This window comes from Camponotus floridanus, unplaced genomic scaffold, assembly GCF_003227725.1.
Source record: "Camponotus floridanus strain SB8 unplaced genomic scaffold, Cflo_v7.5 scaffold4, whole genome shotgun sequence".
Classification (NCBI taxonomy): Eukaryota; Metazoa; Arthropoda; class Insecta; order Hymenoptera; family Formicidae; genus Camponotus; species Camponotus floridanus.
Genome location: NW_020229547.1, coordinates 3,831,970 through 4,899,150, shown reverse-complemented (window position 1 = coordinate 4,899,150; position 1,067,181 = coordinate 3,831,970). Strand labels below are relative to the sequence as shown.

General features: G+C 34.6%; 22 protein-coding genes and 8 long non-coding RNA genes across 56 annotated transcripts; 18 read left to right on the top strand and 12 right to left on the bottom strand.

Moving 5' to 3' along the window:
* Positions 1 to 110,433: 110,433 nt before the first annotated feature.
* LOC112638924 lies at positions 110,434 to 111,542 on the top strand. The gene is made up of 3 exons (XR_003123221.1): positions 110,434 to 110,631; positions 110,741 to 110,794; positions 111,225 to 111,542. It is a non-coding gene; the product is annotated as an uncharacterized LOC112638924 (long non-coding RNA).
* Positions 111,543 to 112,637: 1,095 nt separating this feature from the next.
* LOC112638910 lies at positions 112,638 to 117,565 on the top strand. The gene is made up of 5 exons (XM_025411495.1): positions 112,638 to 113,013; positions 113,246 to 113,572; positions 117,094 to 117,170; positions 117,291 to 117,306; positions 117,477 to 117,565. The coding sequence occupies exons 1-5, from the start codon at positions 112,986 to 112,988 to the stop codon at positions 117,563 to 117,565; spliced, it is 537 nt and encodes a 178-aa protein (XP_025267280.1). The 5' UTR covers positions 112,638 to 112,985.
* Positions 117,566 to 138,064: 20,499 nt separating this feature from the next.
* Positions 138,065 to 138,478, top strand: LOC105254433. Its single transcript, XR_889445.2, has 2 exons — positions 138,065 to 138,270; positions 138,341 to 138,478. It is a non-coding gene; the product is annotated as an uncharacterized LOC105254433 (long non-coding RNA).
* Positions 138,479 to 141,689: 3,211 nt separating this feature from the next.
* Positions 141,690 to 144,392, top strand: LOC109610242. Its single transcript, XR_002192696.1, has 2 exons — positions 141,690 to 141,877; positions 142,627 to 144,392. It is a non-coding gene; the product is annotated as an uncharacterized LOC109610242 (long non-coding RNA).
* A 74,728-nt stretch (positions 144,393 to 219,120) lies between these two features.
* Positions 219,121 to 927,203, top strand: LOC105259560 (teneurin-m). Of its 10 annotated transcripts, XM_025411471.1 has the most exons (19): positions 219,121 to 220,179; positions 439,890 to 439,971; positions 613,542 to 613,865; positions 900,367 to 900,549; positions 905,927 to 906,011; positions 908,329 to 908,492; positions 908,801 to 908,971; positions 911,078 to 911,398; positions 912,231 to 912,520; positions 912,676 to 912,922; positions 913,708 to 914,082; positions 914,733 to 915,068; positions 915,364 to 915,571; positions 917,178 to 917,204; positions 919,429 to 919,645; positions 920,192 to 921,027; positions 921,136 to 923,444; positions 923,591 to 924,344; positions 924,581 to 927,203. In XM_025411471.1, exons 2-19 carry the CDS (start codon positions 439,956 to 439,958, stop codon positions 926,067 to 926,069), a joined length of 8,352 nt encoding a protein of 2,783 aa, XP_025267256.1. In that variant the 5' UTR covers positions 219,121 to 220,179; positions 439,890 to 439,955; the 3' UTR covers positions 926,070 to 927,203. The 10 variants fall into 10 exon arrangements, with proteins under 10 accessions (XP_025267256.1, XP_025267249.1, XP_025267257.1 ...); XM_025411464.1 differs by having other exon boundaries at positions 908,813 to 911,398; XM_025411472.1 differs by lacking the exon at positions 911,078 to 911,398.
* LOC105254434 lies at positions 245,780 to 261,436 on the bottom strand. Its single transcript, XM_020028500.2, has 3 exons — positions 261,327 to 261,436; positions 258,422 to 258,560; positions 245,780 to 246,944 (listed from the first exon to the last, which is right to left on the bottom strand). The coding sequence occupies exons 1-3, from the start codon at positions 261,364 to 261,366 to the stop codon at positions 246,377 to 246,379; spliced, it is 747 nt and encodes a 248-aa protein (XP_019884059.2). The 5' UTR covers positions 261,367 to 261,436; the 3' UTR covers positions 245,780 to 246,376.
* LOC105250567 (sialin) lies at positions 388,356 to 395,052 on the bottom strand. 5 transcript variants are annotated; one of them, XM_011256729.3, is made up of 7 exons: positions 394,609 to 395,052; positions 392,651 to 393,349; positions 391,496 to 391,781; positions 390,737 to 391,322; positions 390,349 to 390,481; positions 389,446 to 389,687; positions 388,356 to 388,899 (listed from the first exon to the last, which is right to left on the bottom strand). In XM_011256729.3, the coding sequence occupies exons 2-7, from the start codon at positions 392,652 to 392,654 to the stop codon at positions 388,711 to 388,713; spliced, it is 1,440 nt and encodes a 479-aa protein (XP_011255031.1). In that variant the 5' UTR covers positions 392,655 to 393,349; positions 394,609 to 395,052; the 3' UTR covers positions 388,356 to 388,710. The 5 variants fall into 5 exon arrangements, with proteins under 5 accessions (XP_011255031.1, XP_011255032.1, XP_019882890.1 ...); XM_011256730.3 differs by having other exon boundaries at positions 392,651 to 392,980; XM_020027331.2 differs by having other exon boundaries at positions 392,651 to 392,977.
* Positions 468,935 to 470,341, top strand: LOC112638901. The gene is made up of 3 exons (XR_003123205.1): positions 468,935 to 469,089; positions 469,447 to 469,780; positions 469,995 to 470,341. It is a non-coding gene; the product is annotated as an uncharacterized LOC112638901 (long non-coding RNA).
* Positions 472,451 to 473,847, top strand: LOC112638900. The gene is made up of 3 exons (XR_003123204.1): positions 472,451 to 472,592; positions 472,950 to 473,283; positions 473,500 to 473,847. It is a non-coding gene; the product is annotated as an uncharacterized LOC112638900 (long non-coding RNA).
* LOC112638898 lies at positions 475,815 to 477,083 on the top strand. Its single transcript, XR_003123202.1, has 3 exons — positions 475,815 to 475,976; positions 476,333 to 476,666; positions 476,872 to 477,083. It is a non-coding gene; the product is annotated as an uncharacterized LOC112638898 (long non-coding RNA).
* On the top strand, positions 479,294 to 480,617 carry LOC105247838. Its single transcript, XR_888925.2, has 3 exons — positions 479,294 to 479,461; positions 479,826 to 480,138; positions 480,337 to 480,617. It is a non-coding gene; the product is annotated as an uncharacterized LOC105247838 (long non-coding RNA).
* LOC112638899 lies at positions 482,632 to 483,973 on the top strand. The gene is made up of 3 exons (XR_003123203.1): positions 482,632 to 482,814; positions 483,288 to 483,522; positions 483,734 to 483,973. It is a non-coding gene; the product is annotated as an uncharacterized LOC112638899 (long non-coding RNA).
* Positions 534,895 to 536,581, bottom strand: LOC105254286. Its single transcript, XM_025411476.1, has 3 exons — positions 535,959 to 536,581; positions 535,331 to 535,522; positions 534,895 to 535,145 (listed from the first exon to the last, which is right to left on the bottom strand). The coding sequence occupies exons 1-3, from the start codon at positions 536,564 to 536,566 to the stop codon at positions 535,070 to 535,072; spliced, it is 876 nt and encodes a 291-aa protein (XP_025267261.1). The 5' UTR covers positions 536,567 to 536,581; the 3' UTR covers positions 534,895 to 535,069.
* Positions 572,737 to 574,225, bottom strand: LOC105248341. Its single transcript, XM_011253091.2, has 3 exons — positions 573,873 to 574,225; positions 573,167 to 573,361; positions 572,737 to 572,982 (listed from the first exon to the last, which is right to left on the bottom strand). The coding sequence occupies exons 1-3, from the start codon at positions 574,208 to 574,210 to the stop codon at positions 572,907 to 572,909; spliced, it is 609 nt and encodes a 202-aa protein (XP_011251393.2). The 5' UTR covers positions 574,211 to 574,225; the 3' UTR covers positions 572,737 to 572,906.
* Positions 732,415 to 733,924, bottom strand: LOC112638895. The gene is made up of 2 exons (XM_025411475.1): positions 733,305 to 733,924; positions 732,415 to 732,781 (listed from the first exon to the last, which is right to left on the bottom strand). The coding sequence occupies exons 1-2, from the start codon at positions 733,904 to 733,906 to the stop codon at positions 732,448 to 732,450; spliced, it is 936 nt and encodes a 311-aa protein (XP_025267260.1). The 5' UTR covers positions 733,907 to 733,924; the 3' UTR covers positions 732,415 to 732,447.
* On the bottom strand, positions 737,741 to 739,365 carry LOC105248342. Its single transcript, XM_011253092.2, has 2 exons — positions 738,745 to 739,365; positions 737,741 to 738,191 (listed from the first exon to the last, which is right to left on the bottom strand). The coding sequence occupies exons 1-2, from the start codon at positions 739,347 to 739,349 to the stop codon at positions 737,891 to 737,893; spliced, it is 906 nt and encodes a 301-aa protein (XP_011251394.2). The 5' UTR covers positions 739,350 to 739,365; the 3' UTR covers positions 737,741 to 737,890.
* On the bottom strand, positions 743,306 to 744,575 carry LOC112638897. The gene is made up of 2 exons (XM_025411477.1): positions 744,376 to 744,575; positions 743,306 to 743,784 (listed from the first exon to the last, which is right to left on the bottom strand). The coding sequence occupies exons 1-2, from the start codon at positions 744,447 to 744,449 to the stop codon at positions 743,451 to 743,453; spliced, it is 408 nt and encodes a 135-aa protein (XP_025267262.1). The 5' UTR covers positions 744,450 to 744,575; the 3' UTR covers positions 743,306 to 743,450.
* On the bottom strand, positions 755,348 to 756,570 carry LOC105259558. Its single transcript, XM_011271551.3, has 2 exons — positions 756,432 to 756,570; positions 755,348 to 755,826 (listed from the first exon to the last, which is right to left on the bottom strand). Exons 1-2 carry the CDS (start codon positions 756,503 to 756,505, stop codon positions 755,493 to 755,495), a joined length of 408 nt encoding a protein of 135 aa, XP_011269853.3. The 5' UTR covers positions 756,506 to 756,570; the 3' UTR covers positions 755,348 to 755,492.
* Positions 927,204 to 932,733: 5,530 nt separating the features above from the next.
* LOC105259559 (RING finger protein 121) lies at positions 932,734 to 937,354 on the bottom strand. Of its 3 annotated transcripts, XR_889815.3 has the most exons (9): positions 936,953 to 937,353; positions 936,668 to 936,702; positions 936,110 to 936,251; positions 935,859 to 936,013; positions 935,552 to 935,780; positions 935,243 to 935,478; positions 935,026 to 935,142; positions 933,179 to 933,301; positions 932,734 to 932,971 (listed from the first exon to the last, which is right to left on the bottom strand). XR_889815.3 is itself a non-coding variant. In XM_025411474.1 (8 exons), exons 1-8 carry the CDS (start codon positions 936,989 to 936,991, stop codon positions 933,256 to 933,258), a joined length of 999 nt encoding a protein of 332 aa, XP_025267259.1. In that variant the 5' UTR covers positions 936,992 to 937,353; the 3' UTR covers positions 932,734 to 933,255. The 3 variants fall into 3 exon arrangements, 2 of the variants coding, with proteins under 2 accessions (XP_025267259.1, XP_011269857.1); XM_025411474.1 differs by having other exon boundaries at positions 932,734 to 933,301; XM_011271555.3 differs by lacking the exons at positions 932,734 to 932,971; positions 933,179 to 933,301 and having other exon boundaries at positions 934,923 to 935,142; positions 936,953 to 937,354.
* Positions 937,355 to 946,814: 9,460 nt separating this feature from the next.
* On the top strand, positions 946,815 to 1,011,080 carry LOC105259562 (protein kinase C and casein kinase substrate in neurons protein 1). Of its 5 annotated transcripts, XM_025411385.1 has the most exons (11): positions 979,237 to 979,483; positions 989,176 to 989,360; positions 1,000,276 to 1,000,667; positions 1,001,086 to 1,001,274; positions 1,002,541 to 1,002,561; positions 1,005,461 to 1,005,687; positions 1,006,031 to 1,006,151; positions 1,007,365 to 1,007,475; positions 1,009,514 to 1,009,677; positions 1,009,764 to 1,009,924; positions 1,010,251 to 1,011,080. In XM_025411385.1, the coding sequence occupies exons 3-11, from the start codon at positions 1,000,305 to 1,000,307 to the stop codon at positions 1,010,361 to 1,010,363; spliced, it is 1,470 nt and encodes a 489-aa protein (XP_025267170.1). In that variant the 5' UTR covers positions 979,237 to 979,483; positions 989,176 to 989,360; positions 1,000,276 to 1,000,304; the 3' UTR covers positions 1,010,364 to 1,011,080. The 5 variants fall into 5 exon arrangements, with proteins under 5 accessions (XP_011269866.1, XP_025267170.1, XP_025267169.1 ...); XM_011271564.3 differs by lacking the exons at positions 979,237 to 979,483; positions 989,176 to 989,360 and adding an exon at positions 946,815 to 947,163; XM_025411384.1 differs by lacking the exon at positions 989,176 to 989,360.
* Positions 1,011,081 to 1,015,133: 4,053 nt separating this feature from the next.
* On the bottom strand, positions 1,015,134 to 1,019,504 carry LOC105259563. Of its 2 annotated transcripts, XM_011271570.3 has the most exons (5): positions 1,018,870 to 1,019,504; positions 1,018,611 to 1,018,763; positions 1,018,441 to 1,018,533; positions 1,016,959 to 1,018,263; positions 1,015,135 to 1,016,883 (listed from the first exon to the last, which is right to left on the bottom strand). In XM_011271570.3, the coding sequence occupies exons 1-5, from the start codon at positions 1,018,996 to 1,018,998 to the stop codon at positions 1,015,405 to 1,015,407; spliced, it is 3,159 nt and encodes a 1,052-aa protein (XP_011269872.1). In that variant the 5' UTR covers positions 1,018,999 to 1,019,504; the 3' UTR covers positions 1,015,135 to 1,015,404. The 2 variants fall into 2 exon arrangements, with proteins under 2 accessions (XP_011269870.1, XP_011269872.1); XM_011271568.3 differs by having other exon boundaries at positions 1,015,134 to 1,018,263.
* A 527-nt stretch (positions 1,019,505 to 1,020,031) lies between these two features.
* On the top strand, positions 1,020,032 to 1,023,059 carry LOC105259564 (FK506-binding protein 59). 2 transcript variants are annotated; one of them, XM_011271571.3, is made up of 6 exons: positions 1,020,032 to 1,020,156; positions 1,020,394 to 1,020,730; positions 1,020,936 to 1,021,056; positions 1,021,205 to 1,021,452; positions 1,021,535 to 1,022,044; positions 1,022,390 to 1,023,059. In XM_011271571.3, exons 2-6 carry the CDS (start codon positions 1,020,395 to 1,020,397, stop codon positions 1,022,555 to 1,022,557), a joined length of 1,383 nt encoding a protein of 460 aa, XP_011269873.1. In that variant the 5' UTR covers positions 1,020,032 to 1,020,156; position 1,020,394; the 3' UTR covers positions 1,022,558 to 1,023,059. The 2 variants fall into 2 exon arrangements, with proteins under 2 accessions (XP_011269873.1, XP_019885661.1); XM_020030102.2 differs by having other exon boundaries at positions 1,022,379 to 1,022,560.
* Positions 1,023,060 to 1,024,999: 1,940 nt separating this feature from the next.
* Positions 1,025,000 to 1,027,848, top strand: LOC105259593 (GMP reductase 1). The gene is made up of 6 exons (XM_025411514.1): positions 1,025,000 to 1,025,272; positions 1,025,787 to 1,025,906; positions 1,026,397 to 1,026,654; positions 1,026,779 to 1,026,967; positions 1,027,075 to 1,027,277; positions 1,027,365 to 1,027,848. The coding sequence occupies exons 1-6, from the start codon at positions 1,025,186 to 1,025,188 to the stop codon at positions 1,027,558 to 1,027,560; spliced, it is 1,053 nt and encodes a 350-aa protein (XP_025267299.1). The 5' UTR covers positions 1,025,000 to 1,025,185; the 3' UTR covers positions 1,027,561 to 1,027,848.
* A 159-nt stretch (positions 1,027,849 to 1,028,007) lies between these two features.
* On the bottom strand, positions 1,028,008 to 1,037,082 carry LOC105259565 (far upstream element-binding protein 3). 4 transcript variants are annotated; one of them, XM_011271575.3, is made up of 14 exons: positions 1,036,636 to 1,037,082; positions 1,036,262 to 1,036,337; positions 1,035,944 to 1,036,120; positions 1,035,450 to 1,035,579; positions 1,034,004 to 1,034,270; positions 1,033,723 to 1,033,894; positions 1,033,407 to 1,033,613; positions 1,033,061 to 1,033,244; positions 1,032,720 to 1,032,877; positions 1,032,422 to 1,032,530; positions 1,032,183 to 1,032,344; positions 1,031,829 to 1,032,049; positions 1,031,469 to 1,031,755; positions 1,028,008 to 1,028,189 (listed from the first exon to the last, which is right to left on the bottom strand). In XM_011271575.3, exons 1-13 carry the CDS (start codon positions 1,036,717 to 1,036,719, stop codon positions 1,031,495 to 1,031,497), a joined length of 2,208 nt encoding a protein of 735 aa, XP_011269877.1. In that variant the 5' UTR covers positions 1,036,720 to 1,037,082; the 3' UTR covers positions 1,028,008 to 1,028,189; positions 1,031,469 to 1,031,494. The 4 variants fall into 4 exon arrangements, with proteins under 4 accessions (XP_011269877.1, XP_011269875.1, XP_011269876.1 ...); XM_011271573.3 differs by lacking the exon at positions 1,028,008 to 1,028,189 and adding an exon at positions 1,029,423 to 1,029,876; XM_011271574.3 differs by lacking the exon at positions 1,028,008 to 1,028,189 and adding an exon at positions 1,030,295 to 1,030,681.
* Positions 1,037,083 to 1,038,283: 1,201 nt separating this feature from the next.
* LOC105259567 (origin recognition complex subunit 1) lies at positions 1,038,284 to 1,042,165 on the top strand. The gene is made up of 6 exons (XM_025411552.1): positions 1,038,284 to 1,038,460; positions 1,039,026 to 1,039,237; positions 1,039,325 to 1,039,601; positions 1,039,814 to 1,040,079; positions 1,041,634 to 1,041,917; positions 1,041,987 to 1,042,165. The coding sequence occupies exons 1-6, from the start codon at positions 1,038,455 to 1,038,457 to the stop codon at positions 1,042,151 to 1,042,153; spliced, it is 1,212 nt and encodes a 403-aa protein (XP_025267337.1). The 5' UTR covers positions 1,038,284 to 1,038,454; the 3' UTR covers positions 1,042,154 to 1,042,165.
* A 206-nt stretch (positions 1,042,166 to 1,042,371) lies between these two features.
* On the top strand, positions 1,042,372 to 1,043,333 carry LOC105259594. Its single transcript, XM_011271626.3, has 3 exons — positions 1,042,372 to 1,042,553; positions 1,042,660 to 1,042,899; positions 1,042,975 to 1,043,333. Exons 1-3 carry the CDS (start codon positions 1,042,547 to 1,042,549, stop codon positions 1,043,316 to 1,043,318), a joined length of 591 nt encoding a protein of 196 aa, XP_011269928.1. The 5' UTR covers positions 1,042,372 to 1,042,546; the 3' UTR covers positions 1,043,319 to 1,043,333.
* Positions 1,043,334 to 1,044,443: 1,110 nt separating this feature from the next.
* On the top strand, positions 1,044,444 to 1,045,824 carry LOC105259568 (12 kDa FK506-binding protein). The gene is made up of 4 exons (XM_011271579.3): positions 1,044,444 to 1,044,656; positions 1,045,059 to 1,045,106; positions 1,045,386 to 1,045,572; positions 1,045,687 to 1,045,824. The coding sequence occupies exons 1-4, from the start codon at positions 1,044,620 to 1,044,622 to the stop codon at positions 1,045,742 to 1,045,744; spliced, it is 330 nt and encodes a 109-aa protein (XP_011269881.1). The 5' UTR covers positions 1,044,444 to 1,044,619; the 3' UTR covers positions 1,045,745 to 1,045,824.
* A 1,649-nt stretch (positions 1,045,825 to 1,047,473) lies between these two features.
* LOC105259569 (protein EFR3 homolog cmp44E) lies at positions 1,047,474 to 1,053,269 on the bottom strand. Its single transcript, XM_011271581.3, has 16 exons — positions 1,053,164 to 1,053,269; positions 1,052,971 to 1,053,047; positions 1,052,527 to 1,052,642; positions 1,051,857 to 1,052,019; positions 1,051,623 to 1,051,775; positions 1,051,410 to 1,051,516; positions 1,051,161 to 1,051,304; positions 1,050,751 to 1,050,829; positions 1,050,518 to 1,050,653; positions 1,049,962 to 1,050,233; positions 1,049,219 to 1,049,391; positions 1,048,719 to 1,049,079; positions 1,048,408 to 1,048,607; positions 1,048,191 to 1,048,290; positions 1,047,877 to 1,048,032; positions 1,047,474 to 1,047,773 (listed from the first exon to the last, which is right to left on the bottom strand). The coding sequence occupies exons 1-16, from the start codon at positions 1,053,168 to 1,053,170 to the stop codon at positions 1,047,621 to 1,047,623; spliced, it is 2,397 nt and encodes a 798-aa protein (XP_011269883.1). The 5' UTR covers positions 1,053,171 to 1,053,269; the 3' UTR covers positions 1,047,474 to 1,047,620.
* Positions 1,053,270 to 1,054,212: 943 nt separating this feature from the next.
* On the top strand, positions 1,054,213 to 1,057,743 carry LOC105259570 (ribosomal RNA processing protein 1 homolog). Of its 3 annotated transcripts, none has more exons than XM_025411512.1 (8): positions 1,054,213 to 1,054,483; positions 1,054,612 to 1,054,835; positions 1,054,924 to 1,055,094; positions 1,055,184 to 1,055,366; positions 1,055,822 to 1,056,090; positions 1,056,198 to 1,056,567; positions 1,056,886 to 1,057,305; positions 1,057,410 to 1,057,743. In XM_025411512.1, exons 1-8 carry the CDS (start codon positions 1,054,303 to 1,054,305, stop codon positions 1,057,635 to 1,057,637), a joined length of 2,046 nt encoding a protein of 681 aa, XP_025267297.1. In that variant the 5' UTR covers positions 1,054,213 to 1,054,302; the 3' UTR covers positions 1,057,638 to 1,057,743. The 3 variants fall into 3 exon arrangements, with proteins under 3 accessions (XP_025267297.1, XP_011269885.2, XP_011269884.2); XM_011271583.3 differs by having other exon boundaries at positions 1,054,214 to 1,054,483; positions 1,056,198 to 1,056,756; XM_011271582.3 differs by having other exon boundaries at positions 1,054,214 to 1,054,483; positions 1,056,198 to 1,057,305.
* Positions 1,057,744 to 1,058,051: 308 nt separating this feature from the next.
* LOC105259571 lies at positions 1,058,052 to 1,064,120 on the top strand. Its single transcript, XM_025411494.1, has 5 exons — positions 1,058,052 to 1,058,066; positions 1,058,298 to 1,058,422; positions 1,058,675 to 1,058,748; positions 1,061,363 to 1,061,452; positions 1,063,121 to 1,064,120. Exons 1-5 carry the CDS (start codon positions 1,058,052 to 1,058,054, stop codon positions 1,064,002 to 1,064,004), a joined length of 1,188 nt encoding a protein of 395 aa, XP_025267279.1. The 3' UTR covers positions 1,064,005 to 1,064,120.
* Positions 1,064,121 to 1,067,181: the final 3,061 nt, after the last annotated feature.

The window sequence follows — 1,067,181 nt, the reverse complement described above, 5'->3', positions numbered from 1 at the left end:
TTTTTAAATACAGAGATACATATATAATAAGAATATTTTTAAATACAATGTTTAATGCGAGATGAGTTTTTCCTCAGATAAAATGAAGATAGTTCATGTTGCCATATCAAGATAACTTGTTTATGAGATTCTCTAATATGTTTCTCTAGTGTATTTAAAGAAGAATAAACTGCATGCACTCAAAGATAAATTTTTACAATAAATGCATTCAAATTCCGTTTCTATTTATTTGAGAATAAATTTAAATTTGTTAAATATTGTATTATCTGCTTTTTAAAATGCATGAATATTTTAAAAATAAAAAATATTAGATTCTTTTTTTACGAATAATTAGAGATTATCAGTTCAGATAATTTAACGTTCTCGACTAGAGATCTGAGATCATGACTATTTATCGAAGCAAGTATTTTCTTGCAATTCATTTAAAGTAACAATCAAAACGACAAAAGATAAGAATTATAAATACTTTTTTTATATACAACGTTTCGTCTCGAAAAAATTTATCATCTCGTATTGTTCAAACTTATCATCGATTCAAATATAATTTGTTGATCATCTTAGAGAGTGTGCAATATAATACAAATCGCAGGATCAAATGATTAAAGTACATAATAGTATGGCATGCCATAGCATTCATTAATAATTAATTTGAAATTCAAGGAATAATATTTTGCATGCATTTATTTCGCAATATATTAAATATTGTATAATGGTAATAAAAAAATTATTACATTGCATAGGATATAGCACGTTGTTGTTTATACATATATCGTGATCGTGATTCGTGCGGCAGAGGTGTATGACCTTTCGAGATGCGATCGCGAGAGTTATGAAAAATAATTATCTGCTACGATTAATACAAAGTAATTAATAATTATCAGCTCGCGCGATTAACTGATTCTCGCGATAAACAACACGTAATCATATATCAGCATGACGGATATTTATCTTTCGTATATAGTATATCTCGCACAACATATTAAATATATTAAATATGTGCGCGAAATATATATTGAAAGGTTAATAACCGATACACTGTTACGCGTTGCTTATCGCGGGAATTAGTTAATCGTGAGCGTGCTGATAATTGTTAATTACTTTATAGTAATCATAGCGGATAATCATATTTGATAACGCTCGGTATTTTTCGCAAAGGCATCTCAAAAGGTCATTTACCTCTGATGTTCATTCGAAACAGAAATCATGTAGCAATAGAAAGGAGAAATTTTTAAATTTTTGTTTTATTGCGATATTATGGACAATAATATCGCAATAAAACAAAATATAACATTACATCTATGAATATATAATTTGAAGTTGGATATATTCTGCATTTCGGCTTTTGAATTTTTCGTCTATTTAAGTAATATAATATATGAATTGATATAGAATAATACATGAATCGATGACTAATTCAAATAATAAAAAAGCATGACATATCGTTTAAAGTGATAATATTCATAAAATTTTATGTATTGTGCGATTTGATCAAAATCAATATATCATATTTCCGAATTATATTATATTCTGTGGGGATTCTTTAATTTTATATAGCCATATTTTTTATGAGTCATTAAAGTTAAATGTGTAAATTAATAATTTTTACTTCATTAGACAATTTTGACATTCGATAATATTTGTTTCATTTTTTTCATAATATTAGGATCATATTTCGAGAGATAATGTGATCTGTAGATTTATTCATTTCATATTTATTCTAGAGAGATTTTATTTTAAATTTACTTTAAATACATTTTAAATAAAAATTAAAAAATATTTATATAAAAATACTAATTATTATAAATATTGCATTCTATCTGCATAAAAATCTTTATTATTATGGATATATTTTATTCTAAATTACTTAAAAATATGTTCAGATAAATTTAAAATAAAATCTGGGATAAATATGATATGAATAAATCTACAGACGTCATCAGATTATCTTTCGAAATATGATCGCAACGAATATTACGAAATGTCGACATTCTCTAATTAAGTAGAAATTATCAGCTTGTATATTTAATTTAATTTTCGACTTTAATCACTCATAGAAAAAATACGACTAAAATTAAAGAATAATATATATATGTATATATAAAATTCTTATTTTTTTATCATTATTTATATGTGAAAGTTAATGTTAGATTACATAAATATCCTGCAAAAAAATATTGCCAAGTAATATGATTTAAAAAACAAATAAAATATTTAATAGCACGTAATAATCATTTTTTGATATATTCATTATTTAAAATGTTACTTTATAATCTGAATATTCTTATATTTTACAGGTCAATCTATGTATTACAATTAAACTTATTTTTTCTCAATATAAAACTATTTTAAGGAATGCAATCATTTCTTCGTGGAAAAACGCGTTCTTTTAGAACGTAACGTTTCGCGTGGGATGCGACTGCGCTCGCAATTGTCTCTCTCGACATCTCATTGCCGTACGCATACAAGTTGCATCGAGAGACGGGGGGAGGAAAACCGGGGACGAAGGGGGTCGATGCGAAAGAGAGGAAGCGAGCGTTACTATTATCATAGGTGGCACGAGGAGCGTCATTGGCCTAATTGGCGTCGGTCGGCCGAACGTTTTGCATTCGGTGTAGCCGCGCAGTTGTGCGCAGCCACGCGTGATTTCCCTGTGCACGACCATCTGCACGCATCACAAACCCCGAAAGGGTGCTCTTTCACTGGAGTTGCCGCCGCCGCCACCGCCAGTCGAAGGGGGTTGAGTTCGCATATCGGATGGACGATGGGTGGCGGTGGGAGATAGCGGCTGCGATGCCACCACGAGCAGAAGACCGACCCGTACAATGGAGAGAGATCGAGAGAAAAAGAGGGAGGAGGAGGAGGCACATTGCGGCTGTTCCAAAACAAACATACGACTTGGACAGGTCGAATCGTTTCCTGGTTGGAAGCTCGCCTGGAAATCGGCTACGCGGCTCGTACCCGAAAAGCGCGAGTTATTGTCGGCGTTTTGGCCGACTGGCCGATCAACCGGTAACCTCGTGCTATTTCGTTGCAAAGTTATTATGATTGCAGATTACTCGCCGCGGAATATTCGTAGATTTTTGGATTTTGCACCTTCGAGTATTGTTAATCTATCTATGGGTATCTCAATTATCGAAGCTTATATTAACTAAATTATGCGAGCAAGATTAAAAATAAAAGAAAGATTGATTGAAAAAAATCACTGATTTAATAAACCACAAAATGTTAATGTTAAAGTTGATCAAGTTAATTTGCCTATATTAGAATGGTACAGTCAAAAAATTACCATGATTTGAAAATTAAATAAAAATATGACGTATATTTTCTAGTTATTTAGGAAAACGTTTTTTTTATCGACACTTTTATTGTCTAAGAAATAATCCAAAAAAATTAAATAAAGAAATATGACTTAAAGAATAATTTTTTTTATAAAATATTATTTTTTAAAACGATTTTAATAAGATAATAAAATCCTTTTTATGTAAAAAAGAATAATAATAATTGTATAAAAACCTGATGACTGTAAGATGGTTCTAAAAAGATTGCAGGAATGCGAGCTGCTTATGACAATGTTGTCGAAATCATTTTTAATACTGCCGATTTTATGGATTGTGCAGCCTGCACAATCCATAAAATCGGCAGTATTAAAAATGATTTCGACAACATTGTCATAAGTTGACTATTATGTCCGCACTATTGAACTTCTCTAAACTTACTGCCAACTTCTGAATGCCCCTCATTTTTAAAGCCTCGAATTTTAAAGATAAGATATACTGAATAAAAGATAGTGATATGATATCACTAACATTAGTGAATAGTAATAAGTTTCAAGTATTTTTTGCAATCAAAGATAAATAGTTTATTTTTATTATTCGAGTTATAATCACTATTAGATGTACGAAAATTAAAAATAAGATATTTTGCGCATAAGAATATGTCGATTTGATTAATTAAGAAATTATAAAACTAGAATTAAATTACGTAAAAAAATTATGCAAACAAATTTTTGAAAAATGTTTGAAAAAAAAATTTAAGATTTTTAATAAATCTGTATGTAAATTTTATTATCATTGTCAATATTTCTGTCGATATTTCACTGCTCAAAATATTTCACACGGATTCTGCGTCCGATATTTTTCTGTTTATTAAACTTCTGTTGCATGCAAAAATATTGAGAAAATATTCTAACTTAATATCTAAATTGAAGAGTCGTAAAAACGTGATGAGAAATATACACAGAATTGTATTCTCCGTTACTTTAAAAAATAACTTCGACTTATCGTTCGTTTCATCTTATCGCTCGTTTTTCGAAATGCTTTCAAAAATTTCTTTGACACGCGTATCGTTAAAGTGGAATTTTATCGGATGATTGACATTTATGAAAGAATATTTAAATATCCATATCACAATCTATACTTATACATAAGTGAGTACGTTTGCGATGACGATCACTAAGAAATGAAATCGGTGTCGACGAGTCAATCGGTGGACCGTCACCGTGGGATACTGGGTGAACCAATCGAGCCGGACGGGTCGGTATCTTGAAACTCTCCGGCTTCGGGAAGGGTTTCTCGCCTCGCGCTCTGCGGAGGAGAGATAGCGGGCATTATCGGCGAACTAATTAAACTGGAGTATAAGAAATAAAACGAAGAGGGAGGCGCGCGAGGAGGAATTCCCGCCCTCTTCTTGCGAATAGACGAGCCGGGCCAGGTGCTCGACCCGGATACATCGCGCCTATCTACTTACCTTACCTATCTTACGCCGTGTTAGGTCGAAGGTCGGTTTGGTGGGAAGGGGAGGGAAGGGAGGACGGGGAAGAAGGAAGGAGTAGGTCGATGAAGATGGCCTTACCCAAGTTACCCTTGCTCTCCGATGCTGACGCCGCCGCCGGAGGCCGGAAAGTAATTAGGCCGGAAGCGAGAGATGTGGCGGATACTGTAGCTGTTTCCCTTCTTGCATGCCGGCCATAGACAGTCATTGTTATCTAACTTAAATGAACCGCGTAATAATATCGTTAGAGGCGTTTCGGTATCGCCGGCGTCCGCCTGAGCGTCTTCGTGGCCTTCAGCGATCGGGCACCCTGAGTGACGTTCCCCTTTATAATTGCCTGCACGATTAGGGTAACGATATTCAAACTAGAGTAAAGTTGTTGTCGCCGGTGTTGTGTAACGTCCAGGCAGTCTTGTATATGTATAAAATAGTGGAAAAACAATTTTTTTTAACATTACATGTAACAAGAATCCTCGATTTTGCAATAATCTCATTTTTTGATAGAGCGAACTTTCATGTCCGACTGTATTCCTCCATAATAATGGGAACGCCGTGGCTAACGAATGATAAATGCGAGTGTAAAATACATAATATGAGAAGGAGGGGGAGAGCATAAAGAGAATGAATATAAAGAGAGCTCGCGATAAAGGAGTGCAAAGAGAGATAGATTCTCGGTGAGAAGACGTTCACGACGTTATCAGGAATGGTCCGGGAGAGTGGAAATTAAACGGGACTCGGCAGGAGCAGATGAAACAATTTTTCGACGAGAAGCAAGATAGAGAGAGAGAGAGAGAAAAAGAGACGTGAAAGAAGAGAGAAAGAAGGCCGACAGACTAGGAGCAGCGGGAAAGCGAGTGGGTGGGATTTCAGGGGGTGCCGCTATCTCGACTTATTTTCACGGATCGGATTTCTTCAGGGGAAGGAGCGGGAGGGCGGGGGGGCAACGGTATCAGCGGTTTTCACGTCCCGCGGCAATTACATTAAAAGTTTCTGTAAGGGGTGCGAGAGAATTGAGTGGAGGAAGACGAGGGCAAAGAGAGAAAATGGGCAGAGGACGAGAGAAGAGAGAAATATTCGACGAGAAGCGAAGGAGTCCATTCCGCGTAAAGGGCGGCAAGGAGGGGGAAAGAGAAAGAGAGAGAGAGAGAAAGAGGACGAGGGGGATAGAGAGAGAATAAGAAATAGTCGGGACGCTTGCTAACGATCCAAGAAGGTTTTTATCTCGTCATTCCTTAACGGTCGCTGTTATTTAGTGCCTCGTCATTATAACCCCCGCCACCTCCTTGCGTTTTCGCCACCCCAGCCAGCATCGAGCCGCCCTCCCGCTATTAATTGTTCATTCACCCTCATCGAAGTTAGCGCGTCTTTTTTATTTTCTTTAATTCTGTCATCACGTCCGGGGGTAAATTCGATATCAGAAGACATTGCGAGATGAAAATCTTAAATCGCCCCAATGTTCGACGAATCGTCAGTGCTCGTCGCTAATTATTATTCAGCGGCAACAACGGATTTTCAATTGTCGTAGAAGAGGAGTGTCCTTAATCGTCATGGATATTCAAATTGCCTGTGGATAAAAAGTACAAACAATAGCAGTTATTGATAATTATGTCAAAGATTTTGAGGGAAATAATGAATTAGTAATGATTGTCAACTTTTATGAAATTAAAATCAGAATCTCGATATAATTAAATAATATATATGTATATTATTTATGATCTTTTAATCTTAAAGTTCAAATGTAAAAGTTTCAAAAGAAAGTTCACGATTAGGAAAAAACCTGAAGAAATCTGATGCCAACATTTTTAAATGAAAATTGGCGCACGGATGATTCGATTAAAAAAGGTTTTTCCAAGTAGATAGAGAAGAGGGATAGAAAAGATGTCTGGCTGGGACAGTTTCGACGAGGGAGGACAGGTTCCGAGAGATCATCCGAGCATCCGAGATATTTTAATCAGGCCGATATCGCGAGACAAGAAGACTCCACCTTGTATTTACATATCAAAATTATTGGAGGAATTATACGGTCGGTGGGCTGTCGTTTCCCGATCGTCTGTGATTCTCTTAATGTTCGATACGACGTGTTTCCGGAGATATCCCGTTGGCTAATAAGAACGAGCGAGTAAAAGAAGTAAAAAGAAAACGATGTCTCGTTCTTCGATCGACTTTAATTACTTTCGATCGCGATTTTTATTCGACAGATCTCCCTTTTTCTCATCAGGCGCGGCACGACTAATAACAAATTGATATTGATGAACAACTAATTAGATTCCGATTGTAGCTTCGAATTTTGCACGGATACTTGTCGAAGGGACGCGAGAAAAGTAGTAAATAACACGCGCGAGAATCGCGAACGAGACCCGGAACAGATCTCATTCGTCTGATCTCAATGTTCTTCCTCTACTTATCTCGCGATTCTCGGCGAATTTATGTTGCCTCTTTTCCCCCCCATTTCTTCTCTCCAGACCGATTAATACGACGGAAAGCGGTAATATCGTGAGGATATGAAAAATGCATTCCTTGCGGTATAGTCGATGGCGGCATCGTTGGGAAGGGGCCAAACTTTCGAGACTTCGGTTTCAGAGAGCGAGCGCCGCTCCCGCGAAGCGAGACGGGAAAGGGGTGGCCCCCTCCCCTTCGCCCACCGACCAGGGGGATGAACGGAGACTGTACCGCGCGGCATGACACGTCTCGTTCTTCCTCATAATAATATTTAATCCGATCCATTGCACGGTACAGCAGTTCGCTCTTACCCCAACCTCCGAAATCCTTCAGGGTTTTCCATCCGATGAAGAGGTCCGCCGATTCGTCCCTCCCGCTAATACTCTCTCCCTGGCGTCTCCCTTTGCGTTCTGCCGCGTCTTATAATTTTTTTTCCTCGATACTTAATAATTCAAATTGGCAAGCGCGCTCAAGTAGTTCTCATTGCTTATTCCTCAAACACAAGGCTTAACATTAATCAGATCTTGTAATTACTTTCAGAAAAAAATTGATCCGATTGAAAAATTATTCTTCTCCTCTTTTCTAAAAATATAATATTATATTTTCTAGAAAATTGCTTCATAAATACATCATGTCAATTGTTTTATAGATACTTAAAAATCCAACATTTGATTAATAGAAATATTAATACACATATATTAAATAATAAGATGTGCACGTGTGATATGGATCTCATTCTAAAAGTCTTTTTGCTTTCGATAAAAATTTAGTAGTGGAAAATGCAACTCTTTTTTCTCGTGATATCTCTGTCTAGATGTCTTTTGAAAATATTTCGAGACGGGTTGTCTCTCTCGTGAAGCCGAGATATGTATACATTTCAGGCTTCAGAGTCGAATACGCGAACCGGAAGCGCGGTGTCGCTTCACGGGCCGGCGATTTCCCTTTGCCTGCTGCCTGTTGAATTCTCTGCCAATTATGCGGTGTTTGTGATACGCGTTTGGGTCGCGTCTTTGCCTCTGAGAGACGGCGTACAGTCTTTCGCAAAGTTGCGGTCTCGACCAAAGTCGACAGACACACGTGTCAAACACACTCGTTTTAATTGCAATTGCCATCGCGTGGGAAGACACGCAGCTACGCGTATCTGATGAATAAAGTCTTTTAATATCGAATATGTTATTTGCGAAAAATCGATGAAAGATCCATACACGAGAACTGACGATTACAAAGGGACGTTATATACCGGGAGTCACTTCTCGTTCGATCTCGATCCAATTTGCTTTGCGGATGCTCCATCTCCCCCCTCCCCCCCCGCGGAGACTTACAAGTAATAAATAACGATTTCAAACGTCAACCAAGAATTCGCCGCGGCCAAATTGATACCATAGATCAAGCTATGGAAAAATGGCTCCGGCGTACCGGGCTGACTTTTTCCGTTCAATAAGGGACTTTCTCGGACGGGGAAGCCCGCTTCCTGAAATTGATACTGTCTTCTAAATTTTCAGATGACAGAGTTTCTTTTCGCTTTTTGCGATCGCGCAGGAAAATTCGCTACCGGCGTTACAGATACAATCTCTCTTTACGTTTGTAAGCTCGCTAACAGATCTTACGGATAAACTGAAGCAGATGCGTTTATTTTTTATTTATTGAAACTAATATATGTCGAAGAGCATGAATAAAGATATTAAAATCTCGAAAGTGATGACGTTCGCAAGCAAATACTTCAAAATACAAAGCGAATACGCGAATAATAAAAGGAGTTATGTATACATGTAAGAAATATATAGGATATATATGTGCTGTTTCATGCTTGTACTTTAAAGGAAACGCTTTTCCTTCCATCTTTCGCTAAAAGTATTTGCTTTACCTTTATGGAAAGCGACGCAATATACTGACCTATAAAATTAGAAGTTTAAATTCGCAGAATAAGTTTGTTATACGCTTACGAGTATCATGCGCATATTCCAAGGGTATACGGGGTGTTTCTAAATATGTGCGAAAAAATTCGGGAGATGATTCTTTAGGTAATTCCTTGAAGAAAAGTTTATATGATCCAATGTCCTAAACGGCACAATTTTCGAGATACAATTTAAAGTTTTAAAAAATCTTAAAGAACCTCAAGCTCCCTCGGTCCCTAGAATTGAATTCCTTGGATTTTTTCTTCGGTGTCATCTTAAATCTTTAGTTTCTCATCCCGATTGGGAATATTGAAGAATTTAAGAAAGAAGGCATAATTATATCATGTGAAATTATAATCATAATACACTTGGTATATTTAAATATATTCGTCAATAAATGAGAATGAGAAATTCATATATTATGACATGAATGGTCATTTCCAACGATTCCTATAATTTTGTTTTTGTTAAAACATATTTTTTAATATCATTTTTTTAAATTTTGAACATTACTCGAAAGTTATATTATATTTAATATATCGGTATATTCGAATTCTCTAGTTAATGGATTCATAAACATTATCAGTGATATGGAGCGTACACCATGTCAACTCAAAAGGCTGAGCATGGAAATATATATACAAAAATAATAATAATAATAAACTTCTTAAAAAAAGAGCAGAAAATGGTTGAAAGAATATTTTAATTCTGAAGAACGTATGTGTACTATAAACAATGTATTGGTATGTTTGGCCATTTCCTGTATGAAATGGAGGCGTGTCTCGGAAAAGCGATAAAGTAGTATTCACAAGAATCAAATAAAGCTACGTCAGGGACAGCTATCGAGATAAAGAGCGCTCTACTTTGATTTTCTCCCTTGATTTTCATCTTAGTTTTCAGAATGCGAAGGATCGGCTGATATGGAATATCTAGTGTTCAAACTTGGACTTGGTATAGCAGATGCCAATCTGATATCTTTTTTACATGGCTAATATATTCGATTCAACCGTATTCAAATGAACAGATGACTCATATAAGGTTCGATTTGTCGCCACGTTAGTAGACGCTCGGTTATGCTAAACAGCGATTTGGTTTGATGACAGGCATCTCCACCACGGGTCGCAACAACGATTAAACAACCGGCCATTTAAATATGGCCATTTAAAAGACTTGAGAAGAATTAAAAGAGCGCCTAAAGATACGCTTCTGATCTTGCGCGGCTGTTCGCCAGACGGCAATTTTCGGGCGATTCGTTGGCTAATCACGAAGAAATGATTGTTACAAATATGTACAATTTTAATAATAAGTAGCACTTTAATATAAATATATAGATATATCTAAATTATAAGCCGCGGAAGAGTTAAAATAATTGATGAATTATAATAATTGATATATTTATTATTCTTTTTTGTATTATTACTCTTAGAAAAAATTTTTATGCTAATCTTTATAACATTTTTAATATTGTAATATATAAAAAAATACTATATAAAAATTTAATGCAAAAGTTTCTAATATGTAACAATACACTAAATTTAATGAACATAATATATATAGTATTAATAAAAAATATGCATTCTATCTTTCTAACATATTCTTAACAAAATTGTGTTAATTTTGAATATGTTGCATGCCTTAGAATGCGAAAACCAACAAGCGTGTAAAATGCATGTAAATTATTAAAATTCAAATTAAAAGAAATGCATTTAAAATAAATGAATGCATACAAAGAAAGGATACAGTAAAATATATAATGCAATAGTAAATACACATCATGCAAAATTTGATTTCTTATTAATATCATTATAAAAAAGTATAATAATAAAAATATGATACAAAATATGATATGAAATATAATGATATAAATATGATATAAAAATGATAAAAATTTGATATAAAAAGTTATACATAATGCAAATAAATATATAAGTGATTGTCGGTATTATGTAAAATAAAAAGAAAGAGTAAACGATAATGCACATATTTTTAGTTAAATTCAGAATTGTGATCAGAATTATCGATAATCGATTGGAGACTAAATAGATCTTAATTTTATTGATATTTACACTAGCAGAAATCAAATGGATACATCATTCGGTGACCTTTTCCTGTTACCAGTTCTTAAACATCGCTGAAATCAATTCTTCTTTACGTTTAGTAGAGATAATCTGTGATGTGTAATCGGTACTGATACGATGGAATCCATGAGAAAAAACTGGATGTGGCATTATACTACATTAATACAAAACGACTTAATAGAATGTGATATTTGTCATACAATTTATCAAATTGAAATAACAAGAGATCTTTTAGACGCTCATGTATTGGAGCAACATACAAATATTAATTATTGGGTGTATTATCTGATGGGACAACCTATAAATTTGGATCAATATTATATAATGCTATACGGTCAGGCGATATGTCGTTTTTGTAATATAAGTTTTCTTCATTACAAAATAAATAGGAATCTAGATTTAAAAATGCATTTATACTACATACATGAAACGTGTTGGAGTAAAACATATTCTCTTTATAACTGGTTGTGCTTATATTTTGATAACATATATTTTGATGAAAGATGTATGTATTATATTCAGGCGCGCTGCAAATTGTGTAATATCACAGGTGTAATTGTTAATTCTTTTGCTTTAATGAAACATTTGTGTGATATGCATCAGATATTCGTGCCTTCATATGTTAAACCACAACAGAATAGGTAAATTTTGCAAATATATAATTTACTCTTTTGTAAATTTAAAATCAAGCTAATATAACTAATATTATATTCAGATACGACAATTTAAATTTATCATCTATTTGTAATTCAAATATAATCAGCAACTTGTGAAAATGGAAATATAAAAATTAACATTCAAATAAATAATTCAATATTTCGGATTCTGTTAATATTGAAAAAATAGCTTTCAAATTATAATATTTTAATAGTAACACATTAAATCTATCAACGAAATAATGTGCGTTGACGATAAAATTTATTGTTGCATTAGAAATTAAATACTAAATAAATTAATATATATAACTTCTAAATAATTTAATATTGTAATATTTTAATATTTTTTCTATTTTAATAATTTCGTTTTATTTAAATTGTAGGATACCAATATATTTGTGAATTTATAATAATAAGAAATTCAAATTTACACGCAATAACAGAGGGATAAATCACAAAATAAAGGCATTATTACATCAAGCAACTAATATCAGCGGTATCAACAACATTGATTCCAAAGGTTTGAATTATCTCAAACAAATAAAGAAATTAACGTTTTTAACAAGTATTTATTCGCCGATTATAAAATAATATTGTTATAAGCATAATAAAAACATAATAATATCTATAGTGTTAGAAATTTGAGATTAATAAATATTTCAGCTTTATTTAACTAATTACATTTCGATAAAACAATTTAACTATTCATCATTTATTTATAATTCAAATAAAATTACTTGTTTGTGATAATACATACATGTAGAGATAATCAGACAAAAATCATTGGAGTTGAAATGTATTTGTACTAGTATATTGAAGTTTTCGAATATTTAAATTATGAGTTTTAATAACAGTTTTGATCTATAATAATTAATTAATTAATGAGAATAATCATATATAAATGAAAGACATTTATAATATTCCACATCTTTATTATTTTTTATTGCATGTATTATGAAATATAAAAATGTGAGTTATTGAATATTTCAGAATAAAATTGAATAATATCGAAGAAAAATATCAAAATAAATATTGAAGACAATGTAATATTAAGCATTATTAATAAAATGTAAGAATAGTTTTTATTCTAATAGTTTAAATCTCTCCAAATAAAATAGCAAACTAATGCATTTGACGAGTTAGTTACTTTATCTTCTTAATATAATGTAAATGCCGATTTAATAAATTTAATAACTTACTTTCTCGTAAATTTGTAAATTAATATGCCTAATAATTAATTGCTCTTTTAAATGTACGCATAAGATATATATTAGATATATATAAGATAATATATATTTTTTATATTTTAACATTACAGCAATTACATATTAATAATACAACAATTTTTAATTAATTAAAATTATCGATTTTAATTAGTTAGATTTATCATTAATAATATTTTGATTTACATATTTTGATTATTACATATTTTTATTTATTAAAATTTATTACATATTTTTATTTATTAAAATTATAAGATTTATATTAATTTCATTACATATTATCGTTATAATGTAATCATATATATTATTCTACAATATTATATCATTTTACATCAATATTATAATACATGTATATATTATAGGCATATATATATATATATATATATATATATATATATATATATATATATAAGAGAGAAATAGATGGAGAAATAGATTAATAGATAATTAATATTAATCTATTAATATTAAATATTAATAGATAATTTCTCATAATTTGAGAGAATAAAATCATCTAAATCTACATATATGTGGATTTAGATGATTTTATTCTCTCAAACGTATTATTATATTAATACATTAATTGTAAATAGTATGAATATAATATTAATACATTAATTGAAAATAATATGAAATCAATATTTTATTAGTGTAATATAAATTTAATTAATTAAAGTCGAATTTCAATTAATTAAAAATTTCTCCTTAAATACATTGGATATGTAAGATGTACAATATATATTTTATGTACAATTATACAGTTATGTTAAAAAAAATGTAAAGTAACTTTCAATTAATTTATCCCGCAACTGTCAACAATTTACTATAACAGTCAAAAGTGTAAACTATTTTTGTATTATTATTTATATCATTATATCAATCTATCATTATATAATATGTAACGTGAATATATCATATGTTCTATAAAAATAATGTATATAATCTATTAATAAAGATATATAAAATTATTGTATATATTAAATTCTAAAACTCTCTCCTTCTCTCTCTCTCTCTCTCTCTCTCTCTCTCTCTCTCTTTTTCTCTCTTGTGATAGTACAGCGATATAAACATAAAAAATTTCGAACAAAAAATCTTTTATTTGATTTCAAATTTAACGTACATATGTGTGTGTGTGTGTGTGTATGAGTGTGTGTATGAGTGTGTTTATAATCGAATTGCTATGTATGTTATTTACAGAGTTAATATGTGGTTTGATTTGATGGCGAGCATCTCCGCCAGGGCTGTACAACGATCATATAATGATTATACGGCTGTTAAAAGTTCTTATTTAAAAAATTTCAAAAGGTGTTCTAGACGCGAGATGCTATTGTAAATTTTCACAACCAGCATCAGTCAACATATGAAAATCCGCTGTTAATCAATATCGACAGTTTCATGCAACATGTGAGCTAGGATTATTGGAGACTTTTTCATTGACTCAGTTGTTCTTTCGTTACACTCAACAGTAGAAATTACACATAATCTTTGGAAACTGAACTTTCTACATTATTACAAAATGTATTATTAACAATACGCACTTAAATGTGATTTGTGTGATACTCTGATTCATTTTAATTGAACTGCTCGGAATATTTTAATAATAATTAATCGGAGAATTGGCAGAAGAAGACCGATTAGGATTTAACTTTTGTAAATTTTTATTGGTACATCTTAAAAGTTTAGTTTATAATAATAATACTATTGAGATAGTCTGGAAATATTCAAAAACTAAATTATTACCACATGTGACAAAACTTAGAATACCAGGAATTTTAAACGTTTTCGACGTCGACGTAAAGATGAAAATTATTTTCAACAAGTTCTTCAAGCTTTGAACATTCCTAAAATACTTCATCATAAACAAAAATTATATTTATATCTTGAAAAGGAAGAATTTTCAGATGTATATTTTATATAAACTTTTTTTTTCACCCTTGATTGGAAAGAGTAGAATACTAAAGTTCGATTATCTATTTCATGTCACCCAGTATATTATACGCGCATTACGGAAATTTCTTTAATTCTTTTAAATAAAAAATATTAGGAAAAATACATCGATTTTGTTCCATCGTCAGTCGAGGGTGAACAATTAAAACGTCCCGCGATAGTGATTATATCGCGTCACGAGGTCGACGTTATCGCAGCGAACAAAACGCCGAATATCGTGCGAAATGGCACCTCTGGCGCCGGTGTCGTGGCAAAAGCGAATTTGGGAACTCGTCCAAATGTTAGCTCATCGGTTAAATCCATGCAACGAGGACGAGGCGGGGTGTTTGATATTGTGGCACGTCGGAGGAGAGCAAAAGGGGAGTGAGGGTGAGAGAGAGTGAGAGAGAGAAAGGGCGATCGCGTTATAAGCCGTGAGCTACCGGCACAGCCAGCGCGAGAGAGTCCCTCTGTTTACCATATAGATGACTCGTTAGCGAATGTTAAATCACTGTATTTGCCTAGTTGAGATTTATCATTCATACTGCGGGTCAATCTACCCGCGCTCCTCGCGATAATAAGTCAGCACCCCCGCCCGAATTTTCCTCCCTGTTTACTGTTCTCTCGTCGCTCAAGATTCATCGCAGTTTCATAGCATCAGTGATCAACGGTGACTCTTTCACGGCTACGATAGTAATATTTAATAATCTTGATCTAGCGATCTGATAGTCAAAATGAAAAAAAATTCAGGGAGAAAGTAGAAAAGATCGCTTTAAATATAAATATGAAGTATATCATGCTTTCTTTTTTATTCATAAAAATATTATAAATATACAATGGGAGCTGCAACGCGTGTAATGGGGATGCATCGAATGAGTACCAACTTGAGTAACGCGCAATATCGTTACATCTCATTGTACTTCGCGATTGTACAGACGCCGCGCCGTCTCTCTTGATTATCTTAGCTATAGCGCCGTCTTTATCTCGATTATAAATGACTTGTTTTGTGTTTTCGCGACGCGGAGAATAAAAGCATGACGAGAGATAGTGCGAAGCGTGGAATAAAAAAAAGGAAGAAATCACTATGATGAACGCAGGATGCAATTAGTACGAAGCAAAAGCGAGAGTATTTTTTTCCTTCCCTCTGTGTAATCCTTCCCATATAAAAATGGAACGAGCTTCCGCCTGAAATTGAAATGTCGGCGTGAGTGAGCACTTATGGTTGTTTCGAGCGCCAACGTCGACGGATGGAAATGCACAAATGCACGTATTTGCACTGTCAGCCATATCTTCTTGGGAGGCGGAAGAATATCGGATACGAGAGTAATATTTAAAAATTTATTTAAAGTTGTGACGGGAAGAAATTTTCGATAAAAACATCATAGGGGATTTTAATTTATGCATATCGATCTAAGACACATATGTAAGTGTAATGATTTCTCAAGGACTCGTATGACACTTTAGCGTTTTATCGACATGCTTCCCAGTTGTATATCCAACACTCGAAGTGATCCTGGGCTCTTCGACAGGACACGAACAGCATCTTCGCGGAGTGGCTCGAGTTTGTCTGCATCTCGTTCCGTTTCTCGCCCGTTCTCGCCCATAGACGCAGTAAACAAAGCTCTAATGAAACTTCTAACGAGTCAAATCTTATTATCATTCAGAATGGAGTGAACGGGCGGAAGTGGAGATGTGCCGAGAGGCGGAGGAGAGCCCGTTGCTGAAGAAGGTTTGTTCGTTTGTGCAGTAGCTAAGTTTAGTTACTTCGCGTGCATAAACACACCCCATTACTTGAAATAACAGCAGCGCCAGTGGGTTTGGTTCAAGAATCTTAAACCGGAATCTTCTAGAGACATACTTCGACGCGTCATCTTCGTTGTTTTTTATCACCCGTAATATCCAGGAAGGAGAGAGAAAAATTGTCTCAGTCGTTTCAATTGTACTTAATTTTAATTAATCTTGATCGATAAATTTTCAATTTATCTCTCGACCTTATCTTCCGTATACCGTCTCGGCTATTGTTCTACTTGGACCTTTAAGAAACGTAAAAAGTTCAAAGTACATCATAAATACTTGAGATTTTGTCTCGAGAGAAATAGTCCATTCTATGCATAATTATAAGAATGAGAAATAAGAATAAATCTTAATAATATTAATAATATAATTTAAATATGTATATATTTATATTATGAATTTTTTTACAGATATTAGTAAAGAGATTTAATTTCTAATTATCGATTAAAAAGCGCAAGATTAGAAATAATTGGCAGAAAGATGATCCTCGATAAATATAGAACTAATTAATATTAATTTACATTAATTTAAATTAATACTTACAATTAATTTTTATCATATATTTTTTAGTGATAATATTAAGAATATTAGGAATACTTGATCGCGATTAAAAAATCCCTTCTTTCTTATTTGATATTCTTATAATTATACATAGAATGGACTATTTCTTGGAATAAAATATCGAGTATTTATGACATATTCATAACTCTTTAGGTTCTAAGGATTCAAGGAGCAATAATCGAGATGGTACATGAAGTTGAGACTGAGAGATGAATTGGAAAAGATTATAGCATGAAAAGCTGCTCCAGAGACAGAGACAGCATGGATCTGGCTGGAGTAAATTCGAATTATTCTCAATTAATTTAATATCAACGGCAGCCACTCCCATAGCTATTCTCAATTTTGTAGAAAGATTTCTGTTCAAAGGTAAATTAATTAAATCCAACGATATGATGCACAGTTGCGTAATATCTCGCTGGACTATTATTTTTTACGTCATTTAATCGAAATTTTATATTATTTAGTTTACCTTTTTTACGCTTTCGTTGATTATAATTTATGTTAATATTAATTCTCACAATTATAACTATATAATAATTTGCATTCGTGAACAATCCTTTATCTACGTTTGACGGAATACGGATAAATAAAATACACGCATACTTGCTCGAATGGACAATTCGAATGCAAAAGTTACAATGAATCAAAATAGCGGGAGCCAATAGGACAGCGAAATTACCCAAGTTTGTCGATACACCCTTGCCAATTCCACCCATATTCCCGTTGCCGTGACTGCAAGAGAGAATCACTATTGGAAAGTTACCTTACAAATTAGAGTAAATGAAATTAAAAGAAGTTTCCTGCCTGCAGTCTGAATTTTCAAGCAAGTTTGCCGTTGGAAGCAAGCTCCTGCATTCGTCCGAGTTCTACGTATAATGAGAGAAGAGCGACAATCGTGTCGTTCTCCCCCTCCATCGTTTCCTCTCTTACAAACCTGAGTATTCTTTTCCCCTCTATTTCTTTTCATCTTACTCTTCTACCCATTGATAAGGCAACTTGCCTTATCAATATAGAAATATATGATGAATTGATCAAAAAACCTAGCAAAGTTTTGCAAAAGCTTGGCTTATTAATGATTGATAAAATTAAATATATATATATATATATATATATCTATTTTTATAATATAAAATCTATTTTTTATGTAACATTAAATAATTTATATGTTATATACTCTTGTAAAATATATAAAAGTTTATCAAATAAGAATTAATAATAGGAAAAGATTATATGTGATAATGAAAGTAGCACACGTTGCATCACCAACTCGTCAGTTCGAGATTTATTATCTTTAATGTTATCGAAGGTAAAAAGAAATATCAAAGAACTTTATTATTGAGAGAATTTTATCATTTTACTTTATCATAATGTATTGGTGATAAATTGTTATCATATCTAGGGATATCTTGACGGCTGCCACCAAATTGAAAACATTGAAATCTAAGCGAGAACTGCAAGATGGTTATTTGATGTAATATCTTCATCATTTTACTAGAAATTTAAGATTTGGAAGATTTGCTTGGAAGATCTAGTACGAATCTGCACAAAATGAAAAATAAAAATTGTTGGATTAATCAATATTATAAAATCTAAACAATATTATAAAATCTACTACAATTATATGCACAATATATATTATCAAGCCTTCAAACTATTATTTTTTAATACTTTTATCAAAATATCATCGAAAACTTGAATATTCGTTTTACCAAAAATTCTATATCCAAACACAAAAATTCTTACTCGTTTATTTAAAAAATTGTCATACTTGATATTCATGATTTATACAATGTGTCATAAATTATCTATTACAAAGGTAAAAAGTATGAAATTAATAAATATTAAATTTGTATTATGCTATTTTGATGTAATAACCTAACAATAAGTTTTAAATTGAATATACATAATAGTTGTAGTAAACAAATGCTATAAATATCTGAATTTTATAATTTTATTTATGACATATAATACACGTTCTTATTAAGTATTCAAAAGTATACATAAACGAGTGTATTTAATTAAAAAAAATAAATTAATAATATATAATTTCTCTTACCCTTTTGGTATAAGGCGCGAAGGTATAGTAACTTCATTGGAATGATTCTTGATGAAATACCTTAATATGGTCATCGGTTTATCCTTTATGGGAAGGTTAGGTTAGGTTGGGTAAGGAAGGTGACAATACTTGCATATCCTCATATCTAAATCATCGTCAAATTTACTGCATAGTCAGATTTGAAGCTTTTCAGTTCATCTTTAACTTTATGTACATGTTTTAAAAGTGTCGTATATCTCAAAGAATTCATAAGAAGAATCGTTTAATTCTCAATTTAACAATAAATCTTTAACTATATTTCTTTATTATTAATAAATAAAAATTGATATTTCATTAGAATTTTTAATTAAAAGATTCATAAGAATTCAATTATTTAATTTTTATTATTATTCAGATTTAAAATTTTTGCTTAATATATATAATACATTTCAATATTATATTACATTTCAATATTTTTCCGATTTTAGAAATTATTGATTATATACGAATTGTAAATAAAGACAAATTTTTGAATTGTTGTATCTGGATATAACATTAGCTAAATGAGTTTATTTCAATATTTATTATACTTGCCAAACACAAATGCGATATGTCTTTCAAACAATATTTGTGAATTTATAAAATAATAAAATAAATAAAATAATTAATAAAAAATAAAATAATTAAAATGATTTATAAAATCATTATTTATTATTTTATATATTATTGTTAGCTTATATCTTAATAAAAAAACCGTTCTCATTTCATGCAATTTTGTTTTTGTTTATAACTTTAAAACAATCGACTTTAGAACATATGTATATTAAAACTTTTTGATTTAGAATGACACCAAGAACACAGTTTCATGTACATCACGTTGCGGGACCCTGTATATATTTTTTCTATATATTGATATTTAAATGTATGTGTTAGGGAGTTAATTCTTGTGAATTCCGTAAATTAATAGAATGAACTAAAGTCTTAAACTAAGCTCTTCATGGGATATGATGATATATATTATATAACTTTTTGTCTAGTTGAAAATATATATAGAAGTTTCTAAAATTATTTTAACAAGGTAAAAATTAAATTGAGATTGTATTAATGTAAAAATATTTTTTCTACATACTTGGAACTTATATATATCCTACATTTTAATATATCCTACAAAAATTAATTATATCAAAAAATTGCGCCAACTGAAAATAAAATCTTACATATTATTTTATTACAAAAATAATATCAAAAAATTGCGTCAACTAAAAATAAAAATCTACAAAAATATTTTAACCAGAAAAAGTTATATATAATAATTGTTTTAATTTTTTGTAAGAATATAATATAATAATAATATTAAAAAGTTGTACTAACTGAATAAAAATTTATACTGTAAAATTTCTTTTTTTGTTTGCAATATTAAAAGAAAAAATATATCTAATAAGTAGTAATATAATATTTATTATAATTGACATTACAATTGACGCAAAATTTTACTCAGAAAAGTTTTTATCGTTTCTTAATGTTTTAAAAAGATTGAGATAACAATGTATACACATTTCTTTTTCTTTCTCTAATATCTAACAATTTCGATAATTATAAAACTGAAGAAGATGAAATGCATGAGTCTCGGTAATAAAAAATAAGGAATTAGTTATGAAAGACTATAAAAATATAGCAATATATGCGTTCAATGTATGCGCTCTCTTTGAAAAAATAATAGTGCGCGAACGTAACGCGAATAAAATGTAATTGAGGCTGAAGATATTAATTTACATGAAATTTAATTGAATCTCGATTAATTTAAATGCTCTCGTGTGTCGAGATCATGCGCGATTTTCGCAATACAGTATTTAAGATATTTAATGTTGACGTCACGAGTTAATTGATATTATTTACAAATATAATTACGATTAAGCGAGGGGAAGGAGGATAGGACAATGTGGGAGGGGGAGAAAGGTGACACTGATAAGTCGTTCGAAAAATATATATCGAGATTCGCAGACGTGATAATAGTTTTAAAAGATAAGGATCGATTTTCCGATGAGCAAATGTTACGGTTTCGAATTGTCTGTTAACCGAATGTGTGCCAATTATTTTACCGAACATGCGCCCATGATGATTTTATACAACGTGTAATTAAATCTTTTTTAATAGAGAAGTTAAATCTCTTCTTCGTTTCAAATTAAATTTATTATATATACTAAGGTACACATGGAGAGATTAAAATTGGATTACAAATTTAGGGAGTATTTTTCACGAATCCTTATTCTCGTTAAAAAATCGTCTCGATCGTTGCGTTGCAGGTAAGCCTTTTAACGAGTGGATTGGAATTCTCCATGTAATTGTCGTCGCTAAATTCGTGCCTAATTTCCGATTGAGGAAATGTGCGCCTTTAAACGATGACTTTGTCGCTACAGACTTTTTAATTACGTGTCATAAATTGGCCGACACGCTCGGCCTGCTTCAGGACACTCCATTTTCTGGATGGTCGCAAGTTCGATCCACCATTTCTCCGTGCTTTGAGATGAGCTCCACGGCAATTCGCCTTCGTAAATTGTCTCGCTTGATAAATCGATCGGGCTAACGGGGCATCCCGTACGTGTACGTAATACCAGCGGCGCTCTATCGTCGAAATCTCGAGGGTGAACTAAGGGCCCGACGTAAAAGACGTCACGCGCACACAGTTTAAATTGGTTGAACGAATCCCCTTTTACAAATAATTTGCCTCGATTTTCATAAATATAACGATCTTTTATTAATTTATTTATATTAATATTAATTTATTTCTTTTATTAATTCTTTTATTAATTCATCAAATTAAAGCATCTTCTTTTCTCTCTCTCTCTCTCTCTCTCTCTCTCTCTTCATCAGAATATTTTATTTAGAAATTATTATTATTTAAAAATTGTTATTGCTTTCTTTCAGACATATTTTTTTTCGTTTGAAAAGGAAAATAATAACCCTCATGGAAAAGAAAATTTTCCCAGAAAATATGTATTAAGAAAATATTAAAACTTATTTCCTTGCCATATTATCATCTAATAGGAAGTGGAAATATTTATAGTCGTCGCAATTTCCGATATTCACGGAAAGATTCATGGAGTTTTGTTCCTTGAAATAAGTGTTCGCATCCGGGCGAGAAAGCGGTTAGAGGTCGGTATACGCGATTGACAAATCCGAGAACTCATATGCAATAAATCGCAGCCGCGAGCGGCTGACTGCACGGGTTTTTTGTATTTATGGCCGTTGCCGTGAGTTGCAATAGGCGGTAGTGGGAGGGTGGTCGCGACGGCAAGAAGGTTGCCAACTTTTCCTATGCATCGATATGAATATAAATAACCGGGACTCTCTCGGCCACGTGGGGACAGGCCTGCCGCACTCAATCTGCTTGGCAGTCCTCTTTGCCACCCTTATATACGAGTTATATCCGCCATGTTCAGCTCTTCGCGGCTCCCATAAGATGATTACAGTATGCAGTGAGAATAAATATAAGCCCCTATTTAAGTTCTTATGTAATATCTATCGAGACAGGCGAGAGAGAATCGCACTTTGAAACTTTTTTATATATATAAGACCCGGCGAATTACTTTTAAAACTCGTATATTGGAACTAAAGGCTTTCCTCTGCGTTTATCTTCACGATGATAGACGCTCTTTGACAATTCTACCTCTTCGTATAATAGACCTAGACGTTTTAAATCCCCCCCGACTGTTACATACCTGGTGTAATTGTCATTCGTATCTCATTGCAAACAGCCGAGAATCGGAGAGAAGGAGGAGGAAGGGGGTTGGTAGAATGAGTAAGGGAGCCGCCGTAGGTATCGTACCTTGGGAGCAAACACCGTCTCGCTACAATGAAACGCAATTTCCTGCTGTTGGTGCCGGGACTGAGTCGGTCGTCTCATTCGTCTTGGCTAAAAGCTTCACTCCTCACGCTTGCTGCGTTAAACAATCGTACCTGCGTAGCATTCGTTAACGAAAAGCCGTGGTAGAAAGGGATCTCCCTCTCTCTCTCTTTCTCTTTCTCTCTTTCCTGCCCGATGTCGAAGATTCAGTCGAGCTTTCGCCGAGGCTTCCATCGACGTCGCTTCTTCAACGTCGTGTTTGTAGAAGCAAAAAAAGTCATTGTTTCCGAAAGAATGAAAGAGAAATCGTTCCAGGATGAAAAAACGACTTTGGATAAAAATAGAAAAGATCTTCACGAAACGGTGGAATTTTTTGAATGGAGAGCGATCTTTTCTTTTCGCTAAGACAGCGGGTACGGAAGTGAGCTGGGGAGAGGAAGGAAGGAAGGAAGGAAGGATGGATGGATATGGGAGGGGGGGGGGGATTGCGGTGAGAGAGATAAGGGATGAAGGCGAGAACCGCACGAGTGGCAGAAAGACAGGCAGTATTATTGCTTTAATCGATCAGCCCGATAATTCTATTAGCATTTGCGTTATTCAAATGGTATTTAATTTTCCGCAACGTTACCTTCATTTCTCGATTTACATTTCATTCGCTCGGAATTGTCTGGCTCTCCCACCCTCTTACCCCTTTCCTCTATCCTGGCCTTTGGCTTTTTCCCATTTTTTTCCCTTTTTAAATCATTTAAAAACCGTGGCCTTTCGTATTTTGCATGTCGTTAACCTCTCCCCTAAACTGTTTCCGGTCTTGGCCGACCGAAATCGTGAAATGCGTCGATATTAAATATGTAACCGGATTATTCGACGTTAAGCGTACGCCTTCCGTTGGAACGTTTAACATTCTAATAACCGTCCCTCCGCGCGAGATTTATGCAAATCGCATAAATCGTTCAGCATTACAGTAGACGTAATATAATTCTGATTGATCTTGCTTCTTCGATATAGTAAACGGGAGTATTAATTATTAAAGACAAAAGAGATTATCTTATTCATGTAGAATTCTACATATTATTAATATAATCTTTGAAGAATTATAAATCATATATGATTATTATATATAAATTTGTAAAAATAATTTATTACATATGTATTGTTACATATTCATTTATTACATATGTAGAAACATCTTACAAATAAATAAAATAGATATGCAAACTTTGCGATACAAGAAAAATAGTGCACTTTGGAATTCTTCTTTAGTTTAACGCAGAAAATGTAGCAAAGGTAATTCAAAGATATATCTAGGCTGTATATTAATATCTTTAAACCGCGTCTGTAATGAAGGAAAAACAATCTTAGACTTCCGGTTCGCTTAGAAAAACTTTCGAGATTGGGATGAAGAGGGACGGGGAAGAGCGGCCAGAGCAAAGGTAGCAAGCCGAAGCTGTGATAAGTGGGGGGAAAAGGCAGGGAAGAACGTGAAAATTTCTGGTACCTTACCTTATCCAATCACCACAGCCAGGATGTCGGTTTTCTCGCGGAGTAGCTATCGGAAACTTTCTTTAATCAAGTGTTTGATCAGCGCCGTCCCTTCCTCGCTTTCTTTGCTCTCATTGTCTTCGTTCGTTTAGCAACCTGGCCACAGCGGAGCCGTTTCTTCTTGACTTGCATGGATGCATATTAATATTATGTGGATATTTAAAGGCTGTCATGTTTGTGTCCATTGGAAATATCAATGGCATTTATTAAACTTATTAAACTTTTATTAAACTCTTGCTGATGATGAAAATTGATTTAATTATGGCAGTATATAATTTTGCAATTATGTATATTATATAAGAGTGCACTAGAGATATTATCTATCTTCTTCTTCAGCAAAAAATAGTTTCTCACAAAAAATAAATAGAAAATAAAAATTAAATTTTTTAAAAATTTTTAATGTAATTTTTATATAAGATTTTTAGAATAGATATTTTTTTTATATAGATTTTGCGAAAAAAGTAATTATGAGAAAATTGAGATATTAATATATCGTATTGATATTAAAACTTTTCTATTTTTAACATTATATGAATAAAAAAATTAATATTCATATTAAATTGATTTTTTAAAATTTATTTTTTATCTCGATTTCAAACTCACTCCGTAAATTTAAAATATTATACAAAAAAGCATATAAAAAATTTTTATATATTTTCCAGATCAATTTAAGTTACGATTGCTTAATCATATTTAACCGTATTTGAAAATTTATAAAATCTAAAGAGAGAATATTATTTATATTTGTCACTCGAAGCATTCGTTCTTAAGAAAGCAACGGACCGTCACGTCACATGTTTGCGTGTGACGGCGAGAAAAGAGGGTGAATAGCGCGAAACGTTGGCGAGACTCACGGACCACGTAACGGCGTATTAAGGGTGGGCACTAAAAATGACGATATAATTACATGAGGTTGCGCCTGAGCCATGATTTAAAGCGGTATAATGTATAATTCCTAGCTCAGGGCTGCGCATCCCTTCCTCCCTCATCCTCCCTCTCTCACCCCTTGCCCTCTTGCGGCTCTCACGACAGCGCGGTGCCGTTAGTGTAAAGTGCAGGTGCTTTCGCTAAAGTATCGCGCCTATAAAATGAAATTAAACTTCCAGCGAATTTATCGGCCACCGCGGCGGCATCGCGGATATCTTTCCTCCCTCCCATCTTCCCTTTCCTTACATTCTCCGGCCGATTAATTCGTCTCGTCGTTTCCGGGAATCAAATCTCTCCTATCTACCTTCGCGAAGTCTGACGGTTATTCGCCGGTTATCTCTCTCTCTTCGACCTCAGCTGTTCAAATAATCTTACGAAATAATCTACGAACAGACTTCGCGGCTCGGTCAGAGTTTAATTGAACTGACAGAGATGCATTCTTCCCTTTATTTATTTCTCTTTATTATCATCCGAATCGTTTGTCGTCGATTTGACAATTTAATTGCGTAGGACATGCGGAAATTCTGCGAGCAACAGAAAGCGTACTGATTTCTCATTTGCATTCATCTAGATAATTTCTGATTTTCATGACTGGATTTTTTATCTCCTAATAAATCACTTATCTTTCAAATCTTACAATCGAATATCAAGTATTTCGAATGCTGCGAAGCTGATCACGAAGCTTGATTTAATCATATTCGTCGTAATATCCCTTGACATCCAGCTGGCACGGGTCTGATCAATAAGGGATATTTCTACTGAAGCTAGAGGCAGGGAGTTACGACTGGATGACACAGGGAGGAAAAGAAATGAAAGAATAGAGCAGTATAGTCTGCGGAATTATACGCACGTTCTTTTCGAGGGCCTTAAGCTGGTTCCTCGCCTTATCGATAATGCGTCTCTGGAAACGGGGCTTCATAATAAATCGAGCTCGAGGACGCAGTTAGGGGGATCAAACCGACGTTCCGGGATACTCGGGGTCCCTGTCTATCGCACGGCATCGCCGACATAAGTCGATATAAATTTTCGAGGATCGTAACCGGGGCAATTCACGGGATACACACATCTCTCGGTCCTCGACCGGGGCATACATTTATACGCGCTTCACGATGAGACATATGTTTTTTATAGACGTTTATTTGAACGATCAATCCTATAAAGTGAATATTTCGGAGGGTCTTCACACGTTTATGAAATGCGCAAGTTTGGAAGTATTTACGATATGTTTTTGACATCTGTCTCGTTCATGAAACACAAAAGAAAGCTCTAGCGCGATCAAGAGTAACGAAATGCAACGAGATAATAAAATTCAATAGAAGCACGTCATAAGTGAAATATGTTATTGTAAGAACTCTTTGTTGTACATATGTATCACAATAGAGGATATTCAGTCGAATATATATGCGATTTCACGGATGTCTGAACATCGTAAGACATCATTAGGATATATCGGTGTTTAAGTTTTGTTTGTCTTACAACGAGACAAGAACCGTGTCTCTCGCAGGCAGGAAGCCATACGACGGATGAACTTCCGGAACATTACATTTCATAGCCGTGAATAATCAAGGCTTTGCTTTGGCACATTTAACCTTAGAATCTGTTTTAGACGAAAATACAACTTGCTCACGCATTGTTTCTATCTTAGTTGAGGCAAAACATTTGGATTAATGTAATTAACGTAATGTATAGAGAAACAACTTTTAAATTCTAGTTCTAAATTTTACTTTATGTTGCATAAAAAAGTCTATTGTTTATCTAATTTTACTGTAAAATGGATTTTCCGAACACAAAATGCTAAGTTAAAACGGATATCAAAACAATCATAAATTAAAAGAAAATAGCATAAAAAATACAATAAAACATAACATACATTTTTAAAATGAGATAATGTAATTTAAAAAATATGTATATATTTATTTTAAATAAGTATACATATTTTTTAAATTACATTATTTTATTTTAAGAAAGTGTGTATTATTTTTTATTATATTTATTATGCTATTTTCTTTTAATTTATGATCGTTTTGATATCCGTCAACTTATAGCAACTTATTAGCATTTTATGTTCTACATGTATACAGAGTGTCAGGGCAATCTCTTTCCAAAAAAAGCTCTTGTAGCTTACTCTCTTAATTTTACATAAACCATAAAATATCTAGTAAATTATTGATTTTTCGATTATTTTATCTTAATACTTTTATGTACAAAATAATGAGATGAATCAATTAATGTAAAGAAAACACATAATTGTTTCGAAGAAAAAATATGTAATTTGCAATTAACAGTTATATTTTTTCTTCGAAATAATTATGTGTTTTCTTTACATCAATTGATTTTTTTCATCTATATTTTGTATAAAAGTATCAAGGTAAGATAATCGAAAAATGAATATTTTACTAGATATTTTATGGTTTATGTAAAAATTAAGAGATTATTTCAAACCTCATAACTCGAAAAGTACTCGAGGAAAAAAATAATTTATTATAGTGTTTTGAAAAACTACCCCTTTTGAAAAAGTACCCGATGAAAAAAATAATTTATTATAGTGTTTTGAAAAACTCTTGAAATAAGCTACAAGAGCTTTTTTTGGGAAGAGATTGTTCTGACTATATATTGAAAATTTATATAAAATATATACATGTTAGTGTGTATCAAATTAATGATTTTTATTGCTAAAAATAGAGATCAAAGCCTCGGGCGCGAGCTAGTTACATTTCAATACGTGCTCCTTTTGCTTGTATCGTATATGTGCGGCACGGAGCGGGGATCCTCGCGCACGTGCAGCACGTAATAATTAAATTTTGAAAACGCGCTGCGCAGCGCACCGCCGCCGTGTTACCGTCCACCGCGGCTAACTTGGGCGCTTTTCACGCCGGACCGGCTTCGTAATTCGATTTCGTCGAATTATCACTCATTCCGCAAAAAGGATAAATGGGTACGTGAGCCGAATTCAGCGTTAGCCCCTCCCTCCCCTCTTTTTCTCTTTCTCTATTATTCGTAAAAAGCAACGTACATCGCAAAAATATTGGATCCGCGCGCTATGACATTACAATAAACGTGCTTTCGTTCTGTCAAAAATTTTTCAAGAATAAAAAGCAATATTGTTATTAATTACGAGCAATTAATTCTACGCGCATAAATACATGCTCGCTTAAATATTATAGGAAATTACGTGCAATTTTGATTTCGAATTATTTTTTTTTTTTGACACTTGTGACTCACTTTATTTTATAAGGAAATCATAGCGCGCAATCAATCTTGGTACAACCGTTGTTCTTGACGTCTCGTATCTCATAGAAACAAAACAGACGGGACGATTCATATTAAACGATATAAAGAAATAGCGAAGTGATTTATGCGTTCAAATTGTGCTGTCACTACTTTGCAAATTCCCTTCTGTTCAGGATGTTCCGTTGTTCCTTTTTTCGGCGACATCTTATTGAATGTACTCTTCCGTCTTTTTTCTCTCCCTTTATTCAGTGCATTAAATCGCGTTTTCTCGAAATGTGCAAATATGCACAAGATATGTCTGTGTAACAAAATTTGCGAGCGAAAAGGATTGCATCGCAATAAATTTTTACTTCGTGAATCAACGGATCTGATTTTGCGACCAGTAGAATGCAGATGGTAGTCATGAATCGTTAATGGCGTCTACCCGAATCTCTTTCTTTTCTTTTGACAAGTTTCTTGTCGGCTCTGTGGTCGCTAAGAACGCCGTTATTCGGTTTTCTCCAGAAGCATCTGCTTTTGATTCATTCAAAGACTTTGTCTCAAGTGAGTTAAACTTTTACAAAGGACGGTAGAGTTCCTCCTTGAAAACCTCTTGTTCCCTTGTTCTTCGAATTCCTATCGTGCTGAAAAGAAGGACGATAAATCCTTATTACTCAAAGAAAACATGTTATTTTCGAATGTTTCTGTACAGCAAAGCTCGTGGAGTCGCACAAGAAACAAATAGATAATTTTTTATTTCTCGTCGGGTATAAATTATCAAATTTAAAAATAATAATAATAATAAATAAATTTTTATTAAAGAAACAATTTATTATTCATGGCAATATATATTATTGTGATGTATCAATAACTTAAAAATGCTACTTTACAATAATACTATTACAATAATTCTTCATATATTTTCTTTAATTTTATATAAAATTATCTCTCTTTCTCTCTCTCTCTTTTTAGATTGAATATTCTTTTATTGACATTTTTTGTTTTTTTTTAAAATATTTTTTATATAAAAAGTAATTAGAATAATCTATATCTATTTGAATATAACTTTAAAAAACTTGATTATCAGAAATTGATTAATGTAACCTTATAAAAATTGATTTAATTCTTTTTTAGATGAATTATTGTACAACTTTTTATTAAAAAATATATCTTTAATAAACTCGATTTATTAATATTCTAAATTTTTAAATTTTTAAAAAGTAAATTACGAATTTTTAAATACTGTTTCAGCTATTTTCTTCACTATTAAAAATCTTGGTACTTTATCTAAAATTAACATCGCAATTATAGGCTCAATATTAAAGTCATTGGCTAATGTAATCGACCGTAATTAAAACATTAACTATATGAATAATGTCCTCTGTCTCATATTTTATAACTCGTGCTCTCGACGATTCATCTCTCTCGAAATTATTCTAGGTATGCTATTTTCATAACATAATAACAGTAAAATTTAATGAAAAATTTTATTTTACGATTCTATTTTCATTTCTTTTCCTCCCTTTTCACAATTTTCTACTTTTTCATTTTGATCTTTTTTAGATTCATGGATCGAAATATTATTCCCCGACTATTAGTTTTTGCGCGGCAATTTTTTAAGACCATCATTTTTAGGGTTGACGCCGAAATATAGTGCCAAGTGCAGGGGATGCGCGACGCGAAATATCGAATATAGGAAGCAATCCTCGGCAACATCTGTGGAAACACAGGGACTGACAGGCCTCCGCCATTTAAAATGAAATTTAATACCCACTACTCTCTACGTTCTCCTTATTTCGCGTTTCCTTTATATCACACATCGCTCAACAAAGCGTACTTGCTAAATGTTTTATGCAGCTTTATATGTGTGACGACTTATATATATTTATCGATGCGAAATCAGTCGTTGCACTTTAGCCCGCTTTAAAACCGATAAATTCCCTCGATTTCTTACAAGCCTTTCTACTTAGGGGAAATTCAAGTAATATTCACGATACTTATAATTTAAGCGATACTCGTGAGCTTCTATTCGGAATTTTATAATATATTTTGCAATTTATTCATTTAAAAACAATTGATATGATCCTGTGTACACGTTCTACAGAGAATGGGAAATAATTATTTGTTAAGGGTGGTCTAGAGAGAAATGTATAAGGAGTCTGAAACTTTATTTAACACGAGCTTAGTGGATATATCTTTTCCTAGTCTTTATGAGCTTTTGAAATAGAATTTGAACAAATTCTGAAATAAAGTGTCGAATTTCATATCATTTAATACTTCTTGGAGCTGTGCAAATAAAATTGCTCACTATTGCTATCTTTTTCTAGAAGCATGGAAACTTTAGAATCGACCCAAATTGTTCTGTTCCATTCAAGAAGTTAAGAAGTTAAATGATATGAAATTCGATCCTACAATTTGAGTTTTAGAATTTGTTGAGATTCTACTCCAAAAAATTAAGGATTGCGAGAGAGTATTGACTACGACACATAAGCTAATGTTAAGTAAAATTTCGGACTTTTTACACGTGTTGGATTTTCTTCTGAAACTCTAACAAATTATTTTATTAGAGTTATCCTAATGAATTATTTTATTAGGGTTTTCCTTTAGGGCACCCTCTATGCAGGGTGTTCTGTAAGCGCAATCTCATCTCAAAAAGAAAGCTCTTGTAGCTCTTGTAACCTCGAGAGCTTTTCAAAACACTACAATAAAGTATTTTTTTATCGAGTAATTTTCGAGTTATGAGGCTCGAAATAATTTCTTAAGTTTTACATAAACCATAAAATATCTAGTAAAATATTCATTTTTCGATTATCCTACCTTAATACTTTTATGTATAAAATAATGAGAGGAATCAATTAAAGAAAACACATAATTGTTTAAAAAAAAAACAATATGTAATTGTTAATTGCAAATTACATATTTTTTTCTTCGTACTCAATGAAAAAATACTTTATAATAGTGTTTTGAAAAGCTCTTGAGCTTAAATATAAGAGCTTTTTTTGGGAAGAGATTACCCTGACACCCTGTATGAGAGCACGGATGTACGCGACTGGTCGGGGAAAAAATAACTCGTCGGTAGATTCGGCAAAGTATTTCGAAATTGCCGTCGATCTAGTATTTTCCTCTCTCTCTCTTCGCGTTTAGAATGGAAGTAATTGCCGGATTTCGGCGAAGTCTATGAAGCGTGGAACATTTAGAGCTGTTATAGTTCCGACGACTCGACAGTGCGAACGGCTGGGTCCGTTGGTCCGTCAAAATGAAACGTCGACCGAGAAGGGATGAGGGATGAAACGGGACAGGACGGGATGGGGGGGGGGAGGTGGAAGAGAGTGCGGAGGGTTGTCGTGAAGGGGAATACGAACAACGACGAACGAATGGCGTTATAACAAGGGCTAGTTAGCGGCGGCGCCGTATTACCCCCTCGTGTAGTTCTGCCGTTGCACACAATGGCGACAAATTTCACGCGCTATATCATCCGGTTCGCCGCAGGAAAGACGGCCGACAAAGTGCGGAGGAGGGCGATGTTGACGGTAACTATTCTCCGGCTCCTCCGTAAATTGCTAATTCACGAGATGACGTTTGTCTTGGATCGTTTCGATCATTTCGGATCATCGATCGTCCGATATAACATACTTTCGGCTTCTAAATGTTCGCAAATTCCATCGAACTTTGAGATTTACATCCGCGAATTAGATTTTAATATTCTCCGGCTAATATTCTTCTGGGATTTTTCCTCTTTTCTCCGCGGAAAGAGAAAGTTCATACATATAAATCACTGGATTTCCATCGGAAACTCTCGCGAACGAGATAAATGTGCGATTTTAATCGCCTCAAGAAGGTATTATGTTCGCAAAATTATGCGGCCGACGTTTACAATACACGCGTCGGATGTAATTTTTACGTAGGCTTGCCAACACTGGCGTCGTTGACGGTCCTTTCTCCACTTCGCACTCCCGCATTGAACAAAAAGCACTCGGGCTAGACGTAAGAAATCAAGGAAACGTGCGCTCACTCTCGCAGAAATACATTCACCGATCCTTCAGGGTCCTTCTGATCGACAGGTTTGATTTCCGCGAAGGTGAGCGTTAACATTCGTGCCACGCAGAAATGACTTCGTCTCGAGCAACGTCTTTCCGCAACGATTTAGAATGTCTGGCGGGGGTGGCACGTGGCCGGCGGGAATTCGAGACTCCTCGAGTAATGTATTTTATATTCAATGAGAAAGAGAGAAGGAGGAAAAGAAGAGAGAGGCAAACGACGAGAGAACCCAATGGCATCGGTACACCTCTGTTGAGCGAGAAAGAGAAAGGGAAGCGAGAGAGGGAGCAGACGGAGAAACGCGCACCTAAATCCGCGTCAATGTCGCATAATATTATATATCCGCGTTCTCTCTCCTTATGTATAAAACGGATGTATATCAGGCTTACACACGACCGGATTCGTCGTGCCGCGGCGCGACGTCTAGTAATAACGTTTATTGAAGTGTAAATACGCCTCTCGGAATTTCCGATGCAGAGTTTCCGTCGACGTCGCGACGCGTGAACGCCCACGCATATCGCGTGGAGGGACACGCGGGACAAGCAACAGGCCGACGTTCGATCAGTCGACGCGAAGAGAGAAAGAGAGAGATTTCTTTTCCTGCTTATTTCTTCTGCCTTTTTTTATCGACGAAAAAAAGATTCAGCATCTCTCATTTCCGGCACGACCGGGGGGGGGGGGGGAGAGCCGATCCGAACGCGAGATATTATTGGGCCTGGAGTGTTTCAGGCGTTACTCGAGAAAGCTCTCGACCAGGACTGGAAACATCTCGCGAGGAGATCGTAGAAAAGTTTTTTATTCGCACGAGATATCTCGCCCCGCGCGTTGCGCAAAGCGAAGAAAGAATTGAAATGATCAGAGGTAAGCAAGTAAAGAAAGCGTAATTTCTGCAGAGTGCTTTGCTCGGCTGCTGAGAAATAAATCGAATTGAAAACGCGCGCATATGAGAGGTATAAAAGCAAAACTTTCTCCCTTTCGGGACATTGCATTCTCCATTTCCATTTCGTTGGAGAACGCGAGAACGGCTTTTGTACCTTCTGTACGTTCTATTTGAATTATTATGCGAGTGATATTATTATCTATGTGTCGCAGGCCCTTTGTAAATTCTTCATCTTTTTACAAAAAAAATTTAGACTTCTTATAAAACATCGGCCTAAGTTTTTTGTGTGTGAAAAAAGTAATTGCAAAAGGAATCTATCACATTTATATCTATTATGTAAAAGATACAATTACATGTTAATTGCATAAGATTTAATGTAATTTAATCTACGAATCTTTTTTATCCTGTTTGTCCAAAAATTATATTACTCGTATTTAATTAATTATATCAAATAATTTACATTTATGATATACTTGTGATTTGCAGCTTTATTTAAAATATTTATATGTATGCGTTTGAATATTATCCTATATAAATAAAATATAAATCAAGAATTTATCATTAAATTTTGTTATATTAATAATTCTCTAAATTTTGTTATATTAATAATTCTCTTTTATCATCTCTTTTGATTTTCGTATAGCAGAATGTTTTAATAACGACTCTCTTCCTTTCTCTCCCCCGATTTCTAAAGAGAGTGCAAAATGTGACAAAAGTTATTTTTCAAGAAAGGGCAATGGTTATTTTCAACTCTTTCTTGAAATATAGATGTATTATGGTCGCTCGCATGAATCATGCATTAATTATTCTCAGCTCACTTTCCGACTCTTGAAGAGCTGATAGTTAATATTCGAGACGACACGAGCAGTGTTAATGTCTTATCTAGCCACAGGGTTAAATAATGTCGTGATAAATCAAGCGGGAAGGCAGAAAGGGTTGAAGAAGGGAGAGTCGGTAACGTTCGCGTAAACGCGCACTTTAGATGCGTTACCTTTCAACAAGGGCGGAAGAAGGTTCCGCGGGAAGACGAAGGGACGGAAGAGAGCAGAGTTTGTAATCTACAGCCTTGTGGGGCCAGGGGCAAATCCGGGGTATCCTGACAATTATCACCCCTCGACCTTTCTTCGTTACTTATGTTGGCCCTTAGGCCCCGAGCAGCCTTTCAGAAATCTTTGCGATGCCATCTTCGTGACACATTGTCTTAAATTAACAATACTGATGCTTGGCAATGATAGGCATTATATGCATTCGAGTATTTTAATTATAAAAATAAAAGAGAAGGAGAGAGAGAGAGAGAGAGAGAGAGAATTTATAAAATTATTGAATGGATTATAGATATAATATGTATGAAAATGAATTAATATTTAATTGAAATAAATTGAAAATGAAGAATTACATGTTTTATATGAGGTTTTGTTTTTGAGAAAGCTAATTTAGACATTTAAAAAATTAATTTTCAATTTTCAAATTTATAAATTTTTAAATAAAAAAGACAACAACTAGTAACAAATTTTATTCTATATTTCAAAATAACTTAACATGTATTTTTTTATTATATTACGATTTTCAATAATATTATTTTATTATTTTATTATTATTCAAAATATTTTTTAATATTATTTTATTATTTTTTAATATATATTGTATTATAATAATTAATTATTGCATATAATGTTTTGCTATATAATAGTATTATGTTGTAAAATATTTGTATATAGGTACTATTATTTTCTTTTGTTTTTGTATCATAATTTTATCGTTTTTTTACGCGATACATTGTTTTTGCAAAATATTATATTCTATAAAATTCTTTCTGCATAAAATAAAAAAAAATATAGTAAAAATCCTTATTCAAGCGCACATATTACATGATTTAAAACAAAAATGCCCTCATCCTCCCCGGATTGGATAATTTATTTATGAGTTATTCCATTTTGATTATTTCTGTTCTTTTTTTTTTTAAATGTCTGCTCGTTTCTACCCGATATTATCTGTTTGTACTAAGGGAATGTCAGGTGCGCTTAACTACCAACCACTAAAGGGGTTGGCATAGTGGCGCGTGAAACAGCGTGGAGAAGGTCGAAACTTACCTCCCGGAGAACACCGAGAGGATATCTCGTAGGTCCCACTAGTGCATTTAGAATAACTTACGGCATCATGAGATTACAGGACTGCAGCATAAACTCTCCTTTACTCCCCCGCGTTGGAAGGTCCTGCGTCGGCGTGCTGGTGCCATTAATTAAGAGCTTCTAAGGACTGGAAAGGGTGCAATCTTCCGTACGAAGACGCCGCGACACGTTTAAGTACTGTCGGTGGAAAAATTTAATCCGGTATCGACGTATGAAAATGCATTTTTTAATACAAGTATTTTTTGATATCGATAATCGCATGTATGATAAAAAAATTATACTTTCATCTCGCATAAGATTATTAGATTTATTAATTTTAATATGGGATTAAAAAATAAATATAAAAATGTACACACATACATACATAAAAATATTAATCTATAAATATAAGTATAAAGATATTGATTTAAAGAGCTTTTTTTTTTAAACCGACGTAGATGTCTCGAAATTTTCATAAATGTTTAATTATTTATTTTACGTTTTTAATTGTTTTTGAGGTAAAAGAAAAAAGTACGTACGTCTTGCGACACAGTCTGGACTAAAATTTTTTCCGCGACGAGACATCAGACGGCGAAATATTCGCCGCTGGGCTGTGGACCCTTCAGTATTCAGTACACTCGATCACACAACAGTTATCAAAGGAACTCATTTGAGCGGCTGAATGGATAGAAAGGAAGTCAATCTCGGTGCGCGGAGATAAGGCAGCAGCCAGTTTCCATCCACCTCCCATCCCCCGCCTCCACGTCACCTACCCTCGGCACGTAACGCCGCTCTCTCACGGACGATTCTCGTCTTGCCCTCTTCCTATAGTGAGTCTGACGTTGCGAACGGCGACCTCACCGCGTCTTATGGCAACCCCTTTTCCTCCTCTTCGCCGCATAGTCAACCCGGGAAGATCTCTCATACAAACGCGTGTCAATACGTCTCGCTTTGACGTATGCAGCCCGCGTGGAAATCCGACGAGTTGCGAGTATTTTCTCATTCCTTTTTCCGGATTATTTCCCCCTGTATTCTGTCCACCAGCCTTAAACCTCGATCGATCCACACGCGCGCATCTGGTTTCTGATTCCACTTAAGCCGTGTGCAGACTTGAGTAACAGGTGCATTTTGAATTAGGCGAGAGCACTTTATAATCCCTCATCATATGCGTACAGTTACTTGCGAGTGATTACAGATGTATTGTTAGAGCCGTACGAAAATATTTGCGCTTGGAAAACGGCTTTATCATATTCTTATTTTTGTAATGAAAAGAGTTCTAAATTCGAAGAAATAAAAAAAGAAACTATTGAAACTCTCAAATAGATTTAATCAAAAGTTGTAATTATTTTGATGAGATAAATCTGTTAAAAAAAATTATACAAAATAGAAATATATATTGTAAATAGAATTATATGTATAAAAATATAAAAAAAACAAAGTATTCAATTTTAATTGGTTCATGAACGAAATAAATAGATTTATAGAAAAGAAAAAGTATGTGCGTTTTGAAGGATAAATTTCAAATAATTTTCGGAGAGAAAGAAGGTGATTAAAATTAAAAAAAAAATTATAAATAATTGTGTTTGAACATGTAAATAACAAATTTGAAAAAAGTGTCGAGAAATTATTATTACCTGTATTACTTAATTAATAAAAAAAATTTGCATTCTTGTTTAAATCCTTCTAGATTCTCACTTTCACTTAGATACTTTTTATGTCAACACAAAAAATCAGTATGCGTTTCATCATAATATGCTATTATTATAATACTTATTGTAAATGGAAAAAGTTGGCACAAGTTTAATATTATATCTCATTAAACTGTTGATTACTCACATATAAAAATTTGTTGTTAATAAATTGTCTCCCTCCCTCTCATCCCTCTCTCTCTCTCTCTCTCTCTCTCTTTCTCTTTCTTTTCCTACAATGTCTTCGAATGGGTTTCTGACAACGTTGCATCTCTCCTCGCAACGGTATAATTCTTACGAATACGTCTCAAAGTTTTTCTTTAATATATTCTTACATGCGCCTGCAGATTAAATTAAAGCGACAAATGCATAAACCCCCGCATGCCCTGCTGTCTCGCGCCCCCTTGCCGCTTGTTGGTCGCGCAGAAAATGGGGAACGCGCGGTCGTATTTATATGATTTATTTAAGTAGCGTAAGAGATACTGGGGAGAGAGTCGACGAAAATGGAACAGAAAAGAGCGATGCGGAAGTGGAATTGAGTTGGAGGGCGAGTGGTCTCTTAAACAGAGAAAGAAGATGGCGAAGATTCTCTTTCTCTTTCTCCCTCTCTATCTTTCTCTCTAAGAAACAAATAAAAGATTATTTCGCTGGTCGGTTATGATAATGTTGGCGCAAGAAAGAGGCGCGAAAAGAATTAAGACACGACTCTTATTGGTCCGGGAACATCGCGGCATTACTCGAGGGAGACTTTCGTCTCGGTTTTCATCCTTAGCTGTTCTCCTCGTCTTCACCGTCTTGTGTTCTTGCGACTATCATTTTAATTCGCGGATGATACTCTTGTAATTGTAAGTGTTTCTCTCAACATAGAACGATAAAACTGATCGTGCGGATCGCAGATGTTTGCCGTGGTATAATCTGTAAACTAAACTGTACAATGGAAGAAACAAGTTTACTATGTAATATCTTTTATATACGGTTGTGATTTTTTTGGTGCGAAGATGAGGATTTTCTTGCAGAAGAAAATTAATTTTGACATTTAAAAAATTGATTAAAAATATCTACACGATTTTGTGTTATTGATCTATTATATATCTCGACAGTATATTATTTATATCTTGACAGTATCTTAAAATATATATAAAAAAAAAAAGATAAAATATTCTCTTTAAAATTCATTAAATATTCTCAATAAAATTTATTTTTACATATTAAAAAAATATTAAAAAAATAACATTTATTTTTACATATAACTTTTATACAATATAACATAAATTATTTTAAATTGTATTTTTTTTGTTTGCTAAATAAAATGTTATAATCTGTGTAAATTATATTTGTACAAAAAAATAATTTCTTCTTCAATTTTATTCTATTGTAGATTTTTTTGCAAATTCAACTTCTTTAAACAAATCTAGACTTATTTAAAAAATCTATACTTTCCAAATAAAATACTGGCTTCTGTAAAAATTCATGTTTTACAAGGTGTCATTTACAAGGTGTTTCACAATAAGATTATAAATCTCTTTATAAGAAAATTAATTTTATAAAAAGAATCCGCAACATATATAATAAATAAAATTATATTAAAAAATATTTTCTTAAATAAATACATATGTATTGAAAAATGGAAAATAAAATTTGATTATCTGAAATATCGGAGAGTTTAGATATTATTATTTTGTAATTTAGATATAAAGTATGCACGCAACGTTTATGTATTTATATTGATATACAAATGTTTCTGCTTTTTATTTTTCTGCAGTTGCCTAGTGAAGGATTAAGTCGCGGAAGGAGAGGCGAGCTTCAAATCTTCGGGAAGAGACGTGCAAAAAGCACATGGTGATGATCGCGATTATGCGCGCTGTCACCTCTAGCACATAGCTAAAATATACTCTTTAGCGTCTCCCGAGCCCTGCGGATGTGTTCGCGGCTAAAATTATGCGCTCGTTTACTTCGCACCCTGGGTATCATGCAAGCAGTTAGGATGCCGCGAGCCACGGCCGGATGGTAAAATTACATTTCCAATTCATGAAATGTCAGTTACATAGGGATGGGAAGGTGACGTCACGCCGGTCTCTCGTCTGAAAAGAGCACTCGAGCTCGAATGCGCTCTTTTCCTATTCGCATACATGTGCTTAATACATGCGTGCATTTTATACTAAGAAAAATCCAATCAAATGACGAGATCGAAAAATTGCGAGCGATCCTTTATTCTGTGGCGATAAAATAAATGATTAATGTTAATAAGACAAACAACACTGCGCGATTTGTTTTTTATAAACAAAAATAACAATATATCTATAACAAAAATTTGAAGATAATGAAAATGTCTTTATCTTTTTGAAAGTTATTTATTATTATTATTATTTATTTATTATTATTATTTATCTTTCGATTTGTAAATCAAAAAATAACAACTTTGTGTATGTAATATAATCAAATCTTTTATTAAAAGGAAAAGTTGATTCAAAGTATCGATAAAGTGTAACGGATTTTCTTGCATTTTATCTTTTGTACATGAATACAGTTAGTAGTCTTTAAGTATATCCATGGGAAGAGGCTTTTTATCTACATAACTACTTCAAGTAATATCGATATCTTTCGTTTGAAAACAAATTATTGCTTCGTATTTTGCGTAACTAAACGCCCTCACCTCGATCGGATATTATTCCGCGTAGAAAAAAATAGGAGAGCTGACCCTCTGTTTTATAATTTTTATTGTTATTGATATGAACTCGATTCGCGTAATCAACATCTAGATTTAAAGCAGGATAAGATTATTGAACGTAAAGATGGGATTATAAAGGAAAAATCGCCGTCTATAAAAACTCGTAGATGGAGATAACGTTGAACGACCTCTCTTTTTCTCGTAAAAAATCTCTTTAATAAGAAATATACGAGTGTTTTTTGTGACTTTAAGATTGAAGATCTGATTGTATATCTTAGTGCATATCTTTTACACAAGCCGTGTATTTTACGTATCGAATATGCGTTATATTGGAGTAACAATTCATGCATTTCTAAAGGGGGCATGAAAAATACGAAGAGAAGTACGATTTATAAAACGAATAGGACAAATGTATGTTCGATTGTCATTTGACTATCTTCCCGGCGAAATTTCATCTGAGTAAGGAGACGGTAATCATGGGATCATCCAAGCCAATCAGCGCCAATTTGTCAGCGCGCTACGAGATTAAGTCCCCCGTAAGAGGACGTAGTGTCAACCGTCAGTTTACTGAGAAACGTCGGGGAAGCTTGCGAACCCGTTGTAATCCGTAATACAAACAAATCCTCCGCGATGTCCAACGAACGTCCGGTAAACACCGAGGGTATACGCGACGGCGACGTGATTCCTATCTACCTACCTACGTCTGACCGATTCCTCGCTTCCCACACGCTTTTATATGCATGTGGTAGGTGTCCGCGTATGCCATAATCACTGCTGCCCAGGTTAATTATAACTCCGTGTAATTGCCTGCGAGGAAAATCCTCCGCAAACACATGCGTTTGCCGTTTCCAACCGCATCGGGAAGCCGCGTCGGCGCGAATCACCGTCTGATTAGGACTTGAGGACTATATCGAGAAGCCGCGCGAGAATTGTTCGACCTAGGGATTATGGAACGTCTCTCCTGCGATTATCTCGCGATTAAATGCTACGATAAATTATATGGAAATTGTCTCTTTCCTGTCTTTCCTTCTTTTTACTATGTCAAACTCGCGTGAAATTTTCCATATATATAATATATTATTAATTAATATATGTTATTATTATTTTATTATAATTTTATTATAATAAAATAATAATAACATATAATAATATATTAATTAATAATGTTATATTTTATTATAATATTATAATTATATATTATCATTAAATATATTTTACGTATATTATACAGAGGAATCTATTGAATAAAAATATATAAATTGAGATATGTCTCTTCTTTTAAATTTATTATTATATGTTATTATGTATTAATTTTAATGAAAGTAAAAAAAGTCGATACATTCTCGATTAATGAAATAGTTCTTTCAAGTAAAGATATAAAATGTATAATATATATTTCTTTTATACAGAATTATAACTATTCTATAAAGGAATTATTTAATATAATATTCAATTAATTTACTTCACAATTGTTGATTACTATAATCAAGCATTTATTTATTTACAATAAATTATTTATTACAATTAATTTTCAAAAATTCAATAAATTATATTTATATTATTATTTATATCTATCTGTTTATTTTATGTGAATTTATCTCTATATAATTCTATAGAAATAATGCATCAAAAATATATATTCTTTTAATAAAGATGTACACAACATAAAATTAAATATTAAAATTTATCTATGATTTATCTTCATATATGTGTGTGCATATATATATATATATATTTCTTCAAATTTAGTTTAATATTTGTATATATTTCTTCAAATTTATATATATAGTCGCGTTATATATGTGTGTACACGCGCACGTGGAATGACGCGGCGTAATTGAATTTTTCAAAAAAGTGAAACGCATTTAGGAAAAGTCGATTACATGCTACGCGCTGCCTGGTGATGTTATCGTAAGAGTAGTTTTGACGGCGAAAAGTGAGGAATAAACGGTGTGGCGGAAATTTGCGAATATGTATATCGAATTTTCGTGCGATGGGTTTTTAGGATATATATCTCGATAAAACGTTTTTCATCATGAGAGAGCACGACGAGTTTCGGTATATTTCGCTTGTCAGTATGTTCCGAGAAATTTTAAGGATATTTATATTCTTTCACGAGATGTATGTATGTAGGATAGATCGGGAAGTATAACATAATCGAAAAAAGATGATTTGTGGCACAAAAATAAATAAAAAATTATGTCTTTTTTTGTACAAGACTTCGTTTTCGAAAAAATTAATCATATATTTGAAATTTTTTAAATTTGATACACACACTCTCTTCAAATGGAATTAGTGTATTGTCATTAATTGTATATTTTTAATTATAAGTATAGCATTAAAAATAAATATGTTAAAGCACGATTATAATTAATTGAGAGAGACTGATTTTATTCTGATATTTAATACAAGTTTAATATATTATTAATAACATATTAAACTTGTATTAAATGAATAAAATATAATATTATTAATAATATAGTTTAATGTTATTAATAATATAGTATTAATATATTATTTTTGTAAAATAATGTATTAATAATAAAATAAATGTATTAATAATAAAATAAAACATTGAGTTTAAACAACAATCGTTTGTTGCAGGAATTACATATTTTGACAAATAGAAGGGAATTACCAAAGAGTAATTCTATGTGACATTTTCCATTTTGTGATTATTCTATATAATTTTTTAATATGATTTATTCAGTATAAATTTTAAATCAAATTTGTCTTCAAAATATGAAAAAGATCAGAGTATATCAATTTTGAATGCTTATTTTAAACTATGTGTCTGTAAATCTATAAATATTAAAGGACATTTTGCTTACATCGATATATCAATTTTATAAATTGTCAAACATAATTCTTTTAAAATTTATTAAATGATATAAAGTGTAAAGAAAATGAATGAAGCACATATAATGCGCCTGCTGTAATATTGCAATGACATAAAATATAGGAAATACTGTCGCGGAAGCAATGACGAATCATACGAATTGTAAATAAAAGTCCTGACAATTGTAACGAAAAATACACGAGTTTTGAATCCGTCTTCGTCGCGCACTGTTATCCTCGATTCTTCGCAGAATTATTGACGCTCGTAAAAATTACGGCCATAACCGCGTTCGATTTATGAATGGTCATTCGCGCGCGAAGGTGGGGGAAAGTGGGGTAGGTCGCGGTTACTACGCGCGTATACACAGCTGATTCGCTCAGTCGTATAAGTCTCTCAATCGCGTCATGTGATTCACTCACCTGTCTACGAAAAGCGGTCGTGTGCTTCCGTCCGTAGATCGCCGATAGTTCCAATCGGAAGAGTCGCAACAAGTGAAGACAATCGCATGTGAAATTGCTGAGTGATGGTAACTCGTTTTACAATATCGTATAATATCATTGCATCTATAATATTTTAAATTTTATTTCGCTTAGATTCGGAAAGTATCGAGATTATAACTATTTATCCAAACAAATATTTTGCGCAGTTTATTCTTTCAAAATCCAAGTAATAGAAAATGAAATTGATAAATTACTGTTCCTCATTATAACATATTTACAGACGATTAATTATTTCGTATATTATTTCTTTTGATCTTTTGTTGTAAGATGTTAAAAGATTTATTGCGTGAAAGGCAAGCTAAATATTGTATTGTTATGAATCGGTATCTATAGTAACTAATTAAATGATTCATTTAATTCGCATTTAATATGTTGAATAGATTCAGTTTAAGAGAGTACATTAATTATTTCTTATTTCGATAGAAGCTGTATATGTATATGCGACACAACAATTTTTCGAAATTAATTTGAAATAGAATATTCGATATGAATTTATATCATAAAGCGTCTCAAATATTTCAGGAACAAGTTAACACTGTGTCTATCACACTGTGTTTGACCTCGTTATTGTCAATGTATGTGTATGTATGACCGTCTTGTTTTCATTTGTGCGGTGAGACTTGAGTGGGAAGCCGCTCTGCGTGTCAGCAGGTTATCCTCTGAAATTTCAATTATATTTTATAATTATTACAATTTAGATGGCGAACGTGTTCATATACACACATATATATATATATATATATATATATATATATATATACATACATAATGATTAATATGGTTTTACATTTATACTCAAGATTTGGTTAATTAAGAGCATATTCTTTTTTAAACGGTTCAATCCGAATCGGTTAGAATTCGAGCAATTATTATTTGAGGATTATTATTTGAGTCTCTTTTCTTGTCTGGTTTATTAGCTACATGGTATTACAGCATATATGTGTTATATTATGTTCATGAATTGATTAGGACATTGATTAAGCTGATTGTGAGATTAGTTTAAAAAATTAAGCCAGCTTCTATCGAAATAACAAATAATTAATGTATTCTTTTAAACTGAATCTATTCAACGGATTGAATGCGGATTGAATGCAATGAATTAAATGAATCATTTAATTAGTTACTATACCGATTCATAACAATACAATATTTGGCTTTCCTTCACGCGATAAATCTTTTAACATCTTACAACAAATAAGATTAACCTCCATTTCGTAGATTTTTTATGATTATTATAATAGAATTGAAAATGAATATTTTTTTTATCATCTTCTTGTTCATCTGATTTATCGTTTATGATATAGCATCTTGTTGTCTTATATGAAATCGCGTGTCTGAATGATTTCAAATTGCTCTGAGATGCGAATGCAGAGACAAAAGTCGAGCAACCAAATCGATTCCATTGATCGATTCCATTTTCTTTCGTTTGGAGCTTAACTCTTGCTTGAAGTTATCGTTGTTATTCCAATTCATTGGTTCGAAATGCATTCATTGCACAAAAGAGGTATACCAGCTCGTTTATTCATCGAGTTTCGAAACTCGGGAGTGCCGTGCAAAGTGTCGCGCGTTCATTTTTATCGTTCCGTGTAATTAAATGTGTGAATTGTATAAAGTTTTTGAGTGCAATATCTGCGAGTCACTGGACACCGACATCTGAAGGAAACTTAAGAGGCGAGCATTCTTGAGGTGAATAGTTTATTATATTTGCATATTAATTGTGTATGCGGTATGTTTATTTAAATGATTTAGACAAGAGGGAAATTTTTTTATATAACATTTATAATTTTAAATTTTTATACTTAAAAAAAATAATCTTCTCAAAATTTATAAAATTATTTCATTAAATAATTAATGTATTAATGTATGCATTGAATTTTATATTCATTGTGTACAATAATAATTTTTTGAAATATTAATTAATTATCTTGTTGTAATTTTATATTTGTTACAGATCAACGTAGCTACAGTGCTGTCAACTCTGCTGTCGTATCGATCGGTGAGTGATAAACTTTTATTATGTGTTAAATTAACGGATCAAGATTTTATCTCAGATTCTGGATGTTTCTGCATATTGCAATGTTATACATATTATATTATAAATATGTAACATTTCATTGATCCGTTGCCTTAACTCGCAGACAGCGAATGGTGTAACAACTAAATTGTGGACTTCGAATCAATTTGAATTCGTAAAATTTTTTGTACGTATCTCAAAATAAAATTTTAGATTTTACAAATATATATATATATATATATATATTTTTAAATATTACTAGTGTAAATGATGATTAAAAAAAATAAAAATTTTTTTAAGAGATACAAATAAATAATATTTATTTAAATTTGTATGAAATATTTAGATTATTACGTGAGCTTTATAAAACAGTTTTAAAATATGAATCACGAATGATTCGACGTCCGCCCTGTTGAATGTTTGCGAAGGATTAAAATAAATGAATAAAATATTACAGTCCAAATAAATATAATTTTTCTTTCGCGATTTTAATGACGTGCGATCACGAAATTTTTTATACTTTGTCTGATGATAAGTAATCAGTCGACAATAGAAGGAAATTTTTTTCTCAGTTTTTGATTCGGAAAAATCGAGCCGGAATGATTGCCATTAAGAGCAGCAAAAATAGATATTAATTAGAAGAATGAACACAATGAATGAAGTTATGTGCAGTAACATAGATAATAGCGTAGACAATACTGACCACAATTCGTAGAAGGATTCTCTCTCTCTCTCTCTCTCTCTCTCTCTCTCTCTTCGCGAGCGGAGAGAATTAGATTTACAATTAACAGGATTTTGCGAAACATGAAAAAAGTGCTCTATTTGTCCAGTAAATTTAGTGTCGCGCTGGGACCTGCGTATGTACGTAACCACACGCGTTCGATAAAAGTGTAGCGAGGGCTGCTCGTTTCACCTGCACGTCGAGAAAACGCATTGCATCCGCGTGTAACGCGTCCGGTCTGATTTATCACGGGTCGAGTCGTCCCGGGGCCCATCGAAACCGATGAACCCCTCCGACGTCAGGACGTCGCGCGTCCGAAATCGTCCCGGTTCCCGGCAGAGTGCCTTCCCTAATTTATGGGCTCGAAAGAAGGAAAGGACGAAGGAAGGGACGTAGTCGATCAATTGTAAAAACAATGCGGTCTGAGCGGCTTTCGATGTTTCACGCGTGACAGGTGAAATATTCAACTTGCTCGATAAATAATTATCAGTTAAATCGATAATATTACATCGAGTGCATAAGTTATTGTTCTAGGGAGACATTCGCAAGGATGTCGCGCCGCTACGTCGACTAAATGTTGAAGATATAGATGTACCGAGAGAGAGAGAGAAAGAGAGAGAAAAGGGGAGGGCGAGAAGGACAATGAACTGCCACTTTAATGCAGAATCGACGCAATATTTTTCAATAAGGAACCCCAAAAACGCATTAACGGCATTCCCCGTATATATATCATAGCGGTAATGACGCGTTCCACGCCACCCCAAATGTCTGTTGGGCGAGTTCGACGGTGGAAGTCTAACTTGCCAAGTCGAGCAAGCCTTATAAATGCCATCGCGGAACCATAAACCTATGATGCACGAGCGCCACCGACCACCATGGGGTCGAATTCTGCCGACTTTCAAAGTCTGCTCCTCGCTTTTCTCTCTCTTGTATCTCATGAACGTTAACGATCGAAACAAGAAAGATTCAGAATTTAATCTATCTTTTACCGACGCAAAAAGGAGAATCTCATTTATCAAAAAGAGTAATTTACATCCAGTTTATTCAGAATTTATACGGTAAATAAATTAATCGCGCTGAAACTTTGCACCTTTGCTGTTGATTCTTGATTTTCCGCAGTTTATCTAATAATAAGTCTTTCGATTAATACACAGAGAAAAATATCATTCTACTGCCAAGAAAAGTAATTACTCAGCTCATTTTTCTTTTTTTAAGTAATAATTTTCTTCAACAAAGAATATATTCTTGATAATAATCTTAAAATATACTCATTACAAGTGTTAGAAAATCTCATTATCATATACTCAAAAGAAGAATTTATTTTCTCTTCAAGAATATTGTAAAGTTGTATCAAAGAAAAATCAAACTTACTTTACGTCAACTCTTGTAATAAGCAAACCAAATTTTTGTTTTAATTTAATATTCTCGACTAAAATACTGCACTTGCTAAAATTCAGAATATATTCAATTAAATTTAATGCTTGTGGTAAACTTATGATATATTTGCGGATATACAAACTTATGATATCCTTAAAATAAATAATATTTACTTGAATACGGTATACATTTTTCTCTGTGTAGAATGTTACAAGAGGCGGAAGAAATTACGAATAAAAGATTCTCTTGCAAAAATTACACGTCGGGCGAAATAATCCTAAATTAGCACAGTTTCATCAATCAAATCTTTTCGAAAACTGCGAAATGAATGATCGCGATTGAAAGATTTTACGAGGAGGATAAAGCGACAAAGCTGTCTGCGCTCTCGGTAAAAGCGTAAAAACCGACTGCAGGGACGGTATTCGAAAAGCCATCGGTTATTTCCACGGTATTTCGAAGGCACGGCCAAAGTTGTGCAGACGATTATCCGAGTTGGTGTAAAAATATCGATTCGGCGGCGAAGCAATCGTTTATTCGGTTAAAGTGTGCACGCGCACACGCAATGCAATGGCGTTGCGTTGCGTTGCGTTTGCTCCCCCGCAGTTCCGGAGAACCCCGGTATTCTCGCCATGACTCGGAGCCAGCCGGCTAGCGCGGTTACCGCTTTGACAGTTCGCACAGTTCGAAATCCAATAAAAAGCTAATTGAATCTGTGACGCCACCTGACTTCACTAATGAAATTTCAAAGTACCAATTTCACGTTACACTGTGCTGGCCTACCGAGCGTGCTGCGCCGGCCTGTTCAAGTACTCGATCGTCTCGCGGAAAATCCTAAATTGGAACAAAATGAGCTGCCGAAGCTAGAACGGTTTAATTATAATTCGAGGCTAATTTCCGGTTTATCGGACCGGTTTAGCGTATCTCAACCCGGTATATGACGAGAAGAAGGGACGATCAATTCAATTTATGAAAATGAAGACATTCTTCGTGGAAAATAGAACGTATAAATAAAATTGAAATAATGGAAGACAAAAATATCCGTGTCAAAGAAAAACTCAATAATCCATATTTTGTGTAAATAATTGTTTAATTTTTTTCTAAATATTTGATAAGAAAAAATACATAAATAGAGGTGCTAAACTTGTGTTAAAAATATAAAAAGCAAAGGCATATCCTCCATATTTTATATAATAAATATTATCAATATATAATATATCTCTGATTGAAATAAATATTTTTTTTATTTATCATCTCTCATTGAAATAAATATTTCTTTTATTTATCGATACGTTCTTTGTAAGTAATAATTAATTGCAATCGCGTTTTATATGCAAAACTGCTCTTAATGAAACGCTTAAACTTTGCTCGTCGTATTTAGAGCATTTGCGAGAAAAGAAAAAGAAGAAAACGCATCACGTAGGACGACTTTAGAAGACGGAAGCCTTCTGACTAATGTTGCATAAAGCCAGTTGCTCGAAGATGTATCTCCGCCAACGCGACATAATTTTTCGAAACTTTGGCGAATCTCTCGCGTTCGCGTCGTTACGTGTTTCCGCCGACTTCTCGCCCACCCTGTATCTCATTCTCCGCGCGTCGCATTCGTTCGTTGCCTTCGCGGGATAAGGGGGTGAGAGACAAAGGGAGGAACAGGAAAAACTACGGGAGCATTTCGTATCGCGGGCACGTGCGGGCCGAGGTTAATTTCGAGAGACGAATGTCACTTCTTAAACTCTCTCTCCATCCAAAAAAAGAAAGAAAGAAAGGAGGAAAAAAAGTTGTTCGAGCATAATTGCGCCCGCATCTCGCGCCGCCGCCGCCGCATAATTTCGGTCCATCCTGAAAATATCGCGACTACATGGTGTTTTCCGGAGAGTCCTGGGCAAAGTGGCGCGCAATCTCCCAGCTTTATGTAAGATCGTAAGATTTTTTTCAAGAAAAATTCCCGTCGTCGGGGTATCTCGAGGGAGCAGACGGATTTTTTTTTCTACGCACCGCGTGGCGAGAGACACGTTTGTATATATGTTGTAAAGGAAAATACGCGACGTGTATTGTTATAATAATGATTGTTATATCGCTCACCCTTTTTAAATCGACTGAAATTACTTTCGGTTGATTGAGTTTCACGGGATTATGAATCGGAATGCAATTTTCGGTCTCGCGTATTGATGCGATCAAATAATATTGAATAATAAAACCTTTGCAATGTATTATTTATTAAAAATAAGACACGAGAAATATAATGTTTTAATACATTTTCGAAAAATGAAAAATTTAAATTAATAATACTATGATTATGTCTAATCATTAGAATGAGAGCAAAGATTGAAGCGAAATGATTGAGTACGAAATGTTACTTATGGATATCGGACACCGTCATCAATTACTGAGGATTCGTTGATATAAAATCGCACATTATTACAGTTACGTGTAATTTAAACGGTAATTTATTCTCCACCTTTGTTCTTCAACCATCCATTGTGCAACATTTGCCGCTTACTATTCCTAACGCGTGAATCCTCGTTTCTCTTACGACGAAGCTCTCGCGTCCTTTGTATTAAACGCCGTGTTCTCTCGCGGGATATTAGATTCTGCTGTAATTGTATTAAAACCAGAACAGAGGAGCTAGAGGAAAGTTGCGGGATGCCGCTGGCCAAAACATTTCCGCCGCCACGATCGGATGATGAATGTAAATGTTCGACCGTGCGTGCCACTTATGCTCAAGATCGTTGCTCCGAAAGTTTTATTTTCGTTAAAATTTATTTCATTATTCATAAACGATTGTTCACATTTATATAAAGTTCAGCTATAATCGAGGAATAATGTTACATTTCTGAACTGAATCCTTGACTTGTGTGTGTGAATTTATACATAATATAAAAAAAAATCAAATTTATCCATTAAATCACACACATCAAATTTTTTAAATAATATAATTAATAATAATAATTGCAAATATATCGACAATCATACATATGTAAAAGTAATAACAATTTAATTGTGATTATGTTCAATTGTGATGATTATATTTACATTTATCGTCAAACGTTAATGTTTTTTTTCATTGAAATTTCTTCATATCAGCAATATTTTCAATTAAAACATATTAGAAACTAATATTATATAATTATTGAAATCTAAAATATGGCAGTTTATCTATTAGTTTTATTATAAAATATTCGTGTAAATTTTAATTATGATTAAAATTGATAGGTTAGCTTCAGAGATTTATAAATCTTTTATATTAAGATGAGAAGAAGGATATTTCTGAAAAAAAGCAATAAGGAAAATTCTCTCTTAATCGTGATGTACGTCTGTTTTAAAACGATATTCTTATAATAAATAATATTTTTATAATAAATAAACAGTATTAAAATTTAGCGAAAACTTAATTAACACTAAAGAAACGACACGTATTTTTAATTTAATACTTTTATAGTAACAATATTGATGCGTATTATTTATTCTTAACATTTCGGGATTAATGTCGTTGAGGGCTTGCGGTTGCATCAAACGTTCGCCTAACTTACTGCGTAACGATGCCCGAGACATGCTAAGGGATCCATTTGTAGCGAGTCTCGGCGCGACGTTGCGAGCGTGGAGGATGTCAAATGGCGCCCCTTCAACATCGCGGATCGTCTAAATCACCGGTAAATGAAATTAATTTATCCCGGGCCAATCTGTCGCGTCGGCGTTACGCTCGTCGGCCCCAGGGCCGTATATGCGCGTACGCGATGCGTGCGACAGATAATATATTTGGCGCCCCTCGCCCGCACCGAGGGATCTGCGGACCGCGTGACACCATAATCTGCCAGCATTCATGGGGGGGAGTTCATCCAGCGAGACCCTTGGATAAAGGGGCGCCGTCGTTTTCCGCGACTCGGGGATTCGATCACGCGGCCCGCCAAATCGACGTTAAATTCGAAAAAAAAAAACGACCGACCTTTCGAGTTTTCTCTCATCTAATTTGCTTATCGGTTGGATGAAAAATGACGGAAGGAAAGAAAAAGTCACAATCGTTCGAGTAGAGGCGATTCCAGAATCCTTGCAATTTTCTGGGTGAAATTAAAACGCGACGTTAAAAATCACTTGCAGTTTTTTCCGAAAATTGCGGGGGTTGGGGGAGGATTAGGAGGGCACGAGAAAACGAGAATTTGATAGCGAATGCGACTCGATGCGAGGGAGTCCCATACACACGATCTGGAATGGAAAGGAAAACGGATGAACGGCGATAACCATCGATGAATTTAGCGCGCGAGGGACAAAAACTGGCGACGAGCCGCGAAGCGGAACCGAGAGGACGCGGTTGCGAGAGGGACGCGTAATGAAAATTTCGCTCTGCCGCCCACGATTTGCATGTTTATAAGCAAACGGCGAGCCATTTTTTTTTCGCCGCGTATTTTTTGCAAAATACGCTCCCTCCCGCGCTCGCGTCTCGCGAATAACCAATTTTGCACGCCGGAATATCCCGCAACGCTTTAATCAATCGGAATAGGCACTCGGACAGAGTCGTTTGTTTTTTATATTTCTCGGATTGAACTTTCAAACACTTTCTGCTCTCTTGCAAAGTCCACAGTTCTTGCACGTCGACCAAATAAAACGATGCGTACGCAAACGAGTTCCTATATTATTCCAAAGATTTTTTCTAAAATTCGCCGAATATGTTCCTTATAAAGTTATTTGTTGCTAAAGATTTTAATAAATTACAAATTATTATATTACGTTCTAATAATTTTTTTTAAATGTGTTATTTTTCTTATCAATTAAAATATTCGATTATTTTAATATATCTCATCGTCTTATATTATTTCAATTATTATCAATTTCTATTAATCATCAAAATTGTATAACGCGATTGATTTTGTCTACATACTAAATGTACTTAAATGTACTTAATGTATCTTTTTTTGTAACTAAGAACGATATTTTGAAATTTAATAATAAATTAACAGGTGAGATAAATTTTATTTCAATGAGAAATAATTTTAGCATTATTTATGAATATTATTAGATATTATTCTATTATTAGATTTATACAATTAAATGACATCAAGAATTTATTTGACAAACTATTTGTTAAAAGATACATCGATTTCCATTGTGCATGTTGCGTGAGGCGAAGAATAGTCGATCCAAGTGACGCGATCGTCGATGAAATCGATAAAAAAAACGCTCGTTCCAACGTGCAGCCGCGATCGTTTCTACGGCGTATCGGCCGCATTTTAGCGGTTCCGAGGTAAACATCGAGCTAAGCGATTTAATGGCCGTCATTTACATCGTCGGTCGAGAGCTGAGTAATTAAAGCCATCCAAATCCGTTTTATGCCGGCGGTTCTATTGAATGACCCGCAGTGGGGTTTGAGGCAAAGAGTGTTTGAGTTTATAGGCGGGGATCGTGAAGGGATTAGTAAACCGAATCCTTTTAAGGATCTTCACCATTATCTGCGGAGGGTATCGCCTGTCTCTTCTGACCGATCGCTTACGAGTACGTTAAAGTGTCGACTCTTTTCACCGCAAATACGAGAATATTTACGTATATCTGGCTTACAGAATGATTATGGATGAAGCGCCTTAATGTCTGAAAGGAATTACACCTTTTAGAATATCCTTTTTCTTATGCAATCAGTTTGGGGTAAAATAAAAATTTTTTAAAAATTTATTTCTCATATCTATTTGTTTGTGAAATGTATTAGATACATTCAAAAGGTAAAATAAGATTCCATAAATGTTTTAGACACTATATTTCATTTGAACGTATCTAATATATCCTTTTCTAAGAATTTTAAAGTTTAATGATTAATTAACAATAAATGAAATAAAATTTATTTCAATTCAAGATACGTTTTTATTTTGAATACTAAATTTTTTCATATCATTTTCAATTTTTTCAATCATATTATTTGATATTAAATCGTGTGTCATAAATTATTTTCTGACACTAATTATTTTCTAATTATTTCCTGATTAGATGATATCAAGGATTTGTTTAGCAAACTTTTATTTTTCATCATTACTTGGTATCTCATATTTTCCTAATGTATCAATAAGTCTTTCCAATCACCATGGACCTTGAAGAAGATCTTGCATTTTTCTTGATTAAGAGGATATCCGGCTTCTAGTCGGAGGGTCTAAGGATGTTAATGAACAAATACATAATATCTCTTTCTCGGAATTCTTCGATACAAGGGAGAGGCAGCGGGAAAAAGTTTTCTGCTCTTCCCGTGCCCAGGGGGCTTCTGGGGTTAACGCAAAGTGGAAGCGGCTCGAGTACGGTTTAGGAAGAGAAGATAGGACTGTGTTGCCTATCTCGTGGGTCATGAATAAAAACACAATGGATTCGCCGCTCGGGCAAGTGTTTCCGAATGGAACTGCGCAAGTAATTAAAAGTTCACACCATTACCGCGTGGCTAATGATGCCAAGATTGTATTATTAAGCCGGTTCTCCCCGCACAAGCTCTCGCGACCCACCCGGCATAATCCTCACCCCCGTTTGATTCGAGATCTCGTTGCTCCCGCGCAAGTTGAAAATTCATTCGGTACTTTTTTACAGCGGTAGTAACTCAGTAGATACGCGAGATCAGATACGGATAAGCTTTTCAATTAGCGAGTTCCGTCACTTTGTGCTGGATGTAAAACCAAGTGTTATGTAAAATCAAGTGCTCGTGATAAAACGCGAATTGTACCCTTTATCGATCGAATATAAATCAAATAAATATAAATCAAATAAAAATTTCAGATTAACGATCCCTTATTTCAAGCCACTTTTGTCCACGCAATTAATAAAGAAAGTATGCGTAATCGATGCAGGTAGAGTTATATCTCTGTTTTTATCACTCAAATTATTTAATAAGTGTATCGAAGATGAAATATATTAACACGTCGATGTAAATGGTAGAAAGAGAACCTCATTAGTATTAAGAATAAACTCGTCATTCTCGTCGGAGGCTGCGTGGACGGATATTGATAAATTAAAATTTAATTAAACTTTAAGAACTCGGATAAAAAGACGAGCCATCCATCGCGCAAGTCTCTCTCTCTCTCTCTTTCTCTCTCTTTTCGAGCGACTTTCTCGCACGGCCGAAGATTATGAAAATTAGTTATCCGACGAGACGAGCGACGAAAATGACGCCTTACGTTAAAAGCGAGAACGACCGACATTGACGACGAAAAACGAGGCGAATGTCCGGTATCCGTGAGGCTGCTGTACTTAAAAAGGGGAGGATTCACGATTTAGCCGCGGGCGGGGGCGGAGGAGTTCCCTCGTCGCTTCTTAAAACAGCAAATTATTTTCCCAATTTACGAGAACGCTCACGCGCGAAAAGGCGCGGACGGGGGAAAGTTACCAAGGAAGAAAGGACGACGGAAGAATGCGCTGAAGGATAACGAAAGAAGGCGCGCTTTTCTCGCTAGGCATTTCGCGGTAAGAGGGCCGATTATAACGAGTGCATTAAAACTCGCAAGTCCGGATCCATCGTCGTCGTCGGTCCCCGTCATCAACTTTTAATAGAATCTTTCTCCCGCCTCTCGCGGACAATTGAACTGCAATGGCGGCCCGGGGGATGGAGGACGAGGGATGGGAGAAGAGACAAGAGGAGGATGGAAGAAAAGGGACGGATCGCGAGCGGGAAATATATATCTTATGTATATTATATATAATTTGAGACATACGTTAACTCGCGCGCTTTTTTTCTACGTGAAAACGAGAGACAGAGGCTGAAGAGTATCATTATGCGCAAAAATGGCCATTGTTTGCCGGGAGAATAGGCCTCGGACAGAGTCGTTCGTTTTTTATATTTCTCGAATTGAACTTTCGAACACTTTCTGCTCTCTCGCAGAGTCCACACAACAGTGTTGCACGTCGACCAAATAAAACGATGCGTACGCAAACGAGTTTTCATATTATTCCAAAGATTTTTTTCTAAAATTTGCCGAATATATTCCTCATAAAGTTATTCGTTGCTAAAGATTTCAATAAATTGCAAATTATTACATTGTAATGATTTTTTTTTAAATGTGTCATTTTTCTTGCCAATTAAAATATTTCATTATTTTAATATATTTCATCGTCTTATATTTGTTTCAATTATCAATTATTATCAATTTCTATTAATCATCAAATTTTACAACGCGATCGAGCCTGATTTTGTCTACATACTATTTAAATGTACTTAATGTATCCTTTTCTGTAATTAAGAACGATATTTTGAAGTTTAATAGCAATTGGGAAATATATATCTTATGTATATTATATGTAGTTGGGACATATGTTAACTCGCGCATTTTTTTTTCTACGCGAGAACGAGAGACAGAGGCTGGAGAGGAATATTATTATGCGCAAAAATGGCTATTGTTTGCCGAGAGAGAAGGCGTTTAGAAAGGATTTGCCATAATGGGGATCCGTCGACGAAAGATGCGGTTCCGTGTGCCTCTCGAGTCATGTAATTGAATGGATTGTGGACAAGCCTCGCATTGTGGAGCGGCGACGCCATTGTTCGCGACGGAGAAGTCGAAGCGAAATCGAATAACGATGTCGGGGCATCGTGATTTTTCGGTAACAGTCTTTTTAACGTAATTGTCCGATTTCGACGAGGAAAGGCCGATATAACCTTTCGTTAGCTCCCTTCGCAAATAAGTTTTCTCATTGAATGCGTCGATCTCCCCGCTCAACTTTCGCAAACGCTCGATCGACGCTCGAGAATAAAAGTTTCCATTCCGAAGTTAAAGCTACTTCGGCAATGTAACTTGTACAATGGCCCAAGTTTATTTTGGTAATTATAATTAAACATTCATTCAGCTTATTTAATTCCTTCCCTACGAGTTATCTCGATAATACTGCGATTGCAAACGCGACTGTACTTTTGTATTGATTTTGCGATCGCAGAGATATCAACACTTTTCTTCCCCGATCGAAAGAACGACAATGTTAATGTTACAGCGTACGGTCACGAAAATTCTTCTAGCCCCGTGGAAAATCGATTCCAATCATTATCGAGAGAACGAAAAGGTTGATGACAGGTAATTCAATCGATGGTAATATACAATCGTAGAGTCACGGACAAACTTCGCGATTTGTAATTTGCAAGGATAATTAGGTCTTTCCGACTGTGTTTGTTACAGTATAACCGGAAAGTCATCGTAAGGCTTTCTTTCGAAAGATACTTATTAATGGAAATAGATCGTCTTTCAGAACCGACTGGCGTTTGTTGCGTTGAAAAGAAGCCGATCGCGACGACGAAGGGAAACGATATCGGGCCGTAATCAATGCGAAGTCTTACTATCGGAGATCCATTCTAATTTTAACGAGACACTCTCGGCCTTTCGTCGGACGATCTCATCCGACGAATTACGGAAGTAAGCGTCTCGAAGAAACCAATAACTTGTGCGATGGCGAACGACTGCGAAAGACGATAGCATTCTCCGGCCTAGACCTCTCTTCCTCTTCCTTCTTTCTATCTCACCTACTTGTATTCACTTCTTCCGCCCTCTTTCACTCGCTCTCTCTCTCTCTCTCTCTCTCTCTCTCTCTCTTTTCACTGTTACGCGAAGAATCGAACTGCCTCATTACGTTAATTTCCCCGGAGATGCCTGCATTTTTCTGATTCCTTTCGTTTCTCTCATCGCGCGCTGCTGCTCTACTTTTTCCCGATGCGCCGACGAGAATCCGAGGGAGAGATTTTTATATCGGGATGTAGAGAATCGAGAATGAAACCATTTATGGCGGTTCGAAGACCCGTAGGAGGCAAGGGTCGCGGCTGTCTTTACCCGAGGGAACGTTAGGACGAGGAACCGCCGGCAGGGGTTTCGAGAGCGGAGATGTGCTCCGGAAGAAATCGAGAAAGAGTCAGAGGAAACGACGGCCGGATAGTGAAAATGAGAGACACGAGAACCCCTTAAAACGTCGTAACAACGTGCTATCGCTACGACCGACGTAGACGAGGATTAAAGTTGCGAATCCAATCGATTTTCAAGTTTTTCTTCACATACGAACGAAATAAACGCGTATAAAGAGAGTTTAAAAAAGAATATAGAAAATTTTAACAAATTAATAATTAGATAATGCTAAATGTGTAATATGATTATAGTATATTAATTCTCTTCTCTCTCTCTCTATCTCTCTCTCTATCTTTCTCCCTTTTTCTTTCTGGCTAACATTAATATTTATCATAAATATTTATTTTATATTTTATATAATTATATGTTTGAAAATTTACAATATAATAATAATAATAATGGATATAATTATAAAAATAAAATATTTATTTGTATACGCACGCTGTTAATCTTGAATATGTTGCATAGGTTAAAAAAAATGCAAAAAATAGAAAACAAGCAATGCATGTAAATGATTGAAAATAAAATAAAAAGAACGATCTAAAATAACTACATATGATATAAATAATATAACATAAATTAAATTAAATAATTATATTAAATATATATATTTAATAATACATACATAATAAATGTAGGAAATATAAAATATTATTTCTCATTAATATTATGAAAAATATAATATAAATATATTATTTATAGAGTGAATATATATCTCAATATGCGTGTATATGTATGTATATATATATATTTGTGATCCTTTTTGGAGATTATTTCTTTAAAAAAAAATATTTATGCTCTTTTCAATCTTTTTAAAATTATAATATGTAAAATGATTTAGCTGTATAAAAATTTCTAATATGTATCAATATACATAATGTAATAAAAACATAATGAAAAGTGTTATTATAGGTTACTTTAATATTATAAAAAAATTTAGCAATTTTATTAAATTTTATTTTCATTATTTAATATAGTTTAATAAAGAGAAAGAGAGAGAGAGAGAGAGAGAGAGAAAGAAAGAGAGAAAGAAATAATATATGTGCGAATTCTACGAGCGGAGATACAAATTCTTTTTAAGAGATGCAGGAAAATCGCTACTAAATATCCCAGAATCGCCGAGGGTTCTCTATTTTCGAGTCTGAGTGGTGGAGAAATATTCTGGGCTATCTTACTTCGACGGTTAATTAATGCAGCTACATTAAGAAGGAAAGAGAGGTGGCGCGCCTCGAAGAGAGAACTCGCCTCCGTCCTCCGCCCTCCCGTTTCGAACTTGCTCTCGGTAAGTCTCCCGTATGCCGGTGCAAGGAACCCTCGGGCTATGTTATTGTGCTCAAACTGTCTAAATGCGGGGGTTAATTGGAAGCTCCTGCGTATAGTTACCCGGCAACCCTTGCGATCCGTTCGGACCACTGCGCGCCGAAGCAGCCCGTTGCTTGCCGTTGCTGTCGCTGCTTCACCGGATCGCGTTGCGACTTCGTTTTCTTGCCTCGTTGCTCGGGCGTGCAATAGCGTGTACACTAGCGAGCCAACTACGTACATAGTACCTTAATACCGGCATATTCGAATATCTGCGCACCCGTAATGCAAGGGAATACGAGGTTTCCGCGCGGGGATGGAAAGAAGGGGTGGCAAAGAGAAACAAGGAGAAACATCGTAGAAGAGGCAAGTAGGCGGAAGGCAAGTCGCCTTAGCTGGGTAAACTAACTGCAACGAAGCGTCGTTTAATAGTTGCAGAAAGAGAGAAGGGTGAAGAGGACATTGCGAGAAATATTTGTTCGCTAAATAAATGTTCATCGTGAAAAAAGGACATGACGTCGATTGCCATCATTCCATACTTATACACTCGCCAATTTTGCTACTTTTTTTTATATATATTAATGATGCGTGAAACGTGTGCGAAGGGTCAAGCCTTTTATAGACGAAAGGTATAAGAAATTTATAAAAAAACATTTCTATAAGATTTAATTATAAAATATAATCCCGATCGATATCTTTTCAGTTTCTCTTTCCTTTAACATCCGCTCTAATCCTTCTGTTTCCCTTTGTTTCGATTTTATCTCGCCTTACTTTTTCTTCCGTCTTTGTCTTCCTCAGATCGTAAATCGGATGTAGACGCGATACGCGCATGCTCGGCAGGATGAAGCGGTATCTACGCATTGCGGTTGTAATAGCGCAAGACGACAATTTTGTTGGTGCGAGGACATTATATCCTAAACCTCCTGGTTCTTCTGATCCCTCCGTTTTGTTCTCTTCTCTCTCTCTCTCTCTCTCTCTCTCTCTCTGTTTTAGTTGTGCTTCTTGTACAGGAAACAAGTCTCGCGTGGGTTCACCACTTTGTGCGTGGAGAACGACGTGGTTCCTGGTGTAGAGGAGCACTTCCCGGACGGTACACGTTATCTCGTGACGCGTGTATCGCGTGTTTGTCGCGCCCTCATCGTCTACATTGAGGGCCCCGGGCCCTTGTAAATTCATGCACACGTGCACGCCGTCGCCTCGTATTTTCGCCCTCGAGTACACGCACACGTGTGCTCAAGTATATAACTATGTGAATTCCGGGCGAGAGAGAGAAAGAGAGGGGAGAGGGAGGGAGAGAGAGGGGGGGGAGAGAACGGGGCGACGAGCCTCGTAATTTATGAGGGAGACAATTGGTCCGCCGCCCGGGGGATGGTTAAAGCACCAGTAGGACACCGTCGGGGTTGTATGTATATCAGAGAATGTAAGGATAACGGCGAATACGCCGTTGTATTGTCGCAACTAGAAGCTTCGCTTCTCTCTTCTGTCGTCCATTGACGCAATGTAAAACTTAACATTTTCCGTCATTTTGCGAATTAAAAATCGTAGAAACGCGACATACATACGAAAGTATACAGGGTGTTTCATAAGTGGTGGGCAAAATTTCAGGAATGGATTCCTCATGCTTAGAGAAGAAAAAAAAGTTAATCAATATAGGTTCGGAAATGATTAGTTTATGAGCTATTAAGATTTTTGTAATATAAAATTTTTGTCTTATTTCTTGTCTTAGAAGTCCTTTTACAGGTATCAATGTTTTTCAAGTTCGGCGGCTTGAAAAACATTGTTGATGCCTGTATACTTGAATTAAAACTGTTGGCAAATAAATTATCACAATTAATTAAACTTGCTCATAAATTTGCTAATCAATATTTATTCTTGTGAATTAAATTATATGTATTATATAATGTGTAAAATGCGTAAACATATTTTATTATACATTTTGTATGTTTATTTTTTAAATGTTGAAAAAATTAAAAAAGCGCGATACCTTTGAAGAATTTTATCCGTTTTATCGATCGTTTTATTTAAAGTACGAATGATAATTATAAAAGTTGGTAAAAATATTTAAGATTCTACCAATGTTCTCATTATAATTGTCGTAATTTGCAGATATCATGGTGATTATAATTGTGAAGAACCCGAGAAGTGTATATTCAGCATACAATTCTGAGATTTTCCCTTTCCTTCTCTCTCCCTTTTTCTCTCTCTCTCTCTCTCTCTATCAGAAATGTCCTGGTAGTTGAAGTTGAAATAAATTCCAAGTCCGCGCACCTGGTAGCTTGCAAATTTATGGTAATGCCGGATCACGAATCTCCCAAATGAATTTTATTTAAAGTTTCCGACCATTCGCGCGTGCGCGTGCTGTGTGGTTTTCCAGAAAAACTTTAGAATTCATAAATACAATTTGAATGATTCCCGCTACCCGGTCCGACATTTCTGTCGCGGACGGGTAGACGAGTATAATGATGGTCGGACAGTAAGTAATGCGATGGAAATTTAATAAAAAAGTTCCGACCGCGGCGATTTTCGCATTACTCGCTAAAAGTATGTTGACGAATAACGGGATGGCTGACCGGCGTTCGATATAGCACGTTAAAACTATACACGCATGTATGTACGCTCGCGGGGCAAAATGGAACTCCTAAAGTCGAGTGTAATCAAAGTTTCACTTTAATCATCGGGTGAAATTATGTATTATGCTATCGACGTGCAATATAAATCGTATAACTATGTTATACGAGAGTGCCTCGCGATAGCGCTCGTCTCGTCTTGTAACTTCCTCGGTTAGTATTCAAAACTATGATCTCGCGAGAGTAGATAATATCGATCGACTCCTCGAGTTGAATGATCGAATTTAATTTTGGCATCGAAATTACGTTGGAAAGTAATTACGATTCACGCGAAATCATAACTTGTCGACATCGCGGACACTTGAAGTTTATATCTCCGCGTGTCGGAGAAGAAATTGGGGGATTCGAAGGAAATTTGGTCCGGTTTTGTAGCGAGAGAAAAACATACACGATATTTCCATCATATTTGCGTATTGGACATTATTCCGTCGATGATCCACTCGAATGCTTTTTGGGTCGAGTGGATTTCTTCTCTCTAGCTGTTTTCAGCCGGGTTTTTTCTTACTCCCCGGAGTCTCTGACTACGAGATAGACGTAATCGTTGGAGGATCCTTTTCATGTTCCTCTTCGTGTAGCGCAGCATTCAAAAGGAGAAGAGATTTGCCCTGCATAAGTTTCCTAACGATTCGACTCACTGCCTCATTTCGTTTCTGGCGAGAAATCTCCGCTATCAAGTGATTTTGCAATTCTCGAGAGGAGGAGGAGGAGGAGAGAGGGAGAGTGAAAATAGAGAAAGAAAATCATGCCGGGTATTTTTACATTAATCAACTAAAAGTTTATAAAACATATAAAAAATAATATATATTATTATATATATTATATAATATATTATATAACATATTTATTTATTTTTAATTCAATAATTTTATCATTCAAACAAAATTACTAATATACATATATATGTATATAAGTTAATGATGAGAATTTGCAGTAATATTTTCGTTCAAAATTAAGATTAATTATGAAAATTATTCGTTCATTTATAAAATATTTTTCAGATATTTTTCAAGATATAATATTAAAATTTGAGAATATTTAATATTTCTTAAAAATATATATTATTGTTATATGCTAAATTTTATTATTTTACATATATTTTTAAAAAATATTTTCTTACATATTTATTTATTTTTACAGATTAATACAATTTTATGAGTTTCTCTCTCTCTCTCATCTCTAGAGTCGATTTTATTGATATTATTGAGGTCAACGAATGATATTAGCGTCGAACAGGAATCTCATACGTTCTGGCACGAAGTTCTTGAGAGTGTCCTCAAGTGAAAATAGAAGGATAAAGGAAAAGAGGAGGGATAACTGTAGATCTCTTATGGGGTTGAGAAATATATGAGCGGAAATAAGCTTCCAGTATATCGTCAAGATGAAAGGACGATAGAGGCAGACGATCGAGTGACCGAAGGCATGCAAATTGATAGTAATAGCTAGTCTCCTCTGTCTCAGCCCCGACAGTCCGCCATCCGCTCCCCTACGTTCCTTGGAGGATTCATCACCCTCGATCTTGCTTCCCTCGGAATCCTCGCATGCACCGCGTGACATTGATCATCTTGATTTACTACCGTTTGCGTTATTATCCATTGGAATCAAAAGCAGGCGGAAATATTCCCTTAATCCGAATTATGGGACTTATTTGTATTCACGTGGCGTCAAGATAAAAGGCCGAACAATGATAAAAAGTTGTTCTATAAATAGCACACACATCAATGTATCTTTTCTTTCTTTCTGTATATTTATACATAGAAATAATTCGTGATAAGATTGAAAATTAGAAAATACTTATAATATGAATATAAATACTTTACACGTGCGATAAAAAAATATAATATAAAATAAAAAGTTAAATACTGAATATTAAACAAAATAAAAAAATTATATAAAACAAATAAAGATATAAAAAGAAAAATTAATTAAAATATTAATTGTTACGTTCAAAAACTAATGTAAGATTAATTAATCGAATGCAATTAGTCGAGTAAATATATTAATGTAAAATTAATATGCAATTAGTTGAGTAAATAATAACTACTTTTCTTAATCATTTATAGAAATAAACGTGTTTTAGATCATAGAGTGCATTATGTTAAAAACATCAGTGTAATATTAATCGAGTAAATACAATAATATTTGAGTTTTGCTCTGATGTTGTAAAAGACGGTCTAAAACATGCTTATTTCTATGAATGATTAAGAAAAATAGTTTATTTTCCGAAAAAATAGTTTAAAATTTTAAGAAAAAGAATTACTCGATTTTAAATTTATATACTATAAATGGAAATTCATACTACGTATAATTATGTATAATACGTACATATATCTTTCAATTGAAAAAACTTTATTCTGCTAACTTAATCATTAAAGATAAAGTAAATAGGGAAGAGAAATAAATTAATTAAATATGTGCGGAATAAATTTATTGAATATTATGTTAAATTTTACCCTTTGTATAATTGTGATTTTACATAAGAAAATTATATACATGCACAGAATGTATTACTATGTTTATTTAAAAGAGATGTTTTATTAAAAATATATCGGGTGACATTATATTATTTTCATTAAAGTCAATACGTCACATAATAATACATTTCAAAAAATAAAAAATTTACATGCATTTTTATTAATACATTCCTCTTTGTGTTAAATATATATTGTATATATATATATATATATATATATATATATATATTGTATGTATATATATATATATATATATAATATTATATTATATAATAATGTGTATAATTATATTATATTATATTATATACAATTATAAATTATAAAAGACTACTATTATAAATTATAAATTATAAAAAATATACATTACATAAGTATATATTATATATACATTACGTAAGTATATATAATATATACATTACATAAGTATATACAGAGAAAAATGAGTCCAGGTACAATAAGTTATAAATATTTTATTGTACGCAAAAAGTTGAAAACAAATTATAAATTTGCAAGAGAGTTGAATCTGTTAAACTCTTTATATTATATTATAAAGAAAATAAAATAATCAACTACTCATCAAAATTGTCAATTTTCCTACTTGTTTAGGACAATTTAAATCATTAGAATCAAAATCTGCCTATGAATTTATAAATCTAGAATCAAAGCTTATTAAGTTATTGTTGATAATACTATCTAATGTAGTATTGTCTTCAATATTTATTTTGAAATTTGAGTCAATATTATTAAATTACAATCAGAAATGTTTGATAATCTGCATTTACATACAAAATAATTAAAATAACTGAAAGTAATAAAAATTTGAAGGAAAAAGAGGAAAAGAAAAAAATATATGTATGTAAAAATATGTATGTTATATATATAATATTAATATAAATTATACATATTTTTTGTTTTTTAATTTATATATACGCATATATTTTAATTTTTATAATATATGTATATATTTATTTTTTTAATTTTTTATTTTATATATTTATTACACATATATTTCTTAATTTTCGATATAATATATATATATATATATATATATATATATATATATATATATATATTACAGTACTGAGAAATTTTATATATGTATAATCTCTCAATACTATATAGTTTTTCTTCAATCTTTCTTATATCATTATTTGCTTAATAAATCAAAACTGTTATTAAAATCGTTATGATCCTGATATTTGAGAACTCCAATATAATATTTTACATATTTTTAATAGGCGAATAAATGTTTATTAGAAAGAGAGAGAGAGACGTCAATTTCTTCAGTGCAGAATAATTCAAGATGTTCTTATTAAATTAAAGACAAAACGGTCTGCTTTACTGCTGATGTAAGTTTGATATAGTAGTCCTTCAATATGTTTTGAAATCTATATCACTATTATTGAATTTGAATGTTCAATTAAATTTCTTGATAACCTGTAATTTAAGTAAAATGAAATGATTAAAATGGTAGGAATTAATTAAATTCTTTATTCAAGATCTAATTTTTAATCCAATAATAAATTTGTTCAAGAACTTTATTTTATTAATATAAAAATGATTATTATCAATCTTTTTGAATTCGAATATTCGAGTATTTATTTTTAAATATTATCCGAATTAAAAACTATTTGCTCGATTTAAATGTTTATTTTCACATCTCTAATTTTGACAAATGATTATATTCAGATTCAATTATATATGGTATATAATAAAATTCATTCATAAGACTTCTGAATTTTATGATTTTTTTATACGTATATGAAAGTAAATAAAGAAAAGCTAATTTCTCAAGTAAAAAAATTAGCAATATTTACAAAAACTCACTGATTTTTCTGTTATTTGGTCTAATTTTTTTAAGATAAGTCTATCTGATGAATACTGTGCATATGTTCCATTAAATTAAGAGAATTACTTTCTTGAAATATATTATGACAAATTTGGCATCGTATCTCACCAAAATGCACAGATTGTACAGGATCAAGATTTATGCTCACATATGAACGCAACCGTTGACGAAGATTTTTTGCTATATGTTGATTAACATTATGTTTAAACTTTAAATGCGTTTTTATATCTGGACTCATTATTGTTTTATAATGGTCATACATTTTTTTACACAAATTACATTTCGCATTATCGTTTTGTATTGTATAGAAATATCGTTTCCACTTGAAATTTGTCCCATATATTGCACGAGCATATTGATAAAATTCCTCATGTTTATGTAATATGTGATTTTTTAAATGATTTGTGCATCTATAAATTGGATAAAATGATTCACACAATCGACATTTTATATAATTATTGCCTCTTAATGTAATATAATCACATAGCCAGCTGCCACTTATTTGTTGCGTTGACATGATGTCTCTCTCTCCGCTTCAAATCACAAATTATCTATTAGTAAATATAAAAGAAGAATTATTTTATCAGAACGTTCGTACAGAAACTGGAAACAGGAAAAGGTCGCAGAATGATATATCGTTTTCTACTGAAATATAAATATTGGTAGTTTAGAAATTTCCATCTATTTCTTTTTCGATCGCTGTTTGTTAATTCTTATTTGATAATCGTAATTTTGATGCTAAAAATATGTGCATTATCAGTATCATTCTCTTTTTCTTTCTCTTTGAATATAATAATAAGCAATTACACATTCGTATCTGTATTATATATGATATTTATATTATTATCATTATTAAATATAATATTTTTATATTGAATTAGTACGAAATAATATTTTATATGTCATACATTTATTATTTTCTATTATTTATACATTATTGCACGATTAAATTTTTTTATGTATTATAATTTTAGAGTATTTATAAAAAGTGGAATAACATTTTTTTCTAAAAAGATAATTCAAAAATATATAATAAAAATATCTATTATTTTAAATTCCTTCGCATGTTGATTATAAATTAAATATGTACATTTCATGTTTAAATGAAAATGCTATTTTATTTACAAAATTATTTATTAATAAATAAGATTCAATTTTTGATTATATTATTTTTAATATAACCAAATGTTTATAAATTTGAACAAATATTTGAAAATGTTGAAACAATTTAAATTTATATTTATCATATCATATTTCATATTACAAATATCATATTACAAAGTTAATTAAAATTGAACTAAGTTAGAATTGAAAAAATTGCTTTAAAAAACTAGAATGCTAAAATTGAAAAAATGTCATAAAAATCAATTTTGATTAATAGAATATAAATAATAGAAATAAATAATAGAAATATATAATATAAAAGGTTCTAATAGGGAAAAGGAAAAAGTCGAGATAGTTATATTAGTATTATATTCATAATTTATGAATTTTAAAGTATGGTTCTTTTACAAAAACAACATCATGCAATCAATTATTGATTGTACTCTATCATTTTTCCGATTCATTTGGAATCCTATTTTGTTTTCTATAGTTCTTGGACTTACACTTTGTTTTCTTATACTTCTTCAAACTGGATCTCATTGACCGTCCAATAGTAAGAAGCAGACATGAGGAAGGACGGCTGTTGACTTCTCAGTAGACGAGAAAAAGGGGTTGGCAAAGGGCCATAGGCCCTCTGATTTACACCCGTAGCAGACTTCTTCTGAATATTTAACGTGACGAGACTTGAACATCGTCGACTCCTTGCGCGGCTGATCCCGATTAAGGGAAAGTGATAAGTTACTCCGAGTTTCGCACGCGACTTTTATTCCGCCGGTTGTTTATATCCTCACTTTTTTCCCACGCGCCCAAGTCGACTCTCCCGCCGACAACCACCCTCGACTTTGTCGAAATCTGGGACCTTCCATGTGTCACAGCTTGTGTTCCATAATATACTCCATACATTACATTCTTGATATTTTAAATATTGATCAGCTGAAAACCTATTGAAAAAATTTAGAAAATAATTTTTTAAATGTTTAAAGTTTTCCGAATATTCGATCTTAATTAACGCGACGTTTTTGAGGAATCTAATTACGAATAATTTTATAAATAATATCTTTTGAAAAATTGCACGTGTCATTTGGATTTTAATGAATTCAATCGCATAAAATATTTATTATAAAATTTATTATAAAATTTATTATAAAATTTATTATAAAGTGTGCTTTAAAATTGTATACTAAAATATATAATATTTGTGTTAATATTACTATATTTCTTATACAAATGTTAGATTTAAATACATGCAATGTCTCGATGTTTAAATAATGATAAAATTGTTACGAGAGACAACGTTATAGAACCGCACTTTTGAAGATTAAAAAGGACTAACGATATATCGAAATTTCCAAGACGATGAACTTGTGAGACACATCCTTTGTCATGCTCATCCATGCCGATTTACGAAAATGTACTAGCGCCAGCACGGTTGTTGATCCATGAAACTCTACGGGACGCTGATATATCGCGTTACATTGTACCCCTTGGATCGGAGCGAAGATCGTTAATCAGAGCGCCATAATACAATCAGATTACTAGCGTGTGTAATTTCGTTAGCGTGGTGCCTTATTCAAATAAATTAAATAATGCACTTGGGATGCGCGAGGTATAATATGAAAAAAATTTATATAATTGGTTATAATATCAAAGAAATAAAATATTCTGGAAAATCAAACGTAGAGTGTTTTATCGACAAGAAGTAAACTTTTTTATTTTTGTATTTATTTCATTATTCGATCGCGAAAGAAAAAAATCGATTCGAGACCAAATGAAGTAAAGTTCCAGAGACTCTATGCATCGTTGGAAGAGAAGCTTAAAAAGGTGAAGCTCGTAAAAGCGATAATAAAAATAGGTAGCGAAGTTATAAATTTGTAGAGTTTCAGCAATTATCCCATCATTCGATAATGTTTCGCGCAAATAGAGTATGTGGTGCAATGCGCATAAGTCGCTCGTTAAACGCACGAGTATAACGGCGTTCATTTTACCAGAATCACAGCGAATATCAATAATTAAACGTTCCGCCGCGCCGCGCCGATGGAAACAAAGCATAACGAACCAAGTTGTTTGTGAACGTTAATATTGTGCGCATATTATTTACTCATTAGCGTCATTCAACGGTACGTTACATACATTCGACATTATCGCGATTTACATGCAGCTTGTACATTTCTCTCCCTCTCTCTCTCTCTCTCTCTCTCTCTCTCTCTCTTTCTTCATATATATATATATATATATATATATATATATATATATATATCTGTGTGTGTATATGTTGACATTAACGAGGGTTGCATCATCTTGGCCAAATGGAATCGTTTCCGCATTTGCCCTAATCAACGCAATGGCGACACCAAGAAATAAAAATGTAGAGAAATCACTAAAGTTTAAGGATGTTTTGTATGTACAATCCCAGCAAAAAATAGTTGAAAATTAATATTGACGAATATCCACTTTTGATGTATTTTGAATATGAGAAATTGTGTGGAATTATGCGTTTTTACTGAAATATTCCGAATTTTGTTACTTAATCGAAATGATTAATTTTTGGCAGAGAATTTTGCCTTGTGACAGATACATGGCTAACTTCATTAAATTATATTTAATATCTTTTTAACCAGTTAGTACTTGTATAATATTATTTGACCAAATATTTCCTTTGTATCTAAACTTTTGTAAATTTTAAACAGATTCTGAATATTATTTTTATATGTTTTTGTCATTTAAATCGACGTGGTTATACGTTTCCCATAAGAACACATGTTAATTCGGTGCAAATTAAAATCCTTATAACTTGTGAACGCTTTAGTGAATCGATTTAAAAATTATACTGAAGATTCTAAACATATGTAAGGACATTCTGTACAATTTTCATTAAATTCTCAATATTTTGAAAATAGGTACAAAACATCCTTAAAATAAGGCGCGAAAATTATCACATTAATTTCTTTTTTTGCAGATTTTTATGCATTTTTTTAAAAACTGCGCATATACCGCCGTTAATTTGCATAAACTCGTTGATAAAGATAACGATCATTATCCAGACTAATCGATCGCCTCCAGTTTTCTCCGCGCTCGAGTCCGCGATGGGACATCGAAGGGGTGAAGGGAGGCGGTGGGACAGAGAGAGAGTCGGGGATAATACAAAATGCACGGCCGCACTCGGACATAAATATTACAACGCGTGTGTATCGGTGCAGAAAATTACGGCACTCTCCGACGGTGCGAAAATATTCGGGACTGTTTCCGCAGCCGAGTCGGTGATTAATAAATCAAACCGTCGCGCGCACGTCAAACAGGCATGATTGTAATTTGCTGGGATTTCACTTGCGCGCGTGTGTATAAGAGATCGGGCACGGGAGGGAGGAAACCGATGGTATAAACGCCCGCTTGCGAATTAAAATGCGCATAATTACGTGGCAATTATGACGCGTTTGCCTTTCGTTACGAGATTTCCGACTGCGCGTTTGTCCGACTGATAAAATTTGTCAAATTTGTCAATTAACTTTTCTCGCCGGTAATTGAGTGGGGGCGAAAAAGGGAAAAATGTGCCATGTATATAGATAAAATATTAAAAATATACATATATGTGCGGACTATTTTGCGACAGTCCTCCATCTCTCTTTTTCGCAATACATTATAAATGTGTTTACACATTTCTTAAATTACTCGCTACATACATTTAAATATTTTTACACGTTTGCACATTCATTTTTACCATTTTGTAAGAATTTAATTTTTCTTTTCAAGTACATATCTAAAAATATGGAAAAAAAATTAAAAAAAAATATTTACGTTTTAATGAACCTATATTAATATTTCGTCTCGAGAGAAATTCAGTTGTATTATTATTACGCGATTAATGGTATTCATCGAGATTGTCATATTTGAGATTCGCCTTAGATGATCGCAAGTAGTTTTTCTAGGAGAGACTAGATTCTCTCCCGCTTCGCGTTATATGACACAATTGCTACCGCGCGATCGCGGATATTGTCGCATTGCTCGGTCACCGTGATTGGAATTTAAATTTTATTCATAGGCTCGTTTATATCCGGCCAGTTATGTATTCAAATCGGACAGTCCGCATCCTGCGTGTCCGTACGTACTATAACCCGTCTGCCATGCTGCTGATAATTCCGACGATTTCCATCGCAATCATCCGACCGAACTGAATTCGGGAGGTGCAAACTTCGTCAATTTCATCAAGGGATGTGCGCTTCTCGCCGAAAAGTAACGCGCTCGAACTCGAGCTCCAGTTGAAGTTTCCGACTCGATCAATTTTCTCCGACAACCGCGTGAACGATGTTGAACAATAATGAACGGTTCTGAATAAAATCGTTACATCGAGGATTTTACATCGTTGACTGATTCTTCGATTGTCACCACAATGGACATTACGTGTGCAATATCCGTCTTCGATTTTAGACTCGGCGAGGAATCAGCGAAATGCTCGCACGACTTACGTTCGACTTTGAATTCAATTCGTAAGCGGAATTATGGTTATTACGTCGGATGTTTAATGACGACCATTTCTCGTTCTGGTAGAACGGTTCGCGCACAGAAAAATACAATACGTCGTCAGAGAGATTCTGGACGTCCGTTTTCCTTCCTTTCCAATCGTCCGTTTGCTAACCCCGTCGCCTATTGCGTCGCCAGTTGCCTTATTCCAGACGAGTAAGGATAAGTATTTGGCATGACGTCAAACGTGGATATTAGGATTCTTGGGAGTGGCCGGCTGGAGAGAGAGGCCAAAACAGAAGAAACGAAAGGGGCGAAGGAGGAAGGAAGAGAGAAACGGTACCTGTTCGTGCGTCAAATTCGTGACCAGCCTACGGCCAATCTGATGCTTGCTCCATCGTCAGCCTCCTTTTCTTCTTGAGGGAATCCTTATTTTTGGCACATGTTACGAGTCCTTTGTTCTATTTCCACCGTCTACTCCAGACACACAAACGTTTCGTTCTCGATATTCCTACCCTTTGATCGATCGATTTAAACTAATTTATGTAAATGTCTTTTATAGATTTGGATAAGAAATATTATTGGAAGACGGAGTCGCAAATATAAGAATTATAAAAGAAGTATAAAATTTCGATTGATTGCATAATGCATGGAATAACTATAAACATATCACTCATCTAGAATTATTTCAATTTAATATTCCTTCTAGAAATACTCGTGTAGCGATAAATTTAACCCAATCTTCGAATGTTCATTTCTGTATCCTGAGAACACACATCTGAAATCGCAAAAAAAATTGGATCACGAACAAAAAGACTCGAGAGAACTTTTCTCTCTCTCTCTAAAAATACCTTCGTAATATCTAACGAACGCTCACTCGGTTTTAAAGGTTCGATGTTGAAACGAAGTCGTTATTTCGACGTCTCGGTTGCCTCGCCATCCACGACCGAGCGGCAAGTAAGGGTCCGTTACCCCGTGCTCTTTACGAATTGCAAATTTTCGGCAAGTTTTCGTTAGGGAAATTCAGCCGGTAGTGTTCGCTGTATACAAAGTGGCACTAGAGGATAGAGTGAATACCTAAGAGAAAGAGAGAGAGAGAGAAACAGAGAGAAGGGGGAGGGAGGGAGAGGGAGAGAGAGAGAGAAGAGGGGTTTCGGGGATACGGCGCTCCACGGTAAAAGCACAAATATTTGACGGGTAAATAGAGTGATACTTGATGCGGCGCGCTGGTTGGTGCTGCTATCAGGACCGCTGCGCTATCCGTTATCGCTGCCATTGCTGCTATTGCTGGAGCAGCGGCGGCGACGGCTGGAGAGAGCGCTCATCGTGCTTCCTGGGGATGCTTTAGGAACCCTTCTGCGTCGGCCACCTAGTTTGCTCGCCGGCGAGATCCACCACACGCCTGGGTAAATTGCAAACATTAGCTTGCAACTTGTAACTCTTAAGCGCGTCGCGATGTGGTGCGTCTCCGCGATCGACGGACGCGGAACGTTGCAGTGTTTGATGTCAACGGACGTACGTGATCCGCACTGTGAGCAATCGATCGATTGATGGACCGGCTATACGAGAATGAGAGAAATTAAATTTCATCTTACTGCTCGAATATCGGCGGGTTATAACCCTTTAACGCACATATGTCGGAAAGTTTTTAAAAATGTCACAATTTTTAGAAAAATTAATGTATGTGATTTGATGGCTCGAACTAAAGCTTAAAATTACAGGTAGAAAAAAATGTTAGATTTAAAAATTATTGAATCTTTGATAAATTATTAAGATAAAGGAAACTTACTTGTATTATCAAATTTATGTATAATTTATTTTTTTTTGTATAATAATTTTATCTAATTCTTTTATGCCACAGTGTGTAGAAATATATAGTTTAATATAATTAATATTTTATTTTGAAAAGATATTTTAATTTTTCTCCAATATATCAAGTAGTTTTTATATATTTATCTCAATAATAAGTTAAATTTTTTAATTTGTTGACCTACTGTCTTGAATTTTAAAAATTTAACTTTATATTTAAATTCGACAACTTAAAAAAAATCAATACATAAAAATTTATTAAAATTAAAAGAAATAAATAAATTTCTTTAATTTATTATAATTAAATTAAAGAAATTTTTTGTTCATATTCTATATTAAATACATTTTAAATTGTGATTTTGACTTGAATTTTTGATCCATTTTTGAATCTTGAAAATTTAATATTTTTAAAAATATTTAAAATGCATGAATTGCTTCTAAAAAGTATTTGTAAAAAGATTATTAAGTACATACTTAATATTTTAATTAATTTATTCTGATTAATTTAGTAACAATTATCAAGCATTTCAAGTATAAATTTGAATATAATATATGATGATTTTTTATCTAATTTTCGCATATCATTCAAATCATAAAAAAAAACATTTTAACACAGTGAAAATGATTATTTCTTTTGAAAAGAATAATTTATTATTTTAATCTTTTTTTATATCAATAATATAATATAATTGTGTTTTATATTCTATTGGCACACTGTTATAAAGATTACAAAGCATGTCGAGTGTAATAATAATGTATTATGTATTTGCAAGGACTGCTCTTACAGCGTTTTCGTATACAGTCATTAATCCACGACGATAAGAAAGACCCTCTCTTGAGTGATTATCCGCCATAAATACGTTCGCAGATCTGTCGTGAAGGAACTCAACTCCCGTTTGTCGGGGCTCGAACTCGTCCAGGGGACGTAAGTTCGAAAAGAAATCCTCTTTGAAAGGATGAGAACGCGAATCTTGCGTGACTCCTTTTTCGCATGGGGAGGGTGCCGATGCTTTAGGGTTAGGGTATAAAAAGGGCCATCACTAGGGAGCATAATGCGTTTATAATAAATCGCGGGTACGCTCTCTTATGGAAATCCATTGGAATTATTCGAGCCGAGAATTCGGGATGATGTGCAAGTCGAAGAAACGTATACCAATGAACGCCCTCGCGAAAGAGAGGCAGCGGGGATATTTGTTTTGAAATGCCGAAGCATTAAAAGCACCGAGTCACACCCCTTAGATACGCTTGTCACCATCCCTTCGTTCTTGATTTCTTCTGCCTTTTTTACATTCGAACACGCTATAATGGTACTTGCACGCATTCCCTGTACCTGTTAATTTTTTTACAACATCGTCTTTATTGCTCTCTTTCTTTTTGCGTATTAGATAAAAAAATTGTCAGAAACGAATGTTTTAATATAATGTCGAAAATTATAACAATGTGTGTTGTGAAAAAAAGATAAGGAAAATAATTTAAAAATTCATAAAATATATGCATTTTATTATTAAATAGGATAAAAATATAAAAACTTTATGCAAAACATAATGTTAAATGTCGTATAAGCTTTGTATTTACATAATATATAATTCAGAATTGGAATTTTATAAAATAATTACGTTGAGAATAAATATTATTCTCAAGATTGCGAATCACATTCTCAATGTTTATTCTTATAAAAATCCATAGACGCAAGAGAGTATCTTCCCTGCTATTAATTTGACTCATTATATCTCATTCTCGAGACTTCACGAAGCGGAAGAGAAACCTGTAGGGCCAACTCGACATGACTATCCGTCACGTGGAACCCTAACGCCTATCCTGACTACGATAAACCGTAGCTTCGATTCCCTCCGTGGAATACCCTAGCCATTAAGCACAATGCCGCTGCTATTACTCTTCGCGATGTTATTGAGCGATCCCCATTATCATCGTATAATATCGCGATATCTTTTCGCCCCGACGCGACGCGAAACGGAGGAACTGCCAAATCGCAGCGGCATTCGCGCTCGAAACTTCAGTCTGGAATACAGCCTGAAATACTTTTGGCAGTCGATAGATCCGAGAAATAATAGTCTTTAAAGCCATTCTTGCTTTAAAGTCCCTTTGGTTCTGCTCAATATCGCACGTTCCATTTTTGAGAGATTTTTAATTCGAATCTTGCAAAAATTATGGTCATTAAAATGACATTCAATTTTCGCATTAAAAAAAATTACTTCACCTTTTCTCGTAATATTGAGAAATATTGAAATAGTATAATTTACACATAACTAACAAAATTGATGAAATCTCTTTTTCTTTTTTTTTTTTGAGATTGATTTTAAAAAACTTATCTCTCGGATGTGGAAATAATCAGGATGCTACGCAATTTATTCCGCACGGTATAATAATACAAGAAACTGCAGCTTATGAATTTCTTTCATTTGTGGAAAAGTCGCTGCTTCCTTTGCGTACCGATTTAACTGGCAGACTAACGAGCCGACGTTGGGTTGAGGCCACCTTCTCCGCCAGTTCGCCGTAGTTATAGCGCGGCAATGCGCGCGGCGGTGTAGCTCCACCGGTATAAGATAAACATTGCCCAATTATAAATTCCTCGCATGCAAATGCCGAGCCCGCCAGCTGCGAAGCGCCTACCGAGCCAGAGTTTCTTGCTTCCTTCCATACGAGCGCTCAAGAAGCGGAAAGACCATGGTACCGTGGTGAGGAACGTCGAAGCGCACCGGGCGCAATAAGGGAACGGTGGAAAAAGAGAGAGGAGGAGGAAGAGGGGGTGAGAGAAGAACGATGAGTTGAAAATGGAGAAGGATAACGGACATAGAGATGAATGATAGAGGTAAAGGGAAGAGAAATATATAGAGAGAGAGAGGGAGAGAAAGAGAACAGAGATACCGCGCGAGTTAGGGTTGCAGGACGAAAGGATGAAAAGGGAGGAGATTGGGGGGGCGGGTCTGATTGGCGGCGGCGTTAACTGGGAAAGCTAAGCCCGGAGTCAGCTCGGCTCGGCTGCGCTGCGTCGTCATCCGTGTGACAACTTATAATTTGATAGAAACCCGTTTCGTACCCGTGTCTGTACACCGGTTCTGGCGCCCGCGTCTCCGCTTCACTTTCCGCTTTCAGCCCCCCTTTTCCGCGCCCCCCCCCCGGCCCGTCCGGTCTCGTTGCTCTCCGCGTCTCGTCGACTCCTCTTACGGTTCTGTATAAAGCGTCTACACGTAGATAGCTACCCACATCTAACACACATTCACTCTGTATCCCGTGGCGCGAATCAGTCGGCTGCTTTACCGATCCAAGGTGTCTACCGAAGGGCTCTTGGAGGAGAGGCGGCGGGACTTTTCAGGCGGAACCGTCGCCGGGAACCGGCGGATTTGCCTAGCGGGGGATAGTTTAATTCTGTTGATTATATCGCGATGTTTCCGTCCCTCGTCCCCGATGCTAGAGTCAACCCCCGCATAGTAGCTGCGGTCGACTAACTCCACGACATTCACGCAATTTAATCATTCACTATCGGCTCTGTATACCTCTGCGAGGGAAATTATTACACGCGTAACTTTCGTGAGAAATTATTCGCGATCTCGCGCCTTAGGATTGCGCGCAGTCACGTGGAAGACGGAAATTGTTCTGCTACTTTGATCAAAATTTGTGCTCCCACGATCAACTCTTGCCACGTATATATTATATAACGCTACAAAATAGTAATTTATTTCTCTCAAAGAATCAAGTGCATTTTCCAAATTACAATCATATTACATAATACAATTAATTGATACACATAATTGTGAAAAGTCGCTGATAAAGCAGTAGACGTGTTTAAAGGTGCGATCGAGTAAAAGGGTTAATTTATGCGCTTGATATGAATACTTTCTGCATTATGTGAAGGCACGGTTCTCGACATCCATGCATTTTTGTTAGCATATTCTTTTGTTGTATTAACCGATAAAGGGAAAATGGGAGGAAAGGAGAGAGAGAGTGAGAGGCAGAAAGCGTGAGAGGGAGGGAGGGAAGAGGTACACAGAGTGGCCGAGCTTGCTCAGCAGATTGGTATCAATGGAGACAAATTGAGTTGGCCGGTGATCGATGAAGCTCACCGACCGTGACGCGAAGTTACGGCAGCGTGCACAATGTTTTCCCTTCGCTCCTCGCCTACCGTCGTGTTTCCACCTCGATACGTCGCTTCTCTTTCCACATAGACATCCGTCCGGGATCGTATCTTCTGTAACGTTGCAACGCGTTGCAATCGTAACTATTCCTCGTCCGGCGCATTTACACGCTCCTTTGTGAATGCGACAGGCCGTAACTGTCCACCGGAAGTCGATTATCCCTTAATGTTCGTTCAACGATTTTTTTACCCGATTTTTTTCCCGCCAATTCCGAGCGATCAAATTAATAATGCACGTTACACGTGCTCGCCGATATAGATCGTAACTTTTACCTTGTACATTTTTTTCGAAAATTTTGTACGAAAGTTAAATATTATTCTAAAGTGATATATAATAAGAATTCTTTTAGTTATTAATTTTTTATTACTTGCACACTGTTGTGTAAATATAAAATTATGTTTGCGGAAGACTTTCTAGGATTTGAATTTTTTTAATGAGACAATTTTTGTGTACATTTCATGTTTTATATGTTGGTCAATATACATAAGTACAAAATATATTATATTAATACGTTTTTAAAGTAAATATTGAATCAGTTTCCAACTCTCAAATTATTCGTTTCTATTTTTTGTGATATTCAAAAAAAGTCTTTTAAAAATAATATAATCTTGATGAACAAACAGCTATTTAAGTATTCTATAAATGTTAAAATAAGCACGAAAATAAAACTAGTGATTTACATATGATACTTTCAAATTAGAAAAAATTTAGATTTTTATTAAATTAATTAACAATAAACAATCAGATCAACGAAAGCATAATTGATTATAAATTTAATAAATATACTTTTTGTTTAAAAAAATTTTTTATTAATTAATAAGAATACATCTACACAAATCTATCAATTTTCTATTACTTTTATTAAGATTTTTATGTTTTTTATTTATTGATAAATACATAAAAATTGAAATAGTTTGTAGTTTTAAACATGCTTATTTTTATTTTTCATGATTTAAAAAAAAAAAATTATTCAGTCAAGAAAATTATTTATCTTTTCTGTGAAAATAGCTTTGATGGAAAGAGTCAAATGTTACAATAGACGAAAATATTAGAAATAGCTAATTTACAGATTTATTTTTGGATTAAAAAAACCTTGCATTTAAAATTTTGTTTTATTAATAAAAATGCATTAGTTATATACAATCAAGATATCATCATAAATTCAAAGAAATAAAAATATATCTAAACTTACAAATTCTTATTAGCATTATACATTTTATAAAGATTATTGGAAAGATTATAATCTTTTTGCATTTCCAATTTATACTTTGTACACATACTTTCTCTTTAGACTCATTCTTTTTTTAAATTAATTATTTTTAAGAAACTTGACTGCAAAATCAATCATAAAATTCAATACACTTTCGAGAAAAGAGGCGAGTAAAACGTTTTCCCAGCACATATGCTAAAATTCAAGATATTGCATGAAATTTGAATAAACTAGCTGTTGCGCGAATCGCTATAAGAATTGTGAGGTACATGATTGTATAAGCAAGTGAGGTGAGAACGATGTATAGTTACTTTATTCGTTGCAAGAAGAACGACTTTTATAAAATATTGCCTGGAAAAAATGCCAGTTTCTTCACTCGCCACATAAAATTATCAAGACCACTGACATTTATGTCGGTTGCATTTCAAATGTATGCACATCGGCATTAAATCGTATATGAATTATTATATTTAATTATTATTATATTCAATTATTGTATTTAATTATTATATTTAATTTTTATATGTAATTTTTATATTTTAATTATTAATTATTTATTTAATTATTAATTATTGCATTTAATTTTTCGCAGGACTCCCTTGTGTTATCATAAGAGACGCTACGTCAAGTTATAATTACAACTGTCAAATCCTGCCGTCCTTCCGTAAGGATATAACTTTGAATCTCGCCGCGACACGCAACCGCCCTATCGTCTGGAATCTTGAATGATCGATGGCACGCAATAAGTAAATATGGGCTATCACTCAACGGACGCGGGGGCTGATTACAGAATGTGGCCTGCACGCGCGCTTATGTATGCATCTCGTCGTCTCTCCAGGCGGAGTTATCGGTATGCGAGGTAGACGATAGTGGCTATTGAGACGCGGTGTGTAAACCCAGACTATCGGCTTTTAGTTGATTAACGCACCGCATTTCCTCCCCTCTCTCCCCTCCTCCACGCCCCCCTCCTCACCCCCTTCTCCCTCCGTGTCCTCTAACCGTGACTCGCGCCACGAATCTGCGGAGTACAATGAAAATAGCTTTCGCCGGAAAGACGGATTACTTGAAGATTATTGACTTTCGACCCCCGCCCGCCCCCGCCGCATCCCGCATCTCGCGAGACAAGCCGGATGAGAAGAGGGAGAATTTCAGATTCCTCGTTTGGACCCCGGAGTGGGTCTGTGCACGGGCGTCTTATGCTATTCCCATCCCCGAGCGACGTTGGGGAAGCGGTTCTTTGTCTGTCGAGCAAATGGCATGTCGTTTCTTCGACGCGAGCCACGACGCTTCGCGTCTTCCAATCTCTTTTTGTTTCATTAGAGACACCTTTTCGTTTATTAAAAAAAAAAAACTTTACCACGTAAGAGTTGATTTCCGTTGGAAGATCGTCGTCGGGTCAGGGCGCAGAGCCGGCTAAAAACATGGAGAACATGTCGCTTATCACGAGGAGGACGTATTAGATTGTTACGTCTTGCAAATAATATCGATCGCTCTTATTTGCACGAGAGTCGCACGCTTCCAGAAAATATTATATATACACGTTGTAAAATCAATCTCCCTTTGCTTGCCGTAGGCTCGATTAGTTGTATTTAAAGCGCTACGTATAGGCTGTCCGGCTATGCGAAGACAAACAGCCATGTACGTGTTGGTTTAATTATGGCTCGGTGCATCCCCTCGGCTCCGATACTTCCTGTGTGTGCATACGGCGAGGAGCATCCTTTGTATGCGTACACAGGGCGTCAATCAACATTAACCAGATCGTACAAACGTGGTATTGGCGATTACTATATGTTGTCATCGATGTCATAATGACAAGACACGCGTGACGAGCACGGCAAATCTTGAATTATAGTCATCGGAGACGAATTAAATCGCGAGCGTGCAATCATCGCGGATAATCTTGCTAATGACAGTTCGCAAAGTAGCAGAAGGGATAACGGCAATCCGGGGGCATTTAAAACGACGAATTCTCGACGAGAAATCGACGTGCTTGCGCAAATAACAAGCTTCTTTCTCCTTTATGAATTAAAAAAAAATTCGATTTCTCCTTTCTTTTTTTCTCTTTTGCCGTCAAATACGATCAGAGGGTCCAAAGCGCGAATGTATCATTTTCAAAAACTCGCGCAACGCCGGTTGAGAGAGGGAAAAAAAGCCGAGAGCCGGGCTATCGGGATCGGGGCCGTTTCTCCATTGTCAATGGAAATTTCGTATTTACGAGGCATGAATTTTACAACTCGTTCGCTGTAACATGATTATCCGAATTCCGGGGCCTCGGCCGAGCCACCCGGGCGCATTTGCAGATCGACTATACGTCGCGTGTATATCTGCCCGTGTCTGCGTGTGTAGGTCGCGTTTCCCCACTCGTTCTATTTCCTGGCATGCATAATGCACGTAGAGGCGAGTTTACATTGCCAATGGCGAATCGGAAAAGTTCCGCCAATATCAGACAGGAGACATTTTTCAGGCCGGGACGTTTGTCGCCGTTTTCTCGAAAAATGTGTTGACGAGAGCCATTGTACCGATGAGGAAGGGGGAGGAGGGGGGGGGGGCGGGGGGCGGGAGGACTCTCGGAAAATTTCGCGAAAATTCTTTACGCAATCGATGCACAGCCATTTATACATCTCGGGGAAAATATTTGCGGATAATACCCGTTGGATTGCTCGTTGCATGTAAAATATGAATCGATCGCGGGGTTGCGGGGTTGCAAGTTGCTCCACCGGACTGATTTGTGCGCCGTCGAGAAAATATCCGCTAACCGTTCTCTATTCACGCGCGCCCGGATCTTCTCGCTTGTTTTAATTTCACCGTAAAGAACCAGCGGCACACGCGGTGGTTAAACGATGTACGCCAACACCTGCGTATACCTGCTGCCTCTCCTCTCTCCCCTCCCCCCTCCCTACCGACATTTTTCGTCCCCTTTCCACCCTTCGAGTTACTCTAATGCTCGCAAATACGAGAACTTCCATACCAGGATTATTGTATTCGAGCGTGCAAAGGCGGGAAACGCGCGAGCAGAAAGAAGCAAAAACGAGCGACGGAAGAGGAGGAGGAGGGGGAGGGGGAGGAGAATGCGGGAGCAAGGGAACGAATAGAAACGTATTGCTGGCAGGAAATGAATTTTTACGATATTTACTTTAAAAGTTTTTTCCACCGCGGGGTCGTTATCCACTTCCGCGCCGCCAGGCAACGGAACCAAGATCTCTCCTCCGTTCTTCGCGAACACCCGGATGTTGGCACGGTCCCCGCGACAAATTGCTCGCGATCGATTGTGCGGATCTGCTCTGTCTAGACAAAATAATTTACATTCAGTGTGTCGAATCCACTTTACGCAATTCCGAATGCTGAACAATTCTAAATAGAAATTTCTAATCTTCTCTTTTTTTTCTTCTAAATAGAAATTTCTATCTCTTCCCCTTTCTTTCTCTTATATATTGTGTATCCTGAAATGCATTTTTCATTCATTTTACTTCCTTTCTTTTATTTGTATTTTATACGTTATCTGTATTTTATACATTTAAAATTATAAATAGATTTTTGTTTTGAATTATATACAGGGTGTCAGGGCAATCTCTTTCCAAAGAAAGCTCTTGTAGTTTATCTCGAGAGCTTTTCAAAACACTATAATACAGTATCTTTTTATTGAGTATCTTATGAGGCTTGAAATAATCTCTTAATTTTACATAGATCAAAATATCTAGTAAAACATTCATTTTTCGATTATCTTAGCTTAATACTTTTATGTATCAAATAATGAGAGGAATCAATTGTAAAAAAAACACATAATTGTTTTGAAAAAAAATGTAATTGTTAATTGCAAATTACATATTTTTTCTTCGAATAGAAAAATGAATAATGAGATAATAGAAAAATGCATATTTTACTAGATATTTTATATTTATGTAAAAATTAAGAAATTATTTCGAGCCTCATAATTCGAAAAAAATACTTTATTAATTTGAAAAACTCTCGAGGTAAGCTACAAGAGCTTTTTTGGGGAAGAGATTGCCCTGATACCCTGTAGATCATCCAAAATAAAAAGAATTTTAAATTTAAAATTAAAATTTCCAAGATTATTGTACATGATTTTACTCGCCATTCATTCGGTAAAAATAAAATCATCCAAATACTTTTTACAGAAAATTTTGCTGTATCTAAATCTTATAAAAGTAGTCTTTATTAGATACATTCCTCTTTAAATGTATACACATTATGTATTTAATATATTTCTTATTTAATTTTAAAATTCTATCAAGCTCAAATTGCCTCATATAATGGTACTAAATGCATAATTTCTTCTTCCAATAAAAAATTAGATAAAAATTAAATTTTTGGTAGAAGAGAATGTATCGAAATATTAACGCGAGCGTTTATATAATTTATCGATGGCAAATAACGTGGACAATATTAGGTCGCGTTGCGAGGCAGCTTCTCCATTTATGCAGGTAATGATCGATTAAATATCTTGACCGACACTGCAGCGCAAGGGTAACTATTGACCATACGAATTATCCTGCACAGTGCATATGGTCTCTGCGATGGAATGGCGGTAGTTCGCCGTCTAATTATCGTACGTGCCTAATTTCAAGGCACCGCGTTGAAATGTACTAACCGTAACTAATGCGGATCGGTAAACGCTATTAATCCGCAGCTTGACTTCTGCTAATCAGCGGCGAGCCGCGCCTCTCGTTGCGAGAGAACCGCTGTTTCATACGTTCTGTTCTACGATATGGAACGGCTGGAAATTCTAATAAGCGTATCGATCGCCGCGAATTGTCAAAATAACAATCTCGCTCGAAATAATCAGGAAATAATATAAGAGGCTTTGCGTTTTATATCTTTTATCGAAAATTCCTTGTTAAAGGAAAGATTTCTCGGTTTACTTGAATGGCATAAAATAATTTAAAATTGAGAAAGATGACTAATAACTGGGCGATTAACGATTTCACGCATATGTGAAATATGACGTGTAGACACGTGAACGCATTTCTCAAGCTCTGGATATGAATAGTTGATAAATGAATAACGTTATGGAACGTTAATACCCTCCTACCGTAGGGCTGTATGTGACGCTGACGTGATTTTCGTTCAATCGAGCTGTCGTCGAAGATTTATCAATAGCGCGCGCCCAGCCTTATGGCAATGACATTGCATTCCCTCCCTCTATTGATACTGTTCCGTGAGTGATCGTAGATTAGCGATAATCGATTAGTAATTATCGAAAGATTATTATTGGTCGTGTCTACGCGTTATTAGTCTTGTCTCACATGTAAACATTAATTGTGAGCGTCTGAGGTATATTAAATAGACATTTTGAATCGCATTTTAATAGATATTTTTTTTTTAAATTGTATATTTTTTTAAAAAATGATATAAAACATTATCTCAGATGGAATAAGTGACACAAGAAGCGTGCAAATTTTGAAAAGTGATTTATTAATTTTTTTATTTAGAGTCTCAGCCTTAAATCTCCAAGTCTGACATCTTGCGAATCCAGTTTCCTCGGGAGGTGCGTTTTAGGGTTTTCCGGCCCCGAAATTCGCCGGCTTCCGTCTTATCACACGTAATTATGTGCGAGCGCTCAAAGCACTGTCATCACTTGGCTTCTATACGATCTTAGGATTACGACAGGCTGAATGCGAATTTCGGGTAGGAATGCAGCCGAGGCTGCGCGAGACGGGATCGATCGGTCCCTCGACATACCGATAATCACCCGTGCAAGTAATGTCAATCTACACGGATCCGCGTGGAGGTTTCCGCTTATAAACAATATCCGTTAATTTTCGCTGAATTCAATCTCGGGCTCATCCGCGCGCGCGATCCAACAGCTTACCTCGTGCTAGGCTAGGGAAGGTGCCTCGTAACGAGAAACTTCGTAACGAGGCCGGCTGCAGGTTCCCGGTATATTCGACCTTCGAGAATTGAAGGAGATACGATCGCCTCTAACGCGAGTTTTAGGGGTGCGCGGAGTTTCGGGCGAAAATTTTCTGCGTTACTATAGTGATCCGATGGGAGAAAAGAAAACGTTCCTTACAAACTGAGCGTGAAAGGGATGAAATTGAATTAAGATTGAGACACACCTCACTATCACGATAGATCGTTCACGTTATTTTATTCGATCAAAAATCCGCGTAATAAGTATCGATTTTTCTCTCGCGTCAAAGAGAATTATTAAAAGTCGAATAAAATAATAATATTATAATTAAATTAGGATAAAATTATTCAACGCGAAACGAATATTCACAATAATGGCGATATAAATCAATCCATTTTATTACGTTAATATTCGATTCCGGTCGCGAGTGAAATTAATGGCGAATTATAATCGTGAATATATCGTGTGATCGAAATATAAAGGATCATATATCGCTCACGAATCACTTGACGCGAAATCAGTACGCATCGCGCGAATACTCGTTCGCAAATTTTCGTCGTATCTATGATGGGGTCGCGAAAGAGTTTCCGATGACATATTACCATGATAAAACACGTGGCACTTAACGCTCGGCTTCTGGGGTGGTTTGCTCGCTTCGTCACGGAAGCGCGGATAACGGGACGACGGAGAGAAAGAGACGGAAAGAGGGGGACAGGGGGTGACTCGTGTCAATTCACTATCCCGTTATAGAGCGGCATTACCAACTGGCCGAGTCTGATTCTCCCGGTGCATCGTCAGCGATGCATCGCCGGCTGGAAACCTCCCTAACGAACCGCATTTACATCTGAAAGGTGCGCCAATTACCCCCTCGTACTGCGTTTTACTTCATCGACATTGTACGAGTCGAGAGTCGGACCTTACTACTCTTTCGACATCTATCCCGCCCCCCTTTTTCGATATTTGACTATTTTCGACTGATCGCGCTTGCTTCTCGATTTCACCAGTTTTTTTTTTCGCTTCAATCTCTTTTCGTCGCTTCTATTTCGATATCGCAAAGTATTCGCGATTCATCAACGCTTTTGGATGATTAAACAATAGTGAGCAATCGATATTTCCACCAAGATGAATAGATATTTTAAGCAAACTGATGTAAAAAGATGTGTGTAAATAGATTAAATATTTTAATTATTAAATAATCGAACACTAAGTTTAGTCGATAATATATTATAACACTCAAGCAGTTTTTAATTGAAAAAAAATATTTTTGAAAAACACATTTAATTGATTAGTGATATTTATTAATTATAAATAACGAAATTTTATTTTAAATATTCGCATTAATACACACATATAACGTGCATTTTTCAATGCTGCTTCTGCAGCTCTTTTTTGATTCGTTTCCTTTATCAGGCAACCAACTTTTTCTGATGAAACGCAGTATCGCATTCTGGTTGGATAGTCTCGCGTTCGAGACTATTAATTCTAGTACTTCGTTCAAGAGGGAGATCGTTCTCTCATTTTCAATCTCCTTTCCAGTTGCAGGTCGACGCGTGGACGCGGTATTCGCGGCTTTTTGCTTCGCGGCCCTTTTCAGGCCGGCGGTAATTAAATTCTTTCGCGTCGCCAGGTCGTTTGACCGTTTGCTTAAACGTCGTAATTAAGGCCGCGTTCAACGATCGTGGTAACAGCTTTGGTGTTGATGCCTCTCGAGGTCGAGCACGGCATCAATGCGGTGCGAAATGGTCGGGTGCATCTAGTTGAACAAATTCAACATCCGTGCTGTGTATGAGACACGATAGTTTGTAATAATTTATTTCCCTTTGACGCGGCTTCCGTCGAGAAATTTTTCGTCTTGAAAAATATTCAAATCTGTGTACGCGGTAAAAATTTATAGAAAAAAATTGCTCAACAGAAAGTATCATAATATTCGCTGTTCAAACATGAAGAATAAGATCAGAGTAATTAATCAATTGTATTCTTAATTATGTGTTATTAATAATTGAAAGATTTATGCCTCTCATAATTTGTAAAGTATATTTTACATGAATTTAAATTCATTTTGTACATCAGTAGATTGATCTTATTTTTAATATTTTAAAATATTTTATCTATTTTTCCGGGTTTTACGTAAAAAATACGATTTGTAACTTTAGGAAATTTTTGTTACATAAATAAAAAGATTATAACTTGGTCTCTTCATACGTGATTAAAATTATTCAATTATTATTTGAAATTTACTATTATATAAATTTATGATTAATTTAATATACAATTTAAATTGTTTTAATTTACTATCATTTAATTTGAATATGTTTGTACATTTTCTATCACATGAGCATGACCAAGAATTTATACATTACATGTTCTTGTTCAGCAAAAAAAAAAACGCAATGCAGCTCTTATCAATCACTCAAAAAAATGATCTTGCAACTATAGCAAAAATTTTCTAGGTGCGAAAAATTAACTGAGGCAGATAAACGATTAGCAAATGTTGTAATATCGTATATATGTTGCACGTAATCAATCTAAATGACAGAGACAGAATTTATATTTGAACTGTTTGTGAAATTTAGAAAGAAAGTTTTTCTGTGGCGTCTATCCATGTTATGATCAATCATACTTGATATAAATTTTGGCTGTGGTATACAGAAAATACTAGCAACAAGAGACAAATTAATATATAATCCTGATACTTAATATAGTTTGTATAACGCACCTAATCTGTCTATCTCTTTTTGACAATTGCGCAACATTATCGCCGCTAGGTGGCGAAAGGTAAAAAGCCTAACCCGAAAGTAGAATCCATCTAAGACATCATATAAAGCCGCGGCACAGGTCTCGCGAGTCACGGCTTATCGATCAAAGAGCGCATTAGCTCGAAGACTGTTATAGGCGCATCTCTTCCATTTTTTACGAGAGGAGCCCTAGAGCTCCAAAAATTAACTGCAGACGGTTAATTTTTTTATAGTGAATTCTCATATATGTATCGTAGAAGACAGAATAAATATCCATGCAGAAATGAATATCAAATGCGGGCAATGGAATAAAAATAAGTTAGCTATGATATCTAAAGTACATTGACATATTATATCGCTGCTGCAGTTATAATGAGCAGCTATATTTTTTACAAAAATTATTCTTGCTGCAGTATTGAAACTCATATTTATCCAATGCAATGATTAATATCTAACAATAGCATTTAAATTTTCTAGCAGATATTGCTAGAATGTTACTGCTATAAATTCTAGCTGTGACAAACGATATTCTATCAGATACAAAAAATAGCGATAAATTTTGGTTGCGACATCTAGAAATCTATCTACATTAGCCAAACATTTTTTTGAGTGATCTTTAATTATCGATTAGAAACGATAATTTTTCGAGAAAAATGAAATAGAAATATATCTTGAGGATTTTAAAAGCCGGCAAACATCCCTGAAAATTTCGTCGTAATTAATGGCAGGTACAACTATAAGATTTGGCGAAACTTAAAAATGAGAATTTGGATTCCATTGTTTAATTCGCCTCTTTCTTTCTGGCGCGAAAATTGAAAACACATACGAAGGGCGGACGAAACTTTCGCGACGAACGGCAGCGTTTGCACTTTTGACGCGCGTTACACGCGCGCTTGCACGAGGGCCCCTGGCGTATAACAGGAGGGTCGAAGGCAGGCAGAAGGGTGATATTAATTTTCGCCACCGCGTCTCTCGTTCTCTTTGCGCCTGCCGCTGCGCCCTTTGTCGTTCGCCGCTCGTTAACCGCGTCGGAGCATTTTTAATTTACGTTTGTGCGTCGCCAGAGAATGCAATCGGCAAGAGTCGCGCTTCCGCAAGGCGCGGATACGCCGCGGAACGATTCGAGCGTTACCTCGAAGTGAGAGGAAGCGAACTCTTCCCGCGACGGGAGAAATTGCTTTTCAGCTTCCGCCGCGTAATCATCGTACTCTATCGTTTATACGGAGCTGCGCGGAAATCGGACAGCTTGAAATTGCCTGAAAGAGATGTTTGACAATACGAAGCTGTGCGAATTTTTCTCGCGTAAGTTCTCAACGTAAGTCTCCTTCAAATGATATTATTTTAATTCTTTTAACAGTTAAAGACGGAATAATATTAAAAGAAACGGAGTTTAATATTATTATTATACTTGAAAAATTTCAAAAATTTTAATTCAATAGTGAAATAGAAGAAATATATCTCGTCTCATGATTAAATTTGATTACATTAACTAGATTGATGAGCTAAATGATTGGTGTTATCAACGTGAAAATTCCCGACCGATCCCTTCTTCGTCTTCTCGCTTTTGTTCTCGACGACGAGCTGCTTCGTTAACCCGTCGCCAAGCCTGAAAATAATTTCAGCAGAGAATTTCATCAGAGACGAAGGGTAAAGTAGCCCTTGTAACGTCTGGCAAGCGGCTTAACACTCGTTTAGGCGCGCATATATATACGTACGGATGGGCAGTTTAGTAGTTGTCGTTGACGAAATATATTACTTTCGTTATTGTCTGACTCGGAGCAATACCAACAACGGATATAAGGGTTCTACTCCCCTGCGAACTGTTTTAATTAATCCACAACAAATTAACGGTTAAAACAGCATAGCCGCAGACCTACCGCATATATTATCTCATCTCACCTAATCTTCTTATCTTATACCATCGTTATCTCGCGTGTTTTCACAACACTATGTCCTATAAGAGAAGGAAGAGAGAGCTCATCTGTTTATAGATGATATAGTAATCGTATAAAATTTTTCTCCCAAGCAAAAATTTGTAATTTAAAATAAATACTAATGTAATATTTATAATTAATTTATTATTATTTATAATTTTTATTTATTTAAAATAAATATTTGTTATTTTATTTCACAAAATATAATTTTCAATTATAAATTAAAAAATATACAAATAAAAATTATACGAAAATTTATCTAAGTTTTTATTAAAATTAAACTTAAAGTTTTCTTGCCTATATTTTTGCATCTTTAAAGCTTAGAGGAAAAGGTGAATTGAACATTATATTTTTAAAATTATTGCATCAATCTATCGATAATTATAATAATTATAATAATTCCAATTTTTAGGCAATTTTATGTTTCATGTTGCCAAGATATTCTGCTTTCCAAGATCCACATTTTGCAATGCGATAACAAAAACATTTTATTATAGTATTCTTTCGAGTTTCATTTTTCTTTAATTATTACTAATATATGATGAGAGATATATTTGCCTATTGACTATTATTAATGTAACAATTACATGTTAAATTAAGTATTTTATTTAACAATAGGATAAAAAAGTAGTCTATATTATTTTTCCCGTATTAATTTACCAAAACTCTTTATATTTTTTCTACTCGTTTTTAATTGGAAATTAGGTCGAATCGTTGGCAACGAAGGAGACTAATCGGTACAAGATTAAAACGGGAAAGAGCGCGTTTGTCTCCCGCCTGAAAAGCGAGCGGTATCGTATTCTGGCTAATAACATGACTCCGGAATAGGCTGAAAGCGCGTAACCGCTTTCCTGAAATTAGCTACCCTTAAATTCTCCGCGTGCCAAGGCGCTTACTTCTACCTTTTTGTAGACCAAGGTTCAGCGGAAATGCGCGCAGATAACTTTTATACGTTACTCTTATAAATCGTTAACGATGTTGCATCCCCGTGCTCGCTAATCCCGCGACGTAAACCGGAGCTTTCGGAATTTTCCCCCTTATGTCCCTATTTATAAAATTATGATTCGGTTCCCCTTATAACTAGCGTTTTACGTTATATCTTTTTTGTTGTTGTATTTCGAAATATTCTGCATAACTGGATTCATTTTTACACAACACTGGAAAGGCAAAAAGCGAGGAAACTGGTGCACTTATTATATAATTTATTATAATGAAAAAAAATAAATATAATAAATTTGTGCAGTCATGTTCCTTGCGTAGTTACGTTTAAAATGTACCGCCAATTATTTGTAATTGCATTCAACTCGCGATTAATGATGGCAACGATGATACGGCGTGTTTTAGAAAATAAGACGGTATCGGTAATATCATTATCGAGAAGGGTTATTGGATGGAATATGCCTTTTCTGCAGATTGTACGACAACAGCGGATAGGTGCGATGCATTCTTGATTTTATGGCTCTCTGTAACCTGCAGCTTATACATGCTGCCATTATCGAAAAGCCTCGATCGTTTTATCCTCTGTTAAAGTCGATGCGATACCTTAATATCGGCACAATGGAATTGCTCCATCTGACTATCTTATCTCGGCTAAAGACATCGCGTTTTTATAATAGAACAATGTAGTATATTGTAGTTATATTCAAACAAAAATTGTCTTATTAATTATTTTTTTATATTTTTTAAACATATTAATATATGTTTATTATGCCGAATTTATTACATATTTGTGCTTAAAAATATTATTTACTAATAGAATATTGTATTAAGTTACATTTTATATATATATATATATATATATATATATTTTATTAATATATTAATTACATATTATTTATTAATATTATATTAATATTATATTATTTATTTATATTAATTATATATTATTTATTAATATTTTTTATTTAGTATAAGTTAAGAAAATATTAATTCAAAAATTTGATCACATAATTATAGAACATAATTGTTCGGGTCTCGATTTTTCGTATGAAGAGTTTCCTTGAAAATTTTCAGTTCTATGTACAATTTGCAGGAGCGGCACGTACATCCTTAAGTACGACGGAGTTGGAAGATTACCCTCCGTTAGGGTAGACCAAGGGCCGAGCGAATTAGGTATCCGCCCGTCGTTTCACTCGAAAGACCTGTCGTTACCTCCCCCCCTGCCCCCGTCGTCCTTTTAGATCTTTAAGAGCCGAGACTGTTAATCCTCCGCAGCACTTTGCCCTACGGATTGATGCCCTTTAATTTATCCTTCGCTTAAATTAAAATCGACTTAGTCTTTTCTCTGTCCGCCCCCGCTGCTCTTCCTCATCCCCTCCCTCCCCTCCTCTCAATTCCATCGTCAAGTTGCGCCGCGCTTCGAGACTCGCAATTCGCTAACGTTCTCCATCAACTTCGACGTATACCACCAGCCCCGTCCTCTTTGATCTGTTCTGATTCTGATTTCCCTGTCACGTGACGCCGGCGCCGAGCAAAACCGAGCCGAGCCGAACCGAGACGTGTTCCCTTCCATTCATGTGATGAGCTCTCATCTCGCTTTATCACCCTCCATCCACCTCGAGTAACAACCTCGCGGCATTCTCGGTGTATTATCAACGTACGCTTTTACGTAGGCTGTTCAGCTTGTTTGATGTGACTTTGCGGCGAAACACATCAACTATCAGTAAAGTTGTTAGTCCAGAAAGAATGGGCTTCTTGGTGAGGAACGCATTAGCACAAATGGAGTTCTCGTTTTCTCTCGTTTGTTTAAAACACGGAGAGTTTCCAAATTATTGCTGCTTCGAAATAGAAATACTAAAGAAAAACTTTAAGAAAGGAGAGAGAGAGTTTTTCGAGTTATTAGAACGATGGAAAATTGAGAAATAGCGAAAAAGTTTCGAAAGTGGGTAATTAGATAATAAACCTCATTTTGATCAGAGATATCAAAAAATTTTATTACTAAATTTAGACACTATGTAATACATACATTCGCTTAAATCAATATAAAATGTATTTATTGAACAGATTTTATTAGTAGTTACAATTTTTTTCCTTTTACTTTTTTAAAGATTTACACTAATATTACAATTAATACCAAAAACCTGCACCATTTTTTGATTAATTTAAGTATTTTGATTATATGAAATTAACTTTTTTAAAAAATACTGTAAAAGACATTCTCCTCCCAATTTCGATAAAAACTTCAGATAATTAAAATCAATAATTAAAATCATTACATAAGTATTGTTTTTTAATTATAAAATTCGACGAGACATAAAAATTCATATTTTAACTCAATAAAAATATTGATTGCGAAAAATATTAATTTACAAGAATTGCATTTTTCTCTATTTTTTAAAAAAACATTGCAATTTATTTATGGTGTCTCGACTTTTCCCATTGCTTCCAGCAATATCCATTTGGCATATTAATATTTTTTTCAATGTAAAATCGTATTTAGAGGAGTTCTATGCGGCTTGATGGCATACTGCCATGTATCAATTCTCGTTTTAATAACACTTATTGATAAGCTCATTATGTCCGAACAATGAGGAGCACTTTCTCTGCTGAAGCGTATGGCATCATTTTACTATATACATTATACAAATATTATATTTATATATATTTGTATATATATATATATATATATATATATATATATATATACAAATATATATATATAAAATAGTGCAATTTGCTAAATACATGTATAGCGATTATCACGAAAACCTAAGAGTGCATTCGCTGACATCCGTATGAATGCGTTTGTCTGACGATCCGAAAGCACGGCAGTTCTGGCCGGTTGGCAGCAACAATAGCATGCATTAACCTTTGTGCAGTTGTAACTGCAGTTGCGAGATAGTGACTCACTCTTTGACGACGGCGGGGGTGGCGCGGGGGTTTTACTCTCTGGACTGACCGGCAGGTACTCTCTCCAGGCATTTACAACCATTTCGCGTAATCTCAACGAATACAGCCATCGGTCGCTCCACAGCGAGAGATGCTGAGTGGTGGACGAGCCAATTATTGTCTCGGGGTCTTCGCGCGCGACTCGCATGAACGACGTATCGATCATCTCCGCAATAAATCGATGCTGTTGAAACATTGCTAGATTTTCTCGCTGGGAATTATACTAATTACGCGATTATGAAATTGATTGTTTATTTTTGGGATTTTTTATTTTGGATAAATGTGAGACAACTGAAAGATAATTTTTGAATGTTTAATTAAAATACGACTTTGCAAGACTACAATAAAATTGTATCACTTTGCAAGCACGCTTTTTATTTCGAATTAATTCAATATGATTTTGTTTTTATTTTATTTTTTTTTTTTTTTTTTTTTAATAATTTTGTTTTTTTTTTTTTTTTTTTTTTTTTTTTTTTTTTTTTTTTTTTTTTTTTTTTTTTTTTTTTTTTTTTTTTTTTTTTTTTTTTTTTTTTTTTTTTTTTTTTTTTTTTTTTTTTTTTATAATTTATTGTTTTTATTTTGGGATTTTTTATTTTTGGAATGTTTAATTAAAATACGACTTTGCAAGACTACAATAAAATTGTATCACTTTGCAAGCACGCTTTTTATTTCGAATTAATTCAATATGATTTTGTTTTATTTGTAATATTTTTTATATTTATTTTTTCTATTTAATAATTTTGTTTTTAATAATTTAATTTTGTTTTATTTTTGATATTTTTTATGTTTAATTTTTTATATTTATTTTATATTTATTTTTTCTATTTAATAATTTTGTTTTTATTTTTAGTATTTTCAATATTTTTTAAGCTAAATATCTTTTAAAGATTTCAAATGTTTTGCTTTTTATAAATTTATGACTGCAAATTCAGCCAAATAATATCACAAGTAATTACAATGCTTTGCTTTCTGAGTGTATAATATAAAATGCATGTGTGTGTGTATATCCTAAAAAGGATCAATAATATTCTATAATCCTCTACGGGTGCATTTAAGACGAACGGCGTTTAACTTATTGGGTTAGCCTTGAGACCAATGAACCAGAAAATCGCGAAGATGGTAAATAAGGGTCTTACTTTGACGTCGTCCCATTAGCACCGGATAAAAATGGGAATCACAGATCTGTCGGAGCCCGCGTATAGTACATGAAGGGTGTACGATTCTGCTGGTAATTGCGTTTCGTCCCGCGATGACGTCGGCAATTTTCAACATTGACGTCCAAACGTTTTGCGCTCGCTTTCGCCTTTGATGCACGAGTAACGGAAATCATGACGTAATGCGGGAATATAAATCTATTGAAGAATTTTTCGCAAAAATATGTAAAGCTAATAATATGATTATAACGACATTACTCTCTCTCCCCCTAAAAACGTGAATCAATCGCGAGGACTGGTAACAAATTAACTTGTTGCGGAAACGAGGGCCCGAGATCGTGTATTTTGTCAAAACGGAAGCATAGGCGGCTGTGATGCATCGTCGTAAAGGAAGATGCAACACACGAAGTAGGAGACTCTTGAATCAGACCGTCAAGCTGAGTTTAGGGACGAGTTTTAGGTCCAACGACAACGATGTAGTGCCTTCCGCTTCAAAGGGTCCTTCGTAAATAACCACCCTTGCACGCGACCTTCAAAGCGCTCTCGCCGATGCACCCTTACGTTCGAGAAATTTATCGTTTTCTAGTTGAACGAGAAATATTCCAGCCACCCCTCGTGCGAGCACGGGGTGATTCGCGTAACATACCGCGCGTAGACGCCGAATTTGTAATGAGAGCGTCGCGTCTAGAATGAATATATTTCCCAGGGAGTTGGGGAAGAATATCGTAATCTTCCCCGCCGCATAAATCCGAACGGCGACTTATCATCGTTCGCGCGTTATAAATTGATTTGCATATTCTATCTCTTAGCGGAAAATTTTCATCTCGCAACATTTTCTCCGTCCTAATTTCAAAGATGTGTATATCAAAATATTTGTTCGTATGAAGGAATTGTACATCTGACACGCGATAAGAACTGAGAATTGAGTTTTAATTCGGAAACATTTCCGGTACCAATCCATAATATTTTAAATTCGTTTAATATTAATATTAAGATTAATAATTTAATATTAATTTAATATTAATAATTTAATAGAATATATTTCTTTAAAGAAATATCTGAGTTTGACCTTGTTTATTTTTAGTTGATTCATCATATTTTAAGAACATGTACATAATTTTGAAATATATTAGTTATATATGTTTTATTTCAAATATATAATTTTCTTCCAAAAATTAGAATTTCAAATAAACGGAATAAACTTCAAAAGCTGTAATCTTGCAAATATAATATATATCATTATTATTGATTTTTTAGTGAAATCTTACTGTCGTAATGCTTTAATCAGTGACATTCTGATTCAGTTCAAAAGGATATATTTCTAAGAATATACGTTCAATGAGTCACATACGAGCGTGTTAAATTCTACGGTAACGCACTTGCGAAATTTATCGTCCTCCGTCGCAGAATCTGACGCAGATCGTTACTCCGTTCTCCAGGAGCTCCGACAATCGCGAACGCGGCCTCAACTTTCCAGCAAGTGGTACTCGATAATTCATGGTAAGGAGGCTTAAGTCGCGCATCCACGCGAGACTACCGGGGACGAAGGGGGCGAGGGAACGAGGGGAAAGAACGGCATCGTGGCACGCTCAGACGCTGTCGTCTAACAGGTGCCGATGGATATATCATCGGAACGCTGCGGCAGGGTAGTTTGCATGAAGACCCTCTCGGTCGACCCCGTCTTCTATGCGAGGGTGACGTCACTCGCGGTGATAGATCGCCTGAATTATAGGCATCGCTAGTCTTGCGCGATGCCTTCACAATGCGCTCCGTGATGCGGAAACAGTTTTCGCCGGGGTTCCCACTTGCCTGGATGCGAGGTATAATGCTTACCTAACTTTCTAAAAATGCGTTTAACAGTTAACATTGATTTACATTCATAGTCTGAATTAATTCGACTCGGCGAAATGTAATAAGTTTGTACTAATAAATTTGTCGTTGAGATCCAAGCGATCTTTGAACAATGATGTGTTTCGATTTTGACATTGCTACGTAATTATAATAAGAAGTTCTCAAAATGATTATTCTACAGAATATGAGAAAACGCAGCAACCGAAAAAAAATATATAAAAAAGTGAATTTTTTTATTTAATAAAACAATTTCACATAATTTAAGTTACTAAGAGAGAAGGAGAAAAATTTTATATTAAAAAGATTATATTCTAATTTTTAATTAAATATATTTATATATTATTATTTTAATAGTAATGGGATGAAAACAATGCAGGAGATCAAAATCATAAAATCATATTTAAAAAAGACGTGAATGTATTGTTAAATTTCTAATCTTCAAATTCAATTTTCAAGCTAAATTTCTTCTTTTTCTCTCTCTCGTATAAAAAAAATTATTCTTCATTTTTAATCTACTATTTTGGAGGAATCGTCACTTATATATTTTTAGAAAATCTAATTGCACGCTTCTCTTGTTGAAATTAAATAAGACGTTTCAAGCTCATGGGCCACGAATCGAGATGTCGACAGTATCCGCAGATATATGCCGATAAAACCGAGATATAAGCATGACAAAGGCAAGAGGATCCGACGTGAAGATTCTAAACGAAGATGCGTACGGGATCGTATGAATTTCCAGCTGGTGCCTTTTCAATAATCTATGCACACGTGCGCTGAGAGAGAAGGGGGGAAGGGGAAGGCGGAATCTCACCGCACGGAGGAAGCGGGAGAAAGTGGCAGGGTGCAAACGTGGGGTGAGTTTTCGTACGGCGTATGTGAGGACTGGCTGGGATAGGAATCGCTCACCGGGATTCTCAGACAGACCGAATCAATGCAAACAACTGGATATTGCCGGCAATATCAGTTTCCTTAGAGCAGTGCGCCGCTCAACTGCGAAACGCGCCGAGACGACGACGACGACGATGACGGGCTACGGCATCGAAGGCAGCTCGGGATGCTGCGCGGAGCTTCCGTAGGAAGGAGGAGAATGGAATGGGTGGAAAGGGGAGGAGGTAAAGGAGAAGCGGAAGCGCATATACCCGTCGTAGGCGAAAGTTTGTCTTGCCTTCGCGCACCTTTCTCTCCTTTTCCCTCCTTCTCCCTCCTTCTCTCCTTCTCTCTTTTTCCCTCTCATTCGTTCGCATCCACGAACTTGCCGACTACGTGATTTATTCAGCCTATTTTATGCGAGAACCCACCATATGAGATTTCCACGGACACCTTATTTCCTATCCCGGGCTAGCGTAAGCGCGCAAGTTCTTGGGAGATCGAAGTAGTCCCGAAGAACGGAAAAATTTCTTTTCGGTGCGCGACTTTCTAGTAAGTAGTTTAAAAAAAGGAAAGGTCTCCCGCTCGATATGTTCCACGTTCAATAATATTTTAGATTGACTTTAGGATTGATGATCAACTAGTTCATCAACTTTGGCGAAATTACGAGTTGTCGAGATTAAAATTTTTGGAGCACTAAAGACACGAGGATACGACTTTACATGCGCGAGGTGAAATAAGATGTGTTTAAAAAGCAGAAAATACTGCGGAAAAATGAAGACTAAGAAAGAGATTTTATGGCTACGCGATGTCTCTGTTAAAAGATAGACATAATAAGTCTCAATCTTGACAAATAGTCTTGCATCACGCGCTTTGGACGTTAACATATCTGTCGCGTCACCAGGTTAGCATAATGCACCTAACAACCCCCTTGCGCACTTTGATTAAGCTTCGAAGTTTTATATCAAGAGTCAAATACTTAATCGTACACTTAATCTTTTTAAGGAATACAGCTCTATCCGCAATCAATCGTGTCTTCTGGAAACAACAATTTTTCACTAAGATTTGTAAATTAATCATTCAAACATATTTATTAAAAAATAACATATTTAATGAAAGAAATGAGAATTATTTTAAATATTTTAATCTTTATTATTAGTATTATCAATATTTCTAGTCATGTAAGAAAATGTTAATATATTTAGTTTCTAATATTTTATGATAAAATTTATAAACAATTACAAAGATACTTTTACAGAAAATAATTTTACTCAATATTTAGCATATTACAGAACTCAATATCTAGCACGATAAAAAGAAATCTTAAATTTTTAAAAAAATTTTACTACATTTCTTTAAGGTAATAATCACGAGCGAAAATTTAATCGATTCAAAATATAGATATACGCAGAAGGTTTTTGAACATTCTCTATCACAAGCGCATAATTCGCAATTAACTTACGCAGAGCCTGTCCAACGTTAATTAATGAATACGTCAGAAACTTCGGATAACGTACTTCGATTAGTCCAGCAAAGAGTTTTATAGTTGCTATGCTAAGCGCCATAAAATTTAATTTCCGATACATCATCGGAATTAGCAATTAATTAAGAAATCTCGTAGCTGGCAATTTACAGTCTGTATTATATAATGCAAGGAATTATCTATACTTCACTAATTGTGTGTCTCTCATGCTGACGCTTCAATTTTATTATCTTTTCTGAATAATTATCAGTTATCGCAGTTCTAATATAATTTATTTAATGCAATTACATAACAAAGATCATTAAATTATATATATATATTATGTATTATGTAATAGAAGGAGAGAGATATTAAGTTTTATTTTTATTACTTATTTTTTATAGACTCGTTATATCCATTTCACATATTGATTCGCGTCTTTTACAGATATATTGTTATTAATCAGAAAGGAAAAATGAATAACGAGATGTTTATTTTTATATTTATACATATATGTATATGTACATGTATATATTCATATGTATTAACATATACAAAGTTACGATAGACATTTTAGTTGGCGTGAATGATTGAGTGCATAGCCTTGCTATACAGCCACTTGTACATTATTAGATACGATGCTAGGCGGACAGAAGAAATTTGATCGATTACGACGTGGAAACGAGTATGAGTTCAGATGTCATTTTCGAGGATAGTCACAGATCATTAACCACCCTCTTAGTGGATTTCTTGAGAGAGAAGTCGGTGATTCACAAACTTTACTGCAGACGACGTCATACTAATATAGCCATGAAATCTAGTTTATCTCCGCAATCTCTTTTATCTCTTTCTTGTATAAAAAATGATTTCATAACGTCGTAAGATTGCTATAAACATTGACAAGTTTACTATTTCTTCTTTATCTCATAATGATTAAGCAATTATTAAACGGTAATAATTTAATGAAAAAAATGAGAATTATTTTAAATATTTTAATCTTTATTACCAGTATTTATTATTTATTATCAATATTTCAGTTATTTTTAGTGACAGATAAATTGTAGGCGATTCTTACAATTTGATAATAAGTGAGGCTATTGATTTTGATTTTTTAGGAGAGACTCGAGCTCTTTTATTTCAGACAAGCAGAATGTTCTAACCGCAGAACCTACATTGAATTTTAGCCTGCGGGAGTGTACAGCCGATACCACACAAGCATCGGGACTCGGTTAACGCGAGAGATTGTTCCTGAATAATTAACGATCGCGTCCGCGCGGATAAAAGTATTCCATTATGCGACTTGTCCGCCATTCCACGATGCCGCATCTCTTCGATGGCAGTTAGAGTAATGGCAGTTTCTCGTTACCGGTTATTTTTCATGCTTGAATTCAACGATGTGTCGGCAATCTCTGTATGGTCTAGACTTGTGGACTAAGTTTAAATTAATATTCACAATCAGTTTATTCATAATTAATGATTGCCATCTATATGCACATCTTTATTTTTATCTTTATTCTGGCTTCTTAGATATTTTAAATAAAATCGAATAAAAAAGGGGATTATATAATTATAGTTTTCATATAGTATATTGTTTAAACAGAAAGAATAATATAAATAATATTCTTAATTTTAATTTTAATTTTAGTATTAATTTTAATTTTAATTTTTTATTCACAGTATTAAAAAGAAATATTTTATTAAACATGTTACAACAAACGCGAATATTAAAAATTGTCATTTTTTATTTAAAAAAAAATCAGATTTATGAAGTTATTTAGCATAAATAAATAACTAAAGAGCATATTTAGCATAAATAAATAACTAAAGAGCAAAAAAAGGAAAAGGCCAAAAAAAAACAAAAGAAATTGGATAATACTATTTAAAATACTTTTATTTGTATTTTTAATGATTCTCTAATCTTTTAAAAGAATTTAGATTTCTCGGTAAAATAAATTAGCGAAAAGACCTACCTCAAATGTTATTTCTATTTCATCGTTATTTGTGATATTCGATGATTCATAAGCTTCTTTATGAATAGGAATCTTTCGTACATTTTGGAAGCGTATTTGTAAATGCGAATACGATCGATAACGCCGAAAGTTTCTGTAAACGTGGAAAATGGTCGGGCCAGTCAATCCCACCCTCACCCTCCACCCCCACCGGAGGGATTTCATTTAAATGCAGATGAGCCTGCGTAAGTGATGCCGCGTCACTCGACTTTAATATCGATGGATATCATTAGTTCGCCGTCTTCCCTTTTTTCCTTCCTTCCTTCCTGCAATGGATCTGCGTTATCTCGCTCCTCGAGTTGACTTTATATGCGATGATATTGCGGATACGTCTATGGGTTGTTACGGCTACTGCTACGAGAATCTACGTCGTTTTCGAGAAAAAGGAGTTACTTTCAATTCGCGAGCAACACGGTTAGCGCCCAGTAGCGAGGATTTATAGCAACCAACAAATTATTTTTATAATAACAGCATCAACATTATATTTTTTTATTTGACTCTCAAATCGGAGCTTCAGAAAAAATTCAGCATTGTTTACTCAAGAGGATAAATTTGATTATATATAAAGAGAGTTATGATTAAATTGCAATGAAAATTTACCGCGTTTTCTTTTTATTTGTTTACGAGCTCGAGAGATTTCGCGTCGAATTTTCTTAAACGCGCTAAATCGCGGACAGCAATGTCAGGGCTACAATGACGAAACGTAAACGCATCTTTTAGTGTCTCTCGACAAGACACAATTGCAACTGCTACGAGAATCTACGTTGCTTTCGGGGAAAAGGAGTTACTTTCAATTCGCGAGCAACACGGTTAGCGCCTTGCGAGGATTTATAGCGACCAACAAATTATTTTTATAATAACAGCATCAACATTATATTTTTTTATTTGACTCTCAAATCGGAGCTTCAGAAAAAATTCAGCATTGTTTACTCAAGAGGATACATTTGATTATATTAAAGGAGAGTTATGATTAAATTGCAATGAAAATTTACCGCGTTTTCTTTTTATTTGTTTACGAGCTCGAGAGATTTCGCGTCGCATTTCCTTAAACGCGCTAAATCGCGGACGGCAATGTCAGGGCCACAATGACGAAACGTAAACGCGTCTTTTAACGCCTTTCGACGAGACACAATGGTCGTCGTTGCCGGTCGATTGACCGCACTTAGCGAAGACCGGAACGTTTTACCGACTGTTGCCATCGACGACGACGACGGCGTCGTCAACGGACGAGCGGAGGTAGGGGCGACAGGACGGGGGTTATGTGCCGTTAAGGGGACGTTTTCGAATCCTCCGCCTCAGCCGTGGAAAGACACAATAGTTTTAGCTTCGACAATCGGTTGATTGGGAAGAATTACCAGACGATTGTTCGGCGCGATGTGCCTTCGTTGAGTAAAGTGGATGTGCCTGAAAGCGGAAGAGAGCGCAAACCGAGCGTAGGAGGGTGCTAACGAGAACCAGGGACAGGTCCTGTTCCTATCCGGCCAGCTCAGCGTTATTTGCCAGACTTAACGTCACTTGACGCGACAAGCTCTTCTGTAAATCTAACTCTCACTTTTTTCAGGTATTGAACGCGTATGATATATACCAGCAATGCATCATGGTGTGCGAGGGTGTTCCAATAAAAGTAAGATGCAAGGATATTTTTATCCATAAGAATATTATTATATTTTATTCGTAATATATTGAAAAAATATCTGAACTTTTTCTGTTTAAATATATATTAATTAACTGCTCTTGTACCAAGTATAAACTATTTTTCTAGGATAGAGCCGCGAGCATATTTTGATATAACATATTTGATAGCTACGACCGGGGAGAAGTCAATTTCCGGCACGTTGAGCATCACCGGCAAAGTTTTCTCTTTCGTCCTCGCTGGAAACACATGTCCGTTTTCTACTTTTATTACGTGACGCGCCTCACGATTTCGCCGTTTGTCGTTGGGCGAGATGTATCGCCGGGAGGCGATGGATTTCGTGTTCCTAAGACTAAGGACAGCCCGGTTAGCATTACGGATCTCCATAACTTAGCACGGCTGGACAATACGGACAATCAGGCTCCTTTACGCTACGTTGGTCGCCGGGTCCTGGACTGGTTGGTTTCGTGATCCGATTCGACGGGATGAGGTGCGGTCAAGACGTGATCCGCACCTCAAAGAGGCTGCGACAGTCCCTAGCAGTCTTTTGCCGAGCGTTACGGAAACCTAGATTAGTCACGATAGGGGAGAGGGAAAAAGGGATGGAGGGGGTGGGATATGTGGCGGGATTCGAGCTAAATCACGAGATCGAATCGTTCGACTTGGCGGGTGGACATTGACCCGAGAGGTCAAAAATCTCGGAGTTTAGCAAACTGGATTGGAGTTGGCCCGTCGAGTGTGTGGTCGGATTCTAAGCACGCTCCGTCACCTGAAGTGAATTGCACTTACTTGCTGCTTCGTTACGAATCCTCGCTGTTCTCGGCGATCCGAATGAACTGCTGCCCGGGCTCAAACATACGCGTTAAACGAAATCGATTTCAATTTTAAGTAAGAACAATCTATAAGGCAGTTTTTTGCATTAAAGAAGGATTGTGGAATAATGCTTTACTTGTTGTCATGTTACAGTTATTTTTTTCGATAACGACGTTATAATTTTATCTATAATAGAAGAAAAAATAACTTTGATATATTTTTTCGATAACAAATCCAATATTTATTTTCATCGTTACTTTTACGCAGCATTTCTATGGAAATAAACACATATAAAGAGCATGAAATTCTTTGAAAAATTAATCGACAATTTAAAAAAATTTAATTTTAAATCAAATTGTAAAATTTTTATAAACTTTTATATGTTAAAAGAATAAATTTGATTCGTAGATTAATGTTAAAATTACATAAAATTACGATTTTAATCATTTATGAAAATTTACGATAGAAATCTTCTTCTATTTATACTTTTAAATCTTAGAAAAAAATTTTTCTTTGCAATATTTTTTCTGATTAAGATATTAATATTTAAATTATTATCAAAATTATTATGTTTGTTAAATTTTAATATAACAAAATGTTTAAAAAAATGTTTAACAAAATGTTTAAAAACTTCAAGTTTTATTTATATGGGTTTTGTATAACTTGTAACAATTAAGAAAACAAAGAAGTTGTTACTTGTTGAGTAATGATTATTTTTACTTTCATATAATTGCCCAATCCTTCTTTAAAGATATTACAAAATATAAGACTTTCACATGCACGTCTTTAAAATTTATATAATAAATATATAATAAATAAAACCAATTTATATAAATATTAAGTAAATAGTTATTTGTAAGCAAATTTTGCAACAATATAGATTATATTTCATCAAAATCAGAGGTAACTGAATAGCAGCGTAGCCTCGTTCGTTAACTCTCCCGGAAGCAACGCGCCTTGAACGCTTAAAAGAGCGATGCGACGTGTAAACGTTAATTATTGCGCCGTATACGTGAGGCGAGGGACGAGCAATAATTATTTTCGCAGAGCGCCGCGATTAATTCAGGCGGTTGCGGCGGAGATAGGACGGGGAAGGGGTTGGTCGTGGACAAGCTCAGCAGGCTGTACATCCCCCTTGTACATAAAAGCGAAACGCGGCCTGGAGCACTCAGCTTAAATATTACGTAGCACCTACCTCGCGGTATGTACCTCACTTATGCTACCTAAATTAATATCTCCTCGCGTCGTCAGATGACTTCGTCGACTTCTTGAATATGCTTTTAACACGCTCGGTATTAAATCATCTCGCACGTTGAGTCGACGATCGTGGCGTAAAATAATGATTCGAAGAGAGAGATATCGATTGCAACGAAAGACGACGATGATAAAAAACAAGAGAGCAAATTTTGCTGTAAAATTATCGATGTATCTGCATATTGCGGGTGGACATTGCAGCGGCAGATTTATCGGCATAAATGATTACTCCGCTCTTATCTATGTAAATAAAAGTAGGTTTTCAGTGCACGCTTATCTACAAATGTACGATTACTCATTCAATATTATCTAACGTTATCTACTTTATTCGCGGGAATAATTATGTTAAGTGCTTAACGAACGCTTTGTAGATTCAGACGGCACATGATGGTAGCCCAGGTTTTTTTCCGCATTTCCTAGTTTACTTGTAATCGAGGACACGCTAATTTTATCGTGCCTAGTTCCGCGTCGACCCGACACCTTGCATACAAAGAGCCCCGGTAGCACGAGTCGAGGGCGGCCGCATAATTTTATTTATCGCGACTGAATATTCATACGGGTGGATAGGATTTTTCCTTCGCATCTGCGCGACGAGAAGGACTTTGTGGCGTGCGACAATGTTCGCTTGATATGTACGTATTACACGTACATGTGTATATGCAATATTGCGCGACCGCGTTCGCTAATCGTAGAAACCCCAGCTCCGCCGCTGAATTAAATCGTCTAGCTTCATTCGTGACGAATTCCCGATGCCGGATAAACCTCTGGAAAAATGCTATCCCATTTCCACCATGAGCCCGTCGCGATTATATCCTCGCGACAGTAATTAATGGGCCGTCTCGTGTGTCGTGATTCGATAAACGCGGAAGAAAGATCATTTTCGTGCGCCCTTAATTTGCGAACGCAATGAGAATCTACATTTTACTTATTAATATTTATTTATTTACTTATTAATATAATTATATAAATATAAATTATATTTAATATTAAATAATAAGTTATATTACATATAAATGTAATTATATATTATAAAAATTATTCATATAAATAAATATATTATAAAAATATATTATAAAAATTATTCATATAAATAAAATATATGAATAATAAATTATTCATATAAATAATAAGTTATATATACATATAAATGTAATTTATATATTATAAAAATTATTTATATAAATAAATCTAATTTATATAATTATTGAATCACACATATATCACATATAAATTTATTTCTGAATTTTGCGGAATACGCGCAATAATTTAGTGATACAGTACCTGTAAAAAATTTTGAAATACTTGAAATACTTTCCTCTCTCTTTTTTTTTCATTTTAAGGAAAATTAAAGTTTGAATAAAATTAAATTTCAATTTTATTTCAACTGTATATTTTCACTTCACGTTCTAAGATAATCGATTCGGAAACTTAATTGTTGAAGTATTTTGTCAGCTTGCGAAAAACGAGGAAAATTTCTCTCACGCTCGTTGGAAACTTTGCGTACGAAAGTTTCTGGTGGGAATAGTTGCGATCACGTTTGGAATTTACCGAGTTTCATTTCACTGAGAAACAATGAATGCGCGCGCACGGATAATCGTTTCGATAATTAGATCAATCAATCTCAGGTGTTTTTCGAAGATGCTATTAAATATCGTCATTTCTTATTTTTATCACCCTCCTCTTTCATTATTAAAATAAATTTTATTAATGCTGTCATTATTACTCGATTATAAGAAAGACAATGTAATCTTCTTCCGACTATTACATTATTTCATACATAAATAATATTTAATTGTGTTGTGTTTAATCTTTTATAAAATATACTCGTGGGAAAAGATGCGACGGAAAATCTGACGCCAATTTTCTATCGAAAGATTAAACTCGTTTCGCGTCAAGAGCCACCAGTCGCTCACCAGACTGAGCCTATTTCATGGATCGTTTGTCCGTCTCATTTATTATTCCACCAGATCGAATTATCTATGAGACGCAGAAAGCGTCACGTGGATCGTCGTGCATCAGCTGGCGTATTAATACGTTCGCTCTATCGCGTGTTGGACGATTGACTCTTAATCCCCGCGGATTGGACATATTGCATCTTCATACCTTCTAGCGCTCATTCCGTGCGATTAAACACAGTCTCCGGAGAGTTTAAAGTTTTCGGGAGGAAGAAGGGGTGAACTCCAGCGCTCTTGATCGGGGTCACCGGATGCCGTTCAAATTGACAGGGTTGAAATGAACAATGGTCCAAGACTCACGCTTCGACGAGCACTAATATAAATGCAAATCGACTGTTACGCACTTGTGAATGTCTCGTAAAACAAACCTAGCGCACAGGTCAGTGCATGCCGAACGTGAAACGATCGCGAAGTCATCGGAAAGCTTCGTGGCAATCTAACGTGAGAGCTGCAAAGCAAAGCGTAGCTCTAAGCGTCTCCCTCGCAGTGTCCTCAATCGCGAATGTAGACTTTTTTGTATGCAACTCGCAAATACAGAGTGGATCGAATGGTCATACATCCAAAATTGCTTGATAGTTTTTTCTATTAGAAAAAAATATATATAAATATAGTTAAAAATTGATAATAAAACATAGTTATTTTATTTTTATACGAAATTGTTATATAAAATATATTAGAAGTTGGAATAAATACGACGGAGAGAGTTATTTTCGCCAAATTTTTATGATTTATGAAGGGCGATTTTAAGAAAAGCGAGAGTGAGATGCCAAAGTCGTCTAGGCCGGCTCCGCTCGTAGATCACACACGAAAAAAGTGTGAAAAAGGAAACTAAGAAGCCGGGACGAAAGCTGGATAAAGTGCAAGCTACGGGGAAAAGGAAAGAAAGGAAAAAAACCAAGTGGAGGCGAGCATGCAGGTTGGGAAAGAACGTCAGTTGTTGGAATTGTCTCTCACAATAAGAAGCTTGTCGGTCTAAAAAGAAAAGTTTGTCGGTTAGGGATGAAATTGTATGGAGCAGGCGTCTATAGAAAAATTTTTCCCTAGCGTTTGTCTTCTCCTACGTTTCCTCCTTGTCGCTATTTCCATTTCTCTCGCCGTCGGTGCACCTTAGTTTGTATAAACAAGCGGATTTCGAGCTTAAACGAGATACGTCAAACGGAGAAGGGTTTCTATCTCGAAGGGTCCAACAGAAAGGTAACGGTACAAATAGACGCACCCTTGTAAGGAGTAACGGAGGAATGGAAAAAAACATGAGGATCTCATGATGGTATTTTTGTGCGCAAGATTCGGCAAACAATGGCCGCTCAAACTTTATTTCCGCAAATTGATTGTCGTTCGGGAATTTACGTCAAATTGCGGCTGAGATAAGCGTTTACCTATTTTCCTTTCATGATTGAAAATTGAAAATATCTCATGGAATCTTTCACCTGTTTTTATTTTGTATATACATTATTATTAATTAAGTAAATAAATAAGTAAATTAATTAATAAAATTGTTAAAAAAAACATTATGAAATGCCTAAATAATTTACCAAAAAATTTCATTTAATAAAAAAGATACATAATTCTTTAAAAAATTATTTTTATTAATTATAATTATTTTATAATTCTTTTAAAAATTCTTTAAAAAATTTGTTTGTTTCAGGAGGAAATAATAATTGTGCGATTTTACTAATGTAAACTTCACTGACGTCAAGATGGTTGTCCTGATGAGTCGAGTTACAAGAAGCACCTTCCTATTAATGAAGGCACGCGGCTGAAGTCCATGTACCTTCATTACAAGCGTTTCCGGATGCTCACATTATCCTAAGCAGGGCGTCGTTAACCTTCTCAGAAGGTGTACTCGGTATACTCATTGTTCAAGGGACGGAGGATGATGCGACCAGAGAATGCGACCGCGGACCGACGATATAAGCAAACGTATGCTCCGGGGGTGGTCTTCTCGCGGCGGGATGTAGCATAAACAGTAAACGTCTTCTCAGTTTCCACTTGGCAACGCCCTCGATTTGCGCGAGCTGTAGCCCCTCCAAGGATGCAATGCCCGTTGCCTTTTGCGGTGGACCAGATCCCGTAAACCCTATAAATAATGGTTTCGCCCTCACGTGCCAGCTGCGGGCGTTAGGCTTTGCTTTCGCTCTTCCACCTTCGTTTTTGGCACGTTGTTTTGTCACTCGATCTCGCTGCCACTGTGAATTATGAGCGTAATACGCGATATATGTGCTGTTATACCGGGAGATTTCAACACCAGGCTAAATACAATATCGTTGAAACTTTAATATTAAGCTAAAAAGTTCGCGTTTGAAATTATAAAGTCATCGTGGCGACTTCATATCCTGATGTCACGCGCTATTAACGCTGAACGATCGCTCGAGGAATTTTAAAAACGACCGTACGACCGCGTACATTTTTCGCCGCACATGGCGACGCGGTTTAGCGTTAACGCGACATCTGCACCGGCGATACGTTAATGTGTCAAATTGATGGACCTTTTCGTAATTAATAGGTGCGGCCCGTACGCGAGACGTGGGAGGACGAGAGAGAAGAAGGGGAAGAGAAGGCGAGAGAAACAGAGAAATTTGCAGCGCCGCGTGAACCGATTTAAAACTGACGACCGGCGGGGGACGTAGGCACCCGCTAATTGATACGAGTCCATTAATTATTACGTCATTTCCGGCGAGCCGTGTTGCGGCGCGCGCACGTGCTCGTGACAAGAGTTCACGTTTGGTTCCCACGCAAAGGGGGTTGTAACCGAGAATGAAAAAGAGAGAGAGAGAGAGCGCCAAAAGGAGACCGAGGATTCACTCCATTTTAGAGGAAAGTGAAGGATAAGCGGGCGAAAAAGACGGAATCGAAGAGGGATGAAGGTTGACTGAAACCGAGAACGTGAGATGTCGAGGAAAACCAGCAGAAAGAGAGAGACAATGAAATACACATGTTAATTGGGTGATAAGATCTATTTTTAATTAAATCTTTTTGTTTCCTCTACTTATCTTTTCTTTTTTAGAATACTTTGCGCTCTTGCATTGTTTCCAAAAACAAAAGTTACATATACAGGATAATCTTCTTAAATCGAGCATCTTAAATACCTTATTTGTGTTTGATGACACGAAAAAATATCTAGAAAAAACTTGCACTATTCATTAGGATAATTATATTTAAACTTTTTTGTCGAAAAATATATAAATAAATGTTTGACTTTTCTGTTTTCTTTAGACGCTATATATAATTTTCCATATTCAAAATCATTTAAAAATTATGTTATCATTGAATTCCTCGATGTTGATTATTGTATAAATAAAATTATTTATTTGTATTAAAATCGTGCAAATAAAAATATGTAGTTTCATTTAAAAGAAGTCTTGATCTTCAAATCTTTAAAAATATGATCCTGAAAAAACTTTTCTATTATCATAATTGTTCGAACAGTGCAACTTTTTTTTTTTAGATATTTTTTTGTATTACGAAAAACAAGTGAGATATTTAAGATAAATTTTTAAATAGATTTGCAAACACATCTATTATTGGTTGATTTATTTATTTTACTATAAATTATATACATTTTTTGAATTGAATTAACATATAAAATATAAGAAAATACACAAATAAGATACATTAAAAAAAAGAACATATATAATCACGTGCAAATTACACGTTGATAAAATATTGATTGGTAACTGAGGTTCGTTGCTTTTGTGTTAGAAGACTTCCGAGAACCTTCATTTAATTCTCCGCATATATCATCGTAGGATCTTCGAGGATATTCGTGCACCTCTTTGCGTATTTCTCTGCTCGAAGAGTAGATCAAATCAGTGACTTGTCTGACGCAGCGACAAGGACTATTCGAAATTAATTTTTTCCTTACTCTCGCTCAGTCCTTCGTCGCGAGAAGCATTTTCTCATTCTCCCTTTTTTCTCAGGTGCTTTGTTTATCGCGTCTCTTTTCCGCGAGAATCTTTTTTCCTGGTATCTGTCGAGGCACAAACGAGCGTTAAACGCGCCATTCCGATTGTAAATTTCCTTAAAAAACCAATCTCCTTCGTACTTAATGTTTCTCGGAGAATTGTAATTTGCGCGTTGACACATATTCTGGAGAAAAATCAATATATACATCTTCTGAAATTTAATTAGAATATGCCTTGTTTTTGATACAGCAATATTGCTTTCTCGATTAAGATGAAAAGAAACACGCGTGATTTTTAAGCAAAAGAACAATGTTACTGCATAGAATGTAATTAGAGAAAGAATTATTTTCAGAATTTTCAGAATAATTAACAGTAATAGAAGTCGAAAAATAGTAAAATATTAAAAAAATGATATTTCAATTAATATATATAGCTATTGTTTTGGAAATGCAAGAATGCAAAGTACATGTAATTAACAAGATTTAAGTTAATGATGCAATTACATGCACGCAAATACAATTTATCTTTTTATTTCGATTTAGGTAGCACGCATGGGATCTCATAATGCATTTTCCAGCATGCATTCAACCGCATCGTGTAAGCGTTATTATTGTTGGCGGTTTATCATTGGTCTCCGGAGCTTACAAGTCGTGGCTTAAAACTGCATTATACGGTACTTCGCGGTGGTCGTAAAGCGGTCTCTCGTCTCATGAAAGCATAGAATATTAAGCGAGAAGTAAATACGCGATGCGGTTATATAGATGCAGGTAATAAAGTGATGATGCTATGAAAGTAAGCAGAAAATTTATTAACATTACTCTCGTTTCTCAAGCAAAATTTGACAAGTTCAGCAAGCCGATTTTTTTTTATTTTCAGCTTTTATATTGCAATATACACTTGTGTATGTGTTGTACGCGCACGTATGTATGCGTACGTATATATTACTTAATTTTCCTTATCAGCTATATTATAAGAATTGGAAAAAATGTTACAAATTATTGGCTACTAAATATTCTGATGAAATTAATATTAAATAATTAATAAATATTTCAATTTATTTTTTTAATTCTTAAAAGATATTTCTTTACACGCATATACATATATTATCATAAAAGGATATTTGGAGAAATTAAAAAAATTAAAATTTAAAAAAATTGAAAAATTATGCAAAGATTATACACACAATTTATATATATATATTTTTTTATTTTAATATTAACTTTTGTATCATTTTTTAATTTGTAACTCATAAATTTCGTCAACAGAATATTTATTAACTAATAGTTTGTAATATATTTTCAAATGTCAGAATAACACATCGACACTTATTGCAGCATTTAATTGAAACGTTTTTTTCTAGCTAGATACACATGTATATATACATTCCTCCAGTCGATTTTTCGGAACTGTCTCTGATCATGCAGAGCAACATCTCGAATCGAATGCAATCACAGCGTGATAGCTGTACCAACGCTATTATTGCCGCAGAATATGATAAGCATGGTAGCTATCGGTTTGTGGGTAATGGTAATTACGCAGAGAGCCCTAAGGCAACGAGGGAGATGGCAACAATACTCCGCGCTTGGGGTGATGCAGAGCTATTAGCTTCGAATCTGATAGCCATAATTATGCTCACGTCTCAGATCTCGTTATGTCTCGACTTGACAATTGTAATTGTTCCCAACATAGTTAATGAATTGTAGTGTAGATAACATGTTTTATTTATATATTTAAACATATAAAATAAAATAACAAATTGCCAAAATGTTTATTAAAACTTCCGTAATAATAGACTTTATCAATGTTTATCTTGTATTAAAATTTAAGTCAAAATTTAATTATTATTGTGACACATAAAAGAAATATATATATCTGTGTGTGTAAGTAAATTTAAAGATATTTAATGATATTTCATTAGAAATTTGACATATATTAATTTCAAAAAAATGTATATTATAAGCAAACGATCTATATAATTCGCAACAAAATAATGCAATTATATTCAACTAATTGTATACAAAAAAAATTTTAGTATATGTAATATTAGCGAATCTGAATATTTTAATATTTAAATAACGTGCAATTATAACTAATAACAAATTTATAAGTTAATCGAATAACACTTCTCTAGTAAAATTTTATAATATTAAAATTATTCAATTAATTCTTAATTTCTTTAATTATTTGTGTACAGATGACGAATCAAGCGAAACTCAAAGTTTAGGTGACGATATTGACTTCAAAATACGATGTTTAAGATGCTATATTAAGTAACCATTATCGATAATAGAGTTATATTTAACACAGCTTTAAGAAAAAAAAATGATACATTTGATGTGTAATAACTTGCTTTGCGACATAATATAGAGCGATTAAAAATTAAATAAATTTAAGCAATTTTAAAAGAAAATAATATTGATTTTCCTGCATTAATATAATTTATAAAATATTTTCTAATCGAGCATCGCAAATCATGAAATCTTTTTTTAAATGAAAAGTTCATCAAATTTCACATATAAAACCAACTTAAATGAAAAAAGAATTCAACTAGATTTTAAGTCAAAGTAGAAAATAAAATTTTAATATTAGGTTATTTTAATATTAGGTAATTTTCATCTGATTTTTTTCTTTTTATTTTGTGATGATGTTTGACATTTCAGATATGCCTATCGAATAATAAGATACAATACTAGTCAGATTTAAACTATATCAATATTTACATTCATGCAGAGAATCACATTTCTTTTCATGACCCTTATTGTCGAGAAAAATTTCCACGAGCGCACCTCGGTGAACTAGTTATTTCCTTACATATAATACAATAAGTTCTATAACATACAGTGTAAATATAACATTAACGCGCAAACATGGAAAAATATTGGATATTTAAAGAAAATGTGGCCAAATGCATACATTGTAAACAAAAGTATACAAAATACATAAACACAAGGACTTATAAAGTACATATGGAAACGCAGCATAATGAACATACTTTCAAAGATAATTGGTTATTTCAATATTTCGAACTCCAAAACAATATGATGAAGTGCAAGCGTTGTCTTAAGAATATAAGATTCAAATATATCCTAAACTTAGAAATCACTCAAAACAACATGAATCTATGATCGACACAGGTAGAGATAAACAAAGTAATTTTATTTTATAAACATTTAAAATATTTTTAATTGTTCCTAATATTTAATTGATATAATATTCTAATTGTTGCATATATTGTTAAAATATATTAATTATGATTTCTAAAATCATGCATTTAAATAATTGCATAGCAGAAAATTTTTTGATTTGTGTGACATTCAGAAATATGAATACATTTACGTTATTTAAAGATTGAATAATAATTGTATGAATATAATGTTAAAGGGAAACGACATAAGAGAAGAGTGTTGTGGTGGATAAAATACTGCACATTAGAAAATGATAAAGCACAATGCAGATTTTGCGATTTATTTTATTACATTACCATTTACAAGAATCATTATGAAAATCACGTAGCAATGGATCATAATAAAATTTATGATGAAATTGATAAAAAAAAGAATTGGATATGGCAATATTTCTCATTTGAAAACAATAATGCATTGTGCGCTCTTTGTGCGCACAAGAACTATTTTCCTGTAAATTTAGAGGTTTCTAGTATTCGAAAACATTTAAATGCAAAGCATAAAGATGAAATGAAAGAAACACATGGTAAGAAAAATAAATTTATGTACGTTTCTTCTTTTTTAATATATACTTTGTGTGTGTGTATGCACAATAATTATTTACAAAATCAGATGTCCAACTTCTATATACATTATGAAGATTTGAGTCAATTTCAATAAAGCTGATTATTATATGCAAATATAATAATTAATTTTATTATACTTATTTACTATTTAATTATAATTGAGAAATTGTAAAATTACAAGTTCAATAATCGCAAATAAGAAAAAAATTTTGTTTAAATAATATTCAAAGATATATTATGATATTCGGATAATAAGTGATTTAATTGTACAATTGCATGAATTAATTAGATAATGCGATTAATTACAAACCAAGATTTGAGACTAAAATATTTTAACATTCATTTTTTTAATTACTTTGTATGCTAGATGATGAATCAGATCAATGTATGTATGGTCTTCTGTTAAGATTGAGACACGACCTTATCCAAATACATAACAAAAATAAGAAAAATGAATAACAAGGTAAATTTTAGTTAAACACATTTAAATACGCTTTAGTTATACTGAATTGTAACCGGATATAATAAATCAGTTTTTAACTTTTATATAAGTATAATTGATAATTTATAAAATTGTACATGTAAATAATCGTCCAAAATTTTTCGGTTTATATAAGATTTGAATATCTGATATCTTTTTCGGATATTTTTAATAACAGATGATTTAATAGTAATTATAAGATATAATCGAACAGTGTGACAATGCTGAGATTACTTCAACAATTTTTACTTTTTTAATTATTTTGCATGCAGATGCTGAACCAATTCAAAATCAAGAAATTGTCGATGGTGCGGATTCCGAAACAGATGTTGAAGAAAATGCTACATCAAGTAGTTACTAATAATATAATTGTTTTGTCTAGAATTTATATAATCTTCACATTAAATAAAAGAATTGATATTTTTGATAGGTTTTTGCTTTGCGTTTGCAACATAATACAGTAGTAATTTTATCAGTTAAATAAATTTGAAGAAATTAAATAAAAAATATTATAAAATGATACGAGAAAATTAAAAAAAAATAATATGTTGACTTTTCTATTATTGAAATATTTATATGTGATTATTGTATTATTGAAATATTCATATACTGTAGTAGTAATAATTAATTATTTCAGTTTATCAAGTTATTATTTATTCAATTGTATTAAAAACGCTTATATAATAAAAGTAGCATAAAATTGGTCTGTATTAATAAATATCATATTAATTTATAATTAATTTAACGTGGCTTGCAATAAAGGCTATACTATAAAAACTTAATATTTTTAATTGATATTCAGTTTTATTAAATTAGTCATGCATATTTTTTTCTTTATTCAAAAAGTCTAGTCAAAAAAAGCTATATTGTATGATCAATATTAAAAAAATAACGACATATTTAAAAATTATTTTTCTGTATTCACGTTTGATTAGTTAGAAAATATATTTTAACACTCATAAGATATTGAACTTGGAAAAATCTGATTGTATTTCATCTTAGTCTGTAATAAATTATATGAATCATGCAATACATATTGGAAACAAACTAAAAAATGAAGTCATCTTGTCATTATAGATTCTATAACAATAATTCTTTACGTTCTATATTAATAAGAAAAGATATCAATTAAATATTTATTAATTTAATTTAGATACGAATTTTTAAAGATGATGATACGGGAACAAAAATATTTTATAAAATTATATAATATAAGATAGAAATAATATAAAAGATATAAATATGAAGGATATAAATGTTTCTATTAATAAATGCCATCTTCAAATATAAAGAGTTGTAGTATAATATATTTATTTAATACGTGTGTCTGTGTGGGTAATATAAATTGAAGCTATTAGCTTCGAATCTGATAGTCATTATGCTCATGTTACAGTTCTCGTTATGTCTCGATTTAACAATTGTAATTATTCCCGACATAGTTAATGAATTGCCATGTGTATAACATCGTCTTATTTTTTATACATTTAAAGAAAAGTAATATAAAATAAGAGAAATTGTCAAAATGTTTAAAACTCCAATGTTTGATCTTATTTTTGTTTATCTTGTATTAAAATTTAAGTCAAAATTTAAATATTATTGTGACACACAAAATAAATATATATGTGTGTGTGCGTGTGTGTAAATAACTTTAAAGATATTTAATGATATTGCATTAGACTTATATTAATTTGAAGTAAATGTATATTATGAGCAAACGATCTATATAATTTGCAATAGAATAATGCAATTATAACCAAGTAATTGTATACAAAAAAAATTCTAGTTTATGTAATATTCGCAAATCTGAATATTTTGATATTTGAATAACGTGCAATTACAACAATTACAACAATAACAAATTTATAAGTTAATCGTATAATACTTCTCTAGTAAAATTTTATAATATTAAAATTATTCAATCAATTCTTAATTCTTTAATTATTTGTGTACAAATGATGAATCAAGTGAAACTCAAAGCTTAGGTGACGGTGTTGACTTCAAAACACGATGTTTAAGATGCTACATTAAGCAATCATTATCGATAATAGAGTTATTTTTAACACAGCTTTAAGAAAAAAAATGATACTTTTGATGTGTAATAACTTGCTTTGCGACATAATATAGAGCGATTAAAAATTAAATAAATTTAAGCAATTTTAAAAGAAAATAATATTGATTTTCCTGCATTAATATAATTTATAAAATATTTTCTAATCGAGCATCGCAAATCATGAAATCTTTTTTTAAATGAAAAGTTCATCAAATTTCACATATAAAACCAACTTAAATGAAAAAAGAATTCAACTAGATTTTAAGTCAAAGTAAAAAATAAAATTTTAATATTAGGTTATTTTAATATTAGGTAATTTTCATCTGATTTTTTTCTTTTTATTTTGTGATGATGTTTGACATTTCAGATATGCCTATCGAATAATAAGATACAATACTAGACGGTTTAGTCAGATTTAAATTATATCAATATTTATATCCGTGTAGAGAAACATATTTCTTTTCATGAGGTTTCTGGTATTCGAAAACATTTAAATGCAAAGCATAAAGATAAATTGAAAGAAACACATGGTAAGAAAAATAAATTTATGTACGTTTCTTCTTTTTTAATATATACTTTGTGTGTGTGTATGCACAATAATTATTTACAAAATCAAATGTCTAACTTCTATATGCATTATGAAGATTTGAGTCAATTTCAATTAAAGCTGATTATTATATGCAAATATAATAATTAATTGTATTATACTAAATTTCTATTTAATTATAATTGATTGTTTGTAAAATCACAAATTCAATAATCGAAAATAAGAAAAAAATTGTGTAATAAATAATATTCAAAGATCTAAATACATTATGATATTCGGATAATAAGAGATATAATTGTGCCATTTCATGAATTATTTAGATAATGCGATTGATTATAAACCAAAATTAGATGATACTAAAAATATTTTAATAATTCATTTTTGTAATTACTTTGTATGCTAGATGATGAATCAGGTCAAGGTATTCACGATAATGCAGAAACAATTATAAAAAGTAGTCTGGCAAGTTTGATAAACGACGTAATCCAAATACATAAAATTAAAAGATTTTTGGAAGATGATAAAAAATAAGGTAAATTTATGTTATAAATATTTAAATAAGTCTTAGTTGTAAACTTATAACTGGATATAATAAATCAGTTTTTAACTTTTATAAGTATGATTGGCAATTTACAAAATTGTACATGTAAATATTTGCGCAAAAAATTTTTTATATAATATTTGAAAATCTGATTATAAGATGTAATTGAACAGTGATTGTGATAAAGCTTTATAATGCTGACACTATTTCAACAATTTTTATTTTTTTAATCATTTTGCATGCAGATGCTGAACCAATTCAAAATCACGAAATTGTCGATGGCGCGGATTCCGAAACAGATGTTGAAGCTAATGCTACATCAGATAATTACTAATAATATAATCGTTTTGTCTAGAATTTATATAATTATTTATTTATTTATATTATTATTATTTATATTATTATTTATATAATTCTTTACATTAAATGAAAGAATTGATATTTTTGATAAGGTTTTGCTTTACGTTTGCAACATAATACAGTAGCAATTTTATGAAATAAATAAGTTTGAGAAAATTAAATAAAAAATAATATAAATAAGTGTGAGAAAATAAAAAAAAAATATAATCTTTAATCTTAATATCTTATAATAATAATAATCTTTCTATTATTAAAATATTTATATGTGATTATTATATTATTGAAATATTCATATATGCTGTAGTAGTAATATTTAATTAATTTGGTTTGTCAAGTTTCTATTTATTTAATTGTAAAAAACGTTCGTATAAAAGTAGCATAAAATTGTTATCTGTATTAATAAATATCATATTAATTTATAATTAGTTTAACGTGCAATAGAGACTATACTATCAAAGCTTAATATTTTAAATTTAAATTCTGTTTTCATTAAGTAAACATGCATTTTTTTTGTCAAGAAAAGTTATATTATATCAGTATCAAAAGCACAACGATATATTTAAAAATTATTTTTCTGTATTTACGTCTGATTAGTTAGAAAATATATTTTTACATAAGATATTAAACTTGAAAAAATCTGATTAGAAATTGTATGTTCATCTAGATCTGTAATAAATTTTATGAATCATGGAATACTTATTGGCAACAAATAAGATCTAAAAAATAAGGTCATTTTGTCATTATAGATTCTATAACAATAATTCTTTACATATTATATCAATAAGAAAAGATGTGAATTAAGTTTTTATTAATTTAATTTAGAAACAAATGATAAATATACATGAACAATGTATATTTATCATTTGTAAAATTATGCAATATAATATAAACTTAATATAAAGGATAAATATTTGTTTTCATAAAGTTCATGTTATGTAATTCATGTTTTTAATTCCTGTAATTATGTTTTTATGTTAGTTTCTGATATAGAGTTGATATAATTTTTTTATATAATTTAATTTTGTATATGTTATAAGATAAGATTTAATATACTATGCATTTTAATCTCGGTCAATTACTCAGTGTTTTTGGATATTTTTATTAAAAGCAATATGTCTTATAATATACATCGAGTTTGCATAGAATCAACTTGACATAAGTTTCGAGATAGGCGATTAGATGGAAAGGCAAGTTTTCCATATCGGTCCAATTACCGGCGAAATTACAGTCGAGGCCGAATCTGCCAACTAAGAACACTTCCACACGCAACACACCGACTCTCATATATCTAATCTAGATTATTAATTAAATCTGGCGTATAAAGCTGTTTCAGCTGGCAAACTCCGAAATATATTACCCCGAATCGCTAAATTAATGTAGCTGCAAGTCAATTGCGTGGTGGGGAGAGTGATGTTTTCGCGCGTCGGGAAATAAAATAAAATATGAGTTTCTAAAGGAAAAAAAATCTAATCATTTTGTTACATTAAATTTCTTACATTACATTACATTTTGCTGCAAGTCATGTGTAATAAATGCGATGAATTTATCGCACCTGTATATAATAACATGCACTTAAGATAAAACTTTTATAATTCTCAAAATATATTTCTCAAAATATATTTATTAGAAATTTGTTATTACAATTATGTAATGTAAGTAGATTTATGCGTTTTCTGTGCGTGCGTTGTGACTTTTATTAATTAAAAAGATAATAATTTTCATAGCAAAAATATGAACGATATATATTAATAAAATATATATCGTTCATATTTTTCCTATGAAAATTTATAGATATCGGTTTATTGTCGCATGAACATAATTGGATCTTTAATCAAATCTGTTGCAAATCTGCGTAGATTTTGCATCGATTTTGAAAAGAACAAGACGAGAAGCTTTGTATGGCGGATGTTACTGCTATAGGATTCTCCCTTTTTCTCTCGTTCCCAGCACTTCAAATCCATGGTATTCGAGAAAAGATAAACATACGTACAGTTCCGTGCTAGCTTTTTTATGAAGATGCGATCAATGATCAAATTCATCGTATGATCAACTTGCTACCATCACTCCAAATTAGAATATTTATTCACAAGTTGTGAATACGTTTGCATGTATAAAAGTATAGAAATTGCACTTAATATAAAAAAACAAGAGAAAGAAAGAGAGGGATTTTTTTCGTATATATTTTGAATTTTTCGTAGGAGGTTTGATAAATTTAAATATACATATATATCAATGAACATTTGAATCTAGCTATTTATTTTCGCTTCGAATCGACGTAAAAATTGAGCAGTCCGGCAAAAAGGTTTCTTTGCTGGACGAAACTAGTCAGTCTGATAACACGATACTGTATGCGTGGCATAAAAGAGTTCAACGGGCAAAAAGTCGTACAGCTGATCAAGAAGAGGATATCTAGTTTCTTGAATAAAGAGAGAATCCCGATGGAATGAGAGCAATGGCTCACCTGTAATCTAAATGGACTCCGAAAGGGAATGTACTAACTTTATATTTCGTCGATAGAAAAATCCTCGTACATCGACCAAAAGTTTCCCAGGATCGATCGTACAATCGATCCAATTTCTTCCCCCGTCTTTCCTTGTCATTTAACGTTTCCTTCGTTCGAGATATGCCCGTGCGTTTCGCAAACCTATGCGTCTCGTCTCGTTCGTCCGATAGAGTCCGGTAGACAGGGTGGCTATTACAATTAGTGGACATTATGACAGGATGGCTGGTGTGTGCAGCGCGTTGCAGCAACGTCGATGGAGCTAACGGTCTATCATTGCAGACCGACTTTAGCGAACCGTTGTACTCTCATCCTCCCTCGTCCCGACTGGCGGTCCTGCTAACCACCCACCCATCGTCCACCCTGGTCCTCCTTCTCTCTCGCTCTCCCACCCCCTCTTGCGATCCCTTCGTAATTACAAGCATTCATTTCACACTAAAAGCAGCCAGTGTTGGCGTAGCCTGACCGTTCGAAACGAGCCCCGCGCGAATAGCATTTTCGCTATAGATTGCCACCCATTCGCCTTCGCTTCTTCCTCCCCCCTCGTCCACTGTTCGTTTCACACAATGGTCCGCTGCAGCCCTTTTTCCAAATTTTCGCGATTACAGGCTACCGCGCTTGATCGCAGCGCGGATATGTCGGCGCGAGTATTCGAAGCCAAAGGCAAAGTTTTATAGAGTGGAAGAAATAAAACGCGGTATATCGAACTGTAAAAATTGTCGATTGATTAGCAACTTTGTTGAATAATAATTTAGAACTTTTGAAATATATACTAAAATAAATTTGTATATACGCAAAATTATCATCAAAACTGTTTGACATGTTGTTAGTGTTAATCGCCATGGAGCTTTTAACGCTGCTTTTATTACATGGCAGCAGTGCTTAAAGTGCCACTGGAACCCACGTAATTATATTGCCGCAGATTATGCGGCTATGAGCTGTAAAACGGTTATCGTGGTCATTACTTAGATCTCATGATTGAGGCGTATTTTATGATATGAACCTTCTCGTGTAATGATCCAATGCTTAGTGGAATGCAAAAGCCATAGATACGGCCACATGATACATTTTAAAGTATCTGTTAAATTATAACGATTAAAATATACCCGCCTATAACTTTTCTGTTTCTTGCACGTATTCTGTGCTTCTTATATTATTTTTAATATTCTTATTTCTTATATTATTTTACATTCTGTGCGTGATAACAAATCTCATTAAAATAAATTTATTATAATTTCTTATAATTTTATAATCTCTAATATAATAATATTTATAAAAATGTTAAAACTGTTAATTGCCTATTTTATAGAAAATAAAATTGACAGGAAGTGACAGTTATTAATTATTTTTGTATCTAATATTTTTCATACTTTTTATTCCTGTTCAATGATGACTAAGATTATCTGTTTGGAAACTTTGCGAATTGACTTTCGCAAGATTACACCCGATTCATTTCGTCCATCTTTTTTCTGACACGATCAAGGTATCCCTCGCACATATCCGTTCTAGGATCTCGTCGGCCCTACGAAAATGGGATGCCGCAAGAAGATAAAGAATGAGCCAATCTCGCGTATGATCGAACATTTCGATTCGACGAACGGAGGCATTACGTCTATACATTCCTGATCCCAGTAGCTATCTATACGCTTTTGCGTGGCCGGGGAAGGGGGAGGAGAGAGGACGAAGAAGACAGGAAACGCGGAACGGGGACAAACAGCTGATCGGAACGGAAACGACGAGGAGAGAGATACGGCGAATGAGTGCGAACGACACGAATCGCTCCGAACTTTTTTATTCCCTGAATATCGGACCCAATCAGACACCCTCGGCGTTCCCGCGCGCGCGAATATAAATGTTCCCCATCTCGCCTATATAATCATGGGAGTGTGAAATTAACCAGCCAATCCTGCAACCAGCCGCAAAACCTCGCAGCTACGCGGACCCCGCGACCCCGAGCCCGGTTACCAACCCCGTACATCGAGGCGTTCCGGAATTTTCGCGGTGCCTGAATTTAAATCCGTATCGCGGCGCTCACGGTCGACGAAACTTTCAAGCGACGCCGAAAATTCCGACCGACGTCCCGCAAAAGCTAACGGGCTAACAAGATTCCCTCCCGCCTCTCTTTGTCTTCGAATCAGCGCGATCTCCTGCTCTGGCCGTCTACTGCTGATTTTACTGACACGTAACTTTCGTAAAATACGATCCTCGTTTCGTCGTGTCTTCAAAAAAATTTGCCCCGTTTCAAAATACATCTTGTAACTTCCATATATAATTTAATTAATTTTCCAATAATATTTTTATATCAACATGTGATAATAAATATATTTTTTCATTTCGTTCCTTTTACAGGAAAAACAAGTTTAAGTAATAAAATTATCCTGTTATAATTTCCATCATGAGCTGGAACTTTCGCATCGCGAGCGTTACATTCAATATCCTTAACAGCAATAATTACTTCCGATCTTGTCGACGACAAGTGTGCGTGTAATCTTTTTAAAATGACTGGAGAGTGCGAGTGACAGTCGGCCTTTTCTCGATGTCGCTCGTCCCCTTTAAACGAATAAACGGCAACTGGAATCAGCCAGCGTCAGGGTCGGAGGGTGGAATGGAGCGTGCGACGGAACAGGCCGCGCGAAAATCGGGTTTGTCCGTCGCGGCGGTGCTGTATAACACAATGGCGTGGATTAAACGAAACTACCGCGCAGGGAGCAGTTTCTGTTTATCGCGTCATATAAATATGGAATTAATTAAAACTGCGAGGTTAATTGAATTTTTATAACCTTTTGTAGGGATGTTACCGCGCCTCTTGTTGTCCACTGTCTTCGCGTTCGCTGCCATCTGCTTGCGTTAAATGGGTAGTTTCTGGTTACCTCGCGACGCGCTTTTCTCCATTCCCGATAAGTGTAATAGCTGCGCAGAAATAATATTTCTCTGGAAGGAAAAGAAAAATAAAGGAGGGAAGGGGGAGGAATTGTGTACGCTCGCTTCTGATAAAATCGTTCTAGATCTAGATATTTATAGAACGATGCAATCTGAACGTGAAAATAAATGGCTATGTATTTTTAACGAGATAATCGCCAACTGATTAGATCTTCAGCAGATCTCTTCTTTCGAGTTTAAAATCGCATTATCGTTATTATTGACAGGCAATCATTGATTGACCTCCGATCGCAGTAAGAATATATTTAGTCTTTGAAAACAGCAAGCGTTTTGAAGTTTCTTTTCGAAAGACGGCAAATATGTGTATAAATTTTCAATTTTAATTGATAGACGTCGCATTTTTCTGTGTTTTTTATTAATTTCCTTGTTGAAATTTGAAGATTTCTAAAAATGGAATTGCATCAAGAAATATCATACTTTGATTTTTAATCAAAATGTTCTCTTATTAAATAAATATTTCTTATGAATCTTATAAAAATTTGAATTTTTTTCTAAAAAATAATCGTCGAAATATATGCTTACTGGATCCAATAAGCATATATTTTGATCGCAGTAAGAATATATTTATCTTTTGAAAACGGCAAATATTTTGAAGTTTCTTTTCGAAAAACGGTAAATATATGTATAAATTTTCAATTTTAATTGATAGACGTCGCATTTTTCTATGTTTTTATTAATTTCCTTGTTAAAATTTGAAGATTTTAATACACTTTGACTCATTTTTAATCAAAATGTTCTCTTATTAAATAAATAAATTCCTTATGAATTTTATATAAATTTGAATTTTTTCCAAAACATAGCCGTCCTACAAAAAAGGATAAATTAATGCATATATATTATGTTTACAACACTATGCTTTTATACAAATACTGTATTTCTATCACAAGCGCGAAGATTCATATTTCGTCGACAAACTATCCCCGTGCGCGTATTTTTTCATCCCTTCGTTCTCATCTCAACTCGTTCGCTCGCGGCAGATTCTTGATTTCGGCAGGATGTCTCTCCCTCAGAGGATACGCGCGGGAAGGAGGGCGGGAAGCGGAAGAGGGTGCCGTGGAGCGGCGTTTTTCCGCGGCGCCTCATAAGTAAACCTCATAAGTAATCTCGCCGGCGGCGCGTCTTCGCGATTTGAATTACCCTTCTGTTATTTCTTGCCCGTCGCCGGGCGTTATCAGAAATCCGCTCGCTCGTCGGATTAGCATGTCTGAGGTAGCGACCATCAATTTCAATATCCACTCGATAAATATTCCTTTGGATCCGGACTTCTTTCCTCTACTTACCGATCACCCCCTCCCACCCAATGTCCCTCTACCATCCGATCGACCTCACCCCGTCCCTTACGTCTTCCCCTTCCTTCTTTCCTCCCTTTTTGCCTCCTCCTCCTGCTCTGTCTGGAGATCCGTGAGATTCGATGGAACACCGAACGAGAGAACGTACGGCTCGATAGACGGTTGCAGACTGGCTTTAGATAATATCCTTCTTTGGAGCCTCGCTGGAGACACAAGACTGCAACGATATTTCGCTCTACGAAAGTTCTTGAATATATTTATATAGAGACTCCCTCCGTCTCTCTTTTCTCTCTCGGTAGCGACAGAGATAGAACTGCTTGTTGGTATAATGCAGTGTATGTTCAAAGCGACTCGTGTTGTTTGCTTACGCCCTTGTTGAAGTGAACGAGCGCGAGAGACTCGCGGGATTCATTGGTGAAGCTGTTAATCAAGTCGGAAGTCAATTACGCTTTTGCGTTGTGACGTTCTTCTTTCTATATATTTCCTTTCGTATTTATTTGTCAAGAAAGTCGCTCAACAAAGCGAATAAATAATTGCAAAGATATGAAAAGCCATCCGTTCATTTTTCATACTAAATTGCAGAAATAATATTTCTACTTTTAATGCCGTTTCATTCCAAATTTTTTTTTCCTTGCACGACGTAGACTTTATAATTTTACGCGCTAATCGAACGTATAAAATTACGAGTGAGACGAAATGAAAAGTTTGTAACATTATTTGTTTTTCTATAAATTGCATCTCGTTAAATCCAAAGGTATAAAAATTTAACATTACTTATATTATATAATAATATTAAAATATTATATAATAATATTATATAATATTTTAATATTAAATAAAATATTATATAATAATAAATAAAATTAATATTAAAATTTAATATTATATTATAATATTAATATAATAATATTAATATTAATATGTATATTATAATATTATATAATAATATTAATATTAAAATTTAATATTAAATAAAATATTATATAATAATATTATATAATATTCGCGTTAGTCGGAAAATTCGCAGATTCGAGTTGCAGTGCAATATACGAAAGTAACTAACGCGGTAAGTATGATTAATGCGAATGCAACATATGAAGTAGCAGGAATAACGAGGATGCGATAGTACGTATTCAATGTAAGTAATATGGTAAATAAATATGTGTCGGTTCCTTAGAACTCTAACCACGGTAACGTTCGCTTCGATGCACGTTCGTTTAATGTCGCAACATTCTCGCAGACAGTTTCCAAATGATATGCCATGATCATTGTCAAAGATTTCACTTATGCGATAGATGTGCTGCGTTATATTTAAGTCTCACGAAATTTAGAAATCGATTTTTGTTAGCAAAAATTCGAAGAATCCGTCATCTCCTATTCAAAATATATATCGTCAACTGTCACAATTGAATATTTGACGAGGAGGAAAATTTGTACTAAATAAAATAAAATGTTTTATATCAATTATACCGAACATTAAATTTTGATTTTAGCGAGATTGAACGTCCGCTGTATCTTTCTCCTTCGGTTTTTTTTTTGGATAAAAGTCCTTTGCTCTCCCTCGGTGGAGAGCAACTTCGCGGCCGGGCCATAAGTAATGAAGAAATGTTGAAGATTTTTACTCGGGGAATTGCGCGGCGGTACTGAAGAGAGAACATAAAAAGAATCGAAGAAGAGAAATAAAGATGGAGAGAAAGGAAGAGAAAGAGAGATTTGGTGAGAGCCTCGCAGAGCGAAGCGAATGAAGGAAAGATACGAGACTGTGAGTCGGGTAATATTAATAAGTAGTAGGAAAAAGTTGGTTTGATCGACCGCGACCTAAAGTCCGCGAGTCCGGCACTAGACCACATCACAGGTTGTTTGAACACCGTGGCTATTAGCATAATTACAATACTTACGTTTTAGTCGGTTCAACTTTCTGCTTATTTTAAGCCGCCGTCATAATATCGCTTAGAATAGCACCGCCGAGTCCATTACCTTGATGTAACCGAAAATCCGAATCACATTGGTATGTTGGCTAACGCTGAGATCTCATCGATCGAATTGAAGTCGAACAGCCGACATGCTTGCGTGAATTGAATTAAAAGAAACGTAATTTAGCTAAACGCGATTTTTACCTCAGATAATATCAAGTTTAGCAATTAATGCAGATTGTAAACGTAACTGTATAATATAAATTGGTTGGGAAAGAAGATCCTTTTGAAAGAAAAAATTACATCAAAAATTACATTTAAACTTTAATTTAATTTTTCGACAGAAAGATGAAAAAGGATTTAGATAATTTTTTCTCCATCATTTTTTTTCATGCATTGATAGCAATTTTTATACCGACATAATATTAAAATGTCTTATGCGATATGTGAAATTCTATTTTTCATAATATTATATATATAATAATGTAATATATTATAATGAAATATCCACATTTTGCATTAATTTCTTTCCTGAAGGCTTGACTTTTTTATTTCTTCACGCTTATTAATCAATGCTGATAAAAGTGGAGCAGGTATAATTTCGTACTTTTTTCAGATTATCATAACTGAGGCTTTGCAGTTGTGTCGTAGTGCTCCATGTGAAATTGCGATACCGAAAAAATTGTTCCTGAACAAAGCAACGCATAATTACTCTTTAGTGATAAACGATCATATCAGGTATTATTATCAAGTTCAATTTTTATTATCAAGTTCAATTTAATACTTACGGATTCCTGGATCATGAGGCAGAACAAGATTGCCACGATTAGATATATTAATGTTAGATTCATGTTGTAAACTTGCAGATTCAATACTGGTAACGTAGATGCAATATATGCGGTATTTATACTGTCAATATCTATTTCATAATAAATAATTGCACACGCCTTACTGCCGCTTAATATGAGTAATTAATGATTTCACAAGATGCCAAAATCATAATTTTTCTTGCATACTTTTTGTATCGGTACAGTAGTTGTTAAAATGACTCACGATGCGAAGTTATTTTTATTTTCCATGACTTTTTAAAAGAATTTATTTTTCAAATTCTTGGAAGTTATATATTATTGAATATTTGCAATGTTAGCTCAATATTTGTGCATAAATAATATTGATGTAATCGTTACGTTCGCAAAATAATACTGAGAGTTAAATAAGCAGATTGTATGACGGATATGTGAAATTCAACGTCAAGATTTCGAATCATGACGATATATTTCGCTCTCTCTCAGTAGGCACAAATAAAGTTTCGTTTTTCCATTTTCGCGACGGGAACCGAATCGACTGTGCACTGTGGAAATTCGAGGCGGTAGCGCGCAGGCGGTGCTAGATTCGTTCCTTCCGGCGAAAAATCGTCTCTGGTTGAGATACTATTCGCGGTAAAGAGAAGAACTCTGAGTCGGAGACGCGGATAAAAGTAGACGAGGGTGAAAGGGCAAGGAGATGGAACCGATATCTGCTGCGGTTCGGAAAGATCCATCGTTTTACCGCGACAGAGATTGTTCTGTGATCTCGAAAAAAGGATACGGTTGAAATGGATTAAACGAGGATAACGTAGCAGCGGGATTTCAACATAGAGAATGCACTGCGGTACCAGTGACAGAGTTACGTTGTCGCGTGTAACGAAGTAGATTACTCTGGGTAACAAAGGATCGTAATTCCCTAAGCAAATAGCATCGATCGTATAATGAATCTAATGTCTGGATATAATATATTGAGTTTGCTAAACTGTTAATATTGCAAATATTTTTAATAATTTATATAAAAGTTAATATTGCAAATATTTTTAATCTTTTATATCATTTCCAAGAATTTCACAAGAAATAAGTTTTTTTTAAATCATGAAACAATTTCGCATCGTAATTTATTTTAATAACTATCATATCGATATTTAAATTGTTATCGGCGTAAGAAATAATGAAGAAGAAACCATATAAATTTATTTATTTTGATAGTTTGTGAAATCATTAATTGCTCTCATTAGCGATATGTTACACAAGCGGTATATTAAATGGCGAAATAGGCTTGTGTAATTATTTATTATAAATAGATAAATATAAATAGATTATTATAAATATAAATGTTATTATAAATAGATATTGCGTCATTCGACAATGTGGTACGAATGTTACATTACTATACTATAATATAAGCATTGCAAATTTATAACATGAGGTTAATAATAATGTGTCTAATTGTGACATATTTTATCTATGTCATGATCTATAAATTTGTAAGTGTTAATTTGAACTTGATAATTATTTGATAGAGAATAAAATATTTTATTTTGTATAGAAATAACAATTAATGTTTTGGTCCTACCATCGTCAACCATCTAATAAAAGAACTGAAGAACCTCTAATACCACATATACTAAAATCGTCATAAAAAATAGAAAACTAGTCATGGAAAATAGAAAACTTATATCGTAAACTATTTTAATAATTGTGTATGTTATATAAAAATATAAAAAAAATGTTTAACGATGCAAGAAGTAATAGATAAGAAATTATATAAGTCCATTTTGCTATTAACTGTTATAATTTATAATTCTGCTATATATACATATATTATTTATGATAATTCTATGGAAAAAAGACAAATCATATTTAGAAAAAGACAGAATTGTATTTGAAAAACATTTAGTTAAGAATAAACTAAGAAAATTGTTGATTATTGTTTTTAGACGTGCAAATAACTTTTCATGAAAAAGATAATTTTTATTAAAAAAACAAATTCTTGTTAGTTATTATTAAAGAGTTTAATTATCACAATTATTTGAAAATCTGCACTTTATATTTATACCTAATTCATTGTTATCATGAAAAGTGAAATTTTTCTGTATGGAGTATAAATTTTACCATATTTCGATTCTTTCGAAGCCTATAGGGTTGATGGCTTAAAAACGATCACCTATAATTTAAGGAGTTTTTGCCCTCACATTGCTCGATCTACCTATTTTACTCGCAATCTATTTTATCTACGAGGAACAGTAGCCGAGAATGCGCTTAAGGTACCATTTGTTTAGTCGGCTTTTCCTTTTTTTCTTTACATATTTCGATATATAATATTCTGACGTAAAAAAAATATATATATGTTACAAGGTTATATAATAATTATACTGTAATTATACTAATTATGAAGAACACGTACGCTTCGGATGTTCGCTGTAAAACCTGCTTGGCAAGCAATTTCGCATGATGTTAATGCCGACGCAATTCGAATAATCGCCCATTTGTTTCGTTCTGATAAGATTGATGACCTTCCAGAACTCTTTTTCTTCCCATAACTTTACGGGTCTTTCAACAAATTATACACTACTTTCCGGTTTCTATTGACAATTTTCGCAATCTGAGAAACATTCAGATTCTGATTCTTTAGTTCAATTATTTTTTTAATCTCACTTTCATTCAATTTATTTCCGCGATCCATATTAATAATTAATCGCGTATGATGCGATGCTTGTTATTAACGAGCTTGACGAACCACAAACTACTGAATAATGTCAACATAAAATTTAAGTATGCTATCATTTCACCTTCTGTATTTACGTGTTTCTCCTGCGAACTGCGAATTTTAGTAAAAACGTTCTTGTTTAATAATAACATTCCTTCTTCTTGCATCGTAATTATGTACTATTTCTTACATTAGGAAATTTCTATGTAGTTTCGGAGCAATGAAAGATAGCACACGTGTGCTATCATTTTGTCCGACTATAAACTATAATTATACTTACAATTACATAATCTATGATAGCAATTAAAATTGGCAGTAAATATAATTTCTAAATTTGTGTCGCTATGAAAAGAGTCTATAAATATAGATGTATTTAATAAGTACGTATATAGCCCAGAAAATTTCAATTATATTTTTATATGAAAATTATATATTCTTAATGTGTATATATATTCTCATTGTTCAAGAGTAACACATAATATGCTATTCTCTTCCATTATCGTTATCCTCTTCATTGCTTGTCCCATTAGCAAAAGCAAGTTATAGTGCAATAACGCGATAGAGAGAAAGATAGCAACGCAATAGGGATCTTTATCGAGGATTACACTATCTAATTATACCGTTAAAGACAATTGTTATTTTTAAACATAATTTCATGTAAATTACAAAAAGGACTATCTATTATCTGGCCGCTTGGTGCCGCATTTGACCTGATTAACTGGGTCCGAAAAATTTTTGAACGCGACGTAATTCATGAAATATTATCAACCTGTTATCGTAGCTCGAGGTCAGATAATTGATGCGATCGAATACTCGAAGCCGAAACCATGTCATTCATCCGGGCGAGGCTGGAGCAGGTAGCAGGGTGCCTCTCGAGACAAGTGGCACCATCGACATGGTAACGGCCTGGTAACTGCCTCGTAAGCCGCCTAACGGAGCACCAACGGCGAATCTAACGGCCGATCCTGGCCGTTCTGGTCAGACTTAGCGCAATGGCCACTTCATCAAGCATCACACGCCTAAATCCTTGGATCCTCGAGTGTGACTGTCGGTCTCCCCTACCCTCTCTCCTCTGATCGATTATGGAGCTTCACGTGGAAATTCACGATCGTTACAGTTTCGCCTCTCCCGCAAGCTTAACATCTCGATCGACAACTACGACGGACGATTTGCGAGGCGATAATTGATCTTTCGTATGGTATTTCCATAGGTGATCGCGGGATAATGCGATAGAGACCAATTATCGGCCGAAATAGCGCCGCTTGCGTAGGCCAATGTTCGTTCGGATCGCCTCGTTAATCGATGATAATGGCACCGTGCGTGCAGGTGCGTACTCCAATGGATGGTGTAATTTACTCTATTGTGTAATAAACGCGATGCGCTATGTTTTACGATCGTAATTTTAATTACAACATAGCGATTATACATAATATTACGAGATGTCGAAGGAAAATTTTGGTAATTATTTACTTATACGGACCACCTCCCGATTTCAATAATTCTCACATATGTTATCAAAATCATCACTCTGAGTAATGTTATGAAGGTTTAGTCGGCGATCATTGTTTATTAAAAAGATATAAACAAAAGAAGTTTCATAAGTCATTAATACATTTATCGAAAGAAAAGTTTGTCAATTGTTGCATAATTTTACATAGATTTGTAACTTTCTATGCAAAGTGAAATGTATCCCGCATCACAAACACGGTTTGGATTAGGTTATATCTTCTGAAAGTGGAGCTCCCGCAGGGACATGCTGTATCTACACATGTACTTCCTAAGATGAAGCAAAATTTACTCTTAATGAAGGTCAAGATTAAGCGAATTTAATCTTGATTAAAATAACCTAACCAGTGTTTATGCGGGATACACTTCACTTTACATAAAAAGTTACAAATGTAATTTTTCGTGCACAAATAGTTTAATAACTCATCATATTTTGTTATTAAAGCGAGAAACTCGTAGAACTTCAACTTTTTTGTTAACTGTACAACAATTTATCTTGTTAACTCACTTAAAATATTTTCAAAGTCATAAGAAATATCAAAAATGTAGAAGGCTATCATTATTCTACCTGATTTCAATATAAGAAAAGTAAACAATGTCAAACGACAACATAGTCTATGTACGATGTCATAAAATTACATATTATTCATTAGACATTTTTATTTATAACTAATAAATAATTACCGCCGACTAAAAACCTTTACAACATTACTCAGAGTGATGATCTTGATAACATATGTGAGAATTATTGAAATCGGGAGGTGATCCGTACAAATAAATAATTTCCAAAATTTTAATCGTAATCGAGAAGTTTAGATATAAATTTTCACAATTTAATGATTATTTGCGCTTTCATGTTGGTTTTTTATTACTCTTCAAATATCTATACAGTTGCTCTCACAAAGTGATAGCGGGAGCCGACTTCGATAGCGACAATGACGCTGATACATCCATCGATACTGATGGTTCTTGGATCGGTCGGGATTACCGGCGCGTTTCCCGGGTAATGCTGTTTCCTTGTTTCTCTTCCGCCTGGCTGAAGGGCGTATTGTGGTTGGGGCTATCCCATTACGAGGCCACTGTTTGATACTGGCGGGAGAAGGATGGACATAGGTGAATGGATCACTCGCGATTCCCGCGTCGATTAATTTGCAGTTCTATCTCAAGTGTTTATCACGCGCTTCTAACGGTCGTCATTACGTTAGAGATGTTTGCCAAGATTTAATGTCTACTAAACAGCAGTCATTCTTGCAGTCACGCGGATATTGAACGATCGATCAGAACACTTGCATTATAATATATAGACACTAGCATATTAACATATACATATTAATTTTATTATATGAAGATAATTCAGTTTTCCGAAATGTGATGTGAAATTACTTTTTAATACATATTAAACTATAATACGTTTTTTAATATATATTTTTCAATACATATTAAACTGTAATACGTTCATTATTATTTATATTTTTAATATAAAGTATTGATATAATGATTATAACATAAGATTATAACACAATTTAAAATACCTAATTCCTCAAAATATTTATAGGTCCGCGAAATAAAATTATGTAAATAAGGGAAAAGAATATCAGGACTAAAAAAACGTAATAGTAATTAAAACGCAAATAATGAAGATGTAATTATTAGTAAAGTAATGAAATATATTACAATATCATGATTGAAAGAGACAAACATTTTGGTTTAATTCAGATCCTCTTCAATGTAATGGACATAATAACATAGAAAAAATGTAAATAAAAAAAGAAAAGTAAACTTAGTTCATTGTACATGTCAGAAGATAGAAATATAAATAGATTTAGCAGGTGACATGATAAAAACGAGTTTTAAATACAATAATAGCGCACATATCACGTAATGAGAGATCCTGTTTTAATGAAACACAATGCAAAAAATTAGTAAAAGCATTTTCACGAATCTACTTGATCATCTTCAAGTAATCAGTGATACAAAAGCGTGGTAGTATGTTTTGTTTTCAAAAAGATGAGAAATCCGCGAAAAACCGCCTATATTTCCCTATCTGAATTTCCACAAGCTGCCATGTCAATGATCGTATGCAGGAAAAAATAATGATTGTATATTATTTATTTATTTTATATTTAAATGTATGTATTTACTGTCAAGTCCTTCCCTCTTCTCTTTCAATTAGAAGTTAATTAAAAATAATTGTATATTATATACTTGCTCTAAAAATGCAGATAATAGATACAATTTTCAAATTAAGATGTGAAACTATAAAGTCAATTCAGGCACCAGAAATAGATATTAACGTAATGACACGTGACTTATTTTCGGATCGTCGGAGTTTCCTCTACGGGGGAAATTCTAGCCCGGATAATCGCGTGAAATCTCGATCATTAAATTGATATTCCATGAATCGGTGTCAGGAGCACTCGATACCCCACCTGAATAGGCTTGTTTCGCGTTGAATCGCGAAGGGCTCGTATTCTCGCCATGAGCGGAGGGTCGCGTTTCTCTATCGGAATACGAGCCCTTCGCGATTCAACGCGAGCAAACTGGCCGCCCTTTCGACAGTAGGACAATAGAGCTTACGTTCATTCAATATTTTTCCATCAACAGGCTGCACGCGCTCATCTCGTTATAAAGTCTGTTTGATCGGCAAACATCGCGGGTTCGTGTCCTTGATAGTCGCGCGTGCAATCGGTGCGACACGCACACACACAATTACCCCTTTTATGTGAGAGATATTCGTCTCTTAAAAATGTGTTTACAATATTCACAATTAAATAAATCCTTCATTAATCCAATTAAAAACTTCTTATTCCGCGCTAATAATTCTTTGATTACGTTTATGTGTTTGCTTTGAATCTGTTTCGAAGTTTATTACCAAGCGTGCTTATCATCTTTTGCAAACATTCGTTATATTCCTCATTAATTAATTGCCCTCATTAATTAATTACGTATATAAAGTGTAGACGTTTTTAACAAAAAAAATTATGTGTACAAAATTACGTGAAAAAATATTTATAAAAGACATTTTCTTTTCAAAGGATATAATTTTAGTAAACAACTCGTTCGTGCGTTGATTTAAATTGCATGAGAAAAATACGAGTTATCGTTAAAAAAAATAAGAACACATCATCAAAGTCTGTTATTGGGGCATCGCTGCTCGGATTTAAGCACCTTGTGGATATTATCAAGATCGTAAATAATCTTGACGGTCTGCGTGCATCTGCGCCCAATATTCCGGCGGTTGTCTTGGAGTCACCCTCTCACGCCACTCTTGTATTCTGTCTATCTCGTACGACGACAATTCAACTCAACGCGGAGAGAACCGATGACAAACCTTGCCATCTAAACAAAGGGCCTCATGCCGCAAATGCGCACCAGACACGCAATTTCCGTGCGACATGTAAATCGCACGAAATGAATTTCTGCCAATCACGCACGTGCGCCAGCCGCGCACGATCACGAAAATCGTGTGGTCCAGTGTGTGTATGTGTATGTGTGTGCATGTATGTACGCATGTGAAGAGTATTTTCAAAAAAATTGCCATATAACAAAGCCTATAAAAAAAGAGAATACAGTACATGTAATATAGAGAAGGAACGCGCTACGTTGTTGAAACAAAATTGCATTTATCGATAGTGGCACCGCTTTTTTATTTTTCGCCGCGTTTGTTTTGTGTGAAACCACTAATATATCGAATTGTATATCATTCATATCAATTATTAATACGTTATTCTTGTTGCTAAAAATGCAATAACAGTTCATATAATTAAACGCGAATTTTCAGCGTACAGCTTTTAACAGAGTTTTAGTAGTCAATAATATATGCATCGTTTATCGCATCATATTTTCAATAAAAAAAAACAGAAATATTCACTTTTAATTAAAAAGTCGATCGGTTATGTGGAGCTTTAAATAAAGAGCGGAGATTTTAATATTAACTTGTGATCCGTATGAAAATTAAATTTATTCGAGAAATCGAATAAATGAGATACGTTAATGCTCGCTGTAATATTTCCTTTCCAATTATATTTCCTTTCCAGTAATATTTATACTGTATAGAGCAATCGAATCAACAAAATAAAAAAATACAAAATAACAGTTCAACATAAGCATGAAAACGTTGTTAAGAGATAAACATTTTTTAAAGAACAGATAATTTGTAAAAATATTTATATTTATGACAAGGTTGTCTCAAGTGATAGAAGAGATAAAAAATAGAAATTGTACTTCGAAATGTTCACTTAATTCAACTAATATAAAATGCAAGCAGTGTGATAGCTATGAAAATAAATGTATTCATATATAAGTTACGAATACTATGGATAAATATTTACAAAATCTCATTGTAATATATATGAATAAGTTTATTTTCATACTTATCACAATGTTTGCATTTCGTATTAGTTACGAATATTATGGATAAACCTTTAAAATGCTCATAATTATAGAAAAATGGTATAATATAAATAGTAAAGTATAGAATATAAATAATTTTTATAGAATTTTTCTTGGTTAAACCAAGTAAATATTAAATCTCAATTCAAGATTTTTAATATTCCTCTTATCCTCCTGAGAAGATGTAAGCGAGAAAAATCGGGCCGAAGTTGCTGAATCTGGAATCGAGTCTTTTGCTTGTCGGGCCACTGAGTTATTCAGATCCTTTCTCATTTGCTTACATATAAATCTATTATAAATAATAATAATGCTTTTTATGTTGGTGTATAAGTTAAAAAGATAGTAAGTAAGACTTTTAATATGAAGCACAAGATTTTAAATATCGCAGGCTATAAAATATTTCAACATTATTAGCAATTCTTTTAATTTAATAAAACATTTATTCGGTTTTATCGCATCAATATCGCCAATATTCTCGACGATCAAATCTAAATAAAATCAAATAATATCAAATTTACAAAATAAAAGAAATGATTATAAATTTATGAAATTACTTACTAATTTATAAGTATTACTTACTTATTAAATGGTTATAAATTTATGATTTATATATATATATATATATATATATATATATATATATCATTCTTACATAAATTTTATATAACTACTTATCTTTTAAAGTAGAATATTACTACTTTATCTTTTTTGAATTATACCTAAATATACATACGAATATCGATAATCGCATACAATTTAAAAGTTTGACGTTCTCTCAAATGTTATAAATATTCTAATTAGATATGTAACCTATTTAACAGTTGATAAAGTTATAAATATTTAAGTCAGTCTCATTCAACAAGTAACATATATTCAGATTTTAATAATTCAAATTTGTCATTATAATTTATAATTATATTATTCGAATATAATTAGTAATTCCTGAAAATACATAAATTTAAATAATCGGGCAACAATGTTCTTTCTTGGAAAAAATCAATCTTTATATTATTAATATATGTATGTTTTCTAATTCTCAAATATTTAACAATATGAGATTTAATGATAACAATAATAATAATAATAATAATAATAATAATAATAATAATAATAATAATAATAATAGTAATTTAACAATAATAATGATAGTTTTAATTTGTAGAAATTTAAATATTACACATTAATGAAAGATTTTGTAATCCTGGTTATTACAAATTGTCCATAGTTAAATTTAATTTTATGTACGCAGTTTATTAAGCAATTAAAATTCAGAATTCAAATTTTTTTTAATAACAAAAAATAAAAGAGAAATATTGAAATAAATTAAAAGTACATTATTACTTCACAGACAGTATTACTTCACAAGTATTTTTTTATATAAAAATAACAATTTAATTCTGATTTAAATAATTTTGTTTAGTGGAAAAATTCTAACATTTTGATATATCATCATATATGTGTTTTTAATGTAACATAAAATAATTTTATAAAACAAGAATTAAAGCTCTTTTTATGCAAATATACAATTGTTCAATTTTGAACTAGATACTGCACATTAAATTTTTATATGTGTATATATGTGTGTCACATTTATTGCTATTTATATATATATCTGAAAAGGCTGCGTAATATAGGTTTGTAACGTGATATTTATAATAGAATTTATATATTTAGGCGGATGGAGAAATATTATTTTAGATCACATAAACACTTAAAAAATCAATAGAGAGGCAGAGAGAGGGGAGAAGGAGGGGGAAGAGAGGAGAGAGAGAGAGAGAGAGAGAATTGTATATTATCATATAACTTGGAAGCATGTAGGGCTCGGATTTGCCTTGTACTCCCTTCCATAATATGTCCCGTGATAGTCATTGTCGACGTATTATCCGATTACAGGCGGGAAAAAAGCGCGATACTTCGTTAATATTCTAATCTAATATAATAACGGCGAAAATAATTCGTTTTCTTACAGTTACGTTACAATAGAGGAAGCACTTTAATTTCTAATCGAATGGCATTAAATTAAATCAATTTTATCATACGAATACTGCAAATACGCACGTATACATATTACACGTGTAACACAATCTCTTTTTAGAATATTATATAATTATATTTTTTTTATTCTTATTATTAAAAAAATTAATTTATTGTGCGACCAATTTTTGCAACTGTGCTACAATACGCTATTTAGCTCTTGGCTATTATTCATTTATTCTAGAAAGAACCGCAATTCTAAAATATGACAAATGACGTCGTTGTTCTTTTTAAATGCAATGTATGCTGCTTTTTTTCTTGTAAAGTCGCAATTTATTCAAATACATTGTCAGACCGCTCTTCCGCATGTTGCAAATTTTATACATATGTCAGGAAAAATGCGAAACAATTTGACATCTCGTGAAATCATTAATTAGTCTCATTACACGACATGCTACGCAAGTGGCAAAACAGACGCGTGTAATTATTCATTGTCAATGCTTAACAAATAAAGATCATCATTCGATGCGATATAAATGCCGCGCACCTGCATTACGGCGCATCATTCTATACGCAAAATTTCAACATGAAGTTGACAGTGGTGTTTCTAATCATGGCGATCCTGGTCTGTGCCATGTTCCAGGAATCCGTAAGTGTTAATTTATAAGTTTTGATAGTTTCTTGTGCCGGAGAATAACGAGATGTTGTTCTGTCTGAAGGAACAATTTTGGTGGGGGCATAGGAATTATCGTAGGGGAGGATGTCGCCGTAGAACCACGACTACAACTACAACAACAACTACAACTACAACTCCAGCAACTACTACTACGCCGAGAAATAATACTGGATAGAAAAAGCGCAAGATTTAAAAAGCGTTCTGCCTTTATCTGCATTAACCTGATAAGCGTGAGAAAATTGGAAACTCAAGTCTACTTAGAGAAAAATAATACTAACATGCAAAATCTTTGTTATACTATATGAATATATACATATAGTACTGTAGAATTAACAAGGTAAACTAACATATTCTAGAAATATAGCATGTGAAATAATCGCTATAATAAAAATATACTAGATATACTAAAATAACTTCTCAAGTTTTTTGAATGAAATTCTAGTCTAGTGAAATTATCATGTTAGAAATGTGCGTTCAAACGATTTTTTTTGCAGATAAGCCTTATCATTTTTCGTCATATCTCGGAAACGCCGCAAATCCAGCATACTCGAAGAATGAATATTTACATATAATATTCAGTAAACAAACAAATTCGGGAAGTTTTCTAAAAAATTTATAATAATTCTTTATCGTCGAGTAATATTATTTAAGTATATTTGTGATGTAAAATATATTTTTTAGTTCATATTGAGATTCGTATCTTTTATATCAAGAAGAACCGTGAAAATCGAAAATTTCTACGCGATTACTCTTGACGTATTGCTGGCTAAAAAAAATCCACGTCGTTGCGATTGATACAACGTGTGTGCCGAAGGTACGCGAGTGTGAATAGAGAGCTTCATCGCTTCTCTTTATCGTGCCTGCGGGCCCCCTCGTCGAACATGCTGGATTTGCGATGATGATGTCTTCGAGATGTGACGAAAAGCGGTAAGATATGTCGCTGAAGAAAAAAGTCGCTCGGGCGCACATTTCTATCCTGGCGGCTTCGCTAGGCTAGAATTTATTTTCCTATGAGATGTGCGGGTGTACGTATGTGTGCGTGTATATATATGCATATATGCGTGTCGTTGCAGACGCCAGCAGCTGCCGGGTACGATATTCTACATGCGTTATTCACATATTTCCATACATAAATTTCATAGAGGTGAAAGTAGATGCCTGTTTGGTTGCGTGTCGCCGACGATCGTATGACGACGCGTTTTTCAGGGAAGACTTTACTTCTATTACTCTATTTACATATATGAAATAATTTCAGGTGAAAAATAGAAATGTCAGGTAAAAAAATACCTACTTTTATCGTTTTATTTTCGAAACAGAAGCACATCGCGCAATTAAAAAAAAACACAGCATCGCATACACAAACAATCGCTCCTTTTAAACTAAAAACACTTTATATCGCATTTTAATCATCGATTATATTTTCTTTCGTAAAAAATGCGGCGCGGTGTAAAAGCGTAAAAAAAAAGATTTTAATATGGCAAAAGCCAGCAGCAGAGCGTGGTCACGTCAGCTCGGTGGTGTAACCTAATTTTCAGCGATTAAATGCAACGAGCGCGATAATGCTTGTAAATTGAGCGAATTATGCCACCGGTGCTGGCACCCGACGTAGCCTCGTCTGATTAACATGCACGTTACGCCGGATAATGCCGTTCGACCTGACATTTGCATTGGTACGCGTCGAACGGCCTGAGATTTTAACACGTGGGCCTTGAACGGATAATCATGTAAAGCTCGTAAACTGTTCGCAATAATTGCATTCACCTCTAATGTAAATACGATCCCTTCTTCGTTTCCCGTGAAATTTATTCCTCGTACTTTTGCAGAGAAATACAAGACATTATTTAAACAAATCATATTACACTTTACATAATAAAATAAAATTTATTTATTGCGAATGTTTGACGATTTTTGTGGTCTCTTTATCCGTTCGACGTGTTTCGTGCAGAATCTTTTGAAAAAGTGATGGAAATGGCGACGGAAACATTCTTCGACGTCGACAGATTGTTAGTTCACGTGTTCAAGCAGTCGTCCTGTTACCAATTTCCTGAGCGTTTTTCCTCCGGCTATAGAGATCCCGGCCAGGTGAAATCATGGCTACCTTTACGAGAAAAGAAACCGACCCCCACGGTAAGCAACTTCTGCTCGCGACAGCTACAGCTTTTCCTTCTTCCGTCTCATTCAGACCGTATTCCCGAGTCTCCCCCTCCATCATCTCTCTCTCTCTCTCTCTCTCTCTCTCTCTTGCTCATCCCCCTTCTATCTTTCTCTCTTTCTCGTCGACTAGTACCGTAGTCGGGATTTCCCATTCGTGTGCGACGTTTTCACTGTTGCGTATCGAATGCAGAGAGCCGGCAGCCAACCCCTTCGTTTTGGTCCACGAGTGCGAATCCTCGAAATGCGTGGGATGGAAAGCATAGGGATAGGGGGAAGCACCGATTCGACAAGGGGGGTAGACGAGGGAAGGATCGCAGAGAGGTCGGACACCACGTAAATTGCATACCCGATTGCGGTCTACTGAAGAGTGGTGTCCTCCACCGTGCCGTTCCCCCTGCCCCCGCTCGGGTGCCGCGACCCCAAACTAGATCTAACAAGCCGGCGACCACAGGCCAGGTTCGGCTCGCAACAGGATCGCCACCTCTGGGGACCGCCGGCGGCTACACGCCAGTGAACTGTTCCCCTGTATGCATGTGTGTCCCTGCACTACCCCTACGATGAGAATCTTTGTGTCCACCCGCTCGCTCGTCCTAACAAGCCCTCTTATGTCTATTTGTAAACCTCGGTGCGCAAGAAACGTCGCGTTTTCCTCCATTTGATAAAAGATATAATTTGATTTCGGATGTGAAAATCTTCTTGGGAATGAAGAAGCCTAACATCAGATTTTAATTACGAACACTCTTTATAGACACTCTCTCTTAATAGACTGAGCGTTACAATTGTTGTCGCGCCAACGATTGTCACGTCGGGATGAGATCACGACGACTTTTCGTCGCGACAAAGTAATGAGCCACATACTGTAATGACGTTGTCATAGCGTTGTCGCTGCATTAGACAGAAAACGATACCACCCGCTGATCCCGAAGAATACCACCCGTGCTCTAAGACTTCTCAGATAGGGAATAAAAGGGAACTTGCATCGTGCATAATAGACACCGACCACGGATGACATTGTCAGATAGAGAAGCTAAATAAACTCGAGCAATTATTTCGCGAAACGCTTAATTGCCACGAGCACAAACCTTGGGAAGTCTCTTATTCTCATTCATCACTGTCACAACCAATATCATGAATTTCTGCGTCTCGATTTTTGCCTCAGTGCTTGCGCTGGTAAATATGCTTAATTATAAAAACATGGTCTAGAGAAATACATATTTTTTTTAAACGTATATATTTATGCAAAATATTTTTTCCTATAGAATTATTTATTTATAGACTCGGAAGTGTTTTCCAGGTGGACTTTCTAACTTTGCAAGGCGCGTGAAGTTTTTCTCGTTTCGTTAAAATGTATTCTATCGCGACGTATCAGGAGAGAGAATGGCCAAGCGGGATCGCAAACTTTAAACGGCACCATTAATGCAAAACGGTAGGCTTCCTCCAATGATTTTTTGAATAGTTCTTGGCACGTTAGAACGATTGTCGTAGCCGCGTCTTTGGCGCGCAATAGGAAAGGAAGTGAGAGCTTGAATAAAGCATAGCACCATTTCGTGAAAACCCTTACTGCAAACTTTTCTCGGCGACCACATTAGAAAACTTTTTACGATTGTACGATCCGACTATCCAAACTCGGGGATATTTCATTGTGTAGGTCAATTGTATAGAGTGTTCCAAAGTCGCCGGATAACCTTTGAATGACAAATCTTTTAAAAGCTATTTGGAATCGATTTTTTTTCTTAGCAAAAATATTATTAGATTTTATTGAAATTAAAAAATTAATCAATTTTTTGCATCATGTGTCTTTGTAGTCAAATATAAAATGAGATTTTTCTATTTTAAAATCTTTTTTTTAATAGTTTAGAACTCGAAAATTATTCACTTCTTTGAAAAAGAATAGCTTTTTATTTATAAAAAGGGATTAATTTACTACACAGCACACGCACTGCTTTATTTTAGCATTTTAGCATGTGTATTAAAGAGAGAGAGAGAGAGAGAGAGAGAGAGAGAGAGATTATTTGAATTAAAAAAATTTTATTAAATACAATATAAGTAAAATGTCAAATGAAATAAATAATAAAACTCTAGATTTACTTGTGAAAACACAAACATTGGCATTCATGGGATGAATTAATCCTAAGATGTAACGAATAAACTTCAATCGGTACTCTCTTCCCCCAGATAAATCCGATTCGTCTTAAGCCCAATCGCGTGGCAATCGCAGACATCTATCCAGATGAAACACTGGCGGCAACCGACGCGGGATAGTCATCCACGGCGGCTGTGAGTTTCGGATATCGAAGAAGGAGATGCTGAAGATGGGAACCGCCGAAGAGGAGAAGGAGGAAGAGGAGAAGATGGAAGTGGAGGTGAGAGTTTGTGCTTGGAGGTAAGAGGCTGAAGAGCCCATCTGGCTTCCAATCAGAGCGTTGCCACCAGCACATGTGTTCACGGCACGTTGGAGGTGGCGGCTCAATCAACGAGGGTGCATCCCTCTCCGACCTCCTTCGTCACCCCTCACTCTGGCAACTTTATATCACATAATCGAGCCTTGAAGCCGCCGTTCCGTACCTCGTTTACCCCCTTCCTCTTCCCCTTCCCGTCATCCTATCGCCAACTCTCTCTCTGCTCGTCTCCCCATCCCTCTCTCTTTCTTTCTTCGTTTCTTTCGGGGCCATGTCTTTTCGTCCTTCAGATACCAGCAGCTTCCGACATCCTACAGCTCTCTCTTCCACCGCTCTCGCATCGCGCTTCCGCATTTACGAGCTACCATCCTTCTTCTTTCCGTCGATCCTTTGCCCCTCTCTCTTTCTCTCTCTCTCTCTCTCTCTCTTTCATCTTCGAGTGACTCTAACGCGCATCAACGACAGTATCCAACGGCGCCAACGGCAGGATAAGTAATTGCGGGGGGAGGAAAATGCATCGCTCGTTGTGAGAGAAACGGCGCGATGTAACTGTGAAAAGTAATCACCTGCCGAGGTTGGATACGGCTACCTGCATCGTTGGGAAACACGACGGGGAATCGGAGGAAACTACTATCGACCGGAAAGATCCGGCCGGCGATTAGCTTCTCGAGGAGCCACGACGAGAACTATAAATTGTAATAGAGAAAGAGGGTCTTACGTAATTATTGCGCCCGTGGCGTTTACATCCTCTCATCCTCTTTCGTTTCTTTCGCGCGCCCGTTTCCGTTTGTTCCGACCCGAAGAAACTTGCGGACTCTTATTAGCGAAACAAAGTAATGATCCGGCGCGAGGTGTATTTCTTTTCCGTTTAATGATCCTAGATCGTAAAAAATCTTACGCGTACGTCGGAATTTCGTATTTACCGTAGAAATAACTCTAACGATATTAAAGAAAAGCTTCATTGCATGTATTTAAACATGCGCGGGTAGACACAAAGTAGCCGGCTGATTTCGAAAGTGTTGCAGAGATTTTAATCTAAAAATTATATTGTCCATAATGGATCTAAAGCGCTGAAGTATCTTCGTTTAAAGTGGTCTATTTGTAATTTGCGCTGAAGTATCTTCGTTTAAAGTGGTCTATTTGTAATTTGCGCAGCGGAATATCGTATAAAACATTTCGCAAAGCCGTAACATGCGCGACGCATAACACATCTGCGCCACGCTACTCAATGGCACGGAAGAGACGAATTCATGCGTAATATTTCCAGGACGATTTGGCTTGGACGTCCTTTTTGAAGCACCGTTTAAGTAAATTGGGTCCTCTTTTCTCATGCAGATACGGTATCCCCTTGGCCGAATTGAATTTAAACGGGTCCACTCGTGCCATGCTAATTTGCTCGTGCCGCCTATGCTAACGTGCCTTTGACGCTCTTATTTAGAGTACAGTGCATAAATTGTTTTGTTGTTAATACATACAAATTATTTTTTCCATACTTTTATAAACTCCCTCTGTTACGTAACGCAATAAAAAATTGTCTTGTCATTTTAATTTAATATTTCATAACCTGTTGCGACTTCAACAAAACTTTATTTTTATTTATCACAAATCTGGATAAAACTCAATTTCTAATGAGATTTTATTCAAGTTTAATTTTATATGCTAAAATATATTTTCCAGTCAGATGTAGAAAAATAATTTTTAAATAAATTTTTTTGATGGCAAAAACAGAAAAAAGAAAAAATGATTAATGGATGATTAATTTAACATAAATGGAATATGGATCAATAATATTAAGTTCTATAGTTGTTAGTCTCTATTGTATAATATATTAAACTAATTATAAATTAATATGATATTTATTAATGCATACAAATAATTCTTATTTTATTCTTGTTATACAATCGTCAATACATTTAAATAAATAAAAACTTGATGTCTACATTAATTAATTTTTACAACTATAACAACTATAAAAACTATAAATATTATATATACATGAATAATATATTATATAAATTTCATATTAATATATAAATATATATGAATATTATTATTACTATAACATATATGAATATTTCAATATTATAATAGAAAACTCAATATTATTTTTTATTTAATTTTCTTAAATTTATTGTATTTATAAAATTATTTTGTATTACGTAACAAACCAAACAAAAAACTAATTCTCAAAAATATTATTAAAATATTAATATTATTTCTTTCATTTAAGAATAAGAATAAGAAGATTATATAAATTGTAATCAAAATTATTGATTATTGCATGACGTAGCATTATCTTCTCTTCATATCCTTTCAGCATTCGCGCCATCGACAGTTTCTTGATCTTAAATCGGTTCAGCATCTGCATGCAAAATGATTAAAAAAATAAAAATTGTTTTAAGAGTCTCAGCATTATAAAGCTGTGTCATAATCACTGTTCGATTATATTTTATAATTGTTATTAAATCGTTTGTTATGAATCGAACAATTTTTTGCGCGATTATTTACATGTACAATTTTATAAATTGTCAATCATACTTACATAGAAGTTAAAAATTTTTTCATTATATCCAGTTATAAGTTTAGTATAACTAAAGTTTATTTAAATATTTATAACATAAATTTACCTTGTTATTAATTTCCCTGTTATTCATTATCTTCCAAATATTTTTTAATTTTATGTATTTGGATTATGTCGTTTATCAAGTTTGCCAAAAGACTATTCATATTTGTTTTCGCATTAACTTGACCTGATTTATCATCTAGCATACAAAGTAATTAAAAAAATAAATGTTAAAATATTTTTAGTATCATGGAATCTTGGTTTATAATCAATCGCATTATCTAATTAATTCTTGAAATTGTTACAATTTAAATCATTTATTATCAGAATATTATAATATATTTAGGTCTTTGAAAATTATTTAAACACAAGTTTTTTCTTATTTGTGATTATTGAGCTGTATAATTTTACAAACTATCAATTATAATTAAATAGAAAATAGGCATAAAATTAATTATTATATTTGCATATAATAATCAGCTTTAATTGAAATTGAGTCAAACCTTTATAATGTATATAGAAGTCGATGGATATCTGATTTTATAAATTATTATCGTGCATACACACACACACCACACAAAACACACACACACACATACGCACACGCACGCACGCACGCATACACACACACACACACTTGCACGCACAGAAAGCATATATTAAAAAAGGAGAATAGTACATGCAGACGTACAAGCACGCATACAAAGTATATATTAAAAAAAGAGAAACGTAACGAACATGAATTTATTTTTTTTACCTTGTTCCTCCTTCATTTTATCTTTATGGTTTGTATTTAAATGTTTTCGAATACCATTACAATCTAAATTTACAGGAAAATAGTGTTTACAAAGATTGCACATTGCTGTATTGTTTTCGAATGCGAAATACTGCCATATCCAATTCTCTTTTTTATCAATTTCATCATAAATTTTATTATGATCCATTGCTACGTGATTTTCATAATGATGCTTGTAAATGGTAATATAATAAAATAAATCGCAAAATCTGCATTGTGCTTTACCATTTTCTAATGTGCAGTATTTTATCCACCAACAGTCTTTTCTCTTATGTCGTTTCCCTTTAACATTATATTCATACAATTATTATTCAATCTTTAAATAACGTACACATAAATATATTCCATATTTCTGAATGTCACGTAAATGAAAACATTTTCTTCTATGCACTTATTAAATGCATGATTTTAGAAATCATAATTAATATATTTTAACAATATATGCAACAATTAGAATATTATATCAATTAAATATTAGGAACAATTAAAAGTAATTTAAATGTTTATAAAATAAAATTATTTTGATTATCTCTACCTGTGTCGATCATAGATTTATATTGTTTTGAGTGATTTTTAAGTTTAGGATATGTTTGAATCTTAAATTTCTTAAGACAAAGCTTGCACTTCATCATATTGTTTTGGAGTTTGAAATATTGAAATAACCAATTATCTTTGAAAGTATGTTCATTATGCTGTGTTTCCATATGTATTTTAGGATTACGTGTGTCTACGTATTCTGTATACTCTTGTTTACAATGTCTGCAATGTCCACATTTTTTTTAAATATCCAATATTTTTCCATGTTTGCGCGTTAATGTTATATTTACATTGTATGTTATACAACTTATTGTATTATATATAAGGAAATAACTAGTTCACCGAGGTGCGCTCGTGGAAATTTTTCTCAACAATAAGGGTCATGAAAAGAAATGTGATTCTCTGCACGAATGTAAATATTGATATAATTTAAATCTGACTAAACCGTCTAGTATTGTATCTTATTATTTGATAGGAATATCTGAAATGTCAAACATCAACACAAAATAAAGAGAAAAAAAATTCAGCTAAAAATTAGAAGCTAATATTAATTTTGCTTTTTACTTTGACTTAAAATCTAATTGAATTCTTCTTAAACTTCAATTGTTTTAATATTTTAATAATCTACACATGTAAAAGAATATCTTTTTTTTTATGGTAAATCCAAAAAATTAATTCTTCCGTATAAAAAATATTCCCATTGACCTTTTTATTAATTCAATTAACATAGTTTCCTCGATGTATAATAGAAAACTTTTTTGTATATGTATTAAATTAATTGTGAATACATAAATATATTACATTATTTTTTAATGATATTAAAATTAATAAAATTAGGTTTTATAAATTATATATTCATTCTAGTATATAGAATTAATTATGTATCACATATGAATAAATTTAAAGAAATAAATACTTAATATTTAATCTATTTAATTTATTTAATTTGTTTAATCTATTTTTACTAAAATATGACATATACAATTTGACAAATTATTTTTATATAAAATCTATGACAATTTTATACATTAAATAAAATACATATGAAATTCAATGAATTTTTTTCATTTATAAACAATATTTAACGATTTGAGATAGGTGATTAGAAAATATTATATATATATATATATATATATATATATATATATATATCAACTATCTCAAATCGTTAAATATTGTTTATAAATGAAAAAGATTCGTTGAATTTCATATATATTTTATTTAATATATAAAATTGCCATAGATTTTATATATAATATACAAAAAAACCAATGCTATTTTCTTTTAATCTTGTTTAAATTTATTTAATTTCGTAATTGTTCTACATCATGTCGCAAATATAATACAAAATTACTACACATTGAAAGCATCATCTTTTTATTTTTTTGAGATTACTTAAATCGCTATATTAGAAATAGCTGTATTATTGTAATGACTTGATGTAGCATTTTATCTTCAACGTTATGTTTGGAAAACGCCATTGCCGAAATAACTTGAGCTTCAGTTGATTAGTCATCTAAACACAAATAATTAAAGAATGAAGAATTTGATTGAATAAATTTAATATTATAAAATTTTCTTTCTAGGATTATTATTCGATTATCTTGTAAACCCATAGTTACTTTTTAATTAGATATAATTCAAATATCCAAAATATTCCTGCCGTGACATATTCGGATTCGCGAATATTACTTATTGTTGGACTAAAAGACTCTCTTTGTTATATTAAAAGGCTTTTTTTCTAAGTAATTGTTTAAATGTAATAAAAATTGCATTATTTTGTTGCGAATTAATAATCGTTTGGATTCAATATATATCTTCTTGAGATTAAGACAAATTTCTAACAAAATGTTATTACAATTTTAAATTTAATTACGCAAATATTTTTCCTGCATCATTTTTTGTCACTAATAGCATTTAAATTTTGACTCTTAATGCAAAATAAACAAAAATAAATTCTCCGTTTTTAACACAAGAAAAAGTCCAACGTTTTGAGAGATTTGACATTTTAATAGTTTCTTATTTTATATTTTTAATTGTACAAATAAAACATGATAATCATACGTGATACCTATAATGTTATTCATACGGCAATTCATTAATATATGTTGGGAACAATTACAATTAACAAGTTAAAACGTAATGAGATCTGAAATATGAGTATAATGGCTATCAGATTCAAAACTAATATCTTTAATTTATATTATTGTACATTCACAGACACACATATTAATAAATTAAATAAATGTATTAAACCACAACTCTTTATATTCGAAGATAGCATTTATTAATGTAACATTTATATCTTTCATATTTATATCTTTTATATTATGTTTATATTATATTGTATAATTTTATAAAATTGTTCCTGTATTTATCAAGCATTTTTAAAAATTCGTTTTTAAAAATTAAATTAATAATTATTTGATTGATTTCTTGATATTTTCTTATTAATATAGTATATAAAGAATTATTGTAATAGAATCTATGAAAAATTCTTACAATTAGATAATATATAAATTACTATTTTTAAAATATTTAAATTATAATATTTATAATATTAAATAATAATATTTATTTTATATTAATTATTAATATAGATAATGAAGATTTTAGTAGTTTGAAAATATTATATATACAAATAACTTTTGTACAAAAATAAATGAAAAAATGCAAAGACGTTAATATATTGTCATTTAGTATATATTGTCAGTTCGCTAATTGAGTGACGCGCAAGAAACTCTTAGAACGACATCAATGACTTAATATTCATCTAATTCACACGCTCCTATTTTGGATGCTATTATCTTTGTTATTATGACATTCCATAAAAATGCATATAGAAAGAGAATCGCGTGTATCCTTGTAATATTTTATCACATCATCATGTTCTGTCGATTTTGCATTAAATATAAATCAAAAGAAAAAAATTAATGAAAACTTGGTTGATATATCAACCAAGGTTTTATTAATTTCTTCCTTTTCTTTTATACGATAAGAAGATAAGAATGAAAAGAAAGCGATACACATATCAGTTTCTTGTTTTATTGTCTACAAAAGAAGAAAGAAAATAATCCGCGATTCAAGAGCAACAGCTTTCACTATGCATAAAACAGGACATTTTGTTTGATCGATAACAATCTTGAACGTGGCATCATTATTCGCTGCTTTGTATGTTTCATGACAGAAGAAACGCTTGAATGCTAATCTCTGTAACGTATTTAAATTCTCGTTTTATTTCTCTCTCCATATATAAATGACCAATTTTGTTATCATAAAGATTTTGTGACTTTTTCAAACATTAGTAATCAAAAAAATGTTTGTTTGCTAATTTTATTCTATAAATATTCTATAATTAGCTTTTATGAAAGACAACATAAAAATATATTATTTTTTTGTTACACTAATTAAATTATTAATTTGAGAATTATATATGAGAAAAAGGGGATTACGCAGGTTGAAGAAAAAATCCAGTTTAAAAAATATGAGACAAATATATGGCAAACGCTATGTTAATAATGTTTTAATTACATTCTAAATCAATTCTCTCTCTAATAATATAATAATAAATAAATTATTCAATGTTGTATACAGTATATAATTGTGATTGATATTTAAGTAAAATATTGAAATTTTTTATAGTGACGAAAAAAAAGAATACAAAAGAGTATTATTATTTTAATGTATAATGTATTATTATTTTAACGTAATATCATTTCACTAAACTGATTGTGAGTTTATTAAATTCTTCTAATTACAGGCAATCTGATTAACTGCATTTGGTAAAAGATTTTCCGAATATTTATTTGTACTGAAAATGGGAAAATTAAATTAATTTTAAATAAATAGATAAACTAATTTTTTAAAAAAAGGAGAAGGAAGATATTCCTTCATCTTCTTAAGATATTTTCGCAGAATACTGATACATTCATATATAAATACGCAGAATTTATTACATACTGCCGCCATTGGTTACGCGTTATATCGAAATGTAAGAAATTCTCTTCATACTCTCTTTAGCTATAAATCTCGCCACTTGTCACAAAAATCGCTTTATCTTCCTCGGCGCGGACTCTCGCGTCGAATTAAGTGAATGCAGTTTGTTTGCTCGTGTCGTCGGTATTTCAGGGGGTAAGCGGCGGGCGGGGGGGGGGGAGAATGGAGGTCGGGGGGAAAGGCCAGCCGATGGCGCCGGGTGGTGAACCCCGGTCTGCGGGGGTTGCACTGTGCATGGGCTCGCGAGATACGAGAAATAATGGTAGCACGTATACGCACGCCGGCCGCTTGTACACACAAGGCCACATTCGCCGAGGGAAACTGACCGCCGAACAGTTCCAATGGGGCCTGGTCACCACTCCGGCGGTAATAGTCCCGACAATAATCATTTATTGTTCCTCAATGGCGCCGACGCGGTCTCGCTCTAAATGGGAAGGCATGAAAAGTTCGACAATTTTATTTCGGCAAGTAATTATTACTCTTATTTCTATTCGCTGGTAAACATAATTTCTTTTAATCTTGCAACTTTTTTAATTTTTTTTCAATGTCATTTATGTAGTAAATATTTCTGAATACAGCTTCATTACACGTATATATTTTCAACAAGTGCGTCTTCATGTATTAATTTATAAATTCTCAAATTTAATCCTTACATTTTATTGATATCTCAAATGTGTTTTTCTTTTTTCGATTTTGATAAATTTAATATCGCTTGGATTTCAATAATAAGTAAACTTTCTGAAAAATATTATTTTTAATTACATATTTCTTGATCATAATTTAATTATATTTTTTTATTATATCTGATTTTTTTGTTAGAATAAAATATTTGCTTAAAAAGTTATAGAACCATAGTTAATTGTATAATTTAATTTACAATATAATCCTTATCTAAATAAGATGCAAGGCGCAAGAAAGAATCAAAGGAATTTATTTATGATCATTGTGCATTGCAGATCGAATTCAACGCTCATGGAATCAATTCGAAAGATAATTTTAATCTCTTTGCTTAATATATTCTTTTCATCTAGAAAGCGATTCTTTATATCGAGATAGTATCTTACGATCTCAACCTGTGTCTTTTTTCATAAATTTTCTTAATAAATCATTTCATTGACCGTCTCAAATACAAAGACTATAAAGAACTATTAAGACTTGATATTTTATATTAATATCGTATAGATAATATAGTATCGTATTGTTATAAAAAGATATATTAATTCGGGATATCTTCCTTTGTGAATCAATACATGGCATATTATAATACAATTAATATTATTACAAATTATTTTATTAGTAATTATTAGTAATTATTATTAATAATTATATGTAATAATTAATATAGTACCATTAGATTATTGGCTTTTTTTCCTGCGGTCTCTGTTTTATACGCGACGAGGAACGCACTTTCCACACGCCTTAAGTAATGCTAATTCGTGTTTCTAGTCTAGACGGAGTGACGGATTATTAGTGCAACCAAGCAGTGTGTACGCGCGTTCCCGTAGAAGCAAATCTACGTGTGCGTATATACATAGGACATGTGGGCAATAAACACTCGATGAGCAAACGGTGTGCGCTCGACATTTGATTGGGCGAGCCGTGCGTAATGACGGGGTACTGTCATGCAAATCTTGTCAGCGTCGCTTATGACTGTGGGCCTATTACATCCGTAGACATTCGCTCATCATCTTGTTTGGCAACTGTAAATCGGTGATTTGTAAATTCTAGAAACTTGGCGTATGGTCTTCGAACAGGTGCTTTATTGACGTCGCGTGTTATTGATGCCTCTTTGCGTATCATATAATGCAATTGTTATCACTATGCAATTGTTATATGCTTCTGCTTGTATTGTTATATGCTTTCTGTAACAGACACGTTTCGAGATCAATTCGATGCGAAAAAAAGAACGCGATCTTTTATCTCATAATAAATGTTTGTCTGCTAATTTTATTCTATAAGTAATTTTGTGAAAAACAAATTAAAAAATTTATTAATCTTTTATTGTATTAAATAATTAACTAATTTAAATTATTAACTTGAAATGTTTAAGTTATTTGCGAGAGAAAAGGAATTATTTTTTTGAGTTGATTGAAATGAAAAGAGTCGAATTTTAAAAATATGAGACAAATGACAACATTCTTATCGTATTTTGATTACGTTCTATTAAATCAGCTGATCAGCGTTCTATTAAATCTTCCGGTATTGTGCTACATAATTGACATTTAGAGAGGCCCTAAATTATCCCAGTCCTAAATTAATTCGAATTTTTCGCGTTGCAAACAAGATGCAACGTTATTATTACTATCGCCAGCGTAATCGCATGAGGGCGAAGATGAAACGAATGACTACGATCGAATGAATAACAATGGCTATTTCGAGTCACGGTCGAGCGGGTCGTCAACGATTTCGACGCTTTTGTACCGCTCGCATCGATTCGCCCTTTTTCATCTATTTCCCCGCGCGCGCAAAACTCCACCGCGCCAGCCACCTAAAATGCAGGTACCATGTGGTGACCATGGCCGATGTCCAAAGTAGAGGATGGCATTTATAATTTTTTTTTCGCCCCTAACCCACGCACGCACATGAACGGATACACGCGCGATGCCATCGCGGTCGGATAGAATTTATATTTCGCTCGGCGTGTTATCGTTGATTTATCGCAAGACCCAGTTTTCCACATTTCTCCGCGCCTCGCGTAATCATTTTTTTTCATCCGCGCTTGTTTCGAAAAGGAGAAAAAAATAACGACGAGTTATCGTCAGATAAAAGCGCATTGCACGCGAATGATCGGTAGTTTTCGATACATTTTATGAACAATAATTGGGAATAAAATATCGATTGCGAATAAAAGTTGTGACAGAAATAACAACGTTACGTGATATTCTAAAAGCCTAACGAAAGCGTTTGCGTGTATGTACATGGGTTTTCATATATAAATGCACGGACGAATTTTGGAAGCGCCATTATTCGATCAGTCGTATAGAAAAAATTGTACAATTAAAATCGATAAATATGTCTTTGTTATACCTCTGTTACATTGAAGAAATATTAATATATTGCAACAATCATATATCGGAGTCCAGTTAAAAAAAAACAAGTATAATCGAAATTTATATAATACTCTCCTTTCCTAATTTATGCTCTTTTTTATGACATTGGTCACATATTTCAATATTTGTCATTAAAAAAAGATTTATGTAATTGACAGTTCAAATATTGAAAGAATTAATGACATACGAATAATTTGATTTCATGTAAATTTAATATCATTACTTTCGAAGAACAAAGAAGGTTGAAATACACTCTTCTTAAGTTTGTAATAACATTTTGAAAAGTTTTCATTGCATAGAAGTATGCAGAGATTGTGTTTTTTAACAGTTTTTTTTTAAATCTCGAACGCGTGACGAAGATCGCTCGCGATGTGCTTTCGCCATCAATGAAGTGTAAACGTAAAGATTATTTAAACAGAAATATTAGAAGAATAGCGTTCATAAAGTAATTAAAATATATATATGCCATTTAAAAGTAAAATAATTAAAAAAAATAAAATTTACTAGAAATGCTTTTTCGTAAAAAGATTTAAAATTTTGTAAAGGTTTAAAGGTAAGAAAAATATCTTAAAGTAAGAAAGGCTCTTAAAAAATTTTTTATTCCATTATTTAAATAAAAATTATTTAAAAAGATTTTTTATTTATAAGAAAAATATAAAAATATATAAATATTTTAACGTTTATACAATATATATGTAAATAAATAATGTAATAAAATAATATATATTATAAATAATATTGCAATAAAATAATATAAAACATTGTATATAAATAATGTAATAAAATAATATATACACATATATTATTATATAATATTATATAAAAATTATTATTATATAAAAATAATAAGAAATTAACTAAAGTTCTGCTATTGTATTAAAACATGAATGATATGTTGTGGAATATTTTTATATTTATTCCACACGCGCCCAATAAAACTGTTGTTTTCCCTATTTTTTCTTCTTCAGAGGGCTCAACGCGAATCTTAATTAGAATATACGTATTTCGGGGAATGTAGATGAGTTTATTGGTAACAGCGCCCATGCGTATCTGCAATAACAGGATCATGAGCTTATAGCTGGAGCTTAAGGGGTTCGATCAATTATTGTTCGCCTCCTATCTACATCACGCTGGGCTAGAGCATCGGCGGATCTACAACAGCCGCATTCTAAACTGCATTTACGCGCGTACTTTTCACTGTTATCAGCAAACAAGTCATCTTCAAAGGATAAAGATATTACGGTATTTATTGACCAAAATCTGATCAAATTCTTGAATGTTTCAAAAAATTAAACATATTTCAAAAACACAATCTGTTTCTACATTTCTTTAAAGAATTATTCACAATAAAATTATGCAGCATAATTTTTTTTCATGATTAGAATAAAAGTGAAATAATGAAATATGGAAAAAATGAAAAATGAAATATTAATTTATTAATTTGAAATAATTATCGATATAATAAATAAATAATTAATTTTTATGTACTATATTATTTGTCGAAAATGAGTGCTTTTCGCGTAAATCGAAAGGAATTGATAGGCACAAGATTTATAAGAATCTTTCTATTCTAAGTGATGCATATTGTTACGTTAATAAAGTTTTTGTTCGTTAATTTTAATAAGTTTCTTGCAAATCATAAATATTATTTTACTGTTTTCGACTGTGGTGTCCTTCGACACTGAGAAGATATAACGCAAGAATCTTTCTATTTGTTTAAATATAATTACATATTTCTCAAGTAATGCATATTGTTACGTTAATAATTTTTTATTCATTAATTTAAATAAGTTTTTTGCGGATCGCGTAAATATTATTTTGCTATTTTCGACCGTGTCCTTTGACACTGAAAATACATAGCACAAGATTTATAAAAATCTTCCTATTTTTTAAAATATAATTACATACTTCCAAGTGATGCATATTGTTACGTTAATAAATTTTTATTCATTAATTTAAATAAGTCAATAAATTTTTATTCCTTAATTTAAACAAGTTTCTTGCGGATCACATAAATATTATTTTGCTATTTTCGACCATGTCCTTTGACAGCGAGAATATATAGCGCTATGTCAAGCGCATATTATGCAATATCGCGGATTATCACGTGTGAAACGTTCTATAGGAGAATCCAGGATCGGTTAGTTGACTATACCGTCGCGGCTAGGCCGCTTATCTCGCTGCTCTGGCATGCTAATCAACGAGCTATATTACGCCTACGCTTGTATATAGGACAAGCGCGTTCCGGCAGTTATCTCGATTTGTCCAAATAATCCCGGAACAAATCGTTGCGGGCGGCGATTAACTTCCGCCTCGTTTCTACTTCATGTAGTGTACGTCTGTCGGCGGCGCCCATTTGTTTCCGCTTCCTCCAGTTGGCGCTAAAGCGCCATCGATAGAGGGAGAAAGAGAGAGACCGACGTATAAATTCACTCTCTCAAATGAATCATCGGGAATACTTTATCGTTCCAGCGAGAAATAATTTCATCCAGCGATTAATGCATTCGCGCTGCAACTCATCTCGAGCCGCAAAAATCAATCCCCCTACACGTTCGATCGCATCGTAACTTTCTACCTCTTGTAACTTGCCGTTTTTGCCTCGATGGATTCGCACACAGCGAAATCCGCCACGCTATTATTCTCGTCGGCGCTTCGCAATCTCGTTTCGCAATTTATCTTCTCGCAGTTATCTTCTCGCGTTGATTACGCGTCAATCATTTAAGAGCGGCAGGAAAAGAAATAAAGTCGCGAGCCTTAAAGACGATGTCGCGCGAAGGTCCTCGACAAAGAGTTCACCCTCCGCGAGGGTGAGGGGCAGAGGACGACGCGGAATAATATCGTCCCACGACGAGATCCTTCCGGTAAACTCCCCGGTGGCGCACCACCCGCCGCTCTTCTCGAAACGAAGAGAAAATTGGAAGAGACTGGAGGCGGCGGCCTCTTTCGAGGCGGTTCTCCAACCGGCGCGACGGGGAAGCCAGAAGAGGCGCCGTGCGGGAAGAGATCCGCTCGCGTTCGTCCTGAAACGCGCTCCTTGGGGACTCGCGAATGAAATTTCATTTCGGGAGCGCCGTAATCCCGGAATTGTTACTTGACTTCGTTCGCGGAACGAGAGCATGAAAGGGATCCCGTAGATTCGCCCTGTAATCGGTGAAATGTACCTCCATTTTCCGCCCACTCTCTCTCTCTCTCTCTCTCGCTCTCGCTCGCTCTCACGCTCGTCGCCCCCGCGCGCTACTTACTTTTCTTCTTTAACCGACACGAGGATCCTCATTGTTTCGTACACCTGTGCTTGCAATTGGCTCGTCTCGAATTCCAAAGGGATCAGCCGTAGGGCTTGATAAGACCTTGAAGTCGTTGTTGAACGAACAGAAGCGAATCGATGTAATTTGCATGGATATTCACGACCGGGCGCGCCCGATATCGCGATTTCACGAAGGAGCCGTAAACTATGAGAGATTATTCCGCGTATCTTAGAACGGTAATTCATCCGGAGTACTTCGAATGATGTAAATTTGAAATTAGAGAGCAATAAATATATTATTCATGTACTTAGCAGTTTACGAAACTTTATAAAGCCAACCGGATTGATGGCTGACTGACTTGATGGCGTCTATTGATTATGAGATCAATGGAGAAATATATAGCAATGTGACTATTAATTAGAGGAAAATTATGGTCTCGGAATAGTCAGGAACTTGGACTCTCCAATCTCCAATTCGCTCGCGTTAAACTGCACTTCCTCTCCTCTTTGCACTGATGGAACTATCCGAGCATCCGCCGTGATCTCACTTCGCTAACCTAATTTTCGGTAAGAGATTAATCGTATAATTCAACGTCGAGTGACGTGCAGACGCCGTCGATAGGGCGAATGCGGGCCAAAATGGTATTACAGCCGAATCCGAGGGAATCGATTCCCATCGATATGATCGTCTCGAAGCCTTCGAAAGGAACGGATAGAGTAAGGAACGTGGAATTTAGATCGCGAATACCTCAAGGAACATCAATTAATCATTCGTATCGCAATATGTGAAATCGATTCGGATTATCGCGCGTAGACGACTTGATCCATTTATACAGATTACATGTTAACTAAACTGTCGTAAGATGTATGTAGAGATGCTGCAATGCGTTGCATGTATTAATCTTTTTGCTATAGAATAATTCTCTAGATAATTTGTATATTAAATGGTTGATTTTTCTCTTCTTCTATTTTTTTTCTCTAATTCTCGGAAATCGATCTATTTCTTACTATATTTATGATTTTCATTGAGCTAATCATATTTCTTGCCATAAGAAACGAAAGAAATTTCTTTAGTAGACTATAATGAAGGTGACAAAGAGAGTTATTTCTCTCGATTCAAGTTGAATCGTTAGAATTTCAGTGTGTATGTATCTAAAGAATTCAATTATGATAATTTACAGCAAGATCTGTGTCAACATGATTCGCTTGTGTTTCACAATTCGTAATAAAAAAAAATAAATTTGTATTCTCGTGAGAGAAACGCGAAGAAATTGCGCTAGTTCTCTCAGATACAAGCACGATTACCATTTTGATATTTTCTCAGAGCTTGAAACTTTTTATCGTGCATGTTGCGAGTATTTTGACTAAGTTAGAATTTTCAATGTTGATAGAGATCGTAATAATTTCAAATTCATAAGCGAGTAAAATTAACCATTCGATTAATTTAAAATTATACATTAAATTAAAACTTCCTAACGAAGCCCAATATTTATTTCTAATTTTTCATATTGTCATAATCCGTAACAACAACTTTTGTATAAATGTAATAAAAAAAAGGGAAAAAAAGGAAAGAAAAAAAATTATTATATAAAAGAAAAAAAATACGAGCTTCGGGAAAGAAAGCGATGAAGACAACGATTGTGGACAGAATAACGGAGAGAAAAGTAGAGGATAAGAGAAAGAGTATTTCATATATATATATAGTACTCCAACTCGCGATTAGATGACTTGTCAACCTACGAGAAAATTGCGTTTTACAAACTTGTTTCGAGAAAAGAATTGGAGGGAATTGCGGACGAGGGCAGCCCCCGTCGTAGACAGGTAAAAGAAGCTGCGAAGGAGGGAAAGAAAGGATGAGTCGGCCACGTGTTAGGAGAGAGGACCAAGATGAGGACGACGAGGAGTAAAAAGGAAGATGCCCCTCTCCTTGCGTTAGGGCAAAGCAGTTTGAGCTGAGCTTCGAGCAATGCAAAGTCGCTACTTCTGTTGTAGCTGTCCCGTCTTTCTCCACCTCCCCCCGCCTTCCGCCGCCCTTTCCTCGATTTTCCCTCATCGTCTTCACCTATTCCTTACAAAGAGAGACACAAATTGCCTCAGAACTTAGTTTCGTCGGATATAAAGGACTTTCCGATTACGTTACCCGTATTCCGTGATTGATCCGAGATGACGATTGCGAGGGCAACTCGACGTGACCTCCTTCGCACGCTTCCTCGTGCCGTCTCGTCTAAGGAATTACAAAAAAGCGTTACTTGCAGCTCTCAGATACGTTTCTTCCAACATTCTTACCGTGTCATTGTCCTATAACTGGCTCTCCTGCGAACGGAAAATTTGCTTGTATCTCGATTATATTATATTACACTCTGCTTGACAAAACTTGCTTGAATAAGGTGAAAAAATATTGGACGCGTCCATAGCGCAGGATTGATAATGCCAGCTTGTTTCCTAGACAATTTCGAGGAACAAGATTACGTCGCGTATTTATTGTCGCCAAATGCGAGAAGCCAACTGGACGAGTCATATGTCCGTCGCAGGAAAGGAACACATATGTCGGACGAGCGTTATTCAAATAAACAATACAAACATCAATCGTAATCGTTGAGGCGAAAGTGATATTTGCAGATCGGACATGGCAGGTATTCGAATTACGAGGTCCAACGATCGGAGAAGGTCCAGCGCCAAACGACCATACGATGGCGATTGGCCAGTCTTTCAGGACACCCCCTCGAGCGCAGTTTACGTAGTTTACATATGCGGGATGAAGCGGAGCTTTGCGAACGGCAGAGATAAGCCGCGTCCGAACCGACCGACCTTATCCCTCTTTTTTCGCCTAATATGGCGATAAAATAAGGAAAGAGTCCCCACGGAGAGAAAAAAATGGATTTCATCCCCGTGCTGTGATTCTTTCGGATTTTACGCTTCAGGTGGAACTTTGGCGTCGCCCGCGACAGAGTTTCCACCCCGACTGGTTTCCACTCTGCTCGCGCAGTAATAAATACGCCGGATCGGCCTGTTCCAGCCACGTGAATATAAAGGAATAAGGGAGACATACATATATTTGTGTGGCGATTGTTATTTGACAAATAATCTTAGCTTCACACACATACACACACGAATATGCGAATAAATTTACTATCAACTTACTAGTCTAATTATTAAATTCTGACATGTATATAATATAATATTCTATATATAATACATAAGAAATCATATTTTATTTATGAAAAAAAATTATCAAAGTATTAAGTTTATTTCTTACAAAAAGAAATCATTGTGCAAATAATTTCTATCTAAAAAAATATTTTATAAATTTATTTTATAAATTTACGCGATTTTATAGATTAAACAATTATATAAGAGAAAAATTCAACATTTGATTAAGTAGTAGACACAGAAATTAATTATGCGCTATAATAATTAAAATAATAATTAAAATAATAATTAAAATAATAATTAAAAATAAAGTAGCAAAGAACTCTAATAATTATCGATCACGGTTTTCTAAAATTAATTCGGCTAACTTTTCCCTTGTTCTCGTGTCGAGCGAAGGAAATTTGAGTAAAATCGACGGAACCGTTTGATTTTCGTGTTTATCGGTGCAAAATGTACATACGGAAACAGTTACATAGACATGCGATAACGAGTGCGAGGGCAAAGGACTGGTCGTACGTGTTTTCGAATTTTCCGGGCGAGCGCGTTGATCCAAAGGGTGGGTTAATGATTCTCTCTTGGTCCTTCCCCCTCTGATCCCTTCTTATTTATGGCATGCATTTGCCTATCTCTTTCTCTCTTTCTCTTTTTTTCTCTCTCCATTTCCCATCCTTATCATTACTATATCAACTATTAAGTATGGAAGTTGGTTTTGATTGGACTTAGAACGAGGAGAGGAAGAGGAGAGGCAGAAAGTAGTGAGAGAAAAATATGAGAGAAAAATTTTTACTATGAATGAAACATTTCATGGAGCCGATTGTGAGTTTGAACGTTTTCTAGCTGATCGGACGATGCACTGTGGGCACCGATGCGGAAACCTTCATTCTCTTTTCGCGTTGCGACCGGTCACCTCGTAATCCAACGCTTCCTTCTATTTTATAAGAGGAAACAGAAAATTAGTTGATATAAAAAATTCGTCGTTATCATATTCGAAGCTTTCAATTTTAATTTATAATGTATATATTATAATAACATTATAAAATCTCAAAACTCTTTATAACGTATTTAAAAGTCAAATATCTGATTTTGTAAATGATGTACATATATAAAAGAAAAACCTATAGAAATTTATTTTCCTTATACCTTGTTTCTTTATAAATACTTCTTCATATTTTTTATTTAAATGCTTTATCATATTTTCACTATATAAACTCATACAAAAAAGGCGATTACAAATTTTGTACCTTATTGTACCTTATTATACTATTTTCAGTGTGAAACATTGTCATATCCAATTAATTTTTCCATGATTTTTATTGCAAATTTTCATATGGCAATTTATTATATAAATTTTATAATGTTCTATTGAAATTCTATTATCTTAAACCACAAAATTTGCACTGTACTGTATTGTTTTCTAATATGCAATATTTTATTCATCTATACTTTTCTTTTTTACATTTTTGCATCTTAATATTATATAATATTCATATAATTATTATTCAATCTTTCAATAATCTGTATATATATATATATATATATATATATATATGTAAATGTATTCAGATCCCTGAATCACATAAATCAAAAAATTGTCATGTAAGCAATGTATTACTTAAATATATATGATTTTAGAAATTATATTAATATATTTTAAGAATATATATATATATATATATATATATATATATATATATATATGCAACAATCAGATTATTATATTAATTTAGTATTAGTTATTGAATTGAAAACAAATTAAAAATTTATATAACAAAATTATTTTGTTTATCTTTACCTGTTCCGATCTTATTTCTTTGATTGCGTTCTAAAATGTAAGTGAATCTTATATTTGCGATCACAAAGCTTGCACTTTATTATATTGTTTCTGAATCCGAAATACTGATTGAATCAATTACATCCGCGATTGTCTTTGAAAATTTTGTTATGTTGAATTACCATGTGTTTGTTAGAATCACTATAATTATTAATATTATCAATGATAATTTGATATTGAATAAGATATATGCGAAACTAAACAAATTTGTTTCATTTATAAAAAAACCGATTTGCGATAGTCGATTAGAAAATATTTTCCAAATGGTACATATACAGGAAAATCAATGTTATTTTCTTTTAAAACTTGCTTAAATTTATTTAATTTGTAATTGCTTTCTATATTGCAAGTACAAACGAATTATTATATATCAAAGTATAATTTTTTATTTATTTGAGATTATTTAAAGCGTTATGTTAAAAATAGCTTACTTTGATCATTAATAATGGCTGCTTGATATAGCATTTTGTCTTTAACATCATCTTTTGAAATCAGCCTATTGCCTAAATATCTTGATTTTCAATTGATTCGTTACACAAACAATTAAAGAATTAAGAATTGATTGAATATAATTTTAATATTAGAAAATTTTATTCTAGGTCTATTATTCGATTAACTAATAAACTTGTTATTATTTAATTGCATATTATTTCAATATCCAAAATATTTGGATTCGCAAATATACTTAGATTGCTTTTTTTATATGCAATTACTTGGATATATTAAAAATTGCATTATTTTATTGTATAATATAGATCTAAAATGGGCTTGCAGAATCTTAATATAAATCAAATTTTAACATTGATAACTTTAAATTTAATTACATAGCATAACATTTTTTATTCATAATATGGTTTGACGGGAGTCATTTATTTGCTCATTAATAATACTTAAATTTTGACTTTTAATGCAAGATAAACAAAAATTAATTCTCTGTTTTTAATAAGAAAAAATCTATCATTATCGGAGATTTGATAAACATTTGACAGCTTCTTATTTTATTCTATATCTCTAAATATATATAAATAAAACAATGTTATTGACAATTAACTACGTGGAGAACAATTACAATTATCAAGTCGAAATATAACGAGATCTGAGACGTGAGTATAATTATGAATATATAATACATTATTATACTCATCAGCTATTGAATAATGAATAACAAGGGGCATTTATTTTCGATATCTTGCATCGAATTATATTAAACTTATTAAAACAATTGCAATTTAATATATGAAATAATTACACGGAATTTTAAACAATTCAATATTTTTACATAGATAAATTTTAATCAAAAATTGAAAAATTAAATCTTACTCTTATTTATTATGATTATTGTAGTCTCAAAAGAAGCAAAATTTTAACATTCTTTAAACTTAAACCATAATTTATATGGTTTAATAAGTGGTAAATTAGTCTAAAGATTATGACGTATACATTATTACAGTCAATAGATTGTACGAGGAAGAAACTTCCTCTTTGTTTGATAAAGGACTTATCACAATGAGGCCAGAAGGATTTCGAGTTGTCTAAGCAATCAGTCGCCCGCATGTTTGGATTGCTAACCCTCTACTTTATTCCTTTCCCTCTTCTTATTTCTACAGCTTCTCTCTTTTCTCGTTTGAAAGACTTGTCTTCATTGATCTCTCAAGGTAAAGAATTTTACGTAATTAAGAAGATTAAATTATATCACAAACAATTATACTAATTTATCATTAATTGCATGCTCTAAGAATACACATAAACGTTTTAAATATCTAACATCTTGTTGATGCATTAATTCTATTTTTGGCAGGCAGACAAATTTTATGTATGTTTTGAAGATACATAAGATTTATAAAATAAATCCATATATAAATATATAAAGAGAGAGAGAGAGAACGAACACATCACGAGATAGAGGAGGCTTGAAAAGGCCGGTTGAAGGGGATGGAATCGGGAGGAAGCAACAATGCGCGGCGTCTCTTCGCGGCCAAACGTTCGGAATAACGCGAAAATGTTCGTGATAACTGCTACTCCCCGACATGGTAGAACTCGCTCGTCCGAACAAAAGTCTAATTCGCGCGGCGACGACGACGGCATTAGCGAGGCGTGGGAGGCGGGCATCGTTATATAGCTTCTCGTGCGAACTGGTCCCGGCGAAATTTACCGTGTGTCGAAGGCAGGAAGTTTCCTCGGTCCTCTCACACGCGCGATGACAAAGGACAACGGCCGGGCGATGCGCATTCGTACGGATTCTACGGGCAAAGTTTGCCGAGTCGCTCGTTCACGTGCACGTGCGCATCCAGGTCCACGTCCGTGCGTTTGGACTCGCGCGCATGAAACCGCCTCCGCTTGAGAATACGCGAATATTCTATTAGGGACTTAGGTACGCCGAGAGATAGATGGATATATAGATAGATAGATAGAGAGAGAGAGAGAAACGTAAGTGCGTCGACTGTGCAGGACGAGAAAGGGATTAGTCGAACTATTCGCACGGAATTGTGGCTCGAGAGCGCGCATGCTGCTGTCCTATTGGACCCCTTCAACGTTGCCTTCCTTCAGGAAACATCGTCGCGCTTTGCAGGATTCCCTATCTATCTCTCTTTCTCTCTCCGTTACCTCTAATTCCTGATAGCGAGACTCGTGACGAGAGAGGAGAGACGCAAAGTCAGCGTGCTGCGTTTGATTACGCTTCCCGATCCGATTGTCGACGAGTACGGGTACTTTGTACCGAGTTTTCGTCTGACGAACTCTCCCCCGATGAGAGAAAGAGAGAAGGAGAGAGTGAGTCATCGGGATTGCGCCGTGTCCGCTTTGGGATACGTCGCGTTTGAAAACTGCGCCAAATAAGCACCTTCTCGTTTGCACGTCTGAAAGTTCGAAAATATTCAACACTCGTTGTTACCTCGAGACACATGTATAAATATCTCGCTCAACATTCGCGCGTTCTTGGTAATAATTTTTTTTTTTCATTTATGTCTATTTTTTTTGCGAATCTTCGCAACCCCTGATGCCCCATAATTTACTTTGCACGCGTTGAAAATTTCTGAAACCTGGGTACGTACGGTAAATTTGTAAAGATTAATCGGGAGAGCGCGCTGTAAATGCGCTTTAAGCCGGGTTGGGAAGTAAACGTAATATTAGTTGTTGCTAATCTGATTATTAGCATACTGTCAGATCATAGTGTTTATCGGCTCTTACCAATGTATAAGCTTACGTGCACGAATAACTCGTGAATATACGAGTGTCCTAAAGGTGTATCGCCCATTGGCGAGTGTCTTTCTTGTTGCGATATATATGTCGATGATATAATCGGATTCTGCCAATAGCAGCCGCGGCAATTGCGCAGATAGCCACGGATGCTATTAGAATAATCTGGACGCAACCCAGAAGCTGATCCTGCGGCAAATAGATTTTCATTGAAAGGCATCGCGGATCCGAAGCCGGGAAATTGCCGATATTTTAAGAACATTTTCATAACTTTTGCCAATTTCCGGTTTAGAAGTCAACGATATCAAGCCGATTCAATTAACTGTCGAGCTTCCAGAAAATGCAAAGATGGTCAAAATATCTCGATGGTGATCATCTAATCGATGATTAAATAATCCTTTCAAAAGAGATAGTACAGGGAGTCCACTCTCTCAAATCTTGTAAAAAAATTCTGTAAAATTTTCTTGATTATCAAAGTATTTTTATTCGAAATTTTACATAAAAGGAATATTAAAAGAAATTTTCAACTTTCTAAAATAAATTTTTTTATTGTATGCATTTTCTAATATTTTTCACCCATGCAAAGGAAAAATATAGAACCTTTTAAGTACTAGATGTACCTCTCAAGTACTAGATTTATAAATGTACTGAATAAAACTTTCATAAAATAAATATGTTTTACTTACATAATATTTTCATTTTTTTATCAATAAAAATTACAATAAAAAATATATATTGCATATTCAGTAGTTTGTTAAGTTGAATAAATATTGTATAAATAGAGAGATCGATATATATTTATAATCTATTTTAAATATATAATTCATATGATATTATATATATATATATATATATATATATATATATATATATATATATAATTCATATGACTTGTCAATTTTTTATATATGAAAGAAAAATTACAAAAGAAAAAACTTTTTAAAAAAGTTTCCTGGGTTTCAACAAAATTCTAAGAAAATTCCCCAAGATTTTTCCAGATACAAAACACCTCTTTCAAGTTTTCCATCTTCTTCCAGAAGGTAGACACTCTGTAATATTATAAGATTGTTCATACATTGACGTATTGACATTTATATCTTGACATTTTATCTCGTAACACATCCCATTAATCGTTATAATAGCTTCATGCGATTTCATTTAGTTCGCTTCATGGCAAATCGAAAGAAATATCCATGTCTGCTAAAACTTCGCTGAAATCGCGCGATTTTCTTTCACATCGAGTAAATTGGCCGCGCGCGAACGCGCACGTAATTTCTCGGGATTTTGCAGAAATTCGCAGAAATTTCGCGAGAGAAATCGGGACCACTTCTCGATGGAGTAATCACGAACCGATTTTAATAATAACCGTTCGTTAACGCTTGACGCGTCGATTGGCGGGTTCAATTAAAATCCGGTGGGTCTTTCGAATCGACACGCTGGTATATCGTAGCCGTTCGCCGATATATCGTAAAACATATCACTTCATGGACGCCAGATGAGCCAGAATAACGCGCGTCAGTTCGACGATAATTTATGTTATCGCGAAGCACCCCCGAATTCTGATTCTGGCGCAAGAGTTATAGACTAATTAAATCGGTGACGGAGCGTGTTAGTGCTTTCACCGAATGCACGCGGCTAATTACCAGTTTACGACGAACCAATGGTACGGTACAGGCGATTTGTCGCGGGCTCCCTTCTAATTGCACGCATCAACGTTCGTTGTCAGCTTGTAATCCCGCAGGCGTAACTGCGATTGATTAAGGGTGCTAACGCTTGGAAAACAACTTCTTGGTGCGGTGGATGCTCTGTAAATCTCGCGATTGAATCGCGGAAATTATTCGCGGCTTAAATATTCTCTACACGAGCGCCCAATTAAATATTAAATATTTGCAGCCGAGGAGATTCTCTTTTTTTTCGTTAGAAACAAGAGCTCCAATCGGACGCCATCGCATTTTTTCTCCCTTTATTCTCCGGATCGGACCTCGCGTGGTCGATCCACGGTGACAAACTTGCGCGAAGACGCGGCGGAAATAAAGTGTCGATTTTTCCAAAGGACAGAATTAGGAGGCACTTGGCTGGCGATGGGCCAGGCAACCAAGTTTCCGATATGCAATTCCGCTTTATTTCCGGATCGTTTGGCGCGCCCGCGCACTCGTGCGAGGGCTAATGTAATGGAAATGCTGTAAGCCCTCTATGTTCCTATGCATATTATTGTGCCACTTCCACGCCGCGTCGCAACGCTAATAATTGTTATGGCTCGATAGAGTCCAATTCTAACGGCGTGAGGGATGGGGGGAGAGGAGATGCGAGGGGTAGGAGAGAGGGAGGGGAGAGGGGGGACGGTGGGATCGGATCGGACTCGGCCTCGGACGCGATTCTGGCATTGAATAAATTGCAACTGTTTTTCCGCGTCCGTGACTCTTTTCAACCAACCGATCCGGCAATACTCGACGGGATCTGGCCGCGCAATATCGATTCGGATTCGTTCGGATGGGACCGGCGGCTAAACTGATTCGACTTTGAAGCCCACGTTTACGCATCGATTCGCGCTCGGTTGCCGCACTCTGCGATAGCTCTGGATATCGCCGAAAGAGACCGATTACAATTGATTTTTTTTAGCTTATCTCTAAACCGAAAACGCTTTGATTTGCGTCGAATCAATTTGAGCTACACATGCATATAAATATGAAAAAATATTTATAATCTTTTCTTTTTATTTTATTCCCAACGTTGAAAAGTTGATTTGTAGCATAACAATTAGAGTAGCATGTAAATTATTGTCAAATCATGGTATCAACAATTATTAACAAATGAAAAATTATAAGTATGTTATTGCACATACATAGTATAGATATATACATAAGATAGATAATATTTCACGTAATGCGTCATTAACAGAATTGCAACCTCAATCCTTGCTCGAAAATTGTCTTTAAAAAAAAAGAAATAAAGAAAAAAGTATATTTATTACATTCTATTATTTTTTAAAATTACACAAATATTTTTGTGATAGGAAATATTGTATTAAGGATCAAGTATTACAAAATAAAAAGTATAGCTAGCTAAAATTATAATATAATAACAATATAAAGATTACTATTAAAATTATATTTTTTCCTATGTTTTTATCTTTTTTATTCCTACTTATTCTAATTCTTTATTGTATTATTTTTTAAGGAAATAAGAAAAAATAATTTATACCAAATACTCAAAGATTCTTTCTGAATGATTCTTCTCTCTTGTATAAATCCAAAGACTCCGGGCTAAAACCGAGGTAGTGGCAATTTTAGTCGCAAAATTTGAATCTGTATTCAAAAAGATTTGAATTTACAGATTCAAATTTTTTCGATAAAAGACACATGACATAAAGGAGATGAAACTTTGATTATTTCTTCCTTGATTATTCCTTGATATTTTAAGTGCATCAAATGCTAATTATGTCGCAGGAGCTAATAACAAACTCTGCGCAAGGAGATTTTTCGTAAAATCGCGGTACAAAATGGAAAGCCTCTCTTTATTAATCCTACCGGAAAGGGAGAAGAATGGGGGTGAGAGGGAGTAACGATAACGTTCTGTGCGAAGTGTTCTCAAGTTAGGTCGATAGCATCATTAGAATTTGAAACGCAAATGAGAGGCTCTCTCTTTCTCTCTCGCTTCCCTCGTCTCCATACCATCTCGAAATCCCGGCAAAAATCACTTGGCGCGCTGGTACTTTCGGTGTGCAAAGGCTACGATTTTATTTCCTCGTGCCAGCTTGCGCTGCAAGCTCGTAGACGCCTCTTGTAAGACCGGGGCCATTTTGCGTCTTTCGCAACACCATGCCATGTAAACGAGGATACTTCTCGTCGTAACAAGCGGTAACTAAACGCGTAAAGCGAGAGCGTAAGATACAATACATCCTAGAATAATGCTGTCGGCCTGGTTTGAGTTCGGCCATTGGTTTAATGAGTGCGTAAAAGTTAAAACAGTAAAAGTGCGCGTCTTAAAAGCGCCTTTTTTTCACTGTAATTTCGAATGGGACACACATCATATTTTATATCCTTATTATCATTCTCTCGCTTTCGCCTCTTTTATGATTAAATTTATAGAATTTATGCGCGGTAATTTTACACAGAATTACGTTCTTAATGCTAGTTTTAATTTTTGTTCCTTGCCGTGGAAATTAAGAAACAAATGGTAGAAAATTTAATTTGCACAATTGTAAAAATAAATATTAATGTAAGTTTTGTGTTAAGAGAATCTTTTATGCCAGGAACAGCATTCGTTTATCATCGAAAATATATTATTATTATTATTTGTTTATTTATAAATTTGAAAATCCTATGTGTGCGAATAAAATAATTCTTTCTTTTTTATGCCATAAAATTTATTGCTCGATGAGAACGATATTAGTTCAGTAGAGTCGTTGCGTCTGAAAGGGAAAACGAAAGTTACCGAACGTCATCCTTGGCCTTTCGTCGGTAAATTGTAGTTGGAACAGGGGCGAAGGCGGAAAGAAAAATGCTAGGAAAGGCAGGAAATAAGATCTGGCGATGCGCCATAGCGATTTATTTATTTTTCTCCGTGCAAACTTTTAGTCGAGAAAGCTGTGGAAAGCGCTTGGACAAACAAAGGGAACAAAAACATTTTATTATGCGATTAAACTCGATGATGACAATATTTTAAGGGGTGATAAAGACTTTGCCAAATGCAGTGTCCCCCGTTGGCGCGTTAATCGATTAGTGGATTGTCGTTGACAAGTAGATTTTAATAAAAAGAAGATATCTAGATTAAAACGTGTCAATGATTATTACACGTTCTCGCGCAAAAATATTTATTGCATTGGATGGATTTTACTTTCTTCAATTTTATCTTCAATTTTATTTATTTTTATTTTTTTACAGTTTTCATTTTAGAAAATATAATTATTGATCAGTTTTGTGTCATAAATGTTTCTTAATCTTGAGCAATTTTCAAAGCCGCAGAAAATCGGCGACGAGTCAGACACGAAACGAGCAGACCGTAAAGACTCCGAAAGGTGTTCATGAAACCTTTATGCGATCATAAAGACAGTTCATAAAGTTTATACGCGCGGATGTGTAGTCGCTAAACTATCGCACGTAGACCTTTCGCGATATCGTACGACCAAGAATGTCCACAAGGAAACCGCATCGACGCTTTTTACAACTGGAAAAACTATTATTCTGTCGCGTTTTACCGCCGATGAGGATCGTGCAAGGTTTGACATTTTATATGTTTTATATATATTATACGTCGCATATATTATTTCTACTCACGAAAGAAACGATACCAGCTGGCATCTCGTATTTTTTTACGATAATTATTAATGCGAGTAATTTTTTGACATGACATTTCCTTTGAAGGTATTTATGATTAAGATATTTATTTATATTCTTTTATTTTATTATTATTTATTATTATTAATTAATTATTATTATTTATTTATTATTATTATTTTATTATTTATATTTTAAATGATTTTTGGAATTATATTTTACACCTTAACTATCTAATATTGACACACATTTTTTACTAAAAAGAGTCCAGGTAAGAACGAAACATTTATTACTTTTTATTAAGAATTTTTCTGTTATTTTTTAAATTAATTTTAAAAACTTTCGTAATTTGTACTGTTTATAAAATATATACACGTACATCTGTTTGCTTTTTAAATCTTTCTTGTATTATTCATTGTTTAGTTTATTATTTGGAAGTTTATTTGGAAGTTTATTATTTGGAAGTTTGCTTTTTAAATCTTTCTTGTATTATTATTTTAGTTTTTTATTTTTCCATCGTCTTTTTTCATTTTTTGACTTATTTCAAACAAGTTTTCTAGCACGTCCACTTTCGTATTCAGTTCACGACATAATCAGATATTGTTAAACGATTTTGATTTCTTGTGAAATAATGGAAGATTGAGAAGCACACGGGGAGAAAAGGAAATTCGCGATGTTATCGCGCTTTTTAGCTCAATCTCAGTCAAAGCGGAACAAATTGGCTTCGTAGAGCTCGTCTCGTAAACGGGCATTTATAGAGAATTAGCGGTACTCCAATAATATAAATCCTCTTCATTATCAGGGCAAATTTATTGGAGGATATTATCGAATTATCACGATAACATCGTGACGGTATCTGTCGGGTTTCGAGTACGGATTGTGTTCATTTGGGGCAAAAGGTCCCGCGTGGCCGCATAATACGTATTTATTACAAAAACGTTATTTATTGGCCGACGATTCTTTGAGCAAATGATTTGTTACTGGCGTGTCGATCGATTTTAATGGCACGTTTATAAAATTGACATTTCGTCTGATTGGATAGTTGAATGAATTCAAAATCAATTTTTTTCAAATTTTGTGAGGCTGGCAATTTAAACTACTTTTTACGATTACTAAAAGAATGTGCTCGTGTGCTTTGGAATATTACGTGATTTTAATATAATTTTATATATTTAACTTTAATTTAATTTAAAATATTGTATGCTTTTGTCTTGAATTTTAATGTAAATTTTAAATGTCAATATTAATAATAAAATCGGATAATAAAATGCATATACATTTAGTTGCAAAATCATCATCGACTAAGAGGAACATAAAGAAGAAAATTTACTTGAAGAAAAGCAAAGTGGAAAAAATACAATGTAAAAGTATACTTAATGGAAAGGCTTTCGCGAGGTGGATCATCAGAGGAACTCATTTATTGGCGCGCTAACAACTCGGAGAATCGAGAAAGAAGAGGAGGAGGGTGGGAATAATGTGCAGAAGTACGTGTAAACCGCGCGGAAGTAAAGCCAAGGCGAACGAATTCAGTCATTTTCTCTTGTCCCGCGACGTAATTGGAAACAGACTTGGGGATCGTCCTATGTATCAACACAGACCGCCAGGATAACCGGGCGTTCCCTTTCGCTTATCGGATAATTACGGGGTTGGGTTCTTCTGCCGTGCGGATTGGAATGAAAGCTGCCGGGTTACCGTCGAAACGGACTTCGGACGGAGGATGAAGACGCACGGGGGTGGATGGAAGAGGGAGAGTCTTGGTTATAGGAGGTGGAAGAAGAAGTCGTTACAAAAAGTTAAGTCGGATCAGGCTGAGGGTTGCACGAGCAGGGGATGAAGGCGTTAGATTAGCGTGATCTCCAGTGATAACGTTCCGCCACTTCCTCTTTTCCTCCACCCCGTCACCATCCATCCGTTAACTTACTGCCACCCTTCGCGTGCTCCTCTCTCTGCTACCCTTCCCTCCCTCCCTTCCTCCGATATCATCTCGTCCGGTCGGATTCTAGCGGACAGCATCTTAGCACGTTGTTACCGTGCAATTACCGACTCCCCCTAACGAGGAGGGGTCGCGGGGATGCAACTTTTGAAAATCTCCTATTAGAAATAACGGCCCCTCAGCGAGCGTACGTGTTCCGAACATTAAGGGTAAATTGGGATCTGCGAAGAGAAATGAATCCGCGAGTCTTGTCGAGAGAACGAGACGCGCTGTTTCAACGCGTACGTAGAAATAACGACCGGCCTGCGACTATTGTAATGCATTGCGATTTCTTTTGATTTCGGAATTCTTATATCAATCGTGGGAAAGCTAGTATTTTTAATAATATTTAAAAGCTTTTTAATTTTTATTCATTGTACGCGAGATAATTTATTAGAATATTATTTATTTATGTATTTAACGTAATTTTTGTTTTCTGTTTTGAGAAGTTTTTTAGAAGATTATACTACCCTTTAGATTCTTTGAAATTGTAATACGTAAAAAAGTAATTGTATGTAGAAAACAGAAATTGTATGCAATAAAAAATGTGTGTTACTTCTTAATATTTATTTTTTAATATGAGATTTGTGTATCTTAAGTATAATTATCGTCAAAGTGCAAAAAAAAAGATAGATATCAATTACAAAAATTGTTAAAAGTCAATGTATATAAGATAATGCATATAAAAGTTGCAAAAATCAAATAAGGGATTTTGACAGATTTAGATTATTAATAATTTTTTAAAATTTTGACAGAATAGAAACATTTTTGAATTAATACATAAAAAAAGAATATAAATAATCTTATAATCTTATAATCCATTTTCTTAGATATTTTCTCTTTGTGTCAAATTTTATTAATTATGATCGAATCTGTACGAATTTGTTGATTCTTTTACTTTTCACATTTCTAAAAAAATGTACATAAATATAAATATTTTAACAAGTCAGATATATGTATATATTTGCGCATGTGTGCACATGTAATTGGTATATGCCATATATCTTCTTAATTGCCTCATGATGAAATTCTTCTATCGCGATTGCGTTTTCTACAACAAGGTACAAAGTAGTGGCGAAAATAGCGGTTATAACATCATTGTAAAGCGTTCATTATGGTGGGTTAATGCAACTCGCGTAATTACTTTGGAATTGTTGTCCCTCTACTATTGAAGATCAGCAATAAAGCTCGTTTGTATTTCTCTAATTAACCGCAGCCGTATTGTCGATTGCCATTTTGGGTGCAATTACGGCGTTGCGACTTTATAACCGGTCTAAACTTTGTACCATACGATCATGTATGTCGTATCAAAGACATACGATAATTGATTTTTGATACGACTAAAACAATTGGAATTAACCAAATTTTACTGAAAAAGAGAAGATTTAATCTTTATATAGAATAAAAAAGATGTTTGTTATTTTGAAATACATACAATTAAATACAACAACATTTGTATTTTAATGTTAACAGAGAAATATCTTTTCAGTTCTAATATTTTACATATGCATTAAAAAAATATCTGTAATAAATTTCATGATAATTAAAACATCAATTTTGAAAAACATTTTTCGCACTACTCATTCCTACATAAACTATAAAGCATCGTGTATATCGTATCAAAGATATACGATAATTGATTTTTGATACGACTAAAACAAATGGAATTAACCAAATTTTACTAAAAAAGAGAAGATTTAATCTTTACATAGAATAAAAAAAATGTTTGTTATTTTGAAATACATACAATTATATCATTCTACAACAACATTTGTATTTTAATGTTAACAGAGAAATATCTTTTCAGTTCTAATATTTTACATATGCATTAAAAAAATATCTGTAATAAATTTCATGATAATTAAAACATCAATTTTGAGAAACATTTTCCGCACAACTCATTGCTACATAAACTATAAAGCAGCATCGACAATTTTTCACAACGATCCTTTGACAGTTGTTAACAGGAACGAGACCAAGTTTTAGAGACGCAAGGGACGCCCGGAAGACAGGAGGAAGTTCCGGCAAGAAGAAAAATAAAAGGGCAGGAGAAAAGATCTCGGTAATGGTAGCCGACCGAGGAACGGTCAATTTAGACTTCAAAGGGTTGTCCGGTATAAAGGATATATAAAAGGAGAGGTATGGTCTTTCTTACATCCCGAAGCAAATTCCGTCTCAGAGAGAGAAAGATAAAGAGAGAAGGAGATAGAGGGAGAGAAAATAAGCGATGCCTGCGACCTACGGAGAGAGCAAACGCGCTCCATTATTTCCCAATAAATTTCCAACGCTGAAAGAGAACGGTCTCTTGCTTTCGCCTTTCCGGCGTGCAAGCGTCCACCCCCGGTTCCCTCCGTTTCACGTGCACGTGCGAATCCGGTCTCCAAGTTTTAAAGTGGTTTTAAAGTGTCATCGCGCACTCTCTCGAGAGTGGACGATGCCAGTCCACTCGACTCATTTCATCCGTTGTATCGGTAAACTATAACGAGACAAATGGATGTAGGAACGAAGCACGCCCTCACATCCGCCCCAACTAGACGTCTTTCTTCCCTTCGTCTGTTTCTTCCTTTTTTTTCTCCTTTTTTTCCCCTTCGCTCCCTCTTTCTCTAACGCGATCACCTTAGGTCTCTCCTCCGCAACGGGAGAGAACGGGGAGAGAATCAAAGTTGTGGACGTGGTCCACACACATCCGCGACCATTCTCTCCATCCCTTAAATCCCCTCCCCCTCCCCCTCCCTCTCCACGTACTCTCCTCTGAACACGTACTTTAGCCAAAGTTGCCCCGTCTAGTCGCGATAGATATAAATGAACTTGGTACTTTCAATCGTTTCCAGTTCTTTTCCCGAGTCTGCTACAGACTACGGCGCGTAAAGCCGCTTAGTTCATCCCCCGATACGTTTGCAATACCCGATACTTTACTCGAATAAATAAGTAAACGCCCCGCCATACGTTACAATGTAAGGTATTTCGAGGTCTTTCGTATTCGAGTGTACATAATATATAAACAACATAACATATAAACAACATGATAATTAAGAAACAAGCAATAATATATAAATATCCCAACAATCGTAAATCAATTTTCAAGAATTCAAGTCTTTTCTTGTTCATTTTTTTTCCACTGCTTGCTTTTGAAATAATGAAATATTTAATAAAGTTCTTTAAAAAATTACATTTTACGCATATTTTACATTCGTGTCTGATTTTATTTATTTATTTCCACATATCAACTTTTTGTTGTCTTCGCACGCAAAAATAATCTTTATTATATCATACATTTTCGATTTCGCGAAAACGACGTAGTAACGTATCAATATAACGTACATAAATATGCTCTATCTGATTTTCCCGATAATGCACTAATGTACATCATAGTTACATCTGCATTCCCGGCTCCGTTGCCGAAATCTATAGATTACACATGTTTCATTGCTTTGAATCGCATTGAATGATCAAAGTAATTAGCGAAACTCTGATTGAACATTCGCATCAATCAAATCACCAAACAAATAACGATTTCCCTTTCTGATTTCTATTCTTTGCGCCCCCAAATGAATCAACGCGATAGATCAATGTCGAAGACAATGAGATTTTTAGCTGCTGCTGTAATGAACAAACATGTATTTTGAGTAATAATATAATAATATTAATAACAATAATAATAGTAATAATAATAATAATAATAACAATAACAATAATAATAACAAAAAAGCCAAACAAATAATAACGAAAACGAAATGTATCAGAGATAAAACAACTCCGATAAAATGGTGCTGATGTATTCTAAGAGATGGCGTCACGAGTATTGCACGAGAAGAAATACCGCGGTCTATATAATAGAAAAAAAAAAGGATATAAAAAAGAAGAAACGCTGCGGCATCTCGTCTCAGAGATATAAAACGTCCCTATCACGTAACGTTACGAGAACTCATCGATAAGTTGGAATAATGCAAATTGTAAACAAAATATTCTCGAGGAAGTCTCGGTGTTTTACGAGCGTGTTTCGAAGCGAGACACCATTCCCGCATTTCGTCTTCGGCTACAAAATGCGAAAGACCCAATGCGAAAACTTTCAATTGTAACGACAATGCGCGCCGATTTACACCGTCGCGAACGGCTTTGCATTTCTCCCGCAATCGTAACGTCCCACGCCTCCGTTATCCCCTTTTTCGTACGGAACAAGATCGCGTCCGAAGTCAAATTCTATCCCGTTACGAGAGATTCCCGCGGGAACCGCGCGGAACTGTATCTTCGTCTTCGTACATTCATACAGACACACGGAATTCTGCCGGCCACGACACGAGGTCGTTTCGGAATTTCTCGAACGCTGTGTTTTCTCATCGTACGGCACTCGAAAAAATGTTTCGCTGATGCAGATAAATTTCCGTCACAACGAAAATGTATCGCTACTTTTTGCATCTGCATTGTTTGTAACATGTAAAATTTATAGCAGCAAATTAGTAACATTTTTTGACAAATTTAGATTTCATTTATCAAATATTAATTACTGCGTTGGATAAATATAAATTTCGATACCACTAGATCTTCGAAATTTTAATGAATAGAAAGATTTCATTAATAATTCAGATATAAATTTTATCTCTGCCATTTAGATCAAGTGTGATATCAAAGTATTTGCTAATCATTTATTTACCTCAGTTAATTTTTGTCACCTAGAAAATTATTGTTATTACAAGACTATTTTTTTAATAGGAAACATATGTAAAGACTCTTTTCGTATCGATTTTACTCTTCTCAAATCAGAAAGTTATTTACAAATTTGTTTACTTTTCTATAAATAAGAACTTTTATATTTCTCGTCTCTTTCATAAAAATAATGTTCTCGTACAGATATTAGACTAGATTTTTTTCAGAGTTATTGCATTAATGCTACTTTTTCTAAAGCACTTCTTGAATAACGTCCACCAACGTCCTATATCACATTAATGTAAAAGGAAGTGCGTATGTGCGCAAAATATTTCGCGATTTCACGAATACGTGTCACGCGATTTTACGGAGTTTATTTTATGAGGAATTGGGTGATATTCGCCCTGTTGTAACAACGTTGCGTTTCCACGCAATCTTTTTTAATAGCAAAGCGCACACAGGTTGCGGCGGTCCCGGCGTATTGTTGCCGATAGGTGTATGTATCCTGTAACAGGTAACGTGGACAAGCAGTGTAAATTCTCTCACGCTTCATCATCGCGGTGTATCGCCCATATGCTACGATACCCGGAAAAAAATGAATACATATTTGGCAATTTCCAGCTTGCAGTATGCAGCCGAAAATAGCGGTGGGATGGAGAGCAAATATTTTGCTTGTAGGGCGTGAATTTCGTTTTTATAGAACTCGCGGCGAGGAACGCGCTCCGGAGTTTTTCGCAGTCATATACGGGGGAGGCTCGTCACGGGTATGCACATATGCACCTACGAGTTTGCTTTTATTAAAAACTGAAGTCGGGGGACGTGCGCCGCATCTCTATCATTCAAATAGACTTTAACGAATAGTCCCGCCGTGGGAAGGTTATTTTTTTTTTTAATCCAACTAAAGCTCGACTAAAAGGGAGAGAGCGAAAGGGATTCGGACATCGATGGCACGTAAAACGCGAACGAGAAAACAAAAATCGCTGCGGCTTATCGGGAAACACGCTCGCACGGGATTGTCGCTAAGTTTTTGCGCTCGCGACGAAATAAAAGTGTAACTGGGTCTCTTAAATAATCGAATTAATTAAGGAGAATGTATAATTATCGAAAACTACGAAACAGAGGGGAAAGATGATACGTTTCGGGGTGTTTTACAAGATCTCGAGAACGAGAAGGAGAGAGCAGCGACAGATGCGATGTTGCTGCAGACACCCTCGCGAATCCAAATGAACTTGGGGGGGTCGCTCATGTCTCTCGCGTGCGTTTCCATCCTCCTCGATCCTTTCTGATCGCTCTATTTCTGTCTCCTTTATCCCGCTGGTCTCTTTTATCTCCTCTCCCTTCCCTCTCTTTCTCCCTCTTCTCTCCCAATTCGCGACTCTGCCAGACCCGTGGGTTCGTATTCCGACTGTTTAATATATGGCTCCTTGTAATTGCCTCGCGATAAATTAATACGATTTCGCACGCATGTGCCGCACGATATATAGGCCCATTGTTTCGGGTGGCGGCGAGTGCCCCCGAGGAGAACGAGAAACGGTACGGACACTTACATATCCCGGGATAGTTACCCGGAGTCCCGGGGACGATGCTTTCTCCCTTTTTCTTTCTTCCCTTTCTTTTTTTTACCCCGTGCGTCGATCTTGAGGAAGAGGAACACCTGCTCTCAGCGCGCCGGCCGCGATCCGGCGCGCTGAGAGATGCGGTTTACGAGAACAATGAGGTTCACCGTAATTTATCGTCCGTTATATAGACGTCCGCCCAGCCGGTCAGCCGAAATCCTCGCGGTACGTAGAATATATTTTATAAAGAGCCTCGAGATCTCGCTCTTTTCCACCAACGCACAGTCTGACGGCTCGTTATAAATAATACCATCAATTACCGCGTTACCATTGGCTTAAAAAGTCTTGGTGAGTGTTTCTTAGCGGGTGTACGTCTCGGAAAGAGAAACGCCGAATATTCGTGAATAACGCAAGATCGGCGACGCAGCAAAAATACGTTAAACGTTTAATAACTGCAAACGAAATAATTATGTAATGACGGTACGAGAGAATTTATCTATATCGATATAGGGGAAAATTAGTAGTAGTGCAGGGTAATAGACAAGATGTGTGAAAACGGGCATCATTACGTGCGATAGAGGGGTGGAAAATGAGAGGGCGCACGTGCGTGAGCAACGGCGATTATACTAACGTATACGCATAGTTTAATGGTGGGTTTTAACAAAAATTATCGGGTAGATAATTTCATGGAACCGACATACCGGGTTAACATTAATTATTCCAGCGTCCGTGCCGAGCTTCGTTGAACTAGTAAATTGAGGGCATAAATTAAAAAATAACAGTTTAGTTGCGTATCCACCTACCATATGTGACGTGCGTGTACGTAACGTATGGTCGTCGGCTCTATTATCACAATTATACGTGCGGATTTAAACTCCGCGAAGGCATTAATAGCGTAAATTCTCGCAACGAGCGGCAAATCATCCTATAAAAAAAACATCGATGACTCTTGTAATTATAACGTGTATGGCCATCGATCCCTTATCGAGAAATAATCAGAGATAAATTACGGTAATTCTTATAAGGCACATGACATTTCTCTACAAATTATTCCCTACAAGCACATGACATTCCTCTACAAATTATTCTCTACAAATTATTATTATTATTCAAATTATTATTATTAATCATTGTCAAAATATTTATTACGTCCTGAGTAAAATTGATTTTTATTTGAGGCTCTTAACGAGCCTCCTTTACTTTTCTTCCAATAATCATATTTAAATGCAAAATATGTAGGCGACATTATAAAAAAATATTCCTTTTTTTACTGGAACACGAAATTGTGCTCGAGATTAATATGTAAAATAATATCACAAGATATTCCAAAGTATCCTCATTTGGAGAAGTCACATTCGTGCTTGCTATTCCCCGACATTCCGCTCGGTCCACGGAGGTATACATTTCCAAATTCTGTTTGTCACCGTTAGTCGCAGAAACTGTGTACGGAGCCAAATATCGCCAGAAACGATTTCGCGTGGGTTGGAGGGTTATATTATACGTCCGCAGTGGCACGATAAAAGTAACGGATACGGTAATTCACTTCGTTAATGAACTTCCAGTTGGCAAGCCCCCGGCTCTTGTCCGTGAGAGGCCCGAGCCAACTGGGGAGATACATTATCCCTGGAAATTAGAATACCGCGAACTCTCCAGGAGCATCGCGCTGATTCTAATATTGCGGGAGGGATAAAGAGATAAAACAGCGCGCCAAGGAGATGAGATTGTCGCGTGATACGGTAACGGCACAGAAAGATAAGCAACAGAGATGCGAATGGGAGTAAGAATTTTATAAGATGTAATTAAAAACTTCTCTGCCCCTGCCGTGTCTCGTAAGAGAACTTGTTTCTTCGATGACGTCTATAACATCTATTTAACTTGACATTAAAATCCCCCTCGTCTAATCTAACATTATTGGACTGAAATAAATTCAAGATTAAAATTCTTTTAGAATTTCGATAAAACCGCGCACATATCTAAAATATATAAAATATCTGCCAAGAGATCACGTTTATCGCACACACGCATGAATTTTTATAATTTCTGGAAATTAAATCTCGTAGCGAGTAAAAATTTTTCATGAGACAAGCGTAAAAATTAATTGTAAATCCAAGTTGGTTTTAGAATTTTATTTTGAAAACGTCAACTTTTCGATATCGGTTAAAGAATCCATTTATCTTTAAAATATTTCCCGTCACATTACGTTCCGATATTTTGCTACACCGCGAAAAGAGTGCTTTTATAAACATTTTATCAGCTATCGGATAGACGCGCGCTCAGCACGCGCACTCTCCGGGAAATTATTGATATCCTCGCGTGAATATTGTAAGCACGTGTGTTCGACCCGCGCGACCAATAAATATCGATAATACCGCGGCATTATAGCAATAAACGCAAAATATAAATAGAAATTTAGCGACATGTGCGTTCGGGCGATTCTCGTGGAGTAAGAGGGCACTGTAAAACCGGCTTATTATAAATTGATCTAATCTATATGCATTAAAAGCCTGTCCCGATACGCGTACACGTCCGCGCGACCGATATCGCGTTTTGATAATGCGGCCGGATATTCAAATTAGGCGAGTTTATCAGATTTACCGAAGTGTCGCCGCGGGATCGCACCGAAAATATGAATCCTGAATCCCTCGCGCGGTCATATCTTGTATATATTTTTTCTATTCCGGTGGGCATGATATTCGCCCTGACTTTGACCGTGTTACGTGTGACTTTTTTCTATTTATTTCCTGTGTCGTGCATCTCGAGCTAAAGTTATCTGCTTTTATATATTTATTCATACTTTTTTATTTTTTAGGGGATAAATTATCGCGCATATATGACACGAATACGTTAAGAGTTGAATAATTAATTTAATGAACTTAAGGATGTTTTGAACCTATTTTCAAAATATTGAGAATTTAATGAAAATTGTACAGAATGTCCTTACATATGTTTAGAATTTTTAGTACAATTTTTAAATCGATTCACTAAAGCGTTGACAAGTTATAAGGATTTTAATTTGCACCGAATTAACATGTGTTCTTATGGGAAACGTATAACCACGTCGATTCAAATGACAAAAACACATGGAAATAATATTCAAAATTTGTTTAAAACTAGCAAAAGTTTAGATACAGAGGAAATATTTGGTCAAATAATATTATACAAGTACTAACTGGTTAAAAAGATATTAAATATAATTTAATGAAGTTAGTCATGTATCTGTCACAAGGCGAAATTCTCTGCCAAAAGTTAATCATTAACAAAATTCGGAATATTTCAGTAAAAACGCAATAAATATTAAAAAATACATCTCTGCACCGTAGCTAAGATCAAATTGTAATATTTCACACAATTTCTTATACTCAAGATACACCAAAAGTGGATATTTGTCAGTATTGATTTTCAACTATAGTACTTTTTGCTGGGATTGTACATACAAAACATCCTTAAGTGAAATTTATTCATGACACAGTCATTTATTTAAACGATTTATTAATTCATATGATTATAATTCAGACTATTACAGTCTGGAATGAGAGCACATCTAAAAGAAGATCGGGTCGTATAAAAAAACAACAACTAAATTATATCTAAAAGAAGATATCTCCCAATCGACGTCACTCTGAAATGACAGATCTTATTAAATTATAATAAAAGCGTCATAGCTATATATGCACATATTCGTGCGGAACGGAATTGGGCTCGATTCAAATCTATCTCTGGCCGGGGCAAGTCAAACATCAACAGGCAGCGGAGCATAGAGGGGAAAAACGGAAAGCGGCGAAACGTGTATAATATCCAACAGAGGCGGCCGATATTCGCGTAAATGATTCACCGGCCGCTATCGTTCGCGCGAATAAATTCATTCGCTTCGAAGCTCGGCAAGGGTGAAAGGGGTGGAATCAGGTAACCACGGAGGCGGAAGAGGCCGCGAGAGAGGGATGAAAGGGAGCAAAAATGTGTGGGTGTGTATGTGTGAGAGATAGAGAGAGAGAGAGAGAGAGAGGAAGAGAGAGAAATTGCTGGGAAGCTCATTCCATTCTGAAGGCAAAAGCTAACGCGAGTTACGGCGAAAAGTTCGGCGCCGAGGCTGCGGCTAAAGCGATTCGTGCGACGTACCATCAAGGAATTCGCGATTTCTCGCCCCGGAGGCGTCACAAGGGAGGAAGGTTCAGAGCCAGGCCGGGATATCGCATTAAGATAAATACGTAAGCACGCGGCCGACGTTGTGTGAAAAGTGTAATCGTCAAAAGAAAGGTATGCGCCCAGGCTCTCTCCTGCGAATATTTCATCAGGACTTGGGTGGCTCTCTCTTGCACCTCGAGCAGTTCTCAAAGCTCTCTAACGAATTTCACCGGATCGTTCTCTCTTTACCGTCTTAGCGAATTTTGAATCTTCCCTTCCATATCCGTCTCGATCTGGCGTATACATCATGTACTCGCCGCGAATGTTTTTAGACTCAAAATATGTGAATACATTTCGCGCACACTCGGCTCGTGTAGCTTCGCATAATAGCATAATTTGCCCCAGGCATTTCGGTTATAATGGCCTAAAAATTTCCCGTGAAAAACCTGCGTACGAAAGAGATGTAGAAATTTTAAATATTTATTAAAAATTCAAGCATCTATTTTTTCCATCGTCAAAATATGCGGACAATTACAATAATATACAATTTAATATAATTTAATGATACGTATGATATAGAGAACGAGCTCTCTCTCTAAAAAAAAGCTTTTACCTCCATGATTAAATCAATACAGAGAAAACGGACAGAGAGGAAAGTCCGAAACGCTCGCGTTCAACGAGAGAGAAATTGAAGTAGACATTCTGGAAAATTAATATGAAATAATCTTCATAAACGCGCGTGAGAATGGAATTTTTTTTCAGCAACTTTTTTTTACTGTATGTATCTATGAGTTGCGCGAGTTGCATGGTTCTCGGCGATGGACGCATGCTCAGCTCGCGTATAAGCTTTTAGAAGGGGGATCGAGGGGTTATGCTGACAAGCGACCGGCACGGTGGATTATCCGCCGAACCGTAGCCGGATAGGATCATAAATTATGATGGGGAATTTGTTCGTTTTCGCTCTATAATTCCCGGTAGCAAAGTGCATAGGAAAAAAGAGAGAAAAAGAATCATCGCGCGTGAAAATTGCGCTTTTGTCTAGTATCGCGTTGTCGAGTAGATGGCCTTTAAACTTGTTTGCTCGCGGAAACCAAGATACAAAACTTCGCCTCTGTGAATAAATCGAACATTGCCATTTTAATCACATTGTGTCTTAATTTATTATCAGTGCTCGTTTTGAAAGGAAGATTTCTTATTTTAAGAAATTTTATTAATGTTACCTTATTCGATCGGATTTCACGATAAATGTTCCCGCTTTTAAAAATATACATTTCAAGAGATCGTGAATAGAGAGCGACAGAATTTTATTCTGAGAACACGCGGATGTCAAAGAGATTCATTAAATTAAAAATAAAAGAATGGAATTAAATCAATGATGTCGCACTGCATTTTTCAGCCGATAAATGTATATAGTAAATTGTTTATAATATATTTGGGATTTAAAACGAACATTCCTGGTACTCTTATCCGAGATATTTCATTATGACATTGATGAATTCGGTTTTATCGTATGATAATGTAAGCCACACGAATGTAAGCCGTGATATATCGTAAATATTGTTCGGGAATGAATCACGTGGGATTATCGCCTTGGAAATTCGTTTACAAAGTCTCCTCTCGGCTGCGGAACGCCGCGTAGGTAATTTTACAGAGATTGAATTGGCTTTATACCCCGAGACTGAAATATGAGTCTGCGCTGTGTGAAATAAGAGCCGATTAGATTGAAAGAGTATCTCTTTTGATATCTTCTTATACGCGGTGGCGTCAGAATTCTCTTGCTAAACTCTTCCTTTCGCACTTTTCTGCGACGAAATGACTCATGCGATAGCCAAGAGGACATTTAATAAATGCTTTCGATTTTCTTACGTCTCACTGTGCGATATTTTAGAAATATCTTAATTATAAAAATGGAAGTGTCCACAGAACCAAAATATTTCCTCTGCGCATTAAATTAAAAGTTATTTGCGTAAATATTTATTAGAGATTATATGCATGATGTGACAAGATTTTTAATAAGCGTAAAAAATTCGATTTATTAGTATCGCGATTTAGCTTTAATAGATCTAGCTTCAATGCATGCAGCCCGAGCGATAGTTACATGTACGCCAAATTGAAAATACGTGCGTCATGCGAGTCTCATTGGAAATCGGAGTCACAATTGACGCTTTGCTCCAGATACTCCCTCGGTATCAGTCCTTGATGATTCAGCTTGGTAATAAATTGTTAATTAACGATTCCATCAGCGGTGACTGAAGAGCGTACGTGAGGGGAAGAAAATAGCGGAAATCCCACGACAAGGATTAATAAAAATAAAACAAGCGCGGCGAGCTGGCACCGCCATTGCTTTACGCAGTGCCATTTGCGTTCGACATGTTAATTACCAGCACGGCCTCATTAATCCTTCCACGACCAACGTTTTGTCTCCCTCAACTTGTTTTACCGAACTTTACACAATAGCCACCTCTCCGCGTAAATAAATGGAATGAGATAAAAAAAGAATTGCTAGCATTAAAAAAAGTTTATAGTGATCGCTTATAATAAATAAATTTGCGAAGAATTAATCAAGATGGCTGTAAAAAAATTATGCCCGCACTTGAGTTTTATATAGAGCGATTCACGCAATTAAATCGTAGGGTCTATTAGATAGTCTAGACAGTCCGTTGTAGTCTAATTTAGAAGATAGAAACCTAAACCTCTAAATGAAACATTTCAAGAAAATGTTGGAATGTTTTATTATAACAAACATTTTGTGATTAGTTTTTTATGTATACACAGTAAAAAATAAAATGTTAATTTTAACATTTTTCACATGTCCCAGAAAGTCCACTCTAAATTTTAAGTTAAAATAACTCGACATTCGTCGTATGTTACTGACAAACTAAAAATGTTAAATAATTGACACAATACTTTACATTTATTTTTGTTATTGACTTTAATTGTAATGTAAAAATAACATAAATTAATTAAAAATTACACGAGAAAATAGTTATAATAACTTGTAAAAATTGTTATAGGATATTAACATATAATAATTATTATTTTGACTTAAATTATTTGTAATAGAAACATTTGATTTTAGTAAATTTGATTATTTTATATGTCAAAGTTCAAGATTATTTAAAGATTTGCTTTAACTTTTCTTAGAATGTTAAATTGACTTTGAGACACATTGATTATTTAAAATAATTATGTTAAAAATACTCAAAATAATATTCCATTTCTAAGAGACATATACAAATTATTAAGTTCTGAAGTTGACAAAAATGTAACACATGAAAACGTTATAAAAATAATAACATATAAATTATATGTTAATTTTACATTAAAATATTAATCAAAATGTAACACAAGAAAATTTTAACATTTTAACATTTATTTTAATAATATTTATTTATTTTATAATATTTTAATTTTAACATATGGATGCATAATTTTTTACTATGTACTAACTGCAAAATATGCACGTAACATACTATTACATAATTACTATTATATAATTAAATAAATAAATAAACTGTAGTCAAAATAAATAGATTAATATAAATGGATTGAGTGAAAGAGAGACAGAGAGAGAGCGAAAAAGAAGAAGGGAGGAAGGGAAAAAGGGAGAGAGAGAGTTTAAATTTAATATCTCCGAAAAACGAAATTTAAATAAAAGTATAAATGATATATCGTTTTTCAAAATGAGCGCGAGTGTTAAAAACGTGATATTAAAATAATAAATAACATCTGCAAATAATATCATAGTGTAGTATAAAAATTAAAGGATTACGAATATATCTGACAATGCATTCAAGTATACAAAATTGTGAATTTATGTGCATTCATGTCCATTCATATTCATTCTTCCGAACAATATTACATATATCTTTTGTTTTTCCTGGCAACATTTATTCTGACTACATTTTTTTGAGCTAGAACTCGAGAAAGGAGAGAAACTTCTTTTATTATCGACTGATTATCATCGTTGGCAGAACAAATATTTTATGCTCCTTTATGATCGCAAATTAAATATGCACATCATTCAAATCGCGTGAAAGAAAGATGATTATATATCTAGGTTATAATATTCCATTTATAGTCCATTTATTTTAACTCTCCACTAGCGGAGTCAAGTCACTCATGATTCATATTCTAAAACTATTTTATAAAACTCATAATTGAGATAAATATTCCACATTAGTATGCATAGAGATACAATAAATATATATTATCCACTTGTATTCCACTTGTATTTAAAAATATCTTTTTCTTTAATTATTACATATAAGTTGCATTTTTTAAAGAAAAAAATTAAAAATATAATACATTTAAAATCTAACATCTAAAATTTTATTTTAGAATAATAATATAAAAAGAAAGTTTGCTATAGCTCAATGTTGGACCAGAATTTTTTATATATCTGAATTTTTTATGTATCTATTATGTTAACTTAGATTGTCACGTTGTCGGAATGTTAAACTAACGAATCTATGATATGTCATATTTGTCTGGAATATTTTTGTTATGTATATCTTTATGTATTATTAGCGCAATACATTCCGGACACATAATTATTACAGATTCGTTCACCTTAAAATAAAATAAAAATTTTTGTCACTCACCGGTCGATCCGCAACAGTGGAGTTGACTGCATTGAAGTTACGTTGTTCTCTATAACATACAAATATAAGATCCCAATTATAGCAGTGATCAAAATAATTAATATTTATAATTATTATTGCACGTACCGGATACAAAATTTTTGATATGTACAATAATAAGCAGAAGGATATTTAATAAAATAATTACATATATTTTTCAAGAAGATAATTCTTCTCAAAATACAAACTTTTATAAGATTCTTTTATTCAATTCTTTCTTCAGTCATTTAAATAAACGAATCGAATCAACAGATGTGTACGTGATTAATAAAAAATAATTGTATAAATTAATCATTTCAAGAGGTTGGTCTACCTTCATCTTACGATGCCTCCCCTAGACATCTCTTCCTCTTCTCAGATTGTGAGGACTCTTTATACTTGCGAAAATGATTTGTATATATTATAGTTCATTACTATTTATTATGTAATATGATAGGAAGGAACACTTTATTTGGCACTCTCAAAGTTAGACGCGCAATACTTTGCATGGCATTTCCAAACTAATTAAGACGAATTACACTGAAAATGGCATATTGAAAACAAGCATATTGTTTGACGTATTAAATGGGCTCTCTAGCCACATATATGTAAATTCATTTAACTAATTAACTATCATCTATCAACTATCATCTATCTATCATAATTAACTATCATTTAACTAATTAATGATATCGACTTATGACAATGCAGCGTGTTTCGGATACTTAATTTTGCCTTCAATGTAAATCTTTTATCTTTGCCCTTTTATTATTGTTAAAATATACTCAATAAAAGGGTTATATTACATAATTTTATAATATAATATAATATAATTTTTAATTTATTTTTTATAATTAAGAGATTATTGTACGTGCATTATTTATGGATTTGATATATTATTATAATATTTCTCCCCCACCCCTCTTCTTTCTCTCTCTTTTAAATATAGAAATTCATTAATATAAGGAAGTATTAATGTATGTCACAGACAGCGCGTAATATGTATTATTGGTATTATTTCAACGATATATGCAGACCATTGAAATGCGTAGAGTTTAGCATGAGAAACGGCAAACGAAGGGAAAATCGCGCGAGCGTCGGCTTCCTCTCGTATCCATAGAAGAAAACGAGGTAGTATTGGGATAATCTCGATGCGCTCTCTCGTTCTCATACATATTTATCCGCGACGTGTGTACACGGTGAATGCACCGGCGATCCATATGCATGGTGCAACGACGATGGAATCGCGCATTCGAGGTGCGGTCCCTCTCGCAAAAGGGTGGAAGGAGGGGGGGGGAGGGCGAGAGGCAGCCTCGGGAGCGCTCGAAAGGTCGGCGAAGTGTGTGGGTGGCCTCTTTTTTTCTCCGTCGGCCAATTTCACGGTTGAAATGTAAGGAAACTGCGAGAGAAAAGGGGGCGGGAATCAACTGCGATATTAATGAACGTTTTAAAAGCTTATCAACGACGAAATTACGAGAGAGAAAGAGAGAGAGAGAGAACACTTAATAAATTTTTATATGTGAGTAATCAGCTATTTGATGAAATACAATATTAAACTTGCGCCGACATTTCTAATTTAACTAATTAATATGAGCATGATTGAAGTATAATAATAAAATTGTACGTGGATAAATACAGATACAATATATACAGAGACACGATGTAAAACTTACGGTAACATTTTTTGAAGAAATAACTATTTCAACATAATAAATATTTGATCGATTCTCATTAAATCGATAAAATCTAAAATCAAAACGGCGGTAAATTACAAGAAAATAGGAAAAACAGTAGCAAATTTTATAAAAACATTACTAATTTATTTTTTTAAATCACTCTTTGATATGTACTTTATATTTAGATATATAAAAATGCGGCACGTACATAGAACATATAAATAATTGGACAAAAATTTTATAATCCAAAAAATAATTAAATTAAAATACTTGAGTTCTTTTAAATATTTTAACTCAAAATTCTAATAAAATAACAATTTTTATATCCATTAATAATAAAGATTAATAATAAGGAATTAAGGATTATTAATAAAGATTAATAATAAAGAATTAATATATTGGGAATTTATTATTTAATGATTTTAATTACCCGTATAAATAAAAATTGATGTCTTACAAGAATTTCTTCACCTATTATAAAATAATATTTGATCAGCGAGCGACCTTTTCAAGGATCCTCCATAGCAATCGGCATTGCATCCATCGAGCAAGATACCAACATTGCTCAGTATATCACTGTGTTAAAAAGCAGCATTAAGAGTGAGATCTGGGTAGCTCAGTGGTCTAGAGCAATTGCCCGGAAAGCGAAAGACTCGGGTTCGATTCCCGATCCAGCCACTTGTACCTCACATATTTTTCTAGTCCACGAATATTGTTTTCTAACAATTATTCGTTGGGCTGGAGAGTGTGTGAATGCTCTCTCCAAAGAATATGCGTCGATGCCGTTGTTACGGATCTGTCGCTCATTAATCAAATGGGTATAGACACGTCTGATCTCCTCTCATATACATCCTTATCTTTTCTGAAGGTTTGCCACCGTCCTATTTAGAGTTCATCTGCCATTGCTATTATGAAATAATATTATTAAACGAACACAAGTTAGGCATACTTGAGACTTAGATAGTGTATTAATATTTGTATTTATACCATTATACGTATAATATTTATATTATATACTATCATACGTTTATTTCCTGTTCCTTTTCTTTCTTCTATACACCAATCTCTATTTCTTGAAGTAATTCTTATTTCGTATTTAGTAGTGCACGAACTGTGATACATGGCGTGTCAGGGCAGAAAATAAGTGGTGATGGAGTTATTTTACAACAGAAGGTGTAAAACAACGTGCAATACAAAGCCTAGGTCAAAAACAGTAGAAATTATGAGACATCATCTAACGGATGATAAACATATAGAAATTTATGGCAATGTTTTTTTTATGGAGATACGGATTGGAATTTATACTATGATTCTATTATAATAAAAAAATGCATGACTCATCTTGAACATTTAAAGTGCAAATATTGTAGGTATATATTTGCTATTATTGAAATTACTGCTACGACTAAAATGATAACACATTTAGAAAATAACCATAAAATTAACGAAAATAAATGGATAGAACTTAATAGATAGTATCTTAAACTGAAGGTTGTAATTATTCGTATGCTAAACCAGGAGATGTAATCGAAACAAGAAAGTGTAGGAAATGTGACTTTTTTTATCATTTCTTTCATCATTCGCGACTTAATAATGCTATCATCTATGTAAAGCGTTTGTTCCACCAGCTCTAAAATTACAGAGTTTTCTTCGGATATCATACCAGAAGAGTAAGTTAAATATTATTAATTTACTTCTTTTGATTCATTTATATTTTTTGCATACACAATAATAAGAATGTATATACATATATCATAGATAAAATTACAATATTTAAATATTCATAACACTGCGTTTACTACAAATATTTTATAGAATATATTCGAGTCAATTTAATTTATTGTTAGGTTATTATATTAAAATATCATAATACAAATTTATAATTTATTAATTTAATATTTTTATAATTGAGAAAGAAAGAGAGAGAGAGAGAGAGAGAATTTGACACATAAACATAAATTGTGAATAAATATGAAAATTTTTTGTAAAAATTATAAATAATTTTTTAAATGGACAAATATATTTAAACTGATATTAGATTTTTAGATTCATTTATTGACATAAAATATTTACAATAACAATATTGTATTTCAATATTGTATGTAAGAGAGAGAAGAGGAGAGATGGCGAGGAAGAAGGGGAAGAAAGAGAGAATTATATTTTGCATCGTAATTAGATAGAAATTACCATGATGTATCCCCTCCCTTCTCGAGCCCCCATCTTCCTTTCGAGTCTCCCCTCGGGGATATCGAGGAAACCTGACAATCAAGAGAGATGCGCTCGGTCCCCACTTCTGTCCCCACGTCTCAATTTGTTCGGCAAGTGACACACGCGTTTTAGTTTGTGTACATCTTTATGGCGAATACACGCGCGATTTCCGGAGAGGGAAAGCTGCAATCTCGGGTATTGGGAGACTGGTTACGCACAGTGATTTTCCTACCCCTAATGACTTTTGTTTAATTCACCCTACACGTCGTATCTCGATGCCCGAGCTCGATGTCGCTTCGTCTTTGTCCGGGGTTTGAATAAATCGCTCGTCTAACACACGTCCCTCCCTCCTCGTTATTATAAAATTGCAATAGTCATCAAGATGCGAGATGGCAGTACCCCGGGTACGATAATTCGCGCTCCATATTTCCGTTTATTCGAAATTGATGAGTCATGTAAGCTCGATGATACATTTATACGCTTACATTCGATATCTCTGATTATCGTGAAATTTATCGTGCAAAAAAAAGTAATTCGTAAATTAGCAACTGCTACTCAGAAACTATGTGGATTAAATGATGAAGACATTCATCCTCAATCTCTGAAATAATTCTCACGCTTATTTATCGCTGCCGAAGTCCCTGATTTTACAATCGCGACCGCGACGTGAATCTAATATCTCTCGCAGAAATATATCACCGTCGGATTAACAATGTAAAAATGCAAATAAATTTCGTGGCGGGCACACACGACCCCCGGGTTGAACGGCACTAAAATCGATCCGGGGAGATGGTTACTGCACATGGCTTTCGGGCCATTTACCAATTACCGACGATTAGCCGCATAATATCTTCGCTAATAAAATTCTTAATTACAAATTGTGGATATGGGATATCGGCTTTTCTCGGTTCGCGATACTGATTATCGCTCTAATAATTCGTTGTACCAACTGCAATCTACCAATATCGTTACTGCGTATGTATATCATTAGCTTCACATAATTACCTATAGCGCCAAAAATGTAAAAGAGAGGGGGGGAGGGGAGGAGAAATTGCGTCGCAATTTTCGATACTGCATTGCGTCACGGCACATTTCGCAGTTTTCCGTACACATACTCCCTCGATGTATCTCACATAGCGTTTATTTACATTCTTTTTTGCTTGATAATGGTATTTGATGTATAATTTACCTGCTTTACATTCACACTTTTCATACATTATGAGCGCTAATCTATCGTAATTTGTAATAAAATATATTTTATAACCTTTGATCGACCTATATTTTATGATCCGCCATTTCGCATGCTGATGCTTGAAAAGGAATTTATAAAACATTTAGGAATATAATATCTCTTTCTGTATTTAACTTCTGTGTATTTTAGTTTTGCGTGCTGACTTTCTAGTATTTAGCGTGCTACTTTGAATAATAAATATAAGTGGATATATTGAAACAGAGAAAGAGACAGAGACAGAGAGAGAGAGAGAGAGAGAGAGAGAGAGAGAGAGAGAAATGTATGTACATATCTGTAATATAAGATCGAAATTTGATCGAAAGATTAATGTTTGTTGAAATTATTTATATATTCCCATGCATATAAATTCAAAGAAATGTGTTGTCATGTCTTAATAGCAATTTGAGAGCGATACATTCCCAATCTAGAACAAATGGTCGAATTTGTGGGGTCGGTAACAATAAGCCAGTTGGTTCACATGACATCGGGAAGAACTGCAAATCTGTTGCCGCATAAATATCGAAATCAAAGGCGGTCACGCACGTGTAGTAACATCTGGTGTCTCGGACCATTTGCCGATTAGCGACGATCGGTTGCATAATATCTTCGTTAACGCTTTCGCTCGCGTTCCAACTCAATTATTGCCACTCGACATAACATGTCGAGAACGTACGATTGCATTACGCACGAAGTCTGCATTTCGAAGAGCAAAATACGTGAATTGTCGTGGCTGTAAAATATTTGATCGGTAATTTTTCATAAACAATCATACTTCTCTTATTTTAGCAATAATAAAATAATAATTATCTTAATAATTGTAAAAAAGATTGGTAATTAAAATAATACCGATAATATGTTATTAATAATATGTTAGCGAGATGTATGATTTCCAAGAGTGCTTTTTAATTAATCCCTTAATTAATCTCTTAAGCAATCCGATCAAAATCCTTTAAATCAATTATAATTTTAATTTATTAATTTTATCATCTTTTCCTTTTAATATATATTTCGACATTTAAATTAATGCCAGTATTGCAATTTCGTCTTTATACCGAGTTTTCGATCGATCCTCCTCGAAAGCTGATATTTGCCGTACGTTCATTAGTCGCGTGATTATTTAAAAAATTTTGTTTCGTTTCATTCATTATATGTAGGAACAAAAACGATATTTGTGTACTTCGTGAAGCGAATTCGAAGAGAATAGAACGAATCTTGACTTTAAGAATGCTTTTGGATCGACGATTAATAATGGCTGTCGCGTGTCTTCGTTCTTCGAGCGATTTTCTCTCGAGTTTGTTGACCGATTCGGAGAGGAAATATGACGGCACACAAGAGAATTGGACCGACCGACCGACCGATTTCTTTGACAGAGGCGAATATAATTGTGCGCTTTGAGGCGCGTCCCATATGTCGCTCCTGCGGACAAAGTGTAAAATTCAGAATGCCAATTTGTTGTTTCTTTTTCTTCATTCCATCGACCAGATCCAGTGCATTGTGCATATCGTTGCTGAGCCGAGCGTGATTGACCGGCAATTTCATAACGAGTGGTCCGGAACATACGTAAGTCTGCAACCGGTTCGTTGGACAGCCTTATGTGCACAATTAAGTCCTTTTAATAACTAACAATTTTGTTAATGTAGATTTTATTTATTTATGTATGTTTTATGTATTATTTTTTTCAGAAAGATAAATATTGAAATAATCCTTGATTTACGCAATAAGCTTGTTATCAATTTTAATTCTTTTCTTAAAAAGAAATCGCGTTTGTGTGATATTTCCCGGAATATAAGCAAATAACAAAAAGTTTTTTAATTGTTACAATAAATTAAAAATTAAAAAAATAATTAGAAAAGTAATTTAAAAAATTGCAACTTTATAGAATAACTTTAAATTAGAAATAATATTGATTCTGCCAAGTTGATTAGTATAAATCAAATCGATAGAGAAGAAAGAAAATACAAGAAATAAATAAACATTATAATGAAATTTTGTGGGTTGTAAACTGAACACTATTAAAAAAAATCTATTGAAAATCGTCATTTTATTTTAATGCATATCAATACCATATTATTTTTATTACTGTCAATGCATCACATGTTTATAAACTTAAGTAAATAAAAGCTTAATATTTAAATTTACATATATATTTGTACTAATGTATATGCAATCAAAAAATTATTCGTATTACTTCTATATGATGATAAATTTATTATTTTATGTATTATATACGATTAATTATATATAAAATTATATATAATAATTACATATATTTACATATAATATATTATAATTATAGATAATTATTATATATCTTATATATATATATATACATATATATTATTATATATGTTATCTATATATAATAATTATATATAAGATTATACATTTAATTATATATAATAATTGTATATAATTATTATATACGAATATTATATAAGAATATTATATACAAAGGGATATTGTATATAAATTATTATACATAACAGAGAAAACATATAAAAATTTTTAATATTTAGCGACGCTATAATATAAAGTTTCACAAATTATATGTTTACAAGAAAGTCGATATTTAATACATAAAATCTACTTATATTACATAAAAACGCAAAATAAATTGCTCGTCAAAGATATTAAATCTTATTTATGATTATTTATATCAAAATAATCGTTAGAGTTCGAAATTTTGTTATTGTTGATGGTAACGACCTGATGTAGCATTGTCCTCGATATCTCTCTTGAAATTCATGTCAGTGCCGTCAAATTTTAAAATCAAAATACTGATTAACCTGTAATTATATATAAATATATATATATATATATAGAATAACATGAGAGTAGAATAAACGGGAGAAAGAATAATTGAAGTAATCAATTTTATAAAATTTTAAAGTAATCATACGCACACGTTATTTCATTGTCAGTTAGAAATTATTAGAATCTTATTATTTGAGATATTAAAATATGTGTATACAAATATTATATAGATTCGAAAAGATTCTCTAATTGTATGAATTCTCAAAAATTAATGATTTAAATTATAAATTCACACATGATAAATATTTAAAAATTATTGTATCTGTATATTATGACAACTAAACTCATGTTTATCAAATGTTTATAAAACTAGAGTATGCTATGTATTTGTTTCAAATATTTGATATTTATTATAAAGAAATGTTAAATTTTGTATGTTTATTGTACATAGAAATGCAAACGATTCAAAAATAAATAAATAAATAAATAATAATATAAATAATATAAAGATAAGATAATAATGAAATTTACCAAGGTTTTTCTTATTGCGTTGGCATCATTTCCAAAGATATATTAATATTAACGTTGCTATGATCATCGAACAAATGTTTCATTAATATAAAAAAATTACTTTCTTTATAAATTAATTTACACTTTTTGCATTGTTTTTTCATGCTTCCTTCATGGAGTTGTTTAAAATAAACATGAAAATTATCCTTTATCCAAATGTAGAGATAGTCTGCTTTACTATCGTTAATTTGATGTTTCTTGATTAAATGTAATAATTTGTTGCGTTCTTTATCTAATGATTCATAATATTCACAAAACTTGCATGTTATACGATCACTTATAATCTCAAAATCGTAAAACTTCCCTAGCCAGTCACCTTTTTTGATTGTTTTTTTATAATATTTTTTATGTTTCTTGATTACGTGAAAGTGTGCAGATTTCGAAAATGTCAGTGGAAAACTTTCATCACAAATACTGCATATTATTTTATTATTTTTAGGGAGAAAATATAACCATGTATACTTTTGCGTAGACATGATATCCGCTTTATATCAAAGATCGTATGTTACTAAATGTAAGAGAAGAATTATATTTCATATCAATGTGTCATTGTCACGGAAATAAACACTGGCAAGAAAGAGGAGAAGGTTGCTACAGCATATATGATTCCCTATTGGTATGAAAATCTTGAAACACAATCTAAACGTCTGTCTAACATCTCGTTCGATCTTATTCAATTATTACAATTTTGAATTTACACTAGAAATATATGCGCAGTATCTATATATCTAAAACACAAATTGATAAATAATTATATATTTATCTACTTTATGAAATATATTTTATGATATGGTTTTATTATTTTTTGTATAATATACATATATTATATTAAAATATTTATCTACCGAATTATTATTTTATATTATTTATATTAGATGTAAATTCCTTTTCTTTATAATACATTTCAATTTTTTCAATTGACATTTATTGTTTCTTTTTTTTATATCTTGACGCTTGAAATATGTGATATTCTCTTATTCTCTTATTCAATTTCTTAAGAGATAATGTGCATTCTATATTAAAAGCACACATATGCTTTTGCTATATTTAATGTAATTTTTTTAAATATAACTTTAAAGAATCTATGCAAAATAATGAAATAATTGTAAAAAAATTTTCTTAAAAAGAGAATAAGAATATGTTAAATACATAACAAAATATTTAATCTTGCATACAAAATAAAAGTCTGAAAAATAAAAAATTCTTAAATATTGTTAAAATATTAACTGTTCCAATGGATGTAAGATTAATGAAACTAGCCAGGTACGTATATATCATTACACATACGTATTATATTAAAGTCATTGACAATATTCAATATATGTTTATTTTTTTTCTATAATTTATATAATTTATTTTCTATAATTTATATAAGAGAACATGTTTATATTATCTGTAAAAATTATTTTGTAATGTTAACAAAAAGAGTTAAAGAGATTTAATTTTAATAAAATAAATTTTATTATTAAAAATTGATAAAATATCGATAAAATACTTTTGGATTGGAAAAGATTTTTGTTAAAGTAATTAATAGATAGATAATCAGATCAATAACGAAAAAGAGAGATGGGAAATAAATATTATTATATTTTCCTTTTTCTTAGAATAACCTATCTTACATAAATTAAACAAATATATTATCACTCATCATTTATTTAAGAATATCATTTTATTAATGAGAGTATATTGAAACTTTATTTTATTACACAGTAAATGTATACACAGTATATAGATGCATATTTATTCCTCGTTCACCATGTATTTAGAATGATTAAAAATGAATCACTCGGTAAAAATTTGCCATCCGGCTAATTTTAAGGGATCATTTTTGTAAAACAGAATTAGAGAAGAATGAAGGCCTATGCAGATAATGTCATGACATGAGAGACAACAGAGCGAGCGAATATTTTCCGCTGCTGTAGGAAAGGAGGTATTTGTGAACGTATATGTGTGCGTGCATATGTATGTGTAGTATGAAAATAACATCATAGCGCGCGCGCAAACGTCATCTGCTGGAGCACTTGCACGCACGACAACCACATATCTGGCAATGAAAAAAATACGCGTCCTATTTATGAAAAAAAAAATATCATAAATTCACTCTTTCTCTCTGCAGTTAAACAATATCGTGTTAAATCGCAATTTTATTTTGAGCCCATGCCATAACGTGGCGTTTGTGCGTTTTGCTGAACTTCATCACCTAAATAGAGTGTCATATCGAATTTAACACTTGTAATTGATTATAATGTTAATCATGTTGCAAGTGGCGTTCGATTAAGCGCGATTGAGATATCAACAAGATTAACGGTAATCCTGTGAAATTAAAAATAAATTATAAAGAGATAATCTATTTATAATAAATTATGCATTACATGTGCGAACAAAGAGATAATTGTGTCAAAGATCAAAATGATTAGCCATTTTAAATACACTTATATATTAATTATACACTTTCGTGCATTTCTCAGAACACATTTCTCCAAATTATTTCAGAGGGAAACGGACTTCGCTTGCGAAATCACGCGCCACATTTTACGTACCTTCAATCATGATTAAATCCTTCAGACATATAATTAGGCGAAATTACGCGAGTAGCGAAAATCTGGATCTTACATCAACGGTGGGAGAATCCCTGTTGATTCTCGCGAGCCCTCGTCCAGCTTGAGGTGAAATTTACGCCTTTCGAATTTCGTTTTTTTTTTTCGCGTACGCGATGTACAAGAGAAGAGGGTGGAGGAGGATCGGAGGAGAGGTGCAGTGATTTCTCAAGTGCGCGCACCTGCTCCGTGTTTCTTCAGATAGGGTCCCGAGAGATTCGATCGCCAAGGGGCACGCTACCTGTATTTCGTATCTGTACCCGAAAGGTCCTCCTCGAGAAGCACCTGAATCGGCCGTCGCGATATTCATCGTCCGGCGAGCAGTGTGGCCCGCGAAGGTCCTCTCCCTCCCTCTTCCTTCGCGCGCGAGGCTATCGATGACCAGGTGGTTCGCAGGTGTCGGCGATCTCGACAGAAGGAGCCTACCTTCAGCGACGATTACGAGAGTGGTGGGTTAAGACGGGACCGTCGCGCTCGCCAGGCATATGTTGCACGAACCCCCCATGGAAAAAGGTGTTTATCACGCCCTATGGGAAAAAGTGACGCTCGACATTTTTTACATTTTTAACGTACGAGTTATTTATGAATGCATAAAACAATAGTTATAAAAATATATTAAAACTTATTAAAACATTTATGCGAGGACGAGTAACAATATTATATGTGTATTTATGTTTTTAATATTTTCTTGTGGAAGAGAATTTATTAAATTGTTGCATGAAATTATTTCTAAGAGGATTTCTGTCTTCTTTTTCCTTGTTTTACTTAGTCTCTTTAGAATTTTTATTTTTTATCTGTTATTCTTTATCTCTCCTTATTATTTTTTTTATTGTTGCTCGTTCTCAAAATCTCTTGCAAAATTAATTAACATTCGCAGTTCTTTTTTGCGGCTATTTTCAAATGGCTTGTGAAATAGTTCAATATGCTTTTATTGTACTTGTTAATTTTACATTGGCAAGAATCTGCTGGTCAAATTAAAAACTTTTGTCGAGCGCACCGTACACTTGTGCGCCCGACAAAAGGAGCTCATTAGCCATAGAATTATGAAAAGCGCGCCGAGTTGTTGGCGGTAGTTATTCAAATTCCTCCACGCGCTCTCGCGCGTAACAGCGTAATGATAATACTGCTCGCTGGAGGAAAGAAAAAAGAAATACGAGGAATACGCGTCTCCCGATGTAACAAACAGGTCGATGTCGTTAACAAAATGTCTTTCAAGCCCGTCGAATGTAATTGCACAGCTAAGGCGAAAAGTATTTCCTTTTCTTTCAAAACTGCAAGGGAATTTTTGAGAGAAATCAGCGCGAAATGGATCAACGTTTCGCGTTCTTTTGAGGCTTTGAGCGAACCGAGGGCTTTCGTTTCAGCTTGATGGTGCATAGAAATCCGGTTACTCGTCGATGTGTGCAATTGAGGTATCCATGATGACCCTGTTGGCGCAAGTTCCGCTTCCGATATCGCAGTGATGAAACGGAGTCATCTCCTGCCTTTGTAATCGAATACCATCTTTTCACCGCATTTAATTTCAAATTTAATGATGTCGCGAGCGATATACATATTGCGTTATCATGGTATCAATTTTGTATGGAAATTCTTCACAGATATAATTCTCTGCGAAAGCAAAATGCAATGAAAGGCAAGTAAAATGCAATGAACATTATCGTAAAAATCGGAGATTGACAGTAAATCATCTTTTCTTTTTTTTTTTTTTTAAATAATAATATCGTGGAAGTTTTTTGTCAAATTTGACATTAATTATATTTTATCATTATATTAAAAATAAATAACATTTCGTGCAAAGATATTTTCTCTAATCTCGCGTGACATATAATAGTTATATACCGTCGTGTAATAATGGCAAGCTGAAGTAAATTAATTATAAACCTTCCTATCCATCACCACATCCCGTGTCTTTTCTGAAATGGACGTGACTGGATGATATCGACCGATTACATCTTCGATCTTGCATGACAACGTGGCCGTATTACGTGAAATCACGTAACAGCCATCGAGAATGTCTCGAGAGAGATTTTCGCGTGTCAATCAGACTCCTCTGGTTTCGCGTCACGCGAGTAATTACGATGTTCCGTTAAACATCAGAAATTCCGATGGGTTTCCGTTTTGTTAGAATTAATGTCAAAAGTTGCGCGAATCGACTCTTTCGGTTGCGTTAACGCATGCTTATTCGCGATTGCCAATTATTCCCGTTAATTACGTGTCCAATTTTACGTTGTGCGGCTTCAGCAAGAATAAACGCATGATAAACGTTTCGCGTTTAGAAACGTGTTTGAAACATTTTGTATTGTACAAAGTCAGCACGCGAATTACGAGTGTTGGTGAGAAAGTAAAAAACAGATGCAGCTTATTTAACAAATTATATATATAAATATAAATAAAGATATATAGAAATAGAAAGTCAGTTCACACAAAATTATCGATCTTCCTGCAATTAAATTATTTCTGAATATATTTTCAATATATAACATAAATATAGTATTTGTGAATTATATACCATATAATTCACTTACAATTTTGTAAAATTCCAAGCCGCTTTTGTTTCTCGTGACTTTGAGATAATGCATGCAAGCTATCAGGCAAATTCATGCAAAAAATTCGCTGCACGAATCCAACGTTATAATACGTAGAATTGTTCCTAGAGGCGCGAATCGTAATTCTCTTTTCGCCGTTACGTGTGTTAGATAGCGAAGTCGATCTTTCTATCAAACCGTGAGAGAGAAGCGATTCCCTTTCGAAAATATGTCCGCTCGCGCGGGGAGTCTCGATGCAAAGCGGAGATTTGAGCGCGACCCCAAGTTCTCGGGGTTCGATGGATCGCGAACTGCTATTGCAGGTTACACCTGTAAATCTGGTCCCCGAGGCGATTGCCACCCACGGGATTCGTGGGTCTGGAACACGCGCGGTCAGATCCGCAGATTATACGGGGTACCTTGTTCCTCTTGTCCCCCTTTTCCCCCTGATTTGTGTGCCCCTCCTACGTCGCATTCCCTCTTCCCCTTCGTTTATCTGTCGGGCATGCACGCTGCATTTACGTAGACCTCGTGGCCAAAGGAAGGGGAGAGGGAGAATAATCGACTATCCCCGACAATTTAGCACAATCCTTGCACATCCTCTGCGTCGACTATGTTTATCGATAATGTGGAGTTCGATAGAGCAAATGTATCTATTTCCAAAGATCCGTTTCGACTCGTCGATCGACACACTTATCGCATAACGGAGGGCAATAAAATCCCACGATGCGTTTCTGCTATCTCTAAATTGTTTCCGTTACTTCTCTGATTTGTTCCTTTTATTTTCTTCCTTTCTCTGCAATTTTAATAATTGTAATTTAATAATTTAAATAATATATTTATTTATATAAAAGAAAGTTTTATTTTTTATTTTGTTTTATATATAAATTTTCGCGCTTCTCTCTGGAATCTAGAATAACGCTCCAATAATCGCTCTTCTGACAGCTAACCGCGAAGTAAATAGAGTCTCATATTTTTATCTCAAAGATATGGAAGTTTGAAAAAAAAAAACAGAATGTGTTAACGTTATAATTTTGCATCGCATATTAAATGCAAAACATTTCTGTGAGTCGTAAAAGCCGAATTCGGACTGAAAATAAAGCCCGTGCTCGCGATATAAAGTGCGCCAGTTTTAATGGCGCGCGCGTTGTTATTGGTCCATATTCGCGAAGTAATTACCCGAATCTCTATACTTTCTTTTCTACTTTCGTCTTTCTCTCTCTGCCACATGGGAATACGGCGTATAAAATTGTAGATTACGCGATGGCCCGCGGCACCATCGCTTACCGTCGCAACGTGGCTTAATCCGGTGACGTTGGTTGCCCGCGATAAAGCCAAGTTTCTCAGGTCGCGCTAAAAACACGGAGAATACCCTCAGGAATTCGTCGTCGGATTCCTTTCGCGCAGGATACCTGACAAAGAAGTACCGGACATTCGACCGTGGAATCGTGTAAATGCATGAAACACTACGCATTGCTTTGTGAAGCAAAAACAGTTTTTATCACGTTCCGAAATTATTTCGTCTCATAAGGATTCGATATATTATTTAAAAATAACTTTAATCAGTCTAAGAAGTAAAATTACTTGCCAATTTGTGTTCTATTAAATTTGCGATTCAATATTCTCAATTTAATAATTAATTAGCAATATTTTGAATTTAATTCAATTTCAAATAAACTTTTTTAATCATTTCTTTATTATTAATAAATAAAAATGATTAATTATTAGTTATATAATTATTTGTTAGTTATTAGAATTTTAATTAAAATATTTATAAGAATTCAAATATTTAATTATCATTAGGATTGAAAAATTTTCAATTACTTATATGTTTATTTCTATAATTCTTCATTTTAAAAATTATTGATTGTATACGAATTATGAATAAATGACAAATTTTGGAATTGTTATTCTATTGTATCTAGATATAATATTAGCTAAACTAGTTTAGTTTCAATATCTATAACATTTATTAGGCATAAGTGCGATGCCTGTTTTTCAAATAATATTTGTAAATGAAATGTTAAACATCTTATATACTTGTTTATGTATAAATGAAGATGAAAAGGCCTGAATTTATGCACATATTGTAATATATATGTTTTTCGTATATTGATATTTCCTATATTGATATTTAAATTTATATGTTAGGAGGTTTCTGTCTGATGCATTTTGATATATGTACGTAAAGTACATATCGAATAGCGAATTAAAGAAATCAATTATAATATTTTTATAAAATTTACTACTATTTTTCCTATTTTTTTGTAATTTATCGAGAATGTGCATCAATCTGATTAATTAAATACTTCATTAAGTAGAAAGAGTTATTTATTTGGAAAATATTATCGTAAATTTTACATTGTACCTCTTTATAATATTAATTTACTCATATGCAAAAGTTTGTTATAATATTTTCATGTTCATATTTATTAAATGTTGATGCAAGTTTAATATATTCGTATCATTAAAAACATATTGGTTACTCATATAAAATTTTTTGTTAAGTGTTCTTTCTCTCTCTCTCTCTCTCTCTCTCTCTCTCTGTGCGTGTGCGTGTGCGTGTGCGTGTGCGTGTGCTTGTGCGGGTGCGCGCGTGTGTGTGTGTGTGTGTATCAGTAGGATTCTTCATCGAAATATCTCTGCGCATTTGAACTATTACCTTTCATTCCACTTCATTCTCTTCCATCTCGCTTTGTTTCTATGCACAGCCATTTCTTTTTATCCTTATTTTTCTCTCTCCTCAATCTTTCTCCGCGGGTCTCATACTCGTATATGAACTACTTTATAATTTAACTCCGCTCGCGCTATTAATCATTTTAATTAATTCCCGCGATGCTGTAAAAGGAATCGATCTGGCATACATATTCCCTATTCAATTTTCATCTTTTACATTGAGCAACACGACTATAACACACGTATCTATATTAACGAGCTGGTAATAGCTTTCATTACGATGTTACCAAAGCAAGGTAAACAATTATTGTTTTTGACTGTGTGTGCACAGCAAATTATGCATGATGAAAAATCGTGGCATCGAATCGGGAGTGTATCTTTAAGCATATATAAAAAAAGAAGGCAATCCAATCGAAAAACTTATGTTTGGCAGCTGATCTTTCCAATAAATATGTACAATATTTTTTGTAAAATTTTATATTTTTAGATAACATTTAATTTATCTTTTACACACGTATAAATTATTTTTCTAAAAAAGTATTATTTGTTTTATATCAATTAACATTTATGCATACATTTTAATAACATAATTTCTCAGTTGTTCTCTAAAAGAATATAAAAATAAAGTGTCATTCTGTTAAAATTTGTTAATATTTTTAATAAGTTAATATTTTTAATAAGTCATAGACAAACACACATTACATAAACGTAATCATATATAATTTGTTTTATAATATGTTATCTGTATTATAATATAAAATCTGAACACATAAATTGAAAGAAGAGATTTATTTGATTTACATCTACATATTTCTATTAAAATTTGTTCAAATTTTTCATTTTTAAGATATAAATGAGTTTTTATAAAGTCGTTTCAAAGTAATTTTACCAAATACAGTTAATTTATTATTCGGATCTTTATATACTCGAGAATATTTCAATAATGAGAGAGAGAATCTTAATTCACTGAAATATACTTTAAATTACTGAGTTATGGATTATAGCACATAGTTTGAACAATAAATATTCACAAACTTAACTTTATTATTATACTTATATAAAATTATAAACAATTAGAACTACAGCATTATCATAACTTACTTCGTAAGTTTAAATTCGTAATTAAATATGTATGCATCAAACTTCCTTTTATTTATTTTGACTTTAATTTAAAATTAAAAAATAAATTACAAAATTTTTTTAAAGTCATATTTTTATTTATGATTCCATTATATTCTACATAAAGACAAAATCAGTTTTAAATTAATATTAATTTTTACAGCATTTGTTAAGCAGATGTTACAAATATTGAATCAAGCTTAATTAATTATATTATATTTAGATACAGTAATTCATATTTATTATTTACAATTTGAAATCATGTTTTAAATATATGTCATTAATATATTAATACTAAACATATTAATAAGAACATATTAATAAAAGAATTTGAAGCTCTCTATTATTATTAAGTTTTTATTTGAAGTTATATGTATTATTTGAAGTAAACATACAATGCATTACAATTTTAATGAAAATAATGTAACATCAACACATTTTTATTAATAAAATTATAATCTTAAATAAAAACAAAAATAATAATTAAATAAAAACAAAAATAAAAATAATAATTATATAATTTATAATAAACGATCAAATCTCATTATAATGAATACCCAACTAATTTATTTTATGCATTCCTTTTCTTTTCTATCAATTTGATTATTTACATTAATCAATTTTCGGCATAAAAGCATTTCTTAATCTGTCTAAAGATATTCTAAAGTAACAGTTTCTTTAATATTCGTATTTATTATAATATATGTAATTGAATAATTTTTTTAATTAAAGCTATTTCTTCCTTTCTCCCCACTTTAATTATCTTTACGTTGTTTTTTATAATTTCAGAAAGATTGTCAATTACGTCGTCGGAGATTATTGATTACATTAAAATGATTTCTTCAAAAATATAACCGACATAAAAATTTTTAGCGTTCGACTACCAATGTACAATAATAACTCAATTGAACGCAATTTATATTATTTATATATTTGTATATTTGTATATTTGTTATCACATTTTTTTATCATGTTTCTTGATTTAAACCATTTTCGATTTTTTTTCGAACTATATAAATACGACTGAACGTATAATTGATTTACCGTTTCATCGCTGCAACGTATGTGTGTGTGTGAAGCTGACGTATTTTGTCAAAATTCATAAATAATTAAGTTTCCACGAAATGATACGCCAGCTTCACACACGCACACACCGCTGTTCATACACACATACCGCTGTTCGGCATTATACTTTTAAGCGAACGTAAGCTCCTCGGGGACGCAAAATCGTTTATCTCGACAGAGCGGCTCACAGATTGAATGATGAATTACTCTCGTATGTCGTAGTAGATCGCGCCGTGTAAGCGTATGTTCAAGCTGCATCAACGAAATCTCGATTCGAGAGGGAAAGGGAGGAGGGATGTGTGTCGATGTAGGGGAGAAAAGGTGAACGTCGAAGAAGGAAGCACACACGCATACAGAGATGAGGTGGCCGAAACAGCGATGAGAGAAATCGGACAATAATGATGCGTTTCATTGAGTCCATTGTGTTTCGGGATCCAAGTTCACAGACACAATCGGCGTGTATCCATTGCTGCGCGGGGGCGGCGCTATTCAATCGACTTTCAATTTCTGGATGGTGTTGCGTTCGTGTACGAGAGTTGTCTGGTAGAGAGGTCTGGTTAGTAGCTGCGCCCCGCTGTGTTTCCAGAGATATATTAGACGTATTGTATCTGTCGGCCCGGATTCTTCGCGGCGGCAATTTTTGTCCTATATCTTCTTTGTCGGCATCCTTTTTTTATATGCTTCAGCGTTCGTTGTTCAAATCAGCTGAAACAGTATTATAGATTTCTATAATAGATTATTCATAGAATAATATTGGAAATAAATGGTCATAAAATTGGCTTGATCGTATGATTGCAGATTATTATATAGAAGATTAGCATTCTAATGGCTCCGTTATTTGAATACGAAAATATGAGACAGTAATCTTTGCTAATAAGCGTAATTTATTAAGCTATTCTTTTTGAAATATATAATTACCTTTCAAAATCTTCGTAGATTATTACGAATACAGTTGATCGTTAATATAACTTTGATATGTACTTTATCATATATATTTAATACACTTTTTGCATTTCTCCAATTCAATTAAATTTCAAAAAGTAAAAAAAAAGATAAGAAAACATAACCAAACTTGCAATATCTAAAATTACATACGCAACAAGAGTGGAAATTAAAGTGTTAAAAGTTACGAAATTGTTGATCATTACTAAAAAATTAATTGTTAAAATATACAATATCAATCAAATATTTTGTTAAATATATCAATTTATAATGAATATTAAACTGTTTAATATTTCTTTAATTTGCAAAGTATGCTTTATACAATTTATACCCTATATGTGGTTTATTTAAAACTAATATAAAGTTTAAAAACTAAACATTTTCGAATTTAATTATTTTTCCTATATTTATTTAATTTTTGATTATAATGTATAAAGTCATCAATAAAAGTTATTATGTTACTTTTATTTTATTATTTATTTATTATATACACTTTTATTTTATTATATTATTTTATTATAACAATAAATGTGTAACTATGACGATATCAGCTTTTATTTATTCTTGCATATAATATTTAGTTATATTTTTAAAAAGAGAGAGAGAGAGAGAAATGTCATTCGGTAACATCCGATCATGTCGCAACTAAAGATCGTCTGCTTTTGCAGCTTTGAACCTTTCATTCGCGTATCTCTCGTAACCCAGACATCTCGTTCGGATAGATTAAATCTCAAAAAAAAAAAGAAAAAGAAAAAATCCGCGATGCGCGCATTACATCGTCAAAGCGCCTCACGAGATCCGACTCGTCATCAGACATCAGAAGTTGCGAGAGTTCAGCGCTTTTTGATCTGAAAAAAGCTGGGGTCGGGAACGCGCGCTTGGAAATTCCGTGGTATCCCATTGCCGCCATTGTCACGAGGAGATCACGCGTGTGCGATGCGTGAGGGTAGAATGTAGCCTCCGGCCCCGGGATACCGAATAATAGATATTAACACAAAAGCGGTGTGTGCCGTCGCGTTGAAAATTGATTGGACATGTACATGCGTCGGTTGATAAGGTAGCCTCTCTCTCGTTATACCGGGGGTGCGATAAATACACTTAGTCCGCATGCAAACGGCGCGAATACGCAGAATAGATTGCAAGTAATTACTTCGCATTTCCTCTGTCCTATTCGTTTTCACTGAGACGACGTGCATATGCAATTGTGTTACCGAAAACTAAGCGCGGCTCTACGGAATATCCATTTATACATTATAGCGTGCTCTACGAATTTTATTGCAGTTGCATTTATAGAGATATTTCAAGCTTAATATCTCGGAAAAGGAAGTGAAATTCTTCACAGATTCAATAAAATTTAAAGATGTAATTTTTTCTTCTTTTAAAATTTAATTTGATTATTTGAAATTGTGCAAAATATTAAAAGACTTTAATTAAATTCTCATTTACACGTTAAATGTGCTTTAAAATATAATTTTATTATAATTAATATCGTTGCATTTATAAAGTCATCTCAAGTGTATTATTTCGATAAAAATAAAATCTCTCTTTTATGTATTTATAAAAGTCTACAGAAAAGGCCTAATTTTTTTGTCAATATTTAGTATAATTTTTAAAGTCTTACGCTTATCTTTAAAGTCTTACGCTCTACTTTTTAACTGCAATATATCTGTTTTACTGCCTTCTGTGTTCTTGATTCTACAGCCTTAATTGATTAACTAAGGATCTCATGAACCTCTCATTACAAGATTTATTATAGTTTAATATAATTTTTTCTTTAATCTTTTCGATATTTAACTTCTTGTTTAAAAAAATACAAATTATTTAATATTACAAATTAAAACAAGAATTTTACTTTCTCTGGCTAAATTTAATCTAATCCATTTGAATCTTACTCTTTCTCATTCGAGTTTAAAATGCCGCTTCCGAACTCATGAGGGCCACGATCGTCTCCCGTAAACGACAGTAAAAAGCGCGATGCGACATCGCAGCGGAAGCATTTCCTCTCCCCTATCTATGTTCTTTTTCTCAAAAATTAGCAAACAGACGTTGCTAACCTGGACGATGTTGTCGCCTCTACTCCAGGTGGACGGGGCGCGCGCGTTTCACCCTCTCGTCCCATACTGACGCCGACTACGCCGTCGGGCCGTCCGGAGTGCGGATAATCTAATTATCTTGGACGACAAATCTCGTTACCCGTGTCGCGGCTGCTGTTGCCGACGACACAGCACGACGACGCGGGGGGACAATGTCGTGACGACCTAAAACGCAAAGGCGTAACGCAGCGACTCGGCTCGCTGCAGCCGGAATGAAATGGGAGGACGCGAGGACCGGAGTACGAGGGTGAGAAAACGGGGGGGTGGATATAGAGCGAGGAGAGAGAAAGAGAAAGGGAGACAGATATCGTTAACGTAATCACGAATTTCTCTACGAGAATTATTCGTCCGCCTCTCTGCATGCCAGGTCGCCGGCGACGACGGCGGAAGGTAAGCGAGGCCGGAGGCTCGGGCCAGGGAAGAAAAGAAAAACGTTTACGGGGGCTTATGTAAATGCGGGTAATTAATTTCGCGAATCCTATTAGCTCCCGTGCAACGAGGGAAGCGGGGGCGGCGAAGGGAAGGGAGGGGAAGGAGTAGGTGCGCGGGAAGAGATGGGAATTAACGGGGGAGGCAACCTCGCGCGCGTGGTACCGGGATTTTTTTCGAGAGTCTCGACTTCGGAACGCACAACCGGATGTTAATTTCGACCGGAATGAAGGAGGGGAGAGGGACAAGAGGCAGGACGGCTCGCATACATATATATATATATATATATATATATATATATATATATATATATATATATGCATACGCCTTCGAGAGTTAATTGGATCGCTCGGCGAAAGAATCGCGCGTCCAACTGTTGTGTATGCCGTCGAATAATCGAAGAACGAAACTTTACGGCGCGGAATTCGTAATTATCACCGCAATGCGATGCATATCGCATGCCGCAAATTCGCGCTTGGAAACAGTGGTATAAATTGTCGAGGGGTTTAATCAAAGAAACCGAGCCCTGCTGCAGAAATGGGTAAAGGAAAATCGCGCGAACTGTTGAACTTTTCATACTCCGTACCTCGTATCTTGTAATGCAAAAATGATGGGCCAACAATATTTTTTATAAGATAATGACGTGGAAATCAATAACGCGAAATTATTTTTTTTTCTCTTCGATTTTGATAATAATTCTAAATATAATCAATAATAATATAATTAATAAAATAATTAATAATATAATTAATAAATATAATTAATAATAATCGTCTTAGATATTCTAGATATCTAAAACGATTTTTCTACGCTATCCGGTAATAATAAGATCCAGAAAAATTAGAAAAATTTGGATTCTCATGGAAAGAGCCTTCCACTTGTATTCGCCATAAATTCGTCCCCGTGATAATAAATCCAGTTTATCGTTGTGCTCGTCCTTTCGCCGAGCATCGCTCGCATTGTTGTCATAAAGCATCGGGGGCACTTTTGCTGACCCGGTCGGGTTAATGTGTCCATCGTGAAAAATTCGTTAATTTCACAGTGACTGCCTTCGCGCCCGCGCGATCGCCTCTCACGTGCACGTCGATCGGACTCTTTTGTCCACGAATGCATGAACCGGGATACATTCTCTCCACCATTCGTGTACGTGTATATGTGCGCGTTTGGGGTAAGTCTCTCCCTCCAGCGCGCCGCGCGTATTATTGACGGTTCAAATTCATTAGATTCTCCAGCGACGCCACCGAGGGATTGCGATTCCGCGAGGGTGACGGCGATAGAGCGAGAAACCCGGAACTCGCCCCGAATTGACACGGAAAAAGTTGGATCCCGCAAACGCATATCGGATTATTTCCGCTAGACTTGATTTCGTTAATATCGTGATATATCGATTTTCTCTTGTCGCGCATAATTTAAAGAAAAAGTTTGAAGCATAAAAAAAAATGTCACAATTGTAAGACGGAAATGTAATATTTCAATCTTTTTCAAACAAATATGACAGTTTTAAATATATAAGATGTATAATTTATAATAATAATGATTTAAATAATAATCACAAAAATATTTAATTTTAAAATTAATAATACGATTGTGTATTTGATGTAGTTAGCGATATCAAAGATAGCCTTTACAGTTACAGTACTTAAGCAACGCAATTATCTAAAATTTTGAGGCTTTCTGGATAATTGGATGGAGTAGTCGCTTCCTTCGCGAGGCAAATGAAATTTTACGATGTTTTTAGGCAGCCGCGTAAGTTTCCGCGGGAAACGCGACACCTCGTACAATTCACCATAAGAATCGTGATTTAAGAATCCGTCGGCAACCCTAGAATTGTATCTCCATCATCCATTTTGTTCCCTCCGATCGCTGGCTTGGCAACGCATTTTTCTTTCGACACCGCGGAGAGACGGAGGCATAAGTTATTCCTTTGGTTCAACGTTACGAAGGTCCTCGAGGGACGCTACAGCTGGCGATACTTCCTTCCTCTCTCGCGATCTGTCCTAACGTTTGCGACGAATTATATGGGGAGGAAGGAAAAAAAAATATTTCTCCCATTCTCTTTCTTTTTTCTCCCGTTTCTTTTCTCTCTTACTCTCCACGCGCTTGACGCATAGCCGCGTTTAATACCATTATGTGCTCTCTACATTTCCAATGACAAATCATTCCGCCTCCTATAATACCTAGTCTAGTCTGTAAATATTCTTAAACGTGTGAAATATAACGCGCGGGCTTCACGAAAAGTATACGAGCGGGGTTATTATTTGCCGAAAAGTAACGGAGCGAAGATGAAAACAGTGGAGAATATATTCTCCGATAAAGCAACCCGAAGATACGTTGCATTTTTACAGTCGGAGACATTCCTCGCGCGGGCGCGCGAATTTCGGGAGAGTGCATTTGCACGGGCAGCTGCGAATAGTTCATGTCCCTAAATACAAAGTCCCCTACCCCGAGCGCGGCACATTGTCACCAGTACTGTCTGCTTGGAGTGATTAACTCCTTTCATTATCGCCGCTTCCGTGACCTTCGTCGCAGTCTCGACGTAGCTTCCTCCTTTACGTCCTTGCGCGCATTCCTCGCGCATTTTAAAGCGACCCCCGCCGACGTTGTCGTGTTGTCTCCCCCATCCTCTCCCCGACGACCTGTCGAGGCGCGAATTAATAATGTCGTCACAATTAATAATCGCGAAATTAATACCGAGACGTGAGAATAAAGATGACTGGGGAAGTACGGACGCGGAATTTTGGAATTTCCTTCTTCGTTTCTAATTATGTTTCTTTTTTTTTTACAACCGTTTTTAACTTTGTTCCGCATTATTTCTTTATATTGCATCGCATAATCTTGCATTATTTTATCGCGTATTTTATCGCGAGTTTCGTAATTTAAACATGATAATCGTATATATTATATAAAACCATACATTTGAAACATTAGCTTTTTAATAACTCTTTTTGTAGAAAGATATTTTGCATTAAATTTTGTACACCTCTGGAACAAAAATATTCACGGAATTGTGAATATTTTTCTCAGCCATGTATTTTTAGAAATATTTTGCAATGTAAAAATCTCATAAATAGCAATTGATTCAATATTGTAAATTACACGCCAATTCTCGACATTATTATTTCATTGATGCATATACATTATTGCGTGCCGTAAATTATTTTGCTTTTTCTTTTTCGGACATTATCGATTATATTTTAAGGTCTCTGGTGTATTCACGTTGAAGTTGCTACTTTTGATTCTTTCAGTAATGAACTGCTCTATAGAATGTCCATTTCCGAAAAATCTGCTTCGAGATATTAGTTTCGTTCGTCACCAATGTAACTGCGTATGTAACATCTGTATGTAACTCCCCGGCAATTCATCGCGATTACAATCGACCGCTGATCGTTGCGCGTTTCGATTCGGAAGCCGCGACGAATTGACCTACCCTATTTTTGAATCAATTGATCGCTATGTGGGAATGTAGATTTCATGAAAAGCCATTCGCGGTGTAGGTCATTCGATGAAATCAAATGTCGAGCTCACCAGATTCGTTTTACCCCGAATATATTCGTGCCGTGTACACAGGGAGAGAGAGAGAGAGAGAGAGAGAGAGAGAGAGAGAGAGAGAGAGAGAGAGAGAGAGAGAGAGAGAAAGAGAGACAGACAGATAGACAGACAGACTGACTGATAGACAGATAGAGAGAGAAAAAGAGAGGCCCGAGAATGTAAAAAACTGCAATCCGAGAAGATTGAATGATCGCGCCGGAATAGATTAATTCCCCTCGGGGGTCGATTTTGCGGAACTGAGGCATTTTATTACAACTCAGTTCTTGATCTGAGAGAGAGAGAGAGAGAGAAGGAAGGAGAAAGAAAGAAAGAAAGAAGGAGAGATAATGAGTTGACCTAATAACCCGGAAAACCGCAAGCGAGATTATTTCTGTGTTCAATGACTGAGCTATTAATCCCCGCCTCTTCCAGTTTTAATCAATTTTTACCGCGTAACAACGCCGATTAAAAGAAACCTAATTGAAAGCAACGGTCGGAACTTAATAATCATTCAAAATGGCCTCACATATACTGCAGTTTCGTTTTCAAATAAACTTAACGACTCGTTGGTCGTGAAAGGAACTAAAATTTATTTTCATGATATTTGACTCATAAACTGACAATGAGTTACAAAATTGATTTTGAGTTAATTAAGTTATAATGCTGAATTTCTTTTTGTAACTAAGATAAGTCGAATTTTGAGGATTTTTTAAATTAAAAAATAATTTACTAATACGATACGCAAAGTTGTAGCACACATACTGTTTATAAAATATAAATATATTCAATCATCATACATATACAAAGTAATATATATTGAAATTTTATAACATTAAATTAACATAATTATAAAAGTTATATAATTCTAAATATTTTATACAAAAATTTTATTTTTAAGAAGAAGTATTTATATATAAAGATATTAACATTTGTGTGTGTTTTTTACAAATATTTATGTGTAAAGTATTTATAGAGAAAGTATTTATAAATGTAAAAATATGAATATTTGTATGTTTGTTTTATAAATTTACATTATAACTTCTATTTTATTCTATTTTATTATACTATATACGGGAAAAGTGAGCGCCAAAACATCATAAAATTTATTCATGTTGTTTCATCACGAAATATATTTAACGTAGTATAAACTAATGTAATATATTTCTATATTACTTCTCTAATATATTTTATTTGTAATATATTTCTTAAAAATTTTAAATTATATAAATAATATTAATTAATTATATATTAAATATATAAATAATATGATTTATATATAAATAATTATAAATAATGTGATTTAATACATATAAAATATCTTTGAAAAATTTCAAATTAAGTATTAAAAACGTATCACTTTTTTTTATTATTTTAAAACGAATGACAATCGAGTAGGAATCGATAATAATTTTTAATATATTATATAAAATATTATATAATATTTATTATATATATATATATAATTAATATAATAAATATATATATATAATTAATATAATAAATATTATAATAATTATATATTAAATAAAATAATATATAGTAATAATACTGTAATATAATTATATAATAATTATACATTATAAATAAAATAATACAAAGTATAAAATATAACGATCTACATTATGGAGAATAAAATGTAAAAATAAGACTACCATACACACACACACACACCACACATAAACACTACGTCACATAATTCGGCAATATAGTGTTTATATACAAAGGTCTTGTTACGAGAGCATTCATGCGGCGAAACTTGAATGAACAGTTGTAGTCGTCGCGCGCTCCGTGCGTATTGTTATTTCTAAAATTACGATCGCGATGAGATACGAAACGTCATTACTTACAATTAATACTTCTCATTTAATCATTAATTAACATCATATTGTACAATAAGTGCCAATAATGCCTTAACATATGAAATTGGTCACATTCGAGACTAATAATAACTTAATAATATCTAGTTATTAATCGCGAATGTGACCAATTTCACATGTTAAGGCATTATTGGCGCCTACTGTACAATATTAATATAAAATTGCTGTGCAATTGTCGTTTTTTTGTTATTATTTTTTATCGATATATTTATCAACTGTCATAAGTTTGTTTCTGGTAAAATAAAGTGCGCAATTAATGTTGAAAGTATTAAAGTACAATGTGATATTCTATTCCAATTAGTGCGCGTGAGAGTGTAATCAACAGAGTGTTTTCGCGAATGTTATGTGAATGCCATGAAAAAATAAAAGCTAAACAAGAGAAGAGGAATAGGTTCGGAAAGAATGGAGAAACTACGTATATGGGGTAATTTTATTAACTTATAATTTGCTGCTTGAAAAATGAAAATTTGTATCTAGTATTCTCATAACAGTTACATAGAGAAAAAAAGGTTATTAACTTGACTAAACCCCGTTTAACTAAATTATTATTTTCTTAATTGAAGTATTTAAATATTTAAATCATTAGACAATTAAATAAGGACTTGAAAGAAGGTTGAAACATCTGTTGACAGATTTTCAATTAGGTAATTTTGCGTTTATATTATATGTAAAAATCTTATGATCTTTATATAAGTTTTTTCTGTAATATATTTTACTTGTAAGACTATCACTCACTATTTTCTGCGTCTATGATTCTTAGTCTTATTTAATTGTCTAATGATTTATATCTTATGAATCTCTATTTACACAAATCTTTATATTTTAAATATTTAAGTTAAATAGATGGTAGATATTAAATTTAATGCGTATTATTATTTAATTATATATTATATATTATTTAATTTAAATACGTAAATATATTTCAATTAAGAAAATAATAATTTAATTGAATGATTCAATCAAGTTAACAACACTTTTTTTCTTAGTGTATACATCATAATATAGTAAATTTTATATTAATAAATTTTTAATAAATTTTATATAATAAATCTATAAAAAATAAAATATTCTAAATTTTATTTTAAAATACTTAAAATATTTAATACAATATCTGTAATTAATCATTTAAATTGAAATTAAGCTAGAATTGGATCTTTTAAATATGACATTGTAAAATTCTTTATATCTTTGAAATTCATAATTTTTTAGATTATTTTTACATATATATGTAATTTCTCTTATATACAAGTTTACGTAAAACTATTTTTTCGAAAATTCTGCATATTTTTTCTAGTAAATATTTCTTTAAAGAAACAAATATAAATTGAAATTTGTATGCAATAATTATTTTTTTAAACTACATATTTCATATAATTTGAATATTTTTGTATTTTACAGATTAAAATTTACAACTACAATTCCGTCACTTCGCATCAAACTGGTAAGTGTTAAATCGTTTTTTTATTTTAATCTTTCGATAAAATATTGCAAACTTGATATAATATTGCATCACAGACAATAGTGAATTAGAGTTTTCATTTCAATCAGTAGCCTTTTCAGGATGCTAATTTATTTCGCACCAGGAAAATATATTAAAACAATCAGTTATCTTGTTGATTTTGAAACATTTCTCGAATTTTTTAATTATTTTCAAAACACGTATTATTCTCGAATTTATTGCGTGCGAAAATAAATGTGAAAAATAATCGAAATCGAAAATTGATTTCGCGAGCGCAATTAAATGCAGTGTCGGCATTAAGAGCGGAACATTCTGTTACTCGTAAGATATTTCGCGGGGGTTGGACGAAACTTGGTAAAGTTTAGCGCGCGTGACACCTGCCGCCGCGTAATCAACCTGCCGAGTTAACTAGGTTTCTCGTTCTCTCGGCCGTGGCGCGAACCTGCATATCCTTCCGCAACGACGACCGCAACGCGACACGGTTCTGCCGCGTATTGTCTCAATCTACGGGATTATTCGGGGCACCGTCTAAATTCATGCTCGATCGACCAATGAAAACGTCGACATGTGCCTTCACGTACGGAGCGTAAGTGAGGACCGCGCGAATACCGTTGTTGGAAGCTGACGTTACTTTACGAATTACGTTTAGCAATCGAGATTTCACTAAGAGATGTTAGAAAGTTATAAGCCAGCTGAGACCCCGCATTGTTTGTCGTAAGGTTGTTACGGAAATTTGACGTTCGTTAGTTATGCGACATTAAAATTCACGTGTGTTTACAAGAGATATTGAATTTTATAAAGTAATCAACGTTCTTTCATGATCTAAATTTGGATAATATAAACGTAATAAACGTAATATGAACGTAATAAACGTAATAAAATAGTGGAATCATCTGTTAAAAACGGGCTTGAAGAAACATAACCATGACGTATTTTAATGTCAGCATAATCACATCATATATTTTAAAAAATAAAACACAGGAATAAAGAAATATACGCACATGTGTTTGTTAGAAAAAATGGTAATAGTCTATTCAGTTACATATCATAAAGAAAAAAGATATTATTTATTTCTTGTGTAGAAATAATTAAGCGAAAACATCGATTGCGTAGAAATAATTAAACGAAAACATCAATCTTACTAATACAATTATAATTCTTTGAAAATAATTATTTATTATTATTTTTAAGAAAATTTTCTATTTGACGTGAGAAAAAATCGCTTTTCATTCTCGACTTTAGATGCATTTCAATCTTCGATTTGTTTGAAATAGCTGTCGATAAGAGTTTTATTTTACTTGTGGGGTACTTTGATTTTGATTAGGCAACTCTCATTGATTGCGGAATAAAAGCGTATAAATAAGAACGAAAAAAGACATAGGGGGTTGAGACGGTAAACGGAATCGAAAAGAGCTCGATGCGCGAATAAAAGGTATAAGGAGAATTTGCGGACGCGACTTTTCTCGCACAGACTATCAATTATGCGTGCCGCTTTACTCTTTGAATCCCATTCTATCGCGCATACGACTATCACGTGTCGTGAATAATATCTACATTTAAGCTTACTAATTATGGCACAGCGATACAACGCCCGCATAATGAAACATGCATTACAGTATGTGTAACGTTAATTACGCGGGGCGAACAAGCGCAGGAATACAATGCAATTCTGTGCTCTACACGTGTTGTATATTCTACTCTCGAGACGATATATTTAGATATAAACACAATATGTAAATAAATAACACGCTACATTTCTGTCGGACACACATCAGGAATGTACGGTTTACCAGCATTACAATAATGCGGTTATCGAGAAATTTATAGAAAATTTAATTATTGGAAACTTCGTCTCTCAAATAAGACAAGAATTTTATTCCTGTCGAATTTCAGACAGAGATTAGCTATTTTTAAAAAATACAATTAATAGACATTATTTCTATATATATTTCTCCCTCTCTCTCTTGCATATTAATTAAATACATTAAACATACATAAATAGAGAAGTACAAATAAAGTTATGGAATATCTTCTCAAGATGATGAAGGCGTATGATACTCAAATGTACGGTATGTTCAGCAATAGCAGCAGGAAGGCAACAACAGCAAGAGCAACAAGTGCGCCTGTCGTAATTACCTTCCATTTCGCTTCACGAACTGTTACCTCGCAACAAATAGACATTTCATGAAAACGACCGAATAGATTGTCAAATTTATAATAACATAACGTCAAAAAGAGACATATTGCATGAAATCTTAAATTGTTTACCTTATTATTAATGATGCGTGTAATATTAACGTTAAACGCGTATCTTGGCTGTCATAAACATATCAAAACATACATAATATTTATCTTATCAAAATTTTGAATTGATAAATTAATAAAAACAAGACCGTGTGCATTTCGTATGGAACTATATCGACGCAATAAATAATTAATTACAAATATAGAGATTTACATGCTATTGCGAAAGAGCGGAATAACATGACAATTTGACAAACAATCGATTTATCACTCTGACGCTCCGATTGATAAAATCTCAAATGATTAAATTGAATGGCGTTTAAAATATAATTATCGCGACACATCGTGCAGTTCTCTGAAAAGATGGTTTTTAATTGCAATTCGATTCAGCGCGTATTCATACATAAATATTTAATACGATGATGGTTGAATCGACGAAGACGTCGATGAAAAGCAAAGTTCAACACGGCGAGGAGGAGAGGCAAAGAACGAGAAGGAAAGTGGTCCTCAGCAACCCCACCGGTGGCAATCACCTCTCTCGGTGGTGGATGCACCTTCGCGAGCAGTAGCAGCAGCAGCAGCAGCAGCAGCGGCGGCGGTGGCGACGGCAACCTCCCTCCGAAAGCGCAGAACGTGGCGCATGCCCATCCGGGAATCGAACCCGCGGAGGCACAACGTCACCGGCGAACCGTCTGCCGGGTTCCTCAGTACGTTTGGCGAACAGTTCGCGAACGGACGTATATTCCTCTTCCTCGTGGGCTCTGGAGAACGCACACGTCCTGAGCATAAACACGAGCGATAGCAAAGAGAAAGGGAGAGAAGGAGAAAAGGAAGGGCAAACGCGGGGGTGGTCTAGGTGGCCCCGACGCGAATGCGAGGGTCCCACGATTCGCACGCGAACCGAACCACCTGTTCTCGTTAGGCCGTTCTTCTCTTTCGCGTCGATCCTGCGGCGCGAATGCCACGGTGACGCGGGGAGAATCTCCTCGAGATTGACGCGCGACCTGAGTGCATGTATTGACCTCGTCGTCGACAGCTCGCACGTCGCCGACTCGCCATCAAGGTCGGTCCGCGATCAATGAGCGTGGCGTTCGCCGCCACGTGACTGGACGAGACAGCGAGGACACACGCATTCGTTGTGGAATGCTCGTAGAATCCCGTTTCAGGACGCTCGCCAGGACACGCCGTGAATCGTTTCCGTGAAAATTCTCAACTGTCGTGGCCGATAACGGTCCCCGACGTCGTTTTCGAGATCTCGCTTGAGATTCCGCTCAATCTCGCTCGACGTTCCTGAGATTTTTTCCACGTTTCGCGCTTTGAAATCGAAAGCCTCTCATGACAGACAATTTCCTCCTCTTAACACGTGACAGCGACGTGTTCGGTTATCAGATTAGAACGAGGAAACCATAGTCGTTCCGAGGCTTATCCAGAGAGATTCTCCAGCCGATTCTGCCCCTCGATCTCTGATTAACGGACACTGATTGTGCGACGCGGAAAGAGAGGCGTTAATGTCAGATCGACGTCGCTGCGGACCCTTCGATAGATTTTCCGATTGTTAAAGAGTTCGTACGCGAAAAGAGGGAATGACGGTAGGGGAAGGACGACTGTGACGTGCAGTGCAATCTGTGTAAAGTAGACTCCGGGGACAGTGGGAAGGCAGTTGGAACGTGACGTGACGAGAGAGTTATAGAGGCCGAAAGAGCACGGACGCGAAAAAACGCTGGGAGACAGACCCTGTTAAGCCTCCGAAGTGGGAATTGTCGCGTCAGACACGTGAGACTGGTGAGTCTTTAGTTTCAACATTACTATGTTACATCATAAGAAACGCTTTACGTTGTAATGCAAATTTAATCGGGGAGGCGAAAGATGTCTCTGATAAAATAGTAATGGCCGCGTTTATTGTTTATGATCATCTCCAAATGAGCAACAAGTGTTGCTGGCATTGTGTCAGACAATCTATTCTTGATATCGGACTATAAATATCTCCTCGCTTGTTCGCGTCCTTTTTTATAAAAAAAAAAGAGAGGAAATTTTCAACGCTTATAATTCATGTACCTGTCATGTACTGCACAATAGTCTTCCAGAATGATTCTTATCAGAATTTTTTTTTACAGTTTAGTTTTTATATAATCTTTACAACATGTATCTTTCATTTCTTTCATATATCCATAGGATAATGCGAATAATCATTTTACATACACACATGTATATAAAAATATAGCAAATTGTAATAAAATTGTAATATTTCGCAAAAATGATAGCGTGATTTATCTCATCTAATTTATACTTCCTCTTAACACACTTAAGACTGGAATGATAATTAGGATTAAATATGCAGCAAACGTTTAGCGAATATCCGGCTCTCGTGGATACCGTTAGTTTGAAGTCCGCATTTTAAAATAGTACACGCGGAGTAGGATGGAGAATAGTAGTGAGAAAAATGAGGAGAGACGGAGAGGAGAAGCGGAAAGAGTAAAGCGCGACAAAAAGGACCTGCCATATGAACATGAGTGACGTTAAGCTGACGTGAGTGGAAGGGCCGGCCGAAGTCGTGGGTGGGCCGAAAGAAAGCGGGAAAAGGATAGAGGAGACGTTTGACAAAGCAGAAGTATGGCAGACGGAAGGACGTAACAAAGTGTGGCGAGACACCGAATAGAAAAAAAGAAGTAGTAGAGATCGTTGCGGTCTCTCCGGAGCGGACGTCGCTTTCGATTAATATGCACGACGATATAATTCGATGGTTACAAATTCATACTGCGCGTTTGCGCGAATATGCGTTAACTTCGCCAAATCATGAATTCAGATGTTGACTATTCAACCGCGAACTCGGTTGATTTATGTGTACGCGTCGATCAATCGCCAAAGTTTGCATTTCCCTCGCAATTTTCGCTTACGAGAAATGTAGCGAAACATGTGCGTATATTTTCAGTATCTGGAAAAAAGACTTAATTAAATTTGATATTTATAACTATTTGTTTTGAATAAACTTCAAACGATTAACTCTTATTTTGATCGATTAATTTAATAAAATAAAAATCTAGTAGCCGTTATTTATTAGGCGAGATTTTATGTTGTCAATGGAATTTATATATTTTTTTGAAGGATTTTGTTTTCTAGATTTACATAATTACCCTACTTTGATATGGGTGAGAAGAAGCAAAAATGTAATTTCAAATAAAATTAATTACATCTTATTTCCCGCGCAAATCTCGCTTACAAAAAATGTACATGTATTTTCAGCATTTAAAAAAAATTTAGTCTAATATTTACGCCTGTTTATCTTACATAAATTTTAAATTGAATAATTTGATAAAATTTACACACAGGAATCTAGTAGTCGTTATTTCGAGAATTTATGTCGCTAATGGAATTTATATATTTTGTAAAATTTCGTTTTTTAGATTAACGTAGTTAATCGCATTACCGTACTTTGACATGAGTGAGAAGAAGCAAAAATATAATTTGCAGGAAAATTAATTAGATCTTTTGCGGCGCAGACAATTAATTTACTTGCGGCGTACAAACTTTTTCCCGCGTCACGTAGAGACAGAAAATTCGCCGCAGTCGCACGCGACGTTAGTTTTTTGGGCAAACTTAGTTAACTAAGTAGCCAGAGAGAAAAAGAGAGAGAGAAAGAGATAGGGAGAAGAAGATAGAGACGCGCATAAATAAAACGCGGGAATAAAAACTCGGCTCCGGTCCTCCGATTGAGGCCTATAAAAGCTATGCGTCACGCGACGGCTTGTTAGGCAAACATCACGCAAATAAATTTCGACGGAATCAAAAAAAGGGTTCGATCGTCACGATGATTACGCGTCAGACGCGGGTGTAACCCGGTGGCGGGAGAGGCGAAGGGGGAGGTCGCGCTTAATTCAACGCGTCGAAAGTTAGTCGTCATTAATTCTCTCGTTTCGCTTAATTAATGCCGAGCTGTAGCGCTTTCGTTGAAAATTCGATATACGAGATTATTTCATTCAGTTTTACAGTGTATAAACTTATACGATTTCATCGACGGGATATCGGAAATGTTTATTGACTCGGTTACGCTGTCCGATTAATTGCTAGCTTACTGAAAAATAAATAAAAAAATAAGATACATAGAAGAGTTCCGCGTTACGTTAAAGTATAAGGGGAGCTCTCGGATAAAAGCTACTGTACGCGTGTCACGCGACTAGCTTTTTTCTTGCGCGGTTGCTTATCGCACGTTGGAATGAAGTTGGAAAGAGTCTACTTTCTCTTTTTCTGAAGAGAGTTTCGCTCTAACTTTTTGAATTGCTTGGCTGGAAATGGCAGCAATATCATCTTTGCAACCCCGTTGTCAACCCGCATCCCTTTTTGTAGCGCAACGTCTATTGAAATTGTGCCGCCTGTGACATCCGTTTCTTCGTGGAGAGAATCGCGGACTGATTGTCGGAATTAATTAATTGGGTCTACAGAGCGCACATTTATATGTCGCGCAAAAATGCAATTTAAATGGAAATTTCGTGACCCCGATTGAATTTTCAATATAACGTAACATTTGTTATCGAAACTATATGTGCCTCGCACTGGCACGTAGCTGTTTCTGATAACATTTCCATTCGGCGCAATCTGCAAATATGTATATAAGTTCGTATATATTCTGAGAAATGCGATTTTAATCATTTTCCTTGAAACTTTTTGACAAGTACACGTCTGTACGCACCGTAAATGAGAGGAATACAGGGAAGAGAGAAACGGATAATACAGTCCGAAACATTGAATGGCAGCCGGTAAACCCCATCGAGTAGGAAAGGGCTTATTCTCGATTGGACAAATTGCCGCCAATCATAAATAATTGACAGACAATCGCAAGGGATTTAGATTTGCCGGCTCGGCACGTATCTATGCGCGTGTGTGCGTCTATGCGTGTACGCCCATAACTTCGATACTGATTTGTACCAACTCTAAACCTTAATTTAGAGTGCGTTGGTCCACATTTATATAACCGCACGCGAGCAATACACGGGGGAGACCAATGCGCCGTTACGTTCCATATATTCCATGCACGTTACATTCTCATCAGAAATACGTTTAGTTGTAAAACGGTTCGCGCGCACACAAGCACGGGCATTAATATATTTTGTAATATTATTAATGCGCTCATTTCCAGTGGATTTGTGTAAAGTGCCTCATTGTGCATTGGGCATTGTATCAAATATTATATAGCTTGATAAAATACGTGATACAGATTACAAGTAATCTGCTCAGGATTGACCCCAGATGCTAGTCATGTGACTTTTTTACTTTTCAAGTTGCCCAATAAACCTACAAGTTTACTTAGAATATTATTTATATATATGACGCTCTCTTACAATACTGATTAATTAATCGGTTAAATATATATAAATGTAAAAAAATAATTAAAATAAAGAAAGACAAGATAAATCTTTAAGAGAAATTAATTAATAATTGAGATGGCACAGAATCAAATATGACACTTAATATTTATCAATATTGCTGAGCTTGTATATTATATGTATATTAGTATTATATTTGCATATGTATATATTATATTATATAATATAGTTAAAATTTTCAAACGAAATATTAAAAATATAATAGCAAGGAAAAAGCTAAAAGATATTTATAAGTATTATGTATTTTATGTTTTAATCTCGGAAATAAATTTAATAAATATTCTTTACTTCAAATAATCCGATTAATTATATTTGATAAAAAATTGTAAAATTTTAAAAAGTCATTTTTTGCCTTAGAAATAAAAGAATTACAGAAATTTTAATCGAGACAGAGATAGAGTGACAAACTATAACAACATATTTTGTTTTATGCAGATATTATGGAGTGATTTACTATTCGAGAAAATACAATTTGTGTATAACTTTTATGATTTTTTCTAACAAGGGGAGGTCGCAGTTGATTCTTCACCGATTTTGATCTCCTTTGATGTGGATCTACATCGAAAAAAAATTGATCCGTGTTCGAGCTTTTTTAAAGTATCGTTACAGAAAACGTTACGCGGGGGGGAGGGGGGAATTATCTGCGAGAGAAGATGTTATAAAAATCCATTCTCTCATTCACCATCAACTTTCCGCTGCTGCATTTTTAAATATGATACAATATGCATGGTATGCGTCAAAATTAATATCAGAAAGAACATTTTTTTCAAATGATATTAACATTTGAAATTGAATTGCTTTCCTAAAGATATAAAATTCGTTCGTTAAAATGTAATTGTACAATTACCTGTCTTGAACCTGGAATCGCGGGATTACTATTCTTGCGCTCTGTCGCTGGACTAGCAGCACCGATCGAAAGTGTGTCTTTCTTTAGGCCTGATAACGAACCTGGCAATTTCTCTAAACTAATAATTTCTCTAAACTCTAACTTCGGGAAAAAAAAATTTTTTTTACAAGGCGCATTGGACGAAAAGCTCGAACACGGATCAACTTTTTTTCGATGTAGATTCACCACACCAAAGGAGATCAAAATTGGTGAAGAGTCAATCGCTACCTCCCCTTGTAAGATAAATGTAATCGCTCCTTTTTCCAGAATTATTCTATTATTAATAAAACATTGGATAACATACAATCGATGAGACCTTGCAAAGATAAATTGACATTTATTCCGAGAGAAAAAATCTAAATTATTTATACGGATTTCTTTGCGGAAGCCACTGACGTGCAGGTTGCGTGCACCTTGGGAATTTGTACGGATCGCGCGTAATTCGAGGAACAGACGTCACTGCGCCGTATATCGAGATGGCGAATACCAAGGGGTAGATGTACCGGATTGCAGGGGTAGAGCATGTCTTCCGCGCGATCAGATACCGAAGATTACAAACGAAATACCACCGAGCTATTTTTATTTTAGGAATTCCATCGTAAAAACGCCGTCCGCAAGTAGACTCGAATTGGTCGTGTGCATGCGTATCTTACGTAACTCCTCGGATAACAAACAGATTGCCATCTGCGTAATGTGTGTGTATAGTTTAAAGTTCACGTAAATCTTTCCCTCCCTTTTTGCGAAGAGTGAAAACTAATTTCGAATATAGAGAATATAAAGAGAAAGATGTATACATTTCTACAAAACCGGAAAGCTTGAAAAAGATAAGACTACGCGCTCGAAAGGAGGGAGGGGTAGACACGAAGGGCGTACAAGGGCCCATTTGGTTGGAGAAAGAGGAGGAGGATATAGACGTACGGAGTACAATGAAGAGAAGATAAGTAAAGCTGCTCCGAAATGAGGTCGACATAATTGCACCCTCTCCCCCTTCCCTTCCTCTCGATCCGTACTAGAAGCGGGCGGTCGCAACTATGGGCGAGAGAGAGCTATGTCGCGACGGGGGTTGAGAAGGACAAGCCTCGTAAAGGGAGTTGGCCGCCGTCCATTGTCTCATACGGAGACTCGACCCGGCGCTGATTAAATACTTGACACATCCCCGCGGCCGCTCCGATCCGGCATAACTTTGTTCGGATTGTAATTACGGGCCGGATCGGTCTTCGTTCGCGAAACGAGGGGGAGGGGGGAAGGGGTGGGTTTTCCGAGCCATTCCCGCCGACAAACTTGAGTTCGTTCCTTTCAGATCGCTCCACCAACCCCCCCGGCTGGTTCTGACTTTCTATGCGCGAGCTCGTCTCGATTCCCAACTTTTTGAAACGTTTCCGGGGATTGTGCGCACATGATCTGTTGAATAACCATCCCTCTGTCCGTCCCCCCGTTCTCGGCTTACCCGCGCGAGGGGTTAAATTATTGATTCGTATTTCGCGGTACATTTCTTGAGGTAATGATCAAGAGGGGAAACACATTTCGTTCGAAACTTGTGGTTAAATATTGACACCAATAGCTACAATATCAAGAAAGTTGTCGAGAGATTCGTTCTGTAAAGTTCCATCTGAGAAGCACGAGTTGTCGCGCTTCAAGACATTAATCGCTGCAAGTCTTACGGCTGTTTTTACCAGCCAATTAACGATAATTGGGCCAGCTTGAAATTTAATTAACGTTTATAAAACCGGCATCATAATGTTATTTATCGTTCATCAAATTACAAGTATGCTTCCTACATTTTACGTACACGTCATCACGTTCACGCGTTCACGGATCTCACCATCTTCGGTTTACAGGGTTTACAGAAGCGAGCGAGCGCGCCGCGCGGTTTATCGCGGGTACCAACCTCTCCGCGGATTATGCAATTTAAAATGAGTTAATTGAAGTGCAATAAGTCGTTAAAACTCTCGAGCAAATTAATTAATATGAAAGCCGGTTAGAATGGGGCAGCGCGCGCGAAGAGCGGCCGCCCTGGCCCGATCCTTCGCGTCGCCCACCCCCAACCCCTTCCCTTCTCTTCCCACCCTCGGGTCTCATTCTTGCGATGCTATTACCACACCGACGCGACGTCGGCCATGTCCCTGGCACCGTTCACTCCGTGCCGGGAACAAGGCGTTCTGCGAAGGTGGTGGTAACGATGAGGTCGACGGCATAGGGGTCGATGAGGAAAGCACGGTTAATGAAATAATGTACGCTCGAGGTGGCCCTCGAGCACGCGGCGCGGATTTAACTTTTGCGCGAAAATGCTCGCGCGTTGGGAAAGAGGAAGAAAAAGAGAGAGAGAGAGGGAGAGAGACGGGTTGCCCGCGTGTTCTCTCAACTTGGAGCTAAGTCGCGGCTTTATTGCCGAGGGTGGGCCGATCGTTGAAATCAAAGGCCCTCGCAAATCGTAGCGTGCTTAATTAAGAATTCTGCGTGCTGGGGGGGAACGCAATATCGTCGACTTGGATAGGGGGAGTGAGAAGGAAGGCACGTCGTTTCCGCGTGGAATTTTTCGTGTTTCGACGGTTCCACGAATTACGCGTTACGTGCTTTTATCAGCGTCGGGTTTAATTGCACGTCTACCTGCGTCTGCATTTGCTAATTGCAAACGCTAAATCTGCGTGAGTCGCATAAAAATGTTAGCCTCGTCTCGATTTAACGCATTAAATCAAATGTCCCAAAATTGTCGTATTTCCCTTTCCCCAAAATTTTCACCCTCTCTCGTCAATATTCTGTTATATTAAAACTTCTTAGTAAGTTTTGTTTCAAAGTCACACGTAAATAATACATTGCTTCCTTCCTTGAAGAAATTCTTATTGAAATATTTTAATAAATTTTGTTTCAAAGTCGCACATAAATTCACAATGTTTGTAATTTTCTACAATTAAGAACAAATACATATATCTTGGAAAATATATATAAAATGTTTTAATTTTGATTTAAAGGAAAATGTAATGGAAATGCTGATGGAAATATAAAGGCTTCAGAAAAAAAATATTTAGAAATATTTATTAAATAATTTCTATCCAACAATATGATAATATAATTAATATATCATACAAGACAAAAGGATCTATATCAAATAACTATTATTTGCCTTTATAAAGTGCACTTGTGGTATCTTGATGAAAAACGATAAACTTTTCTGTACTCAAGCATTTCCACACATACGTACGATCTACAAATCACTTACCTATAAAATGCAGTCCGCTCGCACATACTCGAGCTTTCATCATGTGTAAGCAATCTCTTTTAAAAATAAATATATTTCAGTTCGAAAAAAGGGAGCGAAACGTGTGCGGAAAAGCGTGACTATCGTTTGGATAAGTCTCAATATCTGGACGAGGGGCGGCGAGAGATCCCCGGGGAAATAAGCGGGAAAAATAAATTATATCGATACGATCCGCGCGCACGATTCGCGCTATCTGTGTTTATGAAATAGTTTATGAAGTTTTATTGCCCGCGGCAAGAGAGAGACGCCGTTCGTTAATGCTGACGTTGGCGAACGTCCATTTGACACGTTTTCAGTTTAATTACTTCGACCGCCGCTAACGGACGAACTTTCTGCAGACGTTATTTCCACCTCGTTTAATGGGTCATTTTGCGTGTCAATTCTCCGATTCTCCTCCCCCGCCCTCTCTCTCTCTCTCTCTCCCTCTCTCTCTCCTTCTCTCTTCTTTTTCGTAGCGAAATTTGCCATTATTTACGCCGGTACAATAGCGCGGCCATTAGTCACCGCTTTTCATAAAAGCACATATTTTTTTATTTATTTTTTTTTAAGTTATATAATGCATATCATGAAATTAATGGTCATACAAAAATTTATACAGCAAAGGGGCCATTTCTATTTCTAATATATGATATTCCACGCAAACGCATAGCAAGGAGAAATTTTCTTCCATGCTTTAGAGTCGCTTTTTATTTTTTACGAGTGTGTGTGTTCGAATATAATTAATTGAGACAAAATAAACGTCACGTATGTGATGGGATTAATCGAGCAATGTCGTCATTGAATGCATAAATATCGTCATAAATATCGTATCCGTTGTGCATCTCGTTGCCGCTCTGTCGGAGGTCGTGGAGAGTACGATCTTAATTATAACGGCTAAGAGAATATAAGTTTTCACGCCGCCGGGATAAACCGTACTAAATTTCACAGGTTAAACTAGTTACCGCTCCTCGATGTCTCGCGTTACGCAATTTCGTTCACTTGGAAACGACCTTGGTTCACTTCCTTCATTCCGCTCGCTTTTCATCCTTCCTACGTGCGTGCGTCTTCCGGAGACGTGTGTGCGCTCCCGTCACTGAAAACATTTAACGCTGCAAACCGGTTTTAAAGGGTCTAACGAACTGCGAAGCCGGGCTAATTGAGACCGTTGCAAACGCGCCTGTATCTCCGTCGGAACCAGTTTACTGCACGACGACAGGTGTAACATGAGGATGTTTCGTCGCTTTACGAGCGCTAATTCCTTTAAGCCGGAGGTTGAGGAAATGTTATGAGAGAGAAAGCCCAGAGGAGAAAGAGAGAGAGAAAAACAATTCGCGAATCTATCGATGTGTTTCTAGAGTCATCTCTCTCTCTCTCTCTCTCTCTCTTGATATAATGTCAAGTTGATAACTTAATTAAATATTGGCACAGTTACACGATTTCTTTTTGTCTTTCAAATATTTAAACTGGCATCATGTAATTAAAATTGTGCGCTTAATATATAATACATTCCAGATTGAAAAAAAGATGTATGTATTTTTTAAAAACTGTCTCTATTAAACCGCTATTTTCCTCGATTTAAAAATCGAACGCGGAATGTTGGGCAAGTTAAAAGCGGGAATTTGGCGGAGTAATAATCTAAAAGCACTCTGTATCGTTTTATAAATATGGACAATGAGAATTTGTGAAACGTCTCTCGCGGTTTCGAAACGTAGCGTAATATTATTTTCTAGAAGAGTTCCCTCGATACGAGACGATACGAGGCGAACATTGGAACAACGAAATTGGATAACGTCCACGTTCTCGTGCGCACACACCAAAATCGGCAAAATTGTATTCCGGACTTTGTTACGTGCGAGCACCTTCAATTAGGAGTTCAAAGCGAACGAAACGACAGGTTTTCGGATGCGGTGTAATGGCGCAGTTTCAGCGCAACTGCGCGACGATAATTCATCCGCCGATGCAAAATTATTGTATCATTTATTTATAATTAGTTATTTGTAATTTATTTATAATTTATTTATAATTTAGTAATTTTATGTATTAAAATTATTTATAATTTGAATTAAAAAATGACTTGTGTAAATATTTTTCTATCAAAAATGAGACAAATGTAAATGTCAGCATTTGAAAGAATATTTATATGTATGACATATATGCAGAAAATATTTATTTTAAATTATGATGTGAAAATGATGTAAAAATTATGATGTAAAAATTAACTGAAAGTTAACTTAATACGGAGAGCATTTTTTTGAAACCGCGTGAAATATTATAGAAAAATTGCAAAGTTTTAGAGAAATAGCTATGAAATTTGATTATTTGTTATATATACAGTAAAAAATTGCGCGTCTATATGTTAAAATTTTCTTGTATTACCACGTTTTAATTAGTACTTTAATGTAAAATTAACATACAACTTATATATTATTATTTTTATAACGTTTTCATGTGTTACATTTATGTCAAATTCATAATTTAACACTTTGTATATGTCTCTTAGAAATGAAATATTATCTTGAGTATTTTTAATCATTTTAAGCAATCAACGTGTCAAAATCAGTTTAACATTCTAAGAAAAGTTAAATCTTCAAATAATCTTGAACTTTGACATACAAAATAATCAAATTTACTAAAATCAAATGTTTCTAGTACAAATAATTTAAATTAAAATAATTACTATTATATGTTAATGTCCTACAACAATTCTTACGAGTTATTATAACCATCTTCTCGTGTAATTTTTAATTAATTTGTATGTTACTTTTACATTACACTTAAAGTCACAATAACAAAAATAAATATAAAGTATTGTGTCAATTATTTAATATTTTCAGTGTGTCAATAAGTAACATACGACGACTGAGTTATTTTAACTTAAAATTAGTTATTTTAACTTAAAATTTAGAGTGGACTTTCTGGGACATGTGAAAAATGTAAAAATTAGCATTTTATTTTTTACCGTATATATTCCCGTCGTTGTCTTTTTGCCGTGTTTTTGACTGCGCATTAAGCGTCTAATAATCGCGTATGCTTGCTCCGGTCGCGAAATCGGCTTATCGTTATCGGCGCGCTGCATTCCCCGATATTGGAGCAAGGATATCGCGCTATTGATAATCGTTCAAGAATATAAACCTATTAATGGACCATTCTAGAACGTGCGCGAGGATCTTCGTTCCAGTCAAACGCGATGCGATGCGATGCGACGCGACGCGACGCGACGCGATGCGACGTAATCTTCTCCTGTCTCGCGTCCGATCGTATAATACCGTGTAACGAGGATGCAATGCATCCCCCCTGAAATCCCTGCCATGCAGGACGACTATGCCGAGAGACCCCGTTGGATCCGCCGGGATGACGAAACGTATCTATGCGTCCGCGTGTGCGTGAGAACAACGACACGCGTAGCAGCAACAACCGTGTGACAACACGAAGGCCGCTCGGTCAGGCGCAAACCGGCGGGGACTATAGCTGAATTAGCATGGCTATCTGGATAATATATTGGACTGTATCGTTGGACACGACCAGCCAGAGCCACGTGATATACTGACACCCTCCCCCTTTTCCCTCTTCGCCCTTCCCTGCTTTTATTGGCAGGACGCACCCTTTCCCCTTTGCGCTGCTGGTACCCAGCCCTTGACGCCCGGTTTATCCACTTTCGTTGTTAATCCGCATCGGTAGTAGCGTAGAAACGGTAAAAATGTATTCCCTCCTCGTTACCCCTTTGTCGCATTCTTTCCTGCTCCTCTCTCGCTTCTCGTTTCTCCCGGCTCTCATTGAATATATAGTCGTGGTCGATTAACTCCTCTTCCACGCTCGAAACTTAATCAATTTTCCTTGCGTGTCAATTTTTCTTCATCCCTAGAATTGTACAGGATGTCTCGAAACAGTGGAGGTGCAATCAAGAAATAAGTAAATAATAATAATAAATAATAGTATAATGTAATAAATAATAATATGTAGAATGTAAAATTTACAGTTTTTTATATAAACCTTTGTTATTATTATCAAAGGAGTAATTTAAAAAATAATAATATTAAAACAAACATTTTTTTAACTTGGATCGTCTCTCTAACAAATTTGCGTCATATGTATAAAATTTACCTCGACAAATGCCATCAAAATACGTATAAAAGGACCGTAAAATTTTATTAAAAAAAGTATTATAAATTAAAACTAAAAATATTAAAGTAATAATTACCAAGTGATAAAAATGGCAAATAAGAGACGATGAGCAGTTTATTAGAGAGCAAAAAACATTCTTTTAATTAAAACATTCTTTATATTAAAATATTAAATTTCGTTTGCCAAAAATGTACATTAAATACGAATTTTACGAACTATTTTTGATCCATCTTTAGCATAACAATATTAATGTCAAAAGAATACCAGAAAATAACGAAAATGATTACTAATTTTATTTTTGTGCTACTTTCTGACATTATTTTGACATTAATATTATTATGTTATATATTGTAATATAAAAAATTTTTTCCTTGCTCTTTAATTATCGCATTTTGGCTCTTATTTGCCATTTTATCATTTAGTTATTAAAATATTATATTGAAATATTTTTTTATATATTAAATATAATTCTTTTCCAATTAAAATTATTTTATATCGTTTTATTCGAAAGAGTATTGAATTTTCTATTATTAATATTTAATGTTGAGGTGCACTTGACGATATGTGATTATCATTAAATACTCAAATTTTAAGGTTTCAAATTAATTATTAATTTTTTAATTGTCAATATTAATTCTCTAGAAAATCAGAATTGTTAATATTAAATATCTAAAAAATCAGAATATGATATGAAAAAATTTATTTTACGTTTCAATCATTAATTTTTATGAAGAATTATATCCTTTTTTAGTGTCCTAATGATTTAAATCTTGTATATAAAATTTGAGACGGACATATTAATTACAGATATATACATATTGGCTGTTTCTTTTTTTCTTAAAGGATTGTACCTTTGATAATTATTGATTTCGAGATATGAGTTCACGAATAAGAACAACTTGCCAATAAGATTGAATAATAGGATCATCATGTGGGCTGAAGAAGCGAGACAGGTGATTATTAATCGTGCATCAAGCGCAGTTGGTAATCCATATATCGAGCACACGCGGGGGTCCATGACTTGCCCGCGTCTTCGACAGCGAAACTCTCGTCCGAGAATCTCGTGCGTGGATGGTAGTTTATGGACGACCGGCATCAAGCCGGTGAAAGACGCGTATTGTGGCTAATCGTATTCTGCCTCGTAACCACCCATAATGGATTTCGGAGCCGTCCCGGTTAAATTAATAAATACTCCCGATCTTGCGCACGTCAGAGCGTGATTTATGACGTTTTATCGAAGCGAGAAATCGTAGAGTCCCGTGGGATAGCTCGTGGCCAAGATATTTGATTGGCTTGTTTGAACAAGACGTCGTGCTCCATCGCGGCCGAACTGGCAGATTAATAATACGATAGATGAACATTTAATTGAATGACGATCCTCGTTCGCTTTTCGTACAATGATGCATTGAAAACTACTTAGTATTCATCGTTCATTAAAATCTCATGTGTTTCATGATAGTAAAAGTGACGTAAAGAAAAGGGGAGAAAACGTTAGTGACTTTAGTAAACCCATTTAATCGACTTTCGCCGGATAAAGAATTACAAATACATCATCCGTTCAATTTATTAATTTATGAAGACAATATAAAGAAAATATTTTACATAAAAAATATTTCTCTTTAATAAATAATACAATCTTTGTGGAAAGGCGCAAGATATCTGTCTTTCGTTAAATCAATGTTTCCATTTTCGATGTATTAAAACAGGGTTAAGATGGGAAGAATGATTTAATTGAATGATGAGCTATTTTAAGCCGCGGCGCGATATGAAATGCAATAATTAAATATATTTTTAATTAAATATATTAAATATATTTTTAATCTTTAATTAGCAAACTGTCAAACTTGAAATATATTCAATTTTCAATTTATTGATATAGATAATTTTTGCAAGAATGAATACAATTTCTCATGAAAAATCACGAAATATATACATGTATATTGCCGCGTGCATTTGTAACTACCCGCGAAAATTTCGATAGAAGGAGAGGTTTCGCGGATTCGCGTATCTGCGTATATGGAAAATATTGGTGGTAAACTATTTCAACGAGCGATCTGCACCGTTTTCACTACCTAAAGTTCATACGCCAGCGTGAAATTGACGCCGTGAAACTTTATCGGCGTTTCCCAATCGCCCATATTCTCGCGACTGAGCGAAGCCCAATTTGCGATGAAAATGTATGTATAGCAACGACGGTTGAATGAGACTGAAGGATGGATCAGATTAAGATTAAAAGCGCGTACGGTAATTGAACATAAGAGCAACTATTTCTCCTCTAGCGATCAAGTGAATTAACGGAGCAAGTTGAAGCTGTATTATAAAAGGGTTTTTAAATGAGATTTTAATTTCAAATCCAATGTGAATATGTGATTTGCAATCATTACGATAATTTACAAGTGCTTTTTTTTATAAAATTATATCATTTTGAGAAAATTAACATAAGCCCACGTTCGAGAGAAGTAAAGCAAAAAAAATCATTTCAAGAAAAATAAAGCGTTACCTAAGATATAAATTAAAGCTTGATAATATTTAATATAGAAAGAATGATATTATTCATTCGATAATTCGAGCATTTTGATTAAATTGACATTGTCAGTTAAATAAATTAATAAAATTTAGACACAAACGAATGAAATTGCAATTATTAATTAGATAAAAGAGATAAAAGAGAAAAAGTGAGATTTCTAATTTTGACTTTATTTTTTCTCCAAAAATTATTTTAATTCTATATTTTAAGTCACAATCGTTCCTCTTTTATAAATCTATTCTACATCACATCTATACTAAAAAAGTTACATCAGCAAGTAGAAAATAGATTAACATTTTAAGTATATATTAAAATATTCAACGCATCTATTTTTATAATTTCCTTTCGAAATGGCTTACCTTTTTCCCGGAATATTTTTATTATAATATAATATTACTATGTAAAATAATAAAAGAACATGAAAATCGTGTAGATTAGCTCTGCGATGCAGTTTCGCGGCGCGGTTATCCGCGAAATTCATAAACGTAATCGCGACAAGGGCGATTCGCACGTTTCGCGTTCAAGACCCGAGGCCTTTGAGGCTGGAGAGAGAAACGCGATTTTTGAAATTTATCACACGCAGCCCTTTATATTACAGAACCATGGAAAATAAGTCGCGCGTGCGCAAGTGATATGCAGCGACGAAATTAGTCGTATCACATTCCCGTGATCTCGCCGCGCGTTCGCGGTGGCGGTATCGATCGTGGTTAGTAATTAACGAGCGGCGCGCGCGAGAAAAATCGAAAGCGATCAAGCCTCACTGCGCGTTGCTAACTAATTACCCGCCGTGGATCGTGATTGCGTCGCTTTGTCAATCTCCTAGCGAGCTGCACCCGTTCACCCGCTCGATTTGCATTCCGACATTCGTTCTACGAAAGCCGCGGTGTCTATTTTTAACTCGTGTACCGACTGAATCGTGCTGGCCGTTTTATCGCACAACCGCACTTTCCATCAAGATATCCAGTTACAGGTAGTATTTATAATGTAAATTCCTCCACGACACTTTGTTGTAGATATTTATATCCATACGATTATTTATTTTATTTTATTTTATTTTATTTAAATGAGAAAAGATCTCTTTAGCACAAACAATTATGATAACAAATTATTATGTCAGTAAAGGCTCAGAAAAAATTAATAAAAACAATGAGATGATAAACGTTTGAATGAGTTAAAAAATACATGAAAGAAATCCATGTGATCAGAAAATTTGTTTGTCATTTATTAAACATATATCCCTTAATTTATTATAAAAAATACGATAAAAAATTAAACTGTTTTTAAGAGGCTTGGCTGGAATATGCAGTTCTATACGAATCAATAAAAAAATTAGGGCAAGTAATGCGCCCACTAATTAATTTAAAGAGAAATAATAAATAAAAAAAATTCTCCTACTTTCCAATGCTAGCTTAAGCTTATTTAACATGAAATTATATGTCATCAAAGTAAAATAATACGTTGAGTTCTCTATAAAAAGATTAACTCTATAGAAAAAGCAATATTAAAGCTGTTCAATTATTGCACAATATTTAGAAAAAAATGAAACAAAACAATTCTATAAGAAAAAAAATATTTTGAACACTTAAAGATAAAGATGTTACTATAACGATGACACTCTTTTCAAATAGAGATTCATGATTCTTCGTTAAAATCGGATAAATTTGCTGATGAAGCCATTGAAGATAGAAAAGCCACTTTTGAGAAACGCAGTCATATTATTTCACTCGTGAACTTGCATGACTCAAGAGTGTTAAAACTTTACGAGCCATTTGATAGGGAAATTGCATCCTTCCGAGATTTCCTTTCATTTCGTCGATTGACTACCTAAAAATTTTCATACTCGCGAGAAGGATATTATCTTCCAATTTTGCTTCCGGTCTTATCGCATCCGGTATTGCTCTACAACTTTTCACAATTTAGATCGAATCGACAGCGAGAGAAAAATCATATTATATTTATAAATGTATTATGCCATATCTATTTCGCACATAAAAAATAAAAAAGATTAAGTGATTTTCTTTGGTATAAAAAATACGTTTGTTTTTAATTTCGCTAAACAGCAAGGCTGCGTACATCATTCAGGATAATAATTTAGAATTTTATTGCTCATATCGCGTTGTAATAATAACAAAATTATTGCAAGATTGGAAGCCATTGGATTTTTTCCACGAAAAGTCATGACATGCTTTTAGTCACATTCCTGTATTTTACACGTATTAATTAATTAATAAATATTTAATAATTTATATTACTTCATTTTCCTTTTATTATTATTCTTGTTAACATATTCAATACTTTGCTTTACAAATGCCTTTAGTACTTGCGTGCGCTAAAACGTATAGATTTATTAAACTTGATTATAAATAAATGTAAAATATTTGATAGCTGATAGTTGATTATTTTCACCTATTTATTTATTTATGAATAGAAGATTATAATGATAAGACAAAATCAATAATATTGTAAAAATATTGATAACATAAGATTATATTTTAAATCATGATTAATCAGACAAGATTAGTCAGTTGAAGTTAACATAGAGGATTTCAAAGAAAATAATTTCTAATTATGATAAAAGAATAATGTAAAAATATTATCGAGAGATTTAATGCTCACATATTGAATTTAATTTTTTCATGAACGACAGATTAGTTAATTTAACAAAGTTTAACAAAATTTGAGACGTTAAAAAGAAAAGAGCAATAATTATATATTTGCCTGCGCATTTCAATGACATGAAACTTAAAATAGCCGCAAAAATTTCTCAAGAAAAGAAATATATATAATTATAATCTAATATATATCATTATTTCCCGCGAGAAATAAAATCTAAGATAGTAAAGACATGTATGAAAAGATTTACTCAGTTGAATTCTTGTCTGAGCATAAATATAATATATTTAATTTGATCTCAACAAGCGTAACTTTTGCAATTTCCTCCGAGCTTGTATCTTTACGTTCGCGTTCTCCACCGTTAGAGTGTTTAGGTTTTAGCCGCGCTTTGACGTCGCGATGGCGGTAAAGGCCACCAACAAGATACCAAGTTCAAGTGCTCGCATGCCGGTGGATCCGCGTGTATGCATCTTGAGGATACATCCGGGAAGAGAGAGAAATACAGAGAGAAAGAGAGAGAGAGAGAAGGGTGCGCGATCAATCTCGTCGATAGAGGAAACTCGAGAGAAACTCATTGAGAAGCACTCCGCCGGTGTGCTGACGAAGAACAAGCGCCCGTTCTTCCATTTATCGGCCGCGTACGCCAAGTTAAAGTTCGAAGCCTTGAAGAGCGGCAAGGAACGAGAGCGCGGGCGACACGGCGCAAGAAAACGTTGACAACGAAAGCCAATATGGTGGGTAATGAGAGGGTCGCGTCAACTTTCAACGTTCCGCAACGACCGCGAGAGGAAAAGAGAGAGAGAAAGAGAGGAAGAGAAGGGGAGAGAGAGAGAGAGAGAAAGTGACGGCGGGGGTGGAAAAAGGGACTGGAGTGTGCTGTGGGGGTGAGATTGTAAAGAGTGTTTACTTAACCCCTGTCCTGCGCCTCGAGGTGAGTGCAGCTGTCTATAAAGACCGCGGATCTCTGTATAACGGAGAAGAAGAAAGGGCTGAGCGAACGATAGACGAAAAGGCAAAAAGGGAGAAGAAGGAGAGGGAAATATGCTGGGTCTGTTCAACGAATACAAGCGGTTTTTACGCGCGGTCTGTTTATACGACAATACCTTTCAGCGCACTCGACTTGACGTCGCGCGAATCCGGGCAACGTTTTTTATCAGCCTTTCTTCGCGTTATACATCCGCTGTAAATCGTGTGTACTTTGTACACCGAAAATGCGCTCTCTTATAAAGCTCCGGACAATTCTGACGCACACAATCGCGAGCCCGACCCGATTGAATCGTTAATGCCTCGCTTGTGCGAAATCAGTTTCTTCGCGGGAGCTCGCGATATTGAAAGCTGGCAAATATTTTTAATCGAGCCAGTGTTTTTTTTTCCCTCGAATAATAATCAAAGCTGTTTGTCGAACGCATAATGTGTCATAATATACCATGCAAAAACTACCCCTATAGATTTATCCGTGCTTTTTTTTCTTTTCCTTCCGTTGGTACCTGACAAGGATATATGTTCAAACACTTTAGATTCCTCGGTAAACAAGACAACCAGAAGTTGCTTGCGTCTGACGATGTCGCGTTGTGTATTTTTTACGTCACATCTTATTGCATTCTATGCCGGTGCATTTTCTCAGAAATGCATTCCGTTAAAATATAAAAGCTATTATGTTTTCTAAAAATTGAATGAAAAGAATAGACGTCATGAATTATAATCAAATTCCTAATTTTTAATTACGATGTTTTAATTTTTTTAATTACTAATTTTTTTCGATAATTAATAAGGATATATAAATAAACAGCGAGCATCAGACATTCATTCATTTAGGTATAATGTAACGCGCGTGTGTAACTTCTGCGAATAACAGTTTCTTTATTAGAATATGTACGTTTAAAAGCATTGAAATGATTATCCACCGTCCTCTTTCAAGTATATTCTGAAGGCAATAAAAGCCTTCCGCATCCTGTCTCTTTGCAAAATTCTGCCAACGTAATGGAGTGTCCTCTCAGTTATACTGTTTGAGATGAGCCGTGGTCTGAACGTGACATTTGCATTTGTACAAGCAAAAGCGGGCAGCAACAGTTTGCAATGGGAACAAACATATATTTTTCCCAAGGGTGGCTTGTTACGCGCGACTTTTCATTTATTTTTCCCAACGTCCGAATCTCCACATTTATGCCACAAAGTGCGGTATAAATACTTGTATGTGCGCGCGCTTAGTATATTATAATATTCCCCGAAGCCAGAATCAATTATCGGTGTTACCATTCGAAAGCTTCACTCGGCGAAGCTCATTTAATGCGCAATAATACTAAACGGCATAATAGCGAAAATAAAATGTCAAGCACGAGGACGTGCAACAGGAAAAAATTTCGTCAAAGGAAAAAAGAATTATTTTTCACATCGTCAACGCTATCGCTATGCAATTTGCAATTTCAATTAATGCAGTTTTATAACTTCGACGCGCGCTATTATCTAAACGAGTTAATCGCTAACGAGCGAGGGGGAGGGAAAAACTGCACAATATCGAAATAATGAATTGTCAAGCGACAATCATCCCGATGCATTTGGCGGACAAAGGCTCGTTACACAATGTCAGGCGTCGACAAAATCGAAGCGCACCGCTCGACTCGTCGCGCGTGTGTTAGCAAAACGTTAAATGCTGGACAAACATAATTTGTCCCCGCCACTCGCAGGCATTTATTTGCCGACGTCCTCCCCCGACTGATTTTCGAAAGTGTGAAAGGCCGGACTCTCCGCTAAAGTGTTCGTCCTCGTGTTTTTGCTCCGCAGCAAAGCCATAAGGCGAGCTTTTCCGGGGGTGACCGCGTGTAACGCGAAAGAGAACTAAATAGCACGCGGAAAGACTAATGAGGAGTAATGAAACGCGACCAAAACCGAAAAGAGCCGGCTCGACGGACGCGATAAACGTCACATGTGCGAAGAAAATTATTGCTTTTATACTGTAGCGAATTTTCATCGACATAATTGACGATAATTGACCAAGTATGATTTATAGTCACGTCATTAGTATTTAAATAGCCAGGAAAAATATTACGATAAAAATTACAATTTTTATAATCGTATCGACGTATTATAATAATATATAAGAGAAAAAAATCGCGATATTTTTATTCAATAATATTATATATTTTATAAGGTATTGTAATTATTCAAATATTTTAATGCAGAAATAAATAATTTACAATCTTTATAAATATTCTGATATCGTTATATTTCAGCTTCGCAATAAATATTGTAAAAGAGAATGTATTTTTCACTGTAAAATTTTCTTCGTATACAAATAATGAAATCCAGCGACAAAAAAAAAACCACTTCAATATAAATATAAGAATAACTCTCACATGACAATTAATTTATTGTCATGTGAGAGCGATTCTTATATTTTATGCGATTCGCACGCGCGATGAAGAATATAGAGTATGTTCTTAAATTTGCGATAAATATTTCAATGACAAATTCTTTGTAACATTTTAAGACGAAAATTCTAATACGAAAATGTCGAGGCTATAATAGTTTCCAAATGGGAAAAAATTCAAGATCACGATTTTTAATGAAATTCTTGAATATTTTCACAATATCAATTTTACCAATATCAAAAGCATTCGATTCAAGGAAGCATCTTTACTATTAGCCATTTTGCCACCCTTGAGCGCTCGAAACTTTAGCCCTGTCATTCGTGATCTTTAAACTTTTCCCATTTGAAAACTATTATAGCCTCGACATTTTCGTATGAAAATTTTCGTTTTAAAATGTTACAAAGAATTTGTCATTAAAATATTTATCGCAAATTTAGGAACACCCTATATATGTATAGATAAATAAATGAACAAAAATATAATATAAAATAAAAAAATAAAAAAATTCAATTCTCTAGTCTAAAATCGTCGCAACAGTTTAATCTTTTTTCGCGCCCTCGACACTTTCCTTTTTCCGCGGACGAGATTTACATCAATATTTCGCTCCCTGAGAAAAGCGCGAGGGACATGTGCATTTTTGCGTGAAAATCGCGCTTGTAAACGCACGTTACCGAGTATCGAATATTTCAACTCGGAAAACGCGCGATACACAAGCCCTCATGGAAGGACACGGGGGCGGTGTATACGGAAGGGCGGTCTGTGACATCGAAGCCGGCATGTCGGGTTTGGCACGATGTTTGCCGAATACAGTCAAAGTGCATGTGAATTACCGCATTAACCTGGACTCGGTGGATCTCGATATGTATGCGTGCGTGCGTGCGTGTGTATGTGTGTGTATGTGTGTGTGTGAGTGTGTGTGTGTGCGCGTGAATATGCGCTGCCGTTGATTGGCGCAACGCGAGCCGCGTAATTAAAACATTCTTGTCACCGGACGGATCGTCAGCACAAACAGGAGTGCCCATCATTTCGATTTGAATTCATTTGGCGGTTGAATTAATTAGCGTCGCCGGTTTTCGTTTCACCGACGTGTCGGATGTGAGGATCCTGAAAGCGAGCACAACGGACGCCTCTGTCTGAAATATTGATGCATGCATGATATACTTGCCGAAAAAACACCCACAAAAATTTCGAAACGAGACTTTTATCCCATGAGCCATAGCAGTCATGGCTAAAATAGCGTCTTTTCGCAACATATCGAAAACGATCTTGCATTCTGTAAGCTTGCGAAGTGCTCGTAATGAGTTTAAAATACTATGATTTAATCATTATCCTCCCAATCTCGCTCCATCACTTGAATCTTCTTAATAAAAGTATAGATAATTTGACAAAATCAATTTTCATGTACTATCTTCTTTTTTTTTCAAACTCTACGATTAAATAAGAGTCTTTAATTACGACTTTTGTGTATTGTAAATTTTAATAAGCGTAAATTTTTAGCGAGCATTCACATTTCTAGAGGAGAAGAAACATACGTGTAACCCGCAGATTGTTATTTATTGTTACATAATTTTCTTTGCTAGCTACTCGCTCAACTTAACGTCGTGTTAAGAAGCTATTCGACGCAGTCGAGACCGATTCTGAGCTTAGTCTGCCAACATTCTCGCATTTGGAGAGCTAATAAATAGTAGGAAAACGACCATCGGCGAAGAGAGGCTTCGCATAAATAATCCGGTGACTCTGACAGTAGAGTCACTGGATTCTATGCAGTGTCCCGGCTGCATAGAAATTTTAGAGCGTGCTCTAACCATGACGAGTGCCATGTTTTATGGAATGTTCAACCGCATTTAAAGCCCGACGCGACAAGTCCCGGTACAAGGGTACTTAAAATTCGGCGAGTATCTCGACCACAGATCTCTCGTATATTTGTCCGGTGTACTATTTTTTTTTTTCAAGCTCATATTTACCACTTACACCTGACGTTTCTTTCACTACCATTGATAATCTATTTTTAAATGCGTGTTATATTAATAATTTTTTTAAAAACTTTTGCTATATCAAAATATATCTCTTCGAAATTTCTATTTATTCTTATATTAATTTTTTTGCTATCGATCCACTTGCTTCTTTAATTAATTCTTTAATTAATTGTATAATGTGTGCCTGTATATATTTCCGTACATGTATTTTCTTTCCAAGTTATTCTCAAGTTTGAAGGAAATAAAGAATATCGATTTATTTGACTTTTTTACTCGCTATAAAGCCGACCGGCTTTGTATTTGTAATGTAATTAGAAGCGTGGTAGAATCGGCGTGCTCAATGAAAAGCGGATTGAGAGAGAACTGTTTCTTCTGACTTTTGCTGCTTACCGTTTCCCTTTCACATTCCGGTCGTCCCTCCCCTATCGCTTTTTCTCATCTACCATTGAATCATGGTTCTTATCTTTGAGAAGTACGAAAAGCCTCGGCACTTCCCTGATTCGTGAGAAACAAAGACCAGTAGATTGAAATTCGTTTATTGCAGCCCAGCTGCTTCTATCGCGCGAGAGTTCGACGTTATTCTTTCTATTACAACGATAAGACTGGCGAGGTTCATTCACGACTCCTGCCCGCCGTTTCTTTCATTCGAGTTTCCTTTCTCCGAATTTCTTTTCTCTTTTTTTTCTCTACAAATGTAGCTAATTGGAATTGATGCTGTTAAATTATATCGCTGCTTATTAAAAATGAATTCGCTGTTCAATCCTATTTTATTACAAATATTAAGTTTAATTTGTTTTTTCTTCCTCGTAGAATGTTAGATTAATATACTTTATATATTCTTAACAAACTAAGTTCGAAATGGGAAAGTAAGTTTCATGAGAGACACAATATTATTATTACGACGAATAGAAAGAAACTGACCTCTTTTAGCTTTGCAGAATTGTTGGAAACAGGTGATGTAACAACTTTCTTTCACTGTCGAAATGTCCTTCGCTCGAGGAAAGATGAACGATCAAGCGAATTCTTCCGAGTATATTCGCGCAGAAAGGAAGGAAATGTACATGAAGAAACGGAGGAAACGAGGATGTGTGTGTCAGCTAAGCGACACTGACGTCTCTCTTGGCTGGTTGAAATTTTCGGTTACTGCGCTTAAAGAAGGTTTGAGGAGGAGAAAGAGAGATGATAAATAAGGTCAATTCTGTCCTTTCTTTTTCTCCTTCTCTCTCTGTTTCTCTTTCCAGTCGCAAAGATTCGAAAGGCGGTGGACGATGACGTTTGTCTATGCAAATTCCTGTCAGGCCGCACGATCCTGTTGAGTTTCGCGTTCTTCCATCTTTCATTTTTCCATCTATCTCCGCCATTTTTCCGACCGACATTACGCACGGGACATTAATGGAACATAGTTGACAATTTTTATCTCTCCTCTTATTGGAATATTTTATATTTGACGAAGAAAGAATTCTAGTTTCAATATACTTATGTCTTTAATATTGGACAACGATGTCGCAGATTTGATGATCAAGGAAACCGATAAATTATAAAAGAATTAAAAATAAAATGGCATAAAAGCCAACGCTCGATAGAAGTTGGAGCGCAGAGAAGCAACACTTCTTTCTTGTTTCAATATTAGTTTATTACGAAACCCATATTATAATAATAAAAAGAGAAGAGAATGTTTCGGATCATCTTTTAATCTTTCTTTAGCGCGGTGTTAACAATATGACACTAGACTCATATTGCCATTTATACCAATTTATATATTTAATTTTATATTCATGAGTCTGACATTTTTAACAATATGTATTACATTATTAAAAATGTCAGACTCACGAATATAAAATTAAATATATAAATTGGCACAAATGGCAATATGAGTCTAGTGTCGATATTATTACACTATTATATAAAATTATTATACAAAAAACAATAATAACATATAAAAACATTCATTTAATATACCATTCATACCATTTCATTAATATATCATGCATATATATCATTTAATAAGTATACATGTGACATGTTAATAAGTATACATGAATTGCGAACATTTCGACCTTATTTTTGGGTCATCTTCAGCGCGAATGTAAACGGATAAAAATAAAGAATAAAATATAGATGAGACAAAATAAAGAAAAAAATATAAATAAGACTAAATAAAAAATAAAATATATATTACAAATAGTTACTTTAAACGTAGTTACTTTACTTTAATAGGTACTTTAAATTTTTTCTGGACGCTAAATTAAATAACGCTAAATTACATCCCGCAGAGGTCCAGTAAGCGATAAATTATAACATCTAGTCTCGTCTTTTCGATTACAAAAGTCGTAAAATAATGCGCACAAATTTCTGCCTCAATCGACAGACTAGACGACAGCAAATCGCATTATCTGCGCGTAATTAGTGTCATACATAAATGAGTGAACGAATATGTTACAAAGGCGATCGAGCGAGATTATGTATGCTTTTAATAATCGAGCGGAGATGATTAATTATTATCGCACTCACTACTTCAACATTTATCTATATGCTTCCATTCTTTACTTTCACGAAATACTCTAGAAAGTTGAATATTTAATCGTTCATCGCGAATCACGATCAACGATTATTATCGACAATAATGATTAGCCTCCGTTGTCTCGCGAAATTTTACAATTTCCTCTTTTACATCTTTCATATTCGTCGATTGTCATTTATGAATGACAAATTAATACAACAAAAATTGATATACAGAGTGTTTCTTAATACGAAACATTTTAGGAGATGATTCTTTGTCGAAAATGAAAATTTTTCATATAAACTAAATGAATATATACTAAATGAAATTAGATGGATATTTTCTACTAATAAAAAGGTTATTTATTAATATATTTTTAGTCTCCCGTATTGTTATAAAGAGATAAAACTAGCAACCCCTATTCAATTTTTTATTAGAACTTTTTAATGGGCCGGAATATGATCATCTAAAGATGTGCATTAAAAATTTTGATTTATTTAGAAACTTTTTTGTTTTATTTTTTTCATAAAATCAGTAGTTTTCAAGAAAAAAAATAAAAATATGTTATCGATGCTAAATAGCATAGGTTTCGAATTACGAGAAGTTAAATTTTAAAATAAAAATAAAATTAGAGAGTATGTTGGAAAACTTCGAACAGAAACAAAATTATAATAGAAACCTAAAAAATAAATAACTTTTACTCCCATTTTTGGAGAAGTGTAACTCCACAGGAAGGAATGTAGGAGTATATATTTATATGAAAAACCCTCCTTAATTTTCGACAAAGAATCATCTCCTAAAATTTTTCGCACTTATTAAGAATCACTTTGTATATTTGTCTCATCATCAAAAAGTTTCAAAAAGATTTAAACGGATCTCCGTGTCAGATCGAATAAAGCTTATTAATTCATTCGCGCAATGTATCGGAAAAAGAGAATGCGAAGACGTATATTGTTACTCAGCTTTATGGCTTGAGAACAAGTGAAAGTGACATTCTCGCGATATCCGCGTTCTCGCTCTCGTATTTCTTCGTCCTCGGTGAGAAAGGATCTTCCCGACCGGAAGACATGAAATATTTGCCGAAGATGGTGGACACGGCCAATCTGCGCGGACAGCCACCATAAAGAAGAATGTCATCGCGAATCCAGAAATGTTGGTTGTTTCCCGTGACCACGTATACACACATACACACATATACGGTCATAGAAAAAGCATGTAGCAGCAGGGATAACGCATTGCTGTAAACTTTGCACAGGAACGGCTTTGTTTCGAACCATTTCGTAGCGCAAAAGCGTATCCGGATATATTCGATGGTGCGTTTTAACGTTGAATCGGATTGGAGGTATCATCGTGAGATTACTTATTGCCTTTGTTTTATATACTTCTTCGGATTTGGGAAGGGCCATCAGATTTAGCCACAATATTATCAATATGCCTGGATATATCCGACAATTCGCATGGACCATCATATTCACCGATGTTTTCAAAATCCGATGACGGGTTTACATCAAATCTTCTCTCTCTGAGATACAGTAACATATAGTTATGCGCACTATCAAATTTTTTAAAATTATTTATTAGTTGGAGGTGGCTCCTTCTGAGAATATCTCTATCACTTGGCCTAGAGTGTAAAGAACTGCTTGCGTTGTAGGCTAAACTATATGTTGGCTGTCTTGAAGGGCCTGGTTGATGAGGATAGCTGGTTGATGGAGCAACATATGTATATTCAGCATTTCTACCAGGATGTAAAAAATTGCTTGCATTATGACCCATATTGTAGGTTGGTGGCTGTTGATTTCTGCTCGATGTAGTAACTTCGGGATTTCTGCTCGATGTAGCAACATTGGGATTTCTGCTCGATGTAGCAACATTGAGATTTCTGCTCGATGTAGCAACTTCGGGATTTCTATCAATATTTGGAAGACTGCATGAACTATACGATCTGCAAAATGAGAAATAAAAACTTGATCATTAATCAATATTTTAAAGTCTTGTTTGAATGTTCACAATATATAATTATTAAGTCTAAGCTATTATTGTTAATAAAACACTTTAATATAAATATCGATACACAATCTAAATTTGTATAACAAATTTTATGACTAGTTGCTTATTTATTGCTGATAATCTCATTGTTTGTAGAAAAATTACAGAAAGAATTAAATAATCGCAAATATTATAATGTGAATATTAACAACTATCAATGTACATTTGTACAAGATTTTTCAATTACCAAAGATTATTTCTGTTAAAGGATTTACGTAAACTATCACGTTAATAAGAAAACAAGTTGTGGAATATTATTATTAATCAAAGATTACAATAATTAATTTTTGTGTGTGCGCGTGTGTGTGTATGTTGGAATAATTATAAATTAAAATTATATTATGTTGCATATTTAAAAAGTCATTTTATTTAGGGAGATGAATCAATTTTATATTACTTTTATTATATATCTATACAATTAATGTATCATAATACATATTAACAAATTGAAGCTGCGTAAAAATACGTGAAAATCTAATATTTGTTTAAAAGATTTTTCTTGCAGAATCTATGATAGATTCATGTCATATGATATAAAGAATAATAAATATAAATATAATATAAAAATATAAAAAAAATTTTATCTCTTATATCTTTGTTGATGCTTGATAAATATAATTATATATAAAACAAGATGTTTATTTGCAAAAATATGTAATTATATTGTAATTATATTGTAAGATTGCTAAATGTAATTATATTGTAAGATTGCTAAACGTTACATCAAAAAGATAAAAATAATTAATTATTTATCTGAGGTCAAATTAAGTTTCTTTTATTTATTTGAGATTATTTAGATCATTAACATCAAAATTTATTTTGTATAAAACACAATGGGAAGCTGATATCTATTTGACATCGCAAATTACAGTATTTTTTTTAGAATTATTAAATTAACTGTTTGAACACTACTCGATCTGCAAGAAGAAAGAGTAATAATTGTTGGATTAATGAATGTTATAAAGAATGAAACTATATGGACGGTACAGTTGCAGTTTGCGCGGAAAGTGTCGACTTTTATGAAATACGGCCTGGCAAAAGTTTGCCATGTAGGACCACTGAACCGCTGACACCTGCAATCTGCATTTTCGGTTGCATTCGAGATGCATATGCTGGTATATCCGTATTTTACGATTATTCACGTGCCATTGTCTGTATGACGAAAAATGTTGCAATGCGCATGATGCTTTTTTCGACATCCATGCTATTGTCTTACAAGGGAAGGATCAGAGCTGTCCCTCTCCAATTTGAATATGTTATAATCTAAATGAAAATAAGATATATATATTTTTTTTATTTATGGTCATTAATAAATAATTTACATATTGTAACTTTTTTATTATATTATATATAATTTATATTACAGCAATATAAAAATTTGTTATATAAATTTATATTGCTTTTGTATCTCCTCTGAGATAAATTTAAACTTAATGGGCAAGAAAGGGGGATTACGATTATCAATTATCATCAATTATCGAGAATTGATTGTGAAATGCCATTTTGGAAACTCCAACAGTAGGCGAGGATTAATTTAAATTTGATATCTGATAAAGATTCATGTTTTATTGTGCATAATTAATGGCACATGCAATGCTTCAGATTTAATTATCTCCAACTTTTCTTTTCCCAGCATCATTCCATGTTTCCCGAGACAAATATCAACCACCGCAGCTTCCTTTGCAGCAATCCCGCCGATATCCAAGTTGGGAATGTCGATAAATCAGGTTGGTGTTAGCGGAAAGAGCATTATTTACGTTCGATCCGGCGGCGAGTTTAGAAGTTTTAATAGCTCAATGACATTTGTTTCCGGATTGGGGCGAACGCGCTTGTATAACGCATATTGGAGAAATCTCTACTTTCTCTCTCTCTCTCTTTTTCTCTTCTTCTCTTTCTTTCTGTCATCTTACTATCTTATCCAGAGAAAAGTTTCACAATCGAAGTTATCTGAGTTGTTTATGACGTCAGTAGCTCGCTGCAATAGTCCATCTTTCAAGCGCGAGTGTTATGACATACTTTTATATTATCACCACTTTAGTCATCTATCCGCTTACAACATATGCGTCACTTTTCTAGCGAGTAAAGTTGCGATATAAAATCGAATATGCCAGCTGGTCGATTACTTTTACGAAGTACGAAGTACACGAAAAGCGCCGCATTTTTCCGTAACTTCTTTGACGCTCTGCGAACTGATTTTTCCATTAATGAAGGCATTTAAATGTCGGAAATGTGTGACAGGATTTTAAATAGCTGATTAAATATAATTTTTCGGTAAATCGCGATTGCGTGGCGCATACTTCATTTTGAGATTTAATTTGTGACCAATTGTCAGAACGTATAATGTCGCAAATTAGACAATCGCGACAAATAATGGCTCGTTATCACTTTTTTGCATTTGTAAAAAAAATGGTAATTTTTCACAGACATCAATTCTCGACCTGTCCACTCGCAGAAAATATTCAAGTATGCATATGACTTAATATAAGTCCGCTTATCGATTCTTATCAGACGCGTCATGCTACCTGGCTGACTTGCACAAGACTATTTTGTAATATAAAAGCGCGTTTCTCTCGCATGCCCTTCGCGTTATTAATTATTCATCTCGTGCCATGAGGGACGGCGACGTAATGAGCGTCTATGCCCCCTCATCTCTCTCTCTCTCTTTCGCGCTCTTTCTCTTTCTCCTTCTCTTGCTCTCCTTCGATCTTCTCATTCACATGACGCTTCTTCATCCATTCTTGCCTCGCGCGCGCTCTCCTGCTCGAGAAAGTCAAGAAAGATTATTAATAGCCCGCTCTCGCGTGAATTATCGTGCGCTCTACGAGATATCGTCGCGAGCACGTGCGATATTCAGCGACTTGACTTCGCGTAGCTTGCAGCATTAGCGCCTGGCGCAGCAACGAGAAAATATCTGACCCAGTAGAAATTGGGTTGCACCTCGAGATGCTCCGTTGCATTAATATGAGATCAGATGCCTCGCATCGGTGGCCCATCTTCCGCGTTATATCCCACGAGTTCATCGATCCGTCGCTCCACTCGAAAATTTAAATTGTATCTTTTATTTTTCCGGGAGGTGGGAAAAAGAAAAATTGAGAGAAGAAATCGGTAATTGCAAAAATCCCTCATAGCTGTAATTATATTTCTAATTAATACATACACGCGCACATACGTAGGTATACATATATATAAATATACTTATACAGAGGTCTCATATGCAAAAGTCAAACTATTAAATGTACAATGCAAATTGGCATCGTTTTCGTAATTGAGAAAGTCGTTCAACTTCACGTGACATACTTGCATAATTTTAATCAGCGACCTATTTCCGTACAGATATTATCCAACAAATAAATATGTATACAATAATGTATATTCTCAACATATTTAACTAACTCTCGTCTATGCGACCGCGTTACATTTAAATATCCTTTACGAGGGCTTCGAAGGTTTTAATGGCATGGTGCTCGAAAAAGCGGAAGTATGTCGGCACATCGGAAGTAAAAAGGGGAGAAAAATAGAGGAAGAAAATTTTCTCCCTCTTGCTATCTCTTTCTCTCTCTCTCTTCGTGAGATGCGCAGGAATATATTCCCGTCCCATTCGCCAATAAAGGCGATACAAACGAGCTCATTATGCGGAAAAGGGGCGACGGTTTTAGTGAGGAGCGCCGGTGGTGCAGCCACCGCGAAAACCAACTCTCTTCTCAGAGTCTCCCAGAGTTCTCGACAATCTGGCTCCTCGGCCGTTCCCGCGGCGATAAAGATAAAGGAACGACGAACCGACCAGGCTGACGTAAACGCGGCACCATAACGCTCTCCTATCGCGCGCATAACGTTCGAACATTAATTTGCATTCGCTTCCTGGCCGCGGCTCCTCATACGAGACAACGGAGGCGCCCCAGATGGGCATGCAATAACCAATCGAAGAGAATGTTCCTCATATCTCTATTTTATCATTTTTAATAATTTTTAGTAACTAACATAAATAAGAAGAAACTTTTTTTAAAAAAGAACCAAAGAAAGTATTTTATTCAATTTTCTCAAAATTGTAATGTTGTAGAATATTTCTTGGACTAAAATTATAAGCTATGTGTTTTACATCTTATTAATAAAAATACTTAATTAGATTTTTGTAATTGTTAACATGCGTTGACTGTAATAAAAGCAATATAAAATAGCTATCTGATAGATAAAATGATATTATTAAATAAATAATATACTTTTTAATATTTAATTATTTCAATATATAGTTATTATTATAATCTTGAATTAATATATTCTTCACTTTTCCTCTTTCTTGTCAACTTGAGGATTTACGCTAATTATTTTGACAGAAGTAATAGTTGCTACTTTACAGATATAGATTCATAGACAAATTTATCTTGTAGAGTTTTTATTTACAGTTTTTAATCTCATATTCATCGTAATATTTATGATTTAACTTTTTCTGTAATGTTTTAAATTGATGAGATTATCAGCAGTGAAAAACTAAATAAAATTTCTTAGATAGATTGTATATCAACAATATTTATATTTATACAAACTTATATAAAAACTTTTTCCGCGACCTTTCCTTGTTTCTTTAATAACGTCTATATTTTTCGTTAAAATTATTCTTCGTTTGAATTTAATCATATACAATCTATGATATAAAGTGGACATCATGACTAAAGAATTCTTTCTATGTACAAGGAGAACGTATTTCACAAAAGAATTTAACGTTGCAAAGTGCAATATATGTGATAAAAATTAAAATCTTAATATGTCCAATAAAAATGTAAAAGAACGTAAAAATTGAACATAGAAATGGTAGTATTGTTACTTCAACAGTTTCAAGAAAAAATAGAAAATAGCCCTATTCCATTTCTATACAAAACAGCGCAAGAACATCGCAAGAACATCGAAACTGGATATGTTGTAATCATGTTATACTAAATTCAGTTAATAATACAATGACGTGCAAATATTGCAACCAAGTTTTTCAAAACAATAATTATTTTAATATAATGAAACATTTGACTGACACTCATCAAATCGATGTACCTTTTGAATCAGATCAGATCAGAATGAGATAAGAAACGATACAATTGTATTAAATTGTATTAAATTCTATATAAATTTAAATTTAATTGTATTAAATTCTATATAAATTTAAATTGTATTAAATGTATTTAAAATTATTATTTTTTTATATAACAGCTAAAATAGTATGTTTATGAAAAAAATGCATATAACCTTTTTTGTAGGGGTTTTCAGGGTTTTGTAGGGTTTTTCTTTATTTTTTGCTTAAAATTTTTTTTCTCAAATCAATATTTTCGAAGATAAAAGCATTAAAATTGTAAGACTTCAATTTGTTGTACCTTCTAAACTAATGTTATTCTCTAAACTAATGTTATTCTCTTATTTCTTGCGTAAAATTACTCAAAAAAAGTTCCTCTACAACATATTTAAGTGGCGATAAAATCAACGAGGTCTAATCTTTTATGCACATTTATCTTATTGTGTATAATCGAACATATGTTTCACAGCGTGCCTTTACATTTTGGCTCTTATTTGATTTTTATGTACGTTATATTTGATGCCTATAAAACTATGTATGATGATTAGATATTTTAGCTCTTAAGAATATGCTTACTTCCTCAAAATCTTGTAATACTATCTTGATAATAGAAAGAAAATATAAATATTATAATTTATTGATATTTTTTTTATAAAATTTATGAACTTTTGTATTTTAATATTCGATTCTATTATTAATTGCATACAAAATATGATCTTATATTAAATTAGATTTCTCGTTTTATCAGCAGAGAGTAAAAATATGCAGAGAGTGACAACATCTCCTTTTCATGTCTATTAAAGTAGGTCTTCTACAGATTCTTCAAGTCACGAGTTTCTGTCGTAGTTCCGCGATTGGCCAGTCTTTGAAGAACCACGCGACAAGAGAGTAGCCTCGCTCAAAAGACTAATTAACCTCACGGGGTCGTTAGCATATTCGTCCGTTGAACCGATCTTGATGAAGAGAAACCACTCGAATCTTTATGCGCGCACATGCCTCTTTCTCTCTCGTTTTCTCTCTGCTCAACGGCTTGACGAAGAATAGCAATTGTTGGACTTAAGAAAAAACGTGCAAGTAAAGCTATATCAGTCTTTTGGAGGTATTTTTATCAATCTAGGGAAAAATACAAATAATTTCAAGGATCGCTGAATTTTTTACTACTGGAATTAAGTTTGATTTTCTTTCGATATTGTGATGTATATTATTTCGTAAGGTACTTTTCATGAATAGTAAAAATTACTTGTTTGCTTTCGAGATTTGTGTGTGTGAGAGTTAAAGAGAAATATTATATATATCCATAATATTTCTCATGTAAAATATTACATGAAGAGCTATATTATATAAGTTATATAAATAGCATTGTTACAATTTTCATATGTTAAACGCTTCAATAGTTGCAATTGTAAATACAAGATATACATTGTTAATGACGTCAAACAAAATCAATAATTATGAATCTGTGCAGATATAACTCTGCTACAAGTATGCGCGTGTATGTATTATTTTTAATTATAGTAGATTATGCGTCATGTATTATTTTTAATTATAGTAGATTTCTTAGCAAATAGGATTAATTCACAAATCATATAATTACTCTTTTTATGTAATTAATAAAAAAAATAAAGAAAGGTATAGGATAAGAACATATATGAGCAGTATGAAAAGAATTAATAGAAATAAATAAATAAATATATATATATATATATATATATATATATATAATTATTATTAAAAATTGAAAGATGATAATTTATTTCACTAGAAGTTTTATATAAAAAATAATACACACACATATTATATAAATATAAATTCAAAAACAATAAATTAAACATAACAAAATTAAATTATATTCCATGTAAAGAAATATAAAAAATGATGATCTCGAAGTTTGAAATATGTCATGAATTTTCATTTTATTAACAACTTGTTGTAATTTTCTAATAGCGAATAGCGATTTCTTTCAAAATGAGTACATTAAAAATTATCGTATTACAATCTAACTTTTAACAGTGGAAAAATTCAAAAATAATCTATTTTTATCATAACACAAAGTTTTTCAATTGAAAAGTAGAATTAAATTGACATAGTTTTTAGATTAGTAGATAATCAACAAGTTAAAAGAAACTTTTAGAATTGTACTCGGCAGAGTATATATCTTAATGCTAACTGTGTAAACGAATTTTACAATCACGATCATTAGTGGAATCGACTTTCGGGATTCGATGTCGAATACCATGTGAATAATTATTCGAAAACGATTTGCGGAATCTCATTAAAAGCCATTTGCATTAAATGTCAATTAACTCATGTTACGCGTTAGAATACACTTTGTGCTGGATCAGCCTTTAATTAGTGATAGAAGTTGAGTTATTCAAATTACAATAAACAGTAAAGATTTACATATACCTATTTTATTTTTATATTGAAAATAATATAAGAAATAAAAACACAAAAATGATAATCGTGAAAATAATCTTAAATTATATCGTTTAATTTTTTTTTTCAATTTGTTTTTATTTTTCTCATATTCCTAACATCAATTCATTATCTTCGGCATGTGTATTTAAAATAAGATTTAATCAGAGGTATTTAGCTTGATAGTTTCTATTTCCGGAACATTATCAATGCGCTCGCACTAAAAACGTATACGTGTTGATTTTATAATAACTTTATTGACAATCCGAGCACGTCGCACCACTGTCGATCTGCACCAAAATTTCAATTGAATTCGATTTTTTTTCGTTCTTTCACGATCCCTCCCGCAAAGCGACCGTTACCGTCGATAATTCGTCGATATTCCTACACACACAATAGAATATTCCCCGTAGAATAATTGACTTTATTGGATTACCCGAACTGCATTCTCTGATACACGCGATGAGCAAAATAAATGCTTGCACAACCTGTATAAATTATTCCATCAGGAAACCATCATCGAAACTCGAAATTACACACGTAACTTTACAACAAGGATGATGAAGTTGTACGAAATTCAGAAATATCGTTCAATTTTGATGTATCAATTTTTACGCAGTATGGATTACTTTTGAATAACTCGTGGAATTTTCATATTTTGATATAAAAAAATAATCTTTAAAATAATTTTATTTTTAAGTAATTTTATTTTTGCTTATATTGCATACATATCGAGATGCATATCACATATGTATGCAATATAAACAATTATTTAAAGGTAAAATTATTTTGAAGATTACTTTTTTATATCAAAATATGAAAATTCTACTACGAGAAAAAATTACAAATGGAGATAATAGACTAATTATATCCAAAACATTTTTCGTATGTTTAAGTTCATCAATTTTTTGTTACAAAAATATATATAATTTCTCTCTCTCTCTCTCTTAGCATACTGAGATTTGATAAATATTTATATTGCTGGGATAAGTTAATTGGATACTTATTGCCATTGTGGGATATCCAAGGCGCGTACGCGAAAAGAGGAAAAAACACAGACACGCGGGGTCATTTCTACGCACGTGTACGTACACACGTGCGAATACATGCACTTTAATCGAGATAAATCTCGATATTTATAGCCGACAATCGTGCGGGGCCGGATATGTCGGCCATTGTACTTCTGTAAATGCGCCAACGCATCTGCAGCTGCACACCCAAGTTCGGATATAACGTCTGAGCTTATTATATGCGATCGTAGTACAGCGCACGTCGGCATTTATGTTTTGCGTTTACGTGTCGGGAGTAAATGCCGCGTAAAAACATACAGTATAGCAAATGGCACGGTGTGCCACAATACGCGAAAGCGATAAGTTTACGAATAAATTAAACCGAGATATCTGAAAGAATGATATCGCAGGTTTGCATGTGTTAATTAAATATTTAGCGATTTAGTGATGCAGATTATATATATCATATATTTATTGGCGATGGGAAAAATGCATTAATGTGTGCATGACTATCTTGTCTCCGTTTTAAATAGTAACATTTTTTCTTTACTTTTAATTAAAAATTCTCTCTGATATGTCCAATTAAAACTATAAAATTATCAAATACATACAGTAGCGTGCAAAAATCTTTGGTCAAACTTAATATCTCCAATTTATATGCATAATGTATTTAAATATTGATTTTAATTATTCCTCGAAGTCAATTTATATTTACCAACAAATTTTCAAGGCTATAATTTTAACTTAATACATCTTAAGTTTTATATTATTTGGAAACACATTCAGACCTCTTAATGAACGTTATCTATGGAATGTTATTTATGTACTGAGTCATGCAGTTCTTGTTTCTTTATATTAAATTTTGATATGTTATGGATAAATTTGATTCACAATATTATCTTCTTTAAATAATTTAATTATTTAATATTGATATACGTTTTATAAATCTAATATTTAAATTTCTGTGTCTCTTGTTGCAATGTTATTACAAATAATTGAAAAATAAAAAATGTGAATATTCAGTTAAATTTTATGATAAAATTCTTTTTGAAAAAGATTATATTTATGCGAAAATTGCGAAAGATTGAAAATTTCAAAGCTAACATACATATTAGCTCGACTTCAAGAAACAGGAATATACATGTGACAAGAAAACGTTGTGGGTGACCAAAAAATGTACATAAAAAATGAAAGACAAATGGTCATAAACAAGCGAAAGAGAAAACTTTCAGCAACTGTAGAAAGAAAACTTAAATAAAAATAGAAAAATTCCGATGTCAGTTGATAATACAAGAAATGGGTTTAAAGGGAAAATGTTTATTATGGGTCTAAGGGGAAAATCTTTACTTATATTGTGTGAATGAAACAAATCGTTTTCAATGGGCTAGAGAACATCAACCTTGGGCATTGAAAGAATGGGAGAAAGTTTTTTTGTATGTCCAAGTTTGAATGATTTGGAACTAAAAGACGTCAATATGTTTGAAAAACAGTCGGAGAATATGTATTTGATGTATATTCGAATACATATGAAGTTATACGTATAATCTTATCATAATCTTGTTTATCTTTTCAGTTATCGCGCTGCGTAAACGAAAAGATTGATAAAAAATATTCGGAGCTTAATATAAAGTTAACTAAAAGTGATAAAAAAATGTATCATAGTATCTTATTGTTAGTGCAAAATACAATGCTATCTAGAACTCGGAATATTGACAAAGGATTTATCTTTCAGTTAAGATAACAATCCTATATATTCAAATTATGTATGAATTGTTTGAAAACAAAAGTTTTCACAATCATGACCATCGCGATCACATCTCAAGCCTATTAAGAAAATTTGTAAGATAAATTGAATAGAAAGGCTCGTATGATGGCCTTAATAAATCTTCAAAACTTCTGAGAATGTTTAAATAAAGCTTGAAGAAACATAAGCGAAATAATAGAAAAATTAATGTCTTGAACGCCAAAATTATACAAAATAATACACTAAACGAGACTACATCGATGAAAGCAAAATTTGAATTAAATCGAACTATTTGCGTTAAGTAAATAAAAAGTTCTTGTTTATATTTTTAAAATATCATGTAAAACAATGTTTTATATAAAATTTAGCATTGTTTCATTATATTTTGTCTTTTATTAACAATTATTACCAAAGACTTTTGCACGTTAGTAAATGTACACTTTTTTTAAAGATTGTTAATTAATTATGTTTGAATTATCTATATATTATAAATATAGATGATAAATTTAAATTGTTATGTCTAAATATAGAATTAGCTAAACGAGAAGCTGATTTATATATTTCATATATTTATAATATACATATATATTTCTTTCCGTTATTAGTACCGTTTCTTTTTCCCGTTATTTTCTTTTCCATCAGAATGGAATTTTACTGTGAGACACAGGTAGAAGATACATTAACATAAAAATAGATGTTTGTCCCTAATAAATACATATATAAATCATTTCTCTATCCTTTCAGTCAAAATTCTAAGAAATTTTTTTTTGAAGTTTCGACCAGCTTTGTGGAATTTAGCGGCACTATTGTAAAAAAAATTTAATATCCAAATACAAAAATTCTTACTCCATTATTAAATAAATTTTCATACTTGTTTACAATTTATATTTATACAATATGTCACAATAATCGATTATAAATGTACTAAATTAATAAATTTGTGTTATGGTATTTTATTTAATATAATAACCTAACATTAAATTTTAAATTGAATATTTACAATTTGTAGTAAACTCATGAGCCATAAATATTTAAAATTTGTAATTTTATTCATGATACACATTCTTATTATATATGCGAAAGTATATATAAATGAATATATATATAATTCAAAAGGTAAACATGTAATTTAACGTAATTTCTCTTACCTTTGTGGTATGAGGAATGATTGTGAAGCTGCAGCATTTTGTGGGTGTTGATGTAAATGCTTCATCATATGCTGAAATAACGTCTTCGATTCATTCTTTACAACAGCGTTACATTTCTTGCATGTTAGTTTGCTCATCCCTAAATCAAAATAATTATTAGTGTTAGTGAATAGTTATATTTGAAGTTTTTTGCTGTATTTATTAATTTTATATGTCAGTTCTAAGCGAGATATCATAAATCTCATAGAATTCATAAGAGGAATCGTTTAATAATTATAATATTTGCATTTATATTAGTTATGCATTGCGTTGTATTTTGTTGCAGTTCCCACTTTTTTTCAGTCTTTTAAATGTCGGGACATGTTCATAAACAGATTAAACTTTAATGATTTTCCATAATAATTATAAATTCCTAATTTAACTCTTCAGTTTAAATTCTATTATTACAAATATTACATATTACTGTATACATATATATCTTTTAATTAAATAAAAATAATTAAGTAAAATAATTAAATTTAATAATTAGAGACTTGACTCAAATAATCAAAAAATTAAAAAGAAAATGGCATAAGAGCCAATGCGTGCCAATAAAATAATTAAATAATTCCATTTTTATTTTTTTTACTTTCCACAGTAACATAATATCCGCTATGTACGTCACAGATATAAAATTTACAATACAAAACCTATATTAAAAGATATTAAGATACTATCAAAATCTATGCTATCGCAATGTCGTAAATATTATGTATATATTTATTAAAATAATAATGTATATGAAAATAATTATGATTTTTTCATCATGATACGGTTATGATTCATCATGATGCATCACGATTTATTGTCATTAATTAATTATTTTGGTCTATTGTCTATTTCAAACGATGCGATAAATAAAGCGATACGATACGAGTATCATCGTAACTTTATCGCTGACTGTAACTATTAAATACAAAATAAGAATTATTTCATGAAAAAATACAAAAAATATAGAAAGTAGTGTGGAAGAATATATGAAAATAGGAAACACGTATATGCGAAGACGTCGAACAAGTTGAAACATATATGATTGTTTATACACATGGAAATACTAATACACTGTCTAACACATGCCTATATGTATAAATTTAACAATATTGTTGTATAATAAGTGAAGTTTTTGCCAAAAAAGATAACAATATTTTTATTTGTATATTTTTATTTGTATAGGTAGTCGTCAAAAATTAAAATTGCAATAAATGCTCTTACAACTAATAATATAACAATATTAAAATTTTTTTATCCTTAAAATTTATCATTAGGTTTCTATAACTGTTAATGAATTTAAACCTATTATTAAACTTTCAAATTTTTCAATAACCTGCATTCAAATATGTGATTAAAACAATAAAAATATAATAAAATATAAAACCAAAAGAATCAATATTAAATTTACAATTTAATATTCTCAATTTAATAATAAATATTTCTTTAATCATTTCTTTATTATTAGTAAATAAAAATTGTTATTTTATTAGAATTTTTAATTAAAATATTCATAAAAACTTAAGTAACTTAAGTATTTTATTTTAATTATTATTCAGATTAAAAAATTTATAACTGATTATAGTATATAGATTTATTTTAATATTTTTAATTTTAGAAATTATTATTATATACGAATTATAAATAAATGAAATTTTTTTAAATTATTTTTATATATAATATTACTATTTAGATTCAATTTGATTCAATTTGATTTCAATATTTATAATACTTGAAAAAATGTAATATGTCTATCTTTCAAAAATATTTGTACAGCAAATGTTGAATTTTATGTACGTGTTTATATACACGCGAGCACAGAAAGATCTGAACACATATATTTATACATATATATATCGCAACACATCTTAACACATATATATATATCGCAACTTTTTTATATCTTTTTTTTATATACAGAATGTCTTATATAAATTGTCCCATCGAAAATATGTAGATCTCGTTAAACTGAATTGAAAAATCCTGTACTATTTTGCAAACAACATGAAAAATTTCTATTTCTAGATATTATTTTTTTTTCAAACAACATGCAAAAATTTCGAGATATTAATTAAAGAAAGTCAGCGCGCGATCCATCATATAATTGTATCATAAGCTGTACGCTCTAGACGTGCCAATGGCAAGTAATGCATAGCAACAAAAAGATAAAAACCGCAGTAAGAATAGCTCAATTAAGAACAGCTTTTCATATAATAAAAGATAAATATTCCGACTCTTGGTTTTTCAACACTGTACAACAGTCCCCGCTAGCATGCCTGAAACGTGCATGTTATCTAGCCATACGGAGAGATTACGTTCGATCTTCTTTAATTAATATTTCGAAATTTTACGTGATTAGAAAATGATATAGAATTTTTCAGTTCAGTTAACTCTATTTGTATATTTGGGGACGCCTTGTATATTGATATCTAAATTTATTATTTTCCGTTAGGATATTTACGCCTACATGATGCATTGTTATATATATATATATATATATATATATATATATATATATCAGAAATATATTAATAATTAAAAGGTAATTCAATTCAAATTAATAATCAAAATATCAAAAGGTAATTCAAAGAAATGAATTAGTAATATTTTTGAGATTTAACTCCATTGTGTGGCACGTGGTAGGCATCTATCAGCAACTGATTCTTGTGACTTTCGTATAATAATAGAAGAAACTAAAGCGCTAAACTCAGATCTTCGTGGGATATAATATATGTAACTTTTCATTTAATTAAAAAAAAATATATAGAAATTTCTAAAATTATATCATTTTCATAAAGTCACACTGAATCATGCTTTATATCAACAAGATAAAAAGTTTAGCTTAGGCTATATCAATTTAAAAATATTTTATACATACTTTTTGGATTTATGTAGTAATTTTCCATTATTCGTTCCATAACAATTGAATTAAGATCACTTTACTTGATATTTAATAAATATTTAATAAAAGTATATTTCTTGGTTATTGCATTCACTTCGAAAGTTAACTTCGGACTGAACATTAGAAGTAAGGATAAACACTTATCCCTTTGTCCTTAGAAGCACCAATCGTTTCTCTAGCCTCCCCACCAGTCCCAAAATTCCCAAAATCAAGTTTTAACATAGTAATTTTAGTTTTTCGAAATTTAACTCACTGTAAGACGCAAGTATAAGGATAATATAATACTTGTCTCTTTGTCTCTATTTAGATACATCAATCATTTTTCTATTCTTGCAATAAAAATTCCTAAAATCAAATTTTTATTTAGTCAGCTTTTAGTTAGCTTTTCGAGATTTAGTCTTGAAGCGTATCTCGATAAAAAAGGATAGCAAAACCGGAAGAGACGGAAGAAACGGAAAGGAATCTAGGTAGAAGGTTAATCAATCAGAATGATTTCGTCCTGTTCTTCCAGAATCGAGTTTCCTATAGCAAACATTTTACTGAACAAAACTAAACTATAGTTATATTTATTGGATATAGTAACCGATAAAATATAATAAAATCTAGTTATAGTAACGGATATAGTAACGGATATAATAATTACATAATCTGTGTAACTCTAAAATTTATTATATCAGACTTAATAATTTTATATTTATCTGTAATATTATTTTTGTTTGTTTTACTATAAATAAATACATTCCAGCAAACACCAAGTAAGTTATATTGTTGAATAAGAAATTATTACTAACAATTATATAACTATTACTTGATGTTTAGAGTTATTTATTTAATAGAGTTTTTATTTAAAAATATTAAAAGTATTTAGAAGTTTATAAAAGTTAAAAATATTCAAAAGAAGTTACTTAAAATGTTTAAGTTTGTAAAAAATTTATCTAAGAAGGAATTTCCTTAGAGAAAAATATGTGCTAAAACGGACAGAGTCATTCTGATTAATTTTTCAGTTAGATTTTTTTTCGCTTTCTCCTTTTTCACCAGATGTTTTCACAGTGTGAAAACTAACAACTGAAAACTGAAAGACGCAAGTATAAAGATAGTGTGTCCAATTGTATTCCATTGTGTTTCGGTCCCTTTATATTTAGCTGCATTCTTCTATCCAGTAGAAATTCCTAGAATAAAATTTTTATTTTTTATTTTATTTTATTTTTGAAGGTTTAAAGCTTTTCGGAATTTAACCCTATGCGATGCCATCTTGATGATTATAAAGGCAATAAAGAAAAAATTAGCTAGCGACCGTGGCTGTCATTTGTTCAGAGGCATAAAGGTCGCAGCACACACTTTTGCATAAACGCATAACCATAAGCATAAGAAAATTGATTGGTTCATTTTCTTATGCATATACTTGGGGACCAATCAATTTCCTTATGCTTATGGTTATGCGCTTATGCAAAAGTGTGTGCTGCGGCCTTAAAGGTTGTAGCACACACTTTCCATAAGACATAACAGTAAGGTTTCGACCAATCGCGTTGCTCAATTTGGCCGTCCTTAACGAAATTGAGCAACGTGATTAGTCGAAACCTTACTGTTATGTCTTATGGAAAGTGTGTGCTATAGCCTTAATTATGTTTCGCTAATGATCGTACAAGCAGACGTAAAATCCGCGTCTGTCATCATTTTCTATATCGATATCTTTTCCAGCTATGTATGCAATATGATGTCCAAGATGATGTACTCTTTATTGCCTATATATTTTGTCCTTCACACATAACACGCAAAACTGACTTTGAGACATGTTGATTGTTTTAAATGATTAAAAATCAAAATGATTAAAATAATATTCCATTTCTAAAAGACATATACAAAGTGTTAAGTTATGAAATTGACATAAATGTAACATATGAAAACGTTATAGAAATAATAACATATAAGTTGTATGTTAATTTCACATTAAAGTGCTAATCAAAACGTAGTAATACAAGAAAATTTTAACATATGGACGTACAATTTTTTACTGTGTATTTTCGAGTATTCATGACCCAGCACGTTTGGACATGAAAAAAGTAAGATTTTCTTGATGTATAGAAGAAATTATGTTATGAATAATTTTTATCAAAGGTTAGGCTATTATCAAGCAACAAACAGAGGTAAATTTGAATACTTACTCCACTAAACTACATACTCACATATCTATACACATTCACACACAAAAAAGAGTAAATCTGATCTCTACGATCTGATCTCAGATAATATCAATATTTAAATGTTGTCAACCGAAAGAACAGAATTCAGCTCTATTAAAAATTTAAAAACTCATTTTAAAAATGTCTTGACGGGTCAGCTGCAATAATATGTAGTCAAAAGTATAAATTTCAATTCAAAGAAATTAGTCTTGACTTAAACAAGGTCAGAAAGACTTTCAAAAGATCATAGCGAGATTTAGAGGTGGAAACGAAGAACTCCGAATAAATTTCGACATGAACAGGAAAAGAAACTGTGTAGAATGTGTCAGAAGGAAATAGAAACATTAGCAATAAATTGTACAAAAGATACGAGGAATAATAAAAGAATGAGTTAAATTTTAGAAGAAAAGGGAGAATTAATTGAATAAAGATAATTCTAAGGTTAAGAAAAGAGAATAAAAGAAATTATTAAAGAAATCAAAGAAATTATTAAAGACAATCTAGAAGTAATTGAGATTATTTAGGATAAGAAACAACATTGTATAAGTTAAGCCTATTATAAAGTCTGCAATGTACATTTTAAACCTCTTTCAATGCCGAAATGCAAGAAATAAATAAATCTATCTATCTATGAAAGTAGATATAAATAATTTAAAAGAAATGTAATAATAATTTATTTTATCGCCATTTCTTTTTTATTCCATTAGTTTTATTTTCAAAAATTTATCGACTTAATGAGCATTGATTAAATATTTCATTAAATTTAAAAAATTGTTTTTTCGAGAAATATTATCTCATGATTATTGCGCCATCTTAACAAGATATTCACACATCCATCTGAAATTTTATTGCTATATTTTTCGTTAATATATATCTATACTTCTTATAAAAATGCAAAAATGTAATAAATATAATTTGTAATATAATTTAATATATAATTAAATGTACATAGTATATATAATTTAATGTACATAGTATATTTTTTTCACATTTGTAAAAAGACATAACTGTATAGTGTATTGTATGGCGTTCTTCGTGCTTTTATTTGTGCTTTGTTTCTTTCGTAAAATTTTTCCATTAAATATGTTATTGTATCAACTGAAACAACTGTGATTTTGCGTAGCTAATTATATCATTAATTCGCGCACATATACGATAACAACAATCGTAAATCACGACTATAAATTGCGTCATGTATTATAAAACTTACTTGACACGTTGTCCGAAAAAATTCAATGTGTTAATAATATTCCGTTTGATCAAAAATAAATATATTATTTTTAATCATATTTATTCTTTTTATGACATAATTTCAATGTGTGGATTTTTCGCATTGAACTACAGTTATTCATTTACTTACTCATCCATTTTTTCGTTTGCCGATACCAAATTTTTTATCACTTTTAATTTAGTGCCCGCATGACACATGCAGATAGACGAATCCGAAAATTAATTTCACTGGAGCGATTTTAACATTTGCACGTTTAACAAATTTTGTTGTCTCCTCAATAAATTGATTTTAGCAGTTAACAGTGATCCATTTAAAGCTGTGTAAATGAAAGAAATATAAATTTTGTATTATATTGTACGAGTTAACGATATTTAATATATTTTGAAATATACATACATATATCTATTTATACATTATCTATTTTTTTTATACATTATCTATTTTTTATTTTCGAATTTCTTTTTATTTTTAACTTCAAATTTTTGCATTCTAGATGCAACAATTTTAATTTATATGGACACGAGTTTTCTCTCTCTCTTTCTCTCACACACATATGTTCTTTTATATTTATGAAAAACAATACCTTTCCAAGCATGATATTTGCGTTGTAAATGCCGCATATATGCGACAAGCAAATTTTTCGACAAAGAGAACTGTAACATTCCATCCATGTGTATTTCCGGTGTGACAAAATCGCACCCGATTATCTATGGTTTTACCAATCCCATACGTCAGACGGAGCGTGCTCTCACCAAGAGACCAAGAGAAACGAAGGCAGATCATCTCGCTTTATGGGTTCCCCGTACGTGTCCACCGTAGCGGCGGGAATGATACCGTGAGTCGCGTATTGTCCTCGCTTATTTATCGTCGCGAATGCGATACAATTCCAAGGGCCTGCGATACTGTGGCACGAGTACGAGATATACGGAATCTCCCAATGATTCAGATCCCCCTTGTGTCCTTTTCGCTCGGAGAGCTGGCCAGATAGCGCGCTACATCGATATGAAATCCCGTATGATCCTCGATTCGCTTATATGGACGCCAAAGAAATTATAGCCTCGCCCAATATGTATATATATATATATATGTATATATATACAGGGTGTTTCTTAATAAGTGCGAAAAATTTTAGGAGTTGATTCTTTGTCGGAAATTAAGAGGAGCGTTTCATAAGAACATTAAAAAGTTCTAATAAAAAATTGAATAGGGATTGCTAATGTCATCCCTTTATAATAATACGGGAGGTTGAAAAAAATATTAATAAATAACCTTCTTATTAGTAGAAAATATTAAATTTAATTTGATTCTTTTTACTTGTTCCAAATTTGAGAAAAAAATAAAAACCTAATTTTTACTCTCATTTTTGGAGGAAAGTCCAGGGAGGGATGTAGGAGTACATGTTTATATGAAAAACCTCTCTTAATTTTCGACAAAGATCTTTTCTTCAAATTTTTCGCACTTATTTAGAAACACTCTGCGTGAATTTATTCGCGTATATACTTTAGATACTTATACTATTTTACATAATAATTTGCATGTCGTATCAAATGAGATTAAAAAATGAATTTATATTAAAACAAAATAATAATAATAATTTTCTCTAATTCGCTCACTTGTATGAATCTATAAGCAAAGGTGCACGCAAATGCACGATGCGACGATGAACGATTAATTCGCTCAGTCACGTGAGTCTAGATTCACGTGACTGAATGTATCAGCTGTTCGTTGTTGATCGTGCGATTCGCGTGACCCGCACGCCTTTGCCTGTAAATCGCCGATATTTCCGATTAAAAGAGTCGCAGCGAGTTGAAAGGAAAAATGAAAGCCGGAAGTGCAGCATGATAGTGATTCGCTTTAGCACATTGCAGTCTTAATAAAAACATTTACTAAATACGCCTTTTTAAAAAGTGGATAATTTATGTGTTGTATAAAAAAAGATTAAATTAAACTTATATTTGAATGAAATGAAATGCACTAATATAATGTCTTTTTTTCTTTTTTACAGGTACGTATATAAAACACAAGGCAGAATGCAGTATCAATTTCTAAATCAATATGACATATGTAAGTACATTATTATAGCTTTCTAAAATTATCTGAGAAACTTAAAAAGTAAAGATAAGATTATGTGAAGAAAATAATAAAAGGGGAAAAATTGCGACAACACACATTTATAGGTTGTTCTTTGAAATGATATTAAAAAGTAAACTACTCGATATTTTTACTTCTATCTAGACATAACTGGAAAAGTTGCGAATTTTTTTGGACCACGAAATCAGTGCCAAACTGCAAACTCAAAAATTCACAGTTGCATATGTCAGATAAATAGTTCGCGAACGGGTCAACCTGTAACACGAAGCAGCTCGTGACTCGAAGACGTAATTCTTTTTTAATATTCTTCGATCGACGACGACGAAAATGTAAGTTGTCCTACATCTAAAACTCGACGCGCATAGATGACATGACTTTTAATGGACGGTCTGATAAAAAGATGCCCCGAAAAAGTCACAAAAGTCAGCAGACGTACATAGATGGAACTTTGATCGGTCGGAATCAAGATGATCCGACTGCCCGATTCACCATTCCCGACTCCTCCTCTTCCTCTTTCTCTCTCTCTCTCTCTCTTTCTCGTTTTCTCCATTCTTTTCTCATCGCGTTTGTTGTCTTTGTCGTCGTCGTCGGCGTCGTTGTCGACGTCGTCTACGACGACGCCCGTTGACGACGAGTCTTGTAATCAAAAAGTCATTATCCAGGGTTGCCTCCGACTCCGGGAACTTTCTCGTTGTCGAGTCCGACCACAATTCCTCGGAGTTCCCGGCATCGAGACGATGCGAAATGAGAGACAATGATACTACTTCGTATTAATTTCCCTTCTCGGTGAGACGGGTTCTTACCCCTCTTGCTCCTTTCTCCTGTCCGGCGAAACATCAGCCGGCGACTCCTCTCCCCGTCGTCCTGCCGACCCCATTGTCGCAGAGCTTGTTTTTATCTTCCGGTTTCCTCGCCCAATCTTGCACCGTACATCTACTCGCACACGCTACTCTATCTCTGACGCATAGGATACATCTCGAAGAAGCGCTCTTTGTGGTACGTGGGATACTTTGATAGATATATTTTGGAGCAACCGTAATCCGACAAGTTATCTGATGTGGGACAGGAAGCGAAATTATTACACGCGGTTGTAATCACGTCGCATTTACTTTCCAAGCTGCAGCTGTGAATATCGAATACGAATAAAATAAATGTCGATTTGATGCCTCGATCGAAATCTCTAGCGAACGACGCGAGCAAATCGGGAGCATTATTTTTGTATTATTTTTAAAGTTTGAATTTTATGCTATTATTTTGACAGGAAAATCGATATCTCGAATAGACGAGATTTCGAACCGCTAATAAAAGGGCGAGTCTACATCACACCTCTGTGCCCCCGACTCTGTTTGGCGATACATTATTTAAATCAGCGTTGTGCCTGTTTGCTGTCTCTGTGTACGACATGTAAATACACTCCCCTGCTCTTGCAACTCCACCTGTGTTGCCGCAAATCCCTTCTCAATCATTGAAAAGAGATAACATACATTGGCCCCGATCCCAGTTCCATGACAATCCCGATGATCGTATGACAAAAATTATTCTGTAAACTGAATTGCCGTATTTTCCTCTGTCCTAAAACTTTGAAAATGTCATCGATTCATTATCCAGTTGAATCGATAATGATCATGAAATGCTCTGGTTTAAAAATGCGTTCCCTCAATTTATTTTTTAAAAAAAAAGAAAACACTTTACATTGTTTAATTGATTTTTTGGAGTATTTTCGCTCTTGCGTTGGAGTATATTTTGCGTTTGATTGCAAGAAAAGGATCTTTTTATCCGCGATCTCGTTCGCATTTTATCTTAATGTTCGTTGTGAGAATAAATTTCTTAAAACCCTCGTGTTATCTTTGATATTGGGAATTCATGCTGACTGTACCAGGTATCTACGAGACATGTTTATGCGAAGCGATTTCGCGGAATGACTCACTCAGTTGTTCTCAGTCTAAAGATTTGGATGGGAGGCGGCCAAGAAGGAAGCAAAGTCGGCCGACGAAACGGTTGGGATATCAGGGGGAGAATGATATTAAGATAGGTATTGAGATATTCAACTCCATTAGCGACAAGAACCTCTGGGAATCGTTAAAGATTCGGCTGACTACGCTAAAAGATGCTAAACCCTCATGACGTAGCGAGCAGATCAGTAGACAAAACAACGATAAATACGCACGACATACATATATAAATCATTTATACATAATCTAAATATTTGATCATCTAAATATCCTTCTCATTTATCATTTTCGTTTCGAAAAAACATTAAACAACATTGTTTAAAAACATGCAACCATTTAGGAAAGAAAATAAACTTGGAACATCATTCATAATAACATCGAGTCTCTTTTATTTTCCGACAGCATCATCGTGAACTCCGAACTGGAAAACAGCGGGCTTATGGTAAATGCAGTTGCTATTGCAGTCGCGTGCTTTTGTATGCGCGAGCATGCACAGGTGTAAACCGGTAGCTCGGTGTTTACAACCGCCGATACTCCTTTTATCGAGTCACCTTAGGATGCGCGTGTCTCGGAACGCGCAGCCTCTACGATTCTCAAAGTGCTTCGTTATTCGCGCATCGATACTTTCTCACGGTAACGGATTCAGCTTCGGATTCTCCCCGAGCGAAGCACAATTTTCTCGCGATACACACTTTGATGTTATTGCAACGCGACTATTATGCGTGTTACATCGCGAGCATCGCCGGAAAACATCGGCTTTGCCGATAGTCCGTCTTTCGCGATTGTTTGGAATTTTATAAATTGCTCTCTTTCTTCATCAGTTTAACAGATTTTTTTCGGTATATAAAATTATCAATTTGACACGCATAAAAATGAGATTACTTCAATCATCTTCCGACTAGAATGCTGCTAATGTAGCTCGCATAATATTTATTTTCTTGTTATTCCTAAAAAAGTTGTACATGTTGTAAACATCTTTGTTAGTATGTATATATATGAGAACGCTATTATATCTTGTATATAAGAAAGAACGATCGATATTTAAGTTATATAAAGATTGACGTAACGGACTACCATCAGGAATATTACTTGTTTATATCCCTTGCAATCTTGCACGTGACACAATTATCAATTATTAAATTTATTAAAATCCTGATAAGAATTTTATTTTACACTTGGCGCGAAGAAATCAGCATCCTATGCTTGAATCTACAGTATTTGTGAAACTGCCAAGCAATTTGTGGTCGTCATTACGTATCATAAAATGTATAATAATGGCATTCATGCACTCGCGATAAAAGAAGCGCGAAAGAAATGGTAAAGAAGCGAAATCGTGGAACTCGGCAATAAATTAGTACCACATTGCCGTATCAATATTTATGCAGCCTACTGTTTCACGACGATAACATTGTCGTTTGTTCCGCGGCCAGTAACATTACAACGCCATCGACAATGCGCACTTTAGTGCATCTATGGGGGAGTCCGCCTTCAACGGCTTTCGTTGCGTCTTTCGTACATTAATAAAAATATCTTTGAGACTCCCGGTTTTTTGTCTTTCTTCCCTTTCCAATTAAATTATTCATCGAGATCTTGCCACTTGATCTCTGCCGATGCGTTTTATTCGACAGACGCGTTTAAACGCTTCTTGTCAAAAATGCGATTTACAAGATTATTAATTTACGCACTAATTTTGACAGAAATTGTTATTAATTCACAGATTGCTAATTCATCGATTATCTCGTAGAGAGATTAGCAATTTTTAATATTCATACTTATTGCTATATTGATGATTATTTAATTTTTTCTTTCTGTAATCTCTTTTCTTACAGACAGTGAGATTATCGACAATGGATAAGCAACTAATCATAAGATTTGTTAGGCAGATTCAGATTGTCTATCAATATTTACACTTATACAAAGATATTTTGACTGCGACCTTTCCCTGTTTCTTTTACCGACGTTGATATTTTTCGTCAAAATTATTCTTCGTTTCAATTTAGTCATACACAATCTGTGATATAAAGTGGATAATATGACCACGTACGATAGTTATAGATTGTCGTGCTATCGCTATGTATGGCCTTACTTTACAATAGTTAATAACAACGCAAAGTGCAATTTTTGTGGTGTAAAGTATTTTCTTAAGAAAGATCAGAGAAATATAAAAACCCACATACGACATGATCATAAAGATGTTTATAACAGTATTAGATCAAAAGAATTAAATTCAAACAAAAAACTTGAGTGGCCGTTTTCTATGACAGAAGACAATCGAGCAAAATGTGATATTTGTCATATACATTATGATATAAATTACGTTGTTTCGCATAATATGAAAAGACATTTAGAACATATCCATAAAATATCCATAAAATTGATGAAAATACAGTGAAAGAACATCGAGATTGGATATTGAATAGTAATTATTTTATATTAAATGAATCGAGTGATACAATGATGTGCAAATATTGCAAACAAATTTTTCGAAACAATGATTATTTTAATTTAATAAAACATTTGCTCGACGCTTATCAAATCAGTGTACCTTTTGAAATTTGATCATCGAGGTAAGACGGCGATAAATTGAATATTATTATTTTATCTCTTTTAAGTCAATTATATATACTTTATCTATAGTTATACTTTTGTATAATAAATAAAAAGTATATCGTGAATAAAATCATAAAATTCAAGTATTTATCATGTGTTTATACTACAAAAATTATAAATATATTAATTATTATATATATAAGACAAGCATATTATATATATAATTATTATATATATAAGACAAGCTAAACATATGTACATTATTAAAGGCGAACGTTTCGATCGATTTTTCGATCCTCTTCAGCGCAAACACATATATAGGTAAATAAATTCGGAAGGGATTAACGGAATATAAGTTAAACATTCAGAAATTAAGAAAATTAAAAATCAAAAAATACAGTCTAATAAACGCAATAAACATAGATGTTAAAAGTCGATACATCCGCGCAATGGTATGAAGTAAATAGATACGGATTAAGCTAACAGAAATATAAGTTAAGGTTATAAATTATGGTCCGCAAAAAGCATTAAATATGGTCGTCAAAATCGAAACGTTCGCCTTTAATAATGTACATATGTTTAGCTTGTCTGGTATTATTGTAATGTCACCATCGACATAGATTCATTCGAATGTATTTATTTTTCTTGATATAATTAAACTTTGTTAATACACTTCTATCTAGCTCTATACGCCCATTTTTAACTATTTGTATTTTGTTTAATTAGAGCCTTGATCACTTTATTTTAGAAAATTAGAATGTTGAATTTTATATGAATATATAGAATATTTAGGTTGAATAATAAATGTGTTTTATTAAATATTCTAATAGTTTAAACTTAATAATTGTATATTGTGGACATTCAAACAAGATTTTAATATAATATTTATTAATCTGGAAGTTTTTATTTCTCATTTTGCAGATTATCATAATAAAAATAATTCAAACAATCTTTTGAATACTAATAGTGATGCTGAAGGTGTTGCTACATCAGGCAGCTACATGGAGAACCAACTTTTGACGACTTCTTCTTCTTTGACGAGTATTTGTGATATTGATGTTTATTTCATCTCTGACGATAATTCTGATTATGATATTGATGTTTGTAATGAATATTGAATTTTGATGCCTTGACAAGAGGGAATAGAAAAGAGAATCCCAAAGAAGTGAAAAGAATAAAACATCTCTAATGAATAATTATTTGTATTGCTTTTTGTGGTAAACTAAGCTATATAACACAAATTTATAATCATATCGACTATTTTGCGAACATACAGTTTGTTAGTTCCAATTATCAATCATCGACAAAGATTTAAAATTTTATAAATATTTTTATACCATTTATATCTATAGTTACCATATGTTTCATAATTAACGTTAATGTTCAATTATATAATGCAATATATTATTGATTGTGGCAGAATAATTTTTTTAAACATATTGTCTTAACACAAAAATATTTCAATTTATTACATTTTTAAATTTGTTTTTAATTTGTTAACACATTCATTGACTGTAATTTAAATTTTGATATAAATGTTGCTGAAGATGTTATATGAGTAACCAACGTATAGTTTGGGCTATAATGCAAGCAGTTCTTTCAATTCTGAGAGAAATTCTGTAGATGTTCCTTCAAGCAGTTATAAACAACAAATTTTACAATAATTATCAATTTGACAATGTAAATAACTATTTATTGCTATAGATTAAACATGTTGAATTAAACAGCTCTCTATCAACGGATTTTTATAAAATGATGGCTTTTGCGAATTTGAAGATATATTAAAAAATAAAAAAATGAAAAAATTAATGCACTTGGATAAATAATTATTTACATTATTTTTTGATGTAACATTAAACAGTACAATATAAAATTATAATTACACATACAATTTTACAAATATATTGTTTGTTTATTATATATTTAATCAAGCATCGACAAAGATATAGGAATTTTTATTATATTTTTTATACTATTTCTATCTATAAAAAAATTTATTACATAATATTATATAACATCTCTCAGATATTACATATATCATGATTATTGATTTTGAAAGATTTTTTTTTAATGTATTTTATACACGTATATTGAAACAAAGATATTTAAATTTAAACAATTTAAAATATTTGTGCGTTTTTAATTTATCAATATTCATTAATTTTAATAAAAATAGGACAAAATTTGCGTAATTTTATAAATAAGATTTTAAAATAAAATAATATGTTTACAAATAAGTACAATATGTAATATGCTCTTTGATATGTGTTACCATTATCGCAGAAACTATTAGAAAAATTTGTTTTATAAATAAATAGTAAAACAAAACAAACACTTGAATATTTATCTCTATTTTTGATAAATGCTTAAAATAGAAAATAGAATTTGTGCGACATCTTCTAAATGATACTGCGATTATTCCGTAAGTTTCAATCCTGATCCTTTGCAAATATACCTCGAGCAAGCTTGCGCCAGCATCAGGGATTCGCGGATACGTTCGTCACGTCGTTGACATTTGAAGTATATCTATCGCCGAAACTGAGAAGTATTTACAGGAAGCTTTCTTTCGCAAACGTGACTAGGTTATGATCGAAAGGAGCTTGCCATTTCGAAATGTTCCCCGATAGCTGGCTATTCCTAGAAAGGGTCGATCGAGTTTGTTATTCCAGCAACTCTGACAATAGCTTGCGCTCCGCTCTCAAGAGCTGAGGAAAATACGAAAACACTCAACGCCATGTGTTGGTAACATCCTTTTATTTAAAAAAAATTCTCATTTTAATGCCTCCTTTTTGATATTCTTCTGTAAATCTTTGTCCTTACAAATTTTGTAGAATTTTCGAATATCTTTCAAGTAAATAACTTTTCTCTTATATATAAATGTACATAAATTTCTCACACACGTATTGTTTTTTATTCCTTTAACTTTAAATCTATTTTATTATATCATTTATTTATTTTTTATATTTTTTAGTTTTATTTTTTTATATTTATTATTTATATTAATTTTTATTGGTTATAAAAATTGAATGCTTCATTTTAATGAACAAATATATTCGATTCATTTCTATTATTCAATATACATATATTTAATTTTTTCAATTTTAATTTTTCATTATTCAATATATGTGTATAATTAATTTTGCTTTTTTACCACTTACTCGAGAAATTATAAAACCTTCCCGTGATTTTATTAATAAAAAGACGCTCCAAATTATGTACAATCATATCGAGAAATCTTGTGATGGCGTGATAAATTACTACATTGCAATAATAACATAACAGAAGCGAGATTGTTTTCGCAATAGCATCGCCTTTTTATCATTACAATCATTTCATTCATTACAATTCGGGGCGGCGTGTGACTGAGGTGAAGGGTCTCAAGTTTCGGATTTGAGTCCCGCAGATCCTGAGGCAGAAAATTTATATATTTCTGCGATATAGTCCCTATTCTCCTTCTACATTCCGCAGTCTATTACATGTGTAAATAAATTTTGGACGTTCGGTTCTCGTTAGGCGTTTAATTGATTTCGAAAGAATAAAAAATTTATGGCGTAGTTTCGCTTTAATAGTTTATTTCCGCTCCTCACTGTCCGGCAAGTGTGCAAGCAGGAGATGTAGATCTCTATAACATCGTTACTGTTGCCTATGTTGATTAAGATTCTTTTAATGAAACTTGTAAAGTCATCGATTTTGCGTCGCGCTCGGATAGATCGCGGTAATCGCTCGTAATAATCATCATTCTCGTATATGTTTTACGTTCGTATCATGCATTCGATAGATTTTTTAGTGTTTCGCGTTTTCGGGCGATCGATGAACGGATCGATCCATCCGTGCTTAATATATTTTATCGCGACTTCTCCGGGAACCGGAGCCGCCAGTCAATCTGTAAATCTTGTAATTGCGTTGTGTAATTCGTATTCTTTCGTGTTCTGTGAATTCTCGCGTGATCTATCGATATCGATTTGTTCGCGATTTTATACATGTTGTTCACGACCCGATAAAATTCCACGCCTTATTTACTGCGAATATCGGGTGAGCGAATTTCGATATTCTTGCATTATTATTAATATATTAAATTGAAAATGTCGCGACTTTATTAATTCGAGGGTGTTTTATTTTCTTGTTTGATTTTCTCGCCCTGGTCGATTCGTCGTCCATTTATAAATTGATCCATCTCATTCACGCACGTCGATATCATGGCTCTACCTCATAATTTTATCCGATGACGAATCTATTATAATTGGTTTCTCTGCGTTAATTGCGTCTATCACGTACTTTGTCATTATTACCTTTTCGTTTATTTTAATATATTATTTCATTACAAATATCGTTTTACTATTTTCAATGGGTTCTCAACCTTCTCTCCTCCGTTACATGACTGAACTACCGCGGCAAATACCATCCTTAATTCCGCATTCGTTTCTTCGTCTCCATTTTTCGCGTTCATCTCGATATTTTTCACGTATTTTTGTGCGGTATAATTTCCCGTACCTAGCGTCCAATACTTCAGAGAATCTTTGCTAGTATTTTCAAGTGAAGACGCGGGAAAGCGTCGAAAAGCCTCATTAGCATATCCTGAGTGAAACAAGGTTGGTCGCTTCTAATCGTTGAGTAGCTAGTACTTTCGAGCTAGTACTAGCTCTCGGGTTGACGTTGATAAACGTTAATGAGAGCCGCACGTAAATTTCCTTAACTCCCAATGAAAAGTTTAAATGATAAAAAAGTGGCAAGTAATTAAACGCGGTGATTGGCACTCCAGACTGAGTAAACGAAGATTCTTTTAATTAAGGTATCTCTACCCATTGCGTATCTCTGCTCTCTTTGGTCGCGTCAACCGCTGCCTGCTCATGCCACTTTCACTGGTATTTTCAACTATAGGTTCCAATATATTCGTAAATTCTAAAATATAGGTTTATCATAGATGAAATCATAAAACAGATAGCAATACTAATTAAATTAGAAGATAATTAAATGAAAATTTTGTGCGAAACCCAATAATACGGGCGCGAAAAAAGAGACATTAGGATATTCAATATATTTGATATTCAAAATATAGAATGCTCTTAAAGTTTTACACATTTGGTGTGTTTTTAATAAATTTCTGATATTAATAATTGACATTGGAAGGAAATAGAAAATATATTTTGCAAAGTTTTCGTATATGAGAAATGTAACTTTAAATGAATGTAACAAAAATGAATAAAAGTCGATAAAGATTATCGAAATCTATTCAAGATTTATATATATTATTTGTCGGTATTTTTATATCCTAAAGAAAAAATTATATCTAAAAGATACATTCTCTATATTCCTTTAAAACAGCAGAAACTATTAGGATACTCTATACATATTATTTTTTTAAAGTTTATAAAAAATTGATGATTCTTTCAGTAAATAAGGCTCCTATAAAATATTCTATTAAAAAAAGGGGATACTAAGAAAATATTACATTTATAACAGTAATAAATCTTCATTTTTCGAATGAGAGTAGATTGTTTTTGCTATCTTACTGTGCGTATGCGACCACGCATTTTTATTATACTACAACTTTACTATGATGTAAGTAATGAAATTCTCTGGTTTACGAGAATATTCCTCTCTTACGAGAATATTTCTCTCTTGGAATATATATAATATATAAAATGTTTACGCGAAAATATCCGTTTCGCCGTTACAACAACGCGATCCGCCGTAACATACGGGGACGCGCGACCCCCCGCGCGTGAGAAAGCGAGAGGGAGCCGGGGGCGCGGGGGTGAAACCGATCGCGGAGGAAGCGGATTAAGCTCAGCGTGGCATCGTAAAAATGTGCTTCTCCACTTTATACATACTTTAGCCTCGCACGCGGCATCTCCCACGCACTTACTGTCCTTACGCCGCTTTCGGTAATGCAACCATAAATAACGGAACAGGCGAGGCGCCCCCTCCCCAATCCCGCGGAGCTCGTTTCAGGACGCGTTATCGCGTATTCCCCTTCGAACGCCATCCCTTGCGAGCATCTCAGCAAGGGGTAATCTTCCTCGCAAATGCTTTTCCCCGCGATATGTATGAGAAGCAATCAAACGATCCGTCAGCGACCGCCGAGACGGATGCGTCGAGTTTTTCCTGTACGTGTTCGCACCACGAGACGGTATGTATAGTATCCTAAATCGATTTCGCGCTTACATCTTTCTCTCCCTCTCTCTCTTTTTCTCGTCGTCTCGCACTTTCCCTTGTTTTTATTCCGAACATCGTAATGGCATTTTTATTCTCCCGCATTTGCGACGCACTTTGCTGTCGTTCCTCAGAGCAGTAGAAATCACGAGATTTAACCATTTTGTTAAATCGGATAATCGAATAATTGAATAACTTATTAATGCGATCATTGAAAAAAAAGTATAGTCGACCAACTAGCCAGAAATTTTGTTTATTAATACGACGTCAGTTTCTTGACGAAGTCTCACACGGACGCATCAGTTTCTCTCAAATTCGAATCTAGTTAAATAACGTTTTTGTTAATGTGACTTGTGCAGTTTTGCAAGATTATCGTCTATGCCTGCCCCCTGATTATTATTACATCGTATATACTTGATAAGGACCACAACCATATGGTCGAAACGTCGTATTAATAAACAAAATTTCTGGCTAGTTTGGTCGACTACACTTTTTTTCAATGATCCTTTGATTATCGACTAGCGACATTAAGTTATTTTATAATTTTATTAATGCGCTTGTTAAAAAAATATTCAATATAATATTTCAATATTTTATTAAAACGATAAGAAATAAAAAAAAGAGGCTTATTAAACGCTTTTTTAATAAGTTTTTATTAAAAAATAAAAAAATACTTAATATAATACATTTTTTTCTTTTCAGTCTATCCATGATATTGAATATTATCGTCGTGATAATTATGTTTCTCTCGCGCATCGATTTTTAAGTCTTCGACTTCGATCTTCCATTTTATGATGTCGATAGTGAAATATTCTCAGACGGGACCACCCGCGCGAAACATTCGACCGAAATATCCTTACTTCCGAGAATTTCCAAGTGCAGGAACCGTACACTTCAGAAATATCGGGTTATGTGCATTACTAGCGCGACTATTTTCGGAACTAAAGACATACCAACGACGACATCAACGCTGAAAATCGGCCACCCAACTGGTTGGTCTTAATGGCCTCAACGAGTGAACGCAGAAGAACGGTAGAATAAGAATGCGAGAAAGACAGTCCTTTGAACACTCTTTGCCGATCTTTTAGCCACGTTTCGTCCCGTAAAACCGAGTAGCTTGAAAAAATCGAAGACGCGAACAGATGAATTTTAATATTTTGCATCTCGCGTCAAATTGTATATATTTATATATTTACATGTGTGCGTGTATCACGAAAAAGATATGATTTGTCTAAAAACTTCATAATTCACTCATAATCCAATTGCGCGGATATCAGTGAGAATTTGGATTGTTTTACGGAAACTGGATTTTAAAATTTACTCTTTGACATATTAGAACGGTATATATTAATAGATTAAAGCACTTTTGATCCTATGCTCGTGCAACGTAAAATATATGGTGTAAAATGCAATTTATCTTTCTGCAGCGGGCGCTTAGAATCGTAGAGAATGTTCTTAACGACATTTTGCAATTAGTCACAGCTCGTTGTGGAACAAAGTATTTCGCGAGCTTAGTAAACGCTCGGATTGTTAAGGACGTTCACTTTGTGAATGCGGTGAATTGCTTATATACAGACGCAGTACCTGTAACGCGTTACCGTTACAAGCGTGACTATTGCGACGCCTAATTTAATCGCTAAGTAATTTCGTAACACTCTAATTTGTAATGTAGGCTGCGTTTTCCCATCTGCACATATCTAAGCATCTGCAATCACGCAATAATTGAGCATCGCGTCACGAGTACAAAAGATACGAATTGCAAAAGAGAATCTTGACATTAAATTTTATTCGTTGAACGATTGATCATAAAATTGAAAATCGATTAGGCATGTGATCATTAATGACGTAATTGTGGAACGTATTTTAACCGAGTGTTTTTTTATGATTTTAATTTGACAAGTAAATGACGCGAAATTTAAAAAAATTTTTTTAACGAAATCAAAGGCTGTCGCGTCTAAAAAAATAGAGAGAGCGATAGGATTTTAATTTATTTAATATTTTATTTAATATTTATTAGTGTAAGATTTTTTTCACGTATTAGTAATTAATATTTAAATCAGTATGCATAATAATAATTATTCGCAAATTAATGTAATACGCTTGCACATTTATTTACGCAAATAAAGTTGATAATTGAAATAGCACTTCTACGTCCTCGCTTAGAAGCGATCATTTATTTTCGAATAAGAACAGAATTAACGGCGTATAACGCTGTCGACCTGATTCCGTCGCTCTCCATTTCCGTCATTTTCCGAATAGCTTTAAACCCGCAATCTTCGTTGTTTCCGTCAGAGGGAAAAAAACGCGCGCACTTTTATTGCTTTTCAACAGAAAAGCAAACTGTACGTCAGAAGCAGCACGGAATAAGAAAGTGCGATCCCGCAATATCTCTCGGTTTGAAATAAAATCAATGTTCAATTAATCTCGATTAAAGCTTGATAGCGTGTCTATTTATTCAAAATAATTCTTTCTATTGAACTCGATTATTTATTGAAATCAGTAAATTTCCGATATATATATTCCAATTTTTTTTTCCTAAAAATTTATCAGTGCTTTATTCAAAATGAAAAAAAAAAGAGTTATCAACGGCTGTAACTCGACTACTTTCAAATACATGTGGGCCGCGATTACATACGATGGCATACGTACCTGACCTAATTAGCAAAATTGCCATTGTAATTAAGCGAGCAAAACATTCTGCGGGTTAATGCAAGGCGACGCGATAGTGAAGAGATGAGCGTAACGAGTTTTGCATTGGGAGGATATAATTAGGACGAGAAATACAGTAGAATGGTGCCGACAGTGTCACATGCCGTGCCATTTTTACAAGCGCTCAGAAGCACGTTCCCCAGGCATAGAAATGGAAAAAGGAGAGCGCCGGATCTCTCGGTGATTTTATGCTGCAAACTTTAAAGCATAATACTAATAATATCCAACCACATACACAGCGAGGTATTCATATTACTACTTTCGCTGATGTAACACGAGCAAAGCGGCTTTCACGTTGTTAATGACAAATATAGCGAGAGTTCACACGTTATCTTTATTAATTAAGACTTTACGACTGCTATAATAATAATCGTCTCTAGCCATCAACTATTTATATCTAGGTTTATTGAGAAAGAGGGAAAAAACGGAAAATATGTATTTGTAACAAAATTTGTTTAGATTATAGAGAAAATTATACATAATAAAGTTTAATAGAAATATTGTAGAAAATTTAAATTATAAAATACAAATATATTTCCTAATTTTATAAAATACAAAAATATTTTCTAATTTTTAACAAAAAGATTAACGTGTGTATTGTCTCTTAAATTTTGCAATGTATGTAGGAGATGTAATTTTATAGAAGTTTAAAAAAAAATACTGTTTTGTCTGATTTATATTTTTGACGAGTATATCTAAAATCTGTATAAAAATTAAACAAATAATATGTGGAAAACGGTGATCCTATAAGAATGATAGCTTATAAAAAGCAGATTAAATGTGAATTTCAATATTGTACGTTTCACGCCCTTTATCATACATAGCTCGTATGTACGTATGTATGCATGGCGTTGTATTAATTCGTTTATATAAGCGTTCAACATTTTACAGATTGCAAATGTGACATTGTGGCTTGCTATTCAATAGCGTTTCGCGATTTTGCGCCATCGTGAGTTTCTATCGTGGCCAATTCATCTCGTTGCATGCACTTTATTCGAATGCACTTCCCCCAGCGTCCGCATTTATGCGGACAGGCTGATAGTTTCGCGACTGTGCATTTATATCTCATTTTCGAACTTTCAAGCTCTCCAATATTTCCGTATGCGCGTATTTCTGTCGACCAGAATTCTATTTACAATCCAACGGAATAATTAAATTTATCATCCGTATAATTTTTAACAACATTTTCACCTCCCTTTGACGATGCGCAAATTATCACGTTGAAGGAAAATGCAAAATTCATAATTTATGCATTTTCAGTTGCTCGCCTGTCAAATCTGCTTCACATGCAACTCATCTCGTCCATCGAAGCCCTCTCGAATAAAGCCTCTCCACCTCGTTCTGTCTCCCCGCAAGTCACTGTTTGACTCGTGACCGTTTTCGAAGCGCATGCACGTCGAAGAATGTCGAGACGATTCGAGACTTGTTTACGCACGTACCTAGCACCAGCGGGATATTTGTCGATAGCCACGAGGCTGAAAAACGTGGATACCATTCTCTCCTCCGACCGTAATATGGTCACGCGGGGGTGGACAAAGCGGACACGTGCTTGCACGCGATGGAGAAAGACCCCGCATATCGCCGGGAGGTCTGTTTGCTTAGGAAGCACCCGAAAAACCGGGCGTTAAAAGCCGCTGCTCTCTCCGAAACACTCGCGTCGCTTGTCGACGACGACGACGACTATGTAACCGGTGCAGGTCCCCGGGCCCTGGGAAACGTCGGGATAATGTGTCGTCGTTCTCGCGTGGGTCAATATTTTCATTATTTTTCCCCGGCAACGAGCGGGGAGACGATGATGGAAAACGCCGTGGAAAACGCACGCGAGGCGCTCGACAAATTTCTTTTTTTCTTTCTTTCGCACGAGTCGCTCCGAGGCGCATTCCCGCGGGAATACGTTTCTTCTCTTTTTTTTTCTCTCCTTTTTTTTTCTCGCGAGGCTCTCTCGCCACGCGCACGCTCCATTTCTCCGACGGAGTTCCGTCACGTCAACGGACGGAAAAAAGGCCTCTCCTGCGCTTCGGCATTAAATAGAGAAAAACACGAGGTGCTGAATATTTTTCGAGCCATTGTTTCGCGAATCCACGGAGACAATTCCGACCAAAGTGCTACATTTCGCTACGGGAGGATTTCGCGCGAATGGAGGCTAAGGAACGTGTCGATGATCTTTGGATAGGATGGACGTTCCCTGAATTAAATGTCAACGAACGAGCGTTTTGCTAACTACCGTTTTAACCTGCCAAAAGTTTGCGTCTCTATCGTAAACAAAATATTAACATAATTTATTCTATATAAAATATAATTTACCGATATGACATATATTTTGAATATCTTGTATTCGATTAAAAAAAATTATGAATAAAACATATAATCAGTTAAAAATATTACCCCGAATGAATAATAAATATATTGACATAGAGAGATGGATAAAGTGAATAACGTAACGCTTGAGAAATAAATATTTCAACATCGCAATTTATAACTACGTGATTTATAAATCGTTTCGCTTCGATTAACATAGATAATTGACTATATGTTCCAATTCGTGGAACGAATAAATTAACCGGTGCTCTTCCCAAAATCTTTCTCCTCCGTGCATCCTTTTCCGGTTCTCTGTTGTTGCGAGCTTCCAGATGTGTATCCGAGTGGTTTTACGACTGTATGTATTAATAAAGAGTATATTCTATCTAAACATTTTCAGTTTCCGAATGTTTGACAAATGACTTGTCTGTTAACGGTGCACAAAGTTTGGTGTTAATCCGATTAATCTCGCGCTTTGAAAAATTATTATTATTGTAAATATTATTAAATTTCTAAATATTTATTAAGCTTCTAAAATAAGACGTCAATTTTATAAGCAAAATGTTGAAATATGTTAACAAAATAAAATTTAAATAATAGTGTCTTAAGTAACATGAGCGATGCTCTTTATGTTCTAATTGTTTTGACATGATTTAATTTATAGCAGAGATAAATTCAACATGCGTACCCCTCTGATAATAGATAATAATGCAAATAGACGATATACATAATGCTATACATATTAATTTTTAAAACGTAAGAAGTTATAAACATCTGAGAAAAATATTTGAGATATTGCGTTTTGTCCCGCGAAGATAATATTGACAGTTAAACTTCCCGTCCAGTGACAAAGAGAAAAAGAAAAATTGTTCCGTTATAAATAACAACCGATGTCCTATGTCATGATTTCGTGGCGAGTGAAAGACACTCGTTGGCTTCGACAGGTGCGTGCCATGCAGTTCCGTTCCCAAGAGCCCAGACACGTACGTCCATTAAACGCTTCCTGAAACATCAACATCAACACGCTCCTGCTTTCTATAAATGTTGAATGAAAAAAAGAAAAGTTTTATCACTCTTTATTTTTCTAAAGGCAAAATATGCCTATATCAATTAATAGAATCATTCTCGTATCATAAATGTTGGAAAATACATCTGCTGGAATTTGAAACTATGTATAACATAAGTAATGGAATAACAATTTATTTTTTATCTGCGTATAGTTTCTTATATTTCTACTTAATGATTTTTAAATTAATATAAAACATATAATTAAAAAAAATTTTTAATTAAAAAAGAGAATTATCTTTTTGCATAACTTTTTTATGTTACAAACTAAATTTTGAAATATTAAATTCCAAAATATTCTATTACATTCCATAGTAAATTATTAAAAAAAACTCCTTTTTTTCATTCACTTTTCCTCAAAATTATAAAATGATAAAGCATTAAGCTAAAAAAATAATAATTAGTTTTGTTATACTTTTGCTATATTAACAATTTATACAAATATATATAATATAATATGAACGTTTGTTTCTCCAACTTGTTGATCTGTGCGATGCATTAACTGTAATAAAATTAAATAATATATACTTGCAGATAATAAATAAAAAAGTACTAATTAAATAAGGAAAATAATATATCTCTGTAAGATAAACTTATGCTATATATAATACACTATAAAAATACATTACGATCTTCAGTTAATGTATTTCTTTTTTTTATCTTGATAATTTACGCTAATTATTTTGATAGAAGTAATTGTTGCTAATTCACAGATTCATAGACAGAATCTATCTTGTAGAAATTAATAATTTTCAATATTCATAAAAAAGGATAAATAATTATAAATATTACTTATTGTAATATTTATAATTATTTATCCTTTTTTAAAATCTTCTTATAAATAGTGAGATTATCAGCAGTGAATAAGCAACTAAGCACAAGATTTGTTAAGCAGACTTAGATTATATATCAATATTTACATTTATACAAAAACATATTTTCACGACTTCTTTCTGTTTCCTTTATTAACTTCTATGTTGTTCGTTGAAATTATTCTTCGTTCGAATTTAGTCAGATACAGTCTCTGATACAAAACGAATATCATGGCTACCTATGTATGGCCGTATTATACAAAATACAATACAGGTGCAATGTGCAATTTTTGTAAGAAATATTATTCTCTTCAGCCAGCCTATAGCAATATAAAGAAACACATATCCACGAAACATAGAGGTATTTATAACAATATTATCCGTTTCAGTGTCAAGCGACGCGATAGCATTATTTAGTGCTTAATGGTGTCAGCGCATCAATTTGAAAATTCACAATAATTGGACGTTCGGTTTTTGTCGTTGCGTGTCGTTACCGTTTGGTCACAGACAAATTAAGACAAAATTAAAGTAATATAACACTCTGCAAGCGTACATTTTTTAAATATTATGAAGAAGGCTGGCCGCTTAGCTTTTTTCGACTCAGAATTAGGCAAGCGCTATCGCGCCGCTTGGCATTTTGCGATCGTGTTTCTAGAAAAAGTTTGTGGCACTCAAACAGCAACTTAAACCAAATATTTCCAAACTAGGTAGAAACAAATTCTCCTATACAGTAACACAAGACAATAAACTACAATGTGAAGAATGTAAGAAAATATTTAATAAATCTTACTACGTTACACACCAAATGAAATCACATTTAAGTACTAAACATGGAATTAATAAAAATAAAGCGGGAAAACATGAAAACTGGATAAGAGCATATAGTAATAGAAATAATATTACACTAGATTTGGATGATACAATAACGTGCCGACGTTGCAATAAAGTTTTTCCAAAGAATTTTGTCAAGTTAATGAAACATTTGTACAATGATCATCAAGTCGAGGAGGTACCCGAGGAATTCAAATAAACGGGGTAAGGGAGAAACGGCGATAAATCGAATATTGTTATTTTATCTTTTTCGTTTCTTTATTCATATATATTTTTGTATACATAATGAATAAAATTATATATAATAATCAAAATCATCAAATTCAACATATTTAATATATCTTTATTACAAAGATTATGAATATCGGCTCATTACTCCAAAAAAATCAAACAGGTTAAGAAAGTTTTTTACGTTCTAGGCAAAGTGCTATAGACATTCCTAAATGCAGCTACAAACAACTAATACGCAATTTTTATCAATTTGCCAAGTAAATGACTATATATCACTATATCTTGGAGATTCTGTGTTAAACAGCTCTCGGTCAACGGATTTTGATAACATTACTGAATATGATGGCCCTTCCGATCTCGAAGGTATATGTAAAGATATTGAATTATTGATCAGTTCTCAGTCAACGGATTTTGATAAAATTGATGAATATGATGGCCATACTGAACTCGAAAATATATTTAAAAGTAATGAAATGGAAAAATTGTACGCTTTGGTAAATAATAATTTGCTTTTTGACATTAAGTAATATAACACAAAATTATAATTACAATACAATTACAGTTTTACAAATATATTGTGTATTTATTATGTATTTATCAAACATCGACAAAGATACATTTTCGGCTATTTTCCACACTATTAATATCTTCTCTATTAAAAAAATTTATTACATAATATTATATTTACCATCTCTCAGATATTACATGTGTCATGATCTGTTATTGGTTTCGAAAATAATTTTTTGAAAGTCGGTACAATTACATACATACAGTACATATATATATATATATATATATATATATATATATATATTTATACATATATATATATAATATATGTATATATATATACACATATACACATACATATATACATATATATGAGACATATTTTTTTCATACTATTTGTATAGAAAAATTTATTACATAATATTGTATATGACAGATATTACATATGTCAAGATTTTTACATATGTGATTAGCACTGAAAAAAATTTTTTAAAAGAGATCAATTATGTTTCAAAAATAATTATTTACAATTAAAAATTTAGATTATTTTCTTACAAATTGTTTTAAATTTTAATCTGCTTGATTTAAGCTAAATCTCTTAATTGTTATGTATTATAAAAAAAAGAATAATGAAGAAGATGAGAAGAAAAGAGTAATTTTATAATTTCTTCTAATTTTTTCACGTCGGAAACAATCTTAGCTCTCAAATATTCTATTATGTAATAATTTTTCAAAAAAATGTAGATTAAAGATGAGAAAAATTATTTTAATATGATTTTCTATGTCACAGCAATATATAACGTGATAAGAACAGAATGTCATTTATTGTTCAAAATTAAGTATAGTTTTAAAACTTCGTGTTCTAAAAAAAGTTTGATGTAAAAATCAAAATTAATAAAATTTTTATGATCTATTATTTGTTATTCTATGTGCTTTTTACACTATAGAAAAATTATAATCAATTGTTCATCCTATGATTCCTCTATTTATGTTCCTTACATCACTTTTAAATTATATTTCAAATTGAATAGACTTATCAAAATTTCTATATAATTCAATCTCGATAAATGTTTGCATCCCACCCTGCATCTCACGCAATAAGCTATCCAAAGTTACTTCGCATTGTTAGATATTGTACGTTGAAAAATCGAGAGTCTTAAAAAATAAGCAATTGAAAGGTATTTAATATGCCTTTCGAAAAAACGTTTGGCAAGAAACTTTAAAGTAATATATCTAATCATTTTTTTAAAAATCGAGGAATAAACTTGTTATATATGTTAATGGATATAGAGAGATAAGTGAACCTTCGAAAAGTGAATCATTTTTAAGAGTTCCTAAGGTATTTATTTTTAAATAAATAAATTATCGTAAATTATAATTATTTTAGTATAAGAATAAAAAAGATTTAGAAAGAACAATGATAAAATTTTCAATTCAAAAAGTTTTAAAACAATAACTCATTTGTTAGAACAATTATTCCTGCTATTAATTAAGTGAACATAAAGATTGCTTGCTTACAAAAGATTTGATAATTAATCTATTAAATACAGTAACAAAATATTTTTCTTAATATTGTATAATATTATAACATAAGCCGCATTTGTTTCCAATTCAATGATTTGTGCATTGATTATAATAAAAGTAATACGTATTTGATGCAATTTGATAAATAAAAAATTTATTAAGTAAATAAGATAATATATCTCTTTAACATAGGGTTATTGTAGTACACAGAGGAATATATTATATTCCTCGATTAATGTATTTCGCACTTTTCCTCTCTTATGGATGTGGTAATTTATCATATCTAGTTTGATAGAAGTAATTGTTGCTAATTCACAGATTCATAGACAGATCTAACTTGCAGAGATGAATAATTTTTAATATTCATATTTAGTGTAACATTTATTCTTTTTCAAAATCTTCATATAAGCAGTTTAATCAGCAGTGAATATACACAAGATGTATCAATATTTACATTTATACAAAGACATTTTTTCGCGACCTTTCTCTATTTCTTTTATTAACTGTTATATCTTTCGTTGAAAGTATTCTTCGTTTGAATTTAGTCATATAGAGTCACTGATACAAAACGAATATTATGACTTCCTATGTATGGCCGTATTATACAAAATACAATACAGGTGCAACGTGCAATTTTTGTAAGGAATATTATTCTCTTAAGCCAACCTATAGCAATATAAAAAAACACATATCCACGAAACATAGAGGTATTTATAACAATATTATCCGTTTCAGTGTCAAGCGACGCGATAGCACTATTTCTGTTCAGTGCTTAATGGTGTCAGCGCATCAATTTGAAAATTCACAATAATTGGACGTTCGGTTTTTGTCGTTGCGTGTCGTTACCGTTTGGTCACAGACAAATTAAGACAAAATTAAAGTAATATAACACTCTGCAAGTGTACATTTTTTAAATATTATGAAGAAGGCTGGCCGCTTAGCTTTTTTCGACTCAGAATTAGGCAAGCGCTATCGCGCCGCTTGGCATTTTGCGATCGTGTTTCTAGAAAAAGTCTGTGGCACTCAAACAGCAACTTAAACCAAATATTTCCAAACTAGGTAGAAACAAGTTCTCCTATATAGTAACACAAGACAATAAACTACAATGTGAAATATGTAAGAAAATATATAATAAATCTTACCACGTTACACAACGAATGAAATCACATTTAAGTATTATTCATGGAATTAATGAAAATAAAGCGGGAGAACATGAAAACTGGATAAGAGAATATAGTGATAGAAATAATATTACACTAGATTTGGGTGATACAATAATGTGCCAACGTTGCAATAAAGTTTTTCCAAGGAATTTTGTCAATTTAATGAGACATTTGTACAATGATCATCAAGTCGAGGAGGTACCCGAGGAATTCAAATAAACGGGGTAAGGGAGAAACGGCGATAAATCGAATATTATTATTTTATCTTTTTCGTTTCTTTATTCATATATATTTTTGTATACATAATGAATAAAATTATATATAATAATTAAAATTATCAAATTCAACATATTTAATATATCTTTATTACAAAGATTATGAATATCGGCTCATTAGCCCAAAAAAATCAAACAGGTTAAGAAAGTTTTTTACGTTCTAGGCAAAGTGCTATAGACATTCCTAAATGCAGCTACAAACAACTAATACGCAATTTTTATCAATTTGCCAAGTAAATGACTATATATCACTATATCTTGGAGATTCTGTGTTAAACAGCTCTCGGTCAACGGATTTTGATAACATTACTGAATATGATGGCCCTTCCGATCTCGAAGGTATATGTAAAGATATTGAATTATTGATCAGTTCTCAGTCAACGGATTTTGATAAAATTGATGAATATGATGGCCATACTGAACTCGAAAATATATTTAAAAGTAATGAAATGGAAAAATTGTACGCTTTGGTAAATAATAATTTGCTTTTTGACATTAAGTAATATAACACAAAATTATAATTACAATACAATTACAGTTTTACAAATATATTGTGTATTTATTATGTATTTATCAAACATCGACAAAGATACATTTTCGGCTATTTTCCACACTATTAATATCTTCTCTATTAAAAAAATTTATTACATAATATTATATTTACCATCTCTCAGATATTACATGTATCATGATCTGTTATTGGTTTCGAAAATAATTTTTTAAAAGAAGTCGGTGCAATTACATACATATGTACATACATAGATATATATATATACATACATATATATATATATATATATATATATAATATATGTATATATATATACACATATACACATACATATATACATATATATGAGACATATTTTTTTCATACTATTTGTATAGAAAAATTTATTACATAATATTGTATATAACAGATATTCCATATGTCAAGATTTCTACATATGTGATTAGCACTGAAAAAAATTTTTTAAAAGACATCAATTATGTTTCAAAAATAATTATTTATAATTAAAATTTTAATTTATTTTCTTACAAATTATTTTAAATTTTTACCTCATTATTTTAAACTAAATCTCTTAATTGTTATGTATTATATAACGAAAGAATAATGAAAAAGATGAGAAGAAAGCAGTAATTTTATAATTTCTTCTAATTTTTTCACGCCGGAAACAATCTTAGCTCTCAAATATTCTATTATGTAATAATTTTTCAAAAAAATGTAGATTAAAGATGAGAAAAATTATTTTAATATGATTTTCTATGTCATAGCAATATATAACGTGATAAGAACAGAATGTCATTTATTGTTCAAAATTAAGTATAGTTTTAAAACTTCGTGCTTCTAAAAACAGTTTGGTGTAAAAATCAAAATTAATAAAATTTTTATAATCTACTATTTGTTATTCTATGTGCTTTTTACACTATAGAAAAATTATAATCAATTGCTCATCCTATGATTCCTCTATTTATGTTCCTTACATCACTTTTAAATTATATTTCAAATTAAATAGACTTATCAAAATTTCTATATAATTCAATCTCGATAAATGTTTGCATCCCACCCTGCATCTCACGCAATAAGCTATCCAAAGTTACTTCGCATTGTTAGATATTGTACGTTGAAAAATCGAGAGTCTTAAAAAATAAGCAATTGAAAGGTATTTAATATGCCTTTCGAAAAAACGTTTGGCAAGAAACTTTAAAGTAATATATCTAATCATTTTTTTAAAAATCGAGGAATAAACTTATGTTAATGGATATAGAGAGATAAGTGAACCTTCGAAAAGTGAATCATTTTTAAGAGTTCCTAAGGTATTTATTTTTAAATAAATAAATTATCGTAAATTATAATTATTTTAGTATAAGAATAAAAAAGATTTAGAAAGAACAATGATAAAATTTTCAATTCAAAAAGTTTTAAAACAATAACTCATTTGTTAGAACAATTATTCCTGCTATTAATTAAGTGAACATGAAGCTTGCTTGCTTACAAAAGATTTGATAATTAATCTATTAAATACAGTAACAAAATATTTTTCTTAATATTATATAATATTATAACATAAGCCGCATTTGTTTCCAATTCAATGATTTGTGCATTGATTATAATAAAAGTAATACGTATTTAATGCAATTTGATAAATAAGAAATTTATTAAGTAAATAAGATAATATATCTCTTTAATGTAGGGTTATTGCAGTACACAGAGGAATATATTATACACTTCAATTAATGTATTTTGTACTTTTCCTCCCTTATCGATGTGGTAATTTATCCTATCTAGTTTGATAGAAGTAATTGTTGCTAATTCATAGATTCATAGACAGATCTAACTTGCAGAGATGAATAATTTTCAATATTCATATTTAGTGTAATATTTATAATTATTTATCTTTTTTTAAAATCTTCTTATAAATAGTGAGATTATCAGCAGTGAATAAGCAACTAAGCACAAGATATGTTAGGCAGACTTAGATTATATATCAATATTTACATTTATACAAAAACATATTTTCACGACCTCTTTCTGTTTCCTTTATTAACTTCTATGTTGTTCGTTGAAATTATTCTTCGTTCGAATTTAGTCAGATACAGTCTCTGATATAAAACGAATATCATGGCTACCAGCTATGTATGGCCGTATTATACAAAACACAATACAGGTGTAATATGCAATTTTTGTAAGGATTATTATTCTCTTAAGCCAAACTATAGCAATATGAAACGACACATATCCACGAATCATAGAGGTATTTATAACAATATTATCCGTTTCAGTGTCAAGCGACGCGATAGCGCTATTTCTGTTCAGTGCTTAATGGTGTCAGCGCATCAATTTGAAAATTCACAATAATTAGACGTTCGGTTTTTGTCGTTGCGTGTCGTTACCGTTTGATCAGAGACAAATTAAGACAAAATTAAAGTAATATGACACTCTGCAAGCGTACATTTTTTAAATATTATGAAGAAGGTTGGCCGCTTAGCTTTTTTCGACTCAGAATTAGGCAAACGCTATCGCGCCGCTTGGCATTTTGCGATCGTGTTTCTAGAAAAAGTCTGTGGCACTCAAACAGCAACTTAAACCAAATATTTCCAAACTAGGTAGAAACAAATTCTCCTATACAGTAACACAAGACAATAAACTACAATGTGAAGAATGTAAGAAAATATTTAATAAATCTTACCACGTTACACAACCAATGAAATCACATTTAAGTACTAAACATGGAATTAATGAAAATAAAGCGAGAGAACATGAAAACTGGATAATAGAATATAGTAATAGAAATAATATTACACTAAATTTGGATGGTACAATAACGTGCCGACGTTGCAATAAAGTTTTTCCAAAGAATTTTGTCAATTTAATGAGACATTTGTACAATGATCATCAAATCAAGGAGGTACCCGAGGAATTCAAATAAACGGGGTAAGGGAGAAACGGCGATAAATCGAATATTATTATTTTATCTTTTTCGTTTCTTTATTCATATATATTTTTGTATACATAATGAATAAAATTATATATAATAATTAAAATCATCAAATTCAACATATTTAATATATCTTTATTGCAAAGATTATGAATGTCGGCTCATTAGCCCAAAAAAATCAAACAGGTTAAGAAAGTTTTTTACGTTCTAGGCAAAGTGCTATAGATATTCCTAAATGCAGCTACAAACAACTAATACGCAATTTTTATCAATTTGCCAAGTAAATGATTATATATCACTATATCTTGGAGATTCTGTGTTAAACAGCTCTCGGTCAACGGATTTTGATAACATTGCTGAATATAATGGCCCTTTCGATCTCGTAGATATATGTAAAGATATTGAATTATTGATCAGTTCTCAGTCAACGAATTTTGATAAAATTGCTGAATATGATGGCCCTACTGAACTCGAAAATATATTTAAAAGTAAGGAAATACAAAAACTTTTCGCTTTGATGAATAATAATTTGCTTTTTGATGTAACATTAAGTAATATAACACGAAATTATAATTACAATACAGTTTTATAAATATATTGTGTATTTATTATGTATTTATCAAACATCGACAAAGATACATTTTTGGCTATTTTCCACACTATTAATATCTATTAAAAAAATTTATTACAAATATTATATTTACCATCTCTTAGATATCACATGTGTCATGACCTGTTATTGATTTCGAAAATAATTTTTTAAAAGAAGTCGGTGCAATTACATACATATGTACATACATAGATATATATATATATATATATATATATATATATATATACATACATATACCGGGTGTTTCAGACCACCCGTACACCCCATTTTAAAGCAAAGGAAGTGGTTATTTTGAAAAATGTTTCAGACAAAAGTTGTTGAAGATAAAGTAATGCATTACATGGGTAAATTTGATTGACCTTGGGTGGCGTCGTGAAGGTCATGTCAAGGTCGACTTGAATTTTTTAAATGGGAACCCCTATTTTTCATTGCATATTCTTGTAGCTTATCTCGAGAGCTTTCCAAAACACTATAATTAAGTACCTTTTTATTAAGTACTTTTTGAGTTATAAGGCTTGAAATAATTTCTTAATTTTATATAAACCATAAAATATCTAGTAAACCATTCATTTTTCGATTATCTTACCTTCATACTTTTATGTACAAAATAATGAGAGGAATCAATTGGTGTAAAGAAAACACATAGTTGTTTCTAAGAAAAAATATGGAATTGTTAATTGCAAATTACATATTTTTTCTTAGAAACAACTATGTGTTTTCTTTACACCAATTGATTCCTCTCATTATTTTGTACATAAAAGTATGAAGGTAAGATAATCGAAAAATGAATGGTTTACTAGATATTTTATGGTTTATGTAAAATTAAGAAATTATTTCAAGCCTTATAACTCAAAAAGTACTTAATAAAAAGGTACTTAATTATAGTGTTTTGGAAAGCTCTCGAGATAAGCTACAAGAATATGCAATGAAAAATAGGGGTTCCCATTTAAAAAATTCAAGTCGACCTTGACATGACCTTCACGACGCCACCCAAGGTCAATCAAATTTACCCATGTAATGCATTACTTTATCTTCAACAACTTTTGTCTGAAACATTTTTCAAAATAACCACTTCCTTTGCTTTAAAATGGGGTGTACGGGTGGTCTGAAACACCCGGTATATATATATATATATATATATATATATATATATATATATATATACATACATATACACATATATATGAGACATTTTTTTTTCATACTATTTGTATAGAAAAATTTATTACATAATATTGTATATAACACATATTACATATGTCAAGATTTTTGCGTCATTGGCATTGAAAAAAATTTTTTAAAAGAAATCAATTATGTATCAAAAATAATTATTTACAATTAAAAATTTAGATTATTTTCTTACAAATTGTTTTAAATTTTAATCTGCTTGATTTAAGCTAAATCTCTTAATTGTTATGTATTATAAAACAAAGAATAATGAAGAAGATGAGAAGACAAGAGTAATTTTATAATTTCTTCTAATTTTTTCACATCGGAAACAATCTTAGCTCTCAAATATTCTATTATGTAATAATTTTTCAAAAAAATGTAGATTAAAGATGAGAAAAATTATTTTAATATGATTTTCTATGTCACAGCAATATATAACGTGATAAGAACAGAATGTCATTTATTGTTCAAAATTAAGTATAGTTTTAAAACTTCGTGTTCTAAAAAAAGTTTGATGTAAAAATCAAAATTAATAAAATTTTTATGATCTATTATTTGTTATTCTATGTGCTTTTTACACTATAGAAAAATTATAATCAATTGTTCATCCTATGATTCCTCTATTTATGTTCCTTACATCACTTTTAAATTATATTTCAAATTGAATAGACTTATCAAAATTTCTATATAATTCAATCTCGATAAATGTTTGCATCCCACCCTGCATCTCACGCAATAAGCTATCCAAAGTTACTTCGCATTGTTAGATATTGTACGTTGAAAAATCGAGAGTCTTAAAAAATAAGCAATTGAAAGGTATTTAATATGCCTTTCAAAAAAACGTTTGGCAAGAAACTTTAAAGTAATATATCTAATCATTTTTTTAAAAATCGAGGAATAAACTTATGTTAATGGATATAGAGAGATAAGTGAACCTTCGAAAAGTGAATCATTTTTAAGAGTTCCTAAGGTATTTATTTTTAAATAAATAAATTATCGTAAATTATAATTATTTTAGTATAAGAATAAAAAAGATTTAGAAAGAACAATGATAAAATTTTTAATTCAAAAAGTTTTAAAACAATAACTCATTTGTTAGAACAATTATTCCTGCTATTAATTAAGTGAACATAAAGATTGCTTGCTTACAAAAGATTTGATAATTAATCTATTAAATACAGTAACAAAATATTTTTCTTAATATTGTATAATATTATAACATAAGCCGCATTTGTTTCCAATACAATGATTTGTGCATTGATTATAATAAAAGTAATACGTATTTGATGCAATTTGATAAATAAAAAATTTATTAAGTAAATAAGATAATATATCTCTTTAACATAGGGTTATTGTAGTACACAGAGGAATATATTATATTCCTCGATTAATGTATTTCGCACTTTTCCTCTCTAATGAATGTGGTAATTTATCATATCTAGTTTGATAGAAGTAATTGTTGCTAATTCACAGATTCATAGACAGATCTAACTTGCAGAGATGAATAATTTTTAATATTCATATTTAGTGTAACATTTATTCTTTTTCAAAATCTTCCTATAAGCAGTTTAATCAGCAGTGAATATACACAAGATGTATCAATATTTACATTTATACAAAGACATTTTTTCGCGACCTTTCTCTATTTCTTTTATTAACTGTTATATCTTTCGTTGAAAGTATTCTTCGTTTGAATTTAGTCATATAGAGTCTCTGATACAAAACGAATATTATGCCTTCCTATGTATGGCCGTATTATACAAAATACAATACAGGTGTAATGTGCAATTTTTGTAAGGATTATTATTCTCTTAACCCAACCTATAGCAATATAAAAAAACACATATCCACGAAACATAGAGGTATTTATAACAATATTATCCGTTTCAGTGTCAAACGACGCGATAGCGCTATTTCTGTTCAGTGCTTAATGGTGTCAGCGCATCAATTTGAAAATTCACAATAATTGAACGTTCGGTTTTTGTCGTTGCGTGTCGTTACCGTTTGGTCAGAGACAAATTAAGACAAAATTAAAGTAATATAACACTCTGCAAGTGTACATTTTTTAAATATTATGAAGAAGGCTGGCCGCTTAGCTTTTTTCGACTCAGAATTAGGCAAGCGCTATCGCGCCGCTTGGCATTTTGCGATCGTGTTTCTAGAAAAAGTCTGTGGCATTCAAACAGCAACTTAAACCAAATATTTCCAAACTAGGTAGAAACAAGTTCTCCTATACAGTAACACAAGACAATAAACTACAATGTGAAATATGTAAGAAAAAATATAATAAATCTTACCACGTTACACAACAAATGAAATCACATTTAAGTACTAAACATGGAATTAATGAAAATAAAGCGACAGAACATGAAAACTGGATAATGGAATATAGTAATAGAAATAATATTACAGTAGATTTAAATGATACAATAACGTGCCGACGTTGCAATAAAGTTTTTCCAAGGAATTTTATCAATTTAATGAGACATTTGTACAATGATCATCAAGTCGAGGAGGTACCCGAGGAATTCAAATAAACGGGGTAAGGGAGAAACGGCGATAAATCGAATATTATTATTTTATCTTTTTCGTTCCTTTATTCATATATATTTTTGTATACATAATGAATAAAATTATATATAATAATTAAAATCATCAAATTCAACATATTTAATATATCTTTATTACAAAGATTATGAATATCGGCTCATTACTCCAAAAAAATCAAACAGGTTAAGAAAGTTTTTTACGTTCTAGGCAAAGTGCTATAGACATTCCTAAATGCAGCTACAAACAACTAATACCTACGCAATTTTTATCAATTTGTCAAGTAAATGACTATATATCACTATATCTTGGAGATTCTGTGTTAAACAGCTCTCGGTCAACGGATTTTGATAACATTACTGAATATGATGGCCCTTCCGATCTCGAAGGTATATGTAAAGATATTGAATTATTGATCAGTTCTCAGTCAACGGATTTTGATAAAATTGATGAATATGATGGCCATACTGAACTCGAAAATATATTTAAAAGTAATGAAATGGAAAAATTGTACGCTTTAGTAAATAATAATTTGCTTTTTGACATTAAGTAATATAACACAAAATTATAATTACAATACAATTACAGTTTTACAAATATATTGTGTATTTATTATGTATTTATCAAACATCGACAAAGATACATTTTCGGCTATTTTCTACACTATTAACATCTTCTCTATTAAAAAAATTTATTACATAATATTATATTTACCATCTCTCAGATATTACATGTGTCATGATCTGTTATTGGTTTCGAAAATAATTTTTTAAAAGTCGGTACAATTACATACATATGTCCATATATATATATATATATATATTTATTTATACATATATATATATATAATATATGTATATATATATACATATATACACATACATATATACATATATATGAGACATATTTTTTTCATACTATTTGTATAGAAAAATTTATTACATAATATTGTATATAACAGATATTACATATGTCAAGATTTTTACATATGTGATTAGCACTGAAAAAAATTTTTTAAAAGAGATCAATTATGTTTCAAAAATAATTATTTATAATTAAAATTTTAATTTATTTTCTTTCAAATTATTTTAAATTTTTACCTCATTATTTTAAACTAAATCTCTTAATTGTTATGTATTATATAACGAAAGAATAATGAAAAAGATGAGGAGAAAGGAGTAATTTTATAATTTCTTCTAATTTTTTTCACGCCGGAAACAATCTTAGCTCTCAAATATTCTATTATATAATAATTTTTCAAAAAAATGTAGATTAAAGATGAGAAAAATTATTTTAATGTGATTTTCTATGTCATAGCAATATATAACGTGATAAGAACAGAATATCATTTATTGTTCAAAATTAAGTATAGTTTTAAAACTTCGTGTTCTAAAAAAAGTTTGGTGTAAAAATCAAAATTAATAAAATTTTTATGATCAACTATTTGTTATTCTATGTGCTTTTTATATTATAGAAAAATTGTAATCAATTGTTTATCCTATGATTCCTCTATTTATGTTCCTTACATCAATTTTAAATTATATTTCAAATTGAATTGATTTATCAAAATTTCTATATAATTCAATCTCGATAAATGTTTGCATCCCACCCTGCATCTCACGCAATAAACTATTCATAATTGCTTCCTATTATTAGATCTTGTACGCTGAAAAATCGAAAAGGTCTTAAAAAATAAGCAATTGAAACGTATTTAATATGCCTCTTGAAAAGATGTTTGGAAAGAAATTTTAAAGTAATGTATCTAATCATTCTTATAAAATTCGAGGAATAAACTTATTTTAAAGGATATAGAAAGATATGTGAGTCTTCGAAAGGTAAATCTTTTTTAAGTTCTTAAGATATTTATTTTTAAATAAATAAATTATCGTAAATTGTAATTATTTTAGTACAAGAATGAAAAAAAAAGCAATGATAAAATTTTTAATCCAAAAAATTTTAAAACAATAACTCATTTGTTAGAACAATTATTCTAACTATTAATTAAATGGACATACATAAAGCTTGCTTGCTTACAAGAGCTCTGATAATTAATTTATTAAACATAGTAACCCAATGTTTTTTTTAAATATTATATAATATTATTAACATAAGCCGCGTTTGTTTCCAATTCAATGATTTGTGCATTGATTGTAATAAATGTAACATGCATTTGATGCAATTCGATAAGTAAGAAATTTATTAAATAAATAAGATAATATATCTCTTTAACATAGGGTTATTCTAATACACAGAAAAATATATTGTACTCCTCGATTAACTGACTGTAACTCGCACTTTTGCTTTCTTATCTATGTGGTAATTTATACTACCTATTTTAATAGAAGTAATTGTTGCTAATTGACAAATACAGATTCACAAACAGATCTATCTTGCAACGATTAGTAATTTTTAAGATTCATACTTATATTTTAATATTTATGAATCAATTTCTCTTTCGGTAATTTTTTCCTTTAAATAATGAGATTACCAGCAATGAAGCAACTAACTTAAAATTAATTAGGCAAGTTTAAATTGTGTATCAATATTTATATTTATACTTATTTATATTTTTACAAAGACATTTTCTCACGACCTTTTTTTGTTTCCTTTATTAATTTCTATGTTTTTCGTTGAAATTATTCTTCGTTTGAATTTAGTCATACACAATCTGTGATATAAAGTGGATAATATGGCCACGTACGATAGTTATGAATCGTCGTGCTATCGCTATGTATGGTCCTACTTTACAAGAGTTAATAACGACGCAGAGTGCAATTTTTGTAGTGTAAGTTATTATCTTACGAAAGATGATAGAAATATAAAAGCCTACATACGACATGATCATAAAGATGTTTATAACAGTATTGGATCAAAAGAATTAAATCCAAACCAAAAACTTGAGTGACCGTTTTCTATAACAGAAGACAATCGAGCAAAATGTGATATTTGTCATATACATTATGATATAAATTACACCGTTTCGAGAACTATGAAAAGACACTTAGAAAATATCCATAAAATTGATGAAAATATAGTGAAAGAACATCGAGATTGGATATTGAATAGTAATTATGTTATATTAAATGAATCGAGTGATACAATGATGTGCAAATATTGCAAATTTTTCAAAACAATGATTATTTTAATTTAATGAAACATTTGATCGACGCTTATCAAATCAATGTATCTTTTGAAATCAGATCATCGAGGTAAGACGGCGATAAATTGAATATTATTATTTTATCTCTTTTAAGTCAATTATATATACTCTATCAGTTATACTTTTATAATAAATAAAAAGTATATCGTGAATAAAATTATATAATTCAAGTATTTATCTTGTGTTTATACTACAAGAATTATAAATATTTGAGTCTATCTTATATAGCTAATATTATATCAAAATATAATTTGAAATATTACTATTTATTATATGTAATACTTTCTAATCGATTTGTAATAATTTGTATGAATTGTGAATAAATATAAAAATTAACTTTGAACAATAATTTTTATATTAGGATGTTGAATTTTATATGAATATATGGAATATATAAGTTCTCAGGAGATTATCTTATTTGATAATAAATGTGTGTTATTAATAGTTTAAATTTAATAATTATATATTGTGGACATTCAAACAAGATTTCAATATAATATTGATTAATAATGAAGTTTTTATTTTTTATTTTATACAGCTTATCGAAAAGTTCAAGCAATCTTTTGAATAAAGGTGCTGAAGATATTATTACATCAAGCAGCTACATCGACAACCAACAACGATTTTTGACGATAATTCTGATATTGATGTTTGTGAGGTCTCTGACGATAGTGATATTGATGTTTGTAAAGTCTTCGACAATAGTGATATTGATATTTGTAATTAATATTGAATTTTGATGCCTTGACATAAGAGAAGAAAATTCTAAGGAAGTGAGAAAAATAAAATGTCTCTAATGATCATTTGTATTTCTTTTTGTTGTAACATTAAGCGATATAAATTTACAATCACAAATTTACAAATTTACACAAATTTATAATCATATCGACCGATTTGCGAACATATAATTTGTTTGTTGCAGTTATTAATCATCGACAAAGATTTAAAATTTTATAAATATTTTTGTACCATTTAGATCTATAGTTTTTATATATGTTTCATAATTAACGTTAATATTTAATTATATAACGCGATATATTATTGATTGTGCGAGAATAATTTTTTTAAATATATTGTTTTAACGCGAAAATATTTCAATATATTAGATTTTTAAATTTGTTTTTATCTTATTCACACATACATTGACTGTAATTTAAATCTTGATATAAATGTTGCCGAAGATGGCATGAGTAGCCAACGTATAGTTTGGACTATAATGCAAGCAGTTTTTTCAATTCTAGTAGAAATTCTGTAGGTGTTCAATTAATTTATGCACCTTTTCTTAGGAAAATATTATATTTCTCGTATCACTCGGTCTGCTAAAAAATTGATGTTATATATGATTTAATCAATATATGTACTTTTATCATACCCCAAATTTCATGAAAAACATCTCTGTTATCTCTTACATTAATACTTTAGTTGATAATGATTTCGTATTTATTAACGTAAAATTTATGATGAATTTATACATATACGCATGCATACAATCAAAACACAATTTTAATTAATCATTATTTTCTTTATAAATATATAATTTATTAGTTATATTCAAATATCTAAAATTTAAATAAATAATTTTTGTAAAAAGTATTATACAATAAGAATACAATAAAATTACATATTATAAGATATCTTTTATCGTACAATAAGATAGACATTTCTTTGTATTTCTCTCTTCACAGATCTTCTTCTTATCATTTTTTTCTTTAAATTTAATATTATGTGATATTTTAATTGTATATTTTATTGTATTAAAATCAATGCATTTTTATTTGTAAAATAATATATTCTTAGATAAACATAATAATATATCTTTTGGATTAATAATTTCAAGACAAGAAAGAATTTAACATAATTCAATTATTTTATTTTATATCTTTCAAAATCGATTGATTTATTTCTTTTTTATTATGCTAATAAACATTGATAAGCTAATGAAATAAAATTTTTCTGGTTCAAAAATTGATTAATAATTTCTAATATTCACTCATAAATGTATGTCTTAACATTGGATTTTGTTCTTAAACCTACACACTAGACAACATATACAATATTTTTTATGAGAAAAAAAATACGAAAAAAGATTATTGTCATTTTTCTTAAATTCTCGTTAAGTTAATGTAATGTATTATTTTACATAACCATTCTCTAGCTTGTCACTTTGAATGATCAGTATAGCATATATACAATTCATTATTATTTAAAAAATACAAGTCTCCTGTATTAACAATAAAATAAAAGTCTGATATATGGAATATAACGACCAACTGAAAACGATAGCGCTTTATCATCAGTATTGCGTCTAGCATAACGAGTCGCCATTCGCAGTTGCATTAAGCGAGATTCCAGCTGCGAGCGCTTCGCTATCGCCGACTGCTAATATCAATTGGCATTCATAATCATTAGGCGATTAATATTATATTAACGTTAGCGCGTGCCCGGAGAGTACATGTATTGCAAGGCAGAGCGCGACCAGATAATCCGCAATCTACGGCTTATAGCAATTGAGTGCAGTAATAGCGTTGTTATGCATTTGATATAAAGCCTCGTTTCGCGTCGAGGGTCCGCGTACGTTATGCCGTACCTGTTCCATCCACCTTGTACATTATCCAGCTTTGTACATTATGTACGGCCTGCATGTGACTGTGCGCGCCCGCGTGCACTATGTGAGCGAAATGCCCAATACACCTATTTGACAATCTATAGGAATGTGTAATCCAATATCGCGCTGGCATAGCATGTGCCCTAGGTGGTCCGATCTATATCGAGCAAGGAGAGTTGGCCGTGATAAAAACGCGCCTCTCTATCGTAAGACGCCTCGTAGAAATGTAAATGAGCGCAATCGCGTGTGGTCGCGATCCCCAGTCGATTGACTCGTCAACTATCTCTAGAGTTGCATAATATGTCAGCGAGAGGATATTATGGGATTTTCGTATAAAGAGAAATTATACTATTATATTATAAACTACTAATTATATTATATTATTGAGGGAAAATATAAAGAGAGAAAGAGAGAAAGAGAAAGAAAGAGAGGGGGAGGAGAGACGATGAGAGGGGGAGGGGGAGAGGGGGGAGGAGGAGGAGGAGGAGAGAGAGAGAGAGAGAGAGAGAGAGAGAGAGAGAGAGAGAGAGAGAGATTATATGGTGTGTGTACAATACGTCGTGTTGTTCCCAAAATCCAGATCTCGGCGAGCATGTTGGTAAACGATTGGCGACACGTCATGTACAAACACACATGTACACGAAGCTCCATCGTCATCGGGTATATACGTGTATTTTGAAATTCTCTCGATGTGCTTCGTTACCGGGCCACATCTCGGGCTGTATTTGGATCCGTTCTTTCTCTTTTCCCCTCTCTCTCCTCTCTCTCTCTCTCTCTCTCTCTCTCTCTCTCTCTCTCACACACACACACACTCGCCTTGTTACCGAGTATAATAAACATAGAAATATATAGTTACGCTGGTCTTATCTTCGCGGATTAACTGGAAACTGTGGTCGGGCACGTAAAATCCTCGGACACGGGTTGGCGTGTATCCTCGTACTGACCACCCATCGTGAGAATATCTTATTAAAACAAAATAATGGACACAAAACGCGGTTTCTTCGTAGTGCATTATTGTACATATGTAACGGCACATGAGTCGCGTACATACCATCTCGTACATAAATCCTTTATCGTCCAATGCATGAAAAAAATGATTTAGCAAGGAGTTTCAGTTTCTCGCGTTTTATTATGCAAGGGTGAAAAGAAAATAGGAGAAAGAAATAATCCGAATAATCAAAAAAAAAAAATTTAATCCGCAACGCTTTACGTTTATAGACGTTTACTATAAATTGTTAAGTATAGAGCTTATCTCTTTATTTATATCAACATTAAGCATATTATTATAGATGTATCAAAGACAATAAATTTCTAATAATCTCAATAATTATTCAAACAAATCTTATAAATATCGCAAACCAAATTATAATTCATACAATTGCACCTTTTTTGTTTCAATAAATAATTTTTTTATTAATAACTGCATGTTAAATATTATGTATGTCTAAAAATTAAAACAAATCATATATAGATGAACATTGATAATTAACTGTAAGACATTAAAATTACATATTAGACTAACTGTAAGATATTAAAATTACAATTAATTAGTAATCGATATAATTGAAATTCTTAGCGAACGCAGAAAATCCCAATCTGATGATTTCTATAATAATCCAGCATCTCTCTCCATCTGCTTGTTATATGTTCATCAAAATGTTAATCGAGATCTTCATAGTTGTCTCTCCTCGGTTTGTCTATTTCTCCCAAGTTAATAATCATGCGACGAACTTGGAAGTAATCACGAAACCGTGTTAATTCGTGGATCATGCCGAAAAGATTAGCGAACTCGCCAGTTCTAGAAAGTAGGAAAATATGAAAAGTTTTTAATGGATCCCTCGTTTTCTTCCTATTCCCGATATTAATTAAAATCAGATGTTTTTTTTTTCACTTTTTGTTTATTTGCGTTACACTTGGATGAATACATATATGAGAATTTATTTTATTATATCAGAATGCGCAAAGTGAATGAAAAATATTATAGAAAATTTTCAATATAAATTTATAAAAAACGTACTTATAAGTCGTCGATTGCCAGGCGAATTAAAATGAAGCTTGAGCATTTATATTAATCGATTTATGTATGCAGATCTTCAATGTATATACGTGAAATAATGTATAGGTAAACACAAATTGAAAGACATATACATGGGAAATAATATACAGATATACATTGAATCGATATTTGAAATGATATATTGATATATGATTAATTAATACATATAATAAGTTTGAGAATAAAAAAATGAAACAGTCGACAATAAATAAAATTTACAGGGAATAATAAAGAAAAAAATATATTTATATGATTAGAAAAAGTCATTTATAATCATTCTTCTTGCATTATTTTTTTCTAAATATTTATATTTTTATTTCGATATAAATATATAATGAGGAGAATATCTTTCGATTGCAATACTGATTAATAAATCGAGAGAGATTAAAAAACGTAAAAGTTTTGCGACGAGACTTTACCTAAGCTTCTTCCGATATTAATTAACAGGAATTTCTCTTTCTCTCCCTCTCTCTTTTTCTCTCTTTCTTATCGTTTGCACTATTGTCCTGTCATATTAAAAATTGACGAGAATGTTCGCTGTTGCCGTGAAGAATATTCCTTCCCTTACAAATTCTTCGTTGTTCTCCCTCGTTCGATTACCAAAACTTCGACAGACTTGGCTCGCAGAAGCCAGGAGAATAATTAAAGCATTCTGCTGATAATTGTCATCCATGACTCCTTCAATTTTCGCGGACGCATTGTTAGCCCGGCACCTACAACTTATAAACTCATCGGGAACAACTTGAAAATTTGTACGGAAAATGAGATTGTTGATCAGCGTATTTTACCTCGCTTCGCAGGATAAAAGTTACTCGGGAATAAATATTTTTTCTCAACTTTTCTTTTTCTTGAACAAGCAACTTTACTTCCTTTCATTATTATGTTAAAGATATGATGTGTATTGTATATATATATATATTTATTGCAATGTATAGTATATACAATATATATGTATTGCAATATATTAGCATATTTAATTCAATAATTAATTATATAATATCGTTTAATATTATATATACACAATAATGCGTTACGCAACTTTGATATAATCTTATTGTGTGTATGTGTGTGCAAGTATGCGATAAAATAAAATTTTTCAAAATTGCCATTTTAGGAACTGCATTAAGCTTCATTTCGATATATTAATTATAGCGATGTTTCATTGCTCGAGTTTTTAGTATCCGATATATATTCGACATTTCGAGTGCCGTTGAAGCCACGGAGAATTCCCGGCTAATTCCCTTTTCGCTCTTGGAATCTATTTACCGACGCTAATTGCTTCGATTGTCTCGACACATCCTCCTACCTTTGAGTCTCTAACAGCCTCAACATCGAATTCACCGATAATCGAACGGTTTTCATCAAATCGTTGACTTTACTCCATCATGGCAGTATAGTTGATTAAAATCGGAGAGGCAGAAACGTAATTGAGAAAATGTTGAGTAATCATTCATGTAAGAATAGATTGCATCTTATATATTGTGACGTGTTATGTATATATATTCCGATTATACTATCATTAAGAAATGTTGAAAAATATAGTTTGATGCATTAAAATATATCCATTATTTTATCGATTTATACAAATATGTATATTTTATCAGATAAAATTATATATGCATTTTTATATATTTTCGTGTATATTTTTTTAAAGCCTGTGTATAAATATCTAAATATCATAAACATTCAATTTGTGAAAAAAAAATGTTACTCAATATAATCATATGTTTTTATTACTTCATGATAACCATGAATATTAATATAATATAATATTAATATAATATTATGCGAATACTGCGTTTACGTAGTCGAAGCAGAATTGCCATGAATTTAAATTGTGTACGATTTAGCAAACAGTTTTATTGAAAAAAATAGCGAGAGAAATTTTCGAACCTGCGACACGAGAAAAAGGCACGAGTTTCTTCCTTTGATTTCTGGCGGAACTTTTTGTCAGCAAATCCACAATCCATGCGAGTGAATATGCAGGAGTTTCTAGTCTCTCATAGATATTTCGAGCTGCTTGACAAATGACTGGCGTCGTTGCATCACGCAATATATCATGACGAATCATGTTAAAGAATGAAGCAGAGATGGAGTAATAAATTATATATATATATATATATATATATATATATATATATATATATATATTATATATATATTTCATCCTATCTTTATCTTGGAGAGCAGCCATGGCCTGTTTAGGATCCTTTCTTAAAGGCATAAAGAATAAACCATTGAAGCAATTATGCCTTAATAAGCTTATCGGTTTATTCTTTATAGAAACATGACTTTTTTTGCATGTTATTTCGTCCGTATCTAAACCATAATAATTGTTAACTTAGTGAATAATTTGAAACTTCCCTGCTGCATCTTTAATTATAAGTTCTAAGTGGGATGCTATAAATCTCATTTAAGAGAAAGAATTCAAGAGAAGTCATTTAATAATTATAATATTTGCATTTTATATTAGTTAAATACACTGCGTTATAAAATAATTTCACATTCATTTTTTCTTATTACTTCTACATAATAATATGATATCCGTTATATATCACAAATCATGTATTCATTAAATACAAAATAAGAATTATTTCAAGGAAAAATGTACAGAAACTGGTATATAGAAGAAAAAAAGGAAAAGTCACATGAAAAAAAACATGATCGCTTATATAAGTGTGCAAAAATTGATGTGCTATTTAAACGTGCCTAACATGTTTCTTTGACTTGTCTTCATTTAATATCATATATATATATATATATATATATATACTTTTTACTTTCTTATATATTTTACTTTTGTAACTGTAATTTTGCGAAATTAATTTAATCTCGTTTCTTACATTATGAAGATAAAGCTTCATTATAAGCGCAAAAAGATTAGAAGAAAAGTATGAATAGAAGAAGCGGAGAATTTCCGTCGCGGTTGATTTCGGCTGCACTTGTCTCTTAATTGGCAATAAGTAGCGCAAACAGCATCCAGAGAAACATTAGGCGCCTTTATTATTTCCAATCAACAATGTAATTAATATAAAAGAGAAGATAGTGTAAGCTTGAATGAGAGATAGATCGTACCGACTCGTTCTTAATCTAACACAGCAAGTTGCAACCGACATCACAAGCGATGAAATGATCCCGTAATCAATCTGTATAAAAATATTGTGCCCTTTATTTCTTTTTTTTTCTTTGTTTATGATGTGTCTTATTGGTACTAATAAAAAAAAAACATCATCTAAAATGCATAAATTCTTTAAAGAATTGAATGTACGATAGATTAATAGAGAATGTATGTTCCCGTGCTAGGAAGAATATTTCAACTTCTTATGATTCTTTGGCATTGTATTTATTCCACGAAATTTAATCAAGAAGCCAAATTATAGACCCATATAACATTGGTTAATGATTAAAGGGCTTTGAATTAAACTTAGTCTTAAGCTCTTTAGTAAATGTTAAGTCAAATTTAATAGCAATTTAATTGTTATCACATTGCGATTCTAATTAATAAAGATTTTAATCGTATTCTATTGCGTTGAGCATTCTATATGATAGGAAATTAAACGATAATTGCCATTAAAGCTGTGTTTTCTAACTATGAAGCGCGCTTTAATCTATCATACATTCAATTCTTTGAAGAATTTACGCATTTTAGATGATGCTTTTTTCCTTATTAGTAGCAATAAGACACATTATAAAAAAAGAAAAAAGAAGAAAAAATGACAATATTTTTATACAGATTGATTACGGGATCATTTCATCGCTTGCGATGTCGGTAATAAAACTTGCTGTTTCTAACTATAAAGCGCTCTTTATAGTTAGAAAACACAGCTAAAAATAGCTTTAACATTGCAAAAAATAGCTTGAACAATCTTTTGTTATAAACTTATTATTATAATACGTCTTATTAATATCGTGAAGAAATTCTCGTAAAATACATTAATATTTTTATTTATTCCATGAACAATTGTATGTAGTAGCAGTAGAAGGAACGGTGTAGTATAGAAAAACTATACTGTATTAGACCTAAACAACACTTCTATAACTCTCATAATTCTCATAAAGAGAAGAAGTGGAAGGGAAAGGGACGACCATGTCGCAGAAAATTTTCATGCTGTCGGGATTTGAACCCGAGATCCTTCATAAGGCAAGCAATCGCTTTGCCGCCTTGATCATCCACTACCCTGAACACAATTATTATAAAACCAATTATTATATATAATTATTATAGAAATTAAAATTACAATAAATGCCGTTACAACCAACGATATTATAATAAATTATAAATATATAATTATTATTGTCTCTAAATTTATATATCTGTTATTGAATTCGAATGATATTAAACTTTCAACTTGAATTTTTCAACACCTGCAAATATATTTAATAAAGATTAAAACCTTGCCTTTTCTTCCGTCTCGTAAATAATCGCCTCGTAATTCACATATCCAGGGTCGTTATTATTCATACCTGGAGTGAGACTGCGATATGCAAAAGCAAATTGCTAGCCCAACCGGACGAATACTAGCGGTATTTACATATATACGTAAGAGCTTAGTTTCTTTTCGAGCATTATGTTATACCCCGCGACTAAAGTATGCCACGAGGAAAAGAATGAGTTTACTTTGGAAGTTAATAACATTTTAGTTAACCGAACATGAGACACGCTTTCCCATTAAAGGGAATGGAGCTCACGAGCAATGAGTTTATAAGCTGCGCTGTCGCCGAGATCGTACATCCTAGAATATAACGTAAATAATTATCATCGCGACTTGCTATGTTTACCATAAACTTCATCTTTAATACTGAAAACGAGCGGGACGAAAGCTCGATGTCTCGAGACGAGATGATGATCCCGAGAGCGATTGGCAAGATTTCGAGGTAGCTTGATGCGTCAATTGCAACGCTTTTATAATGGCACTTAAAGCCATTCACTTGTCTATCTTTAAAGAATCTCGTGATAAAAGTAAATTGCTGATTACGTGCGAAACGATTATTGAACCTCTTTAACCACGCACAGTGGGGCTAAATCCTAAAAAGCTGGTCAAAATTTCAAAATATTTGATTTATTTTAATAAGATAAAAATTAAATTTAGATTGTATTGATGTAGACATTTTCCGTACACTTTCAGAAATTTCTATGTATTCTTCTATGAATTGTTATAATTTATGAAAATTGAATTAAAATCGAACACTCAAGTTATTCTTAATCTATAATAAAAAAAGGTATGATACCTTTAATTTCTTTGCACTCTTATAATCGATTCATGTATCTTTAGAAAAATTAATATTTGACGAGCAAACGACGCTTAACTGTAGATCGTCCTTGCGAACTCTTGTCTATAAACTTTCTTTCAGATTTCATTGCATGCCAAATTCTTACTCAAACAATTCAATTTTAGACAGTTTACGTTACATACTTGTGTCGAACACATCGAGATTCATTCCGCTCGAGCTCTGAATTTAATAAATTTGAAAGTCTAATTATCACAAGTTTCATTATCATAACCCGAGATCACTCACAAATATATCTTTTCATCTACATATATATCTAACATTATTATTTAATGATAGCATATTATTTGTAAGATTGCATCAATTTTATATTTCCTTTATTACAAGTACATCACATGTCAACAAACATGGAAACAAACGCGGAAATCCAATATTCGTTTACAATATCTTTGCCAATACAATACAATTAAAAGATTATTCTTGTAAAATTTATGATTCATGTTAAATGAATTATATTTATGTTGCATAATATAAATAATAAATTTAAATAATATAAAGAATAGAAAAAGTTTTATATCTTTGTCAATATTTTTTAAATAGTTTAATAAGGAATATATATTTGTTGAAAAATTGACATAATTAATTCGTAAAATTACATTAAAAATTACATTAAAAAAGCAAATAATTATTTATAAAAGTGTGTCTATTTTCTCACTTATTTAATTTTAAGTAATTTACAATGGCTCCAAAAACATTATTATTAAAATTACAGTTTCTGCAAATTAGCTACTGTTTGATATAGCAATTTCTATGTAAGACTGGTGTTTATTATATAAACAATTTTTAATATACATATTTTATATCATAAATAGAAATTCTAATCTTTAAAGAAGCTCAAAATTGAATTAATCACGAAGCAAAGATAGGTTTAATTCACTTATGCTAAAATTTGCAGCGATAAAAACGGATGTGAAAAACGGCGCTATTCACACAGATCATACATCAAGACGTGTATACGAACGTCGTGGGTGATTTCTTGGTACTTCTGAACCCGCCGAGTCCATCGGGAATAATCCATATTTCATCAAACATATTGATAGGATCTGCTTGTATGCGGGAGTGGATGCTCTCTCGACCCGTCGATATGCGCGAAACACGGGAGAGCGCGAGGGGCGCGTTTAGGGGGGAGCGAATCGTTAACGAAAAAAAAAAAAGAAAAGAAAAAGAATCTTACGCTTGTCCGCCTAGGTCCGATTAGGAGGCAAAGAGACGAGCGGGATAAAGCGCGCGACAGATCCCCGTTATCGCGCGCAAACATCCTCGAACGGGTCAGGTCGAGGAAGATTTTGCGACTGGCACAGCGTCCGGAATCTTATAAATCATCGGCGCCGAGGGTCCGAGCGTCCGTTTTATCATCGTATGGAAATCCAGTGAGTTATATCGAGAGCCACGCCGCGCCGGTTTCTTATTTATGGTCGGACCGAATCGTAATATCGCGCGCGCGCGCGCGCGCGCGGGGGGGGGGGAGGGGGGGCGAAAACTTTTCCGCGCATCTGGATCGCGTTTTCCGGATCTCTCCCTGGAAATTGACATCGCGATCCGTCCATTCTTTCCGTCTGCTACTTTCTTATCGTCTTAGTCCACCGAGGAAACTTGGAAAGTCAAACGGGGGTGTGAGAAGGGAGGGGGGGGGAGGGGTTCGGAGTCCTTCTATATCGCGAGTTCGAACTCAAACGACGGCAGATCCTGGAAGTAAACTATCCGGGACATTCTTTCCGCTCGCTGACAAACGTTTCTAAATGATTCCCGTCGAGGAAAACGTCCACGAATTCTCGGATTCCGGGACGCCAGCTCGACGAGGGACGAGTTAATAACACGTCCGGCGAACTGGATGTTCAGACCATCGTTAATTAAAGTCGGAGGTCCGCGTTCGCTGGGTCCGGCACCACCTCTCTTGGCTCTCTCTCTCTCTCTCTCTCTCTCTCTCTCTCTCTCTCTCTCTCTCTCTCTCTCTCTCTCTCTCTCTCTTTCTCTCTCTCTCTCTCTCTTGGCTACCCCTACCCGCCTAATTCGTACAACAATGTCTATTATTCAAGTTAGCTCGTGTACGTGGTATAACCACCTAACAGCGGCTGCTGGTGCGTGCTGGCCTGAGCAAGTTTGCCCGGAGAACGCATAACTCCCGAGCTTACCAAGTTTGCCGCACCGAAAGTACTAGAAACCCGCGGAGCCGACTCGTTGCCTGGTCCTTAACGCAATGGAGGATGCGCCGCGCGACACGTTAATTAATCCATCGGATTAACAATACGTTTATATTACTCTCTTCTGTCGTCAACTAGGTCATTAACCTACGATATAAGATAATATAAACTTATTTGGAGAAGCACGTAAGAAAAATCTGGACACACTTGTAATTCAATATTGTGAGACTTGGTGATCTCAAAAAAATGCTAATTACTGCCGCATTTTTGTCCGTTTTCACAAGGTGAATGAATGGATGTAATGTTGTAGAAAATATCGAAAATGGTTCTAGAATTGTATGAAAAGATTTATATATGCAGATAATATTCAATATAACAGATTAACTATGCAAAAGAACTGGATTATCGTATGGAAAATTGTATGTGTTTTATTTATTTAATACGATAATATTCTTTTATTTTATTTGAAAAGTTATATTTTCCCTCAAAAGATATTTATACATTATATAAAATATCGGAATTTCCATCACGAATGTCCAGATCTCTTTTAATGCAATAAAAAAGGAGGACAGTTTAATATCAAGCAAATTTATTTTTCAATGTTTTTATTCCCACTCTTTTACACATAATAAATATTGAAGTAATCATTTCCAGTTCGTGAAACAGTAAAGTATTATAGCCGTAGTTAATCCAGAATTATTATCCCTATAACAATTATCTCATGTCTTCTTAAATAATATTATATCTTACAGTGTTTTAATTTATAATACAACTAAGAATTTGCGCTTAGAATATATATTATTATCTCTATTTGAGAAATATTCATAAAAAAATAATTATTACATGGATTTTCTACTATTAAATAATAAAATATTCCATAAGCATAAATAGAATAAAAATCTTGCAAAATAAAATTTGAAATTAAAAGCTTTCTCTAATGTAAAATATATTTAATTTTCTTTGCGTTTGTAAATATTAAAAATTAAGTATATATATATTGTATAATATATTTCTTTTTATTTATAATACATCTTTAAATTTATGAAAGATATAAATGAAAGATATAAATGATATATAAATTTTCTAACATTTATAAAACACAAGAAAATGAAAATGTATTTTATATTGAAACAAATGGAAGTAATATCGATTTCAGATTCTTTCGCAAGATATTATTTTATGCGCTTATGTATTTTATCATTTAAGTAAAAGGGAGAACATTATAGGATCGATAGCGAAATAAAGCTATTCTTTTTTCATGGATCGTGTAATCATTCTGTGTATCCTTTATGCATAACTAAAGCGAGATGAGAAATTCACCAATGTTGATCTATCGAGTGCACAGTATGTCTAGATATTCTTCTTGTTCCGCCCATCTTCACCTACTTCACTCGACTTGATTCGACGTTTTCTCTCGCTCTCTCTCTCTTTCCCTCTTATTCTCTCAAACGGCGAATAAGTTCCGCGGCTCGTAATCTACAAATATTATCCCAGACCTCCATCCAGGAAAAAGATCTTTCTCTCCTGTTCCAGCAGGCAAAACTGCCTTCGCTACCCTGAAAACTCGTCCAATCATAGAGCTCCGAGCTGGCCGTGCAAACTTCTACCACCTCGGCGTAGGATTCGCGTGAAAGGAGCACCGAGAAGAGAGAGAGGGGAAAAAAAAGGAAAGACGCGTGACCGAGAAAGAGAATGAAAGAGAGAATGCATCGTAGATTTCAAAACGGCGAAAAGAAGTTGGGTGAGAGGACGGGGAGAAGTGCGAGAAAAGCCGCGGAGAGGAAGTTTGCTCTGTAATTACCGCGTGCTGCACAATTAAAATCTTAATCTCCCCCGCGCGTAAAAATGGGACAAACTCCATAACGTCATCGTGCCGCGAAAAATTTCTCAACCGGTGCCGTCTTCTCCAGACTTAAGTGCATACACGGCTCATCTTCGCGCGAGATTTCATCCGTCGCGAAAGAATCTCGCGAATGCAGGCAGCGGCGTAGTTAAGTGTCTGATGAGATTTATGCAAGCGAGACATTACGTGTATTAACTCAACTATTTCTCTCTCTTTTTTTCTTTTTTTTAAAGGATATATAAAATTTTATATAAAATTTTATATAAAATTGTATAATAAAGGGTATATAATATTTTATATAAGATTGTATAATAAAGGGTATATAAAATTTTATATAAAACTGTATAGATAAAACATGCACGCACTGAGAAAAATCGTTTGATTGTACCAACAAGACGTATATGATTGAAGACATTTTGATTAAATCAAACAAGAATTTCTAGTTATCATGATAAGGCTCGATTTTTTATAACTAGAACGTTTAATAGATTTTACTATAAGGATTTGATTAATATTTTCTGATTGGATCTGTAAAATTTCTTGTTGCATTAATTTCTTTGCTTGCCACTAGGCGAGTCATTCTTAACTTAACTCATATTCAATATTTGCCATGAAATGTATATAAAGAACTAGTATTAACATTAAATCCAAAGTATTTTTTTTTTTTACGAGCAGTAGTGCCAGAAAGAGAACGCTAGCTCTCTGATTGTGTGTGTTTGAGTTGCATCCTCTTCTTGCATCACTGTGTATCAGTTTAATTTCTAACAAACTGAAATTAAAATAATTTATTCAATAATCTGGATTGAATTTATCCAATAATCTTGTTGGAATTCAGAATATTAAATAGACTTTTGAGATTAGATGAAAAAAATTTTAGACAACTTGGTGCTGGTGAGTTTAATATTATTAACCAGAAAGTTAGGTAAATTTAACAGAAAGAAATTAATCAGATTCATCTGATAATTCCTACAAGAATTCTGGTTCGACCATTTTCCAACAGACATACTGGTTGAATCTACCAGAATTCTAATTAATGCAACCAGATTTTTTTCTCAGTGTGGGAATTAAAATAGCACGTGTGGATTGGAATCGTAATTTATAAACCTCTGTTTATTTTTGCAGGAATAAATTTGCATCGAAGAGAGAGAGGAAAATCCGATCCGTTAATGTATCTATTAATTTGATTATCGGATATACAATCTTTCCGTCTCATCAGACTTTTTCAACTCGTTCATTACGGCGAAATTTCGGATTTCGCGTAACAGAGGTACATATTTACGGGCGTTTCGTAACATTAGCGCTCCAACAATCGCGTCGATTCGTCGAGATCGTAAAACTTAAGAGGAACGTTGAATTTCGAGATAGGTTCCCGGGGTTAATAACGTAAAGCTGGTCTGTAATTAACACGCGAAGGAAGAAAGTCGGAAAATAATATCTTGCCGAATTTCGAGGGGCTCCGCAGGGATATTCGTTTCACGGCCGAGCAGTGACCCGAGGCACTTTGGAGGCTGGTTATCGAGACCCGGGGAGTTTCTTAATCTGCTCATAAGTCAGGAGGGTTCCGAGCCAACGAGCGAGGCGTTGCCCCAGGAGTGCGATTCAGCTTTTCAACTAAGCTCGTATTACGGCTCGAGCCTGCCGTCTTCGACGCTGACGTGATTTTTCACCACGTACCACGGGATAATTGGGAACTCTTGTACATCGTTCCGACTATCGCGCGATCATTTCCTTCGGTCCCTCGTCTCTAAGGCAGTTTTAAGCTGCACCCAGAACGTCGCGTACTTACTTCAAATCCTTCGCGCGAACAAAGAGTAAGAAAGGGGCTTTCGCGAGATTGCATTGTAAAATCATAATACATTTATTAAGATTAAGCCACCGATCCAAGATATCTGCCCGAGAGGTTAAATTCAGCGATATGATTTATTTCGAGTCATCATGTTGTAAATAACATCCAGTGTAACGAGATTACGAAGACTGCAGGATAAACATCGAGAATTAAAGTTCTTCTTTATTGTTGTTTCTATTTATTATGCACGCACCTGCGGCTCTCAAGACACTAAAAAAAGAATGACTACCGTCTCCTTGTGAATAATTTCGCCGCTTGCAACTTGCCCGACCTCCATTTGACCCTGCTTTTAATCTAGTGTTCGTGTGCCCAAGTGTTTCTTATTTATAACTTTCTTTCGCGGTCCCTTCGTTAAAATGCAAATGCGTCGGCATAGAAAGTATATCCGTGAAATTAAAAAAAGAGAGACGAAAAAGGAAGAAAACCAAGAAAAAGTCCGAGGCCGCACATATTCCGCGGAAGTGAGAAAGCGAAACGCCGCATTCGCGGAAACTGCCTTTTTGCGCGGTCGCCGCCGCCGCCTGGTCACCATCCTGTGTGTAAAAATAGAGAGTATGTGTGGGAGTAGAGCGGAGTAAAATTCCCGTGGTCTGAAAACGGTGACGATGATTTACAAACGGTGCGCGATGGTGAAACATAAGCTCTTTTCATCCTCTTGTGCGAGAGCGCTGCTTTTCATTGTACTCCATATTGAGCGCTTTATCGTTCCAATGGCTCGCGTACCAATATGGGAAAGAGAAAGAGAGAGAGAGAGAGAGAAAGAATCACGTTTTGCTTTACTTATTCTCTAATCGTACAAACGGCAGTATTGATTGTAATTCCCGGACAAAGAGATGATTAACCGGTCGACTCTAACGAGGTGAAAAAAATAATGTTGTAGAATTTAAATCGCGCCGCGATTTTTTTCCCCTTTTCGTTATCGAGCCTTTTGTATCCTTCGCGGAATAATGACGAATACATTTGCTGCATTATGATGCTTTGTAAATTTGTACAAAAGTTACTCACGTATTGGAATATCGCTATTTAACTTGAATGCATGTTTTATTTTCGCAAATATCCACGCTCGATTCGAATCGCTTTTCGCAAAAGCCGATGCAATTGAGAAAAGTTCAATGCAATAGTAATCTTGTTCTTGAAATTTTAAAAGAGAATTGACATGTGGGTTTAATTTTCCTTCTCGACTTTAAGATTAATTTCTTCCAATTTTTAGAAAAACGATAAATGTCCCTGTTTGCGATATTTCTTTTAAATACAATTGATAATGGTAGAAGCAATATCGATGCAGAAGACGAAGGAGCGGACCATTTGCGCTTGGCTCCTTGTAACCCTTTGTAAAGCCAACGTTCAGGTAACAGCAGTACACTGGGCGAGCAAGTCTGTTGTTCTGGCGGCGGTTGTTGGCTCGCTAACTGCCCGGGTGACCGCCTCTCTCGCAAATTACCTCCAATTTACCACTAAAGTTACACTGGAGCTTCACTGTCCTCCTTTCGAGGGTTGGGTGTCTACCCACCGTTGATGGTGTAGTATCTTGCGAACGGCTCCTCGACTAATAGTTAAAGCGTGCAAATCCGCGCTTTAAAGCCGGATCTTATCGCCATCTCGAAAAAGAACGCTTTTCAAGTTTATTTAGCATAGTCGAGAATGAGATGAAGCATCTTACACGAACACATCGCTAAGAAAATATGCATCGTTCATTTAAAAGTATAAGACACATAATAGATGTGTAAAGAAGAATCGCGATAATTTAATCGTCTTTTTCCGTTTATGTTTTTACTCCTCGTTGCGTTATATCCCTTCATCTCTTCTTAACGCGCAGGTCATTATTGAAAACTTTTTGAAAGTCGGAAGACTCATCTAATAATATAGCATTCCGCTCGGAAAAGTGTTACTATGACTACGTGCGGTGAAATGATGGTGGGATTTTGTCGGCGCGGGTAGAAGGGGGAGGGGTACACGGCGCCAGTATGCAAATGTCCAGTCTTGGCAATCTGCTTAACTTCTCGTCTCGAAAATTTTCCGTCTTTCCCCTGGAGAGCTTATGTAAAGTCAGCCGTCTATTAATAATGTATTAAGTAATTACGAGAACAGAAAAAGAGAGTTGCTCTCCGCGTGATGGGGCAGGGACACGTCGTCGTTGACTTTCACACTTATGCACACTCATATATATACACATATATACAATCTTCTACGGATGAAGAAACGCGAGAGATAAGCTAGTTAAGCGCGTTAACATTCGACATTTGTACGCGAGGAAGAAGTCGGAGAAGAGATTTTCACGAACGGGTTTTTTTTCTAGAAATCGTTGCCCGCCGGTAAAACGTGAAAGTTTCCACGATACACGTTTTTCCGAATCCTTCTGTTAATAGCTTCACTCGCGTTTCTTTACTTTTCTCGCATAATATCGCCCGAAAATTTTTGGCTCTCAAAATTTTTTACACATTTCTTTCTAGATCTCTGGCTAAAATTGGAATTAAATAATTTATTCTTAATAAATTGGGAATTTTTTAATAATCGGCCGTGATTATCGCACAATAGTGTGATTTAGATGTATATTAATTATTTTTTTTTTAATAATAGAGTTATAAAAAAATTTTGAACAAAATATTTTCTTTATATTCAAAATATTTTCTTTATATAACATAAATGAAAAGTAAGACTTTTTTTAAATGTTGTGCATAACATTAGTTTTTTTAATAGAATATCTTTTATTATAATTTTGTAAGATATTTTATGACAAATTCGATAATGTGCAATAAAGTGAGATTTTTTTCAATAGTCGTTTATTAAGAATTGGTCCTTGTATTGTTTTTAATTATGAATGGAGGAACAAAATAATTCTATTATTTAGAAACACAAACTTTATCATTATTTAAACAATCTCTATTATTATATTATTATTATTATTGCTATTATTATTTGAATAAATCCCATTATTTAAAAAAATAAATATAAACTAAAAGAAATAAAAAAAACGAAGTATACATTTAAACCGACCGCACTGTATAATGATGAATAAATGGCAAAATTGTAATGCGAGGTTGCTTTCGCGCTTTCACCACGACCAGTGTAAATGCGCGAAGAGAGAGTTTCAATATTGATATCAAGTGGAATTATATCGTTATTATGTCATTATTCCCGGATAAAGAAGCAACTCGGGTGAAAAATGCTCGCCATCGAAACAAATCCTTGACAGGGAGGAAGTGCGCGAAAACTTCTTTCCGGAATTACCGGCTCCGGATTTATTCCCGTGGAGCTTTTAGCCGAGCCAAGCAGTTCTTCCGCTGCGATTCGCAGCGAGCTCAAACGCGAACGAGCGATTCGATATTAATGTCGTTACGAGTTCGCGCCCTACTTACCTCCAGTTGCGCACGCGAGACATCCTGGCGGATCCTCCGCTCCTCTCGGGAAAGTTCGCATTTCGCGCATCGAACTCTAATGCTCTTTTCGTAATTAATGGCTTCAGCCATCTCCGTATTGCCTCCGTCCTTGGAAATCGCGCGATTCTCACGCAGAATGAGACTGGGGGATACAGGCACGTGCATTCTCGCGAAAACGGCGAGGATGTGCGATATCGCGATATCGCGCACACATTACACACCCGCGTGCTTGCGCGTATTGTTCTCATTAATGGTACAAATAGGATGCGCTCCGTGTTTAGAATAATACGCGCCACCGCGTCACACGTAACGCGTACAATTTGCGTTTGAAGCTTCGGAACGCAAGCGAGATTTCGTGTTGAAGTTGCAATAGTTCTAGATAATTATAAATTGCAATTGGCGAGTGAAAGCGAAAAGATAGCGCAACATAGATTACGCTGTACGATGATAGCTTACTGAACGGTTAATTACAAGCTTCCTGCTTCATAATTGAAACGCAAAATGCAGTATTAAATGTTGCCGCACTATTAAAATGCCGACATTAGGCAAGGTAGGAGAAAAGAAAATAATAATGTCCCATTAAAAAGAATATCGTTAAATAAAGAGAAATAAGATTAAAATAATATGTTTGTGTAAATATGTTTTTGTAAAATTATTTTATTTTTATTAAAATATTATTTATATTATTTATTAAAATATTATGAAAATATTATGAAAATATTATTATTAAAAAATTATTATTAAAATATATATTGGGAGAGAGAGAAAGAAAGAGAGAGAAGGAGAGATTATTTCTTTTTCCGATTGAAAATTCAGAAAGAGAAGCTCCTGCAGAGAGAGTCGTATTTTTCTGCGGAGTAATTTTTTTTTACTTTTCCTCGGAGCTTACGAGAAAATCGATTTATCCGCCTAAAGTAAAATATCAATTATACGTTTCCTAGAATTTCGTAGATGAAACGCGAGTGAGAAATGAAATAAAAATCCATGCGGTATCCGTTAGCCTATCATGTTCGACGATACATATCTAACTCTCGCGTATCTTCATGTCTCTGCGGATAGCTGTAATATCCAATATCCGGAAACAGTTAGGGGCCCTGGAAATACGGCTGGTCACGCCGTGTCCCTTTCCTCTACCCCTTTCGAGTCGTCCTCTCTCGGGATAATAATAGCATGGACGTTAATTTTTTTTTCTCCCCTCGATATCCTCGACCCGCGGTTGAGATTCAATTTGCAAAGGCTATTCCAGTAATTGCATAAGTACCGAACCGCAGTCGCACGTGGTCGCAGGCTAGGTTGTATCCTCGAGATCCGTATTTCTCCACATGTGCGCACACCGCCGTGTGACCCCGTTTCACGAGCACGAATCGAAGAAAGTTCTTTCGTCGAGTCGCAGCCAGGAACGTCCCGCTCTATCAGGAACAGAATTAATACAGTTTACCGCGCTAATTACTTGATTGCATTAGTTTAGGATGTTCATTGCTTTCCGATTAACCTTCCTTACGCAGAAGTTTGCATTATCGGGAATTTACGTAATCGTACTAAATTAAATCGTACTAAATTAAATCAGCGATGCGATAATATCTGTGTGCTCGAAAAGCTGTCGTTTAAAATAAATTTTATCTTTGATATTTTGCACAAAGGTGCAACAATTTTATTACATTTGTTGCGAGAAAAATTATTACGCATACAAACGTATCATTTTTTTATCCTACTCTGTGTTGAACCAATTATTTCCAATAAGTATTTTTTTAAAATAATACATATTTATTAGTATATTTTTACTTTTAATTATCTGTCATGATAAATTGAAAAATTAAATTTTCAAATTATTATTATTATTAAACACGCACATTGAAATTATTTACACGCGCATGCAGTCTGTATTATTTTTTTTATTACTTTCATCTTGTTTTTATTTTGTTGCATCAGCGGTCAATTGCGAGGCAAAAATAATGTATCGCATATCAGATAATTAAATTTGCGAATAGATAAAATTGGCTCACGCGCGCATTACACCACCGATGTACGCGGTGCAAGTCATATATCCTAGGGTTAAAATAACTTTTTGTCGAGTATTAAGCACACAAGCCGTTGATCAAATCAAATAGATTACTATGTACATTCCCCTTGTACAAGCACTCGTGTAACTGGTAGCTGTACTCTGCACACGATTCGAAAATGTCATCGTTAACCATTGTTCTGTGAACATTCACACCGAGAGGGAGATGCGCGAGCATGATATATTCGGCTCCCTTATGAATACGTCCGCCGTACGCTTCGGGCTAGATTGCTCTAGTTAACGACAGGTATTTGAGCGCTAACTATTCGACTGACTCAGTGCCATTAGAAATGTTTCAAGAGAAATTGCCCGTACTGCGTTGTATTAGCGTGCCGTCGTAATTCCGTATTCGCGTGCAGAATTAACGGGCTTTCTCGAAAGGTAACGTGTATTTTTTTTATTAGAAACACAGTTTGTACGAATGCGTCCTAAAACCAATCTGGACCTATGGCCTCCCACTGTGAGGTACATCTGCAAATTCAAACATAGAAATCCTCGAAAAATTTAAATCGCAAATTTTATGATTGATGCATCCTGGTATGTCACAAATGCAAGACTTCATTATGAACTAGATACACCACTAGTGAGAGACGAAATTAAGGTCCGAAGATTAAAAAAAGAGCACCTCAGGATCTATTCAAATGAATACTTAAATATTTAGATGCGAATGAGTCGCTGGATCCATCCCATGTGCATGACTGATTAACACTCTCATAACCAGCTGCTAAATGTCATCACAGGACAGATCGCAGTATCTACTTAAAAAAAAAGAAACACATTATGTTTTCGCTGCTCAACTATCATTATTTCACCAGCCGAGAATCGAAGGTTTATATCGTCATGTCTCTTATCCTTCGTTGATGAAATCAACGAAGGACTGCTCGAATGAGTGATAAAACGTATAGTCAACGAAACATGTAATGTAGCATAAATCGATGCATCCTGATATGTCACAAATGCAAAACTTCATTATGAACTAGATACATCACTAGTGAGAGACGAAATTAAAATCCGAACTGCAATTTATAAAAAACGCATTCCAGTCGTTTGACTTATGGACTGATGAACGAAAGTCCCATTTTCAGAAGATTAAAAAAAGAGCACCTCAGGATCTACTCAAATGAATACTTAAATATTTAGATGCGAATGAGTCGCTGGATCCATCCCATGTGCATGACTGATTAACACTCTCATAACCAGCTGCTAAATGTCATCACAGGACAGATCGCAGTATCTACTTAAAAAAAAAGAAACACATTATGTTTTCGCTGCTCAACTATCTTTATTTCACCAGCCGAGAATCGAAGGTTTATATCATCATGTCTCTTATCCTTCGTTGATTCCATCAACGAAGGACTGCTCGAATGAGTGATAAAACGTATGGCCGACGAGACACGTAATGTAGCATAAATCGATGCATCCTGATATGTCACAAATGCAAGACTTCATTATGAACTAGATACATCACTAGTGAGAGACGAAATTAAAATCCGAACTGCAATTTATAAAAAACGCATTCCAATCGTTTGACTTGTGGACTGATGAACGAAAGTCCCATTTTCAGAAGATTAAAAAAAGAGCACCTCATGATCTACTCAAATGAATACTTAAATATTTAGATGCGAATGAGTCGCTGGATTCATCCCATGTGCATGACTGATTAACACTCATAACCAGCTGCTAAATGTCATCACAGGACAGATCGCAGTATCCACTTAAAAAAAAGAACACATTATGTTTTCGCTGCTCAACTATTTTTATTTCACCAACCGAGAATTGAAGGTTTATATCGTCATGTTTCTTATCCTTCGTTGATGGAATCGTTGATTCCATCAACGAAGGACTGCTCGAATGAGTGATAAAACGTATGGCCGACGAAACACGTAATGTAGCATAAATCCTTCGAAAATAATCCATAAAAGCGGGAGGATGTAAACCGGAAAAGAAGAGAACCCCATCGAGAGAGAGAGAATCACGACGCGGAGGCGCGCGTTAAGGAGGAAGCACCGCCCGTCGCGACGATGAGAATTTATGGGCTGTTCTCGAATCGCGAATACAATTTAAGCGCTGTTGATCCCGCTGTGACAAAGTGGCTCGCATGATGGATGCGGCCGCGCGCGTTCGCGTTTGTTACACCATCGGCAGGAGCGAGAGCGCCGATATAACCGAGATACCGAGTGTTGTACGGCAACAAGGGCGAAGGAGAAAGAACGAGAGCTGCGGTACACGAAGTACAAACAGAGGGGTAGAACACGAAGAGAGAGAGAGAGAGAGAGAGAGAGAAAAGGGGGGGAAGAGCGAGAGAGAGATAGATTTGTAGTGTACTGTGCAGGACCGGGAGTGGAAAATGGCAGGAGAGCTGCCTCGTGACATCCTACTTAGTCCGCAATTCGCGGCCCATTCATCTTCATGCGCGGAGTTCGATCGGATGTCTAAAGTTTTCAGCTCGATCTGAAAGCTCCAGTTAGCGTCCTGCGATCGGACGAGGGGGAAAAAAAAGGAAGAGAAAAACTGAGTACGAAATGATGTCGTTCGCAGGCAACCTTTCATTAATATCGCTTGTCGGCGTTATTAACAGTTTCTCTCAATATTCGTGACGCAATATGACGTAAAGAGTCGATATATGTGTAGTTATATTTATGTGCACGTATATTTTTGATTTTTAATGTATATATTTTATACATATGTTTATCCAGTCTATATTTTTCAGCATAAAGAATTGATAATTCGTAGGAACTTTTTTCAATATTATTAGAAATTGATTATTTTACATTGTTTAGTTTTCATTGATATTTAAATACAGTTAATATTTTTAAATCTTAAATACTAACTTAGCTCTTCTTTATTTAATACGAATCTCTGTGTCTAGCATTAAAAATACATGATTCTTCATCAGTATTTTTAAATTTTAGCTTTTTTTATTTAATACGCATACTTTTTATCCTTTTTTTTATTTTATTTTTATTATTTTTATTTTTAATACTTTTTTATTTAATACGAATCTTACTAATGTTTAAAAATATATAATTTGACGATGTGACATGCTGCTCCTCATGTAATTATCTAATAAAAAAACTTGATTTAACTTTTTATTCCGTAGAAAATTTCTGAACATTGAATCTAATTTTGCATTACTAGAAAAAAATGAAAAATAACAAAGTAGTGTCTCTCTCTCTCTCTCATAGTATTTTAAAATTACTCATAATATTTTAAAATATTACTGACATATGTTGTATGTTTAAATCTCAATAAAAACATATATAAAATACCCGAAAGATTAATTTTTTATATTCTTGGGAAAAATTATCTAAAAATCATCAATTTTTCATGTTGCTAGAGTAGACTGGAGCCTTAAGTTAGAAAATGTATCGAAACGGCAAATTTCGGGAATATTCGCGAGTGCCCGAAGAACTTGAAGAGGAATCGCGCTTTTTACAGCTTACGTCGGCCCGAGTTAATTGTATCACTGCAAATGCCAAGCGTATGCTAATTCGAAAGCATGTATAATACACTCTCCCTAGTATGCACTCCGCCGTCTCCTAACCGAGTATGCAAATGAAAATCCAAGTTTCCTACACTGCAGTGTTTGTATTACCTCCCAATGGACTGGATGGTAGAATTTCGCTCTGTTGATATAACCGGGGATGACGATACACCTCGCCATTTCCGCATTGATGACGATGCAACTGCGAGATTCGTTTTCAACTCGGAATGCGACGATTAAAAAATCACCGGCAGCGATTCCGTCTCTCTCGACGATGTCGACGAATCGCGCCCGTTTATCTCGCGCCGCCATTATAAGGGAATTGAACGGCGTTTGTAAATTTCGCTCTCCATACGATCGATGCGCTCTCGTGGTCGGTATAGACCCGGCGGCTTTACCATGGTAGTTTACGTCGCTCCGAATACTGGACATGTTATACAAGGTTCAGGATGATGTCGCGCTAATGCACCGGCTTTGTTGTGATTTGTGTACAGTATCTCCTCTCGGTGTACGCGGCTGGGATACTTCAACAATGCTTTAGGCCCACTACGGTGGAAGGCACAAGTTATGGGAGCGTGATGGGAGCGCGGCTAATAAATGGGAACCGATTACCACGCATTATGTGCTCTGTGCTGCGAATTGGTTTGCCGGCAAAATCACAGAGAGAGAGGAAGAGAAGAACATAAAGAGCACATATTTTACGTATTAACAATAAATATGTTATAACATTATTATTACATTTCTTGATTTTCTTGCGTAACATTGTTTTTCTAAACTTTTTCACGTTGATTTGATACGTGATATTTATATCTTCTTTACATTGATTTTATACGTGATACGTGATACTTTATACGTGACGTATCTATGCGATATGAGCAAGTTATAGAGCTCGCAACGTGTTGCTTTTGTCGATGAGTCGGCGATGAACAAAAAAGTAAAGTTCGATCGTAGCGTGTTGCTTTCGCCGATGAGCTTGCAATGGCCGAGTCTGCTGTAAACTTTCACGCTTCGAGTATTGTCAATAAGCTAAATAACATCAGAAGGGCTCCACGATTGTTGACACTGTGCGAGCAGATGATCTACGAAGGGCGGTTGAATAAGATAGATCGAAGAGATAGAGACTGCATGAATAATTTTACACTTACGTAAACACTTGTGTGTACAATGCAGATGTTACCGCTCAACCGGTCCACCGCTTCGTACATCACTGTCTGTTTTTGGCCAGGTCGGCCTCTTCCAAAGGATGACTTCCGTGACGCGCCATATCTACGGATCCCGGAACTCGAGGGAGAAGAGCGGAATCGTCGCCGTGACATTTCCTATTTACGGCACTTCCTAGCGAGCTAAATTAACCGAGAATGCCGGCGATCCTTATCCGTCCCCCCGTTCCCCACCCCCTGACGTCCTTCTAACATTTCGCATCGTCCTGAAGAACCGCCCGCGACGACGCGATGTTCCTCCTTTCCCTCTACGTGACCGAGCAGATAAGAGGGCGAGAACCGTCGTTAGTCTCTCTAGTCGAGAAAACGGAAGAGTGTCCTCGTGCACGCGAAAACCATAGCTGTGGGAGAGATTATCGGGTGCTACTTCGTTTACAAATTTCCCAGAGCCCCTCGCGCGCGCGGCAATGTCTCTTTATCGTATTATTTAAATGCCTCTAGATATCTTCCGCTACGATTGCCGACGTCGTGCACGTGAGATCCATATATTTCAGGGCTTAAAGCGACAAGATCGAGAGAAGAGCGAAATTATTTCAATTTCTACAAAGAATTATTACCTCAAATGTACATTTACCGCTGTATATATTTTAAACTCTTCAGCTGTATATAATAATATAAAGATCAGAAAGAGAGATAGGGAGAGAAATAAACTTAGTTTTTACCTAAAATAACTGAGAGTAACAGAATCGATAATGTACCAATGAAAATTCCAGCAACCGCTGACTTTTCCGATTTAGATCGTCCATTATTTTATAGCTCTCCGTAAATTCTTCTAATGCAATTTATCGCGATGTTATGCGACCAGATATAGAAACTTCTTGTCTAGTTATAGTCCTTTGTTACAACTCGGACATGATCCCAACATGCTATCTTGAATTATTTGAACTGAACGTCCAACCTCTTTCTTCATTTATTAATAAATAAATAAATAAATATATATATATATATATATATATATATATATATATATTATTTCCATTATAATAGTCTTTTATGTATTTCTCCTTTCTACTTTATTTTTCCGTATCAATAAAAATTTATAACAATTAACATTGTATTTTTCTTAATTAAAAAGAAATTGTTTTATTTAAAAATTTAAATCCACACTTTTGCAAGAATCATGAGACGTTTTGTAAACTTGACTTAGAACCGTTTAAATAATTTCCACTATCTACTATTCCACAACAATGGTTAGCCTTGTCAGACATTGTACATAGGTTGAACCTATAGAAGAAACTTGTTCCTAAATATAGCACAACGACACGAGATAATCACGTCAGTGATATTAATGACGCGCTTTGTACATGACAGATTACCAATGAAATTGCTACTTCCCTTGCCGCGAGCATTATTAACTTGTTGGGCGTTTACATTAGCGGTGTAATTAAACATTCGAGTCGAATTATCGCGATCTGTCATAGATAATTCGCAGAGCGTAGGGTGTACAAATACAGAAAAAGAAAATAAAATCACGCAACGCAATTCCGACAATCGCTCTCTCTCTCTCTCTCTTATCGTTTCGTAGACACGCATTAACACAAGCAAATCAAATCCTGTCACTTATAATAACTCACGCAATAAATATACCACATATAACATGTTATTCACCATGTCAAGTTTTTAAAAGGTAATCTTTTAAAACTCGCTGCACAATCTAATCTGGAAAATTGTATTGCAAATTAAAATATTTATTTATTTATATAAAAGAAAAAAGAAAAATCTCTTTAATACAGAAAAGAATTAACATCGATAACGCAGAAATAACTGTTGAATTCAACACCTTTCAAAATCAAGTAAAATAAAATAGATTTAAAGAAATATTACTCTTAACTAAGATTCTAGTAACAATATTTTTTTCTCAATATTCTTCCGTTTTCTACATCTTCTACTTCCTACACAGATACGAAGTGAAATGTCGATGTATGATATTGTTGGTCGTAAGAAAAATTGGCGGACTGTTACGGCATGTTGATATATACGTATGTCATTGCGTCTGGACAATGGTCGACTCGAGGAGAAAGAGAAATGCGTAAATAAATAATGCTGGAGAGGGAGAGAGTGGTTATTTCATGGCGATATGTACAACAACATCCGCCGCTTATAGACTGCTTCCCGCTGCCATAAAACTGCACAAGGCGTTTCTATATGTAATTCTTTCGCGATATCTTGTACTCGTATTTTTCAGCGCAACTTCACTCCTGGGCAAAATTAACGGATAATTTTTTTCACTTTTTTTTTTAATTTTTCGTTAAAATTTAAATATCAGCTTTTGAAGAAAAAGTGAAAAAAAAATTATGCGTTCATTTTGTCCAAGAGTATATAAGATTCGCGATTCTTTTCGTTACAGTCAAACATTTCTTGAAACAAATGGATCTCTTTTATTAAAAATACATGCTCGTCGTAAGCATACTGTAAAAAGTATTGAACTTAGAAAAAATTCAAATATATGTGCATTTTTCCTCGGGATGTGCTCAGCCATCGGTGGCAAAGTTTTCGAGGGCATGCGACGTCATGGAAGGCGAGTCGTGGCGGTTTATAATGTTTATCTCATAATGCGCCGTCCCTCATCGTATTTCTTCGATGCAAAATGGCGTGGCCGTTAGTCTTTTACGCGGGGGCACATTAGCACCCTCCGTGCCGCGCCCTCATAACCGACGAAGGGCCACGCGCCATCTTGAAAAAAAAATGCCAGACGATGAGACGCTCAACCCCTCTTCGGCCGTTACCTCTTTGCTTTATACCCTGTTCGACGTAGCGTCCATACCTTACATTTACAGCGTAACTCCGTAGATAGAGTGTCGCGATCTATAATCTCCCCAGAAGTGGGGTATCAATTCCAATAGATTTAAATCTTTCGCGACCACCTTCCGTGCGCCGATCTTGCGCCTCTCGTAGATAACGTCATTTCTTCTCGTCCTCGACAATCTACGTGGAATAAGTTCGCCGCGTGTAAGACGAGAATTCGTTGCTTTATAGGACGGAGGAATAAGCAAGATGTACGAGCTGCCGTCCCGAAGCAGAACTAAAAGGGCGACTTTTAAAATACTTTCTCGGTCGGAAAGTTCGTCGGTTGAGGATTTGTCGCACGTGACTCGGTACCATCTGCCACTCGATTCTATTTCCGTATATATACATGATTTTTTATCGCGAGAAAGGGAAAAAAAGCTTCGGTTCAAGAGAGCGGTTCATAGAAAGTGTCCCGCTTTAAGAGGGATAAATTCCCGCGTGACCGACTTTGACATAATTTTTCACGGAGCAAACACATCGTGATGGTTGTTCCCGCCGACACCGGCAACCCTCGACGACGCGGAAACGTCGATTCGCAATGTCGATCAGTGACCTTTCCGAAACAGGGCGGGTCGGAGATCGTTCCGGGAAGGGATCCACAGAGAGAGGCTAGTTAAACGGCATAACGTGCCGCCCTTTAAGGGCGCTTCCACAGGAATGCGACGCCGGGCTGACGACGTGACACGCATCGACGAAGTGCGATGCGCGGTGCATGCTAATGTCAGAAATCTGAAACGTCAACTGGAGCAACGTTGCTCTGGAACGATGACGCGGAACGCCTACCGGGATTTCGTGGAGATTCAATTCGGTTCTGTACCAAAGTGCGGCTCGTTCGTGACGATTTGTGCCGGACGAAAGGCATTATCTGGAGGAACGAACGTTCGCATTGTGTCCCACAGTCGTTTATCAGACGTGATTGGAATGTAACGAATGCCAATCTTTTCTAATAATAATGTTTTTATTCATCATAATGGAATCATATCGTGCCGATTACGTATAAACTCTCCAAATTGATTAAAATATCCTACTTGCATCTTTCTTTTAATTAGGTCAAAGTATCTCCGGCTTCATATTTAGATATTCTTTGCATATAAAATTTTATTAATTATATTTGAAGTTTGTCTATTTATAAGGGAGTTGTATAAAAGCGCGAAAAATATAAAAAGAATTCTCGTTCTAGAAACTATAATTTCTGTTTCAATTTTCTGCGACTTCAAAAATATCACTGGAGAGATTGTTATTAAATATAAAATGGAACGATGGGAGAAAAATCGAAGGAAAGAACGGACAGTGTTGAGTAATCGTTCGAACCGCATATTGGCAGTTGTCCCGGGTTGCTTACAACAGATTAATCATTGAAATACGTGCAAATATTTATTTCCCAGCTGTCAAAAGCATACCTACTTCGCCCGCTTTCCTCCACGACTCCCGAGTAAAGGAAGGATAGCCTATCCACATATGAGAGGACTCCCGAGAAATACGACTCTTGGATGCATTCGAACCAGTGCACATTCTCTTCCTCTCTCTCTTCCTCCCTCTCTCTCTCTCTCTTTCTCTATCTCTATCTTTCTCTCTCTCTCGGCCTCTCGTGTCGTTACCGCATTGCCTTTATTTATCTTTCCTTGTGCACAGTTGCGTTCTCGCATTCACAAACGCAAATCAAAATGTTTTCTCAAGTCGTACCTTTTCTCTACCTTCTCTCGCAGAAGGCACAACGCTGTAGTCTGTTATTAATCGGTGGACAGACCGCACGTTTCGTTTATTTCAATCTGCCTCATATCCGTTTTCGTATATATGCACTGAGAAAAAAATCTGGTTGCATTAATTAGAATTCTGGTAGATTCAACCAGTAAGTCTGTTAGAAAATGAACGAACCAGAATTCTTGTAGGAATTACCAGATGAATCTGATTAATTTCTTCCTGTTAAATTTACCAAATTTTCTGATTAATAATACTAAACTCGCCAGTATCAAGTCGTCTAAAATTTTTTCCATCTAATCTCAAAAGTCTGTTTAATATTTTAAATTCCAACAAGATTATTGGATAAATTCAATCCAGATTATTAAATAAATTATTTTAAATTAAGTTTGTTAGAAATTAAACTGATAAACAGTGATGCAAGAAGCGGATGCAGCTCAAACACACACAATCGGGGAGCTAGCGTCCTCTTTCTGGCACTACTGCTCGTAAAAGAAAAAAATAATACTTTGGATTTAATGTTAATACTAGTTCTTTATATACATTTCATGACAAATATTGAATACGAGTTAAGTTAAGAGTGACTCGCCTAGTGGCAAGCAAAGAAATTAATGTAACAAGAAATTTTATAGATCCAACCAGAAAATACTAATCAAATCCTTATAGTAAAAGCTATTAAACGTTCTAGTTATAAAAAATCGAGTTTTATCATGATAACTAGAAATTCTTGTTTGATTTAATCAAAATGCCTTCAATCATATACGTCTTGTTGGTACAATCAAACTATTTTTCTCAGTGTATGTATGATTGTACAGAAAAGATTTTGACGAAAGTTGCTCGGTTATGCGTACATAAATAAACCAGAATGTATATGTAAATCGCGCGCGACAGGATATTAATTTCATCAACATGCGACGATGTGTTTAGCATTTTAATAATATAACACGTTACACTTGCGTGACAGGCCGAGGAAGCGGGATATGTAAAATACATTTCGCGACCTATTAGAGGGACTGCACAAGTGCCTAAAAAGCGCTTAAATGGAAAGAAAAGAGATATATACGTGTGTGCGCGAGCGTTTAATCTCTTCTTCTATATACATGCATAAAAATCACGTCGCTCTCTAAATATTGCGCCGCTGAATATTGCCATTTCGCATATCCGGCGTAATGCGCACAAGCCCTTTAACTAAATTCCGAACGAAATCGCGAGAATTCGCGTTCGTGCCGACGACCGGGTGCCTGGTGGAATCGAATTATGAGGGACTGCGACGGTCGACGCTCTCCACGGATGCGAATTTCACTTCCGGGCGCGGAGAGGTACAATAAAACGAAGACATTTGACGGACCGGGGCGAGAGAGATGGGAGGATAGAGGGTGAGGGGAGAGAGCGCGGTGAGACAGGAGGTTGGAGAGGCTATGAAATTACGGGTAGGTAAATGAAACTATTCCAGAGTCCCGTGCACAAGCGTACACACATGCAGCTGCCGCTGCCGCGTCGCTACCAGTCCAACCTAACCCAACAGTGCGGAAAGGACTTTTTACTTTTATCTGCCTTTCCCGCTTTATTTTCGCTTTAATTTCTCCCTTTTCGTCGCGGCGCACGCTAATGGGAGGGATACCGGCGGAAGGGGAGAGACAGAAAAGGGGGACACGCGACGAGTGGATGTGGGAGAGTCGTTGGCCGTACCTCTTTCTCTTCTCCGGACTAAATCCTCGACGAAACTGCAATTCCTCCTTCAATGCCGATAAAATTAATTATCTTGTCCGCCTCCGTTTCTTCGTTTTTTCTTCGAGCAGGTGACACGTATCATAAATTGTCAGTTGAAGACTCCAAAGACGATTGGGATGATTGATCATATGGATCGTTTGATCTCTGCGGTATCATACGATGGCTGAAATTTTTAGCTCGATTACCTTCCGTTAACGCGTATCTCCGATCGCTTCGCGACTAACATATTGATTTCCAGCGGTACATTGGACGTCATGTTCCCGCGATATCCGAGCGACGACGTTCCGCTGACAGATCGAACTTTCGTGTAGCGGAATATGCGATTTTATGTAAGGCGAAAAGGAAGGAATCTCCCCGACAAAGGGAAGAAATTTCGAATGTCGAGATGCCGCGCGGGCGCAACGTGGATCCGTGTTTGGCGAACGGGAACCTACAACGATTTCCACTTACTTGCTCGGAAACTTGGGATAGAGGATAGAGTTGCCATCCTATCATCCTCACCGGTTCGCCGTTCGCCGCGGTGTGATTCCCTTCTCGCGCATCCACCGATACACTTCGTTTTCCCGCGACTTTCTTCTCGCGTATTTTGCAGAGAAGGTGGATACCTACGGAAACAGCGTCAAGGCGGCGGCGCGTCCGACATCTACCCTCGCCCTCGTTCCCGCAACCTCCCTCTTTCTCTCCCTCTATCTTGGGGTGGCATTGCGCCCCCACCTCCCTCCCCCAACGACACCCCTTTTGCACCCTCCGTCCCCAACGACCCTGCCGTGGCCCGCTCGTGCCGTCAGTCGAGTCCAGAGGACTCCGCGATTCGCACTTCGGCTTTGGCGAGTTCTCCTCGTCGAGTCCTTCGAGAGATCGCGAGAGCCTTTCGTTCATTATCGTACGTTCGCTCCTACAACAATTTCGCAATAAAAATCCATCTCGAATAGAGTTGCCACGTGTCAACGATGTCAACTTTATTATCGTTGTATGCGAAATTTCATAAAATTTTAAATTTGTAAAAGTACACAGTCATCTTCAGAGATTATTGAAAAAAATCAATTGCAGGAACGAGTAATTTTATCCGATTGATACGGAAAAACTTAACATCGCAAACATCAGTGCCATTAAGGCTCGACAATCTTGATGCGTCGAACATTTGTGATACTTAAGCGATTTACGCAGAGACGGAAAGAGGCATCTCGCGCGAAGCTGTGTGCATCTTTTAAGGTAATCTGATATTGAGTAAACAGCGTACGCGTAAAGTGCACCGTTCCAACGCTATATTGACAGGCGAACACGTGAGATCTCTTTCCCGACTCCATCGCATGGCACTTTGGAAGATGCCATCGGAGCACTTTGGCTTCCAGGTTCGGGAGTTTCGCATAAGCAAACCAGAATAACCCATCGTGGCGTCAGATTCGAACTATACGCAACCTTTAGTCGCGGCAACATCTACTTTGCGAGACACACCTGATGAAACCAAGTTGTCTGGAATGAAGAATCCATTTTGAAATGTTTAAAAATACCGATTCAAACTATAACAATTCCTTTTTTCTAAATTCCGTATCACTTGAACTATTGAACCCTTCACCTTTAAGAGATGATAATGTGTGATATTTTTGATTTAATGTGTGATATCGTTGAAATTTTCGTTGATTAGTCATTGCCAAGTTCTGTTTAACAAATAATTACAAAGCATAATTCTTGCTGCTACTAAGAAAACAGTGTTTCGACAACTGTCGACATATGACGGGAGCTGTGGCCTTGAAGGATTGCACGACGCGCAACTTGAAGTTCTGCTAAAGTGCGAAAGTTCTGTGAAACTGCACGGGAGTTGAATTGAACGGATATACACGTCTCGAGTCGTTCAAAAGGAAGTGATCTGCATGACTTTGATTTAATCTTGCAATAAATGACGTAAAGATTCCTTTAAAATCCTAAAGAAGTGTCAGTGTTGACAGTTTCACTATCTTGATCAACTCGAACATATCAGTGTTCATTAAGAGACTTTTATTCCGATTACACTTATATTCTGATTGTAAAGAAATTACATTTCGCGTGAGATAAGTTCTCTTAACATCTCAGTTAAATTGACGATGATTTCGAACAGAAATTGAAGACGACACGAGAATTTCAAGGTAAGAGACATATTTCAAATGGCTGAGATAATTTTATCGCGATTCTCCAAATTTTAATTCATATAAATTAAATTTAAATAATCAATCTTATACGCAAAATGCTAGATATTTGAGTAATCGTTTTATTAAATTTGCATACACATGTACCTATTCATACTTAGTTCAATATCAATATAACTGAAAAACAGTTTTCATTATACGCCTTCATTAAAGTTTCCGTTGCATTTCCAACGTTAATATTTATTCAAGTCATGAACACACATTTAATGCGAAATTTTATTACGAAATTTTAATGCGAAAATTTTACTAAGTACAAAATGAGAGACGAGAAGAAGACTGATGATAAATTCAAGAATTTATCCTCAAGACTTTCTTCGTGTAAACTAAAATAAAAATAAAATGGGACATTTCCCGACGTAAAAGAAGAAGTAAACAGATCGTGACATAATATGACGCAACGATACACCCGATCATCTTCTCAACGAGTGAATTATTTCTAGAAGTCAATGTGACATGGATACAAGCCAAAGGAACTTCACATTGGCTGTCGTGCCACTGGTAACGGGAATTTCGCTTTGCGCTTGGACCTGCGCGATTAAATCGGCCGAGGCACGTAAAGCGTTATGCAGTCTGGCCATGACGGTCTGTTTCTACTCTTTGGTCGTGCAGTGAATTACGTCGCTCGTTTTCGCGTACAGACTTGCAGCACATCGCGCGTTTGCGTGCTATTTTACGGGACGTACACGCCACGTACGTCGTGTCACATAATATTGCCTCAATAACGGGACTGCGGGGGAGGGATGATCTGTGACGCCCGAGGGTTTATTACATCCTAACCGACCGATATTGGTCACTGGTCGATCGCGCGGCAACTAGAGGGATAAACCGAACGGAGGGAAGTAGATGGATAAATCGAGCCGACGAAAAGCTGAAAAGAGAGCGACGAGCCTTCATGCGGCTATTTTACCGCCGGCTTTTGGCTCGTGCTCGGTAACACGCGGCCTAGTTTATGGTGATCCATCTCGATAACCGACTATTTCATTGTGGCTGTCCGACCTTTCGGTCCGGGGGACAGTTGCCTAATATTCGCTCTCTCTTCGTCTCTGTCGCTGACAACAAATATTGTTCGCGATCAAACCGATAAAAATACTGCTGCTTGTCACATTCTATTTTAATCGTAATATTCGCCTGATAGTCTCGTTAATCTATCAGTTGCTTTCATTATCATTTATATACGATATTAAATGAATTATGTTGAGTATTAAAAGATCTTGTTAAAAAATAAAAAGTTACATAAGAATATTTTTCTCTTATTTAAAGAATTATGCATGTAATTATTGAAATTAAAAATCAGACAGTAATGAAAAGATTATTAGCATTAAACGCGTTAAATAATAACATTTCATTGATTAAGAGAAAACAATATAGTATTTAAATAAATCGATATTTAATTATATACAATATGCAATTTATTTAATTAACTATTTTAATAACCTTTTTTAATAATTATTCATTTTCATCAACTTTCTCGACACGATATGATTTAACAGTCATGCGAGAAAAGGAAAAATCTACTGAAAAGTTTTGAAGCATATCATATTCAAGTATGTAATTACTGAACATAAAAATTAAACATTAATAAAAGATTATTATCATTAAATGCAGTAAACAATAACATTTTATTTATTACTGAGAGAAAAAAACATACAATATATTTAATCTCATAAATCGTACTTAATTGTGCAAGTTCTCTAATTACTGTGCAATTTATCTAATTATTTCAGCAAACAATTTTTATTAATATAATTACCCATTTTCATAAACTTTCTCGATGTAATTTACGATATAATTTAACAATCATGCGAAAAAGAGAAAAAATCTCTAAAAGTTTCGAAGTTCCATACCATGTTCAAGAATGGCACAATGTAAGACTTGCAAAACTGCTGGGTCGTTCGGGGAGTGGCGGTCGAATCTTCTGTTACGATACGTCCCGTCCTTTTCCGACATACAGAATTTCCGATAAAGCCGTCGCGAATTCGCTGGAGAGCCGGCACCGTACTCGATCAGTTCGAATTTCGCAAGTTCCATCCCCGAAGTTCACCCTTTCGCACATTGAGCGGCTCAGAAGGTTGTAAGAATCTTTGAGAGTTCAAAGCTGCAAACTTGCCCGGACGTGAATTTAAAGGAGGGTGAACGGATATTCGGGGGGAAAAAAAATTATCGTACTGCGAGGGAGATGATATCATTATATTGTTACAACGAACCCTCCAATTGCTAATGGAATAAAATTGCGAGAGAAAGAAAAGAAGAAATATGTATGCGTGTGATAACAAATAGTATAATTTTAATGTTAAATCACCCTACCATTTCTTTCTTATTGTCGTAATTTTGAACATAGGACATGTATATACACATAAGATACCATCTGATATACCGGGTGTTTCAGACCACCCGTACACCCCATTTTAAAGCAAAGGAAGTGGTTATTTTGAAAAATGTTTCAGACAAAAGTTGTTGAAGATAAAGTAATGCATTACATGGGTAAATTTGATTGACCTTGGGTGGCGTCGTGAAGGTCATGTCAAGGTCGACTTGAATTTTTTAAATGGGAACCCCTATTTTTCATTGCATATTCTTGTAGCTTATCTCGAGAGCTTTCCAAAACACTATAATTAAGTACCTTTTTATTAAGTACTTTTTGAGTTATAAGGCTTGAAATAATTTCTTAATTTTACATAAACCATAAAATATCTAGTAAACCATTCATTTTTCGATTATCTTACCTTGATACTTTTATGTACAAAATAATGAGAGGAATCAATTGGTGTAAAGAAAACACATAGTTGTTTCTAAGAAAAAATATGTAATTTGCAATTAACAATTCCATATTTTTTCTTAGAAACAACTATGTGTTTTCTTTACACCAATTGATTCCTCTCATTATTTTGTACATAAAAGTATGAAGGTAAGATAATCGAAAAATGAATGGTTTACTAGATATTTTATGGTTTATATAAAATTAAGAAATTATTTCAAGCCTTATAACTCAAAAAGTACTTAATAAAAAGGTACTTAATTATAGTGTTTTGGAAAGCTCTCGAGATAAGCTACAAGAATATGCAATGAAAAATAGGGGTTCCATTTAAAAAATTCAAGTCGACCTTGACATGACCTTCACGACGCCACCCAAGGTCAATCAAATTTACCCATGTAATGCATTACTTTATCTTCAACAACTTTTGTCTGAAACATTTTTCAAAATAACCACTTCCTTTGCTTTAAAATGGGGTGTACGGGTGGTCTGAAACACCCGGTATATGCGATCTGATGTAATCCATTTTTAATGCATTTTTATATTTTACACACACATACACACATATATAAGGAGATACAAAAACGCGTATGTAAAGATATTATTTTAATAAAAAATAAATTGTAATATAAAATTTTCAATAATATCAGTAATTTTTAATTAAATAATAATTAATTAAATAATTTAGATTGTACTTTTTATATAAACAGTTGTATCAAAATACGTAGTATTTAAAGGCGATTTCTCAATAAATTCTATTTAAATATATCATAATATACGTACATATATAATTTTCCTTTTGTAACAAGCATAATTCATAACAAGCATAATCCTTTTATATAACGAGCAATTATAATCCTTTTTATATAACAAGCTAATTTGTTGAGGCATAAAATTCCTATTCGGAACACATACGAATGTGCGTGAATCACTCTCGATAATCCTTTCTGTACAATAACAATGCTAATCTATTGGAGCATAAAATTGTTATTGGAGATTGATGTATTTTATTCTATTTTATAATCTTTACATTTATCTACAAATAAACTGCTTAAACTGCATATAATAACACATTTAACAGACTTTCAAATTATTATTCTTTTTTTTTAAGAAAGCTATTGCAAAACTTATTATCGTTCGCGTTTGTGTCGATTATTATCTAAAATTTTGTATGAACAAGTATTAAATCTCGTAAGTCTTACATAATTTTTTTCAAAGATTTGCGCTCACCTGGCGTATCTAAAGACCAGGAATAATCGCCGTTACGTACATCATTCTAATCACGACTTTATCGGCCTTGTTCGACATTTTCCCGGGCCGGTGATGAAAAATTTGAAGCTTACTATACGCACGAGCTATCTCAGGCGCCCCGGTTATATTTCCCCGATATTGATTTCGTTACACACTCCATAAATAAGTTTCTCCGCCTTCCATATCTTAAGAACCGGACGATAAATCTTTCTTCTCTCTTCTACGCGCCGACTCGCTACATCCGGTTTTTCACGAACGAGTTATCGCGCGTAGCAAGCGCTCGACGTACAAAGGAAAGAGAGACTTTCGCCGAGCATCAGATAGCAACGTTTGGCTCGATCATCGAATTACCTGGTAACAACCGTAATTACCATAATCGTCCGTAGACGTAGGTGCCCGAGGTGCCAAAGCGATAAATCAAAGACGTCGCTTCATGCTCGGGTGCGAAGAGACATTATACCGCGTGTCTGCTTCTCGCTTTTCGAGAGGATCACTTCGAGGAAATTCGTTGGAAGAAACGGAGCGTTTTTGAAGTTTTAATTTCACGATTGCAATGTGATCTTTTTTTAATTTATTAGGAGTCTGCTAAAAGTTAAAAGCTGTTGTTGTAACGTGAGCATACTTGACATTTGTTTTATGTTACATCTATAATATACTTTGTAAGAAAAGAAGTCTATATACACTTCTTATATACAGACTGTTTCTTAATAAGTGCAAAAAATTTTAGGAGATGATTCTTTGTTGAAAATTAAACGGGATTTTTCACATAAACATGTACTTCTACATCCTTCCTTGTGGAATTACACTCCTCCATAAATGGGGACAAAAATTAGGTTTTTATTTTTTTCTTTATTTCAATATGAAACAAGTTAAAGAAATGAAATTAGGTGGATATTTCCTATTGGTAAAAAGGTTATTTATTAATATTTTTTTCAGCCTCCCGTATTGTTATAAGGGGATGAAACTAGTAACCCCTTTCAGTTTTTTATTAGAACTTTTTAATGGGCCGGAATTTGATCACCTAAAAATATGTATTAAAAATTTTGATTTATTTAAAAACTTTTTTATTTTTTTTTATTTTTTTCATCAAAATCAGTAGTTTTCAGAAAAAAAATAAAATATGTTATTGTGCACAACACGATGCAAAATAGCATAGGTTTCGAATTACGAGAAGTTATATTTTAAAATAAAAATAAAATTAAATGTTGGGAAAATTGGAACAAAAACAAAATTATAATAAAAATCTAAAAACCTAAAAAACTTAATTTTCACTGTAATATTTCAAGTTTGTAATCTTTCGAGAAGTCTTAAATATTCCAGTTGAAGGCTGAACAATGGCATCTTTGTTGCTATTGAAAAGAGAAATATGACAAATCGTCGATATAAGCGTTTCCATAAGTGGAGAATGTCTCCAGTATCCAATCGCAGAGCTCCAATATCGGTTTATTGCAACGATTTTCAACAATGTGAGTATTGTCGCAGACTTGTTCCCCGGATTTGCGGAGACGTCGCGCGCGTCTCGCGAGAAGATTCATTAAATTCTATAACCCCTCGATTATGCTTCGTCAGCTTTCGTCGTCTTTCTTCCGGCGCGTTTTACTCGTCAGGCTCGCCTCTATTATTATTGCCATTATTATTTCGTTCCCGTTATAATCGCTTTCCCGTCTCGAGATCTTTAACCTTGATCAGTATGCTGCACTACGACGTCGCCGTTTACCGGCAGATTGGAGGCTGCGCTCTAATGATGCCCGCAATTTTCCGAGGACTCTCCAATCCCGCTAATAAACCTCCGCGACAGGACGGGCGGGATCGCGATTTTTATTCCCGAGTCGATCGCACAAGATTATAAAGGTCGCTAAAAATTATCTCGTGGATCGATCGGAAATTTTGTCCTTTCCTTTCGTCGTCCACGAGGATAAATTCAGTGCAGGCCTCTTGAAGCGAGAGGAGACTTTGATATTCCAGCCAGTCAACAAGCTGCATTTTTAGACGGCGAGGGCAAGAAAGATTCGACGCGTTCCCTCGTCGTTTTTGCGTTTTTTTTTTGTTTTGTTTTTATACGTACGATCAATTACGGCGGATGTTAACAGAACTTGATCGTCGCTCGTAAACAACGCTTTAATGGCAGCGCAGTAATGGTCGACGTGTGTGCGCTTGGTAGCTGACTTGCGCCTCGGTAACGTGATACAAGGATAATTCATGCCGACGTTATAAGCGACCGTGGCCGCGTTTAACGCGGGACGTTTATTACGGGACATTTCTGTCGAGCCGTACATTTTCTACGGGGCGGGAAATTCGTCTTCCACGCAAGACGTAAATCATTCCTTGCTTTACGAGGATGCATTCCGAAACGTGAACGTCTCGTCAAAATGCGCCTCTTGCACTGTTATTGCTCGTCCCTTGACGAACATGTAGTTTGCGATCTTCAAAGTCCGCCTCTCGTCAAAGATTTCTCGATGTTACAACGTATTATTCAACGAGAATTATAAATAGGGATGCATTTATGATGCATCCATCCTTCATGTATCAAAATAAAAAATATTCAAACTTTTATTTAATTTATTTAGTTTAATAATTTTTATTTTATTGAAATTTTTATTTATTTTATTTAACTTTTATTGGCTTATTGACTAAATTTATTCCAATTATTGTTTCTATTGTCAAAAGTTATTTTCACCTTATATAATTTAAAATTTTTTTATATTAGGCGTTTGTTTCTTATTCTTTTATTGTATAGTAAAGAGAGTTTTTTTCGTTTATTTCTACAACAAATATATAAACAAACAATTTCGTCAATAAGAGAACTTGAGTTTAATTGAAATTCAAATATATTAAATGTTATATTCAAAAATCTTTTCCTTCTTCTGATATAATTGACATTCGCTTCTGTGTCAATTATATTATTAAAATGTTGTAAAGCTCAATCACGATATAACAGATAATTCCTTGTTGGATTCAATTTACATAAAGATCATCATAAACGAGGAATTGCACAAAGTAGTTGGCATAGATTATCCGATAAAGAGCGAAGGAAACTGTCACGGTCGGACGTGCTCAATCGGCGGAACTTCCTGTTTGAATCGATTATTAATTGCTGGCACGTGCGCCACGTGGCCTCTATCTGCATCCCGGATGAAGGGCCGAGAGCACATCGCGAGCATTTCGGCGGCCGATAAGGTTATGCCCGTCCACCAGCTACTAATTAGCAGTTGATTGACTTCCTCCTCTTCCTCCTCCTGCCAGCCCCGCTATAGTTGGGATTAGAACTCGAAACGCTCATTACAGTACTGAATAGCTTCTGCGAGCAATAGAGATGCATAGACTATATATGAATAATAGAGATACGTATAAACGGATATATACTAGGGTAATTCAATAAATAAGATAACAAGCTAAGATTGTTACCTTATTTATTGAATTATCTTAGTATAATGTATATCCGTTTATATATATAATATTAGCAACTGTATATATATAGCATATCTTGTTACCTTATTCATTGTTTATCTCTGAACTTTAATGCTAATAGTCTATTTAATGTCTTTCTTTGAGACGGATGTATTATCCTGTACTGTGACTTTATTGTGTCAGTTTATTCGGTCGATTTCATGTGGTGAGTGTTGACAAAGAATTTTTAATTTTTGAGTTATAGTTTGATAACTAATAGATTTATGGATCTAATCTGAATTTAGAAGAATCACGGCCTCTTTGCTTGTTTCTTTCTACATGTCTTTGCCAAGACATTGTACGGGGAACATAAGAGGAGGAGAGACATTCTGGAAACATCCACCACGTGGTTGACACCTAATATTGCTAAGAAATTACACAGTTAATTACACAGCCGAATATACGGTTCACTCGGATACCATTCATGCGATAAGCGTAATCATTGTAATTTTTAAGTTTTAATTTTCCTAAAATTTATTTATTTGTACTGAAGAAAGTCCAGTTAAGGACAGAAACGTACGTTTACATTTCATCATATAATGCACATAGTCATTAATAGTTACTTATACATTTCATCACATAATGCGCACATTCATTAATAGTTACTTAATTTAAATGTATTGCAACGTTATTAAATCTATTCTTATTTACTGACTTTAACATTATTGCATAATATTAGCTCCTCAAGCCCGATTACTGTTTAACTTATTCATTGAATTTTCCCTTCATATGTGAATGAATATAATAACTTTTAAATACTGCATTTATATGTATATGTGCATAACTTATTTATACATATATTATATTTTAGTTTTTTATACAAATTTATTCTATATTTAAATATACAGATGTATATTCTATACTCGATCAAATTATATAAATATTGAAAATATTTTGAGAAAGAAAGAAAAAAAAAGAAAGAAAAAGAGAGATAAAAATGTGACATTTTAATATGCAATTGAAATGAAGAAAACATTAAATTTTTTTTGTTTCACATATTCGGCATTTTTATGCGGGACAATATTCTCTGTATACATACAACGTTACTATTATTTATACGCATCCTATTGTCATATATTGAGAGCAGACAGCGTGTTCGATTACTCGTCGACGAATCAATAAACTGTTGAAATAAGTTCAATATGCAGAGCGCGGATATTCTATTATTTTTTTTTTTGGATATATGTTTGCATTGATTATTTGATATTGTATAGCGTATATATATATAACTTTCAATACATTTTTAGTTTACCGCTGGTGAAGACAGTAGTTTTTCGGTCTATCGGAAAAGCACAAATAAAATAAATCTGAAACAATTTTACACACATAAAAATACACACACACACACACACACACACACACACACACATATATATATATATATATATATATATATATAATATATCTTTCAATACTTTTTTATAGAGTGTTAAGCACAAGTTGCAAATGGAAAAGGCATGTTGGCGAATGTTTTATGCAAAAATGTTCGGTGTAATCTCGTTCTTTAAATAATTATTCAATAATTTGAACAACTTTCGAAAACACGTTCGGACGATACCTGACAATCGGATGAAAACCTTTCCCTGTAAGCGTTTACGGTTCGATGCCATTATGGAGGCAGGTCAATCCTTCGATTATCATACCTCCCGCATCGCACGTACACGGACCGTTGGGATACGATTAATGAGGAAAATCGGTTGATCGACAGTTACATTGTAATCAGATTGACAGAGCGGCAACGGCGGGTGACATGCTCGTCGACTTGTCAGAAAAACAATTGGCCGTTAATCACTTTTCAATTACGCGGAAAACGACCCAGTCGTCACTCATGAATGAGATGAAACGACAATGGAGAGTGTAATTCGAAAGTATGAAGAGAGTTATATATATCGTCAAGCTTGTTTACTTTTTGTTTTTCTTTTTGTTCTCTTCAAAATTATCTGAAATGATATTTTTATCCTCACAATTCCTTCCATTTAATATTCCAACAATTGCTCATGCGTGTCTTAAGAGGACCATTTACAGTCCTCTTCTATGAACACCTGTAATTCACGCTATTTCGTGACTCAAGGGTTACTTTTTTGACGTGTCTTTTATGAATCATCCTATACGTCCGGGACCACCAAAAGCAAGTGAAATTAATATGCCACAATCGCGGTGGCCACCCATAATGGATGACGGGAAGCGATGACAGATCGCATGTGGGCAAGCAACGTGTATATGTCGCTTTCGTAAAGATGCAACCGTTCGCTCGGAAACCACCTCCGCGAGAAAAGCACGTGAAAGGAAAGAGAGAGAAAGAAAAGGAGACAGCGACAGCCATAAAGTGGAAGAAATAGCGAGGGGAACTCTTCTCCTGCGCGATGTAATGGCTCTTTATTCAACGGGTAGGTAGGTAAGATCCGTGGAATAAGACGCGTCTGGATAATGATTGTACGCAGAAAGATGTTTCCTTCTCCTTGTCCTTCTCTTCCTCGAACGTCGCGCACATGATAATCGAGGTGGGCGGGGTCCGTCGTTTCTGTCGCCGGATGTCACGCGGTGCCAGGCGACGTGTTTCGTTCAAAGTGACCGCACGCATCGATATTTCCTTCGATGCGTCAATATGAATGCAGATGCGACGTTCCGTAATCCTTTCCAGCGACTCGACGAGGCAGAGAATAATTAAATAAAACAGAGGATCGACAGAGGACCGTGAATAATTTTAATTGGAATTTATAATACATTTTATTACACGAATAAAATTAAAATTAAAATTCGAAAACTCGAAGAAAGATGAAACTAATTTTTTGTTTACGCAAATATAAAATGTACTATTATATAATTAATATTTCATACTAAGTATGTGCAAAAATTCGCATTCGAATGATTACAAAAACACCTCCATCGATGCGCTAACAACGATAAATCTTGGGTCGAAAAATAATATTCGCGCGCTTTAACCGATCCTCATCCGGGAAATATTATCTGTTTCCAGTATCGCCGAGTTTCCCTTGAGGAGAGAGAAAAGGGTAGAAGAAAAGAGAGAGAGAAAATATTTTATAGCCGAGTCGGGGAAAATGCGACGTTTGCATGTGGTCGGCGGGTACGTAGCATAACCGACGAAGGAGTTTACCAGGCAGAACGGCGTGCGGTGGCGGAAAATAAATCTGCGCTTTCCGTGTCGCGCAACGTGCAATTTTAAAGGTTGCAACGGCGGCGTAAAAAGCGTGAAGCGCCACCCCCGCCGGGAGATAAAAGTGTACGTACACACGATGTTATGAATCGCGCTTCTACTCCGCCTGTAATCGGACATGGATTTTTCGCTGGATGAACATAACTTATTTTTTGTTTACGCAAATATAAAATGTACTATTATATAATTAATATTTCATACTAAGTATGTGCAAAAATTCGCATTCGAATGATTACAAAAACACCTCCATCGATGCGCTAACAACGATAAATCTTGGGTCGAAAAATAATATTCGCGCGCTTTAACCGATCCTCATCCGGGAAATATTATCTGTTTCCAGTATCGCCGAGTTTCCCTTGAGGAGAGAGAAAAGGGTAGAAGAAAAGAGAGAGAGAAAATATTTTATAGCCGAGTCGGGGAAAATGCGACGTTTGCATGTGGTCGGCGGGTACGTAGCATAACCGACGAAGGAGTTTACCAGGCAGAACGGCGTGCGGTGGCGGAAAATAAATCTGCGCTTTCCGTGTCGCGCAACGTGCAATTTTAAAGGTTGCAACGGCGGCGTAAAAAGCGTGAAGCGCCACCCCCGCCGGGAGATAAAAGTGTACGTACACACGATGTTGTACCCCTCGCCAATCGCGCTTCTACGTCGCGCCCTGTATCGGACCACGTGGCGATTCTTTGGCGCTGGATGACACATACCGGGCGCGGTTATTTTTCGTTTCCGCGAAACGCGTGACGTGCGCGCCCGGCACATCAATATTCATTAATCCGCGGATGAATGTATGTATATTTATGCGCGGATTGGGCCAACTACACCCACACACATGCGCCGAAGAGGCTGTCGTGTAAAAAAAAAAAAGGAGAGGAAAAAAAAGAATGTACCCTGAAACGTTTCGCCAGTTGATTACGTGAAAATGTTACGCAAGATTAAGGAAGATATCAAAATCGATGTGGAGCTTTCTGATAAATCTCTATCTCGTAGCTTTATCGGAGCTAATGTGAAATTGATATCCACAAGTAGTGTTAATTTACTTATCAGAAACGTATAATTCTTTTTTTATGTTTTTATAACGACGCTTGTATATTAAATTGGCTTGTATATAACAAACTTTCCTCCCTTTGAAGGTTTTTCTTCAGGTTCTTCTTTTGAAAATTACATATTCTAAGTAATGATAAAAGAGAATATCTTCTTTGATATAATATTATTATTTAATAATATTATATACATATTATAATTGAATATTTAATAATATTATTCTCGTATACACACATATAAATATAATTATAGATACATTGGAAATATTTATTATATATGTAAAAAATATCTTATTATTTATAAATTATTAAAAACGGAGAAAATAGAATTTTATTTTCTGGATAAATTGATTTCATAATTAAAATACAAAAAGAGTTGGAGAAATTCGGAATCAACAAAAGGAGGCCAAGTATCTTCTAATGAACTGATTGAGTACCCTAAAAATGTGTAAATATGTAAAGTAGATTACAAGTCGCGTACTAACGATGTATCATATCTCACTCTGTTCGGCTCTTCTTGCACAGCTCTTCTCTCAACCGTGAGATAACGACTAATAATAAAGCTTTATCATCGCTGCAGGGCATCTCACGAGAAAGCATACGTATAGATCCGACACCCCTCGAGAGCCTTACACATGCAGCCTCTGTTCCATCGACTGTTTTTTGTCAAAAGAACCCCATTATACTGAACATGCGCGCCTAAAGTAGCTCTTGACCTTTTCCATCTCTCTCTCTCATCCTCTTTCTCCCTTTCTCTCTCTCTCTTTTTCTCACTCTCCGTCTATCTTACGCCGTTGGCACGTATGGACCTGACTCTCCCTATATCTCTGTTTCATATATTCCCGTGTCAAGCACTTTCCACGATCGTCGCTCGAGAGTTAAGATGACGTTAAGCCAAACCTTTTTTTCTCCCAGCAACGGAACTAAATCAAACGATTCTGCCATGCGAGCGAGCGCAATCACACGTACATCGATTCGATCTCTCAGCATTTGTTTGTCTCTAAAATTCTCAGTACTTTTGATATCTTTGACGCAAACAGCGAGGAAGGAGTGCGAAGTGTTTGATCATACGTGACCGACTTTTTCAAGTGACTTCCCGGTTCCGCAAACCCTGTGAGATTTATCGTAACAGACGTTTCTGTCGGCTCTACAAAAGTTTCACGATTTGACGATTATTTTTCACAAGCAAGGGCTTTATCCAGCTGACGAGTATTCGCGTAAAGTTGATTCGAGCGTACAATCAACTTGGAGAGATTGAGATTTGTAAGCAACGTGTAACACAATTTCCGGTAATTGCGGTGAGATATAATTTTCGAGAAGAACGAGGAGTGAAGCGCGTAACTCATCGATCCGCCAATTTGAGCGGTAAAACGAAGATTGATTCATGATCTTCAATCACTATGCCAAGGTTGCCGCTCTGAGCCGAGATGAATCGACGATCGATTTCGCATATAGCGGAAAATACACGTACACATTCACGCACGCTATCTGTTTATAAATACGAGTGTCCTGGTCGCTGAATCTTCCCTTTGCAACCGCCAAGATACGTGACGAGCCATTAAATTGGCTCGTGACATCCTGTATTACGCTACGATTTCCTAAGCTAACGAGAATCGCAGACGAGTCATCCTTCAACAATTCTAGTCATCACGTTAACACATGATTCAAATTATCATGTGTGAATATTTCGATTGTTCTTTTGATAATATATCAACCAAATTATTGCGAATCGATGGAAAATCGCGAGTATTTTATTAAGATGAAGCAAAATTCTTTAATCCAAATGTAATTTCAACAGATTTCACGTGTAACATAAATATCATATATCGTTAAAACATTTGTACAGAGAAATATTATATCTCGCGCGTCTCTCTTTCGTCGTATTCTTCCAGAATAGAAGGCACGGTTGTGTGCGTGTCGCGATGAAAGAATACTGGAAATGGATGGTAGACATCGACGGATGCTCGGACATGTCGCAAGGGGTGGTCCGATGTCTTCAATGGTGACAAAACCGTGCCATTCCCGTATCCGCTCGCAATTTGGCGAGCAACGATGTACCTCGACAATAGAATACTCTTATTGTCCGATGAAATAATCGTAAAAGGATAATAGGGTTTTACGGACCGACTGTTAGTCGAGCATGTCCCCGACCATAAATACGTTCTTGAGCAATATCCGGTTAAAAGCGATCATTTCTGCTGCCGAGAGAAAAAACCACTCGGAAGTGAATTTTTACCTTGAGGAAAAAATACCGCGATTAAATTCTCATTCTATTTAATTATCAACGTACACACTTGTTCCAAGAAATATCGACAGCTGTTTTCTTCTATGACATATTTTAATGATTATTTTTGATTCTCTAATTTTTCTAATTTGAAAATTGTTGAGATAATATGTCAATAAAGTAAAAAAAGAGAAGCTTTTAATAAGATTTCAATTTTAAGAAAGATTATCATACGTCGCTTCGATGTTAAATTTAGTTACGTCAGACTTTATTACTTCTTATAAATGCAAAAGTTATTCAGTTACAATGTAAACGGAAATGTATGTTTGCGCTTGTCATATGTAATAGCGCTTTTCTCCGCGGTTTACGAGCACGGCACTTTAGCTGGACGAAGATTCTTTTTTTTCTCCTCGCATCTTCGCGTACAACGACATACGCCATTCTTCTGGATTTAGTCAGGATGAAATATATTTCACCATATATTTTTACTTTTCTCTCCAGAGAGTGCCTCCTTTACGTCTATCATACTCGCGCATAATATATTTTAGCTCGTAAAACACGTTGTCCTACGCTGGTCCTCCGTCTCTATCCAAAGATTCGTATTCATGGACCGCTTTTAGTAGCTGCTGAGTCTATTAACGACGCGCTTATAAGGAAAAGGAAGTTCGTTAAAAGCATGCCGGGAATACGAAATATCGCCTGCAATGACCTGCGAAGCGAAGGCTCATAAATTTCGCAATACTTCTCGCTCCTCAAACTTTTATCTCTCTCCCTCATGTTATTACAATTTAATTTTTATGATACCTTTGCACTTATAAAGTATCAGATAAAAGTGTACATCGGGATACGAATGAGATTATCGATTAAAATTTATAAGATTACATGTTTTTGAAAAGTCACAGATTGTCTGAAAAAGATACTAGAGTTCAGAATTATATTGAAAATTAAAAACATCTTTAATAAATTAAGTTTCAGAAATAAATAATAAAAGTTTGATTTTTAGTTTAATGTCAAATATATTATTTCTAAAAAATGGTATGAAATAATTGACATTTTTCGCTCCAACAATCTCTCTCAAACTAGTCTAATTTTGGCATTTCGTTTAACCAGTACTTCCGGCGCATTCGCTCGCATGGCGCGTTAGTTGCGAGCGGCAAAAGAAAAAATATGAAATACCAGAAAAAATATGCAGTCGGCAAAGGATGAGCTTGCGGTCTCCGACGCAAAAATTTAACTTCACGGTCGCTTTTACGACGTTTTTATCGCTCATTTCGTGCAAGGCATATGTCCGCTATCGCAAAGTGATCTTTGTCTTGTATTCGACCGCCGAACTTAACTACTGGGTTTGTCGTTGATGTCTCTTCACCCACGTTAACTTTCGCTTTCTTCCAAAGAGAAAGGAAAGAAGCGTACATTCAAGAACAGGCTCGTTTGAATTCTTTCGGTTTCTTTGATCCAGCGTGCGTGATCTGATACGCGATCAATGAAATACGTGCATTTGCGAAATAAACCATTATCATCAATAGTCGAATCTCGGTTAGGTTCGTAGAGTATTGCAGAGTATTTGCGAAATAAATCATTATCTTCAATAGTCGAATCTCGGTTAAAGTTCGCAGAGTATTGTCAATTATTGCAGCGAGATACATGCTCAAAACAATACAGGATTATTTTTAAATCTACATGTTAAGTTAAAAATATTGCGCTATACTAATGTATTACATTCTACGACACGAAATCAATTTTACTCATCAAAATGTTTTCTAAATAATCCCCTAGAAATGTGACTGGAAATATTCAGTTTGAAATATTCAGTTTTTCCATTTCTCAAAATATAAAACTAAAAAAAGATTTTATTAATAATAAAAAGATTGAATGTATCCGTTATATTAATATAGTTTCCTTGCAAGAAAGAAAAGGAGTAATTTTTTGGTTGACAAGATTAGATATTCTGGATTTTTTCATTAAATTTTCAAATAATTTCTTATCATGTTAAATATAAAATTTTCTTTCCGTAGAATTTTTTAAAAATTTATTTTTTGCAAAAAAAGATATTTTACTTTTTAATTATAAATAAAATGATAAAAGATAATACGTTATGTATCTCTGCCGTGTTTCTTTTATAGAGAGCGTCTAAAATTGAAAATAAAATAGAAATTAGAAGAATATGATTTTAAAAATGAAGAATATGATTTTATATTACTTATTTGCACCTTTTAGTTTATATACCTTTAGCATATATAATCTCTGTTTTCAACTGCTATTTATATTAATAAAAATTATTATTAGGATATTTTCGTAGAAAAAAAATTATTTTCAAATTTACTAAAAAATATATTATTAAATGTTTGTAGTAATAACATGATATTTTGTATAATACCGCAGATTTAATAGATGGATTAAATACACAGAATGGTATTCCACTCAGCTTCCTACATTTGTTCCAAAATTATATGAAGAATTTATTCTGAAAAAATGATAAAAAGAGAAAAAAGATGTAATTTATCGTCAGAAATTCCCGAGTATCACACATGGTATATCTCACATTGCAAACGTCGCTATTTCGTGCATCGTGAGCCTCCGGTTCACCGGAAGGCTAAATCACACGTCGGCAAACTAACTCGAGCGTTAAACGTCTCGTTTGTGTTTAGCTCGCCAATACATCGAGTTAAGTGGAAAGCAATTCTGGCCGATTATAGAAGGCCTGCATAGAACTCTCTCGCCCGATGGGAACTGTCAGTGTCAGTGTCAGATCCGATACAGTCATCCGGTGAACAGGTGAACGGGCATCGCGAGAATGTTACTTCACGACTGTTCAAATGTTAATCATTCGAAAAATAAATGACCGATTAAGTATTTTCTTAAGTATCTTCTCACAGATCTCTCTTAAATCCTTCCTGATTGGCAACGATCTAACACGTTAAATATTAATATATAAAATCTAATCTTTGTACGCGACACTTTTCTTCAGGCGTCGTGGCCATTAGCTAAAGTTAACCGAGGTTTACGAGGGAACGCGGGATTTAATCCGCTCACGCTACGTCCATACGATTACCGACAATCATCCTGCAATTGCGTGCATTCCCATTGACGGTTGAACAGCTCCTAATGCACTCACGAATAGGGAATTACGTATATAACGCGCATAACGTAAACTGTACGCGTAAAACGTTATCAGGGAGAGATTGAGGAAACTACCGCGAAAGAGCTTGGAGCGTGCCGTAATAATAACATTCCGAGTGGTATATAAAGAATGGTCATGGCCGAACGGGTGAAAATGTGGACTGCCGGCCGATTATCTGCGCGAGTGATCAGCATCGAAATGCACGACGTGGTCTGGATTTTTCTCTCTCTCTCTTTCTCTTGTTTTTTATTTCACGACGCCCACGACACGCGAGAGGGAAACGGCGTCGTAACGAGAAGGGCCGCGGCTTCTCCTCCTCCTCCTTCGAGAAGACAATAATTAAGGATCCCCCGTGCCGTGACAATTGGCGCGTTGGCCGTGTTGTGTCGTGCGGCCTGCACGCTATCCTCGTACTTGCGTGACACGTTCGTTGCGTGACTCGGCGCGAGCATCGAGCTAAGCGAGTGGATACGAGGCCACGACCCCGTCATTATCGGTAGATCGTGTTAAAGCCCCGTATAACCCGGGCACACCGAAAACCCGGTAACTCGACGCGAGATCTTTCCCCTTCCGCTCGGAATCTTGGCTTTTCGCGCGTGAGTTCTATGCACTCTCATATATTGGATGATTAATTTCTTTAGCACGAGAATATTTTTTTTCTTGTGAAATCTCGTTCCCCGGGATATCTTAAATCCTCGAGGAATAATCGAGCAAGCCGCTTGCAGGGAATCGTTAGGTCGACGTTCAATTTTATCATAATTTTTATGTCAGATTGTCCGAACGAAGGAGGACTACGGTGTACAGTGCATCTCCTCGAGGCTGTTTTTTTCCCCTGCAAAATTCATCAAGCGAAAGTGTTCGCCGCGCGAAAGAAGAGGGACATTAGAAGGAAGATAAACACGAAGGAATCTTCTTTGGAACTTGATAAATCGCGGCGGGACGGGGATGGGGGAACGAGAGGACGCCGCGAAAAACGAAAGGATCAACGAGCCCCTCGTCCAAATGCCCGTGTATTATATGCGGCGTCCGCGCCTCCGGTAATGGCTCCTTATGATTTAGCGAGAGTGTTTTCTTAGTTCTCGCGAAAGTGGAGGCCGCGTAATCGTTTGTCAAGCGCCCGACGAAATAATAGCGCCGGCGGGGTTGGCACGGCCACCCCTTCGTGTACCATCGCGCCAAAGAAATTCCACGGTGATATTTCACTATCATCGCTATTAAAGGTCATTTCGCAGATGAAGAGTAATGACGAACGTCCTTCGCACAAGCACGGCAACGATGAACCTCGTCCCCGAACGATGTCCCTCCGTAAAGAATCTCGAGGGGTTGCGCGACTTGTAAAGCCCCGCTGACGATATGCCCTTGACGGTGAATTTTTCCGGTCAGTGGATTCAAAACAAAAAAGACAACCGTAGAACTCTGTTACGTGTGATCCGCTTATAAATACCTGTTTATAATTTAAATAAGATGAAAGAATGATACTGTGTCATGAAAAAGATACGAAGACAATAGTAATATTATAATTTCTTCTAATTTTTTATGTTGCAAATAATTTTAGTTCTCAAATATTATATTATACAGCAATATTATATTATACGATTTTTGGAAAAACTTAAATTAAAGATGTAAAAAAGATAAGATGTAAAAAAATTATTTTAACGTAATTTTCTATGCCATAGCAAAAAATAATGTGATAGGAACAAAATTTTATTTATTATTCAAAATTAAGTATATTTTTAAAACATTTTGTTTCTAAAAAATGTTTGTTATAAAAATCAAGATTAGTAAAATTTTCATGATCAAATATTTATTAAACTATAAATTTATTATACTATAGAAAAGTATTCATCCTTTATTCTATGATTCTTCTATTATTTATATTCATTATGTTACATCAATTTTGAATGAAATTTCAAACTCAATAAGCTTATCAAAATTTCTATATAATTCAATCTCGATAAATTTTTGCATCCTACCCTGCATCTCACGCAATCAGCTCTCCATAATTACTTCCTATTGTTAGATACCGTACGCTGAAAAATCGAGAAAGTTTGAAAAAATAAGCAATTGAAACGTATTTAATATGACTCTCGAAAAGATGTTTGGAAAGAAATTTTAAAGTAATATATCTAATCGTTCCTTTAAAAATCGAGGAATAAACTTATTTTAATGGATATAGAGAGATAAGTGAGACTTCCAAAAGTGAATCTTTTTTAAGTTCCTAAGGTATTTATTTGAAAATAAATAAATTGTCGTAAACTATAATTATTTTAATACAAAAATAAAAAAGATGTAAAAAAAACAATGATAAAATTTTCAATCCAAAAAATTTTAAAACAATAACTTATTTGTTACAACAATTATTCTAACTATTAATTAAGTGGACATACATAAAACTTGCTTGTTTACAGAAGCTCTGATAATTAATTTATTAAACATAGTAACCCAATGTTTTTTTTAAATATTATATAATATTATTAACATAAGCCGCGTATGTTTCCAATTCAATGATTTGTGCATTGATTGTAATAAAAGTAATATGTTTTTGAAGCAATTTGATGTGTAAGAAATTTATTAAATAAATAAGATAATATATCTGTTTAACGTAAAATTATAAAAATTATATAAAATAAAAATACATTATAATCTTCAATTAATATACTTTTTTTATCTTAATAATTTGATGCTAATTACTTTGACAGTAGTAATTGCTGTTAATTCACAAATTAGGACAGATCTGTTTTACACAGATGAATAATTTTTAATATTCATACTTATTGTAATATTTATGATTATTTATTCTTTTTCAAAATCTTCTTATAAACAGTGAAATTATCAATAATGAATAAACACAAGATTTGTTAGGTAGATTTAGATTATGTATGAATATTTACATTTATATAAAGACATTTTTTTCACGACCTTTCTCTGTTTTCTTTATTAACCTCTATGTTTTTCGTTGAATTTATTCTTCCTTTGAATTTAGTCGTATACAGTCTCTGATACAAAGCGAATATTATGTCTGCCTATGTATGGCCGTATTTTACAAAAAACGTTCCAGGTGCAACGTGCAATTTTTGTACGGAATATTATATTCTTAGTCAATGCTATAATATAAGAAATCACATAAAGACGAAACATAAAGACGAAGGTATTTATAACATTATTATCCATTTCAGTGTCAAGCGACACGATCGCGCTTTTTCTGTTCAGTGCTTAATGGTGTCAGCGCATCAATTTGTAAATTCTCAATAATTGCACGTTCGGTTTTTGTCGATGCATGTCTTTACTATTACCGTTTGGTCATAGACAAATTAAGCCGAAATTGAAGTAATATAACACTCTGCAAGTGTACATTTTTTATAAATATTATAAACAAGACTAGCCGCTTAGATTTTTTCGACTCAAAATTAAACAACCGCTATCGCGCCGCTTGACATTTTTCGATCGAGTTTCTGCAAAAAGTCTGTGGCACTTGAACGGCACTTAAACCAAATATTTCAAAACTAGGTGTAAGTCAAGACGCCTATAAAGTAATACAAGGCAATAAACTACAATGTGAGAAATGTAAGAAAATATATAGTCATTCTTACTTCGCTTCACCCACGATGAAATCACATTTACGTACTATACATGGAATTGATAAAAATAAAGCGATAGAACATGAAAACTGGATAATAGAATATAGTAATAGAAATAATATTACACTAAATTGGGATGATACAATAACGTGCCGACGTTGCAATAAAGTTTTTCCAAGGAATTTTGTCAATTTAATGGAACATTTGTACAATGATCATCAAGTGGAGGAGATACCTGAGGAATTTAAATAAGCGGCGTAAGAAAAAAATGGCGACAAATCGAATATTATTATTTTATCTTTTTCGTTCCCTTATTTATATATATTTTTGTGTACATAATGAATAAAATTATATATAATAACTAAAATCATCAAATTCAACATATTTAATATATCTGTATCACAAAGATGAATATTGATCCATTAGCTCAAAAAGATCATACAGGTTAACAAAGTTTATTACGTTCTAGGCAGTGCTTTAGACATTCCAATAAACAGCTAGAAATAACTAATACGCAATTTTTATCAATTTGGCAATGTAAATAACTATATATCACTATATCTTGGAGATTCTGTGTTAAACAGTTTTCAGTCACGGATTTTGATAACATTGCTGAATATGATGTCCCTACCGATCTCAAAGATATATGTAAAGATATTGAATTATTGAGCAGCTCTAAGTCAACGGATTTTGATAAAATTGCTGAATATGAAGGCCCTACTGAACTCGAAAATATATTTAAATGGAAGGAAATGGAAAAATTTTACGCTTTGATAAGTAATAATTTGCTATTTGACGTAACATTAAGTAACATAACACGAAATTATAATTACAATACATGTACAGTTTTACAAATATATTGTTTATTTATTATGTATTTATCAAACATCGACAAAGTATATTTTCGGCTATTTTCCATACTATTAATATCTATTAAAAAAATGTATTACATAATATTATATTTACCATCTCTTAGATATTACATGTGTCATGTTCTGTTAATGATTTCGAAAATAATTTTTTAAAAGAAGTCGGTACACTTACATACATATGTACATATACATATATATATATATATATATATATATACATATACATTTACATATATACATATATATGAGACATATTTTTTTCATACTATTGGTATAGAAAAATTTATTACATAATATTGTATATAACAGATATTACATATGTTAAGATTTTTACATATGTCATTGGCATTGAAAAAAATTTTTTTAAAGAAATCAATTATGTATCAAAAATAATTATTCATAATTAAAATTTAGATTATTTTCTTACAAATTGTTTTAAATTTTAATCTTATTGTTTTAAGCTAAATCTCTTAATCGTTATGTATTATAAAACAAGAGAATAATGAAGAAAATGAGAAGGAAAGAACAATTTTATAATTTCTTGTAATTTTTCTTGTATTTTTAAAGAACATTTTTATAATTTCTTGTAATTTTTTACGCCGGAAACTATCTTAGCTCTCAAATATTCTAATATGTAATAATTTTTCAAAAAAATTTAGATTAAAGACGAAAAAAATTTAGTATAATATTCTGTCATAGCAATATAATGTGATAAGAACAAAATTTTATTTATTGTTCGAAATTAATTACAGTGTTAAAACTTCTTGCTTCCGAAAAAAGTTTGTTGTAAAAATCAAAATTAATAAAATTTTTATGATCAACTATTTGTTATTCTATAGTTTTATTCCACTATAGAAAAATTATTTTCAGTTGTTTATCTTATGATTCCTCTATTTATATTCGTTACATCAATATTGAATTAAATTTCAAATTGAATAAGCTTATAAAAATTTCTATATAATTCAATCTCAAAAAATTTTTGCATTTCCCACTCTGTCACACAATAAGCTCTACACAGTTGCTTCGCATTGTTAGATAATATACACTGAAGAAGTTTTAAAAATTAAGTAATTGAAACGTATTTAATAATTTTCTCGACAAGATGTTAGGGAAGAAATTTTAAAGTAATGTCTAATTATTTTTTTAAAAATCGAGGAATAAACTTATTTTAATTATTATACAACATATACAACATATTATACAACATATTTTAATTGATATAGAGAAATATGTGAGTCTTCAGAAATTGAATCATTTTATGTTTCTAAGGTATTCATTTTTAGATAAATTATCGTAAATTATAATTATTTTAATACAAATATGAAAAAGATGTAAATAAAACATTGATAAATTTTTCAATCCAAAAAATTTGAAAACAATAACTTATTTGTTAGAACAATTATTCTAACTACCAATTAGGTGGACATACATTAAGTTTGCTTGTTTACAGAAGCTTTGATAATTAATTTATAAAATATAGATAATAAATGTCTGATAATTAATTCATTAAATAACCCAATGTTTTTTTTAAATATTATATAACATTATAACATAAGCCGCGTTTGTTTCCAATTCAATGATTTATGCATTGACTGTAATAAAAGTAATATGTATTTGAAGCAATTTGATATGTAAAAAATTTATTAAATAAATAAGATAATATATCTGTTTAACGTAAAATTATAAAAAATATATAAATAAAAATACATAAAATATATAAATATATAAATATATAAATAAAATTATAATCTTCAATTAATAAACTTTTTTTTATCTTAATAATTTGATGCTAATTACTTTGACAGTAATAATTGCTGTTAATTCACAAATTAGGACAGATCTGTCTTACACAGATGAATAATTTTTAATATTCATACTTATTGTAATATTTATGATTATTTATTCTTTTTCAAAATCTTCTTATAAACAGTGAAATTATTAATAGTGAATAAACACAAGATTTGTTAGGCAGATTTAGATTATATATGAATATTTACATTTATATAAAGACATTTTTTCACGACCTTTCTCTGTTTTCTTTATTAACCTCTATGTTTTTCGTTGAATTTATTCTTCGTTTGAATTTAGTCGTATACAGTCTCTGAATCAAAGCGAATATTATGTCTAACTATGTATGGTCGTATTTTACAAAAATCGTTCCAGGTGCAAAGTGCAATTTTTGTAAGGAATATTATATTCTTAATAATTCCTATAAGAATATAAGAAATCACATAAAGACGAAACATAAAGACGAAGGTATTTATAACATTATTATCCGTTTCAGTGTCAAGCGACGCGATCGCGCTTTTTCTGTTCAATGCTTAATGGTGTCAGCGCATCAATTTGTAAATTCTCAATAATTGCACGTTCGGTTTTTGTCGATGCGTGTCTTTACTATTACCGTTTGGCCATAGACAAATTAAGCCGAAATTGAAGTAATATAACACTCTGCAAGTGTACATTTTTTATATATTATAAACAAGACTAGCCGCTTAGATTTTTTCGACTCAAAATTAAACAACCGCTATCGCGCCGCTTGGCATTTTTCGATCGAGTTTCTGCAAAAAGTCTGTGGCACTCGAACGGCATTGAAATCAAATATTTCAAAACTAGGTGTAAGTCAAGACGCCTATAAAGTAATACAAGGCAATAAACTACAATGTGAGAAATGTAAGAAAATATATAGACATTTTTACTTCGCTTCATCCAGTATGAAATCACATTTACGTACTAGACATGGAATTGATAAAAATAAAGCGATAGACCATGAAGATTGGATAATAGAATATAGTAATACAAATAATATTACACTAAATTGGGATGATACAATAACGTGCCGATGTTGCAATAAAGTTTTTCCAAGGAATTTTGTCAATTTAATGGAACATTTGTACAATGATCATCAAGTCGAGGAGGTACCTGAGGAATTTAAATAAGCGGGGTAAGAAAAAAACGGCGACAAATCGAATATTTATATTTTATCTTTTTCGTTCCCTTATTTACATATATTTTTGTGTACATAATGAATAAAATTATATATAATAACTAAAATCATCAAATTCAACATATTTAATATATCTTTATCACAAAGATGAATATTGACCCATTAGCTCAAAAAGATCATACAGGTTAACAAAGTTTTTTACGTTCTAGGCAGTGCTTTAGACATTCCAAAAAGCAGCTACAAATAACTAACACGCAATTTTTATCAATTTGGCAATGTAAATGATTATATATCATTATATCTTGGAGATACTGTGTTAAACAGCTTTCAGTCACGGATTTTGATAACATTGCTGAATATGATAGCCCTACCGATCTCGAAGATATATTTAAAGCTATTGAATTATTGACCAGCTCTCAGTCAACGGATTTTGATAAAATTGCTGAATATGATGGCCCTACTGAACTCGAAAATATATTTAAATGTAAGGAAATGGAAAAATTTTACGTTTTGATGAGTAATAATTTGCTTTTTGACGTAACATTAAGTAACATAACACGAAATTATAATTACAATACATGTACAGTTTTACAAATATATTGTTTATTTATTATGTATTTATCAAACATCGACAAAGATATATTTTCGGCTATTTTCCATACTAATAATATCTATTAAAAAAATTTATTACATAATATTATATTTACCATCTCTCAGATATTACATGTGTCATATTCTGTTATTGATTTCGAAAATAATTTTTTAAAAGAAGTCGGTACACTTACATACATATGTACATATATATATATATATATATACATATACATTTACATATATACATATATATGAGACATATTTTTTTCATACTATTGGTATAGAAAAATTTATTACATAATATTGTATATAACAGATATTACATATGTCAAGATTTTTACATACGTCATTGGCATTGAAAAAAATTTTTTAAAAGAAATCAATTATGTATCAAAAATAATTATTTATAATTAAAAATTTAGATTATTTTTTTACAAATTGTTTTAAATTTTAATCTTATTGTTTTAAGCTAAATCTCTTAATTGTTATGTATTATAAAACAAGAGAATAATGAAGAAAATGAGAAGGAAAGAATAATTTTATAATTTCATGTAATTTTTTACGCCGGAAACTATCTTAGCTCTCAAATATTCTATTATGTAATAATTTTACAAAAAAATTTAGATTAAAGACGAAAACAATTATTTAGTATAATATTCTGTCATAGCAATATATAATGTGATAAGAATAAAATTTTATTTATTTTTCGAAATTAATTACAGTTTTAAAACTTCTTGCTTCCAAAAAAAGTTTGTTGTAAAAATCAAAATTAATAAAATTTTTGTGATCAACTATTTGTTATTCTATAGTTTTATTCCATTATAAAAAAATTATATTCAATTGTTTATCCTATGATTCCTCTATTTATATTCGTTACATCAATATAGAATTAAATTTAAAATTGAATAAGCTTATAAAAATTTCTATATAATTAAGTCTCGAAAAATTTTTGCATTTTCCACTCTGTCTCACACAATAAGCTCTGCACAATTGTTTCGCATTGTTTGATACTGTAAAATCGAGAAAGTCTGAAAAATAAGCAATTGAAACGTATTTAATATGCCTCTCGAAAAGATGTTTGGAAAAAAATTTTTAAATAATGTCTAATTATTCTTATAAAAATCGAGGAATAAACATATTTTAATTGATATAGAGATATATGTGAGTCTTCAGAAATTGAATCTTTTTATGTTCCTAAAATATTCATTTTTAGATAAATTATTTAGGTAAATTATAATTATTTTAGTACAAATATGAAAAAGATGTAAAACAATGATAAAATTTTAAATTCAATAAATTTTAAAACAATAACTTATTTGTTAGAACAATTATTCTAACTACTAGTTAAATGGACATACATAAAATTTGCTTGTTTACAGAAGCTCTGATAATTAATTTATTAAATATAGATAATAAATATCTGATAATTAATTTATTAAATTACTCAATGTTTTTTTTAATATTATATAATATTATAACATAAACCGCGTTTGTTTCCAATTCATTCGATTTGTGCATCGACTGTAATAAAAGTAATATGTATTTGAAGCAATTTGATATGTAAGAAATTTATTAAATAAATAATATATCTGTTTAACGTAAAATTATAAATATTATATAAAATAAAAATACATTATAATCTTTGATTAATATATTTTCTTTTATCTTGATAATTTGATGCTAATTATTTTGACAGTAGTAATTGTTGTTAATTCACAGATTAGGACAGATCTATCTTACACAGATGAATAATTTTTAATATTCATACTTATTGTAATATTTATGATTATTTATTCTTTTTCAAAATCTTCTTATAAACAGTGAAATTATCAATAATGAATAAACACAAGATTTGTTAGGCAGATTTAGATTATGTATGAATATTTACATTTATATAAAGACATTTTTTCACGACCTTTCTCTGTTTTCTTTATTAACCTCTCTGTTTTTCGTTGAATTTATTCTTCGTTTGAATTTAGTCGTATACAGTCTCTGATACAAAGCGAATATTATGTCTGCCTATGTATGGCCGTATTTTACAAAAATCGTTCCAGGTGCAACGTGCAATTTTTGTACGGAATATTATATTCTTAATCAATGCTATAAGAATATAAGAAATCACATAAAGACGAAACATAAAGACGAAGGTATTTATAACATTATTATCCGTTTCAGTGTCAAGGGACGCGATCGCGCTTTTTCTGTTCAGTGCTTAATGGTTTCAGCGCATCAATTTGTAAATTCTCAATAATTGCACGTTCGGTTTTTGTCGATGCGTGTCTTTACTATTACCGTTTAGCCATAGACAAATTAAGCCGAAATTGAAGTAATAACACTCTGCAAGTGTACATTTTTTATATATTATAAACAAGACTAGCCGCTTAGATTTTTTCGACTCAAAATTAAACAACCGCTATCGCGCCGCTTGACATTTTTCGATCGAGTTTCTGCAAAAAGTCTGTGGCACTCGAACGGCACTTAAACCAAATATTTCAAAACTAGGTGTAAGTCAAGACGCCTATAAAGTAATACAAGGCAATAAACTACAATGTGAGAAATGTAAGAAAATATATAGACATTCTTACTACGCTTCATCCAGTATGAAATCACATTTACGTACTATACATGGAATTGATAAAAATAAAGCGATAGAACATGAAAACTGGATAAGAGAATATAGTAATAGAAATAATATTACACTAAATTGGGATGATACAATAACGTGCCGACGTTGCAATAAAGTTTTTCCAAGGAATTTTGTCAATTTAATGGAACATTTGTACAATGATCATCAAGTCGAGGAGATACCTGAGGAATTTAAATAAGCGGCGTAAGAAAAAAATGGCGACAAATCGAATATCATTATTATATCTTTTTCGTTCCCTTATTTATATATATTTTTGTGTACATAATGAATAAAATTATATATAATAACTAAAATCATCAAATTCAACATATTTAATATATCTGTATCACAAAGATGAATATTGACCCATTAGCTCAAAAAGATCATACAGGTTAACAAAGTTTATTACATTCTAGGCAGTGCTTTAGACATTCCAATAAACAGCTAGAAATAACTAATACGCAATTTTTATCAATTTGGCAATGTAAATGATTATATATCATTATATCTTGGAGATACTGTGTTAAACAGCTTTCAGTCACGGATTTTGATAACATTGCTGAATATGATAGCCCTACCGATCTCGAAGATATATTTAAAGATATTGAATTATTGACCAGCTCTCAGTCAACGGATTTTGATAAAATTGCTGAATATGATGGCCCTACTGAACTCGAAAATATATTTAAATGTAAGGAAATGGAAAAATTTTACGTTTTGATGAGTAATAATTTGCTTTTTGACGTAACATTAAGTAACATAACACGAAATTATAATTACAATACATGTACAGTTTTACAAATATATTGTTTATTTATTATGTATTTATCAAACATCGACAAAGTATATTTTCGGCTATTTTCCATACTATTAATATCTATTAAAAAAATTTATTACATAATATTATATTTACTATCTCTTAGATATTACATGTGTCATGTTCTGTTAATGATTTCGAAAATAATTTTTTAAAAGAAGTCGGTACACTTACATACATATGTACATATACATATATATATATATATATATATATATATATACATATACATTTACATATATACATATATATGAGACATATTTTTTTCATACTATTGGTATAGAAAAATTTATTACATAATATTGTATATAACAGATATTACATATGTCAAGATTTTTACATACGTCATTGGCATTGAAAAAAATTTTTTAAAAGAAATCAATTATGTATCAAAAATAATTATTTATAATTAAAAATTTAGATTATTTTCTTACAAATTGTTTTAAATTTTAATCTTATTGTTGTAAGCTAAATCTCTTAATCGTTATGTATTATAAAACAAGAGAATAATGAATAAAATGAGAAGGAAAGAACAATTTTATAATTTCTTGTAATTTTTCTTGTATTTTTAAAGAACATTTTTATAATTTCTTGTAATTTTTTACGCCGGAAACTATCTTAGCTCTCAAATATTCTATTATGTAATAATTTTACAAAAAAATTTAGATTAAAGACGAAAAAAATTATTTAGTATAATATTTTGTCATAGCAATATATAATGTGATAAGAATAAAATTTTATTTATTGTTCGAAATTAATTACAGTTTTAAAACTTCTTGCTTTCAAAAAAAGTTTATTGTAAAAATTAAAATTAATAAAATTTTTATAATTATTTATTTATTGTTCTATAGTTTTATTACACTATAGGAAAATTATAATTAATTATTTATCCTATGATTCCTCTATTTATATTCATTACATCTATTTTTAATTAAATTTCAAATTGAATAAACTTATAAAAATTTCTAAATTTCTATAATTTAATCTCGATAACTTTTTGTGTAATATAAATTCATTTTAAATTTTAATATTTTTTTTGTATTGATATTTCATTACTTTAAATTTGTGAAATTTTAAGTTAATTTCTATTTTCAAAAACCAATTTAAAAAATCTTTAGGAATAGTTAAAAAATAGGAATAATTAAGAGTAAATAATGAATGAATAGATAATGGAAAAATATTCGTTTTTAATAGCTCAATTTAATTCTCCTAATTCAATGTTTCGTTATAAAATTCTTATCAATCTGCAACCTTTTTTGAGAAATCAGAGTTCTAACAATATTTTTAATTATGTGCGAATGGAATTACATTTTTTCAATACGTCTCATATTATAACTATAAACAACGATAAAGTACATGGTAGTTCTGATTGTTAACATGTCTTATTGGAATGATTAATTAAGATCCATTAAATACCGTAATGCTTTTCCCTAAACTATCGCTATCTATCGCTAACCGTTTTACGTGCGTCAAAGATTTAGAATAAATATTTAAAAGTCGTTATACATAATATTATATTTAAAGAAAAACGTTATTAAGAATATTCGAAGAAATGATGGATCGTCAAGGTATGCCTTCGATCGATCACACAACGTTTTCGGTAGGTGGATTGATATTCTAGAGACGTCGACCGATACTAGAGGCCTGGTCGCTGATCTGAAAACGAAAGATCGTGAACGACCGAACGAACGAGATTGTGCAGCGAAACATTAACATGCCGTCACTGATGTGCGGTTATCAACACTGGATTGTTCACCAGCGTGTCTCGACTTCCAACGCGCAAACCGCATTACGTTCTCCACTACCGCATCGTTCATCGTCTACGTCAAGCGCTGAGCCAGTCGTAACCCTCGTGCCTTTCGTTGCGGATTCTTAACCTCCTCACGACGCTCCCCGAGGTTTTACAACACCCAGTTTATTCCCGCGAAAGGCCGGTCCTTTAGGTGAACGCGAACCGCCGCTATAATTCCGTCGACGTACACCCGGCTTGTCTTCAACCATCGGCGACCTATTTCGTGCCGCGCGTTCCTACCGGGATTCGAAAATGCTATTCCACTCTTGCTCTCTCTATCTCTCTGTCATTTTAATGTCAGAGCACCTTGCGACCTTTAACATGCCTAATTGAGCATATATTTATAATTTAATGCTACTTGAAATAGATACTATCTTACAATAGCGCATATTCTCATGCATGTCTAAAAATATATGTTCCTTTGACTTCAAAAAAATTGAGAATATACATAGCGTATTGATTTATCGAAACAATTATGTGAGGCGATCAGTTGTCTAAAATAAATCTCTACTTCTTATACGTTCGAGTAGGGAAAATTATTTATGCTGTTCAATATGCAACCTATTAAAGTCTAAAAGATACCATTCCTATTATATTCGCGACGCGATCTTTGATCTTCGAGCACGTTTCGGTCCAAAGGGAAGCCCTATTATTTCCACGCTCGTTCTTTTTTTCTGCGCAAGTTGAGAGATTCCGCTCCCCGTGGTAATTCGAAAGAGCAGCGGAGAGAAAAAGAGAGAGAGAGAGAGAGAGTGAGTGGTTCCTCGCGTAAAGAGTCTACGTGACTAGGGCAGTCTTTTTTACCCCGAGAAACATGGACCATGGAGTTTCCTCACATACGCATAACACGAACCAGGCGTTAATCTTGATTTGCAACTAACCAGCTCCATCGTTCTCCGGCGCCTCCAGTGCAACCGTAAAGCATCGATTTAATCCCTGGAGATCTTTCGTTACGTTCTACTTTTGCCTTCTCATTCTTCCGCGAGCGTGCGAGCCATGTACCTTCCGCGAGAATCGTTAAATTTATCGGAATTGATAGCTCCCTTTGCACGTCTTAAGTTTTATTTACAACGTTCTGAATAAAAGTGCATATGAACGAGAGACGCGAACAATACATAATTCGTCGATATTAATTATATATTAAAGCGTGAAAGAAATTTTTATTCATCGCATCGATACTGCTTTGTGATATTCTCTAGTACTTTTAATACTTCTGATAGATCGACGTGTACGAAATATTGAAAGCACGCAGATTTTGCGCAATTTCGCCGCAGTCTCGACTGCGTATTTGTCAAAAATGAGACGAAATCCGTGTCGGACCTATTTTATGTCACATCCAAAAATATATATATATATATATATATATATATATATATATATATATGGATATATACGCTGGCCGGAAGAGACATTTCGCTGAGGGTTATCATCTAGGCTCTATCTATCTCCCTCTCTCCCTTTCTAGCTCCTTCCGTTCTATCTCCCTTTTCCTTTTCACCTCGTCCTACATCAGACCTTGGGGAATGAAATAAATTCCACGTTTCTGAGAAATTGGAGAGCCTCGGGGGTAGAAGACATTTTCCTTGGACCTCCGGAAAACTCCTTATTCCGCGTCATCTGCTTTTCAATCAAGGTCGGGTATCGGCGCGGACGAGATGAGAAGAAGGTGAGCTCGGCTGCGAAGCCGATGGGGGGCAGGAGGGAGAGAAGGGGGAGGGGGTAGAAAGAGGTCGGCAGCCACCTTACCTTCAGGTTATAGATAAGTTGATATCACCCTTATATAGCATCGTCGCTCCATCGACCTCGCATTTTCAGAGCTCGTTTTTAATCTTGGTGCCAAAAGAGGAAGAGTTACGATGTTGACCGTGACAGAAGAAAATTTCCCTTCTTCTTGTATATATCTTCGCGACTTTAGATGATAAAAAGTATCTAATTTTTTACATTATTTTTATACGGGAATTTTTTGTTTTAGGAGAATATATTTTGTATGTATTGTTATGGTTAAATATTCTATATAATCCTGACTTTTCTCCCCCTTCCTCTCTCTCTCTCTCTCTCTAAAATAAAATATTCAGTAAATCTGTAACTTTGGAATTTTTTATTTGCATTTTTATCAATATTTATTATCAATATTTATTTAAATAACAATAACATGTTATTCAAATTTGATAATATTTACAAAAAGCCAATTGAAATTTTTGTTACAATAGGATATTTTTCATATATGTAAAATTCGGTCACCAAGCGAGGAGAAAGAGAGAGAGAGAGAGAAAAAGGAAAGAGAAAGAGAAAAGATGTTGCAGATTCGTAAACTCCGTTGTAGCACGTGCGGTCTTCCGCGTGTGAAATGTTTCAAACTAATGTAAATTATATATTTGAGGCGACATGTATCTCTAACAAGAAAAGGAAACGGGAGATATTATACGGGAGAGAGAACCGCGCGGCGTTTTGTCACCGAGTTCGCAGATACAAGTTTCGTCGGAGGCGCGATAAGTAAAACTCAGTCCTTTTTATTTCTCGCAAGACCGCGCAAGAAATTTCTTTCCAAGTTTATACTTACTTTCTCCACCTTTTTCGTGCCGCCAGCTGGGTGGCCCTTGTTTCCACCACAATTTTAGTTCAGTTGGCCGCCAGTCACGCATAACAAACGATTCTCTCTCGTACTTCCGCATTTCTCTCTCACTCTTTTCCTCACCGCAAACTTTCTTGTTTTATTTCCATTTGACCATTAACTGTAAACTCATGACTGCAGCAAGTTATGAATGAAGTGATATTCCCAAATATTTTAAAAGTAGCGGTTCTGGGGTTATATCTTACCACAATGCTTATATTCATTTATTTATATCGAATATTTTTTTCCTGATAAAGAAAAGAAAAAAAATTAAATACCACAAATGAGTTAGACTTTATTTTGTAAAAGATTATTGTTATGACCAGAATTTCGCTTTTTACATTTCGCCAAACTTATATAGATAAATGAAAATGCGAATCAATACTTCTCTATCAATGCCAAAGAGATTGCGAATGATCGATGATCCATCAAATTTGATTGAAAGTTTTCGAGTAGCCGTGAAGAATGATAGGATGCTACTGACGAGAAACAATTGCGGTTCGAAGACTCGTACTTCAAAATTGGCGGATGCCGGTTCCTGCAAACTGTGAGAGACTTTCCCCGAGTCCGAGGAAAGAGAACAAAAGTCCCCGAGGACCAGCGGACGAAGGAAGGCGATGGAACCAATATGTAGCACACCTTTTTTCCTCCTCTCTCTTCCTCTCTCTTTTTCCTCGCTTCTCAACCCACCGACGAAACCTTTGTTACTTGTTAGTGACTTTTATCTGGTCGCCCCGGGTTCTCGATTTATCTCTCAGTCTCCTCTCTCATTCTCTCTCGCCCTTTTTTCTCCCTCTTCATCTCCTTCTCCTTCTTTCGTCTTCTTTCTCGCTATCGCCTGCCTACAGCCCGCAGCCTCGAACAGTCCGGAACTTCTTATTCCGGATTTCAGACCCGTAGGCAAGGTTCTCACTCCCTCTCCCCTTCTTTCTTCTACTTCTTCCTCTACTCCGTTTTCTGCGGCTGCCACCAGTCCTTTTGGTTCCACCACCTGGTCTTTCTTATCAGAGATAGCTTAATCTCTCGCACGACTTCTGTTAAGGTAGACAACCGGACTAGCACGCGCGCGACTGCCACGAAGACGCGAACGACTCTTCCCTTCCCCTGTGTAAATCATCTCGTCTTATCTCACCGCCCCGGAAACTCCAGAACGAATTCGATTCAACGGGAGTTCTTAATTCTTATAGTTAGCTGCGCGCTGATCCATTATCGATAATCCTATAGAGAACGATTATACAGAAAGAGTTACACAATCGCAAATTTTATAATAAATATGAATACTAGAAACTGCCAATTTTTGCAAAACATCTTTGAATTAGTTAAAAATAGTTTTGTCAAAGCTGTCAATCTTTAGATCGAAAAAGGGTTCGTAATAAATTCGTAAATATAGTAATCAAATATTATATAATAAATTGTTATATATACTAAATTATTGTGTGTGAAGTATAATTATAAATAAAAAAATACATGATCATGTACTTTAATAAATGCCATTTTATTTTTCAATTTTGTGCTATATAAATTCCACTATACTTGATGTCCATCGAATTAAAAATAAGAACAAAAATCTAATACTATTTAATTTCTCGTTAATATGCACGGTAGAAAACATTTTGTATTTCTGTTAAAATTTTTTCGTGTAAAAACTTTTGTGTTAAATTTTTAACATACTCTTATGTTAATGTAACATATTATCATTGTGTTATTTTGACATTTCTGCATTGAGTTAATATTTACGGTTTCTAAGAATTAAAACAACACAATTAATATTTAAATGCACGAATTTTTGATGAAATATGTTATATGTTAAAATGAACAGATAAGTTGTGTTATTTTTCTCTCTATAACAGTTTCCATATGTTAAATCGACATATCTCTTCTGTTATTTATTATAAAAATGTAAGAATAACATTTTCTTTTAATTAAATTTAATTATATGTTAATTTAACATAAATTAACATAAATATGTTAATTTAACATAAACTTTATTTCCAAGTAAAGTATTACACTTTTGTGTTAATTTTTTAACATATTACTTGTGTTATTTATTTACATACTTGCCTTCTGTTAAATTAACATTAAAAATATGAGTGGATAAATTGGGACATGTGAAATATGTTAAATTTAACACAATATTTTTACTGTGTGTATACAATGTTAAAAAAATTATTTAAAAAATTATTCTCGCAGAAGTCTAATAATATATTATATAATATATCATATAATATATTATATATAATATATGTAATATATAATATATAATATTATAATTATATATTATATATTTATAATTATATATAATATATGTAATACATATAATATATAATATATGTTATATATAATATTATTTAATATATACATAATTATATATATTATATATATATATATATATATATATATATAACATACATGTACACACATTATATATATAATTATTTTATTTAATATATATTATTATTTATAATATGTGTATACATATATAAATAATAATAATAATATATTATATATGAATATAATTTTAATATATATAATAAATTATAGATATAAAAAAATATTAAAAACATTTCAAATCTTTGATAATTGATAACTGGAATTAACAAGTTTTATACTCAAAACAATCGATATAATTGTAAATGCGTGGTATATGAATATTGCTTCATATTGCAATAAAAGCAAATGATTACTCATCAAAAATGCTTTATTTTTTCAATTCCTTGAGACATTCTACCAAAGAATCAAAATTGTCAATATTATCGTAGTCATCACAGTTAAAACTATCGTCAGAGCTAAAAGTTGGCTGCTGATAACTGCTTAATGTAGCAATATTTTCAGCATTTCTATTAGACTTTGAAGAATTATTTAAGTTGTATTCGAAACTATAGATTGTGTGTGGCTGCTGATAAGTGCTTGATGTAACTATATCATTAACTTCTATATTTGGAAGACAACTTGATCCATCATTTAATCTGCACAAGATAAAAAAATAATTAATACATAATAAATAATTCATACATTATGTATATATATAATTAATATTATAAAATTTTATCTAAATTGTGTGCACAATATATAATTATATATTTTCAAACTGTTATTATTAATAAAATCTTTATTATTTTAATATCTTGGAATATTTTAGAAAACTTAAATAGTCGATGTTCTGAATATTCGATATCCAAATGATATTAAAATATAAAAATTTTTGCCCGATTATCTAATATTTTCACTATTTCTTCACATTTGATATTTATACAAATTATTACACAAATTATAATAGTAAATTAATAAATATTAAATTTGTATTATATATTTTGATATAAATATCTAAATTAAAATGACTCAAATATTTATAATAAACATATGCTAAATACTTGAATTTTTTATGATTTTATTCATAATTTTACTTACACATTTTATTTATTATACAGAAGTATATATTAGTAATTTAAAAGAAGCAAAACAATAATATTATAAAATTTATTCTCTTACTCTGATCCGATTTCCAAAGATACATCGATTTCATGAACGGTGATCAAATGTATCATGAAGAAATAATCATTGTTTTGAAAAACTTGGTTGCAATAGTTGCACGTCATTGTATTATATAAATTTCGTTTAATATGTTTCTGATACAATATCCGTTGTTTTTGCGCTGTATTTTTATCAATTTTGTGGATAGTTTTTAAATGGTGTTTCATATTATACGTAACAGTATAATTTATGTTGTAACTCTTCTTACAAAAATCACATTTTACTTGATTGTCTTCTGTTATAGAAAACGACTGTTTCTTATCTTTCTTAATCTTTCTTATCTTTTTTCGTGAATTTGAATCTTTTGAGGTGACAGTACTGTCACTTCTATGCATAGACTGTATGTGCCGCATTACATTCCAATAATTTTTTCCAAGTTGAAAAGTCTTATCACAAATTTTGCACTTTGCATATGTTTCGCTTTTTGTGAAATATGCCCACGTATAGGATAAATTCGTCTCTGACATAATGTCTGCTTTGTATCACAGATGGTATAAGACTAAATTCAAATAAAGAGAATTATTTTAACGAAAAATATAGAAACTGGCAAAAGAAACAGGGAAAGGTCGCGGAATAATCTAAAATATTCTAAAATGTAAATGTAAATATTGATACACGATCTAAGTCTGTCTAATAAACCTTACGAACAATTGCTGATAATTTCACTGTATATAGGAAAATTACAAAACGAATTAAATAATCATAAATATTACAATAAATGTGAATATTAAAAATTGCTAATCTATAGAAAGTAAATCTATGAACCCATATTTGTAAATCAGCAACAATTACTTTTGTCAAAATAATTTGTATAATCAAGTCGTATAAGAAAAAAGAAATGCGAAACGTACATATTTTTATTAGCATAATTATGTTAAAAAGATTTTCTTATTTAATATATTCTCTTATTTAATTATAATAATAGCATTTTATTTATCAGATAGCATCAAATTTATTACATTCATTACAGTCAATGCATATATATGTATACAGATAGATAAATAAGACATGCAATATATAAAACGTATAATATAAGACATGTAATTGTTTATATAAATATAAATATTGATACGCAATCTATAAATCTGCTTATAACGTCAAATTGTTTTATTATTTCTCATTATTTGACAAATATAGTTTTAGATTCATGTTAGAAATACTCAACATCTGTAACATTTAATAAAGTTACAATAAATGGATGACAAATTTAAAATGTAATATATTAATAGTATTAACTAGATGAATTTTATTCAATTATTTATAACACTCTTATAAAATATAAATGTTAGTGGGTGTATATGTGTATGGATGTAAGCTATATAAATTTAATTCGAATATTTTTATTTATAATATTTGTATATATAAATGTATTGAATATAGATATGTATTACAAATCTAAAAGTATGTAAAATCTATACGACATCAATAACTATCGATTATTCATATTATAATAAATATAACTTATAATTGTGAAACTAATGCAAAGCCTCATGTCTCTTCTAAGCAAATTATATAATTCTTATGAAACTCCAAATATTTTCTGTAGACTATATGAAAATCTCTCGCAAATATCGAAAATAGATTTGCAAAGTTTTATTTTATCACACTTATATAATTATGTAACATTAAAAATAAAAGAAATTTTCGACATATTAATTCTCTCTTAGTTATATTTTTTCCTTAAACTATGTGTACTATAATATGATAATTATGAAAAAAAACAGAAATAAAATTTCACAAAGAAGACCAGAGGAGAAGATAATTTTTTGAATAATTTTTCGCTTTTTCTCTTTGACAAATCACGTAGGGACAAATGATGTAATTTGTAACAGAACACTTTTCGTTTCGGGCTTTCGAGAGAGATCGGAGGGAAAAAAATAGTTTTTCACTACCGTGTCCATCGTCGCTGATAAGTCGTCCTTCGAACAAAGCGTTTGATTTGTAAGGATGGTCTTCAAGATCACTTTTCTTTCGGGACCATCATGGAAATATTGGAAGTAGTAGCAATCGAAGAATGACCCTATTCGCGCCTTTCATAGCAAAGTCTTAGATAATAAAGGTTCGTTCACGTGAGCATAATGGAAGACTGATTACGCTGTCCGTGCTATCAGCTCCTTGCTATTGCTCACCAAGAATCTTACTTCCGACATTTTCTCTATCTACCCCTTAAACACGCTATTTCTTTGTATGTGTCCGAATTGCCTTCATTATTTCCTAATAAAATAATAATAATATGAAACTGCGAAAATTACATAGCTTTAATCATTCAATATAAATTATAGCTTTCTCTATTCAATTATTACATATCTTTTTATTATTCAATTAATATAAATTAAAAATTATATAAATTATTTGTATATTATTAGACATATATAAATTTATAATTCTTAATATAATTATTAAAATATAAGCGTTAATGAAATATAAAAATGTTGTCAGGGATTTTTACAAAAGAAAATTGCAGATTTTCGAGAAATTCATAAATTAAAACTATTTCTTGTCCATTAATTACCGTATCAAATATTCTCTTATATATAATATTAAATATTTAACAAAATATATTTCTGTTTCAGGTGAGTTTTAGCTGATAGTGCCTATGATTTATTCAACTACAAATCCAGCTCTGATATAAGTAAGTAATAAGTCTATATCCTTCTCGTTTTTCACGCTATAAAATAATTTTAATGATGAAACTCAACTTTAATGATTACTAAACTCAACTTTGCGAGAGAGAAAAACCTACACTATCGTTGATTGTTGCTCAAAGTGATCGCGCGTATTCCGTATTCCTTATAACACACACCGGCCGCGATTAATACTGAGGAGAAAGTTAAAGGGACCTTTGTAGGAATAGTGTCTTCCGCTGAGTTCTTATCATGAACTTTTATTATCATTAGACTTCTCCGTCTTCTTTAAAGAAACATTATGACTACGATGATAGGTTGTATACATCGACTTAAACCGACGGAAATCGATTAACGAATTAACGCATTTATGTACATTTTATCGATTTTTCCCTCACTTGTACAAATGTCAAATCTCGCGGGATATTCTTATTACACGTGGCGCATTATCGTTCGTTTATCTATAATCGAGCAGGTTGATGCAACAACGCGGCTTTTGTGTCGACCTTAATACTTCGTTCCTCGTTCATGTAAATTTCAACAGTAATTAGTTCGCGGGACATACAACGACGAGAGTTATAGGAGCCTTGCAGCGAGATGAATTATGTGTGCATTAAATGCCGGAAAAGGCAAATGTAATGTCTAGATTCTTGCAATATCCGGTAATCATTCGAGCAAACTGTCGTTAAAGTACAAAAAGAAATATCGCTCAAATATACGCTTTTCAATAAAATACATCTATCTAAATTCGAGTTTAGGTAAACTTACATCGCACGATTACTTATATTTCTAATCAATGAATATAGCTAATATTTATCGGCAATAATTCTATCAAAAATTTAATATTTATCATGAAAAAAATTATCCGATATTTTTCTCTTTTTTACACAACACTTTAATTATCCCTCTGCGTTCAACTTCTTATCGGATTCTCCATTGCTAATCGATGAGATCTCTCGAATCCCAATCAGGGTAGCTCGTACACGGGGAACGCGCGCCGACAAGAAGGGGATCACGATCACGGCGGCAGTCGTGGGATTTTTGGCGCGACCTCCGGGATACGTGGATCGAATTCCATGGAGGTTCGAAGGGGCTTCAGAATTCTCGTAATATCCGGCTAACGTCCGTGCGACCACCGAATTCAAAGATAGATTCCACGTGAGTGTATAAGCGTGTTGAAGCGAAGGGGCTTTACGGAAACGCGAGGAAAAATGGAGATAGAGACGGAAGAGGTAGAGAAGCACGCGAGAGGGTCGCGTTCTCGCGCTACCGAATGACAAATGGAGACCACAAGATTGCGCCTCCGACATCCAATTAGCCCGACCTTCCTCTCCTTGTTCGGCTCTTTCCTGACGCTTCTGTACCACCTCTAGGCCCACCCTCGCAACGTCAGGTGCAGGACACCTCGTCCGCAGCGTCCTGTAAATGACCCGAAGAGCAAGAAGACTCCGTCCTTTGTACGTTTAATCAACGAAGTCTAAACGTCATTCCGCTCGAGTTCGTATCATGTCGCCATTTTCGTCAGCATCTGTGGCCCATGCTAATCCGCGCAGTCTGGCAATTCTCAAGCGTTCGTGTAATTAACTAAAAACCGCTCAATTTTATTTATTTTCAATTTAAAATTGCGAAGTAAGAAGGAAATGGTGATCGTTAATTGTAAAAATCAGGAATGCGTTATACATATACGATTACGCTTGAGAATGATTTACATCCGAATGCATTTGCTGTCAATTAAAATTGTTCGATGAGATGTAACTTTCATTTCAACCTTTAACACGTACACGTCTATCTCGGCTCGTTCCGCGACGTGAATTATTCGTAATTCGCACTTAATGGAGAATTACTTGACGTTCCCCGAGTTAAAATTGCGCGCCATGCGCCAGTGAACACGAGGTGGCACGTCCTTGTCATCGTTCCCAGGCTGCGCCTTAATATTACGGAACCGAGTGCCGTCGAAGACGACGACGAAGTCGAATCCCGATGTGAAAGGCGGCGGCGGTGGCGGCAGCGGCCGCTTCATAACGTCTAAAGGGCGTCTATCGTCGCCTCGTCGGAAGACAAAACCGGCAATTACCGTCATTCCTTCCGCACGATAACCCAGCAGCTACGTCCGCGTGTTTGCCGAACGATCGATTTTCTTAACCCTTGCTACACAATCTCTCTCTGATTTCCCGGGCGCTCCCAGAATCGCTTCGTTGCCAACCGGGGGTTAAATAAATTGTGAATTTCACGATAAATCGAGCGCGAGAGATCTACGATTATTTCGCGCGGGTGATCGTATTCCTTGATCCCGACTCGTAACGTAACATCCGAGCTCGAATTCCTCTTGGAAATATTCTTGGCCGGTGTAATTTGACGTCGAATAATCGGATATTTCGAGTAACGCGTCAGTGTCTCGCAGCTCAATGTACATCCACAAATTTGTCGAAACATATTTAACATCAAATATCCTTCCGAGAAGATCAAAAAGATCAGAGACGCGAGGTAAAATACGGATGGATTTTCAGGATGAAAGATATCGAAAAGCTATCGTCAAATTTTTCCAGCAAAAAAATTATATCTCTTTACAAATATAAGCAAATAAATTTGCATAAATTATCATAATCCAAATCGCTGTATTTAAGTTCACGTTATAATCACGAAATGTTTATATTACATAATGCCAAATAGGATACAATTAAATAAAACCAACATCTCGGTCATTTTACATTAGTTTGCAATCAAAAATATAACAAATTAAATAAAATCTTTCACATGCTTTTAAGAAGGAAGAAAAAATGGAAATATCTAATAATTATGTATATTGTATATATTATATATCATCCAGGAATTAATATTAAAAGAACAAAAATTTTTAATTAAATTGTAAATTATTAATTATAAATTAAATTAAATTAAATACTAACCGCGTAATAAAATATTTACGTATCGTATATCGTAGATTCGGTTCATGTCAGAGCGTTGTGGTTAAAGAATGTGTTGTAAAAAAAAAAGAAATGATCTCGACAATTTATAAAAATACTCAAAGGGAAGTCGTAGTCTTGCAGTGAAGGGAGGGGATGCATATGTAACCGGACGATAAATCTTTGACAGTAGGCAATTGGGTGGCAGTGTTTAGCGCGAGGCATGTGGCGGCCACGTTTGCTGGCTGTACTAGGTACAGAGCAAGCGCCTCTGTTACTAATTGCTCATTAGTTCGGATCACAGACATTCCGATCTGCGGTGCTAGTTGGCGTTTATTTCCACCCGGTTGCGCGCGGACAACGATTTATTCGTCGATCCGTGCCCCAATTAATTAACTAACTGTTTGATCGGGATTCGAAACAAACTTTCGCTAAACTTTCCTCATCCGTTGCAAAAAGCGCAACTCGTCAATTTCTTTTAAAAGCTACTCGTTCAACCAGACATATGTGTAAATATGTATGCAGATTAATAACTATGTTATATTTAATTGATTATTAATTTTAATTTTTCAAGATAATTGTTAGAATAAAAATTTTAATCAATGATTATTTGCTTCTCTTCCAACATACTTTTCTTTCTTGTGCGCTTTAATGCATGCTGGAAATTGATGTTGGCGATCGGTTGTAATATCTTAATAACGAATAGCTTCATTTAAAGAACAATGCAGAGAAGAACGTGGACGCGGAAGGATGCTTTTCGCGGTTGCCGGAAGAGCGAGAGGACTCGAAAGATCAACGGATGCAATAGTGTTCTCGGGAATGAATCGTCAGAAAGTGTAGCGAGCGCGATTTGTTCGACTGAGAGAATACCATGGCGCGGGAGGGTAGGGGAGGGGGATGAGGGCTGAGAGTGGAAAGGACAGTGACGTTTCGAGATAGAGAAAAGGAGGGAGCGTTTTGCCGCGGCATTATGCGAGCCCGTCTTATCGTCCCGCTTCTAATGTTTGCTCGTTTTCGTGCCTCCTTCAGTTCCGGGCACTTCTCTCGGATCCGGCGTCTCCGGGCTTTGCGTGATTAATCACCATAAATAAATATCCCGCCTCGGCGCGAGATACCGCGCACCGGGAGAAAGAGATTACTTCTTGCCGAGGATTCTGCTACAATCATAGCGCGAGACGGGTAGAGAGAAACGCCCTTCCTCCCCCGTTTCCATCCCCAGGTGAGAAAAAGGCGCAACGGCGTAGCTCATCTCGCAGAAATAACGGGCTGACCATTAACTTGATTTTTAAATCTAACGTAAGCGATAGTCTTCGCTGCATTCCACGCAATAAGTTACAACGCTCTCGACAATTGCTTCTTATTGTTAGATATTGTAAAAAATCGAGAAAGTCTTAAAAAAGAAATAATTATTTACATTAACGGATACTTCGCCGATTACACAAAATGGAAATTTTTTGTGGGGTGGAGATGAGAAGAAAGGGCGAAGTCTCTTTTAATACACTAACAGCTCATGTAAAATAGTGTATTAAATGTATATGGTGTCAAAAAATTTACGTTTTAATCAAATATAATTCGACCGTGACGCTTTATCCCGTTCTATTTTTCAATTATTTAAATATAATTAAATATAATTTAGATTCAAAACTCACAGCCAAAACAAACGAATCATAACTCGAAGTAATTAACATAATGAAAAGCGTGATACATCAATCCTTTAATATTATATCCTTAAATATTATTTAATTAATTTATATAATCTAAAACATTCCTATATACTTTAATATTCCGTGTATATGTTAAAGTACGTAAAATATTTCGACAATAACACGTTCGGCCTTGATGACGTATGACGCGCTATGTTTACATGTTAGAGCCTCGGTATCATTCACACGGCGACATTCGAGGAGTAAGGTGCGAAATACTTCGTGTATGGTCAAATTTTCTTTCTAACAATAAAACACAATCGCGATTAATATTAAAACATAATTCGTTATGATAATTATAATTAATACTTGCTAAACTTTTAATTGTAATTATTACGCGATCGGGAGTGCCGTACAAAGTGTCTCACGGTCTCGTTGCGTATATAACTAATCTTAATTAATCTTTTTTTCGGGAGTGAATATGAGTGCAACAAAGAAATAGCAAAGGAGAAAAAAAGCAAGTTTGAAAATCACTGGGCAACGTATGGAGCAACAATATGAGGTAAATAATTTAGAAATTATTTATCATTTATATTTATCATTCATTTATCTATTTTATAGATATATTTTAAAATAATCCAGAATATTATATATATATATATATATATATATATATATATATAAAATATTCTGGATTTTATTTTAATATATTTAAAATATCTATAATAAAATGTTCTCGTATTAATGTTTTTATATAGATAGTAATATTTTATAAACTGCTTTATAATAATGTATTATTTAGATATGCAGATTTTATGCATAAAAAATTAGAATTTTTTTATTTTCATAAATTTATATTCAAAAAAGAATTTGGTAATTATTAACGGACATCTCGCCGATAATTTTGATCTTTACATATGTTTAATTTTTCTCTTTGTTTTAGCGATCTCTTATAGTTTTTGAGATATTTAATGAAAAATGTTTAGTGATTAAAACGTAAATTTCTGACACCGATTTGCACATGATAAATTTCCAATATAAATAATATGATGTATATGTAATTTTATAAACTACATATAACATATAATATAATATATATGTTCTTTAAATAGACTACATTTTAACGTTATATAAATGTATTAGTGAATATTTATAAGCGTAAAGAAAAATTACATAATGTTTGAAGTTTTATAAAGCCTTAATACAAGGAAATTAATATTGCATAAACCACGTTCTTGCCTTTCAAGCCATTCTTTTCAATCCGAGCGCTACCCGCCGTCTGGCATTCGTTTAAACGAATGTGAGAGGCATACCACACCGCATACATATACTCATCACGGCAAAGCGGTACGAATTTGGCGAGGGAATGTTTTTGACAAATCACACACAGCGAGGATACTCGCCGATCCTTTGTCCGGATCCTTCTTACCCTCTCGAGTCACAACGCGGGTTCACGAAACTTAAACAATTGGAAGCCGGACGGTGGACGACAGATACATAGCGAAACAAGATGTGTGCAATGTATCTCCGACTGCTCTTATGTATTTCAAACACAAGCGCCAAAAAAAAAAGAAAATGGAATGCGACGGATATAACAGTTATTACATTTTAAAACTTCTAAATATAGCATTAAATCATAAAAGAGAATAAAGTCGAATATTAAAGCCTTTCAATTCGATTGCACGTATGCATAAATGCGATAAAAGTCTCAAAATAACTTAATCAGATTATCAATGTAAAATATTATTATTTTCGGAGTAAAGTGGATCTTTATTTATCCGCAGATCCACACACATTCATACATACACAGACACGAAAATTATTTATATCAATTTGCATGCAAATACAAGAGATACAAGAGATTTATAACACATACACATTGCGGAATCGTATTTTATAAAATAAGAAGATATATAAAAATTCAGAGAATAAAGAAATACACAAATCTATCGATGGATGAGTTTTCTTTCGTACAAAATAAAATTCTTCCAAATTATCTTTATTAATTTATAGCAAAATTATTAATAGGTGTAATTAATATATTTGTTTTAATTTGAAAATATTTACTGATAATATATACTGATATAGAGTCTGCATTCTTTAAATTTTTCTTCCTTTTTCAAAGGGGTTGATCCGTCAAGTGGCGCCGCTTACGGAAAAACTTTGCATCAAGATCTACCCCTTTCTATGCTGGACATTTTAATAGAATATTCGATTTAAGAAAAAAATCTATGAATATTCATTTTACGTAATTTAAAAATCAAAAAATATATGTCTTACGTAATTATTATCTTCTCGCGATAATTGCAATCAATACGAATAAATTTGAATTCACTAAGAATCTTGATGATATAAATTAATCATAATTTTTAATTAATTTTTAATTACGTATTAACGCAGTATCCAAGCCACCCCTAGAAACTTGCATTGGCATGATTTTAATCGCGAAGAAACATATACATCCAAAATAATCGCAAGCATCGAAAAGCATCTTGTAATAACAATATGTTTTCCACCTACTTATTAATATATCCATCTATAGGAAAATATACATCTGGCAGATCGCCATTATTATACCGAATAACAGAATCGATTCTCAAGAGTGTTATACACGCCGGGGTGCAATAACCAGCGGGAGGTCCACCTACAACCCGCTTCGGCCTTCCTTCCTTCCCCCTCCTCTCCTCCACCGTCTCGTAGATAATCGCCTCGTAATTCACATATCCAGGGTCATTATTATTCATACTTGGAGTGAGACTGCGGTATGCAAAGGCAAATTGCCAGCCGGACCGGGCGAATACCAGCTTGCATACGTACGTAAGGGCTTAGTTTCTCCTCGAGCATTATGTAACGCATCGAGCATTATGATTATGCCCCGCGACTTTGCCGCGCGTGCATCGCGACTAAAGTATGCCACGAGAAAAAGAGTGAGTTTACTTTGGAAGTTAATAACGCTTTAGCTAACCGAACGTGATACACGCTTTCCCATTAAAGGGGATGGAGCTCACGAGCGATGAGTTTATAAGCCACGCGCTGTCGTCGAGATCGTACATCGCGAGAATATAACGTAAATAATTATCGTCGCGACACGCTATGTTTACCTGTAAGCTTCACCTTTAACGGTGAAAATGAACAGGGAAGCTCGACGTCTCGAGACGAGACGTTGACCGATCGGCAAGATTTCGGAGTAGCTCGCTTGACGCGTCAATTGTAACGCCGGGTTTCTATGGCACTTAAGGAAGCGTTTACTTGCCTATCTTTAAAGCATCTCGTGATAAAAGCGAATTGCCCTGCAAACGGGTACGGTAATTGAACCGCTTTAGCTAGCGAGGCCAAATCTCGAAAAGCTGGTCACAACCTGAAATGCCTTATTTCAAAGAGGTAAAAATTAAATTTAGGATGTACTAATGTAAAAAACATTTTCTACACATTAGCAGGAGTTTCCATGAATTGCTCCATCAATTATTTCATGAAATTAAAATCGAATATTTCATTTCCATTATTCAATTTATTTAACGAACCGTAAATTTCTTTGCTTTATTGCGCGATGCATTGCACTCTGAACAAAAGCTAACTTTGAACATGTAAACGCAGATATAAGGATAGACTCTTGTTCCTTTGTATTTAGATACATCACATTCCTCTGTCCATTAGTCAAAATTCTTAGACTCAAATTTTTATTTTTTAAAGTTTTGGCCAGCTCTTCAGGATTGAATTCCTGTGCGGCGATCCCCGACGATTATAGAGGCAATAAAGGAGAGATTACCTAGCGGCCGTGGCTGTTATTTGTTCAAACTCATAATTATGCTTTATTTCGCTAGTAATTGTACAAGCGGTAGACGTAAAATCCGCATTTCTTTTCCACATCGATATCTCTTCCACCGATAACATATCCGAGATATGTATGTCGAGGGTGGTGTACTTTATTGGCTATATCTTTTGTCCTTCGCACGCAAGTCAGAGTACTCGTCGAAGTCGCGCCACCTTTTTACAACACGCTCCGTCTTTCTGCAAGTTTGATGGTTGGAAAAAAAAAGAGAAAGAGACGTCGACGATCACGCGAGACCTGTAAACGGTTATCGCATCATTCAGACCGGAAGTACGCTTCTTGCGGCCGGAAAAAATAGCCCGGCTCGTCTGTGTAATTACGTTTTGTAATATTCAAGGATCTTTCAGCGCGAATCCCCGAGTTTGTCTTCCTCCTGGAAAATTAGGCGGACGCAGTTTTATTCAAATTATTATCGATTCGTGCTTTGGAGACGCGATCCGACGCGAAGTTTCACGTTGTTCGGCCTGTTATTTTTTCACGGGTTATTTCCGAGTATTCATGGCCCGGCGCGTTTGAACGTGAAAAAAAGAGAAAGAGAGAGAAAGAGAAAGAGAGAGAGAGAGATCGATCATGCAGCGCAGATTTGCGGAATTCCTCCGGTCGGGCCCGCCCCGTCTCCGCGTGTCAAATGAAAATATGTCACTGCCAGTCGGTGGCAGTCGAAATCCGGACGCGGTGGCGTTCTCATCAGCATGCGAAAACTTTGTTATTTGTTTGAACACGTTAAATTATGCATGCGCAATATGCTGACGGCTTTCGACGGGGTTTCAGGGGGAAGGTGAAGGGCGGGGTGGGAGGGGACGGGCGGGAAAGGGACGGCGACGGAAGAGGAGAACGCGAGTTTGGGCGCGATTCGCGGGGGTAGCCGAAAGAACGGATGAGGGGGATTAGAGAGAAACAGTTGCCACATAGAGAGCAGGAGGAGAGCGAGTCGAAAGGGTGCAGCCTTTCTCTCAAACGAACTCTCAAATTGAAACAACAATAAAGTACGAACGCACAACAATGAACGCGTCTAATAACCCCGAGCTCTTTGCCAGCTCTATATCACGGCCTGAAAACGAAGGGGCCTTGCGTCGGCTCTATCGCTCGAGGGGCGTGAAGATATGATTAAATTATACGACGGGGGTACAAGCTGTTCGCCGCGTCCGCCAAGTTTATGTTCTCGTACGATCAACTATCTTACGGCCAGGCCGATCAGTTATCCCGAGAATTAACTTATACACCTTCTTGAAAATCAACGCTTGAATTTTATTTTATCATTATTTTATCAAACTCAATTTATTAAAATAGTAGTTAATAAAAAGTGTGCGTTATAAATTCATTTTCACTTTTTTATTTAATCAATCGATTAATGTTAAAGTAACGTTTTAATTTTTCAAAGGTCTTTTTTGCAGTTTTTGTTAAATGCACAAGTGTCGGTCTAATATTTAATAGAAAATCCGTGCGTGGAACGCACTGACGTTTCATGTGAGAATATAATTATATGTCAAACGCGAAAGCCTTTTCTCGCTTTTGCATGCGCAGACGTATATACATAATCCTGTTTTAAAAGTCATAGAACTATATTATGCACAGAGTGCTCGAATATTTTAACTTGATGCGCAGAGTTTGTACATGGTGACAAAAAGATAATCCAGTAGCTGAAGCAGAGCAATAGCAAAAAGTGGCGACACGACAACGCAATGTTTGATTAATTTACTTAATTTACGCTATAAATTACAGACGATAATACTTATTCGAAAATGTGAACCCGATGATCATTCGAATACGTCTAATGTTAAAGGACACTAGAAATCGTCAAAAATAATAGAACGGATCTGTACGAATACGATTACGATTCAAAGACAAGAGCACGTGTGTCTGTAGACGTGTGTATGTGTGTAGTTTATGAGTTAATACGCCGCGATGTGTACGCGCGATGCATTTTTTTTATCCGTTGACAAACGAATGGACGAACGTGACATGGTCGCGCTAATCAAAATCCGATGCAGCGACGACCGCCGATTAAGCGGTGGTCCCCTTCTGAACCGGCTCTCCGTCACGAATCCGCGATGAGGATGCGATCGGTCGATCGAACGGTTTTTGACATAGGTCCGCGATTGCGCTGACCTCTCTCTCCTATCTCCCTCGTGTGTATACTTATATATATATATATATATATACATATACATATATACATATTTATACAATGCTGTTCGCCCACGTCGATCGTCCCGGAGCGACACACAGTCGGCCGACCTCCCCACTTCTCCGCAGATCCGTTTAAAATATGAAACATGCGGGAGGGATGACAGCTAAAATCTGCAGGAAGTTGGTACAATGCAGTCAGGACTGCGGGCTACGCCGCGAGAGAGGAAGCTGGTCAATTGAAAACAGGGTGACCGAGTTTCGAGCTCCCTCTCTCCCCCTTTCCCATCTCCCGCGTTTCATCCGCAGCCGCGTTCTCCGCGTTATTTCACTGCCTTGAAAACCTGGCGCATCGACTTCTTTAGCAAAACCGCGTCTTCTCCGTCTCCTCCCCACTTTCCGTCTCTTGGCAGAATGCATTCTTGTATGAACGGGATGAGCCGTAAAGAAATAATCATGGCTCAACACATGCGCGTGAGAAAATACCGTCATCACGGTGACCCAGCTTACATGAAACTGCAATTTCTTCGCTAATGCAGCATCTCTGATTCACGTAAAAAGAATTCTAACGTGTGCTGAAAATAATCGTCATAAATAGGTCGACATTTCCTAATAAAAGAAGCGTCGCAATGAAGTCTTTCGATCGTTACACATTTATGGCGACATTTCGACGTTTTTATTAGATCCCGAGAACGATATTTTTTGTCACTCTATCGTATTGAAATTTCTGTCTTATTACTTATATCCTAATTTGTAAGCAGCAATGAAATAATAATGTCAAAAATTCTTTTTGTGCATATATATGTTTGACAGGGAATGTTTAAGTACAATAATTGAAGCAGACTGCAACTATAGTTACATTCGACAATATAAAACAATTTAATACATTTCTCGTATGCGAATATCGTCTATTTTCCTTAAATAAATTGTTGCGAATCGTGGCATCATTGCTTTTGCTGAAACTTTTGACTACAAAAATTATTTTTTTTTCTTAGCTTCTTCAAAAAAATCTGCTACAAAGAGCTCCAATACGACTCTAATTGAATGTTTGATTCGTATTGAGCAGATTTCGAATTTGATTTTACTTCTATACACTTGTCTGTAACTAATCTTTTCAAAGAAATTGATGTATATTAAGTTTAAGTTTAATATATAAAATTCTTTAACGAATAATTAATCTCAGCGATCACATATGTGTGTATATTATTTTATCAGAGATTTTGAAATATTTTTTAACTTTTTGTTTAATAATTATAAATATAAGTAATATAAATAATATAATAAAAAATATAAATAATATAATAATATAAATAATATAAATATAACAATAATAATTAAGAAAAAGATAAATTAATTTTTTTCGACTTCAATAAATCTGTTTCTGACGTTAAAAGGAAATTGTTGATTGAATACACGTTCCCAACATGCTCACATATGATTTAGACATATCTGTCACTTCCATTCCTGCTTCTAATATGGATCTATTTATAATAGTTACCCAAATTCCAGATTGAGACCAATTTATTGCGCGTTCAATCAAAATCATTGTCCAAATCTTCCATTACATTTACATGTGTATTTTTTTTCTTAATATATAATATAAAAATGACTGTCATCATATATTATTATGAAGTTATATTTACGCAAGCGGAAGTGCGCTTACACTAATGCTGTTACAGCTAAACAGATTAACCGCATATTCTAAGTATTCGAGAAATATTTGCACGCGTCACTAATTGCTTGTTGATATTATAGGGTAAAAGCTTGACGCGGCACAATGGCGCGTACATACAATGTCGATATCGGGATAGAAAGGATTAAAACGCGGCGCCACGTGAAATACGTTTACTATCTTGTTACAACGTCAATCAAAACGAACGGCAATAAATCATCAGCGTATCATATCCCACGGATCATGTACCAAAAACTCCACCGTATAGGTTGATAGCGCGTTAGATAGGCGCGTTACAATATTATCTTGCAGTAAAATGTAATAAATTTTCGTAACGCGCCGTCCGGTATTTTATACGCGAAGTATATATATATTTATCGCGCGCGTGGCGAGATATCCAAAATTAAATCGTTCGCGCCATCAGGCGATATAATAAAGAGACAGCGGTGTCGACTGTCATCATCGGGAACTCGGTCAAATCGAGCGGATATCGTTTGAATAGAGTGTACTCTAGCCCATTCGCTCCTTAAATTCCCCATCCTTTCGTCGTCGTCGTTTCTGGCTTCCGTCTGGCGTATGTCGCGCACGAGCTCTTATTAAAGGTGGCGATTTATCGCTAGTAATAACGGTGCGGTCTGGTACGAATATCTCCCGCCAAGCTTCCCTTGCCAAGCGGGAGAAGCAAGCTCGCGAAGAGGAAGAGGTCAGAAAGTAAGGGTTTATTCGCATCCTCTCGAGTGGGGGTGGGAAGCGAGGGGTAGTTGGCGGCGAGGCGGTGTGTTATCAAGCGTGCGTTAAGCGCGCGCGCGTTTTCCGGGGTAGATTAACAATTCCTGACATTTTAGTGGCGCTCCGGATGCGTTAACGCCACTTCAAGTACCGTAGTAGTGCTCGGCTGTAACGAGCTCCAGGATTGATTAACCGCCCCTGTCGAGCGACCCGCAACTACGGACTACTACGTGCCTCTCTAAGCAAACGAGACGACGGCCCGACGAAAGATGCGCGGAACTTATAATTACCGCTTGATTAATTGCCATTTTGACAGATAACTTGGAAACGGAGGGAATTTTTCACCGACTAGTCGCGTCTCGCTGGGCAACGAACGGTCTACTGTGTACGGTCTATGCGTCGATTAATCTTCTTAAAATATCGGACTCTATGTAAATTAGTCGACTGTCTGCCGACTTTTCGGACAGCCGTCGGACGGCCCGGCAGTTACGTTGAAATCTGGAAAATTGAAAATATTCATCACAGAAATAGAAGAATGCACGAAGCATACGCGAATCTCCGGGCATTCCGCGAATAAATGCACGGATATTCCATCGATTCGGCTGGCTTCCTCACTCGTGGATCTTCATAATGCGAAACCCAGCATCCAAGCACGCAAGCTTGAGATAAAGTAGAGACAGGTACGAGAGACAATCGACCGTGAAATTTATCGGAAACGATCGATTACAGATACTTGGCTCGGATTATATACGATCAGATATTTATTGACAGGTATTAATCGTAAGTTTCGAAGGCGGAATGTTAGTCTGAGAGAAAATCTTGATCGGTCAACAAGCGGCGTGATAGACAGCGGCAGGTGTTTGAGAGCAGTGATCGAACGATGGATCGTCCGAGCCGGGTTTGGATGGCGTATACAAGGAACAGGTCACCTGCTCAAGGGGTTAAGAAGACGAATAAGCATTATTCATACCGCGTGAACGCTTATCCTTAAGTTATTCATCTCATGAATTAGTAAACACGATGAGGAGAAGCTCTGGCTCGCGTGCATCGGCGCATCCCTACAAGGAGAAGCTTACTAGAATATTAAGTCCAACGAGAATTTTTTGTTTTCCGTGCTTGCCTCGTCTTCGGAAAGTGCCCGAAATTTTAAAATTAGTCAATAAAAATTCTATTCAATATTCCCGAAATTTTAAAATTAGTCAATAAAAATTATATTCAATATTGTAATAATGATCACTCCAAGAAATACTTGAGATTTATATATTTTTCTTTGCTAAAGCTTACAAAAAAAATTATAAGTTGATGAATATTTAAGAAAAGGACATATACTCATTGTAATAATATTAGTTCTTAAATTTCCCAAGAGATAATAATCAATAATAATCAATAATATTCTGTAGATTAAAAATATAACGCACGTATTTTCGTTTGATGAAATTTTCAAAGGTATAAAAGGACCTCAATATTCCCTCGTCCAGAACCGCAAGCCTTTCTATCGCGCTGGTCGGTAATATTTAAAGGAAGAGGAAATGACTTAGCGCGCGGCGAGAGCGAAATGGCTACCGCTCGCCTCTCGTCATGACATCGCCGAACGGCTATAGGCTGGAAATAGATTACAAACGTAATATTTCAAGCGTCGTAAATATATCCCCCGCTGCCGGTGCGATCTGTGAACCTTTCGTGCTTTTTCGTCCTTTTTCTCTGACGTTCGTCTGAGCGTCGACTGGCAGAGTGCGACGTCGCGATCTAATTGGGATAAGAAGAATTTTTGTGCCGAGTGGCCCCTTAATTGGTTGCTCGTCATTAAGAGCAGTCTCGCAACTCTAATTATCATTGCGTAAACCTTAGCACGTCAAGGCATCCTTGAGTCTCTCGTGAACTTTGGAATGTAGTTGAATTTGTCATGCAATAAGATGACTCATTTGTATCAAGCATGTTTTACAATTTTATTTTCGAAATATATTTAAATATAAAATTTCGCTTTATACTCTCAATTTAAATATTTAAATTGATGACAATCGAAATAACAAATAACAAATATGGTTATATACGATTTTTTTTGCAAGGACAATACAAGATCTAGTAAAAATGTTGCCCGTATAAGGCAGCTAAAACTTTGACATTGATAATATCTTGTAAAGAACATATATCTTCAATAGATTGAACTTGGTGAAATATATATTATAAATATATATTATATAAAATATATATAAATATATATTATATTAAATATATATTAAATATATATTATACAAGATATTATCAATATGTAGATAATTGAAGGCATTTATATAATATTATAAACAGTAGTGGAGTTACACATAAACATACATAGATATACAGAGTATAGATTTACTGATTAATATTAATAAAATTATCAAAAAAATGATGGCAATGTCACGTCGAGTAAAAAAATTTATGTAAATATATGAGTCGTCATAGATAGTCGAAATCGCGAACATACGCACATGTCTTTTGTAAGAAATTATCTTAATATACTAGCATAATTTGTCATCTAACTTGCAATAGTTTTTCATTTTAGTAAGATAGGTTCTTTTTTGTAAAAAGAAAAATGTTTTTGAATTATTTAATAAGGAGACTACGAGAATATGTGACTATGCGAAAATAGTCTCAATCTAAGTTTTCGTTTCTTGTTGCTGCTGCTGTTGCTGTTGTCCTTCGTCGGCGTCCCAATCTTCCACCTCCGCAGGCGGATAATTCCACGGTTGAATTTTGGCCGATCCGAAAATCGCAAATATCACGAATGCTGAAACCTGGGCGACAATCGTGATCCAGAACGCGACTCTCCAACGCGCCATAGTGTGCTGTAGGGGAATATAAATAAACAAATTAAATAAATAATAGAAATCAAAAATTAAATACGATATACCATATACGATAATTTCTCTCTCTCATAAACGCGATGATATAATAAAATAGATAAACAAGATATTGAACATTAGTTTTATCTCTACACTTTAAAATACGTATGTTGTAAGAAATTTAATCTGAATATCTTGCAATTACTTGATAATTTTCTGAGAAATTACTTTGGAAATTACTTTACGATGAGAAGCAAATAATATAACGTTATAAATCTCATTCTCTATCTTTTAATGTTGTACGATAAAGTTAAGTTTGCAGTTGATTGTGCAATTAGGATTCAGTGTCTCCCGGAGAAAATGTCAACTTAACTTCCTTATCGGCTTAAAGCCGTTCCACTTTCAGTAAAACTTGAGAAAAGTGGAATTCGCGCGGATAACTTATTAAAGATTCGAAGAAATCGACGATTACATCATGTTGTTCTTAGCAGACATTTCTCGATCGCGTTAACGTTTTTTCTATAATTGGCGTTAGAAATGTTCACTCACTCCTTCCGCTACGAGGGCACCGACTATCGGCGGCAGGATAAAGGCGGATATGGTGCCCGGGGTATTTGTGATGCCCATGAGAATTCCCGCATAATTCGGGGCCAGGTCGTTCTGATTACAAAGGTGACCGACGAATATAGCACCGCAGACTACTATGCTCAAAGTTAGCAGCACGGTCGATGTCACGCGATCGCAGCCAATGTACGCGATAATAACTAGAAAAATGCTAGGCGGTATAGTACCTGAAACAGAAAAAGACGTCGGATTATGTATGAAATTACGAGAATAACGAGTTTTATGTGAAACTAATAATGTGAGAGTAAAATGTATTTTTTCAAACCACATGATACACTGATGTAAGAATCTATACGATGTAATGTACTATTCAATATCAATATTACGCAAACCGATTTTAAACATTGTTATTAGAAGTAGCACAAAAGCATAATGTCACATTGATTCATATCCGGAATTACGTAAAAAAATTTGTAAACAATATCTCATCTTTATTCCATTAATATGTAAATTACATGTATGCTCAAGTTTGTGTCATAGTATCCGCTAATACAATTGTTGGTGCTAAAAATAAGAAAGAAAGATTACCTATAACTGCGTTTTTAATTATTTAAGCAATTAATATTAAAAGAAAACAGTGCAAAAGAAAGTATTTTATATTTATTAATCTTGTTTTATTTTTATAGACACTGTAATATCTTATCAAAAATTATAATAATTTTAATGAATATATATATTTGATGGAATTCTACTATTTTATTCTATAAGACCACTTATAAGCTATTCATTTTTAACTTTGAATGAAGAAGGAATCTCTATTTATATATGTAATAATTTTTGGGGGAGAATGAAGTCTGCAATAATTTATTTTGCATTTGAAATACGTACTTATGAATACCGCAATTTTACGAGCAACCGTCTGCGACCAATATCCCCTTTTCCGTCCCCAATCTAAAACTCTTCCGATTAGCGGATTAGTGAAGGCATTTACGAGATATGGCGTGCAGACAATAGCGGAGTTCTATATAAAACAGATTGAGAATATTTACATACAAGTTGAAAGTTATATTTTATAAACTGTGTGTGTAGAAAGTTTTGCAGAACAAAATTAATATTATAGTGTATATTATAAAAGTGTATATTATAAAATATAATTTTATGCTTATAATAACTTTAATAATAACTTAAAATAAGAGAATTTAGTATTTTCATTTAAGTAAAATAATTTATGCCTACAGCAAAATAAAGAAAAAGATTACTTTCATCGTAGACTTACCGATGTGATATCGTATCGCAAAATCTTGTTCATGTAAAGCGGTAACTGGGTGAGTAAGAAGTACCAGCAAAAGTTGCCTAGAGTATTAGTGGCGATTAGCGCCAAAAATGGCACCGACGTGAATATGCTCTTCCAGGGGATCTCCATCTTCGCGGAGCCGGGCGTACGATGGCCGTACGAATTGACGATGAACGATCTCTCCTGCTCCGATATGTACTTTTGCTCTTCCGGACAGCCGGCGAAAAATATATAAAAGACGATGCACCAAATCAACGGTAACGTTCCGTGGATGTAGAAAATAGCTTCCCAGCCCACGAAATTTAATATCATTCCCGAGGTAAGAATAGATACCACGGTGCCGAGCGACGTGCCGGCGTATATGATACCGACCCACGTGCTCTTCTCCTCGTACACAACCCATGTGCCCAAGAGAACGTTCACTATAGGAAGATTCGCCGCGCTCACGAGGCCGGTTAAAAATCTCACCAAGTATAGTACGTACAGTGAGTTCGCGGAAACCGGTACCAATATCGTTAAGACCCCGTTCGCCAGTACGCAGAATAGCAATACGAACTTGGTGTTGAACCTGCGCATCGAAGAATAATATATTCATTAGAAATAAAGATATGCGTTTAAGACAAAAAAATATATTATATATATTAATTAAATTAATTTTTTTTAATTATATTTATAGGAGAAAAAATTTGTTTACATGGGAAGAAATATAATTGGTGAGGTTCTTTCTCTACAATTACTTACCGATCCGCCAAATATCCCGACGGAAACATACCGACGAGATATCCGGCAAAATAAATGCTAATGACCAGGCCTTGCTCTCTTGACGACCAATCGAACGGACCATCAATGTCAGTTTTTTGTGGATCAAATTCAGCATCAAATTCTGGACATTCATTCGACCAATCTTCTGCGCCATTTTTCTTTTTCACCATACCGATAATAGCCGTCGCGATATTCACCTTCAGACCGTAAATAATCATATTCGCAATGCATAGCATTATAGCGAACAAGTATCTTACGCGTATCTCTAAAATTGTTATTGCAAGAGAATAGCGTTAATTTCGGAAATGCAGGAAATAATCAATTAATAGTAATTTAATGTTCGATCAATAGTATATTACATCTAAGTCTTATGATTAATCGAGATTAATCAACTCGTTTTTAATAATTATTTTAAGAATATTAGTGACAATCAATAGCTGAAATTTTGCAAGCTACTTTAAAATAATTTACATATTTATTTATATACATATGTACATAAATTATGTAATATTATAGATATGTATCAATGTAGATTAAAACGATATTATATGGCACAAATATAAATTGCATAGGCATAAATATAAATTATTCTACTCGCGTAATTAAACAACGTGCAAGCGCGCGCGGATATTATTTTAATAAATTACGAAAATCATTTTTATGGTTATAGATATGTAAAATAACACGTAGTAAAAACAGAAGAGAATTCACCCGTTTAATCTGTATTAACCTAACAAATTATAATGCGCTAACTATCACAAAATACACGAGGAAATAATACGCATGTGTGCGTACACAAAATAAATTCACTAGCAGACTCACGAATAATAAATTATTCCTTCCTAATAAGATAAGCTAAAAATTAATTTTTATACATGTAATTTTCTAAATTATTATGCACACATTTCCATTAGAAAAATCTTGCGTAAAAATAGAAGCAGCATCGAATATTCAAGGCAAATGATAATAAAATAACGCGATTTATTGTTTATATGTGTAAACAAGTCAAATATAAATTTCTTTTATACCACGCATTCTAGATAGCACGCTCAAGAGAGATAATAAAATTAAAATTATTGCTTGCAAAATTCCGCATCTATGTAGACACTAATAAAACGGGGAATATTTTCTTACCCATCGTTTTGAATATTCAATGTGACCTCGGTTAATGAGTCGACAACATCGATGATCATCACGTTTCAAACCGTCGTCAGTGTTACTGTTTTCGTATCGTTTGTTTTTTCCTATCGATACATTATCATCACTAGCTTCAGAATTTTATGCGACTTCGCTCTTCGCTTTCGTTCGCGCACCCAGCTTGATGACGACTATCAAAGTGTATCACTGACGAAGAGACGACACCCGGTACGATGACATCCAGAGATTCCTCCTCCACGAACGTCTTTTTTAAACTTGTGTGCCGACTCCGAGTCGAATTACTCCTATCGACGTGCGATTAAGCTGCTGCGAGAGACAAGAGCGTACTGCCAGTCATTTGCAAAGTCAATAGTCCGATATGTTTTACGACCTTACATACGATTCCTCTCGTAAATACGTTACGCCGACGCGATAACAGTTACGTGCATATATTAAGGTTACAAAGTTGCTATGTGGAAAGTTTCGTTTTCAAATGGCAAGCGACGTTTCATATACAAAGACAGTTGTCCTTTATATTTTTTAGATACATATACACGCGCCAGTTTGCTTTCAATATCGCACTTAAGCAATGGTCGATATTTCCATTTTCAATGTCAAGTCTTTAAATATGTTCGTTTATTAAATGTAAAATAACATTCTTACGCGAATTTCCAGTGCTACACTTATCTGTAAAAACTGACACAATATTCTTTGAAAACTTTAAAATACGATATCACAATATAAATATTTATACTTATACTGTGACAATAAAATATAAATCTTTTCCGCACCGTATTATACTTTATCAATTTCAGTTTATGAGACTGATATCGTGATCTTGAAACTATCTTTACAATATTTACTCAATATCTACACGATGTCGAAATTGTTAACATTCATTAAAATTATGAAGCTAATATTTTCCTTTTCGTTTAATGAAAATTTACCAATCGATATCTGTTGTAAATATTTCCACTAAAAATCTTTTTCAAAGTAAAAGAATTTAGTAGATGAGTCATGATAGTTTCAAAATACTGTATAAATAATTTCAAGAAACATTAAGAATATATTATATATTTCAATGTCACAGTGTGATATGATGTGTGAGAGAAATGATAAAAGATAACAGTATAGACTATTTGATGACGCATGCACGATTGTTACTGGAACTAGGTATAACGGAATGTGTGAGTTACTCTACAAAAGACAGTTCGACACGAATTGACCGGCGGTCACACAGTCACTAAACTAGATTATGGAAACGGATGCGTTTTAACTTTCAGTTAATTTGCACCGTCAGTGGTTCTATAATATAAACAAGACTGCCTTGTATTTGCCACGTCATTACATGGAATCGATTTGAGCGACGATTTTATCTGCCGTTGCATAAATGCCATATTTACAGAATTACTTAGTACAATTGCATAATCATGAAAAAATTTCAAGAACCTTGCCGAATTTTGCTACATACTGTATATACATCATAATAAATAAGATAAAATAATAATGTAATAAAATTATAAATCATAAAAAAAATCAAACATTCATTATAAATAATAAATAATTATAGATAACAAAATAAAAATAAATAATAATAAAAAATAAATAATTAAAAATAAATAAATAATTATAGATAACAAAATAAAAATATAAAATAAATAGATAACAAAATAATTATAGATAACAAAAACATATAGATAATAAATAATTATAGATAATGACAGAAACATATAGATAATAAATAACAATAGCATGTGTTATACAATATAACATTTAATTATAATTCATAAATGACGAAAAAAATATTATAAATAACAAATAACCACGAAACATATAATTGACATACAATTAATAATTAAATGTTAAATAAATGACTGATTAAAATAACAGCAGTTTGGCATATTTGCAGTCGTGTGACTAGTTGACTTTCAAGGTGATCTTGTGAGATGGCTCACCCTTTTTTTACTCGTTGAAAATGAAATTCCGACGGGATAGCACAGTGCTGCACCAATCGCTCTTCTCTCAAACCGGTCTTGGTCTGCGAATTCACACCGTTACTCGCGCGATAATTAAAGCCAAGTGCGCCTCTATTTTTGATTGTACAATCGTCGACAGTGTTCCGTCTTCCCTGGCAGTTGAAGATACGCAAGGTCTTACTCGCGCGATATCCAACGTGGATGTTCCGGCCGTTATCTCGATGAGTAGCCGGGTACCGAGGCTCTCTCCCTTCCTCTTGCTGCGACACGGTGGCACACGATATACACCGTACATTCTTAACAGATATCCGTCGGCGAGACGCCGCGCTTAATGTTTACGGGCTGAGGATAATGGGGTCTCCCCGGTGAGCCCGTGTCCAGACGGATGAGAAACGTTCCGGAGCGCATCCTGAGACGACCTCCCGCCGATCACGACAACAGTCTACGGATATCTAGACACATCCGTAACGCCCACCGAATTATATTCAACACGCACGCGTCATCCTTTTCCGTCGACCGATTTCAGATAAACTAGGTAGATTGCTGTAATAATGGCTACACGATTATCTTTCTGTTTATTGCGCATCGTGCATCACACGTCGTTAAAGAGAGATGAATGAACGCCTTTCCGACATAAATCTATTTTATTTTGACAGCTATGTTTACACGATTTTTTACAATAGGGAATATGGAATTCATATAAAAATTAATAATAAATATTTCCAAAATATTGTAAACATGTTTATGCTTTTTGCTACGTTATTTCGAAATAATACGTTTTTTATCGCCGCACTCTTATGTGTATATTCCATATTTGTGAGAGATAATCAACCAGACGCATTCACTGTGAAAAATAGGTCTTACGTAATAATAATTGAGGGAAGAAAGAGAGGGAAAGAGAGAGAGAGAAGAGAAAAAGAAGATTAAGAAAACGATATAAAACTTTGTAGCTCTTTTCGAAGATGATTTTTATTTGAAAAGTATCACACATATATTATAAATACTGTGCATTATTGAGAGGTATCATTCTATGCGTATCAAATTCGCATATTAACGCATAATTATCGCACATATATATATAATGAGAATAATATATCTATTTGTTTATTTAACGTAGAGATAATATAAATGCACATTATTTATTATATAAATACCACAATATACATCCGTGCCGTTTGATTTTAATTTGATGGAAAATTAGATGAATTTTATATAGCATTTTATATGAGTAGGATATCATTCTTCTTTTTAAATTTCAAGATGCAAGATAAAACAGTTTACATGTAAATCTGAACGAGTATTTCAAGATAAAAATAAGAGTCAATTTACAATTATGTACGCTAATCTATAACATTGATAACTTGAATTTTATGTAATATGCTCTTTCTCTCTTTCTCTCTCTCTCTCTCTCTCTGTCTCTCTCTTTCTCATTAGTCAGCGAATTTTATATAAAACAGTCTATGTTCGATACGCACAGGAAACTTTGACCCTTGACGTCGTATCTCGCATTAAATTTACAAATACTCAATGTAATCTCTTTCATTCAGCAGCAACCGAAGTTTTTAACGTAACGTTATCGCGTGATGTCGCATCTCGTGCTTTCTTCTCCTCTCGCGGTGCAAAACCGCATACGTTTCTGCATCGTTCGCCGGCTGATGGGCAACGGCGGACACAAAACGGTGGACAATATATAACGACACGCCACCGACCATCGCAAAATATTTTTACCAGACCGCGGTCTCTTTCGTGCGGTAAGCATGTGACAAGCGTGACGAAACGTTCGTAGAAACGAGAAGCGCACGGAACGGAAGTGGTTGCCGCGGCAGTTTCGTGATGATGACGACGACGACGACGACGACGACGACGGCGAAGCTTGGGGACGCACGAGTTGCCACCATCCTCGCGTCTCTTCTGGGTTTATTCGGCCCAGCGCACACCTGCATTCGTACCCGGGGTGAATGCTCTACCTGCTAGAGGAATATGGCAGGTCGGGAGAGGGCTGCCGGCGAATCCACTCGAGAAAACGCAAAGCTTCGCGCACACCGATAAAAATGGATACGTCGCGACATCCGAGACAAGTGGAGAGAAAAAAAGAGAAAAGAAAGGGAGTAAAAATGCGACAGGACCGCGAAAAAAAAAATGGAAAAGTGCACTCGAAACGGAGAGAAAAACATCGACCGGGGAGAGAACGACACTTTGCGTCGATTAAAGAGACTCGAAGGACTCTCGGGACGCGACCGGACAATGGCGTCGATCGCGCGGTTAGTTTGTGAAAATCTCGGAGCGAAACTATGGACCCCGCGCGCGAAGGATTTCGGGGACACTTCAACCGGTTTGTATTGTAGAGGCGTTTCGGGCCTGCTGACTCTGTCCGCAGTGTAAACACACGACTCTCGAAACCACCGCTACTTCCAGACCCGTCGGAGACTCGTATCCCGGCCGAATACCAATTAGCTTTTGCCGCTGCTGTTGCTACAGGTTAAAGCGGATTGACTAACGAGCGAGATGCTCCTAACATTCTTTAATTTTCCCCCGTTTACTCGGACCACCTGCTATGAAAAGATGTCAAACCGACATGAAACAGGCCCTATTCGTTTTAATTGATTCACGGTTCATTCATTATCATGTTGGATAATTAGAGTTAAAATATTGAAACTTACCTGTCAAATCGCAAAATAAATGATGAAATTATACGATAATAAAATCAAACATCCATCACTTGTTTAGTATTTTAAGAATGCTTTGTACCTATTTTCAAAATATTGAGAATTTAATGAAAATTGTACAGAATGTCCTTACATATGTTTAGAATCTTTGGTACAATTTTTAAATCGATTCACTAAGGCGTTCACAAGTTATAAGGATTTTAATTTGCACCGAATTAACATGTGTTCTTATGGGAAACGTACAACCACGTCGATTCAAATTAACAAAATATTTCAATTAATAAAATTCGGAATATTTCAGTAAAAACGCGATAAAATATTAAAAAATACTCTGCACTGTAGCTAAGATCAAATTGTAATATTTCACACAATTTCTCATAATCAAAATATACCAAAAGTGGATATATTCATCAATATTGATTTTCAGCTACTTTTTGCTGGAATTATACATATAAAACATCCTTAAGGCAAAGCGACAAATTTTCAATTTAATTAACAAATTAATAAATTAATAATATTATATTTATTAATTATATTTATTAATAAATTAATAAATAAATTAATAAATTTTCATTTTTTTTTAGCAGGTGCAAATTTAACTATTTTTAATTATCATCATGATACGATAAATAATATAAGACAGCATTAATAAAATAAAAAAAAATAAGTCAGAATAGTAGATAATAATTTTTTTTAATGTTCAATCAATTTAAATTCTGCTTGAATTTCCAAAGAAATCGCTTCAAACAGACTTATACGAGAGTACGATTAATTTGCAGATCAAAGGAAGAAAATTTTAAACAAATGCAACGCGTACATTTGAAGGAAGAAGCGTGGCGGATCGAAGGCAATGTATCATCTCTCGCTATCTTTCGCAAAGTCTCCGCGCGCGTTTTCCGCATCGTATTCAAACGAAACGGACAGAGTGCTCGTATCCCGTCCGAACGAAGAAGCGCACGCGCGGCATACATTTCGCTTCGCGAGATAAAAAAGAGAGAGAGAGAGGAGGATGGGAAACACAAATGCGCGGGGGAGACGAAGAGATGATATATGCGGACATTAGTTATACACGAGATGTATGAGGTTTCGCGTGGCGTCACTCTCTGCCACTGTCAGATTCCGGCCAGAAGCGCTGCTCTCTCCTCCCGACATAATCGGAACGACCCATATTTCCCCGCCGCAATGCGTCAAGCCGCGCGGAGCCGTGTGCGATTCCCCTCCGCGTGCTTTCCGTACCTTCATTTTTCACTCAACCGCCCTCAACCGTGATCTCTCCCGCGCCCAAATTCACCTTCCGTGTCGTCGCCGTCGTCGCGAACGTCTACCGCGAACGTTTTCTCGCTCCCTTCCCCGGCCCTCTTTCCTCAGCCGGCACGACTCACCGACGTCGCGACGATTGTACATCGCTTCCGGTAAAATTCTCCCTAGAATACGGGAGCCCCACGCCTCCTCTTCCACCGATCGAGAGACGAATCGATTCGCGAAAATGCCGCCGGCGCAGCCGACGACAGTTCGAAGCGTCGTGGCAAATATTGGCCGAGCATTTTCTATCTATTTTGACACTACGGGCGTATCTACTTTGACAAGTGAGCCGATGCGCAAAGTAGCAAGACAGAAGTTTACGGTCACTCACCGAGTTTTCTCTTCGAGAGAAAGAAATGAAGGCAAAATTTGGATAAAGAGTAAATGAATAATATAAGAAATGGATGCCTTCAACGATTATGTAAAAGCTAAAAACAATTTTATCTTCTAGCGGCAGCTTGTCACCTTTTTAGTTTCGAATTTTCCCTAATGTATGCATGCATTTAGATTTTTAAAATATCGATTTTTTTTCATAAATAGGTCGTGATTATACATGCACGGTATGTTGTTATTATTATATTCTCAGGATCTCTCTCGTAGCGACGTTGCGTTGACGCATCAGTATGAATGCATGTAAATGCTATAACCAGAGCTGCTGGAAAACCTTTCTTGTAGAAGAGCATTGGATTATACCGGAGGCTGGGGGGGGGGAAGGGGTAGGCAGAGTCTATCCTGATGAAGACCGTCGATATCGATTTTTCGTTAGAGAATGAAAAATGCAGCCGCTGCTTCGTAAAATATGTGCACTTTATCTTACGCGCTAGGAAATGCATGCGTCACGACATTACGCAGACGATGGTGCTATTGAACGGCCATAAAACGTTTGTTTGTTCGGCGAGTTTACACAGCTTTCATAGTTCAACGGCAGCCGTCGGTCGGACCGACTGTCACTGAATGAAATGCTAACGATGATGGACGACCGCGCGAGGATCTCTTTCTTCCGTTTGATCCGTAGGGAGAAAAGGGACGTCAGTAATTTGTACGCAGTAGCCGAGTTATCGAGAAGTTGCGCGTTTCAAAAATACCCCGTAATTAAATGTGATTTGCATTACAATCTTGACGTTTATATCCGCCATGGGTCATAATGACATTATTATTCATTCTAATACGTCCGTTCATGCGTACGTATTCATAAGTCGTAGAAATCGTCCACATTTATTTTCTTCATCGCGTCGTAATTTTTTCAATATTATTAATGACACAAAATTCGTGTAATTTAATCTATGATCCCACGCGATGCAATTATATTTAGCTTTCCGTGAAGGAATTTTTCATAAACTTTCTTCTTTTATGTTCAAGGTAAATGCTAAAACCGCTCATTATTGAGAGATATCGCAATGATATGTTCATTTGTGACGTAAGCAATCGTTTGAATTTGAAACAAAGAAACGACTGTATTTTTCTAGGTGAAGAGCGTATATTTTTTATTCATTTCAAGTCACAATTTATATGTCTACGCGCACTTGACTCTGACATCCTTACGAATATGTGTGTCGCACATTAGACGGAACAATAGTTCAATGTTTCATGGAATTGTCAGTACCTAATTGTCACAAAGCATAACTGCGACACAAGTGGCGATAGAAAAACATATTATCAGACATCAATGACGAAAAATAGGTCAATATTCATAAGTTTGGTATAAAATGATCTCGTCGAATCCGAGTGTCACAAGTCGAGTCCGAGTGTCACAAGTCGAGTCGATCGTCAAAAGCAAATCTAAACAATGCGTGTGGCATTAGTGTACCTACTCGTCGCCATGACTTGCGTCATGGTCCAGGAGGCTGTGAGTATTAGTAGGAAATAAATTTTTTTTCTCAATTTTCTATCATCAGGTTTTTGTGGGATCGTTTATTCCGAGAATACATTTTCATCACGTATTACGGTATATTATTTTTTTCCGATAGAATTCTACACCAGGATTTTTCTCTCTTTTGGAACATTGCCCGTTACTCAGCTACTTTTTCCCAAATTGTTGCTGCGAAACTAATACAAGCTGCTGCCCAACGACAACAACAAGTACTACGACTACCACTACCACTACTACAACTACCCCCAGGTCAAATACCACCGGTTGAGGCGTAGAAGAAGGCGCTGGGTTACTCCAAATTATTATAACAACTTGTCATCAAACATAAAGTATAATGCGACGCAAGAGAACAAATGTACATGAGCTTGTACATGAATATGTATATATCACAAGAGTAAAATGAATAATATAACATATGTGTACGTGTAAACACATATTAGCGTCAGAACATGATTAAATATTTTTATTAAAAGTAATAAAGTTTAATCTAGGTATTTAAAAATTAATATAATAATATTATATTAACGATTTAATATAATAATAATATAATATAATAATATTATTTGTGCATATTAATCGTATAATAAATTATTAATTCAAACTAGAATAAAACTACATAAAATGAGGGAAATTTTAATAGTTATTATTTTTTTATATATTATATTTACATATTATTAATTTCTCTAGCCTCTTTCTCACTGAGAAATTCTCCAAAAGAGAGAGAGAGAGAGAATTTCGCGTAAAACGAAGGAAGTGATTCATCAATATAATTAATGATCGGATGATACCTCATTGAATATTCATAAGCGATGCAAATGTCAAAGAGTTGCTCCGATCGATTTCGCTTTGATAGAGTTTTATACGCGTTAATAAAGAAGCAGCCTTTGCGTTTAACGTTTGTACATCTGGATTCTCTCGAATTCGTGATAAATTAATTATCAGTCTAACTAAAATTAATTATTAACCTAACTAAAATTAATTATTAACCTTACGAATTAATTAGCGCACGCGTTAAACACGCTCGTTAAAAATGGCGACAAAAATAACGAGCAACAAACACGTTGTAAATTCGTCTACGATGACGTTTAACGAGATGTAGAACGTGGGAGGAGATAGGAAAGAGTAGGCGCGTTGTGTCTCTCGCTCGAAGAGAAGGAGAGAGGCATCCGCCATCGAAAGTGCCTCTCTGCCTCGTCCTCGAAGACCGACGCGACGAAATCTGTAACGTAACAAACTGTAATGCCTCTCGCGATCGTCGTACCCTGAAACATAATAGCGTGTCATTAGATTTCTAATGTGTTTGCTAGGCACGCTTGCGCGTGTCGTCCGTTCGCTGACAACGCGGCGTTTACGAACCAGATACAACCTAATTACCGCGTCTCTCCCGGCCGCGTCTAAAACCTATTATTTCCACCCGATAGTACGGGCTAATGTAATTATATATCCATCCCGCTTTTGATGCGGCTTTAATCCGGTTCGCTCTCCGCCAGCATAACATCCCCTCCGCCATTTCCTTCCCCTTTTTCCTCGTGCTCTCGCTTTCTCCCTCGCTCTCTCTACCTCTCTCCCCTACCGGTATTAACGAAACAACGAATTTCCGGTCGTTGTTTCACATTTAATCGCCGTATCGTGTTTCGACGGTTTCACCCGTGTGCCAAGTGCTTTTTTAAATCGTGGAGCCTCAAAACTGGTTGAAGCAATCAATTTCTATCCGCGATGCGTAATATATACAGCGTAAAGTGGCAAACGTTCCGCTCGCTTTGAATCGAGCGGAATCAAATAACGAAATTAATTATACGGAGATACTGTTTCATGCAGAAATTACACGTATCAAGATATTATTCGACGCAACATTTATACATCATCTGTTTGAAACGCGACAAGCTGCTTAAATTTGCACAATCAAGCCGTCGGGGTCCTTCTTCATTTCGTACTTTCTTATCGATTCTTATCATCTTGCGCGAACTGTTAAGTAATACATGCGACTTTCGCATCGCAGTTGACTGAACTTTACCTGTCTGTCGTTTGAACGCATCATGACGTTTATTGGTACTAATAACTCGTCATCGTGAAAGAACTTTCTTCTTAATTCCGTAATCGCTAGACTGACACGAGTTTCTGCAAATAGACGCTCGATACACGCGAGCGCGTATTAATACGAGAAGCATTCGGCAACGAGGTAAGAGATATTTTATCGACAGCAAAACGCGATATATCCTCGCCGTTCAAGCGGTAATTTGCACGTAACGATTCTCGTTCTCGGATATCGATTACACATCGCTGACCCACTTTTAATTCGGGCTTCAGGTATCGATCTCTTTCGGCATCATAATCGGAGCATCCGCATTTTCGGAGTAGTGGCCCAGAAGTGGCCCAGAAGTACATAACGAGAGGAGAGCGATCGACGTTCGAGGGCTGATTATGGCGAACGTGTTGCTTAAAGTGCCACTCGGCATTCCCGATACCGTGAAATTTTACACCGATTAGGCGGGGCCAAAACACAGGTTGGACCGGAGACAATTGCCGATACCGTGCCCTAATGAGGCGAAACGGCCACAAATCATCGGCTAACGAGATTTCTGATCTTTAAGACGCATCTGAAAAAAATTCTCTAGCTGTCGAGAGAGAGAAAGGTGCTTCCGACAGGTGTCGACAGCTCGTAGCACGATTGCTAATCTCTCGAGATGATGGGTTACGTAGGCAAAGTTGCGTCTGTGATTAGGTGCTACTTTACTACGGATGCCTCATCTATCGAAAGCACAGTGTATCGGAGCACTTTGAAAAGTATCGCATATATCTTGTTATTATTTTCAAGAGTTTAATTCGATTAATATTTATCGACACGTATGAGAGTTTTATGATAAATATATTTCTTTCGCATATAAATGTTTACCTATTATAAAATCATTTATCATTTCCGTATATTATATGCGTATAATGGGAGCTATCTATCTTCTTTTCAAAATTTTTGTCTAAACTTACGTCACGTTTGACAGTGACTAATTGCTAGCGAGAACATTAATAATGCAATTTAAAACAAAACCGCTCATAAGAGAGGAGGGAAATGAGACTTGTAAAGACGGTGCCCAACTAAAAAAGAGCGCATTACAGTATTTCTTAATTCACGATGAATAAAGTCATATATTCCCAAAAATTAGAAAATAAACGTCTATTTGAGAAAAAAGCCATTCCGGGCTGAACAAACGTGTAGAAAGTCATTTCGTATCATTTTGAAACCTGCGTTCCGTCAGCTTTTTTACGTTCAGCGCATAATGCCCGAAGATTATCGCTCATATATTATATCTCGTGTGATATAAATTTTATCTTACCTCGAGCGCACACGTTAATTTCATTAATGTCCTGTTACAACGAAGAGCAAGGAAGTGAATTATCTGAAATCCGGTTAAACCGAGTGCCTCCAGAAAGGCATAGAGAACGAAGTTTGACGCGACTGGTAGAAAAATTAAGGCAAAATATGAATGGGACGACGTAATAAATGCGGTTTAATTGATACTTTGATTCTAGTATACACATTTTGCATATATCATTTATTTATATCTATACCTGAATATAGCTATTCCATTAAATATAGAAGCGTGACGGAGTGAGAACCGATGCATCTTCCGGACACGTGAAGAATGTATAATTTATGAAGCGGACTGTAATTTTTAAAGCATACTATCGCTCACCTGACAAAGTGCGCCTCTGAAAAGAAACTACCGTAACAGCTGTCTATTTTGAGGGAGAACAGGTCTTGTTGAGGCCCCTTTACACGGATATTAGGGTATAATAGGGGAGCTAAGTTGGGCCTACTATTTCTTACGCCTCCTTTCTGTTCTTCGTGGCTCACGAAATTTACATGAGAAGGAATTCTGGGCTAGACTCTCCGTATCTTCCATGATCTCGATTTTAAATGGATTGTCAAACTATCTCATCTATGTGATTTATTAAGCATTCAAACAAACTGACTTTAGCCTCCCTTCTCTCTGATCAGTAATTAGATAAAAATTGAAAACGTACACTGAGAAAAATCGTTTGATTGTACCAATAAGACGTATATGATTGAAGACATTTTGATTAAATCAAGCAAGAATTTAGTTATCATGATAAGGCTCGATTTTTTATAACTAGAACGTTTAATAGATTTTACTATAAGGATTTGGTTAGTATTTTCTGATTGGATCTATAAAATTTCTTGTTACATTAATTTCTTTGCTTGCCACTCTTAACTTAACTCGTATTCAATATTTGCCATGAAATGTATATAAAAAACTAATATTAACATTAAATCCAAAGAATATTTTTTTTCTCTTACAAGCAGTAGTGCCAGAAAGAGGACGCTAGTTCTCTGATTGTTTGAGCTGCATCCTCTTCTTGCATCATTGTTTATCAGTTTAATTTCTAACAAACTTAATTTAAAAAAATTTATTCAATAATCTGGATTTATCCAATAATCTTGTTGGAATTCAGAATATTAAACAGACTTTTGAGATTAGATGGAAAAAATTTTAGACGACTCAGTGCTGGGGAGTTTAGTATTATTAACCAGAAAATTTGATAAATTTAACAGGAAGAAATTAATCAGATTCATCTGGTAATTCCTACAAGAATTCTGGTTCGTTCATTTTCCAACAGACACACTGGTTGAATCTACCAGAATTCTAATTAATGCAAACAGATTTTTTTCTCAGTGTAGGACACACATAATAATGTTAACGATACGCCCTGGCTACGATTACGTTTCCAGAAGTCTAATGACGAGGATACATCACGCGGGGACAACGATTTGAAGATATAAGGATGCAATTGCGCCGGTCCGGTATCTCGCCTTAATCCACGACGAAATCGTTTTCGAGAAAGAAGTCTACTAGTTCAGTCCGCCGCATTTTTCTTAGCCTCGTATCTGGCATCTCGATGGCCCATCGCCGTCGTACGATCAAGAAGCAGATGCCCGCGAAGGATAAATCTCTCACAGCCGAGAAAAATATCGCGGATTATACGAAGAAGGAAGAGGAGAGGGTGTGGAAGCGCGAAAAAATCGCGGCCTGTTTAAAAATTATCCTCCACGGGATGTTTGCGCGACGATGATGATGCGCAATACGGATTGGATGGAGCGTATCCGTCTCCTCTCGTCGTCTCTCACCGCCCAGGAAGGACTGCGAATCCCCGGGCGGGTCGGCGCTTAATAACGATTCCTTTGTTGCGATGGAACTGCCATTACCTACGGACGCAACCATTACTACCACGAGCGACGCCAGCATCGTCACTACCACCGACGCAACCGTCGTCGTCGTCATCGCTATCACCACCGCCTATCCTGCAGCCACCATCACCAACGGATAATGAGAAGGTGGCCCGAGGGAGCCACCACGAGGGAGAGAGAGCGCGGGAAGTTGCGGCGCGGTTGCTCTTTCAACAGAAACACACCGACGCTAGGCTGGGGTACCCCTCACGAAATCGTAGGAGATCCTACAGGAGTATACAAGGCGCGAACAACGTATACTATAAACACAATGTATGCGCCGCAGCCGCCGCAACCGCTGAAGAATCGAGAGAGGATTAAGCTTCGCGAGCGCCCGCCGACGCAGTATTTTATCCGGTGTAAACGAGCAGCGACCGCCCGACCACGAAACCGCCTCGCATCCCCGATATATATCTGATTGGCGAGATTTAACGAGGAGACCCGCGCAGTTCGGATAAGATTCATGAATGAGATCTCTGAGCGCGCTCCTCGAGATGGAGAGAGATGGGGCTCCTCCGCAACGTGAATAACGAGCAACGCGAGCCGGGCGTGGCCCTTCGTTCCCCCCCCCTCCCCTCCCCTCCCCCCGTGAACCCCAAAGACGAAGCCCACGAAGAGTCAGGAATTTAAACATGCCGTCTACTCGAATCGCGATTAACGCGAATCGTAAATTAAATGTTGATCTTTTTGGAAGGCAAATATTTGTGCTTCAATCTGTCACGAATTAATTATTTTAGTCGCGTTAATTAAATTCAAACGAAAGCGAAAATGGTGCGAATGAAAAGTAAAAATTATTAAAGAATCGGTAAATATTAGTACTCGTGACATGAAACCAAGAAAAGTCAAGATATGCCCCGCTTATCCTTGTATCTCAGTTTAGCGAGGATCTCATAAAGCGGTTTCTTGTCCGGGTCAGAGAAACAGCGCCTGAATATTTATGCTAACATCATGACTTGAGGAGGGTACGAACATAGTATGAGATGCCGTGAAATTTCATATTGTCGATGAGATAGTTCCCTATGAAATTGCTTGAATGGTCCCGTCGAGGCTTGCCTCATAATTTCAGGATGCGCAGCATAATAAGTTATACCGAAGCGTATTACGTTTCGCTTACAATTAAATTAATGAATATCCGGGTTAGTCAATCGTTGTTAAAACAATATAAAAAAAAAATCATCATGCTTTTGACATAAATCATCTGATGTGAACAAAAAAAATTGCTTTACTTTTATATATATATTACATATTTTTAATTAAAATATAATATATTTTTGAAATAAACATATACAGAATAATACAAAGAATTTTGACAAATAGAAGACGTAAAGAATGCAATCAATAATAATTTATTACACGAGCGAACTTATTGCAAAATCCGCGCAGAGCGAGACATACATCACTGAAAAAATCATGTTCCGTAAGTAAGTATCGTCTATCCATGAATCTGGAGTACATACGAAACAAATTTACCGGCGCCCCCAGATTTATTGACCTTCACGAGCCCATTTCGCTTTATCTTATAAACCTTATTTAGGATTAATGACGCGGGAACGAGCCGCGGCAAAGATCGATAGCGCCCAGAGGTTCGTTACAGCCTCGTATTTCTTCGGCTGACAAACAGTTATTTTTCTCGACGAATCATTCTCGATATCCGCACGCATAAAACACAATTCTTTGTTCAAATTCTCGTTCGCGGGAAAAAAATACTTGCAAAGCGTCCACGGTAAATTAACGACCGTCCGATTATTTATTCCAAATGAATACGAATAAGATATTCGAAATGAATACGAATAAGAATACAATGCTCGGGAAATGATCATTATCGATCGGAGAAATCACGGACCCTTTGAACTCTGGAATCTTATCGCGGGAAGCACAAAGTCTCTGTGCGGAAATTTTAATTCATTCCTCGCTTACGATAGACAGAGCCGTGTCTCCCTGCGGGATGCCAAAGATTTCAGATAGAAGAGATATGGAATATTAAAACCGACGTTTTGTTCGTCTTGTATGCATGCGCTTCGATATATAATAACGACGTTGCTCGTGCGCGGCTTATAAGATGAAAATTCGAGATTGTAGTCCAAGTTATGAGTTATTGCCGATTTATCATAGGATAAAGTTCAAATAAACGTTATATATAATGGAATTAATATTAGCAGTTATAGCGAATCGTTGCTTATACAATTATTAGCAATTTAAATATTTCGAAGGAGAGCGAAATGACGTTGACATTAAGCTGAAGCCGGCATAAATCGATACTTGTAAGCGACACTTTTTCACAGGCTTCAGTATATGATCCCCGTAAAAAAATATCGTACACTTCCACCAGACATTTATCAGCTTTAATCAGCTTTTAATTCGTCGAATAAACAACATTCCGGGATGATGTTTATACGTAATTTTTTTAAACAGCACGTAGCTCTCTGTTTGACTCGAGAGACGCGTTTTTATGTCGATATAATATATTTTCTCGTTTTGGAAAAAATGATGAAGCGAAGACTCGAGACATCTCTCCCCTTTTAGGGAAAGTCCACTCGAGTTCTTATTCTTAACGAATACAGAACATCTTAATGAGAAGGCGATCCCTCTCCTCCGATCCGCTCCACTCCAGGCCTCACGCTTTCATCATTCGAAGAGCGAAGAATCCACTTCGCCGTACCTGCATCGTCATCATCGTCAGTCGCGATAATGAGGACATCGCGTTAACAAGACGCTGTCACATCTCGCTGTTCTCTCCACCCTCTCGCGACGCAGGAATGTCATAACGCGGCGGGTTTACGAATGTGCTTAGCTGGCGCCGCATTCTTGTCTGAGACGAGGCGTCAGGAATCATGCGCGTCGTTTTGCGACAGCCGAGCTCCTTCCTCGCAGCGTCGACGGCTCGCAACCATCTTAAGAAAACGTCGCGAAAGAGCAACGACGCCGACCATTCCTTCAAGCTGCCGCTGCAATTTTGTAATTCGCAAAATGTCAAATCGTCGCGAAAAATCGGGGAAACTCATATAAAAATAATAGACGGACGGGAGAAATTTATAAACAATATTTACATGTCAGAAATTTATAAACAATATTACAATTTTGGCTTCTTATTTCGACGTTATTCTTAACACGTAGGAGATTCCATCGCTCAAGTATTCGCAAAGTCAATGTTAAGGATGCTTTGTATGTACAATCCCAGCAAAAAGTAGCTGAAAATCAATATTGACGAATATATCCACTTTTGGTGTATTTTGAGTAAGAAATTGTGTGGAATATTACAATTTTGTATTTTGAGTAAGAAATTATATGAAATATAATTTCTTACTCAAAATACAAAATTATATGAAATGTAATTTCTTACTCAAAATACAAAATTGTAATATTCCACACAATTTCTTACTCAAAAATATAGAAATATAGAAATAATTCTTACTCAAAAAAATAGAAATATAGAAATTATATGAAATATAACAATTTGATCTTAGCTGTGCAGAAATGTATTTTTTAATATTTATTGCGTTTTTACTGAAATATTCCGAATTTTATTAATCGAAATGATTAACTTTTGGCAGAGAATTTCGCCTTGCGTCAGATACATGGCTAATTTCATTGAATTATATTTAATATCTTTTTAACCAGTTAGTACTTGTATAATATTATTTGATCAAATATTTTCTCTGTATCTAAACTACAATTTTGCAAATTTTAAACAAATTCTCAATATTATTCCCATTTGTTTTTGTCATTTGAATCGACGTGGTTATACGTTTCCCAGAACACATGTTAATTCGGTGCAAATTAAAATCCTTATAACTTGTGAACGCTTTAGTGAATCGATTTAAAAATTGTACTAAAATTTCTAAACATATGTAAGGACATTCTGTACAATTTTCATTAAATTCTCAATATTTTGAAAATAAATACAAAACATCCTTAAACCGGTTAGAGAATGACGTGGAGATCGGAGTAAGACGATAGTGTGTGACTTAAATCGCGTCTATTCAGCTTTTCCTGCGCGTTGCGTCACGTAAGAAAAAAAAAAAGTACAAAGCAATCTCTCTCTCGCACACTCCACGCACGTTGGATCAATTGAATATTTTCATAAATAATGTATCGTTTTTACGTTACAAAGCGAAAATATTTGACAATGACGCGATCACAAACGAATAGCAGCTGTAATACCAAACAGTCTCATAACCGGCGGTATACGTATTAACATATTAATACATATCCACGTGTTATAGCGCATCAGTATGCATGTAAGCCGATGTACGTCGGGGCTTCGTTGTCCGGCTTAAACGTAGGGTGATCGCTGTGGTAGACGATCGGGATACGCGGGGGGGGGGGAGAGGAGATGCGGAGGAGCGAGGGGGAAGGGGAGAGGAGGGTATCATAATACTCGTAAGCCTCGGAGACACATTAAGAGGATCATATCGTTCGCGTTCGAGATACTGCAAGACGTTTCTTACGGTTCGATCCGAAGCGCGACGTGTATCCGTATGAGAGAATGGAATAAAGGGGAGTTATATAGAGTCCCTCTCACACGCGTCGAGACGGCAGCCTGTCGCTTTTTTAATGCGATAAAGGTGTTCGCGTCCTCCGGGTATATTATCCCGTTGAACTCTGCCCTGAGCAAAGGCGGACGTAACCCTTTTTCCTCCGGTCTCTCGAGACCGCTTTCATCCGAGTCGCGAAGTCGGTTAAAGAACGATGCGCCTTTGCTTGAAGATGCGAGGCAACGATACATACATTTTCTGACATGTTTATCCTACGATGTTATATCTCGTCCTCTTAAACAAATTTCTCACGCAACGTTTGATTTATTTTATTAATTCTTTAAGAGAAAGCAGAGATCACAAGTTGTGTAGACAATAATAATAAATGGATCATTGAAAAAAGTGTAGTCGATCAAACTAGCCAGAAAATTTGTTTATTAATACGACGTTTCGACCATATGGTTGTGGTCCTTATCATTTCTCTCAAATTCAAATCTAGTTAAATAACGTTTTTTGTTAATGTGACTTGTGCAATTTACAACCATATGATCGAAACGTATTAATAAACAAATTTTCTGGCTAGTTTGGTCGACTACACTTTTTTCAATGATCCTTTGATTATTTGACTAGCGACATTAAGATATTTTATAATTAATAATAATAAATATTTTTCTAATTGTGTTGTCAATTATAGCGTTTCCAAAAAAAATAAGCATAACTTATTATGTTTCGCGCATAATTTTAATTAAAGAAAAATTATTGCAATTTTTTTTGTATTTGAGAGAGAGAAAAATTATCGGAGTAAGCTTTGTATTCCTTTTAATGATAAAGCGCATCACATTACGATTCTGCCTGTCATACAAAATACATTCTTAGAAGAAGTCTAGTTAATCGCGCAATACTAAGTGACTTACACACACATACACAGACACGTTCGTGTGTCGATTCATAGATATAATCAGCGAATTAAATATGTACAATTACAAGAATCACTCATTACTTCTCGATGCACGATTTTAATAACAAGGTGTTTTGAAACTCGCGAAAACGCACGCTTTTTACTCGACAATTCCGCGTGTATCATTGTTGCAATATAGTAACTTTAATATGTTTATGGACACAACTGCGCGAGGGTGGCGAGAACAAGAAGAAACTTCTGACGCCATCCTTTCACGTCGTTGAATTACGATCATTTTATGGGCAAAGATGGAAGAGGAAAAGGCGGAGGAAGAGAAAAGAGAGAAATTGCGGTTATGCTTCCGATAAAATCGCGCGACGCGAAATTATTTAAGGTGAACTGCTCTTCCAAGACTTTGTAGACTTCATGGGAGAGAATGTCGACGTGCTACCTTCCGGCATTTCTTAACCGAGCGAAGCCGTAAAAAGGACGAAATCTCAGTTTACGGCCGGTTTGACTCTTCTGCATTACGATAAATCTAGAGGAAATAATCAGTTCGTCTCCCATCTCCTTTCCTCATCATTTTTAAATACAAAAAAAAAATATCTTTAATCTCAATTTCGTCTAAAATTTAGTATGCAAGTTTCAAGTTCGTTATATATAATTGTGCTTAAAAACGAAATATAAAGCTATAGGGAAAAAAGCCCATGCTCGTTTGTAAATAATTTGAGTGGAGTGCCTCGACTGTGCAGTCGAATCGTCGAGAGGTCCTTCTTCCTCGAATCCGTCCTTCCTCTTCTCTTTTTCTGTTTATTTCTCTTTCTCTCTTTCCCCATCTCTCAATAGTCTCTTCAAGTTCCGTCTGCGTACCTGAGCAAAAGCGCGGGATATAGCTCGGGAATGTAGGTATACTTTCCTGTGTGCATGCACACGTATACACGCACATGTCTCACGCAGAATAGTAGCGTCGTTTCAGACGTTCGGTACGTTGGCGTACGACCATGCTTTTTGTACGCAACAAGCTCCGGCTCGATTGTTTCTCTCTAAAACCGTCCTCGGCGAAATGCACGTATTCTTTTCGCAAGTTTCACGAGAGTGCCGAGGTTCCCCTCCCCGCTTGTACCCCTTTAGCCCCGACGAATCCAATCCTTCCGCAAATTTTCCGCGCTGTTTGGATAGATACGCACCCCCTGCTTCCCCAAAAATACTCGTCAACGAATAAGCAGACGGCGAGGCAGCAAAGAACGATGGTATATAACGTAGTAATGACGTCGTGCAAGTGTTTGTGTCATGTCGATGAATGGATTTCAAAAAAAGGACAGGATAATTAAGCATGTTTTGTATGTATCCCAGCAAAAAGTAGCTGAAAATCAATATTGACGAATATATCCACTTTGTATTTTGAGTAAGAAATTGCGTGGAATATTACAATTTGATCTTAGCTACAGTGCAGAGTATTTTTTAATATTTTATCGCGTTTTTACTGAAATATTCCGAATTTTGTTAATCGAAATGATTAACTTTTGGCAAAAAATTTCGCCTTGTGTCAGATACATAGCTAATTTCATTGAATTATATTTAATGTTTTTTTAACCAATTAGTACTTGTATAATATCATTTGACCAAATATTTTCTCTGTATCTAAACTACAATTTTGCAAATTTTAAACAAATTCTCAATATTATTTCCATGTGTTTTTGTTATTTGAATCGACATGGTTATACGTTTCCCATAAGAACACATGTTAATTCGGTGCAAATTAAAATCCTTATAACTTGTGAACGCTTTAGTGAATCGATTTGAAAATTGTGAAGATTCTAAACGTATGTAAGGACAATTTTCATTAAATTCTCAATATTTTGAAAATAGGTACAAAGCATCCTTAAGGTTTTTCAGAGAGTCTTTCAATGATAAATTCCGGCCAACCGTATAAATGTGTCTCATATGAATGTTTCGGCGAAGCGACCGTTCATATTCTTCGTCCCGAAAAGATTTGATTAAAGAAAGTTTCAGCTTTAAATTCGAAGCGCTTCGGTTTATTTCAAAAGACAAGTCTCTTCGCGTATGAAGGAAGAAGTTAATAACGTCAGCAATTAAAGTTCCATTGTTGATTCCTGGGCCAAGATCGCACTCGTGTACGTCATTTTGCATTCATTAGATATTCTGTCGTGGAAGTTTTTCGTCGGATTCTATATCCAGCGAAGATAATCGAACTCATTCAAAACTAGTTTCCGGGCGAGTGAAATTGGCATTCTCCCCGAGGCCGAGAGCGTCGAGAGATCCGACGTTAGATTTTGTCAGGACATAGGATATTAGGCAACCGCGCTGTAGACGAACGTAGCAAAGAGAAACGCGCAGGAATTCAGTCTGGGAACTCTCCCTTCCCTCCCTCGCCATTCCTCCGGCTTGCTCGAGTCCTCTCGTGCAATCTTGCTGGTTGCAGATAAGACTAATTACCATTATATCCACGGAGAATAGCTCGTGCACCATCATCCGAGAATCCTAATCTAACCTTTAATAATATCTCTCTCTCGTCGACAGTCAACAAGCCTCGCGGCATGAGACATTCCAACTTGGTCATAATTAACGAAACACAATAGACGCAGACTTCAGGCAAGTTGAAAGAATTATTTACAAGTGCCTTTTCTCATGTGCATACATTTAACAAATTAACGTCCAAGTAAACTAACAATAAATAAGTCTGTCACGTGTAACGTTTCTAAGACGTGAGCTTAACTATTTTATAGAAACTTACTGCTAGTATCTAAATGTATTCGCGTAACAACTGTAATTTAACAAAGAGCGAAGTTTGAAAATTGGCTCTATATCAGGCTCTTGTGCAACTTGTATTTACGTCGCAGCGCACGAGGCGACCGTGTTTATGCATGCGGCAAACTCGACCTTAAAGGTAAAATCATGCGTAGGGCGTGATCCGCCGTTAACGGCGCGTGTTGTAAAAGGCGCGAAACTTGCAGCTCGAACGTATCGTCTTTAGCGGAAAACGGGGGATCCTCGCTTACTAATGGCGAGTCGCGCGAAACTTTGGACGGGCGTTATGAAAATTTACGGATTTTAAATGCCCGCGAACGGCCGGGCGACATTACAAGTTTTTAGCCACGGAAACTTTGCCCTTATCTCCCTTTATGGTCGAGTGCCGTCCTGGAGAAAATGGGGTAACGCGAGTATCTCGAAGCGGAAACATCGATCTCTCCGGAGGGTCGTAAAGATGCGGGAGGGATGGCGAGGACAAAGGAGAATAAAAAAAAAGGGTAGAGAAGAAATAGATACGAAAGAAGGAAATAATCCCAGAAATTGAAGTGGACAGCGTTTCTCTCTGCCTCGCGAGGTAATATTTTCATCCTCCGATGAAGAGGGAGCCTCCGTTACTGGGTCAGTGGTACATCGATATTCTGTGCATCAAGACGAAAAGAGTGACTGTTTTGTACTTATTCGAACATTGAATATCCGAGCAATAATATCGTCTCTGAAGAAACATCGATTTTCGAAGACAAAACGGACAAAAAATGTAATACATCTTTATACGTCGATGCTTTGAATAAGTCTTGAAAAAATATTATAACAGTATTATTGCACGTTTTTTCCTCCCTCTCTTTAAAGAGAATTGTCGTTTAAAAGTAACATAATTTCAATAATTTTCAATTTCATATATATTTCGATATCAGGGAAATGCGTTTTTCCCCCGTAATGCTTTTTGCATGCTGAAAGCAGCGTCTCTCTCTTTATCGTTGCCCGGACTTTTACGACGTGAATGTAGAAATCGGATAAAAACGAATCGAAATAGCACGCGCGGAATCAGCTTTTCGCTCTCGCGAAAATGGCCGGCTTAATTTATTTAGTCGCTCGGACGCCTCTCTACCGGTCCAAGCTGCTAGCGGTGACAAGGCGAGGCGGCGTCGGCGAAGTTGGTAACTTTATGCTCCGCTTGTTTAGATTGGACAGGAAAGCGGTCCCTCCGGTTCTCGCCGATGTTGGTAATTTGGCACTGACTTCGGAACCAACCAGTTAGCCAGCCAGCCGGCACCGGTTGACGGTTTAACCGTAATCACCGTGCGCAACGACTTTCCTCAACTTCCAATCTCAAGATTGTCCGTGTCGCCAAAGGCATTCCCGCAGCCGCGGATCGATCTCGCGATCGGGCGCCGGAGGAACGAGTCCCTAACCGTGCCAGCTGCTACACTTGTCGGCCACTTAACCCCGTTCCCTAAGTCACTGGGTACGGGGCGAACGTATTATTATCCGTCGTAACGCATGCAACGCCGGTCTACTACGATGTTCTTCAAGATGTTCTCGTGGGCAATTAAGCGCGTCGAAAGGGAAACGAGGTGTTTCCACTTGGTAGCAATCTAACGTAGGATAATTATGAGATAAATGGAATGATAAATGCTTGGAGAAGGGCTCATGCTCGAGTTTACTGACCACCGTTACGCGAACAATCTTCCTGGGCCGTACATTTATTCCCTTATTTGTATTCATGTATACATTCGGCCGCGTCAATCGTCCCGATAACGTCGCTTCCTCTTGTTTACTAATGTCATGCGTGACACGCGTTTGAAAATACGCGAGTCTTATCAGCAGGCGTCTAATTGTTACGTCTCCCGTGGCATAAATCGAGTAAAGACAAATAATTATTCAGGTGAAATTCCCGACAATTATGTCACAGGCGTTCGCAAACTCCATTTCTATGACGCATATGACGTTTCGCATTCCAGTTTCATGGTTTTCGCGTGTAATTCATCGGGTAGTTAGAGCCAACATACACATAACACACGACGCGATAGGATTCGACTTGTAACTGTATTCCTCCGAGTATATATCGTCGGCAAAAGCGATTAGCAAGGCGCGATTCTGTTTGAGATGTAGGCGTGCAAATACGGGTTTATTGATTCGCCGCTAAATATTCGTCGCGTCGAGAATTACCGATATATTATCGTTTATTTTAATTATTCTCTAATATTAAAAACGGAACGAGATTTATCGGGTAGATTATTATGAGGAATGTGGATATAAAAAAAATTGCACGCAGAAAAAAAATCGTTCTTTTTCTTTTTGATTTCTGACTCCTGCAACAGATTCGAGATTCACCGAAATGTTTGCAAAGTGCATGCAAATATGTCGAACCTACAGCTCTCTTTATTGATTCGCCACTGGATATTCGTCGCTCCGAAAATTGCCAATATATTATCGTTTATTTTATTTATTCTCTAATATAAATAATAAAATCGAGATTTATCAGATAGATTATACAGAGTGTTTCTTAATAAGGGGGATTTTCACATAAACATATATTTCCTCCTGTGAAGTTACATTCCTCCAAAAATAGGAGTAAAAATTAAGTTTTTATTTTTTTTTTCAAATTTGGAACAAGTTAAAGAAATGAAATTAGGTGGATATTTTCTACCAGTAAAAAGATTATTTATTAATATTTTTTTTCAGCCTCTCGTATTGTTATAAGGGGATGAAACTAGCAACCCCTATTCAATTTTTTATTACAACTTTTTAATGTTTATATGAAAAAAATCTCTTAATCTTCGATAAAGAATCATCTCCTAAAATTTTTCGCATTTATTAAAAAACACCCTGTATAAAGAGTGTAAATATAAGAAACTGCGCACAGAAAAAAATCGATCTTCTTTTTTAGTTTCTGACTCTTTGCAAAATTCGGAATGTTTTTGCAAAATGCATGCAAATACGTCGAGCCTGCACACAATTCTCTCTTTCTCTCTCGCTATTAACTAGTATCTTCTTTACACAGAAGTTTCGCTGATTCGGGTACGAGACACGAATGAGGGTGACCTCAAGTTCCGAAATTCATTACGGCGCGCCGCATCGAACTCTTAGCACGTATACAGCTGCCATTTAACCAGCCATTCACTCTACCACGTACCGCTTTCTATCCTCTAATAACTTCCCGATAGTCGAAACGTCACGAGTGCCAGCGAACGACTAGACTCTCGTATACGCTTCCAATAACCGCAGGACAGTTGGCAACTGTCGCACATGTCGTTTTCCAGGGCGCTCCCACCCGTGAATTTACTTTGCTGGCTCGGAACAAGATATATAGAACAGCTCAATTTTTCAGATTCCCTAATGCATGTCGCGGAATTGCCAATTCGGCTAACATGGCAAAGAGTCACAAGCGATCCGAATAATTTTCTCCGTCTCAAGTTTATACGTCATGAGAATGGCATTGTTTCAATCAAATTACGATTGAAGATAATTTTAATAGAAAAAAAAGTACCAAATACTGTTTTATTTTTAAGTTCTACAATGAAAGTTTGAAATCAAAAATTTATATCTATAAAAATTAATTTAAAAAACTTCTCTCTTTCTCTTTTATTAAATTGTATATCATAGTCTTTTTAATATTATTTTAAAGAAATAAAATTGCTAATAATTAAAGTTTTATATCAAAAGATTGTCTATCGCTATTTTGATTGTGTGAAAAGAACTTTCAAACTTTGAAAATTCTCGATACTAACTTATGCAACGAATGCACGAATTATACACTTCTGATCGATAAATTGACTAAGGAGACGCAAACTTTATGTAAGCTTTAATAAAGCTCAGCGCTTAATAGTACACCAATTTTCTTCAAATATCTTCTCTATGATGTAATGATAAATAAGAAAAATACAATTTAAAAGATTCACGGATTTAATCCAAAAAATCTCAGCGAAATCTTCTTCGTGTTCAACGCCATTTCGAAACATCGAAAATTCCTTAATCTCGCGTAGGCTGGTATAATTAGCAGCGAATCTACATTAAAAGAGAGAGAGAGAGAGAGAAGGAGAGAACAAGAGAGCTTTCGGGGGAACGCTGGCGAGACAACTGGTGAATCCGGACCACGATGGTAACCTTCAGACGACGGCGACGACGGGAAGGTGGAAGCCTCACAACGGGGGTTTCGTAAGATGAGCTATGACGCTACACGGTAAAGTTAGCGGCTTAGCGTCAACGTTTGACAAATTGTGCGCCTCCGCCTCGCGCGCCATTGGACGACATAGCAATCTCCATTCTCTCTCTCTCTCCCTCTCCTTCTCTCTGTATCCGCGGCAATGACACTTCGCCTTTGTCCCGACTCTGACGCGCATTTTGTTGAATGGCCACCTTTTCGGGCGTACATACACAATGTGGCTCGCGGGCATATTAAACAACAAAAGACGTTCCTGGAAGACAGTCCGCGTGATTCGTAATTAATTACGAGCGGGATAAACACGTCACGATGAATCGCGACCTGGACGTTCAAGCAGCCTTTGATTAATCGTCACTTGAAGATTGATTTAATCTCAGCAAAAAAAAAAAAAAAGAAAAACACATACAGTCTCAATGATACGCATATCCAGATCCCTTTCATACGGATATCATTTTGGAACAATGCCTAAAGTGTAAAGTACCTCGTCCCGCGGTGAGATATGACGCGTGATATTTTCGTTGTTTCATGCGACGCGACTTTACAGAACATCCTCTATAGAGAACCTTGGTGAGATCTTCCTCGTGAGATCTCTTTTAGCCAGAGACTCATGTCGGAGGAGCAATCGAGAAGTTAACAAGAAGGCGGGAGGTTCGATAGAAAGACTCAACCTACGCGCAGAAGATGCGACCGATAAAGGAACATTGTGACTTGATCTCCCGCAACATCCAACGCGCACTCCACCTTTCATCACGACTCCGGATCTTCATCTCGTCTGTATCGCCTCCTTAAAGCGATGACTCCCCAGGATATCTGCGCGCGCGCTCTTTGCGTTTCGTAGAAACGTAAATAAGATTAATCGCGACGTGCGAAACAGTCCGCGTCTGCGAGAGAACACGTGTTGCCCATTCCTGCTCTATCCACTTGGGTGGCATCGCTCGATTAACATCTGGATATCGCGATGCTCTTCACGGCGAACGACGTTCGATAACGACGTGTCTGTGAACATCTTGCGTCGGCAGCACGTGAACATGCCGTGTTAATGGAAAAAAATGAGTTTATTTTGCATTTTTTGCATTTATATGGCGAAAAATAGACCACTGGAAAAAGTAACACAGACCTGCGAGGTTTTTCTTTTTTTTAAGATGCAATAGTGACTTCCGACGTAAGTTTGTGCGCTGAATCCGAATCTGGCCGCCGAATTTGCGTAGCATGTCACGTTTTTGAATAATTTGTAATTGAATGGCTCAAAAGTCGCTATTTTGGCCAATTTCATGAATTTATTGTGGGGAAATCAAATTTTTTGAAATATTTCTGCCAATGGCATTGTATAATACTCACTTTCGCCTTTCAAGTACAATTTCATTGACGTTAAAAAGTAGCGTCAACCATTGGTTGAACAAAGAAGTAAATAGTTGCTTCATTGTTTAACCAATGGTTGACGCTACTTTTCAGCGTCAATGAAATTGCACCTTTCAAATCTACTTTCGATTACCGCTGCACGATTTTTTTTTGCTTAGATTGCATCATAAAAAAAATTTGGACCCCCTTTTTCGCAGGCCTTTGTAATCATTTTGCAAATTGCATCACGATGTAGTGACCCTCGAAATTGCGATTAAAACATGATTTTTCCTTCTTTCTCATTATAATATAAAGATGTTGATCTGTGCGAGCAGAAGAATATCGATACATCGTCACCGCAACTTCAAAGTGCCATAATCTCACCGTACTTGCAATTGGAATAAATCCAAGGAAAAAACACAGGTAAATGATTCCACAGTTTAATCTCGGTTTTCCGAAGATACGAGGCAATTTTCGGGAGGAGGTAATTTAGAGGGAGGGCGACCTATTATTCCGAACAACGCGCTGTTTCAATAAACCCGTGGGAATTGACGACGTACAGGAGGACAGGACGAAGCGTCCCCAAAACCCCGCACGGTGTGTGTGGCGGCTGTACTGAAATATTAAACGAGAGAGTGCAGGACGCGCCCCATACGCATCCGCGTACGCACGTGTTCCCGCGTATACATGCATTACACACGTGTACCCCGTGTACGTACTTGCTATTTTGTTGCACAGCCATGTACGTGCATATTAACCGGTTTCGGTGGTTCCAGCCTTGTGTGCTCGTCGACCGACGCTCTAGGGGGTCGCCGTACAGTATGTGTCTGATAAATATTATAATTAGCTGATGCGGCTGATGGGACAATATAATTCGTTTGCGCGTTAATTCTTGCTGCCTGGCATCGTAGACTCCCCTGATAATGCCACTGCCGAAACGCGCGGTGTCAGTTGTGTCAGCGTTGGACACTTTGCCGTTAAAAAGTCACGAGGACTTGGAGCAAGTATTGTATATACGTATCGCGAAAGATAAAATCGAATTCGAGAGATCGGAGGGGGGGAGAAGGGAAAATGAAAATAGTATTATGTCTGATAAAAGTAATAAATTGTAAATTTGTGAATGAAAATGTTAATTTTTCTAATACTAATATTTATAGTATATATATATATATATATATATATATATATATATATATTATAGATATGGATATAGATAAAATGAGTAAGATAAAAATTGTTTATATAAGATAAGTAATAATTATATTTAATTTAAATATATGGTATATGGTAAAGTTATTTTGTAGGGTTTTATAGTTTAAGTAAAATAAAAAATATTAAATTGCAAATTTGAAGATATTCTGAGGAGTTAAAACATAATAAATATATATATATATATATATATATATATATATATATATATATATATATATATATTATGGACAAAAATAACTTATCAATTGCTGATAAAAGTAATCTCGATAAATCAATGCAAAGCCCAATAATCGCTTAAGTAAAAAATCGCCGACATAATGTTATTAAGAAAGATATGTACTCGAGATAAATTGATACATATATATAAACATACACATGCACATATATATCTTTCATAATCCATCCCGTATCAATTTATCTTAAGCGTATCGAATCGTATCTGCGAGTGTCTTTCCCTTCCCTTATTTTCCCGTTTCCCCAACTTCCTCATCTCGTCTCGAGCTCCCTCCTCGTCCCACTAACGCGAACGTTATCCGATTATTTCCGACCGCCATTTTCCACGGTCCCACAATGCATCCTTCGATTGCGACGGGTCTCGATTGTATTTTCGTAAGTGATATTTGCTGAGAAAACTTTGGCCACTTCACTCTAATTGTTTCTCTCTCCCGTCGCGTCCGCTCTCGCGGAGAGAACGAAATCCGTCACGGTGAATAAATATCCCCAAATAGACGTACCCTCTGGACTCGCGCGCGAATCCGCTCCATTTTCAAAGAATCGCGATATTTTCCGCCCCGCGTTAACATATATTTTTAAACTTTCATCTTACACAATTCGATATCGAATCCCGAGTTTTCAAAAAATTCAATAAAACCCGAGAGCTCCCGTGCGCGTAAATCGTTCATAAAACTTTTGAATCCATCATCGAACGTCGAACTCGAGCTACCGTGAATTTTATTTTATACATTTGTGCGCATACGTGTACGTCGTGGTTATAAAAATTTTTTTCAAATCAGTCCCGAGAGAGAGAAGCCAAACTATTATCCGGCAATAACGTGATTTATTACGGCCTCTAAAGTTTAATGAAACGTCGTGATTAATTCCGCGATATTCAAGAGGTATTCCAGACACTTTACCAGCGAATATTGCCAAGATGTTTGCTAATAGTATTCACAGTTTGATGCGCAATTATCGTATCGATTCGCTCGTTTATTTTTCACGAATTTGCGAATCGACGACAAAGAGTGACTCGAGAGACTTATTATCGGACTTATTATCGATATAAATCGGTTCACGCAATTGTGCTAGGTGTTAGAAACGAGATTACGCAAGATAGCGCTCACTTTTAGGATCATCCTGTGCGGTATAATGGAGTGATACGAAACAAAACAGAGAAAACAAAGGGAACCGCAGGCACGAGAGTGGGTTTCTGGCTTTCGGACCGGCCACGTGCTGGTGTTACCGCAAAGCATACGCGACCACGGACGGTATGTGTGGACAAGTGTACACCAAGAAGGCGTAATGGACAGCTGGCAATTCTCATGCGAACGAAAATTGTCCGTTAAAGAGCATCACGGTCGTTGTTAAACGTTGCTTTACACGTTTATTATAATTGACTATAAACAAATCACGCGCAGCGTGATGTCGAATCGGTCTTCGCGAGTTTCTAGTTTAAGATAAATTACTTGCTGCTTATATTTTTCCTCCGCAATAAAAGGGATACACATTGATAAAAATATTGTAAGCTTGTAATTATGTTACTTTAACGAGAGTCAAATTAATATTGCATTAAACAAATTCTCCTCTTAAGGATGTTTTGTATGTACAATCCCAGCAAAAAGTAGCTGAAAATCAATATTGACGAATATATCCACTTTGTATTTTGAGTAAGAAATTGCGTGGAATATTATAATTTGATCTTAGCTACAGTGCAGAGTATTTTTTAATATTTTATCGCGTTTTTATTGAAATATTCCGAATTTTGTTAATCGAAATGATTAACTTTTGGCAGAAAATTTCGCCTTGTGTCAGATACATGGCTAATTTCATTGAATTATTTTTAATATCTTTTTAATACTTGTATAATATTATTTGATCAACTATATTTAAACTTTTGCAAATTTTAAACAAATTCTGAATATTATTTCCATGTGTTTTTGTCATTTGAATCGACGTAGTTATACGTTTCCCATAAGAACACATATTAATTCGGTGCAAATTAAAATCCTTATAACTTGTGAACGCTTTAGTGAATCGATTTAAAAATTGTACCGAAGATTCGAAACATATGTAAAGACATTCTGTTTTCATTAAATTCTCAATATTTTGAAAAAATAGGTAAAAAACATCCTTGATATCTCAAAATATACATTCGTGAGGGAATAAATGAAATAAATAATTTTTCCAATTTCCAAGAGATGTAAGGGGAATAAATGCGATTGCGTCGACTGACATCTTTCGAATAGAGCCGAAATATATTTAGGAGAATGAAACGTTAATCTACTTTCAATACGAACGATGCATCATCTGGTACAAATATAGTGCACGAGCGTGTGGAATAATTTACAGACTGCAGAGCGAAGAAGTGCCGTTTATCAATTATTGACATTCGCAGCTCTTTACCAATATTGACACGTTCGCGCGCGTACGTGTATCGCCTTGCTGGCCAAGCGATGCTGCGCCTGGTCGGAGCCGAAGCGAATAGCGAGATAGGCCGATGTTAATTCCTGAATTATTCTCGCCAAATCGAATCCCCATTTATTAATTAACCCGCGGCACGAAACCCGCCCGGGCGCGAGCGCACATAGCGTAGCATGGCGCGGCGACACGTATTTCCTGGCAAAATTGGGCTGACGTGCAACGCGCGCGGAATACACATTGGGAGTCGGGAGTCAGTCGATTCGATCGTCGGACGATTGCCTGTAATGTCGGGTACGTGTAATGCAGCGGCGGTGGCACGCCACCGTCACACACAGGGAACCGGAGCTAACGAGGTTCGCTACGGTATTACCAGGCATCGAGGGAACTCGACATCGTCGTCATCGTTGCAGTCGTCGTAGTCGTCGTAGTCGTCGTCGTTGTCTGGATGCGAGAGACCGAAATGTAAATGAGTCAATACAGAATCGTCGTTACAACTTGGACGACTGTAATATTTATCGTGCGTCGTATCCGACAGTAGAGACTGTTTTGTCAGGCTGCAATTCCCATCTGAGAAGGCGATGAAATCAAATGTGACGTGACACTAAATGAATGTTTAAGTTTGAATCGAAAGATGTTACAAAATTACACTGACATTTTGTGCATGTGTATTTATAAGTAAAAAAAAACATTGATTTTTTTATATGCTTTAAAAAAAATGTCTCGGAAATATTTTTAACAGTGTCTCGGAATTATATTTAAAAGTGTCACTTTTAATATAATACATATATATTTTTAAATATCGTACAAAAGTCTTCAAAATATCTTTTCAATACAATAAACAAACAAATATTTTCAAAATTTATCAAAAAACGTATTTTTGAAATTATCTACGAGTATATTTCTACTCGATTGAAATAATTGAATTTATATCGCGAACCTTTTAAAGCACTTATAGTTAATTGAGAAATACTATACTAATAAATAAAAAAATATAAAATACTCTTTATTATCTATCAGTATCGAAATAATATCTAGATGTATGCACATTGAAAGTATATATTAATTAAAATAAGAAAATTCAAATCAAAGAATTACTGATACAAGAAATAGATGCAATTATGCAAAAACTCATATCGATATTAGCAAAAGAATTTTTAGATTTTTTCATCGCGACATTACTTTTCGAAAGATGTTTTAATTGACGAATTTCATGTAAAAAGAAAAATTAGAATTAAACGACAAACAATAACAAATGTAAATCTGGAGTATTAATAAAAAAACTTTACTATATTTATCTATTAAGAATAACTTTATATATTAAGTATTTTAAATGAAATCTCGATAAAAAAAAAAGTACCTCGCAAAATTTCGCCGAAGGCACGCGGATCGATCGATTTTCATGAATCTTCGTGAGACGACGCTCTACGTCGGTTGCTCGCGAAATGAATTCACGAAAAACGGGTGGGATTCTTTATCGGGCTGGCTATTCCCAGCAATATGGACGCATATAAGGTCCGACCATTTGCAGAAGAAAAGGTCCAGGAGAACGCAAGTAGGTAGATACGTCAGGTATATCGGTATACGTATATCGGTATACGATATCGGCGCCGGTGCACTTTGCAGCAGGCGCGCTGACGTGCGATCAAGGGATAAATTGAATTATCATAAAGAAATTGCGTCCGAATATTCCGTCCAGTTCGTATCGAATGCCGGCGAGTAGATGAGAGGGCGCCGATAGCTTTTCCAATATCGCCACGAGCCGGAGACCTGCATCGGGAATTTTAAGAATCTAGACTTTTCTCCGGCCTCCCCGGTACGTGGACGTATACAAACACATGCTCGAAATCCCATACGTATTTATACTCCGCTAGGGAACCGACGGGAAGAGTTGAGGAAGGGAAAGAGAGAGAGAGAGAAATCGGTTTGCACTTCGAATCACTTTATCACAATTGTCAATTGTCTGGCGGAGTAAGACAATCATCTCGCGGAATAAGAATGTACGGACTACGTGTTAGAGGGATTGAGTGGATTTAGTCGTAGATATTTTCGATTGGTTTTGATTTTCACTTTCAATTTACACGTGTCAAACACGATTTGGAAATTTGAAAACTCGCTGTCGACGGATGAGACATGATGAATACATTGTTGCGCTCGATCGAATTCTTAGATAGCTTCTGATTTAAATCATCTATATTAAATTCACGTAATAAAATTAATTTGCCATGTGATATAACACATGTCTTTATTAAAATATTCAAATCATACTCATGTAAAAATAGATTTTATATATATTGAATGAAATAATCATATAGCGCTTCAATTTTGATTGACGTAAATCTAATTCGCTCTCGTATGAGTTGTATATATATATATATATATATATACCGATATTATTTTTCTTTACATAGAACTAGTACATGTGTAACATACGTCCGCATATCGATATATCGCTTAATTTTAACCACATGGATGGTGTATATAATGTAAGCCTAATATCGTTAGAACTTGCATGTGCAAGCGGACGCCATACGTTGTGCATCCTGAGCACAGGCATCAAATACCCGACACCGCTATTATACGCTCATTTCAGGTTAATACTCGACTGATGTTGTTACATCAATCTAACGACTGACGGTTAGGTATCGGGCATTAAAATTGACCGCCACTGAAGGCTGCATCAGCGAAACGCATTGTCTGTTCGCACAAAGTTATCGTGCACGTAAATATACTAGAATCTAAATTATCGAGTAAAAGGTGTCTAAGCGAGAAATATCGATATTCTTCTAAATAATTATTTACATTCCTTTGCAAAATTGAAAATTTTAGACTTATTGAATATCACCTTTGAAATGCAATTTGATTAATGATGTTCTTTATTATATTTCAAATTATATTTTTAAGTTTTCCTTCTCCTTCCTTTTACTAATGAACGAAAAGCTCGTATTTTTGAACGATTGAAAATCAAATCAAATTGTTAAATTTAACTCAACGGTACTCTTTTAAAAGAAGTCACCGATCTTAAGCACAGGATATTGCAAATATGACGAGAATAGCTTATATATATGTGTCTGTGTTCCAGCTGTAATAATGCTGGAATAATAAGACAATAATAGTTCATATAAACTTGATCTTGACGAGGATTCTGACGAGGATTACATTGCATTACGATGCAACAATCGAAAGAACCGGATGTTCGCTGCGAGGGAGGAAAACCAGAGTGAACACAAAGGTCGTCTGGTAAACGAGTCATTTTGAAACCTCGTTGCTTGCTGCTGAAGAAGTACCCGCGGGTCGTAAAGTCTCGCAAATCGTCCCTTTGCCGTCTCATATATAATACCCATGTGCTCATAATTCGTAATTTCATTTTGGAATTCGCCGACTTGGCGAACTTAGCGCGTGTGCGCGGCACATGTGCGCTGACATGAGTCACAGTGTCAGGCCGCAAAAACCGGGCGAATCGTTAAGTAGCCGCGCACCCACAAAAATCGTGTACGAGCAAATGTCACGTACGTACATATATATATAAAAATGTATATATATATATATATATATATATATATGTATTATGTATATATATGTGTATCTGTCATGTGTGTGTGTGTATGTGTAGGTACTGCACATCGGACACGTCACGAACCCTCCGGGGGAGCGCCAAGGGGATGCGAGTTGCATCCAATTCATCATCGCTCACCCTTTGTGCCGCTCGCGCCGGCGACGCGGTTGTCCCATCGGATTGTGCGAATGGGAGAAAGTAAATTTGTCACGGTGTATATATATATATATATATATCTCAGATCGAAATTATATATATATATATATATATATATATATATATATATAGAGAGAGAGAGAGAGAGAGAGAGAGAGAGAGAATTTCGAACTGAGATATACAAAGAGATCTCATTTTACCTTGCAATAACGATAGTATATATTTTTGTTTGAGCGATCAAACACAATTAATTAAATTATCTGAAGCTAAATTATAAATTTGCAATTATAAATAATTATAAATAATGTGCACTAAAAAATATACTTATTATGTATAGTTATTAAAGGAATCTATAAATCCTAGGCATTTAATAAGAATTAAAAATGCAAATAAATATATAATGATATTTTAAACAGAAATTTAAAGAATTTAACTGATTGGAAAAATTTATTAACCTGTCGCTAAAAGAACATCTCGATTGTTTAAGAAGAATCGTTGTCTAAAAATATTAACTGTGTTAAAAACTCGATATAAAATATATTTAACAATATCGAGTTCTGTTCTTTTAAAGTAATACAGCACGCTAGAATTCTAATCGATTGATAATTATGTAATAATTATGTGCAAATATTTGAAGTAGAATTGCACAGTAATAATTGTTGCGGAAAGGAATTTATATGCCATGTCGAATTTCCATTGGTATTTTGTTGAACGCATTGCTCTTTCATTATTAATATATATCGAGTCTACTGCGTTAACTAGTTGATCCACAGATTTCGTAAAGTTATTAGGGTTTCCCGCGGATGCAGCTTTATTATCTCATTCGGTTTGGGTATTCGGAGGGAAGAGAGGCATGCGGGTGTGCCGAAAGGCACACCTGATTAAGAATGCACCCTTCCAACGGTGTCCATGACCCGTGGTTAGGGCTGGTGACATTAATAGCGAGCACCACCGACGATTCAGATCCCCGCGGCTTACCCGCGTCTTATATTTAATTCAACGCCGCCGCTAATTCACTCCAACGCATATTCAATTATTTCGGGATACACGGAATGTAGCGTCTTCATCGTTATATTTTTCGCTCTATCATGGCTAGAGCAGCGACGAAATTCCCATTGCTATAATATTAACGATGTCAACGAGAGCTGATTAAATTAAACGTCAGCTTCACATATCAAGATGTAATTTCAACTCTTAATTTTAGGAAATTCTCTTAATTTTTATTATTGAATTAAAGAAGAGTTCAAAAGATATTTTAAGGCCGTATTTTTTAATATTTGCGGAATAACAATACATTAAACTGAAAAATTTAGAATAAGATATATTGAAAAAGTATAAAAATGCGATGAGATTTTATGCATGTTCGTACTTTAGGGCAATATACATCTAGTTAATATGTTTCTATTATAGATTAGCCTGCATTAATCCGGCTTTCCGGCATCATTAACATTATTTCCGGTCATTACTATAGTTTACCTCACCAAATAAACTAATATATCATACTACAAACAACAATTGTATAGTATAACAATTGTATAGTATTACAATTGTTGACGCACGCGATTCTAGGTTTAATAAAATTATAAGAACAATTTTTTCAATTGTAGTTAGTTGTATCATTCTTAAGCTTTCGGGATCTTATTTAAAAGTGAATTCAACGATGTTCAGTAACACCTCGAGTCGCGATCAAACATTCATGAGCGGAAGGAAGCGGAGGCGAGGTATTCTATTGACAAAGAAGAAAAAGTATCTATTTACAAGTCGCGTCGCGAATTCTGTTCATTCTCGGTGTTGGCGTGATCAAGGAAACCAGAGTTTTAATTTTCCGCTCCAGCGGTTCGCCAACAGGAGAATCAATGAGAATTAGAGAGTAGGGTAGCACCCCGGCTTTTACCCTCGGACGAAAAGGAATACGTTAGAGAATCGCAGGAGAGAAGGCAACACGCGGAGGGAATGATACGTGCCTTTACCAAATGCCTATTTATGTATAGCAATATATATATAAATACGGATCATATTTACATATTTTATTCATACATATGTATATAAAGTAGATCGAAGTAAAATAGATAAGCGAACGAAGATAAAAATTTTACATTCGTATCTCTTCAAGGGAAATATGTTCGAGTTCGTAATAATCCGCCGCGTCAGATCTCGTTCCGATATTTTTAGCTTGATACGCTTCCCATAAAGTCGTTCGTTAAAGTATACGTAGTTATAGCAGTTTTTTTTTTTTTTCGGAAAGGTCATTTTGCACCTTTGGGACCGGTAACTCGGAAGATCTTCCGGCACGAGAGCGAGAAATTTAATCGCGATTCGTTCGTACGATTAAATGTCACCGGTGCCATACACGCGAGACCGGCACATTGGAAGACAAAGACAACGGCGACTGGGGAAATGAAAGGGTGCAAGACGGAGCAACGGAACGCGTGATGCGTGCACGCGAGTAAGATAGAGAGAGAGAGAGAGAGAAAGAAAGAGAGAAAAGGGCAGACGAGAACGAAGGGTAGATCAGCGGGGCCCCAGATTTCCCCAGTGATTGTCTCGCAAAGTCTCGCAGAGTCTCGTCAGACCATTCATCGGCGACGTGCCGAGACTTCGAGTCTAGAAGGTTGCAGTCCTTCTTCGCTTAAACCGTCGCCTCGTCCTTTTTCAATTCCCGAGGACGAGGAGGCGAGAGCGGATCGCACGATGTTAGCTTGCGTGTATTTTATCCCGCACGACGTCCTGTCTTCTTTTACACATCCATCTGACTCTTTTTCTCTCTCTCTCTCTTGCTCGTCCTCTTCCCTATTCCCCTCTTCATCGTTCATCCTTTGATGATGGAATTGCCAACTGGCCGATAACACTGATTGAAAAAAAGGCTCCCACACAAAATCAAATTTCCAGCTACGAGCACTCCCGATATAGCGGGGACACCGCGATACCGATTGCTTTGATCGCTACACATATATGACCCTCCGTTATGAAATCTCTCGCAACCGCCCTAAAATCTGTTGGAAATTACCATTATCGAATGAATTTTATTCGGAGTAATCCTGACATTTTAATCACGCAATAGTAATTACGATATGCTTTGACGTGTAATCTTAATGGCGGAATAATATTAATGCCATTCGATTGACGGCTGCGAGGGGTCGTAAAAATTATAATATATATAAAGTAATTTATAAATATTTCGAATTAAAAATATATTTCACGTCGGGGCTCTCAACATTGTTATAATTAAACAACATTGCGAAAACCACTCGCCATTAGATTACAAGTCAGGCTTTCCCCTTTGATTAACGGAAGTCTCGCCGACTAAAGAAACGATTTACATCACGGTGAAACGCGGCGAAATTTGCGAAACTGGTCAGCCGGCCGGCGAGGTCGGCGCGTATTAATTAGAGACCCGCCCTTAAAGTACCGGCGAGGCCTTAAAGTACGGCAGCTACGGTCTGGCGAATTCAGTGCTCGGATTTCACGTAGTCAGACGCGGGTTTAGTGCGCCGTGGGGGTAATTATTCAAGCGGCATCCCTCGTGGCGGGCGAGTCACGCAAGGGTACGAAGGGCGCGGGCGAGCCGTGAGGGCGTGAGACGACGAGGCGGGGTGGGTTTCCGAGGCGCGTCATCCATCACTCCGTAACGTACGCATGTACCCGCGAGTGCCCCGAAATAATTGAGCGAGAGCGTGGCGCGGAATCGTTTCTTCTTCCGGCGAATTTCGCTCGCACTCGAAATTCTAGCCTCCGACAGAGAATAGAAAGTATTATTGTGTTTATTCGTTTCGATTATCGATAGCATTTTGAAAATCGATTTTATAATCCTCTGATGATGAGAATCTCCCAGTCCCATGTGTGATATGAATTTGTATAACAATACGATTATTTCTATACTCTTCTCTTTTTCTGACGCCCTTTCTTTCATTGAGAAAAAAAATCTGGTTGCATTAATTAGAATTTTGGTAGACTCGATCAGTATGTCTGTTGGAAAATGGACGAACTAGAATTCTTGTAGAAATACCAGATGAATCTGATTAATTTCCTCTTGTTAAATTTACCAAATTTTCTGGTTAATAAAACTCCCCAGCACCGAGTCGTCTAAAATTTTTTCCATCTAATCTCAAAAGTCTGTTTAATATTCTGAATTCCAACAATATTATTGGATAAATCCAAGATTATTGAATAAATTATTTTAAATTCAGTTTGTTAGAAATTAAACTGATAAACAGTGATGCAAGAAGAGGATGCAGTTCAAACACCCACAATCAGAGAGCTAGCGTCCTCTTTCTGGCACTACTGCTTGTAAGAGAAAAAAAAATATACTTTGGATTTAATGTTAATACTATTTTTTATATACATTTCATGACAAATATTGAATACGAGTTAAGTTAAGAGTGACAAGCAAAGAAATTAATGTAACAAGAAATTTTATAGATCCAAGAAAATACTAACCAAATTCTTATAGTAAAATTAAAAGTTATAAAAAATCGAGTCTTATCATGATAACTAGAAATTCATGTTTGATTTAATCAAAATGCCTTCAATCATATACGTCTTGTTGGTACAATCAAACAATTTTTCTCAGTGTTGATGCGTAAACAATCGAGTGATATTAATGTTTCTCAAAGAGATTTTAATTGCAATGGCGAGAATCTTACAAAAGAAAAAGACTGAATTGTATGGTTGCAATATCGATGGTGAATGCTTCAACTTTGATCGCGCTTTCCTAGCTTTTATTATTCCGGAGCCGAACGATTAGTATTCCGTAAAAAAGAGGAAGAAAAGAACGAGGGGAGCGGACTTTCATTATTTATTTGTGCTGTCTGCGAAAGGAAAGAATGCTCGAAAATATTGCGCGAAAGAGCTTCCGTATTCCGGAGGGTAACGTCGATAATGAGTGCAATTAGCACGCCTAGACGATGAAGCAACCGCGCGAACAGCAGAGTCGATTATCGGGAATACGCTCGTTCGAGCTGTTTCACGCTTGGCGACTCGAGGCAACCGAGCCATTCATGCCGCGCGATCGTAAGAAGAGAAAGGTAGAAGGGATGAATGTCTTCATTGAACGTGAAAGGAAACACTCTCCAAGTAAGAGTAAGACGGCGGTGTTTATTCGTTAGCGCGAATTTGAAGGGGAAACAATGTATTCGTCTTTACTTAGTCGCATTTCCGACTCTCTTTATTGCTCCTTCGCCATCGACCCTGCTCCTGCAAGAGTACGGTAATCCGACGCTGCGGTTTGACCGCCTGCAAACCTGACCGGGGATCTGCAGGCCTCCCGCGAAGGTATCCTCTTCCACGAACCACGTCATTATGCAAGCATCAAGTATCCCTTCAAGGGAATTTTCGAGGAAAATACCTCGACCGTCAGTTTCGCAGACAACGTTGTCTGAGATGTCGAAAAAATAAGAATAGATTGAAATACGAAAAGCATATAATTGTAATATAAATGCACTAATCGAAGAAATTTTAATTTCTCTTCTCGAGAAATAAATATGAATTAATATATAAAATAATATTTAATAATATTAATACTAAATAATATTTAATAATATTAATATTAAATAATATTTAATAACATTAATATTAAATAATATTTAATAATATTAATAATATTCAACAACATATTATAAACTAACGTCTCTTCTCAAATCAATTTAAAAATATCGGTAAAATGGAAAAATAATCGTTTTCGGTTTCTTATATTGTAATTTACATGAAAAAATCATACTAGTTTATGGTTATGAATTTTGTACAACATTTTCGGTAATTACTTGCAGGATCGATATTTTTTTTTTTTCGAGGAAACGATGCAAGCCATTACTGTTAAGTTTCTCCCAAGTGAAATGCACTTTAACGTTGCGACGCTGGGACCCTTTTTGCAGCACTACAGATAAAACAAAAGGGAAAGAAGCGACAGAACGGCGCGGAAAATAAAAGAGGAGAAAGGAGAGTATACGGGACAAGTAAGGCGAGGTACATATATGCATGTATATCTCGCATACTTTGCACACGAAAGTATACATGCATTGTGACAACAAAGAAAATTAAGAACTTGAAGCAATAAATCAGCTTATGGAATATTAAAGAGAACGGAAGCAAAAGTTTATCCACGGCACGAATTTATTATGGCGAATCCTTTTGTTCTTTGAAGAGCGAGAAAAAATAATAAAATTTAAATATTTAAGAAAAAAGTATTAAAAAAGACTTATAAATATCACAACTTTGCTAAACTTCACTCCATTTTTCATATTTTGTGATCTGTCGAATAGTTGCACTACTGTCTCTGTACATTTTTCCTCAGACCTTCTCTTTTGAGTTCTATAACACGTTTCCGCGCCTCTATCCCTCGGGGCATTTTGCAGCAAAGAAACGTGAGAGCATTCGTAACATGGCGATCGAGGTAACTCTACAATTTTTATAAATAAAATCGTAAACCTGCCTTGTTTGCGGATATTCTGAATATTTATTCTCCTTTGTTCTACGCTTTTGTTTCCATTTCCGCTATGAAGTTCCTTTGGCAAGTCTCTGTCACGATGTGGATTTGATTTTTCAAGAATGTCGATAGAGAACTAAAATCAACCAGCAAAGGAATCGACATCTGAGATATTGCACCGTCTTTTGAGTCCGCTAGTGATTTATTCCAGGGGATTTTCTACATCTATTTTAAATATAAAACTCGAATAGATTAATGAAGCGAGATGAAAAACTAAGCGTGCGATACGAATAAGAAACCTCGTCTATGAATAATGGATAATATCCTATGTAAATGTATATGTCGCATAGAAGTATGCATTAAGAATGATCTTATTGTAAGTAATGCCCAATATACATACGTCCAAAAGATTTGCAATGGAAAATGCAAGAATTTAGAAAAACGCAGTAAAATATTTTCCGACGTAATTTACAGTCAACATGAACTATTCCTTCCAATAGCCCATCCAGTCAATGCATCTTGTTCGGGTCGCGAAGAGTGCAGGATAACAAATCGGACGAACTCGGGAAATATATGTACCTATGTATTCGAAAAGCTGCTACGGCTTCGATCCTATGCAAATCCAGAAAATACCAAGCGCAATACTCGTCGAAACGTCCATTCTTGCGAACGATTCTATTTAAAATCGATTCAACCCCTTTCGACTTCATCCTCACATGCTTCAAGAAAATCGGAGACTGCAAAGTAGGTACTTGGATAACTAACTAGGAACATGTGTATAATATTTATTTATTAACATTAAGATATTTAAAAATTAATAAAAAAAATTTCATTATTAATAAATGATTACATTTCATGAGTGATAAGCGTTAACATACAAGATAAAATTTCATACACGTAGAATATTCTTTCATCATAAAATTAATTCACAGAAAAGAAAAAGAGTAATAAAAGAAGAAGATGGTTTTATTTGAAAATTATCTATTAGATACTTTTGTGATTATATAAACACAATTAATATTGTTCTGTCTTGTATCAGTAAAAAGTAAACTGTGTATTATCCGCTTTATTAGAAGATACACGAACGTGTTAAAGACATCCTGTCGATATCGAATATGAATTTTGAAATCGTACGCCGCAGACCGTTCGCTAAATTCGTCAACAAAGCTTGACAGAAATTTGCGTTTGTTGTATAAATGGTAACGGCCGAATTTGAAGAGAGAATCCAATATAGAAAATACATATATTTTTACATATATTTTGGGAAATACATATATTTTGAGCCATGTTTCGATGCACATAGCTCTGCGTAAAGCTGATATAAAATTTCTTAAGTTTATCTTACCAGTTTTTACGGCAACAATGGATAGTAAAAAAAAAGTTTTATCGTCCACACATGCTCACTTTCCATACGAGTTTATGAAGCGGCGACGATGCACGAGCAATACCGCGAATTGAACCAATCATGGTGATGCACGCGCCGCCGTTATTCTCACAACGATATTTTCGGGTATTCGCGTACAAAAGCGTGTAACGTCCGAGACGATAAATATAACCGAGAGTTACGCTGCTGTGACGTGATCGCGGAACTTTGCGGCGCAGGTGGTCGAGACCGTTCAACGTTGAAAATTGTCTGTAATTTTATGGCTGTCGGAGGAAAAACGTGTGAGCGGGTTAACGGGTTCGCGGATATGTATTACGAATTATAGTGAGAGCGCGAAACTGGAGCAAAATCGTATAACGCGAAACTCTTCAGTCTACGAAATGAACTTTGCGGTATTCGCCATGGATTCGAAATTTAATTTAATTTGTTAATACAACTCTCTCTCTTTTTCTCTTCGCCTAGTATGTTGCACGCGCTCGTGTGTATCGCGCAGATCTAATGGGAAGGTAAAAAGGGTATACTATTCCATGGGTTGAGCCACATTCAGACTGACGCGGTAATGCGCACGAATCCATTTAGCGACCGCAACGTCTCCATCCAAGAGAGCAAGCGGAAGAGATTCGAAGGAGAAAACTAGAGAAATAGGCGCGCAAGCGAGAAAGAGAGAGAGAGGAGAGAAAGAGCAAAGTAGGAAAATCTCCCGTTCCTAAGAAGAAATTCTCCTGGTACCTAGGAGATGCACGTCTCCTGTCATTAATGACTAAGAATACTGCAGCAAGCAAAGCACTAAAGACGACGCCGCGTCTTTCAGAGGAAATATTTTCTTGTCTACATTGGTTTAAGAGGAAGAAATGTATCCAATCTACATTTAAAAATATATCTCCGAAATAATAACGACGGATATTTTTCAGTTAATCTCCTTTCACGTAAACTTACGGAGCTTTATCGTTAACGAAATCGAAACGAGGGATTCGATACTAATAATGGAATGTGTATGCAAAAAGAAACTGTTCTTAATTTAAGCTCCCAAAGATTTTCGCGCGTCGACAACAGAAGCAACGTCGTTTTACTTCTCATTCCTCGCTTCGTCCTCGGAAAAATATTATCTTCCGAAATCCCACTTTACTGGCGTTGCGGACGCCTGCTGTTTCGAAAGAACCCTCGTTCGCGGAGGCACGAGGACGAAAAAAAAAAAAAAAAAAAAAAGACGACGAGGAACGGAGAGGGCGTGTCGAAAAGACAGAAATTGCGCGAATTATGCGAATTAAGTGAGCTCGCTGAGTAGTGACAAAGCTGCGTAATGAAGATACCGAGGAAGGCGTGTCGCGAGAACGGGAGGGTGACTGCGAGGCGCACGGTAGGAAAGGAATAAGGAGTAGGTGAAGGGTATAAGGCGAAATGAAGTCTGCAGGGTGGACGTCGAGGAGAGAGGAGGGAAGCTGGTAAAATTCTTGGAGTCGTGGACTACGAAAGAAAGAGAAGACAAGAGGCGGAGAAGGAGAGAGAGTTTCGCTCTTGGAAAGTGAAAGATGGAGCGGAAGATGGAGCGTCGAGAAGACGACGGTTGTGCTCCAGGGGTGACGGTGTGTTGGTGGCCCGCGAAAACCGGGTGGAGAGAGAAATGGTGGAGGAGCCGCTGCTGTTGCCGCCGCTGATGTTGGTCGTCGTCGTCGTCGTGGGGTTGTGTTGGAATAGCCCGATGGTGCGCCACATGCCGCGCCCGCAGCAGCCGATGGAAATGTAAAACTGCGACAAGTCTTGGAATAAAGTGGCTGAATAAAATACAACTAAATCCCCCGTCGCGGCTCGGCTACGCCGACCGTGGGATTCCCGGATGGGGGCTGATGCGAAATGCGGCGCGATGCCGCGACCATCGCGACTTACCGCAACGCGACCGACCGCGCCTCCTCCTCCGCGAATGAAACAGCGAGAAAAACTTTTTCGCGGGAATATGCGAAAAGGGGAAATGGCAGTTACACCTATTCGTATCTTCCCTAAATTCCAGGCATGTCGTACGAAACTGACACTTACAGATGTGTACGCTGGCATTGCTTGAAACTGTCATATCGAGATCTTCGGCGAGTAGATCGACTGATTATATTTAATGTATGAATGTGAGACAAGCTTCATTTATCACTGTTGTAAATTAGCGAACTTACCGCTCATTGGCTCGCCAGAATGTCCGTTTTAGGAGTCGAGATCGCTTTTAACTCGCGGAAATGACGGAAACGGTCCGCGCGGCATGAAAGATCGCCCTTTCCGTTTCTCCTCCGCAGACACATACGTTGGATACGGACGGTACCTTGGGTGACCGGATGCATTATCTGCCTGTTCGGACAACGTGTAAGTGTAATTAACACGCCGCCGCTCATAACGAGGACAATGTACGCAGTCGTACTAATGAGAGCAAATTAGCTCGTTTGTGCCAGTTTAGCTTCACCTCCTTGCTCCACCGGGCCCTTCTCTCTCTCTCTCCCTCTCTCTCTCTCTCTCTCTCTCTCTCTCTCTCTCTCTCTCTCTCTCTGTCTCTTTCTCTCTCTGTGCGGTCAAGAATGCAAATTTGGCCGTTTCGCACACACCCATCTACATCAAATGCGAATTTCTGCCGAGCTTCGTTGACGAATTCAGCGTTGTCGACGGTCTGCGGTGTACGGTTTCAAAATTCATATCCAACGTGACGGGATATCTTTGAACGCGCTGTTCGCGTTCATGTACTTTCTAATAAACCCTTGGACAATGCATGGTCAATTTTGTACTTACGTAAGACAATATTAGTCGTTTACAGTTTTTATAATTAAATGTCACGTAATTATAAAAGTGTCTAGAGAACTTTATAAAGAATTCTTTGCTTAAACTGTTTAATATTCTAGTAAAATATTTTATTATACAATATAAATTTTCGAGCCTCCACTCGCCATTTATTAGATGTTCTCTCTCCTTTCTCTTTCTTATTAACAATAAATAATTAAATATTTTAATGCCAATTAAATATCATGCGCGATGATTCTACGATGCGCGTCATTTTTAGATATTTATCTTGTAATCTTTGATTTTCTCTTGAAACATGTGAGGATGAAGTCGAGAGGCGAGTTGAATCGATTTTAAATGGAACCGTTCGCGAGAATCGACATTTCGACGAGTATTGTGGCTGGTATTTTCTGGATTTGCATAGGATCGGAGCCATAGCAGCTGCTCGAATATATAGGTACATATATTTCTTCCAGTTTGTCCGAATTGTTATGCCGGACTCTGCACATACACATACACATATATTTTTTAAAAATGATTAAATTTCATAAATCAGTAGAAAAAAAGCACCATGCTATTTTTTAACTCTTCAAAGTATCTTTTATATATTTGCGAGATACTTGATAATAAATAAAAAAAATTTCCAATTATTAAAAAAATACCAGGAAACGCACGCATTACAATAATATTGATCGGCGTTGTATTGTCTTTTAAATATGGCCAAAACACATTTAGGAATAACCGTAATCTATTTTTGATACAACATGGTGCAAATAAAACTATTTTTGTATTATATTTTTTTTTTAGCCAACCAATATCGTAAAAAGCCGAAGCAAACAATAACCATATCGAGCTTAACTGAATTTCAACACCTGCACTCTACTACATGAAGTATATTCGTTTTTATAACACAAAGTCCGCATACATGATGGAATTATCATAGAAACGGATTTTTTTCTTGATTATTACATTATACGCGTTGAAATATAGAATATTCTCTACAAAAAATAGGATAATTTGAAAAATTTTAAAAAGCGATTTCGATTAAAGTGAAAGATTTCTTTTTCTTGTATTTAGCTATCCGTATTTCATCCTTAACGACGATCAACACAATTGCGATGCTTTATAAAACTTTTATCAAGTTATCTTGGTGGATTTCTTTCCTCTTATAATGATTATAAGGAAATTTCAAATTCAGAGCTTAAGCGGATTTTTAAAACATGAATAAAACATAAATTAAAGTGCGGGAAATGTTACGCGGAAAAAAGAGTCACGTTATTAATTACTTAATAACTTTTCTTCTCATAGTCATTGTATTTTACGTTCGTTTAGCAATTGCGCGAAAATGTTGAATTCAAATTTATCTTTCACTTTCCTTTCGAGTACAAACGTATATCATGACGTATTATATATATATATATATATATATATATATATATATATATCGGGTAAAATATCGGCGGTTATCGTTATTAGAGGCGTAGGTTCGTATCGCAAGTTGCTAATTAGTTTGCCAGACGGACAAACGGTTTGCAGTAATATTAGCTCGGTTAGCTAATAAGTCCCAGTATATTACAGAAGCTAATGAACTTTAATCATTCCCGTTTATATCTCGATTTCCAATCGTTGGGAGAAATAGTCGAGCATTACTCAATCGATAGCAATGTATTTTTTATCAACTCTTTATATGATATAAAAATATTATGCTATTTCTTCCAGAGACAATATTTGCCAATTAGATTAGACAATTTTCGAACATCGAAGAAATATTATCGTGATGTAGCGATCAATATTTTTCCTAAATTACATTACATTATCAACGTTACGTCGTCAAAAAAGGGCAACTATAGTCATCAGAGCAGCGTTTCCAAAACGTGCTCGGGCAACTCGAGATGGTTGAAGGAGTTCTCGAGCTTACGTACGAGGGATTGCCGGTGATACGTTGGCCGTTAAATCGGCTTGGAAATAGTTTCCGGAACTAATTTACTCGTGGGGGTCAGCGTCGTCTCCTCCACCGAATATCCTCTTTATTTAACGTTCCGGCTATCGTCCTCGAAATCGCTGCGGTCGCGAGGAGCGAACTCCGAACATCGGACGTAACACCCCGATCCATTCCCTGACTACGAATCAATATTATCTTTGATCTAACGTCGTCAACGCTTGAATATATAATAGTTGGAATACCGAGAGTTCCTCGATCGAATTATTTGCAATCGAATCAACTAGTGTTGCCTTAATCCTAGATCGCTGATAGAATATTCATTTTACGTATCAACTTACAAAAACCTCGTTATTATAAATGAAATTGTTACTTTTCCTTCGAAATAATCTTTAATTATATTATATCGAGAGAAATGTTCGCGTCTTTAATTTTAGAAGGTTACTCTTGTCAACTTTACTCATTTTAATTACGATTTGTTTCAGGTGATTTATCTCTACGTAACTGTGACTCCGGCAAGGAGTAACTATCGAGGTACATGAACGAAGGACATGAACTACTCGCAAGGTAAGCCAATCTTGAAATATATCACGTATTCCGAAATATAATGTAGACGTATATTTCGACGATTGTCCTCGCTATAGAGGAAAAGAGGGACGCGTGACTGATATATCTATCGTGTATCTATCGAATTCACCCAAGGTTTGTCCCCGTCCGATTTCCAGCCCGGCCAAGTGAGCGGGAGGCGGTCTGAAACAGTTCGGAAATTCACTCAACTAATCAAATACCGCTAAAACCGCTAAACAAGTTAGGTTAGCAATCTACGTGCTCCGAATGGTAACTTCGAACTGCTGCGGCTGCGAAGCGCGAAAACGCTCGCGACTGCCTCCGCAATCCGCACGCCATCTTCGCCCTCTCTCATCCACCTACATTCCTTAACGAGAGGAAACGACTCGATGCAGACGTGTACGGATCTCCTAATCGACGGTCAAAGTTACGCTATTGCAGGTTTTTGGCCTCGCCCGTCATGTTACCTGGTTGATTTAAGAATAATCAAGATAAATGCGTTAACCCTTTTAATTAGAAATTATTGTGGGAGAAAAAATTACAGTATCTTTAAACACGCTGAATTATATAAATGCTGAATCTTTATATAAAAAGTATTCTAGAATATTAAAAGTAAAAGTTTAAGAAAAAATATTAAAAATCAAATTGCACTCGTATACTGTTATACTTTATTCAAACGCTCAATTATATTCCTTAAGCGAATAAATAGCCTCGTCATTTTTAATTGGATCTAATCGCAAACATTAAAGTCTACTTAAATAATGAACGAGATATTGATCAAGTAAAAATATGGAGAGAAATTAATGAAACCGATTTATTTTTGCTCCTAATTAAAAGTTCATTGTAGAATCGAATATTAAAACGGTATTACAAAGCTTTTTCGTAAAACAAAAAAAGGCAATTTAACACGAATAAATGATCGTATAAACAATCCGCTCGTCTTTTGTCGCGATAAATTTTCGTGATTTAATCGCGCAAAAAAGCACGAGCGAAGAAGAGGTATTAAATAAAGACATCAAGCATGTATGTACGTGAATAAAGAGGTACTCTTCTCCGCTTGATATGCGTGTGTCTAGGCCATTAAATCTCCATACAAACACATCCGGGACATTTTCACGTAGGAACTGCATATAAAACGGACTCGTAACTCGCATTTTTTACAATCTGCCGATCGGAACTATTCAAAGCGCGTTTGGCGAAGCTCACCAGGCCGTCTGAATCATCGTAATAAAATCAAACGTAATCGGACGACTTTTGCATGACGTTTCGTCATCCCTAAAACGAAGGGGTAATTCGATCGAAGTAACTTCACTCAATGAGAAGTGTTAAATGTACATCTCGCAAAATCACGCTACGCCGAGCAAGAAGTCCGACCTAGTTACGTCCTCGAGTCGATGGGATGGGTTTCGTGCGTGTACGTCTGTGTGCAACACCTGTAATAGTAAACGGGAAGTCCAGCCATGCGTACGTATCGCGGAAACGCAAACGGAGTCTTACACCTCGCTCTATCCCCGTGTACTCTACTACTTACGAACACGCTAATTACCTAAAGGAATTTGCCGGCATTCGTTCCTTCCGCGTATCTAAAGACCTCGTTTAAGCGTTATCAGCGTTTCGTGAATTTAGTAGCCGTATTCCGCAAGGCGGAAGCTCTATCACGGCGTTAACGCGATAATAAAAAGGAGGAACATTACCATGGCCGTGTAATTAAAACTTCGAAGACCTCGGAAAGAGTATAAAATATAAATCTTATTACAAATTGAGATAAAATACAAAAATAAAACGCGTGTCGGAAAATCGTTTGTAAATTTATTCTCCCTCTTCATTACGTACAGTTTTTCCGAGAGTGTGCATTGTAAGGATTTCAGGAAATATCATCCGCGTTACGAAATATGCGATTAATCTGTTCTACATAAAAATTGTACGGAAAATCGTCCTTTTTCAGTTCCACAATATTAATTTTCGTAATTAAGTATCTGAATAATTAGAAAAGATGGAAATTCAAAAATTAAACTTTTAATAATTTTCCTTCGTTTTCCATTATATATTATCATTTGTAAAAAGTGCGCGTTTTTTCTTTCTTGAGTTATATTTCAAACGATATCGAGTTGAAAGAAAAATTCGCATATGTGTATGAAAACGAGGAATATTTTGGCTTATCGACTAAAAGCATTTACTCGTGTAGATCCGGGAAAGAATACGATGGGAAAATACAAAATTTGGTATAAATTTTATTTGGATCGATACTCTGACACAGAATCCATAAAGCCGATTAAAGTTCGATAACCGATTGGTTGGGCGCAGCTCGCAGCGCAGTTCCCCGTTTCTCGTTTCGGCAATTTAAATTTCCAACGGAACTGAATACAATAAAGACAGTGAATCGGCGCAGATTGCAAACAACTGTTTGCCAAGAGCTCAAATTACGAAAGACAAATCAGGCTGATCTCTCGTCCGTTATTTACTCGGCGATTTCAGCAAATGAACCGCTCCAAATCGATCTACAAAAGCATTTCGTTTTAGTCCGCATCGATAATGACACTTTGGTTTCGCTGCGTCAACTACGATTAATTGATTCGTGCTAGTCGAGCCCATCTATTATCGCCGCAGATGCACGCGCGCGGATTTGTTGTAAATTGACTCACACGTCTGGCGCTCAGCTGCGCGATTTAATTATACGGCCGATGAGAAAGAGAGAGGCGAGAGAGAAAGAGCTCATTGCGCCAAAAGTTCAATTAGACTCGCGGGCTCTATTTGTACCGGGCTGATCATCGATAGGAAATTTCACGCAAAAGTGCACGCTTTCCATCAGACGAATGGATTATGGAGAGACGATAGTGGATTTTACACCATTTGGGGATGCGTATCGAGCGAGGTTGAAATTATTTGTCGATTTCGAGCATTCGACGCATTGTAAAAACGCCCCATTTCTCGACTCGCGATTCTGTAGAGACGCATTATTACGCGCGCTTACTACTCCGCCCGCGTTGTTCGCATCGTCGAAAATTGTATAATTTATTCCGCGCAATTCCCGTAAAACGTCGGGGACGGATAAATAATGACGGGGCGAATCGACGGATATCTGGAAAATTGGCGCGTTATTAACAGTTTCGCCGATAGTCGATCTTTTCGCGAATATTTCCTCGCGAATATTTTCGGCGGACGCGAACTGGTTATGGCTGCTATCTCGGTATATATCGGGCCGGGCGCGATCGCTTTTCGAACGGCCCGAAATAAACGAGCCGGCGCCAGTTTATGCAGCTTTTAATCGCGAGGAGCACAAAAGCGATGCGCTGCGAGATATGTATTATACATGCATACGTGTATCGGCGCCGACGCGCGCGGATGCGCAGCGTCCCGCGGACTTGCGTGCGCGCGTATAATTCCGGAAGCGGGGGTTGAGATACCCGAGCGAATCCATGGCCGGTGCAAGGCGCGCTATCGAGGACGTCGGTATCGTCGGCATTGCCCTTTGACGCGTGAAAAGATTGTAAAGTCGCGATATATCGGCTTTTTTTACGCCCTCCGGTGTATCCCCGCGCGCGCTCCGTCCTCTCCGTTGTTTTATCTTTATTATTCTTCCGCGTTCCTTCAATTACGACGGCTAATCAGTCCCTTTGATCGCGCCCGACTTCGTCTCGAGCATGCGGATACTTTAAACGCGCGTATGCATTTTTCTCCCGTCCCGCGACGGCGAAGGAGAAATATCCTTTCAGACGGTATTTATGCGTTTCTATGAAATATGTTTAAAATATTCAAGACTTGTTTGGCGGAGGGTATTACCGCGACAAAAGAATACGGAACGCGCGCGCAGTCGCTGCGAGCCTCTCCTCTTTGTGCGTCCGCCGAGGAGACTCGGGGATTGGAATTAACATGGGATCCGGAGTGCGTTTCCACTGAGGGAGAACCGGCGTGTTGTCTCGTTAATATGGATTTCACTAACGATCCGACTAATTTGTACGCTCTCTTCTTCATTCGGAGAGTTATCCCTCCGTAAAATAGCAAACGAGACGAAAGTGCTGGAAAGGCGTCGCAAGGACAAAGGATGTAGCCGGGATCAGTGTCCTGTACACCGGCCTGGATCCGTGAAGAACCTAATGGCCGTCTCGGCATACATTTGCATGTGAACGACCGGCGAAGGTTTCGAGATTACGAGCGTGTCTCCTCCCCTCGCCCCGTGTGGCCTTTCTATCGGCCACGGACGAGATAATGTCGAATATGAGTACAATTAGGCCGAAGAGCGAAGAGGGAGAGAAACGTTGACGCGGGACGACAGCACGTGTCCTCGCACCCTGGGGATATGCTGATAGGTTACCTGACGCCGCGTGAGATGCATTCGTAATTAAAAGAAGTCTCTCGCAACGTACAACTATAATTTAAAGAAAAAAAGCGTCCTTACCGTTGCATTACAATGGTCAGAAAAATGGTGGCGAAGAAGGCGAAGGGAAAATGTAAACATTAAAGAGTGTATCGCTGAATTTTCCAAAAAGAAATACTGTCAAATTAGACCGGGAGTAGGTGTAAATAATGGTCAAGCGGCCAGAAAGGTCGACTTCCGCGAGAAAGGGTACGTGGCAAAGAGAAATTAAGGCAGCGGTTGCCGGAGTGTAATGAGTGCTAAAGCCGCACTGGCGTAAGAACCACAGAAAATGCGCATAGAATCCGCAAAATTCAAAAAGTAACGAAATCACGAATAAGAGAAAGAAAATATAAAATAGGAATTATATTATACATAATTTTATTACAAGTATATGTACAATTTTTATATTATAATTTTCGTATTAATATCGATATTGCAATGTGCGTTTCACAAAAGTATAAATTATACCGATGACGTACAAAATCGACTTTCTTAATTTCCTCAAGCATTTTAACGCAGTTTTATGGGTAGATTTTTTTGTCCTACTCCTTCCGATGAAGAAAATTATATTACAGCATATTATGCGTCTAATTACCTCCATTAATTACGCCCGTTCTTGACTTCATTCGGTATGGAAGATTAATCTTGAAGTCCACGGGGCGCGTTGCTGCACCAGTGAGCGGGCAGAAAGGATGGATTAGTCACCTGCACTCAGGGCATGCGCTCGATAAGAGCCCTCGTAACGTTACCTGCCGTGCGGCCGCCGCCACCGTTGCAATCGCCGTTGCCTCCGGCGCGCACACAATCGCCATTTAGATTTCATTACGTGCCTTAACTGCGCGCTATTTACGAACCGGCGGATAAATGTAAGGCCCGTCGCCATATACGTTTCGCCGTCTAATAAAGTACGCGCGTTTCAATGCATCTGTCTTCCCGGCCGACTACATTGAGATTTATACGATTGTCGACAGTATCAAAATAACACAACGACCTCGTACAGCGAGACACCGTATTCCGCGCACGACTATTTCAGAATGATTGTTACGGTTATGATACCGTCTCGACGAGAGAAAGAGAGAGGAAGAGAAAAGAGAAGAAGAGGAAAGAAAGAGAGAGATTCGCTCTCGAAACGTGGGGCGCTAAGTTTTAGGGACAAGAAGCTCTAAATTTCGCGGAGGATTGCTGGACGAGCTTTCGGGTAAATTAAGGATCGCACGTAAGAGAGACGCTTCGTTGGGACACCCTCGATGACGGTAATAACACTAACTTCTCGTCAACCATCGTCGAGAAAATCCTCGAAGGATCCTCTCGTCCAACGTGGCAGTATTTCGCGAAAACTTGTTCAACGATGCCATCCGCAAAGCGAAAGAAGGAAGAGCAACGACGTCATTTGCGAAAGAAGATTTTCCTCGGACATTCTCGCTCGAGACTCGAACGCCAAGTCTGTAATTTTAAGCGACCAATTAATATTTCGCTGACAAAACGCGATGTCTACGTTATTATTTGTCGAGAGACTCGCCAAGTGGGTCACTCGCAGTCAACAAAAGAAGCGGAGGATACGCTTCGCCTGATTTTACTTTCCCGACCAATCAATACCGGCGTCTTTTTTCCGTCTCCACTCGAGAAATCCAATACTCTTCGATACAATTAAATTTTCCAATATTTCGATATTCTTACCGATAACGAGCGGGACCGATAGGTCGAACCGAATCTTGAGGATGGCGTTTAAAGGAATAGCGCGACCTGACCGGGCGAAACGAAGTCCCGACGTAAGGAAACTGGCTTTGATGAGTCCACAAAGGGAAGCACGCGCTTCTATTTCTGCGAAGCGGAACGCGAATCTCAATCGTCAACGACTTCGACTTCGGCGATGCCGTTTGTGACAGAGAGAGGAAGAGAGAGAGAGACAGACGTAGAGAGGGAGATTGTGCGATACAGAGGCGCAGGAGGTTAGCTCAGGCGTGATCCAGCATAATGCGAGAGCAATTTGGTGAATGGAGTTAATTCAATAGAGGCTCTCGAGCACGCCTCCGGTACTCGGGGGGCCTCTTCAGCGTCTGGTGAACGTTAACCTCCGCCAGATATAGCACTCCTACGTCGTCTGTCCGCCTCGCTTCGGCCGACGGACGTACGAATCGCGGCCCTTGCAAGTTCATTTAAGTCTCATGCGGTATGAATCGGGACGGACTCCCGGGAAGAAGTACCCGTTTAACCACAACGGTCTCTCTCTACCTGGAATGTATTTTTTTTTCTCCCTTTCACCAGTCATACAACGTTTGCATTCAAGTAACGAAGGCATACTCAAGCAGCGAATGCAAAATCTTTAAGCGTAAACATTCCATGCACAATATTCGACAAATGTTAATATTTACAGATTTCTCTGCCCACAATCGAAACATTAAATAATATTTTTAATTTAATATCTTAGTTTATTTTTATACTAAATATTATATAAAGATGTGTGAATTTTCTTTTTTTCTTTTTTTTTGGGTTATACGCTTTATTTATCGCTTACTAATCCCATAAATCAATACTGTAATAATGGAAAATAAAAAATTCAAGCGCGTATAGTCTGCGAGACGCCTGCGAATCAAGCCGAGGAAGAAAAATGGCGCTCGAAGGGACACTGGCCGGTTCTTCCACAGCTTGCCTTGCGAGGCTGCGTATATCCGCGGACGAACAGACGATAAATCCACCGCAGAAAATAAAACGAAGCTAGAGAGAGAGAGAGAGAGGAAAAGAGAGAGAGAGAAAAAAATATCGAGGGAGATGAGAAAGATCTCCTCAGTCGTACAATGCGACTCGTTACAGACTCGGTCCCGTTCATTTTCTCTCTCTCTGTCCTTGGCCGTGCTCGCAGACACACACGCTATTCTCGAGCTGTCTGCCAATCGAAAATCGTGTCGGCGATCAAATTGAATTTCCTACATCCACTTCCTTCTACTCGTTGAAAGCGGGGGCGTTCGACGAGTGGCCGAGGAAAAAATCTCACGGGATTTTGCGCGTTCGAGATGCGTGCGCGAAAGCGATCGTAAAGTAACGCCGACATTACGAAAGGGATCGTCATCTACTGGCGTAATATTTAAACGCACGATAAATAATTTTTTCGCAAGTATCCCTCGAAATTACACCGTGTTCCGAAATGTCGATATTAAATAACGAAGTCCGGTTTTTCATTCGCGAAGATAATGAATAACGCGAGAAACATCGTGTCTCTCGTGTCGGGACAAATTTTAATTATGTTAAACGTCAGTCTATCGGAGGGACACTTGGCGATAAACAAAAAGTCCCCGTTATTTCCCAACGGAACAATAGCTTTCGTTTCCACGCAGTTGAACGGCGGGCGAGTTGACGCGCGGATTGACCCTCGAATGTTGAAAAAAAAGAGAGGGAAAAAAGGGAAAAAATGGGGAAAAAGAGGAACCGAGAAAAAATACACAAAAATTGGCAATGCTGCGAAATGATCGGCCGCTTGTGTTCGCATGGACGTCGCTCGTATCGTACCGGGCCGCGAGACAACCGTTGCACCGGGCACAGCGAATCCGTTTTCGCGCCCGGCTGTCCGCGGCAGATTTTTGGTGCGGATGCGTTATGGGTCACCCCGGGTGGCGGACAGTTACGTCGACGTGGACAATCGATGTTAGCTATCAGTTGCAGTTTGCGCGGGGCGGTTATGCCCGGGACAATTGTTATTGACAAATCGTAATGTCGGTCATCAGTCATGACCGTGACAGGGCACCTGCAGCGGCCGCGTGATCGTCGTCGTGAATGCGTGCGCGTGTGCGTGCCCTCTATGCAAAGACGGATTGCGCGATATTTTGGAGATATTGCGTTAATGAAAGCTTTGCGCGAAATTATTAACGATAAAGCGAGAGAAAGATACACAACTCTCTATATAAGTCTCTCTATATAAGTTAGAAATTTTTCCATGTATTTTTTATACATTTTGTGTATATCTTGTTTGTCAGGATTATTCGAAGATATGCCAAAATATTTTTATCAAAAGCCCTTTAAATAATCTATAATTTATAAATTCGAAATAAAATTGCATTTGTAATTTTATATATCGTGTAATATAATAAAAAAGATGTAAATATATTAAAATATGCGACACATAAATAATAATGAATAGAATTCTCTTTTGAATTTTGTCGCGACTCGTAGATCATCTAAACCTCAAGCTAAAGGAATCTTAATTTATACACAGAAAAAAAGGACATTCTTGTTTTGAAAATATATTTAGTTTTAACATGGAAATTTTGAAATGAGATTATATCGCGTTAATTAAAGAAAAATATAATTGCTTGAATAATTGCTTACTTGAAGCCATTTTATATGGTTCAATCAAGAAAAATATATTCTTATGATTTAATATTTAATTTTCTTGATTGGAAAAGAAACAATGTGAATAGATAGAAAATAACATTTTTAAATCAAAGATTATAATTTTCTTAAAGTAGAATTAAACAATTATATATTCTTGAGGTGACAATATTAAAATAAGACTATAATATGGTTAAAATTTAAAATTATTAAATTCTTCTAAGAAGATTAATTGTTACGTATAAACAAAACAATTATTAAATTCTTCTAAGAAGATAAATTGTTACGTATAAACAAAACAATGAACGCGTTAGTTTGAGTATATAAGTTTTGATTTGACACTTGTTTTTTTTCTATGTAACTTTCACAAATCATAATCACAATAATTAAATGCATAATATTTCTACTTTTCACTATGCCTAACTACTTTTAATATATCGAGTTTTTCATCGATTTGCTACGAAACGGAGAGCAGAGCAACCGCATTAGCAGAGTTAGTCGACTGCAACGGAAATGTACGAGGGACACTATCTCGTCAGTGTCGTAAAATGGGCGTAAAGACATCTCGGCGTCTGGATCACGCTGCATAAGCCGCGGAGAAAAAGCGAGTTTCCACCCCTGGCGAGCATTAATTACGGGCAACGCGTATACGACGACGTCGACGCATTATCGACATTGTTATTCATGATCACCGAGCCGGGGTCCTGGAAGGACGGACGCGACAGACCATAACGTCCGGATAGGATGCCGTAGGTGAGCCTGTCTCTGAATGCCACGACGTTGCTCTGACGCTTACGATTAGCGAATCCGTGACGTGTTTCGCCAATTTAGGCACGCCATACGCTTTGTTATCATCTCCGACTGACAGTCAATGTTCTCTGACGAATGACTACCGAGTCGATCGTCTAATTTGTGAGTATAATCGAGAATATCGTAGGATACTGCGCGGACTCGAATGCGATAAACTCGTAATGAGCACGGCACTTCAATTTCTATCAGATTGAGTCGATTTTTTTCCGTTTTCCAATCATTCAAGCTACCTGAAAATTGTGAACGCGATCGGAACGTAAACTGCGGAAAATTATTTTCAGTTTAATATATTTTTTAAAGGGAATTTAAATATTAAAAGATTCTCTCTCTCTCTCTCTCTCTCTCTCTCTCTCTCAAATTTACATTAATTCTACGCATAAAAGATTTATACATTTATACATAATTCTAGATTGAAAGTTGTACTTTGAATTGAATCATATGCATATTTCTGGATTGAAAAGTTATACTTTGAGCTTCATGATTTGAATCTGTTGACGTTAAAATAAAATATTTATTTATATTGCAACACGAACATAATTAATGTATAATAGTGGATTATAATAAGAATTGTAATTCAGAAGAGATATTTGAATAGAATTATTATCCCCAAGAAAGAAAATGACAAAGAATGCTCTAGCATGTTGAAAGTGAATCGAGCAATTCACTGGTGAAACGATCGCTCTGACACTTAAAAGACCATTAAGAACTTAATGATCACTAACTGCCATTCATGAAAATTTATTATATAGTATGACGAACATTACTGAGAATACTATTACACTTTTATGAGCAAAAAATCTCTGCAGGAGGTTTGAAATTAAATAACGGATAAGACAACGGGATTCATTTTTACCTTTGCAGCTCAATTCGAAGAAAGCTGTTTTCAACGACGTACAATTTATAAATAATACTTCAAACTTTAATGAAATTAAAATATATTATAAATTAATTAGGAGAGATTTATGTACATGAGAAAAATTCCGTAAAAATTTAAGGGAATATCCTTGCGTATGAATATGTGAAATGACGTTATATTTATCAACTTATCTAAACAAGCTTAATGCACGGAGCTTGCGGGCTCGTATTAAATTTACATGGTTCGGAGAGCAATTCTGACAATCCACGTTCCAAGTCGAAATTACGCTGAATATTACGTGATGGAGTTCCGCGTTCAGTTTCGAATTATCGACGATTCCCCGAGTGCACCGATAGAATCCATTGTTGGCTCATGCACTCAAAGTGGAAGCGACATTCGCGGAGACGAGCGGAAGACTTGTGGGCGATGAACGGACATTCGGAATCGAGCTTAGACTAACCCGCTCCTACGTCGAAATGACCCTCTCTCTCTTTCTCCTTCTCCCCTGCCTCTCTCTCTTTCTCCCTCGAGTGAGATTCGACGTGGCTTTCGGGGGACGAGATATCGCATTATTCCCGACTGAATGGGGTAAATCAGGGTCTCGTAGAGTTCCGACGTGGAATCGGCGGTTCTCTCTCGGATCGCTGATGTCGAGAGGATGAGGGTTAGCTGGCGGCAGAGCGGGCTGCCTTGGGAATTCAATTATACCTACGGAACAATGGCACCCGCGCCAGTAATGAAGGGACCGTCGCCGGGAGGTCATCAGATTACGTGGTATTTACAATATATAAGCCGGATGGTTGGCGGATGAGAAAAGAGGGCTCCTCTATGGCGGCATTTCTTTCCCGAGTCGCGTCTCCTCCCACGAGACGTCGCATCGGGAGAGTTAATTCGTAAGACGGAGGTGGATTATCGTCAATTCTTTAGATAGCTAAGAAGAGAGAGAACTCGCATCGCGCAAGGACTTTCCGACACAATTTGACGGGATTATGTGATTAAAAAAAAAAAAAAAAGATGCGCCATCGAAAATATTTCGATTCTCACGCTTTGTTTCGCGTCCCGAGCGGATAGTTTTTTCGAGACTGTTTATCGGAATGAACGAATAAATAATTTCGCTTCGGCCCGCGCTCGAAGCAATTCCTCCGTGAATTTACATCGATAACGTTACGACGCAACCCATTCAATGCACTCTAGCGTACCGCTGCAAATTGGATGAAATGGTAGCCGCGCGAATACGCTACTCGTCCGAGCCGCGTGTTACGCGATAACTTTTGACACTAACGTTTGTTTACTGCGGACGTTACGTTCGAACGATTCGAACGCAAAACGACTGAATAAATATCGCCCTGACGCGGAGCGGGAATATTTAGTCCTGTCTTTCTCTTTGATTCGGACGGAGAGATTTCGTAATTACGTTAAGAGGGAGAGGAGAGGGAAGAGATCGAGGTCCTGGCTCTCTCACGCTCGATCGGCCATGCGTTCAGGACCGGGAATGGATTCCGTCAATAATCTCTTTAAAACGGACTAAATTCATTATCCTGCTCTGTATTCGGCGAATGGTCGATACGCGCAACCAAGCCTTTCTACATGACCTCTCTTCCAGTCCCTGAAAAAAGGAAGCGGTGACTTATGGGGGCGCCTTATGTGAGTCGCGCAGCATCATCGCAAAATCAATAGACGACGAATAGAAATCCGATGCGACTCGGAGATCGCGATCGTTCGCTGTGTTTACCTACGGTATACAAGACAATTCAATTTCACGCCCGCGGATTACATCGCTTCCTTAAATTCGACGTTTCTTTCCGCCTTTTAGGCGACGAATCTGCGTCGACGAAGGATCACGGTAAAAAGATGAGAGGAGGAAAGCGAAGGTGATATGAGGTTTTCACTGGCCCAGATCCGTATATTCCGAGTCGCAACTAGGGAAAAGAAATGGAAAAAGGAACAAGAGAGAGAGAAAGGAGTTATATGTCGGTACATTCCGGGATATTCTGCATATCGATTCCTGCCGGAAAAATGCGTTATTCATGGGAAACGGAATCGTACGTTGCGGAAACAGAGGGTGATCCGTGCGAGCGCGATACACCAAGCCCATTTGAATCGAGAGTCGACTGCGACACGCCGTCTTCTCACGACAGAAGAAGTTAAAAACGAGAAGAAACTGACACGAGGAAGGAGGAATCGCGTATAGGGAGAGCTATAACGAAGAGGGATGAGGTTCCGCTAAGTCATCTCTGATTTCTTTGCGTCGTCTGGAAAAGATGTCGGCTGGGGGAGAATATGTCACGTGATCCATCTTGTCGACAGTGATACTCCGAGTATCGAGAACACATGTTCAACTTGTGCATTAGTATAATGTGTATCCGTGTATCGCGATAAAGCGTCTATAAAAACATCTTATATAATAATAGGAACATAATAGTAACAATACAGTACCGATCAAAAATATATCACCTTTATGTTTTCTGAGAATAACTTAACTCAAGGTGAATAACTTAATTCAAAGTGTATTTCTATCTAGTCACATGTCTTAATAGTAGGTATATAGATTATTTAACAATAGACTTTTCATTCAATAACGAACGCAGCAACTTGAGAAAAATTAATTAAATATATACACTTTGAATTAAATCATCTTTAAAAAAGGTGATATATTTTTGACCGGTGCTGTAATAGTAATATAACAATCGCGTAATATGTAAAGATTGAAACGCTTTTCCTGATTATAATTATATATTTTTGATGCAAATGCATTAATACTTAATACGTCGTGTTTTAAAATCGACATGTAAAGAGAATAAAGCTTTAGCACGCCAGAATATCCGGAAATTAACTCGCAGTTTTACCTGGTCTATATTTTCGTTTGATGACGTCAATGGAGGACGGAAATAAAAGCGACTGACGGTAGTGGACTATCGAAAAAATTGTTTTACATCATTGTACGTTGCATTTGCGTGAGAATTTCCAGCAAATAAAAAACTCTCCCAATATATATACGAGTACACTTCCATCCTCTCTTCTTTTTAATTTTCATTCTTTCATATTATTCATGATATGCATATTTATCAGACTGAGAGGCAGAGAGATAAACTTATGGAAATTTTCTATAACATTTTTATAACATGAGACCGTGAGTTTTTTTGATCGCTATTATGTAACGCGGCGCGGACAGGAATTTCAAAATTAGTATCACAGCGATCGGCGCTGAAGTCAGAGCGATGGAAATTCTCCCCCGACGAATTATGGCAGGGAAAGTATGACGCCGCGCTCTCAAGCGTTCCCAACGGATCACGAATGAATGTTATATGGGCTCGAGCTCCCTCGTTCTTTCTCTTCGCCTCGTGTTCTTCTCTTGGCGTTACTATCGTAGCGACCCCTTCGTCGCTTTTAGTCTCTAGAAGAGAGAAAAGCCGAGCGACAAAAGTCGTCAAAAGTATAATCGAGCCTACCGATTTTTATCTAGGTTCCGCGACATCGATCCCTGGGCGCTAGGAAGCTCACCGAGTAATAGGAATGATTAAGAAATCTGCATACATCGCTCCCGGGATAGCTGTGCGTGGGTGTCTCGCAAAAAAAGGGGGAAGGGGAGAACAAGAGATGAACAATCACGAACCGCTCGATCGTTGGAGATCGTTACACGGTTCTCGCTCCGGCCAAATAAGCTCGCTCGCTTACATGTAACGATGTCAGGGGCCGGTTGACATAATGAACAATTAATATGCAAACAGCGAATACTTAATGCTAAGCTGCACGGCAGATTCTGATAGGCTATTCGCGGGATTCATTGGGTTTTACGAGGGAGTATCCTCCTTTCCCCCGTTTTGGTTCCCGTTTTGATCCCTCACTGCGATATATCGAAAAATCCAGAATCATGCTGCAAAATATTTTTCAAAGGGAAAATGTGAATATAATAGAATCTCGTTAATGTAAAATATACACGTAGTATATGATATTTGTAACTTGAAAAGTTTAAATATGAATGACAGATAAATAAAGAGACACGAGATTAAATGTATAAGTATATTAAAATTATATTAAAGAAACTCAAGATACATTAAAGCTACTTATTTTTTCAGCTAATACGATTTACTCTTAATAAGTTTACGAAAATTCGTTCCAAAGCCAGTGAAAGTGAAATACTCGCAGAATTAAATACAACTTTCTCAGGCGCAATAAATTTAATTATGCTGCTTTTAGAAAAAGAGAGAAGGTATAATTTAGCATCAAAGATACTTGCGAAAAAAGGACGGATGAGGCTAATTGGATTTTCCGGTCAATTTTCTTTTCTGTCAGCTAAAAAGAATTCTTTGTTCGGCAGTTCATCAAATATAAATCGTCACCGTCAAAATAGAGTTATCCTCAATCGTCTTTATAATATGATATATATAACTCTCTTTCTCTCTCTTCTATACCGGATATATAAAAAATTTTTATCCGTTCTAATAATCTTATATTTCCTCCAAAATACAGGCCATACGTAATCATATATATTCACATTTATGTCAATCAATAACTACACACACATAACATGATTACATGAACTCTTGAAAGGAAATAGGATTTTGATGAGCTATTAAAAGTATCGAAAATTTGTACGTGCGTACATATTTTAGATAACTTGTTTGATAAATGAGAGACAAATAAATATTATATTGTCATGAAATCTCTCTTTGTGAAATATAATATTTATTTTATCTGTACATATATATTATGTATGTTATATTTTATTTTATTACAATATATCGTTTAGCACGAAAGTAATAATAATCAATTAATTTGCGTATAAATAAAAGATTTCAGTATTTAAATTACGTAACGAAATAAAATAATGTTTTTTTAAGCAATATATTACGAGTTATTTATCTTGAAATATATTAACGTTTGTGTGCAAAAAATTTGTATATTTACATATAAATATATTATTCAACAATATTTAAACCTATAAAGAGGTTTAGTGATTTGAATTTTTCGCGAAAGATTTTCCATTTCTTGGCAATCAATACTTCTTATTAAAAGCTACTTCAGTGGCCCATTGTACCAAGGATTGGCCTAGTACTATTATTATATTCATGGAAATCCTTTCAAACTCTATTCGCGCGTTGTAACCAACGACAGAATATTAGATCCTTCCTTCCGTTGTAGCAAAAATATAATTAGTTGTTCGATGAAAAAAAAAGATAACACTGATTGCAAGAGCCGCAATGAATCGAGCGTGAAATTAATCCGATTGTTTTGGAATAAGCTTAAATAAATCCGCAAGAAGAAAATTTATCGTATGTAGCATTTATAAAACTAATGAAAAAAGAGCTAAGCATCACGTTTCTTTACTTTATAGCAAAAGAGAATTGAGATTTAAATCTATTACAACTATATATGAGATTAATTATTACACTCGAAACAAAGATAATTAATTTAATTCTGATACATAAAAAAGATGTATCAAACTTGGGCAAAGTGTGTTGATGTATTTGAAAATCCAGTCCAATTGAAAATACATTCCAGCGAAAAGGAAGGGTCGAAAACGAATTTTGTCGTCTATACGCATCGCGACTATATCGCGTAATTTAGGAAAATTGGAAACAACCCTTCATATCGTCGGCAGGGAGTTTCGTGAAGGCTCTCGAGGCACTTGGTATGGAAGGTTTTAATAGCCAATCTGTGGGACGCTGAAGCGATCTCTTATAGCGCGACATATTCGAGGGTTCGAACGCATATACGGTTTAATTCAAGAATACCGGGGAAGCTTACACGTTTTCTCCACGTCGCTATAAGTCAGTTATTTCGTCTCGAAGCCTTCAAGAATATTTGTTTCTAATCAGATTTCTAAAATTTTAAATGCTAAAAAGTATTGCAAACTAACTAATCTTGCTTTTAAATTGAAATAATTATTGTATTATTATCACGTGTTGCATTAAATCACAATCTCTCTCCTCTTATTTTTCATCTAAAAAACTTTTTAAGTTAGCAATCTCAGAAATACTAAGAAGAAAAATGTATTATAAATTCTATATAAAATAATTAATCAGAAACGAAACATTATCATACATCGTTTAATTAAAATAAACGTGGATCTTCGCGAACGAGAAAGCAAAAAATCACGATGCGTGCAATCGCGACAAAATCGACATATTTTTACTCGCGCCATAATGTTATCTACGGCGACGATTCGAAAGCAAGAGTAACAAATGAAATGACGTGACAAACGATTTCATCCCCTCGATTTCATTCGATGTTACACCAGCCGCCGGGGCGCCGGCAACGCGCACCATTCTTCGCCTCGAGGCGAGATATTTTAGCGTGGTAGCCCGGCTTTCGGAAATCGCGTGCTTAGCCACGCGAGAAATGGTCCATGGGGTGTCTTGGAGCAAGAGAATTTCGAGGGTGGTAATTATTAGCGGTGCCGATTCTCCGTCGTCGTAGCACGATGTTCACACGCCCAGATGTCGCCCGCGAGGCCTGAAGGGATTCTCTCCTAAAGGGTCTCTCTCTTCATGGGCAAAATCGAGCCAACTATTTCGCCAGAGTAATTTCGGGGAGGGCTTCAAGAGTTGAAAGATTGACAATTCGCGACATCGGTCGATCGGTTTAGTTCGAGAAGATAATCCAATGTCCCTCTTATGCTTTAATTGAAGAGCTTTCCCTTTAAGCTTCCCATTTTTTTCCATACCTTGAGAAAGAAACCGATACAGAGTATTTTTTGTAAGCAATCATCACATATATCTAATATGTAATCAAGTGGATGAAAATTATTAAATTAAATTAATTGTTTTTGAAAAACTTTTATACATTTAAAAATGTTGCAGTAAATAAAACGTATAAAATTGCAGTAAATAAAACGTATAAAATTGTACGAATACAATTTTTGGTCGATTTTAATGTGCTGTAAAATATCTGTTAAGGGATTTGAAAGTTAATAAGATAATAATTTATTAATCGCATTACATACACCATACCGGATGATCTTTCTTATAGAGGGAATAAAAAAGAATTATAAATTATTTATTACATAAGCACATGCGAGAGGTGTAATCAAACTGTTCTTGATCTGACTTTAATCTCAAGAAATCTCCACAAGAAAGGGGCTTAGAGCTCTACATAAGTTCAACGAACGAACTCCTTTCTTTTACTTTGTACCGTATGAACGTTGGGAAACGCGGACCCTCGTCTTCGTGTTCCTCGATCATGATCTAATCCGGGGGACTTAACTGTCCGACTTTACGTATCTTGTGGAATTAGGGAATAAAGATTATTAAGTGACGGGCCGAAGGGGCCTCTCGAAACGAAGGGACAGCCGGAAAATCCCGGTTGAAGCGAGTGAAATTCTCTTAGACGGTACTGATCTGTAAATGTCGTGACGAGGACCAGAATATTCTTTTGCGAAACGCGATTAAATTTGCGGTACATTCGTAATTAAATACAAAGTCCCGTAATATAAAGTATACTTAAAAATAAAATCGAGTAAACGTAAAAAAAAAATTTTACTTTGCTTACCGCAATTCGTAAATTAAACTTTAAGTCTCGCGTATTTAAAAACTTTCTGGCAAAATTTTATAATTCGAAAAAAGTTGTTCCATATGAAAATCTACGATCTTTAGGAAGTTGTGCACTTAATGTTGCAAATTTCTCGTATGTTGCAAATTATCGCGAAACAAAATAATAAGCTAACTCCTAATTTTCAATCTAGCTATTTTCCATGTTAGTTATTTTTCGGTTTTTTCATCAAGTATAGACTGCAAAAATCACGCGCTAATTTTATATATCATACTCTTTTCATTATTGCATATCTGTTCTTTTTTTATTTTTGCAATCAAAATTTCAATCAAAATTCGCGCGATCTGAATTAGACTTGCATTTCGCCGCGAAAAGATGTTTGCTGCGGATAGAAATGTAACAACGCGTGAGACGGAAAACTAGTGCTTTCCCACACAAGTTGATTCTTAGCGTGAGGACGACGACGTTACAGAGAGGGTTGAAAGTAGATCGTGAGGGAAAAAGTGAGAGAGGAGAGCGGAAGAGGATGCTGAAACGAGTAAAAGGATCCGTCGAGCGAGAAACGAGGTAGATAGATAGTAGCAAACTGGTAAACTTTCCTAAAGCATAACCGTTACCGTAAGGCAATGACGAAGTGGCACTCTGCGCCTCGCGTACAGGTAGATTCATCTGCTCGCCCAAGGGCTGCATCTTACTTTTTGCGTGGAAAATAGTTTCTCGGGTTACCGCGCGCGTTAGTTTCATGTTAGTCAAACTTCGTATCTATGATATTTTATATGAAATTTCCATTTGCCGAATAACATCATCCGGATAAAATCCGGAAATATATCAAAGATAAGAAAAAAATCGATACGAGAAGAAATAACGCGCATGCGTGCGTTAATTAATTCTTGTTAATCTTTTTTATTTTATTATTTTTTTACGAGTGTAAGAATTAAAATAAAAAGTTTTTCTTGCATATATAAAAAATTAGAATCACGTTTGACTTTTTTTTCATTTCTACAGTCGTGTAATTTCTTTCTTTCTTCCACTTCTCGTTCGCGTTTTGCGATTCGCGATGGAAATTCAAGGAGTTGTGCCCTCCGGGGACAGTGCGGTCTGAAGGATAATATCGGAGTACCGTTTCGATTCGTGGATTGTAAACCCTCTCGTCCGCGGCCAGCTTTCCCGTCGATCTTCCCGTTAACGCGTCTAAGTAGCCTGGCTTCGTTCAACCACGCTAATTCAATAATATCGCTGAATCTATTAAGCGGATAGGATCGATCGTAGGAGGAGGAAGGAGAGGAGGAGGAGGAGCAGGAGGAGGAGAAGCGATAGTGGTAGGAAATGGACCAGCGTTCTAATTCATCTCGTAATGCTCCTTACCTACCCTGTACCAGCTCTCAGTGTGGTAATGGGTTTTCGCTACCCCTGAAATTTTGCTATATCCACCTATCGTGCCGCAACCGACGTACCCTCTCCACGGAAGCGCGATGGAAGATCAAATTGATTCGATTCGACGTCGGGGAAGATACCAGACTAATTGGCTATCATGAGTTTTGCATACCTTGAAATTCTGATTAATAGATGCCTTCCCTCAATTCGAGAATGTCTACAAGGATTAGATACGTGTTGTTGGGATATTACTTAAATAAAATCGGATAAAAATATATCGCCGAATTAATCTCGCTTTAAATTATCTACAATTCAGATAAAATTCCATTTATAATTTCATATATCACATAAAAAAACATGAAACTACTAACTAAAAAATTAAAAAGCGTATTTCTAAAAGATTCTAAAAGAAACGCGTTGCGAGGGTACGATCGCAAAGGTCCCATCATACCCAGGTGAGGCGGGATTTAACTTGGTCGCTCATAAGCCATCGTGAGCAAACCTGCGTGGACGATCCTGTCGCCGGGCTCGTTGATAAATCGTCCCGCGGCTCGCAGCATCCGGCTCGACATTGCCGCATCGTCGTCCGACAGCGCCGACACACATCGCTATTTTTAAAGAGATAACAAATGACGCTTATAATAAGCGCATTCAGGCGTGCCCGCTTTGCGTAAACCTGTCGCAGACGCGGGTGTATTTTTATTTCTCGTATGTACGCACCGGCGGAAACTGCCTCTCACGGTCTTCGATAAAAATTGTTAAGGTTTTAAATAAACGGTTGAAAGAATTCGACGTAAGTTTCGTAAAACGAATAATTAGCACAACGATAGAATTTTATATTGGATAAAAAATCCTCTTCAACACAGAACTTTGTCTTAAAAAATATAATAATAATAATAATAATAATAATAATAATAATAATAATAATAATAATAATAATATAAATTATATCGTGAAAATTATGTCGTGAAAAATATCGTTTGTAGAAATGAGAAATATAAAAATGAATAAAAGTGCAATATTTTTTCGCGTTATAAAGCTCGGTAGCAACTTTCTCATTGGGAGAGTTTATTAGCGTTCTTTATATTTGACACTTTCTTTACGATCGATGTATATAAAGTTGTTCCGGCCGGTAATATAATGCTGGCAACCGTAAAAGTTAATATACTCTCGATATTTCGGGAATACAAATCACCATGTCATTTTCCTCCCCTTCGCCTCTTTCCTATTTCTTTCCGGATGGCGTATGAAATTTCCATAACTGTAAACCGGGCGCAAGGCAATCCCCCGATTCTAGTTTCTCATGACTGTGCAAAGTATATTTTCGCATGCTGCCACTTCATTAACTTTTTATGATGCGTAAACAGAACCCCAGAGCCAATGAAAAAAAGTCATATTTGCGTGCCAAATGGTGATGTAATGTTTACCATCAAAGTAATTTCAATCATACGAGAATAATTTCGAAAAATTATTAAAAAATATTTTACAGAACTAATATAAATAAAAATTATCTCAAAAAGAGAGAAAGAGAGTTACACAAAATTTTCAAGCAAATATATGGCACATTGAATGCACCTTGATTAATAAACATCTCAGGTTTCGATGTCTGAAAAAATTTTTTTTACAATAAATAATTTAGGTTTAAATGTATTTTTGGTCAATTATTGTTGAAAGCTACGCGTCAAGATTAAAATCTCGGCTTGACATATCATAAAAGTATATATAAAAGTATATTGATATGACGATCAAAACGATGTAAGCTATCGTGGATATGTGTCTCTGTGAATTTTTTATCACCTCTCGGAACTATCCCGCGATTATGTTAAAACGCGACACTTTTTACGATCGCTTTTACTTCCGATTTTACTCCCCGCATAGATCGGTGTTGCTCGCCACTACACGCGATAGTGCGGAAAACTCGTAAAAACGTGTGCTTCTTCGTATCTGCAAAACAACCGTGCAATCCAAATGCAAGAATCGACTTTACGAACCGGATAAAGACGACCGAGCGACCCTTCTTGACGCGATCGCATCGGAATGATTCATCATGAGAGTTACCAACACTTTTTTAGTGCTGGAAATAATTTCTACGAGAAAATAGATGAGAGTTATATAGACAACTAAAATGGATTATACGTCAAACTTGATAAATATTTATACAAATTGAAGAAATTTGAAATGTGTGACAATTTTATTCACGACAATTCTCGCAGGTAGTCATAATGTCATTAAATTTCCGTTACGAAAATATAATAGAAATTGTTGGAATAAAGATAAATCCTCAGCTACAATGCATCAAAACGCTGTACGTCATTTTATAACATTATAGAAAATTAGAGAAAATTCTTCTTTTTTCATATGAAAAAAAGAAAATTTAATCAAAATTACATAAAAACGAGAGAGAAAATATTATTAAGAAATATTATTAAGTACAATAAATATAAATAAAATCTACAAGTTCTCTTGTCAATACACTTTCTGCAAATTCTAGAATAAATACAGATTAAAAGAGTTCCGTTTGTGTTCTGTTTTACGCTCAATTTATAATATCCCGTGCAACAAAGGCCAAGCAAAACTGTGAACGTCGCGAAATGTGTTGTCGATAAACAGCGGACAATTGATCTCAATGGTGAAAGTAGAGAGAGGAGGTACGGTCGAAGGTATACACGGCGATCATTCTCCGATCTGGCGTGTCGACAACGCGGGAAGCGCATAGCCCAGGGCGACGTTCATGACCCGCGCAAGTTGCTCTGCAAAAACTATCCGTTTTTACGATACTGCCCCGCAGGCCGCCTCTCGATTCGCCCGCGCAATCCGATACCGAAAACGCGGCGCCGCTCGAATCGAGCGCTTCTCTCGCGGCCGCCCCCGTGTTTCGTGGTAACGCGGTGTACAAGGAGGGATATTGGAAGGGTTGAAATATATGCATCATGGAACAACGAGGAGGAGAGAAGGAAAGAGAGAGAGAGAGAGAGCATGCCCGGTAATATCAGATTTATTTTATGAGCGAGGTAGAGCGGTGTACCATCTCGCGGAGCAGTCCTCTGCCGCACCAATGATTCAGCCGCAACTTTCACCCTCGCAGCCCCCTCGATGCCATTGTACGCGCCCTCCCCCTTTCGCGAAACTTTTATTCGCGTCGCTGATCCGCCTCGCTGGCGCGCGCGCCTTTCCCGTCGGTTTTGCTCGCCGAGAAGCGAGAAGAGACGCGAACCACGAGTGAAACGTGCTCGCAAAAGCTTTTGGGACTTCGAAGCAGGCGATGTTCCCATTTTTTTTGCGCGCCAAACATGATATAAAAGAAGTATGGGGATACGCTGCTGAAAAGAGAATGCGTCGCGCTTGAAAAATATAAGTAATAGAAAGATGTCCAGTCTCATGTTAAATCATATGACAATCGCAACTAATTCGTAAACAAAATACAATTATATAATATTTATGATTTGTGTAAAAAAAATATCGAGAAATATCCCGGCAAATTTTATTATTCTAATTTGAATTCGTAACAAAAAATATAAGAGAAGATATCAAAAATACATGGATTTCGCTTTTGGAAAATCAACATACTCCTGTTTCTTAGTAATTAAGTATTGCATTCCATTACAGCTGATATGATGAAAATTCATATATCTTATCAAGATAGAAAGTTTCATATATAAATATATACAATATAATATAAGCATGGGTTTTTTCAACTTGTTGATCTGTGCGATACATTGACTGTAATAAAAGTAATATATACTTCCAGTTGATAAATAAAAAGATACTATTAAATAAGTAAGATAATATATCTCTTTAACATAAAATTATATTGTATATATAAAATAAAAATACATTATAATCTTCGGTTAATATATTTTCCTTTTTTCTGAGAAAAGGAAAATTGACATTGCAATGAAGTTTTTCCAAGGAATTATGTCTATTTAATGGAACATTTGATCACTCATGATGAAGTCGATGAAGTTTTGGCAATCATGTAAACGGGGTAAGAGAGAAACGGCGATAAATCGAATATTATTATTTTATCTCTTTTCAATCTCTTGTTCATATATATTTTTGTGTACATAATGAATAAAATTATATATAATAAGTAAAATCATAAAATTCAAGATATTTAATATATCTTTTTACACCAAGATTACGAATATTAAGATCAAACAGGTTAACAAACAGTTTTTTACGTTCTAGGCAAAATGCTATAGATATTCCTAAAAACAGCTACAAATAACTAATACGCAACTTTTATCAATTTGGCAATGTAAATGATTATATATCACTATATCTTGGAGATTCTGAGTTAAACAGCTCTCAGTCAACGAATTTTGCTAAAATTGCTGAATATGATGACCATACTGAACTCGAAAATATATTTAAAAGTAAGGACATGAAAAATTTTACGCTTTGATAAATAATAATTTGCTTTTTGACGTAACAATAAGTAATATAACACAAAATTATAATTACAATACATGCACAGTTTTACAAATATATTGTTTATTTATTATGTATTTATCAAACATCGACAAAGATATATTTTCGGGTATTTTTCATACTATTAATATCTATTAAAAAATTTATTACATAATATTATATTTAACATCTCTCAGATATTACATATATGTCATGATCTGTTATTGATTTCGAAAATAATTTTTTAAAAGAATTCGATACACTTACATATATATGTACATACATAGATTTTTAAATCTGTCATTGACTTTGAAAGTAATTTTTTATAAAAAATCAACTATGTATCAAAAATAATTATTTATAATTAAAATTTTAGTTTATTTTCTTATAAATTATTTTAAACCTTAATCACATTATATTAAGCTAAATCTCTTAATTGTTGTGTATTATAAAACGAAAGAATAATGAAGAAGACGAGAAGAAAAGAGTAATATTATAATATCTTCTAATTTTATCACGCCGGAAACAATCTTTGCTCTCAAATATTCTATTATGTAATAATTTTTCAAAAAAATGTAGATTAAAGATGAGAAAAACTATTTTAATGTGATTTTCTGTGTCATAGCAATATATAACGTGATAAGAACAAAGTGTTAGTTATTGTTCAAAATTAAGTGTAGTTTTAAAACTTCTTGCTTCTAAAAAAAGTTTGTTAAAATCAAGAAAAGTTTGTAAAAATCAAAATTAATAAAATTTTTACGATCAACTATTTGTTATTCTATGTGTATATTACTCTATAGAAAAATTATAATCAATTATTTATCCTATGATTCCTCTATATATATTCCTTACATCATTTTGAATTAAATTTCAAAATAAGCTTATAAAATATTTATTGAATAAGCTTCTAAAAATTTCTATACATATAATTCAATCTCGAAAAATTGTTGCATCTCACGCAATAAGCTCTCCACAGTTACTTCGCATTGTTAGATATTGTACGTTGAAAAATCGAGAAAGTTTGAAAAAATAAACAATTGAAACGTATTTAATATGCCTCTCGAAAAGATGCTTGGAGAGAAGTTTTAAAATAATATATCTAATCGTTCTCTTTTAAAAATCGAAGAATAAACTTATATTAATGGATATAGAGAGATAAGTGAGTCTTCAGAAATTGAATTTTTTTTATTTTCTAAGGAATTTATTTTTAAATAAATTATCGTAAATTATAATTATTTTAATACAAATACGAAAAAGATGTAAATAAAACAATAATAAAATTTTTAATCCAAAAAATTTTAAAACAATATCTTATTTGTTCAAAGAATTATTCTAGCTATTAATTAAGTGGACATACATAAAGATTGCTTTCTTAAAAAAGCTCTGATAATTAATTAATTTATGAAATATAGTAACAAAATATTTTTTGTTAAAATTATATAGTATTATAATATAAGCCGCGTTCATTTTCAATTCAATGATTTGTGCATTGTAATAAAAGTAATATGTATTTGATGCAATTTGATAAGTAAGAAATTTATTAAGTGAATAAAATAATATATCTCTTTAACATAGGGTTATGTAGTACACAGAGGAATATATTATACTTCTCGATTAATGTATTTCGCACTTTTCCTCTCTTTTCGATGTGGTATTTATCATATCTGGTTTGATAGAAGTAATTGTTGCTAATTTACAGATTCATAGACAGATCTAACTTGCAGAGATGAATAATTTTTAATATTCATATTTAGTGTAACTTTTATAATTATTTATTCTTTTTTGAAATCTTCTTATTATTAATTCTTTTAAATAGTGAAATTATCAGCAGTGAATAAGCAACTAAGCACAAGATTTGTTAGGCAGACTTAGATTGAATATCGATATTTACATTTATAAAAAAACATATTTTTACGACCTCTTTCTGTTTCCTTTATTATCTTCTATGTTTTTCGTTGAAATTATTCTTCGTTCGAATTTAGTCAAATACAGTCTCTGATACAAAACGAATATTATGACTACCAGCTACGTATGGTCGTATTATACAAAATACGATACAGTTGCAAAGTGCAATTTTTGTGAGAAAGATTATTCTCTTAAGTTAAACGATGGCAATATGAGGAGACACATACACAAAAAACATAGTGGTATTTATAACAATATTATCCGTTTCAGTGTCAAGCAACGCGATCGCACTTTTTCTGTTCAGTGCTTAATGGTGTCAGCGCATCAATTTGAAAATTCACAATAATTGGACGTTCGGGTTTTGTCGGTGCGTTTCTTTACTGTTACCGTTTGGTCATAGACAAATTAAGACAAAATTGAAGTAATATAACACTCTGCAAGTGTATATTTTTTAAATATTATGAACCAGGCTGACCGCTTAACTTTTTTCGATTCAAAATTAGACAAGCGCTATCGCGCCGTTTGACATTTGTCGATCGAGTTTCTACAAAAAATCTGTGGCATTCGAACGACACTTAAACCAAATATTTCGAAACTAGGTGTAACTCAAAACGCCTATGAAGTGATACAAGGCAATAGATTACAATGTAAGAAATGTGAGGCAACATATAGTAAACGTTACAAAATGACACACAAAATGAAATTACATTTACATAATATACATGGAATTTATGAATATAAAGCGCAAGAACATAAAAACTGGATAATAGAATATAGTAGAAATAATGAAAATATTATTACACTAAATCTTGATAAAACAATAACGTGCCGACGTTGCAATAAAGTTTTTCCAAAGAATTTTGTCAAATTAATGAAACATTTGTACAATGATCATCAAGTCGAGGAGATACCTGAGGAATTCAAATAAACGGGGTAAGAGAGAAACGGCGATAAATCGAATATTATTATTTTATCTTTTTCGTTCCCTAGTCATATACATTTTTGTGTACATAATGAATAAAATTATATATAATAAGTAAAGTCATCAAATTCAACATATTTAATATATCTTTATTACAAAGATAATGAATATCGGCCTATTAGCCCAAAAAAATCAAACAGGTTAAGAAAGTTTTTTACGTTCTAGGCAAAGTGCTATAGACATTCCTAAAAGCAGCTACAAACAACTAATACGCAATTTTTATCAATTTGGCAATGTAAATGACTGTACATCACTATATCTTGGAGATTCTGTGTTAAACAGCTCTCAGTCAACGGATTTTGATAACATTGCTGAATATGATGATCCTTCCGATCTCGAAGATATATATAAAGATATTGAATTATTGACCAGTTCTCAGTCAACGGATTTTGATAAAATTGCTGAATATGATGGTCCTACTGAACTCGAAAATGTATTTAAAAATAAGGAAATAGAAAAATTTTACGCTTTGATGAATAATAATTTGCTTTTTGACGTAACATTAAGTAATACAACACGAAATTATAATTACAATACATGTACAGTTTGACAAATATATTATGTATTTATTATGTATTTATCGAACATCGACAAGGATATATTTTCGGCTATTTTCCACACTATTAATATCTATTAAAAATTTATTACATGATATTATATTTATCATCTCTCAGATATTACATATGTGATCTGTTATTGATTTCGAAAATAATTTTTTAAAAGAATTTGGTACACGTACATACATATATATATATATATATATATATATATATATATATGTACATACATTCATATACACATATATATGAGACATATTTTTTTCATACTATTTGTATAGAAAAATTTATTACATAATATTGTATATAACAAATATTACATATGTTATGATTTTTACATCTAATTTACATTGATTTTGAAGATAAGTTTTTAAAAGAAATCAATTATGTATCAAAAATAATTATTTATAATTAAAATTTTAATTTATTTTCTTACAAATTATTTTAAATTCTTATCTCATTATTTTAAGCTAAATCTCTTAATCATTATGTATTATATAACGAAAGAATAATGAAGAAGATGAAAAGAAAAGAATAATATTATAATATCTTATAATTTTTTCACGCCGGAAACAATGTTTGCTCTCAAATATTCTATTATGTAATAATTTTTCAAAAAAATGTAGATTAAAGATGAGAAAAACAATTTTAATGTGATTTTCTGTGTCATAGCAATATATAACGTGACAAAGTGTTAGTTATTGTTCAAAATTAAGTGCAGTTTTAAAACTTCTTGCTTCTAAAAAAAGTTTGTTAAAATCAAAAAAAGTTTGTAAAAATCAAAATTAATAAAATTTTTACGATCAACTATTTGCTATTATTCTATGTGTTTATTACTGTATAGAAAAATTATAATCAATTGTTTATCCTATGATTCCTCAATATATATTGCTTACATCATTTTGAATTAAATTTCAAATTGAATAAGCTTATAAAAATTTCTACATAATTCAATCTCGAAAAATTGTTGCATCGCACGTAAGTTTTAAAATAATATATCTAACCGTTCTTTTAAAAACCGAAGAATAAACTTATATTAATGGATATAGAGAGATAAGTGAGTCTTCAGAAATTGAATTTTTTTAAGTTTCTAAGAAATTTATTTTTTAAATAAATTATCGTAAATTATAATTATTTTAATACAAATACGAAAAAGATGTAAATAAAACAAAAATAAAATTTTTAATCCAAAAAATTTTGAAAGAACAACTTATTTGTTCAAAGAATTATTCTAGCTATTAATTAAGTGGACATACATAAAGATTGCTTTCTTACAAAAGCTCTAATAATTAATTAATTTATTAAATATAGTAACAAAATATTTTTTGTTAAAATTATATAGTATTATAATATAAGCCGCGTTCATTTTCAATTCAATGATTTGAGCATTGTACTAAAAGTAATATGTATATGATGCAATTTGATAAGTAAGAAATTTATTAAGTGAATAAAATAATATATCTCTTTAACATATGGTTATTGTAGTACACAGAGGAATATATTATAGTATACTTTTCGATTAATGTATTTCGCACTTTTCCTCTATTATCGATGTGGTAATTTATCATATCTAGTTTGATAGAAGTAATTGTTGCTAATTCACAGATTCATAGACAGATCTAACTTGCAGAGATGAATAACTTTTAATATTCATATTTAGTGTAACATTTATAATTATTTATCCTTTTTTGAAATCTTCTTATTATTTATTCTATTAAATAGTGAGATTATCAGCAGTGAATAAGCAACTAAGCACAAGATTTGTTAGGCAGACTTAGATTGAATATCGATATTTACATTTATACAAAAACATATTTTCACGACCTCTTTCTGTTTCCTTTATTATCTTCTATGTTTTTCGTTGAAATTATTCTTCGTTCGAATTTAGTCAAATACAGTCTCTGATACAAAACGAATATTATGGCTACCAACTACGTATGGTCGTATTATACAAAATACGATGCAGTTGCAAAGTGCAATTTTTGTGAGAAAGATTATTCCCTTAAGTTAAAGGATGGCAATATGAGGAAACACATATCCAAAAAACATAGTGGTATTTATAACAATATTATCCGTTTCAGTATCAAGCAACGCGATCGCGCTTTTTCTGTTCAGTGCTTAATGGTGTCAGCGCATCAATTTGAAAATTCACAATAATTGGACGTTCGGTTTTTGTCGGTGCGTTTCTTTACTGTTACCGTTTGGTCATAGACAAATTAAGACAAAATTGAAGTAATATAACACTCTGCAAGTGTATATTTTTTAAATATTATGAACAAGGCTGACCGCTTAACTTTTTTCGATCCCAAATTAAACAAGCGCTATCGCGCCGTTTGACATTTGTCGATCGAGTTTCTACAAAAAATCTGTGGCACTCGAACGACACTTAAACCAAATATTTCTAAACTAGGTGTAACTCAAAACGCCTATAAAGTAATACAAGGCAATAAATTACAATGTAAGAAATGTGAGGCAACATATAAGAAACGTTACAAAATAATACCCAAAATGAAATTACATTTACGTACTAAACATGGAATTCATGAATATAAAGCACAAGAACATAAAAACTGGATAATAGAATATAGTAGAAATAATGAAAATATTATTACACTAAATCTTGATAAAACAATAACGTGCCGACGTTGCAATAAAGTTTTTCCAAAGAATTTTGTCAAATTAATGAAACATTTGTACAATGATCATCAAGTCGAGGAGATACCTGAGGAATTCAAATAAACGGGGTAAGAGAGAAACGGCGATAAATCGAATATTATTATTTTATCTTTTTCGTTCCCTAGTCATATATATTTTTGTGTACATAATGAATAAAATTATATATAATAAGTAAAATCATCAAATTCAATATATTTAATATATCTTTATTACAAAGATAATCAATATCGGCCTATTAGCCCAAAAAAATCAAACAGGTTAAGAAAGTTTTTTACGTTCTAGGCAAAATGCTATAGACATTCCTAAAAGCAGCTACAAACAACTAATACGCAATTTTTATCAATTTGGCAATGTAAATGACTGTACATCACTATATCATGGAGATTCTGTGTTAAACAGCTCTCAGTCAACGGATTTTGATAACATTGCTGAATATGATGACCCTTCCGATCTCGAAGATATATATAAAGATATTGAATTATTGATCAGTTCTCAGTCAACGGATTTTGATAAAATTGCTGAATATGATGGTCCTACTGAACTCGAAAATGTATTTAAAAGTAAGGAAATAGAAAAATTTTACGCTTTGATGAATAATAATTTGCTTTTTGACGTAACATTAAGTAATACAACACGAAATTATAATTACAATACATGTACAGTTTGACAAATATATTGTGTATTTATTATGTATTTATCGAACATCGACAAGGATATATTTTCGGCTATTTTCCACACTATTAATATCTATTAAAAATTTATTACATGATATTATATTTATCATCTCTCAGATATTACATATGTGATCTGTTATTGATTTCGAAAATAATTTTTTAAAAGAATTTGGTACACGTACATACATATGTACATACACATATATATATATATATATATATATATATATATATATATATACATACATACATATATATGCATACATACATATACACATATATATGAGACATATTTTTTTCATACTATTTGTATAGAAAAATTTATTACATAATATTGTATATAACAAATATTACATATGTCATGATTTTTACATCTAATTTACATTGATTTTGAGGATAAGTTTTTAAAAGAAATCAATTATGTATCAAAAATAATTATTTATAATTAAAATTTTAATTTATTTTCTTACAAATTATTTTAAATTGTTATCTCATTATTTTAAGCTAAATCTTTAATCATTATGTATTATATAACGAAAGAATAATGAAGAAGATGAAAAGAAAAGAGTAATATTATAATATCTTCTAATTTTTTCACGCCGGAAACAATCTTTGCTTTCAAATATTCTATTATGTAATAATTTTTCAAAAAAATGTAGATTAAAGATGAGAAAAACTATTTTAATGTGATTTTCTGTGTCATAGCAATATATAACGTGATAAGAACAAAGTGTTAGTTATTGTTCCAAATTAAGTGTAGTTTTAAAACTTCTTGCTTCTAAAAAAAATTTGTTAAAATCAAAAAAAGTTTGTAAAAATCAAAATTAATAAAATTTTTACGATCAACTATTTGATATTATTCTATGTGTTTATTACTGTATAGAAAAATTATAATCAATTGTTTATCCTATGATTCCTCTATATATATTCGTTACATCATTTTGAATTAAATTTCAAATTGAATATGCTTCTAAAAATTTCTATACATATAATTCAATCTCGAAAAATTGTTGAATCTCACGCAATAAGCTCTCCACAGTTACTTCGCATTGTTAGATATTGTACTCTGAAAAATCGAGAAAGTTTGAAAAAATAAACAATTAAAACGTATTTAATATGCCTCTGGAAAAGATGCTTGGAGAGAAGTTTTAAAATAATATATCTAATCATTCTTTTAAAAATCGACGAATAAACTTATATTAATGAATATAGAGAGATAAGTGAGTCTTCACAAATTGAATTTTTTTTATTTTCTAATGAATTTATTTTTAAATAAATTATCGTAAATTATAATTATTTTAATACAAATACGAAAAAGATGTACAACAATAAAAACATTTTTAATGCAAAAAATTTCAAAACAATAACTTATTTGTTCAAAGAATTATTCTAGCTATTAATTAAGTAGACATACATAAAGATTGCTTTCTTACAAAAGCTCTAATAATTAATTAATTTATTAAATATAGTAACAAAACATTTTTTGTTAATATTATATAGTATTATAATATAAGCCGCGTTCGTTTTCAATTCAATGATTTGTGCATTGTAATAAAAGTAATATGTATTTGATGCAATTTGATAAGTAAGAAATTTATTAAGTGAATAAAATAATATATCTCTTTAACATAGGGTTATTGTCGTACACAGAGGAATATATTATACTTTTCGATTAATGTATTTCGCACTTTTCCTCTCTTATCGATGTGATAATTTAACATATCTAGTTTGATAGAAATAATTGTTGCTAATTCACAGATTCATAGACAGATCTAACTTGCAGAGAAGAATAATTTTTAATATTCATATTTAGTGTAACATTTATAATTATTTTTCATTTTTTGAAATCTTCTTATTATTTATTCTATTAAATAGTGAGGTTATCAGCAGTGAATAAGCACCTAAGCACAAGATTTGTTAGGCAGACTTAGATTGAATATCGATATTTACATTTATACAAAAACATATTTTCACGACCTCTTTCTGTTTCCTTTATTATCTTCTATGTTTTTCGTTGAAATTATTCTTCGTTCGAATTTAGTCAAATACAGTCTCTCATACAAAACGAATATTATGGCTACCAGCTACGTATGGTCGTATTATACAAAATACGATACAGTTGCAAAGTGCAATTTTTGTAAGAAATATTCTCCTCTTAAGTTAAACGATAGAAATATGAGAAATCACATATACAAAAAACATAGAGGTACTTATAACAATATTATCCGTTTCAGTGTCAAGCAACGCGATCGCGCTTTTTCTGTTCAGTGTTTAATGGTGTCAGCGCATCAATTTGAAAATTCACAATAATTGGACGTTCGGTTTTTGTCGGTGCGTTTCTTTACTGTTACCGTTTGGTCATAGACAAATTAAGACAAAATTGAAGTAATATAACACTCTGCAAGTGTATATTTTTTAAATATTATGAACAAGGCTGATCGCTTAACTTTTTTCCATTCAAAATTAGACAAGCGCTATCGCGCCGTTTGACATTTGTCGATCGAGTTTCTACAAAAAATCTGTGGCACTCGAACGACACTTAAACCAAATATTTCGAAACTAGGTGTAACTGAAAACGCCTATAAAATAATACAAGGCAATAAATTACAATGTGAGAAATGTGAGGCAACATATAAGAAACGTTATCAAATAACACCCAAAATAAAATTACATTTACGTACTAAACATGGAATTCATGAATATAAAGCGCAAGAACATAAAAACTGGATAATAGAATATAGTAGAAATAATGAAAATATTATTACACTAAATCTTGATAAAACAATAACGTGCCGACGTTGCAATAAAATTTTTCCAAAGAATTTTGTCAAATTAATGAGACATTTGTACAATGATCATCAAGTCGAGGAGATACCTGAGGAATTCAAATAAACTGGGTAAGAAAGAAACGGCGATAAATCGAATATTATTATTTTATCTTTTTCGTTCCCTAGTCATATATATTTTTGTGTACATAATGAATAAAATTATATATAATAAGTAAAATCATCAAATTCAACATATTTAATATATCTTTATTACAAAGATAATGAATATCGGCCTATTAGCCCAAAAAAATCAAACAGGTTAACAAACAGTTTTTTACGTTCTAGGCAAAATGCTATAGATATTCCTAAAAACAGCTACAAACAACTAATACGCAATTTTTATCAATTTGGCAATGTAAATGACTGTACATCACTATATCTTGGAGATTCTGTGTTAAACAGCTCTCAATCAACGGATTTTGATAACATTGCTGAATATGATGACCCTTCCGATCTCGAAGATATATATAAAGATATTGAATTATTGATCAGTTCTCAGTCAACGGATTTTGGTAAAATTGCTGAATATGATGGTCCTACTGAACTCGAAAATGTATTTAAAAGTGAGGAAATGGAAAAATTTTACGCTTTGATGAATAATAATTTGCTTTTTGACGTAACATTAAGTAATACAACACGAAATTATAATTACAATACATGTACAGTTTGACAAATATATTGTGTATTTATTATGTATTTATCGAACATCGACAAGGATATATTTTCGGCTATTTTCCACACTATCTATTAAAAATTTATTACATGATATTATATTTATCATCTCTCAGATATTACATATGTGATCTGTTATTGATTTCGAAAATAATTTTTTAAAAGAATTTGGTACACGTACATACATATGTACATACATATATATAAATATATATATATATATATATATACATACATACATATATATGCATACATACATATACACATATAAATGAGACATATTTTTTTCATACTATTTGTATAGAAAAATTTATTACATAATATTGTATATAACAAATATTACATATGTCATGATTTTTACATCTAATTTACATTGATTTTGAGGATAAGTTTTTAAAAGAAATCAATTATGTATCAAAAATAATTATTTATAATTAAAATTTTAATTTATTTTCTTACAAATTATTTTAAATTCTTATCTCATTATTTTAAGCTAAATCTCTTAATCATTATGTATTATATAACGAAAGAATAATGAAGAAGATGAAAAGAAAAGAGTAATATTATAATATCTTCTAATTTTTTCACGCCGGAAACAATCTTTGCTCTCAAATATTCTATTATGTAATAATTTTTCAAAAAAATGTAGATTAAAGATGAGAAAAACTATTTTAATGTGATTTTCTGTGTCATAGCAATATATAACGTGATAAGAACAAAGTGTTGGTTATTGTTCCAAATTAAGTGTAGTTTTAAAACTTCTTGCTTCTAAAAAAAATTTGTTAAAATCAAAAAAAGTTTGTAAAAATCAAAATTAATAAAATTTTTACGATCAACTATTTACTATTATTCTATGTGTTTATTACTGTATAGAAAAATTATAATCAATTGTTTATCCTATGATTCCTCAATATATATTGCTTACATCATTTTGAATTAAATTTCAAATTGAATAAGCTTATAAAAATTTCTACATAATTCAATCTCGAAAAATTGTTGCATCGCACGTAAGTTTTAAAATAATATATCTAACCGTTCTTTTAAAAACCGTAGAATAAACTTATATTAATGGATATAGAGAGATAAGTGAGTCTTCAGAAATTGAATTTTTTTAAGTTTCTAAGAAATTTATTTTTAAATAAATTATCGTAAATTATAATTATTTTAATACAAATACGAAAAAGATGTAAATAAAACAAAAATAAAATTTTTAATCCAAAAAATTTTGAAAGAACAACTTATTTGTTCAAAGAATTATTCTAGCTATTAATTAAGTGGACATACATAAAGATTGCTTTCTTACAAAAGCTCTAATAATTAATTAATTTATTAAATATAGTAACAAAATATTTTTTGTTAAAATTATATAGTATTATAATATAAGCCGCGTTCATTTTCAATTCAATGATTTGAGCATTGTACTAAAAGTAATATGTATATGATGCAATTTGATAAGTAAGAAATTTATTAAGTGAATAAAATAATATATCTCTTTAACATAGGGTTATTGTAGTACACCGAAGAATATATTATACTCCTCGATTAATATATTTCGCACTTTTCCTCTCTTATCGAGTGATATCTAGTTTGATAGAAGTAATTGTTGATATCTAGTTTGATAGAAGTAATTGTTGCTAATTCACAGATTCATAGACAGATCTAACTTGCAGAGATGAATAATTTTTAATATTCATATTTAGTGTAACATTTATAATTATTTATCCTTTTTTGAAATCTTCTTATTATTTATTCTATTAAATAGTGAGATTATCAGCAGTGAATAAGCAACTAAGCACAAAATTTGTTAGGCAGACTTAGATTGAATATTGATATTTACATTTATATAAAAACATATTTTCACGACCTCTTTCTGTTTCCTTTATTATCTTCTATGTTTTTCGTTGAAATTATTCTTCGTTCGAATTTAGTCAAATACAGTCTCTGATACAAAACGAATATTATGGCGTGCTATGTATGGCCGTATTATACAAAATACGATACAGTTGCAATGTGCAATTTTTGTGAGAAAAATTATTCTCTTAAGCCAATCTATTCCAATATAAGAACACACATATCCAGGAGACATAGAGGTATTTATATCATTATTATCCGTTTCAGTGTCAAGCGACGCGATCGCGTTTTTTCTGTTCAGTGCTTAATGGTGTCAGCGCATCAATTTGAAAATTCATAATAATTGGACGTTCGGTTTTTGTCGGTGCATGTCTTTACTGTTACCGTTTGGTCACAGACAATTTAAGACGAAATTGAATTAATATAACACTCTGCAAGTGTACATTTTTTAAATATTATAAACAAGGCTGGCTGCTTAGCTTTTTTCGACTCAAAATTAAACAAGCGCTATCGCGCCGTTTGACATTTGTCGATCGAGTTTCTACAAAAAGTCTGTGCACTCGAACGACACTTAAACCAAATATTTCGAAACTAGGTGTAAGTCAAGACGCCTATAAAGTAATACAAGGCAATAAACTACAATGTGAGAAATGTAAGAAAATATATAATAAACGTTACAAAATTACATCCTACATAAAATTACATTTACATACTAAACATGGAATTGATCAAAATAAAGAGGAAGAACATAAAAACTGGATAATAGAATATAGTAGAAATAATGAGAATATTATTAAACTAAACCTTGATAAAACAATAACGTGCCGACGTTGCAGAAAAGTTTTTCCAAGGAATTATGTCGATTTAATGAGACATTTGTACACTGATCATCAAGTCGAGGAAATACCTGAGGAATTCAAATAAACGTGGTAAGAGAGAAACGGCGATAAATCGAATATTATTATTTTATCTTTTTCGTTCCCTATTCATATATATTTTTGTGTACATAATGAATAAAATTATATATAATAAGTAAAATCATCAAATTCAACATATTTAATATATCTTTATTATAAAGATTATGAATATCGGCCCAAAAAATCAAATAGGTTAAGAAAGTTTTTTACGTTTTAGGCAAAGTGCTACAGACATTCCTAAAAGCAGCTACAAACAACTAATACGCAATTTTTAACAATTTGGCAATGTAAATGACTGTATATCACTATATCTTGGAGATTCTGTGTTAAACAGCTCTCAGTCAACGGATTTTGATAACATTGTTGAATACGATGACCCTTCCGATCTCGAAGATATATGTAGAGATATATATTGAAGATATATATTGAAGATATATATTGAAGAAGATATATATTGAATTATTGATCAGTTCTCAGTCAACGGATTTTGATAAAATTGCTGAATATGATGGTCCTACTGAACACGAAAATATATTTAAAAGTAAAGAAATGGAAAAATTTTACGCTTTGATGAATAATAATTTGCTTTTTGACGTAACATTAAGTAATACAACAGGAAATTATAATTACAATACATGTACAGTTTGACAAATATATTGTGTACTTATTATGTATTTGTCGAACATCGACAAGGTTATATTTTCGGCTATTTTCCACACTATTAATATCTATTAAAAATTTATTACATGATATTATATTTATCATCTCTCAGATATTACATATGTGATCTGTTATTGATTTCGAAAATAATTTTTTAAAAGAATTCGGTACACTTACATACATATGTACATACATAGATATATATATATATATATATATATATATTATATATATATATATATATATATATATATATATATACATACATACATATACACATATATATGAGACATATTTTTTCATACTATTTGTATAGAAAAATTTATTACATAATATTGTGTATAACAAATATTACATATGTCATGATTTTTACATCTAATTTACATTGATTTTAAGGGTAAGTTTTTTAAAGAAATCAATTATGTATCAAAAATAATTATTTATAATTAAAATTTTAATTTATTTTCTTGCAAATTATTTTAAATGTTTATCTCAATATTTTAAGCTAAACCTCTTAATTGTTATGTATTATGTAACGAAAGAATAAGATGAGAAGATGAGAAGAAAAGAGTAATTTTATAATTTCTTATAATTTTTTTACGCCGGAAACAATCTTAGCTCTTAAATATTTTGTTATGTACGAATTTTTCAAAAAAATGTAGATTAAATATGAGAAAAATTATTTTAATTTGATTTTCTGTCATAGCAATATATAAAGTGATAAGAACAGAATGTCATTTATTGTACAAAATTAAGTAGTTTTAAAACTTCGTGTTTCTAAAAACAGTTTAGCGTAAAAATCAATATTAATAAAATTTTTATGATCAACTATTTGTTATTCTATGTGCTTATTACACTATAGAAAAATTATAATCAATTGTTCATCCTATGATTCCTCTATTTATGTTCCTTACATCAATTTTAAATTATATTTCAAATTGAACAGACTTATCAAAATTTCTATATCAATCTCGATAAATTTTTGCATTCCATCCTGCATCTCACGCAATAAGCTATCCACAGTTACTTCGCATTGTTAGCTATTGTACGCTGTAAAATCGAGAGTCTTAAAAAATAAGCAATTGAAACGTATTTAATATGCCACTCGAAAAGATGTTTGGCAAGAAATTTTAAAGTAATGTTTCTAATCATTCTTTTAAAAATCGAGGAATAAACTTATTTTAATGGGTATAGAGAGATAAGTGAGCCTTTGAAAAGTGAATCATTTCTAAGTTCCTAAGGTATTTATTTTTAAATAAATAAATTATCCTGAATAATAATTATTTTAGTTAGAATAAAAAAGATTTAAAAAGAACAATGATAAAATTTTCAATTCAAAAAGTTTTAAAACAATAACTCATTTGTTAGAATAATTATTCTAGCTATTAATTAAGTGAACATAAAGCTACATAAAGCTTGCTTGCTTACAAAAGATTTGATAATTAATTTATTAAATACAGTAACAAAATATTTTTTTTAAATATTATAACATAAGCCGCATTTGTTTCCAATTCAATGATTTGTGCATTGATTATAATAAAAGTAATACGTATTTGATGCAATTTGATAAATAAGAAATTTATTAAGTAAATAAGATAATATATCTCTTTAACATAAGGTTATTGTAATACACAGAGGAATATATTATACTCCTCGATTAATCGTATTTCGCACTTTTCCTCTCTTATCGATGTGATAATTTATCATATCTAGTTTGATAGAAGTAATTGTTGCTAATTCACAGATTCATAGACAGATCTAACTTGCAGAGATGAATAATTTTTAATATTCATATTTAGTGTAACATTTATAATTATTTATTCTTTTTCAAAATCTTCCTATAAGCAGTTTAATCAGCAGTGAACAAACACAAGATGTATCAATATTTACATTTATACAAAGATTTTTTCGCGACCTTTCTCTATTTCTTTTATTAACTGTTATATCTTTCGTTGAAAGTATTCTTCGTTTGAATTTAGTCATATAGAGTCTCTGATACAAAACGAATATTATGTCTTCCTATGTATGGCCGTATTATACAAAAGAAAATACAGGTGCAAGGTGCAATTTTTGTAAAAAATATTGTTCTCTTTACCCATCCTATTCCAATATAAGAAGTCACATAAAGAAGAAACATAAAGATGAAGGTATTTATAACATTATTATCCGTTTCAGTGTCAAGCGACGGGATCGCACTTCTTCTATTCAGTGCTTAAAAATACTAGCGCATCAATTTGTAAATTCACAATAATTACACGATCGGTTTTTGTCGATGCGTGTCTATATTGTTATTGTTTGGTCATGGACAAATTACGGCGAAATTGAAGTAATATAACACTCTGCAAGTGTACATTTTTTAAATATTATAAACAAGGATGGCGGCTTAGCTTTTTTCGAATTCGAACTCAGAATTAGATAAGCGCTATCGCGCCGCTTGGCATTTTTCGATCGAGTTCCTACAAAAAATCTGTGGCATTCAAACGGCACTTAAACCAAATATTTCCAAACTAGGAGTAAGCGAATATTACTTTAATGTAATACAAGACAAAATAGAATGTGAAACTTGTCATAAAATATATGATAAGCATTACATCGTTGCATACATAATGAGACAACATTTATTAATTGAACATAGAATTGATAAAAATATAGCGATGGAACATAAAAACTGGATAAAAAATAGTAAGGATGTTACATTAAATCCGGATGGTACAATAACGTGCCGACATTGCAAAGAAGTTTGTCCAAGGAATTATGTCTATTTAATGGAACATTTGATCACTCATGATGAAGTCAATGAATTTTTGGCAATTATGTAAACGGGGTAAGAGAGAAACGGCGATAAATCGAATATTATTATCTCTTTTCATTCTCTTATTCACATATATATTTTTGTGTACATAATGAATAAAATTATATATAATAGGTAAAATCATAAAATTCAAGATATTTAATATATCTTTACACCAAGATTACGAATATTAAGATCAAACAGGTTAACAAACAGTTTTTTACGTTCTAGGCAAAATGCTATAGATATTCCTAAAAATATCTACAAATAACTAATACGCAATTTTTATCAATTTGGCAATGTAAATGACTATATATCACTATATCTTGGAGATTCTGAGTTAAACAGCTCTCAGTCAACGAATTTTGAACATTGCTGAATATGATGGCCCTACTGAATTCAAAAATATATTTAAAAGTAAGGACATGAAAAAATTTTACGCTTTGATAAGTAATAATTTGCTTTTTGACGTAACAATAAGTAATATAATACGAAATTATAATTATAATACATGTACAGCTTTACAAATATATTGTTTATTTATCTTATATTTATCAAACATCGACAAAGATATGTTTTCGGCCATTCTCCATAGTATTAATATTTATTAAAAAAATTTATTACATAATATATTTTACATCTCTCAGATATTACATCATGATATGTTACTGACTTCGAAAATAATTTTTTAAAAGAATTCGGTACACTTACATACATATGTACATACATATATATATATATATATATATATATATATATATATACATACATACATATACACATATATATGAGACATATTTTTTTCATACTATTTGTATAGAAAAATTTATTACATAATATTGTATATAACAGATATTACATATGTCATTCATTTTTACACCTGTCATTGACCTTGGAAGTAAATTTTTACAAAAAATTAATTATAAATAAAAAATAATTATTTATAATTATTTAGAATTTTATTTTCAAGTTTTTAAGCCTTAATCTCATTATTTTAAGTTAAATCTCTTAATTGTTGTGTATTATAAAACAAAAGAATAATGAAGAAGAAAATGATAAGATAATAAGAAGAAAAGAGTAATTTTATAATTACTTGTAATTTTTCACGTCGGAAACAATTTTAGCTTTAAAATATTACATTATGTAATAATTTTTCAAAAAATTTAGCTTAAAGATAAAAAAAATTATTTTAATGCCATTTTCTATGTCATAACAATGTATAACGTGATAAGAACAAAGTGTTAGTTATTATTCAAAATTAATTATAGCCTTAAAACTTCTTGCCTCCAAAAGAAGTTTGTTGTAAGAATCAAAATTAATAAAATTTTTACTATTTGTCAAATATTTGTTATTCTATGTGCTTATTACTCTATAGAAAAATTATAATCAATTGTTTATCCTATGATTCCTCTATATATATTCCTTACATCATTTTGAATTAAATTTCAAAATAAGCTTATAAAATATTTATTGAATAAGCTTCTAAAAATTTCTATATATATAATTCAATCTCGAAAAATTCTTGCATCTCACGCAATAAGCTCTCCACAGTTACTTCGCATTGTTAGATATTGTACGCTGAAAAATCGAGAAAGTTTGAAAAAATAAATAATTGAAACGTATTTAATATACCTCTCGAAAAGATACTTGGAGAGAAGTTTTAAAATAATATATCTAATCGTTCTTATAAAAATCGAAGAATAAACTTATATTAACGGATATAGAGAGATAAGTGAGTCTTCAGAAATTGAATTTTTTTTATTTTCTAATAAATTTATTTTTAAATAAATTATCGTAAATTATAATTATTTTAATACAAATACGAAAAAGATGTACAACAATAAAAAAATTTTTAATGCAAAAAATTTCAAAACAATAACTTATTTGTTCAAAGAATTATTCTAGCTATTAATTAAGTAGACATACATAAAGATTGCTTTCTTACAAAAGCTCTAATAATTAATTAATTTATTAAATATAGTAACAAAACATTTTTTGTTAATATTATATAGTATTATAATATAAGCCGCGTTCGTTTTCAATTCAATGATTTGTGCATTGTAATAAAAGTAATATGTATTTGATGCAATTTGATAAGTAAGAAATTTATTAAGTGAATAAAATAATATATCTCTTTAACATAGGGTTATTGTCGTACACAGAGGAATATATTATACTCCTCGATTAATGTATTTCGCACTTTTCCTCTCTTATCGATGTGATAATTTAACATATCTAGTTTGATAGAAATAATTGTTGCTAATTCACAGATTCATAGACAGATCTAACTTGCAGAGATGAATAATTTTTAATATTCATATTTAGTGTAACATTTATAATTATTTATCCTTTTTTGAAATCTTCTTATTATTTATTCTTTTAAATAGTGAGATTATCAGCAGTGAATAAGCAACTAAGCACAAGATTTGTTAGGCAGACTTAGATTGTATATTTACATTTATATAAAAACATATTTTCACGACCTCTTTCTGTTTTCTTTATTAACTTCTATGTTTTTCGTTGAAATTATTCTTCGTTCGAATTTAGTCAAATACAGTCTGTGATACAAAACGAGTATTATGGCGAGCTATGTATGGTCATATTATACAAAACTCCACACAGGTGCAGGTATAGGTGCGAAATGCAATTTTTGTGGGAAATATTATTCTCCTACGCCAAACTATTTCAATATATTCAGAAGACATACAGGTATTTATATCCGGAGACATAGAGGTATTTATATCATTATTATCCGTTTCAGTGTCAAGCGACGCGATCGCGCTTTTTCTGTTCAGTGCTTAATGGTGTCAGCGCATCAATTTGAAAATTCACAATAATTTCAGTTTTTGTCGGTGCGTGTCTTTACTGTTACCGTTTGATCATAGACAAATTAAGACAAAATTGAAGTAATATAAGACTCTGCAAGTGTACATTTTTTAAATATTATAACACAAGGCTGGCTGCTTAACTTTTTTCGATTCAAAATTAGACAAGCACTATCGCGCCGCTTGGCATTTTTCGATCGAGTTTCTACAAAAAGTATGTGGCACTCAAACGCCACTTAAACCAAATATTTCCAAACTAGGTGTAAGCCAAACCTCCTATAAAGTAATACAAGATAATAAAATAGAATGTAAATGGTAAATGTGAGAAAATATATAATAAATGTTACAAAATTACAGGCCCAATGAGATCACATTTAAGTATTGAACATGGAATTGATAGAAATAAAGCGAGAGAACATGAAAACTGGTTATTAGACTTTAGTAATATAAATAATATTAGACTAAATTGGAATGATACAATAACGTGTCGACGTTGCAATAAAGTTTTTCCAAGGAATTTTGTCTATTTAATGCGCCATTTGTACATTGATCATCAAATCGAGGAGGTACCTGAGGAATTTAAATAAATGGGGTAAGAAAAAAACGGGGACAAATCGAATATTATTATTTTATCTTTTTCCCTTATTTATATATATTTTTGTGTACATAATGAATAAAATTATATATAATAAGTAAAATCATCAAATTCAACATATTTAATATATCTTTATTACAAAGATTATGAATATCGGCCCATTAGCCCAAAAAAATCAAACAGATTAAGAAAGTTTTTTACGTTCTAGGCAAAGTGTTATAGACATTCCTAAAAGCAGCTACAAACAACTAATACGCAATTTTTATCAATTTGGCAATATAAATGACTGTATATCACTATATCTTGGAGATTCTGTGTTAAACAGCTCTCAGTCAACGGATTTTGATAACATTGCTGAATATGATGGCCCTTCCGATCTTGAAGATATATGTAAAGATATTGAATTATTGATCAGTTCTCAGTCAACGGATTTTGATAAAAAATTGCTGAATATGATGGTCCTACTGAAATCGAAAATATATTTAAAAGTAAGGAAATGGAAAAATTTTACTCTTTGATGAATAATAATTTGTTTTTTGACGTAACATTAAGTAATATAACACGAAATTATAATTACAATACATGTACAGTTTGACAAATATATTGTGTATTTATTATGTATTTATCAAACATCGACAAGGATATATTTTCGGCTATTTTCCACACTATTAATATCTATTTAAAAAATTTATTACATAATATTATATTTATCATCTCTCAGATATTACATATGATCAGATATTACATGTGATCTGTTATTGATTTCGAAAATAATTTTTTAAAAGAATTCGGTACACTTACATACATATGTACATACATACATATATATATATATATATATATATATATATACATACATATACACATATATATGAGACATATTTTTTTCATACTATTTGTATAGAAAAATTTATTACATAATATTGTATATAACAGATATTACATATGTCATGATTTTTACATCTGTCATTGACTTTGGAAGTAATTTTTTACAAAAAATCAATTATGAATCAAGAATAATTATTTATAATTAGAATTTTAGTTTATTTTCAAGTTATATTTAAGCCTTAATCCCATTATTTTAAGTTAAATCTCTTAATTGTTGTGTATTATAAAACAAAAGAATAATGAAGAATAAAATGAGAAAATAATGAGAAGAAAAGAGTAATTTTATAATTTCTTGTAATTTTTCACGCCGGAAACAATTTTAGCTCTAAAATATTACATTATGTAATAATTTTTCAAAAAATTTAACTTAAAATTAAAAAAAAATATTTTAATGCGATTTTCTATGTCATAACAATGTATAACGTGATAAGAACAAAGTGTTAGTTATTGTCCAAATTAATTATAGCCTTAAAACTTCTTGCCTCTAAAAAAAGTTTGTTGTAAGAATCAAAATTAATAAAATTTTTATGATCAACTGTTTGTTATTCTATAGGTTTATTACACTATAGAAAAATTATAATCGATTGTTTATCCTATGATTCCTCTATTTATATTCCTTACATCAATTTTGAATCAAATGTCAAATTGAATATGCCTCTCGAAAAGATGCTTGGAGAGAAGTTTTAAAATAATATATCTAATCATTCTTTTAAAAATCGAGGAATAAACTTTTAATGAATATAAAGTGATAAGTGAGTCTTCAGAAATTGAATCTTTTTTAAGTTCCTAAGGTATTTATTTTTAAATAAATTATCGTAAATTATAATTATTTTAGTACGAATACGGAAAAGGTGTAAATAAAACAATGATAAAATTTTCAATCCAAAAAATTTTAAAACAGTGACTTATTTGTTAAAACAATTATTCTAGCTATTAATTCAGTGGACATACATAAAGCTTGCTTACAAAAGCTCTGATAATTAATTTATTAAATATAGTAACAAAATATTTTTTTTTAATATTCAATAATTTTATAACATAAGCCGCGTTTGTTTCCAATTCAATGATTTATACATGAACTGTAATAAAAGTAATATGCATTTGAAGCAATTTGGTAAGTAAGAAATAGGTACATATATATATATATATATATATATATATATATATATATATATTACCATATTTCACATATACTTATTATATAAACGTAGTCTTACTAATTAATTTACTTATCAGAATAAACTAACTATTAGAATCTTTCCAAGACGTTCATAATTGTGGATTCGTGTCTTGTTTATATGCTAAATCATTTTGTATTAAGAGTTCTTAAAATTTAAAAATGTTTTCTTAAAATTTTTTTGGTGAATTACATAATCTAAATAACAGTAATAGTGCAAGTTATTTTTTATAACGTGCTATTACGGTATATGTTTGTATATTTTTAAATTTGTTTTATTTGCATCTCTATTTTACTTTTTTATCTCTTCATCTTTTTTGTTATTTTTACTACATTTCTTTATTTTTACTATGTTTTTACTACATTTTAGCGAGAATATCGGTTTTAGGAAACAATTTCCCAATCTCAATTTTTGCTCGCTATTAAAAAAAGTCTTTTGTCAAAAAGATTAAAACAATATCACCAAAATTGGAATGTAAGCTTATAGAGATTACAGTATCCAATAAATATCTGTGATCATAAATTTATGTCACTTTTGATACATATTTTCTGCCCTAAATAAAAACTGTGCAAGCCAGAAAAACGCATACATAGCATAATCATAAAGCGGATACGGATCAACCTTTAAACGGAATGCACATTGCATAATTTGTATAAAGAAAAAGATTGTGTCCCATTTTGGAGATATACATAAAATTGTGCTGGAAGCTATAAAGATAATATTTTTCATTTGCACGAATATATGTTTGCGTCATTTGAAAATTATTCCGCAAATTGTTCGAGAGTCTAGCGGTCTTCGCGAGATAAGGAAAATCACATTCTTCGCGAAGCGCAAAGAAGATCAAGTGCAAAAAAATGCAAGATTAAACGCAGGTTATATGCTGAGTTGTAATAATTAATCAATCTTCTGGAAAAGCGCCTAGAGTTCCCATTCCGTATTAACACAGCTGACACTCCTTCATTATCGTTTTATACGCGAGAAGAGCTTATCAACGGAGAACAATCGAACACGCGATCCGCCAACAAAGTGGCTGCGGACCACCCGCTGTTGTGTTTTGCATTTCTTTCATACATAGACTTAAAAATACACCATTAAAAAACATATCAGCTCTCGCTTTTTCAGCGTGTTAAAAACGTGTCGGTTCAGACATGGTGTGAAATCGCTCATGACCCGTTTGGAAACTAAAATGAATTTGACACGCCTTGCTTATCGAAAGTTTTTGTAGAGCGCTAGCGAGATACATAGATAAAGGCTGAAGGCAGTTTAGTTGAAATATATGCACATTTCGCTACAAAGATACTAGGAATTATATAACTTTGCTTAATTCACTCGCACAATGTATTTTCACAATGTGGAATTTAATGTATGCGGAGCGTGCAAGTGGGTCAATTTGATTACCGATCAATTAGTCACGTAGGGAGGATAGTCAAGAGTATCGAATAGTTAGGTCCATTATGCAAGTGAACCCTGGCAGCCGTGTGAACCGACTCTCTCCCTTCCCGCCCATCGCACCGCCGAGAAGTCCGTCAGTGTTAGGTCAGGATGTAATAGACGGGCCAGTATGCAAATTGGTCGACCCCAGATAGTGTACGGGAAGGGTTAATACTTAGCGAGACGGGAATGACGGGTAGTAAAACGATCGCATTTAACCTGACCGGACCGACTTGACAATCAGCCCCGAACGTTACAAAGACGTCCGATATTAAATCCAACGTGTATATTACACAGTGTAAAACCACAAAGCAATACAACCCCCAATCAAACACGTTAGCTTTTCAAAGGGGTCGCGCAAGATTACCGTGTCGTCGGCAATTATCATAATTGCAGTAATCGCACAACAAAAAGGAAGACGCCAGTCTGACTAAATGGAAGTCGTTTCTAATAATCTTGATTGAAAAGGTAACATGCTGGAAGTAGTAACCCCCGGGGAAGCTCACGTTGAGTCAGATCTGGGCAAGAATAAGCGAACAATTGGGAATTGAAGCTAAACGCTAGACAATTTCGACAATTGGCAAACATGACATTTTCACGCATATTTACTTTAATGTAAATGTACCAACTGATTTTACTCATAAATAAAAATCACTCTCACTAACAGTATATTTTTTCGTCTGTTTCAGGTACGTTAGTCGATATGTTAATCGGACGCACGCTCGGTGAGTGATAAATAAACACGATGATGGAGCATCTCTTTAATCTACGGTTATACCGGCTAAACCGTTTACGAAGAGGCGATTCACTGTTTTCCGTTAACCGAGAAACGGAAAGAAGAAAGAATCGCGTTCCGTAGATAAATTCGACGGGCCGAGTGTTAGCGACCAAACGACCATGTAGTACTTCGATATCCTTGGGAACTCGTTACACGAGGGGGGACGAAAGGGATAAAGAACTCTCGACTCGTAAATTACACTTCAGGAACCATTGCTCCGCGAGCCGAGCGATCTTCGCTCGTTCTTCTTTCGGCGGATCGATAGAATAGGAAAGCGGGGAGGGAGAGAGAGAGAGAGAGAGAGAGAGAGAGAGAGACAGAAACAGTTTTCGCGTCTTATTGTTCGTAATTAGAAGGAGAAGAGAAGAGCTCCCCTTTTAATCGTGACCTCGTTGATAACGTCCACCGGGAGCGTTCGGCAATTTTTATAAGCGCGCTTATATGTATCGTTACGGATCCATCGATAACGAGAATCCGGATTTATGAAACAACGAAAAAACAACGTCATCAATCACCGCCGTCCTTCTTCCGCCCGCCACCGTGTTGCCCCGTCGCCCTGTTACGCGAAACAACTAATGAAAAATGACCTACCGGCAATTATGATGGCCGGCGAGCTGGACAAAGAACGATAGAGAGGAAGGATTGATTGAACGAGGCTAGAGGGATATCGCGAATCGCGAGGTCAGAACCCGAGGGATTGCAGAGTGACGCGAGCTAATCTGTGCGCTTTTATATTTTCGATACTCGATTTTTAAACGTTCCCTCTTTCGCTCATCTATCTGCGGAGTTTATAAAGCTCAATTTTATATTTTCAATATTCAAGATTATATCAATATTCCGCCATAAATGCGGCAACACGCATGTGCACGTATGTATGTACATTAATCGCGAAAGAACGATGACGATCACGTGGCATGCAAAGTTATCCATTTTACGGGTGGTTAACGTGATTATACGCACAATGCGGCTTTTCATCCCCCTCTCGTCCACCCGCCAATTCCAGTCACTCCCACACCCGCGCCTCCTACCCGGTCGACCCTTTAGCATAGACACAGGAACCGACTATCCCGAGGGACAGATGGACGATTCGCCACCGGTCGCTGACCAGTCAGCGTTTCCCACCAACGCTCCATTTTCCACTTGGATATCGCCTAATAATTTCGGGGATTTTCATCCTAATCCTTTAATGTCCTTATTCACGGGCAATGGTCAAATCGAATATCCCGTCGAAGCGGTCGGCGCGGTATCACGCATCCATCTATCGAAGCGTCAACGAGCGCAATTTCGCGCCGCGATACCGATTATCCTTCTCGTTATGGATCTCGAGATTCGCGTTTCCGCGCTGCCTCCATTTCAGATCCGGATACGGCGACGTTGCAGATAATTCGCGCCTGTGTAACATTGCAATGCGCGTAAAATTCAAGACTAAATTCAAAAACGCATATATCTGTGTCTTTATCATTAATGAATTTTATATATCTTTTTTCGAAAAGCATAATTAAATTATTGCTCATTTTTTATAAGATATAATTAATTATTACTAACTTTTATAAGATACAATTAATTATTACTAATATTTTATAAGATTTTTCAATGTGTAACATTTTCAGATAAAAAGATCGGTTCTTAACTCAAATTAAATGATGCGATATTTTTGACATTTGACAGAGAACAAACGGAAAACAAACTTTTCGAGTGTCTCTTAAGCGCAAGGCATTTGTACCGTATCTCTCAATTAATAAACATGAACAGAGCGAGTCTGTGTGAAACGAGACGCAACAGCGGACGCAGTTTTTTCAACCAACGTCAACGTGATGCAGTGCAGAGGACCGCCGACGGTGCGCTAGAACCTGGAAGATTTACGACCCCGTAATCATCTGCTGATCCACGAGCGGCGATCCCCTCTTTTCCCTTCCGGTCGCCCATATTTTCTGTCTCGAGTGTCCAATGTTCATTGTGTGTCCGTAGCGGGGCGTGAGCGCGATAGAGGAGGATAACGAGAGAGAAGGAGAGCCGATAGCGAGGGTGGCATAAGGGAGCGCACGTAGAGAGGAGAGAACGTGACGCGGAGAAACGAGAGAAAGAGAAGGAGAAAACGTCACCGCACGCGTTTAATTCGTTTCGCACCTTCTGGGTCAGTGAATCGAGAGACGAATGGTTCGACCGCTGAAATTTGCTCGCGTCGGCTGCGACGTGTTGAATTTCCCGCTTGCCGCTCATATCCCAGTTTTCTCATTATTCCCAACACAATCGCTGATCGTGATTCTCTTTGAACGAATCGCCGCCGATTTCGTCCCTCGCGACGTTTTCTCGAAATTTTCGAAAAGTGTATATTTTTTTTTCTTAAAAAAATTCTCGTCCAAATCGTTCGATATTCAAATCAATCGACTAATAAATAAAATGCTTGGTGATTCTATAGCTATGATCATAATTTCTTTGTTTGAGGATGAAAATTGACTTGACACTACTCCATAAAGTACTTTATTTCGAGCATACACAGGGAAAAATGTATACTGTATTCAATTAAATATTATTTATCTTAAGTATATCATAAGTTTGTATATCCGCAAATATATCAGAAGTTCATCACAAGCATTAAATTTAATTAAATATATTCCGAATTTTAGTGACTGCAGTATTTTAGTCAAGAATATTAAATTAAAACAAAAATTTGGTTTGCTTACCACGTAAAGTAAGTTTGATTTTTCTTTGATACAACTTTACAATATTCTTGAAGAGAAAATAAATTCTTCTTTTGAGTACATGATAATGAGATTTTCTAACACTTGTGATGAGTATATTTTAAGACTATTATCAAGAATATATTCTTTGTTGAAGAAAGCTATTACTTAAAAAAAGAAAAATAAAGTGACTAAAGAGTAATCGTTTTTCCTGGCAGTAGAACGATATTTTTCTCTGTGTAATAAGCATAAAATTCTCGTGCACTTTTATATTACACTAAAATAATTGTCAAACGACGATTTACAAAATTATATTCATTCTAGGCTCTCGAGACTCGAATCTATCTTATCTTCGAGCAAATGGATGCACATTGTATTAAAGTTCGTACGTACAATTCGATAAATTATCCGAGGGGAAGAAGAGGGGAGGGATCATTGAACCCAGCGACAGAATCGTCGTCGCGACGAGGATAACCGAGGAGCGTAGCCTTGGGTCGCAGCCATTCAGTCGTTGTGGCAACAGGACGGACATTCGCGCTATCGACTCTATTACAATTCACTCGTTTTCGCTTTGGCAACCCTCGTTATCCGAATGCAGCCACGCAAGTACGGAGACACATTGTCCGGCCGGACAATACACGCGGATTCAGAAGCCCCCGCGTTTTCCGCCGAATGAAAAGTTGTCTATTACCGTGCTACCCCTCCCGTGCGCTTTTTAACCATTCATGGATTTCCGCGCGCTCCGGATCTCGAAAACGAATTTTAATTTTGCGACAGACGAGACAAAAAAATGACGAACGGTCATTTTCACTGATGGAACAAAGTTCGCTTTACGATCGTAAAAGTAAGATCGCCAGAAAAAATAAAGTCTCAAATTTATATAAATTTTATATAAATAAGCATTTTAATAAACTCCTTTAGTTCTCGAAATCGGCTTACTATGTGCCACACACACGCGACTACTCGATTTGCGAGAAGAGTTCGACGCGAACAAATCTATTCAATCGAGAAGTTTAAAGAGTGTAATGAAGAGCGGAAATCTCGTAGAAGAGTAGAAATAACGTGGGGGAGGAGAGACGCAACAACACGCCAGCGGGAGAACAGGAAACAATGGTTGGAGGAAAGAGCTGAAACTTAAGGCGGAATAGGAATTGGATAAAAGTGGACGAGAAATTCGTCGCAGTCGTCATTGGCGCGGGGTGGCACGGGGTGGCACGGGGTGGCGCGGGGGGAGGGGGGGAGTGAAGAACGCGAGGGTGAGAACGCGAGGGAAGAAATCCGTTTTCACTTTCCGCGCTGAATCCCAATGCCGCCGGTTGAGAAACGAAGGAACAAAACGTGCGAGTTGTCGGTGTGCACCGCAGTCAGACTGCGGCTCGGCATGCAAATGCGCACCCCTTTCCTCCCCCTTTTCTCTCCCCCTCTCTCTCTCTCTCTCTCTCTCTCTCTCTCTCTCGATTCTCGCACGGCTTCACTGTGCAGCCAAACTCGCGAGCGACTCCCAAGCGACGCGGCTTCTTTTCTTTCCCATTGTAGTCTCAGGTTTTTGCGGAGAAAGCCGACAAAGGGGGAACTTAAGCTCGTACGTGCGACTCGTTGATCGCGATTCCTCGAATTCGGTCGATAAAGCTGAAGATGCGTCAATGGTTTCATGATTGAACGTAAATAGTCGCGAAATAGCTTGCGTTTTTTTTTTTTTTCTTTAAATATGACAATATTAATTTTTATACATTTTTTAATACAAAAAACAAAATTTTTATAAAGCTATGCATATTGTTACAAGCTTGAGAGTTTTATAAGCGCTGCATTTATCTTAAATATAAAGTAAGAAACGTTGCACTTGTAATATTTTCAGAAATTTAAAAAAGAGGAGAAAAGATTAAGAGAATCATATCGGATAAATATCTCGGAGGAATTATCTTGGGTAAAACGAAGATGTATCATATTCAGAATATATATGTTATTATTTTCTGCGCTTTTCCGGAAATCGAAAAACGATTACAGGAGGATAATCTGTTCGTTATTACGGTATCATCGTTGCAGATGGTATCACTTGATAATAAGACAAAGCTAGGTGGAAGAATCGAGATGTGACGTCGCCGAAGGATCGCTGAGTAAATCTTTACCGCGTGCGGAGGCAAGAGAGATAAAACGAGCAAGCAATAAAACGGAAAGAATGAGTAGGGGGAAGAAAACGCGACTCGAGAGGTTGAAGCATCGGGTGAGTTTCAGAGAGAATGAGAGAGAAAAAAAAGAGAGAGAGAGCTCAGTTATGGCACATACACCTGAACGTACGTGTACAAATATGTGCCATCTGCGCGAGCACACGCGCATAACCACCCACGCTAGAACTTGGTACAGAGTTCGAGTTTGCGTTGACTTTATGAGATCCTTTTATCCCACGGTAATCTTCCTTGTCAGGGCTTCGGCCAAATAGATGTGTTTCCTTTTCTCAAATGCACGACGTTACAAATTTCGCATACCGCGCGAATATACGTACACAATAATATACGTTTAATTATCATTAAATTTTAATTAATTAACATGCATGATCTGTCGTTATGTCATACACGTTTTCATTAAATAATATCGTTGTGATATTTCAATATTAGTAACGTGTGATACGTTAAAAATATAATGAAAAATAATATTTCTTTAATTAATAATTTTTAAAGAGCACTATTTTAAAAAAATCAAAAATTTGTTTGACGAAATATTTTATTCTCATAATCGAAAATCCTATAAAATGGTTGAAGGATCGCTCTGTAAATTGGTAATATGTGTGAGAAAAAATAACTGTGTAAATCCGCAACAACATCTATGGGTGGTAGTATCTTGGAGAATCGATTTTTAGTCCAGGTAACGCAAGAGATATCGGTCTCCTCGTTCTCTTTCGATCCTGTTTTGTAGCGGAGCGCGCATTATCGAGGGTATTAGAATTAACGAGCAACTGCGAAACGGTAGTCGGGATAGTAATCATCGTTAACACTGACCGTTATCGCAAATCGCACAAACTTGGTTCTTAGGTCGATCTAGTGGTTCGTTCCAAATTACTTGCCATCCGGAAAGATTTGTCTCGTATTAGTTTCCCTCCCCCGGTCTATAACACAGATTTATATTTTCGAACGTAAAGTCATTTGCGGCGTATGATAGCTTTGTTCGAAATCGATTAGATAAATGATATATCCGGATACGAAGCTCTGCGAAAATATATCTAATTCTCTTTTTTTATATTTTACGCTACCTTGTTAAATATACTTGATATATCAAAAAATATATGTATATCTTTCATGTTAATTCAAATAAAATTAATGATAATTTTAATTAACGCGGTTGAATTAAAAATCTGTAGTCTATGACTGCCAATAAATATGAAGGGATAAATACAACATTTTTTCGATAAACTTCAATTAAATAAGTTTTCAAAGTTCAACTCTCGACATAAATATATCCCCTTAAAAACGTTGACGTTATGCATATCAGATTTTCCGCAAAACTTTCATAATTATAATTAGATTTATCCACAAATGATTCTTCGCGAATAATTCATTATAAGAAAACTGACAGATTTATATTTAGCATGCTCTTTAAAAATAGCACACTCTCTAAAAATGAGAATCAATGTATTATCACTGAAAAACAATAAATAGTCAATGATTGCAGCACTTGTAAGTACAGCACTGTAAATCAGTGATATTTTGAAAAAATCAGTTAATAATTTTGACTGTTTCAATCAGTAATATTTCTCAATATCAATAACATTTCTTTCGTTATCGTCAGTAATATTAAATTATAATTCATCTCTTCATAATTTTCATTAAGTCGTCAGATATTTATTTGTCCGACTTATATAAGATCGATTTAATATCTGAAGTCTCCCTATTGAGATTGTATCAGAATTAAATCGAAGTAATACTTCTAATTTTATCTGTCGCTCTTTGCAAACTTTATATAATTCTTATGACTAAAATTAAATACGAGAGAGATAACAATCGAGCGGTAAACGAACCAGCGATTACTGGTTTTACAGTGAAATTTACTGGTTTTACAGTGAATTTTATTTTAACTGACCATAATCAGTAAGATATAAGATAAAATAACAAAAAAATAAGCGTTTTCACTGAAGGTCAGTAAAATACTCACTGATTCTCAATAAAATCTTATTTTACCGTTTAAATTAGTGATACTTTCACTGATTCACTTTTAGAGAGCATGAAACCATCACTTTTGCGATGGTTACTTAAGTGATAGCCAACGATGGTGCTAAAAGTTACCGTAAAGATCCTAGTCTGCGATCGTTTAATCCTGACAGTTCGAAGGGTGACAAGGGGTTTAGCGGATTCGATTAACGAGCCGCTCGGAACGTTCGTGACCAACGTCCTCTCTCTTGCCGTTTATCGGAGTCCCACGAGGCCCGAAACGTGTTCGCGAACGTGTATGCATTATCGCCGCGAGGATAAATGCACGCAACATCATCGGGACATCCCGCCATGTTGAGACGGGAGCAATCGATCCGATCAATTTCGGCTACATCGAATGACAGATGGGTACATCGAGAAAGTGTTTAGAACGTACGACACGACGTATCGATGACTCACTCCCGGCAAGAAACAAATGGCCTTCATTTCATCGAGTTATCGCTCTCCCGCGAACCATCTTAATTTCTTGTCTTCCAATTAAGGCTTCTTCGAAGACGACCAGCGGGCCCTCCGACGGGGTTACCGAATTATATGGACCATTGCTGATCTTTATGGCGAGGAAGCAATCGTGGGGTTCGCTTCTTCCCGCGGATATGTGTCTTTATTAGCGACGGGAGTGCTTTATTCGGACGCGGTAATGCCAATGTATATCCAACGAAGTAACCTCATAAGTTAATGACGCGATATAATTCTTGTGTGTTGGAAACTTTAACCGAAAATCCTAAAATACTCTCGAGAGTGACGAGCAAACTGTGCAGAGTGTGCGACATCGAGATTCCTCTCGATCCATCGTGAAAACGCGTCCTCTTCGCGCGCTCTTTGTAACCGAACAATGACCGGAGTAACGGTGACAGCGAGAGAATCCCTTTGAGAGAATCAGATAATTCGTGAACATAAAATATAATAATTTGTGAACATAAAATATTAATATAAATGGCTAATATAAAGTAATAAAAATATAGCAATTAATTTGTATTATATTTGTGTTAATTAAAATTCTGTTTGTAAAATGTATAACTGATATTTTATAAATCAAAAATTAATATTCCGAATGTATATTTCTCGTTAGAGATTTTAAATTATTTTAAATAATTAATGGATGCAATTATTTTTCTCATTATATATAGATGTGAAATATTTGAAAATATTATTAAAAATACTAATGTAAATAAAGTATTATTATTAATATAATTTTAAATAAAATATAATTACTAATATAAATTTAAATAAAATACTTAAAAATATTATTCTCACATAAATTTATATCCATGCATTTATTTACATTTCTCTCTTATATTTTATTTTCTTGAATCTTTATTTATATTTTATTTTAAATTATAGATATAAATTATATTAAAAAAAGGAAACAACAGTTATTTTTTTAACATAACTTTATCATTTTTTTTAGTATTATTCCTTCTTGCAATAGATATACATGTTTATAATATTTAAAATAATATTTGTAAATATAATGTAAATATAATAAGAGATAATACAATATGTTAAATACAAATTTTCTGATGATTCTTATAAAATTATTATTTCAAATAATACTCTGATAATTGAACTTCAAATATTTCCTATATAATTGTTGGCATCATCTTATTACAGAAAATAAAAGTTCAAATAATACATTATATTTAAAATAAATAAAATTATGAGAAAGTAATTATCTTCAATAACGTGCATTTGAAATGTGCGACTAAGGAGTTTGATTGCGCTAAACGCATCGGGGCGACGTGACGACCGGAATAAACGGATGAGATTCGCTAGGGTGCGCGATGCAATAATTAACTCCCACCCTTCCTTTTCCGTATACGTTAAGTATAAATCAAGACAATGAACCGAGCATCGATTCAACTGCTACTGTTGCCTAGGCTCGCGTGAGCTCGGAATTAGCAATCGGCGACCACCATTCTCGTGCGCGGATATAAGCAATACGGTCGCACACCCACACACACAGATCGAAAGCGAAATACCATAAATACCACCGCGTGTGCACCATGATTTGCTCACGATGATACCGCGCGAATTTAATGTCATTTTGCTCAACGCGCGCGCCCATATGTTCGCTACACGCATCTGCGTGTATATCGCACGCGTGCCAGCAGGTATATATTTATACCCGACGCGATGACAACAGCAACGTGAACCCAGGATGAAAGCCTTTGATAATTTAATTTATGCATCGTGAACGATTCCTTACGGCGCGCCGAGCTAATTGCATAATTTATTGCTGTCTGACGGTTCGATAACCGTTGCCCTTGCGACGCGTTTCGCAGTAATGTGGAAGAATTCGATAAAATCTCCACCCGCAGCGGAATATCGCACACGCCCAGAAACACGAGTCTTGAATCTTAAAATGCATCGAAACCTGATTGACTATTTTTTACAAATTACTTTATATATTATTATTATTTTTATTATTATTAAATTTAAATTTTTTTGTCTCAGAGATTTTTAATAAATAAAAATTAAATACATTTTTAGATAATAATAATAATATTAATTATGCTTCAAAAAAAGAAGGGTCCTTTGAATTTACTTTTTTACGCTATTTTTAGAAAATTAATTTTTAATTGATAACTTTAACGAAGTAATATTTTCAATTAATCTTCTCCAATTTTTATGAAAATAATAATAATGCATATTTCTTCATAAATACTCAATCTTGTGCATATTAACAGATTGAAACACTTTCTTGAAAAATGTATGGTTCTGAATTAATATCATCGCCGAATAATAAAATACTTTTAAAAATGTTATTTTTGCCTTCTGTAGAATTTATTCATATCGTACCATTTTGATTTCTCTATTGACCAACCGCAATCCCCTTAGGCAAGGAAAGTCGAAATGACAATCCGACTTGAGAACTCCGGTTTGAATAAAATTTAGAGAGGCTCCTGTTATTGCTGCGAGTCGATGCGCGCATCGATAAAAGCCTGGAATTTTCATTCAAATCCCGCGCGCATCTGTTCCCGCTCGTGGAATTTACGACGTATATCTTGGGCGCGAATATTTATACGGAATCAATGGAGTAAAGGGCGGCCTCGTCCATTCCGGTCAATTGTGTCAAGGGTCGGAAAAGTTTCGCGAAGTCCTTGACACACCCGTCTACCATCGCCGCGCGCTCCAGTTTCCTCGTTAGCACGTTGATTGGACGTGATCAAGCTGGCGCAATATGCGGGCTTAATTAATTAGCGTTAACCCGACATTGAGCAGAGAGTCTGTTTCCCCCGAGGAGTGGATAACGATGAAAGTTAGGAATGCACCAATATCTATCTCGTAATGCTGTGCATTTTTGACCGCATTTTATCGCGTGAGCGCGATTCATACACTTCATTATATCAAACATTTATTATAAAACATACTCCTTCTCTCTGTCTTCCTCTGGAAATGATCAATGCTCAAGTTTACCGCTACAGGAACGAATAAATGTTTGCGCTCGACATTTGATGGGAATTGCTACTTTACATTAATATCTCACAAATTAATCGGAGAAAGGGAAGAACAAGAATGAATTAAAATTATAGTATTATTATATATCATATTTATTTTTGAAGATTATCCTCATTATTTTTCGTTATCAATTATGAAATTATTTAGAGCGCACGAGCGCGATAATCATTCCCGTAATAGATGAGGTGATCGGGAGAGTTTTGAAAAAATTGACATGTGTCAGGCCCCGCCTCGTTTCCTATCACTCTAATCTGTCACGATAGATCGTCGTTGACACGAGTCACGCCTTGTGGGTCACGTTAACATAGCTCGCGTTTCATTTACCGTTCAATCCGACGTCTCGCCCATCGACGGTTCGTTCCGCTATACGTGAGGCGCGTCTCATCCGCGAATCGTTCCGTCCCGTGACTTCAAATCGAATAGCGTCCAAGTCGCACGGATCGGTTGGCTTGCAATTCACGTGGAAAGGTAAATCTCCTCACGAAGCGTGACCGATCAAACGAACCGACGACGTACCGCGCAAAGGCACAAACGCAAATTAATCTCCCTTAATATTTATTATCCCGGAGCAAATGAGCGTGAAACCAGTGAGAGAGAGAGAGGTGCTATCGTACTTGAAAAGAAACGCTATGGGGGAAGAAGCAGGAGGATACGCGCTGCTCGTCGCGTGTCCATCGGGAAAAAACGAGGACAAGTAAACCGCAAAATTCGATTGCAAAGGGAGGTATTATATATATCGATTCTGGTCAATTCATACTGACTAAACCAGGTCCGCAGAAAATTTCGTGGCGTCATAAATCATAAAATTTCGATCTGAAGATCTTGAAGATCGAGGAGAATGGAAGTTGAAAAGAAAACAGAAGAGAGGAAAACACAGAGGCACCAAGGCACTGAACTGAAATTAAAAGTGGAACGACAAAAGCCATAGAATAATACGATGTGTAATCTGTAATCCAATCTTAAGTTAAATGAGAGGAAGCGGTAGGGGGACGAAGAAACGACTAGCGAGGAAGAGGAAAGAGAGAGAGAGAGAGATGAAAGAGGAGACAGGCAAACAGGAGAATGCGAGGGGATAGAGAGTCCTCGGCGAGACCTCTATACTCTCTACTCACGGAATCCCTCCAGGATCTCTCCAAGATCTCTTCTCGCACTGTCTGCAGAAGCGCGCGGGGGAGTCGGCGCAAGAGAAAGGAGAGACAGCACAATGCGCGGGAGGATCGCGAGACATTGTCGCCCTCCCCGCTCGTCCCTCATCCCACCCCTTCTCCCTGGCATACCCTTCGCAGACGCGTCTTCCGAAGCCACCGAAATCTTGGAGGCCCTCTTTGTTTCTGGCTTCTCGAGCGTGTGAAAATCCCAGCATGCAAGACGCTATCAGAGTCGAGCGAAGGGGTCGTTGAAGATGTTCAGGAAATGTTGTACCGCGCGAATTATTCGAGATTAACGGCATTTCCGGCCAAAAGAAACGCGAGGTTTCATCTCAAAGATATACCTCTCCTGACAATTTGCTCCAAAATTTAGTGATCGTATGATAAAATTGACTCCTAAATCAATCACTAGTCACTATTATTCGCACATCTCCTTTTTATAATAAGCGATTCTGAATTATACATGTACAAAATTCTCAACAGTATTCAAATATTTTAATATCGAGTCTAACAACAATTGCTTTTGTCAGTTATTTGCATAGTTATATATAAGTATAAAATTTAATTATTTAAATATTCACGGATCATAAATCATCGTTTATTATTTGCAAAAATGCATGTGATTTCAATTTAATAACGTTCAATATATTACACGGAAGGGAGACAAAAATTCCGTTAATTACGCTCTGATTACCTAAGTAAAGAACTCGTATATAGCATATCCAGTGCATTGAATGAAATATAAAACTGGGGAGTGAGCGCAACTGGAGGGATCGCGCCACGTTTCCGTTAATCCAGTCCGCTGTAATTTGTGCAATTCAAATGAGTTCGACCATCGCTTCGAATTACTGGTCGGGCAAAATTGGCAGGCGTCATGTCCATAGCGAAAGCGACACACTAATGATGCTATACAATTACTTACGGATCATTAAGTATTACCAGTACTTATATTAACGCCGGGATAATGAGCGCAAAGCTGTGAGCAAATGACACCTAAATGCCCGTAAACGCACGTGCGACCTTACCGTTTATTTCGTAACGCGATACGGCGTGTTCTTATTTGCACTATGACACTTGAAGCTTCGACCATTGATAGTGATAGACATAGAACACTTCATATTTCCTCATTTTTATAATATTTACAGCTCTTTTCGTATCAACTGAAATCGTAGGAAAAAATATATTAATCGTAAACGATAAAATGGAAGGTTCACAGCTGAGATTTTTAATGATCGACAGATCTATTTTTCCCATCTTTACAGCAAAAAATTCATATTTTAACACCAGTTATCGGTGATCACCGAAATTCAAATCGCATGAGACAAAAGAACGACCATTCGAAGATGAAGCAGGAAGGAACTCGATGTTCCGGAAGGGGCGATGCTGTCTCAAGTGTGTGACCACACGATGGAATGAAAAGAAAAGAAGAAGGAAGCACGGCGGAAAGAAGGAAAGGAGATAAGCCAGGCTCTCGGAACTTAGAAACGAGCCGGCGTTGAGGGAGAAGGCAATGAGCATCGGGGGAAATCTTCCGAAATAAGAGCAGCCGGGGTCAGGGAGAGTAGTTCGCATAGCTACCGGGTCCAGTTACACCGCAAACCCGATAGCCCAGTGCTCCCGTTGAGAGCGGCGCGTTTCGTTCGTCTACGCGCGCGAAATTCCCTTCTACTATTACTACTACTACATACTTGGCTCGACTTGGGAAGTACCGAAACTTTCCGGAATAACAGCGAAACACAGGCCAATCCGGCTCCTACCGTAGGGTCCGCTGAACACTCGCGAGGGCCCACTCGTCCGCGCGCGCGCGCGCGACAAATTTGACATTGTTATGACAGAACACAGCGGGTGTCTCTTTTTCTCTAAGATATAAGAATGAAAAATATTTTCTTTTCTTATGCAAGGGGAGAAAATATTCTAGACGGAGAACATATGAGAAGTCTCGAAGATTGCTTGATACCACAAGCTCGATAAGATTATCGAAATAGGAAGATAATTGTATATTTTTGTTAGTTATTTTTTTGATCATTTATTTATTTTTATCTGTTGGTAGTTATCAGTAAGAATCGTCAAAAGTTTGTCGCATTGCTATCATTTTTTATTTATGAAAAATATGAATATTAGATTTTTCCTGTGTTCCACATATATTGGAATGCTGAATGAAATTGTAGATGATGTCCGCTTTATCGATTTAGCAACCGGCGCATGAATTAATATCGCTTTAATTAAATAGCGCTCATTCGATTTGGTTGATAAAAATGTAATGCTTTTAATCAGTGACGTCAATTTATCACAGTAAAACACTCATGAAATCCTCGATATTCCCATCAAGTGAAAAACAAATTCGTTGACTCGCACAACATTTTACTTATGAAATACAGTTTTAACGAAACGGCTTTGCGATATATATTGATAACGCTCACATTCATGACATTTATAAATAATTTTTAGTTATCACAAAATGCCAGTGAGTTCCAAGAGGCAAAGCTTAAATATGTATTTTATGTCAAATCCAGTATTGGCGAATATATGATTATAAAGCATAAATTCTTTAATTTTATTTTAAATTATAATACAGATTATAATAATAATTTCATTTATTGCTTAATGTAATAAAAATGTCAGAATTGAAATATAATAATATCTTTGTTATCTCGTTATTTTCACGAAGCAACAATTTTTCTTTATAAACATAAAGAAAAATGCAGTGACATCTAAAAATATGTCTGTATCAAAATTACGAACAGTGGGAAAGGAATCAGACACAACCAACATCCGCGAAAATTTGCGATTCGATTTCTTTTTCGTCACCTGTCATTTGTCAATTTTCAGAAAGTGATCGGTTTATCTGATCGAGGACGATCTAGGAAATCGAGCGAAGAATCTCCCGCGAGGGGATAAATGCAGCGAAATATCGACACTGTTGCTGCTTCTCGGATGCCCGGATTTGCCTAGCGCGTTCTCGTGTCTCTTCTACTTTTTTTAAATCTCATTTTATATACCTATCCACCGAGAAAGCATGAAGTGAAATAGCGCCGGAAATGAGAATCTACTCCCGACCGAGTTGAGGGTGAAATTATTTTGCGGATATAGGCTACACCGAGAGCGAATTTCTTTCCCACCGACTTGATTTTTCAAACATGGAAATATAGAGCCGCCGACGGAAATTACAATTATTGAAATTACTTGAATTATTAAATTAAATTAAGCTTGAAAAAAAAAAGATTTTTAATCTAAAGTATATAATGTATAATTTTGTAAACAAATAATTTTATACATTTTCAAATTTCTCTCTCTCTTTTCTTATATAAAAATAATAATTTTGAAACTAATGTTTTTTTATATTGCATGAAAAACCATTGGAATCGATTATACAAAATAGTAATTTTAATATACTCGATTGCTATATATTTGGAGATACTCAGAATAATGTCAAATAAATTAATTGCTTGCAGTAGCAATTAATTATTAATATTAATAAAAATATTAAAAATTCAAATGATATGATCTTACGACACGTGATCGGTTGAAATTTTTAATCGAAACTTTGATGTTAATCAAACTTCCCTGTCTAATATCAAGTAACGCGCATTATATTTAATATTGCGCAAGCTGCCACAAATGTATCTGACATCTTCGCGACCGTTCGGATTAAGGTATTAATTACGATTACAGACGGTATCAGAACACGCTGACAGGTCCGCCCGGGCGTGTTTGTCCCTCCGTGACATCTGTCGATTCGAAGCGTACGCGACATGAGAAGAAAGGAGGGTGCAGGAGAGGAGGGAGGAGGATCGACGCGCAAAGTACAAGGAACGAAAGGGGAGGTGACCGCGAAGGGAGTAAAGGGATCGAGGGAAGGGCCGGGTAAATGAAAAGCAGTAAGCCGAGCCGAACGTGTTTAGGGGACGGTCGTATTTGAGGATGGCACGTGACCGCGATTCGCAGCCCATGGCAGCTGCGAAAAGGCTCCTCTTCTATATGTCCATCCCTTTCTTTCTTCACTCAATGTTTACCCCCGCAATCATATCGGCAAATACGACGTACAATTAAAGGCAATACAACGAGAACGCTTTCGACGTGTGCATCGGCACGAAAAATATGGAGAAGGGAGAGGGGGAGCGCTCGAAGAGAGCTTTGTGTTGCCGAATGCGAATTTGATTGCCGCTTCGAGATGATCGAACGTGTTTAACGATCGCGATTACCTCTCGCTACGTCAAGTCGTTATGTATTGCGGTAAATTCCGGGGGTAATCGAGATTCTTCGCGGTAGACATAGAATAATATTTAACCGATTCAAGCAGAGCGAACGCGCACACATGACGCGTCGCGCACATCGATGGCAATCGAATCACGCCGCATTGCGCCGAAATAAAATGACGTTGAAGAGGTATTTGATTAAGCGCGCGTATTGTTTTGATGAAAGAGGACACTCGCAAATCGTTCATTCGCAAACATGAGATAGGGAGCGATGATTTTATCGGTTTCATTGATATATCCCCGTAGGCGCGCGTGCGCAAACAGTCGACGGCATTTTGCGCAAATTCCGTTTATGAATGCTTCGAAATTCTCGCGCTTCCATCTGACGATACACGTCGCCGACGTGATTAAGGAAGACGTCAATCTCAGATTTTAATCCGCGTTTGCAATCTGACATATCGCATACAAACTTTAGACAAGCCTTCACGAGCGTCAACGAGCGTAATCGATAAAAATTAAATTCATCATCTCGCGTATCGCGCGAAAACCCGCAGTCAACGAACACGCGCCAATAATGGGAGCTGGATCAATTTTTAATCAATTTTTTTCCTCGGCGAGATGCGTCACAAGGATGAATGCGCGCGAGAAACGGGATAGAATTTTCATTACGACCAATTTTCCGCAAGACATTCAGTATGATGAAGAAATAAGTAGCTTGGCTCGAGATGAGAAATCCGCTTAGCGCCGAGGGAATCCGGTGGTGACAACTTATTTTCGCGTGGAGGCGACGCAAAGCCGCGTCGCCCCTAATACAAAGAACCCAGGGAAAATCTAGACACGCGGATGCGTGCGCGCGCGCGCGCGCGCACGCTCGCGTGCCGTCTACCCTTATTCAGCGCGTATCGTATAGACGCTTTACACGCGGCTTAACAGTCGATGGTTATAAGTCGCGGGTAAATATTGTGCCGGTAAACAGCGTTGGATCCCGAAAGGGCCTTAGGGTTCGACGGCAGAGAGTCGGAAGGGGTTGCATCGGTGGTTTGCACGTGCCGCTATTTACGCAGAGAGATACGTAAAGGGAGAGGAGAGGAAGGTGGATCGCGTAGACGTGTGTATGTATGTGTGTTTCCGAAAGGCTTATGGGTGCTCCGGTATCAGTTACCCCGTTCAAGTATCTGTTCGCGTTTCGATCCGCCCCCCTAGCTTCTCTCCGAGCTCTAGAGCCACGCGGCTTTTACTCTGTTCCGTACCTACCTACCCTATCTACCTACGAAGCATTATTGCGAGAGTTAAGGACCTCCGTTTAGCGTTTGCGCTATTAACAGCGTGTATACGTTCTTGCGGCAACGACGTACGCGCGGTCTAATGGCCTCGAAAGATGGTGGTCGCGTTTAGCGAGAACGAAGCTAGTAATTAGACTGAGGAACTCTAATAACGCGCCCCGCCTCTTAATTTGGAGTAACAAAACATACTTGGGGCAAGTATGATCTCCTAAACGCGTCCGAGATTGATCTTATCCGAAATAATCAAGCGGCAGAAATTAATAGGAAAGTAAATTACATAATTAAATCTCTGAGAGAGAAAGCGAGAGAGAAACGCGGAAACGCGAGACATTAAATCGCACACTTTCCGATTGACTACGTCGGCGTAAAATTAACGGGCAGTCTCGGTAATTGCTATCCCATTTCGACGATTTCGGCATACCTGTCATAGTCGTCGGCGAGCGCGATTACGCGCGAGTCGAAATTCCGCCTCGTCAAAATATTACCGCTGTGAATTGAGGTGTTTGAATATATGCCGACGGTATTCGCGAATCACGCAAAGAACTCGAAGAATTCCTCGCTCGATATCATCCCGGCCCGCGTTGACGAGTCTCGTGAACCGTGAAAGCGACGGATACTTCCACCGCCGCGAAATCCTCGCAGATACTCACTGCCCGCGCGATATATCGGTATGCAACGCGATGACGTAAGTGGAATTACGAAGGAATTGCGCGGTTGCGACACAAGAGAGAAAGAGAGAGAGAAAATCTCTCAAACGTCACGCGATACATATTCTCTATTCAAACAGTTTGGCAAACGTGACACACTTCCCTCTCAAGATGAAGGGAGCGAGTGCCTTCTCTTGCGCGCCCAAACTGGACCGAATATAACGCGGATCCGCATGGTAAATATGCTCTCCTAGTTAGCGCCGCCGCAAACATTGATATCCGCGTTTATACGTAGGTGAGGTCGACTCGTGGAACTGGAGGAAGCTGGAGCTGGAGCAACTTGCTCGCGCTACGGCGGCTTAGAGCTTGTAAGCATCTCCGCCGGGGAAATAATACCTCTCTTGACAACTGGGTCAGTTTTATCGAAAGCTCTTCGTTAATTAACCACACGCGAATAGCAAGATGTTGAAATATTTAAGTATATTATTAATGTTATTACGCATTGAATCACTGTTATTTTTAAAAACTGGAGTAATGCGACAACAAGCCTTAATGTCGTGGATAATATATGTTGGCGAAGTAGTATTTCCGAAAGTTTCCAAAACTTATTTAAAAATATTTTACATTTTCCAATAGTAATAAGCTTTTCTTTTTTTGTGAATTATCTGGAGAAATCTGTCCTATTTTTTTGTTTTGTAAAATAACTGGTAGTTAGATATAGCGCAATTTTATAATTGGTAACAATGAGAACAGCAGCCATATGTCGTCTGCTTGTTTAACTTTGCATTGTACCAATATAACATTACACGCTGCATATTGGTCTTCTACAGCTAAATTCTGGGATTACAGATTGCATTTCATGTTACCAAGTATAATCAAGCTTGCAATTAATAAATTTGTAAACATCATTTCCAAGTCAATTCTTTTCTTATCCAAGAATCTTTCTTCTAAAAATTCTTTTAATATTTGTAATATGCATTTTTCACAATCCAACTTTTTTTTAAATATTACTACATTCGTATGAAAATAAAGATATTTTTACATGTCATTATTTATATTAATACATTAAGTGTATACGTTAAAAAATTTCTTTACACGTGTATCTCAAAAATCATAAAGTCTTAAATTTCTTAAAATAACTAATCAATATAAAATTATATTTTATAGTAATATATTCATATATGAAAAGGGTAAATTATTAATCCAACATTTATCCAACTTTAGAACACGTCATTTTTCCAAATGATTAAACATTTACGGTAGGTAATAACTCATTTATAGAGATAGAATCTATTTACACAGTATCAAATTATAAATGTAATTATTTTACAATCCATAATCCGTCAAAGAGTTATACATGGAAAAGGAAGAGGGAAAGAGACATTTGAAATAAACCAATGAAAACACCAACTTGTCGACGTACCTTGCAATATGGAAAAAAATAAGACGTCGGAGAAAAGAAGAAAGTGACAGGCGTCCCTCCCTGCGACGCGCATATGCACGAGCAATCCTACGATACGTGTACGTGACTGCAGCAGACTAAACACAAATACGTAAAGAAACGAAGACACGAGCCTTCTGAAACTGCGAGATGTAAAATTCTCGTGTACTCTCGCGTGTTCCCTAAAACAACTGCGTCACACGCGTGCACGATTTTATTTTTACCCTCCATATATCCGCTCGCGCATACATATCGGAGAGGGTATCTTCTACCCAATAGACCCAAGGACATCACTGGAGCTTGCTATCGATTGTTCATCAAAGGCGCGGTTCGCGTCTATGGTTTTCTTAAAGGTATACGCGTTTCGAAATGTTTTCCTACATTCTTGCAAAAATTATTTTCCCCAAAATTATCGAAACGTCAAAGTTGACCTTCTGAAAGGTGTACATTTCGAAATGTTTTCCTACATTCTTGCAAAAATTATTCTCCCCAAAATGATCGAAACGTCAAAGTTGACCTCAATATTTGATTCACAATGCTAATGTGAATTATTCATATCGCTCAATATTTCGCTCGATGATCCTTTTATTAGAGGAATTGCGGGAATGCCCTTATGACATTATTCCCGAAATACGTGCCCGGCAAATCGAACAACTCGCGCCAGCACCGACGACGGCAGGCCTAGAGAGCCTAGTTAAATCCGAGCGCATACACACGCGGGGTCGACGGCACTTTCTCGACTTGGCGTCGCGAGAGAATAAACCGAACGGATATTTGCTCGATGTCGCGAACCGCACACAAACGCAGCAGTGCCGTATATCGAAGGCGATATTCCGCCTGCCGCGGAATCAGAGCCACGGAGAGAGGCATTCCGTGCGTGTGCGTGTACGCGCTTATGTGCGGGTGATTCCGGTGCAAACCCAAAGCGTTGACGAGCCGAAGCTTTGGGCGTGCCTGTAGCGTCCCGGGATGAAGCTCCTCGTCGACGACAACGTCGAGGACTGCGAAGGACCACGAGGACGAGGACGAGGACGATGACAATAACGTAGGCAGAGCCAGCTCCCCCCGGCTTAAGGCCGCACGGGATCTCTCCCGGGAACGACGAGGTCGCCGTTCAGCGAGGAAGCTACCTCCGGCGTAGCACCGAGGAGAAAAGAGGACGGAGAAAACTCGGAAGAACGGAAAAGGAAGGGAGATAGCGTGCGCCCGTGTGCGACCATCGTAATATCACAGGCAATTTCCTGGAGGAATTTGATCGGTTCCTATATCGCCCGGAATATTTTTCCCTGTCATTTATTTTTCGAAACATCTCGCGAAGCTGCTACGATCACATCTCGCTTTCTCTCTCTCTCTCTCTCTCTCTCTCTCTCTCTCTCTCTCTCTCTCTCTCTCTCTCTCTCTCTCTCTCTCTCTCTTGTTCTCTCTTATTCCTCCTGGCTATATAGCTGTATCAACGCACGTTATGTGTATATCAGCCGATGGAGATTTTCCCCGGCAATAAGGTAACCCGGTTTCACGCTTGCAACGGCCGTCGAAATTCCCGCTATATCGCGTAATTGCTAGAAGAGAAACGCATTTTTTAATATGCAATATCCACTGTCAGGATGCGCTAAATCTATGCGTCACCCGAAAGGGGATGAAACTCGTTAATAAATAGTCGAGAGCATTTTCGAAAAGAGAGTTCATCGAAGTGCCATACGCGTCGATTTAAAAAAAGGAGAAAAAAAGAATAAACATCACTTTTAACTACCAGCATACAAGTGCGCATTCGTCAGTAAAAAATCGTTGCAATCTCCGACAGAGACAGTGCGTTCCTACTTTATTTCCTAATGTTGTCTTGTTTCTTTGCGCGTCTTTGACTCTATTTTACAGGTTTCGAGAATTTTTTACGAATTTGAAAATTTTTCTGTTTGTGAAGCCTTTTCGGAAGCTCTTTTAAATTTTTAACGAAATATTAAAAAAAAATATCTTGTTGATAAATTGTAAACATAAAATCACGCGTAATAAATATCAAAATATTTTTCAAATAGATAATTTTCGATAAATATTTGGATTGGAAACTCTCTGAGCTCTTTTTTTTAGAGAGAATTTCACCATACACATTTCAACTATTCTAAATTATTCATCGAGTTACAGGTTTAAATGAAACATTCGTTATATATTCTTTGTAGCTCTGCGCACGCATACATTATAGAAAATTTTCTTTCGAAACGACGGCTTTGTATGCTAATGCGTTAACTATGGAAACGAACGCGAATCGTCCGAAACGAAAATAACATCGACTTTGTCCCGTGCTCGCATTAAGAAAACAAACCGAATAACGTTCGTGTGCATATCTCCCTTGTTCTCTTTCTCTCTGTCTCTTTACACGTGTGCGTGCGCACGCTGACACAACACACTCGAAGCCCATAAACCATGGTAGCCGAGTCACATCCGGCGTATAAATCTCGCGGGGGTTAGCTGCCGGCGGTGCCTCGAGTTGCACGTGGAGATGGGGAAGGGGGGCGAGACGACGCCGGGGGAAGGGGGCGAGCATGACAGTGCGGCACGCACCCAGAAACGGCACGACAAACGTGTGCCGCCGGTAGTGGTAGGGTGGATGAAGCGGAGGACAACTAGTTAATAGTCATTAGTGAGTCGCGCCAGTTTTAAATCTTCCGCCGGTCTGTCCGAAAAGGGGGCGTGCTGGCCATACCCCTGTCAACCCCCGAAAAGGCTTCCGCCCGGTTGCGCGTAGATTGGCCCAGCAAATTACCCTTAGCCCACCCCCTAGTTAGCTCGCTGGTTATTACGTAATTTGATGTTGAATGCGATCGTACCCCTCCTCTTCCCCTCGCGAAATCCCGCCAACTATTCGGCCGCGTTTCTCGCTTTCGTGAATTGTTGCGAATTGTTCCTGTGAATTTACCGCTCCCCGACATCGATTCTCGAATCTGTCATTTATTCGCTTGAGAAACATTATCTAACGATGCATTTTATATTAAAAAAACTAGATTAAGATGTTCTGTTAAAATCCACGGCGATGTAATATTCACGTACACTTTTCGAAATGGATCGAATCAAGATGGCATAAAAATTACAGAGAATTATAAACAAGTATACTTTAAAAATAACAAGTTTAAGACGTCTCTCTCAACTTGATGTCAATGAATATTAATTCCCGAATTAATTACTTTTTGCTCCGAAAATAGTAATAACTAGATTCTGATTTTGTGAGAAGATTAATTTGCAAAATAATCAAAAATTTATTTCACGAATATTACATTCGGAAATGCTATATCTTAAGAGTACACAATTAATTCAGAAAATATTTTAATAATTCCAAAAAATTATGCCATATGTCCATTAGATTTTTTTAGATGTGATGATAGTGTCAAATTTTAACGGAGCTAACCTGGATTATAAATACATATTGCAGAACGAATTTTATAAAATATAAACCGTATCGTTTTTTTTATCCATATCTTCCATGATATAGCGATGTTTTTAATATTTTATCGATCATTTGCCTAAATTTCGTTTGACGGAAAGCGCCGTTCTATATTGAAGCTCCGATTTTTTGCCGGCAAAATCAAAGATTCATCTTCATTTTTATTCTTCATTTTTAAATGTAGTAACGCATAAACTCGATCAACAAACGTATTAACGTGCGAGGCTGAAGTAGCTAATTATTAATCGCTCGTATAGTCGCGACAGGGAGCCGTGTAATGTATCAACTGGCAGTAATTAAAAGCTGCCGCGTAGCATCGGGGTCGTTACGATCATCGCTGCGTTGGTAGCTTACAATAAATCGTGCGTCGTAGGTGGATGCATTGTGCGTATTGGTCGCTCTTTCTTTGTTTTTTTTTTCTTTTTTTTGTGCGCGTATTCGCCGGCGATTCATCTCTTCCACGAGCGCTCGTAAATAAAAACATATGGAATTGTTCGGTTAATCATTAACATTAGACACACAAAAGTACAATCTTAATCTTAAAACTTAAAATTTTAGCAGCAATTGTTAATTATTGGCCGCTTACATTTGACTAGCTGGGAATCTCCGTCGGAGGCTTAATCAGGATCGTAAGAGCATCTCTGATAATGCATCCGAGGATTAATCTAGGCGTCGATTGTGACGTTTAATCCTTTCCTCGCCTCGTGTAAGATCTATCGGATAAATTTTGCAAGCGTGAAATACTAGTCATCGCTCCGAGGAATCGAGCAGCTGAATAAAATTTTCCTCGAATAAATATTTATCAGAAAAACGAGCGATTTTCCTCTGAAATATCTCTTATGATTTAGCGGGCTTGCAATTTTTGAATTTCGCTGGCAATTTTCGAAAGATTGCGATTCTGACTACCGCACGTGGTCGTATTCATTTTTGCTCGCGAGCAATTAGCTTGTTTCAAAGGTTGCTTAGCATATGTACACATATATTTATGTATACATATGTGTATACAGGAGAGAATGCGTTTCTACTAGGTTGTTTCTGTTTCCTGCGGCATGCAGAGATGCTGGTTTTACGAAGTCGGCGTTAATTGCCTCCGGAGATACCCTCGGTCGTACCGTAATTCACGCATAAATACATGAAATTACTTTCCCTTATTTAGGGGCTCGTTAGGCAGATCTACTGTTATTGCCGACAAAGCGAAATAAACCGGCGCGCCAACATTCTCAACACGGCTCTACGTAAGCGAGAGGAAGGGTTGCAATTTAGATATAAGTGTTACACTTCGCACCTTATACAAAGCGTTCTGCGTCGTGATTGCGATTCAATAATGAGACAAAAAGACTGGAATAAGAAGACAATTAAATTTGTTAATCCCTATCTCTTTTTACGCTAAAACAATGAGACGTTTTTTAGAAGACGAACTTTTAGACGTTTATATTGCTTGGAGATTAATCCCAATAATTTGTAAAAGGTTATATTAAAAATACACAATACATCTTGGACTATTTTCCGAGTTTAATTGATTTTATTAAATTATAATTGATTTTGTTCCATGATATTTATCGCTATCCCTCCAAAATGTCTGTTCTCAGAGTTGAACAGAAATTCCAAGTTCTATTAAAAGATTGCTCTAAGCTCGAAGAATTCGATGTTTCTGACATAGCCCGAAGTGCTATTCTGCTAAGTAGGCAACTGTATATTTTTTCGTGAGACAAGAGTATCAAGAGAGTGATGTAGAACACTTGGATATACAAGGCATAATCGGAAGAGCGGAAACGCGACATATGTAACATCATCTCGAGTAGACGCGTCAAGTGATTAGTTTTTTCCATTTTCTAATTTTGCAAAACCAAATATTCTCGTGTTTCTTCCTCCTACTGAGGTATTTTAAGTAAAGATATTTACAATCTTTATGTATGTCTTTCAAAATCATCGATATTATTCAAAGATATCATTGAAACAAGTTGAATAAACAATTTTAAGTCACTTAATTATATATCTTGCATAACTATCTGAAAATTCATTACTTAAGAAAACCAATATTAATAAAGTTTTTTCACTGCAATTTAAATTGTTTCCTTCTTAAAGTAAATTATGGAATGCGAGTATCTTGCTGTGCAGTCAGATACAATCTGATCAGATTGGCAGCAACATCTGTTCATCTCAAATTTCTTGTCTCGAAGTAAAATTGATAGAGTAGAAAATATGACATACGAAATTGTAATCCTCGTTTCGAACGACCGCCATAATAAATTTCGATAGTAATTACGCACGTTGTAGATGTAACTGCAAAACCCAGCGATGAAGTACAAACTAGATAAACAGATAAACGAGGTTGCCGTGGGTGTTCATAACAAGGGTCGAACTTCGAAAAGCGGATTTGTCGGAGTAGTAATTCGACCCCTGTCCTACCTCTGTGGACACGTTCCACTAATTAATAACGATAAGTACGAATGCGTCTACACCGCAAGGGATAAAACGGCGGTTCACCAGATTCCCACGAGACAAACACGCCGGTCTAGAGTTGAGCCGATAACACGGAGATATATGTATGTATATATGCGTAAATTTCTCCCTCTCTTTCTCTTTTGCCTTTCCCTGCTTTTTTTCACAAAATCCATTTCAGTTGTTCGACTTTTCGATACGCAGTGTAACTTGCTGACGAGAGCAACAATGCAAAATCTCATAAATTCGCTACCATACAATCGTAAAAATTCGCTCGTAAAGTTTCTCGTCAGCTTTGTTACTAGAAATAAATACAGGTTGAATCGTGGAAGTGACAACTTCGTGGTATCGACAATACAAAAGTCAGAGAAACTTGGGCTCGATATCATCAACGTGGATTTATTCGTCGTATATAGAAAAAGAAAAATAAAAGCTAAGTTTTTATGAAAATATTAATTGTAAAATGTAAAACGTTATTACAAAAGCATCATTTATTTGATCCGTTACATTATTCCAATCTATCTCTGTAAATAATGTATAATTTACATAAAATATCAAAAATATTTTTATAAAAAGATTTAAATATAAGTGAAAAATAATGCAATGTATGAAGAAAGTTATTTAAAATGATAAAATATATTATCTAAAAATTGGAAAAAACTATCTTTATATAATTTTCATTGATTTGCTAAAAAATATAATAAATCATTATTTTAATAATTTGAAAAAAGTAGAAATATAAATTTTAATTTATACTTACTTACTTTTTTACGTACTTTTTTAATTAAAACAATGTTATTTATGAAGAATTGCATTTCACCATATTCTTAATAAAAAAGATTTATAAACGGGATTCATTTTTCGACATTTACAAAGGAAATACTTATGGATTTATTCAGAATTGTAACCAAAAAGTGTAACAGGCGAGATTAAAAAGATGTTATGTTTTTCATAGCTGCCAACTGACTAAACCGATTTTAACGATCTATATGTAAAAAAAAATTATTGGCCTAGTTATTCTGCGAAGCATGGCAAATCGTTATTATTTCTGTTTTTAAAACATCAGAGTTAGTTTGCGTATATAGTTCTTTCAAAAAAATCTATTTACCATCTATGTATTTTTATATCGTTATCAACCAAAATGAAGATATAAATGACTAAAATGTAGTTTTTTCCGAATAATTTCTTAGATATACATAATATATTTTATAATTTCAAATATAATATGAATATCCATATATTATATTATTTATCTCATATGCATTAATCTTTTCATAAAATACTTATGATATTAAAATATTTGAAGTACATAAATGAATAATTAAAAATGATGTATAAAATATAAAAATTGAAGAAAAAACTGAACTGAATAATACTATATTATGATTTTATAATACATAACATTAAATCGATTTTAGATGCCGTGTATCTTCAAATATCGATACGTAAATATTCCAAGATATAACAGCAATTTCATAAGCTCTAATTACTTTCGAAATGAAAAGAGAAAAGTTGCGACAAAGCGGATTATCCCTTTCCCCTTTCAGTTAGATTAATATGGCAATTTCAAGATAACGATCGCGTAACCCTAAGGCACAATGGCGGCGCTCGAAGCCACGAATGCGAGGCAATACAACCTGTGAATAGCGATTCGTAGGATGTATGGGTCGGAGTTATAACTAGCTGTGGAACAATCCTAGCGACTTTTGATGGTGTTGGATATTAAATTTCGCCTGTGTCTCCTGGTTTTATTGGATTACGGATAACCAGCCGAGATATGGCGTTGTGTGCTGGAGAGCTCGCCACCCTTGTTCCTCTCTAAGTACCCTGCAAACCACGTCTGCATTGGCACATAACGCTCGGTTCGTCGAGTGTTGCTGAAACAGGTAGAGAGAAAGAGGAAGGAGAGAAAGAGAGAGAGAGAGAGAGAAATAGAGAGAGAAAGAGAGGATTGTTTGTACGAAAATTAAATTCATAACGATAAAATCCTTTACGACCGAAACGCGAGCACGCGAATACGTGGCATTGTATGCATATATCTATATGCGCGACCCAAAGTGCGTTCGCCAGCGAAATTTGGTTCAGTGCAATCAGCCGGACTCGCGGAATTGAAAGGCGCAGGTATTTGCTTATGCGCGAGCAAGTCGAGTGTCGTCTGAATAGTCAGCCGAGCGCGTTATCGGATCTCACGCATGTATAATATCTCGTCGTAGAATTTGCAATAACATTTACGAGGTCCTCGAAAGTAAAAGAAAAAAAAATTTTAATATATATATATATATACGAAATGACAGAGAGTCGATGTTTGATATGCTTATATATTTCTTCTTTTTATCAAAATATATAAAATATGAAGAATATTTGAATATATCTGCGTTTGTGTGTGTAATCCATCGAATTTATCGTCAAAGTTTATCAATCGGTGATTGAATTAATTAATATTCGAGTAGTTAGTATAGTGATGAGACTTGAATAAAATATCTATCACAGAAATATACACATTTATTCTCTTGAATGAATCTAATTCTTTTTTTTTTTTTTCTTGACACATTATAATAGTTTCTATGAGACGTGCCGTATCCGCATTTTAGCGGGATTTTGAAGCTCCTCCGCCGCACTTTCGAAATAAACGACTTGTATGATTGAAGACGTGTAGTAGAAGTCAGTCATAATCAATTTCACGTCGATCTTGGCCGTCATCCTGTTCAATTTCATTAAAAACCTTTCGGCCTGATTTCACCACCGCACTGACGCGGTAGGTAAAAGACGGATAGGAGTGATGCGCGTGTACCGTGTCACCGTGAAAATGAAAATTACGATGGAGAAACGGGGGTGGCTTTGATCAGAGCGAGTCGAGAGATTATCAAGCGCCGCGTCGTATCACCGCGACGTAACGATAACGTCAACGGCGGAAGTTCGTCAGCGGCGAGGCCGGATTCATCTCCCGGTTGATTCTTTTTCCCCGCCTCCCTTTTTTTTTCGTCGAAATCGTGTAAATCAGTGACTCGGTGAATTGCCGGTACAGACGTGGAAGTCGGGATTCGGATGATGAAGTAACGAGTAAATAGAGGCGAGCTCGTTTATTGACGAGGGAGTAGACTACGCGCTCGTACCACATATAGACACACAGAGAGATGGCGTGTCAGAGAAAGATATATATAATATGTGTGTATGTGTGTATGTGTGTGTGTGTGTGTGTGTGTGTGTATAGCGACGTACGATCGAATGATCGAGTGGCGGTGGTTGCGTCGACGGGTCAGGTAGCATCGAGTGCAAAGCAAACCTTCCTTATTCAAATGACCGTGGCGCGCAGTGGAAAACTGCGGTTTCGATATCGATTCCGCCGATTCATCTGTCCCGATCATTAACGGATTACATTTGCCGTATCGCGACGTTCTGTACACGCGGGCAAATGCGAATTCCTCCGCGCGTCCCTTCCCCGCCCGCCCGGGATTTTTGATTAATGCAAATGACGGTGCGTTAGTTAGAACGCGAAGAGCGGGACGTTTTTCTCTCCGCCGGCTGTAATATGAAAAGCGCTATGGAAAAGGTACTCCCTTCTCGGTTTGATCATCGAATGGAGCAGCTGGACCTCGATGCGCGTATCACGGAATCATGTGTATAGTCGCTTTTATGAGCGCAACGTATATTCATCATATATGTAGACATATATATATATGCATATGCACGTTATTTATATGTAGGTACCGCCATTTTGCAATGTACTCATGATATGGGCGACTGATCAAAAACAAGATTCAACGATTCGAAAGGCGAGTGCTCGCCTTGCAAAAATGATCCAAGTACGTACTCGCATGAAAGGGAGGTTCGCGGTTTTCGAAATAATTGGTGATTGGGACGGGTTTATACACCGGTGAAATAACACGGCGAGCTGCCGATCTAAATGCGAGTGGAGTCTCGTAGACATCTGGCGAATTAATTGCTAAAATCTGACTAAAACCAATCCCGGGACTGCGTTACCTGAAGCTGTATCGCGGAATGGAATTTTTCATCAATGAAAACCGCGTCGATTCACCGACGACCAAGGGAACCGACGATCGGCGGATATTTTTGTTACGCTGGTCGAACAAAGCCGTCCACTTTCATCGACCGACGCCGCGTTCCGCTCTCTTGTCTCCTTGCGCGTCCTCGAAATTTTATTTCATCGACCGGCGCGCTCATCAAACGATAAACGTTTCATGGTTTCCGCGAGAGGCCCGACCGCTCCGTGTCATTCGTCTCTGCAACATCATTGTTGGCCCTCGTCTCCTCTCCCATCCTCATGGAGGCATGGAATGATCCACCATTGCCGTCCTGAGAGGCTCGGGAACGCGAGGGTACTTCGCGAAAATTGAATACCTCCATTTTCTCGATGTTTACCGTAGAGGAATCGCTCTTCAATCACGGCAACGTCGAATGGCGAATCAAAAAGAGAGAAAGTCAAAAACGCACCTTTATATAATCCGTCACGATATTGATCGTATCTACGACATAAATTCAGTAATGAGATGAGCAAACAAGCAAAGTAATAACAGTTTTAATTATTCATATGTTGCCCACTAATTTAGACAGAAATCTTACCAGCGTTATTAGAAACAGAATTGTTTCTTTAAATAAATTTAAATGAACATTATCATTTGTAAAAACCTTTCCTCTAATGAGAAGAAATTTTACGAGTTTGATTAATACTAATAAATTTTCAACGATATACACACACATTAAATACATTACGTAATCATAAGTCATCGTTTAAAATCCCTGCTGATAAATATTCATCAATATAGCGCAAATAAATAACAAAAAATAATTTTAATATGCTTATGCTTTCGATATACATAGAATGTGACGTAATAAAAAACCTTTGATATTGGCAAATGGCGCAGAATTTACTGGGAGGACAAAAGAAGAAAGCCAACGAATTATACTCGTATCTATTCATCTATTAAAATTTATTAAAGTGATTTCGTGACTTTAATCAAATTCCTACATACATGTTTTCCAAGATACATAAGTAAATCGATAAGAGAAAGAAAGATGGAAAGAGTGATTTATATTTCATATCCGGTTTCCTCATTCAAGTATCGAGAGCCTTTATGCCATCTTTAATATCCCTGATACTAGTGCATACACGTGGACGTACAATACATGTACACATGACCCTTCACGCACACACATACGTATTTGCATTTCCTGGCTCGGCAGCGCGTACGATTGCCCTCTTCGAGGAGCATTTCTGTCCTGAACAGTCGATGAATCTTTCATCCGACTGTCGTAACAACGGCGTTCACAGACATACCTGACGAAAGAGAGCGATCTATATCCCGCAAGGTCGCCGAATCAGGACGTCGAATCTCTCAAAGGGACTTCCACTACAGGATATTGCATAAGTCAGTCCATTTTCTATTATTGCACGATCGATCAATAACATTTAAAAATCTCGTTGAATCTGATATCTATCGCAGTATTTGTATAGTTACAAATTCCCCGCATTAATTTACATTGATTCACGATTCTCATTATTGGCAGCAATTAAGATCATTTATATTCGTTAAAGTAATTTATACATTCATTGAGGAAATTCTCTTTTAAATTATAAGCGAATTTAGGTAAAATGTAGAAAATAAATTTCGTTATTTTTATCGTATCACAATATTTCTTACACGTATCTTGCAATAGAACTTTTCGGCAAATCGTGATAGTCTTTTTCTCTCCCTTTTTTTTTCCTTAAGATAGAAATCTAAAATAGAAATTGCTGCGGATATATTTCTCCAACATCGCAGATATGTAATGCAGTTATTGGAAATAAGCGGGAAAACTGATGTCACGTATACACACACACAATCTGGAGAATCGCTATGTTGAATAAAGGAATAAATGGATGCGCATCAACGACATATCAAGGAAATACGCGTTTTCCTTTTGTCCGAGCCAATGGAAACGAAGCATTGCCGGTCCCAAAGGAGCAAAAGGGGGAAAAAGAGAGAAAATCGAACGTGGAAAAAAATAAACTGTAAAATAAATTGAGTCGGCAGAAGGACAATTTCACGATTACCGGAGTGGCGCATTTGTTTTGCCGTAAAATCCGATAGCCATCGGCTTTCCTCTATAAAAAAAGAGCTCGTGAGAGAATACGATTTCGAAATTTCAAAAAGACCCGATCATTCTATAAGAATCACGAATAAAATTTATGTTTGTTCTCCTGTTAATAATTGCTTTATCAATCGAAAAAAATTCCATTATTGAAAATTCACTTTTCTGAACTATATTTTTTTAAACTAAATGTCACTGATTAAAGTATTGATTTTCAATAGAATTTTATGTTTCACTGATGGCAATAAGATTTTACTATTTATAATATTATACTTACAACTAAAATTGCTTATCAGTGATAACATATTGATTCCATTTAAGAGAATGTATAGGAAAAAATATAATACAGATTTAATTTTAAAAATACACGAAGTGTACATTTACAATCTAACAAATTTTAGAATAAATAAAAATGATTAAAAATACATTAAAAAAGAGGGTAGAAACGTGCAAGTCAGCTAACCATTTATAGTATCAATTTATAGCGTGCAATTTATGAACGCGAGCGAAGGGTCTTAAGAAAATTAACGAAGTGTGAGGAGAACGGGTTGCTATCTGTTATCGCGTTCTGACCGGCCTCTAATTTTTCTACTTTCGGCTAAGACCAATATCTGGGAGTCGATCGATCTGATCTACAAACGCATTAACCAGACTGGAAGCTAGGACTTAGCCACATAAAAATTGATCGATCGATCGAGCGATTGATGGACAGTGTCGGGATCCCCATCGTGATTAATAGACGAGTGTACCTCGGTAGAATAGAAGATCAGCGATTGTTTAACGCCTACGAGGATCCGGACTAATAATTTAATAATACCATTCAGATCGAATGAATATTAAACAGGAGACGAGCAGCATTGTAATCCTCGCCGATGAGAAACCATCTGTCGATCGGTATCGAGCGTAATTTCTCGCAGGAGCGAGATTATTATTTCCGTTTAAAATGTGCTCTCTTTCGACTCAGATAGACTCCGTCCGATCGAACATCGTTAAAAGAATTCCAAAAAGACTCCCCCGGCTCTTTTTGTTTTCCGAGGATCGTCTGATCAGTCGCGCGGAAAGTCTAATTTCTCGTTTGATCAGAATTCCTTTTCAATCGTACGCTGACTTCGACTCTTACTCGACTACGTACGTACAATATCTCCCTTCTGTAATTCAAGTAACGTATAGATACCTGACCAATTATTCGACAGATTTTGAGATTTTATAGATGTCGAGCTTTCCGACTCTCGTTTACAATTAGTAATGCAACACTGAATTGCAATGGGAAACCAGATTTTCACAGTGCTGCATAATTATTCGAGGGATAACATTTAATGCTATTTAGGTCAGCAAATTTGACCGATAATAAATATTTCCATGATTCACGTGATTTTCGAAAATTTACATGAATATTAATGTGAAATTTCCACAAAATGAGAAAATATTTCTCTGTCCTTTTAATGTCATCAATTTTAATAAATAAAAATATGATCTCCTTTTTTAATATAAATTTTGATATTAAAAAATTAACTGATTATTTCAAAATTAATATTTACTCCAACTCTTTACTAAATTTACCATTATCATCTTCCTTTGAAATTTATGATTACGTATATCAATGACTAATATTAGATATTGCGATTACCATTTATTAAGAATAAAATGGCGATACTTATAAGATTCAGAAATTTTCTCAGAGATCAAAGAATATCGAGCACGAGTTCAAGAAAACGGATGAACACAAAGATCGATCTTTCTGTGATGTAACTGCTATAAACTTCGCCTTTCAGCTCCTTTTCCTCGCTGCCGTCAATAAAGGAAAATTAATTCAAATTAAAATCCAATTTGTGCGCTATCTCTTATTCCTCTATAAAGCGAAGATACTCGTTATCCTTCAGAAGATGTCGAAGCTCGTTAAGTTCTCATCGAACTCGTGAAGTATCTGTCCATGAAATCGTAAGGATTATATCGTACATCTACCTTCTCTCTTTTCTTCCCTAGTTAAATAATCTCTCGAGCTTAGCAACGTAACAAATAGAAAAAGTCATTACCTGTCGAAATCGAGGACGCGTCTTCTTGTAGCTTCGCGTTTAATGAGCAATAAGGTTAAAAAAAAATTGGTCCACTAATCGCAAATGACGTGGATCCATCGGACACTATTATCCTGAATTGATTTTATCGAACGTTCACCGATCGGATAAATTTGGTATCAAATTTCTTCCAAAGGACTCTCTTCAATCGTAGAATCGACTCGTTGGAATTGACTTATCGCCATTTTGAAGTTGAAACGAAAGAGTAAAGGGAATGTACAATGTTTCTGGCCCATCATCACACCCTTTTGTTCGCGGATTCTTTGATCAATTTAAATCTGACTTTTTCCAAGTAAAGATTCGATTCGACACAATTTCTCCAATCTTTTTCAATAAATAAACGTCTGTAACTAAATCTGCAGTTAAAAGGCTTGTTTAAAATTTGTTAAACTTTGTTACGGAATCTCTAAAAATAAATGGCTACAAATAAATGGCATCGTGCCATCAGGTGAACGTGTAATCATTATTTCATATATTTTTCCAAATATCCTATAACTCCTATTGATCGTTATTGCACTTCGATATAGATATCGCGTGGATATGCAATTCGAGTTGTCCTGGGTTAGGAAACCACCGCGACAAGGTGGCAGAGGATACAGACATTAAGGGTGAGGATGAGGTTATTCCACGAAGATCGTCGGAGATGCCCGAGAACTGAACGTTGCGCGCGGCGCCTCTTCAGGATCAATACGCCAACCCCGGTTGTAATACCGCGTTGCCTGCCGCGAGCAACGGTGGTATAACTTTTTAACGGACTTTCCTTTAGGAATTTCTCGTCCATCTCGGAATATTCTCAAGGATTTCATCTCCTCGCGTATCAAGAGAATCAATACCCTCACTTATAATGCTTCTAATAACCGGCAAAAAATTTCCGCTATCAAAGCTGATCTATAACTTGGAATAAATCAACATAAATCATAAATCATCTCCGATATATTTAATTGCGCGAGAGGTACAACAAAAGAAATTTTTATCCGTTCTATTTAAGAGAATAATTTAACGAGAAGAAACTCTTTTCCTTTTTTTTTAGATTTAAAATTGACTTTCCCTAGAGAAAGATTCTTTTTTTATATATGCAATTGAATTATAAATTATTTCAGTCTCGTAGAAAAACGTGCAAGATATACGTATACATTTCTCTCGTCAATTTAAATACGACATTAAAAAAGCCAATATCGAACGTTATTGTCGTAACACGACTGATCAATTCTCGAGTCAGCCGCGAATCAGAAATTTAAATCAGCACCGGCATTTTTGCATACTTACGGTACAGAACGGACGTGAGTTTGAGAATTTTTCAATGTTCCGTCAAATCATCGTAGACTTAAAGGAGCCTATCGCATCGCGATGCTCTCCCAGCGGATTGAAAAAAATTGTAATTACGTCCGAGATCGATAACGTCGTCGTTACTCGTTAGCGCAGATATAGGGAAGACATAGTGGCCATTCCATGTCTGCTTGGCCAACTTGCGTCGTTCTGATAACAAAAGGATAGCGAGGTAATTGCACAGCTCAAGGACCGTTTGGCCGATTATTTTCCTTCTTTCCCTCTAATACGGTAATCTCTCTGTGTCCTTTCGTATCTCATCCTCACGTTTGGAGATTTAATGAAAATTTTGTGCGTAACATTTATAACGTCGTAATAAAATCCAATATTTTTATTAGCATCCTTTTCGCGAAGAATAGAGAGATGAATTCCTGTAGGCTGAAAGATAAACACGCACATACGTGCGAGCGCCTTTCGCATGGTTTGTGGAGGAATCGTGTCTTTGATATTGAGATGCAGGGTTTCAATAAAAGAACAAATAATTTCCATGTTATTGAGCTATAGGAAGGTGGAAGGGAATTTTTTAATAACAGTGCTCGGGGATGAGGCGATCGCAGAATGAAGACTGGTATGCCGCGAAGACACTGCCTAAGGAATCTCTGACCCACTTCGCGATTCTGAGCCAATATTTTTCTATTCTCTTGAAAATTCCTCAGAATGCACAAAAGATTTCTGTAAAAGCCATGAATATTCCCACTATGAGGTAAGATATACGCGAGTCAGGAAGGCAAATAACATACGTATGCTCATTTAAATGATTTAGCCTTTTTCTTACTAAAAAATAAATTATATATATGATATGAATTTAAATTTATATAATATATTTAAAACCTTAAAAACGTAACAACATGATTGCATATTAAATCCATAGTGAATATTATTTTATAATTATTGAATATTAATGAATATTATTTTAATAATATCTTTATTGATTCTTGGTCAAAAAGTTTTTGTGTACAAAGTTTTAGAAAAGTAATAAAAAGTTACCATAAGAAAGGCAAGAAAGAGTATATAACTTTCCATCACCAACTACCTTTAAAACAACAAAAAGTAAAAAAAGATAAATTTAATAGTAATAAAAAATTATGAAGAAAGTTCTTTTATTTTTTTCTTTGAAACTAATAATTCACACTTTTCTATATTAATAATATTATATATACCTACATATATGCAAATTAATGATACTTTAGAATCAGAATTGCAATCTTGATTCTACATATATTAACGATAAATATGTCACATTATTTTGATTAATCATGACAAACCTAATTTCGATTCAAACATTAACTGACTGAGAAATTACTTTATACGCGATTTGAAACAACTAGCATTCGTATATATTAACAAATCCTTTATAATATTAATCATAGACGGTGCAAAATACATTTAATATATTTGATAAAGAATAAGTCAAACAGTAAACTTTTATTTATCAAATCACTACGAAGAAAAAAGAATAGTATTGATTAATACAATATCTATAATTTATTATGTAGAAAAATCTTTTCAAAAAATTTTATAAAATTATTAAATGTATATATCTTTTCCTATACTTTTCTTCATATATATACATATATATGAAAGTATATGATTATTAAAAGATGCAAACAAAAGAACTGCATTCACTTTACAATTTAAAATGTATCGTAGTAGTTTTTAACTTAAAATAAAAACAAAAGATTTTAAAAAATTATAGAAAAATGGATTCTCAATAATTATCATTGATACATTTTCAAGAGAATCTCATTCTTTTCAAGAAATTCCAACATTCAAAAAATATGAATATAAATATATTATATTCGAAAAGAGCCATACATAAAAACCATACATAAATGTAAATAAAAATAAATTAAATTTTATGAAAAAGTACATTTTAAAAGAAGAAAAATAATGAGGAAAAATGTGATTGAAAGCAAGTTTAACATTTTTGATTCAAACGGAAAAAATGTAATCTGGCGAAAAAGCGAATGAGAAATTAAAATTAAAATATTTGAAATCAAATGTAAAGTAGAATGCAAGAATGATATGGAGTACAAGCTGCATTTCTATTTAAAATCAGTGAATTAATTTTTATTCAAGATATCACAGATAAAAATTATTATTTGATAATTCTAAAGAATAATTTATTTTGGAAAATAAACTGAACTCGGTCTCTTTTGATATTTATATATATTTGTAATACCAACATTATACCTTTACAACCGATTTATAAATAATATTTTATAAAGATTATTTTGAATTAATTTAAATTTCAATCCTTAATTTTTTCGTTTTATAGCCAAATATTGCTTCTTCTCAAGACAAATATAATAATATAAAGACATAAATAATAATACGAAGATTTAGAACAATTTGAGATTTTATTAAATATATATATGATATATATATGATCCGAAACGTTTTGTTTAAGAATATTTACTATATATATATATATATATATATATATATATATATATATATATATATATATAATTAAAAAATGTTGCGTCCATGATCCCTCGATTTTAATTCTATTATGAAATCTGAAGAACTAAAACTCTCTTTTTCTTTCTTTCTCTCTTATATATTATTTATTTTACTATAATTATCTTCTGAAAGTGTACAATATTTAGCCATAAACGAAAATTCGTAAAACTTTAATGTTCTAAGAAACATTAAAAGTTTGATTAAGACAAAAATAAAGTTCCATTAAATATTTAATCAAAATTATTTCAACATGTTTCAATGTTTAAGATATATCATTAAACAGAATAACTACCTAACGAAATATTAAAAACTAACTTTAGTTTAAAAAATATATATTTAAAATAATAATATATATAGTATTTCTAAGCTATTCGAACATTCTTGTAATACTAGATATTGTTTCGTTTAAAACATACACATCTATTATAAACAATTACATTTATCTATTTAATATTTTTGTTTTATAAATATCTCTAATATATATCAACAATTAATTATTTAAAATATATAAATTATAAAGATACTGGAATAATATCCACATTTTTAAATATCTTTACAAATCGATTGTAAAGAATGCTGATATTATGCATGTATGTAAATGTCAAAAGAGACCGATTCCAGCGTAATTTTTCGAAGTTGCCTATTTATTCACTCCGTATGACAGGAAGAAGGGTGAAACGAGTGACAAGTGGTAGGGAAAAGACAAAAGAGTGAGGATATACCGACCGATGTAGCCCTGCAGATGGCTCCATTAACGGATTCGCGGATAATCTACAAAAATATTGCGCCCGGCAACGGAAGTACCGTGCTTCCGTGCGGGAAATACGGAAAATTCGGGTCGAGAGGGCCCTTCTGCCGTCGTTCGCTCGCAATTTTTTCCCCTTCTATCCGCGAGGGAGAGAGGAAACGGGAGGAAAAAAGCGGAATAGAAGTGGAAAAATAGGGAATGGGTCCACTTTCCTCGCGGATGAGAACTCGCGTCTAACCCACTCTCTTTTATTCACCACGCCATCACCGTTTCGCTACCATCTCCTTTCACCAAAAGCCTCGCTGTATTGCAATCTCGTTGTATAGCTCCCTCTCACTCGACCAGATTTTTGAATCTACGCACCCGACGAATTGCTGCAGACTTATGAATCTGTGATGGATTTTTCTGATATTCAGAGAAAAGAGATGCGTATTTAAAAAATAATTAAAAGCTTCTCAAAGTGAGAGAGAGAAAGAGAGAGAGAATATTAAATGTAAAAATTATTAAACTTTTTGCTTTACCTTTACTAAATATATATCATTGACTCCTTCATCGTAATTTTATTAAGAAGACATATACGTATAATAAAGATAATAAAATATATAATAAAGATAATAAAAGGAAAGGACACGAGGCTGCAGTGAAAAAAACCGAGGGTGGAAGAACTTGTCGAAAAGGCAAGCGACATAAAAAAGCAGGGGAAGATATAAAGCGAAGGGAAGAGAGGTTCACGGGGAGGAAACGGGTGATCTGAGGTAGAGAGGAGGGATCGGCGCTCTGTGCCGAGGATAAGAATTTGCATAAACCGCCCATTAAGTCGCGGGTGGTTTATTGAAAGCAGCGGTGGCGTTTGTAGGTGTGAGTCGAGATGGCTCTGGAAGGAAGATCGCTTAAAGGAAAGTAATAACGTTTGTTGGGCGAGCGAGAGACGGTGGCGCGTCCCTGCCCCCGCTCGTCCCTTTCCGTCATCCGGCTGTTCCGCCGCCGACTGTGGCGAGGGCTGAGAAACCCGGCTCCGGATACGAGGCGTTATTAGTTCCGTATTCGAAGGTCTTTGCCGGAGCGCGCGAAGCCAGTCAAGGTCTTCTTCCTTTATCGCGCGCACCGACCCCCGTCACATCGGTAGCTCGGCATCAGACACGATGCAATTAACGCCCCGTAGTGTCGGGGGGGGGGGGAGAGGGTAGGGAGTAGAGGGAGGGGACTTATACCTAAGAAGTGTTGCGCCGAAATTTCCGGTTAATCCCCCCTTTACGCGAACATAAAATGTTTCGCCGAGACATTTACTCTCAGCGCTCATAATATAAAATAATTTGTGAAATTCTAACTTCATCTTTGCATGATATCAAGAGAATGCGATGAGATACCGACTAACGTGAATGATGTGAATTATTTACAATTTGAAATGTTTATTTTCTCTTAACTTGTAATAATATACTTCTATATACATAAAATCATTCTAAAAATATCATTTTATTTGTGCGATAATAAAAGTCTGAATTTTAGAAAGCTTTGCTTTTTGTACGCATCATGTTTCATTACGTATGTCTTGGTAGAGGCAACATTATAATTATTATACAGTTGTTTGATGAAAACCAGGTAAAAATAAAAATCTGCGAAAGAACGAGAAGAACTATGACATAAAAGGAGGAGAAAACAATTTATGTTAATTAACGGTAGCTTTGGCTCTAGTTCCGTCAAACAAAAATAATGTGTGTGTGATGGCCTTCGTTAAAAAACGCTCGACATCCTTCGTTATAATTTCAGGACTAACGTCGCACAGTGCGCCTGTTCTTTGATCATTCCACGGCAAAGCGCTCATTATATATATCTTTTAAAATCGCGCGTCGAAACTGTGCAATTTAACAAATATAACCAGAGCGTGCAAAAAGCAAAGTGTTTTACCGTGAACGAGAATATAAGAAAAATAATTTTACGACACAATAAAGTATAATATTAAATCGCTGTATATAACTATGGAATTTTACGTATCACTCGCTGAACAATCTCTAAATAACGATCTGCAATTACAAATCAAAAGTGCATATTACAAAGAACATTTTCGAAATCGGAGCAGGTATCATTCGGATTAAGCAAACACCGAGAATTTGCCATTAGAAACCGGTATTTAAATAAAAGTTTTACATAAAACTTTGTTTCACGGAAGAATTGAAACTTCCAATAAAAAATATTGGTATTTCCCGATAGACTCGAAAGAAGCGATTTATGCATTCAAAAGATTTAAAATATTTTATGTATACATATGTATAAAGTATTTATTTTATATAAAAGTATAAAATGTAGAAGTAATAACCGGTAATCTTTGAAATAATTCAAGCTGTAGCTTATATATCACAATTTATAGAACCGGTATAACTTATATTTTATTTCTGCAAACCAAAGACAGAATCATGAATCAAACGAATGGATTTTTAACTTAAAATTATTTATTTATAATAAGAGAGAGCGAGCATATAAAATAACTTCAAGATATTCGAAAGTTTATTAAACTAGAAAAAATGATTAAACTAATAAATATAATAAGATCGTGTCTTTTAATAAATGTTTATACATCAATATATCTGTAATATATCTTTAAAATGAAGGATAGAATAAAAAAGTAAAAATTGCTCCTGTGCGATACGGAATAATATTCGCTAAGGTATTTCAATCGCATTTGCCAGTGCGGATAAACATTACTTCAAATATTGTCTAAAATTTCTTATTGATAAATAAAGAAGAGAAAGAGATAGATAGATAGATAGATAGATAGATAGACAGATAAAGAGAGAGAGAGAGAGAGAGAGAGAGAGAGAATTCTAAACCGATGAAAATTCAGAAGAAAATGCGACTCACAAAGTAAAATGCGCAAGTAAAGCAAATGGATTACTTCGACAGGATGTTGACATACATGGAAAATATCGAGAGAAACATACGTAAATGAAACATTCGAAGATAAAGAGAGAATGTGATATCGATGGAATGATAGAGACAGAGAAAGAGAGAAAGGGAAAGATGGAGGGAGAAAGAAAAAAAAAGGGAAAGGACCGGTCTACGACTGGACCGGTCGAATCGCGAGAAAGGAAACGTGCGAAAAAAGGAATCTCCTCGACGTCGGAATCGGTAAATTTAGATGCGAGACGAAGAAAGGGGTCGGAGGATACCGACGACGGGATGAAATGCATCAGGCATGCGGCTCAGGCTTCGTTAGGCCACCCCTGTGTCTTTCTTTCTCGGCTCTTCACTGTACATGCAGCTCTTACTTCTATCGCCTTTGGCAATTTCCCAGAAGAACTCTTTGAGCAAGGAAAAGAGAAAAGGCACGCCTTTGCCCGCGCGTACCGCCGTACATGTATTAGTAAGAACAGTATATGTAATGTATATCTATCGAGTATTCATAGATTCCGTACATCAAACTTCGATAAAATAAAATTAGTTCTTATAATAATTTTAAAATACGTGGGAAGAAATCGAAATATTAAATTATATCAAAGTAGACCTAAAGTAATTAAAAAGATTCGTCAAAAGTATAAAGAGATTAAATGCTACTGAAGATCAAATAGACATAAGAATATATTTATAAACGCAGATGTGTTTCAGAATCTTATTCTGAAAGGTAAATTGTAAATTAAAGAACAATGTTAAAATTCATCATATCCCTTTTTTATATGTATATAACCTGTTGAAAAATTATATTGTAAAAAATAAATAGTAAAGAGCGCTATTGTAAAAAATAACGACGAAGAAAGTTTCATCGAAAAGCAAAATGGCGTATATCATACATGCATCGTGACTGTATTATGAATTACCCGATACATACTGCGTACGTCAGCTGTTAGGACAAACGAGTTCGACCTGGCTCGTGGCTCACCGAGTATTTGCCTCGAGGCGAGGATATGGCTAACGCTCGACGAATTTAGTTTTGGGGAGAATTTATGTTTTCGCCATTGGCGCGAAATGGCTCGCACCAACGCGCTATCCGCGCACAAGTTTCTCGCGAGTAAAGTGCGAAACGTAGGGAGCGAGGGAAGGGGATGAATCGCGGAGAGCCCGGGGAAAAGTTGCGAATTTCACGAAAACAGCTCCCCACATTTGTATGTGTGTACGTGAGCACGCGAGGAATTAATGGTGATACTTTTTACAATCCTTCCTCCTCATTGTGAGTGCCAGCATTATTTCGCACAATGCGTTTTACAAAGTACATGTGAATTATTTTATAATGTTCTTTGCTGTAAGCAACATAATTTCGTAAAATTAGAATGTCTCATGTAATTGATTGAACGTGCCTTACGTGATCGAATTAATTTTTTCTAATGCGAAAATTACTTTAATGATTAAAACAAAATTATCCACGAAAATGTAAACAACAAGGCAAGCTAGTGTATAGATATGTAAATTATTTATTAATTATTCGATGTTGTTTTTATTCAATTATCTTTCTCATTTTTACTTTACAAATTTTTACAAAATATTCTCTCTCTGTTAATTATTAATTTAGATATCCTCTCTGAAATCACAGAATAAAAATAGCATTAAGAAAATAAGAAGAAAATTTTTCCATTCTTTTTTCCTCTCAACTCTCACTCAATCATCTGATTCATATCAACCATATTGTCTGGAACAATTAAGATGATTATCAAAAATTCTATGTTTCTTTTCCTCTTGATTTTATCATAATTTTGTCTTTTAGAGTATTTTATTGTAATACATATTTAAATCCTAATTGTATGAGATGCGTCGTGAATATGATACGAAAACAGTACTCAATAATTATGCTGATACCATCTCTTATACTAGAAAGATAATATGAATTAGCAAAAGAAATAAAAAGATGGCAAAATCTCTTATATAATTCCGAGCCAAGAAAACTTTATCCAAGTTAAGATGAGAATTGACAGTGGGGTGGGGGAGAAGGGGGGGATACGTATACACACAAACACTTATATAACTCCAATGCTTTCTATATTATCTGAGCCGCGAATTTTATTCCGCTTAACTATCAGCGTAATTATGACATAAATTTTGAATACGGACAATTATTTTACGCCAGTAGTAATGCTTCGAGGATTTGCTGCCGACGATGCTTTCCTGATTCTTGCGAAAGGGATTTTCAGGATGGCATTGGACAGAGAAGACGCGAAAGAGAGAGAGAAAGAGAGAAAGTAGAGGGTGGCAATTTCCAGTTATAACGGCTAATCCGTATTTCATCGCCTAAACGGCGCTCGTTCGTCTTCGTTCCTCTGCGGTTGAGAGAGCCGGGATGGAAGTCGGAGTCGAGTCGCAGTAAAATATAATTGGGTTTCGAGGATTATCCCGCGGGCGAGATAGATCTCCGTGCGACTGGTTCCACTGGGCGGGTGTTCCCTTTGCCCCCGCGGATCCTCGGGAAGCTCATCACCCGTGGGAGTGCGGCTCATTTAATTCCTAAATAGGTTGATTGCGCGTTATACTAATCTTGATTAATTATATCTCGTTGGATTCACTAGATCTGTTCTAGGAATACCGATCATAGTCTTTGAAATCAATCATTATAGATTTCGAAATCAAGTTGCCTGAAATAATAAGACACTAATATATTATAATCATTATACTATTCTATCAATCTTATCTCGTCTTCCGCAAAATTATTGAAATTGGCTGTAGTAAATATTTCCGTGCTTGATTCGGCATTGAAGGGATTAATGGACAATACGATATATGAATGTGGGCAGAAGATAAATTGTTGTATTAAAATTTGATGACTTTTGTGACTTTTCATCTCAATGCAGTGCATTGTAATTGCGCTCTTCCTTCTCGTTACTCGCGCATGCACTTTCTTTGTATATCTTTGCTCGAGATGAACCACCACTCAGAAAATGTACAGTGATTGTCATTTTTTGGCCATACAATATATTTTATTGCTAACATTGCTACTGCATAGCTTCTGTATTGTTAATAATGCTTTTGCATTTTTGGTATTCCTATTATTATATTATTATCAATATTGCCAGTACTGCCGAAGTAAAAAGTATTTCTAATGCATATTATCTTTCTCTTATATTGCTAGTACGATTTCATATTTTTCTTAAACATGAATTTCCTAAAATTATATTTACTGTACTATCGAAATATATTCCTGATGAAATGTTGCAATGATTGCCAGAGATTGACCCATCGAATTTTTCCGTTAAGCAGAATTTTTTAAAGGATTAAATTGTTATTATTATATGTATATGCTAAATACAGTACCATCTTTTGTAATTTATTTTGATATCTGTATTATATTTTTTACTATTCAAAAAACTTGAATTTTGATTATTCAATAAACTGTGTACTCAAAGTTACATTTAACTACGGACAATTTGTAATAATCAGGATTATCACAAAATCTTTTATTAATGTGTATTTTGATTCTTATAAATCAATGTGTATTTTGATTCTTATAAATCAAAATTATTATGGCCATTGTTAAATTGTTATTATTATTATTATTAAATCTTATATTCTTAATTTGAATAATCTGAATATACTATTTGCTGTGAATCAAACTGATTTAAATATTTATAACGTTATCAAATATGAATATGTTACATATGTAATTAGAATATTTAGAATGATTGTGAGAAATATCAAACATTTTAAATTTTGCAATTATTTGTAAACGAATATACATTTAGCGACGATTCAGAGATAATTTAGGAATATTCAAAAAATTTCCAATCATTTCTTTTATATTATACATTTGATTTTGTAGCTTTAATCGTTGAGAATATTTTGATATGATAAAGATCGAATAAATATTTTATTAAATTGAAAGAATTAAAATGTCTTCAAATTTCGACTTGTCAATTTACTTATTAAAATGTTAAAATATCTATGTATTGCGCGAAAATCTTTTATTATAAACTTTATTGATAAACTTTATTGGTTAAATGCATTTTCATAATAATCGTAAAACCCATTATCATTCATTTTTAAAGTTTATTTTATCGAAATAACTTATTTCATTTCGTATCAAATATTGCCACTTTCAACATTCTAAGTCATTATTCTGATAATATATAACTTATACGTATAATTATAAATTTATTTCTTTTTTAAAGAGACAAAGAACTCCACAAACACTCCATTTTGTTATCATTTTCCTTGAAATTTTTTCTACACCCAACTATACATTTAATAAATCTTTTTTGCGTTAACATCCTATCTGCTTTGCACCATAGATCATGTATTAATATATATATATAAATATGAAAAAAGAAATTTATTCAAACCAAAAAGTACTAAAGAATATGAAAGCTGATATCAAAAAAGAATAAATTATATAAAAATGTTTAATTTTTATGTATAAATATAAATATCAACATATAATTATATATAATTATAAATGTTTAAAATATATATATATATATATATATATATATATATATATGTTTAAAACATTTTTTAACTTTTACAGTTGCTACTTTTACAGTTTGATAATCCACAGCTCATAATCTCACCTATTAATAATTACAAAAGAAAATACGTAATTATTACATAATTACAAATGTGCATTAGAATAAATATTAGTAGAAACAGCTTTCCGATTCCTGCAGGATATTTTTGTGAATTAATAAAAATTAATTCCATTAAAACGTAAATCATCGGATCAATGAATATAAATTAATTGAATATTGTAACAAGCTTTTTTAAATGTATTGGAATAATTATAAATTAAACAACAGATGCAATATTATGCTTATGTAAAAATGCTATTTTATTTATAAAATTACATCAATTTTATATTCCTTTCAATTAATGCGTCAATAAATTGATTATGAAAACCAAATATTGGTTTAAATATTTGTCCATACAATACGTTTGAAAAATTATTTTTGTAAAATCAATAATAGATCATGTCATATAATATGTAATGTTACTTTAACTCTTTGTCAATGTTTGATGTGGAGACGATTAAAAGAAGAAATTACGTTTCGAAAATTAATACATATAGTTGTAAATTTGTGTTACATTAATGCAGCTGCTAGTTTGCACTTTTCTGTCGATTTTGTCTACTACTATCTCCATATCATTTCTTTCGTAATTTCTCTAGACTTCTCGAAGAAACGTAAGACGCTCGAGTTCCGGAATGATTATAGTTATCAATGATTATAAATCATCCGGAACATATTTCTCTTCCACTTTTCATTTTTCCTTCCTAAAATTATTATGTTTATGATTATAATGTTAATTATTATAAAATTAAAACACTACAAACAAAATGAAGAATATGTTAATTGTATAGATCCGATTAACAATTATGTTTGATTTTAGTGTTACTTTTGACTTTATAATAATAATAATAATAATCATAACAATAATAACTCTATAAACTCTGTAAATGTATCAAGCAATTGAACTATGTAATTTATAATTTTTACAATCCTGAGTGTTTTACGTTTCGCACACGTGTTACAACAAAAATTAATACAGCAATTACTCATCATAAACACATTACTTCTTTCACTTACTTTTTTAGGTAGCGTTTTGAAAAACTAATAAGGGTTTAAATATTTTTCCTTACAATACGTTACAATACAAAATTATTTTTACAAAATTAATAATAGGACCTGTTATACAATAAGTAATGTTACTTTAATTCTTTGTCGATGTTTGACAAGTAGAGACTGGATTAAAAGAAGAAGTTATATTTCGCAAAACAATCGATTCTACTATAAATTTGAGTTACATTAATGCAGATTAGTTTTCATTTTTAGCCAATTTTGTCTGCTATCCCCACTCTTTTTGTTTCGTAGTTTTCTCTAGACTTCTCACGCAATAGTAAGATACTCGAGTTCATGAATGATTATAGTTGTAAATCGTTCTGCACATATGTCCCTTGCACTTTTTATTGTTTCTAAAGTTATTATAATTACTATTATACTTATAATTGTTATAAGTATTATAAAATTAGAATACTAAAATGCATATTAATTGTATACAAACAATTAAATTTCGTGTTTCATTTCAGTGTTACTTTTGACCTTATAACATAATAATAATAATCATAACATTAATAATTTTACAAACAATGGAGCAGAAACTCTATCTGATTTATAATTAATATCATTCTAAACATCTGAACATCTTACTTTCCGCGAGCAATCTAGATGTTGTGAAACAACAGAAGTAGGAATAGCAATAACTAAAATTGGCCAAAAAGTATTAACCACAGGCTTGCATTAATGTTACAAAAAAATCAATATAACTCTTTTTTCTTATTATAGACGCAATTCTCTCACTTATTTTTCAGGTAATATTTTATGAATCGTCAAATTTATGAAAGCAAAGTCAATAATGTAATCAAAATCATAATTAAGAGTTAAATGCTAATAATTAATACATGTATAACTAATACATGTAGCGATATTATTAACGGACATAGTCTAACATCTCTTTCAAAATTTTTAAGTTTGTTTGAATTATATTAAAAATTGTTTTGGTGTTTTCATTAAAATGATCTGCAATCATATCGACAAGAAAGTCTTTGCCTGTGTCTTCATTTAAATTTGGTGTCTTCATTGGTTACGATTTAAATATTGGTTATGATTCTGAACTAGAGGTCGAACTTGACAGTTGAATTAATGTTGCTTGTTGTAGCAGTATCTAATTATTTTTCCTCAGTCTGAATCGTCCGCGGAACTGGATTTTCTGCGTTTATATTGAGGTTCCTCTATCTGAGTGCTACCCTCAGACCTGCATTAATGGTACAACAAAAAATTTATATAAATAACACCTTATTATAGACGCAATTTTCTCACTTTTTTTTCAATGTTTTACGATTCATCAAATTTATGAAAGCAAAGTCAATAATGTAATAAAAATCGAAATTAAAAATTAAATTCTAATAACTAACATATATAGCGATATTATTAACTAACATCTCTGATATCTTCTTCACGACTTCTTCTAACGTCTCTGACATCTTCTTCAAGACTTCTTCTTTGCGTTTCCTTGGAAACTGAGTTGACTCCGAGGAAACCTCTGAGCTACCTTGACGGCTGAAACCTGGACGATCAGCAATATCGCTGCTTAATGTAGGATCTCTGACAGTAGAATATAAAGGACATAATCTGTACAACAAAAATAAAATAAAAATTATATTGGATTAATTAATAGTAAATAATCTAGTTTCAATTATGTGCGCAATATATATCATCAAGATATCAAATTATTATTTTTTAATCCAATACTTTATTTTCAAAATGTCATTAAAAAAATCGAACTATTCGATTATTCTTAAAAATTCCACATCTAAATACAAAAATTTCTGTCGGGTTATTTAAAAAATTTTTATACTTATTCACAATTTATATTTATATAATAATTTAACCCAAAAATATAAAATATTTGTCGTAGCATGTACTATAATTTCATATATCTGAATTTAAATTTTTTTCTATGGTATACCTTTCCCTTATTATATGCAAAAGTGTATAAATTATCCAAAATAAATATATAAATTATTCAAAAGAAGTAAGTTAACAATTTTTGTTCTGTTTCACTTACTCGTTTGGTATGATAGCCCAAGGAAATTTTAGAAGTTCTTTATCACCGCGATGTTTGTCCTGCAAATGCTTTACGAACATGATTGCACTTTTTCCTCGATTCTTATAATCACCATTATCACATTTCTTACATATATATACATCAATCACTCCTAATTTCTTGAAGTCACGATAATCTTTAGTATGGTCTTGTATCACATTATTAATTCGTATCCAGCTATCTTGGTCAACATCATGCTTTTCTTTTAAATGTGATTTCATTTTAGCCGTAGAATGTAGGAATGTGTCTTTTTTAACCTCCGTACCACACTCAATAGACATTCGATGACGACAATCTTTGCATTTTACCATTGGCTGGAGCATATTACCAGTTGACTGTTCTGTTATATAATATTCATCCCAATTTACTTTATTTAAATTAATTCGTCCAGATGGAAAAAGTAAATTAAACTTTTTAACACTTTCCTCATGAGCTTCGCTATTCGTTGTAAATAGATGATCTTCTAGACGTTTTTGATTAGATATCAGAGGCCTCTCATGATGATCACAAAGATTACATGTTGCTTTACACATATTTTCTAACGTAAAATAATTCCACCTCCACGGCATGATGTCCGTTATGTATCACAGATCGTGCACAACTAAATACGATATAAGAATTATTTCAAGCAAGAGTGTACGAAGAATATAGAAGGTGTGTAGAAAAAAGAAGGAAAGGTCGCGATAAGATGTGTGATTGTTCGTATGAATATAAATATTGACTGTCTAAATTTGCTTAACTTGCCTGTTTGCTTGATGTGTGTTCGTTTAACAATATTATTTTATGATAGATGAAGGAATTTTCATAAAAAATATCAATAATTTTATACGGATAATAAAAGTCGTTAAAAATTAAAAATCAATCACATTAGATGTCCTTAAAATCTAAGTTATATATTATATATCTTTAAAATTTATGTATAAAGTTATATACTTTCTTACTGAATATGTTATTAAATTTTTAAATAATTTCTGATAATCTGCATTCAAATTACAATTAAAACAATAACAATATAGCAAGCAGGTATCAAATTTTTGAGATTAGATATTATATATTATATTAATTTAATAATAAATTCTGAAGTTAACCATTTTTCAGTTTTTATTATTAATATGCAAAAATTGTTATTTTATTAGAATTTTTAATTAAAATATTCGTAAAAACTCAAATATTTAATTTTAATTATTATTCGAATTAAAAAATTTTTGCCCCATTACTTATATGTTCAGTTCTATATTTTTTGGTTTCAGAAATTAGTGGTTATATTCAAATCATAAATAAATGATAAATATTTCAACTATTGTATGTAGATAAAACATTAGATTAAAAGGTGAATTAGAACAAGCTTGATTTTAATACTTTTGCCAAAGTGCGATATTTTTCGAATAATATTTGTAAAGCAAATGTTATTAACGTCTGAATTTTATATTCTCGTTTAAGTGCTCGTTTATATACACACACACATGAAGCTAGAAAGCTCTTAACATCTGAATATAAGCATATATCCTGTTTCTATATACAGTGTATGTCTGAGATAAAGTGTCAAATCTAAGAAGTCCTATATCATTTTCCAAAGGACCAGGTAAAATTTTAAAATATTAATTAAAGAAGATCGGCCAATGACCGCACGATTCACTTGGTTAAAGTGCATGAGGTGCAGATGCCAGAGACAAGTGTCGCATAGAAACGAAAAGACAAAAGTCTAAGTAGGTACGCCCGACCAAACTTTTCGTTGCAACTTGACACGCGTCGCTATCACATCTAGAATCCTACATCTCACAGAATAATCGCTGATTAGGCGCTTATTGGCCTTTTAATTATCTCTTTTAATTAATATCTCGAAATTTACATAATTGTTTAAAAAATAATGTAGGATTATTTAGTTTAACGAAATCTACTATTGTATATTTTTAATAGGACATTTTGAGACTGTCAGATACCCTGTATGTACATGTATTATGTATCCCATATTTAATTATAATTAAACATTACAGATAAAAAAATTTATCTTGTATTTGTAATGAAATATTTTACATTTCCATCTCTTTCCTTCTTACCGACATCTAAAACATTTAAATGAATTTATTAAAGATTCTGTATATAGGAGATTGTCTTATACTATTTACTGATTAATAAAATGATTTCAGCATTGTTTAAATATTTAAAATTTGTTTATATTGGAGCAAGATTATTTCCTGTACTCTCTCTGTATTTCTCGCCCTCCCCTCTTCCCTCCCTCTTCTCTTCCCTCCCCTTTCCTTTTCTCTCTCGAGTTTTCATGTATTCATGTAATTTAAAATAATCTGTATATGTGTTTGCCGTATGTTTAATGTATAAATTCTATTATAAATATCACATCATGCTTTATGATTGTTTGGTATGTAATGTGAAATATCCTCATATATTCAACTGTTTTCTTCTTAGCATGATATTCGAATTGTGCTACAAATCATGCGTTATTTAATAAAAGAAACCATCGAACAACGAGTATAAAAGTTGAATTTCTTATATTGCTTTTAATACATATAATCATTGCATACGTTAATATATTATTTGAACAGGTAAAAATATAAGATATAAATATCCACATTTTAATCAATATAATACTCATTTAAAAATTGCTCCTACAAACACTATAATGACAGATTCCTGTTACATAATCTTTTTGAATATATAATTAATTTTTTAAATAACGGACATATAAAAATTTCATGTACTTGAGGCACTATCTAGTACATAAATAAAAAATTTATATTTGGATGAGAGAGAAAGCATTTTGTGTGTGAGTCTTGTTTCATAAAATTGTTTTATGTTATGTTAAAAACGCAAGACATATAATTATATATCAAAACATTAAAATTCTTCCGTTAAACATAGTCATTTAAATCAAGTAAATATCACGAAAGCTTATGATCTATCATACATTATGTAAATATTGATGCGCAATTTTAATGCTGAAACTGTCTAACATTGTCACAATCATTTTATATTATAATACTTCCCATTATTATATACACCTGATTACAACTATAATATAGATTCACAATTTTAAATTTGCAAACAGGAAATATTATAGATTAAATGTGGCATATTTATATGAAATTTTTATGTAACTTTTATATGTAATGCAATCATTGCATACGTTAATATATGCAGGATGTCACTGAATTCAGTGCCAAAATTGATACAACGGCTTTAGGACATAAAAACAAGTCGAAAATCGTTAATAAACATATATTCAAATTCCAATGGTTTTGGACTTATAAAGTAATAAAGTTGCCTTCTTACGAGAATATATATTGAGATAATTGTTGTTTAATATTCTTTATTTAATATATAAATTTACACATTTTTGTCTCAATATAACACACATGCAAAAAATTGCTCCTACACAATCTATAGTAATAAATTCATTACATAATCTTTTTAGATATATAAATAGCATTAAATGGCGGATATATATAAAATATATGGAAAAATACATGTATAAAAATTTCATATGCTTGAAATAATATCTAGAACAGAATTAAAAAATTATATATTTACAAAATAATTTTGATTTTTATTTTATAAGATTGTTTTATGTTATTTGTTACATTAAAAAACAAGCAAGATATATAATTGTATGTACATCAAATGTTAAAATTCTTTCGAGGAGTCAACCACCACTCAGAAAATGTACAGTAATTGTCATTTTCGACAATTCAATACATTTTATTGTTAGCATTATTATTGTATTGCTTCTGTATTGTTAATAAAGTTTTTGCATTTTTGGTATTCCTATTATTATTTTATTGTCAATATTTCCAGTACTGCCGAAGTAAAAAGTATTTCTAATGCATATTACTTTTTGTCTTATATTGCTAGTACAATTTCAATTCATATTTTTCTAAAACATGAATTTCCTAAAATTATATTTACTGTACTGCCGCAATATATTGCTGATGCAATGTACAATGATTGCTAGTGGTTGATTCCTCGATTTCTTCCGTAAAACAGAATTTTTTAAATGAGTATTAAATTGCTACTATTATTATATGTGTATACTTAATGCAGTACCGTCTTTTGTAATTTATTCTGATATCTCTATTATACTTTTTATTGTTCAAAAACTTAAGTTCTGAATTTCTATTTATTCAATCAACTGTGTACCCACAGTTACATTTAACTACGAACAATTTGTAATAATCAGGATTATCACAAAATCTTTTAATGTGTTTTGATTCTTATAAATCAAAATTATTATTGTTATTGTTAAATTATTATTATTATTAAATCTTACAATGTTAACTACGTGAGAATTCGAAATCATGCAGTTATCAACAATATAAATAATGAACAAATTAATTTTAATAGCAATACAGGTCAAGGGTTGATCTTATAACACAGTTAACATTTAGTTATTTATTATACAAACAAATAAATATGAAACAAATTACAATGAAAAGTTTGCAATCGTTCCGACCTTATTTTTGGGCGATCTTCAGCACAAATGGGATGATGTGATAAAAAATGAAATTCTGATTTGTTTTCTGCTTATTTGTTTGTATAATAAATAACTGTGTAATCATGTCGACACATAACTCGTATTGCCATTAAAACTGATTTGTTTAATTTTATATTTCATTTCTTATATTTGTAATAATAATAAAGATTGATTTCTTTCCAAAAAAGAATTACGTCAGGTTGTTTAAATTTATGCATTTTCAGAAATTACTAATTTGAATTCTAAATTATAATAATAAACTTGAATTATCAAATCTAGTATTTGCTGTGAATCAAACTGATTTAAAAATACTTATAAATATCAAATATTACATAATCAATATATTACATACCTAATTAGAATATTTATAATATTTAGAATATTTATAATTGTGAGAAATATCAAACATTTTAAATTTTGCGATTATTTGTAAACGAATTTATATTTAGGGACGATTCAGAGAAGATAATTCAAGAATATCGATAAAATTTACAATCGTTTCTTTTATTTTGTACATTTGATCTTGTAGCTTTAATTGTTGAGAATATTTTGATATGATAAAGATCGAATAAATATTTTAATAAATTTAAGAATTACTTAAAATATCTCCAAATTTCAACTTGTTAATTGGCTTATTAAAATGTTGAAATATCTATGTATTGAGCGAAAATCTTTTATTATAACATGATAAACTTTATTGGTTAAATGCATTTTCATAATAATCGTAAAACCCATTATCATTCATTTTTAATGTTTATTTTATTGAAGTGACTTATGTCATTTTATATTAAATATTGCCACTTTCAACATTGTGAGTCATTATTCTGATAATATATATTTAACTTATACGTATAAGTATAAATTTAGGTCTTTTTTAAAGAGAAGAAGTACTCCATAAATACTCCATTTTGTCTTATCATTTTCCTTGAAGATTTTTCTACATACAACTATACATTTAATATATCTTCCTTGCGTTAACATCGTATCTGCTTTGCACCATAGATCCTGTATTAATATATATATATATATGAAAAAAGAAATTTATTCAAACCTAAAAGTACTAAAGAATATCAAAGCTGATATAAAAAAAGAATAAATTATATAAAAATGTTTAATTTTCATGTATAAATATAAATATCAATATATAAGTATATATAATTATAATTATATATGTTTAAAACATTTTTTAACTTTTACAGTTGCTACTTTTACAGTTTGCTAATCCACAGCTCATAATCTCACCTATTAATAATTACAAGAGAATATACGTAATTATTACATAATTACAAATGTGTGTTAGAATAAATATTAATAGAAACAGCTTTCCGATTCCTGCAGGATATTTTTGTGATTTAGCAAAAATTAATTCCGATAAAACGTAAATCATCGGATAAATGAATATAAATTAATCGAATATCGTACAACAAGCTTTTTTAAGTGTATTAGAATAATTATAAATTAAATACATGCAATATTATGCTTACGTAAGAAACGCTATTTTATTGATAAAATTACAATTTTACATTTCTTCCAATTAATGCGTCAATAAATTGATTATGAAAACCTAATATTGGTTTAAATATTTGTCCATACAATACGTTTAAAAAATTATTTTTGTAAAATCAATAATAGATCATGTCATATAATATGTAATGTTACTTTAATTCTTTGTCAATGTTTGATGTGGAGACGATTAAAAGAAGAAGTTACATTTCGAAACTTAATAGATATAGTTGTAAATTTGTGTTACATTAATGCAGCTGCTAGTTTGCTGCTACTTTTCTGTCGATTTTGTTTACTACTCTCTCTCTCTCTATCTCCATATCATCTTTTTCATAATTTCTCTAGACTTCACGAATAAACATAAGACGCTCGAGTTCAGGAATGATTATAATTATCAATGATTATAAATCGTACGGAAAATATTTCTTTTTCACTTTTCATTCTTCCTTCGAAAATTATTATATTTATGATTATAATATTAATTATTATAAAATTAGAACACTACGAATAAAATGAAGAATATGTTAATTGTATGTATATATGCGATTAACAATTGTGTTTCATTTTAGTGTTACTTTTGACTTTATAATAATAATAATAATAATCATAGCAATAATAACACTATAAACTCTGTAAATGTATCAAGCATTTGAACTATGTAATTTATAATTTTAACAGTCCTGAGCGTTTTACGTTTCGCACACGTGTTACAACAAAAATTAATACAGCAATTACTCATCATAAACACATTAATTCTTTCACTTACTTTTTTACGTAACGTTTTGAAAACCTAATAAAGGTTTAAATATTTTTCCTTACAATACGTTACAATACAAAATTATTGTTACAAAATTAATAATAGGACATGTCATACAATAAGTAATGTTACTTTAATTCTTTGTCGATGTTTGACAAGTGGAAACTGGATTAAAAGAAGAAGTTATATTTCGCAAAACAATCGATTCTACTATAAATTTGTGTTACATTAATGCAGGTTAGTTTGCATTTTTAGTCAATTTTGTCTGCTATCCCCATTTCATTTGTTTCGTAGTTTTCTCTAGACTTCTCACGGAATAGTAAGATACTTGAGTTCATGAATGATTATAGTTGTAAATCGTTCTGCACATATTTCCCTTGCACTTTTTATTGTTTCTAAAGTTATTATAATTACTATTATACTTATAATTGTTATAAGTATTATAAAATTAGAATACTAAAACGCATATTAATTGTATACGTACAATTAAAATTCGTGTTTCATTTCAGTGTTACTTTTGAGCTTATAACATAATAATAATCATAACAATAATAACTTTACAAACAATGGAGCAGAAACTCTACCTGATTTATAATTAATATCATTCTAAACATCTGAACATCTTACATTCCGCGAACAATCTAGATGTTGTGAAACAAAAGAAATACAAATGACAGTAACTAGAATTGGCCAAAAAGTGTTAAACGCCGGCTTGCATTAATGTTACAACAAAAAAATCAATATAACTCTTTTATCTTATTATAGCCGCAATTCTCTTACTTATTTTTTCAGGTAACGTTTTACGAATCGTCAAATTTATGAAAACAAAGTCAATAATGTACATGTAGCGATATTATTAACGGACATATTCTAACATCTCCTTCAAGATTTTTATGTGTGTTTGAATTATAATAAGAACTGTTTCGGTGTTTTTATTAAAATGATCTGCAATCATATCGATAAGAGAGTCTTTGCCTGCGTCTTCATTTAAATATTGGTTACATGATTCGGAACTAGAGGTCGAACTTATCAGTTGGATTAATGTTGCTTGTTGTAGCAATATCGCTTTCCTCAATCGTCAAATTTATGAAAGCAAAGTCAATAATGTAATCAAAATCAGAATTAGCGATACTATTAACTATCAATCCTTTGACATCTTATTTGACTCCAAGAATTTTTTTGATGTCGCAAATTGAGTTACGAATTTCTTTTTCATTTGTAGACATTAATTTCTTAATTTTGTTATTCGTCATATTTGCAGATATTAATTCCTTAATTTTGTTATACGTCTCAAGTATTAATTCAAAAATTTTGTAATTGATTTCCATAATTAATTCTGCATTGAATGCTTTACGTTTAGATGGAGGTTGTTCTACCTGAGTGTCATTTTTGCGTTTTCTTGATCTGACACTGGGAATAACTTTAGGATCTGAAAATAATTGAATACTAGATGATACATGCATGTCTTTAACTGGATATAAGCCCTCAACAACATCAGCTGTTATGTTACCCTGTTGACTGCCTTGACTGATATTAAGATTATCTCTGGTATCAGAAGGTTGATTACTGCTAGATGATCCTTGGTCTTTCGAAGTCTTATCTGTTGATGCCTCATCAGGAATGTCTTCGAATAAATCGTCAGGATCAAAATCGAAATTAATGTCAACATCTTCATTTCTAGGAGGATGTAATCTGTACAACATATAAATAAAAATTGCTGGATTAATTAGTAGTATATCTAGTTTCAATTATACGCAATATATATCATCAAGGCATCAAATTATTATTTTTCAATCCAATACTTTATTATCAAAATGTCATAAAAAAACCGAAATATTCGATTATTCTTAAAAATTCCACATCTAAATACAAAAATTTCTGCCGGGTTATTTAAAAAATTTTTAAACTTATTCAATTTATATTTATCCATAATGTCATAAATTATTGATTACAACAGTACTAAATTAATAAATTTAAAATTTGTATAATATTTTAATTAATAATTTAACCCAAAAATATAAAATATTTGTCGTAAGCATGTATTATAATTTCATATATCTGAATTTAAAATTTTTTCCATGGTATACATTTACTATATGCAAAAGTATATAAATTATCCAAAATAAATATATAAATTATTCAAAAGCAGTAAATAAATAATATTAAATTTTCGCTGTTTTACTTACTCTTTTGGTATTTCATCCCAAGAAAAAAATGTCTTAAATTCCCTTTGACGGCCATGTTTGTCAATCATATGCTTTACGAACATGATAGCGTTGAATCGACTCTCATTATTATCATTATTACATGTGTTACATGTATATACTTTCATCGGTCCTAATGTCATCGTTTCATAATAAGCAGTATTGTCTTGTAGCCATCCATTAAGTGAAATCCAGCTATCTTGGTCAATATCATGCTTTTTTTTTAAATGTGATTTCATTTTAGGTGTAGACTTTAGGAATGATTCTTTTTGAACCTCCGTACCACCCTCAATAAACATTCGATGAGGACAATATTTGCATTTAAGTTCTGGATTGAGTATATTACCAGTTGTCTGTTCTGTTATATAATGTTCATCCCAATTTACATTATTTAAATAAATTCGTCCAGTTGGAGAAGATAAATTAAGCTTTTCAATAGGTTCCTCATGAGCTTCCTTATTCATTTCAAATAGATGATCTAATAGAAATGATTGATTATTAATCCGAGGCCTCTCATAATGATCACAAAGATTACATTCTGCTTTACACATATTTTCTAACGTAAAATAATTCCAGACCCACGCCATGATGTCCGTTATGTATCACAGATCGTGCACAACTAAATACGATATAAGAATTATTTCAAGCAAAAGTGTACGAAGAATATAGAAGGTGTGTAGAAAAAAGAAGGAAAGGTCGCGATAAGATGTGTGATTGTTCGTATGAATATAAATATTGACTGTCTAAATTTGCTTAACTTGCCTGTTTACCTGATGCTTGATGTGTTCGATTGGTGTGTTCGTTTAACAATATTATTTTATGATAGATGAAGGAATTTTCATAAAAAATATCAATAATTTTATACGGATAATAAAAGTCGTTAAAAATTAAAATCACATTAGATGTCCTTAAAACCTATGTAATATATCTTTAAAATTTATGTATAAATTTATATACTTTCTTATTGAATATGTTATTAAATTTTTAACTAATTTCTGACAATCTGCATTCAAATTACAATTAAAACAATAACAATATAGCAAGCAGATATCAAATTTTTGAGATTAGATATTATATATTATATTAATTTAATAATAAATTATGAATTTAACCATTTCTCATTTTTTATTATTAATATGCAAAAATTATAATTTTATTAGAATTTTTAATTAAAATATTCCTAAGAACTCAAATATTTAATTTTAATTATTATTCGAATTAAAAAATTTTTGCCCCATTACTTATATGTTCAGTTCTGTATTTTTTGATTTTAGAAATTATTGGTTATATTCAAATCATAAATAAATGATAATCATAAATAAATGATAAATTTTTTAATTATTGTATGTAGATAAAACATCAGCTTAAAAGGTGAATTAGAACGAGCTTTTAATACTTATAACTTAATACATATAATTTTAATACTTATAACTTTTGCCAAAGTGCGATATTTTTCGAATAATATTTGTGAAGCAAATGTTATTAACATCTGAATTTTATATTCTTGTTCAAGTGATCGTTTATATACACACACACACACGAAATTAGAAAGCCCTTAACATCTGAATTGAAGCATACATCTTGTTTCTATATACAGTGTATGTCTGAAATAAAGTGTCAAGTATAAGAATTTCTATATCATTTTCCAAAGAACCAGGTAAAATTTCAAAATATTAATTAAAGAAGATCGGCGCAACGAGCGCACGATCCACTTGGTTAGAGTGCATGAGGTGCAGATGCCAGAGACAAATGTCGTATAGAAACAAAAAGACAAAAGTCTAGGTAAGTACACCCGACCAAACTTTTCATTTTATTGCAACTTGACACTCGTCGCTATCACACCTAGAATCCTCAGAATCACATCCTCACATCTCACAGAATAGTCACTGATTAGGCGCTTATTGGCCGATCTCTTTTAATTAATTCTCTTTTATCTCAAAATTTTACATGATTGCTTAGAAAATAATGTAGGATTATTTAGTTTAACGAAATCTACTCTTGTATATTTTTAATAGGATATTTTGGGACTGTCAGATACCCTGTATGTACATGTATCCCATATTTAATTATAATTAAACATTACAGATTGAAAAATTAATCTTGTATTCGTAATGAAAGATTTTACATTTTCATATCTTTCCTTCTTACCGAATATCTAAAACATTTAAATGAATTTATGAAAGATTCCGTATATAGAAAATTGTCTTATATTATTTACTGATTAATAAAATGGTATTGGCATTGTTTAAATATTTAAAATTTGTTTATATTGGAGCAAGATTATTTCCTGTACTCTCTCTGTATTTCTTGCCTTCCCCTCTTCTCCTCCCCTTTCTTTTTCTCACTCGATTTCTCATGTATTCATATAATTTAAAATAATCTGTGTATGTGTTCGCCGTATGTTTCATGTATAAATTTTATTATAAATATCACATCATGTTTTATGACTGTCTGGTATGTAATGTGAAATATCCTCATTTATTCAACTGTGTTTTCTTCTTAGCATGATATTCGAATTGTGCTACAAATCATACTTATTAAATAAAAGAAGTCATTCGACAACGAATATAAACATTTAATTTCCTACATTACTTTTAGTACATATAATCATGCATACGTTAATATATTATTTGAACGAGTAAAAATATAACATATAAATATTCACATTTTAATCAATATAATAAATATATAAAAATTGCTCCTATAAACACTATAATAACAGATTCCTGTTACATAATCTTTTTGAATATGTAAGTAATTTTTTAAATAACGGACATATAAAAACTTTATGTACTTGAGGCACTATCTAGTACATAAATAAAAAATTTATATTTGGATGAAAGCGCTTTGTGTGTGAGTCTTGTTTCATAAAATTGTTTTATGTTATGTTAAAAACGCAAGACATATAATTGTATAATTGTATAAAACATTAAAATTCTTCCGTTAAACATAATTTAAATCAGATAAAGATCACGAAAGCTTATGATCTATCATACATTATGTAAATATTGATGCACAATTTTAATGCTGAAACAGTCTAACAATGTCACAATCATTTTATATTATAATACTTCACATCATTATATACACTTGATTACAACTATAATCTAGATTCACAATTTTAAATTTCCAAACACATAATATTATACAATAAATTAAATGTGGCATATTTATATAAAACAGTGTTATTTTATTATTAGGAGCTTTTTATGTAACTTTTATATGTAATGCAATCATTGCATACGTTAATATATGCAGGGTGTCACTGAATTCAGTGTCAAAATTGATACAACAACTAGGACATGAAAACAAGTCGAAAACGTTAATAAACATATATTCGAATTCCAACAGTTTTGGACTTATAAGGTAATAACGTTGCTTTCTTAAGAGAATATATATTGAGATAATTGTTGTTTAATATTCTTTATTTAATATATAAATTTACACATTTTTGTCTCAATATAACACACATGAAAAAAATTGCTCCTTCACAATCTATAGTAATAAATTCATTACGTCTTTTTAGATATATAAATAGCATTAAATGGCGGATATATAACATATATAAAATATATGGAAAAATACATGTATAAAAATTTCATATGCTTGAAATAATATCTAGTACAAAATTAAAAAATTATATATTTACAAAATAATTTTTATTTTTATTTTATAAGATTGTTTTATGTTATTCGTTACATTAAAAAATAAGGAAGATATATCATTGTATCATTGTATGTCAAATGTTAAAATTCTTTCGAGGAGTCAACCACCACTCAGAAAATGTACAGTAATTGTCATTTTCGACAATTCAATACATTTTATTGTTAGCATTATTATTGTATTGCTTCTGTATTGTTAATAATGCTTTTGAATTTTTGGTATTCCTGTTATTATTTTATTGTCAATATTTCCAGTATAGCCGAATTAAAAAGTATTTCTAATGCATATTACTTTTTGTCTTATATTACTACAGTACAATTTCAATTCATATTTTTCTAACACATGAATTTCCTAAAATTATATTTACTGTAAATATAACGCAATATATTCCTGATGAAATGTACAATGATTGCTAGTGGTTGATTCCTCGAATTCTTCCGTTAAATAGAATTTTGAAATGAGTATTAAATTGCTACTATTATTATATGTGTATACTTAATGCAGAACCGTCTTTTGTAATTTATTCTGATATCTCTATTATACTTTTTATTGTTCAAAAACTTAAGTTCTGAATTTCTATTTATTCAATCAACTGTGTACCCACAGTTACATTTAACTACGAACAATTTGTAATAATCAGGATTATCACAAAATCTTCTAATGTGTTTTGATTCTAATAAATCAAAATTATTATTGTTATTGTTAAATTATTATTATTATTAAATCTTACAATGTTAACTACGTGAGAATTCGAAATCATGCAGTTATCAACAATATAAATAATGAACAAATTAATTTTAATAGCAATACAGGTCAAGGATTGATCTTATAACACAGTTAACATTTAGTTATTTATTATACAAACAAATAAATATGAAACAAATTACAATGAAAAGTTTGCAATCGTTCCGAACTTATTTTTGGGCGATCTTCAGCACAAATGGGATGATGTGATAAAAAATGAAATTCTGATTTGTTTTCTGCTTATTTGTTTGTATAATAAATAACTGTGTAATAATGTAGACACATAACTCGTATTGCCATTAAAATTGATTTGTTTAATTTTATATTTCATTTCTTATATTTGTAATAATAATAAAGATTGATTTCTTTCCAAAAAAGAATGACGTCAGGTTGTTTAAATTTATGCATTTTCAGAAATTACTAATTTGAATTCTAAATTATAATAATAAACTTGAATTATCAAATCTAATATTTGCTGTGAATCAAACTGATTTAAAAATACTTATAAATATCAAATATTACATAATCAATATATTACATAATCAATATACATACCTAATTAGAATATTTATAATATTTAGAATATTTATAATTGTGAGAAATATCAAACATTTTAAATTTTGCGATTATTTGTAAACGAATATACATTTAGGGACGATTCAGAGAAGATAATTCAGGAATATCGGTAAAATTTACAATCGTTTCTTTTATTTTGTACATTTGATCTTATAGCTTTAATTGTTGAGAATATTTTGATATGATAAAGATCGAATAAATATTTTAATAAATTTAAGAATTACTTAAAATATCTCCAAATTTCGACTTGTTAATTGACTCATTAAAATGTTGAAATATCTATGTATTGAGCGAAAATCTTTTATTATAACATGATAAACTTTATTGGTTAAATGCATTTTCATAACAATCGTAAAACCTATTATCATTCATTTTTAATGTTTATTTTATTGAAGTGACTTATGTCATTTTGTATTAAATATTGCCACTTTCAACATTGTGAGTCATTATTCTGATAATATATATTTAATCTATACTATAAACTTATAGTATAATTATAAATTTATTTCTTTTTTAAAGAGACGAAGTACTCCATAAATACTCCATTTTGTATTATCATTTTCCTTGAAATTTTTTCTACATCCAACTATACATTTAATAAACCTTCCTTGCGCTAACATCGTATCTGCTTTGCACCATAGATCCTGTATTAATATATATATATACATATATATATATATATATATATATGAAAAAAGAAATTTATACAAACCTAAAAGTACTAAAGAATATGAAAGCTGATATCAAAAAAGAATAAATTATATAAAAATGTTTAATTTTCATGTATAAATATAAATATCAATATATAATTATATTTAATTATAATTATATATGTTTAAAACATTTTTTAACTTTTACAGTTGCTATTTTTACAGTTTGTTAATCCACAGCTCATAATCTCACCTATTAATAATTACAAAAGAATATACGTAATTATTACATAATTACATAATTAAATGTGTATTAGAATAAATATTACTAGAAACAGCTTTCCGATTCCTGCAGGATATTTTTATGAATTAATAAAAATTAATTCCATTAAAACGTAAATCGTCGGACCAATCAATATAAATTTATCGAATATTGTACAACAAGTTTTTTTAAGTGTATTGGAATAATTATAAATTGAACACATGCAATATTATGCTTAAAAAACACTATTTTATTGATAAAATTACATCAATTTTACATTTCTTTCAATTAATGCGTCAATAAATTGATTATGAAAACCTAATATCGGCTTAAATATTTTCACACAATACGTTTGAAAAATTATTTTTGTAAAATCAATAATAGATCAAGTCATATAATATGTAACATTACTTTAATTCTTTGTCGATGTTTGATGTGGAGACGATTAAAAGAAAAAGTTACATTTCATAAATTAATAGATATAATTGTAAATTTGTGTTACATTAATGCAGCTGCTAGTTTGCACTTTTCTGTCGAGTTTGTCTATTACCATCTCACATCGTTTCTTTCATAATTTCTCTAGACTTCTCGAAGAAACGTATGATGCTCGAGTTGAAGAATGATTATAGTTATCAATGATTATAAATCGTCTGGAACATATTTCCTTTGCACTTTTCATTCTTCCTAAAGTTATTATATTTATAATTATAATATTAATTATTATGAAATTATCATAGAACACTACAAACAAAATGAAAAATATGTTAATTGTATGTATATATTTTGACTTTATAATAATAATAATAATAATCATAACAATAATAACTCTATAAACCCTGTAAATGTATAAAGCAATTAAACTATGTAATTTATAATTTTTACCGTCCTGAGCATCTTATGTTTCGTACATGTGTTACAACAAAAATTAATACAGTAATTACTGATCATAAATGCATCACTTTTTTCACTTATTTTTTAGGAAACGATTTGAAATCCTGATATCTGTTTAAATATTTTTCCTTACAATACATTACAATATAAAAAATTATTATTACAAAATTAATAATAAAACATGTCATACAATATGTAATGTTACTTTAATTCTTTGTCAATTTTCATTCTTTGATGTGGAAACGATTAAAAGAAGAAATTACAAAATTTATTCGTAAAATAATAGATATAATTGTAAATTTGTATTACATTAGTGCAGCTGCTAGTTTGCACTTTTCTGTCGATTTTGTTTACTACTATCTCCACATCTTTTGTTTCATAATTTCTCTAGAATTCTCTAGACGAAAAAACGTAAGACGCACGAGTTCAGGAAGGATTATAGTTATTAGTGATTATAAATCATCCGGGACATTTGCTTTGCACTTTTCACTCTTCGTAAAGTTATTACATTACATAGTGTTCTAATTTTATTATAATTAATGTTATATTTATAATTATAATATTAATTATTATAAAATTAGAACACTAGAAACAAAATGAAAAATATATTAATTGTATGTATATATACAGTTAACAATTATGCTTCAGTTTAGTATTACTTTTGACTTTATAATAATAATAATAATAATGATGATAACAATAATAACTCTATAAGCTATGTAAATGTATCAAGCAATTGAACCATGTAATTTATAATTTTTACCGTCCTGAGCGTCTTATGTTTCGCACACGTATTACAACAAAAATTAATACAGCAATTACTCATCATAAACACATTACTTCTTTCACTTACTTTTTTAGGTAACCTTTTGAAAACCTAATAAAGGTTTAAATATTTTTTCTTACAATACGTTATAATACAAAATTATTTTGACAAAATTAATAATAGGTCATGTCATACGATAAGTAATGTTACTTTAATTTTTTGTCGATGTTTGACAAGTGGAGACTGGATTAAAAGAAGAAGTTATATTTCGCAAAACAATCGATTCTACTATAAATTTGTGTTACATTAATGCAGGTTAGTTTGCATTTTTAGCCAATTTTGTCTGCTATCCCCGCTCCTTTTGTTTCGTAGTTTTCTCTAGACTTCTCACGGAATAGTAAGATACTCGAGTTCATGAATGATTATAGTTGTAAATCGTTCTGCACATATTTCCCTTGCACTTTTTATTGTTTCTAAAGTTATTATAATTATTATTATACTTATAATTCTTATAAGTATTATAAAATTAGAATACTAAAACGCATACACTGAAAAAAAAATGTTGTTGAATATTGCCAAAAGAATATTCTGTTGTAGAAACTGTACATCGTTGTACTGAATTCTCTGTTTTGATGATTTGCATAAACTTCTTTTACATCAACAAATTATTTCGGAATATTTTAATTATATTTATTTGAACGTATCGGACAATATATTTAGTTGGGCGAAACAAATTTTGGCTTTTTCAACCAAGTTTTTTTTCAGTGTATTAATTGTATGGACTCGATTAAAATTCGTGTTTCATTTCAGTGTTTCATTTCAGTCACTTTACAAACAATGTATAGAGCATAAAACTCTATCTGATTTATAATTAATATCGTTCTAAACATCTGAACATCTTACATTTCACGAACAATCTAGATGTTTTGAAACAAAAGAAATAGGAATGGCAATAACTAAAATCGGCCAAAAAGTGTTAACCGCAGGCTTGCATTAATGTTACAACAAAAAATCAATATAACTCTAATATCTTATTATAGACGCAATTCTCTCACTTACTTTTTTCAAGTAACGTTTTACAAATCGTTAAATTTATGAAAACAAAGTCAATAATGTACATGTAGCGATATTATTAACGGACATAATCTAACATCTCCTTCAAGATTTTTAAGTTTGTTTGAATTATATGAAGAATTGTTGCGGTGTTTTCATTAAAATAATCTGCAATCATATCGATAAGAGAGTCTTTGCCTGTGTCTTCATTTAAATATTGGTTACATGATTCGGAACTAGAGGTCGAACTTGAACAGTTGGATTAATGTTGCTTATTGTAGCTTATTGTAATATCGATAATCATCTTTCCTCAGTCTGAATCCTAGAACTGGATTTTCTGCATTTATATGGAGGTTTCTCTATCTGAATGCTAACCGCAGGCATTAATATTACAATAAAAAAATCAATATAAATCTAATATGTTATCATAGACGCAATTCTCTCGCTTATTTTTTCGGCAACGCAATTCTCTCGCTTATTTTTTCGGGCAACGTTTTACGAGTCGTCAAATTTATGAAAGCAAAGTCAATAATGTAATCAAAATCAGAATTAGTGATACTATTAACTAGCATCCTCTGACATCTCCTCCAAGATTTTTTTGATCTCTTGATTTAATGTAAAAATTGTTTTTTTACTTTTAGACATTAATTTCTGAATTATTTTATTCCTTTTATATGTTAAGTTAAAAATTTCGTCATGAAATTTTTTAATTAATTCTACATTGGATTTTTTGCGTTTATTTGGAGGTTCTTCTATCTGAGTGTCATTTTTGCGTTTTCTTGATCTGATACTGGGAATAACTTTAGGATCTGAAAATAATTGAATACTAGGTGCACGCATGTCTTCTGTTTGTAAGCCCTCGTCAAGAACATTAGCTACGTTATACTGCTGTTGACTGTCTTGACTGATATTAAGAATATCCTTGGTAACAGAAGGTGATGGATTCCTATATGATCTTTTGATTTCCGAAATGGTTTCTCTTTGTCTTGATCTATCGGTAGAAATAACAGAGGAGTTTCTTGTTGGGGAAGAGGCTTGAAGATTAATGTCAACATTCTCATATCTAGGAAGTGAAGGATGTAATCTGTATAATATATAAAATAAAAATTACTGGATTAATCAGTACTAAAATCTAACTTCAATTATGTGCAACAATATATTTTATCAAGGTATCAAATTATTATTTTTTAATGTAATACTTTTATTATCAAAACTTTTATTATCATTGAGAAAACTTGAATATTCGATTATTCTCAAAAATTCCACATCCAAATATAAAAATTCTTGCCGGATCATTAAAAAAATTTTTATACTTATTTACAATTTATATTTACGCATAATGTGATAAATTATCGACTACAAATTATAAGTATTAAATTAGTAAATTTGTATGATATTTTAATAACAATAAGATAATTTGACCCAAATATGCAAATATTTCGGGTAAACATGTGCTATAATCTTATATATCTGAAATTAATTAAAATTTTTTCCATGGTATACATTTTCCTTACTATATGCAAAAGTATATAAATTGTCCAAAATAAATATATAAATTATTCAAAAGCAATAAATAAATAATATTAAATTTTCGCTATTTTACTTACTCTTTTGGTATTTTATCCCAACAAAAAAATTCCTTAAATTCCTCTTGATGTTTGTCAATCATATGCTTTACGAACATGATAGCGTTGAATTGACTCTCATTATTACATGCGTTACATATATATACTTTCATCTTTCCTAATTTCGTCGTGCCATAATAATCAGTTTTGCTATGTAGCCACCAATAAAATGACATCCAGGTATTTTCGTCAACTTCATGCTTTTCTTTTAAATGTGATTTCATTTTAGTCGTAGTACTTAGCAATCGTTCTTTTCGAACCTCCGAACCACCTTGAGTAGACATTTGATGACCACAATCATTGCATTCTATTATTGGATTGAACATATTCTCAGTTGACTCTACTATTTTAAAATATTTATCCCAATCTATTTTTGAATAATTTTTCTTTGACTTTTCAATATCTTCATGAGCTTTCTTATGAATATTCGTTCTTTCACATATATGATTATGTAGAGATTCTTGATTACGTATCTGAGGCCTCTCATGATGATCACAAAGATTACAGCTTGCTTTACACATACCTTTTAACGTAAAATAATTCCACATCCACGACATGATGTCCGTTATGTATCACAGATCGTGCAAAACTAAATACGATATAAGAATTATTTCAAGCAAGAGTGTACGAAGAATATAGAAGGTGTGTAGAAAAAAGAAGGAAAGGTCGCGATAAGATGTGTGATTGTTCGTATGAATATAAATATTGACTGTCTAAATTTGCTTAACTTGCCTGTTTGCTTGATGTGTGTTCGTTTAACAATATTATTTTATGATAGATGAAGAAATTTTCATAAAAAATATCAATAATTTTATACAGATAATAAAAGTCGTTAAAAATTAAAATCACATTAGATGTCCTTAAAATCTAAGTTATATATTATATATCTTTAAAATTTATGTATAAATTTATATACTTTCTTACTGAATATGTTATTAAATTTTTAACTAATTTCTGATAATCTGCATTCAAATTACAATTAAAACAATAACAATATAGCAAGCAGGTATCAAATTTTTGAGATTAGATATTATATATTATATTAATTTAATAATAAATTATGAATTTAACCATTTCTCATTCTTTATTATTAATATGCAAAAATTATAATTTTATTAGAATTTTTAATTAAAATATTCCTAAGAACTCAAATATTTAATTTTAATTATTATTCGAATTAAAAAATTTTTGCCCCATTACTTATATGTTCAGTTCTGTATTTTTTGATTTTAGAAATTATTGGTTATATTCAAATCATAAATAAATGATAATCATAAATAAATGATAAATTTTTTAATTATTGTATGTAGATAAAACATTAGCTTAAAAGGTGAATTAGAACGAGCTTTTAATACTTATAACTTAATACTTATAATTTTAATACTTATAACTTTTGCCAAAGTGCGATATTTTTCGATTAATATTTGTGAAGCAAATGTTATTAACTGAATTTTATATTCTCGTTCAAGTGCTCGTTTATATAAACACACACACGAAATTAGAAAGCCCTTAACATGTGAATTTAAGCATATATCTTGTTTCTATATACAGTGTATGTCTGAGATAAAGTATCAAGTATAAGAAGTTCTATATCATTTTCCAAAGAACCAGGTAAAATTTCAAAATATTAATTAAAGAAGATCGGCCAATGAGCGCACGATCCACTTGGTTAGAGTGCATGAGGTGCAAATGCCAGAAACAAGTCGCATAGTAACGAAAAGACAAAAATCTAGGTACGCCCGACCAAACTTTTCGTTGCAACTTCACACTCGTCGCTATCACACCTAGAATCGTCATCTCACAGAATAGTCGCTGATTAGACGCTTATTGGCCAATCTCTTTTAATTAATATCTCGAAATTTTACATGATTGTTTAAAAAATGATGCAGGATTATTTAATTTAACGAAATCTATTCTTGTATATTTTCAATAAGACATTTTGGAACTGTCAGGTACCTGTATTATACATGTATTATACTCCCATATTTAATTATAATTACAGACTGAAAAATTAATTTCGTATTTGAGATGAAAGATTTTACGTTTTCATTTCTTTTCTTCTTATCAGTATCTAAAAAACTTTAATAAATTTATTAAAAATTCTGTACATAGGAAATTGCCTTATACTATTTATTGATTAATAAAATGATTTCAGCATTGTTTAAATATTTAAAATTTGTTTATATTGGAACAAGATTATTTCCTGTATTCTTCCCGTATTTCTCGCCCTTCCCTCTCCCTTCTCCTATTTTTTTTTCTTGATTTTTCATGTATTCATGTAAACTAAAATATTCTCTGTATATTTGCCGTATGTTTAATATATAAATTTTATTATAAATATCACGTTATGCTTTATGAGTGTCTTGTACGTAATGTGAAATATCCCTATATTTTCAACTATGTTTTTTTCTTAGCATGATATTTGATTTGTGCTACAAATCATACGTTATTAAATAAAAGAAACCATCCAACAACGAGTATAAAAGTGGAATTTCTTATATTGCTTTTAATACATATATTCATTGCATACGTTAATATATTATTTGAGCAAGCAAAATATAATATATAAATATTCACATTTTAATCAATGTAATACATATATAAAAATTGCCCCTACAAACACTATAATGACAGCTTCTCTTTACATAATCTTTTTGAATATATAAGTAATTTTTTTAAATAACGGACATATAAAAACTTCATATACTTGAGGCAATATCTAATACATAAATAAAAAATTTATATTTACATGAAAGCGCTTTGTGTGTGAGTCTTGTTTCATAAAATTGTGAGTCTTGTTTCATAAAATTTATGTTATATTAAAAACGCAAGATACATATAATTGCATATCAAAACATTAAAGTTCTTCCGTTAATCATTTAAATCAAATAAAGATCACGAAAGCTTATGATCTATCATACATTATGTAAATATTGATGCACAATTTTAATGCTAAAACTGTCTAACATTGTCACAATCATTTTATATTATAATACTTCTCATTATTTCTTCATTATCTCATTATTATATTATATACACTTGACATTATTATTACAGCTATAATCTAGATTCACAATTTTAAATTCGCAAACAAGCAATATTATAGATTAAATATGGCACATTTATATAAAACAGTGTTATTTTATTTTTATGAGTTTTTTATGTAACTTTTATATGTAATGCAATCATTGCATACGTTAATATATGCAGGGTGTCACTTCATTTCGGGGTGTCAATTCAGTGCCAAAATTGATACAACGGCTTCAGGACATAAAAGCAGGTCGAAAATGTTAATAAACATATACTCGAATTCCAACGGTTTTGAAGTTAATAAGGTAATAAAGTTGCTTTCTTAAAGCAATATATATTGAAATAATTGTTGTTTAATATTCTTTATTTAATACATAAATTTACACATTTTTGTCTCAATATAACACACATGCAAAAATTTGCTCCTACACAATCTATAGTAATAAATTCATTACGTCTTTTTAGATATATAAATAGCATTAAATGGCGGATATATAACATATATAAAATATATGAAAAAATACATGTATAAAAATTTCATATGCTTGAAATAATATCTAGTACAGAATTAAAAAATTATATATTTACAAAATAATTTTTATTTTTATTTTATAAGATTGTTTTATGTTATTTGTTACATTAAAAAATAAGGAAGATATATCATTGTATGTACATCAAATGTTAAAATTCTTTCGAGAAGTCAACCACCACTCAGAAAATGTACAGTAATTGTCATTTTCGATAATTCAATACATTTTATTGTTAGCATTATTATTGTATTGCTTCTGCATTGTTAATTTGCTGCTTTTGAATTTTTGGTATTCCTGTTATTATTTTATTGTCAATATTTCCAGTATAGCCAAAGTAAAAAGTATTTCTAATGCATATTACTTTTTGTCTTATATTGCTACAGTACAATTTCAATTCATATGTTTCTAAAACATGAATTTCCTAAAATTATATTTACTGTAAATATAACGCAATATATTCCTGATGAAATGTACAATGATTGCTAGTGGTTGATTCCTCGAATTCTTCCGTTAAGCAGAATTTTTTAAATGAGTATTAAATTGCTACTATTATTATATGTGTATACTTAATGCAGTACCGTCTTTTGTAATTTATTCTGATATCTCTATTATATTTTTTATTGTTCAAAAAACTTAAGAGAGAGAGTTCTGAATTTTTATTTATTCAACCCACAGTTACATTTAACTTAACGAACAATTTGTAATAATCAGGATTATCACAAAATCTTTTATTAATGTGTTTTGATTCTTATAAATCAAAATTATTATTGTTATTTTTAAATTATTATTATTATTAAATCTTACAATGTTAACTATGTGAAAATTTGAAAGTATGCTAAAGTAAGATATCTATCATGTGAAAATTTGAAAGTATGCTAAAGTAAGATATCAACAATATAAAAATTGATTTTTTCCAAAAAAGAATTGCGTCAAATTTTTTAAATTTATGTATTTTCAAAAAATGGTAATTTGAATTATAAATTATAATAATAAATTTGAATTATCAAATCTGAATATACTATTTGCTGTGAATCAAACTGTTTTATAAATACCTATAAGTATCAAATATGAATATATTACATATCTAATTAGAATATTTATATTTAGAATATTTATAATTGAGAGAAATATCAAACATTTTAAATTTTGCTTTATTTGTAAACGAATATACATTTAAGGACGATTCAGAGAAGATAATTCAGGAATATCGATAAAATTTACAATCGTTTTTTTTATTTTGTACATTTGATCTTGTAGCTTTAATTGTTGAGAATATTTTGATATGATAAAGATCGAATAAATATTTTAATAAATTTAAGAATTACATAAAATATCTCCAAATTTCGACTTGTTAATTGACTTATTAAAATGTTAAAATATCTATGTATTGAGCGAAAATCTTTTATTACAACATGATAAACTTTATTGGTTAAATGCATTTTCATAACATTCGTAAAACCCATTATAATTCATTTTTAATGTTTATTTTATTGAAGTGACTTATGTCATTTTGTATTAAATATTGCCACTTTCAACATTGTGAGTCATTATTCTGATAATATATATTTAACTTATACGTATAATTATAAATTTAGGTCTTTTTTAAAGAGACGAAGTACTCCACAAATACTCCATTTTGAATTATCATTTTCCTTGAAATTTTTTCTACATACAACTATACATTTAATATATCTTCCTTGGGTTAACATCGTATCTGCTTTGCACCATAGATTCTGTATTAATATATATATGAAAAAAGAAATTTATTCAAACCTAAAAGTACTAAAGAATATCAAAGCTGATATAAAAAAAGAATAAATTATATAAAAATGTTTAATTTTCATATATAAATATAAATATCAATATATAAGTATATATAATTATAATTATATATGTTTAAAACATTTTTTAACTTTTGCAGTTGCTACTTTTACAGTTTGCTAATCCACAGCTCATAATCTCACCTATTAATAATTATAAGAGAATATACGTAATTATTACATAATTACAAATGTGTGTTAGAATAAATATTAATAGAAACAGCTTTCCGATTCCTGCAGGATATTTTTGTGAATTAGTAAAAATTAATTGCGATAAAATGTAAATCATCGGTTAAATGAATATAAATTAATCGAATATTGTAACAAGCTTTTTTAAGTGGATTGGAACAATTATAAATTAAACACATGCAATATTGTGCTTACGTAAGAAACGCTATTTTATTGATAAAATTACATCAATTTTACATTTCTTTCAATTAATGCGTCAATAAATTGATTATGAAAACCTAATATTGGTTTAAATATTTGTCCATACAATACGTTTAAAAAATTATTTTTGTAAAACCAATAATAGATCATGTCATATAATATGTAATGTTACTTTAATTCTTTGTCAATGTTTGATGTGGAGACGATTAAAAGAAGAAGTTACATTTCGAAACTTAATAGATATAGTTGTAAATTTGTGTTACATTAATGCAGTTGCTAGTTTGCACTTTTCTGTCGATTTTGTTTACTACTATCTCCATATCATCTTTTTCATAATTTCTTTAGACTTCTCAAAGAAACTTAAGACGCTCGAGTTCAGGAATGATTATAGTTATCAATGATTATAAATCGTACGGAAAATATTTCTCTTCCACTTTTCAATCTTCCTTCTAAAATTATTATGTTTATGATTATAATGTTAATTATTATAAAATTAGAACACTACAAATAAAATGAAGAATATGTTAATTGTACTTATATATGCGATTAACAACTGTATTTCATTTTAGTGTTACTTTTGACTTTATAATAATAATAATAATAATCATAACAATAATAACTCTATAAACTCTGTAAATATATCAAGCAATTGAACTATGTAATTTATCATTTTTACAGTCCTGAGCGTTTTACGTTTCGCACACGTGTTACAACAAAAATTAATACAGCAATTACTCATCATAAACACATTACTTCTTTCACTTACTTTTTTAGGTAACGTTTTGAAAACCTAATAACGGTTTAAATATTTTTCCTTACAATACGTTACAATACAAAATTATTTTTACAAAATTAATAATAGGACATGTCATACAATAAGTAATGTTACTTTAATTCTTTGTCGATGTTTGACAAGTGGAGACTGGATTAAAAGAAGAAGTTATATTTCGCAAAACAATCGATTCTACTATAAATTTGTGTCACATTAATGCAGGTTAGTTTACATTTTTAGCCAATTTTTTCTGCTATTTCTGCTTATTATAATTCCTACGCCTTTCGTAGTTTTCTCTAGACTTCTCACGGAATAGTAAGATACTCGAGTTCATGAATGATTATAGTTTTAAATCGTTCTGCACATATTTCCCTTGCACTTTTTATTCTTTCTAAAGTTATTATAATTACTATTCTACTTATAATTGTTACAAGTATTATAAAATTAGATTACTAAAACGCATATTAATTATATGTATAGATACGATTAAAATTCGTGTTTCATTTCAGTGTTACTTTTGACATTATAACATAATAATAATAATCATAACAATAATAACTTTATAAACAATGTATGCAGCAATAAAACTCTATCTGATTTATAATTAATATCATTTTAAACATCTGAACATCTTACGTTCCGCGAACAATCTAGATGTTGTGAAACAAAAGAAGTACGAATGGCAATAACTAGAATCGGCCAAAAAGTGTTAACCGCAGGCTTGCATTAATGTTACAACAAAAAAATGAATATAACTTTTTTATCTTGTTATAAACGCAATTCTCTCACTTATTTTTTCAGATAACGTTTTACGAATCGTCAAATTTATGAAAACAAAGTCAATAATGTACATATAGCGATATTATTAACGGACGTAGTCTAACATCTCCTTCAAGATTTTTAAGTGTGTTTGAATTCTAATAAGAACTGTTTCGGTGTTTTCATTAAAATGATCTGCAATCATATCGATAAGAAAGTTTTTGCCTGTGTCTTCATTTAAATATTGGTTACACGATTCTGAACTAGAGGTCGAAATTGACTGTTGAATTAATGTTGCTTGTTGTAACAGTATCACTAATCATTTTTCCTCAGTCTGAATCGTCCGTGGAACTGTATTTTATGCGTTTATATAAAGGTTCCCCTATCTGAGTGCTAATCTCAGGCCTGCATTGGTACAACAAAAAATTAATATAAATAATATCTTATTATAGACGCAATTTTCTCACTTATTTTTTTCAACGTTTTACGAATCATCAAATTTATGAAAGCAAAGTCAATAATGTACATGTAGCGATATTATTAACGGACATAATCTAACATCTCCTTCAAGATTATTAAGTTTGTTTGAATTATATTAAGAATTGTTGCGGTGTTTTCATTAAAATAATCTGCAATCATATCGATAAGAGAGTCTTTGCCTGTGTCTTCATTTAAATATTGGTTACATGATTCGGAACTAGAGGTCGAACTTGAACAGTTGGATTAATGTTGTAACTTATTGTAATATCGAAAATCATCTTTCCTCAGTCTGAATCCTAGAACTGGATTTTCTGCGTATGGAGGTTTCTCTATCTGAATGCTAACCGCAGGCATTAATATTACAATAAAAAAATCAATATAAATCTAATATATTATAATAGACGCAATTCTCTCGCTTATTTTTTCGGGCAACGTTTTACGAGTCGTCAAATTTATGAAAGCAAAGTCAATAATGTAATCAAAATCAGAATTAGTGATACTATTAACTAGCATCCTCTGACATCTCCTCCAAGATTTTTTTGATCTCTTGATTTAATGTAAAAATTGTTTTTTTACTTTTAGACATTAATTTCTGAATTATTTTATTCCTTTTATATGTTAAGTTAAAAATTTCGTCATGAAATTTTTTAATTAATTCTACATTGGATTTTTTGCGTTTATTTGGAGGTTCTTCTATCTGAGTGTCATTTTTGCGTTTTCTTGATCTGATACTGGGAATAACTTTAGGATCTGAAAATAATTGAATACTAGGTGCACGCATGTCTTCTGTTTGTAAGTCCTCGTCAAGAACATTAGCCATGTTATACTGCTGTTGACTGTCTTGGCTGATATTAAGAATATCTCTGGTATCAAAAGGTGGATTACTATATAATCTTCTGATTTCCGAAATGCTTTCTCTTTGTCTTGATCTATCGGTAGAAATAACAGAGGAGTTTCTTGTTAAGGAAGAGGCTTGAAGATTAATGTCAACATTCTCATATCTAGGAGGTGAAGGATGTAATCTGTATAACATATAAAATAAAAATTACTGGATTAATCAGTATTAAAATCTAACTTCAATTATGTGCAACAATATATTTTATCAAGGTATCAAATTATTATTTTTTAATGTAATACTTTTATTATCAAAACTTTTATTATCATTGAAAAAACTTGAATATTCGATTATTCTCAAAAATTCCACATCCAAATATAAAAATTCTTGCCGGATCATTAAAAAAATTTTTATACTTATTTACAATTTATATTTACGCATAATGTGATAAATTATCGACTACAAATTATAAGTATTAAATTAGTAAATTTGTATGATATTTTAATAACAATAAGATAATTTGACCCAAATATGCAAATATTTCGGGTAAACATGTGCTATAATCTTATATATCTGAAATTAATTAAAATTTTTTCCATGGTATACATTTTCCTTACTATATGCAAAAGTATATAAATTGTCCAAAATAAATATATAAATTATTCAAAAGCAATAAATAAATAATATTAAATTTTCGCTGTTTTACTTACTCTTTTGGTATTTTATCCCAACAAAAAAATTCCTTAAATTCCTCTTGATGTTTGTCAATCATATGCTTTACGAACATGATAGCGTTGAATCGACTCTCATTATTATGATTATTACATGCGTTACATATATATACTTCCATCTTTCTTAATTTCGTCCTGTCATAATAATCAGTTTTGCCGTGTAGCCACCAATAAAATGACATCCAGGTATCTTCGTCAACTTCATGCTTTTCTTTTAAATGTGATTTCATTTGAGTCGTAGAACTTAGGAATCGTTCTTTTCGAATCTCCGAACGACCTTGAGTAGACATTTGATGACCACAAACATTGCATTCTATTTTTGGATTGAACATATTATCAGTTGGCTCTACTATATTATAATATTTATCCCAATCTATTTTTGAATAATTTTTCTTGAACTTTTCAATCTCTTCATTAGCTTTCTTATGATCATTCGTTCCATCACATATACATATATGACGATGTAGAGATTCTTGATTACGTATCCGAGGCCTCTCATGATGATCACAAAGATTACAGCTTGCTTTACACATACCTTTTAACGTAAAATAATTCCACATCCACGACATGATGTCCGTTATGTATCACAGATTTTGCAAAACTAAATACGATATAAGAATTATTTCAAGCAAGAGTGTACGAAGAATATAGAAGGTGTGTAGAAAAAAGAAGGAAAGGTCGCGATGTGTGATTGTTCGTATGAATATAAATATTGACTGTCTAAATTTGCTTAACTTGCCTGTTTGCTTGATGTGTGTTCGTTTAACAATATTATTTTATGATAGATGAAGGAATTTTCATAAAAAATATCAATAATTTTATACAGATAATAAAAGTCGTTAAAAATTAAAATCACATTAGATGTCCTTAAAATCTAAGTTATATATTATATATCTTTAAAATTTATGTATAAATTTATATACTTTCTTACTGAATATGTTATTAAATTTTTAACTAATTTCTGATAATCTGCATTCAAATTACAATTAAAACAATAACAATATAGCAAGCAGCATAACAATATATCAAATTTTTGAGATTAGATATTATATATTATATTAATTTAATAATAAATTATGAATTTAACCATTTCTCATTTTTTATTATTAATATGCAAAAATTATAATTTTATTAGAATTTTTAATTAAAATATTCCTAAAAACTCAAATATTTAATTTTAATTATTATTCAAATTAAAAAATTTTTGCCCCATTACTTATATGTTCAGTTCTGTATTTTTTGATTTTAGAAATTATTGGTTATATTCAAATCATAAATAAATGATAATCATAAATAAATGATAAATTTTTTAATTATTGTATGTAGATAAAACATTAGCTTAAAAGGTGAATTAGAACGAGCTTTTAATATTTATAACTTAATACTTATAATTTTAATACTTATAACTTTTGCCAAAGTGCGATATTTTTCGATTAATATTTGTGAAGCAAATGTTATTAACGTCTGAATTTTATATTCTCGTTCAAGTGCTCGTTTATATAAACACACACACGAAATTAGAAAGCCCTTAACATGTGAATTTAAGCATATATCTTGTTTCTATATACAGTGTATGTCTGAGATAAAGTATCAAGTATAAGAAGTTCTATATCATTTTCCAAAGAACCAGGTAAAATTTCAAAATATTAATTAAAGAAGATCGGCCAATGAGCGCACGATCCACTTGGTTAGAGTGCATGAGGTGCAAATGCCAGAGACAAGTCGCATAGTAACGAAAAGACAAAAATCTAAGTACGCCCGACCAAACTTTTCGTTGCAACTTCACACTCGTCGCTATCACACCTAGAATCGTCATCTCACAGAATAGTCGCTGATTAGACGCTTATTGGCCAATCTCTTTTAATTAATATCTCGAAATTTTACATGATTGTTTAAAAAATGATGCAGGATTATTTAATTTAACGAAATCTATCTTCTTGTATATTTTCAATAAGACATTTTGGAACTGTCCTGTATTAGGTACCTGTATTATACATGTATTATACTCCCATATTTAATTATAATTACAGACTGAAAAATTAATTTCGTATTTGAGATGAAAGATTTTACGTTTTCATTTCTTTTCTTCTTATCAGTATCTAAAAAACTTTAATGAATTTATTAAAAATTCTGTACATAGGAAATTGCCTTATACTATTTATTGATTAATAAAATGATTTCAGCATTGTTTAAATATTTAAAATTTGTTTATATTGGAACAAGATTATTTCCTGTATTCTTCCCGTATTTCTCGCCCTTCCCTCTCCCTTCTCCTATTTTTTTTTCTCGATTTTTCATGTATTCATGTAAACTAAAATATTCTCTGTATATTCGCCGTATGTTTAATATATAAATTTTATTATAAATATCACGTTATGCTTTATGAGTGTCTTGTACGTAATGTGAAATATCCCTATATTTTCAACTATGTTTTTTTCTTAGCATGATATTTGATTTGTGCTACAAATCATACGTTATTAAATAAAAGAAACCATCCAACAACGAGTATAAAAGTGGAATTTCTTATATTGCTTTTAATACATATAATCATTGCATACGTTAATATATTATTTGAACAGGTAAAAATATAAGATATAAATATCCACATTTTAATCAATATAATACTCATATAAAAGTTGCCCCTACAAACACTATAATGACAGCTTCTCTTTACATAATCTTTTTGAATATATAAGTAATTTTTTTAAATAACGGACATATAAAAGCTTCATATACTTGAGGCAATATCTAATACATAAATAAAAAATTTATATTTACATGAAAGCGCTTTGTGTGTGAGTCTTGTTTCATAAAATTGTGAGTCTTGTTTCATAAAATTTATGTTATATTAAAAACGCAAGATACATATAATTGCATATCAAAACATTAAAGTTCTTCCGTTAATCATTTAAATCAAATAAAGATCACGAAAGCTTATGATCTATCATACATTATGTAAATATTGATGCACAATTTTAATGATAAAACTGTCTAACATTGTCACAATCATTTTATATTATAATACTTCTCATTATTTCTTCATTATCTCATTATTATATTATATACACTTGACATTATTATTACAGCTATAATCTAGATTCACAATTTTAAATTCGCAAACAAGCAATATTATAGATTAAATATGGCACATTTATATAAAACAGTGTTATTTTATTTTTATGAGTTTTTTATGTAACTTTTATATGTAATGCAATCATTGCATACGTTAATATATGCAGGGTGTCACTTCATTTCGGGGTGTCAATTCAGTGCCAAAATTGATACAACGGCTTCAGGACATAAAAGCAAGTCGAAAATGTTAATAAACATATACTCGAATTCCAACGGTTTTGAAGTTAATAAGGTAATAAAGTTGCTTTCTTAAAGCAATATATATTGAAATAATTGTTGTTTAATATTCTTTATTTAATATATAAATTTACACATTTTTGTCTCAATATAACACACATGCAAAAATTTGCTCCTACACAATCTATAGTAATAAATTCATTACGTCTTTTTAGATATATAAATAGCATTAAATGGCGGATATATAACATATATAAAATATATGAAAAAATACATGTATAAAAATTTCATATGCTTGAAATAATATCTAGTACAGAATTAAAAAATTATATATTTACAAAATAATTTTTATTTTTATTTTATAAGATTGTTTTATGTTATTTGTTACATTAAAAAACAAGCAAGATATATCATTGTATGTACATCAAATGTTAAAATTCTTTCGAGGAGTCAACCACCACTCAGAAAATGTATAGTAATTGTCATTTTCGACAATTCAATACATTTTATTGTTAGTATTATTATTGTATTGCTTCTGTATTGTTAATAATGCTTTTGAATTTTTGGTATTCCTGTTATTATTTTATTGTCAATATTTCCACTATAGCCGAAGTAAAAAGTACTTCTAATGCATATTACTTTTTGTCTTATATTGCTACAGTACAATTTCAATTCATATTTTTCTAAAACATGAATTTCCTAAAATTATATTTACTGTAAATATAACGCAATATATTCCTGATAAAATATACAATAATTGCTAGTGGTTGATTCCTCGAATTCTTCCGTTAAGCAGAATTTTTTAAATGAGGATTAAATTGCTATTATTATATGTGTATACTTAATGCAGTACCGTCTTTTGTAATTTATTCTGATATCTCTATTATATTTTTTATTGTTCAAAAAACTTAGTTCTGAATTTTTATTTATGCAATCCACTGTTTACCCACAGTTACATTTAACTACGAACAATTTATAATAATCAGGATTATCACAAAATCTTTTATTAATGTGTTTTGATTCTTATAAATCAAAATTATTATTGTTATTTTTAAATTATTATTATTATTAAATCTTACAATGTTAACTATGTGAAAATTGGAAAGTATGCAGATATCAACAATATCGAAAGATTAATTTTTTTCCAAAAAAGAATGATTTTTTTCCAAAAAAGAATTGCGTCAAATTTTTTAAATTTATGTGTTTTCAAAAAATGGTAATTTGAATTATAAATTATAATAATAAATTTAAATTATCAAATCTGAATATACTATTTGCTGTGAATCAAACTGTTTTATAAATACCTATAAGTATCAAATATGAATATATTACATATCTAATTAGAATATTTATATTTAGAATATTTATAATTGGGAGAAATATCAAACATTTTAAATTTTGCTTTATTTGTAAACGAATATACATTTAAGGACGATTCAGAGAAGATAATTCAGGAATATCGATAAAATTTACAATCGTTTCTTTTATTTTGTACATTTGATCTTATAGCTTTAATTATTGAGAATATTTTGATATGATAAAGATCGAATAAATATTTTAATAAATTTAAGAATTACTTAAAATGTCTCCAAATTTCGACTTGTTAATTGACTCATTAAAATGTTGAAATATCTATGTATTGAGCGAAAATCTTTTATTATAACATGATAAACTTTATTGGTTAAATGCATTTTCATAACAATCGTAAAACCCATTATCATTCATTTTTAATGTTTATTTTATTGAAGTGACTTATGTCATTTTGTATTAAATATTGCCACTTTCAACATTGTGAGTCATTATTCTGATAATATATATTTAATCTATACTATAAACTTATAGTATAATTATAAATTTATTTCTTTTTTAAAGAGACGAAGTACTCCATAAATACTCCATTTTGTATTATCATTTTCCTTGAAATTTTTTCTACATCCAATTATACATTTAATATATCTTCCTTGCGTTAACATCGTATCTGCTTTGCACCATAGATCATGTATTAATATATATATATATATATATATATATATATATATATATATATGAAAAAAGAAATTTATTCAAATCAAAAAGTACTAAAGAATATGAAAAATGATATCAAAAAAGAATAAATTATATAAAAATGTTTAATTTTTATGTATAAATATAAATATCAATATATAATTATATATAATTATAATTATATATGTTTAAAACATTTTTTAACTTTTACAGTTGCTTCTTTTACAGTTTGCTAATCCACAGCTCATAATCTCACCTATTAATAATTGCAAAAGGATATACGTAATTACATAATTACAAATGTATGTTAGAATAAATATTAGTAGAAACAGCTTTTCGATCCCTGCAGGATATTTTTGTGAATTAGTAAAAATTAATTCCGATAAAATGTAAATCATCGGATAAATGAATATAAATTAATCGAATATTGTAACAAGCTTTTTTAAGTGGATTGGAATAATTATAAATTAAATAGATGCAATATTATAGTTATGTAAAAATGCTATTTTATTTATAAAATTACATCAATTTTACATTCTTTTCAATAAAAGCGTCAATAAATTGATTATGAAATTCTAATATCGGTTTAAATATTTGTCTACACAATACGTTTGAAAAATTATTCTTGCAAAATCAATAATAGATCATGTCATATAATATGTCATGTTATTTTAATTCTTTGTCAATGTTTGATGTGGAGATGATTAAAAGAAGAAGTTACATTTCGTGAAATAATGGATATCATTGTAAATTTGTGTTACATTAATGTTACTGCTAGTTTGCACTTTTCTGTCGATTTTGTCTACTACTCTATCTCCATATCATTTCTTTCATAATTTCTCTAGACTTCTCGAAGAAACGTAAGACACTCGAGTTGAAGAATGATTATAGTTATCAATGGTTATAAATCGTCCGGGACATATTTCCCTTGCACTTCTCACGATTCCTAAAGTTATTATATTTATAATTATAATATTAATTATTATAAAATTAGAACACTAGAAACAAAATGAAAAATATATTAATTGTACGTATATATGCGATTAACAATTGTGTTTCATTTTAGTGTTACTTTTGACTTTATAATCATAATAATAACAATCATAACAATAATAACTCTATAAACTCTGTAAATGTATAAAGCAATTAAACTATGTAATATATAATTTTTAAACATCTTATGTTTCGCACCGTTCTGAGCATCTTATGTTTCGCACACGTGTTACAACAAAAATTAATACAGTAATTACTGATCATAAACGCATCACTTTCCTCACTTACTTTTTTACGTAACGTTTTGAAAACCTGATATCTGTTTAAATATTTTTCCTTACAATACATTACAATACAAAAAATTATTATTACAAAATTAATAATAAAACATGTCATACAATATGTAATGTTACTTTAATTCTTTGTCAATGTTTGATGTGGAAACGATTAAAAGAAGAAGTTACATTTCTTAAAAAAATAGATATAATTGTAAATTTGTCGATTCTGTCTACTATTATCTCCACATCTTTTGTTTCATAATTTCTCTAGACTTCTCGAAGAAACATAAGACGCACGAGTTCAGGAAGGATTATAGTTATTAATGATTATAAATTGTCCGGGACATTTGCTTTGCACTTTTCACTCTTCGTAAAGTTATTACATTACATACTGTTCTAATTTTATTATAATTAATGTTATATTTATAATTATAATATTAATTATTATAAAATTAGAACACTACAAATAAAATGAAGAATATGTTTATTGTACGTATATATGCGATTAACAATTGTGTTTCATTTTAGTGTTACTTTTGACTTTATAATAATAATAATAATAATCATAACAATAATAACTCTATAAACTCTGTAAATGTATCAAGCCATTGAAGTATGTAATTTATAATTTTTACAGTCCTGAGCGTTTCGCACACGTGTTACAACAAAAATTAATACAGCAATTACTCATCATAAACATATTACTTCTTTCACTTACTTTTTTAGGTAACGTTTTGAAAACCTAATAACGGTTTAAATATTTTTCCTTACAATACGTTACAATACAAAATTATTTTTACAAAATTAATAATAGAACATGTCATACAATAAATAATGTTACTTTAATTCTTTGTCGATGTTTGACAAGTGGAGACTGGATTAAAACAAGAAGTTATAATTCGCAAAACAATTGATTCTACTATAAATTTGTGTTACATCAATGCAGGTTAGTTTGCATTTTTAGCCAATTTTTTCTGCTATTCTTACGCCTTTTGTTTTATAGTTTTCTCTAAACTTCTCTCGGAATAGTAAGATGCTCGAGTTCATAAATGATTATAGTTTTAAATCGTTCTGCATATTTCCCTTGCACTTTTTATTCTTTCTAAAGTTATTATAATTACTATTCTACTTATAATTGTTACAAGATTGTTATCATAAAATTAGATTATTAAAACGCATATTAATTGTATGTATAGATACGATTAAAATTCGTTTCATTTCAGTGTTACTTTTGACATTATAACATAATAATAATAATCATAACAATACTAACTTTTCAAACAATGTATGCAGCAATAAAATTCTGTCTGATTTATAATTAATATCATTTTAAACATCTGAACATCTTACGTTCCGCGAACAATCTAGATGTTGTGAAACAAAAGAAGTACAAATGGCAATAACTAGAATCGGCCAAAAAGTGTTAACCGCAGGCTTGCATTAATGTTACAACAAAAAAATCAATATAACTGTTTTATCTTATTATAGACGCAATTCTCTCGCTTATTTTTTCAGGTAACGTTTTACGAATCGTCAAATTTATGAAAATAAAGTCAATAATGTACATATAGCGATATTATTAACGGACATAGTCTAACATCTCTTTCAAGATTTGTGTGTTTGAATTATAATAAGAACTGTTTCGGTGTTTTCATTAAAATGATCTGCAATCATATCGATAAGAAATTCTTTGCCTGTGTCTTCATTTAAATATTGGTTACACGATTCTGAACTAGAGGTCGAAATTGACAGTTGAATTAATGTTGCTTGTTGCAGCAGTATCACTAATCATTTTTCCTCAGTCTGAATTGTCCGTGGAACTGTATTTTCTGCGTTTATATAAAGGTTCCTCTATCTGAGTGCTAATCTCGGGCCTGCATTGGTACAACAAAAAATTAATATAAATAATATCTTATTATAGACGCAATTTTCTCACTTATTTTTTTCAACGTTTTACGAATCATCAAAGTTATGAAAGCAAAGTCAATAATATAATAAAAATCAAAATTAAAAGTTAAATTCTAATAACTAATATATATAGCGATATTATTAACTAACATCTCTGACATCTTCTTCACGACTTCTTCTAACGTCTCTGACATTTTCTTCAAGACTTCTTCTTTGCGTTTCCTTGAAAACTGAGTTGACTCCGAGGAAACCCCTGACCTACCTTGACTGCTGGAACCTGAACGATCAGCAATATCGCTGCTTAATGTAGTATCCTCTCTGACAGTAGAATATAAAGAACGTAATCTGTACAACAAAAATAAAATAAAAATTATTGGATTAATTATAGTATATAATCTAGTTTCAATTATGTGCGCAATATATATCATCAAGACATCAAATTATTATTTTTCAATCCAATACTTTATTATCAAAATGTCATCAAAAAAACCGAAATATTCGATTATTCTTAAAAATTTCACATCTAAATACAAAAATGTTTGCCGGGTTATTTAAAAAATTTTTATACTTATTCACAATTTATATTTATCCATAGTGTCATAAATTATTGATTACAACAGTACTAAATTAATAAATTTAAAATTTGTATGATATTTTAATTAATAATTTAACCCAAAAATGTAAAATATTTGTCGTAAGCATGTAGTATAATTTCATATATCTACATTTAAAATTTTTTCTATGGTATACATTTTCCTTATTATATGCAAAAGTATATAAATTATTCAAAATAAATATATAAATTATTCAAAAGAAGTAAGTTAATAATACTCAATTTTCGCTCTGTTTCACTTACTCGTTTGGTATGTTAATCCAAGGAAATTTGTCAAGTTTCCCGTCACAGCGATGTTTGTCGAACAAATGCTTTACGAACATGATTCCGTTTTTGAATGGAATCTCACATTTCTTACATTTATATATCACTCCTAATTTCGGGACTTTACAATAATCGCCTGCATGATTTACTAGCCATGATTTAAGTGACATCCAGTTATCATAGTCAACTCCATGCCTCTCTTTTAAATGTAATGTCATTTCAGGCGAAGCTTTTATGAATTCTTGTTTTCTGATCTCCATATCCTGAACAGGCATTACATTCTTACAACATTTGCATATTACTTCTGGATTAAACATGTTACGAATTGACTGTACTGTTCTATAATGATTATCCCAATCTATTTTTGAATAAATGTCAAAATTTTTAATCAGTTCAAAAGCTATCTTATGAGGAGTATCCGATCCACTCTGTATATGATGATATAGAAATTCATCTATATGTATGGTAGGCCTCTCATATTGATCACAAAGACTACACTTTGCTTTACACATACTTTCTAATGTAAAATAATTCCAGTTCCACGCCATGATGTCCGTTATATATCACAGTTCGTGCACTACTAAATGCGAAATAAGGATTATATCGAGCTAGAGTGTACGAAGAATATAAAAGGTGTGAAGAAAAAAGAAGGAAAGGTCGCGGTAAGATGTATGATTATTTGTATGAATGTAAATATTGACTCTCGAAATCTGTCTAATCTTGCCTGTTTGTCTGACTTGTGTTCGTTTAACAATATTATTTTATGATAGGAGAAGGAATTTTCATAAAGGACATCAATATTTTGATGTGAATAATTAAAGTCGTTAAAAATTACATTAGATGTCCTTAAAACCTATGTAATATATCTTTGAAATTTATGTATAAATTTATATACTTTGTTACTGAATATGTTATTAAATTTTTAATTGGAATTTTTTCACAATCTGCATTCGAATTAAAATTAAAACAATAAGAATGTAAGCAGGTATCAAATTTTTAAGATTCGATATTATATTTTCAATTTAACAATTTTTCTTTAAGCATTTTTTTATTATTAATATGCAAAAATTGTTATTTTATTAGAATTTTTAATTAAAATATTTGTAAAAACTCAAATATTTAACTTTAAATTATTATTTAAATTTAAATATTTAACTTTTAATTATTATTCGGATTAAAAAATGTTTGCCCGATTACTTATATGTTCAGTTCTATATTTTTTGGTTTTAGAAATTATTGGTTATATTCAATTCATAAATAAACGACAAATTGTTGAATTGTATCTAGATAATTGTATCTAGATTATTGTATCTAAATAAAACATTAGCTTAGAAGGTGAATTAAAACGAATTTGATTTTAATACTTATAACTTTTGCTAAACATAAGTGCGATATTTTTCGAATAATATTTGTGAAGCAAATGTTATTAACGTCTGAATTTTATATGTTCGTTTATATACACATACGAAGCTAGAAAAGTCTTAACATCTGAATTTAAGCATATATCGTAATATACATATATCCTGTTTCTATATACAGTGTACATCTGAGATAAAGTGTCAAGTAAGAAGTCCTATATCATTTTCCAAATAACCACGTAAAATTTCAAAATATTAATTAAAGAAGGTCAGCCAATGAGTGCACGATCCGCTTGGTTAGAGTGCATGAGGAGATGTCAAAGTGTCGCATAACAAAAGACAAAAGACAAAAGTCGAAGTACGCCCGACCAAACTTTTCGTTGCAACTTGACATTCATCGCTATCACACCTAGAATCCTACATCTCACAGAATAGTCACTGATTAGGCGCTTATTGACCTTTTAATTATCTCTTTTAATTAATATCTCGAAATTTTACATGATTGTTTAGAAAATAATGTAGGATTATTTAGTTTAACGAAATCTACTCTTGTATATTTTTAGTAGGACATTTTGACACTGTCAGATACCCTGTATGTACAATACATGTATTATGTATCCCATATTTAATTATAATTAAACATTACAGATAAAAAAATTAATCTTGTACTTGTAATGAAAGATTTTATATTTCCATCTCTTTCTTTCTTATCAGTATCTAAAAAACTTAAATTAATTTATTAAAGATTCTGTATATAGGAGATTGTTTTATTCTATTTACTGATTAATAAAATGATTTCAGCATTGTTTAAATATTTAAAATTTGTTTATATTGGAGCAAGATTATTTCCTGTACTCTCCTTGTATTTCTCGTCTTCCTCTCTCTCTTCCCTCCCCTCTCTTTGCTACAAATCATACGTTATTAAATAAAAAAAACCATCCAACAACAAGTATAAAAGTTGAATTTCTTATATTGCTTTTAATACATATAATCATTGCATACGTTAATATATTATTTGAACAGGTAAAAATATAAGATATATCACATTAAAATATAAATATCCACATTTTAATCAATATAATACTCATATAAAAGTTGCTCCTACAAACACTATAATGACAGATTCCTGTTACATAATCTTTTTGAATATAGAATTAATTTTTTAAATAGCGGACATATAAAAACTTCATATACTTGAGACAATATCTAGTACATAAATAAAAAATTTATATTTGCATAAGCGCTTTATGTGCGAGTGTTGTTTTATAAAATTGTTTTATGTTATGTTAAAAACGCAAGATATAATTATATATCAAAACATTAAAATTCTTTCGTTAATCGGTAATTATGCAGATACGAAGCCACTTCCGATTTGAATAATTTTCACATATATTGTCAACACTATGAGTAATGTTATAATGATTTTAGTCTGCGCTCGTTGTTTATTAATAAATTATTAACCAAAAGAGTTTAATGAATAGAACACAATTATACGTCATAGAATGGTTATATGACGTGGTCCACACCAAATTTTAGTGAATTTTCTTACTTTTACATAATCGATAAACCGATTAGATGCTTTCTTTCAAGTAATGACTGCTATATATCCTATCAATGAAAATATAAATGAATTATAAATTACAATAAACATTTATGCTTCCTACAATTATTATTCTTTATTTTAAATACATTTAATACAATTTAAAAATATCACAAATGTATGTGTACACACACACGCGCGCGCGCGAGGAGTGCAAGGGGGGCTTTCGGGCCCCCCCTCCCACAATCATCCCGCTGTTAAGGACGCATTGCGAAGAGTTTACAATGGATATATGAGTCACAATGGATATATGCTGTAAGTTATAAAGCGAGGTCCACTTTGCCGACGGGATGATTGCGGGAGGAGGGCCAAAGGCCTCCCTTCGCATGTGTTTTTGTTTATATGTACACATACATTTGTAATAATTTTTAGTTGTATTAAATTGTATTAAATTCTATATAAATTTAAATTTTATTAAATGTATTTAAAATTACTAAAAAAAGAAGAAAAGAAAGAAAAGATAAAAGGCTACAAGGACCAGCGCAAAGGTTAAATATATGCGAAGAATTAAACGGTAGTTACAATTTAACAAACCGAAAGAAATGTTTATTTAACTTAAACAAGACAAACGCTGCGTTTCGATCCAATTCGGATCCTTTTCAATGTCAGAAAATAAAGTAATAAACAAAGTATTTAAAATTATTATTTTTTTATATAACAGCTAAAATAGTAGGTAAAAATGTATATAACCTTTTTCGTAGAGTTTTTCAGCGTTTTATTTTTTGCTTAAAATTTTTTTTCTCGAATCAATATTTTCGGAAATAAAAAGCATTAAAATTGTGAAATTCTTTTGTTAATAACTTTTAAATAAAAACAATAAGCGCCGGCTAAAATCTTATAACATTACATGTATGTATATTATAACATTACTCAGAGTGTTAACCTTGACAACATACGTGAAAATTATTGAAATCGGAAGTGGCTTCGTATATCTGCATAATTACCCGTTAATCCTACAATTAGACATTTAAATCAGGTTTAAACTGCTGTAAGATAAAGATCACGAAAGCTTATGATTTATCATGCTTCATGTAAATATTGATGCACAATTTTAATGTTGAAACTGTCTAACATTGTCGCAATCATTTTATGTTATAATACTTCTTATTATTATATACACTTGATTACAACTATATAATAATCTAGATTCACAATTTTAGATTCGCAAACAGGCAATATTATAAATTAAATATGGCACATTTATATAAAACAGTGTTATTTTATTTTTATGAATTTTTTATGTAACTTTTATATGTAATGCAACTGTTGCATACGTTAATATATGCAGAGTGTGAATTCAGTGCCAAAATTGATACAGCGGCTTTAGAATGTGAAAACAAGTCGAAAATGTTAATAAACATATATTCGAATTCGAACGGTTTTGAAGTTATTAGATAATACAGTTGCTTTCTTAAGACAATATAAATTGAGATAAATGTTGTTTAATGTTCTTCATTTTGTTTAAAGCATTACAAAAGATGCTCAAAAATTCTTTCGTCGATTTTGATACACTTTTAACACTGCTGCAGATATCATTCGTAAAAAAATAAATAAATAAATCTCTAAATATTTTCCAAAATGCTCGAAACAATTTATTAATTCGTGCTATAAAGTGTATTGAAATCGACAGAAAAATTTTTAAGCATCTTTTGTAAAGCTTTAAATAAAATCAAAAACATTAAACAACATTTATCTCAATTTATATTATCTGAAGAAAGCAACTTGTTTATCTAATAACTCCAAAACCGTTCGAAGATATGTTTATTAACATTTTCGATTTTTCATGTCCTAAACCTGCATCATTTTTTTTCAGGGACACCTAGTATCTATTAACATATGCAATTATTGCATTAACTTTCTCTTATATTGCTAATATTATTTTGATAGATATTTTTTTAAAACATGAATTTTCTAAAATCATATTTACTGTACTGCTGTAATATATTCCTGATAAAATGTACAATGATTATCAGTGGTTGATCCCTCGAATTCTTCCGTTAAGCAGAATTTTTTAAATTGCTATTATTATATCTGTATACTTAATGCAATATCGTCTTTTATAATTTATTTCGATATCTCTATTATATTTTCTATCGTTCAAAAAACTTAAGTTCTGAATTTTTATTTATTCACAATCAACTGTGTACCCACAGTTACATTTAATTACGGATTACTTGTAATAATCATTGTCATTATCACAAAATCTTTTTATTGATGTGTTTTGATTCTTACAAATCAAAATTATTATTGTTATTGTTAAATTATTATTATTATTAAACCTTATAATGTTAACTATGTGAGAATTCGAAAGCATGCAGATATCAACAATATAAAGAATAAACAAATCAGTTTTAATGGCAATATAGGTCAAGTGTCGATCTTATAACACAGTTATTGATTATATAAACAAATAAGTATGGAACAATTAACAATGAAAAGTTTGCGAACGTTCCGACTCTATTTTTGGGCCATTTCAGCGCAAATATGATGATGTGATGAAAAATGAAATTCTAATTTGTTTCATACTCTTATTTGTTTGTATAATAAACTGTGTTATAAGATCGATACATGACCCGTATTGTCATTAAAACTGATTTGTTTAATTTTATATTTCGAGTCTTATATTTTTAATAATAATAAAAATTGATTTTTTCCAAAAAAGAATTACGTTAAATTGTTTAAATGTATGCATTTTCAGAAACTGCTAATTTGAATTATCAAATCTGAATGTAGTATTTGCTATGAATCAAACTGATTTATAAATACTTATAAATATTAAATATACAACATATTTCAACATATTACATATCTAATTAGAATTATTAGAACATTTAGAATATTTATAATTGTGAGAAATATCAAACATTTTAAATTTTTGCGATTTGTAAACGAATATACATTTAAGAAGATTCAAAGAAGATAATTTAGGAATATCGATAAAATTTACAATCATTTCTTTTATTTTGTACATTTTATTTTGTACATTTTATCTTGTAGCTTTAATTGTTGAGAATATCTTAATATGATAAAGATCGAATAAATATTTTAATAAATTTAAAAATTACTTAAAATGTCTCCAAATTTTGACTTGTTAATTGACTTATTAAAATGTTGAAATATCTATGTATTGTGCGAAAATCTTTTATTATAACTATATAAACTTTATTGGTTAAATGCATTTTCATAATAATCGTAAAACCCATTATCATTCATTTTTAAGGTTTATTTTATCGAAAGTGAATGTTGAAAGTGGTAATATTTGATACAAAGTGACTTAAGTCACTTTGTATCAAATATTACCACTTTCAACATTCACTTTCATTATTCTGATAATATATATTTAACTTATACGTATAATTATAAATTTATTTCTTTTTTATAGAGACGAAATACTCCACAAATACTCCATTTCATGTTATCATTTTCCTTGAAATTTTTTCTACATCCAATTATACATTTAATAAATCTTCCTTGCGTTAACATCGTATCTGCTTTGCATCATAGATCATGTATTAATATATATATATATATATATATATATATATATATATATATATATGAAAAAAGGAATTTATTCAAACAAAAAAGTATTAAAGAATATGAAAGCTGATATGAAAAAAGAATAAATTATATATATATATTCAAACAAAAAAGTACTAAAGAATATGAAAGCTGATATGAAAAAAGAATAAATTATATAAAAATGTTTAATTTTCATGTATAAATGTAAATATTAATATATAATTATATATATTTAAAACATTTTTTAACTTTTACAGTTGCTACTTTTACAGTTTGATAATCCACAGCTCATAATCTCACCTATTAATAATTACAAAAGAATATACGTAATTATTACATAATTACAAATGTGTGTTAGAATAAATATTAGTAGAAACAGCTTTTCGATTCTTGCAGGATATTTTTGTGAATTAGAAAAAATTAATTCTGTTAAAACGTAAATCATCAATGAATATAAATTAATCGGATATTATAACAAACGTTTTTAAATGTATTGGAATAATTATAAATTAAATAGATGCAATATTATGCTTATGTAAAAACGCTATTTTATTTATAAAATTACATCCATTTTATATTCCTTTCAATTAATGCGTCAATAAATTGATTATGAAAACCTAATATCGGTTTAAATATTTGTCCACACAATACGTTTGAAAAATTATTTTTGTAAAATCAATAATAGATCATGTCATAAAATATGTAACGTTACTTTAATTCTTTGTCAATGTTTGATGTGAAGACGATTAAAAGAGGAAGTTACATTTCGTAAATTAATAGATATAATTGTAAATTTGTTTTACATTAATGCAGCTGCTAGTTTGCACTTTTCTGTCAATATTGTCTACTATTATCTCCACATCTTTTCTTTCATAATTTCTCTAGACTTCTCGAAGAAACGTAAGACGCTCGAGTTCAAGAATGATTATAGTTATCAATGATTATAAATCGTCCGGAACATATTTTCCTTGCACTTTTCACTCTTCCTAAAGTTATTATATTTATAATTATAATATTAATTATTATAAAATTACAACACTAGAAACAAAATGGAAAATATATTAATTGAATGTACATACGATTCACAATTGTGTTTCATTTTAGTGTTATTTTTGACTTTATAATAATAATAATAATAATCATAACAATAATAACTCTATAAACTCTGTATCAAGCACTTTTCTGTCGATTTTGTCTACTACTATCTCCACATCTTTTGTTTCATAATTCCTCTAAACTTGTCAAAGAAAGACTTCTCGTAAGACGCACGAGTTCAGGAATGATTATAGTTATTAATGATTATAAATCGTCCGGGACACTTCTCTTGCACTTTTCACTCTTCGTAAAGTTATTACATTACATATTGTTCTAATTTTATAATAATTAATATTATATTTATAATTATAATATTAATTATTATAAAATTAGAACACTAGAAATAAAATGGAAAATATATTAATTGTATGTATATATATATACAATTAACAATTGTGCTCCATTTTAGTGTTACTTTCGACTTTATAATAATAATAATAATAATAATAATAATAATAATGATAACAATAATAACTCTATAAACTCTGTAAGTGTATCAAGCAATTAAACTACGTAATTTATAATTTATACCGTTCTGAGCGTCTTACAGTCTAATTTTATGTCTGTTTCGCACACGTGTTACAACAAAAATTAATACAGCAATTACTCATCATAAACACATTACTTCTTTCATTTACTGTTTAAAATAACGTTTTGAAAACCTAATATCGGTTTAAATATTTTTCCTTACAATACGTTACAATACAAAAAATTATTTTTACAAAATTAATAATAGGACATGTCATACAATAAGTAATGTTACTTTAATTCTTTGTCGACGTTTGACAAGTGGAAACTGGATTAAAAGAAGAAGTTATATTTCGCAAAACAATCGATTTAATTATAAATTTGTGTTACATTAATGCAGATTAGTTTGCATTTTTCAGCCGATTTTGTCTGCTACTCCTTTTGTTTCGTAGTTTTCTCTAGACTTCTCACGGAATAATAAGATACTCGAGTTCATAAATGATTATAGTTGTAAATCGTACTGCACATATTTTCCTTGCACTTTTTATTGTTTCTAAAGTTATTATAATTACTATTATAATTATAATTGTTACAAGTATTATAAAATTAGAATAAAACGCATATTAATTGTATAAATACGATTAAAATTCATGTTTCATTTCAGTGTTACTTTTGACCTTATAACATAATAATAATAATCATAACATTAATAACTTTACAAACAATAGAGCAGAAACTCTATCTGATTTATAATTAATATCGTTCTAAACATCTGAACATCTTACGTTTCGTGAATAATCTAGATGTTGTGAAACAAAAGAAGTAGGAATAGCAATAACTAAAATCGGCCGAAAAGTGTTGACCGCAGACTTGCATTAATGTTACAACAAAAAATCAATATAAATCTAATATCTTATTATAAACGCAATTCTCTCACTTATTTTTTTCAAGTAACGTTTTACGAATCGATAAATTTATGAAAACAAAGCCAATAATGTACAGCGATATTATTAACGGACATAGTCTAACATCTCCTTCAAGATTTTTAAGTTTGTTTAAATTATATTAAGAATTGTTTCGGTGTTTTCATTAAAATAATCTGCAATCATATCGATAAGAGATTACATGATGATTCGGAACTAGAGGTCGAACTTGGCAGTTGGATTAATGTTGCTTATTGTAGTAATATCGATAATCATCTTTCCTCAGTCTGAATCATCCTAGAACTGGATTTTCTGCGTTTACATGGAGGTTTCTCTATCTGAGTGCTAACCGCAGGCATTAATGTTACAATAAATTGCATTAATGTTACAATAAAAAAATCAATATAAATTTAATATGTTATCATAGACGCAATTCTCTCGCTTATTTTTTCGGGCAACATTTTACGAGTCGTCAAATTTATGAAAGCAAAGTCAATAATGTAATCAAAACCAGAATTAGCGATACTATTAACTATCATCCTTTGATATCTCCTCCAAGATTTTTTTCATCTCTTTAATTAAGTCATAAATTATTTCTTCATTTACGTACATTAATTTGTCAAATTCTTCATTCATATTACATAGTGAGTTAAAAATTTCGTCATTATATTTTTCAATTAATTTTACATTGGATTTTTTGCGTTTATATAGAGGTTTTTCTATCTGAGTATCATTTTTGCGCTTTCTTGAGCTGACACTGAAAGTATCTTCGGGATCTGAAGATAATTGAGTACTAGGTGGTACAAGCATGTCTTTAATTGGTTGTACGTCCTCGTCAAAAACATTAGCAATTATGTTAAACTGGTGTTGAGTGTCTTGGATGATTTTAAAAATATCTCTGATATCAGAAGATAGTGGATTACTACTATATGATCTTTCGATTTCCGAAATGCTTTCTCTTTGTCTTGATCTATCGGTAGACATGACAGAGGACGAGTCTTGAGGATTAATGTCAACATCCTTACTTTTGGAAGTTAAAAGATGAACTCTGTAAAAATATAAAATAATAATTACTGGATTAATCATTTCTATAAAATATAGCTTCAATTATGTGCGCAATATTATAAAGCCTTGAAACTAATATTTTTTAAAGTAATACTGTTATTATCAAAACATTATCAAACAAATTTGAATTTTGATATTCTCAAAAATTCCACATCAAAATACAAAAATTCTTGCCCGATTATTTAACAAATTTTTATATTTATTCGCATTTTTTATTTACGCTTAATGTCATAAATTATTAACTATAACAGTATTAAATTAATAATCTTAAAATTTATACAATATTTTGATTAATAACTTAACAATAAGTTAGTCCCAAATAAATAAAATATTTGTCGTAAATATGTACCACAAATATCTGGCTTTAAAATTTTTTCTATAGTATACATTTTCCTTATTGTATGCAAAAAGAGTGTATAAATTCTTCAAAATAAATATATAAATTATTCAAAAGAAGTAAGTTAACAATACTCAATTTTTGTTCTGCTTCACTTACTCGTGTAGTATGTTATCCCAAGGAAATTTTAGAAGTTCTTCATCACCGCGATGTTTGTCGAGCAAATGCTTTACGAACATGATACCTTTGTTTTTGACTGGAATCTCATTACATTTTTTACATTTATATATCACTCCTAAATTCGAGACTTTACAATAATCGCCAGCATGCTCTAGTATCTCTGATTTAAGTGACGTCCACTTCTTTTCGTCAATTCCATGCCAATCTTTTAAATGTGATGTCATTTCAGGCGAAGCTTTTATGAATGCATGTTTTCTAATCTTCGTACCCTGAATAGGTATTACATCCTGACAAGATTCGCATATTACTTTTGGATTGAATATGTTACGAGTTGACTGTTCTGTTTTATAATATATATCCCAATTTATTGCTGAATAACCTCCAACTTTTTTCATTATTTTAATTACTTGATAAGCTGTCTTGTGACGTTCATCCAATGCGTCATATATATGATTATATAGAAGTTCGTCTATATGTATGGTAGGTCTCTCACATTGATCACAAAGACTACACTTTGCTTTACACATACCTTCTAACGTAAAACAATTCCAGTTCCACGCCATGATGTCCGTTATATACCACAGTTCGTGCTCTACTAAATGCGAAATAAGGATTATATCGAGCAAGAGTGTACAAAGAATATAAAAGGTGTGTAGAAAAAAGAAGGAAAGGTCGCGGTAAGATGTATGACTGTTTGGATGTAAATATTGACTGTCGAAATCTGTCTAATCTTGCCTGTTTGCCTGACTTGTGTTCGTTTAACAATATTATTTTATGATAGGTGAAGGAATTTTCAAAAACATCAATATTTTTATGTGAATAATTAAAGTCGTTAAAAATTACATTAGATATCCTTAAAACCTATATAATATCTATCTTTAAAATTTATGTATAAATTTATTACTTTGTTACTGAATATGTTATTAAATTTTTAACTGGAATTTTTTCACAATCTGCATTCAAATTAAAATTAAAACAATAAGAATGTAAACAAATATCACATTTTTGAGATTCGATATTATATTTTTAATTTAATAATAAATTCTCAATTTAACCATTTTTCATTAAGCATTTTTTATTATTAATATGCAAAAATTGTTATTTTATTAGAATTTTTAATTAAAATATTCGTAAAAACTCAAATATTTAACTTTAATTATTATTCGGATTAAAAAATTTTTGTCCGAAGACTTATATGTTCAATTCTATATTTTTTGATTTTAGAAATTATTGGTTATATTCAAATCATAAATAAATGACAAATTTTTGAATTATTGTATCTAGATAAAACATTAGTTTAAAAGATGAATTAAAACGAGTTTGATTTTAATACTTATAACTTTTGCTAAACATAAGTGCGATATTTTTCGAATAATATTTGTGAAGCAAATGTTATTAACGTCTGAATTTTATATGTTCGTTTATATAGACACACGAAGCTAGAAAAGTCTTAACATCTGAATTTAAGCATATATCGTAATATATACATATATCCTGTTTCTATATACAATGTACATCTGCGATAAAATGTCAAGTATAAGAAGTCCTATATCATTTTCCAAATAACCACGTAAAATTTCAAAATATTAATTAAAGGTCGGCCAATGAGTGCACGATCCGCTTGGTTAGAGTGCATGAGGTGCAGATGTCAAAGACAAATGTCGCATAGCAAAAGACAAAAGACAAAAGTCGAGGTACGCCCGAGCAAACTTTTCGTTGCAACTTGACACTCGTCGCTATCACACCTAGAATCTTACATCTCACAGAATAGTCGCTGATTAAGTTCTTATTAGCCTTTTAATTATCTCTTTTAATTAATATCTCGAAATTTTACATGATTGTTTAGAAAATAATGTAGGATTATTTAATTTAACGAAATCTACTCTTGTATATTTTCAATGGGACATTTTGGGACTGTCAGGTAGCCTGTATGTACATGTATTATACTCCCATATTTAATTATAATTAAACATTACAGATTGAAAAATTAATCTTGTATTTGTGATGAAAGATTTTACATTTCTATCTCTTTCCTTCTTATCGATATCTTAAAAATTTAAATGAATTTATTAAAGATTCTGTATATAGGAAATTGTCTTATACTATTTACTGATTAATAAGATAATATCGGCATTGTTTAAATATTTAAAATTTGTTTATATTAGAGCAAAATTATTTCCTGTACTCTTTCCGTATTTCTCGTCCTCCCCTCTTCCCCTCCCTATCTTCCCTCTCCTCTCTTTTTCTCTCTCGATTTTTCATGTATTAGGTGATAATCTAAAATAATCTCTGTATGTTCGCCGTATGTTTAATGTATAAATTCTATTATAAATATCACATCATGCTTTATGATTGTCTGATACGTAATGTGAAATATCCCTATATTTTCAACTGTGTTTTCTTCTTAGCATGATATTCGAATTGTGCTACAAATCATACTTATTAAATAATAGAAGTCATTCGACAACGAATATAAAAATTTAATTTCCTACATTACTTTTAGTACATATAATCATGCATTTAATCAATGTAATACATATAAAAAAAATTGCTCCTACAAACACTATAATAACAGATTCCTGTTACATAATCTTTGAATATATAATTAATTTTTTAAATAACGGGCATATAAAAACTTTATATATTTGAGGCAATATCTATTACATAAATAAAAAATTTATATTTGCATGAAAGCGCTTTGTGTATGAGTCTTTTTTCATAAAATTGTGAGTCTCGCTTCATAAAATTTATGTTATATTAAAAACGCAAGACATATAATTGCATATCAAAACATTAAAATTCTTCCGTTAATCATTTAAATCAGATAAAGACCGCGAAAGCTTATGATCTATCATACATTATGTAAATATTGATGCACAATTTTAATGTTGAAACTGTCAAACATTGTCACAATCATTTTATATTATAATACCTCTCATTATTATATACACTTGATTACAAGTATAATCTAGATTCACAATTTCAGATTCGCAAATAGGCAACATTATAAATTAAATATGACACTTTTATATAAAACAGTGTTATTTTATTTTTATGAATTTTTTATGTAACTTTTATATGTAATGCAGTCATTGCATACGTTAATATATACAGGGTGCCTCTGAATTCAGTATCAAAATTGCAGCGGCTTTAAGACATGAAAACAATCTATTTATTAATTTAATTAAATTCCTATATGTTTATTTAATTTATGTTTATCTTTGTTACATTTAATTTTTATTTACTTTTATTAAATTTATTATTACCCAATGTGGCTTTAATATATTTAATATATTTTGACTGTCGCGTTCATCAATTAAAATCATCTTTGTAGTATTCAATAATTAACGCTACGTGAATATACATTCAATAATTTTGCTGCTTAATAGTTTTTCTCGTGAAATAATAATCTTTACAATTGTGCGCGCGTTGATAATCGATAAAGTCGATAAACATTTAATGGCACTGGCAACGAATCGTTATCGAGCAACTTTCGGTATTAACAAGAAGGGATCGAAAATTAGAGTTCCAGTGTTCTCGGTATTAGCCGTAGTTAATGAAGAAGGGCAGCGGCGCAACGACAGGAAGTACTCTGATGAATGGAACCAATTTACCGAGTTGGCGTCTAGTCTATTTTACTTCTTCCTAAGCCACGGACCTATTGATCTCCCGTTTCTCTCTTATCGTTATCGTACTACATTGGCGCCCCGGCATTCTCTCAACGATCTAATTAACGTCGTGTACCCAACGTTCTTTATCACTTTTAGCGTGTGTTTGTCCCTTTATGTTAAAATAAATTTATAGATTGTCGCGCTTTCGTTTTCCAAGAACCAGAAAGTCGCTAAACAGGACGGAATGAAACGAGGAAGGAGAGCCAGCGAGTCAGCCGAAGGAAAAGCACGGGGACGGTTTTAAGGAGTCGCGGAGATAAGGATAAGCAGATGAAAGAAATGGCTTCTCGCTCATCCGCGTCTCGCTATAGTCCTGCGAGATGAGGAAATTTCCTCTCTCGAGAAAGAGCGACGCTTCTCTTTCCGCGTTCGCGACAAAGAGAACGTCGGACCACGAGACCGAGAGATATCGTATACCGAGTGACATCGGGAAGCCGACGCGACGACGAGAGAAAGGAGGCATCTGCGTGCGAAAAGCGTGGGCGAAGCTGGCGCTGATAACGCGGGACACGCGCCGGATTTCCGGTCTTATCCGACGATTGACCGGGCTGATAAGACCCGCTACTCCTTCCCCCACTGGGAGTTTGCGTTCGCGAGGCGATCGAAGCGCAGAAGAAGCGAAAGATGGAACGAGAAGAACGGAATGGCGTTAATTAATCTGCCGCAGAGCGCGTTTGTTTCGGTCCCGGGAACGTTGAATTATACAGCACGATCGATCGTGGTGCATCAATACACCAAGATAAATAAGTAATGTAATATGTATTTGGGATCTACAGCTGGTGGCCGTTTCTTAAGTGACGACTCGACTTGCAAATCGATGGAATTAATGAATTATTTCTGACGTACACATAATTGCACCGATAAATATAAATAGTTTTTATAAATCTAATCGTATACCATTCGGGAAGAATATTATATCTAGAAATTGTTTTCTAAATAATAGAAATAAATATATTTTCGAAAGGCGTACAGTATTAGACTTTTTCAGAGGCAGTCTTGGACGTTTCTCGTCACGAGAAAAGAGAGAGAGAGAGAGAGAGAGAGAGAGCGACACACGCGAAAATACACAAATGTAATCCGTCTATCAACACCGCAGCTGCCTCCAATCTCGTCAACGTGATGGCAGGCCCGACGGAACTCATTCTAACAGCAAAACCGCGTCGCTTAATCGCATTTCGCAATTTTCTCCGTCCTGTTGCGACTCGCGTCGGCGAAAATTTTACGCGCCGATCTCAAAGCGTTCATTTCAACGAAAATATGACCTAATTAGTCGCGCAGCAATTATGCGCGTATTTATGTAACGCGTACTCTCCCTTAATATTGTTTTATCAGAACTACGTATCTACCGTTGCGGCCTGTCAATTACATTAAAAATGTGGCGCCTCGGTAACACGTCATATATCGCGGCACTTTTTTCCGCAAGCATTACGCCAACGTTATCAGATGTATCTGCATTTGTTTAAGGCATTCGAAAAGGGCACGTTTTGTCTACGTAGGATGACCGGAATCTACCGTCATCGTGTCGGACAGCCGCTCCGACGGACGCAATTAAAGGCAGTAATTTACAGGGAAGAAAGAAGGAGGGAGGGAGGACGAGGGAGAAAGCCCCGGGTAGCGCACGGTTTGTTCGCGGAGTGTGCCCAGACCGTATCCATCACGGCGGCTATCCACGTGCAGAAAGGGTTTGTTAGGGGCGAGATAAGAAAACGCGTACATGGGCTTCGCGGGGTGACCGGAGGTGGTATGCAAATGCGGGGGTCACCCGGTATATATTCCGCCGGCCGACGTGCACCCCCGCGCGCGCACGCACACCGGTCGAGACGGAGGAGGAAGGGAAGAGAGAGGAGTACCCTCCGCGGAGTCTTTGTTATTGTAATGCCCCGCGAAGATATCGCATTCCACGCTCGCTTTCAAGTAAAATCAACCTACGGACGTCCCACGCGGAACGAGTGTCTGGGACTTTACCGTAAAGCGTGCGTTCCTCTCACCTGCTCGCGTTCACCTGCGCGTTAACATTCGTCGAAATCGATCGACGCCGGGGGTCCTCTCGATCGCTGGCATCATCGGTACTCGAGAATCGAATCGAACGGAGGGGGGAAACCCTTGGATGCATGGAAGACTGACCCGTTTGAGAGTTCGAAGGGATCGCTTACAATTCGGACTGAAAATGGCGATGGAGTCTGAATGTCACGGAGATGTGTGCTTGACCAGGAGAATTCAGATGCGCATACGCAATCGGAGCGAATTGTCGTCGGACTCGAAGGGAAGATACTTAAGATAGAAATGGGCCAGTCGTTCACATTAACTGGAAATATCGTAGACTGACGACAGTTTTCATTTTGAAAAGGAAATAAAACTAGTTCAGAGAGCATTAAAAATGTCAGTGTATCATTAAAAGATATATGTATGTCAGATCTCGAGCTTTCCGAGAGTATCGATCTTAGAACACGAAAATATGACTTTACGGTAAATGTAGTCCATCGATTTTATGTCAAAAACCATTTATTCGATGTAGCCTCACGTAGCTGTCTCTCTTCGAGGGCAAATTTGTCCACTGCACTTTTCGTTGAGTGGAAAACTATGTCCGTAATCGCTATATCTTGCATCACCGAAGAATGATTGCTGCTGGTTAGAACAAGAATATTTCCGAGAAAATTTTTCCGGACATTTCTCGATAGTATTTTTTTTCAGTAATATTTTATACATGATTAAATTTTTAAAAAATATTCACTTTTATCATTTACAATTGTACGTCAAATATAATTTATCAATATTATCGATTTGCAAATCGGGTTTTCCCTTAAGAAATAAACACAAGTATTTAAATCCCAAAATGTTACTTATATTCTCCCTTTTACTTCTTTCTTTCTTTCATTCTCTTTCTCCATTTTTTTTTTCCTTTTGATAACATTGCTAATGTAGTGCAGCTCCCCCTTTCGCTGTTTCCCTTCCCCTCCATTTTAACGTGAACAACGCATAGACAGCATCGAGAAAGTTTCGCGAACTGCGTGCTGCCGACTGTTTGAAAGTTAAACGAACGACTCCAATTATGCAGCCGGTGCTGCAACGAGCCGCGCTCTTCCAGCGGGAGCTGTTTATTTTACAAATTTATTATTGGCGTTACAACGAATTACTGAATTCCCTCCCTCGCTCCCACGCTATTTCTCGTCCTTCCCGCCATCTCCCCGCACCCTCCGCAATATGCGCCATTTTATTTCTTTCCCTGCTTTCTAAATGATGCTTCTTCGTTCTCCATTCTCCATTCCATCCGTGCTCCAAATCACAAGAAATTTGAGATAGGAATGAAACACAGATTCTTCCGACACGGAAGAATCATATACAAATTTCTTTTTTACCCATTCCGTCAATTTTTGACATATCATCGAGTACTTTGAAAGAAACAAAAGACGCGTATTAAAGTTCAGCGCATCTCTTTGCTCTATTGACTCCTCGATTATTTGTGATTATTTCAATCAAATTGATACGCGAATCAATCGATTGGACGGTTAATTCGATTACCTTCTGATTTCCGACGTGGAAGGAACAAGCGGGACACGTTGTATAACCGACATAATTGCGCAAACTTGGATGGAAACGATATTTTGACGAAAGCACAAAAGCCGGGCGCGTTTTTGTATGTCGCTATTTTATTTCTTTCCCTACTTTCTAAACGATGCTTCTTCGTTCTCCATTCTTGTTCCATCAGTGCTCCAAACCACAAGAAATTTGAGATAAAAACACAAATTCTCCTGACACAGAAGAGAGAGAAGAATCGTAAAAAAATTTCTACTTTATCCATTTCGTCAATTTTTGACATGTCATCGAGCACTGTGAAAGAAACAAAAGACGCGTATTAAAATTCAGCGTATCTCTTTGCTCTATTGACTCCTCGATTATTTGCGATTATTTCAACCAAATTGATACGCGAACGTATCAATCGATTGGACGATTCAATCGATGGCTAATTCGATTACCTTCTGATTTCCGACGTGGAAGGAACAAGCGAGACACGTTGTATAACCGACATAATTGCGCAAACTTGGACAGAAACGATATTTTGACGAAAGCACAAAAGCCGGGCGCGTTTTTGTATGTCGAAAATCCGACGCGGAGAAAAGAGGCAATCGGGAGAATCACTCACCGCCGCCGGGCTGGCCGGCCGTTGATGCTGGAGCGCGCGTCAATTTTCTGCTCGCCCGACTGCCATAACTCGCCGTAAAAAATTGGCACGTGAAAAAAAAGAAAGGGGCGGACGCGCGCGCTGTCACGAGTTAATGAGAAGCTACCGATCGTCGCGTTGCCTGGTGTGCCGAGGCCATGAATAATTAAACGCTCGTCCCGGCTATCGGGGCGTAATCCTTAAGCGTAGGCTTGACCGTAAAAAGAATTATTAAAGCGCGCGTTCTCTCTTGTTAGGATCGCGGAGCGGCCTGTATTAAGCGCGCACTGTCCAGAGTAAACGCGGACCCGCGATCACCTATGTATATACCTGCGTCGCGCAAATTTTTCCATCTATCGATGCTGGTACGCGCGCGTCACGGCGGATTGTTGTTTTGATAAAGTAATTCGATTTCGGGCGATAATTAAATTCTCAACGACGCGACGACGTTTGCAGGTTGCTCCGCATGTTGCAGTTGCATGCTGCGGAAATAATGGAGACACAATTGCAAATCGTAAATTTTGGAAGAGGATTAAATTATTTTTTAGAAAGCCATTTATTAGGACTCGGCGAAATCAATTTGTAATATGTAATTGGCAAAGAAGTGATTGTCTCGTGAAAAAAATAAGTCGAAAATGTAGATTGAAATTTTTTTCGTGAAAGATGAATATTTGAGCTTTTTAAAATTTAAATGAGCCATCACGATTTCGTATTACTTATTATAAAATTCGATATCGACTGTCAAAATATTACTGAAAAAATTGAAACAATTTTCCTTCCTTTTTTCCAATAATTTTAAACATTTTGTATTGTTTTTGAGTGCTTTTTATATTTATTTATTTATTAAGCTACTATATGAAACGAATTTGACGACATATAAGATTGTTATAAATTATACGAGCTTGAAAATCATAAATAAATATGTTGTATCAATTTTCTAATTTTGGAAATCAAAATCTCTTTTCGCCAAACGTATTTTCGCACAAAAAGAAATTATTTCACATTTATTTCTGTAGGAGGAATCTTTCCTTTCTCAGTTGCATCACGATTTTCGACGCAATTCTTAATATAATATTCTTCTGCAATTATTAATATAATAATAAATTTTTTTATTGCATTAATTCAATAAAATGGTAGTGTAATTTTCAATAAAATGGTATATTTGTTATTCGTAGGGATGTGTAAGGGCCAAATCGCATCGGACGAAAATGTGGAAGCGGTAGTTTGCAGCATCGGCAGTCGTCAAATTATTGGCAAGCGATTAAAGCAGTGTAAAGTCTGCGCGTACTTGTACCACGAATAATTTAAGCGTGTGATTGCCGGGCGGGCAAATAATACCCGTACGATAAACAACGGGCCCGCCAACGCAAGTTAATCGCTCCATTGTCCGATTGTGTTGACGTGCGTGAGCGAATTCTGTCGCTCTCTCGTGGTAACGCGCCGCGCGCTCTAACACGGACAAAACGACTTGGTTATATCATTGCTTTTCCATGAACAAAACGCCGACGTGTAATCGCGCGCGCGTTTCTGCTCGCGTTTTCGTGCATTAAACCGCGAATAAATATGTCCCATAGGATGAACTCGCATACATCGTCGCCATCGTACGCCGCTTGATGATGTCGAGCGTAGTTCCAGCAGCAGCGTGAATTGTCAGACAGTCAGTACAACTTCCGGTCACACACATACGCGGTATAATGTAATGATATTTCAATATTAACATTCAAGAAATAGCTTCCTAGAAAATGATTCCATTTATCGTTGCATAATTCAATAAAATGTGAAACGTGACGCACAAAAATGACGGTTAAATATAATTCCGCTCTGTATCAAATAATCCTGGCTATAAATGTGAATAAAATTTTACATATAAATATAGAAATATTATTCCTATTATGCCATTCTATTCTTTATTATTAAATAGTATTCCGGATTACGTATTATATATCGATGTCATCTCTTATATTCTGTGTATAATATTTCAAATATTATTTCGTATATTAGAGTCAGTGGTAATATTGGCGAATATACGTTGAACTCAATTGATGACTGGGCAACATTTTGGCACTTTGATACTCCGAAATAATCTAATTTTCCTGGGCTCCCCGTCTACAAAGCGCGCGCCAGCTGTCGAATCATTATCGTATATCCGCCCAGCTTTATCGTAACCTTCTGATCTAAATTGCACGATACTCATTGCGCATCGGGCAGCTGTTATCGACGAGAGGATCGATCTCCCGGATCGGTCGCTGCGCGCCAAGTTTCAATCGTCCGGATTCGGTCGCGTAATCCGATAAGGAAAGCCGATGGAAGTTAGTGCTTTTCGGGAAAATCTCATCTGACGGGCCGACGCGCGATCTCATTCTAGGACAGGATTATCACGCCCTACCGCACTAACCGATGGGGATCCGTAGGTCTTGCTGCAACATGGGGGGGTAAATAAGAGGGGTTCCGTCGCCTTCGCGGCATACTGTAGGTATGACACGATACGAGGAAGCTATTGCGAGAAGCGAAAAGTCAATCAACCGCTCCCACCGTTGTTTGTACGCGGCTCAACACTAATTCCTGTTTGTACGTCTGATTAAACGCCCGCACGGGGGATTTTTCCGCTTATAATCGGCAACGTGGAAGCACAAATTCGACGTTAAAAAAATTCTCCGAACGAAATTCAGCGAACAAATTTATCTTATGAAACTGCAAGAGAGGAAAAAGTGTAAGCTAAATAGCCAAGTACATCGACAATCGTCAACAATCATCGTTGCACAAAGAAAGATGACGTAAAAGAGCGCAAAAGTAGCGTTATTTCTTCGAAATGTGTGCGCCGTTGTACCAATAATACTTTCACCAGGATATAAACCCTCCGGGCGGGAGAAAGTGCCAGGGCTCGCAGGACGAAAAGGAGGACTACTACCAACCCCGGTTAGCCGGGATACATATCTACTCCTGGGGAGCCGTTAGCTTGAAGATGGCTCCCACGGGAAACCAACTCTCAGACTCATCGTGGCAAGTAACGACCGCATTCCCTCTCTTATTCCACTCGATTCGGGTCGGTTCGTCTATCCTCGCGCAGGGTTTCTTCGACCTTTAACAGCTCGCTTCAGTTTCGCGCATTCTTCTTCGAACATATTCGCCGTCTCCCCGAGGAAAAAGTTTTCGGCCGTGGAAGCATCAGACGAGAATTTACATCGCTTGAGAATTTCCACTGAATTAAATTGATAAGAGAATATACGAATATATATGTGAATTGCCTCGATTCTTTATAAGAAAAAAGTCCATAATGAACGAAAGAAATCAGCTTTGAGTTTAAATTATTTATCCTTGTATTTATTTAAATTTTACGCTACTAAAAAATTCAATAAAAAATGGCTAAAAAGCAATATTAAAAATAATATATATGTCTCGTTTCGTTTGAAGAAACTAAATACGATACAATACGTATAAATTTATCTAAAACGTTGCGCAATTAATCTTATAATTATCAATGTGACAGAGAATTGTTTTAATTAGTACTTCTTACTGTTTAATGGGAAAAGTTTGCGATAAAATTCATTATTCATGGGATGTAACGTATGCAGGCAAACACATAATAGTAGTGAGAGGGGACAGAAATGACAAGCGACAAGAGCGGTGCAACAAGAACACGATACTAATTTGTCTAACACGATGAGCAACAATGTTTCGGTTCTTCGGTACGTATAATACATGTACGAATGCTATATGTGGTCGATGCCGCGTGTCATCTACGCCCGACACAATGAACACGATTTTCTTGCTCTCCGAGTCCGAGACAATGGTCTTAACATTGTAAAGGGCGGACTTGACTCGCTAAGGAAGTTCTCGTTGGCCAGTTTCAATGCTATTGTATGCGCGCAGAATCCTAAATTTATGTTGCGTATAAAAGAAATATATATCTTTCATAATATAACATCTCACACACCGGATCTTTTCGAGTAAAATTTTTTAAAATACTTGAAATTAATTCCTCCTTATTAAAATGATTTTGCAAAATTATTAATCTCATGATTTTTTTAACGCGTGCGTGCAACATTCGATATTATAGCATTTGAATTTTTTGTTAGGATTAAATTTAGACAAAACTAATTTAAAGCATGTTTCATTGTGCATTTGCACATAGAGATTCAATTATGAAGGGATAAGCAATACAAATATGAATAATGGATACTAGCAAATTAATGACTAATTCATGTACTCATAATACGCGTAATGGGAATAAATTGTGAAAAAAATGTGTAAATGGGACTTCACTTTAGCAAATAAATTTCATAAAAAGTTTTATTTGCATAATAATTTTGTATATATGACTGAGACAGAGAGACACAACTCAGTAAATCGTTATTAAAACTTTTATATATTCGTAAAATGCATACAGCTTGATGCAATGTTTTTGTTGCACACTAGATATGATTCAACATCATATAATAACGCAGTTAGCATTCTGTTTTTATTACTTACGGAATGCCTCCTTTTTTTTCGTAAAACACGTAATGCACGATAAATTGCAAACGATAAAAATATTTCTTTGACAAATGTGATGTTTATACGTCAGTATAATTCTTTCGCGCTTGAAACGAAATAATTAGTGAGACAATTATATTTGCGAGACCCTTTGTTAAATATTAATATTGATAACATTTAATTGATGCACAACGATAAAAGAACGCATTACGTGATTACGTGTATAAACAAAGTATTATCGAGAATCGAAATCTGCGCACAGATATCGATAGAATTTCAATATTTGCATATAATCGAAAAGAATAATGAAAAAAATCTTTACGCGTTGCATTCCTTGTCAATTACATCAATGTAAAACTTTATATCTGCGCACGAAGATGATAACATCATTTAAGGTTGTTTCAGTTTTCCTCAAGCAAGCAGCATCGATAGAATTATCGTTAAACTATCTTAAGCAAAAGCAAACTATCGTTCTAACAACATCGTCTCGTGCCTCGTGCCATGCCCTATCGACGGTTAATTCAATGACCTGTCAACGAAATGGAGTAAAGAACGCGAGGAAGAGACTAGCCTGCGTTGCATTAAAAGAGCGCAGAACCCTGGTGACAGCGGATTACTGCACAGCTTGGCGAAAGTAATTTCGCGAGATAGGCGCTTCTTGAAGCGTAGAGCGCGATATTAAAGCGGCAATGCGCGGAATATGGTAATGTTCGGAGGCAGAGCGGTGGGAGAGGGGTTGGCAGGGGAAGAGAGCGTAATAACGGAGGGAAATAACGAAACGACGTAGACGTAGCGACGTAGCTGGACATCGGGCAGCCACGGTGAAATCCGTCCGAACAAAGGAAACGTCGAGAGCCACGCACGTTTATTCCGTTCAATTTCACCGCGCGCGAGTCGGTTCGCGCAAACGGCGACGCTAATGGCAGTTCCATTCTCGAGATTTTCGAATTTCTCTCTCGCAAAGCCCCCCCTGGTCTCGCCCCCCGGACTCGCTCAGGAGTTTCAGATTTTCCGGACTTCGAGATTCGTTTCTCTCTCTCTCTCTCTCTCTCTCTCTCTCTCTCTCGCCCTTCTCTTCGACTAAAGCCCACCGGGAGTATATTGGAAATGGGACAGCGCTCTGGAAACTTCGTCCAAGTATTAAAATCGTATCGCGCTCGTTTTACACGGCGCGAGGACATTGATCGTATTCACGGCACGTATTACTTTCTCCCTTTGCAGCTATGTAACGTTACAATTACGATATAAACCCCGAAAGACTTTTCTCCGCGATATTCAAATTAACATCGATTCTTCGTGAAACAATTCGCACGGTACAAGCTGGAAGCTCGTCTAGCGGAATGATGTACCATGAAGAGATGAAGATGGCAACCGGACAGATCTCCGGAATGCGATCTTATCCGATCTAAATAAAACGCGGCACGGGATGTAGCGTCATTTAAATCGATTTCTCACATTTCCGGCCCTTCCGCCTCTCTTCCTTCCTATTTCGCAAGACTCCGCCAAGTACGCGAGGGCCAAGGTAATTCGATGCGATGCTGCCGGAGTGGCTTTTGGCATCGAGGGCGAGAGAGAGGAGCGAGCGAGAAGGAGGAGAGGAGTTACGTAGAGAGAAACGCCGGGGAAAGGGACAAAGGGAGACAGAGGGAGACCGATGTGGGGTGAGGGCGAGGGGAGAGGACGTAACTCAGACTGTACTTGGACTATCTGCACGGTGGATCTGGCATCTCGAAGAGCAACGCCCACTCACACTTCGCTGCGGGCGCGCCGCGGTCTCCCTGTGTAAGCGCACGTACGTGTGCGCTCACCTCGTACGTACATACATACATATATCACGCGTGAACGCGAAAGCGTACGCGTGTTACAGCCATTCCTTCGCTCGCTCGTGCAGCCAGGCAGGTAGGTCGGACACACCGGCGCGCGCACACACGTCGGGGGTGGATCGCGTACAATTACCCATTGTCTGATACAGAAATTTATGTGAGGATACCCAGGGCCCACGTAACTAACGGACGGTCAGCTTCGAAAGAGAGAGGGATTTAGAGAGAGGGAAAGAGATATCTACTAAATCCAAAGGCTTGCCGCAGCATGCGCCTTAGACGGTGCAGATAACCGACGAATAGGATACAGGAGGGACGTGCTTTGTGAACCGGAACCCGCGTATCTACCTACGTACGTAATCTTATATTTCGACGCGCGGGTGTGGGTAGAGAATTTGTACGTGTTTCGCGAAAGAGAGGGCGGCCGAGTGTCTCTCCTTCTCCTTCTTCTTCGTCTTCCTCTCTCAGCTGATTCTCCTAAATACGAAAAAGAAGGTCCCGCCATCATTCTTCACTTTCGCGAGCCGCACGCGCGATCTAAGAGGGAGGTTATTCCTGATAGAAGCCGATAGCGTCATCATTTTCGTAGATTGAAGTTGAGTCCGGTTTGTTGAATCGCGCTACAAGCTGATTGAACTTGAGTATTTGTATAATCGAAAAAAAAGACACGACAATCTTATTTTTCTCTCTAGAAATGTTTAGCAAATTTAAAAACATAATATACAAAGTATCTAGTAATTAAAATTATTAAAATAATTTGGAAAGAGTATTTGATATTTAAAATAATACTTGTACAATTTTTTTCAAGCTTGTACTAATTATGTTACATATTATTTTTTGTATTACATTACATATTATTTTTATAGGAAAACAATTAAAATATCGACATAAAACTAATATAAATTTATTTCAAAAGTAATTGCGTATTCATTTAATTTTATAAAATTTAGAATATTTAACAAAATTTAATAAAATAGAAACGGAAACAAATTTAAGACATGTAAGCCATAAGAAATAAATAAAATGAATATGCATTTAAATATAAAAAATAAAATTATATTTAAAATAATATTTTCGTAAAATAATATTATATTAATATTATTTATTAATATTATTAATATTATTTATTAATATTATTAATATTATTATATATTAATTAATATTAAAATAATATTTTCGTAAAATAATATTCTCAAATATTTCTAAATATCCTGAAAAAAATAATTACATATTTTTGTTCAAACGATATTATTTAAAATCTATAATTTAAAAACGAGAAATATATATTTATTAAAACATTTTTTTTATTCTAAAATTAATGAGATGTAGTAAATTATTATTTCTGATTAATCATTGATAATTTGACAGGAAAAAAAGCTTACGTAAACACATTTTATATTTATTTTAAATACTACTTTTTGTCCATCTCTGCAATAGATATTCATTAATAAATACGAACCATATCAGTAATAAAATATGCATCATTGTATACAAAATATTCAGCTGATCAATCCTGATTACAATCAGGATCCACTTACACGGCATTCGAGCAGAGATGATATCTCGATTTACTACTGTACGGGAATTTAAAAAGACCTCGCGAAATCCGAGAAGAGCCGCGGTATTCACCGATGACCCCTATAACAGCGCTTACGCCGTCTCGTTTGCGTGCGTAAAGAGAAAAACCTGACTAAAACTATGAACGCTTGTAACGCTGTCCAAACAAGGATCGTAGCTCCGGCGCATTAAAGCGTCGACGGAGGGCGAACGGTAGTCGGCCAACCCTTATTTACTCACGTGACGAAGCAGGCACTTAGTATCGTGATATTACCGGGGTAAATAAAAAATACGAGCGAGAAAGTCTCGCAGTGAGCGAAGTTTAAACGCAACGGGACGATGATTTATGTTACGAATGGTACGCATACAGTAGTAAAACTGGGTTACGGGAGGTTTAGAATTAAAAAATATCTTTTGCCAAGCATGCACTTGTCACGCCATTTGTCTTGCTGCCTGTCATTAATTAAGATAAAGCTGTCGGTTTCCATTTTCTCTATTTATTACTATATTCATGCAATAATATACAAAGACCAATTGATCACAAGATTTATTCAAATTAATTTTTATTATTAAATATTTTTATTATTTTATTAATAAATATTATTAATAAATATTATTTTATTATTATATTTATTATTATTTATTATTTTATTATTTATTTAATATTAAATATTTTTATTAATTTTTATTATTAAATTAAGTATTGTACCACGGTGCATAAAAAAACAAGATAATCGCAAGATACGCCACGGTTGAATTTCGGTGTCTACTCTATCGTGACACGAGATCCGACAGAGTTTCGTTTGTCATAAAGAAAGGAAATAAAACGCCGTTAGTACCTCAGTGCAAGCTGTCGCAACATCGAAAAGAGATCGGCGCGACGCCGAGAACGTGCAACGCATTAGGAGAACCCGAGGATCTCTCACGAGAAGAAGGAAGAAAAAGAGAGAAGCTGGGAAAACAATCCTAGCGTCACGCACACTTGCACAAATAGTGAAGAAACGGAAGAGACTTCCGCATCCCCGGGCGGAGACCGTTCGAGGGGGATACTCGACGCGCGCGGACGTCTTCCTTTCGGATCCGGCCTCTATGATTTCGTCGCTACTGCTTTACAGCAAAAAAAAAAGAAAGAAAGAAAGCGATCCCGCGAGACGCGACGTTCGCGTGTGATCCCTTCGTGGGTTTTTTTTCCCGCGCCAATAATAGCGCGTAAGCGTCGACTTCCGACCATCGACGGAGACGACTAATCGGTCCCAAGAGCGTGTCCCGAGTTGTCATTTCCGAGACTCAGTGTCGCGAGAACGCGAGATGCCAGATGTCGGGTGATGACGAGCGAGAGGGGAAACCGGTTTTCGGACAAAACGAGAGACGGAAGGTTGCGGATATCTTATGAAAAAGGCTGATAGCGTCCGACGATCCGCCTCGTTATGGCAAAGCCTTCGGGATAAATCGCGCGAAAACTTTGATCGATGCCTCCCGCCTTTGACCTCCGACTCCCTCGTGCTGGGCTCGCGCGAGGTCTTGCATCAGCGAGGCGTGCTTATCGGGACATCGATATCGCCAAGTCGGTTTTCTTCCCCGAATCGGCATCTTTGACGCGCCACCGGCCGATCGATCGACCTGTCGCCAAGAGTTACCTCCGCACCGTAGAAAAAAGATGCGGGAGGTTCGTTAGCATCTCGTTGAGAGGCGAGGGATGAGAAATCGTGTTTCTCGATAACCCTCTGACGCTTCTTTCCTCCGAGAACCGAGACAAAATGGTTTATGGATGGACGTGTATCAATGTCGCCGGCGACAGAATCGATTATCGACAAATTCGTGGACGCTGGATCCGACAGAAATTGCAATTCGATTAACTCTCTATTTAATTGCGTGTTCGGTATAAACGCGCGGGTGTATCTCTTTAATTATTTTCAATTAACAGAGCGCCCTTATAAGTCTCTCCCCTTCCTACAAATTTCATCAAATTATAAATATTGTCTCGGCTTATTCGCGATTATTATGATTGCATCGATTCCTCCTTTTGACGAGCTTTGATTTCGAGTACAATGCAAATAGCTTTGAAGAACCTACTTCGCGTGATGGATGAAGTTGCAGCGAAATGCAAATGTTATTAATGGTATCTATCGGTAGCGCGTAATTCGACATTCAATTATGGTTTGCGTCATATCAGGCAAAATGGATAGCGCGCTCTCATCACGATCTATGCTACCCTCGTGTGTACAAATAATCTTCTGACGCGCGGGATGGACGCGCATAAAGGAGATTCTCTATTCGGCGGCATTGTTAAAAGCAAAAAAGCACCGTTACCAATCATGCGACACAGCGCGGCGGTTACAGGGGTCCATTATAATTAGGTTTGTGCGTGCATACCGTTAATGGACACAATATATACCCCGTGCCGCGTAACAACGCGACTCATCGCTAACCGAATTATCCTCCCGCTCGCTCCGTTTCTCTCTCTCCCGTTGCTTCCTCCTCTCCCTCCGTTTCCGTCGTTGCCTCCTTTTCCCACCCTCTTCGCGTCCCATTGTTTACTTTTGTCCGTCCATTCTCCGAACGGCCCCAGGCTAAACAAACTTACGGGGTTTTAACGCTTAACAAGCTTAGTGATTTTGTAATTGGGTTACCGTAGTTCGCCGCGAATGGAAATCGTAAAAATTCTTACCCCGACGTAACAACCCCGTAACGCCGCCAACGAATCCTCCTTGTTGCTAACGATAATGAGATCCGCGCGATAAGTTTTACCTATCTATCGAATAAACCATACGTAAACACGTGCTTTCGGCAGGAAATGGTGTCCGCCTATTACGCGGGACATTAAACCGCACGTTCGAATAACTCTGATATAAACTTCGCACGGGTTAGTACCCCGTATGTTGAAACTATCAAAATATACCTCTTTGCATCTTTGGTTTTACATCGCGACAAATGCCTCGCAAGTGAATTTTCCATTTTATAATATAACGCCAGAGAGAAAGAAAGAGAAAGCCAAATCAAACATCGCATCGCGTAAATGTGGAAAAGTATCATTTTAAAAAAATGAAAGATATCCTAAAATATTTATATAAAAATAATAAATTTTAGATTAATTTTAATATGAATAAAATCTGAAATCTCATATTTAGAAAGAAAGTAATTTTTCGTAGATAAATTAAGAATGTAAAATAAAATCTTTTCATACAAGGATTTTTTTCGAGAAAATGATTTGTGGAAATTGTAAAATTAATATATTTATATTTTTGCACAAAAAAGTACGTTATAAATTTCCAGATTAATTTTTCCTCGAAAGTAAAGTCTTGTACAAAAAAAAAACTTTATTCTACACTTGCAATTTATTTTTCCATAAAAAATTATTTTTCGGTTGTACTACAATTTTTTTCACCTTAAATAGATAAATAAAAAATATACATTCCCATGCAGTATTTATGTTACAACAATTTTATATCGCGTTTCGTTTTTGATCTCACATTTCTTTATTGAAGAAAAACCGATCAAGACGTCGCAACTAAAAAAAAATGTGGGAAGATAAAACTAGACGTGACGCGAAACTATCTCGTATATGCGGATACTTGCTCAAACGTTTTCTGTTTTCCGGCGTTGCGGTGAGCGAGATTCTCTTCAAATTTCACGTATCCATAATACATTATCGGGTTACCATGGGGGAGTATTGTGGCCACTATGGAAACTCCGTTCGTATATCGAGTACTCGCGCGTACCGTATATATATATGAAGGCTTATAAATTTCTTCCTAGCCTTCAACGCGGATTAGGTTAACCCCTATAATATCATCATAATTCCTATGTTACCGCAACCGGACGTGTGTGCTGTATGCGCATCCACGTGATAATCTATACTTCCATAAATACAATGCGCGTATTTCTCGAGACGCGCGAAAATTATTGTGCGCGTCGACAAGGAAACGATAATGTCGCGTAAAGGGGGACGTTTAATTTCGCGAATAACAAGCTCCAAAATTGCAAATAATTGATTTTTGATGCCATCTCTTTTTTTATTATTATAAAATTATAAAATTTGGAGTAATAAAGCTGACATGTCTCCGCGCGGCTCATGACTTCGTAACAGGCTCAATTTCACGTATCGCTTGTTTTATATATTTGCGCGTGCAAGTGGATGATATTATGCAACACGGAATATCGTGACATGACGTTATACGACGTTCCGACACGCACAGATAACGTACTTATAAAATATTTTTCAGTAACAAGCATGGGGTGAACTTTCATTGTCGTGCTAGTTACGAATCAGGCAGCCTTTTCTATCGCTCACCCTATAGTATAAATGCGCATTAATATTTATATGGAACAATAATAATTATACTCAAAAGTATAAATAAACAACACACTAGATATCATAATATGCTTGCTGGAAATGACAATTTGTCCTAGATTAATTGCGTGTAATTTAATGACATAATTTAATTAACTCACAGTTAACTGATTATTTCGTAAACATGATATCCACGTTTACTACTGAAAGACCATTATTGTATTAATAACGAATCTGAACTTTGTGTCGCATATGCTTTATGTGTATATGTGCGTGAACTCTTATTAAATCTATCGTGAGAATTTACGTTGCGCATATTACACATCTCGCACCGTCGTTTCTCATCACGATACACGTAACAGCGCGATTACGTTTGACGCTAATACACCATTGGTACCGTTAGATCATTTAATGTCATATTTTTACGCGAAGCAGATCACAAATACAATAGGATCTTTGTTCTTGTATGAATGGCGGCAGTTCATCGGATTGTCATAGAAAGAGACTTCTACTTGGTCGTTTGACCCGCTCTCCAGTAAAAACCCGTTATCTTGGATTACATCACAGATAAGAAGATTGCACCACCATTGATAGGATAGTGGCGTCCATTGCGAGATTGGATCGGATGTTTCACGATCTTTCTGGTAATGGCGGCCGAGCGGGCGCACTGTCCGGGACGCCAGAATCATCTTTGGATTAATCGATTTGCGCCAGTGATAGCATTCCCGAGACGAGACGGAAAGTACGTTTCACTTCCTCGATTTCTATTCGCCCGCTAAATGGAAAGAGCTTACGTCGATATCGCTCAAATCGAGGCTTACGGGTTTCTTCGTGTGCGGATCGAGGACTTTCAATAAAAACTAGTACCTACTATTTCCGGCACAGAGACTATTTCCTAAAATGCTTACTTTTATCATCTCTTTACAATATACAGCTATTATTTCTCAAAAATGCACAGTTATTTTTCTCGTATAATAATATTCTACTATAATAATAAATGCTACTTACCGATCGATGCGCGGAGAACGGAATCAATTACCTGCATTGATCTGCAACATACATATGAGGTTCAAATTATAGCAGCGTTCAAATTTATTAATATTTCAAAAAAATTATTATATTAAACATATTAAACATAAAATTTCACATGTGTAATAACATGCAGATATTTCATTATATATAATTTCCGGAAAAACTATTTTAATCTTAACTAAATTTACAAATTTTTATAAAATATAAAAAAGTATTTTTCACTAATTTATGTTAAATTGCCTAAATAAAATCAAATAAAAGGAAATGAAACTTTCTTTATTATAAAATAAATTATAAAATATATATTTTATTATAATATATTATTAATATTATATTATAATATATTATAATATATAATTATAAATAATATATACAAATATTGAATGTTATGTATTTTCACACATTAATTTAAATTTCCGTTACTTAGATCTCTCGATTAATTGTTAAATATTCGAATACAAGGGAAACGTAAACACAAATCATTAAAAAAATAATTATCATTTTCAAATATATATGTTGCAACAAAATAGCAATTTATAATTCCCATTTATCATCGACTTTTACCTGTGAATAAATTGTGTGGCATATTTGATTCGATAAATAGTTTAATCTTGATAGGTTTACGAACCTTTAATTACAGATTAATCAATCGGATGATAATCGCTAATTGTTCGTAGAGAAAGATCGTATTTCAAAGAGCGATATACGGAACAGATTGTACCACACTATCTGACGTTTCAAGTTTCACTGAGCAAATACTACTAATAATACGCGTATACGCAGCATCAACAAACGTCAAGGCCACATACCAATTGATTTGTTGTCAAAACATTACTTTATCCAAAACATTACTTTATATTAAATATTAACACTTTGTGAAATAATTTCATGTCGAATATTCTGTATTCCCGTATTTCTGATTGATTATTAATACGATCTGATATATAGCTTTCCATTATCTAAATTATTCAATCCGACGATTCTTGTATTATTCCACGCTCTATCAATTGTTTGCTGCAATCAATTATTAACTTGAATTATTCGATTCGTAATAATATAAAGGTCTCTTTAGACAATCTATAATTCGCGACAAAATTCTATTTATAAATTTTATGATTTATGTAATATTCAGAAAATATTTGTGACTACATAAACTATATAAAAATAAAAAAATATATATATCAAAATGCACATATTGACAAGGCACATAATCATTAATGCCTTCTCACCTAAAATTACCTTTTCCCGAATCGAATATACTTAAATGCAACTAGCTATTTATACATATATAATGAGTATTAGTTCAAGAAATATTTACATAATTAATATGTTCATATTTATTATATATATTTATTATATATATTTATGTATGTATAATATATAAATTTATATATATATATATATATATATATATATATTAATTATGCAAATATTTCTTGAACCAACAGTGATGATATATAAATAATTAGATTCGATGCGTATTGAAGAGGCGAAAATGATATCAAGTGGAGCACTTATTATAGATAAAGGTCACACAACTTTTTTGAACTTTACTTGGCAGTCTCTTTTTTCATTTTGTGTCTATGCCATATTTATTATATATAGATGCCATATTAATTATATATAGAGATCAGTACTTTCTGTAGAAAATATAACGTATAAAATTATATAAATAAAACTTTTTATTTTAAATTTTGTCACAAATTATAAATCATTTAAAAAGACTTTTATTTTATTTTATTACTCCGAAAACAATAAATGATAAATTACATATCGGGTGAAAAAGTTTAAAATGCAACGCAAAATATATTCAATAATCGTTAAAGAAATCTAATTATTGTTAAATATTTTCAAAACAATAAATTCAAATTTTCACTCTTCGAATCCTTCAAATGAATAAATCTCTGCGATAAATAAACTTGGACAAATAGCTTTGATACGCTTGCAAATGCTGAGAGAGTTAAGAAATCGAGATTCACGATCGAGATTCGGACATCTCGAGAACGATAGAAATGAAGGAGATAAAAAAACGGACATAAAAGCCTCGTGCAAGGTATCACTAATTGTGAGTCCGTGAAAATCAAATGATGTGCAATGTAGTGATACTCGCACGAGCTGGACAAACCTCGCGTGTTCACGCGCAACCTTTTCTCGCTGCATCGTCTGATATACTGACACGGGGCCAATTATTTACGCTTAATGTCGCACTTGCACGGAGTCATAAGCGGAGAATGGAGCGAGGCAACGGAGACGAAATACGAACGCGAAACGATTTTGATGGTAACGACTTCTGATGAAAAGCGAACGGCTGTCGATAAAAATCGAGAAATATATCATCGTTCGTACAATAACTATCTATCGTTTTTTGCGAGCTTTCCAAGCCGGCAAAATTACGATGCGTTAATATTGAATGCCGAACGATTGTACAATAGGTTGTGTTTCGCCTTCATTCTTCGTATCAATTACTGACAACAGATATGATTATCCGACGAGAGCTTTTTTAATTTAAAGAGCATATTTTTAAAATTGGTTTTATGCTCTTTAGAAAATAATTTTTATTAAAGCAGGAGTAATTAAATAATGATGCTTAAAAATTTGCATATCACATATACATATATGTATAGACATAGAGTAATATGCACGCGCGTACGTGCAAGCAACTAAAGGACTTTAGTCCACATGATTATAGGAAACCGTTGATTACTTAGCCACGATATTAGTACGACATTGCCAATATTGGCAAGATTATCGGTATCAGATGTTCGTATTATTGCAGCGGCTGATTATTCCGATGTCAACAGTTCCAATATGCGCGTCACTCCGGAACTGGTTTTCACTTCTAGTAGAGGAGAACTAGAGCGTACAAATACGAGAGGAAGGAAGCAAGCGAAGGAGACTCCCATGCCTGCTGGAAGACGTAAAACTCGGGATTACGGTACGCGGCTCGTTTCGAGATGTTTGCGCGAAAAAAAGAGGGTAAAGTTGGTGGATCGTAAAGTTCGAGATTACGCCGTTCGGGTTTAACGGGGCGGCGACCCCCGCGTGAAATTTGCATGAGACTGCTGTAAGAGATCTTGCAAGAAAGTGGCAATGAAGAGGCGAGATATATAGGCATCGTTACTGGACTGACGTCGAGGCGAGACGCGTATAAATAGGAACCTTGTCCTCGAAAGAGGAAAACGCTATAGGTAGACGCATCGCGTAAAAAAAAGCGGGCTGCGAAAGAAATGTCGAATGTTAGCGAGATACACGGGCATTAAAGGCGGTTTCGCGATGAAAAAGATGCGCGGCGAGGGTATTTCATTATATCATATGTACCTCGCGGGAATCCGAATAAGCGCGCGCGAAACTTTTGCGACCCCGATAAAGAGAAGTAAGGGCAGAATTCGCATTCATTTCGTCGGCACTTTTTATTCAAATTCGGAATTATTCTCGTAAAGCATCGCCGCCCATGTGTACTCGTCCGCGTATTAGCTTATGCAAAGCGGCTGCGTTGCAAGGCCCTTTTTCGGAACGCCATTAGGCGGGAATGCAAATGAGAAGCTCGCATCGGTTACCTTTCACCATTGACGAGCGCAGGGAAATGCAATTTCGCCGAAGATTTGATCGATTACCGAGGAGAAAAGTGGGCACAGTCGGACTCGCCGAGTCCAACGCAAGTTAAACTAACTGAAACTGGTTCCGCCGAAGCACGGACTTCTCGTCAACGGTTAAAAATAACGTTCAACGGCCGGTTGTTACAAAGTAGCCTCGGAACGTTCGACGTGCGAAAAAAAGAATATCACTTCGAAGAATCCGTCAGAGACGGCGCGATGTCCGTTTAATGTTCGGCCGCCATTTCAGACGTTTAGAGAAAATTATTGAACTCTTGCGGATCGATCGCTCGCTATTTGCCTGTTCGTGTCTAGTTTCCGCGAGGCGTGCTTCGGGTATCGATCTAAAGTCAACGGACCGAGTAGTACGTAGATACGTACTTACGAACGCTCGACGACAGAGAGACAAGTTAAACTTCACGTCCTCGCTAAGAGTTTTCATGCTTTTCATGAATAATAAATTGAACGGGCCGAGTTAAGGAGAGAGAGAGAGAAGACCCGTAAAAATTTGGCGCACTTAAAGTTATTATCGCGATATTACCATTCCGCATTCTCGAATATGGAGAAACTTTGGCTAGAAAACTGAGAGATTATTAAATAGATTCACTATCGTCCGATAAAATGTGTAAGATTAAAAAAAATAGTTTATTAAAAATCGTGCAGCCAAATATTAGTATAATGTATTTAATCTAAAATAAATTGTCACGAGTCGCATTTACAATTTCAAATTGCCAAAGTTGTATAAATTACTCGAGTTGATAATTTATAAAATATTCACTCTTGGTAGTTATTATTACTAAGTAGATGTCGATTGTTTGCCATCAAGAATACAACGGCGTACAATTCGTGCTTTATAAAGATATAAGTGTCGTACAACTTTTGTTAACGCTTGTTATCGATGCAAGAAAGTGAAATAGAATGAACAACTTGCATGAACTTAGTTACTCGTACCTGTCATAGCTATATTTATAACAACGTAACTGCGGGTAGGTACTATTAACGTGCCCTTACAGATAAGTAGAAACTTATCGATCATTTCCAACTGCGCGTTCGTGTATACGACATGTATTTACGGAGAACAATTTTCATAAAGAATGGTACAGTCCGCAATAACATTCATATGAAAGTCTACTGATGCAGCTAAGCAATAAAGTGCATAATGAAATTTTATTTCATTATTATTTTGTAGGAGCAACGATGCATGTTAATTCAATATCGATAACACAATTTTGATGATGTGTTATTACAATTTCTGCCTTGATTTATAAATTTAAAATTACCTATTTTTAGAATTATTATTTTTTAAAAAAAGATGTATAAAATAAACAAACTTAAAAAACTATAATATTAAATTTTTTAATTTAAAAATCAAATTACATTTTACGATTTTTATAAGAGAAATTGTAGAATAAGATATATTAATATTATATTAATATTATTTCAACATATCCGATCTTTCTGTAAGATATTTCATAAGAGAGTAAATATTATTTTAATTAATCTTATTCACTTAGTTCGCATTAATCGTAAGATGAAATAAAATGTGAAAATTTGCGACTCTGTCATGTCGGAAATGTCGATTAAAGTCTTTTTTATGGTTACTATACTTCTAATTGTAATCGTGGCTCTTGCCTGTCATCGCCAGTTAACGCTCGTCGTATTGACACAAGGTTTCAACGCGTGCTGCGAGCGTAAAGGTTGTTGTTACGATTATTACTATCATTATTGTCGTCACTACCGCATTATCGCAGCGTGTAGATATCGTCGCAGTTGTACGGTTTGTTATCGCAACTTATTAACTGACCTGACACTTTAAGGCGACAAATAAAAGTTCATTGGCCATTTTCCCAGAAATGCCAAGATATATCAAATATCTTTAGAAAATGTCAACATCGAAACTTCCAAGCTTCTCTAGCTCCGATATTATATTTTTATCGTATTTTCAAAGTTTTCCGTTAAATTGATAAGCATTGATACACGTATATAAGATACGTCAGCAATATCTTGTTTACAATATCATTCTATTTACAAAAAACTCTCTCTCTCGTATCTTGCGTATTTCATCGTCTGAATAGTTTTATAGCATTTCATTAATCTTTATTTATCTGTTATTGAATTTATCTCTTATCCTTGGCTCATCGGACGTTGAACGAACAAATATGTATCTCGATATGTTATTAAATTGAAGCATTCATATGAATGGTACACGAAGAATAATGCAGAGTCTGCAGGTGGCCAGATAGCCCCGATGACTCTTTACTTACAGGCGATGCATATTTTATACCGGGCGAACACGTGAGACAATGAACTGCCGGAAGACTCGACCGCTTGACAAACTGCGAAACAATTTTCGCGTTACACCGTAAAATTTTGGCCGATCGCCATTATTTTCCATGTACGTGTATCGAGTGATCGATGGGTCGCTCGTGAATGCGTGCGAGACCAGGCGCGTTTGTTTTAAACTACGCAGTTTTTTTTAGCACAACCGCCTCTCTCTTTCTCTCTCGCTCTCGTTCAACCCCCTGCGGTCGTTCGCCAAGTGCTGGATTAAAAAAACAAGTTCGATAGCTAAAACCGCGTAAACCGTTTGCATCACGTGAATTGTAAACAATGCCGAAAAATCCAAATAAGTAACGCTGTGGCTGCACATTCTGCAATCGGGGATATGATTTCGAAAATTTCCGTGATTCCTCCGCTTCCTGCTTGAGAGATTTCGAAATTACGATCCAGATTTAAATTTTCTACGAAGAATAATTACATTTTTCTGTTATAAGATCGAGCCTTTCTTTTATGCGCTTCCAATGCATCGCATTATTAATTCACCGAGAACGAGCAGCTGAATAGGAAAAGTTACACAGCAGGACGCTCTTGCGCTATTGGTAACGCGATTTACGAAACGCATAACGTTGCTTTTATGTGACGTTACTCACACATACGCACTCAGGGTGTATGCCTGTGCCAGGAGCGTGATAAAGGCATCTGCGCAGACAGATAAACATTCATTCCATCCTACGTTAATTACACGCTGCGTTATTTATCACGCTCATGTATATAATGCAAGGGTCAAAACGAATTTATACGGCGAATCGAATTGTTCGGCGCATTACTTTCGCGCTGTTCTCATAATTGATGCGATCGGCCGAGCGCCGCGATTCTCAATTAATATTAACGCGCGTCGCGTTATTAGGGCTATGAATCACTCGCACGGCGATCCGCGTAGGCGGTGCTATTATCTACGAATCACTGAACTAACGTCGCCGACAGAAACTATAATGCCGTAAGATCTCTCGGTGCGGCCGTTCGACTTGCGTGACAAATGTACGAGTTAGGAGAGTAACTTCTGCGATCGCCGACGCTGCGTTAAAATCAATAGCGTCGAGTACGATATTTATATCCTTATATCGAACGCGCGAAATTCATCTTCGCAGTTATATATCCACCATTGATAATGCTGAATGTCGCGATAAGGTAATTACGCTTATTGCTCCTTTAACAAAATTATTATTGCGGGATTACAAATGTAGTTATTCTTTTCTGCAACAGAGATTAACGGGGTCGTTCGTTACTTCTAAGCAAGGATTACGACATATTCCGTTGTGAATAATGCAGTCGAGTTATGCAGCTGTTCGCTTATATCACATGTTTCAATAGGAAAAATTAATAAATTCCTGTGTAACGAGATAAAGTGTGCATTTCGAAATCAAGGGTCAAAGGATAAGATTTTTCTCTTGCGACGGACGTGTCGTAATTTAACGAAATCTATAACGAACCAATTTAAAGAGACGAGCGATATGACCAAGACCCTTAAAATTTCAATTAACCCGAAAAGGCGTGAGAAGTCATTAAAAAAATTTCGGAGATAATCCACTGATAAAAAGGGCAAAGGGCTTTACGGGAAAGGACTTTCGAATCCCTGTGAAACACGGTCCATATTTATGTGGCTTATCTGTATCGGCACCCCCTGACATGTGCGACTTATCAAGCAGATTATCGAGCTTTATTGGATCTCATGTTGATTTTCGAATTTACATAAATCTTGGCATTTAACGATGCGATCAACGCAGGATCGCGATGGTGAAATTACAGGAGAGATATTATAGATACAATATCAATCTTTTTTTTCGCTGTTATTTCTTTATTTATGTTTTTATATCATTTGCTTGTTTTTATTTAACAAAGAATATCTCATTTATTGCGCTCAACTGTTACTTCTCTGAAAAACTCCGATTATTCAGAAAATAATTAGTGATATTTTTATAGCGACTGTCAGAAAAAAAATCTATAACTTGTTTATATAATACATTTGTTATCGAAAATATTGTACAAAACTCATTATAAGCGATCAGAAAAATAGTCAATATATTGAGGAGCCAATTATTATTTCCGATTAAAGTTTCAATAAATGTCTAAAGATTAACGAGTTTGCTTATTAATAATGCCATTAAAAAATTATGTTAGAAATTAAATCGACAAAATGTAACGTGATTATTCTCGATTGTTTCAGGCAAGGGACGGCTCTATCCGGCCTACAGTCTAAGTGGCAGCGAGGGTGAAGATAATACCTCCAGTTTGCGTAGCCGCGCCTATCCGCAAAATAATCATCAAACTAACCAGTCGCATCATAATCATTACAACACCAGTCAGCACAAGCAACGCGCCGTCTATCAACAGCAACAACAGCAACAACAGCAACATCCCCTGTATCATATGCCCGGCAGTGGTGCCGGCCTCAGTGACACACCGACTTCCGGTAACGCATCTGACGAAACTCTTACTGATAGTGACCTTATCACTGTCGCTCGTGATTCTGCGCTGCTCGTCCATAACGGTGAGTGAATACGCTTCTTCGATATGTTGCTACAGTGAAGAATAAAAAAATTCTGTTATTTAAGTTGCGGTTATCGGTTGTTTGCTAATGATGAAAAAAAAAATACAGGAATCCTGCCCCGATTCGCTAATGATAAAAACAACATCGCAATTTATTTTGACATAATAAAGTTATCGAAAATATACCATAGCGCCATTAGATAGCGATGAAACCTTTTCATGCGAAAAAGAGAGAGATAGTCTCACCGAGTAATATTCAAGCTAATAACATGTAATCTATTTCGATGGCATCGTTCTTGTTGATAGATTACGGATAATGCGGATATTAAGAACGCAATTTCGATGCGCAATATGTTGCATTCATAATTATATGTATACCTCGAATAATAATGGAGAATAATTTTCTTTGTATCTCACAATATTTTATATGTTTACAATTTTATATGCGTTTATATAAAGTAAATGATCGCGGGAAATGCATCTATACGCATTGGCTACTGTTAAAATGTTAGGAAGTCGCTGAAGTAATAGCGGTAATGGTTCCCTTGCGAGCCAGGGCAAAGAGTACTATAAAGACCCGACGACAAGATCTCTTTATTGCGCGAATGCCTTGCGGATCTTGTGCCTCGTGGCGATCCATTTACTGCAAAACACACGGGGAGAAGTTGATTTTCTCCCGATATATGCTCGAACGAGATTCCGAGCGCGAGCGAAAGACGATAGAGGGATGGAAATGAGTCCGGTAATTCGTAAACAAGCGAAGAAGGGGCTCAAGGGGTTTCGGAAGTATGGGGAGGGGTAGCGGGGATGCAAAAGGGCGCGATCGAACGAAAGACCGCGAAGAGGCAAAGTTTTGAGAATCGAAATCAGGCGTGGAAAGGAGACGCGTCTCTCGAGTATAAAACTTGCTCGTGGCATCGGGGGGGAAGGAGGGGAGGGAGCGTGTGTAGCGGGGTTGCAAGCGGAGAAGGGAGGATAAGAAAATAACGAAGGAAGAAGAAGAAGGAGGATGCTCGGATATGAGGGAGAAACGAGTATTCTCGAGCGTGACCCTCGAATACTTTGCTATTGTCGCCGCCAGGCGTAGGATACGAACGGTCCCCGCTTTTGGTAATCAGCCGGACATACATAAACATGGCGGTCGCGGGAAGAAAAACGGAAAGGAGAATGGAAAATGGATGAGGAGCGCGTTTACCACGGGATATAATGCTCTCGAAGGGAACCCCCGATCGTCCGATGCGCGCGAGCTCTTACGTCTACGTATCAATAACATTCTAGTCTGAGAGACGCTTCCGGTAATGGACTCACGTAAGGATACTTTGTCACCGATGTGTGGAGAATTTCTCCGCGATCCGCTCAACATATTAAAAGGACCGGAAGCCCGCGCGTGTTAAAACCCGATCATCATAATTTCACATATACACGAGCGACGTATACGACACGAGCATGTAACATGCGCTTTCCTTATTACGCGATTCTTCGCTTAATTCGTACATATGTTTCATAAATGTTCGTTAGAGAAAATTTATTTTCTCGTCAAATCGTACCATTCCCAGTAATCAGAAAAACATGCGCCGATTATTTATGATTTATACAAGTGAAAAAATATCATATATGTACTAAAAAGAGATATAATTATTAATATTTTAATCTAAAACATAAATGTATAAAATATAGCAAAATAATTTCTTGTATTTATGCAAATTTCATATAAAGTCCTTAATAAACAAAAACGTGCGTCATCGATAAATCGCCTATTTTCTGATTCCAAACAGATCGTATTAAAACTAATAAGTTAGAAGAGAAGGGAAATCGTGTTTCTATTCTATCTTATCGATGACCCAGATCTATCTTCTCTGGAAATCTGCGAATTCAGCAACTTTTGATACTCGAGGAGAAGCGGTCTTTCAAACTGATCTCAACTCGATCTCGGCCGAAATCGTATTCGTTCGATTGCTGTTTACCGATCGCAAAGTTGGATCTGTCGCGATCTAAAGAGCGACTGATGAAGAGAGAGGCGGTGAAACGCGAGCGACAATCGACGAGGACGATCGGATTTGCTAGTCCGTCGAACACTCGCGTTGAATCCAGCTGGAGCCGTTGAGACGATGCGGCCAAGATTAGTCTGTCTTCGGGTAAGCGTGCACCGAGTCAGTGAAGGGTTACCCCGTATTTAATTAAACTGTTACTTCGCATTGATTGCCAAACTTGGGCCCTGGGCCGCTCGTTGCAGAGAAGATTATCGAAGTTCGCCGCGCTTCCACTCTCATAGGCCATATCGAGAGGCAGCCAGGCAATCTCGCCAACTTCCAGCCACGCGATAGTACCGCTAACCTTCTTTGTCAAACCTGCTTTATTACTGTCTCCCGTGCGAGCCGACATAGTTATCAGCATCAATATCAGAGCGAAAAACTTGAGGATGCAAACACGAAGGACGAGCTTGCTGATAATCGCTTTCGATCGGTGATCTCTCGATTATTTAAAGTCTCCTGTTGACATGATGTGACAAAATTAAAGAGACGATATAAAACTAATTGTCGCTGTAAAAATTATACGTAAAAAAAAACAGATAAAAATTTTGCACTTCTCTTCCAGTCTCGTAAAAGTTGCGCGGAACGGCGTAAAATGGATCCCACCGAATTGCTTACGGACGATGTAATAGATAATACGCTGAATGGACGACAAACGATAATCGTGATAGCGGTACCGCAAGAAGCTAGTTAGCGGGAGTTCCGGTTTTGCATCGTGATAGTGACAGGGATGTAACAAACTGTTAACTAGCTCCTCGTGGCAAGCAGTTCTGCGGCACGGCTAGGGAAAAGAAAAGTTCGGAATGCGACGCTCGTCCCGCACGATCACCCGCTACAATGATTTGACGCTGAGGATAGAGTACTTGCAGCTGCAGTTTCCCGCAAGTTTGCGCGATGATCTTGGCAGGATTGTAATATCTAGCCTCTAAGCGGTTTAGTGATACCTCGAGATAATGTACCTCAGTGAACGCTAGATAATCCATGTATTGTGTTAATACTATATCATGTATGCGTTAACATGTGGCATAGGGATGCGACATTAAAATCAACGAAAAACAATTATATGCTTTTATTAAGAAAGGCAAGAATGATGAAGATCTTAATTAAAGATGTTTTGTACCTATTTTCAAAATATTGAAAATTTAATGAAAATTGTATAGAATGTCCTTACATGTGTTTAGAATCTTCGGTACAATTTTTAAATCGATTCACTAAAGCGTTCACAAGTTATAAGGATTTTAATTTGCATCGAATTAACATGTGTTCTTATGGGAACCGTATAACCACGTCGATTCAAATGACAAAAACACATGGAAATAATATTCAGAATTTGTTTAAAATTTGCAAAAGTTTAGATACAGAGGAAATATTTGGTCAAATAATATTATACAAGTATTAACAGGTTAAAAAGATATTAAATATAATTCAATAAAGTTAGCCATGTATCTGTCACAGGGCGAAATTCTCTGCCAAAAGTTAATCATTTCGATTAACAAAATTCGGAATATTTCAATAAAAACGCAATAAATATTAAAAAATACATCTCTACACTGTAGCTAAGATCAAATTGTAATATTCACAATTTCTTACTCAAAATACACCAAAAGTGGATATATTCATCAATATTGATTTTCAGCTACTTTTTTCCGGGATTGTACACACAAAACATCCTTGATTAAAATGCTCTGACAATTTTGCTATTTTACAAAGTACTTTGTTGCTATGATTTTTGCGAAAATTTTATAGGAAATTTCAAGGAGATGGCACTTGTAATGTTCGATCGCATGGATAATTTTGATGTAAGGATGTATCAAGTTGCGCATATATAGTTGCAGGGTGCTTCGCGTCATAATCTTGTCGGGAATATTGGTAGTTGCGTGTAAGTGGTCTCGGAGCGACCGAGGTAACTACGGGGTAGCCGTTCGCTACCCCGATGGAGAAGAGTTTTCAGCGCACCCTCCCTCCGCGCCCTGTTCGCGCTACCCTTGCTCGCTGAAACGCAAGACCGGCGTCTCCTGTCGATCGACCGGGGGTAGGCGAACGCGAGCAAGAGGGAGTTTCATTTAAGTTAGAAATTGCTTCTTCCGTAGCGATGATGGGCCGCAAATTGGGCGCGAAACAGAACGCGAAGGAAGAGAGGAGAGTCTCGAGAATGCGGAGACGAAAGACCCAAAGTGACAAGAGAAAGAAGGAGACGGGAAGCGATGAAAGGGCGTGAATAAACAAGGAGGGATGCATAAACGGGAAAGGGTATATTGATTTTTTATTTATGCGTCTGTCTACCTGTCTACCTGGCCGAGAGGTATAGTCGGCAGGCCTACTACTGTCAAGTCGAAAGACAGGATCGCGACGCGTACAACGTGTCGCTTGCTTATCGCGTGGAGCTGTATCGTCAGTCGTAGGATAAAACGAAGCGTTAACGAGCGACTAACTCACCAGAGCGGAACCGATCGTTACAAGAGATATTCGCGATGATAGACGCTCGTTAATGCGAGGCGACGCAGACGAAATCCGATATTCTACGCGAGCGACAAAGGACATCCTTCTCTCTCTCTCTCTATCTTTTTCTTTCTCTTTTTTTACCTATCGAAGTGCCCGGTCATCGCGTTCTTCGATATAACGAGCCGTGATTATCCGAGCGACGACAAAAGCCCGCGTTACTAAAGGGTATTTGACAAATCGTCGCGCGCTGATGCCATCGCTGGTATAAACATATACGCGTGACAAATATATCGTTAGGATTATCGCAACGGAAACGATCATGTCCAACGTCTCTTTAATAGGGAATAATAACAAGAGAGACGCGTATAAAAATAATTATACCCAATCATCCGCTTAAGCACGCGCATTGTCGACGAGAAGTTGTAGCGGAAAGACAAGACGCATTAATTATCCGAGAAATTTATAATACGCCAGGGAAAGGAATTTTCCAGACAAAAAGAGACAGAGGGAGAGAAAGTGAGAGAGAGAGAGAGAGAGAGCGCGCGTTTGTGATAAAGCAGCGAGGGCTCTTCCTTCGTGTGAATATCGGGGATGGTAGGAGACGACGAGACGGTGGATTAGAGTGCACGACCGGAATCTCGCGGCGAAATCCATTCCTGCGCCGGAACTATGACCGACCCACAGGATGAGCGGGGGGGAGGGGGGGGCTTTCAACGAGAACGAATGAATACCTCGGAGGAGGGGATTACTTCCGTCTCATTAACGTGGCTCGCGATTCCGCGTGCGACAGAATCGAGAAATTCGTCATGCCCGGCGACCGGCGAAAATCCTAATTCATTCAGAGCCTGACGATGAAAACGACGATTCCGCCGACCGTTAATCAGGGAATGATGTAATAACGCGATTTATTTTTCGCCCTTTCCGGCAAACGATGATTTATTTATTATTTCGCGCCGGCGCTATTTTTTTTTTTTCAAGTGGAGGAAGCAGGATATTATTAGGATCTATTAGGATGATCGAAGACGATACAGTATTCGCTACATTGTTACGCACGGAACAATGTAACGCGATCGATTCCAGAGTACATGCTAATCTCTGGTAATCACACATTCATACGCATGAGAGAGTTACGATGCAATTAATAATCTAATCTAATTTCACTCACGCACAAATATTAGTGATATATGTTAGCGACATCTATATATACGTTAGTGGTATATTAATAAAATGGAGTGACACTCATCTTTCGATGAAAAAAATCTCCAAATTTTTAACGAGGATTCTGACAAGCAATTATCTTAATTTATGAAAATCTCAAAAAAAATATACGCAAAGTATTTCTATGTTTTCCAGTTTCGGTAAATGTAATTATTAATATAAGATATAAATATAGTTATATTTTATAATTATATAATTAATTTATTTTACAATAATATAAATATTATAATTATTTGATATAATAATTATATTATAATTATTTTCTTTTATAACTCTCTTGTGCATCGATAATGATTTTCCGTAAACATTAATGATTATCGATTAGTGTGATACATGGAGAAATATCGGAGCAATCTTTCCATGTTGCCGGCATAAGGGACGTCCCCTGATAGTTTGGCAGCAAATGTCATCTTGATATGATCGAAGGCGTCGCTATTAATCCGGGACGCTTCGCGGCGCGCTGTGCAACGGTAATGTAATCGTCTAATACACCGTCCCCCTCCCATCTCCCTCCGGATGACGCGATGATTTCCACTGTCATGCTAATCCGCGTAGCTCGTAATTGCGCGTTTATGCGCGCCCGAGAACCGGATTGACCTCGAGCATTATGCGTCCAGGATGTCACGAGGGGGAAGAGAAAGCGAGCGAGAGAGAGAGAGAGAGAGAGAGAGAGAGAGAGAGAGAGAGAGAGAGAGGGGGGGCAGGAATTATTTGCTCGTGGAAGAATGGAAGCGTACGCATGATGGATGGCGCCGGCGTGTTGTCACGTTGAGAGGGATTGGGTTAGGAGTCGTCATGCCAGAGATTGAAATCCGCGAAATTTCTCCATCGCTTTCCTTTTCATCTCGCGAGAGCCGCCCGCGCGCGGAGTCGTGGCAGTCATTGTGATTCAGCTGAAATCTTAATGGAGTATCGAGAATTGCGGCATGAGATGTAGGTATATTATCAGAGAGAGGCCTCGCGCCCAATAAAAAGAGGGGGCTCAGACCCTCCGGTCCCGCATCTCTCCTTCCGGAAACGAGTCGCACCGGAGATTCGATGCTACGTCACGCGCGCTAGCTCTCTTTACCGCTTTCTGTGTGATGCTGAATACGTCTCCATTATATAACGCCCGTCATCCATTTGCGCGAGAACTTCCGCATGTATGCCCGCGGTTTACCATTTGCGTATGTTTAAGCATCGCCGGGAGAGATCGTGTTTATCGTGTTCTCGCGGGTGGATTTCACGCGCGCGAGAGACACATTTTTCTCTCGATCGACGGAAATGTATGTAGTCGGTGGCGGTGAATTGATTTACTCGTCTTACGCCGCGACCGAGGCGATAAATACCTTTCACGCGCAAGTGTCCACCACGTTGAGTGCGGAGTCAGCCCGGGTTTCCAGGTGGTACGCGTCGGACGAAGGCGGATGCGCGCAGGATGGGCTAGACGGGCCTCGGAGATATGGTGTGTATACCTTCGGAGCGATACGTCATCCTTGACAAGCCGGCATGCCGATAACCCCCGTCTACGACAAACCCCGTGTGTGGCCTCACACCTCATCGCCGCAAGGGCCATCCATCATGTTTGAGTAATGTAGGGGAACGATTTCGCGTTATTGCGAATGACCGACTCTGTCGCGCGTGTCCTTTTGCCGTTTCGTCTTTTCCCTCGATTATCTCGAAGAGATTTATTCCGATCGAGCGATACGTCGCGATTTAACGTTGCCTCTCAATTTTACGACCGAGGATTAATACCTGGATAAACGAAAAGCGGAAAACAGCCATTCTTTCTCTCCCTTTTTTTATTGTAAGTGGAAAATAATGTTACTTCCCTCTCGTCTCCAATTGGCCCGAGAGAAGCTCCTTGGGCGCCGTTATCAAACCGAAGTTCAACCTATGCATTATTCAGAAAAAGAATGGACGTGAAAATTGGGAGTGGGGGGGGGCGGAAAAAAGGGGGAGAAAGAGCGGCCTATTAGCATGGAACCAAATTACTTTTCTGCGATAACGTCATTCGTATAATTTGCCATCGCGACGGTGGAAGCTTTTTTCGAGTACGTCTCTTTCCGCCTCGCTAACGCATAATATCCATGCTCCGTTCGCGATTTTTCCGATAAAGGTCCCTCGTTTGACCGAGATTTCTAATAGCGGGAAATAAAAACGGCGATAAAGACGACAAAACTTTAGCGCCCGTTACTTTCAATGACACTTTCGACGTCGCGTCATTTATATAAACACGATGCGTACCATTTGTACGCGTTATTTCGATACGTAATATGCTCCTAAACGATAAAAGGTACGATATTTTTAAACGACAATAGACGATGAGAAACTCTTTGTAGACTCGTGTGTACTTTGTAGACACTTGAAAGCGCGACATCATAAGGATCGACGAGAAGCAAAGACTAGACCTTGCGAGCCGAACTATGAAGAAGTCGCGAAGGAATGAGACGGCAAAGTACACCCGGAACAAATGACACAGCTCACGGAATGTAATTTGTTGTCCGCGTAAGACAATCGTGAGAGATCGGCCGGTCGCGCGAGACGGAAGAGAAGGCGTATCCGTCCGAGCGGATCTAGAACGAATCCTGGCTGGGAACGGACAGGATCCTCGGAAGTACCAAGGCTTTCTCCGCGGCGCCCGTGGTCGAGGAAACAATTTCAATCATTCTTGTCGTACCGCTTTGATGTTTTACGAGGATATCTACGCATTCCTCCGGTCCGTGGAGTCGCAATTCGTTTTGGGAAACCGAACTCTCTTTTTCCGTTCGCGTTCGCATCCTGTGCCCGTTGCCTCAATTTTTCCCGGCGTCTTAAGCGTCAGGATAGAAGTCGTATTTGTGCTCGTGTATTCGTGTTCACGTGCAACGGTTTTCTTTCGTCTTTACGTTGTTTGAGAGTCACGGAAATACAGAAGACCCGCGAGCGGAAGGAACCGAGACACTGGCATCGGTTCAATTTGATTGTGCTTCGGAGCTGAAGCAAATAATGGAGATTCAATGTCTCTTTATCTCTCTTTATCAATTTATCTCTCCGTTCCTCCGTCTGTTTCCGATGACTACGTGCAAATATTTATTTACTAATTCTCGCCGAGAGCGAGCGATCCCGCAATAAAGCACTGCTCTTAAGCACCGAGTCACGGATTTAGATACGAACCGTGGAATTCCGTACCTGGTATTCGTGGAAAATTATTTTTAATTCATGTACTACAATTTTACGAGAAGGTTGATAATCCTAAACGATGATCATCTTAATCCGCGACAACTCAAATCATAAAAAAGGTAATCCTGCAAGATACGATCCTTGCCGGGCACATGCGAGAACAACTCTTAAGAATTGTCCGCGAATGGTATTAGCTAGAAAATTCGAACCACGTTTTCCGAGCAGATACTTTGACTCTTTCGCTATCCCTTTGAAAGCTCGGGGTATCCGAAGAATCGAGGTATACTCGGAGAATGAAAGTACTTACTCGCGCGCGCGCTTCGGAAAGTACACCTGATATCGCGCGACGAGATGCGGGGTAAATCCGAAATCTAATCGCTCCGTCGTAAAATTCCGGACACGTGCGCGGTATATGCAGCGGGTATACCCGATCGAACCTGAAGAGCCCGATGTCGAAGAAGCGACGCGAAACGAACGGGACGAATGCGAAGGGGAAAAAAAAAAGAGAAGCGGACCGGAAAACTAACGGAGGCCAAGAAAGCGAAGGGAAACTGGAGGAGCAGAAGTTCGGGGCGCTCGATTCTAGAAGGAAATGATATCAATGCGGCCGATTACAATGCTCCCTCCGCCCCTTCCTCTCACCCCGTGACAAAAAAAGTCGTCAGGTAAAACGTCGCGATGGCAGCGCGCGTTTATTACGCCGTTCGGCGCTGAAACTTCCATTTGCATACCTCGCGAAAACGCGACGCGGAGAAAAAAAGATGCGGATGCGATTTGCAAGACGCCGACTGAAGTGGGGGAGGGAAAGAGCGATGGTAATAGAGGAAGCGAGAGGAAGGGAGGAGCGGCGGCAGAGAGGAGTAAAAGTCGGGAAGGCAAATTTCGTTATTGCCTGCGACAGCCCCGAGGCACGCAGCGTCTAAAGCACCGTTAAAATAAGAAATTGAGTGTGATAAAAGAGTGTACGATAATAAGTATATAAATAATAAAGTTCAATATTCCCTTGCTGATGGTACAATAATTTGCTATAGCGAATCAAGCTATTCAAGTACCTCTACGAGAGCGTGTCTGCTTTTGCAAAATTCATTTCTAAAATCTAATCGTAGCAAATTATGTAATATAAATTTTTCCCACGTATAAAACGTGGGATAAAATAAACCGAATAATTTGGTGGATTTGTGTAATAAATTATGCGCAAGCGCATTCATTTATAAAACTTGATTCTCCGATTACTATTTCATTCGCCGATGATGCTCTTTCTATATTTAAAAGCGAAATTTTATGTAAAATAAATAAGGTCGAAAAGCCGGACAAGTTGCTGAATTTACATAATTAATTCTTTCGCATTAATTTGCACACGAATATATTTATAAGACAGTGAAGAGATTGGAAACTAAAACGGCTATAAAAGCTATAAAATAGCTATGTCGAAAATTTATATTAATATTTTAGATTCTTTTTATTAATCGAATTTTCACACTTAAAGAGTAAAAATGTATCGCCGGAGAGAATATTTATAGGACACCGTTATCATCTTTGTTATGTAAAAGATTCGAAAAATCGCAACTAGTCTATCAATATTTCGTTAATAAATCGAGTATTCGAATACTTGCCGCATTGTTTTGCAACTAACAAGTCACGTTTACTTGCGAATAAAGCTGTCCTTATATCATCAACCTCACCTTTGAGAGGCACAATAAAGGTGCAAGGATCGATTAACATAAAATACCGTACGGGAACGAGTCGAACGTTGCCTGATATCACGAGACCACCCGTGCGCTTTAATTTATTATAGTTGCTTAGCACGAGGATATCCCCAGGGGTGATCGAGGTTCCACGGCAACAAGCACGGAGCTCGTTGTTTCTAACCAGTTACGTACTTCGTAATACACTTTTTTCCCCAAACTATGCAAACTACTCCTCGGGCTATGAAAAATCGGTCGTCGTCGTGTATTAATCTATTCCTCTCGGTGTCATTAAAGTGTTAAGACTATCGATTCTTTTCTTTCGAAGTCGGCACAAAACGTAAATAGCGTGCACGTTTCCGAATCGCCCTTAAAAATATACGATAGCGATCTCGAAGGGTGGCGCCCGAATGCGTGTGGGCGTCGCACGGATGAACAGACAAGGAGGATAGGACAGGGAAAAGGGGTGTCGGCGAACCGGAGAAGGATGATGGTCGGTTACAAAATAACCGGGCCTAAGGCCGAAATCGCTGCCCTGTACGCGATGAATTATCGCCGTCGCAGGCCCCGAATTAAAATAATCGGGCGTATAGCCCAGCGGGATACGTAAGACAAGATAAATGGACAGGGTGGATAATGAAATCTTATTCCGCAATTAGTTTCGAGTGAACTTTGTGGAGTGGATTTTATTAACTTTTTAATATATTCAAATATAATATTTAACAGCTCGTGACCTTTTCAATGAGACCTTCGTTATTATCTTTGCAATGAAATTCCATTATATAACTTTTTCGAAAGAAGCATTGTAATTTTATCGCTTATTCTAAAAACAAAATTTTACACCAACGAGTTTAATTTATAATAGATTCAAATATCAAAAGATTCGCATGATGCTACATTTATCTTATGATATCAAATTGCACTGAAAGTCGTGTTTGCACGAGAATCAATTATGAGCGAGGCTCGAGGGATGATCGTCGACCCTGTCTGACTGCGGCCCTGGCTTCGCCCCGCTGGTTGGATCCTTTAAATTACTCCGCGCGCGGGAAACAATAAACTGGCGAAGTTTATAGCAGCGACCCGACCGAAAGAGGGAAACGATGGACTCTCGGTTTAATTTCACGAGAGCCACGTCGGAATAGGAATACGTGGCTTGTGTACGTGCTCGCGTATACTAGGCGTAGAGACACGCGCGGCTGCAAGAAAGCGGCTGCACCCTCGCCAAGGGGGCGAAACAATATTCGGATAATTACGGCACGCAACTTTAGATATTTGTGGCAAGACGAAGGAATAGAGAGGGATAGAGAGAAAGGTCGGAGAAAGGCAGCGAGAAGAAGCGCGCGCGAAGGGATCCATACATCTCGCGGCAGGCTAATTAAACGTCGGGATGCCGACCTATTAGCGGCAGCACCTTGGGGGGGCGCACGCAACTCTTGGCTCTCGCCCCCATACAGCGAACCGGACTAGCTCCCGGCAATTATAAATCGTCAATTAATAAGCGTAACTCCTCCATCCACCTACCGTGGCGTCCTGGAAACTTCAAGCCGCACTGCGGGCGAGAGTCTAAATCATCGACAAGGGTCCGGGCCCTCTTTTCGACGCTTGTTTCCGCGTAGTGGCCAAGGCCACGACACTTTCACGACGCGACGTTGGCGACAAAGGGGTCTTGACGAAGGCCGAACTCGCTCTCACCCCTCGAAGGCGAAGGTTTATTAAGGTGGAAGCTGTGCCGTGGAATTAAAGTCTGGAGAATTCTAGAGGAGAGAAAGAGAGGGCAAAAAGCGCCGGTGAAAGTATTAGTGATTATCATTTCTTATGCTCGACATTCACGAAAATGGCTCACACAAGAAGTATAATAAAATGAGAAAGTTTAGAAATATTACTTTTACAACATGCTCTCGGTAAACTTTTTAGCATTTATGTTTCAGCATCTCGATGATTATTAGCTAGATTGTGAGTCAGCTAGTAACTTTTTGTCGTATGTAAAACGTTATATAAATTTTTAATTGTTAATAAACGAATTAAATGAATATAAAATAATAATTATAATATTAATTGCGCGAATGATGTAAAATATATGAGATTTAGATTATTCAATATGCTGATAAGTTATAAAAAAGTGTTGTTAATTAAATAACGTAAAATGTCAGGGACAAACTAAGAATATAAAACAAAAGGTGCAAATTATAGAACAACGTGCAAAAGCGAAATAAAATGAAGCGTACAGACTTTCCACCGAGAATTTCTATTAAAAATTTTCATCCGATAAAATGCGTATCATTGATACAAAGATAGTTCAAAGGCATTTGAAAAAAGATTAAGATATATTTTTTAATATTCATTTTGATATTATTTATTATTTATTAATTATTTTCTCCAGAAAATAAAATTATTTTAGAATAGTGTTGTCTATAGAAAGTAGTGTAGAGGATTTCAAAGTTTAGTTCGTGCTGACATTTTTCGCGCATTTTGCACTGTAAAGACCAGCAGGTCGAAGATCATACTATTTCGCGTAAACGAGGACTTCGTTCCTGAGACTCGTCGTTGTAAATAACAAAGAAACTATCAAGGAGATCGAGGTGTCTATCCAGTTATAACGGTAAAGCGAGAACACCTGTAACAGAGGTGCTGGCAACAAAGAAGGGGAAAGAGAGAGAAAGAGAAAGAAAGGAAGAGAAGACTAGAGAAAGCAGCCGAGAAGGGTGACAAGGTTCCTGGTAATTGTCACCGTTGCTCCGCCATTTTCATCACAGGCCAGGGGCAAAGCTCCCTGAAAGCTCTACAAATTGCGTACCCCTTGCGTTCCATTCACCGTGAAACCTTGGATGGGGAGCCATAAATTTTCATTATTTTATAGTCAACGCCTCGCTTATATCCGCAACAAGCGTGACAAGAAAAAGCAGAAAGGCGAGACACGAGGAGGAAGAAACAATAAGCGAAGAAAAAGCAAAGAGCCCAAAGAGGGAAAAACCAAAGAATTAACGAAATTTGTGATTACAGAAGCGGCAAGGTTATTCAAAAAGTATTTTACTCGAGAAATATCTCGGGGGTGAAGAGACGAGAAGATACGAATCGCTCTGTGCTCTCAGTTTGATGAGCAGCGTAAGGACTGAACGCTCGTCGATCGAATAAATAGGTACTTTCTGTATTCCGCTCGTATCGTTTGTGAATAGTTTATATTCGTTCGTGGAATAAGGAATAAGCGGTTTGTTCGCACGTGAGTGCTTCCGACATGGCATACGTGGATTTGAATACAAAGTGGGTAGAACATCGGATATCTGCGCACAAGGAGGTAATTGCATTGAATAAAGAAGGATTTGAAAACGTAAAAGTGTCTACACTTACATCCATTTAGATATATGCATTCGAGGGATTCTCAATATTCACGATCCAAAACGAATTTTCTGCATAATAACTGCGAATATGCACTTCCCATATGTTCCGTGATCGACTCGCGCGAATGTAAGTTTATTATCTGTTACTATTCTTTGGAAATTATATGATAACATGTATGAGAAAAATATTATCTAATGTAGAATAATTTTTTGCAAACACGTAACTATTTTTATAGCAATCTCAAAACGATTTTAAAGAATAAAGAAATGATTTTTAAAAAGAATCAATTTTCGCATATTTAGGGAATATATAAAAGAATAAAATAAAATAAAAAATTATTACTGGATGACTTATGATAGCAAAATATTATCTAATGTAGAATAATTTCTCGCAAACACGTAACTATTTTTATAGCAATCTCAAAACGATTTTAAAGAATAAAGAAATGATTTTTAAAAAGAATCAATTTTCGCATATTTAGGGAATATATAAAAGAATAAAATAAAATAAAAAATTATTACTGGATGACTTATGATAGCAAAATATTATCTAATGTAGAATAATTTCTCGCAAACACGTAACTATTTTTATAGCAATCTCAAAACGATTTTAAAGAATAAAGAAATGATTTTTAAAAAGAATCAATTTTCGCATATTTAGGGAATATATAAAAGAATAAAATAAAATAAAAAATTATTACTGGATGACTTATGATAGCAAAATATTATCTAATGTAGAATAATTTCTCGCAAACACGTAACTATTTTTATAGCAATCTCAAAACGATTTTAAAGAAGAAAGAAATGATTTTTAAAAAGAATCAATTTTCGCATATTTAGGGAATATATAAAAGAATAAAATAAAATAAAAAATTATTACTGGATGACTTATGATAGCAAAATATTATCTAATGTAGAATAATTTCTCGCAAACACGTAACTATTTTTATAGCAATCTCAAAACGATTTTAAAGAATAAAGAAATGATTTTAAAAAAGAATCAATTTTCGCATATTTAGGGAATATATCTAAAAGAATAAAATAAATTAAATAAATAAAAATAAAAAATTATTATTGGATAGCTATTATTAGATTCCCCAAGATAGCTATTATTAGATTCCCCAAGAAAATGCTAATTTTTTTGATTACATTATAATTAGAATTTGTGAAATATTAATTTTGTTCAATGTACGCGAATTCATGGGATTAATAATAAAAACATGTGAATTCTCGTTTATCGAAATTCGAGAATTGCATCAGTTAATGTAGCAAAGCGAAACGCGAAAGTTGCGTTGAATAATGAAAACATTGGATTTAAGGGATGTCGAAACGGATATAACTTTCTCTTTGCACCCCATAATCCTACTTTTTCCCGTTGCAAAAGTTGAAAATTCCAAAGTTGGCTGTCCGCCGCTCGGAGTCGATTTCCTCGGGGACGCGCGAAACAGGCATGGCGTTTCCCGACGAAAGAAATGTATTTACAGCCGCGCAGGGAGGTAGGTAGCGTAGGAGTGAGTCGCGCAAAGGCGGTGGAATCTCGGCAGCGTCGTTAACGCTTCTCATGGAAATATTACCGGTCTCGATTCCACGAGATATTGCGCCACGATCGAAAACGCCTGTCGCGTTACCCGTGGGAATAACGTCACGTGTATCCCGATCTCTCGTATATGGGCTACCTCTAATCGCACGCGTCGTCACGCATTCATCTAAAACACGGATGCCCAACTGGGAATCGTCACAAGGATTTCTCTCTTCCTCTTACTTGGCATTTCGCACTTGTTTTAGCTACGAAATCGTAAACTCAAAGGAATTTAGTGGACTTGAGAGAATTTCCAATACATGTAGTACTAGCGTTCAAGGTAGAAACAAGGGTGAAATAGACCTTACCTCATGATCTCGGAAACATTGTATTTTGCAACGTTGAAATGTTTTATTTCACAGCTAGATTAAAGCTAAAAATAAAGAAGCTTAATGTCCACATTGACCTATATCAAATTATTTTTAAATATGCTTGTAAATTTATCAAGTATTCAAAATTTTATAAAGTAAAAAATGTTACTTTAACCTTATTTCCTACAGTTTTCAATTTAATGTTTAATAAATCTTTCTCGTAATATCATCTAATGTGATTTAAAACTGAATTCAAAGCAAACTTTAAAAACATCGTAATTTAATTAATCTTCTAAAAAGCTAATTCATATATGAATAATTAGAATTGTGTGCGATAGAGACTATCTACATGAACACCACGTTATCATGTCATGGAGCTTAATATGAAGATCGTTCAATAAACCGCGAAATGTGACGAAGCCATTGCTATAATTCTGACGGGCGATAGCCAGCAATCTCGTGTAGCAACCAATAGCCTACAATGCGGACGCAATAACGTACTAATGACGTCACCAGAATAAACAACATTTTAAATATTTGCTCGACCGATATTATCCGTTGCGCGAAATATTCGGAATGCAAGAGCAGCAAAATATCACCCCGAATATCACCCTATTGGCGATACGCGACGCATGAAAAACGTAATTTAAATCGTTATATCAAATTTCAGCGCACTTGATTAATGTCAATCACATGTAATATAACCGAGCGTCGGTGCCGAGGTTACTGCGCGTGATTCATTAGTACGGTCATTAACACGTTTGATGACATGAGACTGCCGGGGGGGCTCAAATACGAGCAATATTTTAATTCCTATTTAAACGCATCGATTATTCCCCGTGTAGTATTTTGTATTTTCAATACGTGTTTAATTGGACAGATTCTGCGTTACATTACCGTTTTTATTGACCGTCGCGGTTTCACAAAGAATGGCAAATTGTCCGATGTTCCCCTGCGCTGAAGAGTTTGCTTCTGCAGCAAATAAGCAAATATCTGATAAAGAAAATATCGAAAGATTTTTTTCCTACAAAAATACAGCGGTAAAATTTATATTAATAAATTCTCTTAATTCGTATTTTATCAAATGGAGGATTTCTTTTAAAATATATCTTAATATAAAAACTGAATTGGAGATAAAATAAATAGATAGAATAAATAAATATACACAGTAATTGAAACAATCGACTGAAAGATCCGCTTCAACGAGAATAAATAACGCGATTACGGATGAGTCGTGACAAATCCGTACGACATTAAGGAACACGATGAGAGATTGTACAGGGATACGAGCCTCGGAAACAACATTTACATAAAGCGCCGCAACCTCCCATCCCCGTCTCGCGGACATTAATTTTTCATTTATAAATAAGGAGGGTTAATTACCATACTCGCGTCGTACAATTAAAAGCGTGCGGATTCGGTAAAAGACATTCAGTGGAAAATACGAAGGGCAAGTTGGAGAAAGAGAGAGACGGAACGCGACGGAATTTACGTTTATACACCAGCCGAGAGATAAATGAATCCTCGTTAGGTCGAGCACGATGAACCCTCGTTTGCATCATTCCCGTGGCTCTCGATCAAAGTGAAACTTCCTGACTTCCCGATGTCGGGAGGACGGCATATATTGAACCGACGACCTTCAAAGGGCTGTTTGAAGCATCGAAAAGTGTGTGTATGTCTATGTGCGTGTGCTCTTAATGTTTTACCGGCGATTCCACCGACGCGCGATCGCCAACGTTATCATCATAACGATCTCCACTTTCGCCGTCGAAGCCTCGGTCGCCGCAATTTATTTTCGAGCTCGTTTTATAACGAATAACGAACACTGCGCTCACGAGATAAAGTTGCGTAAAAGTGCGATCACGTGGCGAATTCTCTCCATTTGTCCGTTTTACGTTGATTATGGAGCTCGTACAAGGAGCTCGTTTATCCAGCTCCCGGAGGTGCATTTGGTAGCGGGACTCTTTGAATGGCAACGTAATATCGCGCAGACGAGAAGCGGTCATATAACTACGTTACTGACCGTAAATGGTTCCGCGCTCTTCCGAGTCGAGTTTAGGGGATATCGCGTCTCGCGATAAGTTGAACGTTCTATATTTTGCCGATAACGCCGAACGTAATACTCGAGTGTCGATTCGCATCATCGACATGATTAGATGAAGATCGAGTGAATCGCGAATCTGAATGCACGTCGCTCTATCGCATTCGATTGCTCTATTTCGACAAATCGAATTAGCGTCAATTATATAGTGTCAAGTATAAAAGTGCATGAAAAATGTTTGATATATTGTAAAAATATTTGAGAATAATTACTGAATAAAATAATAAATGAAAAAATACAGATTATGGTATTAAAAATAAAAAAAAAAAAAATAATAAATGAAAAAATACAGATTATGGTATTAAAAATGATATTAATTAATTACGCATGATATCGATGTACATCGATAATACATAATGATAACGATGAAAAATTATAATTTCATAACGATAGTGATAGGAGGATGTTACATCGATATATCGTTCTATCGCATTCGATTGCTCTATTTCGACAAATCGAATTAGCGTCAATTATATAGTGTCAAGTATAAAAGTGCATGAAAAATGTTTGCGGATGATATATTGTAAAAATATTTGAGAATAATTACTGAATAAAATAATAAATGAAAAAATGATAAATGAAAAAATACAGATTATGGTATTAAAAATGATATTAATTAATTACGCATGACTATCGATGTAGCATCCCCTAATTTAAAATTGTCAGTAATGAGATGATTGATAACGCTGAAAAATTATAATTTCGTAACGATAGTGATAGGAGGATGTTATACATCGATATGTATTAACATCAATCCCTCTCCGAAATGACGAAACAATTTTACAGACAAAGATCTGCAATATGCCATAAATCATCGAATCCTATACATGTGCAAGAGAAATAGCGATGTCATCGATATATTTTGGTGCGTGTTTTTTCACGCGCGATAATTAACGGAGAGTTTCCCCGGTTGGGGGAAAGCCGCGTTTCCCCACGATACCGGAACCGGACGTTTCTGTCGTCGGTCGTGTTTTTCTGCTTGCCCCCCCTTGCGGATATCATGCACGTATCTGACTTTGACCGTGACTCAGCCAGACGCCCCCGCCATTCAAGTCGCACCAAAGGGAAAACGGATAATATCGCGTGTTAAGGTTTGAGGTCTTGCACTTCGAAACACCAAAATCCCCTTTCATTAACACGAACGTACCTGCCAAGACGTTGCCGCAAAGGTTACGAAGCGAATGTATTCTCGATTCCATGATAAAGATCGGTGATATCCATCATGCTAAACTGTGAATTAGTAATAAATAATTTTTAGCTTGCTTGTAAAAACTTATTTGTAATATATGTGACAAATAAATGTGTCCTTATATTACTCTTTATATTAATGCAACGTAATCTGTTGAATACATTTTTAAAATGCTTCTAAATTATTATTATAATAACTTGCGATATATTTTTTAAATGTTTATTAAAGGAGAATTATATAGAACATTTTACATACAGATATATTCAAAATCGTGGAACAACCGAGAAATCCCCCATGCATAACTAAATATAGAATAACTAAATGCAGAAAATGTAGAGTACATTATTTTTTTCATACTATTTACTCACTTAAGAAAATTTATTTTGTAAAATTAATAAAGCATTTTAAAATTCGTTTTAGTTTGAATAACTTGTAACAATCTTGTGTTATATGTCATCTCGACGATGACAGTTCTGTTGATAGCTTAAATAGAAAAATACAACATTTCACTTACAATAAAATAATTTAAAATATTTAAAATTTGTTATTAAAAAAGTTGTATTCAAAGTATCCAGATTACTTTAATTTGTTTATTAAGAATTGAATTTTTAATTTTTGTAATTATTTCTTTCGAAAATAAAATTATCTTACATTTTTTATCTATTTTTTCACGCAAAATGGTTTTGCCAATTGCATTAAAATTTGCAAGATATGTGCATGCGCGTGTACGTGTGTGTATAGGAAAGAGAAGTCGGAAAATTTAAAATTATCGTCGATGTGCGATTTGATTGCAATTTGATAATTTTTCACAGGAGAGCGAATGATAGCAAATGTGAAAGTATGCCACCCTCCAGAACAAATGTTGACACTTGGCAGTGACAGTCGTCACCAACACGCGACATCCTTTTGTCGGCGCGTGGCGCATCTTACCGCATTGCGTACATGCGAACACGTGTTCGTACACGTGCACGCGAGCAAATTTTCTGTTCATTATCCATGACCGAGTCTCAATATGGAGGAATTGCCATTAGAGATGAATAGACTCATAAAAAAAATGCTGATCGCCAACGGTGAGAATTCTACGATCGACATCAATTTGCTAGTCATCGATGCCCCAATAAACGTTATAGACAGGTTTCCAGCATCGCAAACCGTTAATTTCCTGAGCATGTTGCGCACAATAATCGCACATTATTACACGCTCTGCAGCCGAATGATCTGCAGAAATGGCCGCGTCGAATGTAATACCGACACGATCTCGCTGTACGCTTCCCTGGCAATAGAAAGCTTCTATTGCTATGGAACATGATTACGTGTGAATCGTAATTGGTGATTAAGAAGCTATTGATTAATTAAAAATTCCGTATATATATAATCCAATACTAAATTTAAATGTTCATAATTTATATAATCAAAGATTTAAAATTTAAATTAAAAACCAATATCTGCCTCTCATATAAAATGTATCATGTTTATGCATTTATTATTCAAGTTATGTATTCGAGTTTACTCGAATTTTGAACATATCTTTTGACATTTTTTATTGTAAGATAAAATAAACTCGTAAATATGCCCATTGAAATAATCGATATAGATAAAGAAAATGTATTAGCACTGTTCTTCTTGGTAATATTCCGTCGTAAAGCGAGCCTTTCTATTCTAAATTCAGGTTTTCGCGATCGATTGGCCGGCTTTGCAGTCACGATATACCATTACATGCTACTGCGTTAAGAACTGGACGACTTACGCGAGCACGAGCTTTACGAGTTCATGCGACGCGAAAAGCTTTGTAATGAAACAACGACAACGAGTGCAACAATATAGTGTGAGAACGTAGTCTCAGAAAATTACGAGCCTTCGAAGTGTGAGCGCGATTTATTCGGATAAGCCTCATAAAATTTCGCCTGGAACTGTATTGCTTTTATCATATGACGTATATGTTCTCTTACACGCATTTCTATAATGTATGTACAATGCCTTGGTCTCGATACATTTTATATTTCCGTAATGTTAATCTAAATCTGTAATTCTTGTTGCGCTAAACGATAGAAGATTTTAGATTAATTATTGTGAGCGTCTAAAGATAAAAAGAAATTTATGCTAAATTATTTACAAAGATATGAAAATACAATCTTGTATTTAAATTAACATGTTACAGCGGAGTTCATAGCCAGATGTTATTTACTACCGTGCTCCGCTGCTCGAATTCCAAGATGGTTTATACGTATGCACTTATTTCTGGAAAATTAAGTTATAAATAAAAGCGTTATTCTTACGCGCGCGAGCGCGCGTGTACAAACAGGTGGAAGGTTTACAAAACACAAATAATTGCACATAGCGGAAACATAGTTTGCATGCTCGAAGCACTTTGTTCACGGTAATATTCGGCCCCTAAATCAATCTTGATCGTGTACACATGCAATTTACAGGCGTATAAATCGCGCTATTTATGAACAAGCAATTACGCATTCGAAATATGTTCTGTCTAGATAATCGGTAGTTGCAATCTTACCAAGAAGCATCCACGGAGTATTTCGCGATATCAAGAATATACTAAGATCACTCTTTTACAGCCGTAAACATTTATGTTCCTACAGGATGCTTCAACCTATCAAGACTCTCTATCGAGTGTCTAATTTTAGATAGAAGTCAAATTAAAAAATTTGCAGCTTTAATGTCAATATCGATAAATGTCGCAAAAATGTCTGAAAATGTATAATTTGTTATTATTTTAGATTTGAAATGTCTTTTGAAAATTTAAGCATTCGAATTATTATATTTATTGATACTAAAAAGATTTTTAAAAAATATTCCAAATATTAATAGATTAAACTTTGTAAATTATAAATTCAATTTAATTAAAATAACATTGCAAATTATAAATTTATTACATATAAATTAGATTTTTAGCAAAATGTTTAAGGTTTTTTGTGAGAAATCTTTGGAGATTTTAATTTTCAAATATTATTATTACTATTATAAGTGAAAAATAAATAATAATATTTGATTAATTTCCTAATAAGAAAAAATCTTCTTAAATTCGATAAGACTTGTAGTCGGGAATATATTCACGATATATTTGGTGTACAGTATAGAGTCGATCGTGTGGCTTTCGCTTGAAAGGCGAGATTGCCAAGCTTTTCCTTCCGGACAATTCGGTCCAGTGCATAATAATAATGCTTCAATTGCATCCGTAGTAACGAGCGAAGTGCTCAAACGAATATATAGGTATGTAAAGGCAATAGTATTATGCAAGTAATAAATAGTCGATGCATCTCTGGTTTCTATAGCGGTTTTCTTTATAATAAAAATCGCACAAAAACACGTAGAAAGTTCATTTTAATTAAGCGCGAAAAAATACCACGGCCACAAAATATAATGCACGAAAAAGGATTGAATAATTTAAGATTCAGATTTCGTGATATCATATATAATTATTTTTAGACTCGTTCGTGATAATAAAAACGCAACAAGAATAATAAGAAATAATAAAAATAATTATAAATAAATAAAATAAAAGAAGTATATAAGTAGAGTAAAAATAATGTATGTTATTCATTTTTATTTATCTACAGATTTTTAAAAAATATTAAAAACTGTAATAAAGAGAAGCGTATATTCTTTTCTATTTACAAGCATTAAATTCACAAAAATATAGCAATTTCAATTCCGTTCGAATATATCTGGTGTAAGACAAGTGAAACGTTATGCATCCCTCGATGGATCTCGCAAAGTCGGCTAATCGTCGCCATTCGCCAGAGATATGCCGATGCATTAACGAGAACGGCGTGTGTCTAGAAATCGTTTACGACTACGGAAACGCCGTTTTAGAGCGCTAAGTTTTAAGAAGAAGCAACGCCGTGCGCGGGAGCAGACATTCCATTAATTCCTGGCGTTTCGTCGGTCCAACTTTCATCCTTCTGGCGTTGACTGAAGTCAACGAACGTTACGTTTTCATCTATGCATATTTCAGAGTCCCCCGGAAATTCGGCACGGAAACGAGGTCAACCGATTAGAATCTTGTCGAACAAGTAGGAAAATTATGAGGCTCGATTATATGAGTAAATGCGTGGGAATTACGTTAGATGGAAATGCATCGTTGATGGAAGAGAGAAACTACATTCTCGTATTCTCCGTGATAGACGCGAGTAAAACATACTCGCAGGAGAAATGATCTAGCGTAGTGATTTGCGTAAACTTCATTAAATTTAGTAGCCGACATGGCAGAATTAAAAGCACTCGCCACAAGAAGAAACATGTATCACTTTACTACGTCCGTATTATTTATGATATAATATCATATTATAATTCAGCCATATTTCTCGAGCAAATTTTTATTATTCAACGTCATTATAATTATTTAAATAACGCGAATATCTTATATAATATTATCCGCATACAAACGTAATATAATATGTGCGTTGTTATAATGCGATATATATCATTCCCTCGAATTACAAGTTAATACAGTGAAATTAGATTATTCACTTTATTTGCTAATAATCGAATATCATCGAATAAATATATTTTAAATATATGCTGATAGTTATTGTGTTTCACGATTTTCTTTGACATGTAAAATAATCCGATATTAAATATGCGCGAGCAAAGTATAATTACATCTCCACGTATCTTTGATATATCGCGTAACGCAAAATTTACAACGCAAAAATATAGAGATTGCGTGGGAAAAAATCTAAGGAACTACGTAATGCGAAATTTGTCGGTTTTTTTCGCGGCAATCATCTTTCGCGAGAAATTTAAATAATTTATCCAAACCATCGACGCAGATGCACTTTCAGTACATCACCGGCAAAACGAGCTTGTTATAACGTGCCGCACGCGGAAAAGCACTCCACTATTTAGAACGTTTCAGTGCACGTAACTGCTAAATAAACTACTAAAGTTTAAACCCCAGTTGCGGTTCGACTTGGCCCTGAGGCGTATCTGGGTTAATCGACGTCGATGAAATTCTGAAACGAAGTTACGAGTGCTTGCGGTCGAGCACGATCGTTTCGCCATCGGTAAAATCCGTAGACAGGCTGCGTTTATTTCACTGGTAATAGAATGGCTAGACAAAATTGACATTCGAAAGAATTTCACTATCTAAAACACGACCGTCCAACATTTACAACTAGAGATATATAAAAGATGAGCGCAGATAGATGGGACGAGGATTATTATCAACCAGCTCATAACAAATTTAATGACAATTAATCTCGTTTTATATAGACATATTCATATGATGTCGACGGTATGTTTAATGAACAAATGAATTGAAAAATTACGAATTGTTAGCACTAATAGACAATTATAGAGAAAAATAGAATGATAAGAAAATATATTATTTTTCGCAGACGAAAACAATATTTTGATAATTTGCTGTAAAAATGACTGCCCCGTCATTATCATTGTTGATTCGTGTGCAATATCCTTGAACAATTGTTACCGTTCTCACACAATCCAGTAAATCTTGCTTCGGTGAAATAAAACAAAAGGACAAATTTCCTATCGAATGTTTCACTCCAAATACAATAAAATCGTTATAGTTCGAATCAGCAACCAAAGTTGAACCTCATAGCCACCATCGTTTGTTCGTATGATCTATTATTTGTCTTTTCTATTCGCAGCTTTTGGTTTTCAACGTGAAATATCTCGTCGATCAATGACCTTTTGCCGACTTTATCATCGATTGTGGACTGTCCGCGGGAACAACGTACGAGAGACGAACGATTTATCAATTTTCAGGCCGAACTGTTCCGCTGTATAAAATATCATCCACTCGTTTGCTCCTCCCCGTCCGATAGCTCGTGCGATCGCCCAGGGCTACCCGCGGGATAATAATTATTATTTCACGCGGTTAACGAACGAATTGTGTCACGAGCAATGCCCGAACACGTTTCCAGTCGGAAAAGAGAGAGAAAGAGAGAGAGAAAGAGGGAAAGAGAGGGATAAAGAGAGAGAGACAGAGAGACAGAGAGAAAGAGCGGACGGATGTTAGGATAGAAAAAGAGAAACGCGCACTACCTCGTAATTACCGTGGAACGTGAAATTCGAAAATCCTGATTGGCGTGCGCTCCCCTGGAAAGAGTCACGTTTGGTAAATTTTTGCAGCCCGACCATCGCGAGCTCCATTTTCAATAACTTTTTTTCCTCCCAATAGCTGATCCGGTCCTCCCGATATTTATTATCACGGAACTGAGCGACATTTGCATTAGATATATGGGTTCACTAGAATCCGAAGAGAGGAAAAAAAGCATCGCAACCGGGAAATGTCGTTTTCGTTCAAGTGCCGAGTGTTAGAAACGGTTTAATAATTCACCAATGAAATTGTGTCGCTCAAATCAATCAAGTATGATATGGCACATATTTTCCATCCTCTATCGATGACAATTACGTTATAAATTAATTAAACGCGAAATAATATAAGATAAAACATACGATAAGCAATCATTGCGCACATTATTAAACTTTTATCAATTGAAATAGTATTGTTAATTATTTACTTGACACAAAGTCATGCAAATCGTCAATTAATTATCATTGGCCATCTGTTTCATGATAATCGTGCTATTTATTGGCGAATCAGCCGTTTTGGACGACTGTAAACGTTTAAATCAATTACTAAATCGCCAATAAATTCGCTTTGATTCGAAGCTATTCGACACTTAATTTTATATTGTACTTATTTAATCGATCAATCAGGCTTAATGCTTCGTTTCAGTAGCATTATTTACTTTCGCTGTTTCGTGTCATTTTTATTGTAAGAATTGAGTGACAACAAAATTCTATACTGAAACTAATTAATTATGATTCTCTGTTTTATTTTATTCAATTTTACTTTTATGAGTAATTTTTTCAACTTTTTCATAGAATTTATTTATAAAAAAATGTTTATAAAGAATCTACCGTATTTTGTAAAGACTACAATAAAACGAAGCATAATGTAACTCGCATTGTTACGATAATTTTCGATATCGGAAAATCGACTCGGCCATTTACGATCAAATTATTTTTCTATTGAGAAAGCGCAGTAACAAAAAGTACAAGGTGGAGCGTGGGTTGTCAACAATTATTTCGACGGTCAAGTCATTTCCCTGTTACGTTTGCCAAAGCTTTCGGTAAACAATCGGAAATAAAATTAATAACGACTGTTTGCTGACGTGTTAATATCGAAGGAAAATACGGGGAAGAGTAAATACACGCTGTGGAATTTCATTCTCTTCGCGCGCCTCCCTGGGAGCCCCCGAGACAAGAAGGCAAGGTGGAAGATGAAACGCACACGACATTGCGAGGAGAAGCAGCGAAGAGGAAGGGTCACCGACTCGCCCTGCTTTCACAGCCTTTGTTTACCCTTCTCGGAGCGAACGTTTTACAATCGTCAGGCTGGTAGAAACTATCCCGTCTTCAATGGACTCGATTCTCGTTCGTCTTTCTTCGAAACAAACCGTTTACCGAAGCCACCAACGATCCCCGATGATAAATTTTTTAATTTATGTAGATAATAAAATTCCCCTCCCTTCCCTCCACGAATCCCATATCTCATACCTTGGACTTATAAAGAGAAACTGCGCTTCGTATATTAAGTATTACCGTAATAAGTCTGATAAATGCTCGGATATATTGTCCTTTGTACGATCGATCGATGCGTAATCGCGTACTCGTGTTTCATTACGTGAATCATAAGACAGATAAAGAAGTAACGGTATCTTTCTCACGAATCCCTCTGCTTCGAATCTTTATCCCCGCGACGAACTTAAATATGCGGATCATCGGTTCCCGATGGGGAGAAGGAGAATTCAAGTATAGATCAATCAAGATTAAAGCCCGAGGATCGACAGGGAAAATTCTTCGCTACTCTCTCGGAGCCCTAATCTCCGCGTAAAAAGGTAGAACTCTTTAATACCCGGTGGAGAGGGAATCAGGGAGAGAGAAATAGTCGAGTCGAGTGAAAAAAGAGATACCTGTTACAGCCATGGCATGAGCCCAAAGTCGGTACCTTTGAGCGTGATGTGGGGTCCGGAGGTCCCCCGTGGCGCACTCCAGGGCACCACGTGCAACACGAATGACAACAAACCGAAGAACACGCGTACCCGTCATCCCCCTCGGGTATCACGAGAAGAGCCGAAAATATGCGCCGTCCCGCTTAATAGCCAAAGATCGAAACCACCTTCACTGCCGATGGTGGTTTCCCGGTGCCGGGTCTCGTAAAAATTAATACACGCGATAAGTCGTGCCTCGCACGAGAGTACCAGACGCGTGCCTTCGGGCCTGCGAGATTTACATACCCGTATGGGAAGTACACCTGCTCGGCGAGCAACTCATCTTTCGAACAATGAATCACGGCATTTTTACGCGACAGATATATTGTGCCTATCAAAACACAGTCGATTATCGTTTTTTTTATATTCTCTCTTTCTCTCAGGCGCGCGCACGAGGAGCCTTTCGAGTCTGTAACACACATTTTAGCCTTTTTATAATTATGAATTATGAAGCGCGCGCGCGCGCTGACACTTTCGAAATATATAAATCATTATCTTCATGTAATGTATTAAATGTTACGAGCCGTATTTAATGCGTATAAATTTCTCAAATATTTTAATAATTGAACGCGACGACAAAGCTTTATGATTTTTAATCTCTCTCTTCTTTGAATTTAATGAAATGTATCGAACAACATTATATTTATGTCGCGTAGCTTAAATGATACAAACATGTCTGTGTCCGCATAAAGAAAAATTCAGAGCTGATATTCGCTCGCAGACTTACACACGTGCACGCAGACACGCGCATACGCAACATATCCATGTAAGCCAGACAAAACCTACTCAGGTCGGTGCTGTCATCCAGCACGCCAGATATAATGTTCGCTAATGATGCAACGCGTACAAAGGCATCACGGAATCCCGTGTTGGGAAGGCGAGCCGTGATTTATACCCAATTACCGACGAATTCAGCTCCGCGTCGTGGAAAAAAGCGAATCCTATGGAAAAGCCGGGAGGATTAACAGCCAATCAGTTTCGCTTTCGTAGCTGTCGGAGAATATGTACGCGTGACTGTCCGCCACTCTTAAGCTTTGAGCTATTGGTAAACTTAAATGGAAAGACCACATCATAATGTCCAATAATCATGCGATAATCGGCTGAATTATAAATACGCTTCGCTAAGCCCTCGACGTTTACCAATATATTGTACACAATTCACAATCGGAGTTTTGATACTTAAGTACGCGTATAAAATTTTAATCTAAGTCAATAAAAAAAATGTAAATAAGAATTACGAGATTATAATTTTGTAATAATTTTAACGATTTTGCGCTTAAAATAAAAGAAAAACATTCCAGAGGAAACTATATTCTCGTGTTAATTCCAAATTTATCTTTAAATGAGAAAAACGAACGAATTCTCGCGAAAATATTCATAGATTTTTACGAACGAAATGCGAATAGAAAAATGACGAAAGTGAGGATTATGCGTCGGAATTTTGATGCCATAGGGGTATTACTTCGATACGCTTGATTTTTCCTACAACGATGTTTCCTTCAACTTCAAAGCGGTTCTATTTCTAGCGCACAGCTTGGTTCCCATACATTGAACATATGATTTCGCGCGTTTCGTTCCCGAAAAAGAAATCATGATATACCGTCCATGATACGGATGACTTGCCAGTAGTCGACGCTCTACGCTGATGCATTCATGCATCGTGTCGTCATATTGTTTTACCCTCGTGCATATTCAGCAGCGTGCACTAGATATTCAAATCTCGCTCATGTTTAATTGGAGCTTTACTTGGTGTATTCTTATATATTACATCCAATATGCATTCCTTCACATATCGTTTAGTAATAAATCCAAATTATGAATAACATAGATAAATTAATATAGATAATGTAATTTTTTATCCTTTCTCGGTGTACTAAAGTGTGGATATATTAAAATGAATAAATATCACGAGCTACTTAAACAGTTTTACGAGCTACTTTCAACAGTTTCTTCAAAATAATTCTTCAAAAACTTGCAAAAACGTAAGTAACCTCAATGAAAAAGTGGAAAATAGTGCGCGTTATCTTATCACATGAAAAAAAAAAAACTACCTGACCTCTCATCTAGTTGGCTAGCACTCGTTACGTCCGACTAAATTTTTCAACGTGGTTGCGATGAATAGAGGATATACCTTCTCATCTCTATAGCTGGCTCTTGCCACAAAAGTCAGATACTCGACGGCGGTCAGAGCGGTTGCCAGTAATGTTAGTTGTTGAAAGAAAAACATCTTGCATGCATACTGCATGCACACGTCGTATATGTTTCGCTTTTGGTCAAGAGTGTTGGTTCTATTTAACTGAAACGACGAGGTATCCTTTTATATCTCTGACCCGTTTTCATATTTCTTCGCTCTTTTTCCTCTTTCTCTTTATTATCTTAAGTTGCTTGGCCAGCAAAGATGCGAGAATAGATGGCCCAGTTTTTTTCCAGCGTTAAAATATGAATCTCATATAGAAATCCTATAATAACGTTAAATGTAAGTTTCCCGCTATTCGAAAAAGATAGCATCCACAATTCTGCATTTCAGTGAAATAAAAATAAATTGCGCAGAAATATCTGTATCTAATTTCTCGATGTATATTATACAAAAAATGTAAATTTATATGAAAAAAAGCATCTCTCTGCATATTATGCGCACATTACGAATGCAGATTACGTTGATATCGCGTCCGCGTTTTCTCTTTGCTTATTCCCTTACATTTTTCGCTATATCACGATTATCAGACGGCGTTCGAGCAAACTCGGAGACGAGGCGTTTGTAAAATTGCTCCGTATAATAATTTCGCGCGAAGTAGTCGAGAGAGGGTGGCAAAGTGCGCGTAGCGAAAGGGTGTACTTGATGGCAGTAACCCTCGAAGTAACCTCTTTAAAAGTAACTGTCGCGACACCTGGTGCAAGTCACCCTCTGCGCCGAGGCCCCCTTTGTAATTTTCTTCGTGAAACGTCACGCTGTAACGTCACGAATAAGCAACACCGGGCCAATCAGCTGAATCATTTTGACTGCGCGATTAGCGCGAGAGGCTCGATAAGTAACTCACATTCCCGACATGTTTTGCGGAGGAGAAAAATATATGAAAATATTATAATATACATAACGCGAAAGAGAAAAAAGGAGGCCGCCGTGACTCCGCGATATTCCTAGAAGCAATCTCGCGATGAGGGTACTTCGGCGGGGACTAGAAATTTATTGCCTGTCTGTAAATGGATCGGAATCATTTTTTATAACCGCCGTAAAGTTCAGCAACCAGAGGTTGCAGATAAATAGGGGCGAAAGAGCTTTATGTCAAATTTTATGTGCGCGCTCGAAAAACTGCTGGCCGGCAGTCGAATTACAATTTTTATCGCTGCTTAAATAATTTTTATCGTGCGTCTCGGATCTCGGTGTACAGCCGAGTGAGTATTAAATTTTAAATTGACACGTGGCCACTGAAACACATTGGCGGACAGTGATATACGTGCTGTGTCGTATTCGCTCTGCAATTTGTCTTCTTGCGTGTGTCATGACGCACGTCCTTTCCTAGACGTTTCAGTTGTCTTGAATTGCCGAACATAACTTTTGCCTCTCTTGAAAATATATCTCTCGTAAAATGAATTTTTTTTTAAAGTCATTTCACAAAAATATCGAATTATTCGGCAAAATAGGAAAAAAATATTCTTGAAACGAGGGAAAATTGAAATATTTAATAGTCAATTATTTTTCAGATAAAATGTACGCGTACTCGGACAAGACAGAGCGTGATAAAGTTATAATATTTAAATCTAGAACTATAATGCGTGATTTAACACAAATGGAATAAATTTTCGTAACGCACTGAAAAGTGCATAAAGCTATTATTTATGCGACTTTTCGTAGCTGAAGAAAATAACGCGACACGTATAGCGGGATTGACGAGCGAACGTGGCAAAGAAATACGAAGCTGAAAAATTTCGTCCCGGTTTTGATACGGAAAAAGAAAGACAAAGATATAGTACGGATGTGAAACCGAGAATTTGCGAAAGGAAAAAGCGTTAACGTACCGAGTTCGCCTCGTAGAACCTCGTCATTTCCCGTTTATACGGTCGCGTGTAAGCGATACTCGACGAAGGAGAGCGAGATTCTGCGTTTACCCGGCGCGGCTTTAACGTTCCACGTAAGACGATACGTATACACGAAGTCGATATAAACCCCGGCACTTTGTGTGTATATAGTATACACTCCGACTATGTGGAAGTTTATCTCTCGCGAGATCCGGCAGTTTTCGTGCCGCCACGAGAGGTCAATCGGTCCTCGGGGAGGTCGGCGAAAGATTTTCCGGCGTAAATGAAAAGTCGAGCAATCTCGATTAAACGTTTTTTTTCACCTATAACTTTATATTCGCTGACATCCTCGATCGTATTCTCGTCTCAATGATTTAATCAATATTATATCGCGGTAAGAATCGCTGTATTCGATGCTGCAGGGCAATAAAATTCAATTTGTATCGTGTATTAAACTTATGATTAATTAATTTAGTTTTAATTTAATAAGTAAAGCTCGACATCTCTCCATCTTTCGATGTTTATATTTTTATTATCATAATTTATTCATTATTGATAAGAGATCGTATGAAAATGTGTAGCATTTTCTCCGATAAATGCTGGTTACTAAAAAGCTTAAAAAATTAAACTTTTAAGAGCAATAGAATTTTTATGATGATCAATTACGTAGTGTTTTATTAATTTTACTGTCTGACCTATAATGACATTTTGTCACACGATTTGTCGCCATGATTTAATCATAATAGTAACTATATTGAGAATATTGATTTCATTTATTCTCAACAATTAATATATCCATCGGACTGAAAAAAGAATTTCGAGATTATATCTCGATCTCGATATGTGTGTATACATGATTCTGATAGCGATTTAAATCCAATACATTGCGTATATATACATTCAGAGTCGGAATCTTTACCTTTTGCGGAATCTAGAACTTTCACGAACAACAGATTGAGTGAGATTTATTCGTCACGTAGTAAATATTTTTCAACCTACAAAGGTCTTACGAGGATGAAATGAAACGATTGCGATCGCCCTAGTTCCTGATTGATCATACAGGCACTGAAACAGATATCTGATAGCCAACGATAACAAGAAAGTTGTATACAATTTGCGAAATATACATAAATACAGGTACATTGTAGTATCTAGAAATTATATAAATATACCGAGAGAATATTAAAAATTGAATATTTAATAAAAAAAACTCATACTATTTTGTTTCTCAAATAATACAGGCAATTGTTTTTATTCGCGCCATTTTATTTTACTCTCGTTCCTGTTTTATAAATGAAACAAATTATTTTCAACGATTTATTACGTTTTATGCAGATGTTGAGCACACACATCTGCATAAAAAAAATACATACGACATATCACGATTACGACTTGGAAATAATAGCGATGCGTCGAGTAAAAAAAGTTTTTATTGGCTGTGCATAAATAATAATTCACTCGGGAGCTACTAAGCCAAGAAAAAGAGAAAAGTCAATCTGAAAAAGTCAGTACACTTCCGGGAAATACGGGAATATTCGCGAGGCCTGATTAGACACGTGGCTACGACTTTGTCAAAGTTGACGAAATACTTTCCGGTTGTTGCCGGAGCAATCCATATCGGAGGAGCTCCCTAATGCACCGTGATACGAAACTCTCTTCGACCACGTAACGTGCGATGCAACGAGTTGCATCGAACGCGAAATATCCACTAATCTCGCCCATCTCTCCATAATCGTGCCTCGAATTACGATTGATGAATACACGTCATAAATTTCGGCGATATAAGTTTAACGTCTTGTGTATCAGTCACCCTTTTCCCCGCGATAACTTCTCATAAATGACGGCGATAAGTACCGACAAACTCAGTTTTTTCTCTCAGGTTTTACGGTTTCGAGCTCGTTTGCCTGCAGTCGACTGGATATCCCATAATTTATAGATTTCCCGCCAGTACGTTCCACGAAAAAGCACGAACATGGCACGACCTCCATCGGTCAAGCCATATCACCGACTCCTCCTCTCTTGCGACCTCGCACACTTCCTCTCCTTCTCTCTCTGTAAAACGGGAAAGTTTTAATAATACATTTATGTCGGTCCTCGGGACGCGCCGGAGTTGCCGGGTTTATAAGACGTCACGTAATCCAATGCCGTTTACTTCGCTGCTAGTTTTACGACCACGAGCGGTCGTATAACAAGTCCGGATTACCGAATGCTCACCTTAATCTGCCGCTAAAATGTACGATGAGCTGATTATTTATATTTAACACCCCAAGTATCCGATATTTACATTTTTAATGCTACTTTATTTATATTGCTCTTTACACTCGTAGCTCTTCATTAATATTATCGTGTAAAGTATCATGTGTGCGAAACGTCATGCAGTTCCCTAATTCAAAATTGCTGATGCATCTCGAAATGAAGAGATCCGCGAGAGTCAGAGATCGCGATGTCAGCTCGCGTGGCTTAAATCTGACTCGTTAACTTAAACTGCGGTGCTCGCTGGAATAAGGCGTGCGCTTGACAAGCTCGTTGAAGCATGCCCAGCTACGGCAAGTACCGATATAACGTCCCGACTTGATGGACGGGGAGGGAACGGGAAAGCACATCGTCGCGAAATACGTGTTTCGCGTCGTACGAGAGATACGATTATCTACGTTTATGGACGCCTCGACTGTACATCAGTGGAGTTATTGCGGATTCCCCGGCTCTCCGGCCTGTGACATTCCCGACATTGTCTCCTGATGAGGGATTATCATGCCGTTGAGGTGTGTATATCTGACGATTTAAGGTCGGCGCTAGAGAGACTGCTCCATGATGACGTCGGCGAAATGTTCTCGGACGTCAGTTCTCAACTGTGCGTCCAGAAAGTCATATTCCGCGCAAACTATCTTCATTCGCGAAGCTGAGCTGCGTTAATTCGATAATACCGGAATACTTGGATAATAACGTTTTCGGTATTTTCATCAAAAAGTCCCTCCCCTTCTCTCTCGTATAAATGTACATTTGCTTCTCCTGCATAATATCATTTAATATTCACTAACGAAAAGTTATAATTATGTATAATATATATACAGAGTTATACATCATATTTTCTATAGAAAATTTTCAAGAAAATTCACCAAAATTATATAATTTAATTAATCAGATTAAAAAATTTTGGAAAAGAATCTTTTAAGAAAAATGCATTTAAAATTATAATCTTCGAGATCGTGCTGGATATTTATTATTACGACTTGGCCTCTGCGCAAGGACGACCTGTATGCTCTCAGGTGTCTTACTCCTCCGTATATATGCACTGGCTGTGAAGACTGTGAAAAGTCCCGAAGCAATCGCATCACCTGCCGCACGTTAACTGCACCTGGCTGCGAACGTCTAAATAAGTCTGTTAATCTTCCAGAGACCACCTTGAATGGAATCACACTCGCCGCATAAACGTTTACATCTGCAAATATTCTCACGCTACGCGATCAAGAATGTTCCTTGCTGCATATTTAATTCATATAATTATATATTTAATTCATATAATTCTTTTTTCTACCAACAACTTTTAATGTAAGATAAAATCAGTAAAATAAAATAAAATTAATTAAATGCGCTCGATTATGTGATGTAAATATTTTACTTTTTCTAATCTTATTTGCAAAATTGACTCGCTCTCTCCGATCCTCCGTTTCCGTGTTTGTCATTCCGTGAGAAATTTTCCCTCGCATACGTGTGTACATGTAATTATAATCAATAGAATGGCCTTTCTCGCTGATGTAACAGTAATACCAGGTCGCGATCCTAGCGTATCTTCCTCCTTCGACTATCTCCCGATATATTTGCCGAGAATATCGATACCTATCGATACCTATCGGCATTTACGCTAACCGTCTGACACCGGTGAACGTGCCTTTGGCAATCTCGGCAGTACACGACCGGCATTATTGACTCGGATAGGACGTGCACTTCCGCCTCGAAGATCGACCTAATTTGTCGCGTTAGTGCCAGAGAGTCCCTGGATACTATTGCACGATGACACTCGCAGAATGCATTCTAATGATCGTTATAGTCCTCAAATTAGATCGGTACATTTCGGTCGACAAATATAGCTTCCGGGCAATAGCACGGCATTCTAATCGAAACTTATATTAACGTAGGCTAATTTAAATAAGATATCTTTTGAAGATATACAAACATATATAATATATCTTTTTGAAATATATAATTTAAATACATATCTCAAAAGAGTATCGCAGCTGAAAAAATCTGCAGAGTAAAATCTATAAATTGCTTTCCTTTTAAATAGAATTTTCCTCATAAAAGATTCCAATTTCAATAAATCTCTGCGAGATTTCGATATCGGAGAATTAAAATTGTTGAAAGCCGCGAATCGAATTTTTGTATAAACAGCTAGAGGAATCGGCGAACGAAACGCCCTTTTCGCGGCTTTACGACTTCGAGATTGACGCTTATTAATTTTTAATACCGCTCGAAAACGCATCGGAGCAACGTAACGCGCATAACGCGCGTTCGATTCGCGCGTTAGTTGGAGAGCTCATAACAATCTGCATTATCCGCGTGTACTCTACACACGCGTTTACAGCGCTATAGTTGTGTGTACTCTGCGTTATCTCGCGCTCGCGTTAACCCACCTGGTGCATCGCGCGCGCGTGCTAGACTACTTATCTACTTTGATGTATCACTCCGGAAACTCCGCGCGCGAGCTTACCCTTTCCCGTCCGCCCCCTCCCCCCCCCCGCTCCTTCTCACCGATCCCTTCCCGTCCCTTCGCAACCACCTCGTTTTCCGGCGGTTACAAGAGCCGCGCCGCGCCAATGGCGGCAGGAAATTCGCGAAACTTCACTTTCGAAAGTTATGCGTCCGCAGCACTTTGCGGTTCATCGAGTGCCGCAAGTGGAGATAATTTCGGACGAATTTCCGCGAATTTGCGCGCTAGGAATTAAAGCGACTCCCTCTGACGAGAGAGAGAGAGAGAGAGAGAGAGAGAGAGGAGGGTCCTGGATGCCTAACGCGTCGGCTGCCAAGTGAATTCGGCCGAAACTTATTGGGGCAATATTTACGAGAGCGATAAGTCGACGGAAGTTTATCGCGGAGCATAACTGCAAAATTACGCTCCGAGCGATCTTTATCGGATCATAATGCTTTTAAGCGTCGTGTCACGGAGTGTTATGGAACCTATAAACGACGTACGATGCACTTTATATCGGCGTGTAACGCACAATTAACGCGTTAAAATTTCATTGTCGAAGCGAAAATTAATTTTCGCCCATTGATTTTACGCAACGTGTGTTACAATGTAAAGTATATAGATCGGCGTATCAGGTTTCAGGAATAAATGTCGAGTTCCTTCGAAACGGTCCCGTGCAATTTTTTGCCGCGCGTTACGCGATGCCACGTCGGATCGTATAATAATCGATATCGTTACGTAATCCTCGCAACGATAAGTAAACACCTGTGAACTCAATCGCTATCGCGAGCACACGTATAATAGATGCCTATCTGCATTTATACTCGTGAATGCGCGGTCTTTCCACAAGAGTCATTCTACCTACCCGACGATCGAGGTTAAAACCGGATCGTATTGCACTTCTCCGACAAGTATTGCGCATGTTCTTGACATTTTTTAAGGAAATTCTACGCGCTTCCTTGTGATCGGATGACACGACGATCGACTTTCCGATCAAGGAAGCAGTCAGGAGTAACGGGAACGAGTCGACGGAGCGAATCGTTGACAAAGAACGAGAGAAGAGGACAGATCGCCAAGACCGAGAGAACGAGAGGAAACATATCATCATCTTAATTAAACTTATAAATCGTAATTATGGCCGATGAAAGTTTCATCCACTCTTGCTTTATTTGTCTGTTGACGGAGAGAAAACTTGTCAATTAATAATTAACAGAATTTCCCCCGACGCCACAATCGACGCGATAAGAGTTCTAGTCTTCTGTTTATTTAATTTCATCCAGACTATTACATCCAGACCATCGATTTCCCGTCTAATTACATGATACTTTGCTGACAATAATAATAATAATAATAATAATAATAATAATAATAATAATAATAATAATAATAATAATAATAATAATAATAGTAATAATAATAATAATAATAATAATACTATTATTATAATATAATAATAATATAATAATATTATAATAATAATAATAATAATAATAATAATAATAATAAAACGCAAGAAAATACAATAGTCGGCGCGAAAGCCTCGAGATTCGTCGATCTATAATATTTTCAACACACTTTTTCCCGCGTTGAAATTCGCGCTGATCTCGTAGCGATGGGTGGTCGATAAGCGATCCTTTTCTGCCTTTCGATCGCACGAGAATCTTCCCCTAGACGCCACGACGCAACTTTGCTGTACAAAGGAAGAAGAAGCGATATCTTCGTAATGCGGTCGCCCCTTCTCGTCCCATCCTCTCTCGTCCCACCCGTTCCAGCATCATCATTTATTCGAGGTGCCTATTTACGCGCGAGCCTTCAAAGCCGCTTTCACGAGATAACCCTAGCTCGCCCGAGCGAGATAACGTCAAAGTGGTCTTCCGTCGAGGGATGCGCCAGAGAAAACCGATTGAAATAGCCATCGTATATGTGTGTGTATATATATATATATATATATATATATATATATATATATATATATGTATATTTATATACATGCACACGAGAGAGAAAGAGAGCGACCATTTTTCGAGGATGAGCGATCGCGAAACGATCGGAAGCGGCGTCAATGAGAAAAGAAACGCCAATCTCGGGAGGCTTGACCGAATCCTTGCGATTCGCGCGAGAAATTTGCTCCAACTTTCGTGATGCGAAAGGGGACGGAATTCTGCTTGAGAGCAAATGACCCATATGTCTTGCGCGCCGTCTCGTAAAGCGTATTCCCGAACAGTTATAGATGCGGCCACTACGAAATGAACAAAGTTTTCTTCAACGAAAATTACGATCAAACTGTACGCTGCTAAAATGTGTGATAAGTGTACGCTTTCTAGATCCATCGGTTCCTAAATATTTAAATATATTAATTATGCACGCGCACGGATTTAATAGTTATTTCGATTAAAAGAGATAAAAAGAAAAAATATGTATAAAAAGAAAAAATATATGTAAAAAATATATATTATATATATAAATTTTTAAAAACTGACAAAAAAACATATGATACGTATTTTAGGTATGTTTTAAAAATAATACGTAAAGCTACGATACATACGTATTTAAAACTTTCAAACGAATGAATAGATTACTTGTACAAAATGCAGACGACGATAGATATGTAAATTTTTAATGCGTTAGCTGACGAATGATATTGATACAAAAGTTCGCGGTGACTGTCGAAATTTATTTCTGCATGGTAATCGTCCGACGATACTTTGAGGGTTTAAAAGCGCAGACGTGCCTCAAAGAAGGAAGGGCGTGCCTATTCGAATACGGCAGGAAAACTGTTTTAATGGAAGAACGATCAAAACGAATCGCATCGGGAACATCCATGATGAAAAAGCGAATGTCAAGTTCGAGAGTGAGGAAACGTCGAGGCGGGAGAAAGAGACGACGAATCCCCGAAATTTCTTCGGGAAGCAAGAAGGGTCGACTTCGTACTTTACCAGCACGTGAATTTCATTGTGTCTGAAGGAGGAGAAGAGGGGGAAAGGAATAGATGTCGACGCGACATCACGTTTAGTCGAGCGCGTCAAAATGAACATCCGCAAGCAGAGTTTGTCAAATTTACGAGCGACTCGTGGATCGTTCCACGAGGGCACTAAATAAGGATGGGGCGACGTAATCGATCTGTTCCGTGTGCGCGTGTACGTGCATAAGATACACGGGAATGCTTTAAGAGGTCGGAGGAATTTTTGGCGGAGGGTTCATAAAGACGCGCGTGATATAATCATGTCGGAAGAAAGGAAGGAGGAAGACCATAAATGGATTCTGTTCCATTGTGCGGAGTCGATTGGCTATAAAGTATGACGATCTCGCGAATTAATCACCTACAATGCAAAAGGCAATAGTCATGCATGACGTTGCATCAACGAGAAATAAATAATGTAAATATTTGACACATTTGTTCTCCACAGGCTGTAAATTTTTCCGCAGCGATAACTAACTCGCGACGAAATCCCTCTCTCGGAATATTTGCTCGCCCGTATCTAACTAACGACGCAAACGGGAGGAACCTTGACGAATATGCGAAGGGAGAGAAAGAGAGACGGAAACAAAACACATTGGTGGAACGCGTCGGAGTGACGTTTGAAGCATAAGGGAAAGGGAGACGGGGTGAGTCTTCGGAGCGCGAAAACGTCGGGAGAACTCGCGGTACGGGCGTGCTCGGTAATCCATCACTTGCTGTCTATGCCAGTTCCGTGGCAGGCGCCCCGGGCTAAACCAATCCATGCATTTCATTCCGGTGACTTCACTCGAACCCGCCATTTTTCATCACACGGCGTGGCTGCATCATCATTTTCTGATACGAAGCGTATATACCGACCTATCGCGACCGACCGGCAACTCCTCCGGCGACTCGATCGCGGAAACGCAACCGTTCTCCCCTGACGTCTATCCTGACGATAACGAGAAGGCACACTCGAGCTCCGATATATCAAGAGATCGTGTTTGCATCTCCACTCAATTAATTCCTCATCGATTGCCTGGATATAATTCGATCAAAAATATAAGCGAAAAGAGGAAAAACTCTTAAAAATTGAAATTTAAAAAATTTATTATGCAGATCAAATACATATGTAATCAGTAAGGAATAAAGACAGTTTGATTTAAAAAACTATCATGAAGCCAGAGACGCACTAAGATTTGTGATTTTTAACCTTTATTTTTTCGATAGAACTTGTATATCTTAAATATATATATATAGTCATTTTGTATATAAAAATATTTTAATATATAAAGATGTAAAATATGAAAAACTTATATAAAAAAATACTTGCAATCCCGTTAAAATATTTACAAAATTTGTCACAAAATAAAAGTATAATTGATTAGTAGCATTTTTCATTTTTACACAAATATAGAATTAAATATAAAATTTCACTTGCAAAATTCAACAATTTTACAAACTGTATATGTATAACTTTTAAATATAATAATGTATTTTATACATCAATCAATTTATCTTATATTATTTTGTATAAAAATATTAAAATAAAGTTGTGTATTGAAAAGTAAATATTTTATGAGATTTTTCATATTTTATGTCGCAACATATATATATGTCAAAATAATTTCTAAAATATCTCATCAATTATTGATTTTTTCATGATATTATTTTAATATTTCATATGCAGAATTACTCTCTGAGAGAAAATATATAATAAATAGACTTGTATAAAAAAATATAATCTCATTTACCAAAATGAAGGCTACAATAACGTATAAATTTGACATTTTAGATAAAAATTTTATTCAAATCTTTTTCATCCCTCAAAAAACCAAAAAATTATTTACTTGTTTATTTATTTGAGCGGAAAAAGAATCCTTTTAGTATAAAATTATAAAAATCGTATATCGAATTTCTAATTTAGTTTATGTAAATATTGGACTTCATTAATTATAATTCGACATTCTGCATGCATATATATTTTTAATGCTTTCTTTTATATTTACGTTATTCTGGATTTATTTTACTCGTTTACACACAGATATTAGTACGTTACATTTTAGTTTTTTTTTAAGGGCGACGATGTAACACGATAGTATATAAAAAAGTTTTTTCTCCTTTTCGTTCGCTGTTTCGAGACGTGCTATACAGCGCACCTTGGAGATCGCGTGACAAAGACTGTTTCTCTGCTAGTGACTCGGAGTTCTCGAAACCGCGGCGAATCGGCGCCGTGTAATACCTTAAAGAGTACTTCTTCCTCGGAGTCTCTCATCCGCGCGGACCGAGGCCGAACTTTCGCAAAAGTCGCGATCCATCATCGGAATGGCCCCTCGAGGAACCCGTTGCGACCAACTTCCGGTCACTACGCCCGACTCCTCTTCTCGAGGATACGTGGACTCGTCACACGAGAAGAAAAGTCGCCTCGCTACCTAAACTCTTTCTCTCGTATTTTGTCTCGCGTGCTTTTGTCTCTCGTTTACGGCGCGATACTCGCTTACTCCGAAACTCGGCTCTCGCTTCGTATAGCGAAAACAAAGACTAAAAGCAAACGTACAGCTGGAAAATTGACAACAGCTGCGCTGGAGACTGTATGCATGAGTAAACGCGATAAATCAATTTGTCATCATCAGAAAAATTAGGAAAAAACTAGTCGTCGTCTCACATTCGACACGCCCAATTTTATTATCCGTTTCGCTTCGACTATCGATATCCCGAGAGAGGCTAGGCGAAAAAAATCCTTTTCGAAATACACATGTGCCATGTATAACAGCTACATTTCGCATCCTACAACAAAACATACGCGCGATACGCGTATTCTCTTTCACAAACCGTTGCGTATCTGGAATGAGATGTAATATGCTGCTGCAAAACATGAAGCAGCAAACCGTTAAAATAATTATACAACTTTAGTTAAAGCCAAAACGCACGGTTACGTATTGTTCTTTCGTTCCACGCGCGGGATGCTATAAATAAATAAAATTATCAGATCTATCGTTACCCCGCCAAATCATAATTACGATGACTATCATGGAGGACCGTTGTTCCTCGCAAAGTAAAATAAATTTCAAACTAATGTCCGAATAAATCTTTCGTTATGCACTCGGAGCCGTTTCGATCTACGTGCACCGAGGCAGCTGGGTGCACCGCGAACGAGATAAATTTCGTCGTTTACGTCTCGCGACATAACTATAATATAATGCAAACCATCCGTCCCAACCATGCCGTGTCTGTCACGCTCTTCCGCGAGGGCCGCGACGAATCCAGTAATTAAATCCGACTCCGCGAAGCGAGCCAAAGTAAATGAACGATGTCGTTGCCGCTCCGGCTGTCTTTACCGGTGTAGCTACCGCCGATTTTCTGGCGGCATTCTGGTAGCGAAGGCAGTCAAATGGGAATGCAGGAAACGAACGATGACGAGAGGGAGGGAGAGAGAGAGAGAAGGAGAGAGCAATCTGCAACACGCGTGAATTGCGGCTGCACAGACGTGCACATCGTATAAATGTGCCGCGTCAAGGGCTCAATTAGCGGGCGATAACGAACACTCCAAAGTAAACACCGACACGAAGGGATCGGCTAAACCCGCCTAAGCTTTCCCCGTGTTACGACAAGGCCACGGGAAATCACGCGGTAGGTTTGTGTGCGGAACTTGTTAAAAAATACTCGTCTTGTTGTCGCTTCATTTCTCCCCGCAACATTTCCGAGAGAGATAAAACTGGAAGCTATAAAGAGAACACAAAAGACAATCGATAATAATAAGCTAAACTATAGATTGAAATCTTATTTATCTGCTTGTTAACTCCGTATGAAATGTTTAATATATAATTGAATTTGCAAGTGTAATTCTCAGCAAAAAACATTTCCATTTCCAAATTAATTGCAAATTTGATAAGCGCAATCCGTCATAGTTATTTTTAAACATACCAAGGATATATATATTATTTTGTTGTTCGCGTCGATAACAATGGAAACAGCCGAGCGTGTGTTAATCGTGGTATACCTTGTTTTGTTTCAATTATTTATTAATTAAAACAAATACCACGTGCGCTACCATACCACCGCAATCGAAAGTAACCGAATATGCACAATTGCGCCAAACTGCATTTCGACCATAAATAATTTAAAAACGAAGCTATTTTTGTAAACAGCGTTCTTGATCATTTCTTATTCTTTTGAGTGAATAAATGTAATCGGCGTAATCTTTCGAGTATATAAAAACAAGAGTATCTATTCATATTTTCTATCAGCTTCTGAGCTAAAAGTAAAAGACATCTTTTATACGTGTCATTATTCGATATAATCATTTTAAATTTATGTTACCATCATCCTATCGCCAAATAGATACCGATGGGGCGCATTTTATTCACGAATGGCTATCTAAACGTTCTCGATTCAAGAGACTCGAACCCACCAATCGCTCACGGACAAAGTGTTGGAGCGGACCTCAACTTTGTACGAAAAGCGACGCGACCGTCTACACAGGGCATCAATTAATCCGCGAGAACTTCACTGCCGCTTTAGTACGTTTACTAGCCTCGGTCAAGTAGTTGAGCTTGCGTGATAACTCCGTACGACGAAAGCAGGACTTAAGTCCTTAAAGGGATTTAAGCGTAAGCTGATTAAACATCGACGCGACCTTCGGACCTTCAAAGTCGATTGAACATGAATAAGCGAGAAGCGACAGTCGATATTTGGCACATACCGTCATATTTATCTCGACGATTTCATCGACGACGTCATCCGGATGACGCTCCCCTCGACACGAGCGCGACAAAAATGAACGCTAGATACTAGCGAATCATTTTCGTTTATTTTCCAGGGATATTTTCCCAAGTTCTATTCAAGTATCGCGCAGACGCCGGGAGGAAATCGTCGATACGTTTGCAGTCTAGAGGTAGTAATATGCGCATATTTACGTCCGAAGCTCGCGTATATTCGCCCGTTATTGTTTTCTTTTATGCGCTTCGAGAAACGCCGACATATCTATTTTACGAGTTCGCCGCGCGAATCTTCCGGCGAGTTTAAAGGCACCGTATCCCAGACGCTTTCGAAATTTCCGCCCGCATCCCCCCATCACCGTAGGCGCCTGCAACGGATGCCGGCGGTGTTTATAAAAGAAAAGGAGTTCATCGCTCGGCGGCGCGCGTTCTCTCGTCTCTCTAACGAACATCGCTCGCGCGCGCGCGAGAAAAGTGTCGGCGGTTCTTTCTTGGCGAACAAACCCGGTCCCGGACTCCTCTCGTCTCTCGACAACGCGCGGAACGTTATTAAGCCGCGTCTCTTTTCTCTGGACTTTGAGACGAGCCTTAGCGCGCGTTTACCATTCGCAGCTCATGATAAATTGTGCATGGCGGAACATTTTAACGGCCTCGTTTCTTTCCGCGTTTAAGTACCGCGCAAAAAGAGCGCGGAGAGATCCACGGAGGGAACGGGGAGATGTATAGAGGAGCGTAAAAAGGGGGCCGCGCCGAAAGGGAAAGCCGCTTACCCCTTTAACTCGCGGCGGTGTAAACGGCTCGCGGAAAAAAAGAGATGCGGCGGTGAAAATGCCGAAAAGCCAGTTGGCGCGCGCATATACCGATTTCCTTCCGCAACGCGAGAGGCGAGAACTTAAGCTCTTCGCCGAGCCAGCCGAAGCCGGCGCGTCGCGAGCCAACGCACGTGTGTGCGGGCGTACGTGTACGCGTGCATGCGAAGCGCCCTGCAAACTCATTAGGGGCTGAAATAAATACTGCGCTGCACTCGCACTTCCGCCTCGCGCCACTGCCGCCGGTGTTGCAAGCTGCACGAGAGAACTTCCGATGAAAGTTTCTCCTAATGAGAGGCAGCGCGCGCGCGCGCGCGCGAGAGAGAGAGCGAGAGAGAGAGAGAGAGAGAGAGAGAGAGAGAGAGAGAGAGAGAGAGAGAGAGAGACGCAGAGACAGAAGAGAGCAAAATAGCGAGCGGAGACGCGGGATGGGGAACATGGGAAACCTGCCGCGTCGCGTTTCACCAAAGTCAGATGCTTTTTTCCAGTTTCCATGCTCCTCCTGCCAGAGAGTCGCGACGTTTCTCCCCCCCTCGCTCCCCTTCCCAACACTCTTGGACCGCTCCACTCGTCCCACTCTCAAGTGTTTTGGTCGTTCGAGCAAGCTGCTGCCCTCCTGTTTCTCCCTATACTCCTCATTCTTCTTCCCTGCTTTCGTATCTTCCCTCCTCCCCTCCGGGGCCGTCCGTGTCATACCATTCGCTATCCTTCCTTCCCTTATGTTCTTCCGTGCCCTCTCTCATCTCTCGGCTGTTTCCACATCGATAAGTAAGAAGTCCTCGCGAGAACTCTTCGTAGGAAAATGTCGAGAACCGGCTGTTCTCCGTGCACGGGTTGAAATAGAAGTACGGAAGGCAAACGAGATAAAGAAAAACGATGTCGAAGAGAGGAAAAAAGTTTGAAGACGGACTACTTCTCTTTTCCCTCCCGTCCCCTCGCGCTGTTTCTCCTTCTACGTCGTCTGCGTATTTTTTTTCCTCGTCGTGCGCCCGGGTCGAGAGCCCGTGTTTCTTCGCTTCCGCCGACGAAGACGCATGTTTGCAACGTGCGATTGCGCGCTGTCTCCAAAGAAGACCAATTATGCTACGAGGGGTCAAGCGACGCGTTGAATTGAAATGTAATATAACATGGGAATAAAATAAACGTGCAATTTTGTTCCACGCGCGCTCGCGATCGGAAAATCGCGCATAGTTTATAAATTGTCGCCGATATAAAAATACCGATAGGCGCGGCTCGCTTTATCGCGCAAAAAAATCTAATTATTAATATAACACACGGATGCTATTAATACCATCGGGAGATTTCCTCCCCCGTCCGACAGATACACGCGTAATTACCGTCCGGGTTCGTGTAACAGACAGAATTTCCACGAACTAATATTGATTACTCGACGGAGATATTACGATTTAAAATTAATTTCGTGGAGCAGGAGACGCGCGCGCAGACAGTGCTGTAGCCACCCGGATTAGCCCCCTCGTCCTCGTCCTCGTCCTGCGCGACCTGCTTCGCCACCCCCCGTTAAGCCAACCTATTCTGTGATCCGCTTTCGCCATTTCAATTTCATTGTCCCCCTCCTCCCCGTCCGCTCCGCTCGCTCTTCCGCATCTTCCGCGTCCTGAGAACGTCTACAGCTGCGCGTGCAGCCGCGAGGGTCCGATAGGCGCGTGAAAGAACCGACCTTTTCGTCGCCACTTTTCAGCCCTGCCGGCGATCCCGGAAGGAAGAGACCGCGCGTGACTCGAGAATAAGCGAAATAATCTTCTTCATCTCGGATAATTGCGTCGCGATGAATCTCCGACTCGAGTCGGAAGAAGGTCGATGAGATTCGTGATGCTTTTCGAGGGCATCGAAATTTCCTTCGCCGCGCAAAAGTCCGATTCGCGGTTCGAATATTCGCCGCGTGACGTAGAGCGAGTAAAAATCCGACAAGCGGGTAAGGTGTGTGTTTGAAATGTACAACTTTATCCACTTAAATCGTAACGTTTCTCGATTAAACCGGCAACGAATGGAAAGGGCCGAATGGAAAGGATTAAAAACATGATTTTGAAATTTGTTATTCGTCCAAACCGCGACCACCGCCGCGCACACAACAACAGCAGGAACAGGACTTCGTGCCATGCCTCGCATGATTTGCATCATAAAACTCTGTACACATATGTTTTAACGCGAACGTGCAACCGCGATGAAATAATGGAGCATACACAATCGAGAGCACGCGCTTGGCTACGGACATGCAATTGCATTCGCGCTCGGCACGAAACGGGAAAATCGTTGGGACACGAATTATTTCAAGTATAGTACGTATAAGATGAACTCATTTTATATTTTAGAATAACTAGAATGGATAATATATAATACAGAAATTATACATTTTTTTCCTTATACAGAATGTCCCATTTTAATCGATGATCCCGAATAACTTTTTTAATTTTGATTGTAGAAAAAAATGTTTCAGACAAAAGTTGTATGGCTTGAAGGGGGACGTAAGATGGTGTCTTTAGTTTGACGTTGAAGAGTCACCTGAAGGTCACATCCAACTTTTTAAATGGGACACCCTGTATGCTTTTGCATATTTTTTTAGTTCATCTCGAGAGCTTTCCAAAACACTATAATTAAGTTAGTTTTCATTAAGTACTTTGCGAGTTATGAGGCTTGAAATAATATCTTAATTTTACATAAACCGTAAAATATCTAGTAAAATATTTATTTTTCGATTATCCTACCTTAATACTTTTATGTACAAAATAATGAGAGGAATCAATTGATGTAAAGGAAAAACACAGTTGTTTTTTAAAAAAAAATATGGAATTGTTAATTACATATTTTTTCTTCGAAATAATTATGTGTTTTCTTTACAGCAATTGATTCCTCTTATTATTTTGTACATAAAAGTATTAAGGTTAATCGAAAAATGAATATTTTACTAGATATTTTATGGTTTATGTAAAATTAAGAAATGATTTCAAGCCTCATAACTCGAAAAGTACTCAATGAAGAAATACTTTATTATAGTGTTTTGAAAAGCTCTCGATATAAGCTACAAGAATAAGTAATAAAAAATAGGGGGTTTTATTAAAAAAATTGAAGGTGGTCTTCAAATAACTTTTCAAGATAAAACCAATGATACCACCATCTTATATCCCCCTTCAAGCCATACAACTTTTGTCTGAACATTTTTTCCTACAATCAAAATTAAAAAAGTTATTCGGTGTCATCGATTAAAATGGGACACCCTGTATATTTTATTAGATGTATATTATTCGATTAAAAAATTTCGCGAAATAAATAGCAAAAATCATACGGAAAATAAATTTTTAGAAAGAGAAAATACTACAACAATTATGGACAAAAATGATCACTGCGTGATAAGTATTTGAACGATAAAGATAAAGATATTTATTAAATATTTATCATAATTTTTTTTCATAAAAATATTTGCACATTATCAGTTTTACATGAAAATATTTACATCGCAAGATGAGCGACAATCACGGCGAAATAGGATACAAGAAAAGCGCGACTCGTTTCATCTCCTCTTTTCTTTTCCTCTGTTTTTTTCCCGGTATTTAGATGAACTATCAGGGCAAAATGCAATTTATCCACGGAAAATTGCAGCGGCCGACGAGCCGCGTGTTTGAGACGCGGCAGCGATAACTCGGCCCAACAACATTACAGACGCCGTTGCAAGCTCGCGCAGCTGCAGCTGCGCGAGAAGTACATCCGAAGTTCGCATTACGGCCGGAATCCGCATCTTTATTTCCGCGAGACCGTAAAACCGCCCGTAGGAATTCGCTGCGTGCGGATAGCAGGCTGAACTCGACTACATAACGGTGGATGGCAGCGGAAATCGTCCAAAGTGTATCTAGAAGCAATTCCGAGAGAAGGTATCTCCCGTCGAGAGATATATCCTCGATTGCCGGAATAATCCTTTCTCGAAATCTCGTGGCCTCTTACAACGGAAACGGGAAGCCGGGAGCGGGAAAAATCGAAGACGATTTTTATTGCGCGATAAGAGCGGATATCGATGCCGATATCAAATGTACTCGGCGCGAGACGCGAGACGAGGTCGCAGTCTCTTCCGCGGCTTCTCTCGCCGAAGGATGTCGCATTGTCCGAGGCGATATTATATACTCGAACGCGGTACAATGGCCCAAATTCCAGCTCGGGTTCGCAAACCGTCCGTTGTCGTGTTTTCTTCGAATCGGCGCTCCGTATCCTACTTTTATTCAATTATGCACACGCCACTCCGATACGAAAATTACTGACTATAAATCCGTATTTTATATCTCGGAAACGTGCATAAACTATATTCCCGCTATATTTCATATTCCGTGTTTGTGAACGGAACGCCCACATGAATTATACGAACAAATCAACGGATAAAATGCAATCTGTACTATAAAATATAACCGTAGAATTTAATCTCCAAATTTAAATAATAGATTCTAGTTTAATCGAAGTGTAATTGAAACATAACATTTAATCGATCTGTATACGCGATTTATAATGAAGCATAGCCAGACAGAGAAACCTTCTCGCGACCCAAAGTCGGAATGAATCACCGACACACCTGTATGATCATAAATGCAAATGATTCGAAAAGCGGATCGTCTTATCTGTACTGAAGAGCATGAATATAAAACAGTGTGGCGTGTGTTAACCTGTTCCCAAAGCTCCTTGACCGCACCCTCGCAATCAGATCGGTACCCCATCGATCGGCACCTACGAGAAGAGCCGCGGTTCGTTCTTCAAGGAGAAAGAAACCGCGTTTCGTCCCCGTTCACGAGTCGTATACGAGACGTCTCCCGATAGGATCACCAATTATTCTCGACGATGGGTCCGGAGAGCACGGGCCTGTCAATTATCTACCTGGACCGTGAACCTCTCATCATGAGAAACGAGATCCTTGGTCAATCTGCCGAGACTTCATTCCGCTACATGCAACACTGATAGACACATTTACGCGGTCAATCTGATAGAGCGGTCGAGAAAATATCTACAGATTCCATCTCATTGTATTCGGTATTTGTTTACAGTGACGTGTTCACATTTCTTTTTACATGGAATTTGTAGAATATATTTATAAGCCCCGGTAAGCCTTAACAAAATTTTGTCAGCTTTAAAACAAGTATTATGTTTGATTTTTTTTCTTAATAAATTATTAAGAATTTTTTTTTCTTAATAAATTTCTTTTTTTCTTAATAAATAATTAACAAGTTACTTAATGTTTACATTTTGTAATACATTTCAATTAATGATCGGAAAACAAGCACACGTAAAATTATTAAGATTAATAAAAATGTATGTACAAAATAATCCTAAAATTTATTTCACTTTTAAAATTTTGTACCCTGTAATCAATATATATATAATTAATGAGCTTTAATTAAATTTGATCGAGATTAATAGAAGAATAATTTAATATTATAAAGAGACATCGGTAAATCTCGATCAGTCGGAACGTCTTTGTAGCTCGATGAAGCTGATAAATTTCACGCGACATTTGGCAAAGTATTCCAAAGCCAATCTAGATATCGTCATTTGAGCTGCCGCTCGAGAATGGCTTACTGAACCAAACGTTTGCGTTCCTCGTTATATCCCCGTACTATGTCGTCGGCTTTTGCTCTCCGTATCGTGCGCTGCGTGTATCTCTCTATCAGATTCTACCGAAAATACGCTGCAACGATTTATCGAAGCGAATTTGCGAATTAGCATCTCACTGCGTATTTGCTCACGACGTTTGCATCAGCTCATGTTTTTACCAAAGAAAATATATAATAGACGTCGCGGAAAATCGAAACGCGAAAATCAAAATTCCTAGTTCCCGAGTTACAAGACAAATTTTTCACGCGAGATCAAATAAACCGAAAAGTACGCTTCTGCGTAAAAACGATAACTCTTACTTCATTTTTCATGCAATTAATTACATTTTATGCAATAGATAAAATACCCGACGCGAATATATTAGACACATTAAAACTCTATTAAATATTATTACATTTATTTATTGCATAATTTAGACTTATCGCTTTTGCAAAATCACGAGGAGGAACGCATGCGAAGTACCGTAATAATATATTAATGAAACGCTTTTTTAAGCGAATTGGAGTTTCACCCAAATCTGTCTAATCCAAAGGAAATAGCGTGACAGAAATTTCAGACTCGTGACAGATAATCCAATCCATCCGAAAAGCGATAGCTCGATTCCCCGTAGCGATTTCACGACTCGTTAGATCAAAAGGGACGGGCCGGGTAGGCTAGGATTCGGGTAAGGTCGAGACTCGCTTCTCGAATTTGCATGTCTAGTTTGTGTGTGTACATGTACAATTTGTTACCGCCGCCATTGCCGCAGCTACTGCTGATTGCTGATTATTCACAGACGCTAAAATATACACGGCTGAGCCCCGACCTGGCCGGAGTTTATGTACACGTGCACGGAGCCAAAGCGGAGGATTCATATAGCTGCGCGAAATCACGTATACCGACGAATGTATGCATTCCTGTGTATCGTTCGCGCAATTAAAGTAGACGCAGTCAACCGAACGGCAAACACACAATGATGATTTTAATATATCTACGGGGACCCAAAAAACATTCGTTTCCAAATACTCGTATAGATTTTATTGTATGCATACGGAATAAATTTGGATCGTGCGCCAAATTGCTAAATATTCAGATATCTACGATCGTATCCTTCCATACACACACAATAGCGTACGTCATAGCGTCTCGTCTTGAGATAACAAGAGTATTACGTAAGAGAAAATATCAAACGAAAAAATTATGTGAATATATTTATATACTTGAATATCGATAAGCAATTAATTTAATTGCTTTTATTCTATCGTGTGATATCAATACGTTATTAATAATGTATGATAATTCGTGATAAAATTCTATTTATATTTTAATACACATATATATATGTATATATTTCGATTCTTTTCATTATAAACAGAATATCTCGAATATTCTAAATTGTTCTTTCATGCACTTGAGAACTATTTAATAGACGAAAAGAATTAATGTAGACGAAATAAAACAGCAGGATATACGTGTTTGTCTAAGAATTCAGCACCGTTCAACGTGTGCTTTTGCCCCAGTTCGGAGCAAAGATTTGTCTCGCTGTAAATGGACGCTTTGCAGATCGTATAAAAGTTCGGTCGGTGGTTTACACAGGGCGCAGTATCGTCAAATTGCCGCAAAATAAGGAAGTTTATGTCGCTCGGTTTATATCGCCGGAAATCGGAGCGAGTCGGGTAAAACGACACGCGGAAACGACCGACAGGAGGGATCCTTGCGAGGAGTTTTCCGTGAATAATTGCAGTCGTTACCGATAATTAACACGAAATACGCCGTTGCGTATTACCTCGTATAACATAAACGAGATACCGTTGTCGGCAATTATCGCTGCTTACGACAATTAATAATGGGATTTCCTTGATAACCGTGAGCCTCTTTCCTCCCCCCACCGACCTGACTCGCTCGTTGTAGCGAGGCGATAGTTCCTTTCGCTAAAGCCAACCCGGAAAAGGAGCTTTCCACCCCGGCCGTCTATTGTCCGCGGTAGCCCAATTTACGACGATTATTTACAGTCGGTGAAATTTATTTTCCCGTTGCTACACCGCGTTTTCCCTCCCGTGCTCGGTTTGTATCGTGAATGAGGCGAGGGTGGTTGGTCTGGCGGTCGCCAAAACACAGGCGCCTCGTTAGCACCCACGCTAATAATAATTACTCGCCTGGTTTGACTCGCAAAGAGGGGGTAGTCTCGCATAGGGACGCAAGGACATTGACATCGTCTCCATAAAAGCTGAAATTTTCATCCCATTCTGTATTTCCTATCCTCCCGGATATTTCTCCTCTCGACATTCTACCTTATAAATATCAAATTTACAGTTTTAATGACATCTCTTTCTCCTCAAGTGTTAACACATCAAACAATCGCAATTTGTAAAATATTAATTGCGGAAAATAACGTTAAAAAATCAAAACTGGACGTCGAGGAAATTAAATATCTGTAACACGTTTTTTGAATCTAATAAATTAATAGCAATAAATAAATAAATAATGTATTGTACATATAATTATTTGTGTAAATTATTTATGTATATAATTATTTTTGTATATTTAATTAAATATATTAGGTTGCAAATACACTTTTGTGATGATACGCATATTAGCGTTTATCTGTGCTCGCGACATTATGCGAAAATGCAACTTATTATCCCTCTTGTTGGCTAATAGTCGAATCTGAGAAGCTTAAACTGAATATATTCTCGCCTTTAATCCGAGGCGGCCCCGTCGCCTTCTCCAGTATCGTAGAATTATATTTCTCCTGAAAGGAGATCGGATGAACCAATCATAATAACGAAATTTCAACTCTCAACGTCTGGCCGTCGCCTCCCGTCCGTCGAATGCGTATCGAATTTCTGCTTTAACAAAGCGAGAGTGAGAGAGAGAGAGAGAGAGACAGAGGGAGAGAGAGAGAGGAGAAAAAGAGATATAATTCAGTTTAATGCGGCGCTGAAAGATTACATTCGGGAGAAATTTTAGAATTCGCGAGATTTCCACGCGTACCGGAAGAACACGGTCGCCGTATCCGCGGAACTTTACGCAAGCTGTCTGCGAGACGAAATCCACCTGCCGAGATAAGCTCGTGCTGGGCGTAATTGAACCGCAATGGCTCTAATCTCAACTGGACGCGTTTCTAACGGGAATCTTAAGCGCAAAGTAACGAGTGTAGTTAGGAGGATACTCTGCGAAACCACTGTGAACCCAGTTAGATATCCGCAGGCACAACGTGAGCCATTTGGCTATCCGACGAAATTTGTGTTGCCTTGCGATAAAACGGTACAGTTCCATTGCCGAATTTCGATTCTATCGCGCAACAACTGTTCGCCATATAAATTGATAGATTATCAACAAGAATCTTTATAAAACACTCTTTAATTTGTTAATGAAAAAATTTAAATGAGCCAATAATTAATTGTTAAAGTTGATAATTTCTATTAAGTTAATTTTATACATTTATATTATTCATTATATATTTATATATAAATCGTATAAATTATGTGTATCTGGCGGTCTACATTTATTATAAATTTCCAAAATGTAATACATGTAATATCACATATAAATGTAAAAGTCTTTTCCTAAAAATTTTTATATATGTAATATATGTGCGTTTTTTTTCTGCAATTTATCTGTAGATCAACTGCGCGATCAGATAGAATTTTTGCGAGCGAAATAGCAGCAGTATTGTTTAAAACTGCATCATTTCTCTCCTTGCGGAGATATAAAAAAATATGATTATCCTATATACCCACTCTCGGACTTCAACGTAATTTTTTTCGAACGACCACCGCGTTTACTAGTGAAAATACAGTTTTTTTTTCACGGTACAATAAAAAAAGTGCTTTATAGTAGTAATATACAATAACGCTCGATGAAATAATCTTACACGCGTGCGTTTCCACCGAAAAGCTCGGAATATAAATATATTAGTTTCTCTTACAGTTTTCTTCGTAAATTTATGCGATATTCTTCAACAGCGTTTTATTACTAAATGTAATATCTTTCTAAATGTAAATATAAAGATACAATGCGTATCGTATCGCTGCGAATAAGAAAATTTCAGAGCACTGAAGAACGAAAACGAAAGTGTCTGACATCGCGTATCGTAAAAGTTTCCAAGAATAAAAAAGAGAGATGCTTTAAACAAGAGCAAATTCCATGTACAAATATTTACATGCAATTTTTTTCTTTTCAGACCCATTCAGGTGGTCTTTATTGTTTGTAAAACGCTCCAAATTTTTTTGTTTGATAAAATACACAATCTTCTCTACATGTACTGAGTGTTCCACTTTAACAGTCACGCTGTAATAATTTAAAAACACGGCGTTTTGGAAAAAAATTTTAAATAAAAATTGTTTGATTCTAAGGAACAAAAAAGATACGAATATTAGTTGACCGGGACTAAATTTTCATAAATGAAAAAATTCGTCTAATTCTACATATATGTCTTATCTAATATAAAATTATCATTATAGATTTCATATAGAAATAATTTGTCAAATTGTGTCATATTCTTGTAAAAATATATTAATTAAAAAAAATATTAAGTTTTTATTCCTTCAAATTTATTCATATGTGAAACGTAATTTTAGCGTTAATATCATTAAAAAATAATGTACTATACTTATTTCATGTTGCATTAATTAAATACATGCATAAAATATTTCTATTAGACATGAAAGAAATTATGTTAATAAATTAATGAAAGGAGTAACAGGAGTATATTTCACATCTGAGAATTAATTTTATGGAATAACGTTTGAATCGTCAAAAAAAATTCTCTTACATATATATAACTTGTTAAAATATTAAATTCAAGTTTAAAAGAATTTAGTTAGATTTTAAGTCAAAGTCGCAAACGAAAACGTGCCTTTGACACATAATATTAATTTTTAATCTTCAACTGATTTTATTTTTCTTCTTATTTTGTGTCGATATTTAATAAAAATAGGTTACAAAACAATACGAGGCATTAGTCAGATTTAAACTATATATCAATATTTATATTCCTGCAGAGAAACATATCTCTTGTTACGACCTTTATTGTCGGTTAAAATTTCCACAAATACATCTCGGAGAATCAGTTATCTTGTTATATTTAGTACAATAAGTGCTGTAATATAAAGTGTAAATATAATATTAACGCGCAAACATGGAAAATTGGACATTTGAAAAAATGGAACAGCAAATTGTAAATTTTGTGAAAAAAGTTATACAAATTATTTCATAGACAAAAGAAATTTTCGCAGACATATGCGAGTTCAACATGGTAAGACTTTCATCGACGATCACAAAAATAATTGGTTCAATCAATATTTCACACTCGAAAACAATATAGCGAAGTGCACCCTTTGTAAATTCAAATATAAAATTTAATCAACTACTCTTAAACACCATTCATCAAGACACCATCCTGGTATTGACGCAGGTAAAGGCAAACAAAGCAAGTTTTTATCTATTCAGTTTTTATCTATTCTCCGAATATTACATAGATAAAAACATTTTCTTATATGCAATTACTTAAATGTATAATTTTACAACTTATATTGTAATGATATATTATGCAACATTCAGAATATTATAACAATTTAATATTAGTTATAATTGAAAATAATTTAAATATATATATATATATATATATATATATATATAAACTTCACAACACATAAAATATTTATATTATTAATGTTATATCCAGGTATGATAATTAATTTTTTGTTATTTTTATTATATAGAATAGCCCACTCTTTATAACTTGATATTTCGGAAATTATGTCATCGATTTTAAAGGTTTACGTTTGGAATTGTATAGGTTTGATCTTTTAAATTTAAATGAAAAGCCTTTAAATTTAAATGAAAGTTAGGCCTGGTTGCGTGAGTGGCACGCAAGATAATTTTAAAATTTTAGATAGGAACTCTATATAATAATACACACATTTGTGAATTTTATGTTAGCAAATAACCTAGTTCTCTGAAATATATTTTTGTTAGATATCTTTGTTAAAAAATATGATGATGTGAAATTTTCACTTATAACTTTATAAAAAGATCACGAATCACACACAAAATCAAAATTACAATATTTTACTGTGACTTATATAATTTATTAAATGTCCTTGGAAACATTTATCTGAATTAATAAATTAATTTCAGATAAAACCGAGTTGTTCTTTTTTTTCAAGATAGAACTCAAAAATATAATTTCACATGGGGGTTTCGATTAAAAATTTTAAAATTACTCTCCGTCCCACCCACTAATTAGAATTGGGAGACTTCCATTCAAATTTTAAAGCTTTTCAATCTATACAATCCATACAATTCAAGACTCAAATCTTTAAAATCCGTGACATAATTTCCGAAATATTGAGTTGTAAATTATGTGGCCATCCTGTACAATTATAATTAATAATTTAGAATCATATATGTAAATAATTGCATAAAAAAATTTTTTGGTTCTAATAAAATTTGAATGCTCAAATATTATGATAATAAACAATTTAATAATAATTATATGAGATTCAACAATATATTATATATTGTTAAATTATATATGTATATAGTTTCCTAAATTTTTAAAATTGCAAAAATTTGCTAATTAATCTCCTGAAAAAGAATATTACATTTAACGATATTTTTTATATATATTTACATCCATAATATATAATACATCCGTAGATAGCAAATATAATTTTATATTCTAATTAATTTTTATATAAATAACTTTTTGACAAGTATTAATAAAAATTATTCTTCTTTTGTTGCAGGTGAGTGCATTTTATATTTCTACAAATATCACGGTGAGTTAAATATTACAGTATATAATCATTTTTACAAACTGATTTAACCTCAACTATTCATTCTGAATTAATAACATTAAATAAAAATAAAATTTAACATTTTTTTGTATAAATACAAATAAAAATTTACGACATCTGAAAATATAATTTGCAAATCTGCGGTAATAATACTATAATAATGATACCAAACTCGTACTGTAAATTCGATGGCAAATATGAGTCTGCGTGTGGTAACAAGCGCATATACCAAATTACTAAACAGCAAAGACAAGACATATATAACGGCCGTATACCAAGTAACGCGTGCAACGGCGTCGGGAATATAGAGGCTAGGATGGAGGCAACTCAATGCATTATTCAGCTCGGTCAACCCTAACTCACGCAAGATGCATCCTCGCCTTCCTTCATCCACCTCGAGAATATACTACAGTGGTCACCCATACGTCTCCATGCATACACGTGTGCTGAGCACGCACATCATATTTAACGTCTAAGACCCGAAGATTTCTACTTTGACAGTCACGTCAATAATCATTTATTATCGATTTAATAGATTTCTTATTATTTTTCAATTCGTTAACTAACGCAATGTATTAATATTCGATAATAGGGACCGTGAAAATTCAGAAAGTACTGCAAGATGACAGAAAATGATCCGTTAGTTAACGAAAGATCAGTTAGGTGGAAGAGATAAAATTAAGAATGACTTTTTCGAGAGAGAGAGAGAGAGAGAGAGAGAGAGAGAGAGAGAATCTCGCATCTCTGAAAAGTTTAGGAAGTCCCGCGCAAGTAGTGGTCCGATTCGAGGGTAGTCAGGCGAGGTAAAATGGGTATTTGGTATTCCGACGAAGTAACCCCGAGCTCTTTCCACTCTCTTCCGCTCGTCGCGCACGCATGCCAACTATCTTCCGGTCGCTAGAGCCGCTCTTCACGGCTTTCGTCTCGGAGACAAGCAAATATTAGCGGTCGCTCTTGAAGCGAAACGCCGGGACTGACTAAACCGCGGTGAATTCACGGCGAGCTCTCTCGTTAAAAAGAATGCCACACCGTATTTATAACGTTGCTAATACGAAAGAAATATGGAGCATTTAAAGAATGAAAATATAAATAGAATATAATATGTTGAAGGCTCGCAAGATCTCTCTCCATTATTGTACTATATTTTCTCTGATTTTGTTTTTTCCGTGATTATTCACGAGTAACAATTTTTCCAATTTTTCCAATATATTTTGCAAGTCGCATCAAAAAAATTTACGTCTATTGATTCTATCCGGAAGCAAGAACATTCGAATTTTAAATTTCTCTCACAATATGCTAATCTAAGCACGTACCGATGACGCAAGTCTACGATCGTCTACGGAGACAGAAGTGGCAAGACATTTTTAATTAATATTATTTTTGAGCAAGTCGAAAGCTAATTCCTGAACAAGTTGACAGACAGATTGGTTCGTCAATGCTGGGAGAAGAAAAAAACGCGCGGTTCTTGATTCAGTACGAGTCGTGGTAAACATTCGAATTCGCTCAACTTTCTTCACACAGCAATCTTCCCGTTTTCTCCGACTTACACAGCGAGACGTTCTCATCCTCCTCTCCTTTCTATCTAACCATCTTTTCCAAGTCTCTCTCTCTCTCTCTCTCTTTCTCTTTGCCCCTTTCCGTCTTGCATATTCCTTCGTTCTTTACATTTTCTCTGTCTTTTCCGCGTCTTCTTCGCGGAATGTCACAACTTTGGCGAAAGCCTTCGATTTGGACGCAGGTGGATGGAGACGTGGACGACGAATCCGCATCAAACGAACCGATTGCGGAAAACTTGTCGAGAGCCCCGACGAAATATCCGTCCGTCATCGTCTCGAGCGACGCAATGTTTTCCTCCCGAAGCCGCGTCGCGCGCGCGTTCCATCTTATTCCGTCTCGCCCGTCCCTCATTCTTTTACCGATTTTCCTCGCGTTATTACTACAGGCGCTGACACAGAATCATCCCTCCGCGCGATATAACGTGAAAGATTGCGAAAAGCGAAAAAGTCGCGAGAAGCGAAATCATAATGTATTCGCGGGATTAAATGCTGAAAGACATTCCGACATGATGGATGATCGCGTATTCGGAGACAAAAGAGCGAGACAGTCTCGCGTGGGGAGTGACACTTTCGCTATTGAATTTGTGTACCGTTGCTCGAAGCACGCACAAAATGTGTGATTTTCATAAGAAGCACGATATATATTTGCGTATTATACCGAATTCAATTTGCCAGCCGAGCAATGCTTCGGATAAACTTGATAAGAAAGCAAAATAGGAAATATTCAATAACACAAATACAGATGGAATTTACTCACCGATCGCCGCTGTCGCTTTTTTTTCATGGCTCCGAACATTCCATCGTCGTCAATATTCCACACAAGTCAATCGACGGAGTATAAATGATCCTGATGATGACACAATCACACGTATATCACACTTTATCCCGACACTCACTATGAACTTATGATAAAAATACGAGTAAATATAACGCGTAAAGCACACGGTAATTCCCGCATTCGCCGGCGCCATTTGTTGATACACTTGTAACGTATACGAACCGAAGGAAAAAGTATAAACATTCGCGAGAATTTCACGTTGTACGCGGACGAATTAGTTTGCGAGACGAAAACATGTACGAAATTGAGGAATAATTAATTATTTTATTAATCATTCCACACTCGGCGGATCACTTTCGACACTCCCGATACTTGGAACGCGAAATAAGACACTTAGAATTAGTAAAGCACACGGTAATTCGCCGGCGCCATTTTATTGATACACTTGTAACGTATACGAACCGAAGGAAAAAGTATAAACATTCGCGAGAATTTCACGTTGTACGCGGACGAATTAGTTTGCGAGACGAAAACATGTACGAAATTGAGGAATAATTAATTATTTTATTAATCATTCCACACTCGGCGGATCACTTTCGACACTCCCGATACTTGGAACGCGAAATAAGACACTTAGAATTAGTAAAGCACACGGTAATTCGCCGGCGCCATTTTATTGATACACTTGTAACGTATACGAACCGAAGGAAAAAGTATAAACATTCGCGAGAATTTCACGTTGTACGCGGACGAATTAGTTTGCGAGACGAAAACATGTACGAAATTGAGGAATAATTAATTTACTTTATTAATCGTTCCACACTCGGAGGATCACTTTCGACACTCCCGATACTTGGAACGCGAAATAAGACACTTAGAATCAGTAAAGCACACGGTAATTCGCCGGCGCCATTTTGTTGATACACTTGTAACGTATACGAACCGAAGGAAAAAGTATAAGCATTGCTCGAGAACTTCACGTTATACGCGGATGAGACTAGGTTGCGAGACAAAATGTACGAAATTGAGCAATAATTGATCGATGAGCAATAATTAATTACTGCATTAATCATTCCACACTCGAAGGATCACTTTCGACACTCCCGATATTTGGAACGCGAAATAAGACAGAATTAATAAATATGGAGTAAGACGCAACGATCCGCGTAAACCGTCCGCCATGTCTTCATCCGCGCAACTACTGATATACTATCTGTGGAAAATCTTATATACAACCACTACATATCATTAGTACCGAAAACATTTGATCGACCAATCGGAAGAAAGAAACCTTTGCTCCGATTGGTCGATCAAGCGCCAGCACTTTTCGCGTCAAAATGAACAGCCATAGAGTATCAAATTTATGTCGGTTCGCATGCTCCAATTATATATGTGTAATATTCGACGAACAAACTCATTGTATACGTGTTATTCGCTCTAAATATGTTGTTTCGCGTCTAAACTAAAGACTGCAGACAATTTGCATAGATGCATAATGTATATGCATACAGAAATTAATCAAATATTAATCAAATATTTAATATATACGTCTCTGTATGATTTGCATTCATCTTGACGCTACGGTGCCCAAGGCGCTCGCTCGACCAATCACAGGGCGAATACTCGTACCGATTTGACTCTTTCGATACTTACGATTGTGTAGTGGTCGCCCTGCGTACGAAGTTTTTTCATAAGTTGGTGTACATTACTTGTGTAATCGGCAAAAGATGGAAGGTACGTGACTCGTGTTTTACGCGTTAATTCTAAAGTCTTATTTTTCATATTCCGTAATAAATATCGAGATGATTTTTCGAGTGACGAATCAAACAATTGTATACATGGTCCCATTCTCGTCTCACGAATTGACTCGACCGAGCTACAAAGTCACCGTGTATAAAGACTTGTCGGTTAATACGCGTCGCGTATAACGCGGACTGCGATCGACCAGACGCACCGCGAATGCCTGAGAGCGTTCAATTGATCAATCGAGATAAAAGGAGCCGAGCTTCCTTTATCCTGCTTGATTTGTCAAGCGCTTCGAAGCATTTGTAATCGACCTCGACCTGTCTCCAGTCGACCGCGACTGTTGACAACAAACAGGCTGGCGGCGCGCGCCGATCGTCGTGTGTGTTTCACGCGTTGTTTACGTTCGCAATGTCCTTTCGCGTCAGTATCAAGAGTGCCGAGCGGTCTTTCGGACGTATGACGACCGATTAACGTGAACGACGATCGCTTCAATACGCAGTTTCCCATATTTCGTCTCGCGTCAAGTAGTCCGCGCGTTTATTCGCATATGTCTAGTGCATCGTCTACAAATGGCGGACGGGGAGTGTCGCGTTTTAAGCAGTATTTATTATAAATGTTCCAAGTGTATTATTTCTGTCCAAAAAATCGAAAGTGTTGTGTTGTATACGCGACGGGTGTTTGTTATATCGTGTTGATTAGCGGCCTCGTGACAAGCCGTTATTTTTATTCCGATTGATATTCACGCGAGTGTCGAGTGCATATTTGAAGTACATTTGGAGTACATTGGAAATAATGATGAGGAAGCGGCTTTGACGAGCGCATCCCACACGCATGGTGATTTATAAACCGGTGAGTAAATGAATTTCTTGCGCAAATGGTCCATCGCAAGTTGTTTTCCCGAGTAAAAGAAGCTTGAAAAATTGTTTAACGAGAATTTGTAGAAAATAAACATTACACGAAACATCTCCATATCGCGAGGTTTGCGAGGTAAATATTTTGTCCTATAAAAAGCGATAAAGCTTAAAATATGAAGAATAATTTTGTCGCCATTTTAAATGTAATAATTTCCGCGAAAAGAACTTGTGTAAAATGCATTTCGCGCATTTGGACCATTTTGTTTTTTTTGTGATAAATTGCGCAGATATTTATGTTTTTGAAGAGTTAACGTTGCCGCATGTTGTAGCAATCGTGTATTTCAACATGCGCCTCGTATTACGTTACTGTTATCGTTGCCTTCAGTTAGTTTTTATTCGAAAGACTGGATCAAATATCATTCTTGTTTGCACGATTACATTGGTGTGCAAATGGCAATTGATCGCCTACGAACGTCCCGTTGCCGCAGCATTTTTCCGCAAACAATATTTCCATTCAAGTTATCCATATTCATTGCAAATAAAAATTCTTAATACAGCCACCGCGTTTTGTCAATGTTATTTAATCAAAATATTATCGATGCGTCTAGCAAAATATTTCGGGTATCGTTAAAAGTAGGTGCTTTCCGAAATACACGCAGATATTATTAGCGCAATTCTCTCTACGAAGATAAAGAGCATCGAATTCGTCCGGAATTCAAAGCAAACACGCGTTCGCTAATTCGTGGAATGTCAGACAATGAGTCTTGCTTTTGTGCAAAGTGAAAGTTTTATCATATTATTCGTGGTAAACCCCGCGTTAAGAGAATTAATGGGTGTTACATCTTTTGTTTAGCCACGCGGCTTTATGAAAGGGAAGCTATTCAGTGATTGAAAGAGGGGGAGGGGCAGCAGACGAAGACGGGGGAAGAACAATCATTCGGTTCGGGAAGAAAGATTTTCCGCGTCGATATAATTTGCCTTGTAAGAACAGGTCATTTCGTCTTAATTATTCATTAACATTGCATCCGTTCAGAGACACGTTGCGTTAAATTAATAGACGAGTGAAACATTTTCAAAGCTCCATATCGTACGTATTGTTTTTTATTTCGATGACAAAATTTAAGTACGATTAATGACGTTCGTTTTTCCTTTCTCGAAACTCCATAATTACGGACGTTTTTCGAAGAACTTTAACTTCGCGGATCTAGGATGTCATACGCGATGACGGATTTACTAACTGAGGTAGTACATGGAAAAGGTCGTGACCGGTAAATAAAATAACCGAGAACCCTTCCTTTTTCTTCTTATTCTGATCTGTCAACCCTAATTCCGCAGACATTCGTAGTCGTGACTCGGTCCGGCCGAAAAACAGTGGAAGTAACATCCGTTAAATATATTCACAGAATTGAACGAGTTGAAAATTAAATGTTATTTAAAAGCGCTTGTTTAACAAAAACTTTTGAAATACATTTCATTTTTCCGCATACAATAAATGGTTTATTAATTTAGTTAATTATTTTTACATTATTCATGTCTGCATTTTTTTACATGTAATTATCATATAATTACCATATAAATCTAAGCAACATGAAATTTTACTTATATTAAGTTATATTTAATTTATATAATACATATTACATTATATTTAAATTATATTATTCCTACGTCTATGATAATTATTAAAAATATATTTGATTTTTAAAATTTCATTACATAATATATTTATTTAAATGAAAATTGAAAGAATTTACCGGTAAATAGAGTAATAAATATATAATAGCGTCATATAATAGAGGCAGAGAAAAGCAAGGTACAATTAATCTCTGTGGAATATCATAAATCCTTTCACGTAAAATTCGAGTCGAAGTAATCGCACCCTTTCTCGTTTCAAAGGATGCTATCGGTGGATGAGATCCACGAGAAATAAATTCTTCTCGATTGAGAATCCGATCCTGACGATCTAATCACGCGATAAACACGAGCGCTATCCTTCTTCGTAAGGATAACATCGTGAAAGAAGGGAGAGATACATCAGGCGGCTCGTTAAGATACAAAAGCGAGCCACGTGCGATGTATTTCATGACAGCGTTATGTATGTGAAGATTTTCGTTACAATGGCATTGTACGCCGAATCGACGTGATAATCCTAATAAATATATGAACGAAATCAAAATGTTTCGTCGCCAACAATTTTTTATTTTTATTTTTATTTAAAAAGGATCCCTATAAATTGGAACTCTTGTAAAATTGATAAAGACATTGCGGGCGGTTTCATGTTACAAAGTATAAATTTCAGAAATTGAAAGGGAACATATAGATCTTTTTTCTCTCGTTTTCCTTTCCTTTTCTCCGTAATTTCCAAGAACTCTCGCGCTGTTTCCGAGGGCGCCCTGCGAGCCTCGCTTTACGTCATCGATAACGTTCCAACATCCTTCGAATCCGGCAAGGCGAACACATACGAAACACGACGAGAAACGAGAGCCGTCGGGCGCCCACACCCCGGTGCACCCTTTTCCGAAGCTCGAGCTATCCATCTTATACACGCGCCTCTCTGAAGAGGTTTTATTCCGTGCCGTTCCCGACCCCTCCGGCCTCGTCTCTTTCTTCCGCGATAACGCCAGCCTTACAACTGATTGTGAGCGAGGGATGTCGCACCCTATTCGAAATTTCCTTCTACGTTTCGTCCGGGATCATCCGAGACAACTTAAATCTTCGACACCTTCCTTAAGCGAGTTCGCCTCGATGCTCATCGATCGTTTCCGGCGAAGCGTTTGTATTTGTTCGTGCGCGATTATTATCTTGCGATTCGCTTACATTTCGATCTCGGATAAATGATCTTTTATGCGCGCTGTAGATTTACGCGAAATTTAACGCTCAAATATAAATGGATTGACTCGGCGAGCCGAATAAAAAGCAGCAATTAACCTAAATTGTTATTTTATTAATTGGTATTTTATAAAAATTTAATATATTTTATAAATATCTACAGAATGTATGTATTGCGAGTTCTTTTGCAAAGTAATTTGATACCGCTATGTTTAAAATTAATAAAAATGCATATTTTTTAAATCAATATTATGTAACGATATCTCTAACTTTCGAATTATTTAAAAATGATACAAGAGAGAAAATATATATAAATATATATAAATAGTTTTATAATTTAATATTAATTTTATTAATATTAAATTCTCTAAAAGAACATGCACTTGTGAAGAAACAGTCTATTGTAATTTTAAATCAGGAAGAATGACGAATGCAAAAGACGGAAATGTTGATTATGAAACGCGCTTCTACGATAAGTTTTGTATTTACATATTTGTAAATCACTCGGTTGAAATCTGAATCCGATTCTTAAGAATGATAGGATAATGACGCTCGCTGATGCATATGTAAATTGAAATGAAGCTGACATGGAGAGACTCGAGTCTCGCTTTACCATGTTGATCGAAGCAAGATTACGCTCTTGTTGCTATATAACACGTATAATCGTGATTTATCAATGAAGGAAGGTACAACGTACCGATCAAAATAAAATTGGGATTAAATGGAGACGCTATCGATCGAAAATAGTTTCATCAGCTCGATTAAGAGAGAATAGCGCTCGCGACATGAGAGATGATTGATCGAAATGCGGGATAAAAAAAAAATGTGAAAAATGTTATATAAAAATGCCACAAATAGATTCCCGACAAAAATCGCTCTTCCCCTGCTCTTTACGCTCCGCGATATCGCGCCTTTATTTCCGACTCTGTGAATTTGCATATTCCACCTTCTTCCTTTCTCCTCATTCAAAGGTCGTCGTTTTATATACGTCGGACCATCTCTGACTCCTTCGCGGGGATCAGCCTTTCTTTCTCAAGAAGAAGGATAAGAGGAAGGAACGAAACGGAGGCCTCGAACTCACGTCTCTCTTCTCGCGCTCAACCGAACGAACTATCCGCCTTCTTTGCCCGCGCCCTCCATTCTTTCCTTGACTGCATTTGTCCCTTATTAGATATTCCATTTTATTGAACAGAGCCTAGGAGCTTTCCTTCTTTCCTTCCTTCCCACTTGCATTCTTTTGCTTTGCCGTCGATTGACTATACACGCGATACGTCCCTCCCTCCCTGTAGGATCCTATCTATCCCTAGCCTTCCTCAACTTTCCCCCTTCCCCCCCCTCCCCCCTTCGACATTCGTCAGAAACGCCTGCCTCTCTTTTTTGACGACGCGCCTTTCATCCGCGACATCGTTTTATTCCGCGTCTCGAATTTCAAACGTTATTATTCATCCTTCCGCGAATCCCTTCGCGAATCTTAGATCTTTCGTCGTCGAGTATTTCCGGTTAGATACTCGCCCGGAAATCATTCTTCTTTTTCTCCTGCCTTTCGACTTTCGCGGTGTTATGTGGAACTACGTTGATTCTGCTTCTCGCAAGAGAACTCGGGTGATTGAAACGAGAATGGGGCGTCAGCGATAGTCGAGGGAAAATGGAGAATAGACGAGATAGACGAGATAGAGAGAGAGAGAGAGAGAGAACGATGAAGGAATTTTGCTCTGTACTTTCAAATGGGATCGAAACTTTCTGTATTTTGATGCAACGGTAGAGGCTAAATTTTATTTCGCCATGATTCTATCGAGGAACAATAAGCTCCTGCATTGAATCGTATGATCGAATAGTATGATCGTAATCTTGTAAATGGTTAGATTAAATTTGAATATAGTTTTGACGGTTCGAATTCACTAGTTGACGATATGATTCTATCGAAAATTCAAACTGCCACTGAAATTTAACTATTTCGGATATGAATTTCAAATCGTACGTATTAACATTTAGTTTCAAAAAACATGTTTATTTACTATTTAAATCTGTTCGATGAAACTAATCGTATTAAATATTTAAATCGCTACAGATTAAAAAAGCATTTGTAATATTAAAGTTTATATTAAATATCATAAATATTATTTAAACGATACTTTAATGCGCGCACACATACACTTGCTACCATAAAGTCCAAATAAACGGTGCGAATTAAATATTAATCAAGTAAATTATTTTCTATAACAATATCACCTCCGTACAGGATTAAAGTACAGTCGAAGTAATTATAATAATTGCTATCGGAACTTTCATAATATTAATGCATAATAAATCCAACGAATTTGAAGCTTGTTCCGGCTGCAAATCATGAATTAATGCATTTTTGCCGGCGGGTAGTAATTCAAAGTTATGTCACGTTACATCGTAATTTTCAATTACAATTTTTCATTACTTTCCGCGCGCTCGTCTTTTTTTTTTTATTATATTCGGCTCTTCTCGAATAAGAAGCGGCCCTCCCAGAATAAGAAGCGCAAGATTCCGCGCGACCTTTCGAGTAATCGGTAACGAGACAGCGATCTCTTTATACGATCTCTTCCAAAGTAACTCGCATTCTTGAAATAACGAGGTTCGAGGGGACGTGCGGTCGTAGAAAAGTGGGTAATCTTCGTCGTCCTTGTCGTCGTCGTCATCGTGTAAATGTCGCTGCACGTACGTGGCGGAACGGAGTCTCTCTCGGAGTAATAATATCCGCCCGGGCAGGACCCGCAGGGCGCACCCTTTTCCTCCTATACTTTTTCCGATTCAGACAATCATTGTCCCTTTCTCCTTCTTTCTCTCTCTCTTTGAGACATCATCTCGGAATGACCTTATCGGGCTTTCCTTGTGGATTCACGCAACGGGACCAATCGCGTTTCCGCATCTCTCTGGTCGCGCATTTACAACATTACAATAGCGATTCTTCGGATAACAGTTTAGCAGCATGGTAAAACAAAGGGGTATTTTTAGAAAAAAATCTTCCTCGTGTATTTCGAATAATTTATATTGAAAATGGATTCTTTTTTTAATTGAGTAGGAAGAGAGCTTGATTATTTATACAAATTATTTCGCACGATTATTTACTGCCTGGATTAAGTTTGCTATCTAAAGTTGTAGTTTCATTAGATTCACTTGTATTAACTTTATCTTCTTGTTCGTACTCTCGTCTCTATTCCGTATCGACTTTCTCTCTTTCTCTCGGTCCATTCTCTCGCGTCTGAACAGCTGATTATGTCAGACGCATTAGTTAAGACCGCGTTTGTTTATCTGATTTAACGTTATAACGGCAGGTAGCGAGACAGGCTACCGTGGAACGTCGTGGCGGTATCTTGTGTAACTAAGATTGAACGGAAGAAAGAGAGAGAGAGAGAGAGACGCGGTGATAGCCAGCAGGAAAGAAACAGACATAGGGCAAAGGAGCAAGAAAGAGGGAGATAGATCTGACGCACCCGATTCTGTCGCCGAAGGCGAGGATGGCCTTCCTTCGAAGAGCAGTTTAGTTACGATGAATGGACCGAATGAATCACACGGACCAATTAAGGATTACAGTAGGCGACGTTCCGCCAGTACCGGCCTTGCTTTAGCGTCGGTACCGGACTTGCGACGAAAGAAAAGTACTTCTAAGATGTTGGAAGAAGGGAGGCAAGAGGGGCGGCAAATCAGGTTCCTTCACGCCTGCTTAACCTTTGCTGGCTCGCACTTAATTGGAACTTCTAAATATACTTTCCGTAGTACATTTTGTCTCTTTCCGAGAGGCTATATTGAACTAGAAGCTCCTCTCTCTCGACTTAGAGACAATTTTGAGCAAAGCGGAGCACCGAGGTGTAAAATTTTTAAAGCCGTTTCAGTATACAATCTTTTTCTAGTTAAAATTGCATTCTCTTTTTATTCGAGATTTTATTTCCGTGAAATTAGGAAAGCGGATAAAAATAGATTAAGTAGAAACTATTAAAAAGAATCGTATTTCAATAATATTCATATTATTTAACATATTAATTGCGATAAAATAACTCTGAAATGTTTAAAGCAAATATTACTTAAGCTGGTTCAGAATGTTGAAATGAAATTTTACTTACGAAGGAATTTAACGCTATTATTCCATAATGCATTATCGGGTCAATCAAATTAGTGCGACTAGATAAGAGGGAAACACATTTGTCTTTACATTTACTTTGGGGAATAACGCGTATCGATCGGCAAACTGCGAACTTTGAAGAATATTTCTTCCCTGGCGAAAAGTCCTATCTCCCGTCAAATGTTCCATCTCGCCTGTTTTCAAAGTGGTCACGAGCGTTTCCTTATCGTAACGACCGTTCGGCATACGATGGATAATGGAACATTGTCGAGCGAAATGGGTATAACCTGGTAATTAATTATCGTATTTCTTATTTGCACGAATGGAACTTGCGATGTATTTAGCGGTTAAAGGTAAGCTGTAAATTGCGCACGATTTTCTCGTCGGCGTGCAACTCTAGAGGTATTTCCTTACCGAAAATTTTTGTTTGCACTTATCGGATTACGCCGCGCGAGCAACGTAAAGTTCCATTTGCCATTCTAAATTTTATTACACGGAAAGTTGTAGATAAGACGAAAACGAAATAGCACGGGATTAACAATGCGCTTTAATTTAGCGCTCACTTCGTAGTTGCAGAACCAATCTACCATGGGCGGCGCACGTATCTGAACCATCTACTAATTTATCTCCAACAGTCTCGTATCGAGATTATACGTTACCACCTTTTTCCTCTATCGTTAACGAGATCATAGACCGCACGTCACGCTTGTAACATCGATAGATTTTACGTGAGTGATTTTTTTTTCTTTTCTTCCCATTTTCTAAGATGTCTTAATCCTTTGGCGGATAAGTTACGTAATTCCAATTTCGCACATATCGAAAAAGTCCCGTTACGCTTGTCCGAAGCACTTGGAATGCTCCCAACAAAATCTTTCGTTCCTTCGTGAGGTCTGAACGACCACCCGGATGTTTCTGAGCCGATGCCAAATTCGTTTCGAGACTCGCGATTCAGTTGTGCATCGTTTTCAGTTGTGCGGCGGTAGTAATAGCGACCGCTAAGATAAAAAGAGAGAGAACAAAAACGATGCATACGTTGCATCTAGAAACGTATAACTTATTCATGCCGTGCTATATCGATAATCGTGGCAAAAATTCTCGGTTGTCATTCACAAACCATTGCTTTTCGTTTGTATATTCATCATCTATTTATGATCGAAATGTGAAATCCGCTTGAATAACAATTTATGAATGTCCATTTTAGCAGGCTTCCAGGAAATATTGCAAAATTGCTATTTTCTGCCACTTTATGATGTTATAATTCTAGTAATCCATACAATAGAAATAGCTTAATCTTTCGTGATCGTGTTAATGTCTAACCAATATTAAATATTAAATTTCGAAAGCAGCGACGATATATTAAACATTCTGTCGAGAAATTTAGAAATAGAAAACTGACACGAAATTTTCAAAATAATGCTCTAATGTGTTTTTTCACATATAAATTTTGTTTAATGAATTTTCTCTCTTAATATTTATACAGTTCTATATTTTAATAATATTGCAAATTAATATAAATAGAAGCTCTCATCTTTTCAACTTGGCGAATGAATAATTTTCTTCAATTTAGAGGACGAAACAAATATATCTCTTTCATTGGAACGTAACGTTTAATTAAAGATAAGCCGATAGAGAAGGAAGAATCTGATTAAACATCAGCCGTCATTCCAATTAATTGAATTCGTGCGGAAGTGCATAGCAGCGTTTAGGACGGTCAAAGCGGCGGTACGGCAGTAAGGAGAAATTTACATCGATGCGTTGCATAATCGGCGCAATTAACCCTAATCTCACTCATGACCTGTGCAAGTCACGCGTTCGTACGTTACGAGGAACAGTCCATGACTAAGTGCTCGATCATGTGAACTCATTCGGCACTCGATAATCGCGCGCGTCGAAGGAGAACCTCGCATGTGACGACGCTCACAATGATTCCGGTCTTACTTTTACGCGAAAAGAGCGCGAGAACCGGCGTGCCACTCATCCCTTCTGTGGGACGCGGTGGAAGAGGGTGTCGCTGCCGCCGAGATAGAGAACGCCCGCCTCTCCCCTCGCTCTCTCTCTCTCTCTTTCTCTCTCGGGGGTGCCGATTTGGGGCATGAAGCACGACAACGTTCGCGTATACGAGCGAATACGTATGCGAGCGATACCACACGCACAATCACGCACGGAGCGAGTCACAATGGCGAGAGAGACGGGGCGAGCCGAGGGTTGACGAGGAGAACGATGACGACGACGACGACGACGTCGGTGACGGCGGCAACGACGACGACGACGACGACGACGACGACGACGGCGCAACGTCGCCATGTTGAGCCACGCATGCGCCGCGTGGGAGTCGGAGCCGCGGACCATCGGGTCGAACGAGGAGGTCGGAGTCAGTGCACTACTAGCCCCGGAACCGCGAGCGTCGATCTCACGCGCGTCCCTTGCTCGTCAGCAGCGTAGATTCGTCTCCGCGTCGCGTACAGCGCGTACCGTGTCTCTCCGCGACCCCCCGCGTCCACCGAGGTGGGTGGACTCGGGTCACGACTGACTCTACCCCGCCCCTCCTACCGCCGCCCGCGAACTCTGCTCCGAACCGCGTGTTAGATCGTTCCACCCTGGGCCCCGCGAGCTTCCGGGAAGGAACGCAAAGCGCCCGGCATCGACGGCGGAGCCGGCTGTTTTAGCGGACGGCCGCGTGCAGTGTCCTCCTCCGTCCACCAGCGAGCTCGCCTCTATCCTGCATCCGCGAATGCGGCACCGATACTGCGGTATTCCCGTGTGATCGTCCGACCGAACGATCGGAGTGCCGCCGCTATCGCCGCTCACCGGTCGGTTCCCAGCGGGGGTATCCCAGTGGCGAAGATGATGGTGATTTAAGAGTGTCGTGCAGTGCTCGTGTGCAATGGTAGAGGCAACCGTACGAGCGATAGGCATAGAGGACCGTAGATGTACCAGCCAGGTGGGTGTCCGGGGGACGCTTCGGAAGAGAGCTCCCCTTGATAATCGTGCGCTTTCGTCGCCAAGTTTTCTATAGTTCCCTTCCTCCGTCGTTACGCGTCACCTGTCTCCCCCCCCGCGACCATCGGTCGCGTGCCTTTCGGGATGAAAGCGCCGCTCGTCTCCCCACCACGCCCAACATTTGTAAACGGCCGCTGCACCGCTGAACGAGAAAGCGCCTCGAGAGTGCATGTCGTGCCACTATCGTTTCGGTCGTCGACACGTAGAGGTGGGTGGGGGGAGGGGGGTCGAATTTACCTGCGCGCCCAAGTGTGCGGGTGGGTGAAGACGAATTTGTCCGGGCGGCGATTCGATTCGGATAAGTAGGAGATAGGTCTCGCGGGAAGCGGGAAAAATCTCCCGCTTGGCATTTTTCACGGACGCGATATTTTGTTTCGATACCGCGAGCCGCCGACGCGTCCGAGCCGGACGCGCGTTTACCCTCTGCGCCGAAAAATCATCGTTTTATTTCCGCTTTCGCGCGAAATAACGAATGGGGGATGGAGCGCGTCGTCCCTTGTCGCTATTGATATGTCGGAATTGCGTCTCGGTACCGTTCCGATGCTGATGGATTGCAATTTTCAGTTTTTAAGTTCGCTTCAAACGCGATTTCGCGACATGGCGATATGATACATTTCGGTTACCGGACGCAATTAACATCGAACGATTGATTTTGGATCATGATTCGAGAACAAAATATTCTAGACTCGCTTTAACTCGAACCAAGTATGATGATGAAATATAATATTTTTTAATCTTTTTTTGTTTTTTCAACAAATAACGTGTATTCGGGAAATATATATCTTTATAGGAAAAGATGTTTACTTTTTATTGTTATACGTTACTAAAAATATTCAGATTTACTCCGAAAAATCAGAGAGGCATTAAAATCATAATCTCAAACTATACGAATTATTCAGAAATAATTGAGCATCTTGAAAGTAGCGTATAATCGAGAAAAATATCGATCTCGGGAGTAACGCTGGCAATTTGAAAGCTAAACTGACGTGACGGCGTATATCATTTGCTCCAAAAAAGCCTATCCGTTTTACTCGTAAATGTGAAGCGAGTTCTTGCGAATGAATTCCTTGCTCGGCCGAGCTTTATTCCGTCGTTCGCGTGAGTTCCACACGTACACGATAATGTTCTAAACCTCGCTTTGGAATAGAGATTGATCGCGGCGTCTCTTAAGGATAACGAAGGCGCCGTTTTTCTTCCATTCCAAGGTTTTCAGCGTCCAAAGTCCATGGGCACTTCTTACGCAAGTTTTGCTACAAGCATTATTAGACACTCACGCGAAGCTTTTTATAGATTAAATGAATTGCGACTCTTAAAGTCGCCGGTTGATAAGGAAAATATTCCGGGATAGAAATACCATTTTACCTTGCGAGGTCGCGGTCGCGAGATAGCGTTACTTTTCGCGTAACGAATAATGAAATTTTTCGCTCGTATGATGGAACGCGAAATATATATTTTCAAAAATTGCGGTAGTTGATTAATTAAAATAACTGAAGCGAGCTTTTTTGGATGAATTATCCTGCGCAAATATTGAAATTCATGTAGAAAGAACTAACACGGTTGCGATATTACGCGCGAAATCAAAACAGCTCCCTCCAATCTGCCTCGAAAACATTGTCCCCCTGCGGCTGAACATATTTTTCATTATATGCCGCGGCGATATATTATTAATACAAATATATTATATACTTGCAATCTGCAAAAAATACAAGCGTTGATGTGAAAAATGAGACAAATGTCATGTATTTAGTTATTTTCTCCAAATTATTATCACAGCTCGATATCTATCTTTCTTTCGCATTTAAACAGTTCGTTATCAAAATAATTTGAAGGAATTATATTCTGGGGATGGAATGGAAATATGATGTCGAATAATTTGACGCTGTCAACTTTTTAAATTGAACAACGATATGGTGCGGCAACATAATTATCGATTTATATAAAAGAATGCTATCATTTATATTTACATATCAAAGAGCGCGGCTTGTTGTATAAAATTTAATTGTTATCGATGTTTGTCCTCGATGATGTATTAACGTTTCAGTTTGTCATTTAACTCGTTTAAGTTGCAAAATCTGATCGCGGATGGATGGTAATTTTCAACGCCACTTAATCCCTTACCTGTGGTCAAAGCCGGAAAATCCTGAAGCGTTATATAATATATAACAAGCTCTAGTATTTATGATCTCAATTTTCATATCGGATCGGCATAATTTTCTGGTCGCTTAACAAGTAATTTACCAATTATATATGATTATTATACGACGATCGATGTTATGGAATCAGCAGCGCGGGAACGTTGACAGTGCTCGATACGGGATTAAAAGTGAAAATATGATGCGTATTAACGAGGATATTATAAATGAGAAAATTAAATCAAATTATAATTAACGATGGTAATATCGTGAGCACACGGCATCGAATGCATGGGCACAATAAAGACGAATGAATATTTATTACGCGTCGAAATAATAGAGAAAAATCTACCATTCATACGGTAATGAATATTATCGCATTTGTTTTCTAGACGTATTTGTGTAAACATACGAACCGCACGATAGTCTGCTAACATATTAATGAGTTAATTAATTATTAATATATATGTATATACACACATACGCATGTAAATTTGTGTGTCGCGCAAAACAGGAGCCAAAGAAAAAGAGAGAGAGAGAGAGTGGAGAGAAAGAGAGAGAGAGTTGTTTTATTTTAAATATATTTTTTATCAAGCACGTGCATCGCTCACAGGCGTATCTTTGAACTCGGGGACAAGAATAACGTTATAACGATAATAATACCGAGAAAGAGAGAGAGAGAGAGCTTTGGCATTCGTGATAGAGCAACACGTGGCAATAAAAGAGAGGGGTCGTCGTCGCGAGAAAACGAGGTTATCCCAAACGAGACGCCGCGAAATGAAGATTAAAGGGTCGCCATGTTGGGAGGCAGCGTTTTGTCAGCGTTTTAACGAAAACAAATGCAACATGTATTATCCGCGACGGCGGCACGTTCGAGTAGCGGGCACGTTGCACGTGCCGTTGGTGTAACTAGAAAGATAGTTGCGCGAAAATAATGACACATGTCTCGACGTGCGCGTTGCATAAAGTAGAAAGGCAAAGTCGCGCCACGGTTAATGGTATGGTAGGATATGTCGGCCTCCAGGCACACCATTAGCACCGGTGTCACGTAGGGAAGTACAAGGGGATAAGACTCGGGGGTGGGGGGTGGGGGAATCGTCCATAAAGTCTCATTGTCCTTCGAAAGTCGTAACGGGCAGTGCACCGAGGAAATTGCGGATGGTGTCGCAGTCATCGCGCGTTTAGAATTGCATCGCTGATCCCGTCGTCCCGCATCTCGTTGGAAAGACCGTCGGAAAGATTTTCTTCTCTTAAAAGCGAAATATCATTCTGTCCGCGGCTTTCCATCTCTCAACGTTACTATCAAATTATTATAGAGAGTATAATTTTTGTTGAATTAATTATACATGTATAATTATACGCGTCGACTTCTCCAAAGAAATCTTGTATAAAAACGACGAGCGACTATGATTGACCTCTCACAATCAATCTCATGCGCTTGACAAACGGTTCGGTGATTGCGAGAGCGCTTCTTTGATCGGGGGAGGAGGAGGGGGAGCCGGCTATTAAAAATACTTAACTCGTCGCGCGGGTCAACGACCGAATGTCGTCGATACCATCGGCATGCAAATATCATGCATGTGTCGGCGCATGTTACGCATTCTTTGTTCGCAACACTCGCCAGCTTTGTTCCCCTTGGGATGTATTTCGTTAAACAGGCCGCGATTCCTCAGGCTGGCTTCGTTATCGCGGTGATTGATGTCGCGTTATCACGCGCACCGGATGCGCAAATATATCTCTCGAAGCGTAATACGACGACTCTCCTCTATTAAGCTTATTAAGCCTCGCGTTATTACTACTTTCAACAGCTCGGAAATATATATTTATCAATCGCAACGATAGTTATCGGTCGAGTGATTTCCATAATTTGCATAAATCCGCGGAAGGATAAAGTTCGCGCATGCAAATACGAAAGTCGATCGCACGGCCCTTATTGTTATTCGCGCCTCTTTTCCTTAGAACTAATCGTCGCGTCAGAAAGAGGCGCGCGGCGGGGGAGGCGGCAGAGGGGTCGTTGTAAATATTCATTCGAGATCGATCAATCGTGCGAACCTAACCCCCCGAGGCTTTTGCGTCTATAGTACGTCGTCGCAGAGTGTGACCGACTTTTTCTCTCGCTGAATTCCGCCTTTTGTCTTGCGCGCCGAGGTGATTTACCGGCGCATTGTGTGCGAGCGAGTCTCGTCTCTCGTGCCTTTTAGAAATTCAGATACTCTCGTGCCGATGCGCGCACAAGGCTCAAATGGAAGTGGACAGGAGACTCGCCGCCAGAATTTCCTACGTGAAAATCGTTCTTACGCCGAGGAAAATGAAGGAACGGGGGGAACCGTATCTCGTAAAGTAAAATATGCCGGCGCGAGAGAAAACAGCGACGAAGGTGTCATAAAATCCGTGGAGACGCGAAAAGATAGATAGAACACGTCGGATCGTAGGACGTTGCCGGGGCATCGCGAGACGAGAGAGAAAAGGAGGCGAAGAAAGGACCGGAAGGGCCGGGGAGAGGACGCATCCCGGATAGGCGCATTTGAAAATGTAATCAGTATAATAGCAAGGTGGTTCTACGAAACCGTGCAAGCGAGAAAAGCCTGACATCTCGACGCTTCTCTTTATGCGTTGCCGTTTCTTCTTTTCGTCTAGCGCCAATCCGTTTCGCTTCCGCTTCTGTTTCCCTGTATATTTTTCTCTCTCTCTCTCTCTCTTTGGCTGTATATACATTCTTAGCGTTCGTTCCTACGATTCTTTTTGTCGCGGAAAATATCTCTCTTTGTCCGTCCACTTTAATTTGTTAAAAGCGCGAAAACCAACGCTTGTCCCGAGACGAAATATGTGAGCTTCAAACATGACTTCTCGGATGCATATGTTTCAAATTCTACGGGAAACTATTGCACGGGAAGACAATAACAACAAACCGTGGTCATCGTTATACCGGATAATATTTGTGCACCAAATACTATGTGCAAAGCATTATTTTAATATGAAAATATCTTCTTTTTTTTCTCCTTACTTCGTTACAATTAAACATACATTCAGTTGTCAAATGCAGTAATTGTCAAACGCGATGAATACATTTCGTCATACGCTATTCTTTCTAATATTAATGAATGACAAAAGCGCGCGTACTTTAAATTGGATTGAATTCTATAGATAGAATGCAATCGATAATAAAAATTTTTCTACTTATGGAATGTTATCATATTAATTGATCATGAGTGTATTTCGTTCATATTGCAAACACAAGTTTCTACATTTCTCGTGTAATACTTTTGAATAATTTATTATTACATCACTGAGATAAAATTTCTTCACAATATTGATTATCATTCATTGTTAGATTGATTCGCATACACGCACATATTTCACTTGTGCATAAATCTCCCGAATTTGCAAAGTTCAAGTTTAAAAATATCAGAAAATTAAATCAGATCAACAGACTAACTCAAATATTATAAGACATTTTTATTATTTTTATTATAAGACAATTTTATTAATTAAAGATAAAAGATTATTAATTAAAAATAAAAGAAACGACATATATCTTACACGAATACATTAGGAAATATCGCGCAATAGCGTTTGACTTTATTATCGCGTCTTGGTTCAACGGCGAAGGACCGTGAAGAAAAAAACATGGATATGCGATGCAAATACGGCTCGTGGAAATTATCGAGTTATCTTCCCATCGCGAGTACGAGCGCGTTCCTCGACGAATTGTCGCAAAGTTAAACTCGGCCGGCGAGTAAAGTTCTTTATCCGCCAACTCATGAAACATTAACTTTGCTTTCCACACGGCTGGAACTTTTCATCGTGCGACTTGAATCGGTACTTGTGCTCTGTCTCTTCGTCTAAAAACGCAGTGCGGCGTATCGTCGACGGTCTCGTTCGTCCGCCCCCTCGCTCGTGATTCGCAACGCGGCTATTTTTAGTCCCGCAAAAAGCTACGCCGCAATAATTGTAATTAGACATCACGCACAAAGAGAAATAGAGAGAGAGAGAGAGAGCCGGTCTCTATAAATTCTCCGGCTTTTTTTCATCGAGCCGCAAATAAAGCGAATGATTATATTCGGTGTTTCAAAAATTATCACGTATATATTTAAAGCTACAGATTTTTGGAGAGACGAGCAGTACGATTTTCCATCGCGCATATTGACGCAATAAGGCGCGACTAGACGTTGCGTAGGGTCTTAGAGCGGGCGGCCGTCAAAGTGCGTGATAGAACTGATAGACATTATCGCGGGCATTGAGGTCGAGTGTCACGGAGACCACTACATTGATCTTGGACGAAACCGAACCTCGCGAAACGCACGTCGGTGTATCCCGGAGCCTACACACACGCTGCGCGTGTGTGCGTGTGTGTGTGTGTCGCTATGCCGCGGACTCACGCACACTTTGACACGCATTTAGAGGTCGAAGCGTACACACGCCTGCGCTGACCTACACGCGTATCCACCTACCTACCTACGCCGAATTCACGCGGGATTATAGGCGCGCGCGCGCGCGCGCGCTGATGTGCGTGCGCGTGTGTGTCCGCGCTCTCTTGCGCGTGTAGGTGGCACGGAATGGTGACCGCGACACGGTATATAGCGACGGCTAAACCCTACTAAAGCTCGTAATGTATAGCCCGGCGCAACCCGTGCTACGCCCTCCGGCCGAACCCTCTCTTCTCTTCCGGCACCCTCCGCTGTATCCCAAGCCACCCTCTCTGATTTGCCACCTACCCTCTGTCGTCCCTTTCCTTCTCCCCGCCCGCCGTTTCTCCTGTCCCGGTCCTTTGGATTCTGATGGCGAGTGCAAGCCCGGTAGAGCGTTATCGACCTCTGCAGAGACGGTTTTAACGAATCGCTGATTAATTAGAGCGGACCATCGCCGGTCACCTCCGGCGATCCTTATCGCAGTCGATGCATCTCCTCGGTTGTAGACGCCACTTTAAAGGTGTGCGATAGAAAGAGAGAGAGAGGCGTGCTTGAATTTCCGTGCACGCGCGTCACCTCATACGTGCAGGCATTGTCAGTGGGCAACCACATCGTGCTTGGGAGAAAAGGAGAATGTGGCGATGTGTCAGCATTTGCGAAAAACACGCCGCACGTTGTAAAACCATCGTCCGAAAGCAATTTATCCAGCAGCTTACAAAAATTTAATCGAATCGAGAAAATCTAGGTCACTAATAATGAGATAAATTGAATGGTAAAGATGCCGAGAGAGATTAATCAATTTATCATTGAAGAATTGATGAATTGATCATTAATAAAATTACTCGTGTTTTGTTTGCTGGATGGAGAAATGTCACTTTAATTAAAAGATATACTTTACGAAAAATTGAAATTAAACGAATAATAATTGACTCTTGATATCTCCAATGTAATACCTCTTAATAGCCAATGAGAGAATTAATTTAAAAATATTAAATCTATAAATTGATAGAATTTATTTGCTAGTATATAAGCCGTCGAGTTGCAACTTTTATTCGGCGCGCGTGCCCCGCGCTTTGCTTTAATATAAAATATTCGTTTCGATATAAAGATGCAATTAAATTTTAAAGCGCGATACGAATTTCAATGGTGAAAGGTAAAGTTTTGCATTGAGGGAGATAAAAACTCACGTGCAGCATGTTGAGTAATTGGAATTCGATACACTGTACATTTCACTGCAGTGATTTGCGACAAACTATTTTCGCTCGCGCGATGGGGCGGGTAGGACGATATAAAATTCGTGTCGGCGCAAATATATGCTTTTCATATTTCCGATAGGCACGAAATGCACCAATACGATAATATTGAATTTTTCGAATTTTCTATTTCGGCGCGTTTAAGTGCGCAATAATGGAAATGTACGGCAACAACGAAAGGCGATGGCGCGTTGCATCGTTCGCAATCGATGTTGTACGTTTTCTGTCACACTTCCTGCGCGCTGCAAAATATGATATTCCCTACGGAAGTAGCAGCGCGCAAACGTACATTCGTTCAAAAATGTCCGAACAATTTTTACATGTATCACAAATCGTGTCATTTCGCGCTATATAAATCTCTTCTGGTCACTCCTGTCGAGTTATCCATGCGAGATTAGTAGAGTGGACGATGTAGCGAGCTTGATAAAATGCCCTTATTTCACATCGAGCTGACCGTCAATCCAATTAAAGACGTACGTATTACTTTGAAAAAGATTAGTTACGAACATTTCGTGATAAAAGTTATCTCTCTACGGAAGAAAATTATCAATATTAAATTAAATTAAAAACTTGATAAATCTAAAGAAAGATCTGTAGGAAAAGGATCCAGATTTTTATATTCATTAGATACGTTAATATTTGAAGGCTCGATACAAGTTCCCCTGTTAGCAATAAAGTCAACGTTCTTGAATCTTTCATAGATATTCTCAATTTTTCATAAGATACTTTCGTTTCACTTTGGGATTAATCCGAAGGCGACAAGATGCGATGAGATTTTCGCCTTAATCCGGTGCGCCAGGTGCGTTGCGGCGAAATAACAAGTAATTTAAAATCATCGTCTTTAAGTTACAAATCAAGCTAAATACGAGATGAAGAGGGAAAAGCGTTTCGAATTAAGACAGGCCGCGGTCATCGCCCTTCAACCATCGTATCTTGTTTTCTTAAACCTGAATTTATTGTTTGCTTGCCGCTCCTCGTTCGGCCCCTTCCTGTCTCTCGGGAAGTTTAATAAATCTCTGTCGTGTTTTGCAACGAGCGGGAAAACGAGAAGGTTCCTTCCTCCTCGTTGTTAGGCGTCACTTCCGCCGTGGCCCACCCTTGGAATCCTTGTGCGGTCAAATTTTCCGAAGGGGAAGACTTTGGCGAAGTCGGAACATTTCTCTCTCTCTCTCTCTCTTGCGCTTTCTCTCTCTCATTAATGATGTTTATAAATAGAAAATGAAAAATTACATCTTATAAAATCTTCCTTTATTATTAGATATGTCATTAATAATAACATTTTAAAAAATTAAAAAATGATTATAAATATGCCGTTTTAATTGCTAGACTTATTCAAAGTAATTTCTTTAAATTTAATTTAAATTTAAATTTAAATTTAAAAACTTATTATCATGTAGTATAGTTTACAATATTTAAATTGTTTAATCAATATATTGATTAAAAAGATACTGTAGTATCGTATCTGTTAATATCAATGAAAAATTATTTTAATCCTTACAAGTCACACTTTGCTCTGTTCCTTTCATCATATACGAAATGTCTTATCGTAATTTTAGCTATCTTAAAGTGATTTAAAAATTTATAAAAATTTATATACATATTTTTTGATATTTGTAGAAAATGATCATGTACAATAAAAGTTAAAAAAAAAAACATTTTAAATATTTTTTTTAATTACTTACACGATCGATATATACAAAATATTGAGAATATCAAAGTGAGTCATTGTGATCTTTAAAATATAAGCAAGAGATTAGAGTAATTAAAGAAGAATTTTTCACAATATTTTTCTTTATTCAATCAAGTTTATTAAAGCAATCGATATTATGCTGCAGGCAAGACTTATTTAAATATTGAAACATTATAAATTGCAATAATAGAGAGTTAGCAGTAACCAGCAGTTAACATAAAAAAATATGTATTAATCTGTTCTAGTCTAATTTAAGTCTCCAATACAATATTATTCTCGATTATTGTGGTGGATTATTGATACCTTCAGCTCGTAAACGCGAAACAATTAAACTCATGCTTCATACGCGGCAATTAGAACGGCTTTAGTGTCTCTACGTTCGTGCTCAGTCTCGGTCGTGTAATTTCAGTCGACAATAAAATGAGGAAAATGTCGACGGGCGAGAAAACGAGATGGATAATGTCCCTCGATTTACTCCGCGAAACGCTGTTCGCTGATAGCTTCGTATCACAATAGCCAGTTGCTATCACGTCGGCCAATGGTCCTGATACCATCACGCACTCATCGCGAAATTTAATATTGCCATAAAACATCGCGAAAGGGAGAGGGTGCGGATGCACTTGCGTGTCGATGAGCTAAAAGGAGAAACGTGGGGGGTAGCCAGCGCGAAGACGACGGGGTACAGGGAAAGGGATGGAGGGATGAAACGCACGCGTGTTAGGGCAAGTCTATTTTCAGTTGATGCTCGAACGCCATCCCTAAAACAATATCCCGGAGCGAGAGCGAGGTCGCGGCAGGATGGACCGACGACGAGGACGAGGTTGAAAAAGGAGGATGGCTAAAAGAGGGGCCACAAGCGAGAGCTCGGCGTCGCGGTCACTTTATTTTAACGTCGAGCGACTATAAAACATGCCCTGAAACGTCGGCGCGAAGGGAGGGCAAGGGGGTGAAAGTTTTTACAAAGCCTTATCCGGGATCTCTCCGCGAAAGGCTGGTTCTGCGCTGGTTCCACGTTTCGAATCGGGTGCCGGGATATCAGTCGCCGATGATATCAGTCGCTCCGCATTTTTACCGCGGAGAAATGTCTGAGAATATCTCCGCGCTCATTTGAAATCTGATATAACGAGGTTAAACGCGAGACGCTCGCGCATTGAAGATACTTTAACCAGGTTATTCTGGACGTTGTTGAAAACTTGGCGTGTCGAGCTCATACTCTTGTAGGAGAAAGAGACGATAGGATAAGAGAAAGCGCTCGGGGATAGTTTATTATTTCTCGAGAAAATACGAGAGACAACAAGTGGAGCGGACGTAAAATCGTCGAATGATTACGCGAAAAACAAGTGTCTTCGCGGAAAAGCGTGGAGGTTCAAAAAGTTTCAAAGTAAACACATCGTCCTCTAAGAAGATACAACAGAGAGAGAGAGAGAGAGGGGGGGAGAGAGAAAGAGAGATAAAATTACCCCGATACGGCTAAGGATCTTCGTAACGTTGCGCAAGTTATTATAGAAAACACCATAACGAAAACACAGCCATCGGGCGTTTATCGTGAATTAAGAGAAAAGTACGGCGCTTTGCGAACGAGGGGTTTAAGTGAGAAATTAATCGATTATGGCGGGGAACGTATTGAATTGATAAGGGGGCGCGTAATGGCGGAAGTCGGGATCGCTAACTCGCTGATTTTACTTTCACGAGGTGTTAATCAGGCGGCCAGAAAAAGATGTTTCGTGGGCGCGGAGGAGGCGAGAGGAGGGGAAATTTGTTGCGGATTTGCATATTCATGGTGCGTACACGTACTTACCCGTCGTGAAAACATTTACCTTGGATGGTCTTTATTATTCCTGGCTGTTACGAAGGCTTCGAATTCAAGACTTTGTTGTTTCCACGCGAATAAGTTTGTCACGCCCGCGGCACTTATTATCGTTCAAATAGAGCTAAAGCTCTCGGAAAGTTTATCTTTTATTCCTCTACATTGGAATAACCGCTATTTTGTGCATTATAACAAGTTTCGCTTTTTTTCTCTTTTTTTCATTTTTTTCTCTCCCTTTAAAAGTATACGTAAAATAACATTTTTTAAACAATATTTGTTCGTTTGTATATTGTTATTCGATAAAATACTCAAAATAGTGTACATCTATCAATTGCATTTTCACAATCGAGGAGATGCAATGTTTGAAAATACTAAATTTATAATCTCTTAAAATACTTTTTTAATAAACTGGTGAATCGATGTTATTGATAAAAATAGGTATTACAAGAGTTTCCTCCGTTAATGAATGGTTTGAACTACAGCGTTTCAAGCCGATGATTCAAACTCGTCTGACAGTGAGCGAAAGATATGAACCGATAGTAACTTTATCGAATCTATTCAATCGGAAATTTTTCCAACACTTTTCTCAAAATTTTTACTTTGATTTATACTTTAAAAGATTTTTTACTTTTATTATAATCCTTCTTTTTCTTATTTTTCTCCTCTATGTTTGTTACAGTATTCCTAAATTTTGATTTTATCAGAATCAGAATAAGCGACTTAATTATTAAAAGACATAATAATAAATTCTAATGACAGAGCAATAGTCTACAACTAGAAAATAGAAAAGATATTTTGTTGCATAATACGTATTAAAGTATTGCGAAAAGTATTCACTCCGCAAATATAAACTTCTTATTAAACGTTCTATAACTTCGGAAGCTATTTATAGTACTTGCTTCCGTGCCAACAAAACACAAACCGTTCACGTGCTATAAGTATGCAAGCAAAGTTCATGGCAGGTGTATAAACAAACGGAAGCCAAGAGGGCTTGGAATATTACGTGTTACGATTACTTAGGCGAATATTTCAAAGCCATTACTACTTTTGCAGCTTAAGTACCTCAATCTCTAGTTTGCTATTGCGAGTTGCGAAGGGAATCGATTTGGTCCATAGACCGACAGATTCGAGGTAAAACAGAAAGGGGATGAAGAAAGAGAGCGAGAGAAAAGATGCAGGAAGGAGGACTGACGCGAGAGAAAGAGAAAGAGGGGGAAGGAAGGGAGAAATTGGATGGGCGCTTCCTCGGTTCGTTAGTGACTTTATAATAATGAGAACTCGGGCGGTAGTGCGGAGGGTGAACTGGAAAAATGGAATCACCTCTAATCACTGGCCTTCGTTGCCGCGAACAAAGCCACAAGGAGAGCATCCATTCGACGATCGTCGAGAGGAAAAAGGTCTCGCGACTCGCGATGGTTCGAAGAACGTGGAAGCTGGAAAATTGAGCCGATAGAACATAAAGAAAACTCATCGCGAGATGCTGGCGGATTTTTTTTTTTTTTTTCCTTAATAAAATTCCTCTCCGCGACTTTACAATCGCGTCTTTGTGGGCCGGTCGAAACGAGCGGCATTTCATCAGCAACGGCGTATAATTTTATTCGTTTGCGAAAATCCAAAGCGGATGACGTAGGGGCGAATAATCGACGTTTATTCCATGATTTTAAAACGGACCTTTATACACATTTGGGATAAATAGTTTTAATTAGCCAATGTTCGTTTAGCCTCTCGGACGCGCGCGGCCAACATTACATCAATGTCGGTATGGAAATATTTGCGTGTCGATCTCTTTTTTAATTTCGCGCGTTATTGTATACCCTCTCCCTCCCTCCCACCCTCTCTCTCTCTCTCTCTCTCGACTGTATTCATCGCGTAAATTGTTTGGTCGAACGCGGAAAAATAATAACGGTAATGACTGCGAAATTAAAGCCGCGTATCGTCGAAATAAAAACGATTCAGCCGCGTGTTTCCCTCCCCGCTACCGTCGCGCGTTTTTTCATTTTACACCGATGATCGCAATGCACTCGCGTTCTTTTTTTTCTCTCACTTTTTTTTTTGCAACGCGCCCGTTAACACTTTTGCGTCTACTATTGACGGCATCCGGCGCACTTTGACGGTCGTTAACGGAGAGACACTGAACGCGATATTGAATCGCGCGATCGTGAACAATCGGCGATGCTCGATGAATAGATTGGAAATAGGGCAAAATAACCTACGGCGAGAGAGATAGCGAACGAAACGCTCGTGCTAGAAAGTATAGTTATCGTTGATTTTCCCTCGAATGATCGCCGTTTTATCAACCATGAATAAAGCTCCGATTCAGTGTAAATCCTTTTCTTTTCCCGTGTGAACAAGAATAATTATATAAATTCACGAGATTCTAAATTTATCATAATGGACGACAGTAAAATATTTTAACATTAAATATGTAAAACGATGATATAATCTTGGACAAGTGTCTTTCGTGTTTAATACGTTAATGACATCAAAGATAAAGACACATGTAACGCGGAAGTAAGTGAAACTCGTTAGGCATCGCTCCCGCGAATAGTTTACATTCTCGCGTTACATGCCGCGGTGCGGGGGCGCACGATTACAGGCCCCGTGATAAGCTCGATTACATTGTAACACGCGCGGAAGCGATAACTGCCTAACATCGCAAAACATTTGCTCCCGAGATATAATAATATTGCGTCACAATGATTGCATTTGTCAGGCATGGAGTTTGCCGCGTATCCGCATCGTTCAACAATGCGTTTAGCCTATTTGCGAAATATCAAGCGTTACCTCCGCGTTGTAACGGTGTTCGTGTTGACTGTGCATACCGACAAATCGGCGCGCGATTAATTCGCATGGCGCGGCAAGAAGTACGGAGGCATCTGAACCGCAAAGCGTTAAATCCCAGCGCGAGAGAGACTGGAGACGATAAAAAAAAAAAAAAAGGAGAGAGGAAGAAAAAGAAAGAGAGAGATGAGCGACTCGGCGGCGTTTGACGGTATCGCCGAGGGAGCGAAACGCGGCGGAAGTACACATCGATATCGAGAAAACGAATCCCGCGACGCGACGGATGCGGGGGAGCGCGCGTAAAAATCCGGAGAATTCCCGAGGAAGCCACAATCTAACTGTAACTTCAGCGACGTAGTCCTAGCGCAGTTTTCGAAGGACCGCGGCAAGTGCAGCCGAGCGAGCGAGCGAGCGAGCGAGCGAGAGAGAAAGAGAGAGGGTGGAAAGACGGGGGCGAGAGCGATACATTCGGGGGACGAGATATACAGCCTACCATCGGCGCGATGCATAAATAACGATATCGGTGTTTTCACAAGCACACACGCTACCAAGCGTGTACAAGGGAGGTTACTCTACCGTGGCACCGGCCCGCGGTATATAACTCACCCCGTCGAGAGTCGTGCACACTGAATAGAGTCAACGGGGATCGATACCTATCGGCCTGTACGTAGACACACGCTTCCTCTCTTCTTCTCTCTCTAGATTCTCTCGCAGTCGCGGCTAGTAATCTCGCTCGCGATAAATGCGCCGACATAAACTTTGATTCTCCTTTCCGGGGAAATATCGCTCTAAAGCTTATCCTTCATTTCATTCAAACGGATATCTTATCTGGACTTTTTTACACTTGTTAAGTATCGCTACCTGCCAAGTATATGCGCTTGTTAAAGATGTAATATTGAAATTTGAAAGACCATAATATAAATAATCATCTCGTCCACAATATTTACGTGAAAAGATAAACCGTAATTTTCCACAATTTTACAATATTTTATATCCATGTTAATGGCACGCATAACTGTCGCAAAGTTATGACGTTCTATTATTTGATTCGATTATCCGTTTCGCCGTTTGCGATAGATTCAATAGCGAACTTTCAACCGCGCGAACAAAAGACAATTACCACCGACGGGAAGAGAGATACGTGAGCTGATGGAACAGAGAGAGCTAAGGACAGAGCGCTAAATAACGTTCCGATAAAAGAGCTATTAATAATGTGACGCGATCAAAGAGAATGTATTGGCGCGGGCGAGCGCAGAGCGCGCTGCAATTCGATTTAATCTTCCTCGTAATTAGACAAACGGCTGCTAATGCAAAAGATATTTCAATCGTTATCGCGGCTTAAAGCGATTTTTAAGCGAATTAAAAATCGATACTGCCGTGGTACGGCTAAAATGCGATCGCGCAGCCCGCTCCGTGACACCGCGGCTCTCTATACGCGCCTAGTTTCGGTCGGACGAGCTTTTCCGGGGCATTTAGGGGTTCGGGTGATATATCGGAGGATAAATACAGCGCGTACCGAAATACGCCCCGTGCGCTGCTTTACCCCCGAGATCACGCGACACCAAATAATGACCGACTCTGCAACCCCGGATTAGCAAATCCCGCGTGGAATTAGGTACGCTCTCCGCAGAGGGTTTCCAACTCGTAGCTTCGCGATCTTTGTACATGGCCTTTTGGCCGCACCGGAATCGATCGTCGCAACAGTATCATCCGATAATCCGTATCGTTAGAAGCGAGGTAAAGAAAAAAGGGAACATTTTTATTTCGCATTTTTGCGAGAGTTAATAAAAAAGATCGTTTAAAGATGTTTCAACATGCGAGAGATCTCGACATTTTTATAATTTAATGTGAAAGTTGAATGTCCCCCTGCAAAAAGGTTGATAACTATTGTGACGCGTTTTTATTATGACAATATGAAATTTGATGCAACATTGTGGAAAATGTCAAAAGTGGTTTTACGAGAGCGAAAATTGTGTGACAAATTTCGTATATGCAAGAGAAATAGACTTTCTGCGCGAAAATTGTGTTTAGATAGCTTTATTTATTCATGTGATAGTATTTTTCATTTTATTGCAAGAGTTATTATTTTCGAAAAAAAGGAATACATTTTATTATTATCTACGTAAAATGTTTAAATTACTTCTCCGAGTATCTCTTAATGAAACGAGCAATGTTAACATGTTACACTTTTGTGTATCAAACAAATTTATTTTTGAGCGTTTATATCTTTTTATAATTTCTACTTTATACATTTAAAAAATTAAAAATCCATATTTCTACTTTATCTACATTTTTTCTAATTAAAGAATTAAAACTAAAATCATTTGATCTAGAATTATTATTTTTTTTTATCAAAATGTATCAAAGAGTCTTTAAAAATTATTTTACGTTAAATATTTTATAAATTATAATTTATGAATTATTATAAGTTTTTAGAATTCTACATATGTGGCCCATTGTATTTTTTTTATTGCTTTCCTGTTAACACTCGATTGAAACGCGATTCTAAATTTCACTTGACAAACTTTGCATTATTATATAATAATTAATCATATAATAATTAATCATATAATAATTAATCATTTTTATACGTATGTGAAATATTTACAAGAAAGCCAATAGTTTGCTTAGAGATGAGAGGCCACGATATTTCCCGTTTAATATGCCCGACAAGTTTTCCATGTGTCGCATGGATGACGCACGTTTTAATTATTTACGAGGATCGACAGATGCGAGCGGCGATTTACTCACGCGCGATTTGTTCCGCTTCACGACGAATTCGTCCAGCGCCGATCCGTACGTAACGTTCTCGAATCGCCGGAGCGAGGGAGGGGTAAGACGGAGCCGCTCTCATCAACGGCGCGGTTCATAAATAATGCAAACCCTATATAGGCGCTAGACCCCCGCCAGCAACAACTCCATCTGCGTTTTCCGAGAGGCGTCCTAGCGCGGGATAACTCGGACGTTCTATCGCGCGAAATCTTTATAATCCATTGAATTAACCCCCTCGCGTGGAAATCTTTATCTAGGCTACGTCGAGGATCGCCCGTAAATAAGCCGTCGATCGATGAATTTAGAATTAAGGCGGAAATCGATCTGTTTATTTCGATTGCATTTATTGCGAAAGTATCGGCCGTAAAATCAATCATGGTTTATTATTCATTCGTTCTTATTTGCGCGGCGTCAATTTTAAAGCAATTCACAAATTCTATTTGGCCGAGTAACTTGAATGAATAAATCAATCCTGGAAATAACTCTGTCAAGATTTGCGACTACTATTTATATTGTTATCACTATTACGGTACTATTTATATTATTTTGCTACGGGCTATTAAACTCGACGTTTTGGTGAACTAGATTTCGCGTAGCGAGATTCCGAATGAATATATTGGATTTCTCAGACACATATCAGATGATACAATCTCGCTCGACGACGTAATATCAATCCTTTAATGTAAAAGAAAGTGCATTCGCACTCTTCAGGTACGATATTGCAAGGAGGAAGAAATATAAATGTGGCGATGTAATACTTATACATTGTTCGCGCGAATATGTTCTTTTTACGATCCCTTTCTTCCGTCATGATGGAAAAATATCTTAATAGAGTCGTGCATTCGCTTCGTTTACTGCGCGTAGAAACACGCTAAAGGAATACAAGTGAAAATCGCACGTTCAAGAGTCGCAAATATTACGCGAAGCGTCTCGGAAGGAATTCATGCGAGGAATCTAAAGAACGAGACGTGCTTACTGAGGAACGCGATATTCCCGGGGGGATATGTCATCGTTCGCGGGCTGCAAAAGAAGAGACGAGGTAACGACAAGATTATAGGGTGAATGGTTCCGGTCGGGGGAGAAAATGCTAGAGCAACTCGCGGAAGCGACCGAACCGCGTATCGAACGGAATACGAAGCCTCCCTGCTTATAACCTTCGTTATATCCCACCTCTATTAATTCGTTATCGCTCCGATCGCACGAAAGGTATCTAAAGATCATTTCCATGGATCACCGACAAATTACGCGCGATCGCCTTCGAAAATAGAAACTCCACGACAATAGGTTTCAAATTTGCCTTTACAAGTGATAAATAAAATGCAAGTCTCGAGAGGGAGATATTAAAATTACCCCCTTCTCAATTTATACGTTAAACATCTATCGAAATGTAATCTCTAATAGCGGATGAGGAGAGGAATACGCGTCGCGATTAGTCATATCGCTCATTTTAGTCGGATTTTATAAATAGCTCGGCGCCCTTGCGACATGTCGTAGCGACACGAGTGCGCTATTCGGAGCGGGATAATGACTACGAAGCGTACAACGTGAAGGAAAGTGCTCGCTCACTCGCGAGATGGAACGAACGGAGCGCATATAGCGTTGGCGTCGGTGACGGTAACGGCGCGGAGCAAGCACCCCGGCGATGAAATATGAACGGCGGTGCTCTCGCGGCACAGATGGCTGAATTTGAGGTCGCTGCTTCCTGCAGCAATAATGCCGTCAGATCGATAGGCCGCGGCTATAGATACAAGCGGAATAGCGCGCGGATAACCCCTTTTCGAATTCATTTCTTCCGCGGCACGTCTCCCGCCGAGACCTGGACTCCCCCCTCTCTCCCTCTCTCCCTCTCTCTCTCTCTCGCTCTCTCGCTCTCGTTTGCTTCCCACCCTCCTTCCCGTTCTCCGTCGTCGGCCGCGTTTCCATTCCCCGCCGCGTCTCCGTCATCCCTCTCACGATCTAACTCCCCCTCGACTCCCCGTCCCTCTTTCTTCTCCGCTCGCTCGGGGTAGAGCAGCCTTCGTTCGTACTCGTCTCCTTATCGATCCGCCTACCGTCTAGCTTACGGCGTGTGTGCTCCGGAGCGCACCTTGTACCGGAAGTGAAAAGGGGCGGGATCGTGGCACCGGTCGTGCTTGGCACGACGACGAGTCCGCCGACGTGCCCCTGTCGATCGTGACTCGAACCGACCCCGAAACTTCGTGTCGCAATATCGGGGATATCGTATCGATCCCATTCGCGTTTTCGGATTAAATGCTACGAATTAATTCGCGAATCGTGCGATTTCTTGGGGGGAAAAAATTGGACGCTTTTCGACGTGTGTAACGCGAGGATGCGTTATGATTTTTATTACGTTGTAAAATTTTATAACAGACCACGTATTCCGTGTCAATGTGTCTTGTTCAAATATTATTATATCCGCGCGGTAATACAGAATCACGTTTCCGAGTCAAACAGTGCGATTTTAAATTCGAAAAAATATTAATCTCAAATTAATTAAAACGTGCTATCAGAGTTTATGTAAAGTATAATATGTATTTATGTAAAGCACATATCCTTTGTTAAAATATTGAAAATATGCGCTTTTCGTGCGGTTTTCCGTTCGCGTCTCGATCAAAGTCCAAACGATAATTTTATACGTTATCTCGTTCCATCTTTTCGATTTTCCGGAAAACTTCGAACGCAGTCCTGATGTAAGCCCTCGTGAATTAGATACGAACAGACGCTAAATGGACCAGCAGAAACGTGCACAACGGGGAGATGAGACCGTAAACTTGATTAGTCTGCGAATGCGGGAGCGTCTGCACTTAGACAACCACACGCATGCATCGCTAGAGACGAATAGAGGCAACCTGCGACAGACCACACATGTTTGAGGGAAATTACCTCACAACCCTGATATATATATATATATATATATATATATATATATGTATATGTATGAGTGTAACACAGCTATATTATACAATGATGGTGAAAAGACGAAAAGATTCCTTTTATTGTTGTACATAAAAGATTTCTCTCTCCCTCTCTCTCTCTCTCTCTCTCTCTCTCTCTCTCTCTCTCTCTCTCTCTCTCTCTCTCTCTTTCTTTCTTTTTGTTTTTCAATTAAATTGAGACATCACATAGAGTAAATTGAATAAAGTTTAAAAACACAATTATTACATACAATATATACATATATATTTTACACATAATATATCTTTTTATAAAATACGTATGCCAACATAAATCAATATTTTGTGGCATGTTTTTCTTATTAAGCAATTGGAGCAAATTATATTTCGTCTCGTTTTTACACATGAAAAAATAAAATCATCGTGGCCACTTTGCGAGAGTTGACGCATTTTCCCATCCCTCGAACATTATGCGAAAACATACAGATTTTCTGGCGCCATCGTTCTCCTCGCGATTTATATTTCCCTGGTTTAAAACGATTTATTTAACGTTGGAATTCTCTCACCGGGAGTCGTAGACGCCAGCGGGCGAGGCGATACATGCTTTTCCGAGTGCTTGGTTCTTTTTTCGTCGCCAGAGTCTCGTAACCAGAGTTCTTTGCAACGTATATATGTACTGTAGTGTAAAGACCATAAACAAATTCACTTTGTTTCTACATGTTCGACACGCGTGATAATAAAACAAAAGGGAAATCTCGAGTCAAAACGCGCATTCGCGCCAAGATGACAGGAGCGGATAGATGGACTTTTTCTACACAGTAGCCGCCACTGGCGGTATACAAAAGCGTTGACGGACGGCAACGGTAGCTGAAATTTTTCGTCACGGGAGTGTCCAAGGGGCCATTAACCCTTTAGCCTACTGGCGCGGCCGATCGCCGGGAAACGGGGAACATTTACACAGTCATACACGAGAGAGAAGAAGAGAAATCGTACGAAAAAACGAGTGGGGGAGGAAGAGACGGGGATAGAAAAAAAGAGAGAGAGAGCGCGCCCGCGAGAGCTCGAAGGAGACGAAAAGAGCGGAAGCAGGAGAGGGGCACCGAAAGAGAGGGAGAGAGAGAGAGAGAGAAAGAGAAAGAGAAGCAGGACAAGAGTTTGAGAGGACCGGGTAGCGGAGAACCGGGTGGCGGATGCCGAGAGGGAAGAAGAGGGTGGTCGAGGTTACCATAGCGACCACTGAGAACCAAATGGACCCACACGCTGTCACGGCATGCCTGCCTTGGAGCGGACGAGGGAGAGAAGGAGAGAGGCGAAAGAGGGAACGAGAAGGGGACACATTCACCACCATCGTCACCGTTCTAACAACCGCCACCGCCACCTACGCTCCTGCCCCCGTTCCCTCGTCCCGGCGCGGGGCGCCCAGCCAACGGAATTATGCTAAATCCCCGACGAGGAAAATTCGCGACACGACGTCGCGACGTGTACCTACGTGCTGTATCGTCATCTCGGGAAATCTGCCGCGTACAACCTGCATACGCATTCTCGGGCTGACAGTTCGATCAAGATCGTGAATCTCGAGAAGGCGCATCGATGGCTCGCTTTCGTGCCAGCTACGAAAGATGTGCGCATCGTCTCTGAAATCAGACGGATTTCTCCTGTAGAGACATATTTATACGGAAATGTTACATGTTTATCTGAGAGCAATCGCGAGCCGCGTCTCCTCTCGAAGGCTGCTTTAATTTATGCCTTTGTTTCAACGACTCGCATCATTTATTTGTTAATTCGTTTAACATCGAACATTAAATATCGTCGTTGATGTAGACGCAGTCTATCAGCTTGAGAATTATAGGCGAAAGTTTGGAATGCGACATAAAAGAGGCTTATAGTTTTGAAATGATGCAGAGTCATGAAACTTGAACATTAATGTCGCGAGAAAGGAAGATTCTCCTTCCGGTACGAAAGCTGGGTATTTAGTGGAATTATGATAAATCCGTAACGATGGAACTTTGCAAAGCATCGTCGCCTAATTGTGCTCCCTGCGTCATTATTTTCAAGAGCTATCCGGTTATATTCTTTAAGAAACTAGGAAAAAATGTTGCGTAATGTGTACTTTTAAATTTTGACACTCGTATTGTTAATTATACACGTCGTGGAAATTTATTCGTTTCAAATATAAGAAGATTTGTCAAGAAGATATAGAAGAATATCAAGTAAAAATAAATATTTCAAGATTTTCGCGAGTTGAAATTTGTCGCCAGTCTACCTCTGATTTTCTGCTTGAATATTCAGTTAGCTTTCCGTTATTATTATTCACCTGTAGCTCTCGGAAAACCAAACTCTATTCGTCAAATCGAATATAACTTCTGTTCTGCTTTCGTGAGATATTTCCATATTAGAATGTCAATCATTTCACCGAATAAGATCTTAAAAAAATCTCATATTTTTGCGAATCTATTTTAATCGATATTTACGTATCGTATAGAATAATCTTGTCTTTTTGAGCATCTACTATTTTGAAGATGCTGAAAAATATCGTTATTATTTCTGACAGCAAGCACGGGTACGCGCACGAAATTCAGACTACAGTGACAATGGATTGAAATATTAGATGGGAGCTCGCGACTATGTTTACTATTGTTATATTGTTCGTGTAAAATCCGAGGATTGGTCCTCTAGATCGCGCGCGCGCGACGCTAAAGATAACAAATCTTGAAATATGTCTAGGCTCCGAGGTGTAGGGTTCGCGACAATACAGGGGGAAATTTCGCAATCCCCTTATATTATCCCCGCTGCACAGCTACTCATCGCCATACGCACATATGTGTACACACATATATATATATATATATATATATATATATATATATATATACAGGATTAGGAAAAAGTCTGGATACCCCTTAATATTTCGAAAAATACGCATTTTCTAAAAAAATGTTTCATACAAAAGTTATAGGGTTTTATGTGGCACATTACACAGCAACATTATTATGACCTCGAATAGCCAAGATTATGTAAAGATCGACTTCAATTTTTTAAATGGAATCCCCTATTTTTCATTGCATATTCTTGTAGCTTAGAGAGCTTAAGAAAACACATAGTTGTTTTTAAAAAAAAAAATGTAATTTGCAATTAACAACTCCATATTTTTTCTTAAAAACAACTGTATGTTTTTTTTACATCAATTAATTCCTCTCATTATTTTGTACATAAAAATATTAAGGTAAGATAATCGAAAAATGAATATTTTACAAGATATTTTATGGTTTATGTAAAATTAAGAAATGATTTCAAGCCTCATAATTCGAAAAGTACTTCATGGAAAAATAATTTATTATAGTGTTTTGGAAAGCTCTCGAGGTAAGCTACAAGAATATGCAATGAAAAATAGGGGGTTCCATTTAAAAAATTGAAGCTGATCTTTACATAATCTTGACAACGCTATTCGAGGTCATAATAATGTTGCTGTGTAATACGTCACACAAAACTCTATAACTTTTGTATGAAACATTTTTTTTAAAAATGCGTATTTTTCGAAATATTAAGGGGTATCTAGACTTTTTCCTAACCCTGTATATATATATATATATATATATATATATATATATATATATAAAAGAGACGCCATATTTCATCTTCATATTATATCTTCATCTTGTATTAGCTATACAAGGTCGAATAAACTTGTATTTTCTCGCGAAGCCCTACCGATTTGTGTAAACGGCTGCTTCTAAGGCGTATCCCTCGCATCCTAGAAAATATTTTCCATCTTGCCTCTGAAAATAAAGCCTCGAATTACGCGTATGAAAAATGAGACAGGACGATGACCGCGGTTCTTTACGGATGAATATTCTTTTTTTAAGTAAACCGGACAGAGAGAAGGGGTGTTCATAAATTTGGCGGATGAAGTGCCGCGCCGTGGGTAATATCGTTAGACAAGAAAAGGCTTGGCCGAAGGGTCTGTTTTATGTACGAAAAATATCCTTATGGGATATGGAACGCGCGCGCGCGCGCGCACACACACACACACACGTAGCTAGGGTCGCCTGGTCGGCATCAAGCGGACTTCTCGGGATCGGGCTGGGTTCTACTTGAGTGCGTCGATCGTTTTAATGGGATTTTTAAGTGGCACGCCCGCCCTTATCTGCATTCAACCCTGTGCGGCCCACCCACGAAATTCTTTCCTCGGAAAATGCATTATGATCCGGCTAGAACGGTCTACGACGGTGGCCCAGGTTCGTGTGGACGTTTTACGAAAATTATCAGAAGGGAAAAAAAACGAGATAGTCGTGACACACCCTATATAAGGTTTTGTCAAATAACGTATTTTCCTTGGAAGCGCATCAAACGTATATTCGTTGGATTTGTTTTCGCCGATCTATCTTTCAACGTCGTATCGATCGATTCTTACGTCGAGTTTATTATTTTTCAGCGAAAAATCCCTCGCACGTCGGTCGATATGCAACAACATCTCGCCTCCGTGTGAAAGAAAATCTTTAATTTCAATATTTCATACCACGCCCTCGACACAATGCGAGAAATATTACGGGTTGATGGGGAGAAAACACGTCGAGCATTCCATACAATTACACGCAACGGCTCTACTTCGAGAATTATTATTTTGCACCAGGCGGAGCAATATTATTCTATTCTTGCCGAGCTCAGATATGATTTATGAGAGAATACTACTATTACGCGACGCACTATTATATTCCTTGTCAATCGATCCTCTTAAAACTAGCCGCGTTCCCTCAACCTTTTTTTTTTGTCCTTCTACAATACTTCTCGAGCAAGCCAAGCGGGAATAAGGGTAGTTTCGAATTCGACGCTGCAACACTCCATCGTACAGATATACAGTTACCTTCGGGGGATGTCGCTGTGCAACGAGAAACGTGCGTTTGGTAACGAAATAAGCGAGGCATTGTGGCTCGTCAGGTATGCGTATTAGCGTGACAAAAAACTAGGGCCTCCGATGATCGCGATGACGTACCTACCACCTGGCTTGTCACGTCCCCGCATTTACCGAGCAAGGAAAGGGGCTGGGGGAGACCTCCGCTTTGTGCGGGGCATGGCGAAACGGCTAATCCGAGGGTGTTTTGAAAATAGGCGCCACAAGTAGAAGCACGTATATACGTGGGCGATGGGGAATGAATCGAACGGAATGAACGCGCGCATAAATAAAAGTGCATCGCGCTTCGATGAGCGACTTGTGGCACTCATGGATGGACTTCGACGCGCGTAATCGTCTGACTTTGCGATCCCTTGGCTGTCCTGATGCACGCTCGCGGCGAGCGAATTTTATCGAGAGGTCGATAAAGAATTGCACTTCATTCGGCGTCGGTTAGCTCGCGGGTTAGTTGCCCGATACGGACCGAAGTTTAAATCTATCGATTGGCTCGCCGGCTACGCGAGTTTATCGTTAAACGAATCAACGAAAATCGAAATCTCATTCCGTGCCCTCGAATCGTTCTTGTCCGAGGCTGCTATTTATGTCGCGTAATAAATATTTTGATATCACTAACGGCGGAAATTGCGCGAGCTTCGGACTCGATTGTCTAACTCTTGATTTTGGATTTCACTTTGATCGAGATATCCAAAACATCCGGTTGAATAAAATACGATATTTACAATCGTGTAGAGTGCAACTTCCGCGGAGGTATGGGAAAACTGTATTCGCGAATATATGTCGGGGGATAGTTATATTTGGCGAGCAAACTAGTACATCATTCTTACCGGGCGCGTTTGGTTAGGGGAGGAGAAGGAAACCCTCGCCCGGCCGGGCGATCACTTTCATTTCTGTCATCTGCATTCGTGCCCGTCCATCATGGAGTAGTTACCTAGGCAATAAACGAATGAGCGTCCGAAAATGGTGCGGCGATCCGTGAAAATCCATCTGGTACGGCATGTAGCCGAGCGTAAGCTCGAAAATCGCGTGTGATACGTGCGTCTACATACGTCGCGATAGTAGGGTACGGTGGAATTGGTTTGTTCGGGATTATCCATTAAAAAAAAAGGAAAAAAATGGCGATTGGAAATTGACCTCCGCTCTGGCGTTCGCGTTCGATGCTCGGTGCGAGGGACCGATCGCATTCGGCGACCGTCGTTTTTCGCGAGCCCGACCGACGCGATTTGCTCTCGCGAGCGGATAATGGAAAACGCATTTTCGATGTATCGTCGGCAGGAGCCGCTACTCGGACAGCTCCCGATGTTTAATGCAGACGCGCGTTGCGTGGAGCCTCGTTCGCGCCTCGGATTAAACGTCCATTTCTGTATGCAAGTTGGGAAAAGTGTCATCGAAAGCGCACCTGTAACCCTAAGTTTGCAGGGAAAATTTCACATTCGACTTTTAATTTTTTTTTTTCGCTGATTAATGCATCATTTTTAGTTGATTGGTTTTGTAAAACAAGGAGGAAATAATGTTCGAAGATGTTTGAAAAATAGCAATTTGCAGCAAATAAATTTATAATTAATACCTTTTATCATGTCATATTAATTAAACAACAGTACTTTATCGTTTTTACATCGCCTTTCTTATTAAATATTAATTAATCGTGCAATTATCTCAGAGAAATATCGCAACGATACTTGTCACTGTGCATCGCGACGTTTGTTATCGTATCCAACAGAATCGAAACTGAACAAAAACTCACGAGTCTCCCAAACGACTCAAACTAATTGCACAAGCGTATATGAGAATTTTGCATAATTGCGACCTCTTCGTTGATTGGATTACACGATGCGGATCAGGAGGAATGCGAAAAAAAATATCGGACGGAAAGTGCAGTAGCGCGATAAAAAAAAATGGGACTAAATAAACGACTACATGCGTAAAAGTATAGCGGTATTAATCAAACTGCAATTGGAGGAAGTCGGAACAATTAAAAAGCAACTGATACAAAAAATGTAGGTCGCGCGCATCGATCAATGCCCGTTTTCCAATGGAAACGTAACAAACATCAGCCCGCCGCGGCTCACCGAGTTTAGCCGAGCCCTAGAAATTCTATACCCACCCGCGGTAATTCTATACAGAGGAAATTGGTATTTTGCCGTAAATCACGCGATAACCCGTGCCCGTGCTGTGCTCATTATCAGTTTGATAATTTTCAAACTCGCCGGTATTCCCCGGGGAATGGAACGTGCGTTGGAACAAACGTGCTCGTTAGCTTAACGATGGTCCTCTTCTTTACAATGCGAAAACATCCCCGTTAAAATCACAAAGATTTTCTAAAAACGTAACTTACAACTAGACAAACTGGATATTTTTTTCCCCGATTCGAATTTATTTTTCATTAAATATTTCCATTCTCTTCTTCATATTTTCTTCGCGCAAATATAAACTCGATGATTCGAAATATATACGAAAAAAATACAAATATATATTAAAGAAATTTTTTTTAACATTTTATTTAAAACCGTGCAGAGTATGTGGATTTTTTATCTATCTCTCTGGTTAAAAGATAGCCGCGAGATATAAAAGAGAAAAGGACAATCTCTACGGGAGATAGAGTCCTCTCGAGAAGGAGAGAGTTTCTCGTTGGACCTCGTTCTATCTCCTTCTTCGATCTAAATTGGAGTTTGGAGCTCGAATAGGGAACCGAAGTGAAAGAGAGGGAAAGCGCGGGAGAATGCGAAAGGGGGACATAGCGAGAGACAGAAATTACCAAGACTGAAATGTGCGCAGGCGATCACGCACGGGGTGTACTTTAAACGTGTGTGTGATGAACATTGTGTTTTAAGAAAAGACGAAAAGGAGAGAGAAAGGAGGCGACCCTAATTACGCGAGTGCCTCGGGAGGTGAGATTACGCTAAACGCGCTCTGATAAACACTCTCGTTTTTCAAGGAGCGCCGCGTTACGAGTATCCGAGAGTGGGGGAAGAGAAGAAGGTGCAGGTGAGACGGAAGAAGATGAGAAAAGAGGATAGCCAACCCGCGTACTCGTATCTGTCTGGCGATGAGCACCGCTCTCGCCGTCCTTTTACCTCTTCCCCGTCGCGCATCGCACGTGACCTCGCAAATGATCACTCATTAACCACGCCGTCTCTTTCCCACCGAGGTGATAGAGTCGCGCTAATTATAAGGATAACAGCTTTCGTCAACTGCCGCGTAGATGAAATCAGAAAAAAGTAGCGAATTGTCTCATTGACTCAGAGTTTATCGTTGTAAAATTACATCTCTGCCATTCTACATTATCTGCACCTTTTTGGTATTTTTTGGCATTTATCGTTTGCGTGTTATTTAATTATCGATAAAACTTGTGCCAAAACAAAAAGATAAAAGAGTTATATATGTGTGTGTGCTTTATTTTTCATTTCTGTATGCGCGTCTGATCGGAATTATTAATTACAATTGATTTCAAATTTATATTTTTATCTTTAAAAAACTTTTATTTACATATTAATCTGTAAAAATTATTATATTTTTAATTATATTAAAAAATGATGCGCATTATATGGCAGAGACTTTAGCGTCGCATGCGTTCTCTTTCTTTTTTCTTTCTCTATCTCTCCGGCATCGCAAAAAAAAAAAAGGAAACCTTAATCGAATTATCTCCAGACCCTCGTTAAATCCAGTGCAATCCCTGCTACGGCATCGCTTAGCGATAAGAGTGCAACGATCTCTCTTTATCGCCCTATATATAATCTTTTCTATTTCCCTCTACATCCGATGACATAAGCCACGTGCTTCTGTCAGAGGCGACAGACCTCCGCGGGCCACGTGTGCCTATAATCTTTTATCGCTCATCAGTTTCAGCAATGGCAGATATTCTTGAACCCGTATCGTACCATACAGTGACGCGTGCCACGCAGATGCGTTCGCACGATGTCTGCATCTCAAAAATTGCAGGCACAAAATGCATAACGCTCCGATGCGTGCTAAACTGATCGCGTAATATTTTCATTCGCGTGCAATTTAATCGTACTAATTTCACATAATTTTATGCGTCAGTAAAGTATAATTAAGGAATATTAAAATATTTTTCATGCACAAAATTCAAGTTTAAATAATTATGGCACTTTTGACGTTTTTATAATTTTTTACGAGTAATTTAATTTATAAAATATTAAATAAATATCTTTAAAATCTGTAAAATGAAATCTCGTTTCCATAGAAGAAAATTATTTCTATTTTTAAAAGTTTAAATAATTGTGGCACTTTTGACGTTTTTATAATTTTTTACGAGTAATTTAATTTATAAAGTATTAAATAAATATCTTTAAAATCTGTAAAATCTCGTTTCCTTAGAAGAAAATTATTTCTATTTTTCATAGTTCTAGCATTATATGTGTAATAGCACATATATAAGTTTCCCATATTTTAGAAATTATAGACACGTTATAAGATACTAATCTATTTGACGTTAGTTTACGATTTTAGTTAAACAGGCTGTTTTCAAAACAGCCTGTTTTCAAAACAGCCTGTTTCGACTAAAAACCGTAAACTAACGTTACGCCCACGTCGGGGCGAATGCGACATTGTAAGCGCGCTTCTAAATCAGCCGTGACGACTCCTGAATTGTTTTCTGTGTCTCGAGAAAAGAGTAAGAACGAAAATAACAGAACACGACAAACAAAATTGTGACGAATAGCAATGTGACAGAACTAACGAAGTCGTAGTGGTCCTCACTCTGGCACGTGCCATCGAGGCGTTGCTGGCGCGCATTGTCAACGTTTGTCGCTGTCTACGTCGCCGTCTAACGCGACAGAGCAATGAAACATCGTCAAATGTGCCTGTTTTTGCCCCGTCGAAATATTTGTCACTTTAATCTCATCATGGAATCTTTTAAAAGATTAATAGAAACGTAATCTTTTTGACTTTATGTATCAGAAATAAATTAATGAATTAATCATAAATAAATCATAATAATAATGAGAAAAATACATAATAAATATTACTCGGTCATCTTAAGGAATCTTTTTTATATATCTTTGTATGAAATCTATAAGAAATTCCTAAGAAATGATTAAAGTCTGTAAAAGAAATTACTTGCCTTCCGAAAGATACCATCTGGGAAACGTCGTCTTTAGAAAATTTAAGATGGGACCCACCGTCATTTTCATATGATGAAACGAATCTCGAAATCTGTCTGACTCGCACGAGTTTCGAATAAGAGAGAAAAAAAAAACAGGGCGCTTCATTTGACACACGGACGGCGGCCGGTGGCAGACGTGCTTGGTTAATTACCGAAAAATGCCTTAATTGTCTCGACAACCGTCGTGCCTGCCAGACTCCATCCGCATAGAAATGTTCCCTTTGAAGAACTCCCACGAAGCCCCGTTCTGCTGGTAACAGATAATATATTTTTTATTTCGTTACATCTTTGCTCCGATATTGTATATTTGATAAATCAAATTTCTATCCTCGTTATAATCATAATTTGCTATTTTCTTAATTAATCTATCATGATTTTTTGATGGTTTTGGATGATATCTTTTGACGTAGCTATATTTAAATAAAATCAAGAGTGTTATATACGTTTCCTAAAATGAACACCTAAAAATCGCCGTCTTAGAATGACAATTTTTCGCTTGATCGTAAACATTGTCGTTAACGCATCAAAATGTTTAATTACGGTATAATAGAATGTTGCGAAAATTTTCAGCAGAAAGGATCCGAACGCGTTACGTAACTCGGGAGAGTGCTTAATAAATTATTATTACTTTTATCGTAATTATAGAGACACGTAAACCGATTAAATTTTATGCACCAAGAAAGTTATATGAATGTTCTCGCGGAGCGAGAGAAGTGATTTGCGGTTAATTATAATTCCAACGCGGATGCGCGCAACGTTATTGTTAGCCGGTTTTGTTATTCATACGCGCGACGGCGCAAAATGTATGCAGTTCTGATTCCACGCTGCCAATGACACAGCAACTAATGACTATAACTGCTTTAACGACGAAACAGCCGCGCGGTCGTAAACTCGTAGCCAATCATGCCTGGATTTAGATACTAAAAGTCGTTTGTGCTTTTACATTCTCCGCGACCGGACGAGGAGTGCCGACATAACGACATGCGTTATGCGTTGCACGTGTTTCTTATACCGCAGAGCACGTTTCACATGTGAATCATCCTAGGGCTATGGTTAACAAATGAACCGTCGTGAAACTCGGATACAAATTTGCTACAGGGCGCAATTTTTTCCATAAATTCCAATTGGTAATTAATTAAGCTTTGCATTGCGATTAATGTTGTATATTGTAATATATAATATATTATGTATATATTAAATATGTAATTATGAATATTAAATGCTATAATGATAGCATAGAACATTGCAATTTTATAATCAGTACATTTAATGCATGTTCAATGTTTACCTCTTATTAGATAAACAATTAAACAATTTGCATAATTGGAAAAGAAGAAAGAATATTTATTCACGAGAGGTGATTAATTTGTATAATTTTAAATCTCAGCATTGCATTAACACATATTTATTTATATATTCATTTCTATTTTTTCATATCAATATTTCTGTTTATCAATTTTATTCCATAACATCCAAGGCGTGCTTTTACATTTGATGTTAAAGACCAACGCAATCATGTAACACTCTCAAACGTGCAGAGAGCCTCTTTAATTGGGGCAATTGTTTCATTAAAAATAAACTCGCATGAATGGATGCCATATATGGCGCTCTATAACGAGGCGAAAATCTTACGAGACAATTTAATCTCGTATAGTATGGTACTTGGAATAAAAAGCCGACGAATCTAAAACAAACGGCGTGTCTGAAATGAAAGTCAGCACTATTTTTGTGCCGTAAAATGCATGACATAGTCTTGAGTCAATTCTTAATGAATCAGGAATGTGTTTTGAATAAATGAGCAATCTCTTTAATTACAGCTCATATTTGCACAAGCACATTATGGATACATGTTTATCTAATTTTCAGCTTATAACAATACTTGAATTTTTTATTAATAATAATCTCTCTCTCTCTCTCTCTCTCTCTCTCTCTCAAATAGCGTTCGATATTAAAAATAAAGCGCAAATACAAGCCGGTGTAGGTCTTTTTCGCAGTTTTTTAAATCGTAACGAGTGAATCGGGAATTGACTCAGTTTCGAACTCTTACGTGGAATTAATATACCTTAACCAGCGTGCTAGTAAAACGTCTGACCGTTGTACTACATTGCAATTAGTCTTAATTGTTCCACCATCCTCTTCCAAGCACGTCCCGCTTACCACCTTCCGCATTGTCCGGTTACGATAAGCACGCAAGGGCGGAATCATGACGTGAAGTTTAATTGTGCAAAGCTTTCTCTAGAATTACCATGTGTTTCCGTCAGAAAGAGAGAAAGAGCGATGGAGATAGAGGAGAAGCGAGGAGGACCGTAATAGGGAGAACAGACGGGAAAGGGAAGAGACGTTTACAAGTTGAAAACACTCGAACTAACAAAAGGGGCGGAAATAAACTCGCGGTTTACGTCACATCGTGGAGACTGTAGAAATTACTCGTGAAGATATTTATGTTACGGTAGAAGAGACCGCGGCGCGCCGAGAGAGAACAGAGGTCGAAAATGCTCTCGACCGTCCCCGAGATACCCGTTGCATCGTATTTACGTTTTATCCAGCAGAGAGAAATATATATATATATATATATATATATATATATATATATATGTAAGAAAGATGTATATACATATAGTCGAGAGAAATCCTGCGGCTTCAACCAGCCATCAGTCCCTTCGAGAAGCGCGTCGATAGCCCTTTTTTACTTGTCGCGCGGCCCACTGATGAAAGAGAGAAAGAAAGAGAGAGAAAGAGAGAGGGAGAGAGAGTCTCCTTTGAACTCCCTTCATTAACACCTGGATCGCCGGATATTACCTCGATCGTATCCTTTGATCACAGCCCCTCTTTCGGTCTCCCCGCGGCTGCAGCGCAAAGTAATCCGCGGCACCGGCCGCTTTCAAAGAATTTTCCACCGGCTTCCTTGGCCAAGGAGGGGAGAAAAAATAGCAACCCTTTTAGGTTTTCGTACCTCGTCGGGCAAAAAGGACTGCCCGACCGGGCATGGAGGATCCCTTTTACCCTCTTTCGCACGGTTGACCGGCGAATCTCGAGGTTCGACCTCTCGCGACGGGTCGGCGGCCCTCACGATTCCCGACGTCCCGATGCGAGACGCATATTTGACTGCGTAAGGTCACCGGTCAAGCGAGTTTTAAATCGCCCGAATTAACCTTTCCGTTGCACCACACTCCGAAAGAAACTGTGACGTATTATAAGAGAGTTTTAACTTTTTTTCTTCAATTTAGCCTTTTTGATAATTCAATTCTTTTCACTGATTTTTTCTTATCATATATCTGTGAATTTTTCTTTCATTAAAATTTAGTTTATTTGAAATTTTTACAACTTTGAAAATTTCAATTATCTTGTATAAAAATCCTTCTAATTTTTTCTTATCATATATCTTATCATATATCTGTGATTTTTTCTTATCATATATCTGTGAATTTTTCTTTCATTAAAATTTAGTTTATTTGAAATTTTTACAACTTTGAAAATTTCAATTATCTTGTATAAAAATCCTTCTAATTGAAATTTTGATAACATTTTTCTCATTTATGAAATTTTATATAAATTTCTTAATGATTAATTTTCTATTAGTTTTAATTGTTAGTTGTTTGTTACACTCTTTTCAACAAAAGAGTGTAATATCTTAATCTAAGAAAAAAATATATTCTCATAATAAATATGTAGTAAAGAATAAATAAAAAAATGTTACAAATATAATCCTTTTATTTTAAAAGAAAAGTATAAAAATTTATTTAGAATTTTAAATTAATTTAAAAAAAATATATAAATAATCACTTTATGTCAGGAATAGTAGAAAACTGAATATTGTATTGTTATATAACAGTAGTATTACATGTATAGTCTTTTGTAGCAAATTAAAATCGTGTCGCCAAATATCGTTTATAAATATCGGATGACGGAAGTTTGCGAAACACGATCGCTTCGATAGCTTCATACGATCTCATGTGCCAAGAGAATGAAAATTTGACCGTTATTCGGGTAAATATTCTCGATTGTATGTGCGGTCGAAGGTATGGATGGCGTCCAACTGAGCAGATCTAATATTAAAACGCGCTAGATTCTACTTGCAAAGTATCTATCTTCTCTTGAAATAGCCCCCGATATTTCTCGACGTTACGTTGCCTATACAATCGCATCGGCTTGATATCGGAGTTGGCGCGAGGCGGCCCATTGTCTTCCCTCCGTACGCTATCATTGAACTATGTACAAAGGTACACATATATCGCGGAAATTGCCGACGTAATTATCCTTATTTCTAATTGCGAAACTCGGTCGAGCGATAGCGCGCACCGTGCGCGCGATAACCGAACGAACGGTATTATGTACAATAGTATTCATTGTCCCCTTGTTTTCCTATCTCTGATTACTAATTAATTGATTGGCATTACTCATCATTGAATTTTATTTCTATCGAATGTAAAAAATTTCTCTTATTTTATCCGACTGCGATTTCCGCTCGAGCTTTTTCCGATTCCTTCCTCGCTTTTCTCTCTCTCGAAAAAGCGAGACGTTCCGGCAGGTTAGAGCTTTTAGAGCCGCGCGGGAGAACATCGCCGGAAGGAGAAAAAGTCTTTCCGGACTTTTCTCTCTCGGCCTCCTTCCGCGAGCGCGATGGGCGTCCGATCGAATGGGATATTGGAAACTTTATTCACGGTTGTCAGCGAAGAAGGACGAAGAGCGCGTAGGAGGAGGAGGAGGAGGAGGCCGGCGCTCTTGGTCGGGAATGGCGGCAGCGGCGGGCGACTGTAAACCATGCATCTCGCTCATCCCATTCAATAAGGGGATGCGCAATGATTTAAGCGAAGCCGGCCGGCCGAAAAAGGTGCAATAAATAGGAAAAGCTTACGTGCCCGGAATCCTATGGCGGCCGCTCGCGCCCTTCGGATCCTCGAAGGGACGACGAATCGTCGTAGTCGCCGTCGTCGGACATATGGGTGTGCGAGGGACGACGGCCCTCGATCCTCGATATATATTCCTACGGAATAGATTTCCCTCCTTCTATCTGCATTCGCGCATGGATCCTCGGTCGCGCTCTCTCGATTGGACCAAGTCGTCCGAGAATACCTATCGGGAATATAAAGGGGTGGCATAATTCCGGCCTGATAAAACACGGATGATCGACGAAAGTGATCCCCGGACGGTCATACGTATGTGTGTGTGTATGTGAGTGTACGTGGACGAGGGTGCCTTTTATCACGACCTTATCGGGACGGAAAATCGACTGGCCCGGTTTATTGACGGACGCCATTTGAATGCATCATCCCCCTCTTTCCCGCGGTAGCGTGTATGTACGAGTAGTTCATTTGCGAATGTGCGGGTTTTGCGAGAAGGGATGAGAAGGGGAAGAGGGGGGGAAAGTCGCTACGCTATCAACGGTCGTGCGGAAGCTAGATTAGATTATGGAATTCAATTAATTAAAAGTGAAACTCCAGCCGGCGTGGTCCGAGTTAGTCGGTGTCTACATCGTCGGAGCTTTTTTTTCCCTCGCTGTCTCCGCTTGGGGAGATCGTCCGCGGCTAAAAACTGACCGATTAGAATGAAAACGGATCGCAACAATCCATTGTTCGCAGGAAAACGCGAGAAACTTTTCGAGACGGAGAGAGGAAGAGAAAGAGAGAGAGAGAGAGAGAGAGAGGAAGAATGAGTTTCCATCGATCCGCGCCGATACGATGCGTAATTGAACGGTTGGCCCGCTTCGGATATTATCGCATTTTAAAATTGCACGAGATGGACATCCTTTTCGTAAGGTCATATCCACTTGGCACGTTTCGGATTGTCAGTTCGATCGCGGTAATCTCGTTATCGCGAGATCGTGCTTGCGAGATATCGCGAATTGACGCGTATGAATCGTTTATGACGCGAATGTGAAATAAGCGCGCGGCTGAACCTCCGTTCCTCTCTTTCCGGTTAACGTCAATGTAATTAAAGGTAATTGAACTATTCCGTATAAATATTCGGGCGAACGGAGCTTCTCGCCGCGCACGGTAATCGTGAAATTTAATTGCGAAATCTCTCTCTCTCTCTCTCGATTCCAACAAGTCTCGCTGTATATCATTATGCGACGTTCAAAAATCGCGTTTGCTGCGTCGATCATTGAATTATATGTCATATCATGGAGCACGCCATATTGTTTTTCGCTTAATTGTGGACGAGGATCGAGAACTCGTCCTGTCAGTTCTCATTTAGTAAAACCCGATTGGTCGAAAACACAAGGTTGTCGTTGATATCCAGCGATAGAATACGATTTACACAAATTACTGTCGCGCTAAAAACATTTCTTCTAATATATGCCAAACCAAATATCAATATATTTACGTTAAAATAAAAATACGAAGTAAATATCGCAGTTGCAAGGCAAATATAAATTATTATAATTTTAATGAAACGTTATATTTATTCGTTTTATTTGTGGAAACGTTTAACGTCTAAATGAGACGTCATTTGCGGTGACAACGAGATAGGTACATTTTTCAAAAAATACGATAGACGTTAAACAGAAAGAGAAACGGAGTCGATCCTCAGTCAACTACCTCTGTCTAGCTATTTTTCATGGAAGTCGTACACTTTCCATGCATATAGTTCAATAACATCGGCCGTGCAAAATTGAATAGCGATATTTGTTTTCCACATCGCAATGCGAAACTTCATGGCGGACGGTAATTTTAGAAGTATGATTGATTCTGTAACGTATATCGGGTTTCCACATGCGGTAGTCGACTTATCGGCGCACTTGTATCGACGAAATGGCATCGATGGCGCAATCTCCTACAAATCAAGAAACAAAATTAAATAAATCAAGAGAGGCGGACGGGGTGGGACGGAGAGTTAGCTCGACGCCACCCCTCTGTCCCTTATCTCTCCATCTACCTACGCTCTTCCAAGGGTTCGTTTCTATATCCGAGAGATCCTCCGTTTACGATTCTAACCCGAACGAATCCCTTAAGCGAGATTTTCAAGACTGCGCGCCCGTAACTCGTAGAAATGGCCCCGCCAGGAAAAACTTACCTCCGAACGACCCTAAACTTCTCACCGCGTATAAACTACAAAGTACCCGGGTACATGTTATTTTTACTCGTACATTCGAAAAATCAAAATTTGCTACTCGCAATAATGCTCGACGGCAATTTCCTATTGCAGAATCCTTTTATCCATAAATGAAAATCGAACTAAAAAGATAACATTTAGCGTTGATTGAAGGAGTTTAATTGAAGGAGACTAATTGTTCTTGAATGATTAAGTTCGGCTTTAATCTGTTTGGAGATTTGTTTTCTTGAGAATTTAACTTGAGGATTAATCATCGCTGCATCGATAATAAAAACTTGCGCTAGAAGCTGGCGTCTCGCAAAACTTTCGTAAAGAAAAATGGACTTTGGACTTATCGCGGAATTATCCATTTTCCGCGCAAGCGATATTTCGGATAAAAATGAAGAAGGCGATCTTCAAAGAGAAACGCGGTATAATGCGAATCAATCGGTAAAAGTGGTAAAATTATGTGTAAAAAAGAAATGGCGTAAAATCGATGGATCGGCTGCGCCTTTTTGCACTTCTCGGCCTGTGGTGCCGTAGAGAATGGCGAATCCAATTATCGATTCGCACGTGCAGATTTTTTTTAGCCATGCATATTCAGGCCGGTGACCGCCAGTTATCATCAAGCTGCGCTTTCCATGCACGCGTATAAACGCGGTATGCGTAACGACGCAATCAAAATTATTTCAATTCGCGATATTAGCGGCACCCATTGAAACGCTTCGCGAAAAATAAATCGCATGAAATAGCACAAATCCTATTTGGTTCTTGCAACACGCCTCGATATATCCGACGCGTTTATTTCGCCCCCTCATTTGCGAAACGCGCGTCGGTTTTAATCGTAGAGGGATCTTGCTGCGAAAACCGTATATAGCATACATACATGTATGACAGATTTTTTTTTTCCATCGAGATTACGTATTGCCGTCGAATATACAACAAATCCGGTGGATATAGATGTATACATCGATACGGTGTACGGCTCGCACATATAGTTGCCCGCTTTAGAAATACACGGATTTCGAATTAATTTAAAAAGAATTCAATTTCGAGTTCGCGGTTTGGTTTATCAGCGGTTTATCATTTGGTTTATTCACATTACTTCGTAACATGACACTTTCAATAGCGTGCGCATCAACCATTTGTGCACTATGTACGCTTCGTTAAATAAATAATTTGAAACGTTAATGATCGCGCGGCTCAGTTTGAGCGCTGTAATATTTGAACGATGCATTGTCATGTACATACATTGCCAACGATCGTCGTCGCATGCGCAGAGCAACGAGCTATCGTTTGTGGCGACATCGTTATTCAAATCGTTACTATTGCATGCGAATTTGTAATCATAACATTACATATATATATATATATATATATATATATATATATACATATCTCTAGCGTATCCCTGAAAACCTTCCTTTGACATACGTTTCATGAATCGTGAGTCTCTGCACAATGAATGCATATCGCGTAGGCGTATTCACGCTACACGCTCGATTAAATGCGTCATCACATACGCAAGTAATCTCTCATTGCGGTAGTCCAATATGTCGTCCTTTATGTAAATTCTCATTAAAGGAAAGGAATTAACAAAAGTGATTTGCGCCGATATTTAACGTACAAAAGCTCAGATAAACTTTTCTATTTTTTTCCAACGTTAATAAACATCCTCTTATCACGAATAAAAATAAAAATGTATAAAGAAAAGAGAGAGATAAAAGTCGCAGATTTCTTTTAATCTTAAATTTTGTTGCATAATTTCGTTATCACAAGCAGCTCGAATATTATAATACATGTGTGAATAATCCAATTTTTTATGCGCATGCAAACTATTCCATTTATTTTCGACATACGGTGTCTGAAACAAATCGGAGAATCTAAAAATAGTATCGATGTTGGGATATCGCACTCTCGAAAACCCACCTTTAACGCGGCTCTCTCGAAAGCAGAGTCATTCGCATAACGCACGCGTATCACGTATGTGCAATCAGGAGGGAGCGAGACCGAGTCGCAGTCCGTAGAGCGAGGCTCCGTGTGTTCGTACGCAACCCACATAGGATTTCACGTACAGCCAAAGGGAGGCTGTACAACATCCCAGTACATGCAACCTCGAAAGCGACTATTCCCAAGGCGACCATAGAGCCACTCGAATACATTCTGCTTTCCTTCCTGAATGCAAGCCGGGATGATAGCCAGCTGATAGCACGGCCGAGTCACGATCGGTCACTTTGACAAACCCACCCCTCGGGTAGATGCCCTGCACGAATCAGCGTTCTACCCATTCCGTCTTTCCTTTGGTCTCTATACACCGGAGACGATTCGTCCTTTCAGAGACTGAACTCTGATAATTTTCCCAACGAATCGGATTCTGTGTATGGAACCGTGAGGCGAGCATTTGGAATTAAATGGTGGATTAATCGCTGTTTCTGATGCACAGCGGTTCACATTACGATGAGTATCTGATGATAAAGAGAAGAAAAATACGCGAGGTATTATGGTGTTCCTTCAAAAAAGTGAAACAAATTTTTAAGTTATTGAAACGTCGAATTTAATAGTAAACACATTTATATTGATGTTTTTACCCCGGGGACAATCGCGTGCATTCACCAGGCAAATGCGCTAATGGAGTTGTGTGTGTTAATCATATGGTTTTATACTATTCCCGTGCGATTAGTTTATCTATTCTGTTCCTAATAATGCAAATATTTTGCATGTATACTAATTTGTTAAATTGATTTACCTTCACAATTATTTGGCGTGGCTAATGGTAGGTGTTAATCATTTATTTTAGCCATTCAATACGGATTATTAACTTGAAAATGCACTGATCTGAGTGAAAAAGATAGCTTTTTGTTTACAATTAAATTATTATGATAATTGTGAAGATTTTTATCAAAAGAATTGTAGAAAAAATAATAAAAGCAATTGTTGGTGAAATAAAGTGTAATCTAATGATAAAAGAAATATATATATATATATATATATATATATATATATATATATAGTTATAATGGAGATGTATAGAAAAATAATAGTTATAATTATACAAGGTTATTAAAAAGTAACAAATAGCTATTTATTAGCTATCATAAGAGATCATATTATATTAATATTATTAATATATTAATTACATTGATCATAATTAGTTGTACATTAAATTACAATTATAATGATTAATTTTATTGTTGCAAATTATATTATCTCATTTATTCATTTCTCCTCTTTCTCCGCCCCTTGCCCCGAGGATGCGATTGGTTCATTTTGTTCATCTGACCCTATACACATTAAATTGAGTTGTGCGTCATATCACACTTACTTTTCAAGAGATTTTTATTAAAAAAAATTTAATATAAAGAAAAATTATACGCTATTAAAATTAAGTTACTTTAAAACAAGAGAGAGGGTTAACTTGTCGGTTTTTTGTCAATGTCCCATCATCCCTCGACGGTCCTATGAAGATTATGCGCCAGCTGACCGCCCTTAATACGGTCTTGACATATCGTTTTGATAAATCGCAACAATTACTCAACACCGCCTCTACAGCGCATATGTCCCAAGAAATCGGGGCTGCCACAGAACTCATTTCACCCCTACGTTATTCCATAACTGGGAACGGTTTTTGTCGGCTACGCCCTATACACCCATGGATTACAATGTTCTGTCTATAATTATAAATCAGTGCTGTTCGGACTCTTATGAAATTAAATTTGCATTATAATAATATTGCATAAAAATATTACATAAAAATATTGTCCCAGAATATTTATTAAGTATGATCGTCTCTTTTCAAATTTATCAAGGGATTCTTAAAGATGTATAATATATATAACTTTTCTCATATATACTACAGACCAATTTTTTTAAATATCAGAACTTAATTTTCTATTAATTTATATTAATCTGTATTTATTTATATCATCCGAGAATAATTACAATATTTTGACAGCAAATTCCGAGATTTTTATAAGCCATATTCTGTAATTTATCGCAGTCATATTTTCTTTCAATTTCTCAATTTAATTAGAACAAAACATTTTAACTAGAACAAAAGACAAAATCGAGAGGTGTAATACTTATGCAAATGAATAAGAACGAGTGTGATTTTGCAAGAATGGAGGCGCGAAATTATAGATGAATATCAACCGCACGTGAACCAAGCAGATAATACGCCAAATGAATAGCTCGGTTCGACAATGAGGGACCACCGTGACTCTTTCATATGCTTGATCCGGGCTTAACTCCTCTCCCCTTAATCAGTTTCCGATCCCCTAATGATTTTGGGTGCGGTTATGATCCTTGATGGTGCGCACCCATTGATTGCTAGTATGATGTGCATCGCGACTGATACCAGACGCATGATGGTAGAAACCTCGTTCCATTTATCGTTCATAAACTGGTTATCCTTTGATATCAATTTCAAATACCGTTCGGTGGTCATAGACAACTCTTGAACAGCTTAATGCTGTAATCTAAATAATTGTAACAGTTGCTTATGTATCTCTATGAAAAATATCTAATATCTAAGTTTCTAATTTTTTCATCATTTATCAAGATTTTATGAAAATGACTATACATATTTATACAAATATATACATAATTTTTGATCTGTATAAAAGATTTAAAGAACCGATCCAACTCGTAGAAAACAATGATTGTCGCATATAACGGCAATTATTCACGCGGTTAAAAGATAAATCAAATTAATCAAGCCGGAAGAGCAACCGGGGCTGAAAAGCGCATGTAGGAAAAGGATGGGAAATACTCAATTAAACTCCGAGACTTTTCGTCTCTCTTAGGATCTCTGAGATTTATCTCGAGATTTATACACCGGTTGCGTATTTAAATCACGGTGTTTGGAAGAGAAATTGCGAAACTGTCGAGGACGCAGAATCTGAGACAAAAGCTTTTCTTTCTTCGTCAAGCGAACTTGTAAGGAAAGACAGCAACGCACGAGTCTGTGGTGATCGAGGGTAGTTAAGACTGTTAACCTGACGGATCGATTTCTCGTGGATACACTACGAGATCAGGTTGCGGAGGTTCAAGAGGCAGGGGTTAAGATGTCGAGCGTACTCTTGAAATGCCGATGGTACTAGTGTCGAGAAATCCCCCGTTTCCTATCTTTCGTAGCCAACAACTATCTTCTTTGACAAGCGAGCGTTTCTGGTTTGTTTCTTACCGTGTCTTGATTATTAAACTATTAATATGCATCCCTTTTTGCTAAATAAATATATACGCAGAATATATATTTTAATTTTATAATAGTAAAATTTTTGAAAATTACACTTATTATATACGCGATTCTTTAAAAAAATTAGGTATATTCTTGTTAATACTTTGATCGACGTTCTATAGAAAGAAAATCATAATTGACATACTTTTGTAATAGTTAAAAGATTAGTCGAAAAAAAGAGTGAAGAAAAATTAACTTAATAATTTTCATGTTAAAAGGCAGTATACAAAGTAATTGACGGCATTTTTTGCAAAATGCTACAAATATATAAATGTCATTTTTAATACAATATTAAAACGCATTGAAAAACTATCTTTATTTTTTCATTTTTCCACTAGCCCTAAACACAAGCCGCGCCTCTCGTGCGCGGTTGAAGAAAATTAAATTACGTCATGAAACGACAATAAACACCAACTCGTCGTGATTGACGCGAGTCGTATGCGATGGCTTTCGAAATGAACGCCGAATGTAACAGCAAACCGTACATACGCTACGACGTGTATGCGTTCGTTTTCCTGACCGAGACGAGCAATAGAACGACGCCAATGTATTTACGTCGACGGCGCGACTGGAAAGGATGAGTTATTGTTCGGTCATGACGTCGTCGGTTCGATAATCGAACCTTTTTAATTCAGGTGTAATAACCTGCGTTGCGAACATAGAGAAAAATTTCCCGGCTAGTTTCCACGCAGTTTTCATTAATCTGTCTTCGCCAGTTATCGGGATGGTCAAGTGATGAGCTTTTTTTTTTCTCTCGTCGATCGGTTGCAACGAAGGGGATGCGAGAATTCATGTTCGACGTTGTAGCGCGCGCTAAATTAGAATCGCACGGAGATGAATCCCTTTTTTATTCCATGCCTAGTCTTGGCTAGGTCTCTACCCTCGTCCTTAGGCGTCCAGAGCGATTGCTGGAACGTCGTCGCCCCAAGTCGGTCATGCCGAGCTTATCGGGGCTTTCCTTCGCCGATCGATACCTACCTAGCGTAAGCTCGTTGTGATAATTAATGACTTGGAAGGATAAACGTAGATACTCAATGAAAATATTACTTTCATAATATATCGCCATGGTGCACGAACTGCGAGAGCGAGATACGGAATTTATTACTGTTTTTAACTTTATGTCTAAGTATCAAGTTCCGAGAATTTTTAAGATAAAAAAATTGGAAAAGAAGAGACTGCATAATGATCGAAGAGAAATTAATTTTAGTACAAAAAGGGCATTGTTTGTAATAATTACCACAAAATTGTGTAAAACGAATCCCATTGTACACACGACATTAATTTAACATATCATTATTATTCAATATATGGAGCCATATATTAATATATCAGCATAATCTGTCGTGAAAAGATGAAAACGAAAATCCGTCGAGTTCGCGAAAATTCGTGGCAAGAGAACGACGAGAGAATCCTCTTAACTTTCGAGCGTCCTACGTCTCCATATACAACACGGGAACGAGAAGCAAGACCGACGAAGCGTTGATTAAAATACATTTGTCGAGAGCTTTTCGCCTGGACAATCTCCTCTCCTCTCTACCGGCAGCTATCGCGCGTGACGCGTCGCGCTGCACGCGCATCGTGGCCTCGTGTCTGTCGTATAATTAACGCTAATTTTTTAATTAGAATCTCAGTCGGCGCAAAACGGCATCAACGCGAGAGAGCGCATGTCGAGGTGGCCGTTCGTCGTAATGAGAAAAACGAGCGATAGCGAGAGAGAGGCGCGAGAAGAAGAAGCGAATGAAGATAATAATACGTTTAACGGGAAGGGACGAGCCATGGGCGTTGAGTGTGAAAAAAATTTCCTGGATTTCGTTATGATGGCGACGAAACCCCGACAGCGTCGCTGTTACTCCGGGTAATAATCAGTTGCTCGTATATTTCAACGTAGATACCGCTCGCTAGTGTCTTTTGCGAAATAGTAATCTCCCAATACATAGAAAAATGCTTGAAAAGCTTGCAACATGTATGAATATACGTGAGATTTTACGTTTGATCATTTTTTTTAATTAAAAAAAAAATACATTATTTTAGATTGAAATTTCTGGGAGCAACAAATCCCATATTTTTATGCGAGATTTTTATCAAATCCACCAATTTTTTTCTTTGTTCTACAAACATACGGAGCCTTTTAATTAATTTCTGATAAATTATTGCGAAAATCACAAAATGGTAGAGAAATTTCCTCCTTATTTTGCAAATCTATCTTCATACTTGGGATGTGCAAAAAGATATCGGACCCTCTATATTCTAGGTGTATCACGGATGAGATGGTAACGAAAGATTTGGTCGCGTGTACTTGTCTTTTATAACTTTTTATCAAATATTTTAGAATTGTATTTCTTTTTACACAAATAAATAAATAATAGTCAAAAGCGAAGCAACATGTTGTAGTGATTGAAAATTTTTCGTACGATATCTTAATTTTTTCAATGCTAAAGACATGTATTAATAAAAAAAAATTGTTATATAAATATTTTAAAAAGAGATTGTTGTACATAAATGTAATAGACGTGTATTTGCAGTATTCATGTAATAAAATTAATTTAATTTAATGCAATTTGGTTAAAAAGATTATAGTTAAAAATTAGAATTGAAGTGCTTCCTCCATTCTAATGTAACTGTAAGGATACAAATTAATTTCGTCGTTATGAGATTAGGATATTAACGAAGCATCGCCTCCTTTTTCCGTCTATAATATCGTCGACAATGATTATTAAGGAATGTGTTATGGAAGGTAATATAAGACTCTAATATAAAGGATTCACACCATATATATACGTCCAATTATATGAAAATACAATTCTCTTTCTTTTTACAGTTAAAAATCTCACCTATATTAATGATTACATAATTACAAATGAGTGTTATGATCAATATTAGAAACAATTCTCCAATTCATGCAGGATATTTTTGAATTAGCAAAAATTAATTTCGTAAAAGCGTAAAATAATTGAATCAATAAATATAAATTAATTGAATATTGTAAGCTTTTTTAAGTGTATTGATTATAAATTAAAAAGATTACAATTATATGCTTATGTAAAAATTTTATTCATGAAAATACATCAACTTTACATTCCTTTCATTACAATTATGCAAGTCAATAAATTGAATATAAAAACCTAAAATAACATCGGTTTAAATATTTGTCCACACAATACATTTGAAAAATTATTTTTATAAAATCAATAATAGATCATGTCATATAATACGTAATGTTACTTTAATTCTTTGTCGATGTTTGATAAGTGGAGTCAATAAAAAAAGAAGATATTTCGTAAAACAATCGATATAATTATAAATTTGTGTTACATTTATGCAGGCCCGTGGTTAGTTTACACTTTTCAGCCGATTTTGTTTATTGCTATCCTCATTCCTTTTGTTTCATAATTTTCTCTCGATTTCTCGCGGAATCGTAAGACGCTCGAGTTTATGAATGATTATAATTGTAAACCATTTTGCACACATTTCTTTCTTAAGTTATTCTCTCTAAAATTATTATAATTATAATTGTTATATGTATTATAATATTAGAATATAAACACAACTGTTAAATGTATGTATACATACGAAATTCGTGTTTTATTTTAGTGTTACTTTTGACCTTATAAGATAATAATAATAATCGTAATAATAAACAATAATAAACAATGTATGGAGCAATAAAACCCGATATGATTTATAATTAATATCGTTCTAAACATCTGAACATCTTACCTTCCGTGTACAATCTAGGAAGCTATGAAACAAAAGAAGTAGAGACGACAATAAGTAAAATTGGCCAAAAAGTGCTAACCGCAAGCTTGTATTAATGTTACAACAAAAATTAATGCAATAATTACTCATGAACGCATTACTTTTCTCACTTATTTTTTAGGCAACGTTTTGAAACCATAATATGAGTTTAAATATTTATCCTTGCAATACGTTACAATACAAACAATTATTTTTACAGAATCAATAATAGTTCATGTCATACAATATTTAATGTTACTTAAATTTTTTGTCGATGTTTAATAAGTGAAGTTGATTGAATGAAGAAGATATATTTCGTAAAACAATAGATATAATTATAAATTTGTGTTACATTAATGCAGGCTTGCGGCTGGTTTGTACTTTTCTGTCAATTTTGTCTACTGTTATCTCCATTCCTTTTGTTTAATAGCTTTTCGCGAAAACGTAAGACGCTCGAGTTCAGGAATGATTATAGTTGCAAATCATTCAGCACATACATTCTTCCCTCTCATTTTTCATTCTTTCTAAAGTTATTACAATTATAATTATAATATTGATTATTATAAAACTTAGAACACTAGAAACAGAATGGAAAATATATGAATTGTATGTGTAGACACGAATAATAATTGTGTTTCATTTTAGTGTTATTTTTGACTTTATAATAATAATAATAAGAATAGTAATCATAATAATAATAACTCTGCAAACTTCGTAAATGTATAGAGCAATTAAACTGTAATTTATCACTTTTACCGTTCTGAACTCTCGCGAGCGTCTTACGTTTCGCAAGCAATCTATGTGCAATGAAATAAAAGAAATAGGGATAGCAATAAGTAAAATCGGCCGAAAAGTTAAGCCAACCTCAAGCCTCCATTAATGTTAGAACGAAAATTAATACAGTAATTACTCATCATAAACGCATTACTTCTCACTTATTTTTTCAGGTAACATTTTACGAATCGTCAAATTTATGAAAGCAAAGCCAATAATGTAATCAAAATCAGAATTGAAAGTTAAATGCTAATAACTAATACATGCGATATTATTAATTATCATCCTCTAATATCTTCTTCAAGATTTTTAAGTTCTTTTGACTGAATTTAAGAATTTTTTTTGTTTTCATTAAAATGATCTGCAATCACATCGATAAGAAAGTTTTTGTATAGTTTTGTAAGTTCTGTATTTTTGTTTAAATATTATATGATTCGGAACTACAGGTCGAACTATTGAAATAATGTTGCTTGACATAGCGGTATCACTAATCATCTCTATCACCGTTCGAATTGTCCTTAAAACTGGATTTTCTGTATTGACTTGAAAGTTCTTCTGCCTAAGTGGAGCTATCTTTTTTGCGTTTACTAGGATGTTCTTTTGTCTGACGAGAGCTGTCTCTTTTACGTTTACTTGGAGATTTTTTTGAGGTGCCTGCTGACTGGCTAGACTGACTTGACTGACTAGGCTGGCTGCTTCCTGACTGACCTGACTGACTAGGATTAAAATGTGGTTGAGCAATGGTGCTAGTTGATGGTACGTCGATGGTTTCCCAATTGTCATCTGCTGGGTCCTTAGTGCCTGTTCGAACGTCATCGGATTTATCGTCAGGATTCTCAATGCATGCTTTAATGTCTCCGAATTTATCGTCAGGATCAAAATCAAGTAGTAATCTATATAATACATAAAATAAAAATTACTGTATTAATCATTATTATAAAATATAGCTTCAGTTATGTGCACAATATTATGAAGTCTTTAAACTAATATTTTTTAAAGTAATACTATTATTATCAAAATATCATCGAAAAAATTTGGACATTTGATATTCTCAAAAATTCTACATCCAAATACAAAAATTCTTGCCCAATTATTTAAAAAATGTTTATATTAACTCACAATTTATATTTACACATAGTGTCAGAAATTATTGACTATAATAATATATAAATAAGTTAATAAATTTTAAATTTGTGTATGATATTGTAATTAATAATTTAACAATAAATTAATTTAACCCGAATATACAAAATATTTGTTTGAAACATATACTATATATATATATATATATATATATCTAAATTTTATAATTTTATCCATGGTATACATTTTTTCTATTGTAAAAGTATATACATTATTGCAAAAGTATATAAATTATTTAAAGGAATAATTTAATAATATTCAATTTTTACTTACTCTTTTGGTATTATATCCGCAGGAAGAGGCTGAATTTCTTGGTAATGTTTGTCAATCAAGTGCCTTACGAACATAATAACGTTCTCGGCTTTAATCTCAGTTTCACATTTCTCACATCTACGTACTTTAATCACAATTTCTGATTGACTGGTTATGTTGGGGATATAATTTTTAGCGTGTATATATATCCATTTTTCAAATGCTTGCCAATTTTCTAATTCAATGTTATGGTGATGTTTTAAATGTTCGCTGAGGCCTCCCGGAGCCTCTAGTAATGGTTTACCATCACGTGGCGCAGGTATAACAGTTTTACAATGATTGCATTGTACATTTGGTCTGAGAATTATATCTGAAGATATTATTTCATAATGCGAATCCCAGCTAAATTTTTTAACATTTTTTTTCAGCCTGCTTGCAATTCCAGTCATGTAATCTCGATAAGCTTCCTCGTGGTCTGGATCCTCTTTTTTATTTATTATATGGTTTTTTAGAGCTTCTGTTCTGCGTAGTTTAGGCTGATAAACTTTGTTACAAAGACTACACTCTACTTTAGATAGACTTTCTAACGTAAAATAATTCCATTTCCACGGAGTTCTTGCCATGATGTTCGTTATATATCACAGATCATGCGTTACTAAGTACAAAATAAGAATTATTTCAAGCAAGAGTGTATGAAGAATACAGAAGGTGCAATGTGTAGAAAAAAAGGAGAAAGGTCGCGATAAGAGTGTTTGAATGTATATAAATATTGGCTATCTAGATCTGCCTAACGTATTTGTCTGACTCATTTAACAACATTATTTTATAATACATGGAAGGAATTCTCATAAAAAACAATGATATTTTTATTTATGACGTGGAATTAAAGCCGTTAAAAATTGTAATCACATTAAATGCCCTATGTAATATATATTTAAAATTTGTCTTTAAATTTATATATCTGTTACTGAATATGTGAAGCTGTTATTAAATTTTCAACTTGAATTTTTAATCTGTACTCAAATTACAATTAAAACAATAAGACTATAGTAAGCTGTATTAAATTTTTTACGATTCGATATTATATTTTTAATTTAATAATAAATTCTCAATTTAACAATTTATCTTTAATCATTTTTTTATTATTAATATGTAAAAAATATTCATTCAGTAGAATATTTAATTAAAATATTCGAGCTATAAGAGATCTCAAGTACTTAACTTTAGGTATTTAATTGTTATTTTGGAATAAACATTGCCTCATTACTTGTATGTTTATTTGTATGATTTTTTAATTTTTAAAGCTGTTGATTATATTTGAATTATATAAATAAATGACAAATTTATTATTTGTACCTATATAGATAAAACATTAACTAAATGAATTTGATTCCAATACTTATGATTTGATTGCTATACTTGCAAAGCTTAAATGCGATATGTCTGTTTTTTGAAGCGAATAAAGATTATAATATATGTTTAACGGGAAAGTGCGAGCCATTGAGTGTTAAAAAAATTTCTGTATTTCGTTATGATGGCGATGAAACCTCGACGATGCCACTGTTCCTTCGGGTAATAATCAGTTGCTCGCATATTTCAACGTATAGATCCATCTCGCTAGTGTCTTCATACGGAGTCTTTTAATTAATTTCTCATTAATTATTGCGAAAATCACAAAATGGTAGAGAAGTTTCCTTGTTAATTTGCCAATCTACCTTCATACTTCGGATGTGCAAAAAAATATCGGACACCCTCTATATTCTAGGAGAATCACGGACGAGACGGTAACGAAAGACTTGGCCGCGTGTATCTGTCTGTTATAACTTTTTATCAAATATTTAAGAATTGTATTTCTTTTTAGACAAATAAATAAATAATAGTCAAAAGCTAAGCAACATGTTGTGGCGATTGAAAATTTTTCGTACGATATATTAATTTTTTTAATGATAAAGGCATATAATAATAAAAAAAATTTATTATATAATATTTTAAAAAGAAATTGTTGTACATAAATGTAATAGACGTGTATTTGCAGTATTCATGTAATAAAATTAATCTAATTTAATGCAATTTGGTTAGAAAGATTATAGTTTAAAATTAGAATTGAAGTGCTTCCTCCATTCTAACATAACTGTAAGGACACGAATTAATTTCGTCGTTATGAGACTAGGATATTAACGAAACATTGCCTCCTTTTTCCGTCTGTAATATCGTCAACAATGATTATGAAGGAATGTTATGGAAGGTAATATAAGACTCTAATATAAAGGATCCACACCCTATATATACTTCCAATTACATATGAAAACACAATTCTCTTTCTTTATAATTAAAAATCTCACCTATTAATGATTACATAATTACAAATGAGTGTTACGATCAATATTAGAAACAATTCTTCAATTCCTGCAGGATATTTTTGAATTAGCAAAAATTATTTTCGTAAAAGAGTAAACTCATCGAATCAATAAATATAAATTAATTGAATATTCTAATAAGTTTTAAATGTATTGGAATAATTATAAATTAAAAAGATTACAATTATATTTATGTAAAAATTTTATTTATGAAATTGAATCAATTTTACATTCCTTCATTACAATTATGCATGTCATTAAATTAAATATAAAAACCTATAACAATATCGGTTTAAATATTTGTGCACACAATACGTTTGAAAAATTTTTTTTTATAAAATCAATCATAGATCATATAATATAATACGTAATGTTACTTTAAGGCTTATCGATGTGTGATAAGAAGAGTCAATAAAAAAAGAAGATATATATATTTCGTAAAACAATCGATATAATTATAAATTTGTGTTACATTTATGCAGGCCCGTGGTTAGTTTACACTTTTCAGCCGATTTTGTTTATTGCTATCCTCACTCCTTTTGTTTCATAGTTTTCTCTAGACTTCTCGCAGAATCATGACGCATCATGACGCTCGAGTTCATGAATGATTATAAACGTAAATCATTCTGCACACATTTCTTTCTTAAGTTATTCTCTCTAAAATTATTATAATTCTAATTGTTATGTATATTATAATATTAGAATACTAACACAACTATTAAATGTATGTATACATACAAAATTCGTGTTTTATTTCAGTGTTACTTTTGATCTTATAAGATAATAATAATAATCAATAATAAACAAATAATAAACAGTAATAATAAACAATAATAAACAATGTATGGAGCAATAAAACCTCATATGATTTATAATTAATATCGTTCTAAACATCTGAACATCTTATCTTCCGCGTACAATCTAGATGCTATGCAACAAAAGAAGTAGGGACGACAATAAGTAAAACTGGCCAAAAAGTGCTAACCGCGAGCCTGTATTAATGTTACAACAAAATTTAATGCAATAATTACTCATCATAAACGCATTACTTTTCTCACTTATTTTTTAGGCAATGTTTTGAAACCTTAATATCAGTTTAAATATTTATCCTTGCAATACGTAACAATACAAACAATTATTTTTACAGAATCAATAATAGTTCATGTCATACAATATGTAATGTTACTTAAATTTTTTGTCGATGTTTGATAAGTGGAGTTGATTGAATGAAGAAGATATATTTCGTAAAACAATCGATATAATTATAAATTTGTGTTACATTAATGCAAGCTTGCGGCTGGTTTGTACTTTTCTGTCAATTTTGTCTACTGTTATCTCCATTCCTTTTGTTTAATAGCTTTTCGCGAAAACGTAAGACGCTCGAGTTTAGGAATGATTATAGTTGCAAATCATTCAGCACATACATTCTTCCCTCTCACTTTTCATTCTTTCTAAAGTTATTACAATTATAATTATAATATTGATTATTATAAAACTTAGAACACTAGAAACAAAATGGAAAATATATTAATTGTATGTGTATACACGAATAATAATTGTGTTTCATTTTAGTGTTATTTTTGACTTTATAATAATAATAATAATAATAATCATAATAATAATAACTCTACAAACTCCGTAAATATATAGAGCAATTAAACTGTAATTTATCACATTTACCTTTCTGAACTCTCGCGAGCGTCTTACGTTTCGCAAGCAATCTATGTGCAATAAAATAAAAGAAATAGGGATGGCAATAAGTAAAATCGGCCGAAAAGTTAAGCCAACCTCAAGCCATTAATGTTACATTAATGTTACAACGAAAATTAATACAATAATTACTCATCACAAACTCATTACTTCTCACTTATTTTTTCAGGTAACGTTTTATGAATCGTCAAATTTATCAAAGTAAAGCCAATAATCTAATCAAAATCAGAATTGAAAGTTAAATGCTAATAACTAATACATGCGATATTATTAATTATCATTCTCTAATATCTTCTTCCAGATTTTTAAGTTCTTTTGACTGAATTTAAGAATTTTTTTTGTTTTCATTAAAATGATCTGCAATCACATCGATAAGAAGGTTTTTGCCTGTATTTTTATTTAAATATTATATGATTCGGAACTAGAGGTCGAACTATTGAAATAATGTTGCTTGACATAGCGGTATCACTAATCATCTCGATCACCGTTCGAATTGTCCTTAAAACTGGATTTTCTGTATTGACTTGAAAGTTCTTCTGCCTAAGTGGAGCTATCCTTTTTGCGTTTACTTGGATGTTCTTTTGTCTGACGAGAGCTGTTTCTTTTACGTTTACTTGGAGATTCTTTTGAGGTGTATCGTGACTGGCTAGACTGACTTGACTGACTAGGCTGGCTGCTTCCTGACTGACTAGACTGACCTGACTGACTAAGAACAAGAAGTGGTTGAGTAATGGTTGATGGTACGTTGACTTCCGAAATGTCACTTTCTGATGAGTCATCAGAGTCAGTAGAAACGTCGAAATCATCGAATTTATCGTCAGGATCATAATCAAGTTGTAATCTATATAAAACATAAAATAAAAATTACTGTATTAATCATTATTATAAAATATAGCTTCAATTATGTGCACAATATTATGAAGTCTTTAAACTAATATTTTTTAAAGTAATACTATTATTATCAAAATATCATCGAAAAAATTTGGACATTTGATATTCTCAAAAATTCTACATCCAAATACAAAAATTCTTGCCCAATTATTTAAAAAATGTTTATATTAACTCACAATTTATATTTACACATAGTGTCAGAAATTATTGACTATAATAATACTATAATAATATTATATATAAATAAGTTAATAAATTTTAAATTTGTGTATGATATTGTAATTAATAATTTAACAATAAATTAATTTAACCCGAATATACAAAATATTTGTTCGAAACATATACTATATATATATATATATATATATATATATATATATATATCTGAATTTTATAATTTTATCCATGGTATACATTTTTTCTATTGTAAAAGTATATACATTATTGCAAAAGTATATAAATTATTCAAAGGAATAATTTAATAATATTCAATTTTTACTTACTCTTTTGGTATTATATCCGCAGGAAGAGGCTGAATTTCTTGGTAATGTTCGTCGATCAAGTGCTTTACGAACATAATAGCGTTCTTGGCTCGAATCTTAGCTTTACATACCTCACATCTACGTACTTTAATCACCTTGTTTTCTCGTGGACAGGGTATGTTGGGGCCATATTTTTTAGCGTATTTATATATCCATTCTTTAAATGCTTTCCAGTTTTTGAATTCAATGTTATGGTCATGTTTTAAATGTTTGCTGAGGCCTTTCGGAGCACGTAGGAATGGTGTATCATCACATGGCGCAGGTATATCAACTTTACAATGTTTGCATCGTACATTTGGTTTGAGAATTATATTTGAAGATATTATTTTATAATGCGAATCCCACTTAAATTCTTTAACACTTTTTTCCTTCCACTTTTGATCTTTAAACACGTATTCCAGATAAGCTTCGTTGTGCGCTAGATCCTTTTCTTTATTTTCGTTTATATGGTTTTTTAGAGCTTCTGTTCTGCATAGTTTAGGCTTATAAACTTTGTTACAAAGACTACACTTTACTTTACATAGACTTTTTAACGTAAAATAATTCCATTTCCACTGAGTGTCCATGATGTCCGTTATGTATCACCGATCGTGCGTTACTAAGCACAAAATAAGAATTATTTCAAGCAAGAGTATATGAAGAATACAGAAGGTGTGTAGAAAAAAGGGGGAAAGATCGCGATAAGAGTGTTTGAATGTATATAAATATTGGCTATCTAGATCTGCCTAACGTGTTTGTCTGACTAATTTAACAACATTATTTTATAATACATGGAAGGAATTCTCATAAAAGACATTGATATTTTTATTTATGACGTGGAATTAAAGCCGTTAAAAATTGTAATCACATTAAATGCCCTATGTAATATATCTTTAAAATTTGTCTTTAAATTTATATATCTGTTACTGAATATGTGAAGCTGTTATTAAATTTTCAACTTGAATTTTTAATCTGTACTCAAATTACAATTAAAACAATAAGACTATAGTAAGCTGTATTAAATTTTTTACGATTCGATATTATATTTTTAATTCAATAATATATTCTCAATTTAACAATTTATCTTTAATCATTTTTTTATTATTAATATGTAAAAAATGTTCATTCATTAGAATATTTAATTAAAATATTCGAGCTATAAGATCTCAAGTATTTAACTTTAGGTATTTAATTGTTATTTGGAATAAACATTGCCTCATTACTTGTATGTTTATTTGTATGATTTTTTAATTTTTAAAGCTGTTGATTATATTTGAATTATATAAATAAGTGACAAATTTATTATTTGTACCTATATAGATAAAACATTAACTAAATGAATTTGATTCCAATACTTATGATTTGATTGCTATACTTGCAAAGCTTAAATGCGATATGTCTGTTTTTTGAAGCGAATAAAGATTATAATATATGTTTAACGGGAAAGTGCGAGCCATTGAGTGTTAAAAAAATTTCTGTATTTCGTTATGATGGCGATGAAACCTCGACGATGCCACTGTTCCTTCGGGTAATAATCAGTTGCTCGCATATTTCAACGTATAGATCCATCTCGCTAGTGTCTTCATACGGAGTCTTTTAATTAATTTCTCATTAATTATTGCGAAAATCACAAAATGGTAGAGAAGTTTCCTTGTTAATTTGCCAATCTACCTTCATACTTCGGATGTGCAAAAAAATATCGGACACCCTCTATATTCTAGGAGTATCACGGAGGAGACGGTAACGAAAGACTTGGCCGCGTGTATTTGTCTGTTATAACTTTTTATCAAATATTTAAGAATTGTATTTCTTTTTAGACAAATAAATAAATAATAGTCAAAAGCTAAGCAACATGTTGTGGCGATTGAAAATTTTTCGTACGATATATTAATTTTTTTAATGCTAAAGGCACATAATAATAAAAAAAATTTATTATATAATATTTTAAAAAGAAATTGTTGTACATAAATGTAATAGACGTGTATTTGCAGTATTCATGTAATAAAATTAATTTAATTTAATGCAATTTGGTTAGAAAGATTATAGTTCAAAATTAGAATTAAAGTGCTTCCTCCATTCTAACGTAACTGTAAGGACACGAATTAATTTCATCGTTATGAGATTAGGATATTAACGAAACATTGCCTCCTTTTTCCGTCTGTAATATCGTCAACAATGATTATGAAGGAATGTTATGGAAGGTAATATAAGACTCTAATATAAAAGATCCACACCCTATATATACTTCCAATTACATATGAAAACACAATTCTCTTTCTTTATAGTTAAAAATTTCACCTATTAATGATTACATAATTACAAATGAGTGTTACGATCAATATCAGAAACAATTCTCCAATTCCTGCAGGATATTTTTGAATTAGCAAAAATTATTTTCGTAAAAGAGTAAACTCATCGAATCAATAAATATATAAATTAATTGGAAATGATTACATAAATTAATAAGTTATTTAATATATGTAATAAATTGAATTAAATTAATAATTTTAAAAATATAGTTAAAATTAGAATTAAGCTTCTATTTAATAATGTAAGACACAATTTTAAAAAGATTACAATTATATTAATGTAAAAAAAAAAAAAAAAAAAAAAAAATTTTATATTTATGAAATTGAATCAATTTTACATTCCTTCATTACAATTATGCATGTCATTAAATTGAATATAAAAAAAAAAAAAAAAAAAAAAAAAAAAAAAAAAAAAAAAAAAAATAAAAAACCTATAACAATATCGGTTTAAATATTTGTCCACATAATACGTTTGAAAACATTTTTTTTATAAAATCAATCATAGATCATATAATATAATACGTAATGTTACTTTAAGGCTTATCGATGTGTGATAAGAAGAGTCAATAAAAAAAGAAGATATATATATTTCGTAAAACAATCGATATAATTATAAATTTGTGTTACATTTATGCAGGCCCGTGGTTAGTTTACACTTTTCAGCCGATTTTGTTTATTGCTATCCTCATTCCTTTTGTTTCATAATTTTCTCTCGATTTCTCGCGGAATCGTAAGACGCTCGAGTTTATGAATGATTATAATTGTAAATCATTCTGCACACATTTCTTTCTTAAGTTATTCTCTCTAATATTATTATAATTATAATTATAATTATAATTATAATTATAATTGTTATAAGTATTATAAAATTAGAATACTAAAACAACTATAAATTGTATGTATAGATACGATTAAAATTGGTGTTTTATTTCATTGTTACTTTTGATCTTATAAGATAATAATAATAATCGTAGCAATAATAAACAATGTATGGAGCAATAAAACCTCATATGATTTATAATTAATATCGTTCTAAACATCTGAACATCTTACCTTCCGCGTACAATCTAAGTGCTATGAAACAAAAAAAGTAGGGACGACAATAAGTAAAATTGGCCAAAAAATGCTAACCGCAAGCCTGTATTAAAGTTACAACAAATATTAATGCAATAATTACTCATCATAAACGCATTAATTTTCTCACTTATTTTTTAGGTGTCGTTTTGAAACCCTAATCAGTTTAAATATTTATCTTTGCAATACGTTACAATACAAATAATTATTTTTACAGAATCAATAATAGTTCATGTCATACAATATGTAATGTTACTTAAATTTTTTGTCGATGTTTGACAAGTGATGTTGATTGAATGAAGAAGATATATTTCGTAAAACAATCGATATAATTATAAATTTGTGTTACATTAATGCAGACTGCTGGTTTGTATTTTTCTGTCAATTTTGTCTACTGTTATCTTCATTCCTTTTGTTTCATAGCTTCTTGCGAAAACGTAAGACTTTCGAGGAATAATTATAGTTGCAAATCGTTCAGTACATACATTCTTCGCTTTCACTTTTCATTCTTTCTAAAGTTATTAAAATTATAATTATAATATTGATTATTATAACACTAGAAAGCTTAGAACACTAGAAACAGAATGTAAAATATATTAATTGTATGTGTAGACACGAATAATAATTGTATTCCATTTTAGTGTTATTTTTGATTTTATAATAATAATAATAATAATCATAATATTAATAACTCTACAAACTCTGTAAATGTATAGAGCAATTAATCTGAATTTTATCACTTTTACCGTTCTGAACTCTCGCGAGCGTCTTACGTTTCGCAAGCAATCTATGTGCAATGAAATAAAAGACATAGGGATGGCAATAAGTAAAATCGGCCGAAAAGTTAAGCCAACCTCAAGCCTGCATTAATGTTACAACGAAAATTAATACAATAACTCATCATAAACGCATTACTTCTCACTTATTTTTTCAGGTAACCTTTTACGAATCGTCAAATTTATGAAAGCAAAGCCAATAATGTAATCAAAATTAGAATTGAAAGTTAAATGCTAATAACTAATACATGCGATATTATTAATTATTATCCTCTAATATCTTCTTCAAGATTTTTAAGTTCTTTTGACTGAATTTAAGAATTTTTTTTGTTTTCATTAAAATGATCTGCAATCACATTGATAAGAAAGTTTTTGTCTGTATTTTTATTTAAATATTATATGATTCGGAACTAAAGGTCGAACTATTGAAATAATGTTGCTTGACATAGCGGTATCACTAATCATCTCTATAACCGTTCGTATTGTCCTTAAAACTGGATTTTCTGTATTGACTTGAAAGTCCTTCTGCCTAAGTGGAGCTATCTTTTTTGCGTTTACTAGGATGTTCTTTTGTCTGATGAGAGCTGCTTCTTTTACGTTTACTTGGAGATTTTTTTGAGGTGCCTCCTGACTGGCTAGACTGACTTGACTGACCAGGCTGGCTGCTTCCTGACTGACCTGACTGATTAGTATCAAAATGTAGTTGAGCAATGGTGCTAGTTGATGGTACGTCGATGGTTTCCCAACTGTCATCTGCTGGGTCCTTAGTGCCTGTTGGAACGTCATCGGATTTATCGACAGGATTCTCAATGCATGCTGGAATGTCTCCGAATTTATCGTCAGGATCAAAATCAAGTAGTAATCTATATAATAATACATAAAATAAAAATTACTGTATTAATCATTATTATAAAATATAGCTTCAATTATGTGCACAATATTATGAAGTCTTTAAATTAATATTTTTTAAAGTAATACTATTATTATCAAAATATCATCGAAAAAATTTGAACATTTGATATACTCAAAAATTCCACATCCAAATACAAAAATTCTTGCCAAATTATTTAAAAAAATGTTTACATTAACTCACAATTTATATTTACACATAGCGTCAGAAATTATTGACTATAATAATACTATAATAATATATAAATAAATTAATAAATTTTAAATTTGTGTATGATATTGTGATTAATAATTTAACATTAAATTAATTTAATCCGAATATACAAAATATTTGTTCGAAACATATTATATATATAATATGTTTCGGACAAATATTTTGTGTGACAAATATTCGGGTTAAATTAATACTATATATATATGAACTACTGAATTTTATAATTTTATCCATGGTATACATTTTTTCTATTGTAAAAGTATATAAATTATTGCACAAGTATATAAATTATTCAAAAGAAGTAAATTAATAATATTCAATTTTTGCTTACTCTTTTGGTATTATACCCGGAGGAAAGGACTTAATTTTTTGGTAATGTTTGTCGATCAAATGCTTTACTAACATAATAGCGTTCTTGGCTTTAATCTTAACATGACACACTCCACATGTATTTACTTGGATCACATTGTTTCGTTGACAGAATATGTAGGGATCATATTTTTTAGCGTATTTACGTATGCATCTTTTAAATTTTTTCCAGTTTTTTAATTCAATGTTATGGTCATTTTTTAAATGTTCGCTGAGGCCTTCCGGAGAACGTAAGAAACACGTTGTATCACGTGGCGTAGGTATATATTCTTTACAATAATTGCATTGTACATTTGGTTTGAGAATTATATTTGAATATTTTATTTTATAATGCGAATCCCACTTAAATTCTTTTCTTTCCTCCCTCGTTCTATCTCGGCTAGACTTGTATTCCAGATAAGCTTTCTTGTGCGCTGGATCCTTTTTTTTATTTATTAAATGATTTCTTAGATGTTTTGATGTGAATAGTTTAGGCTCATAAACCTTATTACAAAGACTACACTTTATTTCAGATAGACTTTCTAACGTAAAATAATTATATTTCCACGGATTCTTATTTGCCATGATGTCCGTTATGTATCACCGATCGTGCGTTACTAAGCACAAAATAAGAATTATTTCAAGCAAGAATATATGAAGAATACAGAAGGTGTGTAGAAAAAATGGGGAAAGGTCGCGATAAGAGTGTTTGAATGGATATAAATATTGGATATAAATATTGGTTGTCTAAATCTGCCCAACGTGTTTGTCTGACTCATTTAACAACATTATTTTATAATACATGGAAGGAATTCTCATAAATGACATTGATATTTTTATTTATGACGTGGAATTAAAGCCGTTAAAAATTGTAATCACATTAAATGCCCTATGTAATATATCTTTAAAATTTGTCTTTAAATTTATATATCTGTTACTGAATATGTGAAGCTGTTATTAAATTTTCAACTTGAATTTTTAATCTGTACTCAAATTACAATTAAAACAATAAGACTATAGTAAGCTGTATTAAATTTTTTACGATTTGATATTAGATTTTTAATTCAATGATAAATTCTCAATTTAACAATTTATCTTTAATCATTTTTTTATTATTAATATGTAAGAAATATTATTTTATTAGAATGTTTAATTAAATTATTTGAGCTATAAGATCTCAAGTATTTAACTTTAAGTATTTAATTGTTATTCGGATTGAACAATGTCTCATTACTTGTATATTTATTTCTATGATGTTCTAATTTTAGAAGCTGTTGGTTATATTCGAATTATATAAATAAATGACAAATTTTTGAATTGTTGTATCTATATAGATATTGACTTGAAACGAGTTTAATTTCAATACTTATGACTTCAACACTTGCCAAGCTCAAGTGCGATATGTCTGTTTTTCGATGTAAATGGAGATAATAATATACGTTTAACGGAAAGGGGCGAGTCATGGTCGTTGAGTGTGAAAAAAAATTCGAGTAATAATCAGTTACTCGTATATTTCAAGGTAGAAACCGCTCGCTAGTGTCTTCTGCGAAATATTGATTTCTGGACACAGATAAATGCTTAGAAAGTTTGCATGTACATATAATCTAGTCTATATCTATAACAATTAAAATAATTTCCGGCACATATCATACTTCGAGATATGTTGTATATGTTGTACATATACAACATGGGATTTTACTCATTTTTTTAAATTAAAAATAATACATTATTTTAGATTGAAATTTCTGTGTGCAATAAATGCTATATTTTTATGCGTGACTTTTATCAAATCCATCAGTTTTTTCTTTGTTCCGCAAACATACGAAGTCGAGCTATGCCACTTTGATGATCTAATGATTTCGCTCTCATCTTCGTTTCAGGCACGCGGCCACCGGAAACAGATAGGCGCGCTCAGCACGCTCTGACTCTAGCATTCTCCTGGTTCAATTTGCACTTGGCTCGGCCCTTTGCTCTCCTCGTGACAGGATGCCTTTCAATTATTCCGTTCACGCCGCTCCGTAATTTGAACTCTGCGCAGCGGTCGCTCTTTTCCCTCTCCCCTCTCGCGGCGGTCGGCCGGGTCGGACGAGTCTGGCGCACCCCTTTTTGTTGTTTTATTTTTCGCCTTTTTTTTGAGCACATGAAAACTGCGAAGTGTACCGCGGGGATGGCACATCGCGAGAATTGCCATAAAACGATGGTGAAAATGCGGGAGAAAAATGGGATTTTCGACGATGGCTCCACGTTACCAGGAGCAAATGGGCTTTCGATCGGCTCGAATGACCATGACTTTAATTGCGTACTTTGTTCGGCGCCATCGTGTAATTTCCGGCGTTCGCCGGCGGTTTATGTACTACGATGATGTAACGGAATTTGGCGCGAGCCATAAACACGCCAAATGTTGTTGTTTTATCGGCTATAATGGGACAGGTTGTATCGTCGTGATCTACCGAATTAACAGCTTGCATTTACGAACAAATGTCGCTCGCGCAAGTCACATACCAATAAGATCGACGTATTAATATTCCCGGATCCTGACGTCTCAACGGAATGACAAGTCACATTGTAAACACACCTGAATCCGAAAGATATTTATTCATGATATTTTATACGAAAATTGAATAAAATTTTTGTTGCTTTCTTTGTATCAATTATAAAAATTTTGAATTTTGAAAAACGATATTAAACTATATAAACTGTGTAAAAACTTTATATAAAAATTATATTTCATATTTTTAATTCATATTTTCTTCTTGTTTCAGGTAAGTCCTCGAATGGTCGATTGGCTGCTTTAAAAAATGAACGATTGAGGGACTACAATAAGTGAGTCATTAGCAAATGTCTTATTCATTTTCGATTTGCAAACTGATTGGTGGTGGATTCGCTCTCAGACACCCCCAACAAATTCAAGACAACTCGCGCGCGAATTCGAGAAATTAATTAGTGAAAATCCGAAGGGGATCGTGGGTAGTCGAGGGATTGTAAAGATTGGACGGCAGGCCATACCTAGAGGCGGAGGGGATGGGTAGACTTTGGTACTCGAGACTTTGGCCTTCGAAACCCTCGCAGCAACGGGTCTCTCCCTTGGGATCCACTCTCCCTCTCTCTCTCTTTCTCTCTCCATTCTCTTCATTCAGTCTTGCTTCTCTCCATTTTCCAAATTCCGTTTCATGCTGATAGAGTTCCTCTCTCTCTCTCTCTCTCTTTCCCTCCCTCCTCCCTCTCCCACTTTCTCTCTTTCTTTCTCTCTTTCTTTACCTCTCTTTTTACCTCGCTCTTTACCATCGTACTCTCTTTCTTCTCCCCTCAATCTTTCATTGCCGATACTTCATATTAACCGCACCTCTTCGTCGGGCCGTTATCGTTATAATAAAGAAGAAGTAAAAGAATGAAAACGAGTACAAAAAATGAGAAAAAGCCGATGGCGTCCGATTATCTACGAGCGCCGACAAAACCTATATCGCAGACTGGCTCGTGCCATATAACTTCAGTAGCGATATTTTTCAATTGCACGACAGCAGTCGGTTATCTGTATAATGATATCAGACTAACGAAAGAAAACATTAAGTTGCGCGATTTCACGTCTGCGAAAATGGCCATTTCTCCAGGATTTCAGTGACATTAACAATAATTTCATACAAATAATACGCAGTCATGATACTTAAAGAAGGATAATAGTTCTTGGAATAATAGAACTCAGGAATAATAGAACTTGTACAGTATGATAATAATAATATTTGAATTATAAATATTAACTTGCGACCTTTTGATATGTGATATTTATCGTACGATATTTTATATGTCTCTTTTGTTATAAAAAATTAAATTTCCTACAAATAAAAATATATATAAAGAAGAAAAAACATATACACAATTAATCTATGCAAAATTCAAATAGTAAACAAATACAATATAATTTTCTTCTATATATATATATATATTTATAAATACGATTTTTGTAATAATGATTATATTTGTAATCATTAGTCTTCGACATTTTTATAGAAAAAGAGAAACTGTTGTCTTATAAATCATATACATGGTGCAAAGTTCGCCAACACGAAATGTCGAGTTCGTTAAGTCCATGACCGGCATCAAAGCATGATGATATGCACGTAAAACATAAGATCTATGCCGTAATTGAATGCCATTGAATAACCATCTCGCGGAAATAATGGCCCCTTATTTTCCCATCGTTTCCTTCCAGAAATGAGTTCTCGCGAATACCAGAGTGAAATGAACGCCACGTAGTTGTCTGCCCGATCTTCTACTATCTAAATTACATTTCGAAGAAGAGGAATCGGTAGTTATTTATTTCTTCCGCGGCATCATGCATTTTTTCACATCATGCATTTTTTCCAACGAAGACGTCCGATAACCTCGTCGTTGAATTTTTACTAAGACTCTTTCGTTCTCATTACTTTTTTGTTTGTTCGTATAAGATACAGGACTCATGATCAGAAACGACTATATGTATATTGTAGAAACTAACGAGCTTTAACCTCCGAAAGCTGGTCATAAAAAACTTGCTATTTTAAATTCATGAAACCAATAATCTCCTTTACCCGTAAATACTAAGAAAAATTTAATTTCCTTCTAAGAAATTACTTTATGTGTATATAAATGCATAAGAATATTTATGATGCATTTACTCGTATATTATAAATTTATTTGTGCCTCTTAGTTGTATTAAGCTTCCATATTGAAAGTTCAATTAAATTTTTATTAATTGTATATATAAACTATAGATAAGAATGATTTCTTTGAAAGATATATTCGTCAATTTTTTAATTTTCTATATATCGTATAAAGTAAGAAGAAGAAGCATTAGATCCCTTCGCTTCATCTGTGTTCTTATACCAAAAATTATTGACATCGGAAAATTATCATTCGCTCGCGATTTTCACGTCGTCTTTGCCTGATTTTTAATGACGCGCAAATTTTATTTCTGCGCCCGAATATCGAGAAATTTTTTTACGACTCTGTAAAAATTATGGCTGAAGGAACTTTCTGTACGAATTATGGCGAGAAGGAATCCTCGAAAAAACCTAAGTCTGCGAACGAATTATTTTTTTACACTCTATCTGTAGCGCCCCGAGATGAATATTCAACTCGCATTTAGCGATTACGCGTGATAATTTTTTTTTGCACTATCAAGCAGTGAACGAATGACAATTAATTATATTTTAATTACACGTTATTCTCATTATACGTAGCGATTGTATTAATAGTTAGACATTTCCCGTAAAGATTTGATTAACTCGATTATTCAGATTATCGAGAGAGATAAATGTACGTTTTAGCATTCGTTCCAGCACGTTTAACACGAGCGCGCTGATACTAATCATGTCACGAACTATATAATTGCATTATCGATCATAATTATTAATCAAATTTTTCTTCGCAAGAGTTAACCAAATTAATCAAATTAACGGACATGAACAAAAGGCGTAGAATCAAATTTTGCTCAGGCCGTTGTAATTGGATTTTGTAGAAATTAAAATATCGAGAATGTCAAATAGAAATTTCAACGAAAAAATTAGACAGCTTAAAGATCTTTTAAATTGCAGACATTTAAAAAATATATATTGACGTTTGCGGGAAAAATATAAATGATTCGAAAATTTACAAACAGTATACACAACATTTCGAATGACATCCGGCATCGTGTCCCCTTCGATATTACATTTTCGTTTAATTGTGTACTCTTTCCTCTCGACTTTCACGCTTGGTAGGAAGATTTCGCGAAACATTTCCGGCGAATTCCTTTTATACTCGTGCGCCTTTACACTTTGCGCGGCTCGAGCCAAGTCGGAAACAATTATTTATAATGTGTTCCTCCAGACGTCTGATTAACCCCGTGGGTGAATGAAACTTTCGCCCCGTCGACGTGCGCTCTCAAAACGGGTATTTGATTATTCATCTTCTCCTTTCTTTCTAGTGTTTTTTTTTTCACGACTCTCTATGTCCCGGCGCTACGTCGGAGTGAAAAGAGGGTTGTGAAACCGTGGAGAGGACCTACGGTAGTGCAATCCCTGGGGCTGCGCCATCTCCCGTTCGCTCTCCCTCTCCCTCCCCCTCCTCTACCAGCAGCGACTCCTTTCACTCTTCCGCATTCGACCACCCTGGGTGGAGGATAAGGTATTCTAATGCCTCGGAGCTTTTGCCTCTCACTCCCTCTCGCTCCCTCTTTCTCCCGTTCCTTTCGTCCTTAACCTCGTCCTCTCTATCTGCCTATCGCCTTTCCGTGGCCTCACCGTTGGTTGCTCCTCGAACCCGTCTGTACCCTTTCTCGTGCTCCTTTTTTTTCTTTCTTTTTTTTTTCATATCTACCACCGCCGCGTCGTGCGTATTCGTGAATAAAAACCGAAGGGCACGCCAGGCGGTCTGGCGGTCTCGCGGGAAAATGGAAATCCGATATTGGTACTTCGCCCTTTAAAAGGAGCGCGCGCACCCGCGCGCCTACCGATACGAAACGCGCGCGTAAATTGCACGGTTCCACGCTCCGCGCGGCAATTTGCCAGATGAAAAATCGTCCCTCGACGGCGCAATGGAACCCTCGTTGAAAAACTCGATCGCTCGCGCCCGCCCGGTACATCGAGACTTTTGCACACAAACCGAAGTTCCTCCACCGAAGGTTATTTATAAACGCCATGTATATAAATGCAAAGTGGAGAGTCGCGTATTTCATCCGCGATGGTTACAGTGAACAGAGACTCCGAATTCCGGTTCGATTGCTTCGATTTTCGAGGGCTATAAATACAAAAAACCTATCTTACGTTAATTGCCACGTTCTCCGCGTTCGCAACCGCGCGCAAAAGTCGCAAATTGAACTAATCTAAATTAACCCATGCGAGATTTACTGGTTTCTTAATTAGAATAAAGGGTCGCGAGTTAACGGCGATCTCGACTATCGCATTATAGATTGTTGAGAATTACAGGAATCGCTCGCAGCACCGAGTTACAGTCTCGAAGAAATGGAGACATTGTCGCGGAGCGAGTTACAGCGTTACATGCTAGCCTAGATGACCTAGAAAAGTATTTAATTGAGAAATAGCGGAGGGCAAATAGAACCGAGGGAGAGACACCTGCGAAAGCGGTAGTAAACGATGGTCGGGGTGTGGAGTGGAAAATGTTAGGGGGATATGGAGAGGGTGTCAGAGGGTAGGCCGCGAGAGGAACGAGCGGAATTTATTATCACGTCAGCAAGTAGTCGTTATGTTGCCGGGAAAATGGCACGAGGGGGGTTGAAAGCCGGGCGTAGGCCATAGACTAGAGGAAAGGGAAGGAGGGAAAAAAGGGCAGAAAAAAGAAGGGAAAAAAAAGGAAAAGAGAGAGAGACAGAGCGTTCTTACAGACTCACGAATAACGGGCCAGCTACCGCCATTTTTATACGTCCTTCAGCCGTCAATTTCGGGAGAAGACGACCGGCAACGCGATCCAGATATTTTCGCGCATTCATATCGAAATTTTCATTCGGCACCCCCGATCTTTCGTGCGATCGCGCGCAAATTTACATCGAAGGCATTTCTACTCTTTTTCTTCTCCATTTCATACCTAAACATAACTATTATCGGCTCGAAATCCGACAGCGAGGATATGAGATTTCTTTTTCGTCGCTTCCGTAAAAAGATACTAGACGATTGACCTTGCTCGCAAAGTAAGAAGACATTGCAAAGAAGACGATCTCGAAATGGGAATGCGCTTAAGAAATACGAAACTCGCGTTGCTTAATATAAGGATTCTCAGTGTTCTGTAAGCTCCGAAATATCGTGAAATATTTTTGAAATCAGATTAACCCTTTATATATGTATATATGCACCGCTATGTCGTTTAAATATTCAATTCCACATATCCTAGGCAGGCAGTTCCGGCGGATTAAAACATTCCTAAATCTCCATCGCAATCCGCTTTTATCTGTTTAACTCTTAATTCGTGGCCGGAAATTTAAATGGAACATCGTTTGCGCAAGTGTGCGCAATTTGCGAATTTATCCGTCGCGGAATATCATATTCTCTATAACTTAATTCATTAGAAATTTATCACTTGAATATTTGTGCCGTAGGTAAAACAAATGAGTGACATTTAAAAGAATATTAGAAATGAAAAAAGGCATATACAGGATACCTGACATAAAGTATTCCGCTAAAAATATACATAAAGTATTCCACTAAAAATATACAAGTAAATCTCGTTGAAATAAAAAGTCTACATCATTTTGCAAATAATGAAATTAAAATTTCGATATTAATTAAAGGAGATCGACCAATGAGCGCGCGGTTCGCGTGGCTAGTCCGTGAGATACATACATGTAAATTCTAGATGTATCACAGTGAGAGACGAGTGTCACATAGTAACGAAAAATTTGATCGCGCATATTTATCTTTTGAAACTTTTTATCAAATATTTTAGAATTGTATTTCTTTATAGACAAATAAATAAATAATAGAGCATATTGTAGCGATTGAAGATTTTTCGTACGATATATTAATTTTTTTAATAATAAAGACATATAATAATAAAAAAATTGTTATATAATATTTTAGAAAGAGATTGTTGTACATACATAATACGAGTGTATTTGTGGTATTCATATAATAAAATTAACTTAATGTAATGCGATTTAGTTAGAAATTGAAGTGTTTCCTCCATTCTAACGTAACTGGACACGAATTAATTTCACTATGAGATTAGGATATTAACGAAGCATCATGTTCTTTTTCCGCCCGCTACTAATATCGTCAACAACGATTCAAGGAATGTGTTATGAAAGGAAATATAAGAGTCTAACATAAAGGATCCAAGCCCTATATACTTCCAGTTATATGAAAATACAATTCTCTCTCTTTACAGTTAATAATCTTACCTATTAATGATTACAAAAAGAATTACATAATTACAAATGAATGTTATAATAAATATTAGAAACAACAGTTCTCCAATTCCTGCAAGATATTGTTGAATTAGCAAAAATTAATTCCGTTAAAACGTAAAATCATCGAATCAATAAATATAAATTAATTGAATATTGTAATAAGTTTCAAGTGTATTGGAATAATTATAAATTAAAAAGATTACAATTATGTTTATGTAGAAATTTTATTCATGAAATTACACCAACTTTACATTCCTTTCATTACAATTATGCAAGCCAATAAATTGAATATGAAAACATATAATAACATCGGTTTAAATATTTGTCCACAAAATACGTTTGAAAAATTATTTTTATAAAATCAATAATAAATCATGTCATATAATACGTAATATTACTTTAATTCTTTGTGAACTTGTGTACTTTGATTCTTCGATATTTGATAAATGGAGTTAATAAAAAAAGAAGATATATTTCGTAAAACAATCGATATAATTTGTATACATTAATAAATTTGTGTTACATTAATGCAGATCCGTGATTAGTTTGCACTTTTCAGCAGATTTTGTCTACTGCTGTCGTCAATCCTTTTATTTCATAGTTTTCTCTAGACTTCTCGCGGAATCGTAAGATGCTCGAGTTCATGAATGATTATAATTGTAAATCATTCTGCGGACATTTCTTTCTTAAGTTATTATAATTATAATTGTTATAAGTATTATAAAATTAGAATACTAAAACAAATATTAATTGTATGTATAGATACGATTAAAATTCGTGTTTCATTTTAGTGTTACTTTTGACCTTATAAGATAATAATAATAATAATAATCATAACAATAATAATTAACGTATTGAGCAATAAAACCCCATATGATTTATAATTAATATCGTTCTAAACATCTAAACATCTTATCTTCCGCGTACAATCTAGATGCTATGAAAAAAAGAAGTAGGGACGACAATAAGTAAAATTGGGCAAAAAGTGCTAATCGCAAGCCTTATTAATGTTACAACAAATATTAATGCAATAATTACTCATCATAAATGCATTAATTTTTTCACTTATTTTTTAGGCATCGTTTTGAAACCCTAATCAGTTTAAATATTTATCCTTGCAATACGTTGCAATACAAACAATTATTTTTACAGAATCAATAATAGTTCATGTCATACAATATGTCACTTAAATTTTTTGTCGATATTTGATAAGTGAAGTTGATTGAAAGAAGAAGATATATTTCGTAAAACAATGGATATAATTACAAATTTGTGTTACATTAATGCAGGCATGCGGCTGGTTTGTACTTTTCTGTCAATTTTGTCTACTGTTATCTTCATTCCTTTTGTTTTCATAGCTTCTCGCGAAAACGTAAGACTTTCGAGGAATAATTATAGTTGCAAATCATTCAGTACATACATTTTTCGCTCTCACTTTTCATTCTTTCTAAAGTTATTACAATTATAATTATAATATTGATTATTATAAAACTTAGAACACTAGAAACAGAATGCAAAATATATTAATTGTATGTGTATATACGAATAATAATTGTGTTTCATTTTAGTGTTATTTTTAACTTTATAATAATAATAATAATTATAATAACTCTACAAACTCTGTAAATGTATAGAGCAATTAAACTTTAATTTACTTCACTTTTACCGTTGTGAACTCTCGCGAGCGTCTTACGTTTCGCAAGCAATCTATGTGCAATGAAATAAAAGAAATAGGGATGGCAATAAGTAAAATCGGCCGAAAAGTTAAGCCAACCTCAAGCCTCCATTAATGTTACAACGAAAATTAATACAATAACTTATCATAAACGTATTACTTCTCACTTATTTTTTCAGGTAACCTTTTACGAATCGTCAAATTTATGAAAGCAAAGCCAATAATCTAATCAAAATCAGAATTGAAAGTTAAATGCTAATAACTAATACATGCGATATTATTAATTATCATCCTCTAATATCTTCTTCAAGATTTTTAAGTTCTTTTGACTGAATTTAAGAATTTTTTTTGTTTTCATTAAAATGATCTGCAATCACATCGATAAGAAAGTTTTTGTCTGTATTTTTATTTAAATATTATATGATTCGGAACTAGAGGTCGAACTATTGAAATAATGTTGCTTGACATAGCGGTATCACTAATTATCTCTATCACCGTTCGAATTGTCCTTAAAACTGGATTTTCTGTATTGACTTGAAAGTTCTTCTGCCTAAGTGGAACTATCTTTTTTGCGTTTACTTGGATGTTCTTTTGTCTGACGAGAGCTGTCTCTTTTACGTTTACTTGAAGATTCTTTTGAGGTGCCTCCTGACTGGCTAGACTGACTTGACTGACTAGGCTGGCTGCTTCCTGACTGACCTGAATGACTAGGATCACAAAGTGGTTGAGTAATGATGCTAGTTGATGATATGTTGATGACTTCCCAACTGTAATTTGCTGGGTCCTTAGTGCCTGTTGGAACGTCATCGGATTTATCGACAGGATTCTCAATGCATGCTGGAATGTCTTCGAATTTATCGTCAGGATCAAAATCAAGTAGTAATCTATATAAAACATAAAATAAAAATTACTGTATTAATCATTATTATAAAATATAGCTTCAATTATGTGCACAGTATTATGAAGTCTTTAAACTAATATTTTTTAAAATAATACTATTATCAAAATATCATCGAAAAAATTTGGACATTTGATATTCTCAAAAATTCCACATCCAAATACAAAAATTCTTGCCCAATTATTTAAAAAATGTTTATATTAACTCACAATTTATATTTACACATAGTGTCAGAAATTATTGACTATAATAATACTATAATAATATATAAATAAGTTAATAAATTTTAAATTTATGTATGATATTGTAATTAATAATTTAACAATAAATTAATTTAACCCGAATATACAAAATATTTGTTCGAAACATATACTATATATATATATATATATATCTGAATTTTATAATTTTATCCATGGTATACATTTTTTCTATTGTAAAAGTATATAAATTATTCAAAAGAATTAAATTAATCCATGGTATACATTTTATCCATGGTATACATTTTATCCATGGTATACATTTTTTCTATTGTAAAAGTATATAAATTATTCAAAAGAATTAAATTAATAATATTCAATTTTTGCTTACTCTTTTGGTATTATATCCGGAGGAAAGTGCTTAATTTTTTGATGATGTTTGTCGATCAAATGCTTTACGAACATGATAGCGTTCTTGGCTTTAATATCAGTTTGACATGCCTCACATCTGTGTACTTTAATCACCTCGTTTTCTCGTTGATAGTGTATGTTGTAGCCATAGTCTGTAGTAGCTTTTTCACGTATCCAGCGTCTAAATGCTTTCCAGTTTTGGAATTCAATGTTATGATCATTTTTTAAATGTTCGCTGAGGCCTTCCGGAGCACGTAGGAATGGTGTACCATCACGTGGCGTAGGTATATCAACTTTACAATAACTGCATTGTACATTTGGTTTGAGAATTAAATTTGAAGATGTTATTTTATAAATCGAATCCCACTTAAATTCTTTTCTTTCCACCCTCGTTCTATCTCGGCTAGACTTGTATTCCAGATAAGTTTTCTTGTGCTCTGGATCCTTTTCTTTATTTTCATTTATATGGTTTGTTAGATGTTCTGTTATGCATAGTCTAGGCTTATAAACTTTGTTACAAAGACTACACTCTACTTTAGATAGACTTTCTAACGTAAAATAATTCCATTTCCACTGACACATGATGTCCGTTATGTATCACCGATCGTGCGTTACTTAAGCACAAAATAAGAATTATTTCAAGCAAGAGTGTATGAAGAATACAGAAGGGGGAAAGGTCGGGGTAAGATTGTTTGTATAAATATAAATATTGACTGTCTAAATTTGCCTAACGTATTTGTCTGACTCGTTTAACATTATTTTATAATACAGGGAAGGAATTCTCATAAAAGGCATTGATATTTTTATTTATGACGTGGAATTAAAGCCGTTAAAAATTGTAATCACGTTAAATACCCTATGTAATATATCTTTAAAATTTGTCTTTAAATTTATATATCTGTTACTGAATATGTGAAGCTGTTATTAAATTTTCAACTTGAATTTTTAATCTGCGTTTAAATTACAATTAAAACAATAAGACTATAGTAAGCTGGTATTAAATTTTTTACGATTTGATATTATATTTTTAATTCAATAGTACATTCTCAATTTAACAATTTATCTTTAATCATTTCTTTATTATTAATATCTAAAAATTGTTATTTTATTAGAATTTTTAATTAAAATATTCGTAACAACTCAAATATTTAACTTTAATTATTATTCGGATGAAATAATTTTTGCCCGATTACTTACATGTTCGTTTCTATATTTTTTTTATTTTAGATATTATTGGGAAGAGGACGTTATATTCGGTTTATAAATAAATGATACATTTTTGTATTATTGTATCTAAATAAAACATTAGCTGAACAAGTTTGAGTTCACTATGTATAACACGTGCCAAATACAAGTGCAATATATATCTGGTCTAAAATAATCGCCTAAATATATAAATTCTATTATAAATATCACATTATCAATGTGCAATTTCAAATATTTTAATTATATTTTGTTTCTTACCATGATATTCGATTTATGTCAGAAATCATTTATGTTATTAAATAAAAAAGAGAAATTATTTCAAAGACGAATGTACGTAACTAGAGTGTACGTAACTTCCTATATTTAATTGACTACATTTGAATTATTTTTAGTACATATAATTGCATACTTTAATATACATTTGAATAAATAAAAATGTTATATATATATATATATATATATATATATATATATATCTTGATCAATATACATGGGACAGATTGTTTCAACAAATCCAAATTATTGCAAAAAATCTACCGTAATAGATCCATATTAATCTTCTTAGATATATAAGTAATATTAAACGACAGATATATAAAAATATAGATATATAAAAATTTTATTCGCTTGAAATCATATCTAATACATATTTAAGAAATTATATACTTAAATAAACGAGTTTCGATTCTTATTTTATAAAATTGATTTATGTCACATTAAAAACGCAAGATATAATTGTACATCAAAACATTAAAATTCTCCCGTTAATCATATGAGTTATTTAAATTAGGTTTAAACTGCTATAAGAAAGAGATCACGAAAGGCGTACTATAAAAATGTAACTATTGATACACAATCTTAATCCTAAAATTGTCTACCATTGTCAATCATTTTATTACTTTTCATTATTCGATATATATACTTGCTTATAACTGTAAGCGAGATTCGCAGTTAAATATTTACGAATATTATAAATTAAATATGGCACATTTATATAACAGTGTTATCTTATTTGTATGAATTTTCTATATAATACGATTATTGTATATATATGTTAATATATATTTGAAGATGTAAAAGTGTAATATATATGAAGGTAATATAAATATACACATTTTTCATCAATATCATACATATGCGAAAAATTGCTCCTATAAAATTTATAGTGATAGATTCATGTAACATAATCTTTTTAGATATATAAATAACATTAAATGATGGATTTATATATATATATATATATATATATATATATATATATGCAGGGTGTTCATTTTAAAGCATTCCTTTCGTTTATTTCAGAATTGATTATTTGTTACAAAAAATGCCAAAAGACGTCAATTTTATTTTCGATGGAGACATTTAAGTACATTAACAGCAATGAAATTTTTTTATCCCCTTTGTCTGTTTAATATTTCGGTATTGTTTAATTGTTTTTGTTGATATCGGAGAAAGATTTCTCCTTTTATTCTCCCTCCACTTCCGGTCTCTCTCTCTCTCTCTCTCTCTTTCTCCCCCCCCCTCTCTCTTTCTTTTTTTTCTATTTTTTCTATTTCTCTAGCACAATCTAATTTCATTTCACCGTACGTTAAATTTACATCAAATGTTTATTTTGAACATATAAATATGCGCATTGTTAAAGCTCAATTATGAAATTTATAGTTTGATTATCTCGCGGGTTAAGAATCAAAACTCGAAAACGGCCGCGGAAAACAACGCAATAATTTAGTTCGATAAAACTGCAAGAGGTGACAACAGAATACAATAATAGTACATATCGCGATAAAGTTACAGCGGGGCCCGTATATAGGGGATGTGGAATATCGAGTGAAACTGGTTTAAAACACAAAATTCATCTAGCACGTACGATCCTCGGTTCTTTGACGCGGACTGCATTTTTACTCTCTCCCTGTGTTATTCGTTATCCGTGTAATATTTACTCATTCAAGGATCAACAGCGTCGGCTTCGATTGAAATAAGAGACATGAGATTCACGTGAAAATTTAAACGTTACAACATATGACGCAGCGCGAAAGTTAAATATAATTAACTATAGACACACGCCGAGGATGCAGGAATATTTATTTACTCGAATGTAGAATGCCATTCAGAATTATCATGCCCTCGCGATAGTGGATATTTTTCTGAAATTGTAATTTTCAATAGCCGTGTATCGCGTGGCTCTGCTGTTAATATTACAAAATATTTTACTACGAGAATTTTCCCTTTTTTCTCGAAATAATTTATACACAAGAGTATAATTTATGAAGCATTTTCATATATTAAAATAAGACTCGGGGAAGTTGCAATAAATTGAAGCTCTAATTATCGAGAATTAATGAAAGCGACGAAGGACCCGATTAATGATCAAAATTGACGCCGGCGAACGAACCAGCCCCAATCCTGACGCAGACTCTCCCGATAATCGGGAGACACAAGCCGGGACTTTGAATCCGTACGACACGGTAGCGGGTGCGCGGTGGGGTCTGGTAGGAAGATTGATCAAAAGAAACCAGATCCGGCGGATGCGGATCTCCGCGCATTAACGAGGCGGAGGCAGCGCGCGCCGATTTTCGCCGAGGTTCGCGATTGTCTCTCGTCGTCGTCGTCGTCGTCGTCGTCGTCGTCGTCGTCGTCGTCGCGATATTTCACGGTATGTCGGGGGAGGATGGAAAGAACGGAGAGAGCGGGGGAGAGAGACTTGGGGCTAGGGGAACGTCGAGGGCAGGGGGGCGGCGAGATTTTCAACTCTTTGCTGATTAAAGCGAATTTCCTATGGCTCTCGCTACCGGGTAATCCGCTTGGTGGGTTTAGCGGCGGCAACGGCGGCGGCGACGGGGGTACCGACCACCTCCGTTTCCCTATCTCACGCAGAACCGTGTACGTATATATAACGTACGTGTGTGACGCGCGTGTGTACGCACGGGTACCGTATATCTGTGTGCGTGTGTGTGTGCCGCCGCTCTGATTTAAATTTATTTACATTTGTCCCTTTTCTATACGGCGCGCTTCCTGCGCGGCGCTATGTACCCCGTCGGCGCTATTGATTTTGTCCTCACTCACGAGCCACCTACTCCCCCACAGGTCCACTCCCTTCGCCCCTGGCCCGCCACCCATCGGCGCTCTTCTCTCCCCCTCCCCCCGCTCTTCTCTTCTCCGATGCCCCTTCCGAGTAAACCCCCACATTCGCGACGTCGGGTTTTAGCCGCGGAAATTTGCCGTTACGAAATTCATCGATCGCGCCCTTTCCGCTTAGTTTCAAAAAGCCGTAACGTGACGTAACGTCGCCCCTGCAATGACGCGAAGATGGCGAAGCAGCGCGGGGTTGAGGGTGCGCTCGAGCGTGTTTGATGAGAGGAAATGAGAGTGCGCGGTGGTTGGACAAATTTTTAGGTCGCGCGGGATGGAATTATTGTCAAATCGGTCCGCAGGCTAAGATTTGACACTAAGATTTCCTCAGATTCCTTCAGATTCCTTCAGATTAATAGATTGATTTGTCGGGGAGATTGACTCGCGTTATTTCTAGCTCTCGCGGAGGCACGAATCCCATATGTAACGTAACTTCTTTTTCCTATACGATCCATGCGAACCGACGCATGTGGATCGTTTCGCAGAGGAAATTAACAATGTCGGAAGTTAAATATGAATACCCTGCCGGGGAGCGCTAGGTGAGTACAGATAGGATATATACGTCGTGACGTCAGATGAATCGTGAGATCCAATCGGCTTCTATCCGCGCGCTTATAAGAATTTTACAACAGCGTGTATAAATATACTTCGCCGCTATCTCCAAGTTGGCTATGTGGAGCAGAGTTATCGCCGCGTCGTGTTTCTCTCTGCAAAAACGCTACGCTCGATCGTGAGATCGAGTATGTTGCGCAATCGTTTCTTATTTTCTTACCATCTCGAGGGCGAGCGCATTTCGGTAACTCGTGCCGGCCGCGACCGGAATAAGAATCGTTTCCGGATATTTTTATTTAAGCGAATTTTTTTTTTTTTTTACTCCTTTTTCGTTAAACCGCCCGCCGGGGGCGCACGAACCAACCTGGAAATGGAAGAAAAATTCGAGAAGTCAGAGGGAGAGGGAGATATGGAAAGCAAACATTCGTGCAGTAGCCACGATAAGGTGGATCGTTGATAATCCCGTTGCTTGCGCTATCGAAGCTGAAAATCTCACTTTATCGCGTCTGTAGTTCAAATAACATCCTGTTTTTATGAACAACGCATTGCGCGAATAAATACACGAGACGTCCGCGGTACGTGACACTTCCGGGCGAAATGTAGTTGTAAGATATTATGTTTATTATTATCTCTTATGAAGTTGCCTTGTTATTCCGTGGAATTAGGTTATCAGACTAGAATTCTAATTAAAACTTCATATTTCAGAATTTCATATCATATTAAATATCACATTGCATATTATGCGTATCAAGTTTCTCTTTGTTTTTTTTTCATTTATTAAAATATCTTAATGTACTCAAAAATGTAATCAACTTGAACCGATTATAAAACGAAAATATTTCTCTTCGTAAACACATCAGAGCTTTGTAAAATATTGAGACATGTAATAAAAAAGAAATACAAAATTCAATTAAATAAAACAGCACACGTACTAATGAGATGTCAGGTATAATCGAGTTTTACAAAAATGATTTCACAGTTCGCTTTTCTAAAATATTCCATATTATCGGAAGGATATATTTGGAAAATGAAAATATTCGCGGAGTGCTGTTATCCAAAATTTAGTATCGAAACTCTTTTGAAATTACATTTTATAGAGGCAATTCGTTCTGCGCCGCACCGGGATTGGTTTGCATTAATAATGTCTTTATGGGGGCGCACCGGTGACCCCGAAGTCAGCGGTCTGACTCGATTTTTCGTGGTGCTACAGAAACGATCGTCAACGAAAACACGTTTGAAAAGAGCGATATAAACTGCTTTTACATCGCGTCATCATAGCATTTCGTAGCCGTATACCAGGAAGGAGACGTAAATATAAACACTAAGTATTTTCTCTCGCAAGTATTTTCGAAAGCATTATTCACAAGTGACTTTTATTACAATATCTTTAGAGTACATATCGATTGTATAAATTAATGAAATATCTTTTGCAAAGTATCGGTGATTTTTTTATGTAATTTCACAGAGAATTTATTAGCATACAATTAATTCGTAAGAAGGAGGAGGAGAGAGAGAGTCGCGGATAAATGTATTCAAAACTTTTCCGAAAGAGCTTCGGAGCACGGAAAGGAAAAGTTGGAGATTAATCCGTGATTCTGCGTGAAATTTGAAATTCGGATTAACGCGAATTAACGGCGGTGTAGTTATACGCCAGGCTATTATCGCGATAAAACCAACAGGCGACCGCGCAACATGGATATCGCGAAATAAAGTTTCCGACGCCCGGGGGGTTTGAGACTTATGAATGATTCATTACTCAAACAGATACAGAGCGCGAGACGGTCGGGGTGAGAAAAAGTTGCCGAACGTTATTCGAGCCGCGACGAGAGACGTAAGGCCAGTGTCGGAGGCGATCCACCGGCGCTCTTCAGTGATCGAACTCGACCTTTTCGCGGCCTGAAAATGCAACTCCGCGTCGTTATTCGACGATAAACATAATTCGCCCGAGCGAAAAAGCGTCTCTCTTTCGCGCTATGTTTCCTCGCGATCGCTTTACGATCGATTCGTTCGCTTGCGAAATATTACTTACCGTCTCTAGGATCTGCGAAAGAGAGAAGTAAACGCCGTCTACCTTCAGGCTCGTAAAATAGATATCGAAGGGTGGGAAAATGCACTTTATGCGCGCGCGCGTGCCTGCGCTCTGAATCGTTGACTCGTCTAGTTATCGGTATTTTTCGTTGCGAAATATTCCATTTCTCATCTGGGTCTGGCAACGCGGGCGGAACGAGTGCCTTCTTCGATGATATCGTAAAAATCAGGGAATAGCGCCATAAAAGGTTTGCCCGCGCCGCGCGTTTACGCACGTGCGGGGAGGATTTTCCCGGGGCGTCTCCTCTCCCCGAGATGTGCCGTACCGTCTGGTCCCACGGTCCGTGTCCGCAAGTTAAGGATACGCATTAAACTTTACTTAGGGCTTAACCGCCATCGAGCGCGAAGTCTTGGTTCTATTTGGGGTCAAGAACTTCTGAAGTACCGTAGTTATCTTCTGTATTATAAATGCATATCGTGCGCGCATACAACCCGCTGAATGGCACCCTGTAAACGAACTTCAATATGATGAGAGCATAAATGAAACTTTTAATTCTGCCCTGCGAAACATTTATGCGATGGATTATATCCTAGTTTGCAGTTAACGCCCGCGTTTGATCGATATGGAAATAATTGAGAATAATCTTATAATGTAGGGGTGTCGATTTTTTATGTCAAATACTATCTCGAAATTGTCGAAATAAAAATTTGAGAAAATCTAGAGTTAAGAAACTTGATATTATATTTCTAAAATAAACACATACATATGCATATATTATGTAGATTTTGTTATTTTATTTTAAAGAATTATTTAAATTAACTTTTCAGTCATATAAAACAAATATTATCGTTCTCTTCCATGTAAATTTCTCGTTTAAAACTAAACTTGATAAAATCAAGAGAAGAGTCCAATCTGTTTGGAAGAATTAAATACAAAACACGTTTGAGAGAAAATAAGCGAATCTCGCGCGTGCATTCTCTTCTTGTACTTTACACATCTAACGTAAAAAGCATAAAGGTTAACGTGCCCGTTCAAGGAAAACGCATCAGTTCGAGAACAAAAGCTAGCGCTGGGAGAACGAGTATAAATCTACACCTTACCCCGGAGGCATCACGAACTCGGCAAACATGAGGCAGGAGAAATTACCTGACGCGCGCGCGCGGACCACCTCCCTATACACATGCAATACATAAATTTAACTTACGCATAAATCCACGCACGTGTATTACGAAAGCGTGTCGAAAAGATAATAACTCGGTTTTAAGCGTCCCTCCGCCTCTCTCGCGGACTAGAGGAGTCTAAACGTACACATCGTGGGAAGAGGGAGAAGGAAAGAGAGAGGAAGAGTGACGAGAAGCCGACAGCAATTACATCTAAATGCCGGTCGCTTCCAGGAATCGTCCTGTTTTAAGCTCGTCTCTAACACGTCCGACTTAACGTCACGTTACGAGTCCGATCTCGCCAGCGGCGATTCGGTTATCTCGCGCTGCCTCACCGTGGCTTACATCGCGGCGACACGCTCTCCCTAGGACGACGCGCACGATGTTCCTTCTCACGACGATCGATCGATAAAAGTCAGAGACTGGTTCTACGTCGATGAGAATGTGGGTTACTGCGGGAGGAAGTAAACTCCGGAGTGTCCGAGCGCGAGTAGTTCATTGCACCACCTGGGTGGGAGGCTGCAGGGGTTTCCGTGACGAGTCGATAATCCACTTTTCCGTGATACGCCGAGGATAGTATCATTCGGAGCTTAACGAATTCCCCGTCTCGTTTCAGCGAGCTTCGCGTCTCCCTCTTTCGACAGCATCGCCGATACGTTGCAGAGACGCGTTAATTAATAATACGCTTCGAATGTAACTCGATTTCCTTGAGCGAAGTTTGACGTATTTTCGAGGATATATTGTCCCGTTTACAATGATTAGCCGTGTAAATGAACGCACCGCGATAGCATCCTACCACTTGCAAAGACCTTACAAAGATCTCGGCCGAGACAAGGGACATCGACGACAACGACGACGAAGACGAAGACAACGTGGCTAATGAGAATCTACGACGGATGATAAAGTCAAGCCTGAAGTTCCGAGACGGGGGAACCGCGAGAAGGGAAGAAGGCAAGAGGGGCGGGACGGCAACTCTCCCGCATAAGCTGACCAAGTTAAGTAATTTGCGCGCTCGGCGAATAAGTCATAACTAAGGTAGATTGTGACTAATTGTGTCCCAGGTGAGGGTCACCGCACGTTTTGCTGAACGTTTCCGGCCACCAAGACGCGTGGAGATCGCTAATAAGTCGGTTAAACTAAAATTTGGGCCAATCGTGAGTTGGCTGAGCGAAATGACATCGCCACCTGGGTCCCTTTTGCGCGATGGTGTCAATCTCGAATTTGAATTGGGTCAACTTCCGTTTTCCTCCAGCAACGAGAGAAGGCTCGGTCTTCGTGCCGCGGTGCAAAGTCATTGCGTGTTTTACGATGGCGGAAGTGTATCCTCGTTTATACTAATTGACAAAGTTTTCAGACTAACTGCGCGAGAGCAAGAGATGATTGAGATCATTTGTATGCAGAATTGTTATTCTCTCTCTCTCTCTCTCTCTCTTTCTTTCTCTCGCGATTTGAGAAATGTGAAAATCTAAGAATGAATTTCTCGCAAAATCCAGGCGCGAACGCGTAAAGCAAAATTATACTTTTGAAATAACACGACGAATGAGAATTTTATACGGAAAAAGTACCAGTTATTTTTATGTGTAAATAATTATAAATTTTTCAAATGGAAACGGAAAAAAAGCTAGTTTATAGAGAGTTATAAGATCCGGAAGATTAAATATAAAAACCACTCACACCACTCTCTCTCTCTCTCTCTGTCGTCGCGATGCAATTACAGCAATTAAAATTTCAGCGTCGCGCTAAAAAGAGTAAAAAATGCAAATCTGCAAATATAAAGACTACTTTCCGTGCGCGACGCTTTGCGTCGCTTAACGAACGAACGGCATCGATCCGTGAAGGGAGCACGCTTCGCGCTGCCCGCGCGGTTGCACGTGCATTCTACCGCCTTCAAAGTTCCAGCGCTTGAAAGGCAACGCGCGTCGCTCGAGACGCTCCAAATTAAATCTCAACCTTGTTAGTATTATGTTAACAATCGCGCCGCCGACTTCGTTCGTTCGCTTTAGCCCAGTTTTCGTTGTTCATTGTTGAAAAACTCGCGACCTGCCGCCGCGCAAAGCCACTTTAGCCAAGACAAGACGTAGAAACGGGAAAGAGAAACGGATTTGTGGAGATCCCTCTTGCCTTTCTGTCCTCTCTCTCTCCTTCTCTCTCTCTCTCTCTCTCTCTCTTTCTCTATCTCGCGTTCACCTTTAATAGATTTTCGCCCCTGCCTTTTGTTGCGAACGGCGAGAGCAGACGATGACCCAACCCCCGTCAGACTTCTGTGCTCCTCGCTTCCTTCCCTCATTCGTCCGCTCGTTTCTCCTGCAGTCGTTTTCTATTTACTTTCAAGACTTTGTGAATCGTGTTGCGTTAGCTGGCTAGCTAGACGCCGTTCTATTCCGCACTGTCGTCGCCGTACTGTCATCTCCGGCCATCCGGTACCGAACAACCGCGTCTCGCGTCTCGCAAAGAGAGAGAGAGAGAAAGTTCTTCATCCCGGAACCCCGGAAAATAAACTCATGATTTAAAGCGTCTGAAAAAGAGATCTTTATTTCGCGCAACGCCCTTATTTCTGCGCCGTCCGGGACAACTAAGGCCTGATTAATGGCCGTTAGTTTTATTCGTTCTCCCGGTCGAGCAACCACGCCGCTCGGCTGACCTTTATCTCGATGCTCTCGGAGGCCGACTACCCCGTGTTGTATCTAGTATTACTCAACCTGCGCGTGGGTCATGGAGTGACTTTAATAAAAAAAGTGGCTGCTACGTACCGTTCATGCGCTCGCTAAAGTTAACTTCGACCTATGCCTCGCTTGTCCGTCTGTTTTACGCAAGCGTTGTTGCATCAATTCATTCATCGAAGCGCTCCGAGCTAATTAGATAATTGCTTTTTTACACGCGATACGATATAGCAAAAATGATGAACCTTTAGCGGAGCAATAATGCGCCACGTGTTGCTAAAATGATTTTTGCCTCGCTGAGAATTTATCGTTGAAGACATTCATTGATGTTAGATTTGCCGAATGAGAGGAGCGATCGATACAAGACAATGTTAAAATTGCTTTGATAATTCATCGTCCGATTGAATCCGAATCAATTGTGAACCCAATGCGAACTCATTACCGATTCAACGAATAAATTTTAATTCATGCGATCTTCTTACACGAATAATAATAATTTATCCGATTATATTACGTTAGTAGCCTATAATACTTGGAAATGTGAAAGGCACAATCACGACGATCTTTTTCTCCTCTCTCGCAAAATGTAACGATCCTAATTCCGTAAACTCCATCTTGCCGTGGAACCTTCGTTAATTGTCTCAACTCGCTGGCGCAAGCAGATTCGTACTTTAGTCGACATTCGAATTGGAGCGCAAAGTGCACTGCGGGTGATTGTTTAGATAGAGGGTCGTCTCCTGTCTCGAGAACAATTAAACTACAACGTTCTTATCTTCTGTCTCGAATACGTGACATTTCGCGAATAAAAGAGTTTGGAAATGATGTTGCTTGAAATATCCGCTAGTGTATATATTACATTTTTCTATTTTTTTTTATTCTTTTTATTTTTTATAGGTAGATGTTCATGGAAAAAAAATTTCATATTTTATATCACTACATACATGAATGTTTACACGAATTCTTAGAATAGAAAAACTATTACATTACACAACACACAATTGTTACAACGTGTTTCAATTTTTTATTTAAAATCGATTTTCCATAAAAATTGAGTGTAACTATTTGTTTTCTGTGAGAGAAAGAAGAGAGAGATAGTTGTTAAAATCTGAAATTATATATAGATTGTGCAATAAAGTTTCTTTATATTTGCAATCGATAGTTAACTCGCGGCGATCTTGTAACTGTTAACTATTAATTAATTATAGCTTGAACGCTATCGATGTTCATTTGGCTAATAAGATTTTTCTCATCATTTTCCATATTATTAATTGAAGCTCATATACAACTATAGTCATGAAATTATGTAGATATATTAACGAAAAAAAAAATCTGATCTAAATAATATCTTAAACGATTAAAATATATTAATTTTTATAAAGACAAAAATCTATTAATGCTTTAAAACAAATAATCTTTTTCATATCGAGAAATGTCCAAATACATTTACTACGTGTTGGAATTACCTTGATAAAGCTTACTGTTATACTAATGCAGATTGAGTAACCAAAATGGAATACTAAGGTGACCCGGTATCTGCGAGTGGATGTGCCAGAGTGCTGTCGGAGAGGTGGTATGCATATAACGCAGGCGTACGCCGATGATACACGGGAGTGTTTGTGATGTATAAATTGATGCGGGGGAGGTAAAAGCCGGAGGATAGACATTGTTGATACAGCACGAAACGCCAATGGACAAAGTGGTTATTACGTTTCCTCGTTATCTGTAGGCGCGTTTCAAATTAGCGCCTACTCGTACGTGCATATATATATTAGGTCAAAAGTATACGCAAAGTGTATAATGTTCGTTGGAACGAAGTCTTCCTAACACTTCAAGGTATACCTTTACGTATATATACGTTCTCGGAGTACAACCTTAATACAAGCACCATCCGTCTGTCTTATGTTCTCTTGAAACAAAAATTGCTCTTCCTTTCCAGACTGTTGTTTCTCAGATCAACGATGCATATTCTCAGAAACAGAGAACGATGTTTAACCTTCCACGTCGGCGATGAAGGAAAATCATGAAAAAAGTACAGCGTTATGAAAACACCAATTAAGCGATATCGAGTAAATAAATGGAGAATATATTATAATTTTCTTTATCTAATATTATCACATTTTGTATGCGTAAAAATTATTAATATTTCATAAAAATACTTGGTGCTCTCGAGATGTGAAGAAAACAATTAGATATGTAACCGTTCTAATCATGCACTGGAATCAGACTGAAACTTTGAATTACAACTCAAAACACCTTCCTACGTGTATATCGCGCGCCTCCGCTTCGCGCAAGTGTATTATTCTACAAGCAGACGAATGTCGTTATCTCGAAACAACCCTCTTAGACATTACTGCCGGCAGGAACGAATAACGAAAAGTTACACGAGGGAGAGGGAGGGGGGGGGGGATCGGCGAACATTCTCCGGCGTTCATTAAGAATTGGCGCGAGCCTCGAGAGCCGACCTACGGGCGCTGGCTGACGTTACGACCGATCGGCAGGCGGCGGTAGTTAATTAAATCAGAATCAACATCGAATTAAATCGAAGCCATGCCCGTGCCTCGCCAGGCCGGGAATCGTCTCTTATTCCACGTAGCGCCGTTTCCAAGCGCCAGCGAAAACTTCAAACGAGAAAGGAAAGATAGGAAGACTCGGCAGTAGTTGAGGGAATTGCCAAGACGCGGTCGTGTGGGATGGGAAGGGAGGAGGAGAGGAAGTGGTATATGGAAAGAGGGGGGGGGGAGAGAAGGAGATTCGCAAGCACCTACATCGGCTGCATCCGACCGGGTACCTAAGGCACCTAACCGAATCTGGACCCTGCTCCTTCCTGCCTCCCCTCCCTCTCTTTCTCTCTTCCTACTCCCCCTCGTGCTTCTTTGCTTCGCCCGCGTCCGTTGCTTCCTTCCTTCCTTCCTTCCTTCCTTCCTTCCTTCCTTCCTTCCTTCCTTCCTTCCTTCCTTGCTTCCTTCCTTCGTTCCTTCCATTCCAAGTTTCCAATGTATAATTCCGAACTTTCCGCCGACAATGGCAGTTCTCCGCAGTTCCGCAACACAATTGATCGCTTCGCCTCCGCGATTCGCCTCCTACTTTATACTCTGTTCCAACGGGGAGGAAGCTGTGGGATTGAAAGGACTCTGGGACCCGGAGGTGCCTAGATGCGCGAGTTGAATATAGGTACGTGCTTACGGATCACGCCGGGTTTGTATCTTCGCGGACGATTTCGCGAAACTGACGATTTCGTTCCTATGCGCGTAAAGAATCGGTTTAACATATGTTAACGTTATGTATTTAAATATTCTCGTGATTTATCGAAATTTTTTAAATTATTCTCCAAAGTGCTCATATATCCTCATTATAAGAATGTAAGAAACTTTCCGGGTAAAACGTTTTGTTAATCGAATCGCCATTTTCTCGGACTAGTTTTATCAAAGAACATACTTGTTTATTTAGTCGAACGAAAGAATTGTCGCATTTAAATATCGTTACTATTTTTGTAGACATTTCGGTGAAATAATTTTGCCAGAAATTAAGGCGAATATTGTGCGAAACGATGCAGACTACGTTAATTGCCTGCTGCTAAACTGCTCGAGTTGACTAAGCTAAATAAATCAATTAAACGTAACACGGTTACGTTATTACTGCGGCTCCTGCTAAATATTCCCCAAAGCTCTCGCAAAACAGCCGCCGCAATTAAGCTAGTACTGGATTCGCGTAAGCCGTGTAAATCCGCTATTAACGACATAGAACAATGTAAATGCCAACATCGGGGATGCGCCGAGAACACGCGACCAGTTCCTTCCCTCTATACCCCATCCGATGCATTCGTAGAATGACACTGACCCTCGATCTAACCATGCGACCCACAGACTGGATCTTTTCACGCGATAACGGAAAAAAAGTGTCATAAATCACGTTCGCTCGCGCGGAATCCGTAGTTGGAACGCGAAGCGAAGGGTCCGAGCGCGGGGAGCGAGGCTCGAGGGGTGAAACGTGCCGAGAAATAGCTCGTACGAGACTCTATGGAACGAGTCGCAAATTTATCACGCGGCTATCACGTTGTCTTCCGAAGCGTGGCATAACTAGTGTACCTGAGATCCTATCTCGACTTCTGACCGGCGTGGATCGAGGGTTGGATGAGTATATTAGACGGCGGATCCCGTTTGAATTCTCCTTGCACCCCCCCCCCCTTCCTCCTGACGAATGTGGCGTAGACACGCGCAGCGACTCGGGGCGCACATCCGGCTACGAATATTCATTCGTCGTGATGTGAACCGGCGTCTACCTTGACCTCCCCGTCTCACGATATACGCGGCTGGTGAATTCAGTTCAGACACCGTCGGTGAATATCGCCCCCGATAGTCGGTATATATAGCTCGTGTCCAGCTCGGCTGTCGTGACATACGCGACATACGACATTGCGTGCCGCGTATGAGAGTCGATGAATTGACCCGACGTTATTACGACACGTGCGATCCTACCACGAGATACACGCTGTAACGTGTAATCGAATATGTTACGTTTAGAGGCCGAGTATTCGATTAACGTGAAATATTTCTATTTTCTGATTCTACGAGCATTTATTTACGTCGAAACGCGCGCCGGTACGTTTAATATTAATAGAGAAACACACGATGTGGCGATGACACGTGAAATACAAACAAGCGTAATGATTCGTTCTCGCGCGGCTCCCTTTCTACGATGTGCGACTTATAATTAAATAAAAAGAAAAAAAAGATGGCAAAATTATTTCTTTTTCTTGCTCGCGTAGTTACACACAAATGAGAATTTGCTTCGTACGGATTTAGATAAAGTTGAAAAACTGGACGCTGTTATTCGGATTTTACGACAGATTATAACTTCGGGGACGGTAATTAAGTGCTCGGCTCTCTTCCGCTCTTGTAAACGTGTTGCCTGGCTAGCCTTTTTGGCGGACCACCATGGAATTTTAAGTGGAATTGGGGGATTGTTTAATTCGCGTCGACGTTGGGGTAGGTTTTCCCCGCCGCTCCTCGACGTTTTCAGCATTTTCCATAATGCCTACATGAATTCACCCTCACGCGTATTAGCATTTTAATTAGAAAGATCTCCAATTCGACATTCCTATGACAATTTAATTGCCAAGCGTAATTAATACGGGATCCCTATTCTTGTTAGATGCTTAAAATGTGCTTGCCGCAAGCACATTATTGTCTTATTGTTAAATGTAATAGTGCGGAGAAAGTTGGACAAAAGGAGACATTTTGAAATCTTTTACATTAGTTTCAAAATTAAAAAAAAAATAAAATAAAAATAATAAATAATAAAAAAATAAACATAATAAATAATAAATAATAAAAAATAATAAAAATTAGTAAAAAATAATATAATCTGTTTTCTCCCATTTATACTTGAACCTACAGTTTATTACCTACAGTTATGATACAAATAGTAATACAACATTATTATCTAAATTTAAAATTGTCGCTATTAGTGCATTTTATACATGAGGAGAAATCTTGTCTATTACATCTATCAGACAAATTATATTCTAATTCGTTGAATAGAGTGCTTTATAATTCCGATTGCTCGTCTTCCGTGAAACGAAATATCCGAGAAGTGCTGTGACCGTCACTTCCTGCACGTCAACCCCGATTTCTGTCGCAATTCCCAGGAAGCTTTTTATCGGAGGGCGGTGCAGAGGCGCTATCGCTGTCCCACGACACACGATCGTAAATTTCTCGCACCAAGTGCAGAAAGGGCGCCGTAAAGGGCTAAGACGAGAGACCGGGTTAAGAGAGAGAAGGAACGAGAAGAGCTAGAGGAGGATAACGAGCAAACATCTACACGCACTTATCGTTGGGAAGGGCTAACCGCAAAATAACGGGTTGCAGGCCGCGAACAGTTAATGCAAAGGGGGGGTGTCGAAACCCCCAACGCGATACGCCTCGCTCGATTTTTTAGCCGGCCTATCAACCACCGATTTCTCCCCTCCTTCTTTCTTCTTCTCTGCCTCTCTTCCCCGCTATCTCGTAATGTAAACGTATCGGACGCGCGTTAACAACCTGCAATTTTTTTCACGGGGAATGATCAAACGCCACCGATAAGGCCTTCGGATTCGCTTGGACGCACACCCTTTTACGCCAAGGGATGATAACGATCTCCAAACTCGCGTTTCTAGGTAGCAGTGACACATTAATGTAATACTACGATAACACTCACGTTATGATGGCCGGCAAGAGCAGTCCTTTCATTGCGCGTGAGATCTCTTTGAATTAATTGATAAACTGTAAACTCGCTATTCTTTCCAAAATTTTCTACAAACTGTGATATAAAGAAGAAAAATTAGCATTAAAATAGCATTGATAGAAATAAATGCATACTGTTAAATTTATTTTATTATGACATTGAATTTTATTAAAACAAACTCGATTTATAAATTATTTTTACACTTTCTCGAAACGAATCAAGACTAATTCGGGAACAATTTTATCAAATTATTTCATAAATTAGATAAATTAAAGATTGACCGTTCAAAAATAATTTTATTAAAACAAACTCGATTTATAAATTATTTTTACACTTGCCCGAAACGAATCAAGGCTAATTCGGGAACACTTTTACAGTATTATTTCGTAAATTAGATAAATTAAAGATTGATCGTTCAAAAATAATTTTATATTATGAATTTTGCGACAAATTTGGAGATTTTCATCGTTAATAAAGATGTCATAAATATACAACTCTCTTATTTCAAGAATTACTCTGTAAACATCTAGATAAAAGTCTAGAAATATCGCCACATAATGCACGTTGTACTGAATTGTCGCATATCTAATAAATTACAATGTTATTATATATAATTACAAGTACTTTATTACAAAAGAAAACATAACTGTGATAACTTAATAAAATATTACATTTTTATAAAATAATTTTATAACTTACTGATAGCTTGCGCAGAGTTATAAGATTGAGAAAATTATATATAATAATATATAATTAGTACTTGCTTGAAAGAGTATATTTTTAAAGTCTAATCTGTGCTGAAACCTTTCGAAGGATAGATACATCTTACTACAAGATTGACTTTCTTATATCAGGATTTTCGATGCAAAGAACGAGAGGATGAAAGAGAGGACACCTTTTGCCGTCTGTTTACCCGGCCGTCTAGGCCGTCCGCAATAAGGGAATCAGTAGAAACGTGGAATTCGTTTCGGCAGGCAGAGCTAGTTTCTCGTGCCGCGCGGAAAACATCGAAGAAAATTCAGAGAAAAAGAAGAAAAACGAAGGAGAAACGGTAGGAGACAGAGAGGCAGGCCGCGATTGGGGGGTGAGAGTAGTGACTTGAAGCGGGAGCGAAGCTCGTCGGAAGACGGATAGATAAAGAGTAAAGGGGAGAGTCGAGAAGACGAAAAGAAGACGGCTCGGGGATGGGCGAATGGGCTTCTCGCGAAATGAGAAGAGACTTTATCCATCGCGGACGGATACTGGGGGGAAAAAGTAACTCACCACACACACACACACACACACACATACATCATTCGTTGTAGAAGAAAGCTTTCGAGGATCCGCCAAAGCTTTCTGCTTTCTCTCCGTGCTACGGTCGACTTTAATCGCGCCTATTGTCGAGAGAGATCTCCGCGCCGATTTTCTCATATGTATGTGACTACAACAAATTATTTTTCAATCTACTATAAACTATTTTTCAATCTTCTATAAATTTGACGTCAATTGTCAATTAAAATTTATTATCACACGACATAATAATTTTTTTCATAAGTTTTATATATATTTTTAATTGACAAATAATTATCTTTGACGCTTCTCTATAAATAGATAAAAGATAAAATTTATTAAATATTAAATATTAATAAAAAATTAAATATTACTAATAATTAAAATTAAATATTAATAATAATTAAAATTAAATATTAAAAAAAATATTAAATATATTATTAAATATTAAATATAAGATAAAATTGTTAAGATAAATTTGTTAAGATACATTTCTTCGGTTTGAGATCGATTATTAATAAGGTCAAACGTAAATTAAAATAAAGGAAGAAAATCAATGATGCGCATCGCTTAAATTTTAGAATAAAAAGAAGAATTAAAGAAAAATTCTCGAGTCTTGGGCAATCCATAAAGAAGGTATTGCTCGAGAATTTTTGCAAATATTTGCGTGATGTTATTGCTAAGTTTACAATGAAGATGATCATCGGCCTCGGGGGAAGCTTCTTACGAAAGTGGGTTAACAATGCTTAAGTGCTTTCAGGTGACTTCCGATAGCAGAGGTAGAATAACATTTTACGGAAAGCATTAGCCTATCAGTCTCTAAGGAAGTCTCGCTTATCCCTCCGAGAATTGAAATAGCGCATATAACGTTCGGCTACAGCGTCTTTCAAGATAAAACTATTGTCTAGACAGCTAAGAGAAAAACTCCCGGGGATAGCCTGCTGGTCGCACTTGCTGTCAGAAAGCGCTGAGCGTGTGTCCTATTAAAGTGTATTTATTTCGAAATAAATACACTTTAATAGAACATTTGTTTAATATCTTTATAAGAACACTCGAATGAAGCTGAATCGACAATGTCGACATATCAAAAATTCGGATAAAAACATATCGCTCTTCTCGACATTTGAATATAATAAATAAGTGATATTTTCTATTTAACAGATGTAACATTCGCGCTATCGGGGTTGGTATATCTAGCGAATATCAAAAACTATTTTAATTCTACGATATTATTGAAAATCAATAATCATTTTTGCAATATAGAAGAGAATATTTACAAGCCGCAGTTATTATCATCAGATCCTATGATTTATTAAACGATGCGGAAATGTATGAATTACAATCGGCTCATTTATATTTTATACGTAACGTGTGAACGGAACTTTTGCGACTTTTACTACATTGAAGATTGTAATTGGATCTAATTTTAATATAGGTCGCTATCGTATCGCGTTCATTCAATATGTATTCAATTGTCGTGTCATAACGCGCGCAGCTCTAAAGAGCGATTTAAACGAGCGGGCGGGTTGCTCGGCCGCTTATCGGATAATGAAAAAGTAATTAGTGCCCTTCGGGTAGTGCGCGGTCACGAAGGATCGTTATCTAGCACGGTACAAATTTCGTACGTAACAGCCGCTATTTATCAGGATTCGCGTGTACGCGCGAAGAAAAGAGGAATAAGCAACGTGAAAATGCAATGCGCGTTCGATATGGCCGCTAAAGGAAACGTATATCCGCCTGAAGGTGGAATTTCGTAACTTCTTCTTCTTCTTCTTCTTGCTGGCCGCAACAACACGAACCTCACTTTCTCGGGACTTTGTTTTTCCGGGTAAAAAGGAAGGGGACGTGGATCGCGACGAGTTCTTCATTCCTCGCGCGAAGAGGGGAGAATGGAAAGTTAGTCTCTCGCGTAGCGATTTTTCCAACTTTTCTTGGGGGATCACATTACTAGATTAAGCCGGGCTCTTTTCAGCGATCCTCTTTGACCCGCTTGTCGGGGTCTGTTGCGTCGTTTTCCCTTCGCCGGGACGCTTTTCCCGCGCTCCTCTCGAGTCGGGTAGGGCTGGGGGGGGGGGGGGAGAAAAAAAACGATTCTCGCCTTCTCGTTTCGACGCCCGAGAAATATCCCTCCCTCTCGCCGTTTCTTTTTTACGCGAACGAACAGAGAGGAAGGAGATAAGAAACTAGACGAAGGAAGATAAGACAAAACTGGAGCGAAACTTCTACCTCGAACGTCTGTCCGGATCTAGAAAGAGTACCGGTCGAGAGAAATCAGACGTTCCGAAGCACTGCTTAAGACATTTATCTAGAGATTCACGGTGAACCCAAGCGCGACTTCTGTAAGTGCCGTTGCGATTTTAAGACCGGTCAAGACTGACGTTTCACCGATCCCGAAGCAGGTTTAATCGTTCGTAGTTCTTGGGAATACGATCAGACTATCCGACGCAAGCGAGTAGGAAAAACAAGAAACTTTGTATCAAGTTGAGCTTGAAAAGAGATTGTATGCATTTCTGAATCATTGAGTTTCCAATTACTTTCTTTAACTTGTATCTCAGATATTCTTTCTTTGGCGTTTAACAGTTTACCGAGATGTTTCTCATGTCACACGTTAATGTTTCCCGGTGTAATCAAGATAGACGTAAACGAACTGCCCCCCCGTCGAAAGGACGAGCTGTATCAATACGATCACATTTTGACGAAAAGAAAGAGAAGTCTGGGATTAAAATTACAAAGTCTAATCATCGAATGAATCTTCCCGGCCACAAAGGGATTAAAACGCCGGAACATTTATCACGCTGTCTAAGAAGCGAAAATAAAGCTGCTTCCGACTACCTGCGTTTATCGTTCTATTCTCTCGACCCGACTAGGGGCTCGATGCTTCGCGCTAGAAAAAAATCTTCCAACTTATCGGAAATCTCGGTCTTCCGTTAATCCAGACGACACGAGAGCAACACAAAGCGCGCGCCAAGATAAGCACAGTCCCGGTTACTCTCGAGGGCTACTCCAAGGACCCCGACCAAGGGGTCCCCCGGGACTTCGGGGGTCTAATCAAATTGTAAATTCGCTAAAAATGCAAATTCGCCCATTCGGACGTCTATCTGAGAGCAACGGGCGCGCACGCAACCCGCTATGTTTTATACGTACGAAAGCATCGCGAAACATCTACCGCTCATTTGCATATACGCTCCGAATGGCGACGATTCTTCTACGTCCTCGACGTGCCCGTTTCCTATATATCTCTCCTCCCCCGACGACAATTAATTACCGCGAACTCTCGAACTGTTTTATGATGCATTATGGAGGAATCATACAGTCGTAGTATCATTAACGGAGATGGGGAATGCGCGACAATATGGAATGCAGCAATGTTTAAGATAATTTAAAAACACATCCTGACGTACGAACGATAATAATTAATTACGATTAGTATTTTAATGTAAATTAATATTATTAATATTTTAATGTAAATTAAAAAATACCTTTTTTAATTATTACTTTAATATGATATATTATATCTATTTTTTAGTCGAAAGTGAATTTGCTTAATTTCTGAAAAGCGCTTTTTTCTTGTTATTTTAAAGGATATTTGAACATTTGTCGAGAATATTTTATGTAATGTTGGAAGAAACTATGTGTGAGTTTTTCTTAAACATTTTTCAAATATAGAATGTGTGCACATAAAGTAGATTGTTTTACACATTATTTGCCTGGGATATTTACATGAGGTTAAAAAACTCGACTAGATTATACAATTCCACGTGTATTTTAAATATCTACTCTTATTTTTTGAGCACATACTTGAGGCGTATGAAACCGTTTAATCTCAGCGTTTGCTGCAAATTGCAGTGAAAACGAACACGACGCACGAGCAGGATGGAGATGGCGCGATTCCGATGAAATATCGACACGTCTGGGGATTTATATCGCAGTGACATAGAACAGTCAGGCCGCAATAGTCGGATAAATTAACAGCACGTTGGACGTTGCTACTAAATATAAAAGGGAGGAGAGGCCGCGCGCGGACTGTTTCCAGTTCACGTGAAACCTCGACATTACGACTCGTCGGCGGGGCCGGTTGACCCTTCAGCCGTGATTAAGGGCTTCGATTTATCGAGTGCACGTCCCGGCATTCCATGGAACATGGTGCGCGGAGGAAGGGCGAACGGGGGAATGGAACAAGGATGGAGCCAAGCGCCCTCCAGTAGTCCGGCTGATCCTTTATTTATTTCCTCGGCCCCGCTGTAATATTCATCGCGCAGAAATTGATTTGGAATTAGACCTCCTCTTAGACCTCTCTCGAGTCTCCGGGTCGCTCTCGAGGGTATCAGCAAAGTCGCCCCGGCAAAAGAAATTACTTCTTCAAGTAGTCGCCGGAACCTCGTGAAAACAGCGTTTCTAGCTATTTTATAATTTCCTCGAGCTTGTTAATGTTGCTTATAAGTTGCGACGTAATAAAACGCACTGTGTTATTTCAAAGTATTATATGAAGGGTCCTAAGAGAAGTTTGAAAATAATTTATAATTCTTATATAAGGTTCCGTTTTTATTAAAAAAAAGCTACATTTATATCGTCGCGAGATAATCGTAGATTTCCCTTCGTGTGTCTTGGAAAATTAGAGTCGAGTCCTCCAGAATCCTAATAACGCTGACATTTCATTTTGTAAAAATAACGAAATTAACTTTTAGAAACTAGCTTTTTGAAAATGCTAAGACGAAAAAAAAAACAATCTTCACGAGTGTCGTTTTCTTACATTTCATTTATTTACGTATACAATGGTCATTTCGAGATAAATAAGAATGATAAATAACGATCGGGAAAGTACGAGCAATCAGTCTCTCGAGTCGGTGGATATTAGCAAAATCATCCGTCGATGAGTACACGTCACCCTTCGATCGTCGGGTCTCGAATGCCTGACAATTTAGCCGAAAGCGCCGCAGTCGAAAGGGTGAAGGGGGTCAGGATGGGGTGCCGCGCTCGGGCACGTAACGAAGGGACGTGGCAGCGGCGTGGTCAGCGACCCTCGCTACGCCGTCGCGAAGGGTAGGGTCCGAGATTTCTCTCGATAGGACGAGGCATTTTGTCAAGCGGCTAAAGTAATCCGAGCCACGCAGCCGCTAGGTGGTGGTTTCCGCGACGCCCACGCACACGCGACGAGAAATCGGCCGCATCGTCCGAGAGAGAGAGAGAGAGAGAGAGAGAGAGAGAGAGAGAGAAAGGGCGAATTTTCGTCGGTCGACTCGCGTGCCGGGGTAGCACACGCCACGCTGCTCCGTCGACGTTCCTTTTTCGGATCGGTCGACGACGATGGCGATGGCGATGCCGTGCGCGCAACGAGCCGACACACGACGACGTTGGCGTGATTCCGAGCTCCGTAGAGACCACGCCGGATACGAAGCTAACTTTACCGAAGAGAGAGGGAGGGACGTCGGCGTGGCCCTGGAGTTCCGCGCGCGGCTTGAAATTCGATCAAAGTCGAGCGAGCCGAGAAGCTGACGGACGACGTTTCGCCGCGAGAGGTAAAATCGAGAACGAGACGGATTCGTTCATCGTCCTCGACGCCGTGGCACAAAAGAGCGTTAATTGTGGACGGGAAAGTTGCACGTGGAGATTTCGTCCGACGCGACCGGTGCCTCCTGTGAAAGGAGAATCAGAACTCCATTAATGAATCAACCCCTCGGTCTTTCGAAAGCCTTTCACGATCTTACATCGCATGCGAGGGGGAGCATACCGCCGCTCGAGCGGCGAGAAAACGATCGATCACACGTACGAAATTCGAGTCCCGGTAACATTACGTTGATAATGCACCGACGTGTTTCAACATATTACATTATGAATCTGTTAATGGAGAAGCGCGGCGCGGAGGGAAAAGAATTAGCCTTGGGATCTATATATCATTTCTCCATTAACATGTACAAGTCGAACAAGCGGCTTGCACGAATGTAATTTCAATCAATCGATTAATATTCGAAGGTGCTTAAAATGTAGCGATATACGCGTATACATTAATAGAAACGCGGAATATATTAATAAAGATGCGCCATCGTAAAGCGTACCCTCGACGCACATCTCTCTTTCTTCCTCTCTTCGCGACTTCTCCAAGATTAGAGATAGTAAATGTTTCATAACTCGCTGCCGCCGCCGTCGACGCGATCGCGGGAAACGTAAATAACGTTCATCCTACGTACGTGGTTATTTGGAGAGGAGGAAGAAGTTTGAGAGAGCCGGGGAGCGTCGAGAGGAGCCACGGGTTTCTCCGTCGAGTTTTTGATTAGGTATGTCTCTTTACGCGGGTACCACCAACATCGATAAGTACCACTTTCAAGTAACTTTTCCCCAGCCTCCGTCGTTGGAGGCCTCGCCTATATACTTGGCTACGCTTCTCTCCCCTGCCCCCCTCCTCTCTCCCCCCACCCCCCCGCCTTGCTTCCCTGTCGCTAACTATCCGGCCGACTATCCGCCCGTCTCCTTCTTCCGCAAAGCGAAGCCACGAACTTTCTGGTCCCGCCGCCGCGGATGCCGGCTAACGAGCGACGTTAGACAGGATGCAATTAGCAGAAGTCCTCTTTTGAGGCCGGGTACATGTCTCTTCTTTTCCGTGCCGCGTCAGCGGAGTTCCATCGCAAGGAGAGAGAGAGAGAGAGAGAGGGAGAGAGAGAGAGAGAGAGAGAGAGGGAGAGAAAGAGGGAGGAAAAACTCGGTACATCCCCAATTGAAAGTCACTTGGGTGCTCGCCTAATTTATTTCTTTCTCCTCCTTGTCCGAATGCAAATGGCGGCGCCGCACCATTTCCAACTTTTTTCCAGCACCCGGTCTCTGTCCGCGTTGCTGGTACGGTCCCTTTGGGACGTTCGTTCGTTTCCATCCTTTCTCTCTCTCTCTCTCTCTTTCTCTTTCTCTTCCTCTCGCATCAGTATTCCTCTCATTTGTCTCGCACTGATTGTCCGGGAAGCGTAATGGCGCAATCTCCTGAGCCGTCGAACGAGAAGCCGCAGCAGTGGCACCGGCCGCCCCATTTGAACCGTTCGCCAAGTCACGTATTACACCTCGAACGACGAACTATGTACGTTGGACGGCTAATCAATTTCTTTTCGTACCGCAATCCTCGCGGCAATTAAGTCCCGATAGATAAAAGAGCGAACATATCTACACGCTGGTCTGGAAAAATGCTCCATCTATTCGTCTCTCTCGCTCTCTCTTTCTGCCTCTCTCTTTTCCTCTATATCCATCTACCTATCTCTATTTCTCTCTCTCATTCTCTCTTTCTCTTTCTCCGTTATAAACACGTGGGTTCTCACGTTATTTAAAATACGAAAGAAACGGATAAATAGACGTATGTCTTTTTATGCACAAAAAACGTTTCATTGTTAATGCGCTTAAGTGTGTCTGCAACATATGTACAAACAATAATGTAAAAATTAAGGATAGAGTTTTCTATTTTTCAAGAATTCTTCTTAATGTTATATAATTTTTCTTAAGGATGTTTTGTATGCACAATCCCAGCAAAAAGTAGCTGAAAATCAATATCAAAATTCAATATTGATTTTCAGCTAATTTGGTGTATTTTGAGTATAAGAAATTGTGTGGAATATTACAATTTGATCTTAGCTACTTTTTTGTTAATCGAAATGATTAACTTTTGGCAGAAAATTTCGCCTCGTGACAGATACCTGGCTAACTTCATTAAATTATATTTAATATCTTTTTAACCAGTTAGTACTTGTATAATGTTATTTGACCAAATATTTCCTCTGTATCTAAACTTTTGCAAATTTTAACACATGTCAATTCGGTGCAAATTAAACTTGTAACTTGTGAACGTTTTAGTGAATCGATTTAAAAACTGTACTAAAGATTCTAAACATATGTAAGGACAATTCTGTACAATTTTCATTAAATTCTCAATATTTTGAAAATAGGTACAAAACATCCTTAAGCTAAAGCATCTATGTTTTAAATTTCGTTCAACTTGAAATAACATACATTCCTGGTTCCATAAATTGTGTACGACGCTTGCCGTAGATTTTCAGATATTTTGTCTTTTATAACGCAATTACCATGCAGGTGCGAGTGCATTTATTATCAGAATAAAAAATATAATGCAAATTAACTCTGAAATTGGTTTAAATAGCTCGCGATGTATTTTACACAGAAAGCACCGTTATTTGACCCAGAAATCCGGAGGAAACGGTGTTAGCACGAAGGAAATTCGTAATTACGTGGTAATCCAGCTATAACGACTCTCGACGATTCGACGCGACGAAAACTCGTCCATTAACGCGACCTCGTCCGACGCGGCGGCGAAAAGTTTTTCGGCGGTTAACCGACGGAAAATCAGCAGCGCGCGCCCACGCACACGTACGTGAACGTCATCGGGCGCGCGCGGCTCGTTTCTCCCCAAATTCCCAGGATCGAAATCGCTCTCGCGCAAATACGCCGCGACCCGTAATGACGTTCCCGAATCAGAACACGGATGACCGAAACGAAACGCAACGCATCGCACGCTACGCCCCGATTCACATAGTTCTGTGCTCGCGCGCGCGCACGCACGCACGCAGACGCGCGCGAGCGCAAAATCGTGCGTGTCTACGCTACGCGAGCATCGCGTTTAACGGCGGAGGGGGTCACGGACGACTAGCTCGCGTTAAGGGTCACGCTCGATCGCATCCTACTTGCACTCGCACGCCGGTCAATGCACGTCCGTGGAACGGAGCGGTAATTTCTGATCCCGGGGCACGTCGGATCGGCGTGCGCGCGGAGAAGGAGGGGAGGAATGGCGAGCGATGAGGAGAGGATGCATCGTGCATCTCGAGGGATCCGGGATGAGGAAGGGGAGCGGTAGGAGGGGGTGCGAGAGTAAAGGGGGACCACGGACGCGTGGGAGCAGAAACAGATTCCTTGACCATAACCGGTTCGCACACGCCGCTCACGATCCCTCGCGCGAGTTTACGTTGCCCCGGGTTAGGTAAGTTACTCCGGACACGGGGTTAAGTAACCTTCCAGGTCGGAACGAGAAAAAGTCATCTCGAGAGAGCCGTCCTACGCGCCTCCCGGCGCCCTTTTCATCGATTTATCTCCCGACTTTCGCCGTGATCTCGGAATTGCGCCCGAGCTTTTCGAGCACGGTACTCGCATAATAAGCATGATAAATTATAATGCGGCTTTGGCGAACGTATAAATTTCTATACCAATTAGTTCGTGACCGACATCGGGTTTCTAAATAAACGCCTGTGTTTTAATGTCAGTCAGCGTTTGAATTTTTAACGCGCTACAGAATAATTTATTTCGAGAGCATTGTACACGTACACGTACGCAAACACAGTTCCACCTCGATTCCGATTATGTGCCGAGAAACGGCACATCGAGAGACTAGCGTCGTCTCGAGAATGACTCGAGTTGTGACTTATTAATGTGTCCATTTGAAGTCGAGAGACGGAGGGAGATGCGCGCTTATGTACGGAAACGCGTATGTACTCGACGATCAACCGAACCCCAGGGTGTAACGGAATTTCTCCGAGGAGCAACTAGAAGGGAGGAAAATGGTGGTTACCAGAAGGTCGAGAGGACGAGACCGACCACCCGTTCGTCCGTCCGTCCGTCCGTTCGTTCGTCCGTCTCGCAGCTTGAACGATACCATAGAGCGGAGCGCGTGCATCGATGCCGCGTAAGCAATATTGATCGAACAGGGATGCATTACGGGGTGACCCAGGAGGAGGCGGTCGGTGACTATGGGGGCTGCTGCGGCACCGGGGATGGCCGGGACCGAACCCGGTGCGCACCGGCTTCATTACAGGACTGAACCGAAGGCTGGACGATCCGACGAGAGAGTCTCGCGCTCTCGTCTCGCGTCGGGACGTCTCTCCTTCCGTCTCCGCTCGCATCTCCCGGTTCGTTCTTCGTTTCCGTTTCTGTTTCTCGGCCGCTCTCTCCTCCTCGGCTCCGATTATTTACCCTCGCTACTTCCCTCTACCCGCCTCTCGTGCCATCTCCCTCCGCCTGCCTATCTCTCGTTTACGGCTTACTCTTTGCCAACTCCGCAGCGACTATCGACGCTTCACGCTTGATCGCCAACCCTTCCTCTGTCTACCCACCTTACCTCTTCCCTCTGACCCGTGCGGTCAATGAGATCCATGCCGAAGATATTAATAGGCATAGTTTGCGAAGTAGATGGGTTTCTCGCAGGTCCGAGACGCGCGTACGAAAATACGTTTTGCGAGATGCGGTCGGTCAGGAACGCGCAAGTCTTCTCGAACTGAACGAGCTCTCGATTAAATTATCGACACGTTATTCCACTTACACGATGATAGTCAGTTCTGCACGCACATTATCTCCCACTTTATCTGCGTAATGCGCGTTTTCTCTCTCTCTCTCTCTCTCGCTCTCTCTTTCTGTCTCCATCGTGATTGTCGTTATAATGTGAGTAGAGTATAAAATGTTACTCCGAGCGCACCCAAAATTGAAAGGTTAAAAAACTTACAAAAATTGTTACTCAATTTTCAAGATTTTTTAAGCGAATTTCAAATAAAAAACTTCTTAAAAATCACCTCAACAACAACGAAAAAAAGCTGAATTTTTGACCTTCCACTTTGAGCTGTCCTCGGAATATTGTTAATTAAATGTATTGTGGGAGATATAAAATTCAGCTTTTCTTTGTTGTTTTTATGTGATTTTTAATGATTGTAAACGTTAAAATGGTAACTTTACTTACAAAAATCGTGTCCCCACAAGAATTGCGCTCGGAAATTTTTATGAAATTCGCTTAAAAAAGTCTTGAAAATTGAGTAAAAACTCATTTTTTCTAGTCCTTTTATGTTTTTTTAATGATTTTTGTAGGTTTTTTGATCTCCCAATTTTGGGTGCGCTCGGAGTAACATTTTATACTCTACTAATATGAAATTTCGACGCGTAAACAGCGCGCCACTTGATACTTCATTATATAATGACTCGATGCAATAATCCACTTAATGTCACTGTTTAATAATAACGTTGAAAATTATCGAGTTTTGCGCGGAGCATCATTTTGTTGAGTGCTGCAAGTATGTCTCGCAAGAGAGCAAATAATATGACGAATTTCTGTAATGTGTCAAACAAATCTTTGTGGCTCTATTGCAAGGCAAAATAAAATTTTTTTCCATTTAATATTAATATATTTTTTAAAGATTATTAATTGCCTAAAATGTATAAATATGTCGAGCTAGATTATGTTTCTAGTTCACTTGTGAATAGAGCGAACTTAGATAAAGATATCAGAAAGCTGCGGAAATGGTTCTTATCGTTTACGACAGAGCACGTTGAACTACATAGCATAATCTCGATCCGTTCCTTCTCGACACTCCGATCTCACAATCAATTCGGATTCCATGCTCCACGAAGCACAATTGACTCTTGGCGATGTAGTGCAATCTCATCTTGTTACACAAAGCGTACATCTTAAACATATAAACTTTTTCCCAGATTGTATTTCATCGTGTAACTTTATACAACAAGGAAATTGATAATCCATACTTGAGTTTTCAACTTTTCAAATAAATTTTTTTTAACAAAAAAAGATTTTTTTAAATTCTCGTCAGACCCGTGTTAATGAATTACTATTTAAAGTGCATAATCAGTTGATTATTGCGCTCGATTTCCAGTTATTTTTCCCGTATTCTCTGATATATTTTCACTACATTTAACAATATCATACATCTCCCTTTCTATTTTGTCTCTTGAATATATTTCTCTCTTTAGATTTATTATTTTTAGATTTTCTCCCGCTCTTATTCTTTTCTTTTCTCATCATCTTTTATTTCTATTCTTTCTACATTTTCGATATTTTTATCTTTCATTTTATCTTACATTATTTTATTATATTTTCATTGATATCGATTCTTGTATTCTTAAGTGAATATATTTTGGATTAGAACAAAGTAAGAACTATGTTCCCAGAAATATTTGATCTTTTCCCATTAACATTTAACACTTTAGTCCATTAATCTTAATCGAGCAACTCGATTCGAATCGTGACGAATCATCCCCCTTTTAATAATTGATAAACCGGTCTCGATCCCCATACGTGATTCGCGTAATTCTCGATATAGCGATGTATATCTCCGCGCATTTGGCCTCCCTGTTTTACGTCTCTTTTGTTACAGTAAATCGACGCGACGGAATTACGCCGCGCTTCGTCACAGACATCGGTATGTATACTGTACATATACACAAACGCGGCATGGCGCGTCCCTCATCACTCTGCCTGATTAATTCATTGCGCGAAGTGCGGGAATGTGCAACTGTAGGGTGCTAAGGGGGTGAGGGGTACAAGAGATGGGCGACACATAGCAGAGTAGCAGCGTACCGATGCAGAGAGGTGGAGGTGGACGAGAAAGTGGCGATGGTGGTGGAAATGTTTGGCGCACACGGGATACCGGGCTCGGTCGGACGTTTTGATTCAATGCTGCCTGGACGCATTGATTAAATGACTTCAAATTAAAACGGATAGCGCGCGGCAGGTGCGCGAGGGTAGCGAATATCGGCAGAGGGAGGGAGCGAGAGCGGGTGCAAAGCCACACCAAGTCGCTAACTTTGAAACCTCTCGTGCGGCCTCGGTTGCGCAATGAAAACACGAGTGTGTGCGAAAATCCCAACACGCGGATGCGAAATTCGTACATCGCGGAGCACAAGTGTTTGCGCTATAAATCACGATGCTTTAGCGAAAATGTTTGCCGTTACAAGTTAAAAAAATAAAATGTGTTGGAATGTGTGCAGAACAAATTTTAAATCCACCCTCGCAATCTTATCGAGATACGCGTTGCATAAATTGCGACAATACTAGCTCCTATTTTGATTCGCCGTCGTTCCAAAACGTGCAAAACGATATGTATTTTAAAAAGGAAGATTTTTCGTTGATGCTCTTCGAGTAAAATAAATATGACGAACACGCACAAGTCTCTCCTTGAGGACAAAACCAGGGTCGAAAAACCACATCCGCGGCGAGGGGCGTTTATTCCATGGAGGGAAAGATCGATCTGTTCGGCCAGAGCGCGTCGCTGCTTCCGAGTCGCCCTCTAGAATTCTGCCCTTCCGAACGCCAATTCCTTTTCTTCCTCGTTCTGATGTTAGTGTGCGCGGTCGATCGATATTCCACCTTGCGCCTGTCTATCACTCAAAAAGATCCTATCTGCCAGAAACGCGACGACCTACTTTGGCGCCGGCGGCGGCCGAGTCATGCGATATCGGCTTGTCGAGAAGCGATTTGTACTACCACGGTACTTCCACATTATTACGTTTTCCGGGGGGTGTAATCACGCTAGATTTTAAATGACTCGAATCAATTTCCTGAATTAATTAGGGACAGAAGAAGCGAAAAGCGACGCTGTATTGGAAAAGGAACCGATGTCATCAATTTCTCGAATCAAGCTGACACCAATTTTTGAAATGAGATGTTTCTCTCGTGTGAATTTATCGTATGAAAAATTTACAATTATATCAGATATCTCCGCTTCTCTTTATTATTACTAACTCAAATCGAAATGCAGATATTTGTGCACATTTTATTGTTCCAAATCTTTCTACATAATCTAATAAATATGGCGCTATATAAAGATGAACGATAATTACATTTATTCACTTTACTACTTATGTACATTTTTCGACGAATATAATAAAATTATATTTGCCTGTGTTGATCGCCCGATTGACAACGTGTTATTTATACGAATCGCCTATATTTGAATACAAAAGAATAAGAATATCGATACATATTATATTTAACTTGAGAAAAATGACTCGAGTCTGTTTAAAAACACGTCGAATATTCTTGTAATCATAATAGAATATTGCGTCTAATTAGAATTATTTATCGTTAATAATATTTGCATACAAACAAAAAGATAAAATATTAATTAATATGGACGCGATTGTCAAAATTATACCTGATTATATCGCACGAGATTTACCCGCCTTGAGACTGATTACGCCGAAAGTACACCTCCGCCCCCCTTATACTCGTAGCAATATTTTAATAAACATAAGTCAAATTCTGCACACGTTTCACAAACACGATTCAAATCCATTTACGCCGAGCACGGTCGCGCAGATATTTCCAAAAATCGCTCTCGGCAACGAACTAGCGCTCGCGCTACGCGGATGAAACAGAGAGTCCGGTGTAATAACGTTAATCTCAAAACTCTGTGTATTAAGCCCTGAACGATATATCCGCGTCCCCGCGCCCGTCGGCAACGCGCACGGTAATATTCGCACCGTTTTATAGAGATATCGAGTTAATCTATCGAGGTAATAATTTTCTGCTCGCCGCGCGCGGGCGAGAAAGAGACCGCGAGCGAGAGCGAGAGAGAGAGAGAGAGAGAGAGAGAGAGAGAGAGAGAGAGAGAGAGAGAGAGAGAACCGCTGCGAATCGTCGGCGCCGCCGCTCGCTAACGAAGCATTAGGATATCAGTTTTGTGAAAAGCAAAGTTTCCGCGCGTATCCGCGGAATATCCAATTTCCCCATCCACAGAACGCGCGTCCATCCGCCTGCGTCCTTGGATGCAGCGGCGATACCGTAACGGCATTATATTCGCTCTCGCCGTTCGATCATTCGCGTTATGCGTGCCAGATATTAATCCCGCGTAATCGCATTATACAGCCCGCGGCTACGCATGCATCGATGTAACCTGCGAGAATGTAACCGATCGCCAGAGGTTACAATACACGTTGAAGCGAATGTATTACCGTAAGATGGGATTAGATTGCACCCGCAGGGGTAACTTTGCGCGACGATAAATAGAGAGGAAGGGAATAATTTGTTGGTAGCTACGATTTATATTGCAATATATATTAATCCAGCTCCTTCTCTCTCTCTCTCTCTCTCTTTCCTTTTTTTCTTTGAAGATGTGTGCGAATCTATTTCAAAGATTCGTCTAAAATTTTGATTAAAAAGGATCGATCGATGCTTCTTTGACATACCGGGTGGTTTTAAAACCGGCCTCTGACGCAAAGTTGCCTCTGTCGATGCGATCTAACCCGATTTCACGGTATCGCACGTATGTGACGGTAGCACGAAAGTTTTAGCCCGCGAAAACGAATTACTTTACGCTAGGGGGTGAAGTAATAACGCTGATGCCAGGGTTGCTATGTGGCCATGTGATACAACGCGGCGCGCGGATGTAGCTGCGGACGGCCGATGAATGGGCTCTTTGATCTGCATTTGCTTTGTATAACGCTAAGAGGGCGCAGCCGATATATGGGCGCACATCGTGCATCCATCCTCCGTTAAGGTTGTCTGATTACACGAGCCTTTTCTGCGCAAAGAGACTCCTCATCGACTCCGCATTACGATTTGTACGATTAACCACTGACACCGCGGTTCGTTCGTTACTCCGATACGAGGTAGAAAGAACGACGGGGAATCAATATAGCATCGTGGCCGGAAAAAGGCCAGCTAATGCTGATTACTGTCGGCATCATGAGGGATGGACAAAAAAGAGGCGTGGTAGCGAACGTGGACGGAACGTTAAATGTGAAAGAGGCTTTTTCGACAAAATCAAATGTGTGTTTAACAATGATATTAAAATATATATTAATTTTATTTATACACGCGCATGCACGTGTATAAATACAATTAAATTACATTCGAAAGAAATTAAAATTTTTTTCGAGAAGAATAAAAGTTGTAGCTAATTTAAAAGCTATCTCTCAAAAAATAATATAAAGTATCTATTTTTTTATTAGATAGAAAATATTTATCTTTTCAAGACTTTAAAGAATTTTTTTTTTAATCCGACTACTTTTAAAAAAAATGGAAAAATCTCCCGAAAAGCGAAATAAAAAAACAAATATTCTTTCCAATGCAATGAAAAGTTTATACTTTTCGCTCGAATTTAAGAATAAATGCTACAAGTTACAGCATTGATGATACTCGGGCAGCTTCATACAGATAAATCGGCAAATTTCTATTGTGGTCCACTGCTCGGGCAATCGATTATAGTTAAGATAACTAAGTTATGATATAATCACCCCCTTTAATCTCCTTGCATTGGCTGCGCGCAGGTCAACCGGCGGTTTATCACCGCGGTGCTGACGGGACTGAAATCCATCAAGCGCCATTGCGTCGATGGAAACCATTGCCGTTAGTTTCCTAAGCAACCGATAGCAGGTCAGGATTAGGTCGGGGCATGGGTTAATGCTTGAGGATCGCGTTGTGTGTGCGATGGAACGAGAGGTTCAAGAAGAGAGAATGCAAGAGAGAGAGAGAGAGAGCGCAAGTAACTGTGGCAACCGATGATAGAGATCGATCTTTCGCGTAAATAATTGGATCGCGGTTACTTTGTGCGACAATAGTTCCCGGTTGGCTTAATAACCTGGTGCCCGATATTCAAGACGGCCATTCGGGAGTTGTACGCTATACATCCGTCTAAATTTATTATGCAATTCTCTATTGCTTTATATATGTTTATCGACACTATATACTTTGCGAATATTAACACCTTCAAGAGCCACTTGCAGAAAGATATTAATGAACTTATACAAATTCAAGAGATCGAATTACATAAGTTTTATTGTATTTATTGACATCAATTTAAAAGTTTTATTGTATTTATTGGCATCAATTCAAACTCATTGAAATATATTAATCCGAAATTTTTATCAATTTAGACGTAAAAATCTTTCAAGGATTTTTTTATAGAATATTCTTATATATAAAGCTTATAATTATAGATGATTTCCTCTACGTTCAACGTATCAAGTATTCAAATTGACCGATTTTGTGTATGCCACGTCCTACGTATCGACCTGCCAAGTTCAAATGCATGTTGCTATTCCTGTAATGTCAGGCAACCAGATCCAACGCAATTACCAGTGCGTGCGAATGGTGCCAATTATTAATTACCTGGATTGACAGACACATACAAACGAAACAGGATCAATTGAACAGACCCTTCGAGAAAGCACATATTCCAGTGTACACGAGACGATATATTTCGAAAATATCTTGGAACGTCTCTCTCTCTCTCTCTCTCTCTTATAATATCTCAATCTATACGAATCTCTCTAACGTATCTCTTCGATATAGATACGCTGATTGAAATTTGAAATCTAACGATAAACGCAAATCACGACAATTAAAAATCACATGAAATTACATGTCTTACATACAATTATTTACAACTATTTACATACAATGAAATAAAAATGATAATCAAAAATCACTCGTCGATTATTGAATATCGATACGAGTCTATAAATCCGTCGTGTATCAGTTCTATTATTGGGAATTAAATCGGAATACACGCGAAGTTCGAAACGTGAAAGTGGAAGTTTCACGTTAGTCCAGCGAATTGAATTTCAAATATGTATCTTGCTGTTCATGGAATACAGCGGTCTATCTTTTCCTTCCAAACACACGTTATAGTAGCGTACATCGATGTTGGCAAACATTCCCGTCATTTTTTTGCTCTCTCGTTTCATCGTGTGTCTCTTGACGAAGATGTACGTTTGAAATTATATTAACACTTGTTAAAATGACTGTCGACCTATTGAAAAGATATATTATATATAGTTGACGAGTATCCAAATGTTATCAACAAAATAAATGTGCAAAAAAATAAATTGTTTAAAGAAATACAAGAATGATTTATACAATTATAGCTAATTAAAATATTGTATTTTTTTATATTATATTTTTATCTTATAAAACGTAGTTTTTATTTTATTTTTAGTTCTTTTAGTTTTCTTTGGCAAACATCTTTATTACGAGCGCGATTTCTTTGTCGATCATAAATGTTTTAGAAATCAGAGAAAACAAGGTGACAATGACATGATGAGAAACGTCAGCCACTAAATTAAGTCCCAGCTACGTTGGAGCAACTCGATATGAATGCGCCGGAGCTTTCGGGCTGCCAGCTATTGGCTAGGCCGGCCGTACCGGAGGTCTCCTAAAAATACGCGAAAAAAGCGGTGGATCTCCGCGGTGTACTCGTCGGGGACCCGCAACAAAAAGGGTTTTAATTTCCGGTGAGAAAGACAACCGAGAGAGTCGCCGGTTTGGTTGCGCATTCGGCCAGCCTCAAACAAAATATTACTACAGCTCGACGCGCTTCACGGTCGCAGACCGCGACTTTACCTTCTGCCTTCCATTACGCTCGTATTTTGATTTAGAAGGTTCTCATATTCTTTTCACCAACAGTTATTTGTGTCATTCAAGTTTCTGGTTTTCCAAAATTACAGCGAAACAACGATCGCAATTAAAATCTAGGCCCGTGTAAAGAATTTTTAAAGTTCCTTTTCGATCTAATTGGACTAATATTTTATAGAGGAGGGCTTAACTATAGAAAAATATTTTAAAATAATTTTAATGAAAAATGTCTTCTTTCAAAGCTATATATTTAAGGCTTCTGTACATCTTGTAAATTTCATCCGTATAATTTTCACTTATATATTATACGATATATTTTCCGACCCTCGTGCCAGTCACGATCCAATTTTTAGCTAGCGCAATTCACTCGAGGAAACAAATCGATATAGAGTTGAAAACGTCGGTACACACTTGAATACGAAATATCTTGCATTGAATAAATTAAGATACCGCGAGGAGCACGGTTTTTCTCGATACACTCGGGAGGAACGTGCTTCAGTTTCATTCTGAAAAACGAACGCGGCGGACAGTAGCTCGAGTAGCGTGCGTCATGGAGAATTTTTCGTACATCGGCCCCCATCTTTTACAAGATCCACGATCGCTCGATCCAGGCATGGTTATCCTCGAATACTTCTTGCCGGCTTTTATACGATTCGCCGAATAAACTTTTGTCTTCGCCCCCGCTTCTCGTAGCTCGGATTCCGTAAGACCACTTAAGTCGAAGCAAGGGCGAGGGTGGCGATATGAGAACCACTTTTCCGCGGTTCCACGATTCGTTGTCATCATCATCGCCGTCGTCGACGTGCGCTATATAAGCGACCATGTGCCTGGCAGGAAGCTTTACGATGCCGGGCAGGCAGAGAGCCAGGAGAAGAGGAGGACGTCGAAAAGATATTGGTGCCAAAGTTAGAGAGAAGGACGACGCAGCGTCCTGCTGACTCGGCTCGCTCCGAAACGGGAGAAACCTGGAAGTTCGTCTCGCCCACCTTCCCTGTCTCCTTTTTCGTCCTTCCTTCCTTCCTGTCATTCGGCTACCAGTGTCTCTTTCGTATATCGTAACGGTCGGCTGTCCTTCGTCTCTTCCGTCTCGACGTCAGGCTTCCCTCTCCCGCGGGATCGACGTAATCCTCTTCCATCATTTCACGATGATATAAAAAGAGTACTTATGTCGGTTCAATTATGGAGACTCGCGTCAATAAAAGCGCACGCTATTCTTCCTTTCCGTCTCCGCGTTTTCCGTCTCGCGCTCGCTTCAAATGTCTTGCGAGTCACGAGCGAAACTTTTATCGGAATGATGATAGAAGAACGAGCAAAGTCGCGTCGAGAAAGTATTCGCGTATAATTCACAAGTAAAATTAAATCAGTCGCGCTTTACTTTTCACGTAGAAACGCAGAACGTTGCAAAATTTAAATGAAATATTTCAGAAATTATTCAGAAAGAAAAGTACATCATTATTCGGGGGAAAATTCGTACATATAATTCTATGCATTTACGTAGTATCATATATTATAATTTATTTTTAAATTTATTGATTAAATATGGGTCGATAGAAGCGTAACAAATTTCTGGAATATGAAACATTGAATGGAATTTCACCACGATCGTCTGACGTCATTTAATAGGCGTATACGAAACGTATCTCGAAAAAAATTCACTTGATTATTCTTGTAGTCCGCCATCGGAAGTCTTATCTGTGTGTTGGAGACCGGGAGGAAACGATAGTCTTTTAATCAGGACACAATAGAGAGTCGACCACATCGACAGTCTACGTCGTTGTACGTGAATACCGTCACAATAGCTGTCGTTAATCATTCTGTATATTGCCGGACGAAGCATCCATCTAACGTCTAGAGTCTCTACATTATTAATAAAAGCAATAACAACGACCGACCGGTCACTTTACGTTATGTAATTTCACCAACTACTAATTGCATTCCTATCTGCAATTTATCGATTTACTTACTTGTAACCGACAGATCGGATTTTCAAACGACGCGCATAATTTTACAAAGTGATTGTTTTTGACAAAATATCATTTAGATAATATCGTTTCTCCATTAAAAATTTTGTCCTTAATAGAGCGTGATAAAATATCTACGGATCCCGAATAAACGAAGAAATTGTTTTCATTTTATTATACACTATTTTCTCTAGAAATAAAAATTAGTAATTTAATTGAATAGTTCTTTTCTTTTAAAATAAAAATTTCACGATAAGCTTGGATACGCCAGATCGATATACGATTCTGTTTCTATCGATTTTGCGTAAAAGAGTGAGAGAGTTAATAAAATTCTATTATTTGAAAGATGTTTCCTATTATACGCGATCTCGATAAAAATCAAAATATTTAATTCCGGAAGGAAGAATACGTGTGCGGAAAGCTTAATCGGAAATCAATTGGTACTATTATTTCCTATAAACTATATTTTTTTACATATCATATATATTAATTTACTAATACACGGTTCAAATTTCTTGCTTTAATTAGGCGATCACAGATTTTCCGATATTCCGATTCCTTTTAAATCTACTTAAAGTCTATTTATCTTCGATCTTACTCAACTTTGCTTCTTTTAAAACTAATAACGCGATATCTAACACACGCGGAGGAAAATCGGAATAAAAAGATACTCAATTTTTTTGACAGAGACAATTTTCCCTTTAGCTTGTAGCGATTGTTATTCCATAGAATTGTATACCGAGCGGTCGCGAAATAGAAGTAGCGGTTGCCGCGCGCGTGCGCGCATGGATCATTAGGAAATATTGATGATAAAAAAAAAAGCGGAAACGAAATATAGCACGTAGAGAATTTGGACGACGCGTCAGGTCGATAAATAATATCGGCGCTCCGTAAAAACAATCGATGAACAATTCCGCAACATCTGCGCCACTTCTCTGTGTACGTGACCGCATCAAACCCGAGCCAGCAAAGCGGGAGAATGCTCCGTGCGTTTACACGTCTGCTCGCAGCCGGAGGCTGTATCGGACGTTCCCCTCCCCCTCTCTATTTGCTCTATATCTCTGCGTTTTCCGCCCGAAAGGTACCTGAAAAGCTCACGTCGCGGCGAATTTCAGGCAACGAGCGCGACACTTCCGGTCAGGCTCGGAGCGCGTTCTAGTTTCCGGTCCATAATTAGTCGTTACCCGGGTGAAAGATAATTAACTGATAAAGCAATCGGACGAATCCAGGACAGAGAGAGAGAGAGAGAGAGAGAGGGGAAGATGGAGGGAGAGAGAGAAGCGCGATTCGCATGAAAATGGCGATATCGAGAGGCCAGCGTTGTGGATAGAGACGATATTCAATACTATTGAGACAATCTCAATAGTTTCGCCCCGATACTCCGATACTTCAGCATCGACACTTTCCGCCTGATACTTCAAAAGTATCGACATCTCTTGTCATTATTATGTATAATCAACACACGTTCGTATTAATAACATGTGCATTATTATGATGAACCGAGATACATCTTTTCTTTTTATATATAATATATTTTTTATACATCCCATCCTGTAGAAAAATCAATTTTGAATTAAGTGTAACAATTATTTCTCTATAATTATGAAATCTGAAAAAAATTTCCGTTTCAAACACTGTCGATATTTTCGTTCCACTAAGTGAAAGTTAAATTGATATTTTTTCATATTGATGTGGGTATCAATACTTTTATATGGAATAAATGAAGGGGGACGCATACGACATGATAGAAAAGAACGCCGACAAAAGAGGGAAAGAGAGAGAGAGAGAAGAAGATAGTAGGATCGCAAACTGGCGCCTCTATTAATGGCACGCGGCTGCTGCGCTTCGTCGTGCGTCGTGATTTTATTTTTCCGGCTACCTCTGCTTCGGCAACACTCGCTCCCTTTCATCTCGGCCTCGCCGAGAAACGATGAAACCCTTGCCACCGTCCACCGTTTGGTTTCCTCGCGACCTCGAAAACGTCGTAAATTGTTCGCAGACGCGAAGACGGAGGCACGCGTCTCTCGCTTCTATTCACGGATGCAACGAAACTGCAATGAGACGGCGCCTAAAGATGGCGAGATATTTTTAGATCAATGTTTGCATGGAACACAAACACGACTTGTTGTTAATTAGTCGATCTATCGCTGGACTTTTCTTCAAATATAGACGTATAATTATTTGTATCCATATAAATTAATCATTATACAGAAAAAGAGAAAGAGAGAGATAATTATATTTTTTCTCTGTGCTTCTTCGCGACTCGGAAAACAATTTAGTTAAATTTTGTTTTCTCTCTATTATTTGTTTGATGTGACTTTTATTGCAAATAGTTGATTGAGATTCTAACTTGAATATATCTCCAATCAGTTTTTGAACTGGATCGCTCGAATAATTGCTTCTAATATTCGTAAATGAAAAATATGCATTTTCGATTGCAAAAGACACGTTGTGCAATTTATATTTAGCACACATAATATATTAACGGCTGGAATATGTACGAGTACGTTTTCGAATTGGTCGCTATTGTTACTGATATATATGTACGTCCTGCTAGTGCGAACTAAACTTAACTCGCGTCGTTGAGCGGAATAAATTACGGTTTTATACTTAGCTGAGGGAATAGACGAATGTAAACCGCTGCCTGTCTGCAAGTTCGCTGATAAACGCAGCTGTTATGGAACTTGCACGCAGTAACAAAGTTTATCCGAGTTTCTACGTATTAATCGGATAGTTTGTCGGGGAGTTGGTTGGTTAATTAGTCAGTTACTCGATCACCGCGTTATCTTTTATGATTACTTCTTCCTCCCTCGGCCAACTTTTATCCGATGGAACAAGTACGATTCCGTGTAAAAATATCATATCGTCTCTAAATATTCCGCGATGCTCGATAAACTTCTCTCGCGGTGAAGAACATTCATACGTCGCAAATTAAAATATCACGAGGCTGAATCGCTTCTGCGGTTTATAAACTTGTGATTAAAAAAAACTTTCCAACTAATTTTGTTGGGGCAAGAATCTTTTTTTACTTCACGTGCACGTGATATAAAAACAAATAAATTTATTAGAAAAAGGAAAAGCTTCGTATATCGAGTTTTTTAAAGTCGATGGAGCAGAATGTTATTGTCAGAACGCATTTGATGTAGATAAGTTTATCTTTTTAACACAATGATATAATGACATGATCGAATGAATATTAGTCACGACTTTATTCAAGGAACTGATTTATTATAGAGATGAAGAATGTTTGATTATTCTTAAACATATTATCATTGTTTATAAATTTAAATAATGCTACAATTTCTCATATAATAAATCAATCTCGAAATTTAAATCATGATCAGATATAAAATACATCGTTTAATATCGAGTTGCAAATTGATAGCGACGTCGAAATAAAGAATGTCAAACGGGATAAAGAGAAAAAAACTGTTAAATAAAAATAAAAAAAAACACGGATGTTTAACTCGTTGCATCTATTATTTTGTACTTACAATTAGTACCGAGAGCTCGGAATTTCCCTAACGAGTACGAATATCTCGGTCGGGAGATATCGGGTGCACTATACCTCTCTCTGCACGCGCGTCTAGGTCAAATTTATTTTTAATTAACGTGCAAATGAAATGCACCGGCCGGCCAGTGCTTCTTGCTTATCGGACGCGCCACTCGCGGTCGTTGATAGCGCGCGTGGCCGCCGAGATTATTTGCATCCCGTGAGCAAGCGTGCAAATCGATTGTCCGGGAAGTGACGCGGTCACTCGCATCGTCATCGCATCGAGGAACGATAGAGTCCTCCGAACTCGCTCCTCTCGAATTTCATCCGGGGAGCCACGGACAAGAGATGGAATCGAGGAATCGGCGATGATCGATGAAACTTGAATGAGATCGCTTGAAAATTCCGCCGATTATCCCCAACATTTCGCGCACGCAAATCCAACATCGCGCACGTGAAAATGAAAACATGATACATTCATTAAATTTGTCCGAGCGGATCGAGAGAATAGACGATTCTCTCTTAAATTCGTGGAAAAAGCTGTTTTCCAGATAATTAATCATACACGCAAATTCTCGGGATTGTTTCTGTATTATGTAAGATTATCTTGTTCCGTTGGCGTACAAGTTTAGCGAACAAATTGCGTTTTATATCGGACAAATTTGACAGCGAGGAGGGCGGGGGGCGAAGCGTGTAATGGGAAAAACGAATCTGCTGCAGAGTAGATTTATTACATCCGAAGCGATTACCCCCGGTCTCTTCTAAAAAGAGAGTATTTTTCGTGTAAAACAGACGCGCGACAATGTCCGACCAGCGGCATTTCCACGACACGAAGGGAGCATTCGCTGTCGCTGATAAAGCGTTTTATCCGCGAAATTGATTTAGTTAGTCGAAAAACTGGCCAAATGGCAGTCGCCTCGTAGCGGCGTGTAATACGACGCTTATATTACATTAATTAACGCCACACTGATACGTGCGAAACGCGTATCCCACGGCCGTAATGTTAACGCATTAAATCGACCATTTCCGGTTGATTAATCGACGATTGATGACCCTGCGCAGACTACATGCGTAATAAACTGATTTAGGATGATAGGCACCAACACATAAAGCAAGTCGAAATGGATACGCGTGATGTTTCGCGATGCTCCCGTGAATCGCTAGACGTGCAACTATTCGTGGAATAATTGCTCGCGGCACGTTCGACCCTCTAGATCTGTTCATTCCGGTCCTCGAATTTTTCGACGTTAAAGAACACGTGAAATATTTGCGAAAAGTAAGCTGAATTTAATTTTGAATTATAATAGACACTTGAGAATGTTCGGAGTCTACGAGAAATAAAGAGCGCTCTTAATCAACGGAAAATTTCTCGATAAAGTCACGGGTATACAAGAGAGAAAAGTGAAAGAAAGCAACGACGTTTTTCTTTGACTGAAAGAAGTTCATTTGGAAGGCAATTAAGCTTATTCAGCAAATTAAGCGCGTATAATCAAGCCGGGTATAGTTCGATGGTTGCAGATTGCGTCAGTTGTTACGCTCGCCCTGCCCTTATTATACGGAGTTATGAATTTTTGGGGGGAGGCGGCGCAGGAAACGCAACACGCCGGCGAGATAGCGTAGCTGAAGCTACGATGGTGGCTGTTTAACCGGGCCCCAAGATGACGGAGGGAGGAAAGGGGAGAGCTTCTCTGCGTTTCTGCTATTTCTCTCTCTCTCCCTCTCACCTTCTCTCCGTCTTTCCCTCTCTTTCTCGTACAACGCGGCGTTTATGCCCAACCCTTTGCCGTAACCTTCCGGCGTGTCGAGGTAAGCAGACCGTACCAGACGGCTGCAGCTGCACGTTGCTGGCGCTCTAGCGCCAAACGATTTCCGTTCTGGCGATTAATCCTCGGAGAACGTCGGTTTTCTGGCAAGAATTTCGCGAAGTCCTGGAGATAACGAGGGACTTGTATCCGCGTATATTGAAACGCAATCTATTTTCGTGTAATAATTGAAATATCGACCGCGCGCTCTCGGCGATGTTAAAAATACAGAGCTTTTGCAGCGCGCGAAATAAAGTCCCTGACTCGATTGTCTCGAATAAATATCATTTTACACGGATTTAATGTATGTCGCCCAGCGGCGACGTTACGCGATGACGTAATTTAATTCGTTTAACCGGTTCCCCACATCAGCGCCTCTCTCGGTTCATTTTTATAAAAAAAAAAAAAAAAAAAAAAAAAAAAATATCTCGTCATGCATATGAGCACGCGTGACTAAAACGCGAGAGTTTTCCGCGAGTCGACGGTGCCAGGATAGCCTATATTTTCGAGCAATTAGTGTCACGATCTTTTTCTACCCACGCGCTTAACTTTGACACGCTCTGTCACTCCGAGCCTCGGTACCCTTCAATCCCAGTTGTCTGCTATTCGGATGCGAGTAATTACGCGTCACTCATGGCTCTTACGATCGACGAGCGTGCCGGCGAAGTTTCCTCGCTCGAGCTCGAGCGCGAGCCTGCCGCGCCAGGGGAACTTGTGTCGCGAGAATCAAGCGCCTGACTTTGTCGACGCGCGCAACGATTTCCCGTCGCGATCATTTCGAGTGTCGATTTATCGCGTTACGTCACCGGCCCATAAAACTTTGCCAAGGCACTGCGATTCTCAATTTCTCCCCGTGAGATCGAGCGACAACGCGGAAATTGCCGGACAAACGAGACAGCCTTCCTGGATTTTTTTTAACCAAGTTAATTAACAGCACTGACGCAAGATTAAAATAAATAATTTAAATCTAATCAGGAATAATATACATATGTATATATATTATTAGATATTACAATTACTCCATTTTGCGATAAACAAGCGATTCAACTCGCTTTTATCTAACAGACATTTCATTTATAGCGCTATCTCGCTAATAAAACGAAGCGCGTTTCCGGCCGCGTCCCCGATTCCGCGAATCAATCCGATACGCTCGTGCAATTCCGGAAGATAACCTCGCGACAGGGGCATCGCGAACGAAATATATATATATATATATATATATATATATATATATATAAATATAAAATTTTGCCTCCAGACGTATGACGCATCATCCGCGGCACATATCCGCCAGGAAGCCTGTCGAATGCAGCGGCGCGTGCATACGCAGTCACTGCACAGCTCCGCGCTGCACATTTCGTGTCGGCCTGCGCGATGCAACCGCACCAAAGCACATGCAGCCCTCGTATAGCTCGTAGCTCGTTAGACGAGAACACGGCCGACGACGTATCGGTTAACAGGCCGCTGCTTACGCTGTTGAGACTTAGCGAAAGCCGCAGACCGTCGCTTATTAAACCACCCCTAATTATATTTCAATATGCGCCCGCGAGGTGAAGTACCGAGATAGGAGATTGGCCGAGAGAACCGGGCGACCTCGATGGAGAAGGGCAGGGAAGGATAAAGAGAGAGAGAGAGAGACAGAGAAGAGGGAGAAGAAGAGAGGAGGACGCAACCTCCGGAATATGCAACCCCTCTCGACCGCGATACTCCGTCACCCCCTTTTACTCTCCCCTCTCTTCTATTCCGCTCGAGCGCAAAGATGAATTTGCCCGCTCCTCGTGGCAATTAATAGTTTCGCTCCCAATTAAAGGAGGATATTAAAATCGCGTTATGCCATCCGCAGACTCATCGGCGAGAGTTTTATTAACGGCCATCATCGATATAGCGGAAATTAACGCAACCTCCCAACATCCGAAAATAAAATACTTGCAGCGTCTCAAGTATTAATCGAAGCTACCAATCTTGTACAAATTTTCTAACTTTGATTAAGGCTCTTGCACATTATTGATATTGCGTTATTTTTGCTGCCTGATTGCGAAATTTTCAAGCAGCCTATATACGTGTGTAATTGGAAATGTTGTACGTTTATTAAAATATTATTTACAATTAGAATAACAGATCATATAGTACATTATAAATCTTAAAAATTATTATTTGCAATAAAGAATCAAATTTATATTGGAATATTAGACGTAGATATGTGTTTTAAATAAAATGTCATCTAATGAGAATAATGTTCCTTTTTGTTACAGGTGAGTTGTTTCTCCAGACTATCACGATTGCCAAGGATTTATAATTCATCATATAACTGAATCTATAATTCCTCTCGTTAGTGTAAGTACGCTACACAATTAATTAAATTATATAGTATTCATTTTTTTATAAATATGTATAATTATCATGTACACAATTATTACCACGTGATTGCTTTTATTTTACTGCAATCGATGATTTCCTTTCGCTTTGCTCCCATTTGTAAATTATTCTTACAAATTATTGTTAAATTTCTATTGAAAAAATATTTTTTGAAAGCGTAAAAATAAAATTAACACGTGAAATAAATTACATTACGTTGCAATTATAAATGATGTATCATGAGATCTAAAATCTAAAAGTATCTAAAATCAAGTTATAACTCGTGTCTTATTCTTAGCTGTTCATCATTTGACACCTCGTTCAATTTTATACTGTATTAATTGCAAAAGAGAAGTGACAAACCTATCCGTTCTTTGGTGCACTTTCTTGTTCATCGTATTTAATACCGTTCAATCGATTGTGCAAAGTCTTTTATTTAAAGTGTTCCGCTATTCTATCTCTTTATTTTCCCGATAATTCCTCATTAATTCCGCCGAGGTTATTCATCTCTTAGTCTTTATTTATGCGAAAAGTTTGCACTACCTCTGAATATCATTATCCACGTAGCACCCTTTTCTTTGGACTCCTCGGGCGATTTGATTCCGTTGTTGAATAAGAAACGGCTCGGGAAGAAAACTTGCTTATATCGAGAGCTTTTCAGGCACATACACATCCGCTATTATACGTAACATTATTGAAAGTTTTTGCAAAATTAATGAAGATTCAAGTTTACATAATCACGTGGCATATTTTGTTATGTCGCGAACTCATTTACTAGCCGAATATACCTGCCGTAATGTGACAATATATGTGTAAATTAATCGATCGCAAATACTAATACCTGCAAATTTGCATAATCCGACACCCAAATAACCAAGTAACCTAATATGCTGATAAGCGTAAGCTGCAATCCCAAAATTCTATGCGCTATAATAATAACATGAATGAGAAAGAGAGAGAGAGAGAGAGAAAATGTTTAAATGTATTACACATGAATTAATCAAATATTTTACTCTACAAAAAATTAATTTTCTTAAGTTACACTATTTAATAAATACCGAATAAGTATACTTAAAATATTTCCAACTTTAAAAGTTAATTTTATATTACTATATTAACAATTATTTTTAAACACTTTTGAAAAACTACATTTATAAATCATAATCTCATAATGTCAACATTTTTTAATACTTAATAATTGAAAAACGAAAAAAATAATCCCTTTAACACGCACGACATTACGAATGTATATATGCTCGAAATTTGCATCATTAATAAAACGTTAAACTTTCATTATCGCAAGAGAACGACGGGAGGCGCGGAGCACAGTTTATCGTATTACACAAAATATTATCGTAAGAGATCAAGTCGAACGACAGGTCCCCGACTCTCCTTCGATCCGATTCTCATCTTTGGCGCGAGCGAACAAAATCTACCACCCCCATTATATCCGTGAAAACCTTCCACTCTCGCTCCCTCATCGCTCGTTTCGCACCTACCCCTTTTCACCTTTACTCACCTCGGATTATCGATTGCCCCGGGCATCGTTTCGTACATGTGCAACGCGCTCCGGCACAAGCGCGCGCTCAAGGTAATAGCTATGATTACCGAGGGATGATCCCATCAGGGCTTACGAGACTTTTAACGAAACTTTTCGACCGTACGAATTCTGGTACGCCCCGAGGCGAGCGTACACGCTCGGTAGAAATGTTATTTCCACATCCGGGGGCCCGCGACAATAAAATCGCAATTTGGTAATGAAATCGCGAATGTAATAAACACTCGGCGGATAATGGCATTCGCGCAGCGAATATTTCGGGGCGAATGATAAAAATAAATAACTTTTAACAAATTCACTGATCGATTCACTTTTTCATTTGATACGCTCGTTTCAATTCTACGCATTGAAATTATCATGTTTAACGTGTTTGCTGACGTTTCGAATGATCATTTTATTTGCAGAAATATACGCGTGTAAAATTACATCGTGTAATATGTATATGTGATTAAACTAATTTAGTGAAATTTTCCTGAAGATAATTAAATTATACATCGTATATCTTCCTCTCTCTCACATAGTAAATTGTTCTCAAAGCATTTAAAAAATTTATTTTAAACATTTATAAGCGTTATATATATATTGATATATTAATTGTGAAATTGATATGTCATGTGAAATTAATGTTTACAAATGTGTAAATGCACGTGCATCGCGTATCGAGTATTCGAATCAAAACATCTGTAAAATTCATGTTCGCGGTTAGTTTAAATGAGACAAAGGGTTAAGAAGCGATTGACTAAAAGCATCGAACAGGTGTGAAATCTGGCGAAAGCGCGAGCAATTGCGCGATGCAAACGCGCATATCGCGATCCATCACTCATTAAGTACAGCTGCGTTCACCGATTTCCATTGTCGCTGCACCCGCTCGTGTATGTTTCCCGAATATGTCGACGCGTGTTTTCCACCGTATTGCTGATCGTTCTCGCGAAAAAGTCCGGAAAATTCTAAACGAACATACGCGAGATGTCGAGTTCGTCCTCGTAAAAGAAATCGAGTTGGAAAAAATAAATCCGATATATTTATAATAATTATTTTTATTAATTTTATAGTAGACAATATTAACCAATGTGTGTACTATTAATCTCTGATGCACAATGTGAGAATTTTATTATTATTATTATTATTATGATAAATATCATGAAAGTCCCTCTTCAATAATTATATTTTAATTACAACAAAAATTATCATATAATTATAATAGAGATAGCATAAAATTACACGATATTATCTTGTTTACACATGTATATAGAAACGATCTCATATAATATGAATTAGTGATCAAAACAAGGATGGAGATTTAATCAGGTAATTTTGTATCACGTGCCTCAGAAGGCAAAATATGAAATATCTTTAAACGTGTTACACAATTATCCGCAGGTATGATTCTGTACCGATAATGAAATAGCCAACTCGAAAGTTCGTTATAGTCATTATATTTTGATCAAGGAACGTGAAATCGACATCAGCGCATGCACGCGAGGGAGTTAATGCAATAGATAGATAGATAAAAAGATAGTGAAATAATACACGGACGGGATAACCAGATTGGATTGATTGATAGCATTTACTATGGCGTGACTAATGGCTATATTTCGCTAAGAATAATAAATCGAGATAACACGCATCGTTGAAATAGACTGCGCGCAAACTATCCATTCGCGCTAAATACAGTCGTGTAATTTATATGCGTGTGTAATATTATATCCATCTGTAAAATATTCGACATAAATTGATATTGATTGAAATATATCGATTTAATGTGCGGTGATATAATTAAAGATAATCTCGCCTAGATTTTCAGATTTTCGCGGGTGCGCCGCTCTTGATAAATTGATTTCCGTGACACCTTATCCCCGAGACAATACGGCTTTCAACTTTGACTTAAGTATTGATCACACGAAGGAGCTTCCGGGATGATAAATCGTTCGACGACTAAAAAATTAATCTCAGGGAGGAAAACGGTGTTGTATAACATTCCGCGCCATTGTCTCCTCATCCCCGTCCTTCTTTCTTCCTTGTTCCGAACGACAATTCATCGAGGCATTTGCACCTTTGGCACGAAGGATGGTGGCGATCTAGGTGATTAATGAGCGGCCAGAGTTTTGATTATGGCAGCCCGGGGGGTGGCCCGTCATGCAATTAGAAGATGAATCATTCCTAAGCTCAAATCATAGTAATCCGATGAGACAAGCGGGCAGAGAATGGAAGGCTTTCGCGAGAGGGTGCGATGAGAGGATGATTATTTATAATCATGTGCGTATGTGTGTACGTGTAGATATAGTATTTAACGTCGGACATTAATATGCTTCATTAAATTACGCATCATTATTACAATACTGACTTGTAGCTTATAATAATAACAAAAATAAATATTTTTCTATCAGTGATAATACCATTTTTGTTAAATATGTTTTTGCATAATTTGGTGCACAAATTCAAATTGATATAATTGTGAAAGTTATTATAGTGACAACCGAGAAAGGAAATTATAACAACAGTAATATTTCCGTAATTTCTTTAGATACAAAAATGTATTTTTAATATTGGCATTATTATATTTAATATGTTGTGTAAATTATAGCTGAAACAGAAGATTAAAATAGTGACTTTTTTAAAATTCATTTTAATACAAACTTATTTTTTCGATTTTGACATTAATTTTTAATTCCAATAATAATGTAGAAAGTAAAATTCGCAATAATCTGTATACACATAATCATATCAATACAATAAATTATTCTTCCAACATCCACAAGCATTGCTTCGTAAAAGTACCGCCTGTTAAAAATATATACACACTTTTGAAAATCGTTTTTCTCCTTTAATGTACGTGAGTCGCGATCGTTAATTTTCTCTATTCAGAATAAAGAGACTTTACACCGATTTTGCCGAGTAATTAACCAGCGACTGGTGTCTTTATTAAAGGCCGTCATTACAAAGCCTTTCAGAATCTTGCGAAATATCTGTGAATTTTATTAACAGGCGCCTCGCGTGCCTGCATTCGAGTGAGAACTCGCGGAATCTCCTCGCCATAATCATCTCGCAGGCGCGTTAATTGTGACACGTAAGACTATCAAGCGAGCATTGTCGTTGGCTAATTAAGAGATGACTTCAATGCGCGAGGCCGTTTGCGACGTCTGCCAGCAGCAGGATTAATTAAGCCGAATTGCCGCGCGGAGATAAGCCCCGGGATCTCATAACTGGATTCAATCCGCTCCTTCATATTTCTTTCTCAGTATCGTTTGTCTAATCTGAAGGGATTATTAAAAGATGTCCATTCCGCTAAGTATGATGACTCGGTATATTCAAGCACTTTCGCGCGAGTTGATTGTCGTGCGCGCGCGCGCGAGAGAGAAAGATTATACACGATGTCAATAAATCACGATGAAAGATATTTTCTCGATACACCGGCAAGAACAATACGTCATCATAGGTGCGTCCAAAAATTTCAGACGCTAAATTTAAAAAATCCTGTTCAAAATTTTCATAAATATTGTAATCACTCATAATTAATATCTGGGAAATTTGATTACATACGATTATAACATTTATGAATATCTATATGATATAAACTCGTCCGTATTAATTCAACTCTTTGCGGAATAAAACGGAACTAATTCAATGACACGAAATTATATTTCCGACTGACAAGGACTTTTAGCTAAAAATTTAAACGCGGGCACGCATTCCCGACAAATGCGTCAATCCCGTAAATTTATCGTCGCCGTCGATTTGTCCGCGTCAGTTACTCCGCTATAGTAGTTATAGCTTCTCCCTTTTTTCTCCCTTTCCACGCGAAGAATCAGCAGACCGTTCAATCGCGACCAGCTGGACCGGCACAAGCTCGGCTCTGTGCTTGGTCCCGACGTGATTCTCGTGAGAGAGCGCGGACGGAAAGCAGAAAGAAGGAAAAAGCCAAGACGCGGAGACGAGCATACGCGAGGAGCCCGTGCGAGCGCGTATCTCCCCTTTTACGCACAATGGCGCCGATTGTTTATCTCAAGATCGCCGCATTCACCAAGGCCCGCTTCAACATCGACTCCGTATGGTGTACAAGCGCCCCATCGTGCCCCGACATCAACCGCCGTTATTGTCTCGGCGTCGTCGCCAGCCTCGTCGTCATCGTCATCTCGAGGAGATAGCGCGAGATTCGCGGAAGAAAGGAGGTCAAAGATCGACCATCCTCTGTTATATCGCGCGGATTTAATAAGAGGGAGACTTTACATGTGGGAATGTCAATATTTAGAGAGAATGGGATCCTCTTTTAATCATTTCGATATGAATTTCTAACGGCTCTCTTAGGATGAAAATCACACAATTTGCGTCTCACAGTATTATCCCATAGTATTATTTTATCTAGCAAATTATTTATCCCATAGTATTATTTTATCTAGTTACATCTAAAGGGAAGATGCATGGAGATGCGTCTATTGTACGGAGGGATACATAGAGGTACCTGTCTGAGAAGCGCATCCTCCTGAGGGCACCCTCATTTCCAAGCGCCGAAAGTCACCTCAATATTACAGCGGTTGCACGCATGATCGAACACGCGTACCCGCATCGGTCGCCGCGTTCACGGTATGTCACGACCACCTCGCTCCCGATTTTCGACTCGTTTGCAGCTTTTTGTCAGGCCGCGCGCGGTCCCGGAAGCTCCTCTCGCCATCATGATGCAGCCCGCCCGGACTTGGTCCGTAGGGATTTTGCGCCGCGCCCGGTCTCGTCGCATAAAGGGTTACCCACGGATGATGTAGTGCCGTGTTTATTGCGTCCTATTTGCTCCTCCGCCATCAGCGTTGCCGCAATAGCGCGCGGAGCTTTCTCTCCCTCTGTCCCTCCCTGTCTCCCCCTGTCTCTCTCTCCTCCTACGTGTCTATGTGTTTCAGCGCGCTCGCATTCTAGCGATGGCCGACGGGCGCGTACACGCGCGCGTGTGTGTGTATACATATATACGTCTGTATTGAGCTGGCTCAACTCTCGCTCCGCAGGAACTAATTACAACGAACCCCGGCTTGTTGGCCGAGAGAGTGCAATGTTTTCGTTCTTGTGCCCAGTGGTGTACCGTCCGTTTTACCGCGGCCACCCTCCTCCGTCTCGTCTCGCCACCCTCGAGGCCGATCTCGTGCCGCATCCCACCCCCCCGGCACCTTCCCCGTCCCCTTCTACATCCTTCCCCCTCCGAATCCCAGTGACGATACCTCCGACGCGACTGTCCTCCACACCTCCTCTCCCACGGGATTTGCTTACAATGCGAAATCCGCCTGCGGGGGGAGAAAAAAATTTCAGCTTTTTGAAGCCGGGACAAAAGGAGCGGCTAGAAAATCTGGCGGAGAGATACCTGGCGCCGTATTGCGTGGGCGGCTAAGCGTTATATAGTCCGCAATGATCTATAAAGAACATGTATTATTTTTTTTTAATTGTTGTTTAATTGTCCTCGAGATTCGTCAATCTGTAACGAACGTGCATAAGACGATTATCCGTTAAAAATCGTTAGAAATTTTTCCACGAAAATTTTATTTCATTTTTTCCGAAAATAATATCGCACCTCTCTAATTTACGAAAAGATGTACAGTTTGTACACAGTATTGTGCGTAAGATGGCGAGATTAAATTAAAGGCAAACAGATTGTTACAAAATTTATACATCGATATCTCTGCCTGCGATATCTACAGTTTGCTCGACAGAAAATCACGTGGAAACGCTGGATGTTGGACCTTTTTTTCAGGGGGCCACCAGATTTATGCGTAACAGCTACCATAAACTCTAGAGAGCTTTTCCGGACGTCAGCAAAATAAAATATGAACATTCGTCGCCAAAAGATCGTAAATTTCTTGACTATTCGAGAGCGTAAACCGGGATACTCTGTTGCTCTTTAAATTCCTGGATCAATTTAACAAACTCTTGTTACTATTAACAAATTTATTAGAATCTTATTTATTTTATTAAATTAAGGATGTTTTGTATGTGCAATCTTAGCAAAAAGTAGCTGAAAATCAATATTGACGAATATCCACTTTTGGTGTATTTTGAGTAAATTGTGTGGAATATTACAATTTGATCTTAACTACAGTGCAGAAATGTATTTTTTAATATTTATTGCGTTTTTACTGAAATATTCCGAATTTTGTTAATCAAAATGATTAACTTTTGGCAGAGAATTTCGCCTCGTGACAGACACATGGCTAACTTCATTAAATTATATTTAATATCTTTTTAACCAGTTAGTACTTGTATAATATTATTTGATCAAATATTTCCTCTGTATCTAAACTTTTGCAAATTTTAAACAAATTCTGAATATTATTTCCATATGTTTTTGTTCTTTGAATCGACGTGGTTATACGTTTCCCATAAGAACACATGTTAATTCGGTGCAAATTAAAATCTTTATAACTTGTGAACGCTTTAGTGAATCGATTTAAAAATTGTACTCAAGATTCTAAATATATGTAAGGACATTCTGTACAATTTTTATTAAATTCTCAATTTTTTGAAAATAGGTACAAAACATCCTTAATCTCCTCCCTCCTCAAATTATCATCAGACAACTTCAATCCTCGCCTGCGTAAAGATTCAGCTTATTCGTCTCCCGTTATCGAGCTGACGCGCGACAATCACTAATTACGTCGCCGGCGACATGGATACGGGTGGTGCCTGTTCCATGGGTAAAACACAATGGTTTGAAAAAAAAGGGGCGGAAGAAGGGTGAGCCGTGCGCTCGTTTGTCGCACGCCGATACGATAAAAACAACATTGATATGCGCTGCGCAGTCTGCGTCGTTTTATTTGTTTGATGCATTTTCGAGGGTTGTGGGGAGGTGGTGGACGTGTGGATTGGGGGGGGAGAGGAAATGCGAGAGGATTGACGGAGGTCGGGATAAAGAGCGTCGATAACGGGAAGAAAGGAAGAAGAGAGAGGGAGAAAGGGAGAGAGAGAATGTATGTATCGATGATTGATAGATGCCAGGCGATTGTAAAAACTGCGTGAATGAATTTCACGTACGAATTCGCGCGACGCGAAAAGTTCGCGTCGTACATCTTGTCGGTCGTGGCCGTTTCATCGCTTCGGAAGTGACGTCACGTCGATATCAATAACGTAAGACACATACCAGGACATTTACCAGGAGCATTATCGAGCTTCCGACGACGTTAACTAGTGATTTCTTTCGCGATACACACATATATACTCATAAAAGTCGAGTTTTAGAAAAATTGTTTCAACGCACGTGAATGAAAACGGCCCGCGATATCAAAACTGTATGAATATGAATTATCGAAAACGCACGTACACACCTACACATTACGCAGATACAATTATAATTTAAAGCACAAATATATATACAACGGTTCATAGCTGAAAGAGCAAATGTCACGTGCAAATCCGCTCTGTAAATTTGAACGATTGCCAAATATCGTTAAAAAAGAGAGAGGGGAAAAAAAGGAAATGCAAATATCATCGCGCAGCGACGGCCGATATCGGTAAAAACAATACTTATTGCGAATATTTGTGTGTCTGCGTATTAAAATCGACATGAAACAACTATATTTCGATATGGATATCATGTAACAAATAAACGGATTGTCCAGCAATTTTCTCTAGTAGGAACAACGGCGCGCGCTTTTATGTGTGACGACATCGTTTCGGCTACATCCACCGGTTGGCCTAAATGGGCAACCGATTATAGAAATCTGGCACGGCCGCACAACCGTGTTGATCCGAATTGAAAACGTATATGCTCTGTAACAGCGCGGACTACCGGGAATGCAATGTTGCAACGTAATATCCTCGGAAAAAATAAAAAAATAAAAAAAGAGAGAGTATTCATTCGCTTCGTTCTCCGTTTGCATCGCACGAATGCACCGTCATCAAAGTGCCAATAACTGACCTCATTGTTTCCGTTCGTAACGCGCAATAACCTTGCCATTTAAATGAGCGTACGACAGGAAATGAAGAGAGTCACTCGTGCCCGGCGTGTTCAGATCGGTTTCGCAACTTTACGTCACGGCTTATGTAGTCGTCATGCGTTTAATTACGATATTATTCAAACGAAACTTTAATCGCGGTAATTATAGTCATGGAACTGTTAATAAGTACGATAGCTACGTAATATTAATTTATGTTTGATAGAAGTTTATTACGATTGGGATAAAATTATTCGACACTCGTCATTGCTCTCTTTTTTTCCACTCTTTTATCGAAAAACTTCACAGCGCAATTTATGTAGTTTAATCTAATAACATCGCTCTTTTTTTTAAAACAGTACATTTTTGCTTTTTAATTAGAAAGCGATTGCTGCTTGTATGATTTATTTCGAGTAATTCCAACGGAATACGGTGAATTATTTCGCTTAGACGAAGAATCAACGATACCTACACGTATTTACACACAAAGAATTTTGTCGATAGAGGTAAGTCGTACTGTCATAAATTGACAGCTTGATAGACGTTCTAGTATTATACCACTTTGTGATATTAATATTAGTTCGAATGTGACAAGAGAATGCGGAACACGAAGGTTTTACGGCTGAAAATGAATTATAAGAATTACAGTACCGGTCAAAAATATATCACTTTTTTTTAGGATACCTTAATTCAAAGTGTATACATTTAATAATTAATTTTTCTTAAGTTGCTATGTCCATTATTTAATGAAAAGCCTATTATTAAGTAATCTATAGCTACTATTAAAATATGTGATTAAACAGAAATATATACACTTTGAATTAAGTTATTCATTTTGAGTTAAGTTATTCTCAAAAAACATAAAGGTGATATATTTTTGGCCGGTACTATAAATATAAATCTTAAATTTGTGACCTAAATAAATTTATAATCCTCTTTTAATTTTTTATTTAAATTCATATTAAGTATTTTTAAGTGACATGGATAATTTTCATGAATTATCTTCAGACTTCACTCGCGTATTTTAATTTATATATTATATCTCAAGATTATTTATTATCGAGATGATAGAAAAAAATTAGAGAAAATTATATCTTCCAGATGATACTCTTTGCTTCTATAATTTTATTTTCACAAATTATTTTCTACACAATTTTTATTAGCGAATAAAATAACGAACAGTATCGACGGTGAAATCTTCCATAATCCTGTTACATGATGAAAGGGACGGGCTAATTTTTCGGTGATTATTCATTAAACGGTTATTTCTTAATGAAAAATAAATGTTACGTTTTTTCTCACGATAACATATTTGACACGATTCGCGATTTGCATCGCAGAAACTGATTCTGTTTATCGCGAAACGGAAAATCGAATCACAGAGATAAATACATATCGTTGATGAATTCGAAGCAGCTTTATAAAGCGCGCAAATCAATGAATGCAAAATCGCTCGCGGGATTGAAATAATGTCAGGAATTGTACATAATGATGCTATTTTACAATACTAATCGGAGCTTGTTTCAACTTTTATCTCATTTCAAAAATCTCGGTTATGCACATACACATGTGTATGTGTATCTATAATAAATATATGCATAATAAATATATTTTTTTTATTCATACGCATTATTCTCTCGCTTTTTTTTATTTATACGCATTATTCTCCCTTTCTTTTTCTTTTTAAAACGTTACAAAAAACGTGGATAAAGTGCTTAGGAGGGTGGAGGGAAAGAAGAGAAAATGCGGGGGAGCGATTAATGCGAGCAACGCGAAAGCGTGTACGAAGGACCGGGGGCAGTTTGAGATTTCCAGAACGCAGGACGCTTCGACTGTTATACGAGCACCGCGGGTATTGTTATCGTTGCCGCCAGCTGCCAACCCCGTATTCGCCTTATATATATGTATTCCTGCAATCCGGAAGTACGTCCATTCGCGCATTCACAGATGTGTGTAGGAGCGAGAGCGAGAACTTGGCGCGAATACTCGCGGGACGTCGATACCGATGTCGATGGTGTCGTGTTCTTGTGACCTCGGGCGGTCAGGTGATAGAGCCGGTAGCACAATTCGAAGATGAAGAAGTCAAATTTCATTGATATTGATATTGGGATATCTTAAATTTAAAGAAAAAAATGTGTTTCGAATTAATAATATTTTATAAACTAGCAATTTTGTAGAGGAATTTATAATTTGACGTATAATTGGTGTATTTTTCAAGGAAAGAAACAAACGCGATCGATCACGGAGGGTTAGATTTATCGAGTCGGACACGCTTTTCCGCTTCCGCTGCAAAGCACGCTTGCTTTCTTTTAACCATAACGAGCGAGATTCCAAGTTTTCTTTTCGAGAAAGGGAGCCTCTTTGCGTATGCTTCACTGAATACCTCGGGGATTTTACCCTTCGGGCCGGACCTTCGAACCCTACGAGAGAAAGGGATCAACCGTCGACCGCTCGTGAAGCCAATCAAGCCTACAGAACTTCTTCCACGGGTTCTGGTATCGTTTCCTGATTACGCGGCGCGCCGGAAAACCTACGTCGCTTGTTTGGAATGTTGTTAACACCAAGTAACAATGCCTTAAAAGCGGATCGAGATGAACAGTCAATGAGGAAAAATAAAATCGAAAAAATAGAGAGCGGAAAATGCGCTATAGTTCTCTGGTTCAGATATTTTTAAATAAACAGCCACTGTTTCAGAATCAATTTTTATTTTATTTGCGTAATAAATATTGAGAAAAAAAACACGAGAGAACATTTGTAATATTTTTCATTTACAAAAAATATCTGATTTTATATCAATCACGTTCAATATATAATATAAATTTAAAAAAATATTGTATATTTAAATCATTACGTATTTAAATTTTTGTTTATTTTTAAATCACTCGCATTCTCTTCTCCCTTCGGCGTTTCCTATTTATATTTTACTTCTTACTTTTACCTTCTCCGCCAAACTTTTCACGGGCTAGATAAAAGAGAGATTTCGCTCTCAGGGCGCCAGTTATAGAGCTAGCGCTGCGAAAGAGTTTCGTGGATTCTCGCTTTTTCCCTCTACCGCCGTCAGTTTCCTCGATATCGCGTTACGCGCTCAGGGATGAGGCGGTGTATCTTCCCTCGGAAACCATCCCTCCAGCCCGGGTGAAGCCGAGAGATAATTCTCCGCTGCAGCGTCATTAACTTCTTCTTATTGCGCGAGCTACACCCCCGAAACGCATCCATTCCGAGTACGGAGGGGTCGATGGCTCGTTCCATCGAGCGACCCTCCTATGCCATTTGTAGCTCATCGATCAACGACGCGCCAGCGAAAAGAATACCCGGCGTCCACACCTCCACGTGCACGGATTTCCTCCGTAATCGAGTTTGTTCTCGATTATCGATAGTCGCACCTCTCGGGAAACATCATCTTCTCGCTTCGCCCCCTCGAGAGGGGAGGGGGTAAAACATCGGGAAATGCTCCAGATTCGGATTTGTATCGCCGATTTGAAGTTCCGTAAAAATATAGGATTCGTGTAAAAGAGACTGATCTCGAGCAAGATGTTAAATTTACCTATTGTAACTCTACTCGCGATCATTTCTAATATTGAAATTTTCAAGTTGAAGAACTGGAAAAATTCCAGCACAAATATCTAAAGAAGGTAGATGTACGTATTCATTGAAGCAAGTTTAAGAATCGTACTTGAAAATATTTCTCTACCGTTTCAAAAAATATTTAGATAGTAATAGAAGATATAGGTATATCTTTTTATTACCTCAAAATTTTATTTCTTGAAAATAAAAGAGAATTAGGTTATTCTTTTATCTATCTTTTTATTTATTTATCTCTTTTTTAATTAAATCATTATCCGTAGTTAATCGTTATTTGCGAAAAATAACCCGAAATAAAATTCGACAAATCAAGGCATGGATCTAGCTCGGTTCTCGAATGAGAGGCGTACCAATTGCGGGATTTCAATTGTGAACAATTGAACAATTGTACAAGATACGATGATAAGATCATGGGAACTCTGCGGTATTATGCCTGAGCGCGTAACCTCGCCCCCGTGGAATTCCTAGGCCGACAATACAATCTAATTTCACGCATCGAACTCGTGCGCTATATGGGCGGTCGGACGTGTTCGCACATATCCGAGATCAACGTGAGCGCGAGAAATTTGCGGGACTAATCGAGAAAGCGCGGGGAAAACCCATTGCCGATTTCTCTCTATTTCTCTCTCTCTCTCTTTCTCTCTGCTTCTCCTCCCATCGTCGACGGAACTTTATGAAGCTGCGCGCGTGCCTCTCGCTGCGCGCGGCCGATCGATCCGTCACGGCGTCAGTCTGCAGTACCATAAAATATATATTCGGTAATGATATTCATATAATATCGCGCGGCCCACAAAGCTCGATGAATGCCAATACATGAAAATGCACATCTCGCGAGGGGAGAAGAAAGAAAGGGGGCGGCCGACCCCCTTGAGTCATCCCTTGAGTCGACTGCTCCCGGGATGTAATCCCCCTCCCCTTTCCCGATTCGCGTCTTCCCTGCACGCGATGATCAGCGTCTGGGGACAAGCGCGAGGAGCCAGGGTCCCCTTCCGCTTTGACCGCACTCTAATGAAATATCTCGTATGCGAAATTGACAGCAAATGAAATGGAGCGACGATGCGACCTTCAGATTTTCCTTCCCTCTGGAGACCGGTAGAACCGCAAAGGCTCGTCTGCTTTTGTCGTCGAAATCCTTCGATAATCTGCCGCGATGTGCTGGCATATTGTGCAACATGCGTGACGGTACGACGAATATTTTTTTACGCAATCGCAGAATTGAAAATGAAGAATATAAAACGACAAGCTTCTCTCTCTCTCTTCCTCTTTAGAAATAATTGTAAAAAAAAAAAAAAAACGAAAATTATCTGTTACGCGACAAATACTTTCGATTATTCAAATATTTCAGAGTGTATAATTTCGATGCAATTTCGACGGTGTAAACTGCACGCGATTTGCAGAATTCGACGCAATTTACGCGCGCCGGATTAAGAAATATCGCTGCGATTGAATGAAAATTAATTTTCATTCGGCGCCGCCGAATTCGTTGGTAAAATAATTGCAGCGCGGACGTATCCGTTTTTATATTATCGTTTCCCGTATTCTCTCTCGATATCGGCTTATTACTCGTTTCATCGACGATACGTGCAGACTCGGAAAAATCTTTAGACGTACCTTTCCCGACTCCGCAAGCCGGTTGAGGAGTCGGCGAGAATATTTCTGCCGCGGAATAGCGCTCGTAAAAAATATGGGGAACTCGTCGTAAAAGGTAATCGCCGATTAGCGAGACGGCAGTCCTCAGGAGCGGTTAAAACGAGCGCGAATCGCGCGACGGAAAATTTTTTTTTTCGCGGACATGTATAGCACATACGCGCGGCAAAAACGCAGCGGGGAATGAACGATAAAGACCGCATCGTAAAAGTAAAACGGGGATCTGAGGGAAGGCCGAGGAGAAGAGCTTGCCAACAGCGACACAAGATAGGCAGGACATTTGCAGTCAGAAGGAATCGCCGATAATCATAAACCGCGTCTACGGTGCCGCTTTCGTTAAAGCAGCCACGTGATAACGAATGTTAATGAGCCGCTAAACATGCCGGCCTCTCCAGATATCGCGGCTAAGTGAGTGCCAACTTACGACGATTTCCGAACACGTCGCCCGTGGAGAATTGCACGGTTGAGACGATCGGATGTCAGTCTGGTCACGTTCTATTTAAATGAACGTGCTCGTAAATTTAAATATAATTTCGCGACAGTGATTTCTGTCTCGATGTAGTATGATCTGGAATTCATTAAATCATAATGTTTCCTTTTTCCCTCGAGTTCTTAAGTTAAAACGAAAAATCAAAATGTAATAAAATATCTATATGGAGCGAGTTTTATTGATTAAGGTATTTTATAAAAAGACATTTTATATAATAAAATTGACAGTCAGCTAGAAATAAATTGTAAAAATGTATTGTACATATTTGTATTATATTTATTATAAATGACGGGAAGTATGAAAATTAAAAAAAAAACTTTCAGATTTTTATAATCAAAAACTTTAATTATTAAGGATGGAATAATTATATTTAGTATGTTAAAACGTATAAACAATATTAAGACGGAGAATATATAATGGAATGGAAATCACATGATTCCTGTCCAACAAGTTCGAGTCCTCGCGCGACGTTGCATCCGTCGCTAATTGCACGGAAGCCATCGATCGTCGAGAGAGATGCACCGGTTAATGATTAATGAAGCCACGAGAGGGCAAGGGTTGAACAGGAGCGCGTTCTACGGTCCTGTTAACACTGACCGACCCATCCTGGCCTCGGATACCGAGCTCGCAAACGGTAGCAATAAACGTTCGACCTAACTGGTCGAGTTTACATCGATAGAGATGCAAGCCGGCTGTAAAAATGATTGCGTTGTACGCGAGCGTATTTATAGTTAAAGGTTTTCTTGGCCATTCGTGCGTGCAGCCGAGTCTTCGTGGAAGAAAGACTTAGGAAAATTAGTTACGATGATGGAGTATTTATTCTCAAAGGGTGTGCTTTTTCTGGGAAAAGCTCTGGTCGTCGTATTATCGCAAATAGAAAGAAGGAAGTGAGATTTATAAAGAATTTAATTTAATTTAATATAAATTTGCAATTATTCCACAAAATAATTATAACAGAAATCAATTAAAAATTAAAAAAAGTATTATTGAAATCTTGATTTTAAGTTCTATTTATATATGTACGTATGTGAGATTATTATTGAATTAATTCATTTTAATATAATAAGGGGAAATATTACTATATATTACGTTTTGGAGGAAGATGTTGGAGAAAAAAAGACTTTGTAAGCTAAAAATATGGCGACAGCAATATCGAGACCAATGAAACGAGTGATGAGAAAGATTGGAAAGAGTAATAAACGTCACGAAAGGAAAAAGGAGAGAATGAGGCATAGTTATAATACACGATCGTAAATGTCTCTGCATAATTATTACGCTCTGCGTAACCAAGATTAGTTGCCTTCGACGGTACATCGGTCTATTAAAACGCGCTGGTATGCGTGTGTCGATGCGCTCAAAAATCTTGATGCTGTTAGTATCTAATTATCTAGTGTGCAATTATCTCTACGTCATAAAATTGGCGAGTCGACAATCCGCCGCTTTTTATAAAAGAAATTCCCGGTAACTTAATTTGCTCTGAAAAGTGTGACGCAATAGTAATAATCTCTAACGATTTGCCGCTTTTCTATTAAATTATTATTTGTTTATTGTAATTTTACGCATAGGTATATATAATAGATACGGTTAAAACAATAACAAAATATTTACAGCATTATTAATTGAAAATAAAATCAATTATTAATTTTACGTCAGTCAATCCAAATTGTTTCTTCTACATCGTTTTAGCATTATTTAACAATGAATCACTTTTGAAAGAGAAATAATTTAAATTTGTATAAAATTGAAAACTAAATGAAACTATATGAAAAAGTAAATGAGGAAAATTTTGGAGAGAGCAATGTGGTATTGTTTTCAAAATTGATTTCTTTATATTTGCCTCGTTCATTACGCGGATCTATGTTCTCGTATAATAGTATTCCTACAAATCGCACTCTATTTATGACAAAATAATGGAAGCTGCTCATATAATTGTACATTGAAATACAATAATTACCACGTATGGCTGTGTTTTGTTTCACGATTATCTATTGATGCCCCGAAATAGCTGATATTTGTGCTGCACAAGCATTACACTCAAAATTAATTATCACTGAACGTATAAATGAGTAATATCTCGTCGAATTACATTTGCATGAGAATTTTGCTTCGACAAGGACATTCAAATCGACGGATAATAATACCTAATGCTAAAAAAAGAGAGTCGTGCGATATACACGATTACTGGCGATGCGAATCGAGAAACAAAAAGGTGCCACGTTTTATTTTTTATTCGAGTCAATGCACGTGACATTAACGTATAGATTATATCAATACATGTGTGCGGATTCAATTTCCTCGATGAGTCGTATAATGAGTCGACCTCACCGTCTAACAATCGCCGCTCTCGTCATGCTCAATTAGATGTCAACGACTTCTTAGGATTGCGATTAATTTCAATAGTTGCTCGTTGAAGGATTATTGAACGGTCGGTTGCTCTTTCTCTGCGTTGTTCACATAAATATCGCATATTAATCGATTGTTTCGTGATTTATGCATTGCTCTTTCCAGCCATGTTAAACATATGTATAATATATATATTTAATCAATATATAATACTGTCGCTTTTTTATTACATATGTTAAAATTATATCTTTGTATGATATCACTATATAAAATACATGGAGAATGAAATAAAATTGACTTAATTTTTCGAATAATTTGTAGCTAGATTATATTTGCAATGTTTTAATTTAAGGATGTTTTGTACCTATTTTTAAAATATTGAGAATTTCATGAAAATTGTACAGAATGTCCTTACATAGGGTTAGAATCTTCGATACAATTTTTAAATCGATTCACTAAAGCGTTTACAAGTTGTAAGGATTTTAATTTGCACCGAATTAACATGTATTCTTATGGGGAACGTATAACTACATCGATTCAAATGACAAAAACATATGGAAATAATATTTAGAATTTGTTTAAAATTTGCAAAAGTTTAGATACAAAGGAAATATTTGGTCAAATAATATTATACAAGTACTAACTGGTTAAAAGGATATTAAATATAATTCAATAAAGCCATGTATCTGTCACAAGACGCAATTCTCTGCCAAAAGTTAATCATTTCGATTAATAAAATTCAGAATATTTCAGTAAAAACGCAATACATAAATATTAAAAAATACATCTCTGCACTGTAACTAAGCTCAAATTGTAATATTCCACACAATTTCTTACTCAAAATACACCAAAAGTGGATATATTCGTCAATATTGATTTTCAGCTACTTTTTGCTGGGATTGTACATACGAAACATTCTTAAGAAATGATGACATATACACAGCATATTGGAGTTTATTACAAACTAGTAGTATAGTTTATGATTCTGGTTGAACGATATGTAATTCTAAAACTTAAGATACATACATTTACGATCGTTAGTCAGTTCGTCGATGAAAACGCGACGAAGGACGCGAGGAGGCCTAAGGAGAGACGCTAAACCGGAAGAAACGGCGAGGAAGGGCGGAAGGGGAAGCTTAAGGCTCCAAAGACCCCATTGACGGCGAGTTCCTCCCGCTCGTCCATTGAAACACGTAACAGTGCGCTGTCACGCTGCTAATCCGCCGTCTGCCCGGTAATGCCCTAATAACATTCGCAGCCGACAATAGAGCCGTTAAAAGTAATGCGCGTCCCCCGAAGATCTACCTATCCTCTACCTCCGTCCGCTAGCTGCGAACATTTTTAAAATGCTCTACAATAACGGCGGCTCAGATTTACGCCGGAAGGTACAAAACGACTAGGATCTACCCGGCGAGTCGTTCACAAAGCGCATTAAACGTCTCTGCGCTGGAAATTGGGGACAAACGACGCTCGAGTGTCCCCTTGCTGGAGGAAAAGACGGCCGTAACGAGATGGCCGCCCCAGAAGGATCGATACTCGCCGATAATCCGCTCGGAGATTTGGCATTTCGGGAACGGAACGCTACCTACGCTAAAAGAGAGAGAAAGAGAGAGAAAGACGCTAAAGAGACAGATCACCTTTTTTTCGAGAGTGCTTAAATGTACCGATCCGAAAAGATCCTTCGGAGCTTAGCCATCCGTATTGAGCTAACGCGGATATAAATGGAAAGAAAGAAAGGAGATTGATTGTGCATTCGGACTATAAAAGTTTCCTTAACTAGAAATATATTACGGCAGATTGTTGTAAAATTATCCCAAGGTAAGAAAGGACTGTCACAACTGAAATATTTAAATGAAATGTTTGAAACGTTTTACACGTCATAAATAATGAAACAGCTTGCGACACTAGTGGAGCACGATGATATATTTTATTATTACTTGATCATTAATATTTTAGAAGAGAAAAAATCTCATTGAAATTCTCTCCCAAGAGATATACTTTCACATTTACATAAGAACTACATTTAATAAAAACCGCTAAATTTCATCCTACGCGCACGTGCTATTTTCTCATATTATATCGCTCGTCTTATTTTTCCGTTTCTTTATCCATAAAATGCCGCTACACTCCCTTCCGTAAGACCCGGACAAAAGAAGATAAACAAATTTCATGCGTGGACAAGCGTGCGACGTGTTTCCGACATACGATCCCCCGCGAGCCAGAAAGCTAACGCCATTTTTAAAGAGTAACCGGAGAAACACGCGAGAACCCTCGATGGCGTTGCACGGGTATATCCTGCCTCTCGCAGGAGTCGCAAAATCGACTTCCGTGCCACGTGCAGAGCACCGTTACGTGCATACACACACGTACCGGTTATAGAATGTCGCCAATGTGGACAAGTCCGAAAGCGTTCCCTGCCCGCGTTCCGCGTTCCCGCCCCGCGTCGAAAATGACGAGAGAGCCGTCAACTCGCCCTCCCCATCGCCGTCTGTGGGAGCGCGTGCGTGAATGGACTTCGGCGGGCGCGCGCGAGCGCACGCACACGCATGCGACGCGACTGTATGTTACACAGCTGGACTCGCTAATGACCAGACGCATCCAGGAATCAAATTCAGATGACGGATCCCGCGCTCTGACGCAGCCACGCACACGCGGGACGAAAGGGGCGAGCGGCGGGGGGGGGGGGAGGACCCGCCGCGGCGACGCGCCGCAACTCTGCGTATGCATGCGTGCACCCCGACCCTGTCGCGCATTTCTATGCGAGCCGCGCCGCCCATTCATGCCGCCAATTATTATCGAAAACGACATAACTGTGTGCGCGCGTCCAGGGGAAAATTGGCTTCCTCTCGACTCGGTTTATACATCCCGCTCGCAAGGCCGTCTCTCCGGGGGATAGTTTTTGCCCAAGTTTCTCTCGCCTAAGCTCTGCTCCCTCCCTCCCTCCCCCGTAGCGCGATCTCTTTTCTCCTAACTTTTTTTAAAGGAGATTTCACTTCGCACGCCACGGTATCGAGGTATTATTGAAACCAGAAGAGATTTGTGCGCGCCTTTCAATCTGTTTATTTCGGAAATAATTGGGTATCATTTTACGTTTTGAATGAAATTGAATATGAAAGATTGGCATGTTCCATTTTAGCAGGAAAAGTTGCTTGCTGTCAAATTGTTTGCGAATGTTACTGTCATTATTAACTTATTACTTGTCCTCTCGAGGCAGCATATATTTCTGAACGGTAATTTTCCAAATGCTACGAAGTCTGTTAAATGTCGCGAGAATTTATTTTGGTTTATTATAAAATTGCATAGGTGATTTTTCCTAACTTTCTCCGTTTGGAAAATTTTCGAGACGATCGCGATCGCTTTTCCCCGAGCGAAAAATTTGGACGTAAATGAGATCGCGACGATTCCTGCAAAATATTTCAATGTCTAAAGCGGATCGGCGGCTCAAGGATTTATGGTGATTTCCGCCGGGGGTGAATGAGAAATGAAAGTTACACGTTGTCCCGAAATGAGCGATTTCAAAATCAATTTTCCCGATACCGATCCCGCTGACAGGTTTCGTTCTTGAGGGCGAGACTGACGCCTTTCGAAGGGGAAGGGTAATTCGGGCGTATACGAAGTTCCCATGAATAATGGAGGGTGTTTCTCAAAATCCGGAATGCACGTCGGACGTTTATTGGTGCGCCAGCAGCATTGTGCGCAGCATCGCGAAGCTCACGCGAGAAAGATTCGTAACGCGAGAAGATTGGTGCATTTTCGAGGCGAGGGTTGATTATAAACGATATTTCGTTCGCACAATGCATCCACCGTATTTAATCCGAGCATCAATCAAAACCGACCATCAAATTGCATTAAATCATAGAACACCGACGATATCTATTTCCAACGCTAAAGCTCCAATCAATAAACGTAACGATGGATTATTAATATGGCTACCAACTCACGCGATTGCTAAGTAGACGAAGCTGTTCCGCGGGCCCCTCGACGTAACGAATCAAGAAATATAACAATGAATGATGAGCTCTGCGATCGTTCCACCTTGCGATGAATTAATAACTAAAGACATAAAACGCGTCCGCGAACTGACCCGATTCGATCGATCGGCCCTGATATCGCCGCCGGCGAAATAAGTACTTAAATCACATCGAGACGCTAACATATCGAAACGGCGCTCGGCTTCCGCCGGTCGTAAATCTCTCGCTAGCGTTGAACGAAACGTTCGCGTTTAAGTGTAGCAACGCGAGTGCGAGGTATCCGGAGATTATCGAGGCGCCGCCAATGGAGGTCAAAGGGCCACGGCGATCGTCTGAAAGGAACCATGGGAAGTATTTCGTTCCGAACCGACAGCGAAGAATTTCGGGCTCTTTGTGATTGGCAATAGACCGAGGAAATTGGTTTGAAATTCGCGGGGCTATGGAATGTATTGGCAATCAGATTTCCTGCCCTCCCAGCAGCCACCGACATCGTCCTCGCCCGCCCTCTCCTCTTTTCCCGGCGCGCCCGCCTTCTTCCTTCCGCCAGACCGGCAATGAAGGGTGCGCCAGGGTGAGCTTCCCTGGTATTCTCAGAATGTGGCGTAGGCCAGGGATGCTCGGGGCGATGGTGGTGGCGGTGGCGGTGGTTGCTGTATTTTCCACCACCACTTATCTTTCGATCTCCTCGCGATTCATGGATATTCGCGACTCGACGCGGAAACCGTTGGTTGTCTGTCGGAACAAACATCGAATTAGGTCGACCGTCTGAATGGGAGGATCGTGTGTGGAGATCGCGATGTCGAGGACGAGATCGGGACGTTATCCGCGAGAAGTTTATGACTAAATGCGCTCTCCGTGTGCGAAATTGATGTCGTCGTAAAAGAGGATAACGCGCTTCCATTTGTAAGCACTCGCCACTAAGAACGGATATACGGCACAATTTCCCGTCGTGATTGTATAATCAGCTGGACGGCGTATGCCAGAAGAACCGATTCGTTGGCGAGAGAACTTTTGGCGGAAATAAACGACGATTTCGTGAAGCACTTGGGAAAACTAGTACAAATTATATGTATTAGAAATTTCTATGAATAAATAGAAAGTTACGCAAGATCCCAGTCTAAAACATTGATAAATATTTAAAAATTATAAAAAAATAAAGAATAAATATCTCCGAAATAAATAATAAAAAATATATGAAGAGAGAGAAAGAGAGAAACGAATCTTTATTTATTTATTTTTAAAAAAATTATTTACTTGTCAAACGTAGCGTAACAAGGTGAAATCATAAGAAAATTCAAGTAATAAAGTAATTGTGCGCTTTGAAAAAATTCAAATTATTTTCTTTCCTTTATTGGAAGCAGAAATGGACATTGATTTTATGTTGTATAAGAAAATGTGAATTACACGATTTCTCCCTATTTCCTATTTTCTCCTTTATTATAGATTTTATTCAAAAAATAGATACCCTATCTTATTGTTCCAAAAGCAATCACTTTATGCAAGCTTTCTATTATGTCTGAGACATATAGCAACAGTTTATCGATGAAATAACGAGCGTTGTATTAGATATCGGATTTTCTTATATAAAGTTCTCGGAGATTACAACGTCAGCCAGAGTTTTTCATCAGGCTTTCAAATCTTCTTATTAATGTTCAATACGATCGACATGATTGCAACCTTAAACATGTATCTCCGAATGCATATTTGAAATTGACCAGTAAACTTTCATTCAATATTCAATTTCGATTGATTCTATATAACTCATTGGAATAATCAATCATCCAGAAGTAATTATTCAGAAATAATCTTATTTTGGAAATATTGCAATTATTCGAATACATTGCTTTTTCAATTTATAATAGCGATCTGTAGTTAAAATTGCCCATAGTAAAAATTAACTTGGAGAACATAAAAATCAATAAAATAAAATTTTATGTAACCAATGTATAGTCCTGCTAATTTTAATAAAGTCGTCGTATTTGCTGAGGATAAAAAAACGTGGGCTATCTTTGTTACAGTGAGAAATTTGTTTCTGTCCTAAAAATATATCTTTTAATAATGCACAACAATCAGATAAAATGAGACTAAAAATTCAAGGAAGAGGAATCAAATTAAAATTGAAAACTTCAGCTTTAGAAAAGATATAAAACTGAACAGAAAATTATTCTTAAACGACTGTCAAATTATGTAGTAAAATGATTGTCTAAATGTTATTTTTTAAACTATAATTCGCATAACTTTTCCTCATTTCCCTCTGTTATTATTGTATAAAACAATTATTTTTACGTGTACTATTTTTAGTAAATAAATTCAGTATTAAAAAAAAGATATAATAATGAAAAAAAATAAAACATAACAATAATAAAAATTAATTAATATCTTTTTTACATTTAGTTACAATTGTAATACTTTATTCATATGATTATGGGATTAAATTCGGTGAACGCTTATCTTCTTTTGAAAAAGAGATTAAGTGCGGATCTCATAAAACGCAATTCATGAAATTCCTGGTTCAAGAATACAGCCAGCAATAATGCCTCGCTTACAGACCGGCTATTAAGGCTATCTGGAAATCACGAGAGACTACCCGCTTATATTGTGTCTCTCGGACCAATTTTAATAGAATGGACCATCGAGTATAATTAACAAAATATTTAATTATCCGCCCGACCAATGTCGCATGAATTCCTCAAGAACAATTTCTCCCTGTGAATTATAATGAAATATATTTTAATAAATGAATTTTAGGGATATTCATGTTTTCCTTTCATTGACATTTATCGTCACATTTCCATGATAGAATCAGATTATGAATCCTATTATTATTAATTTTGTATTTGAATGGACAGAAAGAAATTATTATGTATTTTAATATGTAATATATATATTGTTATAATATTAACTCTTGCCATGTATACTTAACTCTTTATTATGATGATATTATCTTTTCGCCGGTGACATCTCGCCGCCATGTCTCTCGATGTTTCGATCAAATTGATTTTCGTGACGTTTGTATGAGATATTTATACATGTAAAATGTCCTAAATTAACTTTAATCACACGTGAATAAATTAATATGTATAAATTACAATTAATTATAATAATTATTGCAACGTTATAAACAGTTTGACAAATATTATAATCAGCTATATAGTTGATCGAAAATACGGGAATTGAAATGGCACTTGCGCCGTTTCCGTTTTCGTGCGCCCCTATATCCGAAAGTCTGTTGGCACCGGCAACGGATCAATCATCTGTCAAAGAAGTATGCGAGCATATCGCAGCTTTTTTCATCCGCGCTGCGACATGCTCCACGTTTCCGCTTTCGCGTCCATGTCGAGCGTCGCGTCGCGTCGCGTCTCTTTTCGTCTCGTCGCTCGCAAATCTGGATAACCGGCACAGGTTGACGGATGGGGGGGGGAGGAAGGGGTCGAGGGGGGAAGGCGGGGAGGATGGGCGATGGTGGCGCGCGGGATTGAAGTCGGCGATTCAACGGGACGGATAGCCAAGGCAAAGTTTCCCGGTCCATTGTTCCAGCATTAGTTAGTTTCATTAATGTAATTCCCGTGTACGAGATGAGAGGGGCTCTCGTATTTACTTGGTTTCCTTTTTAGCAATCTATTGTCGGCCTTTGTATGTCGGCATACGGCACCATCGGGAGCTCGCATTGTCCCCGGGTATTGTCAACGACCGCCTCCAATGGAAATCCACGCCCAAACCCCGATCTTTCTAGTACCATCGTCATCGGCCAACGCGCGTACCCGATAAAGTAAATTGATAGTGAACGAAATAGTAGGAGAGGAAGAAGCAAAAGACTGCAACAGTCACCTCTTTCATCATTTTAGCGAAATCTGTGAATTCGTATCTCGAAGCCGGTGTGCGCGCTTGTGCGTAAACCCGCTGAAAAAATCTTTTGAACGCGGAAAATGAAGAGCTCTTGCATCCCGTTTAGCGAATTCTACGAGTAAAGTACCGGATTCTTATTATTTTCATGCTTTTATATATATATATATATATATATATATATATATATATATATATAGTGTAATTTAGAATTTATTCAATATTTAATTGTACGGGATTGCAGATAGATTGCATTTTGCGGTTAAATATTTCCATTTACATTTATCTGATTTACCTGATTTATTTAGTGATGGATATTATTTTGCAAAGAAAGACAATTGTGCTCCATATTTGTAAAATATAAATAATAAAATTTGTAAAATAAAAATATATATAAAATTTGTATGATATATATATATATATATATATATATATATATATATATATATATATATATAGAAACATCAACTATTACGCGTAATTGTAATTTATGCCATTTTATCGCGATTAATTAAAAAGATGTGGATCCTATATTGATATTTCAGTGATACTCAAGAGAGAGACATCAAAGAGACTTTTAACTAATTAACTGGACTCTATTTCGTACATTTAATTAAATCTCTACGTATATATTTTGACTTAATATCTGAGTAAATATAATAAGATCAGATTCTTGAAACTCTTATAATTATAGTACAATAATACACGGAGAAAAATGTATACTGCATTCAAGTAAATATTATTTATTTTAAATAAATCATAAGTTTGCATATCCGCAAATATATTACAAGTTCATCACAAGCATTAAATTTAATTGAATATATTCTGAATTCTAATAAGTGCGATATTTTAGTCAAGAATATTAAATTAAAACAAAAATTTGATTTGTTTACTATATAGAGTTGGCGTAAAGTAAGTTTGATTTGTCTTCGATATATACAATTTTACAATATTCTTGAAGAGAAAATAATTTCTTCTTTTGAGTACATAATGAGATTTTCTAATACTTATGATGAGTATATTTTAAGTATATGATGAGTATATTTTAAGACTATTATCAGGAATATATTCTTTGTTGAAGAAAACTTACTTAAAAAAAGAAAAATAAACTGAATAATCGCTTTTCTTGGCAGTAGAATGATATTTTTCTTTGTGATACGCTTTAGAAAACAGGCTGAAAATAAATCTTTTTTTAATTAATAATTACTAAAAATTTATCTATTTCTTTTTCTCTCTCTTTTTTCCTTCTGTCTTTTTTCTCTCTCTAAATTTGGATTTGGATTTTGATAGACACTAAATATTAATAAGACACTTCTAATAAATTAATAATAATTTTAATATTTTATTACAAAAAATTATTACAAATTTTTCTTATTGTATGCAAAAGTATATAAATTATTCAAAATATCTAAATTATTTAAAAGAAATAAATTAGTAATAGTAAATTAGCAATTTTCGCTGTTTTTCACTTACTCTTTTGATATTTCATTCAGGAGAAAATTTTGAATGTCATGACGATGTTTGTCGATCAAATGCTTTACGAACATGATAGCGTTCCTATCTCGAATTTTATCGCCACATTTGAAACATTTGTCTATTTTAATAACACTTCTTTCTTCAAATATATTGTAATAAGTCTTTATATCAACTCTATCTTGTAACCAATTTTTAAAGCAATTTTTTAATAGTATCCCGTTTTTTTTTTAATTTTATGAATATTTTTCAAATGATTGATCATATCTTGCGATTTGCAGGTTATCACAAATAATGTATTTTTATTTTTGTTATTGCATTGTATTTGCTGGAGTGAAGCGTGGCACAGTAGACAATGTACTGGTCTACAAAGCCAAAGGCTCTGAGTTCGATTCTTGATAGAATCGAAAAATTGTATACGCTCGCTTTTATTAATATGGGCCTTTCAATATTATGTTCGATATCACAGCTCGTTCACTACTGAATACGAAGTAAGAATATTATTCTTATGAAGTACATGTTATGAAGTACAATGTTATATGTAGGAATTCTCATAAAAAACATTAATATTTTTATTTATGATGTGGAATCAAAGCCGTTAAAAATTAAAATTTACATATGAAATGCCCTTAAAACTAAGAAGATATATGTAATATGTCTTTAAATTTATATATTTTGTTACTGAATATGTTATTAAATTTTTAACTGGAATTTTTTGATAATCTGCATTTAAATTACAATTAAAACAATTTTATTTCTATGAATTTTTTATGCAACTCTTATATATAATGCAATCATTACATACGTTAATATATATTTGAAGAAATAAAAATGTAATATATAAATATACACATTTTCATCTCAATGTAACACACATGCGAAAAATTGCTCCTACAAGATCTATAGTAGATTTATTACATAATCTTTTTAGATATTCATGTATAAATAGCATTAAATGACGGATATATAACATATATAATATAATAATAATTTATTATAATAATTATAAATACGTCACATATCTGAGCGAACGAGGTTTCTGTATCAAAATATAATTTTTTATCCAGTTTTATATGACTTCCGGTGAGTTCTTCTTCGTCTATCTTCCATTTTGACGTCTGACGAAATTAACAATGTCGTCCGTCTGTCACCTCATGAGAAGATGGCGAGTTTTACGAATCCTGCACGATTCTCCGCGAATGTTTTTATCACGCTTGCGGAAACACGTCGGACCGGAATTGCCACCGGAACGCGACAAGAAACGCCCTTATCCCTCCAGCTTCGCGAGCACGATGACGAATATTTTTCTTACCATCGTACTTCACCGAACCATGGGTTTTCTAGTCACCCTCCAAAAGGAGGAGACTACCGGAGAAACGATCTTGCCGGAGTCGTGAAAAACTCTTCGAGAGGTTCGAAGCGTCTCCGCCTACTTGACGGAGCTCGACAGCGACTACATGATTAATTCATTGTTACCGCAAAATTATCACGCATGTTATCCCGAAGAATTCAATTTTAAACATTTCAAAATTTTATTTAATAAAAAGGTATTCATAAAATAATATAATCATGCGTAAAATTCGGAAAATCCTTAAAATAACATTGAAAAATAATAAATTGTATCATGTATAATAGGTATATCGTGTACTACATATATACATATACATTCATTTATTGACTTTATTTTATTTTATAATTACTCAAATGAGTTTTTATTTCAAACAAACAAATGATATTATTATTATTTAATTTTTAATAATTTGAAATGTCTCGATGGTAAAAAAAGATGTTGACCATAAATAAGCACCGACGGCAAGTGTCACGGATAAGAGGCGTGAAAAATCAACGACTTCCGGCATTGTTGACAGAGATGATAGCCGCACGCGTTCCCGCATGCGGGTGATTCCGGATTTTTGTAAGGGACCGACGGAAGATTTACATCGAATGTATTTACGAGCGCGTCGAATCGTTGTTTCAAAATCTTTAAATAGTACGCAATCACAAGCGCGTTTTTCGTCCTAGCTCTTCTCGCTCGATGAAGATTTTTCTCCTCTTCTCTCTCTTTCTCTCTCTCTCATTTTCGCTCTTTTTCCTCCTGTTATATGCGACGTACAATATCAAGTACGCTTTGCTGTGCTTTTCTTTCTACGCGCATCAGATTATCTTTTTAATTTGCACGTTCATTACGATAATTAAAGACATACGATTTGTCATGTTTCGTAGAAATAACATAACATAGGCGTATTTACATATTCATTCGTGAGTGAATATGTCAAGGATTAATATACATATATAGAGCGCACATTGATGAATTTATTTAAAAAAGAGATTTTTATTTCGCTTTAAGTATATAGAATGCATAAATAAAGAAAAAGTTAATATAAATAAATATATAAAATATAAATAATTATAAATATTAATATAAATAAATATTTCTTACTGTCTAACATAATTTAATGGATAATTTATTAATTGTTGTTTCCTTCTTTTGTATTATATCGTTATTTATATTATTATACATTTAAAAGATAATTATATAAATCTGCTAATTTTGTGGTATTCGTGATAATAAACACATACATACATACATAGGCAACCCGCCTGAAATGAATTTTTAATTCGCATTCCGCGCGCGCGAATCTATTAAACACGCAGAATTTTAATTAACTTTCATATAATTAAAATTTAATTTAGGCCAGCAAAGACCGCGGTATACTTACCGGAGTGTAAAACTTTGATCCTTTTCTCATTAAAAGAGAAAATGATGTTCGTATAGTCAATCAAAAATAATACGATTTTATATTATTATAATAACATGTATATATAAATATTCTTTCTTTTTCTATGTTCAATTATAGATTTAGATGAGTCTCGAGATATTAAAATGCATCATGTAGATGATACGGTACATCTCGTATGTTTTTAAAAAGGAAAAAAATGCACAAGAATATAACATTAGACGTGGAAACTTGAAATACTGAAATGTAATTTTTCAAACTTTTCTTTTCAGAAAATATAATAATTTTGATATGCATAACGTGTGAGAGACATATACTATATATGTATATATTATATGTATTTATATTTGCACCGTTACGAGGTGCACGTAAAATTGATAGGATGTGACATATTTCGTATTAAAAATAAATGCATGTGGAAAGAGACGACGACGTTACTCTCTGATACTCAAAATAGAAATATAAATTAAAGAAAAGAAAAGAAAAAGAGAAGGGAATACAGGAAAGTAGAGAGGAGCGATAAACCGGTAAGAGAGATAGAAGCGAGAACCGTCAGAAGAGGAGCGCTTAATTTCCTGTCGCGCGCTTTATTTCATTAAAAAGTCATTAATAACATCACGTTAACGCGCGCGCGCTCTGTATGAACGGTTATATATATATGTGCACAATAACAAATGTATATGTGACAAGTTATATCTGTGCGTGTGTATACATACAATTCAGTTGCATATATGCGTGTATCTCTCTCGCGCGCGTCTCATCTCTTAACGTGATATACAATATTAAACTCCGGTAGAGAGCTTCGTTTTGTTTTTCTCCCCTTTTTCTATTTTTCTCAGTGTGGATGACATTGTTCTCTCTCTCTTTTCTGATAATATGTCTCTCGCCTTTCTTCGTTCTGCCAAACGAGTTGCTACCGTGAAATATCGCGAATCAACTATTTTTACGATGCTCCTCGTGGGGCCATACCTTCGAGTTATCCATTATCATTTCAGACACCTCGCACGTATACATATTGACCTCTCAAACTTTCCTATTTTTTTTCACTCTCGCGTTTCACAAAAATTTAGCTGGCGCGAAATCCCGCGAGCTTTTAAATGTATCACCCAGCAAAGCAGCGCCAGGACCGACAGACTAGGATATACCACCGCTCGGACTTGCAAAATGAATGAGCGCCATGTCCTTTGTGCCATCGGCGTGCAAAGTGGTTTTATGTATGTAGGTCGCGAAGTTTTCGATGAAATTGTAGCCTCGATGCGGCACAGCAACTGCAACCCTACCCACGATATCGTGTGGGCGAACGTTTGATCTCTGTACGCGGTGTAATAGACTCGCGCAGAGTGACTCCATTCAATTCGCATTCGATCCGCGAATATCGCGCAATTAGGGCGCAAGAGCCGTCAGTAGCGCGTAATAGGACCGCGAAATCAATCCGGGTCCGAAACAATGAGATTAATTATCATATCCGTTATGTATTCAACTTTAATTAATTTCTATTATCAGAGAATCGGGCATTCAAGATTTATAGATAATTCTGTGAATAGCCGCCCCCATTTCGCGATGTGCAATCGTGTACAAAATTAATGTAATGACAAGTATATTTTGACGTTGATAGGTATTAAGGTTGAGTTATTTTTATTTTCTTCAAAATTGTCTCAACATCCATTGTTTTGAAAAATAGTTTTAATTAATTTTTAAGTTTCTCTTCTCCAGTTAACATATATTCTTTATATATATATATATATATATATATATATATATATATATATTGCACTATATACATTAATTAGGCTTTATTATTTTTTAAAATGATTAATTTTCCTCGAATTAAATTAATATTTCCTATTAATTATTTAATTGAAAATTAATATTTTACTTTCTTCGAATTACTCTTATATACACTTTCATTTATACAAAGCATGTAAAAATTTAGATATATAGAGCGATAAGAGTAAATTTCAAACATTGAAGTAAATGCAAATATTATTTTATTAATCTATAGAATATTTTTGGATTAGAAAAGATTCTGCCAAATTGATCGGTAAAAATAATTAAAAAATTAAAAATGGAATTAATTATAGAATTAATTACACATTAATTTTTTATGCTATTTCTTATTATTGAGGAAATTTTACATTATCTGCATTACAATGCATCAATCATGTATCAAGAATAAATTAAAATTTTATACCTGAAATGATATTTTTTTATATATAATACATTTAAATTGATTTTTTGACGAAATATATTGTAATATATTCGTGTTTCACAAAAATTATTATATATAAAGTAATGACATAAACAGGTACACAAATATACGAAAAAAATTTATATTGTCAATCATCTTTTAAATACAATCAACAGAATAGTTAACAAATTCTATATTTACAGGAAAATGGATATTTAATTCGTAAAATCGTTTAGCTTAAGTTGTAAACACAGAAGTAAATAATAACTGATTGAAGTCTATTTTTCATATATTTTATTTGATAGCGCAAATCAATAAATATCAATATGATAATTTTATTTTTAACTTGTTATCTTTATATATTGCGCGAACTAAAGCAATCGTTATAAATAAAAATAAATTGAAACTGTTAATCTGATTTAAACTTAAATTACTCTAAAATGTAAAATTTAGGATTAATAATAAATGAGCGATTGCTGCGGATGTAATCGTATTATTGCGAATTTGAACGTGCAAAATCCATGTGACTCAGACAGTTAATTTCAATTGTTTATAAATTAAATTATTATGAGAGAGAGAGAGAGAGAGAGAGATTTTTGTATTAAAAAATTTTCAATTTTAACTAATAATCGGAATATTCTCGTATCATAACGCAATGTAGTGCTGCAAATTCTGAAAAAAATATTAAAATATTAACTATCGCATATCTGAAATCCTTTTGCAACGCGTGTTTCACACTTGTCCGATTTTTAAAAAATGTAAAAATAAATCATAATAATAAAATACGCGAAGCGATGTGTAATGATTCAATAAATATGAAAAAGATTTTTTCCAGAATTCCATTAAGAAAGTTCGTTTAACAGGATCAATTTTGAAGAAACGATTTCTTTTCAATACGCATGCAAAATATAATCGATTACGTTTCGCGATAGCTTCAGTGCAAACACGATCGTTCCCGTTCCGTCCATCATCCCTCGATATCGTGAGAATTGTTTTAACACGCGATAAAATGCATTGGAGGTGAGAACTAGCTCGGGTCAGCGTGAGTGGATATAGATGCCTGTCTCCAACGAGAACGCGATGTTCCAATTTTGGAGCAACAAAGGAGGACACACATATTGGCGCGTTAGATCTGTCAGAATCCTTGCTGATCGGCCTGTCCCGAATAGTCGCTCGACCCGCGAAACGTCGATGCCATTAGCGTGGACGCGTTAAAAGAACATAACACGTTCCAGCCTGCGGAAATCGCAGCAACGCCCATCCTTTTGATCTCCGCGTATTAGCCACCTGGTACTGAAAAGGGCCGCGCCAACGGTAATAATAACTCGCTCCTCTGAAAACCGGGGAGGGGAGCCGAGACTTATCTCCGATTGCATCTTATTACGAGATTCGTGCATTGTCTTCCTACCTCCTTTTTATGATTTTATACCGATGGATTTTGTCTTGTTGCTCTCTTTTATTCTCTTGCCTTTCTCCGTCCTTGGTTGTCTCCGAACAGCTGCCAGTTTCGGATGACTTGGTCGTGTCCTTCATCCCTGCACCCTTAAGACGATATGGGTCCCGTAGGACGCTCGAATTCGCAAAAGACAGACATCCATTGAACAATCGTGAAGGAAACAATGACGATTGTTCCTCTGTTCCTTTTATCGTCTCGATTTTTTTCTTTTTCATTATATTTTCTTGTTATACATTTTTTTAGAAAATAAGTGCTTGAAAAAATATTAATATAAATTAATTGATACATATTTTTTAACAGTGTTTCTATAAAAGGAAATCTAGAAACTAACATATATATAATTTTGTGTATAAGAATGCTTTTTTCAGAGGTAGATTTTTTTCTAAAATATTTTCCACTTAGAGAATAAGAATCGAAACCGTCTTCCTTAAATCACTGCAACACACTTGAACAGGGTTAATGCCTTACACGTTTTCTTCCTCGTTCCAAATCCGCGCTTTAAAGTGAAAAGCAGGATTCTCGAGGAAACGCTGAGTTATGGAACAGTGCGATGTTCCCGAATTTAATCGCCGTCGTTGAGCTACACGACGTCGACGCGAGTAACAGGAAGGGAAAATACGTGTATAAGGAAAGAGACGTTCGGGGAGAGGGAGAGTCCGTTAGTCCAAGCTCGCCTTTTGGGAAACACGATACCACGTTCGAGGCAGCGGCGCTCCGGCCATTAGCTATTTACGGAAATGGCTCGGCAAATGGGCCGTGGAGCTGAAGTTGCTTCACAATTTTCGTTCAGCCGAAGAAAAGGAAGAAGTCGATATGGTTGTTTTTTTTTCCTGCTCTTGCCGAGGAAACGACCAAGGGATGCTAACGCCGAAAGGGTTGCCAGGGGTAGAGCAGCATGGTGTTCTCTTTTATTTCAGGCAGGACGAGACTGCCTGCTCGTGCGTGCTTCGCTACGTGGAAAATCGTACGCAACGTCGATGGCGTGGGAGGCCGAAACGATTTTTACCCCTTTCCCTCGTCGTTCTTTTTACATCCGTTCCGCCACGTCCCACCAACGGCTGATGGATATATGACGGAGGCGATCTTTCGTCACCAGAAATGTGCGTCTTCCTTTTAAAAGAATAGATTTCGATGCTGCGTGACCTGTTAAAAGAGTTTCTCTTTTTAGAAAGCTACAAACGTCTTGAAAGAAGTAAAGCATGTGATAAAAATTAAGTCATGATCCGCTTTATTATAAAAAATATTAATAATTTTGATTACAATGAGAGAGAGAGAGAGAGAGAGAGAGAGAGAGAGAGAGAGAGAGAGATTATCGTTACGCACAATTATAAACTCAATTCTATTAAATATACATATAAATGCAATGTGAAAAATTGGATAAAAATCGGGATTTTATCGAAAATATTGAAAAATGGATTTTTGGAAATAGCGAGATTTATAAAAGCAAAGTCTGCGGTTTAACTGCTTTTGGAAGTTAAACGCTTAGCGATATCGTTCTGATGGCACATGATGGAGCGTGTATAAATCGACGCATTCCGATACTTATTGATCATACAGTTTTCTCTCGCTCTCTCTCGCGTTTTGCGTCCCGCACAGCTCATAAATTTTTCAGAAGGCTGAAAGCTTCGATCGCGTGCACTAATCTCGCGGACAGATGCCACGCAATGCCTCGCAAAACCGATTACGAGAGAGTAGTTCGGTATACACCGTCCGGTAAAAAGACCTCGGAAGAATGGAAATGGGGCCGTTAAATCCGTCAAAATGCCTACCCGTGGATAAAACGCGACGTCCCTCCTCGCGTCGTGTCCTTTTTTCACCAGGGACACACTCATCTCCCGTAACTAAACGAATTTCCCTCCTTCTCCTTGAAATTATCCTCATTGTTCGCCTCGTATCCAGCCTCTCTACTATTTACGGATTCTCGTAATGATGCATCGTAGAATGTATATAACGGGCATTATCCTTTTCCTTTCTCGGATTCAATGGGATGCAATTTATTTTGCTCAACAAATAGCGATTGTGAATCTAAGAGATTTAAACATACAGATACTGTTATTTTTGCCAACTTAAATTTGGATAAATACTTTATTTGATTCTTATTGCATTGCTTGATAAACAAAGTTTCCTTCTTTCTTCGTTGACAGTCTGAAAATCGTGCGACACCAAATGCAAATTTCAATCAGTCGCAGCTTATCGTCACAATTCAACATTCGCTTAATGAGCATGCTAATCGACGTTAATTTGTCGACAGACTGGAGGCTGTATGTAAGCGTCTTAACGGGTCTTATTGACAAGTCTCGCGTACACTGCCCAGCGATTCCGCCTCGAGCTGAAACAATGCCTCCTCGTGTGTGGTCTTGGCTTCTGTAGATTGCGAAGACGACTCCTCGCATCTGATGATCACATCTAGTCTCGAACACATCGATGAAAAACGAAGAGATCTTTGCCATTATTAATATTCCTCTCGGGAATGACATTTTTTATGGTTTGTCGCGCAAATATTTGCCAGATCAGGGATCTTGTTCCTCCCTATTCTATGCTTTTCGCTACAAAAGGCAGGCGATACCAGCATAACTAGACGAGCACAAGCGAATAAAAAAGGTAACTTACACTTATCACGACACCTGTTGAATAGAGGGCATGTCTCTTTATCCTGACACGATCGATAATTATCTCGTTCTGTTTGTCACGTACTATTCGCAAGAACGTCTGAGATATCGTAAGAAATGTGTCTTTAAGCTTTTATACCTCATTCGAGTAAGAATACTGTTCCTCCTTCGCGTTATCGATCGCGAATCTCGCTCGTAATTCAACAATCGACGTTAAAAGATACTCCCCCTTTCGATCGTTATTCAAAAAGAGAGGAGCATCAGCGCGCCGCCAAATAGTATACGGTTCCATTTATCCTCGTTGCTCGGCCATCAAGGTCAGGCGTGATCCTGTCACGTCATATATCATCGTTAAGACGTCCCGGGAATACCAGTTAAGGGTTAAAAGCAGCCTTTATCAATCCGATGCCGAGCCCTCGGGGTCTTTCTCATACGTCTATCGCCGGACCGTTCCGCCGGACGTGCATTTCCATTAATTCAACCGCCTGTTATAACCAGACCTTAAACGACCGGCGTAGAAATGATCGCCGTCTTCTGCAGAATTTTCCGCGGGGAAGAGAAGCGGTGTTTACGGTATGCGCAATTGCCAAGCGCGTCATCGGCGATTTGGAAGAGCGCTCCCTCGGCGATCAAAGAGATCGTTTCGCTCAATTCGCAACGACGATCTTCTTGGAAAACCGTCTTGCGGCGTCTCGTAATCGACAATGAGTCATGATCGGAAGTCTAGAACATCGTGTGAGCATTCTTGGCAATTTTCTTCTCGCGGCACCCCCTCTTCCTCGATGCACCGTCGTCATGTCTGGGAATATACGTCGTTTATACGTCGGATGTGCCTCGCAAATCGATCGTGCTGGCCGCCAAACGATCACGATAATTTACCTGGTCCGGTTCGTCCTACCTGCCGGTAATGACAGTCGCCGGAGGCTCGTGGAATTCGTGGGAGGCTTAATTTCGTTAAAATGGTCCACGAAGGTCCGCGTAGGTAGATGAGAGAAGGGGAAAGAGAGGTGACGTACCTGAGCGAGCTTCGATCGGGGATCATGGATCACGATGGACATCCTCGATCTCACAGAACGACGAAACATCATTTGAGTTTCCACGAATAGTTTATCGCTATTTTCGTTCTTCCGAACTATCCATCACAGTGGAGATCCATTAATCTTTATGCGAAAGAGACGTCTCTAACTGACCTTGAAAAGTGTCTCATAAATTATACGTGTCAAACGTGAAAGAGTGCATTGTTATCTCGTCGATCTGTATTATTTTACTGTAAGGGAAAAAAAAATGAAGCGAAGAGACTACAAAGACTGGTCACGCAACATCTATGAAATATGGTGTCTATACCAACGAAAAAAATTGCAATTCAGATGCATAACATGACGTGCCTGGAAGATTCTAATGGAATTCTCTAACACGTACGCGGAAAAATTTGTAATTTCCTCGCTCCGGGGCCGGCTAGTATCTCGGGCGAATTCAATTTTGCCGTATATGCAGATACATAACCGAGAACCTGGCTGGGTCACTTTAATCCCCCCCGCCTCAATGGCGCTCATTATTCTTTCAAGACCGTTTCCAAGAGGTATTTCAATGCGAATAACTTATGTACGTGCCGGGGCAGTCACCTGCTACACGGCCGCCCGAGAGATGCTCCCTCTCTCTCTCTTTTGGTGCATTTTATGCACGTGCAGGTGCATTGTAACCACGGCAATCGCCGAAGTTAAGATCGCTCGCTCGCTCGCGTGGGAGGCTAAGAGAAGCCTTCTCTCCGGAGAAGGAGACGCGGCGCGCGAGATGGAGGCAAAGGATGGAGGAGAAGGTTCTTGACTGGCTGAGGTCAGGTCAGGCTAGAAGAGGAGATGGTGGATATTTCGCCGACGGATGATCCGGCTCCGGCCTTCACCCGCGCTCATTCGCGTCTTCCAACCCATCTCTCTTCTTCCTCCCATTAACATTCACCCTGTCTGCCAGATAATTACATGGAGTTGTAACTCCGCCGCGCCAGAGAGACAGCGGAAGGACCGAGTATTTGCGATACCGGTCCGATCATTAATATCGACGTAATTACCTCGGACCGGAAATGTGGATTCTCGGTGCAAAATTTATGCTCGAGCAAAGCGATCGATTAAGGAAATATTCCGCTTTTTGTCGCACTTAGCTTGAGATTAAATTAATATTCACGCAAAGATTACATCGATTATAAATAATTTTATATTTAATAAAAAAAAGGAAGCATTCGAAGAAATAAAAACGCAAGTATGTTTTATATTTTTAACAACAATTCGATAAATTGGCGTAATTTAAAAAAAGTAAACTAATAGATTCGTAATTCTGAATCATTATTTCCGTCACATGTGTTACAATATGAGTGATCAATCGTTTCCCCTTTATCTAATACTTAAGCGCAGACATCAGCTTGAACCGTTTTTATTTAGTCGACGGAATGTCTCTCGCAGAACGTAATAACCGATAACGGTCCAGAGTCGAGTTGATATTACAGCGGGGATGTGTTTTAATCTAAAGCACATATCGGGTGGACGCGGTAGTAAGAGTGTGCGTACACACACGTCACCTTGCGAGCCAGGGGTACTTGAGCCAACTATTCGGAGGGGTGAAACGAGACGAGCTATAGCACTTGGTGCACCCCCGCGCCCCTATTTCGCCCGCCCTAAAGATTGATGGTGACACCATACCAGGGTTTGGCGTAAGTCATCCGCGCAAGGAAAAAGAAAGTTTAAAGTTTCCCGCCTGAACATGCATCGGCCCTTAAATATCCTTAAATTTAATGATATCTAAGATGGGAGGGTGGCGTGCGAGCGCGCGCTATTCCGAACTTTGCCATTTCAGTCGCCGTAAAGTTTTAAATGTGCTGCGGAAACATGGCGCGCGAGCGCGTTTAATTACCAAGTGAATTAAAAGAAGCGAAATTGAAGTCCGTGCAGTTTGATGGACAGCACTCGATTAAAATATTAAAATCACCGTCACGTTCCGGATCGTTAACAAACCAAATCGTGCGATGTGTCCCTTAATTCCTCGTGCATAAAATATGTATTTTAAATATATCTATATAATTATATTATAGTTATACATAATATATATAGTTAATTATCAGTAACTCGATATACGGCTATGTGTTTAACAATAATTTATTTTAAACAGTCCTATTCCTCTGCCTGTTCTACTGTAACGCGAGCCTGATATTATTGTACGCATGTATGCATTGCTGGTAGAGAATTATCTCGTATTTAATTAATCGTTGTTTGGGCTTTATTGCGTTCGGCTTATTATGGCGAAATAGCAAAATTATTGAACGTAGAGCACCGAATTATATTAAATATAGAGAGAACGAATTCTCCTCTAATTATCTTCCAACACTAATTATTACTGTGACATCGCGACACAATAAATCCGTTTGCAAATATCTCAACATCTCAAAATGTTTATTATCAAATTAATAATCTTTCAAAATATGCGTCCAATGCAATATCCTTCATATATTTGTCAAACAATATTTTTTTTTTAATTCTTTAGTAGAAATTGATTTAGGCACTATGTTGAGATCGTTGCGAAAATTTTGTAGAAGAAGAATAATTTTCCCTGAGGTTAAATTGAATTCATTTACGTTTATTGTTACACTAATGTTGTACATACGCTATTGCGAACGCAGATTGCGCGGAGCTCACAATTTCGGGAATAGAGATCGAGATTCTTTCGCGTGATCGAACAGAAGGAGACTTACTGACTCAACTGTTTTTGTTTTCTTAGCGACCAGCTGAGCTGAAGACAACTCGGTGACGCGGGGTGCGCGCGGTAAGACGCGTGGACAGAAAGAAACGTAAACACAGTTGATCGAAATAATAAACCGTTGCGCGAGATGAAATCATAATGAAATTTAAAAGTCTTACAACACACTAGCTGTATGTGATTATTCTAATTCACATATTTTCTCTGTTTCAGGTATGTACGCTTTTCTACGAAGCAAGTGAATAAACATAATCGACGCATTCCGTAAGTGCATTTAATTCGAAATTAATTAAATTCCCCTTATCAAACGATACTAACAGGATTAAGAATTGGCGATTATTAAGAAACTATTTTCTCGTTAAGCATACCAAAAAAAAAATGATCTTGATTTTTACCGTATAAAATATTTTTAGTTTTTACCATCTATATCGTAGACATTAACTGTATTACTAACTATAATTTACAAAATATGTCATGGATAATTAAAAAACAATTTAGCTGTGAAAATTATTCCTTTAGTTCCTTATAATTTTAACCGTGCATTACGATGCGCATCAGCGCATAGAAACAGGAAACGGGAAACCCGTAGAGAGCCCAGTGACGACGTGACTAATCTCATGTTTAACGAGGGAATCAACGATGTTTCGAATTAAAAGGCAACCGTAAAAAATCTGGTGGAGGAAGAAGGGTTCTCCATGTATACGAATATAGTAAACACTCAGATGGGGACCCCGGTCTTTTTTTTTCTCTCTCTCTTAACTCTATACCTGTCGCGACATACGGGAGGCGAGTTAAAGCGACCGCGGCGTTCACGCGCAACATCACGAAGGATGAAAATCCTATCGAGCTTACAACCTGTCCTGGGACATCTGTCCCCGATTCCATCGGCGGTCCATCTTGCCAGCATCCCCCCGGATCGTTCTGCTTGTTTACAAATTGACTTTATAAGGGACGGTGATTTCTACCTCAAATAGGCCGTTGATTCACGACATACGGTTAACCGCGGATCAGACCTTCCAAAGGCCAAGGACTTCATTATGGTTATGGTCCGACCTCTTCCTTGGCGCATGTTTTCGCCGCATCATACTCTTTGAGAAAACGAGCATAACTTCCTGTCTCATTAATGATTTTTTTAAAATTAAAACGAAAGGATTGATGAATCGTGAAATTAAAAGAAAATGTATAGCGCTTTTCGTTTGCGATTATTACTTCAATTATTTATACACAAACTTAATTTATGCCGTGAATAACCAATAATTTCTAATTAATGAGCAGAGAATCGTGAAATTGCCAGAATTTATATAATTTTATATAATTATATGCTATTTATTGGAAAGATAAAATGTAGCAGCTATTTTAACGAGAAATAATATTTGAAATAAGAAGTAAAAATATTTATGTAAAAGCTATTTTTCTATATTCATAATTAATATAAAGTAATAAAATGCATCGTTATTATATTTTTGAGGCTTTTCTAGTTATTTTTCTCATTATATAATATATAAGATAATTAATGCATAATTTAAAAAATTTTAAATATTATTTTAAATACGAATTTCTGCGATAAAATTTTAAAATTATTATCTCAGCAAATTATTCACATTTTAAAAGATTTTTTACGCAAAAAATAAACAAATAAAGTTTAAATCACGAAATGTTTGATGAGCTAATGAATACTTGCAATGATAGGCATTTGAAATATAATCATCTCTGATTTTAACGTATTAACGTATAAATAGTTTTCATAGCTTCGCTAACAAACACGAAACATGCTTCAAATGATTGCTCTATCGATTTATAGCTTAGAATGTAGACTGTATATCTCGGATTATCGAAAAAACCGCGCGTAAATAACGGAGTTTCGCACGAGTATGTATTATTTATGTCGATATGCGTAGTCGTCGAGATGCATTTGCAAGAACGGCTTCATTGGCGCGAGGAGACGGAAGGTACGCGCGCAATCAGCAAAATCCCTTGGATAATGCGGATAATCGGCTATATCGTTGAGAAAACGTATCATTACGAAGCGCGGACAAAATACACGTCGAGAAATTACGATCTCGCGAAATGTCGCGGTTTTGTAAAAAATTATTGCAAATGCTCGCTCGCAAATGCAACTGTCTGCCGAATCAAAAATCACTTAGCGGCTAGAAAGAAAGGCTCTAGGGATAATTGCGGAACCGGTTCTTACATACATATGTACGCGGCCGGTATCCTTTCTCACGCGATTCATCCCACGCGTATTGTGCGCGAGAAAGCTTTCTCGTTTAAACGTAGCGCATTTATATCGATATTGCTTTAATGAAAGCCGAACGCGTCCCTTCGTTATGTGATCTCTTCAATTGAGATCGCGTAATTTTTTAACACCGCATCGGACGATGTTAATTAACTTATTTATTTATTAATTCCGACGGTTGTATTCGATAATGAGGTAATTAATGATCAGTTGTTTGCGATATTTTGTGAAATTTAATGTATCTCGTGAATAATATATAATAAAGAGTTCAATAATTCCCGAGCTACAGAGAATTCACGCAGGCAGGATGAATTGAAGTTGCAAAGTACGCCATAAAATTCGCATTTATACACGCTTGCGCGCATCAGCTTATATTGTAGGTCACGAAAATCAATTTCGAACTCTAGATAACTCGGGACTCTAAGAAACTCGGGGGCGACTAGGATTTACCGATTGAATCGCGAGTGGGGTAGTAATTTCTCAATACGCGAGGATGTGAAATTGCTCGATCAGCTCTGTAATTTTATTATTTTGCGAGATTGAAGAGAGTTTTACAACTGTGGATTATATTTTCGGATTGGAAAAAATTGAGAATAGAAAGAAGAAACAAATCGGTAAATCTCGTCTGTCTATTAACCCTCACGTCGATTTAAGTGAATTTTTTTTTGAAATTTAAGTACGAGACTAGCTTAATATCCCGCTGCTTTTCTGAACGTCTCGGCTATTCGCACTTTGTCGATATGTCAAGCGGAAAAAAGTCCGGTGTTTATGCAGCCGCTCTACAGCCGCAGCCATTGAAAGATCATCGTGAAAGACGAAGCGATGCAGAACGCCGGGAGACGGCACCCTGTGTTTATAGAAGCAATTTTCCGGCATCCAAGACAAATGACGTCCGTAGAACCTATCCAACTGTCGACCGGCCGAATTTCTCATCGAGTGTCGCACGAGGTTAAACTGTTGTTTCTTCGAGAGTAGATCTTTTTGGAAATTCGAATCCCAATGATATTTACAATGGCTTCTTTAATGATCATCGCTTCTTCTTCTCCGTTACGTGAATAAAGTCTATGAAGATTCTAAAGAAACCTCTTTCATGGAGGCGGAAAGGATTTGACGATTCGACATCTTCAACGCGAAGTAAAAAGAAAATACAAAGATCCGTAAAGTATTTTTTTAAATGCGAGGAATATCCATTAATCAATCTTTTATTTATGAAAATAAAATGACGGATGAATTTCAATCCGGAGACGGATTACCATGTAACATAATTATCGACAAATAAACTGAAATCGTATTCAAACGCGAATACAAACAATTAACCGGTTCTCGACAAGTAAAATCCGTTTATCCAATTTCAAAGTAGACAGGCACGAGTGTAGCAATAATATATAAGAATACTTTCTTAACGACTGGCCCAATGTTCGCGCTTCCTCGCAGGCATTTCGAGCACCTGAAATCACCGTGGCCGACGCCCAGCCCATTCATTGGTCCCTGACGATTCAATTCTCCGTTTATAAATCCAGTCTATATATCTTCGCTTAATTGTTTGTTTTTCCAATTTTCCATAACCCAGGTAAATATCTACCTATCCCCTACGATCCCCCGGACCCATTTCCCGAACCAATAGTGTCATGTTAAAAGGCTAAAAGGGACTAATTGTCCCCGACGGAGGAGAAATTAGGATCGTCGAGGCGTAATCCAAACATCCCCACCGACGACGAGACGCCGATGTGTCCCTTTTCACCAACCGGTCGCCCGAGATTCCTGCCACGAAGATAAAAAAAAAAGCCCGGTCACTCAGCGGGACGCTGGGTATTGGGTCTCCATAAGAGAGAGCGCAGAGGCGGGCTTTGTGCCCTTCGCGAACTTTTCTCCGTGAGGAGATTGTTTGGTTCTTTTGCAAAATGCAAATCTCTCGCGAGGAGGACAATGAACGCGCCGAGAGTGAAACGATCCGCTCGCTTTACGGCAGCCCGCAAATACAAGCGTTACAGACATCCCGCCTCGAGAGAGATCGCCTTGCGATTTTTCATCTGTCTACTCTAAACAATTCCAATTGTTCGCTCGTGGTCGATTCGTGGCGCTCCCGATATTTTTAAACATATAAAAGGAAAACAGACTCGAAGCCGAAATCAGGGCGGATACGTGACGGGGAACAATCGGCTGCATGCATCTTGGACAGATGCATCGATAGCGCATACTATCTGAATCGAGATGAAGTCTGGCGACACTCGGCACGTTTCAACTGGAAAAAAGGGAACAGAGTCGCGTCGCGAGCTCTTGAGAGAACGCTGGAAAAGTTCTGGCAAAATAAATCGTCCTACTTTCGCAAAGATTCTATCAATAAATCGTCTCGTGTATCTAAAATTGAGAGTTTTCTCTATTTTGAAAACTAATACAATTTTCAAGTAAAAAATCGAAATAAAATAACATCGGTATTAAAAGCGCATTCCTCCATTTAAAAATTAATTAGATTAAAATTTTGTTTCCCAGAAAAAATATATGATATCGATTAAGAAAGTTTTGTATCTATAATCCCAGCAAAAAATAGCTGAAAATCGATGTTGACGAATATATGACTTGACACTTTTGATGTATTTTGAGTAAGAAATTGTGTGAAATATTACAATTTGATCCTAGCTACAGTGCAGAGATGTATTTTTTAATATTTATTGCGTTTTTATAAAATATTCCGAATTTTGTTAATCGAAATGATTAACTTTTGACAGAGAATTTCGCCTTGTGACAGACACATGGCTAACTTCATTAAATTATATTTAATATCTTTTTAACCAGTTAGTACTTGTATAATATTATTTGACCAAATATTTCCTCTATATCTAACTAAACCTTTGCAAATTTTAAACAAATTCTGAATATTATTTCCATGTGTTTTTGTCATTTGAATCGACGTGGTTATACGTTTCTCATAAGAACACATGTTAATTCGGTGCAAATTAAAATCCTTATCACTTGTGAACGCTTTAGTGAATCGATTTAAAAACTGTACTAAAGATTCTAAACATATGTAAGGACATTGTGTACAATTAAATTCTCAATATTTTGAAAATAGGTACAAAACATCCTTAAGACTCGGTTCGTTTCAAAAGAAATCTGCGTAACGTTTGACGGAATTTACGTTTCCTCCTTCACGACAGAATTACGTATCGCTTTCGTAAAGACGAATCTGATGTGTTGAAAGGCGGCAAAGGCGATATGTACGGAAAACGCGGGATGACCGCGTGTCACAATGTGTACACAAGTTGCATATGAATTACATGTCCCACGGACTTTGGATATGTTTCTCGACCCAGCAACAGCGCCCAGATGGAGCACTCGAAACGCGACACTTCCAATACAAATAGTTCCAGATGTGCTTTGAACACACGCAAAGCGGAAAACGTTGTACGCGTGATCTTGCACGTTAAGAGACGTTATTACCGGAAAGTTATTTGACCAAATAACGTGATGTTGGAAATAATTTTATATAAACAGGCCTCTCTACTATTTCTATCTTCCCTGTCATCTTTCACTTTTACTCATATCATTGTTTTATTGTTCTTAGCGCTAGATGCGATAATTTTATTTTCCCTCTTTTTAAAATATAGATATTAGAATTAGAAAGTGACAATTGATCAGTTTTCTATCTGTAAATTTAAGCATCGCGATGGAAAAGCTACAATCGCGCAGGGTAAAACACGAGTCATAGATTGCAGTCAGTACATATCGAGAGATATAAGCTGTCTCGGAATCGCCGAGAAATCGAAAGAGAGATTTCCACTCCGTATAAATAGGTACGGGAGAGAAAGGTGATCGATGGCGCGGACGATTGGTATCGCGAGCCGATACGATACCCCAGAGACATTACACAGACGCACTTGGAGAAATTGCTAATCCCCTACATCACGACCCCCGTTACGCCGTTACTCCTATGCCATCCGGTATACCCGGCTACGTGTCAGGAATTTCTCTTACCGCCCTAAACGGCCATTCTCGTGCGTTAGTTCGGAGTAAGTTTAGATTCTGTTCCGTCGAGTCAAATATTTCCCTATCCAAAGAGCCGTATTTAACAGCGTTTTTCTCGACATATCCTTATAATTTCATCGCATTATGAATTAATATCTGACGTAGGAATAATAATCGGGGCAAATGTAATATTGATAATCATCGGGAATGATAATTAATAATTAATTACGATTAGCGTCAGGGTAATTGATTGCGCAGAAATTAACACGCTTCTTGCATTTCGCATATCAATCTCACGCATCTCAAAATTGCGCTTTCGCTCGGAGAAGCCGCTGGCATTCCGATTTCAATGTCGAAGTACATCTCGATGTTTGACAACCTCCCGTTCCCGCGTTGAACACCGCGTTCCGCCTGATCCTTCATCTTCCCTTAGCACATCTCAATATCACTCGCATATGCGCGTGTATGTGTTAATGCATCGCCTTTTGTGCGCCAATAACGCGGCTGGTGCGCGCACGTCACGCACGCATGAACAGACACGTATTCTCTCCCATAGTCGTTTAGATGCTGGAAATTACGCGCGTGTAACACCTATCTCGTCGCTCTAAAAGACAACGAATAGATTAAAACGCGGGATATTTCGTGTATTTAATTTTCATACTATTATTTATCTTTTTAACTTTTGTTTGTTTTCTTTTTTATTTATCTTTTTAATCTTTTTAATCCAATCCTTCTTCCACCTACAACAATTCAAATGAATAATTACTGCTCCGAAATTAGACAAGAAGATGCAGAAAAATCCGTAGAAAAAGAAACAACACATAAAAACAATAAAAAAAAATTGTGTATTAAAAATTAATTCCTTTGAAAGATGCAAACGAGACTTTTTACTTATAAAGTCACAAGCGTGTTTGCGCAACAATCTCTCGTATGGCTATGGGAGCTCCCTTGTATAGTTCGACGAGATGACTCCGATACGTCCGTCGGCGGGGTACATGGATTTTTCACGCGCAACTGCGTTCCCATAAGCATCATGGTGTTTCTTTCTACGGTTTCAGAAGGGATCGGGCGCTCTCTCTTCCTAGAGAGCAGCATGGCATGGTGTAACTCATCAGCGGCGTGTACAAAGCTGCCAATAGACATGCCGAGATAATACTTACGAGAGGGGAGACCGCGGACACTTTTAACCACGCGTGTTTGAATAAGCGCTCCCCTAATTCCTTCGAGCACCGCGACGATGCTCGAGTGTGCCTGGAAATATGACAAACACATTTGCGTCGGAGCTTGAGCATGGCAGATGTCCGCTCGTATCATGCCTCGAAGCTGTATAAATTCTTTAGTGCTTGTCTTGATTAGATAATTGGATCAAGTATAGATTATTTGCTAATTTTCTTTTTATGCGTTTTTGTTCAAAAAATATCAATTTAGATTAAAATCAATAACTATAAATAAATGCGAGGTAGAGAGAAAAATATTATTGACGCGCGAGTAAAACTTTTATTACATAGAACCTTCTTAAGATGAAAAGAACTTTGACAAGTGTGGCATTTGTAGAAATTATTGAAACGTGTTATCTGATGTATATCGATCGGAGAATGAATCAAAAGGAATCAAGTAACATTACTTTTCAAGTCTCTTGTTATTTTATTAAAAGGAAGAAAAAATATACGACGTATTTCTCGGTTATTCGCAAGTGAGAAAAAAGAGACTCGCAGTCACTCGAAGCGAATAGTCAGACGATCAGCATGTTTTTCGGCAGAATTGCATATCGATCGTATCACCGAGCATGTGGCTTAAACTCGATGTAAAAATTTTAGCCAGGTTTTAAAATGAATTATTAAAACATGTCGGTTCTATCTTTTTCTCTCGCATTATTTATCGCTTGACATCTGAGGCCGCAACACAGTAAGCTGAAACACATCAAACTTTTCTTTCTTCATTAATTGAATTGCAGATAACGCGCTGCATTATTTAATTAGATAAAAGGACCCAACGAAATCTTGCGAATATCCCTGCACACAAAGACTTTGTATAAAAATGTTCTTTCGGCATAAATATATAATGTAAGATTTTAACACAAATATGTAATTTAAGACTTATATTAATAAAAAATTATTTAAAAAGTTATTTAAAAATTATTTAAAAAGTACAAATTTGTCAAATTTAGAAGAGAAAAATGCTTTAGATTTATTAATAAATTTATATTATATTTCTAACACATGGTATATATTTGTATCATGAAAAAGTATCGATTATACCCAACTCGAAATGCCTCGAAAATGATTGATCATTAACGGTCTAATCGACGCGGCAATAGTTATCGCTTAAAACTCTAACGTGGAGGCGAAGAATCTGTTTTATATTATAATTATCCATAATCATAGAGACACGAGCTCGGCCTGTGTCACAAGCTAATGACAGATTCGAGATTCGTTTGAGAGGCCGTACACATGATTTCAACCATCTAGCTCATGTCACCATATGACAGACGGTCGATCCAGATCGCCGAGAAAACGCATTACGCAGGCAGGAGCTTCTTTGGTTCATAGAAGGGATCGAGATAAATGTGTATGTGTATCCGTGCGTCTCCTTTTTTTTAGAGTTCCATTAATCACGCAGGACTCCAGCTGAGCATCGGGATCGAAGCCGCGCGTGACAAGTTTTGAAGCAATTAGACACCCTTCGAAATTCCTAACCGTGGAGTCATCGGTTTCCCCTTTCCCCCGTCTTTCGATTGGAATTGCTCCTTCGATCGGAATCGTCCGTCGTGGTAATCTAACTGCTCTCAAACCCGATAAAAGAAATGGACGAACCCTTTTCGAGACAGCAACACTCCGCTCCTAACGCGCCGAACGATATTACGCCGATCGAGCCGAAGAAACTCTTTGAGGTTTTTCGGATAGCAATCAGATTCTTAATCGAATCCTTTCAAGACGCGAATGTCAGCGTAATCCATCAGACGTATTTTTTTATAAAATAATTGCATCTTGGTCGAGATCTCATTTCCCGCCGAATAAATTGAATTTATTTCACGCGATAGTTTCTCTTCCCCGTATCAAAGATGTTGCATTTTCTTTAAATGAATATTTAAAAGATTTCAGTTTTGTGTTATATTACGAATAACTATTTTATTAAATTTTTAAAAGTTATTTGTTTAATTCATAACCATCGTTGAAAAATAATATTTGCTTAAATATAATAATATTTGCGGAAATTCTTTTTTTATTAGTACTTACTCTATATAGAATTACTAATGCTCTTTATATAGAATTTGCCAAGTCGTTCAACTAAAACGGCTACGCCGTCTGCAATGGCCGATAAAAGATTAGACGACATCAATACTCGACTTTTCTCATTGTGCTGTCGTCAGACGCTTACTCGCGCCATATAAAGGTATTACGAGCTGTCCACTGAGGACCATCGCGAAGACGGATATAGTCAATAAGGGAGCCCGTGCCTGCTGATACGAGCATATTTCGTCAAGAGGGTAAAGTCTGCAGTCAAAAAAGGATCCCAATAATCGGCCGTAGTCCATTCCTTCGTCGCCCAGTTAACCATTGAAAGAGGCAAGAACGGACAATTTTGAAAAGAGAGAGAAAAACATCCGAACAAGATTGAGCAAACAGAAGGATATTAGCGCAGATAGCGTTCATTCGACTTTTTAAACACTAGGTTTATTGACGCTCAATAATGTGGATATACGATATCAGATTTTAATATCAACTGTGTACATTCGACTATCTATATATATATAATATGATCGTGAAATTTTTAAAGGAATAGTGCTGCAGCTTCTGATATGAAATGCATTAAGTGAACGAGAAATATGCTGTAACTTATATGAGAAAGCGAAACATTTTCAAGCGATTAATTTCATTGGCAATTTTATTTTCATGAAGAAAGCGGCAGAATAGCAAATGAATAAGCTTTTCAGACAGTCTTTTACGGATAAGTTTTATTTAAAAGCTCGACTACTAAAATCTTATTTAAAAGCTTTTCTATACAAGACTATTTTAATACGTATGTATGTATCTTAAATTTAAATATATTTTTTTTAAATATATTTAAAAAAATATAAATTTTTGAATACGCCACGTGCGTTTTTCTTCGATCCTCGTCCTCAATTAATTAGAGATCTACATAGCTTTTAATGACCAAGTTGGGCTCGCGCGAAATTTCCGCGACGGCTGTCCGCTTCGATTAGCTTCGGGCGAGCGTTATTTCGACGGCTTTTCTTTGCGCCCGATGAAATATCCCGGAGCACCGAGAAAACGATTCGCAGTTGCCCAAACGCGCCTGGAACGGCGCGAAGTGATTCTGACTTCCGTGCTTTTGCGAGCTTAAACTTCGGAGTAATACCTCGGAGTTATCGGGCACGCCTCCAAAGTTCCGCGTCGTTTAACGATAAGTACTTATCAGAACTGATAAAAAATATGGACCGAGTTTATAACAAAGCGTACATAAGAGAGGCGGAAATATAATTCCGTACTTCACGAGCGCGTTCCAAGTTCCGTTTATTAAAGGCAAAACTTTCGAATCACACAATCGCGTTTTACAGAGTTATAAATCAAATACATTTGTACAAAGAATGTCTCCTCTACCTTGGAAACGGTAATCCAATATAAGTTAAGAAAATCCAGGAATCGTTAAAAGAAGGACTCTCGTAACTTCCATGACTGACTTTTAGTTCTTCGGTTTAGTATCTAAATCGTCTCTCTTTCTCTCTCTTTCTCTCTGTTTCTTTTGAAATGCGTAGCCACATTTTTTTCCTCAAGAGCATATCATTTGGAAGAGAGCCGCTCGTCATCGAACAATTAAATCGATTCATACATCTCATCTGGCTGAACGACTTTCGCATACAACGAAGATCGATCCTCCTTTCTAAGCGACCGTCCGATATCCACTTGGACCCGACTTTTCATCCCGAGGATCTTCCCGCGAATATATTATTCCTCGAAATACACGAGCGGGAGGAGCAGGTTGTTGGTGCTCCTCATTCAAATCTTCATGGCGATCTTGAAGGAGAAAAAGAACGCGGGGAAACGTAAAGAGCGAGCCAAAAGTAGATGGAGGAGGATCGCGAAGCGTTTGGACGATCAGCGAAGCGTTCTTAAAAGCCTCTTAAACCTGTCGCTGCCAAGCAAAACCGGCCATATTTATCGTCAATATCGAGGCGGACCGAGGCGGGGAGGGACCTGCAGCTGGCCGTCTGCAAAATCGAACGATCGGCACCGACCGTTTGCGTCTCTTTCCCGTTCGGAAACGAACCGATCCCGCGGATCGGTCAAGACAGGCAAGTTCGTCTTTCGCTATTTTCCTTGTAACTTGGTAGACGACAAAAACAAATGATTCCAAATATTTTTCAAGAGTGTTCTACGAATCTCCCAAGTTAGAAGAATCTCAACGACATTCATTTTCAAAACGAAGTGTACATGATATAATTTATAATTTATCAGCGAATCTAAAAGTGCACGTGTATCGCTTAAAATAATGATTTAGTATCAAAATTTTTTAGAAGAAATTGAAAATTTAATAAGTAGTATTTAAATATTCTATTTAAATTTTCCAAAATGTTTAAATGTCGATGCCACTTGTTTGAAATCGTTGGAAAAATTAAGGTAGATTTTTAGCGCGCGATATGTTTGTCCGCGTCTATCTTTGCACTCGTTTATTAGTCTCTGCCCTCGCGCGACCCCTCGATTCCCACGTCAATCATTAATCAATCTACAACACGTGCGCCTGCTTTAATTTACGCAACGTTCTCTCGATCTACCTTCTCCTCGCTGCTACAAGGCTGCTACCGCTGCGGTGTCATGCATGCGTCGCGACAGGTGGCGATCGTGCCTGTTTTTCGTCGAACCGTGGCAAGAACGCCACATTGTTGCCTGCCTAAACACACCGCGGGATCCCCGCGGGTCCCCTCGTCCCTCGCTCGCTCGCCAACCCCTTTCGCGAAAGGAAAACGTAACGCGAGAAGGGCCTTCGCTGCACTGGTGACAGCAACGCCATGCTGACAAATGCCACGTAATAGGCCCGATTGTTCGCCGTCGGGCCAATTTGAGTGGCAGCCCGGTAATTTCGTTGCCCGTAGAAGCCCCACCGGAAAAGGCGATCCCGGGCGTATCCTTTCTCTCCTTGCACGAGTCGGCGCGAGTCGCAGAGCGCAATGACAGATTAAAGGGGTTACGTCGGTGTATGTGTGTGTGTGTGCGTGTGCGTGTGCGTTTTTTTTTTCTCTTAGCTATGGGGCCCGCCATTCACGGCGATGTAGTCCCCGTAGCAGCCGTATGTCGTTCGACAGGGTCCCACTATGTCGGGGAGGAGGAGGCGACGAACGAGTTTTCGGAATGTAGTTTGGGGAAGCCCCGAGGAAACCCGGTAGCGTCGACTCGATACAGTCGCATTTATGGTTTTGTAGTCCATCCCCCTCGTCCCGCACACGACGAACGTTGCGGGTCCCCTTTCGACGTTGTCGTATTAGATAATCACAGACGGGGGGGGGGGGACGGGAAGGGGCCGTGCGTCGCGGACTTGAAAGGCCCCCGACATCCATCATCCGTGGGAGAGGGACGTTGCCCCCTTCTCGCGTTTACCGGACCGAACCCGGGACCTGCGTTCTCCCCCCTCCCCCTCCCCTCGGTTATTTCACATTGACATTAGCTTTATGTTATGTTTGCGAGTCCACAGCTACGTTTCTGCGATATCGTTTCATTGCGAATCTTGACTCCTTTCAAATTTTTATACTATAACTCCTGGACAAAATTAACGCACAATTTTTTTTCACTTTTTCTTTAAAATTTTTCATTAAAATATTTTTATATATATATAAATATTTTTATATATATATAATATTTTTATATATATTTATATATATTTATATGTATTTATATATATATATATATATATATATATAAATATTTTGATATATATTTCATTTAAATATTTTTTATATAAAATAGAGAAAGTTAAAAAATTTAAACATTCCGTACTGTAATCAGAGGATTTTCAATTTAGAAAATATTACAAGTTATTTTAATTTCTTAATATTAATGATAATGATTAATAGATAATTACTATGTATCAGATGAGACATTTTGAGATACTAATATTATAAATCATTATATTATTTAATTAGTAATTAATGTTAATAAGATAATATATAATATTAATAAAATAATATATAATATAAATAAAACAATATTAATAATATAAATAGCCGCTATAGATGGATTTCTCACGTTTAAATTTCGCATTTAAATTAAAGCGCAATTTAAAATAAAGCTTACGTTGCCAACTTTTGACGTCCCGAGCGACTGCCCGTTTCGATTAGCTCTGCAAAGCCGGCATCGTCCCACCATTCTTGTCCTCTCTCTCTCTCTCTCTCTCTCTCTTCTCCCCCTTGCTCGCCCGTATACACGCCAGGGTAAACACAATGTCAACGAGCACATTAATGTTGTACATCCCCACTTGCGTCGGGATGCAGTTCTTTCATGCCGCTCGATCGAACCGAATGCTACACTCGAATGCCGAATGGCTCGCGAGAATTGTAGTAACAGTCGGGCCTAATGGAGATTGGATTGCGGATAAGGCGGTCCTGCTTTTTTTTTCTCTTTGACCGGCGCTCGCAGGCCGCTGATCTTTTTTGACTGATGAAAATCCTCGATGGTTGACAATTTTGCTTTCAATAAGCGGCAGTCGTCGATATATCGGTGCGTTATCGTCCCAGGGAGAAAAGGAGTACTTGGGCTTTTGTGACCGGTAACTTCTTATTAGAGGGGAGGATTCTGCACGCTGAATTGAACGCTGAATTCTGCCTCTGTATATTTAAAGAGCTCAGCCACGCGGGGCATGTGTACGTGTGTACGTGTCTGCGGGTGCGTTGTGTGCGTGCGCAATATCAGCGCCGATATCGCCGGGTACGGAGGAAAGATTGAACGGGCCAGCATGCGAAGTTCCGCGAAGTTATCTTTGCTCGCGGCATACCTCATCCTTATTGATGCATTCTCCGCAGATTGAAAGCGGGATCGATAGAAAAAGCTGCTTACTGCTTTATGCGCGCGTTACAACGTGATTCCTCCTTTTTACGTCCTCCGCGAGGAAGATGAAGTCCGAAGAGAAATTGTGGGAAAAAAAGATCGAGGCGAAATTTTCTAATCTAACGATCTCGGCGAAAAATGTCGCTTCCCTCCTCGAGTCGAACGCGCTATTTTAATCGAGTTAATATAGAAATTATATTGCTCTCTGTGCGCGAGTAAAATTGAATTACTCCTGTCTTGAGGGCGACTCCGCGCTTTATTTCGTATCATCCATCATGTTCCTGCATTTATGTATAGACGCAAGTAGGGCAATCTCGACGACCCGTGCCGTAATAGATATGTAAATCCGACGAATTTAATTGCGTCTTTGAATAATAAGTAATTTAGTCATGCATTAAAACGCTCTAAGGACCAACTTTTAATAATGGAAAACGTCTTCATTCGAGCGATACGTTGGACGTTCTCTCGAGACGTAACATGCCGCTAACGAGAACACATTTTCGTCAACTGTGCCTTTATTTTCGCCGTTCTCCCTCCTCTCAAAGTCTTAAATAGTCTATTAATAGAACGCGAATCTTCCAGGTCAGTTATCATTTTATCTTTGATCGCATTTTGAGGTCATAAATATTAAAAATATTAAAATATTAAAAATTTTCTACATAAATTCTATCGCAGAGAGTCGCGTTCTTTTCTCGCGACGGGAGATTATGAGAGCCACTGGGTATTGTAAGAACGCGAGTTGCATTCGCTTTTCTCGCCTGCAGATGACATAATATTAAAAAAAAAGACACATGGCTCACGTGCGGAATTGGGAGAAAAGAGGAAGGAGGGAGTCCCCCGATATCAGTATACTGTCCGTCTCGGCGGAGTCGCACGTTTCGTGTTTTTTCGTGCGTGCCTACGCATCCGATCGTACGTCATACACAAAATGGAACGTGGAACGCGCCGTTTGCAGTTAGACTCGTCGACAGCGGCTGCCCGCTACACTCTCCTTTCTTCAATAATACAATGTATCTCACACGAGCGTTCTAAAGGCTGTATATTACACGTTTCGCGCAAAACTAAATTGTAAAGATGAACTGTGCGAGGTGCACTTCCCTATGCTCATTGAAGCATATATTTTACATATTATAACGCAAAAACAGCAAAATTGTGTTATTACCAGATTAATTTTGTAACTATAGCTATTACAATTTTGACATTTGAATAAGTGATTATATGTCGAGAGAATTGCGTGTTATTTTTAGAAATTAATTAAATGTAAATTGTTGCGCTCTCTGCAATTAAATTAAAAAACTTTGAAATTGAGAAACAAAAGTTATTTTTATATCAGTCTTTAATAGCTAGTAAGCAAACTATTCTTTATTTCTAAGAGTATTCGTAATATAACAAACAAAAGTTTAATTATGAAAGAGAGATTGAAAAACAGAAACATTATTGTTAAATAGTAAAAATTCATTGTATTAAGTGGCATTTTTATTTGAATATGATAAAATAGCCCCACTTTGCTTTCAACATTGTCGAACACATTCTTGATATTCTTGACAATAGTTTTTTTAAAATTGTTATTGATATTTGATTCCAATATTGCAATCAGATGATTGATTTTAAAGAATCACATATGTAATATTTCTGTTATTGTTTATTAAAATTTTTATTATTACGATATTAAAGCATAACATAAAATAACAGTAACAAAATATATAATCTGATAATATTTATGTTTTTATATATATTCAATAAAGAAAAACGACTTTTCTGCTTTTATAAGGATGCAATAATTTTGACCGGTATTTCATAGAATAATTAATATTTGAGTCGTATTATTCATAACATAAAATAACAGAAAATAACAAAATATATAATCTGATAATATTTATGTTTTTATATATATTCAATAAAGAAACGACTTTTCTGCTTTTATAAGGATGCAATAATTTTGACCGGTATTTCATAGAATAATTAATATTTGAGTCGTATTATTGCATCTTGCTTTTAAAGTAAGAATTGTCGACGCTAAGTAGATTTTCAGCGAGACGCCACGGGACCACTTTAGCGTCCCTTTCAATTCGTATGGCAGCAAAGAGGGCGACGTGAATCTCGGATGGGGGAGTATTAGCATAATTCGGGCCGAAACGCGCAGACCAAATTCCTTCCTGAAGAGGCCCCGGTGTCAGATGGCGAGCCTATGAAGAAACCGGCACTCGGAGGTCTCCCGTAGGCCCTCCGAGATTAGCATCGGCGACCGTAAACGCCAGAAAATAAGCGGCTCCTCCCGCGCACTGTCGAAAATTTATTCCAATCCTTTGTTCGGAGACGCTCGTTGCTTATCATTAGTACGGCGTGCTCAAAGCACTTGTCAGATTGAGGATATCAAGGACCGCCGCCTTGGGAGGTTCTTTACGCTCGCTCCCTGTCACAAAATAACAATTCTCGATGCGAAAAAGATCTCTAAAGATGGCAGCTATTTTCATTACTCTCTTGTCACTGAAACGTGACAAGTAAAATAATTTTAACTTTTTAATTGTTCTCTGTGTTCAAAATTACCGTACGATTTTTTATATACGTATAAAATTTTATATCGCTAGCAAGGAATAGAATATTTGGCTGCATATTATCTACGTCAAAATATATATTTGTTGTGCGTCACATCTGACATTATTATATGTGATTTACATCACATTTGCGTCATTTACGCCCAAAACAAAGGATATATCTCTTCCTCCTTTGCAGCTTGGGCCAAAAGTGGATGCAGTGAACTTTCATTTCGAATAAATTTAAATGAACCCGATGATGACGTTCGTAATCTGACGTAGTTGTTGATATTTGAAGATAGATTAATCGAAATCTAATTTAATGCGATTTAGATATTCTTACATCATCATAAGAAGCGCATAATGTTAGTTAGCTTGACGTACATTCGGTCGTAAAAAGAATACCACTTACATTACCGTGTTCTAAAATAAAGCAGTGACGTAGGAATCGACAATGAAACTTCCAATTTCGTCCTTACATTTTTATTTATAAAAGGTAAAAGCAAGAAAAATGTCATCGATTATCGCTTCAATGTTATATCCTTACGATACCTTTCTATTTACAGCACAAATTAGTAAATTCTATCATTATTTTGAAGGTGTTTAGCACATCATTTAGGATGTATACATTTTTAAGAAAACTGTGATAAAAAATGAAGCGAAATAAAAAAAAAGAGTATAAGTTTGCCCTTTATTTAGGTAAAGTGTAATATCGTGTAATGTCATCGGGACAACCGCATTTAACCATCGGCTAATTTGCGCGGATCTACTTTAGGATTACTCGGACGAGAACTAAAGTTAGCGCGTTATCATCGATCGCACCGCGATTTCAACAATCGGATATGCACCCCGCTCGCGGCTAGTTGAAGGTGCCCGCAGGAAACCTTAACAAGAACTTCTCCCCCAAGCAAGCCTTCCCTACCTCTCAAGGATACCCCCCGCGGGTCTCCCGTGGACACGGAGGGATGGCCGGAACTAGCCCGAAGGTACTCGCGAGTAAGGGCCACGAAGTACGAGGGGAAGCAGCCGTGAGATACGGTCGAACCTATTCGATAAGATCTCTAGTCTGTCGTAAGAACAGGAAGTGCATTAAGGAAGCGAGTATTCCCACTGTGACTGCTAGCTCGACATTATACGATCGGTTCAAAAGCAAGTAGTTGGCGTTGCAGATATTGCAAGGATTACGACTTGCGGAAAATTTCCCGCAGGATGTTGAGTGTTTTTCAATATCTCGAAATCTTGTGCGTTAAAATGCAAAGAGGTTTCGATTTTTAATTAGGACATAATAATTTAAAGGAAAAATTTAAATAATTATTTATCTCTATAATTATTTGTTGTCAATTCATATTAATTATTTTATCGTACTGATTATTTTACGAATCAAATGCTGTAACGCAATTAATAATGAAAACATTAATTGTAAATATTTAAATACTCTTTTATATTAACTCGTTCTATTATAAAAATATCGTTAATAGACCAAATTTGATGAATATTTAATAATATTTCAGAATATTTTATATTGATTGAGAGAGAGGAAGAAAATAATCCTGATAAATTAATTTATACTATTAAATATAGGTTTCCGCGATTTTTATTATTGAATAAAAATATTCTCTTCGATCTGCGCATCTATTTTGATAATTATTTCAACATCAAACGGAGAGGTTTTCGCAAAGTATTCCAGCCGTATATCGAATCCGGTTCCGTATTGCATTTACGAATTCACATAGGAGAAGGAGATTTCCCGAATTGAAAGCTCGAAATCGGACAAATCCATCGTACAAAATCTCGCGCGGGATCGGAATCAACTCCGTATGGGTTGACACATCCCCGGGCAGATTCGCGCGAAGGGGGTGAAAGTCGAAATCCCGGAATCCCGAATTCGATTTTCGGCACGACCATGCTCGCTGAATGAAACCCCGACCTGCCGGTCCCGGGATGAGGGCCCAAGTCGCTCGTCCGAGATTGGAAAATGTCTGGGATTACGAAAAAAAAAAAAGAGCTAAGGCGGATTGCGTATCGCGGGCAGATGGCAGGCGGCTCTCTCCGGCAAAGCCAACTACGTTTGTGCATGTTGCACCTCCTCCTCCTCTCCCTCTTTTATGTGAACGTATGTTACGTGCGTGGTGATCGGTCCACGGTCGATGGTAATAGTGTTGTGTAGTAACTGTTGCTGGTCGGAGGGAGATATGGGATGCGATAGGAACACGAACAGCTCGTTGGATGTGCCGCTCGGATTTCGAAAAAAAAGGACGGGACGACACCCTTTCATCCCATCCGGTCAATAGTTCTTTTCGGTCTTCTTTCTTCCTGCTCGTCTTTTTTTCGTCTCCTTTTTCGCTTTGGTGTCTCCTATTGGTGCCTCCTATTTTATGCAGAATGCCACGGTCCCGAAAATTTCGGGATTATGAGACGCGCGTCTCTTCCAAAAGAAAGATACGATCGCGTGCAACATTTCTCTCTCGCGTTATGCGAGAGATGAGTCTTTCGTGGTAAAGTTCGAAACGTTCCCGATTAATAATACAGTTCTAAAAGTGGATTGTAATGGAAATAAGCTAATGCATCTTTAAAAGGTTCAGCCCAGAGAAAAGCGGGATTTAATATTCTACCAATACTTAAGCAGGTATAAATGCCGGGTGTAAATCCCGTTTATGGATAAACAGAATATCGCTTTCAAACCTATCCCGAGCTTTTAATATTTGCCATTTACGCTCCGTTTAATATACGCTCAATCGCGCAGAAATCTTAATAATGGTATTCGGAGAGATCATCAGCTCTACCACACGCTTCACGTATTTTCTCCTTCCGATCAGTGAAAGCTCCCGCGGATCAATTTATAATTTTTATACGTGTCATCGAACGCGTTCTCGCTCTATTATATGTATATCCCGTGGGGAAACAGATTTCAGTGAACAGGTCCAACGTGACTTTGCAAGTAGCACCGTGAAGGGTCCAGCAGTCTGATGGACAAGGTAATCTTTAGATTCATCCTCCCGAGCCAGATGTCCGAGCCGAACCAGCGGTTTCATGTAATACACATTTACGCTGTAACATCACTCGAACTACCATGTCGCGTAGTCCCGAGAGAACGTCAATAGCTTGGAATTGAAAAACAACAATTTAAACACGGAAGAGAATATTTGTATCATCCATATTGATATCACTGATGATTTTTTTTTTAATTAAAAATATAATTTTTCCAACTAAATAATAAAATTAAGGATGTTTTGTACCTATTTTCAAAAAATTGAGAATTTAATGAAAATTGTACAGAATGTCCTTACATATGTTTAGAATCTTCAGTACAATTTTTAGATCGATTCACTAAAGCGTTTATAAGGATTTTAATTTGCACCGAATTAACATGTGTTCTTATGGGAAACGTATAACGACGTCGATTCAAGTGACAAAAACACATGGAAATAATATTCAGAATTTGTTTAAAATTTGCAAAAGTTTAGATACAGAGGAAATATTTGGTCAAATAATATTATACAAGTACTAACTGGTTAAAAAGATATTAAATATAATTTAATGAAGTTAGCCATGTATCTGTCACAAGGCGAAATTCTCTGCCAAAAGTTAATCATTTCGATTAACAAAATTCGGAATATTTCAGTAAAAACGCAATAAATATTAAAAAATACATCTCTGCACTGTAGCCAAGATCAAATTGTAATACTCCACACAATTTCTTACTCAAAATACACCAAAAGTGGATATATTCGTCAATATTGATTTTCAGCTATTTTTTGCTGGGATTCTACATACAAAACATCCTTAATAATAAAATAATAAATTAATCGGATTCAATCGGTCTGTGGCAAGCACGATTTCAAGTTTCGAGACGCTAATTTTATGCCAAAGGAAACTTGGCGCTACCGTCCATAAAATCTACCGTACAAGTTTCGCGCTCAGGACTGCAACTTATTCTTGGTGCGGGAAAACGCGCGACAAATGCATATTTAACCAAACTAACAACGATGAAGCACGGCGGCGACGTGTGTGCGAAAGTTTCGACGGTCGTTTGGGGAACTTCTCGCCGTGACTTAGTTGCCCATGCGAGTGCATCATGGCGGTCGGCGATGCGTAAAGCTTAAAGAAATAAAGGGCGCGCCGTAACTTGCAAGGATTATGGAAACTACCTATATTTTCATACTCGGATGCGCGATTGGAAATGCCGTTATTACGGAAATTCCAACTTGAAAGATCGCGGATCCAACTTTCCGCCGCTCGGAAAATCCACTTTGATCGCGCGGGCTCCCCGTAAGATATTGTATTAGAAGATAAATTCAGCGCGATACTCGCCGTTTTTTTTTTTCTTTTCAAAGTGCGCAAAGTGCGCTCCGATATGAAGAGAAAAAAATATTGCATCTAAAATATTATCTTCGTTATTCGCTCGGTCTCCGACTCGCCGTCCAGCTTTCGGCGTCGTCCCGCGCGCGAGACGTTCACGTCACGTTCACGTTCACGTTCCAATGCAAATGATCGCGAAGGCCGCGCATTACCGAGTCGAAAAATGCGCCCGGCGCATCGCGCACCTGACGTGTAAAGACCGCCGGTACGGAGTTATGGCGTTACATACTCGTTATCCCCCCGCGCGACCATAAAGAGCCCGTCCTTACGCGGAACTCCTCGCCGCCGTATGTGTGTAACGCGTGTTTATCCGCGATGCCGGCGATGCGGTACACACGCGAGGAAGTTTCGTGGCAGCCAGCGCACCGGTCGTGACCGAGAGCGACGTGCGTCGGAGTGCGGAGAGTCATCGCCATGAGCGCCGTAATTTACGAAGCCATCATCCTTGTATGCAGATGCCGCGGTCGTGAGGGATGCCCTCCCCCCTGCCCCCCACCTCTTTCTCTCTTCTCTTTCTCTTCTCCTCTTTCTTCTTCCTCTTCCTCTTTATTTCTGTCTTTGTCCATCTCCATCTCTTTCACCTTTCTTTTAATCCTCCCCCCTCCCTCACTCGGGGGAGAAAAGGACGAGGGGGAGAGGGAACTTTGTCGTCGCACACACGGACCTCCCGCGCGCTCGCGCTTTTATTGGCTTACCTCACTATTTTACAATCGATAGTGGATTAAAGGGATTAAAGGCGGTCGTCCGTATGGGGAGCCGGTGATATAGTCCTTGCTATAGAGACATAAAGTCCGTAAGATACGAGGATTACCCTTCTTCTAACGAGCTCGATTCGACGGCGGCTTCGAATGTCCCGCGTGAAACGCCGATATAAAAAGTCGATTTACGTCCCCGCATTTGCGAACCGATCTCTCGCTTTCCTTCTCATCCACCTTGAGAATTTACCGACGACGTGGGTTGCCGTGGAGTGTCGGGTTACTCGGACGTGCATCGTCCGAGTCTTGCATGGGCGAGACTCTCCCGGGACAAAGAGATGAAATTAAGGTATGCGGTTGCTAAAAAAATAAACATCAATAGCACTTTATCTATGCGATGCAACGATGCGGTTATTGAAGAGATGTCAGACATTAGAATCTGATTTTTCACAGCTTTCCTTGATGTTGAAAAATATGTTAAAGATGATAAATATTTTTAATGAAAGATGATAAATATTTTTAATGAATAAGACTAATTTAAATAAAAATAAAATTCCAGAATTTTTTTTATTAAACTGCCATCGGCATAATTTATGTTATTTTTATCTTTCACATTTAAAGAAAATATTATATACTCGCGTTAATAGCGAGATTATTATTCGCATTGTACATCTAGCAAATTTAAAGTGTGATAGATATCTCAATAATGCTCGAATACATATAAAATCGGATCGTTTTGTCGCGCTCTAAAGAAAATATCACGGGCCATTTTCATTTCTCTCAACCGCAAATAAGGTCGCTGCAGCACTCCCGACACTAGGATCACGAAAAGCTCCATCTTTCGCGAATGTCGAGTATCATTTACGGTCGAAAGCTTTCCTGGGATTTCAATATCGCAGTGGAACAAAGTAACGAAGAAAAGATGGAATTGAGTTGCCCGAATGAATATCGAGTTGCGGATCTCTGAAAATCGAAGCTCAGAAAATCGACCTTTTTGATCATATATTTCTGAATGAAAAATGTGTGGTTAATATTTGCAATTACAAACAATTTCTTGTAATTAATTTAATTTTATAATTATTAATTTTATTAATTTTATAATTATTATATCTATTATATTTATTAATTTAATTTTATAATTATTAATTTTATTAATTTTATAATTATTATATCTATTATATTTATTAATTTAATTTTATAATTATTAATTAGATTTATTAATTTAATTTTATAATTATTAATTTTAAATACGTAATGAAATATTTTAAATTTATAAAGAAATTATATATTTTATATAAAGAAGAAAAGTATCTTAAAATAAAATACCTGTACGTATCTCGCGATAGAGTCTTAATAGAGAAAGATAATACATCATTGTTGTATAAAAACAAATAAATTACTCTTTCTGGTACCGTTTCGCCTTCAATTATAACCCAATTACAAACTTTTATACCGCACGCAAATTAGGAGAGTCGTACGCAAATTGGCCTCCGTCGAGCGCTCCGCTTTTAACGATCCGAAGTCCGCTCGGTCAGGTAACCTTCTTCGAAACGTCATAATTTACCGCACGACTCTTCTTATTATCTTCGAGTCGGTTGAGCACAAACGCGAGAGCCGGAAAGGTTTTTATCTGCCCGCGTTCGTCTCACTCGAGCCAGCGACCTGGCTCTCGCGATAGGTACAACTTAATCGCACGTCGGACCGTAACGCGAAAACTGTCCGACCGGATAAAGCGCGAGCGAAGACGGTAGCGGATGTGGCAGCAACAGCAGCGACGGGGAAGCCCGATCGTCCTGGACAGCGTCGTGGAAAAACAAGGGTAGCGGGTCCATCTATTAGGTCACACTTACTAGGTGTTTCGAACAAACTCGGGGAATCCAGGTAACCCGGTAAAACGATGGCCGAAAGCCCGGAAACTCTCCGAGTCACGCGCATTATTCAGAACAGTCACGTGAGAGAGAGGAAGCAGCGAGAGGAACGGATTCTCTGCGTCGGACCGCTAAATGAATTTTTTATAACAACCCAGTTGTATGAAATCTCCCGCGAAAAACAATTCCCCGCACTGTGAGAATTTAAATGGATGCTCTAGGGGAATTTAGATAATGCAGTTTAATTTATCCTCTCTTTCTCTCTCTTCTCCCCTCCCTCCCCCAATCTCTCTCTCTTTCTCTCTCGGTATAAAGCTGCTGTTAAAATCTATGGCTATTGTCTAAGTTTTCAACATGGTTCGCACGCGGATAATTTTATAAATATATCAAACAAAATTTCCATTGTATTTATGTATATTGAAGATGTATGTTATCTACTCTCTCTCTCTCTCTCTTTTTACGTTTTCGCTGTATTATCCACAAGTCTTCTATAAATTACATAATACATTGCCTAGGAAGAAACAGCTCGCTCACTGAACAAGTTACGAACGCGAATAAAGAATTGTAAATTGCGAGTGTATCCTTGATCCCTTAATCCGAACTTTACCCTCTACTTTTATCCTTGCCGTCTACTTACTTCTTTCGTACTCTTTTTTTCGAATTTATAAAGTTACACGTCTCGAGAAAATTGACAAAACGCGAATATTATATTCAAGGAGGATTTTGAGTAAAACTTTATGTAGAAAAAAAACTTAATTTTTAAAAATAGGAGGACGTACGCGCAGCGGAAGACGTGAACTTTGTGTAATAAATAAAAAACGGAAATCGCGCCGAGTCCGACAATATCTGGCGACAATCGAAGCTGATCGTCTTCTTCGATCAGTCGTCGTTGTCTCTCAAACCCCTCGGCAAACATTTGAACGCGAGATGATACGATGTCCTCGCGTCCATCCCTATATCCTCCGATCCTTCTCATCCTGTTTCATGCGATGCAATATCGCTCGGCGTTTCACGCCGATTTCCCGGACCATTTAAGTCTCATTAAATGTGCTTTTATTAACTCGCACTCTCAAACATTAATACGGTGCGTAATAGGTTGCGATATGGATTAAGAAGAATCGTGAATCACTCGAAAAATTTATTATTGATTAGTTATTATTATTGATTAGAGACTTCTAGGTATTGCTGATGCAGAGATTTCTAAGTATAACAACAAAAATGTATCGCTAATTGTTGTACCTGCTGGAACATTGCTTGTATAATACGTAGAATTTTATAGCGATTATCAATAATACTCTCTAGCAAATTTCATCTCATTATAATATTAATCACTGCTTTGAGTAAATATGAGTTTCGATATTAAAATAATCTTTATAAGAAAACGATTTTTCTATGTATCATAATCAAACTTAATAAATTTATAACGAGCATGATTAATTTCAACATGGATAGGTGTCATAAAAGGATTTCCTAAGTTTCACTAACACAGTTCATATATAAATTTTGTTGTCTCCATCATTTAAATTGATTAAGTGCAAAACATATATCAATATTTGCTAATTTTTTTATCTATCATACATATATCAATATTTACTCATTTTTTTTATCTATCTCAGTTAATTTTTCATATCCAGAAAATTGTTGCTGTAGTTGCAAATTTTTTTTCCTTTTTTTTAGTGGACGTTCGCAATGAGTTTTCGGCAAAAACGATATAGGAGACAAGATTTTTTCTGGCGTGGATGCATTTTTTTATCAGCGATCTCTATATTGACGTTAAATAATTTTTTTCCCTTATTTTGCGGGAACGCGATCGCAATTAATCCGCCCTCGTAAGCGCGAGAAACCTGTTATCCCGATAAACATTATCACTCGGCAAGTTTGTCATTATACAAGAGAATCTCTCGAGACACGTGCACAGATAATATATTCTCGAGAGTTTAAAGTTTCACTCGCGAAAAGAGATCAGATGCAAACCTTCTCATCTATGATTAATTATAGAATTTAAAAATCTATTAATAGCACAGATTGTTTCGTAATATCATCTTTGAATATACTTTATTCAACTCTCTATTCTTGAGTATTCTCTATTCGAGAGTTCAAAATTTCACTCGCGAAAAGAGATCAGATGCAAATCTTCTCCTTCTCATCTACGATTAATTATAGACTTTAAAAATCTATTAATAGCACAGATTGTTTCGTAATATCATCTTTGAATATACTTTATTCAACTCTCTATTCTTGAGTATTCTCTATTCGAGAGTTCAAAATTTCACTCGCGAAAAAAGATCAGATGCAAACCTTCTCCTTCTCATATACGATTAATTATAGAATTTAAAAATCTATTAATAGCACAGATTGTTTCGTAATATCATCTTTGAATGTACTTTATTTAACTCTCTATTCTTGAGTAAGCACAGCGAGAAACGCGGCGTACAATGCATCCCTTTGCAATCCTCTCGCGATGCCCATTGGAACCTGTAATTGTAATCTGCGTACATTGTTTAGGATGCGGAATGGACACAAATCGAGTGTGATTGGAAAGCAATTCAGATAATTGCATAAACAGATAACGTTATTGCGTATACTCAAAGTTTGTCGACGATGAAGCTTTTACAGCGCGAATGAACACACTTTGAAACAAAAATATATGTCGAAAATATTTTGCGCTCTTCTTGAAATGACGTCAAAAACAACGCGAAACCAATGCTTACTTTACGTTACGTTCTATATTTTGCATTACGGAAAAGAAACGTTACAATCATAATATTCGGTGGAATGCGGTGTTTCACCTCGCTTTTTAGTTCTCCATCATTTTAGTTGGAAGATAATTATTAAAACTCCTGTGTGTCTATTTCATGCGCACACCGCAAAGTTACTCCACAGGAGAAATATCGTTTCTAAAGTTACCTAACAGCATTAATTATTATCGCTGTCCCAGCGATACGAATTTCAGATATTTTTGTATCATTAATAAACGCGCGGGTAACGTGAATAATTTTTGTTGCGTGTTATATAATAAACAATAGCGCGATGGCATAATGTAATCTCCTAATTGCCAATTTAATATAGTGGTTAAAGATAAACGTACTCAACTTTAATTTACCTCCGATGGAATTGCGATTCCTGATTCTTACGATATCGTAAATAAAAGAGTAAAAGCCTCAGAAATAGGTTTTCTTTTGTAAGAATAAAGTTCGGAAACATAATAATGTAAGGTGCAAAATCTTTGCACCTTACATTATTATGTTTCCGAACTTTATTCTTACAAAGGAAATGCGATTAGATAAAAATATATGCAATGATATATCGATGATATTACGATTCACATAATCACCTTTTCTCCTGCGTCGCATTTCAATTGCCCGCGCACACGATAAATCAGAGAAATCCTTCGATTTCCAATTTGCAAAGCCGTGCCCACGCTAATCGACTTCTGACTCTCGCGTCCGCCCAATAATAATCGAAGATCGTGGGCGAAGATCGAAAGTACAAATGGCGCAACACCTCGTTATCCCGTCCCCTTTTCTTTCTCCGTTTAATATTCGCGATACACTTTAATCGTTCATCAGCCGCCAGAAACTGATCGCCTCGATAAAACGGACGATGCCAGGGACGGATGACACCTCGTCAAAATCTGAAGCTAATTTTTTTTTAATTCTTCGACAAGAAAGAAGTATCTCTTTTTCAATCTATTATCTTATATCTAAGACTACTTCAAAAGACAATTCTCCTTCTGAAAACTGGTGACACGGATTAATTAAAGTTGACCGAGACTTTAATATTTCTCGTCTCTTGCTGGATTATTTCGAAAAGAAGAAATTACTATCGGTTAAACTTGGGCGTATTTTATCTAACGTACGATCAGAAGAATCCTGAGCAATGTTATTTCGAGGTTTGTCGAAAGTAACGAGACTCGAGTTTCCGACGCAGATCCGCCCCTGGCTGGAGACGGCAGGAAGGAGAGGTGTGAGAACCCGAAGTAGAGTTGGGCCAGCGACGACGGCGGCGATGCGAGAAAGGGAGAGCGGCTCTTCTTTCTCGACGGGATCCGCTGCAGCATCAGTCGAATAGTGGGTGCTGCGATCGTCGAGGACCGGCTGTTGTCCCCCTCCCCTTCCTTTCGCTTCAACATCGGTCTCGTCTCAACCAGACCTCTTCCACCCTTGCTCCAAAATGCCTCTTACGCAAACCTCCCCGCCGACCAAGGATCTCCCTGCCTTCCCTCTCCACTCGCTTACCTTCCCCCACTAGCCGACGTCCACCATCCTCCATCGTGTCGGGAGTCATCGGCTGGCGTTCTGTCCTCAGTCTGTAACCGACCGCGTAAGCGTGCGGTTCTACTTTGAAGCACGTGAGCCACGGAACCGATCCTCACGTTTTCGCTGATGTCCCGCGGTGATCGCGTCGCGAATGGATCTACGCAGGTCGAGGCCGGTTACAATTTCGCTCGGTAAGATCACGTGGAATGAGACAAGGGTGATTCTAAATGTCTCGTAAATGTCAAGTTGTCCGAAATCCGTTGCCGAGTGTGTGGCCAAGTGATAGATCGGGGAAATTGTCGAGGATCGCGTGAACCCCCGATCGCGTGTATCGAGGGTCGCGGCTTGAAATTTTCCCGGAATACATTTTCGTAATCCGCGTCCTTCGCTGACACCGTCTGCACGACAGGACGTCGATCGGCGCGGGCCTCTCCTTCGGCGAAGTGACGTGACTCGCGATACTTCCGGCTTCCGCGAGCGAGCTTTCCCCGACGTCGGATGGGAAAGGGATCGCTCTGACGGTCGCTTTTATCGATCGATCGAAACGTGCGAGGCGAATCGACCCTCGTCATCCGCGGAGGATCCACGCTCCGAAATTTTCGGAGCAACTCGACCGAGTCCCACGCTGCGCTCCGCTTTCAATTGGTCACGGACCGTCACGAGAGCGAGTGGGTTATTATTAATTTCATCGTGAGGAGAGAGAAAGAGCCGCTCGGTTACTCGCAGTTACTTCGCCCGACGAAACGATGAGTACCCGTTGGAGCATCAGGCATTAGACGTGCAATTTTGACAGAGTGGTACTCTGACTTATCTCTCTCTCTCTCTCTCCCTCCTCTTCTCTTCTCCTCTTCTCGACAATCGTTTCGATCTACGCATGTGTGAAGCGACGATTTAAACGACGTCGAAAGGTGCCGGAGTGTCTGTGAAATTTTTACTTGTGCGCCGCACAAAGTGCAGTGAATGAAGGAGATCTGGATTGAAAGGGCCGCGACCGCAAAGGGAGGAATACCCCGAGTCTCCGTTCGCAACGGACGATAAGACGGGCCGGGAGATCGCGCGACTCCAATAACAACAGGCCTGTTTCTTTCTCCACTCCCCCGCCTCTCTTGGCCAAGTGTACAGAGGGACAGGTGCCGCCGAGACAGAGGGTTTCTCGCCGTCTCGTCGTATTTTAACGCGCCCGCCGCGAAGTTTAATTTGGGATACGTTACCCAGGGTTTTCGCGCGCTTTGACGTAACGCGGTCGGTCGCGCGCCATCCATCGACGTCGCGGGTTTCCCCTTTGAAGTCCAAACCGGAAGGATCGTTTATACGAAGCGACGAATACGCTCGTGTGTTTGCCTTGGGTGATTCGAGAGCAGACGACGACGACGACGACGACGACGACGTGCACGTGTGATCGCGTCGCCGCGATCGTTTATCCCCCCGTCCACGCGCTGCGTGGCTCGACGAAAAGTCTCCCACAACTTCCTCCGTCTCTGTCGCCGTCGATGACAAAGAGAAGCGAACCTTCTCTCCTCGATGTGCGACCCCACCGCGTTGCTGGATCTAGTGCCGGGCGAGGGATTACTCAAGAGGCCGTCCATGGATTATAACGAGTACACGTACTGCTACGGCGGTGGTCGAGGTGGGTGGCATTTCTTACCCCCGGTGTTCTTCCCTTTCGCCTCCCGTCCCTCCCCTTCCCTCCTCCCCCCCTCTCCTCTCTCTGCTTCGATGCCCCGACCACCGGGAACTGCGAACTCGCGCTCGACCGCGGAACAAACGAGATTTTCTATCGCGTCTCGGATTGTCTGACGATCCGATGGATTCTTTATACGCTTCTCGAAACGTGGCCGATCACAAAAGCCGTAGATCCGGAGCAAATTGTCGGAAAGATCCTGCATCGATCGGTGATTTTGTTATACTGTTAATAATAATTAGCGTTCGAATTAATGTTCGTTTAAATTACTATTTAAGGGTGTATCTCAATTATATCAATTTTTTGACACGCTTCTACGTCATATTACGTCCGTCATTATTTACGTACACGGTCTATATATCTGACAAACTATACAAATTACTTGAAATTATGATTTATTGATCATTTAATAATGGTACATCCTATATTTGACGAGATATTATTTCGGATATTGGAGTAATTACAAGTGCTTATAAATTTCGAATCGGTGGTTTCACCTCTCATCGAGCTTTGCGAAATCGCGAGTGATCCTGACGCGTGCAACGACGATATCGCTTCTGGTCCGTGCGAAATTTAAAAATGAAAGGCAGCTCTTTCATGAATATAAGAGAGAATATAGCCAATCAATCAAAGGGAATCGGAGTGTAGTTAAATATTTAACAATGCAAAATGGAGTGGCGTTGATAGAGTGCTGTTCCCGATAACTCGGCTTCTCTACAGAAAAACACAGTGACTAATGTTTTTATTAAAATTGACGTTTATTTATTTTCATTTATACGACGTCGTTCCGCGCTATTTCAGAGATTACCGAGCTTTATTTCGTTGAATACCGATTTGAAGGAGACACGTAATCGCGCTGTTTCTCTAAAGATATATATAAATCTCCCTCTAAAAAAAATCTTGAAAAGATATCTGCTTGAAAAAAAATGTTGTTGCAATTTTCCGTGAAAGCTAAATCGTACTTTAATGCCGGATAATACCTCAATTACCAGCGAATAATAATTAAGAAGGCACGAGCCACGCGATCCAACTACTCGTGATGAAGCTTCTATTTTCGGCGCGAATCGATTGTCCCGAGGCAACGCTTCCCCGCGGTGAATGGAAAAAAGCAGCAAGACGAAAACATCCCCGTGGAGCAGGGGATCGTCACGCGATTGCATTATCACGCGGGCCCTATTTGTCAAGTCGACGTATCCAAGGCGTGACTCGGAGAAACTTTTTCGCATGTAAAACTACTTGATAGTGTATGTAAATGAAATTTTCCATTATATATGCGCTTCTTAAATATTCGACGATGAAAATCGCGAGTTGAGTGAAGGAAAAAACCGAGGAAACGTAGACAGAGTACCTTGTAATATCCTTAACCACATCTTCGAATGTCAGTTTGTGACTTTACAGTGACTTACTATTTACGGTGCAAAAAAAATGATTAATAAATCGCGAAAGATTCATAATAATTCTCAATTTTATTTCAAATATTATTGAAATGCATTTATTACGAATTAAGGATGTTTTGTACCTATTTTCAAAATATTGAGAATTTCATGAAAATTGTACAGAATGTCCTTACATATGTGTTTAGAACCTTCAGTACAATTTTTAAATCGAATCACTAAAGCGTTCACAAGTTGTAAGGATTTTAATTTGCGCCGAATTAACATGTGTTCTTATGGGAAACGTATAACCACGTCGAGTCAAATGACAAAAACACATGGAAATAATATTCAGAATTTGTTTAAAATTGCAAAAGTTTAGATACCGAGTAAATATTTGGTCAAATACAAGTACTAACTGGTTAAAAATATTAAGTATAATTTAATATTTAGAAGTTAGCCATGTATCTGTCACAAGGCGAAATTCTCTGTCAAAAGTTAATTATTTCGATTAATAAAATTCGGAATATTTCAGTAAAAACGCAATAAATATTAAAAAATACATCTCTGCACTGTGGCTAAGATCAAATTGTAATACTCCACACAATTTCTCATACTCAAAATACACCAAAAGTAGATATTCGTCAATATTGATTTTCAGCTACTTTTTGCTGGGATTGTATGTACAAAACATCCTTAAATAATCGCTATTTTTTTTAAATTACGACGAAGCAAAAATATTCAGCTCGACGAGAAAAACTGTTCTTTGTGCGTTAAAATATTTACACATGCTTTTAATTAACTAATTAACAAAATCTCCTATAGAAGATACGACTTTCACTGATATGAGTGAGCAAGTGAGCTTTTTTTACCTTGTTAAATCTTCATAATCACATATTTCTTTCTCTCACGCATTCTTTTAACAACTTACTCATTCTTCTAACATCCTTCTAACTTATATCTTGCGACGTGGGAAGATTCTAGATAACATCTGTTGTCGAAAACAGAAACTTGTTTCATTTTGCCGAAGCACGCTGCAATCGTCAAGCGAAATTCCATTTTAAACTCTATTACGCAAGCACGACATTTCCATTAAGATTTTCCGACAAAGTGAACGGAAAAACGAGCATAATTATCGTTGCTGAAAAGCGGGGCATTGCACCATGACATTGCTTCTTGCTACTATTCTATCACTCGATACTTTGAATTTTCCCATACGCGAAATAATTATTCCTCTGAATTTTCAAATTAGAGTCTCTCTCTCTCTCTCTTTCTCTCTCTCTCTCTCTCTCTCTCTCTCTCTCTCTCTCTCTCAAAGTATCGTTGATATGTTTTCGTGCCTGATATTGATACCAATAATAATAATTAATAAGTATATATATATAATTAATTTTTAAATTGTTGATGTGAATTAATTAATTATATAATTATCTGTCAACACAATTTTCTACTCTTATGATTTCAACGATTTCAACGTTTCGTACAAAATAACTGATTTTTCGGAGAAAGCCTAAGAGCTGACAATTGGCACATACATATAAACAAAACAAAATTGAAAGGAGCATTTTTTTTCTATTAATATATATACAACATAAAAAATTCAAAGAAATGTCAGAGCAGTATGATAATATCAAAACTCAAACGTCATTAACTTTCGCGCACATCTGCTCGAATAAAAGCGTGATGGACTGGCGAATCGGCCAGACTTTGACTTAGTATCTCTATTTTTCGCTATGGAAAGCTGCGAGAATCCGCTACAGACTCGTTCCGACTTCGCGATAACGTTCGAGTCGCGATAAAACCTTCATCCCCGGCGCGAATCGATCGCCCGCGGGCGCAACACTTTCACCGTGAGAGCGCGGGGCGGGAAGGGGGGGGGCTAGGGGGGTTGCTCAGGGAAGAAAGCCGCGGAAGAACGACAACGCGCGTGAGACATACGAGGCAAAGGGATCGGCGAGAGCGAGGGAGCGGTTGCATTACCACCACGCAGGAGCCGTATTTATCACTCTGACATTTCCAAATGTCGCGCGGTTTATCAGGTGTTCCCCCGGTAGAAGCCTTAAGGTACCTTCGCACGAACCCGCCGCGATCGTGAGAGGCCACGAGAGCGCATGCATCGGCGACATCATTAAATTTACATAATAAGACGTTGCATGGTCGAACAGCGCGTCGTCGTCGTTGTCGACGTAGTCGTCGTCGAAGCCGTTGGCAGCTGCTGCGATTCGCTGGTAATTTAAAGAAACTGGTTCAGTTAGCGCCTCGATAGGGAGGAGCTAGATAGAACGAGAGAGGTGTTGACAAAAATGTTGAATCTTGAACCTCTGTCCCTTTATCCCGCGCTTTTGCAGACTCGCCTGATCTCCCGAGGCTGATCGATTCTATCAGGTGCAAGCTTTGACGTCGAATGCGAAGTCATAGATTCTTCCCTCGCGCTATTTTCAACTTCACTTATCGAACACTTTCCGAAGATTGGTAAAACTTACCTCCGATCTACTCTCCTCGATGAAGTGCGGAGGGATGGATTCTCCATTATCATGTGTAACTTGGTCGATGAAAAAAAAGTGTAATTCTGGAAACAAGTTGCAATGATTACTGGCAGATTAGGGAAGCCGAAGAGTAGATTTCGTAGATAGTTTGAGAAGTAAAATGGGTTGTGATTATCGTGCACCTTTTGCTCGGAGGAAAATTAATCTCTTTTACGAGCGTTTGGATAGATAAGACATTCGTGATAACGAAGAAAGTAATCTTTCTCGACTTCTCGAGGACTCGGTACTCATATCAAGATGTATCCTCGTGACTAAAGACACTAAAGTAATTGACTACGTGCTTTTTTCACCATTTATATTCCGAATGCTTGCGCATAAAAGTGTGTCACGTGGCATTTGAAGCACAAGTAGCTTTTATGATTTTTTTTTCAACGATTTTATCTCAGAAACTGGGAAAAAAATGTTCGAGAGCGAATTTAATGATGTCTGTCGAGAGGATGATGAGGAGAAGCTGCAAAATTAATTGATTTGGAGCAGTCGTCGAATCACGTGCGCTCTAAATCTACGATGGATGGCCATGTCCGCCATAATGCGTTGCGTTTGTGCAAACGTGACCGATTCGGCCCTTTGGCGCCCATGCTCGCGCATTAAAGTTATTCACTTTAACTATTTTCAAGTTTCGGGGCACGACTGCCGAGTTTCCCCTCCGTCAAGTGTACCAGTCAGCGCTGCATTCCTGAATGCACCGTAACGATCTTTTGGAACGACGAGCAAAGGGCGCCTCCAACCCTTTCGTACCCGCCTCGCTTCCGGTTTCCGGCGCACCGCGCGGATCTCGCGGTATTGTGTTCCGCTATCGCCAAGTTTTGTTACGTCGACGGAAATAAGACGAACCTAAATTTACGATCGTCGATTTCGACGGAATTTTAAACGAGCGAGTGCAACGCGATACAACTGACAGAGAGATATTTCTTTTTTTTTCTCTTTTTCGTTGAGACTTTAAATTTCCGCAAAGTTGTCTAGCACATTTGTAGACTTTTAATTACAGTATTTTTTTCTATCATTTTCTGATTTTGGCGATTACGAATCATCCTGAATTAACATGATAATTTTTCGCAGCGGAAAAAAGCAAATATAATGTTGGTAAGAAAAGTAATTGTACTTTATATAATTGCATATTTTACTGCACATATTCATTTTAGATGACCTATAATAGTAAAATTTGAAACAGAATTTTATTTATAATTTCACATGTCGCGTATGAAACGTTTGAAAGAGTAAAAAGCATATAAAATATGTGGTGTAAGAAAATTAAATGGATTTGTCTTAATTATCTCCATTTATCATGATTACATATAAATTAAATCAAGAATTGTAGGTCAAATTTTATAAAAATAATCTTATTTAAAATAAATAAAACTTGTTTGAATGATTCCTTCAATTAATTTTACTTTAATTCTCAATAAAAATTGCATGTCTTTTTTTTAAGAAGTCTGGTTTGCCAGAACAATTTTTAAAAAGTTTGCGGCGTTGTATACTACTTTCAACGTTTATACATAAATTCAGCTTTAGAATATCATTCAAAGATTTATTATAAAATCGTAAGGAAGAAAAAGCATCAGTCTTTCTGAAAACATATGCATATCCAATTTAAGGATGTTTTATACCTATTTTCAAAATATTGAGAATTTCATGAAAATTGTACAGAATGTCCTTACATATGTTTAGAATCTTTAGTACAGTTTTTAAATCGATTCACTAAAGCGTTCACAAGTGATAAGGATTTTAATTTGCACCGAATTAACATGTGTTTTTATGGGAAACGTATAACCACGTCGATTCAAATGACAAAAACACATGGAAATAATATTCAGAATTTGTTTAAAATTTGCAAAGGTTTAGATATAGAGGAAATATTTGGTCAAATAATATTATACAAGTACTAACTGATTAAAAAGATATTAAATATAATTTAATGAAGTTAGCCATGTATCTGTCACAAGGCGAAATTCTCTGTCAAAAGTTAATCATTTCGATTAACAAAATTCGGAATATTTCAGTAAAAACGCAATAAATATTAAAAAATACATCTCTGCACTGTGACTAAGATCAAATTGTAATACTCCACACAATTTCTCATACTCAAAACACACAAAAAGTAGATATTCGTCAATATTGATTTTGAGCTATTTTTTGCTGGGATTGTACATACAAAACATTCTTAAATTTAGCTACATTTTTGACATCTATAGAACTATAGACGTATAATATATAGACCGAGCGTTCTCTTTTTTCTTTGTTTTGGTAACATAAAATTTTAGAAAGAGGGAACTTATTTTTATCGTAGTTTCTTTTTTGTCTAATGACGCGTGGTGGGGGAAAGAAATCGATCAAGACACATGTCATATAAATATGCCGCCCCACTCTTGTTATTGATAGACAGAGAAACTAACATCACGAAAGCATGGCTCCTAAAATTTATTCAACTTTTTAGCCAAACGCGAAGGCTATATATTCTACGTTCATGTATAGAATAATGCTCGCGTGTAAATGAATTAACAATGATTCCAGCGCATTGTGTGTCGGCCGCGAACATATAATAAACTCCCCATTAACGACAGAGCTCTCTTCACGCGTCTAGCCGTAATATTATATTATAATCGCGCTGAGATCTTCCGACGCGTATTAAGTCGTTGAACACGATGTCCAGAATTACCGACGTACGAGAGAAGGAGAAAGAGAGAGAGAGAGCGAGAGGGAGAGGGAGCCTTTGTAATAACCTTCCCGGAGAGCGAGCGCGCGCCTATTACCGCCTCGAGCGCTAAAATACCTATATGACGGGGCCGGCCTTCTTGAATTACGCGGCAGGCTGCTCCGTCGAGATTAACGTCTCGTAATAACAAGCGCGAGAGCGGCGATGGTGTAAGGTGGTGCACACGGGGTTTACCCTCCTCGCCCCTCGTCCCCCCTCTTCCTCGGCCTCGAAGGGAAGAAACGATCCGAGGCGACGATCCATCGGAGAGAGCGGTTCTTCTCGGCAACGGCAGCTTCGATTCCTCGTTAGAGGCACGTGCGTGGTTATCGGTTACTCGTCTACCAGGACGGTCGCTACAAGACGCCCCGGTACGCAGTCTAATTGCTGGCAAAGTTCACGTCGGGATAAAGGCGCGTCCCTCCTTCGTATACGCGGCCGAGAGATCCAAGGACCTTGGTGGAAGGACGAGAACCGACAAGCAATTACCGTCCCTCGGATCGATAGAGTCGATCTGCCGCTGGTGTCATTATCGTTAGGTGGACGAAGAGGAAGTGTTCTTCTCTCTCTTCTCTCTATTTCTATCTATCTACGTCTCTCTTTCTCTCTCTCTCTCTCTCTCTCTCTCTCTCTCTCTCGCTCTCGCTCTCGCTCTCTCTCGCTCCCTTTCTCTATCTCCTCGGTGCTTCATCGAGTAAGACCGCCGCGAAACTTTGATGCTGCGATGCGGATGCGAAATTGAATAATCTCGCGGTCTCCTATCGTGCGACACCGCGAACTTGAACTCTTCAGCTTGATCTCAAGCTCGTCGTTTGCTAGATTTCTAAGGATTCGACGTATTCAAGCGAATGTATCGCGGATCGAAATCACGCTTGCATCTCTTTCATCCACAAAGTGAAGAATAATCGAAATATAATATTGGCATTGCTAAAATATACAGGATGTCACTTAATTGGCGCCCACTATTTATATAGCGATATTCCTCGTGGAAGACTGAGTCGAAAAGTCCTGAACCATTTTTTTCTATAATGAAAAAAATTTTAAACCATTTTTTTGAAACCATTTTTTTTTAAATCATTTTTTTCTTATATAATGCGAAAAATTTTATTTTGCATTAAAAATCATATTTCTTCCGGTAAAAGCGTTTCCTTAAAGAAAATTTCGTCAAGGATGTTAAAGGTCGGTGCTTATCGCAACTTTACTCAATAATTAAGCTCAATAATTTCGCTTTATTAAGCATTATAGAAAAAAAAATGGTTCAGAACTTTTCGACTCAGTTTTTCACGAGGAATATCGCTATATAAATAGTGGGCGCCAATTATATGACACCCTGTATATTGGAAATGTACATTTACATTTAAAATATTAAACATTTTAATTAAAAATTTAACATCTCCATTTAATTGATGATAACACTAGATTATCTAAATATAAAAAACGGATTTATTGGCTTGTATTCTCTGGAAAAATTAATCTGAATGGATTAATAAAAAAAATTTTATTCTATATATTACAAAATGTATAATATTATTACATTGTAATAAAAAAATATATAAAATAACTTCTCGTATAGAGAGAAGTTTAACAATCTTCCTTCCAAACAAATTGGAATGATGGGCAGAATTATAAAGAGCATTAGTAGTTATATATCATATAATATCTATCATTACATATAACATCTGTAAAAGTTAATTTGTTCCGTTCCGCGCTTAGAAATATGTTGAAAACCACTGGAAAATCCCAATTTGTAAAAATGAAAAACTTTGTGGAATTTATACGAGCTGAGCTGATATCTATTTTCTCAATTTATGAAAATGAAAAACTTCGCGGAATTCATACGAGCCATCCTATCTATTTCGAAAAAAAAAAATACAATTTAGCATTCCATTCCACAGATCGTATGTTATTTTACAAAGTATATCTCGATGATGGGAATAACGATCATCTACAAATTAATTTTGCTTTAACACACATGTACACATGCATACGTGTAAAATCATGCATGTACGCGATATAATGTAATATACACAATGTGCATAATGTGCACAATATATCCGCTTTTTAGCGGAACTTAGCGAGTTTGTTTGCTTACTTCGCATCTTGTTTCTCGGGATCGACGAAACTGCCATTTTCCTCGGATAGTGGAGGAAGTCATTTCGACTGAACCGTAAAACGCATCGTACCGTGCCCGGCCAAACTTTAATACATACGCCTCGGCGGATGCCGCACTCGAAATTGAGCAATCTTGCACCCCATGAAGCTATCCTGCATCGCAAACTTGCAACTTTGGTATTCCTAGAGTGCCTCGACCACTGGGCAACTAATTTAGTGGTTTCCTTAGTACGAGACGAACTCGACACTTTTGGTCGTGAAATTGGTATCCCATTGGTCCATGGGCACCGTTGCCGAATAGAATCTTGTTTATAGTCTTATTAAAATAGTTTGTTGTCATGATTATCTTGTTCACCCATTAAATACGAAAATTTACATTCAATCGTTTAAAAGAGAATTAATTATTTAACGTACATTAGGAGATCAGGTTGTACATTTTTATCTCGATTTAAAAAAATATATAGATAAATTAAAAATACAGGAAAAAAAATTATGATATTAAATCCCAATGTAGAATGTTGTAGAATCGATTATTTGAAGGATAAAAAGCGTATCCTGTCCGGCGAAGCGCGCCAAAGCTTCCTTCGACAGCTTGCACGATACAGCGAAAAGAGAGAAACTCGTTCCTGCCGATTTAACAAAATCTCGACTCTTATTAATAGCGCACGGCAACGGGTATCGGTTATCCGTTCGCTCGCGAGAGTCGCTTCGGGAAATGTGATTGCTCGAGTAAAAGTTGGACGGAGCGGCGGGGGTAGATCTCGATGGCATAAGGACGACTGGTCCTGGGGACGAACGATCCCCAGGATCGTCTTCCACGACCTCCTCTCGTCGCGCGGCGGGCCTCCTTCCAATATCCACGAGCTGCCAAACGCAGAATCCTCGTCCCTCCCTCGCTCTTTCTCTCTATCTCTCTCTCTTTCCTCCCCTCGTCCTCCCATCGTCCGTCGTCCTCCCGAATCTCCTTACCCTTTCTACCTACCCTACTGTTCAACCTCCCCTCACTCGCTTCCTTCCTTCTTCCTCTCTGAGCAACCCATTTACCTTGCCTCGCTCTATCCTCGCCAAACGGCCGCTCGGCATCGATTTTAACCACGGCTTTGCGGATTTATTTCGGCGCCCCGTGCCTTATCCGAGAGACAGAGAGAGACTCGTGTACGGTATTTCAAGCGTATTGCTCTAAAGAAATCATTTCCTTCCGCGCGATTACTCCGCAGGACGTAGAAAGAAATGGCGACGTGCGAGATTGCGAAAGTATTATAAGAGGCGGCTAGTACATACATACAATATTATTGGCATTAAATTTTGCACGTCCGCACAACACAGTTATCGGGACCATCTCGAGCCTCTCCTGCGCGAACTTTCGGGATGAGAAGCCGATAAACGTTTTACGATCCCCCTCGCTGTTTTATAAGGAAACGAGTTAACCTTCGAGGTTACCGAAAGTATTTGAAAATTTAAGGATGTTTTGTATGTACAATCCAAACGAAAAGTAGCTCAAAATCAATATTGACGAATATCTACTTTTGGTGTATTTTGAGTATGAGAAATTGTGTGGAATATTATAATTTGATCTTAGCTACAGTGCAAAGGTGTATTTTTTAATATTTATTGCGTTTTTACTGAACTTATTCTGAATTTTGTTAATCGAAATGATTAACTTTTGACAGAGAATTTCGCCTTGTGACAGATACATGGTTAACTTCATTAAATTATATTTAATATCTTTTTAATCAGTTAGTACTTGTATAATATTATTTGACCAAATATTTCCTCTATATCTAACTAAACCTTTGCAAATTTTAAACAAATTATGAATATTATTTCCATGTGTTTTTGTCATTTGAATCGACGTGGTTATACGTTTCCCATAAGAACACATGTTACTTCGGCGCAAATTAAAATCCTTATAACTTGTGAACGCTTTAGTGAATCGATTTAAAAATTGTACTAAAGATTTTAAACATATGTAAGAACATTCTATACAATTTTCATTAAATTCTCAATATTTTGAAAATAGGTACAAAACATCCTTAATCGAAATGATTAACTGTTGGCAGAGAATTTCGCCTTGTGATAGATACATGGCTAACTTCATTAAATTATATTTAATATCTTTTTAACCAGTTAGTACTTGTATAATATTATTTGACCAAATATTTCCTCTGTATCTAAACTTTTGCAAATTTTAAACACATTCTGAATATTATTTCCATGTTTTTGTCATTTGAATCGACGTGGTTATACGTTTCCCATAAGAATACATGTTAATTCGGCGCAAATTAAAATCCTTATAACTTGCGAACGCTTTAGTGAATCGATTTAAAAATTGTACTAAAGATTCTAAACATATGTAAGGACATTCTATACAATTTTCATGAAATTCTCAATATTTTGAAAATAGGTACAAAGCATCCTTATTCGCGATGAAAATTTCGCATAATAATAAGAGTCGAAAGTTCATAATTTATATGTCGATATTTTTACATAATTTAAAACATTTTATATAATTTTCCATTTTATATAATTACATTTTTATATAATTAAAAATATTTTTATTATGTATAAAAATCTCCTTTGTCTCTAGAAATGTTGGAGGTAATTTTTCTTCGTCTAATTGTAATTCCGTGCAATAGATAGGAGACCCCGTGTGATTCCGCAACGTAATTTGGGGTAGAAGTAAATCTACGTCCCGCGGACATAACGGATGATCGCGTTGCGGACGTCGTTGGCAGATATACCAGGCGAGTTCCGGCGAGATCTATCGACGACCTATCGGCGCCTGCTATGAGCACACGGTCCTATTCATTAGGTACGTGCACCGCGAGAAATCCGAGGATTCGAAAGTTTCCAACGAGGCAAAAGGGGGAGGCTGTCGAGAGGGGGGGGGGGAGGAATCGGCGCGTCCTAAATCACTCCTTTCTTTACGTAGGTGTACTAACGACTTCGCCTCCTCCGCAGTCTGTAATTAATAGTCGGACCGCGTTCTCCGGATCCTATATCACCGTGAAGGGAACGCGCTCGCCAGATAGATCGTATTAGATTCGTAGGACGTAGATCGTAGAGGCCGATATAGATAGTTCTCGCATGCCATCGGACAAGAGGGAGATGTAACGAGAAACGCGATCGCCTAGAAGGCGATTTTTATCGACTGTTAATTGCCCTGATTAACGAATACCGATGTCAAAAAGCCGGTTAACGCCCGCGCGCATCCGTTCGTTACTACTAATTAATTCCACGCTCGCTTTCTCCGTCTCTCTCGCCCGATAAGACACAGGTAAGGTCCGCTAATCCGCGTACAGATCGTAGATTTCCAATTGCCCGTGTCGATCGTAAACAGCCGGGCTAATGTAACGCGGGGGGGGGGGGGTACACACGATCGTCGATCTGCGCGAGATACATGGGTGATCGTTAGCAGCGCTTTACGGTCGACGCTATTACGATAAACGATAAAACGTGGAGCTCTATTAAACGGCCGTTTGATAAATAGCTGTTGCAACTGGCGCGCGCGAATGATTTCCCTCGGAAAGTCGATCCGCGCACGTTGGTCTCGATTACGCAAAACTCTCGACGTAACTATTAAGAGTCGTATCTCTACCGTACAGCCTGTAGATCCAACGATAGGGTGAAATGTCTGGAAGCTGCTTCTGAGATACCGGCTTTGCACCCGCACCCGGTTATTTGTACTAATTAATTTCGCAAAGATTATCTGCTCGCGCGTGTGTGTCGGATCAATTAAGCAATCGTGATTATTAAATCGTGCGCGAATGAAGAGAAACAGAGATTGTTGCTCTCGCGAAGAACTTTTACAACGAAAAGTAATAAATATTGTCGCTGATATATTTTCCTTCGCATATAGATTGTTGCGATGCGAATTATAATTATATATATCTTTCGCTTTACGTCAGTCTCAGCACTTGTACAATTCGTGTACAGTTTCGCTTTACAAGTACGAACACACCCAAGCGCATACATTATTGGGCGCATAAATTTGTGATATAATAAAAACGTAAACCTATATTTCACTTATTCTTATTACTCGTGCCTGTAAATAAAGGCGAGCGACTATCTCGGATGAAAGCAGTAAAGCCGTAAAATATAGTCTTCGCGTTACCAGCTGATGCGGCAATTCTCTCGAGACACGGGGGTCGAGCCGGGTATATCGGTGATACTTAGCCCCGCAGTTCCGAGCCGACCACTCATCTCGTGAAACAATAATGCGACTCGCACGACGAGGGGCACCGATCCGCGACGATTGCGGGCCCGCGAGCCACCCACGCGCGGATCGGCGAGGCCCTTTGGAGCCCCGATGGGAGGCTATTTATCCGCGGTATCCGTGTAACCTGGCGTACCTGTACCTGTAAAGCGAGAATCGCGTCGCTCGCTATCGGAATCGCTCGACTCGTATTATGACGTCCGCGCACTCGAGGAGAATCGCCCACGAGGGATCGTCGATATTACGATCATCGATCGGCGATAATGGCCGGGCGATGCGGACACGTGGGCGAGGTACAAGCTCGCCGACTCTCGACCGCAAAAGTTTGCCGATGGGAACGGCTTACGGCGACTCCGGTGTTAGCGGTTGTTTCGCTCCGATGCGTTTCTTTTCGCCGCCAAATTACAGCAATTTTACAAGCGACTTTCTTCGCCGTCCGATGTGTTTGGAACTTTGAAATTGCAGGCCGTTGCGCATTCCACGCCGGAAACATTTGTCATTGTTAAGAATGATTAAAATCAGCGAAACTAAACTAAAGGAATGAATATAAAAAATGAGCACGAGGGAAAAGTCAAATTGCTCTGAATAATGTCAGTTTTCAATTAGGAGGACGAATATCGAATTTCTCGAATTTAAAGGTGTAATTTCAATCGAAATATACGTAACGAGATATGTACACGCGAAAACTATCGGGAAACGAGCATTTGAAAAATTCAAAGTTTCAACGCACATGTGTCTCCTTAATTGGCGCGAGGGGGACGGGAAACCGGTCGTACGATACACGACCTGTTCGACGATCGCTCGCGTGATCGCGTACAATGTTTTCCGCATGTTTCGGCTCGCCGATGTAGTCCGCCGAAAACAGGGTACCAATTATATCGACCCCAATTTCTGACATCCCGCACTTTGCTCGCAAACACATTCGATCGATGTTGCTGATAGATATTCTCCCATGAGAGTAAGAGACCTTTCACATGAGCAAATAAATATTATTGTTCAGAATTAAAGTAAATTATTACGTGCATTTTTTACGTCAATAAAACGAGTATAAAATTGGCATGATACGTATTATTCATATATGAGTATTATCAATTAATGCATATCTTGAAAAAAATTAACGTCAATTTGTCATGATACTATTTTGCGAATAATTTAAAAAAAAAAAACTTTGTCAAACTTTAGATTATTGTATACAAAGTTTATGTTTGGAAGCTTTATTGTCTCTATTGTAAACAAAAGAAAAAATATATTTATATGGAACATATAATATAAAATATCACATTCGAGGAGTCAATAATAATTCATGTTATACAATATGTAATGTTACTTTAATTCTTTGTCGATATTTGATAAGTGGAGTCAATTCAAAGAAGAAGATATATTTCGTAAAGCAATCGATATAATTATAAATTTGTGTTACATTAATGCAGGCCCGTGGTTAATTTGCACCTTTTTTCAGCCGATTTTGTCTATCTTCATTCCTTTTGTTTCATAGTTTCTCTAGACTTCTCACGGAAACGTAAGACGCTCGAGTTCAAGAATGATTATAATTATAAATCGTTCGGCACATATTTCCCTTGCACTTTTCATTCTTTCTAAAGTTATTACAATTATAATTATAAAATTGATTGTTACAAAATTAGAACACTAGAAACAAAATGGAAAATATATTAATTGCATGTATATATATACAATTAACTGTTTAATTATTGTGTTTCATTTTAGTGTTATTTTTGACCTTATAACATAATAATAATAATAATCATAACAATAATATAATCATAATATAATCATAATATAATCATAATAATCATAATAACTTTACAAACAATGTATTGGACAATAAAACTCTATCTGGTTTATAATTAATGTCGTTCTAAACATCTGAACATCTTATGTTCCGCGAACTATCTAAATGCTATGAAACAAAAGAAGTAGGAATGGCAATAAATAAAATCGGCCGAAAAGTGCTAATTGTAGGCCTGCATTAATGTTACAACAAAAAATTAATGCAATAATTACTTATCATAAACGCATTACTTTTTCGCACTTATTTTTTCAGATAACATTTTACAAATCGTCAAATTTATGAAAGCAAAGTCAATAATCTAATCAAAATCAGAATTAAAAGTTAATAAATGCTAATGTATATAAATGCTAATAACTAGCAATATTATTACTTATCATTCTAATATCTTCTTCAAGATTTTTAAGTTCTTTTGAATGTATTTAAGAATTATTCTATTGTTTTTATCAATTTTTTAATAAAATTTTCTGCGTTCATTTGGAGATATTTGAGTGTTTTCCCTTTCGCTTGAGGTACTAGGAATATCACTGGGATCAGAAGAAGGTTGATTAATATTAGATGGTACTTGCACATCTATTGATTGTGAGCCTTTCTCAAGAATATTAGCCATTATATTAGACTGCAGTTGACTGCCTTGGTTGATATGAGAAATATCGCTGATGGAAGGTTGATTACCGATAGTTAATTCTGTGATTTTCGAAATGTCATCTGTTTTTAAGCTATTAGTAGAACGTCACCGAATGTATCAGGATCAAAATCAAGTAATAATGTATATAAAACATAAAATAAAAATTACTAGATTAATCATTATTATAAAATATAGCTTTAATTATGTGCACAATATTATGAAGTCTTTAAAGTATTTTTAGTATTTTTTAAAGTAATACTGTTATTATCAAAATATCATCGAAAAAATTTGAATATTTGATATTTTCAAAAAATCCACATTTAAATACAAAAATTCTTGCCCAATTATTTAAAAAATGTTTATATTTACTCACAATTTATATTTACGCATAGTGTCATAAATTATTGACTATAATAATATTATAATAATATATAAATAAATTAATAAATTTTAAATTTGTGTATGATATTTTGATTAATAATTTAACAATAATTTAATTTAACCCGAATATACAAAATATTTGTCCGAAACATGTACTATATATATATATATATATATATATATATATATATATCTGAATTTTATAATTTCATCCATGGTATACATTTTTTCTATTGTAAAAGTATATAAATTATTGCAAAAATATATAAATTATTCAAAAGAAATAAATTAATAATATTCAATTTTTGCTTACTCTTTTGGTATTATATTCGAAGGAAAGTGCTGAATTTCTCGGTGATGTTTGTCAATCAAATGCTTTACGAACATGATAGCGTTCTTGGCTCCAATCTCAACATGACACACTTCACATGTATTTATTTGGATCACCTGATTTATTAGTTGCATGATGTTACAATAACTTCCTGTATTTTCACATATCCAGGTTTTAAGTGCTTCTCAGTTTCTGTATTCAATATTATGAAAATCACTTAAATGTTTGTTCAAGTTCTGCGGAGTTCTTATGAATTTTTTATTTGACATAAATATGTCAGCTTTACAATATTTGCATTGTACATTTGGCTTGAGAATTATATTTGAAGATATTATGTTATAATGCGAATTCCAGCTAAACTCCCCTTTATATAGATTAGCTTTATAATCATAAAAAGCGTTTCTATGCGCTGCATAGGAACGCTCATCCTGTTTATCCTCTAGATGTTCTTTTAGAGCTTTTGATGTTCTTAGCGTAGGCTTATAAACACTGCACTCACAAAGACTACACTCTACTGTAGATAGACCTAATGTAAAATAATTCCAAATCCACGAAATATCTGCCATGATGTTCGTTATGCATCACAGATCGCGCGCTACTAACTACAAAATAAGAATTATTTCAAGCAAGAGTGTACGAATATAGAAGATGTGTAGAAAAAAGTAGGAAAGGTCGCGGTAAGATGTGTGATTGCATGAATATAAATATTGACCGTCTAAATCTGTCTAACGTGTTTGTCTGACTTGTATTCGTTTAACAATATTATTTCATAATACGTGAAGGAATTCTAAAAGATATTGATATTTTTATTTATAACGTGAAATTAAAGCCGTTAAAAATTGTAATCACATTAAATGCCCTTAAAACCTATGTAATATATCTTCAAAATTTGTCTTTAAATTTATATATTTTGTTACTGAATATATTATTAAATTTTCAACTGGAATTTTTTAATAATCTGCATTTAAATTACAATTAAATCAATAAGAATATAGTAAGCAGGTATTAAATTTTTGCGATTTAATATTATATATTTAATTTAGTAATAAATTCTTAATTTAACAATTTTTCTTTAATTATTTTTTATTATTAATATGCAAAAATTGTTATTTTATTAGAATTTTTAATTAAAATATTCGTAAGAACTCAAATATTTAACTTTAATTATTATTCATATTAAAAGATTTTTGCCCGATTACTTATATATTCATTTCTATATTTTTTCGGTTTTAGAAATTATTGATTATATTCTCATAAATAAATTTTTAAATTATTGTATCTAGATAAAACTTAGCTTAGAAGGTGAATTAAAACGAATTTGATTTCAACTTATAACATTTGTCAAACACAAGTGCGATATTTTTCGAATAATATTTGTGATACAAATGTTATTAATGTCTGAATTTTATGCTCGTTTATATACGAGGAAATATAAAAAGACCTTATATGAATTTATGTACATATCGTAATATATATTCTGTTCCTATATACAGTGTATCTGACATAAAGTCTCAAGTGTAAGAAGTCCTATATCATTTTCCAAATACCATGTAAAATTTCGAGATACTAATTAAGGAAGATCGGCCAAGGAGCGCTTGGTTAGAGTGCATAAGATGCAGATGCCAGAGACAAGTGTCATATGGCAACGAAAAGACAAGAGTCGACCAAACTTTTCGTTGCAATTTGACACTCGTCGCTATCACATCTAGAATCCTACATCTCACAAAATAGCCGCGGATGATGCGCTTATTTAACGATCTCTTTTAATTAATATCCGGAAAATTGTAACATGAAAAATAATAGGACTTTTGGAAAATAATAGGATTTTTTAGTTTAACAAGATCTATTCTCTCGTATATTTTTACTGGGACACTTTGGGACTGTCAGATATTTTGTATGTACATATATATATTATATCTCTCTTTTTTAATTATTTAATTATAATTAAACATTACAGATTGTAAAATTAACTTGATATTTGTGATGAAATAATATTTTAATATTTCTATCTCTTTCCTTCCTTTGATATTTAAGAAATTTATTAACTGAATTTATTAAAGATTCTATATATAAGAGATTGTTTTATACTATGTAAGGTAAATGGCTATAACTTCGTCAGCGGATGTAATTTCGTCAAGCCTTCTTAAAATTAAATAAATTAAGCAATCTTGCGTATATTGATTATATTTCCCGATTTGAAACGATTTGAACATCGTTTTTTTTTAATTTTATTTAATTTATTTTAATTTATTTAATTTTAAGAAGGCTTGACGAAATTACATCCGCTGACGAAGTTATTGCCATTTACCTTACTGAATATTTCGGCATTGTTTAAATATTTGAAACCTGTTTATATTGGAGCAAGATTTTATTTATTATTTCCTCTATTCTCCTGTATTTCTCGCCCTCCCGTGTCTTTTTCTCTCTCTTTCTTTCTATTCCCCCCCCCCCCGCTGTCCTTCTCCGTCTTCTCTTCCTTCTCGATTTTTCATGTATTCATGTAATCTCTATGTTTACCTATAAATATATAAATTCTATTTACAAATCTACACATTATTACTGTCTTTATCACTATCTTTATCTACACATTATCACTGGCTTTATCACTGTCTTGTATGTAATGTGAAATATCTCTATATATTCAATTCAACTATGTTTTTTCTTAGCATGATATTCGATTTGTGCCATATAAATATTATACGTTATTTAAAAAAAACCATTTCAACGAATATATAAAAATTTGAATTTTCTATTACTTTTAATACATACATATAATCACTGCATACGTTAATATATATTTGAACAAGTAAAAATATAAATATTCCCATTTTCACAATATAATACACATTCGTCAATATAATGCACATATAAAAATTGCTCCTACAAACACTATAATGACAGATTTATGTTACATAATCTTTTTGGATATATAAGTAATTTTTTAAATAACGAGCATATAAAAACTTTATATATATCTTTATATATCTTTATATATCTTTATATAACTTTATATATCTGAGGCAATATTTAGTATATAAATAAAAAATTTATATTCGCATAAAAGCACTTTATGTGTGAGTCTTGTTTTATAAAATTGTTTTATGTAATATTAAAAACGCAACACATATATATAATTCTTTAACATTAAAACATTAAAATTCCTCCATTAAAAGTCCTCCATTTTTAGTCATTTAAATCATGTTTAAACTGCTATAAGAAAAAGGTCAGAAAAGCTTGTGATCTATCATACACCATGTAAATATTAATATACAATTTTAATCCTAAAACTGTCTAACATTGTCAATCATTTTATATTATAATACTTCTCATTATTATATACACTTGATTACAACTATAATCTAGATTCACAAACAAGCAATGTTATAAATTAAATATGACACATTTATATAACACAGTGTTATTTTATTCTTATGAATTTTTTATGTAACTTTTATATGTAATACAATCATTGCATATGTTAATATATACTTGAACAAATAAAAATGTAACATATAAATATACACATTTTTATCTCAATATAACATACATGCGAAAAATTACTCCCACAAAATCTATAGTAATTCAGATTCATTACATAATTTTTTTAGATATATAAGCAGCATTAAATGGCGGATACATATAAAATATATGGATATATACTTATATAAACATTTCATATGCTTTAATCATATTTAGTACAGAATTAAAAAATTATATATTTAAAGCGTTTCGATTTTTATTTTATAAGATTGTCTTATGTTACATTAAAACACGCAAGGTATATAATTGTATGTACATCAAAATGTTAAAATTCTTTTGCGGGGTGAACCATCGCTCAAAAAATATAGAGTGATTGCCATTTTTGGCAATACAATACATTTTTATTGCTTACATTGCTATTGTATTGCTTTTGCATTGTTAATAGTGTTTTTGTACTTTTGGTAATTCTATTATTATTTTATTGTCAATATTGTCAATATTGCCAGTACACTGCCGTAGAACTGAAAAGTATTTCTAATGCATATTACTTTTTGGCTCATATTGCTAGCATGATTTCAATTTCATATTTTTCTAAAACATGAATTTCCTAAAATTATATTATATTTACTGTATTGCCGCAATATATTTCTGATGAAATGTACAATGATTGCCAGTGATTGACCGCTCGATCACATTTGACGTGGACGAGAAAGATGAAAGTTGAAAAACCGCGCTATTTGACTAATAACAATTTTTATGCGAGATGTCAGGGATATATCCTGCGAGAGCTTTTACATGAAAGCGAAAGGTAGAAAGAGAAAAAGAGAGAGAGAGAGAGAGAGAGAGAGAGAGTTAAGGATCGTGCGCTCGCTCGAGTTCACACGATCAGACGCTTTGATTTCGATCTCCCGTTTCCCGTCTGGAAAATACTTCGCCTCTCGACGCCCGGCTCAACCTTTCCTTTCGGTCCTGGAAGGAAAGAATCGCCGAGGGTGTCGTATCGAGGTGCACGCCCGTGCTTCGCGGAGGTCCACTCGAACGTAGCAGACACGCCGTAAGGTCGTAAAGGGGAAAGGAGAAGGAGAGCGACCGGCCATTCTCGCGCGGCTTTTCCACCATCGTGCGCGTGTGCACGCCACATAAATTCTAATGGGAAACGAATTAAGCCGCCCCATTTTCTCGCCCGAGCCACCCTCTTATTCCTCGCCGAACGTGAAAAGTTTTCAGCGTAACTCCGCGCCACCGGCGAAAGGAGATCCGGCCCAGATATATCGCACTTAACGCAACTGCGCATTACGTTATACACGTACGTGCGTAATAGTTCCCGTCGAGACACACGAGAAATTTTCCGGACCATGTGTCGTCCAAGGCTCTCCCGCTTAAATACGATAGTGTGTTTGGTCGGAGTGAATTATACGTTTCAGAGACCGGCTCGCCGCGCTGGATGTCGGCGTAGTTATTACGGTCCGATGAGAGAACGTATTATAACTCGATTTAAATTCACACGAGATTAAAATATATATATATATATATATATATATATATACATACACACACACACATGCATACATATATATGTATATATAATTCCATTAGAGGGAACGCCATAGTTTTGCCGCGCTGCTAACGAGCTTTCCTAATTTCAGTTTTCCTAATTCGCAGCTGCAAATATACGCGCACGCGACAGGCGTTATTAGTTCACGTATGTACGGGCGCTTTTTGTAGCGAGTTATATTTCGTTTGTAGGCGAATTTTCATCGCGATTTTTTTCTTCGGGACGGCGCACGCGGAGGTTCTATATTTCAAAGAGAGAACGCGGGACAAGCGTCTCTTCTCTCTTTTTTTTTTCTTCTTTTTTATCAACTATTTATTTCGGACTTCCGTCCCTGTTAACTTCCGCGGACTTGGCCGTCGTGGAAAAGCTAATTTCGATTTTCCAGGACACCGGCGTGCCGTGAAAAATCCAATGGTCGAGCTGGCGGCGGGAAAACGTTCCACGAATTCTCGCTGCTCTCCGACTTCGTTTTCGGTCTATCCTGCTGCCTTTATTTTCGAGCCACGTAAATTCTAATAGGAAACGAATTAAGTCTTTTTTTCCTCTCCCTCTTTTTTCCCTCGTTCGCTTTCTCTCTTTCTCTCCTCCTCTTCCCTCGGCAGCTCCTCTTTTTCCGTAGAGTTTCCACTTTAGGAAAAACGAGCGGCGCCGCTACCATGCCATTCCGCGCGGTTTAAGGCCACCGAGAGATGCGATGCTCGACTTCATGGTACAGATGTTGGTGCATTCGAACTTATACGAACGTGCAGGGTCGGTGTAGAAAATGATTTCATAGCGTGTTACTGCTGAAAAACAGATCGCAAAATTTCTGCACATATATAGTGCATGTGTGTCATGTATAAATTATATTATTATTAACTTATATAAATTAAATTATTAAATTATAATACTATTTTTAAAAAATGAAATTATACGATATATCGAGAATGAAAAAAAAGTAATTACGAGAGACAAGAATTAAAAAAATTGTAAACACATCGAGAATATAGCAAATATAAATATTATTAATATATATATTGAAAATATTCATACAATTGATTGTCACATTGATTTGTCAGTTTGATAAAAAAATTAAATGATAATTTTGATTAAAAAAATCAAAAGAAAAAAAAATATATATATATATTCGAAATCCCCGAAAACCTCCACCGGCCCTGTCTGGACATTTATATATCTGCGCGCGAAAATATATGTAACAAGAGGATAAGGGACGTGGCGCTCTCACACATAGGGCGTAGAACGAGCGAGGGTAAAGAACCGCTATCGGCCCTCCATCCATCCCCCTCCGCCCTTTCCGACCCTACACTGTCCGCCCGTTCACCCTACATCTCTCTGCACCGCGTCTCCTCCGACTTCCAATTAAAACTGTTTCGCCCTACCCCGTGCCTTTTCCCCTCTTTTCCCCAGGTCCGCTTCATTTTTCAAGATTTTCCTCTGATGCCAGAAGGAAGCGAGAAAGAGGGTCTCGAGAGGGCTTTTCCTTCGCTTTCGGCTCATTCGACGACGAAAATCTCCTAACGAGACGTAATGCGACGATGTCGCGCGGGCTCGACTCGTCGATAAAACGAGAGGCTCGACTTGATTCGCTCCTTAAGAATGAAAACGCGAAGATTAGTGACGATTATTGGCAGACCGGTGTCCCTCCTAGAAGTCATCGCGATCACTGAAATAACAAAGTATATAACAAATATCTTTATAATTGAAGATATGCCCTATTTTGGAAATTAGATTCTGTTTTTATAAGGAAAAATAATTTATTTAAATAAAAATTTTTTTAAATTAAAATTGGAATGAAATGTGAAAGATAAATGAAATTTATTCAAATATAATATAATTTTAATAAAAATAAAAGGTATAGTGAGAATAGAAATAAAATATGAGATTACATTAATAATAATACACAAAGGCGATAATTATATAAATATAATTTATTATGTTCTGATAATTTGGCTTATTGTTAGCTTAATAATTTTGTTACGATCGAGTAAAGCAAGCAAGTTGTGATAGTTCTCGAAAAATGGATAAAATCGAATGTCTTGCAGTGATAAAATATTTTGTTATAAAAGGTTTATCGCCAACGAAAATAAAAAACGAGCTAAATTCCACTTTGGGAGACTCTTCGCCATCGTTTTCAGCAGTTAAGAAATGGGCTGCTGAATTTAAACGTTCGTCAATTTATCTGATTCCATCATTGCTCTGTGTTAAGTAACGAGCTTAGATATTAATAATAGCTATTTTTCTACATTTTTACATTTAATGTAATATTGTTTGATATTGTCTAAACTCTCTTTTTTTTAACAGTTATATTATAAATGGATTATTGATTAAATTAATATAGGTGCGCGTGCATCCGAGAGATGGATGTACCGCGAATACACGGCGGAAAATTTTCGCGAAAACTTCCGGATATTGCGATAAATTGCGAACGCTACCCGATATTAGAGCGACGTAGTGATTCCCTTAAGTAAAGTGGTTGTTCCACAAATTCTGGCATGGCTTCCGTAAGTTTTAGGATAGCACAAGGAAACGGGCGGACGTATATACGTAAACTCGAGATAACTCAACCGCTTTAGGATTCGCCGAGAAAGCTGGAGGATCTCCAACACATATCCGATGCAGTTGATGGAAGTACCAAAATAGCGTGTATATATACATATATATATATATATATATATATATATATATATATATCACAAAAAAAATAAAAAGAGAGGGAGGAGGGGAAGAAGATAAAAATATTATCAAACGGATATATATTTTTTTTCTTCTCCCCCCCCCCTACTGTCTTTCTTTCTCTTATTTTTTTTGCGTAAATTGCAATTTAAGCAATTTATTAGAAATTGGAACATTTCGAAAGTGATAATTATTTTTAACTTCGCAACGATTCAATAACCCCATATTTTTAAGCTTAAACAAGCTCACTTTGATTTGTTAAATTTATGAGTGCTTATATTTATATGCAAGTTATTTGTACCTTCGATAAAATCATCGTATTTCGATACTTGCGACGAGAATAGTCGCTCTTTTAAATATTTAAGATTATACATCCCATTTTCTCTTAAAAGAGAACATTCATAAACTATAAACATGTCTAAAATAAAAAAGTAATCTCATCTCACATACATAAATTTTTTGTTGTACGAAAAAGTCATTTTATGCTTACAATTTAAAATTCATTTTATGCTCTTACAATTTACAAGTATATCTGTATAGAAAATTCTACAATCACATATATTTAATGTAATTTTAAAAAAATGGCTGTACAGGAGCACGAATAGATAAGCGAGTCTTTTTAATTACTAGATTTATGAAACTACAATCTCGAATATATACGAAGATTGTGGTTCTCACACTACCGCCGGCACGTGGAAATATGCGAGGCTTTATCCAGAGCGCGATATAGTATTAATTCGTTCCGCTCTGAAAGCTAATCCAGACACGAGACTAACCCTTGTTCATTTTCTTCGCCCTGCACCCCAAAATTCGTCCACTCTGCTCTTTGATACGTGACCAGGCTCCCGAATCGTTTGTTCACTTTTCCCCTCCTAAATCTCTGTGGATATTACTACGATGTTGCTTTATACGGCATTTTATCCCGGAACGTTTTCACACGAGTCGTATTTTTTTCACCGAAAAAAAATGGCACAATTTATATCTTTTATCGGAAACGGATATTCAAAACTTAAGCAGTCCACAATGCATCGCAATGCGAATCATTTTATTTAGTATATCGCTTCTCTTTTGCTCTATTTTTTTTTAATTTTATATTTACACTATAAAATTATTATTCATTACTATTATTGTATCAAATTATAGTCGCGTACCATTGTTTAATTAAAATAATCATCGTCGTGCTGTCGAATTATACTCATAATCAAATTAATAAAAAAATTACTTGACAAAAATTGATTAATATTATTGGTAAGCAATTTAAATAAGACCAAATAAATCCTTTTAAAGATTATCTATTTCGGAATTCGATTAAAGCCATGAAGAGGCACTTGACGGGATCGAATTGCGTCACACGACATGACGCGCGACCATCGTTATCGAGACTTTGCTTTCTTTCCTCATATGGTCGTTTCAGTTCGACTTTTCGTGTCGAAAGAATGCGTCCAATAATCCGAAGACAATCTGACGATCTTGGAGAGCCTCTTGATTCCACGGCGAAAACGCACCGTTCCCGGGTTCCGTACCTGGGATCCCGAAAAAAAAGGGAGAGGGGAGGGAAGTACCTCCTCTAATAAATTCCATTAGGCATGGGCTCTTGCGCGTAAGGGCTCCGATATTATGTTACGCGTTTTGACGTGCGCTCTCAATGGGCGCGCATCCATTACGCGCGGGCCCGGTGTGCGACACCGGTCCTTCGAGGTCGGAACTCATTCAAGCAACCAGGTCCTTTGGTGCCCTACCACTGATCTTGGGATCCCTTAGCCGACGAGGTCCCAATCCGCGCAAACCAGGCGAGCATAATTCGATTCACGAATGCCTCGCTTCTTCCTCTACCCGCGCGCGCGTCCTTTGTCGCGCGATGCTCATCCTGGATACCGGATAGCGGCACGCAAGATCCTGCCTTTTGTCGGTGCTCAAACTTTCTCTCTCTCTCGATCTCTTTTTCGGTCTGTTTTTATTTATTCTCCTCGAGAGCGAGCGACGAGATCGCTCGCTCGGAGCTGCTAAAACGAGAGAAGGAGCGATGACGACGGGGTGAGATCCTTCAAGTAACTATCGGGACAATACCCACTCCCGCCGATCTATTAGCAAGAATAACGACGTGCCACAGACTCTTCTGCCTCGATGGATCTCCAAGGATGAATAGATCGAAGCGTTCGAGCTCTCTCTTTCTCTCAAGTCGCGCTAACGCTTCATACGTAACGAGCGGATCCTGGGGTTAACAAGTTTCGGCATTCAGGTAGAAATGGTCGACAAGGCACACTGTCTTCTTCATTGAAATCTCCATCGGCGGAAATTATCGCGGCGCTCTCGACGTTTTGCATTCCGCGACAAGACGTAGAAGATGTCGCAACTACATGATTTGACTGGAAATGTTAATGTAAAAAGCGACACCGTACAATTAATATTACACGCTGATTTTGAAGTTTGTGCAGCATTGTTGTATTAATTAAAATTTAAATAGCCACCGTCGGGAATTATTAATATAAGGATTCACATTTAATCGCCGGGCGCATCGGAGGAATAATAAAAGAATTTCACATTTGATATTACAAACGTGATTATTGCTAATTGCAATAATATATTAATTTGCCCGGTAATTATACAATATGCAATAATTACAGCCAATTTTAGTCTAGATAAATGAAAAAAAAAAGAAATATTTTTTCAAAGTATCTATCAATTTTTCGAAGCTGTCTTGAAGCAGTTTACGCATCTCTATCTCTATGAATTGATGCACATTGGTAATAATATCAAATCTTACTTTTCTAGTGGAGGAAAAGAAGAAGTGGGGGAGAGAGTTGAAGAGCAACGGTGAGAACGAAATGTCGAAACTGGGAAAGTTCGGTCGTAAAAGGGTCGAGTGCTCTTGGGTGAACCAAATCAAGGGACGGAAGGAAAGGGTGACGGAGGAGGGTAGGGAAGGTCGCGTAAGCAAAGCACGAATCGAAGTTGGTAGCTACGGCAAACGGGTAGGAGGAAGGACGAAGGGGAGACGAGCACGCGATTAGACGAGATTGAGAAAGTCCTTTGTCGTCGCATGGGATAAAACTTTTTTTTTCTGCCGTCTCGCTCTCTTTCTTCACCTTCCATTCGTCCGGCTCCCTTCGCTCTGTCTCCGTCATTGTCTTCTTCCGCTCACGCCGCCCCCTGTTGTGCCCCTTTATCGTCCAATGAGATATCAGACGATATTCGTTACGACCACCAGAAAAAAAGTACGAACGAGTCCGCCTCATTGGTTAGCACTCGATGCAAAAGAAATGGTTCGAATTTCTTGTCGAATCCCTTCGGATCCTTTTCGAACTTTTCGAACTTGTTGATAAAATACTCGATTCGATATTCGAATAATATCGACAATCTTTAATGAATTTAATCAATTATTATCAAAGATAAGCAAAATATTTGAAATAGAAATTTGTATGTCGATAAAATATAAAATGTTTTAAAAAATTTAATTCATTTTTTACGAATGAAAAATAAATATTTTAGATATGCATTATTTTCGTTAATGAAATTCTAACTAATCGATTAAAATAATTATTTTTTTTTTCATCACATGGGCAATAAAATATTCGATATTGAATACTGAATATTTTTTCACAATTTATATTTATTGTATTGATTCAAAAAATTATTTATTTAAATAAATCTGTTTCTATTCGTGTCAAATGATGTTTTTGAATTGGCATCAACAAGTTGTTCACGTTTTTGAAATAATATAAAAAATAATATTTAAAATGATTACATAATACAAATTCAAATATTTTAAATATTATATCAAATAAAAATATTTCTTTGATATTTCTTCAAAATTACTTAATAATTATTAAATTTATTATATTTTAATTTATTATATTTTTTTGATTATTACATTATTGATTATTTTTCAAATCTATATGAGTTGATGGCTAAAAAATTATTTAAATTGTTATTAAAATATTTTTACGAGCAAGGATAATAAAGTGACATTTTATTGCAATATTAAAGAGACATATTGAGATAAATAATAAATTGCAAGTAAAGTATTCTCTACAGACACGAGAATACATATTGTGTTACTTGAGCTATCCTTCTCTGATTGAAATTTAACTTCGCAACCACTCGTATTTACCCGAGTATATCTGAAGCTTTCGCTGAATATTGCATTTCACATATAATCTGCTAACGCTCGCGTCGAGAATATGCCGAAATAAATAGCGTAATAGCCTTTTATAAGTTACAAACCTTCCCGCATTAGAACTTTCTATTTTTAATATCTTTCGACAATCTTTCCAATCCGCGTGACACATCCGCAAATCCGTCTTGTTGCCTCGCGTATTCGAAAGTAAATTTTTGTCGGATTTGTTTAAAAAAAATTTCAGATCGCTCGTAGATAGGGTCTATATGCCTAGCGGTTTTCCATCTGGCATTTATCCACCCCCGACGGCCACGATAACGGTCGACGCGTGCCTAATCGTGAGATCGGCTCAACCCTTTGCCAGATGAAAACCCAGGCCACCTGTCCTGGATTACTCGCGACCATTATAAGCCTCGAGACCGCCAGCCGCCCTAGATTCCAGGGCAAATCCTCGCGCAGACGTGTCGATCCGGCGCTTTTCTTACGAAACAGCCTGTACCGACTCTCTATTTTAGGGTGATTCATTTTTAAAGGGGTTCTGTACTTTAAGTCATCACTTAGCTATCGAAAAGTTTCGATTTAATAAAAACGGATACCTGAAGTTTTCCCTTTTATGACAGTTTAGGACGGTCGATTTCGAAGTTTTATTACATCGGTGACTGAAGACAAATTACACAATGCAATAAAAGCTCGTCTTTTCAAAGAAAAGAATTTCAAGGCTAAACGATTCTTTTTTCTTGAAAACCTTTGGAGAAATCCCCTTAACACGTTCACACTTTATATGAACGCCGAAATATATAACTCTATTGTCAGCGCATGGAGCAATTAAAGGATATCTTGTCGATCTTAAATTAAAAATGTTTTCCGATTGTTGTTGCAGGGTGTTTGTTGGACAGTTCGGCACCGCGGGGCCCACCTGATGTGCCACCCCGTAATCCCGCAATGAGCCGGCTCAACGGAAGACTGCCAGGAAGTCACGCAGCGAGTGATCACGAACGCGATCCTGATCTCGAGCCATCCTGCCTCGTACGCACCCCATCCGGTAACTTCTACAATATACCAAGTGAGTAGGGATCATTAAATCTGATTTAGCGGAAACGAAAAATATATGTACGAAAGCGGAAGATTCGTGGGAAACGATGTTTTTCCCCCTTTTTCCCTCTGTCTATGAGTAGCTAGGTCGCGTATCGTGAAATGGGGATTCGAGTTACCCCTTTTCTTCATAATTTTATTTATTTTATAATTTAATTTTATTTATAAAAATTATCACTTTAAAATTATAAATATTCAAAGAATATTCACGTAACGTAAAACTTTCATGATTTCTAATAATGAAACTCGAAATTCGACAACTGTGTATTGAGATCTCTACATCTTTATTACGGAAATTATTAAATGAAAAGAAAAAGAGTCTATTGGTCAAAGAATCCGTAGGCAATATTTTAGGTACTCGTGCATTTTCCCCTTTCATCTTTGTCATGCACAGAAGCTCCGTTCTCCATTACCTTAATTAAGGGCAATATTGATCGAGAAAACTGGATTTTTTTCTCTCTTTTATCTGATCAGGTAATTCTGTCAAGAAATGAAACTATTTTCGTGCTGTCCTGATTTTCTTTTATCTTCTCGATCGATTTGTTATCTCCTCGCAAACATAAACATGAAACTCCTCGATGCTTTTAATAATGCCGCGCGATTGCCAAAGTATCGCGAAGAGAAATATCAACACGCATCAATATTTGACGGAGAAGAAGCCGAGTGGCAGGATGTGTCCACCGATAATGTCGTCCTTTGCACCAGCTCGTCGAAAAAAGACTTATTGTTAGATACGGGATGGCGGCAAGTGACATCTTTTGACGAGGGTATACGTCGTAATCAGCGGTAACCAATGAGGGAGGGGGGGGGTCAGCCTCAGCAACAGGGGAAAGGGGCAACGACGATAATTTCCAGATCCTTTCGCGCGGGAGCTTGACATATCTTATCGTCTTCGGGTTTTTCAAAGACCCCTCGAAAGCCGTGCCGAGGTACCTGAACTGTTCCTCTTTTACGTCCAACTTTTCGTGTGCCTCTGTTTGCCGAAAGTATCCCAACAGTATTCTTTCGCTTTATCTTGGGAAAGCAAGGCACGTGATAGCGCCGCACCCGGCGAGATGCTCGCGTGTTTCGCGTGAGAAAACGCGGTTCTCCTCTCGTGAAATAAAAGTTGGAAATAAAAGCCCGGGGCTTGTTGGAGTAGTTAACTTGACTCTAACAAGCCTCGAACGCTCGCGCGCGATTCTCAAAATTTAGTCGCCGGATCGAATCGGTCTGGTTCGGCTCGGCTCGCTAACTTAGCTTTTCACGAGTGTTCTTCAAACTTATACTCGTATAGGCAAATTAATTACAAATTTAATTTAAAGTATCGTAACGTTGAATAACTTTGCCAATGGCAACTTTTCAATTAAATACAAAAAAAAAATGCTCGATCCACTCGATGTCTAGAAGACGTGAGATGAAACGGGCAATGGAGATCGCGAATATCGCAAGTGTTGAATACGATTATTTTGCATTTTATTAAATCTCGATGCTTTTTTTTTTTTTAGAAAATATGCTCTCTCTTTTTTAAAATGCAAAACTTCAAGTTAATGTAAAGTAAAGATAAATAGACGATTTTCATGTTGAATTCAACGACCATGCTCGAATTCACTACCCCGTGCTGCGACGAAGGGACGGTCGCTTGACGATTTCAACTTGTCCTTCGTGCCACCGAGCGCACTCGAGGAAAGAAAAGGGCGCCTTGCGGCGACATTTTCCGAGGCACTCTAGTGAGTGGTATCGACTACGGGGAGGAAACAACGGGGCGAAACCTAAGCATTTCCACGTATAAAGTATCTCCGGATCCGCCCGGGAAGAGTGTCCGAGCACCCGGTCTTGTCCTCTTCCTCTTGTTTAGCTCGTCGTAAAGATTTTTCAAATTCCACGGTCGGACGCCGGGGGTTGACTTATCCGCCAATGCGTTTCTCTGTGTGTATACCCCTTGCGTCACTTTTCTAAAGCACACGCTAAACCGTCTCAAAGGTTCTCCTGAAAGCCATGAGATAGCTCGTGATTTATGATCCTTCGACATATTGACTGCCCGGTTACGGCCTGACGCTTATGACCGTCTGCATAATACTTAGCTCCATTTATAGTCGAGATTTCTCTTTTCCAAGGGTTATCTCGCTCACTCATATTCGTTTTCTGAATGGCGAAACGTGGAGTCGTGCTTGTTACGGTTGTCAATTGCATAATGTGTAAATTGAAAAAGGTTTTTACGAATATAAAAGGATTACGTTTCTTAAAGTACATTAATATGTACTTTTGTTCTCTGTATATCTCTTCCAGCGAGCTATATATATATTTATATAAAATAAAGTTCGAGTTTTGTTAATCCTTTGCATTTTGTATATTTTTGCATGATATTAATTTATTTATATTTAAATATGTATTTATAATATTGAATTGAAAAGAGTCATGATGAATATAATTCTATATTTATTTTTTTATTTATACTTAAAAATATTACACTTATAACTCATTTATTATTACGTATTTTTTTATAATATTTAATTATTTTTATCTATGTTATATTAAAATTTCATTATTTATTATTTTTTTTTACATTTATATTTTCTTTACATGAAAAGAATAATAGAAATTAATTATTAAAATTTCAAAATTTTCTTAAAGGCAATCTAGTTAATATCAGGAATAAAAGATTAAATTTATAATTTCAACACAATATTATAAATCAATGGACTATTAATTAAAATGGAAGAAGAGAAAATTTGTAGATATTTATCGCGAATATTTTTATGATTTTATTATTTGAAACGGAAGAAAGTATTTTAATCATTCATATATTTTGTTAAAGTTTTCTCAAAGTATGTATATTTCATTCTCTGTATATAAATTGGACGTGTCGCGTCCAAATATTTCATTGTTTCACGTCACTTGAAGAAATTTATTTCAGTAGCTTTCAGTCGAGGTATACGCATATAACTGAAAATGATTGCGCTACAGAAAATTTAGCCGCTCAAATGATTTAACGCGGCCAACAAAGTCCCGATCCTATGCATATTCACATTCAACCCTTTGCCGGGGCTATTCCTCACGCGGGGACGCCTCTCGCGAGCGCATCATCTACAGTAAATCACGTGGCAGCTCGCCAATTAGAGTGATTTCTCGCCGGCGAACCGCCGATTAGCAGATATTCCCCTCTAATTCGATTCCGGGCGACGGGGGTCGTCCGTCTCGTGCGCCTAAGCGCTTCGGAGGAAAAAAATAAAAGCGTAAGGCACCCTCCGGGTAGAAAGCGGAGTAACCCCCGAAATCACCGTAATCATGAATATCTGCCTAAATGGCATAATCACCGGATTTCGGCGGAGCCGGAGCACCAACACCTGCAATTAGCGGCAGCTTCGGGGGGTCAGCGGCTCCGGCCTGGGCCCTCTTCTTCCCACGCCCGCGTTTTACCGGCGTTGCATCGCCGTGGTATGTGTAAAGGCACGGAGAAAGAGCGGGTTCTCCCTTGCAGTATAAGAAAAGACTGCAGTAACCAGCTCTCTCCCCCCTCTCCCCCCCTCTCCCCCCTCTCCCCCCTCTCTCCCCCCTCTCTCCCCCCTCTCTCCCTCTCTCTCCCTCTCCCTCTCCCTCCTCTCTCTCTCTCTCTCTCTCTCTCCCTCTTTCTCTCTCTTTCTACCTCTACCTCTCTCTTTGCCTGCTTTGCTCTTCTTCTTTATCGAGCACCTCGAAAATGGGTTTCGTGAAGCAGTCTCGAAAGGGGCTAAGTGTCAAGAACAACAAAGCTCGAACTCGAATGCCGCCTGCGCGCGTAAACGTGCAAAGTGGCTCATTAATATTCAAAACGCTGCCGCGGAGCGCTGCGTTTTAAATTGCGCAACGCGCATGATATCTCGCCGCACGAATGGCCGGGTTAAACTTCTAAAATTAATTCGGGGCCTCGTTACAAATGTAAATACATTTCAGCCGCGTTTATTTCTATTTTATCAGTCATTATATCCGGCACTGAATATTCAATTCAGATTTCCTTTTTCTCTCGCTCCCTATAAATATTGTATACATTTTCGTCAATCTTTGCGGTCGAAATAAATTTCAACGAGCATTTTATAAATATATTCATCCGAGAAAAGTCTATATTTCATCGTCTCTAATCGAGATATCCTACATATTTTAGTAGGATATCACACGAGAGAGCTATAATAGAATTTGTGCGATTCTACGTTGGAAACTTGTATTAGAGGTTCCCCCGGTGAAGGGAGGATCAACGCGTTAATACCACTCGTGCATGTTGTTGCGAATGGGATCCCACCATCATCCGCCACTAATCATCGGTACTGTCGTCGCGACAATCTGCCAAATATGCTTAATGTATCTTGGGTAGGATATCCCGTCTTTCAACTTCGAAAATCGCTCGAGGAACATTTTCAAGAGGATGAAAATAAAGAGAGGAGAGAATTTGGTTACAAAATACGTCGTTCGATCAAATTAGCTTCGTTAAAAAGAAATAAAGGCTTCTCGTTACGGCATATTTTCTTTCCCTGCCTTCAAGACCCTCCCCGGTGGTTTTCTAAAACCTAAAAACGCGCACAGTTCTCCCTTCACGCGACTCGCATTCCGCTTGCTTGAAATTCAAGCCGAAACCGCGATGAATCATATACTTATCGATTCAACAGGAGAGCCGCGACTACCGTCTCACATGCGATGTGAAACGGACGGAAAGACGCTCGCGTCTGGCATCACAAAGAACGTCTGGTCGTTCACCGGGAAAAGTCTCGTGCTGAAAACGAAGAATCGACACGTATCGTAATTTATTTAACGGCTGACCACGCCTCGCGCTCGTCGACCTCCGCGTCTAATTATAATTATACGTTCATACGATCTAATTATACGTCCTCCGTAATCGGAAATACCGCGTGCGAGGATAAATGTGAGCGAAGGGTGTCATTATCTCGTCGAATCGCGACGCGGTGAACATTTTTAACTATGTTGGATTGATAGAGAGCCCGCGTGAAACCTGTATAGTGCCCGCGTCTATTACCTCTAACAATATCATTTACCTCCATGAATCAGTTAGCTCGATGAAGCAACTAATCCTGGACGCGGAGCTTTTAAGGATTGAGAAATAGGCGCATCCTCTCGCGCGAAAAGTTGTCTCTAGTAAGCTGTCTCGCGTATACTAACTTCCGCGTATTACAATGCTTATAATGCGATTTCGTATGCATTACGTAAAATGTAAGCTGCGCCGCGTTGAATTGCATTTACATTTCGGCGAAAAAACTCGACGGCGAGAAGGAGGGAGGGGGAGGCGCCGTTTCCCACGAGAAATTTCGCCGATCTGTCAGACGCGACTATAACAAACTATCTTCATCGTCTCATCTTTCGTTTCTTCTACCTTCTTGCAGAGATACCGAAGAATGAATACAACAACAAGAATCAGTCTACGGGGAACAGTCCAATAAAGGTGGAGCTGCAGAACAACATGGACAGGTAAGGGTCGTACGTGCCGCGCTTTTACCGCGGTAATATTTTTCTTCTCCTTCTCTCTTCCTCGTTCTCTCTCTCTCTCTCTCTCAGACGGCGAATTGTGTCGTCCATGAATGAACTGAATCGAGGTGCGAGGTCGAAGAAACGCGTGTTTCGAAAACCTCGACAGACGGACGAGGCGATCGGTGGTTGATCGACTTCTGCGTCCTCTCCTGCTTCTTTCTTCGCGCCACTCGACGGATCCTCATGAATCATCTATTCAGGGGACGCGCACAATGAGTTAATGTTTGAGCGCGGATTGTCATCCCTCAAGGAAAAGACGTCCCTGCTCCGCGCGTGACTGCTCGCCGTGGAAAATCGCCGGTCCTTTGGGTCCTTGCGATGCATTCGCCACAGATCCTCGAGGAACGCTCTCTCTCGTTGAGACTCGCAAAACGGTCGCCGCGTATTTACGGAACCCGTAAACGAACTTCTTTCGGACGGGGACGCAACGGAATTTGGTATCCGAGCAATTCGAGGATTCGAGTCTCTCCGGACTTTCGCGTTATGCAAATTTGCTAAATGACATTAACGCGCGCTCGAAAGTTGGACGAATTATTTTCCAGGAATTAAATAAAGCGATATTGACTCAATACGAGATGGAAAAAGTAATTTGATAATAAGTAATGCTGAATTAGTAGCCGATTTGACATTTAATTGCGCGCAATAATAATATATTCTCGATAAAAAAGAATTTATTATCAAAAATTCGTCATTCCATGTTAAGGATGTTTTGTACCTATTTTCAAAATATTGAGAATTTAATGAAAATTATACCGAATGTCCTTACATATGTTTAGAATCTTCAGTACAATTTTTAAATCGATTCACTAAAGCGTTCACAAGTTATAAGGATTTTAGTTTGCACTAAATTAACATGTGTTCTTATGGGAAACGTATAACCACGTTGATTCAAATGACAAAAACACATGGAATTAATATACAGAATTTGTTTAAAATGTGCAAAAGTGTAGATACAGAGGAAATATTTGGTCAAATAATATTATACAAGTACTAATTAACAAGTACTGATTAAAAAGATATTAAATATAATTCAATGAAATGAGCCATGTATCTGTCACAAGGCGAAATTCTCTGCCAAAAGTTAATCATTTCGATTAACAAAATTCGGAATACTTCAGTAAAAACGCAATAATAAATATTCCACACAATTTCTTATATTCAAAATACATCAAAAGTGGTATATTCGTCAATATTGATTTTCAGCTACTTTTTGCTGGGATTGTACATACGGAACATCCTTAAAACTTGCGGTGAATGAAATGATTCACGATTGAACTATTTTTTTGATTCATTACGTTGCACTTACATCTCTATTAAAAGCTAAAACAACGAGATACGATGAAAATGTAAATGTGGCAAAACCAAAGAGTTGACGTTCAAAAACGCCGGATATTCCAATATTGAAACTTTGTAACGAATAAGTCAAATACTCGGTTAAACATTTCGACATCGGGCCGTGAAATAGGGAATTCCGAGACCTGGAAGTTTCACACGGAGAACTTCAAATCATCCGCTTTTATTTTGTTTGCGCGATAGGAAAAAAAAACTGCGCGTCCAATCCGCGTAGAATCAACAGCGGGAGCGAGGACGACGCGTCGCCTGGAGAGGACGGTAGACGCGCGGCGCGTCTGCTTCTCGTTTTTTTCATTATCAGGTGCAACGAAAGCAAACGCGCTCTCCCGCCCGCGCTTCAGAATCCGTCGGTTGCGTTTAAATATTTTGGTTAGACATTTGTGAGTTACTTGGAAGCGGCGATGGCGGCAACCGTTCGCTACAAACACACTCGAGGGCTCCTGCTTTTCTATGGGGGTATGTAACGAGCGAGAATACATTGCGAGTTTCTCGAGTCTCTCTTCGACCACAAGGGAGAGGGAGAGAGAGAGAGAGAGAGAGAGGGAAAAGCAACTCTCTACTATAGCGAAACTCCGAGAGTTCGAGCGAATGTGCTTGAAAATTGTACTGAAGTGCCGAATTCCTCGACGGTGTTTCTCTAATTACAACGGCGCATCGAGAAATTATGTAACACCGTGTAATGGTTCGACTCGAACCGCTGTCCGTGTAACTTTTCGGATAAAACAACGGGATAAAGATTAATCTCTGACCGCTAACGAGCGGGCGGATAATCGTTAATGACGACGCGTATTCCTGACGGAGCCTGCTACCGGTGAAGAGAAGAAAGATGGGAAGGCAGGGGAGGGAGTGGGAGAAACCGAAAATTTAAATGCGCAGCCATAAATCGGCCTTCATCGATTTTCAGGGTACCTTTACCTTACGGGCACGCCCCGTCGATGATCCCGATGAGGAGACAAAGCATCCGCTGTCATTTCCGCAAGGGAATCGATTGGTGCAGCTGGAAACTAATTGCCATAGTAGTAATTATGCTCTCGCTCTGCTTGACCGCGGCATTAACCTACGTCGCAGGTAATTATTCGCATATTGCATTCCATGCCATTTCTGTACCTTTCTTTGTTTTATCAGTTATCTCTCTTGTATATCAGACATATAATTCTATATAAGAAAATTATAGGACAAATTTAAGACTTCCATTTAAGATATGTTATATTTAAGCAACAACCTGATATCATCAAAAATATCTCAAGCTTATAAACATCTATCATCCGATTCTTTTGTTGTCCATGAAATAATTTTAGAACAATACGAGATGAAACGTAATAACAAGACGCTTTCCAAACTAACACCTTACCAATCCTAATTGATTTCTCATTAAGCGTCCAATTTAGTGAACTGGTCGTACCAAGGCTCCAAGGCGTGCACGGTCCTGGTAGGCGAGAACACAGATGCGAAACCGTCGTCGAGCGAAGCGAACAAGACGTCCACGTCGTCCACTTCAACGACGTCGCAATCGGGCGGCAAGACGCGGCAGCCATCATCGTCAGGAGGTAGTATTAGCACGTCGGATAGCATGTTGCTAGATGGTGTCGTATACAGCCGTAAGCGTAGGGAAGCGTTTAATGAGCATGCATTGCACCAAACTGTCGCGCTGCCACCCCCTCGTGACCCCGAGGAGCCGTCCTTGATTCCGACCGCCCTTGAGGCTGAGACCTCGGGGTTCGAGCAGCGATCAGTCCCGTTGCATGACAAGTTCCCCGGTAAAGTTGTGCATGATTCGGAGCATGCGGATGGTCCAGGTCCGGCGAAGGAGGCTGTCGACCGTTCGATCGAAGCTAACGAGGTCACCGAGGAGTCGCTTGTTGTCAATGTCTCCGCCACTACTACTAATTACTCGCACGATCATACAACTCACATCACTGTCGCTGATCATCTCTCCTCTTCGTCCTCTGTCTCTGTCGGCTCTGGTCGTTCTTCCGCGTCGACCTCCGAATTCAGTCGCGAGTCGCCCGACGACGAGGCGTCCGCCACGACGTCCTCGTGGCTCCCCGAAATTTTTCCGGTCGTCGACAAAGACGCCGTTGATGCGCTCGAGAAATCGGCGACGCGAGAAGAACACGTTGTAATGAAAGCCCCGAACTCGAAACTTGTCCGCGATGACTCCGCGGATTTCGACCGCGACACCGATAACGCCAGCATGTCCGAAAGTTCGGACATTGGCGAAAGCGGTACCGAAGCTACGACGTCTGCATCCGACGCGGAGTCCGCGAAACTTGGCGCAGATAGCAGCGATTACGACCGAGTAGTTGGCGGAACTATAGAAAATGACAGCAACGTTTCCCCCGTCGATTATAACGGTAATATAGATGTTGCCGATACCATTGTAGAAGCTGTAACAGAGGTGCGCTCGATTGAACTAACGGAGGATCAAGGATCGAACGTAAGTAATTTCAATACGAGTGAACAGTTAGTTTCTGTAGAAATGGATCGAAACAAGGTAGACGCTAGCACTGTTTCGTCTAATGTAAACGATGAAGAAACGACATTTCGTGCATTGTTAAGTAACGATGAGAAAATCAAAGAGTCTGAGGAACATAGAATCAAGATTGAAGGTGAGCACGATAAATCTAAAGAAGAAATTATCTCGGACGAAAACAATGGATCAGCTGTCTTTACGGAGGATATCTCAAAGACAATAAATATGACCACGAAATCAATAAAATCTCAGACGTCGGACATTGTGAAAGAAACACGAGAGCTTTCCCAGGAAAGTTCGTCGTCCGAGTCCGAAGCCTCATTCAATATCGTTAACCCTCCTGAACAGTCCGAAGAACTTCAGAAAGACTATCCCCTACCGATCTATAGCTATGGACAAGACGAGATAGAGATTGTCGATCTTCATCGTAAGAAGCAATCGATCGGAAAAGCAAAAAATCCTACTAAAACATCTGAAATTCTTGATAACAATGTAAAGATGAAAGTCGTTTCCCGAGAGAGTCGTCAAAATAAAGACGATGTACGAATCATCACGAGAGAAGAGAGCGACGACGAGTTGCTTCGGAAGTTTAAAGAGAAGTTCCACGAAGCGGCTGTCGATGCTAACGAACCCGTTGAAAATTCCTCGTTAATTAGAACCAATTATAATTCACCTCCAACGAGTACTCTGCATGAAACGGTGCATGATTCATCGGGCAACGCGTCACCCAGGTTCCCCTCTAATACGGACCATCTGTCTAATTCACCGATCACTCAACGAGTACAGATCATAGAGGTGCCCGTGTATCGCGACGCTCATTCCGGCCCATCATCGTCTTCATCATCATCGTCACCGCATCGAGTGCTCATAAACGTAACGATCGCTGCCGAGAATCCATCTGCCGCTTCTTCGAGGCCGCTGTACGTCCTCTCGGTATCGGTGCCGACCGAGGACGGCCATTCGTCCGGGATTAACATCGATCAAGCGCAGGTGCCGCCTGCAGCGAGCATGAAAAAAATCCCTGCTAAGGATGCCGAATCGATAAGCGTGGTCGATACGCGATTACCGCCACCGCCGCAACCACCTGCTTCGCCTCCGGCGCCCATCTGGGCCGGTGGTGAGTGCGAGTGCTCCTGCCCGTGCATGGGCTCGTCCTCTGATGAATGGGACAATTTTTCAGCGATCGATGACAATCTGGAACAAGAGCTCGAGAGCGTTAATGCCACTATGTTGGACGACGAACTCCTAGAATCGGGAGAGAAATCGGCGGACGGAAGAGAGCAAGATACGGAATCAGCGGTGAAAGATTCGGCGAAGATCAATGCGACGATTTCCACCACCGAAAACTATTATCTCTCGACGATGGACGACCTTGCTAAGAATAGCGAATCAATCGATGGGAGCTCCACTTCAACTTACGAGCCAGAAGTAAGCACCGATCCGTGGGTTTGTTCGGGGAGCACCGCACTCCCCCCCGAGCCTACTATACTGATCCTTGAAGGTGAGGCCACGTTTACGATTGTTTCTCTCTTTCTCTTTCTTTCTTTGTTTCCTTTTTTTTTTCTCTTCTTCTTTCTTGTCTCATTTTTTTCCAAGACAGTTCTTTTCAAACATGTTTACTTTCTCTCTTTCGTTAATGCTCACTTTTTTGCTTATTGTTTACCCATGGATTTATCAAATGCAAATTTACCTCTATTGTAGTGATTAATTGTACTGTAGTATTGTGGTGATTGTAATGTGCTTTGTGATAGTGGGTAGCATTATTTAGATAACGTAGATTGGTGTAGTAGCGACATAATTTTAAGTCCATTCCTGTGCACGAAATGTCACAATTAAATAGCCGTTATCTAGCGATTACACCGATTATACCGATAATGTTTCACAAGAATAATCGATAATCAATATTATATTTTCAGAAAAAAATTAGTAATTGTCGATCCAATGTATTGCGAGAAATAACTGAATGTACTGTGAGAATTAATTAAAAGTATGAATCAAATAATACATTTAAAAATGAGAGAAAAAGATGTAACACTCATAAAGTGCCAAACACGCATAAGCATTCATCCATTAGATCTGAAAACATTTCAGCTTCAGTCGGGTAACGTAATCTTGATGCCTCGTTAACATAAATTAATGCCAATTTTTTTTTTTTTTAAGAAATCAGCTGTTCGATACAATCTGTCACAATTTGGCCAACATAAATTACTTGATCATAGATGATTTAATTAATTGTACTAAAATCGCTAAAAATAATTCAAACTTACATTACCCGGCAGAAGGTCAAGTACGATTGTGCGCCGTTTTTCTAATCAAGACGAATGGATCCGCAGGTGCGCGAACTTTCCCGGCGCGGTCTTTCCCGCCAGACGGGACGACCTTCGCCCAGGTCAGTTTAGGACAGAAGCTCAGCAAGGAGATACCGCCGTACGGCTACTGGAACATGCAGTTTTATCAATCGGAGGCCGCCTACGTGCGTTTCGACTACAGCATCCCGCGCGGTGCCAGCATCGGCGTATACGCGCGAAGGAACGCGCTGCCCACGCACACGCAGTACGATCTTCTGGAGGTTCTCAGCGGCTTCAAGGCTCGGACCACCAGGGCGTCCCATGTTAGTGTTATTGTATGTGCCGCTGCCCTATTTTTATTTCACTCTTTTACATAAAGTCTTGATAGTCTCTGGTAGACTATTTTTTTCATTTTTTTTCTCGCCCCCTAGTTGAACAACAATCGAACGTGCAGTTCTGGTCAGATAATAAATTCACGTTTTCTTCACAGCCTTCGATTAAGAAGGAGGTAACTCAGTACATGGAGCCAGGGCACTGGTTCCTGTCGCTTTACAACGACGACGGAGATCCCCACGAAGTCTCGTTTATTGCTGTGATTGCCGAGGATATGACGCATAACTGTCCGAACGGTTGCAGTGGCAAAGGCGAATGTCTCTTAGGTCATTGTCAGTGCAATCCTGGTTTTGGTGGCGAAGATTGCAGCGAGAGTGTCTGCCCTGTTCTTTGCAGTCAAAGAGGTGAATTTATTTATTTTATCGCCGAAAGATATTTCTATCAAAAATTCTTGAATAACCGTCTTTTATTCCTTTAACTGTGTATCCGTGAATATTAAAAATAATTTACATATTTATTTTTTTAAAATATATTTTCTGATATGTTTATTTATGTATCATATATTTATTATTATATTATTGCAGAAATATTGAGAAATTCGCGATAATAGGATTCAGTCGTTTGGTTGAAATAATATTAAATTGAAAAATCCGTATTGGAATTTTAATAAACTTCAAAAATTGGTTATTGGTTACGAGTTTAATTAAAATCCCATTGAAATAGAAAGAAATAATGATTGGGAAGTTTTTTAACCGATTAAAAAAACCAAGCGCCTGTTACAGCTTTGTATATTGATTTCTTTTAAATAGAAATCAAAGCCGATTATACATTTCACTTGCTTTGATATTGCATTTTTGCAAATAGTCGTGATACATGCTAATTTTTTGATGCTCAACGTACCAATTTTTTTCTCTCAGTGCTCTGGATATGGCAAGATATGTGTGTCTATATTTACGAAATAAAATAAAGTCGAATTGGAAAGTAGAATACAACAATAACTCAATGCAATTTCATGACTTCGGAATCAAATTGAATTGCGAGTATTTTGCGTATAGACAAGATTTCTCAGCGGCGATTGCTGCACCGTCGAGTTTCAATTGTTAAAAGTTTCCGTTCGAAAACAACTTTGCGAGTTTCTCGCACGCGCGTAAATAATTCCATGTCAAATAATCCCATCGTGTCGATTTAGGGGAGTACATAAACGGCGAGTGCCAATGCAATCCCGGCTGGAAGGGCAAGGAGTGCTCCCTGCGACACGACGAGTGCGAGGTGCCCGATTGCAACGGCCACGGCCACTGCACCAACGGTAAATGCAACTGTGTACGCGGCTACAAGGGGAAGTATTGCGAAGAGGTTGACTGTCCACATCCGACTTGCTCGGGCCACGGTTTTTGCGCCGAGGGCACGTGCATCTGTAAAAAGGGTTGGAAGGGAGCTGATTGCAGTCAAATGGACAAGGAGGCATTGCAGTGCCTGCCAGACTGCAGCGGTCATGGAAATTTCGATCTCGAGACCCAGACCTGCCTCTGCGAGCCCATGTGGTCTGGTGATGATTGCTCGAAAGGTGAGATAACAAATTAACAAACGTAATTATAGTTTATGAGCGGACATCTATATATATTGAGCATTTTGTGCAAAAAAATAATTTCAATTTTTTGCTTGTTCGTATCAAAATTTTTATCTTAAATACAGAAAAATTACATTTGTCGATTCTATCTTATATAAATTAAAATTTTATTTTTTTATATTTTTCTTTTTTATTTTTTATATTTTTCATTTTTCTTTTCGATAACAATTATTTTATATATTGCCTGCTTATAAATTTTTATACTTTTTAAATAATTATAATAATTACGCGTTTCTCAGAATTACAGATAAATATTCGTATCAATATTTATTAATATTAATTTAGACATCTATAAGCACGATATATATAGAATTGATTTAAAGATATCGATCGATATGCTCATATTCTTATTTCGTACCTTCGTAAACTGATGATTCCTGTGTTCCAGGTGTCAGAAAGATGGCGAGAAAATTTACGAAGTAATTTTCACAGTCTCTTGATTATAATGATCCTTTCATAGCTTTATTCACTTGTCAGACGATCGTTGCTTTATTCCCGGCTTCTGAGTGTCGTTTCGAAACTAACACACTCGCGTACTCTCAGATGAATCAGTCGCTTTTACAGCTTCCCGCTTCGCTGTGTTTCAGAACTGTGTGATCTCGATTGCGGCCCTCACGGACACTGCGTGGACAACGCTTGCGACTGCTTGCCAGGCTGGTCCGGCGAGCTTTGCAATCTGAAGCAATGCGACCCTCGTTGCAACGAGCACGGACAATGCAAGAATGGCACGTGTCTATGCGTCACCGGATGGAACGGAAAACACTGCACGATGGAGGGATGTCCGAATTCTTGTTCCGGCCATGGACAGTGCAGGGTGTCGAATGACGCGCAATGGGAGTGTCAGTGTTACGACGGTTGGGACGGCAAGGACTGCAGCGTACTTTTAGAGCAGAACTGCAACGATGGACGAGACAATGATAAAGGTACATGTTCCAATATAAATTTATCTATTATAATGATTCAGTAGAAGAAGACCGTTAATTATACTCGTATATATTATATATATAATATTTATTAAATATATAATCCACACATTTTATTTGTTAAAATCAAGACATTAAAAATACTAGAGACTGAAATAAAATGTAAATTGAAATTTTAGACAATTGCTTATAGTTGGATTATTTATTCGAAATTAAATACTTCTAATTAAAACATTCATCAGTGTAAATGTACCCTTTTTTCTGCGATCTTAATGGAGAATAATGGGACTTTCAGATGGTCTCATTGATTGTGCCGATCCGGAATGTTGCTCCAATCACATATGCCGCAGCAGCCAGCTGTGCGTCTCAGCGCCCAAGCCAATCGATATATTGCTACGGAAACAGCCACCCGCCATTACTGCTTCCTTCTTCGAGAGAATGAAGTTCCTAATCGACGAGGGCAGTCTGCAGAACTACGCTCGTCAGGAGACCTTCAACGAGAGGTAAGTTCGGCGTCGATCGTCGCGAGACTTTCCCCTCTCGTCCTTGCGACCATGTCGTCGTCATGATCCTCGTCGTCTCCGCGTTGAAATCGTTAGCGAAAATTGTCCGTCCCAATGTCGATGTTGCGTCTACAGTCTGCGTGTCTCTGAATAAAGAAGTAGGAAAATAGGAGATTTCAACACACATGCGCGATCAGGAGAAAATGGCAGCATTAAATAGGAATACATTAATACATTGCTATACGCGATATTACTTGTGTTCACCATGCTCCCTTTACATATGGATTTCTTGAACAATATGGAACAACTTTTTCTTGGCAAAAGTTTTATTAAATGCTTTCTATTGAGATTTATATAAAAATTTGATTGACTCGAAATCCAATTTCTGAGATGTTGAATATCTTATAAATCAGAAACTCTACTATAAAGCCTTAACATTTATATTTTATTGAAATCACATCTATATTCTAAATTAAACAAAAGATTCCTATGTGACAAAGGAAGTGGAGAATGGAGAACCAGCGAAAACCTGTGAATCGCGAAGGTCGAGAAAGTTGCATGCTCGATGGAACAACTAAAGGTTATTAATAATACGAGTACAATCCCTTTGACTCGAACCGAATCGGTTGAAAGATTAGTCGGACAAAGCCGATCGATCTCTATTTTTAACTAAAGCGGGAAGAAACGCGCACACATAGGAGGATCCTAGCTTTTCTCGCAGGGATCCGATAATCTTTATAGCTGCCTTTGCGCGCATATTACAAGATACACGCATATCCTTGTATATCTCTCTCTCTCTCTCTCTCTTTTTTTCTCTCGCAGTACACGTGTATTACAGACAGAGTATAGACACGAGGATGCATATACATAGATTTCAATATATTATATCTGCGTTGTTGTGACCCGTGTGAAATCACATCCCAACAGTTTTCTACATATGTTTTGTACGTACGTGTGCGCGAGCGTGTATCCTGCACTAACCCTTTCCCTCCCTCCCTCTCTCTTTCTCTTCCTCCTCCCCTTCTCCACCATCCACATCCATATATAATATCTTTCTCTTTCTATCTTTCTCTCTCTTCTTCATTCTTTCTCTATTTACCCCAGAGTCTTTATCGCAATCCCTTACGACCTATCTCTATTGGTACATCAATCCAAGTCCCGTTCTTTCGATTCTTTCTCTTTTTCTCTTTCTCATGTCCGTCCGAGTGGAGCTTGCGTGAATGTGTGAGTTCATGTTTAAGCCTCGAGCTTTTCGCTCATCATACTGACTAAGGGGGAGGGAAGGGGTTATATACAATAACCGGACAGTTTTTTTCTCCCCGATGCGTCAGGTTCCATCGGAAGGGACCAGCAAATTCTAGTAATCCCGAGACGCGACATATCGAAATTCTTCGTAAAAGCGAAAAGTTTTTCCTCAGACTCCTCTATATTTTTATTCCCACCTTTGGAAATCCTTTGCTACTTTTTTCTCTCTCTTTCTCTTTTTCTTTCGACCTCCCATGCATCCTTGACCTCTCGTCCTCGATCCTGCAATCTCCTTCTTCTATTTTCGCCTTTAATCGCATCATTTTAACTCGGCTCTGTTTTATCCGTGCTGCCCGGTCAGTATGTTCTGGAATCACTTCAATACAAGGTAAGAAAAACCAGACGTCGATAAAGCTCGACTAAATGAACGAGGATCCGTAATAAGATCCATCGTAACAGTAATAAAGAACCTGCTGCTGTTTGATAATATTTTCGTGCATTTGATATCTCTCTCACGTATGTGTACATAAATACATCCTGCATCCTGATCACGACGAGCCGTGCGTGTGTGCATTCGACTGTGCTCGAGAAGTTTGACCTCATTCGATTTCATTGAATCTCGGTCTCTCTCTCTCTTTCTCCTCCGATCATGTATTTCTCCACCTCGCATTTATATTATATCGGTTGTTCCCAAAATGATGGAAAAAGCCAAATCGTAGATTTATGATTGTGAGAAAGAAACCTTTCTCATTAATATCGATGGCATATCGATCAAAGTTTTTTTTTTATGAATCCTTGAGAGCAATGAATGTTAAAAATGAGGTGGGTGCGATATACATGATCTAAGAGTCTCTATGTGAACAGTTGGAACACATTCCACGATCGTTCGAACTCGCACTTTGTCCTCCATTATTGTTGAACACATTCTCGTGTTGCATGGTTCAGTTACCTTTTGATTCCTACGTTGTGTTTCGTGCCTTTTACGTTGAGCTTCCGACTTTGTGTTATTCGTGTGTATGTATATATATATATATATATCGACTATACATATATAAGTAGAGTGATTTGTCCTCGACCATAAAACGCTCCAGTGCCAAAGAGGCACGATTATGAAGGTTCGATTATCGTATTCCGTTGTTCGTTCGAGAAAAACGAGGCAACTATATGACGTTTATAGTGACGGAGAGATCATCTGAAACATCGCGATGAAAATAATGCAACGATTACGTTCGTCGTTATTCGTGCAGCGATAAACAATCAAAAGAGTCGAGTGGTCCCTCTTTAGCACTGAGAAGCAGAATTGACGAAAGTACGTCGCGTTGAATATTCATGGCGTATTTGCATACGCGATTGGCGATCGATACCCGGTATCGAGATACTTATTAACCGGCGAAAGAATGCTGTCACATGTAAATGGACGCGCATTATCCGAGATGCAAATTTACCTCGATTACTTCTGTCTTTTTAAACGCTCGAGAAAACGGCACTTTGCGTATAATTATAGCGATCCCCCCCCCCATCATGGGCATTGATTTGTCAATAATTCCAGGATCTATTTTCAAAGCCATCTGAATCCATAGCTAAATATTGTATAAGATTTCCCCTATTCCAATTTTGTTATCACGTTAATTTAATAAATTTAATTTTCACATATGATCCACGATATATTAAAAGTCTCATTATAATTGTATTATACTTATTATAAATAAGTAATTAATTTTATCTGTCTCTATTTTTTATTTTTTACAAGACTTTTAAAATGGATATTATATCTATGATGTTTTTATTTTTAGCATTAAACACATTTAACCCCCATAGCAAAAAAAGTCACAGTGATATCACAATAATATGTCACAATGAAATCACAACAAAGTCATGGTGACATGCAAATGTCCGCTTTGTCACAAGTGTGATATCACTATGACATCATTGTAATATTATATAAAATGTTATTGTGAGGTAATTTACACACACACATCCAGCAAAATGATCTAACACACACACACACACACACATACACACGTGTGTGTGTGTGTTTTTTTAAAAATAAATTTAATTTATTCCATGATCTACATTTTTGGTTTTTTAAATATACATACACATGTATATTTAAAAAACCAAATATATATATATACATATATACATATGTATGTATATTTAGAAAATCAAAAATGTAGATCATGGAATAAATTAAATTTATTTTAAAAAATATATATAATTACCTCACAATAACATTTTAATATTACAATGATGTGACATCACACTTGTGACAAAGCGGACATTTGCATGTCACCATGACTTTGTTGTGATTTCATTGTGACATTTAATTGTCGCAGAACAATATCGTATATAACATCACTGTGACTTGTTTTGCTATGGGGGAACTGTCTCACAAACATCCCATTAGATCTCGTTATCAAGTGACAGTATCTCTTTTCGTCGGCATATATTCACTCTAAAGAAAATTTCTAAGGACTGTGAACAGTAAAACAGTAGTAGATTGAGATTAGTCTAGAGAATAGCGGTTGCTTTGTTGGTAGTGTACGACGAAGCACACAAAGAAATGATCCTATTCGAATTTTTCTGCGAGTAACACGATCGTTGTCTAACAGCCGATCGGCCGTCATACGCGGCCGCGTCGTTACCCATCTCGGCACGGGACTCATGGGAGTGCGGGTCAGTACCAGCACACCGCTGGAAGGCTTCACCCTTACGAGAGATGACGGCTGGTTCGATCTATTGGTGAACGGCGGCGGTGCCGTAACTTTGCAATTCGGTCGATCTCCCTTCAAGCCACAGAGTCATATCGTCTTCGTGCCTTGGAATGAGGTAAATTTCAATTAATCACTGTATTCGAGTTCTAATTGCCCAGGTAGAACATGAAACTCATAATGACGTCATCACGATTTTATTTATCACTTAAAAGTTACCTAAACAAAAATGATTAAAAAATGAGTTAAAGATGACAAAAAGAATCATAAATGTTCAAGTTCAATAATCGCATTATATAATTTTAAAAAGATTATGTTGCTTAAACATAATTAAAATATACATGAATAATTAAATAAACAAATAATTGCGTAATATATATATAAAAAATGACATTAATAAGTCACCAAAACATTGCCAAAAGTGTATCAAATGAGATCATTATGATTTCTCTAAAATGACTTTTGGGTATGGTGACGTCATAATGTCATTGTGAGTTTCATGTTCTACCTGGGTGAAAAGACTGAATCAGCCAAAACTAGCGGAACTTTTTAACCAAGTTAAATTTCGCGATAAAGTGAATTACTTAATAATATCTTTAGAATGTATGATTAAGTTTATTATCTCTTCTAGAGTAGCTTGTAAAATGTATGTGTTTCGCTCCAGGTCGTCATAATCGACAAAATTGTTATGAGCACTGCCGAGGAGAAGCCGCCCGTTCATGTTCCACACGCATGCGCCGCTCACGATTACGATCTGATGAAGCCTGTCGTCCTGGCGACCTGGAAGCACGGGTTCCAAGGAGCCTGCCCGGATAAGAGCGCCATTTTGGCGGAGTCTCAAGTTATACAGGAGAGCTTGCAGATACCCGGAACAGGCTTGAATCTAGTATATCATAGTTCGCGAGCGGCCGGTTATCTCTCGACCATACAACTGCAGCTGACTCCGGAAGTCATACCAGCGACCTTGAATTTGATACATTTGAGAATCACGATCGAGGGTATACTGTTTGAGAAGACCTTCGAAGCCGATCCAGTGATCAAGTTCACCTACGCATGGAATCGCTTGAACGTCTACCGCCAACGCGTCTACGGAGTTACGACTGCTATGGTGAAGGTTGGCTATGAGTACAGCGATTGCAAGGACATTATCTGGGATGTGCAAACGACGAAGTTGAGCGGTCACGACATGTCCATCTCGGAAGTCGGCGGTTGGAACTTGGACATTCATCATAGATACAACTTCCACGAGGGTATTTTGCAGAAAGGAGACGGCTCAAATATTTATCTGAAACATAAACCGAGAGTTATTCTCACCACGATGGGAGATGGTCATCAGAGACCGTTGGATTGTTACGATTGCGACGGGCAAGCTTCCAAGCAGCGTCTCTTAGCGCCCGTTGCTCTTGCCACTGCAGCAGACGGCTCCATTTTTGTCGGTGATTTTAATCTAGTCAGGAAGATTCTCGTCGATGGAACAGTCAGAACTGTAGTCAGATTAAAGTATGTAATTGATATCGATTAATTTTACGCAATAACTTCTTACAACTCTTTGGATTCTTCTAAAACCTTTTATAATTTTTTTTTAACTTTATATTTTTATTCTTTCAGTGCAACGAGGGTATCATATCGTTATCACATCGCTCTGAGCCCGCTGGACGGCGTTCTCTATATATCGGATCCGGAATCTCATCAAATCATTCGCGTACGCGACACCAACGACTACACGGATCCCGATCATAACTGGGAGACAGTAGTCGGTTCCGGGGAACGTTGTCTTCCTGGCGACGAAGCTCATTGTGGCGATGGTGCGCTGGCACGAGACGCTAAACTCGCTTATCCCAAGGGCGTTGCCGTCTCTGCCGATAATGTCTTGTACTTTGCCGATGGCACAAATATACGAATGGTCGACAGAGACGGTATTATCACCACCGTGATTGGTAATCATATGCACAAATCGCACTGGAAACCCATACCTTGTGAAGGAACGTTGAACGTCGAAGAGGTTCATCTACGCTGGCCGACCGAACTGGCGATCAATCCTCTGGACAATTCGCTGCACATGATCGACGATCATATGGTTCTCCAGCTGGCCCCGGATGGTCGTGTCAAGGTCGTTGCCGGTCGTCCACTTCACTGCGCCTCTCCGTCAGCCTCGTTTGACACGGAACTCGCGACTCACGCCACTCTTGTGATGCCACAGAGCGTTGCATTCGGTCCATCGGGCGACCTTTACATCGCCGAGAGCGATTCCCAGAGGATCAATCGCGTTCGTGTAATCGGGACTGACGGCAAGATCTCACCGTATGCTGGTGCTGAGTCCAAGTGCAATTGCCTGGAGCGCGGTTGCGATTGCTTCGAGGCCGATCACTATCTGGCATCCACCTCCAAGTTTAATACTATATCCGCTGTGGCGGTTTCACCCGACGGAGTAGTGCACATTGGCGATCAGGCTAACTATCGCATTCGTTCGGTGACGGCGAGCATTCCTGACGCGAGCGGTGCGCGAGAATACGAGATTTACGCACCTGATACGCAAGAAATCTACGTATTCAATCGGTTCGGCCAGCACATTGCCACGAAGAACATTCTGACCGGCGAGACTGTGTATCTCTTCACATACAACGTTAACACTAGCAATGGTAAGCTCAGCACTGTGACGGACGCGGCTGGCAACAAGGTCTTTTTGTTAAGAGACTACAGCAGCCAAGTGAACTCGATCGAAAATACAAAGGGACAAAAATGTAGACTAAGAATGTCCAGAATGAAGATGTTGCACGAACTGAGCACGCCCGATAATTACAACGTTACTTTCGACTATCACGGACCCACTGGTTTGCTGAAGACAAAGCTCGATAGTACCGGCCGCAGTTATGTTTACAATTATGATGAATTTGGCAGACTGACCAGCGCAGTGACACCCACAGGCAAAGTGATCAGCTTGACTTTTGATCTTAGCCTGAAAGGCGCCATAGTCAAAGTTGGACAGAACAACAGAAAGCCCATCTCGATGTTGATCAAAGGATCGTCTGTTGTCACGAAGGTCGGAGAGGCCGAGCAAAGGACAACAGTTCTCGCCGATGGCTCGGTTGGAAGAGTAACGCCATGGGCTCACACCGTCAGCACCGATAGTATGCCGTACTCGATTCTGGCTGAAATCGAACCTCTATTAGGTGAAAGCTATCCCGTGCCGGCTAAACAGAGAACAGAGATCGCTGGCGATCTGGCTAATCGTTTCGAGTGGCGATATTTCCTCCGAAAGATTCAAGGAAATAAAAATCGCGGAAACTCGAAGGCAATCGCTCAGGTCGGCAGGAAGCTCCGAGTCAATGGCGAGATCCTGCTGTCTCTCGAATATGATAGGGAAACAAACACTGTGGCTGTGTTTATGGACGACCGGGTAGAACTGTTGAATGTTACATATGATAGAACCGCTAGACCCGTTAAATGGGGACCGAGAAATGGCATCTTTGCTGGTGTTGAATTGGAATATGATCGATTCAGCAGACTGATTAGTTGGACGTGGGGCGACATCAGCGAAACATATGGCTTTGACAGAGCAGGTCGATTGTACGAGATAAAGTACAGCGATGGTACGTCAATGGTGTATGCCTTCAAAGACATGTTTAGCAGTTTGCCGCTGAAGGTCACTACGCCACGTGGAAGCGATTATCTTCTTCAATATGACGAGGCGGGAGCATTGCAATCACTGACTACTCCGAGAGGACACATCCATACATTCTCTCTTCAAACGTCTCTCGGATTCTACAAATATCAATATTACTCGCCGATGAACAGACATCCATACGAGATTCTTTACAATGATGACGGTCAGATTCTTGCCAAGGTGTATCCTCATCAAAGCGGAAAAGTTGCTTACGTCTATGATCATGCTGGAAAACTCGAAACTACGCTTGCCGGTAAGTATTAATTACTGTAAAATAATATATCTTTATTTCTTCTCCTTAATTAAATTTTACTACGTGTGATTAAGAAAAAAACATTGTTGACTTATAAACATAAAATTATTAAAGATATAATTAAAAATTGCAAATATTTTGTATAGGATTGTCCTCAATACACTACACCTATCAAGAAACAACCAGTCTAGTGCGCAGCATCGACATCAACGAACCAAACTTTGAGATGCGTATCGAATACAAATACCATGCTGGCATTGTAAAGGACGAGAAGATCAAGTTTGGCAGCAAGAGTGGCATGGATAACGCTCATTATCGTTATCAGTACGATGGTAATGCGCGTATATCCGGCATCGAAGTCGACATTAACGGCAAACAACTGCCTCAGCTTCGTCTCAAATATAACCAGAATCTTGGTGTGCTAGAAGGCGTTGGTGATCTCAGGATATACAGAAATCTCTTTAATCGATCAGTTATGCAAGACAGCAGCAAACAATTCTTCACGGTCACAGATTATGACGAGCACGGTCGCGTTAAGACGGTGCTGATGAACATCCGATCCTTCGACGTGTTTCGCATGGAACTCGAGTACGACAATCGCAATCGCATCAAGATGAGGAAGCTCACGATCGGGAAGGAGTCCATGGAGAAGAAGGAATGGTCTAGAATGGAGAAGATTACGTATAATGCTGACGGTCATGTGCTCGAGGTAGCGGATACCGAGAATAATTGGCAATATGCATACGATGAAAATGGTAATGTAATTGGCGTGACCGAGCACAATGAGAAGATCGTCTTGGGCTATGATAGTGGTGATCGAGTGGCCCAGTACGGTGACGTTGAATTTAATTCATACGATGGACGCGGTTTCGTCGTGATTCGTGGCGAGCATAAATATAGGTAAGCTTTTTCCCAAATTAAGAGGTATATCTGTAAGATCTAATTAATTGTTATTAAAATAATTAAATATATATATGGAATAGTATTTTGTATGTACAAAAAATCCATTTTCTCGCAGCGAATTTTGCGGAGTTATTTTAGTTTTTTTTTTTTGTTGAACAACATTAATCTAAAAATACTATATTGTAATAGATATATATATTAAAAATATATATTATTAATTTTCTTTCCTCCAGGTACAACTCACGCGGTCAGCTGATTCATGCGTCGGAGCACAAGAAATTCCAAATTTGGTACTTCTACGATGATCGCGGTCGACTGGTGTCGATGAACGACGACCGAGAAAATATCACTCAATTCTTCTACGCGAATCCAAAAACTCCGGATCTGATAACGCATGTGCATTTCCCGAAGTTGTCCAAAACATTCCGATTCCTTTACGATTCGCGCGACTTCTTGATGACCGTGGAGACATCCGAGCAACGGTTCTACGTCGCAACAGATCAAAATGGTTCGCCTCTCGCTCTTTTCGATACCAATGGCAATCTTATCAAAGAGATGCGACGCACGCCGTTCGGCAAGATTATCAAGGATACCAATCCGGACTTTTATTTGCCTATCGATTTCCATGGTGGTCTCTTCGATCCCAATACCAAGTTGATCTATTTAAACAAGAGGCTTTACGATCCAACCGTTGGTCAATGGATGACGCCTGCTTGGGAACAAATGGCCAACGAGCTCACCACTCCGACCGACATATTCATCTATCGTTTCCGCAATAACGATCCGATCAACTTTAAGCAAAACGTCGAGTACATGACGGATCTGGCGAGTTGGCTGAAACTCTATGGCTACGACATTTCAACTATGCTTGGTTCTGAATACACAAAGCAGATGGTGTATCAACCGAGCGCCATCGTCACGTCTCCGCAACTGACTCCGGACTTTGGCGTAATGTCCGGTCTGCAATGCATCGTAAATCGCGTGCAAGAGAAGTTCTCCGATCTTGGTTTCGTGCCCAAGCCGTTGCTGAAGCTGGAACCGAAAACGCGAAACCTATTGCCGCGGGTGGCCCATCGTCGGGCAGTTTTCGGCGAGGGTATTCTAGTATCGCGCGTTGGTGGTCGGGCTCTGGTGAGCGTAGTAGACGGCGTGAACAGTGTAGTGCAAGACGTGGTCACATCCGTGTTCAACAACTCGTACTTCCTGCCGCTGCATTTCAGCGTGCACGATCAGGACGTCTTCTATTTCGTCAAGGATAACGCGCTGAAGATCCGCGATGATATGGAGGAACTTCATCGGCTGGGCGGGATGTTTAACGTATCCACGCACGAGACGACGGAACACGGTGCCGGCACGTGGAAGGAGTTGAGATTGCACAATCCGGACGCAGCGGTGGTCATCAAGTACGGGGCCGATCCTGAACAGGAGCGGCACCGGATTCTGAAGCACGCGCACAAGCGTGCCGTCGAACGCGCCTGGGAGATCGAGAAGCAATTGGTAATGGCCGGTTTCCAGGGTCGAGGCGACTGGTCTAAGGAGGAGAAGGACGAGCTCATGAGTCGCGGCACCGTCGACGGCTACGAAGGCGTCGATATCCACAGCGTGCATAGGTATCCCCAGCTCGCCGACGATCCTGGTAACGTCGCGTTCACCCGCGACACCAAGAGGAAGAGGCGGAAGAGCGGCAACAGGCGCAACAGAACTCACCGGCACGACTCGTGATTCGAGGACGCCACGACGCGAGTTCAAAGTATCGCTTGGGACTTGATTCGCGCGTGAAGCGAAGGAACGGAAGAGAAAGAGAGAGCTAGCGCGTCTTGGAAGAAACGATAGGACGGTTTTGTCGTCGTAATGTGATTTGCGAAATCGCAATTTGTGCGAACGGCCAGCGTTGTCGCTCCCTTCTCTCCTCGATCCTCCTCTCGGTCTCTTTCTTCTCTCTCGTACTCGTCGTTGACAGGAGATCGCAAAGATCTATCACATGATGACGAACGATGCATCTCGTAATGCAATCGTCTGATAATGCAATCTATCGATGTGCCATAAGCGCGTCTATATGCGATCGCTATCGAATTTAAATTCTAGATTGATGTGCGCAGGAAGACGACGAGTGTGAGAACGGATCGCGAAGTGTCAAAATTAACCTAGTCGCATTATTAACGAAATGAAGAATATAAAGCTTGTTATATGGTGATTAGTTTATACGGAAAAAAGAGAGAAAAAGGAAGAAACACAAGGAAGAGAGAGAGAGAGAAAGAGAGAGAAAAGGGAGTGGCGAATATAGACGCATATAGAGGTGCGAGACGGAAAGGATAAAAGTGCGTGCGTAGACCTTCAAGGTGCCGTCCGAGACGAAATCGATAGTGTTTTTTGCGAAAAAAGAGTGGGAGAGGGAAATGTATGTGTCTTGGACTTTCGTCACAGATCATCGGTTAAATTCGAGCTGATGTTAATTCATGCAACAGGGTCTACAAGACACGCGTTATACGCACGCACACGCGAGACAGGAGCGAGACATCTCGAGATCGGCGCGTCGAAGCTAGAGGATGCGAGGCGAGGGAGAAGATAATTTTCAATAAAAAATGCAAATGAAAGAGAGACATGTCAGGTTTCTCTCTGTTTGAAATGTCCTCACCTCGCATCTCTAGTCGGGACGCCGTCGTCCGAGAATGGACAAGTGAGAGTGAGAGAGAGAAAGAGAAAGAGACAAACGTGGAGAATAGATATATACAGCAGATATTTTTAACATGGCGCAAATTGGTGTACTAGGTGCGAGACGAGCAATTGTAAATATAGCTACACTCGAACTTAATGATAAATGTAGATAAAGTATCGTAATGTGTAAAAGAAATGCGCGCGAGAACGGTCGTGAAACACAAGTGGAACTGTCGATACTGCTTTTTTATATGTATACAAAGAAGAATACACGAGTCTCTCACACACACACGCATAAAGATATATAATAGGAATTTACGTCCCCGAAATATACGCGAATACGGGAGAAGTAATATGGGGAAAGTCGTGAAATTATATCGGACGCGTCGCGATTCTATATTCTTTTGTTTTGATATAAAAATGCGTGGAAAACGGAGGAAATTTTAGTTAAGAGAAAACGCGCGATATTCGCGTTAAGTGGATAGCCGCGTTAATCTCGACCCAGGCCTACGCACACAATTGACACAAGAAAACATATACATACACACGTACAGACGTAGACATACACTATCGCTTTAAATCGGCATACGTATCGTACAATCGGCGATGTCGTCTCATCGATTTCACCGACGCGTACAAACGTATAATTGGAGCCAAGTATAATTGCGGCACCTAGAATCGAAATCAAGTCAAGTCTAAGAGCCATAGAGTTTATTTTACATATAATTTCATACTTCAAATATAACGTAAGTTCAAATGGAGTCTTCGAGACGTTAGATAAATGGAACAATACATTGATTTTTCAAGAATAAAATTAATAATCAATGTGAATTAAACGCTAGAGTATTAAACTATATATATGATAGTCATTAGAAAATTATTAACAAGGATAGTCATTAATTTTATCGCTGCAAAGTTGTCGCATTGTCCCATTTATCCGCTCAATTGTCTCACTTGAGCATAAACTTTGTAGATTTTAAACTTGACGAATATTTCGATTGTGGAAGAAGAGGGTGCCTGAGGTATAAACGAATCGACTGATTCGTCGTAGATAACGTAGACACTTGTAAATAGGCATCACGTAAACGAGTAAAAGCTGCTATTGTCACGTAACATCTGCATGTAACAAAAACCGACGTGACGAGACGAATGACAGTCGTAACGGGATGCGTCGAAGTAATAATGTCCAGAAGAAAAATAATAATAATAATAATAATAATAATAATAATAATAATAATAATAATAATAATAATAATAATAATAGTAATAATTATAATATGATAACACGATAAGTAATAATAATAATAATAATATAATAATAAATATAGTAATAATAATAATAATAATAATAATAATAATAAATAATAATAATAATAATAATAATAATAATAATAATAATAATGGAATACGATAATATTACCATTGTGTACGAGAAATGCCCCGCCTATCTTTCTACTAAAAATGAAAAATTATTTTTTGAATTGTGTCGTCGAGAGAAGAAAAGTCCTATGTAACCGCGTGTATGTGGGATCGCCCTGTGAAGAGAACCTCCCCGCGCTCCACCGAAGAGAGTACCCGACAAAAAATAGGGTTTAACAAGAATTTATGCAGAGATTTATTTTTAAAATTTTTCGAAATTTCCCAAAATTTTATTGAATTCTCTTCCATAATTTTTCCCATTTGTATCAAATTATTTTTATCTTCATCAGAAATAATCAGGAATTTTTCAATAATTAGAAAAACAAATTATTCAGAATTAAACTCGCCGTCAGTATTTAATTATTAGTGTTTTAATTGTATTCGCAAAAACTTTTAAACTTAATTTTCATTTCTAGATGTTTAATATTATTAATATTAATTTCTAGATGATTTTCTCTCCCGAGATTCTTTGAATTCGTCTATTTTTTACAGGGTACAACCTTGACCCCTCCTCTCTATAACTGATATAGCTGAATTCGTCGGTGTTTATCAATATTGGGTAAATAAGAAAAAAAGGTAGATCGAAGTTTATGGTTCGGATTGAATGAAGTAACCGACTAAATAGAAAGTAAAGACGCAAAAAAATTAATATAACGCATAATATATATATACATATATATAGGGGTACACGGTGAGCCAACGTGCGAGCCCACGCAGCTCCACCACGTTGTGTTCCACGTAGGCGATATATAATAAAAAAAAGATACATAATCATAACTGCAAATGTACGTACTAGTTGACGAGTTGACGTGGATTTAGCGAACGGTTAAGGGAATGTGCTAGTGAATCTTACAGTGAATCTTAACATCGCTGTACATATCTGTTGTGTATAGCCTACTATCTCGCGAAAGTAGTCTTCACATCCTCGCTTAAAAAGAAATTTTCACCAGAGAATTTTAGCGACGACATTGATTTTGCAATATTTAAGTCAAATCTCAATAACTGTCATATCTTTAAAATCTTCCACATTAAAGTTATCTTTACAAAAAGATTAATTGAAAAAGAGAAGAACATTGATAGAATTCATATATGTATTTTACATCGTGACGAATTTTTCATATTTGTAAAATAATGCCGCCAAAATTCTTGTACTCTTTATCAAAAAAATATCCCGTCTAAGGAAAGTTTTTTTTTGTTAATCGTCTTTTTCTAAATTATTATTTAGGAGAATCACATGATGAATCACAGATCATTATGCCCGAAGATGAGGCTTTAATAATCTGTGAGTCATCATGCGATACAATGATTAAATTTGTTTTTCTTCCGTAAAATAGAACAAGCAAATAGATTCAAAACGCGGCAAATTGCTCAGTCATCAGGGCCTCGGGCTTTAAATACACGGGCTCGTCGACATTATTTCTTCAAAACTTTAATAAAATTGTTTCTTCGCAATTATTGTAGTATCAAGCAATAATTTTCATTATATAATTTCACATATTGAAACGTATATGTTAGAATAATATTTGAGAGAACTCTAAAAATTATCTATTCAAGATTAAAATGTGGTGGGAAAATCTCGAAATAATTTCACATGGTAATTAAAAAATTAAATTTTATTTTATTTGACATGCAAATAATTCGAAAACTGGACTACAACTGACTCATTAATATTATTTCCAAGATTCCACGTGTGCAGAAATATATATATTTTTTGCTGTAAAAACCTTGTTATCGGAGTTGATCTTATTCCTATCAATTTATAACATGGACATGTGTGATTAACTTTAAACTAATCGAACTTAATAACGAGGCAAGATTGCCTCTTCGGTGATGTTTTCGAACGTCGCCTCGGGTAACCCGCATCCCCTCGATATTACATTCTTAATGATCTCCTCGGCTCTTGGAGCACGAGGGGATAAAATCCCCTCCGTAGCAGCGCTTGTTACTGAGTTGTCTATTAATATGCCGTTATCCGACACGCGCGCATTATTGTATAGTTTGTAGCAGAAATGCTCGGCAGCGTTTTGTCGACGCCTCGAACGGGAGATTTTTCGTTGCAAGCCACTTTCTATGTGTACTCGTCTACTCACAAAACGATACGTAAAAACGGGAGAGAGAAAAAGAAAAAAACGATGCGACGTTAAAAAGTCCTGTACTCGAGTTAACTTTACGCTTAGCGCATGTTTCCTTCGAGCGCAAGAGAGCCGCGGGTGAATCCTGCCTTTTATTTTATTTTCAATAGTCTCATTAAGAGGATTCTAATAAAAATTTACTTGACCGAATTTTTATACACGGAAAATGATGAAACATATTGCACAGTTTTTGCAATTTCTTTATATTTTAAATGTAGAAAATCATGAATACAAAATTAAAACATAATTTTCAGATTAAATTAATTTAATATGCATAATGAGAATTTGTATCAAAAATACAGAAAAACATGTGTCCGCTATATCTTAACATTTTCTTCGATCTAAATAAATACAAGAAACAATATTAAAATTTTCAGAATTTTCGAAAAATTGTATCCTATACTTGTGCAAATTTTAAATATCTATGTCTTTGGAATGAAAGAATCTGAAAGAAAATAGAAGCAGGATTCTCGATGCGGCTCGTCGCAGGAAGGTGCAAAATTTATTATTGTTATGCCGGATCGCGATCGGCAGGCGCGATCGAGATTAAGAAAAAGCAATACTTTGTAACTATCGTGTATGTCTCTGAATGCTGTTAAAAGACCGGCGATAATGCTGTTAAAGAACGCAAGAGAGACGATGATAAATATGTCAAAAAATGGAGAGAGTGTGAAAGAGGAAGGGTGTGTGAGAAACGCTAAAAAGCGCGCGAGAGACATTATATATATACATAGATTAATATATAAATATATAAATATATAAATATGCGAGAATTGTGTTAACATAGTTACTGCGAGGAGAAGGGAAGGAAGTCGTGCGCTTTTTTTTTATATATATATACTGACGAGAGCCATTCATCTCTCACGCTTTTTTCTTGTAAGTCAGAAAAATTGCAGCGGTCGCGCGTGACATTTCTTTTTGTACATATATAACGATATGACCGAAAATGATATTGACGTCACGCGATGACACAGGAAACATCTCTCGAGATCTCTCCGCGATCGATTTCCTTGCAACATTCTGAGTAAGCGTAAAATAAATTCTAAACGTCCACGGTCGGTGAAAAGTAATTATGAATTGTCGTGCATAATTTTTATCTTGAACGCATATCGTATATATATAATTGCTCTCTATTATACATGCACGATTTGACACGTTAAACACGCTATTCCAAAAGGTTCAGAAAAAAGAGCTCTATATCAGGTGATGTGGACGTATGCGTTATGAGAATTTTTATCTTGGACTCTGATAATACATTTTTTTCGCTTTAGTATTTATCATAAAATACAACAAATATACATACGAGAGCTTCGTTATCGTTCGCGGGCGGAACAAAGAGAGAGAGCTGATACGTAAGAAGAGGAAAAGAAAAAAAAAGAGTCACAATCGTACGCGACATTGATGTTGTTAATTAGGGTACCTACAATTATCCGTAGCGATGGTAGTTTCGTACACCTGTGCCCGCAAAAAGGAAAGGAGAATCATGTCACCGTAGCGACCTTTGTACTTTCATATAAAGAGACGACGGTCAATTTGTAATAGACGGAGAGAAAAAGTGACAAAGTAAAAATTGAGACTCCTTCCTGGCATTTACTCTCGGCATTTGGCGTGTCAGTGAACGCGCGGCTCGTGTCCCGATGACCGAGGTGCAGAGGACACCTTCGATGAACCCGACGATCACCGACACGGCCGAAATACACGCTCGCCCGTTTGTCTATATTTTTCCTTTTCGTTTTTCGTAAACTTGTACATATTTTAATTGCGATCATTATGTAAATACTCTGAATGAACACACACACGTACGCGTGCGTGCTCGCGCGCGCGCACGCAAGGTTTATTTTAAAAAGATTATACATATATTATATATGTGTATATATATATATATATATATATATATATATATATATATATGGATATATAAATATATTTACCATGTAATGATATATTTAACAGTAAGGTAACATATATTCTATACTCTTACACGCTAAGTACTCAATAAATATATCTATAAAATCTCCCCGTGTTTGTGTGAATGTCTACCCCTAAACCCATCCTGATGATCCCATCGTATCGTGGCGTCTGTGAACCACCCTATCAAAAGAAAAAAAAAATTATCTCGAATAACGTCGTAAACCTCTGTTTATCGGACCCGTTGAGGGGACTACCGTTAAATGTGTTCCCTCTCTCACCCTCTGTTATCTCATTTCGCGCACTATTTTCCCTCCTCCTCCTCTACCTTTGCGCGCCTTGACGTAATTTCACACCTCACGAATGTTCGTGAAAGACTTTAGACTATAGGTATACAGATAAATATATGTATATAAGTATAAATACATATATATATACGATATTCTCGCGACGGGTCCGACGTGGTCTGACAAGTACCTATGGATACGTGATGTGATGAAAGTTGTTTTTCTATCGATAATAACGAGAAAGATAATTAAAATCTTTTAGTAACATCACTTGCAAGTTGTTATCATTGCTCTCTCTCTCTCTCTCTCTCTCTCTCTCTCTCTCTCTTTCTCTCTTTCTTACTATGCCCACACAAATACACATATACATAGTATGTTGGATTCAATGCGCGTCCAACAAGATCACTTTTTTCATCTGTTACCTGCTCACCTCTGACTGCGAATGCGACAATAGGAACTTATTTGTCGGTGCTCTAGCAGAAAAACTACACGACAATACGGCAGTAGCTATTCTGTTTCGCCAATCACCTTATGCTGATCCTCCTTCGTTTCTCTGTAAAAATTATGAAAACATGAAAGAAAAGATTCACAATTGTATTGATGCTTAAATATAAATTTTTGATTATGCTCAGGAAAATATTACTATGCCTATAAAAACAAAGATATTAATCTTATTGGGATTATTTAGTATGGCTTTTAAAATTTTCATTTTATATTAAAATTATAAATATCTCACACACAATTTCTACCTTTTCTTTTATCTTTATATATTTATTTTTATTTGTTATATATTTGAATCTATTTCTATTAATAAATGACTGAATTTCTCTTTAATATTAATTAATTTTTTTAATTAGAGAGAATTCATAGTGATTAGAGAGAATGGAAAAAAATATACGTATGTGCTTTATACTAATTAAATTGAAATTATTATCATTACTGATTTATCTTCTTAAACATTTAAAAACTAAACTATTTCTTTCTATGAAAAAAACTAATAAATTAACAAAGAAAACACAATATAGAGGAATTAAATACCACAGTTAAGAATATTGTTTTGTACATTTTTATTGCAAAACAAGTGTTCTTGACAGTGATTTTGCTCTTTACAAATGTGTTACACATGATGATTACGGTCTAGAGACAAGAGGAAAAAAATACATGTTACATTCCCGTCAGTTCTTTTATTATCGAATTATATAATACAATAAATAAATTTCGCAAATATATCCGAATACAAACAAAATCAAATGTTAGAACTGGATTGTTGAGAATGTAACATATATCAAATATTTTTGTTCCTTGAAATAATCTTAAGGAATGAAATGTTATAAGTAGTAACTAATATTATATTTGGAAAACTTCACATTCTCTCACATAATTAGAATGGTTAAGAACAAAGATAAGTTCGACTAATTACAATTCTTGATTTACACAATACATATATGTATAAATTATATAATTATAATTTGATTTCTCATTTGTTTGAATGCAGCAAGATATAGCGTGCATTAATCCATTAAAGTATAACGCGTTTTTACTAGAAAAAATGTTTACATACAAAAAAAATTTACTGTAGAAAATATAATTTAATGGAAAGGTATATTGAAAAATACTTCCATAATTTACCTTTTTTTTTCTTGGTAAAATTACTCATATTTTTCTAATCAAAATTTGCTTTAAAGTACTTTTCTAATTATCGTAATTTATATTTTATTAGTACTTTTTCAAATTGCATTTTATATTATAAAAACATTATAGGAAGTTATTAAAAAGCACGACTTAACTTAAAATATTATGTACATTTTGTGCCTATTAAATTTAATATCTTTTTTACATATTTGCATCAATTATAATGTGAATAGTTATCTCGTGAGCAATAGTTATAATATATATATGTGCACTAATGCAATTGTATATTATCGGATAAAGCAAATACTGGAAGCAGCACCCGTCGTGGGTTTAGGAATGATGAAATGTATTTATTATTAGTAGGAAGTTTAGCAGAAGTTATGAGAAATATACATAACAAATTAACTATAGAGATTAATTAATAATAGAGAAAAGGTATCATTCTTAATATTTAAACACGAATAGAATTATTAGTTTCTGGCAATACGCTTTTCTTATTTAATAAAATATTTTATATGAGTATAAAAGTTGCAATATGTGTAAAAATACAAATATATCGATCGAATGAATAAATTAATCATTCTCTTTAGCATTGGAATAACACAACAATAATGTATGTGAATAAGTTTTCACAATATTACTTACTCAAGGCCCAGAGCCCAATTTATACCTTGAACTAGGAACAAAATTAAAGGTTGCCAAGCAACTAACCATCTTAACCAATCCAGTAACTGGCCGAATAAAACATGTGGCCGTTGCCATCTGCATTATTCATTAAGGTACACAGAAGATTTAAATTGGCATTAAATTAATTAATAAACTCATTATAATTAATTAATAAACTTTTTATAGAAAAGGATACGGATTGCGAAACATTTTTTTTAAATCCACTTTTTCCTTACAATAAGGGCAAGTCTGTTTTTTTCCTACAATACACCAGCCCCTAATGCAAAATTCATGGAAAACATGTTCGCAAGTAAGTTTGTATGTATTTTCAATCACACCTTCTTCATGTTCCGAAACAAGAAGTTTGTTTCCACATACTGCACAAACATTTGGTTCTAGAGTTCTAGTTGGCATACTGCCTGGAGTGTAATACTGCATAAAGTATATTACATATTACAAAATTATATGTTTAATGCACTTTGAATACAAGATAATTAATACATACTCCAATATGTGATGCCATTGTGTCAGCACATATTTCAGCGACATCTCTTCCTAATACTCCAAAATAAAGACCATAAAATAGAAGTAGTATACCCCAGTCCATCCAAACATGAGGCTTAATGTCTAATATAATATTTAGACCAACAAATGTAAGTAACATTAAAACATAGCCGATTATGCCCAGTGCATAACTGAGCTTATAAATGAAATAAAACCATTTGTACACTAGTCTGAAAAAATAAGAAAGAATCTTTGTTATATTTTATAATTATTCTTTTTATGTAGCATTAACAATTATATAATATTACCTAGGTGTTGTACCTAATATTGGTCTTTGAATAGCTTTTCTTACCACTAGACCTGTTATACACGAAGATAAAAGCCACAAAAATATAAATCTCCACCAGTGATTCTTTAAGCTTATTCCAAATGGAATAATCCACATGGCTACTAGTGTTACAAGCTAGTATTACAAAAGGAACATTTTATTTTATTGTATAATTAAAAAGATATTTATATTAGATAATAATTATTTTTAGATAATAATTATTCTCTCTACCTGATATGATTTAAAATGCCTCTTCTTCCATTCAACTAATGCAATCTGTGCTATTGTTAATGTCACTAATAATATAAGTAGCATCTCTGCATGCATGGATTCGTGACCCATATGCTGTTCGTGCATCTTTATATGCTCCACTCTAAAAAATTTAATAAAAAACGTAGCATTAATATATTTTTCCATATAAATGTAAAAATAATCATTTGCTAGAGATGACGAGAAAAATGTAACGTTGTGTGAAAAATCCAAAATTTTATTCCAAAATTTCCCAGAATTTGTTACGATTCTACCCCAAAAGATTAAAGTGTAAGAGAGAAGTTGGGGAAAGATATATTGATTGCTGACATATACGCTTATGTTAAATAAAGTTTTGAACTTTTTACACATGTTGTATATTTATCTGGATCACTCTATTATTTTTTAACTTATGCAAGTCCTGTATATTTAAGTTATGTATCCTGTGTAATAAGTTTAGAACCGCAAGAAAAGGTATTATAGTATTATGCTTATAGTATTTATAGTATTATGCTATAATACTATAAATTTATAACTTACTTCCATTTTTCCTCTGGAGTTAGGTCTTCGTTACTCTAAAACAAGAAGCATCGTAATTATAAAATTCTAATCAATAACACATGCGATTTAAAGCAAACATCCCTTAACAATATACCATTGCTATCAACAATAAATATTTATGTGTAAAACGAAAATGATGCCTATTATTATTATTATCATATGTCAATCTATAATAAATGACGTAACGTGAGAGGTTATGTTTTCGAGAATACGCATGTTACTTTAATATTATCAAGCCACTACTCCGTAGAATTATATACGTACCTTATTTGGCATCTGATGTATTTCATGTATATCCATCATGAATGTTTTATTTCACTAACACGTAAAGAAATGTAAATTAATTAACTGATACAAGACAGCCAATACGTTGCACACACATCTTTAACACAGTTATCGATATTATATATTTAATATGAATGACCGGCACTTTTTTTACGTTATCAACATTATTATGTATGATTAAATAAGCCTTTTAAAAAATAATTACTTGAAACGTTTACAAATCTCGTCATAACTCCGCGCTTTTAATCAGCTTTTTCTGCATTTTTTAAATCTAATCTTCACAATAGACAGATCTTTGATATTTCGCGCCGAAAATATTACGATATCGCTAACGTTAACTAAACGCTAAATCGCTTCTACGCGTGTGTACGCTAGTTTTCAGAGGTTATGTATTTGATTTGAAGCAAGGTAGATAGAATATAAAGAGGGGAATATTCGTAACTAAATTGTCTAGTAAAATAGTTGACGATTATGTCGTAAGGAGCGCTCATTGGACCGAAAATTTACGTGAAAAATAATATAAGATTTTTGGAAAATAATATAGGATTTTTAATTTAACAAGATCTATTCTCTCGTGTATTTTTAAACGCTTTAGGACTGTCAGATATACTGTACGTACATACATATATTATATCTCTCTTATTTAATTATAATTAAATATTACAGATTGTAAAATTAACTTGATATTTGTGATGAAAGTGTTAAAAAGCAGCATTAGATATGAGATATTTATGCCAAATGATGATAAATTCATAAGAGCTCCGAACGAGCGAACATTTAAAAAACATTCATAAACTTGAATACAGTAAGTGGAAAGATCTTGAAGACTAAGATAGAGAATAACCTCTACTGTTGTCATGTATCCATTCTTCAAGATCTTTCCAGTTACTCCAGTATTTTGTTACTGATTTTATATTGGAATTTTTGAGAATATCAAAAATTCAAATTTGTTCGATGATGTTTTGATAATAACAGTATTACTTTAAAAAATACTAGTTTGAAGGCTTTATAATATTGCGCACATAATTGAAGCTATATTTTATAGTAATGATTAATCCAGTAATTTTTATTTTGTATTATTACAGATTACTTCCTTCAACTCCTAGAAATGAAGATGTTGACATTAATCTTCAAGACTCTTCTCTAGCTTCCTCTTTAAGAGACTTTTCTGACATTTCTACCGATAGGTCAAGACAAAGAGGAAGCATTTAGGAAATCGAAAGATCAAATAGTAGTAATCAACCACCTTCTGACATCAGAGATTCTTAATATCAGCCAAGGCAGTCAACAGCAGTTTAATATAATGGTTAATGTTCTTGACGAGGTTTTACAACCAGTTAAAGACATGCATGTACCATCTATTCCATTACCTTCAGATCCTAAAAATATTCCCCGTATCAGATCAAAAAAACGCAAAAATAATATTCAGATAGAAGAACCTCCAAATAAACGCAAATATTCCAATGTAGAATTAATTAAAAAATATAATGACGAAATTTTTACCTTACTATATAAAAGGAATAAAATAATTAAGAAATTAATGTCTACAAGTGAAAAAGCAATTTTTACATTAATTCAAGAGATCAACAAAATCTTGGAGGAGATGTCAGAGGATAATAGTTAATAGTATCGCTAATTCTAATTTTGATTACATTATTGACTTTGCTTTCATAAATTTGACGATTTGTAAAACGTTACTTAAAAAAAATAAGTGAGAGAATTCCGTCTATTATAAGATATTAGATTTGTATTGATTTTTTGTTGTAACATTAATGCAAGCCTGCAGTTAACACTTTTCGGCCGATTTTAGTTATTGCCATTCCTACTTCTTTTATTTCACAGCATTTAGATAGTTCGCGGAACATAAGATGTTCAGATGTTTAGAACAACATTAATTATAAACCAGATAGAGTTTTATTGTCCAATACATTGTTTGTAAAATTATTATTGTTATGATTATTATTATTATAAGGTCAAAAGTAACACTGAAATGAAATACGAATTTTAATCGTATCTATACATATATTAATATGCGTTTTAGTATTCTAATTTTATAATACTTATAACAATTATAATTATAATAGTAATTATAATAACTTTAGAAAGAATAACTTAAGAAAGAAATGTGTGCAAAATGATTTACAACTATAATCATTCATCTTTAAAATCTTACGATTCCGCGAGAAGTCTAGAGAAAAGTATAAAACAAAAAGGAGTGGGGATAGTAGACAAAGTCGGTTGAAAAATGTTAACTAATCTGCATTAATGTAACACAAATTGATAATTGTATCGATTGTTTTACGAGAGACAAAGAGAAAAAAATATATCTTCTTCTTTCAATGGACTCCACTTATTAAGCATCGACAAAAAATAAAGTAACATGACATGATCTATTATTGATTTTATAAAAATAATTTTTCAAACGTATTGTGTGGGTAAATGTTTAAACCAATATTATTATAGGTGTTTATATTCAATTTATTGACTTGCAATTGTAATGAAATGAATGTAAAATTGATTCAATTTCATAAATAAAATTTTTACATAAGCATAATTGTAAATTTATTTTTAAATTTATAATTTTCCAATACACTTAAAGCTTATAATATTCAATTAATTTATATTTATTGATTCGATGATTTTGCACTTTAACGGAATTAATTTTTGCTAATTCAAAAATATCCTGCAAGAATTGGAGAATTGTTTTTAATATTTATTATGACACTCATTTGTAATTATGTAATTCTTTTTGTAATCATTAATAGGTAAGATAATGAACTGTAAAGAGAGAGAATTGTATTTTCATATAACTGGAAGTATATAGGACTTGGATCTTTAATATTAGAGTCTTATATTTCCTTCCATAATACATTCCTTGATAATCACATGTCGACGATATTACAGATGAAAAAAGAATGCAATGCTTCGTTAATATCCTAATCTCATAACGGCGAAATTAATTCATGTCCTTATAGTTACGTTAGAATGGAGGAAGCACTTCAATTCTAATTTTCAATTATAATCTTTTTAATCAAATTGCATTAAATTAAATTAATTTTATTACATGGATACTGCAAATACACGTCTTACATTTATGTACAACAATCTCTTTTCAAAATATTATATAATTATTCTTTTTTTATTATTACATGTCTTTATCATTAAAAAATTAATATATTGTACGAAAAATTTTCAATCGCTACAACATGTTGCTTAGCTTTTGACTATTATTTATTTATTCGTCTACAAAGAAACACAATTCTAAAATATTTGATAAAAAGTTATAACAGACAAGTACACGCGGCCAAGTCTTTCGTTACCGTCTCGTCCGTGGTACACCTAAAATATAGAGGTGTCCGATATTTTTTTGCACATCCGAAGTATGAAGATAGATTAGCAAATTAAGAAGGAAACTTTTCTACAATTTTGTGATTTTCGCAATAATTAATGAGAAATTAATTAAAAGGCTCCGTATGAAGACACTAGCGAGCGGTATCTATACGTTGAAATATACGAGCAACTGATTATTACCTGAAGAAACAATGTCGAGGTTTCGTTGCCATCATAACAAAATACAGAAATTTTTTTAACATTCAACGACCATGGCTCGTCCCTTCTCGTTAAACATATATTATAATTTCCATTCACTTCGAAAAACAGACATGTCGCACTTGAGCTTGGCAAGTATTATAAGAATTAAAAAAAAACAATAAATATACAATAATCAGCCTAATACGAGCTAAGCTGCGGATGATAGGTCAATTAAAAATCAAAAAATAGAAAAATGTCGATAAGTATTATAAGTATTCGAATCAAATTCATTTAGTTAATGTTTTATCTATATAGGTACAATAAATAAAAAATTTGTCATTTATTTATATAATTCAAATATAACCAACAGTTTCAAAAATTAAAAAATCATACAAATAAACATACAAGTAATGAGACATTGTTTAATCCGAATAACAATTAAATACTTAAAGTAATACTTGAGATCTTATAGCTCAAACATTTTAATTAAATATTCTAATGAAATAATATTTTTTACATATTAATAATAAAAAAATGATTAAAGATAAATTGTTAAATTGAGAATTTATTATTGAATTAAAAATGTAATATCGAATCGTAAAAAATTTAATATCAACTTACTATAGTCTTATTGTTTTAATTGTAATTTGAACGCGGATTAAAAATTCAAGTTGAAAATTTAATAACAGCTTCACATATTCAGTAACAGATATATAAATTTAAAGACAAATTTTAAAGATATATTATAGTACATAGGTTTTAAGGGCATTTAATGTGATTTTTAACGGCTTTAATTCCACATCATAAATAAAAATATCAATGTCTTTTATTAGAATTCCTTCACGTATCATGAAATAATATTGTTAAACAAATACAAATCAGGCAAACACGTTAAGCAGATTTAGACAGTCAATATTTATATTCATACAAATAATCACACATCTTACCATGATCTATCCTTCTTTTTTCCATACACTATCTATATTCTCCGTATATTTTTGTTTGAAATAATTCTTATTTTCGATTTAGTAGTGCATGATCTATGATACATAACAGACATCATGAGTATGTGGATCTGGAATTATTTTACGTTAGAAGGTTTATGTAAAGCAAGGTGTAGTCTTTGTGACGAAGATTATAAGCCTCGCCTAGTAACAACAAAAAATCTAAAGGATCATATAGAGAAGAAAAAGAATAACGATAGTGAGCATTTGTTAGCTTATGGTAAGATTAGTGAAATACTCATAAGAGCTTCGGAAGAAATGAGAGAGCATTTAAAAAAAGATCATGAAATTGAAGAACGTAACTGGCAAGGACTTCGAGCTGACATACATTTGAATGCTCGCAATTATTATGACGACGGACAAGAAGAAAATGGAGTGATCAAAGTAGACATATGTAAAAAATGTTATAGTGAGATTCGAGCGAAGAACGCTATCATGTTCGTAAAGCACTTGGACGCCAAACATCACGAATGTCAGATCTTCCTTTCGCGGAAACAGTAAGTGAAACATCGAATATTATTAATTTACTTCTTTGAATAATTTATATATTTATTTTGAATAATTTATATACTTTTACAATAAAAAAAATGTATACCATGGATAAAATTATAAAATTCAGATATTTATTTATAACACATGTTTCGGACAAATATTTTGTATATTTGGATTAAATTAACTTATTGTTAAGTTATTAATCAATACAAATCATACAAATATCAAATTACAAATTTATCATACAAATATCATGCAAATTTAAAATTTAATTTAGTACTATTGTAGTCAATAATTTATGACACTTTGCGTAAATATAAATTGTGAATAAATATAAAAATTTTTTAAACAATCGGACAAGAATTTTTGTATTTGGATGTAGAATTTTTGAGCATATCAAATATTCAAATTTTTTCGATATTTTGATAACAGTATTACTTTAAAAAATACTAGTTTAAAGGCTTTATAATATTGCGCGTATAATTGAAGCTATATTTTATAGTAATGATTAATCCATTAATTTTTATTTTATATTTTATATAGATTACTTTCTGATGACGATTTATTCGATGATTTATTCAATGACGTTTCTACTCTAATGATTCACAAGTAGTTGACATTTTGGAAGTCCTAGGATTAATTAGCAGTAATCAACCTTCTGATACCAGAGATATTTCTCATATCAGCCAAGACAGTCAACAGCAGTCTAACATAATGGCTAATGTTCTTGACAACGGCTCACAATCAGTAGATATGCAAATAGATATGCACCGTCTAATATTAATCAACCTTCTTCTGATCCCAGTGATATTCCTCGTACCAGCTCAGGAGAACGCGAGAAACATACTCAAACAAAACAACCTCCATATAAACGCAGAAAAGTCTAGAGATGATTAATGAAGACAATGAAAGAATGCTTAACTTAAATTCGAAGGAGATATCAGACCACGATAGTTAATAATATCCTTACATGTATTAATTATTAGCATTTAATTTTTAATTCTGATTTTGATTACATTATTGACTTTGCTTTCATAAATTTGACGATTCGTAAAAAGTTACCTGAAAAAATAAATGAGAAATAATCCATTTATGATGAGTAATTATTGTACGATTACTAATTTTCATTGTAACATTAATGCAAACTTGTGGTTAGCACTTTTCGGTCGACTTTACTTATTGTAATTTCTATTTCTTTTATTTTATATCATATAGACTACTTGCAGAACGTAAGACGCTCGAGAGTTCAGGACAGAAAAAATTATAAATTACAGTTTAATTGGTCTATACATCTACAGAATTTACAGAGTTATTATTGTTATGATTATAATTATTATTATTTTATAAGATCAAAAATATAACACTAAAATAAAATACAATTATTAATCGTACATACAATTAATATTTTCCATTTTGTTTCTAGTGTTCTAATTTTATAATAATTAATAATTATTATAATTATAATTGTAATAACTTTAGAAAGAATGAAAAGTGAAAGGGAAATATGTGTGTGCTGAACGATTTATAACTATAATTATTCTTGAACTCGAGCGTCTTACGTTTTCGCAAAAAACTATGAAACAAAAGGAGTGGGAATAACAGTAGACAAAATCGACAGAAAAGTGCAAACTAGCCGCAGGTCTGCATTAATGTAACACAAATTTATAATTATATCGATCATTTTACGAAACATATCTTCTTCTTTCAATGGACTCCACTTATCAAACATCGACGAAAAATTAAAGTAACATTATTATAGTATTACATACATTAGTATTATATGACATGATCTATTATTGATTTTATAAAAATAATTTTTCAAACGTATTGTGTGGACAAATATTTAAACTGATATTATTATAGGCTTTCATATTCAATTTATTGACTTGCATAATTGTAATGAAAGAAATGCAAAGTTGATATAATTTCATAAATAAAATTTTTACATAAGCATAATTGTAATATTTTTAATTTATAATTATTTCAATACACTTAAAAAAGCTTACAATATAAAAAAAAATTTTTTAACACTCAACGACCATGGCTCGCCCTTTCCCGTTAAACATATATTATAATCTTCATTCGCTTTGAAAAACAGACATAACGCACTTGAGTTTGACAAGTATTGCAATCAAATCATAAGTATTGGAATCAAATTCATTTAGTTAATGTTTTATCTATATAGGTACAACAAATAAAAAATTTGTCATTTATTTATATAATTCGAATATAACTAATAGCTTCAAAAATTAAAAAATCATAGAAATAAACATACAAATAATGAGACAAAAATTGTTCAATTTGAATTAAAGTTTAATACTTGAGATCTTATATCTCAAATATTTTAATTAAAAATTCTAATAAAATAATTTTTACATATTAATAATAAAGAAATGATTAAAGATAAATTGTTAAATTCAGAATTTATTATTAAATTAAAAATAAATTGTTAAATTAAGAATTTATTATTAAATTAAAAATATAATATCAAATCGTAAAAAATTTAATACCTGCTTACTATATTCTTATTGTTTTAATTGTAATTTGAATGCAGATTATCACAGAACTTAAGTTAAAAATTTAATAATAAAAAATTTAATAATAAGCTTCACATATTTAGTAACAGATATATCAATTTAAAGACAAAAATTTTAAAGATATATTACATAGGTTTTAAGGGCATCTAATGTGATTACAATTTTTAACGGTTTTAATTCCACGTTGTAAATAAAAATAATTCTAATGATGACATATCTATGACAAGATGATAAATTCATAAGAGCTCCGAACGACTTGAGCGAACAATTAAAAAACGTTCATAAAATTGAATACAGTAACTGGAAAAATTTTAAGTTGTTTTTTATTTCTGCACTAATTGAACTAGTTCAAAAAGTGTAGTACACTAAAGTGTTTTTTATCCCGGAATTGATGTAACTGATGCTGTTCGTTATTTCAGTGTAGCTGAACTGAATGCACGAGTTCACTGCACTGGCTGTCCTAGGTTTGAAGGTAGAGTAAGCAGTGCAGCGCATTCGCACTGTTTTTTATTCTTGCACTGACTGAACTAAACTTCAAATTTCAAACAGTAAAATAACTGTCAAATGTAAAGATCTTAAAGTTAAAATAAAAAAGTTAAAATAAAAAAGTTAAAATAAAAAAGATTTTATTATATTTAAAAAATTTTATAATATTTAAAGTTTAATATCTCAACATTTCATATAGTTAAATAAAGTTAAAATATAATTAAATTTAAAATCGCGTTAATCAATTATAAAAGGTAGCGACTTCGCTCCGATATTTTTTTCGTCTACATCTCTTCAGAGAGATAAAGAGGGTTTATAGAATTCTCAAAAATGAGAATCTATATCCTGGTAAATGCCAAGTAAAACATATGCATATGCCTCGTGCACGTTTAAATTTTTGCAAACAGTTAATCTTTAAGAAAAATTTACACATTACCATCCGCGGTGGCTCTTATTCGCTAGTTTCTTATCGTGTTGTTTAAAAACATATAGAGCCTAATTCCTTTCAATTTATTTAATTTATTTTCACGCGGAGCTGAAAAGATCGCGTTTCATTATTTCCGTAGATATAAACAAATAGACGAGAGGGATATAGGTGTAGGGCTGAATAGCTTAGTAAGGTAAGAGCAGTCGGCAAGCGAAAGACTCAGGTTCGATTCCCGATTCAGCGACTTTAATTCCTTTCAATTTATATAAAAGGTAATATTTGATTAATAGTAAAATGTAATAGGTTAAAAATTTATAAAAGTTATAAATTTATAAAAGTTATTATTAAAAAATTATAAAAAAAACAGACCTTTTGAAGACTGGATACGTGACGGAGATTAGATAACACTAGAGACTATTATAACACGTCACAAGACACGCCAGAAGACAGAATAATTCAAGTAGAAGAAGTATTTAAAACTAGCAAACTTTTATTTAAAAACAGAAACTCTGATGAGCCATTTAAACGATACTAAGGATACAGCCTAAATTTTGAGAATATTCAGGTTTATTCGATGATATTTTGATAATAAAATTATCACATTAAAAAATAATAATTTGATACCTTGATAATATATCTTGTGTACATATTTGAAGCTAGATTTTATAGTAGTGATTAAGGATGCTTTGTATGTACAATTTTATAGTAGTGATTAAGGATGCTTTGTATGTACAATCCCAGCAAAAAATAACTGAAAATCAATATTGACGAATATATCTACTTTTTGTATTTTGAGTATGAGAAATTGCGTGGAATATTACAATTTGATCTTAGCTACAGTGTAGAGATGTATTTTTTATTAACCAGTTAGTACCACGTAGTACGTGTATAATATTATTTGACCAAATATTTCTTCTGCACCTAAACTACACTTTTGCAAATTTTAAACAAATTCTGAATATTATTTCCATGTGTTTTTGTCATTTGAATCGACGTGGTTATACGTTTCCCATAAGAACACATGTTAATTCGGTGCAAATTAAAATCCTTATAACTTGTGAACGCTTTATTGAATCGATTTAAAAATTGTACTGATTCTAAACATACGTAAGGACATTCTCTACAGTTTTCATTAAATTTCCAATAATTTGAAAAGAGGTACAAAACATCCTTAAGCCAGTAATTTTTATTTTATATTTTTTACAGATTTTGCTCAAACACCAGGTTCAAATGATGCGCGCGCCTGCAACTCGAGATGAAAGCTGCGCGCGCATGCGGACTCGCTTCGCGCGCGCGCGCTCGTCAATGTTCGGACCTCTACGGCGCTAAGCCACGCCCAGAGCGCTACGAGCGCAGAGAGGGAAGAAGCTGGAATGGTAATTCACTCCGCGGAGCCAGCAATATGAGCGTCTGTGGTACCGTTCGTTGAGAAAACGCCGCGACGTGACAAAATTCCATCGCCGTGAAAATCGCGTGTCGTACGTGTCGCGCGTTGTGTGCATCGTGTGTTGTTGCCGAGTGTGTTAAAAACAAGTGTCGGTGTCTGATTCCTCCGTTCCTGCCTTCTCCAGCACACGCATACGCGCACACACACGTGGATACGCATACGGATTTCTTGGGGTTAGTTCGCCGGATTCGCCCGAGGATTATCGCCAGCCCGTCGTCATCGAGCCCATACCCGGTCGTCGGAAACGCCGCAAGGAATTGCTTTCGGTGAGTGCGTGACGTATCACTATTATCCTACGTACACGACGTCTCGCGAATGACGGGCGACCGCTCGTCGTTCGCGGGAATTCGTAAAATTCCGGCTGATCAATCGTCGCTGGCACGTAAAGACCGGCATTCTTGCCATTCATGCCTTCGACGTACGAGCGAGATATTTTCACGCGATACTCCTCGCCCCTCTACCCCTTGTCGCAATAATATAAATCGAAAGAAAAACAGGAGGCCTGTGAATGGAGCCGCAATTCCGGGCGATAAATATACGGCGATCAGTTTGTAATTTATTTCCTTTTATTTTGCGAATATAATTCCTGTATATTTGCACATGTCAGTCTTCGCAACAGCGGTTGTTGCGTCTTGGAATAGTCGTAGAACAGTCGAACGTTTCTCACGACATTGTTTCCTACAGTACGGTAATTAGTCATCGTCGTAATTAAATTCTTAGCGTCCGTTCTTGTCATCCTATTTACGACGTTTTTTCAAGGACTCCGCGCGATCGCCTCAAGCAGCGTGATTAGAGGTCAGTTACCGATCAGCCTTTCTATACCCGAGACGTTGCGTTATCCATCACTTTCGATAAGTGTGTGTGTGTGTGTAATTTACTTCGTCGCGAAATCAGATCGAAAACGTGATACACGGTTGTTGCACAGAAAGAGGAGGGGGAGGTTCCTCCTCTTTTCAAGTTCGCTGCATTTTGACAGATAACGCAATGGCCCTTGACAGCTGATGCAGAGATTCGTCGCGATTACTGACCCTGAAAGAACGGGGAATGCGGAAAACTTTAGAAGGTCGATCATTTCTCTCGGCCAGCGATCGTATCGAGGATGGCATTTATCTTTATTGCGTCCATTTGTATCCCCGAATAGGGGCATTCGGTGCAATATACGCGATAAAATGATGCATCTCGCTCGAGACGCGCCGTCGTCGAGATTTATTACCCCCCATCCCGCTCATTAATTACAATAATTCAACAATACCGCGCTCCCCCGCCTTCTTCGCCGATCTCGTTTGCGTTAATCGTGAGAAATATTGTCAGAATGATCTCTAATGTAAGGCAGGTAATAAAATTTAGGCCTCCTCTATCGCGCATTTAACGCTAATTGCGATTCTCAGACCCAGATACGTCGCTCGCGATCCTCGTACGAGATAAAAGCGGCGTTAAACGCGAGAAATTCGAGGGGTTTAGCGAACTTGCGGAAATTGCCGATGGAATCTCGAGAGATGATTTCGCGCAGAAAGATTTCCCGAAAGAATATATCACGCCCCTGATTACCAGGGACGGAAAAGGAGGTGTAATTACTAGGGAATCCTGTAGTTTTCCCCATGGTTTACGTTTTGCATCGCGATTCGGTAATGCGGTCTCGTCGGTTAAGCGCGCGGAACGGATGTGAAGTCATGGAACTCCCCGAAAGAGCAAAGTCCTCTCGACACACGGTCGTTTAGACGCCGTACAAATTGGCAGACCTCCAGATTTCCGCGCTCTCACCCGCGAATATCGCATTCCTCTCGTCAGCATCCGCGTGAACTTAATGTGTATGTGTATGTTATCTGTGTGTGTTTGCTTCCACCACGAAGGAATCTTATGTTAGCGTCATATATACTTTCACTCGAAATTTTAGTATTGACATCATACGATGATATCGTGGATGTACTATACAGGGTATTTCAGACCACCCATTTAAAAACTAGAGAAGTGGTTATTTCAAAAAGGTAAAAACATTTTCTTTATAAATCGGGTGCGCTCTATCGAATGGTGATATTTTCAACTTCTGGTTCCGGCCGGAAATAGGCGATTCAGATCGGAAGTGCATTTTTTTTAATGGAACCCTTTATTTTTCATTGCATATGCTTGTAGCTTACCTCGAGAGCTTTCCAAAACACTATAATAAATTATTTTTCCATGAAGTACTTTTCGAGTTACGAGGCTTGAAATCATTTCTTAATTTTACATAAACTATAAAATATCTTATAAAATATTCATTTTTCGATTATCTTACCTTAATACTTTTATGTACAAAATAATGAGAGGAATCAACTGGTGTAAAGAAAATACATAGTTGTTTCTAGGAAAAAATATGTAATTTGCAATTAACAATTCCATATTTTTTCTTAAAAACAACTGTATGTTTTCTTTACACTAATTTATTCCTCTCATTATTTTGTACATAAAAGTATTAAGGTAAGATAATCGAAAAATGAATATTTTACAAGATATTTTATGGTTTATGTAAAATTAAGAAATGATTTCAAGTCTCATAACTCGAAAAATACTTCATGGAAAATTAATTTATTATAATGTTTTGGAAAGCTCTCGAGGTAAGCTGCAAGAATATGCAATGAAAAATAGGGGGTTCCATTTAAAAAAATGCACTTCTGAAATGCACGGTCTGAATCGCCTATTTCCGGCCGGAACCAGAAGTTGAAAATATCACCATTCGATAGAGCGCACCCGATTTATAAAGAAAATGTTTTTACTTTTTTGAAATAACCACTTTTCTAGTTTTTAAATGGGTGATACGGGTGATCTGAAACACTCTGTATAAATATGACATCCATGATATCATCGTATGATGTCAATGCTAAAATTTCGAGTGATAGAAACTCTGAAATTTTGAGGGATAAATTCCCCAGTAAAATAAAATTTTTTTTTCATATATGGGGTAATTAATAATTATCGATAAGGAAAAAGTTCGACGCTGTGCATAAAAAAACGAAAATTTGTTTTCAATTAATTTTGATAGAATTTTATTTGTTATGCAGTAGCCAACATAATATAAGTGGAAATTAGAAACATAATATCGAAAAATTTAAAGCGTAATTTTGTTGGAAATATTATTCACATGTTATTACAGATTATTATTCAAATCATCAGAATTCGTTCTTTTTATCAAGTGTTTTTTAGACGAGCATAAAGAATCTGAATAAATAATCTGAAACGATAATGTTGATGCTTGTTTTCGCAATATATTTCCTAGAAAGAGACGAGATCTAGAAGACGATTGAAATTAATGGCTTTGTTAGATAATTAATTAGCGATAATTAATTAGCAAAGACAAGTAAGGCTTGTAAAGACGCTACGATGTCTCAAATCGCTAAGACACTGAATCATGATATAATAAAAACTCTTGTATCAGTAGAAAGCAACTACGATAACTCATTCGTTGCGATCTTATCAAACAGACTGATAATAGAATTGCAGATCGCATAACCGCGTGATCGTGATAACACTCTCTAACAATAAGTTAAAGTACAAATGATTCTCAGTTATTTCTTTGGTAAATGTTATAACGATATGAAAAGACGCAATAGTCGATTTGTCACGTAAAAATATATCTAATCGTTCTCTAAAGACAAGAGAGAATTTAAGTTATTGTAAAAATTTAAATATCGAACGTACAGTTGCAGAAGGCATTCATCTCGTAAATGCAGCATTAAAAAGGTCGCGACGATGTATATGACGTTATTTCATTGGCTGAAGGACGTCAAGGTCTGTAATCACTGACGCTTCTCATAATTGCATGGTGCTTCGTAAGGTATATATGGTGTCAGTAAACTTATGTTAGCGGAAGGTTAAGGCCAAGGGTAGCGATTGTTCGATGGCAAGGATGAATTCTGCGTTTATCACCGTGTAAAAAAAAATAATGAACTACAATTCAGAGGTGACGCGCGATATTATAATAAATCCCTGCGATTTCTGCGTTGTAAAATTACAATATTCGTAAATATTATTGCAACGCGAAACCTATGGTCGTAACATCAAGAATATACGATACTTTGATTTGATAAATACGTATATATTTAAAAAAAAAATACACTGTATTTGAAAGAAAAAGCTTAAAGCGTTGCAGTTGTTTTCGCCTAAAATTTTTGCGCGAGACAACTCTAGAAAATATCAATATTAACACATATTAAATATATATTTTAAAAAAATAATATTAATAATATTAATATTAACATATTTAATATTATTTAATATTATTTAACTTATTATTTTTTTTTATTATGTTTAATATTAAAAATTTTTTTTTAATTTTAATGTATTCTACGCATATTTATTTAATATATACAATATTAAATAAATTTATTATTAATTTTAATTCAATTGAGATACATTTTTAAAAATTTCCCCATCTCTCTCTTCACTCCATTTAACTTTTCAATATTCTATCGGGATTTATGTTGAAGATAACTTTCGCCATTACGAGTGCACGCTGTAGGCAGTCGCATCGAACGAGATGCATAAGATTTTCCAGTGTTACGCGACGAATGCATCCTCATAAATACCGTAACGGAAACGGAAAATAACGCGTGTGTTTCGCCAGGATTCTGTTTTCGAGAGATGTCGAAGGACCGATAAGAGTCACGAGCGAATTCCGCGTAAATCGCGCGTTATTTCTCATTCTGGCTATGCATCTCTCTTGTTGTGTCCCTCTCTCTTTCTCTCGTTGCACCTGCCTACGTTGCGTAACGCACATTAAATCTCTGAAAGGACGTTGCGTAGGCAATGTGGAGCGCGACAATGAATAGAATGTGACCGGCTGTTGGGCATAAACAACATTGCGGCCTACCTGCGTAATCCAGCTTTTTACACTCGTAATTCGCATACTTAGATAATCGTCTGAATGTGTGCGGCTCTCCGGTTTTCTTTCCATCTGTCTTTTCTCCGAGATAAGATCTCGATTCAATTATGTGCGTGATATTGACGAAATGTCATTAATCTCCAATTTTATTAATTACAAACGATTAAACGTGGGCAGTATATTAAACGAATTAAATGAAAGCGATAACGAAATTTTATTTATCATTGTGTTATTTTAACAGAATTTTTTATGTATATTTCTGAGATTTAATTGCCTCAAAAATTATTGAAAATTAAAAAAAAAATGATATATCGTTTGCAAAAATTATTAATTAATACTTTGTCTACTTAAACATTTTTGACATCTCTTGTTTGTTTTATTCGAAAACTTTATTACACAGTAAAAAATTTTGTATTAAATTTAACATATTTCACATGTACCAATTTATCCATTCTAATTTTAATGTTAATTTAACAGAAGACAAGTATGTAAATAAATAAGTAATATGTTTAAAAATTAACCCAAAAGTGTAACACTTAAACTTTATCTAGAAATAAAGTTTATGTTAAATTAACATATATATAATGTTAAATTTAATTAAAAGAAAATGTTATTCTTACATTTTTATGATAAATAACAGAAGAGATATGTCGATCTGACATACGGAAACTGTTATAGAGAGAAAAATAACTTATCTGTTCATTTTAACATATAACATATTTCATAAAAAATTCGTGCATTTACATATTAATTGTGTTGTTTTAACTCTTAGAAACGGTAAATATTAACTCAACGCAGAAATGTCAAAATAACGCAACGATAATATATTACATTAACATAAGAGTATGTTAAAAATTTAACACAAAAATTTTTACACGCGAAAACTTTAACAGAAATACAAAATGTTTTTTACCATGTATTGTAAGAAATTTTAACGCAAAACTGTATCCTACAGCTATCCGCCGTTTGCTGCATCTCGATTTTGCACTTTGAACGTTATTTTCTCGATGCTCGATGATCGATGATCGATGTGCTTGAAATTCGGTTTCGCAACGCAAAAGCGACATCGCCATCAGCGACGCGACGCTCAAAGTGAAATCACGCGGAAAAATTCGCTCGTAAATTTCCCTCGCGTCACGCAATCATCGAGCAGCGTTTATCCACGTGTTGCCGCCGTTTCCGTATCGCTGTCGTAATTCATTGCGTTACGATCTATAACGGACGATCTTTCTAGCCGCTCTCTAGCTTCAACGACACGCGTCACGGTATAAATAGCATTCTCACTGTGCATTTAACGTTTAATGAAGGCACTTGACTTTAATCGCATTTCAACCAGGAATCTCCTTTTAAAGCGAGGAATACAAAAAAAGAAATAACGTTAATGTATGCGGAATCTCGAGCGTTCGAGAGCAATGACGGGAAGCAATCACATGACAGCTTGCGTACACGAGCAAATAATTATTTCCTGGCGACACGCGAGATATTAAGAAATCATTCCGATGGAGATCGAGGCTACACATCCTGCGGGCACCTCGTGTATATCGTCGCGAAAAAAAAAAGGATAAAAACGGAATATCGCCGCTCGTTTTAATTTTTACACGTTCGCGTAATAAGGCGCACATGTGCACGTAGACGTCAAGAACGCGGAACATTTCGCCAGTTAGCACCTATGGAGCTATTATAGATATCGCGAAAGCCACGAGCGTCTCCGCAATTCTAACGATTGATTAAATAACCATGTTACGACGCGATCGAAAACGTTGTAAAACCTTCCTTCCCACATACCGTACACAATTACATGCCGGTAATCCAATTTTTCCTTTCAGGAAAGAGAGACCACTCGGGTATTGCGTAATGAGACCGATGAGGATTTATCATCGCGTCGCGCCTTTCCCTAGGCGGGAATTATCCGCGTGCTATGTCGCTTTGTAATCAAGATAAAGCCGCGTATAATGATGCCAGAGATAGTGGTGGCGGTAACGAGCCCGATAACCCAGATAATTTGTGTAATGACATCGAGAATGTGTGTATCAGGCGGGCTCTTGAAATTGTTTAGCTATTGAGAGAACTACAATATAATTTGATGGCCTATCAGAAATATATCTGAATTCAAGGAGACTTTAGATTGATTTTATTTTAAATCATAATATTAACGTAATTTCACACATGATTATACGATAATGTAAATTGAATTGTCACAGAAAGGAGGGAAGGTTCTGAAATTATTAGATTATCCCAGATGTGATTTTTTTAAGGAAAAAATTGTTTTTGTACGTGGATTTTGTGTTATGACATCGAGAGTGTGTGTATCAGACTCTTGAAATTGTTTAGCTATTGAGAGAATTACAATATAATTTGATGGTGTATCAGAAATATATCTGAATTCAAGGAGACTTTAGATTGATTTTATTTTAAATCATAATATTAACGTAATTTCACACATGATTATACGATAATGTAAATTGAATTGTCACAGAAAGGAGGGAAGGTTCTGAAATTATTAGATTATCCCAGATGAGATTTTTTTAAGGAAAAAATTGTTTTTGTACGTGGATTTTGTGTTATGACATCGAGAGTGTGTGTATCAGACTCTTGAAATTGTTTAGCTATTGAGAGAATTACAATATAATTTGATGATGTATCAGAAATATATCTGAATTCAAGGAGACTTTAGATTGATTTTATTTTAAATCATATTGACGTAATTTCACACATGATTATACGATAATGTAAATTGAATTGTCACAGAAAGGAGGGAAGGTTCTGAAATTATTAGATTATCCCAGATGAGATTTTTTTAAGGAAAAAATTGTTTTTGTACGTGGATTTTGTGTTATGACATCGAGAGTGTGTGTATCAGACTCTTGAAATTGTTTAGCTATTGAGAGAATTACAATATAATTTGATGGTATATCAGAAATATATCTGAATTTAAGGAGACTTTAGAATGATTTTATTTTAAATCATAATATTGACGTAATTTCACACATGATTATACGATAATGTAAATTGAATTGTCACAGAAAGGAGGGAAGGTTCTGAAATTATTAGATTATCCCAGATGAGATTTTTTTAAAGAAAATGTTTTTGTAGATGGATTTTGTGTAATGACATTGAGAATGTATCTTGAACAAGCTTTTAAAATTGTTTAATTATTGAAAGAGTTAGAATATAATTCGATGGTGTATCAGAAATATATCTGAGTTGTTCAAGGAGACTTTAGATTTTATTTTAGATCATAATATTGACGTAATTTCACACATGATTACACGATAATGTAAATTGAATTGTCACAGAAAGGAGGGAAGATTCTGAAATTATTAGATTATCTCAGAAGAGATTTTTTTAAAGAAAAAATTGTTTTTACACGTGGATTTTGTAATGACATCGAGAGTGTGTGTATCAGACGGACTCTTGAAATTATTTAGCTATTGAGAGAACTACAATATAATTCGATGGTGTATCAGAAATATATCTGAATTTAAGGAGACTTTAGATTGATTTTATTTTATATCATAATATTGACGTAATTTCACACATAATTATACGATAATGTAAATTGAATTATCATAGAAAGGGGGAAAGATTCTAAAATTATTAGATTATCCCAGATGAGATTTTTTTAAAGAAAATGTTTTTGTAGATGGATTTTGTGTAATGACATTGAGAATGTATCTTGAACAAGCTTTCGAAATTGTTTAATTATTGAAAGAGTTAGAATATAATTCGATGGTGTATCAGAAATATATCTGAGTTGTTCAAGGAGACTTTAGATTAATTTTATTTTAGATCATAATATTGACGTAATTTCACACATGATTATACGATAATGTAAATAGAATTGTCATAGAAAGGAAAGAAGGTTCTTAAATTATTGGATTATCCCGGATAAAATTTTTTGAAAAAGTAAATTGTTTTTATAGATGGATTTTGTGTAACGACATCGAGAATGTATCTTGAGCAAGCTTTTGAAATTGTTTAATTAATAAAAGAATTATGACATAATTTAACGGAGCATCGCAGAAATATATATAAATTATTTCAGCAGACTCTTTAGATTGATTTCATTTCACAATATTATAATTTCACACACAATAATGCGATCGTACAAATTAAATTATCACAAAACGTGGAGAAAATTCTTAAACGATTAGATTTATGTGAGCGCGATTTTTTTTGAAATAAATAAGAAATAAATTATTTTTGTGGATGGACAAATATATAAAATACAAAGTTTTACATATGTGTATATGTGTGCTTGCTCGCCCAGTTTACAGGTAGTACACGATGTGCAATAGTCTGTAACGAGGTTGTATGCAGCCTCCAGAGTGAATGGCCATCGCCGGTTAACTGCCGCCTCCAATGGTGCCGCAATTTTCCGATGCCTTGGCACTCCGTTCCTTACTCCCTGCTCCCCTCGCTCGTGCTTCGTGCCCGTGCCGTTATCATTCTCCTCGGTCATTGATGTGCAAAACGGGCTCGGCACCTACGCACGAATCATCAGCCTACTATTCGCCCGGTCACGTTCCCATTTGATAACTTACATCGGGCGCTTGATCGCGACGTTTCGATCAATTGGAATGCAATAATATCGTTAACGTGTCTGGATTTACATATGACGTAGGCAGTGCTCTCGTAATGTGTAGACCAAGTGTTTATACACGCTCGTTCAAACAATACCTGAAAAACTTCAGGTAAAGTAAAATAAAATAAAAATTCTTCAAATAAAAAAAAAATATATATATATTTTTAAACAAAATACACATTAAAAAAAAATATTATCTTCGTAAATCGACATCATCGATAAATATAGGAAATGAAGATTCTCGATTTAATTTCGGATAACTATTACGTAATGCTCTGTCTAACGTCGAATAATGTAGAGATGCGTGAGAGAAAATGCAATAGTCAAAGAATCACGATGACACAACATTGGGGCGGGGGGGATTCTGTGCATGCCTCGAAGTCTGCAATGTTGGTCGAAAGTGGGTTATCCGAATGGAATGGAACGGCAAGCAATATATAAGTATTCGATTTTCTCTACCGTGCGGTCGCTTCTGCTAATTCGTTATACTCTCTCTTTAAAACGTGCGGCGTGTTTTAATATATGATACAAATCTGGGAAATAATTATTACGTGCATAAATCATATCTCAAGACTCGAAAACCTAGCATTAATATAGACATATCTTTATTAATTAATTATTTAAATGGTTAAACGCTAAAATTATCGCGTTCATCTCTGCTCGCAAGATATTTCCTAATATTCTGTTTCTCTCTTTATTTCTCTCTCTCTTTATCTCTCTCTCTTCCTCTCTTTCTCTTCATAATGTATATCTTAGTGTTATAAAGACTCTTGTACAGTTATTTTCGTTTATCTAATAACACATTCTTGAGATGATCTGTCATAATTTACAAGTAGAAAGTTTCTGAAGCAATATTGAAAGCTAATTACATATATATTATAAACTAACGTATATCATATTAATGTGACATTTTAACGCGGTAGTTGGAATTTTATTATATAACATACTTTTTTGAGAATATCAATTAATTTTCCAGATATTACATATTATAAATTATAGATGCTTGAGAGGTAACTGTGCTTACGATCCTTAATTTTACATATCTCATTTTATTGTAAATTATATTAAATCGATTTTTAAAATTATGGAATATGAAATTTAAAAACTAATATAAAATTAGGTATCGTTACTAAAATTAAAAAAAAAAATTAAAATATAAAAAAGATTTCTGTCAAATTGCTCAAGGAATCAGATCTTACATTGCAAACTTTAAATGATATATTTAAGGATGATTTAGAGAAGATAATTTAGAAATATTCATATTACAGTCATTTCTTTTATTTTGTACATTTGTACATATTTTTTAATGTAATAATTTTATTATCAAAATATCATCGAAAAACCTGAATAATTTCAAAAATTTCACATTCATATACAAAAATTCTTGCCCGATTATTTAAAAAATTTTTATACTTATTCACAATTTATATTGATGCATAAATTATTGACTATAATAGTACTAAATTAGTAAATTTTAAATTTGTATGATATTTTGATTAATAACCTAACATAAGTTAATTTGACTTAAATATGCAAAACATTTGTCATAAACATGTGCTATAAATATCTGAATTTGATAATTTTACCCATGGCAAACATTTTTTCTATTGTATGCCAAAGTATATAAACTATTCAAAATAATATTATATATATATCTACTTTGATCACGGTCTTCTTCTTCTGCGTGATGTTATAATAAGCATCAGCTGTATCTATATTAAGTGCTCTCCAGTTATTTTTTTATGATTATTTTTTTAAATGTTTAATCATATTTTCCGGATTATCATGAATGATTGACTACCGACTCTACACAGAGAAAAATGTATACTGTATTCAAGTAAATATTATTTATTTTAAGTATATTATAAGTTTGTATATCCGCAAATATATTATAAGTTCATCACAAGCATTACATTTAATTGAATATATTCTGAATTTTAGTAAGTGAAGTACTTTTGTCAAGAATATTAAATTAAAACAAAAATTTGGTTTGCTTACTACAAGAGTTGACGTAAAGTAAGTTTGATTTTTCTTTGATACAACTTTACAATATTCTTGAAGAGAAAATAATTTCTTCTTTTAACGTGATAATGAGATTTTATAACACTTGTGATATTTTAAGACTATTATCAAGAATATTCTTTATTCAAAAAAACTAATACTTAAAAAAAAATAAATTGAGTAATCGCTTTTCTTGATAGTAGAATATGTTTCTCTGTGTATGGGACGGCGTGTGGCTGAGGTGACAAGATACTTGCCTACCATGAAGGGTCTCGGTTTCGAGTCCCGCTGAGGCAGAAAACTTATTTCTGCGATATAGCCGCCCCAATTCCTCTATTCCTTCCCCTCATAGGTTTGTCATGTATTCAATTTCTAAATTCCTTCTAGAAATTTCAATGGGTGTTGATAGATATATATTACGATATGTACATAAATTCATATAAGGTCTTTCTATCCTCGTAAACGAGCATAAAATTCAAACGTTAATAATATTTGTATCACAAATATTATATATAGTACCCTAAACTGACATATTTAATCCAAAAATTTAATACTTTCGGAATATCTCTGGTATCAGAAGTTCTGGTATCAGAAGGTAAGATCATTACTGACTGATCTTTTGATTTTCGAAATGTTTCCTCTTTATGAGCTATAGAGAAGTCTCTTGAACAGGAAGTCAGAGAAGTGTCTTGAAGATTTATATCATCTTCAATTAAAATGAAAGAAGATTTAAAATCTTCTCATAATGTTGAAATAACTGGGAAAAATCCTCAGTTGAACTCGAACCCACGACCCTTCATGATACGAATGTTATTAACATCTGAATTTTATGCTCGTGGATAAACGAGAATAGAAAGGCTTTATATGAATTTATGTATATATCGTAATATATATTCTGTTCCTATATACAGTGTGTCTGACTTAAAGTGTCAAGTGTAAGAAGTCCTATAGCATTTTCCAAATACCATTTAATATTTCGAGATACTAATTAAGGAAGATTGGCCAATGAGCGTTTGGTTAGAGTGTATAAGATGCAGATGCCAGAGACAAGTGTCGCACGGCAATGAAAAGACAAGAGTCGAGATATGACCAAACTTTTTGTTGCAATTTAATACTCGTCGCTATCACACCTAGAATCCTACATCACACAGAATAGCCGCGGATTGTGCGCTCATTGGACGATCTCTTTTAATTAATATCCCGAAAATTTACGTGAAAAATAACATAAGATTTTTGAAAAATAATATAGGATTTTTTATTTTTACAAGATCTATTCTCTCCTATATTTTTAATGGGACATTTTGGGACTGTCAGATACCCTATACGCGTACATATATATATATATATATGTATATATCTCTCTTATTTAATTATAATTAAACATTACAGATTATAAAATTAACTTGATATTTGTGATGAAAATCTTAATATTTTTGTCTCTTTCCTTCCTATCGATATCTAAGAAATTTATTAACTGAATTTATTAAAGATTCTATATATAAGAGATTGTCTTATACTATATATTAATTAATATTTTGACATTTTTTAAATATTTGAAACTTGTTTATATTGTAGCAAGATTAGTTATTATTTCCTTTATTCTCCTGTATTTCTTGCCCTTCCCCCTCTCTCTATCTCTCCTCCGGTCCTCCTCCGGTATATGTTGTTCGCCTATAAATATATAAATTATGTTACAAATATCACATTATGCCTTATCACTGTCTTGTATGTAATGTGAAGTATTTCCATATATTCAACTATATTTTTTCTTAGCATGATATTCGATTTGTGCCATATAAATATCATATGTTATTAAATAAAAGAAACCATTGCAACAACGAATATATAAAAGTTAAGTTTCCTACATTACTTTTAATACATATAATCACTGCATACGTTAATATATATTTGAACAAGTAAAAATATAATATATAAATATTCACATTTTCACAATATAATATATATATAAAAATTGCTCCTACAAATACTATAATGACAGATTCATGTTACATAATCTTTTTGGATGTATAAGTAATTTATTAAATAACAGATGTATGCATATAAAAACTTCACGTACTTGAGGCAATATCTAGTACATAAATAAAAAATTTATATTTGCTTGAAAGCGCTTTGTATGTGAGTCTTGTTTTATAAAATTGTTTTATGTTATATTAAAAACGCAAGACATATATATAATTTCACATCAAAACACTAAAATTCTTCCGTTAATCGTTTAAATCAGATTTAAATTGCTATAAGAAAAAGCTTATGATCTATCATACATCATGTAAATATTGATACACAATTTTAATCCTAAAACTGTCTATAACATTGTCAATCACTTTATATTATAATACTTCTTGTTATATACACTTGATTATAATTATTATCTAGATTCACAATTTTAGATTCACAAACAGGCAATGTTACAAATTAAATATGTTTGGACAAATAAAAATGTAATATATAAATTTTTCCCCTTTTCTATCTCAATATAATACACATGCGAAAAATTGCTCTCACAAAATCTATAGTAAATTTATTATATAATCTTTTTAGATATATAAATATCATTAAATAACGGATATATAACATATATAAAATATATATGTTATATATCCGTTATTTAATGATATTTATATATCTAAAAAGATTATATAATAAATTTACTATAAAATATATGGATATATATATATAAAAATCATAAAATAAATAAAAATTTCATATGCTTGAAATGATATCTAATGTAGAGTTAAAAAATTATGTATTTACAAAAAAGTTTCGATTTTTATTTTATAAGATTGTTTTGTGTTAAATTAAAGAACGCCAGATATATAATTGTATGTACATCAAAATGTTAATTTTTTTTCTCTTATCTCGTATAAGAGAATAATCATAGTTACCAAATAAGGAAACAACAATCAGTGTGAAATAACATCTTTGAAGCGCAACAATTATTATATTAAACACGCGTTAGCGATAACACTCGCGATTTAATCTTGATAATGCCCGGTTGTAATCAATGATCAATGATACGCATCGCACACAATGATGTCGAAGAAGCTATTTATTCCAAGTATGGCGCAAAATGATCGAGAAGAAATCCACACGAGGCTCTCGGCACACGGAAAATAAGACGGCGGTGGCACGTGTTAACGCGAAACCACCGCCGTAACGAACATAAGAAGTTACATCGTGCAGGCCGAGTGAAAGGATTCCTTGGCTCACACTTTTACATCGCAACCTTCGAACGTGACGCACAAATGCTATTCGTCATTTCCGCTTTTGCGTGCCGCCGCCGTGCATCCTGGGATTCTCTTCCATGATTACGATACGAAAGTACAGGGTAATAGCCCAGTACCTTTAGATAGGATCGATGAAATTACGATAATGTCCAGGTGCATTCCTCGTTGCAGTTGCAGTTGCAGTGAGGGTTTTTTTTGCTTTCTAAAATGTATTTATTTCACTTTTATTTATTCAAAATGCAAACAGGGAATTGGCTCATTTAAAGCTACTTTTAATTTGTGATGATTATTTAATGTGAGAAATATTAATGCGAGATTACTTATTTTGGGAAAAGTTAAACTCTTTAAAGGAATTATTGAGGAAAAGTTAAACGCTTTAAAGGAATTATTGAGGAAAAGTTAAACGCTTTAAAGGAATTATTGAGGAAAAGTTAAACGCTTTAAAGGAAGGAAGAAATGAGAAACACAATTTTCCTTCAAAACGTATTTCCTTAAAACGTGTATCATAAGCGTCTCGGTCCTTTCGAGATGCTGCCAATTTTAATGCAATTCCTCCAGATTTACTCCCTTAATCGCAGAGAAAGTCCTTCTTCTGACAATAATGCAATTTCTCGTTTGCTTTGCAAATTAGAAACTAATTTACTCAACCACTCCAATTAAATTGCAACGCTTCTCATAATCGTAACTCCGATAAACAAATATAACAGATATTTAGACACAAATTTAGATTGATTTTATCATGAATTGATAATGTTTGTGGGTGAATTTGTCTTTTAACTGTCGCAAATTCCTAAGTCTTACGTAACGGGTTATTTTATCGAGAGATAGTAATGTAGCGATATCATAATTACGTAATTTTCATCAAATCTTGAGGCGGAAATCCTGAAGAGAATGCATCGCCAAGTATATAATATGTAACTGTATGCACAGAAGTAGATGGAAGATCCATCGAGTGCAACGAAGCGCAACTAGTCTGAAATGAATGGGAGCATGTCTCGCGGTTAAAAGGAGAGAAGATACCGTAAGAGAGAAGGAAGTTCGATCGAAGTGAGCATTGGTTTTATAAAAGGATCCCAATTTGTGGTCTTTTGTTCGACTGTCTACCTACAATTACATAAATCTCTTTAAACGACCTCTTTAAATAATATTTTCATCAAGTTCTGCGGTATCATGATAGAAAAGTTATATACTTAGAATAAATTGATGAAAGTCGGAACAAAATGTAAGTAAATATCATACACAACGTAGTAGGATTTTTTGAAACATACAACGTCATTATTAGGCAATTTTTTATACAAAATACTTCTGAGTGGATAAATATTTTTTTGATTAAAAACAAACAAGAAAATATCTATTTCTCATTTTGTTATATAATATTATTAATATTATTAAATGAAATTGAAAAAATTCATTTTTATTATTGCTTGACATCTTAAAGCTCAGCGGAAATAGTTTCTTCTGTAGAGGTTCAACATTTTTTTTTACAATCTCACAATTAGAAGGAATGAAATCTTTTCATTGCACGGTAGTGAATATTATGTGTTGTGCGACGATAAAATTATATCTACTTAATCTTTATCATAAAACAACAGAGAAAGATTCCATGGACAGGCTTTCGTAGCTTAACGGGTTCTCTCAGTCACCTTCGACCTTCGAACGCCTTCGGCACCTTTCCTACCTAGGATTCACTTAGGCGCTCCCATTGAACTTGTCCCAAATTCCTCACAGCTTGCTAGTCACGTTTTCTTTCCCGTCCTCTTCGCAAAACTTAATTAATTGCCGTTTCACTTCTATGCGCGACCTTCCTCGAGCGTATATTCGTTTATCTTCGGATTCGTCGACGAGTCAATGACTTGCAAAGCACAAAATCGAATGATATGGGTACAACTCTAGTACGAGAAAGTTGAAAGCATCGAAAACGAACTTTAGGAAAAAATAAAATCTTTAATATAGGATTAATTTTGTAATATAAAAATTGAAATATATAATTCGACGAAAGATTGTGATTTTTTTCGCGAATGTCACATCGTCTTATTTAGTAAATCGAGTTAGAAGATATTATTTTTTTTCGTAAAAACATTCTTTCCGGATAATTACAATTTTTTGCAAAATGTTTAGGAATGTAATTTCACTTTTTTCTCGTAACAATAATTGACACATAATTGGAAACATCGTAAGCGTATGCTCGATAATTCGAAACGTCTTTGGCACTTTATATAAGATTAAGTTGTCCACACATGTATGTATATATATATATATATCCTATATTAAAGATTTTATTATATATATATATTTCTGTATGTGTGTGTGTGTGTGTGTGTGTGTATAGCATATATGATGCTTCGACGACTTACACTTGTCAATCGCTTTTCACTGCATCCAGTTCTTATGGAGCGACGTATCGTCTTCAACCGAGATCTTTGATGATATTTAGTACGAAAGTTATAGTAGAAAAATTTTCTTTTATCCTGACAATTTTTATATAAAATTTGAAATTTAAGAATAATTTTTATTTTTCTTTGTGTGCAATTACATGCGATTGACCTTTATTCCTACAGTTTCGTTTGGCACTTGCCACAACACGAGGAATAATGTTATCGTGATTTAAACGACCTAGATTGTAACCATTATACGTCCATTATTATCAGTACGAGGTATATCCTCTGACGGCATTATACTATAGCGGTTGTAACGGTCGATATCAAACCCTAAAAGTACTTGTATCTCGGGAACGACGGTTTTCACCATTCAGGTTGAGAAACATCGAGGAAATGAAATGTCTCATTCGACACCGAAATATATCTTTTATTACGAAAATCTATCATATCAAATAATTATAACATAGATAATTATAATAGACACTAGAAACGTAATTGTGAGATTTTATCAAAGAACAACATTTTCCTCCTTCCAATATTATTCATTTCTCATTATACTTTTAGATTAATTATAATTTAATAATTTTATTTAATTCTTATATTTTTTTGTCACTAAACAATTTAGTTTGTAAAAAATTAAGACATTTCTAATTTCAAATGTTGTAAAAAATTAAGACATTTCTAATCCAATATTTGAGTAAAGAAAACAGGTTTCAAAACAATTGAAAATAATTGAAAATTTTATTATATGAAAATAATATCATATTTAGAACACATACATAGAAATATTTCGCTTCGTAACAGCGGGTATCTTTAAAATTCGGACACAGTACGATGTCTAGAAATATGTTCTCTTGAGATGGAAGCGAGCACTCTTACCTGGAAAAGATATTTCAAGGGACAACCTTGGGATAGAAATCGATATCAAAAGCGTCGCTTTAAACTTTTGTAGGGCACAAGGTGAATATATAACAATCAACCGCAGAGGCTCAGCGCACCTATTTAATTCTTCCTATTCTAATTCTCGTTTGAGAGATATACTTCTTTCTACAGATCTCTACTAAACTCTCCTCAATATACATATACAGGTTCTCGAGTATCACGTACTTTCTGTCTATTGTAAATTCTTTGTGAACTTTTCCTAGGAGAAACAAGTTTCCCCAAATAATTCTACAAGTGATATAAAATTTTTTCCAAAAGGATTTTTCTCCTAAAGAAAAAAATTAAATTAAAAATAAGAATATATAAAAAATTCTATCCCTATTTAGTTTTAAATAAAATTTACTCTGACGAAAAATAAATAAATTTTATTTTTACGGTTTAAGAATATTATTAAATGTTAACAATATTAATACATAATATTTGGAATATTACATAAAAATTTTTATAGAAACTCATGCTATGCTTATATTTATGTGTAAAGAACAGACGAGAAATCTAATTTCACCAGTATCGTATATAAATTTTTCATGATCGAGATTAGATAAGCGATAAATATGTATTTATAGCATCGTTAGTATGTTGTAATGAAGTACTTTATTACATGTTGTACATTACGTGTGTGAGAGAACTGCATAAGAGATGTTAGCTAGAATTATTAAATGGTTTTAAAATGATTGTTTATGTACAATGTATCAATATTCGCACAACTTTTTTCAGTTTTGGATTTCTTTCAGTTTCAAATTTAATTTTTCCTTAGCAAAATTTTGATTTTAGATCATTGTTAATCACAATATTCAATTCTTGAACTAAAGTTTCTGAAATTTTTGGAATTAAATGAATCAATAATTTTAAGGGAAAAAAAGCCGAATGCAATTTTTTTAGAAACTTGCTTGTTGAACGAAAATTCGCACGATTTCTGAATTATGATTTTTTTATATATACATAAAAGCCAATTATATGTCAAGTCATAATTTTATTTTTAATAACTTAATAGCTTCATACAAAAAATTCAATCAATCATTCAAAGAAAGGTATAGATGTTTTTAAATGCTATTATTGTGTGTTTTCGATCCTTTCTTTCCGATAATACAGGAAAGCAGCAATCAAATGGTTCAGCAAGTAGAACGTGAAGTGAAGAACTCGCTTCCTATAAATATTACGCGCACATAGGTCAATCGATTTTCTGATCACGTCCGTGATGTTCGAGTGTACAAGATGCGATGATCTATTTTTGATATCTTGATACTTTTTTCTCGGGCAATGTCCTCAGTTAGATATTCCTATTTCTAATTCTTTCACTATTATTAGTGTTTTAAATATTTCGTAAATATTTTCTACAAGACAGGAATTTTACCAATTTTTTAGAGATTTAATTTTGACATCTGCACATTATGTGTATAAAATGAAATATTTCCAATCATGTTTTTAACGCGTACTTTCTCAAATCTACAATTTTATATACACTCTTTTATTTCTTTACATGTATAATTATCGAATAAAAAAAAATTCTCTTTCAATTTATAACATATATTTCAATGAAGATTTTTTTTTTCAAAATTATACAAATGTGCATATTATAAATCTAAGAGAGAAATGAAACACAAGTATTTTTGATCGCCAAGTTACCTGATTAAATTAATTATAATATCAATATCACGCACAAAAAGCAGTAGAGATAGAAATAGAGCATTATTTTTTCGACATAAAAAATATTTTTTTTAATATCGGGATATCAATACTTATTAATATTAAAATGTCGTTTTAAGCATCCTTCTATTTCCAGCCATCAGAAAATCAGAATGTACGCGCCTTCGATAATCGATCGTTTCGCTGTCGAAGTCAGAATGCGCGGCGCGATACACGCGTCTGAGTCATTGAATGACTGTCAAACATTGACAGAGAAGATATTGACGAACGTCGCATGCATAATGACGGGCCCGACGATGTATATGCACGCATCGTACATATATATTCTCTTTCTCACGCCGTTTTTACCGTAGACTCTCTCGAAAGTGAACTCGTCGCGCGACCCGCTTTAAATCGCGAAACTTTCGTCCGCGAATGATTTCTCTGCGCGCTCGCGAAAAAAGATTCGTCAAATTCTGGTGTTTCTCTCCTTTCTTTTTTATTTTCTCTCTCTCTCTTTATTTTCCTCTCTTCTTTTCTCTGTTTCCCTTAACTTGTTCTCTTACAATTAGTTATCTTTTGTTGAATCAGTGCAAAAATCGCCTTTTCGAAATAGCAAACATCCTTCCTGGTCTTTCTAGTTTCTTGTTGATCTTTTGTTAACTTATACAAAGCGAATATCCCTTTTTCTCTCTTTTCCACATTTCTACGATTTCGGAACTAAAAGCTCTTTTATGAGATAATTAATAAAATAAATTATATACACATAATTTTATATATTTGATTTACCTAATACAATTGTTTCTGATATATATATATATATATATATATATATATATATATATATCAGGTAAATCAAATATATAAAATTATGTGTATATAATTTATTTTATTAATTATCTCATAAAAGAGCTTTTAGTTCCGAAATCGTAGAAATGTGAAAAAGAGAGAAAAAGGGATATATATATATATATATATATATATATATATATATATATATATATATCAGAAACAATTGTATTAGGTAAATCAAATATATAAAATTATGTGTGAGTCTAAAAAACAAAATTTTTATTTCTAAGTTTGAACTAAAAATTTTCTTTATATTTTTACGTTGCGCGATTATATACAAGTATAAATCGTGTAATCAGGTGAAATCAATCTGCTAGTAATAATTAATGTATATCGTGTTAGCTACGAGTATGTCTCGATTTGGGTTAATATGACTGAAAATTAGCAATTAATATACTACGGGCTTTCTCTAAGGAACTTTTTTTACAAACGTTTTATCGCTAATAGAAATCGATTTCCAGCCAAATCATCTTTTAAGTCGAGTTTTTCGATACAAATAATAAATAGCCAAGTTTATAAGAACAACCGAGCAAGGTCGGGAAATAAATTGGAGTAAAGTAAAAAGTTTTCATACCAAAAGTATAGTGATTAGAAATAAGTTGTTTCTCGAAAGTTAAGAAAGTTAATAAATAGTGATAGATGAAAAAGTAATTCCTTGAATTATACTTAACTTTAAAAATAATTTTTTTATACACGTGATAAATATATTTTATTATAAATATAAATTTATTTCTTTAATGTTTTTAATTATATGTGTGTCTGATAATATACGTAACAAAAAATCTTTTCTTGATGGTTAAAGGCTTCTAAAAAATTGCAGATTTTTAGTGCAATAATTGAAATTTAATTAGGTCTAAACTAGAAACATGGTTTCATCGAGCTTTCTCGTAACAAGAGTTTCATATCAAAAGTCTGGGTGATAATCGACTCGATTACAAATTAAATTTCCATCGGCGTCACACATTACACTTTAGAATATAAGCACATTCTCTTGCTTTCGTCGAGAAACCTGCATGTATTCGCGCAGGAGAAATGGCTTCTATACTTTCTTTTTCTGCTGGGTCTCATCTGTCTCTCTCTCTCTCTTTCTCTCTCTCTCTTCCTTACCGTTAATCTTGTTCATGACGCGACCCCATATGCTGACAGGTTTTTAATAGCGAACATGTTATCCGTAAAAGCTAATTATGAGATATTGCCTGCATTTTATAAAAACTGATTATGTAGAGAAGACTTTATTAAAAGAAAAAAATCAGATAATTATGAAATTCACATTTTATTATTATTACACAAGATTAAATATTATTAAAACATAGTTTTAGATTAATAATATATAATAAATACATAAATTTTAATTGATGTATTGTAAAATCCGTTATTGGGTAAAATATTTTTCTTTTTAGAAATATGATCAATTAATTTTTAATATTTTTGATAAATTCACTGGGCATTAAATTAATACAATGACATCAAAATTAGTGAATCTTTGATGATATATTTTAGGTTCATGCTAGACAACTCAGACGTAATAATTTCTCGAAAAATATAGATCGGATTTCCGTTGTACTTAAAAATATTATAATCGCCAAGTTATTCACAGCGACGCGATATTTCATTTTTGCCTTAACAGTAATCTCGGGCGGCGGAAAGGAAGAGCGATTTTGGTAAAATTTATTTGTTTGCTCGACATGTCCTAAAAGAGTCTCCAGCTATTTTCACAATTTATCACCCGTGAAAATGGAGTACGGTAGGAATATGGGAATTCGCTGTTTGAAATAAAAACAAAGTCCATTCTTGTCGCAGAATTCTTAATAGATCTCGATCATTTTGTTTATGCGAATTTTTCATTATTATGTTTTGCAAAAATTTAAAAATTGATACGTAATAGAAAAAAGTTTAATCTATATTTCATTGAATATCGATTTCGAAAAAGATGTAATAAAAAATATTTGAATAAACTAACTGATAATTCTAAAATTATGACAACACTCTGTAAAATTTTAATAGCTTTTAATTTTTGTTTAATTGTATATCTATGTATACATTTACTTTTTAAGAACAGAGAAAGAGAGAGAGAAATCTCTCTCTCTCTACTTCTCTTTATAAAAAAATACATATTTAAAAATATAAAATATATATAATATATTTCTCTCAGAAGAAAACCAATTTTTTTATTTTTATCTTTGTTGTAAATAGTAGTTAATAAAGTAGAAGCGAACAATATTTGTTACACGCATTTAAAATTAACACGCATTTCGATGGGATCAAGAAATTTTATCTGTATGAATTTAATGTATTATGCTCCTGACGTCAGCATATTCTATCTATATCAGCTGGGCGTAGATCAATCGCACTTGTAGCGACAGGTGGTACATTGACGATACTTTGTGTAGCGTGTTCTTCGTACATTTTCATTATTCAAGTGCTTTCGTGCTCCAAATGCCAGGTCTTGGAAGTGAAACAACGCTAAGAGAAAACAAATCGTGCGGATCATTAAAGTTAATGAGTCAATGCGAGCAACTTACAGTCTCATAGTCAAAATTGCACGCTGTTATGCTTTGCTATGAAAGCTACTATACTAGCTGTATAAGTTTCTATAGACACATTCTACTTATCGAAATTATAATTTTCGCCTCCTGCCAATCCATTCGTCCATTGATTAGATGCAACGCTAAAATAGTGCATTTGCTGTCTTAAATAATAATGCGCAGCCGCTTTCTCCACGTTCTGTGGAATACATATTTTATAAAAGAATATAAATGTTACGCATTTATGTATCATATTCATTTACTTAATTAGTGAACTTGTTACTAACAAGTTGATTAAGAAAATGTATAATTAAAACAAGTCCTAAATATTTGTTATATTCTACGAAAAATGTTTTATATTTCATAACTTTTGCAAATATTCTTAATTGTAATTTTTAATTACATATTGATTAAAGATTTTTATTTATTTATTTATTTTTTAATAAAAGCGCATAAATTTAAACACATGATAAAGTTTAATAATCAGCTTAAGTCGCAGATAATATCGCTAAAATGTCAGTGTCTCAATTCGAGACCAATATTCAGGTTCATAGATGATCAATGCATGCAACATAATTATCAACTGTTAGCAGAGATATCAGCCAAAGTTGACCCCGATTTTGGGATTCCAATCTCTCAAATCGATGATCCACTTCTCTCTTCCGAACATACCGCAACGAGGTTGAAATACTTCGCCAACAACTTCAATTAAGTATAATCTACTCTAATTATACTTTAATTAATTTAAAATTTAATATTTCTCTTTATATTACTTTTTATTTTAAATAAGTAAATAAATTGTTTTATTATTTGTATAAATTTGATGATACTTTGAGTTTATATCTGATTTAATCTGATAAATTTATATCAAGATTTATCAAGATTATTACTATTTATTACTTTTATTACTTTTTATTATTTTTTATTACTTTTATTGTAGCAAGAATTTGCCAATTGTCACAATAAAAGTAATAAAGAGCCCATTGCCACAATAAAAGTAATAAAAATAGTAATGAATAATATATATATTGAATAATAAATATTAAGAATTGAGTAATAATAAATAATTGAATGTATTGGTAGATGTATTTAAAACTAAAATTATATACACATATATAATCGAAAATGTTTGTTCGCAATCATTTACAAGATTTAACGTTAGCAACTGACAAATGCCAAATATATAACTTATGCTTATAATTTCTTACAAAAAATATACGTGTCATATAACTATTTTGAAATAAGAACAAGCTAAGCCCGTTAATAAATTCGCGAAGGTACACGCAATGAAAGACGTAACAACGATGTAAAAATTCCGAGCAACGACATGATACATACACGTTGCGTTTGCATCATCAACTAAGCCGCGAGAGAATATCTCGTATCTCGTTGCCCGCTGCTATTCTCGGTAGAATGTCGGTCGGAGAAAAATCGTGGGTGAAGCCGGACGAGCCCACAATAGCCCGTGTTCTTACGAAGAGATCTCGTGCGTGATGAAGATAATGGTTGTTTGAAGTTGATTCCCGGACCAACGGTATCAACGGCTCCGTCGGGACCGTTTATGAATGCAATTAAGACGCCAGACGACGCTTACGTCATTGCTCTCGACGCATATTGACCCTTTTACTGACAATCGGACTTAAATATCTTTTTCTTAAGTTAAGAGAGATCAAGGTTCTCGTATTTTCACACTTGAAAGAAAGTTATTCTAGATTATTATGACTTTGTTCGTTGCCACGTTACATAACTATGTGCAATTCGTGTAGAATATCTATATCCGTAGCATATATTTATTAATTTTTATTTATTTTATTTTTTTTTTATTTTTTTATTTTTATTTTTATATTTTCAAAATTGTTCGACTTTTTAGTCAGTTATTTTAAGGTTTTTTACATAATTTTATAATTCTATACCATTTAAAAATTCTTTAATAATTAAAAGTATTTTTAGGATTCAGTTAGACTTCAATAGATTTTTTTCGATATATTTATAATTACATAATATTTCTATTTGTGTGATATATATATATATATATATATATATATATATATATAGCGTGACTCACACAAATAGAAATATTATATAATTATAAATATACCGAAAAAAATTTAGTGAAGATTGAAGTCTAACTGAATCCTAAAAATACTTTTAATTATTAATAAATTTTTAAATGGTATAGAATTATAAAATTATGCAAAAAACCTTAAAATAATGATTAAAAAGTCGAACAATTTTGAAAATATAAAAATAAAAATAAAATAAAAAAAATAGAAATTAATAAATATATAGCACGGATATAAATATTCTAGATATATAGTGATATATATAGTCTCTATACACACACACATATATATATATATATAGTCTACACATTAAACAAATTATCTTTATAAATAAAAAAATGATCACATCAACACACGATGTAATGTCGCGATAAAAGTTCAAAAATATTGTCGATACACTTCCTACTTCTACCAGAGGTCTTACCGCGATAATCATTCTAAAACATATGCGATGGACAAGGACTCCTTATTACGTAAAATGAAAATAGCGTACATCCAGCGTTCAGAATCGTCCTTGTAATCTTTGTGTCGAAGAATTATCGGTGACCAACAACCGGAACACTCATCCATCGATTACATTGGAACACGATCTGTTACACGATTAAACTTGGCAATCATCAGGTTTAGGTATTTATTATCTGCTTATTTAGGTCTCCGAGTTTATTTTTCGCAACCCATTGAGTTCTTTAATGACGATGAACGATTGACCTGATTTTAGGTTTGATAGACACCTGTAAGAGGTAGACACAAGTGGAGATATATCTATAGTAATCCGTAGTAATAACATATTTTATATTAGTTTTCTATTTTTCCTGCCGGGCCACTTTTCCTTAAGCATTTTTATTTAAGTGCTTCGCGTGTAAGAGCTTTCTTTAAAAACACCATCGGGTAGAAAAAGAACTCTGTTCTTTTATTTCTGCATCGAAAAACTGGATCAATATTTGAAGCAACAACGCGAAAATAATTTATCAGTTTACTTCAATATCCGACTGTCGATATTTTTGTATGCATATACATTCGGCATTGTAGCTTATCGCAAATGTTATTATATGAGAATAACCGGCGAATGTCTTTTACATAATTCGCTGGTGACTCATAATGGCATACTTAATGTGTATAAGGCTACTTTATATTGAACTTTCTTTATCGCTCACTATCCAACAGCTTGCAAAGGATAGAGCATAAGACATGGTCACTACTTTTCCTAATAATTTTTTTTTACAATAGTATAAAATATTCAAGTATTATTTTTTAAGAAAGATTAATTTCTTGGAAAGCGCTCGACACAAAACAAGACGTAAAATCAATAATACATTATCGCAAGAAAAGTTTTCTCAGCCGTGCTTGAAACGATAATTTTAGCTTTCGTATTTATAAAAATACACCGACATTGCTTTCTTTTCAATGTAGGATATGTTTTACGTTGTAGAGATGATTTGAAATATATCTATCGCTCTACTTTCGCAATCGGAAAGTCTAATCATTTTATATAATAACGCCATTTTCTAGACTCCGATAGTATCCGACATAATAAGTAACGAGTCTCTTTCTTTGATTCCCACGGAATAAATTCGTGCGATTTTCAGAGAAACGCTTGTACCCTCCTTATGAAGTCCTTCGTTGTGTCTTGTCTGGCTGTCGTCGATCGAACGGCCTCGCTGCAAGTATCCCCACAATCTGACACCTTGTTGCACGACGATAGATATCTTCAAGGTCGGTCGCAAAACGATTAACTTTACGATTCGTTTTACGATGCTCAGATGGGATCATGCAATATTTGCATGAGATTTGCACACGCATTGGCAACTTTAAGTCAATTAAAACTTTTTTTGAATTTTGTTTTTTAATCGCATCGGTTTTAATCGATAATTTCTAGTCGCAAAGATAAATTTTCGATTCTTGAAAAGACGGAAAGAATAACTGAATTTTATATCAAGGAACTTTGGAACTCTCTGCTATGATAGTGATTATTTAAATAACTGATGCAAGTTTGAATCGAACGTTTCGCAATTTTCATTCAGAATGCACGTAACTTTGCACATGATACAGCTGACCGTCCAACAACTCATTTAATGGCCGCGTTATGCGATCTTCCATAAATTGCTTTCGTTGCAATACGAGTAAGTGCTCGTAAGAGTGAAACAGATTCGCGCACGTAACTAAATATAGCGATTACAATTAAGTAACACAAAATCGCGCAACGCGAAATAAATTTGTAATTAACGAAAGTCGCAAAGTGAATTCATCCACGTAATATTCGGACGTAAAATAATAAAAGGATAAAAATATTTTTTAAATTCATTTTTTAAAAATAGAACGCTACATGCGGAAATTTATTAACTTGTTTACTTGTTTACTTGGCAATTATCTAAGGGATAAAATCGAGGAGTTAACCACCGCTGAGAAAATGTACAGTGATTGTCATTTTTGACAATACAATACATTTTAATAAATTAATTTACAATACATTTTAATAAATTAATTTTGCCAGTTTCTTATCGTGTTGTACAATACATTTTGTTAACATTGCTATTGTATTTTGCTTTTGTATTTTTCGTATTCCTATTATTATGTTATTGTCATTATTGTCAGTACTGCCGCAAAATAAAAAAAATATTTCTAATGCATATTACTTTTTGCTATTTCATATATTCAATCATATTTTTCTAAAATATGAATTTCTTAAAATTATATTTACTGCCGCAATATATTCTTGATGAAATGTACAATGATTGCCAATGGTTGACCCCTCGGATAAAATTTAACAGCTTTATTGAGAAACTTAAAGATGTGTACAATCACGTTTGTATTTTTATCAGTGTTGCATCAAAGTTATATTTATATTTTAAACCCTTGACACCATTATTTGCATCATTATTTGCGATAATATTGACATTTACTGAGTTTCTTTTATGACAAATGTGAAAAATGTGTCGTTTATAATTAATATCTTTTATTCTTATCTTACATACTTGTCTATTATAATTTCATGGCTATCTGCTTCGAGGATTAATCTGTCATAACAAACATCATGTCATTATAGATTACATTTTATCTCTATCTTGGAGAAATTATATATTAATATTTTTTTTACTTACTTTAGAAGATATTTGTGGTAAATTTTTTTAACGATAGATTAAATAATTTTTTTAGATTAGCTAATTAAAAAAGCGAGTCTCTGGTAGATTTGGGATCTCAGGTCCTTAAAATTATAAGTGGATATATACACTGGAACGATGCATCCTTAAATTTCCACTTCATGCGAGGGGAACGTTATTATACCCGGGATCTTCCCGACAAGCAAGCGTCAGGAGAGTAACGAGAAACGCTACGCTGATTGCAATTAATTGTGCAACGCTCGTGCGACGCGATGCGGTGCAGTATGTACAAGGAATGGAAAATGAGCGAGCAGGAGAGGAAAAATGCCGGAACGTTGAGCGCTGTAATTCCTAAAGTGAAGCTCCATCGTGCATGGCCGCCAGGCAGGACTGCATTCATTTGCGTTACACCCTCTTAATCTCAGCACCGATGAACGTCGTGCGAGTATTGAACCCGATAACGTTAATTAACGATTCTATATAAGTCCGCGATAAAGAAAGCTGTCGTAAACGTCGCAAAAGATAGATCGAGACATTCTAATGTCTCAAATTTATTTTAAAAGCTCAATTATTATAATATTATCGCACTTTCTTTTTATCTGATATTTAATATCGAGTTCAAATAATCGCGGGAAGTATAATTTAGGATACTCTTTTATCAGAAATAGAGAGAGATATTTCTAAAAATATAAAAAAAATAAATAAATATTAAAAAAAAATTAAAAAGCATATTGTACAATAATTAATGTATTTCATTAGGAACATAAGAATAGGAGGAAATAATAGAGTTGAAAGTTTTAATTTTGTATATTATATCAATTAATGAATTTGTTTTCTTAATTCAGACATGAGGATTAGCATCTTCGGTTACTCCATCTTACATACTGTTGCTTCCATTGGTAAAGTGAAAATAATACATAATCATAACATTAATATAGGTTCCAAGATCACGCGCGCATAATTTGCACTCGCTATTCAGATGCAGGTATATCCTCATTAAGCCAATCAGATCAAGTTTGCATGCATTATCCGTATGAACATTACGGGACATTCGAGTTAAGAGGAGGTGGTGCGCGACGTTCACGAGTTGCTGAATAGCCAATCAGTACGCTATATTTCCGCGAAATAATAATGCCAGAAATGAATAACATATCATCAACATTACAGACAAAGCGGATACTATTATAATTATTTTTCCAGAATTTTTTAAAATCGCATATTTGATACTCTAAATTTAATTATTACATTTTTACTTTATTTCGTATTTTCCCTTTTCTTTTTAAATGAAGATGCATATGTATAAGTCGTTCTAGAATCAACTTACATCTCATTCTAGATTTAAATTTGCATCCCATTCTAGATTTAAATTTGCATCCAAGGTTATCTGAACTTTAATATTTTTATGCTTTATCCATAAAATTCAACAGAGGACGAAATGTATTTCGAGATTTGCAAATGTCAGCGGCAATATTGATCGATATTTGATCATATCTTGTCCATATTTTTGTCATTTGTTCCGCGATATTAAAAGACGACGCATTTCCATGTAGTATAATCACTGACGGATTTGTAATAGGATTGAACACAATATGGCCTCTCGATCCATCACGTTGTAGTCGACTAGGAAGCCAATCCTCTTAGGTTCTACAATCGGTAGTCTAATCAATAGAGGCAAGAAACACCTGGCACACCTTTCAATCGCTCATTTGCCGTTTCTCGTGGATCTCTAGATAAATACGAATAAAATGGTGACGTAAATGTATTCCTTGGACATTCTTTTAATTTACACTAAAACTTTTCTTCAACTCAACATTAAAAAAAATTATAAATTTGTTAAGAAGGAATTTAATAAAATCAGATAAAAGCACAAATAATAATAATTATAATATAAATTATTACAAAATATTAAAAGATTTTTCTTGTAAGAAAAGAAAAAGATATTGGCATAAAAGTACAAGCTTTTAATTCCAGTGATGAAATTACTCGGCCTTGGATAACTTAATCAATAAAAATATTTATGCCTGATTTAATAAACAGAATTCCGCGAATTAAGAATATTTATGCAAGTTTTATTATAAATGTATTCATAAGGAAAAGCAATAAAATAGAGAGAGAATATTTAATAGAAAACTATAATTTTATCTCATCTATGATATGAATAATCTCTTTTCTCTTTAGAAAATGCGAATACAACAGTCATCATCATTTCATTAAGAAGTATTTTCTAATGATGATTTCTGCTAGAAAAAAGATATAAGAAAAGAATCTACATAAAATTTGGAGAATTGTTGAGAAAACATATATATAATAAATTTGAATAAAACACTTTTTTACTAAATATTTTTTACTAAATAAAAATAAATAGTAAATATAATATTATATATAAAGAAATTACAAAGAGGAAGAATTAAAATAAAAAATAGGTAGATAAACTGTTATATATGTTCACTCTCATTTTCGTCACATCTTTAAACGTGTCGCAGATTCAAATTACCGTTAGATAATACGCGTAAGTACTGACCTTGGTTATAGTCTGATGAGTACCAGCAGTTTTGCAGCGACGTACCGCATAAAAAACACTAATAAATATGTACAATTAAGCGATATTATCGTGTCGTGCTTGTTACCTACATAAATCGGCCGAGTTCATTATCCTTTTCTGCCCCTTTCGCTTGCTTCCTCTCTCTCTCTCTCTCTCTCTCTCTGATTCTTATTTACATTTTTATAAACGGTACACATATATATATATATTATATATATATATATATTATATATATATATATTATATATATATATTTATATATATATTTATATATAATATCGTATATTTGATACTCTAAATTTAATTAAATATATCATAATATCTATTCTACAAAATAATATAATAAATAACCATAAAAGAAAAGATATTTTAAACATTATAAGTGTAAATATTTATAAACGAATAATTAGAAAATACAGAGAAATACAAAAATTTATAATCTTCGTTTTCTAGTTGTGATAAAATTGAAACACGATCATTGAGAGATATCATTTACAATTAGAACATTCTCTGCGATTTTTAAATGAGACATCAGAATCGTTTGCTTTGACTGAAGTTATAATTCTATGCATATATGCACTTTCAGTAGTCACGCACCTCGACAGAGGCATAATTAGCACTATATGTAAATAAGTTCTTGTGACGAATGAATTCTTACGTAAGCCTTCTGTTCGTCTTATTATGTCGACCTTGGACAGTGACCATCCTCGGGAAAGTACATTGATTTGTCATTCTTATTTTTTTACTAGAAATCATTAACATAAATAGCTCATTGACTTTAGAATCGCCTCATATAATCGATTAGTAATAACACTTATAGTTGTGAAAACGAAATACTCTCCTCTTTTCGAGAAAAACATATGTGAAGAAAATATTTTTATATTATGTCATAATTTATTAAACTATTTTCTTATATTTTTCTTTATATATTTATTTTAATTCATATTTTATAACTTATTATAATATCGAATTATGATCTTATCATCGACCATGTTATATTTGTTGTATAGTATATCTATACAATTAACATTTCGATTAATCATATAGTGTTACATATAATATAATTATATCATTAGTAATTTATCATCTTGCGTTAAAATAATTTTTCCATGATAATCTTATCATTAGCTGTTATACTTGTTGTGTATCCATATAATTAACATTTCAAACGTTCATATATACGAATATAATATATAATATATCATACATTATTAATTTATCATTTTTTTTTTTTTTTTTTTTTTTTTTTTATATTATTTAATTTAATAAATATTATTTAAAAGTTCTAAATTCTTGAAAATATTATTTAATTTATATTTAATTTATATTAAATAGTATTTATAAGAAAACGTATGCGAATGGCCCAAAGTGCTAAAAAATTGAAACTACGCGAGCATCGTGCAGATAAAAATACACACGACACAGTAATGAGAATAATCTCGAGATTAAACTGTTAATGATGAAAAACTGCTCCGGAATAATTCGATTATCCCCGTTTGCGATGGAGGAGGTAACAGAGTTTCTCGGCGCAGAGCGCTACCTGTTATAGTGGCGTGTCGCGTAATAACAGGTATTTTTTCTCACGATCATTCAGCTGCGTCCTCAGCTACAAGCGCGTCACGAGTCTTCTTCTACGTCAGTCCGTGCCCGACCATCGTGTCGCGTGGATCGCACGTCCGACCTGCGTGCAAGGGAACCGCGATTTATTTATAAATCCGTACGGAACGTGGCATCCGGGTTTTCTCCCAGTCGCTTTTATCCAAGTGGTGCGCGTATCACGTCGGTGCGTAGCTGTGGTTGTGCCTGTGTATCAGTGAAATCGAAAAAAAGCATCCTGTTGGACGAGCTGCATCGTTCAACCATGCGTTACCAAGGTAGGAAGTCTGCGTCGCTAGTCGAACTGGTTTGCGTTTTTTTTTTCTTTTTTTCTTTTGAAGAAAGCTTACTGCAATAAAGCTCGCGTTGAAGCTCTAAGTCTTAAAACTTCAGAGTCAGCTTATAAAAATTGAGAAATTAATGAAACGTTCGTCGTCGTGCTTTCGATTCTAATTCCGACTCGACATCCGCTCCGATCCGAACGGAAATAATGAAGTTTGGGATTATAATCTTGATCTTGGTCGATCGCGTTTATTTCAACGAAATATTTCCGAATTTTCTTTTTATATATATATATATTTTTTATATTTTTATTATATTATTATTTTTATTATTTTATTATATTATTATTTTTATTATTTATTATATTTTTTTATATTATTTATATATTTTTTTTTTATTATTTCCGAAATTTCCAGTTTCAAATCTTGAATCTAAAATTGAAGACTTTGAAGTTGTTGATGGGTCTGGACTGGATCTACTCCCGCTCGAGATGTTCAATTGGTGTATCCTTATTGCTGTTTAAACCTATGCTAACTTTAAAGCAGTGCAAATTTCGAACCATATATTTATAACCATACATGATGTTCGACGTAAATGGAAAGTCACGGGCGCAAAGTTTCATCTGCAGAACGCAAACTCATTTAAAAAATACACTACATGTAGTTCATTAGCGCGTGTTGTAGCTTAAGAGTGTCTGGTGTTAAGTGCAACCGGGAATACCTCTACAAGGTCACGAAGCGCTTGCGTCGTCTTCTCTTCTACGCAATTCCTTGAATAATTAATAGGAAGTGGATTATATATGGAGAACTCATTAAATTTCATCGTTTTTAACAATTCATGCTCCCATAAACATCAAAACTTACATTATTATTAAAACATTATTATCAAATTCGCATAATCACATTGGGCTTTAATTTTTCACGCTCGTGTACTTTACTCGCGCATTAATTCTTCATATAGATAGAAATACTCAAAATGGTGTGTGTGTATACATATATATATGAACATTAAATTGGCTGACCTTAAGAAACGCTAAACATGGAGTTCCCTTGCACGCATCTATCAGTGCGAGTCAGTCACGGACACGCTTCGCTGCGGGCGACATCCTGTGGACTTGTGTGCGTCGTATCGTGCGAATATATATGCGCGAATTTGTTTTCGTATCACCTTCGATAATGCTAGATTTCATTTCAATCAAATTGTGAAATGTTGACAAAATTTCGATTTCAAGTTGAATCTTACTAGAATCTTCAGAATGTTCAAAATTAAAAAATTGCGCAAAACACACAGAGAAAAATGTATACTGTATTCAAGTAAATATTATTTATTTTAAGTATATCATAAGTTTGTATATCCGTAAATATATCATAAGTTTACCACAAGCATTAAATTTAATTGAATATATTCTGAATTTTAGTAAGTGCAGTATTTTAGTCGAGAATATTAAATTAAAACAAACATTTGGTTTGCTTACTACAAGAATTGACGTAAAGTAAGTTTGATTTTTCTTTGATACAACTTTACAATATTCTTGAAGAGAAAATAAATTTTTCTTTTGAGTACATGATAATGAGATTTTCTAACACTTGTGATGAGTATATTTTAAGATTATTATCAAGAATATATTCTTTGAAGAAAACTATTACTAAAATAAATTGAGTAATAGCTTTTCTTGGCAGTAGAATGACATTTTTCTCTGTGCAGGAGAAATACTGTTAATTAATGTCCGCATACAAATATTCCGCTTATAGCCAAATATTTAAATATATCAGGCATTAATAAAATCATGTAATTTAAAGTTGAAAAAATTGCTGATTAAAAATAATTGGGTATTTTTCACTAAAGCCAAAAAATTATATAAATAAATATCCAGGTTGAAATATCATTCAAATAATTTTAGAAATATCCAAAGCTAATGAGACAGATGGAATGTCATTTAATCTCGCATTCATTTTTGTGCGTGCAATGAAAGAATGTCTCTTAATTGGCATATTTCGGGAAACGTAAAAATTGTTGAGCTTCCCATACTTATACATGCGGTTGCGCGCCTTTTTTTCCAAGTCTACGCAAACATTTTTGCGTAATACGCAAAAACCTGGTGGACCGTATATTGTTCCCTGTGTAAACGTGTTACAAAACCATGCGTTCCGCGTATGTGTGCGTGAACACACATTCACGCTCGAAGGATCTCGCCCTTTTCTCTCTTCTCCCTTCGCGGATACCTACTACAATGTACAGTCTATACTTACACACATGCAATCGCTGCTATTTAGAAACTAACGGATCTTTTGTGGTACTCACAAAAGGAGAGAACTATTCCCCTCCCTAGTCATTTCTTACTTTTTAAAAAGTATCGACCAAAGGAAAATTTCGAAGAACTGTCTGAAATCCTTGAAATGATTTTTTAATTCTTAAATACGCTTAAATGTACTTAATTTTAAATGGAATATTTTTATATGTATTATTTAATCGTTTTTTCGTAGCTCGATAAATTTAATTTGTTAAATAATTTATTCAGACAGAAAATTACGATTTTCATTATTAAGATTAACAGCATACAGATTTTTTTCCATTAAACTATTCGTATACTCAATGTAAAATTATTCAAAGTATTCGAGGATTATTCATCGAGCAGGTATTTTTAGCGCAAATTAGGTCGCACGATTTAATCGATGTCACGTTACATCCCGTACTTGGCCATTATTAACCTTGGCTCGCCTCGTTCAGAAACTAATTCGATCATGGCTCATGGAATTGTATTAGCGAGGGTTCGGAATATACGCTTATCGCATGAGGGAGCATAATCAACAACGTCCACGACGAAAATTTTAATGAGCATCTTTTTTCTTAGTTACCGACAATGAGAGAATTGTACAATAAAATAACAATTTACTTTCATTATACTTAATTATTGCACTGATTCTAATTAAACTTGCGTGACAAGATAACCGCGTTCTCTTTCTTCTCGACGAGATCCTTATTTATTATAAATTTAATTAACATTTTAAAAGATCTTTGCATCAAATAATTAATATCATAATAATATATAATAATTAATATATTAATATTAATATTATATATAATAATTAATAATTGGATAATATGTAATAATTAAAAGTAATTAAATGCTCTATATAATTTTGTTTTTGTAAATTTTTTGTAAATGAAATTATTGGGTTAGAATGAAAGGGATTAAATATTTTTATAATTTATTTGATCCCTGTTTTTAATAGAGACAATTTTGTATCGCGTCGCGAGACCTGAAAATATAATTTAGAAACGACAGAGAGTTGCTATCAATCTACATGTCACGATCCAATGCCAATAGATGCTGAAATTCGTCGGCCTCTTTACGCTCCACATATTTCAAAACCCTTTCTTCTGTCACCCTACTTGCTACTCTCATCCGTTTCCCCGTCTTTCTCGATGTTCTAGTCGAGATACTCTGTAAAGGAAAAATACGAAGCACTTAACGGGGTAGATATTGCATACCTTGTAAAACTTATCTTCTGTTAAATTTGCTCAATAATTTATATGAAAAAAATTAGCATTAGAGGAGTCGCGGTAAAAAAAATTGATGCAACGATGACCAAACTTTCCATACAATATACAAGTTGCACCTATATCAAACTATTAAACAATATAAAATATAATATTAAAATTTATGCAGAATATCTAGAATGCAGAATATCTAGAAGTACATAACGTATCGTGAGAAAAGATATATCTCCACTTGTTATGATCGTAGATATCGCAGTGACGGAATTTTTTTCGCGAAAAAAGATGCTCAGCACCTGATACAGCACGGATCTATGACGTGCAATATAATATGCTTAAATCCTGAGAAAGATACTGATGCGATAGCTTCCCGATCGCGTGTCATATAGCGGGATTGTGTGTCGAGCGAGACACGAGAGAAAGTAGGTGGTTTCATCCGATCGATAACGAAGTCCCTCTCTTCGTAAGACTGTCTTTTGTATCCGTAAAATCAATCTTTCAAATTGAAAAGAAACTGCATGCAACCGTGCCACATCTTGCCATCTTCTACGTATGTACACGCATCATTGCTTTTATTTATTAACGTGCCAGAGCTCAAGTAGGCTAAACTATACTTCGGAATAATTCATATACATTATATCTTTTCAATATTTTTCGGATATAATTTTAAAAATGTTTTTCAAAAAATTTTTTTTAAATGTCACATTTTTAAAAAAGGCTAAATTATAGAAATCTGGAAAAGATTTGAAGATTTAATTATAAAAAATTATGCACGTAAGCAATCAAATTGGAAGCAACATATTTTAAGTTAAGCATGTACAGCCCTCATAACCGTTTTGAATCTTAAATATTTTAATTATATTAATATGAAACAATAAATAATCAATGATCAAAGATTGGCAAGATGGATTAATTTAAATAAATTTTTTTAAATTTTTTATCGCAACTGTTATCGCAACTCTTATTAACACTTTATTAAAACATAACATTGTAATAATAAATTTCAAAATTTGGAATTTTTACAAAATTATTCAATCTATAAAAATTACTATTATTAATTAAATTTAATCTATATAAATTATTTAATTTATATATTCGATAAAAAATATTTTATATTGTATTTGTTATTTTATTTCATTGTCAACTTTTCTGCTCAAAGTCTGCTGAGATTAGAGGAAACCAGACTGTTGAATTTTTCAATCATATCCCCGATAAATGTTTGAATTTCGGCTTTGCGAAGTTGATCTCAGATTCGAGCCTTTCACCCTCCTTAACGTGAATAATCTCGATCTGGAAGAGCCTTTAAGGATCGTACAGGTGGATTAACATGCTTCGCTTGAAGGCCAATAGGAGCAACTCCGACTAATTGCATCTTCACGATCATTCTGCATGAATTTCTGCACTCCAACGACGGAGAAGAGCACCTCCAACATCTCACGTAATAGAAGACCGACGTTCGTTAAAGTGCAAAATAAAGCATTTAGGCGATTATAAGGGCTACACAGGTTCTTTATAATATTTTTAAAACATGCTATAGGCATATGGTTTGCATATGCACTTAATAGCATGTGCTTTTTCCAATTTTGTTAGTTATATGCACAATTTTCGATAGTATCAATCTTTAATAATCTTATAAAAATCTGATTGATGATATTTTACAAGAGAGAGGTTCCAAGTTTTGATTTAAAAATTTTGTTTGAAAACGTGAGTTTTTCTTGAAAATACTAAATAATGTCCCAAAAATTCTATCAGAAAAATCTCATGGTTAAAATTGATAATTAAAATCTTAATAAAATAAAAAATTTACGGCATTTCTTTTCTAAGCATCAACTTAGCATATAACTCTTATTTTATTAAATTGAAAGAATTACTTAAAATGTCGCCAAGTTTCGACTTATTGATTTATTAAAATATTAAAATATCTAAATACCGCGCGAAAATCTTTTATTATAATTTCATAAATTTTATTAGCTAAATGTATTTTCATATTAATCGTAAAACTTGAAAAATTATTTATTTTTAAAGTTTATTTTATCCAAGTAATCTGTAAAATCATTCATTTTTAAAGTTTATTTTATCCAAGTAATTTATTATATCATTTTCCTTCAAATATTGCCACTTTCAACATTCTGAGTCATTATTCTGATAATTACATTTAACTTATATGTATAATTTTAAATTTATTTCTTTTTTAAAGAGATGAAGTACTCCACAAGTACTGCATTTTGTGTTATCATTTTCTTTGAAATATTTTTGTATATCTAATAAATCTTCTTTACGTTGACATCGTGTCTGGCACCATAGGTCATATATTTATACATATATATATACATATACTCGTACATATATAGGGGCGGCGTGTGGCTGAGACAGTGAAGCTCTTGCCTGCCATAGGAAGCGTCGCGGGTTCAAGTTCCGCTAAGGCCATACATACATACACATATATGTGTAAATATATAGCCTTAGCCATAGCCCTGCTACATGAATTATTAGCATTTAACCTGTAATTCTGATTTCGATTACATTATTGACTTTGGTTTCATAAATTTGACGATTCATAAAACATTACCCGAAAAAATAAGTGAGAAATAATGCATTTATGATGAGTAATTAAAATAAACGTATTCTCATTTTTACTTATTTTTATATCAGTTTTCGTATTCTTTGCAACATTTTGTTTATTCAAAGTTGATATGAAAAAAGAATAAATTGTATAAAAATGTTTAACTTTTGTGTATAAATATATATATTAATATATAATTATCTGCTTAAAACATTTTTAACTTTTACAGTTGCTATTTTACAGTTTGCTAATCTACAGCTCATAATCTCATCTATTAATAATTACAAAACAAATTACATAATTGTAAATATGTGTCAGAATAAATATTAGTATTAGTAGAAACTGCTTTTCAATTCCTGCAGGATATTTTTGAATTAGCAAAAATTAATTCGTTAAAACATAAATCATCGGATCAATAAATATAAATTAGTTGAATATTGTAACAAGCTTTTTTATAAGTACATTGAAATAATTATAAATTAAACACATGCAATATTATGCTTACATATAAAAATGTCATTTTATTCATTAACAAATTATCAAATATTAAGTCACATCAATATTTTATATTCATTATAATTAATTCATGTCATCAATAAATTATATGAAACCTAATATCGGTTTCAATATTTGTCTACACAATATATTTAATAAGTTATTTTTACAAAATCAATAATAGATCATGTCATATAATACGTAATGTTACTTTCGTCGATGTTTGATAAGTGGAATTAATTAAAATAAGAAGAATATAAACAATCGATATAATAATAAATTTGTGTTACATTAATGCAGGCTCATGCTTAGTTAGCACTTTTCTGTCGATTTTGTCTACTCTTATCCTCACTTCTTTTATTTTATAGTTTCTCTAGACTTGTCGCGGAAACGAAGGACGCTCGAATTCAGAAATGATTACAGTTATAAATCGTTCGACACATATTTCTCTTACACTTTTTATTCTTTCTGAAGTTATTATAAATATAATATTAATTATTATAAAATTAGAACACTAGAAACAAAATGGAAAATATATTAATTGTATGTATATGTACGATTAACAATTGTGTTTCATTTTAGTGTTACTTTTGACTTTATAATAATAATCATAACAATAATAACTCTGTAAATGTATAGAGCAATTAAACTATAATTTTTACCGCCTGATTCGTCTTACGTTTCGCAAGCAGTCTATGTGCTATAAAATAAAAGAAATAGGGATGGCAATAAGTAAAATAAAAGAATGGTCGATTATATTTCTTTGATCCCTAAAATAAAAGAAATAGAGTAAATAGGGTAATAAGTAAAATAAAAGAAATAGGAATGGCAATAAGTAAAATCGACCGAAAAATTAAGCTAATCGCAAACCTGCATTAATGTTACAACGAAATAATACAATAATTACTCATCATAAACGCATTATTTCTCACTTATTTTTTCAGGTAACGTTTTACGAATCGTCAAATTTATTAAAGCAAAGTCAATAATGTAATTGAAATCAGAATTAAAGTTAAATGCTAATACATGTAGCAGGGCGAAGTGTGGCACAGTAGGCAGCGCACTAGCTTACAAAGCCAAAAGTTCCGGGTTTGATTCCCGGTAATACATGCAGATAATGGAAATCAGAATTACAGGTTAAATGCTAATACATATAGCTATTAAATAAAAAATCAATATAAATAATATCTTATCAAAAGTCCTGGGTTCGATTCCCGGTAATACATGTCACATTTCTCTACGTTGATCATGTATTGGTATAATTTCTTCCAATAGTTCTCATTTTTTTTGTTAATTTCATGCTCATTTTTTAAGTGTTTGGTCATTGTTGAAGTTTCTAGCAGTGTTTCTTTTTCGATATCGGGATCATCATCGATAGATATTTTGTGATAACATGATGATTTGCTTTTTACTTCTAGATTGAGCATATCATTTGAAAAACTATGTATTTACAAAAGAGTTTCGATTTTTATTTTATAAGATTGTTTTATGTTGTAAGTTTTATGTTTATGTATTAAAAACGCAAGATATATAATTATATGTACATCAAAATGTTAGAATTCTTTCTCAACTTTCATTGAAAAAATGTATAATGATTGCCATTTTTGGCAGTACAATACATTTAATTGCTAACATTGCTATTGTATTGCTTTGTATCGTTAGTAATGCTTTTGTATTTTTGGTGTTCCTATTATTATTTTATTGTCTAATATTGCTAGTATGATTTTAATTCATATTTTTCTAAAACATGAATTTCCTAAAATTAAATTAATATTGCTAGTATGATTTTAATTCATATTTTTCTAAAACATGAATTTCCTAAAATTAAATTTACTGTACTGCGGCAATATATTCCTGATAAAATGTACAATGATTGCCAATAATATACCCTCGGAAGAAACGCTTTAAAAAAAGTATTATCGAATACACTATCGAGAGATCATTCTTTTCGGAATAGGCGGCATCTTACATAAAGTGCCGTGCATAATAGAGGAAAATATGTTTAAAATACACTGCATTCGTATCTACACAATGTTCGACCCCTTCTCCTCCTCCTTTATTCTTAATATCTGTACTGCAAGGAAATACCTCGTCTATTTATTTCGACCGCAACTTTATCGACTAGCACGGCTCGCATTCCAATTACGAAAATTATCATCGAACTCACGCGAAAATCTCCATTGTATGCTTGGTGAATAATTTTCGAGCTTCCCGAGAATTGGCCATGCGCCAGCAAATTTTTAATCTTCTCCTGATCGATCGCGAATAGTACGGATAGAACAATGCATTGCAACGTTTCGCAGAGAGATGCATAAATATCTAGAAACAGACTCGATGGGTTTCAATAGTCGTACGTCTGAATAATTCACTTTATCGTTTGCAAAGATTGTTGAACGATCAAAAATATAATAAAAAAATTATACATATTGTGTCACGATCATAATTATTATAGCTAAATGCTCGTAATTATTATTTTAAAAAATATTGCACGAACGATTTACGAGAAAATATATATTTCCCAAGTTTTTCGGAAAAGTCAATGTGATTGCAGAAAAGCTCGTGTCGACAACGATAAAGCGCATAAAGGGATGTTTGTGACATTTGCCACAGTCTGTTCCTACCGAAGCGCGAAATGACGCCGACGTTTCCACTAATACAATGAACAAAGCGTGGCACGACCTACATTTGAGACTCGATTTTCAAGTTCAAAATAGCGAGTGCAAACTTGTTGTTCGCTACTACAAGTACATAAATACAGCTATCATTTCGATCAGACATATCGATTAAATAAAAGACGCACCATATTGATAAGATTCAAGATTAAGATCCCAACTTTCGACGTAGTTTTGACTTATTGTTAATACTTCAATCTCTCTTACGTTATAAGTTAACATTTAAATAAGGATCACATTTTTTTGTTCTTTGACGTGTAACATTAAAATATATCGATTAAAATATACCAGAGCGGTAGAAAAAGTCCACAAAGATCGATCTGTTTTCATTGATTTTACATTTTCTTAATTCAAGTTGTCCCACTTAAAATAACCATAAACTGTTTAATTAACGGGACTCGTATTAACCTAGATCTTGGACGTAAATTTGCGGATGTAATTGTGTAAATTGTAATATTAGGTATCGTTGGTCAAGCTGTCGTTGTCCTGCCAACGGGCAGCCCATCGTCGCTATGATTCACTGTCGGATGCAGACGTCCTTCATCGTCCTGAAACCACGTCACGAGCCGGATCGTTATCTCCGCATGGAGCATCGCAATTGTTTCACGTTCGATTATTGGAAAATGTGATACTGGGCGCGCACTGGTGAAGCAAAACTGTTTAATTAGCCATCTGGTTATAATGACTAAATGAGATTGCGGCGGTTTTACATTTCCATAGAAATGAATTTTGGAATTGTATAAAACGTCTCGAAGTAAAAAGAATTTAAAGTTGAATTATTTAACTCGTTACCTCGTTATAACGGTCAATTAAATATGTAGGCTGAAACTTGGGGGAGGACCTTTTATAAGGATATTTTGTACTTATTTTCAAAATATTGAGAATTTAATGAAAATTGTATAGAATGTCTTTATATATGTTTAGAACCTTCAGTACAATTTTTAAATCGATTCACTAACGCGTTCACAAGTTATAATGATTTTAATTTGCACCGAATTAACATGTGTTCTTATGGGAAACGTATAACCACGTCGACAAAAACACATGGAAATAATATTCAGAATTTTAAAATTTGCAAAAGTGTAGTTTAGATACAGAAGAAATATTTGATCAAATAATATTATACAAGTACTAACTGGTTAAAAAGATATTAAATATAATTTAATGAAGTTAGCCATGTATCTGTCACAAGGCGAAATTCTCTGCTAAATTTAATCATTTCGATTAACAAAATTCGAAATATTTCAGTAAAAACGCAATAAATATTAAAAAATACTCTGCACTGTAACTAAGATCAAATTGTAATATTCCACACAATTTCTCATACTTAAAATACACCAAAAGTGGATATATTCAATATTGATTTTCAGCTACTTTTTGCTGGGATTGTACATATAAAGTATCCTTAATTACTAAAACTGGAAATGATTGGAATGTATCACGCAAACATGTGAATGAACGTTCCGCTTGACGTTGTCGAGACGATTTAAAAACATGAATTATTTCATTCGCTACGATAATGGTACAGTTCCAGTTGGATTTAGCGCTAATTTTAAAAGAGTGTGACTAACATAAGCAAAACTTGCATTCGTCACTTTACTATGATTTGATTATGCAAACGCGCAATGCACTTTGCGATTGCGATTTAAGAAGCTAATCAATCATTGACTCAACCAACGAAGCAAGTGAAAAAAATGTAAAATATCTTTATTTCCGATGCTCAATGCGAAACTGATGACTTTCTATCTGATGACTAGCATTCGTCCTTGTCAACTTACTTATTGCCATTGCTAGATAAATGATCAGTCGCGAGAGATTAATGATGATTTGATCAGTCAAACATCCAATCACAGCCAAAGAAATCGATATACATATTGTTATTTTATGTCACAATAGTATAAGATTTTATGAAACGGAATAAAAAACGCATTACATCTTCATTCGCGATTGTTGACCGGTAGTTTGTTCAGTTCAAAGACATCATCGTGGTTACAAGAAGAGACTCAGACACACGTAATATATGTGTATACTTTGAATAGCATATATCGCGGTTGAAATGTCGCCAAAAAAGCTTTATTTCTCTGAACACATAATCGTATCTCTTTTCAAAGCATCCTAAACAGTCAGCCAGTCTCGAGAATCAATCGAGCACTTTGCACTGGAAACTAATTTACAGTGGAGTTTGCGATAGAAAACTGCACTTCTCGAAGTTTGCTAACCAGCAAATCGTTGAAATCGACAATCTCATTTGAAACAAGATGCGAGACGTGAAAATATTTTAGAAAGATATATTAATATGAAAATAATTTTTATAAAATAAAATATTTATAAATATTTATAAATTTTTATAAAACAAAATATGTCGATGAGAATGATTTCTCTCGCACATTAACACAATCGCAATCTTTTTTCTTTATAATTCCAATTTAAATCTAGAATAGGAATTATTTTTGATGTCGAATATTGGTTGTATAAATAAAAGTAACAAACATCATTAATAAAATTTGAAAAATTATACAGAATTATTTAGGAAGATAATAACGAGATTTTGTTGTATAAATAATAAGGCAAACGCAGCAGTTGTAGCAATTAAATTCATGTATCAAAGATGATACAAAGCTCCATTCCCGAAGTCACTTCGCGCGTATAACTCTGTCTATATATGTATTCTTTCGTTGCAATCCGCCGTAAACGTTTTCCTTGTCTAACGTTGCTTATATATAAAGTCATTTATATTTCCTTAACTGCCATCTCCTCGGCATTGTCCTCGAAACACGCCATGGCACAAATTCCCATTCCGAGATTTCTATTGGCCTCTCAGCTTCTCGTTGAGCGAACATTTACATTTTAATTCTCTTGGATAAATGCAAATCAACGAGTATTTTTTACAAAATTATTTCTGAACTTGTGCATTGTCATCTTTCAATTAACGTAACAGAAAACGTTACTTGTTATACAGAAAAAAAAGAAGTGTCAAATCAAAATATGTATATACTTAAACTTATATACTCAAACTAACGCGTTCATTGTTTTGTTTATACACAACAATTTCTAATCTTCTTTACTTAAACTTATATACTCAAACTAACGCGTTCATTGTTTTGTTTATACACAACAATTTCTAATCTTCTTAGAAGAATTTAATAATTTTAAATTTCAACAATATTATCGTCTTATTTTAATATTGTAATTGTCACCTCAAGAATATATAATTATTTAATTCTACTTTAAGAAAATTATAATCTTTGATTTAAAAATGTTCTTTTCCATTCAACATTGTTTCTATCCAACATTGTTTCCATTCAAGAAAATTAAATCTTAAATCATGAGAATATATTTTTCGTGATTGAATCTATACTATATAAAATGGTTTCAAGTAAGCAATTATTCAAGCAATTATATTTTTCTTAAATTAACGCGATACAATTTCATTTCAAGATTTCCATGTTAAAACTAAATATATTTTCAAAATAACAATGTCCTTTTTTTCTGTGTATTATTGTCTAGATAGATGAAATTTTAGTTAGCTTTTATGAAAATAATTTTTTATATAAAAGAGTAAAATTTTTATCAGACGAATTGACCAAATTTCGAGGAAATAATATTTTTACATTTTTTTTCTATCGTATAGACGGTAAATTAACGACGTAAATTCTATTACCGGTAATTTTGAAACGAATGTAGGCATCGTTATTAAAGAAACTCTCAGTCGAAACGATAACTGCAACGCGATGACTCAAGCGTGACCACATCGGAGAACATGTCATTTGCCTGGATACATCGATGATCTGACTCTTATACGCAAGAATATCATTGTTATTACAGTGCATCTGCGTGGCACATAGCTATTTATAAAACTATTCCGACATCCTATTATTACATAGAATCAATAATAATCAATAATTGATACATTGATCACTTAGGAATTGTAATCTTTAAACTTTAAACGATACCCGAAGCGAGAATGTCGCGTTGATATGCAATGATATTAATAATTGTAACCTGGCAAATCTCGCTATGAATGTATTAATAGCAGTGATGTAAATACAAGTCCAAGACACGTAAAATTTTTGGATATCAGTTAAATTTGATAATAATCAGATTAAATATATGATCAAGCGATATCCAAAGCAATCTCTTGATTTAATAAAATATCTATGCTTTCAAAAATATATGATTAATGCAGTATTAACATATGTATATAATTTATGTAATTAATTGTTTTTATGTGATATATCCGAGGGGTCAACCATCATTCAGAAAATGTACAGTGGTTGTCATTTTTGGCATAATACATTTTATACAAAACATTTTATTGCTAACATTGCTATTGTATTACTTTTATTAATAATACTTTTGTATTTTTGGTATTTCTATTATTATTTTATTGTCAATATTACCAGTACTGCCGCAGAAATAAAAAGTGTTTCTAATGCATATTATTTTTTGTCTTATATTGCTAATATTATCAATTAATATTTTTCTAAAACATGAATTTCCTAAAATATTTCCTATATTCTATATTTACTATATCCTATATATCCTATATTACTGTACTGCTTGCAATATATTCTTGCTAAAATGTAAAATGATTGCCAGTTGATCCCTCGGATATATCTTTTGTACATCGAGCATTGAATGAGAATAAAAATATTATTGTAACACACATTCGATATAATCACCAACCGTTATAAAATAACTCCGTAGCATTTTATAACAGTTACAAAGTGAGCCGAAATATAATGAACTCTATATATCTGAGACGCAACGTTAATTAAAATTATTATAACGAGACTCTACTGTATCTTGTTCTACTTTTAAACTAGAGCGGCCAAAAATTTAATTAATGGAGAACCCGAAAAAAATGATTATTATGAATCCCCGGAAAGAATAATTAATCGGGATCTTTATGATAAATAGTATTGTTATAATAACGCCTGCCAAAAATAAAATATTTGGCTCATATAAATCGTTCGATGAAGAAGCAACGTAATCGTTCATTGATGTTATATATATAGAGTTTCATTGATATTTATGTATCGATAAATATAAAGAAGGGATGTATATAAATAATTTCTATAAAGAATAGCGCCATATATAATGCCCGTGCTATTTAGAGATTGTTGCGTCCTCTCATCGCTACGGTTAGTCACGTTTATATTTATTTACGGCATGATCTTTTATCTTATCGAGACACTTTTTTCTCTTTTTTTTTCTTCATGCTCGGTCACGAGACATGTTGATACTTTATCCAGAATAAATGATGTCATCTGCAACCGGAATATTTTACAAAAACGCAATCACAGCGCAAAGTTCGTTTATCGAATGTTTGAAATCATTCGCGATTTCCATAGAAATGATTGCTCATCTGATCATCGAATAATGAATTTAACAAATTTTGACATATTGCGAAATAAATATAATAAATAAATATAAATAAATATAATAGTAATAAATAATAATAGTAATAAATAATAAATATAATAAATAAATATAATAATAAATAATTTGAAATATCAACATTAATATAGATTTAATAATTTTTCATTGATCATTAAACATTAAACTTTCATTCACTATATAATAAGAGATTTTCATTTTTTTTCAAAATTTTAGATACTGTTTACTGTACTATAATCTTTAAGCAATTGTTAACTGTAGAATACTCTTTAAGAAAAACTGTATTTTTATTTTAATGTTTTAATATTTTATATAAAGCATATTATATAATTTATTATATGAGAACTAATTAATTAATTACATTTGTATTTTCCTACATATTTATTTCCTATATATATACTTTTATATATACTTTTATTATATTATCATATATATTTATTATATTTATTATATTTATTATATATTTATTATATTTTTTATTGTACTTTAATATTTTATTATTTTAAATAAAAAATATTATTTCAAAAAATAACCAATGAGGAATGGAATTAATTTAGAAAAAGGAATTAAAGAATAGAATTGAGAAAATTAATAAAAAGATATGTAATGTAGGAAGAAAAGTTATGTTTTATTATAATAATATTTCAACCACATATAATGCACGTGCAGTTTTGCATCCCCGTAATGATGCATATATGAAACCTATGCAACTTTTAACAAACGTGCACGTTCAAGGAGATACTCAGGAAGATATTATGCAGCACGTGTAAGATGCATCAGACACCCTTGCAACCGATAATAGTGACGTAACAAAACGAAGATGTAATGATTCAGCATATCGCTCTCTTCTATGCGCGTCAGCGCAAAAGCAGGTCGTTCCACCATTTATCAAACAGTTCTTGTTAACTCGACATTTTCACTATTTAATTCACAAAAAGATTAAGTATATATACAAGTATGTACAAGCATGTAAAAAACAAACTGTACATCGCTAAAAATACGTAGCAATATAATTTTCTATAGAATTGTTGAAAATTCTATTTATTTCTAAGGGAAAAATATTCGTTTTGAGGAAAAATTTTTGTGAAAAAAATTTTCCTGGTCTCTTAATAATCCAATGTACATGATTTTAACGATAATGTACGATTATTAAATTTAGAATTAAAGAGAGAGATGAACTAAATAAAATATAAGTGGCTACCATGGCATGCTCTTGTTATTTATAAAAATGTAAACAGCACATTTTATGGCATCTGCATACGCAGCATTTTCCAACATTAGCATACTTTTGAAATGTCAACTGCACATACATTATCGCAATATCGCATATTCACACAATTCAGCATATTTTTTGAAAGATTGAAGTTTATTCTATTTAACAAAAGTTACGTATATAAATATTTCTGCATTATATTCACATTATAATTAATTATAAAGATTTAGAATTGATATTGATTTGTTAATAAGCGCATAATTTAATTGGATTAAATGCAAAATATTTAATATCTAATTTTTGTATAATTTTTTACATAAAGTAAAATATCAATTTTGATATATTGAAGTAAAGCAAATAAGTAGAGATCACCCACATGCACGAGAAATTACACTGCAATAGCGTATTCGTTGCACTCCGATCTTCAATCGTGTATCTATTTAATCTCTTTAAATACAACGCGTTTCTAACGCGTATCTGTACACAGAGAAAAATATCATTCTATTGCCAAGAGAAAAGCGATTACTCAGTTTATTTTAGTAATAGTTTTCTTCAACAAAGAATATATTCTTGATAATAATCTTAAAATATACTCATCACAAGTGTTAGAAAATCTCATTATCACGTACTCAAAAGAAGAATTTATTTTCTCTTCAAGAATATTGTAAAGTTGTATCAAAGAAAAATCAAACTTACTTTACGTCAACTCTTGTAGTAAGCAAACCAAATTTTGGTTTTAATTTAATATTCTCGACTAAAATACTGCACTTACTAAAATTCAGAATATATTCAATTAAATTTAATGCTGGTGGTGAACTTATGATATATTTGCGGATATACAAACTTATGATATACTTAATAATAAATAATATTTACTTGAATACAGTATACATTTTTCTCTGCATATGTCTTCTAGTCGATATTAGAAAAATCGTTATATCTCAAGGAGCTCATCAGTCTTGTTTCACGGCCGGCACACGCGATTCTCTCGTCGGTCTCTCACAATGCACCGGCAAATCCTGCGGTTTTACATGAAAAAAAAAAAAGCGTAAGCGATTAATCGTTCACGCTCATGGCGCCTTCCAGATCGCTCGCGATCCAGTTCGCCGAGCAACATTCCACGATCCGGAGCAACCGTTCCTAATCGGAGCGAAAGAAAGGGCTCGCTGTGGAAAACGCTGGTTTCAGCGCCATTTCGTACGCGAGACAGCTGTAAAGCAACAGCTCTCTTTCAGTTTCACCTGTCCGAGATGATGCCGAAAATTAAAGTCCGCTTCGGGGGCCTTGATGCGACCTTCCGCTCGATCTTTCAAGCTGGTCGATCATTCCCATGGGCTGGCTTGGCGGCATTCCTCGGCCCACGCCTCTTTACTCTCCTTCGTCATCTTCGTGTGATCTTCCTCTTTCTCTCCCTCTTTTTCTTTCTACAAGATTCCAAAAGTTCTTGTAGCTTATACATTATTTGCATGAGTTCTGCTATAATAATTTATATATGAAATGCTGCATACATTGCGTAATTTTATATATAATCTTATTTTATTTATAGGATTATTAACACATTTGGTTTGATATGAGAAATGTTTGATTTTTGATATAAATTTAAAAGAACATGCACAATTTCTTTAGTTACTCTAGTAAATACTGGAAAATGAAAAAGATACGTAGTCTATTTAAAGGATACTATGTCTGTATATTTTAGAAACATAAATGCGAGTCTATGATTATGTGTGTATATATGTATTACGAAACAATTGAGAAATATATCATTTTCATAAGCATTCGCATTAAAATCTATGCAAATTAATCTGGAGAACCATTAAACCTCTCGTCCACTGTTTCTTGCGCAGTGCCCATAATTCTCCGTAAATATTCATTAAATCAAAGCACTCTAGAATAATTTTCAAGAGAAATGACGATTTATATTATCTAGTCCAATAAAATTAATGTTAATCTTTAACCAAATAACAAGCAATATCGAATTGGCCGCAGAAATTAATTAAACAAATACATAAATTCGTGATTTTGAATGATATTAATGGATACAAATTATACTGAAATTGATTTAATATTTGTAACGAACAGGAATTTAATTATTAGTTAAAAAGAATAGCAATAAAGTTTGTTTATCGAATTTGATTAGTTCTCTTATATTATGCAATTAATTTTCATTAAGATTAATATTTATTATACGATCGTTCAATTTAGATTAAAAGTTAATTCTTACTCTACTTTATTTTTATATGTTTTTATTAAGTAAAGCACGAGAGGATGAGCTCAAAAACGAAGAAAAGACAACAGGTTCAACCCTTTTCTCTTTTCTCTGTAAAAAAGTACCTAATGCACGTAATAACGGATCTCATGCGTACCTAGATTTCATTCTCATCGACTTTCACCGGAGAACTTTGGCTCAGCAAGGACGTTTCTTGACGTTCAACTCACGAATACTTCCGTATCCACAAACGACTATTGTCTCATTATTAAACGTCGCTATCTGTTTCCTTTTTCATTCATTTACATGTGATCCCATAGCATGTGGCATTGTTCTTGCGTTTTCCAAAGAAGACAGTTTAACGCATTTGTAACAGGAACATTTTCAACAGGAATGCGTGTTTATAAGAATAAGAATATAATAGATCTTGATGGCTACATCTAAGTTTATTTACAATAAGTGCAGATTTACACATATATTTCTTGTATCTTCTATTAATAATTTGTTACGGTCCAATATCTTTTTATAATTCATATAAGAATTGAAACATTGAAAATAAAAATATTACACAAAATTTAAAAAAAAGGGAAATAAATTATAAATTTGATTATCAAATTAAAATTATATACACAGAAAAAAAGGGCATTCTTGTTTTGAAAATATATTTAGTTTTAACATGGAAATCTTGAAATGAGATTATATTGCGTTAATTAAGGAAAAATAATTGCTTACTTGAATGAAACCATTTTATATAGTTCAATCAAGAAAAATATATTCTTATAATTTAAGATTTAATTTTCTTGAATGGAAAAGAAACCAAAGATAGAAAATAACATTTTTAAATCAAAGATTATAATTTTCTTAAAGTAGAATTAAATAATTATAAATTCTTAAAGTGACAATTGCAATATTAAAATAAGACTACGATATTGTTAAAATTTAAAATTATTAAATTCTTCTAAGAAGATTATAAATTGTTGCGTATATACGAAACAGTGAACGCATTAGTTTAAGTATATAAATTTTGATTTGACACTTTATTTTCTGTGTACATATCAAATTAAAAATACATAAAATGTGAAGAACCTACGATGATAATATTGATCTGATTTTTATACTTTTCCCAAGGAGATGTATTTTCTTGGACCGAACCGGACTGTTTCCCTAATTTATACTGTTAGAACGTAACAAGCGGTGCCAATATTGTTGGCCGTAAAACTTCATCAGGCGATTCCGTAACCGTTGATGACCAGAATCGGAGAATGCAGGCTGGATGCACTGCATTTGCATATGAACGAGTACCGGCGCGACTAGTCCCGGCGAGCTATCGCATCTAATTGTTAGTTTGCTTTGACCCAATCGAGAATCGCCGCACGCGCAGCATCACACAGACGTAATTTTCATTCTCTCTGTTGCGTGCCATCTAACAATAAAATCGCACTCTAAGAGTCTCGAGGTACTTAAGGAGAGTAATTCTTCTCTTTCGATTCGAGTTTTATTCAACGCTCGTTACTCGAGAAATAGGACAATTTTAAAGTTTATATCTTGACATTTAACATTAAATATATTATCTTAGAATTCTATTTTATTTTAATTTTATCTTCTTTTTAATTGAAAATCATTATAGGTACTGTGGAAAATAAATATGCCGAATAACGCACATACATTTTATTGATTAAGAATAATTGATGTAAAAAAAAATATAAAAAATAAATACAAAGAAAAATTGATATAAAATCTTTCGAGGTGTTTTAAAGTTATTCTTAAGGGGGGAATTTGCAAATATTATGCATACTTGCATTGTGTCAGTACATATCTCGTCGCGCAGATTTGTGATGGCTTCGCAAATTGGGCCAATCGATGATCCAAACCGAGACGTAATCCAATAACTCTGCCATACCCGTTCTAGCAAATATTCAACATTCCTGCATAGAGACGACTACCATGTCTGTTGCAGCTCGTAAATTCCTTCGTCGATAAACCGGAGAACCTGCAATTTCTTAGCATATAAAACAAATTGAGAAAAACAAGTTGCTATGTGCAGCGACACACATACATATAGGAAGAAATCATGGACAGAGATAAATTAGTTCTCTTAAATTATTTTTGCAAATATTACATATAATTGGAAGATGTTTGAAGATAAAATTAGAACATGTTATTAGAAGATAACATATAATTAATGTTATTATTTTAAAAATGAAGTCGTGTAAAAAACTGATATTAAGTAGATTAAAATTTAAATCTTTAAAGCAGAAAGAGAGAGAGAGAGAGTATATACACATATATATATATATATATATATATTTGCAACGAATTCCTATGTTTCCCTGATCTAGGAGAGATATTGTTTAAATAAATAATCAAGTAAATGTTCAAATATCACGCTACATAATATTACGCGACTAGTAACATCAGTAGCTTTTTAATTTCCGTTTTTAAATAATTAATTCCATTAATCTTCAAATGAATTTTTTGAAGGTTTCGGCTTCATTTTTTTATCACATAAGCTTTATGAAGTATATTTTATTTGCCTATTTGCTTATTTGCACAGAATAATAATGACTGTAATTTGCTAAAAAGAACTTTTTAATTTTACGAAATTGAAAATTGTTAGTATAAAAAAATCTAAAAGTCAATACGGGCACAAAATTTTGCGCATTATGAAGAGATAAACAGATAACATTTTTTCTTTTTATTGCTGTCTCTCTGACCGTCTATTATCCTTTCATTTTCAGGTAAAGAGAATTTCTCGACTTAGGCTAAGATGTCACATCACAGCGACGACAACATGCTGATAGCGACGTCAGATTCCTTCTGGGAGCCGGGCAACTACAAGCGGACGACGAGGCGGATCGAGGATGGTCATAAGCTCTGCGACAGTTTGATAGCGTTGGTCCAGGAAAGGGCAGAGATTGAAAAGAGCTATGCCAAGGCGCTCAAGAACTGGTCTAAGAATTGGAACGACAAGATCGAGAAAGGACCCGAATATGGTACAACCGAGGCAGCATGGAAAGGTGTTCTGGTAGAATCCGACAGACTTTGTGATCTTCACCTCAGGGTCAAAGAGAACCTCTGCAACGACATCGTCCAGCAAGTCAAGACGTGGCAGAAAGACACGTATCACAAGGTACGAGTGGTTACGTCACTGATCCCCCCTTAAATACACAGAAATTTGAAGTCACGCACAAGATTTTCATCTTTCTCCTAAAAACTTGAGTGATAAGATCGCTAGATAGTATTTTTACTTTTCTTTTGAACGATGGCATTTTTTTTAAAAATAAAATAATTGATGTAAAAATTCAACTTCAACTCAAAATATTTGACATTTTGCATTTTATACATTTTTGAAATATACAAATTAAAATTTATTTTTAAATGACAAATTTATTCTTGTTACAATATCTTTGTCCATTATAATCAATTTTATGGATGGAAGATTTAATATCTATTGTTCTCGATGATTCCTTCCATATCAATTTTTGTAATAGTACTTGCACACAACAGTAATATTAACTGATATTGCGGGCTTGGTTCTATGATCGCAGTCGATGATGACCCTGAAGGAGCGCAAGGAAATGGAAGATGCGTTCAAGAAGGCACAGAAGCCATGGGCGAAACTCCTACAGAAAGTTGAGAAAGCAAAGTCGGAGTATCACAACAGTTGCAAGACCGAACGAACCGCGGCGAACATGGAGAGGAACGCCTCGGCGGACAGTTCTCTCTCGCCGGATCAGGTGAGCAATCCACGTCACAATCCATTGTATATCCCGCATATCTCGCGCACACATATTACGTCACTTGTCACTCTCTCGTAACGTTTTATTAACGATCGCGGCGCAACCAGTAGTACCATGTATTACTATAATGGAAGTCACTTCGTCATCACGTTCGCTTTTAAAAGGCGAAATGAAATCAAGTCACGTTATACAAATATAATCCGCGAATTTACTCTTCTCATAAAATAATATATTTATAATACTCGTATACTACGTATTTTAAAATTCTCGTGGCAAGTTTTGCTCGATATTTTATCAAATATATTTTCAAAATTGTTGCTTAATTAGATAAGACTTCTCGAAGATAATTATAAATAGAAGTGCGATAATTATAATGGTGATAAGTTTGTTGTATGAATATTCCAATTCGTGAACATATACATACGTACTGCGCACGTTTATTATTTCAATCCACAACAATAGGTATTTTACATTATTATAACATTCACGAATTAAAATAATCTCACGATAATTCTTCTCTTCGCATTTTTAAGGATGTTTTGTATGTGCAATCCCAGCAAAAAGTAGCTGAAAATCAATATTGACGAATATCCACTTTTGGTGTATTTTGAGTATGAGAAATTGTGTGGAATATTACAATTTGATCTTAAGTACAGTGCAGAGTATTTTTTAATATTTATTGCATTTTTACTGAAATATTTCGAATTTTGTTAATCGAAATGATTAAATTTAGCAGAGAATTTCGCCTTGTGACAGATACATGGCTAACTTCATTAAATTATATTTAATATCTTTTTAACCAGTTAGTACTTGTATAATATTATTTGACCAAATATTTCCTCTAAACTTTTGCAAATTTTAAACAAATTCTGAATATTATTTCCATGTGTTTTTGTCATTTGAATCGACGTGGTTATACGTTTCCCATAAGAACACATGTTAATTCGGCGCAAATTAAAATCCTTATAACTTGTGAACGCTTTAGTGAATCGATTTAAAAATTGTACTGAATATTCTAAACATATGTAAGGACATTCTGTATAATTTTCATTAAATTCTCAATATTTTGAAAATAGGTACAAAACATCCTTAATAGTATATCCTTTTCAAAACAATGAAACAATCGAGTTATATAGATGTGCACAACGTATATATTTGACATCATATGTTCACGTTATAGTCTTTTGGCATCTCGATCACGCGTATTACACGCGGTCTTACGTACGGTAGATACAGTTGTTCTTTAGCGAGTATTATTTGCAGATGGCCCGAGGCTCTGAAAACGTACGTTTCACACCTTGTGTGTATTCCTAAGAATTCTTGCATGCGCTATATTATATCTCTCTCTTGTTCCATTATTGCTTCTCTCGAACGTCTCGCAGTGAACTAACGATACCCGATTCGTTTGCTTCTGCGAGCAGAGTTCTCAGTTTGCACATCTGTGTGTTTCTTACCTAACATCTATTATTCGGTACGGAAAAGATACTTTAATAGTAACTGTATGAATATATGTATGTTTCATTCCATTTTTTGTACACAGTAATAATTATTAGGGAAAAAACTCAAATGACGAAACTTGCAATACCAAAAAAAATCACATTTCTGTATATCTGAGTTTTACTAAAATTAATAATTAGGAATTTGACTCAAATAAATAAACAAAATCCAATCGATTTCTGAATTTTACTATTCATTTAATTGTTTGGATTATTGTTAGGGATATTGTAGGGATTGATGTAAATGTAAAGACAGAAAAAAAAATCCAAGGAATTTCGCGTTGCATAAATATTTGAATTCTAAATATTTGAATCATTGAATTCTAAAGCATATAAAATCATCGTTCAACACTCACGCGCACGCATAGTCGGCACAATAATGATCTCGAGATCGGAGATAGACACCTCTGAAAGACGGCTATCGACGTTTTTAGATGACAGATTGTGGATGTGATGCATGGAGGCTCAGAATACCAAAAATCCTTAGGAATAATAAAATAGGCGACGTTCAGTTTGTATGTATATGATGTTGCATGTGTCGCATGTTTCTTGACTTATGTGTCTTTCTCCCCTTTCTCTTATTACAGAAGGCTCTGCTGGTAAGCAAACTTCTGATTTAAGACGTTAGATTTAAGAAATTAGGACGCAATATATGTTTAGCATATATCTTTTTACGACACCTTTTAACGCTTTCTTTTCTTTATTTCTTTTGACGCCTTTTATCAACCCCTATAATGTCCACCTGTCTCTTCAGTTTAAATATAGCATGCTTTGCTCGCTCATGTTATGTACAGGGTGTTTCAAACCACCCGTACCACCCATTTAAAAACTAGAAAAGTGATTATTTCAAAAAAGTAAAAACATTTTTAACTAATTAGGCAATATCGAGCCAACAGATAAAAAACTACTTCCATAATCTACACTTTATTGATGATCAATCAGTAATTGAGCATCAATAAAGTGTGAATTATGGAAGTAGTTTTTTATTGCTTCACGCCTTACATCTGCGTTGGCTCGATATTGCCTAATTATTTAGTTAAATTTATATATTTTATACCTGAGCCCGTCAAGTTAGTTAATTTATTTTAAAAATATTTTCTTTATAAATCGGGTACGCTCTATCGAATGATGATATTTTCAACTTCTGGTTCCGGCCGGAAATAGGCGATTCAAACCGGAAGTGCATTTTTTTAAATGGAACCCCCTATTTCCTATTCCTAATGGAATCGCCTATTTCCGGCCGAAACCAGAAGTAAAAAATATCACCGTTCGATAGAGCGTATCAGATTTATAAAGAAAATGTTTTTACTTTTTTGAAATAATCACTTTTCTAGTTTTTAAATGGGTGGTACGGGTGGTCTGAAACACCCTGTATAATTATTACTTAAAATAATTATTCAGCGTATATATTTAAAGAATTGCCATATAGAGGAGAATATGACTGATATAATTTGCACCGCCGATTGATTAAACGTTACTCGTAATTACGACAGCACTCCCTTTGACGTGTATATTGTAATTTGGTTAACTCAAAACTGGTATAAACATGAGAAACGCAGCGCACGTGCATGAAATATGGATAATTCATGAGTCGATATACATAAAACCTCTTTGCACTAAATTCTTAGGACGTTCGTGGTACACACAATGATCTCGTGCATGCGAATAATTTCTTTTTGTAAAATCAAATAACAACGTAAATTTTATTTCGGATGACCTTGCGTTCGTAAATAGACTTCCTTCGGAACGTAATTATTGATAACTATAGCTTAAGTATTTAATTATGTAAAATTATTGTGATAAAAAAATATTTTAAATTCATAAGAAATATCGTATATGTTTTGTTACTATTTCCTAGTCTTAATAAAAATCTGAAAAAGAAACTTCAAGAAAAACTTTAAATTTTTATGTTGAAATTAATTATGATGAAAATTTATACATAAATATATAAAATTATAAAATATATTCAATCTTTATTTAATTATTATATTTTCACAAGAAATAACCGTTTTTTGTCTGAGGAATATAACAATACATTTCAGTATTAAAATGAAAATGTTTTGGAACGCATTAGTTATTGTAAAGAACGGTTATTAGTTTGTACGTTATTTACATGTAGTTGCATGATGAGATAAACACTACGTAGATTAAATAATAAGTAGTTTGATGTAGTAAATAGGCCATATGCAGTAAATAGCACATTTTTTTATATAAAATCGTTATATATGTATTGTTTTATCTCCTTCTTTAATGTGGCATTCATGTTTATTATCGCAAAAAAGCAATTTTTTGTAGCTCTTGACGATGAGCTAAATAAATTTGAAGGTAAAGAATTGACATTAATTGTTAAAAAATATCCTTTTAATTAACATTTGTAGATTTTGAACTTTGTAAACTAACGAAATAATCAATTTAATATCGCGTGATAATCGTTATTGAAGATTGAATGCAAATTGCGTGAAAGATGAAAAGGGTTTAATTTTAATACATATATAGGAAGTGTACTTTTATATAAACTTTATCATCATAAAGTTTATATAACCGTAAAGTTTAAAACCGCTTTACAAAAGCTTCAAACTATTAGACTGTATCCCGTGATACCGACCAAAGTCTTTACCTTCAAGTCAACATTAAAGAAGAACGCTCTCTGTAAGATTTCTAAATATTTTCCTCGTCTCTTTTGACAGGTGAAGAAAATGCAGGACAGAGTGCAAAAAACGAAAGAGGAGGTGCAAAAGGCGAAGGAGAAGTACGAGGCGGCGCTTCAAGAAATCAATCAATACAATCCAAAGTACATGGAAGACATGACGCAAGTGTTTGAGAAGTGTCAGGAAATGGAGGCGCAGCGACTACAGTTCTTCAAAGACGTCCTCTTCGGCATTCACAAATGTCTGAATATATCGCAGGATCCAGTGTAAGCCCTTTTTCATTATTGCGCAACTATATATATGATCCATCATGTATGATAATTGTAAATTTAAAAATCACAAATGTATTTTGCCTTAAATTATATATTCAAATATATTATATCAATTATATATTATTGTGTAAATATGATATGATTGCGTCTATCATAATCAATATTGATTGCGGGCTCGCAGTATCATTTAATCAATTCAGCTTATAATAATTTAAATTAATAATAAAACTCAAAATAATAAAATTAAAATTCCCATTTCTCAATTTTCTATTAGATTTAATGAATATGAAAAACTTTAGTGTATCACATTTCATGAATTGTATATTATTATTTTCAGGCTTCCACAGATATACGAGGAATTTTATCACACGATAAATAACGCCGACCACGAGAAAGATCTCAAATGGTGGTCTAATAATCATGGTGTAAATATGGCTATGAATTGGCCACAGTTTGAGGTATGTTTGCTTACGCTTGTCTCTATGCATTACAAAAACTCTATACTGTCGCATGAAAAAGCCCTGCTCGTGGTTGAAGATCTATTGTTAGAAAAACATATAGCTGTAGCGTGGACTGAATATTACTCTATAGCTCTTCCTTTTATTTTACAATAATTTTACCGTTACTCGTTATGTGCGTCTCGCCATATATTTTTTTATTTCTGGCACAACATAGAATACCATATTTTACGAATGTTTGCCGTCATTTTCTTTGAAACGTTTAACATAAAATATAAAGATATCGATATTTCTAGGAAATAAAGAGTTTCATTGAGAAAAAAGTAAATTTTATCTGCATTAAAAGTGTGTAATAAGTAAAATATCGATAATTTTTTATAATGAACAATAATAAAAATGATATTCTATTCGTGATAAAATGAAAAATAAGATCATACTTAAAGGAAGGCGAACGGGCATATTTAATCAGAGTTTTTAACTCTCTCACAATTTATCGTTGTGTCATCAAATTTCATCATATAACATTAAATAAAAATTAAGCTTTTGTACAATCGCGCTTCCGAAAAAATCTGCTTACAATAATGTTTTGTCTTTTTGAATTTTCTTGAGGCTTCTAACTCGTAATCTTACATTTATCTTACTAAATTATTTAGGACATTCTCCTAAAAGGAGCAATATCTTATAAATTTATAGAAAATTTATCTAATCGTTGTACATAACGCGAATTCATCAATCGTCATTTTATAATGATCACGGGTTACAGACATTGCCGATCTTATCAATATTTTCCAGTTTAATTAACTTATATATAATTTCAGTTTAACTAACTTATATATAAAAGACCTTACGCCCCAAAAAGATACGTTCCATTATTGCAATCAATTACATCTTTTGTTTAAATGATGTTATATGTGCCTTTGTCTCCCGTCAGCGCAACTGTATCGATGGTGAAATTCTTTGCCAGAATAACGTCCAACTCCACCCCACATCATCACCTCTCTCGCCTCGACTTTTTCTTAATCCGAAAATACTTGAACAATATTGAGAGTTTCTTGACAAAGATATAAAGTATCACACAAAATATTCTTAATATTAAAAGACGAAAAGAGAAAATATAAAATGACAAGACTAAGAAAAAGGGAGAGAGGAAAAACCCATGACAATTTTCCGGAATGCATGCATGTGATTGTTTTGGGACATTGCTATTATGCAGGACTACACAGAGGAGTTCCGCGAGATCACGAAGGGCTCGAAGTCGAAGGAGGCGCTCCCGGCAGGCTCCATCACACTCATCAATCAACGCCCGGTCGGCGAGGATCTGCATGTAAAGTTTTGTTTACACGTTACACACGTGACACGCGCCGCCCGCAATCTCATTTTATCATTGTTGAAAACATATTCAAAAGCCCGTCCGACCTACGATCTATCTCGATCGGCCACATTGAGACGATCGAGAAGTCGTCGGCGCCGATTAAAAGCAAGCACGCGACAGCTTTTAAACGCGGATGTCCCAGCTGGTTGCGAGGTCATCCAAGATGGGTTTCCTTTCTCAGCTTCTAGCTCTTAGCCGGCTTAACCGAATTAACCGTAAATCCGCTCCGCGCTTGTGCTCGCACGTAATCGCACGGATCTCTGCCTAAAGGTGAACATGGAACAGCCCCCTCCCCTGGATGGCAGATATAGGAGGAACGAATTTACAAACTATTGAGATAACACACAATGCGACAAAGGCAGGAAATATAAGTCACGAAAGATTACATATCGTTCAAAAGAAATACATATATTATACATATATATATATATATATATATATATATATATATATCATGAATAAATAAAAAATATTCTAAAAATATGTATAATATAATATAATATATATACATATATATATATATATTATATTATATTATACATATTTTTAGAATATTTTTTATTTATTCATGATATTTGTATCATAAGATAAGAGAAAAGATAAATCTATCTATATAAACTAGCCAAATCTAAGCAAATTTATTCTTATTTGAGTGATACATTTTATAAAATAAAAGAATTATCATCATTATAACAAAAATAATCAATGAAAACATTGTATTTTAATCGTTTGATGATGATTAGACTTAGATTCGATAGAATTCTGTAATCCTCAAAAGTTTGTAAATTGTCTCCTTTCGAGATGCTTATTATCCCGTTCATGGTATACGGTATGGATAATTATAATATTATTAAAATATGAATATAAATCACATCGAGCTTAACAATAGTCATATATGCCTGCAACCGATTGTTGAAAATCACATGCGACATATCTGCATGTTTCACATGCTTAAAAATATTATATTACTATGAAAGTGTCGTATTACATACATATGGAATTACAACGGAAATATAATATGCAATTAAGTTCGCGAATAAGAGGTTTTTTTATAAATCAAACTTTATCAAGACCGTCGTACTTTCTTTCAGCTAACTTCTCAAATATTCGTAAATTCTACTCTAATTATACTCTAATAGTATTTTAATTTATAATCGAAGCAATTTAATATATAATCACAATGGTCATTTAATGGAAATTAGATTACAAACTTATATAGATATTTAATTTAAATTTATATATAAACATGAAACATATACGAAAGAAAGAAGAAAGTTCCAAAGAAAATGCGATGGTTATTGTATACATTAATTTTTTGCATGATATAGTATAAAGTTCTGTATATATTCATCACAGAGCTACGAATTATATCGTTCAAGAACATCTCATTTAAAATGTCTCATTTAAATTTTCATCAAAAAATAATGCGATAATAATAATACATCTGTGACTAAAAATTAAAGTAACACTACTACTCATAATTCATATAATCTGTCTATAGAGATCCTTATCATGTTAGAATTCATCTCAAAAAATCGCAATCTCGAGCCTGGTTGCGCTTTGTAAATATGCGCTTTTTAAACTTGTAAATGAATTGAATGAAAATACAGATGTAGGTGAGAGATAGTCTATTTTCTCTATAAAAATATTTTCTTGCATTGTCGAGTGAGCAGTGCTCACTATGAGAGGACATAGGACATCGAATCGGTCAATTTTTCCTTGTATACGTTATATCTTGACATATGTAATAAGATTATTGAAATTATTGAGAAGATAGACAGGTGAAATAAATAATGAAAAGGCTTGAACGAAATCGCACATGCATCGTTGGCATGCTAATTAAACATTCGCAGCGAGCGATTCCCGAATCATATGAAACATTTGGTTGCACGCATGGCATTTTCAACGAGATAAATTCATGCATCGCGGTTACACACTATGCGAATTTCATTGAAACGTATCTAATATATTTCCACACATTTTAAATCAGGAATTTCCACCGGTCAACAACAAATCAAAATCAAAGTCCACCAGCCGTGTAATATCAGCGGACAGCAATCACGGAGATAGCAAAACCGACACAATAAGTTCGAGCAAACAGTCTTCGGAAAAGAACAACGAAAGCGATAACGTCAATAGGACTACGACTATTACGTAAGTTTGTTGCAAAAGCGACTTGTATAAAGCTCTTTATCTAGTTAACTAGTAAGAACCGCGTGTGAAATGTATGATGATTGCAGTAACGGTACTAATGCCAAGCAAGAGTCAAACCCATTCGAAGAGGAGGAATGGGACGAGGAAGGTGGTGAACCATTGGTCGACAATGGAGAACCAGGAGTTCCCGTGCGAGCGTTGTACGACTACGAAGGAGCCGAGGCGGATGAACTTAGTTTTAAGCAAGGTACCTACCTACATAGGATTTTATTTTTTGCAAAATTTTAGAGTCAATCAATTTGATTTGTATGCATAATTAATTTGATATGACATAATTTTCTATATCTAGAACGAAAAATAGGAATGCAATTGAATCATTTTGTTTCTTACGATTAATATATTAATATATTAATAATAAATTATATATAATTTAAAATGCATCCAATATAGTTATTTGATATTATATATATATATATATATATATATATATATATATATAAATCTATAATATAATTACTTAATATAAATAATGTAAAAATATATAAATTAATTTTTTCTCAAAACTTTTCTCAGGAGATGTATTCGAGAAGCTGGAAGACGAAGATGAACAAGGGTGGTGTAAAGGAAGAAAGGACGGTAAAGTGGGCCTCTATCCGGCAAATTATGTAGACTTGGTATCGCAATAGATTAACTAATATAAAGCCAAATCCACAAGTTCGTTAGTTACTTACATATGTAACACTTGCGCGAGAAGAACAAAAATTACGTTTCGCTTCTCTTCGCTGTTGTTTGCGCGAATTATAATTCACGAAATTCTAATTTCGCGGTGTATTAGAAGAGAGATTAATGATGAATGAATATAGAATGAAGAAAATGAGTTATAATATTTTAAAGTCCAAAACTTGAACCTAAATTGTCTGCATTTACAAATTGTACAAATAGCAAGGAGTGATTTTGATTTGAGATTTTTCCTTCGTATCAGAGATAATTAGCGAAATTAATCTAAATCAATAGCTTTCTGCTATTGATCTAAATCAATAGCTTTCTGAAAAAAGATAGCTCCTCACTCGTAAAATAAAATTTGTTTTTAGATAGCTAGGTTAGATTCAAAATCCTTCATTAGTAAATTTCAATGAATAAACATGGATTACACGCATGTGACACGTATAGCAAGTTTAGATATTGGAATATTGTACAATATCATACATTTTATGACTCATTGTTGCTACTAATAATTTTTTGGCTGATGCGACAAGAGTTTAATTTAATTTATTGTTATTAAAAAAAATACTATTAAATCTAATGTCTATCTAAATGGTGTCATTGTACATAATAGACATAAGAATACAATAGCAATATATGAAGTTATTATTACCATTTAACGAATTTGAAGCATATTTAAAGTATGTGAACGCATAAAATATAATACAGAGCATTACTTTAAATGAGTATAAAATTAATATATAACAAGAAATAAAAAAAGGGAATTTGCGGGACCTATAAATCGAACATTGTTCCATTCATTAATTATATTTTATAATTAAAATAATAATTTGATAAAACAAATACATATATCAATAAATTATTAATGTTATGTTGAATTGAGCAAAATATTTCCATCTAAAGTATGTTGTGTATATATAAAATTTGTTTCTATACATACAAATTCGATAATATTAGAGAATTGTTTGCATAAGGAAAATTTAGGTATTTTGTTAATATTTAAAAAAATATGATTCTCTCTTGTATATTTCACACAGAGGATTAACTGTAACACACATCGTAAAAAGTATATAGAAATGTCTCGTATTAACCATTATTACTTTAATAAGTGTAATAATATCTATCAAATACCCCACATATATGTATCAAATGTAAAATGCATTTTTCTGAAATTAAATGCATAAAATTTCAGAAAGTTGTTCTACATAAATCTCGTAAAATTAATGTAGCTAACACACTTCCAAAAATGGCAGTTTTTTCGTAAAATGTTTTTCTGACAATAATTATCTAATGTGTTAGCTGCAAAGTCATAGGGATATTTGATTTATGATTATTATACTAGACATTGAAGAAACGAAATATTCATTGTGAATACATTGTGTCTGTGTACACAATATATTTATGTAAATATCGTAGAATATAGTAAAATTTTCTTTTTCAATTCAGTCTGATTTTTTTATAATCATTCATTTATTAACCCTCTAAATTACTTTTTGTGAAGGGTTCACAACTTTATACAGTTGTTAAGTAGGCCCTGTCTTGTGTATAAAATTTATCATGTATGTTTAATAAATGACTTATACATAAAACATTTTGCCTATTTTTTACTATTTTTCATTTTATTTATTATATTAGTAATTTATTATGTACACAAGATAAAATTTAGGATGAAAATTTCCTTCATTATAAATAAAAATGTAATTACTTATCTACTGCGTTCACAATAATACCTAAGTTCTATATCGTACTGACAAACTAAATAAATTAAAAATAAAATATCAAAAATAAATTAAAATATTAAAATAGTTACCTTTATATCAAATTGTGCGTGAACTAAACTTTAAAAATGTTTAGAATATCTTAATAAATTATTTATACTTTAGAAAGCATATCTTTTGCAGACTTTATTTAAATTTGTCATTAATAATCACAGTGATATTAATATTATTATTATTTTATTAGCTTCTACTAGAATAAATTATTTTTAAAACGTAAAAATATTCACTGACGAATATATATAAAGCGACTTTTATGTAATTTGAATAGTACAAAAGAGGATATGAGAAAAAGTCTGATCAGAAAGATTCGATTGACGACTTTATATGTATAAATTATTGTGTAACACATTTAAATTATAGATAAGCACAGATATGTGATGCTTAATCAAGAATCGAGTGTGTGCAAAGAGAGAAAAAAGAGAGAAAATAAATATTATTTAGGTAGAATCACAAATATATTAGTCAGTCCTTATGTGAAACAGCAAACTAATTAACTTCAGAAATAGAATACTTCCTAATACTTCCTAAATAAAATATATTGCAACATATTTATATATATTTTAATTATATGTTAATCATATAGTTAATATTATTTTATTTAATAAAATTTTAGTACAATATCAAATACAATATTGCAATATTGAATTCATACACAATTTTAGGAATTTTAGGAATATATTTTAAATGAAAGATTTTTAAAAATTAAACAATGCTTTTTTCATTACCAATATGATTTATCAATTTCATTACCAATATGTTATATATATATATATATATATATATATATATATCAATTAATTGTATATATACATGCATATATATAATTGTATATATACAATTAATTATTGTGTTTCATTTTAGTGTTATTTTTGACCTTATAACATAATAATATAATAATAATAATAATCATAACAATAATAACTTTACAAACAATATATGGAGCGATAAAACCCCATACAATTTTTAATTAATATCATTCTAAACATTCATCTGAACATTTTACGTTCCGCGAACAATCTAGATGCTGTGAGACAAAAGAAGTAGGAATGTCAACAACTAAAATTGGCCGTAATATACATATTTATCCTAAAAGATCATTTCTTTTAGATCTTGATTTTTTTTCTATCAATTTATGGAAAATAAATATTCTATAGAATATATATATAATAAAAATTATATATTTTCTTTTTTAAATCTTGTTTTAACATAATTACCTCTATCTAATCTACCTCTTGAATATAATTTTCTAAATCTTATATATTATGATATATTCATTTTTTTCTCTTTATAGAAAATGTATATCTCTCTATGAAAAAGTGTTAATCGCAGGCCTGCATTAATGTTACAATAAAAAATCAATATAAATCTAATATCTTATCATAGACGCAATTCTCTCACTTATTTTTTTCAATTAACGTTTTACGAATCGTCAAATTTGTGAAAGCAAAGTCAATAATGTAATCAAAATCAGAATCAAGAGTTAAATGCTAATAACTAATACATGTAGCAGAGCGAGGCGTGGCACAGTAGGCAACGCACTAGCCTAAAAACCAAAAGTTTCGGGTTTGGTTCCCTGTAATACATGCAGCGAATATTATTATCTAACATACTTTACAAATTTCACCAAATTTTCTTCTGTGCTTTTTTTGAAATTTTCTTCTGTGCTTTTTTTTGAAGATTTTCCTGCGCCACCTTGATGGCTAGGTTTCTAAATTTCTTTCCAAGTTCTTATAAATTTTGCACCATTATTCATACGTAATAGTATAACATTATGTTATTAAGGCAATTTTTGGTCGTTTTGGTATCTAGCTGGTTGATACCATGTTATACCAAAAATGAAATAGGATATTATGTACCAGAATATTATGAAAGTTTTCAAAAAGAAAATCTTATATATAGATTTAAAATGTATTAATATTTATCATAATTAGAAAGATATAATACAAATGTAATTTTTTATGAAATATAATAACTTAGACAATTTACATTATATGTAATATTTTTTAAATATTTACATGTATTAATCTTAAAAACAATCTTATTATAATGATATGCTTATTTATTTGTTATATAGAAGCTAATTTCTTTTTATTTCTTACCCTACTAATTTACAAATGCTGCAAAATATATATTGAAAATATGTAATATTTATTTTTATAATAAGATATATATATGTATATTTTATTGTAGTATACATTTTCCATAGAGAAAAAAAGGAATATACCATAATATATAAGATTTAGAAAATTATATTCAAGAGGTAGAATTATGTTAAAACAAGATTAGAAAAAGAAAATATATAATTTTCATTATATATATATTTTACAGAATATTTATTTTCCATAAATTGATAGAAAAAAAATCAAGATCTAAAAGAATGATCTTTTATGTAGGATAAATATGTATATTACTTTATTGATTATACAAACATAATATTATTATTATGACTGCATGATGCATTTTGATATATGTCACATAAAATAAATGTCTAAATTATCATATATATTTTATGGAAAATTGCATTTTTATTATACATCTCTGATCAAATTTCAATAAATCCTAATTATATACATTACTCTTATAAGATGTTATCTTATAACTAATATATATTAGAAACGAAAAATATTACATTCTTCCTTTTTTTTCTTTTTTTTAGAATAAAATATAAACTTTTCAAATATCCCATATGTAAATTCTTCTTCTTTTTCCCCTCTCACTATGAATTTTCCATTCATATCTCTTATAATAATTTTTAATTAAAGCAATATAATTTAATAAGATATTTTGAAATAATAAAGTAAATATATTTTTCATCTTACTTGATAACAATCTATTCGAATTTATTTTTTATAAACAAAAAGAAATGATACAAAATAACAAAAACTGATATTGCTTAACTGTGTGTGCAAACTTCATGTATCTTATAAATTATATATTATTAATTATATATTTTTAAACACACGTTATGTAAATAAAGATAAACTAAAATTGCCAAACTTTATGATTAAACGTACGGCTATACTACTATAGAAAATAATTTACATGTATATTATTGGCAGATCTTATGATAACTATGTAAATTATAATTGTTTATAATAATGTTTGTTATAACTACATACAATTACACCAATCTTTGTAGCTAATTTTTGTCGTCAAAAAAATATGTTACAATATCCTAAATATTGTTATTATTCTTACATGAGAAAATTTATAATAAAACTGTACATCAATGGGTTGCCACATGCTCCTGCAAGTCCTCCAACGTGCGAAATGGCTTGTCACATAACTGACATACATGAGCATTTGCGTTGTGTATGTCTAAATGTTCCGCCAGGTCATCTTCCACATCAAACAATTCGTCGCAAAGCATACACTGATATTGATTGATGACTCTCATTCCTTGCTTCTCCCATTCCGCTATCGCAACTTCTTCTGCGTGTTCCTGCATATGTATCTCCAATGACATTTCCGAATCGAACGCTTCTGAGCACTGACCACAGCAGTAGGATTCTACTTCTTTCGTTTTATTGCTCTTGTTATCCTGATTTATGCTAATCAAATTGGGATTGTCGTCTTCATCGTCGAATAAATGTTTACCAACGTGCTCTTCTAATGCTTGATCCGATTCCAGTGTGTCGCCGCAAATAGCACACTGGAATTGTTCTTTGCTGTTGCTCTGCTCCCCTTCGCTCAGATCATCGCAATGTTTCTGCAAATGATCCTTCAACACTTCTTCGTCCGTGAATATTTTATCGCATACAAAACAGGTATATGTTTCCTTATACCTTTCTGCGATATTGTCCGCGCTATCGAGTTTTACTCCGGTACTGGTTACCTTGTCGGACTGGATATCAGATTGATTATTCTTCTCGGTTGATAGATTCTGCGTTTTCATTACGGTCTCAGTACCCTGATCGTCTTGCGGTATTGCGGATTGTGTCGTTTGCGATACGTCGACAGTGCCAGATTTCTTATTCCCGATCGCATTTACTATGTTGAATTCCGATTGATCGTGGCTTTCCAAGTGCCGCACGAGAAGCTTCTCTGTCCGGAACATGGAATTACAGACGTAACACTTGTGAACCTCTGTCGCTGTTTTACAGATATGCGACTTGACAAAACGAGCCTCGACTATCTCGTGACACCTCTTGCAACGCATCATTTTCTGCTTTTGTCGCGGTAGTGTCGCTGCTGCATTCTCATTTTGTAATGTTACGACTTGTGTAACATTAGCGCTTGTCATAATCTTGTGAGTACGAACATGCGCCTCTACTTCCTTTCGACTGTTAAATGTGAGTGCGCATACTCCGCATATATGATTCTCGGTTATAGCACCCTCTATTCTGATTGCATCTTCGTAATCGGCCTTCTGTTCGTTCGTTGACTTTTGCTCGACTAAGAGAGGAGTCCATTTAGCGCCATTATCCATAACTTTGACGATCGAATTATTTTCTATCCGTTTGACAGGAGTAACAATCTGCTTGTTCGTCCCCGGTGATTTTTTCCTTCCTAAATTTCCGTGTGTTCTTGCGTGTTCAGGCGAAGTTTTGGATGCTGCTTTGGGGGAGATCATGTTGCTCGAATTTTCGGAATCGGATTCCAACGCAGAAGTATTGTAGTCGTTGTACCTTATTGGTGGTACAATTTGACGTTTACGAGAAATTAGGTTGATGGATCCGCCGTGACTGCTCCCTCTTGATGCGGCCTGTTTTAAAACGTGAAGGTTATTGATCTTATAGAGTTTACTCTCTTTTGGTATATCTAAACGTTTAATTACAACCTTCGGTTGATATTTGGGTAAATTCATAGCCGCTTTCGTAAATGTTGGCGAAACCTTTGTGAACCCGCACGTGTCATCTGCATTTCTGATGGAGGTCTCGATATTCTTCTTTATAGATCTTTCGATTATACCTTTCAATTTCTGATCGAGCTTTTGACGAGAAACCGCGCTGACGTCGTCCAATTTATCGGGGAATAATGTTTTCGCAACGCTATCATTTGTGCCAAATATCCTGTGCTTCATTTCCTTCTTAACAAAATCTGCCAATTCAACTTGTACACGTTTCAAAATTGATAATTGATTACCTTCTACCTCAATATTTAAACATCTCTCAACAGATTTGTTATCTAATTTGATATTTGCATCAAGCATTATGGGATTATTTACTCTACGCAATTGAACCGCGTCGATAATATCAGTATTTTTTTCCCGATTGTCATCGACATTAGAATTCCCAGAATCCTTCGTTATATTATTCGAGCTTTCTTTATCCGCGGCAATCAACATTGATGTCACAGCATATGTAACATCACCGATTACAAGCTCAGATTTCAACGTGCACGGCGTAAATGGCTCATCGTCAACTTGTGATTCGGGTTTCTTTACGTCCGTCGTAATATTATTTTCTAACAAAACTGGAGAATTCTCCTGTTCTATTGAACTTTCTAAAGAGGATATATTTTTCTCAACGTTTTTCTTATAAGTTGGGCTCAATGAATTTGTCTTATCTTGTCTTACTATGTCTTGTCTTGTCGATTGTAAACTCAATCTCGTTCTGCGTGTGTCAGAGTCTGTGTCTCTGTCACGAATCGCACTATATTTCTCTGTAAGATTCATTTCTAGATTTTTTAGCACTTTTGCGATCCTCTTTTGTCTTTCCGCCTCCTTATCCGCGTTATTTTTCGCTCGTGCCTTTTGTACAGGTGATAATTGTGTGTCATCGGAAATTATGGAATCTGTGTCAGATATATTCTCACCTGTCGCGGCCAAGAGCGCTTTTTTTCTCTCTACCCAACGCTTTGTGGATGCCTTCCTTCGCTCGATATTTCTGCCGCGTCTCGGAGGTAATAATCTAGTTCTCATTGGCCCTGAAGTTTTACTTTCTGTATGTACTTCCTTACTGCCATTTTCTGCAGTTTTTTTACTGTTATCAGAATCAACTTTGCGAGAGGACTCCTTCGACAAAGTTGGTCCTTCAATTTTATCCTCATCATCTGATAAACTTATTACATCTAATATAATCTGGCCAGTATCACGATCAACATTTATGAGCTCTGATGAAGATACATCTGCTTTAGACTTTTTCTGAAATAAAAAAAGCAGTCAGATCATATTTTATGATTGATAGCAAAAATAATTCTTAGATTAACTTAGCTCAATAATTCCATCAAGCATTCAACAAAATGTTATATAATACTGTTGTTATTAATTAATATAAAAATAACATTATTACAAAACAACTGAGTGATTATGTAAAAACACCTTCTCATTATCAGAAATGCTATCTTCGCTTCTATTCAAATGTTTCCTTTTCATATTTTCTGTCGCTGTTTCATCCTTATGAGAATCCTTAACCTAAGATAAAAACAAAAAATGAAGGGAAATTGCACGAGACTAACAAAATGTAATATAAAATACACAAATTAACTTACAGAACCAGAAATATCAGACATTTCCGATATTTCTAATTGTTCCAAAAGAATCTTATTGGATTGTATAAATTGTTCCTTGAACTCGCTCCACATATCCAGCTTATACAAGCATACATGGCATACGACACTGGGTAGATTCTCCTCGTACTTGACCTGTTGTTAAGAAATGGAATAAGCATTCGGATGGATCGGTACAAGTATCAATGTGAAAGAAATGTCAAGGTAAATACATCTACATAAATACATCTTCAAAACCTACATCGATACAGGTGCACTTGGTCAGGTCCTTGAGCTTGGCCTCCACAATCTCGTCGTGCATATCGGTCATGCAACCGTGATCGCTGAGGCAGATGCGACAGCGCTCGGCCATGTTTGACTTTTCCGACATCGTCGTCTCGCGGGGAGTCGAGGTAATTTGGGATATCCTAAGAAGCCTCAATAACGGTCCGAGATACGCGGATACGGCGGCTTTCCGCACATCACCGTCAGTAACCTTAAGTTCGCTCCTTCACGTGACTATGGCAGAAGGCAATTTAACGTCAACAGCGGGCCTGAAATCGACGCCAAGGCTGATAGCACCGCTCAACGAATGACGATCGGCGATATTTCGCGCGGTTGCCGTATCGCTCGGACTCGCTTCCCGCTTCTCGACGATCAAACGCACTCGCGACGATGGCGGGATCCAACCGCCATTGCAAATGGAAACAGGCAAAGCGCGAAGCCCGCAAAAAGGGACCAAAATATGACGCGCCCGATACTCGTAAATGCGTGAATCGTTCGCGCTAAATTCTAGCTCTATCTCAAAACTGCATCGATGTGTGCATGTATATGTTAATACGTACGATACCGCACGGACGAGGTGGCCCTCCCATTGGCTAATTGCGTCGAATTAAAGACGGGTTCTCATCGTTCAATTGTCATCAAGCTTTTGTGTCGGTTACGCGAAATCCGGAATCTATATTATTGGTCGTTGATATCGTTGATATTAATATTTTCGAAAACATTTCCAGACAGTAAAAGACATTTCAAAACTATCTGAAGGACGATAAAATTAATTATACGCGATATTAATTATCTAAGATAATATTTAAAAATACATAATTTTAATTCCATAAATTGAAACTTTTTGAAATTAATAAGTTACTTAAATTCGCTTTTCCTCAGAAGTAAAAATTTTGATAAAAGTATTCTTGAATTTAGATTAATTAAATTTAAAATTAATGGATAAACATATGAAAAAATAATATTGTACAATCTTTTAAAAATAAACAAAATGTAATCTTTTTCTTCCATGTTTAAACGATAACATCTCTGTTATCTGTATCTGATTGACATATGTATAATTCCGAATTTGACACATCGACTGTCGGTATCAATGGCAAATTTTCTAGCAAATTCCATCAAATCGATTATTTGTGCTTTGCTTTGGAGCACGATTACGCAAATCTAGTCCCGAATCTGCCGGCACGCATATCAAGCGATCGCTCGTTTTGCGCAGAATAACACACATAATAACAACAAATAGCACGCGCTTCATTTCCAAAATGTACGTACTTTTGTTGATGTGCATTATATACTTTTTATATTTTCATATATAATTTCTTTGCGTAATTTCCTCTTTTCCTGCAAAGTCACTTCCTGCCTGCATTCGCGCGCTTTATATGCATCGAGAAACTTCTGTGGAATCGAGCATAAATTATTCTTGTCGAACATAAATCGTTTTTACTCCGCGGAGAAAGAAAAGAGATCTTTTTGATTCGACAATTTTGTCTTTTACTTGTAGAATGGCCGAAATAGATCTGTCACCTGCAAAGGACAAGGGTGTATTAAAGGAAATTATCAAGGAAGGAGAAGGAGATGAAACTCCTACAACCGGTTGCAAAGTAAAAGTTCATTATACTGGTACCTTGTTAGATGGAACAAAATTTGATTCCAGCAAAGACAGGGACAAACCGTTCAAATTTGATCTTGGACGTGGCAGCGTTATTAAAGCATGGGACATTGGTATAGCTAGTATGAAAAAAGGTGAAGTTGCTATACTGACGTGTGCACCCGAATATGCTTATGGCAAGGATGGTAGTCCACCATCAATCCCACCAGATGCTACTCTGAAATTTGAAGTAAGTATACAAACATTAATTATGTTAACTATTACCAAATAAATAATTAGTTTAAAATAAAGTGTCAATTTTTAAGGAATCCTTTATATAATGTATTAAGAAAATTTATCTGCATTTATATCAGAGAAACATCTAATAATTAATAAAAAAAGAGAGATATATATATATATGTCATTACAATTCTGATTCTAACATATTTCTTTAGGTCGAGCTGCTTGATTGGCAAGGAGAAGATCTAAGCCCGAACAAGGATAAAAGCATTGAAAGATTCCAGATTGTTGCTGGAAAACCTTATGCTAATCCAGAAGATGGTGCTCAAGTGAACAGTCAGTAGCATAATTTAATATGCTTACATTATTATATATTTATCTTATATATATATATATATATATATATATATATATATATATATATATAAGATAAATATAAGATAAATATATATTCTTATCTCAAACAATTTTTATATGTTTTTAGTACATTTGGTTGGAAAGTATAACGGACAGGTGTTTGAAGAGAGAGATGTAGAATTTACTCTCGGAGAAGGAGAAGTTGTAGGAATTGTAGAAGGTGTAGAAATAGCACTGCAGCGTTTTTTGAATGGAGAGAAATCTAGACTTTTAATTAAAAGTAAATATGCATTTAAGGAACAAGGAAATGCTGAGTTTAATATTCCACCAAATGCAGATGTGGAATATGAAGTAGAATTAAAGAGCTTTGAGAAAGTAATTATTATTTCTAAATAGTAGTATAAGAGTGCTTTTTAGTGATCTTGTAACTTAATTAATCACACATCATTTGTTATAGGAAACAGGCATATGGTCAATGAAGCCAATAGAAAAGATAGAGCAAGCAAAGATACAGAAAGAAAAAGGAACAAAATATTTTACATCCGATAAAATCAATTTAGCTATTAAAGTGTATCAAAAAGTTTTCAAATATTTAGAAACTAAATCGGATTTCGAAGATGATCTCGCGAAAGAGCGAGATAATCTGGCGTTAACTACTCATTTAAATCTCGCTTTGTGTTATTTAAAAACCGATGAGAATCTTTTAGTAAAAGAACAATGTACTAAAGCCTTAGAATTGGATCCTGAAAATGAAAAAGCCTTGTTCAGAAGAGGACAAGCACATCTTAAGCTTGCATCACCTGAAGATGCTATCATAGATTTCCAACAGGTTCTAAAAGTACAGCCGAAAAATACGGCCGCGTCTAAACAAATCTCAGTTTGTAATTACCTTATTAAGAAGCAATTAGCTAAAGAGAAGAAACTTTATGCAAACATGTTTGATAAGTTTGCGCAAGAGGATAAACAGGTTTGTGAAAAACAATAATGATGAATAATCGTTAATGATGAGTAATCAACATAATCTTTTCTTAAACCAAAACTTTATATCAATTGTTGCTGGTTATGAAATTATATTTTTAATTAAAATCATCTCTGCAATTATTTAATGGATGTTTATGGCTATTCATGTTTTAATATTTCAAGGCAAACAATATGCTGTAAAAAATGCATTTGTTATAAATATTATGAATGATATTATAAATATCATGAATATAAAGGCTGATTAATTTAAGCCAATAAATCTTGAAAATAAAGAGTAGCATCTCAGATAATTGTGTTTGTGTTTGACCATAAACCATCAGTAATGTCACAGAAGGAGGAGCAAAAACTGAAGGAACAACCGGATGTGATGCATGGAACTCTAGGAGAATGGGGACAGGAAGAAAGACCTGGAGGTAGAGACGCGACTGCCTTTGAAAAGGAAAATCCTAACATACTTATGCTCAACGCTAATGGTTCTGGTGAATTCAAAAACATGTAAACAATGGCCTTTTTTCTTATTTCTTTACACTGCCCCATGTAACTGCCAGCAAACTGATCTATCTTGTCAAATTTTATTTTCGGTGTCTTTTTAAATACTATTATCTTTACAAAAATTTAACTATGTCTTACACATTGACAAATATACTGAGACTCTGCTAAAATTTTTAAATAATTCTTTTTTATCATCTACATGAATCACAAATTATGTCTCTTTATCAGTGTGTATGATTATTATGCAAAATTTTTTAACAACACATTCTCTTTTTTCAAAGAATGAATAGAGAGTCGAGTATTTCTTAAAGAAAAAAAATCGTCTTATTAATAGAATACAATTTCAAGACATGACTATGTCATGCCTATTGTATTGTGATGTATTATCACATTTTGAATTTGTACAAAATTATGTATAACAATTATGATATCATCAAATTCAAAATATGCCATTCCATTGTACAATGCCATTGTTTTTAAAATTTACTCTAGTATATTAATTAATATGTGTACTACAATAACATTTTAAAAGGATTTAATATGAATTTAGTATGCTCAGATTATTATATACGAATCAGTAAATAAAAATTATCACTTGTGCTTGGAATTATAATTATGTATTTTGTGTAAATTGAAAAAGATATTCAATATTAATAAAAAAGTATATACAGCATTGTTTAGATGAACATATAACAAGTTTAAATGAAAATTTATTATATATTTCATTATCTTATCATAATCTCTCTTCCATATTTATCCATAGTTTTTAATCCATAAAATAATCTTTCTGATTGGGGGGGGGGACAGCATAAATTTGTTAAGAGAATTATGAATTATGAATTTATTTGATATGATACGTCATGTTTTTTATGGATGGAAAATACATATAGAATAATAATCACACTTTCACACATAGCGCATACAATTTCAGTTTGAAGAAATTTTGAGTTTTAATATTTTATATTTTATAAAAAAGAATGTTTTTTATTAGATATTTATAATAAAACTAATATATTTCTTTCATTAATATTATAATAAAACAACCAAAAATATGTTATACATGAGGTACATGAGTTAGAAGATATACATGAGATAATATATGTTGCACTCTTTTTAATTCTCTATAATTTACATCTAAAAGACATTCTTTGAATATTTATAAGTAATTTTGCAACTTCAATCTATTACCTTCAGATAATTAACTGTACACTGATTCTTTTATACAATATCCTTGAGAAAAATTTAATTAACAATTAATAGTTTACATCAATATGTAATTCCTTGATAATTAATTCGATATGCAACACGTACGAGACATTAATTCAGTAATAATTAAAAAAAATTTTTTATTTTCAAAAACACTATCCAAAGATAATCTATCGTGTGAAATAAAATAGGGAAGAAGGGAGCACTATAGGACATTTCGAATAAAAAACAAATTTGTCACTTTTTTTCACATTGAACGCATTTTGCGGTTAGCATTCAGTCAAGAGAAAATGTCACATGAGAGCTTCCGCGCTGTTAACTGTCAAACCTAACACACTATTAATAATTTTCGCTGACTGGTGTAATTATTTTGGCTATATGTCACGCACAAAAATTTAATTTTTCAAGTATTTTATTTTTAAGCAATATATTACCTAAATAAAAATAAGTTATAATTAATGCTTGGAAATTGATTATTATAATGTAAAAACACATTTTATTCAATTTTTAATAATTTTTCCAATTTTCACGTGTAAATAATGCGATTTGAAGATTAAACTTATTCAGTCGTTGTTGTCTAGACATGCACTTGATACGTTGGCTGAATGAGACAATGAGATAATAAGATATATACACTTATTCGATATAGCAATGTATTTATGATTATCCAAGCCATCACAATTGGAAATTGGAAATTGGAAATTTTCCGCAATGCGTCGATTACTAACGTGCCGAGAGAAACTGGCATTTATCCAGAATGATAAAACTTGGAATAATGCTCAGATAATTGTGATGCAATTTTACATAGAGATAATTGTGGATACAAATGCGATAAGAAAAGCGATACAAAGAAAGAAAGAAACAGAATTTTATAAACCACCAGGAAAATGCTTTAAATATACACATTATTCAATACTATAATACGTGTATATTTGTAGGATTTGGCAAAATATTCCTTAGCAAGTCGAGAGAAATAAAAAAATGTTTTATTTTTTTTAATTAAAATTCTATAACGACAAAAACATGTATATATGAGTTTCGCGTAAACTTTGATAAAATAGTTTCGAGAAATAACTGCCCTAGATCAGATTATCCCCTATATTTCGGTGCAGTGTACACGTATATATTCTAAAGCACCCACCGATTGCACCGCCCTGGTTCAATAAGGAAAAAGAAAGAGAGAGAAAGAGAGAGAGAGAGAAAGAGGGGAGAAAAAGAGAGATAAAAATAGCCCTCTCTCCGTTGCAAGTAGCGTCTCAGATAAGGTATATACTTTAAACTGGACGTATCTGGGTGTACCATCCAGTGTAGGCAAGAACGTTGAAAGAACGTTCTCGCGAATTTGAGTCTCGCATTCACGGTGCGAGAGAACAAAGTCGTCTGCTAAAGAGACAACTAAAGGAGATAGGAAATATCCACATTCGCCGAAATGCCCAACATAATAAATGACATAAAACTGGACTTTAAGGATGTGTTGCTGCGCCCGAAACGGAGCACGTTGAGAAGTAGAGCTGACGTGAGTGTCATATTTATATAATTGGCGTAAATTAAAATCATTTCCGTTCGTTGCTGCCTTTGTTTGTACAGTAGTCTCTGTCAGACTGAAAAAATGCAACGATTAGAAGCGCGTTATCTATTGAGATAACTTGAAATGTATCAAAGTGTATCTGAAAATATTTGTAATCTTTCATTTAAATTTACCATTTAAATACGTCGATGTGTATGTAGAGTATAAAATTTTAGAGAAAGAAAAAGAAAATTATAATTTCTTATATTTGTTTGTCCTGTAAAAAAATTATTTACACAGTTTTCAAATTTATTTCAATCTATATAAAAATTTTCATGATTATATCATTTTCTGTTAATTATTTGTTAAATTAGAATTTTATATTGATATAAAAATTTTATATTTTTATAACATAAGAAAATTGATATAATACTTTTATATATATTTTTATGATCATGTTTCCACAATTACAATTTAACATATAGATATATATTAAAAAGAAATATAATAATTTATATTTCAGGTCGATCTTTTTAGAGAAATTACATTTCGCAATTCTAAACAAACATACAGAGGAATTCCTGTAATGGCATCTAATATGGATACAATTGGAACATTTGAAATGGCAAAAGCTTTATCAAAGGTATAGAATAATTTAATAATTTTAGAATATATTATTTATTATATATATATATATATATATATATATATATATATATATATGAGAATTTCTCTAGCCGTTCGGAATCGGTATTAAACTGTAGGCCCCATATACGTAAAATAATCTGATGCAACACAGGTATATGAAAGAGAGATCACCATATTCAAAATCGAACGAAGGACTGGGAAGAATATATATATATATATATATATATATATATATATATATAAGCTTATTCTATTATTATTAATGCTTATCTTTAACGAATCTAGATTTTATCATATATATATATATATATATATATATATATATATATATATATATATATTCAAATAACAAAAAACAATAAATATCAAATAAATATTAATAACATATTAAGATGATTATATGAAATATATATATATATATATATATATATATATATAATATAATATAATACACAGCATCATATTTATTATGTACATTTTTTTAGCATGGTCTTTTTACTACAATCCATAAGTATTACACTGCAGATGAATGGAAAAACTTTTGCACATTAAATCCCGATTGTATAAAGAATATAGCAGTCAGTTCAGGAACTGGAAACGAAGATTATGAACGACTTTCAAGCATTCTAGAAGCCGTGCCGGAATTATTATTTATATGTATAGATGTTGCAAATGGATATTCGCAACATTTTGTTGAATATGTAAGAAAAGTAAGAGCGCGATATCCAAATCACACTATAATTGTAAGTAATTGATTGTTTCTTATCAATTTTAACTAGAAATATACATTTAGTGATTTATTTGGCTATTTGAGTACTAATTTCTATAATTTACATTTAAATGTAAAGATTAATTGCTGCCGCTAAGGCAGGAAATGTTGTAACAGGAGAAATGGTGGAAGAATTAATACTTTCTGGGGCAGATATAATTAAAGTAGGAATTGGTCCAGGTTCTGTATGTACAACGCGGATGAAGACTGGTGTGGGCTATCCCCAATTAAGTGCTGTAATTGAGTGTGCAGATGCGGCACATGGCTTAAAGGGGCATATTATCGCTGTAAATATTCTATCTTGTTATAAATTGGCATGAACGTAATTGTACGATTTTTTGTTATCTTTTATTTTTATTTATATATTAATACTTTTTATTAACACTTCTTACAGGATGGTGGATGTACTTGTCCTGGAGATTTGGCAAAAGCGTTTGGTGCTGGCGCGGACTTTGTCATGGCAGGTGGAATGTTTGCGGGTCATGACGAATGTGGGGGCGAAGTTATAGAAAAGAATGGAAAGAAATTGAAACTCTTTTATGGAATGTCATCCAATACAGCTATGAAGAAGCACACTGGTGGTGTTGCAGACTACAGGTAAGAACTATTATCACACAGTGCTATAAATGCGATATGCTAAGATAATGAATAGGAAATTATTTACGTACATTTTTATATACGCAGATCTGCAGAAGGGAAGACTGTCGAAGTGCCTTATAGAGGTTTAGTCGGAAATACTGTGCTGGATATATTGGGTGGCTTAAGATCCGCTTGCACTTACACAGGAGCCGAGCGTTTGCGCGAACTACCGCGACGAGCGACATTTATACGCTGTACGCAACAATTAAATCCTATCTACGGTCCGCCTCCAGAAATGTAAAGCATTATATAATTATTAAATTATGCTCTCTTTAGAGAAAGCTTAGGAAAGAAAGTTTTAAACGTCAATATCTGTTGATCGCATATTATTTGCTGGCGAATAATATTTATAAAATGGCCGAAAATGCCATCTTATATACTAAAATGTTTATCACTTACTGATAGCATCCAAATATTACGAATTAATATTAAATATGCTCAAAAGTGAAAAAACTATATACATTAATCTTTCATGCACAAAAATATACAATTTCGTTATGTTAAATGCTATTTTGCATCATTGAAGATATATATGCTTTTATTTTAATTATACATATATATATATATATATATATATATATATATATATAATACAATAAGAAAATAAAACGAGATATTTTTTAAATTATATTTCATATTTAAACAACGAATGTTATTATATTCTATTTATATTTTTGTTGTTATTTTTTATTATAAAATTTGAATATTTATGTATTACAAACTTTGCATTAAATGTGCCCTACATCTATATAATACACTTTGCCTATATATAATACCTTAAAGAATTTATTTATATGCAAAAATTTTTCATATTGTATTTGCTTCTCTTGATCAGAGAAACTGGAAAACTTTCTGTTGCACCTGTGTTCCCTGAAACATTTGCCAATGTCAATTAATTACATGCATAAAAAGTATAAAATTAGAGAAAGTATTTTAACTAATAAATAAGATTGAGTATATCTTCGCGCATTCAAAAAGAAGAAAGAAAAATATTATATGCTATTATAGTAAAACAAAAGAAATAAAGTTTAAGCATAAATTTTATTCTTTCTATATAATTCAAGATAATAAAAATAGCAATAACATAAGCGCAGTAACATTATTGCTATTTTCATTAACTCAAATAATAGAGACAGAATAAATTTTCTTTGTCTTTCACTATAAAAAGCAGCACATATGCAAGTCCATTTTGTATTTAACATCTTATTTCAAATATTTCTCAAGTAATGTGATAAAAATTTATTACAAATGTCTTTTAATTGGATAATGAGATAAATATATTCGAAATAATGCCACAGAAGAATTTTAAATGAAAACATAAATTGTTTTATTAACAAATATTAATGCAATTGCATTAAGAATATATAAATAATAATAAAGAAAAATATTATTACATATTTGAAATACACATATTTTCCATGTTACATTAAAAATATAAGTAACAAAGCCAAACAAAAATTTATATTAAATAATTCCTATTTAATTTTTATCGAAATCCTTATTAAAATATTAAATTCTTTAAATATCTTTCAGAATTTTTCATGTCATAAGTTCTTTCAACTTTGTAACTTCAAATAAATATTAAATGGTATCTTGTATAATTATTCATTACTTTGCCCTTTAATGCATTGTATAAAAATAAAGTAAAAATACATGATTAAAAAAATAACTAATTATTACATCAAATTTCTTTTTTTATCAAGGAAAACTAAATATGTATACAAAAATCTATGAATATGTTACTATTTATGGATATAATATATTTAGAGACTCTAAATATTAGATATTTTGCACAAGTTTTTTTGCTTGGAAATTTTTATGCATAAATTGTTTCAGAAATTTTATTGATTTACTGTAAATAAAAGATACTATAAAATCAAAAAGTATATTAGTCGAGTTTTATTTAGTGAATGAGATGTAAATAGACAACAGCTTTTTCTCTAATTAACATCATTCTACATCAACTAAATTTTACACCACAATCTTACTTTGATGCAAAATATTAAAAATAAAATTTATGCAAAGAGATAATATGTATATTATTTTATACAATTTTTATAATTTTTGCAAGTTGAATTTAAATTTACCACAAAAAATTTGTAATCATAATGAAAAATAGTCCACTTCTTTTTTTTGATACATCTTGTGTATTCCACCTTTGACATATCCTGTATTCATTCTAAATTATTTTAAGAGAGAATTTGGTATAGTAATAAAGGCATACAAAAATTTGATATTTTACAAATGACTATAGTTAGTCTTCCAAAACTTAATTATTCAGATAAATAAAAATTCAATATATTTCATTACAGTATGTCATGTAAAACTGGTACACGTAATACTGGTTAAGCAAGATTTAGGATACGATATTGATAAATTATATATATTCTACATTATGTATTATATATATCCCATCCAATTAATCTCCAATTTGCAGGTCCTGATTCCTTCAAGTGTGTACATGTAGATTAGTGCTGAATGAAACATTTTAAACTGTAGATCCTCACATGGCTTATTGTAGGACGGGTAAACTTCTCTAATTGGCCGCTCCAAATATCTAAAAATAGTATTGGCATTTCACGAGAGAAAGCAAAAAAAAAAACAAAGTAAAATTGTATTTAACATCAGTGCAATAAGACATATATAAATTGTCATGTCATGTATCTTTCTGTATACATAATGTGGGTAAAATAATGTTCATAGGTATTGAAAAGACATATAACATATATAGTGACTGTATCGATTACAGTATTTTGTATAATAAATATTTGTAATTATAATGGAACACGAATATTTCAAGTAAATAAATATCTTGTCAAGACATATCTTATCAAGACATAAATAATGAATTATATAGTGCTACAAAATATTCCAGTATTATTCATAACGCATTTATAAGGATATAATTTAACAAGTTTAATAAGAGAGAGAAAGAGAGAGGATGCAATAAAATGGGTATAGATGTCGATCCCTCGTTCCACTTTCTGATCCGCTGCTTCACACCTGCCAGCTTCAACTTATATTACAATAATACATGTTATGGAACAAAAATACATACAATAAGTATAAGTAGAACACAGATATCATTATTGATACTATATTATAATATTAATTCTTTTCAATCAAACATGTTGTTTGATACTTTTTGTTACTTAAACTTAGAACGATGGATATCCTATTATATATGTATATGTATATAAAAAACACATGAAACATATTATAGTATAAACAGAATATAATCGATTTTCAATGACATTCTCAAAGATATATGAAGATTATGAAGTCAACTATTTATGATAAAAGTTATATGGAGATATAGCAGGTATTAACCGTATCCCGATGGAAAGCTATCTGAAAACTATCTGAAATAAACAAATAATTATGATAAAAGAGATGATCAGTGTGTATAAGAAACAGATTTTATTTCAAAGGTGTAGAATGTATCATTATTTAAATCATTACATGAAAGAAAGTCACGAAATTATCATAGAAATTTTATATTTTTTAAAATTCAAATTCCCTGAAAGAGATTCAATGAATATCAATGGATAACATATCCTTATTCTTACACCATTGATTTATAGCATATCGAAATATCAAGCCAATATAAAGATAATATTGTATAATATTGTGTAGTATTGTATAAATTATCAAGACAAATAAGATTGTTCAATAATTGTTCAATAATTAAAAATTTTAAATATATAGTACACATATATATATATATATATATATATATATATATGTGTGTGTGTGTGTGTGTGTGTGTGTGTCTGTGTATGTACTACTTCTTGTTATATTAATATATGTGCAAAAGCAACTTCAACTTCATATTGGCTTTTTGATATAATGATAGCATTCAAAAAAATTGTATAAACTTTCGTATAAAATTTTTACAAACAATAATTTTGAATAGCATTATTAAATACATTATTGAATTGTTATTCATTGGAATTAAAATTTTCACACATGTAAAGTTTTCATTATTGCTAAAATAAAATATATAAACTTACTAGTCATTTTGATCTAATATGTCATTAAAATATTGCTTCATACAATTTTCTGTATGCCTATATATTAAATATATATATATATATATATATATATATATATATATATATATATATATATTAAATGAAAATTACTTACAGCTTATCTTTCTCTCAAATGGAAGTTTAATTCTCAGAAGTAGATTGTGAGTAAGGATAATTCTGATACCCTGTTGGGAAAGAAGGATTTTGCTGTCCCGTTTGTGATTGAGAATTAGATCCAGCATTTGCTGCATAATAACCACCTGGTGCGGAACCAGTGTTCATTGTTGGATAACTTCCATAAGTTTGAGGAAATGCGTTGGGCGTAGTACCTGGTGGACCAGCCGATTGTCCTTGCAGAGTCTGCATTTGTTGTTGAGTCATTTGGTTTCCTTGCATTCCAAGCTATATAATATCGCATAACGTTAAAGTAAGTAACAAACAACAAAGAACATGTGTAGTACTTCAAGAAAAATACCTTGCCCGCCTTCATTTGAGCTTCTATCGCTTCGGCTTCTTTAATTTTACCGATGCTTCTGTAATATTCCGCCCACTGGACGCTATAATCAGCCTGACCTCCATTTTGTGCGGCGCCCGGTTGCTGTTGTTGCTGAGTTTGTTGTTGTTGTTGTTGTTGTTGTGGCTGGCTTGGTCCAGCAGAACCCGTTGTTGCTGGATTAGATTGATTTTGCGAATTGCCTAAAATATAATTATAATTTATAATTATAATATATATAATATATAATTTATCCAATCTAATAGTTCTACAAAGATTAATCATAAAATTTTTTATGTATCTTTTCAACAAATATTATTATAAAGATTCTTGTACCTCCTTGTTGATTATGATCTTGTTTTCCTTGTTTTGCTTGTTGTTCAATCATGTCTGCTTCTCTATGCATACCTAATGACCGATAATACTCAGCCCATTGAGCACTGTAGTCTGGTTGACCGGTCTGCGGATTAACTTGTACAGGAGCTTGATTAGTATTACCTGCAAAAGCAAATTTGCTGTATAACAAATACGAAATTTACCGCCTTACATGTTACAAGAAATACATAAGACCATACTTCCATCATTGGACTGTGGCTGGCTTGGCCATGCTTGATACCCTGTATTCCAATTTGGATTATATCCAACTGCTCCTTGTGCTCCAGCATATGAAGAACTTGCTGGACCCTTTAAATAATAAATGAAAAAGTAATACATACACACATACACACATACACACACACACACACACACACACACATATATATATATATATATATATATATATTTTATATATATATATATATATATATATATATATATATATATTACTTATATAAAAATACTTATACATAGAGATAATTATATTAAGCGTACCATGCCCAATTTTTCACTAAATATTCTCTTTGCATGTTCAACCTGTTCAGGATTACCCCGAATAATGAAAATTTTTTCATTTTCATTACTTTGATTCCTTCTATCTAACTCGCAATGTGCTCCTGTCTGTTGGTTAATTTGTTTGATAGTCTCACCGCCTAAAATTAAAATAAATTTTAATGCAAGATAATATGTTAAAAATCGAGAAAATAAAACATTAATTAAACTTATTAAGTGTATTAAGCATTAAGAGTAAAATTATTCAAAAAATTAAAAACTTTAACAATGTATACATTGCACAATTAATTAAAACAAATAAAACAATAAATAAAAAATAAAACCTTTGCCAATTATAATTCCACATTTAGAAGATGGAACGGTGAATGTTGTTTCAATTTTATCTTGTATAGGACCACCTTGTCGCCTATCCCAAGTTCCATATTCATTTGGATTGCGATTGTTACCAAATCCATTACCTCTCACACCACTTCTGCCTCCTACATTATTTCTACCATCATCTCTTCTCTAAAAATACAAAAACACTTCAAGATTAATATTTTTAAAATAAATGCATCAATAATAATAATAATAATAATTAAGAGGAATTATATTATTATGTGTTGTTAATAAAAATATATAGATTCTACATTCATATATGAAATTATTTGATTTTAATACAATATATACCATGACGCTGTCAATTAGCTCTTGAATTCGTTGACGAGCTTGTTCAACAGCTTGATGTTTTCCTGATAATAAACATTTTCTGTCACCGGGACCATCTTCTCTTCCTTGTTGAAATTGAACTTTAGCTCCGCTTTCTGCTTGAATCTTTTTTATCATATCTCCACCTTTTCCAATAACAACACCAACTGCTGCTCTTGGAACAAGTACCTATATTAAAAATGATAATATATTATAAAATTTTAGATATACAAAATTCTCTATCTATGATTAAATCCTAATTTAACAAAATTTTATTAATTTTAATGAGATTATTAACCTCTACTCCATCACTATTTGCAGGGCCATGATTAAAACTGCTATCATTAGAATAATTTCCTGTTCTTTCAGTACCTCTTCCTCCTCTATGAAACATTTGCATTTCTTTTTCAGCTATTAACTCATAAACTAATTGTTTTGCATATTCAACCTTTTGAGGGTCTCCTGTTATTCTATACAAGAAAGGGATATCGACTTTAAATAATTATGCAATATTGTTTTGAGAGATAAAATTAGAAGGGGCAATTATTTCTAGTTAGAAAAAAGATCTTTGTGTTTTACCTTAATGGTTTTTCTTGTTCCTGAGATGGTCCTTCTTGAATAACAACCATTTTAGCCCCAGATTTCTCTTGAAGTTGCTTTATGGTTTCTCCTCCTTTGCCAATAATCAGACCAACTTTAGGACCTGGAATCATTATTTCAACAAATCCTGGATGGATCATTCCTCCATTACCACCACTAGCACTGGCACTGCTCATATTTATATCACCAATTCCCTCACTTCTGCTTCTTTGATTTACTATCGACAACACAAGCTCCTTTGCTCGGCTGAAACACACAGAATGCAAGTGTGCAAAATTTTTTTCAATCAAAGATGCTTTACATGTCAAGATTTAATCATTATACAACAATAAAATTTGTTTGCAACACATAAATATGCAATATCTATTGTGGGCCAAAATGTTGTATATCATACGTTTGTAACATTTTTTTTAAGTAACCAATAATTTTTTTCAGATAATGCAATAAAAGATTTTGAGGCTTCAAAGGTTTTGTATTAAAATTGCTATAGAAATCTAATTATAAACAATATCAGAAATATAAATAAAATTTTCTCTTGATGTTAACACCTCTCCATGCATATCCTATCCTCCTTCCTTCCTTCTCTTTTTCTCCCTCTCTTTCTCTCTCTCTTTCTATTTTTCTCCATACCCTATTAAAAGCAAAAAACTATTAGTAAATACAAAATTATTAAATCAAAAGATCAACTCATTGATCAATTTTCAATGATCAGAAATTCTGAAGCGTACAGAAAGTTTGAATCCGCTCTATTGCCATCCAGGAGCTAAATAAAGATTCTGTAAAACACTTCATAATTTCAATATGCAAAAGCATATGTCCTATATTTGTAAAACGCACACACATGTTAAGATAAAATTGTAGTGTATAAAATACAAACTATTATAAGAATTAACCATATCCCAATCACGTTCTAATAACTAGAGTCATAAAGCAGTGTGCAATATTTATGTATTATGGTCAATACACATCACAGTTTTGATACAAAATGATTCAGTTGCGATTCAAGGAATAAAGAGATGGGAATGTAGTAAAAAGATTCATACTTAAATAAATTAGAATAAAATATCCCTGTATAAAAATTTAAGGAGGATAGCAGATTTGCTTGGCTGATTTATATACAATTTTGGCAGGTAAGTATTTTTCACAAGACCCAGTCTATAAACGAGGAATTAAGAACCATATTTCACTTCAATAGTAAAATAAATACATTCGAGATTAAGAGATGATAATAAATTCTAATCATTCATCATATACATACACACACACACGCACACGCGCGCGCGCAGACCCACACACATACACACACACACACACACACACACACACACACATATATATATATATATGTGTATATATAAATGTGGTATATTGCATTGCATACAAAATAGTTAAAATTAACGAAATAAGAAGGGAAAAACAAGTTACTTGACAGCTTCTCTCGAACCAGTTAGCGTACAGACACGTTCAGGCAGTCCGCCGCTTTCTGGTGCCATTTGTATTTTACATCCTGTTTCACTTTGCAATCTTGTTATTTGTTCTCCACCTCTGCCAATTACTGCAAATATATTACTATCACTTAAAAACAATTATATATTTATAATATATATAATATGTTCCTACTATTGCATTTCAATGAAAAATAATTTTAATATAAAAAAATTATATCAATAGCATTTCTAAGAAACAATATATAATAAATGGTTATATAAATGAATATTAAGATATTAATGCTTAAATTATCACATATTTAAGCAGTAGCACTACCATATAATAAATAATAAAATAAGAATTATAATATAACAAAATTTTGAAATTGTTACAATATGTTTTATGTATACAACATATTGCAAAATATTACAACATATATTGATATAAAAAGTATAGAGCAATAATAAAATCTATACTATCGTTTTACTTACTTAAACCAACCATTTTGTCTGGAACTCTGATATCTTCATTACATATACCACCTACACTGGAAGAAACTGGTCTAGATCCTTGACTACTTGAATCACTGATAGAACTGCCTGTAGGACCTCCACGAATGCCTATTAAAGAATCTGATACTAACGATGCCATTTTCTTTGCTTCTGGCTCTAAACATACAAAATATAATGCATATTAATAACTCCAAAATATAATACGGTATAAATGAATCGTTAATTATACTTTACTAATATAATAAAATTCAGAAAATAGAGAATAGGATACATGTATACAATAAATATATATATTACCCGAACTATCTTCTAAAGGACGTTTTAACTTGGAATCCTGATTATTTGCACCCGCTGGATTTATTTTTGCAGCAATCTGAGAAGATTAATTCAACATCATAAATTTTAAAGAATGATTTTTTCCCAAATAATAAGACACATATATATAAAGCTTTCTCTATAATTTATACCACTAAGTGTAATAGTATAACACTTAGGCAAAGATAATATAATAAAATATTTAAAATCGCGCGTAATAAATGATACGACGCTTTTCCAAACTGGAAGAATCTGACAGATGCGATCTTGGCGCGCAAACGCTTATTATCGTAAGGCATCTGAGAGTCTGGTGAATGATTATCATCGATGTGTCAGTCGTGAAAAATTGTAATTACCTGTTTGGCACGTTGAAGTGCCGCCGCAAAAGCGGTGCTTTGACTGAAGTTTTGAGGCGGAGCGACCGCTGAATAGTCACTCATGCTGGTACATGAAGTTGTAGAACGATAATGGATTAATTACACCGTGTATATACGTGCGTGCGTGCGTGTATAGGTGTGCGCGCACGTACGTATGCGTGGTCTTGCTTATCCAAAATCGTCACCGGTGTCCGTGAAGTTTGTACGACTCACCTCGTCGTACAAGTGCTAGCCCGCTAAACGAGACACGGAAAATTCGCAAACGCGAAAACGGTACTATTTCGACGTACACGATGATGGTCGTTAGAAGAAGAAAGATTTACGGGAGGTTTCCGAGAAGTGAAAGAACCGTACTTTCACGGGAATGGAACGGTACGGCGCAAGCGTCAGTCATTGAAAGCGCGGTTGTTTAGTGCGAAAACTCACTGCCTTTTGCTCTGCCGCTGGCCCTTCTCCTGCCGTGCGTTCATCGCATTGAATAAATCACGATCTACAATAGATAATTTAAGGTCCGAATTTATAGTCGTTTCTCAAATCTAAAGCCGGATCTACATTGGTCGTATCGTAAGTCGCAAATCGTAAGTTGTAGGCCAATCTTGGTTGATTATTTTTGAAATAATCACCATGATTGATTGGCTGCGTTCAGGAGAAAGAGCTGCTTTGCAACTGTTGTAAATTTCGTGAATCTGATTGTGTATACTCTTAAATTTAGCCAAAATTAAGAGCATCAGTCTAGAAGAAGAAAGATTACGGAGTTTCGAGAAGTGAAAGAACCGTACTTTCACGGAATGAACGTACGCGCAAGCGTCATCATTGAAGGCGCGGTTGTTTAGTGCGAAAACTCACTGCCTTTTGCTCTGCCGCTGGCCCTTCTCCTGCCGTGCGTTCATCGCATTGAATAAATCACGATCTACAATAGATAATTTAAGGTCCGAATTTATAGTCGTTTCTCAAATCTAAAGCCGGATCTACATTGGTCGTATCGTAAGTCGCAAATCGTAAGTTGTAGGCCAATCTTGGTTGATTATTTTTGAAATAATCAACCATGATTGATTGGCTGCGTTCAGGAGAAAGAGCTGCTTTGCAACTGTTGTAAATTTCGTGAATCTGATTGTGTATACTCTTAAATTTAGCCAAAATTAAGAGCATCAGATTCACGAATTTTACAACAGTTGCAAAGCAGCTTTTTCTCCTGAACGCAGCCATTAATTTGCCTACGACTTAGGCTATTGTAGAATGGTCTTAAGACTAGAGAATTTCTTAAATCTATCTCAATGCGATCATTTCATTGGTTGAATAGGGTAGCTCAACCAATGAAATGGTCATATAGGATAGATTTATGAAGAGAATACTCGACTGTAATTGGTCAATTTCTTAAGGCTTAAGGCTTAAATTATCTATTGTAGATAGGGACTTAAGAAATTGACCAATCACAGTCGAGTATTCTCTTCATACTTGACTGTGATTGGTCAATATCTTAAGGCTTGAGGCTTAAATTACCATACATGAAAAAAACGGAACGGACTCTGCACTTCATCTTCTGCACTGGACACTCATGGCTCATGCGTTTCATGCATGAAACAAAACGCATCCATGAATTGGCACCTTGACTTGCTATCTAATTTCTTATATCGTTTATGGATCATTCAATTTAATTCGAAATTTATTTGAAATACATGTTAACGAATATTATTAAAACGATTGCTCAGACAAAAAAGGAATAGAAAAAAAGCAAACTCTATTACACATTGCATCCTTCAAAAATTTTTAGTGCTGAAATTGCTAAAGATTAATAAATATGGAGGTTAGTATTGCATATATCCTAGCATGTATGTTTCATTTGTGAACATATACACATATAACATTCATTATTGAACAAATAACATTCATGAACATATAACATTCATTATTGAACAAATTATATGATTGTTTATTGATTAAATTATTATTTTTTTCTCTGTTAAAAAGAATCCGAAATGAATCAAAACATTTGGTATCATTACAATTTTATGTATGTCAAATAGTAAATTTTTTTCACATTACATATATTGTTTGTGTTCAGACTCTGATTGATTTTTTTCTTTTATATTATGTCATCATTTAAGCTTTATTTTAATCATTTTTTAATATTTTATCATTTTTTAAATGATTTATAATTTTTTAATTTAAGATTTTTTAAAATAATTATATCTGATAAATATGAATCAATGATACAGAAAAATTAAAATAAGATGAAAATTAATAAGATAGAGACTATACACAATGCTACTAAAAATTTACTAGTAAAACCTAAACAAAGAGACAATGATGTAAATAATATTTCTGAATCAATAATATAGAAAGATTTAAAAAATATCTTATACACTTAGATAAAATCACATCGTGTATCATTAAAGCATAGTGCTTTAACACCATCTATGAAAAGAAGGACTAAAGCCGTAGCTAAACCAGTTACACCATTACAAGAAGCCAGAATGAGATTACATATCAGTACAGTACCTAAATCACTACCTTGCAGAGAAGAACAATTCAATGATATTTATACATTTTTAGAAAGCAAATTAATGGATAATAGTGGAGGGTAAGTTTATTATTTTAATAAATATCGTGTTCAATGTTTGCTTATGTTTATTTAGATTACAACATTATGTACAAATATTAATTGCAGATGTATTTACATAAGCGGTGTCCCAGGTACAGGTAAAACTGCTACTGTAAATGAAATTATAAAATGTTTAAAAAGATCAGTAGAAAAGGGTAAATTAAGCTATTTTGAATTTATTGAAATTAATGGTATGAAATTATCTGATCCCAGACAAGCCTATGTTCAAATTCTAAAGCAATTATCTGGAAAAGTTTTAACATGGGAACAAGCATATAATGTATTAGAAAAGAAATTCAATAGTAATGCTAAGAGACCAATGACATTGTTACTTGTAGACGAGGTATATATTTTTTTTCTTTATTTCTTATCAAGTCTTTATAGTCTTATTAAGTCTATATAGTTTTTATTTATGTATATATCTTATTGCGTATATAATTTTTTTCTTTTCTTATTTAATTATATTTTTAGACTTGCATTGACAAATTTTAATACATATTGTTTTTATTATTTATTCTATTATATTAATTTTATCGTTTTTCTTGGATTTTATAGCTTGATTTATTATGTACAAAACGACAAGATGTGATATATAATTTATTAGATTGGCCTACTAAAATCTCTGCTCGATTAATAGTTATTACTATTGCAAATACTATGGATCTTCCAGAAAGAGTTTTAATGGGTAGAGTCACGTCACGATTAGGTCTTACCCGAGTAACTTTTCAACCATACAATCATAAGCAATTGCAAGAGATAGTATTGACTAGACTTAAAGATATAAATATTTTCAAAAATGAAGCTTTACAATTAATTGCTCGGTAAGCATTATCTTTAATTTTTTTATTTATTTAATTTATTTATTTTAGTTATATACATATATACAAGATTATAAGTTTGTTTTAATTATAAGTTTGTTTTAAAATTTGAAGTATGTTTTAATATTTAGAGCATATTCTTTTAATACTTTTTAGTATGTTTTAAAACTTAGAGCATATTCTTGGATAAAAAGTAAGAACAGTTGTTCCTACGAACAAGCAAAAACTACTTTCTGGAAATGGACAAAAATTAATGTCATTTGTTTTTAATTTTTTTTTCTTTATTTCAAGTTAAATTTACTTTATTTAAAGGTAAAACATGTGTTAAATATGTCTCAAACATATACTAAAATCACTCAGTTAAAAAAAAGAACAATCTACACTGTATTGATAAGATTGCCTGAATGAAGTTTTATAATAAATACTGTTATAAATTTAAAGTACAAAGCAGACATAATATTATAAAATAAAAGAATCTGATTTAATACTTATGAAATATTTAAAATTAATTTTTGCTCATTATTACAGGAACAAAGCAATTTTTGTCTAATGTTCAGGAGAATAATTATTTTTATTTTTTATCTAGGAGAATATGCTCACAAAATTTTCGAAATATTTTTACAATTCATCTTGTATATTTGTGTTTGCATTTGTACATATGCACATATTTTTTAATGTTATCGTTGTACAATATTGTATAAAATATTTTTAATATGTTTTTAATCACAATTATCACTATTATATTTGACAAATTATACTAATTTTTTAGTAATATATGTAGGGTATATCCTCTCTTCTCTTACAATTAATGATTAGAAACATAATGATTTTATATAGAAAAATAAGTTAAAGAAGTACAATAACATTTTTTAACATGAGGCTTTGTTTTTTAAACACAAATTTGCCTTTAAAATTTAAAAATAAATTTTTTTCAATTTAATATCTACAATTTAATAATTTTGTAATATATGTACCTATAAATAATATCTATAAATTTATTTTGACAATAATTAATATATAAAAACATATAATATTCTTTCCATACACTAAAATAATTTAAAATATTATTTATAATTAAAATAATTTATAATATTATAAATTATTGACAAAGTTGTGTGCATCAAAATAGCAGTTGAATTATATATATATTAATATTTATGAAATATATTTAATAATATTTAATACAAGATATTGTTAACAGGCATTCAAACTTTTTATTAACTCTAATTTTTAAAGCTAAATTTCTCGTAAATAAAGTATTACGATGCAATTTTATTCTTTTTTATTTATTTTTTTATATAGAATGATTATCTTCTCAGTTGTATGTATGTATATATATACTTTGTATCTATTACAAATATGTATATGCAAATAAAATTAATATAAGTAGATGCTTTTTTAAATATTTTGTTACAAAAAAATTTTTTTAATTGATACTAAATATATTATAGATTATTTTATTTGTAAAAAATTATTAATACAATAACATCGATGAAGTATGATTAAATATTTTAAGAATCTTTATACAATATCTTGTATTTTTTTTATGTACATTAGTAAAATATCTGCAGTATCGGGTGATGCTCGCCGTGCTTTGGACATTTGTCGTCGTGCAGCAGAAATTACAGAAATACGCAACGGTACTACAATAACTATACTTGATGTAAACGAAGCTTTGTCGGAGATGATAACAAATCCAAAGGTTCAAGCAATAAGACATTGTTCAAAATTTGAGCAAGTATTCTTGCAAGCTGTATGTTCAGAAGTTACACGAACTGGTGTTGAAGAAGTTTGTTTTATAAATGTTTACAAACAGTTTGAATTTTTATGTTCCTTTAATGGTTTGTATACATACAATTAAAAAAATGTTATAAAACATTTTACATTTTTGTAATTATTTTTTTTTTCAGGCTATGAAACACCCAATATTACTCAAACTCATGATATTTGTACAAGATTAGATGATTACAGATTGTTAATATATGAATATTCAGGTAGCAATATACATCAAAAGATTCTATTAAATGTATCAAAAGATGATATACATTATGCATTAAAAAGTATTGATCTCAACTAAAAAATATGGATATAAATTTAGATAAATAAATCTTATTACTTTTTATTATATAAAATATATCTTTTCACGAGTTACAATAGTATTAATTTATAATTAACATATTTGTAGCTTGAATATTTCTGTAGTATTATAATGTAACAAAACAGGATAAAATATAAAGGATTTTTGATATAAATTGATTTATATTTCTATTTTATATATACATATTATAGCAACAGAATTTGATGAATAAATGTAGGTGTGGATATTTAAAATGATTATATATATATATCAAGCTATACTATGCACAGCTAACAGCTAATCTATTATTGGAAAAATTACACAACTCAAGTTCATGGTTGAATCCTCTCTATTTATATAAATAGTTTATGTATCTGTATCCTGCTTTCTATAATGTCATGTAAGTAATATGTTGTTTTTTTAAAATCTGAGTAGAAGAAAACTATATTATTATCTATAAACAATACATAAATTATTTATATACATATTTATTCTTATAAATTTAGTAGTGAGTGGCAGCAACAATATTGAAAAAAATATCTTTATATTATATAATGCTCAAAAATGGAAAGAAATCATTGCTTTATTTTACACAACTAATGATCTCAAGAGATTATCATGGGTATTGCCTGATATAGATGATTTGTATTGGATGAATAATATTGTACGAAAGTATAATTTATTTGCAATTGCAAGTATTGGTTGTGGTAGTGGATTACTAGAATGGTTATTACAAAAATATTCAGGTAAGTTTTTGAAATAAATATATTAATATATATTTTCTTTTAGCAATATTTTTAATTTCTCTTTATATTTTTAAGGATTAGACGTTATGGGTATAGAATTAGATAGTGGCTGGTGGAATAGCAAATATTCTCCACCGAAATTCTTAAAAAATATTATTTTTGTTGAGAAGTCAACAAATTTTCAAGTACCAAAACGATACGCTATGTTATTTTGCTATTTTAATAACAATATTGCATTCTGTAATTATATAGAAAACTACAAAGGCAATTTAATTCTAGTCATTGGACCTATGCAAGGAAATAATTGTACAACAGATCCATTACCATTTGATGACAAATTTGAAAAATATAACTGGAAATTAATAGATAAGAAAAAACTACGTTCAAATAATTACATTACTGCATACACTAAACAATAAATATACAATAATACAATAGAGTATTAATTACACACAATATAAAAAAAAATTATAAATTACAATTCATTCCATAATACTCTTTTTAGTTATGGAAATGGAATAATTTTTTAAAAATTTGTAAAAACGTAAAATTTCTTTGAATTAAGATACATACACAAAAATTGTAAAATCAGACAATATGTTAGCAGGCAATTATATATTGTTAGATTGTATTAATTCATTATATATGAGTCTTCGATTTTATGTGTGTATAAAATATAGAGAGCACAGGCTTTTGCATGGGCATAATTGGGTGAGTTTCTTATACATATGCTTATGAAGCAATCAATTTCTTTATGTTCATTGTTATACGTTTATGCAAAAGTCTGTGCTCCCAATAAGCCCTATCTGATTATCCTATGTTGCCCACGTGTACTGTCTTCTTGGATGAATTTTCGTCATATTATGGTCATATTCTGCGCAGCACCATAGTATAAAGCGTCGTCCTAAGGCCGGCCTAAGGCCGGTATTCATAGTCCGATCTTATATTTGAGATTGTCTTAAGTCTAGTCCGAGGTTGACTTAAGACCTCATTCAACCAATCAAATAATTGCGTAGCATTCCAAACTCGAACTTAAGACGATCTCAAATATAAGATCGGACTATGAATACCGGCCTAAGACCCAGTTCCACAATCCAGTTAATCCGAGTTTAAGTAATGAATGGACCAATCAGGACCCAGTTTAACGTATTAAACTCGGATTAACTCGAGTTATGGAACCGGGCCTAAAAGTGGCTTATAAGCCTTCTGATTGGCTGTATTCGGACTCAACAGTTGGACAACATTCCTAGATTTTCCGATGTAACTCGACGCTAATTGGTCGGACCTAAAAGTAGAAACCAATCATATTCGATTGTTACTTAACGGTTGAATCCGTTGAATGCGGCCATTGAGCGGAGGCTTAAGTCGATGACAACCACTCATTGAAAAGTAAGCTAAATAGCAATCGAATGTGATTGGTGAATTCAAAGATAAAAACCAATCAATTGCTACGTAGCCGCTCGGTGAGTGGTTGTGCTTCTGGATGCGCCCATTTATTTCGGTAAAATATATATTGTTATCCTACGTCACTACGCATGCGTCTGAAAATCCTACGATCTGGAATTACTGGAAATCACTGCTGTGGGTTGTGAAATAGTGTTGGGTCATTTTATGGGAATTCTGTTCCGAATAAATTGGTTTGAATAAACGCGATCAATTCTCGCGCGAACTTTGCCACTTTGAAAAGAGAATTTCATCGCGTGGAAAAAAATTCGCAGTCATGGGCGTGGATGTTGAAGTTCTGAGTCCTGGCGATGGTAATTATAAGTTTCATTTTGTACGGATTCACTGAATTTCGTTATTCTCGTCTCTTTGGAGAACTCTTTCTCTCCCATTTTGAAACAGCTCTTTACACACCATATCGCGATCGATGCTTGGAAACTTTAGTGTTTTTGTGCTTTTGAATATGTCTTATACATCTAAAATCTAAAAGGCCGCTAACAAACATGATTTATTTCATGTTATGATTAACATGGTTTCAATATTCGGCAAAATAGATTTTACATTACAAAACATGGTTTCAATATTCGGCAAAATAGATTTTACATTACAAAACAATTTCTCACTCTCTTTTTACTTAAGCTGTTATTGCAATTTCCAAAAGCTTACATATATTCTACTTATATTCTATTTCTTGATGAGTTACTGTATATTTACAGGTCAAACATATCCAAAGACTGGGCAAACAGTAGTTGTACATTACACAGGTGATTATTTTTATACTAGTACTATTAATATTCTGAATTTTATACATATATTGTTTATGCGATTAATATAATATATAAAATATAATTGTGTATATGTATGTGAAATTATACAAAAATTTTGTTTAAAATTATTACTTCATATATAACAGGAAAAAATTACAATATTACATATCTTTTTTTTCTATAAATAATTCTGCATATGTATTATAAGATTCTAAATATAACAGTATTAATATAGTATGCATATATGTATATATATATATTTTTTTTTTTTTTCAGGTACCCTTGCCAATGGAAAGAAATTCGATTCCAGCAGAGACCGTGGTGTGCCATTTAAATTTAAAATTGGAAAGGGTGAAGTAATCAAAGGATGGGATCAAGGAGTTGCGCAAATGTGCGTTGGACAAAGAGCTAGACTAACTTGTTCTCCAGATTATGCTTACGGCAGCCGAGGCCATCCTGGAGTATATCCTTTAATTCAAAATAATATATATAGAATAAGCAATAGTATTATTCAATGTAATAGTTTATTTCTTATAAACAAATACTATTAACTATATTAGCCTTGACAGAGACACACTATTCCGCCAAACGCTGTTCTCATCTTTGATGTGGAGTTACTGAAGGTGGAGCCTTGAAATACCTCTTAGAATGTATCAAACTGACCAAATGCATTTCAATACAAACAAAAAAAAATAAAAATCTGCATCAAATTGTATTATGTTAGTAATCGTTGCATGAACATGGCATATCCTATGTCATTACCTTAATTCAATCACTCGAATTTTAAAAACTACATTGTATTTTTTACAAAGTAATATATAAAACACATTAAGATTATTTTGCCATTGCATAGAAATAGAATGCACAGAAATAGAATTTGCACAATTTATACTATTTATTAAGTTGATAATACATAAATCTTAAACTTCAAAAATGTATACTAATGTGTGTAGTTTAATTATCAACTCTCCAAGAGATGCTATTTAATTTCTGCACCTCATTTAAAATTAATTAATCATGTTCCTATCTAAATAAAGAGGCCTTTCTCAAAATCCACTAAATATATATATATATATATCGCGTTTATATATACTTCTTTTACTTAAATATGTATACGCACACACACACACACACACACATATATATACATACATACATATATATATATATATATATATATATATATATATATATATATACGGTAATTTTTTTTAATATGTACACAAACTTGATGTTAAAGAAATAATTATATTAATGTAACAGATCTTTATACGATAAAGTATAATAAAAAATAATTTTTTGGTGTATGTTAAGTATATGTAGTTTTCTTAATATATATTGTCTGACTATTATTAGATAAATGTGAAGATAAATATAAAAAAAAGATACAAAATAAAACTTTTTCAATATAGTAATCATATATAACATGTTTTAATATATACATATTTATAAAATATTTGAGATAAAATTTCCTCTATATATGCTATATGATAAAAATATATATACAAGCTTTTGGCATTGCTGAATTGTCATTTTTAATTTGGAGAATATATATAAAATATTAAAGTAATTTATTAGTTTTTTTCTAAAAAAATAATTTCAATTAAATAATTATTAGTATTAGTAGTATTGTTTTATATTTACTTATTGACTGCATTAAATTGATATGTAGGAATATAATTTTAAAAAAGGATATAAAACTGTAAACTTTAATTGTTCCGATTGCACTGTAGGAAAATAAATAATATTACAATTTTTAGCTCGTAATTCGTATAAATGAATTATTAAAATTATCTTTAAACTTTAATTAAATAAGTGCTTAGAAATCAAAAGAAGAAATTATTAAAAATGATTTAAAATGCAAGCGCGTAAGTATTCAAAATAAATTAAATATTTAAAAATTATTAAAATATTTAAAAATTTGGCAATTTTTTATTTTTTAAATAGCTATATTAGTAAGATATAAAAATAATTATAGTTTAATGTACTGCGTGATATATACATATATAAAAAATGACTTATTAACACTATGTAGGTCGGGTAATTATACAAATAAATTTCATCAGTAGCTATGCTCGGTTTTTTTTATCTGTATAACATCAATCTGGATAGCGACAAAGAAATAGTGTCAATGTGGCGACAGCAGAATTAATATTTGATGAATAATGATGTATGTCAACGTATCAGTCGTCCATCAAAGTGTTAAGAACAAATACAAGTGTAGAGAAAAAGAATTTGTTATATGCAAATACAACTTATTAATATCAATAAATTAATATGTATTTAATTATATAATATGTATTTAATTATACATATTAATATGTATTTAATTATACATAAAACAAATTTATTAGTTTATTTTAATTTTTGCTATATACACGAGTCATTTTTTTAAAGATTATGAGCAATTGCTCTTATTGTAACATGTGCAAGTTCTAATACAATACTAACATTTAGCTAATGCTCTAACAAACTTCCAACAAAAATAGTAGCTTAATATACAATAATGGTTTAATATACAAACAATTCAGGAAAATGAATTTCATAAGATGGGGTTTGACTTGGTTTAGCATCCGTTTGTTGTCCAGTTGTAGAAACTGTGTTGCGTGGTTCAACAGATAAAGTATTAAATATTTCTGATAATTTACTCTGTAAAACATCGTGCTGCAAATAGAAAAAGAGAAAATAAATATCCTTAATTTTTAGAATTGTATAAATAATACAGATATAACATATTTTTAAGATTTTTAATTAATACATTTTATACCTTAGGTTGTGTTTTCGACACTAAATCTTGGAATGGTGCATTTCTGAAAAACTGAGAAAGTTGCATTCGTTTTTCTTCTTCTACTATATAATTATTATTATTTTCTGTCAAGATTCTTTTCATGCTTTCAAATGTTAGTTCTTCTCCAGGTAGTTTCTGTGAAAAATTAATTGAAAACAAATAGTATAAATCGAAATAATTCAGAAGATCAAAAAAAACAAAAGCAAATGTAAATAATTTAATGATATTAATTGTTAGATACATTAGCTAATTTAATGAAAATTGTAAATATTAATATTTTTCAATTTTAAAACCTTTTGCACACTAGGTGATGAGCCTCCACTATCCAATTCTTGACCTCCAGAATTAATATCGGCTAATGAATTCCGTCCAGCACTGTCAACCCAAGAATGCCTAATAGAAAATATTTATTATATCATTTTTACATAAAACAATATACTGCTTTTTTAATTTCATTTAATATTCATAATTAATTATTGCGCACTACATTACTACTAATAGTTTTATCACCTGTGTTGTAAAGAATTACTACTATAACCCGAGCCTTGTTGGAGTTTTCCACTATCAAGTCCAACTCCTTTTAAGCATTCACTAACAACTGTTTGATCAACTAATACAGCTGGTGTTAATCTGGATGTCAGAGCAGCGTCATATTGTGACTGTAAGTCTGGTAATAAATGTGGGCTATCTTTTCGACGTGCGTCCACTACCTTAAAACAAATTTAAATATATTTAATTGGGCAATTTACTTTAGCAAATCTATTATAAGTTAAATAAAAATATGCATAAATGAATTCATGATTAGAAAAAAAATTACCCACCTTTTCTGCATAATCCATAAGTACGGTAATATTACAGACGTACGATATTAAAACTAATAAGCTAATAACTGTTGCATGTAAGTTAAATTTTAATGAAAGACTAATTTGACCACTTGTTAATGCTAAATCTTGAAGGCTCAACACCAATCTCAATAATTCTAAGATAGTTTCTTCAGAAGCTAATTCAATGGCAAGTAATGCCAATGTAGTATAAATAGATTCCACATTTTCTACAGTATTACTAGACAGCTCTAATGATTCATATAATGCTAAATAGATCTCAGGACCATGTTTTCGAATAAAAATTACATCGGGTCTAGATGCTTTCTCAATAACAAGGCCAAGTTCCACCATATTCACACTAAAAAAGAGAAAAGTTGATGTATTATCCGCAAAGAATCATAAATGATACAAGCCATAAAAAAATAAGATATTAATAAATGTTAATAAATATTAACATTTATTTATAAAAATTTAATGAAAGATATATATAAACTTACGTTGGTTTAGCAAGTTTCATAATATTACGATGTCTATCAATTAAAGTATGGAATATTTTTTGTACTAAAAGTCTCATTTCAGCATCTGCTGCTAATGACATTCTTAGTAATGGATCCAAAAAACTAGGTGGAAATGTCGTGTTTAAATGAATAGTTTGGTATTTGGTACCAACCTATATATAAACAAAATAAACAAAATATCTGTTTTATTATCTTACTTAAAAGACTAAAAAAATAATAGAAACAAATTCAAATTTGATTGTAACTTTATAATTCTATTGTAAACAAATTATTTATTTTACATTTTTACATAAACAATTTTTTAATATAATTTTTTAATATAAACAAATTTATTTCAATCAAATCAATAATATGCATAATCTCTGCTGATAGAAATTGTTTACTTTTTTATTTTTATTAATTTTTATTTTTTTATTTTTATTACTTTGTTACTATTTTATTTAAAACGTTTAAATATTTATTTGAACATATTTGTTCTTCTATGATCTATTAATTTAATAAATTAATAAATTACAATTTAATTTGATTCTATTCAAATACATAAACATATACATATACATATACATATACATATAATGTTTCATTAATGGCCACTGATGTAATCTGACAACAGATTCTGAATGGTTTTTACCATTAATCTGATGTGAAGTAATTGTAAACAGATTCTGCTGGCAGATTACAAATCTAATTAGTTATAATTTTTTGTAATAAATTATTTTTACCTTCAACAACGATTTTAAGAGTATACTTTGGAGTAATACGTCTCCTTTGCCAACTGACACAATACGATCTGGTTGACTATATGGAACTTTGCTCATAATAAACATCATAATTTCAATTTTCTGGTAATCTGGAAGATGATTTGCAAACTCTCCAAGAGCATTAATGAGGGCTTCTTGGTATAATTGCTCATCATTGCTTGATGATTGATTTCTTGTTACACTTACCCGAAGATGAGATAACAAAGAATTTATAATTTCTAATACAGATGGTCCTAAAAAAATATGTATTGTTAAAAAAGATTAAGAATATTGAAATAATCTCTAATTTATCTCTAGTTCGATAATTATCACTTATATTTGTAAATATAAATAATAACTAACTATGTAATTAAAGGGAAAGGAAGCCAAAGTAAAGATCAATTACAGAAAACTACAAGTTAATAGGAAAAATTTCATCTGGAAAGAAGATTTGAAGGAATAAAATTTTTGGAATAGGCAGAATTAAAAATTTGTGCTGAAAATGAATATATTTAATTTCATCATCTTATATTCTTACCAACACTTTCACCTGCAGCAATCGATATAATTTTAGACAAGGTATCTGCTATGCTGGTGCGAATTTTTGGGGATGACTTTGAATGATCGTCAAGATGTGTCATTAAAGCTTCTACTACAGTGTAAGAATATTGTGACTGAAAAGTATATGAAATAATATTTATTAATGTTAATATTTAATTATATATTACAATTAAATGAATAATTCATTAAATAAGTCATTCTTGCATATACCTGAATAGAAAACATAATTATTCTAAAAGTATGAATTGCAAAATAATTAGGCACCCATAATTGGTGATTATCCAAGTGTCTGTAAATAATTGGCTTTTATTAATATCTTATAAATAGAAATATTGTACGAATTAAAAGTATTGCATCACTTATAAAAACAGGGAAGTTATAATGTGAAACAAAATTTGTAATATTAAAAACATTTTGTAATATTAAATTATTATTGTTATTTTATGCTTTAATAATTTTATGAACATAAGTAAAACAGCTAGAAGAAAAAATAAAAATTGAATCATTTACTTTGTATTTTTTGGGAATAATTTGCAATACTCTTTTGACCAATACTGTATATTCATTAATCCTTTATACACATTAATCCTTTAAAAATAAAATTATTTTTTTTTCTGTACCTTAATACAGGTCTTATAACACATCTAATATGACCAAACGATGCACGTCCGATCAATTCTCGCATACAAGTTTCTGCAAATTGTGGTGGATCTGATCGTTCTTCAGTCGGGCTATCTGGCATTGCATGTTCCTTATCAACATATCTACAAGGACAAATTCATTATTAGCATATTAGTGTATATTTCATAATATTAAGTCAGTATATTAGTGTGTATATTTTATAATATTAAGTTTTTTTTTTTAATTGCCTTGAATTTTGCATATTATACAGCAATGATGGTACAATTTTGTCCATATGTACAGGTTCCCAAATATTCTCAACCAAATCATCAGACAGAGTTTTTCTCACAACCCCCTATGTAACAACATATATAGAGAAATAACATAGATGTATACCTTTTAATATGTAAGTCACTGTGATACAAATAAACTGACATTTCATATGTTTAATGGCACTATACCTGTAGTCCTTGAATACCAGCAAGTCTTATTTGTTTGCGTATAATAGAATCATCATTATTAGAATGACACATTGCGGAATATTTTGATACAAAGAAATCATAACGTGTATGATACGAAGGTGTATCTTCTTCAATGTTGGCAAATCTAACAAACTGTGAAACAGAATCAATATATTAATTAAATAAGCAGAATAATTAATAACAGACATTTTTGAATTTACTAGTATTACTTACAGATTGTGTTGCAAGAATTTGTAATTGTGGATCTGTGGATTCTAACAATTTCTGTACCATCTTTAAGAAACTTTCAATAAATAGATTCAAAGTTTGTGCATGACATGCCACTAGAAGCTGATCCATTGCTTCCATAGCAATTACAACAAAACCATTTCTTCTCCTAATACGTAAATAATACTTAAATCAAACTTGATCAACTAGTTTCATATACATACATACATATACATATACAGGATTTCATTTTAATTGCCACCTCGAATATCTCTTAAATAAGACATTTTTGTGGAAAATGTTTTAAACCAAAATTATAGGACTTGAAGTGAGAAAAAGATGAAATATTAGAATTTCATCTTAGATAATGGTGCTAATATTATATATAGATCAATTTATGTTTTTTAAATGGAACTTATATATATACATATGTATATATATATGTGTGTGTATATGTGTGTGTATGTATGTATGTGTATAATGCTTTTCAATTATAAATACATAGTAAGCTAGTATAATTATATTGAGTTACTGCTAGTCATATTTGTAAGAGTTATTAGAATTTTTGCATTTCTTGCATAAAGTGATTATATAATTTAGATGCTTAGACATTACAATACTAGACTATATATCAAATTAAGTACATGTAATAAAATTATATATTTTGCAAATGTACCTGTAAATATCTCTAGAAGCTCGTTGGAATAAGTATTCCCCAATCCTATCCAACTTTTCAGGGCTGCTCAATGAATAAAATGTTAGTTTTTCCATATTATTTTTAATTAAACCATCCTGAAAATTAGAGATATCTATTAATATAGTTAAATGTAATATATATAATAAATATAATATATATATATATATATATATATATATATATTATATTTATATTATATATATATATATAAATGTAATTTTTTATTTATACTGCAAATATCTCAGATCTAAATATAAATAGAATTATCAAATATTAATAGAATTAATTATTTTAAATAAAGAATAATCTCTCTATTGTTGAGGGCAGTAGTTCAATATTATCTTATACTTATTCTTTTTCTAAGTTAAAAAAAAATATATATATAAGACAAATTAAGGAAAATAAAAATATGAAAATCTTGACCTGAGGATTAACTGGAAAGATATTGTCAACAAGCCTCTTATATCTTGGACGTAATGCGGAGCAACACCAACAACAACCTAACGAAAAAAATTAAAAGGATAGATTATATCTCTCTGTATCGTTTGACTATAATGCAAGTGATAAACATTTTCGAGTTACGATAATAAATTTAGATAATGTAAATTATATTTACCGAACATTTTTTGGTCATAAATTCTTCTTACAAAATGACAGCAACCACAATGACAGTTGTGACGTACCCACGAACGCACTCAACTTATGTATTGATGGACCATAAATTATGTTTATACTAGAAATCCTAATGAAAGATTCACTGCGTCCAATGTATGACGTCGATATCCAATAACAGAGTTTGTTTTCTAGGGCCGATTTTAAGCCGGATCTACATTGGTCATATCGTAACGTCGCAAGTCGTAAGTCGTAGGCAAATTGACCAACTGTAGTCGATTATTTCACAAATAATCAACCATGATTGGTCATGTTGACATAGTGTTGACAAATAATGGCAGAACCAATCCAAAATACTGAAAGTTTTAGCGCAAATTATAAATTAGATATAAATCATTTTAGTGAAAATAAGTTAAAATTTTATATTTTGTGACGAGTATATAAAATAAATTAGTTACAAATATTTAAATTAATTTTCTAATAATATCTATAAGTAATTTTTAAATTTTGTCAATATAATTCGTTTAAAAAATATTTTTCACATATACGGCTATTTTTTGTGGATTTCCAGTATATCGATGCTGCACTATGAATGTTCCGAACATCATTCTATCTTTATTCTCATGAAATGTAGAACAAAAATAGAATGATGTTTCAAAGCATCCAGAGCATCTTCCCGACCGCAGCCTTTAAAGGTGCAATTTTATTGACGCTAAAAAGTAGCGTCAATGGAAAGGCCGCTTTAAGGTGCAATTTCATTGACGCTCAAAAGTAGCGTCAACAATTGGTTGAACAAAGAAGCAACTACTTACTTCTTTGTTCAACCAATGGTTGACGCTACTTTTTAGCGTCAATGAAATTGCACCTTTAAGATGCGGCCTCATTGACGCTGAAAAGTAGCGTCAACCATTGGTTGAACAATGAAGCAACTATACTTACCTCCTTGTTCAACCAATGGTTGACGCTACTTTTTAGCGTCAATGAGGCCGCACCTTTACTTCTGTGTTCAATCAATAGTTGACGCTACTTTTTAGCGTCAATTGAAAGGCCGCTTTATGTACAGATCAATGGGAGTTGGCGATCTAGTTATAGTATAGATATCTGTGGTACGTACGCACGTGTTAAAAAAAAGATGTAACAGCAATGTTGAGGATTAACAACAAAATGCAACTCATAAGTGCTAAAAGTGAAAGTAAAAAGAATTTGTTCATCGTGCAAGAAATTAAAATAGCGCGACTATTAGCTAATAATGACAAAAGAATAAGAGATAAAGCGTTAAAAAGATTGAAAAAATGGTTAACAGTACGATCGCAAAGTTCGTTTGGTAGGTCAATATTTGTATAATAATTTATCAAATATGTTATATAACTTACAAATAATTTCAATATTTTATATATTTTGAATTTTATTACTGTACTCTATTATGCTACATGTATGTTGTATTCTTTATAGCTTTTACAAAAACAGACTTTATGAGCTTGTGGAAAGGTCTGTTTTATTGTATGTGGATGTCTGATAAAATGTTGATTCAGGAAGAGTTAGCTGAATCCCTTAGTAAACTTGTACATTGTTTTGATTCAAAAGATACCATTTTACTTTATACCAGCTGTGCTTTAAAGACACTTGCTATGGAATGGTTTGGCATAGATCAATATAGATTAGATAAATTTTTAATGGTATTTTTCTTAATTTTTTTATGAATCTAAAATAATACTTTAAAATATATACAAATAACCTATTTATCTATTTCTATTTTTTCTTTAGTTAGTTAGAAGGATTCTTCGTCAAACATTTGTAACTTGTAAAGATAAATCATGGGATATCAAATGGGTGACAGAATTATCACAAATGTTTTTAGAACTGTTTTTACATCCAAAAACTACTTTGGGATTCAATTTACATATGACAGAAATATATTTGGAAGAACTTGCAAAGGTATTGCAAAAATTTGGATAAGATTTTCCATTTTTAATTGTTTTGTCTAAGTCTTAATAAAACTTTATTATTTATATATAAATATATAGGTCAGCAATGGAAATATATCAGAAAGTGTTGTTCATGAATTTATTAAACCATTTATTATATATTTAATGACAACTGATGATGAACGACAAATGAAACATATTATGCAACATATCTTTAGATATTTGATAAATCAATCAGATATAGGTTTAGATTATATGGATAAATTTAAAGCATGGCAAAGAGTAAGTAATAAAAATATAAAAATATATTCTAATATTTATTATAACATTTTTCTAATGCACATGTTTTTCAAATCTAATAAAATAACGATTAATTTTTTGGAGTATTCTAACAATTGGAAATTTATAGTAGTTACAATAGTTTTTAAAGTGAAAGCCATTAAAGTTTATGAATCATATAGTTAATATTTTGCATATTAACATGACAACATACCTAATAGTGTTAAAAGTATTATTATGAATATCAATTTTATTGATATCAAAGTTTTATCAAAGTTTTTGTACAAATAATATTTTTAATAAAAGATTTTTTTCTGTTTTGTACAATATGTTGCATATTTGTACAATATGAATAATTGATATGATTTTTATTTTTAAATATTCCAAAAAATCTATCATAAGATAATAGAGAAAAATATGTAGTAGATTTGAAACATTCTATATGTATATTTAAATAGGCTGGTTTTCCTTGTGCACATGTGGATGATATGCAAAAAATTGAGATAGATACAGAAGAAAATATTGATATTAAAAGTGGTCATCTTTTGGAAAGTGAAATACAAAATAAAAGTGAAAAACCTTTAGATCCAAGAGCAGGTAGAGTGGATGTACAACTACCACAAATACCTTTTAATGCTGCAGAAATTGTTAAAATGCTTTCAGTACATCAATTTCATCCATCATCAAAGACAAAATCACGAAGACAACTTTCAAGACTTCTTGAAGAGTATGTACATTATGTTACTTTATCTTAATAATCTATTTATTAAAAAAACTAAGTTTTTTTACATGTATTCTGAATTATGTTTTCTTTGTAAAAAAATATACTTTCAGGTTTAGGGAATTATCAGAGGGAAGAATGCCCCTTGGAATAAAGAAAGTTAAGAAATTAAATTTGCAAAAACATGATTCGAAGAAAGAATCAAGAAAGGCTGCATTACACCTTATACAATTTGAGAAAAAGTTGTTTTCTGACAATATTAACAAAAAACAAAAAAGGAAGAGAAATGGAGAAATTATTGCTAATACATTTTCTGATCATCTGAAAAATAGAGACCAGTTAGAATTGAATTCTATTATAGACACTATTGATTCAAAAAGTGATTCCATTAATTCAACTGCGAATATGAAGGCTAATTTACAGGATACAGATGCAGATATAATACCAATTAAGAAACAAAAAAGAAACAATGGAGAGACCACTGTTAGTAGTACATATTCTTCTAATAATCTAAAAAATAGAGACTACTTAGAATTGAATTCTATTGTAGACACTATTGATTCAAAAAGTGACTCCATTGATTCAACTGCGAATATGAAGATTAATTTACAAGATACGGATGCAGATATACTACCAACTAAAAAACAAAAAAAAAAGAATGAAGAGGCCATTGTTAGTAGTATATCTTCTTCTAATAATCTAAAAAATAGAGACCACTTAGAATTGAATTCTATTAGAGACACTATTAATTCAAAAAGTGATTCAATTGATTCAATTGCAAATATGAAAACTAATTTACAGGATGCAGATGCAGATATACTGTCACCTAAAAAACAAGGAAGGAAAAGAAATACAAACATAGTGTCATCTAAGAAAGAGAAGTGTAATTTAACATATAATAAATTTGATGATAAACGTGTAATTGAAGATAAAAGGAAGCTAAAAACAAAAGTCCATAGAAAATTTAATAAAACTAAGAAAATTAAATTGAGTCAGACGGATGATACATTTATAACAGATAATAATTTAAAATGTAAACCGAAGAAAACGGAGCTTCATGAGAAGCATACATTTAATAAGGAGCAATACATTTTCACCTCACCAGTTTTAAAGAAAAAAAATTTACTTCGAAAGGCTACGAAAAATAAGAAATCCTTAGTTTTAAAAAAGACAATATTTGAGAAGAATGTTACACATAATAATGAAGGAACATTGAAAGATGTAAGTATCAATATTTTTATCTTATTTTTTGATTATCTTATTTTTTGATATTTTTACAGAAATACACTATAAAAATTATATGTAAAATTATTTCATAATTATAGGAATTATCAAATCAAACAAAAAAACAAATTAATTTAAATAATTCCTTGGAGAAGAAAAAAGTGGTCTTTGGTCTTTCTCGAAATACTGAACAACATACATCAGAATATTTTCAGCAAGTTCGTAAAAGCCCGGCTATTCCTTTCGATGCAAACAAGAAACCATTAGCTAGTGTTCTGAAAACAAGTGCTATATCGAGTCCACTCAATCCATTCTATAAAAAAAAATGAGTTCAAGGAATTTTGACTTTTCTGAAAGTCTTCAACTTATTGATGTGATGAATTGACTACAAATTTATTTTGAAATTAATATTAATGATTTAAAATAAATGTATACAGGCAGTTTCAAATTAAATATGTTAGTGACTTTTTTCTATTTTTATCACAAGTATGTAACTTCTAGTAATAAAAAAAATAGAGATATAAATAATTTAATCGAATTTTGATGTAACATGTAAAAAGTTCAGATTTTTAATTGTTCATTTAAGTACATATACAAACAAGATTTACATAATGATATGTTTTGACAATTATTTACATTAATTTATATAGATTAAGATTTATAATAATTTATAAAAATAAAATTTTTTGTTTTGCTAAAAATAAGATTTCAATTGTCACATAAGCGCTTGTCCTATCTTCCACATGGCGGCGAGTCATGTAACCTGGTGATTATGTAATTCGACGCTGATTGGTCGGATCTGAAAATAGAAACCAATCATGTTCGATTGCTGCTTAGCGGTTGAGTCCGCTGAATGCGGTCAATTTCAGTTGTAAAACAGTTGTAAAACAGTTATAGTCGCAGTCGACTGTTTTGCGATTGAAAATAATGTGAAAATAAGGAAATAACCATCTGAAGTGACTATCGATACGACTACGACTGAATTGTAGATACTCGAAAATCATGTAGCGGAGGCCTTCAGCCTGGTGCAGATAGGACGCGTCAAGCAGCGAGCAACAACCAATCAGCAAAGCGGTATTTTCTACGCCACTGCTGATATCGTCTCGCTAATTGGGTTGCTGTTCGCTGCTTGACGCGTCCTGTCTGCACCAGGCTTTATACTGCTTCGGTGGAATAATCACATTTTTTAGTATCTTTGAACAAGTAAAGGTTAACTGCTATAGAAAGTTGTTTACATTAAAAGTATAAAGTAATATTTAATATAAATATATATTTTGCAATAAGCACGTATGTACAGTTTTTTATTTTAATTAACATGACTATGTAGATAGAGTTTAAAATTATTAATCTAATGTAAATATTGCAGGAAAATTGTGTTTGAAAAGAAGTGTGGCTGTGCACTAATCTTCTGGACAGCATTTCTAGATAGTTCAATCACAGGTAATTATTATTTTTTATATAGACATCATCCAAATAATATTTATTTATTAACAAATCATCAAGTACATATATATATATATATATATATATATATATAATTCATGTAATACATATAGTTTTGTGACTTGATTCTAAAAACTAATAAGAATTATATAGAATCTATTAAAAAAATTGACGTTTTTCAGCAAGTGACACAGAGAACACAGTGTATCATTTCATCCTTGTTGGTTGCTGAATGTAAACAATGAATGAAGTGATACACTATGTCCTTTGTCTTATTTGCTGAAAAACACTCGATATATATTTATGGAACATATTATTTGTTTAATTTTAATATATTTATAATTTTAATATACATTATTATACATAAGATAAAGTTCAAAATTATTAACTTAATTTAAATATTGCAGGAAATTTATTTACATAAAGAAATATGATTATACCCAGTCAGCCAAATTTGTTCTAACAGATTTGCCAAGTGCCTGCTACAAATTATTGTCAGTAGAAAGACTGATGATTGTGTGCAAAATTTGTTAAATAATGATAATAGAATGTTAGCAGAAATGTTACAAAATCTGCTGACATATTTGATAGCAGGACACTAGCAGAAACCGAGCAGGATTGGCACAGAATTATCATAGCAAATTGGCAGCAGAAACAGAGCAAGATCTGTGCAATGCAATTTGATGTCAGATTGCCGATAGAAACTTAGCAGGATTTGCGCACACAATCTCTGATAGCAGATTGATGGCAGAAATGGAACAGGGTTTGCATAATTTGATCCTTTGCTTACTGCTGTAAGATATACTTTTTTGCAATCTAATTTCTGTTAGAAATATATATAAAGTCGCAATTATTAAAAGTTCAAAAAGTATAGTAATTTTAATTTTTATCACTTTCATTTTTGATCAGCAAGTGACACAGAGGACACAGTGTATCATTTCATCCTTGTTGGTTGCTTGATATCTGATACAAGCATTCATGTTGGTTGCACTTGATATCTGATACAAGCATTCATAATATTAAACTGATTGGAATCAATATGATAAGTTGGGAAATTATTTACTATCTATTTGAATTTAATTCTAAATAAATTATATCTCAAGTTTTATAAGTTAAATTTACTTTAATCATTTACTTTATTATTAATTTAATTAAATTGAACTAGTTCTTTGCTAACTACGATACAACATATATTACATTATGTATCATATTAGAAGAAAATTGTAATTTAACATGATAACTCACTGATAATGCTTTTACTTAGATTGCATCTCATCAATTTTATTGCATTTATATAACATTAATATAAGTAAGCGTAAATCTTGTTCAGTTTCTGCTGTCAATTTGCCATCAGATTGCATATACAAATTCTGCTTGATTTCTGTCGACAATCTGACATCAAATTGCATTGTGCAGATCCTGCTTGGTTTCTGTTGACAATCTGTTGTCAGATTATGTTTTACAGACTCTGTCACCAAAACAAGCTTAATGTGGACACAAATGGCTATGGTGTGGGATTCTGATCGAATCTGCTGCCAATCTGCTGCCATTCTGCTGACATTTTGCTTACTGGGAAGTATATAGCTTCATTTCTTTAAAAATAAACTCTGCATTATTTATATTAACTTAATAATTTTAAACTTTACATACATTTATTAAAATAATTTTAAACTGTACATTTGCTTATTACGAAATATATTTAAATATTAAATATTTCTTTATTTAATTGATATTTTAAACGTTTATAGTTTATAAATTGTATATTTAAAATATTTAAAATAATTTGTGTAAAGATATTATATTAAAAAAAGAGTAATATGAAAATTTGTTAAAAGAAAGAAAAAATGCACAATGTATATGTGCCAATTGTAAAAAAAATTGTATATATTATTGTAAAAAACTGTTTTACAACATAGTGTTATTTTAATTTGTACAAAACAATATCTTAGTTAAACAAAATTTATATTAAAAAAAGTTGACAAAATTGTCTTAATTTTCTACAAATATAATTTTTACATTTTATTATGTTTTATTAATGTAAGTAAATTAAATTTATTTTCATATTAAAATATAGTTTTAAATTAAATTTATTATCTGCTGATTTATTTTGAAATTTAGCAATGCCAAGTTTTTAAATTCAAATTTTTCTTATATTCTTATTTTTTATTAATTTTTAGTTTTCAATTTTTAAATAAGTTTCTAATTTTTAATATTATAATTTTTGTAGCAAACTAAAACAATTATATCATACAATAATCTTTTCAATTGAAATGTTTTTATTTAAAATGTCATAAACTTTTAGTATAACTTGGTGCAATTTTTTATATCATTATTTTTATAAGCAATTAAGACAACTATTTTGGACGACTTTAATGTAACAGTTTGTTAAATTAAAAAATTAATTAAAAAATAACATTAATTTGTACATATTAAAATAATACTATTTTATAAAACTTGGTTTTTTACAATAATATATACAATAATTTTTTACAATTGGTGCGGAATATGGTGCTTTTTTTACCTTATTTTTAAAACAAGTTTTGAAATATATCAGTATTACTTTTGTCTTACACTTGTCACCATATTATTTCATAATACGTATTTCTCGCAGAAACATCTTGTGGTCTTGTTGATGTATCTCGTGATTGTCGCCATCTTGTCATTGAGCTCTTGCAGAATAAAATTCACGACGTTTATGCAAGTAAGTTGCATTTTCACATATACGTACACATATGTACGAATGTATACATATGTTAAACAAGATTTGGAGTCGCTAAACACTGGAAATAACAGAATAGTGGGAACAAACCTACGGAATCCTGATTTATATTCGTGATCTGTACACATACGCTTACATATTTTGCTGTGTATAATTTAATAGCTTTTTTACTCTCTATCTCTTTTCTTTTTATTTTTATAATCGCTATGGAAATGTGTGACGAATTGACCAAAAAACGTAAACGAAGTTTTGCAGACGCTTGGCTTAGTGATGATCGATACAAATCTTGGATACGCAAAGTATCATCTGATGATAGTCTTTATTATTGCACCATATGCAATAAAAATTTTTCGTGTAATTCAACACATGTATCCAGACATGTGGATTCTGCATATCATAAAAATAATATTAAAGTAAAGACATTATCTGAGATTAATTGTAATAGTGATTTACCAACAAAAAAATCACGTAAAGCAGTGTTTCGACAAGAATGGTTAGATATTGAGCAATTTAAAGTTTGGTTACGTGAAGTGCCACATGATGCAAGTTTATTTTTTTGTTCAATTTGCGATAAATCTATCGTTGGTGGTTTATCACAAATCTATCGTCACGCAAAATCCAAAGCGCATGTAGATAAATGCGAAAAAAATTATATTGAAGTAAGCCCGTCGAATGAAGATTCTAATATGCAAACTAATGAAACACTTTTATCGTTAACGTTCGATAAGCGTAGAAAATCAGCGGAAATCAGATATGCTGCATTAATTGCCGATAAAAATATCCCACATCAAACTGCAAAAGAGATTCTTAACTTCTTTCAACATATAGGAAAAGAGCCTAATGTGTTGAAAAATATGAGCATGGGTCGAACGAAATGTACAAACATTATTACAAATGTTTTATGTCCTGTTGAGACGGATCGTATTGTTAATAAAATTCAGAACATAAAATTTTCAATTTTCATTCACGAAACGTCTGATACTACTAATAATAAATGGATAACTTTTCTTGTTCGATATGTTGATCCGGAAACATTAGATATTCATTCACAATTATTAAAATTAGTTAATATTGATTCCAAAGATTCAAGCGCAGAGAAATTGTTTTATGCATTTAAATGTGAAATGTGGAAATTACAGATACCGTTTTCAAATATTGTTGCTCTATCATATGACAATGCATCTATTATGACAGAAAAACATTTATCATTTAAAAATAAATTCGAAGAAATATGTCCACATATATTAACCTTTTCTTGCCCTTGTTATTCCGCCGCATTAGCAGCACATGAAGCTTCTACTAAAATACCCGAATTTTGCGAGGAATTTATAAAAAAGATTGCTAATTACCTTAATAGCAGCCCAAAACATTCGGCTATTTTTCATGAATTCTGTGAATGTTTTCAAGAAAAAAATCGCAAAATATTAAAATTATGTGATACACATTGGATTTCTCACTATTTATGTATTAAAAAACTTCTTGAATCTTGGGATACAATTAAATATCGCCTTACTGAAGTAATTGTGAATGAGAAAACAAAGACTGGAGAATATCTATCGTTTATGATGGACAATGTAGAAATGAAAGCTTACTTTCTTTTTTTAAAATACATTTTAAATTTCTTTAACACATTTAATGTTTTTTTTCAAGCTTTAGAAACAAGGATTCATTTGTTGCAGCCAAAATCTGTGAATTTGCTTTTCCAAGTCTGTCGAAATTTTTTAAAAAAAGAACATTTAAAACCATTATCCACAAATATTATATTCTCTCTAAAAGAAAATCAAAAAGCTATTAATAAGATTATTTTAGGCTCAGAATGTGAGGAATACCTTAACGAATTAACGATAAAAGGTCACGTAAACATAGTTTCAACTGTTCGAGAAAATTGTTTAACATTTTATATAACTGCCGCAGAAGAAATTTGTAAAAGATTACCTATAAATGACACATTTTTATCAAAGTTACAAGTTTTTGGACAATATGAAAGTTTATATAATAATAATAATAGAGAAACATTATTCAATGATATTTCTTTTGTAATTAAAACTATAGACAAAAATGATGATTTTGATGAAAATGCTTTAAAGCAAGAATGGATGACATTACCATCAGATTTTACAATAGCAGAAAAACAAAGGCTTTCTAAACTAAATTTCGATAATATGTGGAAAGAAATTTTACAACGACGACACACCAATAATATCATTAAATATCCAAATTTAACAAATGTTCTAAATATTATTAGATCACTTCCAAATTCTAATGCCGATTCGGAGAGAATGTTTTCTCTTTTAAGTAATATAAAAATGAAAAAACGTAATAAATTTTCATCGGCTTCTGTTAATGCTATTTGTGTTTTTAAGTCAGCATTAAAGACAAGGGGAGAAACAGCTATAAACATGACAATTGATGAAAATCATTTGTCTCTTATGTCGTCAGACAAATTGTATGCTACCGCTACTAAACAAAATAAAAATATCTTACTACATACTGCGGATAATACTGACATAGCTGGTTCTTCATCTAATAAATAATAAATTCTGTTTGTTAAAAAGATATTTGTAAAAGAAATGACAATTGTAAAAAGCATGTAAAAAATATTTTGTCTCTATCTTTGTAAATATATCATACTCTTGTAATTCTTTGGTAATTTGTCCTTTATTTTATTCTATCCATTCTCTCTCTCTCTTCCATCTACGTTTCCTATCAGTCCTATCACTTCAAATTCACTTAAATATTCCCAAACCGCTTTATCTTTATTTGTGGTAACAGTATGATCTATAAACACATTCTTGCTCTCTCTCTCCTTCCCCTATGTTTCTCTTTCCCCTATTGTTTACCTCTTCTTTTCTTTTTTTCACTTAGACATTCATTCTTTTCATTTCATTTGAACCATCTTTAGACCAGTCTCATTTTAATATATCCAACTTTTTCTCCTTTTCTTTTCTTTTTTTCTTTTTTTGTTATTTTTTTTATTATTCTTTGCATTTCTCTTTCTTTCTTTGTCAAATCGTATGTATATTTCTTTTCTAATTCTTCCTTCTTCATTATCTGCCTCTTAATTTCTCACCTTTCTACCATTACCACTATCCCTTTCTTTCTTTCTCCCTCCTTTATCATATACACTTTCTCAAGTTTTATTTCTATTCCTAATTTCCCTTTATTCTATTCCCTTATTTTCCTCTCCACTATGAACTCTTCTTTGCTTAATGTTTTTTTTTTTTTTTAATTTATCCTTCTATTAATAAATTCTTCTTTCTTCTCTTTTTTTTTCTTTTTTTCTTGATTTTTCTTTATTTCTTCTTTATTTTCTTTTTTTCTTTATTTCTAATCTTGTTATTCTCTCAGCATCCCCTATTTTTCCCTTTTATTCTCCTTTTTTTTTTCTCTCTTTTCATATTTTCCATGAGTTTCCTGCAATCTTCTCTCATTTCTATCATTCTTCTTTAAAAATTCTCATCATTCCTTCGATTCTCCTTCCCATCTCTATCTCCAAATCCCTCCTCATATCAAAACTCTTTAGGATTTCTTTCTGCTTATTTTTACTTTCCCGAGATCTTTCTATCTTTGTTGACATTTATATATAGCTTTTCTTTAAAATGTCTTTACCAATCCATCTTTATCTATCCTTATTCTTCTCTTTTATATTTCACTTTAATAACTATCTTCCTAATCTTTAAACCTACTGATTTCTTCTTTTTTCTTGCTTCTTTATTTTTTTATTTTCTCTTCATTTTCTTTTTCTTACCTCTATTCTTCTCTTTTTCCTCGTTTATTATTCATTTTCTTTCTCTCTGACTACTAATAACTAACTTTCCTCCATATTTCATAGTTTTCATGATATTATAATTATAATATTTATTGTAATGTTGAAATGTACAAAAATAAATATAAATAAATATGAATAATATAAATAAATATTAATTTCACAAAAATAAAAATTTTTAATTTCATAAAATTTAAAAAACTTTTTGAAGTTTTAATTCATTTTTAATTTTTAATATTTATTAGATACATTTTATGCTATTCATCTTAATTATCTTTTTATTAATTATCTTTTTATTAAAATAATAAATGATGACTTTCCGCATCACTCAAAGAGTAGCACTAATAACGTTTAGAGTTTTTCTTGAGAATTTCGAATAATCCCGCATCTTGTTTCTAATCCTGTATTCCGATCTTGGAAATCATGTTCTCATATTCTTTACTAAACATTTTCGGTCGATCATCTAGACGTAAAAGAATTCTCTCTCTTCTATCATTTACTCTCGATCTTGGAGAAGAATATTCTTCTTCTTTGAATATTTGAAGCCCATTCCATTCTCATCGAAGAATGCTCTTCTTCAGCGCAATATGTTTTTCCTCCATATGAAAATGGAGTTTTCTCGTCGATAGATAATATATGTCTGGTCTAAGCGCTGTATATATAAGTTATAATCCCTTCTGCTTAGCAGTAAGTCGTCTCATCCGTTTAGCAAATAAATTGCGTCTAATACTAAATCGCATTCAATTCGTTTAGCAGTAAGTTATATCTCGTCCGTCTAGCAGTAAGTTATGCCTCGTCTGTCTAGTTATAAATTGTGTAGCGTCTTTAACTATAAGCCGCGCTTAGCTTTAACAAATTGTACGCTATTCGTCATTTTCATCCGCCTGTGTATATACATGATGTTCTTTACAATAAATCATTTGTTGCACTAAGATACGGTTCTGTAAATTTGAATTTCCCTTTCTTCCAAATCTTGTTATTGACAAGCCGATCTGTGATGTCCGGAAAAGCGATCCATTATAAGATAACATTTAAGGGATTATCATTTTTTTCTAGTACAAAATCAATACATTATTAGAAATATATATATATATATATATTTATTTATTTATTTATTTATTTATTTATTAAAAATATAATATTTACTAATTAACAATCTATGCTTCATAATTACATGACTCGTCATAAACTTTGTACGTTTGATATAAATTATGGCTTTGGTCAATTCCGTTGTAAATTCAAAATTTTCGATTTGATGAGATTTCAAACCTCATACATATATACATACATATACAGGGTGTATCCTAAAAAGTAGGAAGTATTGCAATGGTGGATTCAGGACACAAAAATAAGAGAAAAAGTCCATATAAACATATGTCTGATATGATCTTGTTTTCAAGTTATAGCTTCCTTTATTTTTTAACAGAATTGATTATTAAAGTAATAGGAAGTGCTCAAAATGACTACCTCTAACTTGAATACAGGCTTCAACACGTCTCATCATAGATTGTCTGACTTTTACAAAAATTCCGGTTATTGCTCAGATTTCCCGGCAACCATCTTCAACACATTGACGAAGTATCTCGATGTTGTCAATGGATCTTTTGTATATATGTTTATATGAACTTTTTCTCTTATTTTCATCCATAACATTGTTCATCTACAATATCGGCAATGTTCAGGTATGTACATACACGTATACATTTGCATCTATTTTGTGTGTATGTTATTAATTTTCTAGTAATATTCTAGTAAAAAATGTGTATTTTACGTACTATCAAATTTACGTATTTTTTTAGCTTACCAAACCTCTCTCTCTCTCTCTCTATCTCCCTCCCTCTCTCCTTCCCTCTTCCCTCTCTCTCTCTATTTTTCTCTCTCTCTTTCTCTGTCTGTCTGTCACTCTTTCTCTTTGTTTGTTTGTGTACAACATTATTAATTAATG

What these genes read in the sequence shown, in the direction of transcription:
- LOC105259567 (XM_025411552.1), top strand. An exon ending in TTAATGGATAATAGTGGAGG is followed by an intron (nt 1,039,238 to 1,039,324) that starts GTAAGTTTATTA and finishes TATTAATTGCAG; the next exon opens with ATGTATTTACATAAGCGGTG. An exon ending in ATTTTTATGTTCCTTTAATG is followed by an intron (nt 1,041,918 to 1,041,986) that starts GTTTGTATACAT and finishes TTTTTTTTTCAG; the next exon opens with GCTATGAAACACCCAATATT.
- LOC112638895 (XM_025411475.1), bottom strand. Translation starts at nt 733,906, where the DNA reads ATGGCAAGAACTCCGTGGAAATGGAATTATTTTACGTTAGAAAGTCTA. An exon ending in GCGGATATAATACCAAAAGA is followed by an intron (nt 732,782 to 733,304) that starts GTAAGTAAAAAT and finishes TGTATTATATAG; the next exon opens with ATTACTACTTGATTTTGATC.
- LOC105259564 (XM_011271571.3), top strand. Translation starts at nt 1,020,395, where the DNA reads ATGGCCGAAATAGATCTGTCACCTGCAAAGGACAAGGGTGTATTAAAG. An exon ending in AGATGGTGCTCAAGTGAACA is followed by an intron (nt 1,021,057 to 1,021,204) that starts GTCAGTAGCATA and finishes ATATGTTTTTAG; the next exon opens with TACATTTGGTTGGAAAGTAT. An exon ending in TTGCGCAAGAGGATAAACAG is followed by an intron (nt 1,022,045 to 1,022,389) that starts GTTTGTGAAAAA and finishes GTAATGTCACAG; the next exon opens with AAGGAGGAGCAAAAACTGAA.
- LOC112638910 (XM_025411495.1), top strand. Translation starts at nt 112,986, where the DNA reads ATGATCGACACAGGTAGAGATAAACAAA. An exon ending in CACAGGTAGAGATAAACAAA is followed by an intron (nt 113,014 to 113,245) that starts GTAATTTTATTT and finishes ATAATGTTAAAG; the next exon opens with GGAAACGACATAAGAGAAGA. An exon ending in TGAAATGAAAGAAACACATG is followed by an intron (nt 113,573 to 117,093) that starts GTAAGAAAAATA and finishes TTTGTATGCTAG; the next exon opens with ATGATGAATCAGGTCAAGGT.
- LOC105259569 (XM_011271581.3), bottom strand. An exon ending in GTTATAAGACCTGTATTAAG is followed by an intron (nt 1,050,830 to 1,051,160) that starts GTACAGAAAAAA and finishes AATTATTTACAG; the next exon opens with ACACTTGGATAATCACCAAT. An exon ending in CATCACCTAGTGTGCAAAAG is followed by an intron (nt 1,048,033 to 1,048,190) that starts GTTTTAAAATTG and finishes AATTTTTCACAG; the next exon opens with AAACTACCTGGAGAAGAACT.
- LOC112638897 (XM_025411477.1), bottom strand. Translation starts at nt 744,449, where the DNA reads ATGTTAGTAAAGCATTTGATCGACAAACATTACCAAAAAATTAAGTCC. An exon ending in CCGGGTATAATACCAAAAGA is followed by an intron (nt 743,785 to 744,375) that starts GTAAGCAAAAAT and finishes ATTATTATATAG; the next exon opens with ATTACTACTTGATTTTGATC.
- LOC105248342 (XM_011253092.2), bottom strand. Translation starts at nt 739,349, where the DNA reads ATGGACACTCAGTGGAAATGGAATTATTTTACGTTAAAAAGTCTATGT. An exon ending in GCGGATATAATACCAAAAGA is followed by an intron (nt 738,192 to 738,744) that starts GTAAGTAAAAAT and finishes TGTTTTATATAG; the next exon opens with ATTACAACTTGATTATGATC.
- LOC105259563 (XM_011271568.3), bottom strand. Translation starts at nt 1,018,998, where the DNA reads ATGTCGGAAAAGTCAAACATGGCCGAGCGCTGTCGCATCTGCCTCAGC. An exon ending in TGTCTGATATTTCTGGTTCT is followed by an intron (nt 1,018,534 to 1,018,610) that starts GTAAGTTAATTT and finishes TTTTTATCTTAG; the next exon opens with GTTAAGGATTCTCATAAGGA. An exon ending in GCATTTCTGATAATGAGAAG is followed by an intron (nt 1,018,264 to 1,018,440) that starts GTGTTTTTACAT and finishes TTTTTATTTCAG; the next exon opens with AAAAAGTCTAAAGCAGATGT.
- LOC105259594 (XM_011271626.3), top strand. An exon ending in GTTATTACAAAAATATTCAG is followed by an intron (nt 1,042,900 to 1,042,974) that starts GTAAGTTTTTGA and finishes TATATTTTTAAG; the next exon opens with GATTAGACGTTATGGGTATA.
- LOC105259562 (XM_011271564.3), top strand. Translation starts at nt 1,000,305, where the DNA reads ATGTCACATCACAGCGACGACAACATGCTGATAGCGACGTCAGATTCC. An exon ending in AATATATCGCAGGATCCAGT is followed by an intron (nt 1,005,688 to 1,006,030) that starts GTAAGCCCTTTT and finishes TATTATTTTCAG; the next exon opens with GCTTCCACAGATATACGAGG. An exon ending in TGAACTTAGTTTTAAGCAAG is followed by an intron (nt 1,009,925 to 1,010,250) that starts GTACCTACCTAC and finishes AACTTTTCTCAG; the next exon opens with GAGATGTATTCGAGAAGCTG.
- LOC105250567 (XM_011256729.3), bottom strand. An exon ending in TCGGGATATTTGGCGGATCG is followed by an intron (nt 391,323 to 391,495) that starts GTAAGTAATTGT and finishes TTCGATGCGCAG; the next exon opens with GTTCAACACCAAGTTCGTAT. An exon ending in GTGCCCTCGTAGCGGAAGGA is followed by an intron (nt 388,900 to 389,445) that starts GTGAGTGAACAT and finishes ATTCCCCTACAG; the next exon opens with CACACTATGGCGCGTTGGAG.
- LOC105259559 (XM_025411474.1), bottom strand. Translation starts at nt 936,991, where the DNA reads ATGATGGATATACATGAAATACATCAGATGCCAAATAAG. An exon ending in TACATCAGATGCCAAATAAG is followed by an intron (nt 936,703 to 936,952) that starts GTACGTATATAA and finishes TTCTTGTTTTAG; the next exon opens with AGTAACGAAGACCTAACTCC. An exon ending in AAAAAAATGTTTCGCAATCC is followed by an intron (nt 935,143 to 935,242) that starts GTATCCTTTTCT and finishes TGAATAATGCAG; the next exon opens with ATGGCAACGGCCACATGTTT.
- LOC105259593 (XM_025411514.1), top strand. Translation starts at nt 1,025,186, where the DNA reads ATGCCCAACATAATAAATGACATAAAACTGGACTTTAAGGATGTGTTG. An exon ending in ATCCAAATCACACTATAATT is followed by an intron (nt 1,026,655 to 1,026,778) that starts GTAAGTAATTGA and finishes GCTGCCGCTAAG; the next exon opens with GCAGGAAATGTTGTAACAGG. An exon ending in TAAAGGGGCATATTATCGCT is followed by an intron (nt 1,026,968 to 1,027,074) that starts GTAAATATTCTA and finishes CACTTCTTACAG; the next exon opens with GATGGTGGATGTACTTGTCC.
- LOC105259568 (XM_011271579.3), top strand. Translation starts at nt 1,044,620, where the DNA reads ATGGGCGTGGATGTTGAAGTTCTGAGTCCTGGCGATG. An exon ending in AGTAGTTGTACATTACACAG is followed by an intron (nt 1,045,107 to 1,045,385) that starts GTGATTATTTTT and finishes TTTTTTTTTCAG; the next exon opens with GTACCCTTGCCAATGGAAAG. An exon ending in AGCCGAGGCCATCCTGGAGT is followed by an intron (nt 1,045,573 to 1,045,686) that starts ATATCCTTTAAT and finishes ACAGAGACACAC; the next exon opens with TATTCCGCCAAACGCTGTTC.
- LOC105254286 (XM_025411476.1), bottom strand. Translation starts at nt 536,566, where the DNA reads ATGCCGTGGAGGTGGAATTATTTTACGTTAGAAAATATGTGTAAAGCA. An exon ending in TGGGCTATCATACCAAACGA is followed by an intron (nt 535,523 to 535,958) that starts GTAAGTGAAACA and finishes TTTGTTGTACAG; the next exon opens with ATTATGTCCTTTATATTCTA. An exon ending in GTGAAGAAGATATCAGAGAT is followed by an intron (nt 535,146 to 535,330) that starts GTTAGTTAATAA and finishes CCATTAATGCAG; the next exon opens with GTCTGAGGGTAGCACTCAGA.
- LOC105259560 (XM_025411463.1), top strand. An exon ending in CGTCCCATGTTAGTGTTATT is followed by an intron (nt 912,521 to 912,675) that starts GTATGTGCCGCT and finishes TTTTCTTCACAG; the next exon opens with CCTTCGATTAAGAAGGAGGT. An exon ending in CAGGAGACCTTCAACGAGAG is followed by an intron (nt 915,572 to 917,177) that starts GTAAGTTCGGCG and finishes CTGCCCGGTCAG; the next exon opens with TATGTTCTGGAATCACTTCA.
- LOC105254434 (XM_020028500.2), bottom strand. Translation starts at nt 261,366, where the DNA reads ATGGAACGAATAATGGAAAATTACTACATAAATCCAAAAA. An exon ending in TTACTACATAAATCCAAAAA is followed by an intron (nt 258,561 to 261,326) that starts GTATGTATAAAA and finishes ATTTTGATTTAG; the next exon opens with GGATGAGCAAACTAACATGC. An exon ending in TCATTCCTCATACCACAAAG is followed by an intron (nt 246,945 to 258,421) that starts GTAAGAGAAATT and finishes CTCATTTTGCAG; the next exon opens with ATCGTATAGTTCATGCAGTC.
- LOC105259565 (XM_011271575.3), bottom strand. Translation starts at nt 1,036,719, where the DNA reads ATGAGTGACTATTCAGCGGTCGCTCCGCCTCAAAACTTCAGTCAAAGC. An exon ending in AGCTAATTGACAGCGTCATG is followed by an intron (nt 1,033,245 to 1,033,406) that starts GTATATATTGTA and finishes TTGTATTTTTAG; the next exon opens with AGAAGAGATGATGGTAGAAA. An exon ending in TTAGTGAAAAATTGGGCATG is followed by an intron (nt 1,032,531 to 1,032,719) that starts GTACGCTTAATA and finishes TATTATTTAAAG; the next exon opens with GGTCCAGCAAGTTCTTCATA.
- LOC105259570 (XM_011271582.3), top strand. Translation starts at nt 1,054,303, where the DNA reads ATGTTGAGGATTAACAACAAAATGCAACTCATAAGTGCTAAAAGTGAA. An exon ending in ATTTGGAAGAACTTGCAAAG is followed by an intron (nt 1,055,095 to 1,055,183) that starts GTATTGCAAAAA and finishes ATAAATATATAG; the next exon opens with GTCAGCAATGGAAATATATC. An exon ending in ATGAAGGAACATTGAAAGAT is followed by an intron (nt 1,057,306 to 1,057,409) that starts GTAAGTATCAAT and finishes TCATAATTATAG; the next exon opens with GAATTATCAAATCAAACAAA.
- LOC105259571 (XM_025411494.1), top strand. An exon ending in GATATCGTCTCGCTAATTGG is followed by an intron (nt 1,058,423 to 1,058,674) that starts GTTGCTGTTCGC and finishes TAAATATTGCAG; the next exon opens with GAAAATTGTGTTTGAAAAGA. An exon ending in AATTCACGACGTTTATGCAA is followed by an intron (nt 1,061,453 to 1,063,120) that starts GTAAGTTGCATT and finishes TTTTTTTTCAAG; the next exon opens with CTTTAGAAACAAGGATTCAT.
- LOC105248341 (XM_011253091.2), bottom strand. Translation starts at nt 574,210, where the DNA reads ATGTTTAATCCAGAAGTAATATGCAAATGTTGTAAGAATGTAATGCCT. An exon ending in TGGATTAACATACCAAACGA is followed by an intron (nt 573,362 to 573,872) that starts GTAAGTGAAACA and finishes TTTGTTGTACAG; the next exon opens with ATTACGTTCTTTATATTCTA. An exon ending in GTGAAGAAGATGTCAGAGAT is followed by an intron (nt 572,983 to 573,166) that starts GTTAGTTAATAA and finishes GTACCAATGCAG; the next exon opens with GCCCGAGATTAGCACTCAGA.
- LOC105259558 (XM_011271551.3), bottom strand. Translation starts at nt 756,505, where the DNA reads ATGTTCGTAAAGCATTTGATCGACAAACATCATCAAAAAATTAAGCAC. An exon ending in CCGGATATAATACCAAAAGA is followed by an intron (nt 755,827 to 756,431) that starts GTAAGCAAAAAT and finishes TGTTTTATATAG; the next exon opens with ATTACTACTTGATTTTGATC.